The sequence below is a fragment of the Ischnura elegans genome, chromosome 9 (assembly GCF_921293095.1).
Source record: "Ischnura elegans chromosome 9, ioIscEleg1.1, whole genome shotgun sequence".
Classification (NCBI taxonomy): domain Eukaryota; kingdom Metazoa; phylum Arthropoda; class Insecta; order Odonata; family Coenagrionidae; genus Ischnura; species Ischnura elegans.
In genome coordinates this window covers 79131258-80149415 of record NC_060254.1, presented here as the reverse complement: position 1 = coordinate 80149415, position 1018158 = coordinate 79131258, and the positions used below count along the sequence as shown (strand labels likewise).

General features: G+C 38.3%; 5 protein-coding genes, 1 long non-coding RNA gene, 3 other non-coding genes and 1 pseudogene across 16 annotated transcripts; 4 read left to right on the top strand and 6 right to left on the bottom strand.

The window, feature by feature from the left end:
- Window positions 1-9980: 9980 nt before the first annotated feature.
- On the top strand, window positions 9981-14556 carry LOC124165547 (leucine-rich repeat-containing protein 57). Its single transcript, XM_046542995.1, has 2 exons — window positions 9981-13376; window positions 13734-14556. The coding sequence occupies exons 1-2, from the start codon at window positions 12888-12890 to the stop codon at window positions 13965-13967; spliced, it is 723 nt and encodes a 240-aa protein (XP_046398951.1). The 5' UTR covers window positions 9981-12887; the 3' UTR covers window positions 13968-14556.
- Window positions 14557-21869: 7313 nt separating this feature from the next.
- On the bottom strand, window positions 21870-114074 carry LOC124164834 (AP-1 complex subunit gamma-1). Of its 6 annotated transcripts, none has more exons than XM_046542033.1 (20): window positions 113748-114073; window positions 78459-78548; window positions 68526-68587; window positions 64148-64331; window positions 59734-59880; window positions 59313-59551; window positions 58258-58334; window positions 47727-47744; window positions 41789-41884; window positions 40382-40561; window positions 39407-39553; window positions 39019-39237; window positions 37582-37863; window positions 27441-27568; window positions 27081-27315; window positions 26283-26406; window positions 25582-25767; window positions 24028-24191; window positions 23691-23786; window positions 21870-22781 (listed from the first exon to the last, which is right to left on the bottom strand). In XM_046542033.1, the coding sequence occupies exons 1-20, from the start codon at window positions 113798-113800 to the stop codon at window positions 22683-22685; spliced, it is 2826 nt and encodes a 941-aa protein (XP_046397989.1). In that variant the 5' UTR covers window positions 113801-114073; the 3' UTR covers window positions 21870-22682. The 6 variants fall into 6 exon arrangements, with proteins under 6 accessions (XP_046397989.1, XP_046397993.1, XP_046397992.1 ...); XM_046542037.1 differs by lacking the exon at window positions 113748-114073 and adding an exon at window positions 79823-80136; XM_046542036.1 differs by lacking the exon at window positions 78459-78548 and having other exon boundaries at window positions 113748-114074.
- LOC124166150 lies at window positions 60736-60848 on the top strand (annotated as a pseudogene).
- Window positions 68607-74716, bottom strand: LOC124164835. Its single transcript, XR_006866089.1, has 2 exons — window positions 74449-74716; window positions 68607-71238 (listed from the first exon to the last, which is right to left on the bottom strand). It is a non-coding gene; the product is annotated as an uncharacterized LOC124164835 (long non-coding RNA).
- Window positions 114075-120447: 6373 nt separating the features above from the next.
- Trnag-gcc lies at window positions 120448-120518 on the top strand. The gene has a single exon. It is a non-coding gene; the product is annotated as a tRNA-Gly (tRNA).
- Window positions 120519-121913: 1395 nt separating this feature from the next.
- On the bottom strand, window positions 121914-121984 carry Trnag-gcc. The gene has a single exon. It is a non-coding gene; the product is annotated as a tRNA-Gly (tRNA).
- Window positions 121985-201619: 79635 nt separating this feature from the next.
- LOC124165095 (rab GTPase-activating protein 1-like) lies at window positions 201620-252501 on the bottom strand. 3 transcript variants are annotated; one of them, XM_046542373.1, is made up of 21 exons: window positions 252334-252501; window positions 250854-251075; window positions 245190-245322; window positions 241627-241870; window positions 240183-240351; window positions 234034-234213; window positions 233079-233186; window positions 231759-231941; window positions 230164-230544; window positions 228273-228410; window positions 227599-227752; window positions 225929-226260; window positions 221879-222067; window positions 221657-221782; window positions 219688-219873; window positions 217723-217897; window positions 211849-211994; window positions 210475-210558; window positions 210162-210233; window positions 209748-209954; window positions 201620-203123 (listed from the first exon to the last, which is right to left on the bottom strand). In XM_046542373.1, exons 2-21 carry the CDS (start codon window positions 251070-251072, stop codon window positions 202764-202766), a joined length of 3786 nt encoding a protein of 1261 aa, XP_046398329.1. In that variant the 5' UTR covers window positions 251073-251075; window positions 252334-252501; the 3' UTR covers window positions 201620-202763. The 3 variants fall into 3 exon arrangements, with proteins under 3 accessions (XP_046398329.1, XP_046398328.1, XP_046398330.1); XM_046542372.1 differs by lacking the exon at window positions 252334-252501 and adding an exon at window positions 252134-252294; XM_046542374.1 differs by lacking the exon at window positions 250854-251075 and having other exon boundaries at window positions 252334-252500.
- Window positions 252502-273472: 20971 nt separating this feature from the next.
- Window positions 273473-319474, bottom strand: LOC124164971. The gene is made up of 14 exons (XM_046542210.1): window positions 319382-319474; window positions 318800-318945; window positions 317089-317214; window positions 305447-305650; window positions 303982-304188; window positions 292811-292983; window positions 291925-292120; window positions 291399-291466; window positions 290472-290783; window positions 286173-286443; window positions 286022-286141; window positions 281058-281501; window positions 280263-280461; window positions 273473-279607 (listed from the first exon to the last, which is right to left on the bottom strand). Exons 2-14 carry the CDS (start codon window positions 318824-318826, stop codon window positions 279192-279194), a joined length of 2763 nt encoding a protein of 920 aa, XP_046398166.1. The 5' UTR covers window positions 318827-318945; window positions 319382-319474; the 3' UTR covers window positions 273473-279191.
- Window positions 319475-327490: 8016 nt separating this feature from the next.
- LOC124165291 lies at window positions 327491-1014895 on the bottom strand. Its single transcript, XM_046542634.1, has 9 exons — window positions 1011848-1014895; window positions 897079-897146; window positions 771085-771150; window positions 660033-660076; window positions 533047-533175; window positions 355435-355594; window positions 335343-335660; window positions 332484-332702; window positions 327491-331324 (listed from the first exon to the last, which is right to left on the bottom strand). Exons 6-9 carry the CDS (start codon window positions 355576-355578, stop codon window positions 330929-330931), a joined length of 1077 nt encoding a protein of 358 aa, XP_046398590.1. The 5' UTR covers window positions 355579-355594; window positions 533047-533175; window positions 660033-660076; window positions 771085-771150; window positions 897079-897146; window positions 1011848-1014895; the 3' UTR covers window positions 327491-330928.
- Trnaa-ggc lies at window positions 952561-952632 on the top strand. The gene has a single exon. It is a non-coding gene; the product is annotated as a tRNA-Ala (tRNA).
- Window positions 1014896-1018158: the final 3263 nt, after the last annotated feature.

The following is a 1018158-nucleotide window of genomic DNA, read 5'->3' as shown; positions in this document are numbered from 1 at the left end:
AATATATCATCATATTTTAACGATGAAAAGACTGAGGAAGTAGAATACACACACAAAAATAAGGGAAACACACCCGCTGACTATCGGACCTATCCGCCATTGAAACGGGTCTGTGATTAGCTCGCATATTGGTGAATGCATTTCTTTTAGTGGGCTGTGCGCGCATCCCCCTTTATCACTATTCGATTCCCAGTGCTGAACGGCTGCTCCCAAAAGATCGACTTATCAAATATTAATTACGTAAATATTGCCGGCCTCAGGGTTCAGCTAAAAGAGCGGTCGTGGGTTCGAAAGAGTGGGTTTCGCACCATCCAGAGCATGGGTGTTTGTGAATACCCACATTTATCATTTAATACAGAGGAGATTTTTTATCTTATTTTGCAAAGAATTCACTTATGAATAAAAAAACAACTACCCAAAGTTTATACTGATAGCATGAAATGAAGTTGTTTAATTGACACAGTGGCGTGTTAGTTGCGTACATAGATCCTTATTGCGGGAGGGGGGCTACAACTACCAACTAATAACATTGATTTGGTGTCACAGCAGAGGGTTAACTTTGGTTACGAGAGGTGATTGCTCCCGTCCGAACACTTAAAGAATATTTGTAAAATTCAGTAAGGCGATTCCAGACTTGGATTGAAACACACTAATAATGATTTTACGAATGCGGGATATACCGGTACAAATGCGGGAAGGTTGGCAGCCCAAATGGCGCTTCATCCATTGGGAAATAAGGCAGCGCGGGAAGACGGTAAAAGACGGAGAAGGTAGTGCGGTTAGTCATCAATTATATTTGAGGCGTCCACGAAGGACGCAGAAAGCAGCGGCCACCAGACGTGATGGGTGCAAAGAACGCGTCTTCCTCGTGTCTATGACGCAGGTCTTTCATCGATTCAAATTAAGTGCTGACACGATCGACTGATACAATGCTTTTGCCCCGGTGTTTTGTGGATCATGTGGATACTCTCTATATTCGTCAGTGTTCTCATTTTACAGTGTTCTAATGATAGTGCCGTATGTATGATGAGCGAATATCAACGCTAAGGATTCGATAGGTAAGTATTTCGTGAGTTACCACAAAAGCAACAGAGAAGATCAGAAAACGTTCGCCTCCTCGCCTTCTCTTCGATTATCTTTCCTGCAGTGTCCAATATATTTAAAATTCTTCAGAAAATCATGGCCTCCACCTCTCATAATTAAAATGAGCATCGCCTCTCCTCGGGTCTCCTTGGAAATGTAGTGTCCACTGATGTTTATCCACGCATGTTAATCTCCGCTACTATTGAAATGGCTTCAAATTACTAATTGCTAACCAAAGCAAGGTGAACATTGACAAATACGGTATGCTTAAGTTGACTTTTGAGTAGAGTTTTCCGGGGCATTGATTTGCATATGTCTCCATTGTTTCTGAGTTTTATAGCGTGGGATTTTTTGGGTACGACAATTTCAACTGTATTCCAACCGAAGCAATGGAGATAATTGTATGCTAAATTCGAAGCCTTTTGGAAAGATTAAATAATGAAATATTTTTAAAAAATGACGAAATTTTAATTAAATTAAACATTTGGAAGGCACAGACACTACACGTTGGATTATTTAAAACGATTAAGTTCCATTAAGTGACAGCAATGGCCTTGAAGGCTACTGATGTATCTCTTCTACAACCAAAATTGTATTTTATCTTATACATTCTCATCTATCATCTAAAACTACGAAAGCATACTCAAAAAAAGTGCTTTAAATTATTTCCGACTTGTGATATTAGGGGTCAACGTTTAGATGCATTCCCCGCCATAGATGCACGAATGACTACGTATCCCTTACTGGCAACAGCAATCAACGAGAGCATGTGTCACGCTATCCGGGGTGCGTCATGTATTGAGGGACTCTCCCCCCACTATCGCAATTGCCACCCCACAGAATTGCAGGGTTCGGACGCATCGGGGGAGTGTAACAATGACATCGTGTGATCCACACAATACGCTCAGGGGGCAAGATAGCTCCCTCCTCCATTATGACGGGGAACCCAAAGCAAACTGCTTCTTCGTTTCTGGACCCACCCTCATCCTTAAGTAAGGCCGAGGCAAAGAAAACTCCCCACGAATCGTTTGAAAATTTGTTGCCGGGATTATTTTCAATACAGTTCTGAATCAATGGTAAACGCATTTTGCCATTAAATGTTACATCCTTCCATCGCACATGCGTTATTCTAGAGTGGGGTGTCTTTACCCATTACTTCACCACTTTTACGACTAACGAATGATATAGTGACAACTCAAATGGATACATAAAAATTTAATAGCACCAAAGAGTTCACTTATTTCCCATTTAGTCTCAGGTAAATATAATTCATTCTGGAAATAGGAGTATGTACTGTCACAAACAGGCATCGTAAATTTTCATAGGCATCACATTTGAAGTAATCATCAGAAATTACAAAGGTTATTACAAGAATATTCACCAATATTTCATTTCATATGGCATACCATTGAGCCAGTTCAGTGTGCCCATCATAATGTGATAATTTATCCGTTAATGTATGTTTAAATTCAGCAATACTAGCTTAAACTAATCATCTACTCAACCTCAGACATCTTTCATCAAAATATTTTTTTCAACAAGTTATTTTTTTAATTAGGTAAACGGGAGGGGGGGATATGGAGTCCTAGTCCATCGTGCACGTAGCCGATACCATAACCTTAATGAAGACCTTTTCTCCCATTACCCGAAGATCCTTGCCTCACTTAACATTGGGCGACATTGACAACAAGACCTTTGATATTATACTAGAAGACATAGAGCGGAAAGTTTGCATAATCCAGTAATTTTAGTGATGATCATATCAGACGCAGTTTAAAAAAAACGAGATATATAGGAGATTTTACGATAAACCGAGATAGTTTTTGAATAAATAACAAATTTAAAAAAACATTAACAGAATAAGTTTCGTGATTGGGTAAAATGAAAAACTAAGGGGAAAAACGCAGGGCAAACATGCAAAAACAGCGAAAGCTGCAGTGGGTGAGACTCGAATGAATTGAGGAAAGAATACGAAGTCGATGAAGGAAAAAGTGCATAGAATTGCGAGTCTGAGAATAATAAGGGAGCCGTTGAGCGAGACGTTTTCCGCAATATTACCCCGAACTCACCCAAGAGCGTCAACAACAATTATTCCAGCATGTTCTAACAGACTTGGATATTCACTGTACTTTACCTAAACTATATTTCCGTAAACATTGATTAAGAACACTTTCAGCCTACCCTGTCAACATATTGCTTCACACAGTGGCGCAGCGATTTGGGGGATAACCCCCCCCCCCCCAGAGCTCAGATAATTTTTTAAGTTTAATCCATTTTACTTAATTGGGTTAATATTACTTATAGAATAGTGTAAGAATTAATAAAATATATCTTTTAAAGCCATAAAACTCACCATTTTCAACCATTTATCTTAAAAATTTTCTGGGGGAGCGCCCCCCACTTACCCTGGCGGGTATTCCACACCTCCTTACCCCTCAGTATTGGTTGCGCCTAAACACCCCCCCCCCCCCCCCCCAGCCTTAATTCCTAGCTGCGCCCCTGGCTGCACATGAACATGTTGTTGCAACAACTAAACGCATCGTGATAAAATAAATTCTGAGGAAATATTGTAATGTCTTATTTAACTGATATATAAATAAATCTTCCACCACATCGTGCCACATGTCATACGAGATATTTTTTCTTGAATTTTAAAGCGCGTTTTTTAACTAAAAAGGAAGTTCGAGGGCTGAGAGGATCTTGGGTACGAATGAATCAACGATTAGAACGTCCTGCAGCCAAGCCAATGACGTGAACTGAGACTGACTAGCCGCAGAAGACCGATATGGTGCGGTGTTGCTTGACACATTGTGGTTGGAATCAAGCTCTCCGATTGTGAGAAAAGACGGAAATTTATGACGCATTAGTAAATACAATGTAAAAAAATATACCGTGTGGACAATACATTAACGACCATAACTCACAGTTTGGGCAGCTGGAAGTTAGAAGTTTAGGGGAGTGATATCACAGGAAAATAATAAAGGTTACTAGGGGTCTGAGAATCATAGACATTTCCAAAAAGTAAAGAGTCAACTTAAGACTACTTTCTCGTATTATTCTTGAGTTTTGCTAAAATAAAGCAGTGTACTCATGCTTGTAGAGTAGTTCACGAGTTGCACTGAAGATTTACAGTCCACAAAATGTTTGGAAATATTACAACTTTGTCCGCGATTTCTCGGCGGAAACCAATTTGAATTCGACAGCCGCGAGAAAATCGATATAATTCCACAAAAATAGATACTACAAGGAATCGAAAACTTTACATTTACTGGATACCTATCAAATAAAAAAATAGTTATACTTTCAGTTACAAAACCCATGGAATGTGATGCAGCCATAGAATTTGGAGATACTAAATAATTTATGTTTTCCACTACTTCCAGATCTAAAATTAGAGGTCGGTGGATCCATGAGACTTAAAACTAACGTATTTTTTTTTTAGAAATCCTCATATGTTACCTAATTTATTTCATATCGGCAGAAAAAGGTATGGCAATGGGTTATAAAGGGCTAAGGGGATTATATTATATGACTAACGTCAAGTTCTTTATTGAAACTCGAACAATACTCTCTACAGATAAGTAATTCATTGAATTCGTTTTAAAAAGTTTCAAATAAAAATGCGGTCAATCTTTCACCCAATGATTAATTTTTTAGCACCGTCAACGCCGAAAAAGCGGCAGATACATTCGATAACACGACCAAGAGAATCCCTTTTTCTCTGTAATCCTCAACGATTGCCGCAAAGGTGAAAGTGACATTCAACCACCGAAACACGAACGATAAAATCATTCTCTTCTTCTCCTAATACTATTTTTGGGTCATTCAGAAACGAAAACCTAAAAACCGTGGAAACTTCGAGTGTGCTGACTCTAACGAGGTCACGGCACTGAAATGAACTCCATGAAAAATGTTCAGGCCCCATAATCGTTCTTTTCAGTATAATTATGTGATTCAGGGACAAAAAGGCCACGAAATTGCTCCATTACATTTCCGTCTTACTGATTACCACCTTTCACGTCTCTGGAACATACGTTTTGATTTTCTACAACCCAATCACACCTCGCGAACTCTCTATCGTATTGCAGCAGGAATCCCTGTCACGACGCGAGGGAGACCTCAGGATTCAGGAAAATAGGAGGGAAGAGCCTTTTTCGATGATCACGAATGCGTTTCAGACGCATCTTTCGCCAAGCACAAGTCGGGAGTGAATCTATGTTCAAAAGTTTCGAAATACATCCCGCAAACATCAAACAGGGAGATGAGTACTTGCAACGTTATGGCAATGTGATAGTGTAATAGATTACTTCGATCGACCAAAAATTTGGGCCTCTTCAACCAGTTCCACACCTATTTTTTGTTCAGATTCGGAACAAAGTGCGCCAAACTGGCAAGGAGTTGTCTCTAGTTCGGCTGGAGTTGGAATAATTGCCTATCTAGGAGTGAAAGGCATAAAACAAGATGGAGCATGGCATACCTACATACTTAGCAGAAAATAATTTCGAAATGATGATTCGCAACTTCACTCTCAGCGTGCGAACATGATTTACATCTCTTTTGATAGTAACTTCGCGAAATCTTTCAGCAGGCGACGACGCCCGGGTTGCAGCTGGCGTGATGGAGGGGGAGGGGGTGAGGATACAGACGCAAGCGAGAATTCTCCCCAGCTCGCGACCACGTCCATGATTCATGCAATTGCAGGATTTCGAGGGCCAAGGATCGATACCGGAGAGTAAAAGACTTCAGTATAAGGCAAAAAAATACGTCTTCCCTCATAAAACGGGAACTTGCGAAACCGTACGTCGAACGGAAACTTGTAGCAGGAGGTGTTGAGGTAATCTTTTATGACACAATTTATAAAAATCTTGGGCTTCCCCGGAGCACAATTTTGGGGAAATCTTCTCGGGTTTTCCACAGGTTGATCTAGCCCATTTCTCCAGACATCTCGATAGCCCACTAGACCATCGTCTTCAGGGCAGTGAAGACAAAAGGCAAGATGGTAATCGAGATCCTGGGAGAGAAGGACCAGATAAACCCGCGAAGAGTTAACACAACATAATATGTAACATGAATTTTCTCCAGTACGCTTTCCTATACGAGCTATAATACGGATACAAACGAGTTTTTCGAAATAAAGCCGTCATAGAGCAAAGACTTGATTAAACAAATTACCAAAATATGGTTTACGAAAACTCCCGGATACCCTGAAATCTAAAGTTTATTTTCAGGGGAGCCTAACAGAAACAGTTTGCCCTGGCAGGCGAAAGCTGTGACGTCATTTTATACATCGCTTTAACTTGAGGTGGGGATCTCAGAGTACCATCCTTACCCTGAGGTGGGGATAGACTGTCTGGAGCCATAGCAACGATGAATGAAATGACGTCACAGGCAAATGGGACGTTTTTCGTAAGCAGAAGTGTATCTTTTTTATAAGATAAATTGCTAAATTGATAGGCTCCATATCTGAAAATCATTGTGTAACATAAATATCGAATACTAATTCTTATTATTATTGAAAAAATATGTGGAAATAATTTTTATGAGAATTCACCATCGAGTCTGAAAAAAGATCAGAAAGTAAGAAAATTTATGCTAAGACTAGGGGTGTCGGATGATAGTTATACAAGCCCGGCAATACTTTTTAACGCATCAAGGATTACTTTGCGAATCAAAGACAATACTGCATACAATGATGAGTGCACAGACATCGTATGGGAGGAGAAACGGCGGTGATTCGATGATGTCCGAGTCGGCTATCGAGATGCTGGGATAAATGGACCAGATCAACCGGTGGAATGAGTTCCCCTAACGAAAAAAACATTTTTCTCCCATATATTTTTCTCTCAAGATGGGATTCTCACGAATTTTTCTAAATAAATCAACCTTTGAGGAGAGATTCAAGGCTACTGCTAATTATCCGCAGTAATCATTTAACCCTTTTAGTGCTATCCTTATTCCTCTGGTACTGGTGAGAAATGCGGAGGGTTTTTTAATAAAATGTAGCATCTATGAAAAAAAAACAATTCAAAGCTATTTTATTACATATCCATATGCGGTTTTTTTTACGTAGATGAGGTTGAACTGGTCTATATTTACAAAATGTTTTTACGTGCACTGAAATATAAATCTTTTTATTTCAATGTGATAAAGTTAAACAATATTTTTAACAATATTTTGTTTTTACTTTCAAACACAAAAATAATATATTTTTTAAAACTTTTTCTAATGAAGCTGCTTTTTGAAAAATCTAAAGACAATTATAAATAAGTCTTGAAAAAATCATCAATAAATAAGAAAAACCTAGCGAATTGCATAACTTTTTGCCATCCTCTGCGTAGTCCCATCTCAGTGTATTGCAGAATAGCATCAGGGAATCTCGCCTTATTGTATTTGTTTCCATCTAGCATCTATGCTGCACCATACAAATGCTATGCACTCCTTTATTACAGTTTATACACACTGTGCGGGACCTTTTTCTCTTTCTTGCATCTTTTCCACTACAAACAACACAATTTTTTTCTTTCCTCCCGGAAAGTTGCTGCAGTCCAGCCTTAGGTCCACTTGTACTAGGAGATGAGTCATTCCCTGTCTTCCCAAGCCATTCCACCTCAAGGGACTCTATAATGCTTGCAGTATACTGAAGCCTTGTCATTGTTTTTGTGGGATGGTTTTCTTTGTATATTATGTAGGAATTGAGCACCATACGAGCAATCACCGAAAAAACAACTTTCTTCCAATACTTTACGGTACGCCTTTCATCTAAATATGAATATACCATCATATCAGATGCATCAATCCCACCCATGTAACTATTATATAAATTTATTATTTCTGGCCTCACTATATCTTTCACTTTACCATGCCTCTTCTTACTTGTATTTGCGCTTTTTGCTGTAGCTTTCGTGGAAATCAGCAGAACAGGATTTTTTTGGGATTTTTTTCCCTTTGCCCTAATAAAAGAACCGCGTCACTTCTAACATATTTCTTTTCCCCAACGCGAAACTTTTCCTTCAATTCCATTGGAATATTCTTCCGATTTCTTCGCAATGTCCCTGTCAAATATGTTTGATTTTTATATAATTCACGAGCCAGGTCAACACTCGAAAAGAAGTTGTCCACAACAACATGGTAGCCTTTCATAAGATAATTACCTAGAGTCAACAGCTTTTTCACAACCACAAAACTCAGTCCATGTTCCTGTAATTCTTTCTTATCTTTTTTATTCTTCGCACCACGATAGCAATAGAATGCCAGACAATAGTTCGCTACCGAATCGCAGAGCATCCAGAATTTTATGCCCCACTTGTGATGATGTTTACTTGGTAAATATTGCAGTAACTGTGAATGGCTTTTGGTACCAACTAAAGTTTCATCAATGCAAAGATGTTCATGTGGTGTATAATAATGGCGAAATAAGCGATTAGCATGGTCAACAATGGGCTGAAATTTAGCACAAGGGTCATAATTTTCATTTCCAGGTGAAACAAGTTTGGAATTGTCAGTGAGATGAAAAAATCTAAGAAGCAATTGAAAACGATCTCTAGACATCATTTTTCCGAACCATGGTATGGCACGAGAATTGCTCACCCAATAAGAAAAGATGGTTGGTCTTTTTGTTATACCCATTTCTAGTAAAATTGCAATAAATGCTTTCATTTCAGTTACTGTCACATTCCGCCACTGCCTCACTCTTGATCTTGGCGACAATTTATCATGGGCAGCAAGGAACTGCTCAGCATACCTGTTAGTTTCCGTTGTGAACAGATTCCATAGTACGGACGTGAAAAACAAATTGAAGTATTCTCTGGGGTGAGCTGCTGGTGATGGCGCATGCTTGGGACCTGGCATTTCAGCATACTCGAAGGCGTTAGTATTCCAGGTGTCACGGCCTTCATTTACCACGTTGAATTCTGGTGGTGGAATAACATCGGTCACATCACTGGTCACATCATCTTCATCACTTTCCTCTATTATCCTTGGCCTTTTTTTCTGCGTCACAATATCAGAGTCGCCAGAGTCAGAATTGTCTTCATCATTCAGATGTTCGCTCAAGTCTTCTTCCTCTGTATAATCATCATCGTCACTAAGTGATAACAAGTAATTTACAAGTTCTTCGTCTAATTTTTTGTTTGAAGTTGCCATTTCAGGTAACCGAAACAAAAGTAAAACGTATGAGTATGCTTGAAATAGCTATCGAGACAACCGCACACTCACAAGGTAAAAACCACACTGAGCCTCCTTGGTCATAAGAGAGAAGTGCTTTCCTCGCGAAATATGGACAATGTATTCACTATCTCAAGGCAGAAAAAAATAAAGCCCTAACACATAGAGAACTGCTGACAGTGCAACTCCATTCCACAAAGTCTAAATGATTAGCTTGGAAGGATGAAAGGAGATACCAAAATGATTACAAAGTAATCCTTTCATATGAACCGTAACACAATATACTGAGTTAGCAGTTCTGAATCAAAACAACCTCACCAAAACACATCCATTTCATAGCAGAACTATCAGGTTATAAGCCCTCTGGTATATGTTCGCAAAGAAAAGAAAACTGAGCAGCAAAATCAAGCCTTAGATTGGGCGGTGCTTCCTGACTCAGAAAGAACCAACTGAAATTATGGTATCATTTATGCATTTTCAAATGTAATTAAAAGTGACGATAAAAATAATTGAAACTTGTTGCGTAAAGCAGAGAATGTACACTTTCATAAGAGCAAAAAACATACAACATTTAATTTAAATGTAATAAGTTATAGCAAATTAAATGATGGACTACGTAGAAGCCGATATATCGGCCCGCCGCACTTTTCGCCCGAGCAGCAAAAGCCGATATATCGGCCCGCCGCACTAAAAGGGTTAACGGCCAAATGCAAACGTATTTTAATGATAAATATACACAGGTCGAAGTCAAGGCGTGTGATAAATAGATATAGATTTCACGACCTCATAACATAATTTCGACTGGCAAAGCTAATTTTCCTCGAGGGTAAAGATGTTATGAAAAATCATGAAATAGTATTGAATAAATTTATGACAATTAGTGTGTATAACAAATATTCTTAACAATTGGGGCAGATACACACCAATTTTTCTGAATTGAGCGAAACTGGGAGGCCAAAATGTTTTATAAAGAAAAGGACATCTATAGGAGTTGATAGCCACATACCATGGAATAAAACCTTATTTAAAAAATGCTAAAACAATCTTTTAAAAACATGACTTTTACCCAAGTTAAAAATTGAAATTCTGATACACCCTACCTATCATTTAAGACAGGGTCCTCGTTAAGCACCCCCCCTAACAATGTCTTCAACATTCAAACTATTCAAGCAATATGAGAATAGAATTTAGATAACCTAGATGAGGGATAGGAGGAGGATGAGGAAGATCTGAAAGAGAGATTGATGAGTGAGGAAAAATTCGACACGATTAATGAAAAGAGGAAATTACCAAAAGAGATTATTAAAGGATTGAGAGAGTGAATAGCAAGTATAGAAGGGCGAGGGGTATCTAAAACCACACAAAAGTAAGGATGCTGGATGCGCACGATGGGATAAGGACGGAAACCGGATTAATGAGCAGGAGAATTCATGATGACGATATTTTGTCAGAATATACTTATGATGTTGATTAAAGAAATCTGTTTTCCACTACAGCAGTATAGCCGTTTTAATTTTCCCTTAATAAGAACTTTGTAAAGTTCTCAGAGATCTCAGGATAAAGTTAAAAGAGATCTCCAGATCATCCCGGCAATAAGGTTAGATGTATTTTTCCCCCGTCACATTAACAAGGCACCACATATTTTTTCAGTAACCAAAATATTAAATATTCCTAATTTGATTGAGACCTTTCAGAAATACATACTTCATAAGTCAAGTCCAAATCTATGTTTACCTATTTTGTATATAAGCCACCTAATACATAGATGCTGAGCATAAGCAAAAAAAGATTAGATATTTAAGCCTTAAGTTAATGACAACTTCCAACCAATATTGTTGATTGAAATCACAGCCAAATTCATCCTCGCTCAAAGTTAGCAATATCAATTATGCATCTGAATGCACCTCTAAAAGAGAATGGGTGACTACCTCCTAATTAATCCACCGAAAATGTATACCTGATAATTTTATAGATAATGTAACGGAAACAATGAATCCTGAAGGTACAACACTTCTAATCAAAGCTGTGCCTAAAAATAAAATATCGCAGATGGGTGCTTAAAGAAGGTTTTATTAGGACGGCATACACTAGAGTAGGTAGCTACCTTCAAACTAACCCATTTCCTACATATTCAGTCAGTTTTTGAATTCCCCACACCCTGTGACCTTGTTACCAGGCAATTGTAGTAGTATGGGTAGGGTAAATGAAAAAAGGCCCAATAATACTTTTCCACTGATCAAATATTTAACTGGCATGAATAGAGAATATTGAATATTTTTGGAGTTCGAGACGTCTGCACTCCAACACAATGGTGAGATTTGATCCCTTTTGAACATGAGTATAAAAAATATTCCCTGGTTGTAAAATTATAGTATTAGAAAGCAACAACTGAATATTCCAGATCCAATAGACCTTAACGTATCACCTTCATCCGTTAGTGCTTATAAAAAAAACCACAGTTACAATGAAAATGTTAGATTCCCTCCAAAGCCGTAGGAATGAGTATCAAATTTAATCGCCGCATGGAGCGCAGCCATGGTAAAATGTTCGTAGAACCCTGGAATAGCACGTGTTCAATGAAAAATAGCATAAATTCAAGGTATTTGTAAATTAAACAAATTGACGAATACTATAAAAGACTTGACCAGCGCCACCACTAAATACAGAGCATCGAAAACGATGACATAAAATATGTTCCAACCAACTATTTTGACACTATGCATATACTATACTCAACCGTACTATTGACAGCGACGTCACATAATAATTAGGGACCAAATTTAAACCTGAAACACAACTCATTCCTTAAAATTATAATACTACTGGTGATTTGGGAAAATACAGCCTCACAGATACATGGGCGCACTTAAGTCATAGAAGAATATTGACCGTGGAAAACGATTAGAATCTAGCATATTCAACAACTTAAGAACCTATCGCAAAAAATTCTTCAAATCAGCGTCCTTGGCACGGATTTTCAGGCAGTTTCCTCATAAGCAGCAAAAAAGAAAACTGTGTACCGCATTTACACTTTCCTTGAGATCCACAAGGGACTGATATTCTCGTAGTAATTAAAATTGCAAATAAGTAACAGACAATATAAGCCAAAAATGAAGTTCACACACTTCACTTCAGAAATTTCAGCTCGATTGCAGGTAAATCACAACAGAATCGCGAATTCAATGGAGAACGAAGTGAGGAATTCAGTGTTTACTTACCGGAAACATTTTTGTCACTTTTAGGCGTAGCAGACATGCCGGGGATTCCCACCGCCTTTTTACAAAACAGAGTTTATCCGAATGCATAATTGTAAAATCACTGAGAAATCAATCATTGTATTAATGTCCATTTATCTAAATGTCACTTATCACAAACTCCACCGGATACAATGTCGCGGCTACAGCGCCACAAGTGTTCACGATTGAAATTAAGTTCATAAGATCAAAGTGAAAGACGATAATGCGGTGGAACTTGTTGTGGTCGATGTTATCAGTGGAAGGACAAGGTCGTATCTGTTAATTTAATGTAAAGGGATCGATGATCTTTGTTTTGTAGCTGATTTTTTTTTGCCTTACTTTGCGCATATTTATTACAAGTTGCAAGTGTACCCATTCCTCACCTGAGTCTGTTTTAAGTTACTAATGGGAAATTCAGGATTGAAGCAACACTATGAAACCGCCTCGAAAACAGGTGTCTTACGAATATCCCAGAAGAGGCTGACTGAATTTCCTGCGCCACTGAAGCAATTGGAGCAAGTTCTTCGAACTTTAGACCTGACTGATAATAGATTTTCAAACTTGCCCGTGGAAATCAAAAATTTTAAGAATTTAAAGCACCTTACTTTGGACAAAAATGTACTCCGTACATTGCCCGACTCAATAGGGGAGCTGACGAAGTTAGAGACTCTATCAGTTCGTGACAATGATCTAGTGCGACTTCCCCAAAATTTGTCACTACTAAAGAATCTGAAGGAAGCCCATTTCAGTGGGAATAAGTTGCAAGACTTTCCCTTAGTATTATGTGGTTTACGTCACCTCGATATGCTGGACCTGTCAAGAAACTCTATCACCAAAGTACCAGATGATCCAGTTCTATCAACTCTTCATGTCGTTGAGTTAAATCTCAACCAGGTGAGTAGATACATCTCAAGGGAAGAAAAGTATCCGCATTTTTCACAGAAAAGTTAATGTTCTAGTAAGCCGTGCTCTGCATTGAACGTTTTATTTCATTTGCATTCGTCCCAATAAGGATAAAATATTTGTTAATTAATCTAGTTAGTTAACTACTCATAATGATGTCAAATTGTATTTTTTCGTTCATTAGAATAATCACCACAGGCACATTTCTGAGAAAGTGGTCGTTGATTTGCTGTTATGTAATCTGTATTGACCCTTTAATTCGAAAGAATTTCAAAGAATATTATAGTAATTTTGTACTATATATTTATTTACTTTACAACTTTGTCAAACGTCCTTTCCTGATTGCAGAACCAGATATCTGAGCTATCTGAACACCTAGCAAATTGTCCCCGATTAAGGACCCTCCGCCTTGAAGAGAATTGCCTGCCTTTGAGTGCTATCCCCCGCTCTCTTCTCGACAGCTCTGGTATCTCTATGCTAGCTATAGAAGGTAATCTATTTGCCCCAAAGAGTTTAATGGATGTAGAAGGCTATGATAGCTACATGGAAAGGTATACTGCCGTCAAGAAAAAATTGTTCTGAGCCGCTGTTCTCTCGTGCACCCTTAACTTATAAAATGTTGGCAGTTTGTGATTTGGAGGAAGTATTTTCAATGTATTTTATCCTACTTGGGCTCCAGTGAATCTTTTTAAGGAGGTGTTTAAATGAAATGTATATACACATGTACCTTATTTTGTAAAATTTTCTACTGTGAAAACTATTATTATATTAAAATTTTACTATTGTTTTTTTTTCAAATAAATATGGGTAAATATTAAAATGTATAATCAGAGTTGAAGAAGCTTAGCTTTGTAATCGCTGATAAAGTATTTTGCAGTGAACCTTTCTTGTCCAAGAGAAATGTATTTTTTACTCAAGTGGATTTCTGCAGCTAAAGTAATCCTGACCAATCTCTTATATTATGTAAATAGTTGTTGTTGACTTATTATCATGTAATTTTTATGTTGACAACACCACTTTGCTTGGTATTACTATTTGATGAGAATTTGGATCTGGTCTTCATTATCAAATGAAAATTCCTTATTCCTGATCTAGTCATTTTGGTGTATAGTTGTTATTGTAAGGCATTCATTAAACGTTATCAATATATTTAATCTAATTTTCATGTAAAGGCTGTTTTTCCTATATAATTATTTGTACACATAAGATTTTTTTAAAAATGCAAATTGACCCTGTGGAGTGATTATTTTGGATGAACTTTCAAGATTTTCAATAGAAAAAGCAAAATAATTAAATGTTTTTTGTACAAAATACCATAGAGCCATTTGGGGCTTCAATGTCTTATAGCCAGGGCCGGTTCTAGACATTTTTCTAGTGTAAGCAAATAACATTCCCCTCCCCTCTCAAAAATAACCTGGGAGGTTGTAGGCAGTTGCATAGCCAGGAGGGTGGTCTGCGGGGTCCTGACACTCACCCCCTCTTCCCCTCCCCAAGAAATATGAAAACACTATTATTTTCTTGATTGAAGCTTTCGCGGCTCATGATGATTAAAAATAACTCGCATACGGGTGTATGCCGCGTGCCGTACTGGAGATTGCCCCGACGTTTCGCGACCGACTGCTGGTCACTTTTTCAAGGGAATTCAACTCATAACACTAGGAGGATCAAGGTTGAATGGACCGTTCAGTTTACCATTTTATTCTTACTAGTATTCCGCAAAACTTAGTTGTACAAGGCATTGATATTGTTGAGAGGGTAGAAAACAATAGATTTACTCATGGTCCTTATATGCATTTGTATATAAGGACCATGGATTTACTTTTTTACAGTTACGTAAAGAAAGGAAATAGTCCTGAGCCAGGGAAATTTGATACACCTGTAACATATGTATATCGCATGTCATTTGTCATTGCCTGCTAGTCCACACCAGTGTGGTCTGCAGTGGCAGTCTCCACTTGCCTCGTGCCTAATAAACATCTATGTAGAGTACATACGCATTACCTGTATTGTTACATGGTGTCAGAAGTGGGATTCGAACCCACGCCCTCTTACGAGGACAAGAAAAAAAAATGTGAGCTCTCCTTAAAAGTTGTATGAACAGGCACTGGAACATCACCAAAGTTCCAGGTATGACAGAAACAATGAAGTAAGACATATTTTCCAAACTAATTGGTATGGGGATTTGTTTTCCCCGTGAACAATAAAAGACTTAAGTAAATGCAAGGCAGAACTTACTCCTGGAGTACATATTTCATACTTTTAGATTTTTAAATGGTGATATCTATTTTTCATGATTAAATTAAAAGTGAAAATTTTCTAGGGTGCAAAAACACAACAGCTAAGTATGAATACTGGTAAAAGCCCGAGTGACGTCATTCTGGTTCTGGCTGCCACTGTGTGAGGCCACCTTGGTGCGAGGCTATGAGGCTACGCCACGATGCAGGCTGCCAGCAGGTAGCACTTGGCTTCAATAAGGATTATTAATACCCTATCAAATGAAGGAAACTTTCCAACCATAGGCAACTTTAATAGGTAATTATTAAGAAATGTTTCCCTGGGCTCTGCACGTCATGCATGCGTTGGTTATCCCAGTAATAAACTAATAATGTAAAACTCCTGACTACTCGTATAGCATCTGGGCCCCGGTGACGTCATGTTGAGTGGCATTGCATGGGCACCAGTCTGGCCTTTCTCAATTGAGGTTAAAATTGACCATTAACATTCGTCTAAACTGCGATTTCTAAACCAATTAATTTGTATATTGTGAATATACAAATGAATGGTGGGTAAAAAACTGCAATCAATGCTTTTCATTTTCTTTGATGAAGGAAACTACCCTATTGTGATATTAATGAGTTCACTATTTTTTAGAAAGAATTTCAGTTGCAATGCAACTGGAATATTGATGATGATGTATAAATGAATCAGAAATACCTTACAGAGGCAGATCCCAGGTGCTCTGTTAACATGTCACTCATTAGGAACCAAGGACCAATCAGGAGGGTCAGTAATCTGGCTTGAAGTTTGCATCCTTAGAGATTGTGCGTTAACTTGGAATATGGAGACAGATTAACTTCACTTAAAAACATCAAGAAGACAGGGTTGCTGAAATGAGAGGAGTTATTTCTTTTGGATGACGAGTAGAGGGGCAGCTACATTATCATAAATTTTTCATGAGACGGTGTTGACTCAAAATGAGGTTGGCAGCAAGTCCATCAAATTCCTGCCTAATTCTAAAATCTTGGGAGACTTTTCTCATTGAATGCTTGCATACAAAAATTCATGCATTTCATTTGATTGTCAAGCTGCAAAATGAATAAAATTTATGGGCCAGGGTGCACAATAACATTAGTACTGCATCATTAGGTCTGCACATTTTGTTTGTGACGAAGGACAAAGCAACTTCAAGAAAAGATAAATTATCATCGGAGAAAGGAAATTTAGGATGTTATTATAAACTGCAGGATCCGCATTTAGAAAATATTGTTTAAGACACTGCTTTCACTTATGGTTTCCTTAGGTTAACACTAAGTAGATCACTCGCATACTAAATACTCCTTTGGCATTTTTTTCTTGGCCTTGAGTTATGAATTTCAATTCAGCTGACTAATTTTCTCTTCATTTACAACTTTAATTAACCTGCAAACAGTGATGACAAAAATGCTGAGTATGCCAATGGGCTCGTATATTCTTAATAAAATTTTCATCTTGCAATTCATAACACAATTCATCAGATGCATTCTGTGAGTTCCGTTGATCTTCCTGCTATGATAGTGATATCACCAGTGAAGCATGGAGTGAGTTCATCTCCTTTTGGCTCGATTCCTTTTCCTTCTAATTCCTTCACTGTTTTTTTCCTAGGACATAGGGAAAAGTACTGGGTAATGGGTTACATAAATTCTGTGCCCCTTTATAAAATTATGCCTTAACCTTTCTTCCTTCTTGAATGTTTATCCTTGCCGCCCGATAGAGCTGGTGGATGACTTTTCTGTCAAGTAAGTCAAGCTAATTTTATCTGGAGTATCGAACATTTTACTTCATTCCACTAAATCATTTTCTCAACCAAACGTCTGAGGCACATTGTTATTGTCTCTTACGTTTACCTATCATTCCTAATTTCCAACTAGTTTTATGAAAAGTTTGCTTCCATTTTTTCTTGGATATTTGTTCCTGTTGTCCAAATAAGAATTTAGAAGATACTAGATGCAAAGTATGAAGCTTTTAGTATTTCTCAGCCCATGCCCTCTTTTTTTAGTTGTCAACATTGTGCTCCTCACATAGTCTCCTAGGTATTTCATGTGGTTATTATTAATGGTTGTTAACCAAAGTACATGAAGAAATTGACTATCGCTACCATTTATATGGCTAGCTAATACATATTAGCTGTAGTTAAATCTAAGCTATGAAAGAGTAAGAATAGACCCCCAGGTGGCGTTCTATTTTTATCCTTTTGCAGCTCTCTTGAATAAGCTCCTTATTATACCAGGATGGTGGTTGTCTTCCTCAATTTGAATTTAGTCATCTTTGAATGCTTTTAGTTGAAGTTTTGAATCAAAGTGTAGCTCTTCAAAGTTCTGTTTCCATCTCTTGATCTTCCTTCTGCAGCTTCCCATTCCAATCTCTTTTTCTGCCGCTAGATGTTTTTTCCCGAAGTGTCCTTTGATAAGACTATTTCTGGTTTACCCTTCATCATATATATTGTTTTTTTGGATCAGATTATCAATCACAAGGAAAAAATGAATATAGATACAATGGCTAGACGTACTTGCATAACTTTTACTTTGTCAACTCCACTCTACTCAAAAACTGCTAGTAACCTTAGAATCAGTATGTATTGTGAACCACTTCCATTTTTAACGTGATCCATAGGTATGCTTAAAATGATAAGTGAATTCATTTCATAATGTGATCTAAAATATTGAGATTCCATTTCAGACATGTGCTGCCAATTGAGGAAAATATTTAAGCTACTTCAAAATAATTCCATAACCAATTCCTTCTCATGCCTAATTGAATACCACAAATAAGCAGTTGCAATTTATGTTTAATTTCCAATTTATGAAAGTTATAGAAAAGATGAGAATACAATTTTTGAGTACCAACCAAAGTGGAAAAATTCACTAGGTTACAAATGTAAGGAAACTATTCAATGCAAAATTTCGGTGGTTTAAAAAAAGTATAGAATTGTTTACAGGAAGCTTAAAAATATTTCCGTACTCGCTCATTTGAATTCATAAAATTACCTGAGATACGAAAGCTAAAATAATTGGATGAGGTTAACTGGCCACAAAGGTGTACAATCGTAGAAGATTGTTGTGACATAAATTTTCTCATAACTTCTGCAGCGACCTACTTGATACACGAATTGTCTGAAACCATAACAACATTGAGACAAATAACATCACCACCAAAGAAGTAAGTTTACAGAGGTAGGTTACTTTCTATTTTACAAGTTAGGTTATTTAAATAATCTCTACTGATGACAATTAGCAGTGTAATATTGATCCAGGATAATTATTCGCATTATTTATTACCAATAATGAGTTTTTCTAGTGGTCCTCCGTTGAGTCTAAATAAGGCAAAATTTAATTTCTCCCCGATAAATTTCAACAAGGTAGAAACCAGATTCAAAAAAATATTTCTTTTATACATCAGTGAGAGAAAAAACAAGAAGATGAATACCATTTAGAGACATTTTCCGACAAGCAATCGTAGATGAGAATAAGGGTGCGGATTTGTGGAAACGAAAATGAAGGCTTAGCTCACAATAATTAATTATGCACTTTTTGTACAGTTCCAGACACAAAAATCTTACCGCTCAGGAACCGAAAATTTCCTTTCACAGACGAAAAAAGAAGGGAGGAACCAAAACTGAGGGATAATCCTTACATTTTGTGATTTATAATGGTGCTGAGCTTTTAGTAGGAAGAGCATTATTTATCCGTGATTTTATCCAAAGAATTAATGAAAGTAATCCATCATTTTTCAAAATATTCTCATCAAAAACAAGTTCAATTTTTATTCACCAGACAGTTACCTTCGTCATGTGCCGTATAACCCCACAGACATCCTTAGGTAGCGTTCTTCCCCACCCACTCTTCTTCCTCAACATGTATTCTTTTCACAATTGACCAGAACCTCACTTACAAACCACTTAGAAAGGGTTCTTTTTGCCATATGAGGAAAATTAACCATGATTGTCTTCTGCTGTAAATGTAGCTAAGTAATCCTGCCTGCTACAGCTATTAGCTTGGAAGCTCTTATGTAACTAGAGTACATAGGTAATGTATTTTGTGAATTATTGCAAAAAAGACAATCGTGGATAAGATAAGACAAAATTTATAGTATAGTAATTCTGGGTAAAAACTGTACATTATTAACTGAGCACCCAGCAAACCTTAGTGACTTAAGTCCCTAAACACATTTCTGCATCCAAACTGTACACCCTCACCTGAGATTTTCCTAACCATGTTGGTTTCCCCACTCCATTGTTTCCATTACTCCAGGGGCCTAAATGTAAAGAACTGTCCCCCTCTCAGTAAGCTTTTCTTCATAGCAAGCCTGCAGGTTAAGTAACCACGCCCCTGCCTCTTATTATCAGCAATAACCCGAACAGTCAATTTCAGTCATTATTGTGTTACTGAGCAAACAGAATTAAGGGAGTTACCCTAATTAATCGAAAGGGAAACTGCCCCGATGACATCGGATGCGGATAGCCTTGTCCAGTGTCTCAATAATAACAATCAATGATTGCAGCGATACATTAACAGCTAAGGAGACCAATTGATGTTCATAATATTTGAACTATTCCATCGAATTTTATCTTCAGAAGGTGAAATATCATGAGATACAGGAGAGAGGGGCCCTTAACCCTTTTGGTAGGGGAACCTCACGTTAGATGATGCATCATCTATCAATTTTGCATGAAAATTTTAGGAATAGCTAACCTCAAGGTAAGGATGGAAAAATTCATGATGAAAATAATTCATCAAATCTCAAATCAAAGTCAGTTTCTAACTGAAACATACTTCTCTATCACTCAAGTTACATATGCAAGAGATACGGAGAAAAGGGAGCCAAGTCCATGAAATCAAGAACACCTTCGGACCGCCATTGATGAGGATGGGGAACATATCTATCTCAATAATTGTGCTATTGATAAACTTAACTTCCATGAAAGACGAAGAAGCCGTCAGACATCCCAAATTACTCAGAAGGGTTTGTTGTTCTCTTATGCGGACTGGACCATGAAAACTTAAAAAATGATGCTACAGAAAGATAATGCAAGATTCGTCAATCTCAGTACATCTTTAATCCTTAGACTGCAGGAACATTTTTTAATGTTTTGTATACTGACTGCGGGGAGAACGTTTTATTTGTTTAACCATTGCTCGACCACTTATTTCAGTTTCCCAAAATTTTTATTGCTCCCCCGGGAGAGCCCAAGTGCACTTTCCCCAGTTTACGGATCACTAATGAACCTTAACTCTCTCGGCCATCCCAGAAAAACAAAACGTTTAAAAACGATTCCACAGTCTAAGGGTTAACTGAATTCTTTTTTGGGCACAAAGTCAATTTTAACACCAAAGACAATAAAAAAATCTTCAATAAGGCAAATACACACCAAGAAATTCAATGGAATTTAATGCTGAATAGGACATAACTATGAAATCCATCAGTCTGTAGCAGTTTTGGATACTCATACTTAGCTGTTACAATCACCTCCCGTGTATTTTCCAAAAATTGAATGTCCAGAATACAAAGGCATCTAAGCTCCTCTAAATGCTTTACAGAACGCCTTTCTCTAATCCAGCATAAAATTTTCTGTTATGTAATCACGACTTACTGAATGCCACATAAATAGGGCAACGAAGTTGTTTGCTTCTAATGATGTTGTATGCTTCTGATTCTGAAGGAGTGAATGCAGGAATTTTCTTGAGGAAGGATTGCAAGCAGACCATATTGAGGATTGACGTGGGAAGTGGGGTTGGGTACCAAACAGTGAGTGGATCATGGGAAAGGATAGAAGACATGATGGAAGGAGAAAGCGTAAGATTTGTATGCTCCTGATTCAGCAGCGGGAATCGATGCATGTTCATCTGTAGGAATGGGAGCAAACTGAAAGTCACGGGCAGGAGAGGAGTGATTAGGGTGCTTGACACTAAGTGGACCAAGGGAAAGGAGCTGTGAGTAAGAGTGAACATTAGTAAACTTCCAAGGACAGAAACAGGAAAGGGTGCAGAATCCTCTTGAGAAATGGGTTCAAGCTTAAAGTCACCTGACACTGATACATGACACAGCCATGGAATGGCACCGGGAAAGAGGCACAGGGGAGGTAGGAGTGTACCCCAAATTCCCAATCACAGAATCAGCCCCTGCATAGAAAGATAATGAAACCAGGTAGCCATGACAAATAAATGGGTGAGGAATTGAGTAGATGACATTCACAACCTTTTGTACATACTTCAAAATGAAAATAATAAATACTCTGCAAAAGCATCTTTATTTTCAATATGCATAAGAGTCATTTCCTCTTGCATGCACATAAAAATTACCAATAAACTAAAAATAAAACAAATGACTTGAAACAGTTCTTAAGTCCCTAATGCCATGTGTGGCTAACTTTCTCACGTACACCATATACACAATGCCAACCAGAACAGGCACCCAACCCTACGGGCAATAGTTCACCCTGACCAGAATGCTCTTTAAGGGCACGACACTGGGAATCAATGGGCAACTGGGTCTGCCAGATGACAACACTCACACAAAAAACAAACTCAACGAGCCTAAACATTCCCTGGGACAGCATCGCAAGGACAAAGCCCAGAAAAGCACCAACTCAAAATCACTGCCGATCTACACCCAAAACGATGGGGAGTGGCAAAGAAAAACCAATGAGACAGCCAGACTCTAAAAAATTCTCAACGTGAACACCACCCAGAAGAGAATGCTCTGGGTCAACAATCAGAAGGAAGCCAATCACACTTAATCATTCTCTCTCGCATACACGCACGCACTCACACCTTGGATAATTTTCACAGGGAGTCTTTTTAAAAAATAGTTATTAAATTTGTTAAAAATTGCATCACTCTTTTCACTAACCGCCACCAAGTCTCTTTCGTCTCTCCTCTAAACACATTCACTTCCCCTACCAGGCGACTGCAAGGGCAGCGCATGCCTGGTGGTCAAATGGCTGCTCCAGTGCTCACAAGGAAGGTAGAAAGTGCTCAAGGCTTGAGGAGAAGGCCAGATACAGGAGGAGGAGGGAGTGCAGGATATGGAACAACACCAACACTAACAGGCTGGAAACGAATTCACCTCCGCTTGCTCCTGTACTGCCGGCCCACCACCAGCTGGCACATATGAAGCCCTGATTCTCATCCTTAACGGACCCTGTTTGGCAAAGAGAAAAAAATGAGTAAGCATAAAATTTTGTCTCGGTTGGGACTGAGACAAGAGGAAACTCCCCCTTTCATTCTCATGCCATGGGAGCCCAGTTGCTTGAAGTCATGTGAGCTCTACCTCTATTGTCATTATAACCAGGTACAGTTGATGACCTCAAAAACCCGGAAAACCAGAAACCAGGAACATTTGAAAATTCCTCAGTATAGTGTTTCAACTTGCCACCTCGTAGCACCACTCTCCGAGCCTTGTTCTGGGACGAGTAGGAAGTTAGCAGAAGCTATGAACATATGCTAACAACCTAGGCAGAGAGACGTAGGGATCTCAAATATCTAGCACAAGAGCCCAGAACGCATTTATAAATGAATCAATTAACAAAATATAGAAGAATTTGCTCAGATTTACTGTCGGAATAAGGAAGATATTGATAGATATCGCAACGTCTGCTAGCGAATGCTATCGATAAAAGCCATCGAGCATGAAGAAAAAGATGCATTTATTGCTCGTTCTCATCCAGTATTGAGCACATATAGTTTATGATGTGGAAGCTACAGTCATGATTTGACGACTAATTCGGCAAGTTTTTTGCCTCCTTGAATGTAATGCCTTGAATCCATCTAAGGCAACGAATGTTTTTCTAGGGGTTGTTAGACAGACCATCCACCATGTATATTTGCTATCCATCGGTTGCATACTTTAGTTACGAGGTGTACAGTGAATATTTCACAATTTACGACTGATGCACGACAGCATCTACATGTCTTGCTTTATTTCCACAGTGATACTGATCAAAAATCAATCAGTAGAGGCATAAAAATTCCAATTTTTACATAAAAAATAATGAAGTTGCTAGAGAAATTAAGTATATGTCTGAGCATGTAATATTAGAAAGACAGCTACCTTATTGGGATTATTGATGGTGAGCAACTGAGTGACTTGTCCACCACAAGGAGGGATTGTTGTTCCAGACGGTGAAAGCATCTGGAGCTGGAATGTCTGGGAAAATAGATCAAACATCATTAGTTAAGGCCATAAACTAAACACTTCTAAACATTTTTAACAACCAAATCAATATTTTTAATGCCAGTTAAATTTCTATGAAGAAATTAAAAAGAGTAATTTGAAATGAACAGAATTTGTAAGTGTGACTAAAGAATTCACTACTTTCTACTTTTATGACTTGATTATGCATGCTGGATGAACAAGATATACATCTACAAAAAAAAATTATACAAACTTTGGGAACAGCCGCCTGGAAGAGGAACTGCATCATTGGTGATGCTGACAGATTTGTAGCTGTCATCATGAAGTTTGACGTCGATGATCCCGATGTGGAGCCAGGAGCCAAAGAAATACTTATTCGGAGACCTTCTTTATCAAGGGCCAATACAGAGGGAGTACCTGTGGGATAAATAATAAAGCTTATTATTTTTTGAAGACGCCATGGGGCTAAATAGTAACAACATGCTGATAGACAATACTAATAATTTCTAAACTTTATTAATAAAAATATTATTGTTACAAATGTGTTAGTAAATAGGGTCTAGGTCGACTCTAAATTTATAAAATTTACCATTGCATCAATTTTTCATAATTCAGATCTAACAGATTACTAAGTTCTTTGAGAATTTGATTCCACAAAAGTAAATATGTACTTCCAAATAAAAATATTCAACAAAAAAACAAAAAAATTCACTACAGAATATTTTCATTGAAGAATAATGAAAAGACAAATTATTATGTCATTTTCAAATGGGTCTCCTCATAACTTCCTTACTGTGCAGTGAGTCCTCGTTTAACGTCACTCACCGTTCCTGAAAAATGTGACGATAAATGAAATGATGTTAATCGAAGCATAATATCCCATAAAAAACAATGTAAAAAGTGAATATCGGCTCCTAGACCTCACGATTCCTATGCAAAATAATTTTAACGTATCATATCTGGGGCATTTTTTTACGATGGGAATGCCAAACTATGGCATAAATACGAGTTCCTGTCTTCATCGACGACAATAGCAGCAGTGACGTAAATCCTTCTCCATTTTTGTATCTTCCCGCATTTGCTTTTTGGCTTCGCTATGGGGTGAGGTCCAATGAATGCTTCTTCCGTTACCAGACGCTACAGACGGTGCTCCGGAGCACCAGTCCATAGGCACTATGTTCGCTACGAGGATTTCTTTTCGGACCAGTCAGGAGCGAAACCAAAATGGCGGAAATGAACGAGGGCGGGCAAACTGGGATTATGAAATCGAAGAGATGGTTTTAATTGCAAATTGAGGCGGGCGGGCGTTGCCTGGGCATCATCATCGCTGAAACATCATCGCAGTGACAGGAACCAAAATTATTGTGAACATTGTTCTCTTGGACATTTTTGTGGAAATGTCTCTGATGCTAAAATTTGCTAAAACCGTAATCGCAATTAACAATATACACACCGTTTTACAGTTTGTAAAGACTGACTGTATTACTGCCCACGAAACGAACAACCTGCAACGCCTGTCACTTTACCTTTTTTCTCGCACAAAATTTAAAAGGCTTGACGTTATTGCGAAGCGAAGGTGCGATAAACAAATGAAGATCTCCAAAATTTTCATGACGTTACCGCAAAATGACGTTAAACGGGGTGACGTAGAACGAGGACTCACTGTACATACTGGATGAGCATTTGTGCCAGTAGATTGAATATGTTAAAGAATGAAAAATGTGAATCTGCAAAACAATTATTAGTCCAGGGAAGGACATTTAATACAACACAAACTTAAGAATGGATGTATATCACATAATCTCACCTGTTGGATGTGAGTTGACTGCTGGAGGGGTTATAGTTACAGGGGCATCATTATTGGTCACAGTTCCCGAAAAGAAATTGGAATCTGAAGATGTCACTTGACCCATTAAATTATTTAAGTTGTTATTATTGGTCACTAGAGAAGGAATATCAGTGCTTGGAGTAGAGTCATTTGTATCCAAACCACCTACAAAGGAAAATTCAGATATAAATAACACATATCAAAATAAATTAAATGACCCTGGTCCACAATGTTTACATCAATAATCATTTGAAGACTCATTTCAGTTCTGATCCTATCAATATAAAATACATATTTTTTTTAGTCCAAAAAATGCTAAAGGACAAAGTATCACTCCCTGTAGTAATCATTAAATTAAAATAATCCAAAGATGAATCATAAGGGGAATTAAAAAAAAAACTCAAATTTAGGGCATTTTTGAAGATATTTGTCACCCTCAGAAGCACACTTCTGCCTCAATGTCTGATTGTACCAAGAAAATGCATCATGTATCCTGTAGTTTCCCCTTCAAAGGATTTCATTCATTTGTAAACGTCTCATTTGCCACGAAAATACAGCTAATTGGAATTTATCATTAACCTTTTGAAAACTCAAATCTGATTCTTGTTGTGGACCACGAATAAAAGAATCCATTAATAAGCTACCATCACTAAAATTATTAAAAGCAAACAAACTCTCACCTAAAAGGTCAAGAAGATCAGCTGTGCCAGCAGATCTACCAGGACTCCTCTTCTGTGCAACACTTCTGTCTGTTGTAGTACCACTATTTTCATCACCACCACCAAGAAGCACCAATAATGCGTTCTAAAAAAAATTAAGGAATCAGATTAACTTCTGTATTTCAGTTACAAATGATTTGAATACGTAACGCATGACATCCAAGACTTCAGAGTTTTAATTCTCATTTCAATGACTTCATTCGGAATGCTTCAAAATGATGAAACTGTTCCAGCTCAAACAAAAATATGAAGGAATGAGCAAATTAAAATCAGAGAAATCAAGAGCTCTGTGAGCAATACAGTCAGTTCCTGTTGTGCTCGAAATCTTGAACGAAACTAAAACTGAGGCTATTTTGCCAACCGGCTTTCATGCATTCTAGCATTCTCATAAGGCCGTTTTACACGGGGCACGGAATTGCGCAGGTTAGAGCTGCATTAATTTCTAAAATGGCATGGAATTGCACGAATGCATGAACAAAATTAGAACAGGGGCTATTTTGCCATCTCGCATCCACGCATTCTCGCATGTGTTCTAGCAATTCACCGGTTTACACAACGCAATTTTGATTTTGCCTCAGCATGTACGTCAGATTGCGCAATTCCGTGTACTGTGTAAAACGGCCTATATATATGCAAAATTGCACAGTACATGCCCAGTGTAAAACGGGCTTAAGAGAGTGACCATCCCATTCAGCGTACTTCTTGTTGTACCACAAAATACCATGTACAATGAAAGATGAATTTCAAAAAAATTCCTACCGAATCTGGCTCTTCCCTACTCCTAACGGGAGGTAACTCCTCACTATCATCGCCCTCCGCCACGACATCAGCAGGAGGTGGTGCAGAGGTGGGCAGTGGAGGCGGCGGCATTCTTTCCAGGAGCGGGTGACGCAAGTGGTCGTACTTTGAAAACAGCTGTGAAAATTCCACTCCTCTCTGTTGAAGGTCAACGTTAAGGTGGGACCCAAATGCTGACACGATCTCTCGCACTCGACTAGAAAGAGAGAGCCAGAAATTATGAGTTGTCTACTTATAATTAAAGACAAAAATAATAATAATATGACCACTGGAGCAAATTTTACTTCAATTTCCAATCTGAATAAGATCACTGATACTCACTCTGTGTGATTCTGGAACCTAGTAGACAATTTGGTCAGAGCTAGCAATGCATATTGCTTTGTTATAATAGATATTTGAGGACTCCAAAGCAAAATGCGAATGACTTCTATCACATCATCTTCCCTAACCTACAAAATAAAAAAAAGAACACATCAGAATAGCTTACAGGTAAGATACATATCAAGATGATATGGTAATTTAAAGCTGATGACCTCTATACCACCTCAAATGGGAGACAAAATAATCAGAAGGCTGTGACCATACATAAATTATACCCTACTACAAGGTATTAATAAGAAATTATGCTATCTTCAAAAAGTGAATTTGAATCATCACTGTGGAAATTGACTCTTCATTTATAATCCACCTTACATTTTCCACACAGATTCAAGATATTCAGTGTAAAATTTAGTTTAAGGTTCATTCATCATTTAGAGCAGAAAATATGATAGTGGAAAATAGGTACTATGGGGGAAAAAAGTATCCCATCAGAGTTTGTGCCGCCACCATCGATTCACAGGAGAATGGATTCCCTTTCTAACGGTATATAATCCTTGGAATGAGTCGAGGGAAATTCAAATACGGTCACCAAGGTCGCGACATTGAATTTGCCTGCCTCGAACCGAGGCTCAAATGTATTTCGTACTCCTGTCAAGAATGTTGGCGCATTCGATATCCTTAGGAATTGTGCCTTCCTTTTACCCGCTATCTCCCTCTGACCTTCCTTTCCGTTCCTTCTTCGCTCCTACTGCGGCACTCGTTAAACCATTCACTGAAAGCCCATCTCAACTTCCTCATTTTCTCTTCTCTGGAAATTTACGGGATAAATATTCGCTAGACGTAATCTGCAAGGAAGCATTGGCGAGGAGAGATTTTTAGCATCAGGAATTACACTAAATACGCTGGTCAACAAAAAACTTTTCTACCCTAGAGATGTTGTTGGGTGATCCTTTTCGTCCTAATTCCAAATCTGGGCTCAGATGTTTTTTATCAAGTCTACTTTTTTTAGGACAACTGAACCAAATAAGCGTTCAAGGATATACAGTAGAACCTCACTTATGAAACTTTCAGCGGAAAACCAAAAAAAGTCTCATAAGTGAGGAAGTTTCATATGTGAGGTTTTTTGGTATTTAGCATGAAATCCTTTCCTATAGGGGCTGGTTTGTCTCCAGGATGCAATTACTCATTTGGAGGCAAGAAATTGAAGCCTAATGATCTTATTTTCTCAAAAGTAACACCCGAGATGATGTGTTACTTTAAGAGAAATATAATTTTACATTCCTGAACAACTTTACCGACGGTTGAACAACTAGCATTTCTGGTACTAAGCTGCAAGGCTATCACACTGGAGAGATTTCGGAATGATGACACTAAATGTTCACAGAGAAGCCAATTTTTTAAAAAAGTTGACTCATAAAAAGCGGTTTTCAGGAAATTCATTTTACCACCTATAGGCAAACCCCAGATTGGAAATTGAAGAAATGAAATACCTGAGGAAAGTCATCCAAATTAACCCCGTAATTATACCATTTTTCTGAACTGACGGCGGCTGACCTTGAGCGTGCTCGCAACCCACCCACTCTTCTAGCCAATCACAGAAGAGCGACAGGAGAAAGTGTGGAAGAGCCCGCAGTCTCTCTCCGAACTCCAAGCAGTGCACATCGCTCTCCAGCTAGCAGTGTTGCCAAGCCGAATCTTTGGAGATCGCACAGCACTCGTTCTGCCGCCCCCAAAAGTACCGTTATTCCCAAGGATGGCAACGCCGGTCGGCCGGATGGAGGGGAGTGGAGGGGAAAAGGGAAGGGGATAGAGGGGTGGAAGGGGCAGCGCTTCTCATTGGCTAGTTTCTATTTTCCACCCAGCCGCCGTCAGTTCGGAAAAATGGTATAGGGAGCAAAATTTCACTAATGCATCACGAAGGCTTCACACCCTATGGACCCGGGTTAATGGCAGAGGCAGAAAGTTTTCAGAGATGGCTCTATCCCTGCTTGAGAGTAGTGTGGACGGAACTTCCAGTGCAACACACTGTCCAGCAGATGGGACATTAAGCCCTGGTTAAGCCTATCGTTACAACCTGGCTAATTCAAACACAGGGTTTCTATACTCCCTCTCTTACCTCATGGCGCAAATGACCCCAGCTGTCAGTTTTCTCCCTCTAAATACCATGCCATAGATAATATGGAGCACCTGGCAGTGGCGTAATTATGGTTGGGGGATGAGGGGATGGATCCCACTCCAAAGCCTCAGAGAAATTTAAAAAAAATTTAAACAAGTCTAGCTTTGATAAACAGCAACTGCATCTACTTAAAGTTATTTTATGTGCCAAAATGATGTAGAACATATTTACAGGCATGCCATTTTTTTTAATTTTACGGGAATCCCCATTGCCTCCGAGGGGTGGGGGGTGAAGCCGCCCCCCCCCCGGTACTACCGTCACCCCCAAAGCATATTCCTAGTTACGCCACTGGTACCCCGGATATTCCGTGACTAAGTTCACTTTTCCGGTGCTTAGAAAACTTTTAAGTGAGCATTTGAAATAATCACGCAACTGCTGTCAGTGATGAATGGACAAAAATAGATTAAGAGCCCGGAAAAATCTCCCCTCTCAATAATGTTTACGCACTAAAAAAGAATTTTCCCATGACATTTTAGTAATAATAGATTGAATCTACCGGGTATAGCTTCTCTGCCGGCATTCTTCCGCGAATTCAGCGCCGGGAACTTCGACTCACAAGCCGTGTGACTCATCTTCACGTAATATTTTGCTTCCCCATATCTGAAAACAACACCAGACTGTTTTTGTACTTCGATATAATGCTTATAAGTCATTCCTGAGTAGAAAGGAACTGCCTTATCTCTCGCGTTTTGAATTTGGCTTTAATGATTACGTTACTACTGACGACGCGAGTTATTCTCCGAGGGCTTTCGTACTAACTCTCGTTCAGTTACAAAATAAACGCTTGCCACCAGGCAGTCAAGGTCAAACTATATTTCATTTAAACCCGCAGATACAAGTTGGGTCAGTTTTGATCTGCGCGCCGCGTAAGCAACTTTCCTCCGGCTCAATTCGTCCCGCGGATGAGGGATTAGCCCGCGGAATGAGTCCACGCATGCTGTTTTCGCCATCGTGTTGAATCACCAACGGCTTACGTCCATACTACAAATTCGATAATCTTTTTTGGATGACCTTGGAAGCCAAAATTTTGATATGCGAGGATTTTTAACGGCTCATTTAGGTGTTATTTCGCTGGGCGACGGGAAGCATAACCTTGGAAAATTCTACACAATCCTCCGTTAGAGATAGATATTCCGGATTAACGATCATCTACTGCAGTTAAAATTAATATCTAACAAACAGCATCGCTCATAATTAAAACTTATTATTCTTCATTGACATATCTATGTAATGAGCGCATACTACCCCCGCTCCTGTGACTAAAATCGGCGCGCCTACCGCTATCTTCTCGTAGATCAGTTCTCTGACAAGTCGTACAAGTGAGGTATTTTATCACATTGGACTGGAAAAATACGTTTCATAACCGAGGTCGTCGTATAGGTGAAGAGTTTCATAACTGAGGTTGGAAATACATGGGTTCATATGGGGTTATTCACCGGACCAAAAAAAATCGGCGTATAAGTGAGGTCATCGTATAACTGAGGGTCGTATAACCGAGGTTCTACTGTATAAGCAAATAAATCGTGATTTTAAAAATGTGAAAAAAGTACTTTCGTAGGATTTTCTCGTATAATTACTTTAAGTGGCCACAAATTTTCCATTTATATTTTTGGTAGTGATTTTTTTCTTAAAGTAACTGCATATTATCGTAAGATTCTTACATTTCAGTTTCATGAGGTAACAGTATTGATGGGAGCTCATTTCCATTATCTAAGAGAATGGCGTTCAAAATAACCTAGGAGGAAAGGGTGAACAAACGCTAATCATCTGTGTTTAATTCAAAATTAAGAGTATCCATAACAGAGAGAACATCATTGCAAAAAGCAAATCGTTTTTTGGGGAATAAACCAAATTAAATTCGTCATGGCGAGAGCGGGACATCAAAAGTTTTGTATTTGGATCCAACATTATTCAACCCTTAAATCGTGATCCTAAGATTTCACCCTGCTTTTTGTATAAATATAAATCGTGCACTAGATCATTTTAATCCGCTTACGTTATGAAATGAGGTCCAGCAGATTTACTAGGCCCAAAATTTGGGTCCTTCGAGTCTCCGAATCCTTCATTATCACGCTCTTGATTACTTTCTGAATCTTTGTAAGATTAACATACCCCATTGGTTTCGGCTAGAGATGTGCGAATAGTATCCGCGAATACTCGAATACCTCGAATATTAGAAAGTATTCGATATTCGAGGTTTCGAATAGTTATGCGAAAAGTACCGCCTCGAATACCTCGAATACTTTGAATTACGCGTCATCCACTGTCGCACGCACGTCGTTGGTAGTTGACTCGGAAAAATGTAGAGAACTGTAGTCATTTAATGCTCGCAGCGCCGTTTTACGCAAGTTGATGAATTACATCAAATTCGTGGATTTTAGCGGTGAAAAGAGTTCGACGAGGGGAACCGAAAATGGTCGGGTGAAAAAATCCGAAAATCCCCCATTCCCCCCACCAGGAGAACCTCAGTGCCGTGGGATAGCAACCTTAGGGCATTTCCCACGATCCGCTATCCCCCTCCATTCAGCACTCGCCTCACCCACTCTGACGCTTTCCTCTTCTCCGAAATCAAACAAAAGGTCCCAGCTCGCGCAGGGATCGCATTACGAAGACCCCTGCTTCGAAAAAAATATCGAGTTACGAGAACAATAAAAACGTGTTTCACGCCCTCCCCCCTTTTCTCACCCACTGACCTTTTTCTGGCTACCTGCTTCGAAGTTCCCCATTTCTGGAAGTCAACTGCTGTGTGAGTACCGTGGGATACTTACATAAGCTCATTTCCCAAGATCCGGTATCCCTCTCCATTCAGCACTAGCCCCCCCCTCTGAGGCTTTCCTCTTCTTCGAGATAAAAAAAATGTCACAGCTCGCGCCGGGATCATATTACGAAGACCTTAGCTTCGAAAAAATACCAAGTTACCCGAGAACAATAGAAACGTGTTTCGGGCCCTCCCTTTTCTCCCCCACTGACCTTTTTTTTCCTATCAGCTTCCAAGTTCCCCATTTCTGTGGAGGTCAACCGCTGCATGAGTCATCTATTAGCACAAAAGGTGTCTAAGAATGACTTTCGTCAATTGATGTTACACCTTTATTGAATTGAAATATTAGTAATGTGCGCGTAATTTCAAAAAGAATAAGACCAAACACGACGTATTTTTGAGTTTATTTAAGCATTTTACGCAAAGAAATAAATGTCAAAATACGACGGAGACTTAGCATTCTGGCAAAACTCGATATGAGCAGCAGAGCTTCTCGGAAGTTGATGCGGTATTTTTTTCTGAAAGCATATATCAAGTTACAATTAATGAGTGGTGCTATAAATCTTTATTGTTACAGTCCCAGACAAAGGGATATTTTCTCAGAATATTTGGTTTCTCCCTGATAGCAATTCCAATTCATCTTCTTATCTCGTGAGAACTCCCAAAGATGGACTGAAAATAATTCAAGAAAATCCGGTGGAATAGAGCTTGTATTTTGCAAAATGCCTCAGATTGTCAGCTAGCACTTGGCAGCAGGAGTGGGGGTAAAGCGATGTTAGTTGAATTAATGATATGCCCAATTGTTTCCATAAAATTAAAATATTCATTAATCAGCTAAATTCCTGTTCGAATCATTTAAAGGAAATCAAAATTACTCCCCAAAATCTTGTGTTGCCTGCTGCATAGGCAACCGAGTCAAACATTCCAGCATTCATCATTTAGTATTCGAGGTATTTGAAATTCGAGGTATTCGAAATTCGAGGTATTCGAAATTCGAGGTATTCGAAATTCGAGGTATTCGAAATTCGAGGTATTCGAATATTCGAGCAATGATTTAATATTCGAATTCGATATTCGAATTCGAGAAATCTGCTATTCGACCCATCTCTAGTTTCGGCACTTGTAAATTTTCGGAGTGAGGGAACGGTAGTATCCCTGATTCAAAGTTGTCTGGATATTTTACTGTGTGTTTTGACTTCGTTGTAATTCCTTTCATTTTCGAAATTATAATATGATCTGTCAATTCATGGGGACGGCAAATTCCTCATAACATTTTCCCTTAGTCCAACCAGTAAGAAGCTCTACATTTGTGCCACATAACACATGGGGAGCCCATCCTTTATCTTGGCCACCCAACAGGCAGTCAAAATAAAGCTTATAACAATGTCTGAAAAAGGGAGTAATTTTTCGCCTTTGAGCCTTAAAAGTAATTTCACCGTATTCATAACAAAAGTCATCAGGATGGTTCACGCACTATCTAGGCCTGATTAAAGCTAGCCACTTATCAGCGATTACATTGTAACATGCTGTAATTTCCTGCGATCATCGAAATTCTCCATCTTCTACTATCTTCAGAGAAAGCAAACGTCTTCACGCTCCTACAGCTGGTCACATGATGATGTGAAGTGGCAGCAGCATTGCTTTGAACAACACGATAGGATAGTACAATTTTAAACATATTTTGACAGAATAGGAAGGCATGACATCGTAGGACAACATGTTTTTTCAGGAAAGTTTTATTTTTACTTTCTCATGCTATCACGATACATAAATGAATTAATTTACTACTTTCGTAAAAGAAAAAAAAAACAAACATTAAGCTGTCCTAAATAAACTAGATCTGATAAAAAGAATCTATCCCAGATTCTGAATCAGCGCGAAAAATACTCTAAGATCACTCAACAAGGTCTCTAGAACAAAATCTATGTTGGCCAGTGATACCTAAACAATTATCACTTTAAAAGGTTTTGGTGCGTCAATTGCGACTGAAAATTTCCTCAATGATATGCACATGATTGCTACAAATTTAATTGACGACACATAATTTTTCGAGGTAAATTACATAAATCGTACCTATAACAAAATTAACATTTTATTTTTTCCTATCCAGTGGCAAAAAATTATTTTCCGCTGTTTGATACCTCACTTTTTTCAATTTATTTGAAAACAAATTTTTAAAAATTAAGACAAAGCATGACACTTTGCTGCCAAATTACTTTTGAAAATATTTAACGGTAAAATAAAATATCTTAATTAATGCGGTAAAAAATGAAGAACGAAAAATATACTCCGATGAATTCACTCTTCACTTGGGACATTATCTCTCGTTTTATTAAATTCGAAATCTCAGCAGGACCTCGATGTATCATATGTCAACATCAACTCCTCCGGCTGTACACCTAGGTCCTAATCGGTCACCTCTCATGTGGAGGTCCTCTCCGATTTTTCAATGCCTCATTAACCTTCCAGTTTCATTTCTCCGAGTAGTACACGGTACTCCAATTTTTATTCATCCTTATGTTTCTATCCTATGTTTCCATCCTATGTTTCCGCTACTGTTAAGCCTGCCTCAAACAAGCTGACCCTCTTTCGCCTGCCAAAGTATCTTCAAAGTAATCTTCAATCAAGATAGGAAAATATCTTTCTTGATCGAAAGGAAAACGCGTTCTGGCAATGTGCACGGCAGTCCTTCCGGAAAAGCTAAAACTTCTTCAAAACCAACTGCATTCAAATACGTGGCCCATCGAATATTCACGTTGGCTGTCTTGTTTACGTTAAGAGAAAGCTTGCTATGGCCCGTTGTGATTTTTGCCGCTTCGTTGAGATAGGCAAAGGAAAATTCAGAGGAGCGTTCCCAATGTGCGCACATGATGCCGTCAAATGCGTCTCTATTCTACGGAGTTCATCGCCAGTCATGCTTTGGGTTGCGGGACACTCAGTAGTTGGTCGCATATTTGGACGACGAAGACAGGAAATGGTTTACCTTGTTTGAATTTCCCTCACTGACCAAAGAATAGCAACCTCCTGGAAAGGAAACCCACTAACCCGCGGAGCGATAGTGGCGGCACAAACTTTGTCGGGATACTTTTTTCCCCCATAGTACACCTACTGCCCAATTAACACTTGTAAGATTTTACGTGCAAAGAGCAACATTGATTGAAACAACACAATTCATGTCATCAAGTTCCATGAATTCTAATGCTATGGAGCTTAATTCTCTCAGAGACGTCACTTTCACAAAGTATAAATTTCATTAATTCTCTTATGAATATACAGTAGAACCTGTTTAGTACGTTTCTGAAGGGACCACAAAAAATGAACGTACTAACCAGGAAAACGTACTAACGAGGAAAGTAAATAATAGCAGTCGGGGTTATTGCACTCTGTGGAAAAGACGTCATAATTACAATTACTATCGGTAGTTCTCGTAGGATCGCCTTCCTGAACTCTTTTCACCTTTAAAATAAAGAAAATGGGCGCTACATTGAAAAACAATACCATGTGAATAAAAATCGCAATTTTTCATAGTTTTCCCGAAGACGACTCCATGATTACGGCGTCTATCTCCCGTGATTTATCCTATATGTATTTACAGAACGAGGACGAGTGAAGCCCAGACAAGCGAAGACAAGTCATTTTTCTTTTTCACAGCGTACTCAGATAATATAAAAACAACCTGGAGTAAGTCAACTGGTTCTTTAAGCATCATAAAAATTGGGCAAAATTATATTGACTTTAAAATTACGGCAACAGCCGTAGGCTTCGCTTCTGGAATATCATATCGATTGTAAAATTGATCGATATATCGACTGATGACACGCAAGATTATTAGATTACGACGTAATTACAAGAAAATTTTATATTAAACAGTTGAAATTTACTTTCAAAATTTGTCTTATGTCGTCTGGTTTCGTTCCGAGATCAAGTACATATTTGTAAGCTAAGCTTCGCGTGGAGATCCAGAGAATCGTCTGCTCCCGCAAAAGTAGTCAAGTAAATACGCACGACGTCGAGTTTATGGAGCAGTACTGCTTTAGATAATGTGGGAATTGTCTAAGACCGTTAAGACTCATATCTTCATCATGATAACTCGTGCATTAGCAACAATTGCCCACTCACGAACTTTATGCGCAGCAGTGGGCACTCCCAAGCGCTCCAAAGGCAACAGAAGGTGAGGAGCTCGGGGTGAGGAAAATTGGGGCTTCTTATTGGCTGTAGTTTTTCATAGTCATACATTCCCGAAAAATGGCCGCATTTTATTATTCAGCACGTCACAAGAATTCAGAAATGCCTTTGGATAAATTACGGTCGAAGAAAGAGATGTGGAATGAATGGAAGAATGTTAATTAATAATAATAAATTAAATCTTGAATTCAGAGGTTTGCGACCTTTGAGAAGATACTAGAGAACGAATTGCGGGTTGCATCGCCGCAAGGAATTGCGCGTACTAACCAGGAAAGCGCATTTTTTTCAAACGTACTAACCAAATACTTTTACCTGTATTTTGTTCGGGTGGTACTGGGACCGAGAGAAATCGCCGTACTAAGGAGGAAAACGTACTAAGGAGGAACGTACTAACCAAGTTCCACTGTATTAAAAGTTAGTTCAAATCTCTCCACGAATGATTTAATGTCATTTATGAACTATTCAATTTGTCAGAAATTTAGACTATAAATATGAATATATAATAATATTTATGGACCTACAGGCTCTGCCTTGATCCATTTGTAGATACACAATACATATTTAATACATTAAGCACTGAGCACGTCAATTGACGTGCTTTGCCGGTCAGGCGGGGGTTGAATGTGTTAACACATGCTATCGTCTTCCCATAAATAGGAACTTAAAGTTACATAATCCAAGAGTTTCTCCAAAGCCTTTGAAGAATATTAAATTGTAGAAAAAAGATATTGAAGCGCAGATAAAACAATAAATCACTCATAACACCATCAGTACTATGCAAAAACTTATAAAAAAAAAAAATAAGTAGCAGAACAAATTACATGATTGATGCAAAGGCCACATGGGGAAAATGATCGCCAAATTACCAAGAGCATTAATATGGAATGATCGTGTGTTAAACTTGAATAGGGTCTTAAAATATAAATAGCACTTATGGAGTGAGTCTAAGTAAAGTGGAAATGAACTTGATATCATATCCCTCTTTTGTATGACAACTGACATATTCATGAAGTTATACATACCTTACCAACACCTCCAGGAGTAACCTCCTCCCCTGAATCTCCGTCGTGCTCATCAGGAGTTCTAACAAGGAGATCACCATACTCTCCCATAGCCCACAGAGCCACCTGGGCTAAGGGCTGCTTATCAGATGCAAGAGACCCATCTCTAAGAGGCTCATCTGAATTACCCAATGAAAGTGCTAACCACAACCGACGAACCATCCATGCCTGGTCCACCGTCCCACTGGCACCAATTAACTGGATTGTACATGCCACTACTTCATCACTGACATAGTTTCCGGCCTGTAGGAGTTAGAATGCAATAAGAAGGATGATTTTTTAAATGTAAGCGTTAAAGCGGGGATGGGAATTAGATAATTCCCTGAAATTGCCCGGTTTTTTGATACAAGTTTATCATTTCAAGTCAAAATTTTAAGAGAATATTTTGTGTAACTTGGAATATCAAATTTAAGGACTACAACAGTGTAACTTAAAGCCTTAAATTAAGAGAGAAAATAACATTCCCCAAAATTCTTAGATTTGAATGTCTTAATGCAAATCAGGAACAAGGTTATACTAAAGCTAGACTTGGCTTATAAAAGCGTTGATAAAAAGGAATCAAAAACTTAATAAAACTGAAGGAATCACTCATTTTCTAAGAGTAATCATCAAGGGTGGATAAGGAAGGAAAAGAGACAAAATTTCATTTTCCAGAAAGTACAAAAACATTGATCTCATGGTTAAGAAAGGATTGATTTTTAAAATGTGACAATGAAAGGGAAATTTGACTTCATAACTTGCCAATGAAGTAAATTACTTTAGCCACCGACTTACAGACTGTGGCCAATAAGAAAAAAATCCACTTATTTAGATTAAGGATTGGAACTATGTTCAGTGATAACAAGAATGCAAAATGCAACAACAGGCACAACTCAGCAATAACCAAAAAGAGAAAAAAATGCTGATTTATACATTGAAACACCAAAAATTTCATCCAATTAAAATTTTCCCTCGGATTCCTCTGATATTTTCTGGGAAAATTAAATTCCCAACAATTTCACCATCTTTCCAGTATTCCTGTGTGCTGTACAACCTATTTTAAATTGAAACCAGCATTGAAATTCTTAAAATTTTTGGATTCTACCCTAACTTTTCACTCTCAAGTGATGAGAGAATTTCCAGCCATATAATCTACTGGAAATTTGTCCAGGTTCACCACCATCTGTCTGACCTAGTGATAACCCTGAAAAGAATCCTTTGATATCCATGAAGAAATTTCCTTTCAAATCTTTGAACTCAAATTATCATATTTTTTATAGCAAAAACCTCACGTATAAATGTTGAACCATTTCATTCTACTTAGCTTTTAAAATTTTGATTATTTACATCTGTTAAATAGCTTCAAGCCTACAAAGAAAAATCCATTAAAATCATGGGTGGAAGAATAGTGATACTCACTGCACAAAGAACCTTCAAGTGGGTGTCCAAATGCCACCGCCTTGTGGGAGCATAGCGCTCTGCTGCCACAACGATAGATGATGCAGCTGTAGCTTTGAACTCAGGATCTGCTCTCTCTAAGAAGGTAACTAATTCCCTAACCATGGCACAAACATTTGAAGCATTTACCAATGCAAAGCTTAAATCCAAGGCACGCCGCCTGATAGACACATCTGGATCCTGGTGAAAGAAATTTTATTTTATCAATATGACATGGCTTTCAAAAACTTAAGTACAAGTGCATTATTTTTTTACCAATGACTTTACAATTCACTCAGCATGACAGTCACAGTAATGGGGTGAGGTCATTAACTAACATTAACTTATATCAATTATTTTGGTTACTTACTTTTAAACAGTCCAATATCGTACTCCTGTGACGTTGAACAGCACTTGTATCCACATGTACAGTTTTCAAAAGTGTGTTCAAGGCAACATATCTTATGTTTTTGTCAGTGTTAAGAAGGAAGCGACCCAATATGTTAACTCCTAAAACCTAATTAAGGAAAAGAAAAAAGCTTGAAACATACTAAAAAGTAAGATTTTACAACTATTGGTTAACCAACAAATAACTAAATCTAAGTGAAACATGGGATTATATACCATAAAAATGCACAATTACAAAACGTTAGCATTTAATAAATTGGATATTTTTACACATACAGGATAGATTTCATTTATCAATGAGATAAATCACACTCAGCAGTAATTAAATTTACAGTCATGAACACTTGCTATTATGCACTGAATTGTTGAGGCCTTTACTTTTTAGAATTCCATATTTAATGTTTGGAAGGAAATTTCTTAGCTTTTCTACAAAAACACACACTTTATTGCCAACTAGTTTCGATTACACTGTACCATTTTCAAGACTAGTGACTAGTCTTTCACTAGTCTTGAAAATGGTACAGTGTAACCGAAACTAGTCGGCAATAAAGTGTGTGTTTTTGTAGAAAAGCTAAGAAATTTCCTTCCAAACATTAAACTTGCTATTATGCTTGACAATAAGATCGAAATGAAGTTACTCTTAGAAAGAAAGTTTTAGTGTCCATGATTCATGCAAACATTACACCAATAAGGCAACACAGAAAAGATAACCAAAGCTAAATAAAATAATGTAAATCTTGAGCAGCAATTCCAATTTAAAAATTTAAGGAAATGAAAAATATTGGCTGGCTAAATAATATGATAAACACACAAGCCAATATATTTTATTTCCATTATAAGCAAAAATAATCACAAGAACCAGAGGATTTACTAGGGTACCACCTCTCATTAAATGGCCCCAAAATGCAACAACACTCACACACTTATCAGAACTCACCCTCAATCCACTTTCAGATCGTATCTCCATAATGGAAAGCACTGTCTCGTACAAGATTGTATTCCCAACGTTTTTGGCGGTTTCTGTGTTTGTAGCCACCTGAGCCAGGATATCATTCATAGCTTCAGATGCATCACCATCTCCCCGGCCCAAAAGCCTAAGCAATCGCAGGATTCTCACCTGAAAGAATGAGTCACAATATAAGTAAACACATTCTAGGATGGATATTTGCAGGAGCTACAATGAATTAACCATAGAATTGCATGGCTCAGTGACACAAGTTCAGCAAAAAATGATTTGGAAAGGTAATATTTTAATAAAACAACACTACTGCACTACTCACTACAACAAAAAAATTAGATGAGAACTGAAGAAACCAATTCATTATCCATTGATCTCTAGATATTGAACTAATAAACTTATCAGCTACTAAAAAAATGGGTACTTTAGAGAAAAAATTAAGTACACAAAATACTATGGAACTGAAGAATTTTTAAGGCAAATGATCCAACGTGGAAATAAATTCTCTATCATATGCCTTTTGTGGCATTGTCTTTGAATGCTTCGTTTGGAAAATAGAGCTCCTCAAACTCCGGTGTCTTGCTTTTTTTTTACAGACTCTAGGTTACCTTACATCATACATACTTAAGAAATACAGTTATAATACATGCATTCATAATATGCATCGGGACTAAGGAAGGAAAAACTCTTTCATCACATTTATTTCATTCTATTGCAACTTTGTTCCAAAAACATTCTTCTATCATAGACATAAAGAAATATTGACTTTAGCAGACAGTGAAGCATGCACTAGTTTCAGATACTCTTAAATATTCTGAAGAAATTCAAGAAAGTTAGCCAGGCTAAACTGTCATAGCTACATCCATTTCAGAATACCATTAGGCCTGGACAATATTCTTTGCAAGGACTAGAACAATCTCGGTCCCAGCCATTTTATAATTGCCCATATCCTGCTTCATCTACGAAACTCAAATTTTCATCTTAATAAGCACACTGAAGAATTGAATTACTATCTGATATATGAGGCCTAGACACTTGAGGGGATTTACTAGCATCCTTGAATATTCGAAAAAAAAAAGAAAACAGAAATCTCTCCATCAGAGGACACTGAAAATAATCCAGGTGGATAGGACTAAACTCTACATTAAATTAGTCCCAGTAATAAATATCAAATTGAAACTTTAAATATTAATTAATTACAGTACATAAAATGTTAACTTGAAAGACAATTGCTTCTCAGGACGTAATTTTTGAAAAATTGGTAACCTCAGAATTATTAAGAAAGATTAATTAAAAATATTACTCAAAAAATGCAAATAATTGTAAGAATATAAAAATAGGGAGTTAATGTACATATTAAAAAGTTGAACAATAAATCATACCAACCTGCAAGAATGGATCACTCACTCCAGACACATCATGTTCAGGAGAATATCCTGCCAGAATGAGATTCTTCAGGATTCGAACAAGATTTGGCACAATCTGTACAATGAAAAACAGTGGTGCATAGATGTAAATAAAAGAATCGATATTGGAAATGTATAAATAAAAACTTTAAATGCACTGAGGACAGTTCATTCTGTTTTACACTAAAAACTGCAACTTTAACTCCAAGTTTAATAATTACCTGACTTTAATAGATTTAATAATTAATTAAAAATACAAAGAAAGCTTAATGATTTAGGTATCAAAATAGCCATAATGATTTTCCACAGAATCAAAATATTAATGGTGAGACTTTCTTGTAACAAGTCATTTGTGAATAACACGGTGCAACATTTCTGCTCTAAGCCATGAAATAGGTAATCATTGATAGAATTTAAAAACATACATGGGTAGTTTATAACTAAAATTAACACAGAAATTATTAAATACATCATACAAAAGAGATAAAATTCACAGATAGGAATGAGCATATGTTCCCTCAACTATAGTAGCTATGCATTTCTCAAGGTTACCATCTGTCATGCAATTATTTAAGTAGTAAAATACAATGCATGCTAAATGGATGATTGCCACCAGAAAATAATCCAGGGATAAGCCTATTACCCACACCAGCTAAGCATGGGATATTGATTTTTTAAACTACATAATTACTACACTAAACATGAGATTTTAAAAAATTTAAGATGCACAGCAATCACCACAATCACAAATTTTATAAATACACCACCTTTAACATCCATACCATGAAGAACCTAAGTTTATAATAAGAATATTTGAGTACAAATTGTTCACTTAATGACAAGTTTGAAGAACCTTTCTTGAGCGTAAATTAAAGCCATGGCTCCAAACCTAATGGAGTGATAACAAGCAATTCATTTTAAGTGTTTGAGCCTCAATACCTCATCCCTTCTGTAACTCCATGGAAATAAAACAACCACGTGACAATTAGTGCTACCATTATGACTAGGGATGGGTCTGTTTGGATCTTCCATTCTTGGTTCTACCAGCTCTTGAGATCGGAACCAGAAAATATCCAATAGAACTCGTAAAAAAAACAATTGGTGAGAAAACCAGTTTGAATCCCATTTACTTTTTAAAAGTAAACGTTTTACGATAGAACCAAGAATTGGATTACTTAGTTGCACTTTTCCAGTTAAATGTTACGTAAAAAAAGTTCCAGCAAATGAATCCTGATCACACGAAAAAGGACCAATGGATTCATACTATACATATGAATTTTAACAGAGATGATGACTTCTTTATTTTGTATTGTTGTGGTGAAAGTTAGCCTCTATATTTTACATTGAAAAATAAAATTCTTCCAAGCTTGGAGAGTTCAAATCAAATTCATTTTGCAATAAGCAGTGAAAAATAGTCAGCTACTTTGAAAGAAAAAGAAAGAACCGGAGTGTAAAGATCAAATGTGCCCATTATATGCTGTCCACAATTTAGGAAAATCAAAGGATCCAATCCTTAAAGGAAGATGTCCAAGGGAGAGGACGGCCAATGAGGAGGAGCTTAACAGGAAATAGTGCAGAGTAATAATCATAGCCTGCAAGTGTAGGACACTGCATAGAAAAAAAGAAAAGCTCGTTCTAAAAATGCTTCTGAATGGACTAAATGTGCCAATTTTGCATAGTTGAACACAAATGTTGCCTCAGAGTGCAAGCTAACTTGAGGGAGAATGGATGGGAAAGGAAGGGGAAGGTGTGAATGACTGATCAGAGGATAAATTCACTTCCTTCTGAGGCTGTACCGAACACGACTTCAAATCATTCAATGTAAAGTTTGAAACAAAGTATTTCATATTACACTATTCCTAATACAGTTTTTTGCTTCAAATAGATCTATATCAATCAGGACTCATATTTAAAACAGAGAATTACTTGTCAATCTAGAAATTGGGATAGACTCCTGAAATTTGCAATGAATATATTTTCAAATTTTTCCGTTTATTTTTTTATCCTATTGCATTTCCAGAAAAAGGTTTGCAAGGAACTTTTCATCACGAGATACGGTGAATGCAAATAATGCTTTAGGTACCAAGAATAATACGCTAATTTCAGTTAGCTGATTGGTGAACAAGTCTTGGAGCCAACAATTTAAAAACAAAAAAAGATTCAGTCAGGATCAATGAGCTTTTAGAACTAAAGCTGAGTCAGTTGAAATAGTGAACTCTTGGAGCTTCCATAAATTTCCCCATTCAAAACAATTCCTCATATACAACCACTCTGCTGATAGCAAGCATTTCTTTCAGTATGTCCTAAGTTCATCAAGTGAAGCAAGGGATTAAATTTATCGATACCTTCATGCAAATACAAGTGTCACATGGTAAGCAAAATGTCAGAGGACACCTTAATACCCTGCATCACAAGGTAGGTTATAAAAAAACTTTAAAGAGCAGTAAAAATAATCATCAATCAAACCAAGCCAAATAGGTACGGAGGAAGAAATGCAGTAGAAAATGAGAAAATAAAAATAATGAGACAAAGCATAAGATATATAGCAATATACATACATCCTAGACACTAGAAATCATTCAATACAACAAAAGTTTATTCATCAGACATGCAAGAGCCTACTGGGGATCTGGTTCAGAAATTTCTTCAAACTTGGCTATGAAAAATCTACACAGGGAGTGCCAACACAAACTAATACTACACAAGCACTTCAAAATTTCATCCAAGACTAGTAAAAAAATGTCTTCCGATTACGGCCTAGCAAAACAATATTCAAACTCGGTAAAAATTGGTCAGCCAGTAATGAGTCGTTATCTATGCAGTCTATTTGAAAAAGAAACTGGTGGAGAATCTACACTCAAGCAAAGTAGTCATAAACCTGAGCCCGAGAGCAGCTACACTCTGAGTTTTGCCACTCATGCTCAGCTGCCAAAATTTTGCCATGCTTTTGTAGCTGTAGTGCTGTAAAGATATCACCCCGGATTTTAACTAAGTTCGTGTCTTTGATATTGGCACACATGGGCACATGAGTATGTCAGGGGATTGTGAAAAAAAGAAATCAGTGGTAATCTCTAAGACAGTATGTATGGGTAAAATTACAAAGTACTCATTATAACTATCCAACAATGGCTAAAAATTCAACCTTGCCTAATCACTAGCAAGGTTAATGTGTCAAACAATTGTATACATTACATTTAATATATCTGTAAATCTATTCCAAAATACACTACGTACTATACAACCAATCTATTGGTCCAAAAAAATTCATACATCCTTGAATTCTGGCATTTCCTGCAGAGTAAATTTATGAACAATGCAAAGTAATGAATAAATCTGTTCGCTCCTGATGTTTGAATGCATATATACTTAGCAATACAGCCCATTTTTATCGAATTTGCACAGCCAAAACTGATCATAGTTTGTTTCCAGAAGAAATTTTTGGATATCATGAACAAACACACAATCTGATGGCAAAATGAAAATACCGTATTTCTCCGAATATAGTCCCCCCTAATTTTGAGGCTTCAGTTTTGGGAAAAATTAAAAAAATGTGTTTGAATATAGTCCCCCCTTATACTTTTACCGCAGGCATTTTTGGTAAAAAAGGGGTGGCTATATTCAGACGTATACGGTATGTATGATGTACTATGGTATGGTATACTAAGTAGTAAATAAAATTAATTCTCAGAGTATTCCATTATACTACTAAAGAAATTTCATATGAAAATTATTGCATAATGGCTAGCCATGAGGAAAAAAACAAACAGCTGCCAAATGCCCTCATACCTGGCAGCTCACAGCAAACTAAGGGTGAGTAAGCGGTTGAGCCCAGTTGAACTTATTTGATTTGGGTCTATGAGGGTAAACATTCAATTTTGCTGGTAACAGAGAGTATACTACCTACTTTGTAGGGCTACACTTCAGTTTTCCATGATGATGGAGTGGGAATGTTCAGAAGAATATAATGTAGCAGATCTGATTGAAGTGAGGGGAAAAACATAAAATTAAGGCTGCTGTGATGATGATCTGTATGTTCTAATTCATCTGCTTGTTTATTCATTCAAGAATTGATGCGAATACTACCCAATGTGTTCCTAGTAACATCAAGAATGTGATACGACTTTCCAAATAATTAATACCTTTCAGTAACAATCAAGGCCGGATCCAGGATTTTGCTCTGGGGAGGGGAGGCACAAGGGTACCCCATAATACACAAAACAAAAGAACGTAATGATAATGGGAGTGTATAAAAAAAATCTTGCCTATTTTTTTAGGGTTTGGGGGGCACGTGCCGCCATGCCCCCCCAAAATCCACCAATGGTAACAACAATACAAAATGTATAAATAACTAGTTACATACTTACTCCACTCACTCTACTCTAGATTCAATCCAATGGCAGAAAATGCCGATAATTGCACCCATAAATATTTCCTATCCTATTTTATTTATACAAAAATGCATGAACTAGCAGTGCAGCTGTAATCTTTATGCTCAATAAAAATATTAAACACTTAGAGAACAGTTTGCACTGTATGAAAATATGAACAATTCTTGTACCCACTTCAAGAACTGCTAAGTTAAGAGGGAATAGACAGCAAAAAAAGCTTGAGCCATAGAAATCTCTGACAGAATACTAATTATCACCAACAGATGAATGACGAGCAAACTATTTTGCCCAAAAAAGAAAAACCATGGTGGCAATTACTATTACTAGTGTCGGTACCATTCTCTTAATAGAATATTTACAGAGAATTATTAGATTTCTAAACCAAAATTTTCTATCATAAATACAAAGACTGCCATGCATAGGTGCATAAGTATAAAAAAATGCATAGCTTCAACTTTTATTAATTTCTTGAATAATTTGGCAATTATCACAAACTAATCCTCCAATGTTAAAACCAGTTAAACTAATTGAAATCCTTTATGCAATGACTTCAACTTCCTCATTGCGATCTTCACCACAAAATAGCATTTTCATATTGAAGTTCCAATTGTTGATCTATGGTTTTATTTCTAACTTTATCGAAAATATCAAATAATAGAAGATGGAACTATTTCAGATTTTCAAGAAGCATGGAGCAAAACGACTTGAATCGATTCATAATATCTCATGTTAATCATGCAAAAATGCTTGCAACGCGCACAATCATAATTTTCCAACGAATAACTGCCGAAACATAACTCCTGAATCAAATTACGGATGACTAAAAGTAATATGCAAAAGCATGAATACCAAAATGAAAGTACTAAAGAATGGACAGATTTTTCTGAGAAATTCATCTCCGAGACGGAATCTATTCCAAGTGGCAAGCAAAACTACTTTTAAAAACCTTCACACTTCTAAATAAATGCAATATTCTCAGAAAAAAATTCAACTGAAGACTTTCAAGGGTATCATAAAAAACAGCATTATGTTCCATAGAGAAACTAATGCACAAAATATTGGCATTGGAAAAGATACACAAGAGAATTGGGGAGAAAAACATTAGCAAGCCATTTATTTCCACAAATGCCCACAAAAATGTAACATATATTACAGACATCTCCTGCACAGGTATTAGTTTCATTAGGAAATCCACCTCCATATTTGTAAAACATCATGGAAAGCAGTGACTGTTGTAAATGGTAAAAATTAGGAAAAAGTGGGCTGCCTCAACACATCATTGCATGCACACCTACACCCAAGAAAAGAAAGTTTAATAAAACAAAAAAAGACATACAAAAATGAGAGAAAGATATAAATGTAATCATAACTAAGATTGGGAGTAAAATTTAGAAGACTCCAAAGAGAACAAGGCTTTCGGTAAATGAACGGGAACGGTAATTAAATGAGAGAAAGTGAGAAGCATAAACAAAAGATCATTTCCAAGTTGAAGCAGAAGTATAGAGAAATAATCTGAGATGAGTGGTTTACCTCACGATGGCCAGGATCCTGATTGGCAGTTGAGGTAAGGCAGAAGGTAGCATTTTGTGGAATAGGTATGGGTTGAGTAGTTCATGGAACGATGTTTCATGAGGCCCAGATGGAGATATTTGGTTAGGGTAGGGTCGGAATGGAAAAACAAAGAAACAAGACATTAGACCTACCTAAGAAGAGCATAGTTAGCAATGAGGTATTTAGGGCAATACACTGAGACCTAATGGTAAAATAAACCATTTATAATGATTAAAATTCCAAAAATAACCAAATGAGGTTCACCACTGGCTGCTATGTGGTCATTTCTAATCTTCAAAATTTATGTATTACTCATCTTTACCAGTAAGTCTCTTCAAAAAGGCATTCATGACAAACTATCTTACAAGTTGACTAGCAAATAAACACAGGTACAACAAATAAAATTAAGTATGCCAGTACAAGGGAAGACGAAATACACCCTTATATAATTCAAAAATTCCAAAGAGTAGCAATACAGCCCCTCATTTTCACATACTTGTCTATGAATAAATATTCAGATGATAGCATAAGGTTGATACAACTAACTCTTACCCAAGAGGCACTCTTGAATAAGGAAAAAAATCATGGGGAAATAGGGCAAAATATAAGCAAAATTTTAAGCACCAAGCACAACAACTTAAAATTTTTATCAATGATTTTTCCAAGTAGTCCACTGTAAAATTGTAAAGGCAGGGAAAGTAAACTCACTGCATAAAAAAACAAGTCTGAACCCTAACATCAAACAGTGGAATCATTCGGGATGATTCATTTTAAAAACCTTATCAAAATTGTACATCGCGTACTATGGGATATGATTACTCAAAAATGTCCACAAATTCATCCATTCTATCTGTTTTGATGCTTCAACTTGATACATATTACATAGGTAGAAATTATCTATTAAAGAAGGCACTAAATTATAAACGCTCAACTTGCAGATTTTGGATTCTTTGGACAATATCTGAGACAACAAAAATATATGCAGTCACAAGCCCTAATTGCTTGCTACCAAGCACTTGACTATCAAAGAAGATAACTAAGTCTTAACAAATAAATACATGAATGATTCCACAATGAAAATGAAATACACACCACTTTAAGACACCAGTCATTATTTCAAATAATTTTTATTTGAATATCCACACCATCTGATTTTTCATCATAAAAACATCTTCTACCATAGGATAAATTACTTAAAAATTATTAGTATTAATGAAAACTGGTGATAAAGGGATATGTGATATCAGCAAGCATAGCTATTAGATATTTGGCTGTCTACCATTCAACAAAAATGTGGAATAAGGTGTTGATCAAGACCATGAGAAGGAGAAAATAATTGAAGAGAAGATGAAGGTAGAAGCTAACACATGAGTAGCTGACAGGCACTCCCCCAAGTCAGGCAGTTTGCAAAAATGGTTGGGTCTCACATGAAGGTTTGCAAATTTGGTTGGTTCAATTGTTATATTCAATTATGTTTTTAAGGAAACTTATCATTGAAAGTAAGAACTAAAACGTGCACAATGCTGATGCCTCCACGAGAACAGCACTTGGAAGGATGTATCTATACTTTCAAATGCACGCGTGATTGGCTGTTCCTTTTCTGACTCCCTGTTGCATGATGACATTCACATTTTACACATTCCAATTATATAGTAATTGTCAATTTTTTATTCAGCTTACGTTTTTCCATAAATGCAGTGAAGCATTACTAATGATACAACCTTCAATATGCATTTAATAAAAAAAAAAAATAATTGTGGTACTCAATGCGTGCAAGTTTGATGTAATCGTGGGTAATAGTTGCATCAGGATTAAAGAGCCATATTGAAGTTGAACGACTTGCAAAGTGTTCGGCATTTTTTAAATTTTAACTGTCACTTATATTTAAAATAGGTTGAAAAATGCATATTCAGTATTCGGTAATGCAGTGTTCAATATTCAAGTGAGGTATTCAGAAAATAATCAAATATTCTTATTCGATATTCAAATTTAAGAAAAATGCTATTCAACCCATCTCTACATAAAACTGTTTGATTAGATATTTCATTAATACATCACTTATGGCCGTAAATTTAGTGAGATTATATATTACAAAACATTAAAACCCCACTATTCATTTTGAATCACTTGGTATTTGGGGCAATGGAAAATGGGACAGAATGGCAATAACCCTGTTAAAAGTTTACGTGGTTCAGAGAAGATAACTCTAAACGAGTCCTCAAAGCAAACTAAAACAACACAAAAAAGTGAAAATAATTTATTCTTGCTGCTTCATATGAATTAAGTAACACTGATAACATAATTAATAATTTCCTTGAACTCAAGATGTTTTCCAGGAAGAGTTAGTTTGGACAGAAGACATAGCTTATAAAATTAAAGTTTGTATTTCGTCATCAGGTTATTCCAGCCTACACTCCCCTCAAGATCTGGAACTGAATCTTTCTGAATGCTAAATGGCCCTGGACGTGATCGTGAGTGTGAAATCTCAAGGAAATGGTCAAGGCCCCTCATTTGGCCTCTTTCATAATCATATTGAAATAGTCTCTACTTTTTATGAAGCTATGTCTGCAGGTGACTGAAAGTACATAGTAGGAAAAAATAAAATTTAGTTCATTTAGCTTTGAACATTAATTTCATTGATTAAAAACCTGATTTTCACATTTCGAGTTCTGTGAAAGCAATAAAAATACGAGAAAAAGGAGCTTATAGTGCTGGTTGCATTTGGCCTAACCTTTTGATTGAATTCTGAAACAATAGGAAATTTAAAAATCACTCACTGCATTTGTTTTTCAACTATGTTTCTAGACAGATTTTATAAATTTTACAAGTGGCCATTGGATATCCAGAAAAAAAATAGGATTTCCTGACTGCTAACAACAAGATTTTGACCAAACATACACATATGTACAATATGCATTAAAGGTTGCTACCAAGGAAGCTCACCAAGGATAAATATCGGCAATGAGTTAATGCAGCCTGCCCATTTCTAGAGGAGCAGTAAGAATAGGTAATTCAACAACTGCAGTATGTGGTGGGAATTCTATGACATGGGAATATGAAAAATGCTACGCCATGTAAAAAAAGTGTAGATGGCAACAGGGATTATGCACAAAAATAGAAAAAAACTGTGAGGTCTCCAATGACATACATATTTAATTCATATATTCAATAAATTAATGTTTTTTTGGTGACATAAATTTGGAGACCTAATTTTTCCGACCTGTAAATTGATTCGTCATAAATATGGCACAAGATAATCAGAAAACAACAACATAAAGTTTATCAATTATGAAAAATAATACTTGTCAAACCAGTGGTTCCATTATTTCAGGCAAGTAAAACATAATGGAGAACTACAGCAGTGTATTTTGCACGCACGTAAGCAAACATCAATCTAGATCCTTTAAGAAAAATATTACATGCTCGGCATCAAAAACAACTTGAGAAGTCAAGAGGCAACCAAGGAGCATGAAACTTTAGCAAGCCATTTAAAATCTACGCAGCAGTACAAAATGAAATGCTTGCCAATAATGATACTGCCCTATCGTACACATTGGTGTCAAACTCCTATTCTTTCCTGCGTTAGTAGCTTCACTACATTATGCCCACACGCAAGGCTTTCATGCGCTAAGTAATCTAATTATACAAATGGCAACATTTTATCATGGTGAGTCATGAGAATCATTAAATTTGTGTGCCCCACAAAAGCAAGTTGCAATTACTTCAGTCATTTGATATGTCATATATGTATCTCCATGCGAAGGCTCGTGTTTGAGATTTGAGCAGGTCGTATCTTGACTAAGTCACTTCAAGAGTGGGCTGAAGACTGGTGTTCCCAAACTTCAGAGTAGTGACCTTATAGCCATAAAAGAGAAATTTACAGACCTCAGCTTGAATAGGAGGCATTGAACTTGCTGTGAGACCAAATTTAGTCATGCGTCAACCACCTTTAGGGAATTGAATTCAGTCTTAGAATGGACGACAATATGGCAGAGGATCCAGGAACCCAAACAAATTGTCGCTGGACAATAACGTGTACAGGGTCAAAAATATCAAAAGAAATGATGTAAGACAACGTATGTTCTTCTTGCACCCAGGCCCTCAATCATAGTTAGTGAAGTATGCTGGAGCAATTAATTCAAACAACAGCAAGAAAATCATTGAAATTGAACAAAACAATGAGTATTTCAATTGAATAGGCAAGTAAGCTGCAGAAAAGGAAAAAAACCAAGGACAAAACTGCATTGAAAGTGACAGAGAACATGTTAAACATGTTTTTCAATTAATGCACTCGGCTTCTCCCTCCATTACATGTATAATCAGCACCCTGCTATCATACGATTCCCTACATAACAATCACAGATGATGCCACCCTATATAGAGAAAGTGAGATGTAGCAGATATGTAATTGTTTTGTCGCCATATTATCTCTTTCTGCCTAGGTTACAATGCATTTTATGAAGATGGTACGTACACTACGTCTGGAAAAACCTTGCAGGTCCTAAAGGATTACCTACCACATATCATTAACCCACCAATAAAATGGGTGTTCCTACCTCACTCAATAGTGGTGGTCAAGCTAGGATGTTTTTCTTTTACAAAGAACAGTGGTTACCATTTAGAGTTAAGGAATAAGAAGTTCGCATTATTACCAAGGATCCAAATTAAATGTTTGATTTATAAAAATACTTAAAGAGGACAATGGGATTGTTATCTCAGTCCAGAAATATCAATTCCTTAAAAGAGTTTGGCATATAGAAGATAATGTTAAGTTGCAACAATAAAAGCATCTCCTTTTACCCATTATCTCACAAGTTCAAAATAATAAATTTTCCAAGACCTACTTTTTTCAGTAACACCCACTTTTCATGACTAGGAAAAGAATTGCTTGAAAAACATTAATATGTATCAATGAATCATGCGAGCACCATATAAAATGCTGAGGAGTAGGGTAGAAGTACCTCTCTTAGCACAAGTTCACGATGCCATCACCTTCTCAGTGAAAGGGATAAAGGCATACATTTTTCAACGTGAATAGCTGGAAAAGTAGGCAAAGTATTGAGAAATGGGAAATAAAAGTTCTTTCCAATTTTCAAACTTCTTAATTCCCACTGAGGGACAACATTAAGTATTCCTGCACATTATGAATGGAAAACTTCGACTAAAAATTTTACTCGAAGAACAGACCACAGAAATCCTACGTTCATACTCCACATTAACTTGAGCTTCACATAAAGGTACACACCTAAGTCTCAAGGCTTAGGTATGTACCTTTATGTAAACTCTTTCTTAACTGACACCATAATATAATAACTCTTGAAATAGCTTCATGCAGGACCTTCTCAACTAGCACAACAGTACACTCCATGCATGTGCAAGATATTTAAGTTCAACAACATAAATGCAACTGGACAATTATACCCAACCAACTTCCATGAAAGATGACTTAACAAAGTGATAGCAAAATCTCCTACTATACTCAGCAATGATGAAGAGTAAAGTATAATTAGAATTTAAAAAAGTTATTATTGGATCCAAGGAGAATGAACACTCAATATTAAAAAAAAAAGAGAACTTCTCTCATGACAGTCTTATTACAAGCTTACGCTAGTGTAACAAAAGCAAAATTGAAAATAGCTCCTGAGTTACAGTGGAGATTACTTTTTGAAACTGCACATTATTTCTTTCGGCCTTGATGCTCATTTTATATCATTAATAAAAAAAAGAAGGGATCAAAATTGAAGGGGATAAACGCAACAAAGTGCTTCACTAAAGACTACCCAAATAGTAACTATTTGCATGCCTAAAAAGCCAAACTTTGACAAACTAAAAGAAACATTAATACCCTCAGAGTTTAAATAACCACGGATATTAACACCCAATGTTGTATTACTAGCTTAAATTTACGAGACACATAGACAAGCACCTAATGATACCAATAAACACCAGGCATTAAAATGAGGTGTTGTCCTCCAGATAAATTTCTCCTGTAATTTTAGCAACAGAAATATATATCTGAAACATTGTTATCCAGCATAATTAAAGGCACTAAGGTTCACAGAGATGTAACACTTCTCCTTCAACTGATATTTGTCAATGTAGTTGGCTATTATGTATAAACAAATTACCTAAGTTTCACACATATAGAATGACTTTTAAGGTAGCTTGAGCTTTTAGGCTACCAAAAACTAGAATTTTACAAGATTTGAAAATGATAACGTCAACTCTCTTCAGTTGCAGAACCAGTTCAAGAATTCCTAATCTAAGATAGTTCTAATATCAACATAGGGATGGACCAGAGGAAATGATGAAATATCCTGAAACAATTTAAGTGCCTAGTCATGATTCCATTCAAAAATTCACGTACTGGTAAATTCCCAAGACAGAAGCGAGGGGATGGGCAAGGGACGTGGTGCATTCTCTAGCAATAAGCATGTCACAACTGTTTGATGAAATCTCATTCAAAATGGCCACTTCTTTAACATCTTTTTTGTAAGGGAAAATAACCATCAAATTCCTAAAACTGAAATATCCAACTGTACGTGACAGAGACTGCTATAATTCCATTTTAATGTTCGGAAGCCTGCACATATTGGGACAATAATAAAATAACTACAAAATAGTCAAGTAGCCTAAAAGCAGAGGGCATTCCTAAAACAGATGGCTCTTCTTACATCTCAAAGTATTTGCGTGTATTTGGGAAGCAATTTATTAGGACTTACATTTGGAGCATACTTCTTTATGGTACTGAGAAATTAACGATAACAGCAGCAGAGAAATCAAGATTGGAAGCTTTCGAAATGTGGTGTTATAGAGGAATGATGAAAATCATACGTATAGATCTTGTGAGTAATGTGGAAATTCTAAGAAGAGTAGGAGAGGAGAGAAGCCTTTAGAAAACCTTGTGTGGAAGATAACTTTTAATTGGCCACATCATAAGACATGATAGCCAAATGAAAATTATTTTTGAAGGACATTTACAAGGGAAGATTGGCTGACATATGCCACCGATGAGATACACTGGAACCTCAATTTATTGTTCCAGCATTGATCGTTTTTGCACTAATATTGTCGTCTGGTGGTGTTGCTACACAACTGAAGAATTTTTATGCATGGGAACGACCCCAGCATGAGTTTCTCCAAAGGGCACCTCAACTCCAGAATATTTATCACCAAGAGTTGATAGTGTAGCTGATAACCTTAATGTCTGCCATAGAAACCTGGAAAGACCTGTGGGTCGTTCTAATAAATAAGGCATATTTTAACGCATACGACTGAAATTTGCGAGCAACCAGAAAGAAAAACCAAATCACTGAGCTGGAGGATAAGAAAATCAGTCAGCCCTAGTTTTTCCAAAGTGATTTCTGGAGCTATTTTAACAACACTCCATTTCTAAACACACTAGCTCCCACATTTCTCTTAAAACAGCTGAGTGACAGCCAGTTCTTAGTTCAACCTGTGAGGTTAATTGCATCGTGATACTCAATAATGTTACCATTTTCATTGCTTAAAAGAGAATTTCTACTGTCAAAGAATTCATTCTGAGGATAACATATGCTAATAAGGAACAAGAAAGACAGCAGTAACTACTTGTGACTCATTTGTAGCAAAGTATTTCTCAACTGACTATGGGAAGGTTGTGATTTGAGGAAAGGTTTAAGTATTGGTAGCAGTTCGCAGACATTAGAAACATAAATACCAACACAAGCACTCTAATATGCCAACCAAAATTGAGCATTTGTACAAACAAATAAGTCTTCTAGAAGGAGAGAGAGCATGAGAATTGCAATAAACCCTGACCCAGATGTAATGCAGTAAAAGAGTCAGCCGAATTCCATGCCTAACACCAATCCGAAAATATTTATATCAATTTTTTTTACCTACATCGAGATCACAAATTCGAACATTTTTCTGAGCCAGATACATTTTCCAGTTAACTATAACCTAAGTTTCAAAGATGAACTGAGAGCAGTATAGTGAGTCCTCGTTTAACGTCACTTACCGTTCCTGAAAAATGTGACGATAAACGAAATGACGTTAATCGAAGCCTAATATCCCATAAGAAACAATATAAAAAGTGAATATCGGCTCCTAGACCTCACAATTCCTACGTGAAAAAAATGTTAGCGTATCATATCTGGGGCATTTTTTTACGGTGGGAATTCCAAACTATCGCATAAATACGAGTTCCTGTCTTCATCGATGACAATAGCAGCAGTGACGTAAATCCCTCTCCATTTTTGTATCTTCCAGCATTTGCTTTTCGGCTTCGCTATGGTGGTCGCCCGGGCGAGCGTCGCCTGGGCATCATCATCGCTGAAACATCGTCGCAGTTACAGGAACCAAAATTATTGTGAACTCGGCAAAAAAAGTGACGACAAAATCTCCGAGTTCTACACGGAAAAATGCCTTGAAATCACTTTTTAGGTTCCTGAAAACCAATATGTCAAGTAAAACCTTGCGCACCTACGTAAGAGTTCATTTTTGCCAAAATTTTTGCTAATACCGTAATCGCAATTAAGAATAAACACACCGTTCTACACTTTGCTTTGACTGTATTACCGCCCACAAAACGAACAACCTGCAACGCCCGCCGCTTCGCCTTTTTTTCGCGTGAAATTTAAAAGACTTGACGTTATCGTGAAGCGTAGGTGCAATAAACGAATGACGATCTCAAAATTTTCGTGACGTTATCGCGAAATGACGTTAAATGGCGTGACGTAGAACGAGGACTCACTGTATTACTCAAAACAAGGATCAAATCAAGAGGCAAATCATCATGGCCAGAATTTGCACTAAATACTTCTCCTTCAACTCACATCCACATAAAACTTCAATCGTTTACATTCACACACTTTGATCTACCAGCTTAAGTTTCTGTTCTGTATTTCCTTTCACAAAATTTCCTATCAATCAGTAATTCATAATTGCTGAGCAACAACCAATATTAAAGATACAACAAAGGGCCATATTTTGAATCACAAATCAAGATTCACAACTTAAATGTTTCACAAGTTGATGGAGCTTATTCAATGCAAATAATCTTAAGGTACTTCTAAGAACACACTGACTGATAAACAATTTTGAGACCAAACAATGCTTGTATCAAATGAATGGTGCAAGAGAAAATAAGAGATAGGATGGGACTTCAACCATGATTAAAAAAATGAAAATGATCTTGTGTCCTCTGTTTTCAGTAAGGATGGTCGGATCGGATAGCTCGGATGCAAATATCCGTGGATATTGCCCTTCATCGGATACCTCGGATCCAAATATCCGCTGAAATATGCCCTTCATCGGATACATCGGATCCAAAGTCGCGGAAGACATCGGATCTGGATCCGAAATTTTAAATAATAGCTTCAGTGAATGCAACTCCCCATAAGGGTGGAAAGAGTCCGATTCTTTCTTTGAATGCGCCGTCGCATGCGATTCTTGTCCTACTCACGAACCGTTTTGTTTGGAAGCTCTCGCAGAGGTTACGTAGGAGAATTTCAGCCACGGAAAATAAAAAAGGCAAAATATGACTGGCACATAGAGTGAGTCTTCCCAAGAGATTGAACAATCAAGAGATTTGTTGATTTAATTACAATCACTTGTTATGTTCCTGCCTCAATGGAGGCTGTGTAAAGTCCTTGCCAGCCAACCCAGTGGTTGAATGGGACAGTGGTGGAGAGCAAGTTCGAATCCTGCCTAGGTCGGTTCTATCCCCATTCCATAAATTAATGTGCAAATCTATAAACTGGATTAAAAGAGAGAACTTCAAAGAGCTATATTCAGTTGATCAGCAAAGACAAAATATTTGTGATTATTTATTATTAATCAAGGACTATCAGATATTCTATTAATTTCTGCATAACTTATGTATCTGGCTTCTTCTGATTCGTCAGTCCCAGTACGTGCAGATGTGGTTTCACACACTTTTCCCTTGATTTTTCCAATTATTAATAATTTTTCTATAAGCTTTGTTTAGCTCTAAGTTGTATTTGTCATCTATTATTCGAAGAATTTTATCTTCTTCATCAGGAAAATGATCACAAATGGATTATTTACCTGCTTCAATCATTTATTTTGACTTAGTAATGCACAACTAGAGAATATTAGGGCTGCAAAATATTTGAAATTGACTTCTACCACTTACACCAGATGAAAAAGCTGGATGCATGTGTTGCTTTCACTCAATAAGAGATCAAATTCGCCTTAAGTCACGCTTGACGGATTGATTTAAGTTCCTTCACTGTATTTTCAAATGAACACATTTTTACCCATTCAAAATGTTGTTCTAAACCTCTAAGTGAAGAAAAGCATTTTTTCACTGATGCCTTCAGAAAAACTTGGTAGCATTAAGAAAGTAACATTTGGATTCCACATGAAAAAAATACCTAATTTTCAGAAATGGAAATAAGTCATGAATTGAAAGAAAATGTTCCCCAAGCAGTACAATCCTTAAATATGTACCTATTTATTGTTTTGACCAAACAACGTATTAAAAAAAATGGTTGATACTGACCTTCTTAAAATGAGCAAGCGTATCAGGGCTGTGTTCACACATCTCCGTGATCAAGGTTACACCAGTTATTAATACACCTGACCAAGAAAAAAATTAAGAATAAAATTCAATGAAGACGAAAAACAGGCATAATTAAAATTGCAACTAGTTTGAAAAATTCACAAGTAATAACCAAGTGCCTGCCAACAATCTGCATACAAAAAATTAGGTAATTTCCCATCTCCCCTTCCACAAACCCCATCTTATACACATTTTAGACTTCACCTGGCATATTCCCAAAACATTTTACCCAACTATTATTCCTTCTGGATTTCTCATCTGTTCACACCAGGAATGGACTGATACAGGAAATTGCTGAAACTGATACAAATATGAACATCTTTTCTCCTAGCCCCAATAACACGTCTGATACTTTTTCACTGTAGATGTAATACCAACTCAATACTCCACAGCCAAAATTTTTAGCCTGGCTCAAACAAATACGAAACCACATTACCTTAACTCTCATTATCACAAATGTAAGAACATGAAGTCATAACATCATTAGCCCACTTGACAGAGGCGTAGTCAGGGGGGGGGAGATTTGGGGGGGTCGGATCCCCCAAAATATAAAAACAATTCTTTTTCTTCATAAAAGAAAAAAATATCTAAAAATCATTAGTTTACAAAAGACTTCTTCGACAAATGAAGTTTTTTTGATGAAAAGTGTTAAAAATTAGTTTAGGAGCCTGTTTTTCAAAAATTTGCAACCATGGTTTTGGACCCCCCGAACGAAATTCCTGGCTATGCCACTGCCACTTGATATTTTTTATTCCACAATTTACGCAGAAAATCATTTGTATGGCAAAAGAAATGAAGTCTGCAAAACACAGAGCAAAACTCAATGATGGCATTTGACAACAGGGAACTCAAGTAGTAAAGTTTAACATTTCTTTCTATTGGCCAATCAGGTGGTAAAAATCAGAAAATTAAAAGTAAAAGTATAAGGTTTGGTATCAGCCAATCCTTACTTTATTTTATCAAGTACTTAATGATTTATAATAATGACATCTCACCATGATTCTTCTCTGAGAGTAGTGAACGCGTGGCAGGTAAAAATATCTCAAGGAGGTCTGGAACCCTGCGTAAGATACGTGTGGCACAGAGTGCAGCCTTCTTCCGTACATATGCATTGGGAGATCGAAGATGGCGTTCAACCTCCCCAGCAAGATCACGACCCATCTCCGCTGATGCAACAGCACCAAGGGTGCACAAAGCCAGCCCAACAACAAACTGTGTGGTGCTTCCAAGATCACTGTGAAATAAATAAAATATAAATAAATATTCATTGATTATAGGCAAGATGTACTATAAAAATAGTATTTGAAGTACTTCTTGACTGGTGAGGACAAATCAAAACATGAAGTCAATTAAAAATCAAACTATAACCTGTACTAAAGAATTACTAAAATATAAAAATTCTAAGTCATAACTTACTTTTTCAGACAATTTGTGATAAGTAGATGCACATCCTGTCGCTCATCTAAGAGAAGCATGGCACCAAGATATCCAATACGCTTGTCGGTAAAACGTGGAGAAGCTATAAGTTTCAGACATTCCAACTGTCCAAAATGGGCAGGATATCTATAAAAGAGAAATTTTATTAAATTATCTCCAAGACAAATCCATGCGGCTAGGAAAAATAACTTATGAATACACAATAACTAACTTAGGAAAAATAATATAGGAGCAGAAGATGGACTGTGTAACCATAGTGTTTTCTGACTCAATGAAAGTCTGCTCCCATTGCTTCTTGGCATTATCCAGAGCTGCATTTTACTAATTACCTGACACTAATACCAGTAAGTTATTCCAAGTAAGAAATTGAGACTTCTATTTAAAATTCAACCAAAACTTTGATTTATAATGCAAAGCCAAAAAACAAAGAATATGGCTCAATACTAATGCACTCTGCGGTCATTAACTCAATGATGTGCATACGAAGATTGCTCTCTCAAATTTTTGGATGAAGACGATGATTGTTTTTGGTTAACACACTCAATGTGGGCCTGATTTTCATTAAAGTCATCAAAATAGGCTGTTAGCATAAGAAAGAAAAATAGAGGGACGTTTCCCTGCCATAACTTCCATTTAAATACAGATTTTTTAAAATGGCACACACGGGTCGAATGAGGGAAGCCTGCTGAAGGCCATACACTCCATCTCAACTTGGACAGGACCACGTTGAAAACAAACCGCCATATTGTTTGTTCAAATAAATAAATTAAAACTAACAATCGTAGTGAGGAGGCAATAATGGTAGTGAGGGATGCAGAAGGGAAAACTAACATAGTCGTGTACGGAGAGAACTAAGAGATAGACGTGTTCTAAAAAGATCGGGAGAAAAGCTAACATACTGGTGTGTTGAGAGAGCTAAAAGAGAGACATGTTCTAAATAGATCGGCAGAAAGAAGAAAAGGATGCAAAGAAATAGGAGGTACGGTAGAACTCAAGTCAGTTCGTATAAATGTTTCGCCTTTTACCAAAGATTTCCATTGGCAGGAGTTCAGTTGTATTTATAGACAATTTTTGATTGTGCACATTGGAACAGAAAGGGAAATTACTCAATATAATTGTATAACATCAGATTGTAAATTGGGCCCAATTAGTTTTCTTTACGGCATTTAGAATATAATTTGTGAAAAGTGATTTTGGTGCATTTTATTTCTTAATTAAGTGTATTTCTGTACCCCAGGGTAACACAAAATAAGAAGTGGAAGGTGAGTTTCGTAACAACGCCAATGGATTGCTCCACACTGAATGTGTTAATTCGTAATCACTGACATGTGTTGGCTGCCATTGTGAGTGATGTTTAAATATAAAAAGTAATCCTTTGCCCATCAACTGGCGAATTTTTTTTTGACGTCAGCCATGTCGCACGTGCAGCTAGATCAGCTCGTCAAAATCGCAAGTTAACGCAAAATAAGGAACTTGCATCGGTCGTCGATTGCTCTAAAAACTATTTTGAATAAGTAAAATGGATATATTGGCCCGCAAAAATACCTAAAGTTTCTCCATTCATCATCAAAAGAAATAAAAAAATTGACTAAAATCGAGAAAAATTTCTCTGAGCCGACCACTGCACGAAGACACCCGAGCGTTGCCGAGGTCAGGCGTGACATCATAGGTGCCTAAACAACCGTAGGGAGTTGGTAAATACGCTGAGTGCATGCTGTAAAATTTGTTTTGAGGGAGTATTTAGCCGCTCATCGTCACTTTATTTTGTTCTGTTATACATGGGCAAGTTTACCTATTGCTGTTGTGCCTCGATTATTATTTGGGATATCAATGATGCGACATCGGGATGATGAAGGACAAGCGTTTCACTTCGTATGTTTTAGTTATCAGAAAAATGGATGAAAACGTTGCCGCTCATTCGAATAGTACACCTGAAATTCATCTACATCTACATAATACCGCCTAAAAGGCTTGTGGCAGGGGATGTTTGGGCACCAAAAATTGATGCCACAACCCTCGTAGAATTTGCTATGACAAATTATTGCTAAGCGTCGGCGGCAAATCGAGATGTAAAAGAAACTTGTAATACAGGAGGATAACGTAAGCATACAAGCTGTGCTGTTGAATATGGCAATGCCGTACTAGCGGAGAAGGTAGTCCTATCCATCCGACAGTACGAATTCACAGCAAAACAGTCTACACACAATCCACATGTGAGATCACGAATCGGTTCCGCTGCCAACACACACAAGCTTCAACCTATTTCAATAATATAGGTTAATCCATAAACAATACAATAGCATATACCATAAAAATAAAGTGGGAAATACGCAAATACAATTACCATAAACTGGAAGTCACTACGACTCTTATATTCATCACGTACAACTTACAATAATAGAGCTCGTTATGATGAAAATGACTATTTATTCAATGATTTAAAGCCTTAAATTAGCTCACGCAAGTGACACAGGTGTCTTTTCTCACTAGTATTCGTTGAAATAATAGAATAATAAACTTCACACACAGTTTTGATCTCGATAGCTTGATCGTGAAATGTCATATCTACGGTGAACAACAGAGGTGAACACGCCACTGACAATTTTTACATTACTGTTAGACATTTATCGATAGCGTAATAGCACTTTTTACAATGCAATCACGATGGAACACTAATAACTCTTGGCCGATATTTTTCAACCTTGTCAAACTTTGTGCATTAATACCTCTGCCTTGTGAAAATAACACTATTTTGGCACAAAAAATGTTCCTAGATGTCTCCAATCAGCGAGCAAAAGTTGCATTGATTGGAATTCACCTCATAATTCAAGCACAGGCAGTCCTAAACGACGAATTCTCCGGTACCTACAAATAAATGGATGAAGTTATTGTATATAAAAGCAAAGAGGGCATTAGTAAACATCATAATTGTTCTAATTACATACTTAAATGAATGATATGCCATCGATAACATCAACTTGCAAGTAACGTATCCCCCTTCCAACGGCCGTAGCTCAGACTCCTACAATGTTTTTTAGGTATTATAAAATTTTTGGTTTAACTGCTACAAGCGGTTTTCTTTGTTGAATTCAGAAAATAATTTTCTGTTCGCCTGTGAAATAAAAAAAACAAGTTCCCAATTGCAATGCAGTGTTGCATTCTGCAGGATAACCACTCTTCTTGATGCTTTGTAAAGGTTTATTAACTTATGAAAAAGGTCTCAGAATGCAATTTGTTCGTATTTTGACTTAAGTATTCAGGAAGACATGAACACTCAATTGCCTCATGCTACAGCCAAGGAGTTGTCATGCTACAGCCAAGGAGTTGTGGATATAAGTTGTTGATGCTGTACGGTCATGAAAATTGCTTTTTCTAGGATCACTTTTCAAGCAGATGACTTCAAAGCCAAATGAGAGTATTTTAAGATATTATTTTGTAAGAAATTTACCTATTTAGTTGCAAAAAAATCTAGAGAGTGACATTAATGCTCAATTTTGTTTAAATGATAAGAAGCTATTGCGTTTCAAATAAATCTTTCGTCAATTAGATTTCCATCGACCTATCCCTAGTAGATGCAATTGTTTACCAGGTTAATTACAATTACATTACTTAGTTTGTTATACGTGATATGTTATGATCGAGGAAAGGCTGGCATTAATGACAATAACTTGCATTTAGCCATATTCTCCTAATGATTAAATCAAATGATTGTGCATGTTTTTTATATTTCTGGGCATAATTTAATCACATATATCATACACATGACTCTGAAGCTATTCCGCAGAGCAACTACAAGTACAGGAGATTGAAGAAACTAGAAATTTTGGCAAGGCATGTTTTTTTTTGCAAATATTCCTAAAAGGAACATTCTTACTATCTTCATTATTACGAACCTGCGGTTTTTCGGTCCCACAAACTTCGTAATAACAAGAATCTGCAGTATTTTTTTCAAACTAAAAAAAGCATGATTGGGATGAAGTGTAACCTGTGCATCGATATAACAGCTATTATGTATGGGTAGCCAACAGACATTGGAGAAATATTGTTTGCTCAGCGGCGAACCAAATAAAAATTAGCTAGATATTCAGTATGGAACGTACAGTGTTAAAGACTCCTATTAATGACTACATTGCAAGTGTTTAAGAAAACAACTAGCAGATCACTAAGCAGTGTCTTACGAGAAGAATGACTTTAGTGCCATTTTCATAGGTCATTCTATTATTTTATGAGAAAAATATTAGAAGAGGCATTTCTGTAACACCAGAAAAAATGTTCTACACAAGTTTTATCACCCATCATTCCCAGTCCGTAGTTTCATTGCGAAAAAACTGCAGTTTAACCTGATATTTGCGAAGAAGAATTAACCACTACCAAAAACCAGATTAAAACTTACCCCAACATGTGAATATACAGGAGTTTGGCAACATTTCGGCACCTCCATACAGGGTCTTCTTCTCTGAATGTAGATCGAATGTAGGCGCATTCCTTGTTCACCACTGCTCTTTCCTCCCCACCTGTGCGTGCACCACGGATCTGCCGAATGAGGTCTCGAAGGCGCATTGGAGTGGGCATCCTCACTAGGAATGGAAAATGTATTTTCTTAATTAAGAAGTGCTTGAAAAGACAGTATGACCATCACAAAGCGTTACACTGTGTTGATGGAACAAATCAACAGTTTACACAATTCAAACAAAGAAGTCATATGTCAGAACATGTATTACCAAGACATACTTCAAATTTGTCCACAAATAAATTACCATACCATATTCAATTAAGATGAGATGGATCCTATACATTAGGGAAAATTAATTAAAATACATCTGGGACACCTTTACTGAAAATTCTGGGCACATTGAATACACATAACCTGACAGGAAAAATGTGAAATGTTTAGCCCTAAAAAATGTTTCTTGAACATGATCTAGAATTTGACATTTTATTTAGACATTACCTTGACGAATGAGGAACCTACGGAAAGTTTGATGGTGCCAATATTCAAATATTAATCAGCAAACATGCACAAAATTACAACATGCAGATGAGGCAGCATATTTTAGCATCATTACAGGAGCAGCTTAGTATGGCTTTCATTATCAATCATGAATCAAAGTGATGCGTTTTAGACAGAATTTTAATCAAACCTGAGCAAAGTTAATGGCATACAAATTCAAATGGAAGAAAAAGACAATCAAAGAACATTCTTAAAGTAATACGTACTAATAAATAATCTGTAATAAATAAGACGCTAAAAGGGTAGGGAACATAATCAAGTTAAGCTTTCTGGGCTTTTGGGAGTAATTTTTCAATAAAAAATTATTACTTTCATCATGTACCCTTCATGAATTTCCCACACACACATGAGCCAAGTTTGATGCAAAAAACCTTGGAGGTGGTACACATCAAGACATGACGAAGTATAGCAATTTATTTACTTCTTCAATGACAAAGAGCTGTCATCAAAACTATCTGGAGAAGAAACAGCTAGCTAATTCCTTGATAAAAATATTTATTATTTTGAAATGAAGATAAATAATCAAACAATTCTACTTCAATTAAAAAGAGAAATCTCAAGTACGTGTAGGTCTAGATCAGCAGATTTTAAGGCTAACAGGGTGTCCAGCGATTTAAAGCAGAAAAATTTATGCCTAATTCACGCTTCTCCAAGGAATTTTACAAAATTTCAGGTTAATCTTACGTGATTACTGCGATAGATACAAATTTAAAATGCCCCAAATTACTTCAATACTTTAAAATAATATTAAATTTATATACTTACGAGGCATGTTTTTAAAGTAAGTACCGTTTTGACATAAAAAAAAACAAGTAAATTTTTTCCAAAAATAATTTATTCACTTGAAAGGCCATACTTTACTTTTTTACATAATTCCCATTACTATTGAGGCATTTATCATATCTTGGGACCAGCTTTTGTATGCCATCGTCAAAGAAGCTTGCCGCCTGATTGGACAACCACTGTTTCACGGTCGTTTTCACTTCGTCATTTTTGGCACCCAGCGTGAACACAATTTCCGATAATTTAAACGTTCGGACACAATTTCATAAAGAACACTTCTTGAGACAGCAGGAAACTTTTCAGCTAAGGACGAAATGGTGAATCGTCTGTTCTCTTTCACTTTACAGTCCACTTTTTGAATCAGTTCATCGGTAATGACTGAAGGTCTACCACTTCGTTCCTCGTCATGAATGTTTGTGCGGTCATCTTTAAAGGCCCTAACCCATTTCCGCACCATTCCATCACTCATTATTTTTTCACCACACACTTCACTGATTTGGTGATGAATGTGAAGCAGTGGTTGTCTAATCAGGCGGCAAACTTCTTTGACGATGGCATACAAAAGCTGGTCCCAAGATACGATAAATGCCTCAATAGTAATGGGAATTATGTAGAAAAGTAAAGTATGGCCTTTCAAATGAATAAATTATTTTTGGAAAAAATTTACTTGTTTTTTTATGTCAAAACAGTACTTACTTTAAAAACATGCCTCGTACAAGGACAAGGAATAGGTTAGTCAGCACACACATTGTATTGCAAATTTAAGTTTATTCAATGCAAGCCAAGAAGGTTCTTCGACCGCATAAGTAGATACTGACGTCGTCTGGAATTCTATTCTTTTTGTTTTTGAACCTAGAGTCTCAAGTCAGAAGCGCTAAAAATTTCGATCCTGTTTTCTTGTCTGACGTGTTTAGATGCAGCTGTAAAAATTCTACCAAGCTCCTGCCCTTAAAATTACTACAAACACATTTCAGCCCAGAAAATGAGTGTTGAGCTGGCAAAACTTTAGTGAAATCTATACGAAATAAAAGATTTCGAAATTCCCGGAAGGAGGAAAACTACATGAATAATTCTTTCATAATTCCATGGACTAAAACTTCATGCACAATTCCAGATTTTTCCGGTCACTGGACACCCTGGTTAAATGATGAAAGAGAGATTAAGAAATGAGCGACCTATCAAAGAGCATGGAATTTTCATACTAACTGTTGGCTGGCCTTAAAAAGGAGATTTTTGAGGACACAAAGAAATGGCCACAAAAGGCCACCTGTGAATAACATGAGACCTTTTTTGGTTTGCGAGTTAGGAGAATCTGAAGATGTGGAGTGTCGTCAAGAATGAAATGATACAGCAAAAATAGGTTAAAAATTACCCAAACACTGAGAAGATCTTTTACTTATTTGATTACTACGTGGAATGCTTTTATCATTATGAATGTAATACCACTCTTTTCAGAAGCCTACATTCACAATAATAACAAGGATAGTTCTCGATTGATTTAACCAACACTACAAAGTAGGGACATACTACTATTTTTTTCTAGAGGTCAATCATACTCTGGAATTTTGCCCACCACTTAAAAATATGACATAATTTACTAAATAAAAGAAAAAGATTAATGTAAAAAACTCCACCACTAATGATATTTTGGTATTCATCAAAATTTGCCATAGTGATAACATCTTCTATGCATAAAAATACAATAGGGTGGTTTCCTTCATCAAAGAAAACGAAAGACATTGATTGCGATTCGTTACCCACCATTAGTGTATTCATAATATACAAATTATTTTGTTTTAGAAATGCCGGGTTAGACAAATGGCAATGGTCCATTTTTATCCTCATTTGAAAAGGGCCAGATTGGCGCCCATGCGATTCCACTCCACGTGACGTCACAGGGACCTAGTTTCTATACGAGAAGATAGGAGTTATACGTCGTCTGAGGTTACCATTGCATGCATGAGGCGCAGAGCTCAGGGAAACATGTCTTAACAATCACTTATTAAAACTGGCTAAGGTCGGAAAGTTTTCCTCGTTTGATAAGTTATTAATAATCCTTATTTAAGCCAAGCGCTACCAGCCAGCAGGGTACTAGGCTAGCCGCTAGCAGCCTGCGTCGTATCAGCGCTCAAGCCTCCCTCAAGGTCACCTCGCAGGGCGGGAGGGGGAACCAGAAATACATCACGCGGAGAGACTTCCCGACATTCATACTTAATCGTCGCGTTTTCGCACGCTTGAAAATTTTCACTTTTCATTTAATCGCGTAAAATAGATATCGTCATTTAAAAATCTAAAAGCGTGAAATACATACTCCAGGAGTAATAATCTTTCGATTTAGGCAATAAAAAAATAATAGGAAACCACCCTATTTTTAGGATAACGTGCCAAATATTGACCATGATGGAACTTATTTTGACAAAAAAGAGAGCAATTTACAAAACGTAAGGTTACATGAAAATAGGAATCATAACCATATTTTTGCACATACTATCTAATAAGTCACGGCATTTGGGCAGTCAGAAAAGAATGTGTTCTCCTTCTATTTTGATTTAAATAAGAATAAGATGCAAACATATTCCACATTTATACCTATGGTAACTCAACTCAATTGATACTCTCCATTATATTTTGGTGCAGGGGTCAAATTTAAATATGAAATGTTCGAAAGGAATAAACACCATCTGCTTGTTCAAATAATCATATCCAGGACAAAACTTCAAAAACATACTCAAAAGAGAGTCATAAATTGCATGAAAAATGATAGCTCATTATTTACGAAGCCATTATGAATCCCTACTGTCATATTACATTGGAGTACTTTTCAAAGGACAAAAACAACAGATTTCAGCCCCAAGAAATGCTCGAAAGGTAAGTTAGATCTTATTTTTCACTTAATGTTAAGGCAAACACTGCGATAATGCATGCAAAACAAAATGTTTTGTCTAGGGTTAACTATGCCCTAATAAAATGTACCTACCTCTTTCAACGGCCTCATTGAAGACCTGTTTGATGGCAGCCATGTTGAAGGATGGGTTGAACCTGTTTTTGTTCCAGCAGGTAAACGGCGGCATGGGGTCCAAGGGAGGAAGGAGTATTACATGCCGTTAGTGGACAGGAAATATGCCACTCAACAAATATCGAACATCAAGTAATGCATGCTACATATTAGTGAACACATAAATGTATCTGAATTTAACAGGAAGTTATTCCTATTACGACAATGATCCTACACCACCTAGAAAAAATACCAGCATGATTCTATTCCATCCACCACCAATCAATCTAAGACTACATCAAAGAAAGATTAAATCAAAGCAGAAAATGATTAAAACCCACCCTGAGTCAGTTAATTTTAAAACCAAAAGCCACTCCCTTTACAGCATATATAAAACAAATTATCATGAGACTTGATGATACTTTGACTGCAGATGTACATCACAAAATTGTATATTTTTTTAAATCTGAATCACATAAAAACTGCATGTTTAGTAAGTAAAGTATCACGTGGTTTCAACTTTGGGAAAATTTTCACCACAATTTAAAATTCACACCACACCAGTTACAACAAAAGCTACCCACAATAATCAAAATGCTTGGCTGCCGAATGCAGCTTGAGAGATTGTTTATTAGTACATTCCAACAAGGAGTCTTGCCCTTCAAGCAATATTTTAAATTTCATCACAATTACGCAATGTCACACCAAATCCATGAAATTGGCTATCAATTACAACACAAAACAAAACTGAACAAAATAAGATGACACATTATGAGACTTATTTGATTAAGACTCCACAGCAAAAGAGTGAAAAGAATGAAGTAAAGACAAAATGGAGTGAAAAAGAGATTTCCCCAAAATTTCAATGTTTGAGCTCTTTGAAGTCCCTTCAAATGCATGTGGTGTATGGCTGGATTCCATTAAACAGCAGACATGGATATCAACACAATATGTACGAGAGACATCACATAGTTATGACTGAAATCTAAAAACAGGACAACTTAGATATGACATACGCTAATAAAGACCAAGCTACGAGGGCTGCTTTTTTTCAACCTCCGATGGGTCATGAACAGAAGACGAAGTGATCGATTGAAAATTATTTCATTGCTAAATACTTGTGGTATCCTTTTTGACATAATCACCTCGGCAATCGAGAAATTGGTCGTGGCTGAGGACTAGCTTTACTATACCTTCTTCTTAGGATGTTGCTGCCAATGACTTCCAATGAATTTTTCCTTTGCCCTGGAGCTCATAGCCCGTTTGAAAACGATTCCCTCCTAGCCACCTCTGCATTTCAGCATAAAAATGGAAGTCTCATGGCACTATGTCAACATTGCACAGCGGGTGATCGAAAATGTCCCATTGAAATTGCTCAAGGAGCAGTTGGGCTGCATCAATACTACGATGATGGGCATTGTCATGGATCAGAACACTTTCAGAAGTCAGCATCTCTCTTCTTTTGTTTTAAATGGGAATGGAGGTAATTTTTTACACTCTAGACACAGTGCATTAAAAAAATTCTCTTTTATCGGCATTAAGGTCAAGACATGCCAATGCTGAGGCCATTCGGTGAGTTTTCTGACTGTCTCTCCGCTGTGCACACTTGGCGGGAGAATCAATTAAGGCAGTGTAGTTAATGAGGTTGTTACTAACCTTTAACTAACAACTTTCGGTCAGAAATGACTTGAGGGTGTGGTACTGAGGACACCCGATTGCCCTTCGTGCGCATTACCTGCCTGTTGCTTGGATGGTGTTTTTGATGAGCGATCAGAGGTTAATAAAAAAAACCGCCCTCATATATTTCCATTTCATTGCACACCTCATCTAAAATATTACTCACTTGAATCCCAAAGACTGAAATTTCAACTTTCCTTACCAGAGAATGGTTGAATAAATTCTGACTGAGCTACACAAAGCCTACCACTGAATGCATAAAACTAGCACTAAAACCTAAAATCTACCTCTTCATTTTGCACCAGAAAGAAGAATTGACAATTTTGCAAGATAGCAGCAAATTTCAAACAAACAAACAGAGGAATGTGAGCACTTATCATTTACCTCTAATTTCAAGCAAGTAAGTAGACAAAGTCATCAAACAAAACTCCTCATCTACGACCTACAGAGAATTCATAAATCTTCTGAATTAAACGAACCATCCATATAATAAAAAAACAAAACTTATACAAAATGGATCAAATCTAAAATTTACCATATGTGAACCTTTTACATTGCATCTGCATCCACCTTATTATCATTAAATCAACATTTTCTTTTTTTTTGCAATAATGGATTTTTTAAATATACACTTACTTCATAGGGGCTTTATTTTAATCAAGTCAATTCTAATTATTACACCTTCAGTTTAATTACAATTTTTACTTGAAGAATAAAGAACCTGGGTAACTGATATTTGAATTTTCAATCATGAATTGCAGAAAATCTTGCATCTATAGTTGCCAGTGAACCTTACAATAGCGGAACTTGTAGCTGACAGCTGCTAGGTGGATTAACATAGCAAAATGCTTATTCCTCTTTCAACAGAACAATTTCAGAATTATCCATGTATCAGTTATTAAGCCAGTTATTATGCATCCAATCCCTCCCTAATCCCATCTAATCTCTTTTGCTGGACCTCCTTCCATTAAATTCAAGTATTTCTAGATGTCCATAACCCTCAAGATCTAGAGTAAACCTGGCAGGGTCAATCCATTTGAAGTGATCCAAGGTAGGTTGCTTGACCATTTTTAATAATTTTAATTTTTTTTTATGTTTTTACTACACAAACGGGAAGTTCAAAACCGATTTTTAAAAAAAATTATTTTACACCGTTTACATGTGGTGGCCATTTTTGTTTTGAATCACGGAGCGTTTTTTCCCTTTGAAGACGTTTGCGTTAAATTGATTATCTCTGGACTGCATCGTACTACAAGATTGAAACTGGCATCGTTTTTTTCAGTACTTTCTTCCAAACAATAGTGTTTCATAGCCATAATTCCCCATGCAAATCTTACCTGTCTAAATGGTCCCCAAAGTAGGGGGTCGAAAATTGAAGAATTCCACTTTTTAGAAATTAAAAAAACCATGAAGGAGAAATTTATCAGAGTTAATATTTTTTTTATAGTAAGATGTCATTGGGTACACACATTTTATAGAGTATCAGCATTGACAACTCACTCCTTAATTGTTTATGAATTTTTAAAATTTGGATTTTTTAAATTTTTGTAAAGTTTGAAGCTGTATATCTCAGATGGGACTGGATAAAAATCCACGATTTTTACAGATTATGTAGTCCTTTATGATAGCAAAGTGGAGTAAAAATTTCAACATTGATATTTGACTCTAAACCAAGTTATGAATTTTTGAAAATGCAGGAAATCATCATTTTTGCAAATTATGCATATCAGCTATTATAGTATCAACTACATGTTAAACTGTCTTAATTTGAAAAGTTGCCATATAAAGTGTTGAAATAGGTAACTTATTGAGTTGAAAAACATACAAAATGAGCAAAATTACCATGTATTATTTTAGAAATTTACTGTAACTACAATTATTAGTGCCGTACTTACATATTATTTACTGCTTAACCCAAGTGATTGTTAAGCATTACACTTATATCTTCACAGAGTTTAGGTAAGATTGAGTAGGATCTTCCTGTTACTGTTGTAAGTTCAAGAACTGATAATTTTCTTAAGATGTTTTCCATTTTAATCCAAACATGATCATTATTAGACTATTTAAATGATTTCCTTGGTCCGGCAGGATGATAGAAGTGCACAAGTACATCTTTGTTTTCTAGACTTATTTCTTCAACTTGAGCGAGCCACCATTGGGTATCGTACACACACGCCGCTATGTCACTTACTTTTAATGTCAATGTTGAGATTTTACTAGCACAATGATCTTCATAAATTTTGCTTTCTGATGTAACGTAGCATCTGATTACATTTTCTGCAACACCATGAAATCGATGAAGTTGTCGTGTCCCTTTTATTGGCAAAGAGTTTTCAAATCTGGTTTGAAGTGTTTCAATGCGTTTCTATTTCTTTTTTCGTGATGAAAAAGAAAGTAATGCTATGATGAAGCTATCACAAGTTTCATTTGATTCTGTGTTTGTAACAAAAATTTTTGAGTAACAATTTGGGCATAGGGATTTTCCAGGAATTAAATTCAGTCTTAAATGAGAACCATTGGCACTTAACAAAGACAAATGTTCAATTTTATTTCCCTTACACCCTTGTTAATTGGCTTTTTATGTACCTTGAGCGGGTCAGAACAGGTTTTACCAAAGATATGATTGTACTTATCTATGTATTTTCTTGCATGATAATCACAGATCGATGATACCGAAGATCTTACTCTTAGTTTAAACAGATTTTGTTCGTCTACTTCAAAATCATTTAAATGCTTTAAGTTTTTGGAGACTGGGCCATAAAATGTTTTGTAGCACTCTTCACCTACTGTCTCACCGATGGAACACTGTGGCTCCATGTTTAGAATGGAAGTAAGCAAAATAAAACTTCACTCACTAAAAGACTCAAACTATAAAAAGACACCAAACTGTATAAAACATCCACACTACACAAAGTGTTAGGACAGACTGAGCCTGTGAGCCAAGCCTGCAAGAGTAGTGGAGGTGGAATTTCATGTCCTCACTAGTCCACTGAACTGCTGTCCAGGCCTGCTTGTTGAGTACACATTGTATACGGGCTATACAATGTATACAACGGTCTACACCGTATACAATGTGGATATACTCTCTATATAGGGCCTGTATAGAATTTGTGTACAGTTTTTTCACAGGGGGTGGGCTGTGCCAGCTGGGTTGACATGTCTGAACAGGTCCATCAATGTCCAACAATGATTGTTTGGATTAGTTTAGATTTTTCAGTTCTTGAACTGAAAATTATCAGTTCTTGAACTTACAACAGTAACAGGAAGATCCTACTCAATCTTACCTAAACTCTGTGAAGATATAAGTGTAATGCTTAACAATCACTTGGGTTAAGCAGTAAATAATATGTAAGTACGGCACTAATAATTGTAGTTACAGTAAATTTCTAAAATAATACATGGTAATTTTGCTCATTTTGTATGTTTTTCAACTCAATAAGTTACCTATTTCAACACTTTATATGGCAACTTTTCAAATTAAGACAGTTTAACATGTAGTTGATACTATAATAGCTGATATGCATAATTTGCAAAAATGATGATTTCCTGCATTTTCAAAAATTCATAACTTGGTTTAGAGTCAAATATCAATGTTGAAATTTTTACTCCACTTTGCTATCATAAAGGACTACATAATCTGTAAAAATCGTGGATTTTTATCCAGTCCCATCTGAGATATACAGCTTCAAACTTTACAAAAATTTAAAAAATCCAAATTTTAAAAATTCATAAACAATTAAGGAGTGAGTTGTCAATGCTGATACTCTATAAAATGTGTGTACCCAATGACATCTTACTATAAAAAAAATATTAACTCTGATAAATTTCTCCTTCATGGTTTTTTTAATTTCTAAAAAGTGGAATTCTTCAATTTTCGACCCCCTACTTTGGGGACCATTTAGACAGGTAAGATTTGCATGGGGAATTATGGCTATGAAACACTATTGTTTGGAAGAAAGTACTGAAAAAAACGATGCCAGTTTCAATCTTGTAGTACGATGCAGTCCAGAGATAATCAATTTAACGCAAACGTCTTCAAAGGGAAAAAACGCTCCGTGATTCAAAACAAAAATGGCCACCACATGTAAAAACGGTGTAAAATAATTTTTTTTAAAAATCGGTTTTGAACTTCCCGTTTGTGTAGTAAAAACATATAAAAAAATTAAAATTATTAAAAATGGTCAAGCAACCAACTTATTTATTATTGGATCACTTCATATGGATTGACCCGGCAAGAAAACTGAAGTCAAAATGGCCATAGGAAATGATCATAAATGGAGTATCCATCTCTTTTAAGTATGCTTTTCAGCTTTGGCCTCAACTACTCAATGCTCTACCACACTATAAATTGTAACAATTTAAAAATCCTAACTATCATAACTATGATAATGGAGTATAAATAACCCTATAAAATGAATTTCATGATTTTCAAGGCTTTTGTGCCAAAATTTTTACAGACTTATAATTTGTATCTTTCTTTTGTAGGCCCCATGCATACTGAAATGCAATCTTTGGGTTTTCAATATCAACTGTTTACAGGTCACATTAATATGAGTCAAAACAGTGTGTGATAACATTTTTGGATAGGAGAAAAAAGTTGCTAACAGTTATCACATAGGGCTGGAAAATTTAAATAGAATACAGATAATTAGGGAGAAGCTCAACTTAACGACTGACCCACTATTAACCCTTTCTAGACGGTGAAGTTCTCGCCTTAGCGTGACTGCTGTAATGAGCCCCGAGAGATTCTTCCGTCCCTCTGCACGGAGTATTTTTGCAGGACATTCATGAAGAAGGGTGTTGCGGATAATCACACACTCTCAGCAACAACCTTTTTTGACCCTTCCTCGTGGGGGCTCCACATTATCTCGGACTCCGAGGGTAGTTGGGCTCCCTCCTTTCGGGGTTTATAACCCTACCAGCAGCAATGGTTCGCAGTCAATCGCGCTTTGCTTATATGAATTAGCTACATGGATAATTGTTTCTTGAACGTAAATTGCAGACTTCGAATTGAATTCCTCGTTTTATTCTGAGAAATGTAAAATTTAGAACAAAGCTCTACCTTCAATATTAACGCATTTACTGCAGCAACAATTTCCATGTTGATGTTTATACTGAAATTGAGATATAAGTTAATATTTATCATAGAATTTCATTTAAAATTGTAAACGCTGCTCAAAAGACAAATAATTCAATTCTTAGTTTATATTTTTTGAGAAAGGAACAAATATTTATTTCGCAAGATGACTGGATTAACAATTGTATGATCGCGGTCCCTTACCGCTAAGAGGGGTAATATAAGATGAGGGGTCAAGGTACCTGCTCCCGGTTTTCGAAGGTGAAGCCTAAGCCCCGCAGTGTTGGGTCCCAAAACAAAGGCATCGCACACCCGCGACCGTCATAAAAAGGAGAGAGCTAGGAAACGTATGTATTTGGCATTTGTTTTCCTGCGAAGGAAAATATTCAACGAAAATATACGGCTTTCATCTCCCGGGTCAAGAAACATCCAGACGCATATTTATGTCTTTAATACGGAAAAGATTAAGCCTATGGGACATAAATGCTTTAGAAGTCAGGGAGTAGAGTTGCTATCAAAACATAAGATATATGGGATTGATGTATGGGTAAAAAATTCCGTTAATGCCCTGAAGACGATGTCAGAGACAGCCATCGAAACGTCGGCCTGCAATGAACTCACCCAGAGGAAAACCCGAGAAAACTTCACGAGAATGGAAATTATTGTGAAATAAAAATGATTAGGAGCAGATAAGACAAGCATTAACGAATTACTCAATGACTCCACCAACAAACTGTAACAGAAGGATTAATGTATAGTAAGAGTTGTGATGGAAAATTTAGGAATAGAACTAAAACAATGCAAAGTTGTCAAAAAGGAACTCGTATAAGTTATTCAGCAGTTGCAGGAGAACAACCATTTACGCAAGTCAGACATATTCATTGAAACCATTAAGCACGCAATTCTAAGCATTGAATCAACAATATTTCTAAATACCCATTTAAACCTAAAAATAAAACCCTCAACACCAATTAAAATTTTAAAATATAATAGAGGTATGCAGTTTTTCATGAAATAAGATAAATAAAATATAGAAGATGGATGAAAGCCACGTCAATTTTGATTATGAACAAAATTAGAGTGTACATAAAAAATGACCACAGCATTGAGCAATGATTGAACAAAAACTTGTTGAACTAACCACTAGACCTGGACAGAATAACACTAATTACCCATCACTTGGTTCCTTCTCAGCTAACTTGATTACACCCACCTTTGGTCAGTTGGTTTGTAAAAATATATTCCCCTTGACAGTTCTTTCATCTTTGAGAGTAAATTTACCTATCTGGATAAGTCTATCAGCAAACCCTACACACTATGGCTATGAGTATTTCAGTGATTAAATATCAAAGTAAAAATTAAGACCATTACTTGCTCCACTGCAAATATAAACTAAAGCAGATAACACAACATACTGACTTATTTCCCGAAATGGAAGTGCAACTAAACATATATTCAAGTGCAAATTAATTTCACGATGGAGTACAACTGAAAAGGCTGTATTCTACCACGGCGTACTGCATACTTGTTGCATGTGAACATTGTAATAATTGCGTAGGAAAAGTGACACTGGACTGAGGCAATCAACTGCTTCAATTTTGAGAATGAAACATTTTGAAACTTAACAATGAAGTTCCTGCATCATCCCGGGGTATAAAAAGAATATCATATTTTAAACAATGTCCCACAAAGAACCAAAAATTAAAAACTCCTTCATTCCAATTTTCTCATTTTGATGAGTATGATTGGTACCTCATGAAGAGACTAACCTAGAATGCATTCCCAATGATTATTTGTGGCTCTTAAATAGATAAAATTTTCTAAGTATTGAAAAGAGATGCACCAAATGCATTACTTTGACAAATACTAACATATATAATAATCACTGTATGCTGAAATAGCAATGTTATTAACTACTTCCATAGAAAGTTTTCCATTAAAAGGGAAGTTTTAGGAGTCATGGAGGCAAAAACTGAACAGTCACACAATTGCAAATATTTTCAAACAAACTACATAAACTACCTGAACAGACATTTCACTAAGCTTTCTTCATTTAGGTATCCATAGTCTTAAATAAATTTTTAAGCTCAGGATGTAAATGCTATAAATGAACATCAGGAGAGAGTCACAGGCGAATAAATTAGATGCAAAGATATAAATTGGATGCTAGGAGTAGGCTGGGGACATGAGGCATGGGCAAACCCTAACATTATCACACGCAGAATGCATAAGTGAAAACCATTCTGGGGAGGACCACATGTATTTCTATCAGAAAGTCTAAGAAGTTACTAATTACCAATCAATAAATAAATATCATGCTCAATAACTTATAATATCCGAACATCTCTCAACATGTAATCCAATGGTGGGTGGGTCACCTGCCAAAATATAATCACTACAATTAGAGAACAATTAACAAAAGTGGATGTCCTCTTTAAGTTCTGGAATAGGAAGAATAAGCAAATTTGTACTGTTTAATTACAACATTCCACGTCTGAAAGCAAATAAAGACATTTAACCCAAAGAGCTACAACCTCTGATTAATCTGGAAGCTGGAATAATGAAAACAGAGATACACTGAACACTGAAACCCCAACAAAAATTACAAGGTATCATGAGCAGCTGGAAAGAAGACTATTTTAAGGACCTCCAAGAAGACAACACCTATGTGAAAAACAAGACTACCATTTAATGTGGTCATAATTTTCAGAAATATGTCTCAAACAACCACTATGCAGAAAAAGCATGTCCTTCAAACATACATTAGGCAAATTATACAAGAGAATATTACCAACCTGAGAAAAATGAAGTTCAATTACTGCAAACCAAACCATAAGCCAACAAGCTTTCCTACCCAAAAGCTTTGAAATAAAAGCCACCAAATACCACCAAACACTAACATTAGGGCCCATTCAGTTAGCAAATAAAACATGCAATATATGACTCATACAGGAACAGATCCCATGCCTAGCATTAGCAATTACTACATGCTGTTCAGTGTCAACACCTTGCCAGTGATATAATATAACACCAATACTGGAATAACATTTAAAGGTTACATCATGCACTGCGCATTTACTTTGGTGAGAGGGAACCCAAGTATGAAGTGTCAATACAAGGACTGTGCAACCTTACACCACCCCAAATCTAGCAATCTTTACCCGTGGTCGGAGGGATTCATGGCTGAAGTCTTCTGTGCCCAGGATGACCCCTTGCTGGTGAAGGGGAGGCTGCTTGCACCCTGGGTGAAGCTGCAGAGGGAGCATATGTTGGAAAGGGATAAGACCCTTTGCTTTGTAGCATCAAAAACCAGCAAATTGCCGGAACAAAAAAAAACTTTCAGGCAAAGTGACTCCTCACAAGGAGAATCAATCTAACAATGCCGTCAGACAAAACTAAAGGTTGGACAACGGGAAACTTACACTGGAACCTGGGAAGGAGAACTTATCTACGAAATAAAATTTGCGAAATGAGCAATACAACAATATGGAACATCAAAGCAAAGTTCCAGGAGTTGGAACACATTGTAAAGCAATTGCTTCGTCAATAACTAAATAAAATGCTTCTATGCACGACCGGTTTGAGAAAACCGGTGCAAATCTAGAAACAAACTAGGTGTCTCGACTACACTAGATCTAATTTGCCGCGAGAACTTAAGAGGGACAACTAATGGACTGCAAATAAACAGCTAATTAAGTTACAGATATAAATCTCAGGATATACTACTCAGAAACTATTACCTTACAGCATTAGTATAAATACGATGGGACGAAGCACCCTTCCGTCATCTAATTGAAATACTTAAGGGTTTCCATTATTGTCGTGCGTAGAAAACTTTGAATTATATCATATAATGCATAATACGATTACAATGCTTATAGATATGCATGCACTCATAATTGATTGGGCACTACGCTGATGTATGTTCACTGAAAATATGTAATACGTTTAATGTACTAAATAGAAACAGCACTAAGTTTTAACAGAAAAAATTACTAGGTAAGGAATGAAAGTGAAATACAGAAGGTGTACATAAGGCTACGGAGGCACAATATGACAAATTTATCAATAGAGAATGAATCATTCAGGAGTACAAAAAATAACATAAGGCCCGCTGATTAAATGACAAGTTACAAAAAATGCACGCAATGAAAGTGAATTAAGTATGCGAGGAATAACAACTGCGAATATTAAATAACACATTCCAATGTATTAAAGAAGAACTTAATATGAACTAACACAAAAATGTAAAAACAACTAGGTTAATCCACACTACAAGTAAAACCTTAATATTGGTGAAACAAGCGCTATACAAGCTAACTCAATGATAGAAAAGATAATTTGTATGTTAATTTAGAAAATAACACTTGTCAAAAGAGTGAAAATTATGTTATTGACAATTAATTGTCATCATTGGGTTTGGTAGAGGTCGCCAATAGGCTCGATACGTTTATTGTGATAACACAAAAAAGCGAGGGTGTGCATTCGCACAAAATAGAGCTTTGTTAAAGGTCATTTCAATTACCTAAATTTGGTTTTTCCTGGACGGACAACGTCACGGGGTCATTCCTACAGAACTAATCCCGCTGCACAGGCTTTCCGACACAATCCAAGATGGCTGCTTTATGACGTAGCCGTAAGTGAGATGGTTTCAAAGCAATACTTGTCATCAATTGAACCCTCAAACAGCTGACTCAACTTACAATAATTAGTACACTAATGCCTCCCTTGTTTCTTCTTGGTTCTGTAACATGTCTACAACCTCAACACTTCAGAAAGATAAAAACAGCCGACGTTTCACTTAAGCCATCTTTTGAGACTTCCAATTAAACAAGAAACAAATGAACTCCATAAGGCGATATTTGTAATGGCGCTATTACGAATGGCAAATATTGAGTGAACAAAATTTGATCCAAATTTTATGCATGCATATTCTTTACTTTCCCGGAGATTGATTACTTAATTCCAAAATATTTAATTTTAAAAACTATGCATTGAATAACTATTCAGTATCAGCATGTGGAGTTTAAAAAAACTCATGTGCTCAGCCTATATTTTTGTCCGTAGTAAAGATCGCAAGTTTTTCAGTATTATCCCACACTGCTATTAAAAGATTTTGGGGGAACATATAGTCTAATAAGTAGAAAAATGATTCATATTCCTTGCAATTCTAGTCCGCATTCTTGTGATGCCCCTTAATAGTAGTATTTTAATTCTTATAAAAAGGTAGTTATGCTGCCGTAAGTATTTTGTTGAAGCAATTACCTCTGAAATTTCTTAAAAATTTCCGGAAGCCCTCATGCCACCCTGAACATCTGTCCCTTCCCTAGCAGTTAACTCATTATAACCCTTTTAAGCAACATCAAAAATGTATACATTTATGGCGCTATTCAGGAAAGATTTAAACTACGTGTTCTTTTGTGCTGTAAAGTTTAATAGCGAAATATGTAGCTTCCGCAATAATTATGATTGAGTAGAACATTTTGACATTTTTAAAATGAAAAGTCTTGAAATATAATTTTTCCCAGAAGCAGCTCTGGGTTAGAAACGGTTAACCTCCATATCCGCAAGGGCAAAATAATATCTAATACTCAACTAAGATCTTTATATTAAATAATGTATTCCTTTTGGATTTCTAACCATTCAACCTGAAGACATCGATCTGTGCCTCGAAACGTGGGCAGTGAGGGAACGACTCACTTGGTTGAAAATCCGAGGAAAATGCATCCATGAAATATCTTGGTTGTTACTTTTTTACATAATATTTTCGGTTATGAGTTTAATTTCTTCTTCAGGCAATATTGGGGAATCAAGGGAACAATACATAAACCTCCTACCCACATTCTTCAGAACAAATTTCTGCCCAACCGTCAAGCACGGGTATCTTAGTTTTTCAAGATAAAATCAAATTTGGGATAAGGCCATGCAAGTCTATCGAAGTATAAAATTGTAATTTCCTAGTCAGATGTGATATTACCGCCGATGCTACGGTATTTAATTAAGGTAGGTGTATTCAGTTCCCACCAAGCCCCGTAAACTATGAAAAATCCAAATTCCTGAAGTAATACTGAATAACTTATACTGATCCTTGGTAATGGATAAACCAATAAGGACCATGGGATAAACATTGATTTGCATTTATCACATATTAAATATCAAATCTAACAACGGAATTCCAGTTATGTATTTTTAAACATGTCTTTTGTCCGAGCACAGACTTGAATTTACTGGTGATGTTTACTCTCTCTATAAGAAGTCAGAATTCCACCGATTTTGCCGAAGATGAGTACTCTTCGATTGGCTTGCGTGGTGTCATTCCGAGTCTAGCGTTTTATCTTGAAAAATTGAGATGCCCGGGCTAGGCGATTGGGTAGAAATTTGCTCTTAAGAAGGACTTCGAAAGACAGAACAAAAATCTATCGAGCGCCACATGTTACGCCACGAACACCGTAAGTCACTGACACAAAGCTCGGATGGTTTCTCCCGTACGGCGAGGAAGCCACAAAAACGAAGGCCCAAGTGACTGACGCAACATTTGCTCAACAGTGTTATCTTGCGAGTCCACGAGCCTTCATCTATGAGCCTCTCTACTTCAAAGAAAGAGATTCGGCCTTATCTTAAAGACCGACACAATCTCTCATTTTTTGTTCATCGAGACGAGTATCGTAAACCTTTACACTAGATCCCACCAATTAACGGTGTCATGGCCTCACTGACAAGGTTAAGGGTATAATCCCCAAAGGAATGCGTTGACTTTCACTGGAGTCCTTTTTATCCCAAAAGAGTGGGCTCTAGCATTTTGTAACTCCGGGCAAGTCGGAAATGTTCAAGGAATTTTTCGAACTGTGCTATGGATGACCGTTCTGCATCGTTGGGACTGGAATTCTCCATTCATAACCCACGATCAATTTCGAGTTTATTACCGCATGAGAGACCTATCGCTACGGCAGTAAATTCTTAATCAAGAACAGGTCTAAGTAATTCGTTGGCACAGCCTAAATATCCAAACAGTGAAGTGATAATGAGAATACCCCGTGATTTACTCGCTAACTTTTTAAAAGTATGTCCCGTAATTAAAAAAATAAATTTGAGTGAAATAATGTAAAATTCAAAAAGTTCTACTGAGGCTAGCCAGACGATTCACGCGAAAATAACTTCAGAATAAAAAGTTAAAACCTATAATTTTTACGCTACGGTGACAGTTTCAACAAGGTTCTGCAAGAAAAAAAATGCTTTTTTCAATATAACTTCCTTCTCTCAAAGAGGAAGGCAATTGTTTCATTTTTACTCATCCCCTCCATCTAATCTCCTTCGAAACAAATTTAAACCAAAGCGCCTACTACGAGCAACTTAATTTTTTAAGATAAACCAGATTTTAGGATGTGATCACGCAAGCCAACTTAAATTTACTCATGTTGAACAACATTAGTGAACTTAGACCGACTTCTTGAAGAGTGCGAATTTCATCGGTAAACTCAATTATGTACTTTTCTCAGGTAACAAGCGTGTCTAAAAGTTAAAAAATGGAATCCAGTATACGCTTAAGCTACACTTAAAAAAATGTTTAGTGAGAAATATCAGATTCTGATGAAGTTTATCAAACACTTCGGTTCATGTGGAATTCGGTAACAATGCCCAAACGGTTAGTAAAATTAAATCATCACTTTAATGAAAGTTAGCAGACTTTCATACATATCGAATTTATGGATTTCTTTTTACCAAACTGTTTCATATAGTTGAAAAAATTATGAAATGTTATGAATTATGAAAATTATGAAATTAAAATTTATCGAGAATGTTTGATAAAATAAATCAAGTGCTACATTACTTGCATCAACTTTTAAAGCCTTAAAATAAGCCTCTAAGACGAAAATCGCCCCGTGGCAATGCAAACTACCAAATTGGCGATTTTCTTTTTTGTGGTTTATTTTAAGTAAGAGGAACAACATTTCCTTACATGAAAAGTTTGGAAATATTTTTTCCATACAGCATACATAACTTCGACATTCATTTAATTTTCTACACCTCGGATATTGGAATCTATCGTTCGGCCATTTTAAAAATCAAATTTAATTTTAAAAATCCATTTGTAATGCTAAGATTTCTTTCTCTCTATAAAAAATAATAAAGTGTCCCAATCAAATATTGCAATGGACACTACCAAATTGGCGATTTTCTTTTTTTGTGGTTTATTTTAAGTAAGAGGAACAACATCAACATCTCCTTACATGAAAAGTTTGAAAATATATTTTCCATACAGCATACGTAACTTGGACATTCACTTAATTTTCTACACCTCGGAAATTGAAATCTACCGTTCGGCAATTTTATAAAAAAATAATGACTAAAATTTTATTTTAAGAATCTAGTTGTAATGCTACGATTTCTTTCTCTCTATAAAAAATAATAAAGTGTTCCAATCAAATATTGCAATGGACACTACCAAATTGGCGATTTTCTTTTTTTGTGGTTTATTTTAAGTAAGAGGAACAACATCAACATATCCTTACATGAAAAGTTTGGAAATATATTTTCCATACAGTATACGTAACTTGGACATTCACTTAATTTTCTACACCTCGGATATTGAAATCTACCGTTCGGCCGTTTTAAAAATCAAATGATGACTAAAATTTAATTTTAAAAATCTATTCGTAATGCTAAGATTTTTTTCTCTCTATAAAAATATAATAAAGTGCTCCCATCAAATATTTTGCCCGTGACGAGATGACGAAGACGACCCTTTCGCTGTTCTCGTAGTTTTTCGCGTGTTCTTCTTCGCTCTTTCGACCGTAGGAGCTAAGCGTTTACTTTTAAACAATGTTTAATGATTCATTACTGTAGTCGAAAAAACAATGAGTAAAACAATCAGGGCCGGCTCTAGCAGGTGCGGGGTTAGGGGCGAACCTTCAGTGCGGGGCCCTTCACTTAAAATATTAAACCTTATACCCCATCTACAAACTCGAGCATTTTGAATCCCTACCACTCTCTGGCTAAGTATGTGTTCCCCTCCCAAATTCAGACTTCGTAATTACGCCGTTATGATACCATCACGCTGTTGAGTTCAAAATAGTAAAATACAAATAAAATTTATAATTATATTTATTCATAAAATTATAAGCACAATAAAAATTACTGCATTATTATTCCTTTTTCATAATATTATTTTTGTCTAGCACGGACTTAACAATACAGTAATAGTTGAAATTGCGTTTTCAAAACTATCGTATATTTTAATTTTTTTTCACGAACGCGGGGCCCCCCAAAGCGCGGGGCCCGGGGCGGTCGCCCCGGTCGCCCCTCCCTAAGGCCGGCCCTGAAAACTATATATGATGCCACCCAATAGAGCTTCGGCAAAATTTCATACAGAAGTCCAGCGGTCTAATGTTTTTAGCCGGTAGTGGAGCGGTCTGTAACAGCAAGTAGGCATACAAAAGTGTCCCTGACCCATAGGTAAAGGAAAAATATTTTTTTTAAGTGTCAAAATTATCATCTGAACAAATAATTTTCCCGAGTGAAAGAAAGTAAAAATCAAAGTCAAAAATCAATTCCTGACGTACGAGCACCCGTACCACTAACGCCGGAATACGGTAAGACGGCGATTGCCGCAAGATTCCGCGCAATTAGTCTTAATTACCGACACGGGTGTTCCAAGGATATTTTGTCACTCCTCGGTGCCAGCCTTTCCATTCAAGGCTGAAATTTTAATGAGTTCAACCGTTCTTCCGAAACCAACAGGTTCCGGCCATTATTAGTTCCAGTCCAATTATGGTCTTCTCCTTCGCTTATGCCGTTGTCCGTCCAATATTCCTCACCCCTAGCCCATTATCCTCCAATAGACCAGCCAGATACTGAATGCCTCAACTTTCTCCTAGATGTGTAGTTTTATTTTATTTTTACCGATTACATACCAAATTATTTTGGCTTCTTAATGAATAGACTTCAATGAATACTGATTGATTTGACCTGGAAAATATAGAATCAATTTGATCATTTAAGGAACTCTAGTAAGTGACCCCCAAATTCAATGCCGGTGTAGTATACACTTAAGATAGGAATAGTTCGGGGTTGAGAGTAAATAAATTAGCTCTTTTTGAAAGGTTCAATACAAGTGCAGAATGAAGAAATCTTACTCCAAATCTATATCGTGTGAAAAATTGAAAACCAGGCTTTTTTTTAATGTCATGTATGTTAAAAACGCTTCCCTTCCTCAACTCGAGTATTCCTGTAGCTCTGCAGTCAATTTTTAACATGCAAAGTTATGTTTGCACGTAATTGAAGACATGAGTGCAATAACCAGATAGCAAACAAACGGGAAGTCTCGAGAAAAACGAGAATAAATCATTTTTTCTGGCACTAGTAGAGTAGAACGCAAGATTAATGTTATGTCTGCTGAACTAATTTGGATCCTACTCTTGAAAATGTGAATTTCTGCTTGTAAAGGGAATGAGGAGCTTCGTTTGCTCGTGGAAATCTCATTTTAGCAAAAAAAGAAAAGGATCATTATCTGGTTCTTGCACTCTGGCTTGGCTTCTAATCAAAGGCTCGCGGTTTCAAATCTAGTGGGATGCCATTGGGCACACTCAATAGATAAAACATAGAAGTACGAGTTGCCACAGAGGTATAGGAATAGGCCCCCAATCCTGAATGCGTGTGGTTCACAAGCCTGCGGTTCATTTCGGGGTGAGCTCAAACTGCACCTTTCCAAAACCAACCTTTAGGTTGAATCACTGGTCGAGTGATACCACCAATATTCCCATCCATATTTTCATTATTCGTTTCTTTTTTGCCTCAAGGCATCGTGAACCGTCAGCATTTTCCGCCGTAAAATTGGACCAAGGCAAATAAAAAGAAAAACATCGATAAATAGCCCTTTAGTAGTGATTCTTCAATGATATTTCACTATTTTAATCTCCCTTATATGATCCAGTCTCCGTAAGTGAGATTGTTTCAATCATAAATCGGAGAGCTTATCAAATATGTGACGACCTAATTTTATCAGATAGAGCTTTAAACCCTTAATGATTCATGGAAGAGCTATAAAAGGACTTTAATCGCGAGATTGTTCTGGGCCTGAAATTAAGCTCAGCAATGTAATAATAAGGAATGTGAATTTCGAGAGGAGAGCATAAAATTATTTTCGGCATGTCGGAATATAGGGGATGGAGAAAATGCGATGGATGGCGAATTTAATATTGCCCCGGAAGAAGATGAGTAGCATGGGACTGTTAATGAGGGCCCGAGACGAAGATGTTTACATTGGAGAAATAAGAGCCCACTCAGGGGTGTTTGGGGGGTCAGGAGCGAAAGTTAAACCAGGAAAACAAAGGTGTAAGTTGAAATTTCTCATAAATAAATAAATCATTCGTTTAAGGTCATTAATATTTTCGATACAATAATTTTTATAAATAGGCCCTGTCTGAGGTCCCGTTTGAGATTTGGTATACGTCGATTTATGTCTAAGTCGGCATTCATGACAAAAAAAGCCGTTCTCTGCTCCGAGAAAATTCTAATGAACACAAGAAGACAGTAGTATATGAAGAAATTCATAAGGGCAGTGGCACATTACGGATGGGTAAGATGGACCGTTGGAAAAGCTAAACAGAAAATATTTGTGCTCTTCGAGAGCCGGCCAAATCAGATAAAATGAGCGGATAGTGTGAGAGACGAGGTTCACCGAAGAATTAGAGAAGAATGCGAACTGTAGAGCGCAATTCGCCAGGTGGTTAGGCCATGTACAAACAAGAGGGATTGTAAGACCCAATAATAACGCGTGAAATATAATTTACTCATGCGTAAGCGCATTGCTAGATGCTTAAGGCTGGCAGTCGTTACTCGAGCGAAGAACGAAATATAGGCTGAACCTGCTAAGCAGATTCAGAGAGGACGTCTTCGCAGATAAAATGAAAGGTATTTTCACTTACCATTGTATTGTGGCAAAATAGACCATGAGAGGATGATAAAATAAAATTAATGCAGAACTGAGATATTTAAGTTGCCGTTCCTTATTAGGAATATCAGGAATTGTAATAGATGTGCCATCGACGTAATTAATTGCTGCAATCGTTAAGTCGACCAAATTCAAGTAACGAATTGCATGCTCCATATTAGTGCATGTTCACCCCCTGCCAAACACCCTTGAGGTGGCTTGCAGGGTATTATGTAGATGTAAATATAATGCAGTGAAAAACTGGAGGTGAAGTCGGACTTTATTTCGGAGGTGTACTTGGGACAGACAAAGGGCGAAGTAAATCAGGGAACTGATGGAACTTGTTCGGTAAAGGGAGATATGGAGGGCTGCGGTATACCAATATTATAGGATTGAAGTACTACGAAATGAATGAATCTTTGCGTACGCTTCGATTAATAGGACACGCAAGTGGCCAAATTCTCGGATTCTTGCAATATCAATTAATTAATTAGGCGCAGTTACCAGTATAGGAAAAATGTAGGAATTAATCTTCGTGAACTCAATGATAGTTAAATAACTTACCACTTTCCGATTCCCAAACACCATCCTTCCTCTTCTTTAGCAGTTGTAAATATTTAAAGAAGAACCTGGCTGTCCATGATGCACTTCAAAATGCCGTTACAACCAAACGCGTTGTGCGGAAATATGGCAATTTCTCATTTAAATAATTCAATGACTTTCACCACATCGTGTCTCATTTCACAAAAGATCTTTGTGAACTCCCCAATCTCGTTTACTGTCATCGCTACTGATGAAAGGGTAGATATGTACTGATAGTCCGCGATCGAGATTAGGTGCAGGGAAGAGCAGACAAAACGAAGGAAGTAAATACGCGATAAATACAGGTAAGTAAGAGACTCCTCTACGAAAAACAGAAAGGTCAGTTTCGATTACTTCGCAATAATTCTAGCCACTGCTCATCTGAGCGTGTGAAAATATAACCTGGATGTTAATGGACGTTACAAAGAATAAGTAGATTTTTTTCGCGTAATTAGGCCACCAAAAGCCACCAAGCTAATTGCAAGTTACCAAGGAAATAAGGAATTTAAAAAAATGTTTACGGTAGTCGGTAATCTTAAAATTTCTTGTATTATCGAATCGGGATGTTATGAAGCGTGTTAAAATGATACATAAAGTACATAGAAAAAGGAAGTACTTTAAACAATCTATGCATGATGACCGTAGACAATAAATCCCTGATAAAGGTGGTAAAGGAAAGGAAAGAGATTAATTGGTAAGTCAAAAATTATCAAATGTGATGAGAGGAGAAAATTTTCAGATACCTCATCGAAATTCAATGTACCGATCATAAAAGAAAGATGTCGATAGTGAAAAACTCCAGAAAAAAGCGTGCCTGATAAATAAACATTTTTATCCCAAAAACGTGAGAATGTCCCTAGGTGGTTTCCGAGCATGCATCGTTAAGTAACGACGATACATATAAACGCAAGTAATAGATATTTTCTTGCTGATAAACATATGCACATCGATTGAGTCTTATCTGAGCTCCAGCAAAAATAAACTCGGCATTTTATCTAAGGCTTCATCAAGTCGAGAAATTTTTATCCCTCAATGCTTAAGGCTATCAATAATAGAATGGCTATCTGACGTGTCAGCACCATTTGCAAAGAGACTACCCATTCAGGAAATCCAGTTACGACCGTTTTACACGATGAATGATCTTTCGCAACACTATTCGAATGATCGTCCGAACGGAAATCATTCATTGTGGGACTGCCGGAAAGCAGAGAATTTCCTGAAATAGTTACGCATGCACGCTATACCGTTTAACGATTGTCAAACTTGATATTAATTTCGAGAAAAGAAAAAACTTTATTATTAAATTATCATACCTTATTTTTATTTCGTCTAGTTGAGCTTATTGATACTTTTCTAGTTTTACTTATCTTTAAATTACTACAATATTATCCCGACGACTGAAGTATTCATTATCCATCTGCGGTAAATTATTTTACATTAACGAAGAAAAAATATTATGCATTGAGTAGAAAAAAACTTGAAATCCATGGACATTTTCTAATACCTTAAGATTTTAACCTCTGCGTCACATGTTGTTGGACACCTCATTCTTCCACCGGTAGTATATCTGTGCTCACTTGCTGGCATTACACTGCCTACTCTTCTGAATACTATAACCTAGACCCTCGAATTCCACAATCCATTTTAAACGTAGAAATTATTGCCCTCTTTTGCTCAAATTGAGCTCATCAATTCCCACTGATCTTAGCGCTGATTACGATAAATATTTAATCTCTATGTTTTATGGGCGTTTCAAATTAAATGTCTTGATAAATAAACATGATAAATACACAGAGGATAAAATATAAGATCTGAAAAAGCCATTGAATTGAAATATCGAGTCTAGCAGACACCCTGATAAAAGTAAATGAAAACATTCAGAGACAGGGTGAAACTAATGACTTTAGGATTGCAATACTATGAATGAATTAAGAAGTCACTAATCCTAACTAACAAGGTGACTGCCAAAAATCTATCTCTGGAAGAAAGTTTTTACGAAAATAGAAGTTCAGATTTTTTACGGGAAAAGAATCGGATCTAAGAGTGGAAATCTAGCTTCAAAAGACCGTTGGTACCTGCTTGTTATTATAATAGGGAAGTGCACTAATTTTTTTTTATTGCTGAATTTGAAAGTTTAGCCTAAAAAAGAAACATTAGTATAGTCACTTTTATTTTCTGCAACTGGGGTATGCACTTTAAAACGTTTTGAAAGTCGGAAAATTTCATGTTGCGCTGAAACACAGTGCCTCCATCTTGATTGAGATGTGACGTCACAAGGCAGTAGTCACCAGTGGAGTATCGCTGAATTCCGTCGCCTTCTTCAGCGCGGCGAGAGTTTCCGGGAATCGGTGGAGTTTGCTTCCTAAAAATGTCGTCTAGTACCGAAAACATGAATTCAAAATAGAATTATAAATGATTTTTTGTTCCAAATTTCATCTCGACGTCGAAACAAAAGCCTGGAGAAGATATTCATTCCCGTGCCATAAGCACAAGCTATACGGAATAAATGGTTCAAGGCTGCTCCTGACTCTTACCTATCGATGATACTCTGTTTTGAAGATCATTTGAAGGTATTGTAAGATCAAATTGATATTTATATTATAATAATTTACTTAATAGGTACCTCAGTCACATCAGAAAGTGTGTTGAGTCAAAATATAGCATCTTCCGCGTAGACCTACGTAATTTATAAACTGAAAGTAGTTTGGTTAAAGAATTATGGCGCGACTGTTTTTTTACACGACCGGGCAAAATGCGTACTTTGCCCATGATATGTGCATATATGATAACAAACGATTTTTGTTAAAGTTAATCTTTATTTGTTGAAATTAGTACATTTATAGGTGATACAGATATTAAGGTACACGGCAGGTCGCGCGGCGTAATTTGTACTCCACTGGTGACGGGTTCATCTTGCTGATCCAAAAAATTAGCTACAATACCTCGAACATTGAAAACTCGCAATATAGGCAGTCAAAGTACATTGTAAGAATACACGAGACCATTATAGCCCAGAATGTGAATGTAACCAAGGATTTCGACATTGTACGTACGTACAATGTCGAAATCCTTGGTTTTCAAAGATTGACGTATTTTATACGCCAGCGCGCCCGGTCCAGGGTTATCAACTTTTATTTCATCCTATTTGTTAGTTGAAATTATATTTCAGAATGGTTCTTTTAGCACTGCTACTGAGGTAAACTGATAGGTACTGAGTACAAGGTACTGAGGTATGTGCTGAGTAAGTAAACTCCCGTTGGTGTAATGTGAATTACAAGTGTTCGAGATATATGGCATTTTATATTCGCTTTGTGTTCTTATTAATTATGCCTGTACGCATATTGTTGCTTGCCGCGAGCCTTTAATGGTATGTGCTCTTGCAAGAGTGGTTTTCATTTTTAATGTGGAAGTTGGTCAGTATAAGCTAAGAAAAAATTAACATTTTAGCGCACAACAAACCCTTGTAGTCATCGTATCTCTGCGTTTGTAATGACACTGCTAAAATACCTAAACGCCATAATGATGATAAAAAAATTGTCTTATGTCAATGATTGCTGCAATTATAATTAATGATAAACTTGATGCCGTATGATCACAATGAAGACAACAAAAAATAATGCCATGACGCAGTCTTGAACCTCGAACCTCCATCCTTCGGGTGAGGTCCATCCTTTGAATCGTGCACGCTACCACTACCCCAACCGACCCAATGGACATTTTGGAATTATATACATAACTTGTAAAAAGTAACGCATGAAAATTAATTAATTACAGCCTAACTAACGCCCTAATTGAAAAAGATGGAGCAAGGTACGCGGTCTCCCCTTGTTAGCCTTAACGTCTCGCATTTCTATGGAGCGTTGAACCTGTCCTCCTTATTCAGTAACCATAAATACATCAAAGTTTGGTATACCATTTATAAATCGTTGGAATTTTCCTTCTACCAACCAAGATTAAATTTTCTTGAACCCATCCTGGACAGCGAACCATTGCAACAACCAGCCAGCTCGGAAATAAGGCTAACATCCCATGATTCTAGTTGCGAAGGGCGAACGTTCCGGCCGGCGTGAATACATACGCAACGAATAAGTCTTGCAGCAAACGTCTGAAATAGGTTTATTAGTTTGACTCCGTTCTTACAAAAAAAGTTTTGGCATGATAAACGGCATTGTGTCAAAATATACCCAGCGAAAAATAAATGCCATCATGCATTTATTAAAGATTCAATGTGCTATTCGTACTACTCTTTCCAAACTTGAAGTTGACACGTAAATGAATATTAATATATTACGCAATGATGAAGTCGTTTACTCAAAAGAGAAGCAGCCACATATATATTCTGAAGATATTTTATGACAGCAAAAAACGGATACCCTCAAATTCTGTAATTTTTCTATGCAATAATAGTGGTAGAACTAAACGGTGTAGAAGCTGCCTTCTGCTACTGCCTTGTGACGTCCCGGCCAATATTCAACATGGACACCCGTTTTCGCGGCCTTTGAATTTTTCCATATTTCAGACGGTCATCTCGAATAAAGTATTCACTATTAGGATTTAAACTGTGGTTTTACGACATTATGTTATTCTGAACTCTAATTTAAGAAATGTGTTTGGTGCATTTGAAACACTAGTGCACTTCCCTATTATAGACTATTCTAACATTTTGAATGCTATCATTTCTTTCCTTGGTCGCATAACTCCACTTCATTTCGCAAAGGAAATATAAAAGTTAAAAAAAGAGTCGCAATTAAAACAAAACGTACGTGTCTCACCATACAATTTTCTGAGTAAATGGAAAATTAACGACCGAACGGATTGGGTACGGACAATGGGCGGAAGTAGGGAAAATGATAAACGTGGGATAAAAGTTCTCACTTACTTGCATGTGACTTTCAATGCATTTAGGACGATGAACACATACCACGAAGGGTGTACACTGTACACAAGAACGCAAAAGTGCGTCAAGTCATTTTTAATGGCCTCTATTCATGAAACTCTCTCCAAAGTGTCTTGTTGATCCTTTTGGATATTTTACTACCGCAAAATGATTTTTGAACTTATTTATGAGCGTTTTTAATTATGTCTGAAGTTTGTTCGAGGAATTCGTTGAAAATTGAAATACACCAGAAATGCGTGATCAATCCATATTGTTCACATCATTCATCTCTCACTTCCAAATGCAATGAGCGCCACTCGGTATTTCCCTAGCGCCTCTATTCAGCCAGCAAATCACGTACCTAACCACTAAGCCAAAAGTATGACGGAGTCATAAATTTTGGTGATGGCTGGAATTTGCATTTTCCTATGGGCACTTTAACAGGAAGGTAAAAGAGTGAGTCGGAAGAGCAATTTAACTATTTGAGCAGCACATTAGAGGAAAACGGAACAGCAGTAAGGGAATCAGGGTGAGAATTGCGTTAGCAAAGGAGGCGTTCAAGAACAGGAAGGAAGTTATGATCATATGTAAGGACTTAAAGATAAGGCTAGTGAATAGTCTGATCTTGGGTCCAGTGATTTACGGTACGAAAACATGAACACTTGGGAGGGACGACCGGAAAAGACTTTCGTGGGAATGGAAAATAATGGAGAAGGTGCAGTTTACGGAGAGGAGGAGGAACAACGAAGTGCTGGACATGGTGGGTGAGGAGAGGCACCTTCTAGATGAGATACGGTGGAGACAGAAAGTATGCATGGGGCGAGTGCTGAGCGGGGAGGGGATGTTGGGCAAACGAAGGGGAGGAAGGAAGAGAATAGGATTCTTAGATAGAATGAAAGGGAGTAGGCCTTATTTTAAATTCAAGTGGGAAGTCCATTGAGCGAGAGGAGACTGCCGGAATACTTCCTTCATACCCCATGCAAACCTTCCATAATAATCGGCAGAATACTTTAATAAATACTTAAACTTTCTAAGCAAAAGGGTGGTTTCATATTTTTTATGGCCAAAATCGGAAGATTATTACTCCTGGAGTAGGAATTTCACGCTTTTAGATTTTTAAATGACGATATTTATTTTTCGCGTTTCAATGAAAAGTGAAAATTTTCAAGCGCGCGAAAACGCGACGGCTAAGTATGAATGCTGGAAAAAGACCGTGTGATGTCATTATCTTTCCGGTTGCCGCGGTTTGAGGCCACCTTGGTGCGAGGCTATGAGCGCCTCTACGATTCAGGCTGCTAGCAAGTAACAGAGTACCCTGCTAGCATGTAGCGCTTGGCTTAAATAATGATTATTATTAATACCCAATCAAACGAAGAAAACTTTCCGACCATAGGCAATTTTAATAGGTGATTATTAAGAGATGTTCCCCTGAGCTCTGTGCCTCATGCATGCATTGGTAATCTCAGACGATGTAAAACTCCTGACTACTCGTATAGCATCTAGGCCTCGCATGGCCGCCAGTGGCTCGCAGTGGAATCGCATGGGCGCCAATCTGGCCTTTTTCAAATGAGGTAAAAATTGACCATTAACATTCGTCAAAACTGGGATTTCTAAAACCAAATAATTTGTATATTATGAATACACTAATGGTGAGTAACGAATCACAATCGATGCCTTTCGTTTTCTTTGATGAATAAAACTACCCTATTCATGGATGAATATGACATATTTATATCTGGGGATTACCAAAAACCATAATAAGCACACCCATTGTCTTTTCATAAGATGTTGTGAAGATAAGTAAGAGATGTTGAAATATGGATCTCCATGTCCACTGTAGGACATCCCTGCAACGTTGTTTGGCGGGTCCTTTGGATATTTGACAGGCATCCATACAACGTTATTTGGAGTAACATGGATATTGCACGGATGTCATGTATTAAAGGCGACAATGTTTTATGGATATTGTTGGGATATTGATTTCTGCTTGGGTATATATACAGTGCCAATAATTGTAAGAGTCAATATGTACAGTATCTTCCTTCTCGACCTCTTGATTTATATATCCAGTTAAAATGCAGGTCGTCAGTTGGGGAGATCAAAAAATCATTCTTCGCCAAAGTTTCGGTATTCAATGAATTTCATCACAAGGGCTTCAAGGGTGACATTATATTAGGGCACAACACCTACATCTCGTACCTTATTTTTAAAAAATCGAGACTATTTTAAGAGGGATAATTACCTTACGTCTGTTACACGATGCATTAACACGTATGAGTTAATGTCTGTTTGCGTGAATGATGTTTGTGGACCGGAACGGAACACGTACGAATGCATGACCAAATTAGAACAGGTTCTATTTTCTGTGCATGCATTCGCACGAGTTAGCATTATATAGGGTGGTTACACGGTGCATTTTGGCGTTCATTCTCGCGTTCATACATTTAGACACTAACCCGTACGTGTTAATGTACCGTGTAAACAGGCCTATAGAATTAGTTCTTTGGGATTTAATTGTTTTTTTTTCATTTTCAATGACGATGACAAATTTTACGGTAATTATACATCTTGAAGTATCGATTTCGTTAAATCAGCCATGAAACACATGTTGAACCCTCTTTTAATTCTTTCGATGCAGGCCTGAAGGCAGAATTCAATTAATTCCCAAATCTTTGGCAAAGAAAGATTTTTTAATAACCCAAAATGACGATATCTACTCAATATTTTAAATGAATATACAAATTAATATATAGTTTAAACTTCCAGAAGAGTTTTTAATTCGAGCATGCGACCGATTTTTGCGTCACGTATTCATCAGGGAACACTTTTCGAAGTAAAACTTGAGTATCCTGATGGCGTCGGAGATACAGTCTGTACGCCCGAGTTTTAAAAAAATCCTGCAGAAGTAAAAAAGGGTATGAACATAATGAACCAACTATAGTGCGATCTAACGCAAACGAAAGGCCACTTCCATTATCTGATATAATGGATCGGACTGAAATTACTCACAGGGAAGGCCTTCAACTCACAAGAGGCGGTGTTCGGGAAAGCGGCGACTCGGAAATTAGCACCGTAGTCACGGACAGAGTGATCTGTTTATCGCTTTCAGAAGGCCCACGTGGACTGGAGACGATAGTTTCTAACACTTGCCAGATTCAACGAATTTTTTCAAGCCTAATATCAGGCGGAAGAGCTCGTCAGGGGATGTGTAGTATACAATTATCGTATCCAGGGCAGCCCACGCGGGGTGTTACGGCGGAAAAGAAAAAAACATTAATTAATTTTATTTTTATTTATCTTCATCACCCCGAAAACAGCGCATTTAAGACCTCTATATCGGGGAATCAAAAGAATAACAACGTAAAACGACCACACGCATCCATAGGTGGGACTGGAACCCGCGACCTTCGTTTTGGCAAGCAATTACTTTTTATAATAATTAGCCGCCACCGAGACCGCCGTAAGGATTGTGATGGGGGAATAAAAAATTGGGGGTCGTTTAAAAATGGATACACTATACCGTCTGGGGGGGATCGCTGCTTTTGGGGTGAATGCGCCATCTGTATCAGGGAGATGGATATCCCCTGATCCTATGGTCATGAATTAACTGTGAATGAAGTTGCAAACGAATCGATGAGGACGATGTAAAAGGCAATAATTTATGTATCCGAGTTAAGAGTGGGTAATTAGCCGTCAAGAGAATCAGTCCTTATGAACAAATGGTATTTCGGATAAAACTATTTCACTGGAATAGAATTACGGTAAAAGAATTATTCTTTATTATAAGAAATTAAGAAGTATTCATACAGGATTTATTTAATATATCACGATTTTGTAGCGTAATAAAATAATCAATTAACAAGTCTCTTGACTAATTTTACCCGCCATTCGTATGTTTTAATTTTTATTGTGGATTGGTTGAGTTCTTGCTACATAATGAAAATTATCAAATACCCGGAAATTATCTTAGCTTATACTCAGAAAATAGCTAACCAGTTGATTTTTGTTTCCCAGTTTCTTATTTAAAGCCCAAGCCCTGAGTAGGACAATAAGTTTGTCGGAATGCAGGTGAAGAATAAAAAAATAATAAATTTCCCTTTGCATGCATAATTTTCGGCCAATTGAGGGAAGATTGTTTTTACTTTTTGATTCGACGAAAACTTTTTCCCCTAATCGTTGGGTTTCGATGCTCGTTTGTGTTTAGTCATCATAATTTTTCAGAGACTTGTTTAATGCTTTCTTGTGTGTATTTTTCTTCCGCGAGTCCGAACCTGGCTTCCCACGGTTGGAAATCAACACGCTAACCACATCGCCATACAGGAGTACAGTCCTACAGTACTGAGAATTAAACCACATATTTTTTAAGTAGCCACCATGGAGCTATGGGGTCACGAAAGCAACCGAAAAAGTTGGGTGCAATGAAAAAAGAAAGAAAATGATTGACGATTTTAAGGAGACAGGGAAGGGAGTGCAATAGGAGATATGAGATTCAAGAGAAGGCTGTCTGGGACCAAAGAAATGGACCACACAGGATGAAAATATACCATAATTTAAGCATTTTTATATCTTCCACGGATTTTTATAACGGACACCAACCCCCAGAATCCTTGTAGAAGAAGATAAATTATTCAACCACTTGGAAGCATTTGGCAGAACAAAGAATGGAATATAACTTATCCGAATGCCCTTGAAGTTTCCGTCCACCCACGAGTATAAGCCAGTACTTGATGCGTGGGGATTTCATTGTTTGGACGCGGCACCGTAGACAATTCAATTAGATGAAGTGGGCTAAGGTCACTAAGGGCTAGCTTTATGACCCGTGGGCAAACGCAACTCCAAGATTACGTAATCATCATTTTAAGCCGGTGGTGTCATCTGAGCACCCTGGTCCTGTTTCTACGTCTGGCCAACGGTTTGTTGATATTATCATTGTAAATTTAGAATTTTATTTTCTTGCCTCAATTTATTTCTTTATCGCACCACATTCAGACAGAAATACTAAAATTAATACTCAGTTTTAATTTTGTTGCGACCACATTTTTTTGGTGGAAAGATGGCCTTTTTATGCAGAGAAGATTACCAGCGTTCAGTCAGGGCGAAATTAGCAGCAGAAATCTAATCAGACAGAGGCGGTGGGGATTTTCAACAATCTGTCCGTCGAATGGGACATTGGAAGGGCAGCCGTGGTCCTCTTGTATCCACTCATTTGTATGTATCACTCGAAAATGACGTCAATTTCCTCTCTCCATCCATTTATATCTCCAACTCTTATCTCGCGGTTTAAAGCGCTCTTTAGTACGTGGAAAACTAGAAATATATCCTTTGTTAAAACTCTCGCGGGTACTCGTCATATTAGTTAAAACACTTTTTGGGCTATGTCGCCGCGTCAAATTTCTGGCGGCCACAACGTCGGTTTTTCAAGGGAATCTGATGAAGCAAGCATTTTACTCATATATTTATTTATGACAATTACCCCCGAAAACAGTGCAGAAAACAGTAATGAAGCCCTTACATCGGGAGTTTAAACAATCAGCAACAGACGATCACACACAACCATGTCCTGGAAGGTGCAACCTATCCAGGCGGGAATCGAACCCGCGACCTTCAGTATGGTAGTCGAGGACTTATCTCCCCGACGCCATGGAGGACGATATATATGTATAAATGTATATTATAAAAAAACCCTAGGTTGGGCAGAATCACAGAACACACAAAAAAAGGATAAAAAACACTCACAGTAAGTACTAAATTTTCGGTGGCGTATTACCACCCTCCTCAGAGTTAGGTAGGAGACTGTAGGTAAAGGATAGCTGAGGGAAGGGGAAATAGTGGGGAAGTAGGGTCCAAAGAGGGGGAGAAAAGAATGTGCTTAGGCAATTAAGGGATTGTCGGTTGATATTTAATCCGGGAGGAAGAAATGCTTCAAATAGCCATATGTACGTTAATTCAATGGAATTAAGTTTGAGTGGGTGGTCTGTGGGGGGAAGGCAGGCCAATATATACTTGTATATATAAGTATCTGTGTCAGGGGGTGGGGGTGATTGGAGCGGGAGGCTACTAATATATCGATGAAGAGTCTGAAAGCATTGATACATTGTCAGACAAGGCATGAAGTGTAGCAAAAATTAAATGTATTTCTTAAAGGAAATTAACCTTTTCAGTCACATATTTTTTTCTCTCTGTTGATGAAAAATATTATATTTTTGCTATTTGACCTTAATTGCGGTGTCATGAACAATTCGCTAAAAAGTTTTGCTATTTCTTTCGTAATTAATTTGAAAGTCTATTTCCATAATCATGGACAAGTATGTGCCCTGGTAGACTAAAATGCCTCGCAAATCACATTCATTTTAATGGACATTATGACTGAAAGGGTTAACTATTTATTTATTTACATTTCCTCGGAAAACAGCACAATGAGGCCTTTACATAGGGAGTTTTTAAACAATCAACAGCAGACGATCACACACACCCATGACCTGGAAGGGGCAACCTATCCAGGCGGGACTCGAACCCGCGACCTTCGGTGTGGTAGGCGAGGAATTATACCCGCCGCCACCGAAGCCGACTATCTTCTGTCTTGACTGATATTGACTGCATGTAAACATATATTCTGGCAGAAGCCTTTTGACACCCCTGATCAAAACTCCTCGAAGTGCGAGGTGGCCCAGGGACACCCCTTACCCTGAATATACGAATGTCACACGCCTGTGGTCTAATCCGGGGTGAGCTGCCCTCACCTAACCAAACGAATCTAAGGGATCTATCGCTGTGTGAATGAGTGAAGCTTATGCTATACCTTTGGTCAGAGGTGATGCTGTAATAACAGTTGATTCTAAGAAAATTTTCGCTTTTATTCCATCTCCCTTATCTGGTAGCGGCATCACCTACCCATGTTGTAAAGACTATCATTCTCCCTCAAATTTGTTATTCTTTTTCTAATCCCCGCAGTCAATCTTCTATATTATTTATACTGTATAGATACCTTTTTCTCAACTTATACGCAACCAAACTCTACAAATGAGGTACCAAAATGCACAGAATTTATCAGAGAACATGCGACGGCATATCTTACTTCCTAAATATTGCTATTGTTTCCTAAAATTGGTTCTTAAATAATAAAAAAACAAAAAATAAAAACCGGTAAATATTCCTGACGTTAACGGCGCACAAACTGATACATTTGTTCATTTGCAACAATATCTCGCATTCTTTAAATAACTTTTATCAAAATGCGGCTGATTCCACATTAAAGTCACCTATTGATACGTAAGTATGAGTCATCATGTGCGTTTAACAGAGGATAATGTAATTACTTCCAATGTTGTGTTTAAAACGGTCATCTGACCTCAATTTGTACATGAACATTCCATTTAAATTTGTACATAAGGCCCTGCCTTTTTTTTCTACATTTTAAAATTAGAAACGCGCCTATCCCTCTGTGGACCCGCATTGAAAAGAGCGGGGAAAGCCCGCTGGGAGCGGGCGCAGCACGCTCGTTACCTTCCTAATTCAATCATAAAATGGCTGTGCTTTCAAGAGACGTAACTAATGATTAATTGCAACATGGAAAATTTTGTTAATACTGCTAATTAGACAATAACTCCACATATTTGGATGAATTTAGGCTCTCAAGCAGTTACTTCTTAAGGATGATGGTGACCAATTCAAGCGATCCGAATAACTGTCATTGAAATTTTCTCATAGAGTCCGAATGATTCGTCAGAGAAAAAACCTAAGGTACAAAGTTTGTCGTCAGAGCATTGCATTTGAATTTTGTATTTAGAATAAAAATCTTTCAATTTTCGCCATGTTCAGCTGTAGGTCACGAAAGTTTGCAGACAAACTTCGGATTCGAATTTAAATCAATTGCCTTAAAAATTATAAAGAGGAGAAGAAGGAAAAAAAATTCCAAAAATTTCCCAGCGAGGTTCTTTTTAGGCTCATATTGACAGATCAAATAATGCGGTATTTATTCATGATTCATATTCACACGGTTGCCTGAAACAGGGATGGGCCAACTTAATCGCTAAAGCGATGAGGAGTGGAAAATATTTCAAACGACCATACTCCCTGCTCGCTTTCGTCTTCCTTGCTTCTTTTTAGCTCTGCCAAAATGGAATCTGTCACTGAATAGGAGATAGAATTGTAATTGATTATCTTGAGTAGCGAATCATTGGACCAAAGTAGAATCGCACCATGAAACTACGGCTGAAATTCCATCTGCGGACGGGTTGTAATTCTTGGTTTCAGTACGTAGCATTTTTCTGTTTCGCCGTTTTTTCGCGCTTTTTTTGTCGGTTTCAGGTGAAACCGAGCTCTGAACCGATGTACCGGAAATCGTTCGGCCCACGCAAAGGGCTAGAATCAGGTCACGTGACCGCGCTCGGAGATATTTTTCCACCTCCCTATCGATGGGTATTGTTCCAGAGCTGAAGGCATCTATCGCTCGTCTCGTCATCCTTATCGGTCATCCTTATCGCCGATACTCTTAGCACACCTCCATGATCGATGTTTTTCCTCCCTCCCACGCATCTAATAACCGTCCTCGGTCGCCTCACCTTTAAGCTAAGTTAACAATTTCATAGTGAACGCTACAGCAGTCAACTAAGAACAAAGATAACACTCGAAACGTACATGTAGAGCATGAATATTAAACATTAAAGGATGGCAGTCCCCGCACTTCTTCGTTATATTTTTGCTGAAGCCGGCCGCGGCGCGGCGCCACTAGTCCACGTGAGATTAACGGTCGAATTATACGTAAACTTACATACGTAAACAATTCTCACGTATACATCCAGTTAGATCCTCCATCTCCATCCTTTATGGATCTAAATCCCCCTATATCCCACTATAGCCCCCTTACACCCGCCACTGGCTGAGATATGGCCTCGATATCTAGTGCCCGCCTCTGATCAGGGGCGCAACTAGGAATTAAGGCTAGGGGGGGTTTTAGGGGGCAACTGTACTGCATACCCACCAGGGTAAGCAGGAGTTGCGGGGGCTCTCCTACAAAAAAATTGAAGAATAATGGTTCAAAATGGCTAGTTTTACGGCTTTCTGAAGGATATTTGATAAATCCTAACACTATTCTGTAAGTAATACTGATCCAAATAAGTAAAATGGATTATACTTAAAAATTTCTCTGAGCTCTGGGGGGGGTGGGGGGGCAGGGGTTTATCCCCCAAAACCCCCCCTCGCTGCGCCACTGCCTCTGATTATTTGAAATTCACAAGCCTAGTCGTCCTGCGTGAGCTTTACCCTCACCTATCCAAATCAACTTTTGGGTCGATGCACTATGTAAATTTTATTACATCGCAAAAAATATTGAGGGGAACGTGGTAATCTAGTGGATAGGGCACTTAGCTGCCGTCCCGGGATGTCCCGGATTCAAATTTGAGTGAAGCCTTTGGACATCCCGACCAAAAACTCCTCCGAGTGCGAGGTGACCCAAGGAAAGGAACTGGTCCCACAACCCCGACGTTTTTGCGCACTCCTGCGGCTTAATAATGTCAAGTCTTTTGCAAATCTTAACATTTTATTCAAGGATATAATTTTAGCCGGCGGTAAATTAAATAACTTTGGCCCCATGTAAAGAAAGCAACATTTATACAATGTTAACCCTGGTCTGTTCGTTACAACGAATGACTCACTCCTTAAATTATAGTTTTATTTATCACATCCACTCGGCATATTCCCACTTCTGGCATATAACAATTTTAGGACTTTGAATAAATACAAATGACTTAGTGGCAACCATTTTAGGGCCACGAAAAATGGAAATGAGTGTTCATAAGAATTTTTGGACAATATTATCCGAATGGTAAAAGACTAAGTACTGAAGGATGAAGAGGACTTGAAGCAGATGTAGAAGGTGTAGAAGTGACGAAAAAAAGAGGGGAGGCGGGCGAGGTCACAGGAGAGAGGAGGTTGGCGACGTCACAAACCAACTTGGGCTCACGTGGCCACAGAAGTAAAAGGAAGTAAGCCAAATATTACAAATTATTTTTAAGCACTGCAAAGTGAAAAGTCAGTAAATGAAGACGACATTATTATTTTTATTAATATATAGGCCATGTAGATAACCACTAACCGATACATCCATTTGCATCATACAATATCCATAAATTTCCCTGTACCGCCTGACCACGAATATTAGAAAAAAGGATCCTTAAGTCGGCATCTAAACGTGTTATCGCCCACCGCGAATTTAAATGGATTTTCAAAAGTCTCCACTCGCGACGCTAGCGGACAAAGTAATGCCAGTTTCACGGATCTTTAAATTGTAATTTGGGGTGTTAATCGTAATTTATATACGTGATGATCTGATGCATCAAATTCATAAATTTTCAATGCTTTTCCTAGCGATTACAAATATTATACTGCAAAATATTGGAAAAAAGTGGATCGCAAAACTCATCACCGCGCCGCGGTTATTTTTGAAAACCGATTAAAATGCGACCGAAGCGGCATGAGATATCAGCCTTTTATGGCATAGAATAGGGTAGTTTCCTTCATCAAAGAAAACGAAGTGCATTGATTGGTATTCGTTACCCACCATTAGGGTTTTCATAATATACAAATTATTTGGTTTTAGAAATCCCAGTTTAGACGAATGGCAATGGTCAATTTTAACCTCATTTGAATAAGGCCAGATTGGCGCCCATGCGATTCCTCTCCACGTGACGTGACAGGGACCTAGTTTCTATACGAGTAAATAGGAGTTTTACATCGTCTGAGATTACCAATGCATGCATGAGTCACAGACTTCAGGGAAACATCTCTTAATAATCACTTATTAAAATTGTCTAAGGTCGGAAAGTTTCCTTCGTTTGATAAGGTAGTAATAATCCATATTTATGCCAATCGCTACCTGCTAGCAGGGTACTCTGCTACCTCACAGTGCGGCAGCGGGAACCAGAAATACGTCACACGGACTTTTCCCATCATTCCTACTTAGCCGTCGCGTTTTCGCGCGCTTGAAAATTCTCACTTTTCCTTTAACCTCGAAAAATAGATATCGTCATTCGAAAATCTAAGAGCGTGAAATGCGAACTCCAGGAGTAATAATCTTTCGATTTAGGCAATAAATAAATAATAGGAAACTACCCTATTGGGCCTCCTCTATGCATTCCCGTTGCGCCTAACTCTGATAAGTTCCGCCGCACGCCCTTCGACTACAATGCCAGCTGAATCGACGACACCAAACGGGGCGATTAAACTCGGAGTGGATGAGTCACGTCGCCCGAGCGAGCTTATGGAGCGGAGGAGACACTTGCGGTGAACGGGTGGGAGGCGGACGTTTGTTGAGCGAGGGAAGTGGCTGCTACCGTTCCGTTCACAGTCGGAGCCATCGCGAGTTCCAGAATAGAACATCCCTCTCTGCCTCCAGGGGCATGGCAACGGATCTACCACCGGGGGTTGCCAACTCGAGAGTGCAACGCCCCAACGCAGGAGATTTCAATGGACGAGTGGAATAGATTCGGTGCACAAGGGCAGTGGCGCAGCGAGGGGGGGGGGGGGGGTTTGGGGGATAAACCCCCCCCCCCCCCAGAGCTCAGAGAAATTTTTAAGTTTAATCCATTTTACTTAATTGGATTGATATTACTAATAGAATAGTGTAAGGATTAATATAATATCCCTCAGAAAGCCGTAAAACTCACCATTTTGAACCGTTTATCTTAAAATTCCGCAATTTATTAATCTCGTACCTACCGCTTATCCTGGTGGGTATTCCATACCCCCTCACACCCCGGTATTAGTTGCATCTTAACCCCCCCCCCCCCAGCCTTAATTCCTAGCTGCGCCCCTGCACAAGGGGGTGCTTTATCAACATCTACTTACTATCGTGCAAGCCGCCTCAATAGGCGTGTGGCAGGGGGTGTTAGGGCACCAGGAGTTAACAAATAAAATCTATATGCGCGTGTGAAGTTCCACGAAAGTACCTAATAATACCATCGAACGTCGCTGCATTCGAATTCTACATCTACATACTACCCCGCAGGCCGACTAAATAGGCGTGTGGCGTGGGCTGTTAGGACACCAGCTGTTGGCAAATAAAATCTAACTGCTCCAACGACGTTCCGTCAAGCATTTATTTTAGTATGTACTTCATTGTTCGGGGGAAAAACGAATTCCCATGCCAACTCGTGGTGAAGGTAACAAAATACCTGTATTTCTCTCAATTTATCGTTACCGTCGGTATTGTAGTGGGATTCTAAAGGTGTGTTTACACTGAGTAACATGTTATATGTAACAAGTTACTTGTAACATTTGTTTTATAACTAGAGTCCAGCGGGGCCAAAAATGCTCAAATGACATGTTACAGATTCAGTCCTAGCCCACCCGTCAACTGGCTAACCCCACCTCTTTTCTGAAACAAGTTATACATTTTCCCACTTCGTGCGGGAACCAAAAACTTGTTATTAAACATGAATTTTTGTTTTGTAACACAATGTTACATGTAACTTATTACATGGATTTGTAACTTTTTCGTAAAAAATGCTATATTTAACTTGTTTATATAATACAGTGTAAACGCACCTTAATACGATACGTGTAATGTTCTCCGTGGCACACTGAAATATATCCATCTATTCTCATTTCCTCAAGAAATCTAAGCCTAGCGCGTAGCCTCAAGCGGCTCCCAGCCTCATTCGTTTAAAATCTGCGTAATGATTTCTGTACGCCCGTAGCAGTTTTTGATGAATCGCGCAGCTTTCCTTTGCATTGTATTAAGTTCACGGATTAAGTCTTTCCGCACCGGATCCCACATGGTTGTTGCATATTCAAGGGGTGGCTGGACTAGTGCGAAATAGAACCTTTATTTCACTTTTTCACTCGAAAAGCTTCCCACATCACATTTGACGAATTCCAGCTTCTTCAGGACTCTACCACACATGAGTTGATTCTTGGAAAAACCTCCATGGTGAATTTGGAAAAGAGGGATAATTGGCTTCAGCGCACGTGGGAAAGATGGAAATAGCAAAATTCGATATCTGTTTATATTGCATGTTGTCTGAATATTAATAGTATATTGGCTGATTACAACGATAGTTTTTTATCATTCAATTTATTCCGATTGGAAATTTCATTCCCATCAAATTTAATGCTCACGATGCCTGGGAGGAAGGATTTTAAGAATATTTTATCAGTATTTGTAATCGTTAAATTTTCCATTTTCCATCACAACACTGAAGTTCGGGTTTCAACATCGGCCTCTACTTTTGGTAATACGCAACCACGCTGAACGCTCTTGAATATACCGTAGAGAAAAACTCGATCAGCGGTGAGGATACCGTGTAATTTGAACTAGAGAGTTTTAATTGACTTTAAATGTATTCTATTCAGCGCGCACCGTAGCCAGTTAGTTAAACAGAACGGGCTCAATTATCAATTATATTTATCAACCGGTTCTCGGATTTTGTTCCTACCTTAACATTAAAACAGCTTGTGTTCCTCTTTCAAGAAAGCATGCATTCCTTCGCTTGCTCGTTTCCCCGGCCAGAAAGTTGAGATGCTGCACTACAAATGCAAGTTCAAATTGGACTGAAAATGTGAGACGTTAAGAGCTAATGGTTTTTGAAATAATGAGAAAATTTGAGTGGCCGCAGGTAATATACCTCTTATATTGCGCATAATAAGGATAGTACTTGATTAATTAAGTTCTTGCAAACAATTCAAACACAGCGGATTCATAAATGTATTTCCAGAGGAGGCAGATACATGGAAGGCTCTAAAGAACCAATTTACAAGACTAAAGAGTAACGAATAGATGAAAGGTAATAAGATGCTGTACCAATTACACCGGAATAATCTTATATACCTCGATCCGACCAAATCTTGTATTACACGTAAATGAAGCTTTTATAGGACAAACGCTACCGTTTCACGCCATAGATTTCCGGTAGTTGGTACCTAGACGGAACAGATCAATCGAAATATTTTACTAAATCGATACTAAGCGCATGAAAAATCTTGAAATGCGTGCATTAAAAAACTGTGGGGAATAAAATTTTTTTATTGTTAAGGCGAGAAATTCCTGGTGCAGACAGAATATGCGACTCGAAAAAAATCAAAGGAAATTTGTGGTAAACAGGCGGAAACAAGATTATTTTTCCAACTGAATGTGAAATTAGGAATATTGACAGCACGCGTCGAATATAATGGCCTTATCTTCCGATGACTCATAGATATCATCAGAACTGGCACGTTTACACATGCTTGAAATATTCTTTTGCTCGTTCCAGTATCCTCTCAATTTTCCTTAAAGATTGGTACTGACAATGGTCAAGTTTTTGAAAGCTTTAGATTTCCGCCATCGCCATTCCATTTATCTGCGGTTTCAATCGGTGCATTGCATCCGAAGTTAAAATTAGTTATACATGCCCATATTTCATGAAAAGTAACAGATGGGTTCTTCCAACAGAAGCGGCTTATAGCTGAAATCGTAAATGGAACACGAAATTTATGATGTGAATAGCTTTTTATTGCATGAACAACAGGGACGCCGTCTTACAAAAAATATTGGGGGTGCCCAAACCGGGGATCTTGCCCCGGGAAATTTTTTAAGTAATGAGTTTTAAGTTTTTTAAGAATTTTAAAACAGTCGTATGATCAACACTAGAACCTGAACCTTGATAACTAGAATCTCGATATCTGAACACTCCGGGGAAAATTAACAAGCCTGACACATTTTTTCCTGACCCCCATAACGAATTTTTGAAGGGGCTCGGGCCCCCTCAGGGCCCATGGAGTCGGCGCCACTGATGAACAACTACTTTTCATGGCTTGTTGCCAACTTAAGGAATTGGACCATAAACGGGAAACTATTTGTTATTAGAATAAAAGTTTTCCTCTTTTGTTATGAGCATGCCTCTCAACGACCTGTTTAACGGCTGCTGAATTCCAAAAATGTATCTTGAAATCTGATAAAACTATAATTTAAGGGCGAGGAAAATTATTTTAGTTTTATTTTAAATTCATATGGTCGAGAGAACTCTTCGTGGAAAAAGTCTAAATTTTAAATAATAATAATAATGCAACTTCTATACCTAGCGTAGGTATATCATTCAACTAAAAACAATACTAAGCACGTCACCTGAATATTAGAAATTAATATTTACATCTTTAGGCCTAATATGAATGAGATAAAGTTCTAAATAACAACAAATAAACACCACGAATTTACATTTAGAAGCTTGAGTTCGGCAAGCATACATTAACACTGTAAGAATAACATATCCCTTTTGATGTTCCCTACAGAAATCAGCCGGTAATGCATTATAATTTTCAATATTTTCACGGATACATCACTCCATTCTCCGCAAGGTTACAAGGGAAATTTAATGCTATTGAAATAACCGAGCAAAAGGTTTCTTTTGTGAATACCTATTCCACCAGAGGAGCTGTTTAAATCCTCTTCAAGAGAAGGACATTTAAACATGTATGAGCACCCCTCACTGCCTTTCGACCGGTGTTCTTTTTTTCTTTTTTCGAGACGAAATACTCATCTAAAAGTAACGTCATCATATTGAAAATTTCAAAGAATATAAGGTCAACATTTGTCAGACATCAAACATAATGTTTCATTATACATTACGAGAAAATACTTAGGTAAAATTTTCAAATTTGAGATACAGGAAAACGTTGGCAAGGGGCTACGCTATCTCACTTACAAAAATAATTGATTCAACCCGAACGATAGTTCGCATAAGGGAGGGTAAAGCTCACCCCATACTAAGCCACAGGTACGTGAATATCGCGCATTCAGCGCAGAGGGGCCAATTCCCTTCCCTGGGGTACATCGCACTTCATGTGATTTCAATTGGGCATTTTCGATGGAATTGAACCCATGGCCCCTCTACCAGCAACCAAGTGCTGCAACCGCTAGGCCACCTTGATGGGGCCAATCTTACCGGAGGATGCGGAGGTCTTCCCCGGGAAAATGTTAAGGTAATGAAAATGGAAAATTTCACAGCTCATAACATTTAATGATGCATTATGGTTCTATTATATATTATTTTGTGAAATTTTTCCTTCAAACTGCGCTTAAATCTAAAAAAACTCTGAAATGACTTTTTAGAAAAACCCTTACAAAGGAGATTACGTTCTCTTTCATCTTCAGACACTTTTATTTCATTTATTACCTTATATAATCTTTTTACATTGAGTATCCATACGGTGTGAAGCAACTAATGAAAAAGTAGAATTTTATAACTGAAAAAAACTTGTTCAAGTAATGTAAGACTTTTTTAATTACACCTGTCATATACGCTTCTCGATAGACGTGACCATTGCGGCTCGGGGCTCTCGGCGATTGTCGGTCAGCCGACCTGGCGAGACCGCCCCTGATTTCAGCGCACGGGGCGAGTAATGCTTCCCGATAATGAAACCGTGGAACGGGAGTAATTCGACCTCATAAAACTTGGCGCGAATGTCACGCTCCCTCGTCCAAGCACAACGCAGAGACTCTTTCGAAGAATTTCCCCCAAAAATTCCGAATTCGCTTCGAAAATCGGGGGAGCCGGCGTTGACTATGGCTTCGTCAAACATTTCGCCCCAGTGACCGCTGCTTTTTTTCCCCACTGACACAGACCGCTGCCTCCACTTCCCCGTCCCGTTCTTTCACAGCAGTGGACGCGGTTTTGAATTATGCATCCGCTTGGCCGTGGGAGAAACAAAAGGGCCTATATATATATATGTATACCGACGAGTGATTCGCCGGGACAAAACGATTCGCACGTTTACAGCTGTGCGGATTGGCGCGAAGGGTCCCAAAGGGATAGTGGGCGACGCGAGGAATGTTGCCCATCGCCAAACTGGCGTCAACAAGCAATGCCATCGCGACGGCCGGCCGGCGGGTGACGCAAGTAGGGTTTTCGATTTGCAACACCTCCACGGCAAACTTCACGCTGGCGAGTAAATGCAAAATCATTCCACCGAGAAAAACGTGAAGTCTAACTCGTCCGAGTCCCCAACTGCCTTCAGCAAAGGAAGGAGATTTATTACTCAATAATTAACGAGCCCATTTTTTATAATAAGGACGTATTCCTAACAGTCATAGGCATTAAGCAAATGTGCCCGTAAAAACTGGCTTAGAATACATTATGTAATAGAAATTTTCCTTTAATTTGCCCTCCATTCATTTACTAAGCTTATAATGTTAACCAACGGACGTGGTCTTGCAGAAGTTAAATCCGCTTACTGCACCTTCCCTATCACTTTGTGAATATTTAAATCCGTTATTTATGAAAACTAGGAAGGCTCAATCTAATCCGCACTTTGTAGCATCAAGATTTCCCTTTCCAACGTTCCCTCAATTGCATTAAGAGCAGGGTCGTGACAGTGGCACTTATATCACGCATGCGTGTAAACGTAATGCAGATGACTTTTTAGCGAATATTAATCGGTAAGTAATCCAAATTGAAACTTACTCATGCACTGAAATTACTTACGCTGGAAATGATCCAGCGATGTTAAAGCTGTCTTTGTGAGTTAGCTGCTAACTCTTCTACACGAAGAAAGTTTATTATTATTAAATAGCTAATGACCACATATTTTACCCTAATGCATTACTGATAGGCAAACATCCAGGCACTAGGCAGATGTACCGGCTGGAAAACTGGCTAATAACACCATGAAAACAGTTGTCAGGCAAAAACCTAACCGCTGTTTTCCATTGATAACTCTTTGATTTCGTAGAGCTTGAAAGCATGCATGAATTGAAAAACTTTGGAGGAATATAACGTATTTCACATCACTACATGCGTAAGAACATTAATGATTATAAAATAAGCTAACGGAAAAGGAGACTTCAACCATTTTAAAATACATCCTTTCCATTCTCACGGCTGTGATTTCACACTTACGTGTTTTCCACCTTCAAATAACCATGAGAATATTAGGCCGCAAATGCAGGAAACGTTCAAGGAGGCACAACATAAATTCGCACGTCAATTTTAATAGCAGACATCTGGGAATGCCAAGGCTACGGCAAATATTATTCGCGCTTAATCTCTCCAACTCATACCGCGCCTGAATACGGAATCACATTGTGAAACTTCCCTTATCGTCTGATAACAAAGACCAAATCGCTACTAATACCTGGGAAGTCTACGTAATAAACGATACTGTATACGTTGCTGAGTCTTCTTCAAGACTTCTTCGCCATTGCACTCATATATAATTTAGGACTCGTAATTCCATTATAAGCAATTATTCTGTGACAACCTGGGGCTCTGGGGTGATTGGGGGCCCTCGACTGGGAGTAATTATGGGGCCGTCGTCTTCATCCCGCCCCCCCCCCCCTCCCAGCCCGGAAAATTTTAGGAAATAATATGCCCGGAAATGGATTTTGACGCTATTCTGGCTCTTAAAAAAAAACTAGATAAAAGTTATGAAAAATACAATTTCACAGCTTATAAACTGTAATAATGTATCATGGTTCTATTAAATATTTAGTGAATTTGTGCCACGTAATTGCACTGAAAAAATCTCTAAATGACCTTTCGAAATAGCCCTATCAAATAAGCGTCGGGTTCTCTGTAATATTTACCCCTTTATTTTATTTATTTTTATATGATATCTTCTCGCTTGGTATCTTAAGTATTAATAAAGCTACTAATGAACACGTAGAACTTCATAATTACAATAAACCTTAGTACTACGAATTCTATTCTTTTTTGTAACGCCTTTCATATAGATACATTTCACGATGGACGCGAGCGTTGTGGGGGCCCCCTAGGGTCGGGGCCCTCGGCGATCACCGACCAGCCGACCTGGCCAGACCGCCCCTGGGGACAACCTTAGCTTGTGCAATTTTTAAATGTGATTTCGACGCATAAATTTTCAGCAAGAACCAAAAGATCACTTTTAATTTATCCTTTCTGTCGGATCTTGAAATAAAGTGAGCTTCAGAGATGATATTCTTAGTGTCGCTCTAAAAATAAACGCTCAAGAAATCTAAGGTAAATATCTAAGATAAGTCTCCGAGCTTCTCACAGCCTAATTCGCGTAAATGCTGTAAAACTCTCTCATAAGAGTTTTTTGTGATACCCGCCACTTCCTTTTGTACAAAACACAGTTCACGGATCAAATATTTCTGCACCGGGTCCAATATGCAGGTAGATATGACATTTGGAGAAGACGACTGACATCTAAGGTCATTTTCACTGTGAGGGATGAGAAGGAAGGGAAGGGTGGAGAGAAACCCGGCGTCGGCATTAGCCTGCTCCCAACGAAAGGCGTCAGAGGTATTACGGCTTAACGTCCAAAACGACGGACCGATCGCTACACTTTAAGTGCCCTCCAAAAGGTACTCAGCAAGGATAGTGCATCACTGAAAAATCTCTGCCACCGCCAGGATTTGAACCCGGGTCGACTGGGTGGGATCTAGCTCTCTAGCACGCCACACCAACCCGATCACTATCTTATTAAAAATAATGCACGAAGCATAAAGCAGTGCTGTAGTTCGGCCGGTACGGGCCTGTACGGCGTACCCCCTAAAATCCAAACGCGTTATAAGCGTACCGGTTTAAATACCTTCGCGGCCGGATGTATAATACATGTTCAGCTGCTGGAATTTTTGGTTAGTACCGCCTAAATTTTATTTCCAACCACAGCGCTGGCATAAAGGGATTGGTGACTGCCAAATTTCGGGTTCTCTAGCCTCGCTTGTCGTTCTTGAAAGACAACAGTTTCAAAAGCCATCTTCGAAGGTGTCAACTTCGACCTGAAGACGAAAGCAGGACGGCTTTTGAAACTTTTGTCTAGGTCGACAAAGGCGGCTGTAGGACCCGGAATTAGGCATTCGCCATGAACATCGCCACGGAAACCTATGCACGAATAAAGGGGTAATTTTGCATTTTCAATCCTCAACGTTTAAAGCCCCTCGTATCCGCAACAGAAGTGCAATACTCGCTCCGTCATCGTAGTAATTATATCACTTACTTGCTCGCCTCGATTCCGTAGGACAATCAGGCATCACTAGACACGTATCCTCACACAAACACAAACCACGATTCAGCAACACTGAGGAATAAATGCGGCAAAAACTCTCTCCGAAACACAGAAACACACACGATTAAAAGAGGAACACATGGCGACACGGCAGAAGGGGGGAGAGAAGAGAACAGCCGCGTGGATCGCGCACCAAACAAGAAGAAAGGAGGCGGGGTCTCTTGCCATGGAAGGCTTCAACCCTATCGCCCGCCTCTCTTAAATTCCACCGGCAACGAAATCAACCCCACAGCACATGGCACGATCACACACAACGAAAACACTAATTTCTCAGCCACCAGCCTTGCACAGTACACTGGACTGCTTTAGACACATCACACATGACACCGAAATACCGTATCCACAAAATATTTCGGGGGGTCCACTACGGGGGGTAATTATTTTAAGGGCTTCATTGAGGGAGGGGTCACTTGAGAGTGTACCCCCGTGAAATTAGGGGGGTGTTAAGGGTCGAACCCGTTGACCTCCCTACACTCCTTAGAGGATACATCACTCCCGCTCTTCCGGTCGTATCTCATTTTTTTCCTTACTCAGTATATACTTATTTAAAAATCGAGCTATTATCTTCCATTTTTTAAGAGTGCATGACATTATTCACCGGTATCTCAAGGATGATAATTTCACCTCCAGAGGTGATATTTTCGTACTTTAGGTACATAAAAAGCTGGCAAGAGCAAACTACACACATCCTGGAAACTCCTTAATGATGGCGTTTAACATGTTTTTAAACAAAGCCAACTTTTTGCGGAGAGATATCGTGGAACAACATATCGAATGATAAAACAAAGACATCGCTTATTTTATTTTCAGAACTTACAACGCGTGTTTCGATTGCTACACAATTATCATCAGGTACTCATCAGGTACAGGTGCCTTATATTGACTGTGTAGTAATAGAAACACACGTTGTAAGTTGTTAAAATAAAATTAGTGGGCAGTACGATATCTTTGTTCATCATTCATGTTTTAAAGGAGCAAAAATTCAGGCAACCAGACCTGTCGAGCGGAAGCGATCGGTCCTCTTAACCTAAGATAATCACCCACCGCCGGTTCAATTCCGCGGGAAGGACGCTGAGATCCGGGTCGTACATCCACATTCCTCCAGCTTGGTGATCTCTTTGAGGAGAGACAAAGACGGCGACCCACTGGTCTTCGGGATCCCGGCCCGGAGGTCCTTCCTCCCCGGCACGGAAACAACACCGCGCGCAACAACGAGGAAAATGATAAAGCAACGGCACAGATCACGTAGTGTGTCCTGATCGGTCAGCTGTCGCGGTCTCACAGCCGGGCGGCGGATGCGATGACGCCGGCCGGCCGGCGCGGGGAGGGAAGGTATCGGGAAGACAGATAAGCCACGGTCCGATTAGGAGTAAGGAGTTGGTGATTGTGAAGGGAGGTGTGGAGAGCCGTGAGGACGCACGGAGGAGTGGAGGAGAGGGCTGCCGCTGGTGGAGGGGGGCGGGAGGGGAAGGCATAAACCCTCCGTTTAAAAACTCCCTCCCATTCCAGCTACACCCACTCTAACGGGAGGGCGGAGGCAGTTCCTCCCCACCCGGCTTTTCGATCGCACCTCCGCCGCGGAGGATTTTCTAAAGAGAGCGAAAGCAGCGAGTGTGCGGGCAGGAGGACGAACCGCGACTGCGGCGTCGTCTGCCTCCTTCAGCCCACTCTCCAAGTCTCCTCCGCCCGGACTCGAGTCTTCTCTCTTCTCCACCCTTCCGTCTGCGCCAGTGTTTAAAAGCCGCATGTTGTTACCTCCATGCATCCCACAGCAATTTTGGTGACCGTGTATCCAGTTATTTTTAAAAGATATTCAGCTGCTCCCCTTAATGTTAGTGTGGCGTGCAAGGGATGTATATCTATCCATCCCATAGAAGGGTGATTTCTTTTGCCACTTCGGTCGCAATTTAATCGGTTTTCAAAAATGTCCGCGACGCCGTGATGAGTGCAGTGCGATCCACTTTTTTCTCCAATATTAAGCGGTGTAATGCCCGTAATTGCGAGGGATAGCATTCAAAGTGATGAATTTGATAGATCACATCATCTTGTAGGTATATAAATTTCAATTAAGACCCCTACCTACGCTATCTTATTTCCCCGTGAAAATCGTGTCACTTTTTTCCGTCGGCGACGTAATTTTGTAAACCCCATTAATTGCGCTGTCTGTGTCAACACATTTGGAGGCCGAATTGAGGAACCTTGGTAATATTCGTGGTAGCGTGATTCTTGTATTATGTCTGTCTTAAATTAAGTTCATGGCTATTTTCCGTGTATTACTGTTTAAGAAACGTCATTGCTCTTCATCGAACTGTTTGTATTTGGAGTGTGGGTTTTCATTTTGATCCCAGAGTGGTTGTAATAATGTGTTTTGAGTAGAGATTGTTCGAATGATTTGCAATTTTGTTCAGGTACTGTGTAGGTAACTGGTTTAATATGGAGTTTTTCGTGTTATACGTGTTGTGGACGAACCAGGTGGCGGTCAATTCTTTTTTGTTTTTGAAGCCGAGAGTTGTGGCTACAATAATATATGTATATAAAAGCGCTGCTGGGCACTGCTATATAACTTAATGGTGTTCGTATTTTTGTTTTTTAATAAAAAATGTGTAATGCACTGGTTAATATTTATGTTAATAATAATTTTAATGCTGTTTCAATGTTATAGTAAAAAAGTATTTAAAATTTATTGACATTGCTACATCGATTCTACTTTTAAAATTTAAAATTGAGACAGTTGGGTAGCTGTTGAGCAGTCTTGAAGATCGGAATATTTCGAAGCGAGAGGGAGTCTATGCATCTCAGCAGCGCATCTGTCACTTTGCCAGTGATTTATACGAAGATGTGCATACTTACTTGCTTTTCAAATTAATTTCTCAGCGGCCCAAATAACCATGATATGAAAAGTCAAAACTCCGAACTTTTATTTTTCTAATTATGACCACCTTTTATGGATTTGGCACCACTGTGCGGCGCCCGTGATTGTCCTATTCCTGCATTATTGTAACCAAATCACTATGCGTCACTATGAGTAAAAGTACTCCACCACCCAGGGATTCGCCCACTCATCACCCACCACTGAGGCGGAAGGGTAGTTCGAGAAGGAACGACAGTGTGGGATTTACGCGCCGTGGATGCAGCGCGGGAGAGAGAACTTCGCCCACGCCCAGGAGGCGAGCGGGGTTCGAACTGAACGCGGTGGGTGGAGAGTGGGCGATCGTCAGGGTGGTCATGGGCGTACCTGGCGAGAGGCAGGAGGGGGCAGCTACCCCCCCCCCCCCCAGAAGCAAAAATCGCAAATTTCTTTAAGGAAAATAATATTTTTCAAGCAAATAAGTTTAAAAACTAACAAAGAGCTGTTACAGTCAGTGGCGCAGAACTCCCCCCCCCCCCCCCCCCAGAGCTCAAAGAAATTTTTAAGTTTAATCTATTTTACTTAATTGGATTAGTATTACTTATAGAATAGTGTGAGTATTCACAAAATATCCCTCATAAGGCCGTAAAACTCAACATTTTGAACCATTTATCTAATTTTTTTTCTGGCGGAGGGCCCCCGCACCTACCGTTTACCATGGCGGGTATATCACACCCCCAGGCACCCCAGTATAAGTTGCCCCTGAAACCCCCCATAGCCTTAATTCCTAGCTGCGCCCCTGGTTACAGTTACCTTAAAATGTTGGTTTCATTCGCCTTTTACATGCTTAAATCTTACCTATAACTTGAACAACCATAGCTTGCCCCCTCCCCACTTAGCTTTGATCCTGGGTACGCCCTAGAGTGTGGAGTAGTTTTACTTACAGATACGCTCAGTGAGTTGCTAACAAAAATCAAGAACAGGGACAATCACAAGGCGAACCCTGCTTCACGCACAACTCGTACAAACACGATAGCATCCTAATTCAACCACTTAAACCCGTATGACACTTCCCAATTTATTGGCCAATCCGTTGGATATTGGATTGTGGTCCAACTGACACACACCAATTTCTATTCCAATATCATTTTCATGCATTTGGACACAATTTCTCGCCCAATTTGGAATTTAGAACAGGTTCTATTTTCCAACAGCCAATCTCCAATCAGGAGTCAGTTTTGCTGAATCCTAGTGGCCAAAACAAGAAGCTCTTTGAAAAACATCGGATTTGGCTGTAAAGCATTGGTTTTCTTCCGAGAATACGCTTGAAATTTCTAAAATGCGGAAGGAAGAAGTTGTTTCTCTATTGATTGAAGCGAACAAATCACACAAATGCTTATAAAACGTATAATCATCGAAATACAATCGCGTTCTCTAGCAGGACATTAGATAACTATTATGGCCAACATTGGTGTAAATATTGTTACGTGTCATACGGCACGTAACACGCAATATTTCAAACAATATTGCGCATCGATTTATTGGCCAATTAATTGGAGAGTGTCATACGGACTTTACACAATCATCATGATTATCATTGGTGATTCTGTCCGTAGACAGGTTTCAACGAAATAGAGTAGTAACCTTCATCAAAGAAAACGAAATGCATTGATTGCTTTTCGTTACCCACCATTAGGGTTTTCATAATATACAAATTATTTGGTTTTACAAATCCCAGTTTAAACGAAAAGCAATGGTCAATTTTAACCTCATTTGAAAAAGGCCACATTGGCGCCCATGCGATGCCACTCCACGTGACGACACAGGGACCTAGTTTCTATACGAGTGGATAGGAGTTTTACATCGTCTGAGATTACCAATGCATGCATAGGACACAGAGCTCAGGGAAACATGTCTCAATAATCACCTATTAAAACTGCCTAAGTCGGAAAGTTTCCTTCGTTTGATAAGGTATTAATAATCCTTATTTAAACCAAGCGCTACCAGCTAGCAGGGTACTCTGCTACCTGCAAGCATCCTGCGTCGTATCAGCGCTCAAAGCCTCGCCCCAAGGTCACCTCACACGGCGACAGCGGAAACCAACGACGTCACACGGGAGTTTTCTCGGCATTCATACTTAGCCGTCGCGTTTTCGCGCGCTTGAAAATTTTCACTTTTCATGAATCGCGAAAAATAGACATCGTCATTTAAAAATCTAAGAGCGTGAAATACGTACTCCAGGAGTAATAATCTTTCGATTTAGGCAATAAAAAAATAATAGGAAACCACCCTATTGTTGTCTCCATACCACTCTGTCCTGGGCCTCTCTCCTCATCCCTGCGCAATCCCTTTCTTCTTTGATGTCAATCAGCATTCCATGCCTCCTCTTCCTCCCTCTTTTTCCCTTCCCTTCTATTATTTACTCCTGAATGCAGTCACTCCTTAAAATATGTCCTATCCATTTTGCCTTTCTCTTCGTAATTTCTCTTCTTCTAGAGCCGAGTGATAAAAATATTGGGAGGGCCCATACCGGGGGTCTTGCCCCGGAAAATTGTATACATAATTAAAGTTTTTAAAGCATTTTAGAAGAGTTATATGATCAACATTAGAACCCTGAAAACTCGACTCTCGTTAAGGGCACACTCCAAGGAAAATCGACAAGCTTAACACATTTTTTCCTCAACCCCATCGAATCAAACACCATGGAGTCGGCGCCACTGTTCTAGAGTACTTCTTTCTTCTCCTATTCTCCTAAGTACCTCTTCATTCGTAATATTCTCTTCCCATCCAATATTCTCCATTCATCGCCGTAGCTCTATATCGAAACTTTCCAAATATATTTCTTCTATCTTCTTCAAAGACGTTTCGCATACATATATTACGATGCTCCATATGATGTATTCTGCAACTCTTATCCTAATATTCGCCTCGATGTTCCTTGCTGTCATCAGTTCCTTTATCTTACTAAATGCTGTTTTTCAAGACAACACAATATCTGAACGAAATAGAAAAATCGTTCGATAGTCGTGAGTTGGTAACAGTAATCCAGAAGAAGACATCGAGGACAATCAAGGGCGCTCCCTGGTTCGTCATCAACATGTACATACACGAAAACCTCAAAATTAAATCCCATCCACAATACCTGAACAAAATAACAAACTCATTCGAAACATCTCTACACATAACACTAAACGCACTATTATCACCACTCTAGAACGGAAATAAAAACTCACGCTGCTTCATAAACAATAGATCGAAAAGAGCAATGACGCATCTTACACGGAAAATAGCTCATTAACTTAATACTGCCATAATATATGCCACACAACGGTTACTAGCAACAGATGAATATCGAGTAAAATAAGTAGATACACAATTACCAAAATTGCATTGGGTTGCGGTGGAATGCGCTGAGGAAACATAAGGCGGCCTAGGTACTGGCGCCGATGAAAGCCCGGTGACTCATTTGACCACTGTCAGCCGAAGACAACAGGAGGTCAATGGCTTAATGACTAATCTGATGAAGGAAATTCTACAAGGGGAAATTCTGATCTCGTGGAGGAAAATTTTCTCTATTAAGAATAGGCTACAGTCGGCGCTAAGTTTTCCTCTTCTCCCTCGATTTCAGCCAAAATATTCAACCCAATACCAATCATACTTGAAGCTGTTACTCAAAAAATTAATTCAGATAGCCGTTTCTCGACAAATTATTTGATTTTCGTTTTATGATCTCAATTTTCATTATTAAAAAATAATACGTATATATATTTTATGAAAAAGTGACGTTCCTGTGTCTTATCTCTAAAAATACATTTTCTCGAGTTTGCAAAACCTTTTCATAAATAAGAATCGAGCTTCATTTGCGAAACTTATCTTCAGTAAACTGTTAGAATATGTTGCATAAAACACGAAAATATTAGTATAAAATATTTATAATTTTAGAAGAATTGAGTTCACAAAACGAACATTGAATTATTGGCCGACATGCGGCTTCGTGGACTGGTATTTTGGCGTACGATTTTAAGGACGAAATTTCAGACACGACTCTGTGGCAAAAATGTTAAACATATGATTTTCTGGACTAGGAATTCATGATACGCCTAAATGGATTGATTTTTTGGGGTATAAATTTGCGGCCATGAGCGGTCGAAATGTCACGTTTGCTGGTAGAAAAATTTCAACCTACCTTAATGTCCCCTCTGCTACCAGAAGTGTGATATTTTGAAGAGTTCTCGAAAAGCATCTGAGGGATCCACTAAAAAAATCCGCGCCTCCTCAGGTATTTAATCCACGATCCTCAGAATGGGGAGCAATTAACTGCAGCGAGGAAACCAACATGATCCGTCAACTTGTTCATGCACAAAACTTCTCTCGACATCCTCATGCCTCCTTCTTTATCGTCAGGGTTTCTTAGGCGCCTACTCCTGGATGAAAAGGAGGAAAAAGTCAGTAGTATTCGCAGACACACAGCGCCGAGCTACCGGGAAATACCTCCACTCCCGTATCTGGAACTGACCGGTGTTCTCAACTAGCAACCACAATCAACTGATTCGTACCCGCCGCCGGCGAGGCGTGGTGCTCGACGGAAGATTAAAATTGGATTGTGCTGTAGGTAGCAGGTGTTGCTTCGTGGAAACGACTCGCTTCACTATAGTCTCGCGTGGATTTTGGAAATATTTTAGTTTCAGATGCGTATTCCTACATTCACTTATTCAGTGTCTAAACTGGAAGGTTGGTTTGGATAGGCAATGGTAAAACTTACCCCGAAATAAACTATTGGGGTGCGAGTTTCAAACGTTAAAGGTAGGGGTCAAGATCCATTCCATGAACAACTTCTCACTTGGATAATATATCAATTGGATTTTCTTTAGGTTTCACATTGTCACATTTATATAAGCATCGGTGGTTCAGTGGTAGAATGCTCGCCTGCCACGCGGGCGGCCCGGGTTCGATTCCCGGCCGATGTATATTTTTGAAGGCCTCGGTGGCGGAGGGGTGAAGTAATCGCCTGTCAAATCGAAGGTCGTGTGTTCCATTCCCGCCTGGATTCGTTGTCCCTTTCCAGGATATCGATATTTTTAATCGTCCTGCATTGTTATTCTTTAAATTCCCCCGCACTAAAACCCTTAAATGAATAGTTTTCGGTGTGATGAAGATAAACAAAATATAAAATTATATGCACAAAGGTTAAGAAATTTATTTCATTCGTAAGGAATGCTTACATTTTCTCATAAACGTGTTTCATAGCAAGTTGGATAACTTTATTGCGCTTCATTAAGCAATCACTGCTAAAATCTCATTTTGAATACGTTCTTGCTGATGCCACATAATTTCATGACATTGATTCAGAAGTATACCCGGGGGGGGGAAACGTTCAAAATTGTAATTGTAAAGGATATTTCAAAGCTCAAAGCATCTCCAAATTTCATTTTAAGATTTTCAAGATTACCGAATGACTGTGTTACATAGGGTAATCGAGGGGTAATGAGGTCTTCCATACCCTTCATGTAGTTGGTGTTTGAAATGTGGTTGACATGGACGCGACCCTTTTTACATCGACTGAATGTTATCAAAATATGGAACTTCTATCAAAGTTATCTACATAAATTTTATTGATAAAGTATTCCAATTTAGGCAGACACAAATACCCTCACTATTATATCAATGCAATAGTTAACATTGAGCCTACTGTTTCAAACTAGGTCATAATGCACTCATGCTGCACTCAGGTAAAAAAATATTCTCGCAAAGAATATAGCAAATCGTTTAGTCAATGGTACGACTTTGTAATATTACTTCTTGCATTCTGGAACACGATATTTTTCATTGATACGGAACATATATTAGGAATGAGCAAGTTTTAAAAAGTTTCATTGGCCACTGTATCGTGCTTCATAGAATGTAGTTTTCATTGTCGGAGGCATTATTTAAATAGGTTCCTCCCCTTCAGCAATTCCCACAAAATTTCTCCACATTCCTTAACGTTTTTAGCTTTTCACCAAATAAAATCGTAGCCAATGACAAAAAGCCTGACAATTTCAAATCCCATAGCACATTGAAAGTAGCCTAAATTCATCTACCCCCTTTTTAACCTGAAGGCGGCCTTTGCAGTATACATACATAGATCATCAAAATAAGAAATAACTCCAAATTATTACTCTAAAGAGAGGGTATATAAATAATACTTTTCGGATGTATTCATTCCGCAAGAGTGAAAAATATCATACTTTTATTAATCTTCATAACCCCGAAAACAGTTCTTTTAATGCCTTTTTGCGAGGACCTACCCATAAAAAGCAAGATGTGGACTTCACCCCGCTGCCACCACCACCACCACCACCACCGACGTCTACAGAACTACATGCATCGGCCGGGAATCGAACCCAGGCCGCCCGCGTGGCAGGCGAGCATTCTACCACTGAACCACCGATGCTTAATAGCTTCTAAAAGGAAAGTTAATTGGTAAGCATAGAATCTAAATCCTCCTGAAACGTACGTTAATATATTGTCAAAATGCTAGGTGGTACAAGGATAGGAACTTTACCTCATACCCTTAGAGTTTGAAATTCGCACACCTGTATTTTAGTCCGGGGTAAGCTCTACCATCACCTATCCAAACGTGAAACGGTCACTTCAACGCTATCTTTGGAGGTATCGCTCGGGGGAAGGTAAAAAATGTATGGTTAAGGCATAAATGAAGCGAAAACTCAATGACGTCACCACCACCTAGTGACTTGCGAGAAAATGGCTGAATGAGGAAGATAATTTCTTCGTAACTTACATGTCACTTTCTCTACTCAATCCTTATAATTTTGGGTCGGGGTGAACGACTACAGTGAGCGATCTCCGGTCTTCCCGATCCCTGATGGAGTGCTTTGAGGGTAACACTTCATGCACAGCACTCCGTCCGTCGGATGGGACGTTAAGCCGTGTTCTTCTTGGCGCCTATCATTAAGGCCTGGTTACACGATGCATTAACACGTACGGGTAAAGGCCTGTTTACACGGTACATTAACACGTACGGGTTAATGTCTACATGTATGAACGCGAGAATGAACGCCAAAATGCGCCGTGCAACCACCCAACTTGTGCGAATGTAAGCACAGAAAAGAGAACCTTTTCTAATTTGGTTCATGCATTCGCACATGTTCCGTTCCGGTCCACAAAAATCATTCACGCAAACGTACATTAACTTGTACGTGTTAATGCACGGTGTAACCAGGCCTTCAAAACTAATCCAATACTGACGCCGGGTTTCTCTTCCCTCCCTATCGAGCAAATTATCTTAGCTGCCGGTCACCTCCTCCAAGAACCATATCATGCCGCAAGGAGAAAAATCTCTGGAACAGATCCGAAAGTCAAGTATAAATAATGAAGAAAAATTACCTTCCTCATTCAGACATTTCCTCGTAAGTTTAAATTAAAGAAACGCCGAAGTGCCTACTTGCGATCTTACAAGGTAATAACTTCCGAGGGCTTCACCCTGGAATTGAGCCCGGGACCCAGTGCCGTAGCCAGGAATTTCGTTCGGGGGAGGGGGCAATTTTATAAAAACAGGGCACTAATTGTAAGTAATGGGTTTCAAACTAATTTTAACACTTTTCATAATCGAAAAAATTTCATTTGTTGAATAAATATTTTGCAATTCCATGATTTTTCAATATTTTGTTTTCTTTTATGAGGGAAAATTTTTGTGTTTTTATATTTGGGTGGGGGTTCCGGACCCCCCAAACGCCCTCCCCCCTGACAACGCCTTGCCGGGACCATTCTATCACCAGTCAAGCGATACATCTGTTAGTCTACCACGCTACCTTAAATTTAGAATAATATCAAACACGGACCAAAATTAAGGATATCATCTTTAGGTTTGGTAGTGGGATGAATGTATGCAAAGCGGTTGGAGCTCGTTGGATGTTTCGCTGAATGGTGAGCGGAGTTGTGAATGGAGTCGCTCTCAGCTTACACGAGAGGGCGTTGAGTGCGCTCGCAAGAGGAACGGATTCGCCTCTCGAGTGTCATCTTGCTGAAAAATACACCACACCGAGCGCACGCAACTCCTGAACCCTCTGACCCTTCCTTGCATTACCTGATCGCTATCTTTTTCATACCCTCTTCTGCATGGAGTCTGAATCATACGATCATATTTCCCGTCCGTTCAGAGCGATAGCTCCAATGATTGCACTGAAATGACCTCTTCATGCATTTTCCGCGATGGCTCCAGGGATGGATGTCCCATCCCTTTTTTCATAACTCCGCACCTCCCTCTTTCCTCAGGTGAAAAAAATCGCTGGTACCGTCCTTAACACGTTGCGTAGCGGGGTATTTAAATTCCTAGGAACGCCGATTCTGGGTGGAGGTGTTGAGATTGGAAATATGCCTTTGGTTTAAACATGGTTAAAAAGCTAATGTTTTGAATAACTTTACCCAATCAAACGTTATGATGCATCAATTCATTATGAATAACGAACAACAACTGAAAACGTACTAACGAATACGTATTGTACGCTTTAAAATTGTTCAGGTAGTCAATTATACTCTCTTCATATAAGTAAAATTGGACATTGCAATATTTCCGCTGAGTTTTATTTTGACACTACGCGTTTCGTTGCTATAAACAACATTATCAAGTGTAACGTAAGTCCTAAGAGTCCTTCCTCATATAGGTCTTGGTGTTTGAGGGGGAGGGATTAGGTGGAGGATGGGGTTTGGGTGTCGAGAAGTGGGGATATTAAGGGTTGCGGGAGAAAGGGTCTTTTTTTAGGGTTTCGGAAGAGGAGCAAGGAGAGGAAAGAAAGGTTCCAGGGTTGGTGAGGATACCACGCGCGTCTACACTGTTTTCTTTCGTGTTGTGATCGTCCGGATGGAGTCCTCGTCCAGATGATCTTCTTCTCTTAGGTGGTTGACTCCGTGTACTTCTTCTATTGCTATTCTATGGTGTGAAGGGGGGATGATGGTATAGCGTTTGGTTGGGCGAGGTTGTGTGTAAAGGGTTGGTACAAAATTTAAAAACCTTTGGATTCCAACGAATTTTTTCTGGGTCAACGCCCCCGTCGCGTCACTCCCCCCCCCCCTTCTCACCCTTCCCCGTTCACCCCCCTTCCCCACCACCTCCTGAATTATTGCAGATTACTCTTGAAACACACTGTATATTCACGCACAAACGATATGTCTGCGGTTCGTAACCAAGGACTGCAAAAGCAGTAGAGGAAACTAACTATTCTTGAGAAGTAGAAGTGGCGCCTCAAACTTTGTCCTTAAACTTTTGAAAGTGACCGTAGGTTGCTCGCCAGCGAGTACGAACCCGGGCGTGTCGGTGAATGTGCTACCGCGGAGGCTTCGCTGCCTCGGTTGTCGCCGCGTCACCGTCACTTGTTTCAGAGGAAAACGAGAAACCGCATGGTCGTCTCGGTGGCTGAGCCGATTGCGTCCCATGCTATTTCCACCACTCAGGGACCCAAGGAGGTCTGTCTCATGCAGGTACTCGAACGACGCCAAAGGCGTAGACCCCCATGCAGTCAACTCAAAGCAACCGAATAATTGCAGGTCCCACGCCTCGTAAAGCTTGAGAAAGCACTTGAATAAAAACAAAAAATAGTAACTCTTGTGCAATTCACTTATAAGGAGGTAGATTCGCAATTGCTTACAATACCTTTTGCATATGATATTAAAAATGTTTAGCCACCATAGACGATATCCATCAAGGGTCAATTATATTTTTTTAAATAAATGGGGAATTTTTTACGATGATTTTTTTGATTGATCAGTACTGATGAAGCTTCAGAAATAAAGCAAAACGTGTACCAGCCAAGTTATTTAATCATCTGACCCTCAAGAACTGCACAAAAGGAATATTAATGGAAAAGTGGCTAATGCATTCCTTCAATTAGTTTGCGTACTTCCAGGCCTCTTTTTAATTCATGATTTAGGTACTGAGAATGGTAAAATCTGCTCACTTACTCAGTGATTTAATCCGAAGTTTAGATAAGTGACGGTAGAGCTCACCCCGGACTAAGCCACAGGCGTGTGTAAGGGGAGCCTATTCCCTGGGCTCCTTCACACTTCCAGGATTTTTGCTTAGGGGTGTTAGCAGCCTTCACACGGGATTTGAATGCGGGATCCTTCGTTTAGCAACCGTTAACCACTCTTCCAAAGTATTGACAGAATCAAAAACAAATTTTTATCTTTAATTAAAAAGTAAAATCCCTGATGAGTTAAAAAATTTGAAAAAATTCCTGATCAAAGTCAAAAGTCAACGACCTTGAGTTCGGTTATTTATCCAACCACACGACTTCCAATGCAGTTCGAAGTTCATTTTATTCTCACTCCAACAATTAGTACGAAAATTATGAAGTAATATTAGAATTAGCCCATTGGTCGTCGATCTATAGGCGAACACGATTATTTTGCATAAATGATCCCAAACGTGGTTTCCTGTTACGAAAATACGTTACCATTTTGCAAAACTCTTGGACGTTATATTTTTCTCATTACTCGCAAAGCTTAATAAACCAAAAATCAATGGAATTGGAGAGGGTCGTACTGAAAATGTTGCTTTTTTGCGTTAAGTTGACGTGGAATGAAGCCAGCCATCAACCGCGATAGAAGGCCTTAACTACAACGACAAAAGGTTATTACGATAATTAGGGTATAATGAATAGGATTAGACATAGAGTATAATCTCACTCACAACTAGGTTTTATTATGAGCAACAGGAAACAATGCCCTTTTGGAGACAGTGTTTAATTTAGATTATATTACAAAAATACGATATGGGCTATGGGTTAAATTAACATTATAACATCACTTTCTTCTCTCGGGGCGGATGTCGTACATTAACTATATTTTGATATCTGTCGTACATTAACTATATCTGATAAAACTCGAAAAAGTCCCCTTACTGCCTATTATAATTCATTGACTGAGGAAAAAAATAATGGAATTAATACGCACTTATTTACAAGGCCGTAGAGAGAGGAGGTACAGATACAGTTTTGAAAGAACCCCTTCCAAATGCACCACTCAAAAATGAACCCCATCCACAGCGGACCCCCCACCTCCACCTCCGAAATTTTTTCTTTCTACGGTCTAGTTTTTCTTACTCAATGTGTATTCCCCAGTGATAGAAATGCAGTGAAATTTTAAAATTCTTTTCCTGCGAATGAGGCAATCCATTGATCATGGGTTATTACAGACTATAGATTTAAAATGATAACGATCCATCAGGGTGAGACAATAGACACCAAATTTTAACGACAATGTGAGGATATTCATTGGAGTCCGCCGAGTCCCACGTCCTAAAGCATTTGTCATCGTTATCGTGATTGAATGATAATCACCGCATAGCTACAATTTGGACAAAAGGCATCCCATATGCGGAATTCTGCTTACGCGCCTTTCGGAATGGCCAACGAGCCGCGGACACCGGAGTGGCAAGATCGCGACGACGCATTCTTCGGAGATTCGTTGAAATTAAAGCTTTCGACCTACTCGACCCACATCTCAATCGCATCGATTAGCGTTGCGTCACGGGCACACGCCAAACTTTAATGCATTGCCATGGAGATAAACAGATAACGAAGTTAAGCCAACGTATAATTTCAGTCAGAGCTTTGTGCCTAAGAATTTAATGGTTACTAACTACACTCCGGGCCCTAATGACACTTCGGTTTTCATAAATAACACTATTTTCCCCTATCTTATCTGTCACCCAACTAGCTTGTTCCTGCAGATTCTCGTTGCCTTTCTTTGTACATTTAATTCTTTTTTCTGCTTATTGTATTGTTTGTATGTCCTTTAATTTATTATTTTGTCACCTGGCCACTATAAAATGCTAATACTGCTATATGAGTTCTCTATGTTTAAAATAAAACAAATAAAAATAAATACGTAATGAATGGAATTTACATCGGGGTCTATAAGTATTGGTAAAATGCAATACTTATAGTCCCCAATGTAAAAGTGTAAAAATGGCCGAGACGACGAATGTCAACTTCGTAAAAATACATTAAACAAAAATCAATTTCCAAATTATCTAAAAGGCTCAATCACTACCCAATCGCTAAATAACACTGCGTGGTTCATAACCAACTGTATGCGTAATGATTCCTATCGGTAAAAGCAACACTTGTGATTCCCGATAAAAAGGGGTTAGTTAAAATAGCCGTGACGATCATAATTTCCACTTCAAATATAATTGTAAAGTAAAAATCAACGTAAAAATTGTCTAAAAGAATGATACATTATTCAATCGCGATATTGATTGATAATACTATGAAGTATAAAAGAGAAGAAATGCGTCATTATGAGAAGGCTAGTGGATAGGAGGGAGAAATGGAGAGCTGCGTCAAATCAATCTTCGGATTGTCGACTTATGATGACGATGGTTACCATAACTATTAGGCAATAACTTAATTTATGAAATGCCTTGCAGCAAAGAGTGCGTCTGAAATTGATCTGAAAAACCTACGCCTTCGTGTCATTGCCGTAGGAGAGCTATTTCTCAAAATCATCTATAAATCTGCCCTTTGCAGCATTTAAGATGAAATGAGTGTGATGAAGATGAATTTTTCCGGATAGAAGAATTTATCTTTCGCTGCTTTTCGCAGAAAATGTATCGCCTGACATGCGAAACATCAAGACCGGGGTTTCATAACAGCCAGGAAGCTTTAGGAAAGAGATTTCATATCGCAAAAAATATCCTCCATTTTAATTCAACGATATGGAATTGTTCTTGAGTTTTATAGGGCAAAACTGAAACATATCGGAATATTTTTCCAGGAATTGATAAACACTCAGCGTCTTCCAAGCATATAAATCGAGTAAGCTTTACGAGTTAGTCGAAAAGTAATCAAGTGGGTACATTCCAACATTTCTAACAGCAGTAATAAAACTTTGCAAATAATGAGTGTTATTTTATAGCAACTACTCATTCAAATTCCACGCAGGGTACAACTTCACAATTATGTACTTTGTCACGGCATGATATACTGGTTCTGGTGATTTTTACCAATTTAAAAATATTAACTGCTAAAGTAGCTACCAAATGAAATTGAAGTACTTGCAAGATAAAAGGAAAAATCGACAAATGATATCTCAAAGCATTTCATAATTGACTTCATTTGCTTTCACGCATGTGATAAGCGAAGTTAAACAATTTTCATAGGGATTACAACCGCTCAGCAATAGGCTGGTTTCCTATTATTTTTTTATTGCTTAAATCGAAAGATTATTACTCCTGGAGTACGTATTTCACACTTTTAGATTTTTAAAAGACAACATCTATTTTTCGCGATTAAATGAAAAGTGAAAAATTTCAAGCGCGCGAAAACGCGACGCTTAAGTATGAATGCCGGGAAATATCTCCGTACGTCGTATTTCTGGTTCCCCCTCCCGCCCGGTGAGGTGACCTTGAGGCGAGGCTAAGCGCTGATACGTCGCAGGATGCTAGCGGATAGCTGAGTACCTTGCTGGATGGTAGCGCTTGGCTTAAAAAAGGTTTATTAATACCTTATCAAACGAAGAAAACTTTCCGACCTTAGCCAGTTTTAATAGGTGATTATTAAGACATGTTTCCCTGAGCTCTGTGCCTCATGCATGCATTGGTAACCTCAGACGATGTATAACTCCTATCCTCTCGTGTAGAAACTAGGTCCCTGTGACGTCATGCGGAGTGGAATCGCATGGGCGCCAATCTGGCCTTTTTCAAATGAGGATAAAATTTGACCCTTGCCATTCGTCTAAACCGGTATTTCAAAAACCAAATAATTTGTGTATTATGAATACACTAATGGTGGGTAACGAATCGCAATCAATGCCTTTCGTTTTTTTTTTTTTTTGAAGGCAACTACCCTATTGAATTGCACTTATAAATTCATAAGAAAAATCAAATATTATACCATTAAATAATAAAAAGTAAAAACAGGAATAATAAAATCTATTTATTACTTTAACGATAAAGTACACTATTCACTATATTTGAGATTGCTTCTCCGAGTCTTGTACTTCCTTAGACCTAGAAAATGGATAAAGATGTACGCAAACAAAAGATGTAGCATGCTGTCGGAAACAGAAGCCGTACAGAGGGGGCTAATCGAGGGAAAACAACCAAAGACATGGCCGGGTTATTTCCTGAACGTTTTCTACTGCCCTCTGAAACGGAACTACCGTTATCTATATTCTATAAAGCCCCTTAACGACCACTCATTCACTCATTCATACAAATGTTTGGGGTGAACGAGACGAGATACGACAAAAAGTCTTATGAAGACCCCCTCAAAAATTGTCTGAAACCCCAGGAAAAATTATGAAAGCAATAAATTTCCAATTATTTATCTGTCTATTCAATTAAAATTGAGTATGGGGATCAGTTCAAAAAATGGCCGCCAAATTACAATGGCGGCACGGCGATCATAGAAACAAATAATAATCAAAGCAACACCTTTGTTTACGCAAGCAAGAGAATCATAATTGGAAAAGAAGATAAAGGAATTAAAACGAAAATCTGATAAATATAAGGAAGGAAATTAAGAAAGTAATATTTGAAGTGTCTATTTCTTTGCGTCTTCTTTCCGCATGAACAAACATCTGTATAAATCAAAGCGCATTCAAATGAAAAGCGGAGAAATATAAGGTAGGAAATTAGTTATTGTTTTTGGTATATTACATCGAAAGTGTGGTGGTTATTAATTTCAAAGTTAACAAGTGCACTAAATGCCATTTAAAAAATATAATTCGTGCTGTTGACTATAGTTCGTGTCTTGTTGGCGATACACGATTGTAGTAGAAAGACTTTTAAATAAGTCTTACATAATATAGGTAGGTAAAAATGATTTTATTTTCATTTTTTGTGATGGTGATAACTTTTTATTTTTGTTTACGTTCTTTTTTCCGTTAATGTCCTTTTTAATGTACAATGTTATCCGTGAGCTGCAGGAGTGAATAGGCAGCGAATAATACATTATGGAAGATAAGTGCAAATAAAGGTATTTCTTATTCAATTATTTGTCTTGCGAAAATCACGTTTCCTTGAGTGACTAAGTTATTCAACTGTGAAAATTATCGAAATCTTGACAATCACAATGTCTTGTACACCAAAGGCTGTGATCCGTTACTCACCAGATTTATTGCGCATTGCGTTGGATATTAAAGCTGAGATATTTGTGTATCCCGATTCATTAAAACTTTAAAAAGAGGTATTTCTGAAGTGAAATCATTCGCGATCACGATAAAATTCGTCATACTAGCCCCAATTCATGCTAAGGCGCATTTGTTCTAGATATTGATATTCAGTTCCTACGTAATTCGCTTACGAATGGGAACAGCTCACAGTGGTCCCAATTGCGAATCTAGCGGGACAAAATTATTATTCCCAAAAAACTTCGAGCTTTTGTCGTGAAAACATTCAGAATTGCCAAATTATATACAAAAACACAAAATAACACTATCATAGGTCTTTTCAAGGTGGTTTTTACGAAAAAAATAAAATTTTATTTACAAAATAATTTCGTCTCACTCAACATCTAGAAAAATATGCAGAAAATCATTTTTTTAAATCTATAGTAATGCGCTTTTCTTAATTAAATGAACTAATTACGTTAAAATATACTCCTAAACACAGGGTTTACAAATAAAATCGTTTTTCACAGTATGTGAACCGCGGAATATTAGTCACCTTCATCATTATTACTCTCCCAACTCCCTTCATCTCCGACATTTACCGACTCCACATCCTCCATCTCTTTACCATTACTCATTTCATTAGTTACAGGTGATATTGGTTCCCTGAGAAGCTGTCTGACATCCATCGAGAGGGAATAACAATGCCTTGGGTGCAACGAACTAATATTGGAGACATAAGGATCAGATGTGACTAATAGTCGGTTAAAAACATCTCGCATTGTGTCCTCTCTTGAGTATTTTAGCGCGTGATTTTCTTTAAATTTATGAATATGCTTGCTTCTTGGGCGTCTTCGGAAAGCATTCCAATGGGAACTAATGCAATGCAATGGGGGAAATCAATTACTTTTGTCTCATGAATTAGATTTCATGCACCGTGAAAGGCATATAATACCATGAGTATGACGCATGTATATTTTTTCTGTTTTTTTGAGCATACTTCTCAAATTCACTTGTAATCATGGAGAAACCACAAGAAAGTGCGCTAAGAATTGCTCCAAACCATTGAAATAATTCCACCTCTACTCCAGTAATGCCTGATGAAATTTCAGGATTCTTTTAACGTCAAAATTCTGATACTATGTACAATTTCTTCCGGTTTATTTCTATGACCAAGGGCATCAGTGGAGTGATCAGCGCCTCTATCTTTTGCGCTTCTTTCACAGTTATCTCCTAACAATACCTGATCAAAGATGGCCTGGTATTCTGCCATAAGATGTTGTTTTTATCATTTTATTTTAGCTGAAGAGGCAACATAGAAATGGAAAACATAGGAATCGTCCACTGGACCTGATTCCTTCCGAAATACAACTCTTTGCTTATATTGCTTGTGCCCACTACTCCCAACTTAATCCCACTTAAATATCATCGTTAGTTTGAATTCATTACCAGACCGAAGGAAAGCGGCGACAACATCAATAACAATAGTGTTATTCACTAGAGCCAGTAATTTGACCTCGGCCGAAGTATCAGTAATGGTCAGTTCTTGTGATGGGGGATAACAGGACAACTTTGAGTTCAAATTTATCTTGTATGAGGGATAAATATCGCACCGTCTCTGGTTGGCCTCTCTTCTGATGTTTCCGCACTTTTGCTTAGTAGGTTTTTCCCATGGAAAAGGACAAAACTTCCAATGATGAATATGGTATTGGAATCAAAGGTGAAGACAATTAAGCCTTCTTATAGTTGGTAGGTCTCTTTGTTATGTTTTCAGTTATGTCTTTTATAATTGCTGCCGCATCTTTTTTCCCAGAGCTCCACAATGAAATCTGGCTTGCAAAACAAGGTTCTACTTTCGACATATCCTTCAAAAGATACTGTACACATCTAACCAAATCTGTCGTATTTTCTGGGGTACTGTTTCCACTTTTCATCAAAATTACTTTTAAATAGCATCACAAATTTCCTGGTGTCCTTTGAGGTATCTTGATTACAACTTTCAAATCCTAATTTAGGTTCTACGCATTTAATAAACCATCTATAGTCTTAATTTCCTCAGCAATTAAAACAATGCCATGCGATTTACCGCCGGTACCTTGAATCGCTCTGAATGCGACATGATTTTCCCTATCGATGTAAATATGTAAAAAATTGTAAGCCATGGATTAAATATACCATAAATATTAATAAAAATGTATACCGTACAAAACTACAATAGTTAAAATTAAAAATATTTCTTCTCCAGCGTAATTTATCCCGATATTCTAGGCGTCGTCCGAGGAAATGCCCCCAGGCCCGCGTCCTAACGGCTCTCGTTTGTTAACTTCATAGAACAAAAAGGGCATTATTGTCAAAAAGCGCAAGTAGGCGCAAAATGTGATAAAAATATCTTTAACTATAAGGACGTTTCCACATGTCTTTGAAGGTTTCGCAATCCTACCTCGACATATATTTTTTATAAGTCAATTTAAACAATAGAAGTCGATAAAAAAGCGAGGTTTTAAAGACTGAGAGATTGCCATTTGAAATCTAGTATTTTAAAGCAATTATATTTGAAGAAAAATCACTCTAAATAATGCTATATACCGATGGCTATAAGATCCCGCTAGAAATTGTCGTTCCTTCCGTTAATGCTATCTAGCAGGTACGTGTTAATGCTAGCGAGTCAGTCACCGTCTGGGTGTTGGCGGATGGTAGGCAATCTCAACGCGTGACTTTTCAGCTGCATAACTTCGTTATAACTTATATAAACGTTGTAAAAGTTACCAATCATGATGAAGCATTTAATTGCGGATATCGCTACACCTACGGTGACTTTATTTTTAAAAGTTGCAAAACTGACTTTTGTCCCGCTAGATTAGCGATTGGGACCACTGTGCAGCTGTTACATCTTATTCGTATATCAAGAATTTGGTTGAGTTTGTGGAAAATAATTAATAAACGTGTATTTCATTGTAATTCGTAAAGTCGTTATGTTATGATATTACGTATGCATTGGGTGTTACTGTGGAACGCAGTCTCAACATTTTTTGTATTTGAATTGAATAAGTTAGAGAAACTCGTAGAAATTTATTTTGCTTTTTTAGCCCCTCAGAAAAACGTTTCTCTTTATAAATATTTACATTCATATTGTAGCCTACGTACCATGCGCTCGTTTTACGTGAAAGTGGAAATATTGCTTATACCTAAGCTAGCCAGCTTAAAAGTAAACGATCCTTAAGTAACAAGTAGCAAATAAAAAGTGTAAGACCTCCCACAGTGAGCATAACAGGCCGCAGGCCTTTTTCGGAGGCAGAGCCCCCCCAGCGAGCAAAGCGAGTCGTTAAATACAATCCATACTTCATGAAGGCGGCGAAAAACAAGCAACAGTCGTATGCATTGTTGCTTGGAAATTGAACTACGGCTAAATGACGGAATTTCACGTCAATTGGTATCCCAACCACTCGACTTCGCTTGGGTAAATACTTAACGATCAATGAAGCATGGGCCGACTGAATGAAGTATGATCAATAAACTACTATTTCGTGAGGAGGATTAAAATTTCATCCTGAGATGAATTTTGAAAATAGTTTCATCGCTGGGAAATGTAGAGAATACTTAAACGCTATCGCTCCAAAAGAGCCAATAAGTTATTGACATCTTTGTGCATGGTCCCGACTAAAATTACTCCCTGGGTCAAACTAACTTCCATTAACATTTCTTATAAATTACAGAATGTCTTCCCTAAAGATAATTTTGATGTTTCATTTCATAACCCACTGACGCTTGACAAGATTTATTTACCTCTAAGGACAAATATGATCGAATGGACAAAACAAGGAGTGTATAAATTATAGTGTGAGGACTGAGGTATGTGCTATGTTGGCCAGACTGGTAGAAGTTTGAAAGACAGAGTGAAGGAACACAGAAGAAGTTTTATACATAATGACGGAAAATATTGTTTCGCGGACCATTTATGCCTGAATAACCATGTTAACGATTTTGACATAGACCTTTCACGTTGTATTGACAAAGGGCTTAGATTAGATTTTATGGAAAAACTCGAAAATGCCAATAACCCGGACGGACTTCGTAATGATGTTTTATTTTGTACTGACTCACCTTTGTTCAAGTTAAGAATCTCCATGACGCCGAAACCCTGACCTTCACTTACGCTCCACTTGTTGTACCCATGTCTTCTATTATTATCGGTCTTAATTAATTTGTTCACCCAAACTGTTTCCCCTCCCAGTCCCCTCACGCCAATTCCATATGCCCCCACCTCCTACTTTGGCCTGGGTATAAATAATGAGAGAGTGCTGGTTGTATTACCTTGGAAATGACAGAATGTGTTGAAACCATGGTCGGCTGTTGAGTTTTGAATTAAAAGTGTGGAAATTACCATTTGTGTTGTTTTACCATAGATATATCGAACTTCCACAAAATTGAGCCCGATACGATTTTATATTTTCAATTCGTTGCAAACAAAAATTATATTTCGATAAAAGCACTAGACGAATGTACTATCATATCGTAGACAAGAAATAAGTAGCTGGCTAACCAACTAAGAAAAAATGCTGAGATCCATGCATGGATTTTTAACTGATCATTGACATATTGATGAAATAAAATATTAAAAATGAAAATGGTGCTGTCATGAAAAGTGTTTATCTACCTTCATTACAATATGTACCATGAGATGTAAAAAAAAGCAGAGGAGGAAAAATTATAAATGACCACTAATGATGTTTGAGGATAAGTAAGTATTAGTACAAATAATTAAAATGGTGCTGATGTGAAAACGGAGTGCTTCTAACGACCTATAGTACAATAACATGAAGTGTAAAATAATTAGTAGGGGAGGAAAAATTAGAAATGATCACAGATGATGCGAATTGTTTGAGGATAAATAAGTGTGAATTTAATACGAAAATTGAGAGATGGATATATATAAAGAGGATTAGGAAAGAAAAAAACTAATGTAAACTAGTGATAAAGAGAAAATTATGCTTCTAACAGCTGTGAATGAACGATGAATGATTTGAGTCGAGGCTTATTTTCGGTCCATTTATTGAATATTGATCCATCTTTGTAAGCACAGTAAAAGATCGAATAGATATTCGTGGCGAGTAAATGAGCATGCGTTACATAAATGACCCGATACCGAGAACCTAGTCACATAAATATGTTATGCAACATTGAAATAGATACAAATCTTAGTAGCTAGGTAAACGAGAGACTTGACAGGCGTTTCTTGAATATTTATGCCACCAGAATCCCCTGTTAACTTGGAAATATCTAGAGATGATCAGATAAATAAGACTCCCCTTAGGGAGGTTAAAGGAAGTATTTTCATATTTCAAGCCACTGACTACCCGAGTGAGGACAAACGGGTTGCAATTTTTTTAAACGTTTCTCGTCCGAGTTGTGATGAGTAGCGACAAGCTTGCGTTGACAGTGAATCAGAACTTTAATAATATTCGAACACTGCCCGATCCCTGCGACAGTATTTATGAAGAGCACTTCAAGTATTCTCAACCAGGCCCGGACTGGCCCGCCGGCCCATCGGCCCGTGGGCCGGTGCGCCCTTAGACCAACGTGGTCTAAGGGTGCGCCCTTAGAAAAATGCGTTCCTGCGCCCGCAAGGCGCAAGTACGTCTTTTCTAAAAGGTGCTCCAGTCAATTAAAAACCCAACACTTGTATACAAAAACAACTTATACTGATAATACAGTAACTAAGACGACAGCGACATGCTATGATTGCAATGACACGCTGCGCCATTGATAAGGTTTGCGCGTTACGAGACAACGTTGACAGCTGTGGCGGCGCTGAATGCAGACCTATGATGCAGACGACATGGCGCCAAACGAGAGGCGATTGTTCTTCGAGTTTTTCCAGCGGCTATTAGGGATTGCTCGGTAGGGTGTTGCCTATTTTTTTATATTTTCTCTGATTTTTAATTTCTACCTCTTAAAATATGCTCTAGGGTGCAGAATGGATATCCTAAAAATTTCACCTCATTTGTTTAACACTTAGAGGTCGCTCAAAGAGCATAAATGCAATAACATTAAATTTTCCCGATTTTTTGAAGTAACATCATTTTCAGGGATAACGCACGATTTTGCAGATCTTTAGAAACAAAATTCGCTCCATTTTAACGTCCGCTCAACAGTTTTCCAGGAATACAATACTTTTCCGCGAGAAGACAGAAAAAACGGAAAAAATGCCTGATGAAACAAGTGATGAGGTCGTAGAAACTCCATTCAGCAGTGAAGAGAGTTTTAAAGTTAATGTGTTTTATGTGGTTGTTGACCAAATTAACGCCAGTATGGAAGCAAGATTTTCTGATCAAAATCGGGTTTATCAAGATCTTTCATGCTTTGATCCTGTAAGATTCTCTGAGTTAAGAACAAATGGAATACCAGAACATGCATTGGAAAAAATATGCTCTGTGATCCCCAACATTGACAAAGGCAAGCTCCAGGAAGAACTGGAATTATTTATTGAGCAATGGCCAAGCTTTAATATGAATTTACAAGATCACTTTCAGAAGGACTCCAGTGACATTGACGTGAGTTTAAGTTCTAAATCAGAAGATGAAGATGAAGAAACAATTTGGTGTAAAAGCAACAACAAATGCCACTCCTATGTTAAATGTGCATACAAGATACTTTATCAGTACAACATGTACTCATTAATGTATCCGCAACTCCATAAGGCTTACAAGTTCCTTTTAACAATACCGATGACCCAAGTGATCTGCGAACGTGCATTTTCAAAGCTCAAGCTCATAAAATCGAGAATTCGTTCATCCATGAGAAATGAGAATTTGGAAGCTCTCCTCTTGATGCAGTCGGAACGAAAATTAGTCATAAAGATAAGCAATGAAAAAATTATAGATGAACTCTGTTTCCGAAGCAAGGAAATGAAGCGTCTACTTTCCTTCTGATAATTAATGTGGGCTCCAAAAAAGTGGCCTTCACAATAATTAGTGATAACTTCAGTTTTCAGAGGCTGTTTTGTATTTATACAAAGATATATATGTTTCCTTTCATTTCAGAAATATATGTTTCATTTTGTATTAGTTTTATTTCATAAAACAGTTGAATACGTCTCTTGTTTCATGTACGATTTGGATTGCATAAATGTATACATAAATAAAACCCATTTATAGCCTTAATTTTACTTACAAGTTTTATCTTTTCCATTATTCAAACATTGTAAATAGTGGCTGTAGTGTAATTTGTAATATTGATAATGAATATCTTTGAAAATATTAAAATATTAAAATATAAAATATTTAGAATATATCCATGTTAAGTAGAAGCCAATTACACATGATCATTTGGAGTATTCGCTTGTTAAATTCGCGTACCTTCTATCGCATACGCGTTGTAATAGTTAAATAACTTTTTTGAAACCATTGCAAAAAAATACCCTATTTTTTCAAAATTTACTTTTTAAATTTCAAAGCAATATCCCACAGCCCTACCCGCGGGCTGCGCCCTTTCTTACGTTGAAGGCAGCGCCCTTTTAGAGGTCCCAGTCCGGCCCTGTTCTCAACACTCCGTTTGTCAGCGAAGAAGTTTCGGTGACTGCAACTCCACCTAATGGTGCGGTAAGCTATAAATTTATTGTGTTTATTTTATGTTCAATTGTGGAATACAGTCGTAGGTATCTTTTTTATTATTTTATTATGTATTATGACGTATTGATGTATAATTTTGCTTAAAATCAGTGACGTCATGGCAAAATAAGCAGTGCCGGAACGCACTTTCCTCAACTTTTTTACACGTGAAATATTACTCCGTCTATTTTTTTATTGCATGCTATTATTTACATTTATTACAATTTCTTTTCTTTTGGCAACGAATTTAAAAGAAATAGTAATCTATATTAGAAATTTTGAAGCGAAAAAATTAACGAAAGGGCTATTTCAATATTATGTCTTTTGCTAACCAGTGCCGGAACGACGTTCCGGCGCGTTGCAGCATCATGACACCTCTGCTTAAAATGATGACTTAAAGTTAAAATATCATTTTTAAAGATGCAGTGAAGAGGTGACGCCGAACATGCGCATCGATTCCATGTTTTCCGTTGGTGGATTGTATTCTATGATCATTGTGGTGCCTTATTGTCTTTTTAAAGTCAAAAGGTGTTGATGATCAACTTCTCGGTAAAGTAAACTGGGTGATAACGCTTAAAAATGTAGAGCAAATGGCCTTTCAATCAAAAGATTGTAAAGTTTTCGTATTGCCCAGAAGAGTCACGAGGTAAGGTTTATTCGATTCTACTAATCGCTTATTTGACCTGTCCATGATAAAGTATAAAATAATTTTTTTCGACACTTAAATATTAAAAAACAATATTATTACTCTTATATATGTATTTTAAAACACAATTACCACACTTTCGACCCTCTATCATTTCAAAGAGGCAAAGAGTATGAGGGTTTAAGGGGAGCACTTCAGGGATACAACCATAGAGTAAGTATATTATATACTTACTCTATGATACAACACACCGGGGCCAGGAACCAAGCCAGTGGCTTATACGCCCGATCACCCGGAGAGGAGGAGGAGAGAAAGGGAAAAGGAAAGAGGCGCCGCCGCGATAGGAGCCCGACGACGCCTCTGGGAAAGGATAGGAGCGGAAGGAAAGGGACGGGGGAAACACCTCAGCGCTATAGAAGCGAAGAGGGCCCTACTAACAGCGAAACCAAGCAAAGCTATTAATGTTCTAACGACTTTGGAGGATAATTCTATGAGGAAGAATGATCCAACGATCAAATCGTTAGATTCTATCATTTTCAAGTTAACTTAAAAATTACATTGCGTGTCGAAACCATGGTCGGGGCTGGAGTTATTTATAAAAAAATCGATTTATTTTTTTTCTTCTTGACCTCAACTAATTATGATATTGTACTAGCTTAGTTACAATCAGTAAAAAAATCTTTGCAAATAAGGTATGTGAAAATTCATGTCTATTCTTTTTAATTTTTTCAGAATCGAATATTTAATAGTCTCTATTTTATTATTGCAAAAAACATAGTAATAATGTTTCATACCTTCATGGATCAATTTTAATGTAACCATTATCATTCATTGCTGTGAAGAAGAAATAAAAAGTATATCGAAACGTCGGCAAACAAATTTGCATATCATTCTTAAACCTATATTCCGAGAAGTTAATCATCGTTATATATTAGAGTGGAAATTGCCATTTGTTGTTTATATTTTACCATGAATACATCACACTTCCACCACGTCAAGCCTGAAACAATTTTATACATTTTATCTGTATTTTACTGACGTTTTCTTTGCTTATTCTATTACATATTTCTTTAATGAAGGGATCGTCCTCTCTCGCTATTCCCGCCAGGGCCTGCCCCCGTCTTCTTACAATTAGCGCACCATCCAAACGTACCATTGCCAGTTCACGCCTTCGGAGGAGTAGCAGCGAAAAAAATAAGCCGCAGAAATGCACGGAAGCCGTTCAGCTGGGCGAAAAAACGTTCGCTTAAATAAATCAGGGCGGTCATTGGGGCTGACTCGGTTCACTCCCCATTGGGTTTACATTCCTCCACCTCTTCCTCAGTCTCCCCCGCAACACACAACCGCTGTCCGTGTGATTACCGCGCCGCTATGCGAGACGAGGGCCATGCGGCACGAGGAAAAGGGTTGGAGTTGGCAATTCTTCTGCGGAGGAGGAAATAATGACGCAACGAGGAAAAAAGAGGTTCTTTGGTGGGTGGGTATAGCACACTACGGATTCACCTTCCACTCGGCTAAGGAGGAAAATATCAATAAGACATTTGAACTTTGAGACCAGGTGCATTGCGAGCAGAGGAAAAGGTTTTCATTACGCTGCAACGGTGTGAATCCTTAAATTTTTCTTTACGATAAAACCTACGCCTCCGTAATGGCTGCCATCATCACAGCCACTGCAGTAAAGAATAAAATTATGTGAATTTAGTTTGCCGTTTAACGGCCTTCCTGTCTCGTGGAGAAAAACTATGTCTAACTGATAACTACTAATTCCCTGGCGCTGCCAAAGTTTACACGTTCCATGTACCAATACTCAAGTCCTTTGAACGAAACTGGAATGTAGATACATCGTTTAGATCCGATTCTGCGACTATCTGTAACAAAAAGCCTGATTTGGGACAGACTTTCTAAGGAGGTCATTGAGATCAGGCTTAATAAAAATATAAATATTAACTTCAGGCTTTACTTTGTGAAACCTCTCCGCATTGGAAGTAAAAAAAATAAAACTTTGTAAGGTTCACTATTATAACAATGAACCTTACAAAGTTTTATCTTTTTTACTTCCAATTAATAAAAATACATTTAATCGAGACACGGGTTGTAAAGTTAGCGATGCGTAGATTCCCATTAAAAAGAAAATAAAAACTGATATAACTCCTCCTTTCTATCCAAATTACCTAGTTCTTTCCAGCCGATCAGGAATAACCTGATTGTTGTATCTGTTTATAGTTACATCTCAACGGTTTTTGTTCAGTCACTAGTGATGGGCAAAGTCGATCATTTTAGTGATTCAATCATTTTGACTCGAGTCACATAAGTGATTCAATCAATTGATTCAATCACTATGATCGAAAAGACTCAAATCAAGATTCAATCACTATGATCGAAAAGACTCAAAAGGAATCATGATCGAAAAGACTCAAAAGGAATCAAGACCGAAAAGACTCAATCAATGGATGTAATAAATCACTTTGAATAATCGAATAAATACTGCCTCATCTGCGAAGAGCATTGGTAACGCTGATTGCTATCCATATTAATATGGATTATCATTTCATATACTATTTTAATTGTGAATTCCTAGATGAGTAAATTAGATTGCAAAAATGAAGGAAGCAGTGTCATGAAAATATTTGGGAAGGCGAAACTGCCACAGTTTCTTAACACTAATAAAATAATTTCTAACTATAGTTGATCAAAATATAACACAAAATACACCGCACACTATGCATGAATCTGATCTGCAGGATAATTTTATGAACGGCACAATAAAATATAACCAGCTTTAACTTCTACTTCTTAACGTTCTCCTACAGGAGTCATCTTAATATTTTCCTTTTACGTGTATTGGTGTTATTAATACTGATAACTGCTGGAAAACATTTAAGAAAAAGATTACACAAGTATTCAGTTCTTCATAACATAGTATTTAATTTTATCACAACTATATTTCTGCCCTGACGAAAAGAGATTAAGCATCGGTCGTTCCAAATTTTGAATCAAACCGGAAACCGAGATGATTGATATGAAACCGGAAGTCGGAGTGATTGATGATTGATGATCGACTTGTTTAACGAAATGAATCATGAGTCATTTGATTCACCTAGTGATTCAATCTTTTTGATCGAATCGTTCATGATCGACCCATCACTATCAGTCACAGCTACTTCCCCGAACCTCACATTATCCCACAAGTCAATATCGTTATAGTCAGGTAAAGCTAGAGTCTTTGAAGAATCCTAGAGAGAGACTAGTTTTCTTAATAAAGGGCAGCAGTTTCATTACAATGACTACCATTTGTTGTGGGTACATTTTATTCCCCTCACTTCACGAAATGCCATCAATTTCAGTGATTGTCGGGCACAACAATTAACCCATTATAACCCAATGTTGCTTAAAAGAAACAACAAAAATGTATAAATTTTCAGCTCTTTTTAGGAAATATCTAAACTACGTATTATTTTGTGGTGTAAATTTTGATGACGAAATATTTATCTGCCTCGATAATTATGATTGAGCGCAAAATTTTCATCTTTTCAGAATAAAAAATCTTGAAATTTGATTTCTCCCTTAAGCAGCTCTAGGTTATAAAGGGTTAAAGACAATTTTATGCAGGAAACGTCATCAGAGACATAGGAAGTACACTATTACACGCAACAGCTATCTCTATACCGTTTCTGGCATTACAATTAGACATCTTCGTTCTCATGAGACATTCTTCACTCCTCCAACGGATACCTCATTCCATTAGCGGCTTTCCAATTCTCAGTAACAATATATGGAGATTAAACGAACACATACCAACAAAAAATTAAATACAGTTACCGACGCGGAGAAAAGAAAATAGAACATGTTCGTCATACTAGTTGGCGTAATGACACTATCTACGCTTTTTCCAGAAATATATCTTATCAAATATTAAGAAGCTAGCTCGAAATTAACACTGCTACTCGTAAAGGATATTTTTCATAGTAGGAAAATGTCTCTGAACTCTGCAGACAAGCGTATTAATACATTATTTTCAATAAGTAAGTAAAGGTTTAAGTATTGTTGGAGAAAAAATGCATCACTGTATCAGTCGATAATTTTCTCGAAATGATTTTGTTTTCATAATAAAAAAAAGTTGAATGCAACATATTAAGAGGCTAAATAATTTACTGACTCAACTGTATTAAAGAAAAGGGTGTGGATAGAGGAAGATGTTTACGGTCCATAACAAATTTACAGCGAAGAAGTATGGTTGCACTTATAAAGTCATCAAACCCATCTATTCTTCGAGGGAAGTGCGAGCACGAGTTTTATATTAAATGTAACCATGAGAAAGCAGGACTCCCGTCCAAAATCTCTTCTGTCATCATATCCGCTCATTTGTCAACTCGACAACTTGAGCAAATAGCGGAAATGGACGCATAATTTGCGATTCGGTGTGTCAACCCTTAAGTTAGCTTGACACGTTAGGATAAAGTTCACCTCGTTAAATGTCATTTGCAAGTATAATTCAAGCATCCAGGTTAGAGGGCCTTTTCCTTTACCACAGCATTCTAAGCTCTCCCACAAAAGGGTGGTTACCTATTATTTTTTTATTGTCTAATTCGAAAGATTATTACTCCTGGAGTAAGTATTTCACGCTTTTAGATTTTTAAATGACGATATCTATTTTTCGCGATTCAATGAAAAGTGAACATTTTCAAGCGCACGAAAACCCGACGGGTAAGCATGAATGCCGGGAAAACTCCCGTGTGACGTCGTTCTGGTTCCCGCTGCCGCAAGTGAGGTGACCTTGGGGCGAGGCTCTGAGGGCTGATACGACGCAGGATGCTAGCAGGTAGCAGAGTACCATGCTAGCTGGTAGCGCTTGGCTTAAATAAGGATTATTAATACCTTATCAAACGAAGGAAACTTTCCGACTTTAGGCAGTTTTAATAGGTGATTATTAAGACATGTTTCCCTGAGCTCTGTGCCTCATGCATGCATTGGTAATCTCAGACGATGTAAAGGCCGTTTTACACGGGACACGGAATGGCGTAGGTTAGAGCTGCATTAATTTCTAAAATGGCGTGGAATTGCGCGAATGCATGAACGAAATTAGAACAGGGGCTATTCTGCCGTCTCGCATCCACCGCTTTACACGACGCAATTTTGATTGCGCCTTCGCACGTACGTCAGATTGCGCAATTCCGTGTACCGTGTAAAACGGCCTTAAAACTCCTATCCACTCGTATAGAAACTAGGTCCCTGTGACGTCACGTGGAGTGGAATCGCATGGTCGCAAATCTGGCCTTTTTCAAATGCGGTTAAAATTGACCATTATCATTCGTCTAAACCGGTATTTCTAAAACCAAATAATTATTATATTATGAGTACACTAATGGTGGGTAACGAATCGCAATCAATGCCTTTCGTTTTCTTTGATGAAGGAAACTACCCTATTCTGAAAATTGCATCGCGAACTAAAACAAGGGTGTCCATAGGCCTGGAATTTGCACAGAAGAGTATAATTTGTTTCAGTGAAGGAAAAATTGCTTTTCTTGACCGATTTTAAACCTGAACCCTGTGAACTCAAACCAAGTATCCCTCTACATGTTAATATACTATGGTTGCCATATTCCTACCGACTACTATCGTCGCAATAAAGGTAGAACGCTGAACTTTAAACATTTTACGAAATTCTGCAGAAGCTCCATAGCGTTGTGTCATATATCGTTCTACTCATTGTTTATTCGACTACAACAATGAAACATTAAACATAGTTTAAACGTAAACCTTTAGCTTCTACGGTCGAAAGAGTGAAGAAGAACAAGCGAAAAGCCCTGAAAACGGCGAAATATGGTCCACTATGGTCCATAAGGCCCACTACACCTAGAAAAATGTCAAAAGATATTGAATGAAATAAAATAACTTTGTTTTATTCCACACTTTATTTTAAATAGCACGACCCGGGTTTCAACATCTAGTGTTATCACCCAGAGTTACCTGATGATAACACTAGATGTTGAAACCCGGGTCGTGCTATTTAAAATAAAGTGTGGAATAAAACAAAGTTATTTTATTTCATTCAATAATGAAGCAATTCCACAAAATAACGCCTGACACCGTGTCTTATATGTCAAAGATATTTCAGTTCTTTCTCGACCTCGTGATATATGTACATGCACATCATTATATTTATTCCACTTACTATAAGCGCTAGATGTTTCATCTAAATATAAAGCAGCACCAATGATATACTCACAAAACAAATTATAAGGAAATTTTCCATCTTAAAATAGGCACAGTTTTTTAAAATAAGCTATGGAATGTAAGTGTTGTGCCCTCGTACGATTCTTTCTGTGTAGCCCTGAAGATGGAATTCATTAAACTACGAAACGTTGGCACAGAATGATTTTTTTAAATCTCTCTAACTGGCGTCCTACATTCGATATTTTTACTGGCTATACAAAGAAATTTCACACAGACCTAAGAAAAATCAAGACCTAGAAGTAACGTTAAAACTGGTTATTTCGTGCTTGGCTAATGGTGCCGTATACAGCTGGTAGCGTGACAGATGGAATATCTGCTGTTGCATAGCCTCCGATCTATTACTTAACACCATTAGCATTTCATACTTGTAAACTCCGGCGGATGCGTGAAAAAACCTATTGGTGCGACACTAGATTGTTCACAAAAACTACTTCATCGGGATGGGGTCGATGAAATTCATTCTTGGGTCTGTTTGATTTTTTATTCACGGCACCTTCTGGCGTTTTACATCATTAGCAATCGATAAATAGATGTGATAATGATGTTAAGCTGCTAACACGCCTATTCCAGCCATTTAAATATCAAAAAGTGTGATTAAAAATATCTTACAGAATCCTACTAACCTTCTCGTGCTAATTGTTGTACCTCAATATTTAATTTTGAAAAGTTAATATATTTTTCAATGAAATAACTCTGACTTTGAGGCCAAATCTAGAATGCAGGGGCGGTCAGGTGTGATTGGAGGCTCGGCAGGGGCTCATTATGTGGCCCTCCTTATAATATCGGGGGGTTCGGGGGTCCTCCCCAGAAAAATTAAAAAAAAATGAATTTTGAAGCTATTCTGGCTCTCAAAAGCTAGATAAATTTTAATAATAAATAGCAATTTCGTGAGAAACACCAATTGAAAAGCGAGAGTTTCACAGCTTGTGAAAATGAATAATGTATTAAGTTTCTATTATCTATTTTGTGAATTTTTTTCTTGAAATATGCACTGAAAATTAAAAATCCTCTAAAATAAGATTTTCGAATAACCCTTTCAAAAAGCATAAGGTTCTCCTTTACGTTCAATACGCCTTTATTTTATTTGTCAATCATAAGACCTTTTTACACTGAGTATAATATAAATAAAGCACCTAACCAAAACTAAGAGTTTAATAATTTCAAAAACACTTTGGTTCTAGTAATCCGAGTCTTTCTTTAATAAAACTTTAATATTCACTTCACGATAGACGCGAGCGTTGTGGGGGGTAAGCCCTCGGCGAATACCGACTCTGCTACAACACTAAAGGCCGCTGTACACGGTGAAAGATCATTCGAAAGATCTTTCGAAAGATCATTCGAATGATCATTCGCAAGAAATTCATTCGCCGGTACCGCTATACACGGTGAAAGATTTCGGTGAAAGTTCTGCGCAGAAACGATGCGCACTGGTGCGACTATCGATAGTGTATTTCGATTCTAACGATATTTCCGACCGTTTCTCACCACATCATTTGTTTAGGAGCTCGCAGACGATGGAACGCTTTGTTTACATGTGCGATTCAATATACTTTGGTATTGCTTTGACTTTCGGTGGGGTATGACGCACTAAGTAATGAGAGGAATTAGAACGATACGTATTGACAGCGGAAAACCACTTTAATAAATCGTGCGTTTTGTACTCCCGTAACGAAGTACATAATTGGTTGTTTTCGCTGCAGAGCAAAGATGATTATGCTTCAAGATAGTGTGCTCTGTAACAAGATCAAAGGGAACTTACTCTTCAAATGGCTGCCCGAGGTCTTTTCCCTCCCGATTCATTAAATTATAAAGTTAGTGAAAATATAATTTGGGGAAAAACTGCACATTGTTACTCGTTCAGAAAAATCCTATCTCAGTCCCGTATTGACGCCGCAGCGTCCAGCTCCCATAAAAAAAGAACATAATAAGCATGAAGCAAAAGCTCCTCAAGGTTGAAGGCCGGTCGACCATGAGTTTTTATGTTTGGGGTTCCTTCGTGTACACAGCCTTTACAATGTAGTCGAACAAAGGTCATTCCTGTGCGAGAAAAGAAAGGTAACGTGAAGAGAAAAAAGGAAGCGACCTGTTCTATTTTCGAGAGAATGCGCTTCAGCATCCTCCTACTTTCTACAATGAAGTTGGCTCAGTGCTTGCTATCGAAGCAGGGGAAGAAAGTGGACTGTGATATTCATGGGCTAACTTATAGAGTTTGCCCCTTGAATTATAGGCAACCCCGTGAGATTGTGACTTCCTAGGTGGGCCAATGTGATTTCACGGCTCGTTTTGGCTGGAATGTGTTCACCGAATAAACAGATATTTTGTCATTAATTGGCAGTCTCACCCCAAACTTTAGCGTTCAAATCATTGAATACAGTTTGATAATTGTAAATCAAACAAAATATAGACGCAATCGAGGAGAAAAACGACGATTTTGAACTTTAAAAATCCGGAATGTTTTTTCCAAATTACTCAATTTTGAGGAATGATGTTTGTGAATTTACTTTCTTTCAGAGTAAATATTAATGATTTAAGCTATCGCATGAGTTAATATGCTTCCAAAGTTTATATATATTATCTTAAAATTCCGAGGTGGTGCTAATGGCAAGATGGACGCCATGCGCTCATATCATTCACGGAATCATTCAAGCAAATTAGGACATGCTCGAAATTTCTTTCGGGTGAGTTCCTTGAATGATTAGAGATAGGCAATATTGTGATCCCATAGGTGAGCCAAGATAACGTAGCGGCTCGTGTTGGCTGGAATGTGTTCACCGAATAAACAGATATTGTGTGATTAATTGGGACTCTGACCCGAAACTTTAGCGCTCAAATAATGAACTATAGTTTAATAATTGTAAATTAAACAACATATAGACGCAATCGAGGAGAAAAACGACGTTTTTATTCATTAACTATCCGAAATATTATTTCCAAATTACTGACTTTAGACAGTTGATGTTTGTGAATTTATGTTCTCTCAAAGTACATATTAATTATTTGAGCTATTTCATGGGTTACTATGCTTCCGAAGTTTTTATATAAAATATTAAAATTCCGAGGTGGATGCCAATGGCAAGATGGACGCCGTGCGCTCATATCATTCACGGAAATCATTCAAGCAAATTAGAACAGGCCTGAAAGTTCATTCGAATGATCATTCACGCTGGAAATTTCCAGGAAATTTCCGTTGTACACGGTGAATGATGGATCATTCGAATGATCTTTCGAAAGATCTTTCGAATGATCTTTCACCGTGTAAAGCGGCCTTAACTTCCAGTATGAAGACTGATTTCATGCCTCGTGTCTGTGGTGAGAGTTGAATGGGGCAATGAAGGAAATGGGTAGGAGAGGGTTAGATGTGGGAGAGGTGTTTGATTAGGAAGGGCGGGATGGGTGGAGAGTGGGTATTGGGTAATGAACTTGTGGAGAATATGAAGGGTTTCTCATTTGGGAAGATGCGTATTCAGCTTGGGTAGGGCGAACTGCTGTAAAGCGGAATGTCCAGATACATAAAAAAATCAGTAAAAATGGAGGATGATTGGCACCCACAACAATCAGTCACCTAGAGAAATTCACGAAGAATTTAGGAGGAGGAAAATAATCTGTTTGTGGGGGCAGATGGTTAGTCGACATATTTGGGGTTTTTGGCTATCAAACCAAAAGGGGGAAGTGCGCACCTCTACCTTAATCACCCTCCATTGCTTTTGATGAATTTGGACTATCCGTTGAATGGAAAGTGTTGAAATTGTGAAGTATAATTTGTTCAATATTCTTGGAGATACAATGATAATTATTCCGATTAAGTAAATTTTATTATTATTATTATTACCATAGAGTAAGTATATATACTTACTCTATATTATTACTCAACAAATTGTTAAAAGTCAACCATGTGGTATGGTGGTAAGATACCGTTGGAACGAGACTCCTAGGGCGGGCTCGCCAAGATACACTCCTGGGGCAGGGCCTATAAGCACGAGGCGTTTTACCTCTGCACCGCAGAAGGGGGAGGACTGGAATGAGAAAGGAAGGAGGCGCCGCAGAGTGGTCCCAAATCGAAAAAAGCTGGCCAAAAGTCATTTTTTCAACTTTTTACGAGGAAGTTTTGAATTATGTATTCGGATTTTACAGGATATGGCCTATAATATTTCGTACCTGATAGGTCTGTGTGATTAATATGTTGACCTGTGTAACCCGTCAAACATGGGCATGTTCAGCCTAAAACGCCCGAGGCGTAGAAATAGTCGATTTTAGGGTAATTCAACTTAATAAATGACTGCTTTAATTTCATGGGATTCATCTGTCAATTTTAATACGGTAAGTTTGCATAGTTTTTCACAATATTATAGTATTTTTTGTTTGTTTCAGAATTTATTATAACAATATTTAATTACTTATAATGTTAGCTATTTTTGGTACTATTTTTAGTCAAATGTGTCGATATAGTTTTGTGCCCCTCGGTGCCCCTCGAAGATTCCTATGCTGAATCCTTAGGAAGAGTATGTACAACAAGATGGAGAAAAAAAATCTTGCCTATACTTGCCTATCCGTCATCTAGAGGGTTTTAAGTTGAGCGGTGCACCGCTCCGCTGAGGGCGGCTGGCCGGAGGCCGGCGGGAGACAGTGGCATTATTGCTCAAATATTCCTGTATCGGTGGTCAAATTTGCATGGTGTATACTTAGCATAATTCTACATCCTGTACGATTACATAAATCAAGTGATTCACGCCTATCGTATGCATACTTCTCGTTTGTGAACTCACCTTCAAATATTCATGAAGCCAATGAGAGCGGGTTTTCATGCTCTTAATGAGAAACATTATGAGTGATCAAAAGCGCCTACTTAAGTCCTTATGCGAGAACCTTAAAGTAACCACAAGATGCTTTTCTCTGCAAAACTTTCCTCATATTTTTATAGAGAAGAGATCCCTTACGTGCTGTACAGCGTTGTCAGCACGTTATTTCGAAATTAGGTATTGGCGCTAAGAGAAATAAATGCTCCCTAATGCCAAGAATTGTTCACAGAATCATTTCAACAGCCCTTAAACGTAGATAGGATAGAATTCGGAGGGAAAAATTCGTCTAAACCCACCAATGGAGCGTGAATCTTGGCAGTGCATTTTTTAATAATAATGGAATGAGGATGACGGCCTCCCTGATGCATGCATGTGCATGGATAAGGTGAATATTTCCCACTCAGTTTTACTTAATGATTTTCTTAGTGAAAAATTACTGTGCTCCGAACTGAGTTAACACGGCTAACTCGAGCAACTTCTCCTGTCCAGATAATTAAAGCACTTGGTTTGCCAATGTTTGTCATTCAAATTTCAGGATACGCCGGAAACTCAGAGGCAAGTATATATAAGCTTGTATATCTTTTATTCAATGTCAACTCATAATTTCCTGTTTATTATTGGTTAAAAATAGGCAACTTTAAGAAATCACATTCATCGTTTTAGCCGTAAATTCTCCTGTTAAATTTGAATCCTGGGTGCGCCATTTTTTTGTACCTTGCGGTGTACAATAAAAATATTGAGAGAAAAGAATATTAATAAGGGAAGAAGGAGTATGTCGTGGAATGTTTGAAAACAAGATTTTGACTGAATGAAATCGAGCTTGCAAAAAATATTCTGACGCGTTTTGTGCGAAGAATATTTTCCCGAAATACCTGAGAAAGTGGAATCAAAGCTCAAGGACAGATGAGCATTTCAAAGAGATGTTCAAAAGCAGGTTGCAGAAGGAAATGAAATTCCCTCCAGAAGCATATCAATATGTCCCTCTCGCATCTAGTGAGTGCAAATGATTACCGTGCATGCACAGTCGGCGAATATATGCAGTGTATAAAAATAATCACTCATTAATCTCAATCATCATATTTTTAAAAGTGAAGTTTTAATTTAGGATTTCAATTCAGACAAGATGAAATTACGTGTAAATATAAAATTATAATCAATAAGTAAGAAATATTGGACCCGTTTCCATTATTTTGAAAAATCTACGAACAAATGCTTTATGTGTATGAAATGTAATTATTGATGTGATTTGTAATATTCACGATGAAAGACTTATTCATAAACTTTCAGTGATATTAAAATCTCTGTCTTGCGGCAATGAGATTAATAATGAAGCCTTCAGCCAGTATTGCATTGAAATAGCTGAGCTGTGCATCGATTATGGTTGGTATTATATTCTGCTCATGGTACATAAAGTGCTGATATATGGAACAGCAATTTCCAAAGAATCCTTTCTTACAATTGAAGTTTTAACGGAGGAAGCATTGGAGTCCAGGAACATAGACATGAGGAAATTCCGAGAGCATTGTACAATAAAATACCCAAGAATGTTAAATTATGATGATATCTTTCGAAGACTCCTTTAAATATCTGAATCATACATTTTAATTACTTCATGAGTTACAAAAAAACGAGGTCAGCCAATCAGATGAGGTGTAAATTTGCTAATTTTAATTGATTCGCAGAGCGACAATGAGTCCGATGGGGTGACATCGGACAACGATTATTTTAAAATTTGTTCTATGTGATACATGAAAGCGATTTTACTGCAATTCGAACATAATTTGCCTCAATGTTCTTAATATCAGTCATTTTATTTCATCTTATGTGACTTATCAAATACATGGAAGCCAAAAATGAGTGAGTGTGAGTGTTTTTTCCCGATTTTGGTATCTCACCAACTATGCTGATGGTCGCGGGTTCGAATCTCACCAATTTCATGTGGTAAATTCTATAATGGGTTTTAACAACAATTTATACATCTTTTACCTTAAAATTATACTATTTTAAGCTCTCCATGAGCACCAAGTTATCGCCAATCGCAATGACATCTATATCGAGATTTTCTAAAAATTGTTTAAACAAAAACAGCTCAAATAATGATAAAATGAAGATACATGGTAAAAATAATGCCAAAATCAGATTCAGACGATCAAAAACAGTAACAATACATCCACTTTTGTTGCAGGTTTAGCTAAAATTACGACGTTATTAATTTTGGCCAGCTTTTTTCGATTTGGGACCACTGTGCGCCGCCGCGATAGGAGCCCGACGACGCCTCCTGGGACGGGATAGGGAAGGAAGGAATGGGACGAGGAATCCCGCACCGTCACAAAGGCGGGCGGGTCCTACAATCAGCGAAACCAGGCAACAGCCATTGCTATTCTAACGATTTAGGAGGATTATCCTATGAGGAAGAATAATCCAACAATCAAATCGTTAGAGGTGGTAACATACAGCACAAAAATATATAACGTTCAAAATTCAAAATATAAATTTTCTAAATATAAAAACATAAAATGCTAAATGTAAAAATAAATATGCCCGTCATAATTAATTTCTTAAGCCTCGTTATGAAAATCCGTGCACATATTAAATGGGAAGAACTAAAATATTTCTCCGGGTAAGGTATTCCAGTAATCTATATCAAACCCAAAGCACTTTATGATTTAAAGACACATTCTATTCACAAAATAATGTAAAAGGTCAAAAATACCGGCATGAAGATGTTCATCAAAAATGTTAACCCAAACTTTCTGAAACCAAAATCACTCCCGGGGCCTAATTGTGCATCAAACATTAATATAATAACATCGTTGTAGGAAGGAATATTTTGGCATATTTGAGAGCTGTCTCGGAGGCTTTATCTTAAAATTATGATCCTTCCTCTCCAAGTAACTTAACGTGTTTGATAGGTCCCTTCAAAAATGTATGCTCTATTGCAACCCTTTATTAAATATTTTAAGCTCGCGGCCGAATAATTAAAGCAGTTTTCATCTAAATAATTTTAATAATTTCAGAAGAACTAATTGTGATGGAGTGGATTAATTATCATGATAATCGTGGAAAATTGCATGTGTCTATTTAAATACAAACTAATTTTAATTATTACTAAGACAGGTTTCATCTACTAAGGGAATCGTCAGGTATTAATATTTGTCCATGGAAAAAATTTTTAACGCTGAAATAATAGAGACTGAAGATATTTCATGGGGGAGATCCGCGTTATGCTGAACGAAAAACCCCTTTTATAAACGACTTTATAGTCAATAAAATACACTAGAAGTCTAAATAATTCTTTGATAATCCAATCATTAGTATTTGACGAATTGAAACTGAAACTGTAAATTGTATTGTAATAAAGTTCGTCGGAAAAATTGATGTCAATATTCCAATTCACCAGTCAGTGTAAGGCATTGCGAACCTGAGGTCCTCAGCGTTTATTGATGAACTTCAATGAATAAAACGGCGTACGGCAAAAGATAATACTGTGAGATATTGCAAAAAAAAATTTCTCGGATGTCAGAATGATTCCCACTTCGTCAATATGTTTCCCGACAATATATCAGGTAACGATATTTGATGAGGATAATACCCGTGTTCAGTTGCGTAATAATATTTCCTTGTAAACAGTCTATGCCACATAGTCAAGGAATAATGTGAAAATAAAAACACAAATTGATTTCAATTGAAATTTTTATTTTCACTTTCCTGGATTCATTTCCTCTATTTCCTCGAAAACGTTAGAATCTAGGTCTTAGCTGTAAATCGGTGAAATACGATCACTGATTGAGCGATATAACAAAGAAATTTATGAGGGGAATAAATTACTCATGTATTCATGGATCAGGTAAGAGAATGTAAAAAGTAAAGTTGCCTGGGTTTGGAGGAATACATCTCAAGTGCCCAAGAGACGACGGCGAGCCTTCATTACTATTCGCACCTCTCCACTTCTAATGACATGCCGCTAATGTTTCACCCCGCCCTTTCCATTCTTCACCACCCCCTCGGTCTTCCCGTTTCCTTGTTTTTTTTTCACAGTGTCATTCTTCTACCGCTATTGCAAGAGTCCAGTGGCGTAACTAGGCATGTGATTTGATGGGGGGGGGGGGATGGGATGGCCTGGGTTGGTACCTCCATCCCAGGCAACAGGGCGACCGGGAAAAATTTTGAAAAACGAAATGCCTGGAAATACATTTTCAGTCATTTTGGCGCTTAAAATTTAACTTCAAGGAGATGCAGTTGTCAGTGGCGCCGACTCCATGGGACCTGAGAGGGCCCGAGCCCCCTCAAAAATTCGTAATGGGTGCGAGGAAAAAATGTGTCAGGTTTGCCGATTTTCCCCGGAGTGTCCAGATATCGAGATCCGAGTTATCAGGGTTCTAATGTTGATCATATGACTCTTCTATAATGCTTAAAAAACTTAAAAGTCACTACTTATAAAATTTCCCGGGGCAAGATCCCCGGTTTGGGTCCCCCTAATATTTTTTGTGAGTCGGCGTCCCTGGCAGTTATTATATGTCAAAACTAGACAATAGTTTAAAATAATCTTTTTAATTTGTCTGAGGCTTTGGGGGGATCTATCCCTTTTCCGTAGGTATCTCTTTAGTTGTCTGTTTTCTCACTGTCTCCCCACTGTACGTCTGCTTCCCACCACTTTCCTCAAACTTGTCAAATCCTCCCATACCTCTTCCTCAAATGTATAAATGTGATGATCTTATCTACCGTAATGTCTTGCACAGGCCTGGTTGCACGGTATATAAACAGAGAGATAAAGAGAAACTTTGCGTCAGTACTGGGCTAGTTTTGAAGGCCTGGTTATACGGTTAATTAACACGTACAAGTTAATGTACGTTTGCGTAAATGATTTTGGTGGACCGGAACGGAACATGTATGAATGCATGAACCAAATTAGAACAGTTTCTATTTTCTGTGCATGCATTCGTACAAGTTGGGTGGTTACGCGGTGCATTTTGACTTTCATTCTCTCGTTCATACATTTAGACATTACCCGTACGTGTTAATGTATCGTTTAACCAGGCCTTACTGGATGATGGCTCCGCTAGCCGAAGCGTGCGCATTAAAATAATTGCGGAAAAGTGCAACTACTTACCTTTTATTTCAATACTTCAAGAAAGCCATCATTATTCTTTATGCTCATGTGGTTCAGATTTCTTTTTGGATTTTTAAAGACTTAAATCAAACACTTATTAAACGTGAATTTCTCTTGCCCACAAAAATATTACACATTAATCTTCACTTAATTTTAACAGCAGAAAAAGATGGGGTTAAAGAGAAAAATTAAAATAAAGAGGGTAGATACAGCAACGGTTCATTAACGAAGCTTTTAGCATTATGAAGCCATGAGCCTTAGAAACGGTAGAGAAGAGGCAACTTAGCGGACCTCAGGTTGATCACTTATCATGCTCACGATATCAAATTAACAGTGAATATTTACATACAATTTCACCGTGACTCTTCTCAAAACTATGTAATCCATTTGATTCTGTGGATGTAGAATCTTTGATAGGGAATCAACTATTTAGTGGAAAAACAGTTGTCATGAGAGAATTAAAAAATATTCTCAGGAGGATCGCGGGACATTATCGGTCATTGTACCAACACAGCGGCCGTTTCCACTTCCAGGAGTAAATAACACCCACCCATTGAGATTCACCGGCAACAGATAAGTGAGAAAGCATTCTATTTCTTTATTGATTTTATCGATTTCACATTCGTAGATTGCATCACCCAATTTAGTATTATTCCATCAAAAATATAAACCAATAGGGTGTAACGTCGTCTCATACGATGATCATAACCTCATTTTCTCCTTTTATTTCCATAAATGTCTCTTGAAATTACTCGGCTAGTAAATAAACACACTTGACACATTACGTGCGTCAGAGAGGCGGAGAAAATAATGGCCGAGTTTTTAGCATGTTGCGCACTGGGGTATTCAACTGTAGAAGAACGACTTACGTGGGTAGAGGTGATGAGATGGAAAATGGGCGCCAATTCGGGCAAACTACCTTCGGCTTCAACATGGTTAAAAAGCTAATATTTACCTAGTATAACATTACGTGTCAATAAGCATAGAAGATGCGTTAGCTGTACTGTCCTGGCATTCATCTAGCGATTTGATCGATGGATTTTTCTTCCATATAGGAAAACCCACTAAAATCGCTGGCACATTAATTGTGTAAGCTTGGTTTCGCTAATAGTAGGGCCCTCTTCGCTTCTATAGCGTAGAGGTGTCGTTCCCTCGTTCCGTCCCTTCCTTCCCTTTCCCTTCCCAGAGGCGTCGACGGGCTCCTATCGCGGCGCACAGTGGGCTAGAATCGAAAAAAGCTGGCCAAAACCTCAAAATCGATTTTTTTGAGCTAGGAAGTTGAAACTTCGCATACATATTCTCAAATAAATTGTGCATACATTTCTAGATTATTAAATTCCTGTGTTTTCACGTTAACAATATATGTGAGGTCAAAGTTGAACAAATTTAGCGATAAACGACGACCCTCGATTTTTTCTGAAAATTGCCGACTTTATCCTCGTGCAGTGGTTTCATGAATAGTTTTATCGACAAAACTGTTATACCATCTTAATTGACAGTTCTTTTTCTTTCATTTGAAGGGTTTTTAAAGATTTTGTTTCATCAACAACCATAGATATATAACAAAATGGCGGAGCCTGTTTTCAGCCCTTTTTTTTACATAAAAGTAGATATTATCATCGACTTTCACTAAGTAACTTATATCATGTCGTTTTTTGAAGCTTCTATATTGTGAATCTAAAGTGAAACCTTGCACCAACTTGCAACCCCGAATTTTAAATCGTTTTTTCGAGCGTGCGGTCGACTCCGGTTCTGGCCCGCGGCGGCGGAGAGTACGGCGGTACGGCGACGCGGCAAGCGCGTGGGTGCAATATATTGTCTCATTCACTTTAAAATGTGGATAACATATGTAATAGTGATAGAAAATAATCACCAGAAAGAAAAATTAATAAATATTACTACGAATCACTCTTATTATGCAATCGCTGGGCACTGCAAGAGGTGCACTGAAAGGTTTCGTTGTTTGAGTGCATTCCATATACTATACTCTCGAGAATGGACTTGTATCGTGTGCTTACAGTAGGGAAACGGACTCTTTTATAAACAAACAAACTCTATTTCGAGTCTGGGACCTACGACCGAAAAAAACATCACAAGGATTAAATCGTAAGTTTTTGCGGCCCAATAAACGGAATATACTGCGACTCCCAAATAGAGTGGTTTCCTATTATTTTTTATTGCCTAAATCAAAAGATTATTACTCCAGGAGTACGTATTTCACGCTTTTAGATTTTTCAATAACGATATCTATTTTTTGCGATTAAATGGTGAAAATTTTCAAGCGCGCAAAAACGCGGCAGCCAAGTACGAATGCTGGGAAAAGCCCGTGTGACGTCATTCTGGTTCCGACTGCCACCGTGTGAAGCCACCTTGGTGCGAGGCTATGAACGCCGCTGCGATGCAGGCTTCTAGCAGGTAGCAGAGTACCCTGCTAGCAGGTAGCGCTTGGCTTAAATTAGGACTATTAATACCCTCAAACGAAGGAAACTTTCCGACCATAGGCAGTTATAATAGGTAATTATTAAGAGATGTTTCCCTGAGCTCTGTGCCTCATGCATGCATTAGTAATCTCAGACGATGTAAAACTCCTGACAACTTGTATAGCATCTAGGTCCCTGTGACGTCACGTGGAGTGGTATCGCATGGTCGCCAATCTGGCCTTGTTCAAATGAGGTTAAAATTGGCCATTAACATTCGTCTAAACTGGAATTTCTAAAACAAAATAATTAGTATATGAATACAGTAATGGTGGGTAACGAATCGCAATCGATGCCTTTCGTTTTTTTTGATGAAGGAAACAACCCTATTACTTAGTTCTCTTAAGAGGAAATAAAATCAAGATATTTTTCTAATCAAAACCTTCAAACAAGACAAGCTGTTAAATATTACTGCAAAAACAAAGGTTTAAACAAAGACGCTATCCACAGAATGATGTGCATGGACTGTGTTCTAGGATGTGAGCATTAAAAGCCAAGCCAAAGTGCGTCCTCCGCCCGCGCCGTTCAAAGTGTCACCGCGAGGGGAATGACAGGTGATTGCAACAACGAACTGTTTTTCACTCCAGTCAGCGGCACGTGACGCTATCCGGTTCTTTCACAAAATGACGAACAGCTGCGCACCTAGCCGTTGAGGCGACGGCAACCGTGCACTCTATAGAGGCCAAAACACAGACACATCCGTGCTGGGCGTTCACGAGAGACTGATAAAATAAAAGATTAATCTTCCGGAGCTAAACAATGACAACTGTTTACTATGAGTTTTGGAGCGCGAATTCGAAGCGGAAATGAAGACAATAGAGAGAGAATTTCAATTTCTCCAAGCTTAACCCATTCGCCTCTTAATTTTTCAGGGATTTTCGGGGCCTAAGTTCCTATTTAATTTTCTTGAAATTTAAATATATATATATTATCTTATAACTCAGGGTTGCGAGCACTTATCAGAATAAAATTTGATCACAAGATTTATTTCTTTATTTGTAGTGGAATCAATGTAGTTATTTGTTGCAAAACATAATATTTATGCATTAGTTATTAAAAAATTAAAAAATGCAACTTTTGATTCACAATGCCTTATTTTTTTATTATCAAAGCATAAAATATTTTTTCAATTTTTTCTTCATCGTTATGATGCGGATGTTACTCCTTGAAGTTTTCATATTGATGCAATGTTATATTTTTACTTAATTGCCATTTCAGTGGTGAGGCAACCTGAAAACGAATGGTGGAAATGTAATATATTAGGATTGACGTTTTCTCATTCATATCAAGCTAAAAATCGCTACTTATATATTATTGCGATTATACGTATGTTAAAATGGAATTGAAGTTTCTTCGACACATATGCAGCGCACGGGCGTGAGGAATTATTTTCGCGTTTGGAGCTGTCGTAGTACCTTCATCCTACACAGCTACTAATTCTATCGTGCCTCTCCATTTTTTAATTTCACATTTACTTCGAATAAAAATATTATAGGGGGGCCTTCATTTAAAATTACTTAATGCTAGCTTAACGTCAGTATGATCTTGCTTACCTCCCAAAGACGCAATCTACTCACGCTACTCTCAGTGACAAAACAGAGCTATCCAATTCATGATATTGAAACGTTATTGTAAAAGGTCTGTATATTGTGCATACTATGCTTAACTTCCTAAGTTTTCTACATTCTAAGTTGTAATACATTTTACAGTCACTACATTTTTGGATTTATTTTTACGATAAAATTCCCTTCAATATTTTTACTTAAGTAATGATTATTCTTGGTTTTATGTTTTTAATTCCGCATTAAAGAATTTTTAAGGTAGCCAAATTACAGGCTTATTTCCTCACGGGCTACCTTACTTCCCTGAATGGAAATAATTACCTGTATCAGTATATACATGGAAGCATAAATATTATAAGGTAATAAACAAATTTCAGAATACGAGAACTATAGTGGCTTACTGGCTTCGCGACGTGTATTATTTTTCTCCAAATTAAGATGTGGAAGGAGAGCGTGACCAAATCTAGCAGTGCAAAGAAAAGTCACTTCTCTTTCATGATTTTAAAATCTCTCAGGCTCTTTCATCGTCAAAATTTCCGAAGAAAACTAGAGATTTCAGCAAATTATTTCTCTTTTGACGATTTAAAATAGGTACATTATTTCTTCTTAGATCATAAAAAAGCTCGATTTAAGGCTACCTAAATGATACATTGGCATTAGAATCATGATGACGCTTGAAAGTGACTATAACACTAATCACCTCCTAATTATCTGGTTTCGTGTTACCTTAGGGTATAGAAACACACTTAATTATGAAATAACATGCACAAAAAATCACTTTTACACTTTTATATTCAGAATATCATGAAGTAAGAGTAATTGGGCCCAATTTACAATCGAACATTATAACAAACAGATTACATAACTTCCATTTATATTCCAATGGGCTTTTAACTCTTCCCCTAGTGTATTTATAATAACCATTCAAGTCTACGTATCAGGTTCACTGCTCGCGTCTCCACTCAAACGCTGCCGGATGGTACTCCACAACTCCACTCTCTGTCGGATATCTTCCTCCACGATCCCTCTCTCTCTTGTGGGCGCCTCGTTTTTCTTTGCGTCCTCGCTTATATTCTTATTCTGCCGATCTTATAAAACACGTCTTTTTCGTAGCTCTCTCAACCCACTACTTTAGTTTTTCTCCCGATCTTTTATAACACGTCTCTTCCTTCTTTCCATACACGACTCCCCGTTTTTCTTTTCCGCAATATTAATACCATCGTTAATTTTAAATTATTTAAACAAAGAACATGGTGGCTTGTTTACATTATGTTACATGAGATATGCACAGGTATATCATTTTGTTGGGTTGAAGGGCAGTATATGTGAGTTCACGACTTACTTCGGCTATTGAGTAAAATATTTTAAGCGTGAAATTATTAACAAATTTTATTACCACGGGAAGAAAGTTTGAATAACATCTAACTAATAACGCGCTCGTCAATAAAATTTGGTGTGGATATATACTTTAGAGAGTGCTTACTTCGGTTGAAATTTAGTGCGTTTCAGTGCTATTGCCCTATATTAAGTGAAAATATTTTAATGTAAGAAATATTTTAAGTAAGATTCACAGGAATAATTTTAAATAACTTCTAACATAGTTCGTGCTCATTAATTAAATTTGCTGAGTAATTATAGCAAAAAAGTTTCTTACTTCTGAAGAAATTTCGCGCGTTTCCATGCTATGGTTCTATGTGAAGCGAAATTTTTTTAAGCATAAGACAATTAAAATTCGTGTTGTTCACGGAAATAATTTTTGAATAACTTCAAACATATTACGTGCTCGTCGATTGAGCTTGGTGAGCAAATAAAATTAAGAGAGTTATTATTTCGGTGGAAACTGCGTGTTTTCTTGCGAAGGTTCTATGTGAAGTGAAATTTTTAAATCGTGAAATTATTAGAATTAAATATTTACATTATGAAAACTTTACCCCCATCCCTCTCACGTCGAAATACATATTTTTATATATATGCATACGAGTGATTATGTATGCAATTTATATATTGGCTGTGATCCAATAGTCATCAACCTTGAAAATGTTCTTACGTGCCGCAGTCGTACGGGAAGAAATTTTGAATGACTTGTAGCATATTTCCATGTACTCAATGACATTTGGTACGTAACCATATTTCGCAGGGTTCATACTTCTGCTGAAATTTCGTGAGTTTCCGTGCGATGGCTCTATGTTAATAGATTCATAACATTGTACATAGATAAAATTCTTAAAAAGAATGTGGTTCAAACTGCACTGCTACGCCGATTATTTTCGAATCCACTATATGCTCGGCTTCTTGTAGGGGTGATAACACCGACATGACACAATGAAAATTAGCCGGCCCGAATCGGCAAGTATGATATTTTGCTTAAAATTGAAGGTGAATTAACATTGATTTCAAATACTTACATCTGGTCAGTGGGTGTATCAGAAACACGATATATTCGAGAGGGAAGGGTGGTTTCCTATTATTTTTTTATTGCTTAAATCGGAAGATTATTACTCCTGAAGTACGCATTTCACGCTATAAGATTTTCGAATGACGATATCTATTTTTTGCGATTAAACGAAAAATGAAAAATTTCAAGCGCGCGAAAATGTGACGGCGTAATAGGAATGATGGGAAAAGTCCGTATGACTATTAAGAGATGTTTCCCTGAAGTCTGTGACTCATGCATGCATTGGTAATCTCAGACGATGTAAAACTCCTATCCTCTCGTGTAGAAACTAGGTCCCTGTGACGTCACGTGGAGTGGAATCGCATGGGCGCCAATCTCCCCTTTTTCAAATGAGGACAAAATTGACCTTTGCCATTCGTCTAAACTGGAATTTCTAAAACAAAATAATTTGTATATTATGAAAACCTTAATGGTGGGTAACGAATAGCAATCAAATCATTTCTTTTTCTTTGATGAAGGGAACTACCCTATTGTATCACCTCACTCTCCAAAGTCCTCAGATGGATTTAACTAGTAATATTCGCTGAGTACCTGGAGTTTACTACAACAACCTAGGTGTAGGAATTACCTTTTCCTCTTCACCTGATGCGTTTGAAGGCTTGTGCACAATAGATGAGCGGTAGCTCTGCGTTGATCTCAAGACACAATGAACACTTTAAAGATCGCGAGGTGGTCGTCTGCCTTGCATGAATGCACGAGGGTTTTGCAATGCGCGAGTAAATTGTGGGAGAGGAGGTCACGGCTTCCACAAAATTATTATTATTACGCTCGATGCATTTCTGAAGTCGGTGACGTCTCAGTGCTATAATAGCGTTAGATGAACGCTGCATGAGGTAAACGCGGCAAAAGACCATTTCGCTGTGCTAAGGAAATTGTCTTGAACCTGCGACACGATTTTCACGCAAACCATCGCGCTTACGTTGCCAATCGCAACATAGCGTGAAAATAAAGCAGCCACGATATAATACAAAATTAATTTTTACCTGAACTAAATTCCACCAAGCAGGTCAGTCAGGTAAAACTGAATACAATAAGCTTTCCGGCGAACAGACTGAATAAGGTCTTCTCGAGCTTCCAGTTGGAATAGTGTGTTCTTTTTCTCCTCGTAATATTAAAGATGGCATCGGTGTTTCAAGTAATACAAGGGAACACATACAGTAGGAGTGGCCTTGCAAGCATAAAAAATCGCACATACAGTAAATCCTTAAAGACATGGCAATCATTCATCAATCATCATGAAACACATTCCGGATATTCGGCGGGTCCCTTTCACATTCCCCACATATAAGCAGTGGCGGATACAGAGAAACTCAAGGGGGGGGCGCAACATATCTTGAGTTGTCTTTACTTTTATCGTAATAAAAGATCACAGTCAAATCACAGCCAAAGTATAAGAAAATTTTATTTAAAGTGATTATAAACATGTAAAAGACAATGCCATCTTATGATATAAAAAAGTTACAATTGTGGTTTTGCAATGATCGGCAATACAGGCGGACCCGCAAGGGGGGGGGGGGCGCGCCCCCCCCTCATCTGTATCCGCCACTGCATATAAGCAACGAGAGGGTTATAGAGCATGCGAAAACTCTATACCTATTTCCTACTGCTTATCGTCTGCCGTAGTAAGGGGCCTATCTAGGATGATTTGTTGGGGGCACGACCCGGGGAGCTAGGGGGTGGAACCTCCCACGGGGGGAAATGTGGATTTATCTTTATAAATCACGATTTCGCTACTATGGTACCGTAAAAACGGGCTACTTGTGACCAAATTTTGAAACCTTTAACATTATTTTCAAAAATGGGCACATATTGTTTTAGCATATTGTTATATTATTATACTTACTACATATACAACATATTATTAACATATTTATATAGCATATTGTTATCTTTGGCATACCCATTGTATATGTTTAAAGTATAGTTAATTAAGAATACTTTACCATAAAAAATGTAATGCTCGTGACATAGTAAATACATTTATTTTTTAAATTTTATTTGGGCTCAAGTTAACCTTAAGATTGGGTTACTTGACCCCAGACCATAATTCCCATAGGAACAACCATTTGAAGTCAGTTTGGGTTCAAATAGAGCAACAGTTATTAAAATAAAGAATTTATAACTATCCCTTAAGCTTCTAAAAGTAAATTTAAAGATAAACTATTATTAAAAACTTGAATTAAAAATATTAATTTCAAAAATGTACCTGAAACATTCTTTTGAGCAACACTGTAAAGACATTGTACAAACAAAAGTAGATTTGCGTATAGTAATTTTCAGTATCCAGTAAAAGAAAATAAACTTCTTTTTATTCATTTTGGGGGTTCAATTTTCATGACCACATCTTCAAATTTGTACGACTAGACACCTTGTTTTTGGGCAACTTCCAAGCTTAGATCGTGGGCTCCATGAAGTCGACTCTCACACATTCTGCTCCTATAGCAAGGATTATTCTTGGCTATTCCTTCTCGTTCCACATTTTAACAGAACTAAATTGCCCATTTCTAGGTCATCTTTCGTTTTAGATTCCGGTGTTGATGATGATTTGGCTTAGAGAGAACACACAGGCACGTGTCCTACATGCTCCTCATCATTATTTTAGAGGCTGATTTCGCTGTCGCCTCCTGATCTTAAACTGAACGCATCATCATCTTCTGATACAGAGTCTTCCAAATTCTTTGTTTCTTTGTTGAATGTTGGTCATAGTTTTTTTTATGGCGCCTTCACTTTAGGACATTTTTCCTGATGGGTGCTGTTTTCCACACAGGCACTGGTAGAGAAGAAGTCAAGCACTCTTACACTTTATCCAGGTGACACTTGGAGTTCTTTTCTTCTAAGTAGTGTGAGGTGTAACAAACTCACCTCTCTTCTCTTGCATCATTGAAGAAATGCATTCTCAATCATAGACAAGTCTGCATTTGCTTTGGATTTTTATTGATTTGGCAAATAGCTGGTAATCTGATTTTCGTCTATAGGCACTACTTCAGCTTTCTTTAAGCCTGCCTTTAGGTTTTTTTTTCTATGTTTGCACCAATTTCTTCTAAAATAGTGCGCAAAATTGTTTGGAACTGATTCTTTGGAAGCACCGATCCTTTTACCAGCATCTTATTCTTTCCATCGGTCAAGAACGCCCTTCTACTTCATTTTGAGTGGCCAAAAATACCCCACATCCAGTAGTCGAGTGAGGTGGTATGACTATGTATGGGCAAGACAAACGAAGTATACGTCACAGAAATGAATACCATGAATGTAGAGTGCTGGATATTAATCAATCACCAAATGGTGCTACCAAGCAATCCACGATCTCAAAACATTTTCAGTAGCGATGGTTGCGCTGGCTCTCAGGAGAATAGGGTGGGTTCCTATTTTCTTTTTATCGCCTAAATCGAAAGATTATTACTCCTGGAGTACGCATTTCACGCTTTTAGATTTTTAAACGATGATATCTATATTTTGCGATTAAATGAAAATCGAAAATATTCAAGCGCGCCAAAACGCGATGGCTAAGTATGAATGCTGGAAAATCCCGTGTAACGTCATTCTGGTTCTGGCTGCTGCCGTGTGAGGCCACCTTAGTGCGAGGCTATGAGCGCCGCTACGATGCAGGCTGCTAGCAGGTAGCAGAGTACCATGCTAGCAGGTAGCGCTTGTCTTAAATAAGGATTATTAATACCCTATCAAAAGAAGGAAACTTTCCGACCATTGGCAGTTTTAATAGGTGATTATTAAGATATGTTTCACTGAGCTTTGTGCCTCATGCATGCATTGGTAATCTTAGATGACGTAAAACTCCTATCCTCTCGTGTAGAAACTAGGTCCCTGTGACGTCACGTGGAGTGGAATCGCATGGGCGCCAATCTGGCCTTTTTCAAATGCGGTTAAAATCGACCATTGCCATTCGTCTAAACTGGGATTTCTAAAACCAAATAATTTGTATATTATGAATACACTAATGGTGGGTAACGAATCGCAACCAATGCCTTTCGTTTTATTTGACGAAGGAAACTACCCTATTCGGTACTGAAATGGAATGTGTCGAATCAAACTAGTTAAAGTAATAATTTTTTGAAATATTCAATACGTGAATAAAACTTACTTAACTTGAAATATGAGATCGAGCGTTGATGCCCTGTTTAAACCCAGCGCTCATAGACAAGCAACACATTGGTCGAAAATAATACGAGATTAATAATCAGCGCAAGCCAAGCACGCAATACTCATTGTTCCCGATAATGCCCACGTTTACGCATTGATGCCAAATGTAGCAAAATTTTGAGAACCATTAAGGTGGAAAATTTTCAGTTTATAATTCATACATATCTTACATATTTCCTTTTTTTAACAACCATGCCTAAAATGTGCAATTTGACCAAAAAGAGTTGAAGCTTACATTTAATCGAACCATGGATAATTATAATTTCGTTCTATTCTCATGGCCATTTGCAAATAAGATAATCATACTGTTACCATCGGGTGGAGTTTACTGGAAACCGCCGAATGTACCCGGCACTGCTTAAACCGATGACGAAAAAACGCGAATGTTCTTTCGCTTGAGAAAATGACACAAATTAGATATATCGTTACCCATGAGTCTGTTGTTCTTTAAATTAAAGATTATAACACTGTTTTGAATCCTTCGACAATGATATCTGCTTCCATTTCCGTCGAACAGTATTTTTATAGAATACAGAAACAGAGAATATTAACTCCATCACCGTTTATTCTTATGTACAATACGGAATTAATCCAGCTAAAATTAAGAGATGAAATTTTTTTTTTCGGCATGCAAGTAAAAGAATTTATAGTTTGGGACAAGCTAAATTTCTCCTCCGATAACCTAGTCACGACTTACTGCCCCCGAGACATGCTACCGTTTCAGTTGTCAAGAGTGATCCTCTTCGGGAGATTTCAAACAAGGCTGCCAATGGAGAGTTAATGGGGCAAGCTTTGTGGCGAGTCAATTAACGCACTCGCGTAACAACGATAAATGCTTGCTAATTAAAACAACCCGACGGTCAAGAACGAAGAATACAATAATTGGTCACGAGGAGAGGTCTTCAGCTCACAGATCGTTTCCACATCCGCATAGGTATGAAAATTTGCAGATTTCATTGCACAGGAGGTCGAAGAAGTTCTCTCCCTGAGGGAATGATCACGGCGATTCATTGATAACACAACAACTAAGTTTATAAATTAGTCAACAAAACATAGAGGGCATTTTCCACGAGTTTATTGCGTATCGTACAACGCGTTTTGATCGTTCGGTCATTATCTAGTTCACTGCGATATTGTCAGCTTCTGGAGCTCTATTAGATATTTGGATTCATCTGGAGCTGTATTTGTAGGATTACCTTTCCTTTTCATTTCCCACCCCCACTCATCCAAATAGAAAAAGTAAAGTTCCAGACACTGATAATATCGCAGTGTACTCGTTATGACCGTTAGGTGATTCTCGAGTCTTCGTCTCACTATATCTCGTTTGCTTCAATTATTTTTGGAGCTTATGCAATTTAATTCCATCATTTCTCAACTTTCATTGAAAGAAATATTTTAAACGACGAACTTTCATAAAGGACTGTCAACCTTGCAAGTACGACGGTTGCCCAGGAAGTAATGCACCACAATTTTTTTCTCAGCCGACAACAATGGTGCGAATTCGAAACGTTACGTATGAAATATTATCTGAAGTTTCTTGAACGCGCATTCAAAATTTCTGGCTCTTGCGACGGATAGAGTAGCTGCAGGACCGTTTCAAAATGGCGTCTGCAATTGATGTTAGCAACAAGCAGCGTGCCGTTATTAAAATTCTCGTTGCGGAGAAAGAAAGAGTGGAAAATATTCACAAACGTTAGTGAAAAGTCTATGGAGCATCTGTTGTCAACAGGAGTACAGTTAGTCACTGGGCTCAGAGGACAAGGAAGGCGGTTCAGCACTGCTCCAAGATTTGCAGCGGTCAAGGAGACCATCCACGGCTGTTACACCTGGCATCTTGCAGCGAGCCGATGTTGCCATTTGCGATAAAATACGCATTACGACTCGGCAGTTGGCGCTAAATCTGTCAATCAGCAGAGAAAATTAATGCTTCCAGCGACTTCGGCGCCATACCGGCTCAGGAGATGTTTTGATTCAGCACGATAACGCTCGGCCTCTCAAAAGTTTGAGGACTGCTGAAAACATGGCAAAACTGGGTTTGACAGTGTAACCCCATCCACTCTACAGCCCTGACCTGGCTCCCTTGGACTTCGACTTATTTGGCCCATTAAAAGATGTCATTCGTGGAAGACATTTTGAGGACGAGGAGGAGATGATTGACTCAGTGAAGAAATGGCTCAGTAGTCAGAACAAGGATTGCCAGGGCATACACGCCATTACTTCACGCTGGATGACAGCCATAAAACTGGACGGAGATAGCGTGGAAAAATAGGGTGTGTAGCTGAAACATCATTCTTTTGTATGAGTAATGCTTATTAAGTGCGATAAATAAATGTGGAAGAAAAAAAATATGGTGCATTACTTTCTGGGCAATCCTCGTGAAAGTAATTGCCAATCATTAATTTATGTCATCACATCATCCTCAAGAGATATCAATCCTAAGACGCATCTCTCAATTCTCAAAGTCAATCCCCTATCCAAGGGCGTACCCAGGATCATAACTAGGGAGGGGGCAAGCCATCGTCTAGGTGGGGGCAAACCAAGTTGTGACATTCGTTTATGAGATTATTTATTTGAAAAAATAGTTTTATTTTAGCTACATATCTTACACTAATACATATCATTTTTCGTGGATTTGAGGAAAATATCCTGAATGCTTTCGCTTTAATTCAGTACTGATTTTGCTTAAAGACTTCTGTGATTTCAGCTTCTAGTGGGGGTCAGCTGCCCCCCCTTGCCCGTCGCTGGGTATGCCCATGCCACTATCGGCTAAACTTTTAACGCCTGCGTGATTCTTCTCCTTTACTTCCTTCAACATCTGCTCCATGTATCTACGCCGTGGTCTATTTATGCCGTTCCTCCCTTCCATCTCTCCTTCAACGATTATTTTCATCAAACCCTCATGTATCATGATGTGGCGATAAAATTTATTCCGTCTTTGATCCATCATGACCACAATAAATCAACATTCCTAAGAGTGGTTTGACCCAGCTCTCGGTTCTTCTCTCTTATCCTCCAGCCTTTTCATAGCGACGCATTAGGGTAGTTTCCTTCATCAAAGAAAACGAAAGGCATTGATTGCGATTCGTTACCCACCATTAGTGTATTCATAATATACAAATTATTTGGATTTAGAAATCCCAGTTTAGACGAATGGCAACGGTCAATTTTAACCGCATTTGAAATAGGCCAGTTTGGCGCCCATGCGAGTCCACTCCACGTGACGTCACAGGGACCTAGATTCTATACGAGTAGATAGGAGTTTTACATCGTCTGAGATTAGCAATGCATGCATGAGGCACAGACTTCAGGGAAACATCTCTTAATGATCACCTGTTAAAACTGCCCTTCGCGGTTGAAATTTTTCACTTTTCATTCAATCGCGAAAAAGAGATATCGTCATTTAAAAATCTAAAAGCGTGAAATGCGTACTCCAGGAGTAATAATCTTTCGATTTAGTCAGTAAAGAAATAATAAGAAACCACCCTTTTCTTTTCTTTTAAATCCTGTATAAACTGTCCTATGTCTTTCATCAAATGTTTCCAAAAGACTTCTTTCCTACTACTCTTAAAAACTACCGTATTTCGCACACGATCAATCCATTTCATCATCATCATTCTGTTTTAACATCACATTTGGAAAAATTCCAACAAGCTTATGATAAGCTGTCAAACATCTTGCGTAACATCAATCTTTTTACCTTTGTGCCAGTGGCGGATACCTATGGGGGCGCAGGGGGACCGCGCGCCCCCTTCCGGGGCTGCCCGCATTACCCAACGATTCATTACCACAATTATTATTTTTTTATATCATAAGATAGCATTGCCTTGTATATGCATGCAAATAGTTTGAATAAAACTATCTTAAACTTTGCATGTAACTAGATTATTTTTCATTATGATAAAATTGAAGGTTGCTCAAAATATCTTAACCGCCCCCCACCTTGAGTTTTTTCTGTATCCGTCCCAAAGGCCATCATTGAAACTTATTACTGCGTCTCAAAAGCCATTATTGAAACTTATTAATAGTTTCTATAAAATTAAGCTTGGAATGAATGCAACGGTTTATTAACGCATTACATACATCGCATCTTTTGAAGTTAATTATGGTCTCATGAATGTCAACTGACTGCCACGGAACAAAGATAGAGAAAATAAACACGCAATTGTTATACGTAGTAGAGTAATGCCGATTACAAATTTATATGGAAATGAAATTTATATGAAAATAGCAATGTCTTGTATATGCGTACAATCATTTTAAATTAAACTATCTTAAACTTCGCATGTAACTAGATTATTTTTCATTGCGATAAAAGTATAGGTAGCTCAAAATATCTTTTACGCCCCCCCTTGAGTTTTTTTTTCTGTATCCGTTACTGCTTTGTCCTCACTCTTCTCCAAGCTTCAGTACGACTTGAGGAGTGGCAGCCTAGTGGCTAGATAGTTGCGCTCATGATCTAAGAGTCTATGATGTCTCATTTGCTCCCGGGTGCCATCGCGTGGAGAAATAAAAGCCGATAATGAATATCTTTGCGTAATGCATTCCGAATTAAATTTTTAAAAAATTGATAAGAGCTGAAAGTTTTTAATAAAAAACGGATGGTCAAGATTTTCACTGAGTCCCCGAGTTAACCAAAAAATAATCGAGAGAAACACCGGCTAGAAAATTTGGACCAAATGGCACACAAGATGGGGACAAAAGCCAAATTAACAAGCATGTTAGTAAGGATGAAATCCAAAAATATTCCAGGCAAAATGATATAGCTTTATACAGAATTTGTGCGTCATTTAATCGTTAAATATAGTGTAACTGTCGGTTCAGAAGTGATAGCGAATAAAAATGCCAATAAATGACGCTGCCACCTGATGTCTTTCCTCCGAGGTTTCAGAGCGAAATATCGGCGCCACATTAGCAATACTGAGAGGAATTTACCGAAAACGAAGAAATTATTTTTGACGTGTTCTCGACTATATAACTCTAGCTGCAACATTTCCTCTTCTAATAAAACCCAACTGATGAAAGAGATAATAATTTATACATTATACATGTGCCTGATCAACATATATGAGCGTCGTGATGGTTCATTGGATCATCAAGGTTATCATGCTAATTCATCATAAATAAATTATAGAAAACTATATTTGCTGGGATAATTTCGTAACGCTTTTTATAATTTATTTTCAGCGCAAGCTAAAATAAGAACTATGTCACCCTGACCCTACAGGTAATCGATAAAAGAACACGATGTAGACTACTGATTTGTAATTTCAATGATCGAAGTGCTTAATTGAAGGCAGGATTTTTTTTTAATTCCACTTTTTCAACGTCTCAACATAGGGGGGGCATGGGGGGGGGGGCGCCCCCTTCCGGGGCTGCCCGCATTGCCCAACGTTGGATAACCACAATTCTTATTTTTTTAAATATCAAAAGATAGCATTGTCTTGTATATTCGTAAATCAGTTTAAACAAAACTATCTTAAACTTTGCATGTAACTAGATTATTTTTCATTTTGATAAAAGTATAGGTAGCTCAAAATATCTTATGCGCCCCTCATCTTGAGTTTTTTTCTGTATCCGTTACTGCGTCTCAAAAGCCATTATTGAAACTTTTTGATAGTTTCGATAAAATTAAGCTTGGAATGAATGCAACGGTTTATTAACGCATTGCATACATCGCATCTTTTGAAGCTAATTATGGTCTCACGAATGTCAACTGACAGCCACGGTACAAAGATAGAGAAAATTAACACGCAATTGTTATACATAGTACAGTAATGCCGATTACAAATTTATATGAAAATGAAATGAGGCAGTGGAGGAAAGTACTCGCCTGCCAAAGAAAAGGTCGCGGGTTCGAGTCCTGACTGGGTAGGTTTCCCCAATCCAGAGCATGTGTGTTTGTGATACTGGATGTTGCCTTAAATGGGCTGTTATCGGGTCGGTGAAGATAAATTTTAAAAAATAATAAGGAAACGTCGTTGCCTGATTTTTAAAACCATTATATGAAACGGATTAATGTATTCACACACCGCGACTTGATAAAGAACCACGACGAGTAATTCAATATTAGTAGTGATACGTGAAAATCGCATATGCGATATTGATGCGAAACACGTGAATAAATGCGACATCGGCGCGATGACTGTACTTTTCTGATATTTAATCTGCAAATTTGCCTTTTCGATGGCAAAATTCGAAAATAATGAGCCTAGCCCGCCCCTGGCTACACCACTGGAAGTTGGGCCTTACTGCTTCATAAATGGTAACATGTATTTTCATCGGGGTTTAGGAGAGTTTGAGAGAGAACCCTGGTATTTCTTTCCATCTGCCTAGAAAAAACTGAGTTCGTTAGTGCTGTACTCCACACAGTCTGGACACCAGTTAGCATAATGGATACAGAGAGGTTTTTCTGCCAGTACAATCTAGTTGTGACTGACAGACGTAACCGGTTGAAGGAAGAAAGGGTTAAAACTTGTTCAATGTTCATGTTCAAATAGTGTAAATGATATTCAGGCAACTAATATCATTTTTAATCATTTTCTTTATATCTTATTCCTTTATTTAATATTGTTATACCCCAGAATTATTTAAACTATTCCGTATTTTTTCAAATAAATGTGTTTCATCACATTTTTTCATCTAATAATGATACATTATGAAAATAAAGTAAAAATAGATGCTAAAAAATGCTATAAACTGTTACTGAAAGTGCCATAAAATTAAAATGAAATTGTCATTTTCACGTATCCCTAAATATTAGGTATCCCGTTTTGAGTGAGTTCCCCACAGCTGTTAACCGTTACTGTAGTTTATATAGCGTGTCAGGGCACTTGCTTTACTTCTCAAAAAATTCACAGTCCCACTATCCTGCCCGTAACCTAACGCAACTCTCATCAGTATGGACAGAGTACGCACAAAAGCAAGGTTATACAGCTCCCTTGCATTCCAGCACGCTGTCACACCGTAGCCATATAATGCTAAGACACGCAGGGCAAGGGAAGAGGGTATGGCAAGCAATGCATTCTTCATACACTTCTAGTGATTAATCAGGTAAGTACGCCTTATTTCACGGGGAGGAAATGCACCAGGAATCGCGAGGGCGTATTTGAAAGGAAAAAATAATTTATGCATGAGTCAAATTTAGTAAAAATTAAACTACTTCAAATTAAACAACGTAAAAAAATCAATGAATGCATAAGAAAAAGCACAATTTTTAATCGTTATATTTTGGGAACCGCAATAATTATATTCATTCTTCAGAAAGTGTAAATATTTTAATGGGGACTTAAAAAAATTCACGCTACATCAACATTAACATTACAAAAAATTCTCGCGTTTATGTGAAAAAAGCATCATTTTTTAATTTTTACATTTGAGGTACTGCAATAATAACATTCATTCTTCAGAAAATGCAAATATTTTTATAGTAATGTAAAATTTAGTGATGGGTCGGTTCGATTCCTCGATTCTTCGATTCTCGGCCAAGAACCGGAATCGAAAATGAGTACTTGCCATGGTGAAAAATCGATTCCGATTCCAGTAGTACTTGAAAGCACAAATTTATATACGACCGCGTTTCTAAAAGTCATTTGAATTTTCGCGCCACGTAATCGTAATAAAAAAACACATATCTTGTGCGAGTACTCGAGCGTTTCGAGTAGCATTACGAACGTCGATCGAGTCGAGTAGTTAAGGTTACAGAGCTTTCGAGGCTAGTAGGTCCAGCAATCTGTCGACAGGAAACGCTATCGTGAAACTCATGTAATAATACAGTTTTTAAAGCCGATAAGTCATTCTAATGCCTTGGCCTGGTAGTTTCAGTTTGCCGAATACACTATAGTTGTCGGCGTGGGCGCCGAATACCTTTACGGCGGCCGATCGTCTTCCGACCCGGCGCACACTGGTCCGAAATCGGAAAAAGCTGGAATAAAGTCCAAAATGACCTTTTTGGGGATAGAGACTTGAAAATTGGCGTCAATACTCATAAATCATTACCAGATATAGATTTATATGCCATTTTACATAAATACGACCCTTTAGTGAGATACAGTGGCCCATACATGACCAATTTTTCAATGCCACGCGAGATATCATTTTTCCTCAAAAAATCTTTGAATTTATCCAGGTGGTGTTGCGTTGGTATAAGTTTAATGGAATAAAAAACGCAATATTCCTTTGCCCTGGTGCTTTGCCTCTACTTTCGATGACTTTTGAAGATTTTGGTTCTCATCTGCCTGGTTTTACAACGCAAAATGGCCGACCCGTTTTTCCCGTGAAATTTGACATAAATTAGACATTATCTTCCGTTTAAGAAAAATGTAACTCGGAAAATTTGAACCACAATATAAAGTAGAAATTTTTAAAGAGTACTAAGTAGAAATCATGGAAAAAAAGTTTGCGACAAAAGAAATAAGAGCGATTTTTCAATCGTGCGTCAAGGCTGAGCTACACGCCGCGGAACTCTAAGGCTCGATAACTGAGGCCGATTTTTCAAGTTTTTAAAAACTTTAGTCTTTAAAATCGTCATTTAAAGCATGGATAATCGTCTTCATTGACTTAAAATACTAAACCGAGGATGTTAAAAAGGATTATGTTTAGATCGACTTGACCGTTTAGCGCATTACTCGAGTGAAAAAAAATAGTAAAAAATAAAAGGATTGGATATTTTTCGGAACCATCCCGCGCATAAGAAATATTTCTCGGGTATTGAAGTAAAGAGAAGAGATAAACTCGGCATGCTTAAGAGAGAGAAAAATGAACTGTTTCCGTGAAAGGTAACAACCGATACCCTTATTCCCTTTCCATCTTCGCCGAGATGAGTCGCGTGGAAAGGGGAGTTTTCACATCACAAGGCTCTTTTAGCCTTTTTTATAACTGCATCCGTCCGATGTGATAATCATTTGTTGCGTTCAGTTTCTTTCTTGAACTTAAAAAAACAAGAGTTTTTAAAGTTGATTAAATGATGTGAGAAGTATAGAATTTTTTTTGGCTCTACAAAACTAAAGTTTAGTTCTATAGTTCGTTCGCTTCGTACACTTGAATTCCATGAAGATTCAAGATCCATTAAAATCGTTGATACAATTTTTAATAAAAATTCCTGTTTCCAAAATCTTGCAATTTTGGTAGGAAAGTACTTGCCCAGTCACACAAGTGTGTACCAAAAGGCAATTTTCTGCAGGCAGTAATACTGTAACATGGAGGCGTCAAAACCTGCTGGCTGAGCATGTAGAATAATTGGTTTTTCTGCTTGAGAATTTGAAAGGGCCAAATATTACATGATTCATATACGTAGTATGTAATCTTTATTATAGCTGTGAAAATGACTGTACTCAGGGCTCTCCCTTGTAGTTAGGATACATATATATGGTCGACGTATTACTTGGGGTCAATTAATTTCAATTGTGCCAATGGAACTATTGAAGAGACATTAATTTTCATTCACCGCTTACTTCTGACAATAACCACCAACGATCCTCATTATATTTTCTTTCTTACATTACTAGGCTAGACATTCATCATAGAAAATTAGAGTAGAATATATTGTAGTATGCATTGCTGTATTGCCTGGTTCAGAAATTATCATACTCGACTCAATACTCGCGAGTAATTTTCAACTCGACTCGGGATCAAAAAGTGCTACTTGCACATCCCTATTATATTTCGAAGGAGCAAATTCAGACTAGGGAGCCTGTGACAGGTATATGGTCAAGATACAGTGATACATTTGGAAAAGTACCCAAAGTCACCATAGCAAACACTGTTGAAGCTGAAGTGGAAGCGTAGTTATCAGAGATGAATGCACCACCAAATTCCTTCCTTGGGTAATACTGGGAGACTTTTATCTCCTATCCAAGGCTGAAAGTATTAGCGAAGAGGTTTCTTGCCATACCGCCATCCACTGTGTTCAGTGAAAGACTTTTTAGTTCGGCAGGAAAAATATGTGATGTAAAACGAAACAGGCTTTATCCTGACAGAGTGAAGATGCTTTGCTTTCTGAGCAAAAAATGTAAAGTCTGTAAAAGGAGACTAAATTTGTGAGACATTATTGATAATGATAAGATATTTTCATTAAAGATAGATATAAAAGGAGATACTTTTATTTTAAATTTAAACATGAGTGCTAATATTCTAAAGTAATACCTATGAGGTAACACTTTTCAGGCATGTTCTGTTTTGAAATTTAGCTATTATATTTTAATTACATAGTGATGATATGAAAGATGCTTTTGTCAACTGATTCTTTCACAGAGTAATATTTTATTAAGTGGTTGTCTTGTTGCCTGAAATTAAGTGATATTTTTCTTGGAGCCTATGGTGTCAGAATCGATGGAATTGGTATCGGTAGAATCGGAATCGAAATGTCAGAATCGGAATCGGAATCGATAAAATTTTGGAATCGACCCATCACTAGTAAAATTGTAAACTAATTCAGCTTAAATATAAAAACACTCAGGAATATATTAAAAAGTAGCACCCTATTTTTTGAATAATAAAAAGTTATGGTACCTTTTCACACGATTTATTCAATACGACCGGTTTCGTCGCAGAGGCGACATCATCAGGTACAGAAATCGTTATATTAACAGTTATTTACTACATTTATTACATTACAGTTATTTCTTACATTTATTCAAATAACTGTTAATATAACGATTTCTGTACCTGATGATGTCGCCTCTGCGACGAAACCGGTCGTGTTGAATAAATCGTGTGAAAAGGTACCATAACTTTTTATTGTTCAGAATGGATTTTCACAAAGTAAAGTCAGAAACAATCGAGTTTACCCTATTTTTTCTTAAAGCGCTGAATTTAATTAAATTTCCCGCAGAATTTCTCGCTAGAACCTCAAAAACAGGTTAGCAGTAGGAGGGTTAATTATTATTTTTTCCGACTTCTATCGACATTCGGATTGTCCTGTCTCATGGCATTTTAACGCCAAGTTTTAAGCTAGAAATTTGCCACTAAAGAAGACAGTACATTATCGGTGGAGCTGGATGGAAGCGTCGTCTTGAGATGCATCCGAATGACTTCATTTCATTCGAGGTTTAAGGTCGCACTCACACTTCATTTCATCATCGCCGCGCGCTCCTCCGCTTCCCGAATGAAAACCTCAGCAGTCTACAGAGTGAGAACGACGCGATACCGACGGAAATGAATCCGTTTTGAAAACAATCTTTCCTTGTCTCTGGTTGCAATCTCCGGAATTCCCGATCATTTTCTATGAAAACTCCTCTTCTCTGACTCTTTACAAAGAAAAATATATACAACCTCAGTGAGCACTTACGTGAATAAATTTAATTCATTTTTATGGTATGACATTATTAATTACCTTCTTCTTCTAACCTTCATACGTTATCAACACAAGAAGTAAACTTTGAGTAAATATATAGTAGTGCTGCGAACAGGAAGCCATAAAATATTGCGGATATAAATAAATTATAATGGCTTCAAAGGATTCGCGCAATCATATTATCTTACTTTAAAGATTAAAATTACAATAGAAACAGGAATTGTCGTTTACGATAATTAATTTTCATGCAATAAAGAACTAACATTCAGTTTAGGTTTCAAAGGAGGGCTTCAAATTAAAATAACAAGGTCTACTTCCTGTTACTCATCACAGCGATGCATCTTCATTGAAATTAATCATGAAATTCGGCTGAAAACAGATTAAAACGCATTCTACCATCATAACATCCTCCGAATACCAACAAATTTCGTCTTATACGGAAAATTCCCGGGTTTTGAGAGCACTTGATAACGTTAGCAGCCTACTCTTGATCACATGGTTTTATTCTGCTGCTTCAGAGAACTTCATGGATTTTAGTGAAAAAACTTACTGCAGCAATTGTTTGTTGCGGTAATGAAAGATAGTGGACTGTATCACTATAATTTTACTTCGCTGCAATTCACATCGCAGGATTCCACGAACAAAGAATACATTTGAAACTGAGTCACTAATGAGGGAGCATGGAATCTGCCCAACCTCTCCCTGCCATCGTTCAGGGGTTCAGGCGTGACTGCCTCCCAGCACTATCTCGCGCTACATCAGCGCCACAAACGTCCACCGTCGGAACAGCAATAAACGGATACGACAATAACTACGACGGAAAATTTGCTTTGCACCGATCCATAGAATGCTTTCCGACCTGCGCTGCCGGCGATTTCAAGACCGATAGGGTCTTCCTTTATAAATGATGCCTTTTTTCATTGTCGAAGCACAGAACCAGCGCGGCCGCCTAGCGTCTAAAATTTTCGTTGCACACTTTCAAGCGCGTCAGACGAATTTCCTTTGAAATTGGATCGTTCCAGCTATTTTCGCACTGAGGTACGAACGGGGCCCTGTCCTTTCCTTGTATCAGAACCAGTAGCATGATCTGCTGACGACGACGATAGCTGACATTTTCACAATCATTTAACTTAACACTCACGACGTATGAGACATATAACCTTTAAAAAATCATTACCTACTTATTTCATTGGCAGACTTCATCCATTTAACCCCAATTAAGCATCAATTGAAGTTGTAATGTTGGCGCCACTATTATTGATCCTATAAGATAACCGTGAGCGCTCTTTTTTAAAGATGTACTTGCGCTGTTTACGTAGCTAAGTAACTAGAAAATTAAATATATACTACTCATAAATTACCAGGCTACCTATAATCTCTGAAATTAAGAGCTCTCCTCGCCCATACAAATTCGGGAATGATATTTTGCTAATATCAAGCAGAACTGAGTTCACGTTAGTTTATGCTTTCTTTCTAATTTCAGGCTCTTGTGTACGTCTCCAACGTCTGAAGTCTCCAAGGTGTCTCTCCTTGATCAGATTTCGGTAACAACACACAAAGGTACGAAGGACACCAACCCATTAAGTAAAAAATTATTCAATTTATTGCAGAGAAAATGTCAAGGATTCATACTTGAAATAAATTTGGCTTTTTCAAATACTTTTACACTGAATAGTAAAAAAAATATCGAGGGACACAAATTCGATAAGTTTAAGAGACTGGCCTGAAAATGAGCCTCGAAATTATAAACATCTAACACGTGAAATTGCATTCAAAAAACATTTCATGGTAATAAGTTGATGATATATTTAGAATTCCTTTTTAATTCCAGGCTCAAATGTGAAATTAAATGTCCAAGGGGAGAATAAAAATGTTTTCTCGGAATCATGCCATCTAGAGATGAGTTTGTTGAAGACTCTTGCGAAGACTACTAAAGATTCGACGCATAGGTATTCATCTACCTGAAGGTAGGATAGAGATTCTCTTTTCTACAGAAACAGTTGCACTCAAATAACAAAGAGGGATAAATTAATTTAAATTTATAATATTTTTAAAGTGCACTGAAGTTGAGTATTATTTGATAAAAAAATACCCACAACACAACACAACTGCAGAATTTCCTTGCATATGTATATCCGCGGTTTATGGAGTAACAAAATCACCGCACCCCAGGACTGATGTAAAAATTGGCTCGAATTGAAATTGCGAGATTTCGCAGCTGATACTCGTCTTAGCGACGCATCTCTAGTGATATATATATTATGAATATGGGCAAAAAATACATAAACCAAGAATCTCCTTCACATATTTAGACGGAAACGGTTTCTGCAGTTAAAAAAGTTAAAAACTTTCTCCGGTTCCTTTCTCAATGGTTTTGCGCCGCTGTTTCAGAAAGGGACTAAGATTTTAGCAGAATGACTGATGGACGTTATGAGGTATGCCATTAACTAGGACAGAAAATTCACGTTCTGCCGACCTATCAAATGCTTCCCAAGCTACGTATCTTTGATTTTGATCGCACACTTGATTTTGTAACCAGAAGGTTCTCAATTATATAATAAGTTTGTTATATTCGGTAACACAGTACAGGTGAGGCTAGATCATGTCGATATGTTGCACAGTAACGGCTGCATAGCCCATAATCAACAACAAGTCAAAATGCTTAGTACGGATTAAAATAAGATTCCACAACAAAGGAACTAAGTTGGCTATTTAATTCTATCAGGTGCTCGTCTTTGCCTGTTAAGTTTTAGTGTAAAAATACATTCATTAAACTTTTTACGGCATATATTGAATATGTCAAGGAAACAGGCTTGATATCAAATTGCCTTTTACTAAGGTTCGAAGAAAAAACAGTAAACTCTTCACGAGAAACACAAATTCGATACATCTATGCGTCTAGGCTGAGCGTTTTGAAACAAGTTTCTTTTCGAATAAAAATATCGCTGCTTCCTGCTGAAAAATGTCGCTGCTACCGAAAAGATTAAGGATTATTGAAAATGCTTGTTTGAACATTAACAAGTATGGGTTTAAGTACAAAGGAACATTCACGTTCCACCGACCTTTGGTATCTCACCTGTCGAATACTTTTCACTGATGATTTTGTATAACTGGTTCAACGTCTTTTCTCCTTCATTTATAATTAGCCCTGCGGGAATATCATCAATATCACCAGATGCTTTATTTATCTGAAGGTCTCTTACAGTCGCATTAAATTCTGATCTTAAAAAAATCTTTCTGATATTCTTTAGATCTCTTCCCATTGTCTTCGTTTTCAATCATAAGTTCCCCGTTTTTGTCCCTAAGGGTATTACATCTTATCTACGCCCCTTTCCTTAAAGAGTTTCTTCGCTATCCTATATGTGGTCTCTACTATTCCATGCACAATACTGTTTTGTACGTCTTCATAAATATTTTTCATCAACGCTTTACTTGCCTTCCTCGCTTTACGACATATTTTTTTGCTTATTCACTTGTAACAATTCTGCCCTTCCTCTGTTTTCGCAACCTTGTATTTTCTTCTTTCTTCAATGAGATATAATACTTCCTGCGTGATCCATGGTTTCTTCTTTATACAATAACTTCCTCAGTTGGTGCCTAATATTTTTCAACTCTCTTCCACTTATTTATTAGTCATATCCGGCCCGTATATTTTTTCTAAAGCTTCTTTAAAAGTCAATTTTTGCTACATCTCCTTCAATTTTTCAACCTACCATATGTTTTTCACGGCTTTCCTCAATTTGTTTAGCATTAGGTGGCATTTTATTATAACTAAGTTATGGTCACTGTAGATATCTGCCCCTAGGAGGCTCTTGCAGTCCTTCACCTGGTTACTGAATCTTTGTTTCACTAGAATGAAGTCGATTTGGAATCTTCTAAGGTCTCCAGGCATCTTGGACGGGTATCTATTTCGCAGGGAATTTTTTAATAGAGTGCTGGTTTTAATCAGCACTTTTACGTCGGCCCATACACGTACTTTCGGTTTCAAACGTATGTAGACACCCAGGAGTCCCACTTAACTGATGGAGCCGGGTCGGTGAATACTTGTGAGGTTGGCACATAAATCAACCCGCATCCCTCACTCGTATGCCACCAAGAGCCGACGAGGACGGGGTGGAGGTGGACGCGGCATTGCCACCGAAGCTGGAGTCAAATTTCAGGAGCAATCAGAATTAAGATTAGCGGATGGAATGTACTGGGCCAACTCACGTCCACGCTCACTTTGGGCCGTAGGAGTGTTTTCTTCTGGGATTCGTGGCGAGGTTTTTCCGACCTTAAGATTCACATTTGGACTCACAGTTTATCTCTTACTAACAAGTCGCTCCGTGGCCAAGTAGGTCTATACTGTGCGCAGTAGTTGCGGTGAAGGTGTGGGTGGGTTGGGAATCGAAATCATAATACTTTTTTCAATTTTTAAAAGAGACATCCTGAACGTCAACATAATCTATGCTGATGACTCAAGAAAAAATTAGTACTGAATTTTTTAAACGACCGAAATTATTCAACTAAAAGTAGCCTCCGAGATATCCGCATTACAAAACTTTTAACATCAAGTTAAGGAGCGGTAGTGCAGGAAAACAACAAAAATTCCAAAACGCGTACTTCAGCGAAAGCAATCAATACAATGTGATAGGCACTTTCAGGGTAATTCACCCAGCTATGACATAAGCGTGGAAAAGAATCAACCGAAAGTCAGTCTATAAAATATGAAATCAAGTTCACACACACTTAACACACTTACATAACACACTTAACTATTAATCCACTTGGTACAAACGCACGAATGTGTGAATGATGAAGAGTTGTGAGTATTATCGCAGCGGTGATGTAGCTCCTACTCCTACTCTTTTGCTTCATAAAGACTCGGGAACTAAACTCGATTGATTATGTAGCATACAATCTAAATTACTTAAAACTCTTCATAATTCACACATTCGCGCTTTACTCCCATGTTTTTTTTCGTTCTGCAATCCTTAGGACTTATATCTTTTAGACAACTGCCTTTATGGTGACCTTTTGAAATAGGAACCCACTTTTTTCCAAATGAATGTGGCTCCTTCATTCTAGGGCTAGCCATGAATTTCTTTGCGCACATACATACATTCGAACCAAAATTAAAAATGAACGCGAGGAAAAAAAACAAGAAAAGTAATGCTACCAAAATCTTATGAAAATATTAAAGGGTATGGTTTTTATAAGCGTTCAAACTGAAGTCTCTATACTTTTGGTACGGAGAGAAAGAAGTTCGCCCCAGCATTATTTCCATTGTTTCACAAACGCTAACATCTCCCACCATATGAAAGTATTTTCGCTCTCATTCATCAAGACCCTTTTAAAAGAATCACGAGGCTTTTGAACCACAAGGGTAATGGTTTCTGAAGCACTGTGTGACACAATTTGAGAAAAGAATATTTCATAAATTGACAGTTGAGAAATACCAAAGAAGAAAACAATATCATTTCAGTGAAGCATTTCCCACTAACTCTGACATGCATATATTTGAACAAATGGAATCAGTGGCGCAGCCAGGAATTTTGTTTCAGGGGGGGAGGGGGAATCCAAAAACAAGGGGTCCGGAGGATAATTTTTCAAGAACAGGGTACCGAGTGAAGGGTTTCAAATAATTTTAACATTTTTCACAATGGAAAAAAATAATTTGTCAAAGAAATATTTTGTAAATTCATGATTTTTCAATATTATATCCTTTATTTAATTTGTCTAGTTTTAATGATTAAACAAAAGGGCAATATTTGTTTATAATAATATAATAATTTATCACTTGCGATTTTTCCCTGCAATATGGTTAATTTATTTTTTTATGTCTCAATATTTTGAGGGAGGTGGATCCGGCCCACCTGAATCCACATCTCTACGCCTCTGAATGCAATAGTTACAAACCCATCTTCCGGCAAGAAGTGGAATTTAATATATAACTCTTTAAGCGCCGTTACTGCATCTATTGCCGCGATAAACTACACGACTGATCTGATTTTTGCGGGATTTTCGAAGACACCGTCGTCATCAGACATTAAACAACGCGGTGGTATTCCATAAAACATGATTGTATCAACTATTCATCGTGGGATCACCGCGGGAGCCTTCGCAAGAAAACCCGTATATTATTAAAAAAATAAATTTGTACATGTGGCTTTTGGCGAATCAGCTAATACCTTTAGACTTAAATGAATACCAGGAATAGAAGGATCAACAACTTTGCTTCCATTCCTGCGATTATGGATTTCCACCAAGTTACGCCCGCTACTATTAATTGACATTAGTACACGGCGAGTGAAAATATTGTTTTTATTTTAATTATTGTCATCAAAAGCGATTTTTCGCCGACTCGTAGTGATAGAAAATCATTTTAGCACATTCATTCCACCATCATAAAAAAAAACAACATTGAACATTACGCAACATGCTTCACAATCAGTATCCGGCGTAAAAGGATGGAGGATGCGAATGGTTTTTACCACTCAGAGAACATGATAATCTTTAAAACGCATATTTTTTCCATCCATCCTATCCTAAATTGAACTGAGTTCAACTCAAAACAATGGAATTTAGCATAGAGCGAAAGGCCATACTACCGATACTACCGCGGGCCAGCAGTGGGTATATCTGGCGCCGCAACAATACTTTCGTTCACCTTGGCAAACGGTAAAACATAGCCGCACGGTAACACTTTGTCAATTGGATTTTCCAAGCGATAGAGAGCGGATGCGATAGCATATTGTGGTGTTATAAACGAAGTTTAAACGCACTGATTACAGTATAAAACAGCTACAGTGAATAATAAATCAATCACTTGAGTAGCAGAGGAAGGCAATAGTCATCTCGCAGGGATTTGCAGTGATCTGCAGCCGGTGGAGTTCCAAATTCGACCAGCAGAGTTCGAAAATAACTCCTGAAAATAATACTGAATTTATTTCCTGCTACTGAATCTCATAATCGATTCCATTCAGTGGATTTGGAGTTGATACGAAAGAGCAGATCTCGCCATCTATATTTTCCACCATGTACCTCATGGAACGGATTTTAAACAGAGTTGCATCGAGCATCTCTGGAAGTGTGCTGGGCAACAGCCTGGAGGAGAGGCTGGATTATGAGTATATTGTCCACCTGGAGCACATTCAACCGAACTTGTACGGAATGCCCAAGGAGCTTCTCAGTCAGGCAGAAAAATGGTTGATTTACCTGGTCGGAGTGACTACCAAAAGCCTGGAAGAAAAGGAGAGGCGAAACATCCACCTGTTCGTCCTCCTCAATGCCATGGCATCCGGAACTCTCACGCGTATACACAAGAACACGAATCCCCCAAAGCAAGGGGAACCAATGCCTCCGCGTCCGAGAATGTACTTCGACGACACCGAGGAGGAATCGCTGGTCGCGGAGGTCATTGGAGAAGAGCTGAGCGACGCTTTGCTCAAAACTCAACGGAGAGGAATGTGATGGCGCAAATTCGGCCAAAAGAGGGCGTGTTCAAGAGCTTCCAGTGACACGAACTCCTGTCATCGCTAGTGACATCTCGCCTGGTGACACAAACAGTCCTTCCATGCCGACTGAAAAGAAAATAGAAGGACACGACCATGGAAGGGGTAACACCGACGTTCGTCAAGATGCCGAAGGTGACGTAATAAACTCAATCCATTCCAAACCTGTGAATCGTGGCACATTTAATCATTCTGTCGAGCCAACTGAACAGAATACAGAAGGCAGAAACGAGGGAATTGGTCGCACAAGTGCGAACTTCAAAGCAAAAGGTAATTTGATACAGACAAAAGGCAGACGCGAGGAAACAGATTACACTAATACTCGTGTCAGTGTTGAATTTGTGATGGTAAATTCTCAGCTTTCCCCAACAAAAAATCCTAGCGCTTCATACCGTTCTTGCGTGCCAGCTAAACGGAAGGCAGAAAGCTTGGATGAGGAGGAGGGTTACAAAAATGGGAACCTCCACGCTAAACTTTTCGTTATAAATGCACGCCATATTGAATCAAAACAACCTGATGGCTTTAAAATGTCAGATGGGAAGAGAATAGCTGGAGAGAATGTCAGAATGGGATGCAGGTATATACACTTCCATGGCGAAGGAAATGTCGTATATCCTATCGACGTCGATACGTCGTGATTCTTACGGTATATCTTTTCAAGACGATAAAAGTTACAAAATTAACGAAAATTTGAAATTTTCACAAAGAGCTCGTTTACCATTATTTTTACATTTATTGTGATAGCTTTTTAAATATGGAGGGATTTAAATTTTTCCAGTTTTAATTGCGTCACCCACTTCTTGAGTTCTTCGCGACGAAAATTTGATGGTCATCACCCTCTCGCACAAAAGTTGATGAGGTTAACAGCACAATCCAAGCTAGTCGCCGCTTCTCAGCTATTCCTTGATCTTGTGCATTTGTCTCGGGTGGTTTGCATTCTCGCTAGCAATCAGTGGCAGATCCAGAGAGGGAGTATAAAATATGGACTTAATTAAATGTAATATTGTAATATTGTCGAATATATATAGGAGAGAATAGCCACTAAAACGCAAATTACTAAAAATGCACATAAATGTTTGTTTAAAAAAGTTAATTATTTGAAAAATTAGTAATTGGACGTTAATTTGTTGTTACAAGCTTCGAAATCCTCAAAGTTTTTGTTACCTCTCCGACCCCCCTAGTGCTGGGAAGTGACCCCCAGGAGCGCATCTAGCCCCCTTGTCCCTATCCTGGATCATCCACTACTAGCGATGACTCCCCTTAATATATGATTCTCCTAAAACTGAATAAATTAACAAGAATATACAACGAAGTCACCAACTCGTGGAAACTGGGTGACAAGTTTCGTGTTTTCTTACGTTGAACTTAAAGGAGAAAAAAAAACATGGGAAGGATGTTTTTTGTCGAAGCTTATCTTAATTTTATATAAAAAATTATTTCAATGAGTTGCGACTTTCTGTGTGAACGACACCATTCAAAATTTAATTATCTTAGTATTAGAGATCAGCTAAACATTATCCATAACAGTATGATGCGTAGTTTTCCGCGGCGTTGTATAGATGATGTCTCCATGTTTCTGGGTTTCACCGCGTGGATTTTCTTTGTGACGACAGTTTCTCCGGTATTCCAACCGGCGAATCATCGACCTGAAGACGCCGGTTGGAATACCGGAGAAACCGTCGTCACAAAGAAAATCCACGCGGTGAAACCCAGAAACATGGATACATCATCCATAACAGTATGTTTACTTTTTTCACAGACGAATCGCATGGATTACGGCAATTCATGGGTAGGTGGAGAAAGAAGACATCATTCCCACACCATTGTCCTCAATCCATGGAGGAATGAAACCAGTACCAACGCAGAACTGGATATCTGGGAGGAATGGTAGCTGGTGATACTCAGCTGCGAGGAAGACAGCGGAGAGGTACGTCAGATATGGCTTCCGAACTCCAAGAGTATGAAGAAATGGTACACGAATTGAAAATGCTTGAGAAGAAGAGGAACTCCTTGATAAGGGCATACAACGACTTAGGGATGATTCACTGTTCTTATGTCACAATAGGTGTTCAAGTTCCAAATTATATTCCTTTGCTCTTTGTAAAATCGAAATTGTTAGTTGTCACGCATCCTGTTCATATAATGGCATGAACAATTGTGTGAAAGCAGTAGGTCATTCACAATGAACTATACTAGCTTAAATAATATTAATCGAACGCTTTCATTTTGGTCATTTTTTAATTCGGTGTGTTCATATGATTTTTCCCTGCATGGCCAAATTGCCCTACATATCATGATGCATGTCACCAAAGGCATCGTCACAATATCATCATGACATGCCAAAATCAAATTATATTTCATTGAATGTACCTAGGGATGCATTAAAATTTGATGACGTGGTTGGATCTCTAATTGCATTGCATTCTATTTTTTTACCCTTATTCTCCCATTGATCTCCATAGATTATATATTCCACTGAATGTCATTATTTGAATAACATCCAGTACGCGTTAATTTTTAATCAACGACCCAGAGTTGTTTGCTAATCATTTGTCCAGTTTTTTTAGTTTTTAATTATTGGCACTATAAATCTCTATTTAGGCCAAACTAAGCTAGAATGACGCGACCAATATCCACGCACTAGTTCAGGGATGGCGAAAATGACGGCTCAAATTATGACTCTCCCACGTAGTCATTTTCAGAGATGGCAGGGATGATCACACGGCCTATTTCCATCATTTTTTCCATTGAGTTTGCCATCACTGAACACTTACGTGGAATCAACCAAAGCAGTTTTTTTCAATCGAATACATCGAAAATGTAGGAAAAACACGCAAAAATAGCAAGAGAATTTCGCATTTGCAGCCGTGGGGCGCTGGCCAAAACGCCCCAATCGTTCACCATACAGCTATATGAAGAGTGATAGTGGTGAGGGGGTGTCCAAAACCAGGGGGGGGGGGAATTTTTGAAAAGCAGGATACTAAGTAGAGGGTTTAAAACGAGTTTTAACACTTTTAGGATAGAAAAAACTTCATATTTCAAACAAACCTTATCATGATTTCTATTATTCATTTAGCTATTCATGATTTTTCAATATTCTGTTTTCCTTTATGAAGTAAAGAAATTGTATTTTTATATTTCGGGAGGGGGATCCAGACCCCCCAGTCTCTCCCCATCGCTAGGCCACTCAGTCAAGGGGACTTCATACAGGAGGCACCATCTCATTCCACAGAGTGTTGATTTCTGTGGCCCCTTCGGTCACTTTTTCATCGGTTTTAAAAACATTTTCTCAGCGCGGCGATGAGTGATCGATTCACTTTTTGGATCCACTCCGAGATAAGCAATCCCATTTTTTCCTGTATTTTGCATTGTATAGCATTTGCAATCACAAAGAATAGCGTAGGAAAGTTATAAATTTGATAGATCACACATTCTTAACATACGTTTCGATTATCATCCCAAATTATGGCTAATATATCTGTAAACTTGTGATCGCACTGCCCGCAAGAGACGCAAGCGGCGACTTTAGTAAACACATTTGAGTAAGTGGTGGGTAACTACACATTTACAGAAAGATTTGAGCAAGGATGGCAAGTGAAACGAAAATGTTTCGATTCGCGTCGAAACGAAAATACGAGGCCTAGGTTTAGTTTCGTTACCGCACGAAATTAAAATCACCAATGAGTTAAGTTTCCACTCGGGACGAAACTTTACTTCCGGGAACGAAACTATATTAATCGAAACTCCGCTGCTCATAGTTAAGTTTCGATCCCAGAATGCTTTGAATTAAGCTAGGTTTACACCTGCGAGAAAAGTTGCGACATAAGTTGCGCGAGTGGTGTCGCATAGTGTAAACTCACTGATGCAATTTTTCCCGAGAGTTGGACGCGAGTTGTTTTGCGAGCTCTCGCGCGAGCCAGTGTCACTGTTAGTTGCGACAGTTGGTATGAAATCCGTTTACATGTGACAGCATTCGGTGCAATTTCACCTCGCGGAAGTGGTCCCTCCCGTACCGCGGTCAGTAGCTTTTTACAATGCCACGAAGTAGACGTGCGCAAACTGCCGCTACAATAGTGTTACTTTATTTCTGGCATAGAGTACGTAAACAGAAAAAAAGGAAGAGGAGTATCTGGGTTAAGGAATGGATTGATAGAAGGCAACATTTGAGAGCTTTCACGACTTTAAGTAAATGAGTTACAAATAGACGACTCTCTAGGAATTTCATCAGGATGTCTGCTACAGAGCTGGAGAATCTGCTCTACTTTGTTGGGCCATAAGTCCAAAAACAGGACATAGTTTTGAGGGAATCGATATCAGCGAGTCAGCGGCTGATAGTTATAACCCCACGTTTTCTTGCCTCTGATAAATATAATCGTTTTAATTCGTTATATTGGCCTGTTTACGTATGTGCAAATATCCACAGTAACCAAACGGATGGCACAGTGGTTCCAATTGCGAATCTAGCGGGACAAAATTATTTTTCTCAAAAAACTTAGATCTTTTGTCGTGAAAACATTCAGAAATGCCAAATTATAGACAAAAACACAAAATATCACTATCACAGGTCTTTTAAAGGTGGTTTTTATGAAAAAAATTAATTCAATTTGCAAAATAATTTCATGTTACTTAACAATTGAGAAATATGAAGAAAATCATAAAAAATTGTATAGTAATGCGCTTTTCTTAATTTAATGAACTAATTAAGTTAAAAATATGCTCTTAAACACAGGATTTAAACGTAAAAGCGTTTTTCACAGAAAGTGAACTGCGAAACGTTAGTCACCTTCATAATTATTACTCTCCCAACTCTCCTCATCTCCGACATTTACCGACTCCACGTCCTCCAACTCTTTAACATTACTCATTTCATTAGGCGCAGGTAATATTGGTTCCCTGAGAAGCTACCTGGCATCCATCGAGAGGGAATAACAATGCCTTGGGTGCAACGAACTAATACTGAAAACATAAGGTCGGATGTGACTAATTGTAGGTTAAAAACATCTCTCATTGTGTCCTTTCTGGAGTATTTTAGCGCGTGATTTTCTTTGAATTTCCGAATATGATTATTCCTTGCTTCTTGGGCCTCTTCGGAAAGCAATGCAATGGGGGCAATCAATCACTTTTGTCCCATGAATTATATTTTAAGTATCGTGAAAGGCATGTAATACCATGAGTATGACGCATGTATATTTCTTCTGTTTTTTTAGCATACTTCTCATATTCACTTGTACTTATGGAGAAACCACAGGAAAGTGCGCTAAGAATTGTTCCAAACCAATGAAATAATTCCACCTCTACTCAACTAATGCCTGTTGAAATGTCAGGATTCTTTTAACGTCAAAATTGTGATACTTTGTACAATTTCTTCCCGTTTATTTCGATGACCAAGGGCATCAGTGGAGATATCTGTGCCTTTATCTTTTTCACTTCTTTCCCAGTTACCTCATAACTTTCATCTTCCAGAAATAATTTAATGGGTCTACAATACCTGATCGAAGACGGCCTGGTATTCTGCCATAAGATGTTGTTTTTATCATTTGATTTTAGCGGAAGAGGTAACATAGAAATGGAAAACATATAGGAATCATCCACTGAACCTGATTTCTTCCGAAATACAAATCTCAGCTTATACTGCTTGTGGCCACTATTTCCATGTTAACTCCACTTAATTATCATCGTATATTTGAATTCATTACCATACCGAAGGAAGTTATGAATGTTTAATTATAATTTTCTTAAAATTTTATAAGAATAGCTAATACTAGTAAAGTAGTAAAATTGTCCATCCCAATCTACTTGAGAGAAAATTTGTGCCACTGAAGTGATACCATGCATAGCTATATGTTTGGCGCTGTACTATCTATGCACTATCTTCGTCATACAATCTCTATTTTTAGGTGACTCTTATCATTCTCTGATGTATTCATTCTTCTTGCTAATGTCACGCAAAGATTCCTGATTTTTCACTCGGTTTCTGTAATCTTTCAGGGTCACATTCCACCATATTTCGCTTTCTTCATATAACGTAATAAGTTTTTTTTGTCTCCAAGTCCGACCATTTGTAACTACTTTGCAAAAGGGGATTTTCCATCCTTTTCCCTTCATCCATCAACAAAACGACATGACACAAAAAACAAACAAAAAACAACAAATTACAGGAGACTCGAGAGACAACACAACTGCACTTCAGCCCAACTTCCGCAAAAGTGTCGGGAAATATCTCCCGCGGTTTGATCAGGCGACAGTGCGAGCGCGAGAAATTGCTAGAGCTAAGTTTCATGTTTAGACCTGCGAGTCGAAGTGTCAGACACTCCGCCGCCCAGCTCGCGACACTGCTCGTGACAACTGTCGCGACACTGCTCGCCGACCCGTTTACACTTGCAATTTTGACTGTCAGACAGTAAACTCGCGCAATTTCTCGCAAGTGTAAACCTAGCTTTAGCTGCGCCCCTGCGTGATCCCCCCCGGTGCGAAACATCTACGTTCCCCTTCGTCCCAGAGTTTTACTTTACTTTCGACCCGCAGTAGTTTTGACTCCGATTTCGTTTCGACCCTGAGTTAAGCTCCCCGGGTTTAAATCCATTTCATTTCGTTTCCACATTCCACTCCCGGGAACGGAACTATTGAAATTTTACCGGTTTTGACTCTCGCTTAGTTTCTGTGGTCATCCCTGGATTTGAGGATCCTCTTTTGTAATATCCGTGGCTCTATTTCTGGGACAGACGATCAGCTGGTTCGGAAGCTGTTGGGTGGGGCGGTCTCTTGGGGCGGGGGCAGGTGGTTGTCCAGGACGTCGTCTGTTGTTCTCGAGGAAGAAGGCGGAGTGGGCGTGGCCCGCGAGAGTGAGATGAACGAGCAGGGTGGTTCCACGCAAGAATGCCACACGCCGGGGGAGAATGAGTGGGCAACCGGTGGTGTCTCTCTCGAGGGGGCGAAGAAAAGAAATGTCGGCTTCGGCGGCGATGGGGTGAAGTCCTCGCCAGCCAAACCGAAGGTCGCGGGTTCGAGTCCCGTCTCGCTAGGTTGTCCCTAATAAGGACTGGCTCATCCGTACCTCGCATTTTACCTGCATCGGTATATAAGAATGTCTGTGTTTCGCACTGTCCCAAATCTAGCGATTTGATCGTTGGATTATTCTTCCTCATAGGATAATCCCCTAAAATCGCTGGCACAGTAATGGCTGACGCCCGGTTTCGCTAGTTTGTGGGCCCTTCTCGCTTCTATAGCGTTAAGGTGTTTTTCCCCGTCCTATCCCTTCCAACCCTTTCCTTACCTCAGAGGCGTCGTCGGGCTCCTATCGCGGCGGCGCCTCTTTCCTTTTTCCTTCCTTTCCAACCCCCTCCCCGGGTGATCGGGCGAATTAGCACGATTGCTAGGTCCCGGCCCCGGTGCGTTGTACCCTCGCAGGGCTCCCCTGGGCCCTCATTTCTTCTTGTCCCAAAGCTATCTTGACCGCCACTGTCTGTATTCCGTACTTTATCCCTAACCCAGCTTTCCTGACCGCGAGCGTCCAAATTTCGCCTACTGCTGCTGTGCCAACGACAAGAAGTCATCTCTCGGACCTTAATTGGGTATATAGTTTTATGTGTCTGATTCCTGCCTACAAGCAGAAAACATCATGATTTTTATGTAAAAAATATGAATGAGCTGTTTTAGGTGTGCATTATTATTTTTTTTATAGACTAGCCAATCCAAAAACCAACTGCGCGCGCTCCAGCTTGTTGATTAAGCATAGCGGGATCCCACCAGTGGCGCCGACTCCATGGGGCTTGGGGGGGCCCGAGCCCCCTCAATAATTCGCTATGGGTGTTGAGAAAAAAGTTTCAGGCTTGTCGATTTTCCCCGGAGAGTCTAGATATCGAGATTAGAGTTCTCAGTGATCTAATGTTGATCATATGACTCTTCTAAAATGTTTAAAAAACTTAAAACTCACTACTTATAAAATTTCCCGGGGAAAGATTCCCGGTTTGAGCCCCCCAATATTTTTTGTAAGTCGGCGTCCCTGGATCCCACATACCGCTAGCGTTTATGTCCCAATTTATGATTCCACATTGATTTCATTTGTCAGTTTAAAAAAAATGCGTGGTATTCCATTGATGCGACATTGAATTTTTTAGAAATGACACTTAACGAGTAGAGTAAACCATTTTGAAACATTTTTACAATGCATTTTTATGATTTCATTTTGAATTTGCATTTATTAGAGATGCTGCCACCAGTGGCGTAGCCAGGGGGGGGGGGGGGCGTTCGGGGTGTCCGAAATATAAAAACACAATTGTTGTCCTTCATAAAAGAAAACAAAATATTGAAATATCAGGAATTTACAACATGTTTCTTTAGCAAATTAAGTTTTTTTCGATTATGAAAAGTGTTAAAATTAGTTTAAAACCCATTACTTAGTGCCCGGTTTTTCAAAAATTTTCCCCCCTGGTTTTAGACCCCTCCCCGAACGAAATTCCATGCTACGCCACAGGCTGCCACGTATATTTTCTTTACGATGGACGACCGAAAGTGAAATTTGACCTGGTCAAGTTAACTCTTCATTTTAAATTTTATAAAAATATAAAAGTAATGAATTTAAATTTTAAGTTATTTTCTTTTCCTTTTCCTTAAAACATTCCCCTTTTGTATACATCTTGGTCAAATTAAAAAAAGGAAAAACCCTCCAGGAAGAATCCGTTAAATACCTTTAAAGGCTGTGCGTCGTCATAAAACGTCCCTTTCCGCGCGACCAACCTCGGCGATGGTGGAAAAGGACAAAGGGTATCGATAGTTGCCTTTCGCGGAAACAGTTTATTTTTCTCTCTCTTTATCATGCCGACTTAATCTCTTAACCCTATTTCAATACCCAAAGCACATCTCTTATACGTGGAATGGTTCCGACAAATATCCAATCCCTAGCATTTTCACTCGAGTAATGCGTTAAATGGTCAATTCGGTCGATCCATAATCCTTGTTAATGTCATTAGTATAGTGTTTTAGGTCAATACTGACTAGGATCCGTGCTTAAAATGACGATTTTCAATAATTAAGTTTTTTTAAACTTGAAACATCGACCTCTGTTACCGAGCCTCAGGGTCCCGCGGCGTGTAGGTCAGCCTTGACTCGCGATCGAAAAATCGCTCTCATTTCCTTCGTCGCAAACTTTTTTCCAAGATTTCTGCTTAGTATTCTTAATAAATCTCCACTTTACACTGTGATGTGAATTTCCCAAGTAATATATTTCGTGAACGAAAGATAATGTCTACTTTAAAATTTCACGTGAAAAACGGGTCCGCCATTTCGCGTTGTAAAACCAGTCAGATGAGAGCCAAAATCTTGTTATTGGGATGTACTGACCCATTTGACCACATACCTTGCTGCTATTTCACATTGTATGTCATATTGCCTTCAGGACCAGGGATATTTCGGTTTGAGAGTTGAAATAATGGCCTCTCCTTTGTGTAGTCGGCAAGTGGCTTATATTACTTAAATTTATCACAATTATTTGGTAGTTTCATACGAATTCACTCAAGCAAGAGTTTCAAGTTTTCTTCGTTAATTTTCTCTTCTTTGCCGTTGACCTTCATGGCCTTGGCAACCAATAATGAAAGATGACTGAATAAGTTTATGGATTACCTATCGGTTTTCATTAATTTCATTTCCTATCTCAACTTTTTCGTCATCAAAGTAGCTGGATTCGCGAATATTTTTCATGATTCAGCTTTTACGCATTCTGTTCTATCGGTTCGTGCATGGTGACAGCATTTGTTAATATGTGTCTTGTTCTAATTATTTTCAGCAAATCGAGACCGTGTAAAAGTAGTAGTGTGTCCGTTACTCGAGTGATATTTCTTAGAATTCTTTCACGTTAAAGGGAGATACCGAGGAATTAATGGTAAGTAAATTTAATTTTTTCAATATTATATAATATTTTATCATGTTATATGCCAAAAATTTACCATCGCATGCCAATCCTTTATCTTTACTTGTAATAGAGTCAATTGTTTACATGCACGGGGTTATTCACTTTTGTCTACGAACAATTTTACTTTTGTTTGTTAATAAAATTTCAAATAACATGGAAAATACTAGATAAGATTCGTAGAACTTTGTGCGATTAGATTTTATAATAATAGTAGTATAGCATTTAATAATATCATCATCATCATCATCATTGGTCAACAATAATCCTAGGATTGGTTTGACGCAGCTCTCCACTCTATTCTCCTTTCAGCTAATCTTTTCACACCTACGTATTTCTTCTCTTTCACATCTCTCTTCACTTGTTCCATATATTTTGTTCGAGGTCTTCCTTTTCCATTCTTACCTTCCACTTGTCCTTCGACGATTGTATTCATCAGGCCATCATGTCTCAGGATGTGGCCTATAAGGTTGTTCCGTCTTCTTATTAAGGTTTTCATGAGGCTTCTCTTCTCTCCTACTCTTCTTAGGACTTCTTTGTTACTAACTCTGTCGATCCATTTGATTTTCATCATTCTTCTGTAGCACCACATTTCGAAGGCCTCTATCCTTGCTTTCTCCGCTGCGGTCATTGTCCATGCCTCACATCCGTATAGGAGCATACTCCAGATGTAGGATCTTATAAATTGTTTCTTTACTTCCATACTTAAGTTTCCTGCTGTAAGCAGGTCTCTCTTTTGGTGGAATGCTCTCTTCGCCTGGGCTATTCTGCTGATAATTTCTTTCTTACTTCTCCCGTCACTAGTTATCTTGCTTCCCAAATAACAGAATTCATCCACCTCTATCAGTTTTTGCTTCCCTATTTTAATGTTAGTCTTGACTTCTTCTCTTCTGCTGCATACTAAGATCTTGGTTTTCTTTGTGCTTATTTTCAGTTAATATCTACCCATTACCCTGCCCATATTAACTAGAATATTTTTCAAATCCGTCTCTGTTTCTGCTATAACGGCTATGTCATCGGCAAATCTTAGCATGCTAATTTTTTCTCCATGAATATTCACTCCCAATGCATTTTCTTTGATTTCGTTAATGGCTTTCTCAATGTAAACGTTGAAAATTACGGGTGACAATGTACAGCCTTGTCGCACTCCTTTCCTAGTTCTTGCTTCTTCACAGCTGGGCCCTGATTTTATCACCGCTACTTGGTTTTTGTATAAACTGTGGATGATTCTTCTGTCATTATAAAGAACCCCGATTTCCTTTAGGATTCCGAGCATTGTGCTCCAATCAACGTTGTCAAATGCTTTCTCTAAGTCCACAAACGCAATGAACGTTGGCTTGTTCTTTTCCATTCTCTTCTCTATGAGCAGTCTTAGGGCCAATATTGCTTCTCTTGTGCCTTTGTTTTTTCTGAATCCAAATTGGTCCTCATCCAAGTACTCTTCTGCTTTTCGTTCTATTCTTCTATAGATGATCCTTGTCAGTATCTTCGACGCATGTGTAGTCAGGCTAATGGTCCTAAAATCTTCGCAGTTCTCCGCTCTTTTCTTCTTAGGGATAGGGATTATAATGTTCCTCTCAAAGTCCTCTGGTATCTCACCTGTCGAAAACATTTCACTAATGATTTTGTATAGCTGGTTCAACGTCTTCTCTCCTGAATTTGAAATTAGTTCTGCAGGAATGTCATCAATGCCAGACGCTTTATTTATCCTGAGGTCTCTTACAGCCGCATCAAATTCCGATCTTAAAATTGGGGCTCCCATGTCATCGGCATCCACTTCCCTCTCGTTTTCGATAGCATTCCTTCTGAGGCTGCTTCCATTGTACAAATCTTCCAGATATTCCTTCCATCTCTTCCCTTTTTCTTCGTTTTCAATCATTAGTTCTCCGTTTTTGTCCCTAAGGGTATTACATCTTACGCCCCTTTCCTTAAAGTGGTTCCTCACTATCCTATAGGCGGCCTCTACTTTTCCGTGCTTAAGATTGTTTTGCACGTCTTCACAAATACTTTTCATCCACATTTCTCTAGCCTTCCGCGCTTTACGACATATTTCATTCCTTATTCTCTTGTAACGATTCTGTCCTTCCTCTGTTTTGGCAGCCTTGTATTTACTTCTTTCTTCAATGAGATCTAATACTTCCTGCGTGATCCATGGTTTTTTCATAACGACTCTTCTTTTACCAAGAACTTCCTCAGCTGCTGCCTGCAGCCCACTTCTAATGGTTTTCCAGCTCTCTTCCATTGGTTTGTTGGTCGTATCCTCTCCTATTTTATTTTCTACAGCCTCTTTAAAAGCCAGTTGATGCTGAACCTCCCTCAATTTTTCAACCTGCCATATGTTTTTCACGGCTTTCTTCAACTTTTTAAATTTAAGGTGGCATTTCATCATAACTAAATTATGGTCACTATCGACATCTTCCCCTGGATAACTTTTGCAGTCCTTCACCTGGTTCCTGAATCTTTGTTTCACTAGAATGTAGTCGATTTGGAATCTTCTAAGGTCTCCTGGCATCTTCCACGTGTATCTTCTTCGCAGGGGATTTTTGAATAAAGTGTTGGTAACCACTAGTCTGTGCTCCGTGCAGAATTCAAGTAGCCTTTCTCCTCTTTCATTTCGGTTACCTAACCCATATTTCCCTGTTATTATTCCATCTTGACCTTCGCCGACGACGGCGTTCCAGTCACCTAAAATGATAAGATTTTCTTCCCCTCTTACCTGCTTGATAACTTCCGCTATATCTTGGTAGACATCTTCAACCTCTTCATCTTCATAATCTGACGTAGGCATGTAAACCTGTATCACTACAGTAGCTACGGGTTTAGTATCTATTTTCACCATTACTATCCTTTCATTAAACTGCAGGTAGCTTTTAACACGCATCCCGGCGCTCTTTCTAAGCATTATACCTACTCCAGCATTACCATTTAGCGATCCTGTGTGTATCATTCTGTAGCTTCCACTCCAAAAGTCTCCTTCCTGGGGCCATTTCATTTCGCTGATGCCTAATACATCGAGGTTCATTCTTCGCATCTCCACCTTCAAGTTCTCCAGCTTACCGCAGGTGCGAAGTGATCTGACGTTCCATGTTCCTATCCGTAACATTCTATCACCTTTGACCGATGTACCCTCTCGAGTAGTCCCCGCCCGGAGATCCGAATGGGGGACTAGTTTACCTCCGGAATATTTTACCCGAGAGAATTCCATCATGTCATTATATAAATTGAGTGGAGTAGCCGCGACTCCTCGGGATGATAATGTGGTGGTTTCCCCTTGCCTTCCACATCGCAGTGCTACAGCCGTTAAAGTAAATGTTACCACGCCCGTAGTGGAATGTGCGTCGCTGTACCGACCAGTATGGCCTCCACCTTCGCACATGTGAGGAAGAGCTGCTACCCTCTCCCCGGGTGTTGAGAGGCATAATTGTTGGCGGCCCCCAATCGCCAAGTCACGGTATCTTCACAGGTTTTGGTATCATTTAAATAGTCTACCTTACCCAAGGGTAGCCCAATACCCCCTCAGATCACCGCCGCTTTTTGTCCCCGACTGCTTATTCGACGAGAGAACTCGCTTATCTCGCAGCTAACCTCTATATCTAGAGGTCGACCCACCATCCGCAACCCGGTGGACGCACTCGGTGGCTTTAAGCTCAGCCGCGAGTAATAATATCAGTAAAACAATATTTCATTTCACCAATAACGAATTTTAGCTCGGACGCTACACTCTTTTCATTGTACAATACACGTATTTAGAATTAAAAAACAATTTTCCTAGTTTGAATTGATTACAAAAAGCCACTTTCCTTTTAGATTTGAGATAATTTGTTGTTTGTTTCAGAGAAAAATTTCTTTTCGCCCATTTGTCATCATAAGGGCTTGTTTACGTCTCTGACATTCAAAAAATTTGTTCATTTATTTTTCCTAATAATAAGACAGAATGGCTACCAGGATTTGGCCCTCAGAAGGGCCGCAAAGTTGACAAAGGCCAAAGCCTGAATCACACGATCATTTTTTCCGTTGCTCCAGTGATAGGTTATCACGGAACAAATGAGTGATCGCTCGACCAAGCATTTTCTGAATCACACCGTTATTCCCACCGTCCCTTTTTCCGTACTTACAACTGTCATTCTTTTAAAAGCCAAGCGTGGCGTTACAAAAGCCCATCCCTCGAGCCATCGCGGGAAATGATCGCGAGAAACAAGTCATTTTTCCGCCGTCGTTGGTGCGATCGCTGCAGATGTCCCTCCAAAAGGATGGAGAGAGAAAAAAATGATCGCGCGATTCAGGCTTTAGAAGGAAAAAGGGGTGAGGATTTTCATCCCTCCAGCCATAGTGGAAAAAAATAACGTTTATAACCGTAAAATAAAGTAACTCATTTAAACGATCGCTGTTGCTTTTCCTCAAAAGGGATGGAAAAATGATCATTTGATTCAAGCTTCAACCAAACACCAGTGATGGAAATGAAGACAGAAAATCCTCGGCCATCAACCAATACATCACTGGACCCAGGGCCGCAGTGGGGAATGAAGGGACGGGGGGGGGAGTGGTTTAAGCGCAACAACTACTAGGGTAGACCGGGGCAATCCCGACAGTCACAGAAACAGTCAGTCAGTAACAGTCACAGAAAACACTGTTTTTACTTCATAAATGACATTAATTTGTTAATATAACGTATCATACGGATGTAGAAAATTCGAACTAATTTGCAAGTAGTTCAATGAACGATGTAACTAAATTGGAAAAAAACAAAGTTAAAAATGTCATAAGGTGTCGGAATTGCCCAGGTCTACCCCACTACTTCCCGTCAGGGTAAGAGGGAGATGCGGGCACCCTCCCCTAGAAAATATTTAAGATAAATGGCTCTATGGTGCGTTTTACTGCTTTCCGTGGGATATTTTATTAATCCTTACACTCAAGGGCGTACCCAGAATCAAAACTGGGGGGGGGGGGGGGGTTTGCAAGCCATGGTTGCTCAAGTTGTAGATAAGATTTAAGCATGGAATAGGTGAATGAAACCAACATTTTAAAGAAACTGAAACAGCTCTTAATTAGTTTTTAAAATTATTTGCTTGAAAAAACTTATTTTCCTTAAAGACATTTGCGATTTCTGCTTCTAGGGGGGAGCAGCTGCCCCTCGCTGGGTACGCCCATGCTTGCACTATTCTATAAGTAATATGAATTAATCCAATTAAGTAAAATTGATTTAACTTAAAAAAATTTCTCAGCTCAGGGGAGGGGATTATCCCCCAAAACCTCCCCTCGTTGTGCCACTGACTGTACCCAGCGGTGGATTCATATGGGGGACATGTTCACTCCCCCTTATGGAGCTGCCCACATTGCCTAACATTGCAGAACCACAATAGTAACTTTTCTTATACAATAAGAATGCGTTGTCTTGTAAACTTGAATGATCAGTGTAAATAAAACTTTCTTAACCTTTGTAAGTGACTCGATTATTTTTTCATTATGATAAAAGTGAAGGTAGATCCAGATATCTTTCGCACCCCACCTAAAGTTTTTTTCTTTATTCACCACTGCGGAGACCACAGAAAGGATTCCCAGAGCTTTGAGGAAGCATAGTCTACCACTAGATTCAACTGTCAAAAAAATTGATGACATAATACCTAAAGTCAAAGCCAGAATTCACCACACCTCGATTCTGTCTACCACCCGTGAAATTAAATGAAACAAAGATAATAGGGTGGTTTCCTATTTTTTTATTGCCTAAATTGGATGATAATTACTACTGGAGTAGGTATTTCACGCTTTTAGATTTTTAAATGACGATATCTATTTTTTGCATTTCAATGAAAAGTGAACATTTTCAAGTGCGCGAAAACGCCATGGCTAAGTATGAATGCTGGGAAAAGCCTGAGTGACATCATTATGGTTCCAAATAAGGATCATTAATACCCTATCAAACGAAGAAAACTTTCCGACCATAGGTAATTTTAATAGGTGATTATTACGAGATGTTTCCCGGAGCTCTGTGCCTCATGCATGCATTGGTAATCTCAGACGATGTAAAACTCCTGACAACTTATATAGCATCTAGGCCCCTGTGAAGTCACGTGGAGTGGCATCGCAAAGCCACCAATCTGGCCTTTTTCAAATGAGGTTAAAATTGACCATTAAAATTAGTCTAAACTGGGATTTCTAAATCCAAATAAATTGTATATTATGATTACCCTAATAGTGGGTAACGAATCGCAATCAATGCCTGCTTTCTTTGATGAAGGAAACTACCCTATTGTGAAAGAGAGCATATATTACTCAAGACTAATAAGAGGATCCATTAACTTTGTCTTTACAAATACAACCAATGGGGTACTAACCGAAAATGAAGAATTAAATAATGAACAGGTAAGAAAGCTTTGGAATTTAATTTGTTAAATCAAATTGGCTAGTGGATAAGAGAGAAGAATTAAGAGCTGTATCAAACCAATCATGGTAGGGATGCTGACTAATGATGATGAGACCTAATAGTAAAATTGATATCATAAAAAGATATAGGGGTTTTTATGATTGCTAGAGCAATACCTTTACATCCCATGGCCACATTTTTGAATCGGAGCAGAGGCAAAGATTTTCCAAAATTGAGTGATATGTGGAAAGTAATTAAAGTACAACACCGGTGCAGTGTTAAAGCCATGGTTTACTTGGTAGGTTTCTCAAATAGCACACAAATATTAGATCTCCATTATTCAGGTTGCTCTCCTTCTTTCCTTCCCTACCCTTCCTTCATGGTACATGTTACGACTGTCAGTCCTCCACTTCTAAATACTCAAAGAGAGCACACAAATTTATCTTAATATGCTTTAATACTTCATGTTACTAACGCTGATTTAGATAAAAATATTATTTTCATGGATATAAATCAATTAAGGCTCAAAAAAAGAAGAAATTGAATGAAAAAATATGCCTTCGTTGATCCATGAGTAAGATTCAACAATGAATTCCTCACATTCAAAAATGAACCCCTGGACCGGGAATCGAATCACGAACCTTTGGCTTTTCTGGCCACTGTGCAGACCACTTCAGTATACAGGTTCTTTAATTCTCATGGCAATTTTACTGAGGTTAAAAGTACTAGGTGTTACAATGGCAAAGCTAAGGAAATTCACGCGATAGGTATGCAATAATCCAAAAGGATTTCTTACTTTTCACCATCAAGAGAGATGATCATAATTGCATCAAGCACACTGCTTGACAAAGAAATAATTAAACATTTTCCAATTATATATCATAATTTAATAAACAATTTAAACATTTATATAATTATTTTTCCAATACAGGCAATGAAAACAAAGGTGATACCAATATAAACATGGTAGAACTCAAGTCTTTGCACATAAAACCTTGTGAAATCTCAGGACTAAACGTCTCACCAATTAGACCAAAAAAATTATGCCTCTACATAATTTATCACACACAGTTGCAGTAGTTGTGACTTCTGAGACAAATTATGTCATATTAGTTGAAATATGGCAAACACATTGATATTTTTTGATAATAAGGTATGTGATGAACACTAAGATAGTAATACAAAATCATTTCCACAAGAAGAAAGTTAGTTAATTTTTAGGTATTGTCACAGCAATCAATTGATAACTTTACCAAGGGTTCCAGACTCAACCAATTTTCACTTCCTAAATCCGGCCTCTTTCACATTTTGCTATCTAATTATTTCAGCTTGACTGCAGCACAAACAATTATGAAGCACCATTGAATGCTGCCACATAACCCCCACTTACGAAAAAATAGAGAAAGCTCTAAATTTTTTTAGCTGCTTTCACTTCCAACAGAGTTTAAATATACATTTTATTTTTTATCGAAGTGACTCATGGAACTCATCTCTTTGCCAAGAACATTCAGGCAGAGCACGTTTCTCCATTGCAAAACATGTTGCAACACAGGTGAAGGCAAAACAATACATATTCTGAAAGAGTATCAGAACACAGTTTCACCGTCTGAGAACAAGGGAGGACTATTGAAAATTGAATCTTCAATTCTTTAAGTGCAAAGTAAATACATTATTTATATATACATATATAGATATCTTTCTCTTACAATATATATATATATATAACTATTACTACATACGTACATAATAAAATGGAATGAATCACTTAAACAGGACGGACCCATGACCGAATTCTCGATACAGGGTCTACTCCTCATGCAAAAACCATCAAAACAGCTTTCAATGAGGAAATCAAGAAGCTTCCAGGTTCCATTAATGCCGCAAATTGGGCAAGAGCTCTTTTTTTTCAACGTTGGCTGGTAGGCAGTGGGACCCAATTACTCTGGAAGATGGTCCATGGGTGGGGGGTTTTGAGAGGTGGGGGGGGACGGTTTGATTACTTATGCCCTCAGATGGCACCACCCTCGCAGGGCATGGCCGCTGCCGCGGGTGGCGCAGCAGGGTGCTCGTTGGTGACGTGGGGCAACGGAGGGGATGGAGGATCCCTCGGCTGTTGGGGTACCGTAGGTGCCACCCAACCCGGAGCCGACTCTCTTCTAACAGCGTTCGCGTTTTGCTGTTGTGACTGAGGGAGGGGCTGCCCCGAGGGGTCCCTGCGATTGGCAGTTGCAGCTGCCTCTTTCAGGGTGGACAACGTCCGGCTGAGCCACGGAGGGGGCCAGGCTCCCACCCCACCTGGTGGACCACTTCCGCCCCTGCATCCATCCCCCTGTACTTGGTTCGGTGCACTCAGGCGGTGAGTAAGTTCCTGAGGACATACAACAGAGCCTAAGCATTTGCTCCAAGTGACTCTTGGAACTCATCCCTTTGAAGGCAAAGGTGTTGGCAAATGGTTCATATCTAAAATCTGAACAACTTGGGTTATGAATAAAATCAGAAGATCTAAATGTGATGGAGTGAAATTTTTCCACATAGAAAAAAAGAAACACTTGCAATTTTCAATGATTATTAACTTTTATTCCCAACCCAGAGGACTATTTTGTACCTTGGAGATAATGTAGTAACATCAAAACCTAGGAGGGAATAAAGGTCTATAAGTGTGGAAAATTTCAAGTGTTTCTTTCCTTCAGCTTGGGTTACGTTTTCTTCCAACAACCCATTTTTTTCATTTCATTTTTCAAGCAATCGCATTCCCAAATTTATACATGCACTTCATCACATAATGAAGCCAATGCATGGTGAACATAAACACATTCCTCAACAAATGGGGAGTAAGTTCCTGGGAACATGAAACAGCTGAAGCACTTACTTATGCTGATGGTTCACATCTCAAATTCGAATAACTTGGGTTACATCTTCTTCCAACAATCAATGTTTTTTTCATTTCATTTTTCAAACAATCACATTCCCAAATGTATATGTGCACTTACAAGCGCATGGTGAAAATAACAGCAATACTCAACAATCTATGAAAACTAGTGTTCATTATTCCAGCGAAAATTACACAAAAAAATCATTTGCCTTGACTGGGATTCAGTCCCTAATCCTCGATATCCAATCGAATGCTTTAGCCAGTTCAGCTACTGAGGAGTCACCCTCTGTGGAAATTTCTGGACTATACCAGACAAGATGGTCCGCACTGCTGATAGACTCATCATTTCATTGAAATACTTTTGTACCTTACTGAAACTTCACCAAATACAGCAGACTCCCGATTATCCAGCTACGGTTTATTTATCGTGTGAAAGATACACGGAGAAAAAAATCATCCGCCTTGACCCGGATTCCTCGATTTCCAGTCGAGTGCTTTAGCCAGTTAAGCTACCAAGGCGTCATTCTTCTCTGTGGATATTTGTGGACACTACCAGACAAGGTGTTGCTGGACTGCTGAGCATATGATGCCATAAGCAATCCAAATCGTGCGCACAATGCCACAGCTGGAGAGCAGGCCCGGAAATAGAACACAAAGAGGTGTTTGCTCTTGACTAGTTTGTAACGGGTAAAGTGCGCCTTTTGGGCCCCTCTTGATTCGGGGCTGGCGCTCAACGCCTGAAGACCGGTTGCCTGGAGGAGTGAGGGCTGGTGAGCGGCGTGTAGGCAGTCAGCTGGGAGGAGCCGCGGGCAGTGGGTCGTGAGGAGCCAGGGAGTGCGGTCGAAGCTTGGCCGCGTGTGCACGGCACCGTTTTGTGATAGCAATTGAACTTGTGATTTTGTATCGGAGAGAATAAACCTTTTTTTGTTACATGGCGCCCAACGTGGGGCTCGACATCATTCTGTAAGTACGAATTTACAATTAGTTACCCATTAAGTGTTTTTGGTGGGACAGCCAGCAGCTTCGGTGTTCTAATTAGTTTTTCGCTTTCCAAACCCCTCGTTCCTTTACCACGGTCCAACCCCATCCCGTAGATTAATGCCCCGACGGACCTCGGAGGCGAGAAGTCATAGTACCTTTACCTTTATCCTTTTGCATAGGGAATTATTTTCAAATAATGGCAGTTCCACAAGGAACTAGTTGGATTAATGTCCTTTCGAAAGAGGACGCGTTGCAATGGTGTCACAGGTTCACGTTAGACCATTCCGGAACTTTGGACAAAGTCAGGCGGCGATTGAGGGATCGAGTGAAAGAAATTCACGCCGCGAGTGCATCCGAGGAAGAAGCTGGAGGGGTTTCAACACCAGTACGTGCAACAGACCAATTGTCAAAATTGATAGAAGCCCTGACGCGCCTCTCTCCTCAGGGTCCCGATCACGGTGAAGCACGTTTAAGAGGGCTGACAAACGATATTGTCCGCTGGAATTTACGATTTGACGGTGATGAGGGTGAAGGGGTAAATCTCTTTTTGGAACGCGCCGACGCCTTCAAAGAATATAAGGGAGTTTCGGACGAGGAAATGTGGGGTTTAGTTCCGGAAATGATAGGCATGAAGGTGACTCAATGGCTCCGAGCAAACCTATTTAGTATATCCTCTTGGGGAGAGTTCAAAAGAGAAATAAGAAGGGCGTACTTGCCTGTCGGGTACGATATTAGGCTAAAGAAGGATATGTTTGCCCGTACGCAAGGCGAAGGGGAGAGGATAAATGAATACATTACAGTGCTCAGAACGATGAATGCTAGGCTGGAAAATTCATTGGAGGAAGGGGAACTACTCTCCTTAGCGCTAGATAATCTCCATCCGTTCTACTTAACTAAGATAACATCGCTAAGCATTCATAGTTTTACCGAACTTGTTAGCGTGGGCGCAGAAATTGAGGCGCGACAAGAACGCTGTAAACTTTATCGCCCTCCTCCATGGCCCCATCAAATGGTTGATCGCAAGTTTGGCTATGTCCCAACGGGCGAACGCGAGGTGCAAGGAGGCTCTAGCGCGACTAAGGCTGAAAATTGCTGGCACTGTGGGAAAACGGGACACATAACTCGTTCGTGCCCTGAGCCGCGGAAGTCCACCAATATATCTAAGAGGTCAGTTGTCGCAAGCGTAGATTTAAACTAGAATGCGACTCTCTGATCACGGGGTCAGAGAGTCGCTACTCCAACCCGTCATCTAGAAACAAAGATTGGAAAGAGTGGGTGGAAAACGTTCGCGGCTTCATGAACTATAAAGTCCAAGATCGTGTATGCTACGCGAAAGAGGGACGTTTTTTTGTAGTTGTCGAATTAAAAGGGCGTAAGGTGATGGCACTATTAGACACCGGGGCATCTATTTCCTTAGTCAATAAAGAGATAGCAAACTATCTAACCAATATGGGTGAACTTGTCTCTCATTGCCATAACAAACGCGTCGAGGTTGCGGACGGTCGAATAGTACCTTTAGACCCACCGATATGTACGTCTGTAAAAATTGGCTCTTTTAAATGGGCAAGTAAGTTATATGTCTTGTCGGGGATGCCGTGCGAAATTCTATTGGGAGCAGACTTTTTTTTCGCATGTGGGCCAACAATACGTTTTGGTAAAGAAAAGTTATTAATTTTTGCTGATGGAACCAAAGTCCCGGTCATGACATTAAGAGAAGACCCGCCTCAAAGGGGGTTGGCTGTGAGCAACGACGTGGGAACTGTCGAAGTTAGTGACGAAACCTCGAATTTTTTGGAGCGGGAACTGGCACTTTTTCAAAATGTACCTGGGAGAACTGATGTAATTCGCCACCGGATCGATACCGGAGACGCAGTCCCCGTTAAGCAACGGTATTATCCTGTTTCTCCCAAAATTCAGGACGAAATCAATGCCCAGGTCGATGAAATGTTGAGGGACGGCGTAATTGAGCCTTCTAAAAGTCCATGGTCGTCCCCAATTATTTTGGTTCCTAAGAAGGATGGGTCGCGTAGGTTTGTGGTAGACTTTCGGAAGGTGAATACCTTGAGCCGGAAAGATGCCTACCCACTACCGTATATTGCCACTATCCTCGATAGGCTTAAGGGAGCTAAGTGGGTAAGCACTCTTGACTTAGAAAAGGGTTACTGGCAAGTAGAAATGGAACAAGGGAGTAGGGATAAAACCGCGTTCACCGTACCGGGTAAAGGCCTCTTTCAGTTTCGGGTGATGCCGTTCGGATTGCACAGTGCCGGGGCAACTTTTCAGAGATTGATGGACACTGTGATTGGGGCAGAGTTAGAACCGTACTGCTTTACGTATTTGGATGATATTATAATTGTCAGCGAAACCTACGAGGACCATCAGAAGATGCTTCACCGCGTCTTTTCCCTGCTCCGAAAGGCCGGTTTGAAAATCAATCATCAAAAGTGTAGCTTTTTCAAGGAAAAGTTGAAATTCCTAGGGTACATAGTAGGCAACGGGAAGCTCGAAGCCGATCCAGAACGCATAGAATCCGTTCGAGGTTACCCCACCCCTAAAAATGCAAGTGAGCTGAAAAGATTCCTAGGTTTTGTAGGATGGTATCGTAGGTTCATTCCGAATTTTGCTTCAGTGGCTGAGCCCCTGACCTTCTTGCTTAGGAAACGGTCTTCTTGGCTTTGGAAAGCGGCCCAGGCGGCAGCTTTTAGCAAATTGAAAGAATGTTTAACAAAAGCTCCGATATTATCTTGCCCCGATTTTAACCTCCCGTTTACTATCCAATGTGATGCGTCGGAAGTGGGGGTAGGTGCGGTTTTGTGTCAAGAAACGGCCTCTGGTGAAAACGTGATTGCCTATGCTTCGCGAACTCTGAACCAGGCGGAAAGAAACTATAGCGTAACCGAGCGCGAGTGCCTCGCCGTACTTTTCGCTATAATTAAATTTAAGGCGTACGTGGAAGGTTATCGTTTCGAAGTCATCGCCGACCACGCTTCGCTGATTTGGCTCTTGTGTTCCAAAAATCCCAAGGGGCGTCTGGCTCGGTGGGTCACGCAACTCCAACAGTTTAATTTCGGCATTACCCATAGGAGAGGAAAATCGAATGTCGTCCCAGATGCGCTTTCGCGCATCTATTTTGTAGGAACTCCCGAATGGGAGGGTAAGAAGGTTGTCGATCCCTGGTATCTCGAATTATATAAGAACGTAGAGGACAAGCCGGAATCAAATCCTGAATACGTCATATTTGATGGTCGTTTATACTATCACGGACACCAAAAGGTGGAGACAGGTGCAAAGGCCAAACTTGTTGTGCCCCTCGAGAGCCGAAAAACTCTTTTAATAGAAAATCATGATAAGCCCCATGCCGGACACTTAGGGTTTTATAAAACATATAATCGTATGAGAAGGTTTTACTTTTGGCCCACCCTAAGGAGAGACGTAGAAAAATACGTGAGGGGTTGCGAGACCTGCCAAGTATTTAAAACCGAGAGGAGGAAAGGGGCTGGTGAAATGAGAGCAAAAAAGGACCTTACCCCCCCCTGGACTATGGTCGCAACCGATATCATCGGACCCCTCCCTAGGTCGAGATCAGGAAATAAATACGTATTGGTTTTTCTAGACACTAGTACGCGCTGGCCGATCGCTATTCCCTTGCGCTCCGTTAGGGCAGACGATGTCGCTAAACAGCTTCTTTCCAATGTCATTAACCATTGGGGATGTCCAGAAATATTATTGTGCGATAACGGTCCGCAGTTTCGCTCGAGAATATTGCAGCGGGTTTGCGAGACCTATGGTATTCAGCTTGCGCATATCGCACCTTATCATCCCCGCGCAAACCCCACGGAAAGGAGCATTCATACGTTAAAGTCCATGATCGCTATGTACTGTCGCGGCGCGCAAAGGACTTGGGATGAGGGTATTCCCCATTTTATGTTTGCCTTGAGAACAGCCAAACAAGAGACTACTGGTTTCTCCCCGGCTGTTTTAAACTTAGGAAGGGAGCTCAGAGGACCTAACGAACCATTCCGAGTTCTGAATGATTCTAAAGGCACTCCTTTTGAACCCTCGGCCTACCACAAGGAGTTGAAAGACCGATTATCCAGGTATTATGAAAGCGCCGAAGCAGCGATGCGAAAGGCGAGCGAGAGGCAAGCGCGGTATTTCAATTTAAGGAGGAGGGACGTAGAGTATGAGATAGGTACCCTTGTATGGAAACGTAACCACGTTTTATCAGATGCCTCTAAGTACCGCGCCGAGAAACTCGAGCCTAAATTCGAAGGTCCGTACCGTGTCACGAGGAAAGTGTCCCCAACGATTTACCGGCTCGAATCTCTGCGTAAAAAGAAGGAATGCACCGTGCACATCGAAGACCTCCGACCCGTTTTGTAATAGTATTGGTTTTTTTTTCAGAGGGGATGCTGTGTAACGGGTAAAGTGCGCCTTTTGGGCCCCTCTTGATTCGGGGCTGGCGCTCAACGCCTGAAGACCGGTTGCCTGGAGGAGTGAGGGCTGGTGAGCGGCATGTAGGCAGTCAGCTGGGAGGAGCCGCGGGCAGTGGGTCGTGACGAGCCAGGGAGTGCGGTCGAAGCTTGGCCGCGTGTGCACGGCACCGTTTTGTGATAGCAATTGAACTTGTGATTTTGTATCGGAGAGAATAAACCTTTTTTTGTTACAAGTTTAAGTATACCGGGACTAGCCGCGGCGATAACTTTTACGGGAGTCACTTGTCTGGTAGTGTCCACAAATATCCACCTAGAAGAATGACGCCTCGGTAGCTAAACTGGCTAAGCACTCGACCGGAAATCGGGGGATCCGGGTTCGAATCCTGGTCTAGGCGGATGATTTTTTCTCTGTGGATCTTTCGCACGATTGTGCATTGCAGGTGACTGCCATAAAAGTTATCACCCCGGCTAGTCCCGGTATACTTTAAACGGTTCATCTATGTTGCAGATGGTCCTTGCATTAGTTTACGCTCCTTCGAGGTTTTCCACGATCTTTATTTTTAAAACTTAGAAGCAAAAGCACCAGGATTATTGCCTATTAATGCAAAAATACACTGTTTGCTGTACTCATATATTGAGGAGAAATAGTCATAATGTATGCATTCTGTACTAGATAACTATGATTTAAGGACACTACTCATACCTGATTCCTACACTCAGCTTCAACCTGGGCAAGTTTGGTCCTAGCTAACTGCAACTCCAATTCGCGAATGCGCTGCTGGGCTCGAGGTAACTCTCCTAAATTAGATGATGAAGTTGGTCCAGGAAGATTACTGCTCGATAAACTAGAATAGTCCCCATCATCAGGCCACGGCAACCGTGAACATCTTTCACAACCACCAATGGCAACCTACAAATATTCAAAGCCAGAAAAACAATCAATTTAAAAATTTTCACATAGAAATAAGATGAGAAACCAATAAACACAAATTCAGCTAGTTACTGGTTGGTAATTATACATTCAATTTTTCAAATATGACAAATAGGAAAAAAGAGATAATACAAAAATAATGTTGCACATTGCTAAAACATGAGTGATTCTGAAGGAGGTACTAACCCGTATAGATTCAATTGCTTCCTTTGCAGCAGCCTGTTCCTTTTCCAAGCGTAAACTCAGTTGAGAGCATATCTGGTTCAAATGAAAATGTAATGTAATGTAAACAATACGCACAAGTACATAGTTCAAACGTCTAATTTGGCTAAGAGCAATTCATAATTTCATGAAGGATGAGGTGAATTCACAAGTTTTCTAAATTTAACAGTAATTAGGATTAATTTTCTTGAAAGTACATATATATATTTCAAAGATCAAAATATTCAGCGCATTATGTCGTGAGTAGGCATGTGAAATAATTCTGAATTTGACATACCTGCTTATACTCAGCGATTATAATATTGTTCCGACATATCTCTTCATCTGACTTAGCTATTTCTCTTTTCAGCATGTCTTTAACCTGAAATATAAGAGAATCAAGAGTAATTACAGTATTCTACAGCAAATGCAATTAAAAATCTAGTATAAAAAAGGGGTGTCTTCTTGAAGAAAGTATAGTTTTTGACTCTCGTTTATACATATGAAAATGAAACATCCTGAACTGAGACTGACTTGAATAATTGATTGCAAATCCAGAAATTTATAAGAATTACAACTTTACACTTGCATACTTAACCACAGTTCATACACATTGCCATTTTGACTTTCCCTTACTTTTACTTGACTTACAGGAAAAAAATGTTTCCCTTGTTCTAATGAAAATCACCTTATTTCAAGAAATCACTAGAAATAATCATAATGAAATTAAAGAGAACTTTTCCTAATAACCTTCCCTTTAAGGATTTCAATACCAGGAAAAACCTTAACTAAATTTTGGCAGTAACAACAACATCACAGAACTCCACATTTCTTGTCACATTGAACTCATAGGTAAAAGGAATCTTAAAATTCTCACATTTCAGAAAATTAAATATACCAAACAGATGAAGGAAGAGATACCATTACAATCATTAAGGATCACTTAAAAGTCAATGAACAGAAATCAAATCCAGACTTTCAGCAAGACTAGAAATTTTATCAGAGGATGATACAAAGCTGATGAAGAAAGTGAGGTAGCATCCAAAATAATATGGTTCGAACTAGGAGGATATTTTTTATCACAATAGAGAATCATCCCTAGAATACAGTGTCATCAGCATTCATGCTGAAGGAATGCACCATATTTAACAGCATATAAGACACACCAGCACTTACAAGACTCTGTATCGCACGCACAAGAAAAAAATCAGCCTGAAGGCAAGGCACCCAACAGCTTAAGTTATTTTCTTTTGGATCTCAGAGTATTAGCTAAATCAAAGCGAAATATCGAATGAGCTTGAACGTATAAAACATGGTCAAGCTCCTTCAATGCCTCCCTCCCAACTCCTTTGATACCACAGAAGTGAGCAAAATGATAGTAATACATAATTTAATACATAAATGATAAATAACAACACATAATAGCACTGAAGTTAATGTTAACAATAGCAATTACAACATTCTTCAATGGAATTACAAATATATATTAGTAAATCAAGGAGATAGTATTGAACATTAACCCATGGAGGTTGAACCTTCACATATAAGATGCAGGTGATGTTTTTGAGCTATTATTTTGGAAAAAAAGGTGTGTCTTGCACACATTCAAATATGGTAATTAGCTTTATTCATGAATACATAAATATCTTCTTATGAAGTTCATAAAATTTACCTGTGTCACCTCCTCCTCTAATCTTTTTCGGTCTTCCTCTGATCTCTGAAGGGCAAGTCTCGTTCGGTCCAGTTCCAAAGATTCTGATGACTGCTGCACCTCTTCTTCCACCACTTCACTTACAGGCACAACTCCCTCTTGAGAATCTTAAATATTAATAAATCCACCAATTTATTTAAACAAGAAAATTGTTTAATACTAAAAACCATTAAGGACGGGTTGGTTCAACTTTTTTATTGACTGTAATTACTGGGCTTTCACAGTTAACTTTTCATTGCTTGATTTATTCTACTATCACCACCAAGTCATACTCCCAGTCATGCACCAATACCCAGTCATACTCCTATCACTAAAGACTCCAACTGATCCTTTTATCAAAACTACGTAAATTATGCATTCCACCACCCTGTAATCCAGAGAATTTATTTTCAGCGACAGAAAATTTTTCAAATAACTTCTTCAAAATCTTTCAGCAAAAAAAAATTTCAGAAAAATTTACAAATAACTTCTTCAAAATTTTTCAGCACATACTGATTATTTTCAACTTTGATTCTGATTCTGCTTCTAAACTTATGACCCTGTTGTACCAAAAACCGAATAGCCAAACCAACCCATCTCTAATAACAATACAAATTAGTCAAAAATATTTTTCAGCACTTGACTTGGTTCCATTAATTTAGCTGTAAAACTTCAAGAGTGGAATGCCACTAGTAATTGAACATGAAAGATACAAAATGAGGATCAATAATTTACCATTGATATCATTTCACACCAACAGGTGTGAAATTGAAAGAAAAGGGAATACCTAGAAATAATGATGAAATTGTTCAATGAAGTAGCTTCTAGATGTTCTCAATACTGCAGTCACTATTACAACTTCAATTGAGTTTGGACTAATATTTCAGTAAGAAAAGAGTAAATAAAAAAGCACATACATCAATGTAATAAATCAAAAATATAATACATAATGAAGGGTTATGATGAATTGATAATATACAAGAAAGACGATTTTTAAGTCAGAGAGGGAGAAGATAAAAATTAAAAGTTAACAGAGAGATACAGTGGAACTGCATTATAGTGAGTACGGGCTATTGTGAGACCACCGCCATTATAAGACATAGCAGATGCCATCAATTGACCCTATGATTAGCATGTGAAAAATATTCATTTCTATGAGACCCTTTTGATGCTGGCACTTGCCAAAGCGAGAATTTCCATCGCTGGAAAACCTTCACCAAGAGTCCCTAATCTCTATAATTGCTGGTGACCTGTTAGACATGAAGTTAACATGTAGTACCAAGTCTCAAATTTAAGTGGTAACTACCCTTCAATAAGTATGTATGTAGTTCATTTTGGTGAAAATATTGCGGGATTTACATTTGCAAATGTTCAATCTTCTTTTGTTCCTCGGGCGGCACAAAGCAGACGACATCATACCCCATTAATGAGAAAATGAAAATAAAAGAGCAATGCAAGAGTGGTGTCATAAATTATCTTCCTTTTCGCTCTTCACTATTAAAAAAAAATAAAGAGAAGATTAGGTCTGCGGTGGTGTGGGAGGGCAAACCATCATATTAAAAGCACCTAAGGAATGCAGAACATGACGAGTTTGAAGGAACTTTGTTCGGGTGGATTTCCCACTTCTGCAATCTTCGGGAACTCATGAGAAAGGGGCTATGCTTAAGGATAAAGCGGAGTATTTCAGTAATAGATTGAGAATCGAGAACTTAATGTGCTCGGAAGGTTGGTTAAACTAATTTAAAGCACGAAAGTGTGATCTCCCTTCAATGCTGGTGATGGCTACGATATAAACCCAAAGCCATGGAAGAAAGGACTTTGATCCTATTGGCACATCTGAAGAAGCATTCCCCGCATGATATAACGCAGACAAAACTCTTTTCCAATCTACTCCCTGACAAACCCTTGCCGTACAGGGTGTTTCTTGCAATGATGCTTCTAGAGGCAGGTGATGTGCTGTTAGCCATGTCATCAATGAAAAACTGATGCCGCACTTCTTTCATGCATTCTGTATTCTTGTTCATGTTTCGCAGTCATTATTGAGAATGTTAAATAAATAAATTCATGCTACTAAGTTTTGTTTGCCTTAAAGTGCATTAAATAAGTATGCTTTTTCATTTCTTTGCTGCATATTACCCATGTGTGTTGTGTTAGTCACAGTTTCTTGCAGCTTGCTTTTTTTTTACTCATCAGCATAATATCTGCATTATATTTTTTGTGAAATAATATCAAGTTAATATCTTTCCTGAAATAACCAATCTTAATTGAAATTGTTTTTACTGCAGTGCCATGGAACACTCAGTGTATTATTTCAAATACGTTGCGAAGGTAACACTCAAAATAGAACTTGTTTTGAAACAATGGCAATTTTAATCACATCATTATGCATGCTTATCAAACTTTTTAATGTAGATAATGATGATAATACATTGGATGATAGAAAGTCTTCAGAGGCAGGATCGTTCTACCACCTTCCACTGTTTTCATCTGCAGAAACAGATGCGATACGTTATTTCACATAACTTCCGTGAAATGCACACGAAAAATAAACATACACCGACATTGGGAGCATTAAATAATGAAGATACAGTTTCACCAGCAATTGTTTCAATTTTTAGTAGAAAATACCAAAATAATAGAATGATCATGTACATGCACTAAACACACAGAGAAGTGGCTGGGTCGGTTGGGCATTGGGATAATGATTGACAAAGCAATGCTTTACATAATATTAATTCAATATGGCACTTGTAAATTGAACGGCTATCAAAAAAACATCGCCCTTCTTCTGGATTTATGCATAAGTTTCTCCGATAGAAATATCTCTGTCACCACACCAATCCTGTTTCTATATACTAAGTGTTGACAAGAGGCTTATTGGCTATTATTAGCTCCACTTCCGGTAAAGCGACAATTTGCTATAGCGAGTGTTTATTTGACCACTGTGGAGTTTGCACTGTGTATTATGTAGCACACAGACCATCAACTAATCAGGGGATTGGATGATTTGATACAAGATGTCTATGCTCTACATAACCATAAAACATGCATCAGATTTAACATTTATCGCCCACCTAAAGCAGAACTGTCATCGCTCGAGGCTTGTTTTGAATCTGTGCTACGTGCCCGTGCATTAGGTGATGTGCTACTGTTTGGGGATTTTAATCTATCAATCGACTGGACCTCCTCGTCACTTGGTTCTCCACGCAATCCAATGGACGATTTTTTCCTTGAACATTTCGTGAATGGTCTTGGCCTCAACCAGTGTAATCCTTTCCCCACGAGAAATTCGGCAACGCTGGATTATATTCTGTCCTCCTCCAAAGTGAACTCCGTTGCTCTTGGGAGAAATATTTTCACCACAGACCATGACTCTCTCGAGTGCTCCTTGGCCCTTCCACTATCCCCCAGCCGTCGAGATTCCTCGGCCTCAACGCCTGCCAGGGTTTTCCGGTGCTGGAACAAAGCGGACTGGCCAGCCATTAACCGCGTACTCTCTCTTCTTCCTTGGGACCTCCTGGAGTGCGGGTCCCCTGACGAGGCCCTTCAACTATTTTATGACCTTCTTCATGCTGTTATCGCGGATTACGTCCCCTTGCGACGAGTGTCGAAGAAGCGGCCCATCTGGTTAACCCAAGAAACCTCTTTAGCGCTAAAAAATAAACGTGCCGCTTGGAAACTATGTAAGCGTCACCCCAGTCCTCAGACCCGTGAGACCTTTGCAAACCTCCGTCGCCACACCCGCTTCCTTCTTCGCCGTGACTACGCTAACTACGTGAAAGGGATTTTGGACGATATTAATGTTAATTCTAAAAGATTTTGGTCCCTCGTTAACGCGAAAAGAAGAACAGCTCGCATCCCTAGCACACTATCTGCTGGTGGTGTATCGTATACAGGGGACTCTAGGCCTTCAGCATTCAACAATTACTTTCATTCCAACTTCGCCCATTCTCTTCCGAACACCTATCTCCCTCCTGTCCAGCCTATTTCCACTCATTCCCTCGGATCTGTCTCCACCACTCCTCCAGAAGTGTTATCTTATTTGTCCTCGTTGCCCACGGCGAAATCAACGGGTTCCGATGACATTAGTTCATTATTTCTCAATCGTACATCTACCAGTCTTTGCATTCCAATCTCAAAAATCTTCAACAGGTTCTTTTCATCTGGAATTTTTCCTTCTCAATGGAAAAAATCAAATGTAACCCCCATTTTGAAATCTGGCCCTAGGGACATAGTTGAGAACTATCGACCCATTTCAATATTACCAATTTTATCTATTATCTTTGAACGCATTATCCATAACCGCATACTTCATTTCACTCTCCCTTACATATCGCCTTCGCAGCATGGCTTTCTTCCTGGGGGGTCCTGCCTGACCAATCTCTCTATACTGCACCATCATACAATTTCTGCTTTCGAAAACAGGTCCCAGCTGGATGTCTGTTACATTGACTTTTCTAAAGCTTTTGATTCTGTTAATCATACCCTCCTCATCCACAAACTCCAGTCGCGTTTTAATATCCATGGCACTCTCTTATGTTTAATCTCTAATTTCCTGAGTTCCCGCAGCCAAAGAGTTCTAATAGAAGGTTTTTCGTCGAATTACTTACCCGTTTCTTCTGGCGTGCCTCAAGGCAGTGTATTAGGCCCACTTCTGTTTGCTCTTTACGTTGACGACATTGTTGATGACATTCTTCCCTCTAGTTGTGGTGTTCTCCTCTATGCCGACGATTGTAAAATATTTAAAAGGGTTAACACCGCGGCTGATTCCCTGGTTTTACAAACTGCTCTTCAATCGCTAGAGAATTGGTGCAATAAATGGCAGTTGCGTGTGAATCCTGGAAAATCTACTGCGATGTCTTTCTCGCTGAAGAAGAGCACTATCACCTCCACTTATACACTAAATAATCAACCCATTCCCTCTGTCTTATCCCACTCCGATTTAGGCGTCACTTTTGACCAAAAGTTAACCTTTTACGAACATATAAAAACCGTTGTTAACAAGGCTATGGCAGTGGTTGGGACCCTATATCGCATGAGCGAGATATCCGAACCGAGTGCATTAAAATCAGTATTCATTGGATGTGTGCAACCCATCCTCGAATATTGCTCCCCCATTTGGTCAACTGCTTCTCCCACCACACTAAAATTAATCAACCGTCCACTCAATTTCTTCTTAGCAATAGTTCGACACCGCATACCTCACCTCAGATTCTCTTCACGTGCCGAAATACTTCTTTCACTTGGATTATTACACCCCAACCACCGCAGATTGACATTAGACATCACATTTCTTTATCGCATCTTAAATGGGTCCTTCAGATCCAGTGATCTCCTATCCTTCTTTTCACTACGCATTCCTGCTCGCAAAACCCGCAATACTGAACTTCTACACCAGCCCAACTTCCGTCTGGCAATATCTCAACGATCCCTCTTTTCCCGCCTACCTTCTATTTTCAATTCAGTCTCCAATACTTCTTCCTCTCTTGACATCTTCGCCTCCCGCTCTAATTTTAATAACCAAGTGAAAAGTCTATCTTTCTGACCTTTGTATCTGTTGTATAAGCTGAAAATGATTGTTACTTATGATATTATTATTTTATTTTTTTTTACATGTTCATTATTATATTTATATAATTTATTTTGTTTATAAGCCCAATGTAAAGGCCTTAGTGCTGTTTTTGGTGTGACATAAATAAATAAATAAATAAATTTAATTTTTTCACAAGTATAGGCACTGTAAATACATTTCTCTGAAAGTCTTTTTACAGACCTCATATACCATTAAATGGGGACTAATATCAAAAATGTTAAAAATAAACTTTGAGAACACAACTGCATACTTTTAAAACCCACCTTTTAAAGCATTGAATTCAGCTTCGTATTTTTTCAGCTTTTTCACTTTGATGCTACACGCTAACTTCACTAATTTCTTGGCAGTCTCTTCATTACGACATTTTTTTGGCAATGTTACCCTGAAGTACTTGAGTATTCCTTCGAAATCTAACTGTAGGAGGTCCTTCTGGGATGTCTATAGAAAAACGAGCACAAGGTACCTTTTAGTACACACTGACACACAAGATGGGATGAATGATAATTGACATATTACAAGAATGTGAATAAACAAGTGGAATAAAACAAGTAGGAAAGAAATGACCCAGAAACAAAAGTGAAATGGAAGGGCACATAAAAATTTTAATTATACACAACATGCAATAATGGAACACTATCTATCACCATGATTAAACACTTAACAGAGAAAACTATGCATCATTACCATGGTTCCTACTCAAACTAAAATATAAAATTCACGGCTTTTTCCAGGTTTTCACGGTCTAGATATCATCAAATTCACGGTTTTTAGACACTATTATAGGCAGAGATATTGATCGCGTAACGATCATCGGCCGCACTTTAACTAATAATTTAACAAACGCGACAGATGCTGTGAATGCAAAGGCAACAATGAAAGTGCTTTCTCTCCTGACGTCACCTATAGTTAGCAAAATTCAGCTCCCGCTAAAGGTTGTGAACGGGAACATGGAGGGATCAGGGTGCCAGGGAAATTAAGAATTGCCTGAGTTTTCGCCAGGGTTAATGAACGATTTGGTTACCAGTCTTCCGGTTTTGGTACAGGCTTAAGGTCAATGTGTTATCATGGCACACGGACCCCGTAATTGCTTTAGAATATTCGTGTGCAGATAAATGAGTGGACAGTGTCTGCGCATGAATAACCTTGAAACATGACCGAGATTTAATTTTTGCTCTTTCAATCTTAGTTCTAAAATCAAGTTTGAGAGATTTTTAAGGTTTTACGACGAAATTCACGACTTTTTCCAGGTTTTTTCACGGTATACCAAATTCACGGCTTATTCACGGTTTTAAGGTTTTCACGGTCGAGTGGGAACCCTGATTACAAATTTGTTGATCAATGGTACCCAGAAAAATTAATTTTGAATTCTCTATTAGCTTGCCTATAAGGACAAAACCCACAAACTCCCACCCATTGAAGAGATTAACAATCACGATTAAAAAATAAATGAAAATTTCAGACCGTACAAATGAATTTTTAGTTAATATGTAAATACTCTCATATTTTACCTATGTAGAGTGAAAATTCTGTTGAAATAAGTTGAAATGTTCTAGCATGAGTGATCAAATATAAAAATTCAGTTTTTCAGAGATAATTAAAGAAGAGTTCCAATGATCAATTGCAAGGTAGCCCAATCCAATGCATAATTTAATTACAATGATGGTCCTGTTTTAAAATAGTCAATTAAATACTTGATAAATCTTCCCTGTCACATCTCAACATATGGAATGCAATAGAGAGGGAACACATTACTCTCCATTGAAAAATAGAAAAATATTTTCCTAATCTTTGCTTTAAAACTTATGTGTCATGTTAGCTAATAAAACTAAACATTAAAATTATTACAACTAATCTTAATTATGAATACAAAAAAATGCATTTACAAACTAATTTTATCACCAGTACAAGATTATTGGTTTAAAAAAATTGAAACATTAAACATATATGTAGTCATTCCATGAATAGAGAAGTCGGTAGTTAAAATAAGATTTAAATTGATATAACAGGAAGAATTGATAAGAGTAATTTGTGAGAGGGAGAAAGGATTTTTCAAGAATCACTACCACGAAGGAGGGTACAAAAATGCATCTATACCGGAAGATATGGGTAATTTGGAATTCTTTACATTAATTGCATATAATTTGATCAAGAACATGCTACAACATGGCCACCAATGCAAATATTCAGAAGGAACCTATTTAGTCAAATTAGGGTAGTGAGAGCCTTACCGTAAGAAGTGCAAGAGCCACCTGGAATAGTGTGTCCATACCCTGTAGAAGAAACACATCTAGTATGTGGTAGACAAAGCATAGGGGAAACTTGGCAGTGAAGAGAGTCAGAAACCACTGAGAACCAAACATGTGCGACTCAACTCCTCGCTCACAGAAGTGCTGCCATAGATCAGGAAGTTGTTCCTGCAAAAGAAGAACGCAAATAACATTCTTAAAGACTTTCTGATGAAGCTGAGTATGTAGCAACCTAGCAATCACAGAGTAATGGACAATATACAACACACAGAGAAAGCTGTTAAAATTCCACATTAAATGTTTACAGTGTGTCAATCCAATTAAAGCAGAAAAATTCAAGCATAATAGGGTGGTTTCCTATTATTTTTTTATCGCCTAAATCGAAATATTATTACTCCTGGAGTACTCATTTCACGCTTTTATATTTTTAAATGACGATATCTATTTTTCGCAATCAAATGAAAAGTGACAATTTTCAAGTGCGCGAAAACACGACGGCTAAGTATGAATGCCGGGAAAACTCCGTGTGACGTCGTTCTGGTTCCTGCTGCCGCTAGTGAGGTGACCTTGGGGCGAGGCTCTTGAGCGCTGATACGACACAGGATGCTAGCAGGTAGCTGAGTACCCTGCCAGCTGGTAGCACTTGGCTTAAATAAGGATTATTAATACCCTATCAAACGAAGAAAACTTTCCGACCTTAGCCAGTTTTACTCCTACCTACTCGTAAAGAAACTAGGTCCCTGTGTCATCACGTGGAGTGGCATCGGATGGGTGCCAATCTGGCCTTTTTCAAATGAGAATTAAATTGACCATTAACATTCGTCTAAACCGGTATTTCTAAAACCAAATAATTTGTATATAATGTATACACTACTGGTGAGTAATGAATTGCAATCAATGCCTTTCTTTTTCTTTGATGAAGGAAACTACCCTATTGCAGGTTTCACAGGATAATTTTACAAAATTCCAGGTTAATCTTACGTGATTGCTGTGACAGATAAGCATGTTAAAACACCGTGAACAACTTCAATACTTTTAAATAACATTTTGCACACACATATTAATTTAAATTCCTAATTTAAAGAATTACACTTAGTACAAGAAACTTAACATTTGATCGATGAATATCTCACTTGTCATCACAAGACATATTTTGAAGATTTTAATAGTTAAATATATGTTTTCATAAAGTGCAATTTAAAAAGTAATCAATACATTGTAAAGCATACATGTGCATAAATTTTAAATATTTTGAAACTCCATATTTGGGCAAAATTTCATGAATAATTCCAGATTCTCCCAATTTCCCTGGACACCACACATCCTAGTTTACAAAACATCGACCATAGTTTCAACCAAGTGTCAAGGTAAATACAGCTCAAAGCCTCGGGTATATAAACCATCAGAGAAGAAAAGGGAGGGGGTTAACTGGGTGATGGGATTTGAGACTTAGAAAAGAAAATTTTAACACAAAGAAAAAGAAGTGAGAATCTTTAAACATCAAGGTAAGGAATGATGTGCATAGTTAATATAAAGAAGTGATTAATAGATAACAGAATTTAAAAATCCAGCTTAGTCTCTTTGTCAATACAGAGTAAAACAACAATAAAATAATACAAAACTACAAGAATACAAATATTTGCAAAACAAGATTTTCCATCATTATGAATAAATCTGGGTTGATGTTCTTATATACTGAGTTTTAACTTTCTTCCTAATTGGCCAAAGCCTGACATTATTTTATATGAATATGAGTAATTAGTAACTACAATAATCCCTAAAATAGTAATGTAAAATAGTAAAAATTTCCAAAAATACTCGTGGTAAAAGTACAGGGGGGGACTATATTCAAAAACATTTTTTCAATTTTCCCCGAAACTGAAGCCTCAAAATCAGGGGAGGGGGACTATAATCGGAGAAATAAGGTACACAAAAATTAAATTATAATTACCTCCATCAATCTGTTCAACTGGTATAGCCGCATATAGAGGTTCTCAAAGCCATCTTTGAATAGGTCTCTCAAACCATAGTCAAACATGAGTTTCACCAAGACACAGAATGCTTGCTCCTCTGGCATCTAAACAGGATAAGAAACAGTGAAATTTAGTGCTGCACAAAAGAATGGAGCAACGAATAGTTTGAATAGCCGACACTCATAATTTTCACTACATACGTGCAAAAGGAGTGCAGCAGCCAGGAAGCTAAGACCCTGGCAATATCCAACCTCCTCATCATAGACTGCATAAGCCTTAGATATGCGATAGAGAGAATCCTGTCCCAATCCACCACTTTCCTTGAAGAAATTATGAGCTGGGAAAGTTCGATGAATATCTCTTTGAATCACAGCTTCACACCCACTCTCCTGCAATGGCAATATCAATGATTTGCACTGATACTGACAAATGTCACTGATAGATAACGGAACAGAATAAATAAAGCGAACTAAATAACGGAACTATATACAGAAACATAAATTGTAATAAATAAGTGAGTATAAAACATGATGTAAGGTACATATTATACTATTTCTCTACCATTCCAATGGCCTAGCTGAACAACATCAGATCTGTAACTATTAATATATCTAGGCATGAAAAAAATCCTCATTCCATATTTATTACACAGCCTTTAAAGACATAAAACTAGTGATGGGTCGGTTCGATTCCTCGATTCTTCGATTCCTCGATTCTCGGCCAAGAACCGGAATCGAAAACGAGTACTTGCCAAGGCGAAAAATCGATTCCGATTCCAGTAGTACTTCAAACAACAAAATAAACGACCGCGTTTCCAACAGTCATTTGAATTTTCGCGCCACGTAATCGTAATAACAAAACACATATCTTCTTGGGATGTGCGAGTACTCAAAAATTCAAGTCGATCGAGTAGTTGGTACTCGACTCGAGCATTCCGAGTCGCATTACGAATGTCGAGTCGAGTAGCTAAGGTTACAGTGCTTTCGAGGCTAGTAGGTCCAGCAATCTGGCGATAGGAAGCGCTATCATGAAACTCATGTAATAATGCAGTTTTTAAAGCCGATAAGTCATTCTAATGCCTTGGCCTGGTAGTTTCAGCTTGCCGAATACACTATAGTTGTCGACGTGGGCGCCGAATACCTTTACGCCAGCCGCAGCGGCCGATCGTCTTCCTACCCGGCGCACACTAGTCTGAAATCGGAAAAAGCTGGAATAAAGTCCAAAATGACCTTTTTGGGGATAGAGACTTGAAACTCAGCGTAAATACTCATAAATCATTACCAAATATTGCTTTATATGCCATTTCACATAAATACGAACCTTTAGTGAGATACAGAGGCCCAAGCATGACCAATTTTTCAATGCCACGCGAGATATCGTTTTTCCTCAAAAAATCTTTGAATTTATCCAAGTGGTTTTGCGTTGGTGTGAGTTTTATGGAATATAAAACGCAATATTCCTTTGATCTGGTGCTTTGCCTATACTTTCAATGACTTTCGAAGATTTTGGCTCTCATCTGTCGGGTTTTACAACGCAAAATGGCCGACCCGTTTTTCACGTGAAATTTGACATAAAGTAGACATTATCTTTCGTTTACGAAAAATATAACTCGGAAAATTTTAACCACAATATAAAGTAGAGATTTCTAAAGAGTACTAATAAGAAATCTTGAAAAAAAAGTTTGCGAAGAAGGAAATAAGAGCGATTTTTCAATCGCGCGTCAAGGCTGAGCTACACGCTGCGGAACTTTAAGGCTCGGTAACAGGCCGATTTTTCAAGTTTTTTAAAACATTAGTCTTGAAAATCGTCATTTAAAGCATAGATAATCGTCTTCATTGACTTAAAACACTAAACTGAGGATGTTAAAAAGGATTATGTATACAGGGTGTGTCCTGAAAGTAGTAGGACTGATTTTTTCCCACACACGCGGACGGTCGGACGGGAGTTTTCTGGGTTGTAGGTGGTGGAAGGGACTCTAACAAAGCGCTGCGAACACGCGGCAGTCGGCTCTGAGCTCTTGCGGAGTGTGAATCGTATTTCTTCCAGACCTCTGTCAAGTGACCTCGTCACGGTGCGTCATGGAACAATTAGTGGAGCAGCGTTACGCAGTGAAATTCTGCGTTAAACTCGAGAAAAGCGGCAAGGAGATCCATGAACTCATCAAGGCAGCTTACGGGGATAGTGCCATGAGCAGAACAACCGCTCAGCGTTTGAATACGACCCAGAAACGAAGCGGCAAAGTGCAGAATGGCACACAGCGACATCGCCGAAACCCAAAAAAGCTCGCATGTCCAAATCGAAGCAAAAATCCATGATCATGTGCTTCTTTGATTCGAAAGGTGTCATCCACAGTGAGTTTGTGCCACCAGGGCAAACCGTTAATGCAGCTTTTTACGTGCAAGTCCTGGAAAGACTGCGAAAACGCATCTTCCGCGTCCGACCAGCCATCGCCGCTTAGTGGATCCTTCATCATGACATTGCGCCGGCCCACACCGCGTTCATTGTCGTTGACTAACTGGCGAAACACGGCGTGGAAACCCACCCTAAAGCCCGGATATCGCCCCCCCGGACTTCTTTCTCTTTCCCAAGCTCAAGACCCCTCTGAAAGGGCGTCACCACGGGTCGGTGGAAGCTCTCCAAAAGGCCGTGACGCGCGCTGTAGAGGACATCCCGGAGTCAGCCTTCCAGGAAGCGTATGCTGCGTGGAAAACTCGCTGGCAGCGTTGTGTCGATGCCCAAGGGGGCTACTTTGAAGATTTTTGAAGCGATGTACCTATATGAGAAATACATTTTTTGTTCTCGACTCAGTCCTACTACTTTCAGGACACACCCTGTAGATCGACTTGACCATTTAGCGCATTACTCGAGTGAAAATACTAAGGATTGGATATTTTTTGGAACCATCCCACGCATAAGAAATATGCCTCGGGTATTGAAGTAAAGTGAAGAAATTAAGTCAGCATGCTTAAGAGAGAGATAAAAGAACTATTTCCGTGAAAGACAACAACCGATACCCTTTTTCCCTTTCCACCTTCGCCGAGGTGAGTCGGGCGGGAGGGGGAGTTTTCACACCACAAGGCTCTTTTAGCCTTTTTTATTACTACGACCGTCCGATGTGATATTCATTTGTAGCGTTTAGTTTCTTTCTTGAACTTAAAGCAAGAGATTTTAAGGTTGATTAAATGACGTGAGAAGTATAGCATTTTTTTTGGCTCTGCAAAACTAAAGTTTGGTTCTATAGTTGTTCGCTTCGACCACTTGAATTCCATGAAGATTCAAGATCCAAAAAATCGTTGATATAATTTTTAATAAAAATTCCAAAGTTTCCGAAATCTTGCAATTTTGGTGGGAAAGTACATGCCCAATAACACACATGTGTAGCAAAAGGCAATTTTCTGCAGGCAGTAATACTATAACATGGAGACGTCAAAACCTGCTGGCTGAGAATTCTATAGAATAATTGGTTTTTCTGCTTGAGAATTTGAAAGGGCCAAATATTACATAGATTCATATACGTAGTATGTAATCTTTATTACAGCTATGAAAATTTCTGTACTCAGGTATATTCTGTTTTGAAATTTAGCTATTAAATTTTAATTACATAGTAATTATTTGAAAGATGCTTTTGTCAACTGACTCTTTCACAGAGTAATATTTTTTAAAGTGGTTTTCTTGTTGCCTGGAATTAAGTGATATTTTTTTTGGAGCCTATGGCATCAGAATCGATGGAATCGGTATCGGTAGAATCGGAATCGAAATGTCAGAATCGGAATCGGGATCGGAATCGATAAAATTTTGGAATCGACCCATCACTACATAAAACATAACTAATAATGTTATGAGTTTGCGGCAAAGTTTGACTGCTAAATCCAAATGCTACATTGAGGTATTCACAAAAATTAACTTCCCAATTTGAGTTAAGGTGCTTAGATCAATTAAGGGTAACTACACCATCACCAACAGTAAAATAAAACGCAATTTTCCATAACTATTTAATGAGAACTCGATAATCAAAAATGATAGGAGTATATTGAAGCCGCTTGCCTCATTCAATAATTTGAAATAGTGGAAAATCATATTCTATTCACCAGTACATATACTTTTGACATAGTGTTCTGGCATTAATTAAGAGATCAATCAAGAGGGCTATATGAATCGTGACATACACAATACATATCAGAGAGCAATGAAAAACAATAAAACTATACATAAATACGTAAAAAACAAAATCTGACAACATAAAACTGTACCTTGGTTATGAGTATTCGATAAGTATCCATTGTACGAGCATCATTCTCACAGTTGGCTAGTCTTTGCCATACTTCACCCCTCAGTGCCTCGGGAACGCCTTGCCTCACCAGGGCAGCCAACTGACGAGGCCTTGAAGCAGCACCAGCCGGGAGATCAGAGGATGATGATATTATGGAGGGAGGTCCCCCCAAAGGGGATGTGGCAGAATTTGACAGGTTGGGACTGGGGGACGGTCTCCACCTCTGCAATGCATCAGCCCATGACTGCAACTCAACTTGAGTGCAATCCCTTGACACTTCACCAGTGCCACTTAGGAGAGGTTCATCACCATCTAAAAATCATAATGGAGCAAACCCTACATCAGTGAATTGGCAAGAGCTAAATAGAAGAAGAAGCCTTACATAAGGCCTTTTTCACATGGACATAAATGGCCTACACTTCTTGTGAAGTGCCCCGAGTAAGGACTGACAACTGCGGAGTGTCATCAGATATAGACAACATTTTCCAGAAGAGCAAAATCTCCACTAGTAGAAAGACTAGCTAAAGCCTTAATGGCCCATACCATCCACCCACAGAGGTTTTGCAGCGTTCTTGAAAGCCAAAGGTCTCTGGTTCAATTCCTGGAAAACAGGAATTCTTTCCCCAGGCAATGGACAGCGTTCATACCAACCTTCCACTTGCAATTTCCAGTCCAAAATGCTCAAATTTTCCTGACTTTACATCAACGGTAAAGCAGCTGTATAAAGGTATTTAATGGAAAAATGCAGCATGGTATACTGTGAAATAAAGTCAAATAGCATGAAGTTCCACCCAGCCAATACAACAACAATATGCACTTGCCAAGGCACTCAAACACAGCAACATTGTTCGGTGCACTAAACTAAGATTTTCGTCTTTTTTGCTGTGCCTCTAGAGCTTTCCCCGGACCATAATCTAATCCCCTGACATTTCTTTGATTTATGTATTGTCTATGCTTGCTGCAATTAAAATTAATGAAAAACTTGAAGCCAAATGATCACAACGAAGACAACAAAATATACTGCCATGACAAAGTCCCGAACCCTGGCCCCTTGGATGGGAGTCACATATGCTACCACTACCCGACCTGACCCGTCTGCTGAGAGGTGCGATATTTTGGAATTATATACGGCTTGTGAAAAGTACCGCATGAAAATTAATTAATTACAGCCAAAATAAAGGCCATTCAACAGAACCACTACTAGTTCAGAGATGTGTTCACTATTCCGAAGGCCATAAAAAATATGGCATTGAAAAAGGCAGAGCAAGGTATGTGGTCTCCCCTTGTAAGATATATCCAAGCACAAAATAAAAGAAATGTAACTTGTGGCACACTTCCAACATGATTTAATGGCTTGCTGATACTCAATAGACAGTGGCGGATCTATGGGGGGCAAGGGGGCTATAGCCCCCCTTGTGTATCCAATTTACACTAGATAGAATGGTAATTTTTACCGATGCCCACTACTGCTGGAATTTAAACCCATTGGACACTTAGCCCTCCCCCGTAGTCCCTATCCTGAATCCGCCACTGTCAATAGATAAAGTAATTATCGCCAGTAGAAACTGTATAAATAGGAAAATAACTTGCCGAAAAGGAATTCAATTAATACAATATAAAAGTTGTAAAGGACAATAAAAGCAGTAATACCAGAGAGAGGCTCCTCTTCCTTAGGAGACAGCAAAGAAGGAGCATGTCCTGTCATGGAGGCAGTTAAAGATGCATAAGTAGAAAAAGGCCGATTGATCAAACCAGCAAGGTTGAGAGAGAGATTCAGCCTATTTCGCTCCTTTTCTGCTAACACCTATAAGAAGCATAATACAAAAGTTCTCAGCATAAGTGTAAGTTGTGGTTAATACAGAATTGGCAGAAAGAACACTTGAGATCCAGAAATGATTCATTTTAGTTCTCAGAAGGGAGTCCACATTTGCAGCACATGGAATATTATATCAAATATGCAATTATGCATAGTTACCAATCTAAAACTAAAGCAAAAATTATAAGGTGTGAATCTGTTATTTACCACTGGTTTCTGTGCTTTGAAAGGGTTAAATTTTGTGCCTGCTTCATTATCCCATTTATCTCTTGTAAGACCTTCACTTAGTTATGAAGTAACTATAAACTTAATTATTCCACCAAAATCACATGGTAGGACTCAAGCCTTTTCAATGATATTTTTACCCGTGATATAAGGATGACATTTTACGTTCAATTATTAGTGAAGAAAATACTCTCCGTGTAATTATTATGAATTCAATGGTGCTACATTTAGGGAACAACAAAGTAATATGAATGCATTCCATTGTTCTATGATGTTAACTAACCTCTCCACAAGTGTCCATACCCAAAACTTCATAATGTACAGAGACTCCATCATCAGAGGAAGGAGAGAGGGAGGAAGCGCCAGCTGGGGGAGGGGGAGGAGGTTGGTCGGAAGCAGGACTTAGAACAGAGGAGACCGTCTGAAAAGAGAAAATGAGATTCAAACAATTAAACCTTTTTCCTCGATTATGATCCTTTATGCATTGAAATGGCCACAATTTGACCAGTTTTATATGTATTTATAAACATCAGCATTTTAAGCTTATCTTGAAGAAGATTAAAATCGACAAGATTTTTTTTCCCAAAGTGTCAAGTGTTTCCTTACCAAAAGCTTCATAGGACTGACGAGTACAAACTATATGCGCAACAACAGGAATAGAAAAATGAGAAAGATAAAGTAAGATAAAATGAGATTTTTTCCTTTTTCTTGACCTAAATTGTAAACGTTAATTAGCGTCGTGGTAGGTGGGTCTTTAAGAATTAATCTAATCAACCAAGGAGGAAAAGAAATCATCACAAAGTGTTTCTGTAGACTCTTGATATTACGAAGTTCACAGGATGGAAAAACCAGAGGTTTTAATTAACGAAGTTCGTATGAAAGTATCTTTTAGGAATCGTCGAAAAAAAAAGTACATAATATACACGATTAAATTACACGCAAATATATAAAAACAAGAAAATTCGCTTCATTTTCTCAATAGAGGACAAAGTAAGTCCTCGATATTTGAACTAGATGCATTCCGAGACCTTGTTCGTAAGTTGATAAACCTACAGTCTGGCTGCCGAGAGTTGTCCGATTACAGGCAGAATGGTCTAGTTCGGGGTAGGGTGCAAGGTTGCCAGCTATGAAAGCGAAACGCCTATGTCACTTGTAAACAAAAGGGTTCTGTGAAGAAAGAAGCTGGAAGGGACGACAACTATGAAGGACCCAAAGTAAGAATCCCTTGTTTTGGTGATTCGAAGAAAGGGCTTTTTTTGGTGGTTAAGGCTTATTTTGGTGCTCCATATGTATGTGACGGTGACGTTGTATGACTAGGTGAGGGTGTAAGGTGCATTTTGGGGATAGTGATTGGCAGCAAACCGTGCTGGCACAGGGATTTCCCCCTCCTTTTGTGCTGCCATCAGACAACTCTCGCTGGCCGTATATACAAGGCATCAAGGAGTACGATTATCCCGCAGAATGCAACACTGCATCACATTTGTGCTCTAACTCATGATTGTGACGAACTGATCTAGCAGGACATGCAACGCAGTCAGAGCCTAAAAAAATCACTCTCTGCAGTAAGGAAGAACGGGAAAAACGCAGAACAGTTCCTAACTTCACACCAGATTCAATGATACTTTGTTCAGATTGTGCCCAAAGTGCAAGTTCCTCTATGCCACACCGCGTCGCATCAGCCAAATCAAAAGGTGCCAAATTCGAAATTTGAAATTTTTGAATGCTCGTATCTCTGAAAGTCCATAAATCGAATGCACGTAGGAAGAGGACTAGTTATGTGTCCAAATTACGAGTGCTTATGAGTGAGAAACCATGATTCCACATGAATGAAGCTTATTATATGATGTTGCATGTATACTGAGGAAAGAACCATAATTGCTCTTGAAAGAAATCTCTTGGGCAAAGTATAGAAGGAGAAGTTAAACGTGGAAGCATTATCAAAACTTGGCATAGTGTATATCCACCTAAATGCCTTTGAGTATTCGTGGAACTTCGTAATAAAATTCATTTTGTAACTCCCGGGACCGGGACTGAGGTTCGTAATTTTGTAATAACGTTTCTTTAACTATTGATTGGATAGAGTAGAGTCTAATGGAAACAAAAATTAAGAGAGTAACTTAGAACACAGCTGTTCACCTCTAAAATACGAAATAATGTTGAACTAAAATTCTTACCTCTTCCAAATGAAGATAAAAGTGCTGGAGAAGAGGCCGTCGAGTTGAGTACCAGAAGCGTTCTGTTGAGGGGAATACACGGACAGGGGCCTCAATCAAAAACCTCACTGGTTCCCTTATCCCTCGAAGGACCAAATCAACTCCAACGGTAATGAAATTATTATCAATGGGTGCAGGGTGAGATTGGTTAGAATTTGCAGCAGGTTGAGCTGAGTTGGTTGCATTTGTGGAGTTAGATACGTGCGCATGGTGCCCAAACTGCTGGTGTTGATTCACTGTTGATGTCTCCACATTGAGAGCCTCAAAGACTTTCTCAGATGGATCCAGCTGCCCAGATATCACATATGATTGCTGTCCATCCTCCTCGACACTCATTGACATCTAGAATGAAAATAGAAGGCAAGGCTGCAATAAATACATATTATAAGTATGCCAGTGTGACAGCTCAATGGTTTAACTCTTCTCATGCCTCAGGAAGAAAGATCTAATTACATGGGTGGATCAATAAGTAATTTTTTCACACACAAATCAGACACATTTTTCCACTGTTTAACATACCATACTTAGAGTTGATACTTGCTCAATATATAGTTTGAAACCAGTGTTGCACCTGTTCTTAATTCAGGAGCATTTCGATTGAAAATGTGAGAACTTACAAAGAACAATGGGCTGCATCATGTATGTGAAGTAAGGAGAATCGTTGTTCGTTTTAAAAAGAAAAAGTGCAAAACCCATGGGTACACGTGGGGCTTTCCGGAAGTTTCTTTCTGTTCTTGAGAGTACTGTCAGTCAGGATGAGTTAATCTCTTGTCCTTCATCTCTGTATCAAAGATAATATGGAAGTACATACATATGTGGAAGAAACAGAAAGAACCATCTGGACGAGGTTAAAGAAAGCGGTGCCATTTGATTGGGACATTTTCAAAAATTAGCAGTTGTGGAACACACCATCTAAGACCAGGCACGGAATTGGGGATGGGGGGTCACAGGGGTCATGACCCCCCAAATTTCATCAAAAATTTTTAATTACTCATAGCTTAATAGCCTTTGTATCCTTGTAAAGGATTAGAGGGAGTGTGTATCGAAATGCATGACTACAAGTCCCAAGCGTGCAAGAAGTTTGAGTTATATTTCCAACCCAGGTCATGCTCCCCCCCCCCCCAAATTTGATGCTGAATCCACCCCTGCCCCAGGCCACGACGATGACATGGCGAATGCAAAATTACCAGCCTAGGATAAACACTTTAAAACCAGATTATTCAGGGAGGAACTGGAGATACGGAAGCAAACCGACAATTTCGACAGAGACAAAAGAGTAGCTCATCCTGGCTACCAGTCGTCTCCAGAAAAGAAGAAACTTACAAAAAGCCCCACATTGACACGGGATTTGACCCAAGTGGAACACCACCGGACGTCCATAGACTGGGGAAGTTTTATCCAACTGACAAATTTTAGTGGGTTAAAAATCAATCCACCCCAGCATGATAAGCATCTTTCCTCAGACATAACCCATATTCTAAGAGGCACCCATCAGAATTTTTAACATTTGCAACTTATTTAATTGATAATGATCATGATGTGTAGCAATAACTCACCATCTCCAAGAGATGCATGTCACCATGTCGTACATTCTTTCCAGGACTGACTAGTAGGCCAAAACATCGCTCCACCGGGAGAGTGCGAGTAAGACGTGGATAGCGGCGGAGCCATGGGTGGGGAGTCTTCCCATCGGCAGGTTGCTGAGAGGCATTGGGTTTTGTTCCTCCAGCATGTGAATTCTAGGAAGAGAATATTACTTCAATGCAGAGGAAACATAAAAAAACTGATAACTTCCTTATTATTAAAATGAGACATTGCAATATTTCCACTAGTAGTTTCATTCTTACACAATGCGTTTCGTCGTTACAAACAACATTATCAAGTGTTTGTAACGACGAAACGCGTAGTGTAAGAATAAAACTACTTATAAGTGGAAATATTGCAATGTCTCATTTTAATAATATTACGAACTTCCATCACATCATGCCTAACATCATACAAGATACTGATAATTTCCGTAAATCAATTTGATAATAAATTCAGCGATGTTGGCAACACCATCACTGGTGGAGAGGTGATCGGTAGCAATTATACTCTGTTCATTTTATCTCTGCGGGTGAGCTGGTGTGGCCAAAGCAAGTGGAGATGAGGGGAGGGAAAGTTTCTCGACACTTGACTTTCAATTTGCCAATCAGCAAACAGCAGGCGTGGTCTAAGTGAGTCGCTCTCAGACCTCCGCCGAGTGAACATCGTGAATCTGCTCGTGGAGCAGTGTTGCCAAACCTCACACGTTCTCCTTGTATGTGAATAAGTATGCCTTCCACCAACGGTGCCTCATTCAGCACGGTAGGTGACAATGTCATGTGCTCCTGTGAAAGAATTATCCTCAATACCTTCCAAGTGAGTAGGTATATTGTCTCGGAGCAGGGGCCAAAATACCTGTGGCCACCTATGACTCACACATTTTCAGTGACAAAGTGGGGTGGCTATGTACATTTGGCAACGTTATGTTTGCTCCTCCTCTCTCTCTTGTACCCCTCCCCTATCAGCGAAGCCATCTGAGAGTATTCGGGCTTTCATGAAAGCTCACACGCAGATATAAAGTGAATAGACTATAACCATATGAAATATGAGTATGCCACTGGAGTTTATTTTTTTTTCATTCAGCACTGAACTAAACTAAACACACTCACTGATTGGTGCCAGGGGTCCATGTTTATTGGCACATGTTGTAAAGCATCCCAGACCATCATTTTATGATACTAAATAAAATGAATTACGCTACATGATTTGAATAATATCAAGGACTGGGTACAAGGTGCTGCCATCATTTTCATAACTATAAATGGATTAACACTGGCTGTACAAATTCTCACCTGTTCCGATGAAGAAAATTGCTGCTTCACAACAACTACAATCTGTTTTTCAACTTGTGCTCTTAACTTGAATCCAGTCTTGTCCTTAGGGACAGTGATGAAGCTGCCCTGGAATTGAAAATGATGCATTCTTCAATCAATTTCCACAGAAAAAATAAGACCATGTTTCACTATTTATTGAAATACATACAAAATTGATTTATATTAATGATAATGGAAGCTATAGATGCAGATTTTTCAACAAACATACATAGTACATTTGAGGGTCCAAACTGTGCATAAACATTATTGAATTTTAAACTATTGATCTGAGCAATGACCAATCCATCAACGTTGAAGTTGATTCAAAGGCAGCATATTGATAAAAATCTGCAAATAAACTGACTGACAATTCGATAATCAACAATGGGCCCCTTGACCATTATCCCAACTGTTTTATCATCCTCCCTGGACTCCTTCACCCTTGGATGAGAGAAGGCTATTTTTGTTTTTATTGGGGATGGCTGCGGAAGAGGTGCACTTTATAGGCCTGAATTCCTTGACCTTGACTTTATAACTTGTACTGTTCCATATAACTTCAAAAATCGTAACTACCATTAACCACATATGAACCCTTCAGTAAAAGAGGAGGAATTTTATTTAATAATTAAAAAGACAAATAAATTGTTCAAAATTTAATGTATAATAATTCACAGGCAGGCAATGTAAACTTTAACTTCAATTGTCATCAACGAATGATTATTAATGTGTGTGTCATTTGAGAAGGCTCATATTTGTTTAGGTGGGCAAAATTATCCATAGTATGTAACATCATGTATACTAAATATTCTTCAGAACATCCTCAGGAAAACATTTTGGTAATACTGCTGGATTATGGGCACTGTCAGAGAAGTGACTTCCAGAATACGAGTGTTCAATTGCAATAACATTAATGGTGATTCTCATATCTACTCACTTTTCCATCCTCTTCTTTAATCTCAAGAGAGACTTCAAAAACGCAAAGGCGTGACTCTGGAGCTGGCCTAGGGGTTGCCTTTGCACTCTCAGTGCCACCAACTATTGTGGGCTCCTGTGGCTCAGGCTCTGAGGGCACTCTCCTGAAAGCTTTCGCAAAACAGGCAGATACTTGATCCACCTGCAAAAGAAGTTAGAGAATAGGTTTTATATTATTATCACATAAACATTTGATACTCTACGATACCTTCCCATCAAGGAACATGACCAATCCCTGTAAAAAATGATACTTTATATTATTATTAGGGATGGGTCGAATAGTAGATTTCTCGAATTCGAATATCGAATTCGAATATCAAATCCTTGCTCGAATATTCGAATACCTCGAATTTCGAATACTAAACTATGAATGTGAGTATGTTTGACTAGGTCGCCTATGCAGCAGGAAACCCAAGATTTTGGTGAGTAATTGTGATAGCCTTTTAAGGATTCAAACAGGAATTTTGCTGATTAATGGAATATTTTAATTTTATGTAAACAATAGGGTAGTTTCCTTCATTAAAGAAAACGAAAGGCATTGATTGTGATTCGTTACCTACCATTGGTGTATTCATAATATAGAAATTATTTGGTTCTAGAAATACCGGTTTAGACGAATGGCAATGGTCAATTTTATCCTCATTTGAAAATGGCCAGATTGGCACCCATGTGATGCCACTCCACTTGACATCACAGGGACCTAGTTTCTACACGAGAGGAAAGGAGTTTTACATCGTCTGAGGTTACTAATGCATGCATGAGGCACAGAGCTCAGGGAAACATGTCTTAGTAATCACACATTAAAACTAGCTAAGGTCGGAAAGTTTTCTTCGTTTGATAAGGTAAGGTTTGGTTAGGTATCAGCGCTCTGAGCCTCGCCCAAGGTCACCTCACAAGGCGGGAGGGGGAACCAGAAATGCGTCACACGGACTTTTCCCATCATTCCCACTAACGCGTCGCGTTTTCGCGCGCTTGAAAATTTTCACTTTTAATTTAATCGTGAAAAATGGATATCGTCCAATAAAAATCTAAAAGCGTTAAATACGTACTCCAGGAGTATTAATATTTCAATTTAGGCATTAAAAATAGGAAAGCACCCTATTTGAGCATTACGCCAAAATTCTAAGCCCCCGTCGTATTTCTTCGTCCTTCCGGCATTTATTTTCCTGCGTAAAATGCTTAAATAAATTCATAAATATGTCGTGTTTGGTCTCATTCTTTCTTAAATTACGCTCATATTACTAATATTTCAATCCAATAAAAGTGCATTGTTAGACACCTTTCGGGCTAGTAGATGACTCATGCAGCAGTTGACCTCCAAAAAGGGGGAAATTCGAAGCAGGTTGGTAGTAAAAGGTCAGCGGGTGAGAAAAGGGGTGGGTGCGAGACACGTTTTTATTTTTCTCGCGTAACTTGATATTTTTTTCGAAGCTAAGGTCTTCGTAATACGATCCCTGCGCGAGGTCGGATCTTTTGTCTGATATCGGAGAAGAGGAAATCGTCAGAGTGGGTGAGGCGAATGCTGAAGGGAGGGGGGTAGCAGATCGTGGGAAATGCGCCAATGTCACTATCCCACGGCACTGAGTTCCTCCCCGTGGTAGTTTCATCTCCTGGGGAAGATTCAAAATAAGTGCCTGTCGTTGTTAGCCGCAAAGGACGCATGGTAAGCACTTCGTCTTATTTTTATCAAAAGATGAATGCCGGAAAATGGTCAGTGGGGGAGAAAGAGTGAAGGGTGAAACGCGATTATATTATTTTCCGGTAACTTTATATTTTTTAGAGGCTTAAGTCTTCGTAATACGATCCCTGCACGAGCTGGGACCTTTTTTTTGATTTCGGAGAGGAGAAAATCCTCAGATTGGGTGGGGTGAATGCTGAATGGAGGGAATAGCGGATCGTGGGAAATGCGTCTATGTTGCTATCCCACGGCACTGAGTTACTCCTGACGGGGGACACCTGGGATTCTCGGTTTTTTTCACCCTATCAATTTCGGTTCCCCATGTCGAACTCTTTTCACCGCTCTAAACCGCGAATTTGATATAGTTCGTCAGCTTGCCTAAAACGGCGCTGCATGCACTAAACGACTAGAGTTCTCATTTTTCTGAGTCAACTACCAATGGCGTGCGAGCGAAAGCGTATGACGCGAAATTCAAAGTATTCGAGGTATTCGAGACAGTACCTTTGGCATAACTATTCGAGATCTCGAATATCGAATACTTTCTGGTATTCGAGGTATTCGCGGATACTATTCGCACATCTCTAATTATTATGAACCCAATTTTGATTCTATTTGTCCGCATTCTATGCAACAGGGTGGTTATATTCCACTTTGTTGACATCAGCTAATGTTTTTAACTCATATCACTTGATGGATATAATGCAGTAGTACTATTACATTTCAATACATTATGTTATGGTGAATCTAAGCATAACTCACACTATACCATAATTTCTTTCACCGAAGTGCTAAGCAGAAAAAAATCTGGCTGCCATATTTATGTAGGGTGTAGGGATAGTATGGATATCCCAAAGCCAGAAGGAGCAATTTAAACCCAAAAATGGCCTTGCTATGGCATATGTAGGGGAAGACTGGTTCAATAGGGGCTGATGATGCATCATACATCCGTTAGCCCTTCAGGGTTGACTATGAATACAGCCCTCAGTCAATTGAAGAGTTCGCAGTGAACAACTATGAACAGACACAGAGTGCTGGTAAGTAATCAAATAATCGGATTACTTTTAATTATTACTTTTCATGAAATGTAATTTTTAGTTTAATTTACTCCTAACCATGAAAGAGGAATTAATACTTTCAGTGAAATCATTACTTGCTCGCAAGCAATGATTACCGATTTCACTATTTTACCTAAGCTTACAAATAACTTTATGAGTCCCTGAGTACCATAAATTGCTTGCTTAAGTTCAGCCACTCTTATGTTGTACACTACTTATGATGGGTACAAAAAATGACACCCCTTGCGATGTTATACCAGTTATAATTGTATGTATAGCAAGTGAAATTGCAACTCTAACAATTCTATGACTCATATTTTTCACATTTTACTACAATATTTGATGGTTGCCAGATAGTCTTTAGAGTGGAAAATCATACAAGAAGTAATTGTGACTGTAATTTTTCCAATTATTTTTTAAATTAGTAATTTGTACTCGTAATTGATTACTTTTTGTAAGAAGTAACTTTAATTGAGCCAAGTTACTTTTTCTCAGCACTTTCACCTACACTTCATACACATTACCCTTCACATCAGCATAGATTTTAAAATTTACCCTCACATGAGCACACACGGCCGGATTTGCAATAAGGCAAAATAGGCACATGTCTAGGGGCTCGCAGTCCAAGGGGCACCTTCTGTCACCTCATGTGAGTGGCTTTGCTTCATCATAAAAACCGGGGAGGAGGTGGGCTCAAGTGAGGAGGGGCACTCAATGGAGAGGTGCATATAGTGTAACTTTGAGTAATTACGGCCCTGTGAGCACATACCTCTCCTACAGATCCAATTACAAATTATCAATAGGCACTCTCCATTAGCATGTACATAAAGAGTATATTCAAGCTTAATACCTACCATTGTAAATTAAAACTTTTTTAACCAATTTCACAAAAAATTTTATTCACTTTGATACATTTTGCATCATTGTCAGGTTGCCTGAAGACAATACGTAATGTATTGAAACTGGTCGTGAGAAAACAATTGTTCCTGGAAAATTTCTTGTAAGTTTTAATTTACAACTCACATATTGCACTCTTTACCTTGACACTGGCTATCACCATGCATTACAAAAAAAATGCAGGCCATTTTCATTAATGAATATTTTTTAGGTCCCCAGTCTTTTTTAAGGAAATATAAGCAAATACTTCTTATAAAACAGGGACTAATATTTATCAACCATTGCAGCAAAGCACATAACTTTGTACATTTACAGTTTGATGAAACAGTAAATGATATAGTTACAGAAAAGATTTGAAGATATGTTGAATCCAAAAGAAACCATGGATTCAAGTAATAGATGAAAAAACAGTAATAACTGGCAGCGGTAAAAGAAGAATAGCAATCAAATGTTCAAGAGATGAAAATGAATACAAGAGGATACTGAAGGAGATTAGGATGAAGCAAAATGCAAGGTTTGACTAAATCATAAGGTGAAAGACAAATAATGACAGAGGTCATGATAAAAGGGGCTGCTGGGTGGAATTAAAAGAGAAAGATTAGCTTTATGGACAGCACAGATAGGTTTGACATCTGTCAAATTTAATTTGACACCGTAATCAGAAGGAAATAGCCTACATATCCGTTCTGACCAACTTTTCAAGTCTTAATTTTAGTCATAAATGTATTGAATAGAGATATGTGAACAGCAGATATTTGACATGAGTGGATTTCAAACCCATCATTGCTAAAGCTCAAGAGTATGGAGTCCAGTCCATGCGAATATCTTGGGCAATTTTCATTTATGAAATCCAAATATTAGAAAGATGGAGCACGTCCAATGAAGAAGGCTTCATTGCATTTTTAGCAAATGGGTACCTTCTCCACAACAACACAAAATAATGCCAATGTACATGAAGCATCAGTGTACAGGTTTGCATGCAATCAATTTTGATTCCTGGACACTTCTTATTAATGGGTAACAAGGACCACTCCTGCCTGCAGCATCCCCTGGCTAACTCCGAGTTGTGATGGCGGTACTTTTCTTATAAAGAGGTGAAGCCATGGAATGGGTTGCTAGCCCCTCTCAAAGACTTTCCACTGAGGCGCTGTTTATGAACCATCTATGGAAATATTTTATTTAATGACGGATTAAGTATTTAGGGCAACTAGCTGACTAGGGTCTGTCTAGGGATTGTGATTTTTAGCAATTTTTTTTACTGTCGATGATGCCATTTCATCACCATTATGTTAAACTGTGTTTAAAATTAATGATTATTTTGTAAATCTTGACATGTCAAGCATATAATCAGAAAATTTACATTCAAGCTAAAATTATTGTATGTGTTCCAACATTTATTTTATTTATTAAAAATCAGACAAATAGGGGCAAATCCGCAATTGAATTGTTCTACCTGCCACCAATTTTGTTTCACCAGCCATGCATACTTGTCAATACTAAAAAGATGTGTAATCTAGTAGGCATGGTCCTTCTTTTCAACCATCATCTTCATTGACTCAACTCAAGTTTTGAAAAAGGGTTAGAAGTGTCAAGTTTTTTCCTTGATTCAACTCAAATTTCACGCTGCTCACATATCTAAATAATAATTTAAATTGATACATTTGTACGCAAGGTCATTTAAATTATGCAAAGAGAATAAAAAAAAGATGATTCAAGAGATAATACAGAAAAAAATATTTTAACTCATGCTTTGCATGCTAGTTCTTTCAAATATACAGGGTGGAGGAAAATCATGTCACAATGAAGACGATGAGAAGGCATGCCCGGATGACGATGGACAACTCGTTCATCGAAACATCGGCCGAGATGAATCTGGAGAACCTGACCTGGAGGAAAGCCCGAGTAACCTTCAGCATGTCAAAATGTTTAAACCCTAGATAACTGATGCCAGTAGTAACGAACATTACGAATGATGTTTCGGTCGAAAACTCACCATTTTTAAACTACACAAACTTGGAGCCAAACACTCCAATTGGTCACAGTTTGCCCTGTGGACAGATGCCCTGGACAACTCATGACTTAGAACACTTTTCCTGCCAGAGTTGCAATGAATTCAAAGCATCCTGCAACAGGGCTAACTAGTGACCAATCAGAGCACTTGGCTCAAAGTTTCTGTTGCTTGAAAATGGTGCGTTTTCAACCTAAAAAACATTGGTGATTTTCGTTCCCACTGAAAACAGCAATCCAAGGTTAAAATTTTGTGATGTAATTTTTCTCCACCTTGTATATTTATTTAAAAAAAAGCAAACCTGAAGGACAGAAATAGAGAAAGACTAAATATCTGGATGTTAATTGGCTAAAAGAAAGAATTCACAGTTTGCTAGGGAAAAAATCAGAAGAATGACTTTCAGAAGGAAAAATAGCACATTTGCAAGGAAGAGAATAAAATAATGGCAAAAGACGTAAATTTGTGAAACTTACAGCTTCTGGAATATCACATCGGAACACATGGCACTGAAATATTGCAGATTCTTGAGAGGAACCATGAGAGAGAGTGAAAGCAAAACAGCCTCCACTACCACGTGCATAAAATAAGATCCTCTGAACCTCATATCGTGCAATGACAGTTTCTGTGGCAGCATCGTACAACCTATAATGCCAGAAAACACTCTCTTTCACCAAATAATGGCTGTATTCCAAAGGAAGAATAAAAATATAGGAGAATATGTATAGTGCATGCAAATAAGTGCCATATTCCCCTTCATAAATTGAGATAATTCTAATCCTTATACACCAATGAAATCACTCAACCTGGTGAATTTTCCATATTGACTATCAGTAAAATCCCCATTTCATATTCTCAAAAAGTATAAAGAAGAGTTAATTAAATGACTTTATTAATGCAACAAAAGGGAGGAGTCCTCTATGATAGAATATTAGAGAAATGGTACAAACAGTATGAAAATTTAAATTGAAGAACATACATGAGGAGTTTTACAGGATACACAATTATTTAACACACACAACTTGTTTGTTGAACTTTTCCAAAAATCAGGTTTGATTTTTTTCCAGATAATGAAATAAAAGTTCAAAAATGGGTATGAAAAAGACAATGAACATTAGATGAAGGGAGACAACTGAATTTCACACAGCCATGGATGTGGGACAGCTAAGAGAGTATCAGGAATACAAAAAGTGGATACGAGAGAATTCACCAGAAGGAGCAAATAAGTCAATAGAAGTAGTCTGTAACATGAATAGACAAAGCCCATAACAAAGGACACTGTCTACCCTGAAAGCAATTGAAATGGAGTATTAATAGCAGGCAAAACATTTGTATTTGCATCAGTTACATTATACAGGTTACGTAGTAAACAAGGCTTTCCTGCAAAGCCACCCTTTAAAAAGCACCATTACCACTCTCCACAATAGAGATTTGAACTATAAACATAGTACCTATAAAACTTATGACTTAAGCAAATATATTCACAACACAAAGAGAAAATTATAGATTCAAACAATTCCAGAAGGATATTATGGAAAGCAAAAAATGTGACAATCTTCGGAAAAATAAAACAAGAAAAAAGATATCAGGTAGGTAATGTCAGAAGAGAGTGTCAAGCAAGTTACACTGCATCATAAAGCAAGCATAAATTACAGCCGGAAACAGGAAAGTGTGAATGAAAATAAGACAAATACTGAATATTGACCAATACCCTTAAAAATATTCCAAAAAACTCATCCCTTTACAAAAAAAGGCAACGTAAATGATGAAATAAAGTAAATCCCTTACTTCCATTTTATTACTGTTTAGGATAAGCCCCACTCCCAAACATTAATACCTCTGTAGAGGACTTTTATAATACACTTCAGAAATACAACCCCAAAAATAGTTATGAGAAATAAAATCATAAAAGAAACTTACACAACAGTTCCTGCAGAATTGTTGGGCACAGAAAGAGACACTCTAAGAGGCAATTCTGATGATGCTTGAGATGCTAAGATGGCCATGTTACGTTGAATTTCTGTCTCACTTTTTGGTGCTTTGATTGTTGCTCCTCCTAAATACCTTACCCCACAAAAAGTTGTACAATCTTCTTCCTCCCCAGCACTTAATTCTAAGAGATCTTCTTCATCTTCTTCATCAGCTGATACAGTGTCCCCTTTATCTGGGAATTAAATTACAGATTCATTCACTAAAAAATATTTAAGCTAAACATGGATAAAATGAAAAATTTTATGAACACTTGCGCACTAAATCAAAAATTTAAGGAGACCGAATAATGCAAATCGCAACTAACAACTAAAAAGCATTTTCAAATACATGCTCAACAAAGTGATACTTTTACAGATGGCATCCATTGCTGTTAAAAAGTAAATTAACGTTAGACACGATGTGTACAACTCCACGCTCATACTTTTTGATTAATTCTTTATCAAACTTTCTGATCTTACCACAATGCCCTATTCATGGCACTACAAGGGTATTTCTAATGAAAACCTTAGAAGTGCAATGCATAATATTTTTTTAGAATTTGGAAGAATTTTTGCCTCAAATTTTTCTGAAAACTCTTCCTGAAGTTCAACACTAGTTTCCTAATACTGGTGTGACCCACGACACCTTCTAATTCACCTTTTCCCAGATTATAATGTACATTGAATCTGGCAGAGGGCTAATGGTATGTTATCAGGGATTTATTTATTCCTTATCTAACAAAATTCAAAATATAGGTGTTAAGGATGTATAATTTGAAGTTCAAAGAAGAAATTATTTCCCTTGAGACACCCCAATGCAAAGGCCCAAAGCTCAATGCCTGATCACATCAGTACTTTCAACATTAGAGGCCGTCAACTGGAGGTATCTGTCGAGATACAGGAAAAAACACATTTTTAATATTTTCAAGGGGAAGGAGGAGGAATATAAAGTTATTCAGTATTTTCCCCAAAGGCACATCCAGTAGGAACTACATATTTGTTGATAACAAATTCTCAATCTGCAGCAGAATCGGAGTTTCTCAGAAAATATTTCTATAATGATGTCACAATGGTTGCTTACACCAGCAGGATGTTTGAATGGTTCATCAACTTCAGGTTTAAAGATGCTTCTGTGAATTTTGGGGTTAAGAGAAATAAAAAGGAAACCAACGAAAGCACAAATACTTCCTCAAACCGAAAAATAACAAAAGGCTAAGAGTCTCCAAGGACTTTTTATAGTATGCCATAGATTGGAGGTGTGGATGGTAATAACCAAAATTTGCACAATTTTGAATTTTTTTTGGGGGAAGGGTGCCAAAAGTCAGGGTTTTCAAAAGTTTATCGAAATCAGCTTTCAGCTCTTCTACAAAGGGTAAGGAATCCATCCATAAGTACGTAAGCCAGTCATTCGAAAGTATTTAATGGAACAGGAATGCTTTATTTGTTACAGTGGTCAGCATTTCTTGTCCCATTTCTTTCAAAGTATGTCCACTGCAGCAGCTATATTTATGATTCTACAACCTAGGGCAACGCTAATATCATCCTATGATGACGCAACCTGCATTACATAGCTGTATACCAAATCATCTTACAACAAAATCACTATTTTCCTGGTCCTATCGAATTCTTTATATGGATGTTAACGAGCTTCAATAGTTCTGCAGGTGCCCATCAGTTTGAAAATCATAAGATGTATGATAAGGTAGGTTAAAATTGGTCACCATCCAGCATAGATGGAAAAAGACCCAAAAACAAATCTCAATCAATGAAAGTATACCGGGACTAGCCACGGTGATAACTTTTTACGGAGTCACCCGCAATGCACAAAGAGCGCGAAAAATCCACAGAGGAAAAATCATTCGCCTTGACCGGGATCCCGGTCAAGGCGAATGATTTTTCCTCTGTGGATTTTTCGCGTTCGAAATCTCAATCAAATCTTTTATAAGCAGTAGGTTTATTGACAGCAAAATTTTTCAGATGACAATGCCACTCATTCGTTAAATAACAATTATTTGATACATAGCTTCAACCCTGGATACTCTCGTGGCATGCCAAGACAATTGAAGCGTTGACATGGGAAAGGTAAAAAGTCCAAAAAAATTAAAATTTAGTTTTTTCATGGAGAAGGTAATACAGTTAGAACCTCAAATCCGGACTCCAGAAACCCGGAAAACCAGATATCCAAAATGTTTGAAAATTCCTCTGCATAGTGTTTCGACTTGCCACCTGGTGGCACCACTCTCCAACCCTTGTTCGGGGACGAGTAGGAAGTTGGCACACGCTATGAACATGCACTAACAACCAAGGCAGGGACATGTAGGGATATCAAGCACAAGAGCATTATCGCATTTGTAAATTAATTAATTAACAAAATATAGAAGCATTTGCACAGATTTACTGTCCGACTAAGGAAGGTATCGATAGATATCGCAGGGTCTCCTAGTGAATGCTATCTACAAAAGCTACTGAGCATGAAGAAAAAGATGTATTTATTGCTCGTTCTGATTCAGTATTAAGCACATACAGTTTATGCTGCGGAAGCTACTGTCATGATTTGACAACTTATTCTGCAAATTTTTTTGCCTCCTTCAATATAGTGTACTTGAATCCATCTAATGTTCAATAATAAACCACGAATGTTCTTCTAGGGGTTGTTTGACAGACCATCTACACATTCACATGTAGCTAGACCCAAATATTAAATTGAAATACGTACTTCTAGAAGGTGTATGATAATTAATGTCAAAATTCCCTTCATATGTTATTGCTGACTTAATGGTTTTGTAGCATTAAAATTCTCAAAAAACAAGTGTTCCACTTTTTCTGCGTGCTGAAGACCACAAATCCAGAAACCCTTTGGTCCCAAGCTCTCCGGATTTAAGGTCCTCAACTATGCATGCCAAATTGCATTGCACATGCCAATGGCATGGGCTAGGTAGAAAACCAATTGGAACAATACATAAGTTGCTATGATTGACAAAGTTTGTACACTAAAGGCCTGTATACACGGTACATTAACACGTACGGGTTAATGTCTAAATGTATGAACGTGAGGATAAACGCCAATATGCACCGTGTAACCACCCAACTTGTGCGAATGCATGCACAGAAAATAGAACCTGCTCTAATTTGGTTCATGCATTCGTACATGTTCCGTTCCACAAAAATCATTCATGCAAACAGACATTAACTCGTACATGTTAATGTATCATGTAAACAGGCCTTAATATAAGCTTCACAATGTTGAAAAAACCTCTTTCTTACGTCTCCTGTGAAATTCACATATAGTGACTTACTACCTTTCCAATGTCAACGCTGGAATTGTAAGCTAAAGCACACATGTTAAGCATGGAAGTGAATGACAGAATAAAATGATAAATTCCAAATACTTCCCAGCAGAGTCAGCCAGGCTAAAATAATTTACAACGCATTGGTGATAATTGTTTTAAAATAATAAAAACCATGATAAAATGAAAAGATGAAGAGACAAATAAAATGAAATTAACCACTTACCAGGCACTTCAAGACTAGGCTTTTGCACTGCAATTTGTTCTCCAGGTAAGGGAGCCTGCTCTTTTTTGGGTGCCTTCATCTCTTGAGGCTGCTCTTTACCTTCCTTAGATTCTTCTTTTGATACTTTGTTCACCTAAAATTGAATTCAATTATTGAGGGGTAAGAATCATTGTGAAAACCAATAAAGTTTTACAGTTGAGCAGTAAAAACAAAAATTTTCTTGAGAAGCTATAGCGGCATTAATTTTCCGATGAAATTTGGTTGTTCACCTATTATGCAGAGGAACAAGCGTAGCTCCATTCGGATAGTAAAAATATTTTAATACTTCATCACAAACTTCAATCAACAAGAAGCCGTTTCAAAGATACAATGCGATAAGGAACATGGGCTAGTTAATGAACATTGAAAATTTTATTTAAAATAAAAAGAACTTTTTAATATACACTTTCAAGTGGCCAAAGAGGAACTCAATAAATCAATTCAATATAAAGCAGCAATTGAAACAAAATTAGTAAATATCTTTTTCATGAATAAATAAACTCCATCAAGAGTGAGGACACATTGGCAGATGGGACTTAAGAAAATGTAGGACGATCATGGTTCAAGACCACATAAAGCCATATTTTCTACAATAATAGTCTGGAGCATATTTTAGTTGATGCAAGATAACAAAAACCATGGCTACTAAGTGATATTCTAAAAATAAGATGAAGTTATGTTGTTATACACTGATAAAATCAAGAAGGAAAAAATTGAATTTTCAAAATGACAGAAAACTCAGAACAGCCTATCTCAATCTTGGTGTATCTTCATACATACAGTATGGCCACTGAGAGTTGCCCGATGACATTTACCCAGTCTAGTTCCGGGTAGGGGGCAAGGTTGCCCGGTAAGAAAGGGAAACGCCCACCTTACATGTAAATAAAAGGGTTCCGTGAAGAAAGGAGCCAGAAGGGACGACGAGCGTGAAGGACCCAAAGGAAGAATACCCATCTTTGGTGATTCCAAGAAAGGGCTTGTTTTGGTGGCTCAGGCTTGTTTCAGAACTTCATTTGCATGTGACAACGTTGTATGACTAGGCAAGGGTGTGAGGTGCATTTAGGGGACAGCAATTGGCTGCAAACCGTGCTGGTGCAGGGTTCTCCACCCCTCCTTTTGAACTGTTATTGGACAACTCTCGCCGGCTGGGCTGTAATTTATGTATGATTTCACTATTTCCCAGTAAAATACATCCAGCTCATCACAATGTATTTCTATAACCAACTAGTCCTAGACCATTTGTGCCATTAGCATTTTTAACAAGGATGGCCGTGACTTGAATGTGGGGCCTTGCCCAACACTCAAGGACCTGGCAGGAACATAGAGCCTAAGACATCCATACTTCTTATTGGGGGCCTAGTCCAGGACTCACAAAGAGACTTCTCCTTCTGAAAAGAAGCCAACTTCAAACGGTTGTAAGTACACCCACTAGCTGTTACCACATAATGAGACATTTGCACCTATTCGGCATCTCAGACTCAGCCAGATCCAGATGGTGTGAAGTTGGAACAACATATCTGCGGAGCGATATATCCTGCAGCTGCACAGACACCTAATAGGCATCTGGGGTCACCATTCATGGAAGAAGTTACAGATACACTCATTGGGGAGCTCCATATATTTCCTCTCATTCAAATAGGATTTTATACACCCAATGCAGGGGCCCAGCTAAGAATTACACCTAGGGGGGGTTTAGGTGCAACTAGTACTTGGAGTGTGGGGTAAGTATTGCATACCTGCCAGGGTAAGCGAGGAGGGGCCCTCCTCCGGAAAAATTTTAAGATAAATTGTTCAAAATGGCAAGTTTTACGGCTTTCGGAGGGATATTTGATTAATTCTTACACTATTGTATAAGTAATTCTAATCCAATTAAATAAAACGGATTAAACTAAAAAATTTCTCTGAGCTCTGGGAGGGGTTTTATCCCCCAACCCCCCCCCCCCCCCACCTCGCTACGCCACTGACCCCATGGATCATTGAGGCCAACTGGATAAGGATGTAAAGAAAGGTTATCAATCTTCTTTCTTCAGTTACTATTTTAAATTGGATTTTTCTAGGGCATTTAAGTCTGGATATCATCTATAGATGACATCTCATATGCAAGGATTGATGAGAGTGATACTCAACAATTTTTCTTGAATGGCAGTGTCAAAATATGATTGAATGGGCATGATGGTGGACACTGCATTTATAGTAAAATATTATTAGCTATTAAATATGTAATAAGTTCTGTATTGAGGTTATGGTCTTTCAAACCTGAAAAAATGCTGAATGCTTAAAATATTTTATAAATTAATAAAAAAAATAATAAATTTTAGAAACAAGCTGTATATAAATTTAGAGATGCTTTTTGGCCTAACGATTGTGAATTATTCTGGAGAGGTTGCACAAAAAGCCATTTAGAAAAATGTGAAATGCTGACAATTTCGTAAGAAAAATACACTACGAACAAAACTTGAGGAGAATAAAATTTCCTTGAATGTGACAGCATATGAATTTTGTCATGATGGAAAGTTTAAATGTTTACAAAAAAAATGATTTTTGATAAAACTTTTTCCACACTTCACCCTCAACGACACACTCATCAGCATGATATTGTTGAGCAGAAAACTTTCCCAGAAAAAATTGAATATTTTGTGACAAAACTTGGAGTCATGCCCTACTATGATGTTGACTGAAAAAGCAATGCCTTGACATCTGGCAATTCTAGGGCTGCATTAATGTCAGTGATATTCCATACATGCTCTCTCATGCATGTTATCAATTCTGACTCTCCTACTGCATGAGTCTAATTTGATTTGATGGTGCTGGTAATTTATTTTAAAACTGAAAATCATACAGATAGTTTTCCACATTACCCAGCTATGGACCAAAGTTAACATTTATTAAAATTAATGCCACAAACTTGTCTCTCAACTTCATAGATACCCTCAAAGACTATGACACATAATTTTACCCAGATATTTTAGTACAATGAAACATTTTAAAGGTAAAGCATCCAACAACATCCAAAATGATTCTATGTGCTTCATAACCCATAGTTAGTAATAACAACCATACATGTTATGGCACAAATTATCTTTCAGTGTCCATTGTAAAGGCCTGGCTACACAGTACATTAACACATACAAGTTAATGTACGTTTGCGTGAATGATTTTGCTGGACCGGAACGGAACATGTGCGAATGCATGAACCAAATTAGAACATGTTCTATTTTCTGTGCATGGATCCGCACAAGTTGGGTGGTTATACGGTGCATTTTGGCGTTCATTCTCGCATTCATTCATTTAGACATTAACCCGTATGTGTTAGTATATCATGTAACCAGGCCTTAATACATGCAAGTTATGCCCATTTCCACAATATATTAATATTTTCAATGCATTTCACAAGCTTACGCCATCATGAAGGATTTGAATCATTTATTAGCATCAATGGCAGGTTATAACCGTTGGTCAGCCAGTAGTTTTACAGATATTATTAAAATTAAAAAAAATGAGCAGGAAAGGTAAAAGTATATAAAATAAAATGCATAGAAATTACTGAATTAACGCTAAACTATATGAAAATTTTTGATAGGCTGGAAAGAAGTACGAAAAAAAGAAATTGAGATTCTATTTTGTGTTCATGCATTTACACATGAACTCTCAGATGTAAAGCACTGAATAACCAGACCTTGAAGATATGTAGGAATAAGTAAAACAATGATTGTTGGAAAGAAGTACGAAAAAAGAAATTGAGATTCTATTTTGTGTTCATGCATTTACATATGAACTCTCAGATGTAAAGAACTGAATAACCAGACCTTGAAGGCATGTAGGAATAAGTAAAACAATGATTGTAAGATGGAAGTCAGCAAACAGAACCCAGAACAATGTGTCAGCTGATGCCTATTTTCCACAATGCTCATCTCAAAACGGTAAGCATTAACCACCGTTACTTTTGGAAATGAAAAATGCAGTACAAACTGTACAGTTAGAATTCTAACCAGGTCCAATTAGCCATGAGGTTAAAGAGTTATACAAGAATTGCTTTAATGAATTTGTTATTTATAGCACTACAGAAACATGATTAAATGCTTATGTATCCTCTTATTGGTCCAATGACTTCATTTGAACATTTCTGGTCCTACCAGCCATTATAATTGACAACAGGTAGCTTACTGCTAAAGTAATATTTTTCACATTATACACTGATTCCATTACCAATTATCCCCTGATCACAATCCCTGGGACAGGATAAACAAGAGAGAGCCTTAGATAATTTAGGGTGTGTGAACTTTTGGCATTTTGTCTTTTCTATATTTTTCTCACTTTGACTGTTTCGACGAAGCTTAGGAAAAAAACTCATCAATCAAATGACAGCCAGCACTGAACCTAGCATAGGGAAATTTTAAAGGCAAGGTATTCAGCATATCCACTCAATTCTCAATGACATTCATCGATATGTAGCTTTACCTATATATAATCAGTGAAAAACCAGGGTAAACTAGGGTATTGATTTCATAAACTCTTAAATTTATGTTTGGATTACAGAATCTTGTAATTAGCCCACAAGGTTTGGACTAATTGGTTATAAAAGCCTGGTTACACAATACATTAACATGTACAAGTTAATCTCTAAATGTATGAACGTATGAATGAACATGAAAATGCACCATGTAACCACCCAACTTGTGCGAACGCATGAATGGAAAATAGAACCTGTTCTAATTTGGTTCATGCATTCGTACATGTTCCGTTCCAAAAAAGTCATTCATGCAAACAGACATTATCTCTTGCACGTTAATTTACGGTGTACCCAGGCCTTAAGACCATTTCTTTGGCATTCTTTAAAACATACTGCTCTTTGCAATGCATTCATTTATCAAGCTATTTGACCCCACCACAAAAGTGATTTGAAGCATTTCCCTCATAAGGTTTACATAGACTAGCATTTATTGCAAAAGGGGAAAAAGAGAAGCATATGAAAGAAAATCCCAGCCAATTGACCTAAATAGACAGCTAAACATTTGCTTGACATCTATAATCATCTGAGGATAGTCTATATCAAGTTTAAAAAATTGCCATACTGGTTAGTCAACTCCCAGTTAGTCAAGAACCTTATAGACGATGACCACTTAGTAGTTTATTGCAGTAGCTTAAAATGGTGAAAGCCAATAGAAACAATTGAATTAAATGTCAAGAGGCACATTTCATAACCAGAACATTCCTGTATTAATATGATAAATTGAGATGAAAAAATATATCAAATCAAAAATTTCACCACAGGCAGGCACAAATAAGCTTCATAAGAAGAAAAAAATTTAAGGCAGAAGAAGTAGAGAGCAAAATCGTGAATTCATGGATGGAGTAGTTAGCGGGGGCCACTTTGTATGATGAAAAATTACAGGCACAAAAGAGAGAGTGAGTCCACACGTTCCTTATTCTATAACCACTATTAATTCAGACACATTTCCCTAGGTCAAATGTGAACATACAGGATGAACCATGATGAAAGTATTCCATCCGTTTCATGCAAGAAAAAGGCATTATGTTTAAAAGGACACTTCCATGCAAACAACGCCTCTATTCCTGGCATGGAATGAAGTGGGAAAAGGAATTAAGGGACGAATAGGTACTTACAGCCTGACATCCTTCATCTTTGCCCCCTCCCTTCCCACTCTCCTTCTCCGCCAGCACTTCCTTCAATGATTTTTCAAGAGTCTGTATGTCTCCATCGTCGGCAATACGGAGGGTGGGCTCAGTGGCCCCACGACTTTCTTTATCTACACCTCCCACCATTTCGTACTCCTCACTAGTAGTGCCAGAGTCATTTGACTTCACACTCAAGCTATCTTCCATTATCTGCAACATTCAGTAGCACACAATCACTTCAGTCACCCCATTATTTCAGAGTAACGCTCTACTTTTGACATCTCTACATTAGAGCCAGCTACTTGATCAAAGTATCACACTGATACGAACGAAAATAAATACAAACTAAACACAAACTAGATATCCCCACATCACTTAAAAGCCAGTAGCCACTTCGTAATAGACATGCACAGCACAGAGCAGCACAAACACCAAAAGCACAAGGACACAGGTAAATATAATTCCCAGATTAAGATTACAATACTGAGTGAAGTGTGTGTTTTATGACACGAGTACTAATGGAAATGTATGTAGGAATATATTATAAATGAAAAGCAAAACGGCAACAATTTTTATGTGAGACCATTCTCACATTCTCGATGAAGATTAATTAACAGATGGTCGCTTCTGATCAAAACCATTACTTAAAATGTATAAGCCGAATCCATACAATCCACGAAATTCGCGCTACTTACTATCATTTGGTGATTCACGACAAAACAGGGTGATATGATTTATCAACTATCTCATCACTGGCATTCATTATGCTTTCAACTTGTCCGTTTAATCGCTAGTATACCTAATTGTTTCAAAGCCAATTGTATTCACTACCAATGCGAGTTGAGAAGAACCGTTGCAATCGGCAATATATTCAATCGTTGCGATTCATATCACAATTACCTTTAACATAAAAATGATTATCACTATTTAAACATTCGTAAATTTTAAATGGATATCATAAACGACCAATATTTCAGAAACCTGCCTCACAGCGATATTTAAGTTCATTAGCACTAAATAGTCAAATCAGAGAAACAACACAAACAATCTTGGCATACGGCATTTCTTATGACGAAGATGGCAACAAAAACTGCTAACGCCATGCTATTCCCATCACTTGCAATTGCAAGTAAAATTTAAATTAACCAACAAAAATTAAAGCCCTCCATAGAGCTATCAAAACGTTCTGCAGTAACATAATGTCCATGCCACTTGCACTACCAAGATGGGCATACACAAATAGCTACGAATGGCAATACCTCACCAACCTGTTTTTCTCGGTAAAAGGGGCGAGTAGCGTGTTTCCGTAGTAGGTATGTCATGAATAATATTTTTTGAAATCAGAATATCCTTAAAAATTGTTCCCTCTTGATCTAAATAGTATCGGTCAGTTTACGCTAACACAAAACTGACACCATTGAATATGATGTCAGCGCACGATAGTCGGTTAGTGCTAATTTACAAGTACCTGAAGGTTTTCCCACTGATCAAATATGCCATTTTCAGGAACATTTTCAAGGAATGTAGGCGTATTCTTTTCACGTCAGTCTACACAACATCTGTCGATGACAAGAAGAACATATTTCTAAAGAAGGAACGGTATCGGACAGAATTTAACATGAGGACGGATTGCGGCGGAATGAACACCAATCACGAAAGAGATCAAATAGCCAATAAAAAAATTTCTTTCAAATCGCGGTAAAATAAAATCAATAACATGCATCACATTTAAAACTTGGAGAAAACACATGCTTAAAAATGAATTTTCTTTCAGAAAAACTAGTTAATTATCCTCCGTATATTTCATATAGCTATTTTCGGTATCTATGAATGGTAATATTCTTTAAAAAATAATTTGGAGTGATTCGATGCAAGAGCCGTATAAGATGCATGCCAATCTTCATACCCCACTTTTCGTACCAGAGTAATATAATGCGCTGTATTTTGATAGTGATTTTATACTTTTTCAACCATTATTTTTAAACTCTAGGAAAGTATAGCAGATAAGGAGTCCTTGAGTGATCATTTTTCAGGAAATTTTTTTCATTCACGTATGATTTTCTTTCATCAGTTTACAGCAAATATTTTTGTTATATGCATGCTAAGATTTATTTTGATGACTGTTTAGATATACAATAGAGCCCTATATTTTACATGAATATCATTAGGCATTTCTAAATTTAACCATCAATTACTAACCATTGCAAAAGTATAGTCTTGAGTTCCATAGGTTTCCAGGAACGTGAGACTAAACGCCAAAATGCACGTTTAACCACCCAAAGTGAGCGAACGCATGTAGAGAAAAGAGAAAATGATCTAATTCCTAACATGAACATATAAAAATATGTTCATGCATCCTAATGTGAAAGTGGGCGGAAGCTGCCATAGGAAAGATTAGGGTAGTTTCCTTCATCAAAGGAAACGAAAGGCATTGATTGCGATTCGTTACCCACCATTAGTGTATTCATAATATATAAATTATTTGGTTTTAGAAATACCGGTTTAGACGAATGGCAAGGGTCAATTTTATCCTCATTTGAAAAAGGCCAGATTGGCGCCCATGCGATGCCACTCCACGTGACGTCACAGGGATCTAGTTTCTAAACGAGTAGATAGGAGTTTTACATCGTCTGAGGTTACCAATGCATGTATGAGGCACAGAGCTCGGGGAAACATGTCTTAATAATCACCTATTAAAACTGCCTAAGGTCGGAAAGTTTTCTTTGTTTGATAAGGTATATATAATCCTTATTTAAGCCAAGCGCTACCAGCTAGCATGGTACTCTGCTACCTGCTAGCATCCTGCGTCGTATCAGCGCTCAGAGCCTCGCCCCAAGGTCACCTCAGTTGCGGCAGGGGGAACCAGAAACGACGTCACACGGAGTTTTTCCCGGCATTCATACTTACCCGTCGCGTTTTCGCGCGCTTGAAAATTTTCACTTTTCATTTAATCGCGAAAAATAGATATCGTCATTTAAAAATCTAAAAGCGTGAAATACGGACTTTGGAAAGATGGTGGAAGTTGGATGACCAAGAGGAGGAATTTCCCGTCAGCTATGATTTTTTTCAATTAAAATATGCCCTTAAAATGTCAAAGAAAATTAAGTGGGATCGTAGTATCCTTTTGGACAAGGCGCTTGGCCGCAGACCGGAGCCTTCGATCATCCCAAGCAAAATTCCTCATAGGGCGAAGAAATTGGCTCTCCCCACCCTGGATCTATATTATTCACACGCATGTGACTTGGTCACGGGTGAGCTCTACCAGGGGCGGATCCAGGATTTCTTTCTGGGGGGGGGGGGGGCAAAAGCAAGGCCGTATCCAGGATTTTGTTCTGGGCGTCACAAGGATACCTCACAAAACAAAACAAACGCAATGATAATAGGACAGTATTAAAATATTCTATATTTTTTAGGGTCTGAGGGGGGGGCACGTGCCTCCGTGCCCCCCCCCCCCAGATCCGCCTATGAGCTGTACCATCACCTGTGGATGAACACTTCTCGGGATTTTCACCGGGTTAATTTTTCCATAGTGGCCAACGTTCCAAGCTCCGATTCGGGGCTCATCCTCAGGGCTTGAATCACTCTACCATCACCTATTCAAATCCTTCGGGCTGAACCGCTGAATGAGTGGGTTTTACATCCACGACCAAACTCTTCAAAACAAGGAAAAACAAAGTTCGTCTACATTTATCCCACAAACTCCTATTACTATGGCCAGAAATCACAAAAACCACAAATCCCTATTACCGTATCCAGAAATTTTTTCGGATGGGAGTGGGGATACACACAGTGGGGGTCATTTTTAGGTGGGCATTGCCCTAAAGAAAACGCATGAGTTTCCTGGATTTGATCCGCGGTGTCGAAGATTCAGCGGAGAGTTTCACGGGATTTACACCGCGTGTGTCCATGTCCACCATCTGTGTAGACGACATTGCCGGCGAAACTGTCGTCTACACCAGGGGCAGGGGCGCAGCTAGGAATTAGGGCTGGGGGGGGGGGTGGTTTAGGTTCAACTAATACCGGGTGTGTGGGGGTATAGTATACCCTCCAGGATAAGTTAGGTGCGAGATTAATAAATTGCGGAATTTTAAAGATAAACGGTTCAAAATGGTGAGTTTTGCGGCTTTCTGAGGGATATTTTATTCAACCTTACACTATTCTATTAGTAATATCAATCCAATTAAGTAAAATGGATTAAACTTTAAAATATATTTGAGCTCTGGGGGGGGGGGGGTTTAACCCCCAAAACACCCCCCTCGCTGCGCCACTGACCAGGGGTCTCCAAAATTTTCAATGTAAACGACGCACTATATATTTCCCAGATTTATGCGGGTCGAAGAAAAAAAACAAATCAGTTCCAGTAGTTTAATTTCCTAAAAAAATAGAGTATAAATATGGAAGAATTAAAAAATATTCTGCTGGAAAATATCAGGGTAAACTGAATAGATTCCTGTCTTTAGTTTGATGCGACTAAATTAATGTGACGATTGATACTGTCGTTGTGACTTCGAGATTTCATTAAAATAAGGTTCCATAGTAGATGGACATTTAAGAATTGTAAGCAAACACGCAGGGATTTGTTTGTCAGGCCGAATGTGGCCCGCGGGCCATAGTTTGTAGACCCCTGGTCCACACAGAGGAAAACACGCGGTGTAAATCCCGTAAACCTATACGCTGCATTCCAGGATTAATGCATGAAATTTTTCTCCTCGGAGAATTTGCTTAAGTAATATTATCATATTTGAGATAAATTAAAATATCAAGAGTCTACTTTGTACCCCCTGAAAGTGATAGGACCTATTAACAGTCTCTCCCAAAATTTCTGGGATGGAAAGGGCGGTTTGAATCTCTTGACACACCCCCACGACATTGCCATAAGCCCGATAAAGTCAGCTGCTCCCTTCCCTCACCCCAAAAACACAAGTTAACGTCACGGAGCCGTTGACAATAAACGTATGAATCATCTGATATACCGAATCTTTGATAGTGAATAATATCTTCGGTGTTCAGCAGTGGCGGAAATAGGATGGGGACAAGTGGGGCTAGGTGGTGGACCTAGGGGGAACCTTCCTGGAGTAGTGGAGTTGCGGGAGCTTGCAAAAATTTTGAGGAGTGTAGCAACACCTTAAGGTTGTCTTATTAATAATTTTCCAATGAATTAAGCTTTAAAACAAACATTTTCGTACGTTTTTAGTAATTTTATCTCATGGTATGTTTTTATAATGCATTACGTTTTTGTTCCTTATAATAAAAGGTCCAAAGAAGAAATGTTTTTATCAGTTTCAGCTAGTTTACTTTAGCCTACTTGGGGTTTCGGGGCTCTCCTCCCCTGTATATACTATATTCGACAACAAAAATTACCATTTTACCTAGTGTAACTTGGATACCCCAAGCTCCTCTCCCTATTCCCTCTCTGGATGCGCCAATGAAAGTCAGTATATGATAAATATTGCCATCGAACCCGAAACAATAACTCAAAAGTAATAAATCGATGTAAGCGCGGAGCAAAATTGCTATTTTCTGTTATGGTACCAGCATTTTAGGAATAGTAGATAGTAAAGATCACGTCATCAGCATTCCCTGAATTCTTTCTCGAGTTCAAAACGAGTTGAGAAAACCTTCAATTATTATAATTACTGCTGGAGCTATGATATTTTCTGCAAAATATTAAGTATTAGAGCGGCAAAAATAATGTTACAATCCTCATGAGATCGGCAGCAAGTCGCTTTGATCCTTCGCGAGAGCTCCCGAAGGATAATGGTTGCGCGTGGGTAATCGCTTCAGCTGTCTGGCACTCCCACATGTTTTTTTTTATTTTTAGATTAGGAAATCGTTTGACACAGCCGAGGGCTGCTGGTGCCATAATGGAATGACGAAACATCCCAAATGTGAGTTCTTTACTTTGAGATTAACTGTCCAAAGAGAAAGAGGCGAGTCGACTTTAACGACACATATTTTTTAGCCTAAATTTTATTAAGAATTATAACCGTAAAAATCCTGTAATTATAACATCCTTCGCTAATTCCCTTTCCTATTAAAACTTTTTTAGTCTCTGTATTTCGAGGAAATTATTCCTATTTATTGTTTTGTGATTACCTTTCCTTCAGGTTGACCATCAAAGCGTTTCTAGTGATTCAAGATTTCTAGAATTTCAGTTAATGACTTCGATAGCTTTCAATACGTATTCTCCTCAACTAGCCCATTATTAGGCACAAGTAAAAAATTTCAAGGAATGCAAATACATTCCGACGCACGACTTAGTTGTGAAAATACGAGCCGTAAAAGAAACAAAGTTCGACAGCGTAAGGGGAAATGTATTTCGTGTTAAAAGTAGACTCATTTTTCATTGAATAAGCTGGAGTGCGCGACTGCCTGATTCATCATAATGTGTGTTTTCAAGTGTATCGCGCCAGGCGGACTATATAACGACCTTATAGCGTACTAGTTGATCTCTTCTGCATCACTACAACTATCAAATAATTCAGAAGCTTTCTTAGATATACATGATGCCCTGTGAGCCATCTCTAGGGTGTATAGCAGGGGGTAAGTATTCCTCCCCAACATGCACAGAATACACTCACAATGTTGACTATGACAACGCAAAAAGTTATTGCAAAAGAGAAGAGATACCATCCACGTATCATTACGGATGCGATAGAGATTACCAAATCCACAAAAATATAAACAAAAATCACAAGGGAACGAGGACGGATTTTTCAAAAAATTTCTCCCCTGGTTTTGGACCCCTCCCCGAACGAAATTACTACTCTAAAATCTCATATAAATTAGATGTTGTGAAGAAGTATCTAAGACATGCGGAAATATGGATCTCCATGTCCACTGTTGGACATCACTGCAACGCTGTTTGGCGGATCCTTTGGATATTTGACAGATATCCTTGCAACGTTAATTGGACTAATATAGATATAGTCGATGGTTTCCGGCGACATGTCGGCAAAGTGTCGTGACACTTTGTGGAATTTGATGAACATTTTGGATGAATAAAATTAAACTTTGTTTTTCCACAGAATAGGGGGGTTTCCTTTTTCTTTTTTATTGCCAAAATCGAAAGATTATTACTCCTGGAGTACGTATTTCACACTTGTAGATTTTTAAATGACGATATATATTTTTCGCGATTAAATTAAAGTGAAAAATTTCAAGCGCGCGAAAACGCGACGGCAAAGTAGGAATGCTGGGAAAAGCCCGTGTGATGTCATTCTGGTTCCGGATGCCGCTGCGTGAGGCCACCTTGGTGCGAGGCTATGAGCGCCGCTACGATGCAGGCTGCTAGCACGTAGCAAAATATGTACCCTGCTAGCAGATAGCGCTTGGCTTATATAACGATTATTAATACCCTATCAAAAGAAGGAAACTTTCCGACCATAGGCAATTTTAGTAAGTGATTATTAAGAGATGTTTCCTGAACTGTCTGCCACATTCATGCATTGGTAATCTCTAACGATGTAAAACTCCTGAATACCCGTATAGCATCTAGGTCCCTGAGACGTCACGTGGAGTGGCATCGCGTGGCCGCCGATCTGGCCTTTTTCAAACGAGGTTAAAATTGACCATTAACATTCGTCTAAACTGGGATTTCTAAAACTAAATAATTTGTATATTATGAATACAATAATAGTGGGTAACGAATCGCATCAATGCATTTCGTTTTCTTTGATGAAGGAAACTACCCTATTGTTATTAAAACACAACCATGGTTTTGGCGGTTAACGTCATCTTCTACTAGATGACTGGAGAAAATTCTGCGGAAAAACAATGTATTATTTTATTCATCCATTATATAGATATTGCGCGTATGTCATATGTTAACGCCGACAATGTTGTTGGGATATTGCTATTCGTATTGATGTTGGTGGTTGTTTTCGGGAATAGGGTGGTTTCTTATTATTTTTTTATTGCCTAAATCGAAAGATTATTACTCCCGGAGTATGTATTTCGCGCTTTTAGATTTTTAAATGACGATATCTATTTTTCGCGATTAAATGAAAAGTGAAAAATTTCAAGCGCGCAAAAACGCGACGCGTAAGTAGGAAAGTCCGTGCGACGCATTTCTGGTTCCCCCTCTCTCCTTGTGAAGTGACCTTGATCGAGGCTCTGAGCGCTGATAGGACGCAGGATGCTAGCGGATAGCTGAGTACCTTGCTGAATGGTAGCGCTTGGCTTAAAAAAGGTTTATTAATACCTTATCAAACGAAGAAAACTTTCCGACCTTAGCCAGTTTTAATAGGTGATTATTAAGACATGTTTCCCTGAGCTCTGTGCCTCATGCATGCATTGGTAACCTCAGACGATGTATAACTCCTATCCTCTCGTGTAGAAACTAGGTCCCTGTGACGTCACGTGGAGTGGCATCGCATGGGCGCCAATCTGGCCTTTTTCAAATGAGGATAAAATTTGACCCTTGCCATTCGTCTAAACCGGTATTTCAAAAACCAAATAATTTGTGTATTATGAATACACTAATGGTGAGTAACGAATCGCAATCAATGCCTTTCGTTTTCTTTGATGAAGGAAACCACCCTATTGCTGCGTAGGTAACATTTTCTTACTCGACGTTTCACTCCTCCTACTGGGAGCGTTTTCAAGAGAATGGGAGGGAAACCGTTCTCGTCCCGAGCTTATATTTGTTTAGTTAACCCATTTTTGACCCGATTTTGAATTTTCACGGAAGGCCATAGCCGTTGGTCATTAGATTGGGCCAAGAACCCTCTCCATGTGCGGCTGAGGTTATGTCCATCCTTCCTATTGAAGTTGTTTGGCCTTATCGCTATCTCGACGGATTCACTTATAAGACGAGGATGATATTCTTCCGTCTTCGCCAATAACCGTGTAGCGTTAAACATTTTTAATTCCAAAACATTATTTTATTCGTATTGATATTGATTGCTGCTTGGGAATGAATTATTCGGAAAAATTCATGGAACGACTGTCTGAAATAGTTACCGGGTGCTTCGAATGAGCCATCATCGCCCCACGAGGAAGCTACTCTCATCACGATCCCTCTGCCTTTCAGACAGGATACCAGCCCGCGCAGACAATTGCCCGCAGTGGGGCAAAAATGCCGTATCCGCTGCCGAAGGCGGCGCAGTTCTGCGTCTCACGAACACCATGCATCAGTTGTCTTCCCAAGGACGATAACACTGCTGCGTCCGCCAGCACGCCCTGCCTCGAATACGAAACACGAGGAAAAAAGACCTAGATTGGGCGTTTTCTCTATGAGTCGACATAAACATTTTTCTCGGCGGATGTTAAGTGACGCAGCGATTTATTGGGCACTGCGGAAGCGCGAAGCACTCGTTGCGTGGCTGAACGACCCAATATATGAGTCGATTTATTTTTGTAATCATCCACGTATCCCAATTACATACAAACTGCATCAACAAATTACTTTTCTATGAGTCTTTCAAATATTTTAATCTTATTGAATGCATACGTTACCAATAATAATAATAATAATAATAATGCTTTATTTGGAATTGTGAGACAATAAAAAAGAAATGCAAAAAAGAGAAACGATTCACTAAATTCGCCAAGCGAATTACTTATTAAAAAAGAAAAAATGAAAAGAAAATCAAACAAAATAACCAATTTTGTTTGTAAAAAAAAATCCAAAATAGCAAAATTATTATCGCTGCATAAATTTGCATACCCTGTGATTGTGATAATGTAAAATCATTAGTTTTGAGGTTGCTCTTCATACAAAAAAGATTAAAAACGACAACGGTAGACATGCGCCATTAAATTATTATTGTAAAATGTCTGGTTGAGGTAAGGACCAACCGGTACGGCAAAACTGAACTGCCTTCCTATACAATGTGAACGGATGGTAACAAGTAATTTTTCCAGGTAGGCGATCGAAGTCATCGACCTTCCAAATATCTGCTTGGTCAGTACAGAATTCAGGACATGGGAGCCGGTAAACATTGTCAGGAGGGTGCATTTATAGCTACCCTGGGTTTTATTGCCAATTCGGTTTCTCTCTCTCAAACCTTTCTAACGCAGACCTGCTTCTGGGAGAAATTAAATTTCAAGACTTCTCATTTTCTTTTCATAGAAGCAATGGAAAGAAAAGCACTAGCATGGTATGGACACGTGGTTAGGGTCAGTGGCGCCGACTCTATGGAGCCTGTGGGGGCCCCAGCCAGGGGCGCAGCTCAGAATTAAGGCGGGGGGGGGGGGGGGGGGGGGGGGGGGGAAGGGTTTAGGTGCAACTAATACCGGGGTGTGTGGGGGTATGGAATACCCACCAGGATAAGCGGTATGTGCGAGATTAATAAATTGCCCTGAGGATGATTTTAAATAAATCGTAACGTTGGCTATAACTTGGTTTTTATTGACCTAAACTCCAAGAAATATCATAAAAAGTAAATAAATTGCGGAATTTTAAGATAAATGATTCAAAATGGTGAATTTTACAGCTTTCTGAGGGATATTTTATTAAACCTTACACTATTCTATAAGTGTTATCAATCCAATGAAGTAAAATGGATTAAACTTAAAAAAAATTCTGAGCTCTGGTGGGGGTTTTATCCCCCAAAACCCCCCCTCGCTGCGCCACTGGCCCGAGCCCCCTCAAAAATTCGTATGGGTGTGAGGAAAAAATGTGTCAGGCTTGTCGATTTTCACCGGAGTATCCAGATATCGAGATTCGAGTTATCAGGATTCTAATTTTGATCATATGACTCCTAAAATGCTTAAAAAACTTAAAATTCACTAGGTATTCATGAAATTTCCCGGGCAAGATCCCCGGTTTGGGCCCCCCCAATATTTTTTGTAAGTCGGGATCCCTGGTTAGGATGAAGGAGGATAGTAAACCGAGAGAGGTGATGGAGGCGAGACCGGAGGGAAGGCGAGGAAGAGGACGGCTAAGGCTGGAGTGGGTAGGTTACATGGAGAGACTGGCAGCCAGGCGCGGGCTGATTGCGAGTATGAATGATGTGAAGCGGCTCACTCAGAAATGGAGGGAGTTAGAAAGGTGGAGTAGCCTTAAAGCAATAGGGGATTAGAGAAAGAGGAAGACTTCTCGTTTTAAAAAAGTGAAAATTTTCTTCTCAGTCATAGTTACTGAAGCAGCTACATATTTAAGCATTAAAATTTACAGAGCAAAAGAACAAGAGTAAATAAACGAGAATGTTTCCCGAATAGACCTGATAAAGCATACATTTTTGATACTGATTGGAAGGAACATTGGGTTATAACGGGTTAAAAATGACATTTTTCCAGTTTTCACTAATTTTTTAAAGCTTTGATTTCCTAAATACACTGTTTCTATTCAAATTGCAATAGTACTCTGCACAATCATTTCCCAGAAATTTCCGTGAGTCACGGGGGTGAAAGTGCACATCCTTGCACTTCCTTCCCGAACAACGTGATTAAGGGAACATACCTAGTAGAGCGTGCGTCGGAAATATTCAGCGATGTGACTTAACGAAATAAAAGTAATCGAATTACAGTTAACAACTGCATCTTTGTTAATGTTTACAAGTAATCGATAAATTTTTAAAATAGTAATTTTTAATTTTAAAGCTCGGGCTTTGGGGTAGATTACAAGTAAAAATTACAATAAAAAACGATCGAGCGAATAACCGTTATATTTAAGTAATCTAAAGTGAAAATTTGAATTCCACGCGCACGCGCTGATCACAAGCACTGGCAGTTCCAGCTACATCAACCTCGTCCTAACGTATAGATTTTGTATGCATTGACATAAAATAATAATTAAAATGTTTGCTTCGCATAATAGTAATCCCTGGTTGAGAAAATACTGACAGAGATTGCATCATGTACAAGAGCAACATTGAAAGTAATTGAAATCGTATATTGTAATACTACCCATTATCTTTAAAAGGGAAATTAGTTATATTAATTAATTACAAATTTGGCAGTGTAAATTTACATGCTTCCGATAACATATTTTCAACACTTTTTCCAAGACTGAAATTCTTTTCTCATTCACGGAAGTAACGGTAGTCCTGCAAGCAGCGTACTTTTACAAAGTCACCGACAATTGCACATGAAAGGCGATAATTCCAGAAGAAAATAATAGGCCATGAGCTGGATTGAACCCGAATTTACGTCAAAAATTGTGAATTGAATTTCTTTATTTTGACGGACTATGCCCATGAATACATAATTAATTAATTAATCATCAGTTTAGGCAGCATCAGAGTTGGCTCTCCTTAGATATTGGCACCGCGGTGCAGACATAAGCTCCCGCAAGGAGAGTTACCATTACAGGAAATGGCAGGGTTACCAATAAGAATTTCCTTCACGGGTATTAAGAAGAGATTAGTTAAGAAGGAATGCTCGCGGCTGCCCAGTAAAAAAGAAAGAACTTACGCGATTTCCGTTTGAAGAAATTTTGGCTTCACAGAAAACACCATTCCAGGATAACAAGCATCATCGGGGAACCCAGAATGAGATAATTCAATCCCCATATTCTTAATTATAAATCTTCCAGCTATTTGAGCCGTCCATAGAGAATTTCTAATGCAACTGAAGTGAGTTGACTTCATTTATTGCATTCATTTACTAATAACTTAAAAACCAGTCCGGTAATGTGACCAAGTTTTATTTCAGCAACGATTCTCTTGCTCCGAGGAAAAAAAACATCAGTTTTTTTTATAAAAAGAAATTTAAGTGTTCCAGGATTAATACACATTTTTTCGTTGACTCGGGTGAATATCGTCGTAAGAGCAAGCATAAATATTCTGCTTTTTAAACGCAAAATGAGAAAGAGTAGCAAGAGAAGCGTATACTTTTTGGACGCTACTCTCTGAAGTAAAATTCGAAGAGCATTACCGATTTTTTTTTTCATGCATACACTTCGTTCCATGCTCAAAGCTCCTTAGCAATCTTTATTGAGAATGTACCTGTAGGTTCTAAAGATCGATTGCATCGTGAATATTGTAAGCCTACGGATTGGTGGTAATAAGATTTTGGAACGAGGACAAGAAAATAAACTGGGTGAATGGCAAAAAGAAGAAATGGGAGCGGTGGCATAGGAAATACGTAAGCTGGCAATAAAAAAATCGAAAGTAGGCTGTAAACTTGACTGGCGGTGGCAATGCTGCTATGAAACCAGAGTAAGCTAAGCTGTCGCATGGAAGAGAACGGGGAATGATATAATATTTTATAGGACGTTGAGAGGAGAGGGCTATGCATTTCAGTAAGAGTGACTTAAATGCTACAAGCGAAGACCATGTACCCGCAGTCAACACGACAATGAAAACTCTTGGTCTTCACTACTACACAGGGATGTCGACTAACAAAAAATATTGGGGGGCCCAAACCGGGGATCTTGCCCGGGAAATTTCATAAGTAGTGAGTTTTAAGTTTTTTAAACACTTTAGAAGAGTCATATGATCAAAATTAGAATCCTGATAACTCGAATCTCGATATCTGGATACTACGGTGAAAATCGACAAGCCTGACACATTTTTTCCTCACACCCATTACGAATTTTGAGGGGGCTAGGGCCCCCTCAAGTCCCACGGGGTCGGCGCCACTGCTACTACATATTTCGGAGAATGGATACAAAGTTTGTGTAGTGAAAATGTACTACGAATCAATACCGGGTTTTCTTGCTGATTGCGACGCCAGGATATTAATGCAATAAAATTTAAAACAGGATTCAGTCCGAAAATATATGGTTAAAAGGAAGCCAGGCGTTCGTATATGATTTCGTAGTCTAATTTCAAATTGGTTTGCGCATAAAGCAGCGCCAATTCCTGTAATTCAAATCGTAAAATAATGGAACATCACGAACCAGTGGCGTAACTAGGTATATGCTCTGGGGGGATGGAATGGCCTGGGGTGACGCAACCCCCCCCCCCCCCCCAGGTTCGGGAAAATTAAAAATTAAATAAAACGCCTGGAAGTACATTTTACATCATTTTGGCACTAAAAATTTAACTTTAAGGAGATGTAGTTATTATTACATGTTAATTATAAGTTAAAACTAAACAATAGTTTTATTTTTCTATTACTCCGAGACTTTAGGGGGGAATCTATCCCCTCATCCTCCCCCATAGTTACGCCACTGTCATCAACAATCATGTCCGAGGTGATTATCATTATTCCCGTGTATTATACCTGAACGCTAGCCATGAAAGTTGATTTTGTTAAAATATTTTAAAAAGCGATGAAATACCTTTTTATTTCCACGAGTAATTTTATGGCATTCATATGCACAACGAATTATTGTTTCGAACTATTTTTCTATGAGCGGTGAGAATAATTTGTTGGAAGATACTCCAACATTCCTCTAAACATGTTTCAAGAAAGGCTATAAGCAGCTAAATAATGGCTAAAGGTCGCAAGCACGAAACCTATGAGTACGTTATCTAGTACAATAGAGGAGAGAGTAAGGAACCGTAGCTCGTATCTTTTAAAGATAAAGAGAAAACTCGGTCGCTTGGTATTCTATCAGTGGAAGCTACAATACGCCCATCTCATCACACGGATGAAACGACGTTCTGGTCCACGGATTAGATAAATTCTCGACGGATGCGGCCCGCAGGGAATGGAGAATGATTGTGAAGTCCAGTACAAGTTGGTCGAGGAGAAAGACCGCCAAGGGTCACCAAAATTTCCCATTGAAACATTGACTATGTCGCATATCTCGGACGGTCACTTTAGCAAAGACATCGGCAACTGAAACTCAATTTTTAACATAATGAAATCAATAGTCTATTTCCACACTTCTTTATTTCAACCAACCTAGTTTCGGCACATAATGCTATTTTCAAAGTGCAGAAAACTGTATCGTTGTGGAAATGGGGAGAACTGTGTACGTTGGGGAAACAGGGAGAGCCATTAATACCAGGATCAAAGAACATAAGAGACACCATTGAATCCGACCAATTGATCCGGTGAAGTGGGACCACGTGAAAATTCTATGCCGTGAGACTAAATTCTGGGAAAGACTGGTAAAGGAATCCATCGAGATCCGGCTGACAAGTAACACCCTCAACCGTGACGCCGGATATTCACTAATAGGGTGGTTTCCTATTATTTTTTTATTGCCTAAATCGAAAGATTATTACTCCTGGAGTACGTTTTTCACGCTTTTAGATTTTAAAATGACGATATCTATTTTTAGCGATTAAATAAAAATTGAAAATTTTCAAGCCCGCGAAAACGCGACGGCTAAGTATGAATGCTGGGAAAACGCCGTGTGACGTCATTCTGGTTCCCGCTGCCGGCTTGTGAGGTGACCTTGGGGCGAGGACATGTGCGGCGCTAGGCGCAGGCTGCTAGCAGATAGCGCTTGGCTTAAATAAGGATTATTATTACCCTATCAAACGAAGGAAACTTTCCGAACTTAGATATTTTTAATGTGTGATTATTAAGAGATGTTTCCCTGAGCTCTGTGCCTCATGCATGCATTGGTAATCTCAGAGAATGTAAAACTCCTATCTACTCCTCGCGAAACTAGGTCCCTGTGAAGTCACGTGGAGTGGAATCGCATGGGCGCCAATCTGCCCTTTTTCAAATGAGGTTAAAATTGACCATTGCCATTCGTCTAAACTGGGATTTCTAAAACCAAATAATTTGTATATTATGAATGCATTAATAGTGGGTAACGAATCGCAATCAATGCATTTCGTTTTCTTTGATGAAGGAAACTACCCTATTGTAAGTAATGTATGGAAACCGGCACTTAGGATAATAAGATTGGCTGCCTCCCGGCCAATCACGGTAGACCTTACAACCAATTGAAGAGTATATTAGATGGCAAACTTCATCCACTCACCATTAGCCCTGATGTTGGAACCCGACTCGTGTTACGAAACGTCGGCAGAATGGAAGGAGACTACCCGGCTGGAAGCCCGAATAGCCTTTTTCAAATATAATCGCCGGGAAAGCATCAGATTTTACTTCACAATTCCTTTCCTTCATAAAAGAAAAACATAGGTTTTGAAAAATCATGAATTGACAAAGGATTACTTTGAAAAATGAATTTTTTTTCTATCATGAAAAGTGCTAAAATTAGTTTATAACCCTCTACTTGGCACTCTGTTTTTATAAAATTTCCCCCAACGGTGGTTTTGGAGGAGGGCGGGGTGAACTGGGGAGGGGGGAAATATGCGTGAATTCCACTGAAGAAAACTCAATTCTCATGTTAGAATCGTCTGACCCCATGCTGAGTTTAACCAATTCAGCAATAAGGCCTCCTCCCCATCGGATATTTGGGTGTTTACGAGTGCAAATTGGAGTAATACTACCCGAAATGTTATGCATGTCGCCACAGTCTCCAACCAACCATGGGACCAAGTTCCGGGGCCCGGAATAGCGCAGGTTAGAATAGCATTAATTTCTGAAATGGCGAGGAATTGCGCGAATGCATGACCGAAATTCGAACAGGGGCTATTTTGTCATCTCACGTCCACGCATGTGTTCTAGCAATTCACCGCTTTACACGACGCAGTTTTGACTGCGCCTTCGTACACACGTCAGATTGTGCAAGTACGTGCCCCGTGTGAAACGGCCTTTAAGGATACTACAGCCAACTGACCAATGGTGAGCCTGTACGTCGAAACAAATGGATTAAGGGCGGAGTGCAGGTTTTTTTCCATCATTTAAGACGTGCGAAAACAGATCTTTCGACTTTATTGCCCCGATTACCCCAACTCCCTAGTAACACAGTCTGTTGGCCTACCAAAAAACAGCATCGGGCCAACAGGCTGTGTTACTAGGGTTGTAACGCCAGTGGAAAAAACATGCACTCACGCCGAGGAAAATAAAAAAATTCAAAAGAAAAATAAAATTTGCAATTTAAAACTATTGTAACGCCAGCGATTCAGTCTATAGAAAAATAGGATGAAGAGAGGAAACCGAAGAAACTGACCTCGATGCCGTACACATACTTCGCCAGCAAGGCCAAGCGTCTTTCGCTAAGCAAACATTCTGAAGGCACGTGATGCCAGAAGTACGACGGTAAGTAAACATTTTTTTCAACGGCCTATGTAACCATGTGGAGGAAAAATAAGGAAATAATAACGATTGAGAATCTTACCTCCTCCGGCAATAAGATCGTAGACCTTTGCGCTGAAGACACTGACAATTGCCACACACTGTCAGTCCTGACGCCTAGTCTGATCAAAATAACATCATGAACCTCCCAACAGTTGTAAGCTAAGCCTCCTTGTAATTTTTTTCAAGTCTTTTTGCACTTCCTAACGAATGGAACTCAATTTTCAAGCGGCAGTGATATATTCGCGTCGAAGAGACCACCGGCATGAAAGCCGGCAAACCGCGAAGGAGGCCACCGTTAACGAATCCTAGTCTGCATACACGCCCATACTAGGGATCATTGAGATGTGGGTAACAATATGAAGCTATTCTTGGATAGAAAATACCACTATCCATGAGTTGATAAACGTGGGAAAGAGTGCTGTCCTGATCTGACTAACCTGATGTTGCATAATTTATCCCCCAAGTCTCCAAGGGATATAACTCAACCCTCTTAAAAAATTTCTTTCTGCTAGATAGTATTTGAGTCGAGTGACCATAGGTGGTCCGAAATAATTGAATTTCAAACATTTTATGCGTTTTTTCGGAATACAATAGGGTGACACAATAGAAGGGATTACACTACCAAATATCTTGTCTGATTTATATAGCAATGGGTGTAAGAAAGGCTCTCACCAAATTTTACCATTGAGCGCAGAATAATTTCGCCCCTAGAGCAGTTTGAAGTTTCAACTTGAATTCCGCGCCAAAAACGTATTTCTCGGGCGACGCCATGTTGATGACGTGTGAACCTCATGATATCTGCATTGCTTGCATAAGGAGTGCATTGTCGTATACGTTATTTCGAGTATAAGTAAATACTAGATAAAACGGAGAATTTTAAATGAGTGGGAGGAAACCTAATGTATATTTTTGTATGCCGAGATGTAAATTTACCTCTCGTTAAATGCCAGAAAAGTATTTTTTGTGGTGCCAAACGACCCAGACCGGGGAAGGCGGTGGTGCGACGCTGCACGGAGACTGCATATTCCTTCAGAAATAGGCTGTTATAGAATGAGTGAGGGCCATTTTAATGTAAATCTCTTCTGCTTCTCAAAGAGATTTAGTTTCCATTACTCCTTTTGTTGTCTTTGACCTAGCATCGCGAACATTTCGTATGTGCTTAAATATATACGCACTCAACGGGGAATTTTAATTTTTAATTGCAAATATATCATTCTGCTTCAATTTATGTTGGATATAATGATTATTTCGTGTACATTTACTGCATATTTGCCCTGGTTTTCACTCTTTGTTTCTATCTTGCGCATTAAAAGCCAACCACTGCAACGGAAAGAGTCTTCGACGCTAACCTGGTGATGTGTCAAATAGTACAAACTAATACACGATAATCTCAAATTTGTACTCCAGGAACACTGCGATATCGAATTACTCACAATAAACAGAAATAAGCACATTTGACTCCCGGTGCCGCCAGGTCTATAAATAGAAGAACAAATAGTAAATAATAAACACGGATAACTTTGCAAATCTTACAACAAAACAGAGAAATCGGAGGCAAATACTTACTGAATGAATACTAGCAAATAGTTTGAACTATCATTAATCGAAAAAGAATAATTGACAAATAATAAATTATAATGTGAGACTCCTTTCGCCAGGCTTCAGACTATACGTTAATGCTTACGCCAGGATTTTATCCACCATTTTACTCTTAATTTTAAAACTTCGCATCGGCAATAATAAAAGCTTAATATCAAATACAGCGAAATTACGATTATAAAAAAACCTGTTAATAAGTAGGAAAAGGAGCTGAAAAAATTATGAGAGATAGTCGACTGTCGGGATCCCGACCCCTCAATCTTCACTACCCGAGCTCAAAGCGTTGCTCACTAGGCCACCGCCTCGGCGACCCATTACATGTCAAAAATCATATAATAATTACTTTAACCACTAACGGTAAAAACCGGTGCAAGTATGCAGTAAATGCTCACGAAATAATCATTACACCCTACGTAAATAGAAGGGGAATGATAAATTTGCAGTATAAAATAATTTGTCCCTTTCTGTGCATGTATATAGAATCACAAGCGTAATGTCAGCGGAGTGCAGCAGGTAACTACGAAAGGAGTATAGGATACTAAATTTCCTTGAGAAGCGGAAATGGTGCCACAAACTTTGTCCTAAAACTTTTGAAAGTGACTGACTGTAACTCTGATGTAAATATAAGTGAACTTACGGATATTTTCATATAAAAATACCCATCTCTGAGTTACTCTTTCATTTTGATGACAATTGTTTACCATTTTTCATAGAACGAAACTGACTTGAACATTTATCAGGAACATAGGTGGACCAAAGCGAGACCTCTGCTTTAAAAAATGCTGTTCCAACGAAATGTGAATGCTAATCCTAAAAGAAACGGAGAGAACCCCGAATTTCCTCCCTTCAGAGGGCAAGAAAACAGCTATTGCTATAGCATATTTGTTCATTTATTTCACAATTTACATCCGGAAACTAAAAACCAGTAATAAGTAAAGGATTTTATGATGGTAAATCCACAAATTAAAACATCCACGATAATTGCCGTGATTACTGTCTCTTTCAAAAGTGTAAACATTTCATCTTAAGAAGTTTCATTTCAATGAAATGATTCTTTTTGAGACGAAAAATTGTCCAGAGTCCCTGTTAATAATGTAAGTACACTTCTGGTATCTGCCAGAACAAAATTAACATTGTGTTTCGCCATGACGATGAACTTTTGGCCACTATTTCCACGAACGCAGTGTGTTTACGGCTTCTTCAAGCATTACTCTCGCGACATTCATGAGGTTCACACGTCACGCGGCGTCAGCCAATAGAAATACGTCTCGCGCCGTGGGCGTGGCCGAAGCTCCTAGCGGACTTTCAAAGCTACTTATCTCGGTTAAAAATCGACTTTGAGCTCTAAAATTTGGCGTGTGTGTTTTTCAATCATATCTTTTTGGTTTTATATAACGAAAACCAATTTTTAATTTTGAGTGTTCCCTCCTATTCTTCCCCTTTCCCAGTAAACAAATATAAATACCTGACCCAGAGGAGTGACCTGCTGACCATATGCAACATTGTCAACGTGCTGACAAGTGCGCACACATCCATACTTCATTCATAAAGGGCCGGAACAAGGATTTTGACAGGGGGGGGGGGGCAAATATCTGTTTGCCGCCCCCCTTCCCTGATCCCCCTACCCTCACCACTAAAATATAATACATCTGCTTTTTTGAGATACGGTAGTTAAATTTACATAGCTACCGTATGTTTCCAATTAAGAAGTTTTATTAATATTTAATGATACATAAATTAATAATTATTGTCAAATAATTTAATAAAAAAGTAAATAAATTTTAAATTAACTGCAAATTTTGCCACCCTCTGAAATCTGCTGCGTGCCCCCTCTGCCCAGCCTTAGTTCCGGGTCTGCATACACGTACGCGAAATCCCTTAAACTATCTCACTCACACAGTTATTCAGCCAAAAGCTTGGTTTGGATAGGTGACAGTAAAGCTCACCTCAAACTAAGCCACAGGCATGAGTTAATCATACATTCAAGATAGGGAGGCCTCTTCCTTGCCCTGGGCCACCTCACACTTTGGGGATTTTGTTTGTGGGTGTCTCAAAGACTTCAATTAGGGTTAGAACCCAGGACCCCTCAATCTACAGCCAAGCACCCTACACACTAGGCTACCATGCTCCCCTGTCCCCACGTAACGTAAGGGTGTGATTAGAGGGACATAGAAAATGGAGCAGAATTACTCAAACATTCTCAGCTCCATATCGAGGAAAAACCAACATGTTTTCACCATATGAAACTAGCTTTTGTGATGGGTTGGCTCCCGAATTAGTTCAATTTGCTCATACTCTACCTTCATGCATCAAAGATGAAGTCAAGATAAATTAGCTGCATCATCTATTTTTAATATCTCAAGCATGGAGAATAAAGTAAGTTGAAAGTTGATTATGCTCAAACTATATACATAGTGACAAAGAACACAACCTCCATTAAAAGGAAAGCCACGAGTTATTGCATAATTAAATTCAAGAAATATCTGGAAAAATATCAAAATATAGGATATTGAAATGATCTCTTATTAGTACTATCATATGAGCATTGGCCATAACAGTTACTATGATTTTCAAATCAGTAATAAGTTTGGCTATTTGGATGAAGTTGAAAATAAAACCAACAATTTTTCTCCCGTGCTAATTCAATAACATTGGACGTTGTATCATACAGGTAATGACAATATGCAGTCTTTGTTCCTAAATATTGTGGTAGAAAATAAATTCAGACACCTATGCTCAAACAGGTTTGCGTGTGGGATTTCAGGAAAATTGCAACCCTCCTTTCTCCCATTGATTTCTGCCAGGCCTGCTCCAAGTCTTATCCCCAGGCACAGAAATGGAGAGCAATAATGAAAATAAAAGCTGTCTTTTGTCTACCAATGGTGGCCTAATCATACCACCAAGGTCATGACTAAAACTCAGCTAGACATTGCTAGCTGGACTGTCTGGCACTCTGCCGTCCTCGGTGGTGGCAGGGTTAAGTCCTCGCCTGCCAAACAAGAGGTCGGGGGTTCGAGTCCAGCCTGGGTACGTTACACCTATCCAGGGCATGATTGTTCGTTACATGCAACTGTTGAATACCGCGATATAATATGGCCTACGAGAGCTGTATTCAGTGGTTTGGGAATGATATAAAATAAATACACTACAGCAGCAGAATCAAATTAGATTCCCTTCCAGCGAGTGCTGGAGAGGTATTCTTACTGAGAAATATTCTTGATACACAAAGTTGGGCAACATCCACAAGGAGAGGAAAATGCATGAGACTGTTTGCTGTAGATGGCTATTTTGATTTGGTGGGTAGAATGGCCACATGTCACAACATGGCTCGTGACAGCAGAAAGTGGATGAAAAAGCTGTTTGCCATCTTCACAAAAGTGACTTGTTTTAAAAAAGAATCATCCTCCTCAGCTACATAGGCAACATAATGTCTTATCAGCAACTTTGACCACCATGAATTAGAGGTTTCAGAGAGGGTGTGACATCAGTACTTCCCTGCCACAACAACCTGAGTAGGAGGCCCAGCTGTGTTGAGTGGCACAAAGCCGAGGTATTTAGGAGCCAAAGATAAACAACATCGGCCACTCAAGTGGAATCGGGAAGATCTGAGAGAGACAAATTCCTTCAAGACAGAGAGCTGATTATGTACGCAGAAGGGGACTTTGTAAAAACTATAGGTTCGATCAGTTTGCAGAAAACTGTAGTCAGTGTTTACATTAAAATGTATTAATTGACTGATTCGGTTTGAATTCATAAATTTTAAAATACATATCCTCAATTAGTTTTACATCCTTTAAAATTCAAATATGACACCCATATTAAATCACCACTTTCATAGGTATCAACTACAACTTGAAAACTTGCTTCGAAAGAATTTTTTAATTTCTTTCCAAAATTTATACAAAATGGACTAATGATCCTTTCTTACCATTGTATCAACTTCACCCTGAATGGCTGTGGGTGCCTTAAAGATATTTGAGATCAATTAAAAATAAATAGAAGACCAGTTACATACATGCATCAAAAATATTTTAATACAATTGTAAACTAATTAAAAGCTTGCTACATGTAAGAAATAGAATGTAGAAGTCAGTCATTGGTGAAAGGTCCTAAAGGAGAGGAATATCCATTTCAGGAGACAAAAGATGTCAAATTGGCAATCATTATGTTAACAAAAAAATTCTCCAGTGAACCAAATACTTTGAAAACATTACACACAGTTGCATTGGTGGACTTCATATCATGTATCTTAATAGGAACTTCAGTGAAAACTCATAATGGCAGCCCAAATCACATTGGTTAGTGAAAGACAGGATTCAATATCAAAATTACTAGTCCACGACACAATCATAATATTTTTTGCATTGTTTATCATCCAAATTTACTAAAGCAAATATTAACATGGGTGTCATCAGCTCTGATTATAGTATATAAACATCAATTCAAATGCCAAAGATTCAAAAACGTAAAATATATGTGAGCTATGCCAAAATCAGATGACACAGAAGAACCTATAGTGGATACTAAAGCTCCTGATCGAAGTACACATTCCACTATTGAAATCTTTGGCTCAACATTAAATCTCTAAGATAATGATGACTTTGAAAACGATTGATTTATCTTTCCCATGATGTTAATGCTGAATTTTACAAACTTGAGTTAAATTTTTTTATCCAAAATATCATTAGACATAATTAGAACCAGCTTAAATAAAAAATTAGCACAAATTGAGGGCATCAAAATTCTAGCGATGAACATGATGCTACCATGTTACTGGAATCATGAACCTCATCACTATGAATGTGAGCACTAGATGGAGGCAAAATCCTTTAATTTAATCAGCAAATTACAAATCTTCATTTATTAAGCATTAACTCCAAATAACTTTGTAATAATTTTCAGGAAAAATTGCAGACTGGGAAATAAATGAAAGCAACTTCAAGTAATAATCGTTAAGAAAAATGAAAAGGGAACAAAAATAACGGGCATTGGTGAGTCAAATAACTCTCAAATGGCCCTAGATTATCAAATCCACTTATCACTGAAAATAAATTTTAATTTCCACATAACTATATCTTATAGCCAGTAATTTCCATGAATAAAGAAGAGAAATTATTAAAATGACAAAAAGAACCTCGTTGAACTAACAATAAGTTTTGAACAAAGACCAAACAAATCTAATAAAAACTTCAAGCATATCTTAGCACACCTGAAATCCATCTATTGCCCACAAAATCAAGATAAATTTAATTTCGGGAGCTAATGCTACCCTCAGCATAAGGAAAATCATTTTGAGATCTTAGGTATTTTAAGAGTAAAACAATCAACAATGCCAAATTATTTAGCAAAATAATTATCACACACTAAAGTTAGTTTTAAAAGTCTTTATAAAGCAATACTAGAACAAAAAATTCTCCACTAACAAAATAATGGCGACTGAAACGATTATTTTCTGGGCCATTTAACTAAGCCAAAAAAGCTTAACATATTTCCAGCCACAAAAAAATTTTAATTTATGTAACTGCTCCTAAAGTGGAAGGCATACGGCCAGGATAGTGCAACATTAGTACGCAAGGATTTAGCTTCAAAAACAAGTATGCATATGACTTGATTTAAAATTATTATAAAACTTTGGAAAAATGATAAAATAAATGGATGAGAACTTAATAACTCACACTGAGCATTCAAGGAAAATATCAAGACGCAACAAGGATCACTCAGGAAAAATAAAATGCAAAAATGAGTGAATAAAATTTCAAGAAGTGAATTTTGCAATCCATATAAAATGATACCTATCTGTAGCATCTTGACTTGGGAAAATTACAAAAAAAGGAAATCCAAAGAGCCAGCTTAATTCAAAATCACACCAGGGCAAAAGAAATGAGATACATATGAACTTATTATCACTTTAAGCTTATGGCACCCACATTAAACAGGCATCTAAAGATTTGGACCAGAGATATACACATTGGCTAAATGTTTTTGGGTAAGTTTTGCCAAAATCTGGATTTAACTGCATCACTTTGGAAATGAATATGTGAAATAGATGGAACTCTCATTAGTGATAAAATTAATGAGAAGAATAAATGCTATTGAAGTTAGTCAGAAAAAGCTTATCATCACAAAATAAAGACCATTTTTTTATTTAATAACATATGACGATAAACATGAGATGACTAGCAAGCATTGTGCCACAGAATTACCTACACATCTTTCATGAGAAAAGATTATACTAGATTCAACTATAAAATTTTGAAAGAATTTATAAACAGCTACGGGTAGCCAATTGAATTACATTGAATAATGAAATACGTTAATAAGTGATGAAAAAACATCAGTTTAACTTGGACGTAATTTAAATTTTTAAAACTCAAAAATGAGTACAGTCCATCATGAACACCAAAAGGGTGAATGTCCCAAAACCATGAAAAAACAACTGATAGCATATTACCTCGCACAGCTCTTCAATTCCAAGTATCTTTAAACCCAATTACAAGGAATTTAAGTAATTTGAAGTGATTAAATGAACTTATTAAAGCAATTTCAGCACTACAATGCTGTCTTTCAAATAAATAAAAAAATTCAAGGCTTCACCCGCTAGTAAATTTTGAAGACAACTATCTGAATGTAGTTTCATTCTCAATATAGCAAATAATACCAAAGGCTAATCAAAATAATCCAAACAAATCAAGGGAGTTCCCCTCATTCCATGATTTCCTTTAATGCTCAGACAGAGGATATGTTAACTTTAAGACTTTGCAAGAGTTGTTCCCAAAATCTCCATCATAAAGAAAAGGTTTTTTTTTTCCCTCACAGCTAATCCAAGGGTACTCAAATCAGTTCACATTTTGCATAAGAATATTATTTATACTTTGTTATAATTTCATATTTATATATGATAATCAGAATTTCACAGAAAAGAGACAACAGCTGTTTTTTTCTTTTTCAAGAGTGCATCACTAAACTCACAAGAACACTTATTTAAGTACTTTTTAAAACAAGCTGAACAATTCCATTTCAACACATATGATTATTTCTTTACAAAGATAGCTAGTCATTTAAAAAGTACTGTAAATGAAATTGGAGTGCTTCAGCAACAAAACAACAAATCACCATGATTGTATTATCAATTTCATCATACCGTACAGTGTGTGTAATGCATTCTCTGAAGGATAACCTCTGATGAAGTTCAGTCTTGTTTTTGTCTTCAACTCACAACCCCCAATGACCAAATCAAATGCTCAAATCTGGGCAAATGTTATTTGTTTGGAGGGAATGACAATTGGGGACCCAGGAAAACAAACACAAAGGCCACGGCAGAAAATCATATCATCACTTCCATCAAAGGACAAAGACAATGATCAAGAGATGAATTTTTAGCCTATTTCCTGACATAAGACAGGAAAATGATCAAGTTCAGCTCCTGAAGTTATTTGTAACACCCTTTGCAACATGACCAAACTTATCTTCCACTTCTATGAAACATATACAAATGCACATACACATAATGCACACACTCACATCCACACGAAACAGGAAACATACATATTTACAGACTATCACACATTTTTCCATCAATGGATTTTTTGACGAACACAAGCAATTGGCTCCACCATCTCCTAAAAACAAATGGAGACCTTATCACACTCAAAGAACTGAAAACTAAGCCAATAAGAGTATAAAAAACTCCCAAAACAACTACTCAGTTATTTCTCCCTTAATAGAGGCAGTGAATCATTAGCATGGCAGTCACACACTAAGCAGTAATTGATTGATGGACACAATGCCCCAGAGACCAACGCAGGCTCGGATAGGGAGAGGGACTCCAAAACCAACGAGGTCACGATTAGGGGATGTGTCTCCTTATAATTCTCAAAGGAATGGGAGGAAGGTCGGTGGTGGGGTTGGGCTAACTAACTACAATGCCACTCCCCAGTAATATCCCATGATTGGCTCAAAATTTTGCTCTCGCACTAACAATTGGACTTTTTTCAAGACAAACCCCAAGTCCTATGCGCTTCTATGTGCTGGTTTCAAGATTTATCATCAAATCACTAGATAAAAATTCACAGAAATATTAACAATTGGCAGTACTGAAGTGTAGGGAAGGGAAAAAACACCTCTAGCTTCCTTTCCAATGGTTTGCAGCATTTTGGAGACTTGCTTGAAACTGAAGTACAAAAAATAATTCACTAAGCAGGCATCTTTGGTGACCTGATTACTGACATCCAACATAAACAACTTAAGCAGTTCATTATTTACTCCAATTAAACGCTGATCATTAAAAGGTAACAGTGACTATGGGTACATAATATGTGGAAAAAAGAAGACAATATGCCTGCTTTTTGCCAACTTTTCCAGCTGAGGTCTACATGAGTAGCATGCATCACCTAGACCAAGTTGGAAAATGTTCACAAGCCAACCTAAAGTGAATTGATCTCCAAGCCACGGAAAGTGAATTGATCTCAAACATATTGGTATGTGACAAATGGAACAATCACGGGAATGAAACACACAATTACATGGATTTCATACCTGGCAGTCAAATTATAATGAGCACAAAAGTAGCAAGTAGGTCACAGACACCCTGCCACAAGATGGAATGATCAACAACATGAATAATGAAAAAAAATGTCCCACCCCAATCTCTAGCTGATAATCACAGCACAGTCAAAACTACTCCCAGGACAAAATAGCATCAGAGGACAATGTAGCCATAGAGATGGCTGAAATTAAAGATCAAAAAGTCTACTCTCAGTGACTAGAGGATAATGCTGTGAGCTTTTTGAGCATATGGGGTCAACAAGCTCTTTGAGGACATATCAAGAACCAATGTGGTCAATCACAGTGCCCTCAATTACAGGCAGGTTTACAGTTTCCATTGCTATAATTGAAAATGCAAGGTAACAATCTTCGGAAATTGTTGACCTGAAGTCTTTCAGTACACAAACATTTCAGAAACCAGGCACCTGCTAAAACAGAATGCCGAAACAGTACTTCATCCACACCAATGCTTGAAATAGGGAGACAAGGGGCTTAAAAATTTCACTCTGACATTGGCCATAAACCACCAAATGGGAACCTAAAACATTTAGACCTTTCTTCAATTCATTAGGCTAAGAAACCTTAACAAACCATTACCTTTTTCTTAACACACCCATTCAATGCGAATAAATCCAACATCCCTGGACCAATAAAGGCTCTACTATGATTTCATATGAATAATAAAACATAAAGGTATACACTTTGAAATCATACAACATAAGATTGGGGATTACAAGCCACAATTCTCTACAGCATCAACACAAAACATACAACTTTATTACTCTATTAATGTTCAAAACAACTTTAATAATACCCAAGGTCCTTTTCCTACTGATACGGGCCATAGGATATCTAATACCTCATCCTAAATACATTGTGCACTTTAAGAGTCCCCATCATAAATAAGACACTGATCACCCAACATAAACTGGCAGAGATGTCATTGCAATGGGGAATCATACATGAAACTCAGAAAGTACAAACCATAGAATATACATGACCCTGGTCCCTTGCTGTGGAGTTTTACAAACCACCTGTCAGCAAAAATTTTGAAGAACCTGGGATAACCTTGGTGGTCCTGGATGGAGCCTAAACTTCAAGCCACTCCATTCTTTACAGTGCATGCCTTTCCAGCAGAAAACTGCTGCTGGGCTATTACTTTCCCTTAAGCCACTATTTCAGTTAGGTGGCCGGTGGTCCCTCCCATTCTATCAAATATTGTGATTTACCTCCGGGGCTAACTCTCTTCCCCAAAACAGTGAACCTCTCCCCAGAAGCAATGCGATTGGCGGCACCGAAATAAATGTTGACGGAGGACTTGAGTTCGTCAAGCGAGATTTCGGGGGGAGACCTGGCGTTACCGCTCTCAACGCTACTCTGACCTGTAGATGCTCGACTGCCTTCAGATGTTCGACCTCGAAGAGCATATGCCACTCGGTTTCCAGACGACGGCGATGGGGGAGTGGAGCGAGGGAGGATAATGGGGTCAGATGCTCGGCCCGAAGCAGAGGGAGTGATTGAGGGCAAACAGCCATTTGGCACTGCACCACCAAGGAACAGATTCGCAGCAGCACGAGGCAGAGGGAGTTTCTTTTTACCTGAAAAAAGAGTTTAATAAATTAATTAAACATTTAAGTATAAGCATTTTCAATAGAGAATTTTCTTAGATTTTGGAACTTATACCATTTTTGGAAATTTACTTTAATTGCCCACTGGTTTAATACAAAATAACTCTAAAGCACAAATCAATAATTTAGAATACACAGGTCCTCTGGAATTATCCGGTGTTAAGATCACATTTTTTTACAGTGGGCAATTTAACTAACCATGTAACTGCATTTATAACCGGAGTAAAGAATGAACAAAAATAGTTTACAGCCTAGAAAATCTCTCTTCACATTTCTATGAACGAAATATTCACATTAAATTTTAACTAAGAGTCGCTTTTAATATACTGGGTAGCACCTTTTAATCTGAATTCTACCAAAAATGCACCTCCAGGATCTTTCACTCACAAGCCAGGCGATTTGTCTTCGAGCGTGTAATTCACTACAATTTTATTGTATACTAGGGCTTGATTGATTTCCCCACTTAATTATAATTGTAGTAATTGATTACGATTCAAAGGCCAACAATTACTACCCTCATTTCTTGAATAATGGAATTTGCATAATATCATGCTCTCTTAAAAATGAAATTCTTAAAACTGAAATTCCAATAAGATATGTTGTAAAAATTGAAGAGCAAATTTACCTGCAGCAGCCGCAGCAGCTGCTGCTGCGGCAGCATCAAACGGCAGTCGCCTTCGGAACCTTCTCCTTTTCACCTCTCCACTCTTTGAGATTCTGATGTCCTTTTCTGAGAGTTGCCTCTTGGCTGGTCTGATGCATGGCACAAGTCCAGACAAGACAGCTGCTGCATGGTTATTGACTTGCGGGAAGGGAAAGGTGGCCTGCAGGAACAAAACGTTCTTAATTATAGACAAACATACTTACTTAGGGTCAACACCAAAGGTACATTAGATAGATGAGGGTTGAGCTCATCCCTGACTAAGCCACAGGCATGCGAGTTTCATAAATTCAGAGTAATGAGACAGTTCCTTTCCATGGACCAACTCATACCTTGAGAAATTTTGTTAGAAGTGCCTTAAGGCTTCACCAATTTTGTATCCAAGATCCTTCAGCCAGTAGAAAAACATGAGGCTACAACTCTCCCAATTTTTCACATTGATTACTACAGAAAAAATTTCCCAGACCAGGAATCAAATAATGGATCCTTGGCTTTGATCATTTCTACCACTATACTTCCATTAGCAGAGTACATCCCAACTTTCCACTTTTGATTTCCCAAACTTTTACCTGATTTCCTGTCCAAAATTTCAAAATTCCCTTCCGTAGGCTGTATTTGAGCTTACTAGAATCACTTTTCGTAAACTCAAATGCAGCCAAAATACTTTATATTCTCTACGCATCTAACCAGGAATTAGAAAGTCAGAGATAAGTTTATGATCATTCTTGCAGGCTTTGATACTGAGAAAAACAAACTTACCGATTGGGAAATGTGGTTGTTTGGTTGGAAATGTGGAGGAAGTACCCCGAGGTAGTAAGGTGCTGCTGCCGCTGATGACGGAGTCGCTGTTGTGACACCCAACCCATTTCCTGGACTACCAGTGGCACCTTCAGTAGCTGCTTCCGAAGGCCGCTGACTCCTGAGAGGCCTATCTTCACTGGCTGACCTCAAAGTAGTGCCTGCTTGCGATGGATTAGTCTCTGGAGCAGCAGGACTTGATGTCGGAGCAATGGGAGGAGCCAAGTTGTGGAAAGGATTGTTTCGCCCTTCAAAGTCCTTTGGGGGTGGAATAAAAGAATCTAGAGTACCACGCGAAGACGTGTCCTCGCCACTGCCATCAACTGGAGTGGACGTGGTGCCACTCCCTGCAGGAACAGCTTCTGTCTGAGACGTTATTCGCCCTTCTGAACTACGAGTAACAATCTGAGGGAGAGAACCATGCATAAAAAATAACAACATAAAAATAAAAAATGGCAACCAAAAAATAAACAACTGAGGTAATAAATGATAAATATAAAAAATTTATGAACTTTATCACTAACTACTAACTTTGTTAACCTATGGATACACAATAAAACTTATAAAATAGATTATCGAAAATTAAAAAAGTCTTAAGCTACTGAAAAAAAATGAATAAACAAAATTCAAATTATATACTTAATACACTGCAGGATTGACAAACACATGGACACTTCACTCATACTAAGGAATGCAACTAATTCTCAATGCATAAAGGAAATGCGTACATACAGACAGATTACAGTAGACTCTCATTAATACGAACATCCTTGTCACGAAGTTCTTGTTACCACAAGCAAATTGTTGGTCACGACGAAAAGGCCTATCCATTCCACAGTAAAATAAACTTTATTTCAGCAGACTCTCATTAACACGAACAACGTTATTACGTAGTTCTCGTTATTACGAAGCAATACATTGGTCCCGACGAAAAGTCCTATGCTATCTATAGTAAAAGAAACGTCATTACAAAATTACGAACTTCACTTCTGGTCCTGGCGATTACAAAATGAACTTTATTCTCAAGTTACACGAAGAAGCAATGACATTTAGGTGGATATACGCTACACTATGTTACCATCATTGATCTACGATTAAGTTCTCTTCTTGTACTGTGCCCAAGACCGTCAATTTTGGTTCTTTCTTCAGTAGGAGATACTTTAATATGCACGCAACATCATATAATAAGCTTCATTCCTGTGGAAATATGCTGACCAACTCATTAACACTCGTAAATTGGAGGTACAGTTAGTCCTGTTCCTACGCACATTGGATTTACAAACTTTCAAAGATATGAATATTCGAAAAATTCGAGCGTGCCTGAAATTTCAAATTTGGTGCCTTCTGAGTTTGCACATGAGACACAACATGGCGTAGAGGAACTCGCACTTTGGGCATAATCTAAACAAAGTGTCATTTAATTCCATGTGAAGTCCGCAAACAATTCAGCGTTTCGCCCATTCTTTTTTCCCGTGGGCAGCGATTTTTTCGGCTCCGGCTACATTGCAAGCTTGATCAGTTCGTCAAAATCGTGAGTTAACGCAAATTACAAAATTACGAACCTCAGTCCCGGTGGTTACAAAATGAACTTTATTACGAAGTTCCACTCACAAGTAATGGTATTTAGGTGGACACACACTACACTATGTAGTAATCATTGCGCAACACTTAAGTTCTCCTCATGTACTATGCCCAAGAATGATAATTATGGTTCTTTCTTCAGTAGGAGATACTTCAGTATGTATGTAACATCATAAAATAAGCTTCATTCCTGTGGAATCATGGTGACCCACTCATTACTGCTTGTAAATTTATGTACAGTTAGTCCTCTTCCTACGAACATTCGATTTACAAACTTCCAGATATACGACCGTTCGAAAAATTCAAGCGTGTCCGAAATTTCAAATTTGGTGCCTTTACAGTTGGCCGATGCATTGCGATGTGGTCTAGAGGAACTCGCACTTTGGCATCATCTGAACAAAGTATCATTTAATCTGGTGTGAAGTCAGGAACTGTTCAGCGTTTCGCCAGCTCTTCCTTCCCACGGACAGCAATGGGGAACATGCATGGAATTTATTCATCATCCTAGTTAGTCTCATTGAATAGAAAATTTTCTCATGAGTCCAAATATGTAAGCCAAAACTCTCCTGGTACTCCACAAACGTCAATAAATGCGAATTAAAAATGCTCGAATATCGCTTAAAGTCACGTGACCTGAAACGCCTTCTGACGTCATCGCACGGAACGCCATTCACTTTGCTAAGAGAGTAGAGTGTTAGAGGCTTGAATGCAAGATATTTAAAGTAAAAATTGCAATTATTATCGCCAAATTTGCATTTGAGCCCTCGTAGATCGATTTTCCATCCACTTCCTCAGTCTGTCATCAGTGGATGCCGTTCCGTGACGTCACGCTCCGATGACGTCGTGTTTTCAATCAGCCGGTGAAGATCAATTTTTAAAGATTCATAACTCAGCTAAAAAGCATTACTCATACGCGAAATTTTCGACGAGTACATTTGAGGTAGAGACCTTCTTATTCCAGTACTTTTAAAAAACTGTGCATGTTCCCCATTCTTTTTAGCTCTAGCTGCCTCGCACGCCTAGCTGGATAAGTTTGTCACAATTGTGAGTTAACACACAATTTTGATGTAGTGTTGAATTCTGCAAGATAACCGCTCCCCTCGATGCCTGGCATAGGCTTACCAACTTAAGAGAAAGGTCACGCAATGGATACTGAGGACTTACTGTATTCGGGAATATATCAACCCTCGATTGCATCATACCACATTCTTCTATAAAGAAAATCAAACAAATGTGCTTGTTTTTATATGGTTGCACGTAATTTAATCGCACCAATTACACACTTGACTCTGAAGCTATTTTGAAGTGCAACTTGAAGAGACAATAAATTATGACGAAGTTTGTTTTTTCATTTGTTCCTAAAAGAACAGTTCATATGTACTTCGTTATTACGAATCTCCGGTTTTACAGTCCCGTGAACTTTGTTATGATGAGAATCTACTTAATTTGTTTGTCTAGACAGCAAAGCTAAGACTGATTTGGATGGAATTAGGCACACAACTACAAATAGGTCATATGCTAAGGTGTTGAAGAAATTTTATAATTTACCATTCAACCCAGAGATGCAGGTCTAAACTCAAAAAATTTTTAGCCTTATGGTGCACTAAAATTATTACGAATACAAGACACAAAATAAGTCTCATTTTATGATGTTAGGAGGATCAGAAAAAGAGTAGCATCACAACCATTTGCAAAATTCCAATCCCTGCGAGGGCATAGGAGTGATGAAAAGAGACGCATTGCATCATTCTAGATCTAGACTAATGATTCATCAGAAGTAGAAATTTGAATTTCAAAAATAAGTTTGATTTTCCCAAAATTTTCCTAACAGTTACAAAACATATGCCTTGCCAAATATGCATCTTAATAGACGATAAAAATGAGGTTCACTGCAGTGATATAATAAACTTGAAACAAATTTACTTAACTATGACACTGAAGGTTTTGTGCCATCACAATGTTCAAATGCATTTAACAATTGCAAAGCACCCTCTGAACAGATCATTAGAGTTTAGGCAGAAATTACTGATGCATCCTCTGTTAGGAATCAAACATGAATTAAGTGCCAATGCACAATAGGGTAGTTTCCTTCATCAAAGAAAACGAAAGGCATCGATTGCGATTTGTTACCCACCATTAGTGCATGCATAATACACAAATTATTTGGTTTTTGAAATACCGGTTTTGACGAATGGCAAGGGTCAAATTTTATCCTCATTTGAAAAAGGCCAGATTGGCGCCCATGCGATTCCACTCCACGTGATGCCACAGGGACTTAGTTTCTACACGAGAGGATAGGAGTTATACATCGTCTGAGGTTACCAATGCATGCATGAGGCACAGAGCTCAGGGAAACATGTCTTAATAATCACCTTTTAAAACTGGCTTAGGTTGGAAAGTTTTCTTCGTTTGATAAGGTATTGATAAACCTTTTTTAAGCCAAGCGCTACCAGCCAGCAAGGCACTCAGCTACCCGCTAGCATCCTGCGTCCTATCAGCGCTCAGAGCCTCGATCAAGGTCACCTCACAAGGCGGGAGGGGGAACCAGAAATGCGTCGCACGGACTTTTTCCCATCATTCCTACTTACGCGTCATGTTTTCGCGCGCTTGAAAATTTTTACTTTTCATTTAATCGAGAAAAATAGATATCGTCATTTAAAACTCTAAAAGCGTGAAATATGTACTCCAGGAGTAATAATCTTTCGATTTAGGCAATAAAAAAATAATAGGAAACCACCCTCTTTGTCAATTCTTCTGACATCTCATTACATCCCAGAGACAATGAATTTCCAGATGGGTGCAGTTTTCTAGGTACTCCAGCTGCATTTATCTGTTGTGAGTGACAGCAGTTTCATTAGCCATTCAGCCTTCGTCTTCAGGTTGAAGGTGAGAAGCTTGTTATTTTGCCACCTTATGTATTGCATTCCGTTGTTCCTCTGAACGTTGATTAACTAGCACACTCTTCCACGCATTACGAATGGGGTAGCTATGGTCTATATTGAAGTTTTCTATCTTGTGGATTTCCAAGACTTCTCTAATCTGCCTCAGATAGAAGCATCTCTCCTTTACTATTATCTTTGCCCTTGCCCTTTTAACGCTCAGCGGAATGATGGAATGCAAAATATAAGACGGCAAAATAACAAGCTTCTCAACATTGACCAGAATACAAAAGCAGATTGGCTTTCAAGACTGTCGTCACTCGCAACGGATAAATGCAGCAGGAATACCCAGAAAACTGTACTCATCATGAACATTGCCACGGAAATCTTCGCAAGAATTTCAATGAAATTCCAGGTTTTCCAGAGTTGGGAGTGGCCAACCTGAAAATTTAAAGCAATACTCACCGAGGATGCCTCCTTGGGTGGTGGTGGTGGATCCGCTGACTTTCGAGTGCGAAGGATTCGCATTTCCGGCACGTCCACATCGCTGTCGCTCTCGGCACCCCCCCTCCCTCGTCCTCCCCCTCCGCCGCCGCCTCCTCAACCGCCTCCTCACGCCCACCATCTCGTCGTCCTCGTCACGTTCTTCCTCCTCCTCCTCTTCCTCCCCCTCCTCCTCATCTTCCTCTCCCTCCTCCTCGTCTTCCTCCTCTTCCTCTTCGTCCTCCTCTTCCTCCTGCTCCTGACCCCCCACAGCCGCATCCTCCCTCCTCTCCGATGACACGCTCCCTTCCCAACTCCTGCACTCCCCAATGACACACTTCTCCTCGTGGTGCATGCTCTCCTCAACAACCTGCGTTCCAGAAATGGCTGTACCATTGTCAGGACTGAGGAGAGAAGACAAAGGAGGATTATTAAAAATACGATACTAATACAAAAAAATCTTCATCATTCAGATATCATGTCATAAAAATGACAAACAAATTGTCGTATAGCCCACTGATTTTATTATTCATAACAACACCTGTTTCGATTGTTCAACAATCATCAAAAGGTACAAAAAAATAATGTGCAATATGTTATCTTTGTTCATCATTCGATATGTTGTTCCACAACATCTGTCCACAAAAAGTTGACATCATTTCATAAGTTTAAAATAAGAAAATGCAAAACTTGCTGTCCACTTGTCATGAGTTGGCAACATCATTTGGGTTTCAGCTCATTGACTCATTCAGGGGAATATCTTGTAGAAGGAAGGAATCGCTCACAAGGGTGTTACAGTAGACTCGTTAGTACAAACAACGTTATTACCAAGTTCTCGTTATTACGAAATTTTCGTTTTTCATAATTACAAACCTCAGTCCCGGTCCCAGCAGTTACAAAATGAACTTTATTGCTAAGTTCAACGCATAAGCAACGGCATTTGGGTGGATATTCACTATGCTAAGTTTTAATAATCACACCACGTTTAAGTTCTTCTCGTGCACTGTGTGCAAGAGAGTCAATTATGGTGCTTTACTCAGTATACATGCAAAATCATATACAGTGGAACCTCGTTAAAGCGAGTACGGGCTATAGCGACAACCCCGCTATTACGAGAGATAGCCGATGCACCGTCAATTGACCCTATAATAAGCGTGTTAAAAAATTCGTTTTTACGAGACCCTTTCGGTGTTGGGTCATTCCATGTCACTTCATCCAGGCATGACACCCACCGACTCGGATTTTGATGAAACTTGCCAATTTTCATCCTTCCATGCAGGAATGAAACAGTGTAAAATATTTCTTGGCTATCTCTAATAGTTTTTTTTTCACGACCATTTGAAGTTTGGGTTAAACTGCAGTTTTTCAATGAATGCGGTCTCCAGAGGCACTTGTACCTCCAGAGGGAAATAATTTGTCTCAGCCATAGTTTTCATCCGATTTCAACTTGTATTGACATGTATCCTATATTTTGATGTGTTTTATAAAGCAACAATCAAGTTTTCCCCAGCAGTGATGGGTAAGTGCTATGAATTGCTTAAAATATTCTATTTTGAAAATATATTTTTCTTATCGGGACAAAAACAACCTACACATAAAATATGTTTTAATTTTAATTTTTTTTATGTATTATGCACTAGATACATGTTGTAAATATTTTCTTAGATATAGAAAACAGTTAACACAAGCATTTCATCACACTTGAAGGAGGACTGACTACCAGAGTCGTGAAAAGGGATTTTTTTTAAATAAATTTTTTTTAAATAACAAAGCAAGCAAAAAGCCATGAATTTTATTTTTACATGTGTTGGGTCATACCTTAAGGAATATTAGAAAAAATGATTTAGCTTGATCCAGATATTGCCTCAGGTCAAAATTTGATATTTAATAGAACCATGTTTTTGACGCAAAATTTTCTAAAATCTTATGAAACATACGAGTTTAGAGAATTTCCAATATTCCTTAGGATATTTTTCAATTAGTTTTTGGAATCCTCATGACTTCTATAGTAAAACTGCAAATTTTCATAAGAATCGGATGAAAACTATGGCTGAGACAAATTATTTCCCTCTGGAGGTACAAGTGCCTCTGGAGACCGCATTCATTGAAAAACTGCAGTTTAACCCAAACTTCAAATGGTCGTGAAAAAAAAACTATTAGAGATAGCCAAGAAATATTTTACACTGTTTCATTCCTGCATGGAAGGATGAAAATTGGCAAGTTTCATCAAAATCCGAGTCGGTGGGTGTCATGCCTGGATGAAGTGACATGGAATGACCCTGTTGGCTCTCGCCATAGCGAGGGTTTCACCACCGGAAGACTTTCTTCAAGACTCCTTAACCTCTGTAATTGCTAGCGATCTGTTAGAAATGGAGTTAATGGAGTGCTCAGTCTCAAATTTATGTGGTAAACTGTCGTTCGATAAATATAATGATTGACGAAACAATGCTTTGCATGATTTTTATTCAGTGCGGCGCTTATAAATTGTTTGAATAGTTAGTCGTTATTTGAGTAAGGAAATTTAGTGATGCAAAAAAACATCGCCTTTCGTCTGGATTTATGCTTACGTTTATCGGATAGATGTTTATCTGTCGCCGCACCACTCCTGTTCCTGTATATCTGTTCGCAACAGGTATATTGGCTATTATTTGTTCCACCTCCGGTAAAGCGACAATTCGCTATAGTGAGTGTTTATTAATGCACCGTGGAGTGTCGTTATATCGAGGTTGCACTGTAATAAGCTTCATTCCTGTGGAGTCATGGTGACCCACTCATTACTGCTCGTAAATTGGACGTACAGTTAGTCCTCTTCCTATGCACATTCGACTTATGAATTTTCAGAGATACGAGCATTCATAATTTTCAAATTTCAAATTTGGCACCTTTCGATTTGGCCAATACTACGTGGTGTGGCGTAAAGGATCTCTCACTGTGGGCACAATCTGAACAAAGTACCATTGAATCCGGTGTGAATTTAGGAACTGTTCAGCGTTTCGCCCATTCTTCGTCACCGCAGGGAGCTATTTTTCCGGATGCGTTGCACGCCCAGCTGGATCAGATCGTCACAATCACGAGTTAGCGCATAAGTGTAATGCAGTGATGCATTGTGCAGGATAACCGTACTCCTTGATTCCTTGCATACAGTCCGGCCAGAGAGAGTTGTCTGATGACGGCACAATAGGAGGGCGGATAACCCTGTGCCAGCACAGTTTACAGCCAATCACTGTCTCCCAAACGAACCTCTCACCCTCGCCTAGTCGTACAATGTTCTCACATGCATATATATATGAACAAAATAAGTTACACCACCAAGCCATCTTCTTCCAAGACGAATTTCAGACTGACAAGCGAGTTTATTGGACAAAGTGTTGACATCTCAAGTCCAGACTTTAACACGTTGCGTTCGGATGGCGAGAATTCTCGTCATTTTTTTCCCGAACGTTCCGGACGGATGACGAAGATTCTCGTCATTTAGGCGCGTCACCTAAACAATTTTAAAGCGTAAAATATGTATTCGTTAGTACCTTTTCAGTTGTTGTTCATTATTCATAATAATTGATGCATCACAACGTTTGATTGGGTAAAGTTATATTCTAAACATTAGCTTACCCTGGTACGCAATGTGTTAAAACAGGAAAAACAGGTGACACTTGATGAGGAACTGTCAGAGAAATAAACCTTACTTTGTCTCTATTCCTCGATGGATGTTCTTCAAAGCACCCGATGAAACAAATGACCTTGTATGCAGCAATTTGAATAAAAATTAAGTTCCTCATGAAAGATATTATCTGAACATCATTTCAGAAATAATATTGCAGACATTAAGGCTTTTTGATTAAGTAATCCAAAGCAAGGCACAAACATGGCGAAACACAATACTGTACACATTTGTGTAATCTCGACTGCCTGGAGAAAAAAAGATCGAATATTCACAACTTAAATGTCACAACATTTTCCCCAACATTAACTATAAAACAGAATGGCAGTTAAAAACTTTTAATTGATACTTAACACTCGATATGAATTTCATTTCCTGCAGATCGCCAGAAATTACAGTGACTGAGTACAAGTGGTGAATGTTTTTTGAAGATTGAATCTGTTGCAATGGCATGTACCAACTCCAAAAGAGCCTCACATTGACCTTATTATTTTAATTGCCAATCATAGGTAAATTGATGGTGTTCCTGTAATCTCAAGTTCCGGTGGGGGCCTTTCAATTGGCTGTACTTGTTTTAAGAAGGTTCTACTCTAATGCTAATCTAAATTAATAAAAAACATGACTCTGCTTCTATGCGTTTAAACTATAAGGGGAACACAGAAGATGATCACATGGACTGCAACTGGTTTTTTTCATTTATGGTAAATGACAAAAGTAACTCTGCAACACATGAATGGAATGAATTTCCATTCAAGAAAGAGGCAAACAATATACCTTTTAGGGACTTCCATGTCTGGCTGCTCTGGTGAAGATAGTTCACAGTTGGACCTAACAGTTGAATGCAATGGGACAAGTGTAGTGTGTGGGAGAGGCGTGAGATGCTTTGGTAGAACAGGTGGATTGGTGGGGGGAGGAAGGAATCGCAGAGGACGCCTTCCACAAGACCAGCGTTCGGCTGACAGGGCATCTTCATCCAGCGGCTCCCCATTGGGTGGCGGGAGAACATAGGCAGGGGCTGGAGGAGGGGCACGAACCCTCAGACCCCATATTGTTGTCTTCTTCTTGATCTCTCGACCGCACTTAAATCTAAATTAAAAATCAGAGACAGCAAAATATTAACACTGGCTCAAGCAATTAGGGTGTGCATGATTTCAAGTATGTCAATAGTAAGAAGGGGCAGCAGAGGAAAAAGAGGGATTGGTAACTAAAAACTGCAAATTTTGCCTAGTTTGGTAGCTAATTTTGTTTTAAATATCAAGTTTCACCTACAAATATGCAGTTTTCGCAAGCAATGAATCATTTAAAAATAATACGTATCGATGCCTGGAAAAAGAGTTAATTACCTAAATTTCAATCATTATATCATTTTAACTCACAGCAATACCAAGAGGTGGAAAGTACTTGTACACAGCTAGATTCATCCTTGGGCAAAGTGGACTCCTTCCATAATGATTAAATACATCATAAAACTTATATTCAAAGCAAAATGCATTTTTTTAAATCTTAGATTGAGTTTAGTCATCATGGATTTCAAAAGCAACACTCCATCGAAGTACTTTCATTTTTCATTTATCTATTATTCATTGAATCTCTTCCCTGACATATTTTTTAAACGATAGCTACTTTTACCAATAACAGCAAACAGAAAGATTTCCAAGTCACCCCGGGCTATTCCCTGGTAATAATTGAAAATATGCTTACTTGTTACGATTATTCTGCAATACTGACAGTATATCATCTTTCCTCTCTTCAGGATTAGATTCAAGTAACTGGAAAAGATATAAATAATATTAATTGGGGTTAAATATTTTTGGAAAATTATTGAATTATTCATAAAATATATATAAATCCTAGCTGGATACCAAATACATAAGCATGTAAGTTTATTGGATTTCATTTTACTACAGAAAAAACTTGAAGGCTTTCCAACTTATGGGTCCCAAATGCACTGTTGTATATGGACAATTTATTCATTGGTAGTTTTCAGATAGAATTCAACCAGAAGACAATACCACAAAATGAGAATAAAATTCCCCATGGCAATAATGAATGCAGGAAGAATCTGAATGATGGAGAAGGCTCCATTCATAGCCCAAAGAAAACCATGTCACTAAGATATTATAACTTGCACTTAGCAGGAAGTGACACATATAGGTATGAAGTGAAATCATCATTCTAATACTAAAGGTAAAAGTAACACACAGTGAAATGAATTATTTTGACAAACCTTTGGAGGCAATTGAAGATACTTCCAGTTTTGATTTATGTAAGGGATTAGAAGAGTATCAAAATCATAGTACTTCTTTGCATTTAAGACAGTAAGATTGAAGAGTGCCAAATGGACAACATCCACAAGTTGCATCTCTAAACGCCTAACAAACTCTGTGCCATAGTTGCATACAGCACAAACAAAGATGTAAAACCTGAAAAAAAAGTTTCAATCATATTAGTACACACATAAGATTCTAGTCCACATTTTAGTACATGCAAAATATACAAAATGGAAACAATTACAAACATATTTACAACATAGTACCACAAATTTTAACTCATAATGACCAATGAAGAGTTCCTTCCAAAAATCCTTGAAGATTTTAGAAAAATTATTTTAATATCAACCAGTTCTGTGTGCCTCCCATGTTGTAACATTGTGTGACTTACGGACAACCATAACCTTCTCCTTAGCTTCCCCACCTTGGCCAGCCTTCCACCTCTACTGACTCAGGGTACAAAAAGGTCATCGATACCTCCACTGCAAAAACGCACAACAATCGCCCACCGAATCAAATCTGCTCCTCTAGTAGCCCAACAATACAAATCTTCTAAGGTGGCAGTGTCTGGAGCATAAATGCCTATCTATCATCAAAGCTTGAAGATGAGCGTTTATGCTCCAGACACTGCCAGATGAGCAGATTCGTATTGTGGGGCTCCTAGATGAGCGGATTTGATTCGGTGGGCGGTTGCTGAGTGCTTTTGCAGTGGAGGTATCGTCATACTTTCCTGTATTTACCACTGAAGATGTTGAAACTGGTCAATATTAAAATTATTAAGGTGAAATCCAAAAGGTTTTCCTATAATGATGGCTCAAAAGAGAAGAAGTCAAATTTATTTACCTATCACCACAATAAAGAGGATATTTCAGGCAGCTGAGACACCGATCATGAAACCATTGCCGACATCGCCCACACTGCAGCATTCTCCAGAACCATTCCCCAGCGGAGCCACAATAGCAATACTTCTGCTCCGTGTTGATACGATGTTGTGAATCCCAAGTCAGTGACTCCACCTAAAATCATAAAAAGATTCCACGCATCGTGACTAAAGAGTTTCAACACAGAAAGTCCTAGATGATAGGTTACAATCTGAAGTTAAAGGGGAAAAAATACTTGAGGCAATGAATTGAATTGCAAATCCTAGAACTACCATATAAGCGCGTGTAATAGGGTGGTGCGAAAAAACTCAAGTTCCAAATTTCGTGTCGTAATAGTGCGGAAAAGTTGCGATACGTTAGTACAAGAAAAACAAAAAAAGAATTATTAAAATCGGACGTCATCTTCCGATCCCGCAAAGCACCTGAAAAAATGACAAAAATGAAAAAAATTGTTTTTTTTTTCGTTGTAAAAAAATTAAATTAAATTAATATCTTTTAACGCTGTAGCAAAAAATGATTACAAATGGCATAGGTTATTATTTATATATGCATATTTATGGCTTTTAACTGTTATTACCGATCACACAACATTGTTAAAAATGTATAAATTTTGCAATTTCGCCTATTTTTCTGAGTTTTGTAATAATTACTTGAGGATAATTTTTGAGAAGTTTTAATTAGCTCTTTAGATCAAAAATGATAATAAAACTGACCACTAGAATTGAAAGGCAAAATTACACTTTAAAAAGTCAGCATGTTAACCCTATTGAAACCGAAAGTGAAGATGTTGAGGTTTTAAATGACGCAACGCAAAGTCCAACAATCAAGGAGAAATTTGTTGACTAGGAAGATTACATGCCTAGTACATCCAAAAATATATAAATCATAATGGCAAATGAGGGTAAAATTCCAAAGTACAACTTTTCATTGTGATCAATACGGGGTGTCTCACCGTACAGCTGCTGCTATAGCATCAAGTGCACTTGTAGACATTGGAGTTATAACTGAAGAATATACTTCTAAGTTCATTGACCGATGTAGGATTAAAAGGGAAAAGAAAAATATTATAAGCGATTTACAGCAAATCCATCTTGATTTAGGTGAGCTACACGGTTGTACTTTGACGGAAGGGTAGACAAGGTCCGGGTCTGCTAAAGATATAGTGGTCTCCATACTATCTTATCTCTCTGATCAAGGAGTATCATTAGAGTTCTTAGAGTTAGTTTGCTGTGATGGCACGAGCATCAACATTAGATGGAAAGGTTGCACTATTAGAAAGCTCGTAAAACACCAATGACACCTGCTGCAGTGGGCAGTTGGGTTACTTCATTTCATTGAATTACTTTTGCCATATTTTTCAGAATTTAGATGGTGAAACAAGTGGCCAAAAATCATTTATTGGGCCAATTGGACTAATATGAATGGTTATGGAAAGCTTCCAAACTGCATTTCCAAACAATTGAATGTGAAATTCTACAAGTTGATAGATAAATTTTGAGCAAGGACCTAAGATACCTTATTGACATTAGTCAAGCAATCACAAGTGGCGACTTTCCAAATGACTTAGCAAACCGGGATACTGGACCATTTTCACATGCTAGATGGCTCGTGTGAACAGAGCAAAGGAAACCTCTCGATACATACCTGGATATTAAAAGAAAGTAGTTTTCCCTGTTATTGAACGGAACTCTAACTTTGATCACGAAGAGAATGTATTAATGGCGATGGTTTTTGATTACAGAAGGCACATTAGAGAGCTAGGGCTAAAAAGAGTATTGAAAGCCAGACAGACTTAACCAAAAGGCAAACCTTTCGTAAACTACCTCTTCCTATGAGAATAATTACTAATGAAGAAATAGCTTCTTTCATTGAATCTGGCGATAAACAAGATTGGGACATTATAACTTCCCATATCAAACGCAAGTAATGGAGCCGTGTGTGAAATTGGTAATGGAGGCATCCCTTAAGCTTTGTGGCTATCGATCCAGTGATGGATTTATTAGGGCTAATTCAAATCAAGGTCCATCATGCCAGACCTTACCACTAAATCGCAGTACAAAGTAGTTTTCAAAAGTTAAAATTTAAAAGAAGGACAAAAAATTTAAATATCGTAGAAGCAGTAACCCTCATTGGTTGGATGAATGGAGGGTGTGGGTAGAACTCAAAGTACAGCCACCTCTCCGCGGTGAGTTCTGGGTTGTTTAAATATTATTAAATCATATATAAACAAAGGAAGAGCTGCATAATCAGACATGTATTTTAGACTAAAATATTACCTTAAGTTATTATGACACAACTCTGAAAAACCGGCTAAATTGCAAAATTTATGCATTTTTAATGATCTTGTGCGATCGGTATTAACAGTTAAAAGCCATAAATATACATATATAAATAATAACCTATGCTATTTGTAATCATTATTTGCTACAGCGTTAAAAGATATTGATTTAATTTAATTTTTTACAACAAAAAAAAAAAAAAAAACATTTTTTTCATTTTTGTCATTTTTTCAGGTGCTTTGCGGGATCGGAAGATGACGTCCGATTTTAATAATTCTTTTTTTGTTTTTCTTGTACTAACGTATCGCAACTTTTCCGCACTATTACGACACGAAATTTGGAACTTGAGTTTTTTCGCACCACCCTAGCGTGTAAGAGGTGCACCTTTTTTCCCAGAAATTGCAGCCGAAAATGAGGGTGCGCCTCTTACACAAACTTCTCATCTTCCCCCCCTCCCCTTCACCGGTCGCAAGTCTAAGGGAACTGAGTGGCCTTGGTTTTCGGCGCGAGTCAGTCATATGAAACCCTAGGTCAAAACAAGCAGTAGGCAGGGGAGTTTTTCCCTTAGTGACGTATTTTTATACTGCTCCTGTTTGCTTTTCTCGTAAGCATCGTGGCGTCATGTCGGTACCCTAGAGGTTAACATGGAAAAGATCGCATGGGGGTTTTTGCTCCGGAGGGCTAGCTAAATTTACTGCCACGAGTGGGCATCCTGCGGCATTAATACTGCAAATTGTAATCGCCTATCAAACTTAGAGAAACGCGTAGTTTTGAAGGACATACCTGGTTAATAGTCAACACCTGTCTTGCCGAGTAATTTCCATTACGCTGAGGACCTGATTTTTCAAAAATCATCTTCAGACGCTAATATGAGGATTATTGCCACTGAAAATTATATTGGTGTCAAAACCTGCGGTTTAAAAAATTCGAACGATTGTGTTCATTGTTGGACTAAAAGGCAGATAGAAGAAATTGGAAATGCTTATAAGAGCGCTGAAGGAAAGGTAATGGGGAAGCAGCGTCCTCCATCTTTCGCGCAACGAGGCTATGGGCGAAGGAGAAAGGGAAAAACACGTCCGATCTTGCATGTGGCGTCATTGCCTTTAAAGCGAAGGTGCAGCAATGTGATATACGCAGTTTGCGTTGCCTGAAGTTTCCAGTCCGTCTCGTCTGTTTGAATGCGCTTATGCTACGCTTGTTTCTTCCGAAATTGTGCTGTTTGGACTATTTTGAATATTAGTAGCCTTGTTTTAACTATAAATCTTTGTATCAATCAATTAGAGCTTAAAAAACTTAAATGCTGTCAGATATATATGTCGCGTTAGGTCTCAATCTTTTTAGAACCTCGTGCGTATCATACAATTGCTGAGCTCAGCAGGTGATTCACCTAGCATTAGGCCTTCAGAAACTAGGAGAATTGAACCTGGTTGACCGAAAAATGTCAATTGGTGAGATGGGCTAGGGATGAAACACGTTTCCATAGTTCTCCTGTAACTTGATATTTTCCTATTTTCCTGTGAGGTCTCGGAAGGGAAATAAGAACGGCAGAGGCATTGGCTGATGGAGGGCCGAGTGTGGTTCTGTTAAATCTACAATGTGGTTATTCTCCTACGGTGCTGATATTGCCCCAATTGTTGTTCAATCTCTTGGGAAGGTTCATGCTATGTGCCTGTCGTGTTTTGGCTTAAAATTTTCCACGGCTGCAATTCTATTGTTCATGTTGTTCATGAGTAGGACAAGCATTGTAGAGCAACGGCATATGCAAAGAGAGGATCAGAACTCTTTCTACTCCCTCTTATGCTGCTATTACCGCTGCAGTTATCAAAATATCCTCTTTCAATCAATTAATATTGAAAGAGGAAATTTCGATAACCGTCAAAATTCCAGGCATACGTCTGCAACACCGCGCAAGAGGATAAAAAAATGCCGCTAAATGTTTTTTCTTTATAGCTTTGATGCTCAAAATAGGGATGCGCCTCTTACACACGCTTTTACTGTATTATCGACAAGATAAATTATAACTTAAAGTTGTCTTCAGTATCTGCACCAAAGTTAATGCAAAGTTTCTTCACTCACGTAAGGAAAAAATGCCTGAAAGAATTTGGAAAAAGAACTAGCATCCAAACTAATGGAGAAACTTCCACAATTCTCCATTTCAGAGCCTGCCACTTAATTCTAAAGAGTTCTTCAACAAAGATGCTCAAATGAACATATCAATTCAGCTATAATTCATGCAGTTAAGATAATATAAAGAAAAGGAGTCATTTTGTTGCCTTGTATTCAAGATTCATGAAATTTGTCGGTCTTCAGTAAAAAATTTTTCACCATACTTCTGGTCAAATCCTGATGAAATCATGGTCAAACTTTTACAGGGGATCCTGAATTCTCGCAAATTTCAATATGATTCAGGCTCGTGTTAATAAAATTCATTAGTTTCTCACACGATTTCCGGGTTTCCACTGTGTTGTTTCATGTCTGATGATGACTGTTTTTCTAGTGTTCTCAGGTCAGAAGTGGAGTTCGATGCATAATGGGCCTGGATATATACAGTGGAACCTCGTTACAGCGAGTACGGGCTATAGCGACACTCCCGCTATAACGAGAGATAGCCGATGCACCGTCAATTGACCCTACAATAAGCGTGTTAAAAAATTCGTTTTTACGAGACCCTTTTGGTGTTGGCTCTCGCCATAGCGAGGGTTTCACCGCCGGAAGACTTTCATCAAGACTCCTTAACCTCTGTAATTGCTAGCGATCTGTTAGAAATGAAGTTAATGGAGTGCTCAGTCTCAAATTTATGTGGTAAACTGTCGTTCGATAAATAAGTAGTTAATTTTGGTGAAAATATTGTGGCATTAGCATTCGCGAATGCTTAATCTTCTTTTGTTCCTCGGGCGGCAGAAAGCAGTCGGCAGCATACCCGCACGTCCGTGAGTTGCGTGAATAGAAAGCATTTGATGGCAGTCACCATGGCCAAAAAAACACCAAACACGTCTAAGCGAGAAAATAAAAATAAAGGAGTAATATGAGTGTCGAAATTAAATTTATCTTCCTATTCGCTCTGCAAAATTAAAAAAAACAAAAGCGCCCAAGGAATGCAGACGATGAAGAGTTATAAGGAGCTTTGTTCGGGTGGTTTTGCCCATTCAAATCTGCGGGAACTTCTGAGAAAGGGGCTACGCCCAAGCCTGAAGCGGAGTATTTTAGGGATAGATTGCGAATCGAGAATTTTAAGAGTGCGGAAGGTTGATTATACTAATGCGAAGCACCAAAGCGTTATCTCCCCTCACAACTCCCCTGGTGATGCCTGCGGTGTAAACCTGAAGTCGTGGAAGAGAGGACTCCGATCATAAGTATCTTTAGAAGTATTCCCCGCGTCATATAACATAGACGAAACGGAACTTTTTTTTTATATACAACTCCCCGACAAAACCCTTGCAGTATGAGGTATTACTTGCAATGATGCCTCTAAAGGTAGGTAGTGCGCCTTAGCGATGATGTAGGATGTACGAAGCAATGATACTCAGCGTGAATTGTCCGGATGGACGTATTTATTCTCCGTTGCGGATTTACAAGGGTGAACTATTCGGGTCATTGGTCGGAGTCGTACTGGCGCTCTCTTTTGTTACGTGGGTAGCCGAGCATCCCCTGGTGGCCGCTGGAAGAACTTACAGAACAACTAACTCTCGTTTGCAGTGCCGTGGTAAACTCGGTGTATCATTTCAAATACGTCGCGAGCGTAACACTCAAAAAGAAACTTTTTTTCAACAACGGTAATTTTAATCACGTCATTTTTGAAGCTTAGCAAACTTTTTACCGTAGATGATGAAGATATTACATTATCTGATAGAAAAAGTCTTCCAAGGCGAGAACGTTATACAACCTTCCACCGGTAGAAACAAATGTAATGCGTTATTTCACTTCACTGCCGCTTAACGTACAGAAACAATAAACATACACCAATGGAAACCTTTGAGGCATTAAATAACCGCGATACTGTTTTGTCAGTTAATTTTTGAATTTTCAGTGGAAAATACCAAAATAATAGAATGATCACGTAAATGAACTAATTAAGTGCATAGAAAAATGACTTCGTCGCTTGTGCATTAGCATAATGATTGACGAAACAATGCTTTCCATGATTTTTATTCAGTGCGGCGCTTATAAATGGTTTGAATAGTTAGTCGTTGTTCGAGTAAGGAAATTTAGTGATGCAAAAAACATCGCCTTTCGTCTGGATTTATGCTTACGTTTATCGGATAGATGTTTATCTGTCGCCGCACCACTCCTGTTCCTGTATATCTGTCCGCAACAGGTATATTGGCTATTATTTGCTCCACCTCCGGTAAAGCGACAATTCGCTATAGCGAGTCTTTATTAGTGCACCGTGGGGTGTCGTTATATCGAGGTTGCACTGTATATTGCAAAAGTGGTGGAACTGAAAAATGATCAATACCACCACCACTATAGAGTATACACATCAGCTCATTTTGCATTAAACTCCACTCCTGACCTGAAGATGCTGGCGAGATTGCTGGTGATACTGACATCATCAGACACGAAACCATTTAGTAGAAACCTGGCAATCATGAGAGAATCCACCACTCATGGCTGAGACCTTTGCAAGTAATTACTTAATTACCTATCAATACTAATCTCTCCTGATGGGTATAAGTGCAGCTCTTCTAGTCAAGCTCTTCAAAGGTATCTCAAAACACTAGCAAATGGTATTATCTATTACAAATATATTTATAATTAATAAGCTTATGAGCCCTCTCCAATCACTTTCCAACAGGGGTGGATATCTGGCAAAGGCTAGCAACCTCAGCCATACAGCTGGACACAGCCTTTGCAAGTAAGTGTCAAGGTACACAGCCCTCAAGGCTCGGTCACTGAAAAATGACTCGGTTGTGTCAAGGGAGGGCCCCCTCCATCATTGCATTGGTTTGCTCCTGCCTCTTTGCCTGAGTCTGTGCTCTCAACCCTCCACAGAATGTTTTTCTCTCACTGCATCATTTCTGGGAGACGATACCCTTCGTTCAAGATTCATAAATTCAGCATGTTATATTCTGGACATTAAAATAATTATTCGTGGTTGACTTACTACCTTGAGAACTTGAATGTAGTACTTAGTATTTATTTTCAACTGGTCTTCATCTTATTTAGCATGGACCAAGCGATCAGTGAACACAAACAACTTCTTTAATTAAGATGTACAAGTTGCTCTTTGTATTTTGGGTGAGTTTTGCTCAGTGCAAGACAGGGGTGGGAGTTCATATGTTCTAAGAAGAGGAGCCATAGATAGATATCCGCTCAAGCATTTGTATGCGACGATTGTGTAAACCACGCATCACACTTTAATCCCAAAACTAGCAGTGTGATCCATCAGTAAGCTTTATTTGGGCAATTTCAAGAAATATAGGTGGGGAATAATGTACGATGTTGGATAGGAGGGGAGTAGAGCAGGGGTTGAAACACGAAAAGGGGGAGGAAGTCGGTTGCATGGAAAAGTTAACACTGCCTTATATTTTGGGAAAAACAACATAAAGCTGAGATTAGGAAATGGGAAAGACAATTTTGTACGCTCAGGGTTATTTATCAAGGTTGATATAAACACAGGATTGTTAATATCCTCATGTTTAGAGTAGGGGAATTTTTTCCATTAGTCATTCACTAGAATTTCATCAATTTTCACCCGATTTTTAAATAAGCATTGAATAATAAATATCTCGTAAATTTTTGCAAAATTGGTCTTATTCATATCATTGTTGATGTACATGAAAATTTCTAATTTTGTCTTAAAACTTAACACTTTTCTTCTTCTTCAAATGCCCTCCCATTGTGATCAATATCAGAAGAATGTCTATATGATTACACACTTATTACACGGTAAAACAGACCTAGATACAGAAGAAAACTGCCGGAGACTGAAAAAATAGGAAGGGTTGACGGCTGAGTTGGGGAGGTACAGCTAGTGACAGGGGGTGGGAATTCGCATGCTCTTCTAGTCTAAGAAGACGAGTTCCTGAGCAAATGATAATTTCTCTTCTAGCCTTTGGGGGCAAAAAGAGATTGAATATTGTTACAGCTTTCAGCATCTTAAAATGACTGTGACATTGTTTGATTACAACTAGTGATGGGTCGGTTCGATTCCTCGATTCTTCGATTCCTCGATTCTCGGCCAAGAACCGGAATCGAAAACGAGTACTTGCCAAGGTGAAAAATCGATTCCGATTCCAGTAGTACTTCAAACCACAAAATATACGACCACGTTTCCAAAATTCATTTGAATTTTCGCGCATTTTTTGTAATCATGATAATAAAACACATATCTTCCTGGGATGTGCGAGTACTCGAAAATTCAAGTCGAGTCGAGTAGTTGGTACTCGACTCGAGCGTTTCGAGTAGCATTACGAATGTCGAGTCGAGTAGTTAAGGTTATGAGCTTTCGAGTATAGTAGGCCTAGCGATCTGCCGTCAGGAAGTGCTATCATGAAACTCGTGTTATAATGCAGTTTTTTAAGCCGATAAGTCATCCTAATGCCTTGGCCTGATAGTTTCAGCTTGCCGAATACACTAGTTGTAGACATGGGCGCCGAATACCTTTACGGCAGCCGCGGCGGCCGATCGTCTTCCTACCTGGCGCGCACTGGTACGAAATCGGAAAAAGCTGGAATAAAGTCCAAAATGACCTTTTTGGGGATAGAGACTTGAAACTTAGCGTAAATACTCATAAATTATTACCAGATATAGATTTATATGCCGTTTGACATAAATACGACCCTTTAGTGAGATACAGTGGCCCAAACATGACCAATTTTTCAATGCCACGCGACATATCGTTTTTCCTCAAAAAATCTTTGAATTTATCCAGGTGGTTTTGCGTTGGATGAGTTTAATGGGATAAAAAAACGCAATATTCCTTTGACATGGTGCTTTTCTTGTATTTTCAATGACTTTTGAAGATTTTGGCTCTCATCTGTCTGGTTTTACAACGCAAAATGGCCGACCCGTTTTTCACGTGAAATTTGACATAAAGTAGACATTATCTTTCGTTTACGAAAAATATAACTCGGAAAATTTGAACCACAATATAAAGTAGAGATTTCTAAAGATTACTAAGTAGAAATCTTGAAAAGAAAGTTTGCGACGAAGGAAATAAGAGCGATTTTTCAATCGCGCGTCAAGGCTGACCTACACGCCGCGGACCTCTGAGGCTCGGTAACTGAGGCCGATTTTTCAAGTTTTTTAAAACATTAGTCTTGAAAATCGTCATGTAAAGCATGGATAATCATCTTAATTGACTTAAAACACTAAAATGAGGATGTAAAAAGGATTATGTATAGATCGACTTGGCCATTTAGCGCATTACTCGAAAGAAAATACTAAGGATTGGATATTTTTCGGAACCATCCCACGCATAAGAAATATGGCTCGGGTATTGAAGTAAAGTGAAGAAATTAAGTCACCATGCTTAAGAGAGAGAAAAATGAACAGTTTCCACGAAAGGCAACAACTGATACCCTTTTTCCCTTTCCACCTTCGCTGAGGTGAGTCGCGCGGAATTGTAGTATGCATTGCTGTATTGCCTGGTTCAGAAATTATCATACTCGACTTGATACTTGCGAGTAATTTTCAACTCGACTCGAGATCAAAAAGTGCTACTTGGAAATCCCTTTTATATTCCAAAGGAGCAAATGCAGACTAGGGAGCCTGTGACAGGTATATAGTATCTTGCAAGATACAGTGATGCATTTGGAAAGTACCCAAAGTCACCATAGAAAACACTGTTGAAGCTGAAGTGGAAGCTTATTTATCATAGATGAATGCACCACCAAATTCCTTCCCTGGGAAATACCGAAAGACTTATATCTCCTACCCAAGGCTGAAAGTATTAGCGAAGAGGTTTCTTGCCATACCGCCATCCACTGTGTTCAGCGAAAGACATTTAGTTCTGCAGGAAAAGTATGTGATGTAAAATGCAACAGGCTTTATCCTTGGATATCCTAGGATATCCTAGAAAGCAAAGCATCTTAACTCTGTCAGCTGACAGAGTGAAGATGCTTTGCTTTCTGAGCAAAAATTTAAAGTCTGTAAAAGGAGACTAAATTTGTGAGACATTATTGATAATGATAAGATATTATCAATAAAAGATAGATATTAAAGGAGATACTTTTATTTTAAATTTAAACATGAGTGCTAATACTCTAAAGTAATACCTATCATGTAACATCACTTTTCAGGTACCTATATTCTGTTTTGAAATTTAGCTATTATATTTTAATTACATAGTGATGATATGAAAGATGCTTTTGTTTGACTGACTCTTTCACAGAGTAATATTTTAAAAAGTGGTTTTCTTGTTGCCTGGAATTAAGTGATATTTTTCTTGGAGCCTATGGCATCAGAATCGATGGAATCGGTATCGGTAGAATCGGAATCGAAATGTCAGAATCGGAATCGGGATCGGAATCGATAAAATTTTGGAATCGACCCATCACTAATTACAACCCAAAAGAAGTAGAAAATATGTCTTCCCGCAAGTCCAATTTCCTTATAAGCTGGAGTCATTTCCCTATCCCTTCATTAAAAGTGGGAATTTTTACATGGCAAAGAGGACATTCATGATGGGCAATGGATTTCACTTCATTACAAGTGGGTTTGTTATGAATGGGATTCAATGCATCGTCATATTTGACAAAGTAAACCTGAAAAATGGGCCTAAAATGTTCGAAAACACTAAATACAGGTATAAAAAAACCAGCGTTCCATTGTATATATTAAGATAGATGGAATAGCATAACACAACATCATAAGAAAATACCAGTAAGGCTAACAAGATACATTTACTCACATCATATGACAATCCAATTACTCCAGGTTCTTTGTTAATGGTAGGAGTAACTGTCTCCACTGGTGCAGTGGCTACGACACCCTCTTTCCGCACAGCATGGGTGCCAATACCAATATCCACAGTGCTATTACGATGCGGACGTCGTCCATTTTCAACACAACGACTGCACGTCCAATGGGAATCAATTTCAGCTAAGTTGATATTTGGCTGGAATAAAATGAGAATGACAACAATTAGTGTACAGGAGACGCACAAATAGGCACAGAGAGTCACAGTTGGCTCCACATAAATATTGAAATGAAATACGTTTAGTGACACAAACATAAGAAGCATAGCATTAAGTTCTCTTATTATGAAATTACAGGTACAAAACATACCTTCTTTCATCAATGAAATCAATCATTCATCATCACTTATGCATTATTGTTAACTAAAGTACACTTACGATTCCCAGTACCAACTACATACTTAGCATGAACAATAACCACATTGCCTTGCATGTCGTATTAGACAAGAAACCATAATTGTGTGTCTTAGCAACATTTAAGAACTTTTTCTAATAGCAAACATGAATTGCTACACAGTCCATAATAAACCACAATGGATAATTATCCATAGGTCCAAATACCCTAGCCATACCAAGTTTTAACTGGTGACTGCCACCCAGAACACTCACAACATCAGTGTTGGCCTTAACCCCTTCCACTTCAATTTATTTTAACTGAATATCGTGCTCCTATTCTCTATTCATTTTTTCTGTGGTTCTTTTTAAATGGAATCATAGGTAATGAAATGATACTTTGTAGTTCATAATCAACATAGAACAGAGAAGTAAAAAGTGATTACCATTTCATATTGTAAAGTATGTAGTTAAATACATAGAGAACACAGCCATTTATACTCATATAAAATCATTTTATTAGTTCCACTTCATCATATTTCATGAAATATGAGTTCTTTAATTACATTATACATTTTCGTCTGAAGATTTTCACAGCTTCTTTTATCTATGTTGGTGGTGGTTCTCGGGTATTGCTGAGGTTTCACTCCTCCTACTGGGAGCGTTATAATGACCAACGGCTATCGCCTAAAATTCAAAATCGGGTCAACAATGGGTAACGAAAAACATATATAAGCTCGGGACGAGAATAAATTCCTTCCATTCTCTTGATAACGCTCCCAGTAGGAGGAGTGAAACGTTGAGTGAAAATGTTATCTACAAAGCAATACCCGAGAACCACCACCAACATACATTATACATGTTTTAAGCTTGCTAAACTATGAAAATATTTATCTTGTTCCCCAAAATAGTGCTAAAATTATGAAAAGCCGATGACAAGCTACACTCATCATTGCACGATTTGGCATTGGAAATTCATGATGAGCTAGACTCCTTAAGGGGGTTACGTGAAAATTGCAGCGAAAAAGAGGACTCCTTATCACCAAAGAATTAGAAGGTACTTACCCTATGACAGTTCTGGTGATATCCTCGACCACAGTGATCACAGACCAGGATGGTATCAAATGCTTTAGCATTAGATTTTTTGCACACCACACACAGCAATTCATGCTCACTTTGAGAGGCTAATTTGGCTAAATCTTTGAGAGAAGACCATCTTTGAGTATTGTCACCAAATTTTACCAGACACCTATCACTAGCTGCATCCACCTGAAAAAGAAAGAGTAACACTTTCACACCCACCTTCTTACAAGTTCACAATTATAATGGTGCTTTCCATAAAAAGGTACATCTTTCCTATTAAATCTAATCCAAGATAAATGCCACTGAAAACTTACACGGACAACAGCAGCCATTATAAGCATAATGCAATTCCCTTCGGCACGTAAAGCTTTTTTGAGGGCAGAATATAGCAAAACCTTTTGAGTTAGCCAAATGTGGCCACTTTGTAAGCACTCAAACATATGACAGGAAGGCAATATGAAGGACAGGGGCTACTCACTATGTAGGCAAGTCAACTGAATAAGTACCAAGATTTATTAAAGGTCAATGCTGCTGAGTGTGTGCTATTTCAGAGAATTTACAGATAGATTTAAAAAAATGGAAGTGGCAAAACAGAGATGGGGTACAAACATTATACACGAGAAACATCTCATTATCTAGAAAACTTTACCAGAGAAAGAAATAATTGGCCTCATTTAGTCACTCATTCATCCCGGAATATTTTTAGTGTGCATTCCTCAAAAACAGATGGCGTTGTCTGTCATATGAAATGCAGTCTTTCAGAGATGCTGAGCTGAATATGGTAAAGTATCAAGACTATCATTTACAAAACAATTTTGAGAAAAATTATAAATGCCCAGATAGACTTCACAATATCTATGATCAATTTTTTTTAATAGTCACTAAAATATGGTGTAATCATGACCTAAGTGGATAAATAAATCCTTTTTTCTGTAACTGTTTCATTGAAATCTTTAAGGACTCAAGAAATTCCAAAAAAAAAATGAGAAAAAGTTCCCCTTAAACCAATGAAATTCGCTCTCATCCTCAGTGTCAGAATCAAACTATTTTATAAAATATGGTAGCTCCTATTACTTCTGCTATAATATAATTGGTTAGTTTCCCTCCAAATAGCCCTCATCTAAACATCACAAAAATGTGCTCATTCCATGGCATTTGGCTGTCCTTCATTAGCACTCGCAAACATATGCTTAAGCTACTGAACTGACTTTTGATTCCCAAGAAGAAAACCTCACTCATTTGCACAGGATAAATCATGCTTTTAAAAGCAGGTGGAGAGAAGTAAAGCATAAACCAATTCGAGACGGTGGAGTTCTCGCCTTAGCATGACTGCTGTACTGAGTCCCAAGAGACTCTTCCATCTCCTCCGTATGGAGCATTTTTGCAGGACATTCGTTTAGAAGGGTATCGATGATAATCACACACTCTGAGCAACAACCTTTTTCGACCCTTCCTAGAGGGGATTCTGAATTATCTCGGAATCAAGAGGGTAGTTGGACTCCCTCCCTACCTGCGGTATTGTTTCGCAGTCAATGATGCTTCGTTCATATGAATTAGCTACATGGATAATTGTTGCTTGATTGTACATTGCAGACTTTGAATTGAATACCTCATTTTATTCTGAGAATAGCCAAATTTTGAATGAAGCTCCACCATCAATATTGACACATTTAATGCAGCAACAATATCCATGTTGATGTCTATACTGTAATCGAGATATAAGTTAATACTAATCGTAGAATTTTGTTTAAAAATTGAAAACGATGCTCAAAAGACAAAGAATTCAATTCTTAATTTATATTTTTTGAGAAAGGAACACACATTTATTTTGTAAACTGACTGAATGAACAACTGAATGACTGCAGTCCCTTACCACAAAGAGGGGTAATATAAGATAATGGGCCTGGGTACCTACTCCTGGATTTCAAGGGTACGGCCTAAGTCCTGCTTTGTTGGGTCCCAAAACTAAGACTTAGCTAACCCATGACCGTCATAAAAGGAAACGTATATTTTCGGCATTTGATTGCTTGCATAGAAAAATCTCAGATGAAAATTTACGGCTTTCGCCTCCCGGGTCAAGAAATTTCCTGCCGCATACTTTCATCATTAGTAGGGAAAGGGCTAATAAGCCAAGGAGTAATGAATCCTAGTTACTATTGTGAGCCACACTAGCTTTCACAAAGACAAAGTGACTGCAGCATTCTGAGCGAGTACCATAATATGTACTACCAAGAAAGAGATAAGCAGTGGAATACCAACTTTAAAGTGACATTTATGATTTGTGCAACTGAGAGGACACTATGCAGGTATCATCATTCATCTATTTCAGAAGTAAGATCATAACAGCACGATGAAGTACAACCATTACGCCTGCTTTCAATGGAAGGCTTGAATGCATCAAAGCTTACTTAAAGATTTATTTTAAAAAAGGGGCGAGTCTAAAAAATCAATACGACAATCAAATGGGAGGCTAGAAATAGAGGATTTGAAGAACTCTAATGAATAAGGACATTTAGAATACACAAAACAGATTCTTTCTAAGCTTGCATCACAGGATCATATAGGTTCAGGGACAGTTGAAACTGCAGCTAAAATGATGGCACTTGGACTTGATTTCTTCAAATAAAAACGCCAATTTTATGCTCCATATCCTTTTTTTTTCCAGAGTTAGTGAACATGACATTTTCTATCCCTAATTACAAACATGACATTCCTGATGATAAGCAGTTTATCCCAACGAGCTTGTACAAAGCTTGTGGCAGCTAACTTGTATAGATGCCACAATAAAGTGAAAATAATAAACATAAGACTCCCAGTCGTTGAAAAGCTGACAAGCTTCTGTCCAGGCAAAGATTTCTATCATTAATTTCAATGAACTAGCAACTCATCGTTCTCAGGGCTATTAGATACTAGGTATTGACTTTGAGCTACATACCACAGACCTGGTACATATTTGCAAATCAAATTTCCAATGGGGACAGCAGTAGCATCAGCAGAGAGTTGATTGGGTGCAAACAGCCATACGTATCACATGAGGGTGACTGGTGTTTTTTGCTTGATATTGAGTGATGAGTCTTTCAGCCCTTCAAACACACTGAAGTTGGCCACAAGACTTTGACTACAGGCATGAAATCACTCAATTACATGTAATTAATTACGAGCGGTATAAGTATTGGCTCATCTGCAGGAGTATCCATTAACAGGTATGTGCTCAGGTCAGGTAAATAAAATGAAAAACCTAATGAGGTTAAATTTTTGATGGTTTCAGGAAAAAGGGATGTCAGCTTCAATGCACATCACCTCACAGCTTCAATGATACCTATACCTCATGAAACATTATTTGTAAGGCCTTGCATACACGTTCCCTCCCGGCCTAAAGGCTCAGCCTTGAGGCCGGGACGGAAAGTGTATAGTAGGGCGGTTGGGCTGCAACAGTGCTGAGATAACAGGCGTTGTCATGGATCAGAACACTTCCAGAAGTCAACATAACTAGGGATGAGTAAATTCCACTTTTTTTTCGATTCCAATTCCTTCTAATAGGTGGGATATTGATTTATCTGTCGCCTTGCTGTCATTAAAATTTAAGAATTGAATAGAATAACAATAGCCACGGTGGCTACATTGCAGTTTGGCAGCGGTGGCTAAACAATAATGTAGCGTTCATTGCATCCATACATACCAGAGCAGCCTGGCAGGTGCACGGTGGCGGTCGAACACAACCTGTCGAGTCCATCCGGAGGCCGCAGTGGCTTATGCCCAGAAAGTATCAACTTTCTCAAGGGTTGCATTGATGAAACTGGGCTACACAAACGCGAAAGTGTCTAAATTTTTATTATTGACGCAGACGCATGTTAGTCTATGAAAAAAAGTTACATAAAAAAAAACCCGCTCTCTGCGCGTATTCATAAGAAACTTTTTTTCACAGGAAAACTTGCTCTCTGCACGTTTTTATTATCATCAGACTTCAAATATCATTCGAAAATAAAAAATATATATTTCAATCTATAATACGTTAAAATTGGTGGTCCAGATGAATTCTCCGATGGTGGTTCATAATCACAATTTGATTTGCTGTGACCAGCAGTTAATAAAAGAACGAAAAATGCATTCATTGCTTCCCGATCCTGAGGTTTCCAATTTTTTTTCTCTGAGAGTTGCTCATGAACACGCGCGCTCATTTCAGATTTCAGGGTTTGTCGGTTTGTCGCTCTTGCTAACATTTTCATGTTCCCGAGGCCGCTTCGGTATGTTAGTCGCAGCACCCACGTGCCAGTAGTATCCTCTGTGCGGGCAAGGCTGACACAGCGGCCGCTTAGGTGGGTGGCAGCCTTTATGCCCCAAGCTTATAGGCTATGCTCAAAACATGGAATCGGAATTGACTTTAGGCGATCGATACTCAATTCCGTGCCCGAGAATCGTTGGAATCTAGAATCGACATTTGGAATCGAATCATCCCTAGCTGAAACCATTTGGTGAGTTTTCTGGCTGTTGCTCTGCAGTGCACACTTGGCGGGAGAATTAATTGAGTGTAGTTAATGAGATTGCTACTAACCTTAAACTAACAACTTATGGTCAAAATGACTCGAGCATGTAGTGCGGAGAGTGCACAGTTGACCTATTATGTAGTGTAGTACCTGCATGGCGCTTGTATGGTGTTTTTGCTGAGCGATAAGATGTTGAAAAAAAAACAGCCCTCATATTTGGTATGGCACAGCCACAAATATCACATGTTTTCACTTTCGTTCTTAAATTTGGCGTATCTCAATATCTCAGCACATAAATACATCTTCAGTCAATACTCTGTGTCAAATACTTTTGGTATTTCATACATGCCAGGGAGTTTGACACCAATAGGGCCTTTGGTATAAACTGACTCCTGATTTTTGTTGGTTGAGCATGAATAGGACTGATTCATTGTTTCTTTAATATTAAGTATTTCTTGTCTGATTGGAAAGAGACAAAAGGTAGTTTATGGCTTCGGAAATAAGTTGGTTCTATCCCTTCTTGTCTATGGATTGACTTAAGTGGCTTTTTATGAATTCTGTATGTGAAAATGAAGAACTCAACAGCAAATATGATCCTATCACTGCAAATAGGGTTGTTCAAGCCTATCAGAACGGTCTAAAAAAACGAATGTATATCTATTCTGATGTAATTTCATTTCGATTGGGATGAATGACAGATGCGTTGAAAAAGTAGTGATGGAATTATTAGCAATCAAAATTCGAACAATTTTAAACGCAGCCAAAAACGGTCGGCCATCTTGAAATAGAGGTGATGACGACACAAGCCTGTACGGCTGGCCTGTGCCCTCGATCGCTCGATGCCAAGCTGAGTACTCTGCATGCCGACTGGATATTTGCCAAGGTTATTCCTTATTTTGAAATGGCCTATGTTGTGCATGAAGCTTCCGGATGGATCAAGGCGACATGAAATCCATTCTTCAAGTTAGGCAGGCAACGTATGTAGCGTTGACAGGAATTGAAAGTTTTGTATAGCTGCATTTGCTAGGAAACTACGTGCAGTGAACTTTCATTGTGCCTCTAGTGCAAGTGAACACAATTTGTGCCCTTAATGTACCCCTAAGTGAATGATTGCATATAGACGATGAAGTAAAGAGTGAAGTGAGTTGTGAATGTAACTGCTTCGACGAAATTATTTATTTCTTCCATGCTAGTTCAATCAACCCTATACATTTCGATCTAAGGTATCTAACCTTAGATCGAACCTGTTCGCTTCTAAGTTCCGTTTGATTTTATTACCTATTCATTTTGAGCATTCACGAGTGTTTACATTTCACGAATTTCGTTGCGCTGTTGTTTGTTTTTGTTTTGGTCATATTTTGGTTACGGTAAGAGTAATAGTGAAATTCGAAGTTTTTTGATGTTACAATAACCGGTTTAGCAATTTGTTTCAGCCTATTCATTTCATTGTCCTCGAAATGTCAATGTGAAATAACGTAAACTGATTCTAAGTCGGTAGTGATGAGTGAGAAGTGAGGTGTGGAGAGTCTTTCGAACTTCAAGGAGTGCAAATTCTTTTAGCGTGTGCAGGGTGATTGGAAAACCGATCATCATGTTTTATTAGTGTTTTATATTTATTGTGAGTCAAGTTTTTCATTGAATCAGTTGATTCGGAATATACTGATTATACGTATCAAAAAGACAGCTCGTGAAATGTGTGCGTTGTAGTGCTATTTGTGATATGATGAGCAATAAATATGTACAAGTAAGGGTAATTTTGCTTATTATTACTCTTATTAAAGGATAAATTTGGATTTTCTTTAAACACTGATCTGGCGGCAGACGCTGGAGATCTTGAAAAAAAGTGGAATAACCCTGCTGAGCCACTTAAACAACACTGCAGTAGGGCATCTACAGGCTTGTGACGTCACACATCAATTCAAGATGGAAGTAGGGCTTTTTGGCGTAACGTAAAATTTGTCACTGTTTAAAGCCTTCTCTAAACATGTACAGTGAAGAAAATAGCATAATATTATTGTCATTGCTCCTTCTGAAGCACGATCTTTCGATTTCTTAAATAAAAAAAATATGGTGAACAACCCTATTGTAGTTGACAAGATATCATATGAATGAAAAATTATCATTATAAACAGGGTTTTGACGTAATACCACTAGGGAAAGACAGGATGACACTTTCCAGCAGAGCAATCACATAACTGCTAGGGAGCACCTTGAAACTGCACTCCACGTGGCCATGTAACAAAAGGCACAGTCCTCAACAGTAGTGAACTCAGTGAACCCAAGGTATGAGAATTGTAATGGTGCTAACCTATTCCCCTATGTTTGTAAGAGATATGACCCAGCCATTCTCTGAACAACTCTTTCTATACATTGCGAGAAAGGAATAATGGTCAAATTATTGAGTCACTGATGCAGATGAATAGTTCCAGTAAATGAGAAAGTTGAATTTAAAAAAATGACAACTTGAATAATAATGTAACTCAAAGTCTTGACCACATAACAGGGTATCACTCAAGTGTGGATGAGGAGTAAGAAAAATGATCAGCATTGGTATTTACTAGAGATGGGTCGAATAGCAGATTTCTCGAATTCGAATATTAAATCATTGCTCGAATATTCGAATACCTCGAATTTCGAATACCTCGAATTTCGAATACCTCGAATACTAAATGATGAATGCTGGAATGTTTGACTCGGTTGCCTATGCAGCAGGCAACACAAGATTTTGGGGAGTAATTTTGATTTACTAATCTCTAATGATTTTAATTTGATGCTAAGTCTCCGTCGTATTTTGACATTTATTTCTTTGCGTAAAATGCTTAAATAAACTCAGAAATACGTCGTGTTTGGTCTTATTCTTTTTGAAATTACGCGCACATTACTAATATTTCAATTCAATAAAGGTGTAACATCAATTGACGAAAGTCATTCTTAGACACCTTTTGTGCTAATAGATGACTCATGCAGCGGTTGACCTCCACAGAAATGGAGAACTTCGAAGCTGGTAGGAAAAAAAAGGTCAGTGGGGGAGAAAAGGGAGGGCCGGAAACACGTTTCTATTGTTCTCGTGTAACCCGGTATTTTTTCGAAGCTAAGGTCTTCGTAATATGATCCCTGCGCGAACTGTGACCTTTTTTTTATTTCGAAGAAGAGGAAATCCTCAGAGGGGGGGGCTACTGCTGAATGGAGAGTGATACCGGTTCTTGGGAAATGCGCTAATTTAAGTATCCCACGGTACTCACACAGCAGTTGACCTCCAGAAATGGGGAACTTCGAAGCAGGTAGCCACAAAAAGGTCAGTGGGTGAGAAAAAGGGGGAGGGCGTGAAACACGTTTTTATTGTTCTCGTAACTCGATATTTTTTTCGAAGCAGGGGTCTTCGTAATGTGATCCCTGCGCGAGCTGGGACCTTTTGTTTGATTTCGGAGAAGAGGAAAGCGTCAGAGTGGGTGAGGCAAGTGCTGAATGGAGGGGGATAGCGGATCGTGGGAAATGCCCTAAGGTTGCTATCCCACGGCACTGAGGTTCTCCTGGTGGGGGGAATCGGGGATTTTCTGATTTTTTCACCCGACCATTTTCGGTTCCCCTCGTCGAACTCTTTTCACCGCTAAAATCCACGAATTTGATGTAATTCGTCAACTTGCATAAAACGGCGCTGCGAGCACTAAATGACTACTGTTCTCTACATTTTTCCGAGTCAACTACCAACGACGTGCGTGCGACAGTGTATGACGCGAAATTCAAAGTATTTGAGGTATTCGAGGCGGTACTTTTCGCATAACTATTCGAAACCTCGAATATCGAATACTTTCTAATATTCGAGGTATTCGAGTATTCGCGGATACTATTCGCACATCTCTAGTATTTACCACAAAACGAGTTACGTATTCACTGCTGTGAACTCATGCCTGTAGGGAGTTTCTCAAATCTGGGTCTCAAACTTTGAAGATAGTCTATCAGATGCTGTCCACGAATCACTCCTGGTATGGGTTTTTATGACAAATAGTTTCAATAAAATTGTTTTCAAAATTTAAATATGTAATGATATCTCTTCAGAACTTCAATGGTACAAATTTGCTCTAGTACATTTGATTCAGCGGATGATTCCTGGGTGGCTATGCTTGAGTCTGTTCGTAATTTCTCGCATGCGACTGAACCCACATTACCGATCTCACACTACAAGTGTTTGAGGCAGAATTTGGTATGCCCGAAGCATCTCCAAAGAGTGGTGAGCAAGAGAGAAATGATACGTTTGTGGAAACTTGTCAACAGGGTGCGGGTGAGGGGAGGTTCTTGTTTCAAGATGTGGCAATGCCAGAAGGGCAATGGTAGGGTAACGCTTCCGGACAGCATGCACCCAATCATCGCCTACCTATCTGTATGCATCTATTTTTTTCCAGAAATACAACTATGTTGCTAATGACACTCTACGACCATTTATCCCTACATGGCACAAAGAATGCCACGAAGGACTATGCCATACAACTCAATTCATGCAGAGTAAAAAACCGTGGAAGGAAAAGGGGTAGATTAGAGCATAACCTATTTATACAGTGTCTTATTTTGAGATGATATTCCATAGCATTCTCCTTATAGGATATGATTGTTGTTCTTTGTGCTTCTGAATATTATGTTTGTATGCCTGATGACAATTTTTAAAATGAAAGCAATTATTTTCATTAGTTTCAAGTATATCAGTTTGTTTCAAAATAAATTTCCATTGCTGTTTATTGATTTAATGGTTTATTGATCGGTTAATATGTGCTATCATATGTCTGTTCCGTATGTTCTCTGCAATAAATCTGTCCATACCTAGTAGGTGTTCGTTGTGATTCTATTGAATTATTCTATAAAATATTCTTGCAATTAAAAAAACACAGCATTAGCTTGATTTCGGAAGAAATTTGTAAATTTTAACAGTGAATCCAAAAATATACTACTATTAATCAACTCAGGAGCTAATTGACAATAAATAAAATAACATTATACAAAGATTCGAATGGACTCACAAATTATGGCAAATACCTTAGTTTCAGCCAAAAATGCCTACGATCTCTACTTCACCTTAAGAAAGGGAGTCAAGTCATAGACCAATTGCCTACCTAAATCCTTGTTCAACCTATATATTTTGATGAATTTATCTTTTCCCAGTGATATGGGAGATTTTGGCTTGTAGACAGCACAAGAAATTCCTTCCTTTTCTATCTCCATATTTTCAATACCAGCAAGTAATTGTAGTCTCACAAATGCAACGGCCATTTTGCTGTATTCTCATATGTGCAAAGCCGCGTTTGAGGGAGTGAGTGAATCTGCCGGTTCAAGAATACCAAATGCACTTGGTGTTCGAAAAAAGGTCACATGACTCGTACGAAACCCTTCCCTCACATGCAAGTGATAACTCAGGCATAGGCCCCTGAGTGGAGGACCCAAGATCAAGGCTCATGTGGGGCACTTTTTCATCATCATCTCTTCCTAATTTTTCTTTAACAGAAGGAATAAAATCACCATTCACTTTATGATTCGCCCCGACATTTTACTTCTCTGTCTAGATTTTTTTCTTTGCATGTGATGTTTGTACAGCATTTAATGTTTTCTCTTTTTTTCACCCAGGAGTAAATTTCTTACAATTCAAGCTTAAGTAGTCAATCAAATTGCTGTACTAGTAGAACTTTCAGTACTCCACGGAGGATGGAGGATAACTGGTAAGCTATATGTTTTACCCATTATATTCTATACTTCTCCAGCTATAAGATATAAAAGCAAGATTTAATAACTATGAAGTTGCTTCTCGGGAGCTTCCTGTTACAGATGAAATAAGTGATGGCACCATGGAAAGACGGTTGAGCACACCCAACTACTGCGGAAGAAACCTTTCTCTCCCTGGCTCACCCTCTCTGGATTACAACGTCTTTCATAAATTTTTTATCACTTTAAATGTTAGATAATACATTACATACTATCATATTCCAACATAAAAGAAAGACAAGTGCATAACTAATGCAACAATGTAAACATAACACAATTCAGGGACTACTTCAGAGTAAAAAAATGAAATTGTCATGGTACACTATAAAGAGAATGGTGAATAGAGTGCTTCCGTTAGAATAAATAATAAGGAAATTAAAATAAAATGTGCCACACAAAAACCTCAATCCTGGGTCTCCTGCTCATGAATCGATCAACATCAAATCAAAGTGCAATATGAAGTCATGGTGCATATCATTAGGAAACCAGAAAATCAATATACCTATCACAAATATTATCCTAAATACCCTATTCCACTATTTTCCTAACTGATAAGTGCAATGAATTTATACATACATACAAAAGGACCTAAAGCTCACCACCACATAACGTTATATGTGAATTGAGGCCTAATTAAATATAAATACATAGACTATTTGCCAAGAGATTGTAACATAAGTTTAACACATTCAGTGCAAAGCACGTCAATTGACGTGCACTGCCAGTCGAGCCGGAAGCCCTTTCTCTGCCTCCGTACATGGCTACTATCCACTTCCGAGTCTTCTGATCTTATTGTGGCCTTCAACAAGCTTCCCTCTTTCGAACCGTGTGCGATGTTTGTAAAAAGCAGTAATTGAACGGAAGTTTTGGCACGGAAACCTCTCTTATTTCTTATTTTAACAGCCGATTTTGACAACTTAAATGAAAATCGGGCCCGCATTGAATGTGTTAAAATACATAAAAAGCACTACCCTTCCTTTAGCCTCTAACTTATTGTGACGTCAAGAAATCATTACACCACACAATATAGGACTGCATGGATTAAACTTTTGAACATAACATCAAATGTATCGTAACTGACATCATTATGTTCCGTGCTGCAAAAAATCTATACTTTATCTACATTTTGCAGAAGGAATTACTATTGATGATTTAAAAATTCAGTTCAAGCCATTAATAATTGGGAATAATACCAGCATTTCAAATGACTGAGGTGATATGATGCCAGCCAGGGCAGTAAAATGCATGCAATATCAATTAATGATGATAGTGCAAGTGCAAATATAGCTTGTGCTTGAAAGCCCAAGGCAGAAAAGATATCGTAGAGCATGTATATGAAAACATTCATTAACTACAAGGTAGAAAAAGAGTAAGAGCTAATTGAAGCAACCTCACCTCCACCACTGTGCCCAGGTAGTAGCAGCCATCTTTGCTGGCAAGGAGCACATCTTCCCCTTCGACAAAGCAGCTTCTTTCGGCAGTGGTGCTGTCAGGCACAACTGAGCCTTCCTCAGAGCGTTCCTAGAGGGAAAGCAATTCACTCAAGATGCATCCAAAGCCAGAAAACCACCACCATGGTGTATTAAAAACGTGAACAGCTACCAAAAACTTCCTGCATTTCACACCCTGGAAAATGACTTATAAGTACTTACATAAATGCTAACACTCACTGGGTTATCCTCTCTATTTCATCATCCCAATTTTTCTCACAATCATTTGTTTGATACATAGAAGTATGAAATGAAAATCAAAGGAATGAAGCAAATGAAGAAAGGTTAAGGTATTGATGGCAATCAATATATTAAACAAAGATATTTTTGGCTCTTTTCATGGGATATGCTCCTAAAGGTACCACATTATGCACATCAACAATTGGCAAAGCTTTAATTAAATCATACTGATGTCACGAACTACATGTGCAACATATTTCCACCGTTGAATATATAACTAACCACCTAAGTTTCTTTGTGTTCATGCAAACAAAAATTTTCATATGGAAAATGCACACATAAGATAACATCATCCAGAAATTGAATGCTAATGCTTCATATTAGTATTACTATCTGGCTTCAAACTATTCCCGAGTTCTGGAACTATTTCGGCTTAAAAGTGTGAAAGAAACTCTAAGACTTCAACGTCACATGAACAGTATGAGAGTAAAAACCTGCACATGTAATAATTCAAATTTCTGCTGCATGTCTAACACAACGAAACAATTATCATTAAAAATAATATACTGTTCCGACGTGACAACACATTCTCGTGATTTTACACTATAATATGGTAGAGGGTAATGCGAGTGGTAACCTGACACAAAAGGAGGAATACGGCGGTTAGTTTAGCGATTTCACTAGGTAGCAGCATTCACAAAAACATAATCAAACATAATTTTTTTCCTCCCTAGAGCTACGAATGCCCCAAAAATTGCCAGTAAATTCACGGAGTAAGAAAGATGCCCCCACAGTTAAAAATGAATTATGAACACTTTCCCTCAATATTGCACTTAAACTGAAAATACGACCAATGTGCTCTAGGTCTTATCTCCTGAAGAATATCATGAATCCTTTGACAGTTCACAGTCCTTATTTCATAAATCGTTAAATCTTTCAGACCACACTGACATGCAGTCACCGCAGGCACTTATGACAAAATTATTATGATATTCTTACAAAGGCACGTAATCCTTATATCCAGAAACAAGACCTTATTCCAGAGATGATGATGCCACATATTCTGAGCTGACAAATGCAAATTAATACTCTACTCGAAGTCTAAGACCGGCTCGCTTCCCTTAAGCATAAATAAATTTCTAACTCACTCACACTAAGCAATAGCGAAGAAGTGACATGTTCACATAGAAAAAATTAAAATTTGCTCCATTGACATGTTTATTCCAATAAAAATATCTAAAAGTCACAAATATCTCAGATAAAATATTGGAATTACACATTAAAACTTTTTCACGGAGAAGTTACACAATAAATTAATCCCTTTAGCCACACTTCTGATCTGAACAACCAAAATACATGTCTGTTGAACAGATATATCCCATGATTTGGCAATTGAGTAAGCATGCATAGCCAAGCAAAATCATTGATTCACTCACCTTCTTTCTCTGGTTTAATAATGCCATTATGAAAATTTCCTAGTCTTGCAGCTACCAAGATTACAGACCCCACCAACTTTGGGGTTATCCAGGTAAGCACTAAAAGCGTTTATACTTCGACGGCTCATAACCAGTTCTTGACTAACCTATTGACAAAAAAAATATTAATGTCACGCTTAAGCTATTCTCTCAAATAACGACGAAGCAGCTACACGCAAGCATGCCTGCGTAACATCACTGGGCAATGTGATCGCGTATAATTCAAATTTGGGGCGTTCTCCCGACATAAACAATTACGTCAAACAGTAAATTACATATCTCGAGTCCTGTAGGTCAGGCCCAGCAATACAATTCTTAAATGAGTAGCAAGACAGAAACTTCAGCAAAAAATTACTACAATTTAAATCATTCCCCGTCAACTGTTGCCGTATTAAATGTCACGAAAACAACTACTACGGTACACCTATTCTTCCCCTTGAATAAAACCTATCGCCTAGAGCAAGTAAATTGATACCGCAATACAATAATTGAAAAAGAGCACCAGTTCAGAAGTAAAGTAAGGTAAATAACGCCACTATTTACCAATTTAACAAGGTATAAATGCCAAACAAGTCCATTCTCAAACAACTACCGACGTCGGCCATGATAGGCTCGAAAAATTTGAGTTCATAAGCGCGACGCGCGGCAAAACGAATCAGTACATCAACTCCAAAATATTTAAATTTAGTTCAAATTTTAAGGTCACTGCAGAGGAATTACGATATATCCAAGCATACACAACAAAGAGCAGTAATGAAAGAATTAGTTGCATGTAATCCATACCCGTTGAGTGCCTCGCTATAGTATTCAAATTTTGCACAACTCCATCTTGTAAAACGATCAAATATCGACTTAGTTCTCATGACATGAATTTTGAAATTTAACTGGTCTAGTAACTTTAATTCAGTTATTTATTTCAATATAAAGTATTTCAATTAATTTTAATCGTAAAATACACGACGCATTGTAGATATTAAATGTTTTGAATAGTCGACTACAAATTACAGAAGTAAGCTTGACTAACGCTTACCAAAGCATATGTTCTAATATATTCGAAAATAATGTTCGCTGCCGGTGTATGTTGTTGCTTGGATTTGAAATTATTTTGTGTTATTTTCACTAATTTTTGAGTGTACAAGTCTTTATATTTATCCTCATTCTTTCCAATTCCCGCTGAATCACGATACTGTTGAGGCAGTGGACAGATTTCCGTTGTACGTCTCACGCCGCGTGAGTTTTGTGGTCGTCGCTGTGAAGCGACTTGTCTATTTAGGTTATTAACGGGATCAAGCAAGAGAGTAATATTTCGTAGCTAAGCTTCATTAAGGTTGCTTATTAGTGTACTGCGACTCCAGGTCATCGCGTAGCGTATGCGTTGAAGGAAAAACAGACTGCGTCGATAATCTTGTATGTGCGACCCAGCTTTCGCTCCCCAAGTACACATCTGTCACTTGGCATGTATTCATTTTCCAATTTCTTACCTTTGCTATTTTGATTTTTAGTTTGCGTAAGCACCGTTTTGTCAAGCTAAGATACGTTCAAGGTATGATCTTCAATATCAGGCCTTGCCTATTATTGTCTTTCATTGTATTTTAACTAATTTCTTGCAGTGAAGCCTATCGCAATGTCCTCTCCTTGGTGATTTGCTTAAAGATGAAGTACTGGCGAGAAACCGATCAAAAGGCTCGCTAATTATCGGCGGTTTCTATCATTTATCTTTAGTGGCTGGTAAATAATAAAATTAATGAAAAACCTCCTGTGAATCGATAATCAGCTAACAAGGAACTGGAGAAGTACTAATCAATCAATTTGAATTATTTATTAGTTACTGGCAAAAACTGACCAGTAATCAGATCACCAAACTGTGGCACGAACTCTTGCAAATGTTGTTGGAATTTTAAGGAGTTCGTTTTTCTCTCACCTGAATATGTCCACCCTTCTTCAACTGCCTTGAAAGTCATAGTGCTTTTTTTACCGGATTTGGCCCACCGTACTGAAAAGGTTCCAGGGTGACATGGATCCTGGGGCCTTGAATCTGTGTCGTCTTCTTCTATACTGTACAGCAGTCTCTTTTTATGTGAAATTCATTTTTGATGACTATCTACTTTGAACGTTCCAAAATGTGTTGGCAATGCTCCTTTTATTTTGAATAAAAAATTCTCATAAGTTACGATAGTTGGTATGGAGGGACAGATATTAGAATAAGGATTAGCAGAGGGTGGGTAGGTAGTACCCTCTCAAGTTAACACATTTACCCATGGGCAGAGTTTGGAGTTTCATGTTGGGGGGCCAGCGATCCTGATTTGGTTTAAGGGGCTATGCAATTATGAAACTACCCCCAAATGAAACGGGGGAGGGGGGAGGAGGAGAAGGTTCCCTGGGACCTCACCTGGAAAATTTGTTTATATTAGCCCCTGAAAACAGGATTTTAAGGACTATCTAAAACTAAAATGTTTAGATATTTCTGCAGGTTTCATACCTTTTTTTGGCAAGGAACCATTGTAGTGAGGGGGCCATGCTCTTCCTGGTCCCCTCAAAATTCTATCCATGCGTGTACCCAACATATGTATCACATGACGTGGTAAAATATAAACGTCATTAAACCCAGGAAGAAAAATTAGGCACACATCAAATTAAATACTGCATATTCAAAAATTTTAAATTTTACTCGCCTATGAAAGTTCAAACCTCAAACGTAGCCCAATTATTTGCCACCTTAAACATCAAAGATTTTTGGCAGGATTTTCCAGTGGATTCATGTGTGATTTTAACCTAAAAACTTCTGTTCCACAGTCAATTATTGAACATTCCAGATAGGCTGGTAGCCGGAGGGGTCTTTGCAGGTTTCAGCCCCCTTGAAATTTTTTCCCTTGTGCCAACTTTCCATTATACATCTGATGAGGAGTCAGAAACACCCATCCTCTAACTCTCCAGTTTTCCATATACGAATGTAGTTACATTTAATAATTTCTGCCAATTATTAACAATGAATTTAGCTTTCAGCATTATGGAAACAAAATATTTATCTGGCTTGATGAAATGTATGGTTTTCTCAATGCTTGCATTTTGACAACAAAACATTGATATAGGCAACCCACATACCTCCTTACCACCCCTTGATAAAATTTTCTGGGCATGTGCCTTTTCCAGGCAACCACACTCTCCCTATTAACACTCAAATACAGAGCCTGAAAATCTAATTTTATCTTGAATAATATTTGCAAGTCACAAGTCATCCCTTCATTAGATTTCCCTAATAAATACTTTTAGAGGCCATTTCATAGCTTGATGATGGAAATATGTTCTTAAACTTTGGTCAGTGGGTAGATTCTAAGAGTGTGGTGAGTAAATGTGGTTTAATTTTAAAATGAATATCTGTGGTTACCAGGGGCACAGCTAGGAATAAAGGCTGGGGGGGGTTTAGGAGCAACTAATTCCATGGTGTGTGGGGATTTGGTATACCCACCAGGATAAGCGATAGGTGCGAGATTAATAAATTGCGGAATTTTAAGATAAATGGTAGAAAATGGTTAGTTTTACGGCTTTATGAGGGATACTTTATTCATCCTTACACTATTCTATTAGTAATATGAATCCAATGAAGTAAAATGGATCAAACTTAAAAATTTCTCTGAGCTCTGGGGGGGGGGTTTTATCCCCCAAAACCCCTCCTTGTTGCGCCACTGATGGTTACTACAAACTTAAAGCTACCCGGGTTTACTATGGTCAATTATGTGTGGTACCTATATGAAAAAGTCAAATGAGGTGTGAAAAATACATACAAGGGAATTTTCTGCAGTTACTCAGCTGTGAAAAGCACTCCCACCTCCTTGATATCTGCCAGCTGTTTTCAGATGATCCCCACCCTACTCAGTAGTTAATGTAGTTGATGTGTGATACCCTTAGGTGGGGCTCTATTGCATGCGCATCCGTTATGTTAAATGAAATTTCTATATTAACTACCCACATATTTATGTCACCCTCACTCAGTAATTCAACCCTAAGGTTGGTTTGGTTAGGCAAGGGTTGAACTCACGCCAGACTTAACAACAAGCGCCTGAATATCCAGGGGCAGATCCAGGATTTCTTTCTGGTGGGGGGGGGGAGGGGCACAAGCAGGGTCGTATCCAGGATTTTGTTCTGGGGGGTACAAGGATACCTCGTAATACAAAATGAATGCCATGATAATATGGGACCGTATTAAAAATCTTGCATATTTTCAAGGGTCTGGGGGGGGGGGGGGGGGGGGCTAAATCTGCCTATGTGAATATCATACAGGGTGGGGGACCACCTTGGACCTGGAGGAAATTTTAGATGTCTGATGGCCTCACCTAGGGTTTGAAACCAAAATCTTTCGATCAGCAGCCAAGAGCTACCAAATTGGCCACCACTATACATATTTATTTCGTATGCACCTGTGGAGTCAGTCCTTAAAAATGGGACCAACATTCAAATTTGTCTCTTTCAATACCTCACTATGAGTAGCCCTGAACATTCAGCATTAACTTGATGTTTATTCTGATTTTACATTCAAAGACTTTCCTGAGAAATTCTTTTTACAAACCCATCATATCCACTTCATTCAGGGGATATTTGGATCATCTAAATGTTGAAAAATGAAAGGAATTAGCTTTTTCTGAACCTTTCAAGACCTAAGTGATTGGGAACTCAATACTATTTATTTCATCCTTAAAATTCACTCAATAAAGTTAATGTGCAATGAAAATACTGCAGTTTTAAACCATATTGACAATAGCTGACAAGAAGGGTGGATGCGTGCACCCATGACATGATAACATTGGCAGTAGCATGGAATAAGACACTTAGGCTGTCAGTCAGTGATGGTAGAAAAAGTCTAGTAACATGTCCAATTCCCAAAATAAACTATTGCATGAACTGTAGACTTTGAATCTTATATAAGACACACAAGTGCAAAATTCACTTTATGTTTCACTAGGATGAAATTTGTTCTGAAATATATTATTTCAATTGGAGGAGATTTGAATCCTGATGTCCCAATTACCTGATCGTACATGCTTATCGTACACCACCAAACCATATCATAGTCTGAAGCTAATTTCTGGGAGAGGAGAAAGGTCGTCTATCAAAGGAAATGTTCACATCTTCATTTTGTATCTCGGGTGAAAAGGCCATATTTACAATGCGATTAAGTATATGTTATATTTTATTAAATTAGATGACCAACTTACTATGTACTGGTAGGGAGTGGCCTTAAAAATAATGGTGAATGGAGGAAAGAGGGCTCACCCAAATAAAACCCCCTGCTGCCTTGCACTTGTTTAAGTTTATTACTATCACCATCATCACAGCAACCTCATTTGTCTTCTTGTTTCAATCTATCCCTAAAAATGGAAGCAGTCGTCAGTTACTGAGAAAATATTTTTGTGTTGAACATTTTGTTTGTATCGTATCGAAAATTTCATACCAATTCCCGATTAAAAGCAAATTGATAAAATAGATCTGTAACAGGTACATATGGAGCTGCAGCTCGTGATCTGGAATTTTTGGGCTCAAGAAAAAATCTGGAATTGGGATCCCTATCATTTCCATTCATTCCGTATTAGTTTCAATCCCTATGCTCACTGGGTCCCAATCATTTCCAAGCAAGTGATTTTTAATACTGTTAAGTATCACATCTGAAAATTAATTTTGACCATGTAATTCAACTTCTTACGTTGGAGGAGAAGGGTTGGGAACAATACCGCAGTTGTTGATGAAGACTGAGAGGGGGTGATAATAATCCCTAAATAGGTAATATGAACATATAGTCAATATACAAGCCTAAGCCAATATCCTACTTAGATTTTTTCTGCTTAAGATATTTTTACAAGCATTGCATGAAAATATGCATGTCATTATATGTGGTCACATGTATGGGGAAAGTTCCTAAAGCTTTCCTTTGGGGTTCACGATGAATGATTTTGATTTGATTTAATGGGATTCAATGGTTGGATACCTGACCAACAATTGGGAGATGTGGCTTTGAATCTCCGTCAATTCAAATAATACTTTCACGATGAATTTCATCCTTTTTGTGAATACTTTCATAAATAAATCCCTCAATATGAGAAAAAAAATAAAAGACATGAACCGTTATGTTGATTACAGATGAGTCCTTTTCTTGTTTAATTTATAACTACGTATTTCTTGAAATATACTAGAATAAATCTTTATCACCACTTCAACTCTTTCTCTACTAATGACGAAAATATGCGGCAGGACGTTTCTTGACCCAGGAAACAAAAGCAGAAAATTTTCGTCGGGGATTTTTCCACACAGGAGAACAAATGCCGAATATATACGTTTCCTTACTCTCCCTTTTATGATGGTCACGGGATTGCGAAGTCTTAGTTTCAGAGCCCAACAAAGCAGAACTTAGGCCGAACCCTCGAAATCCAGGAGCAGGTACCCCGACACATCGTCTTACATTACCCCTCTTTGTGGTAAGGGGCCCCAGTCATTCAATTGTTCATTCAGTCAGTTTTTGAAATAAATATTTGTTCCTTTCTTAAAAAATATAAACTAAGAATTGAATTCTTTGTCTTTTGAGAAGTGTTTACAATTTTTAAATGAAATTCTATGTTAAATATTAACTTATATCTCGATTTCAGTGTATACATCAACATGGAAATTGTTGCTGCATTTAATGCATTACTATATTCACGGCAGAGCTTTGTTCAAAATTTGACGATTCTCAGAATAAAATGAGGAATTCAATTCAAAGTCTGCAATTTACGTGCAAGCAACAATTATCCGTACAGCTAACTCACATAAACAAAGCATGATTGACCGTGAACCAATGCTGCTGGTAGGGTTATAAACCCAGAAAGGAGGGAGCCCAACTACCCTCGGAGTCGGAGATAATGCGGAGTCCCTGCTAGGAAGGGTCGAAAAAGATTGGTGCTGAGTGTGTGTGATTATCCGCGAGACCCTTCTTAATGAATGTGCTGCAAAAATGTTCCGTACAGAGGGGATGGAAGAGTCTCTTTGGGCTCAGTACAGCAGTCATGCTAGGGAGAGAACTGCACCGTCTCGAAAGGGTTAAGGATTTCTGATCCTTACCCTTAGATCAAGATAAAATAGTGCAAAGAGCACTCTTTCAAATGGAGTGGATAGCTGCCTCAAACCTGTCCAGCCAGTATTGATGATGTAGGTTATTTTCTGGGACAGTCATTCAGGAAATACCTATTACACTACATTCAAGGCTAGACTTGTCAGTGGCTCAGCGAGGGGGGGGTTTTGGGGGATAAAACCCCCCCCCCCCAGAGCTCACAGAAATTTTTAAGTTAAATTACTAATTGGATTAATGTTGCTTATAGAATAGTGTGAGGTTTAATAAAATATCCCTCAGAAGGCCGTAAAAATCACCATTTTGAACCATTTATCTTAATTTTTTTCCGGCGGAAGGCCTCCACACCTCCCGCTAACCCTGAAGGGTATGCAATACCTCAAACACCCCAGTATTAGTTGCGCCTGAAACCCCACCTAGCCTTAATTCCTAGCTGTGGCCCTGAGACTTGTCCGACTGTACTATTCTCGGACCATGGCAAATTTTACTGATAGAGGATAGGCAGCCTTGCCCATGGTTGATGCTACATTGTGTGTTATTACAATAGGGGGATGAGGCTTGTAAAACTCCAATTCAAGTTCCACAGTTCGAATTTAAATTTGGAAGCAGGGTAAACTAGTAGGTGGAGGGTTTGGTAACTGAACTAAAGGTCCCAGGTTTAAATCAGTTGGGGATCCCGTGGTTAACCACACCAAAAATCCTTGGTTTGCAACATTATCCCGCTGCAGTAATGTGAGAAATTTGACATTCTCCCAAGCCAATGTTCTCCCTCTTAGTTTGATCAACTACACTATTCTCCTGAACAGAATAGGTCTATTGAGGATGTATTTAGCATAGGTAGGGGTATCGTACCAATGCTTGGGAAATGAGGTTTGTTATCACTCAGTCCACCATCAAAATCCAGCTTCTGTTTTTGGGTGCTTGGTCTTCAGGTTTGGGGGTGGGCACCCCTGGTGGGGGAGAAGAAATACCCCTATCATTACCTGGTGATGCAATGGACAATTTTAGGAAATGTGTGTAGTGTAATGACTACTCCGCATTCTTTCCCACCTCCCGCTGGCTTCCATTCGTCGCTCGCTGTTAATGACTTACAATCTCACGGTAAGGCTGATTGCCAGGTGAGAGTCAAGGAGTGGGGGTTGGAATCTGCTAGTGTTGGGTCAGTGTACGCAAGGCAGACAACGGTTGCATGGATGAGAAATGGGTGGAGGAGGCATCAGTCAGATTGTTATTGCAAATAAAGCATGTCATAGAGTGTATGTCTTCCAATCTCACGTTAATTCATCACCCCCGTTTCCTTGATGCATCTTCAAACAACCTCCCAATCGTTGATTGATTTACAATAGATGATTAAACGAAAATTTTCATCTAAGGGTCCTTCTAAAATATCCTCTATATGGGTGCAACAATCTTAAGTTTTATTGTCACTACAAAGAAGTTATTACTACCAGCTTACTCTAATACTGCTATTAGTAAGTCTAAATTGATGATTTTTTAGGTAAAAAATTGGTGATACATACACGTTATACATATACATTCTTTGTGAAAGATAAGGCTTCAAGTGTTTACACGCCATTTATTTCAGTTGGCCATTTTACAAAGTCTTAAATAAGTTCAAGAAAGAGTCGTGAACATTTTGGCATTTAAATCAGGAGAATCACATTCACTTCAATTATATTTATATAAATATATATATATTTATAGATATATACAATATGCCTAATCAGAAAGTCACGTAGGCAAGCAGTGGAATTGATGATGTGAAAAGGCCCCATGGCCAATGCAAATGAAAGTCTACTCATGCTTACTTTGGAATATCAATCCTTTGAGACAGACCAGCAAGAATTTAGCAGGGAAATGGGTCGTGCTGGAAAAGATAGTGTGATTTCAAAGAAAATTAGAATTTTTAGATTGGAAAAATCAAGGCTTATTATAGCTTCATTTCTTAATCAAAATACCTATGCATTGGCATTAAAGTCGCACTGAAACTATGTATTTGGAAATCACATATTCTCCAGTTAAAGAAAGTGCCTCATACCTCAGATTCATAACTTCATAACTTGTGATTCATACCTTGGTTATAAAAAGGAACCCCGAAGCTTATAAAAAGGTTAAGGGACTTCACCATCACTTGAAGCTTGGAAGTAGAAAATTTTAAGGCATTCTCACAACACTATTTGTGTGAATGTAGCACAAATAGAGTAAGCTACAGTTTCATGATTGAGCAGACATTTTCATATTCTGATGAAAGGCCTTGAAGCATCTCCTGAAAGACAGACATCACACATGAATTGATGATGATACTGAAATGAACAGAAAAGTTACCTTTTCATTGGAAGAGGGAATGCTTGATGAACACCATGATGAAGTACCTTTCTACTTTAGCCATGCCATGGATACATCTGATGCTTTTCTTCTCATGACATGTGTTCACTATTATTGAAACCATTGTAAGACTCAATTGGTCCCACACTTCAACTTGTATTGTACCAACAATATCTGATATATAACCAACATATTAGTGTATATCTCAACAAGGCAGTTACTCTTAGACAAAAAGAACTCAAGCCGAGGATGAATGTACACTGAAACAGTTTAGTAATGATCACATATGCCGAGTAATATAAGCCAACGTTCACATTTTGTACAGCAAACACATTGAATTAATTGTGTTGGCTATGCTGGAAGCAACATTAATTCTCAGGAACAACTACACAAATCCACAAAAGCTTCAGTCAGCAAAACATAGGTAGGTAGGTACCACCTGGCAAAACAATATTAAAAAAACCTGAATGTTGGTCTCAAATTGACACACAGGATAATATTTCCCATTTCTTTCACACATAAGTCTTCACAGTATCATCGAGATGCATCTTCATGAATAAAAAAATTCACTTTTACATACACTAATGACATTTTTCACATGCGAAGGGACAACATGGTAACCACTTACAAATGATTTCAGGACCACTTCATTTGTTGGGATGAATGATAAATGAGATCTGTTTTGACTAACTATGGATGCATTACTTTTACGGTCGAAGTGCCAACCGAAGATGCAAAACCATCTACAACACTTGGCATATGCCAGTTTTTAATGCCATTCCCTTGATTGCAAATAAGAATATTTTGCATTATCATGCCTTAAATAACACAAGTACATAAGCCTCACACCTTTTAAATGTCCATGGTGCAAGATTGATGATCAAAAGAAGACTGATGAAGTTTTGCCTCAGGGTAACAAAGGGAGTCAGTCATCACCCATGAAGCACATGGATTTAAATACACCATATAAAGCAACACTACCTTAAATTTTGGCTACAACAAGCTTTGAAAGGATTTTTGCTTGAATGCAATAGCTTTGGAAAGCCTTGGAATATTTGATGACCTCATATGCCTTTGAATTCCTCTATGATAATGTGATAAGGAATATTGATTATGGGAACGATAATTTAAGACAAGTAGATTGCTATATCACACACAAAAAAATAATCAAATAAATACTTTTGACAAGCAGAAAAATAACTTAAAAATGTGACAAAGATATTTGATAAAGGAAATGTCCTTTTCAACTTTCACCATATTTTTACCCCAAGGCATCAGAAATGCATATATTCAGCTTTGATGGCAAAAAGGTATACCTAAACTATAGCTTGAGCCTAAATGGTTCAAAGAAAAGCCATTTCAATTATCTCCTTTCCCTTGTTTTATAGCCAACTGCTTGAGAGAAAACATGTTTCTCAATTTGAAGTATAAAAAGAAAAGCTTGACACAAAAAAGCCAAGAGTATATTGAGAAGTTTCTAGTGGGCATAAATAAAAAACCAACTGAAATGATAATAACAACCTTATTTCATCGTAAAAATCTCCATTGAAATACTTATCAAGCGGAAAATTTCAGTTGCCATTACAGCAACCTATATGTTAAAAAAATATTAGAGTTAAAGAAGGGTGCTTTTGGTCAGAAAAATAGTTTGGGATGGATATTATATTGATTACTTATTAGCCAGATTTCAGAGTGGTATTCTTTCTTGCAGTATTGACATAAAGTGTAAACCTACACAAGGCTATAGCAAACAGGGGAGGGTTCGGGTTCGGAGGGGATCAAACTCCCCCAACAATTTTGATGGAGCAATGGTGCAGTTTTGAGTAAACCCTTCAGAAATAAGCTTTCATTTCTCACTGATGTTAGGAGTTAGGGTTTCCAAGAAAATGAATATTGGGTAGGAGACCTAACAAAAGTTCACTAGAAACAACTTTTACAGGGTTACGACAGCATAATTAACTCTCCAAGTATTCAGAGATGTATTATGGTGACATCCGTATGTAATTCAGTGTCAGATGAATGGGCTAAGAAAGGGCAAAGGCCCATGATTGAACCCAGGCACATCTAAATTAATGGAATGATATCAAAACTTTTTTCTCAACCCCTTATCGTCTGCAAAAAGATATGGGTTATTTTCTTCGGATCTTGACCCTTATTGAGTTTGGCCCCACAAGCAAATAATGTTCCAATGCCCCCAAGTACATACATGCCTCACTAAAGTTTGAACGAAAGGTAGAATTTATATCATTAGCACACTAGTATACTAATTTCACAAATATAATGGATTACCTAATAGATATGGATGGATTGGCAGCCCAATATGAGACTTTTCAGTGGTAGATGCAACTTTGAGAAATTTCATTATATTAAAAATAATTAGTAATGTTCACAGACTTAAGGAAATGATTTTAGGCTGATAGTGACCTCGGCATGATTCCAAATTGGGTGAGAATGATTAAAATATGGTGAAGTTTATTTATTTGTATTATTTTCCCTTTAAGGATTCTCGCACCTCCCCCACTCCTTGATCGAAAAACTCCCCTCTCCAAATGAAACACCTCTTAGTGACCCTTACCTCCCATCTGAATTTTCTAGCTACAGCCTTTTCTGCAAGACCATGTCGAAACTGGCCTTCCATGCTTCATGAGTGCCCTTTCAGACCGACAGAGGCGTTTTCATGCCGTGGGCTGCTCCATATGCTTCGAGAAGGGGGCCGTGGAGGACGCCTGCCCCAGGGGGGGCGCGTGACCCCCCCTCAGCCGCCCCCTCAGTTCCTCCAACGACTTGGACTTGGCCTTGTTGATGCGCCGGTACTTGACGTCCCTGGGCTTGGTGACCGAGCGGTGGTTGCTCATCACCCGGTTGTACGCCACCTGCGTCAGTCCCGCGCCGCTCAGTCTCTCGAAGCTCCCGTAGAGCGCGAGGCGCCGTGGGTCCGCCTTGCCGCCGCCTTCGCTCCGGTCCTCGCTGTCCTCCGCGTCATCGCCCGCCTCCGAGTCGCGGCTCCCGCCGTACTCCCTTCCCGCCCCGGAAGCCAGGCCGTTCTGCGCGTCCGGGGATGTCTGCTGCACCTGCGCATTCAGATGGGAAAATGAACAATGGTTCACCAACAGGACCGGTTCTAGACATTTTTCCAGTGTAAGCGAACAACTCCTTCCGTCTTTCCCTCTCCAAAATAACCTGTGCGGTCATTGGCGCAGCGAAGGGGGGTTTTGGGGGTTAAACCCCCCCCAGAGCTCAGAGAAAATTTTAAGTTTAATCCATTTTACTTCATTGGATTGATATTACTAATAGGATAGTGTAAGGATGAATAAAATATCCCTCAGAAAGCCGTAAAATTCATCATTTTGAACCATTTAGCTTTAAAATTCCGCAATTTATTAATCTCGCAACTACCGCTTATCCTGGAGGGTATACTATACCCCACACACACCGGTATTAGTTGCACCAAAACCCCCCCAGCCTTAATCCCTAGCTGCGCCTCTGTGTAAGGTGGTAGGGATTCCCTCTGGATACATATTAAAATAAATACCTTAAGTACCTTAGGAATAAGGGTCGAGACTTAAATATCAGCGTGAACTTAAAACGGCAGAAAACTCTCTCCCGAGGGTTATTCCATACTCAGGGCCGGTTCTAGACATTTTTCTAGTGTGAGCTAACAACATTCCTTCTCCTCCTCCTCAAAAATAACCTGAGAGGTGGTGGGGATTCTCTCTGGAGACTTTTAAAAATAAATACTAATACTTTAAGAATAAGGGTCGAGACTTAATTCCAGCATGAACATATTATGTGCTTGCTCTATCATATATTGAATGTGATATTTTTGAGGTTAAAAACCAATTATTTATAAGAATTCAGTGAAATGCAAATAAATCATCAAATACAACACAAGTCGGCTCTCCAGGAATTCAACCATTTATTTACTCGAAAAATGAAAACAAACTTAAGAAGTTCATACTTAGAAAACTAAAATGAGATTTTTCTGGGGTATGGGTATCCATTTTACGATATATCCTTGCTTATTCAATAATTTTGTGGAGTAGAACAACCCTCAACCTTTGGTCTCCTTGCTTGATTAGTACTGCACATTGGAATGAGCGCTTAGACGCCCCTTTTTTGCTTAGCGACCGCATACATCGCTTACCGCTTAAAACCGGCCCTGTCCGTACTCACCGGATTCAGGTCATGACTTCTCCTCGAAATTTGATGCTGAATTCCCTATTTATGTACCTGTATGTCGTCGTCAACGTCCTCTTCGACGCTGTACACAGTTTCCAGGACCTCGGGCCTCCTGAGCAGTCCGTTGCCGCCGATCGGAGTGCTCACGCTTCGCATCTTCTTGAGCGCCTGGTAGCGGCTCTGGTCCACGGCATCCGAGATGCTGCGGGCCACCCGCAGGGACGGAGGGTCTTGGCCGATCGACGACATGGACAAGGATGAGTGTGGCGCCTGCAAGGTGATATGAGGAGTTGTATCACGAATCGCGTGTGCATCAAGGAATAAAAAAAACACTATTCACACGTGTAAACCACGCACTCACGTATTCCACACCAGTGGCGCAGCGAGGGGGGTTTTTGGGGATAAACCCCCCCCCCCAGAGCTCACAGAAATTTTTAAGTTAAATCTATTTTACTTAATTGGATTAATATTGCTTATCAAAAGACCGTAAAAATCACCATTTGGAACCATTTATCTTAATTTTTTTCCGGCGGAAGGCCTCCGCACCTCCCACCTACCCTGGCGGGTATGCAATACCCCCAAGACCCCCAGTATTAGTTGCGCCTAAAAACCCCCCTAGCCTTAATTCCTAGCTGCGTCCCTGTTCCACACAACTCCCATGGACTGCTTCAATGATTCTTTTTCTATAATTTCGATAGCGATAGACTTGGGAAAATAAAGAGACGCGTTCTCAACATTCTTTGATCCTTATCGAGCCAAAATCGTGGAACCACTTCGTATTTTATCGCTCAACAAAGTTTTCAACCATTTTCCAATCAACTTAAAGCATTTAATCATAATCACTGAATTAAAAATGTTGGAATGGTAAAACACGAAAGGAGACAATTTTAGGGTGGCAACTGTCCCCCTTGAACACCGATTCACGAGTATGACTAAAGTTTGAAATCATTTTTACGTTATAACATAAATGCAATCGATAAAAAATACTACTCTCCAAAATTTATTATTAAAACAGTTTATTTTGTAGTATACTCCTAAGTTTCCGAATTAATAGTCGTTGTAAGCGGATAGGGGGGTAGCCTCTCCCTCAATCTATCCGCTGTTACACTGTTAGCACCAGAATTTCACAGTGGGAAAGTAATTTTTCAAGAATCGTTTTCAACAAATGTGAGGCTAAAGGCAGGCGAGAAGTACATGAGCAAAAAATTGAGCAGGTAGAGTAATTAAACCATTTAGGCATTGGGAATGAAATACATGGAACAGGTAAAGAAGGATGTGTATGAGAAGACATACGTAGGTTTGAAAAGATTAGCTAATAGAAGAATTGAGTGGAGAGCTGTGTCAAACCAATCTTAGGATTTTTGACCAGTGATGATGATGTATATTATTCAGTGGCGCCGACTCCATGGGGCCTGAGGGGGCCCGAGCCCCCCAAAAAGTTCGTTATGGGCGTGAGAAAAAAATGTGTCAGCCTTGTCGATTTTCCCCGTAGTGTCTAGATATCGAGATTCGAGTTCTAATTCGATCAGGGTTCTAATTTTGATCATATGACTCTTCTAAAATGCATTAAAAACTTTAAACTCACTACTTATAAAATTTCCCGGGGCAAGATCCCCGGTTTGGGCCCCCAAATATTTTTTGTAAGTCGGCATCCCTGATATTATTAATCGTCAGGCAACAGGAGTAACGCACTGCTTCTCGTACTTTTTGATCTAGAGACGAGTTGAAAACTACTCGCGAGTATCGAGTCGAGTGTAGTAATTTCTGGACCAGGCAATACAACAATGCATGCTCCAACATATTCTCATTTTTCCAATCCCCTTGCGAAATTTCTTTTCTGGATGTAAAAAGAAAAAGATAATGAGTAACGTTGAAGGTAATTGTGACAGAATTAGGATATGACTGAAAATTAATGTGTCTTAAACAGCTCCATAGGCTCAATTGACATGAATTAACCTCTGTTAATATGCCGTCAATTCAATTTACATACGCATCCTAACCGCTAGGAAGATTCCCGTTGGCATTTACACAATTGTAATAGAGATTATAGACGTAAATGAATCATGTGATATTTGATCCCTTCAAGTCCTCGTGCAGGAAAACCAATTGTTCTACATGCTCAGGCAGCAGGTTTTGACGTCTCCATGTAACTGTATTACTGCTTGCAGAAAATTGTCTATCGCTACACCTTTTCTTCTGAACATACTACGGAAGATCAGATCATATAAATAAAATAAGAGAGATAGATTGTAGAACAGACAGGTTCAGAATGTCTTTTTTTTCCACGATCAATAAGCAGTGGCGGATACAGAAAAAACTCAAGGGGGGGGCGCAACATATCTTGAGTTGTCTTTACTTTTATCGTAATAAAAGATGATCAAGTCACAGGCAAAGTATATGAAAATTTTATCTAAAGTGATTATAAACATGTAAAAGACAATGCCATCTTATGATATAAAAAGTTACAATTGTGGTTTTGCAATGTTCGGCAATACAAGCGGACCCGCAAGGGGGGGGGGGCGCGCGCCCCCTGCGCCCCCCATCTGTATCCGCCACTGTCAATAAGAGATTATAACGGCAGCGATAGAACTCATAAATAGATTGCATGGCTTGCAGCATATGGTAGTATAATTTGTTAGTATGCGTAACTTTTTTTGGACCGTATGGTGTACACGTGGGAGTCCAATTGCATGCTTCATGCTGGTGATTGATCACCCCCTGCCAAAAACCCTAGAGGTGGCTCGCAGGGTATTATGTAGATGTAGATGAACTTACTGGCTTCAACAGCTATATAACCGAAACTGCTCGACTCAAATATATTCGTGATGCTACTCGAAACACTCGAGTCGAGTACCAACTACTCCACTCGATTTTTCGAGTACTAGCACATCCCTTTAGATTCTCGCTTACCTCGGACCCGTCTTCGAGGATGACGGCGCTGTCGCTGTCATTGGTGGACTCCTCCTGCCTCCGGCGCAGGTCCTCCTCCTCCTCCTCGTCTTCGTCATCGTCCTCGTCGGCCCGGGGATCGAGCCCCGCCTCCACGAGTCGCGCCCTCAGCCTTCGGATGACCCTCTGCTGGTGAGTGGCAAGCGCCTCCCTCGACGAAAGCAGGTCCCTCAAAGCCTTCTGCCGCCGGCACAGCCGCGCCTCGAACAGAAGGAGCTGAGCGGACAACGTCCGAAGCTGTTCCGACCTCTCCTGCGATATCCTCGCCACGGCCTCCTCCTGAGAAAATCGGCAAAATGTAAGATTATAGCTTCCTGGCCACTTTACGATTCAATTTAACACTAGAAGGACCGTGGTCGTATGTCCACCTAGAAAGACAATAGGGTAGTTTCCTTCATCAAAGAAAACGAAAGGTTTTGATTGCGATTCGTTACCCACCATTAATGTATTTATAATATACTAATTATTTGGTTTTAGAAATTCCAGTTTTGACGAATGTTAATGGTCAATTTTAACTTCATTTGAAAAAGGCCAGATTGGCGCTCCACGTGACGTCACAGGGACCTAGTTTCTATACGAGTAGATAGGAGTTTTACATCGTCTGAGGTTACCAATGAATGCATGTGGCACAGAGCTCAGGGAAACATCTCTTAATAATCACTTAGTAAAATTGCCTATGGTCGGAAAGTTTCCTTCGTTTGATAGGGTATAAATAATCCTTATTTAAGCCAAGCGCTACTTGCTAGCGGGGTACTCAGGAACCTGTAGTAGCCTGCATCGTAGCGGCGCTCATAGCCTCCCATCAAGGTGGCCTCAATCAGCGGTAGCCAGAACCAGAATGAAGTCACACGGGCTTTTCCCAACATTCAAACTTAGCCGTCGCGCTTTCGCACGCTTGGAAAATTTCACTTTTCATTCAATCGCGAAAAATAGATATCGTCATTTAAAAATCTAAAGGCGTGAAATACGTACTCCAGGAGTAATAATCTTTCGTTTTAGGCAATAAAAAAATAGGAAACCACCCTTTTACCAGTCATTTTGAAGGATACTTGTGATTTTTAAAAATATTTCTTCTTTTATGTTGAATTTAATTGATAACTTCTCTAAATATAACGTTTTCCTTTACTTATCTGTACAACTGAGTAATTTTCACAAATCCTTATAAAATAAAAATTTAAAATAAACAGCGGTCACGTCGCTCCTGCTTTCCCTGCTCTGACCCACCACATAACACTCGGAATGGCAGATATGCTGCTTATTTCCATTCAAAATGTATTAATGAATTTTTAATGAGTAAATGTGCTAACTAAAACATCAAAATGGCCAGATTTAATATAACATAGTGCTTGCCTGAATATAATAGGTATGCTACACCGTTACAAATAAAATGGAAACGCTTAACCCGTTCATTTGACGAGAGTTGGTCTTTTAACGTAGACAGGTGGTATATATCCATTTCTACGTGAAAAAATTAAATTATTACTTAACAGAATACGTACCATAAAAGATAAATGAAAGTCAGAAAAAATCAAGACGATAGAAAAAATATTCGATGATTAGGTAAGTAGAGGTTTACCCTAAAAAATGAAGGCCTGGTCCTTTTAGTGTTAAACGGAGAGGTCGGAGGTGGCCAAGTGTGTGAATGTGTTTCACAGCGTCTCCCGGTTGATTGGAACACATCGGGTCCGGTAAACTTGCCCCAATCAAGCGGCTGCCCAGTTTATTCGAATTATTCCATACATTTTTTATTTTATTGAAAATGTCCACATACAGCAATATTGCGAATTTACAGAGGTCCAATAACCAAACAAATACAGCAAAATATAACAAAGAGGATCAGAGCAATCTGTAAGAAGATGCATTAAAAGTGATGCTCTTGATTACCAAGGTCTGTTTACACGATACACTAAGACGCACGAGATGTCTGTTTGCATGAACGACTTTTGTGGACCGGAACGGAACCTCTGCGAATGCATGAACCAAATGAGAAGACGTTCTATTTTCTGTACATGCATTCACACAAGTTGGGTGGTTACACGTTGCATTTTCGAATTCATTCGCGCATTCATATATTTGGAAATTGACTTGCACGGGTTATTGTATCGTGTGAGCAGGCCTTCAGAGAGTTGAGATGGAGACAATTTTGTGAAAGCATTCGGGGATAGAGAACAGGGGCCAAGTTTCGGAGGACGGGAATTAAGAAGTGACGGGAGACGTTATAAAGTGAGCGATTAATGAGTGGTCACAATGAGGGGATTAGTAATAGTGTGCAGAGCAATACGAATTTGGTGCGCGTAGGGCGGGAGGGAAATTTAGAAAAAAAGGAGTTCAGGACAGTGTGTGATAGAGTTGAGGATGTTGTGGATTAATTTAAAATAAATTTAATATGCGTCAATGGATGGGAAAATACAAAAAAAGGAAATTCGAGACTTCAAATCCGTAGTCTTCTTTTGCAAACTTGTTCAACTCTAATTATAAAAAACACCGATTTTAAAAACATTTTTCTTTTGCATTGCGCATTACTCTCATCCTTCACGCTTAGGAGCGTGTGTTTGTAACTTCAGCAGCGTTAAGAGAGACGATGAAATAAAATGCGTGCTCAGCATAAGATCAATGTGGAAAGAGAATCTACAAAATCGGTTTTAAGTGTTACAAAATTGTATTCCTAAATCCTAAGTACCATAAATGTTGGTAAAAAATCATCGACGTGTCTTTTTGCCACAATTAATTAGAGAAAATTAAAGCTAATTCTTCTATATGGTTTTGTTCGACGAGATTTTTCTCATATAATCGGCATTTGGAAAGTATTCTCTGTTCTTCCTATCCATTACCGTATTGGGATCGCAATGTGTTTTAGTGAAACGCTTTCAATGAAAATCCTTTCTTTTGCACATTAATATGCTTTTTCGCTTTCGTACATATTATTTGGATTTTTGGATTTCGAGAAGTTCAATATTTTTGGATCCACTCCCTCCCTTTCTTACATTGATACGTAGGAGTCTGAGTTACAGATTTTGGATGGGCAAGCCGATAGTTTGGGCAACATCCGATACTTGCGAAATTACCCGTTTCCTGAGCCCACCGGATAACCCGGGGTTCCTTTTTTTTATTGAGGTTAGCAAATGAAATCAGTTTTTGCTTGCTGGATGTCCCCAGTCCAAACGATATTTTTGCTGAAAATCTTTTTTCATGAATTACACCAAGTCTCTCGTACATAACGAAAATATTTTTTCATGTTTGCTCTTCGATAACCATAGCTACTTGTCCTGAGGCAAATAGATGTTGCCAAAATTCCCAAATATCACAAGTACTGGTAAATTAAACAGCGTGAAAAAATATGCAAGGCTCGTTTCTTTTTTTTTCCCTACCACGACTGGCAACGCTTCGTTCGCAATATCATCGCCCTTTGGCTAAGTAGACTTAGAAACATACGCTACTCAAGCATCTTTGCTAAATATAACATAAAAATTGCCAATTCACATTATTTTTATAAATTTTATTGTCCCTAAGTTCTTATTAATTATCACTGTGTAAACAATGGTGCTTTTGCAATATGTTAGCTTTACTTAAACATATGATACATAGTTCGTTAAACTACGGCTATAAAATATTCAATCTGTAAAGCGCTACGTGTAGCTCCGCCAAGTGGGATAAGACTTAACAGCTCTAAAAAAAAAACAATTCTTCAGCTGGCAAACGAAGGTTATAGAACCCTCAAACAAAAATTGTAAACATATGTTAAGCTTTATATCAAAGTCAAATATTTCCAATCGGTTACACCAATGGCAAGATCATAGACAAACATTAACATGGCAAATTCATGCAAGAAATAATTCCATTAGTACATAAAATAAATTCAATATAAATCAGGGTAAATCTAGCCCTCTTCACAGACCGGATTTGGTCATCTTTCGTAACGCATTACTCGCCTACAACTGACCTTCTCAATTTAAAAATTTGAAGGTACATTGAGAAGATATTTGTCAAAATTTATCAGTACCTAAAATGTGAAAATTTCATCAAGGGTCTACTTTATGCACCCTGAAAATTTAAAGACAATTTAAACGAGTTTAACATATCGAAAAAAGATCGATTCAGCCGGATTGTGCGTCTTATCAACTTGAAATTTCCAAGGTCAGTTGACCAATATTGCAATGATAACGTTTCTAACAAAAATCGCATCTAAACTTTTTGAGAAACCAAACAAACGTCACAGAGTGCCCAATGAGGTAATCAGTCCTTCGTGCGATATGAGCCTCCGTGCTCAGTAGTATCCAGTGTTCGGTATCGTAGAGCTTGCCGGGACAGTTGGAAACAGCTGCGTCGCGGTGTCGCGCTCTGATTCCCGGATCGAGACTCAAATGAGCCGTCCACGGCCTCGCGCGAATTGCTCTCTGAGAATTCAAAACCAATTCTCCCGCTGCAGGGACTTAAGCGCCCTTTGAAAAGGCCAGAAGCTCGTTGCGATAGAGCATTGGAGGCCATCTTGTATTTAGGTCATTGTCATTAACCTTCCGCAACATGTAACTGCTTTCTCTAGGGCATGACCTTGAACTTTGGTTCGTCGACCGATCCAGGCTTCCCGTTTGAGATTCGGCTGCGCGTAGTAGTGATCCTAGGGTTAGCTTTATAGGCCGTTTGACACGGTATTTTATTTATTTATTTATTTATCATATCCCCCGTAAACAGCACATAACGGCCTTTTACAACGAGCGTTTCCAATATTAACAAAGTACAACACAAACATCCATGCCCTGGATAGGGATCACCTACCCAGGCGGGATTCGAACCCACGACCTACGGTTTGGCAGGCGAGGACTTTACCCCACCGCCACCGAGGCCGGCCGGTATACGGAATTGCGCAATCTGACGTACGTGCGAAGGCGCAATCAAAATTGCATCGTGTAAAGCGGTGAATTGCTAGAACACATGCGAGAATGCGTGGATGCGAGACGGCAAAATAGCCCCTGTTCTAATTTCGTTCATGCATTCGCGCAATTCCGTGCCATTTTAGAAATTAATGCAGCTCTAACCTGCGCAATTCCGTGCCCCGTGTAAAACGGCCTTATGAAGCTACTAACAGGCTACTTGCACGGTAAGTATAGTGCCCAGAGATGTGGGAAACTTGGTACTTGGGATTCATGGTCACACGGCAAGATTTTTAGGTAAGGAACAAAGAAGGTAATGATGCTATGATGCATATATGACAGCACACAATGGAAAAAACGATTTCCGTACATCGAGCACGGGATCAGCTTATACCCCGCTCCATAGCATTGATCGTTGTGTCGTACGTGCGAAGACCAAAAACTCCGTGTTAACGCATATTCCAGAAAAATGTTTGCACCGAGACCGTTAATAGAATCCTTCCAGTTATGCTTTCCTTTAGAACTTGTCAAGAGGTGTGCCTACCTGTCAGGATGTCCAATCACAGTAGTCATATGACGTGACGTACCAAATGCTAAATAGAAAAAGACGCAAAGAACGCGTTGGACACAACCATAATTAGCACTACGGGCTTTGAGAGCATAAGATGCACCTAGGTAATAACTTTAGTTGCAATCCGTGCAGCAGTATGGACATGCATAACGGACAAACAAACAGACAACCTCTTTTATGCATATAGAAGATTTTCATCGTAGCGTTTAATTATGTCTCACTACTCGTTGCTGATTTTGGAACGCTCTTAATCAAAGATGGCCTCGTACAATGGGGCTGCAATTGCGATTTAGATATGGAAATTAAAGTCGAACATTTTTTTACTTGGTACGTCGTAAGTTTTACGGAATATAAAAAAATTAGCGGAGTTAGGAAACATTTTTATTGACCCTTAGCATCATTATTCGTGCATTCCAGTAATTTGCGGAATCTCCATTTTATCGTTTGTCGTATTTGGAGTGTAGATTTGGTACTGCCTTGAGCATAGACCTTCATGAGAAATGTTATGCAATTCGGGAGTTTGCTGTAATGGTGGAAAGGCTACGCCTCCACTGGAAACCTTTTCCTGACATAAAACATTTCTTTAATTTCAGGTATCCTATCACAATGGGATAAGAAAATTGACAATTTGGATCGTAAATTGTATTACGAGTCTGTTTTCACTTTTGATCAGGTATAGTTTTTTTTGCATTTTTTCGTACGAGAAAAGAAAATATATCTTCCTAATACATATTTCCCTCTCGTCAGCGACGCATTCAGCCTCAATGAAAGATTTGTTGCTTGAAGAAAAAGAAGTTATGTTAGTTTTACTCCAATGAAGATAAACCCATAATTTTATTCATGGCTACCGACTTCACACCACGGCGATTGACTGGTGAATGCTGGTGCGATAACCAATAGTAAATTTAGTTGGAATATCACGTTTATAAATTATATCATTCAATCAAATTAATTACATATGGTTACAATTTAAGCTGGCCATTCTAGCTGTGGCCGTTCGGATTCCAGGGTTTGCGGAATGTCCTCCTGAAAATAAAATAAATTATCTTTAAGAGCACTTCGGCAAGTTTTTGCGTACTTAAAGTGATTTGCCATGTTCTTGAGAAACAAATGTGTCAAGGATCTAAGGATATATGCGAATGAAAAGGATAAAAGAGGTAAATCAGATAAAACAGGTAAAAGCAAAGTTATTTTGCTTGTAACTCAATGGTAGTGGTTTGTAATACAATATTCTGGCTTAAAAGCTTTTCCTCAGCGGTAGTGTTATAAGCTTTAAAAACTCCTTTAAAGCTTTGCCTTTGTGGTAGTGCTAAGATCTAGCAAGTTCATTAACCCCGATAAATTATATCACAGCTCACTTTTATGGTACTGATTCGGAATTTAACCGAAAAATTTTCATCGGTTTTTGTGTAATGAATTTATATTAACTATTCAAACTTGGCTCTTAGAGTGTTCAATATCAGTCGTCCAAAAAGGCCAAACCGGCACTCGATAAGAAGACGATGGTTAGATTACTAGCGAAACCGACGTTTCAGAATAAATTCCCACGTGGTGAAGCCAAGGTGTAATGGAGATATTTGCCAGTCAACGCCCGCCGCGGAAGAGAACAAGCCAACTGCGGGCTGATAATCAAGTCATTTTGTAGACAGGCACTTACTCAATATGCGCTTATTGTCACGATTTAATTCATATCCCTGATATCCTGAAGTCGGAACAGCGGAGGTCCGTGGCTCAATTTCCGGCCCTGGGAATTTTTTCCGTGGCAATCAATGTAAAAATCACCGCCGAACAACGGACACGGTTGCACAAAGGAATTAAATCACTTTACCGCTTACAGCGGGAAACTTAAATATGGAAGTAAAGAAACAATTTAAAAGAACCTACACCTGGAGTATGCTCCTATACGGAAGTGAGGCATGGACAATGACAGCAGCGGAGAAAGCAAGGATAGAGGCCTTTGAAATGTGGTGCTACAGAAGAATGATGAAAATCAAATGGATCGACCGAGTTAGTAACGAGGAAGTCCTAAGAAGGGTAGGAGAGAAGAGAAGCCTCATGAAAACCTTAATAAGAAGACGGAACAACCTTATAGGCCACATCTTGAGACATGATGGCCTGATGAAGACAATCGTCGAAGGACAAGTGGAAGGCAAGAACGGGAAAGGAAGACCTCGAATAAAATATATGGAACAGGTGAAGAAGGATGTGAAAGAGAAGAAATACGTAGGAGTGAAAAGATTAGCTGATAGGAGAACTGAGTGGAGAGCTGCGTCAAACCAATCCTAGGATTGTTGACCAGTGATGATGACCGATAAAGAGCCAATAAATTAGTGAAGACCTTAGATGCCGTTTGGATAAACTATGGTAAAGTACCGGAGGGACACCTTGAGTAAAAAATACTAACAAAAGTATGTCGGCTTTCATTTAAATTTAATCAACACAGATAAGTTTTATTTGATTTATTGAGCATACCAGAAGATTTAGTCAATATTTTGCTGATGCACTATAGAATGTAGAGAAAATTAAATTTGCATACTTCTACGTTCACATGACTGCTTTTACATTCCGATTAACACCTTGTGCAGAAAACGGCCTTTGAAATGAGCATACTATGGTATGATGGTGTGATGAAGGAAATCGTCGTAGGATATCAGAATGGGAAGAACGGAGAAGGAGCAGGAGATGTATAGAGGTGAGGTTTTTAGGGACATAAGGTAAAAATAAATAATTCAGCAAGATAAGGTTTGCTGATCGGAAAATTGAGAGGGTACCTTCGTCAAACAAATCAAGCAATGTTGAGCAATGTTGACGATGACGACTTGATGTCTTTTTCACAAGCTCCAATAATCAAATCATTGAATGAATAATTGAAGGTAGCCGTGGCATAAGGAAAAATATTTTTGAGAAGAGAACCGTAAAATATGATAATATACTGATGACAATGGCCCCTGAAATAATAGTTGCGATGGTGCCGGTGGAAAAAATTGCGGGGATTTCATTTGCACGAGTTTCCACATCAGTGAATGACCATAGGACGTTTATCAGATGTATCTCACGGCAGTGGCCTAACTATGGGGGGGGGGATGAGGGGATAGATCCCCCCCAAAGCCTTAGAGAAAAAAAAATATTTAAAACTACTGTCTAGTTTTGAAATTTAATAAATGAATCTCCTTAAAGTTAAATTTTTAGCGCAAAACAATTATGTATAATGTATTGCCAGGCATTTTATTTTTCAAAATTTTTTCCCGGACCCCCGTAGCTTGGGGGTGGGCGGGGGTTTCGCCACCCCAGGCCATCCCATCCCCCCAAAGCATATTCCTAGTTACGCCACTGTCTCACGGTACTAATTTAGGTCGCGAAGATTTAATTACATGGATTCAACGAATGGTCATGATCATCGTTCACACCACTCAAATTCATTCCCTTAAAAATGAAAATAAAAAGAATTGTCAGATTTCCGGTTCAGGCAAAAGATTTGTATCTTGTGGATTTTGTTTTACAGTTCGTACGCACTAACAGTTGGTTAATTTTATGAAAAAGGAATATCACATATTGCAATCAACAAAAAGAGCTGCTTGATTGAACGCATCAAAAAGAAGCATATTAAGGAGGTTAAGTTACCAGTGATGTAGTTCAAGAAACAAATGTCGAAGAATAATTAATAAAAGATCCTAGTAGCTTCTAAATCATCACGCACTTTCTGCGGACATCTACGTTTGATTTTAGATGAAGAGTGAATCATAGTCGGTATACTTGGTGATTTGTATATATCATCCATGACTTTAGAAGATTTTGGCTCAAATCTGTCTGTTTTTTTTTTCTTTTCAAGGGTTTTCCCTTTCCAAATGGACCAAGATTCAAGTAAAAGGGGAATATTTTGTGAAAAAGGAAAGTTACCGATCTTTGAATTCATAATCCGTATATTACCATAAAATGTTATATTAAGCCTTAACTTGAATAGGGCAAAGTTTACTTGCGATCATACATCGTTTACAAAATTATAAAAGGTAACATATCTGATCCAGGGGCGCAGCTAGGAATTAAGGCTGGGGGGGGGGGTTAAGGTGCAACTAATACCAGGGTGTGTGGGGGTATGGAATACCCAACAGGATAATCGGTAGGTACGAGATTTGTAAATTGCGGAATTTTTTTTTTTTTTTTTTAATAATACATAATTTATTCCATTTACAATCAAATATTACATTTTAGAACATACTTAAATATTTTGGAATATATAGGTACCCCTTTTAGTAGTTTTGGGGCTACCATCTTAAACTTTTTACATAGGTCTGGTGCTAGCACACATGAGAAGTAAAATTTCTTTGTATTCAGTTATTTGTTCTATTGCCGATTGCATTCATTATTACAAAACGTATTTCAAATATTTGGACAAGGATAACTATTTTTCTTATTTTTCTTATATAAACGCATAATTACATACATAGAATATACAATATACCTTTTATTGTAAACTTTTTAACCCACCTTTCTTAGTAGAAACTCTACTTCCTCACACATCATAAGCCATTTTTTAACTGCTAATTACTAATAGATTAGATTACTAATAATTAGATTTAAAGATAAATGGTTCAAAATGGTGAGTTTTACGGCTTTCTGAGGGATATTTTATTCTTACTTACACCATTCTATTAGTAATACAAAACAATTAAGCAAAATGGATTAAACTTAAAAATTTCTCTGAGCTTTGGGGGGGGGTTTATCCCCCAAAAACCCCCCCTCGCTGCGCCACTGATCTGATCAATGTACCTTTCAAATTAAATCGTACATATGAATTGACCGAAAGGTTGAAAATTGAATGCTAAATCCGTAAAGGAACGGACGTATCCTTTGCATTTGATTTGATTTCATTTCTTTCACGCCACTCGTCCGTGATGACTTTTCTCTTTCGAGCGGGCACAGCCTGAGAACTTCCAGAGACAGATTTTTTTCCTGTGGCCAATTTTGATTGTTCGATCCGGCATATTTCCGGAGGCCACTTCGTCGCGGATGTACAGAACGAGGAAAATATTCAAATTAGCCGGCGGAAGGAACTAAATACAAGGCACTATACCTCCCACACAGCTACAGCGTTCTATTCCGCACCATGGTGCTTCTTCCAACTCAGTGCCAACGGAAGCAATTCGCCATGCGCCGAGGGGAACGATCGTCGTGTGTTCTCGCTATCCTTCGTTTCACGGTTCGTTACTTACCACCTGGAAACTGGGGCAAGAAGCAATGTTTGAAGGACTTGGACATAATGGTACTTTTTTCGTACGACAAATCTCAGTGGCATAAAAGGGACATTTTTAATTTTCTCACAGTGGCCATTTTCCATACGTCTCGCGTACTTAGTGGTTCTATTACTAAATTAGAGGAAGAGGAAACAACAAGCCGAGAGAAATGAATTATCATAATTACAACGTACTCACTTTTTGATTAAAAGCAGTGATTGTTGAATCGCGTTAGAACAGTGCCTCGTCACTTGCATACACGCAAATGTTTGCTGTGGAGGAAGGCAAGCCACTAGAGAACTTATGCATCAGTCCAGCCGTGAAATGGGTGCTCTAAGCCTAAAAGCATTTAAATCTGACCATAGAACCGGCAGTGAGAGGAATAAGAACGAGTCACACGTCATAAAGTTAACCTCTCAGTTCATTTTTCATCATCCTGTTAACAGAATGATGGTAAACTATTTGAACCCTTCCCGTAAAAGTTACATATTAAAAAAATGGGCTGAAGAAGTAGGGAAAAAGGCTTTCATATGATGTTTTCAATTGTTTTGCATCGTATGTTCATGTTATCACTAGGGCAATGGCCTACTCGTAGCAATTTAATGATAGTAATAATATGCAAGCTTTGATAATTACATGGAAACACCGTAAGTACATTCACAGTAATCTAGTTGCTAAATTTATTTTACCCCAAAGGTAAGATTAGGACTAATTAGCATAGCTCTGAAAGGTTGACATCGGCCATTACATAGACCAATGAATTAATAACAAATCTACTCCTGAATAACAGTATCGATGAGAGGAAATAAGTTATGGTTTTCTTCATTAATACCTACATTTAATAAATAAGGTAGATAATAATTTTTTAATAAAACCAAGCCATACATTGGTATATATTAGTTGGATATAAAAATAATAAGTCAAAAGCTAAATTACTAAGAATGAGAGTTAAATCCCTAATTGAAGTAATGCATGATGAAATTGAGGTCAGTTTGGTGTGAGAGGGCATGTGTAAAAACCCTTTTTAGCGCTGTTTTTTTGTGGATTTGCTTGTAAATTTCCAAAGGAACTCGAGGAGGGGTTAAGTTAAAAGCACTCTGAAAAATTATTTGCGATGTATCCGACCAATGCTTCAGTGAATCATTAGAATAAATGTTTATTAAAAGCCTCAGATACAAAAATATCTTTACCAGAAGCAACTATTGAAATCATACTGTTATTGTTCACTACGGTCCATTTTAGTACCTACATCAAAAGACTCGATTAAATATAAAGCGTGAGCAGATTACACATAAAGCGTGTTACAGGGGTACATTTGCTGTCGCATACGAATTCAATAGAGTCAAAAATACTTCGACGCATTTATAAAATCGACAGAATTTACGATTACGCATCCAAAAAATGCTGAGTGTTCTAGGATATACAAAATCATAAGTAAAAACCTATTATATGCACACTCCGAAAAATCCATGAATTGAGGTCACACACATATTAGTTACTTACGTCACCACTTGTACAAATGTTGGACTAATAAAAATAAAACTCGCAATCGTCTTTTGACTAATTAAAATTAGTGTCACGGTGTTTATTTCCACTTTATTATACACTAGAAAAGTGCCTGACTTGAACTAAAAAACAAAAAGAACTTCATTTTATTGGTATGATTAAAAAAAATTCAAAGTAGAATATTGAGAGCTATTTTTGCCGTCAAAGTCGGTTTGGGCTCTTGTGTCTGAAAAATACTATTTTACCTTCTCACGAATCGCAACGCCAGCATGGATTGGTTGGCGGAAACTTTAACCAGGTACCTTGTAGGCCAATTTCAGGAATCGTTCTTTTTTTTAACCATTCACAATATGCTCTCCAGCAGATGATGCTGTGCGGATGAGATGTTTTTGGTTACGGAAAACAGTTAGGCGGGAAGGTTGACATGCCCATTGGAGCTGCTCCAGGAAGGAAAAAAATGACCACATTGCCGCTCCTATGAACCCGCCCTCTTCCGCTACACTGACGTTGGCGATCCTCGTCTGCTCTAAAGCCCAGTGGGTTCATAGACAGTGCACGCATAACCAGGCATATATTTCCTTACAGCTTCGGATAAGGGGGTTCTAAGTCGCTTACTACATTTAATGAATCTATTCATAAAATTTCTAGCGCCATTTTTTTGTGTATCCATGACGAAGTGCTGGACATAGTGGGTGAGGAGAGGCAGCTTTTAGATGAGATACGGAGGAGACAGAGGATATGGATGGAGCGAGTACTTAGCGGAGAGGGGATGTTGAAAATGGTGTTAGAGGGTAGAATGCTAGGCACATGAAGGGAGAGGAAGGACGAGTATAGTGTTTTTAGATAGATTGAAAGAGAGTATGCCTTATAGTGAACTGAAGAGGGAAGTACTTGAAGGAAGGGGAGGCTCCCAGAATGCTCCATGCATAGACGGATCTAGGGGGAGCACGGGGGTACGTGCCCGCCCCCCCAGACCCTTAAAAATATGCAAGATTTTAATACGCTCCCATTATAATTGCGTTCGTTTTGTTTTACGAGGTACCTATCCTGCCGGCCTCGGTGGCGCCGGGGTAAAATTCCCGGCTGCTAACCTAGAGGTCGCGGGCTCGAATCCCGCCTGGGTGGCTTGACCACCATCCAGGGCATGGACGTATGTGATTGTCAAACAAGTTAATTGTAAGAGAGGACTATCTAGTCCTAAATTCGCTTGTGAAATAAAGACGACATTATTATTATTATCATCCTCGTGCCCCCCCCCCAGAACAAAATCCTGGATACGGCCTTGCTTGTGCCCCCCCAGAAAGAAATCCTGGATCCGCCCCTGGCTCCATGGAAACCTACCTTAATCGGTAGAATACTTCAATAAAAATAATGTAATCTATATGTAAAAAAGGATGTATGTCTGTTTGTCCGCTATGTATTTACATACGCCTGCACGGATAAGAACCAAAGTTAGTATATAGGTTCATTTAATGCTCCCAAAGCAACGCTAATTTTGGTTGTGTGATTTGCGTCGTTTTCTCGTTACCATTTGTTACGTCACGTCATACAACTGAAGTGGTTGGACATCCTGTCTGGTAGGCACACCTATCGACAAGATCAAAGGGAAAACGTACCTCAAAGGATTCTACACTTAACTATTAATGCTCTAGGTGCAAACCTTTTTGCTGGGGTATGCGTTCACACGACGATTTTAGTCTACATACGTACGTACACACATAACGATCATTGTTGTGGAGCGTTGGAGCGGGGTATAAGATGATCCAGTGCGCGGTATACGGAAATAATGTTTCCGTATTTTTTTTACATATGTATAGCATCATCCTATCTGCTTTATCCCTATACCTAAAAATCCTAATATGTGACCATGAATTCCAAGTTTCCTACTTCTCTGGGTAATATCCTTCTGGAGCAACGCGGGGTGGTCTGCTAGTTAAAGATAACTGTGACAGGAGAGAAAAAGCGGAAGGACATCATGAGTTGATGAAAAAGAAGTTACACTTTTCCACGGTAAAAATAAAAGAATATTTCGATCCTTACCACGTAGTTCAGGTCAAGTCCCGAAGTTTCACGACTCTTGCTGGTCGCTTCTTCGGAGTTAATTGTTTTTTTTATCATGGATGGCGGCCCGCAATAATTATGTATTGCCGCGTTGTAGAATCCTAAGTGTCCGACTTGAGCATAGATGATGATGAATTTTCAGGAATTTAGGAAGTATGTGACTATCCCAGCAGCGTGTGCCATCCCAATCACCTCTGAAAAGGCGACCAGTATGGGTGGCGAAACGTCGTGAGATAACCTTAACTACTCGTTAAGACACGGGAAAGTTTATTATTTTTATCAACCATGAACCGCAAAAGCCTCAGTGAAAGACTTCTCCATGAGTGTATTGCTTTAGGCCGTTAGGTCATTCTAAAGTACACTCCGATGTTTTCAGTTTCTGGAGCTGTATTTATTCTATTGGAAGAGTGGGGGTGAGAAGTAGCGGTGGGTTCCTCAACCTTCCCCCTTCGCTTTCAACTCCCGCTCTTCCAATAAAATAAATACAGCTCCAAAGCAGTAGTTTTAAGTTTCCAACTTCAAACGAGCAACATTTTACTCTGCTAACGGTACACATGCGCCATTGTTCAATTTTTCCTTCGGTAAACTGGCTGGCTGGAATAAGTTTGACCACATATGGTTTGACTCACCGGGAAAAGGTAATTCCACGCGCCTTCGGAGCGGCCGCACCGTGATATTTGTGACAATATCGCAGTGAAAATGACCAGTGGTGGATCCAGAATAGGGGCAAGCGGGGCCAGGTGGGGTTTAATATATCAGCAGTAATGGGGGTCCGAAAAAATTACAATTCTATCTTGTGTAAATTGGATACCAAAGGGGGAGCTATAGCCCCCTTAGCCCCATAGACATATATGTATATGACATATACATATATAGACTGTATATGACATAACAGTCGCGACTAGTCGTAACGCGTCGTGCGGTTAGCTATAAACTTGTGGAAAAATGCCATATTTTTTGTTTAAACACAATTTTTTGTTTACTCATTCACTGGCTTCGTGTCCACATCTCTTTTTTTATCCAAGAGCGCAAATGCAAAGAAAAATGCAAAAAATAAATTTTTAGGGGAGATTTAAGTTCCCTATAATGCAAACCTGTTTTAAGGTTACCATGAATTTGATTCAATGAGCAATGCTTGCTACATTTGAGCATGCATTGCTAAATTTGGAGCATTGCATTCCTAAGATTTGCATTCTGCAGCCCTCCACTTCTCCCTTTCCCGAGCTAGTTCCATCCGTCTCTCCAATTTTTTTCGTCTCTCCGATTTTCCAATACTTGTGGCGTAAAGGAAACTAGCCCATCCAAATAATTTCTACAAACAATATGTGTTTACATAATTAGATATTAAACTAAATACATCTTAGTTTTTCAACACACATTAATAGACAAGTTTAAGCTGCTTTTAAACTAAGCTAGATAGGTTCTGTTTTGCATTAATTCAGAAGCAGGCCCGCGCTCGACTCCTTAGGGCGGTGGACGGCCATGGCCAGAGTGCAGGGGGAGGACTACCAGGATATGGCTATAATAATAAATATAGTATGGTGATATGGATAAAAAAATTAACAAATTTTGAAATTTTAATCCTTTCCCTCTTTAGGTTGAATTGAATCTTACCAAATTGAATAATATTTATTCAAATTATTGTTTTTTTTACTCAAGATGGTGATGCTGATAAATGAGACATCATTGAAACCAAGTTAACTGTTCAATTTTGGTACTCTGAATGTAAAATTTGTCAGTTTCGGAACAGGGGGCGCCAAATATTTCCAGACTGTGGGGTTCACCGCGATACGTCCCGGTGTCCCGGCGGCCCAGAACGGGCCTGTTCAGAAGGTAATATGGAAGTCATTTTTTACCCAATAAACATGCATTATTAGCATGCATTAGAAGCATAAGCATGCACGCTTTGAACAAAAAATCTATCCAATTTTCGATGATTCTCACGACATATCCATAAACTCAAGAAGAGAAAAAAACTTTTCTGGGAGAAACTTGCGTTACTGTTAACAAAATGATGCAGCGATCAAATAAAGGTGTTAAAATGGCTGCTGGCATAGAATGGGATAATAAACATTTGGGAACAGATTTATAAAAATTCATGAAAAATACATTTCGTATTTGTGATTAATTTTATAGCTTGTGTATTGTAAATTAATTATAGAAGTATTTTTTAAAGTGAATCGCATGACTGATGCATACATTAGCCTTTAATTATGCCTTTTCAAAATTGGTTGTTTTCATCACCTCTGTAGTGAGGATGCGGTTTATTCGATATTTTCCCCTACACTCGCCTTCCAGTGACAAATGCCCATTTATTCAAAAGATCAGAATATACTACATCGTTAAACTTAGTTTTTTTTTTGGTCAAGTTCATATTTATTTTTCAAGCAAGAGCAAAATTTTGTGACGAGTTCTCATTTGGTATGAAAACTAGCTTACTTGAAAACGCATTTAAAAATTTTTGTTCCGGTTTACTTTCATAATATCTCTTAATTAGTTGTAAAATAAATAGGATGTGCAGAAATTAATAAAAATTAGTTGGTAAGTTAGTTCGCTATTTAAAGGGTTAAAATATCGAGGTTATACTAATTTGTAATGGAGTGAGAAAATATTACCATTTCATTTAGCCACAAAAATTTAGATATAATTTATTCATTAAGTTTTGTGTTTGGAAATAGACTGATAGCTGATCTTAGAGATAGGCCATTTTTATTTTAATTCTAGCCTTAAAATTCTATATTGGCATAAGTTTAAACATTGCAAAAAAGAAAAATTTGACCGGTCCGCGCTAATTAGCAATTACTGTTCGAAAAATCCTCAAAGAAAAATTTATTCGCCTGGACCGGGAGCCCCCAATTTTCGGACGAGAGCCTTATCCAGCAAAGCTACCGAGGCGTCATAGGCCATTTTTATTTTAATTCTAGCCTTAAAATTCTATATTGGCATAAGTTTAAGCATTGCAAAAAAGAAAAATTTTACCGGTCGCTTGGGAGTGAAACGCCCGGTGGCTGACCAAATTAGGCTAAAGTTTGAGGAGGCGATTGTCACTCAATTTGCCGAAGCGTGGAAGCAGAATTCAGCGGGGAAGGCATTTCTTTCCCACAGCGACGGCACGACTGGCGACGTGAGCGGATCATTGACTTCAATTGAGTTAGCGCCCACACTCGGAGGAGCGAATGAAGTTACTCTAAAAGCTTCCCAAGTCCGCGCTAATTATCCGAGGTCGACAAACCATTGGAACGTATTCATCTCGCAATCTTTATAACAAACAAAAAAAAAAACACGAAAAAATCTGCATCCAATAGCAATGACTGTTCGGAAAATCCTCAGAGAAAAAAATATTCGCCTTGACCAGGAGCCCCCAATTTTCGGACGAGTGCTTTATCCAGTAAAGCTACCGAGGCGTCATCCTTCCCTATGGAAATTTGAGGACTATATCGGACAAGTTGGTATGGACTACTGAGTATATGAATAAGTCACAAGCAGTCCAAATCGTGCGCACGGCGCCACAGCCGGAGAGCAACTCGAACGGAAATCGGAGGATCCGGGTTCGAATCCTGGTCAAGGCGAATGATTGCTTTCCCTGTGGATTTTGCGCACAATTAATGCATTGCGGTTGACTCCGTAAAGATATCACCGCGGCTAATCCCGGTATTCTTAAATTAGGAATAACTGTGCCGAGCATTGGATGGCATGTGAAAAAGACATCCATTTTGATGAAGCGGAAATACTCTGTCGAAAACATCTACTTATCAGAATATCTAGAGAGGCGATTGAAATCCGATTGGAACCCCGCATTTCAAAAGAGACACAGAATACGCAACACCTGGGGCCAGTGCTCACAATCACTAAGTCATTGGAGTACGGAAATCGGCGTCAATCAATGGGAAGAGATCGTAAGTGCGATACATGTTTAAATACGACGGATGCCCAAAAAGTAATGCACCATATTTTTTTTCTTCGACATTTTTTCTTTGAACAGAATGAGAATCACACACGCAAAAGAATAATGTATCAGCTGCATGCCCTATTTTTCCACGTAACATTCGCCCCGTTCTATAGCCTTCTTCCAGCGCGAAACAAGGGTGTTTTTGCCCTGTTGCTACCAATGCTGATTCTGGTATCCGACGGCTGCAAATCTTGGAGCACCGCCGAACCGCCTTCTGATGCCCTCGTCCGCTGAGCATAGTCACTGACTGAACCCCTATTGATAGCGGATACTCCATAGAATTTGCACAAATGTTTTTAAATATTCTCTACAGTTTCTTTCTCTGCAGTGAGAAATTGAATTTGAAATTGAATAAAACAGTTCTGCAGCCACGCTATTTTTCGTAGAAGCCAGAAATTTTGTACGGGCACCCATCGATACTTCCACTGTACAAACGCTCAACAATCGCCCACCAAATCAAACCCGCTCATCTAGCACAAATAGGGCTACTAGATGAGCGTATTTGATTCGGTGAGCGTTTGTGCAGTGGAGGTATCGCCATGAAACTTCAGAAAATGCATACGTGAAGTTTCGCACCCAAACCATTGTTGTCGGCTGAGAAAACAAGTGTGGTGCATAACTTCCAGGGCAACCCTCGTACAAGTCTAAAAGAATCAATACAGGTCAACACTCCCACCGGGATGGAAACCTGAGATAACCTTAATCAGTCCCTTCACCAGGAAAGCACCAGATCTTTCTAACAAAAGCTTCTTCGTGCTTTATTTTCTGGAAATTTGAGTGGAAAGTTCGCATTTTATGCAGGAAAGTTTTATCTACTCATACTAAAAATGCTGATTACTACTACGATATTAATGTTATTGTGAAAAAAAACTGATATAATGTTCGTCTCATCCACATTATGACCACAAAAATATCATGACAAAGATAATAAGAAATCATTTTTGATCAATCCTACGCACACCTCCCTTGTTAATCCTCTTCTGAATTTTCCATAAATCTTACCTTACAAGAAGTAATGAGTGCCCAGGGGAGCCTTGCGAGGGTACAACGCACCGGGGCCGAGACCTAGCAATCGTGCTGATTCGCCCGATCACCCGGGGAGGGGGTTGGAAAGGAAGGAAAAAGGAAAGAGGCGCCGCCGCGATAGGAGCCCGACGACGCCTCTGGTGTAGGGAAAGGGTTGGAAGGGATAGGACGGGGAAAAACACCGTAACGCTATAGAAGCGAGAAGGGCCCACAAACTAGCGAAACCGGGCGTCAACCATTACTGTGCCAGCGTTTTTAAAGGATTATCCTATGAGGAAGAATAATCCAACGATCAAATCGCTAGATATCTTACCTTACATTAAGATTCCCATGTAACCTACGTATTGAATTGCAATGGGGATTTTCGCTGATTCAACCGTAAATTTTGTCGAAAAACAGTTTCCGACGTTTTGTAACTGCATGGTAACAATTTATCGAAGATATACTTTAATAGTACGGTAATAAAAAGAAAAAAAACACCATGAGAACAGAATTGATATTTTTTTACTCCATGAGAATCCACCTTTAACTTCACCGTCTACTTAATTTGGAAGATTTTCAGGGAAATTTAAATGAATAAAATATCGTGGCACTTTTTCACAAATTTCCATAATTTTGTGGAAATTTGCTCACGTTTGAGCCTCCGCATCTTAGTAAAAGGTAAGAACCATGTCAAATCAGGTATAATTTCATAGACTTTAATCATTTTTGAATTTACATGCGAATTTTCAAGCATCTATAAAAAAAGACATTTTGAAATTTTGGTCGGCTTTTTCTCATTTTCCGACCACTGCGCATCGCTCTCATTGATGGGCGAATATTTTTTTTCTTCGATGCTCACCTGCATCTTTGCCCGGTGTCGCCATGCCATCAGCTGCTGCGATTGAGACCGATACTTTTCCCTCAGCTCTCGGATTTCTCTCCGCGCGTCCTCCAACGAGGGCGAGGTCCCTCCGCTACCGCCACCGTCTCCGCTGCACTCCATTGCTGCTGCACGCCAACTGCACGAAGGCGAGAAACGGAGAGAATCAACAATCACATCCAGAGAAAAGATATAGTACGACCCAATCAGGTTGTGAATATTTGGAAGCGCTGTTTCCGAGTTTTTAGCGTGGTCAAAGTTCCGCCATCTTGGTTTGACAATTTTTGGACTCGGTATCCGACTGATATTTAGAGGAGGCTAATTTTTGTCCTAAAAATGAACTACATCAAGTGAAAAATGCTACCATACTCAATAGTAGTTCGCAGGGATTGTCATAGGATTTTTATCACCACTCACCATACTTCTATTAATGTATGAACTCTGTCTGTTAGCCACTTTACCGGTGGGGATATCCTTGAAAATATATTTTATTACTGTCATTTTTAATTTCCGTTAGTTATAATGAAATTAAATATCAGTATAAGTGCAGGTCAATGACTAGTTAATTCTAGTAAAATTTTATTTTCAGCTGAATTGGTTGTAGAACGTAACCGTCGTGATTGATAATAACTTTTCCCTGGGAAAAAATGTTTGAGTCATTACTTCGCGAAGCCAAAGAAAAAAGTAAGAAAAAAGGTTTACATTGTGCGTTCCATAAGTTATTTTAATGATTCCAATTCAATCTCGGCTGGCATAGTGGAAACACTGCTGTTTCTCTCGCAATCAGTGGCGTAGCCAGGAATTTCGTTAGGGGTGTCCAAAACTAGGGGGGGAAATTTTTCGAAAAACAAGGTAGATACTAAGTAATGGGTTTTAAACTAATTTTACCACTTTTCATAATCGAAAAAACTTCATTTGTTAAAAAAAATATTTTGTAAATTCATGATTTTTCAATATTTTGTTTTCTTTTATAAAGGAAAAATTAATGTTTAAATATTTGGAGGGGGAGGGGGGGACGGACGCCACTGATCGCAACAACTCATCACAAATCTGGCTGCACTGTGATGTACTCTAATGATTTCAGATATCAGTCTGAAAACGCAATGGTCCCATACGCTAACGATATTTCTTTCATACGTTATATTTTTTCGCTAAAGCTTTCACAGGGTAAAGAGACACAAATACACACCGTATGCATGAGGGATGGTTTCAAAGGACTTGAGAAATATGCACCACAAGGCCATACGAATTCCATTAATAATTAATAAGTACGGTTTATTAATATTTCCTTGGTCTACTTTTGAATTAGAGGGGGGAGTCCCCGACACTGAAAACGAGTAAAAATTTTTTCGTTTCGTTTTGATGACATCCCTAACTGCTAAATCTATAACCGATGACCTTACAACTACTAAGTATGGTATAATCCGCTAAAGAATATAACGAATGAGATATGGCATGTCGCGTAAACGGGGTAACGTTTAACAGATATCATCTCTATCCTACGTAAAGTTAGATCTCCCTCTATATCTAGAGTTACGAAAATTGTTGGTAACGTTGGATAAAAGAGTTAAACGTTAAGGAATCAAAAATTTTCTATGAGCTTAACTATTATACATGTAATATTTCATACCTGCCGCGTGAACGGCGGTGAAACTGACATGTATTGCTATGAGAAACGATTCCCTTGGACTGGGAATCGAACCACGGATCTTTGGCGTCCCATGCCACTGCGCAGACCAGTTATCCAGGTACCTGAATTGTCGTGGTCATACTACGCTATCTAGATCACAATGAGGAACTTGCATGGGTCGTAGATTGCTCTAAAAACTATTTTGAATAAGTCAAATGGATACATTAGCTCGCAAAAATACCTTCAGTTTCTCCATTCAACATCAAAAGAAATAAAAAAAATTGCATTTAAAATCGAGAAAATTTTCTCTGAGCCGACCACTGCGCGAAGACACCCGAGCGTTGCCGAGGCCAGGCGTGACGTCATAGGTGCCTAAACAACCGTGGGGAGTAGGGAAATACGCTGAGCGCTTGGAGTAAAATTTGTTTTGAGGGAGTATTTAGCCGCTAATCGTCACTTTATTTTGTTCTGTTATTCTTGGGCAAGTTTTCCTGTTGCTATTGTGCCTAGATTATTACTTGGGATATTAATAATGCGGCATCGGGATGATGAAGTACAAGCGTTTCACTTCGTGTGTTTTAGTTATCAGAAAAATGGATGATAACGTTGCCACTCGTTCGAATAGTACACCTGAAATTCATCTACGTCTACATGATACCCCGCAAGCCGCCTATAAGGCGTGTGGCATAGGATGTTAGGACACCAGCCTTTTTTTAGGACACCAAAAATTGATGCCATGACCCTCATGGAATTTGTTAAGACAAATTATTGCTATACGTTGGCGGCAAATCGAGTTGTAAAAGAAACTTGTAATACTGGAGGATAACGATCGTAAGCTGTGCTGTTGACATTAGAGTAAGCTGTGCTGTTGAATTTGGCAACGCCGGATTAGCGGAGAAGGTAGTCCTATCCGTCCTACGGTACGAATTCACAGCAAAACAGTCTGCACACAATCCACATGTGAGGTCGCAATCGGTTCCGCTGCCAACACACACACAAGCTACAACCTATTTCAATAATATAGGTAAATCCATAAACAATATACTAGCATATACCATAAAAATATAGCGGGAAATAGGCAAATACTTTTATCAAAAACTGGATGTCACTGTCACATTCTTATATTCATCACGTACAACTTACAATAACAGAACTCGTAATGATGAATACAACTATTTATTCATTGATTTAAACCCTTAAATTAGCCCACACAAGTGACACAGGTGACATTTCTCACTACTATTCGTTGAAATAATGGAATAACAAACTTCACACACAGTTTTTATTTCAATGGCGTGATCGTGAAATGTCATATCTACGGTGAACAACGGAGATTAGCACGCCACTGACAATTTTTACACTACTGTTAGACATTTATCGATAGCGTAATAGCACTTTTTACAATTCAATCACGATGGAACACTGATAACTCTTGGCCGATATTTTTCAACCTTGTCAAACTTTGTGCATTACAACCACTGGCACTGTGATTATTAGCAGTAGCTTAACGGGAGACGTCACGTTGAAAATAACACTATTTTGGCACAAAAATGTTCCTAGATGTCTCCAATCAGCGAGCAAAAGTTGCATTGACTGGAATTCACCTCATAATACAAGCACAAGCAGACCTAAACGACGAATTCTCCGGTACCTACGAATAAACGGATGAAGTTATTGTATATAAAAGCTAAGCGGATATCAGTAAACATCAAAATCCTTCTAATTGCATACTCAAATGAATGATATGCCGTCGATAACATCAACTTACAATTAACGTATCCCCCTTCCAATGGCCGTGGCTCAGACTCCTACCACGATGTTATTTAGGTATTATATAATATTTGGTTTAACTGCTCCAGTTTTATATTTTATGCCCGTACTCAGATATTAATATTATAAATAATGCAAAATATGAGAGCTTCCAAGCCTCTATCGTCGGATATTTATCTTTAAATAAAAAATAATCAACACGTCTAACAAACGAAGCTCACACAACTGCTGGCAACTATTACAAACAATCACAACAATAGCTTCGCGTGATGTTTAGGCACCTTTGACGTCATCGAGGCTTCGTCGGCAGTGGCTTGGGGGGTGAGGGAGTTTTTCCCGCGCTTTAAAATTCGTAATATTTATCATTAAATATCTCGCGAAGGAAAACTCAGATAAACATGCGGTTTTCTTTGTTGTATTCAGAAAATAATTTTCTATCCGCCTGTGAAATAAAAAAAATTCATGCAAGTTCCCCATTGCCAAGGGAATTCAGGAACTTTGATAGCGTAGTGTCCGCGCAGTGGCCCAGAAAGCCAAAGGTCCGTGGTTCGACTTACGGTCCACGGGAACTTTTTCCCGAGGCAATCCATGCAAAATTAACCATAATACGTAAAGTTTTATGGCATTAACTCTTAATTCAACGTTATAAAGTGCACTTCTGAATGGTGAAAGATCAGAAGGAACAGCTGCAAACGACAAAGTTCCCCACGTGCTCCTAGGTAGCTCGATGACGCCAGGCCCTGAACTAGGTTGGGGAAGCGGGGGCACGTGCCTCGGGCGGCAGATTTCAGGGAGCGGCAAAACTTGAAAAATTGTATAAAAAAAGATATTTAATTTTTATAATTAAAATATTTAGTAAAATAGTTAATTTAAAAATCATTAAACAATAATATTAATTAAAACTTCTCAAAATCAAACGTACGGGTTGTAATTTACACTACCGCATCTCAAAATATGGCTTACGGAAGTATTATATTTTAGTGGTGGGAGAGGAAGAGGGAGGGGGAATCAGGGCAGGGGGGACGGCAAACTGATCTTTGCCCTCCCCCCCCCCTGAGAGAACTCCTCGTTCCGGCCCTGGGTGACGCCGTGATTTAATCGTCCCTCCGGAAGTCAATATCGAAGATTCAGTGAGCCCTGAAGACAAGAGACGATCAATTCAAAGCCCTCTAAAGTGCTGAGAATAACGGGTAGCGTTATAGGCTTCAGGCTGTTCCCACTCGGCTAATTCCTTCGAATCCCTGTGGGTTAGATTAATGCACGCTCAAAGGCGTTACGAGCCCTGGAGGCATAATAATTCCCTTAGACGATATGGAGACGAGATTTAACTGGTATAAACTCGAATGACGACTAATTGAAATGTGAAGCACGTATTACAAGTGCCAATGAAGCGATGAGAAACTGAAACAATAGTTTTGCCTGTTAGCTCAGAAACCGGTGCAGAATTCCTTGAAATATGAAAAATATAAATGTCTTCACGGAACAAAAAGATTTGTTAATAACTATCAGACTGGTATGATGCAGATTATTCTTATTAAATATACTTAAACTTTGATGCAAATAATAAAGCACTTGATTTATATGATCAAGCTGGTAAATGTTACCGAAATATTCAATGCTTCATTTAAACCCAAAAGTTCGATGAATTTCATCAGAATCAGGTTTTCCTAACTAATTTTTTTCAGTGTCAAATCACGCACTTTATTACACAAAATATTTTTTTCGTCGTATTTTATGGACATTTATGCATAGAATTACACTTCTATGATTGATTGGTATCTCTCCATTTCTTGTAATATTCCAAAACTAAATTGATTTCAGAAGTTCAATTGAAAAATAAAATAAAATCAGAAGAAAAACGACGATTTCATAATGAAACTCTGATTAAATCATTTTCAGCAGTTCGATGCTGCGCGAAGTTTATGAAAAAATGCACGCACGATATCAGAAAATGGTGGCCCCATCCATATCGAGTACAAAAGAATAAAAAGATATAAAAAAGGACTTTGACTGCGATTGGAGAGGTATAACATTGTATCCATTTAGAATTCGGATTCAACTGGAGATGCTTCAGATAGGGGACTGAAATGACATTCGAGATAGAGGGAGAGCTGAACGCAGTGATGGCACATTCGATATTGTCCCGACTCCACTAAACACGGCATTAACTCTCAAGGCAGCCATTCCACGATTGTCGATAGCACCCCATATGCCATGGAAACGAGAATCGCAGACAATAACCGATAATAAATGGTGAAAAAGCTTTCACCTATCCTGAATCCGAGAGACACATTTTTTCTGAAGTTTTGCAGCAAACACTGGTTATTTATTTTTATTTTACTTATTGAAATAAATAATAGCGATTTTCCATGGTAATAAAATTTATTACGGCCTAGTTTCCAATATTACTACATCATCTTCAAGGTGTAGTGAATTCAATTTTATAAAATTCTCAACAGGAGTTCAATTAATACAATTTATAACGCACTATACACAATTTGTACCTTGACGATGATGAATTTTTATTGTACAATTGAAAGCACTACACAACCTTATACCTTAGGTCGTAATAAATTTTATAGCCGTGGAAAATTGCAAGTATTTGCATCAATATGAAAAACTGCACTCTATCACGGTTGAATCTTCGGATTTAATTTGTTTTTCTGAAGGAGGAATAGAAAAGACTGGAGGCGTTAGAAATGAGGGTCTGGAGAGGAATGGAGAAGCTGAAGTGGACGTAGAGGAGAGGAGCGAGGAAGTGCAGGACATGTTGTGTGAGGAGAGGCAGCTTTTAGATGAGAAACTGGGGAGACAGAGTGTATGGTTGGATGGTGTACTTAGCGGAAGGGATGAAAATGTTAGTTTCGCAAAGTTGTAGAAGACACTGGTTTGTTGTAAGTGAAAAATGTAACTTCAGCTCAAGACACTTCATTTATTAACATCAGATCAGAAGAGTATTGTTACACAGAGTAAACATAAATATATTTGGTCGCTAACCATCGAACGTCTGAAAATTACAATAACAACAGAAAACGGTGTTAGAAGTTAGAATGTTAAGCATGAATCACACGATCATTTTCTTCCGTCACGACAAGTGATCACTAGAGCGATCGCTTTTCGCAACGGGAAAAGTGATCGCTCGAGTGATCATTTTTCTGAATCACACGGTCACTCCCGCCGTCGCTTTTCGCATTATTTCCGATATCACAGCTCGTTGTCATAGGACCCGCACAACGAAAGTATATAGCGTGTTTGTTTATCTATGTCGTTCCCACGATTGTCAAACGTTGCGCTGCGATCGCTCCTTACGGACATGCGTTCCGATTGGCTGATTTGGGATTTTAGTGACGGTTTTAGCGACGGAAAAAGCGACCGGACGTGTGATGAAAAATAGTGATGGGAATCCTCATTGCGAGAGTGATCGCGGAAAACAATCTCCGGCGACGATCATTTGCGAGTGATCACTCTACTGATCGCGATAATGATCACTAGGAAATGACGGATAAAATGATCGTGTGATTCAGGCTTTAATCAAAAGAGAGGAAGGAAGAGAATAGGATTTTTAATGGTATAATGCAAAGAAGTAGGCCTTATTGCGAATTTAAGAGGGAACTCCAAGATTAGAGGGAAGACTGCCAGAATATTTCTTAAATACTCCATGAAAACCCACCTTAGTCGGTAGAATATTTAAATAATAATATGATTACGTAGATGTACATATATTTCTTGACAATAACTTTTCCTTTTTTATCTTTCGTACCTTGCATGAATGTGCACGGGAGAGAGTCAAAGGGAAGGGAACTAACTGATGGAGAAGTTTGCGGAGATGAGGGACAATAGGATGGCAAGCGATTAGCTCGACTTCCCAGGAATTCATGGCGTGCGGGTAGTTGCTGCGGCGTATTGGCTCGTTTCGCGAATGTTTGGGCGGGGGAGGCCATTCTGACTGAGACAAATTGCCGCTCGGCCCGTCCAAAAGCCGATACAAAGCGTCCGCGCCGATGGAAGCTAATGAAGAGAATGCAGTCGTCCGAATGGAATAACTTGTCAGCACCTACGGACTAGATAAGCATGCAGCCAGCGCTTCCAGCGACGATCTATGATGGTTGACCCGCCGGCACAATGGGTGTCGCCATAATCATCGTCAGTTATCGATCAAGAGGAATACTATTGAATTCAATTGATTCGGCTTTTACTTCGTGAAAATCCATGTTGAAATGAAAATACACAACCTTGGTAACTTTTCACTGGAAAATTATTTATTGGTACGACGCGTCTCGACGCTGAGGCGCCATTCTCAAGTATTACAATACTTGTTCTCTCTACATTCTCAAGTACTACAATACTCATTCTCAATTTCTCAAGTACTTGAGAATGACGCCTCAGCGTCGAAACGCGTCGTACCAATAAACAATTTTCCAGTGAAAAGTTACCAAGGTTGTGAATTTTCATTTCAGGAATACTATTCATCAACGAGCTATCGTGCAAGCTACCACCAGGGAGTGTTACGTGCTACAAAGCAAATAAAACTACGTGATAGTAATATAAAAAACGAAAAGTTGGCGAAGTAAGTGATTCATGCGTGAGTTATAACATTCCAAAAATCAATGTATATAGTTAGTACTTACGAATATACTATGTGATTAACTACAAACGCAAAGCCTATTTTACCTAGTATGAGTCAAGCTGCGATAGAGCTATACTATCGCAGGTATTATGACCCCTTATTGTGCGTGGAAAAAACGACATTTTAATTCTATCGGTTCTGCAATCTATTTCCCTAATATTATCCTTGTGATCGTTTTTACCATTATAATTAGGTCCACTCAAAATACCTGGAACATCAGGCAAAAAGTATTCTACTTGAAATATACTCAAAATGATTGGTTGTTTAGTGCTGTTAAGTTAAACTGGCTCCAAGTGAAATAAAAAAATAGTCGGGAAAAGATAGAGTGGCAATCTGCAGCGAATCAATTATATTCCTGATCGAAAGCTGCCGATGATTACGGTGAAACCCCTTGTGCCTGGCGGTACAACAATCAAAGATTGTCGCTGACTGTGCGCTCTGCGTGTCTATCAAGTTCGTTCGTGCTGACATCTTTGTACCGCAGCATTAACCGACATTTTTCGTACGCTTATACCACCATCGCCACACTTGCCTGCATAAAAGTGGATTTCAAGTGCAATATCCAGGAAACTGTAGTTTGGAAAGCCTAATTTCGGCCTTTAGACGAATAAGTACAATTAGCAGAGTACAAGCAGGAATTATTGAAGCATGGAATGCTCTTCACTTATCGGTGAAACGTACGTAATTAGAGATCACCTCTTCTTGAGACATTTATTATTGTCTACAATGGGATAAGTATTTTCCTATTTTATTAGACATTTTTGTTCCTTACAAAATCGCAACGCTGTTTCCAAAAATCTTTATGTTGTTTCCAATAATCTGGAACTCGCGAATATATAATTACTTTGAAATAATGATAAAGAGATATATCGAATTTTGATAGGACATATTTGAAAACGAACTTTCTCATAAAAAAATAATAGTGAACTTTGGTTTTAAGTGATTTGAATGTAAGTAAAGTGCATTTCCTACTAAATTTGTTGTTCATTCACATCCTTCTTAAAACCATAAAATTCTTAGGATACTCTTTAAACTACATCGATGTAATCTTGAATGCTATATTCATCATTTCTTTTATTAAAACGGGATTGGTTGCAGTGATTTATTCTCCATATGTGTTTATCTCCAAATTCAGCCTGAATTTTTAAAAAAAGTTTTAACTTTAGAGCTCGTGCGGCAGTGGTTATTATCCGATTTTGAAAAAAATTCTGATCTGAGACGCTGATATGAGTTTATAACTTTACCGCACAGGGAAAATTTGATCCTAAATGAATGTCATTTTTCGGTCCACCCTAATGTGCAATTTAAACATTAATACATGCGCATCATTTACGCTCGTGCATACGAGAGAAAAAATATAGCCCTTCCTCCCAGCGTATTTGGCATCTCATTATGCTTACTGGTAATTTCAATCAAGCTTACCTACCCTAAAATTGTGAAACAGATTGTATAAAAAAGCTTAATGCTTTTACTTACAAATCGAGGAAAACCTTCCTGTTAGGTAATTTAGAGTTGTAGATCTGCTAAATAGAATGCTTTATGAACAGAACCAACAGTATACCGCATAATTACACCCTCAACATGCTTTCTTCACTTCTCTTATCGAAGGGACCTTATCGCGTCCTTGCTTGCTCGACTTCACTCAATCCTTTCTTCAGCTTTCTCTAATTGCAACGCACATTATAATTTTATGCCTTTTTGATGTGGTAAATTAAGACCGATGTAAAGAGATGAAAAAGAATCATGTAATACGATGAAATAGATAGTAAGATTGATAATACTATTTGAATTTAATTGATAATGAAATAAACAGAAAGTATGGAGAATGTGAGGCATTTTATATTTTATTTTGTTTCTCTCTCCGTTCGTCTGTTCTTTCATGCTTCAACATGAGGAATACGTTGAGAGTAGTGTAAAGCATGTCTCACATGCTTTACACTACTCTCAACATATTCCTCATTCCCACATTTTTGGTAAATCTATTTTTTAGCTTGGTAATATTCCATTGAATGTCATCCTCGGGTGACGTACCCGAGAGTAGGATTTCATTTCAATTGCAAGCACTAAAAAACTTTCGAGTTAATTCCACCAACAAATTTTAACAGTCGCGATGTAGTAAATTCCTGCGGTTGACGCGGCCTTTAATTCCATTGCTTTTGGTCCATGCGGGAATGCCGAACACAACTCCAGGCTTCCGTGCTGCTGCGGTATTTCCAAGAAGGCTTGGAGCAAACTTTGGGACAAGTTGGTTGCTTGTTTCGGCAACGTCAATCACCAGAGTTCAGCGAACAAGGGCGCGATATTCTGTTTCTGTGACGGAAAGGCATCAAGTTTCACGTTTGAATAGCTGTACACGGCGGCTAGTGAAAGGTGTCCAATTGGTTGGGGTTAGTGATTAAATGCCGACCCTAGATTCACTTCAATTAAAGCACGACAGTAATTTAAGCAGTGATTTCAATTTCCCGCTTACGTAATTGCTACAATCAAACCCTCAAAAGTTGATATCTTCTAGTCATTAACATCTTTTTAAGGATTGAAGATAACCTTCCAAGTGAATCAATTTACCCGATTCAGGCGTGATATAGTGGAAGTTCAACATATTATAATAAAATGTAATTGTAATTTTCCACGATTATTTGAATGCGTACGACGCGTTTCGGCTCACGGAGCCATCATCTAGCGCAAGAAAATATACTGCACTTTATTTTTAAATCCAAGAAAATCAGCCATTTTATGAGTGAGTGAAATTTCACTTTTGAGATTATCACTAAGATCATTTAATTAGTGCCTAACATTTTCTTATCACCGTCAGTTTAGATAAAAGGATCAACGAATGGATGGAATATTTCAGCTGGATTGTTTTCATTTCATATTGCACTAAAGTTTATTGCACGTCGGAGCCTTATTTCATAGAGCTGTATTGAATTATTAAACTTTAATGTCTAGAGCTGAATACGACAATAGATAATCAAGATTTCAACGCGGTGTAATGGTGGGGTAAAATCTTGCATATATTCCTCATGGAAAAAATTCCTTTATTCTTCTTCATTCATGCAATAAATCCTCATTAATGTTCTTATTCTATTATCTTAATTAATTAATTTATTTATTTTAATGGAAAATTGTATCCTCAGGTTCACTACTACGCATTTCCATCGAATCCATTTCTTAATCGACGTTCTCATTCTTCTGCGGCTATCATTTTATGAATATCAATTCAACTTTAGCCTGTGGATGCATTTCACATAGGTTACAATTGTTTAAACCTTTTTTTCCTCACGTACCCCTCTGTATGTATATAACTAATATTGTACCCCCAAAAATGTCACGTGCACATTTTATTACATAATTTCACTACGGATAGGTGACACTTTTAGTTGTAAATAATGGTAAAAGTAGAAAATTTGTTTTAAATACCGCATAAAATACGCATAAATATTTCATGGTTAAGAGAGAGTCCCTGACGTCCGCCATTACCGATTATTAGGATGGCTGGTTGATTCCGAGGCTCAGGATGCGCAAAAGAATAGATGAATAAAGAAACCAGTGCCAGGGCAGAGGCGAACTAATGACACAGACCGAGCATTTTACTCAGTAGCACCATTACTACAGCTAAATGAAAGCATAAATTTCCGACCACTCATATCTACCAGTGACCACAAAGCCCCAAACTTACGGCGCAAACGAAACCTGTTATGAATGAAAAAACAAAACTTGGAACACAAATTGGAACTTCTCATAAAAGGTTCCGAGGGAGTGTTAGGAAACTGGATTGCCTCGGATTTGGAAGCGTTTTCCCAAGGATGCATACATACGTCCAGGAATGCTACACTTTATGCGATTGTGTGCCTCCCCTTGTCTTAATTGGATTCCGTGTTTGTTTCATACCAAACCAACGCGCTTTCTGCCTCGCCTTAATCAACCTATTACGACTCTGCATCATGCTCTTTTGCAGTCCCAATTCTCGCCTCCGGGCCAAAGAAACACCCGTGAAGCGGTCTCATTACTCATCCGATTTTTTTCGCGGCACGAAATCAGCCAGAAGAGTTCGAGGAACTGCATATTCGGCGAATTATGTCTTCAACGCCGAATTATCTTCCGAACAAAAATTGGAAAATTTACGAATGAAATCGTTTTCAAGGCTTGACATAGTGGAATTCGATAAATATCCATGATGAGACATAAACTACAAATGAGGACCTAGGAAGCCAACGGAACGGATAAGTGAATTCTTTTATTTTTGGAGATAAGTATACAGATAATGTTTGGTGGGGTGTACATTACTGCTTTGGCTAAGGGATACAAGTGAATCACTGATGAGCATATACACATAGATTCAGCGATTTATGTGTACCTCTTTGTTACAACAATATTGTTTACCCCACCAACCATCATTATCTGTACTTATCTCCAAAAATACTTCACTTGTACCCCTTGGCTTCTAAGGTCCTCAAATGGTAACTACCGCGCGTGAATATAAAACTACACTACTGAAAATGGTTTCGAAATTCGATGTCATTTTCAAGATGACACAATAAGCAGTCTCCCATGTATTTCTACCCAGCGCCAAGGTAGGAGGAGGGGGTATATGGAAGCGGCAGGAGGGGAGTTCGAGGGGGAACAGTTTGGGTGAACAAATGAAGGCCGATGACATAAAATAGACAACAAATTGGTGTGTGGGTGAAGGTGAAGATTTTTCCGTCATAGGGAGGCTTAATATATTTTAGCGTTGAAAATTTACGCAAAAAATAGATATCGTCGATTTTTATTTCATGGGGATATTTATCCTTCCATCGAAATAAACGTACACATCTCTTTAAATAAAATGATGCAATCGAAGCAATAAGCAAGCCATCGCTTTTCCCTGGAACGAAACTGTTTTGGTAAGTTCGGTAAAAAACGTATATTTTGGTATTCGGGTATGGTTATCCCTCCAAAGACAACCGGATTTCGGAGTTGAGAACGTTAAGAAACGCTGCACGAGTTTGCAACCTATTCTATCGATCACAACAATCAGACAGAGCATCAATTAAGGGGAACATTCAGTAAGCCATCAAACTGTTGCCACACATGCCTAACACTTGTACCCTTAACCTTACTTGCTATTGGATAATTTTAAGAGAAAAAGATGCCTCTCGCAGCTTATTAATATTCTACATACACATTCTTCATCTCAGTCAGAATTGGAGAATGAAGAATGTGACCCGATGCACTACCCGAACAGAATTCATCGATAAAATACCCCGATAAATCCTGAAATACAACGATTTTCGTGGAATGTAATACTTATCCAGTCACAAAATCTTAAACTGGCAACGCCATTAGCTTCCTAAATGACTGTACCAATCAGGCTCGTTCCTCGCTTAGGAATTATTAGTTTGCTTGCCAGGGGTAAGGGAACGTAAATGTCTAGTGGATTGGGCTCTTAACTGCTGATAGAGGGGTCTCAGGTTTGAATCCCGGCTGTAGCCTTCAGACTTATTTTTTTATTTTTAAAAATACGTAACTTTTTTAGAGAATGGCTCAAATACTTTTGCTAGTAGTTCGTTTCAATCCCGTATGGTCCGGTTCAATTAGGAGAACTGCTCTACATTTGTCCTTTGAGATCGGCCCTTTATCTTGAACTGGTGATAATTTTTTCCCGCAAAGTTTGGTTTTATAATTACCTTCCCAAATTAATTCCATGCCCATTCCTTAAGCCTGAATCACGCAATAATTTTTTTTCGTCATTTTCGAGTGATCACTCGAGCTATCACTCAAGTGATCACTCACAAATGATCGTCGCCGGCAATAGTTTTTCGCGATCACTCCAATGATGAGGATTCCCATAACTTTTTTCATCTGGTCGCTTTTTCCGTCGCTGAAACCGTCACTGAAACAATATACCAGCCAATCAGTCCGCATGCCCGTACGGAGCGATTGCAGCGCAACGTTTGATAATCGTGGGAACGACATAGGTACCTAAACATAAAAACGCTATATATTTTCGTGATGCGGGTCCTATGAAAACGAGCTGTGATATCGGAAATGATGCGAAAAGCGACGGCGGGAGGGACCATGTGATTCAGAAAAATGATCACTCGAGCGATCACTTTTCCGGTCGCGAAAAGCGATCGCTCGAGTGATCACTTTTCGCGACGAAAAAAATGATCATGTGATTCAGGAATAACTCATTTCCTCTCATTGTCCTATATTCTTCCTTCCGTTTTTCTGCCAGTATGTTACAATACTTAATAATCTCTTTTAATAAGGGGAAAACGGAATGAATTTTGATTCTGATTAGAACAAATTACTCTCAAAGTTCCATCTTCACAAGTGCAGCAGGAACTTTTCGAGGCAGCCGGAGAGGTCGTGGAGGGAGAAGAGGGTGTAATGAGACACCGCAAGGGTTTAGCCCAGATTCGTAGCGTAGGAGGAAAGAGAGAGGTGGGGGTGACGAAGAACGAAGGTTTCCAATTAGCGAACCACACTTAGCATCTCCAGTGACTGCAGGAGTCAAGGAACGGTCCATTTCGGAGGCGGAAATCACTAGCAAAAGAGGCAGGGCTTAAAGGCAAAAAAAAATAATTCAGGTAAGTGACGCCCGATCCACGGCTGTTTTTTTCGCAGGAAAACGTTTAGAAGTGTGTACATAACTTACATCATCATCGCGGGTCAACATACTAAGATTAATTTGACGCAGCTCTCCACTCAATTCTCTTATCAGGTTATCTTTTCAAACCCACGTAAATAATGGATTTTAGGGGGGAAGCCGTACCGGCCCGTATCGGTCCAACTACAGAACTGCATACCATCACAATGATATTCCTCCCGCTCCTCTGGGTACTATCCTTCCCGAGCAATGCCGGGTTTTCTTCTAGTTTCTAAAGACCGTTTTACACGGGGCACGGAATTGCGCAGGTTAGAGCTGCATTAATTTCTAAAATGGCGTGGAATTGCGCGAATGCATGAACGAAATTAGAACAGGGGCTATTTTGCCGTCTCGCATCCACGCATTCTCGCAAGTGTTCTAGCAATTCACCGCTTTACACGACGCAATTTTGATTGCGCCTTTGCACGTACGTCAGATTGCGCAATTCCGTGTAAAACGGCCTTAATAAACCCAGTCGCCACCCACGCCTTATTCTCCGAGTGATTTAAAGCTTATTTTTAAACGTTTTAGTGCACTAAATACTGCTTCGTACAAGGGCGTGCTTTTTAAAAATATTTTTGTTATTTTTTTATATTTTTGATTTATCCCGCAATTGCGGATGGCTGCTCCCTGTCCATATGGAATATGCCTCCACTTCTCTTCCTGATTCTCCCATTAATCTTTCGAAGTTTTCCCTATCTTTTTTCCCTTTCCCATTTTTTTACGGGAAGGTCTTCCTTTCCTTTTTTTTAATCTCAATTTTTCCTTAACTTGATATGATTTGGACATGTCTCCCAAATTTTAAATATGACCCAGAGCTATTTTTTGCAATTCTCGTTCAATAAAAACTATTTTTACGGCCTTTATTAAGTTTGATATTCTTCTGTTTTACTGATTTATTCACGATATGCACTAACATTCTCATCCATATTTTACCATGATATACTATACTACTGCATTACATTGTTAACAATAATACACCGTACAGCAATTTTCTTTGAAAAAAATCCATCCACGTTATAAAAATTATTTTACTTTAGAGCTGCCTTGTAGCACCACTTTTGAATTTGAGAGCTGTTATAATATTGTTAGCATAATTTGTCTGCTTATTACACATCTCTTGACTGTCCAATTCTTCCATGCATTTGTTGATTCTGAGATAATTTACATGAATTTTACCCTGACTGCTAGTATTATGACAATGAGTATCACAATTTTTTATAAACATAACTTGACTCTTGTTGCTGAATCAAACGGTTTCAAGGATATAAATCCAAGGAAGAGTTAGATAGCTAGCTGTTCAAAAATTGGTTGGGTAGCTGCTCTATTGCCTTACATATAATGATATTTATACCATTGTGGCCCGTATTCTATCAGTAAGAGTTTTGCTTGCATACTGTAATGGCTCAATATAATGTGTTCTCTATCTTGTCATGATACTTGCATACTTATCAGTAGACACTTCACCTTAGACTTCCTTAGAGGTTTTGGTAGATATATTGAATAGACTGCCAGAATATATCCTCCAATGCATGTTGTTATGCATTAAAATTATGTAAACTTTGGAAGCAGCGTTTTTGTGAGGAACGATCCCCGTGCAAATAGTCTAAATTTAATGAAATATGAAGTCGAGTGTTTTAATTGCTTATAAGACGTTAGTCATACGCGGAAACAGTCAAATTGAATAAACTGGATTTTCCTACAGCGATGCAATGTAGAGAGCAGTACCTAATACTTACATCTTTTTAGCCATCCACTGAAAGAAATGTGGCCTGAATCAGCGAAGTCGTTATGCAGGGTTCTTATAAATCTCCTTGTGCAATTCGCTAGCATCTAAGACGGTTTCGGTCAACTGAAAGGTAAAGGAAATTTTAAATTTTAAGGAAAGTCTTAAAATGCCTCGTTAAACAACTGTACCTAAAGAACCTTCTTTTTTCCATAATTGAAGGAAATCAACTTTCCTCGCATAGAGAATATTACGCTTTGGTTGAAACATAATTACGCCTTGGATGAATTATTTAGCCCTTTTCTCATTGCACGAGAACCACGTATGTCTGTGGATCAAATGCATGCCTTCCAAATTTGCTATTTTTACTTTTCTGTGATTTTTTTTCTATTTCGCTGAGAGAAAGCTTGACTGCGTATGATTGATTAATAATCAAGAAAGCGCTAGAGAATATGTGAAAGATAAGACCAAGTATTTTCCCTTTCCTTTTAAATTCAGAAAGAAATTCAAATCATAACTTCATTTAAAATGACGAATAATCTATAAAGGAATTAATATAACACGCGAAAATCGGATGAAATAAAAACTGAAGAACTGTGAAACATGAATGAAATGTTAGGTATGAATGAAAATATTAATCATAACCAAGTAAGATATTATCCCATAATTTAATCCAAACCGTTTTTTCTCCATGATCTAAATTACTTGAGTTTTCACCGCCACGTAGAGCCCTACTTGACCCTCCACAGTTTAATGGCCCTAGCATAGCGTACCTTGACCTTCCAGATTTACGTTGGTTTGAATTTTAAGATATCATGTACCTACGATTCACGTATCATGAACTGAGAGTCATGAAATGCTTTCTTTCCTGCAAAATTTCGCGGCAGCAGAGTTGTTGACATCACATCAATGCGGATCGACTCTTGGAATCGCAGTGTTTACGGTTCCGAATCGAGGTTTTAGTAAATTGACGTTGCTAGATGCTAAGTAAACACTTCCGCCGAAACAATCGGATTGATGGCTTTTCGATGAAGCAATGGACTTCCGATAAAATGCGAAGATTTCCTTTCGTAGCTATGTTTGGCTTTTGAGATTAGGATCCCAAGCAAGTGAACCTTTTACTGAAGCTTCCAATCCGAAATTTTCCCGTGAAGGCAAGAATATTCCGCTATATTGGTCCAAATATATTTGAAGGGTTACTTGTATTCATACAATTTCCCGAGTGGTCACTTGGTCAGCCATTTTAAGAATTAAATAGACCATTTTCCTCACAACATATATTGCAAAGATGATTGCATAATGGATCGCGACAGCTGGCTTAGTTCCTCATCGGTAACTTGTCTCTATTGTCTCTAACAAAATACTCTCATCCATCAATGAACTATTTATTTTTCTTTTAAAGATAGATAACCACATACAGACGTGTTGCCATTTTATAGTGGCCAGGAAACAATGCACAAATTTGGGGGCATACAAGCAATATAACAAAAAGGAGCAAGAATCAAATTTACGAAAAAGACAACGAGAATCGGCAGGAACAAGCTAGTTAGGTCACAGATAATAGGAGGGAGAAAGGCTTATGAAGTATTTCAATGGAACTGCAAACATGAGAAACTATACATACTTGTGAGGCAATTTTGTCTGTTTTTGAAGCAATATTTTGGTCAAAACCGCTCAAATTTGAGGGCTTTCAGCAATCTCCTGAATGAATTCGTGGTAAAAATAATAGTACACTGAATTTTCGTATTTACATCAGGTATTTGTTTCTTTTTTGTTTTGCTGACTTGAAGATGATGATGATGGGGTCTCCTTAATTAAAATTGCACTGTCTAATGTATAATTGATCTCGGCCTTCCCAAATGTTTATAAAATATGTCCACCTCTCCTGAGACCACTTGTGCACTAATATATTTTTTTTAATGACTGAAATTTTGAAAATCATTTACCTACTTTGAAAATCATTGAAAGTTTGCTAAACGACGCCAGATTTTCATTTTAAACTTGAAATGCTCTCGTTCCCCTTGGTGGTTGTTTGCCTCGGAAGTTCTCTGACGCGCGCCTAGGCCAAATTTCCCCTGGGCATCCAACTTTCATTTGCCTGTGAACCCCCACTGCCCCATTCCCCACTGCTTTGCTTTGTGGGAGAGAGTTTGCGCCTTGAAGAAAAAAACGTACATTACTGGCGCCTTCCTTGAGAGGAGCCCTAGAGCGTAATCTCCCGTGTGAGTTAAGAGAGGAGTCGCATAATGATTGCGTCGTTAGAGTATACCTCAGTCCTTTATTTTCCAGCGCTCTCATGTTGCAAAAACAAACTTGCCTCCAACTGCACTTTTCAAATTTCACTCTTTGATCCCCCAAAGGTCTATGCTAATTAGTACGCTGAGAGAATGCATAATTCTCGGCCTTTTATCGTGACGAAATACTTTGTTTAAAACATGGATACCAGAGCGATTCCTCCTCTGCACAGACGCTCAACAATCGGCCACCGAACGATCAAATCCGCTCATCTAGTGCTACTAGGGCTACTATACCTGTATGAGCGGATTTATTCGGTGGGCTAGTGTTGAGCGTTTGCCCACCAAACTAATAGGGCTACTTGACGAGCGGATTTTATTCGATGGGCGATTGTTGAGCGTTTGTGCAGTGGAGGTATCGATAGAATCATAGCAATAGAAATCTTGTCTATCGCATCAATAGAATACTCCTTGTCTTGGGAACTTCAATGCCGCGTGATATTTATTTATTAGTTTCAAACTTATAACACCATTTTACAATACTGATCATCTGAAGAAAGCATCAAGACGACTTAAACAATAAACAGGAACTAAATCTTCACCCGTAATTTCTTAACAAAAAGAAGTCTACAATAATCAAGTGACTCCATGCAAGACAAAAGAGTGCATGCTTACTGTGATTATATAGATGACATGAGATATAAAATTTTGAATTATAGACTGCAATCTTTCTGCTTTTCAGTGATGAGATACAATACACGAATGTGGACCAGTTTCTGCAAAAAAAATCAACTTTTCTTCTGAATGAAGCTGCAGATTCGTGGATAAATCCATTTGCGTAATTGCAACAGCGCTACATGTTCTCAGAAGGCGGAAAAGCCCGCTGTAATAGGCGTAGTTTGTAGAAGAGAACCGATGGAGAAAGATGGACATAGATTAAAGACCCTTGGACCCAGAAAAGTCAGTACCGCTCAGGAGGACAGGACTGTCGATCTATTTCCGTGAAGTTTTGTCGGGATTTTCACCGGTTTAAGGCGTTGTTTATAACCAACGTTTCAAAGGATGACTCGTCCATCGTCATCAGGTCGAATGAATAAGTTTGACTGAACATAAAACGTTGATATGTAACTATAAACAGTTACAAAAGTCAGCTTACACTTGATCGGCCGGAAATATCGAGGTAATTCGGATAAAACCACATTCGGATTCGGATTAGACCACAAACCTATGACATCAGATCTTGGAGAAACTTTGATATACCTAGGCCGACGACTGAAACTTATCGACAGTCAAACAAATACTTAGGGCTTAAATTATTTAGTATGTTGCCAAGTAATGTGCCAAACTCGGAAAAAAGATGGGGATTTGCATCCGCTGTAAAAAATGGCTTGTGAGGTATGAGGAAGTAAAGTTTCTGTTAAGAAAGATGACATAAAAAGTTTTTAATAAAAGGTATATTGTATATTTTATGTATGTAATTATGCGTTTATATAAGAAAAAAGATAGTTATCCTTCTGTAAATATTTTAAATATCATATTATAATAGTGAATGCAATCGGTAAGATAACAAATGACTGAATGCAAAGAAATAAATTTACTTCTCATGTATGCTAGCACCAGACCTGTGCAAAAAGCGTAAGATGGTAGCCCCATTACTATTCAATAAGGGATACCTATATATTCCACAATTATTTAAGTGTTTTCTAATGTAATACATTCGAATGTAAATGGAATAAAGTTATATATTATATATAAGAGGGAGTTACATAATTTTTTTATTTTATTTAAAATGGTATTTCACGCATGCTAAGTTCATACCCGTTACCTCAATTGAAAGTCATTTTATTAAGCTTTATCTCAATGGCCTCCTTACCAACCCCCTTCAGGAAGCTGTTGGAACGGCAGATTAATATGCCAAAATTTTCAGGGCCTTTTAAATCCTTCCAGAGGTGATGAATCGAGGATCCTTTGGTCTCACATGTTTGGAGTAGGCAAATGTTTAATCATGGTTCTCTCCACCTTTTCTCAGGCCCTAAGCCTTCTCGTTATCTGGCCAGAATTTTCTTACTTCGGCACAGGGAAAGAGGAAAGCAAATATCTGCCTTTTTTAAGCTTCTCCGGGGACAAAACTTTGTGGAGAAGTAATTGCTTCGAAGCATGAGTAAAATTTACTTATAAATCAACCTAGCATATTATTAACATTTACCTACTTATAAATTAGGTTTATCCATCTTTTATAATCCTTGTCATGAAACTCTTTTCCTTTTTATATTGTGATAACTAATGTGTACGTAATCGATTTACGATCGTTAGAATCTCGGCGGAAACTGTTCGCTCTTTGCAGAGTGGCGTATTGGCTAGTATAATTAATGATATAAATAAAAACGAAATTTCAACCAAATTTTGCAAACAAAATTTACAAATTTACAAAGTCAAAGGGATATTTTTTTCGGAGTATTTACGAGTTGTGTGATGCAGTATCTTTAATAATGATATGTTTAAATCCCGTGACATACTGGAAGAGCGAAGTGTGTTGAAATTAACACTGAAATTAATTTTACATCAATTAAATGTACAGAATTGAAAAGAAAAATGTTGCTCCCATCAATTAAATAAACGTCCTCTCCGTTCGTCTCTTCACTTCGTAAACTGGTAATAACTACTGATTCCTGCGGTCAATACGATCATTACTGTCGCTCTTTGTGTGGGAAATGGCTCCATCTTCACGGTTCGATTCCCATGAACTGGCAGTCTTGATGGGTGGCGCCCCTCCCACGACAGCTGTACAGTCATGTGGCAACTCTCGGAATTGGCTGCGGGGTTAGATAGCCGATGAAGCACAAGCAAGCGCACTATCGGGAGACCGCACCCAGTACCTCAATTAGATGGTTAATTCTCTACGGCTAATTGTCTCCGCTGTTTCCCTTCTGGGCAGCAGATATCATAAGGGTCAATTCCAATATATCATCACTGGTCAACAATCCTAGGATTGGTTTGACGCAGATCTCCACTCAGTTCTCCTATCAGCTAATCTTTTCACTCCTGCGTATTTCTTCTCTTTCAAATCCTTCTTTACTTTGTTCCATGTATTTTGTTCGAGGTCTTCCTTTTCCGTTCTTGCCTTCCACTTGTCCCTCGACGATTGTCTTCATCAGGCCATCATGTTTCAAGATGTGGTCTATAAGGTTGTTCCGTCTTCTTGTAAAGGTTTTCATGAGGCTTCTCCTTTCTCCTCCTCTTCTTAGGACTTCCTCGTTACTAACTCGGTCGATCCATTTGATCTTCACATTCTTTTGTAGCACCACATTTCGAAGGCCTCTATCCTTGCTTTCTCCGCTGCGGTCATTGTACATGCCTCACTTCCGTATAGGAGCATACTCCAAATGAAGGTTCTTATAAATTGTTTCCAATTATTAAAATAGGTATTTTACCGATTAAAGTAGGTTTCCATGGAGTATCTAAGAGTTTTTCTGGCAGTTTCTTCAAGAACTTCCCTTATAAAGTCACATTTAGGCCTACTCCCTTTCATTCTATCTACAAAAAATTGTATTATCTTCCTTCCTCTCCATATTTTAGCAAAAATTCTACCCTCTAATATTGTTTTCAACATCCCCTCTCGGTTCATCAATAGCTCCATCTATTCCTTCTGTCTCCTCTACATGTCTTTTTAACATGTCATCGAATTCTCAACAATGACCGAGTTGGTCGGTTGCTATAGACGCAAAGGGCGACCATGTCCTTTGAGTCCCTTTTTTTAGCTCTTTTTTTTGACCGTAAGTCCATGAAGTAGTGTAATGTTGTCGGAGATCTTATATTCATAGCTATAGCATATAAGCTACGTAAATAAGCTATGTAATAAACTTCTATAGGTTCTTGATAGAATAAATGAAAAACAAAGTACTGTTCCACAAGTAACTTAATGAATGCTCTCTACTAGTTTCAGTGGCTTAGCGTCATTATAAAGTAAAGCAAAACTAAACCTAGACAAATCTGTTTGTCTTGATGATAATGTTAAGCCGTTGAAAATGGTAGACAGCATCAAATAGTTTGCGGAACAGCTCTTTGTTTTTACTTTGTTCTACCATGAAGTCTAGCAAAGTGTGCATTAGAGTGGGCTGAAAAAAGTCATTTCCGCCCGATCAAAAACATGTGCGTCTTAAAAGATGTTTACGAACAGTAGGATAAACGTATAGAATATTAGGTCTAACGGATAATATCTTTAGACTGCGCAAGCGCCTTGAAATTTTATAATTTAAGGAAAAAATAGAAATTTTCATTATTATTAACAATATATCTCATTATATCGTACCAAAAATATTTATACCTTAAAAGTTTCGTATCAGGTCCACCATCGATAGTAAAAATTATTATTATTTTATTATTATAAAAATAATAAAAAATATACGAAAATGACTTTTTTCGGGCCACTCTAGTGTGCATGTCTTAGGTCAACAATTTAGTGGATGAAAGATTGCCGACAAACTTGGAGTACTTGATCAACTGTCGACCACAAAAGAAAGCTAAACGAATTATAACTATTGCCATCTATTGCGAAAATTTAAAACTTTTCCACGTGAAACTTTAGTTAATTAATTAGAGCACAATGGGAATAACTTCAAATGTCCGAGTGCTAAATGATGTATTGTCATCGGAATCAAGAAAGTTAAATATTTCAAGACGATCCGTCAATGGGGAGTGGGTTAAAAATCAATTACAAGATTCCATAGATGAAACAGACGAATCAAGTTTAAAAAAAAGACTAACGAAAAAATATGGGGAATTTGAGAGAAATCGGAAAAATCTTAATGAAACAGGAGGAGAAAAGAATTAAAAACGTTAGAAATAAGCCCGGGAAACAACACGTTAAAAACACCAGGGTCCTCCTCCCTTCAGCGGCTGGCTTGATCGAATTATATTATGAAAAACGAAGGAAGCCACGCAAAGGAAAAGGGGGTTGATTTAATAAAATGGCCGGGGATGCGACAAATGGAAGTAACGCAGGTGGCTTCAAACACGTTCCATTCGTTCCGGGAACCTTGGAAAAAGGCATGCTCTTCCAATTAAGCAGGCATGAACAGAGCACTTTTATTCTATCGAGAGGAGGGAAGCCACACAAGTGAAAATCTCGGAATAAAGGGACCCAGGACAAAATAACAGAAGTTGTACCCCTAAAAAATTATTTTTACGGGTATTTCTCCGACAATTTTCGTATTATGTGTTGTTTATCTATGAATTATGGATCATGATTTTTCATATGACTACAAATTTTATACAAATATCATTGCTTTCTATGTTTATATAAAAAATTACTATTTGTTGACGATTTTGTTCATGAAATAATATTAAAACTAATATCCATTGATCAATATACGTCAGTTTCGTTTATTTCGTTCTACGAATTATGTTTTCCTACAAATTAAGAATCATAATTTTTCATATACCTACACGTTTCATTCAATAGGGTAGTTTCCTTCATCAAATAAAACGAAAGGCATTGATTGCGATTCCTTACTCACCATTAGTGTATTCATAATAAACAAATTATTTGGTACTAGAAATCCCAGTTTAGACGAATGTCAACGGTCAATTTTAACCTCATTTGACAAAGGCCAGATTGGCGCCCATGCGATTCCACTCCACGTGACGTCACAGGGACCTAGTTTCTATACGAGTAGATAGGAGTTTTACATTGTCTGAGATTAATAATGCATACATGAGGCACAGAGCTCAGGGAAACATCTCTTAATGATCACACATTAAAATTACCTAAGTTCGGAAAGTTTTCTTCGTTTGATCGGGTATTAATAATCCTTATTTAAGCCAAGCGCTACCTGCTAGCAGGGTACTCTGCTACCTGGTAGCAGCCTGCGTCGTATCAGCGCTCAAGCCTCGCCCAAAGGTCACCTCACAGAAAAAAAATAGGAAACCACCCTATTATCACAGTTTCAAACACCTGTTCGTTTCATACAATTATAACTGTTTTCTCAGATTCTGCGTCAAAATTTCTATTTTTACCACGTTTTAATGCACTCGCTTTCTTGTTTGTCCTTCCGGGCAAAATCTTGCAGCTCAAATTTCGACTACTCCCTGATTAACTAGAGCCCTGAAATTTTTAGGATGGCTCAGAACTGGATGGCAATGCAGTGTTCTTACACTTTCACCGTGATTGAAAGAGTACCTCGGGTTATGTTCAGAATATAAAATTAAATATGGAATTCTAAAAAGGCCCCTTAAATCCAATAGGGGCGCTGAAATCACAGTCGGTGCAATGAATTACCTGTTTGTAAAGCGTAAAGTACCTATATAATTAACAGGTTCTTCCATCAACTATCCTAGATAAACAAAGCTCCTTTGATAAATTTATATTATTCATTCACAATGGATTTGGAGGTTTATCGTAATTATAAACAGGAGTCCTTTACTTAACAGATTACATAGCATGAACCACCTCTCTTACGAGGACGTACATGGATATCGAATCAAGGAAAAAATAGATAGAATCACTTGATGGCTTGTTTTCACAAAAGGCGGAGGGGATTCTATGGAATCAATCCAGTTGGAAGAAAAATGAACCCTTTTCAAATTTTTTTTATAACCATGAAAAAAGAGATGTCCATGAACGAGAAAATGGTGACCAAACTCGATCCGAATTTATCTGCAATTATGAAAATGAATGGATGCTTTCTTCTCAGTTCCTCTCCAAGTGAATCTAATTTACTGATTACACTTAAATTTCGATCCATTAAAAGAAGCTGATTTTAGCGTTAACAAAGTAAAGGTACACATTAAAGTACTCATTATCTACAACCTAATGGTAACCTATTGTCATGGTATTTGTACTACTCAGGATGACTGTAACGCTCAAGTACTGTGATTCAGGGTTTTTTGTCTCTACTATAAATAATTTCGATATGATGGGTGTAATAAAACTGTGTAATATTCCACACAACCATTTGCTTTACAAACACGACCGGTTTCGGCCCTAATTGCGGAATTATCAAGGGTATATTTAATAATGGCGCAGTATACTCTAAACACCTCTACAGTACATGCCGAAAAAAGTCGGGGCAATAAAGAGTTGTGCGGAATGTAACAAACCGATCGTTACTCCCATAACGCTTAAGACTTGCATTTAAAGATGAGTTAAGTTTCACTAATGATGAAATAGATATAATTTGTGATTAAATTTCCATTATAATTTATAACTTGTAGGACAAAGGTAAACCATAGGATTGCAAATTTTCCTCTGGGAAATTAATTTGTAACCCTGCTATGCGTAAAAAACCTAAAAAGAATGAATTCAATAATTTCATAAATATGTTAGGTAGCTGTACCTCAAATTCTCATGGGAATTACTTCATTCCATCTCGTGAAAAATTTCCCTGATAAAGAAAAAAATTTAAGCCTTGATACATCAATCATTCCAAACACAATTTTAGGGTTATTATGATGTAACACATCCATACAAAGTCAGTTTTCCTCATCGCAAAAGTAACGCAAGGCGATTGAACCCGGAAAACTGATTTATTTCACGGTCCCTAATTTATTATAAAAAAAATTATGAGTCCAAATGCCACTTAGGTTTGCCTTTCAATGCAAAGCAATTTGTTTCCCTGGCCTTTCACTGAACCCCTTACAAGAGAATGGTAAATCACGGATGAACAAAGAGAAAAAAGTGGACTTCAGCCACACGGTATCAAAGGCCATTTTTTTCCTCGAAAAATATTAATTGCCTCCCTGACAGGTCTTGGCCTTTTAAAAAAATATGGTGTTCCACCAAAGAGAAAATTTCCGAGTTTTATGCATCACGTGAAATTTTACACATTGAGAACATTCTACCTAATCGGTATAATTTTATCTAGAAATGCCTGTCTCTTCTGCTAAATTTAATTTTTTTGTGAAAAGCTGAGCTTCGTGGACACTTTAAGTTATATTATACGGCAGACCTTCAGCGCGTTTAGGCATTGGGTAATAAGGAATGAATATGTAAACAAAATGTGTTTTTCTGTCTGAAAAAATACTGTAGACATAATTTTCCTCATCATCATCATAAGTCAACAATGCTAAAGGCCGTTTTACCCGGTGAATGATCTTGCGAATGATCATGCTGAATGATCACGTGATAATTCACAGGATCATGCGAGCAAAATAGAACATGTGCTAATTTTCACTGAATGATCATGCGCATGAAGGGTCATTCCCGAATCGTTCCGTCATACACGGTGAATGATCATGCGCATGATCATGATGAATGATCATGCGAATGAAATCATTCGCCGTGTATAGCGGCCTTAAGATTGGTTTGACGCAGCTCTCCGTTCCTCTCTCCAATCCGATAGCATTTTCACAGTGACGTATTCCTATTCTTTTACATCTTTTGAAAACTGTCCTACGTAATGCATTCCGGGCGATGTTTTGCTCTTCTTCCCTTCCACCTGTCCTTCTACGATTGTTTTCATCAGGCCATCAAGTCTCATAATGTCGTCAACCAAAGTGTCTCGTCTTCTCCATAAGGTTTTTAGAAAACTTCTCTTTTCCCACACTATTCATGCTTACACAGGCAAATTTATGGGGAGGGCACGGGGGCACGAGCCCCCAACCCCAGACGCTTAAAAAAATAGACAATATTTTAATACGGTTATCATAACGTTAGTTTTATTTAGTGTATTACGAAGCCTCAATCATTTCATTTCATATTGATGACTTTCATATCAAAATAAAGGGAATATTTTCTACGGTAATTGTTGTATTTTGTTTTCTATCTCAAATACAAGATGACCTGTCCGACCCTTGTGCCCCCCCTCCCCCCAGAAAAAAATCCTGGATCCGTCCCTTCATGCTTACATACCTTACATACCAAACACTTACATACCTCTCACATGCAAATGCAGTAAAACTCACTAGCAACGATCTTTAAGCGATTTCTATTTGGTCGTAAACGGGATTTCATTATATCTATAATAAAGGCATTTGCCTTATACACAACAGAATTGCCGGCTAATATTCCGTAAATCGTCTTGGTTTTAGCGAACAGATCCTTTACATTTAATCATCGTCCCACATTTTCCATAAAACGGCTGTAAAGGGAGGGATTTTAATATCAACAGTAGAACTATGTATGTGGTGATGGCCACACATTTAAACAGCTGATGATAAGATAAGGAATGGTTAAGTTGCGAAGATGGCCTTAATTTCTTTATAAAAGAGGAAATAATTCCCCAAGGGACCCAATAATATTTTGTAACAGCGGGGAATTTGTATCATCCGAACTCGTTGCATGCGGGGAAATTAACATTGTCGACAATAAGAAAGTCCAAGGGATGGGGTACTAACCTCGTCATAGGTGGGATTTCGTTACATAGGTTATGTGAGTTTTACCGTACATTCAATGTGTCCCATTTATCTTGACCACCCGATTTAACTTTTTGTCCAGATGCAAATTCAAAAATGTGTCAAGCACCCAAACACAGTGGACCATTAACATAAACAAGTGTTATGAAAAATGACTGACTCACTAGAGCTTAGTGCAGGTTCGCGGGTAATGGAACTACTCCAATTGCTGACGTTGACGGTGAACAAATGAAAACATAGTAAAATGCACACCAGTCATAACGTTGTGTTTATGTTAATGGTCCACTGTGCTACATTTTTGAATAAGTCTTTATGAGAGGAAATGAATTGCCGAATAAAAAATATAGGGTGCCATTTAAAAAAGACATACCGCTGTTCATATCTTTGTAATTAACAAAGCTAAAAGGAAGGCAATCATGCTGATTAATGTCCCCCTGACGGCTAATGAACATTTGCTTGACACATTTTTGAATTTGCATCTGGACAAAAAGTTGTTTCGGGTGGTCAAGATAAATGGGACACCCGGTATAGGCGCATATTCAGTTAAAATTCGATCATAACAACTTATCAATTCCGCCGAGAGGGAGGTATGCCTAAAAAAGTTCTCCATGGCCCTAAAAGAAGGGCAAGGCGTGGTAAGGCGCCGTTAGGGGAACAAGAGATGTCTCAGGGTAGCGCTGCCATTTATACTGAGGATTTTTATCCCCAGGTAAATATTTCCCCTGCCTTACAAATCGATATTTGGTACGAGCCCTGAAGAAAGCCTATCCCTTTATTGACGATGTCATATTTGAAAATACTCCGTAAAGACGGGCAAACTCGTTCTTTTCAAAGATTCGATCTTTACGAACCAAGTCACTATGGTGATTAAATCAAGTGATTCGATCACTTCGTTACTCTGATTCTCATAATGGATCGAAAGAATCACGGACTCATCAATCCGCGTGAACGACTTACTCTGAGATTGATCGGGACTCAAAAATGGAAAATAATCATAGGAATCGAGGAATCATAGAATGATTGATGGCTGATCACCACAATTAATTGCGGGTATTCAATTTTTTAAAGAAATTAGAAAGTAGGATCAGTGGAGGCAAGGTATCTGTGATGGATACTTGAAAACTACTTAAGAATTGAATTCAACTCATTTAGACGTGATCTAGTGGAAGTTTGAAATATTATAATAAAAGGTAGTAGCAGTTTTCCGTAATTATTTTATTACGTACGACGTGTTTCGGCTCACAGAGCCATCATCGTAAATGAGAACAATGCACGAATTAAAATAACTGTGGAAAAGTGAAACTAATGTTTGATTTAATATTTAAGAATCATATTTCCTACGGTAAATTATAATTTTCTTAAACCGAGCATGCTTTCTTCTGAGTTATAAGACTGAGGAAATAGATTCATTTCATAAATTCATAAGCTAAAGCAGCAACAGTCTAGAGCCTATTTTAACGGGAAGTGGGCATCGTAAAAGAATACCATTAGGTAGGTTTTACTCAAATTACCCTGACGCGTTGATCATACAGCCAGATTTAAAACTGATATTTATCTAAGAGAGTCCTTGCTTACGGCCCCAGTAAAGGCAAAGAATCAAAAAAACTACATAATTTGATGAGTATTATATTTAATTGTGGCTCCATAACGAGCAAATCACTCAATTTCCTTTGATATCAAACTTCAACTTTTTCTACACATATAAAATGTAATTCATCAGCAGACCCATCAGTTTACAGTCAGAGCCGTAGTAACAGTAACCGGTAGTTGTAATGCCCGATTTAATGAAACCGAAAGTTTAAGTGATTGATGATGGACTAGATTTCGCTCAATGACTCATGAACTATTTGATTCACTCGGTTATTCAATAACTTTGAACGAATCAATCGCGAACGACTCATCACTAATACACAGACATAAAAGTACCAAGTATCCAACAGAACAACTTATAGACATTATTACAAACAGATTTTATCGCAATCTTTATCACGTTCATTTATCAGCGCCGCGTAGAGAAGTCGGACGGAAGAAATACCCTTAGTATTTTCCCTAATTAGGGTACTTGAAATTGGAGGAAAGAGAATTAAGAAGAGAATTGCCTTAGGCCTCTAAATGCCACAGTGATGCTCTGCCACCTATACTAAAGGATCTATGTCCGGAAAAAACATTTTTCAGTCATTGTATATTCAAAATAAAAGACTTTTCCCAATATTTTTGGGGTTTCCTCATTATGAAACTGGCTAAATGATTTCTTTCAAGGGAATAAATTACTAAGCAGTGATTTGGGTCTGCTGCAAGCAGCTTTTATAGGTGAATATCCATATAATTCCATTTTCCGCAAAGTTTTACCTCTTTTTTCCCCGTATTAGGCTACCCTTGCCTAAATATTTAGACACCATGTCGCCCTATAATATCTTACCGAAATATTAGTTTTCGGGATATGTAAGTCTTTGATGATTAATTCCCCATTCATTAAATAATTCATAAATATTTTTCTCCCGTGTAATGTCTGCGATTATTATTCGACAAGTCGGGAAAGTAAAAACCAATCATTTGACAGCTTTCAAGGACTAAGTCAAGTGGTGCGGACTTACGGACCTCGACTCACTTTCTCCACTTCCAGAGCCATCCATTTTGTCCAAGTGGACCAGCGCACTCCGTAAACACGAATTAAAAAGAAATGGAAGGAAGCGCCTCTCCAAACAGCGGTCAAAGCTTCAAATATTTACCGCACGTGTGTGCTCGGGGACCCGTCGCCTTCAATCATTTGCGACGCCCACTGCGAGTGTGTTGTCTCATACCCTGCCACTACCCTCGGCGGAATCCTTTTTGAGATCTTGAGGGGAGAACCACGGAGAAGGTAAATAATGAACCCTGACAGTTACGGATGCGAGGTCTCCCAGCGAAACTCCGGTGACTGCAATTCCATCAGTCGCTGAGGCACGCATCTCTCTCTTTTTATGAGAAGACAATATTTTTAATTATAGGAACATCTAAAAGTGTCTTATTTATAATAATGACCCACCTTTTATATATTGGGATTATTAGTGACATTCAAACGATATCTACTTGTCCAATGGTATAGTATAAAATGCATAGTTTTAATCTATTCTGTTCCTAGTAATCACAGGGGTAGTGTTAGCATTAATTCTTTATGCCATTAGAATGTCATCGAATGATCCCTTGGTACGAATTAAATGGAAATTAAGGTATAAATGACAGGTAAATAATAGACTCCGAACGTTAAGTATGAAAATGTTACAAGCAACACACCGGCGAAAGCTATGTTGCACTACGGATAGTGGTATGCCTCCCTCTTCCTCTATAAAGATATTGGCGTGAAGTGCTCGGATACTGACATAACAGGTGGTAATTCTTATTTGCACTTATAGAATTATGAGAATACTTGTGCTTCCTGTAGTTAAGCGATCCCTTTTGGGACTTTTCTCCATAATTACTGTGAAATTCCTTACTGACCTTCCCCTATGGCGCAAATAACCTTAGCTGCCGATCTCCTCCTCCAAAGATCATACCATACCACTGTTTTCTCGCAAAAAATCGTGAGTTTGAGGCATGAATACCCATAACTTCATTCATTACATTTATTTAGATAAATAGAAGATTTTGATGAGAAGCTTTAAAGTGGACACAACGGGTGGTATATGCTAATATAAATAAATGAAAACTTTTAAACGCTAATGCTTTACGACTTGGGAGGCCGGGAACTTTGACCGTGATTCAATACTTCCTCGAAAATGTGAATTAAATTATAAAGTTAGTTAAAGTTCATTCCACCAGATAAATTCAAAGTGATCGCACCTTTGGTGTACTAAATATCTGCTCGTCAATAAAGCGAGGGAGATTGTCTCAAACACCAGTTTAGTTGCTAGGTATTAAGAATCTTCAAATCCCGATTATTATGAACCTTTCCTGCATGAACGCCTCTCCGCTGTCTCCAATTTTCATGAAAATGTTTTAAAATTATGTAATAATTGTAAAGCGTATAAATCATGTGCTAATTATCGCTGTTTTGAAAATAAATCACTGTAATATCGCAAAAAAATGAGGCAATGCGGATCTGTTACAAAGGTGAGGGTTGAGGAAAGATTAAATTCTGTCCGAAAAAACTAGGTAGGCTCGGTCACGGGACACTATTTTTATAGGCTAAAAAAACTCAGGTACACAATTTGATGAAGGTCCAAAATAACGTGAGCTTAGTAAAAAGAAATTCAACGAAATTCCGAGGCAAAGTGGTTGGAGAATTGAAAAAATTGACGTTAAATGGAAAATCTGAGCATTTGGTGGATTGAGAACCAAGTGTCAAAATTTAACGAGCAACAGAGGATGAGATTTGAACCGCCAATTATAATATTGCCTCAACAAAGGGAGGAAAGAGAGGGAAATCCTCATAATAGATCTTCCCTTAAGCTTTTCACGACGGAGAAAATCTTAGTTTCTGGAGCGGAAAACGGGCAGAATTTGAGATAAGTCACCCACGGCTTTAGGAACGATTCCAGGAACAACATGATATTCCCGTGATTTTCCTCGGCGCGGCAGTCGCCTGGAGAAGCAGTGCGAGGAAATGGCTTGTGATAATGAGGCGCAGGGGCATTAGAAGCACCCTTCAAGGACATTTCCTTAATTCATCCACTCTTCCGCGCGGGAGTCCACGATTATGGAGAACTGCTGGGTGAATAAGTGGAGATATAGAGAGCAAGGAGGAACATAATACATGTAACAGGAAGAGCATATCGATAGCTAAGTCCTAACAACACGTATCTCAAAAATAGCAACTTTTAAGGAGAGCTAAAAAGCGATTCATTTCTTTTACTTGTACAATGAAATTAAAAACCTAAAGTTCATAAAACTGAAAAAGAAGGATTCATTTGCAAACAAAGAGTTGGTTTTGGCTAGTATTTTATGTTTTAATGTTATTACACTTTTTTTTAATTCAAACCGGCCGAATTTAAGACACGTGCTGTGAGAACTTAGCCATCGATATAAGGTGATGCGTTGGTGTAGTCGTCATAGCTAATTATCTAAAGTCCTCGACTGCCAAACCAAAGGTCGCCAGTTCGAATCCCGCTATCCAGGGCATGAGCTTATGAGAATCCTACATTGGTATTCGTTAGATTACCCCGCTATGAAGAAATGCGCTATTTTTGGGGCGATAAAGAGAAATTTATGTAGATACTTATCATTGATAGTCCTTAAAAATACTTTTTGTTAAAAATGGACTGAATTAAACGGAAGTTAAGCGAATTAGCCGAAAATTATAAGGGTGTTGATGCAAAATCATTTTCATCGAGAAAAATTTTCAATTCCTAACTTCATCGAGAAACATTCCTTGGAAGTAGTCACAATTTGTTAAAATCAATTAGGCACCAATTAAATCTGGATTTTATAGCTTCCATCATTATTAAATACGGTATTTTGATGATTACTTGAATATTTTTAACTGAAATTTGGCCATTCAACCATTGAAATCAAGTTTTATAGCAGCAATTAAATTTTATGCAATTACAATCGCTGAATCCGTACGATACATTGAAAAAATGATGATAAAATTACGTTTATCAGCCCATTATGCCTTAGAATACACTTTAAGTTGCGCGTGGTATGGAAATTATTATATTCATTACTTTCGGAAAGTTTTTTTTTTTTAGTTTGGCCCAATGTGCGTCGCGAGTGACGACTTTTGCAAAGCCATTTAATTGCGCGGAGGACGGCAAAATATTTAGAGACCAACTTGAGGATACTCTATTGCAATATTCGCGGTCTTATCAATGAAAAGTTAGGAATAATTTCACATAAAAAATTCCTTGCCGAGCACGTCGTGGGAAGTTGAATGTATCTCGGTATGCCGAAACCGAAATACTTATAAGATGCCATCATTGCATATGACAGGTCTGGAGAGGTTTTGATGCAAAAGAAAATTCGGGAAAGTCTTGGGAAGGTTAAATTCCCCTGCCTTCAGTCGAATTCGTCGTCTTGCCGAATAAATTGATGGAAGGTGCGTGGGGTAAGGCGGCGAGTGAGCATGAGATGAGAAAAGGAGGAGGCCGGATGAGGAAGATTTGGATGGCAGAAAATTGGAGGAGGAAAACGAGGAAAAGGTGACGCTGTTAAGTTTAAATCGCTGTTATATCTCTCGAAAGCCTCTTGGGGGTTGGGGGGGAACGTGAAAGTTGACTCAAGGTCAAAGCTTCGATTTCGAGGAGATTTACCTGTGTTGCAGAAAGGAAGAATTGAAAACGAGCGAGATACAGGTGAGTTGTTTACACGAGATATTTCTGACACTCATCTTGAGACAGTGGCGTAGGTTCCGGGGGGTCCGGACCCTCCCCCGAAATATAAAAAAACAATTATTTTCTTTCATAAAAGATAATAAAATATTGTAAAATCATGAATTTACAATATATTTCTTCAACTAACGAAGTTATTACGATTATGAAAAGTGTTAAAATTAGTTTAAAACTCTCTACTTAGAACCCTGCTTTCCGCTCCTGGTTTTGGACCCCCCCCCCCCCTCCCGAAAGAAATTTCTGGCTACGCCATGATCCTGAGATCTAGCAAAAATTGAATCACATAAAGTTCGAATAATAATATAGATTTCATTCCACCTCGAAAATTTACGGTACGTACTTATATATTGGTTTCCGTTCTATTTCTACTCCAATAGTAAACTAACACGCTGGATAAGAACTAACAATAATAAAATCTTCGTTGATAATACGCAGCAAGGTGAGCGTGGAAGACTCTAATTAAACTATTTAATAATCTAAAATCTCCATAAAAAAACTCTAAATAATATAAATCTTTTAATTATATCTCCCACTCATCCCATTAGTAGTAGAGAAGATTACTCTAAAATTAAAATTATTACCATTGACTGGAGGTCAAAGCTTCAATTAAGAGGAAAATTTACTCATTTTGCCGAAAGAAAGAATTGAAAGTGAGTTGAAAAACAAATGAATTGTTACACAAGATATTCAAGCACACATCATGAGGTGTAGCGAGAATTGCATCACTTGAAGTTGCCAATTTCGAAAGAAAGTGCGCTAGAATTCATAAATTCAGTACGGATTTATATATATTCCCTGCATAAATTTTCGCTGTGACATCAGAATTCATATATGATGTGTGACTTCATAAACGGTGTCATTATATGAATGTAATAATAACTTCTTCGTGTAAAATTACAAAAATAAATGTAGTTGTTACTTTTATGTTTTTAGATGATAGCAAAAAATGATTTCGAATTCATAAATTTAAGTTCAATAATGGAAATAGGCGCTTTAATAAAATAAAATCCGAGATTTTGGCAAGTTAATGCGGAATAAGAAGTAAAAAGAGGGTTGATTGTAAAGTGTAAACGGTGCCACGATTGACCCTAATTCCTTAAAAAATGGCAGATTAAAAAATACGTTCCCCACCAATCCGGCTATAATACTGCGTAATTTTAAATTTGAATTCCAAAGGATGTCAAACAAAAAATTATAATTTTAAACGTTTTTTTTAGTATGGCAAGAACGAATAAATTAGTGAACTACTACTAGTTTTGCAGTACACTACGCCGTATTACATTGGAAATAACGCTGCGCTGTATGACTGAAAACGACGCGACGCCCTTAGGACGATGTCTCAGTCAGACATCGAAACGTTAGCAATTACCATGCACTCTCGGAGAAAAAGTCACAAAAAATTTAATCACAACAAACTAAATTATCGGCACCTTGTGAGACATCGGTGGATAAAACTAGGGTTTGTGGTTTCCTGCAAGATATGCAATAATATGACACACGCGAATAAAGTTATATGATGTGAAAACACATCAAACCAGATTGATGTTTGAATTCCATATAAATTTCAATTCAGAGCAAATGTGTAGTAGTGAAGAATATAAGTAAGAAAATAATAGTATTCTCCACACGGAGAGGCTGGTATGATGAGTTTGCTGCAGGTGTCGTGGGCTTATGCGCGCAGAATAAGAAATAATAATTTCTTCGTTGATGTTGCGTGGTAACCAGGGAGTTAACGGAGGTATCTAATAAATAGTTACGTCGCCCACTCATCCCATCAGAAACACTCATTTTCGTGAAGTGCAAGGATACTTTTCTATTAATAATGACGATTTCATTTCACCTCGATTTTCACACCTCTAAAATTTATGACATGTTTGGCTTCGAATATAAAAAAAATATCCAAAAATAAATTTGATAGTTAGAGGCGTGATTGGTGAAATTGCTTCACGTTAAGTAAAAAACTATGTAAATTTAATTTTTATTTTATTTTACTTTGTAAATACGTTCATATATATGACCTATGATATCCATTCCGTCTCTTCTATGATATTTCGTAAACATACTGGATAAGCAATAAAAATAATATAATCTTCGTTGACATTAAACAGCAGAGGTAATAAAAGAATGCATGGAATACTCTAATTAATACATTCTCCGGCATATCCCATTAATAGCAGAGAAGACACCTCTAAAATTTAGATCATTGACCATTGACTGGAGGTCAAAGCTTCGATTTAGAGATTTAATTATCTTGCAGAAAGAAAGACTTAACAATAAGAGAGATACATGAGAGATATTAACACGAGATAATTATGAAACTCATCCGCCATCACATAAAGTCAACAATTTCGAAATCAAGTGTGCTGATTCAGAAATGCACGACCGTTTAATATATTCCCAGCTCAAATGATGTCAGTGATGTCATACTTAATACGTGATGTATAGCTTCATAAAATGCGTCATATTCTGAATGCAATACGAATTTCTTTGCGCAATGTCGTAAAAATATATGAAATCGTTATTTTTATGCTTAGATGATGGTGAAATATAATTTGAATCTAAAAAAATAAGAATTAGAGAAGACAGATGGAAATAATTGCGCAAATACACGATCGCATCGTAAAATTTAATGGACCATTAGGTTCCTCAGGGAAGGAGGAGAAATAAAGTTCTCATTAATATTTTAAAAATATCCTAACACTTCATTTGAACGTAAGATACTGATGGGACGAGTGGGATGCGATGCAAGTGGTGGAATAGGCCGTGCACATATTTTGCATCCAACTTGCGCGGTCACACTTCGTTTCGCCTCGGTAGTTTACGAAAACCCACGCCATCAGACGATGCACGCCCACGGGTTACAGAGACTCTGGTCATTTCGACCCACCTCTCAGGAAAACATTACGCAGCGAACCTAACGCTACCCTCCTCAGAGCTCTCACAGTAGCGGAAGACGTTCAATGCCGTAGAGGGGCATATGCATGGCCGAGGGTGGAAGTTTAGCCACACAAACAGAAAGACAAATAGGGTGGTTTCCTATTATTTTTTTATTGCCTAAATCGAAAGGTTATTACTCCTGGAGTACGCATTTCACGCTTATAGATTTTTAAATGACGATCTCTTTTTTTCGCGGTTAAATGAAAAGAGAAAATTTTAAAGCGCGCGAAAACGCGACGGCTAAGTATGAATGCTGGGAAATCCCCGTGTGACGTCATTCTGGTTCCAGCTGCCGCCGTGTGAGGCCACCTTGGTGCGAGGCTATGAGTGCCGCTACCGCCGCTACGATTCAGGCTGCTAGCAGGTAGCGCTTGGCTTAAATAACGATTTTTAATACCCTATCAAATTGCCAAAACATTGCCTTTTCAATTTTTCAACCGCCTGGTCCTTCGGAACATTATCTTCATAACTACAGCATACAACTCCCTTCCAATTTCCTTGGAGCCACCCACAGGCTCCCGCTATGTTCCTCAGTGACCCCTACCTTCGCAGGCAAATTGTCCCAAAAAGACAACCCGCGGTGAACAATGAGATGAGATTCAGGGTGGGCCGATGAGATCTCGCGATATCGCTTGTGGGAAGATGGCGAGAGGGAAAAAAGGAATCAGGGAAACTCAAAGATTGAAAATAAAACGGCACGAATACGACTGGGTGGTCTCAGCCTTATTTTCTTTTGCGTGGGGGAGTCTTCGATGATGCACGTAAAAGATACTCCCAAAGCTATTCTTGTCCGCAATAATCTTCGGTCCAGACATGGAGACAACATAGAAGGAGGCCCAATTCCGCCCAATACAAGGATCATTTCTGATGTCCCCTCGAACGCTTTTTTATTTGAAAAATGTCCGCATGGCGCCGATGAGATCACTGCGATCCACATTTTTTCCCCAATACAGAAGATTCCGGTTAATTGGGACATATCGGGACTTGTGCACTTGGCCCCAATTAAGCGGCTGCCCCAATTAGGCGAACTATCCTGTATATGGGCATAAACAAACGTTGAAATGATGGAAAGAAGACTAAAGAATGTTTATAATGCAATGTAAGTTTATTAAACTATTAATTTGATTAATAAATCAGCGATTTTAGTTAATTTATTATCATTTTTAAGAGTTAAAACAATTTAGTTAAAAAAAATTTTCACAGCCTCGGGCGACGCTGAATGAATGTCTTCTACTAACTCCTATTAAAGAAAAGTCCTATTCTCTTGCGGATAGTATAACAACAAGAGCTTTCAAAATAGGGCAAGAATATTTGTGAAAGGAACATTTGTGGAAAACAAGAGTAAATCAAAGGAGGAAAAAAAATAGTATTCTGAAAACAAAAAAAAATTAATTTTGCCGCGAGTATAGAGTCTATGTCGCCGACTCATGGCCCAATAAAGCGGCATGCTGTTCTAGTAAAGCGGAGAATACTCTGGGATATTCCTCTATTGGGTTCTGTTCTTCAAGATCTGCCCCAAGTAACCGGTGGACCCATTAAACGGAATCTACTGTATTTTGCAATTTAGTACAATTAAGATAATGCGGCGTTGCGGTAATTTAAAAATTTTTGCTCGGGCTTTCTTTCATAATATCTCGTAATTAGTCGTAAAATAAATAGGATATGAAAAAATTTAATAATAAAAATTAGTTGGTAAATTAGTTTGGTATAATATACGTTTAATGCACTTTTTATTTTTAAAAACTTCAATAATTTTACTTTTCCACAGAGACATTAAATTTTATAAATATTTACCTGGCATGAGAATTCTCATGTTCCTCGAAGTGGAGGATATTTTATGATATTAAGAAAATGGTGTCAAGCAGAAGTTGATCTAAATCTATGAACTATCCCGCAAGCCGCCTCAATAGGCGTGTGGCGGGGGTATTAGGATACAAGTCGTTCGCAAATTAAAATTAAATGCTCTGGCTAATTTCCGCCCAGAATTTATGTACGTCTTTTATTGTCGGAGGGAAAAACGAATTTTCATTACAATTCGTCCGGCACAATGGCCGTTTTTCAATTCGCAATTATTCCCCTTCGTGCACTTTTCCATCGTCAACTTACGGATGTGACGACAACAAGGGTGGATCCAATTGGCGAGGGCTCAAGGGAACGAAGGGTAAGTGAACAAGGGAACGTGGATGCTCCCTCGTTAACGTGCCCTCGTGGGAAGTGGACGTGAAAATGGCGGCAATAGAAAACTCAGAAATCTTAAACTGGAGTTTTAAGTAATTTTGTGTTTATTATGTGAGCTCTTTTTTGTACTATTATATCGGCATTGTGAATTCTTGATCTTCGCATGCAAAAATATAAGTATAAAGGCGAAATCGATTCTTAAATCAACCACCAAATGTCCTAACACTACCCCGTGCGTCACATTTCGTTACTGTCAATAGTTCGCATTATTTCCATTCACACTTTCTGGCGCCAGTAGAGCATTAGTAAGGGAGCAGGGTGCAAGGGAGAAAGGGAACAAGTGAATGAGTGCATACTACGTGGATTGGAAAACGGCCAATATCTCTCCTAATATATCGTTTCTGTCGGATCTGGAAATATAATGGGGTTCTAAAGTGACGTTCTCCGTGTCGCTCTGATGGATATCTATTCTCAATTTCTCTAGCATTCTAAGCCTAGCGCTCCGTCTCCGAGTCTCTTGCGGCTCTCAGCCTAGATCGTTTAACAAGTTAATCAATATGACGTTCATTATTCGGAACAATTGAGACACAATGCCTGGAATTATTGAGTGGGAGGGCGAGAAAATTCCAGACAGATTCCGAGAAAACAAAAGTTGCACATAAATCCTTCTACGAGGAAATTTTTCTTGGTATATAGATATTCTGTTTCACCCCATTATTGACTGCCTTAATAACTAGACTTGTTCCACAATGATCAAACATTTCTTTCAAAATAGTTTTTTTTTTCTATTGAATGAAATTCCAATACAATACTCACGATTTATCCTTTTCTAACGTTGAATCTTATCCTCATAAGAGAAGTTGATACTCGGAAGCACTCACCTGAAAAAGGAAGAAAATACGTTAATGCAAAGAAAAATTACGCCTAAGCTGCAAATATTATGTGGACCTAACATATTTTTATGTAATTATATACATGAATAATGTATATAAGTATATAAAATGTATAAATGAAAAATAATTATATACATTAAAAGATGTATATAGTTATATAAAAATGAATTTACGAAAACATTTCACAATGATGCCAATAATTTAAAGCCTGTATTTGTACAATAAATAGTTTGAACGCTATGAAAAGTACTTCATTGGAGTAGGCATAATGAAATAGCTGAAGTTAAAAGTAATGCTAAAAACTCAGAAATTCCTCACTATGCATTAATTAAATTCACGACCATTGGATCGCACCTATTTAATCGATAAAAAGTGATGGTAGCAGCCGTACCATGTGGAACTCTATTACAACATGCAGTAATGAAAACTATGCAAATTCCACTATAAAAATCAAAATTATAGTAGCGGACTCTAATATATTATTATTTTTTAAAAGTGGAATGGCAAAGTCTTCTTAGTTCCTGCAATTTGTTTAACCTCTGAAACCTGAAAATGGAGTAATTCCAGAAAAAAGACAGCGTTTAGCTGAGAAATTTATTAATTTGGGCTAGAAGAATGTTTTTAAATTGTGAAATTTTAATAAGAATACAAGTGTACTGGTGTTAATTTATAAATTATGTTTAATATCTTTTAACGATAGAACATATAATAATTACGTAATAATTTGTATAGGTAATATTCTAAGGATGTTATCACTTGTTACATGCATATCTAGATTGAAAACAAATGAGATAAGTAAAAGCCAGAGTAACTTCTGATGAGCCTTGTGTGGCTCAGAAGGACCCAAAATGTAAAGGAAATTTCGACTTGCGTCTATTAACTTTTGTTACCTTCCATGTAAAGTATGCGTCTTATTATTTAATGCATACGTAAACATAAATATCATTAATGTAAGACATTTAATTTTGAACGCTGATGACCCCGATTTTCCATCACCCCGATGTCCGAATCTTTGTTTTGCCACATTTTCCAAAAAGCAAGCCGATTTCATGATAATATCACATAGAAAGGCACTGATGCACGAAAAACAGGTAAAAAAAGCTGAGAAAATGGTTTTATTTTGACTTGAATATTTGATGTTGACCTGCATAGGCGGAGTAGAATGGAATAAAAGTGGATTTAGGACAGAAAATGCAAGGTTTTACAAATTTGATCAATCATTTTACCACTGATTCAAACGATCCGAAGATCGAAGATTCGAAGGTCCTCTAAAACAAAGTACCTAATACGTTTAAGCCATGTATATCTCCAATAAAGAAGCATATCGATGAATGTGGTAACAGCTTCAAATCCCCAAAAGTTAAGGCAAAATGAATTTAGGACAAGGGGTGCATGATTTTACAAATTAAATACTTCATTTTGTGACTAAATATATATTAAAACAGCCTGCAGAATGGAGATTCAAAGGGCCTCTAAAACAAAACATTCCCTACAAAGAAGTATTGCGATGAATGCAGTACCTAACGGCTTCAAATCCACAGGAAGGAAGGCAAAACAATGAAGGCTATTTAAATATCAGGCTTGTTGATTTGATTTTGACATATTTCAGTGGATAAGAATGGAATAAAAATGGATGACAAAAGATGCATGATTTTTCAAATTTAAATCATTCATGTTACGACTGATTACATTCAAACGGCCCGCCTGCTGAAGATTCGAAGGCTCTCTTAAACAAAATATGTTTAAACCATTTATATCTCCAACCAGCCCCATGACACTTCCTATCCCACTCCATTGGGAACTCATGGTCTTTTATTGAAGTCGTTTCCTCAACCTGCCGCACGTTTGCCGGGGCGGCGCCACGTATTCTGGAGGGCAAGAATTAGCGGGTGAGTTAATTTCCGTATTGTTGAGCGCATACTACAGGTGAGTGGAAATAGTCATTTTTGTAATTAATTAAGATTTAGTTTTCATTTATTTTCGAATTTTAGTCTTCTGCATTATTTCCTTATTGTTCTACATTAATATTTCGTGGATATATATCGCGGATTTACTGAAAAAAGGAAAATGCCGTGGACGTGTGTGGTACCGCGTTGCACCACTGGTTATGGCCACAAGACTTCGGGGATTTCGCTTTTTAGAGTCCCCACGGACCCTGAGAAGCGATGAAATAGCTTAACGATTCCTTTTTTGGTGTGCTAAAGCTCCAAAATTTATACATATTTTAAATTACAGGTTCTGCTGTTCCAGTGGTCAATGTCATTCACAGTCGAGGAATGAAGTAACACTGAGAAAATGCAAGATGTGCGACGGCTTTCATCAACTATTCATCATTCTCTCCTACTAAATTGAATCTCTTAGAATGATTAGTAGGTAATTAGAAATAGAAATTAGTAATAGAAAGAATTAATAGAAATGTTAAATTGTGAATACTTAAAATATATTTTTCATGACATTACCTTGCATTGATTGTATTAATAATCTCAGTTTCAATAGCATAGTGTAATCATTCTGGAAATATAGATTTGATGTGTGTGTACATTATATAAGTTGGAAAAATGTGAATCGTTTTCATTCTTAATACCTCTTTCGATGATTTCTTTTAATGCAGCTGTTATCGATGGTGCGTGCAACTCTCATGAAAAGTACATTTACCGCGTATTAGCAGTATTAGCCTGTGGTTTCTGTCGTACTACTCATCTTATTTTTGGGCGAGGGATAATATTTCAGATTTGCCAGCACCTGAAAGTGATCAGACATCCGCAAATCCCTCGGATTATATCCATTGCACTGTTTTCGTGGAAGTTTATTCGGAAATTATTTGCAAAATCTCTTTCGTTCTTATCTTTCATATATGGTATTTTACTGCCTTAAATCTCAAATTATTCCTTTGGTGAGTAGGCAAGCATCGTTATAAAATAGCCTTTAACGGTAATAATGGTACTTCCGGAAATTATTCACCCTGTTCAACGATTAAATATGCCTATTCTATACCCGCAAAACGTCCCTAGGATAGAATCATTTTTTTAGGTTTGCTGTGCCCTGCCATTATTATTATCACTTGATCGAGACTCAGGAGATTAAAAACATGAACATACGTCACTTCATAAGAAGTATTTCACTTCGGCCTTGGTAAGAAGCCGTTTTCGTTTCTGATATTATATTTGTTAATAGTGTCTGAAAGCAAGGAATAACATCTATATTCTTATAAGGCCGTGGAAACATATGCCGATGGGCTCAGAGGCAATGCTGCGTACGTAGCTTCTATGACAACTTATATTAACGTTTACCACAAGATAGCTATAAATAATTATTTCCTTAAAAATACCTTTCCTCACTACATAAGGTTTTAACTGCTGACAATCTTTCGTTATGGCTGTAACTGATTTTACAAAGGTATGGAAGCAGACGAAGCTGAAATCCAACGCCTTCCATTTGATTAATAATCACGTATAAGATCGATTTCTAGGTATTTTTCGCTATAAGATGTTAAGTGCATATGAACTTGTTAACTAGTAACCACTTTCGATGTGTTTATATTCATTTTTGCCATAAATTAGTTCATAATTACTGAAGTTTCGTATACAGATACGTAGGAAACTTGCCCTTCAGGATAGGTGGCGCCCCTACCGGCATCAACGGGAAACGGCTTCATTAAATGACCATGCCTGGACGGAGAGTGTCCAGACCTTCTCATATTCTAAGACCGTGTCTCCAACAAAGAAGAATAACGATGAACGTGGGAACCGCTTAAAACCCGGAGAATCGACGGCAAAACAAAGATGGCGTCGGAAGAAAGCTGCCCGACCTGTAAAACCCAGCGACTGGACTCGTGGACAGCGCCAGAGGGCAGAAGAAGACAGGATTACGTCGCGGTGGAGGTCTGGATGCTTGAGATAAACCTTCCGAGAGGAGATTAACGAGGGAGTAGGTGTCGAAAGGGCTTGAGGATGATCCTCCGACGACTCCGCAGAGTTTACCAAGGCCGCAAAAAAGTAATAAAAAACGCCCGCGGATGGCTACGAAGAGAACTGTATCAATGCGGTAGAGGTGTGATCTGGTGCGAATCTTGAGTTTTTACGTGTGTGTGCCTATTCTCTTGAACGGGGAGAAAAATGAACAGATCGGTTCTCGAAATACACCCGAGAACAATTGAAAAAAAATGAAATGCGCGCAGCGGCAGTAATTTGGATTCATTGAATCCAGGCGCACTTCATTTTTTTTTTGCTCTTCGGTTTCGCCTGACGGGGGAGAAAAAAGGACCAAATCCTCTAAAAGCATTCGGCCCCGTAGTGGATCTGGCATTATATTTTCCTCACCTCGCGACAATTCCACGGTGGAGCTTAGTTTATTCAGCTCACAACGTTAGAGTATTCCCTGAGGAGTCCTTCACATTGTTATCCACAGAGCACGTGCAGCTGAAATCGGGAACGAACATTAGAGAGATCACGCGTTTCTCTAGATACCACCACTGTAAAGATTTCTTTTTTCTATAACCCGCGATTTCTGAGACCTTGTGATGATGTATTTTTCGAAAAATATGGAAAAAAGTTAACGAATTATTTTGAAAAAATGCACGAACGCATGAAAAACTTAGCCAGAAACCAATTACCAAAGAGGAAAATATCATATGTTCATTTGTTTTTAAATCATCTCACGAGAAGAGAATGTAATAGCAAGGGATTTTACATAGATGATGCTTGATTATTTTTATTTATTTATTATTCTATCTCTGCAAGTAGGCTTTCGTCTGGTGGTAACATGAGAATTTACATAAATGAATGAGGTATCTACCAACCTATGACCAAAGTAGAGGAACAGAAAATACACCTAGAGGATACAAAATACACTATTACGAATAACATAATACTAAAAAATGAAATAATGAACCAAATATCCAAGATACAACGCTCCCTAGCCAACACAATGACATCAACCAAGAATCGAGGAGTATTTACTCTCCAATTTTTTTTAAATATACGCGGGAAAGATCTGAAAAAAAAAAATCTTCAGTTAGATCATTCCACTCCTGTTTTCACTCCTTGCAGTATCGTACTTCTCGACTTCCTGATTTATTTATCCATAAAAATATGAAGTGTAGTAAAGTCGTCAGTTTTGGGTGAATATAAGTGCTACGATATTTTTACAAAATGTGATAAATCTTGCACATAAGTTCGACATCCTAGTCACGAGGATAAACAAGTACTTAGTTCGATTGAAGTTCTTGAAATAAATTGGTTCAGAATGTTTTACTGCCCTAATAGACACGTGCATCCGCAAGTTTTCAAGACATGCACGTGATGTTTGATGAAAATAAACTCATAAAAACAGACAATCAACGGGTACTACAATTCAGTGTTTACTTACTCTGGAGAATGCAAGGGAGCGATTAATGAGGAGACCTAGTTAGCGAGACTGGAGCGGTCCCCAGCGGTTTTTGCACCTGGACGTGACGGCTAATTTACCCGGTTGCTACGCTTGCCCGAGCTTCCGGAGACGACCGCATTAACCGCCGGCGCCCGCATCGGGAAGGGAGATTCAGACCCAGCCGTCGACTGTCACAAGTCCTATATCCTGCCCCACCAAGCTCCTTGCGCTTTCATTGTTATTAATATCATATTTTTTGAAGCTGGACGTCAGGTGGCACTAGTGAGCAATCCGAGGCTACTGTGATTGCTGTATTACATGGCGGCATGTTTGTAGTTGGTAGAGGAATTTAGTAATACCTTAGTGATAAATGGGTAAAAGATCTTATTTTGTTCATGAATTCTCCTCCAGATTTGGAGCAGCGAAGAAAAAGGACAAACTTTTCTAGGAAAAGGCTAAAATTTTGTTCAAGGTTAATATAAGGTAAGTATAAGGTTAGGCTAATATAAGGTAAGCAAGGTAAGTGTCTCGAAGTATTCGACGCTTAACGTAAGGTGACCAATTAATAATTGGAGATATTTAAATATATTCATTGTTTAAATTTCATTTCTTGAGGCATAATTTTACAGGTATGGTATTTGGAGGAGGCGACCGACAGCTGAGGTCATTTGCGCCATGAGGGAAGGGTAGGTAAGGAAGGGTGGAGAGAAACCCGGCGTCGGCATTAGCCTGCTCTTCACGAAAGGCGCCTAGGGGACCACGGCTTAACGTCCCATCCGACGGACGGAGTGTTGGGCTTGAAATATCCTCCACACAACATTCAAGCAGGGATCGGGCAGATCTGAAAATTCTCTGCCGCTGCCGGGATTTGAACCCGGGCCCACCGGGTGGGAAGCCAACACTCTAGCAACCACACCAACCCGATCCCCCATAATTTTATAGTAATTATCTATCTGATTTGAATGTCATTCATTTTAACTAGTTAAAATTAGTGTATCGAATTTTGACCCACGTGAAATACGATAATTTCCCACGCTATTATTTTCTATACCGGTCATACCACGTACAATTAACATTATTGCCCATCTGACACAGCCACGCTTATGTCTTAGTTGGCCGTACTCATCTTCTGTTGGAAGTTAAAATGTAGCGAAACTCCTCAAGTTTACATGGATGTTGTCTGTTAGTAGCCTCATATTGACTGGTGGCGACGTGTGGAGGCCGGCTTCAGCAAAAGTGTCACGAAGAGAGCGGAGTCTGCCAACCCTCGACTTTTTATGTCCAAGAGAAACTCTCAATAATATTTTCATATAACTGAGTCTCTGGAGATATTGAAAAAAGGGAAAATATAACGCCATCAACTGTGGCCGTTTAACTAGAGGCCAAAGTGGTTAACAAACCAAGTAAGCGTGGACTCACCTAAAATGACACTGAAAATAATCACTGATGAGAAAATTTCTTTTGATTCATTTAAAATAAAATGAGCGAGAAAATGTGATAGTAGAAGTGATATCGCCGTCGTTTCGTGAAATGATTCTGGCAATAGTTAGGTACTACCGAAGTCGTCTAATGTAACATTGCATCGAAAGGAGAGTATGCAGGCGAGAGAGATATGGAAAATTGTTACGCACCCTGTGGCCACAGTTAAACTGGTTTTGGACTTAGATTTAAGAATATCACGGAAGCACGATCCATCAAACTCATTCGCAAGTTACCTCCGCAGGAATAGCGAATATAAGGTGTCACACCTTATTCATATTTCAAAAAAAGGTTGAATAATTATCTAGTACCTATATAGCCACGGATTAGCCTAGTTGATGGAGTCCGCTGCTAACACGCGGGGGTCCCACGTACTATTATTCCTGAATGCGTAATTTTTTATCCACTTTTTTTGTGTTTCTTTTGCGGAAATTTACGTTGAACACCTAATTATATGATTTTCTATCAGAACACTTTTTTATGAGAGGAAAATTATTCAAATGTGCACGCTACATCGGTTTATTATCCTTTTGATTTTAGTGATTTTTATCAAACTGCTGTGGCCAGTTTGATAGAATTTATTAAACTGCATTCATCAAACTGGCTCGGTAATTGATACCGATATATTCGATGTTCCATGTGAACCGAAAATTTTGGTAAGTTTCATTGGAATTTAATACTTATAACTGAACTTTTTTCAGCGCGATAAAAACTACGCTTACGTTTCAGAGGAGTGGAAGCGCCCCCGCTTCAAGGGTCGGTCTGTTTTATTTCTTTTTGTATGAGCGCTTCAAGCACATCCGGGAAAAAGACCGTGATTCCGGAACAGCGGGTCTTACGACTCGGGTAGCAAAGAAGTTGTTGATAGTACACATTTGTTTGTAAACATTTTTGTGAGAATGCACCGTTGCACTCCTCTTTTTCCCGGACAAAACGGAATTCTTCGTTTAGCCAGTCATTACGAACAGTTATTTCTGATTTCTCCTTAATAACATTGAATTATCTCATCGACTCAATACGTGTTTCTCAGTTACAACAATTTCAATTCCCGTGAGTTATTTATTTATCTCGCTAATGCATTGTTACATAATAAATGAAATCGGCGCAAAGTCTTGAACGAGTGCAAACGATAAATCGCATACGCTCCAAACACTTCACGTAAATGAATGCTGGGGCCCCGAATATTACAAAAGAGGATTCTCAAGTAGATCTCTAAATATGTTGTCACCGACTGCGCATTAAAATGGGTTTACAGAAGTCGCCAGTTGCCTTGCTGGCGGACAAAGTGATCCGAGTTTCATGGGGAAATAAGGTATACTTTTGGGTGTTAAACGAAATTAATATATATAAACATATCTATCAAATTAATAAATTTTCAATGCTATTCCTTGAAATTACAAAAATTATACAGCAAACTATTGAAAAAAAGTGGATTACATTGCACACATCACCGCGCCGCGGACATTTTTGGAAACCGATTAAAACGCAACCGAAATGGCAAAAGAAATCAGCCTAGGATGGGATGGAATTGGGCCTCCTCTATGCAGTCTCCTTGGCTCTGGCGTTAGTAGCCATCAAAGTTGGAAATTTATTATCGCTCCCTGGCTCCACCTCCTCAGCTTCAGAGCTTTGAAAAGCGTGAAAAAGGACGGGCCTGAGGAGTTTGAGGCGTGAAACGGATCGCAACCAACCACTCTCTCCCTCCGCAGCACGCTTAAAGATTACGACGTTAATGGAGACAAACGCACAAGGGTATTCGCGCGGCCCAAGAGGAAGAAGCGAGGGGCGACGTAAATTGTTAGGTAGAAAGGGAACACAAGAAAAAGTAAATTGAAGTGGATCTTGACAAAAACCAGAGCAAAGGTTCCGGATAACTCGACGAGCAGGAATAGAAAGGCCTCTTGTTGAGCGCAATTAAACCGTTAAATGTCGGCTTAATTGATTATCATCAGCAGCCATTAATTCTGGAGTTTTCCACAGCTAGTTTTTACCAAGAAACATTATATTTTTAGGAATGTCTTCATATTTTCATTATACTCAAAGTAGTAATATAGTAATCCGTCGTCGAAAATTACCGATCGATCGAGAAGCTTCCGTCTTTGATGAATAAAAAAGAGGGAAAGAAACGAACTCCAATTCCTAATTGCGGTTTACTAAATATCTCTCCTATTTGGTCATTTCTGTTAGACCTGGGAATAAGTGTAGTGTGAATTTCTCCGAGTGGCTCTGAAAGGCTATTCATCATTATTCAAGCAATATCTGCGAGATATGATCCATTGATTGTTTTTCGTCCGTATGACAAGATTGAAAAAACTCGAGTTGGTAAGAAACGAGTGGGCGCTGTGCAACAGAAATTGCTTGCAAGAGGTGAATAGCCGTTGCTAGACGAATGGTTACATTGCTGTGCTTTTTTGGGCGGGTTAGACCGCGCAAAAGAAAACCTGTAGCCGAAGGGCTAAAAAGACGTTAGCGTGGTAGAACAAGACAATTGACGCGACCATTTATCACCATTGTTTAGAAAACGCTAGTGAAATACAAAGGTCGTTCGAGTCCTTAGAATCTCCAAGAAATTGCTCTCTTAGAATAAAAAATTAATTTTGATTAGAAAGTAGTACTCGTGGCTAGTCAGCTGTTAAAGTTTCAGCTGTATCCATCCCATAGTTGCATTTTTGCTGCCGATTGTAGTGAATAACTTTAATTTGTCCATGAAAATTGATAAAATTGAGTTTTGTGTGGTGATAAAACACTTGTTTTTGAAAGGGTCAACGCCGATAGATATCAAAGATAAATTGAATGAAGACTACGGAAGATCTGCTCCTATGTTTGAAACTATTTGCAAGTGGGTAAAAATGAGTTAAAGCATTGCCATCAATCACAGAATCAAGGGAAGGAAGTTTGACCAAAGGAAGACACAAGACATTGTGTGATTCAAATCTCAAATACAATATAACCTTCAATATTCAGTTAAAAAAATAAATAACTCGATTTTAGGCACAGAAAAAGGGACATTTACAAATATTTTCCAAAATTTCAGTAGGATAACCCCCTATTCTCCAAAACATCCCACTGAAACGCCAGAAAAAATCTATTGAGTGTCCTTTTTCTGTACTCATATGGTTTAAAATTTATTTCTTTATTTATTTAAGTGCATTGGGGAAGTTTCACATTTTTTGAAAACTCTGTCAAAATGTAGCAAACCTTTAGGAAAGAATATCTACCGGGGGAAATTTCAATACTAGCGTTAGTTTTCAAGATATTAAAGGTCAAAGTGGAGGAGTGGGGGGTGCGAGCGAAAGTAGTGTGTCCAAGAGGAGTGACGTCATTTCTCCCCAAACAAAGTTGCTAACGTTCGAGGCGTGGAGCTTCGAGATTGTTGCGGTATGCGTACGCCAGGAAGACGGTATGCTTGCCTAAATGAAGTGCTGTTTATAATGTCGAATAATAAATATTGCGTGGTGCCTATCTGTTCAAATACATCACGAAATTCTAATAAAATATTCGTCCTTATGTCGGATAATAAAGCGAGAAGAAAGAAGTGTGTTAAGGCGATGAAGAGGAAGAACGATCTGTCGACGAAAACGACGGGATTTGTTCGTGAAGACCACTTTACCTTAAGTAATTACAACAGAATTATGCTGAGAAATGACTTGAGCATGAGGTGCAGAGGACGAGCAGTTGCCCTGTTTGCGAAGTACCCGCCTGTCGCTTGCATGCTGTTTTTGCTGAGCTATCGTAGATCGACGGCCCTCGTAGTACCCGATGTCTTATAATTATTGTATTTTTTTAATTCATCAATGATTAATGATGATAAGAATACTTAAAGGGTACATACATTAGGCTACCCTCCCTCTCTCCGAAATCAATTGATTCACATGCAAAGTATTCCAACTGAACTCCCTCGAAACCATATTTGCTACCTAGGAGTGTACAATTTGTAAGAAACCCACTGATGCATAATCACTACTTCCTCCAATCAACTGACTTAGAGCCATAGGAGGAAATACAACCTGAGGAAGTGGTGGAAATTCGAGGTCAGGAAAAGTCCTGCCAATTGAAACCAGAATCAAAAACTGTTGGTGTTCAGAAAAAAAACCTGTTTCCGCCAATGCTGCTACTTCTCCTATGAAGTTCTTCCGCCTGGAAAAGGCAGATGGTGTTGCAGCGTGAGAGTTGCATTTCAACTACTGAAAAAGAGTGTGATAAGTGATTTGGCAACAGTAGCAGCAGCACTAATATGGAATCAAACAGGGAGATATGTAGCCAAAGGGTCAAGTATACTGTGTTTTTCTTGGAAAAAAGCGGCATTGTATTTAAGAGTAGATTGTGAACATTATATTATTGTCAATTTGCTATCAGGAAAGACTGGGTTTCCTGTTCATGTTATGTTCAGGAAAATTAGACAACAAATCCTTCAATATTTTTGCCTAGAAGATCTCAATGTCTCGCGCTCGACAGCGGCACGATATTTCGCTGCTTCCATTATTCCGGTGGCTAGTCTTTTGAAAAATCTAGTTTTTTGGGTTGACAAAAATAATATGTTGCTTAATATGCCAATTCCCTTTCCCGCTCGCAATTCGCATGTAGAGCCAACTATTGATTGTTTAGAAATAGAAATTGAAAAGCCAGGTAACCCAATTTGGCAAAGTTTAACCTGAATAGGAGCATAAAAAATAGATCAGTACTCACTGCAGTAAGTGACATTTTCTCTTGTATCAGTTCTTTTTACTGCAATCAGTATAACAAATTGCGCTTAGTTTATTACGCGTCGATAGGTATAAAGCTAAAAAAGTGAATTGTGAAGGAAACTCTAAATCCGTTTTTTTTACAGTAATCAGTGCATTATACTGCTGATAGTGAAGAAAAATAGAATAAATAATGTTTTTCAAACGCAATTATTTCAAAAGGAATCATTTTTAACATTACTATAAAATTAATGAATTATTTATAGCTCAAATATTTCTATCTAAACTCAATAAAAAAAATCATATGAATCTTCTTTAGAAAATTTCATTTCAAGGGGTTATAGCGGCCGGGCAATAGATAGTGTCCTTCACATAGAGTGGATTTCTTGATCAAATTCCAAAACGCTGTGGGGTAGTAGTAGATCGCGCGTTCAAACTACGTGCTCCATCATTCAGTGGTAAAATTTGAGAGTTAATTAGACCACCAAGAGTTTCCAAGAATGTAAAGAGCTCTAAAGATGAAGTTAAGCTAACTAAGAAAATAGAAAGCTTTAGGACCCATGTGGAGAGAGTAATAAGAAAGGTCAGGGAATACAAGTTGCTTGTCCTTCATTCCTGCATTGATAACTTTGGTGCAAAAAAGTAGGATTTGAGGATAGCTTTAGAAGACAATCACTTCTGCCATTACGATATTCGGGCTCTGGCTCAATGATGGGGAAATTTTGTAGGAATCGACGGAAAATACTTTGAATGATTCATTTATAACCATTTTTTTTAAAAATAAAGCTGCATTTTTCATATAAAATACGTCGAGAAATTAGTTGCGCACCTGATACTATTTAACATAAATAATTGAATTTTGTCATACGTTTGCTAAATAGCTTGTCATTATTTTGTAGGCATCTTATAGAAGTTTTATAGCTAAAATTAAAAGCTGTATTATCTTATTCTTGTCGTTAAACAGTCATTATAAAAGCGGCTACAAAAGTGCATAACCTGTCAAAACCTGTACACACTTCAGACAGTATGCATACAGAACACACCTTAAAACTGTCCATAGTATGATGTGCATTATGTGTACAGAAAAATTACCTTAAATCTGTGCACAGAAAGTGTTTCACAACATACTGAATCATAAACCTGATATCATACTGAAAGCAAAAAATCATAACTCGTACCATATAAACTATATTTGCACTAACTAGATGCGTCAACATTTCATGCAGAAACTTTCAACGGAGGCCGAGTAGCTACTTCTGTATTCGTAAAAGCTGGTCCAGTAATGGCATAATAAACTAAAAAAACTTACCGCGAAGCCTTCACTTCTTTAAATTCTGCAGCCAAAAGGTCCGGGTTACTTTTAAAATATAATGCCAACATTATGGAATGCACCTTTGGGAGATTATCGCATCAGCTTTTTCACGACACCGTCTTCCATTTCGCATACATTCGATATATTCTTGTTCTACAAATACAGAAAATGGATTAAATATAATTGACGTTACTAAATACCGTCATAAAATGTCTGAGAGAAAACACGGATTAAAAAAATACCGAAATATTCACTTACTCAACGACTGCTTCATTGTAGCTTTTGCGGCCGTGCATGCAAAACGAAAACGCCGTAGGGAGAAATGACGTCACCAACAATCAGAGCTAACTTCGCGTTTACAGACGGATTTCACTGTTTTAAATGAATTTCATGATAAAATCAATGGTTTACGAGAAGTTTGATCGGTGAAAATGGATTCCTGGTGAAAATTGCTATAAGAATCATGTATTATTTCGATGAAAAAAATTTCATGCAACTTCCCCATTGATATTACGCTTTCATTTAATATTTAGTAGTTTATACAAGTTTCAAAGGCAAAAGGGAAGTTAAAGCTATTCAAGTTCGACATCTAGGAAACAAGGAGCGGTGAGATTAGAATGAATCATTGAGATCTCAAGGCTGGAACATATGAAATGCAGGTTTGAAATTTCTATGCGGATAAAAAGAGACGTACCTGTTCCTCTGCTACGATAATCGATTAAATGATATCTTATTTTAGTAAATAATAAGGATAAACACTTGGGACATTTTTAGTTCTGCTGCATGAATGGCGGTAAGTATCACACTAACCTGAATCCTGAAGAATTTCACCTGGACCTGTAACTGACCTTTGACTTTCCGGACGACTGCGCCACTTTGAATCGGCTTATCGTGAAAAATATTTAGCTGCAATAGTACTAAGTCCAAGACTAGATTCCCAATCAGTGTCAATTTTTTAAAAATGGCGATTGAAGTGAGCAGTTCTGGATCTTACTAATGCTTATACGGTTTTGTCGACATAGAGGAAGACTTCATCATCATCAAAAGTTAACAATCCTCTAAATGTAGTATAGTCTCAGTCATAATTTTTCGTGAGATATTTATACGTGTATAAAGAACATTCTGAAAAATTTTCACTTGTTTCCATTCAGTCCCTTTTTAGATATTGACCTGCGAAAATCGACGTTAAAAGGTTTTCGGCATTGTTTGACAAGCTCTGGAAAAAAGGAGTGCATTTTCAGCGCTAAATCTTATACTGCAAGTAGTTTTTTAAGTATTAAACTCAGAAGTAACATTTTATCAGTGAGTCTCGTTTCCTTCATAAAAATTTATGGCGTTAAAAAGTTAGTATTGACAAATTTTACCCGAGTTTTTACGGAAAGATTTTTACTGTCTGTTTTATGAAGAAGAATTAAAGAAATGGTTTCTAAAGTTCTTTGTATGATGAACACAATGGTTTTTTAATCATTCTGATATCTTTTAAAATAGCTTCGAAATTAAACGTTATGCAAACCACGTTGTTCATCAACATTTGCCCAGCCGCCCTTTTAAAAATGTTTGCCAAAAAAATTATGGCTGATGCATTTTTTTCAAATGGTGTTTTGTGATTGTCTACTTGTAGGGAACCTATGATAAAAAAATCAGGACAGTTAAAAATGTTGAGCAACATGGCCTGGGTGATTTGGAATAAGGTTATTAGAAGACTTCTTATTCTCCCACTCTTCTTAGCATTACTTACACGGTCGATCCATTTTATCTATACGTGATCATTCTTCGGTATCACCACTTTTCGAATGCTTCCACTCTTTACTTCTCTGTAGCTGTCAACGTCTAAGTCTCGCTCCCATAAAGAAACATGCTCGCCATGTAGCATATGATTAATCGTTTCCTTACTTCTAAACTTGCATTTTCAGTTGTAAGAAGATTCCTTTTTGTAGACAGCCTTCTTCGCCTCTTTCCGGAGCCGAGTATAAAGGAAATTTTCCAGCGTTGAAGATGTCTACCGCATAGAGCATTCGTCCTATTTCTTATCCATCTACTAGTACCATCGAATTTCCTTGTGTTTTTAGTTAAACATTAAAAAAAATAAAATATCGTGGTGTTTTCTTATTTAAAATAACTTAACCTAACGGTTTATTGATCTTGGCCTTACAAAAATATTTAAATATGCGCGTGTATTGTACCTTTTGGAGGGCTCAGGCTTAGATTGCTTGAGCAATTGAAAACTGATATCTTCCAGAGCGACTCGGAGAATATCATATTAGAACCACACCATATCTCTTGGTCAGCCGGAATCTAAAAAATTTAGAGAGGTATTTTGTCGATCGGATTGGCAAGGAAATTCGTTTTTTCCCCGAACAATAAAGGAATTGAATTAATGGTAGGTGGAATTTCGTTTGGGCATTTCCTCTTTACTTGTAAACGGCTGGTGTCAAATCATACTTCCTCACACGCCTATTAAGGCGGCTTACGGGGTAGTATGTAGATTAACTTCTGACGTTAATTACTTTACAACATAAGATATCTAATACTTAGAGCAAAATGAGTATTTTTATGCCAGTGAAATTATTATTAAAATTAAATGTCATTGTGGTGAAGAGAAATGTATTATTATAAAAACGAATAGCATTCAGATATAATGAGCTATACAAGTTTACGTACAGTATCATGCATAAATGTCAACGGTGATAGGCCCAAAATTATTCTTCAAAGTACTTCAATAAATTCTAGGCGGAACTTCGCAAGAGCATTTACTCGCAAGAGACGCAAGAGCATTTACTAAGAGCAAGACTCGCTTACGGCTGGTGATCTAGCATCCCAGGGCACACGCTTGCGTCATTCTCCCAAAAACGTACATTTTGCACAGGCAAAATGTAAAATATTTAATTTTTGTTCATAAAAAACCAAATAGCGTGATTACGGTTTTGTCATTCATAAAAGCCAATGACGTAAGGGGCAGAGACCGTTAGTAACATTTAAACTTTCCTTTAATTTTTACTTTTGGGTTGTCCACGAACGTGATATACATGTTCACGGACACGGCAGTAGAGAAATATTGTGTTTAATCGCGAGAAAAAGTTTGTTTTATTTATAGTTGGACATTCTGTAACTAGTCATAGTGTATCATCATGTCCGTTACCATCTGTCATGTCCGTGACTCAACAGAGTTGGAGTCCGTGGACGTCATGTCCGTGAACTCTTTTGAGTTCACGGACATGACGTAGACGGACATGACGATTTTCTCTCAATGAAGTTATGGTTGGGTTGACAATAGGTTAGGACACTATCCTTACTGCATTGAACTTGGATCTTATTGCCGTAAAAGACGTCTCAATTGTATTAGTAAAAGGTGCAGAGTTACTTCTTTTTACTTGTCCACGGACATGACCGATGATCTTGTCTCTTTCAACAAAATGAACAAAACTTTTTCTTCCAGCATTAAAACATCCACTAAAACAATTATAAACTCAAACAACCCAATATAGCTGACAATCTCCCTCTCTACCCACTGGTCTTTCAGGGCTGCCACCATCTCCTATCATTAACTCCCCCTTTTTTCTGTGTGTCCACGGACATTGCTTTTTTGGGTAGGGCATATTCTTTTTTATTTTATAATAAATATTATGAAATAAAAGCAACCCAAAAAGGCAATATTGGAATTTTTATACTACTGTACTTTGTTAAATGATAGATTTTATAACATATTATTTAGTAAAGGTTTTTCATACTATAAACACCCATTCGAAAATCTATGTGGAGCTGTCCCACAGACTTGGCGAATACATGTCTGTGGACATTATATTTGGGAAATATAATTTTTTTCTTTACTAATTTGTCCCTAAAAGTAATAAAAGGGTACATAAAATAATAAGCCAGTTTAGTTTTGAAGTAATATCTTTGGTTTTTTAATGGCAGCTCATCGAAATAATTTTGTACGATTTTGGGAGAATGACCCGCCTATTGATAATGCGGCTTGCGGGGTAGTATGCAGATGTAGATACTCACGATTGCCCAGCTTCTTTGGTTATAACACAAAATTACGACTAGAATTTAAGCAGAAGTCAGATTGATAGGGTAGTTTCACAATGTCCGGCCGACAGGAGTGAAAAGTAGGAAGGGGACGGGATCGGCCTGCCGTTCTTGTATCCGCGACGCTGTGTGGACGTTGGAATATTTTCTTCGCGGACGCGGACTCAAATTAGGCATTTTGTGGCTAAACGGTGGCAGATACGTCAAAATGCACGAAAGTTTTGCCCTGAAAGAACAGTAACTCGGCAAAATCTATAGGGAATGATCATAAAATATTACATTTTTAGAATTTTGACCCCACCCCCCTAAATTGCATTTGAGCGAGGGTCATTGGTTCACCTAAAGGTCTCAAAATTTTCGGGTCTTATTTTTGATCGGCCCCACAACTTATTTTCATTGGGCCAGATGGATTTGAAAAAAATCGATTTTTCCGATCCTCCCTACCGGACATACCATCTCCCCATTTTTTTCCCGTTATCTTTTCTTTTACGCTAACAGTCTAGATAGCCACTCAAGAATGGCGGAGGACTTGAATGGACGTGAGGGAAGAGAGGATGAGAGATGCAAAAGGCGGATAATGAATCACGTGGGGGAATGGACTAGGAGACACGCAACACAAGGTAGTACTGGAGTAGGGTGAGGAGGGACTTAAGCAGCAAGAAGATTGTAGCGGAGGAAACTGGAATGGATGAGTGGACGGAACAATGGGTCCACCCGAGTAGGAAGGCGATCGTGAAGAATAGGAAGGAAGGGAGCGGGAGTTGATGGATGGTCGAACTGCAGCTCTTTCGTGGGCGGATCTTTTGCACGGCGGGCAGGAAAGCTTTCGCGGCCAGAGACAATGGGAAGGAAGAATGGGGGAGGACTCGCTAATGGGGGTTGGGAGGGGTGTGGGTGGGTGGAAGGACTCGGCCGGACAGCGGCGGGAGAAGGCGGCGAAGGGACGGTCCAGCCGAAGTGGACCGTAGAGAGACTCCATGCTCAATATTCAAATGAGTCCAACTCGCAGTTTGATGCGAATTTTACATTGCGAAAGACAACGCGATGAATTAAATATCATGCTATCAGCAAAAGACTTAAGTGCCCTTCTCAGCCTTAACAAAATTTACATAATATACAGCAAAATCGATTAATTCATTCAACTTTACGCTTCATTCCTCAAACAGCTTCAGTAGTGGCGGTGTATTATTAAAAATATTAACACCAACAGGGGCGCAGCCAGGAATTAAGGCTGGGGGGGGGGGGGTTAGGTGCAACTAATACTGGGATGTGTGGTGGTATGGAAACCCGGTACCAGGATAAGCGGTACGTGCGAAATTATTAAATTGCGGAATTTTAAGATAAACGGTTCAAAATGGTGAGTTTTACGTCTTTCTGAGGGATATTTTATTAATGATTTCACTATTCTATTAGTAATATCAATCCAATTAAGTTAAATGGATTAAACTCATATATTTCTCTGAGCTCTGGGGGGGGGGAGGGGTTTTACTCCCAAAACCCCCCCTCGCTGCGCTACTGAACACCAATTCATGTTAAAAGCTAAAATATTTCTCAAATCTATAAATACCAATTGCATTACGAAGAGGCGGAGATCTGGTTAAAACGCTGTTAATTGATATTTTGCCTTTGTTGAAAGATATTTATAGAAAAACTCACATGAAATAAGGGGAGCAACAAACTACCTGAAGTTATTTTTAAGATCTTCACCGCAAATACCAAAATTTTTAGGAATAAGTCTTCATAATTTCTTCGATGATGACATAGTGGTTTATTATGAAGTGTTTGAAATTGGATTCATTGTATCAATGTTCATCTGTTAGTTGTGTGATATTAGAATTAATGCATTATTTTTTACCATAGGTGTCTGCTCTGTATTTTATTTTGTTTTAGATAGGTAGACTTGTTATTCATGTGTAAATCTAATGCTGCCACCAGGCAATAGCCTTCTTGCAGCAATGTGTAATAAAAAAAATATACTGCAGGCACAGTGCCTTAAATTACTCGGTAGAGGCAGAGAAATGTCGAGATTGAAACTTATTAATAGTTGACGATAGTTCATCGCAAAAATATTAATATTTCTCGATGGTTTGGCTTAACCACCGGTGTCCTTTCCCTGAGAGCATATATTGAGCTTAGTAGTAATTATACTCTTATGAAGTAATTGATTTCATCTTTACAGTAATTGATTACATCATTGATTTCTTTCATATTTACATCTTTACGCTCGCGGCAGAACTTTAAGCTAAAGAGTACTACCAAATAATGATGAAGATAAAACGGATGGACCGAGTAAGTAATCAGGAAGTGATAAGAAATGTGTGAGAAAAGAAGGGTCTTCTAAAAACTTTAAGGAGAAGACGGGACAACTTAGTTGGCCACATTATGTGGCATGATAGATTAGAGGACAATCGTAGAAGGACAGGTGGAAGGAAAGAAGGGCAAGGGGCGGCAAGGGAATGAGTTGCATAGGACAGGTTGTAAAGGATGTTAAAGAGAAGAAATACGCCGCTATGAAAAGGTTAACGGAGAGGAGAGAGGATTGGAGAGCTGTATGAAACCATTCTTAGGATTGTTGACTTATGATGATGATGATACATAAACGATGATTTTAATCATGTTTATATCTATGCGTAATGCATTACAGTCCATAAGGAAATGGCCGGGAAGGAGAGGGGACTCAGTAATGGGGTTTGGTGGGAAGGAAGCGGTCAGACAGCGGGGAGAGGAGGTAGAGGAGAGATGGTCCAGCCGGAATGGACGCGAAAGCCTTGGGGATGCTCGATATTAAAATGTTTCCAACAAGTATTTTGATGCCAATTTAACAGCTCGAAAGACAAAACGCGATGAATTAGCAAAAGAATAATCATTCTCGTTAGCATTATGAAATTTTACCTCAACTCCGAAGACGCGGAAAGCAGGCAATTTTGAACAAAAACTATCAGTAATTAAACATAATTTTCATACTGTCTATTTAAATTTGCCGGCCTCGGTGGCACCGGGGTAAAGTCCCCGACTGCTAACCTTGAGGCCGCGGGTTCGAATCCCGCCTGGGTGACTTGACCACCATCCAGGGCATGAATGTTTGTGAATGTCAAACAAGTTAATTGTAAGAGAGGACAATGCTGCCCTAAATTCGCTTGAATAATAAAGACAAATTATTATTATTATTTAAATGTAAGAATTCAATATTCAGCAACTCGTATTCCGATACAAATTCCACTTCGCGAAAGTCGAAACGCGACGCATTACGTACGATGTTGTCAGCAAAATAATATAACTTCCACATATCATTAAAAACATATAACCTTTCGCTCGCTGCTCAAAAGAGACAGAGACTAGATTACAGCACTATTAATTGATATTTAGCGATTTTTAAAGATAAAAATATAGATATTTATCAATGTACTCGAACGAATTCAGGCATTTCTTCTCTAATACCTTCGGCATTGATGGAGAACTATCATACGGAACTTAACTTTTCATCATTTCACTAATATTAGGGGACCCCCCCCCCCCTGGGCAGTAATTCTGTCTGGGAATCGAGTTCGATATTTTAATGCTCGAATAGTTCATTAAAATAATTCTATTTACGATCTTTAGATCAATCATTTTCTCAGCCATGAGGTGGGGTAAACACGTACGCGAGGTATGAGGGAAAGCAACCTTTAACTGGGAATCGTAAACAGAATTCTCGGTAAATACCATAGCAAGGCGAAAGACGTAAGCTACCTAACTCTAATACGGCCTCAATTGGAATATTCTGCCAGCGTGTGGGAACCTTATGGAGCAGAAATGATAGCTGAAATCAATAGAGTACTGGGCGGCCAGATTCGTGATGAATTGTTGCGTTGCGATAAAAACTGCAGCGTTTCAAATATGTCAGGCGACTTAGAGTGGGAATCTTTACGGGTGTGTACAGTTAAGTATAGGCTAAATTTACTAAGTAAATTCTGAGAAGACTTTCCCTCAGGCGTCGTTAAAAATATCATTCGTTCACTGTCGCACTATGGTAGAAGTGTTCACGAGAAGGAAATAAAGCAAAAAAATCTAAAAAGAGAGATTTAAAACGTCATTCTTCCCTCGCACTATTAAGGCTAGCAACGGTGTTTCGATCAATAAAAGTAATAGCTTCACACGCTAGAACGACTCATTGCATGTTTTCATTTATCCATTTTTACTAACATTTTATGGATTTTGCAAGTTTTGACTTTGTATTAATGTGCATGTATGTTTTGTTAGAATGCGCACCCAATATTTTTATGACTGTGTGATGTGCATAAGGGGGTCATCTTACATACTGCATGCTGGTTATTGGACATCCCCTGCCAAACACTCTAGAGGTGGCACGCAGGGTAGAAAGTAGATTAGATCATATTTTTGGAGGGGTGCGTCTGGGCCCCAGTTTTTTTCTCGGTATCGATGCCGAATTTTAGCAGGTCTACGCAATAAGCTCGAAGTTTAATACAGTAGTAGATTCTGGTTAATTGGGACATATCGAGACTTTTGCACTTTGCCCCAATTAGGTGAACTATCCTGTATATGGTCATAAACAAACGTTGCAATGATAGAAACAAAACTGAAGAATGTTTATAATACAATTTAAGTTTATTAAACTATTAATTTGATTAATAAATCAGCGAATTTAGTTGATTTATGACAATTTAGTCAAAAATATTTTTCATAGCCTCGGGCGACTCTGAATGAATGTCTTTTACCAAGTCCTATTAAAGAAAAGTCCTATCCTCTTGTGGATATTATAACAAGAAGAGCTTTCAAAATGGGGCAAGAATAGGAACATTTGTGAAAAATAATAATAAATCAAAGGAGGAAAATATAAAAAAATAGTACTCTGAAAACAAAAAATTTTAATTTCGTCGCGAGTATAGAGTCTATGTCGCCGACTCATGGCCCAATAAAGCGGCATGCTGTCCCAATTAAGCGGCTGCCCCAAGTAACCGGTGGACCCATTAAACGGAATCTACTGTATCGCTAACTATTGTGCGAAACTTCTACAGACAAAATAACCAATCGCTTTTACCGGGATTCAAACCCATATCTCCCGATTTCTGGTCGAGCACGCTATCAAGGCGTCTTTCTGCTCGGTGGAAATTTGTGGGAAATACCGGAAAGATGGCGTGGACTGCTGAGAAATTTATGCGACAAGCAGTCCAAACAAAATGCGACAAAGCAGTCAAAGCGACAGCCTACAGCGGGAGAGCAAAGCCCGAACTTTGAACACTGAGGGGTGTTTGCTCTTGACTAATTTTAGTTTACGATAACTTCACTGCACAAACGCTCAACAATAGGGAACATGCACAATTTTTTTAAGTACTATAATAAGAAGTTCCATACCTCAAATGTACTCGCCGAAAATCTGGAGGATGAATAATGTTTTTTAGCTGAGTTATGAGTCTTTAAAAATTAATCTTCATCGGCTGCTTGAAAACACGACGTCATCGGAGTGTGACGTCACGGTACGGTATCCACTGATGAGAGACTGAGGAAGTGGATAGAAAATCGGTCTGTACAGGGCCTTAAATGCAAATTTGGCGAAAATAATAGCAATTTTCACTTAGATATCTTTCTTTCAAGGCTCTACCACTCCACTCTCTTAGCGAAGTGAGTGGTGTACCGTCCGATGGCGTCAGAAGGCGTTTCAGGTCAAGTGACTTTAAGCGATATTCGAGCACTTTTAATTGGCATATAATGAAGTTTGTGGAATACTAGGAGTGTTTTGGTTTATATATTTGGACTCGTGAAAAAACTGTCTATTCAGTGAGACTTACTAGCATGATGAACAAATCATGTATCTACCCCATTGCCCACCGAATCAAATCCGCTCATATCTAGTAGCCCTAGCAGTACCAGATGAGCGGATTTTATCGTTCGGTGGGCAAACGCTCAACAATCGCCCATCCAATAAAATCCGCTCATCTAGTAGCCCTAGTAGTACTAGATGAGCGGATAATGATTCGGTGGGCGATTGTTGAGAGTTTGCCCACCGAACGATCAAATCCGCTCATCTGGTACTACTAGGGCTATATCTAGTAATCAAGGAGAAAAAACTCATTCGCCTTCACCGAGACTCGAACCTGGATCTCCCAATTTCCGGCCGAGTGCATAAACCAATGAAGCTAGCGAAACGACTTTCTCCTACTGTTGAAATTTGTTACCATACTAAATCATTTCGTTGTTTTTTCCTTCTTTTTTTAGAGTGGGCTAATTGGCACCTTAATTCCACATTCACCATGCGAAAATGTGATAGCTCCGGACGGATCGCGATACACCAATTGCACGTGAGGCTGCCGCAGTGGAAAAAAGCTGAATGGGCAAGGGCGAGCAATTTCCTTGAACGACCGCACGATGGCGACCATCGCGAAGACCGGAGATAACAAACGAATCGCGGGATGCAATCGGGAAATCAAACAAAAGCACATCTGCGGACTTGATGGCCGCCGATGGGGCAAAGACGGAAAGGACGCGTTATCGAATTTCCCCTCGCTGGAACTTCGATAACGGTGAGATGGAAGAGATTGTATTCGAACACTAACATTCCCGTTCTAAAGTCCCGTTCACTAGAACTTGACTCGGCGCAATTAACTTAATACCACCCAAACCGATAAATGAAATATTCCACCAATCAAAGCTCAGACCTTGAATAAATCGTGGGATCGATTTATGAGAAATTTAAAAAGATGATATGCCTGTCGATTGATGCGAGGGTGGTTTGATATGTCCGTGACTTTTTGAATAAAATATATATTTTTTCGGCAAAAAAGTGTTTTACTTCTGTACATAGACTCCTTTTAGCCATACATTAAGTTCAACATCTTTCCAACTTTATAATTTCTTCTAAATTATAGCATATATCAAGGCCCTCAAAATAGGCGTCTCGCAGCACCCATCGCGCGGATAGCTGATTCATGATAAAATATTCATGTAAATGTGACATAAGCGCTCATTCGAGATGCATACAACATCAGTCATCTCACAAACATTCATTTTTCGAACGTCTAGTATCATTCCATGAATTTTATCGACGATTTCTTGCGTCACAACATCTTTCGGGTGTCCTGATCGTTCGACGTTACTTGTTTTGGTAAGAACACAGCGGAATTCAGTAAACCACTTCTTCATCATTGAAATTGATGGCGCAGAGTTTCCATAGCATTTATAAAGTCTTTCCTTGAATTCGGCGACGGTATTTTTACGCAAAAAATAATGTTTAGTTAGTGCACGAAATTCACTTGTTTCCATTACCGTTAAATTTCACAAGGTCGTCTGACTTAAATGGCTGTTGAAAGCAAAATAATCGACTTAACTGGGTCAAAATTTCACAGCTGTTTACTAATAGATGGCAACTAACGGGAGTGATGTTGTGTTTATAGTTATTACGTGATGTATGCAAAAATAGTTTACTTACTAAACGACTGTTATATTATAACTTTCCTTGCTGCTTATGAAATTCAAAAGCTTAATTTTCTCAATTTTGGTCTCTCATTGTTGCCGCGAAATTCTACTACTAATGATATAATAAATTGTAATTAAAAAGTATTACGTTTTCGCTTGTCACTTCAGTGTACCTACCTGTAATCCATTCAAATAAGTGCTCGCACTTTCTTTTTTATCTTGTGTTTTTGACATTTCAGGATGTTTAAAAAAATATAAGTATTACAAAGTATTATTTTGTCCAAACAACCGATCATTGCGCCTCTGTTGCTGCCGAGGCAGGACACAAAGACTCGTTCGTACCATTATTAAATCAAACGGGGCACCCCCTCAATGGACTCGCCAAATGTGTGAATATCTTAATGAAACTCTGCCGAACCGTTAGATTGGTCGTCAAGGTGCTGGCAACTTAGGCCCCTTGCACACTCACCGATTTTGGACGGCCGGTAAAATATCGGCCGATATTTTACAGGAATGACGAAGTACATCCTTGCCCGAGTATACGAGGAATTTAACTTTTGTTGTGATGTTGTTCGTGTTGCTTATGGAGGATATATTGAACATAACAAATGACAAGAAAACGAAGTCGTTTTTTCATTTGTGAACTTCAAGTTCACAAAGTTGAGCCGGAAACCATTGAACATATTGAACATCTGTAATCTAAGCTTGATATGTTCGTAAATATGCGCGCAAAGTTTCATATCTGTATGTCTTAAAGTTTAATAAATATATAGATTCGAAATACGTGTATTATTTTTGAAACACGCTGTATTTGCCCTTACTCCTGTAATCCCGCAAAACGAAAAATATTTCAAATTATTATGTTTTTAAACGGTTAAAACTTTCGAGATGTCTAAGCTGACCTTATAGGATTTGCGCAAAAAAGAAATATTTAATCGAAGACAGAGAATTAAGGTGACTCATTAATCCTGCACGGCCAGTATTTTTTCGTATTGCTCGTTTAAAAGCTATAATGTTAGTTTAAAAGCTTATCTAGTCTCTCGCTAAAATATGAAGCGTTTGTGTTAAGTATGCATTTTCAATCACGTCTCAGCTATTTTCAGCTCCCTCTTAATGCGTAAAGCGAAAAACCTTTTATTACGGTCACTTCAGGATTCTTGAAAACGCCCAAGAAATTCATGTTTCTCAACTAAAAAAATGACTGCTGATCTCTAATCGGCAGAATACTTTTGGTACTAGCAGTGGCGGATATAGGATAGGGCTAGGGGGGCTGAGATTATGATTGTATCTAGTGTAAATTGGATACCCACATAGTGGGGCTCTAACCCCCTACCTAGCCCCTCTCTGGATCTACCACTGGATTTTAACATACCAAAAGCGTGTAAAATAGGCCTTAAGTTTAGAGCTAGATTGTATTTCAATGCGTTAAAGTAGGTAAATATGTAGGAAAATAGACTAAATACTTTTGTACAAAGTGGAAACCTCCAAAGACTTAGATTTTATTTAGTGTTTATTTCGACCCAATTGGAGTAGGGGGGGGGGGGGGCGATAGCCCTTTAGCCCCCCATAGATCCGCCACTGGGTACAAGCAATAATGATTATTCATTTAGGCAGCTGAGTAGTTAATCTTACTATCTGAGGAACTCCGAACGAAATTCAGGGTCCTACATTACGCACGCGATCTGCTCGAAGCATACCAAATAAGACGATGAGGATGGAAATGTGAAAGTTCCAATCAGAACTAGAACACAGAATAATTAATAAAAACAGAATAATTACGAAAAAATACAATTGAAGCCTGTTGTAGCAACTTTGTCAGTCAAACGAGAAATCAATTTTAAAATGAGTGCAAGTAGAAACTTTTCACCGAAAATGGAACATACATACTTTCTCAGGAGCCGAAAACATTTTATGGCCAGTTTTTTTTTTGGGAGAAGCATTCTTTACTAGACTCTCAAGAAAACTTTTTTTATACGTGCGATGGTCGTCATAATCAGTCACTTTCCTTGCGAAAAAAGTTTTCTGTACGGCAGCACAGGATGGAAATGCAGGCTTCCGAGACGACGAAGAAATATCGTGGGAGTTTTCACCACACATTTGCTTTCTCGCGGATAATATCTGTCACTAGAGAAGGCGAGGGAATTTTGCGAGGCCGAGAAATGAGGGGAGCCGAGCCAAAGGATAGGAGAGCGGGAGATGTCAGCAGATGCTGATCCACCTCCTTTCACACGACTCAGAGAAATATGGCCATTTCAACATTTTTCATCAAAATATCTCACAAAATTACGCAGATTGATTATTTTCAACACATATCAATCATAAAAAGTATGCCAAAAATAGATCGAGTAAATGAAATAAGAGTAAATTTTCTAGAGGTTTTGGCTGAATACAATGAAGTAAGTCAAGTTTTTTATTTTTATATTGCTGCCAGAGTCAAGTTGAGTGTTATAGAAATTTACTGAGTGTTACAGAAATACTTTTTTCTTTTTTCGGCGAAAATATTCTAATACATGAAGTAATATCACTTCACTAATGCATGTAAAAAAACCTTTTGGTACCCTAAAACAGACCTTTTGCCCAGTAAGACACTCCTTAAAATAAGACTTGAAACCCTTCCAAACAGGCGATTATTAAGTTTTAACTACTATTTAAGAGAAGTAATAACTCCTCCTCAACCAGTTTTTATTCTTGACTTATTACTAGTAAAATAATTATGCTATTAGCTCGTATTTTCAGGTTGTATTCTAAGGGAACATCATCGTCAACATTTGCTTGTAGCGCAAATTTGAAAATTTAACCTATTCTCAATCTAAAACTTCATATTTGACAAACAGGAAAATGTTGATTTATATTTACTCAAAATATCCTAAAATATTATTGACGAAAAACGAAATTTTTAACGAGTAATATGTCTCAAAATATTCGGACGGTCAATTGGGAGTGATACGACCAAATTTCAAGAAGAGTACAAGGGAAAATTTGAAGTTAACTTAAGTTTTAAAAACAACGTGCAACTAGCGTTATCTTTTGAATATTAAAAAAAATATTTTTGAAAGTTATTTATAAAAAAATATGATAGCCCGAGTGCAAAAGCATGCATTTATTTGGACTTTCTTTCGCAAATTGCCTAAGCAAAATATTTTTGCGCTAAAGGAGTAGGCAAAAACTAAGAAAAAAATCAACTTCAAAGAAAATTTGTGGACTATATTGTAGATGCAAACGTAATGTACAAGTTAACTCGACAATACCACATGAGCGTCTGAAACAATATGTAATCCCAGTCAGCACAAAAAATAAACAAAACAAAACACGTACGAAAACTTCGCTCTATCCAATGGTAGGCAAAGGAGCGCAATATAAACATCTTGGGGCCAACACAGAATATACCTATAAGGCATAAATAAAAAGATCGTGGATCAAAATGTGCTCCTATCTTCGAGTCTATATGATATATAGAAAGATGAAAGAAAGCATCAGAAACGGAAGAAGTCCTGGGGGAAGTTGGGGACATTTCTGAGGTTTCTGAAAGACGAGATGAGCTCTCAGGGGCGATAAGATGGCGGCACGTGGGAAGGTGGGAATCGGAGAACAGGAGAAGTTGAGGGAATGCTTCGTCGGTTGCATTGATGGATTGACTGATTGGTTTCCCATGGCTTGGGCACATCCTAGAGGATGAATCTCGACAGCTGTTTGTTTTTCGACGAGGATGAGCGACGGTACGGAGAGATACCATCTCAGCAGTGTTACTCCATCTTCAGGCTTCGCCAAAAAATTGCGGTTTCAAACAAATGCTTAGCAAAATATTTTCGTACATCTCTCTATTTATATTTTAATTGTAAAATACGGAGATTCTAATGGAGACAGAGTATTTAAGGTTGGAATAATGATCAAAAACCGAAACACAGAAATAAATGCACTTGCCAGAAAAATGCTAGGAGGGGGATTGGGGAAGGGAATACACCTGGAGACGCGGTACACTTCAAGGCAGAGCCGTAGCGAGGGGAGAGGTTAGGGGGGCCCAGACCCCCCCAAAATATAAAAACACAATTTATTTCCATGATAAAAGAAAACAAAATATTGAGAAATCATGAATTTACGAAAGATTTCTTTGACCAATGAAGTTTTTCCATTATAAAAAGAGTTAAAATTAGTTTAAGTCTTTCACTTGGTAACCCCTTTTTTAATTTTCCACCCTGGTTTTGGACCCCCCATGAACGAAATTCCTCGCTACCCCAATGCTTCCAGGGGTGTCTTAAATGGAGAGGGCTAGCCAAAGGCTGTACTTAACAATCATTTCGGAGAAGATTAGAAACGCACTCCCTTGCTTCAACCATGAAATAAATATAAGGGAATTACAGGGGATTGCGTGCCAGTCACGAATGGCTTTTATTAAAAAAAATGAATACGAAATAAATTAGTAAGCAGAAAATTAATGATCCACTTGAAAGTCCTTTTTTGAGCGATGCATCACTTACGTATAAACATAAACCACCTAGACCTAAAAACCAGAAATGCCCCATTGGATATTTCCACAGCCATGGATTATTGGATTGCAAACTGCATTCTATCTAAAAATCTTGTTCTCTTCCTTCCTCTCCCTCGTGTACCCAACATTCTACCCTCCAACAATGTTTTCAACATCCCCTCCCCGCTAAGCACTCGCTTTATCCATAGCTTTTGTCGCTTCCGTATCTCATCTAAAAGCTGCCTCTCTTCACCCACCATGCTCAACACTTCGTTGTTAATGTGTAGGCAATGGTCTTAAGAGGCTTGAAGAAATATCATTTCTACAAAATTATTTGCTTGACAATTTCTACATGTGTACTTCTTAGTGATAGGTATCTATTTATGTGATGCAGGTAAATACCCATTATAATGCATTTGTCACTTATGCAAAGGAAAGAGCTTATGAGAGTATTATCATGTAAGAGCTAAAAAAAGGGCCAGTGAAGAGTCTGATCTGGAGTGTAGCGCTTTACGGTGCGGAAAATGTACACTTAGGAAGGAGGACGAGAGAAGACTTAAGGCTTTCAAATCAACGGATACTTTTACTAGATGGACAGCCCCGAGTTCAAATACAAAGAATGCTGAGAAGGGTTTACTCCTTATACGTTGGAAATATACAGATACCAGCGTAGGTTTTTAAAATTAGCCTTTTTTCGCTGACTGATTGAGCTGGAGTGATGCGTCCTGTTAAACGCGAAAAACTACAGCCTTCGAAATATACACCTTCCCTCCTGAAACACCCTGAAAGGCAACGTCACGTCGACAAGGGTCGCAGTTAAGGGGCGCGACCCTTGGAGGAGAGAGTCGAGGGGACAGGTTGGACAAATCTGCGTGTAGCCTCCGAGATGTGTCTGGATGGCAGAGGCCGCCACCGTGGGAAACCGCAGGTGTGGAAAGCCGCTGGACCCCCCAACCCCCCTCACCGCGCCCCGAACGCGTGAATTTTGCATCCTTCCATACCGGCTTAGCACGGTGGAGCGACCCCGGTAGTGTACGCCCTTGTCAAACCGACCCTTGGTTGATCGCTGGAAGCAAGAACGATAAATCCTGGAGACTAGCACGTGTCGGTCGAGGAGACAACGGATTCTGACTGATGATCATCCCGTGTTGTTCGCTTTCTTTCCCTTCCCTGTAACTTCCCGTTTGTTTCCCTTTCAGTGACAAATGGCTTTACATTCTTGTATCGCACAGCAAAGGGTCGCGGTGAACGATATAGCCACTCGTTAGAGGATGCTACCGATTGCCGAGTCGCATTTTAATAACAATGCGAGAATAGATTTTAAAAACTATAAATATTTCAGAGTGACATTTATCTAATTCACATTCATATAGGTCGCCTTAGGCGAATATACACACATAGAACACTTTTACATTAAAAACTAAACTTAATCAATTATGATAATGCAAGAACAGCTTATTTACCGAAGAAGTTAAACTCATCTCATGAACGCTAACATACTTGTAGACCACATCATAAAAATAAAGTACGACAGATAGACTGTAGAAAGGATAGATTAAGAATGTCATTTTTTCCACGATTGATAAGAGACTATAGCGACGGCTTTATGACTTAGAAATAGGTTAGTTGGCTGGTAGAGTAGCTTACTAGCTTATGTATTCCTTAATTAATGTTAACGTATTTTCCTAGTTTTTCAAACGGCGTGCTTTGCATAATCTAGTTTCATAGGCAGATAGATTTCAGGATATAGATCAGTAGGGTATATAAAAACCCCATAGCTGGTGTTACATATGCAAATGCGGATCAAGGATTTTTTCTGGGGGGGGGGGGGGGCACAAGGGTCTGAGGTATTCTTATATTTGAGATTAAAAACAAAATACACCAATTACTGTGGTAAATATTCCCTTTATTTTGATATTAAAGTTATTAATATCAAATTAAATGGTTGAGGCTCCGTAAATCACAAAATAAAACGAACGTAATGTTAACCGAATAAAAAATCTTGTCTATTTTTTAAGCGTCTGTTGGGGGGGGGGGGGGGGACGTGCCCCCGTGTCCCCCCTGCATCCACCTATGTACATATGATAATGATGAGTAGTGCGTGTTCGTATATTCTAATTATCTTTTTGCGTGTTGGTGATGGCTAATACTCTGCCAAGCACTTCAGTTGGTGACTTGCAGTGTGATAAGCAGATGAAGATATAAATACAAATAGAGGATTAAACAAACAGATAAACACATGATGTTTACATTGCGCTGGCGTAGAGAAGGAACGATGGCCGAAAACAAATTTCACCACAACTGGGAATCAAACCACAGATCTTCCGCTTTTTGGGCGGATGCTCAGACCACCAAGAAACCGATAGGTAATACCGGCATTTTAAGCGGGAGGTTTAATTCATCCATGTTTAATATTCAAAAGGAAAAGCTTCGGCGACGAGTCGGCATTATCAGGAAGACCGCATACACCATTGCTCTGGATAGAGGCAATCTATCCGAGAGGGACTCGAACCCGCGACCTTAGATGTCCCAGTCGAGGACTTTATCCCTCCGCCACCCAGGGCCCAGGTGATGCTTTTCCATGAAAATCAGCCAGCATTCGGTGATGGGAGGGAAAAAAAATGATATCCTAGCATCAATTTCAGAGAAAGAACGCGACAGAATGCCTTTCCTGCATGCCCAAAGCTTCATATTTACTGGAAATTCCAAAGATTGAGAAAAACGAACGACTCCTCAAGGGTAAAAACGAAAGAAATTTACCCTATCCTCCTTTTCTGAGCGACAAACCCTATCTGCTGACTCCTATTCCATCCGCGCAATATATCTCTCAAGCGACTTTATCGTCGCTCTAAGCCGAAAGGGTGAAGAATCCGACACCATGGGAAGGATAAGGACGGAGGCGCGTAAAGGCGGGATGGGATTGTTGGAAAAGCAGACGACGACGACGCCTTGGAGTGTGGAAAGAATGGGACATTCGACTCCTCGACATAACCTCCTTTCTGTCCTCGGAAATAAGACGCGATCAAGTGCGGACCCGAGGTGAAGTGCGCACTACAGAAAGAAGAGCCGAAAGAACCCGATTCTTTGTAGGTATACGTAGGGGTAAAAATCAATGCGGAAGGAGGAAGAGGTAAGCTGAACAACATATTATAAACATATTATAAAAACATTGGTAGACATATTATAAAACATGTTTATACAGAAATATATTTAATTATTCTTTTACAAAAATATTTTATTATTGGCACTTATACTTATGTTGTTTATGCAATAACCTATATGCCTATACATATTTTATTTTATAATATGGTTGATTAACATATTAAAAATAAAATACGTTTGTCAATAGGGCACGAATGCCTTGTTTATTTTGGAAGAATGTAAAATTATTATTATTAGACACAAAAATGACCCGTCCAGCGGGAGTAACGCATCCACTTAAGGCTTTTGTTATAACAATTCCGCTTATCTGAGTCCCTAGCAACCACTTTTATCTCTATGTCCCTTTGCTTCGTCTCCCACTCTCCCTTTGGTAAAAAAGGAAAAAAAAAGGCGATTGAGGTCGGTAAAAGGGCCGCCCGTCTCTCCCCCACGCCCATTCTCTCTAGCCCTGAGCTCGCTCTTTCCATTTGCCAGGGATTACCTCCACTCCAGTGTCCGCGCGAAGGACGAGATGACCGGACCCGTATTCCATCTTCCGTGGCTTGGATCGACGCGACTAGAGACCTCGCTGCGAGAATTTTGACGACAAGAGCCACTACCGTTTGCCTTCCAAAGCGAACGATGTCGGCAGCATGCTAGAAACTTGCGGGAATGGCCTATCATGGGCCAGTGGTGTAGCCAGGATTTTGAAAATGAAGTTTATAATCACGAGTTAAAGTTTGGTTACTTTAAAATGACGGCAACCCGTGCCCCAAGGGCCCTAAGCACTGAGGACCCTCCATTGAGTTTTTTTGGGGCAGAAAAAGGACATTCCATATGTAAAACGTGAAAGTAAAGCCTTTTTGGACCGAATTTCCGTTTGTTTTGACCTATCTCTAAGTGTTTACGAGATATCGTCCGTCGTATTGCAATCCACTCCCCCGAGGCGCTACCCAGTACAGTCTTATCCAGTTACTCGGTCCTATGCCCTGCGTACGCTTGTGATTAGTTCTTCCGAGTCAAACCGGTTTTTTAAAAGTATTATTTCGGCTAATCCGAACAGAGTTCGGTCCTAATAAGTTTGGATGGGCGGGACAACACTGTAACAATTACAGCATCTTCCAAATACATGGGGAAAAGAGAGGTCTCATTTCCGGACATTAATTTCATAAAGGGTCCATTGAAATAAGGGGATTAATTATTGAAGGCCTTACGAAATGAGTGAATTTTTGTGTCAATGTAAAATGCATTCATGTATCCTCATATTATTTATGTATCGAGAAAACTTTTTGTATTCAAATATACGAAGTATTGCGATTGTTTTCTGAAGGTTAACCAACCAACAGGAAAGCCTCTGTGGTTACCTAAAGCTCCACAGTTGTTTTTTTAATCTTTTTATGCATATTTTTAAATGTATAACTTTTATTTACTTTATCATTGCTTATGTATCACTACTTTATATTATTTATGCATCAAATGTCCCATTTATCTATCAAGAAGTAAAGAATTTTGATACTAAATATACAAAGAATTACGATTGTTTTCTGAAGGCGATCCCTCCAACAGGCAAAAGCCTATGGGATCATCTTAAGCTCCAACCTGTTATTGTACCAATGACATTTATGGAAATGTTTCTGGAGCATGGCTGGACAAAATGCAGGCCGAGGAGTATTTGAAATACAAAATACCGCTCCAATTGTATTTGAAATGCAAAATACAAAATACCGTTGCCTTGGGTATTTGAAAAAAACTACAAAATAGTATCTTAAATACCTTTTAAAATACAAAATACATTTATACGGAAACAAAGAGATCTTAAAAAAATATAAGCAGCCTTGGCATTTTATGAATAGCTGCAAACATGAAGAAATCGATTTAAACGAAAACGAAGTAATCTCTGAAGCATAATGTTGAAGACGTGTTATTAGAGCAACTTCAAAAGTATTTTGCAGATACATTTTTTATTTTCGAATGGGAAAATACCAAAATTCTGTTTTTGATATACAAAATACAAGATACATTCAGGCCATGTATTTGCAATACCAAATACAAATTACAAAAATATTTCAAATCCGCATTGTGAAATACTTTTATTTGAAATGATGCCCAGCCCTGTTAAGGAGCAAGAAAACTATATAATGAGTGGCGTAACCAGGAATTTCGTTCGGAGGGGGTCCAAAATCAGGGGGGGAAATTAAAAAAAAACAGAGTACAGAGAAGAGGGATTTATACTAATTTTAACACTTTCATAATCGAAAAAACTTCATCCGTTAAAGAAATATTTTGTAAATTCATGATTTTTCATTTTTTTTTCTTTTATGAAGAATAAAAATTGTTTAAAAAATATATATTTTGGACCCCTCATACCTCCCCCTGGCTACGCCACTGTATATAATGCTTTCCTTTATACGGGAAAATGCGTTTGTTCAGGCAGTAACGGACGGGAAAGGTGAGATGAGTGTGACAGAGCCTGCGGTAGATGAGGCTAGGGACCAAAGGGAGGTCTTTGGGATTCTTAGAACGGCGGCGGAATGGATGGAGACAAGGGAGAAGAAATATAGAGGACAGGAGGGTCCCTCTTAATGGAAATGCATCGTATCTCACACCCCCACTTTATTACTCCCATAGATATTGGTTTCGGGAAAATATCTCTTCAAGCGGCTCGAATTATGTGCTAATACACACGAAAGGCTTTTTCCTTGAGCTCGCAAATAAGGCAAACAAGGGTTTTATGGTGACTCAAGGAATAGCTTTTGCCTTCGGTATCTAACTTGCTAACCTTCGCAAGGGCGTCGGTGCAATTCAACTGCTTTCCACTAGGCGGTCGAATTTCTAAAATGTTTTCATAAACTCGCTTTGTTGTTTGCTATCTTACCCGGGTCAAATCATGAAACTCAATTTTAATCCACTTTCCGATTGCCTATGAAACTGAAATATTCAGGACATCTCAGAACCATATGACAATGCAATACTGTAACTCTTTTTGTTATTTTAACTGTATCTAGAATACTATTTAAAATTTAAAATTAAACATAGAGATTAATTCACAATATGGCCACCAAAATCCGATGGAGGCTCGGCGAATATTTTAAGGACCGAGAATAATAGAGACATGACGGCAAAGGGTCAAACAGATTAAGATGGTGAAAAGTGCCCCCAGATAATTTGAAAAATAGAAAATTTACACTTAAAATGCATACAAAATTATATGTTTCTCCAAAGTTTCAGGCTTCAACAATGGAGAATAACCTAAAAAAATTGAAACACGATTTTTTTGGTTTTTTTTTAACCATATCTCTAGTTTTTCTTTTTGTAAAATCGTTTTCATTATTTTAAAGTGTATATATTATTACGTTCTACCATCATGACTTTTTTCCAATTTTTTTGACCGATAACTAAACTTTTACATAATTTTGAAATTTTCAAAATTAAATTAAAAATTTTAGGGCGCAATAGACACGCCGAAAAAAACATATCTTGTTACCCCTACCTTGAAGTAGGTAGTACCTATAATCCTAATTTTTTTCAGATTTTTTAAATTGGTGAAATACGGTCGAAAACACGAATAACTGCTTTGCGCCATTTGCATAGATATATGTATTCCAGGATGACATTTGAAAGCTTAACAGTATGGTTATAATCAATAATTGGGATTAATGAATGTGTGATAGGCATTGTTTATGTTAATGTTTATTCTCAATTAATAATATTAGAAGCTGATCAACCATCGTTGTGCTCAACAAATCAAATCGACTATTTTATGGGAAACAATTTTAGACGGTCTTCAGCCCATTAAAGTTGACGTAAAAGATGTGCGACCGTTGAACCTTACTTTAATACCCAAGATCATTTTGAAAACCTGGAGTAAGGCAATAAAATAACTGACGCATTATTGGCATGGATGAAACTATGGATGAAAAAGAGTTAAAAATACGAATTAAATGCTAATTTTTATGTAAGAAGGCAATGGATATGCATACCACGAATAATCGACACAAAAACAGGGTTGAAATAATAATAAATTACCCTTTTCTCTTTCTTGAGCAATGATAACAATTATTTACACATATCCATTTGAATAATGCCTCCTTGAACACACCACCACAAATATTAGTAACCATGGCAGCTACAGCAAAGAATTAACCACAAATAATTCAGTATAAGCGCGAAAAAAAGATGACAATGTTAGTAATTTGAATCAATGAATGATTTAGGGATTAACCAGCAAGAAGAATACGAATTTCGAAGAGAATATGCGAAATTTTCATACACCATCATGCAGAGGTAGGATACCAACCAGATTTTCCCAAAATATAGATACATTAAACACATAATGCAAACTCCTTTGGAAATGGAATTAAGTCAATACATTGTAAGGAGAGGAGCCTTAATATCATTTTAATATGATTATTATAATGCAGCGAGTATTACATTAACTTTTTGTCGAAATTAAATGCATTACACCTTAACTTAAATTCGCTATGAATAAAACATGGCTAAGGAACAAAATTCAATTTTTCCTTGAATATTTTCGACGCGCCTTGAGATGAAAATTTTAAACAATTTAGAAGAACAAAACTTTGTATTCATCCACAAATTTATTTTCGTGGTACAACTGGTTTCCACGAAACTAGTTGTACCACGAACATAAATTTGTGGCTAAATACAAAGCTTTGTTCTTTTTAATTGTTGAAATGAACTTCCACAAAGTTGAGCATGAAACTATAGAGATTAAGCAAAATTCTTTTTGTTAATTTGACATTAACTCAAAAAGGAACAAAACGGTTGATTTTCAAAAAAAATTGAAAATAATATGCAAGTACAGTCAATAATGATCATTTTTAAAGTCCAAATGAAAGAGAATATTGCGGAAAATCAATGAAAAAGCCACGTCAAAATGTGGATCATGAATTACAGGGAGTTCGCCGTCCATTCCTGCTCGATTTACATGCATTCCACGACTCCAAAAATGAAACAAAAAAACAACGGAATGTATTCGGAGACTCCCCGCGGCAGAAAATTCTATTCCCCACCCCCGCTATGTTTTCGAGGAGAAGAGAAATATTTCAGGATACTCGGGAATCCCTTCGGGGCATCGATATTCGTCAATCTGCCTCTGACCAGGGTCAAGCGCCCGACTCAGCGGAGAAAAATGGTGGGACGATGAGGAATTTGGAAAACGAGGGGATAGACGCGAACGAGCGGGAAACGAAAAAGGTAAAAGTGACAACTGAAGGTCGAAATTATCAAAAATCGAAGAGTCAAAATACAAAAAGGGGGTTTCACCGTTATGGCACATTTCCAAAATAGAATAAATTTCGCGTAAGCTGATGATAGGGTGGTTTCCTATTATTTTTTTATTGCCTAAATCGAAAGATAAATACTCCTGGAGTACGTATTTCACGCTCATACATTTTCGAATGACGATATCAATTTTTCGCGATTAAACGAAAAGTGAAAAATTTCAAGCGCGCGAAAACGCGACGGCTAATTAGGAATGATGGGAAAAGTCCGTGTGACGTATTTCTGGTTCCAGCTGTCGGCGTGTGAGGTGACCTTGGGGCAAGGCTTGAGCGCTGATACGACGCAGGCTGCTAGCAGGTAGCTGAGTACCCTGCTAGTAGATAGAGCTTGGCTTAAATAAGGATTATTAATACCTAATCAAATGAAGAAAACTTTCCGACCTTGGCTTGTTTTAATAGGTGATTATTAAGACATGTTTCCCTGAGCTCTGTGCCTCATGCATGCATTGGTAATCTCAGACGATGTAAAACTCCTATCTCTTCGTATAGAAACTAGGTCCCTGTGACGTCACGTGGAGTGGAATCGCATGGGCGCCAATCTGGCCTTTTTCAAATGAGGATAAAATTGACCATTGCCATTCGTCTAAACTGTGATTTCTAAAACCAAATAATTTGTAAATTATGAATACACTAATGGTGGGTAAATAATCGCAACCAATGCATTTCGTTATCTTTGATGAAGGAAACTACCCTATTATAAAAACCTATACTTTCACACAAGATTTTTCCTCGATATTGAGAATCAAAATTAGGGTGGTGTGTGAACAATTCTATGCACACATTTTTAAGAAAGTTGGCACTTAAATTTTCCCAAAATATACATTTATCTCAAAAGAAACCCCCAAAATGACTGATTTAAAAACACTCTTGAAAAGAGTATGGTAATATCGTACGGCGGGGCAATACTGTGCACCATAATGCGCTGGGAAGTACTGCTGCATAGCAGAAGGTAAGCGAAACCGATAAAGACAATCTGGGAGCTTCTTTCTTTACGTGCGTGCTTGTGACGAAAGCTTTTCTGTTTTATAAACTTTTCTTACAAGTTTAAAGACTAACTCGCACTGAAGCAAGGGAAACGCGTTATCAGCGACTATATTCATACTAGTGGTTTTGAATAGCCCATATTGGACTATTTTTTAATACCAAAAACATGACACATATTTTTCTTCTTTTAGGCTCGGGTTGAAAATACTGCGTCATGTCGTTTTGGGGCAATTCCGTACACCTTGCATGGGGCAATACCGTACAAGGCGCAAGGTGTACGGTATTGCCCCATGTAAAAAGACAATGCCCCACATCGTATTATAACTTTTCTGAGCAACTTGAACATTAAAATGGCTACATGGATTATGAAGGACCTTTGAACGTGTGAGTTGCCAATCCTCCCGAGTACAGGCGAATCCTGATAGTCCGAACACACGATAATCGGAATACCTCATTAGTCCAAAGGACCTTCATCCGTCGTGTCGTCAGTTTGTCTGTACTAATTATCGATTTTCATATTTTAATGCTACAATAATACATTAGCTCTTCACTAGAAAAGGTTTTCTTTAATTTTAGTTTTATTTTATTACAACTAAGATATGGGATTGGTATTATTTTAATTTTAATGTTATCTATTATGCTATGTTTTACTTATTTCGATGATGGAATAAAACTTTAAACTACATTCTCGACCTTTTTTTTCCCCCACAGTCTTTGCAATACCGTTCATCATCCAAGGATTTTTTAAATATTTAAAATCAAAATTAGGGCCAAATGTGTGAACAATTCGATGACTATATTTTTAAGAAGGATTGCTAATCAAATTTTTCCAAAACATACAATAATCTTAATAAGGAAACCAGCAAAGTTGATTTATTAAAACCATTTTTGAAATGAGCATGTAAGAGAAGCTAATAATGATAATTTTAATGTCAAACTGAACGAGAATATTCAGGAAAAGCAACGACAAAGCCACGCAGCGACGAGACAAGTGATGTAAAAGGAGGTTTTGCCGTTAGTGCACATTTAGAAACAAATAATTTTCGCGTAAGCTAGTATTTAAAGTATTATTTAAATATATTATAAAAATATTTTTTGCAGGTTTTTTTAGAGTGCAACTACCCACATGAATGCTATAGCACGATTCGTTGTCTTCAGCGGAAGGAAGAAACGTGAAGAATGATGGCGAGAAAGAGAAAAAGTGAACAAAGAGAATGGGAAGGAATGAATTTGATATTAAGGAATCAAAATAGTAGAGGTCCTAATAACCGTAAAAGGCCTTTTACAGAGAAAGAATAGACCAATTTGCGCATTGAAAAATTACCGCGTTTCACCTGAAAAATTTCAGTTCGTACCGGACACGAGAGATGGAGCGCAAACAATCACCGCAGAGAATGGAGAGGGAACAAATTTGTCTAGTTCCTGCCATGGGAAGAGAAAAAAAAATACACGCAGAGCCCTGACTTTCATTTAGGTACAAATGGACATCCTCTGGTTTGAATACGGAATGATTAGCGCCAAAATATGACCGTATATATTCAGTTCCATCATTCTCAACGGGTGCTGCGGGGGTTCAAAATTTGAAGCACGTGTACGCTAGGGGTACGATTTTATCGCGAAGACTGAAAAACATGCAACGTAGGCTTTAAAGTTGGGAGATAGCATACATTAAAAAAAATTATAATCGGTGATCGTCAGTAATTTTACTCATCAATAATCGATATTTGCAAAATATTCACTATTCTTGAGACTAAGAATTTCATCGCTCATTTTTGATCGTCAAAGCTTGGTATGAAAATAATTTTGATATGGAAAAAATATAAGGTTAAAACAATGTTTCACAAAAATATAGAGTATAATAAAATACAAATTCAGTACTTAATTAACAAAAATGAAACTAGAAATTTGACACATAACTGTCGTGTAATGTTTGTTTGTGGTTGCTAAGCTAGTAAAGTGTATGGTTAAATATAAACTTTGATACATTAAATGATAATAATTTTTTACTTGTATTTCAATTTTTCAACTCAAGATCTACACTCAAATAACCTACATATTGCTAAATAAGAGCTCAAGAAAATAAGAAAAAACTCACTCTAATACGAATAAACGAACAAAGAAAAAGGAAACTAACTAACTAATAATATACACAATGTTAGAATTGAGTTTTCTTCGCCGGTTATGCATTGAAGCTAAAGATATATTATGGATGCATTGCAACTGTATTTCAAAGTCTCATTGCTGTTTCCACGGCATTCAGGAAAAGGGAGCTGCGAAGACGAAAACCAAAGCCTGAATACAACAATAATTTTCCGTCCCTTAGAATGATAGCTCCAGCGATAGGATTTCAGGGACCGAAAGAGTGATCGCTCGACCCATCATTTTCCGAATCACTCGGTCATTCCCACTGTCCCTTTTCCCATCGCTATTTCCATCACTTACCGTATATACGGTTGTCGTTCAATTAAAAGCCAATCGCGGCCTTTGTGTTATGATTGGCTGAAAGAGGGTATCAGCGATGGTTTCAACGACGGAAAAAGGGATGGGATTTCCATCCGTGGAGCCATCGCGAAGAAATTATTGCGTGAAACGGCCATTTTTCCGCTATCATTGGAGCGATCGCTGGAAGCTGGAGGATCTACGAAGAGACGGAAAAAATGATCGTTTAATCCAGTCTTGAAGCCTGAATCACCCGATCATTTTTTTGTCATTTTCGAGTGATCACTCCAGCAATTACTGCAGTGATCACTCGGAAATGATCGTCGCGCGCAATTGTTTTTTGCGATCACTCCTATGATGAGGATTCCCATCATTTTTTTCGTCACTCGTCTGGTCCCTTTTTCCGTCGCTGAAACCGTCTGTAAAACACCATACCAGCCAATCAGAACGCATGCCCGTACGGAGCGATTGCAGCGCAACGTTTGACAATCATGGGAACGACATATGTTGGTAAACATAAAAACCCTATACGAGGTGTGTTCAAAAAATATCGCGACTTTTGTGTTTTTTCAAAACTTATTTATTTATTCATGAATATCTATTTTGTCCCCTTCAAAGTAATCCCCATGAGATATTATACACTTGTGCCAACGGTTTTTCCAATCTTCGAAGCACTTCAAAAAATCATTTTTAAAAATCTTGTTCAGCTCCTCCTTCGATGCCGTCTTTATCTCGTCAATCGTAGCGTAACGTCGTCCTTTCATGGGTCTCTTCAGTTTAGGGAACAAGAAAAAGTCACAGGGGGCCAGATCTGGGGAATACGGTGGCTGCGGCATCATTAGTGTGTTGTTTTTGGCCAAAAAGTCGCGCACAAGCAACGATATGTGAGCAGGGGCGTTATCGTGGTGCAAAAGCCAATTTTTCTTCTTACACAAATCCGGGCGTTTCTGGCGGATTGCTTCGCGCAAATTGCGCATAACTTGCAGGTAATATTTCTTATTGACCGTTCTACCCTGTGGCAAGAACTCATAGATATTCATGAATAAATAAATAATTTTTGAAAAAACACAAAAGTCGCGATATTTTTTGAACACACCTCGTATATATTTTCGTGATGCGTGTCCTATTTCCGGCCTCGGTGGCGCCGGGGTAAAGTCCCCGACTGCTAACCTAGAGGTGTCGGGTTCGAATCCCGCGTGGGTGGTTTGACCACCATCCAGGGCATGGATGTATGTGATTGTAAAACAAGTTAATCGTAAGAGGGGACTATCTAGTCCTAAATTCGCTTGTGAAATAAAGACGACATTATTATTATGACGGCGAGCTGTGATATCGGAAATGATGCGATAAGCGACGGCAGAAGGGACCGTGTAATTCAGAAAAATGATCACAATAGCGATCGCTCGAGTGATCACTATGAGGGATGAAACAAATGATCGTGTTACTCAGGCTTAAGAAAGGAGGAAATATTTACTTTTAGTCGTGAACCTTCGATCCGTAGCCTGCAACCGACTCTAAGCTCCCCTTCGTAGTTCAATATGCACAACAATGGAATTGTACGTCCAAGAATGATCTCTCGTCGGATGGATGCTGTGAAAGAAAATATTTGCTTCCTCAAGGCAAGAAAAATGATTACTAAGAGCAGGGTATAAAAATGAAAACCCAAGCAATTCCCATTCATGTCAATAATCGAAATCGATTTGAATGCAACCCAGTCGTTTCGTGGATTCCTCATTCGAATGCAAAGAATATTGAATGGTGCTACTGATATTTCGCAATATTTATACGTAGGTACCTACGTAAAATCTTTTCGATTCCACACGCTAGAATGGGTTTTATAAGACATTCCAATCGAGACTTACGCAATTCTGAGTCTGCACAAATCCCATCCTCACGACGCTTATCTTTCACGAGTGCACACTTTTCCCCTAGAAAAAAAGGTATTCCGCTAGAAGAGTATTTTCCTGGTAGCGGTACCGCTCGGACTCAAATAATCGCGATTGCCTCACGCTCCAGTAACTTCACCTTCCTCGTAGGCACTTGCGTGAGGACGGAGCATGAATATGCATTTAAACGGAGGCCGATAGAAACTATTTTGTTTGCGAAATGCCGGGTTTTTAGCTCTACTCCATTCCATCCTTCTCCAAATAGGATCTCTTACCTCGTAGTTTTTCTATGCAACCGAAACAAGAACACAGAGGTAACTACCTAGTGTATTTGAAATGTGTCTGCAACGGTTAATTAACTCCTGTGTTAGATTTATATTTGATTACGTAGAGATGAACATTTGTCCAAATTCTACACTGATCAGAATTGGTTACCTCTTCGCAGCCGAAGGGATTATATCCTGGGATTTTTTCTGTTCTCCTTATTCCACAAACAGACTCTTGCATACCTGTACGAATTATTCATCCCCCGCAAAAAAGTTAATGGAATTTCCACCCGCCGTGTTTCCGACCTTCAAATTCCTCAAGCCCGCACGAATATATATTTCATTTCTTTTCATCCAACTGCGTCTAGATTCTGGAACTCTCTTCCGCCAAATATAAAGACGTCACAATCACTTCAGTCGTTTAAAAGAAGGCTGTACTCCTATTTGAAGTCTGGGGCTTAATTCAGTCTTCTCAACTAATTAGAGTCATCATCTTAAACTTGTTATGTTATCAAAACTCTCTACATAAATGTGTACACGTATGTGTGTGTTCATTAATGTCTAAGTTAAAACTTATATTTTTGTGTTATTAGCATTGATCAAATAACAATAATCTCCATAATGCTTTATTTTTGTCAAAATGCCTTTTATTAAGAGTAGAACATTTCATGTATTTTCTATTTTTTGCTCTTATAGGTTTTACGTAGAGCATAATAAAAATATTCTATTCTATTCTACCTGAAATTTATTTTTGATTTCATCCCAGTTTGCTCGCGTACAGTAAAAGAAAAACATTTTTTCTGTCGTCCATGGATAGCTTAATAAATTATAAAAAATACCACTAAATTCTTAAAGACTTTTTAGGCGTGGAATCAACTAAAATTAATAGGCATAAAAATAACATGAATGAAGATTTTGACTTGATATACCATGAATGGAGCTGTGACTGAATGGGCATTGAGTTTCTTTATTTATTAACCCATTTCCGCTCAGATAACGATATGCATGCGATTGTGTAGATATTTAGCCACCTTACTCTTACGGCCGTCTTTAGAAATCCAGTGAAATATTTTGGTGATAAATCATCTTGTTTCCTCAGAAATACACGTAACCATATAGCATGACTGAGGTAAAAACGAAGTCAGAATCTAATGTTGTTCAATTTCTAGGAGTGACCTTGATAGAAAGAATGACTCTTCAAGGCAAGCATATTTTTGAATGAGGGAAAGTTAAAAACTGTATACAGCGCCATTTCCTTCTTACTTTTACGATACTTTCACATAATTTACACACATTAGGTGTCCATATTGAATTTCCGTTTCGCACCCGTCCCTTTCCAACAGTGGACTCAAATTGACCTGCTTCAAAAATAAAATAATCAGTGGATTAGGTTATTGCAAGCTTCAACAACATATTTGTGACAGATGGTAAAAGGGAGTGTGTGCTTTCTTCAAGAACCTCATATGCTCAGAATAGTATGATGTAGCCATATGGCTTCGGTGGGCGGAAATGAGTAGTCTGGATTTGTACCTCAAAATGTAACATGTTCGATGCAGTATTTTGCCCTCCGAATTAAAATTTCAGAACTATTCGCTTGCCGTTCAAAACTCCCCGAGAACCATCGATCGAATGTCTATCAATATCATCTTCGGCCGGATGATGATTTAAACATTCCTCAGGTATTTTCGAAAGGTAATCGTTATATTAGCATCTAAACATCGTCATGCTGGTAAATTAAAAAAACCATAAAGCACGTAACTTAATCTATCACAAATGACAAAACGACTTCGTTTTCTTCCACGTATTTATTTATTTGGAACACATGTTTCAAGCTCAAGAGGTAATTTTCAAGTACAAATTTTTAAAAATCATGTTGTGTAAATTTATACCCAGAAGGGACTTGAGAAGGTTGGAGGGGAGAAAGTGGCTCTTAGGAGGGGGGAACAAGGTAGAGGTAATCGTAACCCATTACTCATAACAAATAGTGACCCTTAACCGTCACCCATTTCCTCTCCCTTCGATTCCCGATCCCCCCCCCCCTTATAACACCCACTTGCCCCCCTTCAACCTTCTAAGGTCCCTCCTGGGCATAAATTTATACGACATGCTAAAACGTTTTTTACTTGAAAATGACCTCTTGAGGTTGAATCATGTTACACCAAGAAAATTAATCCGTGGAAGAAAATGAAGTCGTTTTGACATTTGTGAACTTCAACTTCCACAAAGTTGAGCTAGTAACCATTGAACTTAATCTATGTTAGTTGATATAGATAGTAAAAAAGGGAAAGTAACGCACCATGAAAAAGGACAACGGAGAAGTGGTAAAAAGCCGAAAATGAGGGGTTAAAAACTTTCTGGTAAAGGTACTGGTGATGCATTCATAATTCCAAAGCACTGCTTGAAACAAGTAACTTTGTACGTAGTCACGCGCAAGGCTGCAAACTACTCACTCCATAACTAATGCACCCAAAGTTCCCGACACCAAAACCTTTATTCTACGTACTTACAATGTTTACAGTGTATAAACGCATCCTTCAGGAACACCATGTCACTTTTCAACATAATAGCCGTCCTTTTCAGTAGCCCTACGCCACCTTGGAACTAAGGCGTGTATTCCTGTTAAACTCATATTCGTCGCGCTGAACAAAGAGAGATGTTTGAGGTGTACTTATGGGGTCCACCGCTGCGTCCAAAATTTTCAATATTGGCGTGCCCGTTCTCATCAGATACTCGTTGTACCCACTGACTGTGTGTACTGCGATCGGCATCATTATACCTCTACACCCTCTTAAAATTTTCGTGAATGTTTCCGACCGTCTCATTCTCGCAACAAGGGAACTCAATTACAGCGCCTTCCTTATGACGGACATCAAGTGCATCCGCCATCTTAAAGAACTGCTGCTACCGCATCATGATCGGAATTGTGTTAAAATAAATTGCAATGGAAGCGGGAAGGACGCCTCTATGCACTCTATCAATTGGAAGTGCCCAGAGTAAAAATTGTGGTGTCAGGAAATTTGTGCGCATTAGTTTTAGCATTAGTGCATAAGTCAACAGAAAATGTGTTCAAAATTGATCCCCAGTATAATCACTGCGGAAGAGCATATCGGCAGAAAGCAACCGAAGACGAGAAGAAAATTCAAGGAAAAGAAAAGTAATAAGTCATTTGGAAAACGGGTGAATATCGCTTCCTATGTACTCTCAATCTAATAAAAAAAATTTTGATCATTTATAATTCCGGGTTTTAATTTACACTGGAAAATAGATCACTCAAGAAATTGTCATTGACCAAGGAGTCAGACAGGGTCGCAGCTTATCCCCAACCTTCTTTAATCTATATAGATAAAGATAAAGATATTTATTTCATTGCCCCAAAATATTACAACATATGCATACATTAACAGTGAAATTAGACACCCCTTAAGATAAGTCTTGATCAGGGGTTGCCATTACATAGAAATAAGGCAATGCTCGGCAGTACATTTTATATTAACCTTTAAACGAAATTGGCTCTTCTATGAATCCTTCATAGAAACATTTGTCCATGTGCATGTAAACAATCTTGAAAACATTCAAAATGCGATTAGAATACAGTAATAGGAAAATTAACATGAAATGAAATTATAATGAATTTAGTAAAAAAATAAGTTTAAGCAATTAAAAGAACAGATTATTTAATTGTCTCAAATAAAAATTCAATATTTTTATGACCAAACAACCAGTCTCTCAGTTTTTTTACAAATTCAGATTCGCTATTACAACCTTGTAATTTTTGCCAAAGATTTACATACAATTTTGGTGCTAAATAATTAAAGAAATTTTTATAAGCTTCAATTTTTGGTTTAGGAATACAAGTAATTTCGTGGAATCTTAAAGTTTTTATATATATATATATATATATATTTTTTAGATCACGAGATGTGGGTCAATACATCCACATCTCATAATAATACATAATTCTATAATTTCATAATTGACCCACATCTCGTGATCTAAAAAAAATATATATATATAATAAGGGGTCGTGAAGCATAAAGTTTGAAAGTTTTTATATAGATAACGTTCTGAGAATATGGAAGGAGAATTTCCAAGAAGGAAGGTACCACCAGGCATAGAATTGGGACCATCTCAGTACTTAAATACAATGCTGTTTGCTGACGACCAGGTTATCATACAAGATAAAGAGGACAAACTACAGATGGCAGTACAGACTGCTCCAATTGAGTAAACTATAAAAACCCGAGAATTTCAAAAACCAAAACAAATTCGTCTTAAGACTATGGCATTTTTAGGAAGCAACCCGATACGAACAAATTTTTTATTGAGGATCAAGTCCTGAAGCAAGTGTCGCATTTCCAATACTTGGGATGCGATATAACATATGACGAGGACAAGGATATTAAAAATAAAGTTAATACTTTCCAGAGAATATGTGGCACAATTAGAAGAACTCTGAAAAATAAAACAAAAAAAGAAACACAAATAAAATTTTATAAAGTGATGGTAGTCCCTACTGTACTCTACGTATCAGAATGTTGAGTACCAAAAATAATGAATTAAGGCAGATAGAATCGTGGGACATGAGATTTTTAAGATCAGTGGAAGGCTGCACAAGATTGGATAAATTAAGAAATACTCGAATAAGAGAAGAACTGGATGTCCAGGCAGTGACTGATTCATTACAAGAATACAAACACAGATGAAAGGAACATACACTTCGAATACCAAAATCAAGAATTCCAAAACAAGCAATGGAATATCAAACAATTTGCAAGGGAAGTGTACGAAGACCAAGAAAAGGATGGTAATGTGGAGCCGGATCAGACTTAGTACCCTAGTCCTGGAAGGAAGAAGAAATAATTCTGGGAAACTCATACTAATTAATTCCATTTTCTATCATTAAAGTATGTAAATGTAGATATATAGCCATCTTCACGCGGAACTTAAGGAATAACTTCACATGGTTGTACTCGCATCATCCGATATAACGCAGATGAAAAACTTATTTTTCAAAGTGCAAATAAAATACGAACAATAGCGAAACCGCCGTTGACAAAAAGGTATATAAAGGACCGTAATTAGAGGAAAAAGAGGAAGCCTTAGCGGGAGACTGCTCACTCCAGAGACTGATGAAATGAGAGAGGATGAAGACAAAAAGACTCGTAAATAATTTGAAGTGGTCTTCTTTGTTCCTCGGAAGCCTTCTAAAGTGGCTCTCTTCCCCGAAGTCCTTTCCAGGTGCTCCGCGCATTTCAAAACCATTGCCTTCCACGCCAAATATTCGGGGCTCACATGGTTAATTGAAGCAGCGGCAGAACTAAGTCACATCTTAGAAACACAATAGACCTAAGATGTGCCGAAGAAAAAGATAAACATAAAAATTAAATGTTTTATCTTTTGCACTTTTAAGTCCAGCCGATTAAATATTGATTTTCATACCGCCTTTTATTTTCACGTATTTTATCTCTATTGCCTTTTTTGAGATGTGTATTAGTTATCAGAATGGTGAATGATAAAAAGAAGCATAGTTATACGGTTCTAGCTGAAGTGACACAATATTACGGAAGAATTATCATAAAAGGATCAAATTAATAAATCGCTTGTGTGATGCGGAGGTTCTAAGAAGAGTAGGAAGAGAGAGAAATCTTTTGTACTCCTTGATAAAGAGACGGGACACTTAAATCGGCTACATCATGAGAAACGACGAAGAAAAATATCGTCGGAGGATGGGAAGGGAAGAACGGCAGATGAAATCAACGGATGAGAAGCATAAACTAGGTGATGAAGAATATAAGCACAAGAATTATGTAGGTGTTAAAAGATTAGCCCAGAATTGAAATAAACTGGAACAAATGACGTCATTCAACTTCCATTTTCCGCTGAGGAACCCATTCATGACATGTATACCAGCGCATGCGTATTTCGAATAATGAGCGTATTATGCAATGAGCCAAGTCCTCATGAAAAAGTTTTTTTTGTTGAAACGAATGTATTGCCGTAGTAACGCATTCCCTGTTAACATTACCAAAGAGCTATGCCATCGAGTATGATAAGTATGTGAGGGAAGTATAGATAAAGTGCTGATGCATGTAAAGGGTGAGGAAGAAGTTAAAGAGAATAATTAGCTGATAGGAGAGCTTTGTCGAACAGACATCAAAATTGCTGAGCAATATCGATTACCGCAAGGGATAATTATGTACACTCATACAAAAGTAACATATGCATTTTTCTACGGATTATTTTCTATGTGCAACATGTTAATCGGTGAAAAAGTGCAAGTGTTTCTGTAATAAAATGAGGAACTTCCGCGATACCTCGACTGAGGCAGTTTAATATATTTTTGCCCTTATTTGGTAAGGAAGCACTACGAAACTGTTAGCGTTCCCATGAATTTCAAGTATGTACACACAGCAATCCAAAATAAAAGGCGAACGCTCCGATGTTTGCAAGGAGCTAGAAGTACTAGCCCGAGGGCGTGAGTTCGGAAGATATAGACTCAGGGATCGATAAGTGCATCCATTACGGCCGCCCTACGAAATAAAGTCCAAAATCCACCAGCGGGAGACCCTAGGTACTGCCACTGGCGGTACATACACTCACTAACGGTGGGAGTTGGGTTCATTTTGACGATTCGGTTCCTAAGATTGGGGTCACGGAAATGATTCGGTTCTTATAATCGTTCATTATTGGCGAAAGCAGGGATAATGAGGATTCAGTAGATCGAATATAATCCATAAATCAGGAAGAGATGTGGTTAAATAATCGTTGTGGTTCGTCTAAAGATGAACTTTCTACATTTCAAGAATTGATATGTAGGTATATATCTCACTTCTGAAACGATTTATCCTGTTCCATTGAAGCGGGATTAATCTCTTATTCATTTAACAACACGTCAGCATATTTCAACACAGCCCCAGGTATGATATTCTAAATTGGTGCTTCACGTTTCCATACGGGATACTTTGTAAATTTTATTTAATGGTGGATTTTTATTTTTTTATTAGGGAATAATTTTTATATTTTTAAGGGTGGAATACATAGTCGAGTTTATGTGCCTGATCAAATCTCATTTCTAAGATTTAATTAATATTTTAGTAATAATTAGTATTAGAGCACATATAATAAACAGAAACCTGCGCTTTCAAAAATGTTTTTGTCCACAAATGAAAGGATTGTTTGAGCATTTTGAAACGCTTGTGTGCGCAAACGGATTGAAAGAAACAGTTATACGTTGGACGGCTGCGACTTTGAAAATATCTTTCAATTCACCCTCAATACAGAAGTAATCTCGAATATTTTGAGGAGATTAATGCAGTATACCAAGGATTGAAGTGCTAGGTTTGGTGTGGTTGGTTGAGTGTTGGCTTCCAACCCTGTGAACCCGGGTTCAAATCCTGCCGGTGGGAGCGAGTTTTCATAAACTGTCCGATCCTTGCTTGAGTACTTTACGGAAGGTATTTCAAGCAGAATACTACGTCCGTCGGATGAGATGCTTAGCCCTTTGGCGACTTTCGTTGAGAGCACGATAACGGTGACGCCGGGTTTCTCTCCACCCTTTCTACATTACCCTTCCCTTTCCTTAGTTTCCTTCGTTTCATAAGGTATTAATAATCCTTATTTAAGCCAAGCGCTATCAGCTAGCTGGGTACTCTGCTACCTGCTAGCAGCCTGCGTCGTATCAGCGCTCAAATCCTCGCCCCAAGGTCACCTCACTTGCGGCAGCGGGAACCAGAGCGACGTCACACGGAGTTTTCCTAAAATTCATACTTAGCCGTCGCGTTTTCGCGCGCTTGAAAATTTTCACTTTTAATTTAGTCGTGAAAAATAGATATCGTCATTTAAAAATCTAAAAGCGTGAAATACGTACTCCAGGAGTAATAATCTTTCGATCTAGGCAATAAAAAAATAATAGGAAACCACCCTATTGGCTGTGTATCTCCTGACGCTTCGAAGAACGACTATCCGCTTATCCTCAGGGGATCTTCTGAATCTACCCATCGGATTCAGAAGGAGGATGACGAGCAAGTCTTTCTTTGAAACCTCGGGAGACATGCAGCCAATTACCCGGTGGAATCCCCGAGAATCCATCCTGATTTTGATATGCTGGGAAAATCTAAGACCTTAGTGGTCCGTCGCCTCATCTAAGTACTATGACCTCAAATAATTGGTTTCATGTCCATGAATCGCGAGTGTATTTTGAAGTACTCTTTCGTGAACGATTCAGCTCCAGAGTATACAAAGAGCCCCCAGGCAGGTAACTCCCAGACGCCAAAGAAATACGCGACGAACGAACGAGCCATCTCGACTTTGCGATCTCATTCGAACGCAGTGAATAATTAAGGTATGCCCTGGGGTGTGGGGACGGCGTGTTGATCCTAACATTCATTAAAAGTGCTTGTACCAGGAGTTTGAGCTCAACAGCCTTTGACTGCGGGATAAACACGCTGCCAAAAGTCTGAGGCAAGAAAGGTGGTGGGGTGGGAGGAAAAACTTTCGGCATTGAAACAGAAACGCGGATGTAGGAATAACTTTTGAGGCAGATCCTCCATAAAGGACAATGACTTTCGCGTCCACTTCGCTCGAGGTGAATAAGCCCTACATGTTTCGACGCGGAGATATTGTAGTTTTTCTCTTTATTTTATTAAGCATCCCTTCCCACTCACCTCATGACTGTTCACACCTCAGGGTGCTTTCTTATCATCTCGGTCTAAAATAACGTAATGATATCGGGCTTCCTTATGCGGCACGCTTGTTCAACAAATTAATTCTTGCGGTTGCGCCTCTAAAAACAGAACTCATCATTGTCATCACCGGACAACAATCCTAAGATTGATTTGACGCAGCTTTCCACTCAGTTCTCCTATATGCTAATCTTTTCACACTTTCGTATTTCTTCTTTGTCACATCCTTCCTTACTTGTTCCATATATTTTGTTTGAGGTCTTCCTATTCCGATCTTGCCATATACTTGCCCCTCAACGATTGTCTTCATCAGGCCATCATCTCTCAAAATATGTCCTGTAAGGTTGTTCTGTCTTCTTATCAATGTTTTCATGGGGCTTCTCTTCTCTCCTAATCTCCTAAGGACTTCCTCATTCGGTTGATCTATTTTATCCTTATGATTATTCTATAGCACCACATTACGAAGGCCCCTACCCTTGATTTCTTTGCTGCTCTCATTGTCTATGCCTCACTTCCGTAGAGAATCATAGTCCAAATGTAAGCTCAGATAAATAATTCCCAAAAATCGATGTTTAAATTTTCGGGTGGAAGTAGATATATCTTATGGCCGAATGCTCTCTTTCCCTGGGCAATTCTGCTGATAATTTCTTTCTTGCTTTTCCCTTAATCCTTTCCCTTTCCCTTAATTTCGAGTTAATCTGCTTCCCAAATAACAGAGTTCATTTATCTTTTCCAGTTTATGTTTCCCTATATTAATGCTAGTCTTGACGTTTTCTGCTGCGTTCTCATATATTTCTAATAAAAATATTATGGGATAAATGAAAGAATGAGCATTTCTTGGCTAAATGGCTGTTTATTCAAGACTATATGAGGGTTCAAATCTGGCTTGAAAATTGCACATAGGCAGTCGAAGTTGCACGTGAATTGATTCCAAATTAGCATTTTAAAGGAGAGCAGCTCATTTATATGTTCAGTACACAATGCAAGAGCCAAAATACACGATATACATGTATCATTGCACGTGAAGTTGCACGTGAATTGATTCCAAATTAGCATTTTAAAGGAGAGCAGCTCATTTATATGTTCAGTACACAATGCAAGAGCCAAAATACACGATATACATGTATCATGTATTAGAGAATCACCAATCAAAAATTCTTATTAGCTCGAGCAATATTTTTCGCGAAGTAGAAAAAGAAGCGAAGTAGACAAGAAGAAGATCCTCTTTCAACGTTGGCGCGGAGGATCTTTCGAAAAGAGGATTTCACCTAATGCCCTCATCTTCCACAAGTTAAGCCCCTGTTTGAAGCGACTCCACCGGCTCGATAATGGCCAAAACGACAGGAGAACGCGGAGAGAAGGGTAACGGAGAAGATGATAACACAAAAAATAATTTTTATAAATAACATCGTCTTTATCGAGAGCTATAAAGGGCACAAAAAATTTTCAGCGTGGAATTGTTCATAGGTACACGAGCCATGAAGATTTTGGCTTTTCAAAAACTACAGTAAATTCCCTACCTTTTCTGTCTCTGCCTCTTTTTGTTTTCGGTCATTCTTCTTCTTTCGCCAGTAAATTTTTTTTCAGAAAAATTTTCAGAGAACTTTGGTGTAAACAAATTTTTGTTACGACTTTTTTTATCATTCTCGTTCCTTCGATTGATCGCAGCGCCACCTTCGGATTTGGTGGCCATTTTTGAACTAATCTCCGCATTAAATTTTAAATTCTGAATAACAATCGATATACAGTTAAAATGGTAATAAAATATTTAGAATATTGCATTTCCATCTTGTTCTCAGTTATCTTGAAAATTTCAGCTCGATAGATAATCGGAAAGTGGGTCACAATTGAGTTGCAGTGTTTGAAGCGGACAAGATGAAAAACAAAAAAATGCGAGTTTATAAAAACGTTATAACTTAAAAATGAGGCAGGGAGATGTTTGCTCTTTTTCTTGTTTGGCGAGTGACGAAAAATTCGGACCTCCACGACAGCAAATCGCGTCGCCATTCCATTTTTTTCCGGCACATATTTAGCTCTGAGGGAACAACGAGGCAATCGGGTTACGCCATCACCACGTTACAAAGTGTCGGAGTTAAAAATAACAAGCTGGGAGGTAGGGGGGGAGAATAATAATCCCGTTGAGTTGAGGCAGGTCGGCTTAATAATTGACACGAAAGTGGACGACAGAGGGGGTGAGGGGGGAGCGGGTACAAGGCCCGGGCACCCATTAGGAGTGGAACGGGGCACGGGAAGGGAGACCTCTGGAGTTTCCAGAGCCCGTTCCTCGGAACAGTTCATTTAAACAAGGTGTTCCCTGCGGAGGCACTTCAAACGTGCACGGAAAGGATGGGGGGATCTCTTCAATGAAAAAAAGAGAAAAACATGTCTTAATCCATTGGCATTTTAATAAAATCCGAATACAAAGAAGATACCAGTGTGATTGAGTAGAATTTTTCCATTTTGAATTAAACACTTGAATAGGGTGGTTTCCTATAATTCTTTTATTGCCTAAATCGAAATATTATTGCTCCTGGAGTACGTATTTCACGCTTTTAGATTTTTCAATGACGATATCTATTTTTCGCGATTAAATGAAAAGTGAAAAATTTCAAACGATCAAACGCGCGAAAACGCGACGGCTAAGTATGAATGCTGGGAAAAGCCCGTATGACGTCATTCTGATTCCGGCTGTCGCCGTGTGAATTGACCTTGGGGCGAGGATATTGTGCGCCGCTGCAATGCAGGTTGCTAGCAGGTAGTAGAGTACCTTGTTAGCAGGTAGCGCTTGGCTTAAATAAGGATTATTAATACCTTATCAAACGAAGGAAACCTTCCGACCTTAAGCAGTTTTAATGGTGATTATTATGAGATGTTTCCCTGAGCTCTGTGCCTCATGCATGCATTGGTAATCTCAGACGATGTAAACATCACATCTACTCGTATAAAAACTAGGTCCCTGTGACGCCACGTGTATTGGCATCGCATGGGCGCCAATCTGGCCCTTTTCAAATGAGGTTGAAATTGACCATAACCTTCGTCTAAACTGGGATTTCTAAAATCAAATAATTTGTATATTATGAATACACTAATGGTGGGTAACGAATCGCAACCAATGCCTTTCGTTTTCATTGATGAAGGAAACTACCCTATTGCATGTATTTATTTCAACAGTCTTTACTTTGCTCTGAAATGATATTTACTCGTTTATGAGCAGAACACTATATGTTATTTCTTTTTCTTTGTATAAAATCCGAAGACCCAAGCGTGATGGAGTGGAATTTTTCCATAATGAATAAACATTTGCAATTTTTCGCGATAGCACAATTTATACGGACATAGGTTTCAGTGTGACTCCATCATCTTCAAGGTACAATGGGTGCACCACATATGCACTTCTCACCATTTTGACCTTAAAGAAAAAGTAGTTATGTCGAAACATAGGTTGGAATCAATTTTATAATCGTGTAAATTTGCAAGTGTTTATCTAAGTATTGGCATTTGATGGAAAGGAGGGTGTAGGTTGATACTTTTTGCATTTTTCAAAATAAATATTTATTTAAAAAGGAGTCAACATGTTTCACTGCACTGCAGCATTAAAAGGACTCCTCCAGCATTATCAGGTGAAACATAATGACTCCTCTTTAAATAAATATTTATGTGGAAAAGTACCAAGTATTTTACTTCATATCCTATTGGTAATTGCTTCTTCAACTTGTTAGATGCAGCAGATAAGTTGAAATAAAAAGCTGCGTTTGCCAGGGAGTTTCTTCAACCAAAATGAAATACGCTATGCAAACTCATCATGCTAAAAAAAAAGTGAAACCTATGAAACCTGCTAGGGCACAGAAACAATTACATCCACAACAAACAAAATCATTATCAAATAAAGGTAGAAAACCAGTATAAGGTTAACATTAACACTTGGTAAAGTCAGGCTGAAATATTCAAGAAAGACAAACATTTTGAAAATAAAACCAAAACAGAAAAACATGCCTTTAATCTATTGGTATTTGCTTCCCCTGCATCGTAGATGAGCAGTACAGTAGATGAGCTGAAATAAAATGCTTGTATTTTATGAAGGCTCCAGGCGGTTGCGTTGTACCCAAGAGCTGAAGCCAGCACTGAAACCCCCTCTTAGGTATTATCTAGGGAAATCGGAAAATATTAGCGGGTGAAATACCATTCGGTTTTATTCAAATCCTGATACTGTTCCTTCGTATCGAGTATTTATTATAACAGGAGTAGGATTTGCAATCGAAGCATACTACACGAGCAAAACCGCTTAAGGATCTACTATTCATAAATTTTTGTTTTACACATGGCAGACTCATCATAGGCCACTTTTAACATTGCTTTGCAATCATTCGTTGATCCATATCTTTTAACAAGCGAAAATCGCCAAGACCATTAATAAACGTCCAACCTTAGTGGTCGCCACGGACAGATTAAACAATATATACAGCTGAAAATGATATCATACTATAGGGACATGTTTATTTATTTATTTCAACGGATGACACCATTTTCATGTTTTTACCTGCGCATAAAAAAATACTATCGGACTTTTCTAACCCATGAAATTCATTCACTCATTGCTCTGCAACCATTCTTTGATCCATATCTATTAACAAACGAAAATCGTCGAGATCATAAATAAACGCCAAACCTAAGCGATTGTCACGGACAGAGTAAACAGTATGTACAACTGTAAATTGTATCATACTGGAGGGACATGTTTATTTATTTATTTCAACGGATAACAGCATTTTCACATGCTTACCCACGTATAACAAATTGGCAATCGGACTCTCCAAACCCACCAAATTAAAAAAAATAAACCCTATTATTTTCTGAACACACATTTACTCTAAGTATGAAAAGTGCCACACCGGTAAATTTAGGATTGGTATCCAAAATTATCCAGGAGCATTTTCTGCTCGACTAAACCCATTATTCCCCAGACTGCATTTAGGCTTTTACCTTCGGTTACTTCGTATTTTACGGTTTATTTGGGCCCAATTAAGATTAATTTTCAGAAAAAAAATAATTATATTCATCATAACATATGATATGCATAATGTTGGGTTTACGCAACGCTGGGAAAACTGGTGAATAAAAACAAAAATGCAGCTAAACTGCCTCCAAAAGACTATGCTGTCGATTAAAAGCCATATTGACGAGTTTCGTTGTGCTTTGAGAAAAGCCCTCTGTTCCCTTTGAGAATTTCCATCGTTGCGTAAACGCAACATTATTTATAACAACCATATTTATACCAGTAATGACGAAAGTTTCTGACAAAAATAAACATGATGAATGAAGAAACTTAGAACTAAGAGAAAACATTACCTCTAGTAAGATTACTCAATACATCTTTGTAAAAAATCATTAAAAATTTGTAGTACTTCAACGCTTCGAAATAGGCACATTTCGAAGTAAAATAAAAATTATTTTAAAGAATATTTTTACAAAAATAACTGAATCAGAACGAAAGGTATTTCAGAAATTCAGAAAACCCGAGAAAAAACTATCCTGACGCAAAGGTAATTACGATTCAGTAATGTTGCGTTTACGCAACGCTGTGGATTAATGGGTTAACAGGGAAGAAAAGCGGGAAGGGAGGGACAGTGGGTGTTCTTGTGGGCTCTCACTTTAGGCGGACGTGCGTGAGGCTGATCCAAGACTGCGTAGGGGAGAGAGAGGCGTCGCGCCCAGTATGTTTTATTCGTAAGTCGGCTGAATAAGGGTCTCTCCCCATACCCCTGTATACCCTTAACGACCCGCCAGAAAACAACAGGGAGAGGAAATTGGGCGAGGGAAAATAGGGTTCGGGAGAAAAAAGGGGTCGCATGAGTTGTACCAGCGGGGAGTCGGCAAAATCATAGAAAGTAATCCCAGCTTTGTTTTGACACAGATCACCACTCAACTCTCCTCACAGCTAATGCCGGGTGTTTATAAATGAATATTGGGCTTTTAACGCTTTATAATATTTGTTTCATTATACTTACAGTTATAAATTACACGTCCAATGAAAGAGCAACTCAAACAGTTTTGTTTTTAGCAACAATGCACATGTGCGTGAAATGTTTCCGCCGTGATCCGCTAGATAGCGGTAGTACGTAGCAAAGATGGCCACTAGTGAACAGAAAGCGTTCTGTGTTTTATAGTTTTCAAAGACTGAATTGTGCAACGTGTGTAGCACAGTAATACCAGATTCTCTCTTTGCAAACTGTATATTCTATAAACTATATTTTCATTCATGTTAGAGTGCTTAATCAGATAATAATAATATGGTGGAATTTTCGCCCAATGATTTGCCAGTGAATTAAATGAAATTTACCATTTTTTAACACACTGTATTTGACGGCATACACACACGCATACGCGCTCTCATTTTACTATAGCATGCTCAAGAAAAAAGTACGCGCAAAGGCACGGAGCCTCAATAGATTAAGTTAGTTCCATGAATTTCAATGGTATCAGGTTAAAAAAATTACAGTACATTTTGGCAAAAAATCAGTATAAAACACACTGTTACATTGAGTACAAAGGAACAGTGGAAAGGTTTCAAATGAATTTTATAGTCTGGGTCAAAATGAGCCATCCGGGGAATGCAGGTATAAGTGATGAGAAAAAATAGAAAAAAAATAATATAAGGCCTAACTTTTGCACAGTGTTAAACCAAAATAAATAATTAAAAGTCATGAAATATGAGTCTAAAATTTGTCTTCCTTTCAAAATAATCAACATAAATATTCTCTTTTGGGCCAAATTGACCCAGCCGGGCATTCTAGTGTTAACCAATAAGTGATGAGCACTTCTTCCTAAAAAATTTCGCATTTGCAGGGTACTTAGTACTGCTGATCGGTGATGAAGAAGATTGCATCCCAGTCAACACGACAATTATGGCCACACTGTGGCCGAATTGTGGTTTACCTGTGGCAACTATGGCTATGGCTAGCCACAGCTTGCCATATTATGGCCAGACTGTGGTTGCCATGCGGCAAGCCATAGTTTAGCTTGCCATTCATGCCAAACTATGGCCACACTGTGGATCGTCTAAGGAATGCCACAGATTGGCAAACAAAAAATTTGTAAACATAATTAAATTACAGTTGCTATTGATACAGGTTAGTTGGTAAGTTAAAATGGAAGTTGATTGATTCAATTGATATAAAAAAGTGTACCATCCACACTTAAGCCACATTATGGCCGGGGGTCAAAACCACTATGGGGCCATAATGGCAACCCACTGTAAACAAGCTGCCATGTTGTTTATTTAAATGAATTAAAATTAACAATAGTAGTGAGGAAGCAATAATGGGAGGCAATAATGGTAGTGAGGGACGCGAAAAGAAAAAGGGGAGTCGTGTATGGAGAGAAGGAAGAGTTAGACGTGTTAGAAAAGATTGGGAGAAAAATTAAAGTAGTGGTGTATTGAGAGAGCGGAGGAAGAAATACGGCAGAATTCAAGATCGGCAGAAAGAAGAAAAGGACGCATAGAAAAAGCAGGCGTCTACGAGAGAGAAAGAGACCGGAGGAAAGGGATACGGCAGAACTCAAGATCCCCACTGGTGCAGTTCATGGCAGTGGTTCAGTGAGTGGTAGTACGGATAGTACAAATGGGATTGAAATAGTCATGGCAGCTTATTGATGTTGTTTATGCTCACGAGTTTTAAATTGTAAAATTTCGTTATAAAGTGTTATAAAAATCATTTGTGTAAGAGAAGTGGAAAATTAATTAAAACGTTACACCACTATGACCACAGTACGGCCACATTGTGGCCACAATTGTTGTGTTGATTGGGATTGTTTTACAGCACCTCATTCCGAATGCCTTGTTACACTGCACGACGGAGTGTGGAGGTCTTGGGCATTGCGACGCGATTTCACGTGCAGTCGACTCCCTCCGTGGGCACTGGTAGACCCTCGTCTAAACTCCCCCCCCCTCGGTCTCTGTCTCCGCCTTTGGCCCTTGTCCCTCCCTTCCTCCCTCACCCCGCTCCTCTCTCTCGATCGATAGAGCACGCGTGTATGAGCCGGCGGTTGGCCGTGCCCACGGTTTCGGCGAGGTTTATGCTCCCTGCCAAAGGAGAAGACGCCACGGGTTAGACTGCCTGGGATCAGACAAAACGAGAAGCACACGATACTCTTTAGAGCAAGGTTCTTCATCCCGCGGCCCGCTGGCTAATTTATTACGGCCCATTGAGGCTAAAGAAAATACGTATTTTATCACGAACCAAATTTTTCTACTGACTCGTCAAAAATAAACAATGCCAAAAATCGTATTGATTGAATGACTTTTTAACCAATAAATAATAATTTTATTACTCCACACACAAATTACATGACAATAGCAAAATTGAGTAATTTTAGGTAGCCGCAAAGGATAACCTGTTTGAGGCTACCATCCAAAATTATAATACATTATGCTTTACATATTGCGTAGCTTATTTTGTGTTGCCTTGATAATATATACTAATAAAGCTTAAGTGCATACATGAAAAAAACAACTAAAGTAGTATTTAAATTAATTCATTTACATCAATATTTTATAACAATATTTGTTCTACACTTTCTTTAGTGAGAAGCCAAGAATGTGCATTTTGCAAAAATTTTTTCAAACACTTTGAAATAAAGCATGACTGGGGTAACAAATTGAAAACCTTTGGTCCAACGTACAAAAAACATATTTTAAACAAAGTCAAATTTGGTTGAGGTAAGGGCACACTTATTTTACGCAGGGAAGAGATACGCAGAAGACTAATTTGAAATGATATGTTTTTTATTACTCATTTTATTGATGCAGTGGTAAAATGCTGTGGATCACTGTGGCCCTCCGTACGATGCGAAATCGATTTTTGGTCCGTGGATGAAAAAAACGTTGAAGACCAGTGGTGTAGAATCTCAAGGATGACAAAATTCACGCAAGAAAGCTCAAAGGTGGCCCCGTAATGACCAGTTGCTGAGGCTATAATTGAAACCACAACTTCAGTTTATCAGAGGAAATGAGAAGAGTAATGGAATGAAACATGCATATAAATGCAATTCAATCTTATAAAATCAGAAGTACCAAGTGTGATGGAGTGGAATTTTTCCATATTGAAACGACCGCGTGCAATTCTCCACGATTATAAACTTTTATTCCGACCTAGGTATAGATGTTACTACATGACCTTCAAGGTAGGTACATAAGGAAAACATTTTGTACCTTGAAGATCATACAGTAACATCGAAACCTAAGTCGGAATAACAGTTCATAATCGTGGAAAACTGGAAGTGTTTATTTCCATACAAATAATTGACTTCCGAGTAGAATGAAATCGTATCAGGCTTGACGTGGTACGTTACGTATGCATTTCCAAGGAGGCAATGGAACAACAGATGGTGTTTTTGGTGTGCTCTACTACCTCTTCACTTCAGTAGGAAGTTTTCTTTTCTATGGCCATCGAAGAGAAACATAAAGAAGTGCCAATTATTTTTCGTAACATTAAATTTATGGACATAAAAGTTTTAATAGATATTGAATCCAAGAAAAAATGCAGGTATTTGGGTTATTGAGTCGTAAAGAACTCATGAGATTAGGAACTTATCTCAAGACGAGTTAAAAATGAATAGGAATAATACATTTTAGGATCACATTCAACACCGTCTATCCATGATAAAATACAAAGAACAAATGGTAATTTCTACACTTTTATGTATAACTCCACTGCCGACCATGGCTCCGACGTCCTATGTCATATCCAAGGATCGAAACTGTAACTCATTTTTTCATTGCCTTGAAAATGACAGAACGTCGAAATCATGGCCGGAAGTGTTATGTATTAAAGTGTAAGTTATGTACTAAAGTGTGGACATTACCATTTTTTGCTTATATTTTCCGAGTAGATTTCTTTGTTTTAGTAAGACGACAAAGCGTCATTTCCAAAAACATAATTGATTAAAAATAATTTGAACTAATAATTTTTTTCCGACTGCTCCTCGAGCAGTACACAACGGCTTTTTGTAACGGAGTTTCCAGCACAAAAAATGCACAAAACAAACACCCTTTACGTGGATAAGGTCCGCCTACCCATAAGGGATTTGAATCGTCAACCTTCGATTTGAAATGCGACGACTTTATCCCACCGCTGGCGAGACTGGATTTAAACCCTGATGCCACGGTGATTATTAAATTAATGGACATAAAAATTCTATTAAATGCAAGAAAAATGCAGGTATTTGGGTTATTGAGTCGTTAAGCACTCATGAGTTGAGGAGCTTTGCACAAGATGAGTTATAAAGGAATTGGAATAATACCTTTTATGATCACATTCAACACTGTCTGCAGGCTCAGAGTAAATATATAAAATAGACCACAAGCAGTCCGTGCAGTAGCTATTAAATGGGCCCATATTTAAACCTCAACTACAGGGTTTCCCATTTATCTTGACCACCCAAAATAACTTTTTGTCCAGATGCAAATTCAAAAATGTGTCAAGCAAATGTTCATTAGCCGTCAGGGGAACATTAATCAGCATGATTGCCTTCCTTGTAGCTTTGTTATTTACAAAGATATGAACAACGGTATGTCTTTTTTAAATGGCACCCTACATTTTTTATTCGGCAATTCATTTCCTCTCCTATAACATCTCCTGTTCATATCTTTGTAAATAACAAAGCTACAAGGAAGGCAATCATGCTGATTAATGTCCCCCTGACAGCTTATGAACATTTGCTTGACACATTTTTGAATTTGCATCTGGACAAAACGTTATTTCGGGTGGTCAAGATAAATGGGACACTCTGTATAATATTATAATCATGTAAAATAGAAAAAGTTACCGAATGAAGTACTTATAGATTACAACATTAAAAATCCCGATACTTCTCCTTCCACGAGAGTCTAAAATTAAATGCTGTATGAAAACTTTTCTATGTAAATAAATGCTGGTCATTGATTTACTCAGCCATAATGCACTCTTGTTGCAGCTGTGAAACTCTTTACTAAAATGCAATTAAGAAAGTATTTGGAGGAGATTTCCCATTAAAACCACCATTATCACGATTTTGATTGAAAATTTCCCACAAAAAAATCCAACGCACACTTTGATGAAACAAACATTCCAGAATTGTGTGCTCAAGGGTCACTGCTCTTTTCCCACTTTCGATGATCATATGCGGGATTCAGATATCAACACATTCAGTCGTGTTGTTTTCAAACTGAGACCAGGCAAGGCGCGACGAGAACATATTGACTCGAGATCGATCAGACGGAAAATTGCCGCAGGGAGCGCGATTACCTAAAAGCATCGCTTGATAGAACGACGGAAAAGATTTAAAAGCGTATAAGCAGTCGAGTACGACTTAACACTAAAAGGACCGGGGTCGCATGGCTACCTCGAAGGATCATTTATATGCAGAAATTATTTTAAATATTTCTTCGTTTACTTTAAAATTAATTGATAATTTCATTAAATATAACCAATTTCTGTGTTTATCGGTGCAACTGAGTAATTAAACAAAATAATTTTACAATAAAAAGTTTAACACGAACAGCGGTAACGTCGTTTCCCGAGCCTGGCCTACTAAAAGCAATTTTAAATGCATAAATGTGCCAACTAAAACAATGAAATGGCCAGGCGTAATATAGTGTAGTAATTTTTTAAGTATAACACCTAATAATGTTACAAATGAAACGGCAACTCTTAATCCGTCATTTTGATGGGTCGGTATTTTAAAGTACACAGGTGGTATTACTCCATTTAAATGCGAAATAATCAAATTATGTTATAACAGAATTGCTTTCCTAGCTTTCATATCACGAAGTGCTCTCTCTATTTCCGAATCTAATATCCCCGGCCGAAGATTGTCCTCCTCCACTGCACTTTCATCCTCTAAACTCAATCTCTCCGGCCTGTTTCTTCCGTACCATAAAAAATAAATGAGAGTCAGGAAAAATTCAGAAGACAAAATATTCTAGACAAAATGATTACTTAAGAGGGGTTACCCATATGGTCTGGTCGGGTCTGGCCCTTCTAGCGTTCAATTAGCGGAAACTGACTTATTACGAAGAACATCAATTAATTTTGCATTCCTTCAATCACAGCACGAATGACGCATCAATCGTGACATCAATTTCAGAGGACTTAAAATTTAACCTCTACATGTTTTGATGGGGAAAACTATCTTCCGAGTTCCTTGTTAATTTCTAGAATATCCGTAAAATAGGTACCATCAAATAGACTGAGGCAAGTCACGTTATTTTAAGTTGTGTTAAATCGACTTTTGAAACGCAAATATTTCGTCTTACCCTTCAAAAGTGCATAATTCAATTTCAGCGACTTTTTTATTATTAAAAACCTGTAAATAAATAAAAAACGAGGGAAGTGTGGAAAAAAATTATGAATACGGAAACCCAATCAAACGACCATTACTTTTACAACAGCACATTGTTCTAATACACACATAATCATTTAATCCAACATTTATCGAAAAATAAAAATAAAACATGAAATTATGAAGTACCTTTTCCCTTCTAGGGCATACATATATTCACTCACAAGCGAAATATTTGTGGTGCGTAACCAAGGACTACAAATGGAGCAAGGGAAACTAAATTTTCTTGCGAAGCAGAGGTGGCGCTTTCGAAAAAAAACTTTTGAAAATGACTGTAAGAGCTGTGTTCAGAATACAAAAGGAAATAATTTCTTTAAATTTCTCGCGAATTTAGATGGTTCCGACCGTCAATTTTTTTATTACGCTGTTGAACATGTCTCTAAAGTATAAAAAAGTTTTCAAATGTATTCATTGTTTACTTTGCCTTTGGCAGCCGCTAAGATTAAACGAGTCATTATCAGCTTGGCATTTTTCGGCTCATACTTCATTATTTTTTCGTGTATATTTGGCAAAAAACAATTAATGATGCTCCATCCTTCTTATTAGCCAAATAAAGCTCCGTGCGACTTTTTCCTATTTCCAAAAATAAAGAGAATCTTAAAGTATTGTCGTTTTACAAGCATAAATGATATTACCAGAAATCGCAGACAGAGGTAAAGGCAATTCCAAAGATCGAGTTCAATAAATTTTTCGAGGATAAGGAGAAATGCTGGCACAATTGCATGGTACATATCTGATGGAATTACTTTGAAAGCGATAACAATAATGTAGATTGAACAATAATTTATTAAAAAAGCGAAAATTCCCGATATTTTCTGAACAAACTTCGTACATCCCGATCGAAATAAGAAACGGAATAATATTCCAAATGTCCTTTTGCTTGGAATGAAAATTAAGGATGAACGAACGCTACAAAAACTACCATTAGCGGGATTGAACCAGTGGTTTCTTCTAGGAGGACTGTCCCGCTGAATCACTGTAAGTTTAGGAGTGAGAAAAAAAGAGTGAGGAGGCGAAGACCCCAGATGGTCATCTTACAATGACAGATATAATGGGGAAACGTAAACAGTGTGGGAATTAATCCGGAAACGCATGAATCCAAGTCCTTTGCTCACTTGGGGATAAATACTCGAGGGCCAGTTGAGATTCAGAGTACAATGGAGGCCGAGGACAATAAAACACGAAGCAAAATCCCCAGAGAATCCAACCAGGCGCATGAAGCGTATTTCTACGAAATTTATAGCACGCAGAGTAAGAGGCAATTTAGCTATTTTCAAACCTCTACCAGTATTTTATAATTAAAATCAGAAATATACACATACAATGACAAGAATATCTATGCAATCCCGAAAGAGCTACCTTTAAATAAAAACATTGAAGACTTTATTGCACAACAACGAATATACGAGGCGTGTGGGGTGTAAGTGCATGCACAGATAAGTTTTCAACATTATAAAGGAAAACAAACAATCCAACAATAAAGAAATAAAATTGACTACAATGAAATTGAGATAGAAGTGAAATACTCAAAACATACTATTAACTCAACAACAACCCCAGTTACAATAATCAGGTTAATCATGACCGCCCGGAAATATCTAGGTCATTCGGATAAACAGGAGTAGTAGGTGCATCTATTTTTTATTTTATTTAAAATGGGATTCCATGAATTGCCAAGTTTATACCCCGTGTCTTAATTGAAAGTACTTTTACTAAGCCTAACCTCGACGGCAATTTAATGAAACACTTCGAAACCCAAAGCTTATTAATGAAAACCCAAGGGGATCGGGTTAATGTGGTATAAAATATCACACCATGTGGTATAAAATATACCACATCACCCATTTTACCGAAAATATACACATTTCTCATTAATTCAACATCTTATTAACAGAAAAATTGTAAATAGACAGCTTCTGGCCTATTACGGCAATGGAAAAATCAAGGACACTCAATATGGCGAAGGGTTACGCCCATTCAGCTTCAATAACTCTATGGTTAAAAACCCTTGAGTCTTTAGAAGAGGCCAAAAACGAGTAAGATGTCTCAATGAATAAAAAAACACTTTATTTAATAAATACTCGTACAAAATTATTGTTTTTGAGTCCTGAAAATCACGTTTTCAGTATCAAAATTCCCTGGACCCCCCCTTTACCCTGGGGTATTTTGCAAACCTTCCGGAAGAGCCCCGAAATCTCCGGTAAACCCTTCTCCATTTCGAACTCTTGGCTACGCTACTGTATAAATGAATGCAAGGAGGTTGTAAATATCTGGATACCACTGGTTTCGAGCGTGGAGCGAAGTGTGGCCGGAATAGGGGTGCTTGGGTCATTGTCAATCAAAACATTGACAATCCCATAAGGGTCAATGCTTACCATTTGGTGAAATTTTTGATCATAACTCGTTAATACATTAAAATAAACTATTGAACCCACACTGTAAACCTTTTTTTCTTACTTCATTGGTAGGCTTTGCGAAGCTATGACTGAAATATCTTTTCCCAGGGAAAAAATTATTAACAGTCACCACTGTTACGTTCTACAACCAGCTCAGCTTAAAATAAAATTTTACGAGAGTAAACTAGTCATTTACCTGCACTTATACTGGTAATTAATTTCATTATAAACAACGGAAATTAACAATTACAGTAATAAAGTATATTTTCAAGGATATCCCCACCAGTAAAGTGGCTAACAGGTATTTCAGAAGTCATTCTTCCCTCGTACTATTAAGGAAAGCAACGTTGTTTCAATTGATAGAAACCAAATATTTGGCGTTACGTCGCTAAATCTGGTCGATTGTTCACGTAAGCCCAGACATAGGAAAAACTCCAACCGTCGGTCACAAGCTGGATCAGGGAAAGACTCCACAAACAAGTTAATCAGCTCATAAGAAAAAAATTGCCAAAAGATTTACGAGTATTTTTGTTCAAAATCTATTCCAAGTAGAGAATTCAAAATCAGAAGCATTACAAAAACAATGATAGTAATTCATGATGGCATCGCTCGCTAGGATCACTCATTGCATGTTTTTTCATAGTTCTAACCTTGTATGTATTTGCTCAAGGAATTACTAACCATTAGCAATTTTTTTATGAATAAGCATGCATATTTTTCTTATGCGCGTAATATTTCTATGACCGTGTGGTGTGCATGTGGCGGTCCTCTTGCATGCTGCATGTTGGTGATTTTTCACCCCCTGCCAAACACCCTAGTGGTGGCTCGCAGGGTATTATGTAGATGTAGATGTATCGCGCGTGATATAAAAATCCTATGACAATCACCAGCGAACTACTCTTGATTACGGTAGCATTTTTCACTGAATTTAGTTCATTTTTAGAACAAAAATCAACCTCCTCAAAATATCAGTCGGATAATGAGTCTAAAAATTGTCAAACCAAGATGGCAGAACATTGACTACGCTGAAAACTGGGAAACAGCGCTTCCTGATATTTACAAAATCCTTGAAATGAATACCATATTTAACTTGGTTAAGCCTCGCTAAAGCTGATACCAAAGTACAACAGTGGAGAACATTTGTAAATGCGTGGTGCGGCGATGGAACTTCCAATTCCCTGTTGCGAAATGAGACGGAGGAAAGGGTTGAAGGGTCGGAGATGCGGGGATCTTCGTCCCGGTGGAACACTTGCCACCTTCCTGTAATTTCCTGGCGGAAAACTCGGAGCGAACTCATTAAAAATTCGCCCATATATCTTGCGGACGCGAAGGCCTGATTGCGTGGGTTGCTCTTTACCTTTTTACGCGCGGTCGAGAAAGAGAGAAGCTGTCAGGGCCGTGCTCTTCCCTCGAAAGCCAGCTCTGGTGGGTGAGTGAGTGAGTCCTTTTGCGAAGAGCAGGGAGGAGAGCATATGGGATACGTATCGCGGTCTATTTTACGAGCCAATGGAACCTATTTTCCGAGCGACTGCTTTTAATGTCCACCCACGGAAGGTCAAGCTGAGAACGAAATGCTAAATTAAAAATACTTAAACGCAGAGGGATGCGGAGCTAAAAGATTGTGAACGGTGAAAATTGCACAGAAAAAAAGTAATCGCAGCCCAAAAAACGTGAGCTATTGAACTCAAGTTGTAGATGAAAGAGTGAAATTCCTATGTTAAAAGGACGAAAATGTTCAATTAAAAATACTTAAACGTAGTAGGGTGCGGAGCAGAAAGATTGTGGTCAGAGAAAAAGTAGTACAGAAAAAGTAGACTGTATAGCCCAAAAAACAAAAGCAAATTGATTGAGATAAAAGAGTGGAATGCCAATGTTACCAACATCATCACTGGTCAACAATCCTAGGATTAGTTTGACGCAGCTCTCCACTCAGTTCTCCTATCAGCTAATCTTTTCACACCTACGTATTTCTTCTCCTTCACATCTCTCTTTACTTGTTCCATATATTTTGTTCGGGGTCTTCCTTTTCCATTCTTGCCTTCCACTTGTCCTTCGACGATTGTCTTCATCAGGCCATCATGTCTCAAGATGTGGCCTATAAGGTTGTTCCGTCTTCTTATTAAGGTTTTCATGAGGCTTCTCTTCTCTCCTACCCTTAAAACAGAGCAGAAACATTGCGGCAGTGAAGGATGAACTTTAGGTAACATGCAATGAGTCCCATGATAACGTCCTAGTTCTTATTTTAATTGAGCACATTTCATCTCCATCAGATATTATCAAAAGAATGTTTACTCTAAATGTCTGCGTACAATGGATTTGATACAGATGAAAGAGTGGAATGCCTATGCTGCCATTGCAGAATCGAAAAAACACAAAACATTACAGTAGTAAACAATGAACTTTAGCAACAAGCAATGAGTACCATAACAAAGGCCTGTTTCTTATTATATTTGAACACGTTTCATCTTCTCAGATATTTTCTTTTGAAAATATCTACCTACTCTAAATGCCTGCGTAGAATGGATTGCATGATATTTCGTCTCTCACCGTCTCTGTGTAAATATTCTGTTGATAAATGCGATTTGATCCCTATAATAAAGAAATGAGATAGCAGTTCCAAAGGAAATTTTTTCTTGATTCATGATTCAGAACAAATATTTTACTTTGGTCCTCGATAGTTCATTTACATAATTTTTCATCTCGGTATAATTTAGCATCTTCATTCTAAATCTCCGATCGAAAATATTACTAGACTCTTGAATTGAATATCTCTTTCCTCTAACTTATGGATGCCATTTTGAGAAGTATTGATTCCTTAAGACTCCATTGAGGAGCTTAGAGGACCGCAGTTGAACGTGCAAACAATGCACACAGTGCTGTTGTATCAACCCACAAAGTACCCGGCACGGATTGGGCTTCTGCTCCCGTCCGTCATATTCGTGGTTCGTTTGGACCCGAAACTTGAGCTCCTCGGTTAGGAAGCCAGCATTCTAGTTTCAAGTATACCATACGTGCTGGAGGACGGTTAACACTGTGCGCGATTCCTCAGATGTTAATTGAGTTCTTCAAAAATGTTGCGAAACATCAAAACGTTATTATTATAATAAAAAAATAAGTCACATACGGGTGTATGCCGCGTGTCGTAATGGAGATTGCCCCGATGTTTCGCGACCGACTGCTGGTCACTTTTTCAAGGGAATAATTTGTCCCTTGAAAAAGTGACCAGCAGTCGGTCGCGAAACGTCGGGGCAATCTCCATTACGACACGCGGCATACACCCGAATGTGACAATTTCTTAATCATCATGAGCCGCAAAAGTTTCAATCAAGTTATTATTATAATTTTTCCACATGGTTAAAATGCCAAAATATCGCAAAGAAACGCCTAATTCTTATTTTATTGTAACATATTTAATTCTTATTAGGTATTGTGAAAAGATTGTCTACTCTGAATGCAAGCGTAGCGTGGTTCGCATAAAATTGCGTCTTTTCGCAGTCTTATTGTAAATATTCTATTGATAAATAGGATTTAATCCCTATGTATATTCGGTTAGTGTTATTATATGAATACATTTTCTCATCATCATATTTAATATGAAGAATATCCCACCTTATTAATTTCGTACGTCCTTATTTTTCTTGGGAGTTGGTCAACAAAAATGCGTGTCTCATTCCTTGCCAACGCATCAACAACTTTGCTGTGTTCCTTAGGGACCAGAATTTAATTAAGAAACTGAGAAAAATTAACCATTAACCTTAAGTATACGTAAAAAAATTAAAGTAATAAAAACGCTCATACATAAAACACATGTATTAATCAGTGGATAGAATGCAAATGAACCAACTACTTAAGCGCAATTTGGATCGTAAACGGGCGAGTTCCTAGAGCAATTAAGCAATTTCAAACTTATGAAAGATTAAACTTTCTCCCGGCAAATGGATGACGTAAAGAGTTCTCGTGTTTCCATCCGGGTTAGATTCTCCATCCTTGCCGACGTTTCGACGAATAACTTATTCATTGTCATAAGGGCCGTTGAAGGGCATCAAGGGGCCTGATGACGATGAATCGAAACGTCGACACGGAGATGGAGAATCTAACCCGGATTGAAACCCGAGAACTGATGAAATCTTCTCGGGTTTGGCACCGGGTAAGGGTTTTAAGGTCAACGTTTTCATGAGAAACTCCCTGATCGTCATCGGGGCTAAGACTGACAGTCAATCATAGCCCTGATGACCGTCAGGGAGTTTTCATCGAAACGTTGGCCTTTTAAACAGACTTAACGCGATGCAAAAATCGAAAAGATTTTATCAAAAATTTTCGCCGAGAAAGCTTAGAAACTTTTAACCCGAGAGTTGTATACGTCAATATCAAATTTAAATTAATCATGCCAATCTAAGCTCGAAATACCATCAATGCAATACCTTCCTTGCGCAACTTCTCGCCTGACACCCTTCGCCTTCGTACTTATCCATAACGAGAGAAATGACCTCAGACCTTCGGTCAGTCCGCGCGCCTCCAATTAACCCCCGCTGAGTGGCCTACGACCGGCTCAATACCAGGGCAAGCGCGGGCACAGAGAAGACGAGTTCGGAGGAGATCAAAGATTAGACTGTGCGAAGAGATGAGACGGAAACGACTCGCGCCCGTTTCGGCGCACTTAGGAAATTGATCAATCGTGGAACGAAGGTGTCACCTGGCCTCGGGGTAATCCGCGAGATGTGCTCTTGCCTTCAGAGAGGGGATTCAAGCCGGTCCAATGAGAAACGGGCTCAAACGGCCGAGGAAAATCCTCGCCGAGTTCACGATGGGATTAAGCTATATAGAACGAAAGTTTTAAAACTTTTCTCTGATAAGAAAACTTCAGATGGGGAAAGAATTTTAACTTCCATGTCAAACTCAAAAAAGTGGCATCTTTACAAACATAAATGTTACAATAACATAAGGAGAATTTAATTTTAGTATGTTAGTTAATGCTTTTCTAGCTAAAAAGCTTTTTTCGCTAGTTAAAGCCTTTTTGCCGGCCTCGGTGGCGGCGGGGTAAAGTCCTCGCCTGCCAATCCGTAGGTAGTGGGTTCGAATTCCGCTTGAGTAGGTGATCCCTAACCAGGGCATGGATGTTTGTGTTGTACTTTGTTAAGTTTGAAAACCCGTTATGAAGGCCGCAGTGTGCTGTTTACGGGGAAGTGGGAATAAAAAAAAATTAAATATGGGAAGGATGTAGTGAATATCCACTTAAATGTTCTATCGATTCATTTTATTGAGTTGCAATTTTGGGCTCCAGTAAATGACCCCACTAGTATCGATATCCATATTTCAATTTCATCCGAACGATGAAGGTGACATATCAGGATTGTGATACAAGATATGTATAAGTACAGGGTGCGGGAAACTTCAGTTTTGTCCCCACAAAGTTCAGTTACCATTATGTGTCAAATTAAAGCGATTCCGAAGGGTTGCCGTCACATGACATCCCCTCGAAAAATAGCCCTCAGTGGCAAACGAAAGTTCCTCACTCAGTGGCGTAGCGAGGGGGGGTTCGAACCCCCCCCGAAGTATTTGAACACAATTATTTGCTTCATAAAAGAAAAAAAAATATTGAAATATCATGAATAAAAACATTTCTTAGTGAATGAAGTTTTTTCGATTATGAAAAGTGTTAAAATTAGTTTAAAACCCTCTACATATTACCCTATTTTTAAAATATTACCACCCCTGGTTTAGGAACCCCCCGAACGAAATTCCTGGCTACGCCACTGTCCTCAATGCTCCAACGCATGATGGCGAATGATCTTTGTGGGAAGAAATCTTTAAAATCACGACTCTCAAACGAGACCACTAGCGACCCTCTATCACATTATCCGGCTGAATGGCGTGTAGTTAAATGAAGAAAGTTATGTTGCCGCACCCCTAACCCCTGCTATGTGTGCAAGAATCATGAAAAACGCTAGAAAGCGGTTTCCTCAGCGTATGGAGAATTGGGGACGCCGCCTACATGATTTGATCTCCAAAAAAAATACAACTTTAGGTGAGTGCCTATATTATAAAACCAATAAAAATTTCTAATTCATTTAATAGGTTTTATAAAGTTTTGAAAAATGGAGGGAATGTTGCCGTCACCTATAATTAATTCGCTAACATGTTCAAATTCCCCTAAATAATCGCGAAATTGGTGGCTTCAATATTGGTCTTAGCTTGTGGTTACAGGTACTTTGAGCGCCATCTTTGATAGTTACCCTTGAGTTAAAAAATGTTGCCTCCATTTCGGTTAGCAACCCGGTCAAAATCTCGGAGCCACTCGCATCGATCCGTTTCCACTCCTCTTCGAGCGCCTTCTTTCACCCGGAGTAAGTTTTCCCTTCCTTCCAATATCGCACGCCATGCGTTTGACGATTTGTATCAGCCGGCTGCTTCAGCAACTGCCTCATGCGCCCATGTTTTTATGATCCAGCCAGAGGGCAAGGTATATACACTGCATCGTTGGAGATTCTGAAGAGAACGTAATGCTCTTCATGTCATATCACCGACGCCTTACTCGGGAAAAGAACCTTTTTCAGCTCATTCGCAGTTCTGCTGAGAAAGTTGGTTTCAGAAAGGAAAAGCCAGACAGCTCGGCCCTTTAACTTCGGTGATCTTCTCCATTTGTATCAGCGAATGCTCCGTCTTTTCACCTTATCTATTTCTAAAGCGCCCAATCTGCATTGATCGCTTCCTTCTCACTGCTCCAGTTTCTTTTCATCCTGAACAATGCTAGACAAAGTTTACGGCGCTGCTCGGTCGGAGATTTTCTAGAGACTGGAAAAGTATATACAGCGCGAACCCCGTAATCCGACACGTATGTAGCCGTGACATAGCCGGATCATTGGAAACATGCAGGGAGCAAGAACAATGTGCAAAAAGCTTTCCAAGGTGTAATTTTGTAATTTAAGAAATTGAGGAAGAGATTGATGAAATGCTATGTGTGGAGTGTGTTTATGTATGGATGTGAGACTTGGACGATGGGGAAGAGAGGCAGGGACAGGATTGGGGCGTTTGAGATGTGGGTTTGGAGGAAGATGGAGGGAATACGGTGGAAAGATAGAGTTAAGAATGAGCAAGTGCTAAATAGAATAGAGGAGAAAAGAATGTTGATGGACAAAATAAATCAAAGGAAGGGTAACTGGCTGGGACATTTGATGAGAGGGAATGGAATTTTGAAAGTAGCTTTGGAGGGATCGGTGGAAGGGATCAGGAGAAAGGGAAGGAAGGTAAGGGAAGTTCATTGACAACATAAAAATTGGAAGATATGGAGACTTCAAGGAGATGGCCGGAGGCAGGAGGGAATGGAGACATCATTGGCGCGGGGGACCTGCCGACGGGCAGAACACCACAAGATGATGACACACAGCGATGCCAACTCTCCTTACTGCTTAGGGCGTGAGTCAAGGTAGATATCCAAATTAATAATAACGTTTATGGTCGATAAAGGCAGAATAAACCCTGAAAACCACTGTGATTCTGCAAAGAAAATTACTTTTCCCTATTCAGTGGGTCACGAAACCAAAAATTCATGAAAATTATTAACTAACGAACACCGACATACATAATAATTAAAATAACACTTAATATGCATTGAAAAATATTTTATTTAAAACTGGCGAAATTATATTAGCCACAGGGAGATCGCCCACCCTGCACGCCGGATTACTGGACGTGTAGGAACACCGCAAGGCCCGATAATAGAGATTGTGCAATAGTGTAAAATCGGTTGTTGTTGGTGGAAAGAGAGCCCCAGGGGGTCCTTTTTTTAAATTTTCGAAGCAAACTTTGAAATTTGAGTTAAAACCGTATATAAGTAGAGAGGCTGCAGACATAATCTCAAATATGAGTGTATCAAAATCGAATTTGTTTTACCAAAATCATTTGTGTAGTCAGCGGTATGATTTGTATAGTTACATTGATAGACTTGTGTATGAGAATAGGAATAATTATAAATGTATTCAGCGTTTCTATGCGGAGACACAGAAGAAAAGAAAGTTTTTAAGCTAAAATTGCGACTCGGATGATCAGTGTTCATCTTGGAGGAACAACAAATTGAAAGGTTGATAACATGAGCAGAAAACATTGTATTTTCTCGAGAAAAATCACTGTGGGAAAATAGCTGTAATAAATAGATTAATTTGAAAGGAGACTATAGAACATATGTTTTATCTCAATGCTGGGAAGTTTAATTTTGGAAATATGGATAATAATTATCATCAAGTTATCGTATTTGAAAATTTTTATATAAAATGTAATTGTGTAAATATGTTTAAAGAGAATGATGGAGGGATTGCCGTACAGGGTACCTCGGCAATTTATATGTGGCCAAGTTATTAATTGGTTTTAACCAGTAATTTTTGTATCCAATTTAATGATATTTAGTGTGACGCTTTACTTTGTAGGCCTAAAATAAATAATTTTAATATCCTTAGTTGCAGTTTTCGCCGCAGTTCTCTTATTTTAAACTTACGAGAGAATATTTGAATGGGGAATAATTATTTTTCGTCGTGATTCACATTTCCGTTCAAATAACCACTCGAATATAGCACCACAGGCTTCTTCAATCGGCCGCAAAATGTGATAGCAAACGACGCACATTTGAATAGGTTTACAGAAGTCACCACGCGCTTCGCTCACGCTCAAAGCGATCCGAAATCCACGGAGAAATAAACCTTCATTACAGCTGATAAGCGGAATTCTTGTTCGCGGTGATGTAATTTATCAAATTCATAACTTTTCAATATTATTCCTCTCAATATTCTATTGAAAATACTGAGAATAATTGGATCGCTTTGCATTTATCTCCGCGCTGCGGACATTTTAGAAAACCGATTACAATGCATCAAAAAATGGAATAAAAAATCAAACTTCTATGAAATAAATAAATAATTCATTTATTTATCATTTACAACTTCGCCGATAATAGCGCAAAACGACCTTCTCAACAGGGATTACGAAATTAAAAATGCACTACACAAACAATCACGCCCTGGATAAGAACCACATACACAGGCGAAACTCGAACACACGTCCTTCAGATTAGCAGCCGAGGACTTAACTCACTGCCACTGTGAGTTATGATTATCCGCTCTAGTGAACGACCCCGCTAGTATTCATGTACATATTTCGTATTTAGAATTAAAATCAAGAATAGTATTTTAGATTCATGTGTTGTGTAACTCAGGAAGGCTTAAATAATTTTTGAGGCCTGAAATGCGTGACGTTAGAACCACGAAATTTTCAAATAAGGCCTTTCAAAAAGCAGCGAATTTTTGTAGTTGCGTCGTCATAGTAGTAAAAATGTAAATGCTCCGTCATGAGAGGTCGGTCCTGAGTACAACCCCAGATCAATATTTGTCTAACCGTCAAACTGCTACAGTCGACGCGCAATGAGGAACAATGTATGCTCAGGTTTTCTCGGTGGAAAACGCGATGAGAATATTACATTAGTTAATAATTACAGCGTGAGATATAAGCGAGGAAATTCTGGTAAGTACGCAGTTTATTTGGCCACTAAAATAAATTTACGTTTGGTATGCTAGTAAAATGACACGAGAGTTAACAATTTGACATTTAGGTAGATAATGCAAATTAGTTTCCCTCATTCAATAAGACATTATAGAACACATTAATTAGACATTATTAATTATTATTATTATTATTCAGTTAGTTTAGAACATTTTTGGTTATTTTCAATATCCATGTCAAAATGAAAACAATGGTTGCCCTCTACACATAATTTTGACATCAAAACAACTTTGATAACTTAGATCACATAAATTTTCCATACGCACCTAATGATTCTACAAAAGAACCGTTAAAACACCCTTGGGTCTGTGCTAATCGGAAGCCTCTTTAATTGATAGCCTTGATTTCGCTATTAAATTTTCTCATATGTAGCTCATAATAATGTTATTTGCCTTTTAGTTTTCTTATTTTTGCACACGATAAAACGTCCTCATTCTCCAAGATCTGGATTGAACTTTCAGCGTATTGGTGTCAATGTAAATTCTGCCCTTTTTGAAGCAAGTCATTTTTTGGAATCATTCTTGTACTCTTGTATTCTTGCATCTGGTCACCCTAATTTTTAGTTGCAAGGTTTCAACCACGTTTCATCGGTCATATTCGGTGAGTTCAATTATTTTTTCACAAATTTAAACTTCGAGGTAGAGTCAACGAGGCCAAGGCTAGATCATAAAATTGGGAAAAACAAACATGCAAAGATTGTGCGAAAAACCCACAGAGGAAAAATCATTCGCCTTGACCGGAATTCGAACCCGGATCCCTCGATTTCCGGCCGAGTGCTTTAGCCAGTTAAGCTACCGAGGCATCATTCTCCCCTGTGGAAATTTGTCGCGTTAGTAGCTTAACTGGCTAAAGCACTCGGCCGGATATCGAGATATCCGGGTACGAATCCCGGTTAAGACGAATGATTTTTCCTCCGTGGATTTTTCCCACAATTTGTGCATTGCGGGTGACTCCGTAAAAGTTATCACCGTGGCTAGTCCCTGTATACTTAAATTAAAACTTGCAGAGATAAAAAAATATGACGAGGGGAAAAATTGATTCATTACCGGCCACTCGTTGCGCTTGGAGAGCAAACAAGGAACGCGAGCAGCACCTCCAATTAAAATGATTAAGTCGTAAAATAAAAAAAGAAGTCCGTCGCGCAAAGAGCAATATTAGCATAGGGCAGTGGGCAGAAAATGAACCAAATGGGCTGGCCCAGAGAACTCCATTTCCTGCTCGGCGTTCCAAGTGGTGCTCAAGAGTTCCTCAACTGAAACCTCATCGTCGCCGTCCAAGTTCCCATTAATGTTTCCTGGGCGCACTTAATGGGCCTTTAATGGATTAGTGGAAACCTCAAGACTCGATATCGTCCCGAATACGCCCTTGATATGTCCAACACTTCTTCGGAAACGATCGAGAACTGGGGCCGGCGTAGCAAGAATTTCCAGTAGATCAACCAAATTGATTTCTCCATTGCGTGACAGCTCCATTTTGGCTTCGTTTATTAACTAATTTATTTGCTTAATGATACATTGCAAATAGGATAATGGCCAGGAGGCAAATAATTAGCAGCTAAAATGTAAAGCCGGAACTATAGTTACGTTATTGTTAAGCTAAAATGAAGCAACGTGAAAAATACACCCAGGAAGAAGCGCAAATCCAAAAAAATAATAATAAAAATAGGAAGAAAATACAATTGAAATTAAAAGTAAACTCCATTGATTTGATAAGTTGATTAAATTTCTGCCAATACGCTGAAATAGTAACATGATATTAATAGGTATGAGTTAAGTGAGTCAATAAATATAAGTTATGCGTAAACAATATCAAAAATAGAGACAAAATTACAAAACTACAAATAAAAAATCAATGAAAACGTGAAAGGGGCAGAGGGAGGGTCAACGGAATCTGTCGGCATGTTGCGGAGATGGGAAACTCTGTTTATTAAAATCTTTGCAGAGAAAATAGTTAGTCTGATAAGGGTAGCAAGGTTAGCTGGGACAGAGATGGACCAAATGGGAGAGTAATGTGAAGTGATTGGCAGAAGAAATGTTGAGAAGAACGATCGTAAGGCTATGGGGTGAGAGATTTCCGTGAAGCGGTATAGGAGACCTAAAAGTGAAAAAGTGCTTGCGTGAAATGTGCACTCTAGGAGTGCGCATTTCACGCTTTATATTTCACGATTTATATCTTTTATTGCCTAAATCTTTCGATTTAGGCACTAAAATAATAGGAAACCACCCTATTATTCAATTTGGCATTGCCTTCTTTACTCACGTCTCTCTTAAAACTTTTACTTAACAATCCCTCTATTTTATAAACAACAACATAGCAACCTCTTTTTAAACAAACAATTAGCAATAAAAAACATCGATCAAAGAAAACATAAACTAACATATATAAATTAATAAAATCAAAACCTAAATAACAAACAAAATTAAATAAATAAAGCTCAAGAGAATAAATAAAAATGAAGTTTAACAAGACACGACGCTACAGGATGTGTTGCCCCTTTAAAGGAAGTCCTCCGTAATCTTCTCTGTCCCTTGGCAGAAAACCAAAATATGGCCCACTTCCAATCCTGCATTACATTCAGGGTGGGATACTTTTTATAGCTATACTGTGAAGCCCCTTATGAAAATCCGCAGTACTCTATAACTTTCCCCGCTTGACAAACTAAACACAGTGAAAGGGTCATGTTCTTGATCAAGGGGACTCCATTGAAGTAAGGCCAAGAAGATGGCGGTTAAGCGTTATATCTATTGCAGTTTCATGCGTATTTTATCCGGCGGAGCCACTAGGCAGCCGCATCTCGTTCAGTTTCACTTTCGCCACTAAACGTAGTGGAAGTGGTCTTTTTTAGTTGATAATCTCGCATGCGTTAAATGTGAAGTCTATGTGATTTATTGGCTCAGTTACATAATACTCCCGTGTATTTCCTCGTGAAAAGTGGATACATCTACACCTACAAAATACCTCGCAAGCCGCCTAAAAGGCGTGTGGCAGGGGGAGTTAGATACCAGCCGTTCTTACATAGTGCAATTTTCTTATAGATGAATGGCAGCGCTGCGGGTGGCGATTTTTAAAACTTATTTTAATGCGCGCGGAGCGACAACAATTCTTTCGGTGGACTTGAGAATCCTCAAATGTAATATTCGTGCTCTTAACCTCGGCCAGTATTACATGAGCTCCGAATACTATGTGGATGTGTTGCTCCTTTAAAGCAGTTTCTCTGTTATCTTCTGTCCCTTGGCAGAAACTCAAAACATGGCCCACTTCCGATCCTGCTATGGATTCAGGGTCGGATACTTTTTACAGCGATTCCATGAGGCTTCTTATGGAAATCCGCAGTACTCTCTAACTTTCCCCGCTTGACACACCAAACACAGGGAAAAGGTCATGTTCTTGTCCTTGGCCGCTGCGGCAAACTTCATGGGACAGCTGCCAAAAAACTAGCCTCGTGTGAATCCATCGCTGGATCGAAAGATGGAAGTGGATCATGTTTTGAGTTTCTGCCAAGGGAATGAGAAGATAACGGCGGTACTCCTGCCATGAAATTGCTTGAGTGGAGCGATAGATCAATTGAGGAACCCTAAGAAATCCCCTTCTGGTGACATATTTGTGTCATCATTTCCCACAAAACCTTCTGGTCTATTTTCACGGCCACGCAGCAGCATATTTTATTGTAGAGTATGAACGTAAATGTGTAATATGATTTGGGTACATGTTTTCTTTTGATCGATATAAGGAAGTCAAATGGGTGACACTCATTTGGGTAATAATTTTTACCTAATTACATGAGATTTCATCAAATGAGATAACGCAATGCAAAGTACTTAATTCACAGGGTTTTTCAGGAGTAACCTGCAATACTTCAGGAGGTGGTAGGGGAGGTAATTTAAAGTATTTTTGTCCCGTAAACATGGGGTCGTAACTTCTTAGTTACTGAGCTATGGCAAAGCAAACAATTTTTTTGGATGCACTTTGCAATTTCCATGAAAACAGTTTTCCTTGGGCATCCAGCCTTTTCGACATTTCATGTAATGCTCTGGATTTTTAACGACACTAAGTAATGAAGGTTTGACGAAAACGTGCGATTATAATAGTATGAAACAATAAATCTTTGATCCGCATTAAACGAAAGCTTTGTGCGAGTACCAGCAATTGATTGCGCAATCTCACCCACTTTGATAATTATTGTCTCAGGCAATTACAATCGATGTTTTCGTCCAACCTTAATGATTTAATACCACTAAAAATTCAGATTGCAGATTCCTCCCGAAAAACACTGCATGTGTCTGTTATTTTCACACAAGGTACGCTAGAAGTACAATTTTTTTAAAAGCTTACTTACTTTGGGACTAATTAATGCGATTAACTAAAGAGACTTCCGATTAGCACCGACCTAAGACAGTTTTTTTCGGTTCTTTTTGTAGAAGTATTAAGCGAATTCGGTTATACCTCGAGTTACGTTCTCTCACTGTATAATTTCTCCAAAAACTCCCTTTCGCTGTGTTTAGTGTGTCAAGCAAGGAAGTACAGCGAAATTCCGTAAGGGGCTTCAAGGATTGCTGTAAGAAGTATCCCAACGTGAATATATTGCACGATCGGAAGACGGAAGTGGTCCATGTTTTGAGTTTCTGCCATGGGACAGAAGATAACAGTGAAATTGCTTGAGAGACTAATACGTAAACATTGATTTCGCAGTTCGTAAAATAAATGAAATTCAATAAATGAGTTTTTCTTCTCCTTTTCTTGACCTCTTATTTAGCAATAAATGAGTTAATGATAAATGATTACTGCACATCTTCTGTCGGGACGATTAAAACTATTTAATTAATCAGAATTGGTTGGTAAAAATACATTTTACTAGCTTAGTAATCATAAACAATCATTGCAGAAAAGGTAAAATTTCTAGCCCCTTTTCTGTTAATTGTTTATGATAGGTACTATAAATTATTGTAAAACATTATTATAACCCTCTATTCTGTTTACATCGAAAGATTATACATCCATTTTCATTTCAAGCCCTGATGAAGGTTTAAAAATACATCAAAAGTTGGCAAAAAATTGCATTTTCACTTTTTCAACTCAATACTCTAATAAAATCATACAATATAAAGGATATTCGCAACCTAGTGAAGGCCATTTGATTTATAAAGCGGATTTCTTACTCTGGTGTTTATTTTCCAGTATGTTAGGAGTACTTCAACTGCATATGTTCAAGTATCATTTGATAAGCGAAAAAGTATATAGAGCAAGTTCCGGATTCAAATAAACATTGTAACGGGGTTTCACCTTGCACCTCCCATGGAATGGCTGGAGTGGAGCTACACGTCAACGTAAGATTCATAAAATTAAGTGGATTCGCATCGGTTAAAATCCTATTATTTCTAACAAAGAAATCCTTTTTAGTGCTTATTGTGTACTACACGCACAGCACTCCAACACATCATACTTAAGAATCGTTGGACGAAGAAAAATAATTAATTAGAAAATTCAGCAGATTCAAATGCGATCGCGGGGAAGTTAATGTTTAAAGATACACAAATGCGCATTTCCTCGGATTATTTTAATTGTTTAATCCGCACAACGTGTTTCAGCTCGATGAGCCATCATCACGTAAAAGTCGAAATAATACAAAAGAATATCATATTTATATACAAAATGTATGCATGAATCCTCCTCAAAATGTAACAATATCACGCTCTATTGAATGAATGGGCCATGAGCCAAATGATGCTCAGGTGAGTTGAAACTAGTACGCATTACAATGACCTTTAGGAAAGTGTATTTTTGGCAGACACCAGGGAAAATCCTTATGGGCACAAGCACGTAGTATGCAGCACTGATCACCGAAGAGGAATGAGGAATTTTTAAAGGTTTCTTCTCTTAATTTCCTCAGCCTTTAAAAAATATATATTTATATATCCGTCATTAAACTCATACCGCAATGCGCCTCGCCCGTTTGAGCACCTATCCGATTCCGAATTTATCTTTGAAGTTAAATGCAAAAAAATTAACATTTTTTTCTTCTCACAATAGTACTCAAAAGCATGTGCACGTACGGAGGCTTTAGCTGGAGGAAGCAATTATCCCAGATATTTAAAAAAATTCCTTTTGCACGGGTGCACTGCGCATTTTTATTTGATATTGTCATATTTATTTCAAGTAAAAATCTGCTACAGATCTTACATTTTAGGTCCTAATATAAGTTTTACTGAACATCTACATCTACATAATACCCCGCAAGCCGCCTAAAAGGCATGTGGCAGGGGGTGTTAGGACACCAGCCGTTTACAGCTAAAAAAAAAAAAATTAAGTGCTCTAACGTGGTTGGGACAGGCGTTTATTAAAGTCCTTTATGTTTCGGGGGAAAAACGAATTCCCATATCTATCCGTTCGGCAAAACATCTCTCTTAATTTATCACTTCTATCGGACCTGGAAATATAGTGTGGCTCTAATATTATGTTCACTGTGTCGCTCTTAAAGATATCCATTCTCAATTGTTCAAGCAATCTAAGCCTAGCGCGCAGCCTCCGAGTCTCCAACGGCTCCCAGCCTAACTCGCTTAACATCTGGGTAACACTGTCTGTACGCCCGTAGCAGTTTTTGACGAAACGCGCAGCCTTCCTTTGAATTTTATTCAGTTCGCGGATTAAGTCTTTCTGCACCGGATCCCATATGCTCGCTGCATATTCAAGGTGCGGTCGGACGAGAGCGAAATAGCATCTTTCCTTTACTTTCTCATCCGAAAATCTTCCCACAATACGATTGACGAATCCTAATTTCTTCAGGGCTGTGCCGCAAATATTCTTTATATGTGTTCCCCACGTGAGGTTCGAGGTTATCGTAACTCCCAGGTACTTCACTTCGTCTGTTGCCTTTACATTAATGCCATCCACTGCATAAACGTGGTTAGAGTTGGACGAATTCCGCAAGAAATGTACCGCCATGCATTTGCTCAGATTAAGTTTGAGTCCACACTCTTGGCTCCACAAATGAACGTTGTTTAAGTCAGATGATAGAATTTCATAGTCAGAGTGATCACTAATTTCGCGATAGATGACAGCGTCGTCAGCAAATAAACGTATTTTACTGCTAATGCGGGAGCAGAGATCATTAATGTATATAATTAACAACAGGGGGCCGATTACGCTTCCTTGTGGAACACCTGATGTAACGTTTACAACATCGGAGCTAATTCCGTCAAGAACAACTTTTTGTTTACGATCTCTGAGAAAGTCACGTATCCAGTTTAAAACTGTTTCGTTTAACCCGCATGACTGTAATTTGTATAAAAGTTTGTTGTGAGGCACAGTGTCGAAAGCTTTCTTAAAATCTAGAAACAGTGCGTCAACTTGTCTTTTCGATTCACCAGATTTTATAACGTCGTGAAGAAAGAGCGCGAGCTGTGTTTCGCATGATCTACCTTTTCGGAATCCGTGCTGACAGTCATGGAGGAAGTTACGTCTGTCCTAGAAAGTCATGATATTGCTAACGACGATATGCTCAAGTATCTTGCCTATAATCGATGTTAATGAAATCGGACGGTAGTTGCCTGGGTCATGTCTGTTTCCCTTTTTGAATATGGGTGTAACGCTTGCAATTTTCCAGTCTGGCGGTAACTTCCCTTCGGAGAGTGACTTCTTTAATATGATCTCTAAATAAGGTGCGATCTGTGGAGCTAACTCCCTGAGGACACGCGCGGGTATTCCCTCCGGACCCGGAGATTTACTATTCTTAATCGATTGTAGTTTTTTAGTTATCCCATCACGTTCTATGGAATTTCTTCCATCGATTCCTCAGTATATGGGATGTCTAAATTGAACTGAGTATCGTCAGTAGTGTATACACTTTCGAAGTGGAAATTTAAAGTGTTAGCTTTGTCAATATTTTCGGTGACAAGTTTACCATCTTTATCAAATAAAGAATCTACGGTTGAATGTTTTCCCTGGAGCTCTCTCGCGTACGACCAAAAGGATTTCGGATTTTCTTCGAGTAATTTACCGAGTACTTTTTTCTTAAACTTTCGCATTGCCGTTCGCATTGATTTCTTGGTCATTGAGCGATGTGCAGCGTAACTTTCTTTAGCTTCAAGTTCCTTCGATTTATTACGTGACGTGATGGATTTTCTGTACAAGTTGTATAGTTTTCTCTGTTTCCTAAGTTCCCTTCTGACATCGTTATTGTACCAGCGAGGTTCTTTATTATCACACTTCAGTTTTTGCGGAATATGTTCGTTGATTCCTTGGCGAAGAATTTCTAGGAAGTGTTTCCATGTCGCATCTGTGCTTTGGTCCTTTGATGTAACTACGAATTTTTTGTAGTAGTCATTAAGCATCTCACCAAATTTAGTGAAGTTGCATTTATCAAATAAGTAAATTTTGCGTTTAGGTTTTACGGCTGACACTACATCAATTTTTAATGTTGCAAAGATTACTCGGTGATCGCTTATACCGTCAATAATATCGAGTTGTTTTATCAACTTAGGATGGCTTACTGCTAAAAGGTCTAATATCTTATTTCCTCTCGTAGGTTTGTCAACTACTTGGGCTAGAGAGTGATTTGCAAGTATGTTGAGTAATACCTCGCTGATTTCTCTATTCCTTGAATTCGTTTTTACGGTGTAAGTATCCCAGTTTATGGATGGAAGATTAAAATCGCCCCCGATTACTATTACACTATTACTGTCTCTGTGAGTAAATGCAGATATTTGATTTTCTAGAAGGTACATAACATCGACTTCGGAGTTCGGCGGTCTATAAAAAGAGCAAACATGAATACTCCTTTTGTTTCGTTGTTTAATTGTACACCATACGCTTTATATTTCGTTGTCAATTATTTCGTGGGCGGCCCTGTGCAAATGTGATTTAACTGCTATAAAAACTCCGCCACCTGTTCTATTGCGTCGATCGCATCTGTAAATTTTATATTCTGGAGGAAAAACTTCGCTGTCGCTTATATCTTCCGTAAGCCAGCTCTCTGTCCCCATGACCACGTCTGCGTCCTGAAAAATATGCTCGATTCCGGCGCGCTTGTTTTTTACGCTACGGCAATTAACTACAACTAGGTTAATGTCATATTTTGTAGTTAGAGTTTCGGTTGGTTCTTTTCCAAGCTTTTGTGTACTCCGCGAGTGAATTTTATTGGAAGTACAAATAATATTTGACATTTTTTCTTTCTCTGGAGCACGCGTTGATAATCCCACTGGATGACCTACCCTCTAGTCTAAAGTAGACCATTACATTTAAGGTTCATTTTTTAATTTAAGTTATAAGTCTATAATTAATTCTGTGGTACAACTTAAAGAGAATTTTTGTAAAGAAAAGACACGAGGCAATAAAATAAGGAGTATGAAAATTGAACGGTTTTAATTCAAGCTAAGACGAGGCGACATATGTCGATTCGAAATGCAGTCAACTGCCAAAGAGAATATTTTTTTACATTAAATATTATCAAGCTCAACTATGCTGATTTAAAACTTTAAAATAGGGCGTGTGAGACAAGGACTGTAGCAGATTTTTACTTGAAATAAATATCTCAATATCAAATAGAAATGTAATATGAACGCCTGCAAAAGCAACTAATAAAAATCTGGGATAAGTGCTTCCTCCAGCTAAAGCTTCATAACGTGCACAACGTGCATGGGTAATCCATTCACAAAATAAACCTGTGTATGAGAAAGTTGTTATACATGTAAGTTACTATTCCATTTGTGAGGATATTTTTAATTTGTTATGAAAACCATCGAATGATAAATTTCAATTTCAAGGAAAATTTTAATCAGCAAAAGGAACGTAAATATCTCACTGTTTTCGTCCAATACCTCAGATGTCCCTGCTCTGGGTGAATACCGACCCACAGTATCGCAGGCCAGACTGTACGAACCTATTTCTAGCTGCGCGATAGGTTCTTCTAACTGCCTGGCCTCGACAGCAATCTTCCCGTAAGAGGCAGTCCTTAATAATTAAAAAGGACTGAGAGAGATTTAAAAAAATTGGCGCGCACTCCCAGGATAAACGACTTGGCTCCATAAAATTCACGACCGTCACTTGCCCAGACCCATGGAATATTTAATGGCATCATCCGTTGCCGGATCTGACTGCTTCACGCGGGTGAAAAGTATGCCACGGATTGAAAAAAGGAAAAATGCAGGTCTTTTTTTTATTTTTCGAACTGTATTGCAATCGACAGGAAAAAAAATGGTTGACAACCCTAGGATCAGCAAATAAGGAGGAAGGAATTTAAATCAACCTAAAGGCCGTTTTATACGGGGCACGGAATTGCGCAGGTTAGCGCTGCATCAATTTCTAAAATGGCGTGGAATTTCGCGAATGCATGAACGAAATTAGTACAGGGTCTATTTTGCCGTCCACGCATTCTCGCATGTGTTCTAGCAAATTCACCGCTTTACACTACGCAATTTTGATTGCACCTTCGCACGTACGTCAGATTGCGCAATTCCGCGTACCGTGTAAAATGGCCTTAATAGCTACCACGTTACGGGAGTTACACATGTATAAATGACCATACAATCAGATTGATCCGAAAAGAGACTGCTTCGCCGGGTGGGCTGTCAACGCCAAATAGGCTGAATTATTCTAAAATAAGAGCAGAATTTCTTCTACTACTTAGGGGATAGTTTCCTATAATGTACCGGCTCCTAATTTGTACCACCTCAGAAAAACCGAAGGACGTGGAATCTTGAGACCTCTGTCGTGCGTAGCTTCAAATAGGTCATACTAGAAGCCGAAATAAACGGTCTGTGCGTGGGAGAATAAAATATATTGTCGTTTTGAAGCAGTTTTTTTCTCCAGGTGGCTAAGGAAATAACAATAATAAGGTGAATGGAAACAAACCGTAATACTTATTAGCTGAATATGCATATGTATACCTCGGTTTTCAGACACGCTTCTGTAACTCTTATGGTCAGTTTGGAAGAAAGCAACCCAGGAAAAATGGCGGAGTTGCCCATGATGTACCACTAGCAGTTTCCCATATTGTACCGGTACAGTTTAGAACACCGTAGTGCTCTTAAATAATTATTTAGCTGTTTTTATGTGTAAAGATATTGTTAGTTGATGTTCTATCGTTAATGATATTAATAGTTAATGTGATAATTATCCTAAGTAATTTTCATTACGTTATGGGTCCCAAAAGAAAACAATGAAAGTGGAGCGTAGATGAACTCCATTCAGCCGTAGCAGTATATGAAAATGGGGGTATCTCCAATTCCCATGGTAAAAGCAAGAGTAGGTTCTTCTAGAGCTCCAAGACCTCGATAGGGAGCTTGTGGGTTGACGAGTAATCTATATACGAAAAAACTCAGAGTATCGAAGAAAAAGCTCAGATTATCGAAGCATCAGAATGCCAAACCTGCATAATTACCCGTAATAAGGAAATGTTTTGGTGTCACTGCAGTGAAATAATAAAAAAACCAAGGGATGGAGCTGCGGTAGAAACGTATTGTGAACTGTGCGAGGAAGATGAAATGGAAGATATTATAAGGTGTACGTAATGCAGTATATGGATTCATGTTAAAAGCGCGGAGGTGTGAAAAAGAGTAAAAAAGTTTTTATGTAATGTCTATAAACAGATGAATCAAAAAAGGAAAGACAATGGCAGGTTCCACAATTTAATAAATACTACGACCGGTTTCGAAAGCATGGTATCATCATCAGACACTTTTGATAGAATTGTTTCCACATATATAGTAGTGAAGAGGGAGGAGGGGAAGTTAGGGGAATGGTTGACAGCGTCATGGATTGGGTGGTAGGGTGGGGAGGTTAAGGGGGATTGGGTAGCAGCGTCGAGTCAGGGGCCAGTAGGAATGGGAGGGGAGATGGAGTATGTAGGCGGGGGAGGAAGGGTTGAGTGGTCAGGGTTGTGAGGTTTTTTTTGATTCATCTTGAAGGAGTTCCATCATGTTTCGCCTGACACGATTGAATCTATAAACAGGTGTATTGACAACCAAGGTACGGTAAAATGCTTATATCAATAACATTGATCTGAAATGCGTTGGATTTATTTAGCTTCGGCCAAATGATTTATATAATATTTATATATATATTATAAAATAATTTATAAATGTGTGGTCCAATTTAGGAAACCACTGGTACAAATTAGGAAACCAGTTTCCTATGTCGTACCACTTGCAGATATTTATAAATTCAGAAAAATTTTGCTTTTAAAGACGTGACTTTAAAAATTTTACTATAGAATTCTAAGCATCACATCACACTGAACAAGATAAATAGTGCCAATCACCGCGTAACTTATTATTTGAGCAACGTAAAATAAAATGTAAAGAGTGGTACAATATAAGCAACTATCCTCCACGTGTTCAAAATTCACAGCAAATAAGGTCCATAATATCTTTTCACATATAAGTTCAAACTTACCTTTGTGGTTTTACTGTGATATTTTATACGAGCTATTTTCGTGCACCCAACGTCAGATAGTGTTCAGATTATGTTTTTAATTTGATATTCGCATTGATCGGATCATAAAAAGAAAAGAGAGGGACTATTTAGAATGAGTTTTTTTTCGCGATCGTTGGCGGAAGCATTAGAAATTAGCTAGTTGACTGGTATTTCAGCTTGCCAACTCAAAATGCGATTAACTGGTGATTTTAGCGATTTCTGGAACCCAATATCACCTCCAGTATCACATCTGAACATTAAATACATCTGGAAAGGTCATTTAGAGTTCCAAATGCAAAAATTTTTATTCACAATTTAGTACTTGACCTCATGCACTTTAAAGTATTTTTTTAAATTTGCTCCTTATTGAGGGAATGAATATCTTTACCTAAAACACCGGAGCATGGAGAAAAAAACTGCCCCATAAGCTTTGTTGATAGCTAAACAATTTAAGTGGCGAAAAAAGCACGAATTGGATTCAAAATGCATAGAATAGGTAAGAGGAATTACCAGGAATGCAATATGTGTCCCTAAATGAAGAAAAATGAGTCCTTGGAAAAGAAAATAAGTAGGTAATAACACGGTTTGGCTCGGAAGACAAACGAACTAGGGCGATTTAAAGACTCGTTTTCCGCTTGAAAAGGTTCCCTTAGCGGGAAAATTACTCGACTCTTTAATAAGGAGAATAATGCATTGAAGACGGAGAACGGCACACAAAATTTATTTGCCCACGCACTAATCACTCAATCGTATTAGGTCGTTAAAAAACCGGCCCTGCAAATGTTTGCACGGTGCGAGTGTCACCACAAAAATTAAATATTAATAAATGCACGAGGTAGGAAAAATACACGTCAAGCCTAATATGAGGCATATAAGAGCCATTTCGTCCATGAGTGACTCGCTAATTTTGAATGAACGGTTCATTGCCATGAACAACATAAATTGAATCACAGGGCTCGATTCAAATGGATCATAATAAATAAATAATTATTCAATCGATTCATTGGCATGAACCAAAGCACATTACTCGAATAATCGAAATACCCACATCTTCTCATAATATCCCACAATATACCCCTTCTCGAGTGTAATTACCCTTCTTGAATTCACGATAAATATCGAGTGGTAAAATATGGCGGATGGCTATTGTTGGTTTTCTTCCGCGTGGTGACATCTCAGAGTAAGGATGGGGGAGAGTGCGCTTTGGCTACTGCGCATGTAGTCAAGATCCCGCACTTACAACCCACACTTCCCGCACTTCTTCCCACAAGAAGAGTAAGGATTCCCGCACTTCTTCCCACGATCACGTGGTAACCATGTTGACCACAGAATCTGCTACTGCGCAGCCTGAAAGCGCCCTTTACCCCAATCCTTACTCTGACGGTGACATCAAACAACATCATGGAGATCTCTCCATCATATTACACCTGATACACACAAAATCAATACACTTTACTTCAAGCCATGAAGTACTCGTTAAAATTCACGTGAAAATTAATTTATTTTATTTTATTTTTTATTTTATTCATTTCACACACCACCGAAAACAGCACTGTTCGGCCTTTACATCGGGGTTGATAACATTTAACAATCACAAACATCCATGCCATGGATAAGGGTAACTTACCCAGGCGGGACTCGAACCCGCGACCTTCGGTTTGGCAGGCGAGGACTTTACCCCGCCGCCACCGAGGCCGGATTTCATTCAGTTTTTGATACCTATGGCATAAGATTGTTCTCCCCATAACTTCTCGAGTTTTCTGAATAGAAACTCCAACCTCTCCAGCAAATTACTATCCGTTCCACTCCCTCTCATCGAGAACATTTTCATTCCAAGGATTCAAGGATGACATGAAATAGTGCGGTCGGTGCAAGCGAATACCGCAATATTTTCCGCAATTCATGCGAGTGGTGATCAAGTCTCCGTTTGGATTTAGCGAGAGAAAGAATCGTGGTGGGGAAAGGTTACCCCTAATTCCAGGAAATCTCTTAAATTGGGATAAGAGGATTAGCATCCGTCCGTAAATTCATGCCTCGCTAATTAGATAGAATGGCCAAAGGACCTCTCTTGGACTCGCCTGCATTAGGAATTAAACAGTAAAAATCACCAAATTAGCGAGGCGAGGCGTGAATTTTATTATAAACGACGTTGTAATTCCATGTCCCTGAACCATAATCCAATACATTTCATAGCATAAATCCCAGAATGGGAGACAAAAACTGATTGATTTTCCGAATAAAGTCTCAGGTAATGCCACAACTATTGACTTACACTGATGTTTTTCAGAAAGTAAAAAATATATAAAAATACATTATTTGAATTGCCATGCTGGTAGATTATCGTGTGATAATTTCTTCTCATCTTGACAACCATTTCAACGCTAAAATTCAAGAGTGGCTTTGGGGGCATCTATGGATAATTCCCGTATATTTTCTTGGAGAAAATAGTCAACTTCGCAATATTCGCTATCTTATCGAATACCCGGATAATGACAGCTTATATTCAGACTGCAGGTGAGATAAAAACTTATTTCATCTTGTGGAGGCTATATTATTCTCTCCAGGACGAAACACTGCTTTTTTTTTACACTGCTAGGATTTTTGAACTGAGTAAGGCCCTACTAATGATTTTCGTTTAGCATATAAATTCCCACACAATAATAATACCTAAAAAACAAAATATCGATATGATTTCATTGATAAATGCATAATTTCCTTCACTATCTCTGCATTTCAGTGATTGTGTATAATGACCCAACTTAATCTAATAGCCAGCAAATAGTTCTTCATCCCAACTATGCTTTTTTAGCACTCCCATGGGATATCAATTTTAGGGCAATATCTGATTTGGGTGTAATCAACATTTATTAAAATATTTAAACTTATAAACGTTAAAATAAGGAAGTCATTCAGAAGCGATTGCATTTAGAGCCTGATTATTTATCGTAGTGCCGTCAGATAGAATAAAATAAATCATAACTGGTAGCTCTCGAAATGCAGTACTACAAAAGAATGATGGGGATCAAATGAATTGATCATATATTGTGAAATTCTTAATATGAACAGGATGAAAGAGTGGTATTTTGAAAACCTTTATAAGAAGACGGGATAACTTGAACGTCCCCATCATAATGATCACCATAATACAAGGACAAGTGGAAGCAAAGAACGGCTAAGAAAGAATTTCGATGAGATACATGGAAGTATTGATATTGAATATATAAAATAAGAGAATTAAATGAGTGATAAATGATTATTTCTATGGAGCATTGAGTGAAGAAGTGCTTAAAGAAATCTACGAATTGCTGACTTTTGACGGCAATGAATGAATTAGAATATTGAGTCGTAATTTATGAATTCAATAAGATGAGGAAAATTTCAATTCAATTTAAAATACGAAAAACGTTAAAAAAATTCGTCGAAGAAATTTCAGCGTAATGAAAAGACAAACAGAAAAGTAAAATTGAAAAAAAAATCTTTGAAAGATAATCAAAACTACTTTCATAACTTTGAAGCGGAGAGAAGAAATTACATATTTAGGTGCACGAAAATTTTCGGATTCGTGAGCGGAGACGACCGTCAGAATTTCAAATAACAAAAAAATTGAGTTGAGCGTATACCCTGGGAAAACATATGAAGTTCGATGGAGGGAAGAATTTGATACGAGCACGGATGGACAACTCGGAAAACTTGGAGCGCTCGGAGGGACGGAACTTGTCAAAGTAAACCGGCTGCAGAGTGGAGAACAAACGGAAGGAATCCAACGACGATCAACGCTTTTGAAACACCCACGCGAGGAAGTCCAGGAGAGCTGAGCGGCAGATATGGAGCTTCAGAACGGACGAAAAATGTAAATATCCAGGGCCTAGACAGCGAGAAAGAAAGGATGGAATAAAACAAGGGAGGTATCTGCATAATACCCTACGAGCCACCGCATAATTGTTTGTTAGAAGGGATGTTTCCCTGAGCCAAATCCACCACGTTACTATGCAAAACTAAAAAAATGAGGATGTGAGCTTCCAACAATGCACCGCTACAAACACCCGAAAAAAAAAACAAAATAAACAAAAGGACGTAACCGAGAATGTCATACACAAACCTAATCATGAGTTTTAAACTTAAAGGAGTCTAATTTTTAGCAAAAATGCAGCACCCTCGAACGAAATTCTCATCGTAAATAAATGTAAAAGTGTATACGTAAAAAATAATAAAATACTTTTTTTATTATTATTATTCTTATTTGAGACCTATGTTTGTACCAGAAATTTAGAAATTAGAAATAAATAATGTGCCATTAAAAAGGGGCATCTAAATCTTCCATTTATTTTTTAATGCAACAGTTAATTATACCGGAAGAGTGAAGGGAAATTATTAATCCAAAATCGTTCAAATTATGAACACTAATTTTTCCGTCATCGTTGGAGCTATCGTTCGAAAGGGACGGAAATCATGATCGTGTGATCGAGGCTTCATTTGTGATCCTTACTTGATGATACGAATCCACTCCTTTGCAGGAGGGGATTGGTTACTCAAGGTTCGGGAACCACCCCCAGGATGAAATCGTCTATCGGCGCAGTGTCAATTATGTTTGCTGCCATATTATTTAACCATGTATGGAAACTAAAGCTTCAATAGGTTTATTTTAAAGTTTCGGAATTTACAACTCATTTACAGCTTATAATATGAGGTTTCAGGCGAGATGGAGTGGAAACGGAACATAATGAAGAAGCAGGAGCAATTTCCACGATTTTAAATTTATTGGTACTACCGGTTTCGCTTTCAGCATCATCACGTACTATATATCAAGGGGTGCAACGTCTTAAATAGGAAAGGCAGGATAGGGGTGGTAAGGCGGGAAGGCGGAGGATGGGGAAGAAAGGGAGGGAAGGGTGTACAATAGGGTGCCTCGTTTTGCCGAAAAAAAATCCCTATTTCGCTTCATTTATCGCATGCATTGCGTAAAATGAGGCGACGTATTGCGGGTTGCCTACCCCTCAAAATTGCTTTCGGGGGTACGATAAAGGGTCATTTTCTCGATAACTAAAAGGAATAGAGCTGACATATTTGGTCTAAAATATCAAGGAAAGACCAATGTTATACCCCACTGGAAAAAATGAGTGCTTGCTAAAACCAAATTAAAATTATTTAAATTTTTTACGTTTTTCGTTAAAAATTTCGAAATTTCAAGACAAAATGGCGAACAGAAGATATTAACCGATTTTGAAAAAAATCATATCTGTAATACTCACGCGGGTACGCAACTTTTGCCGGGTATTACGATTCGCTCCTAAAAAAAGTGGCAAAACGAGGCACCCTAGTGTAAAATCACAGGTGCTTGGAAAAACCTTGGTGGATGGAGTCAGTGAGGAAGTATGACGAATATACAACTAATTGGCCTTAATGTCTTCACTTCAAAGGGGTTGGTGGGAAGGCCCCTGGCTCCCCTACTCCGCTGAGTTCCAATCTCTTTCGGTCACTCGGTCCGGTCACCTATCCCTGGATACCTGGATGGATTTACAGCTTCAATGACTGGACTATACTCAATCGTTCCAAATTCACCATTCCTGCAAAATCAATCCCCTGAACGACCACGAAATTTTAACCAAACTAAACCCACCAGGTCACTGCACTACCTTGAATTCCTCCCCTGCGGCATCAGATGTAAGTCCTTTGATTAGACGTTGACACAGTGGCGGATACAGGTGGGGGGCGCAGGGGGCGCCCCCCCCTTGGGGGTGCGCATGTATTGCCGAACATTGCAAAACCAAAATTGTAACTTTTTTATATCATAAGATGGCATTATCTTTCACATGTTGATAATCACTTTAAATAAAATTTTCATATACTTTGCCTGTGACTTGATCATCATCATTACGATAAAATTAAAGACAATTCAAGATATGTTGCGCCCCCCCCCCCCTAGAGTTTTTTCTGTATCCGCCACTTCGTTGACATCACATTTCCCATCATATCTGAGGTCGAAAATGAGAAATTGCTATCTTTGGGAGATGAAACAGGAGGGAGTTCCAAGAGAAGCCGTTACTGCCTCGTGGAGTAGGAATCGGAAGAGATAAAGAAAGAAACATGCCAGGCTAATGGGTTGACGTAGAGCCAACTTGAGTAAGAACCTCGGAGAAAAGATGGAGAATACTGCAGTGACCCTCTAAATGTATTGTCACTCACAGGGAATGGGGTTACAAAACTCACCACTCGCGTCGCTAACGGGCAGAGAAATATTATAAAAATACATGAAATTTGAAGCGATATGCTGGTATACTATCGTGTGATAATTGCTGTTCATCCTGACAACGATTTCAACGCTAACAATCTTGGGTGGATTGAAGGGCACAGTGGCGCCGACTCCATGGGGCCTGAGGGGGCCCGAGTCCCCCCAAAAATTCGTTACAGATGTGAAGAAAAAATGTGTCAGGGTAGTCAATTTTCCCCGGAGTGTCCAGATATCGAGATTCGAGTGATCAGGGTTCTAATGTAGATCATATGACTCTTCTAAAATGCTTAAAAAACTTAAAATTCACTACTTATAGAATTTACGGGGGCAAGGTCCTCAGTTCGGGCCCCCCCAATATTTTTTTTAAGTCGGCACCCCTGGAAGGGCATCTATAGATTATTTCCGTATATTTTCTTGGAAATAATATCTTAACTTTGCATTGCTCACTACTTTATCGATTACCTGGGAATTGACAGCTTATATTCAGTAAAGAGGAGAGATAAAATCTTATTTTTTTGAGGAGTCTTTTTTTATTACTTCTGGGAAAGATGAAACTATAAACTTATGCCTAACTTCATCACACAAAACCATTTTTCTATTACCTCATCCTTTTTTTCCACTGTTATCATTTTGGTAACTACAAACCTCTACAAATGATTTCGTAAAGCATATAAATTCCGAAGCCAGAAAACACACCATCGATATGATTTCGTTGATAAAAATATCATTTCCTTCGCTAACTTTGCATTTCAGTAATATTATTTTATCGCAAAACTATCTGATAGCCAGTAAAAGCCCTTCATATCACCGATAAATTAGAAATATTTAGTAATTTCAAACGAAATATTTTATATATTCTGGATGATGTGATTCGTCAATGTTCTTCGTAATGGTAAACATTGCACTGTAAGCATTAAGAATAAATGGATTGTTTTGCATTCATCGACATTTTTGAAAAAAGGGTAAAATAATGTGAAATCTTCTCGGGTTTTCCTCCGGGTGAGTTGCTTGGTAGCCGACGTTTCGATGGCTTCATCTGCCATCGTCCTAAGGGCATTTCTACCCAAGATTTGTAAATTAAGAAGAAGCAATATCCCAGATCTTCGATTTTGGTGGAATTTCGAGATATCCATGATAAAAACTTCAAATGGTATTTTCCACGCTTAGATGCAAAACTCAACTACCGACCATGATTGCAAAATATTGTGTCATTTTAAAGGTTCACCTCGAAAATGACACAATATGTTGAAACCGTGGTCGGCAGATGAGTTTTATATAAAAGTGTGGAAGTTACTATTTGTAGTATTTATCGAGGAGGCATATACGGGATCGAACTTCACTACCTCATGATTAACTATGTGGTATTCCATTTTAAGGCTTCTCGGATGAATTTCTACCACTTATTTCACTTATTTTCAAAAGAAGTGGTACAAATAATAGATATCAATCCAAGAAACCTTACTAATAGGTTTATTCACCTATTTTTTCATTGTTACCGATTGTAATAGGGGTGCTTTAATATGTTGAAACCATAGTCGGTAGTTGAGTTTTGCATTAAAGCGTTAAAATTTACCACATGTTATTTTTCATCAACAAAATCATACATCGATCAAATATCGCCTTAAGTGGCAAAGAAAATCAAGCTTCCACGGAAGCATAACAGAGGCCTCCTCGGTAAGAATTATGAACGAGGTGACATGGAGGAGGGGAAGAGTGGTAAGTGGGGATGGGGAAGTGTCCTTCCCAGCATGCACTGAAGGCGGGGCGGCGCGGTGGTGGGCGTGTGTGGTCCAGTTTATGACAGCTCCCAAGGTCCGGTCGTTAACTATTGTTGGGAATGGCATTTTCGGGGGAAGTTGACTGCTTGACTTGGCCAACGCTCCAATTGGAGGGAATGAGTTTGGGGGGGATTGAAAAATTGGGACGCCTGGAGGTTGAGAGGATGTTGGACGGGAGGAAAATATTGAGTTTCTGCGTAGATTGGGGAAGAAAATGGTCCAGGCGTGAACTGGTCCTGTTCTGATTGATAACGCCGAAACCACAGGATGCGAAAAAGAAACGTAGAAGGAATAAGGCCTCGGTCGTTTTCCGAATCGTGACTGTGAGTGGAGTAAGAAAACGCGAAATTTGGCTCACATTTTTCATGAGCTGATGACATCACTAGGGATTAGGCTCACTCACTCTTTAAAGGAAAACCTTGAGGGGTGGAATTATTCACTAGAGAGTAAACAACAACAAACCATATTACGGGCCAAAAGACAGCGGAGTTTAGGAAAAGAGGCGAACCCCTACGCATAAGTTAGTGACATCATCAGCTAATTTGAATAAGGATCAAAGCGCTCGACATTTCGCATTGCGTGTCGTCAAGAATAAAAAAATCACATAATTTGCACTTTTCGATTGTCAGTTTCCGAACTATAGGGCAAGAAGACGTCTACCATCGAAGTTGAAGATTCATGGGGTCATTCATTTATTCATTTGAACGTCCCAAAAACGAACAAAGACTTTTTAAATTGGGTAAGCAAACAAATTATTTTGATGAACAAAAAATAAGCAGGAAAGTGAGGAGAAGAAAACAGGTCTAACTTAGATGCACGAGAAAAGGGGGGACATATTTGCGTAGGTAACTTAGGAGGAGGGATTTAAAAAAAGGGGAGAGGAGATGAGGTTGATAGGTAGGTCAGGGAGGTGAAGGCTTTAGAGCAGGGATGGCAAGTTAAACGAAGCTAAAATATTTCGTTTCGATCCGGAGGAAACGAAAATACGAGACCTAGGTTTAGTTTCGTTCCCGCACGAAATTAAAATCACCAAGGAGTTTAGTTTCGACCCGGGAACGAAACTAAATTAAACGAAACTCCGCTGCTGATAGTTAAGTGTCGATCCTAAAAGTTGAGTAAAGAGGGATAATAAGAAATAGTTTCGACCCATTTCATGACTAAATTAGAGAGGTCAAAACATAGAGCTTAAAAAACGTATGGCCAGTTTGCGTTCACCGTTCTCCTGTTAGTGGTAAAAATATGAGTGCCCTATGCATTAAATGGCGGTATGCCGAACCTCTACTTCATTCAACCATACTTCGTACTCGGTTTGTAGGTCGAAACTAAACTGCCCAAAGGTGAAGCACAGTGGCGTGGCCAGGGGGGAGGTCCGGGTGGTCCGGACACCCCCCACCCCGAAATATAAAAGCACAATTATTTTCCTTCATAAAAGAAAACAAATTATTGAAAAATCATGAATTTACAAAGTATATTTTTAACACATGAAGTTTTTTCGATTGTGAAAAGTGTTGCAATTAGTTTAAAACCCATTACTTGGTACCCTTTTTTTCAAAAACTTTTCCCGGCCGTCTTCTCGTCACGGTTTTCATGAGGCTTCTCTTCTCTCCCATTCCTCTCAAGACTCATGGGCCTACTATATACAATCTTTAAACTTTCCTCTGAGAACGCAGCTTATTTAATCGTAATTCATACCCTCTCACCTTTCAAACCATCCATACAGCGACCCATATTGGGAACTTGGGGATGGGTTCTTATTATTAGTAGCACACTGTGTAGACCGTTCGGTCACTGATTGAGTGGTCCCGGGTTCAAAACCAGAGCGATAAAAAGAAATCACATTAAGTACGTGGTGACACGAAGAAAGTATCTAGCCCTACTACCCCGAATGTCTGTAATTCACACGCCTGTGGCTTAATCCGTGGTGATCTCTACCCTAAACAATCCAAACTATCCTTCCACTTGAAACACAGAGTGAGTGCTACAAGACCCAGCACTTAAATAATATTCTCATGAATAGATATAAGAAGAAAATGGTATAAGCAAAGTGCCATCAGCATAAAGACACTTCCTCCTATGGCAAAACTGATATTACACACAGTAGTTTCTCCGAGGGAGTTAAGCTTAATAGTTCACATCTTACTACTAGTAACCGTATCTCAGTTGTTAACAGCTTTATTAACTATCTCCGTGGTAGGACTTGTATAATATATTAAATGAACGCAGATTTGATGGCCGGGAACACATTAAAAAGAATTTCAGATTTCAATGAGCGTATACGTCTCTTTAAAAATTAGCGCCGTTGCGTGCGATGCTCACTGCGGCTCGTGTTGCGTCATCACTGCGTCAAAGACCTTGCTCCGTGCGTGGGAGGTCTTCACACGTCCGCATCCCCAGCGGAGCAGTCACTCGCCCAGTCGAAAGACAAGAGGTGGATCGGAGAGTGCTGAATAAATGACAAGAGACGTGGAGGGCGGACGCGGACGACGAAAAGCCCCTCGTTGCATATAAATGGTTCAGCGAATCCACGATTTTCCTCCTCCGCCGCTTTTTTCCCCACACTACCGCAGTGACGGTCATTAATTCACTAGAGGAGGATTTCCAAAAATGTATTACATCTGTCGACCACCTCGCTAATCACCGCCGCAGCGTATGGCGGATTATTGTTCACCGACAATAAAAAACCACTGAAAAAACAGTGTGGGGAGGAGAATTTATCGAAGAATTTTTCTTTTTTTATACTTCTGTATTGTTTTGATAATCGTGAATGATACGAAGGTAGAAAGATCCTTTAAATTGTACGATAGCATTAGAAAGTTATTAACGAATTATCTAAACCATCTCATCGTAGACTATGCTAAACGTTTTATCCACAAGGAATTAATTATCATATATAAACACATTTTAATTCTAGTTCTAATAAAATGTGCATGCAGTTGCAGATAATCTGAAGAGCAAAGTCGTACTCTGTGCGTAAGCATTAAACTGTAGGACATTCCTCCCACCACAGGAAGTTATCGATATTACCATTATTGTTTTTCCATGTAAAATATTAATTTTATGGAAAAAATTGTTTTACGAGCAGAATGTTAGAAAACAAAGTCTCATCAGCTAAAAGCCACTTCTGATTATGACACAACTTACGTGAAACACGATATATTCTTCGAGGGAGTTCAGCTTAATAGCCCACATCTTACCACCAATTTCCGCATTTAATTTTTAAGAGCTTACTTAACACGTTGCGTACGGATGGGGATAATGCTCGTCATTTTTTTCCCGAACGTTCCGGACGGATGACGAAGATTCTCGTCATTTAGGCGCGTCACCTAAACAATTTTAAAGCGTACAATACGTATTCGTTAGTACGTTTTCAGTTGTTGTTCGTTATTCATAATGAATTGATGCATCATAAAGTTCGATTGGGTAAAGTTATGTTCTAAACATTAGCTTTTTAACCATGTTTAAACCAAAGGCATTACGCCCTAATAAGCACATATTTCCAATCTCAACACCTCCACCCAGAATTCCTAGGAATTTAAATACCTCGGTACGCAACGTGTCATCTCAGTGGTGGACTTCATTAAAAATACGAATTAGAAACGTTTTGCATACGCATAATTCCAAGTAATACCGCGCGATGATTAGCTTCAACCAATTGGAAAGTAGGTAAATATCCACTGAATGATTGAACGAGCTCAAAAAAAAAAAGAAATAAAGCAAGAGAGGCATAAATTGAATAGCGACGAGTTTGGCGATTTAAATATTCTACGGAGTAATTTCCGGGGATTTCGATTAAGAGCCGTTTTACCGGAAAAGTATTAAATGGTTGTGATAATCAACCTCAGCTCATTAGATCACACTGATTTCCTTGCTCACAGAAATTGCGGCTCTGAGGAAGCCGATGTAAACTGTTAAACGTGAAGTTCACGAGTTAGTTTTTAAGCTAAAATGTATTTTGAAATAAGTTGGGTCCTGATTTTTGGATTGCGGATATACTTTTATTCAAAATGTACGCATTAGTATGTTTTAAAAGAAACACTTCACCACAGGGTACTAAGCATTTTGCGTGCCTGATCATCAACAACACTTCTTTCCCTCATGCTGAAACATATAAATTATTATGGAATATTTTAGGATTCTCTTGATCAATATACTACGATACAGAGGGTTCTGACAGTTCAGAAAATTAAAAACTGTCATAAAGGACATTCGTTGCTTAGAATTGACATCTGATCGGGTCGTGAACAGTTGACGACAACCATGATGAGGGGATGGGTGAATAATATTGAGAAATAAAAAGAAAAAAAACGAACCAGATCGATGGAAAGATAGCAACATATCATTCCGTGGGAATGAGGACATCATCACAGATTTACTTATGCCACCTCCATGTTCAAGAGCATTGCTAAGTACCTAAATAGCTAATAAGTTGGAGAAAGAATCTAAAGCATTTCAATATTTTTATGCTATGGTTTAAGATCGGTTGAATATGGATGATATGGTTTAAATTTGATGTTTGATATTACTTCCACTTGGCAGCGTGGTAGCCTAGGGGATAGAGTGCTTGGTTGCATATCGAAAGGTCCTGGCTTCATATCCCGGGCAAAGATTTCGCACCCACCTAAAGAAATCTCCGAAGTGCAAGGCTTCTCAGGGAAAGGAAATGGAGCGGATACAGAAAAAACTCAAGGGGGAGGGCGCAAAGATACCTTAAGTTGCCATTGCTCTTATCGTAATAAAAAATAATCAAGCCACATGCAAAGTTTTGATCAAAGTGACTATACACATATACAAGACAATGCCATCATATGGTCCATATGTATCCGCCGCTGAATTAGTCCTTCATCGCAGGTACAAACGAGGGAAAGTAAAATGGTACGGCAAGTGCTTGAGTGATAGGAAGAGTATGTTTAAATGAATACTGCAATATAAAAATATTTTTTTATGGAAAGCAACGTTTTTTTCGCGACAATTTTGCAATAAAAGTTCATGTAAACAAATTTGTTGATACGATTTTCTAACATTCTCCAAACTTTTAATCATCGCAGCGCCGCACAGTGGGGCCAAACCCCACTTTAGACGGACAAAAGTCAAAAACTTTTACTAACAACCCTAAAATATTCATATATATGTTTTAGAGACCGCATTTATGAAATCCAATATTAAGTATTCAATATTTTCGATTTTTTGATTTTTTTCAATTTTATTACTTTTAGAATTTGAAAAGTAACTTGTTTAGTTGTAAAAATAGATTATGTTTAAAAATTTGAAATAATAAAAATAAAAAAGTTCACGTTAATAATCCTTGTGGTCATAAAAAATCTGATATAAAATTTGCAAAATTATTTTAGCAATATCTTTGAAAAAAATTTCATGTTTAATAGAAAAATAAAGATTTTCTCTTAACTTTACATGTACTATTTTCCAATACACAAAGAAAGAAAATACTGAATTGAAGAGGTATTTTTAACTTTCAAAAATAAAATGCAATAAAATATGGCTTATTGCGCGTAGAGAGTGATAAAGTACTAAATTGGCATTCCGGAATCGAATGAGTACACCAAAGTTGAACAGAAATAACCTTTTTGAGCACTTCATTCACAGCCTCGGGAATGGCCTCCCTACATTTCAAAAATCTTTTGTAGAAAACTTCACCTCTTGTATCTATGAGTAGACAAAATATATAATGTATGCAAATTTCATTTATTACAAAATAATAATATCTTAATGGACACTGTTTATATTAGAGTTCACCCGTTGCTATGCGGCCATTACAGCCGGATGGATTCCCTTTCGGCTTGCCATGCATAGCTGATCTTTTATCATAAAACTCTTTTTGCAACTCGATGGCAGTTGATTTCTTTTAAATTATTTAGCTCATTCTTCAATTAATAATATATCTAAAAATCACGTTACGATTCCGTCCGATTATATTACTTTTCTCTAGTTAAATAAAACTTTTCATCGTGAATAATCAACGACGTTCCATTCATGATAATTAATTTATCCAGGGCTATTTTCTCCTAAATACAAATAATAAAAGCAAATTTATATTTTCAATACTTATTCCAATTGATTGAAAGTTAAAAAAATAAAATCAAAGGGACCAGTGTGCTGTAATCATAGTTTAAAATCGACCGACCATTTAGGCGTCTGAGACTCCGGGACCAGTGCTTCGCTTTTCTCTCACTTTGACACTTATTTCTACGCGAAGGTGCACACATACCAACCCGTGAAATACACTGTTATGCAGTTCATACATCCTATTACCCAACCTAATATTTAAAAAATCCCATTTCAAACTTTCATTTCTGGACTTTTGTCCACTCAAAGTGGGGTTTGGCCCTACTGTGCGCCGCCGTCGTCGGATTTTGGTGGCCATTCTTTAAAAATTATCTCCATATTTAACTTTGAATTCTGAATAAAAATCGAGATACAGTTGCAACCATAATAAAAGTTTAGAATATTGCATTGTAATCTGGTTCTGAGTTCTCCTGAAAACGTAAGCTGCATAGCTAATCGGAAAGTCGGTTAAAATTGAGTTGCAAGGTTTGACCCGTAAAAGATGACAAACAATAAAGCGAGTATATAAAAATGTTTTAAAATAGAGCGGAATTATACCTTTGATTTATAGATTAAAGTTTCTTATTCCTCTATGTGCTGGTTTGTTTTCTTAACAGCGATACGGGGGTTCCATTTCGAGTTGGCCTCCTTTGTTGCGTTGAAAATATCGTTACGCGATGACGCATATCCACCAATACCAACCCTCGATTCCACTTCACGCAAATTTCACCACACAGGCATTCGAAGGGTGCGGCAAAAATCGCTGACTGCGCTCCAAAAACTCAAAACCCGGAGCCGCTCCTCTGTATACATGGTACGTGAGGCGCATTCGAACGATCAAGAGCACCACCTCTAAATCCCATTAAACCGTTCCAGGCCGCACCGTGGCGCTAGTGAGGCACGTTGCCTCATACTACTAGCGGCCAGCGATCCTTTTTTTCCCACCATTTTTCGCAATAACCATAAAGTCTGCGTGAGGAGGGAAGGGGATACATACAACGAGTAAAACAAAAGAGTGTGGAGAAAGCCAAAAATATCGTATATATAAAGGGCGTGCTCGACAAAAACTGTGGAACAAGAGAGCCATGTGCTCACGTATGTTCCGCGTTAATTTTTAACGACGACGAGTTTAAAGCGGCCTAACAATTATAGAAACAAAAGAATGTCTTCTCACGAGCGTTCGAATGTTTTCCGAATTAACTCACACGTCGCTCTTCCTTTTTTTTGCAACACACTGCATGTCTCCATTTCCAATCTTGGACTATTTTTTTTAACGGAGTAGAAAATTACTACTGAGGTTCATGAGAAAAGATTCTGTCCGCCAGTAAAAATCTGAAAAGCCAGCTTTTTCCGAAGTGCTTCCTCAAATATCAATCACCGGAATAGTAAAAAATAAGATTGTATAAGCTGGCTTCAGGAGAAAATTTGCATAGTTATTTTCTCGACGAGCATGAAAGTCTGAATATGAAAAAACTTAATATATTACGAAGCCTACCATAAGAAACAATGCAAATACGTTCATTCTTAATAAATAAATCATTGGAAATATCAATAACAAATGGTAGAAGAAAAAAAATAAGATCGGCATAGGTATGTGTGCCGAAGGTGAATAAAACATTAAATTTGATGTATCTCAACACCAATCGCTTGGAAACCATGGCACAACGGTACAAACTGAAATTTAAAAAAATATGCAACTATAAAATATTCCTCAAGTACATCGAGGCAGTTTACGGGTATGTGCGTAGATATAGATCATTATATCACATAAATATATTCCGAGGAATGAACAAGGTCCGATTATTGATCATTTACTCTGGCTACTCCGTATGGTATTATTAAAATAACTATAAAATGTTTTTTCTTGACCTCTATATATTTCATTTATTTCCATTTTTTCAAGACCTACACTCCAAGATATTACACATATTGATCATGATAAGAAATAAACATTTTATAGTTACTTTATATTTTTTGATGAAGGTTTTACGGAAACAAACTTTGGCAAAAATATCATCAACTTTATTACGGAGGCTTCCGCGGTGAGTTGATTGGTGATGGTTTTCCGGGTTTACACCGCGTTGATTCATGTCCGCAAAACATGAATCAACGCGGTGTAAACCCGGAAAACCATCACCTATCATCAACTTTTTTTCATACCTTCATTCCAAGATATTGATTTAATAAATGATATAAAATAACTACGTAGTTACAAAACAAAATAATAATCAAACTCCAGCAAAATAAAAATTCTTACAAGAGACCAATGAAAATATACCCTAAGGGAGAGAAAAAAGGGGAAGAGAATCGTTGGAACGCAAAGGGAGGAGGTAAGAACAGTGGACGACGAAGAGGCAAAGGAATGGAAATGACGAAGAAAACAAGTTCAGGAAGAGATTCAAATGGTTCGCATTAGTCGACACGCAGGGAATGGCAAAAAAAATCTCTAAGGAAATGTGGGCTTGGAGAACGGAAGGAAGTTGGTTAGAAAAAAATCAAGGTTCCGAAAAAGGCACGAAATTCGGCAGCCATTGACTCCCTGATTCAATTTCGCGACTCGGATTGAAATGCATTAGATTTTTTTTTTTGGATTTTCGGCAGAACGGCAAATAAAGGCAAGAGTTTCTATGCATGACCATGACTCTACCGTATATCCGTTCGTATTACCTATGCTATTGCCCTACTCACGTGGAAATTTTCTGTTGTGCTCGTTTGCATGTATATATACCTACTATTGAAGCTAACAAGTCTATATGCTGGGGACTCGAACGCATCTAGCTAAACCAGCAGAAACCCTGGCCGAAGAGCATACTGGGGCAAGTCAACTTGCGTCCAACACGATGAATATTCTCCCAGAGCTCTAGTTATGTCCCATTACCATTATGAACTTGGCTCTCCACACAGCAGGTGAAACACCACCTGCGCATATTCATGCCTTGCATAAGAGGAATAAAAAAACACTATTCTGTCACAAGTTGACAACGGACATTTGAATAAGCATTTAGTTGTCGCGTTCTGTCACTTATCAACAAAGTCGCAAGTGACGATTACGTAACTCTTTCATCTAAATAGAGAAAAATAATGGTAAATTTACCACTTCAATATTTACTCATAAATATTATCCATACTACCCCGCGAGCCGCCTCAATAGGCGTGCGACTGGGGTTGCTAGGAGACGAGCCGTTTACAAATAAAAAATTAATGCTCTAAAGAAGTTATAGAAGCATTTACTGAAGATTTTTATTGTTCGGGGTAAAAACTAAAGCCTAAATCTATCTCTCTTAAACTAAAATAAACTAAAGCACAATATCTCTCTTAACCCTTCCGTGACCGTGCCTAGAAAACTTACAAAATGAAATGGGAATACTTTTTACTTTTTTTTCTTCCTTTTTTTATTTTCAACAAATGTGTTGGGTATCTCAAGTACCCCATTTATACTTCACAAATTAAATGTTGCATTTTAGTCTTCCCAGTAATTCAACACCATGGCTCTTTGTTTAATGATATAATATCTTTTTTGTATAATTTATAAATACATTGTAGGCTACATTTAGGTTTTTATGTTGATTTTGAGCGAAATGGCAGGAATTTTTCATAATTTGCAATTGTAACTGTGCATTGACCAACATGCTATGAAAAAAACAAGTACACAAGGTGCCCTCATGTGGAATATTGGCGTTAAAGAAGTTTTAATATAATAAAATTTATTGCATTCAACTTTTATCCCTGCACTTATATAACAAACATGGTTTTTTTCTTCCCGTCAACAGCTGTGCGGGGTAACTCAGTTATCCCACCAATAAAAATTGAAGTTTTCAAAAACAATTTAAATGTAAAAAAAATCATTCGTCGCTTAAATAACTACAAAGTGGTTGAGTACAAATACAAAAAATATCAAAGGGATAAAATAAAAAATTAAAAAATTATACAACTTTAACATAATTTCACGGAGAGGTTAATTTATCGTTTCTGTCGGACGTGGAAATATAGTGGGTCAGATGTTCTCCAGGTCGATATGAAAGATTTTGAAATTTTTTGAGCAAATTTGACGAGAAGCTACTCAGAACGAAAGTTAACAAAATCATCAGGCAAATTCCAATAACGAACATTATTACAATGAAAAAGAAATTGAAATGTTACAAGCAGGTAGAACAATATGTTTTTCTGAAGTATTTCTCGCGACAGCGATAAACATATCGAAACATAGGTTGTCAACACCAAACACCATTTGCGACACTGCTAGCAGCGCTTTCTAAATCAATACTCCAGTCAAAAAAATCAATAAAGTGAAAATTACCTTTATTGTAAATGAGTTAATTTTTTTCATGAAATTTTTGAGTGATAATGTTTTCAAAATTGGTTTTTAAACCGACCTGAAATATTTTAGAAATGTGGATCCACATTAACTATTAAAAGCTCGCAGTGGCTGTCACTGAGAAGGAAGATTACGAAGCACCATTACCCCAAGGAAGGCTTTCACGTCAGCGCGATGAGCTACAATATCATCCTCTCCAATATTCTTTCGAAAAAAGTCCACGGTAAAAGTCTTCTGCTTAATATATGTCCTCGAAGAACACCGCAACATAAATTTTCTCGGAAGAAATAAATGTCACTGGCAGGGAGGTAACGAGTTTCATAACTTCTCAACCAACCGCGTTCGCGACCCATTTCAAAATGTGGAGATTCACGGGCTCCTTCACTCATTAACGTTTCTCCTTTCCGCCTTAACTTTTGGCATATACGATATAATGATGTATACTCACCATGTGTGTCAGGTGCGTAACTAGGAATATGCTTTGGGGGACGACCCCCTCCAGGCAACATTTGGGTCCGGGTGTTCAAACATTTTTGAAAAAAGACATGCCTGGAAATACATTTACGTCATTTTGGGGACTTTAAGCAGATGCAGTTATTATTTGTCAAAAATGGGCAATAGTTTTACATAATTATTATATTTCACTGAGGCTCTAGGGGGGGATCTATCCCCCTCAATTCCCCCATAGTTACGTCACTGATGTGCGCATATAGTTGGATATAAAATACAGTTAGCCTGATATATCCATACACGAACAGACATTTCTGAGACGATTCACCGGCTTCGTAACAATTTTTTCAGAGTTAAAAGTAGAGGGTACTTAAAAAGCTTTCCTTTGGAATGAAAATTCAGGTATCATAAGTTATATCCCTATTAAAATAAAAAAGAGGGCTGGGAACCGAGATGATAAGACGCGAAAGTCAGAAAATCATTAAGGCGACAGAGAGCATGTCATGAAAATATGAGAATAATCCGTAATGATTTATCCGCTTTGATCGCGACATAATTTTAAAAATATATGAGATGTATCATTGACGTAACTATGGGAAGGATGAGGGGATAGATTCCCCTCCCTCCAAAGCCTCAGAGAAATAAAAAAAACTCTTTTAAAACTATTGTTTGGTTATGACATATATTATCTGCATCTACCTGACGTTAAAGATCATTTATTAATTATATAAAATGTATTTCCAGGTAAATAAATTTTTAAATATTTTCCCCTGAATAAGGGCGATATCCCTCCAGGGAATCGCCTCTCCAGGCCCCCGAATCCCCCTCAAAACATATCCCTAGTTACGGCACTGTACTGTGTAAGGAAACAGTAGAAAACTATCGTTATGAAACATTTAACTTATTAACATTTTCACATAGATAACTTTTATATTAAAATAAAAAGTTTGTTTCGTACAGGTAATTGTTTTATCTTGATCTTAATTCAACAATCATTATTAAAAGCGAACAATTTTTTCTACATTGCGTATAACGTGGAATGCTTTCTGTCACATCAAATTATGGTCACACTCATTTGTTGACAATATTGTTAAATACTCCGTTAAATGGCCCGTAAAGGTTTATTTGGGTTTGTATATTTTTAAAAATCTCTTTAATACATTTATCGATTTTGAAATTGTAAAAAGTGAGGTACAGTTATTTTCTCATGGGCCTAATTCTCACGAAATTAAATTATAATCATTATTATTGCTCAGTTGAATGGTTTGCGGCGTAACTTCGTGAAATTGCCTCATATTAGAATGAAAAAACTTAGTAAATTTCACATTAATTTTATTAACACGACCAGTTTCATCGCTGCGCGACATCATCAGGTGCATATTTGGTGCATATCATCAGGCGGTATTTAAGACCGTCATTTCCTGTATATGCACCGGATGATGTCGCGCAGCGATGAAACTGGTCGTGTTAATAAAATTAATGTGAAATTTACAAAGTTTATTCATTCTAATATTATTATTGCTCCTAAATATGTGAAGACCGCTTATCTGCCAGACCCTTGAGCACTCCCTAAGAAAAAATCCTGGATCCGCTCTTGATCGTGCCATTCGGGAGAGACTGAGAACTCATGAGAGGCTAAGGGACGTCGCAAAGAAGAGCACCAAGATCAGCAGTATGGGAAGGAGCCGGTGAAGAAGCTCTGAAAGGCGGTCGGATAAGACGGCAGGCCAAGAGGGGAGCGGAGTGGTTGGGCAGCACTGAGGAACGTGTTGAACAAGGCCTCAGGGCGGATATAGCCCAGTCAGCTCAACCAGAAGGGGATATGTAGAGGCGGGATGAGGGCTTTCGAAGCAAGCCAGGGGGCGTGCCATTTTACGCACCACACACGGGAAAGTTCGCACATGCTTCCTCAGAGAAAAGATACACAAGAGGGCTGATGTTGGCTGCGCGGTCAGCAAAAGCTGAGGCGAAGTACGACATCCCCCACTCCGTATTATTATTGGTAATAGAAAAAGTTAATAAGTAATAAATACTTCAAGATCGCTGATAACTTCAGGCTTGACTATGTGATACCTCTCCACAATGGAAATAAAAGTATAAAACTTCGTAAGGTTCACTTGTGTAATTAAATAGGCACGACCGGTAATGTACCAATAAAAATATTATGTGGAAAAACTAAGTTAATTTTTCATACAAAATAAGAAAATTCCATAAAGTAACGCCAGAAACCATAAACTTCATTTAGGGACTTTATTTTCCAGCCCAATAGAATTAATGGAGACATAATGTAATAAAAATGTGAATGGTAGAGCTGACTGACAGCGATAGATGAAAACTAAGCAATTTTCATTGTCCATACGCGCATTCGAAATCAGCGCACGTCAGGGTTAGCGGAAATTAGCGATTGATGTCGGAATCTCATTTAGTTTCGAATAAGCTTTTTAATGCAGAGGTGGCGGTAGTGCTCACAAGGTAAAAGGGTATCGTGATAAGGACTCCGTCAAACGCAAAGCGGAAGAGAAAATAGAGTTTCTCAGCATTAGTAGATATGCCAACGTTAAAAGGCTCCAGAGAGAGGGATCTTGGAGTGGTTTTAAATATTAATGACGGGGAGCTAAGTCGCGATGAGGTCTGAGAGGAAAATTTTTAAGTGCAAAGGGATCCTCATAAAGGCCCCACTGCAGGTGCATAGAAATTGAAACATTAAGATTCAGGGAAGCATGTGCATTAATACCTTCATCTGATGCACTCTACCTTTTAAATTGGAATTAACATTCTAGAAATTCTACCCAGTCCGTGTACCGAATTCAGCACTGATATTGTTACAAAAAGTCTTTTTATGGCGAGCAGAATCAGTTTTTTTGGGGTGGTACCTGAGAATCCAGAACAATTTGAGAAACATGAGGATTAATACTTACGCTAACAATTATAATTTCTCTATTAAAAGCTTACGCTTACGTACCTTATAATTTAAATAAAAACGGTATATTTATATTCAACCACACAAGGGGTGCTTGGTGAAAGTTTATCAATTAAACGATGATATTAGTACATACTAATCCATTAATCCATAAAAATATTTATTTATCTGCGGAACACCAAATAAAAAATATAAATAAGTTATATTTTACCTGAAAATGCCGATACACGCGGTAATTACGGCAATGCGTGAATAAAAATGCCATGGAATGGTTCAAACAACACTATTAGTATAATAATAATGTCAATAATCGCTTGGAAAGTTTTTCGTTTTCATTTTTGATGAATTGCACAGGTTTTGATATAAATATTAACAGTTTAAACAGAATACTGATAACAATAAGTACATAAAGGTATCCATTTATCCATGAAATACCATCCACCATTATCGCGATCACACGAGGGAAACTGTCAAGCTTGGAAAAAATACGTTAATTTTAACCATCATCCCTGAGAGTAACCACAAAATTTAGCAAAGAGACAAAATAAGCTTTCTTTCTGAGTCGTTTTGATGGACGCTAACATATATCTTGAAGATATGGTTCAAACAGGTGGACGATATAAATTTTTATAAGCCTCCACGGAAATTTCCGAAAGAAAGCAGACTTTTTGAGCAACGATTTCGGTCTGGAACTCCTAAAGGTTCGGCATTCGAGCAGAAGAAACGTTTACTTCAGCAAGAAAACCGATATAAAACGAAGAATCCATGGCTAGAAGTAATCCCACCACCGAAGCTCACGTTGCTATATTGATCAAGTCTGCCCAGCCGATGCTCGGCCTATTACAAAAATTTCAACGTCATGTTTGGGGTGAACTCTATCCTCACCTATCCAAATCAACCTTCATTTTTAATCACTGAGTGAGTGATATCGATGTTAAAATATCACTACCTTTAATGTATCCGAATACGTGAAGTTAAATCACCTGTGGCCTAGTCAGAGGTGAGCTCTACCCTCACCTATCCACATCAACCTTCATTTCGAATCACTGAGTGAGCGATATCGATGTTAAAATATAACTATCTTCAATGTCCCCGAATATGTGAAGTTAACACACCTGTGGCCTAATCAGGGGTGAGCTCTACCCTCTTACGGTGTTTCAGAAGGAATCCGCATTACATCAGGAGAAGGTAGAGACAATCTTAAGCATTTTTTGTCCATTGATATGGGGTTGAAACTCCTTAATTACCGAGCTGTGGCAACGCAAACAATTTTAATGCGCTTTTCAGTTATCATGGAAACGTTTTTTCTTTGATATCTAGCCTTTGCGACATTTTATTCAGTGCTCAGGATTCATAAGGACATTGAGTTATTCAGGTTAGACGATAATTTGCGATTATAATGGTCTGAAAAAATTAATCTTTGATTTTAATAAAGCGAGATCTTTGAGCAAGTGTCGACCATACCATTGCGCATTATTACCCATTTTGATTTTTGAAAATGAATTCTCATTTGTGGATACATTCTTTGTTGAACATAAAAATATGAATAGGTAACTGAAAAGTTATTATTATGAAGAGTATAAAAGTTACCATATGTAATGTAAGGGTTTTATCAGGGTTGATTAACCCTTTGGCTGCACGAGTTTACGATTTTACTTGCCATCCAGTGCAGAAGAGACCCCTGTGAAGGAGGCATCCCCTGCCAGAAGGGTTGGTCTAGTAGAATAAAGCCCCTTTGCGATCTTTATGGTGGGAGTAAGTGTCCAAGTGCAAAATATCCAGATGGCTATAAAACTTTTGGGAATATTTCGCAGACAGCGTGCAAAACGTATAAGAACGTTCCCGCAATCTAAGGGAAAGTAGTATTTTGGGTGGCCTCTAGTAAGGGTCCATGTGGTTTCACCTTCAGCATTAATAATGTAAAACAATTGAACATTCGGTTGTATCTCCATGGTGAGAGTAATGCAGGTAAGTCCACATTTGCCAAAGTATAACGCCTCGTGTGTATTATCCTGATGTTAAATTTACGTTTCAAGGTCCATGTCCGTCTTTTCATAATGTGAATTTTATTCTAGGAATTTGATTGAGAGTTCCACGTTAGCAGTATGATTAACCATTAACAGTTCAATGTACCCATTTGGGAACAGATATATGAAATTTCACGAAATTTATATTTCGTATCTGTGATTACTTTTATAGTTTTCGTTGTGTAAATAAAGTATGGAAATATTTAAAAAAAAGTGAATCGCATGACTTGTGTATACATTGGTCGTTAATTATACCTTTTCAAAATTTTCATCACCTCCGTAGTCAGTTTATGCGGTTCATTCAATATTTTTCCCTACACTCGCTCTCTAGCAACAATGCTCATTTATTCAAAAGATCAGTATATATTATACTATTGAATTTAGTTTTTGTTCATTTATGCTGTTACATTTAGTTTTAGCTTTTGGTGCTGATTTTAGTTTTATATACTTATTTTTCAAGCAATAGCAAAATTTTCTGGCGTGTTCCCATTTGGGAACATGCTTGAAAACGCGTTTGAAAATTTATGTTCGGGTTTTCTTTCAAAATATCTCTTAATTAGTTCTAAAATAAATAGGATACGACAAATAATAATTAAAATCAGTTGGTACGTTAGTTCGTTCTTGAAAGGGTTAAGCGGCTTTTCGAGAACATCGAATTTCTCGCTCCGGTGAAATGCGAAACTGGTACAGCAATAAAATTTTACTGGTATAATTATCTTTGCGTCAAATTTTGATTGCATACATGATGAGGCGTTACGGATTCGGCTCTTATTCCCTGAAGCGTCGACGCCGTTTTGGGAATCAGAGGTATGCCACATTCCGAAAGAGGAGATACACAATAGTCACAACAGACTCAAATCCTCAGCCCTCTCCACGCTTTTGATCTCTTCATTCATTCCCGACCTCCTACCGAGTTCAATCAAAGTCACAGTTCCCATCGGTAGAATTTATGCTCTAAACGTGATATTGGAGATGGAGGCGGAAGAGTTTGGCGAGCAAAGGGACTGTGAAGGCGAACTTTGAGGAGTGGGTTCAAGAGAAAGGGGTTGATATGAATCAACAGGATGACTTCTAGGCAAAGTTGGGCCGAGATATACAGGTTGTTTCAGGATGAATCTGCAATACTTCAGGAAGTAGGGGAGACAATGTTAAAGCATTTACTGTCAATAAAAATGGGGTCTCAACTCCTTAGTTACTGAACTATGGCAACGCTTAAATTTTTGGATGCAATTTGCAGTTACCATGACAACGGTTTTTCTTGGGTATCCAGCATTTCCGACATTATATTTAATAGTGTGGTATTTTTAACGACATTAAATTATTGAGGATGAAAGAAAACCTGCGATTATAATTGTACGAGAAAATTAATCATTGATCTTAATTAATCGAGAGCTTTGAGCGAGTATATCAATAATAAAATTGAAAATCTCACCCATTTTGAGACTATTTATTTTCACAAAGAAGGACTCCAGTTAGACGTAAATTCAACGCGTCACCTAGGAATAATCATTGATGATAAAATGATAACAAGAGCCTTCGAGAGTGCACTTTCTCAATTACAATCATATCACTGTTATGTAGACGGATTATAAATGACTAGTGGTGTGTCCATAGTATTCCAAGTGAACAACTAATGCAAGCGAAATTTAGTGTCATCTACGAATCTGCGACAACTTTCTTTCGCAGGTGATGCACAATGAACATGAATTTTTTTACACATATTTCACCCAACAGGAGGATATATACTCTAAATATATGATACTCTACCTAAAACAGCTCGATTTAAAGCTGAATATAATTACTTCTTGATACGATTTGATGCACGTAGTTAAATGGCGAAATATATTGCAGTCATGCAAGTGGAGCTCCTCCATTTTCACTGGTAAAAACGTTCGTGACTTCATATCCTTTGTTTTTTTACGCGAATTTTGTATTAGTGGGATAAATTACGATTTTTCGCTTTATTTTGGATAGTTTTCGGACCTTATTACCCACATTTCTAAGCTGAAAGAAATAATCATGTCGCAAAAAATTCGTCCACGCGAAAATCAAGGACCCCTATTTACAGGTAGCATGCAATTTATACCGAACGCCTTTCGACCGACGCATAAACTTAACGACCCTGTCGAAGACTAAAGAAAAAAAAAAGAAGAGGGAACCGCGGCGAAGCTTTTACGGATGCGCCTCAACAACCTTTTAACCTCGGGGTAACGTATCATGTCGCAGAGGCTGGTTCGCCCGGTACGACCCCTGGGTATTTTTCCCCATGAGCTGAGGGACATCTAACCGCTTAAACATCCTTTTCAAGCCACAGTGCCCGTGAGATGCCTTTCGCCCCTTGCACTTCCATCCGAACAGCTTCCTACGGACGCAGATTTTCAGCGGGAATGGATTCCCAGGTGGAGGCTGTGAACAGATGCTGCGTGGTTGCCCAGGGAACACGCTCCAGGAATAGGGTAGTTTTCTTCATTCACTAAATTTCGCTTGCATTAGTCGTTCACTTGGAATACTATGGATACACCACTAGCAATATATAATCCGTCTACATAACATTTATATGATTGTAATATGGTAGTTTCCTTCATCAAAGAAAACGAAAGGCATTGATTGCGATTCGTTACCCACCATTGCTGTATTCATAATATACAGGGTGTGTCCTGAAAGTACACACCCTGTACAAATTATTTGGTTTTGGAAATCCCATTTTAGACGAGTGTTAATAGTCAATTTTAACCTCATTTGAAAAAGGCCAGATTGGCGGCCATGCGATTCCACTCCACGTGGCGTCACAGGGACCTAGTTTCTATACGAAAGGATAGGAGTTTTACATCGTCTTAGATTAGCAATGCATGCATGAGGCACAGAGCTCATGGAAACATCTCTTAATGATCACCTATTAAAATTGCCTATGGTCGGAAAGTTTCCTTCGCTTGATAGGATAATAATAATCATTATTAAAGCCAAGACCTACCTGCTAGCTGGGTACTTTGCTACCTGCTAGCAGCCTGCGTCGTATCAGCGCTCAAAACCTCGCCCCTAGGTTACCTCACTTGCGGCAGCGGGAACCAGAGCGACGTCACACGGAGTTTTCCCAGCATTCATACTTAGCCGTCGCGTTTTAGCGCGGTTGAAAATTTTCCCTTTACATTTAATCGCGAAAAATAGATATCTTCATTTAAAAGTCTAAAAGCGTACGTACTCCAGGAGTAATAATCTTTCGATTAAGGCAATAAAAAAGTAATAGGAAACCACCCTATTGAACGTGGGAGCAGGAGTACCTATACTGCGTGGCAAAAAGTCATGTTATCGTCCTCCAAAGTCCGTATGACGGAAAATGACCACGTGCGTTGTTCTTTTCAACTTTCTTGAGGGGAAAAATGTAGAGTAGTACACAGAAAAATGTATTAGGAGCGAGTTGGTTCGGTTTTCGGAGCCACCTGTTTACGACAAATATCTGCGGCTAAGGGTGCTCGCATAGTGAGGAGGTAGAGGTGTAGGTGGAGATAGAGGTAGAGATGAAGATTGAGGTGGAGGTAGAGGTAGTATCGCATAGTGAAGAGGTTTACGCTCGCAGCTTTCCCATTGCCTCGATCACGAGCCAGTCTTTCACTGTTTGGCATCAAGTATAACGGTTATTTGCCTAGTTGTAACGTCTTTACAATGTTAAGCGATAGTAGTGGTGATGGTGACGACATGTTATCAGCATGTAAGTGGTGGCTGACATGTCGTTAAGTAATCGCGAATTCAGTGCTTATCACATAAATCAAGCGCGACAAGATCTGGGAGAATATCACCATCTGTATTTGCAACTTAAGAATTACCCAGACAAATTTCAGGAAAAGATTTGGTTATCACATGAAATGGGCCTTGAACGCAACAATCACGGAGAAGCCTCCCGATATACCTCGCGACACACCGCGCGAAAGACAAACTCGCGCGTTTGAGAGGCTGTAGGTACCGGTGAGTCCAAAACTCACCTCAACCAACAGGCTCACTAAATCATATTACTGAAATGGCGCGTGTTAGTAGTTGTTATAGCAATTTGATGGTTGTGCGAAAATGAATATTGAAACTAATGAATTTTAACATGATTTAGGAAACACTGCATGAAACAAGTGACTTTGTTTCAAGTATTTTTTCATGGCGAGATTCATACTTGGTATATTTCATTTAGGAAACATTAGGAAATGTATTAAATAAATGCAAATATTTGATACATTTAGGAAATCAATCTGGTAATAAATATTTCTCGGGTTTGCATCCAGGTTAAAGCTTTTATGTAAGCCGACGTTTCGGAAGACGACTTGTCTTCCATCGTCAAGGCTGTGTTACTCTATCGAAGTTCAATTTCATACTGACAGAGTAACACAGCCTTGAGGATGGAAGACAAGTCGTCTTCCGAAACGTCGGCTTATATAAAAGCTTTAACCTGGATGCAAACCCGAGAAATATTTGTCAGAAGTATTCACCAGGAAAAACTTAAATCGTTAATCTGGTAATACTTTTATAACTATTATCACATAAAATTCAATTCGCAAATATTTTGCATACTTTTTCCCTTTCGTTTTTTTCTTACGTATTTTAGATTGAAACAAAAACATTTCTGGCTAATGACCTAGGATTAAACGCCACTTGTTATTGATCTTAGGAGTTCATTCAATCATCTATGAGGTAACATCATGTGGGACGGAAGAAGTACTTTGGGCACCAAGCAAAGAATAGCCCTAGCTGAGAAAGCATTCATGAAGGAAAAGTAACTGCTCTGCTAAAAGAAAAGTGGACTTCGAACGAGGAAACAGAACATAAAAACATACGCGTGGAGTATAGCACTCTATGGATCAGAAACAAGAGCAATCGGAAAATTAGACCAAAAATGGCTAGAAGCTTTCGAAACCTGGTAGCCGGAGCCGGAGGAGGTTTGATGAAGATCAAATGAAGGGACTAAATAAGGGAATAATTAGAGAAGTACAAACAGGAGTAGAATATGAAAAAACCTAATTGAGCTCTGTATAGGAAATATAAACCAAAGGAATAGCTCACACCCTGAGGCACAAGGAATTTGCAAAGAATATTACACCGGGAAACCTCAATAAGTATGGAGACTCGGAGGCTGCGCGCTAGTCTTAGATTGCTTGAACAATTGGGAATGGATATCTTTAAGAGCGACATAGAGAACATAATATTAGAGCCACACTATATTTCCAGGTCCGATAGAAGCGATAAACTATGAGGAATGTTTTGCCGAACGGATAGATATGGGAATTCGTTTTTCCCCCGAACCATAAAGGACTTTAATAAACGCCTGTCCCAACCACGTTAGAGCACTTCATTTTTTTTTAAAGCTGTAAACGGCTGGTGTCCTAACACCCCCTGCCACACGTCTTTTAGGCGGCTTGCGGGGTATTATGTAGATGTAGATGTAGGTGATATGGAAGTAAGGAAACAAATCATAAGAACATACATTTAGAGTACGCTCCTATTTGGAAATGAGGCATGGACAACAAAAGCAGCGGTGAAAGCAAGGATATAGGACTTCGAAATGTGGTGAAGAATGGTGAGGATCAAATGGATCGACCGAGTTAGTAATGACGAAGTCCTGAGAAGAACAGGAGAGATTAGAAGCGTCGTGAAAGCCTTAATAAGAAGATGGAACAACCTTACAACCAACCACATCTTGAGAGATGATGGCCCGATGAAGACAATCGTCGAGGGATAAGGGGATAGCAAGAACAAAATATGTGGTACAGGTAAAGAAGTATGTGAAAGAGAAGAAATACGTAGGTGCGATAAGATTAGCAGATAGGAGAATTGAGTAGAGAGCTACGACAAACCATTCTTAGGATTTTAGAACGCAAGTTTCCGCGGCGATGGTTTGATCTCTGCATTTCTTCCGGGTTAGCTTCCGCGTCAGCTTGTTTGTAGACAACACTTTCGCTGGCTATCCTGCCAGCGTCTCCTGCGTCATCTCCACCTTCGACCTGAATACGCTGGCAGGATAGCCAGCGAAAGTGTTGTCTACAAACAAGCTGACGCGGAAGATAACCCTGAAGAAATGCAGAGATCATTCTTAGGATTCTTGACCGGTGATGATGATTACTGAGAGAAAACTTGAGGGAAAAGCCCCAAGGACATGGGAGAAATAAAGATGAAAATATATTGGAAGAGAACCGAGCAAGTAAGCGCATAATTAGCATGAATAGGGGGAAAGGGGGCTGTAGTCAGCCAATATAAGGAATGAACGAATAATGATGACCTTAAATTAATTTTACTAATATCTAAAACTTTGCCGGCCTCGGTGGCAGCGGGGTAACGTTCTCTCCTGCCATAGAAGAGGTCGCGGGTTCGAGTCCCGCCTGGGTAGATTTCCCCGGTCCATGGCATGGTTGTTTGTGTACGTTTACTTGTTACATTTGTTGAACACCCCGGTGTAAAATGGCCAATAAAAGCTGTAACCGGTGGTTTGAGAGAAAAAATAAAATAAAATAAAATACCGTATGCTTATCAAAAATATGGCCTTAGTAAGGAATACGGATTATACTTTGAATTTTAAGGGCATTTACGAACATATTTTTGTGTTTTTCAAAATAAAATTTTCTAAATATTAATAATAATCATCTAACCACAGTATTACATAATAAATTACCACCCTAATTCATCGTACAGTTGAAAATTAAAACCACTTGTATGCCTCACATTCAATTCAATTCGCTAATTTGGGTCCTCATTCAGGAAAAGCTCGACTATATCGAGAATGCGAACAAACGGCCAGAAATGACTGTCATTCAGTAGAGATTCAGCTTCAATATTTCTGAGGCATTCATGCCAAAATGTATTCCAACTCAACATCTGTGCGTTACCTATATCTGAAAATAGAACCGCTTCCCTGTTTCAAAACCCCTCCCGCTTCTCATTATACAATTTATACCATTCACTATTCCCTACTCCGATGAGGTTGTTCATAGACCGTGTTTGTCTCTATCATGGAAGATATTAATATAAACAAAGTAACAATAGTAATATTATTAAAAATATTTCGGGTACACGTATTGCTTTATGATCTAGAAAATAAAATTGCGTTTGTTCATCGAAAAGATCCTTCAAATATCTCCTTGCCTAACAGTTAAATTTGGAACGTCTCAATAGATTATTTTAAACAATAAGATATCTACTTTAAATAATTTTAACAATACCTTCTGTTACAAACTTATTTCGTTTGGTCCATATCAATCATGTCCCTTTAAACTTAAAAAAAGGTTTTACGGTCAATATTGTCGGCGCGAATAATGCCTATTTATTTACTCAATACATAACTTCTTCATTTACTCAAAATTAATGTCTCATGTTCTTGATACAAATTTTTAACATATGAAAATACAAAACTATATTAAGGCTGGGGAGCGTGTTAATCTAGTAAGCATAGCTTATTTAGGGGTCCGGGTTCAATTCCCGGGTAAAGTCTTCGTAAACCCCCAAACAAATATCCTCGAAGTACGGGGTGACCAAGGGAAAAGAATTGGTCCCCAACGCTCACCGTGTGAAGTTCACAAGCCTGTTCGGGGTGAACTCTATCCTCACCTATCCAAATCAACTTTCATTTTGAAGCACTGAGTGAATGACATCGATGATAAAATATCATTACCTTCAATATCCCCGAATATTTATAATTAACACACCTATGGCCTAATCAGGGGTGAGCTCTACCTCACCTATCAAAATCAACCTTCATTTCGAATCAATGAGTGAGTGATATCGGCGTTAAAATATCACTACCTTTAATTCCCCGAATACCTGAATTTAACACACCTGTGGCTTAATCAGGGGTGAGCTCTACGCTAACCTATCAAAATCAACTTTCATTTTAAATCACTGAGTGAGTGATATCGATGTTAAAATATCACTACCTTTAATTACCCCGAATACCTGAATTTAACACACCTGTGGCCTAATCAGGGGTGAGCTCTATCCTCACCAACCTTCGGGTTTGAATCACCGAGTGAGTGTTATCGAAGCTAAAATAAAACGTCCCTCTCCGACGACACTGGCGAAGATTAACCTCCTATCCATAAAAAAAATTCGTTTTACGACTTATATAAAAGAAGAGGCTTTTCTTTATTTCCGGACGCAATGGGCCTCCATCAGTCAAAAGAGGACGTTTACCCAGCAGAGGCAGGCTGTCTCGCTTGGCAGCCCCCCTTCCTTAGCCTTTGGGCCCGTCAGCCGCGTCCGCATGGCCATAGCGAGGAGGAGGCAGCGCCGGTGGCCGGATTAGTTCGTTGCCCCCGATTTGCATTCACAGAGCACTTCGGATGTACGGGGTCGACGCATGGCACTCGGGATTCCCTCATGAAGTCACGCGCTTCCCCGTCATGCGCTACGACGTGACACGCACTAACTTCATCGGACTCATTTTCCATGGGCAGATATGGGACTTGTTAACATGAATATTCTGGATCACATGTTCATATACATCGCGTTAATTCATTGAAAAATACATAAGTGGGTAAGGGACGTGTTAACAAGAATATTCTAGATCATATGTGCATTGACAATGACGAATACATGGGTGAATAAATGAAGAGTTAACAAGAATAATACAGATCACATGTGCATAGACGTCACGTTAATCTGTTGGCAAATACATGAGTGGATATGTGACGAGTTAACAAGAATATTCTAGATCGTATGTTGAAAAACATCGTGTTAACTCATTGCCAAATACGTGGGAAAAATAAAGTTGGAATTGCAAAGGAGGATATCCGAGGAAGTAAGCCAACTAGCATTGCATAGGGTGGGCTCCATTAAACCATTATCAGGATTGAATTATCAATAATGATTCTATTTTAATTTTGATAATTTCTAAAAAAATACCGTATGATAATCAAAGAATAGGGCTTAATAAGGAGTGCGGCTTTGAATTTTGTGAGCCTTTCAGCACATGTTCTTTGGTGTACATCTAGAATAAATTTCCGAAATTACATGAATAATAATCTTTCCTCACTAATAGTTACATAATAAGTTACCACTCTATTTTATCGAACAGTTGAAAATCAAATCCTATTGTACGCCGCACATTCATTTCATTTCGCTAATTTGGGCCCTCATTAAGAAAGGGCTCGACTATATCGTCGATGCGAACAAAGAGCCCCAAATGACAGTCATTCAGGATGGTATGCTTGAAAATTTCTGAGGCATTCATGCCAAAATCTATCACATCACTAAGTCATTTCTGAAAAAAAGATTGCGGTCCAAAATCAAGGAATGGTGAATCGAGTACTGAAGGACCGTCATGACTCATTCTTATAAACGAAATTTATTTTTACAAACCATATCTATTCCGCACAAAATTTTGTTCATGTTAAGTATTTTGTAGTATTAATTAAAGATGCGAATTTACTTTCCCCAGTCGAAATTTTCAATTTACAGCATACAAACTCGCAGCTCTAACAAACTCTTGCATTCACGGTTAATTTTAAACTAAAATATGGCAAAAGAAGTTATGGCACAACGCAAAAGACAGGTGGTCAGTGAGTCAGACTCTCACTCAAACGCCAAAATTTTTGGCGAGAATTCTTTTCGGCTTCAGTACTGATTAAAAAAAATACAGCTCAGGATCGAGCTACTTAACCCTATTTACGAAACTTTAATCAAACGATAATAAACCATCTCATCCACAAAAAAAATGTTCAAGCTAAGTAATTTTTAGCTAGTTGGTGGTTTGAGGCGTCACTTTGTGGAATTTAGTCATGATGAATGAAAATGAACTTTGTTTTTCCACATAAATATTTATTTTATCACGACCGCGGTTTCGACGCACTGCGTCATCCTCAGGCGAGGAGTACAAATTTGTAAAATTTATAGAACACACAAAAAAATGTATATGTGGAAATAAAAAGTTCATTTTCGTTCATAACTTTTAGCTTGCAAAAAAACGCGAATTCGCTTTCTCCACGGGAAATTTCAATGTGACAGTACCTACTCTTGCTCCAAGAAACCGTGGCTGATTTGAGACTAAAAGATGGTAACGTAAGTTAGACCACAATGCAATAGCTAGGCCTCGGGGGAGTCAAACGAAACAGATACCGGTCACTCACTCAAACGGGAGAGCCAAAAACCTTTAGCCCGGGCGAGTTAATATGGTTGGTTTGGTAGAGAGGGAGAGGGAGAGAATGTTCTTTCCACAAGCGGTGAATTCAGTCGGAGTCGTCACGCCCTGCAATCAAACCCTTTCCGAATAAACGCGCTTTGAACCGGAGAGGAGTTTCATTCTATTTGTTTGTTCGTGGGGAGGCGGGGCGAGCGCGACTTTGTGACGCTGCCGAATTCGCCTGGGCGTTAAAACTCCAACGAAAGGGAAACCTAATTCATTTTATTGAGGACTTGACATTAAAATATTTTACGTATCAAATTCGCGGTCGTATCGAGAGTATCATGATCACAAGTCAACAATCCTAAGATTAGTGATGGTTTTCCGGGTTTACACCGCGTTGATTCATGTTTTTGCGGACGACAGTTTCGGGCGCGTTCCAGCTCCCGTCTTCGGGTCCTGGACGGGAGCTGGAACGCGCCCGAAACTGTCGTCCGCAAAAACATGAATCAACGCGGTGTAAACCCGGAAAACCATCACCAATCAACTCACCGCGGAAGCCTCCGTAATAATCCTAAGATTAGTTCGTAATTATTATAATTAAATTGTAACAAGTTGATCATTTTTGGTGGCAACATGAACACAGCATTAGCACGATTGACAACATTATAACAAACCCTTTCAACCTACTTCTTTGACCGATTTCAAAAAAATACTAAATATTTTCGGGAAGTGCTCAAATATTTGTGCTGGTAGGTAGCTCCAGTCAGCGGCGCCGACTCCATGGGGCCTGAGGGGGCCCGAGCCCCCTCAAAAATTCGTTATGGGCGTGAGGAAAGAATGTGTCCGGCTTGTCGATATTCCCCGGAGTGTCCACATATCGAGATTCGAGATATCAGGGTTCTAATGTTGATCGTATGACTCTTCTAAAATGCTTAAAAAACTTAAAACTCACTACTTATAAAATTTCACGGGGCAAGATACCCGGTTTGGGCCCCCCCAATATTTTTTGTGAGTCGGCACCCCTGGCTCCAGTCTCGTATGGTTCCATTCAAGAAGCAGAACTCCTTAACGTCTACTATGATCTGTACACCTTCGATGCAGCTTATCAATTCCGCTATCATATCCGGTAGCCTTTTCGAGCAACGTATTTCTTCTCTTTTCCATCCTTAATAACCCGTCCAATGTAACTCATGTGTTCACATTGGTTATAAGTGGTCAATATTGTTCGTTATCCCATGGCATGTGTGCGAAAAATCTAAATCTTATAGGAAGTGTCTTCAGTTACGGCGAAAAAGCGCTAAATAAGTAAACAAATAGCCAGTAGAACTGATTGGAGCTAAACCAATACCTCGAATACCAACCATTCAAATGTGCATATCAATGGGAATTAAGATGCAAGGCTATCGATTATTGCACTAAATTACGAAAATTCACTCACTAAAGACGAGTATCCAATGGCAAATACGAAATTAATGCTATGCTATCTGGGCATTATTTGGGATTATGTGGAATTTTTTAATAAAATGGCTTTTTCATTGCTTCAGTAATGGTAGATGGCGATAGAACACTATTTTCACGCGAAAATGGGCCGCAACATATCGTTCGAATTTCTATGAATGAAAATGCGTACGAGCATTATCTTTAAATCCGTTAGTATTGCCCGGGGTATTTCAGCAAAACTCATCGCCTAGTCTAATATTTTAGAATATAATGGCGAGCCTATTGAAAGGGGACGGTACACCAAATCCCTATGATAATTCTATAAAAGGTATATTAATCCGCGATACTAAGCATTGTTCAATGATTTATCCTTCCAATATGAATGAATGTCACAAATCGCATGTGCGTACGATAACAGCAAAAAACGCATCGTTTCCGCGGAGAAACTCATGGATATCACAAGTAAATAGGCATTTTATATTTCTTTTTAATATTGGAAAACTGTGCAATAGGGAAAAGTGTTTCCCAGAACGACAATAAAATTTGGAAAGGTCAGAATAATACTTCAAGAGGCTTCACTTAGTATGATGCGTTGAGTTTAATTTTAAAACATTTTAAGTTAATCTTACTTTAACTTTTACTTTAAACAATTACTTTAACTATGCATCTTTGTGGAGTTCCCTTTGAGTTCTATAAGGGATATATTATTCCACTGATGATTCCAATTTACAGGTTTAACATAATTTCTTTCGTGGTTTTCCATATTGTCGGACAAAATATTCACTATAGAGTGCCATGCGTAGCGTATTGTAGAAATGCATTACGAGAAGCTAGAGGGATATTTTTACTTATCTTAAGGACTCATTTCCATTCTGCGTTACGGACCTAAGTCTTTGCATTATGATATTGTCATCATGCACTCCATAACTGGTAATTTAGAAAACAAATCATGATGCCTTGGAAATCAGCCACTGATTAAATCATGCAGCTATTCTATGAATATTTTTCATCAGAGTTAATTCACCAGAAATCCTGAGATCTATGATGAATAAATTCTAATCATAATCATGACCAACAAGGAAATAAACATACAGGGACCGAAATGTGTTCAAGTAAACGTCTAAGTCAAAATAAGATAACTGAGGATGTTTCCAAATCCATCACATGTATCTTTCCAAACCTCTATATGACGCAAAAAATGACTTAATTTTTCCAGTGAATGATATTCATCGCCCGACTGGTTTTGATGTAATCAGCATTTTTCATGAGATAATCGAGTAAAAGCTAAAAGCTCTGAAGCTGATTGTTAAAAATAAAAATAATTTTCAATGATATATATTCTTCCAATATGAATCAATGCCATAAATCACAGGTACCATGGATTGAAAGTTGGAATTGTTGGAGGATATTAAAAAATGAAATATAAGTAAATACGACGAAACGATTAATACAGAAAAGATATCCACATTTTATTGCCTACCAATCCAAAACAGAACTAAATTGCGAAAATTACTCCCCCATATTACACCGTCAATTGGAAATGCTATCGATGTGTTTTTATCACGGACGTATGAATAATTTGAAGCGAATACCTGAAATCGCTGAAACGCAGAAATGAGTTGAGATCTTGCTGAAATTACCGATCAAAGAGAAAAAAAAATTCAATAGCCCCTGGATTCGATTAATTCAAAATTGCTACAGATTTCTCATTTATTATTCATGTGCATATAATAAAGTTACAACATAAAATACAATGGTGGATTAAACAATGATTCAGTCCACCTAATCCACGGTAGATTTTTGTAGCCATACGAATTCTATTATTTGTATATTAGAATTTGGAAATTGGTATTTTTTTATTATATTGGTAGAATTTAGAATTTGGTATTTGGAAAGCAGAATAATTAGCGATGCAAGAAAGAATTATCAAGACAATAGCCCAAACGAAGAGATAATTCCACCAAAAATATATACAAAACGCACAACTGGAAATTTTAAAATAGATGTAAGAAAAAAACTGTCAGAACTTAAATTTGAAGTATGCTTCTCTACCGCAATGAGGCATGAAAAATTACATGAGCGGAATTATCAAGGGTGGATACTTTTCTTAATATGGAGCTACTGAGGGCTGATGATGATCAAACGTATCGACCGAATTAGTAATGAGGAAGACATACGAAGAAAGGAGGAGACGAGATGCTTCGAGAAACGCGTTATTCAGGCTTTAGTTTGAGGGAGCTGAACCCTCACCTTACTTAACCAGGCCTCGGGCAAAGTCATTGAGTGATGATTGTTAATTTGATAGATGGGATTTCCATCCTTGGAGCCATGGCGGAAGTGATCGCTTAAAACGTCATTTTTCCGCTATCATTGGAGCGATCGCTTGAGCTATCGCTCGGAAGGGACGGATAAATAATCGTAGAATTCAAGATTAATACTGTTCTAAAGGAAACGATGCGTCATATCAACCATTTTCGAAATAATCTTCGAATTTGATGGAGGCAGACTAACTAGACGAAGTGCAGCATGCATGGGCAGCCGTGTCAACAGATTCTCTTCCGAATACCTTGCGATTGTGACACGTCACCCGCGCTGATGCCTATTGAACTGCAGGGACATTAATTCGGTAATGGAAGGTCGCGTGAGGGTACTAAAACCGTAGGTGGGCCTGCAATATCGGAGAACTGTTTGCGCTGCGTTCGAGTCGGTGATTAAATTCATCCCCCATGCTGGTTGTCCATTCCCTTGGACTGCAGCAGCCTTGTCGCGTGAAAAGGCTAGCGCGTTTTAGAGGCCCATGACGGTGGGCTGACAGGTCGGACCAGTGGTAATTGCACCTGTCAGAGTCACCTATAGTTGAACAGGACCAGTCCAGTTCGAATGACCGTCTACGTAAAGGTGTCACTTTAAGGGAGGTAGCCAAGTGCCTACCAGTTTATCCATAAGAAAATGGAAATTGTTGTGTGAGGGTTATGAAATGTTTGAGTAGGTTTCCACGGCGATGTTCATGATGAATGTAATATTCCGGGTTCTCCAGCCGCGATTGCTACTTATAAGTGACATTTCTTCGAGAGCTTGACTACTTTCGTCTTCAGGTCGCAAATTATCGTAAGATTTTAAAGTTTGATACCTACTTAAATGCATCAAGTACTAATATCGGCGCAAAAATGGTGGAACGCTGAACTTAAAGCATTTGTATGCTTGATGAAAAATTTCTCGAGATTCCCACCGGGTGTGGTATTGGGTATTTTCTCCCAACGTTTCAACATCAGAACGCACTGCCGCTATCAGCGATTGGAAAGCCACACTTTTAATTGAATTACAATTGTAAATAAGGAAAGAGACGGAATTAGCGATCTCACCAAATCACTCGCCTATGAGTCTTTCGTATGTCCCAACCTACTTCAAATCACAGGTCTCTCTAAACTTGCATTTGTATCTCATTGTCAATTGTTTGAATTCGCTGATGCGAATTTGTTATGAAAAGTAAAAAAAGGATAAAGAAAAAGAAAAACAATCACAAAACTGAAAATGGGAGAAAATAATATTAAAAATAATAATAATGAAAATAACAATAATTAACAATTGTAATAAAAATAAAAAAAAGAAACTATAATAATTGATGTTCCCTTCTGGTAGTATTCAAAATCCCATGAACTAATTCGATTTTCATTTTCATTTTCACGCAAGCAACACAAAATAAGTCAAAAGTGCACATGCGCAAGTCATCTTTTATCCTTCTGCTGTCTGACTGGTTGAGGTGAGATTGCTCACCGGTATACAATTTTAATGTTCGCGCCTTCGTCGATGTCATTAAGTGAAGATTTACCGGAGAAAAATTTGGCTGAAGAAGCTCTTTCAAAAGGAATCAATTTTCCAATTTTAGTACATATTTTTCGAACAGAAGACATCACCATAGAAGTAGAGGCTGCAATAAGTGTAAATAGAATGGATCGCAGCATTTCCCGAAAGAAACATCTCTAAATAATTTATTTCAAAATTACATTATCATGTTTAAATATTCATGGTGTCCAAACTTAAGCCTTTTGCAAAATTTGCTGGCATCTCAAGTATAACGAAATTACATCGGAGAATATTATTTACCAGTAGATGTGGTTTTGAATATACTTATTTAGTTGTGGAGCATCGCATATAATTGAAATTTCACAAAATTTCCTACCTTTCGGTAGACTAAAGGTTTAGGCGAGTAAGCATTTTCATTCATGTATTTTAAATCTCATGCAATATGGCAATAACCTACTTGTGGAAAAAGGTAATAAATAAATAAAAATAATTCCATAGCGAGGAGAAAATTTCTATATATTTCTCCTTGCCTGGCAAAATCTGCATGCCAACCAAATGGCAACATAAAAGAAAAAATGCATAACATAATTTCAATTAGGAAAACAGCGTGGGGAAAATAAGAATAAAAAATTGAGAGCGAAAGTGAAATGAAAATGCATCATTGCCTTTCGGTAAAATTATTTTAGGCACTTTGTTCATCAAGCTTATTGCCCACTGCAGGACAAATTATCGACGAGTATTGTTTCATGTTCATGAAAGCTCGGTCGACAGACGTCACCCGCAGTTGCTACCGAAAAAGACTGAGGCAATCATCATTGCTGCAAAAGGGTATACAAAAATAATTGAAAAGTAAATAACGCAAAAATGATAAAATCGTATAAATTATAAAATATCGTACAAATAAATTGACAGGTAAGGAAAGAAAGTGTAACATAACATAAACAAGCCACCATGTTGTTTGTATGTAATTTCAAACTAACAATGGTAGTGAGGGACGGGGAGATTGTTGTGAAGGGAAAAAGGGCAGTCGTGTATGGAGAGAAGGAGGAGGCAGACGTGTTAAAAAGAAAGATCGAGAGAAAGACTAAAGTAGCGGTGTATTGAGAGAGCAGAGGAAGAGATACGGCAGAATTCAAGATCGGCAGGGAGAAGAAGAGAACGCAGAGAAAAGGAGGCGCCTACGAGAGGAGAAGAGAACGGGAGGAAAGGGATACGAAGAACTCAAGATCCACAATGGCGCAGTACATGGCGGTGGTTCAGTGAGTGGTAGTACAAAATATAAATGGGATTGTGATAATCATGGTTGCTTTTTGATGTTGTTTTTTTGCTCCAAAGTTTTAAAATATAGAGCTGGTTTTTGAATTGTACTAAAATTATTTGTTTGGTTAGTAGTGGATGTTCTTAAAACGTTACAAAAGGGATAGGAACATATGATGGAAAAAGGAAGAGGACAACGGTGCTGTGGTAGATGGAAAAAAGCCAGAAATCAGAGGGTAAAAATGCGTATTACATTCATACGAAATTGTACTCGAATGGAGATAACAAATGCTTGCTAGCACTCAAGAGACACGATCCATGCTGAAAAACGAAAAAAAACACCTCCGTTTTTGCCACAGTCATTCCTGTTACCTAAGATCCAAAGGTTTGCAATAAAAGGTTCAAGTTATTTCTCCACTAGTAAATAGGTATGTTATCTTGAAAAGAATTATATACGCAAAAACAATTTTCTAATCTAAGCCCTTGATAAGAGACAGCGAAAACTAATTTCCGTTTCTTGCCTGAATTTTAAAATATGTCATGCAAAACATGCGTGGTTAAGGGGTTAAATGCCATAAAAGAGATGCCTAATCAGTTAATGGTAGAGTCCTTATCTAGAGAGTGTGAAAAGTCTGGAATTGCTGGTGTCCATTTACGTTTAGCTCCGCGGATAAAAAACTTATAGAGCAGAAAATTTATAAAAGGAAGCTAACAAAATAAGATTTTATCCCTCTATTATCAGCCTTGGTTTGAGAAAATAAGCATAATAATTATTTAACTGTAAAATTGTTCATTTTTCACAATTCGCAATTTTGCAATATTTATTTTATTCTTTAAGTACCTAGACCAATTCGCTATGAGATAATCTATCTAAGCTATAAGAGGGTATTGATGTTTTTGGAGAAGTTAACTTTCAGACAATTGGGATTGAATACAAGATTGAAGAAGAAGAACCAATTTGCTTATAGTCATGGGAGCGCCTCAAGAGAAGTGATTGCTATTGAATTTTAATTTAAGAGGGAATTTCCTGTTTCATGCGCTATGTTCATAAAACGGTTCGCCAAGGGCGCACACGACCTAGAACGGGGATATTGGTATAATAGCTATTCAATCTTCTTCCTTGATAATGAGAATATGAGTGCTTGCCGTTCATAATCGAAATCACGTTTTCATACCCAATGCAATGAGGGTTAAGTTTCTAATATTACCAGACATGAACACTGCTGATAAGTCTAATTAGGTATATATCCTCTTAATATCATCTGGGTACATTTATAAAAGCTAAGACTGCTAGGTTAAAATATAATATTAGGGCATATTACATGGAAAAGCCAATGGCACCATAGTTTAAAATAAAATTTTATTTAAAATTTAAAATTCAATTTTCCAGGTTTTGCTGTCTCTTTGCGTGTTCATTTTTAACTCAGCTAAAGACATGGTTAGTTCAAATTACCAGAAAAATATTAAGAAAAGGTTCTTTTATGGTGGACATAATATTTTATTTGTTTTTTGTGCAAAAACTAATCTATAAAAATCGTGCTCGTTCAACACATGTAGCGTCGTAAATATACTATCAGCTTTTTTATACGTATTAAAAAAATTCCATCGATTAAATTGATACGTAAGGAATACATCGTCTCAGAAAAGAATTTTATTCATTTGTGTTTGTGTGCAAAAACTAATCTACAAAGGTTGTGTTCCTTCAGCATATATAAAGTCGTAAATATTATCAGCTTTTTTTACTTAACCTAAATCTTTAAAATATAAATATGCATTCGTTTTAATTTATACTTGGGGATGAATCAACTCAGATTACAATTTTATAGATTTGTGTTTTTGTGCAAACACTAATCTACAAAGGTGGTGTTCCTTCAACACATATAAAGTCGTAAATATTATTAACTTCTTTTACTAAACCCTTCTTGTTCGTAATACCAATTTCCAATCACTTAAATTGATATTTGGGGGACATATCAATTCAGAACAAATGTTTTCTTGATTTGTGTTTCTGTGCAAAAACTTATCTACAATGGTCGCGTTCGTTCAATACGTATAGCGTCGTACATACTATCAGATTATTAAATTTCTTTTACCAATCCTAAACCTTCGAAATATAAAATCAAATCTTTTAAATGGATGCTTGGGATGCATCAACTCATAAAACAATTTTAGCGATTTGTACTTTTTTTGCAAAAACTAATCTACAAAGGTAGTCATCCTTCAACACATATATCATCGTAGTTGTTACTAACTTTTTACTAAGCCTAAAAGTTCGTATTACCAATTGCCAATCAATTTTATAGATCTTAAATAAAATATTAAAATTTTAAATTCAATTTTCCAGGTTTTGCTGTCTCTTTGGGTGTTCATCTTCAACTCAGCTAAGGGCATGGTTGGTTCAAATGACCAGAAAAATATTAAGAAAAGGTTCTATTATGGTGGACAGAATATTTTATTTGTTTTTGTGCAAAAACTAATCTACAAAGGTGATGTTCCTTCAACACATATAAAGTCGTAAATATTGTCAACTTCTTTTACTAAACCCTTATCGTTATATATCTTATCGTTAAAATAATAATTATTATGTCGTTATCGTTAAAATAATAATTATGATATTAAAAAATATCTTATCGTTAAAATTGATACTTGGGGCCCATATCTATTCAAATCTCCATAATTTTACAAGAGACATCCGCCCTGTAATCACGATTATAGTTAATTAAAAACTCGCTCAACCTTTGACCGCTCGTCGACATCCATAAGCAGTTTTCCTCCACGCCGCCGTAAACATATCCAAAATCCGAAATCCTCGCATATATCAGGGGCAGCAATTTGCGCTGAGACGCACGAACACAAAGCAGTTGACCCTCAAGAGTTGGCGGCACGAGAGCTCAACTAATGACAGCGAAAGGGTACTCACGGTTCCTCGACTCGTAGAGAGAGAGAGAGAGAGGGAGACCTTTTCCGCCGCTCCATTCAAAATTTCCGGCCGACTCCTAGCTACGCTTTGCAGAATAATTTCCGACCGAAGTCACGTGACCAAACGACCCGGGCGGAAAGTCATCTCTCTCCCCTCAGAATTCATTCCGCTGCCTCTTTGTAGCGGTCCTTTTCAGAGTTTAGAGCTCCTAATTACCTAGGTCAACTGGCATCTTTCTCCGTATTTACTCGGAGTTTCTCCACAATTTGTCATTGCTTAGGACATCCACTTGTTAGAGGAAATATTCCTCTTTTCACTCTCTTCAAGACATCCAGAATATTTTTCTTCCAAACCAAAATCAGTCTCTTATAGTTGAACCACTGGAACTGGCCCTCCCTACCTCTTGGGTCCTTTTCCTCGGAGAAATGCTAAATATTTTCAGAACTCTGGTAATAATCTCTGGAATTTCCGGTGGTTATCTGTATAAATGTCTCCACTCTGTCTATAATCATAGAAAATTTATTCAATTATTACCTCAGTAAGTACTTACGCAAATAAATTAAATTTATTTTAATGGTATGATATTACAAATTACGTGGGAAATTTTTGTCTGATATTTCTCTTGCTCCTGATTATGACTGTGTGTTCTCATCGGTGTAATTTTACTCCGGTGTAAAAATATTTTTGCTTCTTATTGCCCAGAGAGTGGTACCAGTTTTTTATTTAATTTATGTTGCTTGTGCAGAAATTGCTTCATGTATTAGTATTTGCTCACTTGGATAAATCAAGGCCATAAATAAAATTTATTCATTATTCATTCGTTCCCGCAGAAAAAAACTGCAGTAATATGACTGTTCGAAAAGAGTACTTTGAGATGCAGCGAAAACAGGATAAAGCATGACGGAAATATCATCAGACCTTAGAGAAGAGCCAAAAAGGAAATGAAGTGGATTGTTTTTGCAAATAGATGCGGTAGTGTGCTTGTAATGGGCGCAAATCATGTATTACGTTGTCATCTAAATCCATATTAATTGCTAGCGAACTTAAAACGGAATGAATTAGTATCTTCTGAAAGATTTGTAAAAATAGGTCAGCATTACTTTTGACACAGATCTCACACATTCTATGAGCCTAACTTCTTCGTTTAACTCGTACATTTTCGCACCCCCACTTAAAATGAAGAGAGCTGCTTTAGACCGAATGAAATCAACGATGTGAGATGTTGTGGAACACAATGATGTGAAATGAAACATGCAATGGATGTGGTATAAGTCCACATACAAGTTGACTCGTACAACTATTGTCTGTGTACCGTAGGGTGGCGCACGGGCCCGCCGGGGACTCGGGTAGCTGGCGGGCTCGTGCGACATCCTACGGTATACAGACTATAGTTGCGACGCATTTATGCATCATCTTCATCTTCGTGCACCAAACGCATTCCCTGATATTATCCATTTTGTCTTTAATCTCCCCCTTCCCGCCCTTCCAACTGTTTATGCTTACACATGGTATAAAAATTGCCGCCACCCGTAACCATTAAGACTAACCGAAGTATGCGCACGAATGCAGCGAAATCAATATTACGAGTCAGCATGGAAGTACACATATACTAAATCCTTTGCATGCTTCATTTTACGCTTTAAACCATTTTAAAGCAAGAGTTAGACGAGTTTCATGTTAATCAGTGAGGGGAATATGCTCAGTGGAAGCCAAATCACATTGTAAACGATTCAACGAGGAACTTTTAATAGTGAATTAAGCATTCGCTCCGATGAATCTCGTTTGATGAAGTTTCATATTGTACCTGGTTGAGTTAAAATGAACGCTTACTACGCGGAGTTGGGAATAATCCACTAAGAACGCAATGGAAAGGTTGGTGGATAGACGGAAAAGATAACGAGATCGCAATCAATCATTATCTTCAACGAAACGCGAATACATTCAACAGAAAAAGGATCAGAATCATCCCTATTTAGCCCTGTGCATTAGGCCGGCCCTTATTTTTCAGAATTGCGAAAAGTTATGTTTTCCTGGTCTCAAAATGATCCAAATGAGGTCCATATTCACGTGTTAAAATTTGGTTACTTTAAAATAACGGCAACCCGTGCCCCAAGGGCCCTAAGTACTAAGGACCCTCAAATGAGTTTTTTGGGGTTTAAAAGTTCTATTCCTATGTAAAACGTAAAAGTAAAGTCCTTCAGGACCAATTTTCTGTTTGTTTTGATCTATCTCTAAGCGTTTAGGAGATATCGTCCGTCGTAATGTAATCCCCCCAGGGCGCCTCCCCGCACCGCGGCACCGCTGAGGTACGGCCCGCACCACTTACTATAAACTTCCCCTCAACCCCCTCCCCTCCCTCGGCAAGGACTTGGGTCACACTGTTAATATCTAGCCTCTGAAGAAATTTGCTTACCTTAGAAAGAATTTAATTGCAATAACAATACTCCCAATCCAGGAGATCAATTTATTTTCACTCTGTCCATGAATTTCGGTACATTAACCAAAATAAAATACATTTTCATTGTATTTCTTGTTCTTCTGACACTGTTAGGAGGGGAGAACCACACCTTTTACTTTCTTCTTGAATATATTGAAATCTATTCCACCACTAACTGCATTTCGTTTTCCTCTCTTTATTTGCGTAAGAACTTATTTCTTCAGCCCAAGTATATTTATCCGAGAGATTAACTGCACTTTCCCCGTCGTGCGTCAAAAATTCAATGGTAGCGCTCCTTGCAATTTCAAACAAGTCATCAAGTTTCCTTACGAAAGATTCTCTTCTCTTCATCTCTACTGTAGTTCGCGGTCTCTTTATGTCGTTGCACGTTCATCCATTCTTTGCGTAATTTTTCTAACTTTAAATCGCCTTATTTACCGTAATAACAGGAATTCTAGTTTTGTACCATGGATGAGACGCATTTCTCACGGTTTTTCTCGCACTAAGTCTTACAAATTTCGAACCCAATAGGTGACAGAGAAAACACACAGTACTTCTCTCACTGTAGGTAAATTTGAGCCGAGTATTTCTTCACTTTCTTTTCCTACCAGTTCAATGCCTGGATTTAGTCTTGATTACACTCTTTCCTTGTTGGTCTATTCTTAAAATGAACATCACGTTCATGATAAAGTATTTATTTCAGCACTTTTCTCCTTACATCCTAAAACACTTAGCACCTTCTATCCCTTGCACACTATACACAAGAACTATCTCTCTACAGTGATCTGCATCCGTGAACTGACTATCTCGTTTCGTCTTCCTTGGATATTTCTATCTACTGTTGGAGCCCTGGAAGCCCTGCTCATTCCCTTCATTCCTTTATAATTCATAGACACAATTGTATCACATGCTTATAATATTTTGTACATAACAGAGCACTTTGTAACAAAGCCTGCTGGAATGGCTCGCGGCCGTATGGCGGCAAAAAATCAAGGTTTAAGGGGTCGGTACCTAGTACATAGGACGGCGTTGAAGGGTTAAAATTGACATTATAGGCTTTAACAACATTAATCATGACACCAGAGGAACAACCTATTAAATACTGCACCACTAGCATGTAAATCTTGTCATCAGGAGCAAAGCCTTTTCCAAGGGAGGGGAGGGGGTTGAGGAGAAGTCTGTAGTAAGTGGTGCGGGCCGTACCTCAGCGGTGCCGCGGTGCGGGGAGGCGCCCTGGGGGGATTACATTACGACGGACGATATCTCCTAAACGCTTAGAGATAGATCAAAACAAACAGAAAATTGGCCCTAAAGGGCTTTACTTTTACGTTTTACATAGGAATAGAACTTATAAACCCCAAAAAACTCATTTGAGGGTCCTTAGTACTTAGGGCCCTTGGGGCACGGGTTGCCGTTATTTTAAAGTAACCAAATTTTAACACGTGAATATGGACCTCATTTGGATCATTTTGAGACCAGGAAAACATAACTTTTCGCAATTCTGAAAAATAAGGGCCGGCCTACTGTGCATGGATCCCATCGGTATCACTAGGAGCGGAGACCTTGTAGTTATCGCGTGACATTCTGCATATCCTGCCAATTTCCCTAATGCCAGTCCCAAACGCGCGATTCCCAGCTTTAATCCTTTCCTCAGAGCTCCCTTTGAGCCCTCCCTGATCATCCCTTCAATAAATTCCCAAATTAGCTTCATTTGAGAACTCATCCCGGAGAAATTGGACTCCGATTTTTCCAAATTTCCCCTCCTATCCCAGCGCAACTTCCTCTGAATTCAAACCTAAAAGCCTTCTCAAGCATTGAATCACCTTGATCAAAATAATCCTATTAAATATATGGAAGCTCATAAAAACCAATTTCCACGTAATTATCCGAGATTTAGAGGCTAAGATATTTTTTTTTCAACCGGAGGAATTCGGATTTTCCGTACTTTTATTTCAAGCTGAATCTCTTTCAATGGTCATTTTGAGGACGGTATTTAGTTCCCCCATAAATTACGTCTAACAGGCCTCAATTTTATTAGTTTTGATCTTTGATGTTAGCCTCCAGTTGTGCAAACTATTTGAGTGGTTGTTTAATTTAATCATGATTCCAATGAAAAATTCTAATTTAAATTAACGACTTGGCACTCGACGAATTATAAAAATCGGCTTATCAGACTGGAAAGGAGATATAAATTCCGTTTCTTGACTCCTTAAAGGTGCGTTTACTCTATGTAACATGTTATATAAACATGCTACATGTAACGAGTTACTTGTAAAATTTGTTTTATATAACATTTTTTTCATAACAAGAGTTCAGCGGAGCCAAAAATGCACAAGTAACATGTTACAGATTCCGTCCTAGCTAACCCCTCAACTCGCTATCCCCACTGTGCGCCTCACCTCTTTTCTGTAACGTGTTACACATTTTCCCACTTCGTGAGGGAAACCAAAAAACTTGTTATATAACACGAACTTTGGTTTTGCAACACAATGGTTTTCATGTAACTTGTTACACGGATTTGTAACTTTTTCGTAAAACATCTTATACATCACTTGTTTATGTAACATGTTTCATAGTGTAAACGCACCTTAACTCCAACTTCGTTGTCCTCAAAACCATCAGCATCTTTGTTGCTCAACTTTTCCCCATAACTTTATCCTTTTAGTTCAATATTCCTACCGCAGACATGGAAATTCATTGTGAAAAAATCGTGATGGAAAAAACATGGACCATTGGAACTGGTAACCAGGCAAAACTTGAAGCCTTCACGACCTGGTGTTAGCTACGGAAATATGAAGAAAAATTAGCTCAAGCTATTTGGCTTAAATTATGCCGTGACAAAGAAAATAAAATATGTTCCGTAAACAGAATATGTTTTAGTTGTCGTAACTGCCACAGGAGGGCGTAGTTTTATTCCGATATTCAATTTTTTGTGTTTGTGCGTGCGACCAGTCGTCGTCAATCTCGGGGTCAGCTGTGAGAGTCAGTGTGTGGAACTATTAGTGAGAATGTGTGGTGCCTCAGCTGCCCCAGCCCCTCCCCCGCCCCCAAGTGTCGGCGGAACTGCAGACAAGGAGGCTGACTGACTGAAGAATGACTGATAAGTGAAATTTCCCCCATTACTATACTGATAAGTGAAATTCCCACCATTATTATTCACTGTTTTCATGATATTGTTAAAGTTATGAATATATATTTTTTGAATGTTTAAAAATGCGTTGCATTTCTCTGGTCCTTCTGGTTATAGCTGTATGAACTTCGTTCATTTTTTAACCCGCGACATATTTTTGAAAGAGGAAGGAAATTGGAAAGAGGTTCAGACTTTTCGGTTGAGGAGTAAATCTTGGCCCTTGGTCTTGCAGCACCGCTGCTCGGTTGATTTTTTATATCTCTTTTTAGTGGCAATCACTCACCCGTGTGTTCCTCGGCAGCTCTCCTCCTCCGCTTCCCACTTCTCAACTGCCTCTCCTCCCTCAACCCCTCCTCACTCCTTCCCCCCACCTCCAGTCCCTCCGACGGGGGTCCATTGGACGAGAGCACACCTGCAAACGACAACGGAGAACATTGTAGCGAGCCATAAACTCAACGGACACACGCGTGCAATTGGACCGAATAACACGATTCTCTCGTGAAGAAAAAGAAGCAACAAAAAAAAGAACGCCTGAAAGCAATCACTCAAGAAGGGCGCCACCAATTTGTAACCCATCATTCGCATCTACATTTACGAGGTACCGTGCAAACCACCACCATGGTGTGTGACAGGGAGTGTTTCTACACCAGGAATGCAGCACAGCAGTCATTATTGATTAAAACCCCTGTAGCCTTGAAATGTCTACTATAGTCTGTATACCGCAAGTTGGCGCACGGGCCCGCGAAGTACCTGAGCCGCGAGCAAAGGAGGGGAGGAAAGGACCGACAAATAAAACTGCATGGGACCGACACAGGTAGCTGGCGGGTCCGTTCGCCCGTCCCTTTCCTCCTCCCGACAAAGGCAACAAGCACCTCTAATAGAATCATTAACTTTTTTTACTTTCTCATAATATCTCAATCTAAATAGCATATTTGTAAAGTACTAAAAAAGCTAGGAAGAATGATATAAAAAAACGAAGTGTTCCGATCAGAAATACCGAAAAGGTCGAAAGTTAAAACAAAACATACAGTAAAACGACTAAAAAATAACTAGATGAGTATATTAGAGGTGCTGGTTGCCTTCGTCGGGGGGAGGAAGGGGGCGGGCGAATGGACCCGCCAGCTACCTGTGTCGGTCCCATACAGTTTTTTTGTTGGTCCTTTCCTCCCCTCCTTTGCTCGCGGCTCTGGTACTTCGCGGACTCGTGCGCCAACTTACGGTATACACATTATAGTTACATATAACGTGTTTTACGAAAAAGTTACAAATCTGTGTAACATATTACATGTAACATTGTGTTATAAAACAAAAATTCGCGTTATACAACACAATGTTACATGTAATGTTACACGGTTTTGTAACTGTTTCGTAAAAAATGTTATATGTAACTTGTTTCATATAACATGTTACACAGTGTAACGCTTTGTTTGATGGAGTCTTTATCACGATACCCCGCTACCTTTTAGCGATACAATCTCCTATGCATTAATAGCTCAACCGAAACTGATGAGAGTCTTCCATTAATCGTTAATATTTACATCTACTACAGGTACCGTTCAAGCCACCACCGCAGTGTGGCCACACCAGGCATGCAACACTAATCTTATGTTAGCCTTAAATAGAGACAAGCCAAACACTAAGACAACGACATGCAGTATCGTAATGCAGCGATTGAATTATCTTTCTGACCACTACTTACTGTTTATTATGCTTGTTTCTTTTTATTTTTCGTCTTAATATCTGACGCACAGAAATTATGAACTTCCGTGTTATTTTCTTTTCCATCTAAATCAACAACGACTTCATTACTCTTTCAACCTTCATGGCAACTTTGATACTCGAAGTTATTGAGGGTTATCTGTATCATTTAGAACATACGGCAGCAGTCAAACTAGGGGAGTGCTAGGAGAGATAGAATGCAAGCGCGCAACAGTCCTAGATAAGAAAACTTTTATGCGGGTTAAAATGATGAAAATTTACGGCTAAATATGAACTGATTTTGATTCGTTGGTAGATGATTTTCATATTTAAAAAATGCATTCAAAGAAAAACAATGTTGATCAGCAACTGTAAAAAAATATGTATTTCACTACAAAAGTAGACTTATTCGACGACTATTTGAGGTCTAAATGCGAAGGGGAGCAAAGCAATTTCGGTGCGGGAAAACATTTTCATTCAAACAGAAACGTCTGAGAAAAATGCTCTCTAATTCAGGGTAATTGCTAAGTTCACCACGGCCGGTGGAATACGAAGAAGAAATGGCACTTCAGCTACAAACGAAGTTATTTTATGTTCGGTTGAACGCGCAAAACTTTATTGCTCTCGGCTGGAATGAAGTAACGATAATTATCGTACTCTTGAACGTCTAAAAGCAGGAGTTTCCTATTACAGTTCTGAGAGAGGAAGAGTATAATTTTTCTACTAGCGAGCATAATTTGCACTCTAATTCAGAAGACTGCTTCCGTCTCAGCAATTATTTCAAGCTTATCATAGATACTATTTCTGCACTCCCTAATTAATTTTGTCCTTGCACAATAAATACAGAGATTTCCTTTCGTTATCATCAATCCGTTTGAGACTATAACGTCTTCGAAGCTCAAAGCTCGGAAAATGTTTCACAAAATAATAGGTGTCTGTACATTATCCGCTGGACGTCAATTTGGGAAAAAATGGCTTCACTTGTTGGTGGTTTTATAGTTTGACGAGAATAACAACAATTAAGGGCCGTAAAAGAATTCGAAGAATATAAAAAATGAAGAGGATGAAATGGATCGACCAAGGAAGTAATGAAGAAGCCATAAGAAGAATATGGCAAAAGAAAACCCTCATGAAAACCTTGATAAGAATTAGGAACAACCTTATAGGCCACATTTTGAGACATAAGGGCCTGACGAAGACAATCGTTGAGGGGCCAGTATATGGCAAGATCGGAAAAGGAAGACCTCGAACAAAATATATGGAACAGGCAAAGAAAGATGTGAAAGAGAAGAAATACGTAGGTGTGAAAAGATTAGCTGATAGGAGAATTGAATATAGAGCTGGGCCAAGCCAATCTTGGGATTGTAGACCAGTGATGATGAACATGAAAATAATTCGAATACCATATGAAGAGAGGAAGTCCATTTTCCTGCCATTGTATTCTACAAGACACGTTAATCTGATTTTGAATAAAAAATTGCGTAAAAACAGTGAAAATTATAAAACAATGATAAACTTTAGTTGAGCATGTTCCTCACAAAAGACACCTGGCGATCGTGTTTCAACACTCTTATTTTTAGCGCTTGAATAAAATTAATGGTTTATGAAGTATGGCGGAATGCGATGGCAGAAGCAATTTTTTATCTAACCATAGTGTGAAGCTCTGTACATGTGTTGCTTTCAGTAGCATATTGGAATATTAGTAAAGAAAATTCATCTCCACCACCTATTATTTTAATAACTCGTTAAATTTACAACAAGTGGTCTTATTGAACATGAATGCTATCTCATTTCATAGCGAAATCAAATTTTACATGTACTGCAGTAATTTCAGTATGCAGGAACTAGCCACGGTGATAACTCTACGGAGTCACCCGCAATGCACAAACTGTGCGAACAATCCACAGAGAAAAAAAATCATTCGCCTTCACCGGGATTCGAACCCGGATTTCCCGATTTCCGGCCGAGTACTTCAGTCAGTTCGGCTACCGAGGAGTCATTCTACTCCGTGGACAGCGCCACAGCCGGTGAGCAAAGCCCGAACTTCAACGACATATATGCGGTCGCTCTCGACTAATTTAATCCACCGGAAATCCGAGGACCCGGGTTCGAGTCCCGGTCAAGGCGAATGATTTTTTGTCTGCAGATTTTTCGCACAATTTATGCATTGGGGGTAACTCCGTAAAGCTATTACCGTGGCTAGTCCCAGGTATCCTATAATTACTGTAAAATTTGCTTTCGCGTTGACACGAAATGGTACTCAAGTTCTGTAAGACCACTTGTTGTAAATTTAACTAGTTATTATAAAAATAGGTGGTTGAGATGCATTTTGTTTACTGTTACTCTAATATGCTACTGAAAACAACACATGTACAGGGCTTCACACTATGGTCAGACAAAAAATTACTTCAGCCATCGCATTCCGCAATACTTTATAATCCATTTCTTTATTTTTTTCAAAATCAGATTATCGTGTCTCGTAGAAAACAATGGCATGTCCCCATTGATTTTTTCTCTGTGGATTTTTCGCACACATTTTACAGTAATTAGAGAATAATGAATTGAAATGCAAACACAAGTTATTGTCTATTGAAGTATCTAGCCAACTCAAAGATTCGATTCACTTTTTAGAAAATATGGCATTGAAATATTTCCACTGAATTCATTTCCAAAAGACGAGTTTCGTTGTTAAAACATTTTCATGAAAATATTAATAACTTTTACAACGTCGTGCCACATATCATACAAGATATTCCACTTGCTTAATTTAGTTGACTAGCGGTGTCAACCTTCCTGTTCCACAGCCAGGTTGACTTTGCTGCGCTACCGGTCGTTGTCTTGTCGCTTATTGTTGTGGCGCTGTTCCCTGTCACAGTGCTTCACCTGTTGCTGGTTGCTAGGGTTTAGCAAGGGAGAACTATTGCAGTGGGGAGATAGGAATTAATTGTGGCTTGCCACTGTTTGTCTTCCGTATAGGGGGCAGGCTGTTTTCGGTCCGTTTTTGTATGTTTTTTGCCCGCGACTTTACGCAATGCCCAACTACATCACTGGGACCATGTTAAAAATGTGCGCGCAGAGATTCTATACCTGTAGCACGTGGTAAGACTCAGATAAACCATAAAGTGTGACTGAAAAAATATTGACAAGCTAAAAATTTAATATATAGAAAAGAATGTATATAATAATGAATGAATGAAATGTATGATGTAATTAATGTAATATATGTAGAAAAGCGCACTACGCGATAATGTATTTATATAACCGATTGAAAAGAGCGGACAAAATTGACCATGAAAAATACAGAAACAAATACAAAAGAGACACAATAACTGACAGACGTTTCAACGACCCGCTGACTCGCTATCTTCGGTGCCGAAGGTGAACTCATAGTCACTTATTTCACTTGGGCTCACCGTGCCCCGAAACGCTATCGTGTGAGTGTGTATCTTTCCTTTCATCCTAGTGCCCTCGTCCATTTCTTCTGGTGGCGAGTGGTGAGCTGCCCCAGTGAAATCTATTGGTTACTCTAGTGGGCCAAAACTAAGGTAGTTTTCTTTATATAAATCCCCGCCGAAATCATGGTGAATCTAAGCTTCCTTGTAGCGCAACTGGTTAGAGCACCCGGCCGGCAACCGGGAGGTTCTGGGTTATAATCCCAGTCAAATAGCATTTTTACCCTCTGATTTCTGGCTTTATATATATCGCCAACTATTAACAATCGTTTTGCTTCTTTTATTTTACTGATTGTGTAAAATACAGATTTAGACGAGTTTATTTAGTTATTCTCTGTAATCATATTTTACTGATTTTATGGCAACAAGCTACACATTTCACAGCATTTTATCGTTGCCAAGTAATGCTTTCAACGAGAAGCATTATAATCATGAGAGCCAAATTTCCCCACAAGACTGGGATTACGTTGCGGATATATTCTCAGTGGAGCGGGTTAAGTACACATTCAAAGCCTTCCTCCAATAAATTTAAACTTCTTGACTTCGTGGAAACTTCGTCACCCGCAGGCTACAACGCCTACGCTGAGATTATCTTCATCCCCCTTCTGTTTCTGGATTGATCCTCTCTTTAGTGATCCGCTCGCCTACACCTTGAGACGCATTAAGCTCGATCACCCTCCTGAATAACTAATCAGTTAAAGGTAGAAACTCTAAGCTAAGAGAAAGTCTTTCTTTTTTTTTTAAAAAAAGGAACAGAGATATAACTCACCAAATGATACAGAAATCTCTCTAATCACATCCACAGAACATTCTTAGATAAGGGCAAAATATATTGCCAAAAACGTGATCACGGTATCATTAAACTCTCTTATATGACGCAAAAGTTGATGGTAGGGAGATGCGCGGGGAATTTTTAATGCAGCTACAACCATTACCAAATTTCGACCCTCAAAAGCTCTGAGCCGAGACACGATAATCTGATTTCGACTGAAAAAATGAGTTTCTTTATGCTGTAAAATTGTGCAATTGGAATGAGCTTCAGTCGAATATGTTCCTTACAAAATATACCCGGCGGTAGTATTTTATTCCTCGTATGCTTAACGCTAGAATAAAATATATAAATGGACGTCAGTCTTATCGAAATGGAGCGACAGTAATTTCACGAAAACATTGAAATGGTAAACATTGCGTGTATATAAGCAATGCATTCTTTGGCAAGATTGTGTCAACGTATTCGGCGCAATGTTCGTACGTAAATGTATAGAATAAATACAAATAAAAAGGAAGTGCTCTAAGGAAATAACGACAGGTAGGTGTTTCTTTCCACAGTGGTGCGGTAATAGGAAAGGTGAGAGCTTATGTTCGTGAACCAAGTTAACAGTTCACGGAGGCACGACCCTTTTTAAATCGCTGACATCGTTGGCATCATCCTTTAGCCAATCAGAACGCACGGCCGCTAACAGCGATTGTAACGCCGCGCTTGGCTTTTAATTGTATGACAGTTGAGAATACGGAAAATGACGGAATGAGCGATGGAAAAAGGGACGGCGGGAATGACCGTGTGATTCAGAAAATGATGTTCCAAGCGATCACTCTTTCGGTCCCTGAAAACCTATCGCTGGAGCTATCATTCCGAGGGACGGAAAAATAATAGTTTGATTCGGACTTTAGATGCCATCAAAGGAACCTAAAATATATATGCATATACTGAGTATGCCATTGAGACAGGGTTGGCTATATATCAGAAAAAATATCGGTAAGTCCTTAACAGCATAGCTCCAGCACAGCAAAGCTTAATTTGTGCTCAATGTATCTAGAATCAATTTTTTTAAATAAAAAAGAACATTTAATAAGTATTACTATTCGTTTCATGAATACGGAAAGACAATGAAATTTAGAACATATTGAAACAATGTGAACAAAATAGTTTTTAAAAGCAGTTCCTCTAACGATACAATCAATGCTGAGGAAGATAGCGAAAGATGTTAACAAGTCAAAAAAGAAATAATAAAGCAAAAAAGGCGTTCAGAACACAATCCCAAAGTCCCTTAATGCTATTTAACTCTGAATCCTTTTCAAACTTCAAGCCTTTGGTTAAAAAAACAGAAAAATCCGTCTCCTCATTTTCGCTCCAACTGACGGCTGACTAAATTTGCCTCCTACACACTGGATTCAATTTAATCAGCTTGCCTCAAAGCTGTCCAAACGATTCCCTGAGGAACTTTGTTGTAAGTCTCACCTAAGGGTGGAGGTGAACTTTTCCGTCGACTCCATGCCCTGTGGCACATCACACAAGGGAACACCCGTCAGCCTGAGAACCAATTTTCAAACTCGTTATCGGCTATTCCTTTCATCTGAAAGACTTCGACGTCGTCGCAACAAAACTTATCCGCACCCTTGAGGAAAGAATTCCCACCGGCGAATCAACGTCCGAATCCTCTCACAACGAGCAAAGGGTAACTTACCCCCACACAACACACGCGAAAGAGTAAATGTTTTCAGGGGCGGATCCAGGATATTCTTCTGGGAGGCGCAATCAGGGTTCCCACTCTAACTACATTATAAATTCACGGTTTTTTCCAGGTTTTCACGGTCTAAATATCATCAAATTCACGGTTTGTAGATAAGCCATTGTAGGCAGAAATATTGATGACGTAACAATCACCGGCCGCACGTTAACTAAAATGTAACAAACGCGACAGATGCATTGAATGCAAACGCAGCAATGAAAGTGCTCTCTCTTATGACGTCACATGCAGTGGCGCCGACTCCATGGGGCTTGAGGGGGCCCGAGCCCCCTCATAGATTTGTTTGGGGGGGCGGAGCCCCCTCAAAAATTCAAGAAAATAATTAAGTTATATTATGCTTTGTGAAATCACAAAAATATATTGTTAATTTTTATTTCCCATGTTTGAAGATAGCTACCTTTTAAATAAATTCAACAATGTGTGTTGAAACAAATCATTATAAGGTTAAGCAGGTTAACTGAATCAAGTAGTGTGAATGATGGTAGTGTTTCGGTGCTGCGACACACTTTGGATTTAACCTCTTCCCGGGGAAAGACCTCCGATATGGCCCCCCCCAATATTTTTTATAAGTCGGCGCCCCTGGTCACATGTAACTAGCAAAATTCAAGTCCGGCTAAAATGTGTGAGTGGGAAAATGGAGAGAGTAGGGTGGCAGAGAAGTGAAGAAGTGCCTGATTTTTTGCCAGGGCTAATGTCTTCCAATCGCAGGCTTAAGGTCAATGTGCTGTCATTACGCACGGACCAGTTAATAACTGCGCTTCGAATACACGTGTGCAGATAAATGCATGGACAGTATCTGCATGTGAGTCGGCCTTGAAACATGATCGAAATATCGATTTTTCTTTTAATCTGTCTATCGTAGCTCTACAATCAAGTTTGAGATATTTCTAAGGTTTTATGACGAAATTCACGGCTAATTCATGGTTTTAAGGTTTTCACGGTTGGGTGGGAACCCTGACAATGATCTGAGAGGTAAACGATCTTCTCATACTTGAGATTAAAAACAAGACAGAACAATTCCTGTACGAAATATTAACTCTTTATTTTGATATGAAAGTTATAAATATTAAATTCAATGATTGAGACTCTGTAATGCACTAAAAAAAACGAAAGTTATGGTAACACGTATAATGGTAAAACGTATAAAACATTTTGTCTATTTTTCAAGCGTCTGGAGGGGGGGAACGTGCACCCGTGCCCCCCCATATTTCGCCCACGAATGTATTCCTTACATTCTCGGCATTTACAAAAGGTCGATTGTCCACTGAATTGAAATAGGTAACGGTAGCTTGCGTGAATACTAATAATAGGTATAACAAACCTTAATGTTTTAATTTATGAAAAATAACGATCACGAGAATAATGAATTACCCACGCTCCGTCGGTTGAATGTCTTTGTATTTTTCATGAATAATTAAGCATTTCAAAAACATTGCGCTATTATCTGGAAAGTTTCTAAGTACGGTAAATAAACCCAAATTATATGAAAAAGTTTCCTGTGACAACATGTAATTAAATGTAATAACGGGATCTACAAAGGATAGCTTTAACATTGGAGTGAAATCGGTAACTATTACCTGAGTGCATGCTAATAGAAGGTATACATACATCGTAATTTATAACAAACCCTGACGTGATAATTCATGGAAAATTTCGATCATGAGAATTTCGCATTACACCCGCTCCAACCGTTAGATGTCAATGTCTTTTCCATGATGAATTACTCATTCAAAAGCGGACGCTATTATCTAGATAGCTTCCAATTATGCTGAATTAACCCTTATCCACATTCTCCTAAATGTGTCCAAACTATTAAAAAAATGTAACCTCCGAGAAAATACATACGAAGATACGAATAAAAAATTTACATTTTTTAGATACAGGCAAATACGAGCAAGAGCTGACCATTAAAATTTGAAGTTCCTGACAAGTACGAACCCTGTGTATTTACGGTGAAAAGTTTTGAAAGATGCTTCAGTGACTTTAAAAAAAATAACACCGATTGAAAAAGACCGTTCTAAGCGACCATTTGTCCTTTTAATGCACTGAATGATAATCATTTACTTCCCGATCCCGCAGAAGAAATCGTTCTCAGAGAAAATACATCGACGTTGGATGCTGGTTCGTGGTTTTTACTCATGCATTTAACAGTGCTATGAATTATGAGGATGGATTAAATAAACCCATATTTTATTATAATTATCATTATTACTTGAGCCTATTTGAGTTAAACTACCTTACTCATTTTTCCATTTAAATCTTTTGCAGACAAATTGAACGTAATGCGTTAAAAAAACTCGTGAAAGCCTTTTAAATCTCGCTTTACCACGAGCTCTCTTTACCACGAGATGGGGATAAATTATTCAATATCCCTGACACTGATCGCTTTATAAGACGCGCGTCGAAAAGCTCGTTCAATCTTTCGTCGAACTCCGCCCTTGATGGATCGCATGCATCAATCATGCTAAAACAATAGCTACCTACAAGAAAGCGTTGCCAGAAGATTTTCCAAGAGAGACTGGAAGGAAGTTGCCGATGGAACCTCAGAACAGATGAAGGCAATTAGTCAGGTTATTCATTGAAATTAATTTACGTCATTGGCTTTTTAATTTAATAGCTAGATTCGTTCAATTGTATTAGGCTCAACTATGTGGAAGTTAATACTTGAAAATGAAAAGGAGACTTCGTTGATTCTTTGTTCGTTGATAGACATTATCAAGTACCTAGTAAGGTACCTAGTAAGGTCAAGTACCTAGTAAGGTACTTGATAATGACCTCTATGGTTCGAAACATGTCGTGCGGACGAAATAAATCAATGGAAATCAACGAAGTCTCCTTTTCATTTTTATTAGCTAGAAATGACGGTAAATTTTTTCTCATTCCCATTCCCACATCTATCATTTCAGAGTCTATTCCTTGAAATGCAGCGATTGCACTGGTGTCTACGTGGTGCAGACGGGAAGAAGCTTCGAAGTCAAGAAGAAAGAACATTTAAGTGCTAACAAAAATGACAAAGATGATAAAAGTAACTTTGCAAAACACTTAATATGAAACTGCCATGGGAGCGATTTTAAAATTAATATTTTTATATTATGCAACGACCGCCGCGAATTGGACTCTAGAGAGCAGTTGGAAATTTTAAAAATTATTGAACGTCAGGACAATGCTTTGATAGACGAATATCTTTACCCATCTTTACGAATACCTTTTCCCCTATTCTGGCGTCCGTTTTAAAATTCATCTCTTCCTCCGTTAGATAACTAGGTAGTTCAGCATTCTTTCGGGCTGCATCCGCGTCCGTTATCGAAGAACCACAACAGTTTCGCCAGCTCTCCTGCCAGCGTCCGTGGAAAAGGTATATTCGACGCAAATACGAGGACGTTCCCTGATTGGTCGAAAGAAATCCACCGAATTGGCGCCAAAAATTGACTATATAAGAGAGGACTAAAAGCTTCACTTCATCCTTCACCTGAGGACGCTGGCAGGAGAGCTGGCGAAACTGTTGTGGTTCTTCGACAACGGACGCGGATGCAGCCCGAAAGAATGCTGAACTCAAGTAATCACCGCGGAAACCTGCGTACGAACATAACTAGGTAGCAACAATAAGATGAATGCATAATAATTTACACCTGAAGACGATGATAACTCATCGGAACCCCGGTCGCGCTATGAAAAAACTAGTAGTATAAGTAATAGTTAAATATCCAAGAAAACTTATTATGGAATTCCACAGAGTTATTGATGAGTTAGTGAATTTTGCTATTATTGTTATTATTCCCTTAATTCCTCAGAATAAGTGACCGAAACGTCGTGAAATAAAATTCAATGAGCACGTGGGACACAGCCGAAATATATCTTGGAGCTCCATTCATCAACAGCTCACTCGCAATTCTTCGCGACTGCGGGAATTTTTCTTTTAAGTGCAGGTACAAATATGTATAAAAAGGGTGATTTACATTTTCATCTCTAAAAAAGGTTATTAAAATCAAAGAATAAATGCGATATTTACAATTTGACCATTTCTATGAACGCACGTCCTCCTAATCCATAATGGCAATCCATAATGCCAATGCATATGGTGATCAGAGAAAAGTTTAACAAAACTCTTTATGCATTCCCTTTATTGGACCAAAAAGCTCGTTTCAGAAAAATAGGAAAAATGTTTCCATGCATGTGTTTCAATGATGTAATGCAATGGGCAGATTTAATAAAAGGTCGCCATGGTGTTAACTTATTGTTAGATCACGGAAAAGAGATGTTCTGACATAATCGAATAAAAAACGAGGAAGAACGTTGAATATTATTTAGAATTTAAAATCGTATTATGCACATTATTTGGTTGAATGCCTAAACATTACCTAAATCAACGAAAACTTTAACCATGGCATGAGAAACCTGTATCGAATATTAAAATTTAACCTTAGAGAAAGCTGATTTTACCAGAGGTAAAATACTTATACTTTAAGATAAACACTTCAAGACAAATATTGTAAGGATCTACTACATTTAATGAATTTTACGCTGAAAACATTGCGTCCATCTGGTAAAAATGTCACCAAGCGGTTGAGCGGGAGAGATAAACCATTTAGCAAGTAAGAATTTTAAAGCGAGCAAAGGAAGACAACTGCTACCCAATAGTAGTTGCCTAAATTAGCACATGACAAATAACAACAATCAAAGAATTGAAAGCATCTGACGATTTGCCTTTTTGATTTCTCAATTAGTTTTACTGCAGCCAACCTATGGTGATCTTTTATCGAATCTTCCCATTTGAACTACTTGTCATGGTCACATAGTCATGGAAAAAGTGTCAAATCAATGTTCAGCGAGTTCATATGGTGAAAGCGGTACGAAATTGTGAAAATAAATACACATATATATGAATTACTCGACTATATTTAAGACACTCGCTCGGTTTCAACCTTTTTTCTGGAGTACGAAGCATTTCTGTGGCCACATAATTTTTAAATTGAATTAAAAATTTTAAATTAAATTAAAAATTTTAAATTCCAGATAGGAATGCATGGAAGACGAGTAGAAAAGAACTAATGTCACGCTCAAGGACATAAATATATATGTTTTAAAAATTAAATGGGTAATAGAAAATTTTCCACGGCCAATAAAATCAGCTGTAAGTTAATGAGTGAAGGCCGTTTTACACGCGTCATTGCACAATCAGACATGTGTACGAAGGCTCAATCAAAATTGCGTCGTGTAAAGCGGTGAATTGCTAGAACACATGCGAGACGGCTAAATAGCCCCTGCTTTAATACCGAGCTCGCATTTTCGCAAATTCAACAATTTTTTACCGACAGATGTCGCGGTGGTAAATGTTAACTTATATTGATACTTAACTTAAACATGAATATTATACAGAATATTCTTGTGAAATGAGCTAAAATTACCCTAAATTCTTCTTAATAATAAGCACCGGATGTGGAAAAGGCAAGATAAGTTATAATAATGTCTGAGTACCAAATGAAATATTTGGTTTGCTAACTTTGAGTGTTTAGCCGATAGTGCCTAGAATAAGGTCTAAGGAAATATTATAAAAATTACGTTTTTCGCGCATTTATGTATATGTGTTACATTAAGTATTGAACTATAGGAAGGTTTGCGACGCATAAACTTTCTTGTTCTGCCTTACCGTTTTAATGAGTGAATGATTCATTGATTCATCTTGAGTGTAGGTCCCATTACGTTTCCGGAAGATATGAGACTTGCCATGTTACAATATTCTAGAGAATTCCATGAATTTGTAAGACGTGAAAAATTTGTAATTTTCGATTATGATTTCCGTCTTATTCCGATAAGTGCGCGTCGTGGAAACGTATAATTCTAGGTAGTGGCAAAAGCAAGAACCCTACGTGTAGGGTTCTTGGCCAAAAGCAATCTTAACCACGCGTGGGATCTTCGCCTCCCTTTTCACTGTTTTAACCTATCAATTGAGCGCATATTATCGACTGATTAAGTTTCAGAATAATCGCCTTTGTGTCAGTGCATTTACACAAAACAGACCAGTCAACAATGTTTCGCACTGAAATTCGTTTGTACTTTGTTCTAACAATTAACTCGCTACTCGCGCACTCAACAGACGAAATTTCGTGAATGAATGCTTGATTGCGATTACTGTGCAAAGCGTTAACGCATTCGTCGGAGCAATAATTATTACTCGCAATATTGAGAAATTAATGCAGAGCTAACCTCCGCAATGACGTGCCCCGTGTAAAACGGCCTTAACGACGATAGATGGCCCTTGATAAGTTACCCGAAGAGACCTAACCCGACAGGATTTGTTAAATATATTTATGGAATACAACAACGTGTTTTGATTTTCATAATGTCGGTGTGGTTCTCTGAAGGCCGTTTCACACGGTACACGGAATTGCACAATCTGACGTACGTGCGAAGGCGCAATCAAAATTGCGTCGTGTAAAGCGGTGAATTGCTAGAACACATGCGAGAATGCGTGGATGCGAGACGGCAAAATAGCCCCTGTTCTAATTTCGTTCATGCGTTCGCGCAATTCCACGCCATTTTAGAAATTAATGCAGCTCTAACCTGCGCAATTCCGTGCCCCGTGTAAAACGGCCTTGAGACACGTTATCTCCATCGCTTGACAAAGATACGCCTTAAAACTCCTGGAAAACAGTTATCCCCACTCAACTTCGTCACATTTCGTAGCGAATGTTTTCGCAAACTCGAGGATAAAAAAACTAGAACTTTTCGGATCTGCCAAGGGTGACATGAGGGGACCTTGCGGAAGGCGACGTCAATGTTTTCGTCGGGGAACGACCGAAGATGACGGCTGTGACAAGATGGTGGCGGAGAGAGGCAGAAAGTATAGGGGAAGGGATGAATGACCGAAGATGAAGAAATATAAATACTCTCCCTGATAATCGAGATCGTCTTGATGATGGCCATATAAGTTCGAAACCGATTAAGCTTTTAATAAATATTGTGTGGAATACAACAGACTTTACTTTTTATTCTATCATTCAATATATGTTATGTAAAAAACATATTTTTTAGATTTTAAAGAAATTATAACGAATCCTCCCAAGAATACAAATCTTTGACAACAATGTAACAAATTACTCAATACCTAGCTCATACCAGACTAAGCCTAAAGAGAAAACTACGACTCTCTTCCGATCATATTGAGCCAGAATTAAAACCTTTAAAGTATTAACGGTCACGTGATTGGAAATAAATCTGGGCTTAAATAATAAGAAACTGAAACAATTCAAAGCATTATATATTCGTTTTATACAGCTTTCAATGGTCTAATACTTAGTTTCACATTACTACAATACGCTCAGGATATGGGGCAAAGTTACTCCCCCTGGCCAACCCGAGAATTGTTGTTAACGGATGTCAAGGTAATTGGATAAATGCTAAGCGTAAATTCGTAATGGAATTTCATTTTATTTGTCGACGGCGGGTGTCCTAACACCCCTTGCCACACTCCCACAGAGGCGACTCGCGAGGTAGTATGTGGGGCAAAGTAACGAACACGACCGTAGCATTCCTCTGCGTTCCGCGCTTTCCCACCGTGAGCAAACACACTGTCCATGCCCACTTCTGACACCAGCTAGCTCTATTTGGCGTGCCATTGAGACGCATGGCGGATGAATACCATGAGCCGCGGAACAAAAGAAATCGCGTCATCTATAGTCGTCCCGCCCTTGACGCTGCGCGACCTGACTGAATCGGAAATGAATGTCGCCCCGCGCACTTAACAGAGAACTTGCCGAGCGTCGAGACTCGAATGAACACTGCTTCGGGGACAACTGTTTAAATGCGATCTTATCCACACTTCAAACACCATTCTCTCCGACTGCTATCGATCCGGTGCAATGCAAACACGACCGGTCGCGCTGAGTCGCGTCGCCGACTGAAAAACACGGCCAGGTCTCTCTCCGTCGTCTTTGTGAAGGAGTCGGTATTAAATGGAGCGCGAAATTGATACAACGAGACCTTAACGAGTCCTTTTCTTGACCTTTAACTTTACCCTTTTCGAGTCGCTTGAGAAAAAAGTTACGTAACTACTAGCGACGTAACTACTAGTATTGACGCAGAATTTTAAACTTTAAAGTAATAAAGGTTGGAATAATTGGGAATAAATCTGGGTTTAAATAATAAGATACTGAAAGGATTCAAAGCATTGTAGAGGGTGATTAAAAAGTATACCACAACTTTAAAAATCTGTATTTAATCAAAAATATAGAAACTTTTGTTATGCATAAGCATTATTATATTAATAGTAGTTAAAATGTTTTATTTTTCAATTGAAAACAAGTTCTGCAATGTTCAAAATAACCCCCTCCAGACCTTCAAGCCCGATGACTCCTAATGCCTGCTTGCGTCAAAAAAAAAACCATTTTCACGGAAATCGAGAAAAATTAAAGCATGTAAAGCCTAGCTGCATTTATTGAGCGAATGCTTTAGTTTTGTCAGACGTTAATACATATTCACGGTGTGAATACAATGAAGTTGAAGTAATTTCACTTTTTTCACCCGTTGCATTGAATAATACTATAAATATCATTACTATTTGACGGAAAATATGCAATTGGTATTTTTTAAATTATTCACAATTTTCCACAATTAACTACTTTTATTTACTTACTCGATTCATCAACTCGAACGTGCCAAGAACATTAAAGTATCTGTGGACAATTGCACCTATTTTAATTTACTAATACGTCAGAATTTTTCCAGATACAGTCTGACGCAACTCTCAAAATGCATACTACGTTTCGCTAATCTATTAAAATAGTAGCGCTATGAATTTCCACACAGTCATAAACATTTATACACTGGTTTTTCAGCGCACTTCTCGAATTGCGATTTTCATAGCGGAAAAACGGCTGAGAATGTCCAGTTTTACTACGCATGAGTCCACTAAATGATCATGTTTACTGCATATGATTATTTTTACTGCTTGGGAAACCGGAAAAACTGCAGTTTCAAACTAACGATTAAATTTAATACAGCATCAAAGAGAATCCATTTAAAAATTTCAACTGATCTCTTGATGTACCTTGAAACAAAGCAATTCAGCGCGAAATGCAATGGAAATTATATAAACGCATACAGCAAGTTATATAATATTTTTAAGGCTTAAATTTAAAATGCCGACAACGCCACAATTTCCCCTCGCAGTTATCCTAAAGATAATTTCGTGGAAGTATGGACTTACTTAGTCAATGACTGCCATGAATTTAAAGTGGCCATTTACTCCGGGTTAAAAAGGACAGTCCCGATTTAGACGGCTTTTGAGAGGGTCCCTTTGGTTTCCGAAAATTTTCTGCAACGCCCGGTTTCGTGCAAAGATTATGGACACTATGTTTTTATAATAACAGTTTATAAAAGAAAGCGTAACACAATACGGCAATATGAGTTTAGTTTAGCGTATCCAAGAAGGAAAAATATTTAAAAAATTAAATAATAATAATAATGATCATAGGCATGATTTAACGAACCCATTTCCAAAGAGAGTAAGGTTTGGAAACTTACCCTAATCAGTTGAATACTTTTAAAAATGAATATGCCTCATTATGAACCAAAGAAAGAACTTCAATCTGGACAGGTCGGGGCCATATGTGATATTTGTTTTCTTTCACTCCATTTTTTTATGCTAAAACGATATTATACGTTGTCAACTCCTGCTCAGTAAAAATCTCCGACATTAGAGGATTTTATGCACAGGATTTGATGGAACGGATTAATTTTTTTATTGATTCACTCTTCCTTAAATTGAGGAGAATCCAAAATGCCAGTGCAATTTTTATAGTTTTGGAGATAAGAGCAGATAATAGTTGGTGGGGTACACAGTATTGTTGTGGCAAAGGGATACGAGTGAATCTCAGAATATATACGCATATATACTTATTAGTGATTCACATGATGGAGTCAGGTTTTCGTATTTCACCGAGGACCCCGCCGCCCCTGGTGCTGAGCAGTCCCGGCCTAAGCCAATGCATTTATGGTCACCCTACATTAATTGCTTCCTCTAACAATAGTACGCGGAGAAAGCGACGGCTTAGTGATCACGCTAACGATTCCGGTGTCACCTCGTAACCGGAGCAGATCAACTTCCCCGCATGAATCTAACGCGGAAGTTGGAGCAAAAGCAAACGCTTCATTGCATGGACCAGTTAAGTGCCTTGAGATGCTTCGATGGAGCACGAGTCCTTAGTGAATGCGTCAAACTTTCCCTTTTCTGGAGGATACCACCGACGTAAAGAATCTCGATGAAAACATATCAGGCATAGTGACGGAAAATTCGATTTCGATTGATCACCTGCGCTGATTAACTTCCGCAACCTAACACCATTTAGGACAATGGTGGTTCCAGAATATTTTTCTGGGGGGTCACAAGGGTCTGACAGGCTAACGGTCTTCTCACATTTCAAATTAAAAACAGCGTGTAACAAGTACTGCACGAAATGTACTCTTTATTTTAATATAAAAGTTACTAAAATGAAAATATTTAAAAAAATACTCGTACATTACAACGACAGTTTTCGAGTCCCTTTCCCACTTGGACGATGTTTTCTTTTTCGAGCGCTCACCGGAAAATGACCAACGACATGTCCTCTTGACTTGAGCTCAACGCTTAAATAATTGAGGCTCCATAATAGACAAAACAAAACAAACGTAATGATAACGGGACCGTATTAAAAAAATCTTTTCTATGTTTCAAGCGTCTGGGGGGGGGGGGGGCACGTGCCCCCGTAACCCGCCCTAAATCCGCCTATGATATAGGGTACCCGAAGATGACGCATGAATGTGTCGAAACAGTTAAATGAGTCAACATTAGAGAGGACATATACTACATCCTTTGCATGCTACATTTTACGCTCTAAACCATTTTAAAAGTAAGAGTAGATGAGTTCCATGTAAATTAGTGAGGGAAATTAGCTCAGTGGAAGGCAAATCACATTGTTACCGATCATACGAAGAACTGGTAATCGTAAATTACGTATTAACTCCGATGAATCTTAGGCAATGAAGTTTCAAATTGTACCTCGTCGAGTTAAATCCAATGCGAGCCACGTAGACATAGGAATAATCCACTAAGAACGCAGTGTAATGGCAGGTAGGTAGGCAAAAAAGATGACGAGATCGTTATTAACCTCTTGCGCTGAAATGACGATTCTAACTCGGTATGAAACATAAAATCGCGCAATGTCGTGTGTAGCTCATAACTTTAGCCCTTTTTAATAATAATAATAAACTCAATTATTGCTCTAGGAGTTTTAACTCCTTTGGAACATATAAATTATTAAAGTGGTGAGCAGTACAATTAGCATAGTAATAAACCAATCTGAAAAACAAATAAAGGAAGTGGTCATATGCACTGCTAACAACTGACATATGCAATGTTATCATTTAACAATGAACTGGAAAAGAATAATTTCTTTTTCTAACAGAAAAAGCGATCATTAAACATACCAAGAAACAAATAACACAACTTTAAAAAAGGAAATTTAGCTTAAAAAATGTAAAAAAGAACTAAATTACTACTTCTCACACAACAATAGGTATTAATCACATCAAAGAACATATAATTGATTATTAAATTACATGATCAGTGTTCATGGGTCGCCAGAAAGTAGGCGGGTGACAATCCTTTTCTTAAATATTTTCTGTGATGCACTGTCTTTTACATGTTTCGGCAAATCGTTCCACAGCTTTGTGGCAACAACAGTAAATGATTTCTGAACTTTTTAGAGGAACAATTTGAATATTTTGAAAGTAAAACAATGCTACAACATCCATCTTCTTCTTCTTCCTTCCAGGATTAGGCTACTAAGCCTGTTCCGGCTCCACATCACCATCTTTTCCTTGGTCTTCCTATACTTCTCTTGCCAAATGGTTGATATTCCATTGCTTGCTTTGGAATTCTTTCATTTGGCATTCGAAGTAAATGTTCTTTCCATCTATGTTTGTATTCTTTTAATTTGTCAGTGACCGCTTGGACACCCAGTTCATCTCTTATTTGAGTGTTTCTTATTTTATCCAATATTGTGCAACCTTTAACTGATCTTAAAAATTTCATTTCAGACGATTCTATCTGCCTTAATTCCTTCTTTTTTGTTACCCAACATTCTGATCCGTACTCTGACAACATCCATTATGTGCATAAATAACTCATATTTCATGAAATATCCTGCATTGGAAGGAATAAAATGATTTTACATGAGAAGGTAGCGATAGCTGTGTTCTCGATGATTAATAATCACTTTTTATTTCACTGCTATACATTGATTACTAACCTTAAAATATCATTTCATTGCATACCATTCCATTTGAGAAGATCCACAAGAAAAAACATAGAGGATAGGAGCACGACATTCAGAAAATAAATCTAAATGGGAGAGGTCGAAATCGAAAATCAAGTTTTAACAGTTGAAGATCGAGGAAATCGAGCAATGATTTTCGATGCAAATTCGATTTTTCAACTTCGATCTTGACCAGTGGGGTAGCCAAGAATTTAAAATCAGGGGGAAGAATTTTGAAAAACTGGGTACTATGTAGAGGGTTTTTAACCCGTTTTAACACTTTTCATAATTACAAAAACTATATTTGTCAAATAAATCTTTAGTAAATTCATAATTTTTCAATATTTTGTTTTCTTATATGAAGAAATGTAATTGTGTTTTTATATTCCGGGGGGGGAGGGGGTAAATATATATGAGGTAAATTTCGATTTTTGTTGAAAAGTAGAGCTTTTAGTTTCGATTAAAAACTTATACCTCGAAAAATCAATTTTGTACAACATTTGTCCATCACTAATGAGACATGATTCAGAGATCAGTTTGAACTCTCAAATTTGAGGCCAATTTTTGGGGGCCAGTTCACTACTTTTCTGGTCGCCTAGTAGACATGCAGTACCAATACAATGGGACAATCAATGCAATGCACACGCAATGTGAAAATCAGCACAAAATATGTGAACTTGTGAAATAAAGTTGCATGGAAAAATATAGGTACTCGTAAACCAAGATAAAAATACTTCATATCCAAACAAACCCTATTGAGTACATCATTAAATGGTGGAAATACTCCTAGAAGCTTGATGTTGCAGTGAATGTAGGTGGGGATTTTTTAAAAGGCAAATGCCGCAAATTTGCGCTTTTGACATAATCAGAACATGTTACAATGCATTGGGGCTATAAAATACATTTATTTAAGAAAAAGAAATACGAGCAAGAACTAAAATATCAAATACATTCACAAGGGTCGAAAATAAATTTTTTTAAATGTTGCGGATGGCAATTTTTCACGGATTTGGATACATGATGAAGATTGTGCGATTTTCTAAGACCCTTGACTCAATGGAAATATGCCTACACCAATATAACGACCTGGATTTTAAAACTTCAAGATGATTGAAACTTACAGAGTCCTTTCCAGTGTTGACCAAGTCATATCGTAGAAAAAAACTCATCCTTTGGATTCACTTAAGAATAAATGAAAATGGTATCGAAATAATGTAGTGTGAGGTACAAAAATGGATTTTTTCTAATTGTTTATCATATCGATATCCTCTCTACCTCTCTTTGCCAAAGGTTTACCTTGAAAATGGAAAATAAAAACCAGAAGGGCGCCAGTGATGAATGTTGAATTAATGTTCATATAGTCATCATGTAAAATTGAATTTCATTATTCATACCGATAGTGCTCTAATAACGAAAATAATATTAATTACGGCTTTTTTTAGGCTGAATTAGGTCTATACAATTCATACCTCCCTAGTTAACCACATTTACGTAAAAACAAAACCCGAGCACGATTATTTAATGGAGATTTAAGTCACGAGATCAAAGAGGAAGACCAGCTAACATACGAATGAGAGAGTTGTTTCAATTACTTATGTTCGTGTATACTCTACATTATACGAAGCTAATCCAATTCCCTTGCTCAAGCAGGCATAAAGGAAGCAAATCGAATTTATTTGAAAGGTTAGTTTGGGGGCGAGATATTTAAAATAACCAATGTAATTCGAAAAAATCTCATCGAGTCAACTGTAATGCATGATTGAGATTAAAATTCCATTAACCACTGCGGAACGTTAATACAGCAAATGTATTTAAAATAAAAGAGATATTCTCGATGGAACCACACTTGGAGATCCAATTAAACTCACTTTGTAGTGTTTCGTAAAATATTAGTGTTCCAACCCAGGTTTCAGAATTGCATGTAATTTTCAAGGACCTTTATTTGCATGAACACTCGAAATCAAGGGTGGTAAATTATTTTTAACGCAACTTAACAAAGTACGTTTTTATCTAATGTAGCTAATCCTGGATATGAAATACGAAATTGAAAACATAATATCAATCTGCGTTTAAAAACCATTTTTTAATTTTTAAAATAAGGATTGCAATTCATTTGAAATTTATATCACCGAACGATCATTGTTTTCTTGGTGAGCACAGGTATTAATAAGCGAAAATATAATTTTGAGGTGACGATTTGGTACCGAAAATATGACAACGCAAATAATGTGATGAAAACGTTATATTTTAGTCAAAGGTGAAGTTTCATAGCAGTATTATTTTGACACTCACGGATCAAGTAAACCAGAAAAGAAGACAGAGCGAAATCTGCGTGGAAGTCAAAAGAAGATTATCTGAGAATCACGCTGGGTCTTTGAACCCAAATCCTTTAAGAAGATTTTGTGACAATAGGTAATGAATTGACTTGAGACGTAAGACAATTCCAAGTCGTGACCCCACTGAAAAAGGCAGGCAGAAAAATAGGGGTATGAAAAGGACAATAAAAAGACTTAAAGTAATAACTTAAAAAAAGGTCAGCTAATGAATTTTGATTACTGCTGAGCGCGAGAAGACGCTTTTTTATTTCCAGGCTCCGTGGCAGGAGAAATAGAGATCACAGCTTTCACCCCGTATACCCTTTTCACTTATTTTTAGCCGGACGATATTATATTAAAAAAAGAAAGCGAATTTCCCATCCTCATGCCCACACTTGAGGGGGATTGCGATGAGTGGACGGGAACTTCTTTATTTATTATTTTTAGATATCCAAGGGAGGTGGTTATGACGGAAAAAGCAGCATTTTCCACAAGGGGACGTTGATAACTTTCCATTCATTTCAAGCGAGGACATCAAGACTCAAGGAGAGGATCATTTAGAGAAAAAAAAGAAAACGTACAACTTCTTGACGGGGAACGAAAGTTCGTAAATTCGAAACTGTTCCCACTGACATCCTGAGAAGGAGACGGACTCTGCGATAAAAATACTCCCACTCAAAGAAGACGGTGAGATGTCTTCAGTTAAAAGTTGTCCATTTCTCGCGGATAGAAATTCTCCAATATTTGATTTCAAATTTTTAATGATAAAATAAAATGTATGCATTTATTCAATAATTTCATTGAGTAAACAAATTAATAAATTATGCAACTAGAGAGTCTTTTCGCTTCAAATTGATTAAAAGAGATCTACATAAAAAACAGGTAATTCCTCCTTAGCTTCTGGCTCGTCAGAAGATTGTGTTAACAATAGCAACAATAGCGATAGTCTGATATCGCATAATATAATTACATCTCTTTACTTATCTTCATAACTGACACATTCACAAAAAAGCCGAGATTACAGGAATATCTATACTGATTGTATTGTATATTTGTTGCTATTTTGTGACTATATCGATTGATTTTGTGTAAAGAACTTGAGAAAAAGTAGCGTTATTTTGTAATCGAAGTCCTTAATGACTACATCACGTAGTCCGTATATTTCAGTCACACAGTTTGGGAAATATGACACCTGAATTCAATATTGAACAGATATGCTATGTACGAGGTGCATTCAAGTTCCAAGGCCTCCAGTTTTTTTCGGACTGGAAACAAATAGAAACATGTGCATTATTTTGAAATGAGCGAGAACTCTTTTTCAATACGTGAAAGAGTGACGTACACTACCTTATTCTCAAATATAACCTATGCCATTCTTAACCCATTATAGCCCGATGTTGCTTATAAGCAACACCAAAAATGTATACATTTTCGGCGCTATTCAGGAAATATCTAAAATTCGTATTATTTTGTGGTGTAAATTTTAAAGAAAAAATATGTATCTACCACTATTATTATGATTGAGTGCAAAATTTTCAAGTTTTCATAATAAGAAATCTTGAAATTTGATTTCTTCCAAAAGTAGTTCTGAGTTAGAAAGGGTTAAATGAATCTTTGAGAATGACATAGAGTCAAAACTTGGGTTGGACGATTAAAAATGTTTGTGGAAAATACCATATTAACGTATCTGCGATTATATTTCCAATCGTACGGATAGTCGATGAGCGATGCGATAAACATTCTTGAAACATCGCGATCGAAGAAGTTCGGAAAGGGAACATCTTCGAAAACCGTGGGATAAAGGTTCTGATCTCTTAATTAGTCAGCACGCATCCCCTTGACACACACAAAAAAATGAACGTTTCGCCAGCGTCCCCCGCGGCCATGTTTGGAGAGAGAGGGGTAGAGCCGAAGAATGCGAACTTAGCGCTCTCAGCGAAAGGATGGGAGTGGAAGCAGTCGAGTGGAGGAAATGGATGCTGGTCGCGTGCCTCGCTCGTTAAAGATGTGGACCACGCGGATAACTCATCCCACCGCCTCACACAACGGTGGCTCATTCATCATCATTAACGTATGGCTCGACGGCGCGCTAACTCGTTGGGCATTCCTCACAGGTATCCGGAACAATGGGAAAGGGGGTGGGAGAGGAAATTGGCGAGAAAAACGCGCTCGGAAGGGTCGGAAAATCTCAGCGTCGAAAAACCCCTTTTGGCTTTTAAACTGAGTCAGCCGAGTAGATTTCATTTTCTCCGCAATTTTCCCTCGTGGTGGAGGGGACGGGATGCGAAGAAAGTTCGAGAAAATTTATAATGGTGATACATCGACTCCTATTTTTAGAAAATGATTCACAATATATAGATATTTTGGAAAGGGGCACGAAAAGCACCGTATGAGCACGGATATCCATGCTCTGGAAAGAGGGAACTTATACAGGCGGGACTCGAACCCACGACCTTCAGATTAGCAGGTGAAGACTTTACCCCACCACCACCGACGCCGCCAATTGCGTTATAAAATCGGGGGTATTCGTATGTACTGACATATATAATGAGAAAGCGATCGTTTTTTAAAAGATGGTTTAAATTTTCAATGCCAGTGGCAGTGAATTTGTACTCTAAAAACGAAAATTGTTGCCGTAATCACTACTCATAATCTCGAATACTGTTATTTATTATTATTTAGTATTTTAGGCATTTTTTTAGGCATCATCAACCACTATTCATTCATTGTATTCTGTTAAAATTTCCTTGCAGATAAATGAATGACGAAGACGCCAATTTCATTTTTCGGTGGAATTAACTTCTGACAATTATACGGGACAGGCTTAATGCATGGCTTCTATTGCTATAAATATGATGAATACCAGCCTTTATATACCTGAGATTGAATTAAATTGGACCACTGTCTTTTATTACCTTATTTGAATCATCATCATTAGTCAACAATCCTAGGATTGGTATGACGCAGCTCTCCATTTCTCTCTCCTATCCGCTAATCTCTTCATAGCTACATATTTCTTCTCTTTTACATCCTTTATGACCTGTCCTATATAACTCATTCGGGGCCGTCCCTTGCCCTTCTTCACTTCCACTAGTCCTTCAACTATTGTCTTCATCGTGCCTCAAAATGTGGCCAACTAAGTTGTCCCTTCTTCTGCATAAGGTTTTTAGGAGGTTTCTCTTTTCTCCCACTCTTCTTAGCACTTCCTCGTTACTCACACGGTCAATCCATTTTATCTTCATCATTCTTCGGTAGCACCACATTTCGAATGCTTCCACTCGAATGCTTGTTTGAATGGGTAATTAAAATGGCTATGATGCTTGACTGCTTCATTCCACCATAAGAGGACGCAATAATCCCTTTAAACTTGTCGCATTTTGTCTATTTGCAAGACACGTTGCTTGCTCAAAAATTAAAATATCATTTTGAAATTTTTAGGATGCATAGAGTAGATCTTTATAATCATTTGCCCACATTTCAGATGAGAAAATATGAAAGTTGAGAAAACACTCAGGTAAAATTTTCAAATTTAAGACGCTATTAAATGCTGCAAAGGTACCCAGAAAATTTCATGATTAAGGCTTAAATATTTAGGAAACAAAAGTAGTAGTAAATAAAAAAAATACAGGAAATTTTCCACAACTAGGTACTTCAACTCGACCGGTTTCAATACATTAATTCTGGATAATTAAAGCGCCTATGGGAAATAGTCAATAACTTATAATTTACGGATATGTTAGAATTCCACCATATTAAGCAACTCCCTACTTACATACTATGTTTCGCAGATCTATAAAAAGCGGAGCTTCATGAATTTCTTATAGCCATAAACATTTCTACGCTGGTTTTTACGGCGGAATTCTTGAATTGCGATATTCTTAGTGGAAAACACGGCAGAAATGACCAGTTTTATTACGTATGAGTCCACTAAATGACCATATTTACTGCATATGTTACACTTTTACTGCTCGGGAAACCGGTAAAACGATCACTGAAGTTTCAAACTCACGATCAAATTTAACACCCAATCAAAGTCCTTTCATTTAAAATATTACCTGGCTTCCTGATTTGCCGGAAACTAAGTAATTCAGCGAGAAATTCGATGGAATTGTAAATAAGCATACTGAAAATTAGATAATATTTCAATGTTTGAATTTAAATGCTGACGATATGAGATGGCATGCCATTTTCACACTGCCAAAGTATTTATTTCTTTAAGTATTGAATATAATAAAAATCCCCCTCATTCAGCTTCTGGAGTTAGATAAGTTTACGCTAGGAAAGTCCAAGACTTAAAAAAAATAATTAATACCTAGCAGTTGCAAATAGTTATCGTGCTCCAAAAATCTGATGAAACTCTCTATAAAACCAATCCAAAAATGCATCACGGAACACGCTTATATCAAATTATACAAAAATGAAATGTTTAAATTAATAAATAAAATGAAATAAAATAATAAATGAAGTTTCAATTTATTCACTGATAAAATGGCATCCATTTTTTCGGCTCATACTGTATGTTATATTGCGTCTTCATCCTCTAATTTATGTATTGTTACCTGGCCACTATAAAATGGCAAGTATATGCTGTATGTGGTTATATTTCTTTAATATAAAAATAAAATAAAAAAATACCCAAATTTTCATATATTTCTATCATAAATCAAGGGACGTAATTTTTGCTTGTCCAACCCTATATTTATCTGAGGTGGCTTTTCTAATTCTGTACTAAAAACTTATTTTTGTGCCAAAGTTAATTTTAAGCACGCCAAGGAAAAAGCCTGGTTGGGCGTGGGTGATTTCTTCCCTTGAGGAGACATCCCTCAATGACAAAGGATTACAGCACTCCGAATCGAGGAATCGCTGAACCCTTTAACACGGCACTTCCCTCGTCACTTCCTGCCGATCAAAGCTCCCTACGCCTCGCAAATCGAACAAAGGCGGGCTCATAACCGCCTTGTCGCCCGCGGAGACGGAGAACACCCTACAAGATCCTGAGCGAGAGATGTTATCCAGAAGGCGCTGCAAACAGGAAATCACTCCCTTTGGCTCGCTCTATGGCAATCCAACCCCCTAAGGGGAACAGATTCACACTCGCTATCTCTCACATCCTGCCTGCTACCCTTCACACACCTCATTCAACCCCCAACCCCCGCGGATTCCACGTTGAAACCCTCCCTGACACGGCTAACCATGGGCATTTTTCAAAGCGGCGTTGACACCCTACTTATTGCAAGGATTACTTCACACAAAAAATCTCTCAGATTAAAGATAAGAGAGCTATTATTGTATAGCGAGTGAAAAAAAAAACATTTCAATAAATGAATAATTCATTTTATTAAATGTTGGCAATGATTAAAGAAAAATATCAGCCTAAAACTAAACGATTGTTCAAGCTTTGCTCCGCTGAAATATGCCATTCAAATATTGGAATTGTATTGATGCCACGACGTGTCCATTCGTCTCTCTTCGCGCCGTTTCTGCAGCCAGGGTAACGTATTTACGTGACCTACTCCTCATCCAATCAATTTAGCAACAGTTGAAAGTTTGTAATTTTTAGAAAGTAGTTATTACCGCCACCTGTATGATAACGCCTAATTTATTTATTTTATTTAAATAAATTTCAATTATACGATTATACAATTATATAATTAAAACAATACAATTATACGATCGTGTTTATGCTTATAATCCCATCGATTCAATGAAATTTCGGTATGCTCATTGGTCAAATGGCATACATATTTCGACTACCAATGAAATACTATTTTTAAAGATTTTTTCATAGATTTCAAACGCAACTCAGGGGACATAATTATTGATAATCCAACGCTATGTTTATCTGAGGTGGCTATGCAATTTCTATTTTATAAACTAATTTTTGCGTGGGCTGTGTCATTGCTTACCATATTTCACGGTCTTTGCTCTAGATATGAATAAATGAGTAATTATCTCCCCTCCTCACATTTCTGTGACAGGGAGCACTGTAGCTATAAACGCCGATTTCAACAAGTAAATAATTCTTATATGTATCTACGAGTTTGATATTTATAGGTGGTTTTATTTTATATACCAAGTGAAAATTTCATTTCCATGAATCAAATGATTAACTATTCATGCAATTAAATGAGAGGTCTGATTGAAAAAAATATCGGGATTAAACAAAACGGCATTTTAAGCTTAATCCCGTTGAAACATTCCATCCAAATATCGGAAGTAGACTGAAGCCTCGAGGTTTTTTCGACGGCCATAGCTTTTTACGTAACAAAACGCCACTCAGAGTGAACATAATGGACATTGCAACGTATTATAATGGTTGGCATTTCAAAGAAACTTGCAAACGTTTGATAATGAACTTTTATCACGTAAAAATGTCTTTGAGCGTCATGGATTTAAATCTGCATCCCTTAAAAAACCTTCAGTATACCTTAAACACGCCTTATTATATAACCACTATATTTTTTTACCCCCATTTCACTCCTGAGCTCGCTTCCATGCGTTCAAGGACGGATTAAAAAAAAGAGGAAACTCAACCCCATGTCACTGGCGCGAATTCGCATTTATCAAACCAGCCGTATTCTGCACAACGTACTCCGTCCGGTTTCCCTTCTATTGCGCTGTAAATCGTGTTCCCTTTTGATTCCTAGTACGAAATTGAACGCCGCGACTCCCTTGACGCGCCCTCGACCCAGAGAACCTCAAGCTGAAGACGAGTTTGCTCTATAAGTGGTGTGACAAGCCTAAAAGAGCATACCCTACAATTTGAGCAGTTTCCTGGCGTCCGGAAGGAATTTCAAAAGAGTTTTTTTTTACATTTCCTCATACTCCGAAAACAGCTCGCGGTGGCTTTTACATCGAAGATAGCATAAATGAATAAATGTAAGTTACCCCTATCCCATGCTCGGGATAGGGGTAACTTACCTAGACGGGACTCGATCCAGCGACCATTAGCAAACGAGGACTTTATATCCCCCCGACCACCGAGGTCGGCGATTTAAAATATTTCCCTTCTTAAATAAAAAAAATAATGAGGAATTCGGGAAAAATTTTAAATTTAAATAGTTAAATGACCTACTTTTCAAATTAAAGGAGAAGCCTTTGGTTCCATAGTATGGCATTTTGAGGAGGTGATCAACAGCTGAGGTCATTTGCGCCATAAGGGAAAGATAGGTAAGGAAGGGTGGAGAGAAACCTGGTATCGGCATTAGCTTTCTCTTAACGAAAGGCACCAAGGGGACCACAGCTTAACGTCCCATCCGACGGACGGAGTGTTGCACTTGAAATGTCCTCCACACAACAATCAATCAGGAATTGGACAGTCTCTGACAATTCTCTACCACCACCGGGATTTGAACCCGAGCCCACGGGGTGGGAAGCCAACACTATAGCCACCGCACCAACCCGATCCCACTTTGGTACTCCCAGCATGAATCTTCATAATGCGAATTGAACCGAAGGAAGAAAGATGACCCATACCCCATACTTATGGATTCTCACACCTTCGGTTTAGTATCAGACCAGCTCTACCCTCACTGCTGCAAAACCTACATAGTGGAGAATAAAAGTGAAGGAATACATGGGAAAATGAACAACATTAAGTTCTTACACGATGCGCCGGAGGAGGGCTGCATCACTGCAGCAGAAACTGCACTCGTCAATGGGACAATGAAAATCCCGAAGAATCCGTGAGCTCCATGAAGATTAAAGCAAATGTCCATTGCCACCCACTAAAATAATACGCACCTAAACATGGGGAGAGGTAAATGAATTCCTTCCTTTGAAGTCCTCTCTGGAGAATAATATCAAGAAGGGACGAAATTAATCTTTTAAAATTTTTAAATTCATTGCTTGGAGCATTGAAGTTCCAGAGGAGGTGTCGCGCCGTTTCCTTTGTGAGCCGTTCACTGAAGACGCGGCAGACGAGGTAAGAGTCATGTTCGGTGTCTTTGCTGCCTTTCATTCGCGTCAGCTTCATCCCTGCAATACTCTCTTTGACATCTGATGGTGCGAAAGATTGGTAAAGAGGTACAGAGGGTGTGGAAGCAGAAGTGTCACCTTCATTGATCGGATTATATTGCCTAAAGCGATGAATGTGAGAGCCAATTCATGCACAAAGAATCCGACGAGAATCCCAGAGACATCACAGCGTCAATTGGGTCTCAGATAGCTTAGGCCTTGAGAAATTCGTGTTTGCACTCTCCGGCATTACAATACAATAAAACCCAATTCCGACCACTGATTCATGCAGGAAATTTTTAAAATTTATCGTATTAATATTCCATCTATCGTGGAAATTTCGCTCTGATTTATTTTTCTTTGAAATTAGGTAGGCACTTAACTTGTTTAGATAAAACTGATGTATCATAATTATGCTAATTGCATTACATAATTGCATATTTAAAACACATGTATTTGAAATACTACCCAGCGCTGAGTATATATGATTCAAGACAGACACTTAACCGGAGATAAATGAGATGAGGTCTCTTTGGAGAGGATATTTCGTCATTATCGGTAGGAAAACATATTAATGGCGAATATAGCGAACGAGACAAGATACGACAAAAAGGCATAGAATTGATTCATTCTAAAATCTGAAACCCTCGGAAATTTTTCGGAATACTACATTTTCTATCTATTATAGTGTTGCCATCGACTTCTATGCTTCTACATTTTAGGGTCAAACCACGAATATTAGAAAAGAGGATTCTCAAACCGGCCTTCAAATACGTTGTCAACCACCGCGCATTTAAATGGGTTTACAAAAGTCGCCACTCGCGTCGCTGACGGACAAAATGATCCGAGTTTCACGGGGAAGTGAGGTATAATTAGGGGTGTAAACCGAAATTTATAAACATGATGATGTGATGTATCAGATTTATAAAGGCTCTATGCTATTCCTCCCATTTGCAAACGCTGTGTTGTAAAATACTGGAAAAAAGTGGATTTTACTCATCACCTCGCCGCGGATATTTTTGAAAGCCGATTAAAATGCGACCGAAGTGGCTACAGATCAGCCTGCCATGGGATGGAATAGGGTGGTTTCCTATTATTTTTTTATTGCCTAAATCGAAAGATTACTACTCCTGGAGTACGTATTTCACGCTTTTAGATTTTTAAGTGACGATATCTATTTTTTGCGATTAAATGAAAAGTGAACATCTTCAAGCGCGCGACGCGTTAGTAGGAATGATGGGAAATCTCTCCGTACGTCGTATTTCTGGTTCCCCCTCCACCCGGTGAGGTGACCTTGAGGCGAGGCTTAGCGCTGATACGTCGCAGGCTGCCAGCGGGTAGCCTAGTGCCCTGCCGCCTGGTAGCGCTTGGCTTAAATAAGGATTATTAATACCTTATCAAACGAGGAAAACTTTCCGACCTTAGCCAGTTTTAATAAGTGATTATTAAGACATGTTTCCCTGAGCTCTGCGCCTCATGCATGCATTGGTAACCTCAGACGACGTATAACTCCTATCTTCTCCTATAGAAACTAGGTCCCTGTGACGTCACGTGGAGTGGCATCGCATGGGCGCCAATCTGGCCCTTTTCAAATGAGGATAAAAATGGACCATTGCCATTCGTCTACACCGGCATTTATAAAACGAAATCAGATCTACTACAGAACGGCTACAGATCAGCCTGCCATGGGATGGAATAGGGTGGTTTCCTATTATCTTTTTATTGCCTAAATCGAAAGATTACTACTCCTGGAGTACGTATTTCACGCTTTTAGATTTTTAAATGACGATATCTATTTTTCGCGATTAAATGAAAAGCGAAAATTTCCAAGCGCGCGAAAACGCGACGGCTAAGTATGAATGCCAGGAAAACTCCGTGTGACGTCGTTCTGGTTCCCGCTGCCGCAAGAGAGGTGACCTTGGGGCGAGGCTTTGAGCGCTGATACGACGCAGGATGCTAGCAGGTACGGAGTACCCTGCAAGCCGGTAGCGCTTGCTTTTAATAATGACTATTAATACCTTATCAAACGAAGAAAACTTTCCGAGCTTTGCCAGTTTTAATAGGTGATTATTAAGACATGTTTCCCTGAGGTCTGTGCCTCATGCATGCATTGGTAATCTCAGACGATGTAAAACTCCTATCTACTCGTATAGAAACTAGGTCCCAGTGACGTCACGTGGAATGGCATCGCATGGGCGCTAATCTAGCCTTTTTCAAATGCGGTTAAAATTGACCGTTAACATTATTCTAAACTGGGATTTGTAAAACCAAATAATTTGTACATTAGGAATACACTAATGGTGGGTAACGAATCGCAATCAATGCCTTTCGTTTTCTTTGATGAAGGAAACTACCCTATTGCAAAAATTGTACTGCAAAGTATAGGAAAAAAGTGGATAGCATTTCACTCATCACCGCGCCGCGGACATTTTTGAAAGCCGATTAAGATGCGACCGAAGTGGCAACAGATCAGCCTTCCATAGGATGGAATTGGGACTCCTCTATGCAGTCCCCTTGGGTCAAACAATCGAAAGTAATGAGAATTTTGAACATCGCGGAGAAGCTTGATAATGACACTAAAGTCATTGTGGCAACAATTAGTCCACACTTGTAACAGACTGAAATCCTGGAAGCCAAAAAATATTTGGCATTCTAAGGATTTAATTTTAGTAGATTATACATACATAACCGTAGATATGATCCCTAAGGAAAATGGCAGACAAAATATTGAGAACTGGCAGAGAGACCAGCGAAGGCCGCGGTCCTTTTCCAGGGAGGCTGAGAGAAAGCGAGTTTAATGTAAACTTATAATAACAAAAATGCTCGTTTAAAACGCTACTGTTACCTCACTGGTTTCTGATGTCATCAAAATGCCGAAAATTTTAATTTTATCGCACTTCGATAGGCTTTTCTTCGGTTCATGAGGCAAAAAGGAAGAGTTTAAAGAGGGAGAAATGAAAAGAATACTATACGCGAGAATTTGTTTCAGTCTGTGATGTAAAGCAAAGTCAGGCCAAGTAAAAATAATAGTTCTACACCTCTTTAGATGCAGAGAACCCATAAATATGGATCATATGTCATTCTCCATCTTAATGAAGATGCATAAGAGTCAGCAGTCACATTTGAAGGGAAAATTGCGGTGCATAACCGATGCAACCTAGACATATAGTACCATCATGATAATGGGATGATAGATATACTACTCAGATATACTATATATTATTCAGAAAAACAAGAATTACCTTAATTAACTAGCTGTCGAAATTTGAAACCTGACCTACAAATACAAACAAAAACAATTAATTCCATGCACAATTTTCAACAAAGAACGTGAGATAATATCGAGGGGAAATCGAAGAATGAAAATCCATTGTGTACCCATAAATTAAATGAAAATATACGGAAGCAGCATTTTTCATAAATAAGTAATCAAACTACCACATAATATGCTTAAACTTAATTCCATCGATAAGTATAAAAACCTTGTGTTATCAAAGACATTCTCATTTGTGACTTATTGAGCAGTAATTTTCCATATATGAAAGGCTAGAGAATGAAGGATGTGAAATTAAATATCTAGAGGAAATTCAAGACTGCAATTTTTAAATTAAATTTTCTCAATGTTGATAACGAAATCCACAGATGTACTTAGAAGAGCTACTCCGTCAATCGCGGAAAATTCTCTCTGATACATGCACTTAACTTTGTACTTACATCATACTGATGTAACATAATTACTCTAAGTAGAATTATATATAGGACTGTGAAAAATACAGACCGAGGAGTATTTGGAATACAAAATATCGCTCCAAATGTATCTGAAATGCAAAATACAAAATACCTCTTAAAAAGGTATTTAAAAACAAACTACAAAGTAGAATTTTAAAAACATTTTAAAAAGAAAATACATTAGCGTGGAAACTAAGATATCTTTGAAAAATATAACCTGTCTTTTCACGTTATGGATAGTTGAAAACACGAAGAAAACGATTTTAACGAAAACAAAGTAACATCTGAAGTATAAATGAACTACAGAAATGTTAACAGAGCTCCTAAAAAGTACTTTACAGATGAATTTGTTACTCAAGAATGGGTTAATATCCAAAATCTGTATTTGAAATACAAAATACAAATTAAAAATGTATTTCAAATACATATTTTAAAATACACGTATTTTAAGTAGTGCCTAGCTCTGATTAGATAGGTGTCAAGACAGACACTTAACCGGAGATAAATGAGATGAGGACACTTAGGAGATGATATTTCGTCATTAGCGGAAGAAAAAATATATTAATGGGGAAAAATTACTCCTTCGACATAAGGAGGGAGTTCTGAGTATACAGAGAACTCTTCACTGCCACTAGAGAGTTGAAGGATGGTGCTTGAGGAAATATCTTCTTGAGGCGTATCCGTCTCTTTTAATTTGGAAAGAAATGTGACAGCTTTAGACCTCATTCTACGGAGAAGTGCCTGAGAAGTCCGGGGATATAAAAAAGGCCATTGCTTTTCATCACGCCTCTTATGAATAATTCGCTTCCACGCCTCAACAAGTCAAATATAAAAATGAGGTCTGAAAGTGGAGCTGCAGAGACGCGATAAGAAGTCAAAAGAAGTGCCTCATTCAGAAGGTGGAAATTTCCCCGTAAATATAATTCCTGATTGCCGCTCATGATTATGCCTGAAATTGCTACTTACGTGAAAAAGTCCTGTTCTTGGAAGAGAGAACCTTTAAGATTACAAGGGTAGCTGGAATCGACGATTAAAACAACCACCAAGCCATTAAGAGTTGAGCACCAAAATATTTTTCAATATTTTCTCTTCTACACTTAAAAAAGGGAAACTGACTTCGGTCAGCAAGATTACAAGAAGGAAATGTGTTTGTTATTCGCTGAAATGAATTGAAAAAATCTCCTTCAATATCGATTTTATGAGTAACCGATTTTTAATGGGAATTAAAAGCTCGAATTTTCAACAAAAATCGATATTTGAGCCGAAATATGTACACCTAAAATGTGATTGTTGAAATGACAGCATATTTTTGATTGTATATTTTGCGAGTTTTCCAAATCAGTGCTGACCATGATTGCATAACATACTTATGCTTGAATGTGAATACTTTCAAATTGTACTTTTTGAACGAGATTACTATTCATATGCGTGTTTTTCTGATTTTGATATGTCCGAGTTTTTGCAAACTTATTGATTTTCCAAAGAAGAATATAAACTATCCATCTAAAAGATCGATTCATGGAAATAATTTTCGGTTCTTTTATTTAAATACAGTATGAAAAAAAACATGTTTATTATAAATTCGAAAAACATTCCAAATAAAAGCTTCGAGATGTAGGAACAATCAAGAAAAATTAGTTGGAATACATGCATGAATTAACTGTAGTAAAAATTTACTACTGCACGAATATTAAAGTTTTTGAATCACCGCTTGGAAACATTCGGCTTCAATAAGGTTTTTTTTAGAAAGATCAAGTGAATGAGATTCTTTCTTGATGACTGCGAGCGTGCTTTCCAATTTTACCGGCCTTTGATAAAAGTTTTTCATTGACGGCGTTGTCATTGGCCGATAGTGACGCTGTTGAGATCAAACGAAGCAGTCACGATCGAAGTCGAAAGATCCAGTTTGGATCGAAACTCTAAGATCAAGGATAGAACGATCAAGGATAGATTTCCACGATATTTGGCATTTAAAACTCGATTTTAGATTTTAATCGACATCGATTTTTGGTTTTAATCGAAATCGAGACCAATGGCTTCCTGAATCATAAATCCACCAATTGAGATAGGACCCAGGAGCAAGGATAGGCCAGTGATAGTGAATTTCTGCCGTGTGCCGGTCTATTGAGATATATAATCCAACGGAACAGCTTCCCAGATAATCAAGTACCAGTGGACCGTGGTAAAAAAATAATGACATAACGGCAGCTTCCTATGGTTTATTTTTTACGGAAATCTTGGTCTCTGGCGACTAGTCATTTAAGATCTATAAGTTAAATAATTGTAAGTTAAATAATAGTAAGTTAAATAAAAGTTCAATAATAATAAGTGTGACGAAGCAAGAAAGAAATATTAGAATTGCACAAGAAATAAGAGCTTTCTACATAAAGAAGAATATACTTACAGTCAAAAATACCAGCATAGAAGTGATGAAAAAATTCATCAGATGCCTCATATGGAGCGTGTTTCTCCATGGGAGCGAGGCTTGGAACTTTTTTTAGGGACTGGTATTTATATTAATATGTTAGGCAGTATGCCGCTCAGTGATAAATTTATGATGATCAGGAAGCAAGTAACTACTTTTTGATGTGGTAGAGCTAATAAAATACTTGCAGACGATAGTAACGCATACTCTATTCCTTCTAACGGCTAAGTTTTGTGTACATGGGCTTGCTAACTGGCTGTCAATAAAATTTAAAGGGTATAAAATCGCTTCTTAGTGCTCAATTTAGTTTAAGTGCTTTTTAATTCGTTGTTCCAGCAATCAAGAATCGTATTTGGTTCAATGTAATTTTGAAATGCTGGACGCGCGGAGCCCCACTAGCACTCTCTCGGCCTCGGCTCTCGGCCTTGAAGTTTACACAAGTTAATACTTGACGTTGCCATGAAAATTCACATAAACATCTCTCGGCCTTTTCCCCGCACGGAAGCTTTTGTAGCCACCTAGCGGCCGGGAGTTGGAGGGGGCTGGCTTGGACATAGACAGGTGCAGAGAAGTCAAGAGTATTCGAAATGTGGTGCCACCGAACAATGATGAAGATAAAATGGGATCGAGTGAGTTATAAGGAAGTATGAAGAAGATTGGGAGAAAAGAAAAGTCTTCCAAAAACCTTAAGGAGAGGGCGGGACAACTTTGTTCGCCATGAGGCATGATGGCCTGATGAAAACGATCGTTGAAGGACAGGTGGAATAGAAGAAGGGCAAGGGACGGCCCAGAATAAGTTAGCCCTTTACCGGTGACGTGCGGTCTTAGAGACCGCTGCGTTTTTTAAAATTACGAATATTTTCAAAATGACTGTTTATAAATATCTATAATTACCGTTAGCTTCATATTTTTGTAAAATAAAGATAAAACACCTAAAATGAAACGTTTTTACTATTTAATTCTGTAAATTTGCAAATTGATTTGATTAGCGGTCTGAGAGACCTCACTTCATGCCTTCAGAATGCATCAAGAAAAGGAACAAACGAGATAAAGTCAATGGTTTCTCATTAGTAAGGCATACCAATTTAACATTTGAGGCCTTATTTTGAAAAATGGCGAGATATTGACACTAAAAAACGATAGTAATAACCCAAGTGTTTTTGACGCCAGTTTTTGTGTCCTGTTTTAAATTACTTTTTTTTGCCGACAAATTGATTCGTATTGGTAACGCATTAAATATATAGGAGTCAAGTAAACATTAACGTAAGCAATAAAAATGACGTCGCAACATTTTATGAATATTTGATTTATTGCGGTCACCCAGACCAAATGCCACTGGTAGTGTAACAAATATTCCACGTCACTAGTTAAGGGTTAAGTTTACACAAGTTAATACATTACCTTGCAATGTAAATTCACATAAACATGGAGAAACACATAAACTAAAAATAAAATATAAACTTTACCCTAAATATAGTAAACATATCAAAATGAAAAAGACCCTATCCCCCTATTCCCTTTAAGTTTTGAGTGTGAAGATTTACGATGGCGGGAAACAACGATCAATAGCACAAATTTCAAAACAATTAAAATCGATATATTCGATCCTTAGAGAATTAAATTATCAACTTATAATTTAAAAGTCAGACTATGATAAAAATCATAGCGAGCGCAGAAGCTACAGATATGCCTTCACGGAGAGTGAATTTGGATGCATAATATTCCCCACTCAACAGTTGATGACGATACTCAGGCTTAAACAACTGAATATCTAGTGGCATGGTACAAGTACTGGATATTGGACCAGAAAATAAAAACAGTTGAATTTAGATGCACAGTCCAATTACGTCAGTATCAATTCATTGAAAACTAATTTCGTAGAAAAAATGGTTATAATTTTTCGAGACACTACTCGCCAGATATTTATTACAGCTGGTAATGTCTTTCAATAAATGTTAACCTGGGAATGAGAATTGTATTTACTCGGCACAATTATCGTGCTGTGCGAATTGATGTCATTACCTCAACCTCCATTCATTTATCTACTATTAGAGTTCTTCATTAAATACCATTGGCTGGAGAGTTCAACAATAGCAACTCGTTTCCAAAGATTCCCATTATGATAATTAGAGTGAAACCTAATCTTCAAACATGATCGCTGATTTGCATGAACCCAACCCAGGTAAATACATACATAAATGCGATATAATCGATAAGCGGTAAAGGACGTATTTTGCGAGATGGAATGAAACAGAATGTAGGCTATAACATTACTCATTGCTCTCACGGAATTCAAATTGCAGAATTGAACCTCAAGCTTCAATCGTTTGCGAACAAATACCCAATTCAAAATAAGCTCCAACGTCAATGATGGCGATAGAATTGTAAATTTTGAACCGTCACAATCGTGATCAATGATAACAATCCTCGGATCATCACCGCTGCACTGCACCATCTGCTAATCCTTAATCCATTTTTGAGCATGATTCACGTAATCAAGGATACGTGATTGAAGACCACGGCCGGGTCGAGAGATAGGAAATCTGTAGAGATTTATTTATTTCCGCGAACATTTCATAAGCTTCCTCTTCCATCAAAACATGAATATATTCGTGAAATTCTAGGATTAGGTAAAGGTTCCCTTTCAAGGAGAACCCATTATATTTATTGAGTTGGGCTATGATTTGATAATGAAAAAATAAAGGAATCACAGAACAGAAAAACAACCTCCAAAAAAAAGACCGCTTCCACGTCTAAAAGAGTGATTTTGCAGAAATCAGTACATTAAAATATAATTTTTAAACAAATTGTTAACAAGCAAATCCGTGATATTTGCGGATTTTTGAAAAAGCTCCGTTTAACCCGAAAGATTACGAGTTGGACGAAACAAGAGGGAAATAGTCAGTAAAAAAGCACTGGCGAGGAGGACTTTCTACCAAGACGAAGGAATGGCTTGGAATGGAGAGGCTATAAACTTGCTTAGCCAAAGCAGGCAAAATACGTAAAGAAAGCCGGCAGTACCAAATGAATCTCGAAAATGTGAATCAAGATCACCGAGGAAAATCCTGGAAACACTCAAAAAATCCTCGTAATTGAATTTAATAGAGTAAAAGTGGAAGTTCCTGAAGAGCCTTCATAAGCTCTTCCACAAGTACCGAGATAAAATGGCGAATGAGAGGTTAGATAAAGATACGAAGGATATTTTCTTGAAGTATTCTCGGGATTTATACCGGTTCATCTCGTAAGAATCATCAACGCTACAACGGACGACTCATCAATCGACATTAAGGAGAATGAATAATCAGGGTTCCCACTAAATCTGAATTATTAAATTCACGTTTTTTTCCAGGTTTTCACGGTTTAAATGTCTTCAAATTCACGGTGTGGTGATAAACCATTTTAGGCAGAATTATTGATCTCGTAACAATCATCGGCCGCGCGTTATCTAAAAATTTAACAAACGCGACAGACACCATGAATGCAAACGCAGCAATCAAATTGCTATCTCTTCTGATGTCACATATCAGCTCCGGTGAAAGGTTGTGAGTGGGAAAATAGAGGGACCAGGGCGGCAGGGAAGTTAAGAAGAGTCTGAATTTTCGCAAGTGTTGCAACGCACACACGTCGCGAGAATGAATTGACGAGAAATAGGTGGTTAGGAGTAAAAAATTAACAAACAATATGGTTGATTTCCAACAGTATTAATACATTTAATAACCAAAGTAAGCTTTAGGAGCACAATACATAAAATACTAAATTGCCTGAGGATAATGTACTCTTGCCGTTGGGAAGAAGCCGGGCACGAGAGAGAGTTCCTTCCTTGTCTGAGCTCAGTAGCAGAGAGAGCGAGCTAGGCGGCTTACAGGATAGCGGCCGCGCTCGAAGCAGGCGTGAGAGGGGAGGTGTAGGCAGAGGAGGGGAAACAGGTTTCACACTGACGTTTCACCTTACAATTGGGTAAGTGGTGGCGGAAGGTAACGAAAGTTCACACATGGCATAAAGAGGCCGATACCGTTGGTGAATTCACTATAAATTGTGAGCAGTTCACAGGACGCGAGGATCAGCGGCACGCGTGGATCAGGCAGGCACGACGTACTCTGGAGCTTCGCGAGATTGGTACTCAGGAGCTCGCGAATCGTCTCCTCGTGGTGAAGTCTCAGAGGGGTTAAGTCTCAGAGGGGTTGAGTCTCAGAGGGATTGAGTCTCAGAGGGATTGAGATCTCGGAGGGTTTGAGAAAGTGCCCATTATGGCACAGTGTTAATGAGCATTTTGGTTACTAGTCTTCCGGGTTTGGTGCAGGCTTAAGGTCAATGTGCCATCAGGGCACACGGACCAATAATTGCGCTCCAAATACACGTGTGCAGATAAATCCGTGGCCATGTCTGCGCGTGACCGACCTTGAAATATGATCGAAACATCGATTTTTCTTTTAATCTGTCAACCGTAGTTCTACGATCGTAAAATCGAGATTGAGAGATTTTTAAGGTTTTATGACGAAATTCACGGCTTTTTCCAGGTTTTTTTTTTCACGGTATACGTAATTCACGGCTTATTCACGGTTTTAAGGTTTTCAAAGTTGAGTGGGAACCCTGATAATGCTGACTGAACAAAAAACGTTGAGACGCAATCATAAAAAAATTGCAACTATCAGGTTACTCCTAATCGGCCCGAAAGATCCAGGCGCTTCGGACAAAGAGGGATTCTATCATGTTTTATCCTCAGTAAATAGGATTCCACGCATTGCTAAATTTATACTCCGAGTCTCCATTAAAAATATTTTTATTAAGCCATTAGTGAATAGAATCCGATACATCGGACGCGCGTATATAATTTCTTTTCTGGGCTCCAGTTGACTTGTGTTACATTTTGATACTATATTAAGTTCAAATGGATGTCTGTCTTCACCGCTCTGCTAATATTTTAGTTGACTCCTTGAATTCATCGACTTGAGAAGTATTTATGTGAGACATGGAAAGAATTTTCCGTCACCCGCACGGGGTAAGTAAATTATTTTTTATTGTAGTATTTTTCTCAATATGTTGACAACTTTAATCTCATTTTTCTTCTAAAGGTCGATCTTTTTATTTTATATATCATCAACTTTTTCTGTACTATTTTGAATCTGTAATCAACACTGAAAACTGACCGACCGATGCATCGGACGGGCACTGTTATTTAAACTATTGATTGTAAAAATTGATAAACAGCAGAAATAAGTTAAAATGAACCTTATTAGCCAGAATAATTACTTTCGAAACGAATATTTGACAAAAATAAATTAATGCACTAATGGGTTAAGCCTCGTCTCAATGGCTTCCTTGGCAAGCCCGTCCCAAATATTGTTGGAACGGCAGATTAATATGGCATTATCCCACTTCGTCCCCTGATCCCTATCGATGTTAAATTCAGATACAGCAGACTTATTGGGCTGTCCAAATCTAAAACGTTGAAACGTTGTTGATTCAACTAATTAAACAGGTGGATATTAAGCTATAATAACATCATAATCTACAAGAATATTCCTACTGATTAAGAAAAGTGGTACTGACTAACAAAGATGCTTGCTGAGATAAGCTAGAGCTCAAATTATTTAAGGGAAGATAGACTAATGAATCAATTTTTACAAAAAACCCCATAACCAGTATACGTATGAGTGCACCCTTTCAAGGGGAATAATTTTAATTAATTGCCCTCTACATTTCACACCCAATGTCTCGATAAAAAATATTTTTATGATGCCTGATCACAATGGCCTCTTTGACCAGCCTGTCCCGTAAGTTGTAGTAACGACAGATTAATATGCCACTATCCCACTTCATCATGTTATCCCTTTTAATGTTATTTTCAATTGTCACTCAATTCAATGTCACAGCAAACTTATCGGGCTGTCCAAGTCTAAAATTTTGAATAGCTCTGTGCCTCATGCATGCATTGGTAATCTCAGACGATGTAAAACTCCTGACTTCTCCTATAGCATCCGGGCACCTGTGACGTCAGGTGGAGTGGCATCGCATGGGCGCCAATCTGGCCTTTTTCAAATGAGGATAAAATTGACCATTAAGAGTCTTCTAAACCGGGATTTCTAAAACCAATATTTTGTACATTATGAATACACTAATGATTGGTAACTAAGCGCGACCAATGCCTTTCGTGTTCGTTGATGAAGGAAACTACCCTATTCGCCTGAAAAGCGTTATAGCCAGTAGCTCATACCTACTTGGGACATGAAGTAAACTTGGGGCAAAAGAGTTCTTTGCCTACCCCAATGAAAAAAATGTTTCTTATAGTTCAATCAAAGTTTTAGTAAATTCCACTGCTTAATTGTGAAATATAAAAAAATGAATTTTAATTTTCAAATTTTTATCTTCCTCAGAATTATTACTGTCAACTGTTAATAAAAATTCTACTACATTCTCCCAATTAATGCTATGCTAATTTTAACATGGTACAGGCATTAGGGAAATAAAGTGTCCCGAGTAAGGGGAAAGTACCCGTGAATTGAGGCAACAGAAAAAAAAATAAAATAAAAATAAAAACGAATGCCGGGTTAACAATTGCTTATTTTGAAAGTGCAAGATCTCTTCCAAGTTGTCGTTAACATTTATTAAATGTGGTCATTTCGGACACTATTTTTTTATGAAGAAAGACCTGAGGCTTTCCCGGTGTATGATGATGTTGAAGTTGTTTCGGGTTTCCCAACGGGTGAGGCTCTCTATCTCTGCCAACGTTTCGATGGCCGTGTCGTCCATCGTCATAGCCCTGAAAATCCTGGAAACACTCTCAAAAAATCCTCGTAATTGAATTTAACAGAGTAAAAGTGGAAGATCCTGAAGAGCCTTCATAAGCTCTTCCACAAGTACTGAGGTAAAATGGCGAATGAGAGGTTAGAAAAACATACGAAGGATATTTGCTTAAAGTATTATCGGGATTTATACCGGTTTATCTAGTAGGAATCATCAACGCTACAACGGACGACTCATCAATCGACATTAAGGAGAATGAATAATGCTGACTGAACAAAAAACGTTGACGTGTAATCATATTTGATTCGGACACGAGGGGTTCTATCATATTTTATTCTCTGTAAATATGATTCCACGCATTGCTAAATTTATACCCCGAATCTCAATTAAAAATATTTTTATTAATCCATTAGTGAATAGCGTCCGATATATCGGACCGGATGGACGACACGGCCATCGAAACGTCGCCAGAGATGAGGAGCCTCACCCGGTGGGACACCCGAAACAACTTTAACATATTTTCACGTCAACACTTAATGTCCGTCCCAAGCATGGGCCACTTAATATTATACGCAGGATAGCTCACGTAACGAGAACTCGAGAGAAACTGCTAGTCATCCAAAAGGGCGCAATCATTCAGACGACGTAACTGTTTTTTTTTTGGAAGAATGATTCACCACCACAGTTTGCACCACTATTTTTCCAGGAAGGTTGTCAGTTATTCGGAGCAATGAGCCATGGACTCAAAGGAAGGACAACGTGGCTGAAATTCGCCGGATGAAAAAAAAATTACCGCAATCGCTGCCTCCACCGGCCACGGAAATTGGTTCGATTACACGGACTTTCTCGCTGCCATTTGGGATACAACGCTAACACGCACGAAACCTCAGACTGAATGTACCAGAAAAGACAACTAGAAAATTTTTCACATTAATGTTCGATTAATTACTATTAAATAATCTATAATTAATCATAAAACTCTTACTATTAGAAAATTATAAATATTTACAAAAAAATTACGTCTTAATCCCTATTCTACGTGAAAAAAGCCTCGATAACGATAAAAGTGAAAAGGACAGATGTGAAGAGGTAATCTTTCTACTATGCATTCAAAACGAGTGTTCTTTTCTATGGAGGAAGAATTGGGGTGTTTTTTTGAATCAACTTCCGAGAAATCATAAAAATAATTACAGCTCGAAATCCTGAACGTATAAAGGAAGAACCAGATTATCTATAATTTTAGGTTAAGGTAGAGGGAGAAAAAAGGCTTTGAAGCAACGCAAGAAAAACAAAAATGAAAAATGGTGGTTGCACAGTTGATACTATTGGATCTTTATTAGCAGATCATACAATGTCCCAAGGTTTGAGGGAAATATAATTTCTCATTCCACAAAGAAAAAAGCCTATTTATTTATTCTAAATGGACACCTATATCTACGCCAATCTTGCTTATCATGAGTTAATTTAAGTCAAGAGCTAATTTATTGGAAATAGAAGTTTATTCAGTGAATTGAGCACATTTTTAAACGATGCGAAAAATTCTTCATCTCTACTAAAAAAGAATTAGAATCCATACTATAATATTTTTTAAATCGTCTATGAAACGATCAAAATTTAAAATATCTATTTCTAAGAATTTAACAACCATCCTCATAAAATATTTCTCTAATAATATATCCTAAATTACTTCTCAAGTTTATTTCCACCAATAGCCCCAGAAACAAGAGTTATGTAATTAATCCCTCAAGGTTATTTTGGGACCAAAATATTTCGTCATTCTTATAATTCCGGCCCTACGGAGTTGAAATGTACAGAAATTCATTGCTCCAATGGATTACCTACTCCTCGAGAATCAAAAAGAACTTAAGTGAATGAAAAATTTGAGGAGAAAATCATTTTTGCTTCGAGCAGGAGCATTACCAATTTCCAACACTGCATTCGTTCGGATGGTTTGAAATCAAAATTCAATTCAGGAAGAATGTTTTTATTTAATTACGCCTCAATGAAATTTCACGGTATACCAGATATCCGAGATTGATATTCCAAAAAAAAACTACCCCTTAATTGATGTGTCAGCCATAAATCTCTCAGCATTTCAACCTTGTTGTTTATTTTTTTTCAGCTAAGCTTGAAATGGATTTAATTTGCTATAGAAAGCATTGAAATACCAAAGAGGAAAAATTTGATAGTAGATTAACCTCGATAAAGTTTGGATTTTCGCTGGTTTCAGACAAAAATACGCAGCATTCAATGTTGAGAGAATATTTCGGATCAGGGGCATGAGGGCTATTTAGGATGAGGACCATGTTTGCAATATTGGCGATTCTGCAAGCTATTACATTGAAAAATGTACTGTGCTTGTGGCCGCTACATTCAATTCACCAATACAATTCAATACACTGAGAATGTGTTTATTTAATCACACTTCAATGAAAGTTTACGGTATTCCATATCTACGAGATTAATGTTCCAATACCAAACTAAACCTATACCGGAAATTACCAAGAACATATATTCACTTTATACCACAACTAAGTGCGGGTAGAATCAATCACAAAGCTGTACCAGCCATAATAGCGTGAAAAATATATAATTATACCTCTTATATCACAATGAAGCGGAAAATACATTTAAAATTTTCATTTAATTTCTTATACGAATAATACAACTAATTTGGTTTAAGTTCCGCACTTCCGTCCTTGGAAATTAAACGGGTGTACTTAAAACAAAGCTAATTTAAACAAGAAAGTTATTCCATTCACGAAAATACTAAATGTGACTACTTTTAAGCTCATTTGCATGCACAAAAATAGAAGATTCTTTGGCCAAACAAAAATTAAGTGTAGGATATTAGAATGAACAGATTAAGATAATCGGTTGAGAAAAAAAATAATAGTAATACAAAATTATTGAAATAAACCCTTAAAATTTACCACGATTATTGGATTCGGATCATGGGCATAATTAGAGATTCCGCATGCGAATACATTGAAAACTGTACTGTGCTTGTGGTCACTGTATACATTTCACCAAATAATTACTTATACCGGATAATCACAACGTGGTAACGTAGCAATTAATGATTAATAAATACAATTGATTATAATCGTGGAAAATCGCAAGTGTTGATTTCAATTCGAAAAACTTCCACTCCATCACACATGGTTCTTCTGATTTTATTAGCAGTGGCGCCGAAACCATGAGGCCTGAGGGGGCCCGAGCACCCTCAAAAATTCGTTATGGGTGTGAGGAAAAAATGTGTCGGGCTTGTCAATTTTCCCGGGAGTGTCCAGATTCGAGTTATTAGGGTTCTAATGTTGATCATATGACTCTTCTAAAATGCTTAAAAAACTAAAAATCACTACTTATAAAATTTCCCGGGCCTAGATCCCCGGTTTGGGCCCCCCAATATTTTTTGTGAGTCGGCATCCCTGTTTATTATTAATAGAAAATCAATAAACTCGATTGCTTCAGGCTTAACTTTGTGAAAATCCATTGTAAACAATAAATTGTATGGTAATTTTTCACAAAATTTATTTAAGACGACCGGTTTCGTCGTAGAGGCGACATCTTCAGGTACATAAATCGTTATTTTTATAGTTATTTTATAGTTTGGTTTTAAATATAACGATTTCTGTACCTGAAGATGTCGCCTCTGCGACGAAACCGATCGTCTTAAATAAATTGTGTGAAAAATTACCATACCTTTTATAGTTTAGGATAGAAAATCAATTAAAATAGTTATCAAATCGTTACGCCTATTTCACTTTAAAACAGCGTAAACTCCTTTCACAACGATATTCTTACTGACCATTGTTCTCCAGCGTAACATAGCATGTGAAGCACCCTCTAAGCAGAATCCATAAGCTTCATTAACTCCAACTCGCCTTTGAAAGGATTTTTTTTTTGTGCTCGCGTTAACCCTCCAGCAGCGACTCGTCCTCCACTTCCCCGCTTGCATTGCTCTCAACTCAGCGCCGCGTTACAACTCGATCCTCGACTCGACTGAAACTCATTCGAAAGTGAAAAGTTGGTACGGCGGTGAAACACGCGGGCTACATTTAACTGTGAACACGCTTAATTTCTCCGGTGAAAACTCCAGTAATTTCCTGCGCGCTCGCAAAATTTGCTGCTGAAGCACGGAAAAGTGGGTGAAAGGTTTTCAGATTCGTTTCGAAAATCACGAACACCGTAATGCTCTCCACCTTTTTCATGTATTATTCTGAAAATTAAATAGTGTGAGCATTTTCGAATGACTGACATAACTGCTTTATCAACGATGTACGTAATATGACTGTATTAACTCATACGAGATTCCATACTAATTCATTAAGTAATTCTGAAGTAACGACATTGGTATTTATATTGTATTTTAATAATAGGGTAGTCTCCTTCATCAAAGAAAACGAAAGGTATTGATTGCGATTCGTTACCCACCATCAGTGTATTCATAATATACAAATTATTTGATTTTAGAAATACCGGTTTAGACGAATGGCAATGGTCAACTTTATCCTCATTTGAAAAAGGCCAGATTGGCGCCCATGCGATGCCACTCCACGTGACGACACAGGGATCTATTTTCTATACGTGTAGATAGGAGTTTTACATCGCCTGAGATTACCAATGCATGCATGAGGCACAGAGCTCAGGGAAAGATGTCTTAATAAACACCTATTAAAACTGTCTAAGATCGAAAAGTTTCCTGCGTTTGATAAGGTATTAATAATCCTTATTTAAGCCAAGCGCTGCCAGCTAGTAGGGTACTTTGCTACCTGCTATCATCCTGCGTCGTATCAGCGCTCAAAGCCTCGCCCCAAGGTCACCTCACTTACGGCAGCGGGAACCAGAACGACGTCACACGGGGTTTTCGCAGCATTCATGCTTAGCCGTCGCGTTTTCGCGCGCTTGAAAATTTTCACTTTTCATTTAATCGCTAAAAATAGATATCGTCATTTAAAAATCTAGAAGCGTGAAATACGTACTCCAGGAGTAATAATCTTTCGATTTAGGCAATAAAAAAATAATAGGAAACCACCCTATTAACCCTTGGACTGCTGGAGTTCACGATTTTAGCTGCCATGCAATGCAGTAGAGACCCCTCCTGTGCAGAAGGCTTCCCCTTCCACGAGGGCTGCTCTGGCAGAGGTAAGCCTCTTAGCCATCCTTATGCTGTGGTGCAAGAAAGGGTCCAGGAGCAAGATATCTAGGTATGCAATTTAAAATTATGGGAAAATGCCGCAGTCAGCTTGCAAAACGTATGAAAACGTTCTCGCACTTTAAGGGTGAATACGGTAGACCTGATAAATAGCCAAAGGAAAATTAAAAATGCTAAAATTTAATGCATGGTTATTTGATGTGAGCGTAATATTTGGGATGTTATGATGCAAAACATTTTGGTGGTACCATACGGTACCGCTAGGCGTAACTATTAATGGTAAAAGAATAAATTTTGCACCTTAGAATTTAGAATTTTTTGACTTAGAATTTCATTGACATTTAGATACATGATTGCTACAAAATCGCTGAATTTTTTAATTCAGGCGTTACCGGGTTAATGATAACATTACCTGACACACATGGTTTTTGTAAAGGTTTACCTATATTAGGATTATTTATCGTTCGCATTCGTTCGACGGACGCATCGTACAACGACCATTCTTCCAGCTGCCAAAAAGTGTTGCACGCAGCCACGAAGTTAAAACATGCAAAAAATTCTGTCATAAAAACTAGGAAAATTAAGGAACATGCATTAATGATAATGAACGGTGATGGGTTATAACAGATGTCTCCAATTTCCTAGGTCATGAGGGCCACATTCCAAGTTTCGAATCGCCCCGCGGGCCGGATAGCAAATTTTCCGATGACTGAAGTATTCGATACCAACCTCTACTGAAGAATCCGGTCGCGTATTTCTTATTTACGAACAGTTGAAGGTGACTTTGACGTGCAATACAGCGCTGCAATGCTCCTAACGGCGTCTCACAGAGTTAAACGAGCGAGAATCGCGCGCTACTTGAAACGAGTGCGCGGGCCGGATGAAAGCCCTTCGCGGGCTGTATTTTGGAGACCCCTGGGTTATATAAATATAATCTTTCGGTGCATTCTAAAGGGGAGAGGTGAAAAATATTCCGCGACTTTAGTTCGCAACGATCTTCGCATTGCGTCCAGTTTCTCATGCTCACAGCCCCCTTGAACTGGGTGAATATCCCCTTCCCCAAGTGGAATTACAGCATAGCCGTTACAGGGCCACCCCTTTTCCAGCTATTCAACGGATGGCACACCCTCCGAGCCTGGCCCAACCTTCCCCCCCCTTCACTCACCTACCCCACACGGAAAGCAACTGGCTCGCGCACCGAGAGCATGTTTGTGAATGCTTATATTCTTTTGAGGGGGGACGCGGTGGAGGGGTCAGCATTCAATGGTTCCTGCAGCCACCCAGGGTGCCCACGGTAGACAATGACGATGGACGAAGGGGGACGCGAAAACAGTGAAGAAATGTAAGGTACACGTAGCCGGTAGTTATGGGTACGGAGGCATTTTTATGTGACTCACTCACTAACCGACTGACATAAATTCACAACCCAAACTATAAAAGCTGTGGATATATTGTTTTATGTTATATATTGTTTTATGTTAGTTAGTGGTTTCATATTCTATATGTTTATTTATATATATTACGTTTACATATTATATATGTTTCATATGCTAGGGAGCTTATTATTTCTCAATACGAATGATCCAGCAAGGTAACATTTTTTGTGTAATACATATGTACAAAAGCACTCTAACTGAAGAACGAGTCGGTAACCCCAAAACGGAGTATTAACTCCAAAGGGCCTATGCTCCTGTAGCCATGTAATTCTTAAAATTTATATTTTTGTGGAACAATAAACATTATTATTGTTATTATTATTATCATATGTGCTTTTGAGAGATGAAATGAAAAAAAAACATCGGAAGGAATAATCCGAAAACTAGAAAATCGTAACTCAATTAATTTTTGTGATACATTATTGACTTGAGTTAATATGGAAGCCTTATGGGACTAAAATATTTAAAACGACGTCTAACTGAAGAACGAGTCGGTAACCCCAAAACGGAGTATTAACTCCAAAGGGCCTATGCTCCTGTAGCCATGTAATTCTTAAAATTTATATTTTTGTGGAACAATAAACATTATTATTGTTATTATTATTATCATATGTGCTTTTGAGAGATGAAATGAAAAAAAAACATCGGAAGGAATAATCCGAAAACTAGAAAATCGTAACTCAATTAATTTTTGTGATACATTATTGACTTGAGTTAATATGGAAGCCTTATGGGACTAAAATATTTAAAACGACGTCTTTAAAATGCCGCAGAAAAACACTCATTTGGAAAAGGAAAGAAGATTTTTTGGTTGATTTTTTTGTTTTGGTTGTCTATTCGATACATTGATTAGAAGTATTTTTTTTAAATCTTTTGAAAATTGTCCATGCTTCGCTCGTGGCACTTTTCTTATCACACTTTATTTAAGTCTTAATCGGTAAAAAATTCAAATTTATGGTAAAAATATTCCTTAACATTTTTGAACATTAAGCATAACTTAAAGAACAGCACATATTAATTTATTTGAAAAGTTTTTGACTAATTGTTAAATAATTCCATGTATCTCACTGATGTATTGCCCAGTTAGGTAAAATAATTCATTTGTACCTAAAGGTGAAAAATAAATTCAAAAGAGACTCCTTATAATAAAAATAAGACTGAGTGGCATGGGCTTCTGCCTGTCTATGAACATTAAATTATGTAAAAAATACTTCCCAATGATTTTCGAGGCAGTGATCTGCTTGCAGCAATGCTGAATCCAAAAAAAGCATCAAGGTAAATCGGGAAAAATCAAAGAGATGGTGGTTGTTTACCTTACCTTTTTTTAGCATGTGTTTCTTCTGAGATACATCGGGAGTTGTAATATTATATTGAGCATAGTACAAAGAAATACATGGAGATATCTTATGTTAGCCATATTGAATGGTGTAAAGCACAAGATACTTCGGCCAGTAAAGGGTCAAGAATAGAATGAAAAGGAACGTATTTGGTAGCAAGATAGATTTTATAATTATTTAAAAGTTATGAAATAGTTATTACATTGCTACATCATTATTAAATACGATTACTTATAACATAAAAATCGCTCAAGGTAGGATTACAAGGAAAATTTACGAATACCACCAATTGCCCAAATTAGTCTTTGCTCTTCAACTCCCGGTTAGACCTATTCCCTTTCATTAAATGTATAAATCACATACTCCACCTCCCCATGTTTTAGCTAACCAAATTGTCCTTCTGACTCGAATTTTAACATAGCATCCCCTCTAAACAATTGCTTAAAACTAATCCTCTGTGTCCTTCAAATCTCCCCCAGAATTTCATTCCCCTCGCTTCACCATGTGTAGCACTTCGTCCATTCTTTTCATCACCGGCCACTTATTTTTCCACTCAATTCCATTCCGTAACCATGTCCCGTCTCCAGCCTCTATACATCCTCCTTCTCACGACATACCCATCATCATCACTGGTCAGCAATCAAAAGATTCATAAAATAAAATAAAAATACACTGTTCCATTTCACACTTTATTTTAAATAGTACGACCCGGGTTTCTGCATCTCATGCTATAATCAGTGCAATCAACTATTTAAAATAAAGTGTGGAATAGAACAAAGTATTTTTATTTTATGATGAAGCAATAGGGTAGTTTCCTTCATCAAAGAAAACGATAGGCATTGATTGCGATTCGTTACCCACCATTAGTGTATTCATAATATACAAATTATTTTGTTTTAGAAATACCGGGTTAGACGAATGGCAATGGTCCATTTTTATCCTCATTTGAAAAGTGCCAGATTGGCGCCCATGCGATGCCACTCCACGTGACGTCACAGGGACCTAGTTTCTATAGGAGAAGATAGGAGTTATACAACGTCTGAGGTTACCAATGCATGCATGAGGCGCAGAGCTCAGGGAAACATGTCTTAACAATCACTTATTAAAACTGGCTAAGGTCGGAAAGTTTTCCTCGTTTGATAAGTTATTAATAATCCTTATTTAAGCCAAGCGCTACCAGCCAGCAGGGTGCTAGGCTACCCGCTAGCAGCCTGCGTCGTATCAGCGCTAAGCCTCGCCTCAAGGTCACCTCGCAGGGCGGCAACGGGAACCAGATATACGTCACGCGGAGAGATTTCCCGGCATTCATACTTACGCGTCGCGTTTTCGCACGCTTGAAAATTTTCACTTTTCATTTAATCGCGAAAAATAGATATCGTCATTTAAAAATCTAAAAGCGTGAAATACGTACTCCAGGAGTAATAATCTTTCGATTTAGGCAATAAAAAAATAATAGGAAACCACCCTATTCTACAAAGTAACACCTGAGACCGTGTCTTAAATCAAGAGATTGGTTTGACGCAGCTCTCCACTCAATTCTCCTATCAGCTAATCTTTTCATTCCTACGAATTTCTTCTCTTCCACATCCTTCTTTAGCTGTTCCATATATTTTGTTCGAGGTCTTCCTATTCCGTTCTTGCCTTCTACTTGTCCCTCGACGATTGTCTTCATCATGCCGTAATGTCTTAAGATGTGGCCCATAAGGTTGTACCATCTTCTTGTTAAGGTTTTCATGAGCCTTCTCTTCTCTCCTATTCTTCTTAGAACTTCCTCATTATTAAATCGGTCGATCCATTTGATCACCAGATTAAAAATTCTTCCTGATTTCATGCTTAATCGAGCGTACTATATTCAAGTAAATTGACACAATGGTACACAGGAACGAAATAGCTAAGGTAATAATGGATATTGATGGTGAAAATATAAAGATAAAATAAAAAAATAGATCCAATGTGAAACGACTTATGCAAGAACTTCAGTTTTTTCAGTCTTTATTTCACAAACAGTAGGTGAAGTTCAGTAAGGTTCGTTAGACTTCCAGCTGTGGTCGCAAAAATTTCTTTATCCATTTTAAAATTAAATTTACACTCACAGAAGCTTTGCGTGAGATTGGTAGATGAATTTAATTATGAGCAGGAAGTCAAACAATGGATATCAAGGTGCAAATTTTACCCATTTCGTAAAATTCCGAAACAGCTGGTTTAATAATTAACATCAAATTATTTTACGCGGCTTATTGAATGCCACATGCATACGTATTCAAGGAACGCCTCCATCAGGGGTGCCGACGTTTCCTGGAATACAAAACGAAAGTCTATGGAAATGAACGCTTTGGGAAAACACACAAGGAGACTATACACGCTCAAGTTAAAAACGGACGTTTTTTGTTCTGCGGCCACCAAACAAAAACCAATTTCATCGTTCCGAGACTCGAAAAAGGGAAGGCTTATAATTACATAAAAGCCAGTCCCTTTTTAGCCAGCGATTCTCGCTTTGTGCAGCATCGAAGTTTGGAAAAAAATAAACGGATGGAGAGAGAGCAAATAGAAGCAGTAGGTAATTACAAGAAAAAAAAGTTCCAAGTTTCCTGTTTTATTTTTGAAATGTTGGGAGGGCATTGTTTTTCCCTGGGAACGGGGAAAAACAATATACTCCTCCACTTTAAAAACTTAAAAAAAGGAAAAGGCGCAGGAAAACGGGTGGTTTTCCAATTCCTGGAATCTTGGTGGTCGGGCGAACTGTGACGTCCCTTGGGACACCACTAAACCCTCGGTGACAATCGAGTACTCCCAGAGGTAATGATTATAGCGGGCAAAGAAATGGGAACTGCTATGGAAAATTTTTCCTGGAATGACAATAGAACTGTCGCCAAGGTCTCACGAGATTTTACACAAAAAGAACGTAAATTGAAGGTGAATTTAATATTTGTAAGTGACTCTCCTTCTTGGCTTGATGAAAGAAAGATGCGATAGAGAATATCCGTCAGTGATTAAACCCGAAGTTTATTTTGAATTGGTAAGGGTAAAGCTCACCCCAAACTAATCCACAGGCGCGGGAATATCACAGTTATAAGGCTTGGGGGGATCAGTAACTTTCCCCAGATCGCCTCGTAGCTAGATGGGGGTGGTTCAACGTGGACGATTCTATCGTGTAAAATTGCAAGTATTTAATTCGCAACTGCTCAAACAAAAGCTAAGCCTAGTCTCTGTGCCTCTAGAGGCCGCGATCGTAATTCGTGTAGCATTTGTGTAACGCTTTCGTAAGCCCGAAGCAGTTTTTGACGAATCGCGCAGCTTTCCTTTGTATTTTATGAAGTTATTATTCTCTTAAGTCTGTCTACGCCGGATCCAATATTTTCGTTGCATATTCAATGTGTGGCTGGACAAGGGTGATGCCATGTCATATTATATTATCGTCCCTCCTTTAGCAGTCCGTACTCTTCCTTGTTCACCCCTGGCTGAATGCAAAACACACGCTGTGGACTTCCGCGCCGAGAGGGTGGTAAACAGCTGTATCGGTGACTCAAGCGTCTCACTCCAACCAGCTTGTTAACAACTAATGGATTTCATTTGCTTTTATTCGATTTGATTTTCTTGTATTCACTTTGATTTGCATGTTCGCTTTGATATGCATGTATTCGCTTTGTGGGGTTTGCATGATATAGCGAACTCAAACATAATATTTTTAACGTATGTAACAGGTATTAAAATCCATTACCTAAGTGCTAATGAAAAAATGGCTTTTATACTTCATTAACTTTTTTTTTACAGAATTCATCATTTTTACACTCCTCTTTTTGATTTTTTTAATTGCCTAAATGGCAAATGTTACCTCTATTCTCTTTTTCTCTTCGCAAATCGAAGCTGGGGAATTTCAATGTTCCTTTCCAATTTTCCAATACTTATTCTTCCTTCCCTTTAAATAAAAATCGGAAGTAATTTGCAACTTGTACAATAGGGTGTCAAATTTATACTGTTCCAATTTCACTAAGCATTCATACAGTGTGCTGCAATCTTGTACATTTTTTAGTTCATCAGTGTGTTTTTAGAGACCATTTTGGGGGTTGGATATATCTCAAGTATCCTTTGATATCTTCAAAAATATTAATTATTTTTGAATATGCGAATAGTTTTGGCTCTTCTCTTACTTTGTATACGCCGAATTTATCATCACTTTTAATAGCCTTGACGCGGGAGTGTTAGGATACCAGCTGTTAACATATAAGCCGAAAAAGCTCTAAGGAAGTTCCCACCAACATTTATTAAAACTTTATTGCTGGGGGAAAACGAATTCCCATGCCAATCCGTTCGCCAAAATATCTCTTTTTATATTAATACAAACACTAGCAATATTCTAAGATCATAAACTTTCATTCCCGACCTAAGTTTCGAGGATAAGTGATATTTATTGATGAATTTGGAAAAATGGTTCACTTAACTTTGCTGTACCCTTTCCACACTCTTTCACGGATAAATTCTTTGAAGTCGGTTATATGAACCACCGTCGACTACCGGAACCCGAAACGGAACCAATACCCCTATCGGTACCCGTGGTGGCGAAGGACGAGAGAAGATGATATTACGGAGGCAGAGATGGGGAGGAGAAAGCCGTAGCCCTGACGAGGAAGAGAGGGTTGTGAGGAGATGATTGTATCAGGTTGCGCGCGGAAGAGGCTTCGGCGAAAGGAGAGTGCTTTTAACGGAAAGCCGTTGCGGAGAATGGCCGGATGGTGTGGTTGAGACGGCAGCCTCCAGAGGGTAGAGCAGGCCACGCGCAAGGAAGACACCCTCCCATTCTACGTTCAACGCACATCTTGTCTCCGAACTTATTAACGCCGAAAATGGGGAAAAAGGAGCTGGAGCATCGATCGTTCAACAACGGCAATATCTCAAGGCGTGTAGTATGCTGATAGCTATAAGTTATGAGGCGCAACAGTTAACAATAAGGAGAGAAATAATAATAATATTAATTATCATAAAAATAAATGGGAGTAATATATATTTACCTTTGTACATTTATTTTATAAATTTATCTCCCCGCTATATGGAAGGTTATATGGAAGGGGGTTATTTGATATACCATCAGCAGCTCCTCAAAAATCAAATTCATGGACTAAAAAATTTCTTTTACGATAAATCAAACAGTTCGATGCTGCACGAATGCTGCCGACAATAAATTCAACCATTCAACCAGACAAAGGATCATTTGCGTACTCAGAAGGGGGCAGCTGCCCCCCACCCCCTAGAAGCACAAGTAAATTTAATTCAAAATGAAAGTTTTGAACAAATTTTCTTAAGTACCAAGAAAACTGATATTAGTATTAAACATTTGATTAAAATGAAATTATTTTTCAGAGCAAATCTAAAAACTAATAGATCGCTGTTTCTTGATATTTTGGTTTCCTTAACATTTTCTGTGTTACAACTTCAACGACCGCGGTTTTGCCCCCTTCTAGTTTTGACCCTGGATACGCCCTTGAAAGGGATGGAATTTAAATAATCGGAGTCAACGCGGAAAATGATAGCGCAAAATGCTCATTTTTCCGCTATCATTGGAGCGATCGTTGGAGCAATCCCTCGGAAGGGACGGAAAAAATGATCGCGTGATTCAGTGAAGAATACAATCTAATCCACGGCATTTAAATTTCTCAAAAAGGCGCTCAGTTTCGAAAGAAGACGAAAGTGACCGTTGGAAAAAAAAGAGAGGGAACAAGAACTACGTTTCAAATCCACAAAGAGATGCCATGTCGAAAAGCATTACCACGCGTAACGTACTTGTGCCGGATCATGCGACGAGCCGAGGAATTTTGAGGAAGGTCCAGCTCCATAGCGGAGGAGAAAAAAAAACTGGACCGTTCCAGCAAAAAGGCTCCGGAAAAATCTTTTGAGAGAACTGGAGAGAGCGAGACAAAAGCGCAACGAGCTGCGATAGTCCGTGGGATCTAGGATTTAGGTGGACGGGTTTTCCGAGGGCGTTTTCAAGACTTGAAGAGTGATGAAAAAAAAGCACGTCACGCAACGAGCAGTACCTACCCGTAAGGCGAGTTCTGGGAACAAAGTTTTCGGGATCACTGGTCGTCGTTAAGGGTCGGGTGAACGCGAGGAATGCGTGGAATAGAGATGATACAAGGGAGACTCGCAGCCTCCGGGCCAAGGATCGTTTCAGGGGAGGCAAAAGGGAGGGGGTTTATTGCAAGGGGGGGAATTCTTGGGACGGTAGCTGGTGAGGGAAACGGCTTTGGGAGGGCGAAAAAAGATAAAATGGATCCCGGAATGGAAGCTAACCCATTTCCACCCAGAAAACTTTCCGCTTGCGATTTTGAAGATATTTTGGTACCTTGCTCGTGCATCTACATACTAAACCGCAAACCGTGGAAAAAGGCGTGTGGCAGGGGGTGTTAGGACACCGGCCGTTTGCATATGAAAAGCAAAATTACGACTAGCATTTAAGAAAACTTCATTGCTTGCCGCTTGCCATTGTGAAGATGTTTAGGTACGTTGCTCCTACATCTACTTACTACCACCCCTCTGCCTTTTACATATACAGACTGTCCCAAGGGTCGTGTGTCATTTTTGACCTTTAATTTTAGTCACTTCGCATCGAGCAATATTAATGAAAATTGGCACACTCATGGGGAAAGGTCCTAAGTTTTGTTGAGTGTAAGCAAATGTTTACAATTATGACCTTTTGACTTCAAAATATGGGTCCAAACCAAAAATTTGAATTTGCCATATGGGGTTTCAATGTTAAAAAATCGAGATGGAAAGAAGTCTGAATTTCATTGACGAAGATGTCAATTCTTAAGTTTTAGGACACGAGAATCCCGAAAATAATTCTTTTATTTACGAAAATTCAAACTTTGACCCAGTAAGGTCGCCGTCCAGGTAATAAGGGTGGCAAAAAGAATAAAGGAAAAAATAGCAGTAAAAATAAAGTAACAGTACAAAGGAAATGTTGAAACACAATTTGGAATAGCATTTATTAAATTCCTTTATAAGTTCTCGCGGTCTTCGGAAACTACAAGACAAAATCCTCTAAGTGCGAGGTGGCGTAGGAATAGGTTTACATTTCCTGAAATTTAAAATTCTGTGCCTTATTCCGGGTTGAGCTCCACCATCACCTTTCCAAACCGATCTTACGGTAGGGATTGCTCGGGTAGGGGAATATCTCCCTTTACATACGCCCCTCTGCAATTTGCTACTCTCATATACATTCACATTTACTTACTACCCCGCAAGCCGCCTAAAAAGGCGTGTGGCAGAGGGTGTAAGGACACCGGCCGTTTACACATAAAAAGAAAATGCTAGAACACAATCACGACTAGTATTTATTAAATTAGTTTATGGTCCAGTGGAAAAACAAATTCCCACACCTATCCGTTCGGCAAAATATATCTATTAATTTATCGCTTCTCTCGAACATGGAAATATAGCGGGGACATAATATTATGTTCTCCGTGTCGCTCTTAAAGATATCTTCTTATCTTAAAGATATCTTATATTCTCAATTGCTCAAGCAATCTTAGGATCGACCTTTGTCTTATGCAGGCTTAGAAAAACATTTATTTACTAATGTGGAATTTAATTTCAAAACAACGTTTGGAATGTCATATAAATTTGATATGGCTTTATCCTTTTGATGAATGCCACAATGTGCCATTGCCACATGCTTCGCATTGCGAACCCAGGGTGCGCTTGTGTAGTCTTTGCTTATGCCTCGTTCACATTACGATTGTTCTAGCGGTCGTCCCAACGATAGTTGGCCGAACTAACCGTGTGAATGCATATCCTGACAATAGTTGACGTAGTTGCGAACGTTGCCACTTTACGATGGTTAGGCGCTGAGAGACCGGAAACGGGAGCGACAAGAGAAAGACGAAAAGCTCGTGAAGCTCTATTATTTTCATGGATTTGTCCTAGGAAGGAAGAATATGGGCGGAAGAAAAATTATTCGGTAAATACACGTTGAACACAGTAATATCTTGTCCCTGCATACCTCAACAGCTTTGCTAACCGTCAATTTCCCGTTCACTTTAGATGTCAGCACTAGAGGGCAGCACAGGTTTTAACAATCGTCGTGTGAATGCACGATAGTTCCGACAATCGCTGGAACAATCGTAATGTGAATGAGACATTAGGTCCTCCACCCTGGCTCAATACCCCTTACAATAGTAAGGCAGCGAGTGGCGGGGAATTTTGGCGCGAGATAAATTCTTGGGAAGACAACAGTCGGCCACAGGTGAGGGAAACGGTTGACCTAATAAAAAATGGACCGGAGGCTGGAAGGGGAATCATGGATCTGCGGCACAGAGCACATGCTGACCGGATCGCCGCCCTCCAGCCGCTGATCCATGGCCGTCCGTAGCAGGGGTCGTGTCCGTGTTGATCACCTCGGTGACCAACACTTCGCACCGAACAACATGGTACCCCGAACGACGAGCAAAAGAGTACGACTCACCGTGACCCGTTAGCATTGTAGGCAACTGTGAGGGGAACTAGTCTACATACTTTCCTGCAACAAGTCTATATATGCATACCACATATGCCTAAGCCATCTAAACCCTTAACCCCTTCCAATTAGATTATTTTTCCGAATTTCGTGCTCCTGTTCACTATTTATTTTTTCAGTGGTTCTCTTTTAAATGGTATGTAATGAAATGATATTTTGTAATCAACGTAGAACCGTGAAATAAAATGTGATTATTAAACATGGAGAACACAGCTATCGCTGCTCGAATAAAATCATTTTAATCCTTCCAATGCATAATGTTTCATGAAATATGGGTTATTTATGTTGTAACAATGTAAACAAGCCACCATGTTGTTTGTTGAGATAATTTGAAATTAACAACGGTAGTGATGAGGCAAGAATGGGTAGTTAGGGACGCGGAGAGGAAATAGACAAGCGGGGGTCATTGTATTGGGAGAGCTACGTATAAGACGTGTTTTAAGAAGATCGGCAGAATAAAAGAAAGAGAGAGGACGCAAAGAAAAAGGAGGCGCCCAAAAGAGAGAGAGAACCAATACAAGGAAGGACGCGTGATCGAGAGACAGGGATCGCAGAGGAGGATATCAGGCAGAGAGTGGAGTTGTGGAGTACTGTACTATCCGGCAGTGTTTGAGTGGAGACGCGAGCAGTGAACCCAATAAGTAGACTTGAATGATTATAACCAATACACAAGGGGAAGAGTTAAAAGCCCATTGGAATATAATTGGAAGTTATGCAATCTGTTTGTTCTAATGATCGATTGTAAATTGGGCCCAATTAGTCTTATTTCTTGATATTCTGAATATAAAAGTGTAAAAGTAATATTTTGTGCATGTTATTTTATAATTAAGTCTGTTTTTATACCCTAAGATAACACGAAACCAAATAAATAGTAGGTGAGTAGTGTTACGTAATATGGTAGTGTTACAATGTATACTATGCATGTTTTAACATTTTTAAGCTTTAAAAATAATTATATTTTTCCTCTAAATAGTGGTAAAATTATGAAAATCCGATGACGAGATACACTCGTCATTGCGCGATTTGGCGTCGAAAGTTCATGACGAGTTAGACTCGCCATTACAGCTCGAGGAGTTTAATTCCCTTGGTCCCTGATAATGAGCACATTTATGTTTGGTATTTTATAAGCGTAGTGCATCAACGGCTAGGCTATCCCTACAGCTCAACCTCATCATGGACTCTTAAGAGATGATGAATGTAGAATTCAAGTAGATTTCCTGCTCCTCGAGTAACTTTGTCCATGATCAAGGATAAACATCAAGGACAAACAATAACTTTAATATCAGTACGTAAGACAATTCCTTATCTCAAGGGCTTAGATAAACTTATCTTTTATTTTTAACATTTCAGGTACACAAGGTTCTTCATTTATCATCGTTTTTATGAAATTAAAAAGTAAAAAGTTAGAATAGATATAAAAATAATTAGACAAGATGAGAGTTACATCATGATCAGATTTACTTCTAATATTTTCATAAAATAAGCCTAGTAAATGGGAATTAAATCGTCAAGGCTTACGAAACGTCGGAAATATGGATTTTAAGAGGAAATGAAATTAATATTACGAATTCCAGCCAAATATATAAACATTTATTCTTATCTCAAGGGCTTAGATAAACTTATCTTTTATTTTTAACATTTCAGGTACACAAGGTTCTTCATTTATCATCGTTTTTATGAAATTAAAAAGTAAAAAGTTAGAATAGTTATAAAAATAATTAGAAAAAAAATCCTCTAATTCTTTTGAAAATGCTTTTATGGCCAGCCTCGGTGGAAGCGGGGTAAATTCATCGCCTGTCAAATAAGAGGTCGCGGGTTCTAGTCCCGTCTAGGTGGAATACCCCTGTGTATGGTAGTTCAAGTACGTTTAGTTGTTAACTTGTTGAAAAAAAAAACGATGTAAAAGGCTAAAATAGTGAAATATCATATTCGGTGATTTGATGAATTTAAAAAAATCCTAACGTTCCCGGTCAAGCGTTAAATGTGTTTAAACTTCCTAGCTAGGTGAATTACATATTGCTATAAAAATTATCTACATGTTTTCACAGAAGTATCTGATTTACACGAAATCACGCAAACATCTTCGGGAGTATCCTCAATGAAAACGGGTAGGATTAGTTTTCCCTTCGGCCATCAAATTTCACCTGTCCATACGAAAGACGTTGATGATGCTTGTCCACCGTAAATGAACGCACGCTCAACCCCTTGGCACTCTGGATATGAAACGAACGTCAAACGATACGGCCGCCGTCAGATTGACACCAGTCAATAAAGTGATGGATGCCCAGAGGCATAATTCTTAACAGCTGGTTTATTTCCAGACACTAACGAGTGCACATTGAAGCGACGGAGCTGACGTTAACGGGGCTCTGTCGAAGCTCCGAGGATTTGTTGTTTCGTATCTGCCATATAATCCCCCAGATACCTCAGCCAAACGCTGCTGGAAGGAAGAGAAAGAACTAAAACGAGGTAGTAGAAAACAAGTGATTAAATTCACGATTTCATTAAATGTTCAAAAATCAAGGGAAATTAGTTTTAACTCCGAAGAATCTTTTATAACGTTACTTTAATTATAATTACTATATTATAATAACCAACAGACTTTAATACTATATAATTAAATAACTAAAGCGAGTGTTGTGTGGGAAGATTTTCGAATGAATAGGTAAAAGAGAGGTTCAATTTCGCACTAGCAAGGCAAAATCTAGAATATGCAGCGAGCATACATTATATGGCGTTGAAAGACTTAATCTGTATAATTAGTAAATAAGGCAAACAAAAGAAAGGTGCGCGATTCGTCAACAACTGATACGGACGTACAGAAAGCGTCACACAAATGTTATCGCACATGAATTAGGCTGCGAGCCGCTAGATACTCGAAGGCTGCGGGCTAGGAATAGATATCTTTTAGAGCGACCCGGAGAACATCCTATTAGAACCCCGATTTATTTCCAGACCCAACAGAAACGATAATTTGAGAGAGATATTTGCAGAACGAATATGAATTGGAATCCGCTTCTCCACCGAACAATAAAGCACTTAAATACTAGGACCGATTTTTTCAACCTCCGATGGGGCATGGTCAGAAGACGAAGTGAATGATTAAAAATTATTTCATTGCTAAATGTTGAGCACACTTCTGGTATCCTTTCGACATAATCGCCTCGGCGCTTGAGGAATTGGTCGTGCCTGCTACCAAGCTTTACTCTACCTATTGCACAAACAAGTAGAAATATACCCATGAGTACTAAAAGCTGAGACCATACAAAACGGAATGCTAAAAAAAGATAGAACCATTAATGGATTACGTTAAAAGGTGAAATGCAATCAAAATAACATCAAATATAACTTGTGATATTTTTATCACATACGAATTCAAAATTGCTTCTCAGTTTTTGCCGTGATGTCTCTCTTTCACTTCCTACTCAGTTTATCTGCAGTGCATCAATCAAACTGTTCATAATAAGTCACTTTACGCCACAGTGAGCTGCTGCGTACGGGGATCAATGGAGCAATTTCTAAATTTCGGGAAGACGAAAATTTCCCATTCAAAAATCGATTTCAAATCAGCAAAGACTTGCCAAAAATTTCCTGTGAAGGAGAAAATTTAGATATTACCTCTATTTTGTCGTAGGAAGAAGAAAAAAGAAACCTACGTCTCTGAGTAACTATCTTTGTCACTTCGTCTCACCGTCTGTCTCTCTCCAGATTTCCTCCTTAATAAAAAAACACAATATCATCAGGGAATCGAGGAACGATTTCACCGAACGAAATTTTCTCCCAAGATTCAGGGTCGGCAGATTTATAAATCTCCCGAGAAAGGCCGTTGAGAAATTTTCGCCAGTCGACCCCCGTTGGAAGGGTGGCCATTTTTTATTCCTTCCACGACGGAGTTAATTTGTTTTGCTTCTCGGGTATATAGGATTTCTTCCGCAGTCACTGTGCTTGGAGGGCAATTACAACCTCGTTTCATCTCATCTCCGTTTTCTGCCGTCATATGCAGAGCGAACATCTTTCGTCCTCGAATGCGGATAGGAGAGGATGAGTACCTGTCACGAAGAACAAAAATACCATAGGGGAGTTTCTTTCATTAAAGAAAAATAAAGGCATTGATTAAGATTCATTACCCACCATTGGTGCATTCATAATATACAAATTATTTGGTTTTAGAAATCTCAGTTTAGATGAATGGCAAGAATCAATTTTATCCATTTTTAAAAAAATGCCAGATGGGCGCCCATGCGATGCCACTCCACGTGGCGTCTCAGGGACCTAGTTTCTATACGAATTGATAGGAGTTTTACATCGTCTGAGGTTACCAATGCATGCATGAGGTACAGAGCTGAGGGAAACATGTCTTAATAATCACCTATTAAACTGGATAAGGTCGGAAAGTTTTCTTCGCTTGATAAGGTATTAATAATGCTTATTTAAGCCAAGCGCTACCAGCTAGCAGGGGACTCTACTACCTGCTGTCATCCTGCGTCGCATCAGTGCTCTAAGCCTCGCCCCAAAGTCACCTCACTTTGCGGCAGCGGGAACCAGAACGACGTCACACGGAGATTTCCCGGCATGCATTCTTAGCCGTCGCGTTTTCGCGCGCTTGAAAATTTTCACTTTTAATTTAATTGCAAAAAATAGATATCGCCATTTAAAAATCTAAAAGGGTGAAATACGTACTCCAGGAGTAATAATCTTTCGATTTGGGCAATAAAAAAACAATAGGAAACCACCCTATTGCAACCTCGTTTCATCTCATCTCCATTTTCTGCCGTCATTTGCAGAGCGGACATATTTCTTCCTCGAACGCGGATAGGAAAGGATGAGCACCTGTCACTAAGGACAAAAATACTATTAAATAGCACGCTTTTACCAAAGTTATGAAATGCACTAGAAAGTTTAAAAAAATTAATTTTTAATCCTTCGAAGAATAAAGCGTAGATGCTGTTTTGGTTTATATATTAATATTACGTGCCAATACTTACCCAGCTATCAGGGACTTTCGCAATGATCTATATGTACATATGTAAGAGCATGTCTGTTTGTCTGTCCACTATGCATTTCCATACTCTTTTCCTTCCCTCCCTCGTTTCCCTAACATTCTACCCTCTAACTCCATTTTCAACATCCCCTCCCCACTAAGTACTCCTCCCATCCACACCTGTCTCCTCCGATTCTCATCTAAAAATTGCCTCTCCCCGCCAACCATATCCAGCACTTTGTCGTTCCTTTTCCTCTCCGTCCATTTCACCTTCTCCATTCTTCTCCATACCCACATCTCGAATGCCTCCAATCTTCTCTCGTCTTATTTCCTCAATGTCCACGTTTCCGCACCGTAGAGAGCCACATTACAGATCAAACTCTTCACCGACTTCTTCAAACTCGTACATAACGATCATCTCAGAAGCTCCTTCCTGTTAATGAACGCCTCCTTTGCTAGTGCAATTCGCTTCCTGATGTCCTTGCTACTGTGTCCGTTTTCCTCTAATGTGCTGCCCAAATAGTTGAATTGCTCTACCTGCTCAAGTTTTTCCCCACCTACTTTTGTCTTGAGTTTCACATTCCTCGCTCGCGATGCTTTACAGAATCGCTTTACCTTAGTCTTCTTGTGATTAATCCTCATCCCATACTCCTCGCACCGCTCGTCTTACGCTTTCACTAGAGCCTGCCGTCCCCTCGCTGACTGGCTAATCAGCGCCTGATCATCCGCGAACCTTACCGATTTAAGTAAGTAATAAATAATTACACGTAATTTTAATATGCATACTTAATCAGCACTCAGGCTTTATTCGCTTCATTATTATTGTTATTTGCACGCAAGGATTGAATTTTCTTTTTTCTCTTGACCTCTTTCAATTAACGATGAAAAATTCCTGGAGTATAGGTCATATAATGCATAAAGTTTTTTTTGCCAACGTTTCGGTTTATTCTAAACCTTCCTCAGGGCTATGAATGAAAAAATGAGAGTAAAATAAAACACAATAATATAAAATGTTGATACATGAATGAAGGTTACAAAAGTTTTTTTTACAATAATATGCTAAAAAATTGAGAGGGGAATGCACAAAAATTTTGACATTTTGCAAGGATTAAAAGCTAATTGTTAAAATTTTTAGTGGGATTCATTCCTTTTTGGGAAAAGCGTGTTTTTTAAATCTTTTCTATTTTTATTCCTTTCACGTTTGTGTTAATTTGTTTTTGTTTCTCGGGGAAAAAGGATTTCTTCCGCCGTCACCGTGGTCGGGAGGCAATTACCAGCTCGTTTCCTCGCATCTCAGTTTTATGTCGTCGTTTGTAGAGCGGACATCTTTCCTTCCTCGAACGTGGAAAGTAGGGGATGAGCACCTGTCGTCGAGAACAAAAACAAAACGCGGCGTCAGAGCCGCCGAAGACCCGAAATTTGGAGTGAACTAGTTTTCACGGCAGAAAACAAAGAATTCGAATGCAGTCCTTTTCATCGGATTGAAAGGGAACACCTCTTCTAACGCTGCTTTTAGGACCAGCTTAAACAAAAAACTCATTCCGGAGGCTTGACGACTTTTTTCTTTCCCGGTAAGTTTGCAGGCAGGTGCACTCCAAGGGAATGGCCAGAAATGCCTTTTACATGGCTTCGACACAGCGAAAGCTTATTCACGACGCATGCACAGTAAGAAAAGTTTCGCGTTTGGCGGAGTTTTATTATGCTTTGTGCGATTAAAACCGATTTTAACTGTTAAATAAAACTCGTATCCGCTAATTTAAATGCCCCTAGATTGCTAATAATAACTGCAATTGAAATTATTCTGCTAATAGTAGTAGAAAATTTCAGCGTTGGCAGAATTTTATTTTGTTTTGTGCGATCAAATTTGGTGTTAACTGCTAAACAAATCTCGTATCCTCTAGTTGAAATACCCCTCTATTCCTACCTAACCGTGCTAGAAATTATTATTACGATAGTACTAAAATACTGTACAATGAGACACGAAATCGTGTAAGTATTATATTGATATTAGAGTAGCTATGACGAATCACTTCTGGAAGATAACAGGAAAGAATTTAGCACTCACCATCTCCAAGTAGACGGCTTCTTCAAAGAATTCAGCAAAATGCTTTGCAGTCAGTATAATGGATATATAACAATCATTGGTAGTTCATTTATGGAAAATCACTACGATATTCGGAAATAATTTCTTTTAGTAATGTTCCGCAGATGCTAGTTTTATTTACAGACCTACGACCTATTCATCTCTTTACAAGTCATTATCAAGTTTTCAAATGGCTTGTGGCGAGTAGAAACCTTGGTTGGCACGTTAAAAGATTTCTGTCGAACATTACTACGTTAATTTATTTCAAAATATAAGAATTATTAATGCGTATATGGCAGGAACTCAACTAAATTTTTCTTCGTTTCAGAACCGTTAAACGTGAAACGCCAATTTCAAAGCTTGTTTTCTCTTCATAGCATTACCGCACCATAGCCTATTATTATCTCTCATTGCCATCAGAGAAAAAACTACAGCGGCTCTTAAATACTCTTGTGTTAGATTTGTCCTCGATCTTCGTAAAGATGATCAAATCTTCCATCACCTTCGCAATTTGTCATGACCTAGAACCTCATCTTGGAGGAAATAGTTCCTAGGTTCATTTATTTTCATTGCAAGAAGATAAGACATGACGGAAATTATCCTAAACACCTAAAATAATTCCCAAAAACATTTTATCAAAGCTTAAAGAGGAGCCAAATAGGAAACCATGCAACTTTTTATTGTAAATAGATGAGACACATATTGCATATTTCGTTTTAATCTCAATGCCTAATATTTACTTCCGAAATTATAAAAAATGAATATTTTTTTAACTCACGCACAAAAATCTTCTGAATAGCGATAAGAAAATTGAAAGGAAACGACGCTTCCACAGATTTTGTAAATGTATTCGATACAGATCATGTGTTGTCATGGAAATTCATACTGCTTTCCTATGAATATAAAAGCACGTATGCCAGGTATATTTTACTGTGTGAGCAGAAATTGTTTGATGTGTTTTTATTTGCTCTTACGGGGAGAAACAGAGCACAAATAAATAAAATAAACTTCATGCATTCGCGAAGGCAAATAACATATTTCGTTGTCATGAAAATGAATAGTGTTCATCTACGTATTTAAAAACCAGGTATGCCCGGTATATTTGTATGTTTATTGTATGAACAGAAATGTTTACATGCATTTTTATTTGCTCTTATTGGGAAACTGAAAGCATAAAGAAACTTCATTCATGAGGAGAGAATAAAAACTCACTCCCACCCGGTTTTTTTCCTTGCTTCGGCCGCGTATTCAAAGTGAGACAGAAAAAAAGACGTCCGGCATTGAATCTGAGGAAAGTGCTGACGCGGAGGAAAAGAAAAAATGGCGGTGAGTAACGCCGCGCCGTAAGGAAGAAAGGAAGATAAACAAAGGAAGAAGGAGAAAGAGAGAGAGATAGATAGGGAGAGGGGAGGCTTCGGTGCTACAGAGAATCAAAAAACGTGGAGACATTCGCGGAAGAAACTCCTTTCGCGGCTTCGACTGCGGTTGTTCTTATTCATTTTTTTTGTCCTTCTGTTCGAACCAACTTCACGATTTAAAGCCCGTCTCGGAGGAGGAAAAAAATCCGAGAATACGATAAAAATGCGATCGAAATAAATGGCATGCAACAGAAGCATGGATGCCTTGACAAAATGACACGGCATGAATGCATGAAGATCAAACACGCCAGGCATTTAAGGGGCAATGATGATATCAGTATAGCCTATGTATATAAAAGAGTATGTCTGTTTTGTCTGTCCGCTATGCATTTCCATACGGCCGTACGGATTGCTACAAAAGTAATTACGTAGGTACATCTTAGTCTCCCGATCCCAGTATTGCTACTTTCGGTTGCGTCCGACGCGTCGTTTTTTTCATTACAATTTGTTATGTCACATCATGCAACTTCTGTGGTTGGACATCCTGCCGGGTAGGCATAAGTACTGACGCGCTCAAAGAGAGAACATAATTCAAGGGATGCAACACTTATCTATTAATCCTCTTGGTGCAAAACCTTTTCGCTGGGGTACAAGTTCACAGGACGTTTTTGGTCTGCACACGTAATGACACACATAGCGATAACTGTTGAGGAAAAGGGGTATAAGCTGATCCCGGAAAAGGGGGTGACACCCAAATGAAAAAAAAAAAAATACAAAAATAATTTCCTCAGATCTTTGAAATAAAGTCTTCCTAAGTTTTCATAATTGTTTTTGTAAAGTTTCAATAAAGTTGTAAACTTTATCAAAGAAGGTTACAGTACAGGTTAAAGTACTTTAAAGTTTACCCTAGTGTTTCAGAGAAAGCTGTTCGGATGTACTTGCCTTTTTCAACAACGTACATGTGCGAAAAAGCGTTTTCAACTCTTGTGGCGATCAAAACCAACTACCGCAACAAACTTGATGTCGAAAGTGACCTACGCTGTGCTTTGTCTGAAACTCAACCCAGGGTCTGTCAACTTATCAACATGCAAGCGCACCCATCTCACTAAATTACATTTTATGTTTTGTTTTTGTAAGTAGGTAGGCCTATTGTTTCACCTTCCTTAAATTGAAAATGTATCTGTGTTACAATGTTAAATTTTGTATCAGTAATTATATTCGTTTTTCATGTAATACTTTTAATTTTCATCATACGTAAAATTATTGAATCTTTCCATTCTGCGTTGCTGCATTCAACAGTGAACAAAAAAATCTACCTACTCACCGTATCAAGTAGGCACATACTTGTACGGGTACAAGTACTTGTACAAGTAGGAGTTGGTATGTACGGCACCGTGGAAATAGGGTATTGCAAAATGGAAAGCTGATCTGTGTAGCGTGGTACAAAAAAGTTTGGGAACCCCTGCGTTAGAGACTCGGAGGTTGGTACTAAGAAATTGAGAATATAAATCTTAAAGAACTACATGGAGAAAATCATGTTAGAACTCCACCCCACACAATATTTCCTGGTGCGAAAGAACCAATAATTTTTCCGAACCGATATTTTCCGAATGGATAGGTATGGGGATTCGTTTTTCCCCCGAACGATAAAGGAGTCAAATAAATGCAAGGCGGATATTCGCTAGAGCATTTAATTTTTAATTGTTAACGGAAGGTGCCCTAGCAACCCCCGGCACAAGCCTATTTTTTTAATATTCAAATTTTATGTACTAAAAAATTTAAAATTAGTTTAAAATCATTCAATCTGTTTTCTAAAGAAATAATTCATCTACAATAGCACTATCTGCAGGAATAGCTCATGCAGGGAAAAATGTCTACATTTTTAGGCTGATAAATAAATAAATGATAGCGAGAGACCAGTCCATGCATCCCAACATTCTTTGAGTTAAAGTAGATTCCGTTTAATGGGTCTACCGGTTACTTGGGGCAGCCTCTTAATTGGGGCAGATCTTGAAGAACAGAACCCAATAGAGGAATATCCCAGAGTATTCTCCCCTTAACTGGGACAGCATGCCGCTTTATTGGGCCATGAGTCGGCGACATAGACTCTATACTCGCGACGAAATTAAGCTTTTTTGGTTTCAAAATACAATTTTTTTATTTTGTCCTCCTTTGATTTACTCTTATTTTTCACAAATATTCCTATTCTTGCCCTATTTTGAAAGCTCTTGTTGTTATGTTATGCGCAAGAGGATAGGATTTTTCTTTAATAGGACTTAATAAAAGACATTCATTCGGCCTCGCCCGTGGCTGTGAAAAATATTTTTAACAAAAATGTTATAATTCTTAAAAATGATAATAAATTGACTAAAATCGCTGATTTATTAAACAAATTAATAGTTTAATTAACTCATGTTGCATTATAAGCATTCTTTAGTATTCTTACTACCATTTCAAAGTTTTTTATGCCCATATACAAGAGAGTTCGCCTAATCGGGGCAGCCGCTTAATTGGGGCAAAGTGCACAAGTCCCGATATGTCCCAATTAACCGGAATCTACTGTATTAAACACGTGACGCGCCTCGTAAAAGGATAAAATAGGCCTTTTCGAGAGCTGAAGCAACGCGGCGTCTCAGTAGCAGCCACGTGTAATCTTCCGAAGTTCGCATTTTGTCCTGAGGCAGCGTTAGTGGCGAAAAAAAGAAGAGTTCGAGCAGGCGGAGTGGGCGCGCATGGTGGATGGAAGTGTCATCGCGTTCGGGCGGATTGCATATCACACGGCGCGCGAGTGCATCAGGCATTGTGGGAAGGGGGGAGGAGAGGGAGACACTCTGCGTCATCCCCTTGTGCCGTGCATCACTCAAAAGCCGCTAAGCCATTTGTCATCCCCCATCTCCCCGCATAATCCTAGATTAGTACCTTCCTCAGCCACAGGTATTACTCGCATGCCATACAGGTGTGTTCACCTGCATCTCCATTCATTCTGGGTATGCACCCTGAAAGTCGACTTTATATTGTTTGGAAAAAGGGTGAGGCATCATACTTAACATGCTACATAGTTTCAATTAGAGAGGAAACATAACTATCTTTTATTAGGGTAAAATTAAAAACAAAAAAGTTATGAAAACAGAAAAAAATCAAGAAAAATTAACGTCTTAATTAATAGTTTTTTTAATTTAATTTTTTTAATTCACAGACCACCGACTACAGTTCTCATAGGCCATTTTATATCGGGGTATTCACCAAATTAAACAATTGAACGTACACGGACAACCACGACCTGGATAGGGGAACTTACTCAGGCGGGACTCGAACCCGCGACTTCATGTTTGGCAGGCGAGGACTTTACCCCGCCGCCACCGAGGCCATTCGGACTCGGAAAGCTACAACAGAACGTCTGGGGAAAACCGGAAAATTTACCAAATTTCAGATACATGCGTATGTTAATACGTCAATTGAAAAGCATATTATCCATCGAGCATAATTGATAGAAAATTGGTTGCAAAAAAAACTTTAAAATTACGTCCACATTATCGATTCACTCGTAGAATGACTCAACCCCGAAAATTGGTTTAGGTAGGTCAGGTTTGAGGTCTCCTCGAACTAAGCAAAAGGATTGTTTTTTTGTTTTGGGGAGTTCGAAGGCTTCACCCGGAGTTTGAATCCCGAACACTTCAATCAACAGTGAATCGCTCTTCACACTAGGCTACTACGATACGCTTTTCGAAATCAAAACCTATCACCAAATTTAACAAATTATACTTGGCTAAAAGACTATGTTCCGACTATTCTTAAGTTGAATTTTACTGACAATTACACAGGCCAACATTGAAAAAACATTTTTGCTGAAAATACCTTATTGTTATGTTTTTTAAGTTGCTGAATCCAAATATGATGATTTTAAAGTTGCATCACCCACCATTTATTCACATTTTATAATTAAATTTATGAAATCAAGCAATATGTTTAGAATTTAACAGCTTTTTTATAGTTATAACAAAATTGAAAAAGCAGGTCTAATGAACGAAGATAATGGGGGATTACTGTTAGTACTTCACCGAGAAGTTCAGCAAGCGATTCATCGCAGAAAAAGCTACACAAGAAGCTTCAAGGAAAAAAGGGAAAGAAAATGTAGACGAATTCCAGTAGACAAGTGAACCCTGTATTATCAGGCTGTAATAAATACAAACAATTTTATCACGATGTAGTGGACAGTAAATACAAACAATTTTATGATGTAACACAGTGTTTCATTGATTATATACCGTAAAAGGGTATTAGACTAAATATTAAAATACATCTTGCTTGGAAACTATGTGTGATACAAAAAACTAAGGCCAGGTTTGGATTCGGCACATAAAAATATATAAAGATCAGCTATAAAAATAAAAAGTTTTCAAACAAAATTTTTTTGTTGGCCTGTGTTGTCGAGAACTATAGCGAATTTCATAGTAAATTTTAATCAAAAAAATTGAGGAGATATTTTTTTCTTCTGCGGCAAAATTTTCCCTTGAGGTTTATAAGCACGTCTAAACCCAATTTTCCATGCCTTAAAAGGAAATAAAAATTGAGATTTTGATTATAAGAGCATTTCCAATTTATTTGATAATGCGTCGTTCACAGGCTTTGAAACTTGCCCTCCAAAGTTTTAGCACGTGTTCCTCATCTGAGCGCACGAACTGGAAATTGAAAAAACAATCCCGTCTTACAGTATTTCACGATACGGGATTTAATCCAATCATCTCCATCACATGAGTGCAGCACAGTAAAATACGGCAAGGAAGCAAAGGTATTACTGATATCCGATTACGTTCTCCAACGTCACCTGCAGAATTCTTGGTTATGTGCTGCTTTCATGGTGTGAATACTAATTGCATAAAAAATCAGTCTGTGAATAAAAATGCATAAGACCCTGAAAGGAAATAAGTAATAACTAAGATGGAATACTTAGTATAAATGATTCCTAAAGATTACCAATGATAAACAAAATAAACCTATCAGCTCAATTTGGTCAAACACATATTTGTTGATTTGTCGTAAGTCAAATTATTTTGGATAAATAAATAAAAGATCGTAGCACTTCCACAATAATTTTTAATGCGTACAACGCGGTAGAAGACACTTCAAAACATTTGAAAATCCCTTTTATACCCTTGAGAAAGGAGGGGGTGAGAATAGTGAAAAAAGGGGTGGTTAGGGTATAAAGAGAGGCCGCGTGTCTTTAGAAAGGGAGAGGAGTAAGTAGCAACGCAGGAAAAGAGGCGGGGGTGAGGAGTCCCTTTGGGTTAGTCGAGGAGTGAAAGTTAGCGGGAGGAAAGGGAGGAAATTGCCAGCAAAAGAAAATGGTCAAACACTATATGCAGAGAGGGTGGGCGGACGGGAAACACCCCATGGATGTTGAGGTCAGTTAGGCGTGGGTGAAAAAAGAATTTCACCATTCATTTTCGGGAAGGGTATCTTAAGGAGAGGAGAGTGGTTAAAAACACTTGTTCATTCATGAGTATATTCATATCACTCTGTACGATTTCGAATTGCTCTAAAACATCAAGTCTGGTGCCCTTAATTTCGAAATGTAGAATTTCAGGTTAAAAATGACAACAATGCAAAGTCTGTAGTAGTTGTTTGGCGAGAAGTGACGTTTCATCCCCATTTTTCCAGCACCTTCTATGTTCTTTCATTCTGGTAATGAAACTTCTGCCTATTTGACCGATGTAACACATGTTGCATGATTCACAATTAACTTTGTAAATGCCAGATTTACGGATGGAATATGTTTTGTCTTTGTTACGACACAAAAATTTACCGAGAGTGTAGGGGTTGTAGAAAGAAACATTGAATTTATTTTTGGGGAATTTGCGAGCAAGCCTATTTGAAAGATCCCCCACAAAAAAAATCTTGTGGAAAGTGCTACGATATTTTATTTATTTAAATATGTCTAACTTCCACCAATTGAAGCCTGAATCTGCTGAACAGATTATCTTGGATGCTATTTATCTGTTAGTCCCAATTTCTCAGAGGTCATGCAGCTAAGCAATAGCTATAAGGCATTCCTCTACATGCTACATATTGTGTGCATCTTCTGCATCTGATTTATCTTAAATGAATGAACAGTTACATGAAAATATATAAAATTTTAGCCTAATATAGATTTTTTCATTAAATACAAAGTGCAATGCCCATAGCAAATGGAAGCAATCAATATAAAAATGGCAACAATCGAATAAAAGGCTTTTCGAAGAACTTTAAACGATGCATTTTGAGCCTATCCTCTTCATCCCCGAATTCCGGACTAACGAGCTGGCATGTGAATCACACATATTAAATTCAACGCATTATTTTGACTAATGATTCCACAGATCAGCGAGAAATTAAAGAAAAATATAAGTAGATTTTCTAAGCAGTCGAATAAAAGTGTTGTGACTTAAGTATATGCATTGATGAGAGAGATATAATTAAGCAAAATAATGAAGCAATTTATATGCTGTACAAATTATGGAAAATTTAAAGTTATAATTAAAACTTCACCATTTTTATGAGTGTGAAGAGAAAAAAATGAAGTTTGTCTAGACTAAAGGATATGCTAATCATATTAAATTTGACGCACCCCTCTTCCCGTGGAAAACGTGTCTACGAAAAACACAAAGATGGAAGTTTCCTTATCTATACTTGAGCTCAGTTATTGCGAAAAGGCCGGGCTGCACATGAAAAGTTTTCCTAGAGAGACTTAAACCGAGTTTCTGTTCCCAGCGGTCTAAGCCAATGGCAGCAAGGCCCCATTTCAATTTCAGCTCAAAAAAATTAATTCACATTTTTATATACTTATTTATTTCAGCCACATAACCGCTGTACTTTATCAATTACGTTCCAAGCATTTTATAAATACTGACTGTGTTTTGATACCAATTGATTGACGCACCTTTCCATCAATCCTCTTATCAGCTAATATTTTAACATCATCATCATCACTGGTCAACAATCCTAAGATTGGTTTGACGCAGCTCTCCACTCAATTCTCTTATCAGGTAGTCTTTTCAAACCGACCTATTTCTACTCTTTTGCAATTTCATTTACCCGTTCCATATATTTTGTTTTAGGTCTTCCTTTCCCGTTCTTGCCTTCTACTTGTCCCTCGACGATTGTCTTCTTCGGGATATCATGGCCTATAAGGTGGTTCCGTCTTCTTATTAAGGTTCTCTCCTACTTTTCTTAGGACTTCCTCATTACTACTTCGGTCGAATATTTCAACACATGTGTAATTATTTTAAATTATTCCCCACTTTAGTGGGTTTTCCCCACTTTAGTGGGTTTCGCCTCCTTCTTTGCTGTACCTATTACTTTTGCTACCCTCTAACTCTTCTCCAAGCCCATTTTTTGCTTCATTAAATTGCTGGCGCAATCATCTACTACATTATTCAGCAATTTTATCCCTTTAAGCCCTAAAAATTTGGTCACACACGAACAATTAATTACTTGTCACATTCCTGCACCGCCTCGACATTTCCATCTCAATTTCCTCCCGACTTCCTACCACTGGCATGACTTCCGCACTTGTCTATCCACCCTTCCTCCGCACGCGAGGTTTCCATTTCAATTACTGGTACCACCATCAACACCATCTCCCGCTTTCTCTCCGCAACATTCGTACACCATAGCTTCCGCAAGTGCTCTGTGCTGGAAGTAGAATGCTGACGGATAAGAAAAGCGCTCTCTTCGTGGAGTTGGACATCAGGGGTGATTACATAAATGTCACTGTGGATTAACAAAGCACAGGGATCAGTTAGAGAGAGGAAAATAGGGGGATAATTACGGAGGATTATAGAATGGCTTGCGGGAAGGGAGGAAGCCAAAAACGACAGGGAAGGAAATGCTAAGATCACGACTAATTTATTACCATAATTCCATCCAAAATAAAATGACGCACTGCTGTCGTAGCTTGGATGAAATATAATAATCTCGCAGATGAAAAATTTGAGATCAAGAAAAAATTATATTAATCACTAAAATATTTAATTCATCCCAAATTCGGTTTGGTTGGGTGAGGATAAAGCTCACCCCGGACTATTTGGGGAGTAAAGTCAGCGAGGGGTAGCGTTGGTACTAAATGGGAAGATCTGTAAGAGAGTGGTAGGTATAGATCAGGTAGGCGATAAAATTCTGGTGGTTGAAAGTGAGGCGCGACACACCAACCTTGTGGTGGTTCAAGTTTACATGCCCACTAGCAATCATAGGGAGGAAGAAGTAGATGGGGTGTACGAATAGCTCGAGGAATTAATCCAGCTAGACTAACTCGCTCTCTGAGCTATTTATATTGTAATAAAATTCTGATAACTGTGAAATGTCTCAGCATTTGGTGTTCAATAAAACTTGAATCAATACAGGCTCATCAATTAGGTAATACGTCTAGAATACGCTGAACTGAATTTTGACCACATTTAGAATACGCTGCTATTGTTTGGGACCCTCGTGAAAAAGGCTTAATAACAGAGTTAGAACGCGTGCAAAGAACAGCTGCCAGGTATGTGAAAGGTGGTCGCTGCGATAGTCTTGTTAGTGTGACTGACCTCTAAGATAAACTCGGATGGGAATCTCTGTCGGACCGTAGATTGAAAAATAGACTAAACCTTTTAGATAAATTCAAGAGCAGTGTCTTTTCTAACGAAGTTAACCACATCTCACGGACGCCAGCATACTACGGAAAATTCGATCATATAAATAAAATAAGAGAGATAGATTGTAGAACAGACAGGTTCAGAATGTCTTTTTTTCCACGATCAATAAGAGATTATAACGGCAGCGATAGAACTCATAAATAGATTTCATGACTTGTAGTGCAGCCTACTGACCTATGTAAAACTTAATGCATGTTTCTTAATTTTATTATTATTTCCTACAGCATATGGTAGTACAATTTGTTAGTATACGTGACTTTTATTGGACCGTGTGGCGTGCATGTGGGAGTCCAATTGCATGCTGCATGCTGGTGATTGATCACCCCTGCCAAACACCCTAGAGGTAGTTCGCAGGGTATTATGTAGATGTAGATGTAATTTTTACCAATTATTGTAAAATATTCTCCGGTTATACACCGGATAAGGCTATTGAAGGTAGACGTTTCGAAGAGGGACACTCTCATCACCATTATAAGGCCTAAGAGCCTAATAATGATGAGAGAGTCACTAGTCGAAGCGCCGGCCTTTAACAACCTTACCCGGTGCAAAATCCTTGAAAATGTTACGAATATATATCCCCGGAAGAGTCTACGATATTTATTTACAGATAATATTTACAATTCCTACCCAATCTCCTCCATTAGCCTTAATAATAATTTCGCATAATGACTTACTAACACGATTCTTACTTTAACGCCTAACACATGCTGTCTTGTTATGAAAGACAATAAATTTATGAATTGATTCATTAATAATATCCTCATTAAACAGAATTTACAAATAAATTTTAAAAAAGAAACAATAATTACATTTGGCATCAAATACTTTTAAATTAAACATTTTTTTGGCTTTATCGCGCGATGTATGGTGGAAAATATTTTCAGCGTCTTCGCAATAACCGAAGTTCTCGAGGTAAGTAGCAGTGGCGTAACTAGGCATATGCTTTGGGGGAGGATGGGATGGTCTGGGTGGAGACCCCCCCTCCAGGCAACAAGGGTTACGGGAAAATTTTTGAAAAACGAAATGCCTGGAAATACATTTTACATCATTTTGGCGCTTAAAATTTAGCTTTAAGCAGATGCAATTATTATATGTCAAAACTAGACACTAGTTTTTAATATTTTTTATTTGTCTGAGGCTTTGGGGGGGGGGATCTATCCCCTCATCCCCCCATAGTTACACAATTGGTAAGTAGCATTCCTCCTATTATTGAGGTTAATTTTACGGTTAAGTTATCAAGAAAAAATTCCCTCTTACGACTCTTTGCAATAACTCTATCCTTTCACACAAACTTGCACCCTTACTGGTTTCGGCCCCAGTACATCGGACTCTCTTTTAAATTGATTCTTATTCGAATTTATTCTTCGAATTTGGAATTGAATAATTATTCCCACCGCATCACTGGGAATGCGATATTTCTTTTCCAGGAACGCTACCGGCATTGAGTTTTGTTAACCTCGAAGACCCCTCGCGGATCACAAACAAGGCCTTCCAGCAACGACTGATTGTAGTAGGGGCGAAAAAATTATTATTCCGCGAGATATGCCCAATGGTTGCCTCAACGGTAGGGCGCAAAAAAATAAAAAAAAGGAAATTTAGGAGGGAAACGCCGTCACCTCTCGATCGCGGTGATTTCCAATAAAAAAAAAGTTCCGGCCGCCATCCAAGAGGAGGAGAATCCGTTATTGACAAGGCTCATAAAATTCGCGGTAAAGGGTGGGAGATATGAAGAGGTGGCTGGCCCGTTATCCTCGCTCAGCCCTTCCTCCAATGCGAGAGCGGCGCCTGCTCATTGAGCATTTCAGATTGCTTTTTATTTCGTTCGGGAAAGGGCCCTATCACTGAGTACCCGGCATTGCTTCTTTTGTTTTTTTTACTAAGTGCCTCGGACGAACGTTCGAGAAAACCACACGAGTTTGATAAAATACAAAGGAAATCTACGCGATTCGTCAAAAACTGCCACGGGCGTGCAGAAAGCGTTACGCAGTTGTCAAACAAATTAGGTTAGAAGCGGATAAAGGGCTCGTAGGCTGCGCGCTAGGCTCAGATTGCTTAAGCAATAAGAGGATTCGTGTTAAAATATTTCTTGGAGTGTAGGTCAACGTATGTTATGCAAAAAAGTTATAGCCAACGTTTCTGTTTATTGTAAACCATCATCAGGGCTTAACTTTGTACATATTTATTGATATTATTAGCCATCTCGAAGATTTTAATTTGGGGATGTTCGAAGGCTTCAAACGGTATTTGAAACCGGGAATCATAGATCTGCCGATACGCCCTCTACCCACTGAACTACCACGCTGCGCTCCAGTTTGTTCCCTAGGCTCCTAGAAGAATAGATTAAAAAGTAACTTTGTAGTATTCCACACAGTATTTTTTAAAAGACTCGACCGGTTTCAATCTTATTAGCAAGAGGTGAACAATTGTTCACTTCTTTATAATAAGATTGAAACCTCTGGTCGAGTCTTTTAACAAATACTGCTTGGAATACTACAAAGTTTACTTTTTAACCTGTCATGTCACAATTCAACCAAGTAACCTCGTTAAACCATTGATTTCCTTCAATAATACTGGCGACATCACCGAAGGAAGCGATATAGAGGCAAAAATATTTGCTCAAATATACTCATACCCACTCCCTCGCGCGCAAAGCATTCGTTTTTGCGCTTGTCCGTTTTAACCGGCCCGATTGCTCGCGTGATTAATTGCGCTGCGGGGACGTTTTGATCGTACGCGGAGCGGAGAACTTCATTACCGCCATCGGAGGAGAGAGCGGAAGTTATGCGGGCGAGAGAGAGAAAAAAAAACGATGGCGAAACAGTCCGTCGGGTATGTGAAGATGAACGATTCGCACAGGGGGAGATGTCTATGCACGGGCTATTGCACGGACGACTAAACGAAAAAACCCTTAGCCGTGTTTCATCTCATTCCACGCTCTTCAGTACGTGACAATATTTTTGGCAAATTCCTCCATGGATATTTGTACCCACTGTGAAATAATAAATCAACTAAATAGTTGTAGCTTGACGTATTTTAAACTCGATTGTTTAAGGCGTAACTTTGTGAAAATACATTGTAAACAATAAAAAGGTATTGAACTTTTTCAAACAATTTTCGTCACAAAAACAAAACAAAAAATGACAAAAAAACAACAAAATAACTATAAAAATAACGATTTCTGCCCCTGAAGATGTCGCCTCTGCGACGAAACCGGTCGTCTTAAATAAATTGTGTGAATAAGTACCATGCCTTTTTATTGTTTGACGTAATTTATTGATTTACTTGAACTAATACTTATTTCCTCTTAGAGCGAAACACTCACTGAATTTTAAAGTGTTATATCCTTCCGAATTTCCCAAAAGAAACTGCAAAGTCTATCAGAATTATTAGGATCACTTCGTGGACTTCGATAGAAAATTATGATTTGTAACGAGGTACAAAACGAGAGGATGCACTCCTCAAGGAAATGGAATCCTATATGAAGGAATGAATTTGTGCCAACCTTACTCACACATTTGCCTAAGGTTTGAAAATACGATAGAAGTCTTCTTCCCACCGAAATGAGATAATTGATTCCATCGGTATAGTTTGATCCAGGTTAACTATTAGATGTACAGTGAAATATATGTTTACGGACGCAGTTATATCTTTTCAAATTAAATTACAGTAATGGGGTGGGACGACTGCCGAATGCGGCGGACCCACGTAGGAGTCAGCGTGAGTGCGGTGGAGAATTAAAAGGATGGACGTATTGCAAAGATGAACGAATTATATTTTCTTGAAAGTTCGTTCATGAAGTTATTTTTGTCGAGTAATACCTCTGTAGCGATAATTTTTGCTTTATTGGAAGTAAGGAAATAAAACTTTGTAAGGTTCACTGTTATTTAATTATGGGCACGACCCGGGTTTCGTAACTTGGTTACATCGTCAGGTGACTGATCTTGCATGCATCATTCATTTATACACAAAGTACACAAGTGACTGTGAGGACATCTATCGGAAAGGAAACCCGCTCTTTCAACCAGTCCTTTTCCTTTCCGATAGATGTCCTCACAGTCACTTGTGTACTTTGTGTATAAATGTATGATGCATGCAAGATCAGTCACCTGACGATGTAACCAAGTTACGAAACCCGGGTCGTGCCCATAATTAAATAACAGTGAACCTTACAAAGTTTTATTTCCTTACTTCCAATATGGAGAGGTTTCACAAAGTAAATCCTGAAGTTATTAGTTATATTTTTACTTTAGTTGAGGTTTTAGCTTTAGCTTTAGTTACCATGGAAATTTCTCGCGCAGTGCACTCAATTCCAACAAAAGCCTGTTTTTGCACACAAGAATTGTAAATTTATCCTTATCCTTGGAGAAATAACCAAGTCACTCAAAATTCAACTCATTAATAAAACACTAACACCAATAAAACACGCAAAACAGACGCAAATCGCAAGAAAAAAATCAAACCTATTTAATCGCTCAAATAGTTCTGACGACCTCGTTCATGTTCTGACGTGTTACTCGCTGCCAGTGTATACACTCTCATCGGAAAACAGGAGTATGTTTGTTGCGACAAATTCGGACGTACTCGTCAGAGCACATTTCCGTCAGAACTCGCATACTTAGAGACCGTAGCCTTAGTTACCATGGAAAATTCTCGGGCGGTGTTACCATTTGCACAGAACCACGATGAGGGCAAAAATGAAACAGGGAGCGTATGGAGTCATGGAAGGAATGGGAGAAGAGAATTGAGGCGGTCAGACTGTTACGGGACCGAGTTAGCCATCCAGCCCCACGCTGCGGTCTACCACTCAAATTAACTTCCGCCGGACGACGACTTCGCGAAACCATTTGTGCAAACACCTCGCAGCAGGTAGAGAGCGTGTTGTGGTGGACGACCGGGATGGGAGATGAAGCAAAAACATGAGGGGAGATGAACGAAAGTCAAACTGAAGCGGAGGGAAGCAGTGGGCCCGAATATCACGGCGAGGGGGTTGATCTACATCTACATAATACCCTGCGAGCCACCACTGCGAGGGTGTTTGGCAGGGGGTGATCAATCACCAGCATGCAGCATGCATTTGGACTCACACATGCACACCACGCCGTCCAAAAAACGTCCCGTATAATAACAAACTATACTACTATATGCTGTTAGAAATAGAATATAGAATAGAAATTCAGAAACATGCATTAAGTTTTACATAGGTTAGTAGGCTACACTACAAGTCATGCAATCTATTTACGAGTTCTATTGCTGCCGTTATAATCTCTTATTGATCGTGGAAAAAATGAAATTCGGAATCTGTCTGTTCTGCAATCTATCTCTCTTATTTTATTTATATGATCTGATCTTCCGTAGTACATTGGCGTCCGCAAGATATGGTTAACGCGTTCTAACTCTGTTATTAAGCCTTTTTCATGAGGGTCCCAAACACTGGCAGCGTATTCCAGATGTGGCCTAGCGAGGGAAAAGTAGCTAATTTAAAAGTAGGGTTGATGGAGTTTCCTGGGAAACTATAGTCTATACACTTTATGTCTGCGGGTGAGCTTCCGTGAGAGCCCGGACACTCTCGGATGGCTTCGCTGATAGGGGAGGGGTAGTACCGAGAGAGAGAGAGAGGAGGAGAGAACATAACGTCGCAAATGTAATGCCCTACTTTGTCACAGCAAACGTGTGAGTCATAGGTGGCCACAGTTATTTTGGCCCCGGCGCCGAGACAATATACCTTCTAATTTGGAAGTCAATGGGGATAATCCTTTCACAGAAGCCCATGACATTGTCAGCTACCGCGCTGAATGAGGCACCATTGGTGGAAGGCATACTTAGTCACATACAAGAACAACGCGTGAGGTTTGGCAACACTGCTACACGAGCAGATTCACGATGTTCACTCGGCGGAGGTCTGAAAGCGACTCACTGAGGCCACGCCTACTGTCTGCTGATTGGGAAAGACAAAGTCACATGTCGAGAGACTTTCCCTCCCCTCATCTCCACTTGCTTTGGCCACACCAGCTCACCCGCAGAGATAAAATGAACAGAGTATAATCTAATCACGATCGCCATTTGCGTTAATATTCCAATTATAATTGGCTCCGTAGGTAATAGTTTGGGATCATAAAAAGAGTTGCATACTAAACTTTCTGCTTGTGATTGTAAAGGTATTCAGGTGAGTTGCTCCTACGGTTGTCATTATTAATTCAGTGAAATATTTTGGCGATACATCAACTTATTTGCACTTTTCTACACATTTATTGAGGAACGTACGACGCGTTTCGACCGTTAAGTCATTAAAGTTAGCGAATTAAATACTTATGAATGGATTTCATTAAAATTCTGATCCCCATCGCCATATCCATTCTTATCTTAAAGTATACGGCCCAGTCCAGGACCAATTAACAGGAGAAAGGAGAAAACGACGTATACAGGGAGAGAATTGGGATTATTAAAAAGCAGGAGATAAGATGTGGAACGGATGAACAACGAAAGATAGCCTAAATTAGCTAATTATACGGTCCCTGAAGGAAGAGGACCAAGAGAAAGACCGGAGAAAAGGTGGATGAATGATATATTATGAAATGTGTTACGAATGGAATCTGGGGATGATGATTGGAGGGAAGTGAGCGTGCAGAAGAAGAGAAGAGTGGAGAGCATTGGTTATGACATCATGTGGCTTACTAGGCCTGATCGCGTAAAGGCAAAGGAAAGATATGATGTCTTTTCATCTGTAGTAGTAACAGGCTAAATTTTGGCCACTTAATATTTTTCATTGCAGCGTAAAATTGAAGTTTTTAGAAATTGATAAACAACAGGTTCCTTCATCTTGGCATTTAAGTAGTATCACAAATTTATACCTATTTTAGACCAAAATGGTATTATTGGTAATGAAAAACTTCGGTGATCAAAAAAATACAATTATTTTCGACGCATAACTGATATTACCAGTGTTATCTTTTTTCTTCACAAGGGATGAAAATAGCAAATAAATGATGGCAAAAAGACATCCAGATACTGATTTGGTGAGTAAAAGATGTTATTAACTTGCAATTTAGAGCAACCTCTTTACACTTGAATGCCTTCGTCACCGAGTAGGAGTCCTAGCAAGCACTTAGCATATATATCTCCCCAAAAACCTCTGAGTTCTACGTTGATTTGAATTGTTTGCTTCCGCATTGCCGAAGGAATTACTTCTTGGGATCATTTCTTTTCTCCATATTCCAAAACCAGACTCCCGTATACCTGTGCGAACTATTCATCCCCCGCAAGTGACATACTGCAATATCCATCCGATCTAATTCTGATCTCCTTCAAATTCCTCAAGCCCGCACCAATATATATATTAAAACTCTTCTCAACTTACCGCGTCTAATTTCTTGAATACCCCAACGATAAACATCAAATCATCACAATCCCTTCCATCCTTTGAAGAAATATTATACTGCTTTTTGAAGACCAAGATTTAAGTTTTTTTTACCATTTTTCTTTTTTTCTTCACTTGTTTGTTTTCTCACTTTCCATGTTAATAACTGTTCGTTACGATTTCTTAAAATTTATATTTTTTTATTATTTATATTGAACATTTTTGTATGTTGTTGTCAAAAATTTTTTATTGCGAAGCCTCTCTATGATTTATGTAACACATTATAGCCCAACGTTGCTTCTAATTAATATCTCTGTTTAGGAAATATCTTAACTAATTGGAAGTATTATTCTGTGGTGTAAATTTTAATGGGGAAATGTGTAGTTCCCACAATAATTATGAGAGAGTCGAAAACTATAACATTTTTAAAATAAGAAGTCTTTGTCGTGTCGTCTTGAAATCGTCAATCGCCTTGAAATTTAAATTTTCCCAGAAGCAGCTCTGGGTTAGAAAGAGTTAAAAACAGAAATGTTTATTTTTTAATGGCTGATATGGAATATTTTGTTAAAATGATATTTAACCCATCCTAACCCAGAGCTACTTCTGGGGGAAATCAGATTCCAAGATTTCACAATTTGAAAACATGAAAAATTTGTACTCAATCATAAATATCGCGGAAGATAAATATTTCGTCATTAAAATTTAAAACACAAAATAATACATAGTTTAGATATATCCTAAATAGAGTTCCAAATTTATATATTTTTGATGTTGCTTAGAAGCAACATTGGGTTAAAATGGGTCAGAGCAGAACATGATGCGTAGTTTCTTTTCTTCGCTCTAATAAGTTATTCTAGCGCATAATGTACATTCATTCAACATTCCACGCCTCTGCCGTCTAGTCTCCATCCGAAGAAATATCCCAGGAGATGGCGTAGAAGCAGTTAGAGGAACGAGGAGGCCAGGCGGAGACGCGGAAGGAGATAGTCTTGTTTGCACTTGAAAAGGATTAAGAGCTCTCGAGAAAGTAGTCATTTGTTCCGCTGGGGGAAGAGTTTAAATATGAAGGCGCACTTCATTCCGCTAGAGCGGCATCTTTGCCATTGGCTAGTACGTCGTGCGGAGCGCAGTGTGGTGATGGGAAAGGTGAACCTGGAAAGACGAAAGACAGGCGACTCACCTCGTTAACGCCTTGTGATACCATATGGCACTAGCTGGTTATGCAGTACTAAATGTATCTTTATTGTTATTTATCTTAATTTATTTGGGATTTTGATTGTTTTAAATTGATAAGCATATTTTCCAATTCATGTCTCCGAAATTTTTCCCCTTTTATAGCTATATTTAATCCATCTACAGACCTTTGAAAATCGATACTTATCTGAAAATGATTTTTTTGTGAATATTTAAGTGAACATTTATTATTTTTTAATTAAAAATAAAATAAATTCCGATTTTTTTACCCCCTATACGCCGAGCGGAAGTATGAGATAGTACAGGCTGTATCTCCGTAATTATTAGTTCAAAAAGAATAAAATTTGCACATAATTACTCATAATTTAATTGAAATTAAAATAAAAGATAACCACCATTAATAAGATTCGGGAAAAAATATTCCAGGCTTAACTAGATTAAGAGAGAGGCGAAAAATAAGGAAGACGAACGAGGTGTGTTAAGAAAATCACGGTTTGGAGAGTCCAATTGCCAATTTTTTTATTACGTTGGTATTCATGGCCCTGAAGTATGATAACATTTTCAGTTGCATTCATTGTTAAACAGATTATTGTAAGATAACTAAATGGTGATAGTTAAGCCAAGTTCTTGAAAAAATGGTAGCAGAGAGTTAGTGACAAAACGATGGCTCAGGGGGGCTGTGAAATATTACTCTCCAAATATTACTCACGAAGGCACACGTTGCTGCTATTCTATTTAATCGTTTTCGCCTTTCAGTTTTGAAAAATCGATTGGAATCGATACCAGCAAATCGATTTTCGATTTTATTTTGCTAAATTTGGGCAAATGCCGATTTTAAAGGATTGCTTAACCCCTTTACTGCCAGCCCATTACGGGTGGGATATACGAAGACTGCCAAGGCTATTTTCCAGAATTAAGCAACATTTCAGATTTTAAAATATTTCACCTGCTTAATTTTATTTAATACGTCTAGATTTTTTTTCCCAATTCTTAAGATATGTTTACATCTTATAACCATAGATAGATTATAGGGGTTTACATAAATTACAGCCGTTGAAAAGGCCACAATCACGCAAAAAAGTGAAATAATTCGGGCCTATAAATCGGCCCCTGGCAGTTTTCACTCAACCAGTGAGGGCTGATATATCGGCCCGGTGGCAGTAAAAGAGTTAAACAAATATAGAAAGCTGATTCATGAAATATCGATTCTGTAAGTATTTAAATTTCCAATCACTAGTTTCTTCACCCGGTCAACCTCGCTCTTCAAAGTGTGTCCGAAAGGCTCCATCCGGGGTTTGATGCCACAGTCTTGAGGTACGCATCCCAGCTCTCTGTCCACTTGGCTACCACGCTCTCAAACGCATCGCCGGTACACTGTGCAAGTAGGACGAAATTAACCCATTAGTGAATAGCGTCCGATTTATCGGATGCGCGTATTTGATTTCTTTTCTGGGCTCCAGTTGACTCGTGTTACATTTTGATACTAAATTAAGTTCAAATGGATGTCTGTCTTCACCGTCCCGCTAATATTTTAGTTGACTCCTTGAATTTATCGACGTGAGAAGCATTTATGTGAGACATGGCATTGAAAGAATTTTCAGTCACCCGCACGGGGTAAGTAAATTATTTTTTATTGTAGTATTTTTCTCAATATGTTGACAACTTTTATTTCATTTTTCTTCTAAAGGTCGATCTTTTTATTTTCTATATCATCAAGTTTTTCTTTACTACTTTGAATCTGTAATCAACACTAAAAACTGACCGACCGATGTATCGGACGGGCACTGTTATTTAAACTATTGATTGTAAAAATTGATAAATAGCAGAAATAAGTGAAAATGAACCTTATTACCCGGAATAATTACTTTCTAAATGAATATTTGACAAAAATAACTAATGCACTAATGGGTTAAGCGGAAGGCAAACATTCTTTCTCTTCCTTTACATCCCTCCAAAAATTATTACCCAGAAGAGGGAAGAATTCCATCTCAGGAGCAAGGTTCATGATGATAAAATAAAATAAAATGGTTAATTTCCTTACACTTTTTTTATTAACGAACTACCGACCCGGTTTCGACACGTAGTGTCATTATCAAGGTACCCATTTTGGCTTCCCAAGGTCTATATATACCGTCCAGCGGGGGAAAGGTGGGGTGGAAAGGCTAGCAAGGGAGGGGGGGGGACAGTTTGACTAAAGGAGCGCAATAAGGAAGGTCTTTGGAGGAGGGGTTGGGAATAGGGATTACGTAAATTAGTGAATCGGTGAGGAAGGAAGAGAAGTCATGACAACCAGGAGAAGAGCGGGTGTTGGCGAAGGTCAGAGATTAAAAACATCTAAGAGCGGGCAGGAATTTTCAGGGATAAAAGAGGCGATTGGGTAAAATACACTTCGTCGTTACAAAGATTATGCGGGCTATTAACAATTTCATATTTCTCGTAAAAGTCCAGCTTTTGCCCTTTGTCTATGTAATGTAAAATATCAAAATCAAAGTTACTAAAATGTTTACAATGATTCAAATGTTTAGCAAAACATGATTTTTCGTCATTATTAATAAAACTATTCCTGTGTTCAATCACACGATCTTTAAATCTTCTCCCAGTTTGTCCTACATAACAAATATCACAGTTATTACACTTCAACAAATATACACCACTTTTGTTTTCTTGGTTGTACATGTCCTTAGAGTTACACAATCGTTTCTCCAATGTTGCCGGGGTATAGAAGGCGACTCTAGCTTTGTCTTTGGGAATTATTTTCTTTAGATTGTATGACAATTTGCCTACAAATGGCAGTTTTACCCAACGGGAAGGTGAATTGCTCTGAAATGACAGAGAGGTTAGTGACTGTGTGGCTTTCTTGGATCTTGAGCGCTCCAGCAGCTTGTCAATACATGAAGAGTTGAAGCCATTACGGATAGCTATAGTTTTGATAGTCTGCAACTCCTTTTCAAATTTGGGAATAGACAGGGGAATTTGGAGTATCCTATTTGTCATGCACCTCAAAGCAGCAAATTTATGAGAAATGTGGTGACAAGAGTCATTAGGGATAATGGTGTCGGTAAAAGTCTTTTTTCTAAAAATACAAAAATCATGATGGTCATTAACAATTGATATATTTAAATCTAAAAAGTCAATATTATCGCCCCCATATTCCATCTTAAAATCGATATTGTCATGTAATGAATTTAAAAACTTTTTAAAATTGTCTAACTGTCTTTTAGTGCCCGTCCATAAACATAAAATGTCGTCTACGTATCTAAACCAGTAGACGAGGTTAGAAAGAAGGGGGTGATTGGATTTAAATAATTTTATCTCTAGATGATTCATAAATACTTCAGCTAAAATAGGGGATAAAGGTGAACCCATGGCGAGGCCAGACGTCTGAATATAGTAATTACCGTTGTACAGAAAATAAAAAATATATATATTTTCTGTACAACGGTAATTACTATATTCAGACGTCTGGCCTCGCCATGGGTTCACCTTTATCCCCTATTTTAGCTGAAGTATTTATGAATCATCTAGAGATAAAATTATTTAAATCCAATCACCCCCTTCTTTCTAACCTCGTCTACTGGTTTAGATACGTAGACGACATTTTATGTTTATGGACGGGCACTAAAAGACAGTTAGACAATTTTAAAAAGTTTTTAAATTCATTACATGACAATATCGATTTTAAGATGGAATATGGGGGCGATAATATTGACTTTTTAGATTTAAATATATCAATTGTTAATGACCATCATGATTTTTGTATTTTTAGAAAAAAGACTTTTACCGACACCATTATCCCTAATGACTCTTGTCACCACATTTCTCATAAATTTGCTGCTTTGAGGTGCATGACAAATAGGATACTCCAAATTCCCCTGTCTATTCCCAAATTTGAAAAGGAGTTGCAGACTATCAAAACTATAGCTATCCGTAATGGCTTCAACTCTTCATGTATTGACAAGCTGCTGGAGCGCTCAAGATCCAAGAAAGCCACACAGTCACTAACCTCTCTGTCATTTCAGAGCAATTCACCTTCCCGTTGGGTAAAACTGCCATTTGTAGGCAAATTGTCATACAATCTAAAGAAAATAATTCCCAAAGACAAAGCTAGAGTCGCCTTCTATACCCCGGCAACATTGGAGAAACGATTGTGTAACTCTAAGGACATGTACAACCAAGAAAACAAAAGTGGTGTATATTTGTTGAAGTGTAATAACTGTGATATTTGTTATGTAGGACAAACTGGGAGAAGATTTAAAGATCGTGTGATTGAACACAGGAATAGTTTTATTAATAATGACGAAAAATCATGTTTTGCTAAACATTTGAATCATTGTAAACATTTTAGTAACTTTGATTTTGATATTTTACATTACATAGACAAAGGGCAAAAGCTGGACTTTTACGAGAAATATGAAATTGTTAATAGCCCGCATAATCTTTGTAACGACGAAGTGTATTTTACCCAATCGCCTCTTTTATCCCTGAAAATTCCTGCCCGCTCTTAGATGTTTTTAATCTCTGACCTTCGCCAACACCCGCTCTTCTCCTGGTTGTCATGACTTCTCTTCCTTCCTCACCGATTCACTAATTTACGTAATCCCTATTCCCAACCCCTCCTCCAAAGACCTTCCTTATTGCGCTCCTTTAGTCAAACTGTCCCCCCCCCCTCCCTTGCTAGCCTTTCCACCCCACCTTTCCCCCGCTGGACGGTATATATAGACCTTGGGAAGCCAAAATGGGTACCTTGATAATGACACTACGTGTCGAAACCGGGTCGGTAGTTCGTTAATAAAAAAAGTGTGTGGAAATTAACCATTTTATTTTATTTTATCATCATGAACATTAAACATTTCCACCATATATCGCCGGACACTGTGAATTATGTTCAGGAGCAAGGGTTCTCTACAGTATAAAAGACCTGAATATTAAAAAATGTATATTATTTTTACGGCTCTCTTTGTTTATATTCGAGCACGATGAATACTGTAGCCAGATTTAAATAAATATCAAATTTAGAGGAACTTCGCTAAGAATGAACACTCCAAGTATCAGCTTAAAGCGAGAAACATGTTATCTTTGAATTTGAAATTTTTAAGGAAAATGTTTTCTTATAGAGGTTTGTATTTTATAAGCGTTGTTCCAATGAGAAAGGATGAGTGGCTGAATTTCCAGCGCGTTCAAGGAAAAAAGGCCACAAAAACAGGAGGGGATATGAAAACAGTCGATTCCAGGTTTTCAAAACAAGTTCATTAGTAAATCGTGCACGGCGGTGCTCTTGCGATGGCGTCTCGCTCTCCAGTGCGTTTAAAGCTTGATGAGGAGAAAGTCAACCTTGCGGTGTATTGAAGCCATAATACGAAGACAATTACACGGCATGTTTGATTGGAGAAACTCTCAAAGTAAACGTTCTTCCCTCCACCGTAGACAAACTAAATACGTGGGAAGCTAAGAAGACCTTTCACCGTAACGGAATGACAAAGATAATTTTAAGGTATTACATAATGGTGCCACAAAAAAGGTACTCCTCAGGGGTTTTTAATGCTTCATGAGGGTTTTTTTTAAAGCTTCCTTATTATTTTGCTCAATTTTTGCCATGTCCTTCTGCCTTCGCGATCCGATCCGCTGATTCTCAGCGTTGCGGATGATCGTCCATCGGATTTGCTCCGTTGGTATGTTGCCTTTTCACCCCTGCCCCTCTCACTCAAATATCAGTCGATAAGTATTTGCATAAAGCTGTGCCAGGAACGGCGCGAATGGTTACTATCGGAAGAATTCGGTAGAATTACATCTACATAATACCCCGCAAGCCGCCTAAAAGGCGTGTGGCAGGGGGTGTGGCAGGACACCAGCCGTTTACAGCAAAAAAAATGAAGTGCTCTAACGAAGTTGGGACTAGCGTTTATTAAAGTCCTTTATGGTTCGGCGGAAAACGAATTCCCATATCTATCCGTTCGGCAAAACATCTCTCTTTATTTATCTCTTCTATCGGACCTGGAAATATAGTGTGGCTCTAATATTATGTTCTCTGTGTCGCTCTTAAAGATATCCATTCACAATTGTTCAAGCAATATAAGCCTAGCGTGCAGCCTCCGAGTCTCCAGCGGCTCCCAGCCCAATTCGCTTAACATCTGGGTAACTGTCTGTACGCCCGTAGCAGTTTTTGACGAAACGCGCAGCCTTCCTTTGTATTTTATTCAGTTCGTGGATTAAGTCTTTCTGCACCGGATCCCATAAGCTAGCTGCATATTAAAGGTGCCAACATTAATTATATATTTTATTCAAGATGTCAATATTAATTAATAGGATGATGGTTGTGATAGGGTGGCAGAGATTTTTCAGAGATTGCCCGATCCCCGCATGGGTGCATTGAGGAGGGAATTTCAGGTGCAGCACTCCGCCCGTCGGATGGGACGTTAAGCCGTTGTCCTCTTAGCGCCTTTCGTTTGGAGTAGGATAATTTCGACGCCGGGTTTCTCTCTTGTCGAGCAATGACTGACGCACGTGAAGCAATGAATTACTGATGTAAAAAATCTGTTCGAGATAACGAATTCGAAAAATAAAAAAAACATGGAGGGGAACCCGGGGCGGAACTGGTAATCGATTTTTTTAAATGCGAAAGAAAGGTTCTGCTCAAGCGGCAATAACTATATCAGATTTTATTTTTTCTCTTGTCTTGACCATATTTAAAAAACAGGAGTTCACAACACAATTCATCAATAAAAGGTGGTATGACACTGTGTGCCCTTGCTGAACATAGCATAAACAATGGCCAAGTTTCCGCTTTTGAAAACGCCAAAATTTTAGATCATGAGGTCATTTGAGAAAAAGACTATACAAAGATATGGTTCACATATCTAGATCAAATATCAGCTGTAATAAAAAACAGACATTGAAAACCTTAGCAAAATTTATTTTTATTTAATTAAACGAAATTAATGGTAACTAACAATGAGTTAGGTAATAGCTTAGTTACCCACTATCAATAAACAAATATGAGCAAAACTAAGGTATTTAAAAATTTTTGTGCATTACCTTCACACTGTTTATTATATTATTGTAAAAAACTGTTTTGTAACCTTTATGCATCAATATTTTATATAATTGTCGTTTATTGTACTTTCAATTTTTCATTCATAGCCCTGAGGAAGGTTTTAAAATAAACCGAAACGTTGGCAAAAAACGTTTTCCATTATATGACCTATACTCCAGGAATTTTTGATAAATAACTATATAACTAGTCCAGATTAGTGTTGCTTATAAGTTAAGCAACACTAATCTGGACTAGTTATAGTTATTTCCGCTTTTTTTCGCACATCAAAATCGCTTACTCCGTTCCGCCCTGGGTTCCCCTAATGTACGTAATTCTGTTATTATTTAATGTCTTAGTATGATAATAATTTGAAATCAGTAATAAATAAGAATATGCAACAAAAATGCAGAATGATATGAAATGCATGATTTTACAGCGTTGAAATGTTCCGTTAGTTTGATGTCTTTAGGAATAAGTATAACTTTTTTCCTGAAATTTTCAGGGATGATGAATATTTTTTTGGAAGGTTATACAACGTTTTTGGGGTGGCAAAGGTAAATGATTTTTGAAAAGTTGCGGACTGAAAATGTGATACATGCAGACAGTTGGGTGCAAATCTAGTAACGACATTTGGCAATATTGTTCCCTTGGGATAGAGGGTAATGATTTATTGCGGTTCATTGTTTTTAAGTAAGGAATAAATGCTGATTCAGTGTCTTAGAGTATTGGTGTTGAAGAATTTGAAATGCAATTTTTTTCCTACGTTACGGTATATTTATGCACCTTCATCAGGGGTATCAGTGAATATAAGTACATAATTTTTATACATAAAAGGCAAAAATGTTTTTGCAATAATAGAATTTAAAAAAATAAAAATAATTCGGTCGTAAATTAATGTCCATATTCTAGTCTCTTCTTTTTAATTAAATTACCATTGATTTTTTATGCTATTATTGTAAAATTTCATTATTATAATGTTTTATGCATCAAAATAGTTTACTCATGTTCATTCATAGCCATAATGAATATTTTTATAAAATACCAAAACGTAGGCTAAATCTTTCGTTAAAAATTCTTTAATACCTACACTCCAAAACACTGAATCAACATTTAACATAGAAGTCAAGAGAATGAAAAAAATCGATTTGTATATAGAATATATTAGACAGGCCAATTTCATTTTCTTGATTTTTTTGATTTCGAATTTCTAAATATATATATTCTTGTTTTTTAGTCCATCCGAATGAGCTTGCTTGAGTAAGAAATACGTGTCTTTGCTTCGCGAGATTTCGGGATTGATATTTTGCGCGGGCTTCCAGGATTGAAATCGCGAACCAGTGGAGATAACTGCGGTAGGTCGGCTCGGAAGGGGCGGCGGTCTCCCAGGTGATTAAAGGGACAGTGATGGGTCGTGTGTGAGATAATGACCACAGAAGGTCGTCTGGGGAAGGGATTGGGGGAGGGGCGGGCAATTGTCGGTGCAGATGGAAACTTTATGTCGTCTCGCTTTGTCCGCTGGCTCATACGTTCGTTCCGCCCTCTACCCCTTTTCAATTCGCTCGGCTCGGCGGAATAGAAGCGATGCAGAGTAGTGGCGCTGAATGGTTTCGGCGCGTTGATGCCCGAAAGGCACCGGAGATATTCAGGTGGTCTCCATTAAGGTTGTGTGGGAGAAACACTATATTGTGGAATGGCCTGTGGATGGATCAAGTTTTCTCAGAATATCCATATTCTCACAGAAAACTCTCTGTTTGCGATTGTGAAGACATCGACATATAAATCTACATTTTCTCTGCGAGCCTTCTTCAGGGTGTTTGGCAGGGGGTGATCAATCACCAACGTACATCATGCATATAGTATGATATTAGGAATATTGCGCATAATAGCTAAATTTTCGCGATTTCAATCCTGGAAACCAGTGCAAAATATCGATCCCGAAATCTTGCGAGGCACAGATGCATATTCCTTACACAAACAAGCTCTCCCGGATGGATGAAAAAAGCAAGAATTTAAGTTTAAACTTTCAAATTAAAAAAAAAATTGGCCTGATATATATATTCCATATACAAATGGATTTTTTACACTCACTTGACCCCACTGTTTAATGCCGATTCAGTGTCTTGGAGTGTAGGTATTCAAGAATTTTAATTGCAAATTTTAGCCTACGTTTTGGTATCTTTACCCACATTAATCAGGGCTATGAATGTATATGAGTACATAATTTCATCGCTAAAAACATCGCTAGCACTATAACTAGCGATCTAAGAGGCATGTAAAAAAATATCAGTAAAATTGCCCAGGCGACGAGAGCATTCCTCCAAAACAAAGCATTCCATCTATATTCAGCGTAAAATTTTAGCATAGAATTTAGGAAACAATTTATCAGAACTTAAATTTAAGTATGCTTCTATACAGAAGAGAGTCATGGATAATGACAGAGAAGGAGAAATTGAGGAAAAATGTTTTCGAATTGTGGTGCAACAAAGAAATGTTAAAGGAGGACGGAGACTTCCCATTGGTCCATCTTCCCTGGCGTTGCACTCGGCTCCAGGTGCAAATGATAGAGCTGTAGGGAGCGGCGAGCGAGCGCTGTTCGTGTGAGCTGCACCCTCACTCTCTCAGGAGGGTAATACGACTACTTCGTATTCGACACTCGTTACCGACATCTCGTTAACGGACAGTTCGTAACCAAGAATTCTCGTACCTGAAACATTTCGAGACTATTCGTAAACACGAAATTTCGTAACCGGAATTGATGAATTCAATCCAATGTGGAGAGTATGAGAAATATTAATAATCGAACTACCAAGTCTGCAGTACTAGTTTGAACTTTTTATCCATCTAAAGAAGACGTTTTTGATAGTTTAAAAAAACTTTATTCTTGTCTTAAACGTATTATGTTAATTAATTGGAGTTTATTTGCTTAATCTTCGGCAGTTGATTTAATTCTATCAGTTTATTTAACCATTAGAAATTTTAAAATTTTAAAAATACATTTAAACAGCCGTTTCTGAATGGCTTCGAGCCGCGAAGGACGAATCTCATATTATTTTAATACTTTTTTTACAATAACTTTCACTGCCTTTGTTTATACCATGCAAATAATAAAAAAAAATAAGTGTTCATATATTAACATTAATCACAAGCTGTTTTCAGGTCATTTTAAACCACTGGAACCACATCCGCTTATATTTTTCTCTACGAAATAGTCAGTTACGAATCGTACGGCTACCAATTATCGTGGTTACGAACTCTCCGTTTACGAGATGTTGGTAACGACATGTCGGCTACGAAATAGCTGTTTACGTATTAAGATGGAACCGTCAGGAGCAGTGGGGTAGCGAGGGGGGAGGTCCGGGGGTTCCAAACTCCCCCCGAAAAAATATGAAAACATAATTACTTTCCCTAACAAAAGAAAGCAAAGTAATGAAAAATCATGAATTTACAAAATATTTCTTTGACAGATGAAGTTGTTGAGAATAGAAAAGTGTAAAAATTATCTTAACATAATTACTTTCCCTAACAAAAGAAAGCAAAGTAATGAAAAATCATGAATTTACAAAATATTTCTTTGACAGATGAAGTTGTTGAGAATAGAAAAGTGTAAAAATTATCTTAACACCCTCTACTTAGTCTCCTGTTTTAAAATAAGTTTTCCTCCTGGTTTTGGACCCCTATCCTCACGAACGAAATTCCTGGCTACCCCAATGGTCAGGAGTGTCGTCCGTAACCATCTTTAGGCCTTTTCTGACCAGACCGGCGAAACTGTTGCCGACAAAGATGGACACACGCTGTGCATTTCCTGCAAACCTCTCCGCTGAACCGAAAGGAGGACGCTTGTTTCTGTTGACATGACGGATACAGACGTCGTCTGGGCAGGCCTGCATAGTTATTAGTCACGATGAACTTGGTTGGGCTAAGTGATACAGTCAAGGCTTTTATCCTCCGATGATAAATCACGAGCATTTCACGAAGCGAGATCCGTTGCATCGAAGGTGGGTATGGGATCATGAATAATTGCTCGCTTGAGAAGAGGGGAATTATTAATTAGGGGAAAAAGAAAACAACGGCGAAACGTCAGATAATGAAGAACATCGATGGCCATAGGCGGAACAAACTATAGGCACGGGGGCATGTGCCCCCCCCAAACCCTCAAAAATATGCAATATTTTTAATACGGTCCCATTATCATTGCGTTCGTTTTGTATTGCGAGGTATCCTTGTGCCCCCCCAGAACGAAATCCTGGATACGGCCTTGCTCTTGCCCCCCCAGAAAGAAATCCTGGATCCGCCCCTGTCGATGGATGCCGTCTCAGACTTCGTAAATGTCTGCTTTCTTGAAAAAAACTAGAATCATTATGTCCACTATGGGTCGCGCTATAAAATTTATTGCAGTAGGTTATCAGTTTCGACGCAATTCGATCTCGATAATTTTGCAGTTGCAGCACGAATGGAATAAAACACATTGCTCCCTCATCAATAAAACAAAGAGTGTGAATGTAAACAAAGGCCTATAGTGGGCCCGCTATGAACAAAACAAGAATTTACGAATGGTATTAGCGTTTCCAAGAAGACGATAAAGATGACGAACTCCTCGGAGAACACCAAAATAGGACGAAAATGTGGAAAAAGTGAAAGAAATGGTTAGGAGGTGGTTGCGAAATTGCTATGTAATGGGGAATATTTTGAAGGTCACAACATTAATGCCATCATCATCATAAGTCAACAATCCTAAGATTGGTTTGACGCAGCTCTCTATTTCTCTCTCGTATCCGTTAGCCTTTTCATGGTGACGTATATCTTCTCTTTTACATACTTTATAACCTGTCCTATGTAACTCAACCGGTGCCGTCTCTTACCCTTCTTCCCTACCACCTGTCCTTCTAGGATTGTATTAATTAGGCCATCATCCCTCATAATGTGGCCAACTAAGTTGTCCCGTATTCTCCAAACGATTTTGAAAGGACTTCTCTATTCTTCCACTCTTCATAGCACTTCTTCTTCACTAACTCGGCCGATCGATGCTACCTTCTTCATCCTATGGTAGCACCACATTTCAAAAGGTTCCATTCTTGAATTCTCTATTGCAGATAATGCCCACGCCTTGCTTCGACGTTAACAGCAACATCATTGTGAAAAAAATTTAAATTTTCTCAAAAAACTAAAATTCAGATGTATCCTGAACCCACCTCGTAAGTAGACGTTCCCCTTTTTTTTCATATGTTTCCATACCACCGAAAACGGCTCTAAACAGCCTGTCACATCCGGATTATCAAAATGCTAATAATTTGAAGTACACAAAAAACCATTTCCAAAATAGGGGTTATTTACCCACGTGATTTTCCGCGACCTTCTATTTTGCAAGCGAGGACTTAACCTCGCCGCCATAGAGCGTGGCGGCCCGTAGGCTGGAAATAAGAATAAGGTAGAAAGAGGTAAAGTAGAAAACGCGTGAGCTTTCTACTCCTCAGCTCATTAGTGCTGAATGCTCATATACATTCTTCTCCTTGCCACTTATTCCTTGCCCCTCCTGGATCGTCTCATAACGAGCGCGTGGATTGAGTAGAGGACGGTAGAGATGCCGCATTCGACGGCGGATAACGATTATGGCGGCGGTCCGCGCGCGCGCGAAATGAACCCGATTGGCGGCGAGGGTCTCTTTGTGAAGTTGAATGGGGCTGGCAGGCGGTAGAGAAAGGGGGAGGGGCCGGAGTACACAAACACCGCTCTCTGACAGACCAATGCGTCATCTTGCTGGCTGCACTTTATCGACAATCAAGGTCTGCCTCCTTCATTTACAAGTTGCGGTCCCATAGGAAAATTCTCCCCAGCTATGTCTGAATTGACGAGCCTAGAGTTACCTTCCCTTACACCCGCTGTCGATCCGGAAGAGATGCGTGTGAATTATTGCCTAAATTACCCTCGAGCTTTGCATTTTGCTTTCAGTCACAATAGGGTAGTTTCCTTCATCAAAGAAAACGAAATGCATTGGTTGCGATTCCTTACCCACCATTAGTGTAATCATAATTATACAAATTATTTGGTTTTATAAATCCCAGTTTAGACGAATGGCAATGGTCAATTTTAACCTCATTTGAAAAATTCCAGATTGGCGCCCATGCGATTCCACTCCACGTGACGTCACAGGGACCTAGTTTCTATACGAGTAGATAGGAGTTTTACATTGTCTGAGATTACTAATGCATGCATGAGGCACAGACTTAAGGGAAACATATCTTAATAATCACCTATTAAAATTGTCTAAGGTCGGAAAGTTTCCTTCGTTTGATAAGGTAATAATAATCCATATTTAAGCCAAGCGCTACCAGCTAGCAGCCTGCTACCTGCTAGCAGCCTGCGTCCTATCAGCGCTCAAGCCTCGCCTCAAGGTCACCTCACAGGGCGGCAGCGGGAACCAGAAATACGTCACACGGACTTTTCCCATCATTCCTACTTAGCCGTCGCGTTTTCGCGCGATTGAATTATTTCACTTTTCGTTTAATCGCGAAAAATAGATATCGTCATTCGAAAATCAAAGAGCGTGAAATGCGCACTCCAGGAGTAATAATATTTCGATGTAGGCAATAAAAAAATAATAGGAAACCACCCTATTCACTCCCGAGCAGAAAACGCGGATTTTTTTTTTTAACACGTTGACCACCATTGTGTGTTTGCATATATATCCTGTGACAATATCGGTGCTTTTTTATTAGGTACGTGTTATTAATCTGTATCTACATACTACATCTCAAGCCGCGTAAATAGGCGTGTGGTAGGACGCTAGCCGTTACCAAAACAACTTTACAACTAGCTGGTTAATATTCTTGGCACTGAGCATCGTCTTCAACAAAGTGATATGTATCACTGAATGTTTATAAATATATGTTATATTTTATGCCTTAATTGAATATGTAATATTTGTGTATACTTGGTCCCTATTGTCTAAGCTTAGTTCATGACGTTTACAGTGTGTCAATATTGACCAGAAATCACAGCTAGAATCATCTATTAAAACAGCGGAAACTTAGCTGCGCATCTAATAAAATTCTAATTGCTCATATTCCGATTGTTCTCCAGCTGATGACGTGCGCGGGGCCTTCATTCCATTGCATTAAATTCAGCGCCTGTCATACAGTTTCCATTCGCGGATAAATTGACCCGCCATAATTTCCAAACGATAAATGCATTTCCCTCGCTCCATCTGCCTCAAAAGGGTTGGATTCATATCTTTCGCCACTCACCCCCTTAGGCCATCCCAGATTCGAGAATCGTCGATTTTCCAACGAGGTCGTCAAATGGACCAGCGTTCTCTGCTCTTATCATCCCTCGCCCTAGGGTTCATCTGAATCGAAGCGACTTTTTTCAAGTCTCATTTGTACGGACATAAGCAGGAGATTGAATATTGCAACGACAAAAAAATAAGATACTGACGATCACTTCTGCTGAAAGCTTCCCTTAGATAATAGGGTGGTTTCCTATTATTTTTTTATTGCTTTAATCGAAAGATTATTACTCCTGGAGTACGTATTTCACGGTTTTAGATTTTTAAACGACAACATCTATTTTTCGCGATTAAATGAAAAGTGAAAATTTTCAAGCGCGCGAAAACGCGACGCTTAAGTATGAATGTCGGGAAATATCCCCGTACGTCGTATTTCTGGTTCCCCCTCCCGCCTGGTAGGTGACCTTGATCGAGGCTCTGAGCGCTGATAGGACGCAGGATGCTAACGGGTAGCTGAGTACCTTCCTGTCTGGTAGCGCATGGCTTAAAAAAGGTTTATTAATACCTTATCAAGCGAAGAAAACTTTCCGAACTTAGCCAGTTTTAATAGGTGATTATTAAGACATGTTTCCCTGAGCTCTGTGCCTCATGCATGCATTGGTAACCTCAGACGATGTATAACTCCTATCCTCTCGTGTAGAAACTAGGTCCCTGTGACGTCATGCGGAGTGGAATCGCATGGGCGCCAATCTGGCCTTTTTCAAATGAGGATAAAATTTGACCCTTGCCATTCGTCTACACCGGTATTTCAAAAACCAAATAATTTGTGTATTATGAATACACTAATGGTGGGTAACGAATCGCAATCAATGCCTTTCGTTTTCTTTGGAGAAGGAAACTACCCTATTGTGAGTCAGCAGCGCATGACAACTACAGCATCGATTGGATGTTATGTATAAAATGCCTTTATGTCCCGAAGTAAAAATACTCGAGAGCATATGGACACAATTCTTACGTGATAGCCGACGCCAAAAATTTAAAGTATTTGTCCATAATAGATTCATTCGTAAAAAAAACTAGAAATATTCGGAAATAAATACCTACGTATGCTACTTAACCTCTCAAAATTTAGCACTAGCAAACCCTTGACTTGAAGAAATAACTAGAATGATCGTCCAAATACCTTGACTTTGTATTTTCATCTTAAGCAACCCAAGACCAAACTTACGTTTTCCTACGGCAAATGGAAAAAGTTATGTGATTACTTCACTCACTCACTCAGTGATTCAACCCGAAGATTCGTTTGGATGAGTGAGGGTAGAGCTTAACTCAGACTAAGCCACAGGCATAATTTCACATATATAGGGTCGTTCAATTGCCTTGGCTCCTCGTACTTAAAAGATTTTACTCAGGAATGTCTGAAATCTTCTCCCAGGATTTGAACTTGGAACCCCTCGATCAGCAGCCAAGCGCTCTACCCACTAGGCTACCAATATGCCCTATGAAAGACATTTGAAGCATTTAATTCACCAATTTTCATCTTCATTTTGAAATTGAGGGTTTTAATGATAGAAAATACTTGGGTGCACCTCACTATATCGAAACGTCTAGATTAGGATGATGATTTTTTTCTGAATGACAAAGGTCTTAGATTAATTATGTTGTCAGAGTAGTATTTCATGGATTTAGACTTGTGTCTCCAAGCACCAAATTCATCAATGATCCATACACTTCGTTTATCCAATAGCTCCCATCAATATGTCCCAAGGTAGGTTGTTCCATCGCCAGTTTTCTGTGAATAGGGTGGTTTCCTATTATTTTTTATTGCCTAAATCGAAAGATTATTACTCCTGGAGTGCGCATGTCATGCTCTTAGATTTTCGAATGACGATATCTGTTTTTCGCGATTAAACGAAAAGTGAAAAATTTCAAGCGCGCGAAGCGACGGCTAAGTAGGAATGATGGGAAAAGTCCGTGTGACGTATTTCTAGTTCCAGCTGTCGGCGTGTAAGGTGACCTTGGGGCGAGGCTAGAGCGCTGATACGACGCAGGCTGCTAGCAGGTAGCTGAGTACCCTGCTAGCTGGTAGCGCTTGGCTTAAATTAGGATTATTCGTCTCAAATGATGCATACTTCTACTGTTAAGGTATTCAAGCTCTGCCACAATGATAGGCAAAGGTTGTAGCTAGCGATCAGTGGTGCCGACTTACAAAAACTATTTGGGGGGGAGCCCATACCGGGGATCTTGCCTCGGGAAATTTTATAAATAGTGAGTTCTAAGTTTTTTAAGCATTTTAGAAGAGTCATATGACCAACATTAGAACCCTGATAACTCGAATCTCAATATATGGACAATCCGGGGAAAATCGACAAGCCTGACACATTTTTTCCTCACACCTATGACGAATTTTTGAGGGGGCTCCGGCCCCCTCAGGCCCCATGGGGTCGGCGCCACTGCTAGCGATGGAAAATACTGTAAATGATACGTTTATTACCATTTTTTCTCAATTAAGTCGTATTTTCATTAAAAACAGCGAGAACTCGATTGCGCACCTAATATGTACTTCAATCGGGAAAATATGCCCCAGTGGTATTTTTATCAGGACATTACTCGTTTAAATCCCACTAAGCTTACGTTTTTAAAGTATCATGGTTTATTATAGTGGTCCCTTGCATTTCCATGTCTCTGTATTTCCATTTCCCTGTACTTAAAATTAGAAAATTTTTCTTCGGAATCTAAAATTTGCTAAATTTTGAAAATGATCTGCTCTACGTGCCTTTAAAATTTCAAAATAATATCCTGCGTTTAAAATAAGAATTGTTTGCACAAAATATTTATTCCTAGAAAGAGGGAGTGAAAGATTCTTTTCATCAATCGTTCAAATCGGTTTCCATTCCGAATTATTGGTATTGAGAAAAGATTTTCAATAGTACATGCTTTTTCCTAGCATTTAAAATGGAGCACTCGAAGCTCCTTTCCTAGATGGCTACACTCCCTATTTCTTGACTTCTCTGCGGGGTGGGGGGAGGAGTATCGCCTTTCCACTATATTGAGTTCAGTAAGGAGGAGGAGATAATCCGCATATCGATCATACGTGAGGATCGACGTCAAATTGTGAGTTACGCTTTGCTGACTTCGTATCGGGACTATATTTCTCGCTCAATTAAATACCGCACGTTGCAAGGGGAATTGAAGGGTAGTGAGAAGAATGATGGTCCGGAAAGATTAGTGTCTCCAGATGCCAGAAGGAAATGGACACGGTGGTAATATTAAGTACTCGGACGACAGTTGACAGTTGTTTTTCCAACCTCTTGAAGGCTGACGAATGTATAACCCATCTCACCACGCTCTCGATAGGAATATATTTTCATTCGCTCTTTTGTAAATTTAATCGGAAAATTTTTCCATATTCTGTTGCAGCGAGCATCCGGAAAAGATGATAAACTACAATGATCTACTCTATCATCCACGCACCATGTTAAATATCCCATCGCTGAAAATACAAACTCAAGGTATTTGGGCGATCATTCAAGTTCTTTCTCCAAGTGAAGGGTTTGCTAAACCTAAAATTTGAAAGGTTAAGTAGCATACGGAGGGATTTATATCCGAATATTTCTATTTTTATTTCGGATGGTTCTATTATGGGCAAAGATTTCACATCTGAGTATGACGTTGTCCTATTAACTGCTGGAGACCCTTCAACAATACCCCACAACTTAAACTAATTGCATCATTGTTCTTCACATTATTACTACGGCCATATTGTTCCCAAGTGATTATTAGCGTAAAGCCTGAATCACACAATCATTTTTTTTCGTCCCGAAAGTGATCACTATTGCGATCACTTTTCCCGTCGCGAAAAGCGATCGCTCTAGTGATCATTTTTCTGAATCACACGGTCACTCCTGCCGTCGCTTTTCGCATCATTTCCGATATCACAGCTCGTTGTCATAGGACCCGCATCACGAAAAAATACAGCGTGTTTGTTTATCTATGTCGTTCCCACGATTGTCAAACGTTGCGCTGCAATCGCTCCATACGGGAATGCGTTCCGATTGGCTGGTATGGGGTTTTAGCGACGGAAAAAGCGACCGGACGAGTGATGAAAACTATCGATGGGAATCCTCATCGCGATCGGGAAAAACAATTGACGGCCACTATCATTTGCGAGTGATCACTCTAGTGATCGCGATAGTGATCACTTTTCGCGACGAAAAAAAATGATCGTGTGATTCAGGCTTAACTGAGGAAAAAAAATTAAGCAATAGGGTGTTTGAAGTGTCATATTGAATAATCACCACAATAATAATTATTAAAAGATCTTTAGTGAGAACCTACAAACGTATATTTTTCGCTGAATAAGCCATGGAATTAAAGTCCTCGAATACGACGGGAATCCTGTGGTGTAAGGCAAGTAATTTTTGAAGGGAAGGCTTGAATGTCATTCCATCGGAAATCTCATTGCAGTTATCAAGAAGGTATGAAAGTTACACGACAGTCCATTAAGGTGAAAAGGAAGTCACGTCCCGAAAATCAATGCGTATTCATACCGCGTCCTCAAAATAAATATTCATGGGTGCTCAGCGGAGAGCAGGGTCTTGCTTCTATTCATGGTCTACAAAACATAACGAGCTCTGGACCTCACATCCAGCGATTTTTGTCCCACAGTCATTGCGACACTGAACATTTATTCGTCCTGTATCCGAACCTTACCTGTATCATCTCAGATTTTTTTCTAACATCCAAGATTTGTTATGACATCATTTGTGCCCAATGTGGGCGACTTAGGATATAAATATTTTCAGGAGCATTGAGTAAAGTATAGCCTAAATTTACTATGCAAGTTCGGAGAAGATTTTTTTTCCCAGACGACGTCAAACATATGTTATAAGTATACCGGGACTAGCCACGGAGATAAGTTTTACGGGAGTCACCCGCAATTCACAAATTTTGGCTCCGGCTGTGGCGCTGTGCGCAACATTTGGACTGCTTGTGAAATCATATGTTTAGCAGTCCATAACACTTAGTCCTGTTGTGTCCATAAAATATCCACCTAGAGGAATGACGCCTCGGTAGCTCAATTGGCTAAAGCACTCAACCGGAAATCGGGGGATCCGGGTTCAAATCCTGGTCAAGGCGAATAACTTGGTCACTGCGGATTTTTCAAGTAAAAAATATCCTTTGTTTACCGTCGTACTTAGCAAGGCATGATCACGAGAAGTAAATAAAAGAAAAAGGCTGCAAAAATATTTCAACAAATTGAAGAAAACCGCGAAAATATACGGCAAGTTGAACATTTGATGCAAGCCATGAATCAACTGGCTTATAAAGAAGCTGTAGAAAAAAGAATAAGGGAGTGTGTGACCACCAAATCAGTGTGGTGCTACAAATGAATCATGGGGATCAAATGGATCGACCGAGTTGCTAATGAGGATGTCCCAAGAAGAGTAGGAGAGAAAGGAAGCCTCATGAAAACCTTGATAACAAGAGGGAACAATATTATAGAGCATTCATTGAGACATGATGGGCTGATGAAGACAATCTTTGAGGGAAAAGTAAATGGCAAGATCGGAAAAGGAAGATCACGAATGATTGGTTAATAAGTGATATTGTAAACTTGTAATTTCTTTATTTTAATCTGAAATGTACAATATATATTATATCATCATTGTTTTGTTTAAAAGCCCCTAAAGTTGAAGTTGAAACTTGTAATATAAATGCTATGCTCTCAATGTGCCACATGTTGTATTGAATAACTGTACCTCCTGACAAGCCATATGGCTTAGAAGGACCAAGTTTGTATATGCAAATAAAGGCAATCTATTATTATTATTATTAAATACATGGAACAGCTAAGGAAGGATTTGAAGGATAAATAATTATTATTAATTAATTATTATTAGAAATATTATAATACAAAAGATTAGTTGATAGAAGAATTGATAGTAAAGCTGCTACAAACCAATCTTAAGACTGTTTACCAGTGATGGTGATGTTGTAAAACAAAGGTATTCACAATGGAATTTTTTCCTAGCGCCAATAAGGTTAGAAACGGTCTCCCGATTAACTAAATCCATGGAGTCAATCGCTTGGACAATTCGTTGCATTTCTTTTATTTTTCCAAACTTATTGTTCTAACCTTGTGTGGATTAACCATAGGCACTGATAAACGTTGGAATTTTTCGCATAAATTCGGACGTATTTTATGCTAATACGCCCAATATTTTCATAACAGTATGGTGCGCATATGGGGATATTCTTGCATGGTGCATGCTGGTGATTGATCACCCCCTGTCAAACACCCAGAGGTTGCTCGCAAGGTATTGTGTAAATGAATGCTGAAATGAAAAGAGAAAACTTCCATACCGTTAAAATAGGATTTTTTGAACATGGTTATACCTCCTATCTCATAATCCTTAGAAGTAATAATACACGACTGATATCTGGTACATTTTCATACCAGTCAAGTCAAAGATACATTTAATCTTGTCGATTCGTGGAGTTAACGGTAAAAATCTACTCAAGACCGTATTAGAAACCTAGTTTAAAAGCACTTGGTGTAGATTTTACTTTGACATTCATTACAGCTCTACTGTTTTCGCATACGTAATGAAAATACAGTAAAACTCGCTTTTAACGAATTTCAAGGTACCATCGTTCTATTTTGTTATAACCGGGATTTCACTTCAACGATCTTCTCACCAGCGATGAAGATGGTTCTTTAACAGCCAATTATAGAGAAGACGAAAGCTGTGACACCGACGAAGACGTGACCTTAATATGTGAAGAAAATAAAAAAAATAATAATGAGATATGTTGGTCTCATTAAAAGAATTAGAAGAATGCAGTCTCACCAAAGGTAACACTGATTTGTATAACATCTTACATGGTGCCATTGGCAACGTAGAAAATTGTATTACACAGGAAAAAAGGAAAGACAGACAAAAATGACTGATTACTTCAAATAAACAATTTAAAAATAATGCGATGCTGTTCTTTTATTATTTCATTATAATTTCGTCTACGTGTAGAATTTGAGTCAAACCAACCTTTTAGGCAACGCATGCAATAGACGTGATATAACTTTCGCGGTATTTTTTGAATTGTCAGACCCTGAGTTAAGCGGAATACTGTCTTATCCGGAAAAAAGCGAAGGGCCCGAGAGATTCCGCTTTAGACAGGTTTCACTGTATATCGTTAATGAAGGATTTTTCCCCATGAATCACGGGATTTCCGGCTAATAGTCCGTAAATCGCATTTATTTAATCAACAGATCTGTAAAAATAAACCATCGCCCCACCCCTTCCATCCAACGGCTATAAAGGGATGGATTTTAAGATCAACAGTAGAATTATGTGGTGATGGCCTCTCCTAAGAACAACTGATGATAAGGTAAGGAACACTTAGCGAAGTAGTAGCGGGTAGCGAAGATGGCCGTAATTTCTTTATAAAAGAGGAAATAATTCGCCGAGGTACCTAAGAATAGTTCGTAATAGCGAATGTTTCGTATCATCCGATCTCGTTATAGGCGGGAAAATTAACACTGGCAATGATAGGCGACTCCAAGGGAACAAGAGATCACCTCGTTATAGGCGAGATTTCGTTACATGCGTGATCGCTATAAGCGAGTTTTACCGCACATAAAAAACGCCATAAATAGCCTTTTGAGGACTTCAAAATGACGCAGCATGCTAGAAATATTTATTAAATCATATTATGTCTCCTCGTAAACATACAATATCTAGGAAGTCCTCTTGCATGCTGCATTTTGGTAATTCGTCAATCCTGCCAAACACCTTAGAGGTGATAATGATACAAGCAGCTTTAGTTAGAAGCACTGCAGGAACAAGTGACTTTTTACGCAGTCACGCGCACGGGTACAAAGTACCAAAGGATGAAGTTCACCATAAAAAAATATTTGACTAAGCCGGGATTCGAACCACGACCCCGATTCGTTCCTTCAGTGCTTTGAAATTCGTCGTCGAAGACCAGCGACAAAATAAGGGTTTTTCACCCCGACAGTGTCTTAGTTAGTAAGCACGACCCTCGCCACATGTGCCACAGTGTAGACTTGTGACGTCAGCATCTTGTTCGGTAAAACCCATCCCGAAGTTCGCTCTGAGAAAATGGCTTGGTGGTGTAACTGGCTAACACGCCTAACCGACAATCGGGTGATCCGGGTTCGAAACCCGGGTAAATCAAATATTTTTTTCATGGCGAACTTCATCCTTCGGTGTATTTAGCTGTAGTTATTTCACATACATTTTAGCTTGCTCAGCCGGCTTCGATGTTTGCACATCGTAAAAAAAGAGCTGTCTGAATGATGTTTAAACATTAAAACCGGTTGAGAAAATTAAAAAGTTAAATACGACAAAAATATGTTATGGCGAACTTCATCCGATGGTGTATATAACTTTGCACCCGTGCGCGTGACTGCGTACAAAGTCACTTGTTCCTGCATTGCTTTGGAATTAAAGTGTTCAACATTAAAACAGCTATTTCTATCATAACCATCAATGAATTTCCACAAAGCGAACTTGTCAAAAATCAATCTCATCCAAGAGGTGGCTCGCAGGGTATTATGTAGATGTAGATCCGATCCCTCCTTCTTCCCACCATGCACCGCGAGAGAGTGGGAGTGATAGAGGGGGACTGATGCGCTCGAGAGAGGGAAGCACAGTCGTCGGCGACTTTGAACTTGCTTGGTTTCCCGGACGCGTCCGAGGGAAAGGATCGCAGTCAAGACGACGACGACGCGTCACGATGAGGCCGGGAAGTCGTGGACACACTGCCCGCCTCCCCTCCACTGCCTTCCGCCTTCCATCGAGCAGAGTAGTCGTCGACTCCCCCCCCGTATGTATCTCCTATCCGCATGCGGCTCCTCTTCGCCCTTTACCCATACATGGTCACGACTACAAAACTTTCGCCGTCGGGCCCGTGGTGTCAGCGCCGGCGATAAATAAGCAACGTCCGGCGAGGCGTTCGTGCAAAGCGGGTGGGTTTGTATCACAAGGGCCTTTGTTCCTCTAACGAGTAAGAGGTCCAGCGGCCTTCTCAGGCAGCAGATGGTTGCAGATTTGGTCCGCGACCTTCTAATGCGATGGCTTTAACCCGTTAGTGAATAAAGTTATTTTTGTTGAATTTCATTCATAAAGTATTCATTCTGGCTAATAAGGTTTTTAAAAACTTATTTCTGCATTTTTAAAATTTTTAGAATCAAAACCTAGTTTAAATAATACTTATTAAATAGTCTGATATATCGGACGGTGAGTTTTCAGTGTTGATTACAGATTCAAAATAGTACAGAAAAACTTGATGATAAAGAAAATAAAGATATCATCCTTTAGAAGAAAAATGAGATAAAAGTTATCAACATATTGAAAAAAATACTACAATAAAAAATAACTTACCCCGTACGGGTGACTGGAAATTCTTTCAATGCCATGTCTCACATAAATACTTCTCAAGTCGATAAATTCAAGGAGTAAGCCAAAATATTAGCGGGGCGGTGAAGACAGATATCCATTTGACCTTAATATAGTATCAAAATGTAACACAAGTCAACTGGAGCCCAGAAAAGAAATCAAATACGCGCGTCCGATATATCGGATGCTATTCACTAATGGGTTAAGGTACACCGTAATTTAGATATTCTTCACAAAATAAAAACTGTGATGTGACCGCTGGACGATGGCATCAGCCGAGAAATCTTGGATGGAAGCTTTTGAAATGTGGTGTCACAGAATAATGATGAAGATGAAATGGATATATCGCTTGATTAATGCGGAAGTACTAATTCGAGTAGGAGAAAAGTCTCTTGGCTCATGACTACAAAATAATAATCACGAGTCACGAGGGCTAAATGCAATTTATTGAATAAAAATGAATCAGACGATCCGATAAATGTGTGATTACTAAAGAAAATCATCAGTAGGAGACAATAAAAATTAGAAAGAGGACTTAGTAAAAATCTACACTGAGATCGTAAAATCAGAAAGTTCAAAAGAGAGGGGAAAATATACTTTTGATATTTTTACGCAAAATCATCAATGATACCAGTTATATTTAACATAATTCCTTATTACCAGTGAATTTATTATTTTATTAAACTCTCTCTCTCTCATGATGGATTCTCATTCAATTTTGGAAGTCACTCAACTACATCTGATTTTTGAAGCTCTAGCAATATCAATTGTGAAGTAATGAATATCCTTAGCAACTTGGAAGCCGATAAAGTGTACAAGACTACTAAAAACTATGTGCGTGTCATGAAATGACTTTCCCTATACTGTTTTGGGGATAACAATTTCCTACACCTAACCATTCCGAAAAATGTACCTCTTATTTGATATTTTCTGACGAACCTGTAATTATGATAAAATAATAATAACCTGTAATTCTAATAAAATAATTCTATATGACATAAATAAATTGGTAGGTACTTTTAACAGTATTTATGTATAATACAGCAAAATGTAGCAAGTGGAGCCTTCACTTCTCCGCGTTGAAAATGACAGTGCTTAAATAACTAAACGCCATAATGATGATAAAAAATTGTCTCATGTATATCTTGTCACAATTAAAATTAATGAAAAAGTTGACGCCGTATGATCACAATGAAGACAGCAAAATATACAGCCAGCACGAAGCCCCAAACCCAGGTCCCCTGGGTGGTGGCCTTCAACGCTACCACTACCCCACCAGACCCGTCTGCTGCGAGGTGCGATATTATGGAACTATAGCAGGCTTGCGAAAAGTACCGCATGGAAACTAATTAATTACAGCCAAACTAAGGCCCATTGAACGGAACCACTACTAATTCAGGGATGTGTTCACCATTTCGAAGTCCATAAAAAATATGGCATTGAAAAAGGCGGAGCAAGGTTCGTGGTCTCCCCTTGTGAGTTGGTTCCCGGAGAGCTGTATCCCAGAGGAGCACACCCTGGCACCTATTTCTAGTGTGGCGACGTTGGTGCGGCTTTCAACTATTTCTTCATTGCCAGTGAAGATTCATCGTTCAGCTTCAAGGTACCTATATATCGTTATATAGGCCTACACTCCAAGACGTCAATCATCATTATATCGGTATCTCGAACCAGGGATGATACACATTGACGATCTCCTGATCTATAATGGATTATTCTCTGATGCAACGGATAACTTTTCCGAAACGGTTAATTGTATCGATCAAGATAAGATGGATCGACCGAGTTACTTGAGGAAGTTCTAAGGAGAGTGGGAGAAAAGAGAACTCTTCTAAAAACCTTAAGGAGAAGATGGGAAAACTTAGTTGGCCACAATATGAGGCACGATGGTCTGATAAAAACAATCGTAGAAGGACAGATGGAAGGGAAAAAGGGCAAGGGACGGTCCCGAATGATTCACTTAGAAACAGATGATAAACGATGTAAAAGAGAAGGAATTCGTCGCGATGAAAAGGCTAGCGGATAGGAGAGAAGAATGGAGAGCTGCGTCAAACCAATCTTAAGCCTGAATCACACGATCATTTTTTTTCGTCGCGAAAGTAATCACTATCGCGATCACTTTTCCCGTCGCGAAAAGCGATCGCTCTAGTGATCATTTTTCTGAATCACACGGTCACTCTCGCCGTCGCTTTTCGCATCATTTCCGATATCACAGCTCGTTGTAATAGGACCCGCATCACGAAAATATATAGCGTGTTTGTTTATCTATGTCGTTCCCACAATTGTCAAACGTTGCGCTGCAATCGCTCCATTCGGGCATACGTTCCGATTGGCTGATATGGGGTTTTAGGGACGGTTTTAGCGACGGAAAAAGCGACCGGACTAGTGATGAAAAATAGGGTTGGGAATCCTCACCGCGATCGCGAACGCGAAAAACAATTGCCGGCGACGATCATTTCGCCTAGTGATCGCGATAGTGCTCACTTTCGCGACGAAAAAAAATGATCGTGTGATTCAGGCTTTAGGATTGTTGACTACTGATGATGGATAAACGAAAAAGCTAATATACATAATTGTCTCATCAAGAAGCCCTCGTCAACCCTGTGCGTAAATTCCATTGATAATTTAAAGTGTTAACTTATTCATTCACTCTAGTTAATTTAAAATATACTGATATCGTGCCAAGCGTCTGGAGGTGACTGCGAAGGAGACTTTAATTTTAACTGCGAGAAAATTCATGCAATCTTGGCCGTAAAATTTTATCTTGATAGTGGTAAAGAAAAGAGCAGGCCGTACAAGTACGTCATTGAAACTTTTTCGAGGGAAAAACCTCTTGCTTTCAGTAGGTTTAAGAGAGCAAACTTAGCAAAAGTATACCAAAGGGTCCAAATCACAATGTTTTCTTGGTGAAAATATATTTTTGAGGGTGAAATTTGAAAAAAAAAATTAAAAGCATTTTTTTCCTGCTAACAGCGTGAAAATCGTTTGGAAACAAGAGAGGGATGAGTTTGTGTAAGGGGAAAACTCATGCTTGAGAAGCACGTTCCCTCTTGAGTTCTCTTGTCAGGTCTCCATCGAATTTCTCTCAACCCTCCTTAACTCAAACCTCTCCAGGCTCTTTATCACATTTGTTTTTCCTTTCACCTTCTTTTTCTCTCTTTCCACCTTTTCCAAATTTCTCTTTCTTCCCTCTTCGAGCACGTTTCAGCACCGTCACCTGTTATCTTAAAACATTTCCGCCAACCGCGGTGAATGTAATAAAATGTGAAGGTACCTAAAGAATCTCTCTCTGATTGACGAGAACGCAGAGTCGGATGGAGACGAGATTGATTCATATGACGAAGACCTGTAACTGTATTTACTCAGGTATGATATATATCTCCATTTCATTCGTCATTTTTTAAAGATACAGATATATGTTTTTATTTCTAGGGGTAGAATCGAAAAATACTTTCCATGGAATTAATTTCCGTGGAATACATTGATAAAATTTCTGTCCCTACTGCATGGCATATTGTATCGACACCGCGAACAGAATATGTATCGATACCGTGCATCGATACATCACGTAAGTTTTTTAGGGTTATGTATCGATGTTGCTAACTCATTGATAGTACTCATAGGATTACAATAAGTATCTAACATGCAGCGCTTTTATTATTTAAATTAGGGACTTCTACTGTTTCCGCCATATCGTTTCTGAGAGGCGCCTGATTGGTCTAGAGCAAATAAAACACTAGATTCGGATTAAAGGGGTTAAAATCATTGAAAATGGAAATAATCGTGGATTTAACTCGAATAATACCGAATAAATTAGTTTTTTCAAGCTTTTTTCGATTTCCGACAACTCTACATCGTAGCCATGTGGCTACCCCATTCCGTGATGGGAAAAATAAGGCTCTAGATGAAGAACTGCGCCCAGTTTTGCTTTCAAATTGATACAAATATTCTGCTAAATGTTTCATTTGTCTAATCCGTCCGTTATTTGATTATTGATTCTGGTAGAATTAATTCCACCAGCTGAAAGAGGCAGGTGTAAATCTGAACTACGACTGCTGAAACTATTCTGAAAAGTGCACGAAGGGAGAAATTTGGAAGAAATGGAAAGAGAGAAAGTGAAGGGAAAGCAAACGTGATAAAGAGACTTGAATTGAATAACTTCCAAATGAATACATGAAACCAGTAGCATTATACGCAGTCAAGCGCACCCCTTATATTTAAGCCTTACCTTTATACACAGGGTGTGCTATTTATCTTGACCACCCGAAATAACTTTTTGTCCAGATGCAAATTCAAAAATGTGTCAAGCAAATGTTCATTAGCCGTGAGGGCGACATTAATCAGCACGATTGCCTTCCTTGTAGCTTTGTTATTTACAAAGATATGAACAGGAGGAGTTATAGGAGAGGAAATGAATTGGGGAATAAAAATATAGGGTGCCATTTAAAAAAGACATACCGCTGTTCATATCTTTGTAAATAACAAAGCTACAAGGAAGGCAAACATGCTGATTAATTTACATTACTTGAAACATTTTTGAATTTGCATCTGGACAAAAAGTTATTTCGGGTGGTCAAGATAAATGGGACACCCTGTATATGCCTATCCCTCCACTACCTGTACGTCCACCAATATCATTTACCTCCTTCATTGCAATTTCTGCCCCGCGTTCTATGTCGGCCAATGCACCACCCCCCTCAACCTCAGCATTAATAATCACCACGCCTCCTGCTGTCCATCATCCCCCACGCATCTCTATCAGTACCTACACATCGTTTGTCGCACGACTCCATCTTCAACCAATGCTTTAAAGTTTCAGTCATTGCCTCCCTCCCTCCCACCGACTCCGCCCTCAGTCTCCGCACACTCGAATTGGCGTGCATTTGTCATTTGCAAGCCAATAGCATTCCGGAGTTTAGCGTCTTATCCTAACCCCCTTCCTCCATAAAACCTCTTCCCCCCTTTTCCCTTGTCCAACACACTCCTTTACTCCCCATTCTGACTCAGGCTGATAAAAAAGTCACTACTTCGAAAGCTCCCACTTTTCTTTTCCCGTGTGTCTATGTTTAGTGGTATTGACTTGAACCATTTATATTACGTGCTACGTGCATCTCAATTTTCCAAAACAAGGTACTCTAAGGATCAAATTCGCAATGAGAAAATATTTGGCTCAACTGGGATCTGAAACCGGACTCCCTTTTGGCAGTCAAGTACGTTACCAGTTACATCATCAAGCCGTCTTCTCTCGAAGGTTGGGTTTTACCGAACAAGGTGTTGACGTCGCAAGTCCGCAGTACAATGGCACATAAGACAAAGGTCGTGCGTGCTAAGCCACAAGGATTGTTTTATCGACTTGTCTTTTTGTCGCTTTTTACGCAAACAATAGGGTGGTTTCCTATTATTTTTTATTGCCTAAATCGAAAGATTATTACTCCTGGAGTACGTATTTCACGCTTTTAGATTTTTAAAACTCGATATCTATTTTTCGCGATTAAATAAAAAGTGAAATTTTTTAAGCGCGCGATAACGCGACGGCTAAGTATGAATGCTGGGGAAGTTCCGTGTAACGTCGTTCTAGTTCCCGCTGCCGCAAGTGAGATTACCTTGGGGGGAGGCTTTGAGCGCTGATACAACGCAGGCTGCCAGCAGGTAGCAGAGTACCCTGCTAGCTGGTAGCGCTTGGCTTAAATAAGGATTATTAATACCTTATCGAACGAAAACTTTCCGACCCTAGCCAGTTTTAATAGGTGATTATTGAGACATGTTTCCTTGAGCTCTGGTCCTCATGCATGCATTGATAATCTCAGACGATGTAAAACTCCTATCTACTCGTATAGAAAGTAGGTTCCTGTGACGTCACGTGGAGTGTCATCGCATGGGCGCCAATCTGGCCTTTTTCAAATGCGGTTAAAATTGACCATTGCCATTCGTCTAAACCGGTATTTCTATAACCAAATAATTTGTATACTATGAATACACTAATGGTGGGTAACGAATCGCAATCAATGACTTTCGTTTTCTTTGATGAAGGAAACTACCCTATTACTCGATAAAAACTTGAAATTAAAAATGAAGTTCCTATGAGATAACCTATTGCAACCTTAAATGACCTAAACCTCAATGTTCATATTAAAATATAAAACAAGGGTTCAAGAGCAAAAGAAAGATTAAGGCATACCTTAAATGTTTTGAAAATATCAAGATGAAAATGTAAGCTTTGTTTAATTAGTCGATAGAAAAGCGAAATACGGCCGGTCGAGAAGGATAAGTGCATCCTATTAAGCATGGCAAAACCGTCGGAACAAGAAGAATACGAGGTAGCGAAACGACGTCGAAATAAACAGGGGTGTAGACAAAGTGACCATACGTCCCAGTTTACCCGGGATAGTCCCGTTTTCAGAACGCTTGTCCCGGTGTCCCCGCGATGTTCCCCGGGACAGGCAAATCTCCTGGTTGTTGACTTGCATCTGTGTGAAATACTGAAACTTTTATTTTGCGCCCTTTTAGAAATTTGTGGCCATGACAAAAAACAACAATAAATAATAAATAATTATGCCACTAATGTTGCTAGTGAGCTATCTTACTGTCTCCATCCTAATACTGAATCGAAAGAATATGGAGGGGGAAAAACTGGTATCCGACATTTACGACGTTAGTGTCTTTTTTGTTATTTCTACATGTAGGTAACCGTTAACAACACAATGAAGTGAGCGTTTGAAAGTCTCCCATGGTTAAATCACCTGACCATTTTAAAGGGCAATGTTTAAAATTTAAATACCCCACCCCAAAAATTGCGCGCGCGAAAATGCTTAGTTACGCTTTGTCCCTTCCAAGATATGGTCAATTTAGTGTAGACGTTATAGGGGAGGGAGAGGAGCAGTACCTACTTATATGGGACGATGAGGAAGAAAGAGATACCTGGCGTAAAAAAAGCCATAAGCGCTCACTTGCCTCTTCAAGTGGTGTCGTCCGGGGTAATTTTTCGGACTCGCTACGTCTTCATGAGCCGTTAGGAGAAAATTACGCCTTGCGCTTGTAGTCGGCATCCTCATTTCCCGTGATATAAGGAACGCGTGCCAACCCTCTCTCTCTTCTGTATACACATCTCTTTCCCTACCACACGCAAAACACTTGTTTCATGCACGAGTGACTTAATGGGACGCAATGAGCACGGGAAATTCGAAGAGGCACATCGCGGGAAAGCGATGATTGCTGAGATGTTCCGCAAAAGAAAGGTCGCGTCATGTATCAAGGTACTTTTTTTATGGGTACCTAAATGGTGAAAGAAAATCCCTTGAGATTCGTTTTCCATTCAATTCTCAATTTACCAACAGGATTTCCTAACAAAAATCATCCATAAAGCATAGAATTACGCAATGTGCCCTCTAAATCAAAATATAAACAATAGCTATACCTTTGACTTCTATTACACCGAGATTTTTTATTCTGAAAATAATTTTTAAAAAGATTTTGTAATGATGAGATAAATATTTCCAAAATCAAAAACAGTAGCGATAAAATATCAGACATCGAAAACATAAGAGAAATTTTTTTTTTAATAAATCTAAATTGATAGGTAATCTGACCAGTATTAGATGGTACTTGACCTGGTGGATGACCTGTATTAACTTAGTTACAATCAAACAACAAATCCTATTCGTTGAAAAAAAAGGTGCGTCAAAATTCTTGTCTATTTTGTTAAATAATTTAAAAATAATTTTTTTTCATAATTGTAAAAAAAACAATGTAACAACCTTTTACCTTAGTGCATCAAATTAATGCAATTATATTCATTCATAGCCCTGATGAAGCTATAAAAATATACCGAGACGTGGCCGAAAATTTTGAATTTCATTCTTTAAGGCCTACACTCTAAGATACTTACTAATCAAACTTACATACTAATCAAAGTTAAAATTTGAGGTCAAGGGAAAGAAAAAATCACATCGGTGACTTCCCTAGGTGACAGCTCAAGGATAGTAAAAGTTCCTCCAATTACTGCCATCAATAGCAACAATAAAGTCGTACATTCTCCAAGAACTAACGGCTCAATATGTAATGGCAACAGACAAAAAGTCCTTCCCGGTAATATTCTTGGGAAAAGTAGGATTTGGTTCACCAATCCCATTAATTTTTTTACCCTTTGAAATCATTGCATACCTACACGTTTCAATGTCACTGATACTTGTTTTGGCTTAAAACTCAAGATATAGATGTTGTGAGACAGTTACATCAAGGCAGAGGCACTTCTTCCGGCAATATTAGCAAAAAAGTGTTCCAGTTTTTTCATCCTCAACTCTGCCCCTTCATCCTCATCTACTAACCTTTGCAAACGGAGCTATTTGTTTCAGATGGGTATCTAGGTTCTTGAATGCCTCATTTCGTATCGGTGACCAAGTACCTCGGAAATTCTAAAACCTCGAGAGTTGAAAAAGATTAGGCTCCTGAGGGTCACATTTTTACTAATAAGGAGTGTTAAATGTCAGTTTATTTTTATTCACGGCAATTAACATTGAGATGACAGTTTACGGCTATTACAGAGTAGGTATGACTTCGGATCAATGAATTAATAATTTAAACAAAATGGTTCACAGTTTAGGTGGGTTATTCATAATGTAAATTTTCATAAAGAAACTATCGGTGGAAGCAGATGAAAGACTAAGATCATGTCATCAAAATTGTGAGAAAATTGTTATACTCTGACGCTTTCTTTTAAAAACTCTTTTTCGAGTATGTTCTTACGTTTAGGCACTGTCGCACTTCTCTTTAGTAGAAAATGGAGTGAAATACGTTCTTTAAATGAGCTTTGGTAACAGCATTATATAAGTTCATATAGTTTGAGAATCAATGGATATTTGAGGTGGTCGGAAATTAAATAAGGGTATTTATATGAACTGAAGTATAATATCTGAAGATAAAACCACACAATAACATGTACATAAATAATCCAATGTCTAGCGGCTTGTTGGAAATATCATTTCCTTGAATTGAAAAAGAGCAATTCCATCAAAAGTTCCCGTTAGAATGTCTTCACCTGAACGGGATGGTTTACAGCATCAAGAATCAGTAGCGCAGCGAGGGGGGGATTTGGGGGATAAACCCCCCCCAAGAACTCAGAAAATTTTTAAAATTTTATCCATTTCACTTAATTGGATAAATATTACTTATAGAATGGGTAATGATAATTAAAATATCCCTCAGAAAGCCGTCAAACCCCCACTTTTGAACTATTTATCTTAAATATTTTCTGGGGGATGGCACCCGCACCTCACGTATTTTCATACCCGCCAATTTTAGTTGCTCCTAAACCCCCTTGCCTAAATTCCTGCGAGCCAGCTAAGAACCATCCTCATGCGGCAGATATCTCCAAGCATGCATAAAGAGTACATTCAAGCAGCAGCATGTACTGAAGATCTCATTTTCGGGGATGGCAAGATCAATGTGAGGATAGTTCATGTAATTTCAAATAAGGAATCTATATGCTAAAATATATTTAAAATAAATGAGGCATTAAAAATTAAGGAAGCACGATAGTACTATTAGATGGATAGGAAGTAGGTTCTACGATTGCCCAAAGGAGGAGGCGCGTATAGTTAGTAGAGTACTTCAGCTCGAATAAAACGAGGCTATAAAGATCGGAGGGGTAGGGTTAAGGGGTTCAAATCCCCCAAGAAATGTTTATGGTATACGATCTAAGCTCCAAATGAAACAAACCCAAAATGCATTCGCTCTCCAAGTAAACCCCCATCAAATAGTGGCCTGGAAACAGCATTGCTAAAAAAACTTCTCATTCCGGAGGGGGGGGGGGGGGGTCTGGGCCCCCTTTTTATGCCCCTAATTGATTTTTCCACCGCGTCCTTTAACATTTAGCTTTTTATTATTCTTTTTCATAATTTCGGATTTTGTACCATTTTGTATCTTCCCTCCAGTGACAAGCAGAGCGTCAATCAAGGAAGTTCGGTCGGCGACACAGCATGGTGAATACGACAAAGCGTGTGAGAGAAGAATTCAGGATGGAACCTGTAATGATGACGGAACACCTCCTTTTAAAAGCGAGCGGAAGGAAAAATTATCATCCCCGCAGGTTGCCTTAAACACTTCCGACGTCGACCGCCGTTTTAAGTCTTTCAACATAAAAGCTACGATAAAAGCAAATGGCTACGAAAGAAAGCCACAAAAAATATGGAATGGGTGAAATATGTACATGAGAAAGCTTTATATATCGTACTTCTTAACGAGAGTAGTGGATAACTCTTCGCGGGCTTCATTTTTTTCTTCTCCTAAACTTAAAAATATACATTGTTCCAGAAATGTCATTTTTGGGAATAATGATAAATGTATTAAATCCAAATGATTAAAACCAACCCAGTTGCAATTTTATTCCACTTCCCCATTGAGAAAATTTGTCTGTAAATCCAAAAAAGTTCATTACCCTATAAAAGAAATATTACAATATTATGAAGTTGGTGGCGAAAATGACCTGATGATATGGCATTAACCGGCTAAATAATGGTCAGAATGTCATTAAATGTTGAGGAAATCCTATGTTTGAACGAAAATACATGATGAAGTACATCAGATTATAAGTGTTAGGGATGGGAGACTACTAGGTCTTGAGGGAATTATGGGTTCTATCACAAAATGTTTCTAATTTACCACAAACTGCATAGATTTTTGTTCTACGTTTTGTATAATTAATTAGGAAAGTTAGCGGAGAACCACCGTTCATATTTCCTACTCAAATAACATATTATTTCTTTAAGAATCAATATAAATTACCAAAAAATTGGTAATGCCTATATAACAAATTTAAGAGACGATTTACCACACGAGTAGCACCTATAAAAAATTAAGAAAAAAAGATAATCCTTCATTTCACCAGAATTATCGAAAATAAATCTGATTTTTACCAAAAGGCAAGACCGTGAGCGATTCCTAGATTCCCCACAAGTATTCTCGTATTTTGCATTCGTGTTTCTTGCAGTATTTAATTAAGAATCAATATTTATTCCTCAATAATTGAGGGTGTCAAATGAACAAAATTATGAGATGATTTATCACACTAATGTCACCTATACAAATATAAAAATACTTTCTTTTCTTCTACTGTAATTTGTCGAAAATAAATTCGATTTTTACGGGCCCCAAGTATTTCCGTGTTCCGGATATCCGTATTCGGCACAATATTTCATTTAGAACAAATATCAATCCTCGAATATAAAAGAATTTAAGAGACGATTTACCAAACGAATTTCCCATACACAAAATAAAAAACAAACATTTTTTCTTTCCCTCCACTTCATTTTGTCGAAAACAAATCTGATTTTTACGGAAAGGCAAGGGACCTTGAGGGATTCTTAGAATTCCCACAAACCTCAAAAGAAAAAAGGACCGACCGAGTGTAACGTGAAACTCACGAACGAAACACACGAAGTCTTGGACACGCGTTTTACAGGGTCACGCCCGATGATCGGAGAAAGGCTCTCCGGCGTGATATTCGGTGTCTCTCTCACACACTCCGTTTAATCCGCCTTTTCCATTACGTTCCTCATTTCTCTCACGCACCAAAGCGACAGGGGAAAAAATATGTCCCACGTCCTTCAATCCCTGGCTTGGTACACTCAAGGAGATCCAATCCAACCTCTTCTTTCGCGTAAAAGGGGAGATTTCGCAAAAAAAAAGGCCGCGCGAAATGTTCAAATATCAATGCGCCATTGTGACCAAAATTCTTTCGCTTCTCGCCTCGCACATGCGCGCGCTGTTCCTGAAAATTCTCTTTAAAAATATGGAATCGATTAATTCGCGAGAAGCTCGAGGAAAAAAAATGTGTCCTTTAGCTAGATGAGAGAGCTGATGCAGGGTCGAGTTCTTTCCCGGCGTGAGCTATTACTGGAGATCCCAGGATTTTTCCTTCAAATGATACATCCTTCGGACTCCATTTAATGTGGATATGAGTTTGAAAGCAACTAGCGGTGACCTAAAAAACAATCATGAGGCTTAACACGACACTAAACTTCTTAATATGTAATAAAATGCATGATTCCAATTATTTTTTAATAATAAACAATATAATTGATGACATTGCGCATCAAAACAGTATTAAAGGGGTCAAATAATGGAACTAAAAGATTAAATTCCATTGGCAGTTTATACGATTCAGGAAAACCCTACATAATTACCTTGTATGATGTTAGGCACGATATGGTGGAAGTTCGCAATATTATTAAAATGAGACATTGCAATATTTCCACTTAGTTTTATTCTTACACAACGCGTTTCATCGTTACAAACAACACTTGATAATGTTGCTTGTAACGACGAAACGCGTTGAGTAATAATTAAACTAAGTGGAAATATTGCAATGTCTCATTTTAATAATACTACTTAATTACATTAAATCCACACAGAATTACCAAAGTAATGGTTTACTAGATTTACCTCATCTATCATAATATTTCTATTTGGTGAAACTTCGGTACGTTACTGGGATTCTGTTTAATTTTATAAGATGGGTAATCTTAATTTTGAAGGTATTACAGCAAAAAACAAGAAATAATTAGGCTAGGCTATTTATCCTAAAATAGACGTGTATGCATATTTTGTACCTGTATCATATTTCAGTGTGGGAAATCGAGGGTCCTATCTCTGTAATAGAGTCGCCTTTTCATAGCGGCTTCATCTCGGAAAACCTCTTTCCGCTACACCTCACGTACTGTCGCCGAGCAAGGCGGCGGGTAGCGAGATATTTGAGTGCATATGGGAGGAAGTCTTCGTTTCATCCCCATATGCCCTTGCGAGCCGCCAAACAGCCTCCAGAAAGTCGTGAGATGCGAGACGCGGTACCGGTGCAGCAGCTATACCTTCCTGCCACTATACAGCGCCCACCACTTCCGACGACTCGGCTGTGTCCTTGGGTCTAAGACGCCACGCACCACCTACTGATAAGAGTACATGCTGAGCCCCCCAGGATCGCTGGCTCCTCGTATACAATGTGTATTCATAGTTTAGTCCGAAGAAAAAAATACACAACTTGGATCTTGCTGGTTTTTATAATCCTATGTCACTTCATCTCTGGTTGATATGTTGCTGAAGCAAAAAAGGAAAGATAATTGAAGGTTCCACAATTTAATAAATACTGCGACCGGTTTCGAATACATGGTATCATCATCAGGCTATAGTATCATCATATGTATTCGAAACCGGTCGCAGTATTTATTAAATTGTGGAACCTGCCATTGTCTTTCCTTTTTCGTTTCATCATGAAGGAGTTCCATCATGTTTCGCCTGACACGATTGATATGTTGCTACCTGCTTGTTTATTAATTTGATGCTCTGTATCGATATATTATATTGTTGATTGCAGTTTCTATTTTGAAGTAAAAGAAAGAGCATCTTTGTTCTTTACCAATAGAAGATGTGTTTTTATTGCCCGCTGAAGTTAATCGTAGTCCATCGCCATCTTACCTAAATAGTGCATAAAAGAAGCTGGATCGGCTAACGGGAGGTATCCAAAATGACGAGATCAGAATTCACCGTGCAAAGTACCCTTTCTCCATTGAATATTTCCACATCATCACAAACATAATACACAGCAAGCCGCCTACATGGGCGTGTGGCGGGGGGTGTAATGGAGATTATAATGACCATCGAAAATCATAAAAATCACGAAAATCCCTTGAAAAATGATTCTACGATTATTATTAGTTCTGAATTTAAATTGGTAGAGTTCTGAATGCTACACTTATTGGTCTGGAAATCTATTCCATGTAGAATAATGAGAGGGAAGCATTTGTATGGCTCACAAAATTTCATTATTAACCTACCTAGGATTCGAACCTTATGTCGTCTTCAAGGAGGACCTCAGCATCATGCGAACAAATTTACACAATTGTTCGAGGCAGAGGATGGCGCTCAGAAATTAGGAGGGGAAGGAGTAGGTATTGGACAATACTCTCATTGTAAAAGAGCTTATGTGTCCTCAACTTCGAACCAAAAACGTCACCTCTCTGTCCTGGCGAGAGTTGTCAAATACTTCTTGCACCCCCTCCCCCAATTTCTAAACACCACCCTCAGCCTCCACATATTGTATATCTGCATGCGCCATCTTCATGGTGTATACACATGGCAGAAGTTGCCGAAAAGTTGGTTCATAAAAACATTCTATGGATAATGCAAATGTTTTTATGTCATCATTAAACCTGCCGCACAAGTCCACAAATATCGCCGTCTACTCTAAGGGCTTGGTCACACGGTACATTATTACGCACGGGAATGCATGAACGATTTTGGTGAACTGGAGCGGAGCATATACGAACGCATGAACCAAATTAGAACAGGAACAATTCTCTTTTCATTCGTTCGCATGACATTAACATGAAACATGACATGCAATTTTGACATACACAGTACAGTAACTCGTGTGAGAGGAGGTTCAGTTACTTTTTTCCGCGACTTTCGTCACTATCCGGAGTGGAAGTGGTCTTTTTTAGTTGAAAATCGTCTTGAATGCGCTAAATTAGTGGTTTATATGATTTAGAGGCTCAGTTACATATTAATGCCGCGAACTTCCTCACATCGCATAACTATTTAGTTCATTTCTTATCCGGAAATATGATAATAATATAGGTGAACACAACAATCCACATCTGTGAAGCACACGGCTGTGGCACCCAAATACAACATGAAAACTGCCTGAAATGGATTTTGGTTCCATGTATTGAAGCGGCAGATTGTGCATGAAATACTACTCGTTGAGATACTGTACTGTGTAATCAGGCCTTTAAGTTCGTAAGTTACACCAAGTTAAGTTATTTGGAACGGGGATTTTAATTGATCGCAGAGTAACAATTATGGCTTGCGTCCCTTCCACGTGCTTTGAAGAAGAGTTTGCTGCCTGACGTAGAGGCGTGAATGACGGGAGGAATGGGAGTACCCGATAGCAGATGGGAGTTTTCCCGCGTTTTTACCGATGCGGAGGTCGTCCTATTGTTTCTCCACTCCCCGCGCTCCTACCAGGCAACGAGATAAATAAAGTAGAACAAAAGAGGGAACGCGCGTGCATTCTGTAACGCAAATAGTTGCCAAGCGACAAAAGATTGACGCCTCCAGCCTTGCGTCGTTTTCACAGTCGCCCTGTTGTGAGCACAAAAACATTATAGTCTCAGCGTGGACTGTACTACTCAAGGGACTGTTACTTTAATTTATTACAGAACTTTGTGACTGTTCCAACGTTAAAAGGCCCTTGTACAACATTTTAAATTGCATTGTTTTTTATATTCGATTTTAAATTCGCCGTATTTCGTTTTAGTCCCTGAAATAACATCTGTCAACTCATCTGTTGCCATCTTTTATGAACGCCTATGTAAACGATGTACCATACCCAAATTATGATGCGTACCATTTATGCAACTAAGCAAACTGTTGTCGCAGCGCTTTCGTCCATATGTGGGACCAATAACGGATCCAGAATAGGGACAAGGGGAGGCTAAGTGGAGGTTAACCTACCAGCAGTAGTGGGGGTCCGAAAAATTACAATTCTATATAGTGTAAATTGAATACCTAAAGGGGGGGAGAGGGGCTATTGCCCCATTAGATTTTGGTTAACCCCCCCCCCCTCCCATAGATCCGCCACTGAGTGGGATTGTTTAGAATGTTAAATAAGTGAAAAATCCTAATTTTTGTGCAAGTCCGACAAAAACGGGAATAAATTCGAAACTGTCACCGAAAAGTCATAAAGGCGTTATAACATGTACGATGGGTAATACTCAAAGGGACACAATCAAAGGAGGCACGCAAACATGGCGGTTAAGCGTTATATCTGTTGCAGTTTCGCGCGCATTTTATTCGGCGGCGCCACCAGGCAGCTGCATCTCGTTCAGTTACTTTTTTCCGTAACTTTCGTCACTATCCGGAGTGAAAATGGTCTTTTTTAATTGACAATCGTGTCGCATGCGCTAAATGAGTGGTTTATATGATTTAGAGGCTGAGTTACATATTACCGCCGCGAACTTCCTCGCATCACATTGCTATTTAGTTCATTTCTTATCCGGAAATATGATAATAATATAGGTGAACACAGCAATCCGCATCAGTGAAGCAGACGGCTGAGGCACCCAAATACAACACGAAAATTGCCTGAAATGGATTATGGTTCCATGTTTTGAAGCGGCAGATTGCGCACGAAATACTATTAAGCTCTTTTGTAGTATATTCCATAGAAATGGCTAGGAAGTAACGCATACGAGTCCGATGAATGCAAGTCGAGAATAAAACCTGACTCGTAATGATTAGGTACATTATAAACACCTTTAGTTACGTCGTCAAGCAGTTTTCTTCAGTTCTAGATCTTCTTACGGACAAAAGAAGCCGAGAAATACACCGTATGAAGGTTTTGAAAGAATATTACTATCTTATTAGCTCTTGATATTATGGTTTATGTTCTCTCCGTACGCCAATGCTGTATGATTGTTTTGATTTTACCATCACTCTGACGGCCATGTTGGAAATTGACGTCACTGACAGCAGCGCCGCCATCGGTCATTTGAGTCTCGAATAGGATACAGATGAAAGGTAGCGCCGCGAGTGGCAATTTTGAAATCTGATTTTAAAGCGCACGGAGCAACAACAATTCTAGCGGGGAACTTGAGAATCCTGTGCTAATATTAATTTCCAACAATCACCAAGGTTTTGACACTCATAACATGGCAGCGCGAGAAAAAGCACGCTGTTTTAGCTTCAATTTTCCCAGCAATCGGGAGCTATAGTGCTGCCCCTGTGTTGTGACGTGAGCTCTCCATTGTTGCGGTGCTTGAAAAAAACCGTGTCGACCTCGCGACGCGCGAATTGTCGCGGAACGCATAATGCAGCGCGCGCGACCCTTATTCAAGAGTCTCAAGTCCACTAAAAGAGCCGGGGAGAAGGAAAACTGAGATACGCTCACAATTTCTCCGAGGAAAAGAGAGAATGCGATTTCTAAAAGCATCGCTTCGCACCTCTTATCGTCTCTCCTGCTGGTGAAAGGATTTAAATGAAACACCGGAGGCGAGGTTAAAACTAGCAATGATTGCGTGTTTTGCCTGAGAAGCACTCAAAGCAAGCGACATGGCGGGACTTGACGAGAGTGGAGCGGCAATAATCTTGAAGGGCTCTTTTGATAACTACTCCCAAAAAAATGTACATTTTTTCGGCAAAGTATCAAAGTGGCGTAACCCCTTACCTAAAACGGGAAATTTTTTTGCCCTTTTATATGGCTAACTAACGTAGATTAAGTTATTCAGTATCTTCTCTAGCGACCACTTGATGCATTTAAATATTGATTTTAGGTCATCCAAATGCTAATTTTTTTTAAGTTCTATTATTATATTTATTTCACTTATTACAAGAGTTGGAGTATTCATCTAAATATGAAGTAGTAATAACAATGCACCCATATAACAATTTCTAAAGCAAAAATCCCTCTTAAAATGAAATCTATTTTGTTAAATAAGCTGTGAGATGTAAGTGTTGTACCCTCACATGATTTTTTCTACTTATAACTGAAGGTGGACTTCATTAAATTCTGAAACTTCGGCAAAGAATTATTTTAAATCACTCAAACTGATGAACTACACTAAGTATTTTTCATGGATTTATTGAACTATTCTTCTCTAACGATTACACTGTCATGACTAGGTACTGTCACGCAGGTAAAATCTTCACCTGACGAAATTGAATATCAATACCAACCCATTAAGTTATGATGGAAAATGATGGCATTCATTAGGATTAGCTAATAATTTAAACAGTATTTGGATACTTCTCCACCAAACTTGGGAAAAGACATATTCCTCTTCAAATTATTCATGCGTATACCATAATGTGGAAATATAACAAAATATTAAGTACGAGTCAGGAAAAATGGAAGTAATTTAAAAGCATGTCTGACTGTCTCTGTCTAAAATTCCGATGGAGTTTTACGCAATATATGTAAAATCCAATGTTTTTATTGCGCTCGTTTGCTTGTCATTGAATGGAGCGAACTTTTCGATTGTACATTGTTTTGTTTGTTTATAGTTAGTGGTGACCAAGGAAAGCAGATTGCTTCAGACGTTCACGTACCTTTATCGACTCAACAAGCATATAATTTGCATTTACAATACCCACCTTAGCCCACCAATTTTCTTGTAAGTTGATTTTTATTAGATTATGCGTACTTCTTCAGCGCGAAAACAGTACCCAACTTACGAGACTTCATCGGTGAAACATATTTCACGTCCACGACACATGTAGCGGTAACCGCGTTTTTCAAGCGCATAATTCAAATTAAAAAATCAAAGCTAATCACAAATAAAAATATTCACGCCGTACATGCAAAGAATTCTTAGGGACTTCTCACCTTATTTTCTGCTCAGAGGAATTAATAAACGCCTCCAGGTCAATCTGAAATGAAAAACGAAGGATGTTAGGGCCAAATAATGGTAATATTGAACTGTCGAGACATTGCAGAAGTTAAAGCTCCCCATTTATACCTCATCTTCATGGAGGGAGTCGGAAAAAGCTACCTAATTGGATAGATTTTGTCAGCACATTAATTTTCAGTATTTCTATTCTCGAGGAGAACATCGATTCGTATTCATGGTTTGAAACTTTAAGGTAATTTTAACAGTTTTCCATTTACGCATACTTAGTATCATTTTCGAGATAATATGGAAGAAATACTGCTGATTAATATGCTGACAAAATCAATCCATATAGGTAGCTATCCACCTTCAACGCCAGAAGCAAAAATAACCAATCCTATAAAACATCGAACTTAGGTAACTATGGAACAAAGGTAACGAGATCGTACCTTCCTTTCCAAAACACCTTATATAGAATCCAACATTTGGAGTAGGATTCTAAGCATCAACAATACTAACTATCTTAATCTCAACAATCTTAATCAATCTATTTTTTCAATAGTGAAATTCAATTAAGAAGACTGATGTTACGATAGAAAATCAAAAATAATAATTAGATACTTTGTTATATGCATTATATACTTTTTTAATGTATATTTTCATTGAAAGAAAGAGAAAAGTAAACGGCAGAGAACCTTCTGATGGCTCTGAAGGACTCAAAATGTTAATGAAAAAATAGCCATTGAGAGCACTGTGTTCCAGAATTATCACAAATTTTAATCTCGTATCTGGCGATAAAATACATCGATCCATTGTTGACAACACCAGCTGCAAAAAGAAAGGTCTCCATCTGTGAAGGAATGAGAATCAAGAATATGATAAATGTCCCAAATTACATTTTCAGTTTCTTTTAACTGTTTGACTGAATCCACATCTGCTACTGAATTACAAGGAGTATCTGTATTTTATTAATGCAGAAACAATACCATCGCAAAACTAAGAGATTGAGCAACACACGTCTTAAAATCGTGAATTTTTATATTGCACAAAAAAACGAAGGTTTTTTGAAAAACAAAAATTTTATTCAATTTTATGGAGGTGACGCATTGTGGTTGGATTCATGATGTATGAGACCAATGAAAAATATCTGGCCGTGAAAAGAATTAACAGGAATACAGCATTCATAATAGACTAGGGATGGTCGGATCGGATACCTCGGATCCAAATATCCGCGGATATTGCCCTTAATCGGATACATCGGATCCAAAGTCGCGGACGACATCGGATCTGGATCCGAAATTTTAAATATGTAATACCTTCAGTGAATGCAACGCCCCATTAGGGTGGAAAGAGTTCCGATTCTTTCTTTGAATGCGCCGTCGCATGCGATTCTTGTCCTACTCATGAACCGTTTTGTTTGAAAGCTCTAGCAGAGGTTACATAGGAGAATTTCAGCCGTGGAAAATAAAAAAGACAAAATACGACTGGCACATAGTGCGACTCTTCCCAAGAGATTGAACCATCATCGGGGGAATCTCAGCGTCAGGAATTTGAAAATGCATTTGGATCCGAAAATATCCGATCCGAAAGATCCGGGTCCGAAAATCAAGGATCCGATCCGAATCTGGGTCCGAAAAAAATCCTGGATCCGTCCATCCCTATAATAGACCTATCAATAATTTACTCAATGAAACAAGTTTAGTATTCAATATTATGCGAGGCAATTTATCATTCCCAATCACCAGAAAGCCTACATTTAACTGCAAAGCAAGAGTCGATGAAAAGAAAGGCGTTTCTGTGGTCAATGGACTCCATTAAGAGGCGTAGGAGTCTTTCATGGGTCTCTGAAGCAACCCGGGTGGCTAGATCGCCAATCAAGGAACGCGAACGCAAAGATTTACGTGGCTATTATTCCTGAATGGAATAACCGCATTGCTTGAGGGTGCAGTCGTGGCCGAAAGTTGCAGAACTTTACGTAAGCACAGTATTTAAGAACAGTGAACATCGATGAGAGTCAAATTGAGAGGGTATTATTTCAGATTATGCGGTCATATAAAAAAATTATTAAGGGGATGGCAGAATAGGGTGGTTTCCCAATATTTTTTTATTGCCTACATCGAAAGATTATTACTCCTGGAGTACGTTTTTCACGCTTTTAGATATTTAAATGGCGATATATATTTTTCGCGATTAAATGAAAGGTGAACATTTTCAAGCGCACGAAAACGCGACGGGTAAGTATTAATGCCGGGAAAACTCCGTGTGACGTCGTTCTGGTTCCCGCTGCCGCAAGTAAGGTGACCTTGGGCCGAGGCTTTGAGCGCTGATACGACGCAGGATGCTAGCAGGTAGCAGAGTACCACGCTAGCTGGTAGCGCTTGGCTTAAATAAGGATTATTATTCCCCTATCAAATGAAAGAAACTTTCCGACATTAGGCTCTTTCAATAGGTGATTATTAAGACATGTTTTCCTGAGCTCTGTGCCTCATGCATGCATTGGTAACCTCAGACGATGTAAAACTCCTATCTACTCGTATAGAAACTAGGTCCCTGCGACGTCACGTGGAGTGGAATCGCATGGGCGCCAATCTGGTCTTTTTCAAATGAGATTAAAATTGACCGCTGCCATTCGTCTAAACTGGGATTTCTGAAACCAAATAATTTGTATATTATGAAAACCCTAATGGTGGATAACGAATAGCAATCAATGCATTTCGTTTTCTTTGATGAAGGAAACTAACCTATTCCGTATCCTTAGATATTCCTCCGCAGAGAAGAGCATAGTCGGAAGTGGTCAAACCAATGACGCCAAAGGCGAAGTTTTTGTGATTACGTCTAAATTTCGGAGCGTTATTGCGCCTAATTGTATGATGAAGTCCTTATTTCCACTATGTTCTTCGGTAAAACTTCAACTAAACTACCTATTATTTTCCAGTTTTTTTGTTAAATTAGGCATTTCAAATGCAATGCTTCGTTTAATTGGAAGCAGTTGTGGAGTAGAGAAATAACGTAAGAATATATAGATATGTTCGCGATTAACGCGATTTGAAGCAAATAATTTTCTCGTACGTCACTTAAAAAGTATTTGATCATCAAAGACGACATGCATCGAGATAAAAAGAAGAAAAATCAAGGTTCGTAGAAAGATGAATATGCAAATATCTCGAACTTATAAGAGAAGAGTTCTGCGTCAATTTAAAGCAACGTGAGCACCATTTTGAAGTGTTAAAAGTAAATCGATTTCAATTACAGCATTCATTTTTCTTGTCCCTTGGAGTACGCTAATGAATAAGAATACGCCATGTTTTAATTGTTTTCACCAGGTTATCATACATTTTAATGTGGCCAAAAAAGTTGTGCTGTCATCTCCTTTGTTCTCTAAGGCTTTTAGAATATTTCGTTTTTCTCCTGCACTTCTTAGCATTTCCTGGTTATTTACTCGGTAAAACCATTTAATTGTATTATTCCTCTGTAGCACCAGTTTTCGAACAGCCCCACTCTTTACTTCTATGGACTTATCAACTTCCAAGAACCGGCCGTACAAGGCTGAAATTAATATGTAAAATATGCGTAGATCCGTACCATAAAGTTGGAACCTGTCTGAAAATGCGGATTTAAAATGCATACTCCAGAAAATATGACATAGCAAGCCTTTATTAGTCGCCGTCAATCAACGAGGAACAATTAGAAGAGGATATAATATGAATCAAAAGTCTCTAGTTACTCTGTGACTTTTCAAGAAAATGAAATATGTCTATTTCGTTTCTCGGACCAGTTTCCTTAATAGATACAGAAAATCAAGTCGCGAGCGTCGAGAAAAAAATATAAAGAGATCTCTCCTATCTCGAATGAGACAGCTCGCGGGGAAAAGTGAATCAATTGCCGGTCACGGGCGTAGGATTGACGTTGAGGCATGGAGGAGGCGCGGGTATCGCATGAAATATGAAACGGATTGATATAAATTCCTAGCATCAATCGCTATCCGGAGACTCGCGCGCACAGAACCAAACACTTATTTCCACTAACTCACTGCAACACTGCAGCTGCTGCATTTTGATTGATTTTTGCGCAGGAAGGCGACACGGCTGGAACGGTTTGCTCCAGAAACGCCGGTTTTAATAGAGGAATTCTGCGCTCTCTCGCAACGTAGGAAAAATATTTCTTTTTCAATTCGCATTACCACTCATTACCATTGAGTTCATCATTAGGAACACTTTACGTGATCCCGTATATCTTTTGATTCATATTAAGTTGATTCCATCTGATAAATACGTTGTACCCAACGCAAGGGAGCCGAATTGCTAAAGATGGACGAAGCAAGAAAGAAACTGTCAGTAGAAAATCACAGGCAACGAGGGATTTCAGCAAAAAAAGAATCTTATTACAACTGAAAATTCAAGTGAAAAAGTAAGTAAACAATCATTGGAAGGTAATTATAGAGCAGGTTTCTCTATGGAACGAGATTTGGACGTTGGTATGTGCAGGGAAGTCAATAGTGCAATCATTCGAAATGTGGTATTACCGAGGAATGATGAAGATATAATGACTATACCGAGTAAGTAAGGAGGAAGTGCTAAGAAGAGTGGGAGGAAAGAGAATTTTTCTAAAAACCTTGAGGAGAAGACGGGACAACTTAGTTGGCCACATTATTAGGTATGATAGCCTGATGAAAACAACCGTAGAAGGACAAGTGGAAGGGAAGAAGGGCAACGGACGACCTCGAAAGAGTTACATAGAACAGGTTATAAAATATCAAAAAGAGAAGAAATACCTACGTAGCTATGAAAGCGCTAGCTGATAGGAGAGAGTAATGGAGAGCTGCGTCAAACCAATCTTAAACCTGAATCATTTTCTTTCGTCGCGAAAAGTGACCACTAGAGCGATCGCTTCTCGCGACGGGAAAAGTGGTCGCTCTAATGATCATTTTTCTAAATCACACGGTCCCTCCCGCCGTCGCCTTTCGCATCACTTCCGATATCACAGCTCGTTGTCCCGCAAAACAAAAATATATAGCGTGTTTGTCGTTCCCACGATTGTCAAAACGTTGCGCTGCAATCGCTCCATACGGGAATGCGTTCTGATTGGCTGATATGGGGATTTAGTGACGGTTTAAGTGACGGGGAAAGCGACCGGACGAGTGATGAAAAAAGCGATGGGAATCCTCAACATAGGAATGATCGCGAAAAACAATTACCGTCGACGATCATTTGCGAGTGATCACTCGAGTGATCGCGGTTGTGATCACTCGGAAATGACGGATAAAATAATCGCGTGATTCAGGCTTTGTGATTGATTGTTGACTGATGATGCTGATGGTGATTACCTATGCAGAGATTAGCTAAAACCCATGGCATCATATCTTTTTGGTTTTGAACATCGGGTTAGTAACTCACTTTTAATTAGAGAGAAAGACATTTTGATGATGATTGAAGAATTGTACAAATTAAAGAAATCTTCAAGAAATGATATATTATTAAAAATTTCAATTGAATTTTGAAGCATTATTCTTGAAAGCATTTCTCATTACGGAAAAGGTCTTACTAGTCTCGTAAAACTGGAAAGGATTCACATTTACATTTCGCATCAATCCTCAATTTTTTTCAGAAAATTCATGCATCTATCTTAAAAACGGCAATATAAAATATTATGAAGCAGCCGTGAAATGATCAGACTTCATATAAATGTGCACATGAATCTGATCTTTGAATGTTGTCCGACGTACGTCAAGGTCAAGGCCTGGTCAAGAAGTATGAAAATTTCCCACCTTAGAATTTCACATTGGTCTTGAATTGACTGGTGAAAAGATCTTTTAAGAAAGATGCAATATTTCACCCATTAAATGCAATCAAGTAAAATCAGCGTCGTAAGAAAGAAAGCCGACATTCCAGTAGTTACGGATATTTCTAGAATATGCACTCTTTATTGCGTCTTTTATATTGCGGCTTCGTATGGAAATTAAACGATATATATATATATTAAATTACGAGCGTTATTAAAATCAATAAGTTTCAGAAACCAGTATTTTCCTACACCACCTTAGTTCTTTTATATTTTCAGTTGCAAGTTTCGTTCATAATATTGAAGCATGACAACTGTGATACTTACCCAGATCATGATCAGCGCAATTTTATGTATATAATAAACTATCTTAAGTGAAAATCCACATGAGACAGAAAGGTTGATTTATAATTTTTATGACGCCTGGTTTGTTTTTTATAAATCGAATAAAAGTCATCTTCTATGTTAGCTAAAAACATCAATAAGAACGAACAATGAGATCCTGAGAACAAAGAAAATGGTGTTACTAAATATATTTTACGCGAAAAAGGTGTCTTATCACGACGAAAACGGAATATATTGTTATACCTACTTCGCAGAAAAATTTAAACTATTCAAAGGAGACGAATTTCATTTAAAACATGAAATGAAGACGTCCGTTGAAAAGAGTCTAAGATGAGAAGAGCAGGATATACGCTACAACTCATACGAGTGGTTACCAAATGCTTTTGCGGCAAAATAATAGCAACAGACGAATCAGACTTCACTCAAAAGTATCAAAGAGTGACAGATTTTTGTGCAAAAATATTTTTAAATCAAACGGTGAAAAAAATAGCTGCACCTGCGTATAAACGCGATGCATCTGCTGTCCATGCGAACTTATTTCTTATTAACGAGGTTCTGAAGATGCACTGGCAACATAGAAAAACTCACTAAAAATTTGAAAATATTCCTTAAAATTCAAGGAGAACCCGTTCTTCCTTTTCAACCCGAAAACACCTCACTGGAATAAAAGAAAAACTCGAGTCAGAGTAGACGCACCAGAATAATCAATAATCCCTTTCTGTGACCTACACAGCAAGCAAGCACTTGCAGAATGAGCTAATGGCGACGCCGGGTGCTTTTCCTGCGGCAACGTTTCATCATAAATCACACTAAATGAAGATGAGACCCTTGATTGACAACAGATGAATTTACTTAGCAACACAAACGTGAAGGCGCACCTGCGTTGATGTGCAATGTAAAATTCGCTACTTCCACCTCGTTACGGAAGACGGTATAAACCTCTCGCTGCGAGTCAGTGACACGCATATGATATCGAGTCATCCAACAATAATCGAATTAATAGCTTTTATAATAAAAAATATGAAACCAGTTCTACGAAAAAAAGTTTTATTAATTAAAATTAGTGCTTTTTGCTAAAATACTTGTTCACCAATTTGATTTTATTGTTTTCTGTGGTAGGGAATTTAAAATAAAGAGATCCATGTTTTATTTGTCTATTTCTTTAGATATTCGCAACGAAAAATGTATGTTCTTGACCCTTGCGCTGATAAGTTGATGACGTCAGGAACTCAGAGCACGCAACCTATCTTTGCTACTCCTCGGCCTTGTGGATAAGCCTCGCATGGTCCATTGCTTTCTGACTCTCTTTTGAGCGTTTCATTCCCTGAAGAAAGGTTCCCCCTGAACGACTAAAGGAAACAAAACTTTACTGACGTCACTCATCATAAGTTGGGAGATAACTTTCGCGTTTTCTTAACTACAACTCATAAAAAAATGGCAGAATGGGAAAGATATTTTTCATCGTAACCTCTCTCTCTCTCATTCATCTACCGAATCATTTCAACGAATTGTGAATTCGCATCTGAACGAAAGATACCAATTGTTATTTCTGAATAACCAATGGACTTGGCGGAAATAACGATATTTTTTGGAACTATGGATAGAACAAATAGCACCTTTTAGGGAGGAATATTTTCATTATTTACCAGTCCACGTCCATTAATATATTTTTAGTATGTATATTTATTGTAACAACAATTACGATCATAATTAATTATCCAAAGTCTACATGCCCATTTTTTTTCATGCTTCCACCAAAACGTTTAGCATGCACCTTCTCTTAATCGTATTCATAATGAAGAGTGAAAAGTGTGAAAAACCTGGGTACTCAAAATTTATCTCAGTTACCCTAGTTAAATCATTTGGATTAGATACGTTAGGTGTAATGATTGGAGTAGACCTATGAAGCAAATTCAAAATACAATTATGGGTGGCATGGTATCACAGTATCCAGCAGCAATCATATTAGGCATTTTAAGTTCAGAGTGCCTTGGAGAACGAAAAGCAGATGGTAGGATTCGAGAAGGTCCTGTAGTTTTAATAAAAGAAAATTTTCTACGCGTTTCCATGTAAAATTGTTTGATTGTTCCGTAATGAATTAAATTTCGTGAATTTTAAGGTGGCACCGAGGATAAAATACTGAATCCATACATCAATCGCTGGTCATTGGACTAATAAGGACCACAATGATATTTGTCATGATATCATCGAGAAATCAAAGCATTTCAGACATTTTTGCAGATTTTGACGTGAAATGTAAATCAATAAAATATATTTGGAGAGTATTCATTTTCCCTAACTTAACTAAGACCATCGCTAATGATTTTATAGGACGAAGCGAAACCTTTAAAAATGTTCTCATTATCAAGTAAATAAACGCGGTTGCGTTCTCGAAAACGAATTCATATAATCTATAACAAGTACCTAGAAATTTTTGATTTGGGGATCGGGTTGGTGTGGTGGCTAGAGTGTTGGCTTCCCACCCGGTGGGCTCGGGTTCAAATCCCGGCGGTGGCAGAGAATTTTCATAGACTGCCCGATCCCTGCTTGAATGTTGTGTGGAGGACATTTCAAGCGCAGCACCTCGTCCGTCGGATGGGACGTTAAGCCGTGGTCCCCTTGGCGCCTTTCGTTAAGAGCAGACTAATGCCGACGCCGGGTATCTCTCCACCCTTCCTTACCTACCCTTCCCTCATGGAGCAAATGACCCCAGCTGTCGGTCGCCTCCTCCAAATACCATACCACAATTTTTGATTTGATGACTTTGTATTTAACGCATACTAATAGAATCGACCATGAGTTAGAAGAAGGGAAATCAATTCGGTTTACCACCCAACCAACCCAATGCCAACGCGAATTATATAAGAAAAAAAGGGCTGTTTGGAAGAATTCACCCTTTTTTCCGCCGGAAATTAGAACGGAGATCTCGATAGATATTGGTGCACAGCATCAGAATCAATTCCCAGCAGGGACCGACCCTCGTATTTTTCGGCTCTTTATCACCACTCAAACAGTTGATGTCACCAGCAGGGGCCATTGGTTTCATACCTAGACTCCCAACGTGACCGTAATATGAAAATAGCCCTATAATACGGACCACCGCACCATATGGTACCAGACCTGTTTCAACTTTACCACCCTCCAGTGGCGTCGGCACAGATTCATTGAGCGAAGCGCCGATAGAAAATTTAACAGGAGTAAGAGGGGAAAAAGGTCCATTACGGTCTCCGTATATATCGATTCGTTACCGAGGCAACCGTGTAGGTGTCGACTCCGGGCAACACACTGAGGTCTCAATAAAATTTTAATTGGAGAGGTGAAAAATGCGTGAACCGTTTACAGGTGATTATAAATTTATCCCCATTCCATTAAGTAGCAAGGGAATTGTGCGCTAAATACTAAACAAAAGGCTATCACGTTTAACAGCAGCGCAAAACGGCACATTTAATGAGAGAAGGCATCGACGAGTTTCCGTGTCACACCATAAAAGCATTGAAATTAGAAATGATGGTTTTCGTCCTTAACCATAAACATTTCAGGGTAGTGTTTGAACCTTTTTGTAACCCTCGAAGACTGAAACGTCAGCAAATGTTATCTAAACAGAAAAGGAAATTCATACTTGCACAATATTATATTTATAAAAGAACTTTCTATACGACTACATGAACTGTTTTGGATGGTAAAATTTTCTGCCACACCTCTGAAAATACTCTACGACGGTTGTGTTCATTTTTACGGCAGACCAAGCTGCTTCTAACTTCAAAACACCTTTTCTCTCGCCAAATCTTTGCAGATACCCGTTGAGTTACTTAGCTAACCCGCAGGTTTTCTATTTAAGCTTTTAATTTATCAAAAATATTTAGATATGAGTATAAATAACGCAATACGAATTATATATTCACTTATTATTGTGAAATAATAATGACAAACTTTGTACGGCACAAAATTAAAAATACATATTTTTCGCGATAAAAATGCCAATAATGACCATAGTCTTATTAGGTAAAAATACATCAAACCAGAAATACATAAAAAATAAGTAAACTTGTTAAGTAGACATATAAAAAAATCTGTAGAGAATGTAAAAGTTAAGCTTGACCTCCGAAATTCAACTACTCCATCATGCTATCACACAAAGGAGTAAATCGGAAATATTAGCAATTTACCATCACAATGTATTGGTGCACCGGTGGGGACCATAAAATGCTTGATCAAATGGCAGGAATAGTTTTGCGCATTGGGAATTAATGGAACGCCTTGTGGAAAACCAGCCGCCTACTGTGCCCATCGAATGATTTAATGACCTACTACCTCCAGCATAGCATCATCATCCAGATCCCAAAGAGATGTGCTGACACATGAGCAAATTAAAGTCACACACGACTTATTTTTTTATTCTCCCGATTGGCTGCGGTTCAAATATAGATACTTAATTGAAGTGGGCACGAATGAAAAAAGGGGTACATCCCACGAGTTTAATCTCAATGCTCTTCTTTTGGCACTTAGCGAAGCCCACGCACAGGAACTTCGGGCATGTTGGATGATGATTTCAAAGCAATTAAAAAAGCCCAAAAAATAATCATCGTCATTCGTCGATGGATGATACGTCTTTTTATGGTTCCGAAAAAATATAACTTATAGCTCTGTACTTTACAGTATCTACACTAGGTTAAATTTTCAATGATTCTGGCGTTTACGCTAACCATTCACAACACGACCTCGAGGACAATTTAATTTTTAACTCCGAGGGCAGGTGGCGAGTAACTGAAACATCGCAGAAAACAATGGCAAAGAGTAAAATCCTCAGAGTAAGGATTGGGGTAGAGGGCGCTTTCAGGCTGCGCAGTAGCAGATTCTTGTAGTCAACATGGTTACCACGTGATCGTGGGAAGTAGTGCGGGAATCCCTTGTGGGAAGAATTGTGGGAAGTGTGGGATGTATATGCTGTATATGCGGGATCTTGACTACATGCGCAGTAGCCAAAGCGCACTCTCCCCCATCCTTACTCTGAGGTAAAATCCGAGAGGCCTTAAGATTTAAGCCATAACAAATGAAATGCTCGTATAAAAACTCGGCAGAATCAACAGATACGCAACTAAATGTTTTGCGATACCCATTTTCAGATTCATAGAGTTACATTATCTCCATTACGTAAATATTCAATCAAAAAGTTCTTTCAACGCCTAAATCATCGTGGTTACTAAGATGACCTTAAATATTGTTGAGGGCGAATATGCGTGTTGTCCGTCTATTCCGTCCGTCCATTTAAACGTCACTGTGTTTTTTTGCACTTTTTAAGCAACTTATGGACTCGAACACACGCGACACAAATATGTTCCCAACCCCTTAATTACCCGCTTGATGAATTCAAGCGACTATCGACTCGTTTTCTATAATTATGACAATGAAGTTTATCACTCACCACATAAACTCGAGGAAAACTTCATTTCTTCAGTTTGAAGGAAGGTGTCGGGTTGCTAAAACGTCGGAAAAATAAAACAAAATTACCAGGAAGTAAAATCCGTGGAGTCTCAACGTATATTAAATGAAAGTTTTCGATAAAAATTAAACATAATCAGCGAAAACGCCACTAAAATTCTTGCAATGATAATTTTCAGTTGCAGAGGGTCATATTTTCTATAATTGCGATGTTTTCATTAACCACTCACGACATGACCTCGAGTATAACTTCATTTCCTAGCCTTTGAGAGAAAGTGGCGGGTAGCTAAAACGTCGAAAGAATAAAAAAAAATTATCAGGAAGTAAAACCTGAGGAGCTTTAACGTATATTAAATGAAATGCTTTGGAAAAATTGGCATCTCAATTCTGAGACGTTTTAATAATTTGAAATCATTTAATTATAAATAAGGTATAATCATTAAACTCGTAACACTCAACAAAAAATTATGACAATCGTGATTTTTTGGTTCAGAGATGCCTCAGCCTAAAACATGTCTATTGAGAAAGGTCGTCGGGTAGTATGTAAGAGTAAAAGTATACGACCAATAGAAGGAGATACGATTTTAAATAGATCTGCAAGTACATGCATAAGGAAATATTCGACTTTAAGTTATGCCTCGTATTCGACTTCAAGTCACTTTAAGTTCGATATGTAAGAGAAAATGGTGCGCTTTCTTATACTTCCGCAATACCCAAAGCTTTGCAGTATTTTTCATACCTTAATCTCGCACAAATAAAAAATCTCGGCATTAAATTCAAGTATTTGATACGGTTGCCTGAATTGAGGTGACCTATCAAATGCATGGGTCCGAAAAATGCCTATCTGGGTGTCCCACATGGTAATTTCTGTTCTAACTCTCGACGTTTCGGATGTCGAGTCGAAATTCATCCCTGGGATTGCCCTGAAGATACATATCGACCTAAGATATCAAATGCTAGAAATAAGCCGGTGGGAAACCCGAAATGCCTTTCATGGAGTCTTTTCCATTTAGCTCACTGTTCAGCATATACTTCTAATTTAAGTTGCTGATCAAAATATAATTATTGAATCATGTGATATAGTCACAGTTCTTAGGCCGGGCAAAAGGTATTTTCGTAAGGGGTTGACACCCTTACCGACGCCCAAATTGTCACTGTTTACATAAACTTCCATACACATTCAGCCAAAAGTTTATAACTTATTACCATCTGAGAGAAAAAGAGCGGTAAATCTTCATTTCTTTCAAAAAGTAATAAAAATTGGCTTTTAACTTATATTTAAATCGAAGAAATACTTTGCTATATCAAATGTTACAATTATAATAATATGTTTAGTCTAAGATATTATTTTTGTTAATATTGGTTCGTGTCCTTTTTCCACTATTCATAAACCAATTCATGGAGGATAATTTAACAATGATGGTAACCTAACACGACTCCGCTTTCTAGGTTACCTGAAGCTCCTTACAGTTTGCATATCTTTGTAATTAATACGGAGAAAAAATATAATTATTCAAATCGTTAATAATAATATAAATTTCTTTCACAACATTTTATCTTGAAATTTCTTCGAATTCAGAAAAGTTTTATTTTTGGGCGCTTGCTACATTTCTGGATCTCACTGAAGTTGGTACCTGCATGACAGACAGTCTACCTTGCGCATTGAATTTTTTCATGATTGTAAAAAATATGAATACGATAAGGAATTAATCTGATATAGCACAGTTATTGTTCATCAACAATGTAATTTCTTTCCAATAATTATTTCATTAATCTAATCATTGGCGCTTACAGATACCTCCTACGTGTAATGACTTCCCATGAAGCAACAACATCATAGGAAAAGTCTATTTACAGGTCAACGAAGATTCGATCTGATGGAGTCATCCACTTTAAGTCCAGCATCTAAATCAGGCCCTGAATCAAGGGATCACGGATTAATTAAAGATTTCCCTTTAAAAAAAGAACACGGGGACATCAATAGAAGCTCTGGCTTTGACGATTTGGAAGTGGAGCATGGAGGTGACCCCCATCAATGCATGATTTCATCTTTGGTGACTGATCAAAGACCTTAATTCTCATAGATCAAGGTTGCATGAGAGGTAAGGATATTTTATGACTGCCAAATGTCAAGGCAAAAGGTTCTCCCTCACAATTCAATACACCCACTAATGCGACACAAAAAAAACTATTTTTGTAGAAAGAATTGCATGAAAACCCGTGCAGGATAAAAACTTATGACTTTATTTCTTTCATTTACATAATTCTTAGCATGAAATTAGTACCAGCTATAATACGTGGCACATTCATAAGGTAGGGGCCGTTTGGTTCCAGGAAAAATATACTCATACTTATGGAACATCTTTATTGGCACTTTTAGTTAGCAACAAACTTACTTCACTTCTCTACATAATCTCCGTTCACTTCTAACATAAGCATCTTTCGTGCCGCTGCACCAGCTTCTGTAACCCCTCTGCATAGAATCGCGCCGCCTGAGAGTTTAGCAAATTGACCACGCCGTTATTGAGTCCATCTTCGGTTTCCAAACGTTTTCCAACGAGCCACAGTTACGTTACGTTGTCCACCGAGTTACTCATAACTGTAGGTGCATAAACTACGCATAACTTCCGATGAATTTAAGCAGCCGAGACTCTTTTTGCATACAAGAAATCGTATGATATAACGCACTCCTCAGCTGGCCGGATCAACTATTGTCGCGGACATTGTTGTTAACGTGGGGTGCTTTCCAGTCATCGACACACGTCGACAACAGTCGACTTGTGCCGCGGTTTTGGTGTTCCATTCTGTGTTTGTCGGCGACTGTTTTGATACAAATCAGCAAACGATTACGTGCAGGAATTTGAGAGTTATAACGACTTGCCGTGAGTTGACGCTAGTCGACGCGTGAGTCGCATGAATGGAAAGCACCCATAAACGGACAAGCAAACAACTACCGAAATTTAAAAAATGCTGCTGTAGATTGCCAATGAATCTGAAGAGCGCTGGCGCTGCAGGCGTAAAACTGTGTTCTGAAGTGCCAATACGTAAATATAAGCAAACAGCCCAGACTTTATGAATATACATCGTAAAATGAGATTAATCACCCCAGAAGAGCACTCTTTTTTTGCCATACATCACTTATGTCAGCACAGACAAACAAAAATATTAAACTGTCAACGCAAATTTATGCACACAATAGAATTCATTATTACAAAAATATCAAAATAAGTAGACAATAAAAACAAAATAGAAATCATTATAACAAAAAATGTTTAAGCATACTAAACCCTTAATTGGTTACACCCGAAAACTTACGTTATTGGTCGCTTCGGATAATTGTGACCCGAATTGAGTGTATTGCGATTTACAGAAATTTTTGTGTATATATTGGTATCATTTTACTGGTACTCGCTAATTAGGTTGTTCGAATAAGGTTTATACATTTCCACTGTTAAATTTGACGTTAGATACACAGTAAACATTACATAAATTATGGCCGATGCATAGAAGACGGTATCAATATTCTTGCAGAGAACATAAATGGAAACATGATTATTTTAAAAGGGGGAAATATATTGAGATTTACAACGTTAGAAGAAATGAGCCTGCTATATAAAACAGAATAATACAAGACTACAGCAGAATAATGCGTCGGGCCAAAGGCGGAAAAATTCTGATACGCTCACGGTCGCGTCGGGTCAAAACATCGGTTGTTGCGAAACAGAGCAATACTTTGAAAATCCAACTTTACTCAGCGGTAGAATTACAAGGAATAATGAACTATAAAAAATTCCAATTCCAAACGACGTTATTTTATTTAAAAAAATATCTAAGAAAATCCAGTCGCAATATGACCCGACGCAACCAATTCAGGGTAAATTTTTTACCAAATCAATCCCCAACCAAGAATTTCAAAAACACTTTCAAATGCCATGCTGGCAGTATGAATAAGTGATTCAGACTTTCATACCCAGAAGCCGTACGTTCGAATTAAAAGGGGTCAAGGGAGGAAGGGAAGTAGGTATGGATATGAAGTCAGCAGCAAAACGAATAAAAATTTGAAAATGGGTAGCTGAAAGTGCGAAGCGTATTTGGTGGGGAAGTGTAGGAAGAAAAGGGAAGCAGTAAACTCACCAGCACGAAAGGACGAGCAACTGAAAGACTGACGTCCTTCAATAAATCAAAAGCTAAGTTTTAAATCATATTTATAGAGGTAGTCACAGAGGATCATAATTTTACTTAACCATGGAGATGAGCTTGGCAACGACAGAATTTTAGGATTATTTTATGAATTGAAAACGATATTTAAAAAGCGTGATACATATTCATGCCACCTAGATACACTGCAGCAGGTGCGATTGCCGCTGTGCAAATGAATCGAACAATTCACTTACACGCGGATCACGGAAAGGATAACTTAACAAGATAAAAACCAACGATATCAACAGTACACTTAGAAATCGCTTAAAAATAACGTTTACAAAAGCAATGAAATATTTTTAGGAATATTTTATGAATATATAACGTTTTTTTAACAAAGCATGACATATATTCATGTCACCTAGATGATACTGCAGTTGGTACGTTAATCGCTGTGCGAATGAATTTAATTGAACCATGTATTACTCATGGAAAAGATAATTTCACCAGGCCAGACGATGTCAACACTATTCTTCAACCTCGCTTGAAAAATAACACACTCCTCAGCTCACAATTTTTACACGGAAATGTTAGCACAAATAACCACCTAGGAGCCTCTAAGTGATGTCTCGCATAAAAATAAGATTCAGCGACCTCCACTTGAGCATTTATGGAGCTTGTTTTTTTTTCAAAAAGAATATTTGAAAAAAGACCTATTATGGGCAGGATATGAATTCAATTCAAAGCTTCCCAAAGTGTTATTCCCAGGACTGGGCCATATTTTCCCTCAGATATTACGCCCAATGACGGGGGCTGTCACTTCTCGCCGTGGTCTATGAGTTAAATAGTAATTCTCATAGCAGCGGAGAAAGGTATGGAAATTGTACTCTCTCGGTCTTATACTACGAATTAAGAAGGGAAAGGGATTGGCGGATAGACTAATAATTATGAGAACGCATCACTCACTCCCGTGCGGTACTTCTGGCTGCTTTACTGCCAAGGTTGCGAAAACGCAACATTATAAAGAAATACATAGAATTCTCTTCTTTCGATAAATATATGTTTAATCTGATTTTTACTGAGATGATAATGATTTAATAAATAAATATTTCGATATTTCAAAGAAATACTCAAAATGTGTAAATTATCAAGTCATCTGATACGCAAGATAAATATGTTTTCATAATAGTAAGTAATTATCCCTTTATTAAGTGTTTAATTCGTCCGTATATGCATCAAAATTTCATTCAATACATATTACAGCTTACATTTCGTCTGGAAATCAACATCAAGCGAAAATAGCATTGAGAACATAATGTTGCGCTTTCGCAACTTTGCAGAATTCGGCATTGTAGAGGCAGTTTTGTAACCCTCAACACAATATGCTGCCGTCTCGTAGGTAATATATGGTTATATGGTTTGCGTTTGGAACTGCCTATGGAATACCAAATTCGGCAAAAGTTGCGAAAACGCACCACATTGATTTAATTAATTTTTAACGCAAGTAAATTTTTAAGTCCAATGTTTGCTATTTACTTTTTTAACATTTTATTAGGTAGAATGAAATGAAAAAAGCAATATATTTTCAAGTATTTCTTTAATCGGCCTGTAATGGGTTAAAGCGATACTTATGGTATTTGGAGGTGACGAGCGACAGCTGAGGTCATTTGCGCCATGAGGGAAGAGAGTTAGGAAGGAAGGGTGGAGAGAAGCCCGGCGATGGCATTAGCCTACTCTTAACGAATGTCGCCAAGGGGACGACGGCTTAACGCCCCATCCGACGGACGGAGTGTGTGAATTTAACACTTTGAGTGCCGGCCGCAAATTTTACAGCCCTGCTGAGAAATCCAGCCATTTTTAATAAATTAGTAATATTTTTTAAATTATTAGCATCAAAAACATATTTATATGCATGTGTATTTCCATAAAAATGGACTTTGCTCTTCTATATGAATGAGTTGAATGACATATATTGCTAATTTTTAAATATATATTATAATAATGAAAACCTACTGTTTTTTAAAAACAAAAAAGTTGCAACAAATGATTTACCGCCATAAAATGCACAATATTTTTTATTACGCTCAATTTCAACTATTTAAACCATGGAAATCACACAAAAGCATTGTTCCGAACACATCATTCAAAATCCTGGATGACAAAAAGGGTCACTGCACCCTCCACGAACGGTTCTTTCCTCCAAAGAATTTTCACACTAAGTGAGCTAAGATAAGGGTGCCAGTAGCTACAGAGGACTTTTTGTCCTCAAGACATTAAAAGAACTTTTTCCATCGAGCAGTTGTTTTTTGAAATAACAGAACCACTAAGCAGTAAACGGAAGGAAAACAAAACAAACGAAACGAAAGGAAACAAAAGGAAAGTACCATGGGCGAAATATTACAGCTTCACGCAAACAAAGTCAATAAAATAGATAGACGTAACATTACGCCCATGGCGATCCTCAGAAGGATTAGCAGGACGTAATATTACGCCCATGGCACGCAAAGTGTTAAAGTGCTCACCACAAATTCAAGCAAGGATCAGGCAGTCTCTGAAAATTCTCTGCCACCGCCGGGATTTGAACCCGGACGCACGGAGCGGAAGCCAACACACTAATCGATGCACCAACCCGATCCCTCGCATCTTATATTTTACACTGACCCGAGTTTTATATTTACAATATAGCAGAATGTTGACAAATATCGCCAATATGCATCCCGAACTTTCCATGCTGATAACCTAAGATATGAAAGAGTAATTTGTGCGAAAATAATGCAATATACGACCCAACACACGGAGCGGGAAGCCAACACACTAGCCGATGCACACACCCGATCCCTCGCATCTTATATTTTACACTGACCCGAATTTTATATTTACAATATAGCCAATGTTGACAAATATCGCCAATATGCGACCCGAAATTTCCATGTTGATAACCTAAGATATGAAAGAGTAATTTGTGTGAAAATAATGCAATATACGACCCTCACGGCAGGGATGGCAGGTGAAACGAAACGAAAATGTTTCGTTTCGACACGGAGGGAAACGAAAATACGAGGCCTGGGTTTAGTTTCGTTCCTGCAAGAAATTCCCAAATTCTGCGATCCCAAAAGTTGAGTGGAGGCGGCTAAGAGGGAATAGTTTCGACCCATAACGTTTGAAATATGTATAGACAGGGATGGCAAGTGAAACGGTTTAGTTTCGTTCCCTCGCGAAATTAAAATCACCAAGGAGTTTAGTTTCGACCCGGAACGAAACTTTACTTCCGGGAACGAAACTAAATTAATCGAAACTCCGCTGCTCATAGTTAAGTGTCGATCCCAGACGTTGAGCAGAGAGGGACAAGAGGGAATAGTTTCTACCCATTACGTTTGACATCTACATCTATATATCTACTTTATTCCCTGCGAGCCTCCTCTAGGGTGTTTGGCAGGGGGTGATCTATCTCCAGCATGAAGAAATGCGTGTAGAAAGGTTAAAACATTGAGCTTAAAAATCGAATGGTCAGTTTGGGTTCACCGTTCTCCAGTTAGCGGTAAAAATATCAGTGCCCCATGCATCTAATGGCGGTAGGCCGAACCTCTACTTGATTCAACCACACTTCGTACTCGGCGTGTGGGTCGAAACTAAACCGTTCGAAGGTGAAGCAGGCGGGTCTTCCGGTGCGAAACATTATATGTGTTTCGTTTCATCTCAGAGTTTTAGTTTCGTTTCGACCCGAAGTAGTTTTGACTTCGATTTCGTTTCGACCCTGAGTTAAGTTCTTCGGGTTTAAACCAATGTCTTTTCGTTTCTACATTTTGCTCCCGGGAACGAAACTATTGAGATTTTACAGGTTTTGACTTTCGTTCAGTATCTATTGCCATCCCTGCCTCAAGGAAAGAGTGCAGGTCTCGTTAAGAAAAGAAGCAAATTGTATTTAATATTATTTACACACGACGTTTTTGGTATACTCACGTATGTACACACAAAATAATCTATACTGTGGAGCGGTATATAAGCATATCCCATGCGTGGTCTACGGTAATCGTTTTTCCCATTGCTAGCTGTTACATGTGTATATCATCATACACGCTTTCAACATTTACTTAAATATCCTGCCATGTGACCATGAATTTCAAGTGTCCCATATCTCTGGCTATTATCATTCCCGAGCAACGCCGGTCGGCCTGCTAGTAAACAACAAATTGCTTCTAATGAGTATTACTGAATGGAACAAATATCAGGCGGATAGGGTGTGTCTTCTTGAAGGTTTTCGGGTGAGAAAGGAATTTTTTCAAACAACTTGTGCCCATTTTTTATTTTTAATGTAGCAGCAAAAGCAAAACCTCCTCAATAGGGTGGTTTCTTATTATTTTTTTGGCCTAAATCGAAAGATTATTACTCCTGGAGTACGTATTTCACGCTTTTAGATTTTTAAGTGACGATATCTATTTTATGCGATTAAATGAAAAGTGAAAAATTTCAAGCGCGCGAAAACGCGACGGCTAAGTATGAATGCTGGGAAAATCCCGTGTGATGTCATTTTGGTTCCCGCTGTCGCCGTGTGAGGTGACCTTGGGGCGAGGCTTTGAGCGCTGATACGATGCAGGCTGCTAGCAGATAGCTGAGTACCATGCTATAAAGTAGCGCTTGGCTTAAATAAGGATTATTATTACCATTTCAAACGAAGAAAACTTTCTGACAGGCAGTTTTAATAGGTGATTATTAAGACATGTTTCCCTGAGCTCTGTGCCTCATGCATGCACTGGTATTCTCAGACGATGTAAAACTCCTACCTACTCGTATAGAAACTAGGTTCCTGTGACGTCACGTGGAGTGGCATCGCCTGGACGCCAATCTGGTCTTTTTCAAATGTGGTTAAAATTGACCATTGCCATTCGTTTAAACCGGTATTTCTAAAACCAAATAATTTGTATACTATGAATACACTAATGGTGAGTAACGAATCGCAATCGATGCCTTTCGTTTTCTTTGATGAAGGAAACTACCCTATTATGTGGTATGGCTGAGGTAGCATGTGGAATGAAAAAGACGTGGCTACATACAATGAAATGCTGAAGAAACTCCCGAGGACGGGGAATAAGAGACTTCCAAGGTGAAAGGCGAAGACACGATGCGGAATTCGGGAATTTACCGGGATTGGGGAACGACCTCAAGTTGAGTTGAGTGTCCTCGCTTCGGAATTGGTTTTCGATTGGTATCATAGCATCGAGGATTGGAAGCCAGGGGGGGGGGGGAGCTTAAGGAAAAGAAGGGAGATTTTCACTCAGCAGAGGTGCCATGAAGCAACAATGAGACCCCTTTCAACAATCCCGTTATATCCTAAGTAACCCTGATATCTTAAGCATTATCAAAGTTAATATTTTCAACGCCGAAGCGAGTAGTGTCAACAGTAGGTGGATCCATAGACCAAACATTATAAATATTTCCAAGTTAGCTAGAGCGTGGATAAAGATGAAAAAATTCAGCAAACAGATAAAAATTGGATATTGACACAAGAGTTATCGACTTTTTCAGACTTAAAAACTGTCGTATTAATTTTGCAGCTATTGAAATATTAAAACTAGCAACCACGGACGTGAATATAGCATAGACCATAAGCCGATCGGAGTAAATAGCAAAAAAATGAAACATACATCTCAACTGCTTGTCCAAGCATACTTTAAAAGGAATAAGAAATCTTTTCAGCAGGATAGCAGGATTTCTTTTTCTTTGCGTGGAATTATATATAAACACATAGCCGCTGTCTCATTCACGGGCTACAACATCATTGGTATTTATTTAATTTTCTAAATTTATTTAATTTTCTATTTTCCAGGGTTTCGATACAGTAGTAGTGCTGCACTTGTCTAAATGATATTAGTTTTAATTGATACACTTTCTTTGTTAAATTTTGTAAAAACAATATTGTTTATAATAATTTTGTCACCAGGGCAATGAGGTTACTTTACAGCACATCACATGTGACTGATGCTGACATATTGTATGATTCACTTGACTCATTTAAACGAATTATGTTAACATATTTGCTGTCAATACACTACCTATCGACTTGATGAAAATTGTATATGATATGCTACCTTTATTGCACAATAATTATAACTTTAAATGTATTGCTTTCCTCGTAATTTTCCTTAAAATTAATATTTGTATATTGGGTTTACTCCCGTAAAATAAATATTATTTTTATCAGCACTATTGCCGTACTGATGCTTAGATTGGCTAATAAGCTTAAACGTGAATTAAAGCAAAGTTAGTTTTACATTATGAATGCACCAAGCTTGCACAAGATACAATCACTTCTATAGCTTATATTTTGTATCTTGATTGTAATATTTCTGTCGATTTTCTGGAATTTTTACATTCAAGCTTTCGAATCAATTTGGTCTCAGAATCTTCATCTTTCATCAGTTTAAGCTGATATCCCATTTAAAAGATCAATCATTGCTTTCATTTGCGGTCAACTAACAAATATGAGAAACTGAAGACAATAAATTACAAGAGACGCATCGAGAACCGAAAACTGTGAACTCCGACTTTGGTTTTCGTAGCCGTTAAAAAAAATCAGGTCCTTGTGATTATTTTTAGCCATCGAAATTCGATATTGAGATTGGCCACCACACGTGACGGTCTTTCTGCCTTTCACGCACACATCACTACCTCAAAGAGTCTGTTTCTTACCTCAAAGAATGTTTTCAAACATTGACCGTTAGGGTGCCTCGTTTAGCCAATATTTTTTTAGGAGCGAATCGCAATACCCGGCAAAAGTTGCGTACCCGGGTGGGTATTACAGATATGATTTTTTTTTCAAAATCGGTTAATATAATCTGTTCTCCATTTTGTCTTGAAATTTCGAAATTTTTAACAAAAAACGTTAAAAATGTAAATAGTTTAACTTTGGTTTCAGCAAGCACTCATTTTTTCGAATAATGTATATAATTGGTCTTTCCTTGATATTTTACAACAAACACGACAGCTCTATTCCTTCTAATTATCGAGAAAATGACCTTTTATCATGTCCCCGAAGCAGTTTTCTGGGTAGGCAACCAGCAACATACAGTCTCATTTTACGCTATGCATGCGATAAATGACGCGAAATAGAGATGTTTTTCAGTCGAAAACGTGTAAACATAGTCTGAAGTTGTCAAGGGTAGTCACTAGGATGAGTGCATGCTCTTTTATGCCATCGCCGACTATATTGACCATATTTTCGTGTGACCGTGACCGTGCTCCCAGACTGAAAATATTTCTCACTTGCCTCATTACATTCACCCCAACCTCATTCCATAATCCCGCCCCTCACTATGGAGTAAGATATATATGAGGAAGACTAGCGTTTCTCGACGGTCGTTGTAACCTTGGCAGTGGTGATGAGTCGCTGCAACTGTCTAGGACAAGGAAACTATATTACGCCGAACGGAAAATTTCTTAGTTAATCATTTTCTAATTTTGGAAAAAATCTACAAAGCTTGCTACCTGCGATAAATTTTATTTTTAGATACATGCTTCCTAAAGACTTGAGCTTCATATACCATCAACCGCTGGGAATGTTATTGCTAAACTTTATGTTATCTTTCTTGACCAATGTTTTTACAATCAAGTTCAACCTGGTGTTTTGGTCTCTATATTGTATCAGGTTCTGCACACTTATTTTCTGTAATCACCATAATTGGTTTTTACGGGTCCATACTATTTTACGCTAAGTGCTTTCTACGGCTAGTTTATCGCAAATTTTATTCACAAAGCGGCCATTAACCCTTTCTAACCCAGAGCTGCTTTGGGGAGAATTCAAATTTCAAGATTTTTCATCATGAAAACTTGAAAATTTTGCACTCAATCATAAATATCGTGGTAGCTGAATTATTAGTCGTTACAATTAACAACACTAAATAATGCGTAGTATAGATATTTACTGAATAGAGCAGATTACTAATACATTTTTGATGTTGCTTTGTTGCAACATTGGGTTATAATGGGTTGATCTCAATGTGTTCAAGTACAGGTCTACCCATTCCTTAGGGAGTCGGAAAAGAGTTACTTAAAAATCGGATTGCTGTTATGGTCGGCAAAAATACCGTCACCATCTTCATTCCCAACGCAGTCGGATGCGTGAAACGAGGTCGTGGTGAAAATTCGACAGCCAAATACGCCACTCCTCGGGGTTCGAAACCACAGAGGGAGGGAGACCAAAACATTTGAAGGTCGCGGCGCGCAATAAAGAGAGTGAGTTGGGAGGGGGGAGACTCGCGGGTGGGTGTTGCCCCGGAAACGGGCGAACGCAGACAGACGGGCAGGTGCGTGCATTTTTGGGGGCGGGGGAGGAAATGAGTGGGATGGGGGGGGGAGGGAGTTTTTGGGTGAGGTGACTGCCGAACGTGACAGCGCTAGGAAACGCTCTCTGCGTCCACAAAAGCATTGGCCCTGAGCTCAGATCGATGTTTCGACGAATGGCGGCACCAAGTCAGGACTAGCCCCACCTAGCTCATCTACATCTACATAATTCCCCGCAAGCCGCCTAAAAGGCGTGTGGCAGGGGGTGTTAGGACACCAGCCGTTTGCAGTTAAAAAAAACGAAAGGATATAACGAGGTAGGGACTAGCGTTTATTAAAGTCCATTATGGTTCGGGGGAAACGCGAATTCCCATATCTATCCGTTCGGCAAAACATCTCTCTTAATTTATCGCTTCTATCGGACCTGGAAATTTAGTATGGCTCTAATGATATGTTCTCTGTGTCGCTCTTAAAGATATCCATTCTCAATTGTTCAAGCAATCTAAGCCTAGCAATCTAGCGTTAGCATTGTTTTTACAGGGTTCCCACTCTAACTACATTATAAAATTCACGGTTTTTTTTTCAGGTTTTCAAGATCAAAATGTCATCAAATTCACGGTTTGTAGATAAGACATTTAGGCAGAAATATTGGCCACGTAACAATCCGCACGTTAACTAAAAATGAAACAAACGCAACAGATGCCTTGAATGCAACCGCAGCGATGAAAGTGCTATCTCTTATGACGCCACCTGTAGTTAGCAAAATTCAGGTCCGGCTAAAGTGCTTGAATGGGAAAATGGAGAGAGCAGGGTGGCAGGGAAGTGAAGAAGTGCATGATTTTTTGCCAGGGTTAATGTCATCCAATCGTACGCTTAAGGTCAATGTGCTGTCATAGCACACGGACCAATTAATAATTGCGCTTCGATTACACGTGAGCAGAAAAATACGTGGACTGTATCTGCACGTGACTCGGCCTTGAAACATGATCGAAGCATCGATTTTTCTTTTAATTTGTTTATCTTAGATCTACAATCAAGTTTGAGAGATTTCTAAGGTTTTGTGACCAAATTCACGGCTTTTGCCAGGTTTTTTCACGGTACACGAAATTCACGGCTTATTCACGGTTGAGTGGGAACCCTGTTTTAGGTTCAATATTTGAAGCTGGACGTTGGCAAAGAATTATTTCTTAATCACCCAAACTGAAGACCTACTCTCGATATTTTGAATGGTTATACATTTTTGATTTCCTCAAAGAAATTTTTGATTTCCAAAAGCCATTATTTTGTGCCAATTCACATCATCGCTGGTCAACAATACTGGGATGGCTTGACGCAGTAAGGGCGGATCCAGGATTTTTTTCTTGGGGGGGGGGAGGGAACAGGGTCTGATAGACAAACATTCTTCTCATATTTGGAATTAAAAACAATTACTTTAAGAAATAATCTCTTAATTTGAGTATCAAAGTTATTAATAAGTGAATATTTATAACTTTTGTATTAAAACATACAATTTATTAACATTTGTATTTAAAAATCTCGTTTATTTTTTAAGCGTCTTGGGGGGAGGAGGCGAGTCCCCGTCCCCCTCCCCCTTAAATCCACCTATGATAATTAGCATCTTAAAAAATTCAAATGACAAAAGCAAAAGGACAATAGAAAGCATATTGCTGCAACGAGTACATGCTTACATAACTCTGGTACGGAGAGAAAAGATGCGTGAATTAAATCTTCTCTCTTCCACGCACCATTACACGGGGGGATGAGGGGTGACTCGCTCTCGTCCGACTGCACCTTGAATATGCAGCGAGCGCATGGGATCCGGTGCAGAAAGATTTAATCCGCGAACTGAATAAAATACAAAGGAAGGCTGCGCGTTTCGTCAAAAACTACTACGGGCGTACAGACAGTGTTACCCAGATGTTATGCGAATTAGGCTGGGAGCCGCTGGAGACTCGTAGACTGCGCGCTAAGCTTAGATTGCTTGAACAATTGAGAATGGATATCTTAAGGAGCGACACAGACAACATAATATTAGAGCCACACTATATTTCCAGGTCCGATAGAAGCGATAAATTAAGAGAGATGTTTTGCCGAACGAATAGATATGGGAATTCGTTTTTCCGCCGAACCATAAAGGACTTTAATAAACGCTAGTACCAACCTCGTTAGAGTACTTCATTTTTTTTAGCTGTAAACGGCTGGTGTCCTAACACCCCCTGCCACACGCCTTTTAGGCGGCTTGCGGGGTATTATGTAGATATAGATGTAATTCTACCGAATTCTTCCGATAGTAACCATTCGCGCCGTTCCCGGCACAGCTTTATGCAAATATTTATCGACTGTCATTTGAGTGAGAGGGGCAAGTGTGAAAAGGCAACGGAGCAAATCCGATGGACGACCATCCGCATCGCTGGTAATCAGCGGATCGGATCGCGAAGGGAGGCGGACATAGCATTCATTAATGGATGAAGAGAGAATCACCAGGATGTCATCTCCATCAATCTACAAGGAATTGAGACGAGAGCATTTGATTGTCCCAGGAAAGTGGAAAGAAGTCTTAAGAGGACGCATCGCTCCCATTTAACCCATTGGCGGGTTAAAAAGGCGGCCGCAACCCCCTATTCCCTTAACTCTCCCTAACATCTACATCTACATAATACCCTGCGAGCCACCTCTAGGGTGTTTAGCAAGGGGTGACCAATCACCAACATGCAGCAAACGAGAGGACCGCCACATGCACACCGCACGGTCGTAGAAATATTACGCACACTAGAAAAATAGACATGCTCATTCATAAAAAAATTGCTGATGGTTAGTAATTCCTAGAGCAAATACATGCAAGGCTAGAACTATGAAAAAACATGCAATGAGTGATCCTAGCGAGCGACGCCATTAATCCTATCAATTGAGACAACGCTGATATCCTTAATAGTATCCTATCTTACTAATCGAGAGCTGCTTCTGGGAGAGATTAAATTTCCAAGACTTTTCACTTAACCGCTTACAATCCAATGTTCCCATTTGGGAATTAATTCATAAAAATTCATGAAAAATATATTTCGTATCTGCGATTACCTCTATAGCTTTGTACTGTAAATAAAGTACGGAAGTATTTTTTAAATCGAATCACATGACTTGTGTATACATTGGTCGATAATCATACCTTTTCAAAATTACTTATTTGCATCACCTCGACAGTGAGTATGCGGTTTATTCGATATATTTCCCTGCACTCGCTCTCCAGTGGCAAATGCTTATTTATTCAGAGAATGTTATGTTGGCTTCCCACAACGTAGACTCAGGTTCAGACCCTGGTGGTGGCAGAGAATTTTCGGGGACCTCCCGATCCCTGCTTAAATGCTGTGTGGAGGGCATATCAAGCGCAACTCTGCGTCCGTCGGATGGGACGTTAACCCATGGTCCCCTTGGCACCTTTCGTTCAGAGCAGGCTGATTCCGACGCTGGGTTTCTCTCCACCCTTCATTACCTATCCTTCCCTCACGGTGCTTAAGACCTTAGCTGTCCCTCGCCTCCTCCAAATATCGTAACATACTCTCATTGTCATCTTGGTTGCATTCGCAGAAATCGCCTTTATTTATATTTACTAAGTGAACTGCACCATATTTATATATTAGATAAAAACGATGAAATTAGCGAGTAATACATTTTCGAACACTTCAGTATATTTATACAAATTTGTTCGTTTCACAGACTGAAGACGGCCATGCTAACATTAAAAATGCAAATAAAACTATATAAAATAAACTTTTGAAGTATTAATAATTAATGACGATATTGAAACACAGGATTTATATATTCCATCACCAAAATAAGCTGAAATTGTACATTTATTCTTGGGATTTATTAATCACCAAAAACTTCGTATCCTAAGCATATTTTCGTGGAATGATATGCTTGATTGCAATCACTAAAACGAGAGTAAAATGTGTAGGGTAACATTATTTGAAAGACTAAGTGGATTTCTTCTCGGTAAGATTGTTAATTAATGGATCCAATCCATAATAAAAGCATATTAGAATATTTAGATCAAAACATAAACATTCAAAGTTGCTTTCATTTATGCATTCTTCAGCTAATTTATACTATTAATAAAATATATACTGAAAACACGTTTACTGGAAATGTTTCCTCTATGGTAGTATAGGCTTCAAAATTACAAATAAAGCTACCTTTACTTCAAAATTATCCCCAAATCCCAGGTAAGAGTTACTCATTTGAGATTATATCCGGCAACATGGATTATCACATAAAACTATGCTAATGGAGAGCACTCAATAGAGGTTACGCTAAAAGTATGTAGCTAAAGAGGCTTAAAATTATTTATAGTAATTACGCTTTATTGCAGCACTGGTGAAGCAAATAATGAGGAAACATACATTTTCACTCATTCAGAGGTGAGATTCGTTCCGCAGAAAGAAAAAAAAACAAAAGTTTTGATAAGTCTTTCATCCCAGATTACAGGGGTGGGTGCCCCAGAGGGAACTGACGTTTTCAAGAAATGGCTCGGAACTCTATATTGAATGTTTTCCTTCGCTGAACTTTTCAACCTGTTACACCGACGCGATGAAGTTGGATATCCCAGAGGAGAGGATGGATAATGGGAGGCTTATAAGAAGTCCGAGCCGAAGCGACTGAAAAACTTTGAATGAAAGAAATATCAAAAGAGTGCGATGGGTTCGTAAGGAAAAGTTTAACTCCAGCCTTTTCAATAATATCTACCAAGAAAAATCCAAAGAACAAATTAAGTAATCATTAAGATTCAAACCGTCGCGAGTTTTTCAACCATATAAATAAACATACAATTAAGGATAAAAAATTAATCATACAATTTAGTGGATTGCGTGTGGACTGAATTTATTGCATAAAATCACTCAAAGCTTTGAGATTGATGGCAGAATCGCCCATCCAAAATGTAGGCTACAGCTGATAAATTTACCTCTAAATAAAACTGATAAGAATTAGATCAATTATGCATCTTATAAGGGGTGCCTTCTTTATTTTAACAATAGTTCACGTATACCAGAAAAAAAATTAAAGAACAAGAAAGATGTATGCTTAACAATTTATGAAATCAATTGTCGGCGAGAAAAATTAACGGGTGGGATCGTGAGTGAACAATGAAAGTTGAACGTTGATGTATTCCAAAAAAAATACGTATATTTTTGACACTCAACCTGTTTCGCCCTCTTAAGGCCATTTTCAAGTTTACAATGTAAATTTATTTCAAGGAGAGTGCTAATATATATGAAAACAATTGAGGGAGATGAATGATATAAAGGAAGAGGGTTGGAGAGCATTTTTCTCTTCTTAGCTCTTCTAATTTTCACATGCGCCCTAAGGGAAACATGGTAGCAAAGGGGCGAAGTCTTCGGGGCGAAGTCTTCGGACAATGCACAGACAAAATTCCTTGAAGTACTAAGTGGCCCAGAGAAAGGAAACGCCCCCCCTGTCAAAATATACGTCTATATTTATATAATATCCCGCAAGCTGCCTCAATAGGCATGTGGCGGAGGCTTTAGGGCACCAGCCTGGTGGAAAATGAAAAGGAAAAACACTAATTACGTTCCAGCTAGCATTTAGTCATCAATGGTTTGGGAGAAAAACGAATTTCTATACTTATTCGTACGGAAAATATCACTCTTAATATATGATTTCTGAAGTACCTGGAAATAAAGTGGTGTTCTTATATGATGTTCTCCATGTCGCTTTGAGAGATATCCATTCTCAATTGCTCGCCAATTCGCCTATTCAAACCAATCTTTGGGTTGAATAGGCGAACCAAACTTCCAAATATTTGGTTTGACTAAAAAAAAAAATGAGTGATATTTTCTGAAATTAAAACCCGTGGTTAGGAATGCGTTGCTACCGCCTTTCTATAGAAATAATATATAATAATAATATAATATAAATTTTATATTCATATTCAAATATATTACATTAGAGAACACTTAAATAATTGTGGAATATATAGGTACCCCTTATTGAATAGTTTTGGGGCTACCACCAAATATCTAACATAGATGCTGGAGACTTGAAGGAACAGCCAAGTAAAAAGTATGGTGAGGGGAAACAAAGGCAAAGGGGACGGCTTGAAAATGAAGACTCTAAAATGGTGGAGGGGATGAGATATGAGAAAAAAGCCACGCGAACGAAGATTGAGTGCATTTCTCCCGTCACTCCGTCTGGTGGTTTGGCGAAACGCGAAGCTGTTCGTGTGGGGATGGAACTCAATTAACCTCAAAAGGTCGGGATGTATCGAAGGTTGAATTGGGAGAAAACGTAACATGAGTAAGAGAAGACGAGAGAGTGAGGAAGAAGGGGGGAATGGATACCTTCTCCACCCCTTCTTTACGAACCGATCGAACACGGCGTCACCAAGGAGACTGGAGATAACGAGATGAAGCTGTGAGGGTAATGGAGAGGGAAAGGTTAGTCGCAGTCATTCGATAATTTATGAACCTCGTCTTGAGTATTGATGAGAATGCCGGTCAAAATCGATTTTTCGAGCAATCGACTTTTAATCTAAATGAAAAGCACGCCTTTTCAACAAATATCGAAATTTCAGCCGAAAAATCGATTAATAGGAAAAGTCGACTGTTCTGTAAGTGAATGCAGTTGGTACAAAAACGTGCTTGCGTCGGTGAAAATCGATTTTTCGAGCAATCGATTTATAATCGAAAAGAATCGCTTAACTCTTCAACGAAAATCGAAATTTTAATTAAACAATCGATTAATCGAAATGATAGACGATTATTTAAAAAAAATACAGTTTGCAAAAAAAAGGGGTTTATTATTCATTTCAACAAACTAACATTCACATTTGAGATGCAAATAAAATCCCAAAAATCAAGCCGGCACAGATGCGTGAATTATTAGTAATTAAAATTCATAAATGAACGCAAATTAAAATTTAGGGATCATCGCTTGGAGCCATTCGGCTTCCCCATAATGTTGTAGAAAGAATAACTGATTGCGTTACTTTCTTGATGATCGAGAGCGTGATTTCCAATATTACCGGCCATAGAGAAATGTCTTTCACATGAAATGCGCGACGTCACCATCGGGCCTTATAGCCGCTGCGGAGATTAAACGAAATGGTTAAGATGAAAGTTAAAAAATCGAGTTTGGATCGAAAATCGGAGATCAAATCTCGATCTCGATTTCCTCGATCTTTGGAATGGGAAAAATCGACCTTCAATTTTAATCGAAATCGATTTTTACATCACTAAGCATCAGCAAGGAGACGGGAGATTATGAGGTGAAGGTGTAAGGGAAAGGAATGGGAAACATTATTTCAATCCACAAAGTCATTTACATCGGTGGTGGTGGCGATAATTTATGAAGCTCGTCTGGAAAAGGAAATTGTCCTCCAAGGCGTATTTAATAGCATCTGCCACACAAGACGCCTCTCTCGGCAGGGATGGTAATTACATCTTCAGCGCAAAAACAAGTGAACAGATATTCACTGGCACCACTCAATGGAATATCGAGTATTTATGGGAATATCTATGATAAAATTGTAAATTTTGAAATTGTGATGCATGCAGTGATGTTTGGTATTCTTTCTCTATCGCTATTCTGGAAGTTTTATTCTGGACAGAAAATCACACAAAATTAGCGAGTCTAGACTGTTGGTTACAAAAAAATCCGTGACTCAAGAGTGAATTGTTATTATGCATTTAAAGTTATAACTAGTTTTTGCGCAAAAGTTTAAGTTACTTGCATAATTACTCGCTAACGTGATAGCTTTGTCAGCGGGTAGAGATCTCTCCAGCCTGTCTCTGTCTCCAGAGGGGTCTCTGGCTCAAATCCCACTTGAAGCCTTCGGACACCCCCAAGCAAAATCCTCCAAGAGGGTTTTCTATTATTTTTTTATTGCCTAAATCGAAAGATTATTACTCCTGGAGTACGTATTCAACGCTTTTAGATTTTTAAATGACCATATCGATTTTTCGCGATTAAATAAAAAGTGAAAATTTTCAAGAGCGCGAAAACGCGACGGCCAAGTATGAATGATGGGAAAAGTCCGTGTGACGTATTTCTGGTTCCCCCTGCCACCTTGGGGCGAGGCTTGAGCGCTGATACGACGCAGGCTGCTAGCAGGTAGCTGAGTACCCTGCTAGCAGGTAGCTTGGCTTAAATAAGGATTATTATTCCCCTATCAAACGAAGGAAAATTTCGGACCATGGGCAATTTTAATAAGTGATTATTAAGAGATGCTTCCCCGGGCTCTGTGCCTCATGCATGGATCGGTAATCTCAGACGATGTAAAACTCCTATCTACTCGTATAGAAACTAGGTCCCTGTGACGTCACGTGGAGTGGCATCGCATGGGCGCCAATCTGGCCTTTTTCAAGTGAGGTTAGAATTGAGTATTAACTTTCGTCTAAACTGGGATTTCTAAAACAAAAATTTTGTGTATTATGAATACACTAATGGTGACTAACGAATTGCAATCAATTTCGTTTTCTTTGATCAAGGAAACTACCCTATTAGCTAAGTAATTCCACCAATTACGTCTGAAAATATTGATCAAACACCTAAACGTATTATTTTAACTCTGAAATAAAGAGGAACTAAGAGATCTCAGCAACAACATATTTTCATCTCCTGAAAGCGAAAAAAAACACGTAGGGATAATCGCTCTTGAGCAAAAGCACCAGCGCGTCATGACGGTTTTCGCCACTTGCGCCTCCTTATTGCGCGGATGGAAAATGAAAAAAAAAATAAAAAAGAGAGGATGGATTTAAGGAAGGGGGGCGCTTAGACAGGGTTAAGAAGTTCCCGAGGCTGTTTGTTGCATGGAGAGTCATGACGTTCACAGATGCTACGGAGACGGCTAGGCGCAACGTAAATCCATCATTACAAATCAGGCACGAAGGGTATTGGTCGTAAATAAAATGACCGGAGAAAAGGCAGAAAATAAAGGATTCCCTTTTGCGACCGGCTCACCGGCACTTTCGCGCGGCAGAGGGCACATCACGATATTGACGCGTAATAACTGACACTCGCCGGGCTGACGAGGTGTTAACCCGACCTGCGATGGCAAAATAGGGTCAGGGAGCACCGACGCCCGACGCCGTACCCTCATAAAGTCACCGCAGCCTGTTAGTCGTTCTGAACGGGAAACGCGTTAACCGCAGAGGCAAAAAGTTTTACGACGCGCTCGCAATGTATTCTGGGAGTGAAGCGGGCAAGACACATAGTCGAACGAAGGGCAAAGCGAAGCCGTTCCCGTCTAGAGGGTCCCTTAGCGACGGATCATCATTTTCCCCGTCTCTTGACGTTGCTTCGTATACATTTTGATCCCGCCTTTGACGCTTCCTAGTGGCATACCAAAATGTCTCCGCACCTGCGGTTTCGTGAATAGTGTCACGCGATCACGCGATAGTGATGGCAGCTTCAGAGATGGGCAAGATACATATACAGTAGATTCCGTTTAAAGGGCAGCCGCTTAAATGGAGCAGATCTTGAAGAACAGAACCCAATAGAGGAATATCCCAGAGTATTCTCCGCTTAATTGGGACAGCATGCCGCTTTATAGGACCATGAGTCGACAACATAGATTCTATGCTCGCGACGAAATTAATTTTTTTTGTTTTCAGAATACCATTTTTTAAATTTTCCTCCTTTGATTTACTCTTATTTTTCACAAATGTTCCTATTGTTGCCCTATTTTGAAAGATCTTGTTGTTATACTATCCGCAATAGGATAGGACATTTCTTTAATAGGACTTAATAAAAGACATTCATTCAGAGTCGCCCGAGGCTGTGAAAAATATTTTTAAATAAATTGTTACAATTCTTAAAAATGATACTAAATTAAGTAAACGCGCTGATTTATTAATCAAATTAATAGATTAATAAAATTATATTGCATTACAAACATTCATTAGTCTTCTTTCTATCATTTCAACGTTTGTTCATGCCCTTATACAGGATAGTTCCCCTAATAGTGGCAGCCGCTTAATTGGCACAAAGAGCACAAGTCCCGATGTGTCCCAATTAACCGGAATCTACGGTATAATTAATAAATACATAAATAAATAATATGACGTTTTACATCAATTGTATTTTAGATAAAAAATTCAAATTATTTTCGAACATTCTTAGTGCCACCTACATGTAGCAGCAGTGGCGAGAAATTCCATAGGTATTTAAAGTTAGTGAAACATCTTCGACACAAAATTTCTGTTGCGTCTTTTTTTGGTATATAGGCATGCGTTTTTATTTTACTCTAATAGGGTAGTTTCCTTAATCAGAGAAAACGAAAGGCATTGATTGCGATTCGTTACCCACCATTAGGGTTTCCATAATATACAAATTATTTGGTTTTAGAAATTCCCGTTAAGACGAATGGCAATGGTCAATTTTAACCGCATTTGAAAAAGGCCAGTTTGGCGACCATGTGATTCCACTCCACGTGATGTCACAGGGACCTAGTTTCTATACTAGTAGATAGGATTTTTACATCGTCTGAGATTATCAATGCATGCATGAGGCTTATAGCTCAGGGAAACGTGTCTTAATAATCACTTATTAAAACTGTCTATGGTCGGAAAGTTTTCTTCGCTTGATGAGGTATTAATAACCCTTATTTAAGCCAAGCGCTACCAGCTATCAGGACACTCTGCTATGTACCTGCTAGCATCCTGCGTCGTATCAGCGCTCAAAGCCTCGCCCCAAGGTCACCTCACACGGCGACAGCGGGAACCAAAATGACGTCACACGGGGTTTTCCCAGCATTAATACTTAGCCGTCGCGTTTTCGCGCGCTTGATATTTTTCACTTTTTATTTAATCGCATAAAATAGATATCGGCATTTAAAAATCAAAAAATGTGAAATTCGTACTCCAGGAGAAATTATCTTTCGATTTAGGCAATAAAAAAATAATAGGTTAACACGTTTCCTGGATTGGAAGAAAAATAAGAAACATAGTTTTTTTTAAATACACGTAATATGTAAAAACAAGGACTAGGAATGATAAAATAAATATTTGCCATGTTTTTACATTACTCCAACTTCTTCTATTAAAATTTAATTTAAATCCATATTCCTGAGCTTATGGCGATGGTGTAACGAGAAATAATAGAAGCATAATATATTTCTGGACACAAGAAAGCCATTTAAGCATTACTTTCTTTTAATGAGATACGATAAAGCTGAAATGGGGACATAAAGCAATATTTATCAATCCGTGAACTGAATAAAATACAAAGGAAAGCTGCGCGATTCGTCAAAAACTTCTGCGGGCGTACATAAATCTTTACACAGATGATAAGCGAATTAGGCTGGGAGCCGCTAGAGACTCGGAGGCTGCGCGTAAGGTGTAAATTATATGAGCAATTGAGGATGGATATCTTTAGGACCGAAACGGAGAACATCATGTAAGAGCTTTACTATATTTTCAGGCCCGACATAAGCGATACCTTAAGAGTGATTTTGGGATAGATACGGGAATTAGTTTTTTTCCGAACCATAAAGGACTTTAATAAATGCTTTACGTCAAATATGTAAACAGCTGGTATACTAACACCCCGTGCAACACTCATTTTTAAGTGGCTTTTGGGATAGTATTTAGATGTATATATAGATGTATTTCTCTTCTTTTCTTCATTCACCGAAAGAATTTATAAATGGTTTCTGAAAGCAGTGGGAAGTTTCGCGGATAAATACGGCTAAATTTGGAGAAGTTTTTTTTAAGGTCCCTGGCCCGCGAATAATCTCATTTCAAATCCATTAGTGAGTATTTCAACGCTCTTATATTAAGTGAAGCTCGGAGAACTCTCCGGAACGCAGCTCTTCAAGCACTCACCATCCGAATACACGCGAGCGAAAACCCATCAAGACCCTGAAAAAGAACTTAATTGCGACCGTCGGGCATTCCCAGGCACAGAAAAAAATAAAGACGAATCAGAGAAAAATGGAGGGAGGATATATTCTACGAGGAGGCTATTTAAAGGTCTTCCATTTTCCTCGTTAGCTAAACGAGCGGTTTTTCCCTCAGGAAAAAAAATGAAGTTCTCTCTTCGCGGAACCAAAAGAATAGTGGCGGAAGGGAATCAATCTGCTGCTCAACTCAGAATTGGTACGAAATTTTTCCGATTACCCTCAAAATGCAGCAATGACTGCGTGATTTTGAGCAAACGAAAGAGATGATGGAAACAAGAGAAAAAAGTAGGGAAACGATAGCGTGTCGAAAAAAACCACGATAGTCTGATTATCATTTTTGCGATGGCAGGATCGGGAGCACCACCAAGGGGAAACGTAAATAAAAACTGCCTTTAAAGTAAATAAAATTGGTAACAAATATATACATGAACTAGGTAACCCGTGGAAAAAATATCGCACTTTTACTTAGATTTTACTTTAATATTTTTGACTACTTATGTTACGTTTCTTTGGTTTAGTTAAGGATTTTAAACTTTTTTTTTGAAGTTTAGAATGAAAAAAATGTTTACAGCCGATATACCTCGAGCGAGTAATCGATTTGGAAAATCGAAACTTTGAAGACAAATTAATGGATAATAGTGAAATCTGAGATTGTATTTTTTGTCAGTAGCCGGTGATTCAACGTTCAAAATCATACCTCAATTATCACTGTAGGTGCAGCGTTAACGGAATGACAGAAAATGGCTTTTCTGTAATAATATACATGATTGCTAAAAAATTTGCCCTGGACCGGGGATGGAGCCACGGATCTTTGACGTACCGGGCCACTGCGTAGACCACCACACTATCCATGTTCCTGATATCCCATGACAATAGGGTAGTTTCCTTCATCAAAGAAAACGAAAGGCATTGATTGCGATTCGTTACCCACCATTAGTGTATTCATAATACACAAATTATTTGGTTTTAGAAATACCGGTTTAAACGAATGGCAATGGTCAATTTTATCCTCATTTGAAAAAGGCCAGATTGGCGCCCATGCGATGCCACTCCACGTGGCGTCACAGGGACCTAGTTTCTACACGAGTAGATAGGAGTTTTACATCGTCTGAGATTACCAATGCATGTATGAGGCACAGAGCTCAGGGAAACATGTCTCAATAATCACCTATGAAAACTGGCTAAGGTCGGAAAGTTTTCTTCGTTTGTTAAGGTATTAATAATCCTTATTTAAGCCAAGCGCTACCTGCTAGCAGGGTAATATGCTACCTGCTAGCATCCTGCGTCGCATCAGCGCTCAAAGCCTCGCCCCAAGGTCACCTCACTTTCGGCAGCGGGAACCAGAACGACATCACACTGAGTTTTCCTGGCATTCATACTTAGCCGTCGCGTTTTCGCGCGCTTGAAAATTTTCACTTTTCATTTAATCGCGAATAATAGATATCGTCATTTAAAAATGTAAAAGTTTGAAATACGTACTCCAGGAGTAATAATCTTTCGATTTAGGCAATAAAAAAGTAATAGGAAACCACCCTATTGTAAGGAGGGTCATGGCAGTAGGCGTAAGGCCCCCTCGGCCCATCAAGAATGACAACGCGAGGGAAAAAGAACTTCAATAAAGCCACAATCGGTTTAGAATCTCAAACCTGTGCTAAAGCCGCGCATGGCGGTAATATATGCTTAATATTTCTACTCTGCCGCGTAAAAGACGGTGAAATTTACATGCACATCCATGAAAAATACACTCCCTAAACCGGGAATCGAACCACGGAACCTTGACTTTCCTTGCCACTGCGCAGACAAATGATTACTGTTGTCTGCAGCTAAGTGTTTTGGCTACTACACTACCATGCCTAGCGTAAATTTCAATATGATAGCGTTAATTTCAAATTAATAATGCGTCAGATAACAAGACAAAATATAACTGTGTCCACATTAATAAGTACCTACTAATTTTTTAAGATGGAATCTATATGCGTGGCATATAGGTGATGCTTGATAGAGCCTATTCTATTTATGATAGCTCAAGTTTGAAACAAAAAATTCGTCAGCATAAAAAGAAAAAAATAATTCCGGCCGTACTATGTTTTTTGTGCTGTCGCACCAGTCACAAAAATATGCTATCATCTTAAAATGTTCAGAATATACAAAACAATTCCTTGTTAATAATTACGTGTACCTCAAGCGAAAAACAATTTCCTTCGAGAAAATACAAGTCAATAAGGTCTGACGAAACATGATGGAACCCCTTCATGATAGTGCAGAAAGTAAACGCGATAGCAGATTTCACAATTATTAATTGATGCGATTGATTTATATGCATCAATAATCATCAGGCATTTATTATAGCCTTAATTCCATGATATTTCTACAAATATATGGAAAAATAGCTATAATAAGGGCCTAGTATAGAAACCGGTCGCTTTAATATATTATGGGCGAAACTGCCATTGCTTTCCTTTCCACAGTATCAACAAGTCACCGTAATTAATACATTGAAAATTTCAAGATAGTGGAAGAAGCTTCAAGCAACTAATATAAAGGGTAGCATGAAATAACAAGATAGCAATGAGTACTCTAATAAAGGGTAGTTTTGGTACTTGGGAAAAAATGAGATTGATACTGGCAAAGAGTCCACTGTATATTTCTTGAAATTTCAACGCGATAAACGGGAAATATAAAGTGGAATAGGGCATGACACGATTGTACAAAGTACTATACTGGAGAGAAAAGTTCGTATTTGAGAGAAAAAGAGGTTGATTATGTAAAAGAGTTATAATAATATAATAATAATTTATTACTCTTACATTTTGTCATTACATCTTTATACAAAAACAAGAGAAGGAGCTTTAGATGGTCTCCAAGGTCATAGGACCAAAATTGAGCCACCATCAAATACAAAATGTATGCCAATAAACATAAAATGCAGTAATGATACATGAGTTTTTTTGATAAATAACATCAAAATAAATTTTCAAGTATTTCTTGAGAGAAGAGCCAGTCTTTAGCAAGTCTTAGCATTACATTTGAGGTTTTATTTTTTTAAATTCTAGCGGGCAGTAAATTATATATCTTTGGCCCCATATAAAGAAAACATCGTTTACATAAAGTTAACTTGGGTCTGTTTGCTGCTATACATGACTCAGTCCTTAAATTATATTTGTATTTGTCAGATCCACTCGGCATATTTCCACTTCTGGCAAAAAACAATTTAAGCACTTTGAATAAATACAAATGCCTTAGTGGCAACTAATTTAGGGCCACAAAAAACGGAAATGAGTGCTCATAGTAATTTTTAGAGAATATTACCCTAATTATTTTTTTTTGCAAAACGAGTGCACACTTAAATATGCTCATGTATGCACTGCCCCAGCAGATTATACCATAAGAAATTTTTGAATGAACAAGAGCAAGATAAATGGTTTTTTTTTAAACTGGAAGTGGGCATTTGTTTCGTAGGAAGTAAAATTTGGACAAGACAAGGCAGGCTGGGAGACGAAGTTCACTGCATACTTCTTGAAATTTCGAACGTGATAAACGTGGTGAGTTTTAAACCAGATATATACGCCAGAGAAATCGAGGCAAAACGGGGTAAATCAACGTTCTTTCATCGTCGCATGAGAGATAGACTTCTCTCCCGGGGGTTTCGTTGCAGCGTGCCTCAGTCCCAGCACTGCACCGCACGCGCTAAACTGGGAGACGGAGTTGAAAGTGCGGTCGCGGCGGCCTAGCTATCGATCTAATGGCCTCGTGGCCTCCGGAGGTTTCCGCCAAGCATGGAATATGAGAGGCTGGTGTTCATCAGGTGGTGGGAGACACAAAGAGTGAGGGATGTTCGTCGCGAGGGAGGGGGGAAGGAAAGCTAAAGAGGACCCTGAGTGGGTATCCCAGGATACAGGGGGACAGGAATACCCGTACATTGAAAAATAGACTAAACCTTTTAGATAAATTCAAGAGCAGTGTCTTTTCTAACGAGGTTAACCATATCTTACGGACGCCAACATACTACGGAAGATCAGATCATGTAAATAAAATAAGAGAGATAGATTGTAGATCAGACAGGTTCAGACTGTCTTTTTTCCACGATCAATAAGGGACTATAACGGCAGCGATAGAACTCATAAATAGATTGCATGACTTGTAGTGTAGCCTACTAACATATGTAAAACTTAATGCATGTTCTTAATTTTATTATTATTTCTAACAGCATCTGGTAGTGTAATTTGTTAGTATACGTGACGCTTTGAGGACCGTGTGATGTGCATGTGGGAGTCCAATTGCATGCTGGTGATTGATCACCCCCTGCCAAACACCCTAGAGGTGGCTCGCAGGGTATTATGTAGATGTAGATGTAAAATACCAAGGGTGGTGGAGATCCGTAAATTTATGCTACAAATAATAAATAAATTCATTCATTGCTCTAGGAGTCTGCAGGGATGGCAAGTGAAACGAAACGAAAATGTTTCGTTTCGACCCGGAGCGAAACGAAAATACGAGGCCTGCAGGCGTTCTCGGATCTAAAAATATTTCATCGCTTCTCTAAAAGTTGGTAACATCGATTTGTTTAACCCCGACGAGGCGCCTAATAAGGGACAAGTCGTCTCACTAAGCTTCCTTTATTACCTTCTACCATCTTCCGATTTATATTATCAAAGATAAATGACCTCCTAGCAGCATACGCGGGATGAATTTTGCTGTATTGGAGGCGTGGGAGGGGTAGAAGCGAGCGGGGAGGGGAGGGGATCGGCCTGCGGCTCTTGTATCCGCGACGCTGCGTGGGCGTTGGAATATTTTCTTCGCGGGCGCGGACTCAAATTAGGCATTTTGTGGCTAAACGGTAGCAGATACGTCAAAATGCACGAAATTTTTTAACTGAAAGGGAAGTAACTCGGCAAAATCTGTAGGAAATGACCATAAAATACTATATTTTTCGTATTTCGACCTTCCCCCCCTTAATTGCATTTGAGCGAGGGTCAGGGGTTCACCTAGAGGTCTCAAATTTTTCAGGCCTTATTTTTGATCGGTCCCACAACTTTTTTTCATTGGGCCACATGGATTTGAAAAAAATCGATTTTTCCGATCCGCCCTACTACCCATGCTTCGTATGTGGTACGGTTAGTTCACGTGTGTTTAAGCGAGTTATTGGCACTTGAAAAACTATTAAATTTAGTTCTTCAGCGTTTTTTTGTAATTCTAAACGCTAAGGTAATTCACTGTGTGGATTTCACGGGTGAGATAGGAGCTCGTTCGCTTAGTCTTCGGCGATATATATAGCTATCAATAAATGTGTACAAAGTTAAGCCCTGATTATGGTTTAATATAAATAGAAACGTTGGCTATAACTTTTTTGCATAACATACGTTGACCTACACTCCAAGAAATATTTTAACATGAATTAAACGAGGTCAAGATAAGGAAAAAAAAATTATTAACTGGATTTACAACTAAAAGATGATGAAATACGAAAAAGCCTTTCGAAGCGCTACATAAACGCAGGAGTTCGAATTAATGTGCGGAATTCATTTGAGAGAACTGTGCAAGAGCAACCTTGGGGGAGGGACCATACCTCCGACATCGTGAGCACTTTCCGAATTTCCTCGAATCACTGTCCCCTTGGGTTTCACGGTTGCCATGGGAGAGCGACAGACATGGAGGAATTGCAAATCCCTAGAGATTGCGGGCTGGACACAGCGGTCATCTTGTTTGCAGATGTCGAGTGCATTAGGTTTGATGTGCTTTGGCCTGGCGGAATACACTGGCTAGTTGACTCAGGATAATTGATAATGATAATAATGTTTATTGATCCATATTCTGTCAAAACAAAGGAATAACAAAACATTAGGAGCTTATTAAACATATTAGGAACTTTAGGTAACCTAGAAGGCGGAACTGTGTTTAGGTTACCATCGTTATAATGATCTTCCATGTTTTGTTTTCAATAGCAGAAGAACAAAATATACCAACATAATAAAAAATAAAATATTTGACTGAAAATATTATTATAGTTATCAAAATTGAATCATAAAAGTGAAAGGACAAGTAAAGAGCTAATTTTTTTTAACGTTATTATAAAAATATGAAGATTTAACGCCCTTTTGTACTCAGATGGTAATAAATTGTAGATTTTTGATTATCCCAGTCATTACGCCCCTAAAATGGACCAACTATGGAATATTTTGGGTTGGTTACGATTTCTTCTTTTCTAATGTTTTTTTATGTGATGAATACGAATCTCAGATGAAATCAATCGATTCGGCTTTTACTTTGCGAAAACCTATGTTGAAATGAAAATACACAACCCTGGTAACTTTTCACTGGAAAATTATTTTTTGGTACGACGCGCTTCGACGCTGAGGCGTCATTCTAAATTCTACCGATAAATAATTTTCCAGTGAAAAGTTACCAGGGTTGTGTATTTTCATTTCTACGAATCTCAAGTTTGTCAACAAAATGTCGCGACACGACATTTGAAAATATCTCAAAACAGTAAAATCGTTTCACTTTTTTTGTTATGGTATTTAGAGGAGGTGACCGACAGCTAGCGTTTTTTCGCCATAAGAGAAGGGTGGAGAGAAACCCGGCGTCGGTATTATCCCGCTCTTAACGAAAGGCGCCAAGGGGACCAAGGCTACACATTCCAAACGACGGACGGAGTGTTGCGCTTGAAATACCCTCTACACAACTTTCAAGCAGGGATCGGGCAGTCTCAGAAAATGCTCAGCCACCGCCGGGATTTGAACCCAAGTCCACGGGGTGGGAAGGCAACACACTAGCCACCACACCAACCCGATCCCTGGGTCTGTTAACAAAAATATCGTGACGCAACATTTAAATATATCGCAAAACATGATTATTGTTTTAATTTTTTGTTAATAATTTGGAATCTATCAAACAAATTATCCCTAGATTCAAAATTACAGTATAAGAGTATCTTAAAAATTTTATCCCTCCAGTTTTTTCCTCGGGCGAGCCGTTTGGACTCCAGCACTATTTTGAATTTGCCGTTTTTTTTGTCCTTCTCCACTGAAATCCAAATTCTATACCAATTCCGTTGAAATCAACGGGCATTTCTTCCAGCCATTGGTTTACTCACTTTACTTGTTTAATCAGACGCAGAAGAGTCTGATGAAAGATATCATGTCGCCATTTCGAAGATTTTGTACAATAAACGTAGTGAAATTAAATGCAGGGCTGGTCAAATATTACAAAACTTGATTTTCCGTTTGCTATAATAATAATACGCCTTTAGTGGGCGAAATTGGGACTAGAAAGTCCCATCTTCCATCTAACCCCTCGTAAAACATGAAATTTATGCAGATAAATACATAATCAAGTTGCTCATGAAATTACATGCCGAGAAAGTACAGAAAGAGAGATAGAAGTTCCATTTTCAATCAACAAACGAAATTATAAGTCAACTAAGTTAACATTTATCAAGAGTAAAAATAAGGAAGCAAGCGTGGGAAAAACCTAAGGGTATTGACTGTCGTTCTTATTGGAAAAAAAACAGCAGGAAAACACCCATACAAGAAGGGGGGCGTGAAAAGCCTGCGAAAACCTGCTGAGAAAGAGCTAATGTAAACCTGAGTATCTACAAATACAAGAAATCACAAGGATATGTCACCGAGTACCTGGAAAGACAAAAGAAAATTAGATGAAGGCGGAGGAAATAAGAGTTGAATCTTTCCTACTGTTCCCATGATGTTACATGTCTCGTTTTTGTTCTCGAAGAAGTTTTACGTGTGGTGCCCTTTTGAAGGGAGCGAGTGATGATGATTTACGTAGCGGTAAGTCAATGCTGTTCCATTCGCGGCATTCAGTAACAAAGAATGATTTATTGAATCTGAATTTCCGGTGATGAGGTATAACGAGTTTTTCATTTCCCCTCGTATTTGAGTCGTGTACTCTACTAAGTGTTCGAAATTCGTCTCTGAGGTATGCTGGTGTATGTGTTTGTAAAATTTGATAGAGAAGACCAAGGATATGCGGCCGGCGTCTTGAACTTGGTTTCAACCAGTTGAAATTGCTACTATAATTGGTAGTATGATCTGATATATGTGAATTAAATATGAACCAAATGCAGGCGTTGAAGGAGTGGTGAAGTTATAGCCTATAGTAAAAGAGGTAACATATTTAGATCATTGTCAGTGGAACTTCATCAATTTTTTTAAATAATAATAAATAAATTGTTTATTACTCCAAAAAAATAAAAAGTACAGAATAGAATTAATTACATAAAAAGGAGTAACTTTAGGTAGCCATTAAGGACAACCTGTTTTATAGCTACCATCATTTACATAGGGTCATGCTGACACATAAACATTTTAGGCACTACATTTGAATTGAAGTAAGTACGTACATGTATTACATGGCATTATATCATATAAAAAAGTCCTCCATTCTAAACAACCAAGACCGTATATTGATATTGACTGTACATTGAATTATCATTGTTACTCAGTTTTCTAAAAAGAATAGAGCCTTACCTAAAATGCTACTCTTTAAATGCAATGAGGTTCGGAGGAACAGGATTAATTAATAGGGGGATGTCGAACGTCGAGGCAGGATAAGTAGATAGCGGGGCGGACAATAGCCACTAGCCGTTTGAATCCTATCCCAAAGCCCACTCCGACTAAATTGTTGGCTTCAATGGAATTGCTCGCGTACCCCAGATCGACCGAAGCGCTACCCGGACAAGCTTCTGCGTCATCCCCAAGGTAACCATCCCCCAACCAACCTTCCATCAAACTGAATCGTGCAGCCTTCGTGATCATGCCATTTTCGGCTCAAGAATGCTCGCAAGCCGATCACGAAGTTCCGAGGCAAGATGCTTTAGAGATGGAGCCCCGCGACGCGAACATCAAGGAGATGGCCCCCAAATCAAATTCCTGAGCTCACCCCAGGTTCGAGAGAGTCTTAATTAATGAGAACTTTGAAGGCTTGGACGGAATTCCAGAGAACACAATGTCGATGAAGGGATGGAGATATTATGAATTCCAGAGCAACAAGGGGAGCAACCTGGGATGATGAAGTATAAGAAAAAAGAAAACGATACTGGCGCGTACCCTCGGATGAAGAGAAATTGATTAAATCCGCCGAAATTAAATTGATTGATAAGAATGGAATGTCTACACGTTTCAGCATTAGAAAGTAAAATGATTCACATAACATGAATCATTTTCAGCGACGAATATAAGTTTATTAAAGCTCTGAAATTAGATTAAATAGAGAAGAAGAGAATGTCTACACATTTGGAATATTGGAAAGTGAAATTATTACATGCCTAACTCGCGTAAAAATATTAAAATTTCAGCCATAAATTTCAAAACAGATCATCGATTCCATTCCACCTAGTTTTGAAACAAAGCACTCCTCTCTCTGTACATGCTCTCAAAGCCATTATTTCCCCTTTTTTCTCGAGATAAATACGTTGAACGTCATGCAATTCTCATTCACATATTTATGCAATAAATCCGAAATTTAGTAGCCTCATGGATACAAATGGTAAAAGAGAAAAGAAAGATCAAAATCTTTGCGGCCGATCAGGAGTAACATGATTGTTGTGACTGTTCATAGTGCTTCGGAGTCTTCGTCTTTGCAGATGATATGCAAAATATTTGGTCAACTTTTCGGTATATACCTTCATTTATATACCTTCATTGGGACTATGAAGGAATATGGTAACATAAATTTTTTACATAAAGGCAAGAAAGGTTGTTACAATGTTTTTTACTACAAGAAAATAAAATAATTCTATTGTAAATTAATTAAAACAAAGAAAAATGAATTTTGACATGCCTTTATTGCAATGAATGTGATTTGTTTGTTTATTACACGTTTAAGTCAACGTTTAAAATTGTGGTCAAGAGATAGGAAAAAAACTGCTTATAGTTACATCTCAACGGTTTTTTGTTCAGTCAAACATATTCATTCACCCTGACGACGATGAACGAGTCGTCCGTCGAAACGTTGGAAATAAATTAAACCGGTGGAAACCCCGACAAGACAAGGTTTGAGCAAGGACAAAAGACAAGGGAAGGGTTTCACGTCGATTTTTCATGAGAAGTGGAACTACGGGGTTATTATTATACAAACGTCCTTCCTTTACCGTACGAAGACCGCGTATTACTTTACCAAGACCTGACCTTACGCTGTATAAACGTTGTTCCCAGTTTATAGGCCCAAAAGTGTACAACTTATTACCTGATTCATGTCTGAAAGCAAAAAATAATATCGCAATTATGAAAAATATACAGTCTTGGTTGTTTAGAAGGCAAAGTATAGAGGATATTTTTCTTTGATATAATACCATGTAATACATGTACGTACCTACTTACTTCAATTCAAATGCTGTGCCTAAAATGTTTCTATTTCAGCATGACCCTATGTAAATGATGGTAGCAATAAAACATGTTGTCCTTAATGGCTACCTAAAGTTACTCCTTTTTATGTAATTAATTCTATTCTGTAATTTTTATTTTTTTGGAGCAATAAAACAATTTATTCATTATTATTAATATTTCCCGCAAATAATTCCCAGAGAAAGAATTATTATAACATATTTGAAATTAATAACTTCTTATGCGTGGGTAGGAAGATGAATTCTTCGACTTATCCTGCACGAGAGAACATTTTGCTAAAAAAAAGTGACGGCGACGAAAAAGAGGAATATTCTTAACTTAATTCCAAGTGGAGAACCGAGGAAAAAAACTTATCTCGATGTATTGATCACGAGATTCCGGAATAGAAATTGTAGGGGAGGGAGAAAAGAAAGGGTTGGATCACATCCAACCACTTTCCATTTGCATTATAATCACCCGCGTCAAAATCGTCGCTAAGAAGTGTCGCAGAGCCATTTCATCTCCCTGAAAACTTTTTTGGCTTTTACACAATTATTGCAAGCAATCGCTCTGCAAGCTCTATTCGCTATATTAAAGAAATGAAATGTCATCATACCATGTAGCATATTCTTTCTCTTTACATTTTCAACGATGAGATCTTCGTGTTAATATTAAAATTAACTACCAAACTGAAAGTCCATAAGGCAACAAAACAAAGCTGGCGGAGGGAATGCCCGTCTATCTAATTGTAAGTTAGTTTTATCTCAAAGCATATATAGGAAACCACCCTATTGGAAAGCTACAAAAAGAATAAAAATTAAGATTCAGGAGATACCGGTTTTTCGAAAGCTGCATCTTGAATGTACTGAAGGTCGTCGAAATAGTTTTCTTGGATACTTCACTATTACTTATATCACCATTTTAAAAGTGTATAGTGTAATATCCAAGAAAACTTATATAGGAATACCAGAAAGTTGGTAATGAGTTAGTGAATTTTAGTCGAAAAAGTGTTGAACAAGGTAGGAAATCTGTAAAAAAAAGTAAGTAAAGGGGAGAGAAAGAATTTAGGTTGGTACAGTAATTGATTGTTAAAAAAGGTGCGGGTGAGAATGTGAAGAGAAAAGAACGAACTATTTCAGAGTATCGGTGTTTACCATTTAAGGGAGTGTAAATGAAAGAAAGACCATAAATACGTTCAATGCTATCAGGCTCAACTATGTGGAAGTTGATATTTACAAATGAAATGAAGACTTCGTTGATTTCCACTGATTTATTTCCTTTGTTGGACATGTTCCGATCCATAGAGGTCATTTTCAAGTAAAAATGAAAAAAATGATTGTTTAAGGCGTAACTTGGTGAAAGCAATTCGTAATTAACATTAAAAAGAAGAACTTTGTACTTTCACATAAATATTTATTCACAAATTTACGACGATGGTTTCAATGTTAGACGTCATCATCAGGTGAACTTTACCGAGGTCCATCACATCCTTTTGTACCAGGCTAGGAGGGGGGCCTCCTCCCCCTTACTCCTTTCAAACCATATGACCAAGTTCTTTCCCCCTCCCTCTTCTCTGTTGACCAATCCGTTCAACCTAGTAACCTTCCTCCTTACCCCTCCTAGCCTGGTATAAAAGGATGTGATGGACCTCTCCAGAGTTCACCTGATGATGACGTCTAACGTTGAAACCATGGTCGTAAATTTGTGAATAAATATTTATGTGAAAGTACAAAGTTCTTCTGTTTAATGTTAATTTAAAAATGAAAAATTACATGAAAATGACCACTATGGATCGAAACATGTCGTACCAAGAAATTAAATAATCCGATAAATGAGTGGAAGTCAGCGAAGTCTTCTTTTCATTTTTCAGACTATAAATTTTCTCAAGAGTGGATGGTGGGACCAATGAATGGTCATAACATCATTTCAGTGCGAATTAAAGAGGTTAGAACGCGATGTCGAAGAGACGGAATGAAGAAATTAGCAGTATGTTCTAGATTTTTCAAGTCGCAAGGAAAGGCAGTGGATTCAATAAAGGAGGTGTCTATCCACATCTAAAATAAGAAACATCCAAATAAGAGATGAACTGGGTGTCCAGGCAGTCACTGGCAAACTACAAGACTACAAACATAGATGGAAAGAACATTTACTTCGAATGCCAAATGAAAGAATTCCAAAACAAGCAATGGAATGTCAACCATTTGGCAAGAGAAGTATAGGAAGACCAAGGAAAAAATGTTAATGTGGAGCCCGAACAGGCTTAAGAGCCTCATCCCGGAAGGAAGAAGAAGAAGAAGTCTATCCACATCACTATTTGGCTGCACATGATTCACAAAATGTTGTTGTAACAACGAAAATCGTCGTGAGAACTTTAATTCAGTGGAAATATTTCAATGCCTTATTTAACTAATATTAATAACTGTCACCTCATAGTGCCACATATCACACAAGATAGATTTCATATTTAAGCATGACTAACGGTAATTATAAGAGGCCAACAATGAAGATAAAGATGTTTAATTCAATGATATATGTAACGTTATCGGCATAAAGACCCTGAAAGGGCGCTGATGAAGGAATTTCTCCCTTTAAATCTTCCGTAACTGTGCGGGGTAACTCAGTTACCCCAAATTATGTTAATGTTGCATAAGTTTTTTATTTTTTAATTTTGTCCCTTGACATTTTTTAAATCTAAACTCGACCACTTTTTCGTTATATAATAGGTGACGAAATTTCTTTTTTACATTACATTTTTTTTTTAAATTCAATTTTTATTGGTAAAGTAACTGAGTTACATCTGTTGGCGGGAAGAAAAAAAATTGTTTTTTATATGAGTGCAGGGATAAAAGTTGGATGCAATAAATTTTATTACATTATAACTTCAATAAAGTAAATTCTACATGATGGCACCTTTTGTAGTAGTATTTTCATAGCATGCTAGTCAAAGTACAGTTAAAATAGCAAAATATGAAATATTCCTGTCATTTCGCACAAAATCAACCTAAAAACTAAATGTAGCCTACAATATATTTATAAATTATTTTAAAAAAATTATGATATCATTAAAAAAAAGAGCCACGGTGTTGAATCACAAGAAAGACTAATATACAACACATGATTTATGAATTTTAAAAGGGGTACCCGAGATACCCACACAGCCGTTCGCATAAGTTTTCTCGGTACAGTCACGGGAGGGTTAAGTGTGCATTGAAAGCAATTTGGAAAGCAACCTCCATTACCAAAGATCGAAGGCTTGGACCTGGCTGCAGTGGTTGCTATGGCTTTCATACCCAAGGAAGACCCGAAATTACGTGCATTATTTTACTCCGGAGTCAACTGGAAACCGCTTTTGTTTGGAAAACAGAGGATACTCGCAACGAACATAATGCTCGCCATTCAACTCAGAATTTTCGTGCAGAAAACAAACCTTTCAGGCCTCTTGATGGCTCCACTGCGCATATACAGAGGTAAGTGCAATATTTAGCCGTACCTGTAAAGATAGAAGAATACATAAAATTACTATGTGCTGGAAGATAGATTTACCACAGAAACCATAACTAAAAATAGGTTACAATAAACTGCTTGTTCAAATAAGTATTCGCAGACATTTATTGACAGAATACTCATTATTATGCTCAAAAATTATTAAGATAATATTCATCATACCTTATTTTAAATGCGGCATTTACTATTTAAATGTACGCACCGGATGCTAACTTAGAACAATCAAAGACAATAATTTAGTAAACATATAAAATTAATTTCTAATTTTAAGCTATAAGTTTTCATGAGCTAAATGTTACTTTTTTATTTGTTACTCGGTGGACTTCTAATTATAATCATTATAATGACATGGTAATTTTCATAAAGAAATTTCATCCTCCCACAATGCTATCAAAAACAGTCTAGCAGGGATGGCTATGTAATTTCCTCTGACGTGTTGATGATAACAGTTTTGAGAAAAAAATCCTTTGTCCTTATCTTAGAGTCACATAATATTTTTAAAATTAAAAGTTCAAAGGCATGTAGGATAAAGATTATGAAGACATTCATGAATGCTAAAAGTGAAATTATTTAGCATTCAAGAGGCATATGCCCCATTTTCCTACTTAACTACCGCAACGAAGAGCTTCCCGTAAAGGAGACTTTAAGATCGTCCATGAATCACGGAGAAGTTCCGGAAATTTATTTTGCTCTCTCTTTAAGAATAAACAATGAAATTTTGCCGAAATACTCTCGGAAATTTATATGGATAAGAGGAAAATGGGATAAAATTATGAGTCAAAGACAACATCCATGGGATTGTATATTAACTGTAAAAACGAGAACGTACAGTGTATTCACCAAAGAAAAGATTAGAAAACAACCGCGTTCAGAGAAACTCGAAGTACGTGTCATAATGAATAGCAGGGAGATTTAGATTTTAAAGAAACAGCTCATAAAAATCAACGAAAAAAGAAAAACAGCCTACAGATAAACGAGTCTCCACGACAATATTGGCTGGAAAATTGAAACAACTTCTATAAGTTATATTCGTAAAATTTAACAGTTTAAATGAGAAAATATATGATTTCCTGAAGGATAGCTACGAGACTTTACTCATCAAATGTAAAATGAGGGATAACACTCTCTTCCACTGAATTTTGTAGAGAATTATAGCGTTTATTTTACCAATATTTTAACATAATATTTCCCTTTTGTTGATATTTTTTTGTAACCTGGATACAAATAATAGAAACTGAAGGTAGGTACTTAAAAATTACGGCAGAATTATTTTATGTATATATATTCTATATTCCACTGGCTGTTTTACTTTAACTTTGTTCTTTAAATAATTATAGCCCTGATGATGTCCGCATTAAACATCGAAACTTTTAAGGGCGATAAGTTGAATTTTTTTCAGTATTGCCAGCAACCAAAACTTCATAGCCTTTCTGAAGCATAAAAAAGTGGTCAATAATTACAAGAAGGCAATTATTATTATTCGTCTTTATTGAGCGAGATTTAGACTAGAAAGTCCAATCCTCCATTTGTAAGTAAGAAGCATATGAGGGGCAACTGCAGAATTAACTTGGAAACTAAGGCAGTATACCAATCTTGGGATTTCCACTCCATGAATGAAGTCATGTAGCATGAAAAAATAAAAACTGAAGTTCTACCAGGCGACGAACGTAAGGTATATGAATGGAACGAGAGATAGATCGGGAAGCCTAACGAAACCTATTTTTTAAGCACAGCTCTTTACCTTTACGGTTTTATCTTTGTATTTTTTAACCATTGCTAGTTCTCTGAACCTTCATGTAAAGAAGATCCGAACGAGCTTTTTGCACTCAAAATCGGATGGGGAACGTTAAAAAGGCATTAGGGCCTAGATGAGAGGAGTGAAGGACTTGCTTAGTACTAGGTACTCTTAGCTTTTAGACGGGATCTCGTTTCTGCCCGGGGGCTGACATTGGCGCAAGAGGATACGAAGAAACGATAGGAGGGGGGGTTGGGACGGGGTTCCGATCTTGCTGCACTCTTGATTCCCGGGTAATGCTCGCCGTCCAGAAATAGAGGTCTGCTGCCGTGAAATTTTAAGCGCCCCCTGATGACTGGATTTCATTTCGCAGGCCAAACGACCGACATGTTAAGGCAATCACATTAGCCAGAATCACGTTTCCTCAATGTTCCAACTCGAGCCCATCTTCGTGGAAGACTGGAATTTAATTTTGATTCCTCCATCATAGCACACGGATACTAAAATGCTCTTCAATGAAGCATTTCATGAACGTATCATGAAAAGAGGTCATTTGCTCAGAATTAACCAGATAAATTTCATAGAACATAAAAAAGTTAAATGGCGAATTTTAAAAAGGTAATACAGTCCATGTTAAAGTTTTCGTGGAATCGAGTGACATAATTACTTATAATGTAGAACAAACTTCACATCGCCATTAAGGAAGACTTTTTCAAAACATCCCAGACTCCCATATTTTATTTTACTCTCATTAAACCTCCTTCGTAGAAGAAAACGAGGCGGAAAAAAGTGAGCAAACATTAAAAATTACATTCCTTTTCCACATGATGATTATTGTACTTCTACCAAGTACCTGGAGTGGAAGTTATTTTAAATAAAAAAAAATAAAATGAAGTATACGACGATTTTAATACCTCTCTAATGGGGATAAAAACTTGTAATGAGTTGAGAACTACCTCAAAAACTGTCCATCACCGAATATAATTTTTTGTTTGCCCGAACAGCCTGAAGTGATATACTACCAAATTTTATGCTTTTGAGCTATACCGATAGTCAGTGGGTCAAAAGTATTTTGCTTTCATATTTATTATAAGAGAATGCAAGAGATATTTTCAATTATTTTAAATAAATTACAAATTTAATAGGTTTAACAAATTTAACGCCTTTTTTAATGCATGCGTTGGTATTACGTATTGCTTGATCCCTTGTATTATTCATCACTCCATCAAGTATTATATTTTTCCATCACTGATGTCGGAAAAAGGATTCGCTTACTTTGAAGATATTTTTTTAGACATGCTCCCATTAATTCATGTCTTTGAAATTGGATGCCTGTCAGAGCGAATTAATATTGGTCTTAATTCTGCATTTCGCTTTTTATACGCATAAAATCACCTGCAACAAACATAAGGAATCCCAATAAAACTCATTGACAGCAACGTGTGTCTTACAGAGCAATATTCTAGTAATATAATTATAATTTAAATATCTAGTTATCTCTCTCCGCAATTCCGAGCCATGCGACAGCGGTGGCTTGTTGCTATTCGGCAAATATTCTCCAATAGTCCTAAAATGAACATAATGTATTGAAATTCATCCATGATTTCCGATTTAATAAGAACTCTGGGTACCGTACGAGATTCAAGAAATGCAGATTTTTAAAGCTAATTTTAAGTCGTACGCTTAGCACAGTCAGAATACGGATTTTGAAATAAGGTTTTCTAAGTAATTTTTAAACTAATACCCGCTATACCCTTATACGTACAAACAATTTTAGCTTTTACTTCATTGCTTTGGACCCAAGTCTTCAGGTGAAGTAAAGTTTGAAAATGTTAAATCGATTTTATAGTATTTTCAAATTACTGCTGCGAAGTATAACTTCTTCCTTGGCAACTGGCTACTTGAAATAAAAAAAGTTTGAGCTGTTTTTAATAATATCATAATAATTTTAAGTCGATTTATGCCATTTTATGACAATACGAAACTGCGTGCGACCTATTCAAGATTACAACTCCAGACTCCCGCGAAGTTACGTCAAGTTAAGTAGCTGTGAAAGAGTCTTAAAACGAGTCAAATACCACGTCACACCACGCTTGGGAGACCCAAACGACCATAGAATCATGTTTAAATCATTGAGTCGAAGGATTTTCGCTGTTTGATGGAAAGAATAGTAGCTGGAGGACTCCGGAATCAGGGATGTTTCTCCTCAGTTTATTAGGCGGAAATAAAGTCGGTGAAAAAGGTAGGGGAAGATCAGTGTGCCGAAGCGGAGGGATTTAATTGGAGAACAATATTAAAGCAAACAGGTGGAGAAGGAGTAAAGAGGGAGAATGAGTGGGTAAACAAAGAAGTAGAAAGAAGAGGACAAATGAGAATGATCAGAAGACTTGGAGAAGAAACAGAAGAAGACGAGAAAGTAAAGGAAGGAGAGCTTGTGAAAACAATTGAGAGTCGCATGAGAAAATAGAGTGAGATCGAGTGGTTTCCAGAGTTGGAGAAGGAAAGGTTGGGGGAGGAGGAATTTCAGCGGAAGTAAGAAGGGAGGTCTTTTGAAGGGGGTAGTGGTGCGTGGGAGGAGGAGGTGATATCCCGTCCACCCCGAACAAATGAATAATGCATTGCCTGGAGAAATAGGAAGTGGAGTCCTCTGCATAGAGGAGAGAGACTCGCAAATGCCAAAAACCTCGTGGATTCGCTCGATTTGGCGAACGCACGACAGAGTAACGAGAAATGTGGTCGTACGGACTGATTAACACTTGGAGAATTTCACGACTCATCCAGCCCTTTACAGCATGTGATCTCTTTAATTATCTCTTTAATAATACACATTCTATGTACAAACGCAACAGTCCTTTGTTGAAAACTTATTTTTATAATAACATGTACGGAAAAAGGCTGCTGAAGTATGTTGTACCTCATACCTTTAATTGTATGCCAAAGGCTTTATGTAATCTCAAATCTTTGGCCGACATTAAAAGAAAAGTGAAAGATTGGTTAATAAGTGATATTGTAAACTTGCAAATTCTTTATTTTAATCTGAAATGTACACAATATATTAAATTATCATAGTTTTGTTTACAAGCCCCTAGAGTTGAAGTTGAAACTTGTAATATAAATGCTATGCTCTCAATGTGCCATATGTTGAATTGAATAACTGGAACCTTCTGTCAAGCCATATGGCTCAGAAGGACCAAGTTTGCATATGCAAATAAAGGCAATTATTATTATTATTTTATATTTTTTTATGTTTTCACAGCATTTTTGCTGGTTGTAGGCGAGGTACGGGTATCACCAAGTACTCTCGTCTCTTTACTCTATTTTGAAAAATTTTCTGACAATCCGGCAAGTATTTAAAATTGCTGCTTTTTGTATGGTAATAAACAAGTTTTTCGGCAGTCCAATAGTTTGAAGACCTTGATGGAGTGAATGAGGCACTACTCCTGTGGCGGAGATAATGATGGGTATTATGTGTACTTTATCTGATTTCCACAATCTCTTGATTTCATTTTTAAGTTCTTCATACTTTTCCATTTTGCTGGTGTAGGCTGTAGTGATATTATGCGAATTAGGTACGGTAATGTCTATCAAGTACGTTTCATTGTGAGTTTTATCTTGAACTACTAGATCAGGTCTATTGCTATGGACTGTTTTATCGGTAATAATTGAACGGTCATAATAAATCTTACAGTGGTCGTTTTCAAGGATGGTTTTAGGTGTGTACTTATAATAAGGAACTCCATTTTCTATGAGTTTATACTTCAGAGCTAATTTCTGGTGTATGATGTTGCATATTTGATTGTGACGGTGTAGGTAGTCTTTTTGAGATAAGTTAGTGCATCCACTTGTGATGTGCTGTATCGTGCAAGATGGTGCTCCATTTTTTCATCACAGTATGGAGACATTTAATAACTTCTGGGTGAATTTTATAGATGTTTAGTACTTCAATAAGCCAGGAATGGGGAACAGAGTCAAAAGCTTTTTTGTAATCTATGTAGCAACTGTGTAGGTTCCTATTCTTTTCTTGTATTTGTTTAAGAATAATTGAATCAATTATCAACTGTTCCTTGCAACCTTTGCTTCCTCTGCGACACCCCTTTTGCTCTTCCGTAAAAATGTGGTTCTCATCTATATGGTTGTTGATGACTTCTGTTATGCAAGAGGTGAAAATTTTATAAAATGTTTGTAGACAAGTTATCGGTCTATATTTTGATGGATCGTTACATGCGACTTCTTTTGGCAATAAATATGTTTTACCTTCCATTAAAAAAACTGGAATATTTTCTGGAAACTTCAAAAATTCGTTTATATATTTCAGTAGATGCTTATTATGCGTATTATTATTATTATCTCGAGAAAAACGGGTTAAAATGAAAAAAGAAGGATATGCCGGCTCTCTATACTCATGTTAAACTGCTATCTACTACAGCACCAACCTTCATAAAATTCTTAATAGGATACAAAATTACATGATCAAATTCCGCATTTTTATTCCATAACTACTGATAAAGGCATAGAAAATTAAGCATACACTTACTTACATACATATTAAACTTGTTAAAGTAAAAATAAAATGTTTAATAGATCCCAAATGCAAGAAAACAAAAAAATCTACCATCAACTACACCCTTAATTCGAATCTAAGGGAGTGGTATGCTTACGATCAGGTATCAACCGGGAAAAAAAGGTAAACGAATTCAAAATAAAAATGTTTGCCTGGAATTGGATGGATGATATGCCATTGTGTTTGAAAATTTTCTTATTCATATATTTTTTAAATTTCCTGAATTCACGTTTATCCTCTTGATTGTATGAAAATCTTTCAGAAAAATGCTGAAGTGATTAATCATTGCTCTACCATAGAATAAGTTGGACTACCATGCCGTCAGTAAATATGTTGTTTACTCTTCTGCTGAAAAAAAATATCACCACATACTCAAAATTCATTTAACAAAACTGATCCAGCAAATATAACACCACGCCATTCCCCATACCGCGGAATTTTGACATAAAACATTAATCTGAAGAAATATCGAAAGTTAAAAAAATAGAGACTACATAATAGCTCAAATACTCAGCACTAAACTTACTTATGCACGAAACTTGAATTCAAACTTTTAAATACTTAAGAAGTAATTTAGCACATGAAATCCTTTACCATGATTGTGAAAACTCATCACAATACCAAAAAGTAGGAATTCACATCACAAATTGTCTATTGAAAATGATTAACAGTTATTTGCACTTGTTAAAATTGTAATGTATAAAACCCACAGTTTCGATTTTAATAACACCAAATTTTAGAAACAAAATGTACTTTATGAAAAATATACTATTATTATTTAAATATTTTTTTACTTAAGTAAAAACACAAAATTTTTCCAGAAAAGAACTGAAAAAGATTGCATAACCTAATTAATCATAATTGATGTGAATACAAGAGAATACTGTATAATGCTATCTAACAAACTAATCAAATACATAAAAGGTATGTCACTTTAATATTCATAGTTTTTTCCTAAATTTTATGTATTTAAGTTAAAATGAATTTTTATTGGATACTTTTATGCTGCAAATTTAATTTTTAATTTTTGACAACCTTTTTAATTTATTCTACATTGTAAATTATTTTCTAGGATAATTATTTATCAAGGATAATAATATAAAGTATAATTACCCTTGAAAATGGAAAACAAATTTTCGAAAATCCGTCACAAATATTTTCTTTGTATACGGACCTAAACCTAAAGATTTCATATCTGTAAAGAATATAAAATATTCAAAAATATTTTTTCACAAAAAAAGGTGAAATATGCGTAAATAAAGTTAAAGTTACGCTCGGAATATTCGCAAAATCTCACGTTCCATTCTGCGAGGTAATTACCATTAACTTCCAAAGCATACTCGCATTTTGAGCTTATTTATTTCTGCGTTGCAATTTAAAATATAATGAGCTCCATCAAATTTTAATTAGAGATTTCGACAGGTATACGAAACAATATAAAAAAGTAATCCCACAGAATTGGCTTGATATTTGCAAATGGCTGAAAACTGCGGAGCAATTTTGAAATTTGGAAGCTTTAAAATGAAATGGAAATTCCGTAAATGGATTGGTATTTTTGTCAAATTGATAATTCACGAAAGCAATAATAGGGTATCAATAGATTTCATCACTCAATTCAGCAAATCAATAGCCATTAACGTAGCGAAGAAATTAAAAAAAGTAGTGGCACAATTTGCACACACAAAATTTAAAAAAAATAATTATCGCAGCTAATCTAATTTCCTTTGGGTCCTTTTCTAATCTACCGTGGCCATATATTGAAAATCTTCCATCCGATTCCATGCAACTATACGAGTCCTAAAATTTCCGTAAAACAAGTAGAATGTTGTAATTAATTTATTATATTGAATTAAATTAAGTCGGAAGTTATTCAATTGCCTTTTGGCTAAAATCAAGAGCATTTATATTATAACACCTTCAGAGTGGAGCTAGGAGCGGGATGTATGTGAGAGAGCATCCCCATTAGTCTCAGTGCCAAATTTATACCTACATCTTCCTTCATTCATATTACCGCAATCCCAATATTGGTATACTGCACCATAGGGTGTTGCTTATTTTTTCTCGGATTTTTGACTTCTACCTCTTAAAATATTCTATGGAGTGCAGAATGGATATCCTAAAAAGTTAAGCTCGATTGTTTAACATTTAGAGGCCGCTCAAAGAGCATAAATGCAATAACATTTAATTTTTCCGATATTTTGGAATAACATCATCTTCAGGGGTAACGAACAATTTTACAGACCTTTAGGACCAAAATTCGCTCCATTTTTACGTCCGCTCGAAGAGCATAAATGCAATAACATTTAATTTTCCCGATATTTTGGAATAACATCATCTTCAGTGGTAACGCACAATTTTTCAGACCTTGAGGATCAAAATTCGCTCCATTTTTACGTTCGCTTGACAGTTTTCCAGGAATACACTACTCTTTCGCGAGCTACAGCCGCGCGTCACACCCCAGACGGCGAGCTGGTCGCTCGCTTTACTTTCGCTGGGAGACAAATCTAATATACATTGACCAGCTATCAACAATTTCTCAATCTCACATGCGTACCACGCTTTTCGTTTTTGATACCTGGAATGTTATCCTAAAACTCATTAAACTTTCTTATCAATCATATTCTACTATTATATTATAATTCTATTCTACTATTATACTATATATATTACTACTTATAATCTATTCTCATCACTACTATTTTTAGTCTTCATAAATGATCTACCTGCTAATGTACCACTCTCCAATACAATACTATTCGCTGATGATACTAACTTAATTTTTAAAAACCATAATCCCATTCAGCTAATGAACGAGGTAACAGAAACAACACACAATTTGATGAACTGGCTCACCGATAATAAGCTATCTTTAAATGTTAGTAAAACCCATTATTTAAATTTCAATCTTAAGAAGAAGATAATAAATTTTAATCCAATAATTAACAGTTACCCTATAAAAGAACTTAGGGTAACAAAGTTTTTAGGTATCTAGATTGACTCTAATCTTTCATGGGAAGAACACATCAATAAATTAACTCAAAAAATGGCACAAATCTGTTATGCATTCCGTGTACTCAAGGAAATCACTTGTATTCAGGTATTGAGAACGATATATTTTGGCTATGTGCAGTCACTTCTTAATTATGGTATTCCATTTTGGGGCTCCTCTATCTTCCTACCAAAATGATTTAAAATGCAAAAAAAGATTATTCGCATAATAACTAATTCCAATAATAGAGCTCCCAGCAAACCTATTTTTGAAAAACTGGAAATCTTGCCACTCCCTTGTATATATATTCTTGAAACAGTCTCTCTTATTAAAAAAAACCAAGACATGTTTATTAAAAATTGTGACATTCATAGTCATAATACAAGAAGCCAAAATGAAATCTATGTAAGTCAGCACCGAGTAAATAAAACAATTAAAGGCATAGACCATCAGGGAATACTTGTGTATAATAAATTGCCAAGCTATGTAAAAAATATCAAAAGTTCCTTTAAATTTAAGTGTGCCGTGAAAAAACTACTTTTAAGGAAATTATTCTATAGTGTGGATGACTTTTTAATGTAAAAAAATTTAAGTGTGTAATTGAAATGTGTTCACGAAAAAAAAAATTTGTAAACTGTATGTATTTATATTTTTTTAATATTGTTTTGTTATTTGAGCATTGTTTTTCCATTCATATTGTGTAATACATGTAACATCCTTGACAAAGCCATGCATAATGCAAATGCTTACGGTGACTTAATAAATCAATCAATCAATCAATCAATTATTCAACATTTTCAATAAGTTAAGGGGCCGCAGGCCGTTATTTTCTTCTTAACCTTTTAGTTATATCCTTCTTCCCGGGGTACAGTCGAAAAATGCGGAGGGTATTTTAATAAAATGTAGAAACTAGGAAAAACAAACATTATATATAGTTAATTTTTTAGATATCTTAAAGCGGTTTTTTAAATTAATAATATTAAATTGGACGATAATCACCACATTTTTATACGTTTACTGACACATAAGTTTTTTACTTCAATGTCCTCAAATTTAACAACAATAACGTAAAAGCCGATATATCGGCGCGCCGCACTAAAAGGGTTGAAAAAAGTGACTTTTATAAAAATGCTATTTTTATAATTTAATATTTTTTATTTGCGCTGCTTTTGCCCTTAATTTTCTCCTCGCTCTTTTCGCTTCCTCCTCAATTCCTGCGCTTTGGATACGTTTGCTTTTTCTCTCTCTCTCCGTCCCTCTTTTCGCCTATTTTCCGGCCACAAACTCGCCCTGCCGGGGACCTAACCAACCAAATAGCGTGCTTCCATTATCTCCGAACGTTGCCTAATCCACCGTGGGTCCCCCCGCCCCTTGCAAACGTAGCAGCCATGCGGTTACAGTCCTTTACCAAGATCTCGTTCGTTTCCTTTCGAAACCCTGCAGACCATTCCAATTCAGACCTCCCCGGGACCAATTCGGAGTTCGTTCCTCTACGGGAGACGTGAAAGGGAGATAACTGAATACCACGTACTTGCCAATCACTTCTACTAAACCGTAAAGGACATGAAATTAAATCCAAATGTCGACTTTTTCTTTACCATTTCGTGTTTTTCCATTCAAAACTCTTGAAGCACACGTTTAATTATAAGATCGGAATTTGAACGGTGGAAAAAATGAAACTGTATTCAGCAACTTGTATTCGATTTGCTACAATTGGACACCACGTACTCACCACCTACTTGCCAATCACTTCCTCTCAACCATGAAGGAAAAGAAATGAAATCTGAAGATTGAATTTCTCGTCACAATTTCGTCTTATTTTCCATTCCAAAACTCCTGAAGTTCACATTTAATCAAAAGATCGGAATTTGAATGGTGTAAAAACGAGTCAATGTTGTCAATGCCAAACATACCGCTATTTAAAATATGAAAATAAGTATCTATTATATTTAAATATTATTCAGTAATGTGCACAATATTGGTCACAACTGGATACCACGTATCAAACACCTACTTACCGATCACTTCTCCTCTTCAACCGCAAAGAAAAAGAAATATAACCCAAACATTGGCTTCCTTGTCACAATATCGTCTTTAACCACCAAAAATCCCGAAGTTCACATTTAATTAAAAAATCGAATTTAGCCAAAATGGAGGACAAAATGAGTTTATTGTCAATGTCAATATTACCTTTCGATCAGCGCGCGTGGAATTCAAAATTTTCTTTTTTTACTAAAATGTAACGATTAGTCAAACGAAATTTGGAATACATTGCAATAATAAATTACATTCTAAAAATGCATGGATTATGAGTAAAAATTGCCAATGATGCGATCGGAAATAGCAAACAGCAATGGACAACAACAAAATATTGGTGAATGAGGCCATTAATGTCTACTGAGTAGGTGTAGACTGTATAAAACTTTCATTGGTTGAAAACAGTAACCCTGCTGCGCGGTTAAATTCAATATATTTCAACTCCCACGCGCAAACAGCGATGAAATTCACATTTGTTGCCGTGGGATAAAATTTATGCGTTCCACAAGAAGCGTACACAAAATACACTTTTTCGGTACTTCAATAAGCATAGCTTTCGCTTTGTGGCCTCGCATTTTGCGATGCAGTAACTGTGAAAACTCAGATGAAGACAGATTTTTTTATTCTCCTCGATTCCACCTTATCCGCTCCATCCCAATCAACCATTCAAATATTCCTGGAGCAGACACAACGGGTCCTGTGGTTATATTTCACTGGGTCACTCGGGAAATCCAAGAGAAGACGTCGCATTTTTCAGTCTTTTTGAGAGTCGAATCGCACGGAGATGCGCCACGCGAACCTAAATTTCTAGGGAGCGGTAATTCAGGGACGCCTACGCGAATGGGGTCTCCAATCCCCAAAAACCCTGTATCTACTCAGGGAAAGGATTTTCCCTTTGTTTGGTTCAAGCATCCAGTGGATGGATCCGATGAGAAAAATTTACGACTCAATCTTCTCCCTGTGTATCACTCGAGTATTGCTGACAGGCTCAGGATAAATAAAGGTCTTGATCCAATCTGCATTATAATGCTGGGGTTTTAGAGAGCGGTTGCCAAGGTTTCCGACGAACAGCTGAGGTCGTAATTATCTCAGTCTGAGAGCCACGGCGAAAGCAACCAATCACTTCAACCTTGTATTTCGTTGGACATAACTTAGTATCCAACTTTAAATTGGTTTTGGATTTATGAAATACTTCGCAGCGGTTAAATGAATTTCGTTAAAATGTCTATCACTATATTCCTTTTTTTTCTATTGTGAAAATTCGTTTGTAAATAGTCACTACAAAAAGGTAGTAAAAAAAATGCATGAAAAATTAAGGGATCGTTCTGAGTACAGGTGGAAAATAGGAATACACGCTATATATTATAAGCATACTCAACAGACATTTATCAATAACGGCTAAGTACGACAAATCTTCTTTCTACTTATATAGGATGCAAAATTGTGTTACTATCAACAATTAAAGTACTATCACAGATTGTTCAAACTTAAAATCATAATATTTTCATTATATACGAATCATAATCAATAGAACGATGCCTCGTCAATATCATGCAAAATTGTGAAACAAAATCATTAATATTAGTTCATTATGGTCAGTATTGCTTCAGAATAACATTAAAAATACATGTAACGTAAGTAAAATGAGACAAAAATAGTTAATTCCATAGAATCCACATACTACACGATTTCCATGGCGATTGTAATTTTTTCACAAAAAAATCACACCTAAGTAATACGTCGAAAAAAAGACTGATTGTCTTATTTCAAATTGAAAGTCATCTAACGTGAAAAATTCTTTCGCTCCATCCGGCAAGGTGAAGGAAAAAGTATGAACCGGCGACGATAAGTCCATTTCCAAGAAGATGAGAGGGATTTGTAAAAGACATTTTCGCTCCATCGCATTCGTACTGGGGATGTTCGCAGATGCAGAATCCGATTGTTGAATTGAGGCTTGAGGAATTGAAATAGGGTCTTCCAAGATATACTTAGAGTGTCATTCGAACGAATGGCTGTCACGTAGTCTGCCGCCAACATCTGGAGTCTTCTGCAGCACACGTCAGTTACAGATTAATGTTTCGTCAGATTCAAACATTCTCTCCTGTCCTCTTCCCGAGATGAAATCCTAGCGCCAGACTATCTCAACGGTCTGTCCAATATGGTGGACGGGTTGAGGCTCAGCCAATCTTCAACTTCTTTTAAAACTAGTTACAAAAGTTTTGTCACCACCATTTTCTTAAGGGATCCGTAACCCCTTGTTTTAACATCACAAGCAATATGATTCCTTTAGAACTAACCCTACCATTGAGGCTGTTCCGAACCGTCCACAGAGAGGGCGTTACATTCTTTATTACCTGATTAGACCTTAAATTTTATTGAAGCAGGAATGGAGCAGCGAATTACTTACTAATAAAACCAAAATTAGAGTATATAAGACTACTACAACCTGTAGTCCTCTACGGCTGCGAAGTTTGGTTACTAGCAAAGCCTTAAGATAAAAACTTCATAACCTTTGAAAAGGAAGTAATAATGAAAATATTTGGACCTATTTACGAAGCCGTAGTTGGTAGAATCATAAAAAAAGTCTAGATTCGAGTGAGATTTACAGTAATCCGGGTAAAATTGCAGCAATAAAAAGCAAATGCTTTGAGATTGGGCCACATATTGAGAAGGTACAGCAACAGTGTAATAATATGTTTTTAATGGTAGAAATGCATTTGTTGAAGATCTCTAGGAAGACCAAGTCTGCGTTGGACAGACCAAGTACAAGGATGTAAGAAGACTTGCAGCAGAAATATAAATGACGGAAGACAAAGTAGAGTGGCTGACGAGGCCAAAAATCCTCTTGGGTTTCCATGGCCACAGGTGTAAATAAGGAACAAAAGAAAAACCATGGGGATTTCTTGACACTGCAGAATGTAAAAACTGTATCCATACTATCGAAGTCAAGCATAATATTAGCGCAGGCGTACTGTTCAGTCTAGTTGCAGCTTCTTTGAAGTCTCTGCAGTATATCCTCGATGGATTGTAAGAATATACCATATGCATGACGTATTTGCTGTGTTTGGAAATAAACCTACCCTTTGGTTTCCCCGTGTTGCTTTTCGCCTACAAAGCCAGGGGTCGCAAGTTCGAGCCCCGTCTGGGTAGGTTGTCCCAATATGGGGCATGAGTGTTTGCAATCGTCCTACTTCGATATTCATTAGATTAGTGAAGGCCTTAAATACGCTGTAAATATTCAAAAATATACCTTTCTGTATAATAACTTAAATTTAAAAACTTTACAGCATGTGTTTCATCTGGCTCGCATTCATCATCAGTTTCATTATCAAGTACGCAACAGATACGCAATCATAATCAGGTTCCTGATTTACATCAGAGGTAGGAAACACTTAATGATGACTGCGAACCTGTTGAAAGACGTGTCGTAAAGTTTTGAAATTAAAACAAGTTGAAAGAACTAGCAGTGTCAACCTTCCTATTCCACAGCCAGGTTGACTGCTGCGCAACCGGTCGTCAACTTGTCGCCTATCTTTGTGGCGCTGTTGCCCGTCATATTGTTGAACCTATTGCTGGTTCCTAGAGTTTAGAAAAGGCAAACCACTGCAGTGGGGAGACAGGAATTAATTGTGGCTTGCCACCGTCTGTCTCCCGTTTAGTGGGCAGGCTGTTTTTGTTCCGTTTTGGCACGTTTTTTTCCCGCAACTTTACGAAATTTCGAGCTACAGTACAGCAACAAGTCTGGAATATGCGCGCAGATATTCTGCGTCAAACGCAATAAACGCGATCCCTGTAGTACTTGGTACGACTGGGATGGACCCTGAAAGGTAACTGCTCAACATGCAGACACGTTGACACACTACAAACTTAATATATACATGCGATATCTTTGTGTTTCTTTTCACAGTGCTGCTCTACGATATCTCTCCCGAAAAGAGCTGACTTCATTCTCAAAAGCGCTGTTTTCAGGGCGATGAAGGTAGATTAAATTTCGCAGCTATTTTTATCACACCGTGATTACACACACTCCAAAGGTTTCATCCTCCTCCAATTACTAACTCCCACACACCATGGGCGTAGCGAAGGGAGAGGTTCGGGAGGTTCGGACCCACCCCTCCCCCCCCCCGAAATATAAAAACACAATTTATTTCGATATCTGCTTTTCTTCAGGGTTATCTTCCGCGTCAGCTTGTTTGCAGACAAAAGTTTCGCTGGCTATCCTGCCAGCGTCTTCAGGTCGAAGGTGTCGGCTGTTGGTTTCTCCCTCGCTTATATACCGTAGGCTGGTTGAGAGCTGCACTGTGATTGTGAAACCTACGTTCTAACAATTACTTCACTTCATTAAATAAAACAAAATATTGAAAAAGCATGATTTTACAAAATATTTCCTTAACAAATAAAGTTATTTCGATCATGAAAAGTGTTTAAATTAGTTTAAAAACCCTCTACTCAATACCTAGTTGTTTTTTAAATTTCCCCTGGTTTTGGATCCCCCCGAAAGAAATTCCTGGCTACCCCACTGCCACACTCACTCGTCGAGTCAAAAACTCCGACAAACCTTCCTCGATATCACGCTGATTAAACCGCGGAGAGAACGATTCCTGATTGGCCACAGCATTACCCTCAACCACAGAGGATTCTGCCCTCTTTTTCCCGTTTGCACTCGAAGAGACCTCTCTCCGCATCTCTCTGAATCATCCTCCTCCTCCAACCTTCTCTCGCTCGCTCCACCCTCGTTCCGAAAAGATGCCGTTTCATTCCTTCGCTTTCCCAAATAGCCTCTTCTACCCCCCAAAAAAGGCACATCAACCCCCTTTCTGGAGGTTTCTGGAAGTAGTCCGCTGCGATGAAATTTGGGAAGAGAGGAACCAAGGTTTTTATTTACCTTCAATCACGCTCGGCCGGCGCATATATTATAAAATTATACGATTTGCGATCTAAAAATTTGCGAATTGGCGAGAAAAAATTATAAAAAAAGTTCAAGATTCGTGCAACGTCGGATATCCGTTCATGAGGCGCCTTAAGGGCCTAAATGCACTTATTTTAATGAAACAAACACGAGACGAAAACATAAAGAAAAAGGAAAGGTGCGACTCGAATTTACTTTTCAAATCTTGAAATTGTTTAATAGTAATGAAAAGTTATGGCTTCGATTGATCCAGAAAATAATTTTCCAACTTTAACGATTGTAAATACTTGGGGGTCAAGTATTTCAATCAGGATAAAACGTGCTCTAGGGTAAATATGATAATTTAAGTTGTTCGCAAAATGGCCTAATTTAGGCGCCTCAGGCCCGGCTATCCCATGTCGTACAAACCTGAACCTTTTTTACATGTTTTCTGACCAATTCGCACGTTTTAAGAACATGTATTCTTATAATGGGTCATTTTTGAAAAGTAAACGCTGGAATACCATCAGGCGTACAGCGAAGAAAATATTCTATGCATTTGGCGTACATTTATTTTTCAAATTAATAATTACGCAGCAACTAAACTAATTAATATTTATGCATCAACTACAGTCTTGAACAAAATTTTGAAATAAATTATACAATTAATAACAAATATAGTAAGATTAAAATTAAAAAAAACAAAAATTACACGATTGGTATTTCTCGCCATTGCCACTCCAAATAGGTGGTACTAAGAGGGTTGAGCAACGAGAAAATTCGGACGCTACCACCGACGAGGAAAATAAATCATTCAAAGACTATTCAAAAATTAAAGTACTTTGATATTGAAATATTTTATGGAAAACATGAGACGAATATATAAAGAAAAAGGAATTAAGCGACTCGAATTTACTTTTCAAATCTTAAAATTGTTGAATAGCAATTTAAAGTAATCACTTCGATTGATCCAGAATATAAATTTCCAACTTTAACTATTGTAAATACTTGGGGAGGTATTTCAGGCTTGATTGGTGAACGCATATTGATCAGGTGGAGGGAATATCATTTAAAACACTGCATTGGGTCATGAGAAATATTGAAGAGAGTACAAAAGAATCCAAAGAAATGGCCCGAGTGACTATGGTTCGTACTGTATCACAATATGCTTTTTCCGTGTGAGACCCTCATTGTAAAACTGACATTTTGAAGGTTGAAACAGTTCAAAGAAAGGCCAGGGTATACTCTAAAGGGGGCACGATTTGATTCTAATGAGTACTAAATACTTTCATTCACTCATAATCTAAGATTTGATCGCTATCTTTAGGAATTCCCTGTTAGTCACGCTTTATGATATAATTAGAGGCAGAAGGAACGAAAAATATTGCCATTTTAGTACTGCAGGAATCTTATCGTGAAACAGAATGGATTAATATCACAGGTTTGATATTGAAATAGCGGAATAGCGCCAGTTCTCTCAATTTTGGAATTCTCCAACGGTAACACTCCTCTCAACCGTTTTCAATTCGAAAACAAATGATACACTAAATTCATGACAATAAGATAAAGCTATCGTTTGTTTTCCTTTTAAGCCGAGTTGAAAGGCGTTTACAAGGGGTAAATAGAAATTTCCCCGAGTACAATCAGGGAATCTCGTCGATTTCGCTCGAAGTATTTGGCTGGCTGACTGCTCAATGAGGCAAGTCTCCCTTCTCAATATCAATAAGGAAGTTCCTACAATGCCCCAGGCTTTTACCCGACAAACTGAGAAATACAACGAATTGATTTGAGATCCTCTACCCTAAATTGAACATTTCACGAATTGAATATTGAGTATTCCACTCGTCATAAACTGCTTTTTCAACTGAAAAAGGGCCGAACTTTTCTCATTCCACATTGCCATCGTGTTTGGTCGAGTTAATAGATAGGAATGTCTCTGTTTCGATCTTCAATATCATCGCGATACTGACTATGGCAAGTACCTCACTGAAAGAGCTCGTTGTGGATGATAAAGGGTTGGTGATGATACAAAATTCTATTTATACAATATCGAACAATTTTGGAAGACATGCAAGTGGGATTTTATCAGACACTTAATACTACGATTATTAAACGAAAACTAAGGTTATGCGGTTTTGTAAAGCAGCACGAGCGAGGAATGAGAGACTTAAGATAACAGTGGGTGGTGAAAAACTTGAGCAGGTTGAGCAGTTCAACTATTTAGGCAGTACGTTAGAGGAACACGGATACAGTATTAAAGACATTAGGAAGAGAATTGCATTAGCAAATGAGGCGTTCATGAGCATGAAGGAGCTTCTGAGGGGATCGTTATGTAAGAGTTTAAAGAAATGGTTAGTAAAGAGTTTAATCTGGAGTGCAGCGCTCTACGGTGCGGAAAAGTGGACATTGAGGAAAGAAGACGAGAGACGATTGGAGGCATTCAAGTTGTGGGTATGGAGAAGAATGGAGAAGGTGAAATGGACGGAGAGGAAAAGGAACGACGAAATGCTCGATATGGTTGGCGAGGAGAGGCAGCTTTTAGATGAGGTACGGAGGAGACAGAATGCATGGATGGAGCGAATACTTAGCGGGGAGGGGATGTTGAAAATGGTGTTAGGGGGTAGAATGTTAGGGAAACGAGGGAGGGGAAGGAAAAGAATAGGATTTTTAGATAGATTGAAAGGGAGTAAGCCTTACAGTGAATTGAAGGAGGTAGCGCTGGAAGGAAAGGGAGGCTCCCAGATTACTTCTTGCGCACTCCATGGAAACCTACCTTAATCGGTAGAATACTGTAATAATAATAATACAGTACTACGAGGGAATATGTCCTAAGACTCCTAATCTATGTAACTTTAGGAATAAAGAAACAATCAATTTTGGAATTTTTAGGATATATCAGCGAACGAGGTTTTGAAGAAGACTTATTCTAGAATGATCAAGAGGCTTGGATATCGTGAATCGGTGAACTTAGAACGACATGAACCGATTCTTTAAAAGTATTTTTATTTTTTGTGTCATTCATCTTCAGCGCCCCGAAGGCAGTGCATTTAAGGCCTTTAGAGCAAGAAAATATGGAGTACAAAAACGCACGGCAACCAGAAACACCCACGCCCTCTGTAGGTGCATCCTACATAGGCGGAACTCGAACAGCGACCTTCGGTTTTGCTGGCGAGGAATTTACCACGCCGCCAGGGAGGCCGGCAAACTGTTTATATAAGGAGGTATGGGGCATAACTCCAGTAGAAAAATAACTAATTCCAAGGAGCTCTCATTCCACTGATTCGTCTCTTGATTGGTATAGTTATAGCTACGAAAAAATGAAATCAGCCATTATTTGGATAGGCGGCATTTATAACAGCCAAAGGTGGCACTCGGGAGATAAATTAAATAATAGCATTAATTAGCCAAAATCACTTTAGATCCTCTTCGATAAATATTTTGGAGATGATTAATCTTTTCACTTTATAGCTAGCTTAATAGGCCACAAAGCATGCATGTATATTTTCCTAATGATATGAAATTAGCCCGTGATATATCAAATCTACCACACTTTATTCTATTTTCTTTTTCTTTTGTTGCCAGAATCAAGTTGCGTTTAAGAATGTTTATCTTTTTTCTGTTTAAATATTCTGAAATACAATGAAACATCCTTACATAATTTGAGCAATGCAGGTAAACACCAGTTGGTACCCTAAAAACTGGCCTAGAAGAATACCCAACTTCCCAATATGTTTAAAAAGATTGCATGAATCAATTTGTTTTTTAGAAGAATAATAAATTATTAATAATGTATTGTTACAATAATTATTATTGTTATTATGATTATTATTGCTATTACTATCATCATCATTATTAACATCAATAGTATTACCATAGTATTACTATAGCACCGAGTGCCTTGATAGCTTTGCACTTATTTGTGCTCGCCCAAGTACAAGAGCTTTCGCATAAAATGTCCCCAAAATGAGTAAAAAACACCAACCATCAATTTGAACATATTTTCATTCTACCACTTAATAAAATTCACACCGGTCAATATAGGCACACCAGGGCTGTAACACTTTACCCCGACCAAGCCGCTTACCCAATTACCCCAAGAATCACATCAAAATGCATTCATGGGACTTGATATGCGCCAAAGTGAACTACATGAGGATTAAGATGCATTTATGTTACGTTAACTATCGGTTTAACTAAAATTACGAGAAAGTAATGTATTCTTAAATGAAGTAGTAAGAGTAAATTAAAAATTATGCTTTCTACTCTTATTAATTCGCTGAGTCTCCATGCATAGGAACGTTTGTTTTGATAAAAGAGGATACGTGCATGTTATCATTTAAAGGAGAGGGAAAATGTACAAAATTATTTTCGAGTGTTTATAAAACCGTGTATCTTTACGTAAGCATAGGTTAAATGCCTGTTAGGGTCTGTCAAAGGGTACGTGGCCTGTTTAAACGGCCCATGTACATATAGTACCTCATCAAGTTACTCTTCCATGAGTCTTTCTTATGCCTTATCACTTCTTTTAGTTTAAATGATGTCATCTGTTGAATATGTTTATTGAATCTGAAGCATAAGCATACGAAATGAACGAAAAAATTATAAAAAATCTCTACTTTATACCAGGTTAAAAATAGCAAGCCATGATTAAAAAGATAGCATAACAGACACTAAAAATATTTATCTAGTTTATAACATTTTTCACATCATTGTTTAAAAATGCTCAGATTAATGCATTCAGCATTTAGTTTTTTTAGCCTCTGCTAACACTGACAACACACTACACTGACGACAAAGAAAAATGCGAATAAATAACAATTTTATTGCCTACTGACTGGTTAGGGTGAACGCTAGTTTACCGGGATAGCTTCTTTAGACGCCTCCGGTGCGACCAGTAATGAGAGGAAGGAATTCACCGTAATTATCATTTCAAATCTTCACTTCACTTCTACATTTGTGCACTTTCTTCGCTCGAGTACCATCCTCACTACCTACCCCACGAGTTTCAGCTTAAAAGCTATTGTGTTTTCGTGCCATTATAACCTCTCAATCTCAAGTTTTGGTTCCCGACATAGCCTCCGACTATCCGACCTTCGCCATGAGATGCGATACCAGCATTGAATCTCAACGAGAACTCCACAATGACTCCCGTACCTCGTGCACCCTAACTATGGCTGTGCATCTCACAACGGATTTCGCCGGGTGCAATACGCTGGAAAAATTACTTCCTCCTCAGCATCCACCACACAAAATTTGAAGTAGACCCAAGAAAGTATTATTAGTATTTCATGTTTTTTTTAAAGGAAAATTGCTTTAACAGCATTTTCTATTAATGTAACTTTTGTAAAATCAAGGCCTCGGGCGTTTCCTAATGATTTCGCATTTAATCCCAATAGATAAAATATTTTAAAAGCAAGATAAAGCATTTTTAATACATGCTAATAGTAAAGCTGCAAATATGTATGCATATATTTTAAAATCACTGTAAATTAATGTAAAAATACACTCTAACTACCAATTTGAGACCAAAAGCTATTCATTTCAGTAGTATGTTTCAGCAAAATACCGGTTGAGACAATTATTTATTCATTATGAGATCTCATTAGAGAGACGATGCAGAAATTAAATTTTTGTTACTGAGAAACAGGCACTAATTTTAAGTTAGTAATGAAAAAAATTGTCGCTCAATCGGAACGATTTAGGGGAAGAGTTACGTCGTCGCATAAAGATGTATTAATCCTGATCGTGCGTCCTTTTCTTTGACGGATTACTCATTTAAAATACACACAGTCTTCTTTATATTTTAAGGGTAGATACAATAAATCCCAACCATCCCTTATCTGTATCTCAAATTTTAAAATTCTTATCTCAGTATTTTCTTTCGTAACACATATCTATAAATTAGATAAAGGAAAATTTTGGCAAGGTTCTAACTGGCATTTAAAGAAAATTCCATGATGATAAGGGAAGTTTATAGCGAGTAATGTATAGAAAAAAACAAAATACGACTGGTCGAAAGCGATTGATACGTCTGCTTAATCTAACGAAGTGTGCTATGCTTTCGACAGTTCAGAAAATCAAATTTTAGATATTTCAATAAATAATTATTTCGATTATTCAATAAATTATGATGTACCCTACCCCAAGGCATACGCAAACGTCACGCTCCCTCTTTCGTGAGATGATATAAGTTCTGAGACATTTTCCTCGGATAAACATGCCAAAAATCTTTAAGGTTATCCATTTAACTTAGTGCCAACTTTGAGTATCAGGTATTGATGCACGCAAATTTACATTCTCCATAAATGTATGCAGAAATATATCATTAATTTTTATTAATTTTTTTTCTTCCTGTCGACCTCTATTTTTAACGTAACTTGAATAATTAAATTAAAATTTTTTGCCAACGATTCGGTATATATCGTCATGAGGTTTTTTTTTAATTGATTGGTTTTCCTTTTCGAAAAAGATGAATTGGCTTTGGAATTTTTAAACAAGGCCAATGGATTGCAAAAAACCCAATATATGATGAAGGTGTGTAAATATTGAATAAAAACGTTTGGGCTATGTCGCCGCGTCAATTCTTGGGTGGCCCCCAACGCGTCCTCAAATAAGAATTGACGAGGCGACATAGCCCATAAGTTTTTTTTATTTAACATGACGAGTACCCGCGATAGTTTTAACGAAGTGTATAAATATACCATAATATTGGCAAAAATTTGCATTAACCAATTAGTGAATAGCGTCCGATATATCGGACGCGCGTATTTAATTTTTTTCTGGGCTCCAGTTGACTTGTGCTACATTTTGATACTATATTTAGTTGAAATGGATGTCTGTCTTCGACGCCCTGCTAATATTTTAGTTGACTCCTTGAATTTATCGACTTGAGAAGCATTTATGTGAGACATGGCATTGAAAGAATTTTCCGTCACCCGCACGGGGTAAGTAAATTATTTTTTATTGTAGTATTTTGCTCAATATGTTGATAACTTTTATCTCAATTTTCTTCTAAAGGATGGTCTTTTTATTTTCTTTATTAGCAAGTTTTTCTTTACTATTTTGAATCTGTAATCAACACTGAAAACTGACCGTCCGATGTATCAGACATATTATTTAAACTATTGATTGTAAACATTTAAAAATTGCAGAAATAAGTTAAAATGAACATTATTAGCCAGAATAATTACTTTCTAAATGAAATTCAACAAAAATAACTTTATGCACTAATGGGTTAAAATGTTCAAGACCTGCATTCGAAGACACTAATCAACATTAATTTTAATGTTAGACCAAAGGGCAGTCATCGGAAATGTCGACAGACCTACGAGAACGCTCTTCAAGTGGTGGTCGGTGCCAGTTCAGCGTTTCTCAGCACTTCTGTGGCCGGGACGGCAGTCATTCGGCAAGCCCTAAAGCACTTTCCAGCAGTTTCCCTCAAACTCCTTCGCCTCCTCCTCCTAGCTGTTTCCACTTGGACGAGTGCACTCCAGTTTCCGCAAAACGCCTCCGTCGGAGCAGCGGGCGAGGAAGCAGCAGCACGAGGTTTGACTGAGGACTCACCCGGAAGATGCAGGAAGAGGAAAGGACCTCCTTAACTTCAGCCACCTCACGGCTCAATACCCACGGATTCAAGCAGGACCCAGCGGGGTGCTACGAGATGGAGGAATTGATATTCGGAAACAGAGTGCTGTATGCCCTCTTCCCAACGGAAGAGAGCTCGACAAAGACACAGAGATACAACCTCCTCCACAGGCTATTTTTGGCTAGATATATGAAATACCGAGTGCACATGCTAGATAAATCTTAACAACGGTTCAAAGGGATTACTTCATATTGGCAAAGGATCATTAAGTATATTTTTCACATTAATTTTAAGTATATAGTATCACCAGATATTCTAAGTAAAACTTAAATAAATTAACCTTGCATTAAACTTGCAAAACTCCTATTCTCACCTCAAAGATACCGTATTAAGCATCACGTAGATATCTATGCAGTTGGAAGTCCATCTTGGTTCCCTAGACAAGGTGAACAACATGACGACGTCATAGCAATGAGGACGTTTTAGTAAGCTCGGTAGTTATTTTCCAAGTAAAACATTTAAATAAACTGGCTCCTTCACTGCAAGTAAATAACGCAATTCCGATCTTAGATGCATACTCTCGTTATTTATGAAAGGTGTGCGAGGGAAATATTTATAGTAAAAAAATCCTCATTATCATAAAGCATGATGTATTTTTTCACGGCGAATTATTTGCGTTTGATCTTCTCGGGATTTTCACCGATTTGATTTGCTTATCAGCAACGTTTCAACGATGTGCCCATAGTCATCAGGGCTAATAAATCATTTTGATTGAAGGAAAACGTTAAAATATAACTACTCAATCAGGTTTCTCCTTATCGTCCGGAAACATATCGAGGACTCGGATAAAAAGTAGGGCTTCGACAATTTTTTTTCCCTAACCCTCTTTGTCATATTTGCGGATGAGGATGAATCTCAGATTTTTTTCAAGGTAAAAGGTGGTGACAAACATTTTCCCGTGAAATTACCCTTTATCTCTCGTGAATGGTTGGAGTTGGCAGTGAGCCAAGGTGAAGGAAGGAAATGAAGACGACTGGAACTAAATCGACAGACACGGAGGAAAAAAAAGCCGCGAACAACAGAAGCAGTTTCCTGCAGGACGTAACCCACTTCATGCACGTGCGCATACCTACGTTCAATTGTTCCAAAAAAAAAGGAGAGCGAGATCCCTCCTATCGTAAATCCTGTTCCTCTAAAAACATTCACCGTTGAAAATTCATTTTATCTGGCACTCGAAGTTATAGAACTGCCTAACTGCCTCGCAACTCCAATAATTTTGAATCAACTACCAGGAAAGAGACCGATTATGACAGTTGACGATTATATTCTGTTCCCTAAGGATGGATACAAGGTGTTCCGATATAGAACAAAGGCTCCAGCATATCGAATATCCAGTCTCTTTCACTAACTACCATGTATAATAAAAATGAGGAGAAACGATGACTCGTTAAAGATAGAAATTAAGTCGAGCATTTATGAATGGATGACAGATGCCGCGGGGGAATCGGATTGGTGAGCTAACTTGAGTGTTGGCTTCTTACCATATGGATCCGAGATCAAATCCCGGTTCCTCCTCAGTTTGCTAGAAAAAGTCTTTACTTCTGCCATCTAGGGCCACTTCTGTATATGTAATAGATTTGGGGCATTTCGAGCTAAGGGTTACAAACATGCACCCATTCGGTTAACAACAACTTGGTCTTAGTTAATTACTCGTGTCAATTTTGGTAATTTAAATTTTTATTCAGGTATTTTTAGTATTTCCGAATGTTTAGTTGAAGGTAAGTCTCGCCCATGATAGTATTCACTTATTTTTCATGAAGTTCGTCGGATGATTGAAACATGTATTATTAATAAATGTCTTGCTTGAGAAACTTGCACACTTAGGAAATTTTTCGGATGATAGTGATTCTTATTATTACGGAGGCTTCCGCGGTTAGTTATTTGGTGATGGTTTTCCGGGTTTACACCGCGTTGATATGTATGAAATTAATAAGTAATGTAAAACATTTGTTAAACAAAACATAATCAATTTTATGTTAAATGATTCTATAGTGCAAATTGATGTGAAAAGTAATATTTTTTCACTGCTTAATAGTTTTAATTAAAAGCATAAGTTAAAAAAGTCCATTCTCCGCGTATCAACGCGGTGTAAACCCGGAAAACCATCACCAGTGATTCTTATTCTTACATTTCCTTTCCATTCGTCTCTCAATCATCTCCTTATACCATACCATTTCGACAGATTTCACACGCGTAAAATATTTTGATTTGAGGTAGCAACCTCAGAAAAGACCTGTGTATTAGACCCCTCGATGTAGATATCCAATCGAAAAAATAATCAGACTTTTTAACTACATCTTAATTGTTATTTTACACTGATTTTGATATTATTGCTATGCTTGAACACTTTTCTGAGCACAAAATTGCCTTGATACTTCGATATATTTGTTTGTCTGTGCTGGCTAATGTGTCACATGGAAACCCTACCAAAAGAGAGCTCTTCTGGGGTGCCTAATTTTATTATATCACAGCTTATGCTTAATGTAACCTACTACCGGTAAATTAATAAAATAAATTCAAATATTATTAGTATTGATGTGGCTAAGTTACCCGCCTTCGCATTACGCTCCTACGGTCCAGGTACTTAACCCTAATACGGGCAACATATTTGTCTGACGTAATCGGGCAAGATATCAATATATCAATAACATAATAAAATTCTCAAAAATGTGATGCGTTGAGTCGAAGAGACTCACCTTGCCCGTACTAGGGTTAAGTTGCTTCACCTCTAAATACCATCATGCCTAAAAGCTGTTATACTCTATGGCCAATTCCATCACAAGTACTCTCATATTCACTGCGGTTTGCATTCCGGAAAGCACAGCAGCATACAGAACATTAGCAAACGTAGAAGGTCACTGCGACCACGAAACTTTAGTGCCCTGGGGGTCTCTCCTTCCAGTGCTTTGTGACTTATTAGGGTGTTTCATTAGTAGCTAGTTCTAATGAAGTTTAGGTACCAACAAACAACCAAGTTGTACAAAATTGCACACATATAAGACAAATTCCTCTGTACAAATGTTCCACTGAACTTGGCGAAACCATGAAAACATTTGTAAGTCTCTCTAAATGTCTAGTTTTAATAAAGTATACGGGAATTCGTAAACTTGAAGTATAAAAAGACTAGGTTTCCTCTATTCTAGATTACATCAGTGTTTTCACTTATACTGCTTATCGTCTGGGAAATGAAGAAAACGCTTTGGAGGAGAATATCGCTCCAACTGAGAAATGACGATCTCTGACGAAGGTTAGTATTTATCATCACTAATATATTACCATCCCAAAGGTAATATTCGTTGTAATATCTTGAAACTCCAGAAAAATTAATTGAATAGGCTTTATGAAGCTTCAAAAAATGAAAATTACCCATATTATGACAGAACTAGAAATAAAGAAGAAAATTTACAAATGAAACGTGGTTAAACCAAAATAAAATGGTGGGTGTAAATGGAAATATGATTTAACAAATCATAATCGCCCAAAAAATAGAAATAGTACGACTTTACGCACGTACGTACAGCTAAAATCGTCTCCTTTTCTATAGATGTGCTCAACATTCGGTGAATATCGCATATTTTAAGATATAGAGGATTAATCCCTGATGGCAACAAAAGGTTTAGATAAAACTATTCTAGGAGTATATACTTAATGTAAGCCTTCTCTAACCTTATGCATGTGAAAAATTTAATCTTCGTAAAAAGTGGAAAATGAAAAAAAAAACTACGAGAAAATATCTTGAATTCAGCATTTTCGTTATCGTATACAAAGAAAAAAATCAAAAGAATAAATAAATAGTAGTTTAGTATTTTAAAAAATATTAAAAGATATTAGAAAGATAAAATCAACTACATTAATCAAATGTCAGTTTACAAAGAATCATTAAACTGCAATTTCTTAAAGCCATTACATTTTAGGCAAATGCTTTTTAGTTCAAATGCCAAATTGTTAGATGCTAGTGTCCTTTTTCATAAAAACCGCAGTTAACACCGCCAAAGCAAACGTATGTACTGAAAATTAATTGTTTATGTAAACTGACTGGCTGGGATAAGTCACTGGACCAGTGCGGCAATATCACACGCGCCTTAACACATTCGCGTCGGGCCCCGCCGATAGGCGGCGTGCCGTGTTTTCCCAAGGATCGGCCGCCGCCTTTCGGCGTCTTGAAACACTGGTGATCCAAAATGAAATTTTTTTGTCGCCCGCTCGTCACAGCTGTCTCCTGAATTTTACCCGGTCTTTACATAGAACTACATTCTAAAATCTGCCCCCCGTTCTCAAATGTTATGCTTCGGAAATACAATGAAGCCTTCTTATTTTTCATTCACTATGTCATTTGATTCCGTGTATTCCTGACGCGTTTTTTACCCTTTTTCCGTGTATCATGTTTCCACAATTATATTTTTACAATCTTGCAAGTCGCTATCTTCAAAGAAGTCAAGATAACACTTCCTATGTAGCAAACCATCAGTTTGCCTTTTGGAGACACTTTTTGGCTGTGTGCTTCGTACAATGTACCTATTTTATTTTTGCTTTCGCGACATTGTTATTCAAGGCATATATATAAAGGGGAAACGGCAATCTCGTCCGCATAACTACTCGTCGTTTTCAATGGGTTACACGTATTACGACCGCTTTTAATTCATCACTGTTTTCACACTCCAGTTTGAGGATTTTTGAAGCTTACAAAACAGGACATTACTGGAAAGACGGAGCATACATAAGGTAAGTACAATTTTAAAAATAAATATAATTATTCTATTTATTGATTATATTTAGAATTCAACAATAGTATTTACTATTTATTCATAAAAAATGAATTTCTATTTGTTGCTGCTATCCCGATAATGATTATGGTCTCGTTGTTTTCCGCAGGATAAATAAGAAGTTGCTTCATAAATACCATTCGCTTCGAATGACGTAAAATACCTTCAAGTATACTTTAGATAAAACTTAGAACCAGCTCAATTGGTATGCACGACTTTATTTGAAATGTTTGATTTCAATGTTTACAGCAATATTGAGAAATAATTTAACCTTTTTCTTTATTTTACTCTAAGAAGACTTCATGGAGAATAAACCGAATTCATCAAGAAAGCGGACAAGGAGCGCACTTCGTCACCCTGTGTCTATCTCCGACGAAGACATCGCTCGGTTCTTTGAGAGGGAAGAAGAAATTTCGGATGGAAGTGCAACAGATTCGGATTTTGATGTCTCCTCTGAAGATGAGGAAACCGACGAGAGCTCCGAGGATGACAGTGGTGCAAATGGCGATTGTCAGGCCTCAAGTGATTCAGGTAAACGCATATCCCCGGCAGGATGGCAAACTGAACGGCCAGTTATCACTCCTATTGCTTTTACTGGAAATTCTGGACTCAAAATACGGCCTCATGTTTTAGATCCAATAGGATTCTTCATGCTCTTGGCAAACGATGAATTTTTCAACCACATAATTTCTGAAACAAATATTTATGCCCAAAAATTGCAGAATAAATCAGTAGCTGATAAATCTAAAATGAAACCATGGAAAGACTTGACTAGAGGGGAGTTTGAAATATTTTTAGGGCTACTTTTTCATATGGGGCTTATCAGAATAAATAAAATTCAATATTATTGGCGAAAAGATGGGCTTTATGAATTTCCCACATTTTCAAAGGCCATGCCAAGAGACAGGTTCATGATCATTTTGCGGTGCCTACATTTTGGTCGTAACGCTCCTGATGGCCACCCTAAGCCAAGTGATCCACTCTACAAAATCCGCCCTCTTTTGAATCTTATCCAGACCAATATGAAAAAAGTGTACTATCCTCAGAAACAACTTAGCTTAGATGAATCGATGGTACTTTGGAGGGGAAGACTATATTTCCGGCAGTACATAAAAAACGAGAGGCATAAATATGGTATTAAATTGTACATGCTAACGGAACCAAATGGGCTTGTTTTGAATTGCTTGGTTTACACAGGTTCCAAGGATCCAAATGTTGGGGGAATTGGTCACTCAGAAAAAGTTGTACATTCGCTTCTATCTGATTATACTAATGTTGGTCATGCTGTGTACATGGACAACTTCTATAACAGCTATAAATTGTCGCGAGAACTGCTGGGAAAGAAAATATATTCCACGGGAACTCTCAGAAACACTAGGAAAGGCAACCCTCATAATGTTGTAAATAAAAAATTGGCAAAAGGAGAAGTAGTGGGCCAGTATACGAAAGAAGGAATTTTCATATGCAAATGGAAGGATAGAAGAGAAGTTTTAATGATTTCCTCGGAGCATTGTGGAGAGATGATAGAAGTAGCAAACAGAAGGGGTAAAATTTCTAAAAAACCAAGCGTTGTAGCCGAATACAATAAATTTATGGGGGGAATAGATAGGGCGGACCAGATTATTTCTTATTATCCAGTGGAGAGAAGAAGCCTGAGATGGTATTTAAAATTAGGGATACACATGTTTCAAATACTTCTAAACAACTCGCAAATACTACATAATAAATTTAGTAGCCAACACATGAGTCTTCAGAATTTTCGTGAAAGTGTAATCGCCAGTCTTATTTTCAAAAACAAGCCGGCAGAAATTCCAGCGCCAATCCAGCGAAAGGAAAAGATCCATTTGCCAGTACAAATACAAAGTGAAAAGGGTTCAAGAGCGCAAAGAAAAAGATGTCGTAACTGCTCAACGACAGGAGTAAGAAGAGACGTCGTCACGTACTGCCCGATGTGTGATGGTGAACCAGGACTATGTCTTGAACCCTGTTTTAGAGTGTTCCATAACTATTAATCGGTAAATATGTTGCAAATTCCAATTACAATTGTTGCAATGTTTATCCAATTAATGTTTGAATTAATAATAAAAGTGTGAATTGTATTCAAAGAAGAAATATATTTTAGATGAAGTTTTGAAACAAAATAGCGTGTAATTATTTTGAAATACACATTTTTTTAGTATACTTAAATAAAATTTTATGTTTAAAGTTTTTGCTACTCTGGCTTGCATTAGTCTAATCGTGAGACCAATAAATAACACTGCTATGCGAGGAAAGAGCTTGCTTGCCGACATTAGCAGAATAGGAAACATCACGGAGAGCGGTTCACTTCCAATAGGCGGCATGGTAATGACCTGAAAAATTGTTGGTAAAATTGTCGTCAATATTAATAAATTGGTCATAGATAATCATTACATTACCGAAATATTATACGAAACAAATAGTAGGAAATAGAAAGATATGCGCTAACATCTATTTTTGAAAACAATCTCGCCGATCGGGCAGCCGCCGATAGGCGGCGGAGATAATGTTTAAAAAATTAACGGTTAAAAAATGAAATTCAGCGAAAATATTGGCGTAAAATTTGTTTATGTAAAGCAACGGTTGGTAATCAAAAGAAAAAGATTCCCGGTCCTACGTAAAGTCGTGTCCTGAATGTCCGCACCGAATGTGTTAAGCACAGTCATGGGATCGTGGGTGATATGAATAACGTTAAAAAAATTCTTTCACTCCACAGGGTACGACGTGAGTGTTTAGGGAATTTTCTCCCAGGCGAAAAACAAAAATAATATAAATATAAAACGGAGCAGGAGATGACGAGAACAATGCGAGTAATATAAACCCTTCCAGATCTTCCTCTACACTTCAACGTCGCGTCTCAACAGTCGTAACTACCCGTGACTGCGAGCCATCCGAATCGCCCATGGTAACGTCAAGCGCTAAACTTTGACTGATTTCGGCCTTCACAGTTTCCAGGTCCCCTTCCCTGCCCTAGATCCGACGCTTCGCGAAAATCGATTAGTTGCCAACGTCGAGGGAAGACTTTCGCATTTGGACAACTCCAACTGCAAGTGCTCCTCGTCCGACGAGCGTCAGAAATTCTAGACATTTCCACTGTTACCCGTGCGTGACGGACTCCAGGGGTAAATTTTTAGGCTAAAGGGTTAGGACAGGAGGTCACTGAGAAACTCCAAGAATTTATGTGACATGAATGAGTGAGTTTCGAGGTAGATGTATTTTTTTGCATCAAAAGTGCTTGGTACAAAGTTAGGGCTGGCTAAAAAGCTTCATTGGATTGACGTCAGGTTCCGTTAAAGTAAATATTATAAATAAAATCAACTGATTACGGCGTTACTCGTTGGAACGAAGTAAGATTCATGTTATGGAAGAGCAAAAACAAAGAAACGGTTCCCCAAATAATTTAATGCCGTCACTATTTCCAACGGCTCAGCTCCTGCAGTGCTGTTTGATTATGTAATGACGCTAAGCAGATGAAACTAGTGGACATCATATAATTATTTGTGGAACAGCACTTTGTTTTTACTTTGTTCTACCACGAATATTGTAAACTATATGGCTCAAAAATATAGAAAATACATGCACATAAATACTAACTGAAAATGGTGATTTGTATATAAATGGCATTCTTAGAATATTTAAGCGTTGCTTTCAAAAATATGCATCTGTAGGGCTGCGCATGAGGTCCACTAAATTAGTCAGCAGCGACCTAATTACTTCTCCCATGGAAAGCACGTGGTACCTAACCGTAAAATCCCCCAAGGGCTGGCAACAGCAATGCAACATGTGCTCTCTCTCGACGCGATTCCCCAATGACCTTGCCGACCCACGCCGCTGTTAAATCGTTCCCGAAACGCCGGAGTCCGCTCCTCGGCTGTTGAATGGGTTTTGAAGCGGTCGCAAAGCGCCTAAGAGCTAATCACCACGCGCCCACGTGAGATATCAAAAGAGCTATTTTTCTCATGCAAACCGCTTACGTGAGTTCGAATCACTACCCCGCCAATCACAAGGGTACCCAGTTCCCTGAAAAAAAGGGAAGCGAAAATTATTCTTCTACTTCCTCAGATACATATGCCCTGAATCAGTGTTAAGAATGGTATATTATGCTCTTGTTAATTCAAGAGTGCAATATGGAATAGCCTGCTGGGGTGGAGCATATTTTATCAAAAAAGGGTTATCAGGGTTATATCGCGATCGTATAGGAAAAGCCCCTAATTTCCTCTTTTCAAAAAATTAGATATCCTCCCACTAATTTATAAAGTCCTTAGAGTTTTCTATAACCGTAGCGGGTGAAAAGGCCAGACCACAAACTTATTGCATCAGATCTTGGAGAAACTTTTATATACCTAGGCCGACGACTGAAATTTATCGACAGTCATACAAATACTTAGGGCCTAAATTATTTAGTATGTTGCCAAGAAATGTGGCAAACTCGGAAAAAAGATGAGGATTTACATCCGCTGTCAAAAAATGGCTTATGAGGTATGAGGAAGTAGAGTTTCTGTTAAGGAAAGTGACATAAAAAGTTTTCAATAAAAGGTATATTGTATATTTTATGCACTTAATTATGCGTTTATGTAAGAAAGTTAGTTATCCTTGTGTCAATTTTTGAGATATCACAAGTGAGTGCAATCGGTAAGATAACAAATAACTGAATGCAAAGAAATAAATTTACTTCTAATGTATATTAGTACAGACCTGTACAAAAAGTGTAAGATGGTAGCCCCATAACTATTCAATAATCGGTACCTATATCTTCCACAATTATTTAAGTGTTTTCTAATGCAATATATTTGAATGTAAATGGAATAAAGTTATATTATATATTACAAAAGAGGATCCTCAAGTCGGCCTCTAAATGTGTTGCCGCACACCGCGCAATCAAATGGGTTTCCAAATTCCTGAGTTACTGAGCATGGCTGTGCAAGCAGGAAAGCATGAATGAAAAAAAATCGTCCGTCAGACTACGAATATTACAATAGAGGACCCTCAGCTCTGCTTCTAAATATGTCACCACTCGCCGCGCATTTAAATGCGTTTACAAAAGCCGCCACTCGTGCCGCTGACGGGCAAAGTGATCCGAGTTTCACGGGGAAATAAGGTATAATTAGAGGTGTCTACTGAAGTTCACATTTATGATGGTGCACTCATAAACGCGGACATTTTTGAAAACCGATTAAAATGCGACGCACAGTGGGCTGAAATCGAAAAAAGCTGGCCAAAAATGATTTTTTTCACTTTTTAATTTGGAAAAAACTAATATATTTTCAAATTATAGAATGATCAGTGACCATATTACTGAAATAATTTTATTTATAACTAATTTTTTTAAAGCAGGAGACATCTGTCAATTTAATGAAAAATGATCGCAAAATTTTTTCCCCATTTTTTGAAAAAATTGACGGAAGTTTTTTTTCTACTGTTGCGTTATTTTTAAAAATGCCTAAATTTAAATCATTACATAATAGAAATTGACATTTTTAGAATCCATTGTAGTGAAAGTTTTAATTCTAGCGATAATATTTATAAGTTTTATTTAAACAATTAAAATGTCCTATTTTTCACGTATTCTTAGCATAATGTAGAGAAAAACTTGATGTTTTTCACTTTGCTTCACAAAGTGTTTAGCACCACGTTATAAAATGAAGTGTCAACTTTAGTTATCAATTGAAAAATCCTGCCCCAATTTGCCACCCCGCCTCTCCCATCAAGTTACGTGCATGAATGTCCAACCGCCCGACGCGGTGGTTAGATGCTAACCTTTGTTCAGACTTAGCTGTAGTCGACGATAATTCGCCAAAAGTGAGGCGAAATTAGAGTTGTCTACTCTTATATACTCTGTATACATTTAGCATGCCATATTAGTCTTATTGTTCCAATTTTTCCAAGGGCACATCACGATTTCCTTCATAAGTCTTTGGACTCAACGATTGCGCCGGCAAGTCAGATTCTTGTCCCGGGAAGCGGGCGGCTGCAAATAATTATGTATTAATTCTTGGAAAGCCCAGTTCTTAACACTACACACTTGCATATTCTGCTATCCGTACTCTTCTAGACCTTTTATAACTCCCATCAGCTCAGACACTGGAAAGGGCACACGTGTGGCGGAGCGCCGCCCGCACAGTGGCGGCGGGCACTACCCTGCCGACCACGTTAATCCCTATTGTACCCGAAAACCCAACCACTGTGTTATGATTCTTATCTGGCGTTAAAGAAGTTCTGTACTCGTTTCATAACTGTCCCTTTGTAGAAATGCCGCTTATTGCTTTATTTCCTCGATCTATGAAAGAGTTATTGCACTGTTGAGGATCGCTTCCCTTCGCACGGGGTTTTCCACAAATGCTTCTCTCCAATTGGTTGAAAACTATTCTCTTCCACAATTTTACCGAGAAAATTAGTCATTTTGTCTTCGTGAGTGCGAAAGAATGTGCGTGCCTGTGCTATGGAAGCGAAGAGCGAGGATTTTTTTCCCTATATCGTGACATTTCAGCGTTGAGGCCGAACTAAGTACCACTAGTGAAGGATATCTCGGAACGATAAAAAGGTACGTTTTCCAAGTAAAATATCTCTGTGATCGTGTGTATTGTTAAGGGAAATATGTTCTAATTTCGCATTCCTTACGCGGTGATTTAGATTGTTAATATTTCGGATGAGAGAAAATGGAGCGCATGAAAGTAACCTGCAAAGAAATACATGACGTTATTGTTAATGAAAGTGGAAATTCGCTGTCTTCAAAACGTGAATTGCCCTTCAATATCTTTCAGATAAGTTAAAATTGGGGAAAGACGAGAAGACAAAGGAAATGTTGAAGAATGTCATGGATAAATACGTTTTCAATGGGTATATCCAGATATGGAAAGAATGCAAGAGAACCAGTGTCAGGTTTGTAGTAAAATTTCGATGTTGTTTAGAGAAGGATATACTGCTCCCAACAGATATGCATGAATCTCTTCTTGAGACTCCTTGTCAAAGCATGGTCAAGGCACGACTAATGATGGGAACACAGCCCGACGTATTTTCTGAACCTAAGCTAACATCAGAAATTACCGGTATGTTTACCATCAAAAAATCATATTATATAGATTTTTATTTATTAATTCCAAAATTTGTTATGAATATTTAAAAATTTTTGGAAGAAGGATTTGGTGAGGACTTTTTTTCCTTTTTAAATAGGCATTAGCGAGGAACTCATCTCAAGGTTTGCCTTTATTTTAAAAGCTCTGACATTTGGACTTGAGATAGATTACGCCAATTTCAGCGAGTACTGCTCAGAAACTGCATCCCTTTTTGTGGATATGTATCCGTGATACTACATGCCTCCCACGGTGCACAAAGTGCAGTTTCATGCAGCATCACTTGCCAAGGTAGCAGTGCTTCCAATTGGCCAATTTTCTTAGGAGGGCTTTGGAATCTGCCCACAAAGATATCAAAAGATTCGGAGCGCACCACACGCGAAATATTTTGCGCTTAGAAGAAATGGGAGATCTTTTCCGAAGGCTCCTCCTTACTTCGGATTATCTAATATCCAATAGTTATGTATGTAGGTACATATGCTAAAAGAAATGTTTCAATCGATATACGAAACTTACTTGTATTAGAGGAGCCAACTTCTGATGAGGACAGTGACGGCTGGGAATCCGATGAAAACTGGTAGTGGGCTGGTAAATTTATCCCTAATGTTTTCTTATGTTTTATATATTTATGTTTATATATTATGGTTCATAAATAATTTTATGTGGCATTTTGGTTTATGGTATAAATTTTTTGCTAGGTGATTTTTTATGTGTGTCCTTTCAAAGTGTTAACGCAAAATTAGTTGACTAAATCATTAATAATGTTTAAAAAAATAATTTATGTATTTTGTATGAACATTGTTATTTAGATTATTAAATTTCATGGTAAACTACTTACTTTTTTATTCCTAACTATTAATTTCAATTAAAAGTTCCCTCTTAACTGAGGCCGTCCAAATAGTCGATTTTTGCTTTTTTTTTCGTCTCCGCGAATTTGTTTAAAAAATTTCCCAGGAACAATTTTTCGGCAAAAAGTCTTTATATTCATGTTATATAACCCAAATATGAATAGTAGGAAAAATTTCGTCGAGCTAATTATAAAAATATGGAAGATATGATTTTTGGCCAGCTTTTTTCGATTTCAGCCCACTGTGCGACGGAAGTGGCAACAGAAAACAGCCTTCTACGGGATGGAATTAGGCCTCCTTCAGTCCCCTTGCAGTTGAGATGCGAAAGTAAAGAAAAGACGCTTATCACCACCGACGCTTTTTTGATATCCCACCACGTGAAATATCAAAAAACTATTTATCTCATGCATGCCGCTTATCCGAGTTCGAATAGATATTCCCCATTCTCCTCCGCCAATCACAAGGCTACCTATTTCACTGAAAAAAAGGAGAGGCGAAAATCATTATTCACATCCAAGGAGACTCCACTAAGGTGGCCGAAGAACATGGCGGTTACGCGTTATGTCTTTCGCAGTTTCGCGCCCCTTGTATTCGGAGGCGCCGCTGGGCAGCCGTATCCCGTTCAGAGTCACTTTCGCCATTAACCGTATTAGAAGTGGTCTTTTTAGTTGACCGTCGTTTTGCATGCGTTAAATGGGTGCTTTATATGATTTATTGGCTCGGTGGCATATTATTGCCGTGTATTTAATCGTGAAAAGTAAATAGAGATGGATGGTAGCGCCGCGAGCGGTGATTTTGAGATTTGTAATGCGCGGAGCGACAACAATTCTAGCGGGTAACTTGAGAATCCTCTAAGGGGTATCCATTAAATGAGTGAGGCGTTAATGGGGGCGGTCAAGCCGATTCTTACCCAATCTCATAGTGGAGGTCCTGGCAAGTACCACGTAATTTTTTCCGCAAGAAACAGTATAAAATTGCGATCCCAGTAATCCTAAATACCAGTCTTACCTTATCTTAAATAAAAAATAATTGAAAAAATTGTTTTTTTTTAACAAATCCAACGCAATGAAGTATACATTAACGTGCGAAAAATCCACAGAGAAAAAATGATTCGCATTTACAAGGATTCGACCCCGGACCCCCCAAATGACGCCTCGGTAGCTTAACTCGCTAAGCTAGCACACAACCGGAAATCGGGGGATATACAAATTATTTGGTTCTAGAAATACCGGTTTAGACGAATGGCAATGGTCATTTTTTATCCTCATTTGAAAAAGGCCTGATTGGCGCCCATGCGATGCCACTCCACGTGACGTCACAGGGACCTATTTCCATACGAGTAGATAGCAGTTTTACATCGCCTGAGATTACCAATGCATGTATGAGGCACAGAGCTCAGGGAAACATGTCTCAATAATCACCTATTAAAACTGGCTAAGGTCGGAAAGTTTTCTTCGTTTGTTAAGGTATTAATAATCCTTATTTAAGCCAAGCACTACCTGCTAGCAGGGTACTCTGCTACCTGCTAGCATCCTGCGTCGTATCAGAGCTCAAAGCCTCGCCCCAAGGTCACCTCATTTGCGGCAGCGAGAACCAGAACGACGTCACACGGAGTTTTCCCAGCATTCATACTTAGCCGTCGCGTTTTCGCGCGCTTGAAAATTTTCACTTTTCATTCAATCGCGAATAAGTAGATATCGTCATTTAAAAATATATAAGCGTGAAATACGTACTCCAGGAGTAATAATCTTTCGATTTAGGCAATAAAAAAATAATAGGAAACCACCGTATTAATGGACGCCACCTAATGTATATTATTGTTCACAGCAATCGTCAGAGTTCCGGTTTCAGTTTAGAGTTCTTCGAGCGGGGCATTTTTTTAGATGGCTCCGATTTAGTAGCAAGCCTCTTTTTATCTCTCGCCGTTTTTTCATAGCCGAATAAAAATATATAAACGAACTTTCGGTGCCCTACTTAAACATTAACAAATTACCTCGCGTGCCCACAACCCGGCGCCAGCCTCGTTTACTCTCATAATGGAACTATTGTTAGGAGCTTGCTGCGCGCCGTCCGCGAAAACCCATTTCCACCTGGGCGATTCCATTGAGAAGACGAAGTCCTATCCCGCGCGTAGGATTAAGGGAAGATAAACCCATTGTCCGAAGGAGCTTTTGAGAAGTTCCGCGCCTCATATCGACTTGTCCTCTTCTCGTGGAGACCCGCTTTTGGTTCAGTCAAGTCCATCCGAAAGGATGTCGGTCTCAAACGCGAACTCTGGCTTTCTCGAGGTTATTGAGGCCGCCCATTCGCTTATTTTCATGAACACCTTTCTCGCCCACCCTGAACGGATATCATCACCAGCGGTTTCCAACCGGTGCGGTGGTGCGCGTACTCCTGAGGGGTATGCGACGAACCAGAAGCGACGAAAATAATCGGTAATGGCGGACGCCAGGAACTATGTATCTGTGAGCCAGGAATAGGGTAGTTTCCTTCATCGAAGAAAACGAAAGGCATTGATTGCGATTCGTTACCCACCATTAGTGTATTCATAATACACAAATTATTTGGTTTTAGAAATACCGGTTTAGACGAATGGCAAGGGCAAAATATTATCCTCATTTGAAAAAGGCCAGATTGGCACCCATGCGATGCCACTCCACGTGACGTCACAGGGACCTAGTTTCTACACGAGAGGATAGGAGTTATACATCGTCTGAGGTTACCGATGCATGCAAGAGGCACAGAGCTCAGGGAAACATGTCTTAATAATAACCTATTAAAACTGGCTAAGGTCGGAAAGTTTTCTTCGTTTGATACGGTATTAATAAACCTTTTTTAAGCCAAGCGCTACCAGATAGCATGGTACTCAGCTACCCGCTAGCATCCTGCGTCGTATCAGCGCTCAGAGCCTCTCCCAAGGTCACCTCACAAGGCGGGAGGGGGAACCAGAAATGCGTCACACGGACTTTTTCCCATCATTCCTACTTACGCGTCGAGTTTTCGCGCGCTTGAAAATTTTCACTTTTCATTCAATCGCGAAAAATAGATATCGTCATTTAAAAATCTAAAAGCGTGAAATACGTACTCCAGGAGTAATAATCTTTCGATTTAGGCAATAAAAAAATAATAGGAAGCCACCCTATTATGTATACATATTCAATGGGATTTTAAAAATAAGCTTTCTATCTATACCTTTATTTATAGCCAAAGGTGTCACCTACCCGTCGTGAAATTATGTAATAAAATGTGCGCGTTACATTTTTGGGGGCACAATATCAGTTGTATGCACATAGGGGGCTAAGAGAGGAAAAAAAAGATTTGGAACCACTGCCTTACATCACAAGACATTCTGATATGAGTGGAAAGTAAAAGGGATACAATAGCAGCTATATACACATAGAGCGCTACTAGAGGAAAAAAAAGGTTGTGAACCACTGTCTTAGTACAAGAGATACTGCGATATAAGTGGAAATTGAAAGGGGTGGAATGTTATTGTGAATTCAGTTTATTCGGACGCATCTTTCTTGTTAAAACGGTCGCACTTTGTCCTTTTTCTTGATGTAGAGGCTACTGGGTCCGTATGCCTAAAGTGTGTACCACGCTTTTCACAATACCCCTGTTGCTCATTAAACCTAAATTATATGCTTAACTACCAAGCAGAATCAAAGGAGACACGTACGAATTTTCTTAGATGAGCAAAACAATGGTTTATGTCTTGCATAAACACTTTGTTTTGCTGATAGAGTCAATCTCTATAGTTTTAATCATTTGTGCATAAAGTCAACTTTAACCAGTCAGGAATGATAGCCAATTATACCTCCAAGCCATCTTCTGAGAGCGAACTTCAGGATGGATTTTTACCAAACGTGGCGCTGAAGTCACAAGCCCACACAGTGACACATGGCACTGAGATTGTGCTTTCTAAGCCATTATCAGAGGTTTCAAAGCCATCGTCTTAGTCACATTTTAAAGATTCGTCACAGTGATTCAACAGTATGATTGGTTGGAATAGATGACGGTGGAGCGTTTCACACATTGGAGGAGGTTTTCCGAATCCTTCTCCCTGGACACCTCGCGCAGTGATAATATATTGGATGGAGAAAAATTATGTCACGAAATTTTAACCCTGGATAGATGATACCAGTAAGAACTAAAATTACTAATGATATTTAGGTTGAAAACTCACCATTTTTAGACTACATAAACTTCACGACCTAAACATCACCAGTAATTTTGGTTCATACAGTGGCACTAAATCCATGGGACCTAAGGGGGCCCGAGCCCCCTCAAAAATTCGACATTGGTGGGAGGAACAGATGTGTCAGGCTTGTCGATTTTCCCCGGCGTGACAAGTTATCGAGAGTCGAGTTTTCAGGGTGTTGATTATATAACTCTTCTAAAATGCTAAAAAAAACTTTAAAACTCGCTATTTATAAAATTTCCCAGGGCGAGCCCCGTATGGGTCCCCCCAATATTTTTTATAAGTCGACACCCCTGAGTTAATACGGGCTTCAGGTTTCCAGGGTTAAAATCTCGTGACACAATTTTTCTCCACCCTGCATTTTAAGGAATATCCGATACTCAAGGGTTGGGGTGCAAGTGCCGGCCGACGCAGCTCTGGTGGCTGAATAATGCAGTGCGTCATTGCCGGCCAGAATGTTCGGGAAGAACCCAGCGAACATAGTATAAAAGGTCGCGCCTCGTACACTATGGGGGCACTCTACCGACGCAATGCTTGCGGCTGCATCAATGTAATTTAAGACGAATAATGTAAGACACGGTCTCCGTCGTTACTTTGTGGAACTGTTTCATGTTTAAAATAAAAATACTTTGTCATATTCCACACTATTTTGAGTTTCTGCATATCATGCTATATACAGGGTGTCCCATTCATCTTGACCACCCGAAATAACCTTTTGTCCAGATGAAAATTTAAAAAATGTGTCAATCAAATGTTCATTAGCCGTCAGGGGGACATTAATCAGCATGATTGCCTTCCTTGTAGCTTTGTTATTTACAAAGATAGAACAGCGGTATGTCTTTTTTAAATGGCACCCTATATTTCTTATTAGGCAATTCATTTCCTCTCCTGTAACTCCTCCTGTTCATATCTTTCTAAATAATAAAGCTACAAGGAAGGCAATCATGCTGATTAATATCCCCCTGACGGCTAATGAACATTTGCTTGACACATTCTTGAATTTGCATCTGGACAAAAAGTTATTTCGGGTGGTCAAGATAAATGGGACACCCTGTATGCAGAAACCCCGGTCGTACCATTTGAAATAAAGTGTGGAATATAACAAAGTATTTTTATTTTTAACTTAACGCGAAGAAATTGTGAATCAGAAGTTACGCGTTTTTTCATATAAGGGAACGCTACCCCACTCCATTTTATTGTTAAGTTTCAGAATTAAAAATAACGGCGTAAAAGTGTTTATCATCAGATGTCCCAGACTGAGCAATCCAACCTTTCAGCAATTCCGCCACACTGCTATATTGGATCTCGAAGAGAAAACCTCACTCTCCGTTGCATTCCCATTCAAATTCCCTTTTACGCAGCACACCGCCTGGGGCATGATGTCCCCTATTCGTCGACGGGCCCTTCGAATAACCCCTTACTTATATCCCCCTTTGATCCGAATTCCACCTTCATCCCTTCCGATCTCATTTCCATCCCTTTACCTTATCCCTCGTCCTTTTTTCCTTGAAGATTAATCTTATCTCTCCTTCCCTCCAGTCCTAAAGGTGGATTCATTTCATATCATCGAAAAACTCCATCTTTTTCTCGAAAATAGGGCGTAAAGATGGCCGAAGAGACAGAAAACACCAAAAACAGCACCATATAGTGATCTTTCTACACTGACTAATACACTCTTTCAGAGTGATACGAAGACCCAGCTCTATTCTGGAGGAATCTGCAATACTGCATAAGCTGGTGGGGGATTTTTTGTCCATAATCATAAGGTCGCCACTCCTTAGCTACTAAGCTACGACAACTAAAACATTTTTGGTCCAATTTGCAGTAACCACGAATAAATGTTTTCTTGAAAATTCAGCTTTTTCGACATTTTATTTAATATCAATCTTATCTCTCCTTCCTTTCAGTCGTGAAGGTGAATTCATTTCATACCATCGAAAAACTCAATAATATAGAGCATAAAGACGGTCAAATAAAACAGAAAACACCAAAAACAGCTCCAAACAGTCATCTTTCTACACTGACGGCGGATTAATATATTTTTTCAGGGCCACACGAAGAAATAATCTTGGTGTCACAGTGTTTTTACCGATCCTTCAGAAACGTTAAGATAAAAACAAAATAAAAAGATAAAAAACACGATTGGTTTTTCTTGGATATTCAGCCTTTTCGACATTTTATTTAATATTAATCTTATCACTCCTTCCTTTCAGTCGTGAAGATGATTTCATTTGATATGATCGAAAAGCTCAATAATAAAGGGCTTAAAGACAGAAAAAAACAAAAAATCAACTCCGAACAGTGATCTTTCTACACTGACAGAATATAACTTTTCAAAATATAACTAATAACTTCAGGCTATACTTTGTGAAACCTCTCCATATTGGAAGTAAGGAAATAAAACTTTGTAAGGTTCACTGTTATTTAACTATGGGCACGACCCGGGTTTCGTAACTTGGTGACATCGTCAGGTGACTGATTTTGCATGCATCATACATTTATACAAAAGTACACAAGTGACAGTGAGGACATCTATCGGAAAGGAAAAACCCCAGCCCTTTCAACCAGTCCTTTTCCTTTCCGATAGATGTCCTCACTGTCACTTGTGTACTTTTGTATAAATGTATGATGCATGCAAAATCAGTCACCTGACGATGTAACCAAGTTATGAAACCCGGGTCGTGCCCATAATTAAATAGCAGTGAACCTTACAAAGTTTTATTTCCTTACTTCCTATACTTTTTCAGATTAATTCCAAGAAATAATCTAAAGGTCACAGTATTTTTACAGATTCTTCAGAAGCTTTGGGATAAAAATAAAATAAAAAAGATTAAAAATCTCGTTTTTTTTCTAAAAACAGTATATAATGCACTAAAAAAATAAGCTTTTTATACATTGGAGAATAAAGTGTGGGTGCTTATTTAAAACCTTATTCAAGCACTTATTGTTAAATGAAGGAAAAAAAGGCATGCTGGAAGAACAAGGATGATACGTCAGCTTTCGTCCGGCACCTCTTGGTCCCCACCACCCGAATGACAAACTTTGTTTTCCCCCTTCCCTTCGAGGAATTAACCAATCCCAGCTCGGAACCGACCCCACTCCATTAACAAACATAATATATATAAAAACCTGTCCCCGCCATATTAATTTTATATTTCATGTGTTTGATAATGGTTTAATAGCCCAAAACCGGTCATAGAAATTTTTATAAATATTTTGTGAAAGTAACAAAGTGTCTGTTATTGATAATAGCGTGCATGGGTGCTGATTGTGTTTATTATATGTGGTTAAAGATTCGTGAAAACAGCATTTTCATTTTAATTTTATAGCACTTTAGATTACAGTTTATAGCATTTTGTGGCATCAATTTTTTCCTTATTTTCACATTTATAATTTTTTCTGATATCATTTTTAGATTACGAAAAAAATGTGGTGAAAAACAGTTATTTGACAAAATACGAAATTGTTAAAATAATTATGGGGTAGAATAATTATAAATTAAGGAGTTAAATGTATAGTAAATAATTAAATATGAGAGTAATAGTCAGAATATCATTTGCACCAGTTCAACGTCAACATTGAGAAGTTTCAAAACTTTCTGCTCTCAACCGGTTGCGTCTGACAGTCACAACTAGATAGTACAGGTTGAAAAAAAAACCTCTCTGCATCAACGATGCTAACTGCTGTTCAGATTGTGTGGATTGTGGAGCATTATCAAACTCAGTCTTTCATAGGCAGATGAAGAAAAATATTTGCTTAACATCGCAGAAGCTACCGCGGTTCTCTCTCAACCTCTCTAGCAGCTGCCGATTAAAATAAATGTAACCATTAATGAAGCAGTAAGGCCCAACGTCCACTGGAGCAGCAAGGGGTGGGCTCGGCGCTAAACCTACGAATTTGGCCATCTAAAAGGAAAGATTGCGGTTTAAATATTGTAAAAGTCCAGTCATCGCGCCTCAGTGGCATTTACCGCATATGCGATTTTCACGTATAGTTTTTCACGCCACTAGACAGATATGACAATTAGATATTGCAGTGGCGTAACTGTGGGGGGGGGGGGGGGGATGAGGGTGATAGATATCCCCCAAAGCCTTAGAGAAACAAAAAAAATGTATCCAAAACTATCGTCTAGTTTTGAAATATAATAACTGCAAAGGGTAAAAGTTAAATTTTAAGTGCCAAAATGATTTAAAATGTATTTCCAGGCAAGCAATTTTTCAAAAATTTTCCTGGACAACCCGTTGCCTGGGGGGGGTCGCCCCCTCAGTCCCCATTATTCCAAAGCATATTTCTAGTTACGCCACTGAGATATGGTATATACAGAGGGTAGAAGAGCATGATAGATGAATACGTATTGGCACCTTCGCTTTAATATCCGTGTAATGAAAGGCTTATTGTTTAATTTTTAGTGCATTATATACTCTTTTGAAAAAAGCGAGTTATTAATATATTTTTATTTTACTATTTTCTTTTTAGCTAGAGTATACGTTTGATTTTAAATTAATTTTTAACCCATTTTAATATTACTTCCATAGCTTTATTTTATAAAAAAGAGGCCTATCAAGACTACCAAAAACTTTATCCTATAAATTGCGAAGTACGGATCAAGACACGTTCCATGGCATGCAGTAGCATATTACAAAAGGCGTTCATTCCTTAATGCATGCAGATAATTTTACATAAAAAAGATGATTTGATTGAGCTAGTATTTTCAAGACTCAAAAAGATGAGTAGAAAACAATTTGCACTTTAAGCACACAATATTCATATTTTTCCGAGTTTGTTTCTTAGTACATTTATCATCCACTTTTATGGGCTTGAGCAGATATGATAACACGAGCATTACAGCCACACAGACCTTAAGCCAGACCGGGCTATGCTCAAGAGCAAAGGTAGGGGTGTAATTAAATTTCCAAAGCCAGCTTTCTCTTGTGCGGCTTCACAAACGAGAGAAAACCACAGCTTGAGAATACAGCAAGAACTTTTCCAGCATTAATTACCCAAAGAACTCGTAGCAATAATGAAATTCAGGGAATGCGGTTGACTACGTGGAAATTAGCGGTGGTGCACAAACTGCGTTAAAAAATTAGCTGCGTTAAAAAAATTAGTAGCATTAAAACAAAGACTGGTAGTATGCGATGGAAACGGGGCTATTCCAAAGGAACGAAGTTGCTATGGTTAGACTATTTACGATTCAATTTTTCAACATCACGAGCGATTTAGCCACTTCATTTCTAATTTATGCAAAAAATAACTTTTCCGAAATTGTAAAAAGATTTTAAAATTAAATTGTCATTAATAGAGGCATCGTTACATTGATACGGGCTAGAAAAAACACAGCAGATGACAATAAAGGAGGAGTAGCAAAAGAATTCCAAACTAATTTGTGCAGGAGCTGAATTACTTAAATCACGGCGGATGAGACAGAAAAGTTTCATAGTTCCAACGAAGGATGGGAAACGAAAATAGAGTGTGAAGCACGCGTGGGCCTCATCGCACTTCCAGGATTTTGTTTGGGGGTGTTTGAAACCTTTAACCCACTACACTACCTTGCTCCCCATAAAATCTCCCAGTACTTGGGCAAAAGCCTGATGCTGACTCATATAAATTAATCCGGAACGTATTGCGATGTAAAAACTGAAAATGTAAAAGCTTTCACCATTCGTTCAATTGTATTAGGCTCAACTATGTGGAAGTTAATACTCGAAAATGAAAAGGAGACTTCGTTGATTTCCATTGATTTATTTCGTCCGTACGACATGTTTCGAACCACAGAGGTACTTGATAATGACCTCTATGGTTCGAAACATGTCGTACGGACGAAATAAATCAATGGAAATCAACGAAGTCTCCTTTTCATTTTCAAGCTTTCGCCGTTATCATCAGTTTTTCTCTGCGCTATACTTAAATAGGATGCTGGAGCTGCCACAAATAGGGTTATCAACATGCCTTTATATTCTGATGTATCGATTTCCCCGCATGAAGACGGAACATCTTATTCGGCCACATCGAGTAGTGAGTGAATCGTTGCACTAAAAGACGAAGAAAAGAGCGTAATAGGAAGGCCTTGGATGAGATATATGAAGGTGATGTAGACGGACGAATATAAAAATGATATTATCGTTTAAAGATTAGGTGAGAATGATGCGAATAGCTGTGATGAAACGCTCTGAAGATCGGATTACTGAATCTGGATTCTGAATTATATTCACATTTTTCCCAAGAAAATATCCCTTACAGTATGGTTATAAGAGCGCTGAAACTGCCATTCACCCTCCTTAATAGTTCGACAGCTATTTTATTCACCAACCTTTTCTCCTCTTTTAATTTTCTTCTTTTCCTCAGAAAGAAATTTGTTCACATCTGCATGACCTAGGCTCAAGAGCATTTTGCAGGTATCCTATTTAGTACAAGCAAACTTTATACGTAAATTGGAACAATTACGCAATTTGAGCTAATCGCTATCAAGTGTGCAAACTTAACGCCAATTCCAGTATCTACTAAGGTGGGCTCACTAATGGAGGATTATCGGTTTGAAGGGAACTTCAGCACTTCGATGGCATAGGTAATGAGAAGAAAAATAGTGAACCTATTTATACGAATAGTAGAGGGAAACTTGATGATCCAAATATCTAGCCTTGCAAGTGACGGAGCTGAGTAAACTACATTCGCTCGAGTAATTCCGGCGGAATGGGCGATTCACTCGAATCGGCTCAGAACTCGTAAGACTAGCCGTGCGAGGGGCGAAGTTTGGAGGTGACGCTTTGAGTCAGCATCGCAATGGAATACGAATTAAGGTACTCTCAGTTACCCCGGAAACATTGAATCAATTCATCAATCTCAAGAACGAGAAGATGTAACACAATGATTCGTTAGTAATAGAAATATAATTTCAGAGGAAAAAAAATTTACCACGCAGAAAACTATGACTCGAGACAAACAGCTTTCAGATATATTTTAAATATAAATACATGACAAACGCGGGAAAACGATAGGCCAAACATGGAAATATCTCATTCAAATCACTGTATTCTTTTCAAACTTCGATAAATAATTATTTAAATTATATATTTCAACATTTCCACTGAATTTATGTTAGTTTCATACGACATTTAAAATTTCCTCACAAATCAATGTAAATATTGCAATGTCTTATTTAACTAATATTACTTAATTCCACCGCCTTTTGCCACATGATATTGCTAAATTGCCATGAAAATTCATTCCATTAGCTAATTATTTCTAAAGCCTATTCTTTTTTAAATTATTTTGTGAATTCATTCTTTGCAAACCACCTTTGTATCAAAAAATCAACTATGCCTACAATGTCAGAGGATAAATTTCACAAGTACACCTGAAGAAGCTGTAGAGAATAAATGAAATGATTGCAATATACGTGATTCGCGTAAAGTTTTTGGAGTTTGGGCACTACGTTGTGTCAAACGTTGAATAAAAAAATACTTTGAGCTGATAAATGAGACAGTTTGCCTTCCTTCTCCTGCGCTTATTTTGAAAGTTAAAAATTCAGCAAAGGTCTCCAATCCTCAGAATAACACAAACGTATATATTTCAGAAAGTGGGAGTTGATCAAAATTGAGGAAAAGTTCGATTTTTTTGCCACTCAAAATGAAGATGACCCTCCCAGGGTTTATAGATGCTACACTAGCCATCCGAAAAAAATATCAATGAAACAATTAACGATGCAGATAATGGATACCAAATTCATAAAACCAAATACAAGTCTACCCCTCGCTTTGAAAATATTAATAAGAAATATTGAACCCTCACTGGAGCCTGAATTATAATCACAATCACCACATGAAAACAATACCACATATTCACTAAAATATGATACATGTCAAACACCACTACCTTAGCATGATACATACCGCCATACATTAATTAACCCAAAGATATCAACCTGTTTTTAGCTACAATAAAGTAGAATTGCAGAACTGCGGACCGAATTTTTGAGACATTATACGATAGAAATGAATGTAAATTGCAAAGCATAAAAACATGAGTTGGATATAAGAAATCGCGAAATTTTCTGCAATATAACCGTGTTTTTTATTTTAAGTATTGGGGAAGCTTAACGGATATTTTTTTAATCTCACACATTACCGCAAGAGAACAACAATTAACTGTCCCATCTATCAGCAGGAATCCTGGCCCTTGAAATCTTATTAAATTGAAAACTTGTATCCTGACAACTAATTAACACTACACGTGGCGCCTGTGCGTGATCTAAAATCTGGACAGAGTCCAAAACAATTGAATGAAGTAAACTGGGTCAGGCACGAGCCGTTTTCGCACGAGATGCGCTTAGGCGGGTTACCGCAGAGTAATAGGGTTGAGGCATTGAGCCGCTCACCTTGGAGTTAAGAGGTGTGCCAATTTTTCATGCATATGTGACACATGTTTAGTGCGCAAAATAAATCAACGCCAGCAATGAGGGGGGTCGAAAACAGTTTGAAAAATATCGAAATCCCTGATGAGACTTCAAGATTAACACTAGAATCGCTAACTTAATCTTTCACCATTACCTTCATTTACATTACTGACATTATACTACTACTCCAGTGACATTACTTTCACCATTACCTGTTATGTGTACATGCAAGGGCCATTTTAATTCAGTCATTTTTCACTTCAAAATTCACTGATTCTTGGTTAACCTTGTGGTATTCCATTAAAAGTTTTTCCTGGATGTACACAATTACTTATACCACTTTTTTATATATAAGAGCGCGACCCGGGTTTCAATGAATAATCTTAATCATACATAGAATACTTTCAACTCAATTACTGCTACCATTAGCTGAGTTATAACAAGGGCCATAAAATGTTATTGACGTTTAATGCTCCAGCAGAAACTGCATTCAAGCTCTTAATTCTGTTTAATCTCGATAAAATATGCGATGGATAAAGGGTGTGAATTGGACGATGTAAATTATTAATATATCAAGTATTATTAAATATTCTCTTATTTATTTAGCGTCATTTGAAAATCTTTAAGTACTATTTAAAATCGTAAACCTAATTTTTTCCTAAGATCAATATAATGCTTTTAAATATACCATTGACCACGCATAAACCGAATTTCTGTTTTAATTCTTGCATCACTTTTGTCTGTTAAATTTTCACTCAAATTTATCTCCTACATTCCGTATCCTGGGGCCTGCAGAGCTTCCAGTTATGGCCCTGAGCTTTTATTGAGAGTAACGTAGGATGATTTTTAAACGCTCATCGGCTTTTCATAAAATTTATCTTGTTTTTTTTCCTCCTGTGTCTTCCATGGCCGTTTCTTAAAATTTGTTTCCAAAATAAGAATGCGATTCAATAGATATTTTCCCATAAATAACTCTTCTCTTTTTTTGAGCAAGCGATTCTTTCCTGTTGCTTCTTAGTTTCCCAGCGTGGAGCATTGGGGGACTATCGGGAATCTATAAAGGCGGCGTGCACCGACGCCACAACTCGAGTGAAGAAGAGATGAGTGTGCTCGCATCCCATCGATTGCGCTGGTTAAACGTTTTAGCGCGGAGGAATGATCGAGCACCCTTTTAATACTGGATTATGTGAGGCCTTCTTCTATTGCACGCTACCTGACAATCCCCGATTCCCGTAGTCTCATAAATTCATCCAATCCTTGTTTCTGTCCGCGTGAAAGTGTCTTCATGTAAAGAGATACAAGATATCTTACGTTGGCTGTGTAAACAAAATAAACGTCCTGACGGAATGGCAATAGTTAACACTTTTTTTTTTTTACAGAAATTTGGATTTACAATCCAAGTACCTCAACTAAGTAAACTCTTCTTAAGTAGCAAGACTGTCTTACGATTTCCTTCTTATCATAGGTACTAATTAGTAATGTTTGTTTTCAATGCTAACTATGTTTAAAAGATTTATTTAAAAAAATACAAAACATATTTGCAATATGGAACAGCAAATGTAAGTTCAAAGCAGAAAAAATTGATAAAATCAAACAAAAATTAAGTCATCACTTCACTAATTTTAAGTTTCCTTTTCTCACTAACATCACGTTACACTGACAACGGAAAGATATGCGCCAATTTTAATGCCTTTTGTTAACTGGTTGGTTGGGTTGAGATTTACACACCGGTACGGCTCCGACGCGGTCATTGACGAGGGGAACGTTGGCTGCGCAATTTCCAGAAGCTTAGACCAGTACTGAAACGCCCAACTTCTAGACTTTCTGAGAAATAGAAAACCTTAGCAATTGCCCAGTAGATCCATCTAATTTTACCCCATCGAGTCAATTTCTTGTTTGCTTTTTTGTAATTCCGGACAAAATCTTGCGAATCGAATGTAACCCACTCCCCGATTAGCTATCGGCTTAAAATTATCCGTAAATATTAGACCCAGATAACAATGCATTCGCACGCTATTTGTGGTTCTTCGGAGGTAGTTTCAGCCACCATTTTTGGGTTATTATTACACGTGTTAAATGCTCCATAGCGGCATAAATCTTACCAATTTAGGTCCTGGTATCAAAATAAGGTGCCTCTGGCGAAAGTATAACGCGTCTGACTATAAGGATGTTCAAAGCCAAAAACGTGGATCACAGTAATTTTAACATCTTAAATCCAATTCTTGCTCTGCTCATTACGGTACTACAACTTGAATCTCAAATGCAGGTTGTTTCAGGAGGAATTTGCAATACTTCGGGAGGTAGTAGGAGAGACAATTTTAAGCATTTTTGTCCATAAACATAGGGTCGCTACTACTGGCCTTTGGCAACGCAAACCATTTTTGGTGCACTTCGAAGTTGCCATGAATACGGTTTTCTTCTTCATTATTCAGCATTTTTGACATTGTATTAAATATTCTGAAGTTTAAAGGACTTTAAATTCTTAAGGTTGGACGGTTTTTCTTGATTATCCAGCATTTTTGACATTTCATTTAATAAATTTTAAAAAATTAAAATAAATTCTGAAGTTTTAAGGACATTAAACTTGAACGAAAATGTGCTATAATAAATTTCTGAAACAATCTATCTCAAATGGCTGCGCAATCGTGATGATTCTCGCTCAAAACTCTCGTTTAATTAAGCTTAATTATTGTTTTTTCATACTCTTACAAACATGCATAAACTTTGCACAAAACTTGAGAAATTACAGTGGTGGTGGATTTGTTAGATGAGCTGTGGCACTGGAATAAGGTCGATGGTATAACTGACGGGCTTTTTGATTGTTTGAGTGATTGAGTGAGTCAATGTCTGTCTATTTGTTACTGGAATGAAGTGAAAAATAAGTTTTTCCTGAATGTACACAATTACTTATACCACTTTTTTATATATAAGAGCGCGACCCGGGTTTCAATGAATAATCATCATCATCATTCATTAATCATGCAGTCTTAATTTCTTTAGACCATGTCCTTTTTATGTGCAAATGATAAGTGGCCTAACACCCCCTGCACACGCCTTTTAGGTGGCTTGCGGGGTAGTATGTATATGTAGATAGCAATCATCAGGTCGTCACATACATTTTAATTTCTTTTTTATTTTGAATTTATTACCTAATCGAAGTATTTTATTGGATATTTTTGTAGTAATCAGATTCAGACGAATTTAGCTGTTACCTATTCTGTCCCTTTCTTATATTCGCATGAACACGATTGGGAACGCATAATACGTATTGCTTCAGTTGGCAAATATGTGGCTTATACCACGTAATCATCTTAGCTATAGAATACTTTCAGCTCAATTACGGCCGTCGTGGTGATCAAAGGATTTCCTTCGCATACGAAATTAGAGAAAAAGAGGGTCGGACGAGTGATATGGTGAGTAATGTTGTGGATAGAGTGACCGCTGTGCGGGTATGGAACACCACGACCCTTTCTGCGGTTGAAATGGATAGCTCTCTCGCTCTCTGAGAGGGATGACAAGCGACGAAGTAGATCACGAACCAGCCCCACCAAGCTCCTTTCACTTTCATTGTTTGTATTTTTACTTTTTTGATAAGTTACATTCTGTACCTAAAATTTAATAACACTCTTCTGCAAAAAAATAGTTAAAAAAATGCCTGGCAAAAATTTAAGGTGTTTCTGTAACTTAAAGTTCACATAACAATATCTTATGTACCTGAAACAAACTTCAGTATTTCTATGGGAAATGGGAAAAGGTGGCACGAGGAATACTTATGAGTGGATTTTATGGGAATCCTGACACTTACCCTCATTCTTGTGTCTTACATTAAAAGGAATTGAATAATTGAATAATCAAATAAACACGAACAATTTGTCAACAAACACAATAGTCCTAATGTGCCAACAGACCATCACGTGACTCTGAATTTAGCCATTCCAAACTTGGTCTCGTGCGCAGAATCCAAAAATCGCGCTCGATTATATTTACCCTGAGCTCTTCATTATCATAGCGAGGTTCACGAAAGTTCGACAGACATATGGATTCGACAGAGTTTTACCACCGTACCACGTTTGCTACGCTGCCACCGCAGATATTTCCGTGAAACACAACGGATGCGAGTATTTATGCTCCCTCAGAAAACGATAATTAACATCTGAATTCATTGAGGACTTAACAGGTCGCTTCACTCTCGCTTGATCGGTCGTATTTTGCCTTTTTTGCGGTATATTAATCGTTTAAAACTTACAGTATCGTATTGTTATACTTAGGGACAATAATTAAATAATAATTGTAAATTAAAAAAGTGAAGGAATAAAAAAATTAGTCACATACAATTGTAAAATTAAATGACAATTATTAACTATACAGCATTTACAGAAGTTTTCCCATCCAAGGGAATAAATAGGAAAAACAAAAAGCAGAAAATTCAGTTAATACATTCACAAGCACAACATTCAGTGTACCTGACAATCACACAAACATTAAATGAGCACATTGTGAGGGCTATAAATAACTCTTTAAATATTTGCGTTCACCTAACCTTAGTTTAAACGTCTATTTTTTTATTGGGCCAAAATAAAAATTTCACTTCTTCATTTTACTTACCTTTCAATGAATAAATAGTAATTAATCATTCTTAATAGATTCTTGAATCTCAAATTTACAAAGAAATATTTACCTTTCAGAAAATACCAAAGTAAAATGTTCGAATTTTAGATGAAGGCAAAAATACATTCTACCCTAAATGCTCAGAGCATTTCAAAATAATGACATAAGTTAAAACCAGTAATTCGTACCAAAAAAGGACCGATCGAGCCGTGGAGTGATAGCGTCCACATATTCTGAGGGAGCCGCGACTTTTAAAGTCAGGATGACAACTCTATTTCGACATCTCACAACTTTGTTAATAGCCCTCAGCGAAATTTTCCATATAGGTCGGGGTAGCAATACGACGCCATTTTCGCAGCCCTAAAATTTACTCCGAAGTTGTTTTTTTTTGGGGGAAGGGGAAGAGTTGAATATGATGACTTTGACATTCGTCACTACATGCAGCGAGCGTGTGGGATCCGGTGCAGAAAGACTTAATCCGCGAACTGAATAAAATACAAAGGAAGGCTGCGCGTTTCGTAAAAAACTGCTACGGGCGCACAGACAGGGTTTCCCAGATGATAAGCGAATTAGGCTGGGAGCCGCTGGAGACTCGGAGGCTGCGCGCTAGGCTTAGATTGCTTGAACAATTGAGAATGGATATCTTAAGAGCGACATAGAGAACATAATATTAGAGCCACACTTTATTTCCAGGTCCGATAGAAGCGATAAATTAAGAGAGATGTTTTGCCGAACGGATAGATATGGGAATTCGTTTTTCCCCCGAACCATAAAGGACTTTAGTAAACACTATTCCCAACTTCGTTAGAGTACTTAAGTTTTTAACTGTAAACGGCTGGTGTCCTAACACCCCCTGCCACACGCCTTTTAGGCGGCTTGCGGGGTATTATGTAGATGTAAAAGATTGGCGGGACTTCAGAGCCTCCTTCCGTCGGGATGTCATCGCTGTGTGGTGGCGCGCTGCTTCGCCGTTTGCCATCCCCCTGAGAGAGCGAGAGAGAGCTATTCATTCCCACCGCAGCAAGGATCGTGGTGCACCATACCCGCCCAATGGTCACTCTCTCAACAGTACTACTGCCCATATCACTCGTCCGACCCCCTTGTTCTCTAATTTCGCATGCGAAGGAAATCCTTTGATCACCACGACGACCGTAATTGTTTGGTCTCTCTCTCCGCGGCGAATTTCACCACATAATTCACAGTGTCCGGCGATATCTGGTGGAACTGTTTTATATCCATGAGAATAAACTAAAATGGTAACCTTCCACACAATTTTTTTTAACTTAAGTACCGACACGGTTTCGACACGTCGTGCTTCGGTAGTAAATAAAATTTTGTGGAATGTTACCATTTTAGTTTATTCTCATGAATTTCACAGCGTTAAATTCCAGTTGATACGCAAGTTAAACGCTAAACTCAAGTTGTAGATCCAGTTCGCAACGCAATACGTGTAAATCATAGATCAGTATATGGGATTATTTCCATATTGAAGTCCGGGTCCAATTAACACGTTGCAGCACAATAAATTTCATTTCACCCAACATTAATACACGCATTAAAAATAAAAATAAGGGGTGTAATTATGCATCCAAAAAGAAACAATTATCTCAATTTTCTAGTACAATTACTGCGATAAATTAGCAGTATTTCAGCAGATGGGATTCACGGTGAACAGATTTGCATATTATCTAGCTCTATACAGCTTATTTAAAAATTTTCACCTCCAAATAAATGAACATGAAATAATATAGATAACAAAATTAGAATGATGCAACATAACTATTTTATACACCAGTTCGTCACATAGGATTTCTAATTTTTTTTTTTTGCAAATTTCGAGTTATTACTTATGAGTAGAGATGCGTGAAAATCGCAAATGAGATAAATGCGATATAGATGCGATGTGCGCAAATAAATGCGACATAGATGCGATGACTGGACTTTTATGACATTTTTATGCAAATTTGCCTTTTCGACGGCAAAATTCGTACATTTTGTGCCGATCGCAAATTAAATGCTCCGCCGACTCTCACGGCTTGAAGCACTTGAGCGACTGGCCAGCAGCTAGTTGGCTGGGACTCTACGTGGCCGCGAACTACAAGTGCGCGCGGGAAAGCTACACCTCCGCCTTTTTATGTCTTATTCCTTAATTTATTATTGTTCAACAACATGATTATTTAAAATAGTCTGTATTTTATCATATAACTGTGCTTCACTACATTTTATCGTCATCTACCTCATTATGAAGATAAAAAATATACTGTTCTATACGATAATCCGTTATTGAGAGCGCGATAAAATAAAAATGAAAGTGCGATTTTCACGTATCTCTTGTTATGAGTTATTAATTAAAATGATTTGTAGGATAATTTTACCTACTGTTGAATTTGGCTATACTATCTATATGAGGGCTACATTCTTTGCTCGTATGAACACGTATGAGAAAGTTAAACATTTATTGCTTCAATTATAAAGTAGGTGGCTAGTATAACGTAATAAACTTAGCTAAAAGATTCTTTTCACCTGAATCAAAACTACCATTGGTGTAGTCAATGAGTTATAAGACGCCGGGGTTTTTGTCTCTGAGGAGAAACTCTCACTTTAACAAATGGTATGAAGTAATTGTCGAAAGCTCTTTAAGTCTGCCTCTTAAGTAAAATTAAAACATCCATCTTCAAGCATGTCATTTCAAAAATGAAATTCAAGACGAGTTAATTTTTTTATAGTAGAATGGAATAATAAGACATTTTTCCGGCTCTTAAGGCCGTTTTACACGGGACACGGAATTGCGCAGGTTAGAGCTGCATTAATTTCTAAAACGGCGTGGAATTGTGCGAATGCATGAACGAAATTATAACAGGGGCCATTTTGCCGTCTCACATCCACGCATTCTCGCATGTGTTCTAGCAATTCTCCGCTTTACACGATGCAATTTTGACTGCGCCTTCGTACACACATCAGATTGTGCAAGTACGTGCCCCGTGTAAAATGGCCTTTGGACAACTTCCCCTCAATGCAAATAAAATATTTCCTCTCCTGCTTTGTGGAACTATTACCTCCGCTCCAAATGGCAACGTTAATATTGATCGCATCCGTTACCGGACGAGATGAGGTAGTGACGTGGAACTAAGGAGATAAGAAATTACGCTTTACACCCTTTTAAAACTTTCTTAGCGCTCAGTGGCGTAAAAGTTGCTGGCACTAATCATGTTACTGCTTCACAGGTCACCGTTCTGTGCTCCGAGGCCTTTTGCAAATTAGGTTCAGGCCTTCTGCAGAGAGCATAATGACTCACATCCCTTAATCATCAACACAGTAATTTTTAATGAATTAAAATCACTGTGCTAATTTTTAATGTAAATTTTTTTTAAATATAAAACTGAGATACGTAAAGGATTATAGCTTTTGATGAATTAGGTTATTTTCCTGGCTCACAACAGTCATGCTATTTTATCATTAGCTCACTTATTCTCAAGCACTCACATTCCTTAATCACCAACATAGTAATTTTTAATGGATTAAAATCACTGAGTTAATTTAAAATATAAATTTTTATTTTTTAATTAATTAATTTTTGCTTAATTTTTAATGATTATTTTTTCAAGGTAAGGCAAGTTTATGTATCTCTACTTAGAACGTGTTCTCAGAGAAAAAAAATCATCCTGTTGATTAGGCCGCTCCGTACACACAACAATCGCGATCATGCTGCCCTCTTCAGGGTCGTATTCCAAAGCAAAGACGGTCACAAGAGATAAGTTCAAGGGATCACGAACGACTCCGTCTCTCGGCCTATCAGCTCCGAGTCCATCCACCTGTCAAGCTTATCTTGCAGCAGGAGTGATGCATTGTTGTGCCGCAAAAGAAGGCGTGGATCACAAAGTGAGTATTCCTATCTTATAAGATCTCCGAGACCTATGACATGACTCGCCCTATCACAACCCTTCCAGTCACTCACGGGGCATGCGGAGGGGTTAAAATAGGCAATTATCCTGGGCACATCGGCGCTGATAAACAACTAAACATGGGAATCGTAGTAAGGTGGAAATACCCGAAGGAAACATCTAACACACAAGGTATTGAGCCTTCAGGCCGAATATGGTATCTGATAGAGACCCCATACGCTTTTTCGGAAAGACTTAACTTGCTCATTTAGTTTAGTGAGGTGGTAGTGGGCAACATTGAAGGGCTCTTTAGGCGCCATGAATGAAGTTTTCTCGGGTTAACAGCCGGGTTAGATTGTCCATTTTTCCAACGCGTCGAAGTGCGACACGTTCCTGGTCATCAATGAAATATGAACCACACGCCATGATGATAAACCTTCTCATCGCTCCCTGTTGATAACCTCGAAACGTTCGTCAAAATGGGCACTCTAACCGGGTTGGAAACCTGCGATAACCTAAATTGATTTATACGCCGGGAGAGCACCAGATCTTTCTTCATCAAGCACCGTATTTATTTATTTATTTCCCGCTGCCCCGTAAACACATTGCGGCCTTTGCAACGGATTTTTCAGCATCAACAACGCGCAACACAAACATCCATGCCCTGGTTAGGGATCACCTACCGGGATTCGAACCCGCGACCTACGGATTGGCAGGCGAGGACTTTACCCCACCGCCACCGAGGCCGGCAAAATATACACAGAATTCGAAAGATGGCGTCACCGATGAATGATGAGAATGTGTGAACGGATTAATGTAGCGCAAATAATAGTGGTAAAAGAAAAGATTAGCATAAAAACATTTCTATTCTGGTTTCAATGTGAAAGCAATTATATACGTTACCATAGCGACTGCAAATACGGAGTACATAGAAAACGTATAAGGCTTAAGGATGTTAGCAGAACAGACATTGTTGGAGACGCTATCTCATATTCCAAATGAATAAAGGTACACAATCGTGATCATAAATTATCCCCACGTGATTTTTAAATTGCAGATGCCTGTTACAAGGACCCGAGAGCAGTCGCCTGGAGATAAAATATCCTCGTTCTCGCTCTTGACGGCTTCTTCATACCACACATTTGAACGATACAGAACTATATTTCTCGACTGCTACATAATAACACGAGCGCAGCAACAGTCTTTATCCTCATTCAAACGACTTGAACTCCCGTCAACTCTAATATTTATGTCCCTCCAAATTAATCATCTTCCTCTGCATGCACCCGCGGGATATTGTACCTCATTTCGTCCAAAGTCGTTTCCATTATTTTCCTCTAGAGAATTTGGACAAAACTAGGATAGTTCCAATTTCTCCATGTTTCCGGTGCAACCGCGTAGGTTTGTTGGTGATTACAACAGTTTCTGGCTGGAACACGCTGAAAGCAGAGCCAGCGAAACCGTTGTCATCACCAACAAACCTACGCGGTTGCACCGGAAACATGGAGAAATTGGAACCTGAACACCGTGGAAACCTACGTAGTCACATTTCAAACTAGGATAGTAGTTGTATTTCTTAAGTTCACGACAGATAGCATTCTTTGGAGGGCTGCCAAAATGGGAAATAATACTCATCTCCCGCTCTTGTACAGCCACTACCAAACTGTACAATGTTTAGTGCTATCACCATCGCCAACAACTCAGTATTAGACTACTTGAAGGCTGCACTTGAATCATGGGCCTTTTCAACACTTCTATAATTTACATGCAGTACTTTCACCGAAGTCTTTCGCCTGGCTTCTTCGTGAGCTTTCATTCTATACTATTGTGCCCCAGAAGATGCAATCTTTTTTAGGAGCTGCCATGCAACTAAAACAGGACAGTGCTCGGCAATGCAATAAAAATAGTTTAAAACAAAAGCAGCTCATCTGTGATTCATTGTAGAAACAAGTGTTCTTATTGCATCACTAATACGAATAAAAAGTAAGAGAACAAAACTCCATTACAAAATACAATCAGGATAAAATAATAGAAAATTATTATTACACAAACATTGTGACCGAAGTTAATTAAAAAATAAAAGAGTAAACGCAATTAACATAATCCAGTGAACCCTTTATAAGGAAAATTAAGTGAGTGTCTCAAACAGAAATTAAAAATTCTTATAACGAAACAACCACCCTCTCAATTTGTTAATAAACTCAGCTTGGCTATTACAGCAATGTCAATTTTGCCTAAGTCTACCATATAATTTTGGCGATGAATAATTATGAAATCTTTTGAAGGCTTCAAATTTAGGTTTAGAAATATAAGTATTAGGTGGCATCTTAGGGTTCTCGTGCGGAGACAGGAACTTAAGTAATCACGAATTCTGTTCATAAAAATTCAAATAGTAATATTTTATCATAAAAATGTTCAACTTATCGGTTATTGAGTAATTACGCATCTGAAAGAGGCCGATTACACACTGATAAATAATATAAATCACAGAAGAAGAAATGAAGACTGATGAGCCCGTAGAGTAAATAAAATCTTACCATTTTAATGCCACCCATTATCTATAAAAATTTGTAAGAAACCATTTCGTGTACTTAGATATTGATCTCCAACGTTGAAATTCAGGGAAAAGGTTAGCTACACCATCAAACTTTACTCTATGAAAAGCGTGGCAATTACTTTACGACAAACTTCAGGTAATTTGCATAACAAATTACACCATGCATCGCGTATCAATTTTTTATCCTCCCATTCCATTGAGTTAATGTCAGTGAGTGAAGATAAGGTATTCACCACAGTACATGTCTCAAGCAACTACAATTTTATTTTCATCTCTTTACATTAGTTACCCCGGGCTTCTTGACAAGATAAAGGAATGACGAATAAATTTTTACGAATAAAATGTCCAACGAAGCCCGTCAACTCTAATTTTCATTCTAAATGTCCATCTACTACTGGAAAATTTCGTGATAAAAAATAAACATATACAGAATAAAGGAACGAATAAACACAGTAAGTTTATTCATTTAACGAAGCCCAGGGACTCTTGGAATCTGTCACATTTATTTTAATTTCCCATGAGATAAATCTAATATAAGAGATGCTTACACTAAATGATTGATTAAACATAAAATATGCTAATAGTAAACAGTTACGAATATCAATTCAATGGTCAAATTTTATGAAAAGAGATAAAAAACATAAATTTAACATATATTGAAGTAGTCAATAGACTTTTAATCCCCTGAGAGAAAATACAGAAACCCTATCTTGGAATTGCAACACTATTCCGACAAATAGAATGCTTCTTTATAAATGTCGTTGCAGGTAAAATAATGCTTCCATAACTATTATTAAACGATAGTAATTCACAATTAAACCGAGCGAAATCAGACTGATATGTATTCTTTTGCAAACGGTCCTGCATTGAACATGGTTTCATTTCATACCATAATTCATACTTTAATGCATTTTCAATACCGTGAGTCAGTAGCAAATTCAATAATTTTGAATTATACAAGTTAAAATAAATAACACTCATGAACACAATATGAGTCAGTTTTTTAAATTAATCGGGGAAAATAATTTTTTAATGCTTCTTTAAATGAATTTTTTTCTTTCGTTTGGATTACCATGGAAATAACCATATATTACAGACTCATGGACAATTTCACTCACCTTTCCGCCGTTATTCACGATACTCTGGTTGACGAAAAGATGAAGCCCTTTCTCGATATTCCGAGCCTAGAAAAAAAGAAAAGAAGCTATCTCAATACCTCATGGTGTAGGAATTATTCAAATATATCGAAAATGATAAATAATATTTACCTTTGTTACACAGAAACTACTAACAATAAATAAAAGACAAATAACACAAAAAATTGACGTCATTTTTGTTGGTGACAAGATCAGTGGACGTCGTGGTTGCATTCCATATGTGATGCGCTTAAATCGCTGGAAATAATTCTGAGATAGCAAAATTCGTACGAAAAGGAGTGATAGGCTATAGTTAAACGTCTTTCAAATCCCGTGCACAGCAATTAGGTGCTTTTAGATTGATTGTTCCCAGCTCAGCCATATCACGAGTCCACTTGGTCAGTTACCAAACAAAACCGTAGGGTAATTTGATTTCCCTTCCGAAGAATTCTTGCAAAATAGCTCAATATCGGAATAAATGATTCTGAATTCGACCTGAATTAGTTATGTTAAAAATTATTATAACGCAATAATAATATTTTATCCGCGGATAGCGATGATCCATTCCTAATTTTACATCGTATTAAACAGATAATTAATATAAGTAAGACTCAAAAGTAATGTTAAAGAATAATCACATCAAAAAATAAAAATTAACGACCGAAAGAGCAAGTAATAGCACTGAACAGTTATGACTTTGATAGATAACATTATCATGAATATGAATTTATGTCAACAATCCCTATGATAGCTATTTCCTCCGTGAAATTCGGATTGGTCTGCCCGTCAGAGACGCAAGTGGAGGCTTTTGTAAACCCATTTAAATATGCGGAGGATAACAACACATCTAGATGACGACTGGAGGATCCTATTAGGAATATTCGTTGTCCTTTGGGTCTTTGAAGTCGTTTTTTTATTTCATCCACCGCTTGCGGCTAGAAAGTGACACGGAAAACGTCCTTTGAAATATGTTTCGCAATGATTTATGGTCACATTCCTATACAAGGCAAAGAGAACTATTTTTTCTCTCTTAACGTTGGCAACTAAGGCCTGGAGGTGTAGATTGCCTTTTTGACTATTTTTGTAGCTTTATGGCAATAACAGTGTGAATAAACCGATGTAGCCATTTTTTATGCATTCTGTTAAATGATTCCGACTTCTAGCTTATTTATACGTAAAATTCGGATCGTTCTGTCCGACAGCGACGCATGTGTTGACTTTCGTAAACCCATTTAAATGCGCGGTGGGTGAAAACACATTTAGAGGTCTACTTGAGGATCCTTTTTCGTTATATTCGTGGGATGAACTTTCACCAAACCCAAATGGAGAGGTATTCACGGAAATGACTTTACCAGGTCATGAAATGGTTTCAGCGCACGGGCTACGGCTAAATAATACCGTACCTTTGCTGGACCATCTAATTTTTTCTCGGACGACGTGAAACATCCTTAATTTCACTTTGAACTATTATTACTGGGTATGGTATCGTATTTGTGGGAGCGATCGATAGCTGAGGTCATTTGCGCCATGAGGGATGGGTAGGTAAGGAAGGGTGGAGAGAAACCCGGCGTAGGAATAAGGTAGTTTCCTTCATCAAAGAAAACGAAAGGCATTGATTGCGATTCGTTGCCCGCCATCAGTGTATTCATAATATACAAATTATTTGGTTTTATAAATCACAGTTTAGACGAATGGCAATGGTCAATTTTAACTGCATTTGAAAAAGGCCAGATTGGCGCCAATGCGATGCCACTCCACGTGACGTCAAAGGGACCTAGTTTCTATACGAGTAGATAGGAGTTTTACTTCGTCTGAGATTACCAATACATGCATGAGGCACAGACTTCAGGGAAACATCTCTTAATAATCACCTATTAAAACTGCCTATAGTCGGAAAGTTTCCTTCGTTCAATAAGGTATTAATAATCCTTATTTAAGCAAAGTGCTACCTGCTAGAAGGGTACTCTGCTACCTGCTAGCAGCCTGCATCGCAGCGAAGCACATACCGTCACCCCAAGGTTACCTCACACGGCGACAGCGGGAACCAGAATGACGTCACACGGAGTTTTCCCATCATTCCTACTTAGCCGTCGCGTTTTCGCGCGCTTGAAAATTTTCACTTTTTATTTAATCGCGAAAAATAGGTATCGTCATTTAAAAATCTCAATGTGTGAAATGCGTACTCCTGAAGTAATAATCTTTCGATTGAGGCAATAAAAAAATAATAGGAAACCACCCTATTAGCCTGCTCTAAACGAAAGGCGCCAAGAGGACCACGGCCTAAAGTCCCATCTGACGGGCGAAGTGTTGCTTATGAAATGTACTCCACACAACAGTCAAGTAGGGATCGGGCAGTCTCTGAAAATTCTTTGCCACCGCCGAGATGTTAACTCTTTCTAACCCAGAGCTGCTTCTGGGAGAAATGAAATTTCAAGGGTTTTCATTTTTAAAAGGCGAAAGTTTTATGCTTAATCTTAACTATTATGGCAGCTGCATATTTCGCCATTAGTCTTTTCAGCACAAAGGAACACGTAGTTTTAATATTTCCTGAATAAAGCTGAAAAATATGCATTTTTCTTGTTGCTCAGAAGCAACATTAGGTTATAACGCGAGTCCATGAGGAGGGAAGCCAGCACAATCTAGCCACCACACCAACCCGATCTCTTGTAAATGGGATCGCCAGTAGAAAATAAAGAAAATAGAATTCAAAATAGAGACATTTTAAATGTCATTCTTTCATTGTGCTCTCAAAAATAGCAACGGTGCACAGTGTGCTAGTATCGAAAAAAGCTGGCCAAAACCCAAAAACGATTTTTTCTGGCTAGGAAGTTGAAACTTCGCACAACGAAATCTTTTTAAACTAATTTTACAGATTTATTCTTTCTTGTGCCTTCTCGTTAAAAATGTATTTGAGGTCAAAGTTGAACAAATTTTTGCGGAAAACGATAACCCTCTATTTTTTCTGAAAATTTCCAACTTTATCCTCATGGAGTAGTTTCATGAACCAATTTATCGACAAAATTGGTCCATCAAATTAATAAAGACTTATTTACCTACCATTTGGAGGGTTTTTGAAGATTTTGTTAGGTTATTAAACTTCGATAAATAACAAAATGGCGGAACCTGTTTTCACCCTTTTTTCATAAACGAAGAGAAAAAGTAGATACTTCCGCCGAGTTCCGCCAACTAACTTATACCATGTCGTTCAAAAAAGACATTGTGAATCTAAAGTAAAATCTTGCACCAATTTGCAACTCCGAATTTCTCATCGTTTTATCGAGCATGCTGTCGACTCCGGTTCTGGACGGTGCGGCGGCGGCGGAGAGTACGGCGACGCGGCAATTGTGTGGATGCAATATGTCCAAATTCATTTTCATATCTGGATAATCGTTGTTATAGCTATAGAAAACAGTCACCGGAAAGTAAAATTAATAAAAATAGCTAAGGATTACAATTATTATACAATCCCGGGGCATTGCATGAGGTATAATGAAGGACTTCTTTCTTTGAAAGTATTCCATATTCTACTGAGGAAAATGGACTTGCATAACACACTAAACGTAGGAAAACGTGCTTAAGATGTTACATGGATTTACTCAATGAATTACTAACCTCTGACAAGTTTTGAATTTGCATGAAACACATTTACTCTCGTGTACACGCATTTTTCGAATTTATATTTTTTTATTATTATGATAAATATAATATTTATTGACCACGTGGTGTGCACGTGGGTATCCTCTTGCATAGAGGTTTTTGGTTTACCCCTGCCAAACATTCTAAGAGGTGGCTCGCAAGGTATCATATTGATGTAGAAACATACAGACGATACAGGGATCTCTCTTCGCCTTGACCGTGGTGGCGGGCTGAGGTGTGGGTACGTCACAGCTTGCAAAGGCAAGAATGCACCGCCAGGTGGCAGCAGCGGGGCGTGGATTGATAAAGGGACGCCGTACAAATGCAACCGAGTACATACCAATGCCCGCAAAAGAAGACTGCCGTCACGTGGGGAGTGATGGGTGGGTCTATCGGTCTTCCTTTCGGGGTCTCGCGGCGGAGCGAATGTCCAACAGAGTGGTCTACAGTAGTGACGCAATAGGGTAAATTAGCGATAAATGTATAATAAATACCAAATTTTTTCAAAGTAAATATAAAAATACTATCAAAAATTCACATTAAAAATCATTACATAGAAATCGGAAGTAAGATTTATTATAATAAATGAATTACACTCCTCACAATACACGATATTGAAGGATATTCGCAAATATACAGCTAAAACATCCATTTAAGAGCTATAAAATGTTTAAATGAATGCAAAAATACTCTCGAAAATAATTGCTCATAATCATTGGTGCTCAATACAGAAATCGGAATTACCATTGAATACGATAAATTAATTACACTCCCCATAATACACAATATTTAACATAATGCATCTAAAATATCCAAATCAAGAATTTGTTCAACCGCTCAATTCACCTTCAGCGTGTGTGGCACGGGGTGATACCATACCAGGCACGCAGCACTCATCTACCCTAACTCAAAAACGCGATCGTTCGCTGGACACAAGCCAAGCACCCAAAACCATGACACGCTGTCACAACAGAAACTAAGATGGTGAGAAGGACACGAAAAAGTAGCAATCCAAATAAAACTATTAGTTAGTAATAGAAAACCGAAGCATGATTAAAAAACAAATGGTAATTTCCACACTATTTAATTTTACACTTAATGACCGACCATGGTTTCGACAGTTTGCGTCATTTTCAAGGTAACCCAACAAAACTCTCTTGGTATATACATACTGTCCCAAGGGTCGTGTGTCATTTTTGATCTGTAATTTTAGTCACTTTTCATCGAGCAATGTTCATGAAAATTGGCACACTTATGGTGAAAGGTCCTAAAGTTTGTTGAGTGTGAGCAAAATTTTACAATTTTGACCTTTTGACCTCGCAATTTGAGTGCAAACCAAAAATTTGAATTTGCCTTATGCTAAAAATGCTATTTAATGCTAAAAAAATCGAGATAGAAAAATGTCTGAATTTCATTTACCAAGATGTCAATTCTTAGGTTTTCGGACACGAGAAACCCAAAAATAACACTTTTATTCACGAAAATTCAACCGTTGACCCAGTAAGGTCACCGTCAAGGTCATAAGGGTGACAAAAATGGTCAAAAATGACACACGACCATTGGGACAGTCTGTATACCCAGGCCAAGGTAGGAGGTGGGGGTATATGGAATTGGAGTGAGGGGAGCGGGAGGGGGAAACAGTTTAGGTGAACAAATGAATAAAGGCTGAATCCAGAAGACATACAAGAGGAGCGTGAGTGAAGGTCAGGGTTTTGACGTCATGGGGAAGCTTAACGTTAACACAGGTGAGTCAGCGCAAAATAAAACATCATTACAAAGTCCATCCGGGCTATTGGCAATTTCAAATTTTTCCATAAAATCTAATTTAAGCCCTTTATCAATACAATGTAAAATTTAGAAATTTTACATTGTATTTGCTAAAATGGTTATTTTTTCTAAATTGCTAAAATGGTTATTCAGGCATAAATGATTAGCAAAACAAGATTTTCCGTCATTATATATAAAACTTCTCCTGTGTTCCTTCACTCCGTCTTTAAACCTTCTACCGGTCTGGCCAACATAACACAAACCATAGTTCTCACACTTTAATTTGTATACTCCACTTTTGTCCATACAATCAAAACTGTCCTTAGAATTGAATAAAATCTTGTCAAGCGTCAATGGGTTGTAAAATGAAATATTGTAATTGTTTTCATTTAAGAGAAAAGACAAAAGTTACCCGCTGGGTCTACCTTTCATTAGAAACATTTCGTATAAAATCCAGAATGTCTTCCCTGTGAGTGATTGAAGTACTGGGTAGTAGCATGCCAAAAATCCATGAAAATAGTATTTAAAAATATAGTAAGTTATTAAACTACGCATGCTGAGCCCATTTTACCTGGTCCGAGTCAATCTATCCGAGAGCTAAACTACGCAAAATATTACGGTCCTGTAAAGTACGAGGAAAAATGGTAAATCTATGGGGTCTCTAGTCTATTTCCCTAATCTTATCCAGGCCAGGTCAATGTAAGCCGCCGGCTTGTTATATCCTTGATTATTTAATTACCTAGACAGTTGTGAAATAAACTTTATGAATGATAAGTTTTCTTGGATATTTTCTTAAGGTTTTTTACATAACCCGACCCGGATTTCGATGAATCATCACCATCTTCAGGCGGAATTTACGATGTATTTATCTTATTATTGTTACCTAGTTACCTAACGGAAGAAGAGATGAATTTTTAAACGGACGCCAGAATAGGGGAAAAGGATGGGTAAAGATGTTCGCTAATCAGAGTGCTGTCCTGACTTTCAATAATTTTTAAAATTTCCAACAGCTCTCTACAGTCCATTTCACGGCGGTCATTGCATAATTTTAAAGTATTCATTTTGAAATCGCTCCCATGGCAGTTGCATATTAAGTGTTTAGCAAAATGACTTTTATCATATTTGCTATTTTTGTGAGTACTTAAATTTTCTTTCTTCCTGACTTCAAAGCTTCTTCCCGTGTACCCCACGTAGACACCATTGCAATCACTGCATTTCAATGAATATACTCCACATCTATCCAATATGGTCTATCTGATCCTTATATTTAAAAATCAATCTGTGGAGTGTGGCATATGGTTTAAAAGCCATGCGGAATTTGTCCCAAGGTAAATGATGAGCCATTTTTATAGAAAGTGCATGCAAAAAAAAAAGAATGTCGCGTTATGTAAAAAAGCAGTGGTAAATAAGTAATAGGGTAATATTCAAGACAACTTATAATGGAACACCACAAAGTTAATAATGATTTGGTGAATTTTGTTTATGCATGAAATTGTGCAAGCGTTTGACAGACGGCGATGCAGGTTTAACTGAAACAATATCCTGGATAGGCTTCTCCTCCTTTATGGAAGGTCAGTGAGGAGCCCGCAGGACGCCCACGTGAGGGAACGTGACATTCACAGTGATCTGCACCCTCTCCCCCACTCACCCCACTGCTGGAGTCACGTAGGAACTGCGCTTACTGCAGGTGAGGGCGAGTGGTGCGTACATGGGAATTCGTTGCACAGAGCTCGCGGAAAGAGCACGTACTGCCCTAAAAAATACTCCTGGGTTCTTAGGGTTTCCCGGACAGAAATAACTCAAAGAAGCTCCTTTAGACAATTCTGAAGGAATTCTTTACCATGTTTAAGCAGCTTTTTTGGCATGCTGTTAATAGAGTTAAATAGAAATGGATTTGATTTTATGCCGGTGAACTACATCTACAGATTACCCTGCGAGCCACCTCAAGGGTGTTTGGCAGGGGGTGAGTGTACACCAACATGCAATACGCTGCGTCCTCGTCTTCGAATATTAAAAGAAAAAAGGCAAAGAGACTCTTATTAAAATATATAAGGCATATTTATTTTATAAAACAACATGTGTTATCAAAATTAGAACCTAAACGTCACAATACATCCAGTTCTCTTGTATAGGGGAGAGATATGGACCCTAATAAAATAGACCTAAAAGATGTTAGTAACATATGAGAATTAAATAATGAGAAGAGTCCTTCTCAAACCGGGGACAACATTTGAAGAAGGGGTCTGGAGAATAATGAAAAATAGAGAGCTCATGGACCTGCACTGAAAATCAGATATTTTGGCTATGGTGAGAAGTATAAAAATTAAGTGGCTGGGTCATGTAAGAAGGGAGGAGGGTGCAATGATAAGAAGAGTGTGGAGAGGTCTACAAGAAGGAAGGCGCCCACGGGGAAGATCAAGACTAAGATAAAATGACCAAGTGAGGAAATACCGGCAAACGGACCCTAAATTATTGATGATTTCAAATATATTAGATGAGAAATTTACAATAATTTTTAAAAGAAAATTTTAGGTGTCAAAAACGAAAAACGTGGCACGCATGTAAGATTACAAAATTAATAATTGCTGGTAAATACAAAGAAGGCAATCATGCTGATTAATGTCCCCCTGACGGCTAATGAACTTTTGCTTGACACATTTTTGAATTTGCATCAGGACAAAAAGTTATTTCGGGAGGCCAAGATAAATGGGACACCCTGTGTATATCACCAAGGTGTCAACGTAAAATTTTTCTATCGTGTGAATTGATAATTTTGATTGACCAATAAACGATGAGACGTAACTACAAACAATCGGAACAATCAGGTTATTCCTGGTCGGCCCGAAATATCCAGACGATCAGGGCAATAAGGAGTAGTTCTCTAATTTTTTTTATTCTCTGTTAATAGGATTCCACGGATTATTAATAGGATAATTGCTTATTTTATATCACGTGTCACGATTTAAAGTATTTTCAGTAATCCTGACCTCAAAGGCCTTCTTCGCAAGCCCGTCCCAGAAATTTTTGGCACGGCAAATTAACAATTTGGCGCTAACCCGTTTTATTCCGTAGTCTTGTGTTCCATTTAAGTTATCATATCGCCTTGTCCCATATTATTCCACAACAAATATCCCTCCCTAAAGAAGCCATAGGTATTTGGACCTCACAGAAATAATAAACCCTCAGAGTAGGTCATATTCCTTTCTAGGTCAACGTACAAAAGAGAACAGGAAAAAGGGTAGTCATTAAATGTAAAACCTGCTGTATTGACAGGCCGTTATTTTCCTCTTCGAGTCAATAGATATATCGTCGGTGATTCACCCGCGTGCTCCAAGCTATTTTTTTTACTTTTTGCATAAACGCCAGGGTAGCTTTCTTGTTTCCATGGGTAAAAATACGTATCAGCGATGATTGGAAATAAGGAAGCGAAGCAAGTAAAGTTTATGTTACAGTCGAAAAATAAGGTCGTTCAGGCATTAGAGCCAATAATTTGAGATGAAAACGTATATTCACAGAAAGTTCTCAAAAAATGCTGTAATTAAGCTCCAGTTTTGCTAATCGCAAACCCAATGCTTCCTAAAACGAGTCCTCGCTCTATTGCAGCCAGATTTATTTGAAAGTTATTACCATTCATCTGCATAAATTACAAAGCAATACTATTGATAAATCACCATGGATCAGGGGAAATATATGAGCAATTATTTATCGGAATAACGTTGACGGTTGGGTAATTGATTTCCCGAAGGTTACAGCATAGGCATCACAGAGGATTTTCAATAGCACCTGTTGATGCAGGGAAAGAAATTTAAATAAGCTCTTATAAAAATTTTCTTTTTTTAAACCAGCCTTTATATTTAGATTACAGGGGATGAGCAACGTTTAAATATAACACAAAGCAAAAAAACTCAGTGACCCCGAAAAACCAAAAGTGACGTATTAAAAAAGTCACTATATTTATTACTACGAATCTGCAGGCGCTCGAAGGGAAGAAAAATTTTTTGACGATTTTCGAAAAAAATCTAAGTGCCGAAAAATTTCAGTCCGGACCTGGGACGACGGAATTCGGACGGAAGTCCGAAGCCGGACCCGAGACGACGGAGGGACTTTGAAAAATTTTCGAAAGCGGGGGTCTCGCCGAGTAAAGCATGACAAATCCCCCAAGCTAGGGCTGAGTCGATGGGAAATTTTATGGTGGATAACTTTTACTGTGGTCGCAAAACACGAAAATCGAACATTTGGAACTTCTTTGATCAAAAACATGTTTTGGGGGGCTATAGGTTGACTGGGGGGTGGTTAAAGGGGGGGTTGGAGAGAAAAAGTTATATTTTCATGTATTGTCATCGGAAATGAAGAAGTGTGCAAAATTTCAGCGTTTTTGCTTCACAGGAAGTGAGTCAAATTTCAGTTACAAGATTTGTACCAGACAAACAGACAGGTTGGTGAGTTGATATAAAGACTGTAAAAATAGCCCCCACACGTTACTGGAAGAATCCTTGGATCGAAGTCAAAAAGTCGCCAAGGTGACTAAAGATTGCTAAAGGTAGCCCAAAGTAGCTTAATGAAGCTAAAGTTAGCTGCAGGAATGTTAAGGGATACAAGAAACGGCCAAAATTGTGGACAGGAAGGAAATATTTACGAAGTGGGCGTCAAATATTTTGAAAGTGAAACTGAGAAATAATTAGGCAAGATACATTATCGGCTGCCAATTTTACATGAAAGATTTCGTTTAATCTTGTTTAATCTATAATCTGGTGTATTTAATAATTTTTATCGATTATCGGTATTTTCTCAAAAAAGCATGCTTAGTAAGCCCAAGTTGGGTGTTCAAAATAGTAAAAGGAACGTTTACAAATCTTTTTTATTTGGGTTTGGGATAGGAAATATAGGTATATGGTCTAGTGCATCACTTGAAAACGATGTAACGTTTTAATAAAATACCTAGGCATCAAGCTGCCAAACCAGAGGTCGCGGGTTCGAGTCCCGCCTTCGTAAGTCACCCTTATCCAGGGCATGAATGTTTGTGCACGTTTGAATGTCTTATATAATCTAAATACCCCGATATAAGGCCCGAATATTGTTGTTTTTCGTGGTGTGGAAATAAAAAATAAAAAAAAGGAAATAGGAAATCGGAAAGTGGATTAAAATTGAGTTGCAATGTTTGACCCGGACAAAATGACAAACAACAAAGTGAGCTTATAAAAACGTTATAAACGTACTGCTCACTCATCCAGTCCGAAAATTTATAAGTCCTTTTTTTATAAACGGTTGCGTGGCTACTGATCGAAGGATCTCGGTTTAAATTCCAGATGAAGCCGTTGGACACCCAATACAAAATGCTCGAATTAACCCAGGGAAAGGAACAGGCCCCCATACCCTGAATGTGTGAAATTCTCACGCTTGTGGCCTAGTATGGGGTGAGCTCTACCCTCGTGTAATCCAAGCAACCTTCGGGTTGAATCACTGAGCGAGTGAATTGGACGTAGTGGAACCTGATAAACAGTCAAAAATTACCAGAAACTACCTTATGAAGTAAGGCTACAGCAAAAATTCCTTCCTAGATGAAAGACTCGTATTCGATGTAGTATTAAACCCTCTCTACCTTTTGAAAGTTAGAGAAAAAAAGATGAAAAACAAAAAAAATCCCTGTAAATAATCAGTAGGTAGCCATCGTCAAATTGCGTTCTTGAAAAGAAGCCCTTTACTTCGCGAAACTAACTTTTTTCATCGAAAGCAGAAGAAACCTCAGGAGGAAAACACACAGACATTAGATTTTGCCGCACAAAGGACCCTTCGCTTCCTTTTAAGTCTGCTCGTCAAGGACTCCAATTGTTGGAAGGAAGTGGAAACTGAAGGGTATGCGAAACCACCGCAAGAAGTAGCTTGAATGGAGTTGAGAAGCTGAATGAAACACGATACAGAACTCTCTCTGATTGTTTTCTGTTCTTTGTTCTATAGTCTACCGTCCGAACCGCTATTTCGACGTATTTCCTCCACAATGATCCGCAGAGGTATACGAGGAAGACTTGTCATTGAAAATCTTAGCGTTCTTTCCCTATACCTTTCGGCGAAATCACCCGACTCTTTAGGTTTTTTTTAAATACTGCAGAATCCCGTACTAAGCTTTTCCTCGATATATCAATCCTCTCAAGATGTGATACTTAAACCACTCGGATTACTCGATGGGAACATATGTACAGGCCGGGACCTAAGGTGGGACAGGGTAGTCCATCCTATTCTCACCCTTCAACCGACGTACCTCAGTTCAAGAGTGAGGATTACAGGGAAGGAACATATCGGCCGCCACTTACATTCAAACATATTAATATACCGGGTGTTTATAAATGAATATCGGAGTTTTAACGCTTGATAATATTTATTGCATTATACTTACAGTTATGAATTATATGTCAAATGAAAGAACAACTCAAACAGTTTTGTTTTTTTAGCAGCAATGCACATGTGCGTGAAATGTTTCCGCCGGAATCCGCTAGAAAGCGGTAGGAACAAAGATGGCGACTAGTGAACAGAGAGCGTTCTGTGATTAACAGTTTGCAAAGACTGAATCTTTGCAACGTGCGTTCCGCATTGAATTCGGTTGTGATCCTCCAAGTGACAATAACAGTGTTCGTAGAAGGGAGCATCTATTTGAAGATTCAGGCTGCCTTTGTAAAGGGAAGAGCACGCGATGACCAAGAGTTACCGAAGAGACTGTTGAGCGAGAGAGAGTCGTTCACTCGTAGCCCAAAGAAATCAGTCAGGAAGGTTAATTAGAAATTCCTGTGTATACTGCTTGGAAAGTTTTAAGGAAACGCTTACAACTACGTCCTTAACGTTAAAAAACAAGCACAGAACGGTTTAAGAAAATTACCTCACATCTTTAATTGACCTTTTGAAGTGTATTGAACACAAATATACAATGATATAGAGGAAAAAAATCTGAATTATATATTTTTCCCATTGTCAAAAAATTATGTTATTTGCCCCGTTCTGCCCCACGTATGGAGCGGAATGGGGTACTGTGAAAATGAAATACAAAAACAAATTAAATATGTGACACAAAAGAAAAACTCATCTTGTATTTTCTTGTCTTTTCCTTTGAATGAATTTTTAGGTGCAGTACAATTTCTTTTCTTAGTATTTTTTTGAAGCTTAATCACAGCATTTACTCTCAAGCACAGAATCATCTTCTTCGTTATCCATTCCTGCACACGAGTTGTGAACCAGTTTCGTTCAAATGGCACAGGCAACCCAGCCTTCAAGTGATTTTTAATTAAAATCTCTGCAGTAAAAACATAGAGTTGTCTCTTCCCATCATTCTTTTTTCCATTTTTTTCTTACTTCCCCATTCCGCCTCACCCGCTCTGCCCCAAGACATTGTTTACGTTTACCTTGGAACTGACGGTCGAAAATTACGTTTATTCAGACGTTCAATTATACGAAACTAAAACGATAATTATACGTACTTCAAACACGTACCAAGAGGTACTGTTATTTAAATGCTTGAATATGATTTGCAGTGCATAAAAAAAATATTTCGAAGTTTCGAAGAAAACAACGGATAAAATTCGGAAAACTCACAGTTCAAATGTTAACACTCAAGAAACTAAACCAACATGGCTTCAGAAGATGAGCAATAACAGGTTAATTTATTTAGAATTCTCTCTGATGGTTGACAGCACCACCTAGTCGCCAAAAACCCCAAACCCCATTCTGCCCTGTACCCCTTCTACCCCGTGTTCCTCTAATAATACACTAAAATACATATAGAGGGTGTCCCATTTATCTTGACCACCCGAAATAACTTTTTGTCCAGATGCTAATTCAAAAATGTGTCAAGCAAATGTTCATTAGCCGTCAGGGGGACATTAATCAGCATGATTTCCTTCCTTGTAGCTTTGTTATTTACAAAGATATGAACAGCGGTATGTCTTTTTCAAATGGCACCCTATATTTTTTATTCGGCAATTTATTTCCTCTACTATAACTCCTCCTGTTCATATCTTTGTAAATAACAAAGCTACAAGGAAGGCGATATCAATTCTTGACCATTTTTCCCGGGCGACAGAACGTCATCTACTCAGAGTTAAATTCCTTTATCAACTCTCCAGTAAACCACTGCCCTGATTGCTTGGTACTCGCCTTATGAAGTGAAAGTAATAAAATTTAATCAAAAATTGTAAAACCAATCTTAATTTAACATAAAAAATACCTAAGGTCCCGCAAGAACCTTAAATGATTCGGTCTAGGCTTCGGTACTTCTCAATTAGTAGCCACACACTCTACGGACTCTCTCTTTTTGATTCGTTACTTCTAAAAGGGTTCTAACAATAAGGATTGGGTTAAATGGAGCATATTGTATGACATATGGCACGATTTTGTGGAAGTTATAAATATTATTTTAATAACACATTGCAATATTCCCAATTAATTTATATTTTATGAATAAATATTACTGAATTTTCAATATTTCCACTGAATAAAATCAATGAATTATCAAAAGAATTATGTAAAGACTTTGTTCAGTGGAAATATTGCAAAACTTCACTGGCAGCACAAAATAAATTGATGGCATTACTATCAATAATCCGGTGCCTGACTTAAATATCTATCACAGAATGTAAAACTTGAAAATGAATTTACTACACTACGAGTGACATCATTTGGACGCTATTTACAGCCAAGAATTCTAAATCGTTTAGCACGATCTCCGTCCTTGGTAATATTAGTGAATTGAGTCAGTGGAAATATTAAAATTTTTTTATTCGGCTAACATTAAATGCAGCATTTTGCGAATCAGCCTGGCCTCCTAGATTGAACTTCCCTCTTCAATTCAAAATGAAACTTTATTATTTCGATCTAATTCGATGGTTGTAGGTGTTAAAATAAATACGGTAAGATTTGGGGAACTATTTTTTTCTTCATTAATGGCATTGATGGAAAAAAAGGCAAAATAATATCGGCCGTTGAGGAAATAAGGGCTGTCCGAAGTATTGTTTTTGACTTTCACAGTAATAAAATATCCCTCCTGTCTAATCGGTCATCCCTTCGTTCATCCAATGTCTGCCTCTTCATTCATTGGCCTATTTTCGGTATAAGAAATCCGGTGACATTCTCGGGAAAGCAGAAAGTTGTGCCGCGAAGCAGAAGCGATCAGTATTGCTCGTGTGGGTTAATGAGCTCAAGAGTAGAAGGTGCTGGAGGCTGGAAAATAATAATGGGACGTTTGAAGATGAATGGTGGAGGAAAAAATGTCGGAATAAGACGCAGGCGAGGATAATGACAGGAGAGACTGCTTAAAAAGGGACGGCAGCATGAGGGATGCTTAGAAACGGTTTCTTGGAAACCAAGGCGGCTAATTGGACTCGAGTGTGTCTGCGTAGCAAAGATAGCAAGGGAAGCCCAGAGCTGTATTTTTTATACCAAGCGTTTGTTACGAGGGGCTTAGGCTTTGAGGAAGTTTCCTTGTTTCTTCGAAAAGGAGTCAAAGCAAATGAGAAACAGCGCATCTTCCTTATGTCTTGAGATAATACTGCTTCCTCCTATCACATGCTCAAGTTTCCGGCTGTTATATCAAATTCATCGCTGAACATCAAGAGAATGTATTCAGGCGTATAGTGCAAAAAAATCGTTACACAGATGTTAAACGAATTAAGATAGGGTCCGCTGGAGACTCGGAAGCTGCGCCCTCGGCTTAGTTTGCTTGAGCTATTTAGAATAATAGATATCTTTAGGAGCGACACGGATAACATCTTACTAGAACACCGCTGTATTTTGCAGTTCCGACAGAAACAATAAGATAGATGTTTTGCTAAATCAAGATATTGTGAATGATACCAATTAATGACAAAATATGCTTGCTTGTCTCTCGACCCTCATCTCATTGTAAAGCTCCCATGTTGGATACCAATATCTTTACTTAGCTAGCAAAAGCCGGCTAGCGTTGTTCTACCAATGTGTACTTATTTACCCCAGTTCCGATGTAAAAGAACTCTAATCTAAACGATAGGAAATTAGAGCACTCGAAACAAGCACAATGGATATGTTATTACATTTCAATGACTTTTTATACTTATTGTCACTGGTCAACATAATTTCTCCGATTTATCAGAAAAATGAGATTTCTCAGCAAAAAGCGCGATTTACGAAAGCATTGAAGCGCTTAAGAAAATTTATTCTAATAAGAAAAAGGAACTTTATTAATTACTTCAGTCATCGAATCATAAATTATAGAGCAAATAATTGATTGGAAGTACTTTTGAAAGAGTAAAAAAAATGTATCCGATACAGCAAAATTGGGGTTAAGCATAGACTACCAGGGTTTTGGAGACTCGAGGGTAACTAAAAATGGAGTGGATAGTATAAAAATCTTATCCTTGTGGATATACATGCATAAATGTTTTACCTTCCATATCGTTATCGGAGGAACGTTGTTGGAGTCAATTGATATTGTATGTGAAAACATCCATTTTAACTTCATTAACAATTTTTTTCGATGCTTGGCGTGCAAAAATATCTCTTTTTTCACACATTGGTCTTGCTTAGTTTGTACAGGATTTTTTCGCGTTACTTACAGAAAGAAAAATCAAGTTAAAACGGGAATATTTTTGCATCGCATTCATGAGCTTTCTCGGTAAACCATGATCATCCCAACCAGCCAGTTTACAATACAAGTTAAACATTAAGAGCAAAATAAATATATTTTTATAAGAGTTGCATAAAATTTTTAATTACATAGTAAATTATTTTTTATCTATACTACTTTATTTATTTTTATTGATTCTTTTCATACATTTTTAAATTTACGGATTCACGACACTGTGTATTCGATGATAGCTTATTTATTCGGCGAACACTTAGAATGAAGTGCTCACTTCGAGAGTGGGACGCTTAAGCGAGGAGGAGAAAAAGGTATGGATCAAGTTATAGGTCTACGAATGATGAGGAAAACCGTGGTAAGGTCGGGAAAGGTAAGAGACGTACCAAGTGATCGAAGAGGAAATATGAGGTAGTTCACGCACTGGAATCCGCTTTATTATCGCTCGCGCTGAATATTGCGTACGGTCGTCTCCGAGCTGGTATGTTCAATATGTCGAGGACCATTTTTTATACATACTGGAAGGGCGCTATCTCCATCCAGTATTAATCCGCACATATATCTTAGGGAATCATCGCAAACTACCGCACCAAGGTTTTATTATAATGTACGTTAATTTTCTGTAAATTCAAAGAATGTGTGTTGCTCCTAAAACCCTGTGAAAATGAGTAAAAATACTATTTATTTACAAGCATTAACAGTATGATATCATCTTTTTTGGCGTTTTTAAACGAAGTCATTTTCTTTCCCTGTATTCGCGGACGATTTTATGATTTTCAGTTTATAAATCAGTGTATATTACATTCATTATTTATGTAAAAATCATACGAGTTTTATCGAATTGCCAACTTTCTTCGGATTTTCACCTTAATTTAAAACTTTTCACTTATTTGTCATTCTACACAATCAAATTCTCAATCCGATCTCAAATTCTGAATAATATAAAAATGGTGAAGATGCACGTGGTTACTCTCACCCTGGAACCTTTCTCTCCCCCTCCCTCTCCCTAGTCCCTTAAAAACGACACTTTCTCCCGCAACCTTCAACATTCACACTCTCCGACCCAATCCTTCCTCTTACCCCCTCACCTTTATCGCAAGTTGTTCTCTATATTCATAATCATGGACTTATCATTCCCTAAACGATTTTTAAGGAATAGAACGTTGAAAATCAAAATAAATAAATCCAAAAATACCAGCATTGACACCTTAAATGAACGGTAAAAAAAATCGAGCATATCACTGCCGTCATAGGACAGCAAGTACGTGGCAGCTTCTTTATCAAATAAAATAAAATTTGGAACTCTAAAACAAAACGGGGGCCCTAACTTTAGTGTTTCCTCCATAACTTTTAGCATTACTTTGCGAGAGAGTACCACACTCAAAGGCAAATTGAAACTCCCCGAGAAAACCAAATTAAATCGAATTCTAAGTAAACCTAACAGTTCATAGCGTTTGTCTGGTATTCCCCGAGAGGAAACTTCGGAGGAAAGTTTAATGGTAGCAAAAAGGAGCGAAAAATGACATTCAGCGATTAGGCGCAACTGTTTCACGACTTCCAATTGCATGAAACCACCTTTTACCGAGAAATTCTCGCAGCCAAATTTTCGCTGCATTTAATACAAGGAATCTCCCCTCAGGAAGCAATCAAATTAGTCCCAACAGCAATTTTACTGGCGATAAAAGTGAAATAAAGAGGCCATAAAATTTCAATTATCCCTCCAAAACATGAACAGCCTTGCTAATCCCACTATCTTATGCTTTGTGGATACGTTTATTGCATCTTCCCTCTCCTGATTCCCACGACTACAGTGGCCCGAATTCGTTTGAAAGCTTGACCGAAACTCAGAAGATTGATTAGTTGCGTTGCTGCACCTCTGAAATAAAAGAAACCTGATTTTTAACATTCATTTCAAAGCAGTGTTTCTAACTTCTCAAAATATAAATAGAGCCTTTTCTTTGAAACATTAGGACACAAGCTGTTGACGCTATAATGTCAAAATCAAGTTGAAATCCCAAGTTTAAGGTTTAATCCAGAGATGGCGCTTCGACGCCTCTTTCGTAGTTATGTACATTACTAAGAGAGTCTATAAAGAGGGAACCTAGAAAAGGAAATGACTAGCATCTCTAACTAAAAAACAGTTCTCGTAATGTTTATTAATTAAATTAATGAGTTCAAGAATATTACTTTCAATGCAAGGAACTGACTCTCATGTTGCTTTGTAGAAATATTTCGCGTAATTTATACGAAAAGTTATGTTAGATGACAAATTGCTTTAAAAATTACAATAAAAATTGCAATTTTCGGCTCTTTAACCCATTAATACGATGAAGAATCGACTTTGGAATCATACTCGTCATACTTCATACTCAGACGCGTATGAAACTAATATACTACGGAACGAAAATTAATTTCCAGTAGTTGAAATTTCACGATGTACTTTAGAAAATAATATAGCTCGGCGTTGTGTTCCGCCCTCCAAATATATGATGGTCATTCAAGATTTATGAGTTCCCATCCAAAATATTTTTCTTTCCTTTTCAGTCATGCAGTTGGAGGGAGCACGATTTAAATAGATTTCAGACGGTGTCCTTCGGAATAAATGTTATTTCTAAGTCATTCCTCTCAGAAAATAAGGAAGGGAAAATCCGGGATTATTTCCTCATTTCCATAAAGGGATGCTCTAAGGGTTATCACATTTTCCTCAATCTATACACCGATGAGATTCCTCCGGTTGCTAAGCACCGAAAATATGGATGCAAAATTTTGTGAACTCCTCGCCGTCATAAGACGAACTTTACTACAAACATTAAAACGTTTGAGTTTATTCAGAATACGTTTCTAAAAGCATGTGAGAAAATCCTTCGAAGTCTTAGTGCGTCATATACATATGTCGGTGACTTCCATGAAAGATGATTTCATATTCGACGCTTAAGTTGGTAGTTATTTATAAAAAAGTATTTATCTTTTTAATGAAGGAAGAAATAGGCTCCACAGGTGTTACCATTCTTAGAAAGACACTAAAGGTCTTCAATTTGGTCTTCATACGAAGAGAGGGCGCAGAAAAATCCAAAGGTAACTGCAATGGCAATAAGTGCCATCACTCACACTTCAAAATATCAATGAATCCAGGACCTCGTAATCTAAGTCAAATGATTCTGTCGGGAACTGGATGTTAATCAGCGAGGACATGACGTGTCGTATCCTCGAAATCCTGATGAGGGTGATGCATCGAATTTGACTACTTTCAACTGTTTTACGTTCCCCTCAAAATCTTGAGGGTACCGGCTGATGACCAAATACAAGACGTAACTGAGTTTCATCTTCATTAAGATTAAGCCAACGTAGCATGTAAGTTTTACAGCCATGGAGGGGTATATCTTTCAGAGGGAAGTTCCGTAGTTACAACTGTCATTCAATTAAAACCCAAGAGTGACGTTACAATCGCTGTAAACGGCAATTCGTTCTTATTGGCTGATAATTGGTACCAGCGATGGTTTTAGCGACGAAAAAAGGCAGGAACCGAGTGATGGAAAATGGGATTTTCATCCCTGGAGCCATCGGGGAAAATGATCGCATGAAACGGTCATTTTCTCCGCCGTCAATCGAGCGATCAATGGAGCTATAGCTGAAAAGAAATGAAAATAGTAATTAAGGCTTCACCAAGATGGAATAAAATAAGGCGACGAAATTTTGTGGCCATAGTGTTATTAGAATAGGGTGGTTTCCTATTATTTTATTGCCTAAATCGAAAGACTATTACTCCTGGAGTGCGCATTTCATGCTCTTATTGCTAGATTTTCGAATGACGATTTCTATTTTTCGCGATTAAACGAAAGGTGAAAAATTTAAAGCGCGCTAAAACGCGACGGCTAAGTAGGAATGATGGGAAAGGTCCGCGTGACGTATTTCTGGTTCCAGCTGCCGGCGTGTGAGGTGACCTTGGGGCGAGGCTTGAGCGCTGATACGACGCAGGCTGCTAGCAGGTAGCGGAGTACCCTGCTAGCAGGTAGCGCTTGGCTTAAATAAGGATTATTATTCCCCTATCAAACGAAGGAAACTTTCCGAACTCAGGTATTTTTAATCTGTGATTATTAAGAGATGTTTCGCTGAGCTCTGTGCCTCATGCATGCATTAGTAATCTCAGACAATAAAAAACTCCTATCTACTCGTATGGAAACTAGGTCCCTGTGACGTCACGTGGAGTGGAATCGCATGGGCGCCAATCTGGCCTTTTTCAAATAAGGTTAAAATTGACCGTTGCCATTCGTCTAAACCGGTATTTCTAAAACCAAATAATTTGTATATTATGAATACACTATTGGTGGGCAACGAATCGCAATCAACGCATTTCGTTTTCTTTGTTGAAGGAAACTACCCTATTGGAACAGATGGAGGTAGAAAATTACAGAGGATTAACATAACCAGTGGCGCAGCGAGGGGGGTTTTGGGGGATATTACTTTACCCCCCCCCCTCCAGAGCTCAGAGAAATTTTTAAGTCAAGACATTTTACTTAATTGGAATAATATTTTTTATATAATAGTATAAGAATTAATAAAATATCCCTCAGAAAGACGTAAAAATCACCATTTTGAACCATTAGTCTTAAAAAGTTTCTGAGGGATCTCCCCCGCACCTCCCGATTACCTGGCGGGTAGTCCATAACCCCAGACCCCATCATTAGTCGCGCCTGGAACCTTAATTCCTAGCTGCACCCATGAACAGGACATAGGTACTTAAATACGGTGCATTACTCCCACACAATATAACTTCTTTCACTCTTTTTCGCTCGATTTATTTTCATATAAACACTTAAGCTAGCTCATGACTCCCGGCAATTTATAGACTGAGCTCCAGCTACGGTTAATTATGACGCATAAAACAGCTTTACCGCATTGGTCTTGACCCTCAAAGAATGCCTCGTGGCCCGAGACTCTCTGTGTCAAGTTCAGGCATTCTCATCCCGCTCAGATCATTCGTCTCCGTAGTAGCACTACTTCCCTCCTTCGCCTCCGACCCATTTACTCGCCACTAGCGCCACTTTGATGAGGCGACTGACCTCCTCCTGCATCCCATGATCACCACGGCAGTACCCGCTAACTGCAATTTACCATCCTCTTTCACTCAAGACCGCATGCCATAAATTTCTCTCCGTTTATCTCGACAGAAATTCGCTCTCAGAGTACCTAATTTCACTGAGGTTAGTAGATACGTTTCCCGCCGGTAATCAGACAATAGGGAAATGAATACACCGACTATGTTAGTGCATTCCCTGCAGGAATCATGAATAAAAAATGCGTGATGGTCGCGATTAATTTAACATTCACTATTTTGGAATAAGAAAATTTTATAAAATTTCAAATTTGACTGAAGTACTACGTATTTTGAATTAAATAAAAATACCTATATAAAAGCCTTGTTCAGGTTTCACCCTTATGTATGTTTATGATTATGGAGTGGAGAAATGGGATTTTTGTAGATGACGAAAGAAGTGCGTGTTATAAATGGTTAGTTATTTAATTACTTTAGATATTTTGAAGATTAATTGTAAGAACTATATTCATTTGACGCCTTTAATTAAAAATAAATCCAGAAGTACCTCTCAGCTCTACCCAAAAAGAACAAACTTTAAGTCAGTTGGGCACTCTATAATTATGTACTTTTTCATCCTTAATTTATTTGATATCAGACTTGATTTCTTCTGTTTGCTCTCAGAACTCGTTGAGGAAAATCCAATAATTGGGACAGAATATCGAAATATATTGAAATCCGATTGGAAAACCGGCATTTCGAAATAGACATGGGTAGGTACGCTGCGGAACACTATTAAGTCATAGGACGACGATGATCGGCGCCAATCATTGGAAAGAGACCACAACTACAATACCAGTATATATACAGGCCACGGTCATGATGAAAAAATACAAAAGATAAAAAAATAACAAAAATAATACAATTTTATAGAAACATAAAAGACATAAAACAAAAAAATCAAGGAAAAAAATATAAATTAAATGCTAAAATTGCTGTTGTCCATTCGGACTATTTTCGCGATGTCATTTATCGGTTAGTTTTAATTCCTACTAGATTTAGTTTGCATATTCGAGCGCTCACCAGTAGCCTGTCTTTCAACTTATCCTACACTAGCACTGGAAAGGTAATACTGGTCTCATAAAATTGTTTTGTCATTAATCCTCTTAGTGCACATTAAACGCACATTCAAACCCGCTGCGGAAGAGGTATATATATTCACCGGCAGGTGGACCATTTCCAGATATAAGTCTTGCCCTGATTATAAAAATGTAAAACAAAAAAACCGTTTGACATAATAAATTTTTTCTTCAGCCATATCAAGGACAGAGTCATCACCGCACCAGTTGTTGACGTCGACGAAATGAAGGATAGGATACAAGCATCTGCAGATACAGCGACAGACCAAATGTTAGAAAAAACCTTTCGGGACCTGGAACACCGCGACAACAATCTCCGAGCTAATAAAGGGGAAACACTTGAAGGTTACAAACGTAAGTGGTCTTAAAAAAATAGTTACACTGACATACGTAACAGCATCAAATTTAAATTATTATGTCTAAGGGTTATTCTGAAATGAATTTTTATAATCAGAGCATGACTTTATGGTCACCCTGTATGTTGGCGTCATACTTTTGGGCGAACGAACAAACGCACCACCACTAGTGACGAGGAACCTGTCAGACCTCGAAACGTTGGATAAAATGGATACTTTCACCCGGATGGAAACCCGAGAAAACCTATTCGCACTCTACTCCTTCTCAAGCACCAGATATATATAATGTGTATGCTTTGATGCATCAGTTTGGGATGAAGTGATTTGTGGAAACTTAACGGTTTTTCTGAAAAATTGCACACCACTTTCCTCGCATCTATCCATCGATTCCATGTTCTTTGGAATCCCGAAAGAAATACTCGGTTATTCTTGAATTCGTATTGATTTTCAAAAGAGGACGGTGGATGGAGGATTGCAAAGGAAAGCCAACTTGGACAGCTCGCCCGAGGGGCTTCCTTCCACGTACCCGCCACTCAAAAGCTTTTTCCATACCCTCCCACACTTGTGGCTGCAATGCTGATGGGACTTATCGACCAGAACTGAACAAAACGTAATGCCTGAAACACACGATCTCCATATTTTTCAATAGATCACATCGACGTGAACACACACTTACATTTAGATGAAATTGGTTTCGAGCGCCCGTATTGGCTGCGCAGTAGTGAAATTTGTGATCCAAAATAAGATCACGTGACTATTATCAAAAGTCAAGTCAACGCGTTATTAATTACTCTTTTACCCAGCGTTCGTGGTAATAACTTTGTAATGGATAGTTTTGTTAACATTAAAATAGCCACTTACCACGAATATTCATACGTATTCGTGTACAAATGTGAATAGGGGGATACTGTAGATGTAAACAAGTAAATAACTCTTGGGAACCGCGGAAACTGGTAATAGTCACGTGATCTTATGTTGGCTCAACGTGCAGTGAAACCAGAAAGCGGTCTGCCCTTCCCTTCCTCTCTCCATGCAAAACGTGTAGTTTGCACTTTGGAATTTGTTTGTTTATTCATGTTGCCTGGCAACTAGCGACTCTCGGGTTTCCGAATAAATTCAATCAAATCATTCGTGACATTGCAATACCTCCGCATCACAAACGCTCAGCAATCCCCCACCGCATCAAATCCGCTCATCTAGTAGCCCTATGCCACGTTCAGATGTTACGTGCATATCCCAACGATGATTAAAACCGTATGCAGGGTCAAGATATATATGTGTTCAACGAGTATTTAACGAATAATTTTTCTTCCGCCCATATTCTTCCTTGCTTGGACAAGTTCATGAAAAAAATAGAGCGAAGGGAGCTTCACACATTTTCCGTCTTTCTCTTGACGCTTCCTTTTCCGCTCTCCCAGCGCCTAACCATCGTAAAGTGGCAACACTTGGACCTACAGTAACTATTGTCAGGACATGCATTCACACTGCTAATTTGGCCAACTATCGTTAGGACGATCGCTCGGACAATCGTAATCTGAACGAGGCATTAAGGCCGTATCACACTAGCGACTGCAACCGCGAGTGGCCGAAGGTTATATATTAGCCGACGCTCTACTTCGTATATTAAACGGATATCTTGCGCCGAGGAGAATTTTGCTCGTGCTTTTACTTGATGCTGGGCTTCCTTTTTCAGTTTAAATATCCGAAATTATCACAACGATATTCACCGCCTTCCCCCACTACATCCAACCGAAACAAATACGCCTGCTGCAAGCGCGCGAGATTCAAATGGAGCTCTCTGATTGGCTGCGATTGCCTCGCTCTGATTGGTCGACAGGCCAGTCGTAGTCGCAGTCGCAGCCGCAGCGCCGGCCGCAGTCACTAGTGGCACTAGTGTGATAGGGTCTTTAGTAGTACTACATGAGCGGATTTGAATCGGTGGTCGATTGTTGAGCGTTTGTGCAGTGGAGGTATCGATATTGGAATTTCAGCATTTTAAAATAAAATTTAATTACACTTTTCAACAATTATTTTGATACGCACGACGGGTTTCGGCTCAAAGAGCCCTCATCTGGTACAAGACATCACAGCTTAAGAGAACACCACATTTATACATTTGAGGAAGAGGTGAGGGGAGGAATTTGTGAGTTATGAGGAAGGGGTGGGAAATAATAATAATAATAATAAAATGCCTTTATTTGGGCGAGGGTGAGACTAAGAAGTCCCCTCTTCCACCTAACCCCTCCATAGCATCAATGCAAACATATTAAAAAATAGTAGACAAACGTTTAAAATACAAAGGATATAAAATGAACAATATTTGGGAAATTTCAAAAGTATGAACAATTGTATGTGAAATTTTTGTGGAAAAAGGATTTCTGTTTGTGTTAAAAAACATGAGGATAAGGGTGTGGTATCCTTCAGCGAAAAAACCCACTGCAGGAAAACGCCCACACAAGAAGGGGGGCGTGAAAAACCTGCGAAAACCTACAGAGTGAAAGCTAAAGTCGTGTTATTTGTAAAAAAAACAACAAAGTCAATGAGGTACAAAGTATACACAAATATTACACATGCAATTAAGATATAAAATATAACATATATATAGGTAATAGAGGTACAGTCGGAGACAGTGAGGAAACTCCTTGGTTTTCTGTATTTTCGCTGTTTCCCATGTCTCGCTTGCACAAGACGATGGCCCTGGGAGACGAAACGTGTCGTACGTATTAAAATAATTGCGGAAAAGTTCAATTAAATTTTATATTAATATTCTCGGTTTTGCTTGGAACTCTCAAAGAATTGTAGATTTAGGCTGTTCAATTACACCTTATTGTATTAAAGGAATGCTTAGTTCGCAAGATTATTTATGAACGGAGCGGTAAATGAATGGAAATGCCTCGCAAGAACTACAGAACTGTTGGAATGTTGGAGTACTGTCCCCGGAAGGAGTAGTGTTTTTTGACCCGCGGTGTTCTAGCACGAGTATTTTACTCCCCGGGAGAGGAAAGAAAGTGGATGATTGTCATTCGAAGGGATTTGGAGATAATCCCATCTCCATTATCGCATTCACGCGGCTGTTTGAAACACACTAAGTGCCTCCGGTTTTAACTTATTATTTTAAGTGGTGTGCTTAATGACGTCACTATACGAAGGACCAATGCCTGTGTGTTCAGGCACAAATTTTGACGAAGTGAAAGCAATGGAAATTTTAAAACAAAATACAATCAGGAAAAAAATATCTATAGATAATTTCATGGAGACCATTTGAAACCATGTACCAACATATCTGCAAAAATTTTACGGAAATACCTTGCGAACGAAAATACTTTATTGTAACTTATGAGTATACAAACTAAACACGGCCAAACAGAGATACATTGAGGATAGATATAGAAGTATTGCTGATGATAAAGAATAGGGTCATTATCTCATCGATGAGGGAGGTAGGAAAAGGAAATAATCCCCACGTGCATGCAGAAAAAGTTAGGCTTTTGTTAAACTCTCGATAGTAATTTTGCTCTTTTACGGAAACAGTGAGAATCTTTGGAATGGAATACTCAAGAGGTCAGTTATCACTCACAGCGACTATACATCACAAGAACGTCATAACAGGAGGAACTACTTGTTTGTGACATAGGTGGCAATGACAATCACCTTTCAAGGCACAGTAATTAGGACGCTTATGCTTTCAATATCGTACTTAGTATTGCTATTGGTTAAATAAGTTATTACAAAATCTCCACTGAATTTATTTTCTTACGACGCAACACTAACCATTGTTACAACGACGTTTTAAACAACAAAATGCGTTGTTCGAAAATACTATCAGTGGAAATATAGCGATGTATTATTTGACTTATATTATATAACTTCACAATATTGTGCCACCGATCATGCTAGACTTAATATTCCACTTACCTAACCAATGCCATGCCGTTATTACGAGTCATGTAAAGAATGACTCGTAATGCCGTCGGAAGCCTTACATACCCCAGACAAAGATGTCTCGTGCGTGCAGATGGAAAACGGATTTTTATTGGATTGAATACTTAAGGAAAATATCTTACGACTTGCCATATACATATATTTTCTCTTTCTCCTTATGAGAGCGTTCCAACAGTGACCTAGACACAGTCGATTTTCCATTAAGATTATTTCACCAAGCATCTTAGCCCCTCCATTCTCATTTCCACGCCTTTTTTCCGTGAAATCAATCTCTTTAATTATTCCTCATCACTGTATTCACTTCTTCGTTGCACGGCCTTACGAAGAAAAACGATCTAAAAATCCTATTTCTTCCTTTCCTCTCCCTCGTTTGCACAACATCCTACCCTGAAACACTATTTTCAACATCCCCTTCCCGCTCAGCATTCGCTCCATCCATACCTTATGCCACCTCCGTATCTCATCTAGAAGCTGGCTCTCCTCACCCACCATGTCCAGCACTTCGTAATTCTTCCTCCTCTCCGTCCACTTCACCTCCATTCTTCTCCATATCCACATCTCAAACGCATACAATCTTCTCACGTCCTCCTTCCTTAGTGTCCATGTTTCCGAACCGTAAAGCAGAGCACTCCAATCACACTCTTCATTAGCCATTTTTCTTTTAACTCATACTTAACGATCCTCTCAATTGTCTCATAGTAGGGAAAAAAAACATCGACAACTCCTTCTCATAACGTCCTTCTACAATCGACTCTCCACAATAGAACTATGTAAAAAAGAAAGTGTAGCTAGTCTTTACTTTTGTCTGCAATTTGTTTCTTGGAGCACCAAAACATTTGAATTAATGCTTTTATTCAATTTCAACTGTCTTGTCGGACAGTGTAATCATTATTGGATAAATTTAAAGGAAGAATATGAAAGAGATTTAATTTCACATATTGCCAAGGCGAATATTTTCAAAGCGCAATACATTCACATTCATCCAGCGACCTTTACTTATCACTCGCATGCGTAAACCCCATCATATTTCCCCCGCACCTCCGACATATCCCACAGAACGATTCTCAGCTGGGAACATCCCGATAAGAGTAATGATGGGGGTTTGGTGAGTGGCCGTGTACTGCACATGCCCTACTTCCATTCCTGCAAGCGCTCTTAACCGTGATTTCACTTCTCCGCGAAGCCCATCGATCTTTTTTCCTTCGAATCCAAGTTCTCCTCATCCACGGAGCCTCCTGCCTGCACTTGAAGAATTCTTAGAAGCACCTCCCACATGCCGACTAGTTCACTTGTCATCGGAGAGGCAGCTTGATACCACGTCGCTAACTGTACATGCCGCATTTTAATTCTACAGTCAAAAGAAAACTAACGGCTGCGCTGGCATACTATTTTTCAAAGCCCGCAGCACTAAATTCGAAAGGTATTATTTAGCAACATTAGGAATGTGGCGTCGATAAAGAGAAGAAAGCAGATAAACATGTACTTCAAGAATGTTTCAACAAAAAGCAAAGTAATTTCACTCCTCCTTTCTATGGAGCCTCACTAGTGACTCAGTAATTCAACCCGAAGATCGCTTTGGATTGGTGAGGATAGAGCTCACCCCATTCAGAGTCATTCAGTTTAAAGCTCAGAAATCAGTTGCATAAGTAAAGTCTTAGTATAATAATTATTTCAAGTCAGTAACAAGGAAAATATAGATAACAATCTAGAACAGCTACTTATGATTACACAGCGTTGAGAAGGTCAATTAGGGTGGGCTAGTTAGGAATAAGTACTTATATTTTTTCAGAAATTTTGAAAGGATGAAGAATATATGATTCGAAAGGTTGTTCCATGTTTGTGAGGCGGGAAGGGCAAATGATTTTTGAAAAGTTGTGGACTGATAATGTGATTCATGTAGATAGTTGGGTTCAGCTCTTGTAAAAACATGATGCATTATGAAATAGTAAATACATGATTCATGGAAATAATTAATGATGCGAGATTAAATTACGCTTGCAATATACTGATGGCTTCATTTCTCGCTCGGATGACTAAAGTTTCCTTTAAAGGAAAAAAACACTTTTTATTTATCTCATATTTCATCCCCACAAAAGCATTTTTCTGCACAGATTCCAGGACGTCAAACTTACGAATTCTTTTCGAAAAGTTCTCTAAAATTTCAAACGCTTTATTTCCTAGCGCTCTAGGACTTTGGAAAAAAGTCTCGAGATAATGTTTCCCGGACGACGCGGATCGTGAGCATTTTTCAAAAAGCTTCCCGGAAAATTTCTTCTTCTCCCAAGTTATTTCATGCTCAATTTCATCGTTATAACTGGCCGTGTCGGTGGTTGTGTGAGAGGCAAAGACAGAGGGAGGGAAAGGTAAAGCTCAGGCTCAGAATAAGGGACGGGGAAGCGAAGAACTGAAGGCAGCGTCTTATATTCTGCTTAATTAATTAATCGTAGCGGACGAAACTTGGTGGAAATCCATAATAGCAGGAATTGAAGGATCAACAACTTTGCTATTTCCACATAGTAATGTATTGACACCGACCATGGTTTCGTTACAGAGTAACATTATCAAGGTGAAAAATGCAGGTAAATTGACAGTATATATAGCAGAAGATTGGGTAGGGTAAATTACCATTAGTTACCATTAAAGTAGGGAAAATTAACCAACGGCTCCCGGTTGTTTTCCCTGCGCATTTTACGCTTTTAGATTTTTAAATTACAATATATACTTTTCGCGATTAATTGAAAAGTGAAAATTTTCTAGCGCGCGAAAAAGCGGGGCGAGGATATTGTGCGCCGCTGCGATGCTGGCTGCTAGCAGGTAGTAGAGTACCTTGCTAGCAGGTAGCGCTTGGCTTAAATATGGATTATTAGTACCTTATCAAGCGAAGGAAACTTTCCCACCTTCGGCAGTTTTAATAGGTGATTATTAATAGATGTTTCCCTGAAGTCTGTGCCGCATGCATACATTGGTAATCTCAGACGATGTAAAGCTCCTATCCACTCGTATAGAAACTAGGTCCATGTGACATCACGTGGAGTGGCATCGCAAGGGCGCCAATATGGCTTTTTTCAAATGCAGTTAAAATTGACCATTGACATTCGTCTAAACTGGGATTTCTAAAACAATATAATTTGTATATTATGAATACACTAATGGTGGGTAACGAATCGCAATCAATGCCTTTCGTTTTCTTTGATGAAGGAAAGTACCCTGTTGCGCGAGGCGAAGCCGGAGTCCATGCGCACGCGACTCCTTCCACATGCATTTTCCGTGTCAGGCCCATCGCAAGTTTGGCGGGTCAAAGGGAGCACAAGGTACTTTTCGCGGGCAGCCCACTGTTCACCTTTTCACGCCGCTTGAACGATTCTCCTGATTCACTTTCTGGGTATTACTCTAAATAATCTCATATGACCCTTACCGTAATTCACTCTCCTGCATTTTCCATGCAATATGAAAGAAAAATGGTTTAAGACGCTCATGTAAAAGTGTTCGCCGACGGAAAATTTATGAAAATAATACGAGTCAAAAATGAAAAATTTTTTTAACACAAACAACTGAGATTAATCGAGGAAATGAATAATGTATTGTTTAAATGATCATGTAGTTTCAGAGAGAATAATGTTTTATCACTGAATTTTTTAACTCGTTGTCATCTCTAAGCACAGGAGACGGATAACATTTTTTGTCTTCCAATGAAAGATATAGTATATTGGCAGAAAAGGTTCCCGAGTTATATCACCTGTTAAGCATTGTGACTATGCAGTGCGTGATTGATTTGAAATTAATTCTTCAAATTGTGATTTCGAAAATGTTGCATTTTAAACGTTCGTTCAAGATCCCTCATCACCACCTTCCCCTCTTCCCCTTTCTTCAACTCCCCTCATCCCCCTCCCCATAAGCTTTGTGAGTCGCACTATGCGAACGGCTCTCTGGAGTGTGCTGTAAGCGGTGAGACAGCTCCACAAAAAAGAGTCGTTCATGCCATTACTAGTTAAAGCCATCGCTGGTACCTTCTTCCAGTCTATCAGAACGCAAAGCCACCATCAGCTATTGTGACGCTACGCTTGGCTTTCAATTGAACTACGGTAGCAAGAAGGGAAATTAATACAGTAAATAATGGAAAAAGGAACGGTGGTTATGACCTTGTGATTCAGATAATGATGAGTCAAGGGATCATTATCTTGTCCCTGAAAACCTATTGCTGAAGCTATTACTCTCAGAGGCCGTATGATTTAGGCTTTACGGATTTAGCCCGAAGAACCATTCACCTTACTTCATAGGGTGTTATATTGGTTCATATAAGTTCCATAAATATCATAACTTAAATTGTTGCTGCAGCTATTTCGCCCGTATCGACGATGGCTTAGAGTTTGAAGTAAGTAATACATCCTAACTTTGGAGCCCATCCGATAAAAACTGGCGATTCGCCAAAATCTTACTGTAGCCGGTATGCGCCATCTTTAAGGTTGGATTGATCCCTAAATCCCTGCTATTTTTCCGTTCCACCGAAGGCAAAGTCGCAAGCAAAGTCCTCAGAGCATCTCTTCCTTCCAGAATCCTACTGTTTCGGTCCACATCCTCGCCAATAAGTCCATCTTTTTGTACGGCCCTGCGGTTGTTTTTATCCTCCCGATACGGCCTGCCCGAACTACGCTCTTCCCTCGTTCTGCGATAGTCTATCATTTTCAGGAACGGTGAGCGGGCATTAAAATCGTTCCATTCCCTTCCAAACCGCCGTGAAATCTCAAGAGCCATCTCTCACGCGGACTCGGAAATAATTGTGTTTGATGGGACGGAAGATAATGCACCCTCCACCTCCTCCTTCCACAGCGAGGAAATAGACGGATGCAGGGAAAGAAAGAGAGATGGAAAGTTAATGACTCATGCGTGGGAGACAGTCGAGGACGCAATGGGATGGAAAGGAACCGACTCTGATAGAGTCGAGAAAAAGAGAGTGGAAAACAATAACGAATCGAAATCTCGGAGACGCATCCACTACGCCCGGCCAGGCGCTACGTGAAATGTTCGTTTGGGCCACTGCGCGGAGGTATACATACTCATTTATCAGATAACTCCTCTATGAGTATTTTCTATGTCTTCCCTTATACTAGTTTTAATAACGTCGTGTGTTGAATAATATATATTATTTTATATATTATTTTTATATTTTTTGAAAGGAGAAAAAAGATTTATTTTGATCTGTCCATATATTATACTTTATTCTGGTTTATTGTAAGTTATTGTCACAAATATGTTTAATAATGATAATGTTTCAAAAAATTATATATACCTACTTTATTTTTGTTTTCTGGCCTGCCTTGAAATTCATTTTTAATATGGTAGCTTCCATGCTGGTTTTTTATTTTAACCATTGAAGCTACCTAAAGCTCCATTAATTTTGTTATGTTAAAAAAAAGTGTACATATAAGGTTGGAGTAATAAATTTATTCATTCATTCATTCATATGTTAACTGTAAAAGTAACTGAGATAGGTGAAATGTAGTGGAAAAATATCCTGATTAAATGAGAAAGAGAGATGGCAATTTTCCACGAATTTGTGGATATTTGGCATCTATCTTTTTCATTCAAATCACGTTCACTATATTTGAAAAATTAAAAAAATAACTAAAAACGATAAAATTGCAACTCGCAAAGAATAAAAGTTTCGAAAAGAGAAATAAATAATGAAAATATAAAATAATTAAAATTAAGAATTTCGCATTACCCGCACGATGTAAAAATAAAATAAATTAAACTTGTAATATAACACGCAAATTTTCGTTTTTTTCACTTAATAGGACACAGAAGGTCTCCATCTCCGTAAGGATTGCCATAAATTCCACGCAAAAGTGGTGGTTAGATTGAAATTCTGATTGACAAATACCGTTAATTGCACACGAACCAAAACCCTTAAATATGTATGTATTGGATGGATGAGGCAGATACTTTGTTGAGATCCATTATGAGACATGAAGTGAAACACATTGCACTTTCCACATAAAAAGTTATTAAACTACAATCGACATGTTTTGATAGTCTTGATAATTCTGAAGTGCAGCGAAGCATGCCGACTGTAGTTTAATAAATTTTTATGTGGAAAGTGCAAAGTGTTTCACCTCATATCCTTCAATATATACTGCAAAACCCAAAGATTTCTGGATTTAACCAATGCTCTGTATTTTCCGATATAAAATCAGTCCAGCCCATTTCGTCAAACTCTTATGCGCAGGGATGGCAAGTGAAGAAATGGCAAGAACGAAAATAAAACGTTTCGTTCCCACCTGATTGAGAACGAAAATACGAGGCCTAGGTTTAGTTTCGTTCCCGCACGAAATTATAATCACCAAGGAGTTAAGTTTCGACCCGAGACGAAACTTTACTCCCCGGAACGAAACTAAATTAATCGAAACTCCGCTGTTGATAGTAGGGTTTTCATCCCAGAAGTTGAATGGAGGAGGATAAAACGGAATAGTTTCGACCCATTACTTTTAAAATACGCGTAGAGAGGTTGAAACATTGAGCTTAAAAATCGAACGGCCAGATTGCGTTCACCGTTCTGTTTCTGGTCAAAATATGAGTGCCCCATGGCGGTAGACCGAACCTCTACTTCATTCAAACATACTTCATACTCGCTGAGTGGGTCGAAAGTAAACGGTTCGAAGGTGAAGAACGTAGTCCCTGCGGTGCGAAACATTATCTGTGTTTCGTTACGTTCCAGAGTTTTAGTTTAGTTTCGACCAGAAGTAGTTTTGACTCCGATTTCGTTTCGACCCTGAGTTCAGCTCCTCCATTTCTTTTCGTTTCTACGTTTCGCACCCGGGAACGAAACTATTGGAAATTCACTGGTTTTAGCTTTCGTTTAGTTTCAATAGCGTGGTTTCCTATTATTTTTTTATTGCCTAAATCGAAAGATTATTACTCCTGGAGTACGTATTTCACACTTTTAGATTTTTAAATGACGATATCTATTATTCGCGATTAAATGAAAAGTGAAAATTTTCAAGCACGGGAAAACGCTACGGGTAAGTATGAATGCCGGGAAAACTCCGTGTGACGTCGTTCAGGTTACCGCTGCCGCAAGTGAGGTGACCTTGGGGCGAGGCTCTGAGCGCTGATACGACGCAGAATGCTAGCAGATAGCAGAGTACCATGCTAGCTGGTAGCACTTGGCTTAAATAAGGATTTTTAATACCTTATCAAACGAAGAAAACTTTCCGACCTTAGCCAGTTTTAATAGGTGATTATTAAGACATGTTTCCCTGAGCTCTGTGCCTCATGCATGCATTGGTAATCTCAGACGATGTAAAACTCCTATCTACTCGTATAGAAACTAGGTCCCTGTGACGTCTCGTGTAGTGGCATCGCATGGGCGCCAATCTGGCCTATTTCAAATGAGGATAAAATTGACCATTCCAATTCGTCTAAACCGGTATTTCTAAAACCAAATAATTTGTGTATTATGAATACACTAATGGTGGGTAACGAATTGCATTTAATGCCTTTCGTTTTCTTTGATGACGGAAACTACCCTATTGCCATCCCTGCTTACTAGGCACACACAATTTATTGGGCTCCACACATGGGTATAAGAGGGGACTGGCAGGACTCAGCCATGAATGCCGACGCAATCACGGGGTACCAAGGGGGACTCTGACGCTCAGGAGATAAAGGCAGCGCATCATTTCATCGTCGACGAGCAGCCGGAAAATGAGGCGCAGATCACAAGTTCATGGCTCTCCTATCTGGCCGCCAATACAGATCGATTCTCTTGGCTTTGCGGTTGCTGGAGTTGAGAACAATTACTATTATTATACATTGCTGCAAGTAGGCTATTGCCTGGTGGCAGCATTAGATGTACATGAATAACAAATGTGTACAAACCAAGTTTCTATCCATCTAATACAAAGTTTAGGAACAGAATAGACACCCATGATAAAAATAATACACTAATTCTAATCTCATACTACTAAGAATTAAACATTGTCCAAATAAACCAATTTCAAACAATCCATTAAATACATTAATTCTAATATAAAAAAACTAAAAAATGAACATTGACCCAATTTCACACTGTCCCTTTTAAACCGCTATGTAATTAATCAATAAGTGATGGACACTCTTCCTTAAAATTTTCGCATTTCGCATTCACTTTGATACTCATCTTTCAAACTCAAAAACACACGCTTACTTCCAATAAAATAGAGAAAAAACAAATACAGTAACCACCGGCAAAAGAACTTTATAGAGAAAATGGTTCAAGGTAAGATCTTCCGAGAAAAAGTTTGTTTTTAAGAAGAAATGCATTTTAATTTTTTTATCCACCGTTTCGCTGAATGGATTTCCTCCCAGTAGCTTTCTGCCTGCCATTTGCGATGCGATCACGTTGGCATTGGGGTACTGACTAATTTTTCATTTTCACCTATTCAGTTGGTAATGTGTAAAATTTATATTTGAATGAAAAATAAATTTATTATTTCTTAAGGGCTCAAGGTTTTTCTCTATATTATTCTTCATTAATTTTGGTAAACATACCATGATTGTTCTGCAAAGGTGCGCTGCTTGTATAAATAAATCGTTCTTTTTTGTGCCACCATGATGGATTTTTTAATGAATCCTTAAAAATACATCGGTAAATCAACTTCTAAGCATTCAAAATATAACCTTATTCTAGTAAATTCTCCTTGGTATTTTTTTCATGCGGGTAATTTCCTCAATCTCCATCGCTGCTGAAAATTCGATGAAATCCATTTCCATCGTCGCCAGGGCTGACTCTCATTCCGCTAATCTCTCCGCTCCGAATCACTTCCACCACGAACTTCGCATAAGAAGGGGGAACATGCATGAAATTTGTTCATCATGCTACTTAGTCTCATTGAATAGAAAAATTTCTCACGAGTCCAAATATATAAACCAAAACTCTCCTAGTACTCTACAAATGTCAATAAATGTAAATTAAAAATGCTCGAATATCGCTTGAAGTCACGTGACCTGAAACGCCTTCTTACGTCATCGCACGGTACACCATTCACTTCGCTAAGAGAGTAGTGGTTTTCACAAGATTGTCTATTGAATATCCATGCTGCAATACACTTATTACACAAACAAAATGATGTGGGTGTCTAACGTAGATCACAATCTCCAACCAACTTATTTTCATTTAATCTTTTCAAATCTCCCCAAACAATCCCCTTTATTTATTTCAACAACGCCTTGGCAACCCAAAATATTCACAGTCTGCATTTTTCCGTTTAAACAGCAATTATTTTCGCCAAAATTGCATTTGAGCCCTCGTAAATCGATTTTCTATCCACTTCCTCAGTCTGTCATCAGTGGATACCGTGCTGTGACGTCATGGTCCGATGACGTCGTGTTTCCAATTTGATTTGTTGATCAATTTTTAAAGACTCATAACTCAGCTAAAAAGCATTATTCATACGCGAAATTTTCGGCGAGTACATTTGAGGTAGAGGCCATCTTATTCCAGTACTTTGAAAAAACTGTGCATGTTCCCCACTGTAGATGGTGTCCAGTCAACGCTTTTTTTATTCACGAATCCGGGAATATAATGCTTTCGTGGATACTATTTCATTATTATTTCATTACTATTTCTTTCTAAAAAGAGGCCTTTAAACAGAAATATACCATAATATCTTCATCTACGTTAGACATGTGTTAAATGAGTTCGACCGGGAGCCAGAAGAGACTCAGTGGCTGCGCCCAAGTCTAGAATACAATTGAGAATAGATTTCTTAAAGAGCGTTACGGAGAATATCATATTAGATCCTCGCTATATTTCCATGTCCCTTAGAACGATAAATTAAGAGAGATATTTGGCCGAAAGGATAGGTAAGGGGATCCATTTTTCTCCCGAACAATGTAGGACTTTAAGAAATGCTGGACGGAACTTCGTTGTAACATTTCCTTTTTATTTGGAAACGGCTGGTGTTCTAATATCCCACACCAAATACCTTTTATTATTATTATTATACATTGCTGCAAGTAGGCTATTGCCTGGTGGCAGCATTAGATGTACATGAATAACAAATGTGTGCATACCAAGTTTCTATCTATCTAATACAAAGTTTAGAAACAATAGATATCCATGGTAAAAATAATACACTAATTCTAATCTAATACAATTATGAATTTGACATTGTCCAAATAAACCAATTTCAAAAAATCCATTAAATACACCAATTCTAATATAATACACCTAAAAAATGAACATTGACCCCATTTCACACTCTCCCTTTTAAACCACTATGTAATTAATTAATAAGTGATGCAGACTTCTTCCTAAAAAATTTCGCATTTGCAGGGAAGATCTTAAAAATAACTTCAGGGTGGTCATTCCACTCCTTTATTCCTCTATGTAGGAAGGATTTTCTCAAAATGTCTGTTTTCTGTTTTTTAACTTAATTTTAAATTTATGGTCTTTCCTTCCTATATAGCAGGGTGAGTCCAGCTTCAGACCAGAAGTGTTGTAATACGAGGTAGTAGGTAGATGTAGTTTAATAGAAGGTCACGCGACACATCATCGCATCCAAGAGACCCTCAACTTCGCAAAGACAGGAGGTAGGTCACAGCCAAAGATGGTGTCGCACGGTAGGATGGGAGGGGGTTAGATGAAGGAAAAACGATGGGAGGCTACGGAATGGGGAGAGATCGCTTTTGCCGCCCATTTTCTTTATCCCAGGAGGAAGAGGAAGGCCTAGGTGAGGAGAAGCAAGCAAAAAAATGTGTGGATCGCGAAGAGAGAGAGAGCCATCGCGTGTTCGGAAGGGAACATTCCTTGACGCGAAGGACTGAACTCACGCGAGCACGTCCGAATGAATGGGCTTCACTCCGAGTGACGAAGAAGGAGGGGGGAAAGCAAGACGGATGAGAGGAAAGAGAGAGAAAGGAGGAAACTATTTATTTTGCTTGAAAACAATGAGAGGTTTTCTGGGATGTGAGTTGAGTGGAACAGGAATAAAAAAATTGAGTGGAATTTTAAATAAAATAAAAAGGGTTGAAATAAGCTTTTTCCACAAATGAAATTGAAATGAAAATTGAAAACTAATTTTCAATTTTCCTAATAAATGGCGATAGCAAAACATTTTTGGCGTTAATTTCCTCAATAACTCTGGTTCAATCTGTGACATACTCCATGAAAAAAAAAGGAAATAAAAATAAGATAAAAAAACGTAAAACACGAGCTTTTTCCAAAAACTGTATGTAATGTAAAAAAATAAGCTAGTCATCACTCAGAAAATAAATTGTGAGTGCCGATTAAGTTTATTAGACATGAGTGTAAAAGTCTCTGATAGGCAAGTAAGGATTGCCACGCATACGGATTGGCACGGAATATTAATATCGAAATCAAATCAACTCCCAATCTACACCTAATCTCCGAGCAATAAAAAGTTTTTAAAACACTTAGCCCATTTTATACATTTTGCACTTGTCCAAAACTGGATCAGGTGCAAGAATATACTCACCTTGGTGTGATAATTGATGATTATTTCAAATTTCCCCTCCACATTGAAAAAATTAATTATATTACGAATAGTAGGATAACAAATATTTAAGTTAAAAGACATTTTACCTATTAGCATACAACTAATGATTTATTCTGCAATGGTGGAAAGTATAATGTTAGAGATATTGAATCACTGTCTCGGGAATGGCATCAAATATTGTTAAATACCAAATAAGAACCAAAAGAGAATATTTAAGTTAATTGATACAGACAGTTTCAAATATTGTTGTAATACTGACCTTAAATCACTGTGTACTACATTTAATATATTAACTGTGAATAAAATGCTGAATTGGCTCATTTTTATAGAGAAATAACTCAAAAAAGAGCACAAAATTCAATGTAATAATACACATTCCATTGGCTAACGTAACAGTCCTTGTTATTGTCTTTGTTAAAAACGTATCTTTACAATAACATGTATGGTAAAAGGTTGCTGAAGTATGCTGTACCTCATACCTTTATTTGTGTGCCAAAGGCTCTAAGTAATCTAAAATCTTTTGCCGAAGTTAAAAGAAAAGTGAAAGATTGGTTAGGTAGTGAAACCGTAAACTTGTAATTTCTTTAATTAATCTGATATGTACAAATTCTATTAAATTCTCATATTATTTTAGCCTAAAAATTGCCAAAACATTTTGTTCCATGTCATTGTTTTCTTTTTGTTTGTGAAGTTGAAACTTTAAATGTGATGTAAATGTGTGTGTGTGTGCTAGTAATGCTTTCAGTGTGCTAGTATGTAGGATAAATGAAACATTCTGAAAAGCCATATGGCTTAGGAGGACAGGTTGTTAAGCTAATAAAGGCAATCTATATATTAAAAAGTTTTTGGGAATATCACGAATACAAGGATCAAGAACTTTGCTATTTCCACATAATATTTTATTAGCACCGACCATGGTTTCGTTACAGAGTAACATTATCAAGGTTTGATCACTTTCATCATTTACATCATTATCACCTTGATAATGTTACTCTGTAACGAAACCATGGTCGGTGCTAATAAAATATTATGTTGAAATAGCAAAGTTCTTGATCCTTGTATTCGTGCTATTATGGATTTCCACCAAGTTACGCCCTCTACGATTAATTATTTTGGGAATATCTTGTTTTTTATCTTTTCTATTTTATTTTCTACTTTTTAGCGGTGAATTATGTAATCGATAAAATTACGTCTAATTAGATAATAATAACTAATAGATAATTTAAAAGTATTTTTCTATATGGAAATTTGATTAATTAATTAGACCACAATGGAACAGTTTTAAATTTCTGATATTTGAATAATGTATATCTATTATAAGCAAGTAAGTTTGCAAAAATCGAAGTCAATCCGACATTGGGAAGTGGGTTAAAATTCAATGAGAATATTCCAACATTGAAACAGACGAAAAAAGTTCAGAAAAAGTCGTAAAAATAAGGGAGGAACAGAGAGAGAGGAAACTTCATCGACATTTACGAACTAACCCGCAGGCTTTCTCAAGAGCTGTCTCGCGACAGCTCTTGAGAAAGCTCTTGAAAATGATGCTGCAAATGAAAATGATGTATTTGCATTATTATTTTTTATTATTCTAGAATTTTCATTTCTATATTCCGCTCTTGTACAGCACTCATGTATTTCATGATCACAATTTTTTGTGTGCTATTATGTTTTTTTATGTCATCACCAGCCGCTGTTTCAAGAGGTGATGGTAACCCGTATTTAGGTGTAACTAAGGGGTACCTATATTCTAATTTATTGTTTTATTTAAGGCACATATGTACTTTGTAATTTATGAATAAGTGGAATAAATATTAATTTCATTATTATTATCACATTTTCCCATTAAGTAATTTAAAATCGCACACTAATTTTTGCGCTGATTTCACCAGGTTATGAGCATTTTTGAACGCCGCCACTGACTTAAAGGCACTGGAATCATACGCTAAGAGGCCTCTGTGGATAATTCATTGCCAATTCCTTCCATCTATAGAACTCGACCTTTGTATCGGAATCGCCATCCTGGTCGTGAGAGAAAGTGGACGACCGTGGCCGAGGGAAAGACAGTGCTGCTCTCGCGTGATTGCGGGACGAAGAGGAACTTCCCGAAAGGGAAGAGGGTGGGGAGGAAGACAGATGGATGAGTGACGTCAAAACGAGACATGAGAGGTGACATAAGGAGGCCTCGCTTAACCTTTCCCGGACGCCAAGATGGACGGATTGCGGGAAGAGAAATGACGAGGACGGGAAGGAGGAGGAGGGGGGGAAACATTCCTCCAGGAAGATGAACCCAGCGAGGAATCTGTGGCGAGAGAAAGACAGGACGGGGGAATATCTACCTGTCTACAATACGACAATTTCGATAGTGAAAATCGATGTAACAATCGATTTTCGCAATAGAAAAAAATGAAAATCGATGGTAACAATCGATTGTTCCTGCAGAGAATGTGCACAATTCGACAATTTCGATTGTAACAATAGATTTTCGCAATCGAAAAAAATGAAAATCGATGGTAACAATCGATTATTACAGCAGAGAATGTGCACAATTCGACAATTTCGATTGTAACAATCGATTTTCGCAATCGAAAAAATGAAAATCGATACTAACAATCGATTATTACAGCAGAGGAAAGCTGTGCAAATGATTTAGAATCTCATCGATTGACTCGCATTGTCGCACTGTTAGGCTTGGTTCCCACGTCGAAATTGACTTTATTAGCAACTAACTGTTGGTTACAAGAGAACATTTTGCTATTGGATTGGAACAATCGATTGTGAAAATCGATTTGCCTCAGTCAAGAAAAGCTGTGCGATTGATTTTGAATCTAATCGATTAACTCGAACTGTTAAGCTGGGTTTCCCTCATCGAAGTTGACTGTAATAGCAATCGACTGTTAACAAAAAGAGAGTTTTGCGACAAACTATTGTGAAAATTGATTGTATCAATCGATTGGTACAGCTGGGAACAGTTTGGCTAATGGTTTCGAATCTCGATTACCAACTGTCGCACTGTTAAGCTTGGTTCCCACGTCGGAGTTGACTGTATTAGCAACCAACTGTTAGTTACAAGAGAAAATTGTGTTAATCGATTTCAAAAATCGATACTTAAAATCGATTGTAACAGTAGATTATCGCAGCCGAGAAAATCTGGGAAATTATTTTTGAATTTCATGGATTGACTCGAATCTTCGCAATGTCAAACTGGGTTCCCACGCCGTGGATCACCATAATAGCTATCTAATGTTAACTTCAATTACTATAGCCTCCTAAAGCTGGAAAAAAATACACAACGATATTGCACCGTCCGCTACCATATTAATATCAAAACTCTACAACGCATGTTTCAATTCGCTGGCAGTCATTATCAGGCACAGAAATATTTCAGTCTCAGACAGATTATTACTTCCAAAAGTAGTGGGGTAGGAGAGGGGAAGGATCAGAAGAATTAATAAGTAGGGGGAGGATTGGAGAAACAAGGAAAATACATTCACCATGACATAACGTGAGTCTGACGTTAAATTTTTATGCACGATGGGTTCTTCCTTAACGATTAAGAAATTAAGAAAATTGATGTGGCATACCTATTTTAATACTTGAAAACTTTTGATTGTATTGTATTTCTCATTTTATCATATGATTTACCTTGATAATGGAAAATAAATTTTAGAAACGTCGGTGGATATGTTTTTTTATTATTGACCCAAACTTTAAGAACCAATATTAAAAAATAAAATAACTCTATAAATTTTACATCTGTTATCTCACACAACCTGTTTCTTCGTGGTTGGGCATTATTTGGTGAAGATACAGGATACAAAACCTACACTAGGTCGGTGGCGGCGGCTAGATAATAACGTTATCCTTCTATTATCATCCCTCTGCACCCACAAACCTGGTGGATTGAAAAGTAGGTATTTCCCGTATCTACACCAGATAATGTCGCACCACGACGAAACTGGTCGTGAGAAATTAAATATCGCATATGACAGTTTTCCAATTCTTTTATTTAATATGAAACGCTCAGCATTTTTAAAATCCCTTTTTGCAAGCAAAGGTCTGAAATAAAAATTGACAATAAGCTTTACCTCTGACTAGGAAGTTTGTGTGAAGATACTGGCAAGAAAACAAGAAAGGAAAATAGGTCCACACCTCAAATGCACCATCAGGAGTGTGGATCCTAGGCAGAATTATAAAATCCGATAAGTAATCCGAATTTCAAGCTCTGCAAGTCGTAAAAAAATAACTTGAAAACGAAGTTAATTACATTCCAAAGGAGAGAGAAGAGTTATTTTGGGAGCTTTCACTCCAAGCTCGAGGCTATTCGTTGTTTGACAAGCTTGAACAGTCAACAACAGGCGTCTTTCAGACTTACTGCTGTTTTATATCCCAATCTTTCCCCAAAATAGCGTTCTCTTCTTATCAACCACTCGCCTTAAATAGAAATGAATTTCTGCTACATAAGTTTACATCCTCGTATACAAGTGGGCATTACGTCAATAAAACCTATGTGAAAACGTTTTGTAAGAAATTCGATAATAGCATATCCAGGCCTCGTAACACGACACTTTAACACGAATTAGTTAATGCGCAAATGTATGAATGAATTTGGTGCACCGGAACGGAACATATACGAATGCATGAACCAAATTAGAACAGATTTTTTTCCTGTCGACGCATGCGCACAGATTAGGTGGTTTCGGAATGCATTTTTGATCTTATTCACGCGTCATTAAGTTAAGACATAAATTCGCACGTGTTTCAGAAAGTTAAAAAAGGTCTAAGATTAGGTTCCAATACCGAAGGTCTGTTTACACTGTACATTAACTCGTACGGGCTAATGACTAAATGTATGAACGCGAGAATGAACGCCAAAATGCACCGTGAGACGACCCAACTTGTGCGAATGCATGCATAGAAAATAGAACCTGTTCTAATTTGGTTCATGCATTCGTATAAGTTCCGTTCCGGTCCACAAAAATCTTTCATGCAAACAGACATTAACTCGTACGTGTCAATGTATCGTGTAAACAGGCCTTAAGAAACTCCATGCTTTCATAATTGCCGCCGTGCTCTATATATTTCTCGACCTCTCGATATGCATCGAGGTGAATTCAATATCAACGCTTAATGAGCGTTCAAAGAATTCATTTTTCATTATTTTAGAAACGAAGTTTTACCGTGAAACCTTTTAGCTACCAACCATTTTCCTAAATTTTCCTTCAAGTAATGAGTTAAAATAATCAAAAAGCAATTAGCTAGAGAGAATGGATCATTTTATCCATCATTTCGCGGTAAACTTTTCAGATTCTTGTTTAATCTAGTGACTGAACTCATCAATCTTTCCTAAAATAATATCTAAAATTAGAGAGTAAAAGGTTTTTACACGAAGACTTGCGAAAATAGCAGCCGTAAAAACATCACCTCCTCTCGATCCAGGCGAGGGACATAATCTACCCTTTTATGCCCTTACATTATCCCTATCTCCGTGAAGTCACGAAGAGCTCAAAAGAGGAAGTCGCCAGAAACAATCGCTTCCTAAGGCGCGATGATGAGTATATGGGAGGATATTGCATGCAATGTATGACACTCAATCCACCTCTGTACGTCTTAAGGTAGGGACAAGTGCCAAAACCACTACGATTTTGCATGACTCGAAACGGTCAAGGGTGACAATGGAGTTGACGTGACCGTGTAGTGCAAGAAACGATCACCGAAAAATAACCTACAGCCCAGTCACCCTCACTGCACTAAAATGATAATGATTTGCCGACTCACGCTGTGGTGGAAGTTCAACTAAATGGCGCTACAATCACCTCAAAAACCAGGATGATTCATGATTGAATTTTAAATAAAGTTATAAAATCATTCACTGACAACACGTACTAAACTACGAACCTTAACATATTGCAGGATCTCATCAATAAAAAAGGCAGTATTTTTTCGTCATGGATTAAAAAAAATGGACAAAGAAATATTATAAAAATAAAAAACTGTTCGAAAATCGAGGGTATTCTTCGTTCTGTTATATAACTGATGCTCGTAAATATTTCTGCATTGAGGAAGCATAAAACCTAGAACCTCATGAGTTTCGGCGGAACATTCTGAATGCCTTTACAGCTTCCTAAATGCATTATTTTGGGTTTACTTCTGCCGACTCTTCTTCTAACGTTAAAAGTCTTAGCTCAGAGGGTATTCCTTGTTCTGTAATGAAATTAATGCTCGCAAATATTTCTCCATAGAGGAGGGTTGTAGCTTTGAATCATGGAGTCCCGGCGGAACATTCAGAATGCCTTGGCATTCTGCGAGCTCCCCCGGAAATGGCACCATAAGCTCAAAAAGAGGAAGTGTTCGCTGCCTGAATGAAGCACTTCCTACGGCGCGAAGATGAATACTGTGGAGAAGGCGGAGATCGTACAATGCGCGGCACCTAGTCTACCTACCTAGCACCTAATCTAATCGCCATTCCAACACGACTCCACGGCTTCTTCCATGGCTTTTTTTTCCTCCCGGCGCTTCGAAACGGTTAGAGATGATGACGGAGTTTGCCACGTGATTTAAAGGCCAATGGTGTTGGAGGGAGGAGGACAGGGATGGCACGTTCCCTCGGCGACCGGATGCATTACGAACCTGGGTGAGAGCAACAGTTGTTCAATTACGTTCCGGCATGACGCGAGCGGAAAAAAGGGGTGCAGGAACACGGGTGGAAAAAAAACTAGTGGAAGCGGGGTTGGAGGGAGGTTTTAAGAAATTAAAAGCCCTATCGATTGCTTTCAATGAAAATTAAAACCTTTCATACCATAAAAAGTATTTGCTTATGACTAGATATTTACCAGAAATCATACATCATGTTTTGTTATGATTGATATCACTTCAATTACCTATTTATTTCTTTAAATCGTCCAAAACCACCACATGAGGCTTTTATACAGGGTATCCCATTTATCTTGACCACCCAAAATAACTTTTTGTCCAGATGCAAATTCAAAAATGTGTCAAGCAAATGTTCATTAGCCGTCAGGGGGACATTAATCAGCATGATTGTCTTCCTTGTAGCTTTGTTATTTACAAAGATATGAACAGCGGTATGTCTTTTTTAAATGGCACCCTATATTTTTTATTCGGCAATTCATTTCCTCTCCTATTACTCCTGTTCATATCTTTATAAATAACAAAGCCAGAAGGAAGGCAATCATGCTGATCAATGTCCCCCTGACGGCTAATGCACATTTGCTTGACACATTTATGAATTTGCATCTGGACAAAAAGTTATTTCGGGTGGTCAAGATAAATGGGACACCCTGTATTGAAGTTTAAAGCAGCAAACAATGAAATATCACTTATAATAAGGCGTTTTTTTTACCATCGGTGTCCGACTCAAAACTAATCCAAACTTTCCGTATATAATATTAAAAAGAAAACACTATTTTCACGCTTGACATGCTCCACTACTTTAGATTAAAAGTAATGTTATTTATGTAATCAACAACGGATCCAAGATTTCGGGGGGGTTACCATCACCAGGGCTGAATATGGAAAGTGGTCGCATTATATACCGATGCCGGGGCTCAGGTACCCTCTGATTCGTCCTTGGTTTTGGTCGGGCGTAATCTTCGCAGGACGGGTTTCCAGCTGTTCAGGGAGTAACCGCCGTCTCCACTAAAATTTTCCGATAGCCCGATTGCTATGGCCTCCTTAGTATTTCTTTCCCAATATTTCTTCTCCCGGGATATGGCCTTCACATCTTCCCGATGGATGGAATGGTTTTCATTGCTCCACCACCGCACATATTTCAGGTTGACATTGCCTGAAATGCCTCTGATGTTCTTTTATTCTCATTGCGAATGTCCTACCAGTTTCTCCCAATTAAACATCTCCGCATCCACAGGGAATCTGGTGTATTCCAGGTCTCGCGAGGCCACAGGGATATTTTACTCTGAGTAGTTGGTCTTTAAGTTTATTGCATGGCCTGAAGAAGGATTCAATTCCATTTCTTTTCAAAATCCTGGGTATTTTGCTGGAGACACCAGCGCCCCAGCACCGTCTCCTCCTAGACTTTACAGTCTGCCCAAAATTCATAAGGAGGATGTGCCTTTGAGAGCAATAGGGTGGTTTCCTATTATTTTTTTATTGTCTAAATCGAAAGATTATTACTCCTGGAGTACGTATTTCACGCTTTTAGATTTTTAAATGACGATATCTAGTTTTCACGATTAAATGAAAAATGAAAATTTTCAAGCGCGCGAAAACGCGACGGCTAAGTATGCATGCCGGGAAATCTCCGTGTGACGTCGTTCTGGTTCCCACTTCCGCAAGTGAGGTGACCTTGGGGCGAGGCTTTGAGCGCTATTACGACGCAGGATGCTGGCAGGTAGCAGAGTAACCTGCTAGCTGGTAGCGCTTGGCTTAAATAAGGATTATTAATACCTTATCAAACGAAGAAAACTTTCCGACCTCAGCCAGTTTTAACAGGTGATTATTAAGACATGTTTCCATGAGCTCTGTGCCTCATGCATGCATTGGTAATCTCAGACGATGTAAAACTCCTATCTACTCGTATGGAACTAGGTCCCTGTGACGTCACGTGCAGTGGCATCGCATGGGCGCCAATCTGGCCTTTATCAAATGCAGTTAAAATAGGCCATTGCTATTCGTCTAAACCGGTATTTCTAAAACCAAATAATTTGTATATTATGAATACACTAATGGTGGGTGACGAATCGCAATCAATGCCTTTCGTTTTCTTTGATGAAGGAAACTAGAGCCATTGGTTCCCCCACCTACCGACTGGTTAAATGTTTTTTAGGGGTTTTATCACAACATGTCGGTCACTGCGAGCACCACGTCAAGAATTCAACTAGGTTTGGAAACTCTTGCCGGAATCCACTTGTAGCAAACCGAAATCATGGTCAGCTATGACGTGGTGGCACTCTTCACTCGTGTCCCGCTTGTGGACACATTGAGACTCTTGGAAACCAATTTTGACAAGGACATGGTGAATCTTTTTCACCACGTTTTGAGTTCGACCTACTTCAAGTGCGAAGGTCACTTTTTTGAGGCAACGAGATGGGGTCGCCATGGGATCTCCGCTGTCTCCGATCTTCGCGAATTTCTGCGTGGAAGACTTAGAGGAAAAAGCACTTTCTTCGGCTCCCCTTCCACCGAAGTGCTTTTTTCCGCTATGTGGACGATACCTTTGTTATTTGGCCACATGGAGCGGACCAACTTAAGCACTTCCTGGACCACCTGAACAGCCAGCACTCCAACATTCTCTTTACCATGGAAGCAGAGATCAAATGGTCGATTACCTTTCCTCGACATTCTGATCCACCGCCGGAAAGATGGTAGACTGGAACACTACAATTTATTAATATTTGTGTTAAAAATCTCGTCTATTTTTTAAGCATCTGGAGGGGGGGGGCACGTGCCCCCGTCTACCCCATTAAATCCGCTTATGAATGTGCTTATGAACTGTATCTCTATTTCAAGCACTGCATGAAAAGGTAACTTCGTGCACAGCCACGCACGGGGGTGCAAAATTATTGCGATGGATGAAATTTGTAATGGAGGAAATCGCTTGGTTTAGGCAGGATTCATACCCGTATCACCTTATTGAATTGAGAATGATGGCAATACCATGGATCGACCGAGTTAGTGATGACAAAGCGTTAAGAAGAGTGAGAGGAAATATTGGGATAACTTAATTGGCCACATTATGAATCATGTTGGCCTGAGGAAAACAATCGACGGAATCCGGTAAGCGACGGGGCCGAATGAGTTGCGTAGAATAGGTTATAAGGAATGTAAAAGAAAAGAAATACGTCGCAAGGAAAAGGCTAGCGGATAGGAGAAAGGAATGGATGTCTGTGTCAAACCAATCTTAGGATTTTTTACCCATGATGATGAAGAATGCTTTACACAACGGTTTCCCCTAAAAACTAAAGTAACAATAATCTTGAGCTCGGAGACCTTTCCCACTTTTTACGGAGTAAAACTTTGTGCGCACAATCCATTGAGTTTTATGCATTTAACGCATGAATAAGACTAATAAAATCAGCATTATGAATAAGAAAATATAATGGAAATTGCTGCCAACGCTTCAATGGCCTTCTCTGCCATCGTCTTCAGGGCGAATGATAGACCTGGTTATTGCCGGGCTTATATACACCGTTGGGGAGGTCAAGTCGGCTGTGATTGGTCAGTTTTTTTTAGGTTTCTTTCCTCCTCTCAGCTTACTCATTCTTTTTATCATGGCGTTCCACGATTTGCTGAGGTTGAAACCCGCGTCCCTATTCATTTTATTATTTGTGATTCGTACTTCGATGGCCTCTTTTGTAAGACGATCCCAATATCCCTTTGCATTGCAGAGGATTTTTGTTCCATTGAACTTGATGGTATGATTGTATTTAATGCAGTGGTCGGTTACGGCAGATTTCTCTGAGTATCCCAGCCTTTGCATCGTTTTTGTTCTGATATCCTGATTACAATTGTTCTTCCGATTTCCCCGATATAGTTATCTCCGCATTCACAGGGTATTTGGTAGACGCCAGAGGTCTTGAGTCCCATTTTGTCTTTAATCTTCACAAGTTGGCTCCGTAGTTTTTCTGGTGGCTTGTGAATTGTCTCAATGCTGCGTTTAATCAACAGCATTCGCCGTGAAAGCACCAAATCCTTCTTCAAGAAAATATAAATTAAATATAAGGGCCTTGTTATCCTCCTCCCTGGATATCTTGAAAGGTTTATCCTACCCTAAGGTGGAAGATGTGGGTTAGCAGGACTGATGGCAGACGTCCCATAGAGAGTTCAACCTGTCTCATCTATCACCTTCCACATACCCTTCAACCTCCGTATCTTCAAAGGACTCCTCGTGAAGCGAACTGCTTTCCCTAGCGCAAACTCGGAAGCGTGGATTTCATTCTCGTCAATCCACATTCCCCCTCGGCGCAAAAATATAAATTTCAAATATCTGAATCCCGTGGGACAAAGAAGTTCACTATGATTTCCCGGCCTTTAAAGCCGCGATCAATCTTCTATATTATTTCTACTGTATAGAAACCTTTTCTCAACTTATACGCAACCAAACTCTACAAATGAGGTACCGAAATGCACAGAATTTATCAGAGAACATGCGACGGCATTTCTTACTTCCTAAATATTGCTATTGTTTCCTAAAATTGGTTTTTAAAGAAAAAAAACGGTAAATATTCCTGACGTTAACGGCGCACAAACTGATACATTTGTTCATTTGCAACAATATCTCGCATTCTTTAAATAACTTTTATCAAAATTCGGCTGATTCCACATTCAAGTCTCCTGTTGATACGTATGTATGAGTCATCACGTGCGTTTAACAGAGGATAGTGTAATTACTTCCAATGTTGTGTTTAAAGAGGTCCTCTGACCTCAATTTGTACATGAACATCCCAATTAAATTTGTACACAAGACCCTGCCTTTTTTTCTACATTTTAAAATGAGAAACGCGCCTATCCGTCTGTGGACCTGCATTGAAACGAGCGGGGGAAGCCCGCTGGGAGCGGGCGCAGTTTTCTCTATTCATAGTGGTACACTGGATTGATGAGCATATGGTTTCATCGTGGCACAGAACCATATGCATTATGATTTTAGGAACGATCACGGGCGCACGCTAAACGTGAATCGACGTCACCCGCAGGTACATTTTAAAAGTATTTTTCGCACGAAACTATCCAAAACTTCGATGACAGAAGTATTATGGGTAACTGAATAAGGTAGGTAGGAACTTAAAAGTCTCCGGAGGATGAGCGCAGCTCCAAGCGAGTGACTGGCTAAGCTATAAAATCAGTCCCGTCTTTTTTTTCATCATACCTTGTACAAATATTATAAAATACTTATTTAAAATACATTTGTATTTTGTAGATGGTATTTCAAATACACGACCTGAATGTATATTTTATTATGTGCTTCAAATACAGATTTTTTAATGTTCCCATTCTAGAATAAAAAATACATTTGTCAAATACTTTTGAAGTAGCTATGATAATATTTCTGTAACATCATGCTTCAGAGATTAATTCGTTTTCGTTAATATCGTTTACTTCACGTTTGCAACAATTCTGTAACGTTCCAAGGCAGGTTATATTTTTTCAAGACCTCTTAGTTTCCAAAAAATGTATTTGGTATTTTAAAACACTATTTTGCACTTGGTTTTAAAAATATACAAGTCAAAGGTATTTTGCAAATTGGGTTGCAAAAAAAATTTGGAGCGGTATTTTGTACTTCAAATACTCATCGGTCTGTATTTTCCCAGCCCTGTATCATACCGTGGGCGAATAGTTTTTTAAAATCTTTGGTCAATTGTCCGGAACTCAAGATTCATGGAAAATATACCGAAAGAGTAATTCATGCAATAAATTTTTCTCCAAGCACATGGCGCGGGAACATCCTTTTAACGGCAATCGCCAAGATCGCACTTGCTCCCGTTAAGTACATGCCTCATTTCTACGTTAGAATTATTGTCTTCCTCGCGAACACGGAGCCTATCGTCTCGACTTTGACGGAAGGCTCCGTCGTGACTAAGGGATTCTGGAATCCGTCCATGAATGGCCATGACTGGCTGCGCGGTCGGGAAGACCCTCAAGGACAGATAACTGCACTCTCCGTTCGGAATGCGATGAAAAAGCAGCGATGACGCGAAATCGGCAACAGGAAGTGGAGCAGACGGGAATAAATAAGTGGCTCCTGCCGCAAAACGAAGAGCACGCTGCATATCTCTACCACTGGGCGGGGTCCTTCGCCCATAACAGCGAGTCGTTGAAAAGAAAAAAAACGAGAGGTACCATTTCGCGCTCGTCCGGCCACACCTTGAATATGCAGCGGACATATGGGATCCCGCGCGGAAAGACTTGATTGGTGGACTTAATAAAATACAAACGAAAGCCGCGTGATTCCTCAAACACTGCTACGGGCGAACAAAAAGCCTAACACAAACGATTGAAATTGATATGTCAGTGAAACGAAACCCTGTCATGCATAAATATTTATACAGCGTAGTTGAAAATACAAGATCGTTTAAAGATGGCAATATCAGCATATGCGCTACTTTATTCATGAATCCATGTATAGAAATAATATTAGAAGCCACCTAATAATTAATTATTACTAATTACGTTTAAGAGAGGTAATATTTCGGGCTCGTCCGGACACATCTTGAATATGCAGCGAGCATAAAGGATCAGGCGTAGAAAGACATCCCTGACCGTAATCAAATACAAAGGAAAACTCCGCGATTCCTCAAAAGCTGCTACGGGCGAACAGAAAGCTTGGCGCAAACGATTTAAATTGATATGTCAGTGAAACGAAACCCTGCCATGCGTAAATATTTACATTGCGCGGTTGAAAATACAAGATCGTTTACAATATCGGCATATTCGCTGCTTTATTCATGAATCCAGTTATAGAAATAATATTAGAAGCCATCTTAGAATTAGTTATCACTATCAGAATCTCTTATTACAATTAAGAGTGGTAATCTTTCGGGCTAGTCCGGAAACACCTTGAATATGCAGCGATCATAAGGACCCGGCGCAGAAAAACTTAATTCGTGGACTTAATTAAATAAAATGGATAGCTGCGCGATTCGTCAAAAACTGCTAAGGGCGTACAGACAGCAGCACGCATTTTTATTTTTCAAAAGCTGGTGTCCTAACATCCCCCGCCACACGCCTTTGAGATGACTTGCGGGGAAGTACTTAGATGTAGATGTCCTTTTCCCATTCATAAGACGCAGATTAAGTCTTCGATATAAAATGCATCCGATGCGGTAAGCAAATTGCGTATATCCAGAAATTTTCAATGATCATTGTTACTGTTAAGTGGAGGAAGCGACTACCTGGACAATTCCTTGCCGAGAAACAACTCCGTAGAGGGCGAAAAAGAAATCCTCAAAGCCTTCGTAGAGGCAAAACCAACTTTCCGTGAAGGAGCCCGGCGCGAAAGGGTTAAAACTGAGGAGCTAAAATGAGGCATAGAAATGTATATGTTAGATGTTGTTTATGGCGATAAATTGACGTCGAGAAATCCAAAACAGCCTAAGTCCACAGAGAGAAGGTTAGAGACAAACCACTTTGGCCGTATATCTTCAAAGTTACCAAAGCCATTACTAAAACTTTTGCCAATGAAGAAATACATTGCTGCAACTATTATTCATTTGAAGAGAATAGTACCCCTATAGCCCAAATATAACACATAAAAGCTGTTCATCTGAAATACCTGCTAAATGGACATTGTAGTGCGTAGGAAATTGTCAGTTGAGATGCTAGTACGTTCAAATCCATCCGAATAACAGCGCCTGCATAAAATCAGTGGTTAGCCCATTTTTGGACTAATGACCTGTCAAACTTCAACATTATCAAAACATCACTTACTTAAAACTGAAACTTTATAGCAGAAATACCACGTTCATCACCTAAGTAATAAATCATTTATATTTGTTTCGGATTACATATTTTGTTCTTCGTACTAAATTCTAAGTTACTTTTCAGGAGACAAGATGGTGTGATTTTCATACGTCACTGTTACGTCATGAAGATTGATATTTTCCACCAAGAATTCCACGGCACCACAAATTTTTAGGAGATTTAATTTTTTCTATTTTACAATGACGATATATATTATATGAATTTATTTAATTCTCTTAATTCTCTTAATCTTTTGCAATAAGCATCAGCTATAATCGAATGAAAGTAGACACCCCAGAAGAGCACTTTTTAGGGGAGGTTGCTATCCGATAGGGGGCAGCACAGACAAACAAATTTGTCAAAGCATCAAGGTGATTTTATGCACAGAAAAGTGTTCATTATTACAAAAATATCAAAATCAGTGCACAATAACAACAAAATAGAAGTCATAACAAAAAAATTATGGCACTTAAATACTGTAATAGCTTATTTAATCGTTGCCTAGCCAGGAGTAAAAAAAAAACGCTTTCAATTTTCTATTAACAGAGGGAAATATATTCCACGTCTTCAACCCTGAGACTAATCTCATTGCCAACCGATAAAATCCACGAGAAAATATGCATAACGACGAATACCACTACAAATGCAATCGGAATAAGTCTTCCTATCGCTCAACGTCCATCGATATCTGAACACAAGAAGTAGAACACTTTCAAATATTGATTCAAGGAGACTCAAGCATCAAAAGCAGGGCCCCTTTCGACTTAATTAGAAAGGAGAATCTTCGAGACGTGGTGATTAGATTTGTCCCTCTCACTAGCTTCGTTAGAAATGTCATTTATTCCTCTTCTCCACCTTATATGTACCTACCTTTGAGAGCTCTACAAAGCAACGATGAAAGTGGAAGAGATGGCGTGAGTCAGGACGTAAGGAGGGGAGACTACTAATGAAAAGTCAACACCACGGAGTGCTCAGAAAAAGGTGTTACTTCAACAATGGCGATTCTAAGATTCCTTGACCCTTAAGACAGTTTGAAGCTGGGTATCAGCATTGGCGAATGCCATTCAGAAAATATAGGCTCGAAACATATTCACACTCTTTTGTTTAGAGGCTACATTACGCAATTGAAGATGATTATATAATTAATATATTTTTCTAATACACCTTTCGTTTAAAAATACGGACCACTTGTAAAAAATCTTTACCTCACCTCACGTATTAAGCCAATCGAAACTCAGGTTTTTGCGAAGTCGTGGTCGTCCCAAAGGTAGCTTTCCTCTTGGTAAACCTTCTGATACAGCTTTTATCATTGTGGTATGTTCATTCCTCAATACGTGGATTGACCGCCTCAGTCTTCTACTTTAGATCTGTGCTACTATATCTGGGCCTTTGCTCTCGTAGTTCTTTGTTGGTTCATATCCCACATAAAATCTTTCGTTACTAAGTTTTCTTTGATATTTTACTAATACTTATAACACTAATTTTTAACATAACGCGACCGGGGTTTCGATGAGTAATCATCATCTTCAGGCGTATATTATTATGTGCTTATCTTATTGTTGTTACCTAGTTACGTAACGGAGGAAGAGATGAATTTTAGAACGGACGCCAGGATAAGAGAAAAGGATGGGTAAAGATATCCGTTTATCAGACTGCTGTCCTGACTTTAAATAATTTATAAAGTTTCCAACTGATCTCTAGAGTCCAATTCACGGCGGTCGTTGCATAATTTTAAAATATTCATTTTAAAATCGCTCTCATGGCAGTTGCATGTTAAGTGTCTAGCAAAATTACTTTTATCATCTTTGTTATTTTTGTAAGTACTTAAATTTCCTTTCTTCCTGACTTCGAAGCTTAAGTTAGTGATTTTTTTTCTTTCGGTACTGATAAAACGATGTTAGGGTTCATATCTTAAAGAATGGAGGACTATGGCAACCTACTAGGTGGAGGATTTTGTGACTGCTTGAAATATAGGGGGAAGTCTTGGGACACAGGATGAATGAATGCAACAATATTATGAAGCATAATTCGTGCGATGGGGAGGATAGCAGCCGTTAGGGTGGATCGCTTGGCGACTGACCCGAGCATCCAGGGTTCAAATGCCGGAAGATGCCCGAGAACACCTCGAACTAAAATTACACTGTTCTGCAAAAATATAGTTAAAAAAATTCCTGGCTACAATTTAGGGTGTTTCTGGCTAATTTTGGGTCACTGAATCCGAAAATGACCTCCGTTTTTTTCTATCACCCTCCATTTTTACGAGCAACCCCCGAAATTGGGGAAAACAACCCCTTATCTAAACTTATCGCTTTTCAAGGGACTTTTACTAATGTTATCTGCTTCTAACTGAAAAAAAACTGACTTTTTAAGGCTATCAGGGCCAAGAGAGATACAAAATTTACTGGGGTTGAAAAGATTTAGGGGATGAATATTGAAAAAAAAACTTCAAAAAACATTAAAATAACCAATTTTCTTCGTTTTTTATGACATATGATATGATAGCTAATGGAAAAGTTTTTAAGGGATGAATACACTGTTCACCAGGATTAATATAACATAAAACGTAAGAGGGGAAGGGGGGTATACGAGTGGTATAGGAGGGGGTCTAGGATGTGGTTTAAAGAGCTGCCACAAAAATCTGGAATATGGGTTTCCTTTAAAACAGTGGCATGTCCAACAGGAACCGAAGGTAAATCGTGGCCGTTGTTCAGTAAAAAATAATTATCGATATGTTAGGTGGCCTCGGTGAGGGTCTACCATGAACTCGGCTTTTTGATCTACCCCTGCAGCTTAATTTGAGATGAACTCTATTCTTACCTATCATGAGAGGTTCTACGGGTTGAATCAATGAGTGAGCAAGCGTAGAGGATTTATTACACACAATTAACCCTTTTAGTGCGGTGCACCGATATATCGGCTTTTACCGCTCGGCTGAAAAGTGCCGCGCACCGATATATCGGCCTTTACGTTATTGTTGTTAAATTTGAGGACATTGAAATAAAAAAAACTTATATATCAGTAAATGTATCAAAATATTGTGATTATTGTCCAATTTAATGTCATTAATTAAACAAACCGCTCATAGATATCTAAAAAATTAACTAAGTATATAATGTTTATTTTCCTAGTTGCTACATTTTATTAAAATACCCTCCTCCACATTTTTCAACTGTACCCCAGATACCCCGAAGAAGGATAGCCCTATAAGGGTTAAATATAATTGATATTTTTCTTGGTTATCAATCAATATTTCTCCATTTATATCTTTAAAAAAATTTAACGTGAAAATTAATAGATACTTAGAATTTGAGGGGATCACGTTTTCGCTATGTTAAGCTAGAGCGCTGGGATTAAGTCTGAAGCAAAGATAGTAAATATTAGCACGAATCTATGAGAAGTCAAAGCTCGCCGCATAGCCACCTTGGATTTCAATGAAATTTTTATAGAACAGACTAGCAGCGACAACCTGCCAGTTCTATACCCAGGTTGACTTACCTTTCATAGTGTTGCACCTCTTGTTGGTTGCTATAGTTTTGTACAGGACCACTGCAGTGAGGAGGCAGGTATTAATTGTGGTTTGCCACAGTGTGCCTCCCAGTTTTATGGGCAGGCTGTTTTCGGTTCGTTTTCGCACGTTTTTTGCCCGCAACTTCACGCAATGTCAAGCTAGAGCGCTGGGAGTAAGTCTAAAGCAAAGATTCTGCGTCGTAGGCACCAAACCCCATCCCTGTAGCATTTGGTACGACTGAGATAGGCCCTAAAGTGTGACTGCGCAAAATTCAGACAAACTGACACGCTATAAACTTTATATGTATGTTAGGATGCACACGCACTCAATGAATAAAAAAGTTATGTATTCAAATCTTACAATGCATTCACACTTTAATGAAATACCGCAATAGTATTTTCAGTGACTCCTTCGCAACATATACGAGACATATCGCACTAGTTGCGTAAAATAAAATAATGAAGGTGAAGCATCGCGATTTATTTACACTATCAACAAGGGGAAACTAATCAGGCACGGACAATTTTAATGCAAAAGTGAAATTATTGGAAAATGGATAACAATTTTTGCCTCAGGCATTCGTTAATAATTTTTCCTAAGGATATCCCAAGAGCAATTTACTAAATTTTCCAAATTCATTTCAATATTTCGGAATAATTGAAAACGTGTTCCCAGGATATCAATGCAGCTGGCCACAACGCCAATATCCTGGGCTAAGTTTTCATACCATAACTGGTGTCATTTCCTTCATATAATACAAATTAATTTCCTTTTCAGCCTCCAGCTTTACGGAAAACGTGCGTCACGCATTAACTATCGAGCATATTAAATATAAATATATCCTCATGAAATACAAGGAAACTTTTTTTTAATAATATAAAAATAATGTTAATATTGTGCCGGCACAAAATGTAGTTGCCTTCTCGCTTCTTTTAAAATTATTCATTTTATCTTTACATGCGCTAGCGTTGTAAAAATAGAGTAACACTGCCCGCCAACGAAAATAAATAAAAACTACTCGGTAAAACTAAAATCCCTCATTGGTAGTTCAACTACGCTATAATTTAATACGTACTGGGTACAATTTTTTGTCATTTTTCCGGGTCAGGAGATGTAGAAATAGGAAAAATAAATCTTTAGGCAAGTTAATTAATAACGAGGCGGTGATGATATGTAATTGTTGAAGATTTACAATAATATTAATTTGAATTATATCTCTCACGGCATAGTTAAAAATGATTTATGAGCAACTAACACGATTCTTCATATTATTTGCTTGTTTGAGCCATTAGGTCCTTAGACGACAGAAAGCTACCAAAATGAAGCGTAGAAAGTGATTATGATGGTTTTGTAATTTAAACTAATGAGGTCATAGCGCGATAAAATGTTCAAAAAGTCGTTCAAAGAGCTCATTTACGGTTGAATAGCGGCTACTAATGAGTATTAACGATCACGCTCAAGTTTCCACGGGCTAAAAGATAGATTCTGCTTTAAAGCCAACATCAGAGGGTTTCTTTCAGATTCATAAGAGCAATTGTAATCAGCTTAAGAGCATCGTACTAGCAAAGTTGCGTATTTTCGTCTTATCTAATAGTCTCTCTCTCTCCATCTCTGAAACTTGTGCAGTCACTGGTTAATTTTTGTATTTACCTCTTGTTATCTTGCTCTAACAAGGAAAATTTCAATAAAATGTGCATCATTTCGAAAAATATCCCTCGACAGTAAAAATATACCTACCTATTTAAATATCGCACACTGTTTCAGATAAAGACCACAGATCAAGGCGCGAAATCAAGCCATGGCAATTGGCAATATGCTGATAAAGGAGTAACATAAAACAACTGAAGCAATTCTATCCGGTGAATTATTTGCGTGGAGTCTTCTCGACATTTCCACCGGAGAGGACTTCACGCAAATAATTCAAACGAATAATAATGTATAAATTACAATAATTGTAATAAATTCCAATATGTTAAAATGAAAAGAGAAATTTATTGCTGTATTATCATTCAGTCATTGTATTGAAGCATCAGACAATTTTTCCTTCCAAAACCTTTTTATTACTTTGAAAATACAATTTCTTTCCTGGTTTCCTTCCTTCAAGATCTTTTGTTAATGGCTTCCTTCACAACAATTTTCTCTCCTCCAACAACATCTATTTGGCAACTTTCCATCGCTTATAATTCCACATAATCATCAAATTCAACACGAATTTTAAATCAGTAGAAGTATTCATTGACCATAAACATAAATATCAAACGTTACAGTATTGTTGTATTATCTATTGACTATTCACACTAGATGCACGCGTTATTCAGGAGGTTTGAGTTGTATTTTTTATTACGTTTAATTTATTTGTTGTTTATGCAAATGCATTATTTTGGATATTCATTAAACCATGTCAAAAGAGCTAATGAATCCACGAAAATAAAATATTGCAGAGTTCCCACTCAATCTAAAATATAAAATTCACTGTTTTTTCCAGGATTTCACGATCTAACTGTCTTCAAATTCACGGTTTGTAGATAAACCATTTTAGGCAGAAATATTGGTCACGTAACAATCATCTGCCGCACGTTAACTACAATTCAACATACGCGACAGACACCGTGAATGCAAACAATGAAAGTGCTATCTCTCCTGACGTCACATATCGTTTGCGCGGCCTCGGTGGCGGCGGGGTAACGTTCTCGCCTGCCAAACAAGAGGTAGCGGGTTCGAATCCCGCCTGGGTAGGTTTCCCCGATCCAGGGCATGGTCGTTTGTGTACGTTTTCTTGTTACATTTGTTGAACACCCCGGTGTAAAATGGCCAATAAGAGCTGTATCCGGTGGTTTGACAATTAAAAAAAAAGTCAGCTCCGGCTAAAGGTTGTGTGTGGGAAAATAGAGGGACCAGGGTACCAGGGAAGTTAAGAAGTGTCTGAATTTTCGCAAATGTTAATGAACACTTTGGTTACCAGTCTTCCGGCTTTGGTACATGCTTAAGGTCGATGTGTCATCAGGGCACAAGGACCAATAATTGCACTTCAAATATACGCGTCCAGATAAATCCGTGGCCATGTCTGCGCGTGACTGACCTTGAAATATGATCGAAATATCCATTTTTCTTTTTATCTGTCAATCGTAGTTCTACGATCATAAAATCAAGATTGAGAGATTTTTAAGGCTTCAGGACGAAAGTCACGGCTCTTTCCAGTTTTTTTCACAGTAAGGAAATTCAAGACTTATTCACGGTTTTAAGGTTTTAAAGGTTGATTGGGAACCCTGCATTATTTTATTTTTATTTTAATAAAGAGGTACACATACAGCAATACTGCCAATTTAAAGGGCACTTATAACAACGAATATTAAATAATTAAAGAATAATTATTTGTTACAAATTTAAGTAGAATAAAAAAGAAAAACAAACATTTATCCGGCTATCTAGTCATTTATGCGATAAATATGTTAATGCCCGATGAGTAAAATTTTTAAGTGTCTGACCAAACGGATCAAGTATTTATTCACTGGGTTGAGTATTTATTAAAAAGGAAAGCCTATGCAAAAGTGAACGCTTATCATTTTATGTTCACGATAGCATATATTCCTTAGTATTCCATCTCCGATCCTCTCTGAGCTTGCAACTCCACTCCACTTTCCCACACACACATACCATCACTCTTCTCCCAGAAACTTTTCTTGCACGCCCCGCCCTCTCGCACACAACCGAGCGGCCTCGCCGGCGAGATTCAAGTTACGCGGTTTCCGTGTGCGCCTTGCACGCGAGGAAGGATACGAGCCCCGCTTGATAGTTGTTCCGGCACCGTCGAGCTCCGTCGCTTCCGATGCACGGACGAGGGAAAGAAATAACAAAAAAATGTATACACACGGGAAGACAGGCGCCCGCCGCGGTGCGTGGGAGACACACTATAGTCTATTCACTTTATGTACGCGGGTGAGCTTTCGTGAGAGCCCGGTCACTCTCGGATGGCTTCGCTGATACGGGAGGGGTACTAACAAGAGAGAGAGGAGCGAACACAACGTTGCCAAATGTACGTAGCCGCCCATCTTTGCCACTAAAAACATGTGAGTCATAGCTGGCCACAAGTATTTTGGCCCCAGCGCCGAGACAATATGCCTACTCCTTTGGAAGGCATTGAGGATAATCCTTTCAAAGAAGCCCATGGCATTGTCAGCTACCGCGCTGAATGAGGTACCGTTGGTGAAAGGCATGCTTATACAAGGAGAACGCGTTAGGTTTGGCAACACTGCTCCACGAGCAGATTCACGATGTTCACTCGGCGGATGTCTGAGAGCGACTAACTGAGGCCACGCCTACTGTTTGCTGATTGGCAAAGGCAAAGTCACATGTCGAGAAACTTTCCCTCCCCTCATCTCCACTTGCTTTGGCCACACCAGCTCACCCGCAGAGATAAAATGAACAGAGTATAGGTAGTACATGCCAGGGGGACTCTAGTGAGCAAGCCAAGAGAACGCTACCACGGGTGTTTGTTGCGAGACAATATATTTTATCAAACCTTGGAAGATTTCAGGCTTTCCCGGAGGATAGATGAGCTCTTCTCAGGTATTTCACCGTGTCAAAAAATTACGAACCACAGATAAGTATTATTAATGGCAAATACAGATCATGTGAGCTTCTCTGTCTTTTCCTGCTTCGTGTTCCTATGCGCATGACGAGGTCGAGTGACCTATTTCAATATTTTATCCTCTGCCTTTATGTATCTAAGCGTTCTTTTATATTCAGACTCCCCTCTTCCATCAAATCTTGTTCAAAATATGTACCAAATTTTGATCCTTTTTTCATTCCTCATGTCTCTTACCATCTCTATAGTATGTTGAATTAAAACTTTTGGGCTATGTCGCCGCGTCAGATTTTGGGTGGCCCCAACGTTTCCCGACCGATGCTGGTCGCTTTCTCAAGGGAATCTGAAGAGGTGGGATTTAAAATTGGTATATATAGGTATACGTGTCAGGTGGTGGGGGGAGGGGAGTGAGAGGTTGGAGGAGTAGGTTGTCGATTATTTTTGCCGATTACGGGTTGCCAAGTACGGCTGATTTTAAGGCCAGCCGTACTTGGCAACCCGTAATCGGCAAAAATAATCGACAACCTACTCCTCCAACCTCTCACTCCCCTCCCCCCACCACCTGACACGTAAACCTATATATACCAATTTTAAATCCCACCTCTTCAGATTCCCTTGAGAAAGCGACCAGCATCGGTCGGGAAACGTTGGGGCCACCCAAAATCTGACGCGGCGACATAGCCCAAAAGTTTTAATTCAACATGACGAGCACCCGCGAAAGTTTTAACGAAGAATTATCTCTATAGTAATTTTTACCGTCGCAACAACCTATGAATACAACCATTTCTTTGTTCCTTATTTGAAATACTGTTGAATATTATTTTGTTCATTGTTGTTAACGTTTTGCTTGCTATTTTTTTAACTGTTTTCTTTTTTATTGTGAGTCTTCTCTAATTGGCCTTGTTCTGTTTTGGGACTGCATCAAATAAATAAATACGTAATAGTGAATTGGGTAGATAGGATTGCCTGTCCAAAAAAATTGTGGGAATTGTATATACATAATCAACATCAATAACATCACAATAATTTGTATCGGCGCTCGAGGCTTTACCGGTTTGATGGGTCGGATGAATTCTTCTAGGTTATTACACCAGGGCCCGAAAATTACGAAACCTAGGTAATACGTTACGTAGGGCAGATATTACCCAGGGCTGATAAGAGAAGCAATACTCTTTTACTTTACTATGATGAGGTCTAGAGGACCACGCGACGTCAAATACAAGGCTCTCCACTCTTCCCTCCCCTCGGCCACACAATTCCCTCCAATAGATGCACTGCACAGTGAATGGAATTCAGGAATTAGTTCTATCATGACCACAAAGCGCTACGCTCCAGATCGGAGGGGGATCGGGTTGGAGTGGTGGCTAGAGTGTTGGCTTCCCACCCGGCAGGCTCGGGTTCAAATCCCGGCAGTGGCAGAGAATTTTCAGAGACTGTCCGATCCCTGCTTGAGTGTTGGGTGGAGGACATTTCAAGCGCAACACTCCGTCCGTCAGATGGGACGTTAAGCCGTGATCCCCTTAGCACCTTTCGTTAAGAGCAGGCTAATGCCGACGCCGGGTTTCTCTCCACACTTCCTTCCATACCCTTCCCTCATGGCGCAAATGACCTCAGCTGTCGGTCGCCTCCTCCAAATACCATACCATCCAGATCGGACTCTTCCCTAGCCTTTTCTTTGCACTATTACCTAATGGCTGGATATGGTTGGCGAGGAGAGGCAGCTTTTAGATGAGATACGCAGGAGACAGAAGGTATGGATGGAGTTAGCGCTTAGTGGTGAGGGGATGTTGAAAATGGTGTTGGAGGGTAGAATGTTGGGGAAACGAGGAAGGGGAAGGAAAAGAATAGGATTTTTAGATAGATTAAAGGAGTTTAGGCCTTACAGTGAATTAAAGAAGGCAGTGCTGGAAGGAAAAGGAGATACTCCATAAAAACCTACCTTAATCGGTAGAATACTAATAATAATAATAATAATTACCTAATGATCATATCATAAACTCCTTCCTGTTCATGAACGCCTGTGTTTCGCTAAAGCATTCTCTCCTCGATGTCCTTACTGCTGTATGCGTTTTCTTCCATTCACGTCAATTTCAACCCGAAAAACCTGAAAAAATCTACGGAACTCTCAAATCTCGAACCGGATTTTCCGAAAAAATTACTTTCCTCTTCTTGAGGTCTCATTCCGTCTCTGTCTCCGCTCCCATGTGATCAGTGTCGTCTTCCGAAGCCATTTTTGCTCGTCGCACTCCCGGGGGTGGAGAGGCCCTCGCCGATGGGGTTGTCGCGACGCATGAACTCAAGGGGGAAGAAAGCCGTGATGAATTGTGGGCCCGTGGAAGGAAGTTCGCTCCCCCTCGTTTTCATCTTCCTTCGCTCTGCTATCTCCCTCGTACCATTGTCGATCTCTTGAGACGTCAAGGCGCCCTCCGGCACGCCTGAATAATGAATTAAGCGATTTCTGTTGGCATTCGGAGGATATAATCGCTTTAAAACGGCTCGGTAGCTCGGAATATTGGAATTCCAAATCGTCAATAAACAGACTGTTTCCGTTAGTGATGCGTCCGTATTATTTTCACGCGTTAATGTTAGTTATGAGGAAGTCTTAAGAAGAGTAGGAGAGAAGAGAAGCCTCATGAAAACCTCAACAAGAAGACGGAAAAGCCTCATAGGCCACATTTTGAGGCCTGATAAAGACATTCGTCTAGGGACAAGTGGATGGCAAGAACGGAAAAGGAATACCTCGAACTAAATATATGGAACGAGTAAAAAAGAACGTGAAAGAGAAGTGCGTAGGTGTGGAAATATTAGCAGATGGGATAATTGAGCGGAGAGCTGCGTCAAACAAATCTCAGGATTGTTGACCAGTGATGAAGATTATTTTCCTGCTTAAATGTTAGCATCTGAAATATTGCTTTCAACTTTGATATCTGATCGCTTGACACGAAACTATGGCAGTAACAGACGCAACAATATTTTTGTATTTTAATTGCCAAAATGGCCTTTTTTAATTTTTTTGGTGGTTTGATTAAAGCCCTTTTCATTTTTCGATTTTCTAATATTTTTGTGGATTTTCTATGATTTTTAAAATTTTCTTTTTGATATTATAACGTATCTTATTGATTTTTTAAAGTGATTTTTAAATATTTTATAAAAAAGAACGCAAGAAGGAAATACATACGAATGACTCATAGGCAAGTGATATGCTTAGGCAGTCGGTAAATTTTCAACGTAATTCCAAGTATTGATTAGTAGTGAGTTTTGTGTAGCTGTTAGTCGAGCGCCGAGAAGTGTTCGATCGAGGTTTTTGCCCATCTTATATAGGCCTTGGGTTTGGCTAGGTGCGTTCTGATTGGTCCGATTGGGTAAGAGTCTCTTCCAGGCGTTTGAGAGCGAATAGCAGTCCTCCCTGTTGAATGTGGATGTTTTCGCTATTTCGATAGCCTCTCGTCTCACCAGTACGTCGTCGCCTGCTACAACGCCGGCGAAACCGTCGTCATTAAGATAAATCGACGCGGAGGTCAACCCGAAAACCTTATTACGCATGCTGCACCACTCCGCGAAAGTCTCCATCAACATTTCAAGTAACTGGTCAATTTATTGAAAATGATAATTACGAAATTTACCATTGTATATCTTTACACATTATCCAAGAAAATCAATATTCATATCAAAATACAAATTGTATGACAAATAAACAATAATGTATTTTATGAAAAATTTCTCGGGATTCCCGCCGGGTATGGTATTGGGTTAATTCTCACCCAATTAACCCAATTATTAGATACCACACCCGGTGAGAATCCCGAGAAATTTTTCATCAATCTATACGCCGGGAAAACCTAAAATTTTACAATAATGTATTCCTCGTGTTCTCAAACAGGTTTGTTCAGTCAAACAGTTTTGGCCGACGTTTCTGAAAACGACTGGTCTTCCCTCTTCAACGTCGGACAATACGACTGAATTAACACAGTTGAGAACCCGAGAAGAATTCTTCAATATTATTCACCAGGAAAAGTTAAAATCGTATATTAAACAATAATGTAACTTATGACCCCAATCCCCCCAGGCGTATATAGTACCTGATAATAATGAACTCATTTATTGCTCTAGGAGTTTTAACTTCTTTGGAGCATAAAGATTGTTAAAGTGGTGAGCTATACAACTATCATAGTAAAATGGAATTAACATAGTAAAACTGGAAAAGAATAATTTATTTTTATAACAGAAAAAAAACATTAAACATACCAAGAAATAAATAACACATGAAGAAAGATTTGATGCTTTCCCGGCGAATGATGTGAGTAAACTTCTCTCGGGTTTCCCACCGGGTTAAAGGCTTCATAATGGCCGACGTTTCGAGCTCCGACTCGGCGCTCGTCATCAGGGCTACAGGATGACTCGGCGCTCATCATCCAGTAGCCCTGATGATGAGCGCCGAGTCGGAGCTCGAAACGTCGGCCATTATGAAGCCTTTAACCCGGTGGGAAACCCGAGAGAAGTTTACTCACAATAAATAACACAACCTTAAAAAAAGGAAATTTAGTTTAACAAATGAAACTATAACTAGATTACTACTTCTAACACAACAATAGGTATAAACACATGAATGAGCAGATAAATTATTATTGAATTACATGATCAGTGTTCATGGGTAGCAAGTAAGTAGGTGGGTGACGATCCTTTTCTTAAAAAGAATAGTATAGACCTATATGCTTATGCATCGGGCTGTTTCCAATATTGGCTTTGTTGAATTTTTTTATGAATACCAAATCCAGTTCATCTTTAAATTCCTTCCCCAGTATCCCATTCTCTTGCTGCCTTTTCTTGCCTGCAGCTCCAATTCGTCCATTCCATTCTGTTATTCTCTCCCCGCGGTGGTCCCGAGATCCTCTTCCGCCCCTCGCATCCTATCCTTAGGCCTATCCTCAGTCAAGTATGGAGGAAATGCAACGAAACGGAAATTTCGCATTTTTTCCCCATCTCACAGGAGTATTGCTGTTCGCGAGAAAGGATTCCAAGGTCAGGTTTTTTTTGCACCCTATTCCCCCCCTTTTACGCTGGCGAAGTGGAAAAATGTGAGTTTTTTCTTCAAAAATCTTCTTCCATTGAGAAAAATGACTGAACGGAATTCGTGTGGGTGAAGTTGACGCAACATAATCTCCGCCAATAAACGATCATTGTTGCAGGGGCAAATGTTAAAATTCATTGTTGCGGTATACATTATTTTCAATAATGCTATTCTGAGTCGGTTTACAGGCTTAAAATCGCGTTTTTATGGACCCTTTCTCGAAAAAGTAAATATTTTTACGTAAAAAAACATTGATAATACAGAATTTTTTTACTTTATATTCGTTTGGAAATTAACTTTTATTTATTTAAACTGTTCAAGAGTTTTGATTTCATGAATATATTTCATTTTAATTAGAATTTCTCCATTTTTTTGGCGTGTCCCATTTTTAGTACATTTTTAAAATAATCTTCAGCTGTAATCTTCCTATAAAATAAATAATAAACGACCAGTTCAAATGCAAAAGTAAATAATGAAATTGATTTAAAAGAATTTTTGTAACCTCTACTTGAGATAGTTGATAGCTAAAGTAGACCAAATTACCTCAGAATAACTTTAACTAGTGACCTTAAACGTAAGCATTCTACTTTTTGCTCGCTGGAAATATTAACTCCAGTCAGTTATTGTTTCAAATAAAAAAAATACTCAACTCTACTGGAATGATATTGCTCATAGACACCTACCGTGTTTTTTTGTTGACTCGCCATATAGACGAAAACCACATTTATAAAATGCCCACTACTACAATTTACCCTGATTATAATGAAGGACGATATACGTTGTTCACGCATAGTTAATTTTCGTGTTATTATTTTCGTAGTGGAAGACATCTGCAACCAAATTGTGTGATGGAATAAAAGGTATGTTTACGCTCGGACTGCATCTGTAAACGCTCCAATGATTTTATTATATGGGTTAGATTTGGCTCAAATAATTTGCATGCAAAAGTCAAATTTCAGAAGTCAAAAATTGCAGAATATGTCAGCAAACAAACTTCAGGAAATTATCATCGAAATAACATCCTGGTCGTCGTTTAGACGCAGTAAAAGGTGAAAAGAGGCGGTTATCATTATGTTACAGAGAATCCGTTAGACAATAACAGAGAGCTTTACAGCAGAGATAATTCCAACCCTAATTTTAAAATATGCAATTTTCTTCTAAAAAAATTATGATATACTTTTCCATTGTTTCAAATATTAGCCGCTATTATACGAACGCTTTTTGATTTCCACAGAAGTGAGGCTTAGGAAAGTGAGGCGAGAAAATGGGAAAAGAGAGATTTGATTGGAGCGGTGGCTTGAGTGCTAGCTTCCCTCCCCGTGGGCTTGGGTTCAATTCCCATCGGTTGCAGAGATTTTCCAGTGATTTCCCGATCCCTGATGAAGTACTTTGAGGACAAAAATTCATGCACAGCACTCCGTCCGTCGGATGGGACGTTAGCTGAGGTCCCCTTGGCACCTTTCTTCAAGAGTTGGCTTATGCAAACGGCGGGTTTTTCTCCACCCTTTCCCCTCACGGAATATGATCTTAGCTACCAGTCTACCCCTCCATATACCATACCAACGTACAGTCAAGTATAGACACATATCTAGACTACATGATGTCGCTCTTTCCTACGACAATAAAGGATAATAAACAGATTTAAGTATACCGGGACTATCCAAATGCATACATATTTTTCCATTTACTGGTTACTGGTTTCGATCTGTTGGACCTTGTTTTCCTATTGGCATCTAATTAATTTAATGCAGTTGCATGGATATGTTACCACGTTAAGCCGTGGTCGTCTTAGCGTTTTTCTTTAAGATGGGGATGTGTCGATTCCACTATTTTTAATTCCGATTCTTTCACATCGATTCCCGGTTCTCGAATCCCATTCCATCGATTCTTATTCATACTAACAGGTGGGATACTGATTTGTCAGTAGCATTGCTGTCAATGAAATTAAAGAATAGAATGGGATAAAGTAAGAAAGACTATCAAGTGGCCTAAAAAGTGAAATTATTAAAAATAGCAAATTGATGTTTTAGTAATATATTCCCAGCATTAATAAATTACTAATCACTTTTACTGTTTCAGACATAAATTGCTAAATTAATAATGTGTACAATGAACAATGGGTCACGTGTTTTGCGGCCTTTATTCCCCAAGTTTATAGTCTATTTTCAAAATATTTATCTTCCTGGAATCGATGGAATCGGAACCGACTTCAGGCGATCGATTCTCGATTCCGTTCCTGAGAATCGGTGGAACCGATTATCAAAATTTGGAATCGACTTATCCCTACTTTAAGAGTAGAATTATGCCGACGCCGGGTTTCTCTCCACCCTTCCTTCCATCCTTTGCCCTACCATCTTGACGAAAATGAGTGTTTCGAAGGAACTAGTTATAATATTTGGAACATTTTTTTCTTCTTTTTTTTTGAAAATTTCATAACGGAACTCATTTGCAATATTTTCCAGTTGGTTCATTGCTTACAACGAGTAAGTGAGAAGATTTCATGATTCTATGTTTCTATTTATCATATGCTTATATTTACTTATGATAGTTGTACAATAAATAGTTTTTGTTCTCAGAAGACATTATACCCTGAGCGATAAATATATTTCTGAATCTTAAAATTACCTTAGCTGTCGATCATTTCCTCGCAATAACATGACAGAAAGGAAAACTGGAAGCTAATCCCTCTTAAATCGTACCTATTAACCCATAACCAGTGACGTGAAATATTTGATACACTAACAGTGACGTGCGGTCTGGGAGACCGCAATAAAACAAAAATTAATAAAACATTGCAAAGTCATTTTTATTGCTTATTTTCATGTTTCATTGACTTCTCAACTATTATAAATCTCATATTTAATATTATGCATTCCCAATACGAACCAAATTTTTCAGTAAAAATTGTTATTTGAAACAGGATAAAAAAACTGATACCAAAAACACTTGAGTTATTATTTTTATTATGGTCCTTTTTAATTAAAAACTTAATTATCCACGTTATGCAACTTAATATTCTTCCTTTAAAATCGTTCGTTATTATTATTATTCTTGAAAAGTCACTAGGTATTGTATTTAATAACTTTTTGAATCATTTCCACCAGCATTATGCTTATCGTTTTTTTTTCAATTTAGTGACGTGTGGTCTCACAGACCGCTACTCAAATTCAGTTGAACATTTTCAGAAATGAATAATAAGAACGTAAAATTTTAAGAGTGCTATGTCCTTAATATACAAAATTAAGACGCTCCCGAGGATTATAGAAACCTACCGTGTTTTTTTGTTGACTCGCCATATAGACGAAAACCACATTTATAAAATGTCCACTACTACAATTTACCCTGATTATCATGAAGGACGATATACGATGTTCACGCATAATTAATTTTCGTGTTATTATTTTCGTAGTGGAAGACATCTGCAACCAAATTGTGTGATGGAATAAAAGGTATCTTTACGCTCGGACTGAATCTGTAAATGCTCCAGTGATTTTATTATTCTATTTACCATGTAGTTTTGTCACAGGATTACCTGTTTACCAGGTATTGATATTTTGAAATATCAATTTTGAAAATATTCATAATTTTAGAAACGCAGCGGTCTCTCACACCGCACGTCGCCGTTTAAGGGTTAAAGGATTGCGCAGAATGTCCGAGGGTATGTGCGGTAATGCGGCCATATTAGCCACGGATTACGATGCACTGATCTCGCAGGGACCCTCAAGCGGAGTGGTCTCAATGCAGGTAGAGGTCATCGTGAGTACGCGTATCGATTGGTGCAAGGGTGATCACCTATATACGGGACCGGGGCGTGCTGCAGTCAGCGCGTCGGAGCCAAAGGAGAGTTTGATTCTGGGGGGAAGCGGGTGGAAAAATCTTCGGACACGAAAAAATTTCATAAGCTGGAGAGGTCAGGGTCGGCCCACCCAATTCACCAATGGACGCCCCCCTAAGTTCCGTAGGGTATTATAGACTTCTCCTGGTAAGAAGGCTTAACTCTCTTCATTACTTTTGACTTTTGTGAAGCGAGTTTTTCAATTCATACTCACCCCGTGATCCTACTCATATCATCAGGGGTACCAATTTCGTTTTTCGCGGTCAAGTTGATATGATATCGCATTAATTTCATTGTTATAACTCTAATTAAAGTAATAAAAAATGTGGTATTTGATTTGAAAAGAGGTCAGCATTTTCAATGCTCGGTCAAATCAAATTTGAGTTATATTATTAAGATTTTTTATGTAGGCACCTTAAATTCTTCTTTCCTTACGGTGGTCACTATTGAAAAAAACTATAAAATTTTGTTCAAATTTGAAATGATATCACTGTTACTCGCAACCCATGATATTTGATCAGATCGGAAAAATGACTCATTATCTGCACAGCGTGAGATTTGATGAGAAAATTTTCCCTAGTTTTCAAAATTTTTTCACAAAAAATGGTATAGATAGGGCCACTGAGTGCAGATTTTTACTCGAAAAATATTCCAAAACCATTTGCCTTCGCTATAAAACAGCACCCTCTCCTTCGTGATTCTGCATTTTGGTCATGGTAATAAATTCTCTGTGATTCAATAGAATACTCCTGTGCGACTGGACATTTTTCGAAACGTACCGTGTTCGTTACATAAAAAGTACGTAATTCAACCGTAAAATATTCAGTCATGTGAAGCGGAATCTCAGCATTTGCTTGTTTCTCAAATTTTAAAAATTTTCCTCGGTATTTCCTCAGGTGTGTAATTTTTTTCAAAATTCAGGCAAATGTAAACAACCTCTTTCAGCCCTTATTATTTCAAGACGACGCGACGCACAACAAGCAATACGCGACGAAAAAAGATAAAATTCAACCGGGCGGGAGACACTCTCCATCTTATGGTTTTCTTGTAGATAATATTGCCTATGATACCCTCGCTGGACAAAAATAAAATGGTAGGAATTGAAAACACATCATCATTATCATTGGTCAACAATCCTAAGATTGGTTTGACGCAGCTCCACACTCAATTCTCCGGCCAGCTAATCTTCTCACACCTCCGTATTTCTTCTCTGTCACATCCTACTTAACCCGTTCATTTATTTCTTTCAAGGCCTTCTATTTTCGTAATTGCCATCCACTAGACCCTCGACGAGTCTTCATCGAGCCAACATGTCCCAAGAAATGGCAGATTACATTTTACGCGACATTATCTTCTTCTTTCGCTGAATTCCATTCAATTATTTTAATTTTCCCGGCGAAAATATAAATGCGCGATATGAACATGATACCTACCGGATCATATGATGGCTTACAAATTTTGTCTTACAATTATTTCAATAAGTGTCCAATTCTATGAGAGATTTTGGACACGTGCCATGAAAGAAGCTAATTAGCAATTAATTTTTTAAATAAAATAATCAGAGAACAAATACAAGAATTATTTTGTCCCCTGACACCGATGAAAGGAGAACGTGAAACGAACTAAGGAACAGAGAATGCGGAGGAATTTAGAGAATAAAAAATTGAAACAATAGGTGGACACTTGAGATAGACATAGGTGAAACTAGCCAGATGTCTGAATAAGTTTCACCTAAAATTCTACTTTATAAAAGGATCATCCTATTTCAAGCAAAAAATGCTGAGTCTTATATTGTCATGAAATAATGCATGAGCAGCTACAAAGAAAAGACACACGAAGATATCGTGCAGTCAACTTATTTTAATTTCAAAACTACCACACGTGCTTCGACTGCAGTTATTATCGGGTACACTGTTGCAGTACCAACATCAGAATTTAAAAAGGTATATATATATTTTGTAAGTCTGCTATGTTCCTAACAAAACATGACGTACCTATATATATTTTTTCTGAATGAATCTAGCACTGGTATCTTTCTGGATCTACTGAATTGAGATAGCCATCGCAGAAGATAAAAACTACTCCACAAACCACTGATAATGAACCTTAAAATGAAAGCTATGAATACATAAGCGTATAAATTCAATGATATTCCTTTCTAATAAAGAACTGTGCCTGATGACGACTGGGAACAGTTGAAACAATTGATGTAGATTACTTGAAATAAGAAGACGCAATAAGTAGACCATAAGAAGACCGCTTTATGATATCTTCGTATATCTTTTCACTATGCTGTTCTACGATATTTCTCTAGATAATGTTGCCTTAAATTATTAATTAGATTGCGGAAAGTAAATTAATCAAAACAAAGATTAAGAAAGTGAAAGAAAAAAAAAGAAAAAAAAGAAACATCATCAGCTTTAAACATTTCACCTTTTCGTACGATTTACAAGGCAGAGGATTTCAAGAAGCTCGCTCAAATACGATACCACACATGCAAGGGCTTGATCGCACGCATTTTGACGCGCTTATCAAATTAGCAAGAGGATATTTCTTCAGCATAGCCAAGGAACCAAAAAGGGAGGATCCCGACATTGATTCAACAACGTTGCCGTTCCTGCACGGGATCGCATTATTTCGGATGTGCTGCTTTTACGCATGGTTACTACGGGAACGCGTAATCGTCGAGAAAACCAAGCAAGTGGGAAAATTCCCTCTTTCTCAAGCTGACGGAACAATAGAATTAGCTGGAAAGGATTGATAGAGCTTCTGAAAAGGGGAGTTTGGAGGGTGTTGAATAGCACGCACGTGAATTCATGGAAACGAGATGGGTTTTAATTGAAGAAATCATGAACAAATAGATAGATCCCCTAATATAAACCTTCAGAATGGAACGAAGCACCAAGTCTCGCTGAAGGAAGTCCAAATACAATATTTGAAAATACAGAACAAAGTGATGCCTGCATAATATAATATGCAATGACTTACGTTGTGGGATAGTGCGCGCATATGAGAAAGCAATAGTTTCTCCGCTACAGTATAAATACAAAAAATTTAAGAAGGCCCAATACTTTTTGTTTGAAATTTAATATGTATCAAGTTACGCATGAATTATAACAAGATATTTACATTACAGTGATTATTACTCGTTTAAATTTTATGTATTATTACCAGTATTTTATGTTCATCACAAAACTGCAGGTATGCATTTATTGTAAGAATCTAGCACTGATATCTTTCCGTATTTAGTGCATTGGGATAGCTGACGCAGAAGATTGCACTTGAGCAAAACAATTGAAATGATGTCCTAAATTTAAGCCTGTAATTGTAAAATGACTTACCAAACCAATGATAAAGAACCTTCATATCAATGCTATGAATGCATTAGCGTAGAGATTTAATTAAGCGTAATAAAAAAGTATTTATAAAATTCGCATTTCAAATAAATACAGTGATTCTTAGTTGGATGAACGATGCATTTCGGAATGATAAATTTCAATCAGATCATTCTTACCTTTTCTGATTATTGTCTATCCTACTTTCAAAGCTAACGAGTGAATGCACAGTAAAGCTGCCATATTCAATATAATAACATAAAATATGCTTGTCAGAAGAATGTTCATGCATGAAAAGACATTTTCAAGACGAATGACTTCCTACAGGTTAAAGCGCAAGATTTTCTAGATTCAGGGAGTGAGTTCAAACGGAGTGCGTAAAACGATGACAAAAGCGAGAGCAAATCCAAGCAGCCCTTCTAACCTAACTTCTGCTGATGGAAATGGACGCGTTCCCACGAAATCTTTTTCTGAGCTAAAAACGCCATAATTGCTCCACAACAGAGGAAATTCTCGCAAGATCTTGGAGTTTGATTCTCATATAGAAATTCAGGAAAATGCCTGGAGCAGCAAATCTTTTGAAATGATTTGAATACCTCTCTCTGGAGCTTCCCATGGTATAATTGTTACCATATAAATTCATCAGAGCGTAAACTTGCCTATTTCAATCCAAGGAATCCTAAGTCATTACATACATTGCATTTGAGTTTCGCTCCAGGTTTTCTACTACCCTCAAAACTTGGAAGTTATAATTAGTTGATAAATAGCAAGTTAAAATTATTTCATGTCATTAAACGCACAAAAAAAACTATCCAAGAAGAAACAGCTTCTTTGAAGCAGCTATTCCAAGGATAGTCACAAAAAGTTTACTATTTTTTCTATTTCAAAACGGTACTTATTTGAAAGAAGCGCCGTATATAATCGTGCGCATTACGTGCACATTTTCCGGCGCTGCGTGACATCGATGAAGCTGCATTTTATACAACGACGGAATACAAAAGCTTATTGCTTGATGTGATAAGTGCCTTTATATACATTATCCATTTTTTTCTGTTAGTGAGTGATAAGCTCCCCCAGTGCCACCTATTGGTTACTCTTGTGGGCCAGGGTAAAGGGAGTTTTCTGTGCATAAAGCCCGCAGAAATCGTAGTACATGAAAGCGTCCTGATAGCGCAACTGGTATAGCACTGATAGGCATTCGGGAAGTCTGGGTTCGAGTCCCAGTCAGGCCGGATTTTTACCCTCTGATTTCTGGCTTTTTCCACTACCGCACCATTGTTACGTCTTTTTCCTATGATGTGTCCCTATCCCTTTATTTCCTAACCTGTGAATTTATTTGTATATTTAAGATGCATTATTATTAGAGATGCGTGAAAATCACAAATGCTCTCACACTCAATGCTATATAGATACGATGTGCGCAAATAAATGCGACATAGATGCGATGACTGGACGTTAATGATATTTTTACGCAAATTTGCCTTTTCGACGGCAAAATTCGCACATTTTGTGCCAAGCGTAGTTTAAATGCTCCGCCGACACTCAACGTTTAAAGCATGTGAGCGACTAGCCAGCTGCTAGTTGGCTGGGACTCTACGTGGCCGAGAACTACAACTGGGTGCGTGCAAGCTACACCTCCGACACTCTATGTCTTATTCCTTAATTTATTATTGTTCTACAACATAATTAAAAATATTCTGTATTTTGTCATATAACTGTGTTTCACTGCATTTTATCGTCATCTACCTCATTATGAAAATAAAAAAAATTGACGCTACAAAATTCGATAAACTGTTATTGAAAGTGAGATAAATAAAAAATGAAAGTGTGTTTTTCACGTATCTCAAATTATTATTATTACTATATTTAAAATTTTTATATTTAATACTTATATAAATTATATTTAATAAGTACGGAAATTATGTGGAAAGGTTGTATGAAGTGGAGATTTTATGTAATAATTAAATTGTCACCAAAAATTAACTGTTTCTTTTTAATAGATTTCAATACAGAACATACCTTAAAAAGAAACGCGCCAAGAACTTATAATCGCGCATATTATCTTCACGTTTTCCGACGCTGCGCCATATCGATGAGGTTGCATCGAGCTCTTTCCGCTCGCAAAAAGACACAGAAACGGCATTCGTGCTCGGCACGCCCTTGCGGTGACTTCGCGTGGTGAAACGTGGGCGTGTATGTACGCCACGAGAACGTGATCTCTTCGTTCGTTTCGTATCGCTGCCGCTGCCGGTGACCTCGCCATTTGGTTTTAAATGTTACATCCCCTCACTCTCCCAAGCGTATACTTTCGTCGCTGCAACCGTTCTCACCTCCCGCGATACGTTGCCCGATGCTTTGCCGAACAATAAGAGATCACAATACTAGCGATGTTAAAATATTTCTAGGAGTGTAGGTCAACGTATGTTATGCAAAAATGTTATAGCCAACGTTTCTGTTTATTTTAAACCATCATCAGGGCTTAACTTTATATCAATAAATATGTACAAAGTTAAGCCCTGATGATGGTTTAATATAAACAGAAGCGTTGGCTATAACTTTTTTGCATAATATACGTTGACCTACACTCCAAGAAATATTTTAACATGAATTAAACGAGGTCAAGATAAGGAAAAAGAATAAATACTAGCGATGATTTACCTCTAGAATGGCGTGACTCGGACAAGGAAAAATAGACTCTGCATGTGTAATTAACGTTGTTTATAGTTAATTAATTAATGTAGGTCGCATGGCGTCCACAAGACAACAGACCATTTTCTTTTTTTGCCCACATTGTATTTTCATAATTAGGAAACTCATATTCATTGTATTCATTATTATTTTATGATTCTGAAATAGTAATCAATATGATCATATTTTTCGTCACATTTAAGGAATTAATTTTTATATTTTTTTATTTTCGGAGTCTGGTAGACGCCACGCGACAATTTGAGTTAGGTACGATACGTTACATACTAATAGCTTCGTAATAATCATAGCAAAGTTTTTAAATACGTTTATAATTTAAACTAGCAACTATTTAAAGCATTTTTTTTTAAGCATTAAAATTTTTTTTCTGTAATTAATTCAACACCTGAATAAAACTATTCATCATCACTGGTCAACAATCCTAGGATTGGTTTGACGCAGCTCTCCGCTCAGTTCTCCTATCAGCTAATCTTTTCATACCTACGTATTCCTTCTCTTTCACATCCTTCTTTACTTGTTCCATATATTTTGCTCGAGGTCTTCTTTTTCGGTTCTTGCCTTCCACTTGTCCTTCGACGATTGTCTTCATCAGACCATCATGTCTCAAGATGTGGCCTATAAGGTTGTTCCGTCTTCTTGTTAAGGTTTTCATGAGGCTTCTCTTCTCTCCTACTCTTCTTAGGACTTCCTCGTTACTAACTCGGTCGATTCAAATAAAACTATTATTGCGAAGATTTACTATGGTTCTCACATTATTTAAGTGAACTTTGGCGCTTGATACACCGTTTTCCCGTGTGCGACATAAGTTTATGGTGGCTTATTACATTTATGTAGATGCATGGCATTAACCGAAAAGATACACATGCCATTTTTATGGTTACATCGAATTACAACTTTCCAATTTGAAAGGAGATATTCGGTGCAATTTCAACTGATTGCACAATCAATATAAGTTGTCTCCAAAATCAATTATAGGTACTCCCTGTAGTCAAAATTATTTGTTAGGTTATAAGAAAAATCCGTACTGCGAAAAATATGTTTGCATTTACTGTTCAAATTATGTATGTTGATATAATTTCGATGAAATAAACTGTAAGAAACGTCAAAAGAAGTAGTATTCAATCTTTAATTAATATAAATATCTCCATCATTATTATGCGTATATTTGTTGTCCATGCATGAAATTAATTATTCAATGAATATTCACTGTAGTTAAAACAGTTATTTCTACTTTAATGCATTTTGGTTTAATAATAATAATAATAATAATAATGATGATGGTTAGTATCTTGGAGTGTAGGTCTTCAAAAAGAAGAAGGTCGTCGCAGTATGTTCATATACCCTGAAGAAGGCATAAAAAATATATCGAAACGTTGGCCAAATATTTTGCACTCAATTCTTAAATAAATCTTACATCAAAGATACTAATTAACGTTAAGAATTTAGGTCAAGAGAAAGTAAAAAAAAAACTCATTTCATTACAATAATATTAATGTTAATACCTACTAAAAATCCGCACGGATTTTTGACATGTTATAAATTATGCATGAATCACTTACTACGCTAACTTTCCGTGTCTCTATAACTATCAAGTAGTTTTATTTCCATGATATCAAGTTCCAGTCCTTATCACTCTTTTAGTTTCCAGTCTGACCGCGTGTCGTTGTCCTTAGCGCCTGGCCTGCGTCCGGCGAACAAGAGAAGATCTTATTCGGGTTAGAATAAGCGCTGCATGTCTGTGAGAAACCCTGTGCCACTTTACGTTGGCGGTGGGTTGCAGGGTACCACGTAGATAAAGATGCAGATGGGAAGGAAGAAAAGCCTATCTGGGATAATATATCAGCTAAACCTAAATTGCTCTCTGTCGACAGCTTGCACAATTTTATGCATCACTATTTTTTTTACAAATATCTAGGTAATTATTCAAGGATATAACCGCGGACCAGCCGACGGAATATTTTTACGAAATCACCGGCAGTTACGCTAGAAATTCGGAAATTACTCAGAGGAAAATTCTTTCGGCTTGACCGGGGCTCGAACCCAAGATCAGATGACAAAGATTAATTATATGACAATAATCAACTGACAAATCAAATGATTTCGGATTTACTGGGTGGAAAGAAGTGTAGCATAGGTAGAACAAAGCAGAAACATAGTACTTATTCCGTTGCGGCTTGCGCGATACATCGCAGATGTAGATGTTCTCGCCCTTCCTCGACCGAGAACCGATCCCGATTCCGCGTCACGCATTGCTGATCCGAAAACCAAACCCGATTCTACCTCCCTTTACCTCCCACACCGCACAGTGCCGACATCATACTACTACTCCCTCCCAAGAAATTGTCGTTTCCTCCCGACAAACCACTCAGCCTTGGTCATTCTAGACCTGTGAGCCAACTTCAACAATCGTCTGGGACTTCCACGCGTTATTTTTGTAGCAACGCGACGCCTTGGAGCCGGCTACGCGGCGTCACGGTGTGGTAGAAACAGCGTCACAGTATGTTTATAATCTCATTATGCAAGTAATACTTAATCATAGATTCAAAAATAATCCTTTTTATACTCTACACAGTATTTTTATAAAAACACTGGAACGGTTTTGATCTTTTCAGGTCATTATCAAGAGGTAACCTTTACCTCTTACCTCTACCTATTATCTTTTTTATTGACCTCTTGATAATTAGCTGAAAAAAGATCGAAACCGTTATAGTTTTTAAAATACATAGTGTGAGGAATAGAACAAAGCTTATTTCCGAATCCATCACGTCACCATTCCACGAAGTGAACTCGCAAACCATTTAATACTTGGTCCGTCAATAAAAGATAATATTTTATTATTAATTGCCCAATTCAAAGCCATCAAGCGTTTAGGAAGTTTCCAAATGATTTTTGAACTCCTTTTTGAGCTTAATCTATTTTTTGAACTAATTAAAGAAGGAATGGTGTTATTACCACAACTAAAGTCATTTGCCATTGCATTCCGTGTCAGTAACCTATCTTTTCACCTAAATTTCCCTTTTAATTAATCTATGGAACACTCAAATTTCCGAATAAATATAGATTAATTAATTTTTTACACTTTATTTTTTATAAAATGGCGTATATACAGCAATAGTGCCAATTTTAAGTGCACTTGTGGCAAATAAAAGTTAAACAAATAACCTAATTACAACTTAAAATCTAACAAAAAAACAAAATAACAAACCGATTACCATGGCCACAACCTCAGCATTCAGAAAGTGATTAAAATCTTTATCCGTTAAATGATATGATGCAAGGTGATTAAAATTTTTAATTGGTAACGAAAACGGATCAATACGAGTCGGGAGAGAATTTATCAGGATTGAAAGTCGGTAGAATAAATATCGCTTAATTATTGATATCCTGGTCATGGGCATGTGGAGTAAGGAGTTCAATCGGGTGTGATGGGGAGGTATGTTGAAGAAGGAAATAATTATTGTATACAAATATCACGATAAATAAAATATTTCTTGGAGCCAAACCGATAATTGAGAAATGACGAGGAATATTATCATTATTTTCTCAAACTCTGGTCTACACACATCATGTAGTCCCTACTATACTTCCTTAGTTTATAAATTATAATAATCTTATTGTTACTAGCTCGATTCTTAGCGATCAACAAATGAGGAAGAATTGATTGTCAAATGGAAACGCTTTATAAAGAAGTAAATCCATTTTTTTATCGATTCAATAATAAATAGAGTTTGTTGTAAAGTTTAAATAATTTTTCTGACCTAGTTTAACAAGAAACAATGTTCTTACCACTACTATAGCCATTCATAATCGTATTCTGTGTCAGCAACCCACTGTTTCATCTAATTTTCGCTGTCCATTAAGTAATTAAAACACAAACTTTCGGAATAAAGTTAGATTAATTAATTGGTTATTGTTGACATAAAACGTCATGAAGAAAAGTTTGCTTTGAGCCAAGTATTTCGAGGAGAAAAGGAAAGGACGAGAAAAAATTATTATATTCTCAAATTCTGGCCCACCCACACCTCACAGTACCTACACGCTGACCTCCCCTCTCCTACCACTAGGAGAAAATGTCGTTTCCTCCCCCGACGTAACCACTCAGCCTTGGTCATTCTCACTTTACAGACATACCCTAACCCTCCCCCACATCTGAGTGGTTGCCATTATTTTTTTTTCACTTTCCACACCAGTTATTACACTGGAGGAGACCTCGACGACGACTCGAAGCCTCTTTTTTTATCCTCGTCACACCCGAGATGGGTTGACGAGTGTTTGCATGGGAAGGGAATTCGAAGATATCTGTTCGTTCCTCAGAGTTATATACATATATAAGTCGGTACTCGCATATTCCCTTTCCATTGCGCGTGGAACGAATTTAACCCTTATCGCCCGTGTCCTAAACTAGCTGCGACTAAATTCAAAAAGCACTTCCCCACGAAAATGTATATTACCGGTATAAATATTATTATATATTACCTAATATAAAAAATAAATATATTTAACTGCAAAGAGAGGCTAAGAAGACACAAATAACATAAACACTCACACTGGTAGATTCCAATTTCCGAACGTTTTTTGATCTTCCTCGGGAAGGTGACAAGTGGAGACTAATATAAAAAATAAACATATATCCCTTGAATTCAAGACATACGCGAACGGCGATAACCCTTAGTTATGCAGCCCAAAGCATAAATCCGTCGAACTAATATCGGAGATTATATTTCCGCAGTTACATCCCATGGATTTGTATAAATGTTATTTTATTTAATTATTACTTTTATTAATTTTAATTAGCACTAACAATAAGTAGAAATTCCATAATGTATGGTATAAATCACCTAAAGAAAATGGATGAATTAATATGAAAAGTGACTTGCAAAATTGATACATAAATAACTTTGCAATTTAACAATACAATCAATATCTTTAAATATTTTCCCCCCAGAAAATAGAAGAAATATAATACAGAATGCCATGCTATTCGAGACTAATGAAACATAATTATGGCAATTGACTTACATGATAAATACACACCGTACGTTATTTCACTATTTCAATTCCACAAAAAATTTGAAATCTCGAAACTTCTTCCTAAGAATAACGTCCGACTGATTTCCCAACCCTAAAAATGCCAATAAGTCTCAGGTAATAACGATCTAAAAAAATCTATTTCGAGACCACAGCAGAAACACACCTGTCCCTCCCCGGTATTTTTATGCTCCACTACGTTTTCTACTCCACCCTATCCCTTTCTTCATCCCCAATCACTCAACCCTATTCTCATGGTCATCCTCACCCCTTCCCAACATCCGGAGGTGCAGCAGCCTCTCCGGATGTGAGAACTCCAACCCCCTTTTCAGTCCGCAATTCAGCTCTTCACTTCGACAGCCTTCTTGCTTTTTCTCCTCTACTCCTCACCACCGTCATACGGCATCGGCTGAGAGAAGTTTCCGCTCTGCCTATCCTGCGTTCGATTCTCTCGCCGAGTCAATCACATTCTCTTCCCACCACTCCACGACGACAGAAAAAGATTGAGAACACGAAGTTTTTTTTCCTCGACTTATCGCTGATGCAATAGAATAGAATCTATATATATTATGCCTGCAGAGTTTCAGTTTGTCTGCATTTTGCGCGGTCACACTTCAGGGTCTACCTCAGTCGTACCAAATGCTACAGAGCGGGGGTTTGGTATATTCGACGTAGAATCTTTGCACGCACATTTTAGACTTATAAGGGGAGACCACGTGCCTTGCTCCGCCTTTTTCAATGCCGTATTTTTTATGGCCTTCGGAACGGAGAACTCATCTCTGAACTAGTAGAGGTTCCGTTGAATGGGCCTTAGTTCGGCTGTAATTAATTAATTTTCATGCGGTATTTTTCACAAGCCGTACATAATTCCAAAATTTCACAGCCCGAACCCTGGCCCCCTGGGTGAGAATCACGTGCGCTACCACTACTCCATCTGACCCATCTGCTGTGAACTGTGACATTTTGGAATTATGTACGGCTTGTGAAAAATACCGCATGAAAATTAATTAATTACAAACAAAATAAGGCCCATTCAACGGAACCACTACTAGCTAAGAGATGTGTTCACCATTCCGAAGGCCACAAAAAATACGGCATTGAAAAAGGCGGAGCGATGTACGTGGTCTCCCCTTGTTAGTCTCAGCGCTGTAAAGTTGCGGGCAAAAAACTTACAAAATCGGACCAAAAACAGCCTGCTCACAAAGCGGGAGACAGACAAAGGTATGCCACAATTACTTCCTGTCTCCTCATTGCAATGGTTCTCCTGAGCAAAACTATAGCGAAGGAGAACCTGGCACTGGCATTCCACAATTAATTCCATGTCCCCCAAACCTCCTGTGATCATTTCTCTCAGTTGGCCCATGATTCTCGCGATTGGGCCATGGAAAACAACAAGGTAGCCCTGCAAGATCAACCTGGGTGCAGTGCACCACTAGAATATATTTATGATGCTCTGGGCATCACCCTTGAAGGAAAACATAAGTTAAAATAATTGGCTCACCAAAAAGATTATTTGGGACATGAAAAATAAAACAGAAATAACTGTTGATACAATAAATAGATACAGCAGTAAAAAAACAGATATAGCAGTGTGATGCCAAAATAATAACAGTGCAGCACAGAAAAAAAAAATGATTTAAATATTACAGCATTCGTGAGATATAGGCCGTGGTTTTTGTTGCACAGTTACTTTTATTTTGATCTTCATTGAGTGGAGCCATGTAAAAATTCATTTATAAATGCATAAATGATGCCCTTTCGTTGAACCACCGGGATTTGAACCCGAGTCCACGCAATAAGAAGCAACAACTCATGCCACCACACCAACCAAATCCTCATATTTTACGAATGGTCTATCTATAATCCAGAAACCAGCTATTAAGGACACGAGTCCACTCTGTAGACCCAAAATGAGAGCTTAAGTTTTTATCAATTAATGCGCCAGAAAACGAGCACGAAATATGTCCATCCAAACGAGAATGATGCGTTCTCCTTAAAAATACGGAGGCGCGGCGAGCCTTCAACGGCGCGCTCCCTGAAATGGCGAATATCCAACCCAAAATTAAACTTTATCCACACACTATTGTGGAAAAGATGCTCCGAGAGTGAAGGTGTACACCGCAGTCGTTAATTAAGAAACAGGTAGAAGCCGTAACAACGAGGTTTTTCCATTTACCACGCCGAGGACTGGAATTCGCATGTGACGGGAAAAGTTAGGGTTGACGTTTTTGTCTTAACCTAAGACCCGAGAGGTTAACAATGAGAGAGAGAAAGGAAGATACAACTGTTTCCCAGTACGGTCGAGCCGCGGAACATGGCATCAGTTGTTTTTTTTCAGTCTGTTCCGAAAGTCTTTTTCCGGTCGTCTGTCTCGCTTCCTTCGCATTTTTCAGAAACACTCGCTGGAAAGGACGCAAATGAATTAGGCCGTCTCAACTTTATCAGCGTTAACAACAGGAGCCATTTTTTTCCTCGACCACGATTCGTCCTCCAAAGGTTTGTTTTCTACTCTCTCGCTCTTGATTTTCCAACTTCCCGAATCCAATGAACGGAAGCGCTGGTAAGCATTGAGATACAGCTTCCTTTTTTTAATTGAAAAACGCTCTTTATATGTTAAAAAGAGCTGTTAAAACGATTATGGTGTCTTTATATTTCTTCTAGATTGTAATTCTACAAGTAAATAATCCGTTTAAGGAACAAAGGATAGAGATATAAGGATATAATGATAGAGAAAGATCAGAATAACTACTCCAATAACAACGGTCAACAAAATAAGCAATAAGTCTTCGTAAAACAGATTCCCTAGGGAAAGAAACCAGCATTGGTCGGGAAACGTTGGGGACAACCCGAATATTGGCACGGCCCAAAAGTTTTTTTTTAATAACAAAAAAAGAAATACACAACCTACGACGTGAAAAAACATGCCGTACAAAGAAGCTCTTTGAAGTAATTAATATTACCTAATATGTACTACTTAATAACTTATAATAACATAGTATCTTCCATCTCGACCTCTTGATTTATATATCCAATAAAAATATCGAATGAAGGTCGTCAGTTAGGGGAAAAAACATTCTTTGCCAATGTATATAATATTTATTCCACCAACTTAAAGTGCTGGAAGATTCATACAAACATGAAGTAGCAGTGATGTGCCTATACAGCGAATTATAACGAAATTATCCCTGTTAAGCTAAGAAAAAACTGATAACTGCTGAATTTTAACGCTCTTATTTAAGGTAGCTACTTGCTCAGACCACCTAGTGAAAATATCCACTTCAAATACCCTTCCCACTAGGAAATAGTCCACATCGTGGCTAAGAAGTATTATTCTCTATGCAATAAAGGATGGCTTAAGATGAGGCCATCAGCAAATGCGGGTGGCTCGTCCCATTCCTGAGTGACCTCGGCCAAGACTGACCTCGGCTGGGTTGCTTCCTTGGATGGGACAAGGTGGGAGAGTGAAGCATTCATAATAGTCACTCCTACGTGGAGTAGAAGTCGCTCTTGATTCAGCGGAGAGGTTTACCGGATATGCAGAGAGGTGGCTTGGAAGGTCTTTTTACACATCCGCCGGAGTCGGGCGACTTCTCATTGGTCCACATAGGAGGATGGATATTTTACAATGATCCGTCTTCCCTGGCGTTTACCTTATCCCTATTCTTCCAGAGTAGGAGTGAGCCTGGAGAAGCCAGCTTCAATGCAGGTGAAACTTTTATCTACAAAGGTGGACACACACTGACTAGACAATCATTGAAGGACTAGGGAACGGGAAGAACCGGCGAGGAAGGTTTCACGTCGACTCCTTCTCGATGCATTCGCAGCGAAAAATTGTCGGCTTTAACCCTTTCGCATATAATTTGATGACGTCATTAACTCATACCAAGGTGTTGGCTGCTCCTTTGCTACTCCTGGTCCATGTGCGTGAGCCTCGAGTGGTTCGTTGCGGTTTATGCCCTAATGAGCGGCTCCTTCTCCCAATGAGTGGTTAAAATTTTTGCAGATAACTCGATGACGTCATCAACTTATGCCAATAGGGTGGCTGCTTCTTTGCTCTTATGAGTGACTCCTTCTCTCAATGAGTGGTAAACCATTTTGCAGATAACTAGATGACGTCATCAATTCATTTCAATAGGGTGACTGCTTCTTTGTTATAATGAGCGACTCCTTCTGTCAATGAGTAGTAAACCATTTTGCAGATAGGTTGATGACGTCATCAACTTACGCCAATAGCGTAGCTGCTTCTTTGCTAATCTCCGGTCTTGTGCATGATCCGCTTGCGATAAGTAGTTGTTTATAATATTACGAGCGACTCCTACCCTAAATGAGTGGTTCTCCCTGAACGACTTGATGATCCGGAACTTAAATGACGTCACCTACTCATGAAAATTGGGCAACAATTTACAAAATTATAAATTCATGAGAAAATGCCTAAATGAGGAAAGTTTCTTTATTTCATCGTACCTTACCTCTTTCCTTCTATCTACCGAATTCATTAAATGAATTAAGTAAATGACAATGGTGCTCACTTCGTGGAATTTCATTTATTATAACAGCGGATTGTAAAAGCTACTGTTATAATAATTCTTGAAAGGAAATGCGATTTCGGGTGAATGACCCCAGAGCAATATTTCCCCTGAATAATAAACAATGGGTTGGGCTCTTTTGTGTCCGCGAGGCGCCCATTGGGAGGATGCATTAATGTCAGCCGACGGATTTTCTTTTTTATTCTCGGCTAACGTCGCTCCCGGGAAATCACGGAGGACGAGTACACTCGAGGACCTTCACCGCGCGGAAATTGGCAATCGAGCCCACTTGGAATACAATTTTGAAAACTCTTGTGACGCTCAGCCACATTTTCTTTAGCCTTTGAAAAAAATAAAAAAACCTTCACTTGATCAATTATGGAATTGGGGTTTTTAATGGCGCCATTTAACTTAATTGATGGCTCTTAATTCCCGAGTGTGACATGAGAAATTTTACCCTCGATTGGCCTTGTGGAGTATAATTTAGCGTAATGTGTCATTTATCATATGCTGGTCACATTGAGGGCTAATTTGGAGGGTTAAATTTGTTTACTATCATTACCATTATTAAAATACTTGGTAACCCGTGCGAAAATTTTGCACTTCCACGCTATCGGGGAATAATTATGTTTAAGAAACGGTGTAATAGGGTTTTAAATAGAAAAAAAAGGTGTAGCAGAATGTAACGGAACGGCCCGGGACCTAACTCGCAGGTAGCACGTTTTAAGTCTGGGTTCTTGCCCTTAGTGTCGGGAAGCGAATAATCACACACAAGTATTTAACACTTACAGTGCCGGTAACTAATTTAAAAGCCCTTCTGAAAATCCAGCCATTTACTGAATTAAAGCATTTTTTAACACATAAGCATCAAAACTATATTTATAACGATGTGTATTCTAATAAAAATAAAATTTTCTCTTGTTAATGAATGTTTAATAAAATTTATTGCTAACTTTTAAACATATAATTTAACAATGAAAACCTACTGGCTTTGAAAAATAAAAAAAGTTGCAACAAATGATGTACAGCCATAAAATGCATATTAATTTTTTTATTATGCTCAATTTGGACTCTTTAAACCAAGAAAATCGTAAAAAAATCATTGTTCCAAACAAAGCATTCAAAATTCCGGATGACAAAAAGGGTCACTGCACCCTCCACGAACGGTTCTTTCCTCCAAAGAATTTTCACACACAGTGGGCTAAGATATGTGTGCCGGTAGCTACAGAGGAATTTTCGTCCTCAAGACATAAAGTGAATTCTTTTTCCATCGAAGAGTTGATTTTTGAAATAAGAGAACCACTAAGTAGTAAACTGGGAAAGTTTTACGGGCGAGCTATTACGGCTTCACGCAAACAAAGTCAATAAAATAGAAATACGTAATATAACGTCCACGGAATTCTTCAGAAAGATTAACAGGACGTAATATTACGCATGGCACGCAAAGTGTTAAAGTATTTTCCCAAAGTTTATTTACCTTTAAAATCCCAAATAATCAATTCAATGAAAATACATAATATTAATAATGAATTTGTGCGTCTAGAATTGCCAAAATTTAGGATATTACCAAATTCTCGGTAAGAAGATGGCGATGGCACGGACGGATAGCGAGGCGCACATACGGCCCGCGCTTCGACTCCCGCCGACGCGACGGCTACATTGCTGACTAACGACTGACGAGTGAGCAGTGACTGAGTATGAGTTACTGAGTGCCAATGGCGTCTCCACCGTACCATTATATAGGAAAGTGGAACCAGGATGTTTTCGTCAAAGAGGAAGGGGAAGAGGAAGGTTCAGTCCTTTTCGAAAGTGAAAGGTACGAATCCCGAGGCATAGTTTAACATCGCTGGCTTTTCTGAGACGTCAAAAAACAACATATTTATGCATAGGAAATCTCCCATTTCCAGATCACTACAAGAAAATACTTTCTATATACTTATTTTGTTGCAAGAATGTACAAAAAATATGAGTACAATACAGGCAAGAGAATTTGGTACTAGTAGGAACCATCACGACTGTCCGTTACCAAGTAATGGCACGCAATTTGCAAAACTTGTTTAAATATCATACTAGAAGTAATAATGTTGTCGTCTGTAAATTTGCTGTTATGAGTTTATCTTTTAAAGTTCCTTAGAAACGATGTCTCTTTCAGAGAACGTTAAACAATCCTCATACTTTTCAGATTTTATTTGAAATATTTTTGCCCATTCATATTACGATTCTTTTGTTTAGTTATGGATTTAACGGTGTTTTAAACATTTGATTTTCAAGTTAAGAATTTAAAAAAAGTGTGAAGTCAACGTATCTTGTGCGAATAATCGGAGCTTTTTCGTCATACCATTGGGTAAATAGAGAAATTTGAGATTGAGATTGTATTTTTCGTCAGGAGCCGGTGATTTATTTAAGTTCATTTATAAGTTTAAAATGATAATTCATTTATCACAGTAGGTGCGTATTTAGGGAAAATTTACGGGATGACATAAAAAGACCTTTCTGCGATAGTTATTAAAATATGTTACCCAAATTAATGTTTTTTCGAACGAAATAAACGAAATTTTTTTTTACATAAATTAATATTGAACCAATGCATTAAAAAAGTGGCCCACCATCCTCTCTTTGGGCATCTGGCTGAGGTGTCATTACATTTGTAGGTTGAAGTTGAACAAGAGTACAGTTGTTATTCAAGTGTTCTACAGAATAAGACAGGTTTCCATGGAGCATATAAGAAGTATTACGTCAGTCTCCTCTTCTTCCATTGACTTCTCTCTTCAATTCATAACAAAGCCTACTCGTCTTTATCAATAATCCTATTCTCTTCCTTCTTCTCCCCCGTTTACACAACATTGTACCCTCTTAAACTGTTTTCAACAACCCCTTCCCGCTCAGTACTCGCTCCGTCCATCCCTTCCATCTCCTTCGTATCCCATCTAAAAGTTGCCTCCCCTCACCCACCGAGTCCAGCACACACGTCTTTCCTCCTTCTTTCCGTCCACTTCACCTTCTCCATTCTTCTCCGCACTCACATCCCGAATGCCTCAAGTCTTTTCTCGTCCTCCTTCCTAAAAGACCATATTCCTCAACGACAAGGGCTACACTTCAGATCAGACTCTTCACTAGCCTTTTTTTTTAACTCTTACGTAAAATTCCACTCATAACCTCCTTCCTCCTCATGAACGAGGCATCAGGCAAGGGTATAAAGTGATGTTGCATGAAACCAAGGTTTGCTCTATTGTAAATGAAGTGTTTATCTGAATTAGGACAGCCAAGAAATTTAACTTTCCAAATAAAAAAAACATACTTTCCATCCCTTACGATGATGATAAAAAGACTAATTTATAGACTAAGATATAAATTGGACTAATTTATGGAAATTTTTCATACGAAAATGGAGTAACATTACTCAGTAAAAATTTTTTATAGGTACCTAAAATAAAAAATGTCGTTGGGTTGAAAAATAATATATCTACCTAAATTTTGTTATTAAATAAGAACTATGATAAAATAAACAACTTAGGCACGATTTAACTTTGTGAATAATTGCACAATACATGGACAAATTTCATTTAAACGACGTCACTTACATGAAAATGTAGAAAGATTCGGGATCGAACTTCTTTCTCTTGTGTTATGAATGTAAAGAGTTTTAACTGTGGAAAACATTAATCAAATGGAAGCCTGGTATATATTCACTTCTTCTACATCGCCAGCAATTTCCAACAATTTTTTTTTTCAAAAATAGGCCTTCATTTGTCACAATTGACTGCCACTGACCAAGATGAAATCATATATCATGAATTTTTTTTTCAAACAGCTGGAAATTTGAAATTATTTTTTATTGCTACTCGAATTCAGGGCCGTAAATGTGTTTATTAAAAACCTGAATGCAAATTACCGCAAATGAATAGTCTTTACAGTTGGTATTTTCTTGTCAGCAATGAAAATGGAGAATTTATATCTACATTCGTTCAAATGGATCTCCAGCAAGCTATCATGCATGTAATCAATGAAGCTGTTTCCGCCTTCAGCGAGCGGCAATAATAGCATCTAAATTTGCACTTCGGCTCATGAGATCGGCTCAGTTCACGATGGATTAAGTGGTTGTAAACGCGATAGGTGGGCTGTCGCAACGGTGAGGTTGTAAACGCCCCACATCGGCTATTCGCCCAACTCCCTTGAGGCCGGCTGCCTTTCGTACCCAAGGACTATTATGATCTATTGCACCTCAGAGATGAATGTTCTTCGCAACCTAGCTCCATCTCGCCATTATTGCTTATGAGATCCACGAATTCCTGGATTAAAACTTGGGCTATGACGGAACAAAATTATTTCACGATACAAAATAATTATTTCTCCCTACTGTACTCTACTATATTTCCGCTTATTGTACTGATATTACGGGAGCAGGATATTTATTTTCAATTATGTACACATCTAATGAAAGAAATTGCTTCAACATAAACGGAATATTAATTGTACATTGCCAGAGTATCAAATTTAAGTTAATCGCATAACATAGACGCATATTTTGCTTACGTGATCTGTTTGCATGTTACCATCCTTACAAGAATTCTTGGAATATCACGGGGCTAATACGGAACAATTTTTTTTTTTAATTTATTCCACTTACTGTACAGCAATTGCGGGTGTAGGATAATATTTATCATTCATGAACGTATGTAATGAAATAAATAGCTTAAAAAATTTAAGTTTATTTCATCAAATTGGCGTTGTAATCCCAATTTTCTTTGCTTATTATAAGCAGCATTTTCCATTCAATCTCGCTATATAAGGTTGAATTTAGTAGGCTTAAACTCTATTTTCTCACACCATATCATATCATCGACGCCACTTAAATGTTTTCCTGACGCGATGGTGAACTAATGAAAATGAATGGGCGAGTCAGGGGTGTCGCTATACGCACGATTTTTCAGGAATTGGAGCATAACTGCGTTAAACAATTCAAAGGTAACTACTAAGCAGTTGCGTAAGTAGGAATAAGCTTTGGGGGGATGAGAGGGATTTGGGGGGCGATGAGAGGGGTTAATGGGGGCTACCCCCCCCAAGGAAACGGAAGTTCAGGAAAAAAAATGTAAAAAATAACATGTTTCGATATGCATTTTACATCATTTTGTCACCTAAAATTCAACTGTAAGCAGATGCAGTTATTATACATCAAATACAGTAAAGATTTTAAAATATTTTTTTTGATTTCTCTGAGGCTTTGGGGGGGGGGATACAATCCCTCATCCCCCTATAGTTACGCCACTGCAACTAGGCATCCATTGAAATCGCAAAAATGGCTATGAGGGATTAAGTGGGGTGCAGGTGAGGCAGCGGGCCTCCGTGATTTCTGGACAAAATCAAAAGACGATGATTTTTAAGGTGGCTCTCCAATGGAATAACTGCTTGATTCCAAAAATGATCATCTAGATCAACATACTACCCTGCAAGCCGCCTCAATGGGGTGGTTTCCTATTTTTTAATTGCCTAAATTGAAAGATAATTACCTACTCCTGGAGTCCGCATTTCTCACTTTTAGATTTTTAAATGACGATATCGATTTTTCGCGATTAAATGAAAAGTGAAAATTTTCAAGCGTGCGAAACCCGACGGGTAAGTATGAATGCTGGGAAAACCCCGTGTGACGTCATTCTGGTTCCCGCTGTCGCCTGATTGAGACTGGAACCTAGAACCCCACGGTTGCCGGCTGGGTGCTCCACCAATGGTGCTCTGCCGCATTTTTACCCTCTGATTTTCTATTTTTTTCCATCTACCACAGCACCGTTGTCCTCGTCCTTTTTCCATTATATGCTCATATCCCTTTCTTTCCTTCTCTATAGGCCGCCATTCACGGAGAATGATTTCATTCGCATGATCATGCGCATGATCATTCACCGTTTATGAAGGAACAATTCGCGAATGAACCTTCATGCGCATGATCATATAGTGAAAATTAGAACATATTCTATTTTGCTCGTGTGATCCTGTGAATGATCACGTGATTACTCTGCATGATCATTCACCGCGGCCTTATGAATGCAACCACTTTTTTGGTCCCGGAACATCTATAACTTAAGACGGAAAAAAATGATCGTATGATTCGTGTTTTAGCACGATGAGAATGATAGTTCGCAGTTAGGCGTGGGGTTATAAGTAGCGGATCGGATGCAGAGGTCGAGCCGTGTGATCCTTGTGGGCGTGCGTGATGTGGGAATGCTCCTCTTTAGAAGACGCTGTTGCTGCGTAGGCACGGATGGGTGCTGTACCCGCATGACCGTTCTCCCGTGTGGGAGAGCGAGCTGTGGCGAGTGACCGACGGACGACGGCAGTTGGCGCTGCGAACCGCATTTTGCGTCCAATCAGTGCCCTGCGCTCAAGCGGGCGGATTGTGTTGGGGTGGACTGGATAGCGGTTGCGCCGCGTAAAGCCACGACGTTTGCATTGGAACGATGTGGGCTCCACTATGCGTCGCGAGGAAAATTGACGAGCATTAACATCAAAATCTGCATAATACCCTGCGAGCCATCACTTGGGTGTTTGGCAGAGGGTGATAATTCACCAGCATGCAGCCTGCAATAGGATTCCCACATGCACACCAGACGGTCCAAAAAACGATGAACGTATACTAAATTATATGCAAACTGGCATACGGCATTTAATGTTCTGTGCTTAAGCAGAGATTGTGCATTACCCGTGCATGATTTATTAAAGAGTGACCATTCACTTAATGGAAAGAGTACCTTAGTGCCCACTGAAAATCCTTTACTTCGGTCCTCAGTAATTATAACACCGTTGGACCCATGGGCGTACCCAGGATCAAAACTAGAGGGGGGCAATCCGTGGTTGTTCTAGTTGTAATATAGAAAAGTTTATGAAACCAACATTTCAAGAAAATTATAACAGCGCTTTATTAGTTTTTACAGTTATTTCTCCGGAAATTTATTTTTATTTTAATTACCTGTTATGTACTTATATCACTATCCTTGGATTTAAAGAAAATTTGTTCAAAAATTTCGTTTAGAATTAAATTTACTTTTGAATCAAGAAAGGTCAGTTGCCCCCTCCTCCTCCCGCTGTGCATGCGCATGGTTGGCCCTATATCTTTATTACCTTGCATGAAAGACTGATGTTAATTTACGAACGTAATGTTGATTTCTTCACTAAAATAATCCTTGTAAAGCCTAAATGGGGCATTAAATAGAATATTTAAACATCATTTAAAAATATTCTTGAGAGAATTACAGTGGCATTTTTTAACATTCTATCTCTTTCAGATACTGAGTATAGAAATGTTTAACATTAGAATGTAAGTAGCTGGTAATTATTTTCATGTAATGTGCAAACGGCAAACTTGACTCAACCTACAAAGAAATACAAATGTAAATGTTGTTTACGTAGAGAATTCGTTTCAAGAAATGAAGAGTAGGAAAAAAAGCTCTTCGCAATTAAAGATTAAGCTTTTCGGGACGGATGGATCATCATCATATGATCATCCTCGTGGCGTTTCCACATCGCGTCCCTAGGAAACACGACAATTATATATTTTTTAAGGCTGCGATGGATTTGAGTCGAATTAAACGCTAAAGTGAAATTTGAGTGCCGCAGGACCACGCTATCCTAATGAAAATGCGGCATCGCCCGCAGCGACGGGTACACATTCACTTGTGCCATAGTGACGTAGATGCATCCAGTTCACTCTTAATTGCGATGCTCCAATTCGCGCATCTCGGAAAGCGCGTGATTATACGAGAGTGGTACCATATCTACGGTCGGAATGTATATATATTTATATTTTCTGAGCCGCAAGTTGTCGGCTCCATAGCTAATCAACGAATACGCTTTAATGAGAAGTTTCTCCTCTAAAATTAAGCTCATTAACTTATTTGGTTTTAAGATCTTTAGATAATGAAATTACCTGAATCTATCTTCCGTTTCCATTTAATTGAAATAAATTATAGCTCCAAATGATGTTTTTTCTTGTCGTTTTGCAATCAAACACCCATTTTTAAAAGTGGAAGAAAAACAACCTTGTCTGACTTAAACTAAAATTTGAAAAAAAAAGTTTGTCCGAAAACTTTGTTTTGCTGTTCCTAGTTACGAATTATATGCGCGGACAAAAAAAGAGATATTATCAAGTAACTAAATATACTCTATCGTGACTTAAGCATCGCATAAAGAGGTATTAGACTAAATTTTCCAACATTTAAGTTTAGAGTCTGATTTGCATCATTGTTCTGAGTAATATTTCCAAGCTTTAGTATGAATCACTGTTTCTTTATTTAGAGTCATCCAGGAAGCGCAGCTCACCGCATGGGAAATAATTTGCACAGCAAACGAAAAAGGTAAAGCGCATCTCGTTTCATTACGGCAAACAAAACAGTGTAATCTTATATTCACACCAACCTCCAAACCTAATCGAACTGCAGAAACAGAAAGTGATGTCATAAATCACTACTTAACCTATCTTTTCGTCAAAAACTGCTATGAGCGAACAGAAAGCGTATCGCACCTTTTACATACGAATTGGCTGGGAATCGTTGGAGACTTGGAGGCTGCGCGCTTCGCCTGTATTGCTTGAGCAATCGAGAATAGATATTTTTTAGAGCAACACGGAGAACATCATCTAGGAACCTCACTTTATTTCTAGTTCCGACAGAAAAGATAAATAAAAGATATATGGCCAAATGGGTAGGTATAAGTATTCGTTCTTCTCCCCCGAAGAATAATGACTTCAATAAATGATAGGGGAGGACTCAGTTCGCGAATCTCCTCCAATGTTGAATATTTATTTTTATCCAAACTGTTGGTGTCCTAACACACTCATTGTAACATTTCTATTGAGGCAGCTTACAGATCAAAACGTTGACGTAGAGGAATAGTGGTAGCTACGAGTGAAGCACGAATAATGTTTCCACTCCCGTAACATTATATTATAAAATGTTCCTGCGATATGATATTTACCATTATTAGGAATTGCAAACTTTGCCAATCATACAAATTCGCAAACCGCCTCAATAACGCGCGACGGTAAGTGACAACGAAGGTTTCCGCGCTTTTGAGATTCCAATTTCTCCATCTGCCGGTTACCACGGTGTCGGTTGCTATGAGACAACAACAGTTTCGCTACCACTGCTGCCAGCGTCTTAGGGTCGAAGATTCCAGCCCCTATCTCTTCCCTCCTTATATACGGGCTCCATTTCGCCAGTATTTCTTGTTGATCTCCCATTGGTCTGTGCAGCATCCTCTTATTGAGATCTAATACAACATCCGATACTACCTAGATCCTAATTGGAGGAGACAGGAGGAGCTTGGGAGGACGTCTTTCTGCACCACTAACCACAACGGCCAAGATACATCAGCATACTAGCTCGCGAGCCACCTCAATAGGCGAGTATTGGGGGATGTTAGGACACCAGCCGTTAAGAAATAAATAGGATATGCTCAAACGAAGTAGCAATTATTTAAGTCCCAAATCGCTCGGGTAAAAACGAATTCCCATACCTATCCATTCGACAAGGCATTTCCCGTTTTTTTTAGCTCGATAATTTATCGTATCTTTCGGACCTGGGAATATAGAGGGGCTCTTAAATGATGCCCTCCGTGACGCACTGAAAGCTATCTATTCTCAATTGCTTAAGCAATATAATCCCAGCGCTCAGTCTCCGAGCCTCTAGCGGCACCGAACTTAATTCATTCAATGTCTGTGTAAAGCTTCCTGTTAGACCGAAGCAGTTTTTGACGACTCGTGCAGCTTTCCTTCGAATTTTTTTAAGATCAAGGATTAAGTCTTTCTGCGCCGGATCCCTCATGAATCCCTAGTTGGATAGTTTCCTTCATCAAAGAAAACGAAAAGCATTGATTGCGATTCGTTGCCCACCATTAGTTTATTCATAATATACAAATTATTTGGTTTTATAAATCACAGTTTAGACGAATGGCAACGGTCAATTTTAACCTCATTTGAAAAAGGCTAGATTGGCGCCAATGCGATTCCACTCCAAGTGACGTCACAGGGACCTAGTTTCTATACGAGTAGATAGGAGTTTTACATCGCCTGAGATTACTAATGCATGAATGACGCACAGAGCTCAGGGAAACATCTCTTAATATTCACACATTAAAAATACCTAAGTTCGGAAAGTTTCCTTCGTTTGATAGGGGAACAATAATCCTTATTTAAGCCAAGCGCTACCAGCTAGCAGGGTACTCAGCTACCTGATAGCAGCCTGAGTCGTATCAGCGCTCAAGCCTCGCCCCAAGGTCACCTCACACACCGACAGCTGGAACCAGAAATACGTCACACTGAAAACGAAAAGCATTGATTGCGATTCGTACCTCATTTGAAAAAGGCGAGATTGGCGCCCATGCGATGCCACTCCACGTGACGTCACAGGGACCTAGTTTCTATACGAGTAAATAGGAATTTTACATCGTCTGACATTACCAATACATGCATGAGGCACAGACTTCAGGGAAACATCTCTTAATAATCACCTATTAAAACTGCCATTAGTCGGAAGTTTGATAAGTTATTAATAATCCTTATTTAAGCCAAGCGCTACCTGCTAGCAGGGTAATCTGCTACCTGCTAGCAGCCTGCATCGTATCAGCGCTCAAAGTCTCGCCCCAAGGTCGTCATCTCACTTGCGGCAGCTGGAATCATAACGACGTCACACGGGCTTTTCCCGTCATTCATACTTACCCGTCGCGTTTTAGGCGCTTGAAAATTTTCACTTATCATTTAATCGCAAAAAATAGATATCGTCATTTAAAAATGTAAGAGCGTGAAATACGTACTCCAGGAGTAATAATCGTTCGATTTAGGCAATGAAAAATAACATGAAACCACCCTATTGCAGAAAGGCATCAAGTCCAAGTTGGACGATTTTTTTTCCTTAAGTATTACCTAGGTGCAATACTCAACGTTTCCTACTAAAAGGAAACATCTCCGCTCGGTTTTATCAGCATGACATGTTTCCTTTTAGTAGGAAATGTTGAGTCTTGCACCTAGCTACAACTTGGACTTGATGCCTTTCTGCAGTTAGCGATTCATATGTTCGCTGTATATCAAAGGTGTGGCCGGACGAGTGTGAAATAGCACCATTCTTTTACCTTTTCAACCGAAAATCCTTCCACGATTCGCCTCACTGATATTACCATCTTCAGGACCCAGCCACAAATATTTTTTGTATGCGCTCGACATGATATGTACTTCATTTACTCCGTCGCCGTTATGTTGACGCCATCCACAGCAAATATATGGGGATGATTACAAGACCTACGAAAGAAATGTTTCGCCGTGAATTTGCTCAGATCATGTTCTAGTACCCAATCTTGACTCCACACATGAACGTTAATCAAATCCGATGATAGAATTTTAAAGTCAGAGTGATCATGTATTTTACTGATAATTTGGATGTACAGGTCATTTATTTAAAAAATAAACTGAAAGGGACCGATTGCGCTTACTTATGGAACACCTAATGTAATTACATCAGAGCTAATTCCGTCAAGAACCAATTTTTGATTGAGATCACTCAGAAAGTTGCGTATCCAGTTCACTACCGTTTCTTTTAACCCGCATGACTGTAATTTGTATAATTTTTTTTGCAAAGTATCGCATTGAAAGTTTCCCTAAATATTGAAATAATGCGTCAACTTGTCCTGTCAATTCACCAGATTTGAGAACATCGAACGTCACTTTTCTTCATTCCCGATATTCCGGAATAGGGTGATTTTCTATTATTTTTTTTTTGCCTAAATCGAAAGATTATTACTCCTGGAGTACGTATTTCACGCTCCTAGATTTTCGAATGACGATATCTATTTCTCGCGATTAAATGAAAAGTGAACATTTTCAAGCGCGCGAAAACGAGACGGGTAAGTATGAATGATGGGAAAACTCCGTGTGAAGTCATTCTAGTTCCCGCTGCCGCCCTGTGAGGTGACATTGAGGCGAGGCTTGAGCGCTGATACGACGCGATAGCAGGTAGCAGAGTACCCTCCTAGCAGGTACCGCTTGGCTTAAATATGGATAATTACTACCTTATCTTTCTTTCTTTCCGACCTTAGACAATTTTAATAAGTGATAATTAAGAGATGTTTCCCTGAGCTCTGAGACTCATGCATGCATTGGTAACCTCAGACGATGTAAAACTCCTATCCTCTCGTGCAGAAACTAGGTCCCTGTGACGTCACGTGGAGTGGCATCGTATGGGCGCCAATCTGGCCTTTTTCAAATGAGGTTAAAATTGACCATTGCCATTCGTTTAAACTGGGATTTCTAAAACCAAATAATTTGTATATTTTGAAAACTCTAATGGTGGGTAACGAATAGCAATCAATGCATTTCGTTTTCTTTGATGAAGGAAACTACCCTATTCAGGAGGTCACAATAACGTAATCAATCTACGGAATACAACCGTTGGGACAACAACCGACAATAGCGTCTCACCAGCGAGGGAGCATTGCGAACTTTAGCACCTCGAGGAAGGTATGTTGTTTTTAGTTGGGCGAAAAATAATCACGTCCAACCACTGGCGTTGCTAAGGTTTCCCTCTTTACCGCGGTTAAGAATATCTCGCGACAGGAAATGTATTCCAACGGATGAGAGTCAGGAATATGAGACCCGCAACTTTCATCGGTGATCTTGAAAACCCGTTTAACGAGAGAATGTGCATCCATCGTTTTTTTTTGTCATTTGGCTTTCGCTGACGTCGCTGGCGTTCCCACGGGTCTTGCTTGGCTTATGCGGTTTCGTTCGAATTTTCAAGCGACTTATTTTTGCCGATGAAATGCACTCAGATGAACACGATACTATCGCTATTAATGGCTACTTTTTTTTGAAAAACTGCGTCGAATCAGTTCACATGCTAGAGAGCTGCGGCCTGTTTATTAGTTATATAAGTCATTGCAATATTTCCACAGAATTTACCTTCGTACGACGGGTATAGTAGTTACACCAACATTCCCAGTGGAAATGTTGCAATTTCTTGTTCAACTAATGTTAATAACTTCCACAATATAGCGCCACATGTCATACAAGATTACATCGAACTTTGAAGCTTGGGCGTGGTGGAAGGGCTCCATGTCATCAATAACAGACACTTGTTACTTCCACAATAAATTTTAAAATGGATATTTTTGACCGGTTTCGGCTGTTACACTGGCTGGGATTGGTAATTTACCTCCAAGAATTACCAATGCCAGCTTGGAACCAACCCCCTCATTTCACAACCATAGCATATATAAACCTGTATTCACCATGTATTTTATATTTTCTGTACTTGATAATGGTGTAACAGCCGAAATCAGTAAAAAAAATAGAAATTAAAAAAATATATTGTGGAAGTGACAAAGTTTCTGTTATTGATAATAGCGCACAATTTATCATACAATCTCATAAAAGATACCTTAACAGTAAGTTTCATATAAATTCACAAACATATCATGAAACATGGTAACAAGTATTGAACCATCAAATAAGTGCCAATTCTGAATAGTTTCAGCTTTTTTCCATGTGTTACGCTGGTTATGATATAGGGTACATAGTAATAATACGGCAGCGTTCAATTTAAATGTAAATATGATGAATTAGATCATAATATGTAATTGGGGAATGTTTATTTGAGCGAAACTTGTATTAATATTTTTGTGAATTTCAATAATTATTTCTACGGATAAATCTGTAAATTAATTCCAACACTTCAAACGAGCGAAATATATCATTCTTTATCAAAGACGATGATGAAAATTTTACCGCTATCGGAGCACAGTTAATATCTGCGATCGCCTCATCGGAATGGTGGAAAGGATTAATTTATCCCCCGGGTTCAAAGGAGGACACGCGTTTGGCATTTCGCGGAGCTTAGTGTCACTGAACGTTGATCACGCCCATTCATCATTATTGGGCTTTATGGCCCGCTTTATCGCAGCGATCATTGATGAGGGGTCGTGCGAAGTCTTGTCACACTCTCCGGCCGAGGGGACCCCATACGGTATAGAATCGACTGAGGTATAGAGGACTGATGATATGGGGATATTCGGATGTAGGCGTTCATTGCAGAATGATGAATATATCAGAAGCTCGGTGAATATTAATTACCTATATGATTTACTATTTGGTCCTGTTTGTGTGAGATCGAGTCAATCGCTAAGAGCTTGGGAGCCATTAGAGACTCGGAGCTGCGCCTTAGGGCTTAGATTGTTTCGGCAATAGGGTAGTTTCCTTCATCAAAGAAAACGAAAGGCATTGATTGCGATTCGTTACCCACCATTAGTGTATTCATAATATAAAAATTATTTGGTTTTAGAATTCCCAGTTTAGACGAATGGCAACGGTCAACTTTAACCTCATTTGAAAGAGGCCAGATTGGCGCCTATGCGATGCCACTCCACGTGAGGTCACAGGGACCTAGTTTCTATACGAGTTGATAGGAGTTTTACATCGTCTGATATTACCAATGCATGCATGAGGCACAGAGCTCAGGGAAACATGTCTTAATAATCACCTATTAAAAATGCCTATGGTCGGAAGGTTTCCTTCGTTTGATAAGGTATTAGTAATCCTTATTTAAGCCAAGCGCTACCTGCTAGCAGCCTGCATCGCAGCAGCGCACACATCCTCGTCCCAAGGTCACCTAACTTGCGGCAGCGGGAACCAGAACGACGTCACACGGCGTTTTCCCATCATTAATACTTAGCCGTCGCGTTTTCGCGCGCTTGAAAATTTTCACTTTTCATTTAATCGCGAAAAATAGATATCGCCATTTAAAAATCTAAAAGTGTGAAATTCGTACTCCAGGAGTAATAATCTTTCGATTTAGGCAATGAAAAATAATAGGAAACCACCCTATTCTGAATAGATATCTTTAGGAGCGAACATCATATTAGAGCCCCACCATATTTCCTGGTTCGACAGAAGCGATTAATTGAGATAGATATTTTGCCGAACGGATAGATAAGGGAATTCGTTTTTCCCCCGAACCATGAAAGACTTTAATAACACTAGTCGCAATTTTGCTGGAACATTTGCTTTTAATAAGTAGACAGCTGGTATCCGAACACCCCCTACCTCACACCTTTTTAGGCGACTTCCAGGGTAGTATGTAAATACCTATGATAAAAAAGAATGTCCCAAAAAACAGATATTTTAAATGAAAAGGTACAAAAAGATATCGTAGCGTCGACATCTTATTTATTTTTAAAACTCTACAGGACATGTTTCAACTGACTTGCAGTCATCTTCAGGTAGCTAGTTGAAACAAGTGTTGTAGATTTTTTAGAATTAAATAAGTAGACAGTGCGATATCTTTTTTTGTATTTTCACCACGCTACTCTACGATATTTCGCCCGAAAAAGTTGACTTCGAACGTTTTAATGTCAAGGGAGTATTTCCACTTTTCAAAGCGAAGGTATGAAGAAGGATATTAAGGCCGTTTTACACGGGGCACGGATTTGCGCAGGTTAGAACTGCATTAATGTATAAAATGGCATGCAATTGCGCGAATGCATGAACGAAATTAGAACAGGGGATATTTTGCCATATCACGTCCACGCATTCTCGGATGTGTTCTAGTAATTCAGCGCTTTACACGACGCAATTTTGACTGCTCCTTCGTACGCACGTTACATTGTGCGAGTACGTGCCCCGTGTAAAACGGCCTTTACATCTGAATTGAGAAATTATAAAAGATAGTGTGAAAACGTTTGCCCCAAAATAAAAAATGAGAATGAAACGGAAAATAGAACTGAGAAGTCGGTTTTTCGTCACCACGTAGATCTTATATTCCACTCCCTATGCAGAACATCAATCGCCATGAAAAATCTTGTAGAACAAGTGTCATTATGAGTGTGAAGTATCAGCCAAGGCGACAACATGGATGAGTCTCCAGGAAGTTCCGCGGAAGCTTGAATTATGATGCCAACTTCGGGCGCATCGTAATTTGGTTTCCAAAAATGTCCGCAGCACGAAGATACATGCAGAGGAATACATTTATTATCGAGATAGGAAATTATAGAGGAGTAAACTGATACAGCGGTGAGGAAATCAGGAAGAGAATTGTATCAGCAAAGGAGGCGTTTATGAATTTTAAGGACCTTATGACATGATGGCAGTATAAGTGTTGACACCTTGAAAATGACAAAGGGTGTCGAAACCATGGTCGGTTAAGTGTTAAATAAAATAGTGTGGATATTACCATTTGTATTTTAATCATGGATATAGCATTATTCCACATAATTAAGCCTGAAACGATTTTATACTTTAGATGCAACTTGTAGTAATTTTTAGTCCTTAGCTGCAACTTGTAGTAATTTGTATCCTCAGTAGCAGCTTAGACATAGTAATAGTAGGGACGGGAAAAAATGACCGAGTGATGCAGGCTTTCATGAACACTTTCTGGTCTCCGCAGGTCAAGCGATCGCTTGCCGTGCGTCACGACAGAACGCCCGCCGCCCTCGCATTGCTTCGAAAGAAAGGAAAACCGCGTTGGTTGGTCTCCGAATCGCACAGGTCACACGGCTCTTGGTCATGCTCGAGCTCACACATCGGGAACGCTTACCTCCCCCCCCCTTTGAGTCACCGTGCAAAATCCGAGCAGGTGGCGACACGCTATCTAGCTTGTGAAGAGAGAGCAGAGGATGAGTGATTGGGGTGAAACCAAGAGGTAAAACTTAGCTGAGTAAATCAAGCTGTAACATCGCCTTTTGACATTCTCTTTAGGATTATTCCGAGAATAAAATGGCGCAGGATCGCTCAAGGTGGGTGTTATTATTATTGTTTAAAAAAAATATAATTTCATAGCATTTTTGCTGGTCTTAGGCGAGGTACGGGTATCACCAAGCACTCTCGTCTTTTTACATCTACATTTACATAATACCCTGCGAGCCACCTCTAGGGTGTTTGGCAGGGGGTGATCAATCACCAGCATGCAGCATGCATTTGGACTCCCACATGCACACCACACCGTCCAAAAAACGTCCCGTATACTAACAAACTATACTACTATATGCTGTTAGAAATAATAATTGAATTAAGAAACATGCATTAGGTTTTACAGAGGTTAGTAGGCTACACTACAAGTCATGCAATCTATTTACGAGTTCTATTGCTGCCGTTATAATCTCTTATTGATCGTGGCAAAAATGACATTCGGAATCTGTCTGTTTTACAATCTATCTCTCTTATTTTATTTATATGATCTGATCTTCCGTAGTATGTTGGCGTCCGTAAGATATGGTTAACTTCGTCAGAAAAGACACTGCTCTTGAATTTATCTAAAATGTTTAGTCTATTTTTCAATCTACGGTCCGACAGAGATTCCCATCCGAGTTTATCTAAGAGGTCAGTTACACTAACAAGACTATCGTAACGACCTTTCTCATACCTGGCAGCTCTTCTTTGCACGCGTTCTAACTCTGTTATTAAGCCTTTTTCATGAGGGTCCCAAACACTGGCAGCGTATTCCAAATGTGATCTAACGAGGGAAAAGTAGCTAATTTCTCTCACTTTGTCGTCGCACTTTCCTAATATTCTTTTAACAAAACCCATTTTACGATTAGCTTGACCGGTTATTTCTCGAATATGTTTATTCCACGATATATCATTATTGAGTCTAACTCCTAGATATTTCACGGATTCAACATTCTCTAATTTGGTACCCCGTGTTTTTAATCTGTGTTGAAAATTTTTCTGACAATCCGACAAGTATTTAAAATTGCTGCTTTTTGTATTGTAATGAACAAGTTTTTCGGCAGTCCAATAGTTTGAAGACCCTGATGGATTGAATGAGGCACTACTCCTGTGGCAGAGATAATGATTGGTATTATGTGTACTTTATGTGATTTTCACATGCTCTTTACTTCATTTTTAAGTTCTTCATACTTTTCCATTTTGTTGGTGTAGGCTGCAGTGATATTATGCGAATTAGGTACGGCAATGTCTATCAAGTACGTTTTATTGTGAGTTTTATTTGCACTACTAGATCAGGTCTATTGCTATGGATTGTTTCTATTATTATTATTGTTATTATTATTACACATTGCTGCAAGTAGACTATTGTCTGGTAGCAGCATTAGATGTATACACATGAATAACAAATGTACCTATCTAATACAAAGTTTAGGAACAGAAAAGACACCCATGGCAAAAAATAATACATTAATTCCAATCTCATACTACTAAGAATTTAACATTGTCCCAATAAACCAATTTCTGATATCCACTAAATACATTAATTCTAATAAAATACAAAACTAACAAATGAACACTTACCCAACTAACCCAATTTCACACTCTCTCTATTAAACCACAATGCAATTAACCAATGAGTGATGAGCACTTCTCTCTAAAAATTTTCACATTTGCAGGGAAGATCTTAAAAATAACTGTTAACTGCGTTCTTTATCATAATAATCACTGGTCAACAATCCTATGATTAAGATTTCTTGGTCAATTCACTTTTACTTATACCACTACTTTTTTATATAACGCAACCCGGGTTTCGATGAGTAATCATCATCTTAAGGCGTAAATAGGGTAGTTTCCTTCATCAAAGAAAACTAAATCCATTGATTGAGATTCCTTACCAACCATTAATGTATTCATAATATACAAATTATTTGGTCAAAGGAATACCGGTTTAGACGAATAGTCAATTTTATCCTCATTTGAAAAAGGCCAGATTGGCGCCCATGCGATGCCACTCCATGTGACCTCACAGGGACCTAGTTTCTACACGAGAGGATAGGAGTTTTACATCGTCTGAGATTACCAATGCATGCATGAGGCACAGAGCTCAGGGAAACATGTCTTAATAATCACTTGTTAAAACTGGCTACGGTCGGAAAGTTCTCTTCGTTTGATCAGCTATTAATAATTCTTATTTAAGCCAAGCGCTACCAGCTAGCAGCGTACTCTGCTACCTGCTAGCATCCTACGTCTTATCAGCGCCCAAAGCCTCGCCCCATGGTCACCTCATTTGCGGCAGCGGGAACCAGAACGACGCGACGTCACACGGAGCTTCCCCGGCATTCATACTTAGCCGTCGTGTTTTCGCACGCTTGAATATTTTCACTTTTTATTTAATCGCAAAAAATAGATATCGTAATTTAAAAATCTAAAAGCGTGAATTACGTACTCCAGGAGTAATAATATTTCGATTTAGGCAATAAAAAAATGATAAGAAACCACCCTAAGATGATCTATTTATCTTATTATCGTTACCTAACGGAGGAAGAGATGAATTTTTAAACGGACGCCAGAATAGGGGAAAAGGATGGGTAAAGATATTCGTTTATCAGAGTCTTGTCCTGACTTTCAGTAATTTTTAGAATTTCCAATTGCTCTCATGAGTCTAATTCACAGCGGTCGTTGCATGATTTTAAAATATTCATTTAAAAATTATGAAATCCTAGGATTGGTTTGACGCAACTCTCCCCTTAATTCTCCCATCAGCTTATCTTTTCACATATTTCTCTTTCACATCATTTTTTACCTTTTCCATATTCGAGGTTTTTCGTTTTTGCCATCAACTTGTACCTCGTCGATAGTCTTCATCTGGCCATCGCGACTCATGATATGGCCTGTAAGGTTGTACTGTCTTCTTGTCAAGGTTTTCATGAGGCTTCTTTTCTCTCCTACTATTTTTAAGACATCTTCATTACACAATGTTTACGCAAAGTGATTACAGTTGTTCTCACCGAGTCAGTTAGCTTTTGTTGACATCAGTTTCGCTGAATTTGAAGTCAGCGTCTTCAGGTCTAAGGTGACCTAACGTTACGTTCGGCATGTATATTGTAGAAAAACTTCTCTCTCAAAAAGTTTTCCGCTGACTGCGGCCTGCGAACTCTCGCCCATCATGCATCGTTTCAGCGCAAGATTGAGTGGCACAAAGTCTTTGAAGCAATATCCCTAGTAGCACCAAAAGGATTATATCTGTATATTTTTAAGATTTCGAAATACATCGGTAAACAGATTTACAAATTTGTATATTATACATATTTTATACATGTTTGATGATCCATGGGCCTTGATGTGTACCAAAACCTTTAAAATATACAAATAATATCCTTACGGCGTAACCAGGGATCATCACACATATATAAGATATGTATAATATACAGATTTACGACGAGTTATACGTATTCAATCTATATAAAATCCATATAATGGCATCAGATATAATACGTATAATATCTAGATATTATCTGCCTGGTAGAGGACATTTGCATGTATTTTATTCAGATATAATATGTATACTATGATACGTGTTAAATCTAGATATAATCCTTTTTGGTCCTACTAGGGATACACCATGTCGCGATGCAAGATAGTTTAATTCCACTGCTGGCTTAATACATTTCGGAGAACTTGCGGTGCACGATAGGAAAGCAGATTGAAAGCGAAATTTTATGACAAGCACGCTGAGGCATCGATCGTCAAACGAGGCCTATGGTAATGGAGCAGTTAAGGCGATAATTCGCCAACGCACGTGGTAACCGCTGTCATTGGCAACATTTAAGCTCGTATCCATCATGGTAGTCGCTTGTTGGTGAACTAGGGAGCGGTGGTGATCGATAATTGAGCTTATTAGCGCCATGGTGAGCCTTTGGAGGTAATGGCGCGGATGTGATTGTTGCGGTTACGAAGCAGTAGTCGAGCATAAGGATAACTGTTGAGGGTTGAGAGATTGAGGGATATCTATTTGAAAGGTGGAGCGAGTACCTTTTCTTCGAGCTATGAATCCCAATGGTACTTCATAGTTCGGTGGTCAGTGTTAAAAAATATTTAACCCTTTATAACCCAATGTTGCTTCTAAGCAACATCAAAAATGTTTAAACTTTCAGCTCTATTTAGGATATATCTAAACTAAATATTATTTTGTAGTGTAAATTTTAATGACGAAATACTAATCTGCCAGGATAATTATCATTGAGTGTAAAATTTTCAAATTTTCAAATGAAAATTCTTGAAATTTGATTTCTTCCAGAAACAGCTCTGGGCTAGAAAAGGTTAATAACTTGTAGTACAGTAGCATCATAAAAATTTCAAGTGCGCAAATTAGGTCTGTTTTTCAAGTTTCTACCCGTTAAGTAAGTTTACAAATACGGAAATAAAAATGGCCAGATATCTGTTGATAATGAACAAAAGGAAAACAAATATATTAGTCTGCAGTAAAGGATAGCACAAACAATAAACTAGGAAATCAAAAGCTTCAAGAGGTAAAAAAGTTTTTTTTTTACCTAGAAAGCCGATTTACCAACGATGGATTTTTTTCGCCTATTCAATAGGCTCCCAGAGACTTCCACAGCAATAAGTAAACTTCTCTAACAAGCACTCCGGTATGAGCCGTGCCGTTTGCAACACAGATATACATAACAGGTTGAACATACTGGCTTTGACGGCATAGTAAATTTATTTTTCAACAAAATTAGGGCAAAATATTCGAAGAACTAAAGGGAATTTGGATAAAGGCAGGTGGAGTTGTAATTCATTTTCTACTTAAACAATTATTCTTATTGAGTGTCACTCGCTTAGTTAATGAATAACAATAAAAAACTTTGTATTCCATAGGGTACCAATTATCTTTATATTTAAGCGCAAAATAACTCGACACTGATATGGCAATTAGGCATATACTCTCTTAGCACAACGGCACGAGATATACCATCAGCATACAGCCGAACATCGGATGTAATCTACGGCAAGGAAAAGGTTGGGGATTCTGTTTTTGACAGTCATATAAATTCATTTTTGAAGAAACTGGGCACAATAGATAAACTTGACCAAGGTTGAGTATATTGGCATTGCCAACCAAATTAAATTACTGACAAAGAAACAGTCCAGGAGGACACTGATAGGTAGCTTTAAATTAATTTTATATTCAACGAAAATTACAATATTATTATTTTTATCTGTTTTAATGCATAACAACAATATAAATATTGACCTTGTGGTTTGAAGAGTACCTTATCAAAGAAGCCTAAAACATAACTATTACTACTAAAAAATAACTACTAACCTCTCCGCCTTTGAAATAATTTTGATTATAATTTTTTATCTATGTTTTAATGCATAACAAAAATGTAAATAGTGGCCTTGTGGTGTGAAGAGTACCTTATCAATGAAGCCTAAAACACAACTATTACTACTAAAAAAATAACTACTAACCTCTCCGCCTGTGAAATAATTTTGCGGAAAAATAGGCTCATTCAAAAAACATTCGAAGACATCGCAGGAAGTCGGAGGAATTGATATTTCACGTCATTCGACGACCCAAGTATGCAGCTTACGACATCGTTTACGACTTTCCCTCATAGATTACAAGTCACGATTGCATACGTAATGGCTTTCTGAAATCCATTCTCAAGAGCCATTTCCACCCTTGATCGACCATAAAAGCGCTCGCAACATCCAGATCTTTGGATTCCTCCGTAAATTGCCGCAAGATTCAAGAAAACCGACGTTCGAGCAACAGAGCAGAAAGCTAAGGGTCCGTTTTCACGTTTCCGGACCAAATGGAGCTTTTTTTCCGCGAACGGCAGAGTTGAGCAACATATTGTGAGGAGAACGCTACCAAAAGAGCTACTCGGCAAAAAAAGCCTTTTTGGGGGAAACAGATAGGTGTGAAGAACGTGTACGTAGATTAATTTCAATTGGCTGACTCCTGAGAATGGGAAACGGAGGCGAGAAACGCCTGACAGTGGAAAACTGCACAACAGTTCCACATAAGGAATAAACTTGCTTAACAAGGATTTCACAGCCAACACGATTACACACGTAAGGGTAACAACGTTCATACAGTGAAATATTGAAGCAAATTCACTACACGCCCAAAGATGCCGTAAATCAATCAAGAACGAGACTTTTTAAATATTTTCTTTTCAATTTTAAGCATTTATGAATGGACACCCCTACATTAAAATAGGGAATATTTCACTTCGTAATCTTTTAAGAGCCCCCTTCATTCATTAGGCGCAAATTTGAATACGGGAATATTGTCAAAATAACCTAAAACATCTCATCCTCTATCCACGCGTAACGCGTATGAGAAAAAGCTGTCAACAATCCCGTAAGCGAGAAATGCCTGTCAGTGGAAAACTGCACAACAATTCTACAACTATAAATATAAAAGAGGTTGTCTATTTGTTTGTCCGCCATGCGTTTCCATACGGCAGCACGGATTTCTATCAAAGTTAGAACATAGGTGCTTCTCATGTTCATGAACCCCGTGGTGCTACTTTCGATTGCGTCCAATGCGTCATTTGTGTCGTTTTCTCATTACCATTTGTTACATGTCATACAACTTCTGTGTTTGTACATCCTGCAGAGTAGGCACACCTCTTGACACACTCATGAGAGAAAATGTAATAATCCTGCTATGCAATCATGAATTCTACGTTCCAATTTTCCCCCTTCTCTGGATATATACTTCCCGACCAACGCCGGGTAAGCCGGGCATGCTAGTAAAGAATAAAATTGCTGAGCAAGGATTTCAATAAGAACGCACGTAAGGGTAACAACGATCGTACAGTGAAATATTGAGACGAATTCGCTGCACACCCAAAGATTCCGTAAAGCAGACAAAAAACGAGACTTTTTAAAGATATTTTTATCATTTTTGATTACGAACCCCTCCATTTAAAATGAAAAGATTTCACTCGAAAATATTTCAAGTGTTCCCAACATTCATCTGGCGCTAGTTTTGCGACGGCAATGAAGTCAAAATCTCCTCAAACTTCTTATCCTCTATCCACGCGTGGCTTACGAGGAAAAGTCGTAAATGGCTTGGTAAGCTGCAAACTTCAGTCATCGAATGAAGGGATATATCCATTTCTCCAACTTCCTGTGTTGTTTTCAAATATATGTAATGCTGAAGAAAAGTTTCTCGGGTTTTCCACCGGTTGATGTCGTCCATGTCTCCCGACGTTTCGATCCACGACTTGCTGATCATCCTCAGGGGATCTTCGGAAGATCCCCTGAGGATGGCCAGCAAGTCGCGGATCGAAACGTCGGGAGACATGGACGACATCAACCGGTGGAAATCCCGAGAAACTTTGCTGCAACTGATACGCCGGGAAAACCTAAGATCACATATTTGTAATGCTAATTATTTTTATTTTACACTTATTCAATTATTTATTTAATCTCTACTGCCCCGAAAACAGCGCTTTTGATTCATTTTAAGCGGAGAATCCAACGACTGACAACGATGACAGAAACAAATTTGCCAACCTACCCAGGCGTGACTCGAACCCGGGACCTTCATTTCGACAATGGAGGGCTTTACCCTGCCGCCACCGAGGCCACTAATCACCTAACCGTAGTTTTTTTTCTATCTAAAATAATACAAACATATACATTATTGTACTGCCTCGAAATGGTAAATAATGCTGGGCTAGTTAGGTTTAAGTATGATTTTTTTCTGAAATTTTCAAAGATAAATAATGTTTGAATGGTTTAGGACAGGGGTCTCCAATTTACTAGGCCACGAGGGCCACATTCCAAGTCCCGAATCGCCACGCGGCACAGTGGTCCGAAATCGGAAAAAGCCGGACAAAAGTCCAAAATAGTATTTTTTGAGGTAGAGACTTGAAAATTGACGCATATGCTCAAAAATAATTGATGATACCACATTACATTTTTATTATCATTGATGATACATTATACCACATAGATATCAACCAAAATATATTAAAACAATGGAAAACGTAGATAAAGTACCATATTACTGGAATATGTTTTTTACTTAATTAAAATCCTGCAAAAACTCTACCAGTAGCTTAACTTCTAAGTTTTTCGAAGAAAAATGAGATCGAGCGTGTTTTTGGAAATATGGTTGTGTTTGGTCCTTTGTATCTTAGCAACGGATGGGACCTATGAAAAATGGCTTATTGTTTCATGATCATCAATTATTTTTGAGCATATGCGTCAAGTTTCAAGTCTCTACCTCAAAAAACGCTATTTTGGACTTTTGTCCGGCTTTTTCCGATTTCGGACCATTGTGCGCGGGCCGGATAACAAATTTGCCTATTACTGAAGTATACGATATTCGATACTTGAAACGAGTGCGCGGGCCAGGTGAAAGCCCTCCGCGGGCCGTGTTTTGGAGACCCCTGGTTTAAGACGATTGATCCATGTTTGTAAGACGGCAATGGTAAATTATTATTGAAAAATTGTGGATCGATAATGTGATACATGTCCATATTTGGGTTCAGATATAGTAAAAACAAAGGCTCTTGGGATAGAAGTCAATGATGCACTGTGGCTCATAGTCTTTATTGAAGGATTGCATGAAAAAAGCCAATTTAAATCTTCTTCTTCTTCTTTTGATATCCATCCATTGGAGCCTATTCAAGTAAGGCGTTGCATGTTCATTTTTTTTGCTAGTTATAGAAAGCAAATTGGTCTGTACTGGACGCCATCATTTTACACGATTAAACATATCAACTTAGTAATCAATATAAACAGCTACAATTAAATTTATCTGATTTTCCACATAAAATGCCATTAACAAACGAACTGCATAAGATAAAAATTCAACCTTAAGCTAAAATTAAACCGAGGCCAAAAAGCGCGGTGACCTATATCTGGAGCTTTCACAAAGTCAACGAATCCATGCATTATTTGAAAGAGAAATTTCCAGTTCAATGCACTCCTCAATGCACTTCCTACAAACCTCCCACACCGACTTCCAGAAAAATATTTCTGCCGACGAACTGTGTGAATAATTTGCACAAGATCAATGCGCTAAAATATGCCTTTGCACTGAACCATTTGGTAAAATTAGACATTTCTCTATGCCGAGGCAAAGAAAATTTATGAACAGCAGTTTGAGGCCCTATGTATTCTAAAAATTTTAACAAAATATAATATAAATTCCAGAAATTAATAGTAGCGGGCGTAACTTGGTGGAAATCTATAATCGCAGGAATAGAAGGATCAACAACTTTGCTAATTCCACATAGTAATTTATTGACGCCCTTATTTAGGGTGTCAATAAACTACTACGTGGAAATAGCAAAGTTGCTGATCCTTCTATTCCTGTAAATTCCATTCTCGAGAAATTTTCATCTGCAACAAGCATCTTCCATTCTAGCAAGTGAGTAGTTCCATATCTAACAAACAAAATAAACAAAATTGTATTTATTAAAGTAATATCATCCTCACCACAGGTAAACAATCCTAAGATTGGTTTGCCGCAGCTCTTTTCTTATTTCTCCCTTCAGTTAATATTTTCATGCCTACGTACAATTCATCAGATGCTACATATGGAGTATGTTTCTCTATGGAAGCGAGGCTTGTACGTTGACAGCAATAGAGAAGTTAAGAGTGGAAGAATTCGAAATATGGTGCTACCGAAGAATGATGAAGATAAAATGGATTGATCGTGTGAGTAACGAGGAAGTGCTAAGAAGAGTGGGAGAAAAGAGAAGCCTACAAAAATCCTTAAGCAAACGACGGGACACTAGCATGCCCCACCAAACCTTACACTCAAAAGCCCAAGTGGGTCAATTTGACCCAATATGACTAGGGTTACATATTTAACTCAAAACCTGCAATTTCTTCCTAGATTTTTTATTCATATTGTTTAGAAAGTACTTGGGAATGAAGGAGGAAACTTAGTATGACAAAAAATTTAAAAAATATTAATTTTTTGACAGTCTTACCAATCAATATCATCAGTCATCATCAGTCAATAACCAATCTTAGGATTGATTGTTGACTGATGATGACGTAGTCCTTCTCTTTCATATCCTTCTTTTCCTGTTTCATATGTTTCATTCGATGTCTTTCTTTTCGGTTCTTGCCTTCTACTTGTCCCTCGACTGTTGTCTTCATCAGGCCATTATGTCTCAATAAATGACCAATAAGGCTGTAAGGACCAATAGCTGCTCCGGGCGTAATTCGTTTATCACATACGTAACGCTTTCTGTAGGCACGTAACAGCTTTTGACGAATCGTGCAGCTTTCCCTAGTATTTTGTAATACTGGCGCAAGGATTCCTTCAACCTAGTTTAAAACTTTATTCCAACATTTTCGCTTCTAATACATGGTTCTGAAGTGCGGATTGTTGCAAAAGAATCACTAAAGAAGCTCATGACAATTGAAAACAAAGTTTTGCGAAGAATATACAGTCCCTTTAAGGAAGGAGAAACATAGCAAGTATGAAAACAACAAAGAGTTAAGAGAGTTAAATAAATAATCAAATATCGTGTGAATAATCAGAAGTATGAGATTGAAATGACTGGGCCACGTACAAAGACGTAGAGAAGAGGCGATAAACAACCAGGTTGATTCTGTCGAATAAGCCGACGTTTAGTCGTGTCGTCCGATTGGCTGTAGGTCTTTTTAAAACCTCCATTTTCTTCCCTTATGTTTTTTATACAGCTGATTGCATGTCTCCCTGTATTGCAGGTCTGCCTTTATTAAGATGAAAGCCGGTGTCGGCGGACGACACCTGAACCGTATTGTTGCCCTCGCTAAACCATCGCGTCGTATCGGTTCAGTGTGAAATTGGACTTTATCAATGAGTAACACGGCCTTGAAGATGGGTGACAAGTCGTTTTCCGAAACGTCGGTTTATACGACAGAATTAACCTGGTTGAGGACCCGAGAAGAATTCGTCAGTAGTATTCACCAGGAGAAATTAAAATCGTTGATGATAAACAAGTTATGAAAGGGAAACCAGAAGGTCAAAGACCGTTAAGAAAACCGAAAATGTGTTGGAACGACGAAGTAAAGAAGAATATGAGGAGAATAAGTTGGAACGACGAAGTAAAGAGGAATATGAAGGGTATGGATATGGGAGGTGACCTTAGAATGTGGAGACGATTGGTTAGTGAGGCCGAAGACCGTCTAGGATTCCAATGGTAAGGCTAGGGGTAAGAGTAAGTTATACTCTGTTAATTTTATCTCTGCGGGTGAGCTGGTGTGGCCAAAGCAAATGGAGATGAGGGGATGGAAAGTATCTCGACATGTGACTTGGCCTTTACCAATCTGCAAAAAGTAGGCGTGGCCTCAGTGAGTCGCTCTCAGACCTCCGCTGGGTGAACATCGTGAATCTGCTCGTGGGGCAGTGTTGCCAAACCTCACGCGTTCTCCTTGTATGTGACTAAGTATGCCTTCCAGCAATGGTACCTCATTCAGCGCGGTAGCTGACTGTCATGGGCTTCCGTAAAAGGATTATCCCCAATGCCTTCCAAATGAGTAGGTTTATTGCCTCGGCGCCGGGGCCAAAATACCTGTGGCCACCTGTGACTCACACGGTTTCAGTGACAAAGTAGGCACATCTACGTACATTTGGCAACGTTATGTTAGCTCCTCCTCTCTCTCTCTCGGTACTACCCCTCCCCTATCAGCGAAGTCATCCGAGAGTGTCCGGGCTCTCACGAAAGCTCACCCGCAGACATAAAGTGAACAGACTATAAACTCATTTACACCTTTCACTATAAGGAGGAGAACGTCGGCACCAGGTTTTCCGCAAACTTTTCTCCCTTTTGGGGGACAAAGTTGATACATTTTCATCGTAGGAAAAATGCTCCCAAAACGTTTTCCCGTCTGTCTGAGAGCAGTCTCACACGACAGGAAAATCGCTCAGGAGGTGATCTCGTGAGCGCATCGCGACGAGACAGACAACGGCGGACCCCCTTCACTTTTTACTCTCGGGAAAACGGCTTTCAAACGGCAAAGGTGCTCAGATGGTATCGCGGGCGAACGAGGCAATTGAGAGCGCGCTGGGTGCACTTTTGAACGGGATCATAACGTCCAAGTGCTCCGAACTGAACTCGGATAAAGGGCAGCGAGGTCTTGCTTCCCTCACGGAAATGAAAGTAGTGCAGCGTCCTCCTACGAGACTCACCAACTTCCGTGGGGTGGGATAGGAATTGAGCGAAGGTGTTCCAGTCCGGAATGGGCGGGAGGAAAGGGGAAATAAAAATATCGCACCCTCTTCTATAGGTACACATGCGCATCTCTCTTAAGAGATCTCGCGAGCTCGGATCTATAAAAAACACTTTCCAAGAGAGTACAGACAATGGAACCCAGAGAGAACGGTGGGGATTGTTTTTTTTTTGGAAACATTCATTATTCAAAGGCCTTGCAGATTTTCACGAATGCGATGCATAGAAAAAATTATAACCTCCTAGGTCCTGGCGTATTGTATACCATGCATCAAAGTTTGAACTGAATATTTTCATCGCTTGACTAGGTAAAAAGTCGTTACTGCAACTAGTTCATTGAGTCCTGACTAGGTGACAGCATTATACAGAAGCATGATTCACAGAAATTGCTTATGTTGTTTTTTAACATCTTAATAACCGGAAAACATGAAACTCAGGCCAAAAATAACGGTGGATATGTCCAAGGACTGAGGAGGATAAGTAGTGATGAGTCGATTCCATGATGTAGTAACAATGAAACCTAGTTAGCAATGAAAAACACTTCGCTACTTACACTATTTATCTAAAAAATGCTACCGTTTTCCGCGGTCATGCCATTATCAAGGACATTTATTTACATTAAGTACATTTATGTACTTTATAACTGCGTGACAACCGAAATCAGTAGTAATTTGTTAATAAATTGAGGAAGTAACGAAGTCTTTTTCTTCACCAAAATGGAGCCCTTCCACCAAGTACAAGCTTCAAGTTTTGATTTAATTGAAACCTAAGTAGTAATCAATTTTATGATCGGGGGAAATTGTAAGTCTTTATTTCAATGTGGAAAAGTTCCACTCCGTGACCCTTGCATCTTTGGGTTTTATTCACATGAAAAGATTAAAATAGGATCGTATGCTATCCCGGGGAAATAATAATGATACATGACTTTTTTCTTTCATTTACATTTTTATAGCATACAATAAGCATCAGCTACAATGGAATGAAATAAGGCACCGCAGAAGAGCACTCTATTGGTGGGGTTGCCATGCGATACACACGGCAGCACAGACAAACAAAAATATCTAAGTATCGAGGTAAGGTTACGCACTGAAAAGTTTTCATCATTACAAAAATTTTAAAATTCCCATCTGCCCTGTTGAGGATGCCCATGTTAAGTTTCGAATCGTCGCCCTTGGAAAGCGTGACCCAGTGGAGGAGCAGAGAAGAATTTATGCATATGAAAAGATTAACAACCAAGAGGAGTGCTGCGTGACACCACTTTGCAATGCTGATCAATGATGATAATGATGATGAAACCCAAAGGCCCGCATTCTTAGTCGACTCTTACAAACCAAGCGTCAAACGTGAAAAAAGTCAATATATATTCGCAGAAACAAGGTGCATGTTTACCACTATATTGTACTTATTTTAACTTCAGCAAATTTTTTTATTTATTTTACGTGATGGGTATAATGTGGTAGTAGTATTACCTTTCCTCTGTGTTTCTGTACCTGTAAAATGGTTCGTGTGAGCTCGTCACCCTTAATATGCTTTATAACGTAGATTCTGTAATTGAAGTGATCAGCACCTTCCCCTCCTCACCCCTGATGGACGCGGCCATGGGCATGATAACTAAAATATAAGTGTACACTCCTGCTAAGGCAAAACTTACCTGCGGTTAGAATTTCCTAAAGTAAATACGTGCTAGGCAAGAACAATGGAAAAATTAAAAAAATGCAATTAGTCGTCCTATAGTCTATTCATTTTATGTCTGCGGGTGAGTATTCGTGAGAGCCCGGATGGCTTCGCTGATGGGGGAGGGAGAGGAGGAGCGAACATAATGTTGCCAAATGTACATAGCCACCCTAGTTTGTCACTGAAAACCTGTGAGTCATAGGTGGCCTCAGGTATTTTGGCCCGGCGCCGAGGCAATATACCTACTCATTTGGAAGGCAATGGGGATAATCCTTTCACGGAAGCCCATGACATTGTCAGCTACCGCGCTGAATGAGGCACCATTGGTGGAAGGCATACTTAGTCACATACAAGGAGAACACGTGAGGTTTGGCGACACTGCTCCACGAGCAAATTCACGATGCTCACTCGGCGGAGGTCTGAGAGCGACTCACTGAGGCCACGCCTACTGTTTGCTGATTGGCAAAGGCAAAGTCACATGTTGAGAAACTTTCCCTCCCCTCACCTCCACTTGTTTTGGCCACACCAGCTCACCGGCAGAGATAAAATGAACAGTATATAGCGAGAGACACCATTAATTTAATTAATCAAGACATCGCTGCTATTCCTGATGGCACGACAAGCAAAACATCCTGCATTTTATCGAAGGCCGAAAGTGGTACTGTAGTCCGCTCTGATTTTAAGTAACGGCCTTTCACTTCCTGCACGTCTCCAAGGCTTTGGCGCCGTACGCCGTTTGCGAAAACAAGTTTTATTTAGCATGTAGAAAGAAAGAAAAGAACCCATAAATAGCGGAGTGGGGCACGAAGGAAGCGATTTTGGCCCTTATGCTGCTCATATAGAAGACATTGGAGAAGAAAAAACCGACTTCCGCAGCATTTGTCGGCTTAGAGAAGGCCTTTGATAACATGGAATTTTTCTGTGCATTGACTTGCTAATGCATTTTTGATTGTCTGCGCTATCATGTGTATCCGATGAAGTTGGTGCGAAGGCTTCCGCGGTGCGATTGTAATGAAGGCTGTATTTTTCCTGGTTCCAAAGACGACGAGGTAAAACCCAGAAAATTGCAGCCTTCAAATGTATCCGATGGTAACTCCACGTAAAGACTGCTCCTCTTGGGAGCCAAATATTGCATTCTATAATAGCTGATCCTTATTGAATGCTTTGATTTATGTAAATGAATGAAATAAAGTCATATATTAATATAATTATTTCTCCGCGAAAGAGTACGATCCTATTTAATTATTTTCGAGTTAACATAAATCTGTTCTTTCATCTCCTGTAACTTGTTCTATACTTCCCATTCGTGAAAATCGTTTAGGCCTCAGGCTTAAAATTTCGAAAGAAAATGGAGTGCTCTACAATGATCGTAGAATTGTACACAGTAAATGTAAAAACCAAGTAGCTGCGTTGTGCAACAAGATAGCTAAATTTGTTGATTCGACAGAACCCTCCTGTAGCCGGTATGAGCCCTCTTAAGGTTGGACTGATCCGTAAATCCCTGCTATTTTTCAGTACAACCGAAGGCAAAGTCGCAAGCAAAATCCTCAGAGAATCTCTTCCACTACTGTTTCTGTCCACATCATTTGCCACTACCTACGCACTTCTTTTTGTACCGCCCTGCGATTGTTTTTCTTCTCCCGGTACAGCGCGGATCTGCGGTATTGTGGACCTGTCCATCTTCCGGGTTTTAGCCGCGTTAGTGCCAGAGGTGCTCTATACTATGTTCATTTTATCTCTGCGGGTGAGCTGGTGTGGCCAAAGCAAGTGGAGATGAGGGGAGGGAAAGTTTCTCGGCATGTGACTTTGCCTTTGTCAATCAGCAAACACTAGGCGTGGCCTCAGTGAATCGCTTTCAGACCTCTGCCGAGTGAACATCTTGCATCTGCTCGTGGAGCAGTGTCGCCATACCTCACGCGTTCTCCTAGTACATGAATAAGTATGCTTTCCACCAATGGTGCCTCATTCAGCGCGGTAGCTGACAATGTCATGGGCTTCTGTGAAGGGATTATCCCCTCCCCTCATCTGCACTTGCTTTGGCCACATCCCCGATGCCTTCCAAAAGAGTAGGTATACTGTCTCGGCGCCGGGGCCAAAATACCGGTGGCCACTTATGACTCACACGTTTCCAGTGACAAAGTAGGCCGGCTATGTACATTTGGCAACGTTTTTATAAATGATCGCTCCTCATTTCCCTCTCTCTCGGTACTACCCCTCCCGTATCAGCGAAGCTATCCGAGAGTGTCCTGGCTCTCACGGAAGCTCACCCGCAGACATAAAGTGTATAGACTATAGTCAATGTGACTGCGTAGGTTTCCGCGGTGTCGAGGTTCCAAAATTTCCATTCTTCCGGTGCTATCGCGTCTGTCTGTTTGTTGATGGCAACAGTTTCGCTAGCACTACTGCTGGCGTCTTCAGATTCATCATCACCTTCGAAAGCCACGGCATTCGCAGACGCTGAAAACGAGTTGGAGTGGCACCCCTGCGAAAGCGCACTCCAATTGTTCCCGAGAGGAATCGTGATTCAAAACGGAGAGAGAGAGAGAGAAAGAGATAGCGAGAGAGTGAGTGAGTCTCCCCTCGCTCACGGAGTTGCAGTCCTTCCACTTCCTCCTCCCACTCACCATACTCACCTCCCTCCCCCCACCCACCTACTTGCGTCCTTTTGCTACCATTCCGAAGACGCCATCTCGCATCGTAACCTCTTCGACTATGCTGACCGACTCACACACGTATAATACCGTACGATAGATGTACGTGTTAGTTATGAATAAAATGTTCCGAAGGATCAGGCGGTTTAGATAATAGAAAAGGCATTGTTTCAGATAGATAATTTATGTCAAAAAATATAACATGGAGAAATCTTGAGCACAACCGTTCTGTCTGGCGACTACGAGCTGAATGTCTGCCCACGGCACCGGAACACGTGGGGCAGTTCCACAATTTGACTTACTTAGTCAACCAACACAAAATTTGACTTACTGTGCAAACAAAAGAATAACGATTGGTAGGATTCAAAATGACCACAAAGACTTCAACCAATAGAGGATTCTCCAATCGGCTTATCGTGTAATTAGGATGGGGCGAGTGGCTTCCACCTTCTTAAGTAAACACATTGTAATATACTATGTCCGAGTACATTTAGGTAATTCATAAGAGGATACCTTAAGGTTGCTCAGCTTCATTGTCTGCTGTTGCTTGCAAACAATCTCAGGCGTCTTGGTGACACTCATATGATAGACATATTTTTACATATGTCACATCTCCCTAATTACATTTTTAGCCACATAATTACACACGCTTGACCAGTTCGTTATCAGTCTTCAGTATTAAATTCGCATGAGTGAATGAAAAAGAGTGGTAAATACGCCAGCTAATATAAAGTATTATTTTACACGAAATTACAAATTGTCTTGGTGACACTCATATGATATACATATTTGAATATATAATACACCCATACACACACAGAATGATTTAACCCGAAGGCTTTTTTCGATAGATGAGGGTAAATCTCACCCCATACTAAGCCCCAGCTGCGTGAATTTCACACATTCAGGGTAGAGGAGACAGTTTCTTTCCCTGAATCACCGGAGTATGAACCTGGGACCCTTCAGTCAGTAGCCAAGTGCTCTAACCACTAGGTTACCACGCTCTCTTTGGTAAACATGCGTAAAGAAAATATTTACCCCTCGACGTAGGAAATTGTACACCAACGAGCCTGGGAGGAAATATTATGCATATACAGGTTTAATATTCCCCATCAATAACAGCCAGGCTCTAGATTTACCGAGGAACCTCGATTCATACCGAATTTTTTGTTTTTTACTTCGGGATTTTAAGATAAAATTTAGGAGCAATTATATTGACGTTTCAAGACTTCAAAAATAATGTTATGGATCTATGATACCGTGATTTAAGTAAAACATTCAAATTTTCCATGTTCAGTTACCGGGATTATGAATATTGGCGTGGAAACATTGAGCCATTGCAATATGGACACGGAGCATAATGAAAGGTGATGTGATCGTGGATTGTCAATGACGAACTTAACTATGGTATGGTCTCCTAATCTCGAAAGCCTTCTGCTCTCCGGACATGGATGGAGCGAATGACCTCAGGTATCGTGAGCAGTCTCACATTACCAGAGCAATAAACTAAATCCAGGTCGTATACCTGAGAAGTGAAGGAGGACCACCACGCATTAGCCTCAACAGGTGTGGGGAAAGCCAAGAATCGCAGTGCCAACAAAGATACGGCTTCTCAACACCAAAACGGAACATGTATCGAAAGGAATGCTATGTTTTTTCACTTTATACAGATTTCTAACGCCTAACATCGTATAAAACTACAATAGCATATTCTTACTCCTCCTTGTTATGTCCTTCATAAATTGATTTCATCGTACCCCCACTTTGATGCTAAAATTCGACCTCTATTCGACATTGTCCGCATTTGCATGACATGGCTTTGCGTGGGTAGTCGAAGAACGATTTTACAGACGAAAGGCATTTATGCACTACTCGCGGAGAGAAATTATAATAAGACTTTTAAGAAGAATTATATAACTATTATAACGAGACTATCTTTCAGGGAGGACCACATCAAAAAGACAATCGTTAGGATAGAATAGTTGTAGACAATACAGAAACTATATTGAAGAAGAGTAGGTGAAGACCTGTATCAAAGAAGAGTAATATCGGTAATATCTAACCTCACATCGCCATCTGAAGTAAAATAAGTGGATAGGTACACCAGCGCTCGAGGATAGTTGTTTCCCTATACAGCCGTAGTTAATAGGCCGTAATTCTCCTTATTTTATCCCCAAAGCCATAAAAAACTATTGGCGGGCATTTCGTGATCGTACGTCTAAAAATTTACTAGCCAAAGTATTCTTAAGAACAAGTATAATACGCACACTATGAACAAAAAATAAATTGGCGTCATCCAGATTCAAAATTCGAAAAAATTATTTTAAAATACCTACTCATGAAATATTTTCATTGTTTCCTTGCACGCTGAAAATGTGTTGCAATTACTTATTCTAGATATTTTGAAGACATGAAATTGCTGAGGTCAAAAGGCATTTATTGATGTTTAGGAAAGGTACTTTGAGACCCACGGGGATGGAGTAAGGCGAGATGTTACTACGAGAGAGTGATGAAATGGTTTAAATTGAGGACTGATAATCGAAAAGTGCTGTTCCCATTCGAAGCACAGAAAGTACAGGCAATGATAAAATTTTAAGTACCCAGCAAACTTGATCAAAACGAGTGAACTGTTCCATTATCATTCTGATCGCTCTGTCTTGGTAAGGGGGTTAAATATGCTTTCAGTTGCACGAAATACACCATACGTCACACTTAACCTGCGGCCGCAAAAATTTGAATCAGACGACGCGAACATGCGATAAGATGAGCATTTCCGTCAATAATGCGATGTGACCGACCAGGGTTGGCGCGATAAGATAAGGGGGCTTTTAGCGCGAGACCCAATATTGCCACCATTGCATTGGATCGATTCGGAATCGGGGATATCACATTCAGCGCTTTTCATTTGTTTCCCATTCGTAATCCGAGGATTTGACTGCCATGAGGTCACTCGCTGCGTTAATTGATCAACGCATCATCTGTGGCCACGAAAATGTTTCATCATCGAAAGAGCAGACAAATATTTGCTCAAAAACTTTCAGCTAAGCTTGAATTGCGCAAAAATATGAAATCTTCTGAACGGAATATCCAAAATAAAAGAGTCGTGCACGTATTAATCAACTCAAAACTTGTTTTTACCACAAATACCAATCGCAAATCCTATATCCTTGACGACCCTTAGCCTTTTGGATCTATTTGAGCCAATGAATCACGACGATATCATACTTGGCAACACACTTCCGAGGATTACCAAAGTCTTATAAAAAATGACTTATTAAGCTAATGTTAAAATTGAAGGAAAAATGTTTGAAAAAATGTTCTTTTATGGTCAGCAGAATAATCGAGAGTTGAAATTTTAAACGATTTACGTAGCGAGATTGTCATATTCTAAACGCAAATATCATTAAATTGAATGAAATATTAGCTACATAGTCTTTTTATCTTTTAAAACAATGATGAAAAATAAGCGTATTCTTTTCCTCACCCTGAGGAAAAAAATCCGCATGTGTACAAGCAAAGCGAAAAGCAAAATCTATCATCACACGGATGCAAGAATCGAAAGAAATATCATGCTGCATTAGAACGTAGAATATGTATGTCTTAGCTGTATTCAGAGCGATGAGGCAAGAGGGAATAAATTCTTAATTTATATAAGAGGGGCATATGAAAAGTTAGGTCAACTATAAAGCCTAGGCGTCGCAGCATGCAGCACGACGCAAAATCTAGCTACCCTGTTGTGTTTATTGGTCCCTCCCCCTTGCCGTCGCATAAGCAGTTTCTCATTAGCAAGGTAATTATCGGCGCTGTACCTATACGCGATGGGCGTCCCGATTACTGCTCCCGCCAAGTGTGAACTGCGGTTTATCAATAAGTTTTTTCATGCAAAGAAGGTTGATCCTATTGAAATTCATCGCAAATTGGAAGCAGCGTGTTGTCCGAAGTGCATAGACTTGAAAAATTCACGTAAATGGTGCAGAAAATTTACTGCTCGCCGCCTCAACATTCATGACGAGTGGAGGCATTCTCAAAATCGCCGGGCAAGATTGTGGCTACCGTCTACTGGGACAGAAAATGAGTCCTGCCGGTCGCTTTTATGCCCAAGGACAAACATCTCAGAAACTATGAAAATAATTGGAGATCTTACTTTTCATATGCCTCTCATATTATCACAAAACGACCGATATTTAATCCCACCATAGGATTCCATCATGTTCATTATTTCAGGGCTGATTCCAAACTTTTTTCGCTCAGAATGATTGAAAAACATCGATAAAAATTTATTACCATCATTAATTCTAAATAGGCTGGTTCAACTCTTTTAACGAGCATTTTTAAGATTCATCTTTTACTTAATCAAACCTCAATCTTAATTAAGGACTCGTATCGATAGGACTCGCATTTTTCGCTCTAGGGAGGAATTAGCATTGTAGCCACTCCCATTCTATGGTAATGGCATGTCAATGCCGTTATTAAACATATAACCATTCATTCTAATCGTGATCTGTAATACAAATCATAAGCGTGGCGCATTATCACCGTAGTCGAAATGACTACGGCGTCCCAATGATAATGTTCTTTCACGAAGCCTTATACCACTGCAGGTTCACCTTTCCAATCGCCATGGTATCAGTACGATATCGATTTTCTGTAAGCGTTGGAGTTAGCTGAATGCAACTTTCAGGGTATAACTATTATCAGGTAGCGCAACTTTTGCAATAGTTACTTCTTGAATGATAGATTCATGTGCGAGTAACATCTACACCAAACTCCTTGGATAAGATTTAATCGATAATACCTTTTTTGTTGAATAAGGCATGGCTATGAAACTAATTGCGAAAATAAAAAGTAAACCATATAATAAGAAAAAAAGTAAAATCAACCGGATTCAAGAGTTATAGTTGAAGTTAGGATCCATAAAATTGTGCACTTGATAGGTGCATTTCGCAGAGTTGCGGAAATTAAAAGCTATATGACATGCTAAAACAGCAAAATAATATATCTATGCATATGAATTATTTTGATCATCAATTTTTCCTTATGAAGATATCTCTACATGAATTTATATCGATTCATTTCATCTTCTCCAATGCTATCGGTCGTAACGTTGGGAAGTATTCATAGTATGTTTCATCATGTAGGTGGTGTGAGTCTTTATCTTTTCCTCACAGAACCACCCCCTTCATGCCCACGGTAATTGATACCGTAGACTGTTGTTCTACATACGGATTGACATTGATCCTCGGATTAGTAAAATTCGATCTATCTCTGCGAAAAGGCGGGCGGAGGAAAACTAATCTAACGAACGAACGACAACGCAATTTTCACTGCGATTGGAAAGAATAGAACGAATTTGAATCTAGGATCTAAGTAAAAGGGCAGCGATGTAAATTATATTTAACTGCACAATATGTCACGCGATAGTGTAAATAGCACGAGTCTTAATGAATTTTGTAGCGAAAAATCATGTCCCAAAACCTCTACTTTTACCTAAGCGTACTACAAACTAGTAAAAATAAAATAGGAAAAAATCTGCTTCTAACAGTACAACACTTAATAAACCGTATCTAAAATAACTTCATTATTTTCTGCTATAATGTCTGGCATACTAGATAATTGCAGGAGCAAAAGGAACTAAGATTAAAGTACTACTTCAAATATAATAGTTCCACAGAAACGTTCTGAAGCATTCTGAACTGCCACAAACTGCCCATTCTGAACTGCCAAAGAAGGTATTTTAAGTACCTTCTCATTTGAGTTATACTGACTTCATCGAGAAATTTATCAAACATGTCGAATTATTATTTTAAGAAAGGCTACTTTTGGCGAAACCCACTCCTACCCTCAAATTGGCCGAGTTAGTAGTTTCAAGGTTGCCATGTCAAGTCGTGTTATTATGAAGTCTCTGTGAACGAAACTCAATATTTTTAGTGATTTATCCCAGCCATTGATTCAAATTTAAAAAAAAATGCCTGGCTGTGATCGTTTTAGACTCGTTGTGGAGCATAATTGATCAATCAATTGATTGAACCCCAATCTCTCAACAGAGTTTCCAAAACTAATTAGTGCGAATCCAACTCAGCGAGAACGGATAAGCGAAATGATTCCTAAGGATTCATTCAAACTTATCAGATCGCACGAGATGACTAAGGACCCCATCAAAATTGATTAAGGTGATTCACACCCATTAGAGCTGCATCTGCTGGCAAAAATATTAACTCTTTTAGTGATTACCTTTTCTCGGGATACTAGTGAGATATGAGGAGGACAAAATATAAAAAATAGCACTTGAGGAACAAAACATCACGAAGTAATTTCTTCGATATCTTATTACGATTTTAAAATTTGAATTAAAAATATGATTTTAATTGAAACCTAATTGTAATTAGTAAGAGCGATAATAATAACTTAACACGTAGGACCCGACACATCGGCCCGCCGCGATAAGAGGGCTTAAAAAAAGGAAAAAATTGTAGAAACACAAATTAGCGTAAAACGTACTTCGTAGAATACTTTTAGCGGCTTTGATCTCCAAAATTTCAATTCGCGAGAACGTAAATTAATGCAGGGGAATCAATCACCTTGAAAAATTTTTTCGTTCATATTTGAACGAAGCTATTTGATCACTACGTCTTTGAGCCTTATGACCTGGTTGTAATTCACGTAATTGGTGTGATGGGCATGCTGCGGACTGATAAGCGGAGAAAGGTTCGATGAATCCCTGGACGCTAACGAAGGTATTTCAAGGGAAAAACTTCGCCAAATTAAACTCACAAAGGTCTCTATTCCGAACAATTAGGATAAAGCGAAAGATAGATAGGCCTTTGATAGATTTCGAACTACACCAATACCCCCTCCTAGTATTCATCAATAATAGGAATATAATGATGCTGATTTTAATACTGTTATATTCCCTACTCACTACATTTTTCTATATTTCGTCGGTACCCACAGATGCTTTAGAGGAATTCTATATAAATATCATAAAATTGAGTTAATAAAAGAATGAAATTGTTATGGTAGTGATAAATAAATTCCGTAGATAGTCTTCAAGCACACAATACGGGTAAATATGTATGAGATATTATTATTATTATTATTAAATGCTTCATTTATTTACCTTCAACACCACGAAAACAGCGCATTCAAAGCCTTTAAAGCGGAGGAATCTAACGGCCGTCATACACGGGGCACGGAATTGCACAATCCTCCGCGTGCACGAATGCGCAGTCAAAATTATGCCGTGTAAAGCGGTGAATTGCAAGAACGCGGAAATTGCGGAAATGCATGGACTTGAGATGTTAAAATAGCCCCTATTGTAATTTAGTTCGTGCATTCGCGCAAATGCACGTCCTTATGAGAAATAAATGCAGTTCTAACCTGCGCAATTACGAGGGCCGTGTAAAACGGCCTAGAAAAATAACAACGTAGTACGATCACAAATAAACATTCCCCGGATTGGGACAACGTACCAAGGCGGGAATCGAACCCACGACCCTTTATTTACGACGCAAAGTCTTCACCCCGCATCCATCGAAGCCGGCGAGTTGAAATCCTCGCATTGGCATGGGTAACTATTTTTAACAATGAAGTTTCCAACTTAACAACCCCTTACTATTCTAGATAAATACACGATTCTGTTCCATATGGTCAAAGTCAATAGAAAAAAAAAACATAATTTTCTCATCACACGACTCCATTAAGGTACAAGGAAGGCGTGACACCAGAGTACACAAGCAAACTCTACGAGTGAGGAACACTTACCCAGGTGTAGAACTCAGGCTTGACACAGATGGCGCGGGCGAAACGACTTCCACTCTGGAGTCATCGCCCTGGAAAAAAGAGAGGATAATATTAAAATAAAAGATTCAAAATTCCTCAGGTGATTAATTCCGACAAAAAAATCCTCAAGAAATGATGCTATAGCTTAGAGAACCGAGGATAAAAATCTGAAGAATGTGATATAAAATATGGTCGGGATAAAAATTTATCGCAGTATACCGACGGCTTTAAACTCAAGTTTGCCAAAAATACGCCAGCAGTTGCTTTGCGGTCCTTTATCGATCACGAAAAAAAACTAAGAATGGGATGTTCCACGTTATCCCTAGCTGAAGAGGTTGAGCCGTCCCACTCTCTGACGACTTAGGAGATATAATTTTACGATCCGGAGATTTCTCGAGGGGCCTCCGTAGATGATCAAAGATAATAAAAGGCACGAAAAGAAAATAAAAATGTGAAGACGAGAACAAAAGGCTGTAAAACGAAAGGAAACTCTAATATTACAGCTTGAGAAATCACTAAAAGACAATGGATTAAATACAAATGCATCGTATTAATTTAGAAAGTAAAAATAGTGACCGACTTTCGCTGAAATATGTAAAATTTACGCCGAAATTACTTCTAGATATTTTAAGTGTAAATTACAGAGTGTCAAAGTATCGGAATCATTCCAAAGTCCATGATATTTATACCCATCGAATCGCGAAGTACGTAAATATAAAAAAATATGACAAGTGAAAGGATTAATTCTGATAACTACGGAAGTTTATTCCGACTGCTGCAGGTGTTCGTAAATTACCAAAAATCTATTATGCATGCTTTCAAATACAAGCAACAAAGTTTATACTGTCACCTGTTTAGCAAAATATCACTCAAAAGTGTGATTCAACGGCTTCAGCTCATCCTTTGCTGCATGCAGAACTCTTCAAGTTCATTCATTGAGTAAAAAGTAAAATATCTGTCATGAATTTTGCCATCATAAGCAAATTTAACTTCAAAATACATTGTTATTTATAACAACCTCCAATAAATCAAAATAAGGTTTTTATAAAAAACGATGTGGAATTAATTATAACGTCAGAAGTCAATATGAAACTGCTCTCAAATATCATTTCATGGAAAATCCCGTGTATTTTATGATAGAAATTTCATTAACTAACATTTCAGTAAAAAATTCTGATAAATCCTCACTGCTAAAAAAGCTGAACCTTACAAGTAGATCGATTCAGGGTAATATAAAAAAAAATAAAAACTATCTTGTTGGCGTACGCCTCTCTTTCAGACCAAGAATTTCCATACTCATTCGCTCTGATTTTAATTTATTTAGAAGGACGAATTATTAAGGTACTGTATAAAATAATGTCTTTTTACTCAGCCACTTGTGAATTTTATCGCCTGTTGTAATGGTAGTTCCTATCCCATACAACACGAAGCAGATCACACGTAACTGCTGCAAAACGTAACAACACGAAATAGTGTAATGAGACAAGTACCATAATTTATTTACCACCAGTATTTAAAATTAACCTATTGGTTTTCACAGCGTTTTTGCCTATATCTAGGATTTTTTTAGAATGTTTTATGAGTAAAAAATCTTAAATTTGGTGAAAATACGAAAAATATTAACAGTAGATAAAACTCGATTGTTACGTATCCATTCACTTATCTTTACCCACAATATGAATGCTCGCAATTATCAGCTAATACCTAGCAACGGTGCATTCTCAACCCCTTTCATTCTAGTTAAGACGAGGCAAGACCCAACTCATACGAACCTAATGACAGACATTCATCGAGCGAACTTCTTCCTCGCACAGATCCCAGGATTCAGCCGAGGCACCTAATCTCGCCTATGGAGCGACCAGGTGCATCCTTGGCCCTCCTCTATCTTAAGCTTTTAGCAGCCGCGTACGTCTCCGTGATGGGTGTACCTACCTTCCTCAGGGGAGACCTTAAGTGGCTCGAATTAAGGCCAGCCCGAACCGATAAATACATATACATCACTACCCGCCTTCGCTCCACGGAGTTCCCTACATATATATAGAAGAGGAGCGGGCGAGGTAGATAGCACCCAAGGGATATCGAGACCCTACGATTTATCGCTCAAAAATTAATTAATTTGGCGATTTAAGGGCGCGCGGCCGGCATAAATAAGAGCTGAGAAAAGAGGATGGTAGGATGAGACCATCTGCGTGGGTTGAGGAGTGGTGTGCCTTGGGGAGAGAAGGAGTGTTGGTCTTCAGATTGTAGGACGGAGAATGAAGGAGGGGCAGGGGGAATATAAAATGGTAACACAACTCCTATGCAGCACGAATCAGATCACACCTGCATAACTTAGATCACAAAACATGCTAACTCGCCAATCTTTTTCATTTTCGATTGTAATTCAATGAAAAAAAAAAATTTTCGAGGAATACAATGTTGACTATTATTATTATTATTCGATTTTTCGCTAAACAGGTGGTTTGCAAACTTTGTTACATTAGAAGGGGCGGATCCAGGATATTTTTTCTGGGATGACTCTTCAACGTACCCCAATGATTCTTATTGCATTTTCCTAAAACTTTCCTTACAGAAGAGAGCTTGAGTAATAAGGTTTAAACAGAATTTTACCGTTTTTTATTTTCGAATGTCATTCACTGAAAAATAATCCTTTAGTGAAATACAATATTAATCATTATTATTAAATTTTTTGCTACACATGTGGTACTACAAACTTTGTTACATCAGCAAGGGAGGATGCAGGTTTTTTTCTGGGATGACTCTTTCATGAACCCCAATGATTGTTATTGTATTTTCTCAAAGCTTTTTTTACAGAGGAGAGTTTAAATAATAAGGTTTAACCTTCATTATGTTTCAATGAACTTCCAACTACTTGAGCTTCAGCCGATCAGAACAGGGTCTGACAGGCAAACGAATTTCTCATTTTTAAGATTGAAAATAACATACAATAATAACTGCAAGACTTATTCTCTTTATTTTTATATCAAATTAATTTATTAATATGAAATTAAATGAATGAGGCAGCGTAACATACAACAGTTAACGAACGTAATGATAATCGTATTAAAAATCTTGTGTATATTTTAATCGTTTGGGGTGGGGGAAGGGTACGTGCCCATATGAGCCTGTGGTTACATGCACATATATGACAATAAGCATGAATTTTTAGGAAACTTTAACTATTATACGTGTAAACTTTCGACTATTATACGTGTTCGTAACTTACGAACACGTATAATAGTCGAAATAAGCTTCTAATACTATCAAAATCCATCGATTAACTCGCCATACTTTTTCCATCTTTTCGTAATATGCGTTTCGATAGGCATAAAATTGATGATTAAACATGATGGTGCCCATTAATTTGCAATTAAAATGTTGACAAAAATTCTACGTGGTTTAATTTTTTCCATTGATTTTTTCATATGATTACAATAAATAATTAACGTAAATTAGCATTGCATAAAGATTATTATTCATCTTCATCTACATAATACCTTGCGAGCCACCTCAACGTCGTTTGATAGAGGGTTTAACAAAATTGAATCAACACATAACTCATCGGCAATGGTAGTGCCAAAATGTGCTTATCTTAAAAACGGCGTTATTGTATTTTCCCAAAAAGTTTTACAGAGTAGAGTGTGCATAATAAGGTTTTATCTGTATTTGACTGTTTTCCGATCTGCTACCAACTTCTTGAGCTTTAGCCAATCAGAACACACGCCCGCTAACAGCGATTGCAACGCCACGCTTCGTTTTAAATTGAACGACACTTGTAAATACGTAAAATGACTGAAGAAGCCACGAATATTACAAAAAAGGATCCTCAAATCGGCCTCTAAATGTGTTGTCATCCGACGCGCATTTGAATGGGTTTACTAAACTCGCCACTCGCGTCGCTGACGGACATATCAATCCGATTTTTTGGGGAAATAAGGTGTTATCAGGGATATAAACCGAAATTCATACACAAGGTGATGTGATCTATCAAATTTATAACATTTTAGTGCTATTCCCTGCAATTACAAACATTATGCTGCAAAATTTGGAAAAAGTGGATCGCATTGCACTCATCACCGCACCGCGGACATATTTGAAAACCGATTTAAATGCGACCGAAATGACTGCAAAAATCAGCCTTCAATGAGATGGAATTGGGCATCCTCTATGCAATCCCGTAGGAAGAAGCGATTGATAAAGGGACGGTGAGAATGAACGCGCGATTCAGAAAATGATGGGTAAAGCTATCACTTAGAGGGACGGAAAAAATGATCGTGTAAGTCAGGCTCGTCAGGCTCAAGCCAAGTACATTTTCTTAACGCACCAACTATATTCCATACATCCAGACGAGTGAATTTGGCTAGAAACTTAACTTATAGTCAATTTTTAGTCCCCGGTAAATTTTCCTTTTAAAGTATTTTTTAATTGTTCTGTTGTTCCATCAAATAAGGGTGATGCAGAGAACGTACTTACTTCTGCTGACTCTTTACACGAACCTCGAGCCCCACCAGAACACAATTCCTTATTTCCACCAGCACTTCAACCCATATGTTATGACTTCACTGAGGGAGTCAGCTGGTTCGCGTGATATTATACGACGATGACTCGGTGGAATAAGTGGTGTTCGCACCAAAGAGCGCGTTTTATAACCACCAAAGCGATGAGGTATTCATAAAACCAGCGAAAATATGAGCCTAAGCAGTAGCGTGGAGAGAAATGGAAATTTATCTCGGAGTAACTTGGGGAGATCCCGGCGTAATGAGGTTGCAGATGCAGGCAGGAAACTCAACGCAGGCGTAATGAATGACAATGTATTTCATACATGCCATAAGATGGGAGTCGGGAGGGATGCAAAAAATCTTTCGTTGAGAAAGAAGCGTTTGTATTTGAATGGAATATTTTCTCACCTGAAATTATTGAACTCAACAATCGTTATGTTCTCATCAACCCCTCTGCTCAAAAAGAAAAAAAAACTGAAAAAGGAAAATTAACGCAATAATAAAAAAGGGCACATATACCCCATGCGTAAGAGCAATCCAAGAATTTATTATCAAGAATAACAGCTTTGAAGTATATTGAAATGTTTTCTCGATTGATAATTATTTATTTCAAACACCGCGTGTTCTAATTGATAAGCTTCGCACACTTGAAACCCAATAATTCTAAAAATACGAAGCTTGTAAAGGTCAAAAATTGACGCAAAAATCTATTCACTTGAAATACCATGAAAAATACTTATATCCACGATATCGATATCGGATATCGGATATCGAACCACGGACATAAAGCTTTCCGGGCCACAGCGTAGGCTACTACGCCATCCAAGTTCCTAATTTCTTAAGGCAGCTGTACCGAGGATCATGGTACTATATGTTGGGCCCCTACGATTCATCCAAGATAGCATACGCAATAGGGAAAGGACTTCCAAGAAGCTAAAAACGATCAAGATCCTTAAACCTGCACTTAAGACGCGCATGGTGGTCATATGTAGTGATGGTAGGTCATGGTGTGGGTCAAAATCGATTTTTCGAGCAATCGATTTTTCGAGCAATCGATTTTTCGAGCATTCGATTTTTAATATAAAAGGAAATATCGACATTCCAACAAAAATCGAAAATTGAGCCAAAATATCGATTAATCGAAAAAAAATTGACGGTTCAATTTAAAAGAAACCGTTTGTACATACTCATTTTTATTTCGAAAACACATAAATTGCACAGTCTAACAGAGGAAAAAATGTTCTCAGAATACATGCTTTAATAGCAAAATATTATAAATCCCCGAACATTTAAGTTTTGGGATCACCGCTTGGAACTATTTGGCTTCAATGAAATTTTTATGAAAGATTAATATATTGATATGCTTTCTTGGTGATTGAGGGCGTGCCTATCCATCATTACCGGCCTTAGAGAGAAATCTTTCACATGGGTGTAATCACACACCGGTGGAGAAGCTGCTGAGATAAAATGAAATGGTCAAGATTCAAGTTGAAAATTCGAGTTTGGATCGAAACTCGAAGATCATGGTTCGATCTCGACGTCCTCGATCATTGTCTATTAAAACTCGATTTTCGAAACTCGAAATTTTTCGATTAAAATAAAAAATAATCAATTTTTCCATCACTATTCCAGTGAATTATTTCAATACTGCCGTGTGAACGGTGGTGAAATATACATGAATTGTCATTAGAAAAAAATTCTCCTGGACCGGGAATCGAACCAAGGAACTTTAGCTTTCCGTTACAGTTTCTTTATAGTTTTTTACTCATTTTTTCCCTTATTTTTTTGTCGCGGCATTTCATGTAAATTTAACAGCCGTTCAGGAAGCAGGATTCAAAGATTTCCCAAAAATAAATTTAAAAAAATCGGCGATGAATCCGTTTCGCTGCAGTAGCCATTCAAACGCTCTCTAAACGTCTTCCTTGCGCTCCCGTTAATATTCATAAGGCAACGTCGATCACTGCTCGACGTCTTTCAGGAGGAGAAGCAGAGGTGTTCAAATTCAATGCAGTGCAAGAGATTCCTTTTCAAGACTGACCAATAATCCCAGCAAAGTTCGTTGCTAATGTAAATATAAATGGAGAACTCCGCATTAATTCAGCCGTGCCCTGACGTGCTTCTGCACTACAGAGCACTGCAAACGATAATTACCGGTTTATTGATTGCATATTTTAGGTATTTACTCCAGTCGAATACATAAAACTTTTCACGTTTAAGAGCATATTGTACGACAAAACTTTGAGAAATTCTATAAGATAATGACACACATTAATCCTAAATTATCAGCCGACGGACGTGATCCTGCATGATTAAAGCGCCAATGAAATGAAGCAAAAAAAAAACGATGAGGATAATTGAGAAAAAATCGCCCTAATACAGTTCGCAACCGTCATTAAGAACTTCGTGGAGGGTTACAAGACATTGGCAACGCTTCCCATTACCTCGTTAAATCGGGGCATACATTCCACTAACCCTCACCACTAGTTATAGCACGCGCGGTTCTGCTCAGAAGCACTCGGGCTGAAATGATTTTTTTAATGGCTTTTGAAGGGGATATGCTGTCTATGAAGGCGACAATATCAAGACATTATGTGGTAATGATCTTCACAGACACAGTTTTGTAGCTAGGAGATTGGGGCCATAATCGTTAACAACCCTATCACCCTGGTGAACAATCACTTATAAACAATGCGAACAATACGAGCGTGCTGCGCCCGCTCCCAGCGGGTCTTCCCCCGCTCTTTTCAATGCAGGTCCACAGAGGGATAGGCGCGTTTCTAATTTTAAAATGTAGAAAAAAAAGACAGGGTCTTATGTACAAATTTAATTGGAATGTTCATGTACAAATTGAGGTCAGAGGCCCTCTTTAAACACAACATTGGAAGTAATTATACTATCCTCTGTTAAACGCACATGATGACTCATACTTACGTATCAACAGGAGACTTGAATGTGGGATCAGCCGCATTTTGATAAAAGTTATCTAAATAATGCGAGATATTGATGCAAATGAACAAATGTATCAGTTAGTGCGCCGTTAACGTCAGGAATATTTACCGGTTTTTTTTAATTCTTTAAAAACCAATTTTAGGAAACAATAGCAATATTTAGGAAGTAAGATATGCCGTCGCATGTTCTCTGATAAATTCTGTGCATTTTGGTACCTCATTTGTAGAGTTGGGTTGCGTATAAGTTGAGAAAAAGGTATCTATACAGTAGAAATAATACAGAAGATAAAAGGCGTGAGCAACCCTAATGGGGTCGTAAGATATAGCAAACAATGGGAATCTCAACCAATTCACAGAATCTACCCTTACCAGCATTAGTTGAAAGGTATAATCTCCTTCTTCCTCTTCCTAGACATCATTTTTCTCTCTCACTGAGCTCGCACGAAAAAATTCACCCGGTTAATGACTCTATTCCGTCCGATTATATCATCCCCTTAATCTCAGCCCATTATCACTCACTCACAGTTTTAGTTACCCGCGGGGGTTTATCTTGTCCTTATGCCATACTCGCTGTGACGGCGTGTGTTTAACAGTCGTAAATAACGCGAGTGATAAAAGGTTTTAATGGTGATGGACAAACGGAGTGACTCATTCTAGACCAGTGCGCCGAGTGCATGAATCGTCAGCAGTGGTGTACAAGTGATTTTTTTCTCTATGGCGGGTGACGCTCCGGCATCCAAGCCGCCGAAACAGTGGGGAATTTGGCTTATCAAGGATGACAGAAATAAAAAATTTCGAATCGTAAAATTTGCAGATTGGCGCAGGAAAATTATACATGAATACCGAATATGATATTCACCATGAAGAAGTATTTGGCTCGGCTAAACCAAGTATTTTTTTCATGGCGAATTACATCCTAGGTGTATACAACTTGAGTACTGCATGAAATATTTCTGTCACATGATTCACAATTGGGTAATATGACAGGAGAAAGAGCCCACAAAAAGTTCTTTTTGTACACCATTGACCATTTCAAACGATATTATTTCTTAAAAACAAATAACTAGTCGCTTGCGAGGGATTAAATATAATTAAAAATAAGAGGGCTAGGTGGATTAACTGACAGTATACCTCCCAAGAAATCTGGAGATCAGGTTCGATTCCCGGATCAGCAAAATGTTTTTCATAGCAAACTACACCCATATGTATATGGATTCGCGCCCGTGCGCGTGACTGCGCAGTGAATCAATTGTTTCATGCAGCGCTTTGAAATACGCCCATCGTGGAACAAAGCGGGGTTCTTATATTTTCCATTGGAAATTTCATGTGCCTACCAATGGCGATCATCGTTTTCACACGCGATTGTCAGTTTTTTTAATGAAAAAGCAGGAACTGCACTTCAAATTAAGCAGAACACATGAAACTTCAATCGATACCGGAATGATTTCTCGCAACTACTTATCAACGAGATGATATCATTGAATGCTACCTTAAATGCAATTTACAGAGCAAACAAAGGTTGGTTCAATTAATTCACCTGATATAATTACTATTGAAGCCGTTAATTAAACGTTATTAGAGGTGAATTAGGCAGCTTTTTGAATTAGGAGGCTGAAAATTCGGCACCTAATGGATGTAATTATTTTATTCGTGGCATTTAACACGTTTCGCTTTTTTATGATGAGGAAATTATTTTTTTTGTTTTAGCTCAAATGGAAAGCTCACAAAAAATTTAGCACGTACGCATTACGGACGTAGTCGTTAGCATTCGCATAGTTAATGTCCAGAATATGGATCGCCAACATAATACGAGGATGGATTACGGGAATAATACTTGATGCTATTGATTTTTTCGCCACATTCAACTAATGTTTCGCTTTAAAGATTAGGACATAATTTTGTTTTAATCCGAATGTACAGTTCACCGAAAGTTCGTGTACTACAGTTACGAGTAGACCTAGAATTCGCTAGTACACTTCAGAATTCGCTAGAGTAACGACATAGTTCAGAATATGGTGTGCAGTAGTGCTTGATATCCGATTACCCCAATCGTTATATTTTTCATTTTCCCTTGAAAACGTTACACTTGGGCTAAAATAGCTGCGGCTATGCAAAAAAAGCAGCTCGGCCTCAGAATAATAAAAACTGTTTGAAAAAAAGAACGCTACAAGCACAACATGCGAAATTAACGGTTTCCCTTCCCTGTTCTCTTAACGAGCGATTTTTTCCCAGCCTCAGTGCCGCGGTCGGTCTATTTCCAGCGTAACCGTGGATGCATACAATGGAAGCTCTGAAAACAGCGCAAGGTAGAAGGTAGAAAGCTTTCAAAATAATAAAAAATGGAACACAAAAAAGGCAAGGGGAGATACAGAGTGGATAGGGGAGTGTGTTGACCGGGAAACCATACGTTTCCCTTAAAGTGGATGTAAAAAGATCGATGAAAAGGTACATTAAACAATTTACAAATTTCTTGCACCATCTTGCCAACTAAAGTGACGCGTCATTCGAATTATGGCCTCCTTTAAATATTAAGAACAAGGATTAAAATGACCATTAGAGTTTTTTAAATTAGTAAAAATAAATAAATAAATCCATAGAATGTAATATTTCAAGTCTGCTGCATAATGAATCAGGGTTCCCACTCTGACTACATTATAAAATTCACGGTTTTTTCCAGGTTTTCACGGTCTAAATGTCATCAAATTAACGGTTTGTAGATAAGGCATTTTAGGCGGAAATATTGATCACGCAACAATCATCAGCCGCACGTTAACTACAAATGTAACAAACACAACAGATGCCTTGAATGCAAACGCAGCAATGACAGTGCTATCTCTTATGACGTCACCTAAAGTTAGCCAAATTTAGGTCCTGCTAAAGGGTGTGTGTGGGAAATTAGAGAGAACAGGGTGGCAGGGAAGTGCCTGATTTTTTGCCATGGTTAATGTCTTCCAATCGCAGGCTTAAGGTCAATGTGCTATCATGACACACGGAGCAATTAATAATTGCGCTTCGAATACACGTGTGCAGAAAAATGCGTAAACAGTATCTGCACGTGACTCGGCCTTGAAACATGATCGAAGCATCGATTTTTATTTTAATCTGTCTATCGTAGTTCGACAATCAAGTTTGAGAGATTTCTAAGGTTTTATGACGAAATTGACGGCTATTTCCAGGTTTTTTCACGGTAGACGAAATTCACGACATGTTCATGGTTTTAAGGTTTTCACGGTTGAGTGGGAACCCTGTGAATATATGGCGGTGAAACATACATCATGAGAAACAATTCCAATAAACAGGGATTCGAACCAGTGATATTCAGCTTTAAGGGCCACAGCGCAGAACAATACCCAGGGTGCTCAATTCTAAGGATAATTGAACCGAGGCTGATTTTCTGTGTTCTTCGTTCGATTTACGGTCCAGGGTATTTTTTTCTAATGACAATTCGCGTACATTGCGTATTTTTTTAAATTTCTTTACAGGTAATTAATTGCATTCTACCTACTGACATGACAATCGAACGGCACGTAATGAAATAGCTCACATCGAATGGATTATTACCTAGGTTTCTCCAATTCGCATTTCATCGGGAGAATGTTTTTGCTAAATTCAAGGTTACTTTCATAATTTACCAATCGATGACTGCCAGAAAAGTCGATTTTATCAACATAATAGATAAATAGGGTGACTACAGGCTCGAGAATATTTTTCATGTAGCCCAGAAATTTATATATTTGAAGGGAAGAAATCCACAGCACGAAATAAATGGATTAATTTACGCATTAACAGTTTCACTTGCAAAAAAATTATGCAAAGGTAGAATACATTCCGGTGGCTCAGCTAACGAAGCAATTTCCCACGACAATCCACAAGTAATTACTACCTTCCGATATCATTTGAAAATATTTTTATCGTAGTTTTTGCTCCCGTAAAAGCGAATCTGTAGAGATAGTTGTCATCAAAGTTTGTTGAAAATAAAACGATAATAATCTTGTGGGCAAATTAAATGTGTATAAACTCAGGAGGGATGTAAAAAATAACAGAAAAATTGCGGCTTAATATACTCTAACCTCCGTAACTCACTTCAACAGCTGCCAGCAACGAACGATTGACTAATTAATGAATTTAAAATACATTGTAGGACGGTATGATGAGAGTCAAATCGGATCAAATAGAGCAAAAAATCCTAAAAACACGTTCAAAATTAGGTAGATCATCTGAAGTACAACGGAGGCGTTAAATGAAGTTCATCAGGTCTCGAATCTAAAAAGAGTACAGTACACCAAGGACGAAAATCGCTATGAGAAACTCATTTGGCTAAGTCGGGATTAGAACCCGCATCTCTCAATTCGTAATGGAAAAATCGATTTCGATTAAAAATATCAAATTTAAAAGCCAAAAAATAATCAATAAAATCGAGAACGAGCCTTGATCTTCCGATCAAAACTCGATTTTTTCGACTTTAATCTTGACCATTTCGTTTCATCTCAGGAACGTCACTATCGGCCGGTGATAGTTTTTCCTTTTCCATTGGTGAAAAACTTCTCTCCAAGGCGGTAAAATTGGAAAGAACGCCCCAGATCATCAAGAAACTACCCCGATCAGTTGACCTTTCCAAGATAATTCAGTGCTGCCTATCTTGCCCAGGGGTGATCCCCAAACATAAAAGTGGGGGCATAGTAAATTTTTACAACTTATAATTTAATCATGTATTCTGAGTATATTTTTGGGATCATTTTCTACATCTCAAATATGTATTTTCAGTGCTTTTCGAATGTATAACGTATAAAAACATGTTTTGAATGTAGGATAACATGTTTTTGTTTGCTTGTTTGTACTTAAAGAAAAGAAACGTCGATTTTTTTCATTAAATCGATCTTTGGGTTCAAATTTCGATTAACGTTGAATATTGGAGCTTTTCATTTCGATCAAATATCGATTGCTGGAATAAATCGATTTTGACTGACATTCTTCCATCAATCCTGACAAATGCCGGTCAGGTGTGCTACCACATAACACCATCAAGCCCTATTTTTCCAAGGAGAATTTCAGACTGAGTTTACCAAATAAGGTGTTGACCATGTCAGTGCGCGTGACTGCTTAAAAAGTTACTTGTTGCATGCAGTGCTTTGAAAAATTTTCTTTCGCGGAATGTCGACAAAGTAGGGTTTATTTCTCCGTCGGTGGCTCACGACCTCCATCTGCCGGCGTGGACTTGAGACGTCAAGGAGTAATCCCACCATTGCTGCCATTATTTCATAAGTTACAAGTGAAATATTAATTAGTATGTGCAGGAAATATCGATCTCAGAAGGACTTCGGAATCAGGGGCGCAGCTATGAATTAACCCTTTCTAACCCAGAGCTGATTCCGGGAGAAATCAAATTTGAAGATTTTTCAATATGAAAACTTGAACATTTTACACTCAACGATAATCATCGACGCAGTTTAAAATTTCGTCATTAAAATTTCCACTACAAAATAATTGGTAGTGTAGATATCTCCTAAATAGAGCTGAAAGTTTATACATTTTTGATGTTGCTTAGAAGCAACAATGGGTTATAAAGGGTTAAGGCTAGGGGGGTTTTAGGCGCAACTAATACTGGAGGTCTGGGGGGGGGGATGGAATACCCGCCAGGATAAGCGGGAGGAGCGCGGGCTTTCTCCCAGAAAAAATTTAAGATAATAGTTAAAAATGGTGAGTTTTTCGGCTTTCACGGGGATATTTTACTAATCCATGCACTATTCTATAAGTAGTGTTAATCCAATAAATAAAATGGATTCAACCTTAAAATTTCTCTGAGCTATGGGGAGGGGGTTTTAAACCCTCAAAAACTCCCCCTCGGTGCTCCATCGGTCGGAATAAACTAAGTTTATCCGGCTCAATACCATTTGAATCAGATTAAGTGAAATTAATCATCTCATGATTCTAAAAAAAGGACGTTTCATTTGTCAAGGTCCAAGAAGTTGTATTCAGAGCACAATGTCATCTTTATTCCACCAGTGCAACGTGGATAACGGGGAAATAAGATTATTTTTTCATAGTTTCTATCTCTAGAGGGCAAAAGATGAGGTTACGGATATTGCCAAGGAAAAATAATTCCTGAACCTTAACTAGTCTTTTGTAATTCCTCACTGTATAGATGTTGTAGCAGTACCATACTAGATTGCAAAACAATGCGATTTTTAAAAAATCGTGCCGACTTTCCCATTTCCCAAGATTACTTTTCTCAATTACAACTACAGGTATAAAACGTAATTAACGAATTTAAAATAAACTCTGAAACAGAATCATGAGAGTAGAATCGATTCCATTAAGGTACAAAAAACTCTTTCTTCCTCCACAAATGTTTTGTGTTGAAAACTGCCCCGGCCATTTGATTAGAACTAATTAACCTTTTCAGCTCATTCCCCTAAAAAAGTAATGTTTTAATTGGCAAGGTCCAATACATGGTATACAGTCTCTGGAGACTCCTATAACCACCATTCCAGTAGCTGGAATATTGATAATGGTGCCCAAGTCATTATTCCACAGTCTCTCAAATGTCAAGTGGGCTATTGTAGAAGTTGCAGATACTTCGAAAGAACGAAAATGTACTCAAAATCGTCACTGCGCGGACCTAGCAACAGCACAATGGATTGATATATAATGGGATAAAAAAAATTGAGCTGACTTTCCAAGTTTCTTAGATTACTTTTCGCAGCGACAACTATAAAGCATAATTAACTAATTCAAAATAAAGCCTGGAATACAATCATGAGGGTAGAATCGATTCGATTAGGGTCCAAAAAAATCTTTCGTTTATCTTCCACCGAGGATGTGTTGAAAAACTACCTGCCAATTGATAAGAGCTAATTAAATCTTTAAGGTCATATACATAAAGTAGCAATTTTTTTAATTGGCACGTTCCAATTCATTTTATGCAGTCCCTGAAGACTCATAGAACCACCATTCCAGCAGTTGGAATATTGATAATGGTGCCCAAGTCATTAATTCACAGTCTATGAAAAATATCAAGTGGGCAAAAACTGAGCTCGCAGATACTTCGAAAGAATGACATAGTATTCTAAATCGTCACCGCGCGGACCTAGCAACAGCACAATGGATTGATTAATAATGGGATCAAAAAAATTGAGCTGACTTTCCAAGTTTCTTAGATTCATTTTCGCAGCGATCACTATAAAGCGTAATTAACGAATTCGAAATAGACTGTAGGACGGAATCATTAGGGCCAAATCGATTCGATTAGGATCTTAAAAAATCTTTCATATATATCTTTCGTAGGAGTGTGTTGAAAAACTGCCGGCCTTTAGGTAAGAGCTAATTACATTTTGCGGCTCATTTGTCTAAAATAGAAGTATATTAAAAGGGTGATTTCCTATTATTTTTTTTATTGCCTAAATCGAAAGATTATTACTCCTGGAGTACGTATTTTACGCTTTTAGATTTTTAAATGACGATATCTATTTTTCGCGATTACATGAAAAGTGAGAATTTTCAAGCGCGCGCAAACGCGACGGCTAAGTATGAATGATGGGAAAACTCCGTGTGACGTCGTTCTGGTTCCCGCTGCCGCAAGTGAGGTGACCTTGGGGCGAGGCTTTGAGCGCTGATACGACGCAGGAAGCTAGCAGGTAGCAGAGTACCCTGCTAGCAGGTAGCGCTTGGCTTAAATAAGGTTTATTAATACCTTATCAAACGAAGAAAACTTTCCGACTTGAGCCAGTTTTAATATGTGATTATTAAGACATGTTTCCCTGAGCTCTGTGCCTCATGCATGCATTTGTAATCTCAGACGATGTAAAACTCCAATCTACTCGTATAGAAACTAGGTCCCTGTGACGTCACGTGGGGTGGAATCGCATGGGCGCCAATCTGGCCTTTTTTAAATGAGGATAAAATGGACCATTGCCATTCGTTTAAACTGGGGTTCCTAAAACCAGATAATTTTTGTATACTATGAATACACTAATGGTGAGTAACAAATCGCAATCAATGCATTTCGTTTTCTTTGATGATGGAAACTACCCTAATAGCAGGGTCCAATACATTGTATGCAGTCTCTTGAAACTCCTATCACCGCCACCCCAACAGTTGGAATATTCATTATGGTTCCCTTGTCATTATTCCAAGGTCTCTCAAAAATATCACGTGGGCAAAGATAGTGAGCTCGCAGATACTTCGAAAGAATGACACTGCGTGGGCCTAGCAACAGAACAATGGATTGATAAATAAAGGTATTTAAAAAAATTGAGCTGACTTTCCAATTAGCAGCCAACGTCTCTATTCGATGTATCGACCTGTGGCGTTGGGGGAGTCCTTGACCGAAGGCAATCCTCCCCGCCTCCTGCATTTAACTCTCTCGTCCTTCGCCTACCGCAATCCTCTCCCACAAAACTTTTTTCTGCTACCCTTTTTCCGGACCCTTAAACCTTCCTCCAAAGCCTTTACCCTTCGGGGAACCTCACGTCCATTCCCTTTTACATCGATCCCTTGCACCCTCACCCCTCCTAACTCTAGCGAAGGACAGCCGACCGAGAAAATAGAGGCGAATTAAATTCCTCTCTTCATCAGGCCGGAGCAACCTTATCGCTTTTTGTTCAGCCTAGCCGGAAGTTTCTATCCTGTTTTCATTATCCTCCGGATAGTTGGGAACGCAGCGTAGCACGCTAATATCACAGGTGTGTGGGGCAAGGTGTTTCATGACGAGAAATCTGCATATCCCCCTCTTGCTTTGATAGAGGGATAACTATTTCAAGAATGTTATTTATTCAGTAAGTACGAACCACATGGATGGGGTTAATTAGTTTTCCATTTTCCTCTTCCATGGGCGTTATCGAAGCTAATGCGAAATGCAGCTAATTTCGTCGTAGCCATTTTCAATTAAGGGGACATTTAATGATAGCCAAGGTTTTACAAATTAGACAAAATGTGCATCAGAGGCAGATACGGAAATAAATATATAAATCTGAGGGGGGGAGCATAAGCGTAGCGTTAGGCAGCATTCAATGCACAGTCACGGGGTCACACAACATCGACGTAAAATATTTAAAATAATTGTAATAAAATAACCGACATAGTTATTTTAAGCAAAATAATTTGTCATCCAATTGATCAAAATTTCACATAACATTGAAACATAGCAACTAACAAACTAAACAACTGCATAAAATTTGCCTACGTCACATCAATTTTATTAATTTTTTTTTTAAACTTAAGTATAATTTTTAAAATGCTTCATAGTACATTTTTTGCGCCGTAAAATTACTTTATAATACCTTCCCTTTAGTTCATATTACGTATTATAACGCAAATTATGAGTTACATCTATAACAACGGGCGAACAGCAGCAAAAAATCCCCAAATTGTAAGCATTATAAATAATATAGCTTTTTATTAAAAAAGGAAAGAACGCATGTAGTTAACATTCTACGCCGAAGGACCAGCATTTGCTGCCATTGCGAGGTATAATCATTGTTGGAATCGAACCTGCGTGGATACACGTTGTAGAGCAGTACTTTACTTATGTACACGATGAGTTGAGAACAATATCGACCCTATATATTCGTGCATTCCCGTACCGTGAATTATTATTAGGTATTAGATTACAAGTATTAGATTACAGACTAAATAACTACTACAATTTCCTTATTCACATTTACAGGAAGAGAATGAACATGGGTTAAAAAAATAGTGTAGCATTCAAATGAGGGTACCTGCAAATCCCCTGCAATGTATTCGACGGTAGTTTTAAAATATTTGTGCAGAACAAGAGGTTTATTTTGTATATATAACATTTTCCTTCGCTGGTTGCGACATTTTTGAGATGTAACGATATAAAAAATATAATTCTTACATAAAACAAATGGATTCGTACAATATTGATAAACATATTTGGAAGTTAGGTGCCCTTCCAGGCAAAAGACCTGTTTTGTTAGGAACCAACAGATATTTAAAAGTATTTCTCAAATGATGTAAGAATATTTTATTAGATATAAGAATACTTTGACAGACAAAACAAACAAACTTTCTTTAAAATCATTTTGCTTCAGATAAAAAAAATACTAAACTACGAAAATTCTCAATTTTTGGGCGAGATATTAACCATTGCTCAGCTAATCAAAGAAAAGTTGCACAAAATGCCTCCTCCCTAATTTTTTTGTGGCAGATTTTCATATAATTTAGGTACCATAAACAAAAAGAATCTTTTGAAAAGCGCGAGGCGCACTTCACACATTCATAAAAATATATTTGACCTGTGACTCTTGATACATCGCAGTTATGCTTAGAAGCCCCTAGACCTCCCATTCCTACACTATTTTCATTAATATATTCAATAGTAGAGTGAGGTTATCTTCTTTTTTCCGTGCTTCCTTTAATGACACCTATTCATATGCTTGAAGAGGAACTCATAAACATTTAGCATTGTCAACGCTGATCTTGATACCACATGAAGAGCACCGCAAATTTCATATCTCTCCACGCCTCAATTGGCCCAACTTAATATCGCAATTCTATCCTTCTCAATCGAGAAACCACCGTAAGACAAGAAGACCGCAAGAAAATGACCCAAATTGCGGAGTTAAAGTAGGTAATCACATTCCGCGAGGCATGTTCTTCAGAATGAGAATGGTCCATTGCGATTTAATCAACATAAAAGCCCGCACAAGGCAACCGCTTTAGGGAAACGCAGGGCAATAACTTGATTTGATCTCGTCCTTCTCCAACCTTAATGCTTTTCTTAACCACTCCGTAAAAACGACGTAAATTCAAGAGAAATAGCGGAGTTATTTGTGATCTTACTAGCAATAAGCACAACTAATCTTTTTAATCCTTAAGCAGTCGCGTGAGATAACTACTGGCGTCGGGCCATATCGACACAGAATTTAAACTTTTAAAAAATGGTGACTTGACTTAACTAGGGTTTTATTTTACCTGTCACCGGATTAGACCACAATCCGGTCCACTCTTCCCCCGTGGTCATATGGTTGAAAATAAATCTGGGTTTAGAAAAAAATTAAACTATTCAAAGCATTTTTAACTGTTTTTCCATAAGATTCAGTGGTTTAATACGTAGTTTTAAAGATAATTTGCAAGTATTGCCTTCATTTATTACAATCGTGACAAGGCGCACACGGTGAATGATCATGCTGAATAATCATGCGAATGAAATCATTCGCCGTGTATGACTTTGGACGCTACTATTAATTATAAAAAGTTTTACTTTATATTTTATAGTTTATTGTTATTTTATACTGCATTGTAAATCGGCTATTAAAATAGTATAATTTACTGTATATTAAGATTTGGAATGGGGAACTGTTTTATTTTTAAAAAATCGAAAATGTAGCTTAATTCTTATAGATGCGGAATGACGAATGAAGGTTTTAATGTGCATGACACACAAATAAAAAAAAGCGTTCTTCTTATTGCACAACATTCTCCGTAAGACAAAGCAAGGAGGCACCGCTAAGCCGCTGAATCAATTTACAAGTCAGCTGAATGTGATCGCGGAAGGACATCCAACGGCCAAGCCTCTTCTGGACTAGCGTATTACGACTGGAATTACTCCAGGGGAAACTGCGATGTCGTCACGGTAAGTCTCGGTGGACGGCTAAAACGGAGGGATATAGAGAAGGATAAGACGTGGAAGGTGAGATCCTGTCATAAGGCCGTGGGATTATCCGCGTAACGGTGAGTGCCGTATCGCAATCACGATGAAGGTGCCAGATTCCAACACCCACAGTTCACCCAGTTTGATCCCACACTATCCAGGTTGCCTTGAGCAAAGAAACCCCACCCTACGTTCCATGCGCCTAAAGCTCCCCTCTAGGCAGATAAAAATATACAGTTACTAATAGGGTAGTTTCCTTCATCAAAGAAAACGAAAGGCATTGATTGCAATTCGTTACCCACCATTGGTGTACTCATAATATATAAATTATTTGGTTTTAGAAATACCGGTTTAGACGAATGGCAACGGTCAATTTTATCCTCATTTGAAAAAGGCCGGATTGGCGCCCGTGCTATTCCACTCCACGTGACGTCACAGGGACCTAGTTTCTATACGCTAGATAGGAGTTTTAGATCATCTGAGATTAACAATGCATGCATGAGGCACAGAGCTCGGGGAAACATGTCTTAATAATCACCTATTAAAAATGCCTATGGTCGGAAAGTTTTCTTCGTTTGATAAGGTATTAATAATCCTTATTTAAGCCAAGCGCTACCTGGTAGCATGGTACTCAGCTACCTGCTAGCATCCTGCGTCGTATCAGCGCTCAAAGCCTCGCCTTAAGGTCACCTGACTTGCGGCAGCGGGAACCAGAACGACGTCACACGGAGATTTCCCGGCATTCATACTTAGCCGTCGCGTTTTCGCGCGCTTAAAAATTTTCACTTTTCATTTAATCACGAAAAATAGATATCGTAATTTAAAAATCTAAAAGCGTGAAATACATACTCCAGGAGTAATAATCTTTCGATTTAGGCAATAAAAAATAATAGGAAGCCACCCTTTTCAGCGATTCAAAGACAATAATGCTAAAACATGAAAAAAAACAATGAAAACCACATGAACCATAAAACAGAAGTTGTGTTGAGCATGGGCGTATTCAGCATCATATTTGGGGGGGGGGGGAGGGGAGGGAGGTATGAAATACTTCCTAGGAGAGAGGGAAAATTTTCCGTGAAAAATATTTTGCAGGGAGTGCTACGCTCTGCGATAAATACAACTCAAAATTTCTCTCACGTTTGGGACTTGTAGCCATGCATTTGCATATGCACTCCCTGTAATCTTACAAAAGGATACAAAAACTATGAAACTAGTAAAAATAAAAAAGCTTGATAAACTTTTGGGGGGAGGGGTATGACTCCTGTGATCCCCATTCCTAAATCCGCCACTGGCGTTGAGGCAGCAAAACGAATTCAACAACAGGCTTCCAACAAAAAAGAAAGAAAACCAACAATACATAGCCTGCGAACATAATATAAAAATTGATTGTTTGAGGCGTAACTTGGTGAAGATTCATTATTAAAATTAAAAACAGAATGGCGTAAAAACCGTATGACCAAGTTCTTTCCCCTCCCTCTTCTCTGTTGACCAATCCGTTCAACCTAATTACCTTCCTCCCTACCCCTCCTAGCCTGGTATAAAAGGATGTGATGGACCTCTGTAGAGTTCACCTGATGATGGCGTCTAACGTTGAAACCATGGTCGTGAATAAATATTAATTTGAAAACACAAAGTTCTTCTTTTTATTTTCATAAAATGAAAAAATAAAATAGAATATTTTATAGTAAAATAAACCAATATACAAGCATACGAAAACCGGTTTGATTAATTATAAACATAAACCCTTTAGATTTCCAAGATGAAAAAACATTTTGGTGCCTGTAGATTAAGTAAGCATTTATTACCACCACTTCGTGACCTTATCGACCAGCGCCATTGTTTTATAAGGGTTAACGTTTTTGAGCGGAAATACATTCACGGAATGCCTGCGCCTTGATGGCAGGGTAAATAGAGCCAAATCGATATGATGCTAAACAAGTCGTGATTACCGGAGAACGAGAGAATCAGACCCTTGGCCAAATTCAACCTTGTACCAGCAAACATGAAAAAAAACGTCATATTAATTTGCAAATATGAAACTAACGTTCATTTTGCAACACAATACAGAAAAGATAAGTTTTCTAATGTTTTCAATGGTCTGTTCTGCTGATCGAACTCCTCCTGGAGTGCACGACTTATAGTTTTTTTTTAGAATTGTCGATTTCAGACCCATAAAATGTACAAAAATGATAATAAGACAATTAAGATGAAACGTTAAACACTTAGATATGAATCAAAAGCCCTAAATGTAATAACCAAGTCATCAGTTTAAGAAAAAAAACATCATTCGTAGGAGTTAAACTTAAAATTACACCTCTAAATAAATTAATAGGAGCATGGTAGCCTAGTGGGTACACCGCTTGGCTGCTGATTGAAGAGTCCAGTGTTCAAATCCCACGTGAAGCTTTCGGACACCCCCGAACAAAATCCGAAAGTGCGAGGTGGCTCAAGGAAAGGAATTCGCCCCCCAGCCCTCAGTGTGTAAAATTCACACGCATTTGGCTTAGTTCGGGGTGAATTCTACCCTCACCTATCCAAACCACATTTAGGGTTGAAGCACTTAGTGAATTACCTCAATATTAGTCAACAATATATCGGAAAATCACAGCAACAGTCGATGGTTAATGAGATAGCAAATTTTCAAATAAAAATTAGCTACCTAAAAATATGTGCCACATTCAAAAAGAAATTTTATCGTTGGAAGGGAAAATATTATTTCGCAATAGAAGCAAAAATGACTTTCCTCAGTGTCTCCAAATTACGTACCATAACAATAGCAGATATTATTTATTTTATATTGATCACATAAAAATTTCTCTCCGTTTTGTAGTCCAAGCAACTGATTTCGAGGAATGAAATAATATTTCAGTATGGAATACGGCCACGTACTCCGCCCTGAACGGCGCGCATAGCGAAGCAATCACTGTCAGTTGATTGTTCCTACACACGCTCACGCTACCTATTGACTTTCCTAGCGAGTATGGCATGATATTTGGAAGAGGCGACAGACATTTGCGCCATGAGGAAAGGATTGGGAGGTCAGTGTAGAGAGAAACCCGGAAATATTAGAATTAAATTCAGGGTTGTTGCCAAACGATTTGGAAAAGGAATTCGAGAGCTAAACTTTTAAGGGCTTCAAATTGAAATATTTATATTATAAGTGGGAATAATAATTATGTCAACTTTTGGTGAAATTTATCCATAACTTCATTAATCTTTGAATGTCAACAAGCTCAACCATAGCACTATTTTGACTTTTTATGAATTCATTACTGATTTAACTTTAATTTTACCATGGTTTTATAAACATTTTATTTGATTTTTCAACACTGAAATTTTAATATGATGACAGGTGTAATGGAGTTAATTTATTAAAATATGTTTAAACTAAGTTTTACTGACAGAATAACAAAATTATTACTATGCAATAATTTTTATATTATGCTATGTATACTATCACTTGTTAAATGTATATTTGAATAGCAAAAATGAGAATGTTAAAAGGCAGAGACCCTTCTGATGACCAAAATATGGTTCAGAAGGACTTTAAATGGAAAGGTAATTATGACTTGCTCCTAAAAATAAAAACTTGTTAGACACAAACTTAAGATCTCAGGGATCTCAGCATTATGAATCTGCGATCTGGTGAATGCTAGTACCTACTAGGATCGCTAATACTTCCTACAGACCAGCCCTACTTCACCAGGCAAGTAGGTTTTTACCGGTGTACCGTAATCAACCTAGTTTCTCATAAGCTCGTCGTCAAGAGGAAATCTCATCATCTATGCATGTGCGAACATAACGCCGGGCTTCGGGCAGGTCGCCTTGCGTGGCGCCAGCCAGCTGCGCCAGCTGCCGACATAACGACGACTACACACCTAATAATCGCTTATCCCCTTCACGGGGAAGGTGCAACAGCTAGGAAGCATAACTACCGCTACCAAACACCGAAGGCAACCAGGAAACTGATATCGTGTGTGTAATCATAATGGATGGCTTGTTAACACAAGCAGTGCCGGAGCGTTAACTTTGACCGTTTTTGAATTTCAAACGGTCTAATCTTTCTTCCCGATGGTTAAAATTTTTTGTTATTTCGTGAATTTTAAAGAATCTTTGTCCACTGACCTCACGTCTAAAATTTTAAGTATCGGCTGCATGAATTACGAAATAATTGTTGATATACCTAAAAACGAGAGCGTTTATTTTGAGCGGTATCATTAATGTTCTCCATATTATTTGTGCCTTTTTAAATCGGATTTTTTCCAGTGTTATGAATAGCAGTCACGATTCCAGATTTAATTCACAACTGACTTTACTGCAAGTTTACACATAATATCTTTTTTTTTAATGCTGTGCAGTTATATAACAGTATTGTTGCATAGACTACCGAAGTTTACCTGCCAAATTTTATGTTCAAGTTGAAAAACAAAATTGCATAAAAATGTTATTTATTGTTTGAGAATATTGTTAATTTGAGTTAAAAATAAATAAAGCGAACTTCAAACTTAAATTTACGAAAAAATTGCTCATACAAGCCACCACAATGAGAGCAAACTCCGACCGTTCAAAATGACCGCTGTCGCCACGAGAAAAATACGGCGCTTCTAATGTTAAATTCGTGGGACTCGATGACACACCAAATGGTAGATAAATATATATGTAAATGTAATCTACTTCACTCAAGGAAGTAATCGCTAACTAACCTGCAGCGTACTTTTAAATTCCAGTTAAAACATTTCTGCTGAGCGTTAACTGGAATATAATAGGGTAGTTTCTTTCATCAAAGAAAACGAAAGCATTGATTGCTATTCGCTAGCCACCATTAGGGATTTCATAATATACAAATTATTTGGTTTTAGAAATCCCAGTTTAGACGAATAGCAATGGTCAATATTTATCCTCATTTGAAAAGGCCCATGCGATGCCACTCCACGTGACGTCACAGGGACCTAGTTTCTATGCGACTAAATAGGAGTTTTACATCGTCTGAGATTGCCAATGCATGCATGAGGCACAGAGCTCAGGGAAACATCTCTTAATAATCATGCATTAAAATTACCTAAGTTCGGAAAGTTTCCTTCGTTTGATAGGGGAATAATAATCCTTATTTAAGCCAAGCGCTACCTGCTAGCAGCCTGCGTCGTATCAGCGCTCAAGCCTCGCCCCAAGGTCACCTCACACGCCGACAGCTGGAACCAGAAATACGTCACACGGACTTTTCCCATCATTCCTACTTAGCCGTCGCGTTTTCGCGCGCTTTAAAATTTTCACTTTTCGTTTAATCGCGAAAAATAGATATCGTCATTCGAAAATCTAAGAGCGTGAAATGCGTACTCCAGGAGTAATAATCTTTCGATTCAGGCAATAAAAAAATAATAGGATACCACCCTATTATGAACAAATTGTTACAAGTCGGCCACTTGTTCGGGTGGTAACTTAAAGCACAAAGATATATCATCACCATCATAAGTCAACAATCCTAAGATTGGTTTGACACAGCTCTCCATTCATCTCTCCTATCCGCTAACCTTTCCATCGCGACGTATTTCTTCTCTTTTACATCGTTTATCATCTGTTCAAGTGAATCATTCGGGACCGTCCCTTGCCCTTCTTTCCTTCCTCCTGTCCTTTTACGATTGTTTTCATCCAGCCATCATGCCTCATTATGTGACAAACTAATTTCTCCACAAAGATATAAAAACTACAAAATATAAAATGCTACATAAAAAAAACAAAAATGCAAAGAGAGCTCACTTAAACTTTTTCAGCCTCTACATAAAAATCTCAGCATTAATTGGGATGGGCTCCAATATTTCCCCAGCAATATTATAAATATAAAGCAATTAATATAATATCAATTCCAATATAAAGCATTCCAATGTTCTATCCACCGATGCAGGAAGGAAAAAGCAATGACCATTCAATGCCATTCAACATTGCTGAATATACGAGACACATTCGCAAAGTAAGGGCCGTTTGGTCACAGGAAAAAATGTACTCATATGAATGAAAGAGTATGAAACAAAGCTGTGCAACTTTTTCAAGATCCCTTTCCATGAGCTTTACTCCCGCGCGAGTATTTCATGGCTAAGTACTGACGTACTATTTTTCTATGCCAAGAGAAAACAGTTTCATTGCCATGTTAGTGCTATCATAAAATGTTCTAAACATCTGAAGGACGTATATGTAGCGGGTACCATCGTTAAAACTGAAAGGATGGATTTTTTTAATGGATGCAAAGCTAAAAAGCTTCCAAAGAGATTTCCAAAGCGATTTTTTCCCGACAGGAAGAAATATATTTGGCGAAAAAAGAAATGAATTTTCCACAATAGCAGAGGGTAAATAAATGAGCCGTGTTATCTGACTAAATAATTGAGATGAGAGATGTAAAAAAATAACTGTAAACCTGTCCGCTGCTAATAAAATGAAAGCATATGGATTTGCTTTTATTTTCTTCCCATAATTTAGATTCATTATCAGAACAAGGGATGCACCCTTTCATCCCAGTTGACTTCGGCGTTTTGCTGTGGCTCGCCGATAAAGGCCGCCCGTGTACGATTTTTCCGCAGCAGGGAGGCAAACGTGTGCCTTTATCCGCAGTGAAAGCGTGCATAATTGATGTGGGCGACCTCCGCACCACGCGGCAGTGCGCGAAAACACGGGACGCACATGTGCGTGAAATACTGTGCTGTTCGGAGATAAAAGCTGTTGGAAAGATTCGGAAAATGGAAAAGTTGAGCCGAATAATTAAGATTATGAAATATTTATTTTCCTTGTATCTCGAATAAATATGAAAGAATGCTGACAATAAACATACAAGGTAGTACCTGCCTTCATAAAACAAACAGACGTTTTAGTCGAGAAAAAAAACAGCAGCACAAGATAATTTTAATTATTTCTCAGGTCACAATTTTTAGAAATAATAATATATGACTTTATTCCATTTATTTACATAATTCATAGAATGCAATAAGCCTCAGCTATGAATAGAATGATACTAGGTATCTAAGAAAAGCACTCATCTGGCTTGAGCAATTGAGAATACGAAAAAATTCAGAGAGACACGGAGAACATCATATTAGAAACCAGCAATATTTCTAGGACTGACAGAAACGGCATATTAAATGAGATATTTTGCCTAAATGAAAGGTATGGGAATTCGTCTTTCCCCTGAACGTTAAAATACTTAAATTAATACTAGGCGAAACTTCGTTAGTGCATTCCGTTTTTATTTAATAACGACTGTTGTCCTAGCACCCCCCGCCACACACCTACTGAGGCGGCTTGCGAGGGAGAATGTAGATCTAAAGCAGGGCAAGACATCGCACAATAAAACCGAAGGTGGAGAGGAAGTTACACAACCTGCTCAGGATTTCCAGCATCAAACCGCAAAAACAATGACTGACTTACGCGAATTCGATCTCCTACTAAACCTATACCCATGATAATCATGATCAACCTTTCCCGGGTATTACCCCGATATCAATGGGCACTGGGCTGGAAGGAACACGCCCTTGGCCAAAGTTTTCAAACAACGACCAAGACATTTTATCACTTACAGATTTTGTAGCCATATTTACCAACCGGATGGCTGTCTCTTGGATGTTGGTATGGTAGGTATGGTATTTGGAGGAGGCGACCGACAGCTGAGGTCATTTGCGCCATGAGGGAAGGGTGTGGAAGGAAGGGTGGAGAGAAACCCGTTGTCGGCGTTAGCCTGCTCTTAACGAAAGGCGCCAAGGGGACCACGGCTTAACGTCCCATCCGACGGACGGAGTGTTGCGCTTGAAATGTCCTCCACACAACATTCAAGCAGGGATCGGGCAGTCTCTGAAAATTCTCTGCCACTGCCGGGATTTGAACCCGAGCCCGCCGGGTGGGAAGCCAACACTCTAGCCACCACACCAACCCGATCCCCTCTCTTGGATGTTTCTTATGAGAGTTTATAAATATATTACGTTTTAAATTCGCTTTTCATGGATAATGGTAGCCATAGCAATGGATTTTATGCTGGGGTTACCAGGAGTTTGTGATATAGGAAGGCTTAGGGCACAGTTAGGAGTTTGTTTCGTATTTTTTTTCAGGATTATCGTAGTCCCATATGTTTTCCAATAATTTATCAACGATTTTCAAAAATGTATTGGAGGATCCTCTAAGTGCAATTTTCATAGCATCAAGGATGGGCGTGAGTTTCAAATCCTTCCTATGATTGCGACTGCTAATGAACCATGGAGCTCCTATGATTTTTCTGATGAGTTTGTTTTCGCAAGTTTCGATCCTATTAGAATGAGTTGCGGCAGCATGCAGCCCAACGGGACTTGACTTTTCGCTCTATTTAACCTGGCCCGGGTGAGGCCACAATCCGGCCCATTCTACCCTCGGGCCAGGGCTCTCATACAGAATGTTCGGTTCAATCGGCGCGCAGGCCGATAGAAATTCTCATATTCATTTGCTGATTTAGCCAAGTCAGGAGGCAGGTTATAACATAAAACCCTCTTTCCCCGACACCAACGGGGAGAACTGGTGGCCTCCAGTAGAATATCCAACAGAGCATATAGCAATGAAATAAATAGAAATAAATAAATAGTTAAACAAGTGTATAGGATAAATAAATATGTTGAATAAATAAATTTATAAACCTAAAATTATAGCATGGGTTTAAATCATGATTAAATTTATAAAAGGAGAGTATAATGATAGAATTGTCTTCGCTATACATTTGTAGAGAAGCTGAGAAATTTGTTTGAAAAAAACTCTAAAGATTCATGAATAATGGAGGGGAATTTCTCCATATTGAAATAAATAGGTACTAGCAATTTTCCAGTGTCGTAAATTTTATTACGACCTAGTGTTCAAATTTACTACACAATCTTCAAGGTGATGTGGCAATAATGGAACCTAGGTCGTAATAAATTCTATAATCAACGAAAAAAGTATTTATTTCAATTTTTGTTTTCAGCGAGAGCGGCGAAGTACATTTGAGTAGCCGGTGTGGGGCTTACTCCGTGACCTTTCTCAACGGCGGCGGTTTGGATGTGAGCTGCCCGCGTGAGACGTTTGTCCATCTCAAGGCCAAGTTATTTGGCCACTAGAGCTTTTGTATTTCTCCTGTTCCCGCTTCAAACAACGACCGCGTGCAAGTGAAAAGCAATTCGCGCCAAGCGATCGGACGCGAGTCATGTGAAGTTACGCCGAGACATACGCAATGCAGCATCGAAATTATCGATTCCTCGAGGAAATGTGATTTATTTCAAATTTTCATTTCGCTTTAAACGATGCTTTGAAATGCGGAACGATTTCCATTTTACGGAAAACAGCTGAGCCAAGCAGCTTAACACAAGATCATAAATCTATGACAATCTGGTCGTTCGCTTAGGCCCCAAATCGCAAATCATTGCAAGAATTTGGCAAATGGATGAAAAAATACAGTATTTTTTATTTTAATTATCTCATTTATCTTCACCATGGCTCATTTGAGGCCACTGCAGCGGGTAATCTTACATACACCAACGCCAGAACGTCATGAACACCTATGTTGATTTGTGACGACATGAAATTAACTACGACAGGATTAATAACGTCAATTTTTTCGTCGCGAAAAGATTGTGAAGTAGGTGACGGATTGAAAAACGGATAACGGATTCTTTTTTTCCGACGATAGGGTGGTTTCCTTTTATTTTTTTTATTCTCTAAATCGAAAGATTATTACTCCTGGAGTACGTATTTCACGCTTTTAGATTCTTAAATGACGATATCTATTTTTCGCAACTAAACGAAAAGTGAAAATTTTCAAGCGAGCAAAAACGCGACGGCTAAGTAGGAATGACGGGAAAAGTCCGAGTGACGTATTTCTTGTTCCAGCTGTCGGCGTGTGAGGTGGCCTTGGGGCGAGAGTTGAGCGCTGATACAACGCAGGCTGCTAGTTAGTATGCTAGTCTCTAGGAAGTGGTGGGGGCCGTACCTCAGCGGCGCCATGGTGCGGGTTAGCGCCCTAGGGGTGGATTGCATTACAACGGACGATATCTCGTAAACGCTTAGAGATAGGTCAAAACAAACAGAAAATCGCGTCTAAAGGAATTTACATTTACGTTTTACGTTGAAATCGCACTTTTTCGGTCACAAAATTCTCAATTGAGGGTCCGCAGTACTTAAGACCCTTGGGACACGGGTTGCCGTTATTTTAAGGTAACCAAATTTTAACACGTGAATACGAACCTATTTTGGATCATTTTGAGACTAGGAAAACATAACTTTTCTCAATTCTGAAAAATAAGGGCCGGCCTACTTGACATACTGGGCGAGGAGAGAGAGATTTTAGATGAATTTTGGAGAAGACGGAGGATTTCAATTGAGTGAATACTGAACGGGGAGGGGATGCTGAAAGCCGTGATAGAGGGAAGAATGCTTGGTAGGCGGATAAGAGGAAGGAAGAGAACAGGATTTTTAAATAGAATGAAAGGGAGTAGGCCGTGCTGTGATTTGAACAGGGGACTCCAAGATGGGAGGCAAGACGGCCGGAGTGATTATCAAATACTTCATGAAAATCTACTCTAACCAGTAAAATATTTTAAACATACTCAAAATGGACAATAAACATTTAATGAACACGGAAACTGTTTACAGGTCACTTTTCAGCGTTTCAGTTTACTGAGACTGTGATCGATTGACACGTTTCTTGAGTCAACGTCAATTTATAATTATATATAATTTATGCAACGATTATTTTTTTACAAAGCGTATCAACTATGGAAAGTCTAAACGCTTCGGGAATAAATAATTTCCTATAAATCGATTGTAATACGTTAACCTATACCTGACAATGCTCCTCTCAAAAACTTATTTCTTGGGAAACTGACAAAGGCTTCCTTTTCAGTTCTCAGTGATTATCCGCAAAATATCAAGTCTTCGGTAGAAAATTTTCACGTAAGAGAAAAAAAATCAGACCAAAATATTAGAAAAAATCAGATCAAAATAGGAACTATCACTTTTTTATAAATCAAGCATTCGCAGGTTAAGTCTAATACATAGGAAAATTCTAATCTACACTTAAAAATTCATTAATAAATCTACTTGGTAAAATATTTAGAAATTCTACTAAATCATAGGCATTCGATTCACTTACTTGAGGAATAAATTTAAGGCTATAACCCAATGAAATCGTAAAAATATAATACGCACATATGGATTCTGATTGCTTCGATACACAATATTTAAAGGAAATAATTTTACAAAGAAGAATATCCAAGTGATTCAAATAAAATTCGTGATCGTCAGAAATCACTGTTGCTATGAGGTAGTTGTTCTTTGAGATACTTATTGCGAGGAGAAAGTTTCCTTGCGCCTCGAATTCAGTCATTGGCCCGGCCTCATTCCCTTTGCGGACGACCACTACCCAGCTAACCCAAATGTAATAATATCCGGACCGATCGCCGTTCGATCCGTCCATATATATTTTTTCTTCGCTGAACGAACTGCAAACCTGATATCTATATTCTGCGTTAAGAAAATCATTACACCCGATCGAAAACTTTCAGCACCGTTTCTTGATGCAAATACCAGCATGAACTCCTATCGTAACTGTGTTTACAATCAGGATTCCCACTCTAACTAAATCATACAATAGGTTGGCTTCCTATTATCTTTTTATTGCACAAATCGAAAGATTATTACCCCTGGAGAACGTATTTCACGCTTTCAGATTTTTAAATGACGATATCTATTTTTCGCGATTAAATGAAAAGTGATCATTTTCAAGCGCGCGAAAACGCGACGGCTAAGTATGAATGCTGGGCAAACTCCGTGTGACGCCGTTCTGGTTCCCGCTGCCGAAAGTGAGGTGACCTTGGGGCGAGGCTTTGAGCGCTGATACAACGCAGGATGCTAGCAGGTAGCAGAGTACCCTCATAGCTGGTAGCGCTTGGCTTAAATAAGGATTATCAATACCTTATCCAACGAAGAAAACTTTCCGACCTTAGCCAGTTTTGATAGGTGATTATTAAGACATGTTTCCCTGAGCTCTGTGCCTCATGCATGCATTGGAAATCTCAGACGATGTAAAACTCCAATCTACTCGCATAGAAACAAGGTCCTTGTGACGTCTCGTGTAGTGGCATCGCATGGGCGCCAATATGGCCTTTTTCAAATGCGGTTAAAATTGACCCTTGCCATTCGTCTAAACCGGTATTTCTAAAACCAAATAATTTTTATATTATGAATATACTAATGGTGGGTAACGAATCGCAATCAATGCCTTTTGTTTTATTTGACGTAGGAAACTACCCAATTCAAGGTTTTTTTTCAGGTTTTCACGGATGCACAGTGCGTCAAATTCACGATCTGTGGATGAGCCGTTTTAGGCAGAAATACTGATCACGTAACAATCACTGGCCGAATATAAACTAAAAATTTAACAAATTAATTTTTGCACAACATATTCCATCATTAAGCGGCATTGTACCAAATGATTATGCATTTGTCACACCTCCTGAGCGATAGGCAATAGCTCATCTATAATAATCCCAAAATACAAGGAAATGTACATGATAATGCTACTTGGCGATGAAACATGTTGTGTAGAAATTAAAACTTAGTGATAAAGCATGCATTAGGAAGTTTCAGATATGTCTGATCAGGAAATGTTGGGTAGGATTTACAATTGTGCCGTAAAAACTTCACGATGATAGCGCAGCTTTTGAATACGTATAATTATCATCCAATATTGCTCGATTGCCACCGTGTAACATTTGTTTTAAGATATGATCTTGAAGTATTTCTGTGAGATACTAGGGTAAAAAGATGACTCCTTGCTCTAATGATACTTTCCAATTGTTCCCTTGAACTTCCGGTAGTGAAGCCAAGGCACTATAGCCACCACATCAACCATACTCCTTGGGATGGTTTGGAATAGAAATAATGAAGGACCGCCATTGAGAAGTAGGAAGAAACTAGGGGGCAATGGAGGGGAAGGGTCAGGGTCACGTGATGAGCGGACACGAAAAGGGGTATCCATAAAACAATAAATATAAAGTAAAACTTTGTATATTTTGACAATATTTGTATATTTTATCAGCATTTCGACTAAAAAAACTCTTTTATCATGAACAATATAATTCTTCATACAACCTTCTTTTGAATTTTACCTTTCGTTTCTTGTCGTACGTTCACTTAAATTACGAGCTATCTGATTGAATGTAATTAACATAAATAGTCACGGAAAGCCAAAGGTCCGTGGTTCGATTCCCGGTCCAGGGGAATTTTTTCTCATGGCAATTCTTGTATTTTTCTCATGGCAATTCTTGTATATAAATAGTTCAGTTTAACGTGCCTATGTCATCGAAAATCCTCATATTTATTATTTTACAAAAATTTAGTAGATCATGACATTACTGACTGCCAGTATCCCAGAGTAGGGGTAATACCGGTCAAAGCTGATTTTGCAATATATTTTTAATTTTATGAAAAGCTAAGGTTAATTATGGCTCAATTGAGGTTTGCAACAGGTAAAATATACTATATGTAAGCGATTCCACACGACTGTGTTCCAAATTTAAAACAAAGTGAATCTTTATACTCATTTTCATTTGGGTGACCTTCATTACCCCATTCTCCCCTACTACAACTTTGAATGCGTTATTTCCATATATTGTACCTTGCATGTACACAGTAAATTTTCTAACTGATATAACGCAAGATTTCTCCTAACTCATAGGCAGATATTCGTTAAAAAATACCAAAGGCCAAAAGAGGAGAACACTCCAGATACATTGAAGATCTTCTGCAAAATAAAACTTCATCGGTGAGATCATCATTCAAAGAAGAATCGGTGCTTCAGACAGAGTATGAAAATCAAAATGGCAGTAGAAGTGAGAACTTATGCAAAAAAAACTTCATCGATGAACATGTAGCCTCATCCAGAGAAGAATCGGCAGTAGAAGTTGTATCATCAAGGATAGAGATTTACCACCACCAACGCAATTAGCTAGCGCGAGGGCAAGGGCGGGGAGGGGTCAGGGGCACGTGATGAGCGGACGCGAAAAAGGGTCTCCCGGCGCGGCGTGCAGTCCCTGGTGAATTGGGATTGGATCACCGTGGGCAAGGGTTTTTAAAGAGGACCCCAGCGTGCGCGATGAGCTTTTTAAAGGGTGGTATTATTCAACTGGAAACTGAGAAGGAATATGAGCGGATCAATGGTTTAGTACGACACCAAAACGCGTGCTTTCTACTGTCTCAATGATGGTATGGTATAGTATTTGGAGGAGGCGACCGACAGCTGAGGTCATTTGCGCCATGAGGTTAGGGTATGGAAGGAAGGGTGGAGAGAAACACGGCGTCGGCATTAGCCTCCTCTCAACGAAAGGCGCTAAGGAGACCACGGCTTAACGTCCCATCCGACGGACGGAGTGTTACGCTTGAAATGTCCTCCACCCAACACTCAAGCAGGGATCGGGGAGTCTCCGTAAATTCTCTGCCACTGCCGGGATTTGAACCCGAGCCCGCCGGGTGGGTAGCCAACACTCTAGCCACCACTCCAACCCGAACCCCCTGTCTCAATGAAGTTCCACTGATAATGGAGGTGAATTTCACTTTCACGTATAAATTTAAAAAAAATTGGTTCTTTGAACTTATGCCCGGATTATAGACACAAATTCTGGTAGAACTACCCAAAAGCATTAACTACTATATCCAGTTGCATATCTAGGCATGTGCTTTGCGGGGAATGGCCTGGGGTGGCGGCCCCCATCCCAGGCATCAGGGCTTCCGGGAAAATTTTAGAAAAACGACATGCCTGGAAATACATTTTATATAATTTTGGCGCAAAAAATTTAACTAATAATTATAAATTAACTAATTATTAACTTTAAAAACTAGACAATATTTTTTATTTGTCTCAGGCTTTGGGGGGATCTATCCCCTCATCCCCCCCATAGTTACGCCACTGACTATATCCATGAACTATACCTCACGCTACTCGCTGGTAAGAGATCAACGCAACCTAGCACGCATAAGAAATTCCATACGAAATCATGGGGAAAAATTCACATTTTTACACCACTAAGAGAAGAATTCCGATCAAAGACATTCCCTGAGGCTCCTCCTCACAAAGGAATACACCTTCAGTCATATCAACTTGATAAAAAGTCTGAGGAAACTTTCCCAATTTTCTTATAATAAAGTTTCTCGGCGAGATTAAAAGCATCATTAACTCAGAAAACGAGATTGAAGCTGAGGAAAGACACAGGAATTATTTGATGGGATGAGTTCTAAAGTCGGCCCTAAATGGGTGAAAATTAGAAGGCCTTTGCAAATATGAGCGAGGGAAGGTTAGGGTAAGACTGAGTTTAAGTATAACCTCTAGTAAATGAAGAATTTCAAATGGTATCTACTAGACTTATGAACAACAATTAATATGCATTGGAGATTACAGAAACACTGACATAGCATTTAGGTGCGTCATTTGAGCAGATGCCAGATGCAAGAACGACGTGATTTAAGGCATGGAACCAAAAAATATTTACCTGTGGTCGATCTGATATCCTTCAGCAAGACTATGGGGCCCAATGCGTAATTAATAATTGGTGGATAGTGCAATGGACCAGCTCTAAGTGCTCATGGCAATATAGCCCCCGCAGCCATCTTAATCAATCAATGAACTTTTAATATAACCAGTCAACAGTAAAGAAAGGGTTGGAAAGCTAAGAAAATTGAAAATGGTATTGAATATTGAATATTTTTATTATGCTCTGGGTAAAACCTTAGAGAGCAAAAAATGGAAAATACAGGAAATGTTCCACTCTTAATAAAAGGCATTTTGACAAAAATAAGGCATTATGGAGATTATTGCTTGGCTAACAAGTAGTAGATATTTATACAAAAAATGTAAAATATTCAATACTAATAACACAAAAATATAATTTTTAACTTAGACAGTAATGAACACACACATACATATACACATTTATGTAGAGAGTTTTGATAACATCACAACTTTAAGATGACAACTCTAATGAGTCGGGGAAACTGAATTAAGCCCCAGACTTCAAATAGGAGTACAGCCTTCTTTTAAACGACTGAAGTGATTGTGACGCCATTAAATATATTTTGCGGAAGAGAGTTCCAGAATCTAGACGCAGTTGGATGAAAATGTTTGAAATATATACATATAATAAATGGTAGGCTAAGTGGTCGGTAAAAAAGTGGTTGGTTATGCATCATTGTGAGCGGGTTGATAAGGAGAATCGTTTTACGGGAATGTTATCTTGGGAATGTAATACGGGATTCGTACTGAGGGAGTGTAAACACTTAAAAGCCGGTCTCTGGTTACTCTTCGAAGTTCCTGGAGGTATTTTATGATTATAAAATACACACTCCGCGCACGAGCGCCTTATTTGGCTTTGAAATTAGATCTCGGGGCAAAAATCTCGGGTACAAACAGTTGTCTAACGAGCTGCGCCCCCTAAGCTCACCCGAATACGCTGCGGATATACACGGCCAAACTAAAGGCCACAATCCTTCAGCCGAGGATCAACCTTCATATGGCAAGTAGTACAATAATATTATCTATACACCACTTTCGTAAAAATTAAGCCATTAATATGACAAATAAATTTCCAAAACCTATGCACTCTTGTAATTTATAAAGGACCTAAACCTCTAGATTTAGATTTCCACAAAAAAATAAAGATATAATCATAGTTATGAAGTAATTGCAAAAGAAAACAAAACGTGTAGCTTTAATTAGAAAATTAATTCATTAGAAAGAAAATTGAAAGATACTTCTCTGAGGATATATCATAATTGTATACCTATGCACCATCCGTTACTCGAGCAGGTATTCTAATTCCTTGAACGTAACAAGGACATTCCAAGACATTTTTTGCTATTGCATTGTTTGATGAAGACTATTAAACTATTTAAATGAAATACAAGAACTATAAATATGTAAAATTATCAGATAACAGCTACGATATCCAAGCTAAAAATACGAAACTATCCGGCTAAAAAATTGCCTACATTTAAGAGCAGCTTACGAATTTAAATTTTGCTGTTATTTGTACGACCAATACCAATGAATTGCGAGAAATCACACCCCGAATCCAAAAGTCGGTGCTGCTCGGTGAGGATTTAAATACTAGACAAAAAATGTGGATAAAAATATATATAATACCCGTCCATGAGCTGATAAATGAAGTCTTCAAAAGGAAAGAAGGTTTGCAAAATTGTAAATCATGCAAATTATTGTTTCTTTAGAACTATTATACAATCTGTAATGATGAAGAAAATTCTTAAAAATAAATAAAATTACTGCATAAACAAATGATTCTAATTTAAAAATAGTATTGTTCTTCGGAAAAAAACGAAGCTCTTAGAAATAAAACCCGCATTAGGCACTACTACACATGCCGGATCTGCATAGAACGGCTTCTGATTTGATAAGATTAGGAATTACACATTAAGGCCTGGTTACATGACACATTTACAGGTACAAGTTACTGTCTAAATGTATGAACGCGTGAATGAACGCCAAAATGCACCGCCTTAACACCCAACTTCTCCGAACGCAATAACAGAAAATAGAACCTGTTCTAATTTGGTTCATGCACTCGTACATGTTTCGTTCCGGTCCACCAAAATCATTCATGCATTTACACATTAACTCGTGCGTGGTAATGTACCGGGCAACCAGGCCTTAACGGATAGGAGATAGAGCACGCAGGATATTAAAAAAATGGATGATACAAGGCTTTTCCCAAAATTTATTACTGAATTGCAAATATAAGAGGTCAAAGGAGAGCGTTGTAGCCCAGCACAGAAAGAGCGCTTGGACGCTGATCGAAGGGGTCCCGGGATCAAATCCCGAGTGAAGCCTTCGGACGTCCCCAAACAAAATCTTGGAAGGGTGGGGTAACCCAGGTAAAATAACTGACCCCCTACCTAGAATGTGAGAAAACCACATTCCTCTGGCTTAATTCAGGGTGAACTCTTCCCTCACTTATCTTAGCCAACCCTCGGATTGAATGACTGAGTGAACTACCTCAAAAATACGAAACTTTACTTAGGAATTTTCAGCGCTCTATGGAAAATGAGATAGCATTTGATTTTAAATGAGTTTAAAATTAACATTAAGAACCTATAACTATTTCCAAAATTTCACATGAAATTTAATTATAAGAAGGGAAAGTATTTTTTCATTATGAAATTATTAAATTCTAAAAAGAAAAATTCTACTGTTTCTTTAGAACTACTATACTATAAGGCCTATTTCCCTCGGAGTCTCTAAATAGCGAACCTAAGCAATAGCAGATGCAGTAGATTCCGGTTACTTGGGACATATCGGGACATGTGCGCTTTGCCCCAATTAGGCGAACTCTCTTGTATATGGGCATAAAAAACTTTGAAATGATGAAAAGAAGACTAAATAATGTTTATAATGCAACATAAGATTATTAAAGTATTAATTTGATTAATAAATCGGCGAGTTTAGTTAATTTATTATCATTTTAAGATTTATAAAATTTTTGTTAAAAATATTTTTCACAGCTTCGAGCGACGCTAATGTCTTTTACTAAGTCTTATTAAAGAAAAGTGCTATCCTCTTGCGGATAATATAAAAACAAGAGCTTTCAAAATACGGCAAAAATAGGAACATTTGTGAAAAATAAGAGTAAATCAAAGGAGGAAAATATAAAAATATAGCAATCTGAAAAAAAAAAAAATTTGATTTCGTCGCGAGTATAGTCTATGTCGCCGACTCATGGCCCAATAAAGCGGCATGCTGTCCCAATTAAGCGAAGAATACTCTGGGATGTTCCACTATTGGGTTCTATTCTTCAATATCTGCCCCAATCAAGCGGCTGCCCCAAGTATCCGGTGGACCCATTAAACGGAATCTACTGTATAAGTGATTTTATGCTGACTGCCAAAGATCATAAATGCGTGCTGAAGTTATGGGTTGCTCGTGCATACGGGATTCTAAAGTTCAATCTCGCGAAAATCAAAGAAAATTTCAAGTTAGCGAAGCCCTAGGGAAGAGTGCATAATAGAGGTTTGAGGAAATGCAGAGAGCTCTTCCGATAAATCCGTCCGCTTTTTGAACAGGTTAGCCAACAGCCATGGGAAGCTCCTTCATCGGGGGCAACATCCACAAATGGTATGATTCTCCAGAGGATCGTTTCTTTCGCGAAAGATCAATAGCGAGCAGGAGTTGGAAGATATTATTAGAGGCAGCGGGAAGGTCTTAAGACGCGCGGCGGACTCGGGTCCAGGGGTGGAATGCTTGCTGCAAGATGCTGCAGAGCTAAGAAACTGTGATTTATTAAAAAAAAATCTTCACCTCTCAGAAAACGGCTCATTTTCAACCCCTCAAGTGCGTGGGACACTTAATGAAATCACATCCTACCTACCGAATGAGATTTAGGTGACTTCGCCTTTTTGGCACGCTATCATTCAATAATTTTTAATATTCATGATACATGATCGGTAATATTGAAAATTTTTGCAAGCATGCGTAAAATAATGTGTTGCTTTATTCTAATTATTATAACGATTTGATTGAATATTTATTGCTTTATGTATCTCGTTCTCGAAAACGCAATTGATAATTTTTCGGTTAAGTTTTACATTTTGCTTCGATTAAAGCCTTAAATTACATGTGTCGAATTTTACAATCAACAACGATGAACACAACAAACACTCATGCTTTAATTTGGGGAAATTAACCCTGACGGGACTAGAACCCGCGACCTTCGGTTTTGCAGGTAAGGACTTAAGCACTACGTCTCCAAGGGCGGCAATTTCACGGTGCCCCTGTAGCCTCTTATCTTTATAGCCTCTAATCGGATTGTTACATTGCTATGTAATTAATGAAACAATACGAAGAATGACTTACCTTTTTACCGAGGCCGGCAGGGTTAATTCCTCAATTAAAACTTTGAAATAAAATTAACAAATTTCATATACTAAAAAGAAAGAATAAACTTAAACACTGAATAAATCTACTTTCATACTAATTTATACAAAGGACACTGGTGGTATTTCTTAGAGGCAATAAATACTCTAAATACGCACATTACAGGCGTAGTTTTTACTTTTTAACTTTTCCACAGTCTCTTTTCCAATGAGGACACTTAGATAAATGAATGAATCAACTGCACTACAGTCATTCCTTCGGAAATTACGGATTTTGAGCGCACTGATTATTTACAGGAAAAACTGCCATGGCATGTCGCAGCTCATCTACAAATGAATGGAGTAGCGACCCGGAAAATTTCTGCCTCAATTTGGCTCGGGAAACCCGTGGAAGAGATAATGCAGATGCTTCGTAAACTATGAAAGGCTAAACAAAGGAGAGTTAAGCAACCTTGTATACGTAACCTGGACTGAGAAAAATATCTTCTCCGCAAAACCCAACCCATGTAAGGACGTTCCACTGAGCTTGCTTTGTATACCTACTGCATTCTGCTCCTGATGTCCAATTGTGTAATAATTACTGACTCCTCTCACTAATGGCACGCCTTAATTAACCAACATGCCAATCCTCAATCTGAAACATGCACGCTTTTCAACCAAATGACTTCTCCCAGAAATTCGTTGTCAATACTAACATTCACTTAAAAATTTTGGACAATAATTGAGATGGTGAGAAGCCAAGGGGTACAAGTGATTTTTTTCTCAACAGAGTTAGGTGAAGTTATTTGTTGGAGGAAATACAGATATATTGGTTGCCAAGGGATACAAGTGAGTCTCAGAACTGCGCTGACCTCGCGTGGAAAATCAAATGCACTAATAAATAACTAGTCGATCTCGTTAGTTTTCTATACCTAATTTCTGTACCAAACTGTTTGTAGAAAAAAGAATCCCCTTGGTTTTCAGCCCACTCAATTGAATAATTCAAGGTATATCTCAAACTCTACGTCGACTACAAGCCCTTAGACACAAGAAATATTTAATTGCATTTGCACCTAATAAATAGTCACCCATGCAAACCTCATTTATTTCTCTCCAATTTGAACCATTCTCTCATGAAACAGTGTAAAATTTCAATTTGCTAATAGTAATGTCTAAAATTTCATCCCTATTTCACGAAACAATTTCCAAGCGAAATGGAAATTTTTCGCGCCACTTACCTCAGTAATTCTACAAAGATTTCGCTGGAATCAAAAATCGGTATATGGAAGGACACCCTCTGAGTATTAATCCACATATGAACGATACTCTGCCACTGAAAAACCGCTCGGTATCCAAAATTATATGTTCACTAGTATCAGCGGTATTCTAGTAGTAGGATCTTGGGTCTAGTAGTACCAGAGATCTTGGGTCTTCATCAGGAAGGATGAAATTAGCACAAACGGCTCAAATCTGTCTTTAAGCTACGTACCGATTTTTCAGATCCTTGCTTGCTCGCTCAATAGGCGAAATAGCTAGATGAACTGACCAGTATTGACTGGTGTAAATAGCTCACCTTCATACCAAAGTCATGCACAAGCCCCTGTTTAGTTATAATGCTTTCGATTATTAAAATACCCCAAAAAAATCCAGTTCACCTGAAAACCAAAATGAATTCATTCGTGTTGATGCTTTGATTATAAACAGAACGAAGCATTTCCTAAGTGGACCGCTTACTCAAGTCATAAAATCTTCTTAAGGAAAAATCAAATTGTCCCTAAACAATACAATATATTAATAACAGCTGTGTAAAATTAATCTCGTAATTCCTACAGATTTTACGCTATCGCGCCTACTCTTAACGCCAGCCAACCTTTCCACTCACTGAAGCAAGCACTGAGAAAAACTATAGCAGGTAGAAAGACAAAACTCAACGAAAAATGAAAACAAATAACCAAGAAAAATGAATTTCACATCTCAAAGAGGAATTTTAACCTTTTTCCGAATACATTTTAACTCATTTAAAACTTCGGAACTGAAAAATTCTACACCAAAAGTGTTTTCAAAACTTCGAATCCCAGGTCGGAGAAAAATGGGAAACATTGGTGGGTAAGGTTGGATATTTCCTGTTGAGTTGGGATTTGTAATAAGGATATAATGAGCCTCGAATGACTTGTATATGTGAAGAAAGGCAGGAAACCGAAAGACGAATAAAGGTTTTCATAAGTAGAGAATATGAGGAAGTAAGGGTAGCCGAATGGAAAGAGGAAAAGCGATAGCGATGCGACAAGAGCTAGCACCTCTATGCGTTACAAGCCCGGGCCTACTCTCCGGCTGTGGCGCTGTGCGCACTACTCGGACTGCTTGTGGCATCTAGTGCAGTTTTATCCTCTTTATTCCTCCCTAGTCTCTCCCGTCTCTGACTTCAATCAGACATCAAATTCACTCACAATACCCTTAACTCCCACTTCGACAGTGCTGACATTGTTTCCTTCCTCGACATCAAAGTACCTTCCCGCCACACCCGATCGACTTCTTTACTCCACATTCTTACACCCAGGCTATCTGTAATCAAGTGCCCTCTTTCCCATTGACTTTCTTTTCTAATAAATTCTCTCCCGGGCGATATCGATCCGTTTTCTCTGACAATTAAAAATTTTACTCGCCTGGCAATAGCATATTTATCACATGAATAACTAGATATCTTGATAAATGTTTGTTGTTTTTTTGTTTTATTTAATTTTTTAATAAATAATTATTTATTTAATTATTTAATATTTGTTGTTATAAGTGCACTTTAAATTGGCAGTCTTGCTGTATGCGTACCACTTTACTTAAGTAGTGTCCACAAAATATCCGCAGAGAGGAATGACAACTCGGTAGCTTATTTGGCTAAAGCACTCGACGGAAATCGAATCCGAATTAGAATCCCGGTCAAGGCGAGTGTTTTTTTTTGGAGGGGGGGAATTTTTGCACAATTTGTGTATTGCGGGTGACTCCCGTGAAAGTTATCAGCGTGGCTAGTCCCGGTATACTTACAACTAGTCTTACGATATCCCAATAAGGTTGTTCAGTCTTCTTATCAAGGTATTCATGGGGCTTCTCTTCTCTCCTACTCTTCTGCTACTTATCTCAAAAATAAATATGGAAATCGAAAACAAGTGAATGGGACAACGCGTGTTGAGAATCAATACGATCACCTGGAGAAATCAGCCAAACAAGGCTTACGTTTTGTGTAGCATACCTTGGCCTACAAATGAATTATATACATTTATTGATCTACCTGTTAGGACAAAAAAATTCGTTCTCGATCAATATCATTCGAAATTCTGTCTTCGGCATTCCATCATCATCATTTATAAATCAGTCTTTTGAAAAATTTAGTACGTCCTTCACATGACGCGTATTAAAGTATTTTAAGTCAATGACAATCAGCATTTAACCAATATCAGGGATCGTGAAGAAGATACGTGAAGGCAAAGGGATATATCAGGTCATGAAGAGGTCGAAAATTGTAAAAGTTGCTGAAGGAATTATTTTTGGGTTCTCCACCGGTAGAGATTCTCCATGGCCAGCGTTTCAATGCTTGGCACGGGCATCGTCCTCATTCACTAACATGCCCTGATTATGATGGCCGAGTCGAGCCTTAGAAACGTCGGTCATGGAGAATCTCACCCGTCGGAGAACCCGAAATAAATTCCTTCAACTTGTTCGTCGGGACGCTTAACATCTTATTATAAACGTTTTAAACATACTTGATAATTAATTTATTTATTATTAATATATTGCATTCCTTTCCCTTGGGCTGTAACCTTGACGCGGTGGAAGACTTGCGCGATCCTATGACCCCTAGAGCTGAGCTGACGGGATTAATTCACTATTATTCCCGGAAGGGCCACCCATGCCAGATAGGTCGAAGGGTAGAAGACAGACGAAAGGTAGTCCATGGCAAAGGTGTCAAGTGAAAAAACACTGTTTGGAATGGAAGTGTGAGAAATTCTACCAACTATCTCTTCCTTGAAAACATGGAATATGATCGAATGAGCCTCGGATGGAATCGCGGGACCCAGCCCTCAAGGGCGGAGGTCGTAGGTGGCAGTGAGGTCGGCAAGGTCCTCGGGGTCCGTATCATGCGAAATCCTTGCAAAGACATATCGTCATCTTTTTCAGCATTAGCAGCAGTATCCAAAGATGAGGATAAGAAGACAAAGAGGATGGAGAAGAAGAAGGCATCGATGAATGAAGGGATGTGGAATGTGAGGACAATGATGAGGGCGGGTGAACTAGAAAATATAAAAAGGGGAATGCAGAAAGGTAGGATAGATATCTTGGGTCTATCCGAAGTGAGGTGGAAGGACAGTGGGGACTACTGGAGTGCCGGATACAGGGCTGCATATAGTGGTGGGGAGGAAGGTCAACGAGGAGTAGCTTTAGTATTGGCTTAAAATATTTTATATGAAATGATAGTGAAGTTGAAATAGTTGTGAGCTAATCATCTTCATCAATGCAAAATTTAAACATTGATGAATCTATGAACAAATGTAATACATTTCTGTTTTTCAGAAGGAACTCATAACTTCATACCTAACTTCTGAAAACTGGAAGAATTTGATGGCCAGAATTAATTTATTTCCATATTTTAAGTACGCGCTTCTTTGAGGGCACCCAATATTTTTTTTCTCAAATGACCCAATCCCTCTGCCTCAGGATGAGCAAGATATTGAAAAAAGATAAAAACTCACAAAGAAAACAAACCACGTCTCGCTGTCCCTTCAAAAATCGAAAATCCGATGCTAAAATATTGATCAGCGGAGCGAATTTATTCGTCCACGAACCCGAAATTCGAATCGGAGCTTACCGAAGAAGAGAAATGAAAAATTGAGAGAGAGAGGCTTCACGGAGTCGATGGAGAGGTCGTTTATAAATGACTTTCAGGTAATAACAAAGGAATGCGGCGCTTGAAAAAATCATTACCCACTCGAGAGAGCCGTCAAAAAAAGGAAGAGGCCTCATTTTCCAGAAACCTGACAATATGATTTCAATATAATACGGGATAGCATTAAGGCCCTCGGAAAATAACGTCAAAGAGAGCTACTACTTCGCAATGTTGAGACCGTACCTCGATTACGCGACAATCATTTTTGATCAGCAAACAGAACACCTGAATCAGGTTAAATACAAAGGAAAGGACCGTAATCCCATGGACGGAATTTTTTTGGGGGATGGGGGTTAGAGGGAGCCAGGTGATTAGTTAGAAAAATGTATGAAACATGTACATTCAAATACATTGAAAACAAAAAAAAATCGAAATTTGAATGAATTTCAGTCTTAGATAGTACTTAAAATGCTACTTTCAGAAATGGATTCAAACAAATTTTCCTGGAACACATTTTCAAGGGGTGTTCTACAGCCCCTAGACCCTCGGTAGGATAGCTAATCCCCCTCCCAGCATGAAGCCATAAACTTGCACATGCGCGATTCTTAATTAACCGCCAAAGGCGAACAGAATATGGCGTTCAATAATAAAGTGAAATGTGCAACTCCTTGTGCCAACCTTTAAACGGTACGTTAATGCAGGGTTTTTATCCACCATTTACCACCGAGTTACCTCTTTTACTAATTCCTAGCCTTTAAAAAGTAGCCATTCTTAAAAAGGATACATCATCCCTTGCCCAGTTCCTTATTTGAATTCCTTATTCATTAAAATAAAAAAAGTGTACAAATCCATTGCAGCCAATTATATGAGAAGAAAACTGTAAATAAATAAAAAGCGAGTGGACGAGCTGAAAAAAATTTGTTTAAAATATCCCGCGACGTGCATATTGCCAACTCGGCCACCGCGGCAATCCTTACAATGAATGTCCTTTGATGCGTAAAATATTGAACCGTGAAAATCGGAGCAAGTACGCAGAGAATGCTCACGGAATAATAATGAAATCCAAAAGCAATCGTAAAAGGATGATAAATTTGCAATAGTGAAGTAACTTCTCACTTTGAACGCATATATGTATATTCACGCACAAAGGAAAAATTTGCGTTTCGTAGCCAAGGACTGCAAAAGGATTAGGGGAAACTAAATTTCCTTGTGGCACCACAAACTTTGCCCTAAAACTTTTGTAAGTGAATGTACATACAAAGCTCTGACTGGGATAGTTGGGAACCGCTAGACACTTAGAGACTGCACTAAGGGCAAGAGAAATACTTGAGCAATTAAGCACGGACAAATTTCTGCGTGGCACCGTAAATATTAATTCGTAATCGCATTTTGCACATCTTCAGTTCAAGCATAAGCGACAAAATAAGAAAAATCCATGGACGAACACATAGGATGAGAGATAGAAAATAATATACCATGATATAAAAAAACCATCATTAAAATATTCCAAAGTCCGTATCTAAATACGCCTGAAAGAAGGCCGGGACACTTTTTCTACATTTCGTGCATGGATTCCTAAAATAATATCGGCATTTAGATCCCGAACATCACTCTCGCTATATCTCTTTGTAAGTTGAATACATAACATAGTAGCGATAATCTGGATGAATTTTAACACACTCAATAGGGATTATCAAATAATCCAGATTGTCGAACAAAATAAAAAGCCTTTTAATGGCTTGAGCATAAAAAGGCTTTACGAAAAGGCCGTTAAAACAGTAATTCACGCTGGTATTGGGGTTAAGTATTACTCGAAACAAAATGAAGCCATTAAAAACTAATAATTAATACGGACTTTTAGCGTGTTTTTTAGTGGAAAATATTTGTAGCACATACCGTAACAATTTTTCATTGGATGTGAGACCGGATTAGTAACAATGCGGTTTTTGATGCTCTACAATTTTATTCGAGCACTGAGCGGGGAGGGGATGTTGAAAACAGTGTTAGAGGGTAGACTGTTGGGTAAACGAGGGAGAGGAAGGAAGAGAATAGGATATTTAGATAGAATGAATGGCAGTAGTTCTAACTGAGTTGAAGAGGGAAGTCCATGAAGGGAGGGGAGACTGTCTGAATGCCTACTTCTTAAATAAACCATAGAAACTCACCTTAATAAGTAGAACACTTTAATAATAGCTGTACTTTTGTTCAATTTCTACGTACAGATGCAATAATACCTGAGCCACACATCACATGAGAACCATGTTACTACGTGGCCACTATATTAATTTCTGATATTTCGAATATGAGGTATAAACGATAATTAATTTAATATTTTTACCAAAGAATAATTTACTAGTGAAATATGGATAATGATCATTTTCAGGGATGGAAAATTCACACTTTTTGAACCCTGAAATAGTGCGATTAAATTGAAACATAGAAGAATCACGATAAACAGCATTTATTTTTCGAAGGAAAAGGAAAGGAAAGACTTATTATTAGCTCAAAGCAGTTTTTTGTGCCTGCTGGGTATAGCTGTCTCCAGGATACCAATTCTTTTCGCTACAAGAATTTTCAAACTGTGCATGCAATTAAAACTCAATATTCACTAAAAATAATTTAATGCCCCAATTTCAAAACAAAATGGTGGTACCCCGGTTACTTCGGCATGGCTGCCGGCTGGTACTTACCGACAATCACTACAAACACAGGGTAACAGTTACCTTTCTAAAAATAAAAAATATTTTGAATAGAAATCCAAAATATAAGTCTTTCATCCTATTATAGCCATCCTGTACAGTTCAGGTCACAACAGGTGTCGTTAACTGCGGTAGCATTGGTACATTTCTTGGAAACAAACAAACTTATCCTATTTTAAAATTAAAAAACAATGTATATAAAGTCGTTAAAATTATTAACAGATCACGTGCTTTCAATTAAAAGATGTTTCTGAACATCTAGCTATTTTAACAACCAGTTTTTTTAAATTTAGGCCAAATTTACTTAAAATTGGGGTAACTTCGGCCCTATCTAATAAAAGCATAAAAATCCAGTTCTGAAGCATAACTTGGATCAAAGACACCCCTCACTAAATATCTCTTAGTATACCTTTTTCAAGGTTCCTTGATTTAATCTGAATATTTATTTTATTTTGGTAAAACAAACATTTATCCAAGGAAAACTCACATTATAACGCCGCGTGTAAATGTATATATGTATAACTATTTAATGTTAAAAATTCCTCCTATTGTATGGACCAATACCAAAACCTAATACAGGAGCAATGCCAGTTCTGCTACCTGTCGACTGATGCAAGAGATAAGTAAAAACTCAATGCAAATAGCAAAATACAGAACTATGAATCTTTTTTCATCTCTGGGCCAAAGTTACCTGGACCAAAGTAACCACAGTTGACTGTAGTGGAAAAGTTATTGAATTCCATATATTTCACGATGACCTCCTTTGTTATCAAAACATTTTTTAAGGTGTTCAAGCGGATTATGACACTGAGAAGGATTAGGGCCCGGCATATATCATCTGCATCTAGTAACAAAAAGTATAGCACGCCTTATACGCTCCCGCGATTATCACGATCCATCGGATTAGAGATTTAAACTGAGCCGTGAAAGTACACCTCGATATAATCCGTATTCCGAGCATTTCGCTGAGATGAAAACGATAAATATACTACGCGTCTCCGATTTCTTCCAAAAACTTTATTTACGGCACTTGCGTCTCGCTTACAGAAACAGAAAACGTGACAAGGGATTTTCAGAGGTTTGGCCAGGGCCGTTTTGGGCATTTTAAACCTCCCCCACGGACAGAAAGGATTTTTGAACGAAGTTTTACTTGATGAACGTCTGCCTGTGTAGCCCATAGAGGTTGCAGTATGTGATGTCGCAACCTTTTTTTCTTCTCAGACAGTAATAATCATTTATAATCTTTAGAGCTTTATTTCCTCTCCTCCATCCAAAATGGCTCCCTTACTAACAATCCGCTGTTTACTCTCCCATCACCATAGCGCCCTCAACTCCAAAACACCAATATAAACCCAAATACGCATACAAATAAAAATACAATTCAAACATCAATGCATAATCAATCACGCCGAACATCATGGACACGACGTTACATGCAGCAATAAATGCTAAAAGCAATGTTATGGCTGTTAATTTCATAAAAAAAATTCCAACAAACGAGTTTTAGCTTACTTGGGGTAAAAATCTCGTAGCAACAAAGTTGGGTAAAAGGATGCAAGATGTACGAACACGCACTTAACTAAACTTTTCGTGACACTTAATAATTACTTGTAAATATTACCACTAAGGAAGGTAGCAAGGCAAATTTAAGTATTGAGTTCCTTTTTTATTTGCAATAAGGGCAAAAGTTACTGAGTTACGTAAAGCTGGTAAGTAATAAAGGATGTTGAAAAGAAGAAATTCATCGTTGTGAAAAGGCTAGCGAATAGGAGATAGGAATGGAGAGCTGCGTCGAAACTATCTTAAGGTAGACGACTTTTAATGATGATGAAACGCCCAGCACAACACAACTACTGAGATTTCTTTTACATAACACAGTATCTTCCTCCTCGACCTCTTGATATGTGTATCCATTAAAACTATCGAGTGAATGTCGTCAGTTTGGGCGATTTAAAAATCGTTCTTTGACCATTTATGAATTCCATCTTAAGGGCATATACAGGGTTCCCACTCTAACTACATTATAAAATTCACGGTTTTTTTCCAGGTTTTCACGGTCTAAATGTCATCAAATTCACGGTTTGTAGATAAGGCATTTTAGGCTGAAATATTGATCACGTAATAACCATCGGCCGCACGTTAACTAAAAATGTAACAAACGCAACAGATGCCTTGAATGCAAACGCAGCAATGAAAGTGCTATCTATTATGACGTCACCTATAGTTAGCAACATTCAGGTCCGGCTAAAGTGCGTGAATGGGAAAATGGAGAGAGCAGGGTGGCAGGGAAGTGAAAGAGTGCCTGATATTTTGCCAGGGTTAATATCTTCCAATCGCAGGCTTAAGGTCAATGTGCTGTCATGGCACACACGGACCAATTAATAATTGCGCTTCGAATACACGTGGGCAGAAAAATGCGAGGACAGTATCTGCACGTGACTCGACCTTGAAACATAATCGAAACATCGATTTTTCTTTTAATCTGTCTATCGTAGTTCGACAATCAAGTTTGAGAGATTTCTAAGGTTTTATGACGAAATTCACGGCTATTTCCAGGTTTTTTTCACGGTAGACGAAATTCACGGCTTATTCACGGTTTTAAGGTTTTCACGGTTGAGTGGGAACACTGTATATTATATGTTGTGCAGTGGCGTAACTTAGGTGGGGGGGCGGTGAGGGGATAGATAGTCCCCCCAAAAGCCTCAGAAATAAACAAAAATATTTAAAGCTATTGTCTAGTTTTGACACGCAATAACTCCATCTGCTTAAAATTAAATCTCGATGCAAACTGTATTTCCACGCATGTCATTTTTCAAAATTTTGTCGTTGACCTCTCCCGCCGTCGCCACCAAAGGCCATTTTATTCCCCCGAAAGAATATTCCTAGTTACGCCACTGATGTTGTGTGTATATCATTTGGATTTATCGCAGTATAAAGCAGCAATAATGATTTAGCCAAGTAACAAATTCTAAGCCCTGAAGATGGAAATCATTATATTCCGAAACATTGGCGGGGAATGATTTTTGAATCGCCCCAAGTGACGACTTAAGACTCTTTCTTTTCAATGGATTTTTAATATAAAATAACTATTAACAACCATCAATAACCATATATTTATGGGGAAAATGGGAAATATAAAAAGACCGAAAGTGTCAGTAAAATGCTGAAAGTACTGGGATGGGACACACTAGGACGGAGAAGAAAAATAAATAGGCTTTGCGCACTCTTCCACACACTTAAGGGGGAAAAAGCATGCGGCGAACTACGGAAGAAGATTGAATACCCCAGCAATATTGGTAGGAATGATCACCAATACAGCCACAAAGGACAAACGTACAAGAAGAGGTATAAAGGATTTATATTGGAAAATTAATATCATTGCATTTTAAATATTCACTATCTAGTTTCATTTTGGTGATGTATTTTTCATTTACAATATTTTTGTTTTTTTTTGTACAAACTGTTACCACCTGGCAAATAGCCAACTTTTAACTGTAACAATATAATAATAATAATATATTGATAAACCATTTCAGTACCCGCCTACAACCAGAACCATGGTAACACGGGGTGAACCCTCTAACCTCTATTTACCATCACACAGAACCAGATTGTTCCATAAATCGTTCGTCGTCAGCTCTAATGTTGCATGGAATGATTTTCTCAACTATATAAAAACTAGTACGACTGTGGAATCATTCAAGTACAAATGATGCAAATACTTGGTACATCAGTAATTAAATTATTCATTTTTACTTTATGTCACGGTAATTTTTAGGAGCATGCAGTTAAGTCTATTGTTTATTATTCAAAATATTATACATTTTCAGAGCTCTTTTTACTTAGTATAAACTCAAAATGCCATTCTACCTTATGTATTTGTTATTTTTAGGAGTATGAACCCAGAACATTGAATAAATTATTTTCATTCATTATAATTCATTTATATATCAATTACTTATATTTAATTGAATATAAGTTTCTTTGCATATGAGTATTCTTTAAAATGCAGTAACCAGTGTTTGAAAAAAAATTAAATACTCCTGCGAAAAAGTTTTTCTCTGGTTTCATTTCACGGATTCGTTCATTTTTTTACTCTGAAAATTGGCTAAGACTTCCTCCACATCAGTTTTTTCGGCATGAAAGTATTTTTAATACATTTAACTCTCACAGCCTTTTCAGCCACCAAGCAAAGCCAGCGGTTAGAAAAGGGAAATTACTCCCTGGGTTAACTTGGTTTAAACCAAAAATCCTCCAATCTGGCTCAGAGCCCTTCAGGAATGACGAAGAGGAGTTGGAAAGGGATTGAGGATTATCTGGACGAACAAGGAGGGAGTGCAGGGGGGAAATTAAGGGATGAATCATATAAGAAGGGGTGAAGGCAGGGTCGTGGATAACACAGGGATCGCACGGCCTTGTGGATTAATTAGGGTTCATGGTTCCCTAGGGCACGTTCGTCCGTCTGTCGCCGCCAAAACCCGAAAGGACTCTCTCGGGACCGAGGGAGGGTAGGGTGCGGATAAAACGCCTATCCGTGTGAAACCCTGGGCAAACAAAATCGTCCCCAAACTTTTAGTCACGGAAAATGAACCTTCCTCGAAACAATCAGTGACAAAAAGAGAAATCGATTTCTTTTTTTGACCTCAACTATACAGGGTGCCCTATTTATCTTGACCACCTGAAATAACTTTTTGTCCAGATGCAAATTCAAAAATTGGACAAAACTGTTTTGCAAAGCACTTTGTCGAGAATTGGTTTTCATTTGTTTACTGCTAACTCTAGTAAGTGGACGCGGTTGTGGTACCGGGCTCAAAGTGGTTTTGTGTTATGTATTGACTTGATTTTCATTTGTTTACTGCAAACTCTGGTAAGTGGACGAGTTTCTTATGTTTTCATAACGTTGTGTTTATGTTAATGGTCCACTGTGCTACATTTTTGAATGACTTTAGGAGATGAAATGAATTGCCGAATAAAAAATATAGGGTAATTTAAAAAAGACATGCCGCTGTTCATATCTTTGTAAATAACAAAGCTACAAGGGAGGCAATCATGCTGATTAATGTCCCCCTGATGGCTAATGAACATTTGCTTGACACATTTTTGAATTTGGATCTGGACAAAAAGTTATTTTGGGTGGTCAAGATAAATGGGACACCCTGAATAATAGTAAATAACGTCTTAGAGTATGAGTCTAGGAATGAAATGCAAAATTGGTTGGCGACGTATCGATACATTTCTTATATCTTCTTCAGAACTACGAATCATAATGGTCACAATGAATTATTACATGACGGCATGAAAGATTATTAGAACGTTTTTTTAACCGTAAAAAAACGTTGTAAACCCTTTCATGCCTTCATTTATTAATTTATTGAAAACATTATGATTCATAGCGCTTACGAAGATATAAGAAATATTATGCAAATAATAAAAATTAATACTTGAAGGCATGAGAAATTTTTACGCTAAAAAACGTTGTAAAAACCTTTCAAGCCTTTATTTATTAATGTATTGTAACCAATATGATACATAGGCCTGAAGAAGATATAAGAAATACTATGAAAAATTAGAAAGAATTAATACATGAGGATATGAGAAATGTTTACGTTGTTTTGTTACAGTAACCATTATGATCAATAGCCCTGAAGAAAATATGAGAAATATATCGAAACGTCGGCAAACAATTTTGCATTACTTTCTTAGACCTATACTCCTAGACGTTATTCATTATTAAAAAAAGAGAGAGGGATATAAGTAGAGCATATATATCAGGATTTTGCATTCGGAAAGCATACTCTTGTCTTTCATTTAGACGTGCGCTGACTTCAAACACTACTCAATGTATAATTTAATGAATGCCATCTAACTGAATGGGCAGTAGAAGACTACTTTCACAATTTCTCTTGCTTGATTCGCTTCCACCACATTGTGACCAAGCATCATCTATAGGCATTGAAAAGCCGTTCTACGCAGATTAACTTTGATATGCTTCGGATCCCAACGGACTTAATTTTCCCCCCTTCGGATTTGAAGCTTCGAACAAAGGATATCGTTAATTTTCTACGACCCGTCGGCCTACGAGAATCATCTCAATTCCAAAAAAGCCTCCTTGGATTCGTGTTAAAATTCACTACATCTGCCTAAATCAATCAGAAGGGTAGCCTAAAAATATAAACGAGTTTGAAACCTATTACAATTTCAAGGATTATCATTATAAAGCAAATATCTGGTTCCCCCTGCCGCCTTGTGAGGTGACCTTGGGGCGAGGCTTGAGCGCTGATACAACGCAGGATGCTAGCAGGTAGCTGAGTACCCTGCTAGCAGGTAGCGCTTGGCTTAAATTGAGGATTATTAATACCTTATCAAAACGAAGGAAACTTTCCGAACTTAGGTATTTTTAATATGAGATTATTAAGAGATGTTTCCCTTAGCTCTGTGCCTCATGCATGCATTGGTAATCTCAGACGATGTAAAATTCCTATCTACTCGTATAGAAACTAGGTCCCTGTTATGTCACGTGGGGTGGCATCGCATGGGCGCCAATCTGGCCTTTTCCAAATGAGGTTAAAATTGACCGTTGCCATTCGTCTAAACTGGGATTTCTGAAACCAAATAATTTGTATATTATGAATACACTAATGGTGGGTAAGGAATCGCAAGCAATGCATTTCGTTTTCTTTGATGAAGGAAACTATCTTGTGTTCGGAGCATAAACGCTCACCTCCAAGCTTGGAGAATAGATGAGCATTTATGCTCCGGACGCAGCCAGCTGAGCGGATTCGTATTGTTGCGTTACCAGATGAGCGGATTTGATTCGGTGGGCGATTGTTGAGCGTTTTTGCAGTCGATATGCTTCCACACAATATATTCTTTTCTTTTGAAGAAAATTCGAAAGAAACAGCTCTAGTGGGCCTAATTATATCTTAGATAAATGTTCATCCTAAATACTTACCAAATGGACGCTCAACAATCGCCCACCGAATCAAATCCGTTCATCTAGTAGTCCAAAAATACGAATATCCTCATCTGGCAGTGTTCGGAGTATTAAAGCTCACCTCCAAGCTTGGAGAATAGATGAGAATTTATGTTCTGGACACTGCCAGCTGAGCGGACTCATATTTTTGGGTTACCAGATGATCGGATTTGAGCGATTGTTGAGCGATTTTACAGGGGAGGTATCGATATGCTTCCACACAATATATTCTTTTCTTTTGAAGAAAATTCGAAAGAAACATCTCTAGTGGGCCTAATTATATCTTAGATAAATGTTCATCCCGAATGCTCACCAAATGGACTCGCATCGTTTTGGAATCCAAGGCTTCCATTGAAGAAATTTCTCAATGCTTCCCATCGTCACGTGGACTACTACTCTAGTTTTTTTTCCCATCTTCATTACTCTGCGCTCGCCTCTTGCTGGTCTCTTAATTAAGCGCTTTCCCATTGAATTTCACCGTCTTCAAAGGGGCAAGACAAGAGCAGTCCAAGAAAAAGAAGACTGTTCAACTTATACAGCTCCTGCCGGGCGCGATTGTAAAGCCTCATTAACTCTGGGGGTTACGACGGAGCAGCGTTAATTACTAAACCTCTATAGGGCTCTCAAAAAGTTGCGGAACCCGAAGTAAGTGGCAATTCACCCTATAGTGTAGCAGTGCTGGGCAACGGAGCGGAGGCTTTCGCAGCGCATGTTTGCCGCGTTTTCCACCTGAGCTACCGATTACTCACGATTGACGGGGCATATTCGAAACGACCTTCATTCTCGCCATGTTAGCCCGCGGTCAAATTAGCCTAAAAAATACGGGTACCCTTGCATAAATTACCAACAAGCAGAAATTTTACAGAAACGTTAGTAATACCACTCTAATGAAATCCTGAAAAGTCCCCATCGATCCCGTGTGTGCAAAATATTTTATTCGAGGTCAAAGGTCACAAAAATGGGTTTTATGCATTTTGTGGGCAAACTAAGTTTTACGATAAAAATTGCTCAAACTAAAATGGTAAGTAGATCAAGAAATTATCTACAAAATTGTCTTCATACTTTTTTCTCTAAGATTCATCATTTCTGAAACAAAGCCATTCGAAAGTTAGCTGGAGTTGTCCAATAATGTTCTGAGAGCGCAACGATATAGTCATGCACATTATGGAGAATACAGCTCCAGCTAACTTTCGAATGGATTTTTCTCAGAAATGGTAAATCTTAGAGAAAAAAGTGTTCAAACAATTTTGTAGATAATTTCTTAATCTACCATTTTAGTATGAGCAATTTTTATCGTAAAACTTACTGTTTGCCCACAAAATGCAAAAAAACTCATTTTTGTGACCTTTGACCTTAAATACATTTTTTTGCACACACGGGATCGATAGGGACTTTTCAGGATTTCATTAGAGTGGTATCCCTAACGTACCTGTAAATTTCAGCTTGTTGGGAATTTATGCAAGGGTCAATGTCTGTTTTGACCGGGCTATGTCGCCTATGAGCAATATCATTCAATATCCAAGCTTCATCCACTTGCCAAATGTGATGAAAACTAAACGCGATAGGCAAAAAAAGGGCTAAAATTGAACGTTATACGTTAACGCCGGCGCTGAGTTTTTTTTATCCACCATTTCCCACCTAAATAGCCTATTTGCGATTTTTCTTAAATGGATACCATACTAAACTAGTATCTTTACAGTTTTAGAAAAGAATTGCACAACTAGCAAAAAAACTTAGCTACATAGTACATTCAAAATAAATTTAATTCCCACAATCAATGCCTCCTCGAAAAAAATTAAGAATTTGATAATGATTATGGAACTCTTAAGAGTATCAAAGCACTGCAGGAACAAGTGACTTTGTACGCAGTCACGCGCACGGGTGCAAAGTTAAATACACCAAAGGATGAAGTTCACCAAGAAAAAATATTTGACTTAGCCAGAATTCGATCCCGGAAGTTCGCTCTAAGAAAATGGCTTGGTGGTGTAACTGGTAGCACGCCTGACCGGCAATCGGGAGATCCGGGTTCGAATCCCGGCTAAGTCAAATATTTTTTCATGGCGAACTTCATCCTTAGGTGTATTTTCTAAGAGAATGTTATATTGATTATGACTGATTAAAGGAAACCAGGAAATCAAGATTAAATTTGAACCGAAAATTAGAATTTTATTAAATAATAATAATGATAATTATTATTCAAGCTATATATCTTCCCCATCGTCTTTAAATTAGACACCGAAAAATCTTATCTTTAAGTTCAGTTTTAAACTATTTCCATAAATATATCCCAAAGAGAATCAGCACCATATTTTTAGTACCATTCAAATAACAATATCCCCTCCAGTGTTTCACTCAACCAGTACAATCTCAATGGAGCGCGAGGATAAAGCAAATCTTCTCGCCTAACGTAATTGTTGAACTGTTCCCTCCAGCCTCAGATGATAGCAATGATTGGTGGCGAGCGAAATACAGGCTATGTAATGGGCTACCTCTGTTCACAATGAAAATAAATTAACATAAATGAGAATATTATAGAGGCGAATACTGTGGAAACCGATTATTCTTTCTCGCTTACCAAATCAAAATGAATATCATAGGGAATTTCGTGTCGGTAAAATTTATTTTTTAATTACGTAACGCCCACCTGCTTCATCAACATATAATTATAAAAGCTCGACGGAACCTACGCGATAAAATGTGATGAAAATTAATCTGAGTAATTGTATTATAAATGTTTTCAATGGTGGTATTTAAGGTCAGACCCCTTGGGCGAGATTTGCGAGGTATTTTTACGTAAAACTATTAGAAAAATTTGAAACATTCAAAATATTATCATTAAAATATGGAGAAAGAAACCAAAGGAAATAAACTAAAACAGTTATTTTCTCAATCGTAGCAATATAGCCCGGTCAAAATAGACATCGACCCTTGCATAAATTCCCAACAAGCTGAAAATTTACAGGAACATTCGGAATACCACGTTAATGAAATCCTGAAAAGTCCCCATCGATATCGTGAGTGCAAATATTTTTATTCAAGGTCAAAGGTCACAAAAATGGGTTATTCGGCCAAACGGTTAGTTTAACGATAAAAATTGCTCAGACAAAAATTGCAGATCAAGTAATTATCCAGTAAATTGTCACTGTACTTTTATCTCGAAGATTTACCATTTCTCAGAAAAGGCCATTCGAAAGTTAGCAGGATCTTTATTCTCCGTAATATGCACGAATACATTGTTGCGCTCTCTGAACATTATTTATAGATGGGGACTTTTCAGGATTTCATTAGAGGGGTATACCAAACCGGGCTAATAGGGCAATGTATCAACTAGATTTTAATTCGAATGACTTTCTCTTATTTTATTTATGAAATACATTTACGATTACCATTATCGCAAACGAATTAATTTTGATGATGTAAAATTCTGGCCTCAGGGGCGGCGGGGTTTTCCTGCTACCTAAACTGGAGGTCGCGGGTTCGATTCTGGCCTGAATGGGTTCTTTTCCACCGGAAGCAAGGAAATATGTGACCTTCTAGCGTTTGATTGGAAGAGAGGCTATGTCGGATATAAATTTGCGTGCGTAAATGAGGAATTAAAAAAAAACAAGCCCTAATTTAAAACCATAATATTACTCCAAGTTCCTTAGTGTACTCTGGTCTCGGTGGCGGCGGTAGCTGGTGCCAAGCCGAAGGCCGTGGGTTCGAACCCCCCTGGGTTTTCAGGGCATGGGTAGTTTTAAATGCGTTTTTATTATTATTAAAATTGTTACAAGTAGGCCGTTGGCCCGGAGGTAACCTGTACATATGAAGAAAAAACAATAGAAAACATTGGAAAAGCAATAGAAAACATATGAAAAACAATAGAAAGAGTTATAAAAAGCCCTTTGTCCCTACTTCTTCAACCGCTTTTTAAAACTGTGTAAATCTTTCGGAAAGGACTCAAATAGTTTAGCTGGTAGGTCGTTCCAGTCCCTTATGGTCCTATTCAAGAAGGAGAACTGCTTCGCATTTGTCCTTTGTGATCGGCACTTTATCTTGAACTGGTCGTTTAGTCTACATTAAAATACTAATGGTTGGGGGAACCTATTAGCATTAAAGATGTTATCATAATTTCGATCTCAGAGATCATTTTCCTAAAAAAATTAAGCTCAAGAGCTAAAACCTCTTTCTCGCCTGTCCCTTAATCCATTTACCTATCCACTCAAAGCCCAAAATATATACGTAGGCCTCGCTAACTTTTGTTCTCTCGCGTAGAAAGTAGGAGTTTGGAGAATCAGAAAAAACGGGAAACAGAGAGATATTAATAATGAGCTGGATATAATAACAACAATGGAAAGCAAACATTTAACATAACTGGCCCACATATTGACAAGGGACAACACCAGCATGATGATGGAGGTTTAAATGGTACACCCAATGGTATGAACCTACGGCAGACATCGGGGAACACTTAAGGCCTGGTTACACGATACATTAACACGTACGGGTTTATGTCTAAATGCATGGACCCGTGAATGAGCACGAAAATGCACCATGTAACCACCCAACTCGTGCGAATGCATGAACAGATAATAGAACCTGTTCTAATTTGGCTCATGCATTCGTACATGTTCCGTTCCTGTCCACTAAAATCATTCACGCAAACGTGCATTAACTTGTTCGTGTTAATAAACCGTGTAACCAGGTCTTAAGACTGAGTCGGAGAAACCAATACTAGTAGGGTAGACCAGGGCAAGTTTGCGCGGATTTTCTCCCGTGGGCTTTCTAATTTTTATGTTTTAACTAAGGACATTTTAGAAGTGGTTTTATGAAGCAGTCAATAAAATCAAATTTTATGTATTAAGTTGTTGGCTCATTTGCGTTTTCAACCGTAAAAAATATGTTTATTTCATGTCAAATTCTATTCCAACACTATAAAAAAGTGTTGGAACAGTTATAGGTACTCATTTTTCCAGAGCGTACCTACTTTTTCCCTTTTTGCAGTTTTTGGTTTCATCTTTTTTGGTTTCCCTTCGTCGGGCCCCTCATCGCGTTCTTTTCTTTCTTACCCTCCCTTCCTCCCCTCTCCTGAGGAGTGCGGGCGTAAAAGTCTCCTACTTTCTTCCCTGTCCGCAGGAGCAGGGGCGGTCTGAGGTGATCGGGGGCCCTCAGCCATGGGACTCATCATGGGGTCCCCTTACCGGGGGAATTTGGAAATCTTCTCCCGGAAAAATTTAGGAAATTTCATGCCCGAAAATGGATTTTGACGCTATTCTGGCTCTTTGAATCGAGATAAAAGTTAACGAAAAAAAAACAATTTCAAAGGGATAATTTCTAGGAATATTGAGAATTTCACAGGTTATAAATTTAAATAACGTATTATGGCTCTATTATCTATTATTTAGTGAAATTGTTCCTGGAAACTGTGCTGAAATCTAAAAAAAAACTCTCAAATAACCTTTTCGAATAACCCTTTCAAAATAGCATCAGGTTCTCTTTCGTCTTCTGACATTTTTTCATATAATCTTCCCACATTGAGTATGCATGCAGTGTAAAGCAGCTAAAGAAAACGTAGAATTTCAAGCAAAAAACTTAAGTCCTAGTAATATGAGATTTTTTAATTTCATTTTTCATACACGTTTCGCGATAGACGCGAGCATTGTGGGGGGCCCTCGGCGATTGTCGACCAGCCGACCCGGCCAGACTGCCCCTGCTAAAGAGGGTAACCCCGAGAGCCCGCCCTCGGCACTCGGTCCAACTGTCCGAGTTGGAACTAGCAGTCATTGAAGTCCCGTATTGCTCGGGGGAAAACCAGTTCATATGGATAGCTCAGCGGTTCCCAAACTGAGGGCCGTATTCTTAGTCGACCCAACATATCCGCCACTACATAACAAGAGGCCCCTACATGCGTTTCTCAGTCGACCCTACATAAGTGGTGGGGGGTGATTCCGTCGTCAACTTCTCTGAGATGACGTAGATGATGGTGCAGCGCCAATTTTCCATACTGGTGGCGTAATGGGAACTAACTATGAAAGTAAGAAAAGACGTCCGATAATTTTCGGGCGCATCGTTAGGACAACAGCTCAAGGTAAATAAACAATCGGTGTCGTCCGCCAGTCGTGTCGGTACCTTAATTATCGCTACAAATACACTCATATCAAGCTAAAAGTAGAACCTTATTGTCTTCAAATTACTTCATAAGCGGTCTGTACAAGATAGTAATAAGTACGGAGCAAATATGATCATTGACGTGGGAACTTACGTTGCATCATCAAGGTTCGTCATTCGCTTTTACCTTCCGTAGTTAAGTTTATTATGTGGCAAATAGTGGCATGAAAATACGCTTTCTATGGTTGTACGTAAACGAAGTATTGGTTTCCCAAAAGTATACCAAGTGCCAAACGTGAAAAATATTATATATTCGTAGAAACCAGTTGCTTGCATACCGCTATATTCTTCTTATTAGTTTGTAGCAGGCGTAGGAATTGTCTGCTAGCAATGATAAGGCACTGTAATGGTTTGGACGATGTTTATTGATCCGTTCCATATTTCAGACTGACTTGCCGGCCGAAAGGCCGCAGTATTTATTCTATTGGTGCACTTCCAGAATGTTCTATGTTACTGTTTTTGAACATGAAAGAAATTTCTAAAAAGGAATTCTAGAAGGCAAGAAAAAATAAAATAATTACAATTTTCCGACACGGGGAATCGAATCTGGGGCCGTATTCTGTAACTCCACCGGCACCGATTCGTCGGGTGCGACGTCACACCGACTCCCGGTAAGAAGTCGTGCGATTCTGTACGAACCCGATCGGTGCGGCACCGACGAGAGGACGGGAGATCGTCGGTAGCCGTACCGACAGCAAAAAGGTGTCGGTTCGGCCACCGACTAGTGGGTTTCATGAACTGTGTGAACGTGGGTGCGCATTGTACGTTTTATTTTGTTTTTACCTCATCACCGAGTAAATAATGAGGTTTTCTGCAATGTTATGTTTTTCTGCCCCTTCGAATACGCCTCTATAATTCACTGTGTCATCATCTATATTAATTACCTTGACAGAAATATAAGATAATGGTTAATAAACATGAGGTTTGCTAAAATATAATGACTTTCTCTCATTTATGTTACCACTTAAGTGAAATTTCACTCGCTTGTAATAGGCTTTATTTCTCTCTATCATCATTTATTTGCTCCTTTGACACAAAAAAGATATTTTTGATTAAATATGAGTTTTGCCGTAATGTTATCACTTTATCTCACTCTGAGTAGGCGACTGTTATTGCACTCAATCATCAATTTGGCGTTTCTCTCGGCATAGAAATAAGATCTTTTTATTTAAGTATGAAGTTTGCCACAACGGTATCAGTTTCTTTCATTTGTAACAGGCAACTATATTTCATTTCATCGTCAGCCATTGATTCCCTTGACGATAAAAGAAGATATTTGTTAATAAGTATGAGGTTTACCGCAATATTATAATTTTCTCTCACTTGGAATGCGCAATTTATACACATGTATTTCACCCAATCACAATTTATTTACTTCCTCGTCATTACACTTCTTTTAATTACACCCAGCTCCATATTTTTAAAGCAATTTCCTAACTTGTTCCTCTAATATGACATTTACATTTGAATCCTACGTTCACGTTCCATGGTATGTTATTTTCGTCTGCTACGGTGCCAATGGCATTACCTTCCGTTGATAACATTTAGACGGACTTACATAATGACAACTATATTACTAAATCATGAATAAATAGCATTATACGGAACCAATATTTAAAAAAAGAAACTACGATCTCAAGGATAGTTTCAATAATTCATTCCAGCAACAACAATCTCCATCACATACCAACTTTATTGTGATGTTGTAATATTGTTTCCTTCGATTCTGTAGGTACAGCATTACTACCACACATTATATAAGCATTGTTAACAACTTATCCAATATCGATTATCTTAATCTAGCAATAAGTCGTAATTTCCGCAAATAAAAAGATTGAGAATGACGACAACAAACTTTGCCAATGAGTCTTCACTTGTTTTTACCCTTCTCATTGGTGGAGACACGTTAGATGACTTCCAACTTCGGATATATTCGGATTTTCCCTGTTTGGAAAGGAGAGGGAACCGTACCGACTGGTTTGATACCGACGACCATACTGAATCGCTGAATTAGCCGTCGTCGGTATGGAAACCATCGTCGGTACGGAATGATGTGCCGTCGGTGGGCTGGGAAGGGAAACCGACCGGTGCGGTACCGACGAAATACAGAATACGGCCCCTGGGCCGCCCCCAAGGGAGGCTACCGCTCTACCGCTGGGCTAGCTGGCCTATTGAGGAAAAGTGATGATGGAGCACGCTTTATGTTGCCTCCGGGCTAGCGGTGTGGCGGCGAGGCAGGACGTGCGGCCGCCACAAGTTCAGTCAATTTTATAATTTATTTAACTTGGTGGCTATAAAGTGGTAGTATTATTACCTTTCCGCTGTGTTACTGTACATTTTAAAATGGTTTGTGCGAGATCGACTCCCTTAATATGCATTACAACGTAAATTATTTAATCGAGGTGATCAGCAGACGATATTTGGCCGCCATGTTTTTGTAGGGTGTAGGGTTGGTTCGGGTCCCCTACATCAAGTAGGGCCCGTTTAGTTCCAATAACGGCCATATGTAGGGCTTGATGTGGCGTATGTAGGGTGAGATCGGTTTATGTAGGGGCTGATGACGTATCCAGGGTCGGTTGGCCCTACAGGGTCGACTAAGAATACGGGCCTGAGGGTCGCGAGACGTATGCAAGTAATATGGTGAACTATGAACTTAAAACTTAAAAGGCCATCGGGATTTATTTTCGGGGGGTCTCGGCTGAAACGTATGGGATAAAATGGGTCACGGAAAGAAAAACTTCGGGAACCGCTGGTCTAGCTCAAGGGGACTACATAGAGGAGGCCCAATTCAATCCCATAGAAGGCTGATATCTGTTGCCTTTTCGGTCTCATTTTAATCGCTTTTCAAAAATGTCCGCGGCGCGGTGATGAGTGCGACCCACGTTTTTCCAATACTTAGCAGTTCAATGTTTGTCATTGCGCGGAATAGTATTGAGCTTAAATGAATTTGATAGTTTTTATTTATAAATTTCGGTTTTTACCGCTAATCATACTTAAATTCACCGTGAAACTCGGATCAATTTGCCCGTCATCGACGCGAGTGGCGACTCTTGTAAACCCAATAAATTGGCTTTGGGTGAGAGCACATTTAGAGGCCAACTTGGGGATCCTGTTTTCTAATATTCGTGGTCTAGCTGTTCAGCAATTTAGTAGAACAGCAACCATTGTGAATCCCGAGAGATATTTGCTCCCGACGTTACTTTGAATGGACTTTTCAAATATCTCCTTCTCAATCTTCTTATGGCTTCTTTACACTAACTTGGCAATCTATTTGATCCTTGACATTCTCCCTTGGCACACCAAATTAGAAATGCCATCACCCTTTTTTCTTTACTTTCCAACGTTAATTCGTCATCTATTGTGACTGGTTATGTTTTTCGTCATCTCCTCAGCGACCTCTTTTGTAACCCTCTTGCTCTCCGCACTTCCGCTGCTTTCTAGCTAAACCGTTCCCTCACGTTTCCCCGTGCAGAACGTGCGTGAATGCTCTTTCCTCCCGTCAATGACAGAGAATAGTCCCATGTACATCTCTCTCTCTCTCTCTCTACCTTAGTCGTTTTCCTCGTCTCTCCACTGCAACCAGATAAATATTCAGACATTTTGGAACCTAGGACAACAGGTCTTCTTTCCCCAATATCTCCTGCGATCCTGAGAACTCACTCTTTTGCGTCATCCGCTTCTGAGTGTGCAAGAATGCGCTTGATGACACAGAGAGCATTCCCTTGATCTTCATCGGCATCGGTCATTTTCTTCGGCATCGGTCATTTTCTTCGGCTTTAATCGTCTCCCTCCGTGTAATAATGGAGAGTAGGTATCTCTCCTCTTGACTCTTTCTAGTGATTTGACGGCGTTTTTGCTTGTGTAATATGTTATCTATCATTTAAAAATTTCGAGTTTATGTCGCCATTTTGAATGATTAAAAAAATTATTCTTAGCCAGTGTTGAAATTTAATAAATTCCATCTTTAGATCTACATACAAGGAATCATATAAGGGTTCAACATATACATTAGGGTGAATCGAAAAATGAATTTTATTTTCTCGATCAAATTTTTACTGTCCGGGAAAGTTGACTACTAATATCAGGGTTTCAGATTCGATTTTTTAAGAGTATTTTTAATCGGGTATTGTTCACCACCGCCGCCTGAGCTTTGAAGTTTAAGATTTAGGAAATATTCAGGCCAAATTTCGTTACAAACACCTGTGGAGAATAAATCACAGCAAATAAGCTCATTTTTGCAATAAATGTAGGTGAATGTGGTATTCGAAATAATTTTCACGAAGTTCAAAGTTTATTAAAAGAATGGTTGATATGGTTTTGCGATGGGTGAGAATGATCAAGAAATTTCGAGAGTAGGAAACCTGTTTGCCACCCAAAATGTCTGACTGCGGATTGGTTTCATTTCACATGGTTCGAATCCCGCCTGAGTGGTTTTCCAGAGGCGGTTTGTGTAAAATTATGGTGGTTCGATCAGTGGAAAAACTTGATCAAAGTAGCCACGCCTTCTAGGATTCCATGGGAAAAACGTATCAGGGATGGAATCGTCAAATTACGGTTGTGTTAGTGATAGAAATTTAAGTGCTTATTAGAATCACAATGTTATGTTGCCGTTTACCATCATCGTGGATCATCATATAAAATTTAAGTTTTTATATATTTCTCGAGGAATAATTTCGTTTTTCATTGTGGATTTTTTAAAAGAAGTCTATGCCTTTTTACGATTCCTCTTGTGCACGTGCAAGCGCAGTAAATTAGGGTTGAGATGCGTTAAATGCAACCGATTTAGGGATGATATAGTGGAAGGTCCCACCCTTTCCTCATACTTGTCTAATCTTCCCCCAATTCCTCCCCCAAGTGCGATTACATTTTAATTTGAGTGGTCATTATTTGTACTTTAAGGAACCAGAAATAAGAACCAGAAGCGTATTTATTAAGAAAACATGTCTCTGAACTTGCCACGGAGATAATCTGAAGTAGAAGACACATCAGTGCAGTTGCATTTACTGAATTAAATGCAGCACATGTATAATTTTTTTGCATAGTATTTTCATGTTACCACCAGGCTAGTGGCCTACTTGTAGCAATTTAATAATAATAATAATAATATTAATAATAATTACGAAATCCTGTAAAATGTTGTCAAGTCTTCGTTTATCGTCATGATCCATTTCTCAACTATGTTACCTCTCTCATCCTAGAGAATGGTTTTAGTGAATTGTCCGCTCTTATCTGCTTTGTTTGATTGAGCAATTGAGAACATATGTCTTTCAGAGCGACACGGAGAACATAATTTTAAAACCCTACTATTTTTCCAAATCCGAGAGAAACGATATTTTGCCGAACGGATAGGTATGGGCATTCATTTTTACCTCTAACAGTAAGGAATTTTATAAATGTTATGCGTAAATTCGTCGGAGCATTTTTTTTTGTTAACGGCTGGTGTCTTAACATCCCCCTCTACACGCTCATTTAGGGGCCTTAGAGAGTAGTATGTGAATGTAGATGAAGATCAAATTTTGCTTTAAGTTGCTGAGTTCTCCTTCAAGAATAGGAAGAGTTGTCGTCTGAGGAAGCATGAAAAAAAGAAGATAACTATTATGGTAGTAAATTTAATAATAAAAACAGTATAGGAATAGCATGTTTAGAAGCTTGTAACCACATTTGCGATGTTTATCAAAGGGCAGAAGAGGCATGTGATTAAGACAGTGTGGCTCACACCCTATCAAAAGATCCTTTTTGTTCATGGGACGTAAATAAAACTACTAAACGAAATAAAGCTAAACGGTTTGTACCTTAACACCCCTCGCCACACGCCTGTTGCAGTGGCTTGCGGAGTAGTATCATAGAGTAACTATATACTACCATAGAGTACTTACTCTATGGTAGTATATAAGTGTATATTATCTGTCTAGTTACATCCTTCAACCTTGGAAAGGGCCCATATGAACTGTCTTCTCTACGTTTACGAATTTCCGTTTTCTTCCTGCGAACTCGCTTTCGCTGTCCTGGACGTGCGAGAATGTGTTTTCCTCTCTCCAGTGACAGAGAATACCGCTGGTGCTTGGTATTTTTTCCTTCTTCCTCGGTCATTTTCCTCGGCTCTAAACAACCCCCTCCCTCATACTACCCCTTATGTGTGTGTATAGGGGATGAACCTCCCGGGACTCGACGGATGGGTTCCCTATACGCTGGGGGGAGAGAAGAGAGTAGTTTTTTTCGGCTAACGTCACGTGATCCACATTCGTACACGCGCCTGCCTCACTGCAGCATCCGTTGAATTCCGAAAGAGAAAAAGGGGTAAAGAATTGGAAGAGAAAAAGCGAGGAAGAAGAAAATTGAACGGTAGAAGACGTACTTACTCTCACTCCTGTGTCCACGTAAATCGAAAATGATTTTTGGCCTTGCCTACGACCCGCCTCCACTCTTCTCTGTCTTCCCTTATTTCAATATTTGCTCAAAGTCTTCTTACGTCCTTTAGTAGGGTAGATGTTTACGCTTTGCATTTTTCCCGAAACGAGTCATAACTGGCGCGCCACCAGTCATGGCGTATTGAAGCTAATTCCTAGTCGGTATTCTCACATGTTTTCTGAGGGTCAGGTGAGTATTCGGAAAGGAAAACCTGTTTTCTGTGAATATGAGTCAATTCTGCGTTTAATTCATTCAAACTTATAGTGAACTAATAATACTAACAGTTAGTTAAGGATAATCAACAATAAGAACAGTATCAGATTTTATCCTTTTTTGAAAACTATATTTGCGCGCACAGATATGTAATTACTTTTCGTTGCCGATTAAAATCAAATATAAACATTGCAACGGGGCACGTTTACGCATTGACATCGGGACTTCTTTACGCACGTTCTAATTGCGTAAACCTGTCCCTGAAGCTCTTTTGCCTTCTTCCTTCTGAAAAATCCTTGTCAGTACTTCCAAAATATTTAGTTTTGCAAATATTCATTTAACGCTAGAACTATCGGCATGGAGTCATTTTGACTCCTCGCGGTTTTTATTTCTCTGCCCTGGCTAAAATTTTCCTGATTCTGGCCTGATATTCCGTGACTTTTATTCATTTTTGACACAAAATTAGGCTTTACGATTAAAAAAGTTCTAGAAAATAAAATAGTGCACGTTTAAAAAAAACGCGAGGAGTTAAAATGACACCATTCTAGTGTTAATATTTAATTGAGTAACAACGATAAATGAAAAATGACGGCCCAACAAAACAAACAGGAGAAATTACGTAAAAAAATACTAGTTTCTGGAAGCATAAAAAGAAGACAGAAAAGCAAGAAGCAAAGATAATAAAAGATCATAGTTGGAAAGATATAGATGATTCCCTGAGCTTACTGCTACAACAATACTATAACATTATTTTTTGGTAAATATGTGGTTTACTTGCTTTCTCAGAATCATCATCATTACGATTATTTTTTCTCCACGTCCGCTTTTTCCGTCGGTGAAACCATCGCTGGTACCGTCTATTAGCCAATTAGAACGTGAGGCCGCTAACAGTGATTGTTATGTCACGCTTGACTTTTAATTGAACGACAGTTTTAAATACGGGAAAAATGGAAGTTAGTAATGGAAAAATAGAACAACATCGATGAGCGCAAATAAAGGCTGCTTGAAGCACCGTCGCGCTCTTTTTCCTATCTATTCCAACGATCGTTGCAATGATGCAGCAAAAATGACCGTTTCACACGATCATTTTTGCTGCATCATTGCACGCGATGGCTTCAGGGATGAAAATTCCATCCCTTTTTCCAATAACTCGACAGGTCCCTGTTTTCCGTCGCTGGCACAATCTTTCAGCCAATCGGAACGCCAGCCCGCTAACAGCGATTGTAACAGCCTCCTTGGCTTTCAATTAAATGACGGTTCTAAAGCCTGAATCATACGATCATTTTATCCGTCACTTCCAAGTGATCACTATCGCGATCACTAGAGTGATCACACGCAAAATGATCGTCGCCGGCATTTGTTTTTCGCGATCGCGATGAGGATTCCCATCGCTATTTTTCATCACTCGTCCGGTCGCTTTTTCCTTCGCTAAAACCGTCCCTAAAACCCCATGTCAGCCAATCGGAACGCATTCCCCTATGGAGCGATTGCAGCGCAACGTTTGACAATCAAGGGAACGACATAGACAAACAAACACGCTGTATATTTTCGTGATGTGGGTCCTATGACAACGAGCTGTGATATTGGAAGTGATGCGAAAAGTGACGGCGGGAGGGACAGTGTGATTCAGAAAAATAATCACTAGAGAGATCACTTTTCCCGTCGCGAAAAGCGATCGCTCTAGTGATCACTTTTCGTGAAGAAAGAACATTATCGCGTGATTCAGACTTAAATACAGTGAGGGAATAAGCGATGGAAAAAGGGACGGTGGGAATGACCGTGTGATGCATAAAATGATGGGACGAGCGATCAAACTTTCGGTCCCTCAAAACCTATCAATCTAAGGAACGGAAAAAAATATCATGTGATTCAAGCTTGATACCAGAAGGTGGCAGTGACAGCAACAAAAAGCTGAGACCTAGATAGGAAACTCCAACGGTAGCTTTCATTATGATAAGAAATGAGAAAAAGTTTGCTCGTGAAGTACTTAAACATAGAGTTAATTTAATTCTTCACACTTCTTCCTCCGATTCATAAAAAAATTCTACCGCATACCTTGTTAATCTCTGCTGAAACTCCTACCGAAACCATCAATTTTGAACCAACTGTAGAGAAAATCTATCCTGAGGTGATAAACCATAGCTAAACTGGGCGCTATTCCACAGTGGTAGAGCCTCAATTCGTATTTTTACATAACTTGGGGTTACATAAATAGGGGTAAACAAAAAATTGCATGCCTCGATACGAAAGGCTTTTTTATCCAATGTAAAATACAAGAGGATGGCATAGAGGGGGCCCAATGCCATCCCATAGAAGGCTGACTTAGTTTACACTTCAGTCGCATTTTAATCGGTCTTCAAAAACATCCGCGGCGCGGTGATGAGTGCAATGCGATCCACTTTTTTCCAATATTTTGCAGTACAATCACATGGCGCAGCTGGAAGGCGGGGGGCACGGACCTACACCCCCTCGAAATATGAAAACACAATTATTTTTCTTCATGAGAAAAAAATATGGAAAATCATGAATTTATAAAATATTTCTTCAACAAATGAAGTTTTTTCAATTATGAAAAGTGTTTAAATTAAGTTCAACAGATTCAGGCTTCAATTGGTGGAAGCTAGACATATTTAAATAAATAAAAGATCCTAGAGCTTTTCCACAAGGGTAAAGTGCTACGATATTTTATTGAAATGAGTTAAAATTAGTCTAAAACCATCTACTTAGTACCCTGTATTTTTTTAAAATTTTCTCCCTTAGTTTTGGAACACCTCCAAAAGAAATTTCTCGCTACGCCACCGAGTACAATGTTTGTTATTGCGAGGAATAGAATTGAAAAGTTATGAATTTTTATAGATCACATTATCACATATAAATTTCGGTTTAAATATAAATAAAGGCAATCAATGCCTTTCGTTTTCTTTGATGAAGGAAACAACCCTATTCGTTTTCCCCCGGACCATAAAGGACTTTAATAAATGCTAATCGTAATTCTGTTTGAACATTTGCTTTTTATTTGTAAACGGCTGGTGTCCTAGCAATCCTTGCCATACGCCCTTTAAGGCGGCTTGCGGGGTAATGTGTAGATGTAAATAATACACCTAACCGATAACATTACGATTAAAAAAAAACCATTGAAGACAAGTAATTAAATCTTCAATTCGAATCACGTAATCGTTAGGGTGGATGCTTTTTTTAGTACCCGCATGCTTGCAAGAATAGAAAGAAGCGACTTCTAAAGTCATCTCCTTGCATGCACGCTGAATTTAGAATCGTTGCTTTTCCTTGGCTGTGGGAAGGACGGCCTCCATCCCCACCCATCACAAGAGCCCCACTTCGGACACCGTACGAACCGAAGATTCCCGCGGTCCGTTACAATGTACGCCACCAGAATTATAACATCTTGAGCGAAATGCCTCTAGGGGGACTCCTGACGAGACAGCTGCGATGACAGAGGACTCACTGGGGTAGGCCTGGGAAGCTAAATGCATGCTATAATCGCAAACATTTTAAAAATATTCCTTTTTATAGAGAATACTTTCAAGTTTTTACGAAATTTTGTTGCATTTATTTTCCAAAGCCAACCTCGAGAACCTGTATAAAACTACGGATTTTTAAATCGATTTCACTGAATCTTTGGAGCGAAATGGTTGTATTTATGACCGTTAAAGATGAAGTGGAGTTATAAGAGAATGCTTTAAAATTTTCGCGAAAATTACATTTATTTCGTTTCCCAGGCCAAACTTATATAAAATTGCAGATTTTCAAATCCATTTCACTGGATATATCGCACGGAATGACTGTGTTTGAGATCGTAAGTCGAAGACAAAGATAGGAGAGAAAAACTTAATTTTTAAAAAATAAAATCACTTTTATTCAGTTTTCCAGACCAACCTCTAAGAGCCTGTTTATCACTCTGGATTTTCGAATCCTCTTGCCGAAAATATGGCGCATAATACGTGTCACACAGTGGGCTGAAATCGAAAAAAGCTAACCAAAACTCATATATCTTCCATACTTTTGCAAGTAGCTCGAAGCAATGTGTGAAACAAAGGGTGAAGCAAAGTGAAAAAATTTTCCCCTGCATAATGTTAAAAAAACACGAGCAAAATAGGACATTTTTATTGTTTAATTTAAGGTAATAAAAATTACCATTAAAAATAAAACTTTCACTACAATAGATTCTAAAAATGTCAATTTTTATTATGCAATTCTTTAAATTTAGGCATTGTAAAACGTAACGCAACAGTAGCAAAAAAACTTTAGTCGATTAAAAAAAAGGGAAATTTTTTTACATCATATTATTATTAATTGGCAGGCGTCTCATGCTTTCAAAAATTAGTTGTAAATAAAATTATTTCAGTATTGTGGGCACTAATTATTCTATACTTTTGTAAATATAATAGTTTTTTTCTAAATAAAAAAAAAGAAAATAGTTTTTAGCCGGCTTTCTTCGATTTCAGTCCGCTGTGCGTCAGTCGATGAAGTGGAGTTAGAAGATACTTCTTCAAATTTTCACGGAAAAGGTATTCATTTCCCTTCTCAGGCCTACCAACAAAACCTGACTAAAAATACCGATTTTCAAATCCAATTTCCCGAAAATATAACGCGGAACGCCTACATTTGTGACCCTCAGTCGATGAAGTGTTTCTTGCGAATCACGCGGTCGCAATATTGCCTCCTTATAAAGAGAGGAAGAAAAGACGTGAGGGGGAGCGAAATCATGATCGTGAGTCTTTTTTGTTTAATTTTTTTTATGTTTCGGAGGGGTTTTGAGGGGAAGAGAGGGGAGGTGCTCCGGTCGTTATTCAAGCTGGACGACTCTCGGCAGGACGGAGGAGCAAGCAGGAATATGCAAGGGAGAGAAAGAGAGAGTGGAGGGGTGGTGAAACGTTTTTCCCGTTCGTTTCCTTTTGACCGCGTCGCGTGAATGAAGACCTTGGAGTAGAAAGCGAAGGTTTTTTATTGCGCGTTTTTTTTATTTTTCTTTTTCTCACATATTTTTTTAAAGACCATTCCGGCTCTGCCTTGAAAACCGGTGCAATTGCGTCTTTGATGTAATTTCTGTGTCTCGCGCACAGCTGCTTTTTTGCGAGCATTTCCCAGCAACTATCTCGGTGTGAGTTAAGGATTACCCTCTCATATGGGTCGGTGCTAGGCAACGGGGGTGAATTATTCCTTCGGTAATATTTACTAAAATGTATACCCTCACTACTGCCTACTTCACCTTTTTGGTTTGCACACTAATAGAGGAAAAATAACACGGCAGTATGGACATCGAGAAAGGAATTCATCTACATCTACCATCTACCCAGCAAGCCGCCTAAAAAAGCGTGTGGCAGACGGTGTTGTAGGCCTTATTGTGAAAGGAAAATTCAAGTCCATGACAGAGGAGGATAGAGCCAGAATTTTTCGTAAATTTGCAAACATTTACATTTCCGATATAATTTCTTTCGTAGATAAAAGCAGTAGCTTTCCGTACTGCCCAGATTAATTCCCTACTTCTCATACTAACCCCACACAGTTTACACTACCCTAGCTATTAACCTTCGGCTAGAACCACTGAATAAGTAAGTATCATTCACCAGTCTCTCCCAACTCCGACGAAAATGGGACGCATAAATAATTCAACTGAAGAGTAGCGCTTTAAGGTGCGGAAATGTGGACACTTAGGAAGGAGGATGAGAAAAGACTGAAATCTTTCGAAATGTGGGTAAGGAGAAGGATGGACGAGGTGAATTGGACAAAGAGGAGGTACGATGAAGTGCTGGACGTTGTGGGTGAGGAGAGGCAGCTTCTGGATGAGATACAGAGGAGACAGACTATATGGATTGAGCGACTACTCAGCGGGGTGGACATGTTAAATACAGCGTTAGAGGGTAGAATGTTGGGTAAACGAGGGATAGGAAGGAAGAGAATAGGATATTTAGATAGATTGACAGAGAGTCATCCTTATTGTGAATTCAGGAGGGAAGTCGATGAAGGGAGGGAAAATTGCTGGAATACTTATTGAATTCTCCATGGAAAAGTACCTAAATCGGTAAAATACTTTAATCAATATTTGCCTGAATCGCAAGATTGTTAGTCCTGGAGTACGCATTTCACGCTCTTAGATTTTCGAATGACGATACTTATTTTTCGCGATTAAATGAAAAGTGAAAATTTTCAAGCGCGCGAAAACGCGACAGGTAGGTAAGTTTGAATGCCAGGAAATCTCCGTGTGACGTCGTTCTGGTTCCCGCTGCCGCAAGTGAGGTGACCTTGGGGCGAGGCTTTGAGCGCCGTTACGACGCAGGATGCTAGCAGGTAGCAGAGTATCCTGCTAGCAGGTAGCGCTTGGCTTAAATATGGATTATTACTACCTTATCAAACGAAGGAAACTTTCTGACCTCAGACAATTTTAATAAGCGATTATTATGAGATGTTTCCCTGAGCTCTGTGCCTCACGCATGCATTGGTAATCTCAGACAATGTAAAACTCCTATTAGTATCTAGGGTAAACTACCCAGTTATTGGCACTTTAAGGACCTTGACGAAGAAAATTAACTCTTGTGACCGTTGTTTCACAACTTTAGTTTATTTATAACTTGCTTTAGATCTGAGAGACATGTTTCTTTAGTATTCCCATGAGAGCGAATTATATTATACATACAACTATTTACTAAAAATAATTGTTTAAAAAGTCCAATAATCCCAGTTATTGGCACACTTTATCTAGTTATTGGCACACTGTATTCCAGTTATTGGCACACCAGATTTTCATGCACTGCTTAGCACATTTTCTTTTAAGTTATAATATATTAAAGTAATATAGCCTTTTTCAGCTACTGAATCGATCATTATCTTACCTTTATGTATAATAAAACAGTGAGAGGTGGTAAAATATCTTTAAATGAAAATCCAATGATGTTACTTTAAAATTTTACGTTTTAATGATTTTATGCTCAAAACAAATTATTTTTGGACCAAAAAAGTAAAACTTTACATGATTATTATGTATCTTTATTAATATTTGTTTTGTCTCTTCAAAATATCTATAGATCGCTTTGGGAAGTACTGTCCTCTGGAAACTCATAGCATTCATGACAAACAAATAGATTAAAGACAGTATCATCTGGAAGATGCATTTGATGTGTTTTTGGGACTCAATTTAGGTAATACAAGTTCTTGCAACTGCTGCATTCAATTCCTACCTTCTTTTGCCCCACAGTGGAGTTACACATACCATTGGTAAATTCCTTCCACTGACAGGTGTGAGTACGACTTTTCTTCCAATACCAGTGAACGATGAGATTCAATGGCGAAAGACTTCAGACATTGTTTTTGTGATAGATGATAGTTGGTGAACGGGGGAAATGAGCTCTAAGGCCTCTATAATAGAGGATTCAAAAGGGGGTTCTCAAATGGCCGTAAAATTTGACACCACTCGTCAGAGGAATAAGCAAAAAACACTTCACCAGAATGCCCTCTTGTTGCAGTTTACGGGAATTACTTCCACGCGACTACCACAGACACAAGCACACACCCCCGAATTGACACCTTCGCAAGGCGACAGCCTCGACCTCGCTATGGTAACCTGGGACCCTTCGCAGAGCTGGATGGACTCTTTAACTCCTTTTGAATCGCGTATTGTTTTTGTGGTAAAGCTGTACTAAAAATACTTTGGGATGGTAGCTATTCCTGCTCATTTCTTAATATCAATGTTTTAGCTGCCTTTAACATTCTCTTTGGCTCTCTTTTGAATGGTTATTTCATTGCCCTTTCTTTAAAAGTCTTTTTTGTTGCTTGCTCCTGCAGTTTTTTCTCCTCCCTTTCCTCCTTTCTTAGTTCCTTTTCTGTTTGAGTTTCTTATTTTCTTTTTTTCTTGTCATGATATTATTTCCATTTTTCTGGGGTCAATTTACGACTTGTACAAATGGTACCCTTTCGGTACTTCTTTTTTCCTTTCTTTTTCGTGTTTCAGGCGAAAAAAGAATGATATTCATTGGGGTTACACTACATGGTCCTTCATCGTGGCATGGACCCTCTGTAAGGTCTTACCTGTGTATGTGTGGCACAGCAGGAATTTCAGATAATACTGCCTCAGTCTCTACAGAAATCTATCGGTAGTCGTATCTTCTGTGTTATGCTGGTTATGTACAAGTACAATTACTTTCTCGACCGTTCATTCTTCCTCATTCTCCATCAATTTGCATTGTAATTTGATAGCGCTCCCGCAATCTATATAGAACTCTGAATTCCTCTCCTTTTCCCAAATTTTGTTGAGTACTTTAAAAAATTTCACTTTGCTCTTCCCCAACCATCAAAGAAAAATCATGTTATTGAAGTGGATTCATCTTACAAACTGAGATATTCATTCTGACTTTGGATGAACGCTTTCCTAGGCACTTAGAATAATCTATTGTGTTGGCATTCCATGGATATAGACCTAATGCCCTGAAACCATTCTTAACTATTCTAGACAAGTCAGTGTTGTTCAATATGGCTGAAAGAATGGGAACAAAATCCTCTTTTTTATCGGCGTTAGGGTTTTTGGTCTATTCGAGTACGGCATCCTTCCACCTAGTCTTTATTGGTCTAAAGGCAGCCACATCAGCGGGTTGCAATATTTTTGTGGAATTTTGGTACAGAGCAATTAGAATAATTTGAAATTCTTTGCATAGCGAACTTCGGTGGCATAGCAGATGGGTTTTGTGGCCATCTACAAACAACACTACTAGTAATGGGATTTTATTTTCCAAAAGATAAAGATGAAAAACATTCCCAATAAATTTAAAAAACACTTCTGACCTCATCCACCCATTGTCACTGCGCCCTATCCCCCATTTTTTAGGAACCTTTTGGACTATTTTATTAGGGATCCTCTGTAGAAGGTAGATGATCATCGGAGGACACGTATTTCCTGAGGATGAAAATGTACTTATGACGGTCAGCTTTGCCTTCACGTGACGGCGGTGGGGGTAACTTCATATACATTTTTTGATCCAGAGGAGCAAGCACTAAGTTCTTTTCAGGGCATGACATGAAATTAGTGTAGTCCCCAATTAACACGCTATTCAGATCAGAGAGGATATCAAACTTGTTTTGTTCTTTAAGAATATCCTCCACAGGTTTAAACCAGCCTCTGATATATATAGGATATCGCTCACACATGCACTTGCATCAGTTACTCCTTCAAATGAACGGTAAGAAATTTCAGGGTATCAGCGTAAAAAGCCATGGTACCACTTATTTTCGGGAGTATTGCCCTCAAAAGGATTTCCGCGATTATTTTGCTCGAATTCTTTGACATTATCACTAATCAATTGTTTTGCTTGGAATTCTTTGAAATTATTAATTTGACTATATCCAATTATTGGCACCCATTTTTCTAGTTATTGGCACCCATGCCAAGTACTGGTTGCACTCATTTCTATGAGCTAAAATATAAAGTACGCATTTATACTAGCAGAACAATGCATTTGGCGAACAAAATAAATATATAACTGTAGTTGATGAAATTTCCAAAACTTGGCACCCAGTGCCAATCACTGGATATTAACAATATTTACATACCAGTGATTGGCACCCCATAAAAATCAATTTTAATTACGATAACAGGCTCTAAGTAAAAAACAACCTCATTGAGGTATTACTATCATTACAAATATCTAAGTTTCATACTATTTAATGGGTTGATATTGATAAAAAACGCATCCAAATGAAGTAACATTCTTAATTTTCCGCTAAGAAAACCTCCAATTTCTCCAAAGAAAATGCAGCACTTGGTTATATGGTCCGCAGTCACTTCTCAAATGGTGTAAGGTGGACGGAACCGCTGACACATATTAAGTAAACTTCTTTGCTTCTAAATACAGAAGCATCAAAAATGCAATGCATCTCTGTCTCTTAATATCACACAGTTAATTACAGAGTGCCAACAACTGGGGGGGTGCCGACAATAGGGCATTCTACCCTACTCGTATAGAAACTAGGTCGCTGTGACGTCACGTGGAGTGGAATTGCATGGGCGCCAATCTGGCATTTTTCAAATGAGGTTAAAATTGACCACTGCCAATCGTCTAAACTGGGATTTCTAAAACCAAATAATTTGTATATTATGAATACACTAATGGTGGGTAACGAATAGCAATCAATGCATTTCGTTTTCTTTGATGAAGAAAACTACCCAATTACTAACCCTTAGACAATTTTTATTTTCTTCGTTAGTGTACGTGTGCTATCATAGGTGGATTTAAGGTGGGGACACGGGCCCGCCCCCCCAGATACTTAAAAATATTGACAAGATTTTAGTTACTGTTATCATTAAATTCGTTTTATTTTGTGTATTACGGAGCCTCAATCATAAACTTATAAATAGCTTTCATATCAACATAAAGAATATTTTCTCCAGTAATTGCTGAATTTTTTTTCAACCCAAAATATGAGAAGATCTGCCAGATCCTTGTGCCCTCCCAGAAACAAAATCCTGGATCCGCCCCAGTGTGCTTTTGTCTCGGGTTTCATGGAAGGATGCAAGCCTCCAAGCAGGAGCTCACACCATCTGAGTTAATATGTGCGTATTATTTTTAATTATTGCATTGAGAGGTGACTTGTTATTAACTATGAACATGTAAAATTAGAAAAGAAAATTACTGTCAGTGACGGTTGGTAAAGACGAACTTTGAACCTTACATTGGATTGAAGAGGGGAGTCCTTTTTCAGAGAGGCATGGTTGATAGAAAATATTTATTTTTAGATTGTTACAAAAAAAATGTGGGAGGCCCATATTGAGCTATTTTAGGTGCTATTGAAATAAATAAATTTAAAAAAAATAGCAATGGGGATTATAAACTCAAGGAATTAATAAAGAAAAATTTATAAACATGTTCTATTTTGTGAAAATTTTCAATCATGGCAGTGGAAAAACACATCTGCTTAGTTTTTCATACTTTAAAGACTTCGGTTTTAACGGGTACCCGTAATTCTTCAGGAGAGTATGGCAGATACCTTTTACGGTATTTTTCATACAATTCTAGATACTCCTTTAAACACACCAAATCGGGATGTGCGCATATTTAACCGTAAATATTAAAAAATTGGACGACAATGATGACCAGAATAACATTTAACCAAGATTTCTATTGAGCTTATGCTAGGATTTCTGATTGCAACCTCAATTGTTAAAAAAAACGTGAAAATTATTCAAAACCTTGCTTCAAAACATACAATTATTAAGAAAATTAAGGCATTTACAATAGATGCGCATTCTTCAAAACATATTATGCTCCCCGGTATTTTTCATTCGCTTCTATAAGAGCGTTCCACATTTAGTTGTCAGTACGGGCCTTATGGATAACAGTGTTGCCAAGCTTCCGCTCCGCCGGCAGGCATCCTAACAGCGTATGCAACCACACATAATATGGCGCCAAAATGGTTTAGTTGAAAAAGGAGTTAGGGATCGCACGAAAGACGGCGTAAATTAAGGAATTTTTCAGCGTAAATTACAATACCTTTGCTGCAATATAGAAGGAAAAGTCTTTTGTTATTTTATGTATGTACTTATTCAATTCATAAGCTGAATAATGAATAATTTGTAATATAAAAAATAACAATAAATTGAAGGATAATAAAAATTATCGCCACTCCTGAATGAGACAAAATTTCTATTCCTCCCATATTATGCAATATGTTTTGGCTCTGGCTAGTATTACATGAAAGGTGATGTTGTATAAGACATTATCAGTCTTTAATTTTTCAAAATTTTCCCATTCATTTTAAAATTCATTTTTATAGATACGCCTGTGGATATACCAAACGGGGGTGTGCTTCTATCACGCATATTTATCCGTAAATATTTCACCAATACAGTTACACCGAGGCAAATTCTAAATCAGACGACAATGATGACCTGAATAACATTTTACCCAAGCAATTTACAAGAGCCTTACCGGCTCCTCACGCATACGTACTCATGCAATTAAAATTGCAAAAGAAATAGGCATGGGAGGGTTACCGTTATGATTTTTGCATATTCATAAACTACGTGAGTAAGCTTCAAGGTTCATTAAGTGGCCACTGTAAATTCACTCACAAAGCGCGTTGCTTAGCCGACTTAGTTTCCCAACGGCTTGTTCCGTGTTAATCGGACCGCACCAAGTTCACGTGAGCTCATATTTTAAATGCGCGATCTTATCGGCGGCATGCCGCGAAATTTCTCCGGAGATTACCAACGGGGAGAAGGGGATCACGCTCCTGGCTAATTATATGAGAATCAGATGCTCCTGATTGGGAATGTAGATGAACGATCCTAACATCGCATATTTACACACCGGCGGGATTGAAAAAAATGAAATATAATGCTAGAAACAAAAAAACTGAAGGAAGGCAGGAATTTATCCAAATAATCCGGCATAAACCACATTTTATTTAGCATGATATATGTACGAAGAATATTTTATTGACTTCTTTTTGAAGAAGAACCTCACGAATGAAATGTAAAAATCATTTGGTAATTATAGCTTGCCCACTGAAAACCTAAAAATGTTAGTTTTAAATCAGCGGGGGAAATATTTTCAACGAAGAAATGTCAGAGATGATTCTAGACTTTAATGGATTTTCCAATCTGACTGAATCGGAACGACTTCTTTGGAATCGGTACGACGGTATGCTTCTTTTAATGATTTTATAAATTATATTTTTAATTTTTACGTAAAAAATGTTCTTTAACATTTTATAATCGAGTATAGCACAAATTTATAGAAGCAGTTCATTATTTCCTTTACATTTTTAGTCCTTTTGAGCAATTTGTCGCTCATCAGAAGGTTATCTAGCTTATAATTTTCTCATTTTCTATCGTTAACACACAATTTAAACATAATCACATAAATTAAAAGCAGTACACTCGTCATCACACTAAAACTTCACAATTGAAAATATCGATTGCTGAGTTCTAACAACACGTATCTCAAAAATAGCAACTTCTCGGGGGGAAAAATAACGATTAATTTTTTTTTACTTGTACACTGAAATCAAAAACCAAAAGTTCATAAAACGGAAAAAGAAGCATACACTTGAAAACAAAGAGTTGTTTTTCTGCTTGTATTTTATTTTTTAGTGTTATCACACTTTGTTTAAGATACCTGTCCAAACCGGCCGAATTTGAGATACGTGTTGTTAGAACTTAGCCATCGACGAAATAAACAATAACAATAAAACTATAGACTGTTAAAAGTTAAATAGCATTAAGTTACAATTATTATTTTAAACTTCAACACATTATCCTCATATAATTATAATGAAATGCACTTTGTTACTTCCACAAAATTCACAGTTTCTATTTATTACCGGTTTCGGCTATTACATCTCATGTGAATGTGAATTTTGTGGAAGTAACAAAGTGTATTTCATTATAAATATGGAGCCCTTCCACCACGTAAAAGCTTCAAGTTTCGATTTAATTATCCTTAATATTTGAATCTATTACCTAGATGCATCCCATGGGAGGATATTCTTGACTTTAGGTAATTGGACTCGATTAAATCGTAAGAGGATATTCTTAATTCAATGAAATTTATCAACAAACTTTAGATGATACATTTAGAAAATGTTCTGGGCGACTATTTCAAAATAGCTGACTCTGTTATCAAGTGGGCGCCTCTCCATTGCATAATTTTTTTCAGTCGTGATATTAGGTACTCCTGCCATACACATGAAATTGAATTATCCCATTTTATAAATGCCTTAAGTTAAAACTGATTAATTCTTCAACTAAGATCTTGTATGATCTCTGCTACTACGTGGTGGAAGTTATTATTAATATAAATATAAATAATATAAATAAAACATTGCAACATTTCCTATGAATTTATTTTCGCACGACGCGTTTTCCTTGTTATAAATATTGTTGTAGCAACGAAACATTTGCCAACGGCAACTAAGAAACGAGTCGTGTGAAAATGAATTCAGAGGAAATGTTTCAATGCCTTAATAAACTAATATTTAACTAACTAAAATTGAGAATAATTTTCCAGGAGTGTTGATTCAACTTTGATGTAGATGCGATAATTCAATCTCTTGATCCCATTCAATGGAATGCATCGCATTGTGGTTGTCTCCGACCGAACGGGTAAAGCACGGATTCTTGTCTCTGTTGCTGTCATCTGATAATTACACCTTGATTGTAAGTTATGGCCGCATCCCGTGTAGCATCGCTGTAAAATTACGGTGCTTACTTAACCCGTTATCTCGGGAGAATTCAAACAGGTAAAGCTCCAGACGCCATCTCGTTCCCTGGTCTCCAATTGAACATGATGAAACTCAGTGCTTTCCTTCCCTGGCGTTATAAATGCCTTACCTTATTTCCGGGTTTTATAAGGAATTTAGCCTCCACAAAAAAAGGATTTTTTTTCGTAAATTCTCTTTTGATTCACCGCGATAATATATTAATTTCCCGATAAAATATCATAATAGGGTGGTTTCCTATTATTTTTTCCTGGAGTACGCATTTCACGCTCTTACATTTTCGAATGACGATATCTGTTCTTCCCGATTAAACGAAAAGTGAAAAATTTCAAGCGCGCGAAAACGCGACGGCTAAGTAGGAATGATGGGAAAAGTCCGTGTGACGTATTTCTGGTTCCCGCTGCCGCTCTGTAGGGTGACCTTGAGGCGAGGCTTGAGCGCTGATACGACGCAGGCTGCTAGCAGGTAGCAGAGTACCCTGCTAGCAGGTGGCGCTTGGCTTAAATATGGATTATTACTACCTTAACAAACGAAGGAAACTTTCCGACCATAGACAGTTTTAATAGGTGATTATTAAGATATGTTTCCCTGAAGTCTGTGCCTCATGCTTGAATTGGTAATCTCAGACGATGTAAAACTCCTATCTACTCGTATAGAAAGTAGGTCCCTGTGGCATCACGTGGAGTGGAATCGCATGGGCGCCAATCTGGCCTTAGTCAAATGCAGTTAAAATTGACCATTGTCATTCGTCTAAACTGGTAATTGTAAAACCAAATAATTTTTATATTATGAATACACTAATGGTGGGTGACGAATCGCAATCAATGTCTTTCGTTTTCTTTGATGAATAAACTACTCTATTATTTAAAGAGCATTTCAGGCTTTGCTAAAGTAGTTCGTTACATTTTTAATCATTTACGATTGATGACTACGTATCAGTCTGTTTAGACCGTAATTGACTTAAAAGCACAGTGGCGGATCTACGAGAGGGGCTACCCCCCCCCCTTTGGGTATCCCATTAACACTAGATAGAATGGTAATTTTTTCCGAGCCCACTACTGCTGGAATTTTAACCCCCACTTAGCCCTTGTCCCTATCCTGGATCCGCCACCGCTTATAATAAGCATGCTAAGGATAACTTGACAAGTCTTTAAAATAAGGAAGACTAAAAGTATTGTTGAAATACTAAAAAACGTGTTAATTATAATATTTTTATAGGTTATGATCAAGTTCAAAGCCCTGAAACTTGGATGAACATCATAAATTTATATCTAATGATAAAATAATTCTTAGAGTAAGTATAGGTCAAATGTAAATGATGCCAAAAATGTTGTTAGCCATCGTTTCAGTTAATTGAAAACCATCATCGGGGCTATGAATGAATATATGAGAACAAAATAAAATACAATTATATACAATATTAAATACGTAAATAAATGTTAAGAAAGAGTTTTTTCACAATAATATAATTTGAAAAATTAAGAAGAGAATACAAAAAAGTTTTGTCATACCTTAGCTTTGCACATATTTATTGATATTAGGTTACTAAGCTATTACCAAACCGAGTTACCATTAATTTTGATTAATTAAATAAAAATAAATTTTTCTACGGTTTTCAATGTCTGTTTTTTTTATTACAACTGTTAATTGATTTAGATATGTGAACCATTTCTTTGAAAAGTCTTTTCCTCAAATTAACCTCATGATCTAAAATTTCGGCGTCGTCAAAATAAAAAACATGGCCATTGCTTATGATATGGATAGCAAGAGTACACAGTGTTATCCCACCTTTTACTGATGACATGTGTTGTGAAATTCTATTTTTAAATATTGTGATGTTTGTCCTACATAGCAAGTGTTACAATTAAAAATATCTAATAATAAATTTATCTCTACATTAAAATAGTACTTCGTATTTTTCCAAATATCAGGAGACACTTTTTCCCGCTTTAACCTGATAGGTCCTTTTTCCAATTAAAAATTGTAATTAGTGCTTTATATCAACATCAAGCTCTGTGTGACAAACTTCTCCCAACGTATTCATGGGTTCGTCATTCCAGACGACTTAGGGAGAAATGAATGCGTTCAAAGCATCCGAGTCAGCTGTCAAAATATGACGTCAGTCTGGAACTTCAGAAAATAATTTCCGTTTGCCGAGTTCAAAGCTAAAATGATGCGAGGGCAGGAGATACCAGTAAAGGCACAAAAGGTACGTCGAAATTAGACGTAGAGATAAGTAAGAGGAATAAACAGTAAAGTACAAGTTAGAAGTTGTATGATTCATGTTAAAATAGTTCTTGGAGTGTACGTTAGGGTGCCTCGTTTTGCCACTTTTTTTTAGGAGCGAATCGTAATACCCGGCAAAAGTTGCGTATTCGGGTGGGTATTACAGGTATGATTTTTTTTCAAAATCGGTTAATATCTTCTGTTCGCCATTTTGTCTTGAAATTTCGAAATTTTTAACGAAAAACGTAAAAAATGTAAATAATTTTAATTTGGTTATAGCAAGCACTCATTTTTTCCATTGGTGTATAGCAATGGTCTTTCCTTGATATTTAAGACCAAATACGTCAGCTCCATTCCTTTTAGTTATCGAGAAAATAACCTTTTATCGTGTCCCCGAAAGCAGTTTTATGGATAGGCAACCCGCAATGCAATTCTCTTCTTTACGCTAAGCATGCGAAAAATGACGTGAAATAGAGATGTTTTTCAGTCAAAAACGTGTAAATCATGTCTGAAGTTGTCAAGGGTAGTCACTAGGATGAGTGTATGCTCTTTTATGCCATCGCCGAATATATTGATCATATTTTCGTTTAAGAAGATATATATCACTGAAGTTTCTGCCAAGGTATGTGCCGTTTGGAAAAAAGCGTCTATTTTAGTAGTTACGTAAACCAGAGTACTTCAACTCATCTCACGCTACATGATAAAAATAATATGGCTAATTAAATCCTATAGGGTAAAACGGTATTTCAGATAACTTCGGATGACTTATACTAAGGAGGCGACGAAACCTTTTTATATAGACTTCTGTAAAATGCCAGCTTTCCCAATCGTGTCTGTCATAAGAAGAAAAATGATTCTATCCTAGAGTACCAGTTTCTTGTGGAACAGCGAGGTCCAAGAATAATCCGAATTGGAACTATTGGCATCCCTACGTTTAAAAATGCAAGAAAGGGCTGAACGTAATCATATAAATGAGAGGCTTAAACTCAAATCACCTGATTCAACAGTTGCCATTTTGGAATGATAGTGAATATTTTGACAATACTCAAGTTGATGAGAAAAACCGTGATGGGTAGTGCGCTAAGGATGTGGCATTCACCAAACCAAGAGAAAGAAAGTCCAAAGTCAAATTAAACTTGACTAAGACTGCCATAATTCACCAGAGATATAGAGTAAGTGGGGGTTGCAGCAAACATTACATCTACTGTACTTAACGCAGCTTTAGAAGCTGGAATTATAGTTCAAGAGCAATATAACGACATAACGTTAAGCAATATAGTTCTTTGCTATGACGGGACGATCACTATTGCGGATTGGAAGGGTGGTCTCCTGCGAAAATTGGAAGAAAAGTCGGGAAAACCTGTGCAATGGGCTATTTACCATTTCCATTTCATTGAGTTGCCGTTTCAACTTCTCTCCGCCTACATTGACCGCACATTTTTCCAGCCCGCACTAATACACAGCTAACATAGTTTCAAAACTGCCTGAATGTGAAAAGCTGTCATTTCATCTCATAATTTGTGGCTTGCCAAACGACAGCCCAGAAGAAATTTGAAACCTTAATAAGGAACTGAAGTATTCAGTCAAGATACCCCAAGCCATAGCGTCTGGAATATGTCCTGAAGGGCTTGTCAATATGATTCCTGGGAAACTAAATATAGCCCGTTGGTTAATCACAGTTAACATAGTTCTTGGGTTATACATTTAGAATAAGAAACCTAGCAATAAACTCTTCGAAATAGTAACATTTATATAAAAGGCCACGTAGTGATGAAATGTAGGATCAGGACTCAATCTTCGTTCGCCGATGATGATCGTCACGTCTGTGATACAATTCATAGATATAGATACTTGCCAAGGAAGCACCAAGCATTAGTTTATTTATCCATCCAAACAAAAGTGTTTCCCGCACTCCCAGAAAATATTCTTCTCGTTGTGATTAGTGATCGTCGACTGACTGTCCGGCAGGAGGCACAAATTAAAATTCTTAGAGCTATAGATCACGAAGCAGGTAACTTAAATCATGGCATCATATGCAAAATTGTTCCTCAGTTAAATTTTGAAGCCATGGATTATGAAGAAATGATTCATTGGGAAAGCACCTACGTTTCTGTTTCTATTATCGTGCTACCAGTTGTGAGGAATATATCATATGAAGAAATCGTTCAAAAACTGTCGTTTCCTGATAATAGTTCGCCAGAATAGTCATTCGCCGTATACCTCCACTACACAGTGGCAGTTGAACGGACAGTAAAGTTAGTCTCCGAAGTGGCTTCCCATGCATGCGGCAATAAAGCCAAGGATGTCGTTATCAGATCCACTTTGATTTCACCGCAAGTTCTGCCAAAATTTCTATCGAAATCTCAATTTTTCACAATATTTCCGGACGGTGACAATTCAGAACAAATGAACTGGTCTGCATAACGTTGTTGGTTGGTTGGGTAGAGGAGGCGGAGGAGCCAAAGGTGCAGCCACCTCCACGTGATGGGCTTTGGGTCACATGGCTAGATCCTCTGTATAGGTAAACGAGGAGCTCTGCATTTGCTTGATCATACTAAAAAAATCCCTTTCTGACCGCAGGGGAGGTGAATTTGACCCTTAACGGATATTAAAAAAAAAAAAGTGAATCCCGAATCATAATTTCCATTTTCACTGATATCTCCTTACTCGAAAATATGATCAATATATTCGGCGATGTCATAAAAGAGCATACACTCATCCTAGTGACTACCCTTGACAACTTCAGACATGATTTACACGTTTTTGACTGAAAAACATCTCTATTTCACGTCATTTTTCGCATGCTTAGCGTAAAGAAGAGAATTGCATTGCGGGTTGCCTATCCGTAAAACTGCTTTCGGGGACACGATAAAAGGTTATTTTCTCGATAACTAAAAGGAATGGAGCTGACGTATTTGGTCTTAAATATCAAGGAAAGACCATTGCTATACACCAATGGAAAAAATGAGTGCTTGCTATAACCAAATTAAAATTATTTACATTTTTTACGTTTTTCGTTAAAAATTTCGAAATTTCAAGACAAAATGGCGAACAGAAGATATTAACCGATTTTGAAAAAAAATCATACCTGTAATACCCACCCGAATACGCAACTTTTGCCGGGTATTACGATTCGCTCCTAAAAAAAAGTGGCAAAACGAGGCACCCTAGTGTACGTCAATGTATGTTATGCAAAAAATAACATACATAACCTTTTTTGCATAACATACATTGACCAACACTCCAAGAACTATTTTAACATGAATTAAACGAGGTCAAGATAAGGAAAAAAAGTTGTATGATTGCAAAAAATACTCCTAATAAATACAATTTTATTCATTGTAGGATTGAAAAACAGACTCCTCATTGATAAGGAACGACTAATAATTCCTATGTAAATTGATAGCATTCAATCTCAAATCTAGAATAATACGGCGACGAAGAGCCTCAGAAAAGTAGAGAAACTGTACATGAGATCTGAAAAAATTGAGGGCTGCCTGCAGTCATACCAACTCTAAAATTTTGATACTAAGTTGAGCATTCTACTAAAACAAGATCAAATCCATAATACGCTCCTAAATCGTAAAATAAAAGTAAAAATTAGTAAGCGTGCTACTAAGACGTCGTAAGATTACAAAAAAATTCAAAATACTATTTTATACGCAACAGGATTGAAACGAATACACTGTTTGTAAAAAAGAAAAAAACTAAATAATTTCTTTCGATATAAAATTCGACTTAAATTCTTCGATAAAGCGAAGAAGAAAAGACAAATGAATTAAAAAATCGGATAGGAGACCGCCAATTTTTCAGGCCACATTTGTGATATACGTAAGTAGAAATACAGGCCTCGGTCTTCGCACCAGCATCATTCCCTGATGACGAGAAACAAATCGGACCTCGAAACGTTGGAAAAAATAAACATTCTGATTCGCCTGCAAACCAGAGGGAACAATAGGGAGGGCACTAGAATTTTCTTCATCACATTTAACATTAAAAATGAACAGTTAAATAAATTTTACAAATCAAAAAAACAATACAGGATCTATGATGAGTGGGACTAATTTTCCTATAGGTTTAAAAAAAATCATTCAGACACCTAAAGAGCTAAGATGCAACACACGACTGATAAGCTAGCTTCCTTCATCTTAAATGCTTAAACTTAAGTTTCCAAATCCATATTAGCCTAAACGTTTACAGCCTTAATTGTTCAGCAAAGTGATCTTAATACGGGTTAAGCGTATAAGCAGTAAAGGCGATAGTTAGATGTCGTAAGACTACCAAAAATCCTAACATCTTCTTCGCACCGTGTAAGACGGTAACAGAAAGCCATGCAGATTTTACCGAAAATTCGTTCTTTTTTTTAACTCGTCGAGTTTCCGCTTGCTCACATGCAGATGTGAGGCCGGCAATTTGTATCCACCTATGCCCGACAGCTGCGGTTTTATCCGGAAGAGAGATTGCCCACGAAATGAAGTCGGATTTGGAGCGGAGAAACAAACTGAAATCAGGGACCATTCGTCAAGATAGCGCTCCGCCTCGATATGTAACATGCCAGAAGTACAAAAAGACGAATATCGATCGCTGTCACCGATAAATTATCGCTCTCCCAAATGCCTGAAGCCTGAGATAGGCGATTTCGAGGTAGGCCGACCCTGCAGCAGGGTTTTCGTTTTGTTTCGAACACGCTCATATCATGTTCGGAAAAAAATCAGCCAACAACTTGATTCAACATGCGTTACGTCAGCTGTTACAGAAAGGGATTGAAGAAGCTGTACCTTAGGCTAAGGCCGGATGCATAGAATCAATGTTGTGCAAGCACGCTATTGTGAAAGGAAGTTATAAAACAATTAGATCTATTTCACAAGAAAACAATTATAAATGACACTGCTACCACTCGCTTATATGACGTTCGGAAATAAACAGCCTACAACTTATTTCAACGTCAGTTGCTACAGAGAGGGATTGAATAAGCTTTTACCTTAGCAAAATCCGGATATGTGGAATCAACGTAGTCCAAGTACGTTAGTGCAAAATGTAATTATGAAGCAATTCGATCTATTTTACAAGAAAGCAAATAATAATTTTCCTTCAGACTCTTAAAACTCATGCGAGCATTCTTCATATAGAAAATTAACTCCAGGATAGATGTAATAATACACAACTAAGTACGTAAGAAACACTCCCGAAAGTCAGTAGTTATGTTCAAAAGAGGGTGATTTACAAATCTAATAATCAATTATGTTCAATTTTGGTCCCCATATGCTTCTAATAAACATTTACAAAGCCTAATTATTGTTTACAAGCATAAAAGTCATGAATTAGATGGTACCTGGTGTAACTTTTTGGAATTAATAATTCATACTACTGAAAAGAAAAAAGTTTACCAAGTTTTTTCTCGCTAGCTTGAAATAATAATCATATATTGAACAATTGAAACACTTAAATAGGCTTCAAAATATCTTATGTTTAGTTTTTAATGGTAAACTCGCAAAGAGTATAATTTACATATATCTGCATGCAATTTCAACCAGCGGATTGCATGAGCAACACTTATATGGCAATGCCTCAAGAAGCCTAGAAACACATTGCCTTAACTTACTAATTACGAATGGAGTAGGAATTAATAGGACCATTTACGTTCTTAAAGCACAAGTTCTTTCAAAACAAACTCGTAAGAAAGCGTTAAAAAATAACCCCGGATCGTCTACAACAGTCAAGAGAGAACAAAATTAACGATAATCCTGACGCTAGCTGTTAAAATTTCTGCTCCCAACAAAAAACCTAGCATCTCCTCCACGCCTAATTTCATACCTTTCCAACAGTAGTGATAAGATTTATTATTATCCATAGAAAACAGGAAATGCTAAACTCTATCCTGAGAAAAGATATTCAAATACCCCAATTTTGGAAACACTAATTTGCCGATATCGAAGTCCGCAGTTCAAGGACACAGAGGTACCTTTAAGAGCAAAGCAGGAACACTTGCATTACCTTGTCAAAACCAACGGAGTTTGCTCCTCATACAACAGTTATTGAGGTCGGATAAAAAAAAACTTAAACCAGCACGATAAGCAGAGAATTTACATCCCCATGAAGTGATTTACCAACCGATAGCGACCTCGGAGATTACACGAGTTATTATCGAACCTTCCTTGATAGCGCCTCCGGGCTAGTTCTCATGCTTTCGCATGCGTCGTCCCATCCATATCGCTCCAGGCCCTCCGTAAACTTCTCCAGGTGATCACATTCGTGGACTCAGTATTCATGACCATTACTCACCACTTCCACCGGCCAATACGTGATGAGAATCATCACGAAATTTATACACGCACTCCTTTTACCCCGAGCAGTCGAACGGAATCGAAATTAATTTCTACGTGACATAGTCAAACACTTGCGAGTGTCTACCATCTGTATATACAAAAGGAGAAGTCTGTTTGTTTGTCCGATATTCATTTCCACACGGCTGCACGGATTGTAACCAAAGTTAGTAGGTAGATGAATCTCACGATTCCAAAGTCCGTAGTGCTACTTCAGGGTTAAGTTCGACTCGTCCTTTGCAACATTTTCCCGTTACCGTTTGTTGCGCGACATCAAACAACTTCTGCGACTTGAGATCCTGAAGGTTAGGCACATTTCTTGATGCGAATGAAGGGAAAACATAAAAATGCCACATGATCACAAATCCAACTTTCCTACTTCTCTGCATACCATTCTTCCCGAGCAACGCCTGATAGCCTGCTAGATACCAACTTTCCTAACTCTATTTCCTACATCAGAAAACCACCTTATATGCAAATAAATTGCCCAACGAAGGGTTATCAAAAATAATAATAAGGGTTATCAAAATCACTTGAATCACCAAGTATACAGAACGCACAGGGCCAAGCAAAATAAATCTTACGTTGCTCTCTCATCGTTTCTCACTTACATAAGTCTTTCTGTCAGGAATGTTTTCAGGTGAAAATATACTCAACTGTTGGGTTTGAAAAAATATCATTCTTAAGACTTAAATAAATTTAAAACTTGAAATATTGCATGAAACCAATCCTTGGTGCCAACTAGTAATGGGTCAAAGATACAGTGTCCGGCGTGATGCGGTGGAAATCTTTGATATTCAGCTTATTAAAACAACTTGTCTGTTTCCACACTACTATATTTTCACCGACCATAGTTTCGGCAACTTGTGCCATTGTCAAGGTTGTCCTTGACAATGGCACAAGTTCTTGACAATGGCACATGTTCTTGACAATGGCACATGTCCGTGACAATGGCACAAGTTACCGAAACCATGGTCGGTGAAAATAAAATAGTGTGGAAACAGACAAGTTGTTTTAATAAGCTGAATAGTAATGGGTCGTTCGCGATACCTTTACCTTGAAAATAGAATCTGGACCGTTGTTCATTTAGTTTAATGAGGAGCATCAATTTAGCCAGTCTTTATTTCTCATAAATTACCCTGCTTAGCTTAAAAAACATAATTTACAGCAGGAAAAAATACTCTAAAATACCTCTCAAAAATCTACTGCAGTTTCATCCATTATCTCTACTGACTCTACTTACTACTTTATTTAAAAGAACGGATACAGGTGGCGTAGCCAAGGTGGGGGCCGGGGGGTCCGGACCCCCATCCCCCGAAATATAAAAGCACAATTATTTTCCTTCATAAAAAAAACAAAATATTGAAAAATAATGAATTTACAACATATTTCTTTGACAAATTAAGTTTTTTATTATGAAAAGTGTTAAAATTAGTTTGAACCCCATTACTCAGTACCCTGTTTTCACAAATTTCCCCCCCCCCTGATTTTGGTCCCCCACCCCGAACGAAATTCCTGGCTACGCCATTGACGGATACCCACGGTTCATTGTGGCATCCAACGATCAATCATTCGATCAATTCAGTAACTCGATTCCCATGATTACTTTCCATCTTCGAGTCTCCATCAATCACAGAGTAAGTGGTTCTCGCGGATTGATTAGTCTACGATGCTTTCGATTCATTGAGAATCACAAGAACGCAGTATTTGAAGCAATTGTTGATTCATCCCAGGGACTTGATTCATTAAAAACGAAACTAGTTACGGGTTATGAGCAGGCTGGATTATTTTAAAATATTTCTTGGAGTGTATGTCAACGTATGTTATGCAAAAAAGTTATAGCCAACTTAATTATTATAAAATAATTATTTTAAAATGCGTACTTGAAACACATTTGTATTTTGTACTTGGCATTCCAAATACACGTGCTAAAATTGTCTTTTATTTTGTATTTCAAATAGAGATATTTGATATTTCCCCTTCATAAAATAAAAAATACATTTGTATAATACTTTTGAAGTGGCCCTGATAAAACTCTTGTAGGTTAATGCTTCAGAGATTGCTTCCTTTTCGTTAGAATCGTTTTCTTCATGTCTGAAACCATCCATAAAGTGCCAAGGCAGGTTATATATTTGTAAGATATCATAGTTTCCATACAAATGTATTTTGTATTTTAAAAGGCGGTAGAAACACTATTTTGTAGTTTTTTCAAATACCCAAGTTAAAGCTATTTTGTATTTAGCATTTCAAATGCATTTGGAGCGGTAATTTTTATTTCAAATACTCCTCGGCATGTATTTTCCCAGTCCTGGTTTTGAGTTTTAACATAAATAAACATTTATGATAGAAAGTATGAATTTACAAATAAAATAAGTTATTAGCTACACATGCAGAGCCTATTTGACCTAGGCCGAGTCAGGCTACGGGTTATGGGTAAGCCTTAGGAAATGTTTCCATGGTGTCGAGGTTTTTATATATTTCCCTCGTTCTGAATAACATCAGTTTAAAATAAAAATCAACTCCGTACCATTTTGCGCCGGAGCCATGAATTCGCGACGGCGACGAACGGCCCAAAGTCGCGGAACGATTAGCAAGAATGAAGGGCAAGCCGACGGCCACGCATCTATTTCAGGAGAGCACGGGGTCGGTGCAAGGCACGAGGAGTAACCTCGCCGACGAAACGTAGCGATCGCATTCTGTTACGGCAATGAAATCGTTGGTCTTTGAGGCGAAAGATGACATACAGATGCCTCGAGAGATATGAGGGACTGAGTGGTACCCCAGAAGGGGATTGACCAAGGTGCGTATAATAGGAGGTGGTCTCAGCTGAAACTGCCGTGCGGGCGTGACGTCACGGAGCTCCAAGCGCAGACGTATGCCAGGGAATAACAAGCTGGAACCGGGTCGTGATATCGCCTTTCCGCATTAAATTCTTATGAGTTACAACAAAAATATCGTTATTAGCCATCAGCTTACGTTGTATACTCTTCCGGAACGACCCTGTTTCCTTTTCAATCGCATCATAAGACTAGCGAAGTAAGCAGAATTATCGTATTCTACATCCATCCTATTATACGCACCTTGGGGATTGACCGCGTTTTAGGTGCCCGGGTAGGGGGTTGTATTGTTAAGGGTGCCTCGGAAGGGGAAGGGAGAAGAGACAATAGTGTATGAAGGGACTGGAAGGGACGACGGCTCAAGCAACAGTCACAACAGAGCGACGGTCGGCGTACGGTGCCTACTCCACGAATGTACGAACAATTCCAAAACGGCTGCAACAACGATATAAAAAACTAAAATACAGTCCATTTTAAATCTACTACGTTTTATTTATGTTGACAAGCCGAAGGTGTAACACATCACTTTAAGTGACTTCCGAGATATACTTGCCTCGAATGCATCAGTACCGAGCGCAAGTGTCTACATCTACAAAGTACCGTGCAAGTCACCACCAGGGTGTATGGCACGGGTTGATTCCAAACCAGACATGTATGCGCTAGTTCATCGAACACAGGCCAAGTACTCATGACCGCGAAACACGGTCATACCAGAAACTGGGAGAGTGCTGAGGATACCAACATGCTACCTTACAAATGAAACTATTAGAAGGTAATAGGAAAAAGAAAAGTTAGCGCAGTAATTGACTCATAAATAACATGTTGAAAATATCAAGCAGATAGTTGTTACATTAAAATATACCAATTTATCAAATACACAACACTATGTTGAATAAAAACTTTTGGGCTATGTCCCCGCGTCAATTCTTGGGTGGCCCCAACGTTTCCCGACCGATGCTGGTCGCTTTCTCAAGGGATTCTTCAGAAAGAAAGATGAATCCCTGGAGAAAGCGACCAACATCGGTCGGGAAACGTTGGGGCCACCCAAGAATTGACGCGGCGACATAGCCCAAAAGGTTTTATTCAACATGACAAGTACCCACGAAAGTTTGACGAAGAATTACATTACACTATTACACTGTAAACATCACATTTTAACATGCCCGAGTCAAGCTCATACTTTTGCTTCCCACTTAGCAAGCAAGTTACAACTCATTTCTGCAATTTTTCGGTATGCTGCAGGGAATAAATCGTAGTTTTTCCTTCATATCACTTTTATTAATATCGCTTAAAAACAGTGACAAGGGGAATTTTTTATTTCCCCACTTATCCAACGAAAAATATGAATAAATCCTTCGTTATTGACCTCCTTGACATGTTTTTTCGTCGTAGAGTAGCTCGTTCATAACAAAATACTCAATGCACACGAACGCCGTTCTAAGTTTAATTTAATAAGTCATGCATGCATAATTAAACAGGTATTTCAAGTAAGAGTCAAAACTTTTAATGCACCATCTGTGAATTAGTAACAACTTTATCTCATTATATATTTTGTTATCATTTTTGAGTTACCATTTCGAGTCATGTGACATTAGCAACCAGGGATGCAATTGAAACTAAACGAAAGTCAAAACCACTAAAATTTCAATATTTTCGTTCCCGGGAGCTAAACGTAGAAACGAAACGAAAAAGAATAAAACTCAGAGACCAAAACTCAGGGTCGAAACGTATTTGGAGTCAACACCACTTCGGATCGAAACGAGACACAAAATGTTTCGCAAGTTCACTCTGCCGCCTCTAGATGCATGGGGCACTTTTCCTCTCATAAAGCGCGACGCAGTATTCAGTCGCATTATGACGTTGCTGAGTGTTTTAACCTCTCCACATCCTGTCGTGAAATGGGTTGAAACTATTCCCTCCTATCCCCTCCAATCAACTTCTGGCATCGAAACTTAACTACGATCAGCGGAGTTTCGATTAATATAGTTTCGTTCCGGTTCAAAACTAAACTCTTTGGTGATTTTAATTTCTTGCGGGAACGAAACTAAACCTAGGCCTCGTACTTTCGTATCCCTCCGAATCGAAACATAACATTTTCGTTTCGTTTCACTAGTCATCCCTGCTGAAAACCCGAGTTCATTTGATTTACCCAGAGTGCGAAGTAAATCACTTTGTGATGTACCACAATTTTTTTACTACCCCGAGCTTGAGGTTTCAACTGCATATATACTCTGTTCATTTTATCTCTGCGGGTGAGCTGGTGTGGCGAAAGCAAGTGTAGATGAGGGGAGGGAAAGTTTCTCGACACGTGACTTTGCCTTTGTCAATAAGCAAACAGTAGGCGTGGCCTCAGTGAGTCGCTCTCAGATTTCCACAGAGGAAACATCGTGAATCTGCTCGTGGAGGTTTTATGACGAAATTCACGGCTATTTCCAGGTTTTTTCAAGGTGGACTAAATTCACGGCTTATTCACGGTTGAGTGGGAACCCTGAATTCATCAAAGGATATTAGAAGTAAAATGTGGCCATTTGGACCGTGCATGATAGCGATAGCAAGCGGATTTTTTCGCGTCTTTCTCTGAAGAGAAGATCAAATATCGCCTCTCCTTTATAAAATGAAAAAAAAAACACACGAACGCTTCACCAACTATTGTGCGGGAGAATATTTCCGGGAGCTGATGGAGTTTCAATTTTAAATACCTCCGCAGTACTCAACGGTTAATCTCCGGCCACAATTCCCAATCACGTTCGACGGATTTCTGCGAAAATAAATGACGACCGAAAAGGAGAAAACATCCACGAAGCTAAAAATAAAAATGAAACAGGGCATTGAAAGAGCATTTGTTAAAACCCTCCTTTTTTTTTAAATATTACAACTATTCTAAAATTATGAGGGAGAGGTAATTTAATTTAGTACTCAAATTTTCACGGCATGCCACTACAGCAAGAAATAAGAATGGTTAAATCATAATACAGAAATGTAAATGACAATCTCAACTTATTCATTTCCAAAAATCATATGGAATGAATGAACGTTAATTCCAGCCGGAATACTAATTTCGAAAAAATTCTATCATATCAAAACGAATGACTGAAACGGGTAATTATTTTTCTATATTTATAATTATTTCACCCATTATTACCGCGGCGGCAGGCCATAAAAAGTTTTGTACAAAATGAAACTGCCTCTCCCTCATAATTATGTGTTTAATGATTCTAGAATAGTTGTAATATTTCTTTAAAAAAAGCAGGATTTTAAGATTTGCTCTTGGAATGCCGTTCCATATTTATTCTCAATTACGATGATGTTTTCGCTGCTTCGGTCGTCATTTATTTTCGCATAAATCCGTCGATCGTAATTGGGAATTGTGGCCTGAGATTAATCGTTGAGTATAGAATTATAGAAGTATTCCTCGGTGGTGACGGGGTCAAGTCCTCGCCTGCCTAGCCGATGGTCGCGCGTTTGAGTCCCGCCCGGGCGTGGGTGATTTAAAATGTGTTGTCCAACTATAGTAAAAATGTTCTTAATTGGGGAGAACCTGTGATCATTACAGACATTATTATTATTACTTTTATTATTATTAGCACTGCGGAGGTAATTAAAATTGAAACTCGCAAGTCCAATAGAAGTCCAATAATCAATTCGTTACCTCCACTGCAAAAACGCTCAACAATCGCCCACCGAATCAAATCCGCTCATGTAGTAGCCCAACAATACGAATCCGCTCAGCTGGCAGTGTCCGGAGCATAAACGCTCATCTCCTATTCTCCAAGCTTGTAGGTGAGCGTTAATGCTCCGGACTCTACCAGCTGAGCGGATTCGTATTGTTGGGCTACTAGATGAGCAGATTTGATTCGGTGGGCGATTGTTGAGCGTTTTTGCAGTGGAGGTATCGAATTGATTCTCTTTCTCTCGGAGAGCAAAAAAATTTGACACGTTAAGGTTCGCCGTTTCAAAAAAAATATTCATGCCACCACCAAGAAATTATATCTTTTTCTCGTCCCAAGACAGTCAGTAGTCGTCAGTCATGTCTCTCTCTGCGATAACACCCGACTTGCACTGACTGCCCTTTTCGCTTAAAAATACTCTCCGAAAGAAACCTTTTCCGTCTCTGGTCTGCCGCGGCGATAAAACTCCCCGAATCAAAAATAAAATAAATATTACATTAGTTGAACAGGTTTGGGTGGAGAAGGCGCCGGACCCAGGCCGTGTCGGTTAAGAACACAATGGTCTTCTTGAAAGGAAGGATAGCTCCCGCGAGGAACGGAGAGCTTGGACAAGATACATACTTCGGAGTGGAGAATAGAATAGGGGATCTACAAATGCATACAGCGAGTGTGGCGGTTTAATTGTTCCATCCGTATAGACGGCAGTAGACCGAGACGTTCCCGAGACCGAAGATGCAGCCATGCATGACAGATTTAGAGAGCTCCAGTATTGTACTACCCAAGAATGCGTTTAACCGCTCTCCACTATAGGTCCATGATATAAAATAGGGATGGAACTAGGGGTTTTGTCACGGGGAGGGGCAAATATCAGTTTGCCGCCACCTCTTCCCCTTTTTTTATTCCCCCTTTTTCGCAGGTTTTTTTCGCCCCCTTCTTGTGCGCGCGTTTTTCTGCTGCGGGTTTTTTTCCCAAAAGGGACGAAAGTCAATATCTGACGTTTCTTCACATCTTTTTACACTTGGAAAAGCTTTGCTCGGATTGAATTTTGTTTGTTGCATCTTAAAAGCGCACTTTTACTTCTCTTTTGCCATAATTGACTACGATTAATTTCAAGAACAACTTGACAACGTAATTAAACTGCAAATATTTAATGCATGAAGAGTGGTTAGATGGAATATGGGAATTTTTTAGTCCCAATCTTGCCGAATAAAGTCGAATTATCATCATTATTCCCCAACCACTAGAATGTAATACATCCGCATGCTTTTTTTGACATGCGGTAGTTGAAATTACGCACCTTACGTATGATATTAAGAATTTTTATACGCGAAAAATACTTTTTAATAACACTTGCATTAATATACTGATACACATTACTTTTTACCCTGAAAAACATGTATCCTAAGACACTGCAATACACTTACACATGATTAATGCAAATAAATTACTTGCATTCAAACTCCATTGCGGCAAAATTTGAAATTCACTTATCAAATTTTGCCGCCTACTGAAATCTGCCGTGCCCCCCCATGCCCCAGCCTAAGTAATTCCGAGCCTGGTGTAAAATCAGCTATAACATTATGCACTATAACGTTCTTGCTTGCCTAATCAAATAACCTAGTTCAATATTCACATCTCTCATATTTAATCGATACAAAAGTTCCTGCCTTGCACTCAAGGTCTCAGAATCTATATCAACCACTACCCTTCAGTGGTACAAATGGTAAATGGTTTTCAAAGGGGAACTAGTAGCCTGTTCGAGTTACCGGTTTGCTGATAAGAAAAGTTGCGAAATAAAAAACTATGAGCCCCTGAGTCACTTATCTAACATTCGAATTTCTCATCTACGTTAGCATGCTACGTAACTCACTACTACGTCGAGTTCTGTTATAAATGGAATTTGCAAAGTTGCGCCGTCAAACTGCGGTCAGCTTCATCTGCGATTTTGACCATATATAGACGAATTTTAGAAACACCCAAGGAACAACTGATGCAATAGACAAGGAAATTGGGAATTTCATCGCCGAAAATCCGCTTTTTGAGAAGATAATATTTAAAGACGACATTTTTGAAGGGAGTGATCAACTTCCTCTCAGTGAAGACCTGCAATCTAGCTTCCAAGGCAGGAGATATTTTTTAGTGGTATATCCACACGTGAAACAAGACTTGTGAGTAGAAACAACGCGGGGAAGACTCAAATCGAGCTCATTATCATAATCCGTGTTCCCTGGTTTGGGTAGTTTTCGAAGGCCCTGAAGCCATTTTCTAGCTAGCTTGGCGGGCAGGAAGTGTGGGGAGGTTAGTACCTTTTGATCCCAAATCGTATGCCCTAAGTACAGGAAAAATTGCGGAGGGGAGACTTTTCACCCTCTTAAACAACTATGCCCTTTCAACCAAAATCACATTTATGGTTTTCAGTCGATTTTGAGATAACTGAACAGTGTACAACCTACTGGTCAAGTCGTGCCCACAAATTAAACGGAATTTAATTTTAACAACATCATTCGTCATAGTTTTTATGATAGGACAAGTACTTCGGTCGTATTTGGCTTAAATGTGACCACATCGAAAAAATTTTTTAAAAATCCCGAGGTTATACAGGCCTTTAGGAGTTGTAGACCTGAATTTTTATTAAAAGGCACTGGTCCTAAGAACTCATAAAAAATTTAGAAGTACATGAATTTATGTTTTAGCTCGTGTTTCATTCGTCTTGCTTATTCATTAACACAGTTTCAAATGTGGTTCTTCCAATCACAACGGAAGAAATTAATTTAAGATTACTGCGAAACCCAGAGAATCACCGGCGAAATATCGACTGCGCATACGGAAGTATGGCATGGACAATGACGCAGTGGAGAAAGCAAGGATAGAGGCCTTCGAAATGTGGTGCTACAGAAGACTGATAAAAATCAAATGGATCGACCGAGTTAGTAACGATGAAGTCTTAAGAAGAGTAGGAGAGAAGAGAAGCCTCATGAAAACCTTAACAAGAAGACGGAACAACCCTATAGGCCACATCTTGAGACATGATGGCCTGATGAAGACAATCGTCGAAGGGAAAGTGGAAGGCAAGAACGGAAAAGGAAGACCTCGAACAAAATATATGGAACAAGTAAAGAAGAATGTGCAAGAGAAGAAATACGTAGGTGTGAAAAGATTAGCTGATAGGAGAACTGAGTGGAGAGCTGCGTCAAACCAATCCTAGGATTGTTGGCCAGTGATGATGATGATAAAAAATTATATTCGAATTAAAAGGGGCAAATGCACTAGAGATAATTAGGAATTCGAAGAAAGGAAGTTATATGCGGAAGGGTGGAAAGAAACCCGGCGCCGAAGTTAGCCTGCCCTTAACGAAACTATAGGACCTTCATAAATGAACAAAGCCAGAGGATTAGATGATGCAAACATGTCCCGATAAAAAAAAATAAAGCAAGTACTCCAAAAAGTAAGTACCATTTTCTACACTCACGACTTGGTTGCAAGAGAAATAGAAAAAAAGCCATAGGTACAAATCAAATTAATTTTACTTCTGCCAAATCACTAGGACTACAAGATTTTGGTACGAGCAAAAGAAAACGAAATTGATTTTTCATGATGAAGATCGATTCTAAAACAAAATTATAAATTTTTACTGGTGGTATTTTCCTAATATATTAAAAATTTTCATAGAAAATTGATTCCCATCAAATCTAAAGCCACTCTGAGAGACAAAGCAATTCAAAACTGACTTCCTCAACGCAAGCTGGCTTCATTTCTTATTATGCTAATTTAGTCTTTAAAAGTCGCTTCGCATCTCTAAACGAAGTTACGATTGGTTTTTAATTTCTTCAAAACTTTCAACGCAAATACAGTTTCGCGAAGGAGATGAGGTTAATATGATATTTTTCCCATCAAGAATGCTAATGTATTAAAAACTCCACGAAAAATCACGATGCATTGAAACAGTGGCGCAGGGGGGTGCTTCGGAGATAACCCCGCCGCCCCCCAGAGCTCTGAGAATTTTTCAATAAAAATTTTTTAATGTGGCAAATTGTGCAACTAATATTAGGGGGATGGATGACTCGCAAAAAATATCAAACTATTCACATAGCCTTAATTTACCATTTTGAACCATTTTTCTAAAAATAAATTCTGGGGAAGGGACCCCGCACTTGCCGGTTACCCTAGCGGGTATTACCCCCAGACCACCCAATATCAGTTGCGCGTATAAAGCCCCCTAGCCTTAATTCCTAGCTGCGCCCCTGCGTTTAAGTTACATTTATCTTTCAGCAAATGATAATGCATATGAGCCATGATATGCAGTTTATGGATTTAGCTCCCCTGCGACTAAGAATTTTAAAAAAATATATTACTATGAAAAAATCTATCAATGGTCAAAATTAAACAGTGCGGATATATAAATATGTTCAAATTACCGAAAAGGCAGTTCATCAGCAACATTAAAAAATGGCTCCCAACTACTAAAGAAGAGGAATGAATATACTGAATACGACATTCAATAACGTAAAACAACACCTTGACTCCAAAAATTTCCAAATGAAATCTCTTCCTATACTGTGATTGATAATTTTATTTTGGTAATGCAATGAACCCAGGAAAAAATGCAAAAATTACATTCACTTAAACTTACTCCTTTCTTAAAGCAAGTAGGTAAATTAAAAACAATCATTAAATTATCAAACAGGAGCCAAGATATTAATGAGCAATAATATCTGCACTCACAAAACAATTTAACTCTAAGTTTAGAAAGTTACTCAAGGAAATAGGCGATCTCATCACCAAAATAATATTTTATAGCAGAAATATCGTATGAAGGTTATGTCTAGGTTACCTCTATCCAGGACAAGGGTATTCGTATTTGCACAGTTGCCAATTGTAATGATCCTCGACGTGAATTTCATTGCGAGCTTTTTCCAGGGTATGCGGACATAAATAAATAATTAATTGCATCCAAGTAATCACAAGCAATCACATCGTAAGCACAACTATAAAAGTAACCGTGCACACCTTGGAATATATAAGTTAAAAGCCCCGTTTAATAATAAATTGTACTTGATATCAATATAAACATTAGCTAAAACATTCCCATGCAACAACGCCCGCTTCCCCATTAAAAAAATACAAATTAGTGTTTTAGCGAGACGGTCACGGAAACTAGTGAATCGTGCACTAAAATGCCAAATTTACCGGAGGAAACACCGCACGAAGAGCTTTTAACGTAAGACTTTCGCATCCCCGATATCATCCCTGGAAATCAGACGAGGCAATTTTAAGCCACCAGAAAGACCCACGATCACGCAAACGGCGGACGGCTTGTTTATGGATTTCAACGGAGCCATCAAAAAACTGCAGGCCAAAAATAGTACTCACTGACGCCGTCGTCGTCGCGACTGTCAGCATAGATTTTTTCCCTCTCAGGGTCGCAATCGTCCGGAGGGAATCCCGAGTTGCCATCCAGTTCATCAGAGTGAATAATGGGGACGCAGGACACGCGTGGCAGACCTCTCCTCATGCAGCAGGTAGATACGAATGAAAAGCGCCTTCATTAGCCGATGCGGGGAAGTCCGCGATTACCCATTGTGATGCGGCGAAAACAGAGGACTATCGCTCGCCTCCTGACCTGACCCCTTTCTGTCCTATTGTTTAAAGGGCCTTTGAACATCACTATCAATATCCTTCCCTCATCGACCACAGCTAAATGGACATCAGAATCAGTGGCGCAGCGAGGGGGGGGGGGGGGTTTGGAGGGTTAACCCCCCCCCCAGATCTCAGAGAAATTTTTAAGTTTAATCCATTTTACTTAATTGGATTGATATTGCTAATAGAATGGTGTAAGGATTAATAAAATATCCCTCAGGAAGTCGTAAAACTCACCATTTTGAACCGTTTCTCTTTGTTATTCCGCAATTTATTAATCTCTCACCTACCGCTTATCCTGGTGGGTATTCCATACCCCCACACATCCCGGTATTATTAGTTGCACCTAAACCCCCCCCCCCCCCCCCCCCCGACTTAATTCCTAGCTGCGCCCCTGATCAGAATAATCGATGCCGTCATTCGTGGAAGGAATGCGGCCGATGATCAGTTTGCTGAGATCCGACCTGGAGTGTTGGCTTACCACTATGTGGACCCCAGTTCAAATCCCAGCGGGGGCAGACATCCTGAAAGTTAACGCCCATTATTCGTGAGTCTATGACGTCGTTGAAGATCCGGTTCATTATCTCGTTCGGAGAGAATCGCTCATTGAGGGTAGAAATCGTTCACAACAATATAGACAATAACTGTTGACAACAATGTCAACAACAACTTTTCACAACAATATATCTCGAGACACGCGGCAGACCTCTCATAATGCAGCAGGTAGAATCGAATGAAAAACGCCATCATTAGCCGATGCGGCGAAGTCTGTGACCACCCATTGTGGAACGTCAGAAACATAGGTGACCCCTTTCTGTTTTTTTGTTTCAAGGGCCTTTGAATATCACTACCAATATCCCACCATTGACTGCCGCAAAATGGGCATCAGAATAATCGAAGCTGCCAAAAGTTAACAGGAAATGGCATTGTATATAGTATTTCAACTTTCCCTCGTCCATGATTCCTTTCCATAAAGGTCGCTCGTAGAAATTGAACAATATTAGATTCTGACCTCGTTACCTGGCTATGGGTACGGGTCATTCTGAAGAAACAAGTTGTGCATCACTAGCATATTTCAATGGATTATTAAAGACGGCCATAGGAACAACTTAACTGAATAATATCTTTACAATCGTGAGGAGAAAATTTTCTTGACGGAAATGGATTATGCATTCGTCCGTCGGATGGGACGCTAAGCTGTAAGCAGTGGCGCCGACTCCATGGGGCCTGAGGGAGCCTAAGCCCCCTCATAAGTTCGTTATGGGTGTGAGGAAAAATGCATCAGGCTTTTCGATTTTCCCCGGAGTGTCCAGATATCGAGATTCGAGTTATCAGGGTTCTGATTTTGATCATATGACTCTTCTAAAATGCTTAAAAAAACTTAAAACTCACTACTTATAAAATTTCCTGGGGCAAGATCCCCGGTTTGGGCCCCGCCAATATTTTTTGTTAGTCGGCTGTAAGTCCCCTTGGCGCCTTTCGTTAAGATCAGCCTAGTGGCGCAAATGACCTTAAGCCGGTATGACACTTTCCAATTTATTGGCCAATAAATCGATGCGCAATATTGTTAAATATATACGGCGCTACTTATCGTATTACACGTATCAATATTTTCACCAATATTGGTCGAAATAGTGTTCAAATGTCCCGCCAGAGAACCCCATTGCATTTCGATAATTTTACGTTGTTCAAGCATTAGTGAGGTTTGTACGCTTCAATCAAGGGTATCACAACTTTTTTCGTCCACATTTTAGAAAATTCAAGCAAATTTTAGGAAAAAAAGCAATGTTTTACAGCCAAACCTGATGTTTTACACAGGGATTCTCGTTTTGGCCACTAGGAGTCAACGTAACTGACTTCATATTGGAGATTGGAAGCAAGAAAATAGAACCTGTTCTAAATTCAAAATTGGGCAAGAAATTGTGTCCAATATTGTGAAAAGGATATTGGCCTAGAAATTGGTGTGTGTCCGTTGGACCACAATCCAATATCCAATGGATTGGCCAATAAATTGGGAAGTGTCATACGGGCTTCAGACTCCTTGCACACACACCGATTTTGGACAGTCGGTAAAAATCCACCGTCCACATTCGAATAGTGTACTATTAGAGGAAATAGGAGCTTACACCTCGACAGACCACGACCCGCTACCGATAAAAAGTCGGTTGATCACGACACCCAAGCAGTAGCTCGTTTGACCGTTTAAAATTCGTGCATTTGCAAGCAGTGCTCCAGCGATAAATTATCGGCCGGTTTGTTTACCGACCGGCCAAAAAAGGTCTGGATGTGCAAGAAACCTTAAATGTCGGTCACCCCTTCCAAATATCATATCATCCATACATACATACTTAATAGGAAAGTCACGAATGAGTCTTTCGCACTTATTAACCTTTTTCTAATAGTAGGTTATTTATTAATACCGTTAGTAAATTAAATTTTTAAAACTTATGTTCACACTTAACAGAAAAAATACTTCAAAAAAAGGATAATATCAGAAAAAATGTACAAAAGTGAAAGAAATTCGCATCTGCGATTTCAAGTGCAACGATAAAAAATTAAAAAAATCAAAAATAAATAACCAGTTTCGTAGTGAGAAAAATGCATGAAATTTTACTCAACGCATTATATGTCAATTTATGTCATCATTTCAAGTAATTTCTTTAAAAAATGATTTATTTTATGTTATTTTCACACAAACATCACATCCAACTGACAACGGAAACATATGCGCGATTTTTTTATAATGTCTACGTGAACTGACTGGTCGGAGTGAGTTTCGAGGTATCATTATATAAAATTTCGTTTAATTATTTCCATCCCATGAGCATATTTTAAGGTACATATTTCCAACGGGAGACACTGAAACTGATTTAACTCCATCCGTCTTTCAAAATCCCATTATAATTACAAATCTTTATCCTATGTAACTGTAAATCATGAAACTTTTATTGCGGCTGCACTACAACATTTGGCTAAGAGTATCCTGAATGCAGTTGAAAGGCTGAATCACACGATTATAATATGGTGGTTTCCTATTATTTTTTTACTACCAAAATCGAAAGATTATTAGTAGGAATGTGCTAAGTAGGAATGATGGGGAAAGTCCGTGTGACATCATTCTGATTCCCGCTGCAGCGAGTGAGGTGACCTTGGGGCGAGGCTTGAGCGCTGATACGACACAGGCTGCTAGCAGGTAGCTGAGTACCCTGCTAGCAGATAGCGCTTGGCTTAAATAAGGATTATTAATACCCTATCAAACAAAGGAAACTTTCCGATCATAGGCAATTTTAATAGGTGATTATTAAGAGATATTTCCCTGATCTCTGTGTCTCTTGCATGCATTGGTAATCTCAGACAATGTAAAACTCCTATCTACTCGCATAGAAACTACGTCCCTGTGACGTCACGTGGAGTGGAACCGCATTGGCGCCAATCTGGCCTTTTTCAAATGAGGTTAAAATTGACCGTTGCCATTCGTCTAAACCGGTGGCAGCCAGCATCGCAGCGGCGCACAATATCCTCGCTCCAAGGTCACCTCACACATTAGAATGAAAAAACTTTCACATTAATTTTATTAACACGACCAGTTTCATCGCTGCGCGACATCATCAGGTGCATAAGATGTCCAGCACCCGCCCCCATGTATCCCAGGGTATTTAAGACTGTCATTTCCTGTATATGCACCTGATGATGTCGCGCAGCGATGAAACTGGTCGTGTTAATAAAATTAATGTGAAATTTACAAAGTTTTTTCATTCTAACATGAGACAATTTCACGAAGTTACGCCGCAAACCATTCAATTGGCCACCTCACACGGCGACAGCGGGAACCAGAATGACGTCACACGGAGTTTTACCAGCATTCATACTTAGCCGTTGCGTTTTCGCGCGCTTGAAAATTTTCACTTTTCATTTAATCGCGAAAAATAGATATCGTCGTTTAACCCTAGAAGTGCACACTTCTTTTTTCAATCATAAAGTGCACACTGGGGTCCAGCGGACCCCATAACTTTAAAAATTTTTAATTTCAACCCCCTGATATTTTTTTACTATTAATATAGTAAATATCAATAATAGAAGTGTTTCTTACACAAATATGTAAATATAAGTTATTTAAACATATTAAAATGAAAGTAAAACAATATTTTTCATTCTAAAGACATAAAAATTCTTTAAGAAAGTCACCAATCCTACTTTTATTTACTCTTACTAATGTTTTCGATGTACAGACAAATAGTTTTAACAGCTTAAGTATTACATTGTGTAGTTCATGTAAAAAAATGTTTCATATTTTTTCTTTCCATAAAACGTATTAATTTTAACAATTGAAAACAACGAAATTTTCCTGTGTATTTTTTTAAATATTTTTTTCACAAATTTCATTAGGACTTCCTATTGATCCAAAATGTACATTACTATTATTTATTTTACAGGTAAAATATAAATTTTTAGAAAAAAATGCTTTGTTGTTAATTTCTCACTCCAGTACAGGTAGTACACAGATAACTTCGGTGCTCGTCACACATCGGAGCGCGGCACGATGAGCATATAATTCTTGTTTTTCTGTCTCTATTCCTTGGGCAGAAGCTGCATCGTATTTTGCTTTGAAGGATTTCAGGTTTATCAATTGCTGATATTTCAATTTTTAAAATTTCCGTGATGGTATTCCTAATTGAAGAACGCAGGTTTTTTTTCAAAATCCGTTGATGCAAATGAGGTTTCATGAGTGACAAAGCCAAGTTTTTCAAAAATGTTCTCCGGTTTATTTTTTCATTACTATCAATATGAGACTAAAGAACCATTGCGTTTATACCAGGTTGGTCTAGCATGCCATAGAAAATCTGTATTGGCCATTGAAGGGTTTTTCTGGCTGTTGTATATTCATGACACAGTTGATCAAATGTGTCTGTTCCTCCTTTAGTGGCATTATACATGCAAATAATCTCGGGCTTTCCATTGTCTTCATTTATAGCTCCATCCAAATGAAAAGATGACAACAAAAGCACTATTTTATTTCTTTTCGGTGTGAAAGACACCTGGGTCATGTCAGGGTCAAAGGCAAATCGTGAAGATTGAACAACAGCACTTCTTGTAAAATCCACTGGAATTTGACGCTTGTTTTTACAAATTTTCACCATCGTTATTGAATAATCTTTTAGCATCTTCTTTACAAGCTCAACAGAAGTGAACAAATTGTTGCACGTAATATTTCTATTCGTGCCATGAATTGGTGTTGACAATGTCCGTTCATAATATGTCGGAAAAGTTTTATCTGGATTGGTAACTACTTTTCCTATGTAAGGACAGGCATTTACCATGTAAAACGTTTTTGCATCATTCATCATTACAATTTTTATGCAATACTTATCTGGCTATCCTTTCATATATATCCGAAAGGGGCAACGGCCTCGAAAACCGAGAAGTTGTTCATCTACAGTACAATACTCATGAAAAGTGTAATATTTCTTGCAATTATCTAAAAACCCTTCCCAAATTTCACAAACTGACGCAAAATTATCGATCGTTCTACGCTGCATTCTGGTGTTTTTATCATCAAAACGCAAGGTTGACAGCAAAAACAGGAATCGGTGCAGAGAGACATGGTGCTACGTAGATCCAAACTCAGTTGACCACAGTTCATACAAATTTGTGTTGCACGTCTTCTCCACCCCAGAAAAATATAGAAGTCCAGAAAAAGCCTCAATCTCCTCAACATCTACATCACGGTGATACGATTGAGGAATTGTGACATTTTGACGCTGCCATTGTATTTCCTCATTTGTGTGCGTCATTATTTTATTTCGTAAAGCGCTATCCAACAGTAATTCCCAAGCTTGCCGGGGAGTTTTGACGTCGCGCGCTGCTCCTTTTGGTCCAGGCAGATCCGAAACCAAATTTCGCTCTCTCTATCGATCTCCAAATGATATCAAACGTCAATGTTTGATGAATAGTTTACTATTATGAGTAATATATGTTCAAAAATATTTCTCTACAATCCATTCCATTGAAGTTTGTTCGTACGTCTTTCACTCCGAAATTCTTAAATTATTTGCAAAAGAGGAAACCAAGATATTTCACAAAAAAAGTTGATGCCCTCAAAAATCCCAAAGTGATAAAAAATGATAAATGGCATTTTAATTACTTTAAACGTATAAATACGATTATAACAAATGTATTTGCAGCAAAAAAGGCAATAAACATATGTGTTAATTTTTTTTTCGCAATTTCAAAAAAATTTCATGAAGTGCACACTGGGGTCCAATGGACCCCAGGCCATTTTCAATATTAAATTATAAAGCAATAAGCGCGTTAAAAAAATCACCACACACTAGAAACTTTTACTAAGATATAAAAGGAAATTTACATTGGTATGAGCTTTCAATATTTTGTGCATTACAAAAGTTACAGCAAAGAAAAAAACTCCTGGGGTCCACCGGACCCCAGTGTGCCCTTCTAGGGTTAAAAATCTAAAAGCGTGAAATGCGTACTCCAGGAGTAATAATCTTTCGATTTAGGCAATAAAAAAATAATAGGTAACCACCCTATTGTCGCGGAAACCATCGCAAGTACAGTCCAATCAGAACGCATGGCCCCTAAAAATGATTGTAACTCAACGCTTGGCTTTTAATTTAATGGCTGCTGCAAAAACGGAAAGTGACGGAATAAGTGACGAAAAACTGGCGGCGGAAATTACCACGGGATTCAGAAAATCATTCTCAAAATCAAAAATATAAAGCACGTATGGGTACTTCTGGGAGGAATGACTTAAGGTGCGTTTACACCGTGTAACATGTTATACAAAAATGCTACATGTAACAAATTACTTGTAACATTTGTTTTATATAACAATTGTTGTATAACAAGAGTCCATCGGAGCCAAAAATGCACAAATAAAATGTTACAGATTCAGTCCTAGCCCACCCGTCAACTGGCTATGCCCACCATTAGCCTCACCTCTTTTCTGCAACATGTTACACATTTTCCCACTTCATGTGGGATACAAAAAACTTGTTATATAACACGAATTTTGGTTTAAATGTTTAATTTGGAACAAAATGTTACATGTAACTTGTAACACGGATTTGTAACTTTTTCGTAAAACATGTTTTACGTAACTTGTTTATGCAACATGATATTTAGTGTAAGCGCACCTTAAGTTACGGACACATAATAATCTCATACAGAAGCAGAATATTCAGCCAGCAGAAATTTCCGTAATATTGCCAAAAGCTAACTTGATGAAGACGAGCTTTCTCACCTTATACATTAAAAAATGAGTAAACTTCATCCACGAAAGTTGGAAGTAATTCTACTAAATTTAAACTCTGGTGGGGGCGAAGGGGTACGTAATTGATTGCCTCAATCACCATTTTTGTAAATTTTCTGTAACGATAGAACGGACATAACAAAGCAATTGCAAAGCGGCCATTGCATGGATATTTTCATGAACAAAACGGGGTCACCATGGCTCTCATCAAAATTTTTTCGAATCTCATGGGTGTAAACTCAGCTAAAAACTCAATTATGAGAGCTAATTAAACGCACATTCGCCATAGGCGCGGTGCTTTTTCGTGTAATTACCATGCGAGACTCAAATTGATCACACATCAACATTCGGGTAATTTTTTAATCAGAGAATTTAATAGAGAGGCTGAATTATTCACCTCGACGTGGACTGCAACCGAGATATTTCTTAAGTAAAAACTCTGTAACCAACTGAAGCTACCGAGGGATCAATAAACATACGTTATGGATATTTGAGACTTCTGAATAACTTTATGGATGGATTTCTGGACTCATTCCGTGAAATAACGTGAATATAATGCCTCCGTGCACAATATCAGCTAGATCTGTCACGCAAGAGTTCACTGTATATAATTTTGTAGAAAAGCACTATCAGCGACATTAACTTCACTGAGTATTTTCCAGCACAGGTACTACACCGCCAAAGATAGCAATTCATAGTATCCCTTAGAAAACTCACCATTGAATTCAAGCCGCATTGTGAAAAGAGGGAAAAATTACACGCACGAGTTACAAGAGAACTTATTTCACCACGTAGAAATTGGATAACTTTATAGGACGAGAGTTTTACTGCCATTCCACCAAAGGATAAAGGTGAAGCTATACAAAAATGGGATGGACAAAATCCAAGTCTAATAACTTATTTCGGCGCCACCATCTGTATCTCGAAACCGTCAGACACCTTTTTTTCTGAATCGTAGGTCACTACCAAATAATGGATGGTATGCGTGAAATTTTGGAAACATAGAATAGAAAATTAAAACATTTACCTCGCGAACAATTATAAATCCTGATAATTCTACTTTTATTTATTTAACTCAGTCAAAATTAAGGATACCTAAAGACGTAAAGGCGTATAACCTAACGTAGTTCGGGACACATATCAGTGAATTGAATTTTCTTGTTCTCGGATGTAGCATAAAATAGGACAACCTTAGAAGACACCATTTAGCCACATTGTAACACGAGTTAGAGCTTTGGGCAATTTCTGGAAGTTTATAACAGCAATGCAGTGAATTGGTGAGCGTTTAATTGCAAAGAAATAAAGGATAAGCGAATTAAGATAAAATTGAGTGTAAATTGAAGGGCGAATCCAGGATTATATTCTGGGGTACACAAGGGTCTTACAGGCAAACTGCCTACGTACGCTATCAAATTACTTATTTTATTTATTCATTTAATGCAGTACAAAAACAGCAAGAGCCTGGATTACAGCGGACTCACAATAACAAGCGAACAATTTACTTATAATAAGCAAAACGAAAGCAACAATGAACAAAATAATATTCAACAGTTTTTACAAATTAATAACAAAGAATGGATCGACTTCATCGGGTGGTGCAAGGAGTAGGGGAAAATTGCGATAGAGACAGTGCAAAATGGATGAGGGATGAAAAAAAGGATAAAAAACTGGAACACATTTGGAATAGGAGTTAATGGAAGAAGAAAGTCTGAATAGAAAAGAGCGTTAAGAGACTGAACGGCGGGACCGGGGGTATTAAGGATTAAGAACAACATATGACAACTACTGTACGAAATATAATTTTAATGTAAAAGTTATTGATATTAAAATATTAATAGATGACATACATAATAACGACAGTTATCTTTTATGTTTACTTTAAACATCTTATACTTTTATTATTAACTCGCGATCAATAGCGGCTAAATCAGTACTACGGATTATTTTCATCTTTGTATGGTATGCTCCCTGTCGCAATAACGAGTTTCTGAATTTCGCGTCATACAATCTCCGTTCGCGACTTTCTTTCTATAGGGATATAACTTCTGATACCTGAATTTACGTACGAAAAAAAGGCTTCATAAAAGTTATTAATACGAAAACATTTATAAATTACATACATAATAGCTACAGTTATATTTTATGTTTACTTTAAACAGCTTATATTTTTATTATTAAACCGCGATTAATGGCGAATAAATCAGCACGGCTTATTTCCATCTTTGCATGGCATACTCTCTGTCGCGCTGTGGTGTCTTAACGATTTTCTGACTTTCTCGTCATACCATCTACTCGCTACCTACTTTTTTCATTTTACTAGAGATATAACTTTTGATACCTGAATTTACGTGCCAAAAAACTCACCTAGGACCCTCTAAATATAAATCTATTACTTATTACACAAAACAAAACGAACGTGATGATAACGGGACAGTATTAAAACTCCTGTCCATTTTTTAAGGGGTGAAGTCAAGAAAAATCCGCCATGTGATGAGGCTTCATGACCAGAGCTCCGAATGATACAAAAGAGGATCCTCAACTAGGCCTCGAGATGTTTCCCACCGCGCATTGAAATAGGTTTACAAAAGTCTCCACTCGCGTCACTGACAGACAAAGTGATCCGATTTTCAAGGGGAAATGAGGTATAATTAGGGGTGTTAACCGAAGTTTATTGGCTTGATGATGTAATCCATCAAATTCATATCTTCCCAATGAAATTCCTCGCAATAGGGTGGTTTCCTGTTATTTTTTATTGCCTATATCGAAAGATGATTTCTCCTGGAGTACGTTTTTCACGCTTTTAGATTTTTAAATGACAATATCTATTTTAGAGCAGCATATATAGGTAGCAGAGTACCTTGCTAGCAGGTAGCGCTTGGTTTAAATAAGGGTTATTAATACCTTATCAAACGAGGGAAACTTTCCGACCTTTGGCAGTTTCAATTGGTGATTATTGAGAAATATTTCCCTGAAGTCTGTGCCTCATGCATACATTGGTAATCTCAGACAATGTAAAACTCCTATCTACTCGTATAGAAACTAGGTCCCTGTGACGTCATGTGGAGTGGCATAGCATGGGCGCCAATCTGGCCTTTTTCAAATGAGGATAAAATTGACCATTGCCATTCGTCTAAACTGGGAATTATAAAACAAAATAATTGGTATATTATGAATACACTAATGGTGGGTAACGAGTCGCAATCAATGCCTTTCGTTTTCTTTGATGAAGGAAACTACCCTATTAAAAACATTACAGAGCTAATTATTGGACAAAAGTGGATAGCGCAGCACTCATCACCGCGCCGCGGACATTTTTGAAAACTAATCAAAATGCGACCGAAGTGGCAACAGAAATCTATGAACCTGGGCGTCCTCTCTGCAGTCCCCTTGACCAGAGCAACGCAGTGCGAGAGTTGACATCCGCCGACAGAGAAACCAGGAACATCACAAGTCAAACAGGTCCGTACTTCGAGAAACGAAACCCGCGTGACAACATTTGACTGCGGTCACGACGAACGTCGATAAACGTCGCCCATTATTTTCTTTTTGTCCGTGATTCGCGTCGTCCTGTCAAGCACAGCACCACCGCACTCGTTCGATGAGCCTGCGCCGTTTGGACGATTAGCATTCAAGCCGGTCATAATAGTACCACGGGAGAGGGATTTCATGAAGCACTTTGTGCGTACAGGGTTTCCACTCTAACCAAATTATAAAATTCACGGTTTTGTCCAGGTTTTCACGGTCTAAATATCGTCAAATTCACGGTCTGAGATAAGCCATTTTAGGCAGAAATATTGATGATGTAACAATCACCGCCCGCACGTTAACTATAAAAGTATCAACCGCAACAGGCGCCGTGAATTCAAACGTGGCAATGATAGTATTATTTCTCATGACGTCACCAATCGTAATCAAAATTTAGGTGAAGCTTAAGGTTGTGAGTGGCAAAATGGAGGGAGCAGTGAGGTAGGGAAGTAAAGACGTGTCTGATTTTTCGCCAAGGTTAATGAAACTTTGTACGCCGATCTTCCAATGACAGGCTCAAGATCAATGTATCGTCATGGAACAAGGCACCAATAAATGCACTTCAAATATACGTGTGGAGATAAATGTGAGGACAGTGCCTGTATGTGGCTCGGCCTTGAAACATGATTGAAATATCTTTTTTTCCTTTTGATCTGTCAATTGTAGTTCTTTTTCTTTAAGTTTGAGAGATTTTTAAGGTTTTATGATGAAATTCGCGGCTATTTCAAGGTTTTTTCACGGTAGACGAAATTCACGGCTTATTCACGGTTATAAGGTTTTCAAGGTTGAGTGGGAACCCTGTGCGTAAGTAACTGAATAGATAGCCAACCCGAGCACATCCATGCAGGGAGGCAGCTAGGAATTAAGACTAGGTGGGTTTTTAAGGGTAAATAATACTGGGGGGGTTTAGGGGGTATGGAGTACACGCCAGCATAAGCGGGAGGTTAAATATAGTACTTTTTATAACAATAATAGTAATAGAAAGTTTGAAGAACTTTGGCTTTGGGAATATTTTGATATTTTGTTCGTGAGTCATTCGTCCCCCTAATATTAGTTACTAAGTTTACCACATTAATATAATTTTATAAAATAAATTCTCTGAGCTTTTTGGGGGTTTTTATCCCCCAAACCCCCCCTCGCTGCGCCACTGCCTCCATGCAATAATATTTTCTCCGACTTATCGCTATTCGCGACACAAACTCCATTTGATACTCACCAAATTTACCCTTTATGGGGGTTTCGCCGTAACTGTACACAAGGTTTCTTGGACGAATATCTTTTTATCATACCACTTATTTTTTTACATAAAGCGACCCGGGCTTCGATGAATAATCATCACCATGAGGCCTCAATTCTTATCTGATTAATTTAATTAAAATAATAAGGCGTAAATTATTAGGTTTTAAATAATTTAATTGCATCAACCAGCTAATAAATATACGCATGATGATGATGATTTTCATCGAAACCCGAGTTGCTTTTTTTTAAATAAGTGTTTAAAGTAATAGATATTCAAATCTTAAAACGGAATACCATATATTTACACAGGAGTAAGTGAACTTGGTAGCCGTGCATACATTGTACAACTCACTAGCTGATTCAACCTAAAGATTATCTTTGGTTAGTTGAGGATAGAGCTCACCATAGGCGGATCTGGGGGGGCACATGCCCTCCCCCCAGACCTGTTACACATATGCAAGATTTTTAATACGCTCCCGTACCATTGCGTTCGTTTTGTATTACGAGGTATCCTTGTGCCCCCCCCCCCCCCCCAGAACTGAATCCTGGATATGGCCTTGCGTGTGGCCCCCCAGAAAGAAATTCTGGATGCGCCCATGGAGCTCACCCCAAATAAGGCCGTACGCTTTTGAACTTCACAGGACTGGGGGCGAATTTATTTCCACGACCCCGAGCACCTCGCTCTTCGAGGATTTTCGTTTGAGGGTGTGCTAAGGTTTCACAAGAGACTTGAACCCGGGACCCCTTCGTTCAGCAGCCAAATGCTCTACACAATAAGCTAATATACTCCCCCAATATACCAACATATCTACGATAAAAACGAATTTTTCCGAAATTGACATTACTTCCCGTATTTAAACGCAGAGGTATTGGTTGATCATGTGATAGGTTGATAGTTTACCTGTATACTTTGTTTGCTGATTACTAAGCTACGATTTTTTTAACATCAATTTTGTATTTTTATTGTACAAAGTTTTATAGTTAGATCATTTTTCATATATAAGTTGACAATATATTTCGCTTAAACGATTACGCGAGGTCATTGATTACAAGTATTGTGTGTTTGCATAAGTAAACCATTTCGCTCATTTATCTTACTGAATAATTACATTCTGTACCTAAAATTTCTGAGTTATCAAAATCGAAAGTGCGGTTTTCATTAACTGCATGATAAACAAGGGCACAGAACTGTATGTTAATTTGAAAAGATGAATTTTGTTCTGAAAACCTATTTCTTTTAGGTATTGAGATGTTTTACCGAAGTTAAAATTCACCACAAACGTGGCAAGGGACCTTATATACAAAAACAAATGAATACAGAGATGAATAAGCAAATTAAAACAGAGAAAATTTATCATCGTTATGCTCACTTATTTATCACAACTTCCCGAAGGCCGACGGTCAGTCAAACCGATGCAGAAGGGAGCGTTGGAAGAGAGGCACGGGAGTGGCATACAACCAACGGCAAAAGAACAAAAGGAATACAAGCAGGGGGCGTCGTCGGGCTGCCGGTAGGGCGTGGGTGGATGAGACATTTAATTAACTCACCTGTGGCGCGACCCTCCGCCGGCCGGGAGGAGCGGTTGATGGCCTCCTCACAACACCCGCCTATGCAGAGCACGGAGGGGGGACCAGGGAGCGGTGCTTGACGGCGCGGACTGTCGGGCTGTGAAGCCTTACCGCTGGCGTGTCAGGAGTGGGGGAGACAGAGGAGGACGATGATGAAAAAAAAGCCTGAGACTTAGTTGTGAGCGGAACGGAGGTAGGAGGGTTTGACTTATGTTTTCCGCGAGGAAAAAAAAAACAGAATAACAACCCTTTCTCCTCCCTGAGCAGCACAACCGTTATCACACCGTGCTTCAAGCGCTGAACACTAAACACAGAACCACTACCACAATACACACTCTCTCCCTATGTTTTTACGATGGGGGATCAAGCAAGGGGAGGGGGCCGAGTACTGACCCTTGAGGTACACCATCCACGGAACACCTTATCGCGCTACCACCCACGCGACCGTCACGACGCACAACCTCTTCTGCAGCCCACTCCTCTTCAAAATAAACACGCACACCCTGAATCACTTGTCCATAAAAAACTCACTCCTACGCACAGGTGCAGAGGACTAGTACACTGAAAGTAGCACTGTTTCTTCCCGGTGAAATTTCTGCAGGAAATCAATTTGAAGGTGGAAAGAAATCCCGCCGAAGCAGAGAAAGTTTGAGAATATAGAGATGGCGGAAAACTAGAAAATACGACAAACTGAATCGTTGTTATAATAATCTACACCGAGCTGAATAAAACGAAGTGTCGGATTCTTAGATGACGATGGGACACAGCTGACCTAATCACTTTTGCAATAATTGCTGTCCACGTCCACTCTTCGATCTCGGAGGAATACGGTAGAATGAGTGAAATGACACTGCGGGGCAGGACTCAGTCGGAACCCGGAAGAGAGGAGATATCACCGGAGTCAGAGAGGGAGACGTGCTAGTCAAGCGAAAGGAAATAAGTAGCAGGTGAACCGTAAGAAAGGAGAGGTGTAACAGAGGAGTAAAGAATCTAATCTTGACACTTCGGATGAGGCGGTAGACATTGAAGGCGAAATGATTCTCCCATTTAACCAGGACTCCACGTCACTGGCAGGTAATGACTTTTACTTATATGTTCACATGCTAGTCGCCATGGAATGGCGGCAATGAAAGACCAATGACTGACGAAACAAAGCTAGAAATATAAGCCGGAAGGACTAAAGGATCCGGATGAAGAAATGGACAAATTTTACACGAAACCGATTTTATAATATTTCCAAGACTTCGATCTTTATACAGAGGAACCGCGGCGAGGTTAACAAAAAAATATTGACGCTAGACTTTAGAAGAATGGAAAAAGTTCATTTATATTTGAGTAGTTTTGACATAGATTTGATCTCCCGCAACATGGCAGCAAATGGATTGGGAAAACGAAGGAAAATGAATGAGAACGAGAATAAATAAAAAATGTGAAATTTTGTGACAGGATTACTTTTAGATAGGTATACCGAGATGTGGACTGAATCTGGAATTTAGGTGGAAAATTCTATATCAATAAATATCCACCAGGAATTCGGCTAGGGGCAGTTAAAAGATCATGCCTCGATAATGGTAAAATCCCGATAGCACGAACCTTTCCCTAAGTATATCACAGATCAGGGAAGATAATGAGTAGGTTGGTACAGTAGGTCTGGCGACGTAAAGCAAACTTTTTGGTTGTGTAGGTTTGGCGACGTAAAGCAAACTCAACAGCCGGCACGGTACATAACTCCTCATGGAAAGAGTTATTAAATTAATTACAACGTCCAACACACATGCAATTACACTAGCATATAAACCTTAAAATAGAAGTCCTTTTTATCGATGTTCTTTCAGCGCCTCTAATTACAGGCGGACTTATCCCACAAAAACAGAACTCAAACCTGGTCGGATGATATTATGGCAGATTTTCAAACAGCACAGACCACTTCACTGAAACTTTAAATCGACTACTTCTCTGGCTATAAACACCGCACTTATCGCCTGGTCTCAGTATGATTGATGCAGGAATAACTTTTACACAACTTGACACATTAACTTTTACGCAAACAATATGAATGGCTTAAATAACAACTCGCAGATGGTCCGAGAAATGAGTATTCCGTACCAGAGGTAACTACCAAATTTTTCACGTTACAATCGGGCATGACCTCCTTGTCCATACCAGGTAAACTTGCACATTACACGGGCGAGACATTTCACACTCTCTGGTTCATGATAAGTCGAAACTGCGAGTGAATAGAAGGCGCTACAAGAGCTTTCATCCTGATATTTAGACTTGATGAGTAGCTACGAAAAATGTCTGCATTCTTGCCCTCACTGCCTTCTATTCCTCAGGAAAGGTCGAAAATTAATATTCCCCATGTGAATCGAGCGAAGATTGGTCACAGAGGAAAACGAAACACCACTTAGTTTCGCCAATGATGACAAACTTCACACTGTTTTGGGTCGGTTCGTCCAGCGGATCATGTCTCACCAATCTCTCTGGTCACACGAAACTTATTTTGCTGAAATTTACATTACTCCCACAGCAGCACTTGACGAATAATATTTTGTGAGGGCGATTCCTGTATAAATAAACATTTCGACACGAGTTTCCACCGAAGATCCAAGTTTGGATAGAACTTTCTAGAGGTTTTTTTCGTTTATCTACATAGTCACACGAAACTTATTTTGCGGGACCTTACACTATTTGCACAGCAGCACTTGTAGAATAATATACTTTTGAGAGCGAGAACTGTATAAACACTTTGAAACCGTAGATCCAAGCTCGGATAGCACTTGATGAATTGTTTTTTTTTAACGACGATCGTTCGGAAACTTCAACGCGCGAATAAAACTGTTCAAACCCCACTATAATTGGCACTATGTTAACAACGATATCCAGATCAGCGAGGTCGGACGGTCGCGGTCCGCTGCTGTTTGGCTGCCGTCGATTGCCGGGGCGACCGCCGTGAGGTGGCGCGCGCGCGCGATCGAGAGGTTCGCCCCCTCTTGGGCTGTTGACGGAACGGCTCGGAACCGCAAACTCGCCAGACACCTGACTGCTGCGAAGCGAAGAGAGGGCACGGGAGGCGGGCGCCTACTCGATCCCCCTCCCCTCCTATAAAACCGCTCCCCCTCCTGCCGCCACTGCAGCGCCGCAACTTCCCCTCCCATCCCTCGTGTTATTTCCCGCCATCCGCCCCCACCACCGAGCCAGTTCGGACTGCGTGCGCAGGTGCGACTGTGTTTGTCTTCCCCGAGCCACCCCCGCTTTTCCATGTGCACACATCACAAACCCCCTCTACTCCTTTCTTGCTCTCTTTGTGTCTCCCTCTCTCGTCTTCCTACGCCGGCGGGTCTTATAAAGAAAGAGGAGCATAAGGAGAATACTAGACGGGAAATAGACTGCATAACGTGAAGATTAAACCTCAAGCCGATGTCCCGCGGTCAAATTTGCATCAAAATTTGATGCAACTGACGCGCACCCTGTCCCACGCTCAAAATTTCATCCAACTGGCTTTTGGTCCTATCGCTATTTCATCGCCTGGTGTGGTCCTAAAAGTAAAAATGAGCAAAAATTGGTCTCGATAGGCGATGGAAACTCTCAACTAAGAAATCCGTAATAATGAGTTGATCTTTAATAAGAAGGAAGCGATCTTTAGAATCGCAATACAAGGAGGGATGCTATGGAAAGAATAAAAGATTTACTCTAGGTATAGAGGCCGAATTCTACAGGTTAGCTTTGTGGAGGGCATAAAATGCGAGCGAGCGAGCAGCTGGAGAAATGACTAATATGGAATGACGATTATACCTGTGAAACACTACAGCTGCCCGTTTCTATCACTATGATTATAGGATAAGGACCTTATTTTAGCAACTGTTCGATTGGGAGAGAAAAAATGTGATTTAAATGCACGTTTACAGCACTATTCATAACATCTTCTCAACCACAATGTCCATCATTTATTAATAACATTTTCCTCGCGGGAATAAATTGGCCTCACGTTTGTATCCTGGCGTTTTATTCTGCCCTCAACCTTGCTGATAACGGACATGAAAATATCCTCACTTATCGTCAATCATTATCGATAATATACGGCAACATCGGCGACCAACTCCTTCTCTAACATGTTTAGCACGCTTATTCCAACGCTTTCATACCCACTTTCCAGCCAAGGCCAAGTTCAGCATTCCTTCTTTTTTCTTTTTTTTTCCCTCTTTCATGTTCGAGAGGCCTGTTCAGACAATTTCGCCTGCTAGAAAAGACAGAACTCTTCACTTCCACAAGCTTCCAAATTTGTTTACATAAATATCGTCTTTCGTTTGTTTTTCGTCCAAATGAGATGCACCGTGGGACACCCCCGTCCCGGTGCATCAAAATATTTGCATCAAAATTTTTGGTCCAAAAGTTTTGATGCAAATTTGACCGTGGGACACCGGCTTCAGAAGTAGTCGCGTCAAGGGCGTATCCAGGATCAAAACTAGGGGGGTGGGGGGGAGGTGCAAGTCATGGTTGTTGAAGTTGTAGGTAAGATTCAAGTATGGAAAAAGTGAATGAAATCAACATTTTTAGGGAACAATAAAAGCTTTTTATTAGTTTTTAAAATTAATTGCTTGAAAAAATATTATTTTCCTTAAAGACATTTGATATTTTTGCTTTTAGGGGGGGGGGCAGCTGGCCCTTCATGCCCCTCGTTAGGTCACGTCGAGACTATATGACGTGATGATGCTTTTTTAATGAATAAAACTTATAACTCATGACCTCAGGCTTAACTGTGGAAAACCTTTATGGAAAATGGAAGAACTTCTTACCTATCAGGGAAAATGAAACAGCTTCACTAATATATATTCGAAAAAGCACGGCCTGGATTTCATAACATGAACCTTGAACTTACTTTGCGGGACTTCAAACTATTTACACAGCAGCACTTTGATGCATAATATTTTTGTGATATTTTGTTTATATCTCAAAACTACCTATATCCATTATCATTTTAAGCCCTGATGAAGGCTTACAAATAAAATGAAACTGTGCATTTTTTTAAATTTTCAACACAAGACCTACGCTACAAAAAAACTTTATTTTCTATTAACTATTAAGTAGTGGCATCGCTCCTTCGGCTCTGTATGAGCCGATAAGCATTTTTTAGCTATTAAAACTTGCATTCACTTGAATACTTTAGCAATTTTTCCCATGTAATCTCATAAGGTACTTTTTCCATCCATGCTAACTTTGCGTCCGGATACATGCATAATATATCACAATTAGCGTTTTGACCCGACGCGATACTCTACTAAAAAAAACTGCTCTACGACTCGTCGCGAGCGTTTGTGATACAATAGGGTGGTTTCCTTTTTATTTTTTATTGCCCAAATCGAAAGATTATTACTCCTGGAGTACGTATTTCACGCTTTTAAGCCGATGTCCCACGGTCAAATTTGCGTCAAAATATTTGCATCAAAATTTGATGCAACTGACGCGCACCCTGTCCCACGGTCAAAATTCCATCCAACTGGCTTATTATCATTATCGTAAACCTCTAGGTAAAGACCTGAAAAGATCGAAACTGGTTGAGTTTTTTCACTAGTACTGTATGGAATACTAAAAGGTTTAGTTTTGAATCTATAATTTCACCATACCGCGAAGTGAATTCACAAAACATTATTTCAAATATATATATACGTTCGTGACCGTCTATTTCATCGCCTGTTGTGGTCCTAAAGGTAAAAATAAGCAAAAATTGGTCTCGATAAGCGATGGAAACTCTCAACTAGGGAATCCGTAATAATGAGTTGATCTTTAATAAGAAGGATGCGATATTAGAATCGAAATACAAGGAGGGATGTTTTGGAAAGAATAAAAGATTTACTTAAGGTATCGAGGCCGAATTCTGCAGGTTAGCTTTGTGGAGGGCATACAATGCAAGCGAGCGAGCAGCTGAAGAAATGACTAATATGGACTGACGACTAACCTGTGTAACACTTCATCTGCCCGTTTCTATCTATATGATTATAGGATAAGGACCTTGTGTTAGCAACTGCTAGATTAGGAGAGAAAAAATGCGATTTAAATGCACGTTTACAGCACTATTTATAACATCTTCTCAACCTTAATGTCCATCATTTATTAATAACATTTTCGTCGCGGGAATAAACTGCCTCACGTTTGAATCTTGGCGTTTAATTCTGCCCTCAACCTTGCTGATAAGGGACATGAAAATATCATCACTTATAGTCAATTATTATCGTTAACATCGGGAACATCGGCGACCAACTCCTTCTCCAACATGTTTAGCATGCTTATTC

Bases quoted from the DNA above. Each gene is read 5' to 3' on its own strand.
- LOC124165291 (XM_046542634.1), bottom strand. From the start codon at position 355,578: ATGGAGTGCAGCGGAGACGGTGGCGGTAGCGGAGGGACCTCGCCCTCG. The intron at 335,661-355,434 runs GTGAGCATCGAA...CGATTTTCTCAG, and splicing joins GACACCGGGCAAAGATGCAG to GAGGAGGCCGTGGCGAGGAT. The intron at 332,703-335,342 runs GTAAGCGAGAAT...ATCACCTTGCAG, and splicing joins TCCTCGAAGACGGGTCCGAG to GCGCCACACTCATCCTTGTC.
- LOC124164971 (XM_046542210.1), bottom strand. From the start codon at position 318,826: ATGGCATTATTAAACCAGAGAAAGAAG. The intron at 305,651-317,088 runs GTGAGGTTGCTT...TTTCTTTTTCAG, and splicing joins ACCTGGGCACAGTGGTGGAG to GTGGATGCAGCTAGTGATAG. The intron at 304,189-305,446 runs GTAAGTACCTTC...ATTTTATTCCAG, and splicing joins ATCACCAGAACTGTCATAGG to CCAAATATCAACTTAGCTGA.
- LOC124165547 (XM_046542995.1), top strand. From the start codon at position 12,888: ATGGGAAATTCAGGATTGAAGCAACACTATGAAACCGCCTCGAAAACA. The intron at 13,377-13,733 runs GTGAGTAGATAC...TCCTGATTGCAG, and splicing joins TTGAGTTAAATCTCAACCAG to AACCAGATATCTGAGCTATC.
- LOC124164834 (XM_046542033.1), bottom strand. From the start codon at position 113,800: ATGTGGATGTACGACCCGGATCTCAGCGTCCTTCCCGCGGAATTGAAC. The intron at 39,554-40,381 runs GTGAGTTCTGAT...TTCCTTAATTAG, and splicing joins GATCTGAAAGTGGATTGAGG to GTTTTAGGAGTTAACATATT. The intron at 26,407-27,080 runs GTAGGAATTTTT...AATTTTTTTTAG, and splicing joins GTAGGGAAGAGCCAGATTCG to AACGCATTATTGGTGCTTCT.
- LOC124165095 (XM_046542372.1), bottom strand. From the start codon at position 252,187: ATGACATACCTACTACGGAAACACGCTACTCGCCCCTTTTACCGAGAA. The intron at 240,352-241,626 runs GTAAGTTTCTTT...CTGGCATTATAG, and splicing joins AATTCTGCAGGAACTGTTGT to GTTGTACGATGCTGCCACAG. The intron at 221,783-221,878 runs GTATGTAGTGAA...TATCCTGTTTAG, and splicing joins CTGCTGCACTCCTTTTGCAC to ATGCCAGAGGAGCAAGCATT.